At 34.1% G+C, this 1,153,433-nt stretch overlaps 6 protein-coding genes and 3 pseudogenes across 6 annotated transcripts; 5 read left to right on the top strand and 4 right to left on the bottom strand.

Annotated features, from left to right (window-relative positions):
* Nucleotides 1–408,279: 408,279 nt before the first annotated feature.
* LOC149555000 (uncharacterized) lies at nucleotides 408,280–408,866 on the top strand. The gene is made up of 2 exons (XM_089833571.1): nucleotides 408,280–408,508; nucleotides 408,611–408,866. The coding sequence occupies exons 1-2, from the start codon at nucleotides 408,305–408,307 to the stop codon at nucleotides 408,851–408,853; spliced, it is 447 nt and encodes a 148-aa protein (XP_089689697.1). The 5' UTR covers nucleotides 408,280–408,304; the 3' UTR covers nucleotides 408,854–408,866.
* Nucleotides 408,867–420,777: 11,911 nt separating this feature from the next.
* LOC149554999 (polyadenylation factor subunit 2-like) lies at nucleotides 420,778–427,277 on the top strand (annotated as a pseudogene).
* Nucleotides 427,278–461,404: 34,127 nt separating this feature from the next.
* LOC149554998 (uncharacterized) lies at nucleotides 461,405–464,221 on the bottom strand. The gene is made up of 6 exons (XM_089829027.1): nucleotides 464,072–464,221; nucleotides 463,274–463,981; nucleotides 462,799–463,099; nucleotides 462,558–462,680; nucleotides 462,045–462,463; nucleotides 461,405–461,935 (listed from the first exon to the last, which is right to left on the bottom strand). Exons 1-6 carry the CDS (start codon nucleotides 464,087–464,089, stop codon nucleotides 461,540–461,542), a joined length of 1,965 nt encoding a protein of 654 aa, XP_089685153.1. The 5' UTR covers nucleotides 464,090–464,221; the 3' UTR covers nucleotides 461,405–461,539.
* A 23-nt stretch (nucleotides 464,222–464,244) lies between these two features.
* On the bottom strand, nucleotides 464,245–470,564 carry LOC149554997 (uncharacterized). The gene is made up of 6 exons (XM_089829135.1): nucleotides 470,318–470,564; nucleotides 469,908–470,235; nucleotides 468,909–469,840; nucleotides 468,735–468,800; nucleotides 468,511–468,629; nucleotides 464,245–464,475 (listed from the first exon to the last, which is right to left on the bottom strand). The coding sequence occupies exons 1-6, from the start codon at nucleotides 470,562–470,564 to the stop codon at nucleotides 464,245–464,247; spliced, it is 1,923 nt and encodes a 640-aa protein (XP_089685261.1).
* A 129,469-nt stretch (nucleotides 470,565–600,033) lies between these two features.
* Nucleotides 600,034–600,845, bottom strand: LOC149554996 (ubiquitin-conjugating enzyme E2 10 pseudogene; annotated as a pseudogene).
* A 142,149-nt stretch (nucleotides 600,846–742,994) lies between these two features.
* On the bottom strand, nucleotides 742,995–744,539 carry LOC149554995 (uncharacterized). Its single transcript, XM_089829026.1, has one exon. It carries the CDS (start codon nucleotides 744,173–744,175, stop codon nucleotides 743,588–743,590), a length of 588 nt encoding a protein of 195 aa, XP_089685152.1. The 5' UTR covers nucleotides 744,176–744,539; the 3' UTR covers nucleotides 742,995–743,587.
* A 28,991-nt stretch (nucleotides 744,540–773,530) lies between these two features.
* On the top strand, nucleotides 773,531–776,572 carry LOC149554994 (alpha-humulene synthase-like). Its single transcript, XM_089829025.1, has 9 exons — nucleotides 773,531–773,740; nucleotides 773,885–774,069; nucleotides 774,163–774,275; nucleotides 774,371–774,621; nucleotides 774,710–774,798; nucleotides 774,891–774,983; nucleotides 775,123–775,480; nucleotides 775,701–775,952; nucleotides 776,043–776,572. The coding sequence occupies exons 1-9, from the start codon at nucleotides 773,636–773,638 to the stop codon at nucleotides 776,337–776,339; spliced, it is 1,743 nt and encodes a 580-aa protein (XP_089685151.1). The 5' UTR covers nucleotides 773,531–773,635; the 3' UTR covers nucleotides 776,340–776,572.
* Nucleotides 776,573–984,038: 207,466 nt separating this feature from the next.
* On the top strand, nucleotides 984,039–987,094 carry LOC149554993 (alpha-humulene synthase-like). The gene is made up of 9 exons (XM_089829024.1): nucleotides 984,039–984,301; nucleotides 984,418–984,602; nucleotides 984,696–984,808; nucleotides 984,904–985,154; nucleotides 985,243–985,334; nucleotides 985,427–985,516; nucleotides 985,648–986,005; nucleotides 986,238–986,489; nucleotides 986,581–987,094. Exons 1-9 carry the CDS (start codon nucleotides 984,197–984,199, stop codon nucleotides 986,875–986,877), a joined length of 1,743 nt encoding a protein of 580 aa, XP_089685150.1. The 5' UTR covers nucleotides 984,039–984,196; the 3' UTR covers nucleotides 986,878–987,094.
* Nucleotides 987,095–1,127,137: 140,043 nt separating this feature from the next.
* On the top strand, nucleotides 1,127,138–1,135,321 carry LOC149554992 (alpha-humulene synthase-like; annotated as a pseudogene).
* Nucleotides 1,135,322–1,153,433: the final 18,112 nt, after the last annotated feature.

Genomic DNA, 1,153,433 nt, shown 5'->3' with positions numbered 1-1,153,433 from the left:
GATGCCAAGAACCAGTAAACTTTAGTTCATTCTGAGTGATTTTTTAGAGGATGTTGAGTAATGCAGTATGTGTTGAGCATTAGAATAAAACTAATGCCAAGTGCCAACATTATTAGAAAGATCATGAATTTGATTGATTTGAGTTGAAATTTTTTTTTTCTTGGATTATGTGAACTAGGTGGAAGATAAGATTGATGAATTAATGGTAAACCATTTTGAGGTGAATTCAAAGAGGATTGAAGGAGAAGTTTCTGAAGTGATATGGAATGAAGGCTAGATTCATTGAATCCTACCTAATTTGTCCTAACCCTAAATTGGATGATGGAGAATGAATGGAAAAAGATATTAATTCTCTATTTATAGGGATGGTTGGTTAGAAGCAAGGGTTGTTATGTGCGATAACCTAAGGAAGATAAAGAGTCAAGGGTATTGCTTCATCAAGTGACCTAAGTGAAGAGTCTACATTGGCATGTTAAGAAAAAGGCTTAAGGGTATGGATGTTTGAAGGGTGAACAAGCTATTGAAGCTTAAATGTGTAAAAGCCAAGTAGAATGGAAGACTAAAATAGAGATATGTAATCTACAAATGAAGTTGTGATTTGTAATCAGATCAAGCCTTACTATTACTCTCTAATAATTGTATCAGTCTTGGGTAAATTCTTTAGATTAAGATTGACCTAATAGTAATTCGTAAATCTTTTAACCAGGTGACATTCCAAGTGAATGGTCTTAAATCCTCTAAGAATGCTCTCTTCTAATAGGGTGATTGAAATCCTTTAATAGGTCACATTTAAAAGTGTGTATTGTAACCTTTAATAGGGCATCACTTCAAAAGAGTGAAAAAGAGTAGCATGTTACTAGTGGTTTTTCCCAAATTGGGTTTCACCTAAATCATTGTGTCTAATGTTTTTTTGAATTTGTTATGTTTCATGTTTATACTTCTATAAATTGATTTGATAGTAACCTACAAGTTTTAAGTGATTGCATAATCTTATGGATGCATGTGTGATGATAAATGTTTTATGGGTTCACTAAGTTTGGAAAAGTTTTATTTATATATCTAGACCTTGGATAACTAATTCACCCCCCCCCCCTTCTCAATTATTCTAAAAATAAATTCCAACAATTGGTATCAAAGCCATCTTCTTAAGAGAACTAGTTTGAAGGTACTAGAAGCATAAAGGTCAAGATGTCAAAAAGAGATGGATTCCTAATTGTCGAGGATATGAAAAAGTACAAAGAACACAACCAAAAAATGTTGGAGATTGCCTCTATCCTAATCTATGTTGAATTTGATGATATCAAAAGTTTTGATAGTGCAAAAAAAATGTGGGATGCTCTACACACAATTTATGGAGGAGACAAGAATGTTCTAAGAGCCAAAGTTGAAAGTCTCAAAGGTAAATTTGATGATATTTGAATTCAAGAATGTGAAAATATTGCTCAATATTGATCAAGGATAAAATATGTTATTAATGTAATAAGAGGAGCTACTAGTACAATAGATGATGATATTGTATTAAGAAAATTTTTAAGAACACTACTACTTATATATGCTTTTAGAGTGTCTACATTACAAGAACTGAGATGTATACTAGGGAGTACTTTATCTATTGAAGGTCTCGTAGGTAGGCTCACTACTTTTGAGCTATCTAACTTTGATAATTAGAAACCTAAAAATATTGAATTTGCTTTCAAAGCTATATTTTCATTGAAGGGACCTAATGAGAAGAAGAAGAAGAAAAAAAAAAAGACAAAGTTTATGTCTAGTGACAGTGATATAGATAAGGAGGATGTCAATCAACTTGAAGCACTACTGGAAAAGAGATTTTACAGAGGTAAAGGCAAGTTTAAAGGTAAATTACCTATCATTTATTTCAATTGCAATAAGATTATCATAGTGTTGCTAGATTTTCAGAGGTGGTGACAAGTAAAAAAGTAGAAGAGATGAAGACAACAAGGATTACAAGGACAAAGACAAGAAGTCTTGCTACATTGGTAAAGAGGAAACAAAAGATGAATCTTATAAACATGATGATAAAGTGGTGTATTTTTCAATGAAGGGTGAATCTGATGAAGAGGAGGCAACTATACTTGTGTCTTGTGTGAACAAGAATGACAAATGGATCATTGACAATGGGTGTTCACATCACATGACTAGAGATAAAGGTAAGTTCATTACCTTAAATTGTTATGATGGAAATAGTGTAAGATTTGGTAATGATGCACCATGTTTGATTAAAGGAAAAGGCTTTATCAATCTTATAGAAAAGATTCTATGTGGCAATGCTTACTATGTTGAAGGACTTATCTATAATCTATTGAATCTATCACAATTGTATAATTTAGGATGTAAGGTTGAGTTTGAAAACAAGATTGCTAACATATATAATGCTAATGGAAAATTGATTGGAAAGGGTGATCAAACTAGGAGTAATCTATTCTACCTTGATATAGAAGATCTTATTTGTCTAATTGTAAAATTTGATGGTGTGTGGCTATGGAACAAGAGCTTATGTCATGTTAATTTTGATAACTAGGTCAGTATTAGTAACATGAGAAAAGTTAGAGTTTTTCCTAAGTTGAAGAAGCTAGATAATATAATGTGCAAACAATGTTAGTTAGGAAAAATGACAAAGTCAGGTTTTAAGAGTAAAACTCATACATCTAAAGGAATACTAGAGAATTTTCATATAGACTTGTGTGGACCAATTGAAGTGCAAAGCTACAAAGGAGATAAGTATATTATGTTTCTTGTTGATGATTACTCTATTGACATATCAGTCAAGTTTGTTATTAGTGACACACACTTATTCAGATTTTTTTTAGCTACTGAGCTCATTGAACAATTTATAGTGTTTTTCATGTAATTTAGTAGCCACCAAGTTTCCACAGTTACAACTGAGTCCTTTGGACTAAGTCCAATGGTTACTAAGTAGATTTAGTTGTTGTGAAGTTTAGTAATTCAAACCAAACATTTCAATGTATACCAAGTTTATCAATGGTTATTGAGTTTGTAGTTCATGTGAGGTGAAGTCTATGTTTATCGCACAATGTAGTATCTATTGAGATAGCAATTCAGGTGATGTGAAGCTAGTGTTAACTAAGCTACTTCATGGTAACCAAGTGATTCAATGTTTGCCAAGTTGCACAGTATCTATTGAGTCACCAGTGCAGACTGAGTTCAAAACTACTTGAAAGTGATCAGTATGGGACAAGCTTCTATGTCTACTAAGAGCATGACAATGCCAAGTAGTGATAGTAGATGTCAAGTATTAGAACTTCACCGAGTCAGTCTTTAGAACCCAAGTATCTTCATGTGGGTTGAATTTGTAATTTTTGCAATAACTTGTGTCATGGCCAACTTTTTCATATTGTAAATTGGATTGGTATATATATGTGATGTATTGTATTATATCCAATGTAATATGGAATGGAAATATATGCAAGAGAAAGAAAATGTAAGAATGCAAATGTGAAAGCATATGGATTGTGAATACAACAAGATAAAGAATCATAAAGGCCATATCAGTACAAGGAGTAGCAATGAAAAATCTATCATAGAAAGGTGATAAATACAATAAGGAATATCTATCAGCAAACTCAATTGCATATTAGAGATCTATTGCTTCATCCTGACATGTGAACCAGTCAAAATCCTCTAACAAGGTGGACCTAATAGTATTTTCTAAATCTCTTTATTGAGTGCATACTTCATTATATGTTTGTAAATCCTCTCACAAGGTGGGCCTAGTAGCATTATTTGCACCTAATAGGCAATATCATTGGAAGTGGTCAATGTAAGCCTGAACAAGCCAACTTTATGTTCTAGTACTAAAGTTTGTGGGTATCATCCCCACCCCAATTTTAATTTCTATTTGGAAGGTTTCTAGGTCACCAAATCTTTGTGTTCAAGTGTTATGTATGATTTCATGCTTTTAGTTTCTCATGCATGCAATTAGATCAGATGTGATGAATTAAATGATAATTGGTTTATTGAATTTTTTGTTGAAATTGTTAAAGTTTTAGAAGTTACTAATTCACCCCTCCTCTCTCAGTAACTTAGCACAGTCTTGAATATTTCCAACAATTTATATTAGAGCTTTGTGGTTCTCAAGAGAAATTTTAATAGCTTGAGCAAAGATAAAGGATATGGAGATTTTTAGACTTAACAAAGCTATTGACAATGAAAAGCTAAATCTAGAAATGGTCATCGCCCAACTCAAAAAAGCTAAGGAGAAACTCCCTAATCTCTAAAAAGAAGAAAGTAACTTGCAAATCAAATGAATGATCATCTCTACTGAATAAAGAATTGAAAACTTTCACCCTTCAAGTAGTTCAAATGAAGAAAATGATGCAATCAAGGAACTCTTAGAGAAGAAAGGTTCCCTACAAGAAGGAGTAAGAAAGATGAAAAGAGAATAGGAAATTCAGTCAGTAAGTTTATGTGAAGTCTTGGAACAAAGAAAAAAGATAAAAGAAGAAATGGATGGAAGGAAAAATTAAATCTAGAACCAATCCCTTCAACAAGTAGAGCTTATGGATCAAATCTCCAATGCTAAGATAGATCAATGAAAGAACAAGGAATGATCTAAATTTTGAAAGAAAAATCAATGAAAGAATAAAAAATGAGCTGAAATCTGAAAAAAAATCAATGAAAGATTGAGAAATGACTTGAACACTAAGAAGCAAATCAATAAAAGAATGATGAAATCTCAAGTAGACATGGATCAATTGAATGAGAAAAACCTCTATAGACGAAAAGGAAAAGCAAGAATTGGATACAAAGAAGAAAGTGAATCCTCCAAACAAGGTGCTCAAAGGAATCAAAAACCTACTTGCAATCACTGTGGTAAGATAGGTCATACATCTAACAAGCATTGCAGTAATGGAAAAGAAAAATTCAATGGAAGATGCTACAATTGAAATCAACATAGTCACAAGGCTAATAAATGAAAAGAGAAACCTAAATTTGAAGGTAACTATTATAAATGTAAGAAACATGGACACAAGGCATCAAAATACAAAACAAAGACAGTGAATCCTATAGAGAAAATTGTGAAAGCAATATTTGGTTAGAATTACAACACCTGGTGTAGATATCATTACTGTGGAGAATATGGACACATTGGTATGAATTGTGTTAAACATCATATGAGGAAAAGAGATACCACTATAAGATGTTTCATTTGTACAAAACTTGGTCATCTTGCCAAGAATTGTATGAATACTAGTAAGATTGAAGATGAGAAGAAGGCAAAGGTTGATAACATTTGAAAGAAGATGTGATAGCAATGGATTCCTAAGTCTATGAGGGATACTAGTTAAAGTAATGATGGTCAAGTCACTCAAGAGTTGGGTGACTCTACCACTTCTAATTAAGTTCTTAAGGAAGAACTAGAACTAGGCTATCAAAGAAGTCATCAAAATCAATTCTATTTGAAAGGTGAAGATCCAAATCCATATATAAAGGGATCATGAAGCAAGATCTGCATCAGCTATTACCAAGTTATCTTCTCTATCGAGTAAGGTTAGGTCATAGACTCTATCGAACAAAGTCAAGAGTAACGAAGGCACTTATGGTTACCAAATCATGAAGACTTTGCCAAGTAATAAATACAAAGTAGTGGATGATAGTCTATCAAGCATTTTGTCAACTCATCTACCACCTTACCAAGCATTAATGGAAATTTTTTAACAAAATGCATAGAATCAAATTCATTTCTCACCATGAATTTTTGAAGTGATATTGTGAAGAGCTATTTTCTTTGGGATCAAGTGACTTGAGAAAATTTTCTACATAATTTTTTGAAGCTCTCTCAAGCTACCAAGTGAAAATGGCATCCAGCAATAGCAAGTTGAAGAAAGGTTCTAACATGTTGGTTTGAGGTGTTTAGTGGAAGGCACCAAATATCAAGCTGGCCCCCACGGTTGCAAAAACTCTAGACCCAAGTGGAGCACAATCTCAAATCCTTCCCAAGGTACTTCTTGATAATGACATTCAAACTCATTTTAAATGTGAAATTCAAGAAATTAGTACTCTTGAGATGGATGATTCCCTAGGTCAGTTGTGTGTTGATGGAACCCTGAAACCCAAGCATCAACACTTGGAAGAAAAAGGATTAACTCACATCTCCTATATGCCTCAAGAGTTTCAAATAAAATGGATTATGTACATCCTTAGTCAATTGTGTAATGGACAACTGTGGTTAGAATAGCCAATATTGATAACCAAGAAAATGATTCATTGAATAACTAGCCTTCCCATGCTTGCCAAAGCCAAAATAACCAAAACCCTAGGTCGCACAGAATTGAAAAAAAAAACCCTAGCCAAGTGGGATGGTAGAGGCATGAAAATAAGTAGTGTTATAGATGCAGAACTGAATTTTGGTATTCATGTTATAGCTCATAAGATATATAGTTCAAGCTATCTTAACAACATATCCTTTGAAGCTATGGATATGGCATATAAAGTGGTGAAGAATAATTTATATTAAGACCTTGCTGAGTTATTATTGAGGCAATTCAATAAGAATATGGAAAGCATTAGAACCTCCAAGAATAACCTGTGCAAATTTAGTTCTTTGTTAACATGTTTATTCTTTTATGTTCAAAAGTTTTTCCCTTCCAAAGGCACTATAATCTAGAGAAAGGGTGTGCCAGTATTGTACCAAAAAAATGAATACATCACAGAAATTGGAGAAAACTATGGCAGCAGCATGGAAAACTACTTTGATGTGTTTAAAGACAAAATGAACAATAGGTTTAGGATACCTAAGAATTTAGTTGAAGACTACAAGGATGATGTGTGCTTCATGGTTGATTGTGACAAGGTATACATCCAAATAGTTAAACCTAGAGTTGTGTGGGTCAAGCCTGTTGGCTATGAGGTGAACATTGATGAGACCAAGGATATCATTGAAGCTCTTGTCAATGAACTTGTTGATCCCAAGGCCCCTTTTTTTGGAACTTATGAAGAGGCTAAGGCAAGAATGGAGCTAGAAATAAAGCTCCCTCAAGCGATTGAGAAATGAAAGAGGATAGCCAAACTGAAATCTAGTGCACCTCTCATGTTAACTGAGGGTAAAGGTGAAGATGAGGAATGGGTAGAGGATGAAGAAGAATCAAAGAAAGAGGAAGAACCCTTGAAGAAAAAGGGCAAGGTGATTATGACCAAGCCTCCAAAATCATCCACTACAATCTTCACAAGGAGGTCAAAGAAGAAAGGAGGTGACTGTTCTCAGCAAACCTCCACCCACCTTTCAAGAAAAGTTGAAGAAAATGGAAGAAGGAGCTACAATAAAAAATTTCAAATCTTTCAAATATGAGACTAGAACTACGACAAAGTAGAAAAAAGTTGAAGAAAAGATGCTAGGAAAAATGGGAAAATGGAAGTACTCACTAGACTAGATTGCCTCTCAAATCTCTAATGAATTGCTATAGAAAATAAAGCCAAGATGGGATTTTTCCATGCAAATAGTAAAAGACATCTATGCACAAAGCCTAGGGTAGTTACTACCGAGCATAATAGATGCTAAGGTTAAAGAGTCTTTAAAGAAAAATGAAGAAAAATTGACTCTAAGATTTAATACCTATTTAGTTTTGATCAAGGATATAGAGCATGTTGTTAGGAATTCTACTAACACTTGGAACAATATTTATTTGCTACATAATCCAAGTGATTTCCTAGTGGATGTAAAGGATGATGAATAAGAAGAAGGTAAGGATGAAAAGGATGATGAAGGATCAACTCATTATGTTGTTGTTGAGTATGAAGAATACAAGGAGCAAGAAGCTGAAGAAAAGGAAGATGAAGAGGATCAAGGTGAAGAAGCCATCGAGGAAGATAAGAAAGATGATGAGGAGATTGACCTAGTCAGGATAGTAACTATAGTCATTGCCTCACTTCCTTACTCCCTAAGTAAACCTTTGACTACATCATTTATGGAGACAACTTTAACAAGTTTGGTTGTGACTACTACAGATACATCAAGTGTCCAATCACTATTTTCCCCTATATAGCTCAGCATATCATTTATAGAATTGACTTCCACTTCATCAACTAAGCTGTAGACTCCCTCTTCATCTACTAAGTTAAGTTATCCATTCATCACCTCTCTAATTTTGACTTCTTTAGTTTTGAGTGCATGCATGGTAAGCTCTCTAATTTTTTCTACTTGAGTTTTGGATTCCATAATTTTGACTTCATCAATTTTGGATTCTTCTAACATCTCTGTAAGTATTCCACTAGTCAGTGTTATATTAGTTTATACTACAAGTCCAAGTATGTCCACTATTATTTCCATTACAAGTACTAAAGAAATAAGTACAAGGGCAGTTGAACCTAAGGTTCAACCGAGTACAAAGATTTTGAAAGGAAAAGAGATAGAAGAAGATATAGACTTGGATGAGGAAATAGAAATTCCCAAATGGGATATCTATAATCTTTCTATAGAACAAATGCACATATTTGGTGAACTCCTCTAGAAAAAGGCCAAGTAGAAAGGATTGAGAGAGGACAGAGATAGAGAATACAAAATTATAGATGATGCCAAGAATATTTTGACTAAGGTTATTGGAATTGAAGTTGATTATTCTCAACCTATTTTATTTTAGCTTGGAGAGGTAGTCCAAAAGTTCAAAGAGGACACTGAAGGAGAGGAGAAACTAGTTGAAAAGGATGAAAGGAAGTTCAATAATAAAGCATTGGAGCACATTGCTTAGCAAATAGCTATTAATCAAGTTGAGCTTTCACCAATTTTGGTCAATCTTGAGGCATCCTGTTCAAATGTGTCATCACTTTTTGCAAAGCTATGTGATGTCACTAAGTATACGAAGAAAGTTAAGGAAAAATTGTCCAAAATTGATACTGATCTCAAGGCAAGTGCTCAGCAGTTGCAACTTGACCCTAGTTCAAGCTCTGCACATTTTAAGAAAATCAGATTTTTGATAAACATTTAGGCAGAGTTGTTAAGAGAAGTAGAAAGGATCCACTCAACACTAGTTGATATATAAAATATGATCCTTCTAGTTATGGATTCTATGTAGAAACACATTGTATGTTCAAAGAACCTGATCCATGATAACAACTTCTCTGTTGCTGATCACATGATTGAATTATTAGCAGAAGTGCAAATTTTTATTCATACATGTAAGTTACTACAAGAAAACTGGGATAAAACTCTGGCAATTACCCTCAAGGTACACTCTAAATTATGATCTCATTTTGGTGTCTCCATATAAATATGTTGAATAAATCTTTGGCATTACTATTAAAAAGGGGGAGAAGAGAAGAGTTATAGAGAAGAAATTATAAAGAAGAGATGAGATATGAGAAGAGAAGAGTTACAGGGAGATATGTATATAAGAGAAAAGTTACATGTACATTATAGATCACATAGTATAGGGGAGATATATGCTAAGGTGTAGATATACTCTGTATATATCTTACAAAGATCAATTTTTAAAAATCTCAAAAATAGACCAAGCTAGTATCACATGATGAGGAATACAAGGTATTCAATTTTGGGCCAATAAGTGTTTTTGTCACTAATGCCATAGGAGGATATTGTTGACATATTAGTCAAGTTTGTTATTAGTGACACACACTTATTTAGATTTTGTACAACTACCAAGCTCATTGAACAATTTATAAGGTTTGTCATGTAATTTAGTAGCCATTGATCTTCTACAATTGCTACCAAGTCCTTTGGACTAATTCCAATGGTTACTAAGTAGATTCAGTTAGTGTGAAGTTTAGTAGTTCAAACTAAGCATTTTAGTGTATACCAAGTTTATCAATGGTTACTAAGTTCAAAGTTCATGTGATGTGAAGCCTATGTTTATCGAGCATTGTAGTATCTATTGAGCTAGTAGTTCAGGTGATGTGAAGCTAGTTTTAACCGAGCTACTTCATGGTAACCAAGTAATTCAGTGTTTGCCAAGTTGCACAATATATACTAAGTCACTAGTGTAGACTGAGTTCAAAACTACTTTAAACTAATTAGTATAGATTGAGCTTCTATGTCTACCAAGAGCATGATGATGCCAAGCAGTGACAATGGATGTTGAGTATCAGAACTTCACCAAGTCAGTCTTTAGAACTTGAGTATCTTCATGTGGGCCAACTTTGTAATTTCTATGTTAACTTGTGTCATGGCCAAATTTGTCATTTTTAAAATTGGATTGGTATATATATGTGATGTATTGTATCATATCCAATGTAATATGGAATAAAAATATAAGCAAGAGCAAGAAAGTGTAAAAATGTTAATGTGAAAGCATATGTATTGTGAATACAACAAGATAAAGAATTGTAAAGGCCATATCAATAAATGGAGTAGTAGTGACAAATCTATCACAGAAAGGTGATTAGTACACTAAGGAATCTCTATCAGCAAACTCAATTGCATATTAGAGATCTACTGCTTCATCCTAATAGGTGAACCAGTCAAAATCCCCTATCAAGGTATACCTAACAATCTTTTCTAAATCTCTTTACCAAGTGCATACTTCATTGTGTGTTTGTAAATCCTCTCACAAGGTGGAACTAGTAGTCCTATTTGCTCCTAATAGGGTAGATCATTAGAAGTGATCAATGTAAGCCTTAATAGACCAACTTTATGCTATAGTACTAAAGTTTGTGGGTATGATCCCCATCTCAATTTTACTTTCTATTTGGAAGGTTTTTGGTCACCAAATCTTTGTGTTCAAGTGTTATGGATGCTTTCATGCTTTCAGTTTCTCATGCATGTAGTTAGATTAGATGTGATGAATTAAATGCTAATTGGTTTATTGGATTTATTGTTAAAATTTTTGAAGTTTTATAATTTACAAATTCACCCCTTCCCTCTTAGTAACTTAGCATAGTCTTGAATATTTCCAACATATTCTAGAATGATGATAGTTATGTTTCTAAAATAGAAATTTGATGCTTTCCAAATGTTTAAGTGGTACTTAGCAAGAGTTGAGAAGCAAGTAGGTAAAAGTTAGAAATGTTTGAGATCTAATAGAGGAGGAGAATTTACATCAAATGAGTTTGAGATGTTCAGTAATGATAGAGGTATCAAAAGATAGGCATCTTCTCCTAGAACCCATCCAAAAAATGGAATTATTGAAAGGAAGAACAGGTCTATAATGGACTATGCTAGGACACTCATGATGGAGAAAAATGTTGCTTTAAAATACTGGAGAGAAACTGTAAGTACAACTGTCTATACCCTAAACCATGTACAAGTCAAGAATGGTACTCATTCAACACCTTTTAAACTATGCTATGGATACTCACCCAATGTAAAATATTTTAAGGTGTTTGGAAGCAAATGGTTTATTCTCAAAGATTTTAGGAATGGTAAACTAGATGAAAAATGTGAAGAAGGTATATTCATAGATTACTCCACAAGAAGTAAAGCTTATAAGTGTTTAAATACTAACACTTACAAAGTTGTGGAAAGTGCAAATGTGGAATTTCATGAATATACAAAAGTATATGAGGTTGAACATATGAAAGAAATAGAAGAATACAAATCATTTGTATAATTTTATGAAGGAATTCCTATTGAAGAAGATGTTGCAAATCAAGCTACAAAGCAATAGCAAGTTTCAGTGACTACCGAGTCATATACTATGAATGTTGAGTTGCATTCAGGAATAGAACTATATTCAAATGTCGAGTTACAAAAGGAAGATGAGGTACATTCTGATTCTAAGATTAATGAACATGAGAGAGATGCTAAACTACTTGATAGAGATGTATATGGTGACTTTGAAGTAGATAGACCAAATGAAGAAACAAGAGCTGAATCAATATTGTCCAAATATGTCAAGAGACATCATCCTATTGCACAAATCATTGGAGATAAAGATGCTAGACCAATGAAAAGAAGCAAGTTGAGAAATGATACATGCTTGCTAAGCATAAAAGAGCCTAAATCAGTAAAAGATGCCTTAGAAGATGTGGAGTAGAGTAAATCCATGGAAGAAGAGATTGAACAAATTGAGAAAAACAAGACATGGACTCTAGTTCTTAGACTAGAAGAGAAAAATGTGATTGGCATCAAGCGTGTATTTAGAAATAAGCTAGATGAAAATGGTGAATTCATAAGGAACAAGGCAAGATTAGCCTACAAAGGATATGCATAAGAAGAAGGAATTGACTACGGAGAAACATTTTCTCTTGATGTTAGATTGGAAGGAGTAAGAACTCTGCTTGCTTATTTTGCATACAAAGGTTTCAAAGTTTATCAAATGGATGTTAAATATGGATCAGTGCAAGAAGTTGGGTCTCACTTTTGGCCAAAAAGTGGAAGTGTTTTTCCTATTTTTGAAATATTTTGTCAATTGATGCCAAAATTTGAGCCATTTAGAGATTAAATATAAAAAAACTTTAGAAATAAAAATTGTAGTGCCTGGAATCTTCCTTTTGAATATGTAATTTATTTGTATACCCATATGATAGATTTTTTTTTTGGTATGGATCTTTAAAAACCACTTTTTCAAAATGCTTGTTTCAGGACCATACCACGCTCGTGTACGGACACCATAATTTGACACAAATGAATGAATTTTTGCAAATTATTTTAAATGGAGTTACCTGACACACCAAAGATTGATGAGAATATTTTTCTTGAATTTTTTAATAAATATTTTTTTTATTAATTTTTAATTGGCTATAAAGGAAAATTTTAAAACCTCTCATGTACAGACACCATAATTTGATCAAAATTTCACTTTTTTCAATTCTTTTTTTTTAACTTCAAAAGAATTGAATTTAGATTGATGGCATATAAATTAATTTAAGAAAAAATATAAAATAAAAAAGTTATTAAAGTTTTAGTGAACATTGCTATTTTACATTTAGGTACCACCTTTGATTAAAAAATAATAAAAAATAGTAAATAAAATCATAACTCTATAAAATTTATATTTCTAAAATCAGGACGGTGAGAGCTCTAATGGGTTTTTGTTTCGTAAAAAAATTTGATCAGGAAGACCCTCTAAAAATTATGGCAAGGCATGAATTTGTCAGTTCAATGCCTTAGCCAAATTTTGAGAGGCCAAGGCATAGGCTTGGTCTCACCAAGTCTGTCCCAAACAAAAATCCGAGGTAGGAAAAAGAAATCCCACCTCATGTTGTAAGAAATGGGCACCCGTTATTTGAATTTCAAAAAATGGGTACCCATTTTGAAAAGTTAAAAGTGACGTGTAAAATCCGTCGAAAACTTAAAAAATTGAATTTTTAAGAAACGGGTACCTGTTTTTTACTTTTAAAAAATGGGTACCTGATTTTTAAAATAAAAAATAGGTGCTCGTTTCTTAAAAATTCAATTTTTTAATTTTTTAAGAAATGGGTACCCATTTTTTGAAAATAAAAAACATGTACCAGATTTTTAAAAATAACGGGTGCCCATTTTTTAAATTTAGTGTCGGGCACCCGAGCCTAAAACAGGTGCCCATTTTTTAAAATTAGGTACCCATTTCTAGGAGGTCTCATTTCATGGATTTGACTTCCGTAGAATTGCGACCCAACTTTGTGCATTCACCCATATATGTTTTTGAATGAAATATTAGAGGAAGAAGTTGACATAGAAAAACTAGAAGGATTTGATGATATTAAAAATAAAAACATAGTATGTAGATTACACAAAGCTCTATATAGTTTGAAACAGGCACCAAGAGCATCGTATAAGAGACTTCATAATTATCTTGTGAAGATTGGATTTGAAAGGACTAATGATAACAACAATATATACATGAATATAGAGAAAGGAAAAAGTATTTTGTTATCTGAAATTTTTGTTGATGATATCATATTTGGAGGTCAAGATGCTTTAGTAAGGTTTTTTCAAATGAAATGAAGTAAGAATTTGAGATGTCTATGTTTGGAGAGATCAAGTTCTTTGTGGGTTTGCAAGTACATCAGATGAAATATGGTATATACATCACTCAGTCAAAGTATGTCAAGGAGATACTAAGAACTTTTGGATTGGAGGATTCCAAACCAATAAGTACACCTATGGTGATAGGACATAAATTGTTAAAGATGATGATTCAGCTTAGGTGAATCAAACATTGTACAAGTCTATGATTGGCGAATTACAATATGTAGTACATAGCAAACCTAATATTGCATTATCTATAGAGATAGTCACAAGATTCTCTACTAATCCTAGGGAGAATCATTTGATGGTTGTACAGAGAATAACGAGATATCTAAAAGGAATAGAGGAATATGGTTCATACTATAATAAGAATGATAAATTTGAATTAAGAGCCTATATTGATGCTGACTAGGTTGGAAACATTAATGACAAAAAGAGCACCATTGGAGCAACATTTTTCTTAGGCAAAAGGTTGGTTGCATGGACTAGGAAGAAACAAAATTGCACTTCACAATCTACTGATGAAGTTGAATATGTTGTTGTTGCTATAAATTGTATAAATATTGTATGGATCAAATATCTACTCAAACGTATGAAGGAAGAGATCACTTAACCAATGATACTTTATTATAATAATACAAGTGCTATAAATATATCAAAGAATTATGTGGTGCACACAAAGACTAAGCACATTGTAATCAAGTATCATTACTCGAGAGAATTAGTTCAAGATAAAGAGGTGAAGATGGAATATGTTAAAAAAAAAGAGAAAATTATTGGTATCTTAACAAAGCCATTACCTAAGGATGCTCATTGAGTATCTAAGAGGAAAACTAGGGGTGATACCCCTATCAAAAGCTATCTAAGTAACAAAAGTAGTGCCCTGCATCAAAAAAGTTGATTTCAATATGTTACAAATTGATGTAGTGGATCTTAGTTTAGGAGCTACCTAAAGTAATCAAAGAGTTGGAACTACAAATCAGTCACAAACAAGTTGACACAAGAGAAAATAAAGAAGTTCACATATACATCTTAAGATGACAAATCTTTTTGCATTGTTGTCAAAGAAGGAGAAATACAAGAAATAAACATAGAGGGAGAAATCCTATAGAGGGAGAAACCCTAACACACAGTATGAGGGAGAAATGTTGACTTATGAGAAAGAAATTGTATCTATTGATAACATTTACCTAGTAAGAGGTGGATACTATAAAAGGGAGATATAAGAAGTAATTTAGAGGGAATCATAAGGATAATTTAATTGTTGATTGCCTCTTGATCAGAACAAAACAAAATTTTGTAAACTATTCAGAAGATGAAAGTTGTTGATAGAGGGAGAGATTTCAATACAAGGAATTATTTTCTTTTTGGTATTGTGTTGGTCTTACTATTTTAACCAAGTCATTTTGGTTTATCAGTTTAGTTTTCCATCCATGCCAAAGAGGGAGATTGTTGAAGAAGGAGATTGTCAAAAATAGATTGATACAAGTATGATAAATGTTTTCCAATCATTGTTTTGTCATTAATGTCAAACCTACTATTTGATTAATGAAGAGGATTTGATCAAAAAGATGTAACAAAAGAAACTAGAGGAAAGGTTGAGTTATGATATAAAAAGGAGTACAAGAATTAGGTAAGGCAATGGTATCATAGTGCATTGATAGTCTACTTAAGGTTACAAAGGTTGGTTACACTAAGCAAGTTTAGAAGAACAAGTTAAACAAACATTATCTGCCAAGCTTAACTAAATGGATAGTAGGTGCCAAGAAAAGTTAGTGCAAGCTGAGTATAAAATCAGTTGGAGCCAAGTAAAACTCTATTCTAGTGTATGCCAAGAAAAATATTGGATGCTAAGTACAGTTTAGTTGATGCCAAGCACTAGTAAAATTTAGTTCATGCCAAGTGATTTATTAGTGGAGTTTGAGCAATGTAGTATGTGTTGAGCATTAGAAGAAAATTAATTCTAAGTGCTAGCATTACTAGAAAGATCATGAATTTGATGGATCTAATCTAACAAGTTTATTTTCTTGGATTATGTGAACCAAGTAGAAGATAAGATTGATGAGCTACTGTTACAAAAATCATGGTAAACTATTTTGAGGTGAATTCAAAGAGGATTGAAGGAGAAGTTTCTAGATGTGATATGGAATAAAGGATAGATTCATTGAATACTATCTAATCTATCCTAATGCTAAATTGGATGATGGAGAAAAAAAAAAAGGATCTTAATTCTCCATTTATAAGGATGGATGGTTAGAAGCAAATGATTTTCATGTACGAGAACCTAAGGAAGACAAGAAGTCAAGGGTATTGCTTCATCAAGTGACCTAAGTGAAGAATTTGCATTGGCGTGTTAAACAAAAGGCTTAAGGGTATGGATGCTTGAAGGGTGAACAAGCTATTAGAGCCAAAATGTGTGAAAGACAAGAAAAATGAAGGACTAAAATAGAGATCTATAATCTACAAATGAAGTCGTAAGTTGTAACCCAATCGAGCCTTATTGTTACTCTCTAATAATTGTATCCCTTTAGCATAAGTACTTTAGATTAAGGTTGATCTAACAATCATTTGTAAATCCTTTAACTGGGTGTCATTCCAAGTGAATGGTCTAAAGTCCTCTAACAAGGCCCACTCCTAATAGGGTGATTTAAATCCTTTAATGGGGTCACATTTAACAATGTGTATTGTAACCTTTAATAGGGTTGGCCTTTCATAGGGTATCACTTCAGAAGAGTGAAAAAGAGTAGCATGTTATAAGTGGTTTTTCCCAAATTGGGTTTCCACATAAATCATTGTGTCAAATGTGTTTCTAAATTTGTTATGTTTCATGTTTATAATTCTACAAATTTATTTGATAGTAACCTACAAGTTTTAAGTGATTGCATAATCTTATGGATGGATGCGTGATGATAAAAATTTTATGGGCTCACTAAACTGTGAAAAGTTTTATTTATACATCTAGACCTTGGATAACTAGTTCAACCCCTCACCCCTCTTAGTCATTCTAAAAATGAATTCCAACAACTTAAAATATTAAAAATTTCATCATAATTATCTATAAATTAATGGTACCTAACTTTGCATGTACCAATAATGCCTCTTTTAACTATGCATACCAAAACTATCTCTTTTTTGTAATGATAAACTAACTTCAACTTAGATAATTTTCAAGTCTAATTGTAGAATCTTCTCCTACACATAAGGCCTTATTCATACAAGGTATATGTTTCCATAAATGACAACTCCAACTTTTCTTACTTAGCCAAATTACCAACAAAGAAATCTTTGTAGATCTAGCCTTAGATGCAACATATGATCCTAATATAGATTTGATAAGTTAACTTACCATTTTAGTTAATAATATCAAGGAATAGCTAAAAGATATTGATGATCTAGTTGAAAAGAATATGGAATGAAATATAATGGAGAAGCTCTTGAACCTAGTTGAGCTAATAAATTTTACACTACAAGTGGTGAAAGATGAAATGATTCAGATACTAAGGCCACCAAACTAGTATTACAAAAGGTGTATGATCCATGTATATTTACAGATGACTTAAAGAGGAGAAGAAAACAAAAAATTTACAAGATTCACTCAATGTAGAGTAAATTTAATGTAGTAACTAATCAACATTAGAATATTTATCCAAAACTTAGGGAACACTGCACCTAATTAAAAAGGTTAAAGAAGACTAAGAAAATAAAAGTGTATGACTTATAGAAGTGCAAATAATATTATGATGCTTGATAGGTATAATTCAAGGACACATTAATGGTGTAGATGCACTAGTCCCTAGAGCGCCAACCAATACAATAGATGCACTTAAAGAGATCCTAGTAGACATAATAAGTGAGGTCATTTTTCTCACTAATCTCAAGGAATCATGGGAAGCCCATATTGCAAGTACCTATAGTCAATACAAGTATGTATAAATGATAATCTATGAACCCTTTTTCATTGATGACATAAAGGAGGAGAATTTATATAAAGATACACAAGGGGAGAATATAGATGAATAAGGTTAGGGGGAGAATAAGATAAAATGAAGAAGATGATTATAATAAGGGGGAGAATATGAATAAGAACAAATATCTAATAGTAGCCAGGGTATGGGGAGAGAAATATAGAACTTACAAGGAAAGAGCATGCAAGAAAGAGAAAAAGAATTAATAAGAAAAGGGGGATATTTAAATTTTTGTTTTAAAAGAGAAAACCAAAGAAAAGATGAACAAAATAAAAAGGAGAGACAAAGACTCTGAGAAGAAGAAAATGTAGAAGAAGAAGAAGAATGGTCAAGAACATACATCGTAAGGGGCAAATCTAAATTAGGTGACCAGTAGAATTTGACTAATTCTATACACTAGTGTAGACCTCTTTATCAATATAGTTAAAGAAATACAGATATATATAAAATTCTAACAAAGAGAGAAGTATTGTTGAAAAGATCATTCAAAAAGGTTTTGCAATCAATGCCAAAGGGGGAGATTGTTATTCTTACAAGTCTCATTGAAATGAAGTTTATAAATTGATTTCTTTATTAATTGGAAACAAGTCAAGCAAGAATATAGATGTTATAAGGTAGCACTACCACTAGTAGAAGAGTGAACTGATATACATGTGTACGATAATACAAACTAAGCCACCACCATCAGATAGGTATGGAGGTTAGTTGATCATAGATAATTTATGGCAAGTCACCATGGATGTGATAAGACACAGGGTCAGTCAATAGTGTCATGATAGGAGTAAAGGTAAATTGGGTGAAAGAGTGTAAGGACAGAGGATGCATATAGTATTATAGATGGATTCAAAGGGGTATCATTCTATGAATAGCTTGATCATGAATTATTATTTTTAAATGAGTTGGGTTTTTTTTTGAGTAAGTATGCCCTAATATTGTGGAGTGTAGAAAGACACTCAAACTTCATTTATAATTTTTTTTGAAAAATGGACTATTTCTTTAGCCAAGATAGCAATAGTGTTATTGTTTGAAGTGAAAGATATTAAACAACACTAATGCAAAGTATAGGAAAATAGAAAGTAGGTTGTTAAGAAGAACTAGAAAAAGGTGAGACTAAAGGATTCATTGCAAAAAAATAGTAGTGAAGAATATTAGTGCATATTAAAGAATATAAAATAGAAATCAATAAGGAAAGATAACACAATCATTAGATCATTTTTCATTTAGATTTCTCTCCTACTATTACATCTATTTGTAGATATTAACTAGAAAAGTTTCAGTAGTAAGATTTTGTAAATCCTCTAACAAAGTGTCTCAAAAAAAGAGATTTGTAAATCCTATAACTAGATATCTTTGATATGCTTTTGTAATCCTAAAAAGTTATAGACATTGCTAACAAAATGCATTCTCAAAAGGAATAGTTGTAGCTCTTAACTAGGCAATCATTTACTTAATGTATTTTATTATTTTACTTAATGTATTTTATTATTGTATTATAGATAAAACAACTAGTGTAAAGAATTTACAATGTAGTAGCTCAATTGAGTGATAAAAAAATTTGTACTTATTCACCCCCTATAGACACCTAAATCTAATTACACTACTTCGGTAATCTTATTTAGCTATCTCTAAAGGCATCATTAATTAAATTCTTATTTAATGAACCATTTTCAATCCCCTAGCTGATTAATTTAATTAATCATCTATAGTCCTAATTGATAAATCAAATAACCCATTATTTATCAATTAATCCTATTCCCCTATCTAATTCCAAAACTCCCAAATTTAGTAAAATCACTTTAATAAATAAAGCCCCCAAAACCTAATAATCCTAAAACTATCCTAAATCCCCCCATCCACCCATAATAACTAAGCTTAGCCACTAACTCACCCACCCTCATCAATACCATCCACTTGCACATCTCTAACATCCCTAATCTAATCTGAACCCAAGCCTAACCCATCCCCTAATCATTTGCACAATCCTAAATGAGATTAAGACTTTCCTAAGCCAAGCTAAAGTCTATCCCCTCAAAATATCCCAACCACCAAGCCGTAAATGCTCCCACAAAGCCATAAATGACTCTTACAAGCCCATTTATTGCTCTTATAAGCCATTATGAGTGTCTTTATGAGCTTTGAGCCTCCTTTGTTGACCCCTCAACCCCTCTTGCTCTAATCAATGACCCTGTGACATGTGTCACTCCTTGATTGGCTATAAGGAAGCACAATCCATGTGCTCTCCTCTCATTCAATCTGAGCCCTCCATAAGCTTTCTCCTTTCCTTCCATCCAAGCCATCGATCCCTCAAGCCCTTTGCCTATTTAAGGAATCCCCTCCCAAGCCATTTTAATCACAATCCATCAAGTAAAGTCATAATGCCATTTTGAGAACAAGTTTTACATCTACATCCATTATCCACATCCAAAATCCAAGAATCTCCATTGAAGCAAATTTGAGCACCAATCTTGAGCATACATCCCTAAAACACAAACCTTATTCAGACATAGTGAATCAACAAAGAGCCATTCCTATTGGGGGAGTCTTTCAATGGCTCATATTCCCAATTAGGAACCCTCTTTTGTCTATCTTGAAGTTTATGTTTGTTGTTAGTTTATAGAAGCTTTATTTAAATTTGGTTTCTCCTAACATGCTAACAACTCACGTATACATTTTGGCATGCCCGATTGGACCCTGCAAGGGTCATTTTAATCTTCATTAATGCTAGTTTTACATGCTTTTTCATGTTTTGGCTAACCATGGAAGACTAACGTTTTATGCTTTAACTTTTGTGTCTTTGTCTTATGGTTTTTGATTGAAGGGTACAATTGACCACAACAAGAATGCACACACAATCCTCTAAGCAATTTTTACACAGTCAACTCTCAAAAATCTTGGTTTTCTGCATCCCCGCAGTCATAGGAACACAAACTTGTAACCTCGACAACGCAGGCTCATCTGCGAGAACGTGGTCAACATTAGCCAACACATCAACAATGACATGACACGTGGAAACAATTGTAACTGATGAACCTGCTAAAAAATTCTCCAGTGGGAACGCACCTCAGAACAGTGGGATCGTCATTCCTTCTTGTGAGAACGCTAACTTTTTCTTTTCTCAAACTTCTCAAAATTGTAATTAAACTTTTATCTGCGAGATCGTCATTCCCGCTTGTGGGAACGTTGTAAGGCCATAAATCTGTGAGATCACTTTGTCAAAAAGAGCTCTCAGTTTTTTGGCTCATGTTTTTAAATTCTTTTTTTGGCAGTCTTTCCTATCATTCTTGCAATCCAGAATTGTGGTGAGATTGTCATTCCTGCAAACAGAATGTCTGCGGGATCATGAACCCACTTGCAGGAACATGGGTACCCTCGTGGGAACATTCTTTCTTGCCTTTTCTCTACAAGAATGTTTCCTAACTTTGGCTATTGTGTTTCATCATTATTTTGAATGCTTCTAAGTTAAAAGAAATTGACTTGTTTGCATAATCACTAGGTACAAATTGCACATTTCATTTGGTGCTTTAAAAAGAACAAACAAATCTCTCTTTTGCATGCAACTTAGGCAAATTTGATTTTTGAACACTTACGAAATTTTTTAAGTTAAAAAAAAAAATCAACAAAAATCAAATTGAGTAGTGTTTCATTAGACTCACTCTTTTCTACTCACCCATCAATTCAAACCCTTTGGTTGCAATCTCAACAACATACTCGGGGTGATAGGTCAACTTGAAAAAGGTGTTAAGTGTTCCACAATCAGATTCTACTTAATTATCTTTTGAGGGTTTGTCTTAACTTATAAGATTTCTTGAATGTCCAAAAATCTAGATTAAATCGATCACACTTCAAGCTTGGGTTTTAAAACTGAACAAAAATCAATTGATGTGGAAGGCCTCTGGGCACACGAGATTTAATTTGCATACCCTAACTCTTCTTCTTGCTTGCATTCTTCAACTGATGTTTCTTTTTTTGATGCATCTCAAAGTTGGAATTGAACATCTATATCTTAATCACTTGTATTTTCAATAGATCAGACAATCTAAGAATCTGTTGGTGAAAGAACTCTACTTTTTAGCCCAAGGTCATCTGAATCTTTCCTCCCCTTGTCGCCTTTATGGGCCATCTTGGGTGCATAAGACTAGGATCCAAAACCTTGTTTTTAGTTTTAGGGGGCCTACTTGGGGATTTCATCACCCCTTGGGATGACCTCAACTCCAACATTCTGGCGGAGTATAAAGATTGGGAGGTGAATCCAAAGACACGTCTCTTGGGATTAAGATTTTGTCACTCAGGCTAAGCCTCAAGGAACTCTATACCCTTGAGAAGTGAAAGAGGAGATCGGGTTACTGCTCCTCTTGGCTGTGTGACATCTTTTTGGTTTCATCTATGGATTTGGGCCTCACGTACCTTGTGTATATCGAGGACTCCCTAGAAAAACCAACTATTAGCTTTGTAGCCAACCATCTAAGATGTTCATGTGCTTGAAGTGATTGCTCAAAAAATTTTTAAAATCATACACACTCCTTGGTGCAAGTATCACATTCTGGAAATTATCTGGTTGTTCCTATCTATTGCTTGATCTTTTACTTGTTGAATGAATGTTTGCCAAACTTGGTCAATCCTAGCTTAGGGCACTTAACATAGTCACTACCTCCAAAAACCCCATGGTTGTGATTATAATCCTTGAAAATATCTCATGTCAAGCCATCCCAAGACTAAGTTTAAGAAGGCTAAGCTTCCTCAAATACCAGACTATAAGAAAATCAAAGCAGAGCATAAGAAACATACCCCTAACCCTAGGATTGCCAAATTGGATCAAATTGAGAAAGATAAAGCTGAGGTAGCATTGCAAACTGAATGGGACTACAAAATCCAAAACCTAACCCTTTGACATGGTGTTAATATGAGCCTTATCAGTAACTCTACTATTACTCATTCTGATCAGGTCCTTCCTTTTTCCACACACACTTACACACTTATAGGTTTAGTCTCTCATCTAGGAATTGCACTATCCCATTCAAGCATTTGATATTAGACCATCTCCTCTTATCTTGGGTTGTTGAAGGAGAATCTTCCACCTACATTGTTAAGGTCTTAGCATTATTTCCTCACTCACTTAGAAATTTTTTTGCATCACATCTCTCATCATCTTGAGTATCCTTGAAACACAACACTTTGCTAGGAATAGGTTATTTTTGGTGTCCCACATCACCTTGAGCCAAAGGTTAGGGTCACACTTTTTTGCATCACCATCATATTTCCCACATTCATAATTTAGGAAAACATAAGTTTCTTGCACTTAGCACCATATCATTTAGACACCCTTAGTATCATCCCTCACTGCATTTTCATCTTTAGGAGAAGCATCCTTTCATGCCACCCACCACATGTTTTGGTAGGCACACACAGAAAAAAGACATGGATCCTAGTCATAGTGGTAACACATCCTGAGCTTAGTCATACTCTGTAGTATCCCTGACACCATCAGACCCACCACAGCAAATCCCAGAAGAACCAAGATCATCCATAGATATTGAGGCTTTCATGAACCAACCTGGTCATGCTACCATCATAAATGCCATCATAGATCGCAACAAGGAAACCATCATGGAAAATTTCTTATGAGACAATGTTGGTGTCTTTGAGTTTGGATGTCCACCACCTATCAACATAACAAATCCTACTCACCCATTGTTTGGGTGGTAACCACCTCAAGTAGAACCAACAGACCCAAATATCCCCTCGACCTAGGTGCCAGTTCCCATTCTATAGAACACTCATCCCATTCTCACTCAACCATTAGTGCATACTACATCTAAACCAACCTCAAATATACCATTTGCCTCTATTTCCACCACTCATTTTTTCGCTCCATCAAATCCTCCATTTGCATCTAGCAACACTACCTTTTTTCTTCTACCCCATATCACATCTAATCCATTTGCTACTCAAATACCACCATTAGGGTCCAATACCTCATCTTCCATCCCACCAAACATCACTATCAACCCCTTTGTAACTAGCTAAAGCTCTTCAACCGCATTTCCTTTGGGACCTTGGAATATTACTGTGACACAAGCACCTATCACTAGTCTTCCCCCTAGCACTGCAGTCATGTCTGCACCTCCAACACTGTCATCCACTGCTTCACATAGCTATTCACTCCCACCCCTCACCAACTATTTCTTTATGCCACCTCTAGGCAATAGCCCAAATCCACTACCATTGCAGTTCCTTATAGTAAACACTTTGTTGCAAATTAATTACCTTGCGCCTACTCCAAATCATTCCTACTCTCAAGAAAGCACACAACCCACGTATATTGGGCATGGTATGTATTCCTAGAGCATAGAAAAATCACTATCTGTATTACCACCTTTTCAGCCACAGTCTTCACATCAGCAATATGCCCAAGCACCCACACAGAACGATCTCATACTGTAGGAACCTCATAGTTATCTACCACACCACCCTCAGAAGATGCAATAGTATGCACAACCCACATTCCAGAAAACCATAGCATCTACTCCACCAGTTATGTAAACTATTTTTCCACGGATGCCATATGGTCATCAAAGTTCTCCATATCACACTTCAGATTCTGGCACGTATCCTACACCAGGGGCACCTGGATTAGGGGCACCTGCTCCTCCACCTGTAAATTCTAAATGGGAAGAGATGAAAAATTCTCTCAAAGCCCTCAAGGATGGGACAGACACCAAAACTTTCAAATTTGAAAATGATTGCCCATAACCTTTTGATAGGACTATCACATTGACTCCTTTTCCTAAACATTTTGAGATCCCCAAGTTTGAAAAATATAGGGGGAAGAGTGATCTAGTCACACATGTTAAGGAATTCTATATGCATTGTTAGGAGGTAGCTTAAAGTGATGTGTTCCTCATGTGGCTCTTTCCCAAGAGCCTAGCAGGACCAACCTTGGAATGGTTCTATTGTATACCTCAAGGTACTATTAAAACTTTTGTAGAACTTTTTGAGGCCTTTGTTGCTCAGTATACCCATCTCATCTAAACTGGATTATCTATAGTAGACCTCATCCACACTAAACAAAAGGGAGGAGAAATCCTTGCAGAGTACTTACAACATTAGCAGATCCTCACAACAAGTATGTCTTGTACCATCCCTAAGTGCCATCTTGTCAAGATGTTCATAAACAATGCACACCCTAGCCTCACTCATCATATGGTTATGAACTATTTGAAAACATACAAGGACATCAAAGAAAAATGAATGGACCTTGAGCAAGGCCTCATTAAGGATGGTGTCATTAGATTTTACAAAGAAAACACCTAGGACCACGGTTCGAGCAATGACAAAACCTGATATTGGATCAAAAATAAGAATACAATGATAGATGGTGCCACTAACACTCGACAAGTCCATATTGTTGGGGCAGCTACCAATGTTCCCACCACATTTTTCCAACAATAAACTTATCAACAAAAACCCCATGTGTATCACTAGCCACTTATGAAAACTCATCAATAAATACCTATTCCTCATAATCAAATTAATGCTATCACACTGTCGGCAAGTAGTAAACCATGTGTTCAGAGGCAACCACGAAAATACACCCCATTGGGGGAACCTCTTGATACAATCTATTGGCCAAAGATAACCTTGTTTTGTATCCACAAATGCAACCCTTGGAACCCAATCAGTCTAGAGCATCTTGGTACAAAGATAATGAATAATGTAAATTCCATCGTGTCAAAGGGCACACTACCCTTAAATGCATGCAACTTAAGGATTATGTACAGGACCTCATTGACCGAAAAGAGATCATAGTGGGGACACAACCCTCACCTAATGCAGGATTAATGATGTATCAAAATGCTTTCCCTCCTCATAACACGAACCTAGGAAAGGCACCTACAAACCCTCTTGTCAACAAAGCTAACAATGCTCAGGGTAAACAAGGTGACAACTGAGATAATTCTCAGAATTATACCTTAGTATACTTAGACTATGGTAGCTTAATTAGATGCATATCCCAAGTTGAACCATCTGTCAATGTCATCAATATCAAAGGCCCAAGCACTCAGTGTGCAGTTGCTACCTATTGGATGCGACACAATATAGTTGGCCCACTTGTATCCACACAAATCAAACTACCATTAGCATGACCACCTCCATCTTGAGCATCTCCATCAGAATCACCTTCACTAGGGACATAGTATAACATTTTGGAACACCTTGGAAACACGTCAGCCTAGATCTCCATCCTAGATCTCTTATAGACAAGCCCACTTTATCAAGAGATCCTTGATAGCACTCTACGTGAGTCATGCGTCCCCTCTGACATAAACGCCACTGATTTTTGCAACTTGGTTGGCCATCTTTTAGCCTCATGTGCCTTATCCTTCAAAAATATTGATATCCCAGTAGTTGAACCCGATCACATCCTCCCACTTTGCATCCTTGTTATGGTTTCTAACTTTGTCGTTAAACGTGTCATGATAGATAATGGATCAGCTCTAAGCCTATGTACTCTAAAGTTCATCAAGCAGGAAGGATATACTCAAGTAGATATCATCAATGAGGTGATCACCATCAAGACATATGACAATTTGGAGCGTACTACTAAAGGAACCATCTTGCTCCCTATCAAAGTCAGCCTAGCCACTCAAGAAACACTTTGTCATGTAGTTGATCTTAATCTTCCATATAAGATCCTCCTCAGTCATCCATGCATTCATGCCATGAAGGCCATTCCATCCGCATATCATCAGTGCATCAAATTTTTGCATAATGGCACTGAGATAATCATCCACGCAAATCTTGAACTCTTTTCTTATTGCAATGTGGTTGAAACTTCATACACCAATCACTGCCCTGGGATCAAAATTGGCACCACCATAGCTAGTTCCTCTGGCACCTACCACGATACGGACACCATTTTAGCCTCCACTCTTTCCATAGTTAAGATCAACTACCAAGGTTGTGCCGAGTATAGTCTAATAGATGCTTTTTCTGTTGGCACTCTACCACTTGATCCACATACTCAAGGATGCCCAATACATCAAGGGCCTATATTAGAAACCACCTCTTGACTGCACCAGTTGGGCCCTACCACATTTTTCACCAAGGGTATCCTTGATGGAGTAGAAAACACACCAGACATTAACACACGGCTATACAAAGAGCCACCTCCTAAAAGTGAAGCACTTCTTGGTCACTTTAAATAGAAATATCCCTGGTCACATTGCTTGGCCATGGAGTAATGGGATTATCAAGGAGGTGGTTTAGGTTGCCAGGAATTAGGTATGAGATAACCTATAGAAGCATACCAAGGGCAGAAAACCAAAGGCCTGGTCTATGGACTCCTCGCAACTAGGAGCACTACAACGGAAGGCCACACCTTTATGAACATCCAAAAATCTCTCGTCGAGGTTGAAGACATCCCTAAGAAAGTTGAAAAGAAAGCTTACGATGATATTTTCCTTGACAAAATAATCCTTGGAGCCTCTGTTCTTTGCCAGTTATTCTTGAATCTCATAGACCTCCCCCTCACTCACCCCAAACTCATAGATTGGGACCAACCAAGTATCGTTCATGTTGACGAGTTCTCTACTGAGCATGCACTCCTTAAATTAATGGAGGCAAAAATGCCACATAAATGGCCACCTCCACCATTGGCATATGTCTACAAGCTAGATCTTACAGGTTACTTTGGGGAGGAGGAAATCTCTAGTTGCAAAACTGAATTTCTAAAAGAAGCAAAAAAAAAAGAAGATAAAAGAAAAACATCCCATGGTGAAAACTCCTCTGGAGCACCATTAGGTGACTCAAAAAATGAAACAAAAATAAAGGATGTATCCAATGGTGAAAACCTCTCAGAGGCACCTAAGGATGGAGATTTCATCCTCCCCCCACAAGAGCATCAACCTCCTATATCTTTAGTTTTGACAAAAGAAACTCAGCCCATAAATATCAGTCTAATAGAGATACCACATATCACATACATCACAACCTCTCTACCACCTAAACAAGTAGATCTTCTTCTTGAAGTTCTCCATGAAAATATAGGCCATTTTACATGGTCATATTAGGATATGCTAGGGTCGGACCCCAAACTAGTTGTACACCATTTGGCAGTGGATCCAGGGCCCAAGCCCGTAAAGCAAAAACTTTGAAAAATGCACCCCAAGGTGGCTTTATTAGTCAAAGCAAAGCTAGAGAAGTTGTTAGAGGCCAAAATCATTCAACCAATAGATTATTCTAAATGGATTTCTAATATGGTACTTGTTACCAAGCCCTCTAATGATATCACAATTTTCACCAATTTTAGGGATCTTAATAAAGCTTGTCCGAAGGATGACTTTCCATTGCAAAATCTTGACATGATCGTGGATCTCACCATAGGTCATGAAATCTTGTCACTAATGGATGGTTTTTTTGGATATAATCATATTCATATAGCAGAAGAAGATCAACATAAGACAACATTTACTACACCTTGGGGCACATTTTTCTACAATATGATTCCATTTGGGTTAAAGAACACCGGGGAAACCTATTACCATGCGATCACAGTCATCTTCCATGACCTAATCCATAAGATACTTGAGGATTACATGGATGATATTCTAGTCAAATCTCTTGATGCTTTGGATCACTTATCTCACCTCAAGGATGTGTTCAATCAACTAGCAGAATATCATCTCATACTAAATCCAAAGAAGTGTGTCTTTGGTGTTACTTCAGGAAAGCTCCTAGGCTTCATTGTGTCATAGTGCGGTATTGAGATTGACCCTAAGAAGGTCAAAGCCATCATGGATATGGCTCCTTTTAAGACACTCAAACACCTTTGTTCTTTGCAAGGAAAACTCCAATCAGTCTGACAGTTCATTTCTTAGCTTGCTGATAAGTGTCAACCTTTCACTCACTTGCTTAAGAAAGATCAAAATTTCAAATGGGATCCAGCTTGCCAATGCAATTTTGAACTCATCAATCAATAATTAGCTAATCCACCTATCTTGGTTCCTCTAGTTGCAAGGCGTCCACTCATATTGTACATCATAGCTACTCCCACAGCATTAGGTTCTCTACTAGCACAACCTAATGATGCAGGAAAGGAATGAGCTATTTATTACATCAGCCGAACATTAGTGGGCTATGAGCTCAACTACACACCAATGGAGAAGGCATGATTAGCAGTGGTGTTTTCCACCCAGTAGCTATGTCACTACATGTTGAGTCATACTGTACAACTGATATCAAAGATTGATCGATTGAAATATATGCTCTCTCGTACAGTACTCACCAGATGCCTGGCAAAATGGGTTATGCTTCTTAGTGAGTTTAACATTAAATGTGTTGACAAAAAGGCCATCAAAGGCCAAGCTATCATAGATCACTTGGCTGATGCACCCTTAGTTGCAAATCACCCACTCATCGTGGAATTTCTAGACGAATACCTCTATTTGATAGAAAAATAATCACTCTAGAAGCTATATTTTGATGGCTCCTATACATGTCATGGCTCCGGTGTGGGCATACTCTTGGTTACACCTCAAGGTGATTATATTCCTAAATCTTTCAAGCTACGATTTTAGTGTACCAATAACATTGCAGAGTATGAGGCCCTTGTTGCGAGACTAAAAATTGTCATTGAATGGAATATCATAGAGCTTTAGGTCTATGGTGATTCTCAACTTATCATCAAACAAACTTTGAATGAATATCAAACCAAGGATGACAAGTTACTAGCTTACAAAGATCTAGTTGATCAACTAAAGGAGAATTTCACTCAGATCTAGTTCATACAGGTACCTAGACTCCAGAATAAGGCAATTGATGCTATGGCTACTATTGGTTCTCTCTTGGAAACACCACACGAAGCTACAAAATATGAATTCTTGGTTGAGGAGCTGCACGAACCCACATATGAGAATGATGAATCAACATGGGTCTGTATCTTGGTTGGTCCCCAATCTCCATGGTACGAAAAAATTCATGCTTACCTACTAAATGGTATCATATCTCCTCACCTCACATGAACGCAATGCCAAAACCTTATTCGCAAGGCTTCTCGTTACACTATCATCACCCAAACCCTATATCATCATGGTTATCATGATACTCTCTCTCAATGTTTAGATCAAAATGAGGCTGCGATGGCTCTCCAAGTGGTACACACTGGATTTTGTGCTACTCACATGAGTGGGATGGTGCTAGCAAAGCAGATCCTTCGAGCTAGATATTATTGGCCTACTCTAGAACAAGATGCATGTGAATTGGTGAAAAGATGTTTACCTTGTCAAAAACATGCTAATTTAATCTAGGCTCCAGCATAGGACTTGCAACCCATTGCACCACCATGGCCTTTTGCTTGCTGGGGATTTGATCTTGTTGGTCTTATTGCACCACTTTCTTCAGAAGGGCACAAGTGGATAATCACCGCCACCGATTATTTCACTAAGTGGGTTGAAGCAGTTCCCCTTGTTACTGCCATGGGAGTTCAAGTGTCCAAGTTTATATTGTATCATATCATATGTCGCTTTGGTATCCCAGCTACCATTTTCACAGACCACAGAGGTAATTTTGAAAACCTAAATATGGAGGAATTGTGCACTTCTCTTCACATCCATCACCACTTTTCTAGCCAATATTTATCACAAGGTAATGGTCAGGCAGAGGCAACTAATAAAACCCTACTCAGAATCCTCAAGAAATTTTTCAATGACTCCAGCCGTGATTGGCATTTGCAAATTAATCCTGCCCTATGGGCATACCGCACTTCATTCCATACAGCCACTAGCACAACTCCATACTCCCTGGTCTATGGTGTTGAAGTAGTCCTACCTATTGAGTTTGAACTCCCATCACTCTGCATTTCTCTCCGAGGATAGATATATGATGAAGAATATAGAGTGGATCGACTTACTAAACTTGATCTACTTGATTAAAAAAGGCAATAGGCCTATGACCACCTCATGGTCTATCAAAGTCGCCTCAAGCACGATTTCAACAAGAAAGTTCATCCACATAGTTTTCAAGAAGGTGACATGGTCCTTAAAGAGAATATAAAGGTTCAAGCTGACAGAGTAAAGAAACGCAAGTTTGAGCCCACATGGCTTGGTCCTTATGTGGTCACAACATCTTTTGGGTTAGAAGCCTATCAACTATCTACCTTTGAAGGTGGAGTCCTAACTGATCCTACCAACATTATTCACCTCAAGAAATTCTATGGCTAAGGACAGAATATTGCAGAAAAAGGGCACAAAAAAAAAAAAAAAGCGTCCAATGGTGAAAACTTAGCAATTCAAGCACCTTGGATAGGTCCCTAGTGAAAACCTAGCAAATAAGTGCCAAGTGTACTAAAGCTCTTCCATTATCTATCACCAACGTGCACCCCTTTATCACTCCTCCATAATATATCACTCATCCCCCCTACTTTTCCAAGGTGTTCCTTATTGTTATTCGCCATGCTATGCAACATCATCCTCTAGCACTTTTCACTATACAACATCCCACATCATTCCTGTATTATAGCATCCCATGTATCATACTTGATGTATCCTACCATTGTACTCTATTAGATGTACCCTATCAAGTGTTGTTTATCCCTTTACTTTACCATATGTATCATATACAACCCATATAACATGTGTCTCATACCTCTACACTAACCCTTGTCTCCCATGGACCATACCTATGTGAATACAGCAATATTCGAACCCTTGTACATAAATCATGCTTTACATAATCCCATCTAAACAAACCCATGTATTATAGCAACACTATCTCCTCATCTTGAGCTTTCCCCCATCATGCATATACCTACTACTATGTTTCATGAGTTCCCATGTCCTTAACTAGTCATACTTGTACATACTCTCTAGGTCTTGTTGCAACCTGTCAGTAACCCATCATTTTATCTCTTTGGAAAAAGGTTACTTTTTCACTTTGCAAAACCTTTTGTTGTTTCCTTTTTTGGTTGATTGTTTCCACGTATCTTTCATTGTTTCCTCCTCAAGATCACCATGATCATTTCATATCATGGTGTGTTTTGACTGGGGCAACTAAGTGTTGGGCATTCATTTTGCACGAGGTCAACGGCAAGAATCCATAGTATAATTCCTCTCTTGAAAAGTAAATCTTTTTAAGGATCTGCTCCAAGGTTCAATGTTTGTCTTGCGATGTACCAAAATCTACTCAGTAGAAGATAAATGTGAATGTTCATGAGGAGGCCTTTGCTAGTTCCAAAAACTCTTTTACCTTGGAATCAAGTAAAATCTATTCATTGTCTCAAAATATCACACCAAAAGATCCTATTCTATAAGGTCCTATTCTAATAGGGGGGTTAGCAAAGAAAATAACAAAACTGAAAGCAAATAACATGAAATCAAATAACTTGAAAGTGAAATTCCTAAATAGACATAAGCTACAGAACACAACATGCTACGAGTTAAACCTTTGAAAAAATTAGTAGGAAACCAATGAAAATAGGAGTAGCGCTTCCTAGAATCCACTGATGCAATTGTCGGTGAGAATCAATAACAAATTGGATGTGTTTCACTCTTCATCAAATCGCAAGGCCATGGAAAGTGCGCTCATGCAAGAAAAAAATCTATGTAGACACAATTGGGTGATCTCTTCTCAAGCTTGTTACATCAACGGAATTCATATATCTATAGCAAACACTAGAACTAAAAGATCGCAAAACTAGAAACAATGCAATAAACCTTTGGCTCAATCACAATCTCATGAATCAAATCCACAAAATAATGACACATTCAGGCAAGAATAACTACACTCCAAATGCTTTTAACAAAAGCATAACTTTATTGCATAATAACGGTGGCCCTTTTTACATTTTATAATGGGGTATTTATAAGAAATGATCTCCTCAATTTGTGTTGAGAGTGAGAGATATCTTAATGCAATAAAATTCTTTTAAAACGTTAAAACAAACTAAATATATACAAACTGGTAATCTAACTGGTGCTTAGAGGGACTCCATCCATATTTTATTCATTAATTAGATGCATGAGCCCTTTACATGTCAAAAACAATGAAAGCATGAGAGAGAAAGTAGGAGGAAGCCATTAGTTGAAGTAGAAGTGCATGGAGACACAAAAAATAGAAGTTGGCCCTTCACTTGATTTGTGTCGGAGTTAACTTGCCATCAAAATGCATTTCCAATGCATGGAAAGTGTTATTTTTGGAACTGGTAGTTAATTGTCGATGCACCTTTGAATTGCAGAGCTACGGACCTATGGACCTGCAGACCTATGGAGCTGTGGACCTATAGACCTACAGACCTACAGACCTGTGGAGTTGCGGACCTCAACTGAGTCAAAAATCTCAAAAAATTTCTAAGTTTCAAAATTGAAATTATGTCATCTAGGTTTTGCTCATCTTCATCCTAAAGATATGTTTGTATGTTTTCCCTTGAATTTTTCTATAATCTCAATAATCTTAGTAGGATCGGGAAGATCCAAAGCCTCATACTTATCTTTGACTTTCTACCTGTAGTTGTCCACCTTAATTCGAGTTTCTACAAAATCCTCGAGTTTGGTATCCAACTCTAACAATGCTTCTTCTATCCTGAAGGCTTGTCTGATGTCTTCATCATTGGATGCTTCCTCTAAAGTCTTTCTAAAGTTTTCTACAACTGCCTCAATTGGTAAAACCTTCTCTCATTCTTCATCTTCAAAAATATCCAAGCATGCATCACTATATAACTTTTCTACTTCCAAAATTTGCTCTCGAGCTTGGTCCTTGAGCCTATGTATCTCATCATGCAATATTTCCATCACTTTATTTCCCTCTACAATCTTTTCTATCCAATCATCTATCATGTCTAGCTCTTCTCCAGTATATACATCAATCAAAATGCAGTACCTTTGTCCTTTTATGGCCTGTAGAATTTGCAAATATTTGCTCCAAACCCGTACCTAATCCATAATGCTGAAGTCTTGCCTCAAAATTGCCATGATCTTATTAACATTGTCTTGTGCAGCATGTAATAATTTCAGACTTCCTGTAATTATAGTGACACCCCTATCTGCAAGGTTGTCTTGCCAATCCTGACAAGCTCTCAAGAATGGATTTAGACATACACCTTCCCCTTCTTTAAGAATGGTAATCAAACTCTCCTCAGGGTGTTCAAAATCAAGAGGACCAATAACTTTAGCTAGATATCCTTTCAAGATCTCAACTTTCCTTTGATGTGTTCTAATTTCAATCTCATCACGTTCCATATGGTTAAGAACCTCTTTGACTCCCATAGTCATCATCTATCGAGAAGTATCCTATGTAGGTTTCCCTAACATGATATCCTTTACTTTATAGTCCTAAAGGCTGATAGCCTCTTCATCTGTACCTTTCAGGGGATGAGCAACTTGTGCAAATAAGTCCTGATTTTGAGTAGTGGTAATGAATGTAAATAGTGTTGCATCCTATAATGGAGAGTTAGGCTTGTTCAAAATCTCTGCAATGTCACAAATATCATCCTCTGAAGCACGTAATTGATGCTTAGCACTTCTCATTATTTCCTTCCGAAACCATCTCAGGATATGTCCTTCTATAACCTTGGCTCTAGATGATGAAGGGATGTGTTCAACTACCTCCTTCCCTCTGCCACTTTTGTTTGGAGTTTCCTATTGTGAGGGTTCTTCTTCTATAGTCTCAATTTCTATAGATCTTGTAGTTTGATCATCAACTTCCTGGGAAGGCTATTGTATACATTCCATTAACTGTGCCTCTTTTGATGGCTCATTAGTAGTCCTTGGTTCTAGTTCTCCTTGTAATGATGATTCTTTCTGAACATGTTCCTTTGAACTCAGAGGTGGAGCTGTCACTGAAACCTTATCTACCATCATAGCTTGAGGTGAAGATGGGGGTGTTGGATGAGGACCTTGTGTCTCAGGTGGCATCTACGTCCAATCTTTCTGTTGAAATTCACCTGTAGGAGTATCTCTAATCTTATCTCCAACCAATTCTATACCCACTGGCATGAAATCAAAATCTAGAATGGGTAGAATATCATCACCTAGCTCTCTTTTCTCATTCACCCATCATTGTACTTTTTCTTTCGAAGAAGAGAGCTCTACCATTTCAGCTTGGGTGGGTGGTGGGGTATTTGTGACATTCTTCTTTTTTTCCAATTCTGTGGCTTTGGCAAGTTGAGTTCTCCCTTGTAAAGGCACTTTTTCTTCCTCCCCATCTGACTCTGTCTCATCCTCATCTGATTCTTCCTTGGGAATGGTTTCAAGAATAGATGGATTAGGCACTAATATTTTATGAACTATCTGCCTCTTGTTCATTCTAACCTTAACCCTTCTTTGCTTCTATGGAACCATAAGAGAAGCAAGTTCTTCATGCATCAGATGAATGGATGTCTCTAGAATCTCTCCTTCTTCTTGTTGGCTTGACAAAATAGGAGGCAATGGAAAATCAACCTGGATATGAGAAATTCCAGGGTCTCGGGGGTCTTGGGAACTAGATTCATGTTGTTGCTAAGGGGCCTATTCTTCAACATGTTCTATCTGGATCCTCTAAGGAGAGGCTCTCTTCCTCTTTTCTTTCTTTTTCTTTGAAGGATGTGTTGGCATTATGATACATTTTTGTCATTAGTTACAACACTTATTGGATTCTGAATGCTTACCGAGCTCTCACCGGACATTCCTTTGTAAGCCAAGCTTTACCTAGTTCTCAGTGTTTACCGAGTGATCGAGGTGAACAAAGAAGTCAGTGTTTACCGAGTGATCGAGGTGAACAAAGCAGCCAGTGTTTACCGAGTGTTCAAGGTAAAGAAAGGAATCAGTTTTGACCAAGTGAAGATGTACTTAAGTATTGACCGAGAACTTCATGATAACTGAGCTCCTGAGGTTATCAAGGAAATTAATTTTACCGAGCTCAGACGGTTATCAAGGAAACTATCACTGAGTCACAAGGTTCTATCGAGTGTTTTCTTTGATCACCGAGCTACAGTTCAGATAGAAGTGTTCACCGAGTGACATCTCTTCTACTGAGTCTCCAATGGTTACCGAGTTCAGAACTACTCGAAGTGTTTAGTATGGACCATGCCTTCACTTCTACCGAGTGCATGACGATGCTGAGTAACGCAGTGGACGTCGAGTATCAGAAAGACACCGAGTCAGTTCAGTGAACCCGAGTTTTTACCTTGGGCCGACTTTGTATAGAGATTTGCACTTGTAGTTTTGGCCGACCTTGCATGTATTGTTTATTTGGATGGTATATATATGCAATGTATTGTATCATTCAAATGTAATGGTAATGAATGAAAATGTGAAAGTGTGAAAGAAATACATGTGTGCGAAAGTATGTGTGCTGAGTTGTGAAGCTATTCAGCAAGGTCAAGTTTTGGAGCAGAAAATTTTTATCTATCACATCAAGGTGAATCAGAGCATAGCGGATCTTATCAGCAATCAGTTGTAATCAGATCCACTGTTTCATTCTAACAGGTGAATCAATTTTTGTAAATCCTTTAACAAGGTAGACTTAATAGTATTTTGTAAATCTCCTAACAGAGTGCATACTTTATTGTATGTTTGTAAATCCTCTAACAAGGTGGATCTAGCAATCCTTTGTGCTCCTAACAGGGCAGATCACCAGAAGTGGTCATTGTAAGCCTTAATCGGCCAACTTCATACTGCAGTAACAAAGCTTTGTGGGTTTCATCCCCACCCCAGTTTTACTTTCTATTTGGAAGGTTTTTGGGTCACCAAATCTGTGTGTTCAAGTGTTGCAAATGATTTTGTTTCATGCTTACAGTAGGTTACTTGGATGAATGGTGAATATATCAGTATGCAGTTTTATTGTTTGAAATTTTAAAAGTTACTGATTCACCCCTCCCCTCTCAGTAACTTGTCATATCTTGAATATTTCCAACAATTGGTATCAGAGCAATAAGGTTCTCAAGATAAAAGTTTCACAGCTTGAGCAAAGATCAAGGACAATGGAGATATTCAGACTTGACAAATCTATTGAGAATGAAAAGCTAGATCTAAAAATGGCCATGGCTCAACTCAATAAAGCAAAAGAGCATCTTTCACAATCCTTGAAAAGAAGAAAAGAACTTGCAAGGAAAATGAATGACCATCAGTATGTTGAAGAAAAGATTGAAGATCTCTCACCATCAAGTAGTTTAGATGAAGCTGACAAAGCAATCAAAGAACTTTTAGAAAAGAATGGATCTCTGCAGGAAGAAGTAAGAAAGCTCAAAAGGGAACAAGAAATCCAGTCCATTAGGCTATGTGAAATCTTGGAGCAAAGGAACAAGGTAGCTGAAGACTTAGAGGTAAGGAATAATCAATCCTCTCAGATTGAAAATCTTGTAACTCAATTATCTAATGCAAATGAAGAAATTATGAATCTAAGATCTGAGAATGAGAATTTGAGAAATGACTTAATTACTGAAAGGCAAATCAATGCAAGCTTACAAAGTGATCTAATCTCTGAAAAAAAAGTCAATGAGAGAATGGTAAAATCTCAAAAGGACATGGATCAATTGAATCTGCAAAATGAAGAAAACTTTCATAAAAAAAATGGTAAAGCAGGCCTTGGATACAAGGAAGAAGGTGAATCCTCCAAACAGGGTACTCAAAAGAATCAAAGACCTACTTACAGCCACTGTGGTAAGTTAGGTCATACATCTAACAGATGTTGGAGCAATGGAAAAGGAAAATTTAATGGAAAGTGTTACAATTGCAATCAACATGGACACAAAGCCAATGAATGCAAAGAGAAACCAAAATTTGAAGGTAAATGTCACAAATGGCAAAAGCAAGGTCATAAGGCATCACAATGCAAATCCAAATCATTTAATCCAGCTGAACAACTTGTCAAAGTAATATTTGGTTGGGACTACAACACTTGGTGCAAATGTCATTATTGTGGAGAATATGGTCATACTGGCATAAACTGTGCAAGGCATCACCTAAGAAAAAGGGATACCACTGTAAGATGTTATACATGTACAGAACTTGGTCATATATCTAAAAATTGCATGAACATAAAGAAAGTCGAGGATGAGAAGAAAATCAAAGTAGACAATATTTGGAAGCAAATGAAGCAGCAATGGATTCCTAAGTCTACCAAGCCAGATAATTCAAGTGATGGAATGGTCACTCAAGAAGTGAGTGACTCTACCATTTCCAATTAAGACTCATCAGGATAAGACCAGGACTGTATCTACAAAGCAATAAATATCCTAAGCAGTCCTAGAATGAAAATATGATCAAATCGGTATTTCAGATACATCAGGATCATGGTCGGTACATGACCTTACCGAGCTCAATCGGGTGCAATAAGGCTTCTTTCACCAAGTTGCACTTACTGAGCATGGTTGGTTCTTCTCTTATCGAGTTAAGGTCAGTTTAACCTATTTTCTTTTGGTCATCGAGTTGCGAAGTTTAAGCTGAGCTAGTGGATGACAGTCTGTCGATCGCAGCTACCTCCGTAGTGAACATTAATGGCAAATTTTTCATCAAAAGGGCAGATTTTGACCTCATTTTTCACCGCGAATTCGAGATTTACACCAAAAAAAAAGGGCTTTCAAGTGAGTTCAAGCGATTTGAAGAGATTTTCCAGCGAAGTATTCTTACGAAACCTTTTCACTCACCGAGCAGCAATGGCATCCGCAAGCACTAGCAGCAGCAAGGCGAAGAAGGAGAAGAAGAATCAGAAGAAGAGCAACCGGCAAAGAAGAAAGGAAAGGTAGTCATTACCAAGCCCAAGAAGCAGCCTACTGCAGTATTTACTTGGAGGACAAGAAAAGGTATTCAGGAACCTGTATTGGTCAAGCTTGCACCTACATTTGAGCAAAGGCTCAAATCATTAGAAGAAGGAGCTGGCATCACAAATTTCAAGGCATTGAAATTTGAGACAAGGACTGATGCAGAGAAAATGCAGATTGAGGAACTGGTACTTAACAAAATGGAAAAATGGAAATACTCCCCGGACCAGATTGCTCCTCATATCTCTAAAGAACTACTGGAGAGAGTACAGTCAAGATGGGAGTTAGCCACCAAGATGGTAAAAGATATATATGAGCAATCCCTGAAGAATCTTCAGCCTAGTCTCACTAGAGCAGAGGTAAAATATGAATTGAAAACCTATGAAGGTAAAATGATGATCAGATTCCACACTTGTTTGATTTTGATCAAAGATATAGAGCATGTTGTAAATGATGCTACAAACATGTGAAAAACATCTATCATCTACATAAGCCCAGTGTAGACCCAGTAGAAATAAAGGATGATGACAGCAGTAGCAGTAGTGATGAATCAGATACCGCTCCATCCATCACAGTTACACCAGGAGAGTTGCAAGCAATGATGGAAGAGAAAGAGGAAGAAGACAAAGAGGAAGAAGCTGAAGAGGAAGATAAGGAGGATGATTCGATAAAAATTGCAGCAGTAGTTATTGCATCCCTTCCTCACTCCCTAGCTAAACCTGTGAAATCACCAAGGTTGGAGTCAGCTTCAGCAGGTTCATCTACACCAGATTTACCATCTACACCTACCATATCTCAGCTCCAGGTATCATCAGTGGAAGTGACTACCACTTCGTCTACTGAGCTGCACCCCTCTTCATCTACCGAGTTGACCTCCTCGACTCCATCATCATCAGTTGGTATTGCTGTGAGTTCTCCAATTTTGACTACTCCAATTTGTTCTACAATTTTGTCGCCATCTACTTTAGGCACAGTGAGCTTAGATACTATATTACCGAGTGTATCACCATTTTTGGCCAGTACTCAAATTTTTGACCCTGTACATACTCCTATTGACACTCAACCCTCAAGCATCCCAGTTTTTACTACTAGTCCTTCTGTCTCTACTGTTGTGTCTATTCCAAAGGTCAAACCAATCATCTCAGAAGTCAAACAAAAGCAACCATTAAGACTTATGATCACTGGAAAGGAAATTCCTGAAGACATTGACTTGGACACAGAGATAGTAATTCCAAAGATTGACTTTGATAATGCTACCATTGAAGAAATGAGGTATGCTAGTCAACTTATTGAGAAAAAAGCTACTCAGATGTAGTTAAGATCGGAAAGGGATAAGGAATACAGGATAATTGAGGATGCCCGGAACATAATTACTAAGGCTATAGGTGTTGATGTTGATACTTCTCAACACATTTTGATTCAATTGGAAGAGGCAGTTAATAAATTCAATGAAGGTGCCTCCGGACAAGAAAAGCTGATTGAGCATGCAGAAAAGAAATTTGATAATAAGGTGTTGGGGCACATTGCCCAGAACATTGCAATAAATTAGGTTGCATTAACCTCAATTTTGGCAGATATGGAAAATTCTTTTAATAATGTAACATCTCTCTTTGCTAAGCTTTGTGATGTTACCGAGTACACTAAGGGAATAAGAGAGAAACTAAATAAAATTGATGAGGATCTGAAGGTGAGCAGATAGAACTTGAAGCTTGACCCCAGTTCAAGCTCATCTCATCACCTCAGGATCAAATTTTTGTCAGAGAAGCAGGCAGAGCTGTTGAGAGAAGAGGCAAGGATCCGATCTACATTGATAGATATCCAAAACATGATCCTTTCCATCATGGATTCAATGCAGAAGCACATTGCACATTCAAAGACATTAATCCATGATAATAACTTCTCCATTGTAGACCATGTGATTGAACTTTCGGCTGAAGTTCAAGTAGCTCTTTCCACCTGGAAAATTTTGCAAGAGAATTGGGATAAGACTCTCCAGCTTATTCTTCAGGTACATTCAGAGTTCATCTCTCATTTTGGTGTTTCTATATAAGTATATATATTCTTTTATTCTTTGGAATTATTGTCAAAAAGGGGGAGATTATTGTTGGATATGTATACTATGGGTGAATAAGTGTTTTCGGAGAAATTGTACAAAGGAAGAGATATACAGCTCATGTAAATACTGTATGTACATTCTATGGGGGAGTTGTATATAACAAAGCTATGTATATTCAGAATCAGTCATTAGCATGTCAGATAAATTTTGTCTCATAAGTGTTTTTGTCACTAATGCCAAAGGGGGAGATTGTTGGCATTATGATACATTTTTGTCATTAGTTACAACACTTATTGGATTCTGAATGCTTACCGAGCTCTCACCGGACATTCCTTTGTAAGACAAGCTTTACCTAGTTCTCAGTGTTTATCGAGTGATCAAGGTGAACAAAGAAGTCAGTGTTTACCGAGTGATTGAGGTGAACAAAGCAGCCAGTGTTTACCGAGTGTTCGAGGTAAAGAAAGGAATCAATTTTGACCGAGTGAAGATGTACTTAAGTATTGACCGAGAACTTTGTGATAACCGAGCTCCTGAGGTTATCAAGGAAATTAATTTTACCGAGCTCAGATGGTTATCAAGGAAACTAACTATCACCGAGTCACAAGGTTCTATCGAGTGTTTCCTTTGATCACTGAGCTACAGTTCAGATAGAAGTGTTCACCGAGTGACATCTCTTCTACTGAGTCTCCAGTGGTTACCGAGTTCAGAACTACTCGAAGTGTTTAGTATGGACCATGCCTTCACTTCTACTGAGTGCATGATGATGCTGAGTAACGCAGTGGACGTCGAGTATCAGAAGGACACCGAGTCAGTTCAGTGAACCTGAGTTTTTACCTTGGGCCGACTTTGTATAGAGATTTGCACTTGTTGTTTTGGCCGACCTTGCATGTATTGTTTATTTGGATGGTATATATGCAATGTATTGTATCATTCAAATGTACTGGTAATGAATGAAAATGTGAAAGTGTGAAAGAAATACATGTGTGCGAAAGTATGTGTGCTGAGTCGTAAAGGTATTCAGCAAGGTCAAGTTTTGGAGTAGAAAAGTTTTATCTATCACATAAAGGTGAATCAGAGCATAGCGGATCTTATCAGCAATCAGTTGTAATCAGATCCACTATTTCATTCTAACAGGTGAATCAGTTTTTGTAAATCCTTTAACAAGGTAGACTTAACAGTCTTTTGTAAATCTCCTAACAGAGTGCATACTTTATTGTATGTTTATAAATCCTCTAACAAGGTGGATCTAGCAATCCTTTGTGCTCCTAACAGGGCAGATCACCAGAAGTGGTCATTGTAAGCCTTAACCGGCCAACTTCATACTGCAGTAACGAAGCTTTGTGGGTTTCATCCCCACCCTAATTTTACTTTCTATTTGGAAGGTTTCTGGGTCACCAAATCTGTGTGTTCAAGTGTTGCAAATGATTTTGTTTCATGCTTACAGTAGGTTACTTGGATGAATGGTGAATATATCAGTATGCAGTTTTATTGTTTGAAATTTTAAAAGTTACTGATTCACCCCTCCCCTCTCAGTAACTTGTCATATCTTGAATATTTCCAACAGGATGGTAGTATCCCACTGGATGATCAAGCTGGTAGACTATTTCTAGCCTGATAAGAGACTGGAGTGCAAAGATAGGAACTATGACCTTCCTCCCCTTTACCCTTTCTGGGTGAGCATGTGCATGGAATATCACTGTGTCTAGAATCAGATCAAGTGGAAAGGGTTTCTTGATCCAACTCTTTTTCATTCTAATGACATGTCTTGCTCAATGATTAATATCATCTCCTTCCTCCCTATAAACTTCTGCATTTAGAATGGGCCTCTCACCAACCTTATCTATATTGAATAAGGGATCCATTAGCTCATATGAATCTTGTAGCCTTATCTCATATGGGATGGTCAAATGGAGAGCCTTCTCTGCTAAATACAAAGTCATTCTACAATAGTCCTTGATACAGACATCATAGTCATTTATGGCATTCATCTAGTGATCTTCAATGGCATCCTCGTGGTAGAACTCTTTTCCTGCCATATTTTCCACTTTACCAACATTATCAAAGAATGGTCGAGGAGAATTATATTCTTCGAGAGGATAGTTGTCCCATTCCCAGTCGAAAGTCGGGATGTCCTGCTTTCTCTTTACCTGGTATGCTCCTATTACAAATGGCCAATCCTAACAAGGCCTTCATTGTTTCTTGATCCTCTCATAAGCTGACTCAATCTACCAAGAAATTTCCATTAGAACCAACTTGTCACTTGGGTACCTTGGGAGCTTCTTTAGATGGATAGATGCACCACCAACTTGAATGTATGTGAATGTCCAAAATTGGATAAAATATGCACCGAGAGCTATGATCTATGCCTTGGCCTCATCAAATAATCTCTTTCCATAATTTCCTTCAATGAATTGAATGATGGCAAAGATAAAAGCATCATTCACAATCCTGTACTCTTTACTTTGTGACAAGAGCTTCTTCTTAACTAGCTAAGGATAAACTATATACGGCCATGCATTAGGGTCCTGCATACTACCCTTTTTGTACAACTTGGGATAGTCGATGGCTCTTGCTGCAAGTAGATATACCACATAAGAAGTCATATAAAACTTCTTCTTGTCCTTTACTATCTGCAACTGATCACACACATTCTCACTAGCTGTGGTGGCCCAATCCAGTGGCATCTTTGCATGTCTAATGGTTTCAATGAAGTTAACCATGAATGGAGCAAGATGATCCACTGTAGGAAATCCCATAACTCTGCTCAAGAGAATGATTGAATATCCAATGTCATCCTTCATGTATCCTTGAGCTATATCTACTACTTTACTGATTGTCTTTCCCTGAGATGGCTTCTCAATGAAGTATGAGGAATATATGATGTCGATGGCCTCCTGGGGATGATCCTTATGCCATCTCTCAACTACTTCATATGAAAGCCTGATAAACTTATCAGCTCTAGGTAAGTGAAAAACTCTCTCGATATTATCAATTCGTAGATCTAAAACCACTTCCCCAGTGATGCTCTTTACCACCCTTTCCTCAGGAACAAAATTTCAAGATAAGGTCATAATCAATTCAGCTAACTAGATGGTCCTAGGATGTGATGCTGCATTTACCAATCCAGACCGGATTAAAGCAGATCTCAAAGAAGATCTTTTAGTTAGGTTGTTACAAACTCTCAAAAATTCTCCCAAGTCTGTGTGTCCAAGTTCTGTGTCTTTGATCTCAGAGTGTTCATTGTGTAATCATGACTTTGAGGTTATGCCTTGGAACTTGTACACAATTGGCTTTGCTATTGATTCGAATGTGGATGCCATTTGATTATATTACCTATACATCACAAAGAAAAAGAATGATTAATTACTTGATACATATAAAAAATTAAAATGATATTTTAGAACTTATTTTATTTGTTGTGTTTTTTTTTTTTGGGTTTTTAACTAAATATAAAAAAATAAAAATAAAAACAAATAATTTTTTTTTAAAAATGGGGTTTGTAATGCAGTGGCACGCGTGTCTGAGAGGGGTGTGACAACGGCCACATGTGTGCATCCCAAAGGGGTGCGATGGCAGCACCACATGGGCACCTAGAAGGGCACAGCAGCTGCTGCACGTGCATCCAAAAGGGTGTTGTGGTAGTGGCCGTGCGCTATCCAAAAGGTGCACACAGTGGCGGCCGTACACGGCCCTGAAGGCATGCGCAACGGCATGCCATAGCACGTCCATAAGGGCATGGTGGTAGTGGCCACCACGCAGCCCAAAAGACATGCACAACAACATGAAGATAGCAGCTGCCATGTAGCCTAGAAGGGTGCCACAACGGCGTGGTGCGGGCGCATCCAAAAGAGCACATGCAGCACTGCACTGCGTGCTTCCTCTTCTAGTCGTGCATGCACAAGCACTAGGTCTGCATGGAAAGTGGAGGGGGGAAGGTTTCCATACCTTTCCCTCCTTAGCTCTACTTCTTCAACATCAAAAAACAAAAAAAACAAGTGGGGGGTGGGGGGGTTTTATAACTTCCCTTCCTCCTTTCTTTGCATGCGCGCGTGCGATATTTTTTTTCATTTTTTTTGATTTTTTGGTAGTTTTTGGACTCAACTAAAATTTCTTCTCCTGACTCGAATTGCAAGTTCGAGAGTCAAAAAAAGTAGGGGGTCCCCATTCCTCACTAGGAATGGGGCGTGTGTTGTGGAGACCACAACACTAAGGAGGTTGGTTTCGATAATAGTCTTTTGCTGCTTATGAGTCAGTTTGATATTATCCTTGCATATTTCCAACATGTTTTCATCTTTCGATGAAACATGATGCACTTGGGTAATCTCATTTGCTTGTGGATCACCTAGCATCAGTCCAACACTAATCTCTCCGAGACTCATGTGTGATGTTGGGGCAATCCTTGTGTGTCTGTTCGAGTCAGTCCTATGGAATTTTGGGAAAAAGGCCTTGATGTTCTTAGTAACCTTGGCATATCCCTAACAATCCTATATCAAATAAAGTTCTTGCACTACATAGTGGTACTTCCTCATGAAGTACCCCATGCTCAAGCTTCCCCTATGCCTCACTTTTACTTTTAGAACCCCTGGTATCCTTCTCCTTGTCATCACCCCTCTCCCTTGAACTATCACTTTTTCCACCCTTAGAATTGTTTGATTCCAAACCTTGAACATAAATTCTTATTCATTCTCATCATGATGTGATCCCTATCATAAGTTACTATCCTAGCTCTAAAAATCTCTGTTATCCTCCTGACTGCGAGTTTGTTGGTCACTCTTTTTCCAACATTATTCTCCTTAGTGTCAGTATCTCCTATGATCACTTTTCATATCATAGAACACTATCATAAGTTAAAGCATTGTTTATCCTATTACACCAACATTTTTTGTCTTGCATCTCCTAGAATCTCATATGTTATATTATCATAGCTTGTATCCTTTTATCATATCGCAGAATATCATTACATTCAGTCTTTTTATGTTATTCTCACATGCTTATCATAAATCTCAAGTATATCTTTTAGTTTGTGTTCTTTTTAGCATATCATAAATTTTTTTTTTTTTCTTAGTTTATTTAAGCTTTAGCATTATAGTCTTTCATCATTAGATTATGGTTCATTTTAAGCATAGTCATTCATCATTAGATTATGGTTGATTTTAAGCATAGTCTTTCATCATTAGATTATGGTTCATTTTAAGCATAGTAATTCATTATTAGATTAGGTTTCATTTTAGCATTATAGTTCATCATTAAGTTGTACTACTTTTTTTGTATTTTCATCTTTTATTTTGTAAATTATTTGTTTTAATCTTTCATCCATCTATAGTTTGTGTTAACATATCCTAAATGTCATGACATTATACTCATTTTCCATATTATAAATTTGTTGTTTATCCTTTAGTTGGTGATTTATTTTACATTTGTCACTTATTTTATAGTTTGTACTTATCATCATACAAATACTCTCCAAAGAAATCAATTCTCTGAAATCACATCACATCCATCATAAGCCACATCACATCATTAGGATTGTATCAAAAAAACTTATCACAATACATGACATCTAGCATATAGCAAAATCTCATCATCATCACATCTACAATATCATAAGAAAAAACATGTCATCAAGGATCACATCACATATATGATATCATAGATAAAAATCACATCACATCATATCTGCACTATCATAGCTAAAACACATCAAAATCATATTATATTGTGTATACAATACCATCAAAAATCACATCTTGCATCAAAAACTATCAGCCTAGTCATAAAATCATAGCACATATCTCATCCTGCATCATCAATCGTCAGTAACATCATCAAACCATCACTATCTATCTAACGCATATCAACCACTATACATAACATCACTAGTCCATAAACACATATCTCACTAGAATCATTAGATCTATTTATCAATGAAAGAATGAAAGAATAATAGTCCATCAGTGTACAATGTCCATATCATACAAACAAGTCTGAGCCCGCACAAAATCTCCATGTGTCTCAAAAAAAAAAAAAACTAAAAAAAAACTAATATATACATAGTACTCAATCTCCCAAAAAAATCACCTACTCATCGATGGTCAACGGATTGTCCCTGCATCATCAGTCTCCTCCTATGCCCCTCTCTCGGCCCCTGGTGGTGGTGGTGGTGGTGGTGGAGGTGGTGGCCTCATCATTCCTCCCCCTGTCCTGGAGCTCTCTGCCTCCTCCCTCCTCCCCCACCGCTGGCTTGGCTCTACCCTCTGACTATGCCTTGTGCACTTGGACCTGCTTGTACTATCCCCCTAGTGCTCCATCCACTCTCCCCTCCTCCCTACATCCCTTTGTTGGTACCTGTTGTCCCTGACTGAGTCAGCTACCTATAATGCTCAATTTGTGATGCTAGCAGCAGCATGGTACCTCCCTCGCTAGAATCCAGCCCTCTCCCTCAAATCCTCCATCTCTGCTCGCAGTCTCTGCAACTCATCTAAACCCCTTCCCACTGCTATCTATGCCCGTAAGGTCACCACCTCCATCACCAACCTATCTTGCTCCTACTGAAGGACATCTATTCTCGTGTGCACCCCCTACCGCTCCACAATTATGGCATCCAACCTCCCCTCCATCCGATCCACCTCCATTTCTAGTCTCCCCACCTCTACACCTGCCCTGTCTGCCTGCTCTTGGGATACATCTTGCTCTTGTCTAAATTGGTCCCACTCTACCTAGAGCTGATCTCTCTCCTACTGTGTGTCATAGAGCAGTTGGCTCATCACTGTGTGTGCCTACTCTAGCGAGGCATACCGTGCTGCCAATCAATGATCTCCTCCCCTGGCAGATGATCCCCTTACATCTCCCCCTACTACCCTCGATCGCCCCTATGCCTCCTCTCCTCCTCTCCTCCTCTCTGGCTGAGCTCTCCTCTCCTTCCCCCCCGCCCTCCTCCTTTGTCAAGCTAGCTCCTCCTCCTATGCAACCGCAACTACCCACTGCTGTAACCCCCTCGCCACATACTACCCCTATCGGGTTGCTCGAGCTAACTCTCCTGCCACCACCGCTGACCTCATCTCCTATGCTCTCCCCATTGGTCTAGGTTGCACAAAAGTATCTTGATACTCTTGTGTGGAGCTCGCATCTACTAACCTGTCAAACCAATCCCATTGATGCGGCTCCAGCTCTAGCCATGCCCTTAGCAATCTATCTCGATGTAGGGATGGCCTGTACATTGATACTAGTTCACATGTGACATGTTGATACCAGTGCAAATCTCCTAATGCCACCTACTACCACCCAAACTATCGCAATGCCCTATCCAGCTTATACTGCTCTACCACATACTCCCACCTTCTAAACACAAAAAATAGAGAAATGGTGTATGGGCACTGCTCTCCCTCTTTGGCCCATGATCCTAGGCCCATGTATGGCCTCTACACCACTGTCACTATCTCAACAATCTGCACTCTCCAGTAGTCCACTGAATCTATGTGGTGGTATGTCAATGGCTTGGCCCAACTATATGCCACCAACTCCTCTTTCTACCTATCTCTATGCCCTAGTGGCCTGAGCACTATGATATGCTCTCATGCCCATACCTATAGAAGTGTTAGAAACCCAATACTCCTCCCTTGTCAACCACCACCCTAGTACAGTATCTGATGTAGGTCCTGATATAGCTCAGACAACATCAGAGAACCCCATGCCGCTGGGCATCCTACATCCACAATTTGTATCACTACTAGAATCAATGCCAATGTAACCCCTATACCACCTGTATGTATGGAAATGTACCCCAAAACTAGCCCTAAAACATAGAAGTAGATCTGCCTATTTTCCATCATGCAATCCAGATGCTCATCTAGTGCGAACTGTCCTCATCAGATATTGTAGTCCACTCTAGGGCCCACCAGTCTCTGCATGATTGCCTCTGCTATCATCTCTCTAGTTGCCATGACTGGCATCCCCCACACTGGTAGTTTGAATATGCAATACACATCCTTTAGTGTCACCGTCATCTCCCCCATCAGTAAGTGGAATGTCATTGTCTCACTGTGCCATCTCTCACATAGTGCTGTGACCATCGTCATGTAGGTGCGGGTATGGGGCAACCTCACTAGATAGCCTAGTCTGATCACCTCGATCCATGCCCAATCAGTCAATGTCAGTGTCTCTCCAGTGTGCAACACTGCTACTCGCTGCTTGTGTGACACTAATTCATTCAAGGACCATTGCACACCACCAAAAAAAATCCAAACATCAGTTTTTTATCTCCTTGTTTATTGTCCCACCCTCCCTTTTCTCAACCCTAGCTTTTTCTACCTTTATTTTGCAAAAGCCACATTCCCGTGGAAACGCGTTCTCATGAAGCCTCACCTCCCGTGTTCTCGCAGAACTATCTTTCAGTGGGATCGCGATGTTGACTCTACTAATACCCTTAACCTTTTGCCTCAATCTCACTAGCGTGTTCCCACAGTCTCTACATCTATTGATCCCACCGATCCTTGGTCCTGCTAGATTGTATTCCTATCTTGTGCCCTTTTCTTCCCCTTTCTTGGTGTGCAAAGACCTTAACCTGTAGGTACGCATTCTTGCTACATTAATCAAATTTCTCTTTGTAAGGACATGATCTAGTTGACTCTACCCCATTCTCGCATAATTTCCCACCCCAGGATTGCTTTCCTGCAATAGACTATTTGGCACCCCATACAACTCCCACTCGACACTATTTTTGAGAGATCATGATCCCGCTAGACCCATGCCTACGGGATCACATTTTTGCCTTCGCGAGAATGATCTAACAAATGCATATACAAAAATCACAAAGAGATTTTAGACTCTACTGATCGATCGGGCATCCCTCGTACTTATACTCGTCGCACTATTTCCGCTCAGTGCTCTGGTCGTCCAATACCCACCATCATAATCTTCACTACAGAGCTCTTAACCAACATTAGCTCCTCCTTAATCTGATAGCAAATCACCCCTTCTAGCCCTCTCTTTGCCCCTTATAGCCCACCCTGGCACCCTAACTACCCCTCTCGCTCATCCCACCCTTCCAAAACATTCCCATCTCACAAAAACAACACAAAACAACTTTGCAAACTTATCTTGGTCTATCATATTGTACACCCTCTTTCGCTTAGTATCATTATATCTATCCTAGTTTTTGTGTCAGTTCATCCTTGATCAACATCTTGCACCCATTGCACAACTGTTGGTTAGCTATTCTAATGCATCCTTTAGCTCAATCTCCTATCACCAAAGTGTTATCCTTCTTAGTTTAACTTTCCAGATGCATCACTCATCCTGATCCCTCAGCTTAGGTGCTCTCCAATAGATCTTTGTAGGATATAGATTTCCTCCTATCTGATCTTGGTCCGTTAGTACCTCATCCTACACATCTCATTGGAAAATGGTTCTATTTTGGCTTGTCACTTTCTTTTGATTTTGGCATCTTCCCTTTGGGTCTTGACCTATCTTTTCCCTACACGCTTTTTGTTCCTTCCTCAAGGTTGCCATGATCTTCCATATCATGGTATACTATGAATGGGGAAATCTGCATGTAAGGTCTTGATCAAGTCTTTTTTGTTTATTTTTCTACTTGTGGGTTACCTAGTGTCAGTTTCACACTGCTTCCTCTAGGATTCATGTGAGATGCTAGGGTAATCCTTGTGTGTTTGTTTCTAGTCAGTTCGTTAGTCCTCTGGAAAGTTGGTGAATAGGCCTTGCTATTCTTGGTAACCTTGGCAATTAACCAACATTCCTATATTAAATCTCATGCTCAACTACGTGGTAGTACTTCTCTTTGAAGTATCCCCCCGCTCAAACCACTTCCATGAATTCCCTTCATCTCCATTATCCCCCATCCAAACCACTTTATCTTCCCATCATCCATCCCCTCCTCTTGGTTTCCTTTTATAGTGCTCCACCCCTTCATCCCCCCCCTAATCCTAGATCATCTTAGGCTTGCTTCCTCTTGTGCATCTGACCTCCCTCTATCATTCTCCCATAGTGAGAGTTTGAGCTAATGTAGCCCCTTCTCTTTGCCAATCTGTGTCTCCACTCATCTTGAATTCTTATGCTTTTCAAGAAGTCGTTGAGCCTTGTCTTCTCTCTCCACCGCCTTCTTGAGGGGGCATCTCATAGTCTAGTCTCTCCTCTTCTTATTCGATACTAGGGAAACTTTGTTGCTAAAACATCTTTCTCGAGTTGTTTATATTCAAACTTCTTTGAAATAGTATTGTCTCAACACTATGTCAAAGAGGGGAAAAATGTAGACACCTAAATCTGATTACACCGCTTCGATAATCCTATTTAGCTATTTTTAAAGGCATAATCAATTAAATTCTTATTTAATTAATCCTTTTCCATCTCCTAGCTAATTAATTTAATTAATCATCTATAGTCCTAATTGATGAATCAAATAACCCATTATTTATCAATTAATCCTATTCTCCTATCTAATTCCAAAAATCCCAAATTTATTAAAATCACTTTAATAAATAAAGCCCTCAAAACCTAATAATCCTAAAACTATCATAAATCCCCCCATTAGCTTAATCCACCCCATCCACCCATACTAACTTAGCTTAGCCACTAACTCACCCACCCTCATCAATACCATCCACTTGCACATCTCTAACATCCCTAATCTAATCCTATCCAAAGCCTAACCCATCCCCTAATCATTTGCACAATCCTAAATGAGATTAAGAATTTCCTAAGCCAAGCTACAGTCTATCCCCTCAAAATATCCCAACCACCAAACCATAAATTCTCCCACAAAGCCATAAATGACTCTTACAAGCCATTATCAGTGTCTTTATGAGCTTTGAGCCTCCTTTGTTGACCCATCAACCCCTCTTTCTCTAACCAATGACCCTGTGACATATGTCACTCCCTGATTGGCTATAAGGAAGCACAATCCATGTGCTCTCCTCTCATTCAATATGAGCCCTCCATAAGCTTTCTCCTTTCCTTCCATCCAAGCCATCGATCCCTCAAAACCTTTGCCTATTTAAGGAATCCCCTCCCAAGCCATTATAATCACAATCCATCAAGTAAAGTCATAATGCCATTTTGAGAACAAGTTTTACATCTACATCCATTATCCACATCCAAAATCCAAGAATCTCCATTGAAGAAAATTTGAGCACCAATCTTGAGCATACATCCTTAAAACACAAACCTTAATTAGACATAGTGAATCAACAAAGAGCCATTCATATCAGGAGAGCCTTTCAATGGCTCATATTCCCAATTAGGAACCCTCTTTTGTCTATCTTGAAGTTTATGCTTGTTCTTAGTTTGTAGAAGCTTTATTTAAATTTGGTTTCTCCTAACATGCTAAGAACTCACATATACACCCCCATCTTAGTGTCAATTTAGACCAACACTCCTTGGTTGCTATTTCTCCTTCTCAATTTGCATCGTCTTCTTGTTAATTTCTTCTAATTATTTTTTGACAACTTCTAAAGGTGGTGATTCTTCTTTTTGATAAAAGTTTTCAATGTTAAAATTATATGGAAATTTTACTCCTTGAGATACCAACTGCATGAAATATTTGTCTTTCTTTTGATTTAAGGTTTATTTCATGAGATTTTGAAAGTGTTTGTCATGTTAAAATTTACATATTTCTTCCTTAGTTACTTTTTAATCAAAAGCATTGTCTTCTTGGGGGCCATGTGAGACATATCTAGTATGTTGTGACCTTGAAGGTGAGAGTGAACCATGTCTTGATGTATAAATATTAAATTCCTAATGCAAGCACCTAATTATTTCATCCAAAGTGTTTATCTCCTATTTATTTTAAAATTTCATCAGTCTTCCTATTTTGTTATACCATGGTCAAAACTTAAGAAACACCATTTTTAGTTGTAAGCGAGAAAGATGTAGGCTCACTAAATGTATTAGCACATGGGTTGAAACCTCAAGATTTTAGTTATCTTCTACATGATGTGTGAAAGATAGTCTCCCATCACTTTCTTTAGCTAATGTGATATCTATTTATAAATAGCATGAAAGAAAATGTAATATGGGAATAAGATAACTAGAATAAGCTAATGTTTAAACTAGGTAAGAAAAGTATCCACTTATCCATAGTGATCATGTAAAAAGAGAAAAGATAACTTGTTATAATATTCTCAACACATGACCTTAATATACCCTATATATGACACTTGTGAAGAAAGAAAAGAGATAAGATAAAAAGAATCAAAATATATGATAAGAAACATGCATAAATGAACCATCCACTAAAAAAGTATGTGGTCAATAAATCCAAGTAATCTTTTTAGATAAAAATAATATCTAACTCAATAGTTAAAGACCAAGTATACACTACCCTAAACCAAATAATAACAAGCTCCAAATAAAAGAGACTCAAAATAACAATCATATGAAAGAGATGAGTAAGCCAGGTAACAAAAGGGTAATAGTGTGATACTTCATCAAAATACAACCAATATAACTCAGTGAAATGATATTCTAGAAATAGGTTGCGTGATAGATTGTCTAAAGATAGATGATAGACCTTAGCACTAACTGACAATAGACTTATATATTATACAATAAACCTCAACAGTGTAGGTAGAAAAGAAATCTGAAAGGGAAAAATGCCCTAGATTTTTACCCAAAAGGCCTATTTTGACTTGCTATCTTGAATTTTTGTAAATGTTCACTATCTTGACAATATTTTGACTCGATTATAGTAGAAAATTTTATGTCCATAAGTATTTTTTTCAAGAAAAATGTGACACAAGAAGTAGTCTTCAAAAAAATAAGAAAGGAACAAAGAAACCTTGCATGATATGAACATATGTAAACTATCAAATTGTAAACCATATTACTACCATCATATGTATATTTAATAGATTTCCATGGCTCTTAACAAAATTTAGAAAAAAAAATCAACTAATATCAACCTAAAGGTCATGAATTGTTTCAATAAAGTTTCCCAAAACTTGATTCTCCCCTACCTTAAACAAAGTGACATTGGATCATTCCTTGCACAAATATATTGATGCAGATGAAATAGGTTGGCCTCTAGCCTAGGTTGTTAATAAGGGATCTATTTATGGAATCCCCATCGGTATCAATATAATATAAAAGCCTTATGACCCCAAGGGTACTTAGAGGTGATGGTCTCATAAGCAAGATTAAGGCCTCAAGGAACCCAAGTACGAATAATCACACCCAAGTAGAAATTGTTTGGGGATCATATTCCAACAAGCATCCTCACTAGATCAATAGAAAAAACTATGTGCCCTCAAGACTTTGGTCTTTGTGAAGGGCTTGGTTATTATAGAGGATTGGAGTAGCCAAGTTCACTTGCTCGCACTTGGGTCATTCTTGCTAGATTTCTCCCTTAAAATGATAGAGACTCTAAAGGATATAAGTTCTCACTAAAGGATCAACACATAAATGGATAATAATTGGAGATCTATATTTCTACTATCCCTCAAAATCCCCTATTCCACAATGATTCTCCCAAACATGACAATAATGGTTAATTAAGGTTGTAGTTCCTCTCCCATTTGATTTCAGTAAGACATCCTAATGGATGCACCCTTGATGATCTTGCTTAGTGTGTGATCATGATTAGGACCATGAATGATCTACACCCTTGAGGTGATTTAATTGTATGTTAATGTTTCAGTTGATTTTATTATGCTAATGGCTGATTTATGAGATTATGATGTGTTAGACAGTTTTAATGAGGTTTGTGCTAGTGTTTTCTAGGATTGGTGTGGTATCATGATGTTGTTTCATGATTACCCTAAGATAGGTGCAGAGTTTGCACTATGTACTATTACCCTGCTACACTGGACTAGGTTCCTATAGCAATGGTTAGTTGTGTTTATGACTATATTGGCTTATGTTTTTTAAGTGCCTGTTGATGTTGTTTAAGCAACCATTATTAAATGCTTAAATAATTAGAAATGAGTTTTCCATATTAGATTACTATGTTGTTTAGTTGATCATATATGCATAATGATGCTTTTCTTTGAGATAACCATATGTTTTATGATGATATCTCATTATCCAGTATTTGGACATATCTTTGATTATGTTAGATGTGAATTTAATGCTTTAGTTATTTACTTCATTCTTGCTTTGTAATGGTTTATGCGAAAGTGAGTGATGTAAATAGATTATTTTAGTATAATTAAATAAATGGATAGATTAGGTTATTTAATGACTATTGCCTCAGCTATGTTATTATATTCAATTTCACTTCATCATGTTGTTCAGTGTGTAGGATTTATGTCCCTTGCAGTGGAATATGGAGTTAGTGATTCAACTATTCATATTTACCAATATCATCCCAATATGGTTGACATATCTTAAATGTTTAATTTAAACCTTCCAGTGAGTTGATAAATCCAAACTCATATGTATTATGTGATTACACCTATGAATGTGTATGTGCTTTTAGAGGTTCACATTGACATAAAATTGTTAAGGATTTTTTGATTTTGGTTTTGGGGTTTTCGGGCTTTATTTTAATTAATTTTAATTTCTGGTAGCTTTGTCATAGATGAATTCCAATTACTTAGAATAGCCTATTTTTGTTTGGGTTGATTCGAGGTCTAAGTTACCTATTTATTTACTCTAATTGATTATTCACTAGATAAGTGAATAAGTATCCAAAAATGAATTTAATTATGGACTTCTCACTTTTGAATTAGAAAATTTGAGAATAAAACCTGAAATCTTCTTCATGAGGAACTATTTTTATATTTTTTGTGGGAGCTATGGGCATGGGATCTTCATGAGATTAGTCTCATTGGATCCATCTCAGGTAGACCATGGATTGCTACAATTTTTAGCTACTTCTGCAGGATTTTTATTTAATGGTTCAGATTCTCATTTTTCCCTTTTGGCTGTGAGGTAGGGCTCCCCCATTTTTTTTTAGCTCTATTTCTACTTCTATTTTTTGTAGTTGTTTGTTAGAAGGCTGAGAACTAGTGTTCTCATCCATTTTTGTATGCTAGCTCTACCCACTTGGGTGGGTATAAGCATTTCCCTATTTTCTAGTATGATGGTTTAGGGTTTTGCACTGTTATGTTAGCCATTTTTGCATACAGACTCCGAACCCAAATTTTATTGGATATTTGTGGCTTGTGTTCCATAAGACCAAATGGGTTTTAATTTCAAAGTTTTTGAGTTTTAAGGTATTTTGCCTCGATTTTCATGTCACCCAGTTTTCTCAAGTTTTATTGGCATAATGTTGGTAATGGGTTTAGATTATTCAGAGGATGTCAATATAACCATTTTTACATCTTTGTGTTTGCACTGAGATGCATGCTACATCTGTACTCACAAAGTTGTATTCATTTGAGTGATTTTATACCTAATGTTATTATTTCTTTTGGACCCTTATTTTTTTCATGGACACTAGGACTTGTGTAGAATCCATTCTCCCAAATTAAGGCCAATTGAGTGAGTTCATGATGTTTGGTCTTGTTGCATCATTGGGATTTTTGTGGAATCCATACTCCCGAATTGAGGCCAATTGAGTGAGTTCATGATGTATGATTTTATTATTTCTTGGGATTCATGTAGAATTTTTCCTCCTAAGTTTTTTTTCAATTGAGTTTTATTGTGCATTGTATTCTTATCTATTCCTTTTGTTATGATCTTTGTGATGGTGGTGCACCACACACAAGCATGTGTGTGTGCACTTGTTAGGTGACTTATGAGACCCAATCTTCCATTTGTATTCTAGAGGAGTTATGATCATTTGGGGTTGGGTTGGGAGTATGGATTCCTATAGGCACTCATCATTGGATGAGCATGGGTAGGGTAGGGTAGGACCATGGAGGGGGCTTCTATCTCACATCCTAGTGATCATTGCCTAGTGGGTTGGAAGAGGAAGTTTTAAGTAAGTGATAACTAAATAAAATATTGGGTGGTAATAAAAATTAAGATAATAAAAAGGATTTAGAGTGATAGCCTTCCATTGGGGAGTTGAACCACACAATAATAATCTTAGGCTTTCTCATGCCAAGTGATGCTCCATGTTGTTATCCACTACATAGTAACCCATTGAGTGTTTGACCAAGAGTTGTAGTACTTGGATTGTCTCATGTTCTTGGTTTTAATCATCATTACTATCTAGTGTGAGTGTTATCCATGGACATTTTCTTGTGTTTGTTTGTGGTTGGATCATTATCTCCATCATCATGGTGTGAGTGGACCTATGGGTTCCACATAGTTGGGAGGCATAGGTACCCTTACCACTATTGGGGATCAATGTATAGAGACGGTCTTTTGTTCTAGTGCAATCATTGCTTGATGTTTTCACTTGATACTTCAAGTTCCAAAGTATTTCGTTGTGATTTATGCTTTCATTGGAATGCTTGGATATCATGTTTAGATGATGTTACTTTATTTTATTCATTCCTATATTATGATGTTTAGCATATGATTAGATGATGTGATTTTCTTTGTTGGAGGATCTATTGCTTATTGGTTTAGCAAGTTAGATCTCATGTTCTTATGATGCTATTACACTTTAGTAGTGATGTCCTCATAAGATAGCTCTGACTATCTAGTTGGAAGTTTTGGATGTTATGCATGGGAGATGGCTAGGGCCTTCAAGATCTCATGATATTATTATGGTTGGGAGGAACCACACATAATTTTTGTTATTTTTGTACATTGTGATGTTGCTTTCAGTATATTTCTTTACTACTATGTTTTAGATGGTTAGATGCAATTTCCATCTTTCAGTTATTGTGTTTGAGTATCTATGCCTCAATTTGTGGATATGGCATTCCCTAGTATGGAGAAATTATTTTCCTTATCTTATCATCTTGTGTTTTTCTTGGTTATTGTTGAGAATCCTCATGGGAGATTGTATTCTTTGCTGGCTGAGATTATACTCTCTCTGGTGTGAGACTTGGAATTTTCTCATGTGGCATGTTTAATTTCTTCATGTACTTCTTAGCACTTCTTTGCGTAAATCTTGGCACCAACATTGAGTATTTTGGTTGCTGGACCAAGCATTCCTTCATGCAAAAGGAAGATCCTTGTGTGGCCTGTTGCACTTTCTCATATAGAAAAGTACTTCCTTGCACACAAATATTGATCGGTATTCTCTCACATTGAAAATAGGGCTTATCTTTGTTGTTTTATAGAGAACACATTTTAGTGATATGAGTAACCTTTGGGATTCTTGGTATTTCCTTGCTTTCACAGATCAAAGATTTTATGTTTTTTTGTCATCTTGGGTTTTTGATTTCTGTTGAGCATGTTAGTTGGTTGTGGCATTCAGAGATTTGTTGGATGTTGGGATTGTTGGTTTAGTTTTCCATTTCAATCTTAGTGATCCTTGTATGTTGATTGTTATGTATATCCATACTTGTGTTAAAATAAAATATCTTGGATTTTATTGAATCCTTATTCTAGGGATCTCTGGGCAGGGCATTACAAATTTTACTAAAGAGAAACCTATCCAAGTCACTTTCTATGATAAAAAACAAAGGGTTAAAGTTTCTAACTATCTTAAAAAGACAAGAAAATACTTCCTACCAAGAGGAAGAATCCATACTCATGATATTTTATGTGCCTAAGAAATGAAATGAAAGATAAAAGGAAAAAGAAAAAGTTTTCTTAAACCTCTAAGGCAATCTAGAAAACCACACATTAGTAATCTAGCTGGTGGCCTGATTTTTTGCAAAAAATAAAGAGTCAGATTAATTTGCGTCCTACAAGTTAGCATTTGGTTTGCGGAAGTTTATAAAAATAAACCTAGGTGAAACCCTATTAAACATTATTGCACCCCAAGAAAAGTTGTTAAGTCATATGTTATGTTTTAAGAAAAGGGTCTTAGAGAGAAAATCAGATTTGAAAATGGAATATTCTTTCAGGAGACCTTTTTAAATTTCTTTCTTTTTACTCTCCTCTTCCCAAAAATTTTCCTACCATCAGATCTCTTCTAGATCTATAGTGCTCATCATGTCGCATAGAAAAGTTGCAAGTATTATACCATATGTGACATGGTGACCATCGCGAATTGTAAAGATGGTGACGAAAACTAAAAAATGGGCACTAGTTTTTCATTATTTCAAAGTTCTTGATAAATAGACTGATGTCAAAAATGTCAATACTAGAGAAAGGGATTAGTTGGAAAGCACTCTATTTTCCATCACCAATTTTGGCTAAGTCCAAGAGGTCACTATCTTGTAACTGAAAAATGCATGAATTTCATCGGTAGTGACATAACACCTTGCCTAAAAAATAAAAGGCATGAAATTAACAAGTGGATGGGCATCATAAAGATTTTTCTATTCTTAATGAGGTTGTGTGCTAATGATGCATTGTCAAAAGTATTGATTGTAGTAATAATGGCAGAAGCATGTTATATTTCTTGGCATTGGAGTTTCTTAATGCTTAAAGGAGGTCATTATGTCACGATCAAAAAATCAAGCAATCCTACTAGTAGCAACATAGCGCCTTGCCAGAAAACATGGAACATGGAAACAATTATATTGAACAATGGGTCCCAAAAGTTTTTAATTCAGCACATGATCATTATGACATGTTGGCAATAATTAAGAACATGTGTATTTTTCTTGTGTTGGATTTTTTAAAGTTTAGAAGGTCACTATGTCGCGACTTGAAAATCAAGCAATCCTACCGACAGTGACATAACGCCTTACTAGAAAGGTCAATACACGGTAGGAATCAATTTTATCATACTGTGAAATGGATTAAAATATTATATATGACTTGCTAACATGTCAAAATATTGGAAAATCACATATGATATGGAAAAGCACTCAAGAGAAGGGCAGACAAAGATTTGGGATCGTCATATCAAAGTTTCATCAACGACTATCACCAAGTCACCACTAAAAGTTGTGCAATGTTTATTCCATGCAAAATGGAAACTAAGGGAAGGAACACATGGGCCCACTATAGCTGAAATAAGATAATAGTAGATCCCACACTGTCAAATCAAATTCACATCAATGGTAGGCACTAAGTTGTTATGAGGAACTGCTCATTTTCTAATGGTAGCAACATAGCATACAAAGGAAGAGATGGAGGGACCCACCATAGTCACATTAAAACAATGATCAAATTCATGTTGTCAAATTTTAATTAATTGATGGTGATCACTATGTCATGTATAGAAATTGCTCATTATTTATGTATGGCGACATAGCAAGAAGACAACACATGTCCATAAGTGCCAGTGGGTCAAGTCCAAGTTGCTAGCAGTAATAGAAAGCCTTAGTGGAGAAAGTTCACTAGATTGATTTCCAACTTGGCAAGTAGGAGATGAGTCATCTTTTGTTTTTATTCCAAGATCATCAGATTTTTTTGAAATCAATAGCATATTTTTAAAAATAGAAGGTGGTGCCACTTTTTTCTCCTTATATCACATTTATGAAAATTGAAAGCTCTTCTTTAGACTTTCAAAGATCTTAGAGTTATTAAGAACCTGTACTTGGTGACTAAAATGTGAAGAAATTCTAGTAATCATGGTTTGTTGTAGAATTATAGTTTTAGGATGGTGAAGAGAAAGTAAGTTTCTCAGTCCATTATAAACTAAGCTTTCTAGTATTCTGCAATTTTATTCACCATGCCTCCAATGAAAGTTTTCTCGAGTCAAGTTGATTGTTTGTCTAGTAACATACATGATGACCTCCTTGAATTGTTGCCCGAGTCCACAAATGAATCTTCTCAAGTGAAGAAATTAACCACTCTGAAACCTAGACTCAAAATTCTTGATAGATTGTATGATAAAGGGAATTGGGTTAGGGATGCTAAGACTTATAAAAAAAGGCTTGTTCTTTTCAAAAAATGGTTCTCAAAAAGAAGTTATTTGCTCCTCATGGGAACATTTGGAACTTTGACTTGGGAAAACTAGTGGTCCCTAGTGTTTTCATGGATTATGACCTATTACAGTTCATTGCTAAAAATTATGACCCAATAATTATAGTAGTCAGAAGGTTGGATTGTGAGAATCTAATCAAAATAAGCCCTAAGGAAATTTGAGAAGCTTTTGGTCTTGAGCCACTATCAAATTATCATATACCTATTGACCTACAAGAATTAGAAAAAGAATATTTATCTAAAAGGGATAAGATCAGACAGGGTACATTGAGGGCACACATAGGCACAATTGGGAACTTACAAATGATCATAGCATCTACTAGGGAACCTTTTAAAAAGGAATATTTCACTTCTCAGGATGTGGATATGCAAGGTTTTTGGTGAGGATGAGCAAAATTCGATGCCCATTAGTTTTACGTATATAATGGCTCAAATTTCTTCTTTTGGTGTTGACATTCTTTTTTATTTCACCTCGTATATAGCAAAAGAAATCCATATAGGCTTGGTTGGAATTGCCAAAGGCAAGGCAAAAAAAACTTTTAGCCACTGTTCATTGTTGATGCACATGTTCTTGTTTAAAGATGTGAGATATTTTTAGAAAGAAATAGATTTAAATAGAGAACAAGAGGGAGGAGATTTGCCAATTTAGTTGTGGAGTACAGATATGACCTGGGATGCAAAAGAGGCTAGTTTTGTCAGGTTTGATAGGTACTTTGCCTCAAGGTTAAGGTGCCTCTTATTAAGTGACAATCCCAAAGATCATATGGCATTAATAAATTTCATCAGGCCCATGGATAACCCCTCTAGTTTAAAAGTATCACATAATTGGGGAGATATTATACCATACCCTATTTTAACTATGTTTAGAGTTTATGGTTTCAAAGTGACTCCTCATGTATTGCCCTACCAAGTGCCTCTAAAAGTGGGGATAGCTGAGATACTGTGGTAGCTAGGAGGATTGGAGGAAAATCATTTGGTAAAAAGAAAAAAGGGCTCACTTTTCCTGACTTGCACTGTAGCCCACCATTTTCTAATTAGAAAAAGTGGTTGGTTATTTCTATGTAAATTATTAGACTAGTATAAGATGGTTGTATGTCATCCCCATTTTTGTGGTACTGATGGATTCTATGATTTGGTTTTTAGACATAGGGCTAAGCTTTGTTCCATAAAACATGAGCCTTATTACCATGAGGATATAATATAGAATGAGCTCTCTTTACAAGAGTAGGAGACCAAGAAAGAAAATTGGAGAGTTATTTCAAGAGTTTTGGAATTCAGTCATTATTTTGACAAAGATTATGAGCCTCTTGGTAATGCAATAATAGAGGTAGATAAAATAAATAAAGTCATGATAAATTTTCCTAAGATAATGGAGACAATGAATGAGAAGAATAAATTCTTCATTAATACCTATCTTGATAAAGCTAGAGAGTTTATGAGAAGGTTGGCATTCACTCCCAATGTTGAAAAGGTCTGGTTATAATATAATCCAAAATAAGAAGACCACTATGGATAAAGGTAAACAAATAATAGGATCCACTAGTGTTGTCTTAGAAGAAAGACCTGATGAGACCTCTCCTAAGAGGATAAAAAATAATGAAAGAACAAGGTCCTTACATTGAAGAATATTCACCTATGCAATACCCTTTGCAGATTGGAGAAGAGCGGCTTACTAGAGAGAAAGTTGAACAATTGAGGTCCCAAGGGGGAATATTTATTACCCAAGTAGAGTTAGATGAGGGAAACCTTCAAGAGCCTCTAATGCCAACTCTTGATTTGACAATGGCAGATTACAGAGGAAGAGAATTAGATCCTATAATTAAACAAGCTAGTCATGAATTTTTGTTTGATGATAATTTTGTTAGAACAAGAGCCTTCTACCAATTTGAATGGAGAGAAAATATGGAAAAATATGAGGAAAAATGTAATAAGTTAAGAACAAAGCATCTGGAAATGGAGGAGGTAGCCATGCAAAATCAAGTAAAAGAAGAGATGATGCAAGAATTCCAAAATATAACACCTAAAGAGGGGAAACGAATGGCAAAAGCATCTAATATTCTACTGCTACCCAATTGGAATATAGTAGATGCTCTAGTTTTTAATTCTATTTCAAATAAATTAAACATATAGGACCAAAATAAGAAAGAAATAAAAGGTGCCACCTTTAGTGAAGACCAGGCTACCTTAGTCATTTGGTCATTAAGGAAAGGTTCCAGGACAATCTCATCATAGTCAGATGACACTGGATTAATGGGAAATATAATTGTAAAGAGAGTGGCAGATACTACCCATGTGGAGGCTACACATTTGAATTTTGGTACATCCCACTTAACTTTGGCCACTGTAGAGAGAGAGATGAGAAGGAAAGGTTGGAGTTACAGGCTAAATATCAAAAAGTTTTGGAGGCTTGCAATAAGGAAGTTCAAAGAAGAATTGAACTTGAAAATAAAGTGATGGGATAGTCGTCCAAGCCAAGGATCACATACACTTGCCCACCAATAGAGCCTTTTAAATCTACTCCTCTCATTGAAATTCCTAATACTCCACAAAGGCCACAATATTATATAGCTGAAGATTTTGAAGAGGAGAAGTGCAAATTGTGGGGACTACATGTAGAGTTGAATGTGCAATATGAAGATAAACTAAGAAAGGCTCTCATTTATTTGGTTGACAAAATTGAATGGCCATTTTTCTATGATCAATTAGCAAGGGTAATAAATATATGGGAAGAGATAAAAGCAAATGAGGAGACTTTGAAACCCATTTTCAATAAGTGTAATAAAAGGAGAAAAGAGGTCACATTTCTTTGTTATTCTATCATAAAACTTTCACATGATGTCATAGAGAAAACTTATGATATTACTAATGATCTTCTAGATTTTGATGATAGAAGAGTTGGATTATAGAGGAGGATTGTTAGTTACTTGAATAAATACAAAAGTAAAAAATTTGACTTGTTGCCATTTGCTTTGGATAAGAAGAATAAACTAAAAAATAAAGATGAATGGGCCAAAGATTTAGATGATTTATTTTGTTTAAGAATAAATAAAGTAATTAATGAAAAAGGACATGCCTGGTGGGAAACCACAATAGAGGATTTAGTGAAGGTCTAGTTATTATTTGATTCTTTGAAACAATAATTTATTTAATATTGATAAGGAGGCTAAATTTGTAATCAAAAAGTAGAATGATATCCTACACTTTAACTAGCCAAATGACACACTTTTTGAAAAGTGGATGCCAGATATTGCTTCTAATGAGTAGTAGGAAGAGGTTCAAAGTGATAATGATGAGATGGATCAAGATGAAATTCAAATCATTGATGCACCTTCAAAAGATTAGAAGAAAGAAGAAGATAAAGAAGGGCAACCATCTCAGGTGGAAAGTACTGCGGGTCAGGTTAATGATGTGGTAGAAACAAACCTATATATAACTATTACCTTAATAGTTCATGATGAACCTCAAATTGAGGTTAATCTATGAGCACCTAATCATGATACATCATAAACAAGTTTGATGGCTGCATATTCTAAGGAATCAGAATAGCAGAACAACCAACCACTGAAGTCGTCACCTTTGAAGATGTAACAAAAAGTGGACCCACCAAAAGAATGTTTTGATTTTAAAAAATTTCTATTACCCACATTTTTGTCTTTTTTGATAGTTTTAAAATGTAAATATCTTTTGACAATTGTTAGTTCTCGATGCCTGAATCTTGTTGCATCTCAAAGTATATAAGTGAGATTCTAGGGCTAGAATAAGAGGTCAAAATTATTGTCTTTCTAAATCTTTACTAAGTATGTTTGATCCAGCCTTTTGAAAAATAATTTGTGATATGTTTCTCTACAGATCTATGAGAATACATTAATTTTCTAAGATTTAGATGTTTGGTCTTGAGTCATTCTGAGTCTAGTTCAATTGTATACAATTGTTTTCAAAATGAAACTAATACAAAGATGAATTGTCACCACATCTTTTTTGGCTAAATCTTGTCTCCATTTCTTTTACCTGGTTATTCAAAATTTGTATAAGAAAAGCTTGACTAATTGAATACAATTGAATTGAAATGTATATCAATATACCATTGCTATTAATTCAATGAATTAAAATAAATTCTTTAGTGGTATTGATAGGGTCTCCATGGTAATAGGAAGTATGTTTTTAAGTATGATTTTTAGTAAGAACTATTGATAATGTTGATTGTAAAGCAATCCATTAGATCCAGGAATTGAATGGACTCTAAATCCTAATGGATGAGGAACTAATCTACTAAATTCAATCTATAAGTGAAGAAAGCATAGGCAATCATCAAATTCAAATTAAAAATCAATTTTACTTTACTATTCGAAAGAAATATCAGTTTAGCACTTGTTTGCATTTGATCTCTAAGCCTTAGTTAGCTACTATTGCTAGAAATATTTGCAAATTTGAGAAGAATTGTAACCAAATCTACTTATAAGGGATGTGTACTATCTTAAGGTGTCATGGAATGAACAAATTATGCATATGTCAGAGATATGAGATGAGAATCAGAATGAAACTAAGAGATTCTAATTTAGTAGCATTCATTTGAACCATCCCTTAGGTATATCCACCTTGGTTTTGCAAAGCCTAATGAGTACGAAATCTATCCTGATTTCATTGCAATTGGGCCTAGATGAGAAATACATTCAATTGTTTATAGGAAGTAGTTGGTCCTTAGAATTTTTGTGCTTTCATTATTTTGGTGTTGAGTATCTTGTTACTAAATAATTGAAAAACACCAACACTAGCAATGCAACTTTGACAAGTGAACCTACAAGTTATGACATATAATATCGAAAAAAAATCTCAATAAACTTGTAAAACTACTTTATTGGATGTTATGCTAAACTAGAAAACATAAATGCAAGTGAAATGTAAGAAAACTAAGATACTAAACTCATAAAATGCAAGTTAACACATATGTATGATAAAATAGGCTTCACCAGATCATCATATGATAAAGTGCTAGAAGCCATGTGATAAAAACCATGTAGGCAAAAAAACACTGGAATCAAATGATAAATCATCAAAAGGAGAATGATATTCTAGATAGTAGCAAAGTAATAGAGCATTATATGAGAGGCATCACTTGTAGAGAAGAGTTTTATTGCATGCAGAGAAAAACTCTCTTGTTCAATAATTTTTACAAAAAAATAAAGAATTAGACCTTCCACAAAAAAATACAAAAAATACAAGAAAAATGAGATAGAAACTTGTTTCTAGCCCCCATAATGGGTGCCAAAAATGTGTGTCAAAAAATAGTCACTTTTCTATGAACCATTATTTCCAAGAGATCTCATTGATTTGGAAACTTGGGAGGTGGCTTATAGCTCTTTATTGATGACATACAAAGATCAATTGAACCTAGTGATTGGATACACTTGTAAGATGCACCATAGGATGAGATATTCCAAGGTAGCACACAATAGGAGTACAAGTATTCAAGATCCCAAGTGAGTATGCAGTGCAAAGCTAAGCTAGAACAAGATACAATATTTAGCTACTATGAAATCCAAGTGCCATAAAAAAAAAAAAAAACTAATAAGATGCAATATTTCTTCATGTTAATTAAGATAAATGTGATAATCTAGTTGTAATAAAAGGAAAATGCTAAGCTAGAATGCAAGAGTGAAGAGTGCTCAAGTTCTTAAGAAATTAAAATAGTAGTATAAAATTATCTCAAACAAGATGGATATGAGAGAGTGAGGAGAGAGCATGTTATTTTAGAGAGATTTGGATAGTCAAGATTAGTAGAAAAAATGAATGTTGGAGATTTGATCTTAAGCTGATCCACATTCTCAAAATTGTTGAGAGGCAAAATAGGTGGATGATATTAAGAGGAAAAAGAATATGTGATGGAGATGAAGATGAAAAGTCCTTTTCAAAGGTCTATATTTTACTCACCTTGGAAAGTGTGCATTCAAGTTGTAGACAATTCCTTTTTCTTTTTCTTTTTATGTGCATATATGATAAAGAGTATTTTTATTTAATTAAAAGGGGACATGTTGTTCTAATTCTATAAAACTTAGGATAAGGAGATCACACAATATGATAAAATTGAATAAATGATTATGTGATGACTTTATGAAGGATTAATGATATTTTCACTATGCAAAATTGATTAAATGTGTAACAATGTTTACTAGAGCAAAATTGGGTGATTACAACAACAATGTGGATCTAAATAAATAAATTGGATATTCATGGTAGGGTAGGATGACTAAGAACAAAAAAAAGATTGATTGTATAAACTCAAGGGTTTTCGTATGGAGTGAGAGTTCTTTAGAGGTTCATTTAGATGAAAAGGGTGAGGAATAAATTGATGAAATTTAATTCATTATTATTTTTTGGATTGATGGAGATGTGGATATTTTGTTTTTGGAGACCCTCTTTCCATTTCCTCCTAGTAATGGATTTTCTTGAAGTCACTCCCTATAGTTGGTTAGAAGCTTATGTTATGGTGTACCCTTTCTTGTTTGGTATTTTTGTGGTTTTTACATTATTGGATCATGTAGAGGTTTTTTAGCATTTAGGTTGTCAATTTTTGTAGAGGAGATAAGAAATTTTTCTTGGAATAGAGTTATGGTTGGGGATTTATTTTCCTTGGTCTCTTGTTCAAATATAAGACCTCTTTGAGGTCAAATTACTCTTTTTGGGGTTTTTTTTTCCTTTTGGCATATGATAAATGGGTGTTCAAGTGGAGACTTTGTTGTATCTTGAGGGTCATATTTTTTGGTGATGTCATCTTAGCAAGAGTTTTATCAATGCTTTCTCTATTACTATTGGTATCTCTTTAGTTGTGCAGGATATGTCTCACCTATATTTCTACTTATTGTAGTACCTAGCCTTGGATATTATTTTGGGTTGGTGTTGTTAGGATCAACCTCAGGAAAAAAATAACAATTACGTGCAAATATAACCAATATCAAAAAATAATAGAGCACATAGAAGAGAACACACGACACCAAGATTTAACATGGTTCACCTAATCCCTAGGATACATCCACCAATAGCAAGTCTAATATTATTATCATCCAGTGATTACAATTTGTAACCCATTAAAACTCAACAACATCACAAGAAGCTACAATATCACTATTACATTCTAAAATCCCTAACCCTAAGCCTTTTTATACAAGTTTTTTCCACTTACAAAATGAGGGCTATAATAAGTCATCTAATAGGAAAAATAACAGTCGAAGCCTTTTAATATATAAGGTCATTTTGGGCTTTGGGGATGCTTCCCTTGAAAATCCCCTCAAGGGCTTTGTCCCTCAACCCACCCTGTACTACAATAGGAAGCGCATCTAGGGCACTACCTAAGGACCCCATAGGGGTGTTTCCCTTGACCCTATCTTGTGAGCACTACCCCCAAAGCCCTATAGAAATAATATGGGGAGAAAACTGCACTAAATAAACTTCTGAGTCTAATTAGGCTCCACATCACAATAGGTGTGGTGGCGGGAACCTTTGTTTTCCCTCATTTATTTGGTGTTATCTATGGCTTCACCTTCTTTTTGTGTGATTTTCATGATGTCTTTGGTTCCACCTATAGAGCTACTATATAATCTTCAATCATATTTTGAAATTTTTTTTTTGTGTTAACTATCTCTATTATTATGGAATGGTACTAAGAGGTGAGGATGAATCATTACAAGTGAGATGCTAATTCAAATATATCAATCAAATAATTTGACCAAAAATTAAAAAACTAAATATTGTAATAAAATAAACTTAGATTATTGATCATTCACTAAACATAAGTATGTATATGTGTATCATTTTCTTTATGATAAGTGCATTTTTTTCATTCTAAAAGAAGCCCTTAGAAAATTTAACTTTGGTTTTAAAATAAACTTAATTTTAATCATATGAGTCTATCCTTAGATAACATATTTTGTTTAGAGAAGTCACCTTATGGGACCCTAGAAGATGTAGACACAATATAGAGTTGTGTTACTAAATAATATATTTTTGTTAATGAAATTATTACCAAACAATAGATTGAATTTTTTTATGGATTTATTTTCCAATTAATCTAATCTTTAAATTTTTCTTGTATGTATTTTTCATTTTCAAAATAAATTGCATTGTCTTATAGCCTAGTTTACATTTTATTCTCACAAATCTCTTCTTTAATTGTAAACTTGAAAATATGATTAAATCACCTCTCTTAATTTTATCAGGAAACTTGCCTCCTTTATAGACTTTCTTACAAACTAAAAAATGCTTTTGATTAAGGGTTAAAACAAGTTTTATTTATAGGGGGGCCATATATCCCAAAAGTTAATAAATCAAATAAAATATTTAACACCCGCCCCTCACCCCAGAAAAACAAGAAATTAAATTAAATTAAAATAATTTAAAAACTAAAAAATAGTATCCAATATAGTCGACATGTCCACTAACTAAACCAACAAGAAATGGCCTACCTAGCCATTGAAACTAGAAACAAATCAAAATACAAACACACACAAGAGACAAAAAAATAAAATTAGAACCAATAGGAATCCCAAAGTCACAAAAAGTCCTTGACTAGATCCTCCTTGGGATATTCAATTTTACCAATGGCTTCATTAAACTCTTCTTGACTAGGAATATGAATAGCCTATTAGAAAGTAAAGTCTGCCAAGATAGCTATGGGGGTGATGAATCAATTATATAATTAAAATAACTCACAATATCCTTATCAATTACAAAACATGTAAACAATATATGCAACAACCATAGAAACATCACCAAACATAACAACATTAGATTTTGTTTACTAGAGAAACCCTTGATCAAAGGGAAAACCCTAGTGGGGATGGTACCCACAAAATCATGTAATAATATATAAGTTCCTTGTAAGAGGATGAATGATTTTTGGAGTCAATGAAATACATTTATTAGATATCTATCCCTATTATGATATTTTGAATCACTATGAGGGGATTCTAACCATGTTAGGAGTTGTACCAATATTGTTAAGAGTTGTGTAAGGTAGAAGGCCGCACTATTCAAACAACTTCAGGGGTAAGAGTACTGAATTCATAATCCAAATAGCTTTAGTAATATTCATTTTAGAATAGTACTAAAATAAAAAATTTACAATAGCACTCTCTACTAGACATTGTCACCTTTTAAGATCTTTGTGCCTCATTTGTGCCAAATAATTCTCTAATAAACATATATTAAATAATTGGTTCACTAAATCTCACATACAAGTTTGCATACTCACATTTCACATACAATGACATCTTTACCTCAAGGAAATACTTCTCCTTTATACCATATCCTAAAATAAGTTATTGAGTTGGCCTTGGGGCTTTCTCAATTTATAGTAATAACATAGTACCAATTAAGAAAATACTTTATATACCACATTACAGTAGTACATTAATTACATAATTACACATAAAGTGTCACCACTCTATTTTCATAACTCTTCCGACATGTAACATTTAACTTTTATCACTTAACCACATCATCTTCAACATGTCTTCTCCTTTTTTCTAACCTCTCTCAACCCAATTCCATCTCTTTCAAGATATATAATCAATTTACTAGTAATTATTTTCGGTATACGTTTCCTCTAACCAATCTTAAAAAAAACTTTAATAACTCTATACTGTCTTCATATTTTTGTATTCATACCTAACCATATCATTAGTAAATTCTATAAAACATGTCCTTACCTTCACATAACATCATCTTCAATCTGTAATCCCTATTTTCTTCTCTACTAGTCTTACAAAATCATTGGTATGTTGACATCAATGACCAACATTGTCGTGAATGCAACACATAAACATTGTATCTTTTCTCCAACAATTCTAGGATACCCCTCCTATTGGGACTCAAAATTGAAGTATAAATTTTGAGTACCATTATGAAAACAAGTCCAATCAAGCCCCTATAGGAGCTTTTCACGCATGTGTACCTAATTGATGTTTTAAGTCATAGGATCTGTTCCAAGTGCTCATTACTTTTCATTTAGTATTTCTATAAACTTGAGGTCATCAGTTGGAAGCTCTAAATCATTTAGTGAAATTTCATTCTGAGCAATTGTCAAACTTGTATTTTTCCCAAGTGTCAAATAGTGACAGGAAGCCTAGTTTGCAATTGAATATCTTGTACCCGATAAAGTGTCATGACCCACTACCATGAGAATGATTAGTATGCCTATGAGAGAACCTATATTTAAGATTTCAGCTCATTTTGACATTTTTGATATGGTTTTGAGTCCTTCAAAGTTTGTAGTTGATTGTTGTCATGTTGATGCATGTTGTTCAAAATTCTAGGAAGCCCAATTTGACAAGTTATAACTTTGACCCAATTGGCCCTATTGAGAAATTTATTTTTGAGTTGCATTTTAAGGGTCAAATACTTAATATGTTTTGAATTTGAACTTATGAAAAATCCATCTGACTAGTTTTGAAACATGATTCCAAATGAAATTTCTAAAGTTTCATAGGTAACTAAAAGTGCAAATTGATCAGTAGCCCTTTTCGGGATGTTATAACTTTGAAAATTGTAATTGATGAAGAAAAAAAAATTTAACCACTACATTTTGGACCAAAAATACTTCAAGTATACCAATTCACAAGTTCTCATGAATCCATTTGCACACTTTCTTGGGTCCATTCCATCTACAAAAATTACTTTTCTACTAGATTGCCTAGCTGTACAATTCCTAGAGGTCAACTTTGTGTGCTTTCCAATTGCACCTAGATTATTTTCATAAGCTTAAAATTCATACTCATACTCTCCATATGAAATTACACCATTGTCCCAAATTTCAAGTCCCAAAGTGATCATGTAATACCCTGCTCAGTGATCCTTGGAACAAAGATTCAATACAAGCCAAGTTTTTTTTTTTACAAGTATGAATACACATGAAAAAATTATATAGGGATCACAAGGATCGCAATAGAAGACTTCACCAACAATCCTAGCAACCAAAAGATCTTCAAATGCCACAACCTAACTAACATGACCAAACTAAAGAACAAAAACCAAAGACATCATCAAAGTACAAAATCTCTAATCTTTTGAAGCATGGAATCACTAGCATTCCTCAAGGGTACTCAAAAGTCTAAATTGCATTCTTCACAAAATAGAAGAGATTCCCCTTATTTCTCATGTGAGAGAATAACAAAAAAAAATCTCATGTAAGGAAATACCTCTTCACGCAAGAAAGTACATCGAGCCACATAAGGAAATGTTGGGACTAGCAATCAAAAGAAGTACATTAGTGTTGAGGTTCACACAAGGAAGTGCCAAGAGACATAGAAGGAAATACAAGGCCCTGCATTAAAATTCCACAATCTTGAGCGAGGAAGTATAATCTCACATGAGGAACCAAAATAGCACACCAGAAAAATAAAGGATAAAAATATATAAAAGATAATTCCTCCATATTGAGGAGTACCAAATCCAAAAATCAAGGCTTGGACACTTGAACAAAAGAAAAATACAACACCATGCAATAGGGAGTAGAATAAAACTATCCATCTAATCCATAACAACATATGAAGGAACATGATGAAAGGAACATCACAATGTATAAACCTAGTTCATAAACCAAACATCATAAGAAGGAAAATTATAAACAACAAAGCACCAACACAACCAAAACTTGTGCATGGTTCCTCCGAACCATAATAACATCATGAGACCTCGAAGGTCCTAGCCATTCCCTATGCATAACATCCCAAATTGCCAACTAGATAATCAGAGCTATCTTATGAGGACATCACTACTAAAGAATAATAATAGACATAAGAATAGGAAATCTAACATGTTAATCCAATATGAAATAGATAATACAACTAATCAAATCACATCATCTAATCATATTCTAAATATCATAGTAATAGGAAATATAACATGTTAAACCAATAAGCAATAGATATTCCAACTAAGAAAATCACATCATCTAATCATATGCTAAACATCATAATATAGGAATGCATCAAATAAAATAACATCATCTAAACATGTTATCCAAGCATTTCAATGAAAGAATAAATCATAAGAATGCATACTCTGGAACCTAAAGTTCTAAGTGAAAACATCTATTAATGGTCACATTAGGACAACAAACCATCTATGTACACCTATCCCTAGCAATGGTGAAGGTAGCTACACCTCCTAACGACATGGAACCCATAGGTCCACTCTCACTATGCTAATTGAGATAACGATCCAACCACAATCACACATAAAAAAATGATCCATAGCTAACACTCATGCTAAACAATAAGATGACTACAACCAAGATCATAAGATAATGAATGTACAATAGGTCCTAGTTAGACTCTCAATTAGTTACTGTATAGGGGCTAACATCATGGAGTGTCTCTTGGCATCAAAAAGCCCAAGCTAGTATTGACAGTTACTCTCCCCAATGGAAGGTACACAATCTAGGTAGTAGCTCTTCCCAGTGGAAGGCATACAATACACTTTTAATTATCTTAAAGTTTTTACCACCTAGTTTAAAACTTCTTCTACCAACCCACGGGTAATGGTCACTAGGCTATGAGATAGAAGCCCCTCCATGTGCTACCCTACCCTACCCATGCTCATCCAATAATGAGTACCCATACATATGCATATTGAAAACCCAACCCCAAATGATCAAAACTCTACTGAAGTACTAATGAGAGATTGGGCCTCGTAATTCACTTGACCATGTACACATATGTACTTGTGTGTGGAACACCACCATCACAAAGATCATAACATAAGGAATGGATGAGAAAATAGTGCAAGATATAACACTCAACCAAATAATAGCTCAGGAGGATGGATTCTACATGAATCCAAAAGAATAACAAAACCATACATCATGAACTCACTCAATTGGCCTCAATCTAGGAGTATGAATTCTACATGAATCCCAATAATGGAACAAGACCAAACATCATGAACTCACTAAATTGGCCTCAATCTAGGATTATGGATTATACATGAATCCTAGTGTCCACAAAATAATAATAGGGGTCCAAAAGAAACAATAACACCAGGTATAAAATCACTCAACTAAACACAAAGTTAGGAATACAGATGTGACACGCATCTTAATGCAACATAAGAATGCAGCAATGGTCCAACTGACATCCTATGGATAATCCAAGTCCATGACCAATATCATCCCAAGAAAACCCAAGAAAATTTGGTGGCATACAAATCAAGGCAAAAAACCTCAAAACTCAAAAACTTTGAAATTAAAACCCATTTGGTCTTAGGGCACAAAAGTCACAAAAATCCAATAAAATTTGGGTTTGGAGTCTAAATACAAAAATGGCTAGCATAATGATGCAAAACCCCAAACCCTCCTCCTAGAAAATAGGGAAACGCTCATACCCGCCCAACTGGGTAGAGTTAGCATACAAAAATGGAGGGGAACACTAGTTCTCAGCCTCCTAACAAATGACTACCAAAAAAAGAAGTAGAAATGGAGCTAAAGCAATAAAATGGGAGAGCCATAGCTCACATCCAAAAGGGAAAAATGGGAATTTTAACCATAAAATAAAAATCCAATATAAGTAGCCAAAAATCTTGGCAATCCAAGGTCTCCTCAAGCTAGATCCAACAAGACCAATCTTGTGACGATCCCACACCTGTAGCTCCCACAATGAAGAAAATAATAATTCCTCATGAAGAGGATTTTGGGTTTTACTCTCAAACTTTATAATTCAAAAGTGAGCAATGAGGAATTAAATTCCTTTCTAGATACTTATTCACTTTTCAAGTGAATAATTGATCAAGGAAAATAACCAGGAGAACTAGTTAAATCCTGAATCAACCCAAGTGATTGGAATTCAACTATGAAAAAGCTACTAGAAATTAAAATAAAATAAAATAAAGCACAAAAATCCCAAAAGTCATGAAATTTCTTTAACAACCTTTTCTGACAATGCAAAACTCTAAATGCACAAACACGTTCACAGGTCTAGTCAAATAATGCAAATGAGTCCAAATTTATCAAATCACTAGAAGGTTTAATTTAAACATTTTAATAAGATACATTGACCATATAGGGATGATATTGGTAAATATGAACTACTGAATCACTAACTCCATATGTCACTACCATGGATATAAATCCTACACACTAAAATACATGATCAAGTCCAATTGCATATAATAACTTAGCCAAAGAAATAAATGTATTAAATCACCTAATTTAATTATTTATTTAATTATACTAAAATAATCTATTTACATCACTCATGCTCAAATATAGCATAATGAAGAAAGAATGAAGTAAATAACCATAGCATTAAATCCATCACATAACATAATCAGATATATGTCCAAATACTGGATAACTAGATATATCATCATAAAATACATTGTCATCTCAAAATGGCATTATCATGCAATATGATCAATTGAATAACATAGTATTCTAACATCTATAATACTAAAATCAAACTATAACATCTGACCCTTAGGTCATCTCAAATATAAAATATAACATGAGTAACAAGTATCTCTTGAATCAAAATATAACAAGGTAAATATCTACATCACATAACCAATAAATCCAACATGGACAATCTATTTATAATTATTTAAGCATTTAACAAGAGACATAATGCGTCATAGTTCCTACCTAATGCATAATGGTTGTAGAGGTGTAGATGAGTGAGAATAAGGTTAAAAAGTTCTAAATTAACATTATGAATGCATTAATTTTTTGCTAGAAATGCACTTGTGATCTGATAGGATTACTCATTTTTTTTGTTAAATTCTCATCCTAGAAATGCACTTGTGATCTGATAGGATGGCTCATATTTTGTTGTTATTTAAGCCCAAGAATAAGAGACCAAAGTCCCCAATATGGCACTAAGTGTTGGAATATTCAAATAGGAAGAATGCTTCTGAGGGGGGGACCATTAAAACTTTTAACTAAAAGTAGATTGCATGCATATAAACATATCAAACATCCATGGAAAAACAAACATGTACCACCACATAACACTTGAGATTTTGGTAACCCAAAAACCCTCCATAAATAAGAAGGTAAAATTGGGGTGGGGATAATACCCACCAAATTACTGCAGTAATAATGTTTGACCACTTCTAATGGTCTGCCCTGTTAAAGGCCTGCCCTATTAAAGGCTTTACACTGTGTCAATAGTGACCTAGTTAAAGGATTTACAAACACTTTACATGAAGGGTTACCCTATTAAAGGATTTAATCACCTATTTAAAGGATCTACAAAATAGCTATTAACCTAACCTATCACCATAGGGTTTCCTTTCTAATACAATTGCAAGAGAGTATTAGGTATAATAAACCTGATATCTTACAATCCTTTGATTGCTAAATGTAGGCACTTGATCTACTTACTGTGATCTTGATCCTCTGAGATCTGATACTCATTTGTATCTCTTGCTTTGTTCTAATCAATTGAATATTTCACTGTTGCTCTCTTCTTCTAAGTCTTTTTACTCTTCACTCTGAACTCCACTATAGTTTTTCCTTACACTTCTTCATCTTGCTTAATACAATGAGATTTTGTCTTCCTTATAAAGACATTTGAAGACTTAGGGTTAGATATGGATCTACAATCCATATTGAATCTCTATTTCTTGCTCATTCCTTGCAGTTTTCTTATTGGTTGCATGCCTTCTCCATTTTTCTTATTGGCTGCATGTAGATTGCATAGGAAATAGAAAAGATTTGATCTTATTACTTAAATCATTTGAGATTCATCATATGTCAGCCATGAAAATGGTTTACATCATAATTAGTGAAGTTAAAAACTTAGATGTGCATTCTGTGTTACTCGGCACTTACTAATTCCTAATGCTTGAAAAATTAAAAAAATGTCTTACTCGGCTCCTATTTCATTTCTATTTTGCTCGGCATCCTCTGTGACTTGGCACTCAAATATCACTTGGCACCTATATCATGCTCAGTACCTGAAGTCACTTGGTACTTGATGTTCACTCAGCACCTAAACTTCATTCGGCACCTGAAGGTTGCTCAGTACCTAAAGATCACTTGGCACCTATTGGATTTCCTGACTCGGCTCATGTTGTGGCTTGGCATACGTGGTGTGCTCGACTCCAATATAGAGAGTGGGTAAGTGTGTTGGCACTCAAATGTCAAAACCATTCTGAGACTAATACTAAGTATTTAATATCATACTATGATCAATACATATGATTTACACAAATTTGCACCTTCTACATTGACAACTTGAAGAAGTGATGAAGCAATTGATACAGTTTACAAGTACTTCTATCAATAACATTCCAATAAATACAAGATTCAAATGAATGAGATTCCTACTACAAAGATCAAATCATTTCTTGCTACGTAGTTCTTTCTTCGATTTAGTAAACTTTAGAAACATTTTTAAAAGGAATGGGAAACATAAAAAGCTCAAATCATTTCTTTCTATATAGTTCTTATTCTTGCCACATTCCCATCGAGGTTGGATTCAATGGTGGAATGACACCATTACCAGAATGGCTCAATTTTTGCACATCTACGGGTGTCAGCTGGAAATTTTCAAAAAATGGTCTTATGAAGCCAACACCCTTCCCCTCAAAAAGCCTCTGAAGCACTCACCTTCAACCCCTTTGATGTGGATCTACAAATTTAGCTTGCCAAGCTTCACCATGAAAAGAAAATTGCTGATAACTATGCTGCCCGAGGAGCTCAAATCAAAGCCTATCTCTACTGGTTGGAGGCTGGCGACAAAGCCTCAAAGGAGTTCTTCTAGGCTCTTTGAGCCCATCATACCAATATTGGGATTAAAAAGATAAAATAGGGAACTGATGTTCTTTCTAGTCTGCCTGACATCCTGCAAGCTTTTCTTCTTCACTATGAGAACATCTTTGCTTTGCAGGGCCATTCGATTGCTCAGGAGGAGGCTCTCAGAAAGTGTATTACTGTTACTCCAAACCACCTCATGATTGAGCAATGCGCTTTCCCTCCGAGACCTTAAAGAGGTAGTTTACTCCATGGTAGATGAAAAATCCCCTAGGTGTGATGGATTTCCCTGTGAATTTCACAAACATCTTTGGGAGCAAATTGGTCCTGATCTGCACAAAGTCTATCTTGAAGCATACAATTCTAAAAGCTTAGGAGTGATCATAAATAAAGGCAATATTAAACTCATACCTAAAGCTGGTGATCTTGAGGACATCTGCAACTAGAGGCCCATCACCCTCCTAAATGTGTCTTATAAGATCATTGCTAAGGTGCTCTCTCTCAAAATATGCCATATGCTTCCTCTAATTGTGTGGCCTGAACAAACTGGCTTCATCAAATCTAGGTATATTTTTGACAACATAATTTCTATTTGGGAAGGTATGGAATGGGCTCGTAAGTCCAAGTAGTAGGCTATCTTTTTAAAGATAGATTTTGCTAAAGCCTATGATCGCATTGAATGGCCTTTCATTTTGGCTATGCTTTAGGCTCTAGATTTTGGTCCCAATTTCCTTCAGTCCATGGAGATGCTCTTTGGTGATGCTAATTCTTGCATCACCATCAATAATTCACAATCTGAAGCTTTTGGACTTTTTTGTTCCATCAGACAAGGTTGTCCGCTAGCTCCAGTGCTTTATGTCCTTGCTGCTGAAGGTTTTGGTTATTTACTTCCCCACTCTGTGTCTTCAGGACTGGTCTATGGCATTTCCTTGCCTGATTCTTCCTCCCAATTAGTCAATGTTCATTTTTTTGATGATTCTTTTCTTACTCTTCTTGAAGATGAAGAAAACATCAAAAATGCTTTAAATTGTTTGGACACTTTTTGTCAAGCCTCTGGCTCTGCCATTCAATGGCATAAAATGCTCTGCTACCAACAGTCTTTTTTGCCAACTCTACCTTGGCTTAGCCAATTCCAATGGAAATGGGTTACTCATGGAGAAATCTTCCGCTTTCTTGGCATTCCCTTTGCTTTCCAGGCTTCCCCTATGGAACTTTGGAATGCTGTGCTTACAAAGATTAGCAAAAAGCTTGATTATTGGATCACTAAGCTACTTTCTCTTGCTAGTAAATTTTAGATTTGTTCTAAGATTTTGGCTACCACCCATGCATATTATTCTTCTTTTTGGGCTCCCTCCAAAGCTTCCTATCTCAAATTAGAATGTTTTCTCAGAGATTTTCTTTGGGCCTCTGGTTCTGACCATCATGGTTTTGACAGAGTTGCTTGGGATTTCTGTTATCTCCTAAGGGAATTTGGGGGTCTCGGCCTGCTTTCCACTCAGAAGCAAGGCCTTTCCCTCTGTGCTAAATGGATTATTAGACCTAATTCTAGAGATGAAGCCTGGAAAATTCTTGTTAGGCATTGCATCTCTTCAGGCTTCCCTGCTAATAGACCGGCGTAGAAGGGGATTGGTTTTCAAACCCTTCCCACTATGCATGAACCGGTGGTTATACAGGGCTCGTTTGTTATAAAGAGCATCTAGAAAGCCTAGGAAACTATTAAACCTTGGGTTCATTGGGCTGGTGATGAGTTTCGCAATGGGCTATCCTTAAATCAATAGAACATTTGGTGGTCTCCCCTGTTTGTTTTCCAGGGTACTCCTCTTGCCAAGACTCAAGGTGCCAGTGCTCTGCGTTTCTTTAAACGTGGCATCTGCACTACCAAGGACATTTTTTCAAGAGTCACCATGAATTTCAGGTCATGGGAGGATATGCAAGTTCAATACCGCCTTGTTCGTGCCAATCGCCAGACTTATGACCTTCTGTTGCCTTCCATCCCTATGCACTTAGTTCATAAAGTGGGGATTCAGTCTATTCGTCCTTGGTGGTATGATTGGAAGTGGTTTCCTACCACTCCATTTACCAATTATAAGCCCAATATGGGATATAGATGGCTTTCACCCCACCTTCTGATGGTAGACACACTTAATCAATGGTGGCATTTGCATTCTTTGCTTTCTCAATGGAGAAAATGGTTCAACACCATTTGGAGTGCCATTACAGAACCTAAGATTGCACACTTTGCTTCGTGCCTTTCCTTCCAAGGTCTTCCCCTGGGTAATTGGCTCAAGAACATTGGGGTTCCTGATCCTAGATGCCCCTTCTATGGCCAACCTGAGTCCTTTTTGCATATTTTTTAGTTTTGCAAGCGTGCTCAGAATTATTGGCACTAGATTCATGATTTTTTCAAGCCTTTCAGGCCCAAACCAATTACATGGCACATGATCCTACTAGGTGATTCCCCTAGATTTCCTTGAAAGTTCTCCTAGATTTGGCATACTTTTAGGATGGAAATTTTGTTTTCTCTATGGAAAGATAGAAATGCAATTTTATTCACTCATAGTTTTTTGGATGTTAACATTGCAATGTACACTAAGGCATGCATTTGTAACAATGTCATTATGCAGATATAGGTGTAAGCTAATAAAGTTGTCCTGGAGGTTGCACATTTACAAGAATTGTTAAATCATTAGGGCAATGCTCCTTTCACCATTGCCAGAGTGCTTCTGAATGCCTCGGTCGATGCCTCCTCGTCTTGCAGTTGTCATTCCTGACGCTAGTCCTCTGGCCACCATTCACACATGCCGCACTCCCAAGGTCCCCACCACCGCTCTCCCAGTGGTGGTCATGGTGGTTGGAGGTGCTGCTCTGCTTCCCCATTGCATGGTGGTTCTGGCTAGTCCCCAGCTCCCCCCTTGGGTGAGCTTTTGGCTGGTCTTTAGCTCCTCCCCTTGGACGGGCGCACTCTGGCAAGTTTCCTCGGCTGGCCTTGGCAATTTCATCTCCTCGGCCAGACAAGAAGGATGTAGAGACTACGACTACCCCAGATCCTACTGATGCTACTGATGGCTAGACTGTTCCCAGTCCGCCTCACAATCCCACTGATGCATGGGGATTTCTTGATAAAGATGATCCTCCTCCCTCTGCTGGTACTACCTTGGTAGCCTGAGGTTGTTAAAAGTGTTTTTTTTTATGAATAGTTTATAGTTTCTGGCTAAGGCCATGTTGTTTATTCTGGCTTCGATCGTTTGAACTCATTTGCAGGGTGATCCTGTATCCCCCGGCCCCTTTTTTGTGAATTGTAATCTTAGTAAATTTTATTAATTGAAAAGGACTATTCATCAAAAAAACAAAACTTCTCTAAACCTTAAATGCAAAAATATAGGGTATATAGATGAAACTTGTTTGCATCCTGAGCTGGGTGGATATAGTAAAACTTTTCTCAACAGCTAGTCAATGAATTCTGGTGCTAGAATCTCAAAAAGGAAAGCATTGAAGCCTAATTGGAATATTAGTTACTATCATATTCCTGTGTAAGAATATCGCAAAATGAAATAGGATAAGCACGTAATCCCAAATTTGTGCTTATAATAGGTTTAGGAAAAAAGTATGAAGAGAAATTACATAGAAACCAGATGATTTTAAAGCACAATTTGTCGCATATCATCAAAAAATTTACCTATTTCTATAGCTGCTTGCACAAAAACTAGTTGGATCTTGCAAAGATTTTCAACTTCCAAAAAATAGATTTCATTGCATTTTCTGAGTGCAGAGTAATAACCGAACACAAATGTAGAGAATCAACTAAGCACAAAAATAGAGATATTTGAAAATGTAAAATGTCAAGATAATTTCTCAGTGCATCGATGGAAATTAAAGATAAAGGAAAGCATTTATGAGCATTTAATTAAATTTGAACAGCTAAAATTAATGCAGAATTCAAAGCAGGACATATATGCACTGGATATGTTCAGTGCAATTTATTGTGACAATTTTCAACCGATTTTGGTTTCCATAAAATGAATTTTCTCCTTCCCTAAATTAAGTATAGCCAATGAAACTTGAGATAAACACTATCAATAAATGTTTGGAAAATAGTTATAGAAAATAAACATTAAAATAGGTTTAAGAAGTGAAAAAATATATTAATCCCATTGGTGAAATTAAGAAGACTAATAGCACATACATGAATGTATTAGTATTCCTACCTATGGGAAGGAACTAATAATGGTTGTATAAACAACATGAAAAGACACTTAAAACACTTAAGTTCATATAATTACAAATCAATAATACTTGAAATGTTCACCAATAAAGGTTGGATCTAAGGATAAAAATGTTGTCCCTAAATGGTGGTGACTTCTAGGAGGAATTCAAAGACAAGGGGAGGGGGATGTAAGGCCCCACCTCATTAAGGGCGTGTAAGACCATTCTTCTTGGGAGAATAATTCAACCCGCAAATATTTTCATCAAATATAAAAAAACTCAATTAATTAGTTGATTATATTATAATATGCATTATTTCAATAGTAGATAGGATGTGTTTTTTTAGTTAATAAATAGTTTATTGTTTTCTTGTGACTTATTCAAATTTAATTATCTAGTTTTCACACATTATTTATGGGATTAAATACATTTTTTAATTCCTTTGTAACCATTCAAAGTAACTCTCTTAATTAAGTGAGAAAGTGTGTGAGGTACTTCTCGTAGAATCTTAGTCCTTTCATAAGAGGGAATACAATTAGAGATATTAAACTTATGAACAATTTCTTACACCTTTCATGAATAAAAAATTATGAACATCATTTAGTTTAAGGGAAGTTTACTTACATTACATGAAACATCTCTTTAGGGAATGAGAGATTGATGTGCCAAAAAGAATTTGGAACTATAACTAACTAAGAACAAGATTCACAATTGATATTTTGAGAGAAATTATATGTCTCTTGGAGTAATTGGATAAAAATTTACCTTCCAAATTGTTTACTAACATAGATATATGTAATATCGCTTGCCCAAACTAATTGATTTTAGCTCAAAGAATATTGTCAAACACTTGTATGCTATCTTTCAATGCTCAAAAATTTGTAAATGATATTGCAATTCCTCTTACAATGAAATAATATGCAAGTGCAATTCTTTTGGTACTTTCAATGCATATACATGGAAACTAGATATGGAATGCATACCTACAGCCAACTGACATTTTGACAAATAATTGACATAAAACTATTATGCTGATCATATATGCTATTAGATGAAATTTTGTCAAACAAATGGTATGCAATATGTATATCTTTTATTTAATTTATTCTCATGTACAATGTTGCTATGAGTTTTCCAAGACAAATGGGCTCACAATAATGACTACAGTAATGCCAAAATCTGATTCTAAATTATCACAAAAAAATCATATGCCTAAAAATTACAATGCTAACTACTAATAGTTGCAAGAGGAACCTGATAATAGTGATGCCCAAGGATGGAGATGAGTCAAGCATAAGTACTATAGTGTGGCATCATTCTTGTTTACTATAGTAGCCAACAATAATTGTATTCTCCAATTTAAGTACAAAAAAAACTCCTAAATTGAGGCTCTCCTGAATACCAAATTTAGTGGATATTTCACCACCTCAAATGGTTGCAACATTGAAGAGTTGGTGTTCTCTAATGGCTAACTGAAATCAGAAACTTAGTTTCTTCTCCCAATTTGATATTAAATGGAATTCACAATAATCAAATGATTAACAGTGAAGCTCTCACCTCTATTTATTATTTTTCTTCACCCTTCTAGAAGGAAATAAAATATTATTTGATTACATTCTCTAGAAGCTTCCCCCTTTCCAATACAATAATTAATTGTATTTCTAGAAAATGCACTCTCTAGAAGCTTCTCCCTTGCAATACAATAATTAAATGTACTTCTAGAAAAATAAATTAATTAAATATAAAGTCACCTTTTAATTTTAAATTTTTTTTAATGACTTTATAAGAAACTAATTTAATCAATTTATCCTTATTTCTTCACTTATCCTTTAGATAATGTAAAGGCTAAGAACTCCACTGAGTTGCTAAAAAGATGGGGACATTATAGTTTTCTCTCCCTAAAATTGCTTGTCCTCAAGCAACTTCAAGTCTGGACACTATTAAATCTCCTCATTCTCCAATGTCACATCCTCTACTAATAGGTCCTTCCATTTCACCAAATACTCCCTTATAGTATGTTACCTCAATTTTCTTTCCCTAGAATTAATGGCAGCCTCTGGCACCAATACCAATTTCCCCTCATCATCTAAAGGTGGAAGCACTGTAGAAGGAACAATATGATGTCCTAGCACCTTATGGAGGCATGATACATGAAAAAAATTGTGCACCTTTCTCTCCACTAGAAAATCTAACTCATAAGCCACCTCTCCCACTTTCCTGATAATCCTGAATGCACCATAGCATTGTGGCTTTTTAAGTTTCTTGACACTATCTTATTGAGAGTGGATTGACGGTAAGGCTACAACATAAGATACACCATATCTCTAACCTTAAAAATCTACTTGATCCTCTTCTAGTTTGCATACTACTACTTATTTGTGCCTTGGTTATATTATCCTTGAGAGTCTTAACAATTTCCTGACTCTCCTCTAATAAATCACCTACACTAGGCACTCTACTGTCACTCAAAAATAGATCCATAAAATTGCATGCCGCATACCCATACAAGGCCATAAAGGGTGACATCTAAATAGACATGCGATAAGTGGTATTGTAGCAATACACACATAGAGATAAATCCACTTTACCCATGTCTTCTATTTCCCTACTATATAATTTATGAGATATCCCTCTATCCATTCATTCACTATCCCTATCTAACCATCTGTCTAAGGGTGGTAGCTAGTACTTAGAGAGCTTTGTCACACATAACTTGAATAGCTCCTACCAAAAGTGATTCATAAACCCATTGTCTCTATCACTCATAATGCTCTAAGGTAAACCATGTAATCTAAATATCTCTTTAAAGAACAACTATGCCACATATGTCACAGTGTATGTAGCAATGATTGGAAATAAGTATGCAAACTTTGTAAGGCGATCCAAAATGACATATATGCAGTCCCTACCTTGGGTTCTAGGAAGTTCTATGATGAAGTCCATAGATAAACACTCCCACTTCCAATTAGGAAATGAAAGTGGTTGAAGTAAACTAGTTAGATAGGAGTGTTCCTACTTATTCTTCTAGTAGGTGGGATACTCCCTAACATACTGAAGTACCTCTGCTTTGAGCCCTTTCCATGTGTAGCACTCTCTAATATACTAATATGTCTTGTAGAAACTAGGATGTCCTACCATAGGTGAATCACAAAAATATTTCATAACCATACTCCTCACTATTGAGCTTGGAACCAAAAATATTCACCCTTTGTAAATGATGAGCCCATTCATGAGGGTGTATCTATTGTCCTGAATAGTTCCATCTATGAATCTAACTATCCACGCATCCTTTACATATTCTACAATCCTCTGATATATCTATCAATAAGCTCAAATGGGGCCTACATGATAAACTGTCAACAACTACATTTTGTGTCCCCTTAAAATATGTAATATCAAATTCATAGGATTGTACCTTGCTCACCCACTTTTTCTGCCTATCATTTAGATCTTGCTACCCCAAAAAGTGTTTTAGGCTATTATGGTCAATTTTGATACAAAATTTGTGACCTACCAAGTATTGCCTAAATTTAGCCAAAGCATGCATAATGGCTAGTATCTCCTTATCATATATGTTGAAGTTCCACTCTAGCCCTCTTAATTTCCTACTCTCATAACCAATAGGGTACTTCTCTTGCATAAGCACTACTCTAATGCCCTCTTTGAAAGCATCAACATGTAGATCGAAAGGTTTGCTGAAATTTGGTGATGCTAACACTCGATAGAAAATCATCAACTCCTTGAATTTCTCAAAACATTTATGTGCCTCAGGAGCCCACAAGAAAGCTTCCTTTCTCATCAAATCTATCAAGTGTGCTACATGCCTGGAATATCCATCCACAAACCTCCTATAGAAGCCATATAATCCTAGAAAGCCCCTCAACTATGTAAGGTTCACTGGTGAAGGCCACTCCACAATGGCACAAATCTTTTCAGGATCCATGCATATTCCTTATGCACTAATGATGTGACCCAAATACAACAACTTTGTCATACCCAGATCATATTTTGGCTCCTTTGCATACAATGACTCTCTTCCCAATATATCCAACACTATATCAAGGTAAACCAAGTGCTCGTCCCAAGATCTACTATAAACCAAGATATATTCAAAGAAGACAAGTTCAAATTTCCTCAACTAAGGTTGGAAAGCCCTATTCATTGTTGCCTAAAAAGTAGCGGGTACATTAGTTAGCCCAAATGGCATAACTACAAAATCAAAATGGTGACAATGACATCTAAAGGCTATCTTCTTGATGTCCTACTCTCTAACTTTGATTTGGTGATAACCTAATCTGAAATCTATTTTTGAGAAGAAGCAATCTCCATGAAGATCATCTATCAACTTATTGATCGTAGGAATGGGGTACCTATTTTTAATTGTCTTCCTATTAAGAACCTTGTAATTAGTGCACATCCTCGATGTCCCATCCTTCTTCTTTACCAATGCCACTAAAGAAGAAAAAGGAGATTTACTTGGTCTAATGTGGCCCATAGAAAATAACTCCTTTATGGGTTTTTCAATTTCATCCTTCAACCTCCTCAGATGCATGTATGGTGTAATCATAATGGGCTTAGCCCTCTCCTCTAACTCAATTATATGCTCAATACCCCTGTCTGGTGGTCTATCTAGTGGAATGTCACTAAACACCTTAGAGTGTTTAACTCTAAGCTCTTGAGTATCATGAGGATATTTAGTCTTCTATTGTCTCACCAACGATGGTAGTAACATGAAATTTTTTGTCCACTCTACATGATCATGTCGAATCAATCTAGCCATCCTCTAGAAAGAGACCATTCTGAAATCACTATCCCTAATTGCCTTAAGAATCTATGTCTTCACATTCACTTTAAACCTCATCTCCATCTCCTTGAGATTAAGAGTGAACTTACCAATATCATGCAACCAACTCATCCCAAGGACTATATCTATATCTCCCATAAGAACAACATAGAAATCTACCTTAAAGGCATAATTATTAACTTCCAATGGGAGTTCAATGATCTTACGATTATAATTGAGGACATAGCCATCAGCTACCCTCACTCTAATTCCCCCAAACTCCTTTGTTTGTATGCCACACTTCTCCACCATCCTACAATCAATGAAACTATGAGTGGCACCAATGCAAACCAAAGTTATAACTTGTTGTCCAACAAGTACTCCTCTCATTTGAAATGATCCTTCTTACTTAATACTAGTGAGACAAGCTTCCCTAAGTTTCCCATCTCCTTCCCCATCTGTGGACTCCATTTTAGACAAGTTTTAAGCCTTGTCTTCCTTTTTTTAACCATTTGTTTCCTCTATATCAGATTACTAGTATAAATCATCTGATTCTGATTCCTCATAGTATGCCCACAAAATTATGTTAGTTTTTTCCTTCGGTCTAAGACAATAGTCATGGTTTGCATCATAGGGTCCCTTATAGTAGAAACATAATTTTTTCTTCCTCAAATCATTTAATGTTTCCCTATCAAAAGGTGTTGGAGTTTTATCTTTAGAATCATTTTTAAAATTATTCCTCTCTAGTTTTTTATAAAATGGTTTGTTATCCTTACTAGAAGATGCTCCTTTGAATTGAAATTTGTTTGTTGGGACTACACCATACTTCTTGCCTTTTTCATAGCTTCCTATAAAGAAATGGGATCAAATGCCTTTATCCAACCTCTTAGTCATTTGGATAGGCCCTCAATGAAAAGAACTATCAATCTACACTCTAAAATGTTTGGCATCATGATTGCCAACCATTTAAATTTACCAATGAAATACTCCAAGTTGCCTATTTTTTTTAGTTGTGCTAATTCTCAGAAGTAAACATCTGGATCTTTCTTATCAAATCTTTCAGCTAACCTATCCATGAAGTCCTAGTACTCTGTCACCGAATTATGCTAAAATGTTACCATTCCATGGTATCACCAATCATGTGCTACTCCCTCCAAATGCAAAGTGGTCACTAGTACATTTGGACCCAATTTTCAATCAAGGTTTGTAGCTATTTTTCTCATCAAATTTTGGACAACATTACAGGTTGGTCAAAATTTTGAGAAATACATTCATCAAAATTTCAACCAACCTGCAATTTATTCATCAAAATTTTGACCAACCTACAATTTGCTTAAAATCTCGACAAGAAAAATAGCAATGAACCTTGGTCGAAATTCAACCAAAATTGGTCAAAATTTGGGTTCAAATTTACTAGTGGATATATTTTATAGCTTCAATGTCTATCATTGGCATCAGTGCCAAGAATGTGTCAAGCTTACTAATCCAAGCTTGAGCTTTCATCTTACCACTCCCATCATATGTAGGCATAGTCAGCTTCCATGTAGCCCTCTTCAACTCACTATTTTGACCCCTAGGCCTCCTATCCTATATGAGTGACCTATAATGTTCTCTCCTCTAATTTACAAAGTGTTCAAAGGTCATCCTCTCTTGAACCTACAGTGCCAATAATTCCCATTCATCATTTGTAGCCATAACGATATCTACAAATGTCTCATCCTCAACTTCCTCTGTTGGTTCCTATACTAGTTATTCTCTAACAAAAGTAAGATGTGTAGGCATGTCTATCATTCTAGAAAGAGTTCTAGGTGATCCCACTGCACTCTTATTATCCCCTTATTCCTAATTTTGTCTGTCTTGTGGCTTCATGTGCTTAGCCATGGTGGTGAGTGCTTGCAAAGCCTAAGCCATTCACTCATCCTATAACCATTTATCAAAAAAATTACCTTATATCATGATCCTCATTCCTATTGTCTCTTGGTGGGCTATGCTCTTGCCTATCACCCATGGTGTCTAGCTCCTTGATAAATTCTTATTCCCTATCAAATAAAGCTCGCCTAAGAGTGAAAAATCTATGAGAGCCAACTCCATGTGGCTTGTGATTGCCAAACCCTCAAGATGGTAGGATTATCTCTTATGCCAATGTAATATCCCTTGCCCAAACTAACTAATTTTAGCTCAAGGAATATTGCCAAACACTTTTATGCTACCTTTTAATGCTAATAAATTTGCAAATGATATTACAATGCCTCTTATAATGAACTAAAATGAAAGAATTCTTTTGGTACTTTCAAAGCATGTACATGGATATAAGAACCTCAAAATTATTTATTGAATGAAATGGTGATGTGTTTCTAAGACATAGGGTATGATGATGCATTACATTGATAAGGATTAATAACATTAGATACTATATATTTAATGTTATTAATGAGATTATGCATATATCTTGATTAGATAATGCAATAGATTTAATGGATAAGAACGGTATCTTATTAGATTTTATCTCATGATGAAAAATATATTTTTAGCAATTATGTACTATGAAAAATTGAATTAGATTGATGATGTGTTATAATGAATACATCCTTGTTATGTAATTTATGGTTCTAATGTGAATTGCACATAGGTTATGTTTTTGAATATTGGAAGATGGTGAAATGATTTATCTGGTTAGAATATGATATAGAATTATGTTGAAGGTGAAATCTACACATATACAAATTTAATTGTGCGATAAATTCACCTTGAACCATGACTAAACCTATGTGTGATGGTTGGGTCTACAACACTTCATAGCAATGCGATTTTCTCATAGATGAGAACACATGAAGGTTTTTTAATCTCCATAGATATTCGTAGTGGAAGATGTGATATATATCAAGATGCCACTTGACACTTGTATTTTTTTAGGTAGAAAAATAAAAATAAAATTCCTATTGAGGATGAGTAGGTGGGAAACCATGTCTTAGGTTGGGCCATGTAGGTCCCTATGTGAAACCCTTGGTTATAGAGCCTTGAATATGGTCAAAAGTAAGTGAAATTCTTATGAAATATCTTAGTGAATTTTAGGGGAGTTATGGTGACTCCTAGAGTTGGGTCAAGACCCTTTTTGAAGGCCCACATGATAGACCTAGGGGTTAGGGGAATTATTAGCCATATAAACCCTCGTTGTGGACTTAGGGAATCACCCAAAAGTTGATTTTCCCAAGATAGCCAAAATTGAAGGATATTTCTTGTGGGATGTGAATATTAGGAGGACAAAAAGATATTTCTTATAGGTTTTGTAAGTTTTAACACAAACCGAGGATATTCATTTTGAAAGGGATAGGTGAGGAAGTGAAACCAATGCCACACACACCTTTCCAAAGAAAGATTGGAAGATGTGGAGGGAATGGGAGGATTTAAGGGGTATGTAGGAAAACATTCTCTTTGTTCACCCACTCTTCATCTTGAAGACAAGAATTTTGGTGGAGTTAGGGGAAGAGATGGAGGAAGAGGACAGATGGATCTTGCATTTTGGAAAATGGAGATATTTCATAAGGGAGAGAACATGGAAAGATAAGTTATTCTCCCCTTATTCTTAATAGAGTTCTAGTTATTGTGATACAAAATATATTTTAGAGGAAATGTTACATAATATCTTGAAAGAACTCTTAAGATAGCATCCAAGATCTTGGTTGCGATGAGTTCTCTTGCTCGAGGGTATGGCTAGGATCTATGAGATCTCATGATGTCAATATGGTTGGGTGGAAAAAAAGAAAGGATAATAAGTTCTTTAGCTAATTTCTTTTATGTATTTTGTATAAAAAGTATTTGAGACAATGAGATGGAAAAAAAATTAAGAGTATTATTCTTGGCACCCTTGTTATGGAATTTTTGTAAATACTAGTGACTTGTCATATGTAATGAAAGAGTAAGAATATTGTTGGTTTCTCTACTTATGTTTGCATCCTATATTCATCATTATATGTGCTAAATATGGTTAGACACACACTTCAATATGATCATTCTGTAATGGATTTCATCTAAGAATGAACATCATATTTTTCATCTTGTAAGAGCCATTTACATTGATCTATTGCCTTGCATCTAGGTGGGGTTTTGAGTTTCTCTCACATCCAAGAGCCAAGTAACTGAACATCATCCTAAGAATGAAGGATTTTGTAGTATGTAAATACAATATTTAAGCTAGAGATGTATGCAAGCTATTCTAGATTTTTATATTTTCTTATAAAAAATAGATTAACTAATCTAGATGATCATTCTAATTAATCTTAGAAAAAGTAAGAAAATTTAAAGAAGATAAATGCATATTAATCTAAATGAAAGATGAAAACTAAGAGTACAAGTAAATGAAAAATGAAGACTTTGAAAGAAAATAATTGAGTTATCAAATTAACAACACTTTGATTCTCATAAATTGCACCCTCTAGAATAGAGATAGAAGTCTCCATTTTATAGAATCCCAGAAGTGAAACCAATGCCACACACACCTTTCCAAAGAAAGATTGGAAGATGTGGAGGGAATGGGAGGATTTAAGGGGTATGTAGGAAAACATTCTCTTTGTTCACCCACTCTTCATCTTGAAGACAAGAATTTTGGTGGAGTTAGGGGAAGAGATGGAGGAAGAGGACAGATGGATCTTGCATTTTGGAAAATGGAGATATTTCATAAGGGAGAGAACATGGAAAGATAAGTTATTCTCCCCTTATTCTTAATAGAGTTCTAGTTATTGTGATACAAAATATATTTTAGAGGAAATGTTACATAATATCTTGAAAGAACTCTTAAGATAGCATCCAAGATCTTGGTTGCGATGAGTTCTCTTGCTCGAGGGTATGGCTAGGATCTATGAGATCTCATGATGTCAATATGGTTGGGTGGAAAAAAAGAAAGGATAATAAGTTCTTTAGCTACTTTCTTTTATGTATTTTGTATAAAAAGTATTTGAGACAATGAGATGGAAAAAAAATTAAGAGTATTATTCTTGGCACCCTTGTTATGGAATTTTTGTAAATACTAGTGACTTGTCATATGTAATGAAAGAGTAAGAATATTGTTGGTTTCTCTACTTATGTTTGCATCCTATATTCATCATTATATGTGCTAAATGTGGTTAGACACACACTTCAATATGATCATTCTGTAATGGATTTCATCTAAGAATGAACATCATATTTTTCATCTTGTAAGAGCCATTTACATTGATCTATTGCCTTGCATCTAGGTGGGGTTTTGAGTTTCTCTCACATCCAAGAGCCAAGTAACTGAACATCATCCTAAGAATGAAGGATTTTGTAGTATGTAAATACAATATTTAAGCTAGAGATGTATGCAAGCTATTCTAGATTTTTATATTTTCTTATAAAAAATAGATTAACTAATCTAGATGATCATTCTAATTAATCTTAGAAAAATTAAGAAAATTTAAAGAAGATAAATGCATATTAATCTAAATGAAAGATGAAAACTAAGAGTACAAGTAAATGAAAAATGAAGACTTTGAAAGCAAATAATTGAGTTATCAAATTAACAACACTTTGATTCTCATAAATTGCACCCTCTAGAATAGAGATAGAAGTCTCCATTTTATAGAATCCCAGAACCAATCAACGATTGAGATTAAATGAGATGAATGATGGAGATTGAATGAGAGACCAGTTTGAATAACAAGGTTCCTAGTGAAAAGGAAGTTAATTGTTTTCTTTTGGAGTGGATGAATCAATTAATTGACTTTTTTTCTTTTCTTATTCATATTGGCTCAATATTTCCTTTTTTGATTAATAGTTAACTGGATATTTCCATTTTGAACTAGAGAGAACATTTGGAGGGAATATTTGAGTTATTAATTAAAATATGAAGTCATATTTGAATTTTTATATATATTTAAATCGTTTACAAATCTTGTTCTTATTCAAGCAACAACATGAGAATTACAAACTTATTCAAGCTCCTTTCGATCAACCACACTAGAAACAACATTTGGAAGACTAAGAGTCACAACTTAGAATCCACCTTATACAATAATACAAATACAACCAAGAGAAGAGCAAGAGTCACAACTTAGAATTCCACAAATATGTCCCTCTTGGGATTTGAACTAGGGTCTCCACAATAAGAACTTGTTCCTTCAACCAACTAAGATAAACCCCTTAGACTCATATTTGAATACTTCTAATCAAATAAATAATTACATTCAAGTAGAAGGATATTTAATTCGTTATATTGCAATATAGCTAATATAGGTGATTAAATTTAATCAAATTATTGGGACCCTTAATTAAATTAATTAAATTTGAGAGGTTTATTAGTCACTTTAATGTCAATTTTTAGGAATTAAATAATAATGTGTGATTAATATAGATTAATGGTTTATGAATTTGACACTTAGGTCAAGAAGAGTCAAGTGGTTAGAAATTCCTAGCAAAATATAACTTTATTGATTAGAAGATTGATGTTGTAAGATTGATGCACCAAAGGTTGTGTTAGATGCCAAGGTGCCAATTTCGGCTATTACATTTTCCCCTCTTTGAAATAATGTGCAAGCAACACATTTGATACTTTGATATTTGAAGCTTAGAAGGAGAATTAAGATTGGCTCCAAGATTGATGATATGAAGACCAATTGACAAGATTTTTAGGATTGTCTCTAGAATGAAGCTTAACCCTCCAAAGTCTAGGTTAGATTACCTAGATATTGGTCCAAGAGAACCTAAAATATTGGGGGTTGTCATTGCAGCAAAAGATTGATCTATCAATGCTCGATACAACCACCCAAATTATAGTACACAAGAGATGGTTAAGCCCTTGTCACAAATCCTAAGGGGAGTGATGAACAAATTTCCAACAATCTCCCCCTCAGCATTACCTAAGGGTCTAAGGATTCAAATCTATGACCAAGCTCTAATACCACTTGTTAGAGTGGGGTTATTGTTGCACCAAAAGAACAATTTGTCAATGCTCAATGCAACCACTCAACTTATAGTACACAGGAGGTTGTTAAGCCCTTGTCACAAATCTCGAGAGGAATGATGAACAAATTTCCAATAATTATCATCTCTCATAGGATTGTCCTTAGAATGAGGCTCAACCCTCAAGAGTCAGGGTTAGATTACCCCAATACTTGTCCATTGAAAGGTGACAAGATTTATTATCATTAATAGGATTATGCCTAAGACAAGGCTTAATCCTAAAGAGTCAGAGTTAGATTGCCTTGATACCTTTCCATTCAATGGTAATTAAAAGAGAGTTTTCAAGATTTTCTCCAGAATTAAGCTTAATCCTCTAAAATTTGGGTTACATTTCCCCAATAGTGGTAAGTAAAAAGACAACAAGGTCTATCATGAGTCATAGAATTATCCCTAGAAAAAGGCTTAATCCTCAGGAATCAGTGTTAGATTGCCCCGATCCCTAACCATTGAACCCTGATTTGGGTTGTCATAAGCATGATCAATAATTGCTGATAGAATGTTAGTCACCTAATTAATCAGAGAATAGATAATGCAAGGTGTAAAGAACATTGATGCCCCTAACAATGAGGATTTTTTAGTTTTATCATATTTATTTAGATCTAAAATTCAATCATGTAATCATCTTGCTTTCTTGGGTGCAAAATCGAAAGATACAATAAGAAAAATGAGTGATGTAGAGCAATGGATTATATATAAAGATTGAATCAAATATCTATAAGACTAAAGGTTGGATTATAGAAGATTCTAGAAAAATTGAAGGTGATTCTGAGAGATTTCAATGTCTGGTTGACCAAAGTCAAATTTTGATGAAAACTTTGATATTTCAATAAAGTTTTGATCTAAGAAGATTCTATCATAAGAATGTGTTAGAAAGAGAGATTGCACAAGAACCGGATCGTGTTGGTCCTAAAATTTCAAAATATGATTTTGAGTTGTTTATGAGTGTCAATTTTGATTTTGATGTCGAAAATGAATTCCAAGTTATCAACTTAGCTAAGGGAGTGATTTTCATGCAAAATGGACAACTTTTCAAAATTGGGACAAAACCTATATATAGTCCCATAGTGTCATTTTAAACTTATTTGCACGTTTATCTTTTTGTGAAAAGGAGCTCTAAGCATCATGGTGGTTCCCATGTGATTTCATAGATTTGAGCGATCTAGGTTTCATAGTCAACCGGTAGACTATGGAGCACATGTAAGTAGTTGAATAAACCTCTTAGGGTTTGTTTGGTTCCTGGAAGATGACAGGAATTAGCTTTTTCAAAATTTGGATTTGAAAATTTTTGTGTTTGTTTCAAAATTGAAAAAATGGAATTAGCCTACTAAACTTCCAATTTTGCCTCAAAACTAGGTTTTCCAACTTCCTACTAGTATGTAGGAATTGAAAATCAAAACCTGGTTATGTTTTTTAAGGAGTGTAAAAAAAATAGATTGGACTACTTTTTGAAATTTGACTTCAACTCCAAGCTTATGCATAAAAATGTGTCTTTACACACATCTTCTGAGTGAAACAAATGGTTCAAGTAAAATCCCAAAAATTGGAATAAAGATTTGCAAAACCTTGATTTGGCTAAACCAAGGTTCATAGAAATCCTAATTTTTTAAATTCCACAAATTAAATGGACCCTTAGTGATTTCATATTTCACAAATTTGGATGTAGTTTTTGTCATTTTATATTATTTTCAAATTTTGAGCATCAACGGGGAGTCATTTCCTCATGCGAGCCTATAGGAAACTTCATGCAAGACCTTGTTGAAAGGGCATAGTCTCATGCTAGAGATAATAGGGTCACACATCAAAGGAACCCATATCTCATGGAGGAAACCCTTGTACAGATGGTTTCCTTGTACCAAGTGGTGCAAAATCTCGCATGACTACAAAAGCTCACATAGTCCTATATGTGTTCTCGTGTGAATGTTGGCATCGGTGTTGTAACACTTGTTTGCTCACCTAAAGCTAAAGGCTTAATTTCATAGGGTTTTTCATCTCAAAAAAGCTATTTACACCAATCTATTGTCTTCTATTTAGGTGGGGTTTTGACTTTCTCTCCGATTAGATATAAGAGATCAGTAACCAAAGACCATCCTAAGAACAAAGGATTTTGTAGTATGTAAATGTCAAATTTAAGCTAAAGATGTATGCAAGCTATTCTATATTTTCATATTTTCTTGTAAAAGAGATGAACTAATCTAGACAATTATTTAAGTTAATCTAAGAAGAAGTGAGTTGATTTAAATTAGATGACTGCATATTAATCTAAATGAAAGATGAAAACTAAGAGTGCAAGTAAATGGATAATGAAGACTTTGAATGCAAATGCTTGAGTTATCAAACTGACAGCACTTTGATACTCATAAATTGCATCCTCCAAAATAGAGACAAGAGTCTCCATTTTACAAAATACCAGAACCAATCAAGGGTTGAGATTAAATCAAATTAATGGTAGAGATTAATTGAGAGTCCAATTCGAATAGCAAGTTTTCTTTTGAAAAAGGAAATTAACCTTTTGCTTTTGGAGTGGGTGAATCGGTTAACTGACTTGTTTCCTTTTTAATTCATGTTGACTAAATATTTCCTTTTCTAATTAACAGTTAACTAGGTATTTCTATTTTGAACAAGATAGAAGATTTTGGAGGGAATATTTGATTAATTATTTAAATTATGACCTTATATTTGATTATTTATAATTAAATAATTAATTAAATTAAAGTAGGACAATACTCACTTTAAACCAAATATATTTAATTACTTATGCCATGTGATTTAGCAAATATAGGTGATTTAACTCAATCAAAGTATTGGGACCCTTAGTTAAACTAATTCAATTTAAGAGGTTTATTAAATATAGGTGATTTAATTCAATCAAAGTATTGGGACCCTTAGTTAAACTAATTCAATTTAAGAGGTTTATTAACCACATTAAAATTGATTTTTAAGAATTAAATAGTAATGTGTGATTAATATAGATAAATTTTTTTTTTGCATCTGACACTTAGATCAAGTAGAGTCAAGTGGTCAGAAATGCCTAGTAAAATAGGACTTTATTGATTAGAAGATCAATGTTGTAGAATTGATGTACCGAAATTGGTGTAAGATGGCAAGGTACCAATTTTTTAGTATTACATGTTCAAGTCTTTCACCCAAACTAAATATCTATTTTGTGATCAAGATTTTTTACTTCAAAATATTTTAATGGACTCTTATTATTTTGACTTAAAAAAATATATAAAATAATTATCTTCACTTTTTAAAAATTTAAATAAAGAAATCACAATTATGAAAATGATGGCATATAGTATACAAATATAATAAAATAATACTTTATATAAAATATATCAACATATATATCATTAGAATGATCATACTTATTTTTATATAAAGTTTTTGTTTTCTTACTATTGGGTAATCATACAATTCTACATGAATTATATCTCTTTGATGACCTTTATATTTTCACATGACGTTCAAGTTATTAACAAATTGTAGAGATGTTGCCAATTGAAATCATTATTAGATATCATTACCAATTATATATATTCACTATTAATTTTGTAAGGCAAAAGAATTTGGTTTAAAATATATATAATATATATTAAAAAGAATTTAAATAGATGAATCAATAAGGATGATCCACAATTGAGGTGACTCCTTAGTTATTTGAAAATGATAAGTGATTTGGACATTTTTATACAACTGGTTATGAAGCTCCAAATCACAATTACATTGCAAGATAAACCTACAGAAATGATGGTGGTTTAGCTTTCTTCTTCTATTGGAATTTAGAATCATGTGTATGATTTAGGGTTTGATTCCACTGACACTTTTTATCATCAACCAAAACAAATTTTCTAATTGTGTTTGGAGTCAAATGCACTCATAGGGCGGGCTAGCTAAATAATTGGAGCTCAAGATGTTGAGGGCACAAGCACATGAATCCTTTTAATATCAAATCATAACAAGAATAATTTTCATTCAGACAAGAAAAACCAAATGATTTTACACATACCATATTCACATTGCCATGAAATTGGATCACTAAAAAGTTACAAGAGATGATAGATTTGACAAAATTGTTTTAATTATATCAATTGAGTTGATATGTCATGTGTTTTTTATTTCATTTCTACATACTTTATAAATTTACACAAAGTATCTTATAGCAATCACTTAAATTACTTTAATAAAGATACTTTTTAGTTTAATTATATTAATTTAGTTGATCTGTCATGTGTTTTTTTTCCATTTCTATGGTAAACGTCATATACTTTATAAATTTATGAGGAGTATCTTATAGCAATTTCTAAAATTACTTTAATAAAGATACTTTTTATCGATGTGATGGTCTCAATGTCATCAAATTGAGGAAATGTCTACATCTTAAATTAAAACAAAAATCTTACGAAGGGGTACATTTACATTTACATTTTAGTTTAGGACTTAACCAATTTCCTCAAATTGAAATGAGTTATCAAATAAATTTAGAATCATGAAAGAAAAATCCAAATTAGACTATTTTAACTAATTGACCATATCAAAATGTGTGAATAATGTTATGGAGGTGTGAAAAGTTGTCTAAATATATCCACAAATTCCAATATCAATTACTAGACTTACTTTAAGAACATTTTTAGGGTGTGATGGAATATTATCATATTGATGAGATATGATAACTAATGTATGAGATTTGACAAAGAAAATGACAAAATAGACCATATTGATAAATTGAATGTCTCAAACATTATCAGTAGCATAATTAGTGTAATATATGATTACATTTTGTAAATTCTCTATCTACTATTTTACTAGATCTTTTTAAAATGATGTTTTTGCAAGATTTGATAGTACAAAGTAGTTAACTTGATAATTTCTTACATATTATAATGAAATCAACTTTAATCTATTATAATATTCATTTGTTTCATTTCCCCCCCTTAATTAAATGAAATTTCTTAATAGAAATTATATATGTAATATTAATTTATTCACAATATTTTATGATTCAAGTCACTTTAGTTATTAATTTATAGTATATAATATCATACAATATAATATTTAGTGTTTTAGTACTTCATATATAGAATAAAAGCAATCTTAATAAATTATGTAAAGATATCTATTATTAGTACCAAATTCATTAAAGTAATTTTAAATTTTGTTAATAATATTTTATAGATAGTATATTAGTTATATAATGCATATTACTTTAAGTATAGATAGCATGAAATACTAAATGACACAATGTCTTGCATGTTATTTTTTGTTATGTTAGTAGGAAAAGGGCATTGATCTCTGAGATAAAATGTTGGAAAATCAAATTAGGGAACACCAACTAGTCTTGACATAGCCAAAAGTAAAAAAACTATTGACTATCACATCTACCTAGAATGAAATGTTAATATTTTAAACTAACCTACCAATAGTTGGCCAAAAACTATTTTCAAACAACTTCCAAATCATTAATAAACATTTAATATATTTCTTTCTTTCTCTTTGTACTATATGCAATTTATGTCCATAAATTAGTATTTAATTATGCTCAAATAATATTATATCATTTTCTACAATATGCTATTACTTCTACCATTTTTGGATTTCTAGGAATTCTCATTCATAGCCAAATATTCATCATTCAAAGGATTCCAAAGAAGCATTTGGTTTATGATTTTCTTGTAAAGAGCTCTAATATTTTACCCACCTACAATGTTTTCAGATGAGGCTCATATATTAGTTCTTGTTAGGATAATTTATTTATATAATGTACTTGCTCACTAACCATCTTAAAGGAGAATAGTTTCCTAATGTATTGCTTTCTATTGGGGTTATATATTCATAAATTTCTTTCAACATCTAGTTTTCTTCTATAATCTTCTATTATTGAGAAAACCTAAGTTAATTTTGTTTTTTAATAATATTATAGAATTTTATTTTTTAATAATATTATGGAAGTACTTATAGAATAAGAAATATCTAAGAAGCATTTTATTTGTAACAATATCTCCAAGATAGAAGCATTATAAAAATAATAAGCTTTTTCTTAGCCAAAAAATGTATAACTATTAACAAATTTTAGATATTCTCATTTATTTTCATCTTTGTATTGTAATTGAGATGCAATAATAGCTTTATTGGGAACCATGACTAGAATGATAAATAGGTAGGGAGATCAATAAAAAAAAGTGTCAAATTTACTTACCTTGATTATAGATACATAATTCAATATATCTATATTGTTTGGTAGAATCATCATAACAACTTTTTAATTTTTAATTGTGATGTTATTAATTATAATAAATAATTATATCACTACAATATGTTGTATGTTTACTTTAATCAAAATTATTTTGGTATTAATTATAAACACCGTTAGGGTTAACCTTAGTTAATTTTGAAGTCAACATTGTTCCATAAAGATTGGCAATGATTTGACATATAGGCTTGCAATTAAGACTAGTTAAATATTAAGATTTAAATTATTTAAATTTTAGTCTAAATCACTTTTTTTTGTAAAGGTAAATGTGTAAACATATAAGCAACACAAAAAAATATAAATTAATAATGTTATTACATACTTAGTATAAGGTTGTGTCGACATAAAATAGAATTAGTTTAATAATAATATTTAAAAATAATAGTGTCACATGTTCTTGTTTTATTTTATATTTTTTTCTAATAAAATAAGAAATATACCATCCAATAAATGGAGCAGTAGGGAGCAATATGCCGCAAAGAAGTCTATCGTGGTAAGAAGATTCTGGATGATCATGACATATGTGCCAAGGGAAAAAAAAGATTTCAATGGAGTTAACCAAGAGCTATGAATCTAATGCATGTTCATCTCAATAGAAGAGGTAGTGAAAGGATGAATGACATGGACACAGAGAACTTTGAATGGGCCAATAATGATTAATTCTTCCATTCATGGCATAGGGATATGGAGTATCAAACACATGTTGCCTTTGTTATTAAAGATGAATCATTAACCTAGCAATTATAAATAAACATCACAAATTAGATGTAAAGTAGTGAGAAAAACAAAGAAGAATAACAACACAACTGACAATACAAATATATACATTATAAAAACTTGATAATACATCAAGGAAACATCCATAGAAAAAGTATTGGTAATCTTATTGCTAAAAGGGAAAAAATTACATTTGCAAACTTCCCAATTGCTACTGCAATATTTGTCTTAAAAACATTAGAACGTCCCTTCACATAAAAGAAACATATATAACCTCTTGAAGATAAGAGAAATGTCTCAACATAGAATAAAACTTGGTTTATTCCTTCAAATTAACAAGAAGTTTCATTTAGAAAAAAATTGTTATTTTTCTGAAATAAGAAAGATTGTTTTCACAATCTTGTTTTTTTCCTACTTTTCTTCATTGTTATCATTATCAAATAATCTCTAACTTGACAATAATTTACCTAATAATTGTCCAAGCTCGAGTATCACCCACTTTTCAAACCAAGAGAAGCCACACTCTACTTCAATTTCTCTACTAGCACTGGTTTAGTAAACATATCTACATAATTTTTTGGTGTATGAGCTTTTTCAAGTGTTACTCCACCTTATTTATCTAAAAATGTGAAAAATGGTACTTAATTTTTATGTGCTTGTTTTTACTATGATAAACTAAATATTTAGCCAAATGAGAAGTACTTTGACTATTATGGAATACAATCATATTGTCCTACAATTTTCCAAACTCATCAAAAAATCCCTCCAACCAAATTGCCTCTTTACATGCCTGTGAGACAACCATAAATTCTACCTTAGTTGTAGACTAAGAAACTATCACTTGGAGGTTTGATGTTCAACTAATTTCTCCACATGGAAGAGTAAATATATAATCTAATGTAGAACTCTTTTGTCCAAATCACATGTATATCAAAATCCATATAACCACACATTGAATTGCTACAACTATTATAGGTGATACAATAATTACTTGTGCCTCTAAGATATTGAAGCACCCATTTTACTGCTTGTCAAATCTCTTTACCTAGATTATACATGTATCTATTGGCAACACCCACTACATGTGAAATATCTTTTCTTGTACATACCATCACATACATTAAACTTGTTATTGCATTTTCATATGGTACACAAGATATATAATCCTTTTATTTCTTATTACTATGACATAAAATTTAAGAAATATTAAAATGGGAAGCCAAAGATATCAAATGTCATGTCCAAAAATACTACCCAATTTTGTTTTTCCTACAAAGGATCACTCACAATTGCAAAGTTATTTGTAGTTAAATGCTTATTTAATCACTAGTTATCATAAGATAATGTTTAACTAATTGAGGACTAGTTCTTACTCATGTGGATGAATTGCAATTGAAAATGGTCTCGTCATGTGGGTAATCATGGTGAAGATCAATTGGGTGGTTGTTCCACCACCATGATTGTCCTAGAAAAAATCCCACATGATAACCAGGTCACAAGGTTAGGGTCTAGTTTGATAACTAACTCAATTTTTAGTTATCATTTTAATTTATCTAATATTATGATGTCCCAATGTTTTCATTAAACATGGATTAATAATGGACTATAGTTTAAGTTAGGTTTACGAACTTAAACAAGGTTTAGTGATGTTTTCTCCAATTAATTACTCCCAACCCTAAGTTCAACACTATCCATTTAAATAAATTATTTTATTAAATTAACTATTTGATGTCCAAGGTTTTATGATTTAATTTACTAGGCTAAAAGGTTAACCTTGATCATCACCAAACTCTAATATAAGATTAAATCAACGTGTCTAGTCATTTAAAAAATCAATTATCCAATATTTTTGTCTAAGTAAATGAAGTAGGTTGGAAGTGTTTAACCTAGGTTTACTTAATGCATTAACATTTAATAATACTAATTTATTAAACTACCCCAATCCAAAGTCAATTTATAACTATTAAGGTTAAATACTACATAATTTCTCATTAAATGATTAGCTTGAAAAATTAACTTCCCTTTAGTAAAAAAATAAAAATAGAGTATTAATTAATATATCAACCTCCGACTAATGTAGATAATTAATAAATAATTAACGTATACATTATTACAAGGTTGAATCTGATTAATTGGGATATTAATAGGTTTCACATTTTGCATATTGTTGTGATAACCATAGTTTACCATACTCCTAGTCTCTATGTATTTCTATACCCAAAATTTTTTTAATTTCTCCTAGATCCTTCATATCAAAAAAACTAGCTAACTAAGGATTCAAATCGTTAATTTTGACCATGCTTTTACTTGCTAAAAGAATATAATCAATATATAATACCAAGATAATTAATGACCCATTTTCTAATTTTTTAAGGTAAAAATAATCATCATACTCGCTTCTTACAAACTTTTGGTTCACCATGAAGGAATCAAAGTTCTTATACCATTTCTAGGGTGATTGTTTTAGGCCATACAATGAATTCTTGATTTTTCAAACAAATTTCATGTTGCAATCTTGAACATGTTAGAAATAGATAATACTGGGAGGGAGGATGAACTAGTATTCTACAAACTTTTACCCAATGTTGGGACTCAAAATCGAAGCCCCGATTTTGAGTACCATTGAGAAAATTAAGCCCTACAAATGCTTTTTGATGCATATGTACCTGGCTATTCTTGTGAGGCCTAAGAGGTGTTTAATGTTTCTAACACCTTCCATTTAGTGCATCCATGTGTTTCATGAAGTTAAATTTCCATTCTTAGTCATTTCGTGAAGTCCCGTTTTGAGCAATTGTCAATTTTGCATTTTCACCAAAGTGTCAAATAGTGACAAGAGGTTGTGTTTGCATATGAATATCTCGTACCCAGTTATGTTTCATGATTCGCTGATTTGGGAGTGTTTAGTTTCCATACTAGAGAACTTATGTTTCATATTTCAAGTCATTTAAATTTTTTTTGACTAGGTTTTGAATCCCTCAAAGTTGGTCATTTATTGATGTCATGCTGATGTGAATTGTTCTAAATTTTGGGAAGCCCAGTTTGACTTGTTATAACTTTGACCCAGTTGACCAAAATGATGAAATTCATTTTTGCATTGCATTTTAGAGGTCATAGATTTACTATGTTTCAATTTTGAGCTTATGAAAAATTCGTTTGATTAGTTTTCAAACACAATTCCAAATGCGACTTGCAACTTTTTACTAGTGTCAAGAAGTGCAGATTTTTTGGAACCCCTATTCGGGATGTCATATCTCGAAACCTATGATAGATGATACTAAATGGATTGTACCACTATGTTTTACTCTAAAAATACTTCAAGTGTGCCAATTCTCAAATTTGAACAAATCTGTCTACACACTTTCCTAGGTCAATTCCATTTGCAAAAAATGTTTTGTCATTGTTTTCAGTCTACAAAATTTGAGTAGCCCGCTTTGACCACTCACTATTTATGCCCAGTTAGTCTTCATGAGCCCAAACTATATATTCATATTTTCCTCATGACAGTGAAAAAATTCCCCTGTTTTCATCTTCCCAAGTGTCAATTTACCCAATTTTCAAAGCCAAATCCAAACACAATTTATTGTTTTCTAACGTGTTTGCTTGCAAGAAATTCTGAGAAGACAACTTTGATGATCAATATCTTTTGACTGAGAATTCGTCATGAGATGAGATTTGACAAGGTAAAAGTGTGCCAAAAAAAGAATCAGTATGTTTGATTCCAAAGCCCAGTCAGAGTTTTGGATCAATTTTTTAAGGCCGATCAAAGGACCTTCTAGCACAAAAAAGTGTGCAGAACAAAGAATCAGTATGTTTGATTCTAGAGCCCAATCAAAGTTTTGGGTCAATTTTTTAAGGTCGGTCAAAGGACCTCCTAGCACAAAGTTAAAAAGTTTGCAAATTAATGATAAAATGAGTTTTAATGATAGAGTAGTGGTTGAATTTTTTTCTAGTCAATATCAGACAATCAGTGGATCAGTTTGAGAAAATCAATTGTTTGGAAATGAAAAAAAATTTAGCCGGACCCACTTTGGGGCCCAACCAATCTTGTCAAGGTAATAGGGCATTATGGGATTTTCAAGATGATTTAAAAAGGAATTGGAATGAATTTTTTTTATTAAAATTTCATGGTCTAATAATGATGCAAGTGATGATTAGTATGATTGGGATATCAGAGTAAACTTGTCTCAACCTAACTATGAAGATTCTTATTTCAAAGTATATGTTATCTGTTCATTTTGAAAATGGACATGAGGGATAAAAAGAAAAACAATACTAGGGGCAATCTAGCCATACAATGGAGAACACCTTATGTAAGATCAAGGTCTTGAATGGTCATGCAAGAAGAGAAAACTGTCACCTTTTCATTTGACACCAAAACTGATATTCCCCTTTATGAGCTTCCTCGAGTTTCTTTTGATCAATATTGAGTGATAGGATGAGTATTTAGAGCAATATTCCCAAACAAAAGGTTAGAGCTCGAGAGATAATATTGGCAAATTGCAATGGCCTACTCCAAGGAACTATTGCGAAGGTTTCCCATTGACAGGTTCTATATTGTCTTCAGGGTCTCTACTTGATAGGTTTCCTTCACCAGGCATACCGCATACAGCATTCAAGGAAATTATTGCATATGTTGGGGTGAGTAAGATATAGATGCACAAAACAACCATACAGAAAAAAGCATTGAGCGATTTCAAAAAGAAATTGTAGTAGGCTGGTTATATGAGGATCCTGTGCACCTTTTCAATTTTTAAGATGGTCAACTTGCCTCTCAAGTGCTATCACAATTTTTATGCTAATTCACTTTGCACCCTGAATATTATACATTCAAATTCTTACATTTTTCTAGAGTGAAATATTATGAAGAACCTAAAGTGATTTTAAACTCCACCATGGGTTTCTATCACATTTGATACCTACAGTGTATGAGAGGCATAGAGGGCCCTTGAACAAGGCCAAGGAAATTCTAGCTTGGCAAAGGCCCCATGCTTGTGCAAGATATAGAGGATAGCAAAAAATCAAAGGAAGAACATTTGCAGCATTAGGGGAGCTGTCATGCCTGACCTTACTCTTTCCTGTTTCTCTCCATTTGCCTCAGATGTTGTTGTGATTCAAGTTCACTGCTTTGATATTATCAAACTCTGTTTGTTAATTTGTAAAATTTAATTAGTTAAATTTGGTCCATGTTGATACAGTTATAGTGATCATCACCTGGTTATGTCAGTTTAGTTGTGATAAGAATTCAGCTGTTTCGACTAACTGATAATGTTGATTCTTAATGCATGTTTGAACTCAGAACAGATATTAATTTTGAGTTGGATGGTACTGATTTTAATTAAATAATAGAATGCATGACTTAAGCGTTGAAGTAATATGTTAGGCATTTTATTTCTAAATTGATTTATGTTAAGAATTAACTATATTCTTTTAAGATAAACATGGATGTTTTTTAGAATTTTAGAAAATTAAACACATTGTTATGAATATGGAAAATTCATTCTGGTGTTACTCAAATTTGGAAAAAAAAAGAACTCTTATGTGTATTGATGTTTTCTCACCCATATGTATATATGTATTTTACTGGTGAAATCTATAAATTCTAGAGTAAATGTTAGTTCATGTAAATGCTTATATATAATAAGTTTACTCTTTTTTTTATATAAAAAATTCACACAAATTTAAAAGTGTGAAGTCATTATATAAAAGCTGCTAAGTTTGATCACCATAGCTATAACATAGAAGTTATTGTTTCACCCCTTTTGTTATATTGGATATAGGGATTTTATTGTTATAAAACCCTAAGGGGGTTTCTAATATTTTGAAAGGGTCATATGATTTTTTTTTTTTGAAAGCCAATTATGTGGCGGTGAATAGGGGTTGTGATCGTACCCAGTCCTTTAGTTGAATTAATGCATGAAGGTGGGAACTAATGGCACTTAGGAATGAGTCGGCCATTCTATCTTGGTGTTGAAGTTTGCAGGGTTTTGGCCAAGATTTGGGCCACTTGCTTGGTGAAGTAAACCACCTGTGTGGTGTTGCTATTGAATAGGAAACATGGTTGGAATGGAGCTCTGTTTTATGAGACCCAGTTTGTTGTATTGCTCTCAGCTATAGTTATTTCTTTTGAGGTTTCTCTTAAGGCTATCGATTCAATTTTTAGGGCTTTGGAGGCGAGCTGAATCTCAGATCCGTGGGTTGAGTGTTTGTTCACCTTCTTAGATTTTGGAGGTAGGGGGCTTTTCTTGTAACCCTATACTCTTTTATGCTGTGTGTTATTTATTTCTTTTGAAGATGCAAAAAAATGTCATTTAAAATGAATGGTTACGTTTTTGTATATATATCGACACCCATGGTTGGGTGTATGCAGGGTTTGAAGTTATGGAAGTCTGTGTACATCCAAAAACGGATGTGGGTATAGTGTGACCGCTAAGAAAACTTTGCATGTTGTATTAGCAAATTTTGGATATAATATTAAATATCATAAAGGCTATCGAGCAGCCAATACTTTGTGTTAATAGGCATTATATTTCGATTTCAAACTGGAAATTTTTGTGTTGTTTGGTTTTAGTTATCTTGTTTTTATGAGATCTAGAAATGGGTCGGTGTTATTATGGTAATAGCAAAGGCATTTTGTCATACAGTTCGCAAGAAGTTAAGGAATATGTTTAATTTGGAATGTTCTTCTTTTTTTTGTTTTCGCTATTCTTTGTCAGCATTATGAGAATAAGAGTGAACGTTTCTCTATTTACATGGTTTGATTGGGATTTTAAATCCAAGCCAGTCCTATGAATTACATAAATACATACAGGTAATAAACTCAATCCGACCCACAACGATTGTAATTGAATTTCAATATTTTAAATTCTTTTTTGATATGCGAGTTGTTAAAAAAAAGAAAAAAAAAGAAAAACTAAAGCATAGAAAAACCTTCAAGCATTTTCATTAACTATGGAAGGGCATTTGGTCTTATGGTTAACTCAAAATTTATAAAAGTGTTGTAGTAACATTTGTTAGCATATTATTTTTATGTGCTGTTGGTAGTCGATGTCATGGAGAATTGTTGTGTTGACTTACTTATCATTGGCAATAGGTGCCTTATTATAATTAGGAACTTGGTAAGATTGTTGTTATCAATACCAGTCAGGATATCTTGTTGAAATTAAAAAAAAAAAAAAAAAAAAAAAATTGGAAAGCAGGTCTATATATATATATATATATATATATATATATATATATATATATATATATATATATATATATATATCATTGTGATATCATAATTTCTCAGTAAAGAAAGAATGTAGAAAGATATCGAGTTAAAGTAGCTACTGCTTATTGAATTGTGCATTTAATTTGATTCAGAATCATACTTTTGTATGTTATTAAGATTCTGGTTATGGGCAGTGACATATTGTTAATTAGTTGGTGCAATTCAAAAATTGGAGTTAGCTTATGAATTGACCATAACTAGAATTAGCATTTGGATATTGCAGTTTATGTGGAATACATGGTATCGTTATTGATGTTTTGTTTTATTTATATATATATATATATATCACATTACTTGAAGAAGTCTGCCAGGAATGATTAAATTAGTTTGAATATGTTTTGAAGCATTTTGATGAACATTTATATGATGTTTAGAAAATTAAATTCTATGAATTAGTAATCTTTTTATTATAAAGAGGAGTTTTAGTTCATTAGTGTAATGAAGACATTTCAAGCATGAGACAGATTATGATTTGTGTTGATGAAATGTCTTTTAAAACAAGAGTATCATAGACATTTTAATCTGTATCTTGATCAATTTGAGGATAAATGTACATGGTTTGGTTAGCTGGAAATTGATGTATAGTATGAAGATTCTGTGAGTATTGTTGAGCTGAGGCTAGTTCAATTGTATTTCCATGATCTTGATATTATGGGTTATATTTCTAATGAATAAACTATCTATATTTAACTTTGGACTTGGCAGAATATGATGTGTTACAAACAGGTTAAAGAATGTAGTATCATGTTGTATATTGATTTTATATCTGATGCATTTGCATTCTTTGTATATCTGTTTGAGGTGTATTTTAAGAATAGCGGTGATGAATGTATATCGAGGTGGCTGAATTTGGTTTATCCTATTTAGTTAATTAATTCAGTGATAATTTTAAAATAAATTGGGTGGGTTAATTACATATAAAAGATAATTGGCCTTACCTATAACTTAAACCTATATGGTTAAGTACGGAGAACAAGGCTTATCTCTATTTTGTCATTGACAAGTATAATATAGAATTCTGTTATGTGTTGACAATGGGTATACCATACATGGATGCAGAATCTTAGTGCCATAATGATGACACCTTAGTATATATATGATTCATTTACAGGTTATTCTTAGTGCGAGTTTAATTTTGCAATGATGAGTAAATGTTTTCTTCTTGCATATTATTTATGAAACTATGTTGTGTTGAAGTAATCAGATATTTGCATTTTATTTATGTATGTGTTTATACTAACATGCATGCAGACAGATTATGTTTTTTTTATATCAGTGTGTACTGAGCCCCCTTGCTATGTTGTGTTACGTTATTGTATGTTTTCTAGGAGCTTCGAGTTTACAAGTAGCTAAAGATGCTTATTGAATTTCTTCTGGAATCATTATTTATTTGCTTATAGGGTCCATATTTTGGACATGGGCATTTAAGGATGAGATTGTACTTCATTATTGTACTGAACTCATTATGTATTAGAATCTTTATGGAATCATATTTGGATGATATTTACTTGTTATTTGAGGTTTTCAGATTTAGAGTGTTTGAATCTATGTATTTGTTCTTGTATTAAATGATTTGATTAAAAAAAAATGGTGTCCTTTGTGCTTGTTTTGGGTTTCATATTTATTTGTTTTTTCTTGTGGTAGTGTTACATTTGGTATCAGAGCATATTTTAGAATAACCAGGACTTTTGGGTTATAGGGTTTAACCCATTATGAATGCGTGTTAATAGATTTTTGTTTTTAGGTTGCTATCATGCCTCCCGTCACTAGAGGAATTCATGGACGCGGCATTCTTGAGGATAACCTTGCTGGCCGAGGCAGGGGCAGGGGTCGTGGTAGAGGTCTTAGGCACCATAATTTTGCTAGGAATGATCAGTTTGATCAAAATGTTGGGGTTGGAAACAACCAAGATAATTAGGCAGATCAAGCTATGGTACTTCAGAGGATACTGGAACGTCTCGATAATATTGAGGCTAATAACTAGATTCCTGGTGGGGGAGTGAATTATAGAAGACCTCTTGTGCAAGGTATTAAACTTCCTATCAAGGAAGATCTAGTGGCAAGAACTCAGCTCAAGGATCTTTCCAAGATGAAAGGACTGTTATTCTACTGTACGGAACAGGGTATAGTGGCAGAAGCTTGGCTGCTGAACATTGAGAAATGCTTTGTCTTACACTGTTACTTGAGTAATATGAAGGTAAGATGGGCAATTATGCATTTGAGAGGATTTGGTTCCTTGTGGTGGGAGCAAGAGTTGGAGAAGCTGGGCATTGATATCTCTCTAGTTACTTGGGAGCTCTTTGTAGAGAGATTCAAAGAGAGGTTCATGTTAGAATATTGGCGTCAAGCCCGTGCAGAGGAGTTCTTTCAGATTGTGTAGTCTGGCTCTACAGTGGAAGCTTATGAACGTAGGTTCTATGAGCTTAAGAAGTTTTTTGGGTGGGCTGAAAATGATAAGGCCATGATACAGCACTTCATCAGAGGAATTTTGCCCAAGATTGGGGAGGAAGTGAGAACTTTTCAACCTTTGACTATGCAGGAATCTTCGGAGCGAGCAAAGCTGATTGAAATGAAGTCTGATTATCATGGGGCTTCATACAAAACCAGCATGAATCCACCTACTCTGAATGTCAGTAGGAATCAAAAGCCTCCACAAGGCCATTCAAAAATAGGATTTTTTGGTGGGAAATTCAAGAAGAGAAAGTTTTATAAGAATTCCAAGGGTTCAGAATAGCCTAAACCATCTCAAACACCTTAGAGTGTGCAGAGTAATAAGCCATTTCCTAATTCTTCTAGTCAGAATATGGGATTCAGGAAATCTATTGAGTGTTTTCATTGTGGTCAGTTGGGTCATTACCAGTCTTAGTGCCCTAACTAGGACAAGTCGAAGGTTGGACCTAAGCTAGCTAGGTCTGAAGTGATAGTTGGTGATTCTACCAGGAACCACCGTATCTTTACAACCCTGGATCAGAAGCAAGCCGAACACCAGAACACAGTTATTGAAGCTTAGGATAATACTCAAGGTATCAAAGTATCTATTTTATTTGACTCTGGAGCTATAGATTCATTTATTTCTTCTACTTTAGTTACAAATAGAGGAATTCCTGTGGTTAGGACAAGGGACAGATGGCAAGTGGAGTTAGCGTCAGGATCCAAGGTGAATGTTGATATTGTTGCTCCTAACTATAAGATTCATATGAAATCTTTCACTACTTTAGAGAACCTTAGGATTATACCTTTAGGATCGCATGGCATAGTTTTGGGTATGGATTGGTTAGAACAACATCTAGCTATTTTGGATTGCAAGGACAAGTTAATCAGTTGTGTAGATGATCTTGGATTAGCAAGAGTTATTGTGGGAATCAAGAGACCCATCTCTTTGCGGACAATTTCTGCCAAGCAACTGGCAAGGTGTTTTCGAAAAGGCTATAGTTTGTTTTCCATATCGATAAATGACTTAAATGATTCCATGGATAAAGGTTCTTTCCACGATCATCCAATCTTGCAGAGTTTTTCGGATGTATTTGTCGAAGAGATTCTGGGAATACCTCTGAGAAGAGAAATTGATATTCAGATCGATTTAGTGCCAGCAACAAAACTAATTTTGAAGAGTCCTTACAGAATGACAGCTCAAGAGCTAGTTGAACTTAAATTTTAGCTAGAAGAGCTTTCGGAGAAAGGTTTGATTCATCCTAGTGTTTCGCCATGGGGTGCTCCAATAATCTTTGTCAAGAAGAAAGATGGTTCTTTAAGACTTTGTATAGACTATAGACAATTGGATAAGGTCACTATTAAGAACAGGTATCCTTTGCCTAGAATTGATGACTTGTTTGACCAAGTCAAGGGTGCCCTAATTTTTTTGAAGATTGATCTAAAATCTGGGTATCATCAACTTAGAATCCAAGAAGCTAATATTCATAAAATAGCTTTTTGCACCAAGTATGGACACTACGAATTCACAGTAGTACCTTTTGGGTTGAAAAATGCACCTTCTATCTTCATGAGCCTAATGAATGGTGTGTTTAGAACTTACCTTGACAAGTTCATAGTGGTATTCCTAGATGACATATTAGTGTATTCTAATTCTGTTGAGGAGCATGAGCAACATTTAGGGAAAGTTTTGCAATACCTTCACAGGAATAGACTATATGCCAATCTTGAGAAGTGTGAATTCTTCAGATCGGAGATTTGCTACTTAGGACATATCATTTTAGGTGATGGAATTTTTGTAGATCCATCCAAGATTCAGGCTATTGTTGATTGGCCAGCACCTACGAATGTGTCCGAGGTTCAAAGTTTCATGGGTTTAGCAAGCTATTACTGTAGATTTGTGTCAAACTTCTCCAAAATAGTGCATCCAATCACATCTCTTCAGAGAAAAGGGAAGAAATTTGTATGGACAGAGGAGTGTGAGGTAGCATTTCAGAAACTTAAGGAATGTTTAACCAGTGCACCAGTTTTGGCAATCCTTGATTTAGCTAAGGAATTTGTGGTTTGCACTGATGCATCCTTGGATGGCATTGGGGCATTTTTGATGCAAGAGGGATGTGTTATAGTTTATGAGTCCAAAAAGCTAAAGAGTCATGAGGTGAATTACCCAACTCATGATCTTGAACTTGCTACGGTAATGCATGCTTTGACTAAGTGGCAGCATTTTCTTTTGGGTCAACAATTTGAGTTACATTCTAATCATCGTAGCCTTTAGTATCTTTTCACACAACCAAATCTAAATGCTAGGTAGTGAAGATGGATGGAGTTCCTGTGTGAATACGACTTTGTGATTAAGTATGTGCACAAGAAGGAGAACATGGTTGCTGATGCACTAAGTAGAAGGTGACATGAATTATCTTCTTTGATCCTAATGCTGGATCTTAGGGATAAGATACTTCAAAATCTTTTCGCAGATCATTGGTTTCAGGATGTTAAAGCTATTATTGACAGCGGTAGCATCTTAGAAGGGCATTTTGAGGGGTATTCAGTGAATTCTGAAGGTTTGCTATTGTATAGAGGGAGTGTGTACATTCCTGAGTGGGGTGATTTGAGAAATCTAGTTTTGTTTGAGGCTCACAAAGCACCATATTCAGCTCATCCGGGTGTCAAGAAAATGCTTGCTGACCTTAAGAAGCATTATTATTGGCCTGGAATGAAGAGAGACATAACATATTTTGTGGCTCGATGTTTGGAGTGTCAGCAAGTTAAAGCTGAACATCAACACCCTGCGGGATTATTAAAGTCACATAGTGTTCTAGAATGGAAATGGGACACCATTTCTATAGATTTCATAACTAGTTTACCTATTATAGCTCATAGGCATGATGTTATTATGGTGGTAGTAGACCGATTTTTGAAGGTTGCTCATTTTATTTCGGTGAGATCATCCTATAATGCAACAATGGTTGCCAAAGTTTATATGGAACAGATAGTTAAGTTACAAGGGATTCTTAAAAAGATTATTTCTAATAGGGATCTAGTGTTTACTTCATCTCTTTGGAAATCCTTGCATTGAAAGTTAGGTACTCAGCTGAATTTCAGTTCAGCTTATCATCCAAAAATAGACGGACAAACTGAACATGTCAACCAGATTTTGGAAGACATGCTTAGGATGTACATAATGGACAGACAGAATAAATGGGAGGAGTACCTACATTTGGTAGAGTTCACGTACAATAATTGATATCACAGTTCCATAGTTATGGCACCATTTCAAGCATTGTATGGTAGACCTTGTAGGACATCTCTCAGCTGGGATAATTTGGAAGACATGACACTTTTAGGACCTGATATGTTGCAAGATTTGGAGCAACAAGTTAAGAGGATCAGAGAGCATCTTATTACTGCTCAAGATAGACAAAAGAAATATGCTGATAAGCATAGAATCAACCATCAATTATGGGTTGGTGATAAAGTGTTTCTCTGGGTAAGGCCGTGTAAGAGTCAAATTTGGTATGGAAAGGGATCCAAGTTAGCACCATGATTTGTAGGTCCATTTGAAATTCTGGAGTGGATTGGACTAGTTGCCTACAAACTTGCCTTGCCACCAAATATTTCACGCATTCATAATGTATTTCATGTTTTAGTTTTGCGTAAGTATATTCCTAATATTGCTCATGTGCTTGATTGGAAAAATTTGCAGATTTTGGATGGTCAAATCATGCTGGAACCAGTACAAATCATGCAAAGTAGAACCTTGAGTTTAAGAGGAAGAGAAATAAAGCAGGTAAAGGTCCTATGGGACCCCAATGATGAAACATCTGCTACCTGGGAAGACACTATAATGATGAGACCAGCTCATTCGTACTTATTTACTGACTTCCAGGAGAAAGTCAAAACTAGTGGGGGAGGATGTCATGCCTAACCTTACTCTTTCATGTTTATCTCCGTTTGCCTCAGATGTTGTTGTGATTCAAGTTCATTTCTTAGACATTATCAAACTTTTTTTGTTAATTTGTTAAATTTAATTAGTTAAATTTGGTCCATGTTGATACAGTTATAGTGATCATCACTTGGTTATGTCAGTTTAGTTGTGATAAGAATTCAGTTGTTTCAACAAACTGATAACATCGATTCTTAATGCATGTTTGAACTCAGAACAGATATTAGTTTTGAGTTGGATGGTAGTGAATTTAATTAAATAATAGAATGCATGACTTAAGCGTTGAAGTAATATGTTAGGCATTTTATTTCTAAATTTATTTATTTTAAGAATTAACTATATTCTTTTAAGATAAACATGGATGTTTTTCAGAATTTTAGAAAATTAAACACATTGTTATGAATATGGCAAATTCATTCTAGTGTTACTTAGATTTAGAAAAAAAAAAAAAACTCTTATGCGTATTGATGTTTTGTCACCAGTATGTATATATGTATTTTACTGGTGAAATCTATAATTTTTAGAGTAAATGTTAGTTCATGTAAATGCTTATATATAATAAGTTTACATTTAAAAAAAAAAAAAAAATTCACACAAATTTAAAAGTGTGAAGTCATTATATAAAAGCTTCTAAGTTTGATCACCATAGCTATAACATAGAAGTTATTGTTTCACCCCTTTTGTTATATTGGATATAGGGATTTTATTGTTATAAAACCCTAAGGGGGTTTCTAATATTTTGAAAGGGTCATATGATTTTGTTTTTCAAAAGCCAATTATGTGGTGGTGAATAGGGGTTGTCATCGTACCCAGTCCTGCAATTGAATTAATGCATGAAGGTGGGAAGTAATGGCACTTAGGAATGAGTCGGCCATTCCATCTTAGTGTTGAAGTTTGCAGGGTTTTGGCTGAGATTTGGGCCACTTGCTTGGTGAAGTAAACCACCTGTGTGGTGTTGCCGTTGAATAAGCAACATGGTTGGAACAGAGCTCTATTTTATGAGAACCAGTTTGTTGTATTGCTCTCAGCTACAGTTATTTCTTTTGAGGTTTCTCTTAAGGCTATCGATTCAATTTTTAGGGCTTTGGAGGCGAGCTGAATCTCAGAGCCGTGGGTTGAGCATTTGTTCACCTTCTCAGATTTTGGAGGTAGGGGGATTTTCTTGTAACCCTATACTCTATTATGTTGTGTGTTATTTATTTCTTTTGAAGATGCAAAAAAATGTCATTTAAAACGAATGGTTACATTTTCATATATATATCGACACCCATGGTTGGGTGTATGCAGGGTTTGAAGTTATGGAACTTTCTGTACATCAAAAAATGGATGTGGGCATAGCGTGATCACTAAGAAAACTTTGCATGCTGTATTAGAAAATTTTGGATATAATATTAAATATCATAAAAGTTATTGAGTAGCTGATACTTTGTGTTAATAGGCATTATATTTCAATTTCAAATTGGAAATTTTTGTGCTGTTTGGTTTTAGTTATCTTGTTTTTATGAGATCTGGAAATAGGTTAGTGTTATTATGGTAATAACAGAGGCATTTTGTCATACAGTTCGCAGGAAGTTAAGGAATATGTTTAATTTGGAATGTTCTTCTTTTTTTTTATTTTTCTATTCTTTGTCAGCATTATGAGAATAAGAGTGAATGTTTCTCTGTTTACATAGTTTGATTGAGATTTTAAATCCAAGCCTATCCTATGAATTACATAAATACATGCAGGTAATAAACTCAATCCGACCCACAGTGATTGTAATTGAACGTCAATATTTTAAAGTCTTTTCTAATATGTGAATTGTAAAAAAGAAAAAAAGAAAAAGAAAAACTAAAACATAGGAAAACCGTCAAGCATTTTCATTAACTATGGAAGGGCATTTGGTCTTATGGTTAACTCAAAATTTATAAAAGTGTTGTAGTAACATTTGTTAGCATATTATTTTTCTGCACTGTTGGTAGTCGATGCAGTGGAGAATTTTTGTGTTGACTTACTTATCATCGGCAATAGGTGCCTTATGATAATTAGGAACTTGATAAGATTGTTGTTATCAATACCAATCAGGATATCTTATTGAAATTTTAAAAAAAAAAATTGGAAAACAAGTCGATATATATATCAGTGTGATATCATAATTGCTCATTAAAGAAAGAATGTAGAAAGATATCGAGTTAAAGTAACTGCTGCTTATTGAATTGTGCATTTAATTTGATTTAGAATCATAGTTTCTTATGTTATTAAGATTCTAGTTTTGGGAAGTGACATATTGTTAATTAGTTGGTGCAATTCAAAAATTGGAGTTAGCTTATGAATTAACCATAAATAGAATTAGCATTTGGATTTTGGAGTTTATGTGGAATACATGGTATCATTATTGATGTTTATATATATATATATATATATATATATATATATATATATATATATATATATATCACATTACTTGAAGAAGTCTTCCAAGCATGATTAAATTAGTTTGAATATGTTTTGAAGCATTCTGATGAACATTTATATGATGTTTAGAAAATTAAATTCTATGAATTAGTAATCTTTTGATTATTAAGAGGAGTTTCAGTTCATCAGTGTAATAAAGACGTTTCAAGCATGAGACAGATTATGATTTGTGTTGATGAAATGTCTTTTAAAACAAGAGTATCATAGACATTTTAATCTGTATCTTGATCAATTTGAGGATAAATGTAGATGGTTTGGTTAGCTGGAAATTGATGTATAGTATGAAGATTCTGTGAGTATTGTTGAGCTGAGGCTAGTTCAATTGTATTTCCATGATCTTGATATTATGGGTTATATTTCTAATGAATAAACTATCTATATTTAATTTTGATCTTGGCATAATATGATGTGTTACAAACAGGTTAAAGAATGTAGTATCATGTTGTATATTGATTTTATATCTGATGCATGTGTATTCTTTGTATATCTGTTTGAGGTGTATTTTAAGAATAGCAGTGATGAATGTATATCGAGGTGGCTGAATTTGGTTTATTCTATTCAGTTAATTAATTCAGTGATAATTTTAAAATAAATTGGGTGGGTTAATTACATATAAAAGATAATTGGCCTTACCTATAACTTAAACCTATATGGTTAAGTATGGAGAACAAGACATATCTCTATTTTGTCATTGACAAGTATAATAGAGAATTCTATTATGTGTTGACTATGGGTATACCATACATGGATGTAGAATCTTAGTACCATAATGATGACACCTCAGTATATATATGATTCATTTACGGGTTATTCTTAGTGTGTTTTTAATTTTGCAATGATGATTAAATGTTTACTTCTTGCATATTATTTATGAAACTATGCTATGTTGAATTAATCAAATATTTGCATTTTATTTATGTATGTGTTTATACTAACATGCATGCAGACGGATTATGTTTTTTTATATCAGTGTGTACTGAGCCCCCTTGTTGTGTTGTGTTGTGTTATTGTATGTTTTCTAGGAGCTTCAAATTTACAAGTAGCTAAAGATGCTTATTGAAGTTCTTCTGGAATCATTATTTATTTGCTTATAGGGTCCATATTTTTTGACATGGGCGTTTAAGGATGAGATTTTACTTCATTATTGTACAGAACTCATTATGTATTAGAATCTTTATAGAATCATATTTGGATGATATTTACTTGTTATTTGAGGTTTTCAGATTGAGAGTGTTTCAATCTGTGTATTTGTTCTTGTATTAAATGATTTGATTAAAAAATAAATATGGTGTCCTTTGTGCTTGTTTTGGGTTTCATATTTATTTGTTTTTTCTTGTGGTAATGTTACAGGAGCAGACCCATGCATACAAGGTAGTCCACCCATGAGCAAAGGAAAAGGAGCCAAATATAAAGCCACAAGAAGCTCAAAGGAGACCATGTTTCAAATTAAAACAAGGGCTATGAAGCAATGAAGGTGGCTTTATATTGTAACAATAAAAATTAGTTATTAGTATGAAAATGCATTAAGGGTCAGGAACAAATATTTAATTGTCATTTTTTTTGTTGACCATTGAAGTTGCTTCCCATATGTGTTTTAGGTATTTATATATCTTTTGGATGCCATGAATTTACAGCATTACAGAATCATCAACAAACATGGCAAACGTCTCTCCAGAAGGTTAATCTATTTTCCCATTAATTTGCACAATTCTTTGTACCTATGGCTACTAAAGGGAGTCATGCAACTTTAACAATGGAACAAGAGCTAAGTTTGACTATGAGAATGAAAAACGATTGTTATATATTATTGTAGAGGATTGTTCTTGAAGCTCAAAAAATATTATTGTACACATGTAAAGAAGATGGTTTGGACAAAACATATGAAGAAGAAGAAAATGGAAGCAATATTGAAGCATTTCCTCCTGCTCCTTATCCCGCTAATAAAAATGAACTAGCTTCTGAAATGTAGACTAGAAGAAGAAGTGAATAGCAGGGGCATTTTATGGCAATAGGAGAGTAAAAGTTGGGAATGTCCACAAAAGACTTGAGTCAATTGTGTCTCAACTTAGAAAGTTTGAGTTGATCACAGTGTTCTTCCCCTCTTTGAGTCAAATAGGATAATGGTGTATCAGTCTCAAACTAGAGATGACATGCCCCATCAGTCATGGGGACTCGGTCAGAATAGCTCTTTTCCCAGTAATGGTGTCACAAGACTTGGAAAGTCTTTTCAATTCCACTTTCATATGCATATGCAATCATTTTCATAGTAGGTTCCAATATTAGTTACATGCACCAGACACAGTGCAGAGTATGTGGAAAACCTTCAAAAGCAAATATCCCACATTGAGTAGGTGGGGGTACCTTTTTGTTTTCAAATACAATCCCACTTATAATAAAATATGTCTAAGGACATGAGGCTTTTGAAAGCCAAGACCATGCAGTGTGGGGCCCATGGACGGCTAGCTTGAGCCGACAGGTAATAAATTTTAAAGTAGCATGCAAATAGAGGTTTCCGAAAAGTGTAAGGTCGCCGAAAAGTGTAAATTCATCAGGAAGTTTAAAGTTTTCGGTGGTCACCATGTCGCCTCTAAAAAATGGCAAGATTTTTTGGCGAGTGACATGGTGACTTGCCAAAAAATCATAAATCCAATCCAAAAAACCTGAAACCTAATGAAAACAAGTTGTGAATGACTCAGGTGAGGTAGCAACCTAAGAACCAATCATTGAAAGACACGTGGTGACAAATTCCTATAAGCAATGATGTAAGCAGTGATGTGAAGTGGAATCCCAGGTGACTAGATCATGCCACGTGGTAGATCTGACAAAAGTCATGATGTCACTAAAGGAAAGTTGTGTTGGGTGATGCGACGCGCTCCCCTACCAACAGGTGGTTAATTATGTGGTGTTCCATGTTCACTAACAGTCATGGCTTTTGGTGCAACGGCAAATGGGCCTTACAATTGGTATCAGAGCCTGGTTTTGGCCTGGTCATGGGTTCAAATCTCCCCAGTGCCTTCCCGACCCACGTAAGCACCTGGTATGCGCATCGAGGGGGAAATTGTTGGGTGATGCGACGCGCTCCCTTGCCCATAGGTGGTTAATTATGTGGTGTTCCATGTTCACTAACAGTCATGGCTTTTGGTGCAACAGCAAATGGGCCCTACAATTGGTATCAGAGCCTGGTTTTGGCCTGGTCATGGGTTCAAATCTCCCCGGTGCCTTCTCGACCCGTGTAAGCACCTGGTATGCACGTCGAGGGGGAGATTGTTGGGTGATGCGACGCGCTCCCCTACCCACAGGTGGTTAATTATGTGGTGTTCCATGTTCACTAGTTAACATGGCAACATAGCGACTACTAAGGTGGCAAAATGATGTGGTGCCAACTATGTAGGAAATGAACCAATCAGGACTTGACACATGTCATGAGGGTTGGTCAATAGGTTTGACCCAGAGGAAAATGGTGGAAAATTTTGAAAAGTTTCAAATTTTAATATTTTATTAAATTTCCTCAAAACCATGTGCAAACCAAACTTTTAAATAAAGTTTGATTTATAATATAGTTCAAATTATAGAAAAAGGTTAAATTTTTGCAAAGAGCTATGAAAGTCATGAACAGGAGCCTGAACTTCAAAGGTGCATAACAGGGGCATTTTTTCATCAAAATGGGCACTTCAATATACCCTTCAAACCAAGAGGAAATGAAATTTTTGGATATGGAGTTAGTTTTTGCACAATTGTTCACTAGTTCATGCTATAAGAAGATTTGTAATTTTTAGGGCATTCTCACAGAATGGGAAGACTTCATCGTGGAGCATAAAAATTGGCTAGGAGGCAAATATAAAAGACTGTTGAAGCCTAAATGTGGAAAAAACAACTTTGAAAAGATTACATTGCATTCTAGAGGCCATTTAATTGATTTTGGCCTTTGCCTTGATTTGAGATCTAGCTTCAAAAGTGGTTATTTTTCATCAAGTTTTTGAATCACTTTATCCTTTTGAGAGGCAAAACTGATCAAAGATTTGATATATAGTTATAGAGAGAGATTAGAGAGATTCTTTTCACTATTAGGAGAGGTTTTCCAAGTGGACACATGTCATCTTCACAATAGATCCAGGAATTTACTACCTCCTATATCATTCTCTTTCTTTCTCATTGTAATGGTTCCATTTTTTTCACTGTGAGACTGTTGGTTCCAGTTTTGAGAAGAAGATTGACTCACTACTGAGACACCATTCTTTCAGAAATTTCTCTTGTATGAATAGAAGTAATGAAGAGAACATAGATAGTTTAGATCTTTTAGGTGTTTCTATGTTTTAATTTCAAGCATATGAATGTATTATTTCAAGGGAATCAATACAAGGAACAACAGGTGTTAAGTTTCATCTTAAATCTTGTCTCCTTTATTAGTAATCTTCAATGTTTTATGATCTTTGAACAAAGAGATTAGGTCATAGTTTCAATCCCTTAAGGTTGTATGTTTTTTCATTGGTGTTTATAATTCAAGGAGTTATGTAAATGCTTCAGGGAAATCAACAGGGTTACAAGTTTATTGATGAGGATATCAGGCAAGAAAGAGATTTAGATTGAATGTAGATGTCTATTTACAAGGTGAATAGATAGATCAAATATCTAGAGATAGGAATATGTCTCTGGTATCCATATATATGTGATTGATTCATAGAATTGCCCAATAGATAAGGCACTGATTAGTTACAAGATCAATTAGTTCTTACTGCTACATATTTGGGGCTCTTGCTAAACTCAACATCATTACTCAAAAATTTTCCCCCTTTCATGATGAAGAACTAAAAATTCTAACCCTCACTTAGCTTGTGAATATCATAGAATTGCAATTTTCTACTGTAGATCTGTGTTATTGCATAAGTACTAGGAGATATAAGGGTTAAATCTGCTTAATAGATTTAGGAGTATGTTTTGCACTGGTACCATATTGATTGAATCTAAGGTCCACCCACCTAGGATTTTTAGAGCTTGAAGTGGAAGAAGGGTGAAGCCTTATGGTTGGCCCAATGTCTAAAATGATATGTTAAAGATGGGAGTTAACTGCCCCTAGATGTGTCATATTCTCATTGGGGTATTTTGAAACCTGTAGCATTTTGAAACACCAACACCCACTACTAAATATTATTAATTACTTTATAACTTTCATATGAAAGTAAACCAACAATATTGAACAGTAAATATAACCATGCACAAATAGAACTCATAATACCATTATTTATTAGCTAAGGAAACCTTGGCCAAAGGAAAACCTCGGTGGATGGTACCCAAAGATGATTCAATAAACAAAAGAATCTTGTTAAGGATATTGACCCTATTAGGAGTCTATCAAATACATATAGTGTCTCGAGTCCTTGTTAGAGGACTAGGCCTTGTTAAAATCCCCAAACCTATTAGGAGTTGGTAGTATAAATACAATGTATGCAAGAAGAGCCCACTACCCTCACTTGCAATTATACAATTTAGTTTCTTCAGAAGAGTAGGTATACACACAACATTGTCTTAATAATTTATCTGACACTTTCTCTGATCATACATTATATTTTGAATCACATAAGGCTCTCATATCATTTAAGCTTTCTTCTCAATAATTCAAATTACATTCATTTCACACTTTATCTATGCAAGATATGATCTTTACTTATATCTTCCAAACTAATAAATCTCTACTCAGTTGGCCTTAATACTTTCACATGCTTGACCAAATATAAAAGTGACTTTGGGACAAACATTTAGGATGTCAACCCATCATGACTTAGTAATAATTTTTTCAACAAAATAATTCATTGGGTCATACAATCCAATTCTCTTATATGTTATGTTCTGTTATGTTAAATACATGAACTAGTATCTTAACTATGACTTGTGCCATACCATCCATATAGGTCTGCATAGTGACAAATTTCATCACCAAGTTTTCATCTATCAATCCTTAACTATGCATGTCCTCACTTGAACTCAGTCATCCATACATGTTGTATCTATCTCTTTACTGATGTAACCTATCTAACACTTAGACAATTTTCTAACTATTATTACATAAATAAAATACTAAATACATGTTGCCAAGACAATTTTCTAACTGTGATTACATAAATAAAATAATAAATACATGTTGCCATAAATGACAATACTTCATACATCTAACTAGACATTTTACAAAAAATGTCCCCCTTTGGCACTGATGGCAACATTTGGGAAAACTGGCCAAGTCCCAAAATGGTGTCATATAAAAATAATTACAAAAGGTAATTACACAAAAATTTCCTTTAAAATAGAAAATATTTTAATCATGTTTTGATGAATCATTACATTACTTATCACTTCTTACAATGGTATATAGGTAAACTCCCTCTTACATACATACATACTTCTTTTTACAAACATATACAATTTTTCTTGCTTATATTTCTCCCACTTTGACATCAATGGAAAAGGTGTCAAAAACTATATACAAAACTATGTTTCCTCTTGTTGATCAACTTGTCATTCTAGATAAACAATCTGCAAAATTGAGTTTTAGTCTCTCAAGGTCCTTCTAGTTTTCCTTGACTATGTTAGATATACTGATGAGTGTGTAAGATGCATAGGATGCCACTTCTACCATGCTCAAGTCAATATAGGAAAACTTGTCATAGGAGGCCTTGGCTGCAAGACACTCCTCCAATTGCCTCTTTAGAATACTAATTTTTGTGAAAATACTTCTCTAAAAGTAGAGAACCTTCTAATTTCCTTCTCCTTATTAGTTTCAATGCCTTTGATAGCATTCTGAATCTTCTCCATTTTAATTCCAAGGCCTTCAATGCTTGTCTTAGGTTGCTACAATATAGTAGTGAGTGTTTGAAGCTCACTCATTTGGCCTTTGATCTAACTATCAAAGTCTGATAGGTAATTGTATGACATTGCACACTATCCCTACAACTTCTTACCTTCATCAATACTCTTCCTCAATTCTTTGATGCACATATCTAATGTCTTCAAATTTTTCTCACATTTGTGCATACTATATCAAATAGTGATGTGTCATGCATTTCTTGTGCTTGTATTGAAGCTATTTTAGACAAGGTTGTGAATTCTTTATCAAAATATTTCACCAATTCTTTCACCTTAGTCTACAAATATAGATTTGTAACACTTGTGTGAATTGTCTTCTACATTCTATCCAAGATTTTTGTCAATATTCTTTTCAAAGACTTGAATTATTTGTTCTTCTCAAGAGGTTTTCTGAAAGATCTCATTAATCCATTATGATCATCATCATTATTAGAAACTACTGCTGGAGTAAGTGTACCTACTTTCAGCTTTGTACTCTTCTTTTCTTCCTCTTGTTTTCTTCTCTTTTTCTTCTTCTCTCTTGATTTATTCCTCAACTTTCTTTCCTTTCTCTTCTAATATTTCTTTTTTCTTCTCAACTTTCTTTCTTTTCTCTTCCTCTTTCTTTAACTCTTCTTCTTTCTTTTTCTTGCTTTCCTCTTCTTTCATCTCCTCATATTTTTCCCTCTTTTCCTTTTCTCTTCCTCTAACCTTTTCTTTACTACAATTTTCTCTACTTTCACACTGTCTTCTTCATCTAAGCTTGAGTAGGTAGTGATATTACCAACAATGTGTGTTCCATATTCAGTAAATGGAATCTCTTTGACATCAACAATTATGTGTGTATTTTCCACTTGTATGGATTCAATACCACTAACAATGAGGGGAGATGAAATGTTTTGTTTCACTTCTTCAACTTCTTCTTCACCATCAATAGGCTTACTAGCCTCTACATACACTAGATTGGGTGATTTTGGCTATGCATTCTCCTTGGTGACCTTGGGCACAGATGTCATATATTTCATTATAGCTTCCTCTATTTCTTTTTTTACTTCTTCATAGTTTCCTCCCATAGAAAAATAGCTCAAATTCTTTTATTCCTTAGCAAGGGTTCAATGTCTTTCAAAACTCTGTCCAAATCTTTCTTTGTGTTCACTTCACATAATTTATTCATTACGCTTTCTCTTAGTTTGGTATCTTCTTCTACTACTCTTTTCTTCTTATTAAGTAATATGTTGTAGAGATCTTTTGGAATCTTATCTTGTATACTATCAAATCTCTTGTTCATCAAAATCATATTCCTTACAATAGTATTCTCTAGTTATCTTCTATCTATATTGTTATACAAACTCTAATATTTATTCAATTCTAAAAAATTGTCATCATTAATAATATGCATATTTAGGTTTTCTACCTTTTGTTTCCAAGCCTTCTTGTTGGTTGGTGTCCTTCCTTATTTAGTTGCTTTCTCAAGTGACTTGTCTTTAGTTTCATCATCAAATTCTCATAATCATTGATTTGCAATTTTCTTCTTCTTTTCTTGGGTCCACTAGTGGTCTTCTTGGCACTTTTCTTTGAAGGTGGTGTAGGTTATTTTTTAACCTTTACCAATCCCTCTAACTTTATTTGTGCAATAGGTGTATCAACCTCCAATTTCTTTGTTTTTATTATGGTGTACTCTATTTGCTTGCACTTGCCTAACTGTTGCATAAGGTGCAATAGATGTATGTGCAATAGGTCCTACAACTATTACACCTTCAAATGTTTCTACAATTTTAATAGGCATAGCTTCTAATACCTCTAACTACCCACTATCTATAAACTCTATCCAAATCTTTCTTTGTGTTCACTTCACACAATTTATTCATCATGCTTTCTCTTAGTTTGGTATCTTCTTCTACTACTCTTTTCTTCCTATTAAGTAATCTATTGTAGAAATATTTTGGAATCTTATCTTGTATACTATCAAATCTCTTGTTCATCAAAATCATATTCCTTACAATAGTGTTCTCTAGCTATCTTCTATTTGTATTCTTATACAAACTCTAATATTTATTCAATTCTAAAAAATTGTCGTCATTAATAATTTGCATATTTAGGTTTTCTACCTTTGGTTTCCAAGCCTTCTTGTTGGTTGGTGTCCTTCCTTCTTCAGTTTCTTTCTCAAGTGACTTGTCTTTAGTTTCATCATCAAATTCTCAGAATCATTGCTTTGCAATTTTTTTCTTCTTTTCTTGGGTCCACTGGTGGTCTTCTTGATGCTTTTCTTTGAAGGTGGTGTAGGTTCTTGTTTAACCGTTACCAATATCTCTAACTTTATTTGTGCAATAGGTGTATCAACCTCTAATTTATTTTTTTTAAATCATGGTGTACTCTAATTGGTTGCACTTGCCTAATTGTTGCATAAGGTGCAATAGGTGTATGCATAGTAGGTCCTACAACTATTACACCTTCAAATGTTTCTGAAATTGTAATAGGCATAGCTACTAATACCTCAGACTACCTACTATCTTTCATCTCCATTTCTATCCCTTTTATTTCATTAAATTCTTCCCTTGACATGTTGGATTCCTTAAGAATGGATTCTATATTATTTTCCACATTCTTCTTAATCTCCTTGCTATGAAGTTTAGAATGGACTTCCCTCATCTTTTCCTCATAAGTACCTCATCTAGGATATTAAGTTTCCTTCTCTGACTACAATATAATCTAGAGATAAACTTCAATGATTTCTTTACTCATTTCATATCCCATGGGTTCAATGAATTTTACCCTAGGTTCAACTGCTTCCATACATGTGGTATCAATTTCAAGCATGAAACATGTCTCATATTTATACTTCTCCATCATAGAGGGAGCAATTTTGTATCTCAATTTCATCTCTAATTGAAATTTTGTCATCATTCTGTCAATTTCACTATCTCTAACCTTTTCTAATATTGTTCTATAACACTGTGTAACCATCTTCATTGAGCATTCATTATTATTCCAATTTCTCATACCAAGGAATTACTTGGTTGGATAGAAGAATAGATGTGTCAACAAATATTCAAATCTAAAGACAACATTCTTAATCCTATTCAACTTTTCAATATTGTCTAATAGTTGTATTTTGACTATCTCACAAAATTTTAACTTCCTTTTCTCAAGTGTCATGACATATCTTGCATGCATGAATCCCGTGTTAGAGAAAAAGGTTAATTTAATTTAATTTATTAAACTACCTTTTCTTCCTTCTTAAGATTTTACTTTATGCACTTATGAAATCACATTTAATAATTAATTAGTAATTATTAAATGGATTTTCACTTTTAGTTACCTTTTTTGGGGTTTTAATCTCCTTCTATAAGGGATCATCTTTTGTAATTATATCTTATCTTTTTCATTTCCAAGAATACAATTTGCATATTTTCAGAGAAAAACCCTTGCCTCTTCTTGTCTTTTTCTCCTTTGTGATGGGTTTTTATATGTAAGCATTCTTTGAGCTTTCTAGATTTGTATTGCTCACATCATTCATGATATCAGAGCTTTATCTGTTGTAGCTTCTTCGATATTTGTAGAAAAAGGAGAATGAGGGTTTGATAAAAAAGATCTAACATTTTTGGGCATTTTCTTTGATTTTTGGAGGTGCGACAGTGTTCATTTAGAAAAAATAATTATAGAGGTGATTTTCAAATAGCAATATCTTACTCATACAAAGTCCCTTTTTGAAGAAATTTTTTATATTTTGGGGTAGAATTGTCATCCACACTTTGCTGCAGGTTATTTATAATCTATGTTCCTAAAAAGAATTTGAAAATTACAAATCCCAATTTTTGCATCTTTAAAAGCTTTGTTCAGACTCATATGGACACATATTCAGGTGCTATTTCTTTTCAAAGTGCATAATTTTTTATCTACTTTCTAAATCTAGTATCAGTTTTTAGTAATATTGAGTGGACATAGTACTTTCAATATTTTGTCATCTTTTGGCTTGCAAAAAATAATCCAACACCTTCTAAAAAAATGGATGAGACCTCTTCTTGTCTATAACTTCTAACCCCTCATAACTATCACACATGGAAGACCTTGATGACATAATTCCTCCATTCAAAAAAGTTGTGGTCTTGTCTAGATGTTGTGCAACTAGTTTTATAGAGGCCTTTTGACGTCATGCAACATAGGAACAAGATGGATGAGGCAATGGGGTTAATTTCTTTATATGTATCTGATAGTCTATAGTTTCATCTTGATGGATACAATACCCCTATAAATATGTGGATCAAGCTTGATGGCTTGTTTGGTATAGTGAATGAGTTTAGGGCACTTCAGATTGAGCTGGAGCTTGCCTTTCTTGTACCAAATTATTTTCCTTCCATTGAGGAATTTTTGATGAAGTTCAAACAACAAAGATCTTTATTTCAGGGTTGTGGGAAAACCAAGACTGGTACTGAGTGTATCTACCTAATTCTTTCTAAGCTTCATGGAAAATTTTAGATTTTTTCTTCATCCTTCTATTCCACCAAAGATTCTTTAGGTAATAGATTTACCATGCCATCCTTTGAGTTTTTTTGTGATCATTTGACTTGAGAGAAATCTAAGCTCTCTTAGTTGGATTCTCTCATAGGCTCATAGATATATGCATTGGTAGCTCAGTCATCTTCTGGGATGAAGGAGAAGACACATAAATCTAATTCTATAAAGTTTCAAATTGATTCTAACCCTCATAATTCATCAGGGCCACTCCTCCTAAGGGGAGTAAACCAAAGCCATAAAAACTAAAGTGTGCTTATTGTAATAAGCCTAATCATGATGAGTCATATTTCTATGCAAAGAATTTAGATGGCTATGCAAATTAGGTTTTAGATTTGACATCTCTCCTTTAGAAGAACAACATTAACATTCCTTCTACTTCTCATAGATCTTCTTCATCATCATTTCAGTCAAATGGTAAAGATATTGGAAAGGGTCATGCACTATGTGCAACTACTATTCCCCATTCTTCTAGATGGTTACTAGATTTAGGTGCTTCACGCCATATGGCATCTTCTCAAGATTTGTTCTCTTCTTTTGAAGCTTCTCCTACTCCATACATTTTGATGGGGAACAACATTGTTATGACTATATGTGATAAAGGCTCTATTGAAATTGATGATGGTACATTTCATGATGTACTTTGTGTTCCATCTTTTTCCTCTAACCTTCTCTCTATTTATCAAATTACACATAGTGGGATATGGAAGATAGTTGAGTTTGCACAAGATTTAGTGCAAATCAAAGATAGTGAGACAAATAATATTATTGCTATAAGAACTATTGATCATGCTTCCAACCTATATTCCTTCTCACATTTTCATCCACCATCTCCACTATCAGAGTCTCACTCTCTTTTTTCATAAGAGTATACTAAAGTGAAGCTAGGTTTCCTAAACTTATGTATTGTTCCTAAGACTAGTGTTGCGAATTCTACACCTTCACCTCCTATTCAGATTCCATCTCTTGCATAGGATTATTCTTCAAAATTTCCTACTATTTTAGCTCCTATCATTGAACCACCTAATGCATTTATTGAGGATATATTAGAGGACACACATCTCCTTTCAGATGATAGATTCAACACACATGTTATTCCACCTCCATTGGAGATTCCATTTCAGGATTATCATGCTTTCTCCTTTGAGAATTAGCAAGGACTTCCAACTACACCTTACATACATGGGTTTTATCATCCTTGTCCATTGTCTTTGTTTCCTTCATATTGGAATCACATTTGTATGTTCATCTACATAAGAGTTCTGCCATTCTGGGGGGGGCTATGGAGTCTCAAGCTTCTATCATGGAGGCTTTCATTGTACTTATGATCTTGAGATATTCTCTTGAGATGTTTCATTTGTGCATCCTTTTCTATCTCTTTTTGGAGTAGAGCTTTTCCAACTCAGTTTTATCTATTTTTCCATTTCATAGAGATTTGATAGTGATTGGGTAACTCATTAGGCCTTGTTGTTGGTGTATATGAGCGATGTTAGTATGCTAATAGAAACCAAATTTAAATAAAGCTTCTACAAACTAAATAAAATTCATAAACTTCAAGATAGACTAAGATGAGCTCTCAATTGAGAATATGAGCCATTAATGGACTCTCTCAATGAGAAGCTCTCTTTTTGAGTGGCTTTGTCTAAATAGATAGGATGTATGATCAAGCTTATGCTTCAAAAATGGCTTCAAATGGAGTTGGAATTTGAGTGTGAGTGTATGGTTTTGATGTAAAATGGCTTCTTAAAATGGCATTATGACTTTACTTCATGGATTGTGTTGTTTTAAAAAGGGGAAGGATCCAATTTATAGGCAAGAGGCTTGAGGGATTGAGGGATAAGATGCAAGGATGGGAAAAAGCTCATGGAGGGCTCAGATTGCATCAGAGGAGAGCACATGGATTGTGCTTCCTTACATCCAATCAGGGAGTGACACATGTCACAGGTTGAGAGGATGGAGGAAAGGGGAAGGATGAGTCAACAAAGGAGGCTCAAGGGATACAATCTTCATAAAGACCCTCATAATGGCTTTTTAAGAGCAATAAAAGGGCTTGGAAGAGTCATTTATGGCCTAGTGGGCTTCATAAAGTTTTATGGTTGGGATATTTTGAGGGAGATGAGAGGAATTTCAACTTGGGCTTGATTAGCAAGGTTTTAAGCTTGCTTAGGCTTGTGAAAATGATTAGAGGATGGATTAGGATGGTTTAGGATTAGCTTAGGGATAGGCAAGTGGATGGCATTTAATGAGGGTGGGTGAAGGAGGAGATATTTGTTAACTTTGGCTTGGGTTAGTAAGTCTTAACACATGTTTAGGGAATGTGACAAGGTTAGGAGGGGATTAGGATTAGGTTTAAAGACATCTTCTAGAAGAGTCTAGAGTTTGGATGAGGATAAAGACTTTCTAGAATAGTCTAGAATTTTCTAGGATGAGGATGAAGACTTTCTAGAAGAGTCTAGAACTTCTTAGGATGAGGATAAATTAGATTTTTAGGAAATAAATAAAGTTTTATTTATTTCAAGGGTTTGGGTTGAGGAGATATTTATTAAAACTTTTTTAATAAACATGAGGATTAATATTTAATCTTAATTAAATATTTTGAGTTGGGGTTAGGGGTAGGAAATGGTGGGATTAGCCTGTAATCAAAATTAAAGAAGGATTAGAAAATTTTGGAAGAGGTTAGTGGTCTTAAGGAAATTGGCCAAGTTTTGGGCAAAAAATAAATTTTTTATTTATTTTGGGTTTTTTGGTCAATTTATTAATTAAATAATTAATAAATAAGGAAATAATGTTTAAATAAGATTTAAACATTTTTGGGAGGGATTCCTTAATTAAATATTTTTAATTAAGATAAAGGGATTTAATGGCATAAAAATAAATAAATTAATAAATGATGATGTCATCATGAATTTTTCAGAAAATAAAAATACTTTATTTTCTAAAGGTTTTTAGGTGTCTACATTTTGCCCCTCTTTGATGTGATGCCACAAGTGGCATGGCATCAAAGATAAGAAAATAAGATGCCCAAGGCTAGAGCAGAAGAGGAGAGAATGGACTGCAAAATGCCCCCTCAAGAAGGCGACGGGGAGAGAAAGCGAGGCTCAACGACTTTTTGAAAAGTACAAACATTCGAGATGATCAAGAAGACTCAGATTGGCTTAAGAGAAGAGGTTTAGTTAGCTCAAACTCTCACTGCGGGAGAATGATAAAGGGAGAATCAGAGGCAAAAGAGGAAGCAAGCTTAAGATCTCAGGGATTGTAGAAGATGAAGGAGCAGAGCACTATAAAAGGAATCTAGGATGGGGAGATGATGAGGGGATTAAAAAGCTGATGCAACAAGATTTCAAAGAGTCAGATTGGCAGAAGATGGGTTTCGGAGATCCCTAGGACTAGGATTGTGGATCTCAAAAGATGAGGCTTGGTGGATTGATTTGGATTGGTGGATCCCTAAAGCTAAAGGTGAGGAGTGACTCAAAGAGATACTGATGCATAAGCTAGGGTAGGAGAGACGGATGCTGGATATGGATGGGGGATAATGGAGATGAAGGAAAACCATTAAAGCTTTTTGAGCGAGGGGGATACTTCAAAGAGAAGTACCACCATGTAGTTGAGCACTAGATTTGCTATAAGACTATTGGTTAATTGCCAAGGTTACCAAGAACATCAAGGCCTTTTCACCAACTGTCTAGAGGACTGACTCAAAACAAACACGCAAGGATTGCCTCAGCATCACACATGAATCTTGAAAGAATCAGAGTGGAACCGACATTGGGTAACCCACAAGCAGAAAAGAAAAACAAACAAAAGACTTGATCGAGACCTTAGGCCCAAATTGCTCCATTCATAGTATACCATGATATGGAAGATCGTGGCAACTTTGAGGAGGGAACAAAAAGATTGTTTGGGAAAGATACTTCAAGACCCAAAAGGGAAGATTCCAAATCAAAAGAAAGTGAAAATCCAAAAGAGAAACATTTTCCAATGAGATGGGTAGGACAAGGTACTAACAGACCAAGATCAAACATGAGGAAAGCTATATCCTACAAGGATCTATCAGAGAGCACCTAAGCTGATGGATCTGGGTGAGTGATGCATCTGGCAAGCTGAACTAAGAAGGATAACACTTTGGTGACAGGAGATCTAGCTAAAGGATGCATTGGAATAGCTAACCAAGATGTGCGATGTGTGCAAGATGCTGATCAAGGAGGAACTGACACAAAAGTTGGATAGATACAATGGTGCTAAGCTAAAGAGGATGTACAAGCTGACAGACCAAGATATTTACAAGCGGGCTAATCAAGATATGGTACAAGCTAACAGACCAATGATAGGTATGATACAGATGGATAAAAAGCTCAGGATGAGAGGATAGCGGGATGGCTTAATTTGGTGCAAGAGGTAGAAGCTAAGGATGAGATGATAATGAAAGATATGGATTTGACAAGATGCATCCAATGATGATGATGGGGACAATGCTAAGGTTGGTGGTAGCTGAATGGATAGATGGCGCTAGAGTGAATGGCTAATGAGAGAATGACATTGGATTTGCATGAGGATATCCTAGAGTGGGATACCAATGACAAGGGAGGATGGACAAGACAAGATCTCCAAGGAATATAGTGCCCCCAATCAGAAGATAACATGTGGAAGGAGGTCTTATGATGGATGTGATAGGATTGAAGCTAGGATGGAAAAAGCTGAAGGGGCTAGGGAGATGGATGATAGTTGGGATGGTTGGCTGAAGCTACAGGAGATAAGTGGATGGTGTGAGATGGAAGATGGAGGGTGGAGGATAGGTGGATAGATTGGAAGATGGATTTGGATGTCAAGAGATGACCAAAAAGCATGAGGGTGATAGGCTAAGCTGGGGATGGAGGGATTACGCATGACGCTTGTTTACCAAGTTTTCATTATGGTACTTGTCCAAGGTGCTTGAATTGCCAAGTTTTCACCAGTGGACACTTTATTTTTCTTTACTTTTTTTTTTTGACTTTTTGACTTTGGACTTAGCTGGAATGATTTTGGCTTTTTTCAGCTATTTTTGTCTCATAGATGTTGGTAGGATGGATGAAAAAGGATTGGATTGAACAAGTGGAATGGTGGGTGGGAGTTTGACAGATAATGGATGTGAAGACATAAGGCTTGTGGGTAAATGGATGAGGAAAATGGAAAGATCATCATTGGCACACACCTTGAGAGGTGATAAAGTAGTGGGAAAGATGGTTTTGAGTGAGGTTGAGGGGAAAATGGAGGAAGAGAAAGATAAGGACTAAAAGTATAGTTGGAAGATGGAGGATGGGAAATTTAGGATAAGAAGCATATGGACTAAAAGTGGATTGGGGGGATGAAGGATGCTTATATGGGGATTTGGATGAAGGATGGATGGATGAGGCTTTTTGAGTAGCATGAATGGATGCCAATTGAGATTTTTCTTTGAGATGCATTTCTCTTATGAGCATCTTGGGTATCCACATAATTTTTGACTTTTTTAGCTTGGGCTTTTGTGGCCTCTTGAGTTTTTCTTTGATTGGGATTAAATGTTTCTTGTTTTGAACATGTATTTTAGAAGGGACATATTGAGACTTGGATTTTTTTGGATTTTTGGATTTATGCTTTTGTATTTTGGCATCCAATATGCTTCTATTAGCCATGGGATGGGAACAAGAGCATGGACGAGATGGAGGGATAATTGATGGAGTGATAGGGTTTAAAGGTTGGAAGGGATTCAAGGGTGAGTTCCTTTGATGATCTAGCTGGTGGATTTGAGGGGATGGAAGGATAGATTGGAACATAGGATATGGATGGATATAATTTCCCAAAATGGATGGAGGGAAGGAAGAATATGGGCCCAAAATAGATGGAAATGGGGAAGGTGTAGGTCCCAAAATAGATGGAGGGGATAAAGGATTCATATTAGGTATGTAAGGACCCAAAATGGATGGAAAGGGTGTGGGATTTAGATAAGGGATATATGGACCCAAAATGGAGGGTTGGAGATAAGGAGTAGGATGAGGGCCCAAAATAGATGTGGAATAAGATAGATGGAAACTTTGGGGTGGAGATGGAAGGACTTCGAACCATGCAGGTATAGTGGGGATACCAACATCTAGAAATACATTTTCATTTCTTTTTTCAATATGATGTTCATTATTTGGAACACAAGATGTGAGTCCATTACTAGCTAAAGGAGTTGGAGCTTCAATTAGTTCTTTTTTGATGGATCTATCATCATGGATTATGGGAGATGTATGATGATGAAGCAGAGGAGATGGGAGGATAGGATCTTGAGTTGGGTGGGCTGAGCGAAAGGGATCTTGAGATGGAGTAAGTAAGATGGTAGGATTTAGATATGGAGGGGATGGTAAAAGTGGATCATGTAGGGGAATAAGTGGGATGGCGAGATCTGTTGTTTTATCGAAGGATATTTCAACATGCTTTTGGACAAGATCTTGATAGGAATGGATGGGAGTGGATGCATGAGGTTCATTATATGGGATTTGGATACTGCTTGGAGGAGATGTGGATCGGATTTGGAGCGATTCGATGGGTGGTGGGAATTTGATGCTTGTGGGAAGTGGAAGGATTTTAAGCAACTTGATGGATGGTATGGGGATCATAGCTATGGGAGATGGGGTTGATATTATAGATGGGGAAGCTTCATCACTAACTACTTCACATGGTTGGATTAGATGACATGGCTTATCGACTGTTGGAGGTGGATTTTCTTGTATTTCCTCTAGGAGATTCCTTGGAGACTCGTGTGTTGGAGGTGGAGGTGGTGGATTGAAAGGAATAGCTGGTGTGATGAGGGTGGAAGATTGGAAACTTGGTTGATTGGGTGATGGAGGAGAAGCTGGGATATCAGATGGCATGACTAGATAGTTTGGAATAACTCTTGGATTTTGGGGGATGGTTGGTGGAAGGCCTCTAAGGCTCTCAAGATACCCGTCATAGTCAACAATATTTTCATCATCATTGGAATAGGATGTAGCAGGAGAAAGGACAATACGACCAAACACATCATGATAGGTTTGGAATTTTATGTTTTGATGATGAGTTGGAAGGGGATGGGGTCTTGCATATGGATGAACACAAAAGCTCATGGTTGGATTTGGATTAAGCCTAGGTTTTGGATTGGCTGATGAAGGATTTCCTAGGGAGATTCAAAGTTGTATGATAGACCTAAGGAGGATTGGCTGGAGATTTTTGGCTTTCTTGTGGATGGAAGACTTCAAGGGCATGCTGTCAAAAGGTGAGTTTTGCTTTCCTATGCATTGGATTGGTGGAGATTGTGTCAACTTAAGGATAGACTAATGATCCTATGGGCATGACACAAGATTGACCACTTGTGGATCCCAACCTTTAGCTCAAGGTGATGAGGGATAACAAGTGACAAAGCTAGATTACCCTAGACAAAGCTCTGTCAAAGGGATAACCTTGGTGAGGCTGGTGGATTGGTCAGATTGATTGGATAGCAAATTCTAGCAGAATGACAACAAATCTCTAAAGGCTTGGGTGTGATTTTGGATTGGCTTGCTAGCTAGCTGGGGGGATGATTTGGATGGAATTTAGATTTGGGATTGTTCTAAAGCAAGGAACTAGATAGATTCAGTTGCAACAGGGGAGCTTGGATGATTTTCTAATGAGGTAGTGACTATGCTAAGTATGCCTTGAGCTAGGAGATTTCTGTTTTTTTGGGATTTTGGCCAAAGTTGGCAAACATTCATTCAAAAGTTATGAACAAACAAGCAGACAAAATTTTGGAGCAAGCATTTCAAACACACCAACATCCTAGGAAGCTTTCTATAAGGATGAAATTTGTTATAGCTAGGGAGTCCTCGATATATGCAAGGTATGTGAGGCCCAAATCCGTAGATAAAAGCAAAAAGATGTCACACAGCTGAGAGGAGTGGTAACTCACTTCTCCTCTTTCACTTCTCAAGGGTATAAAGTTCCTTGAGGCTTATCCCGAGTGACAAAATCTTGATTCTAAGAGAGGTGTCTTTGGATTTACCTCCCAATTTTTATACTCCGCCGGAATGCTGGAGTTGAGGTCATCCCAAGGGGTGATGAAATCTCCAAGAAGGCCTCCTAAAATGAGAAACAAGTTTTTGGATCCTAATATTATGCACCCAAGATGGCCTCGAAAGACGACAAGGGGAGAGAAGACTTGGATGACCTTGGGCTAAAAAACACGCTTGTTCCTTTTCCAACTGACTCTTATGTGTGCTAATCTAGACTTTGCAAGCACTCATGTTTAAGAGACAATGTTCAATTCCAACTTGAAGCATTTAGCAAAAGTAAAATCGAGCGAAGAATGAATACAAGAAGAAGAGTTAGGGTCAACAAGAAAGTAAACCCGCGCGCCTAGAGGCCCTCCACATCAAGTATAGATTAATTTACTTTAAGGCATTCAAGAGTTGGTGTGATTTTTTTTTAAGCCCAAAATAAAGGTGTGTGAGATTCAATTTCAAGCATGCACCCAGAGGCCCTCCACGTCAAGAGTTGTTCAATTTTTATGCCCAAATGAAGTGTTAGCAAGACTAATGCGCATTCAAAGAATTTTCTAACTTAGAAAAACCACTAAAAACCCAAGAGAGTGGAGTTTGATTTGCGTGGAGCACTTAACACCCTCTTAGGTGGACCCATCCCCATAGATGGTACTAATATTGCAACCAATGGTTAAATTGATGGGTGATTAAAGAGGGTGAGTCCAACAACAAACTCACTAAAAGCATTTTTATTTGTTTTTATAACTTAAAAGATTACAAAAATGTAGATTCTTTTTATGCTCCAAAAGATGATTATTTGATCTATGGCATTCAAGATTGGATTTTTTGTTTTAATCATGCATTCATTAAAAAACAAACTTGATTTTAATCCATGGCACTCAAGAGTGATTTTAGCAACATGCATTCAAAGACAAGTGATTAAACATTCAAATTTTTTCCTTTGAGCATTCAAGATTGAGATTTTGTGTGTTGTTTTAAGAACTTTGAAGTGCTTTGTTTTAACCTTAGATCATTCAAGATTGTTTTGGACTCAAAAGTGAAAATGACTCTTTGGACTTTGGTTTTCATTCAAGATTTTGTCTTCTAGTTTGCATGTTTTAAGCCCAAAAATGATATTCCTAGATTGTTTTGATGCATGAAAAACCTAAGAAACATTCAAGATTTTGCAACAAGACATTTGTTTGGAACAAATAACAAAGCTTTTTAGGACAATTTTTGCAACTATTTAGGACTCTTAGTTTTCATGAGATTTTTAAAATAACTTTAAAATATTTGCAAATGAGGTTCATTTTATCCTTGATTGATGCTTTGAGTTTGATTTAGATTTTAGTGTGCACTTAATGTTGATTTTGAACCTTTTGAAATGGAAACTTGAAGTTCTTTTTAAATTCCCAAAAATGAAGTGTTCCTAACTTTGCATGAATGCATCTAAAACCTTGATGTTTCAAGGATGCAAATGATTGGATTGGTTTAGGTTCACTTGTTAAAAGATTTATTTTTTTTTGCAATTTTTTAGTTTTTAATGGATTTAAGTATGATTTGGGGGTTCATTTTAAGCACTAAAAAGAAGTGTGTATGATTTTGCTTCCTTAAAAAAAAATGGCCAAGATCTCCCACAAGAAGAAGAAGAAGAAGTAGATGGAATAAGAAGAATGTAGACAAGAAGGGAAAGAAGAAATCCAAGTGCTTTGTCCACCTATAAGCTTGAAAAATTTGCAAACACTATGAGATAGACTATGAGTTTCTTTGTCTTCTTCATGCTCATGTGGACCTACAAAACCAATTTATACAATCCTACCAATCACAAAAACAAGAAAAATTAGTCAAAATTAGCAAATGACATACAAATCTTGACTAAAAAAGCTAATGAAGATGACCCATGCGGGGTCCCACCGGGCGTGCCAAAATGTATATGAGCAATGTTAGTATGCTAATAGAAACCAAATTTAAATATAGCTTCTACAAACTAAATAGAATTCATAAACTTCAAGATAGACTAAGATGAGCTCTCAATTGAGAATATGATCCATTAATGGACTCTCTCAATGAGAAACTCTCTTGTTGAGTGGCTTTGTCTAGATAGATAGGATGTATGCTCAAGCTTATGCTTCAAAAATGGCTTCAAATGGAGTTGGAATATGGGTGTGAGTGTATGGTTTTGATATAAAATGGCTTCTTAAAATGGCATTATGACTTTACTTCATGGATTGTGTTGTTTTGCAAAGGGGAAGGATCCAATTTATAGGCAAGAGGCTTGAGGGATTGAGGGCTAAGATGCAAGGATGGGAAAAAGCTCATGGAGGGCTCAGATTGCATCAGAGGAGAGCACATGGATTGTGCTTCCTTACAGCCAATCAGGGAGTGACACATGTCACAGGTTGAGAGGATGGAGGAAAGGGGAAGGATGAGTCAAAAAAGGAGGCTCAAGGGATAAAATATTCATAAAGACCCTCATAATGGATTGTAAGAGCAATAAAAGGGCTTGGAAGAGTCATTTATGGCCTAGTGGGCTTCATAAAGATTTATGGTTGGGATATTTTGAGGGAGATGAGAGGAATTTCGACTTGGGCTTGATTAGGAAGGTTTTAAGCTTGCTTAGGCTTGTGCAAATGATTAGAGGATGGATTAGGATGGTTTAGGATTAGCTTAGGGATAGGCAAGTGGATGGCATTTAATGAGGGTGGGTGAAGGAGGAGATATTTGTTAACTTTGGCTTGGGTCAGTAAGTCTTAACCGATGTTTAGAGAATGTGACAAGGTTCGGAGGGGATCAGGATTAGGTTTAAAGACATCTTCTAGAAGAGTCTAGACTTTGGATGAGGATAAAGACTTTCTAGAATAGTCTAGAATTTCCTAGGATGAGGATGAAGACTTTCTAGAAGAGTCTAGAACTTCTTAGGATGAGGATAAATTAGATTTTTAGGAAATAAATAAAGTTTTATTTATTTCAAGGGTTTGGGTTGAGGAGATATTTATTAAAACCTTTTTAATAAACATGAGGATTAATATTTAATCTTAATTAAATATTTTGAGTTGGGGTTAGGGGTAGGAAATGGTGGGATTAGCCTTTAATCAAAATTAAAGAAGGATTAGAAGATTTTGGAAGAGGTTAGTGGTCTTAAGGAATTGGCCAAGTTTTGGGCAAAAGATAAATTTTTTATTTATTTTGAGTTTTTTGGTCAATTTATTAATTAAATAATTAATAAATAAGGAAATAATGTTTAAATAAGATTTAAACATTTTTGGGAGGGATTCCTTAATTAAATATTTTTAATTAAGATAAAGGGATTTAATGGCATAAAAATAAATAAATTAATTAAATAAATAATTAATTAATAAATTATGATGTCATCAGAAATTTTTCAGAAAATAAAAATACTTTATTTTCTAAAAGTTTTTAGGTGTCTACAGTTGGGACACAAGTTTGCTTTCTACATCATATTTTAGTTTCTTTGCTCCTTTTGCATTTTTGTTAGTTGAATTATTGCTCATCTTAAGGAGGGGTGTTAGAGAAAAAGATTAATCTCATTTCATTTATTAAATTACCTTTTCTCCCTTCTTAAAATTTCACTTTATACACTTATACAATCACATTTAATAATTAATTAGTAATTATTAAATGGCTTTTCACTTTTAGGTTACTCTCTTTTTGAGATTCAATCTCCTTCTATAAGGATTGATCTTTTGTAATTATCTCTTATCTTTTTCATTTTTGAGAATACAATTTGTATATTTTTAGAGAAAAACCTTTGCCTCCTCTAGTATTTTTCTTCTTTGTGATAGGGTTTTACATGTTGGTATTCTTCGAGCTTTTTGGATTTTCATTTCTCAAATCCTTCATCTTACTAGCACAGAGTTCACCCTAGAAATATGATTCAACTTATATCCTAAAAGTTTTATCAACACTTTGACCCCTTCATCCTAAATCATGTCATCTTTCATATTCCTTCCATCAAAATTAGTAAATAGGTTTTTCTTAATTGTCTTTCTTACATTCCTATCCTTCAATGGATTATAGCCTTCATTACTCAAATCTATGACCTTATGAATTAGGTCATTGTCAATTGTGACTAGTATATCACCTACCCAAAGCATATCTTCATGAACTGTACTCAGAATAATTCTAGTCCACTCATGATTATCAAATTTTGTGTAGAACATATACTTAATCAAATTCATCTCATTCAAGTATGCATATTCATACATTAGGGTTAAGTCATCATTACACATAACTCCTAGATCCTTATGGATTTCCTTATCACCAATGCTCTCAAATTTAGAATGAATGTAGCTTCTAACATCCTCTACATGAAGAACATTTTGTAGGATTTGAGAAAATGCTCCTAATGGATCATCTATGATAGAAATAAATTGGTATTTCTTAAACTTGTATCTGGGTCTATCACTTACATCACATACTGACTGGCCTTCTATGCTTCTTACAAAATAAACTAGAAATTCCAACAAAATTTTTGTAAAATACCCTTAATGTTACATTTTAGGGCTTCTACAACTTCACACATCAAACGCTTTTCTTCGCACTTGAATTCATTGTCAAATTTCTCACTAATTGCTCCAAACTCTTTACACAATCAAATGTTACTCACAATCTTTCTTCCAATCCTTAAATTACTTCAAATCTTACTCCATATTAAATGGACATCCGCTTCTTCTACAAAAAGTTTCCATTGATTACTAGTGAACTTATCTTCTTCTGTATGGTTTACAATGATCACACAAATTCCTGCACACTTAACTATAACTTCCACTCTGTGTCTTCTTCCTAATACTAACTACACAACTTCTGATTCACAATCTCTCATTATTTTGACCAACTAATTATTTTCTCAACTAGAAATACTTAATTCAAATAAAATAAGTCACAAACAATTTTTGACTTCAATTTCTCATCAGGTGCATCAACATATCATTCCTTCCAAAATGTTATAACTTTTTAGATCCTTATCTTTCACAAATACTTCTTTAAATTCATCAACATGCTCTTTTACTGCTTCTTTCTAACTATTATCATTGTTGCTATCATTTCTTCTATCATTTCTATTGTATTTCCATCTATAATTATGACTTATGCTGAAGTTCCTTCTATCCATTCTAGAGAATCTTGTTGTGTGTCAAAATTTCTTACATAACTGATATACAAGTGTATTTCTTCTCTAATTAGATCCATACTAATTTTCAAGTGCTCTACAATTCCTTGCAATATGTCTAGGATTGTTACACTTGTAACATACATGTTTCCTTTCTCTAGTAGATCTTTCTCCATCATTAGATCTTCTTTGTGATATTCCTCTTCCATTCTGCAGAGTTAGTATTCATAAACATTCTACTATTCCCATTATTACTATGAAACTTAGGTTTCTTACAATCTAATTCTTTATGTCCATAACCATGACAATTATAACAATAGAAATTAGTAATAGTTTTAAAATACTTACCTATGCAATCTCTTTTCATATGACCAACTTCCTTAGATGGTTCCTCTTGCTTAGGTTTATCAACTTGCTCTATTTCCTTTGGTTCATCGTGTTTTATAAACAAATCAACAACTTCCTTAGATACTTCTAATTTAGTCTTACTTTGATCACTTTCTTTAGGGGATTGAACAATTGGATCTAGTTCTTTCCTAATTTCAACTTGCTTTGTTGACTTTTCTCCAATAAATTATCAAAGACCTATCTTGTCATATGAAGGTCTCTAGTGAAATATTTTTCACTACTAGAATAAAGTTTTTCTAATTGCTACTTAGCTTGTGTCAATTTTCCTTTCATAATGGTATTGTACTTTTCTAATTCTATATGATCATTCTTGATAGGATCTAGTTCAGATATTACTTGACTCAAATGGGATCTAAGGTCTAAATTCTCAGATTTCAGATCAGGTTCATTCTTACCATCATCTTTATTAAGACTTAACTTCAACAATTTTCAACTCATGTTTTAAAATCTCATTTTCTTTCTTGAAAACTCCTACTTCATCATTGTTACTAGTATGCACATTTGATTCCTCGCCAGATTTTAGATCACCAATCTTGTCATTTAGTTTACCAATGTAGACTTTTGCATCCTCATACCTATCTTTCAAGTTGTCTCTTTCTTTTGTAAGAATATCAATTTGTTCAAGACCTTCTTCAAGGTTTCTCGTCAACTATTCCATATCTATAGGGGTATTACTCAATATTTTAAGCCTCTTTTGAGTAATTGTACTCTGATACCAATTGTTATAAATAGAAAATACTAAGGGGGAGGGGGGGGAAGGGGGGGAGGGGTGAATAAGTATTCTACAAACTTTTTCCCACAATGTTGAATAGTAAATATAATCATGCACAAAGAGAACTAATAACACCATTATTTGTTAACTAGGGAACCTTGGCCAAGGGAAAACCCTGGTGGGGATGGTACCCACAAGATGATTCACTAAACAAAAGAATCTTGTTAAGGATATTGACCCTGTTAGGAGTCTGTTAAATACATATAGTGTCTCAAGTCCTTGTTAGAGGACCAGGCCCTATTAGAAGTTTCAACCCTACTAGGAGTTGGTAGAACAAATGCAATATATGCAAGAAGATCCCACTTCCCTAACATGCAATTATACAATTTAGTTTCTTGACAAGAGTAGGTATACATACAATATTGTGTTACTATTGTATCTCACATTTTCTCTGATCATACATTAGATTTTGCATCACAAAAGGCTCTCATCTCATTTAAGCTTTCTTCTCAATCATTTTCAATACCTTCACTTCACACTTTATTGGCACCAGATGTGATCTTTACATATATCTCACAAACTAATAAATTGCTATTCAATCAACCTTAATGCTTTCACATGCTTGGCCAAATATAAAAACTTTGGGTAATAATCTAGGATGTCAGCCCATCATGACTTAATAATTATTTTGTCACCAAAATAATTCCTTAAGTCATACAATCCAATTCTTTGATATTCTCTCTTATATTATGTTAAATACCTAAACTGGTATCTGGACTATAACTTGTATCATATTATCCGTATAGGTATACACACTAACATATGTCATCACCACATTTTTATTTGTCGATCTTTAATTGTGCATGTCCTAACTCAAATTTAGTCATCTATACATGTCGTATCTATCTCTATTCTATTGCAATCTATCTAACACTTAGATAATTTTCTAACTTTGATTCCATAAATGAAATACTAAATACATACTGCCATGAATGACAATACTTTAGACATCTAACTAGCCATATTTCTAACACACAAAAACCCTTCTATTTGTTCCATATATATAGATATATCATCATCATCATCATCATCATCTAAATCTCCATGTAGAAATATCATTTTAGTATGTAGTTTCTCTAACTCAAGATTAAGTAATGTAGCTAATGCTAATACAATCCATCAAGAAATAAGCTTAATTAAAAAACTGCTTGATGAGTTGAAAGGAGACATCATATTACTTCAAGAGACAAATTTATCAAATGAAAAGTATGAGGAGTCTATTGCTAAATGGAAATAATGTAAATTCATTCATTATCCTAGTGTTGGGGCTTCAAGAGGTTTAACCACTTTGTGGAACCCAAAGGTTGTTTCTGGAAGCTTAATAGCACAAGATATGGGTTGCCAATGTTTTAAGTTTCAACATTTTGAAATTTTGATGATTATCTTTAACATTTATGGTCCCACAAGCATTTCAAATAAGGTTAAATTATGGAATATCATTTTAGAAAAACTCAAATATTTACCACAACAAAATTGTATCATAGGTGGTGACTTCAATGCAATTCGAAATAATAAGGAGAAACAAGGAAGAATTTTTCCATATCTAAATATTATGGAGTAATTTGATAAATTTATCACTACCAATGAATTGTTTGAAATTGAAACATCCAATGGATTCTTTACTTGGCATAATAGAAGAGATGGTTTCCTACAAATTCCTAAGAAACTTGATTGATTTTTAGTTTCACAAGCATCGAAAATAACATCTACCCTGTTCTCAGCATAAATTATCTCTCTCTTGGGGTCAAATCACTTTCATGTTTCTTTATCCTTAGATAATAGAGTGGACCAGATATCATCATGTTATAAATAGTCTTTTAAATTTGAAAGAATGTGGTTCAAACATCCAATGTTTCTTTCTTTAATTAGACGATGATAGGTCAATGCTCCATAGGAAAAAGGTAATAGTATGTTTCGGTTCTATAAGAAACTCCAATATCTCAAAGGAAAAATTAGAATCTGGAACAAATAGATTTTTAAAAATATTTTTGAGGAGAAAAATAAGTTGCAAAAGGAACTTCAAGAAATTAATGAAGAAATCATCAATTTCAGATTGAATTCAAATTCATATGCTCGTTAGAAAGAGAAGCAATTTCAATGGGTAGAGTTGTGTCATAGGGAGGAAGAATATTGGTGGGAAAAATCTAAATAATTATGGTTAAGTGATGGTGACCATAACAAAAAATTCTTTCATGCTTCAGCAAGTCAAAAAAAGGCAAGTAAATCCATTTTTTCAATCATAGAACAACTTATAGGTAATAAATTATTAGATGAGCCAAGTATCAAAAGGGAATGGGTCAGATACTTTAAAGAACTCCTTGATCCATTAGTGAAAATGGATGTAAATAATCTTCAACTTAACTCATTCTTAGAGGCAGTTCCAAGAATTATATCAGATCAAGATAATGATGCTCTTATGAAACCCTTCACTTTGGACGAAATTTGGAAAATAGTTCATTCCCTACCCCCAGATAAAGCACCTAGTCCTAATGGCTTTATAGCTCTCTTTTTTTAGAAATGTTGGGATGTTCTAGGGTGGGATTTACTTATGGCCCTAGAATCCTCCCAATGCAAGGATTACATGTTTGGGAATTTTAATTCTACCAATATTGCCATTATTCCTAAGTGTGGCGATCCCTAAACTTTTTTCGATTTCAGACCAATTTCTTTGTGCAACACTATATATAAAATTTTCACAAAGGCTACTTATTCTAGACTTCAAGTTTTTTTGCCTATTATCATTTCTCAAAAATAGGGTGGTTTTGTGCCAAGTAAAGAGACATTAGAAGGGCCAATTATGGCTCATGAAATTCTTCATCATATCAAAGAAAACCAAATTCCTTCCTTTGTTATTAAATTGGATATGATGAAGTTGTATGATAGAGTTAATTCATCCTTTCTTATCAAAGGATTGGAGAAATTTGGTTTTAGTCAAGCTTGGTGTAAATGGATCAAAGCTTGTATTTTAGGGGCTACATTTTCAGTTCTTATCAATGTGTCTCTGGAGAGGTACTTCATATCTTCTCAAGGAATCAAACAAGGTGATCCTCTTTCACCTACCTTATTTATTCTAATGGCAGAAGCCTTTAGCAGTGCCATAATTCAATCTCAATAGTTGGAGCTTTGAAAAGGCATTTAGTTTGGAGGAAATGATCTAGTAGTCACTCATTCTCTATTTTTAGATGACATGTTGTTGTTTGGATCTGCAAACATTAATGAAGCTAAGCATAATAAGTATTTACTGGACCAATATTCATTGTTCTCAGGTCTGAAGGTCAGCATGGTTAAATCTAAAATCTTCTTCTTCAACATAGCTCCACCTATTGCACAAAGGATTAAAAAGATTCTTGGTTTTGAGGATGAAAAATAGCCATCTACATATATGGGTTTTCCCTTCTTCATAGGTAGTAATAAAGCTTCTTATTGGAAAAATATAGTAGATAGAATTAAAGCTAGAACAATGGCTTAGAAGGTAAGATGGCTTTCTCTATCCAACAAAATTCTTTTAGTTAAGTCTATCTTGTCAGCTATCCCAAATTATTACTTTTTTATATTATCAATACCTAGGTTTATTATTAAATGAATTGAAGGCATTATTTGGGGCTTTTATGGATGAAAAATATGTGAAGTAATAGTAAAATCCCTCTCATCTCATTAAAAGAAATGTCTTTAGAGAAGCATCAAGGTGGGATTAATCTTCCTAATTGGGCTTTAAGGAATATTACTTTTGGAAGAAAATTAGTTTGGTCTTTGTATGAGAAAGTAGAGGCTAAATGGTGCAAAATCTTACAGAGAAAATATTTAGATTCTTCTAACACCTCTAGAATTGTCACTATGGACCACTTACCTAAAGGGTTAGTTGTTTGGAACTTCTTGGTGGAATCTTGTGATTTAGTAACTAGATATTTGACTTGGAAAATTAACAATGGTTTTAAGGCACTCTTTTGGTAGGACTAATGGAATGGCCTTCCTCTGCTTTGTAATAATCAATCCTTTGACAATTGGATTACAACTTTTTGTGCTGAATGGGGCCCTTATGTAGTTGATTATTTTCAATCCATTGATCCAATTTTAGGTAGGGTTACTTAGAAAAACCTAGACAAGTTACCAATTCTTGATCAGATCAAAAAAGAATTTGTTAGTATATATAATACAAGGACTATTTTAGTGTCTAATCTGCCATATACACTGATTTGGGCCCCACATCAAGAGGGTAGATACTCAATAAAATTGGGTTACTTAGCTGTCAAGAACCTAAAAATTGGTTACAAGTCATTTTGGGCATTCAAATTTTGTTGGAATTTGGTAGTTTTACCAAAGGCAAGAAATTTTTCTTGGCTAGCTTTAAAAAAAAGAATTTTGACAGGAGAAAAGTTATCAAAATTAAATATTGTTCAGAATATGAAATGTGTATTATGCATGGAGGTAGAGGAGAATGTTGATCACCTCTTTGTTTAATATAAAATAGCATATCAATACTGGATCTTTGTCCTTCAAAAACTAAATTTTAGTATGCATCTCCAAATACCTTATGGGGTATATTCCAAGATTGGCCAAGTCCAATTAACCACTCTTACTATTCATGTATTTGGAAGTGCATCCCAGCAATTGTTATTGGGTAATTTGGTGGGAGAGGAATAAAAGGATTTTTCAAAAGCAAACTTTGACATTGGAAACTATGTCGTCAGCATTAGAAGTTGTAGTGGGGGAAGTTCTGGTAGCCTATATCAAAAGAACTTCTGAACATCTTATTTTTATAGGGTGGGATATTGCTTTGGCTAATAGATGGACTTCTTTACCTTCTCCATCTTATCAATTCATTACATCTGGTGGACCTTGTGAGAAAGTTAATAGAAAGTTTTTGAAATGCATTCCCCTTGCTAGGGGAGATTGCAAGTTAAATTTTGATGGTTTCTTGAGAGGCAATCCTGGTGAATTGGAAGTTGGAGTGTGTATAAGAGATCATAATGGGGAGGTGTTAGGTATGTTGGCTCAAAAATTGCCAGTTGGTACAAATAACAAAGCTTAAGCCATGCTACTCCTTCTTGGTTTAGAAATGGCACTTCAGCTAAACATAGTTAATATTCACATTGAGGGTGATTCTTTAGTGGTTATCAATTCATGTGTAAAGAAAAAATTAGAGAACTAGAAGTTTGGTTATATTTTGGAAAAAGCTTGGACAATGATTGATAAATTTAAAGGGGTCTCCTCTCATACCCTCAGGGAGGGAAACCAAGTTGCAAATAATTTATCCAATATTGGTTGTTTCTTGAGGACTAATGAGGCAAGTATTACAGAGTTTATTCATGCCAACTTTCCCACTTTATTGACCTTAATTCAGCAAGAGAAAATCTTTTAATACTATCTTGATCTCTTTATTATTTTATGATGGTTGCACAAAAAGTATAAGTTTGGGTTCAATATTGACCAAGTTGCTTACCGAGTTTATTATTGACTGAGTTATTCTTGGATAGTATTGAACGAGTTACTCTTGGATTAATGTTTACTGAATTCAGTATTGATCGAGTTACTCTTGGCTTAGTGTTTACCAAGTTTAGTATTGACCGAGTTCACTAAGTTTGGGTTCATTATTGACCAAGTCACCCTTCATTCAATGCTTACCAACCAAGCTCAGGTTTAGTATTGACCAAGTTACTTGAGGATTATCGAGCTATTCAATTTACTAATTATCGAGTTCCCCCAGGTGGGTTATTGACTGACTTCCAGCCAGGTGTTTGTCGAGTTAACAAGGAAGAGGCTCATGCTGAGCTATTTATTCATAGTATTTACCAAGTGCTCATGGCTAAGTTGGTCAAGCTATTAGATCTTGCTGAGTAATTTGGGTCCACGTGGTGGTATGGTGTCCAAGTTTGTGAAGGTCTTAAAGAGGAATTGTAGTGGTACAAAGTTGCTTTGATGTTAGGAGGTTCGCATGTGCAAGATTATGGTGAATTCATACTAAATATTTTCGCACTGATCAGGATCATTTTTTGCTATCATCACTTGAGTACCTTGTGTGGTTTTATATTTGGCAAGATCAAATCTACATTTAAGTCATAAGCATGTCTCAAGTTGATCAAGGATGACATTAATAGATGTTAATAAGGTTATTTCCATTCAAGCACATACGGATATAGAATATTCATTCTTTATTCAATTTTGGGGTTGTTAGTCTTTCTCTTCACTCTATACAGTCACAAATGGGCTTTGATGTAATGGAACCCTATATATTATTCATATGGAAGTAGGTATGTCATACCTTTTGAGTGGCTAGTGGGGATTATATAAGTGATCAATGGATTTTAGTTTTTGATACCTTCTTTCCTGCTCCTTTGCTTGCCTTCTCAATTTCCAGAATGTCATTCTCATTGGATGCTTGTGTGAAATGTAAGTCTTGTCATTAGTATCTATTACCCATTTTTTCCCCCCCACCAAAGGTCAAATTTTAAATGCAACCTACCCAACGGCTAGTTCTCAGATTTAATATTATTTAAATATTGTGGGATATTAAACAATTAAATAATAAAACCTTATGTTTTGCTTCGTTGGCCTACATTTTCTGCACCGTCGGATCTTGTTCAGATCTATGGTGGGCGCTTTCCCACATTTTGAAAATGCATGATCATTAAATATTGTAGGAAAGCCCCTTGGCGACATGTGGTTCAGGTGGGTCCATCCTCTCTGGGTTGTCGTAGAACAGATGGACAGGTGACAGGCTGAGCTGGTGATTCTATTGGTGCCCGCTTTCCCACATTCTGAGCTTCGTCAAACCTTCTGACAGTGCAAGGAAGTGTTTTGGTGACATGTGTCTAGATTACGTCACAAAGGAGATTCACACAGGATCAAAAGGATGTGTTACGAGCACCGTAGATCCGAATCTGATCAACGGTTGGCACATGCCTACAAGATGGAGATGCGAGGACTTTAATTATTGTGGCCATGCCTCCTTGTGACACATGGAGGGAATGACATCATGGGCCCACCTTGTTCAAAGAATAATGCCTGAGGAACTTCCACCATTAGATCTGTGAGGATCAAAGGCTAGCGCTTTCCCACTTTATGGAAGTGCAAGGGTTTTAATTATTGCGGGCATGCACCTTGCTGCCACATGTCTCAGTGGCCCCCTTTTCTTTTGTAGATTGCCAGGATGGTGCCAGTTGTTTGCCAAGGTGGACACTAGGTTGTGTTAGGTGTCTCATGGGCCCAAGAATTTTGAAGGGGCAAGCATAGTTTCTGAGAATCTTTCTTGATTGTTGATCTTCTGCAGATCGACGATTGAAGCTTGCCCACAATATGGAAGTGCAAGGAAGTTAAATATTACGGGGAAGCACTTGAAGGGAACATGTCTCAGCAACCTAGTCAAGATGTCAATAGTGCTAACAGTTAATGTGACGGTCATGACTAGAGTTTGAGGAGTTGGCACGGTTAGTAAAGAAGGATGGTCAACTCGGGAGGACCCCGCGAGATGGCAAAAGGAAATAAACTTATTAGTCCACGTGGCTCATCCTGGTGCCAAAGATAGTTTGACTTGTTGACCCTCATGATTCATGAGACAAAAATAGGGGAAATTAAGGTTTTTTGGCACGCATTTGATCTTCATTATCAATTCCAACCACCAAAAGTGAATGCAAAGTATGCAGAGATACTCTACCACCTTGATCCAATCTATCTACTTGGTCAGAGCATAGTTATGGCACCATCTCTATCTTCTCAAGGCCCTATTTTAGTTAACAATCAAATTTTGTGGCACCAAAAAAGCTATAGTTAGGTTAGATTTATTCAAATCCCCGTGATTGTTCTTGGCAGAGCCTTGATGGTGGTGGTTGCAGGATAGTTTTGGAGGGAAAATATTAGTTATGCCTGAACTATAAAAGGCAAATTTTGTAAAATTTTGTGGAGGTTGACCTTTCTCTATTTTATCTATTATTGCTCCAAAAAATTTTAGTGTAAATTCCCCTGTGCCTCTGAACTGCATGATTTTTTCCCTTATCTCTTTCAACCATTGTGTGAAAGTGTAAGAACTCTTTGCCTCCACTAGTGTTTTGTGAAAATCTGAAATCTGCATGAATATATCTCCTATTGGACAATGAATGATAATATAAGTGAATCTCTCTTTCCTTGTGTCATTCATCTTGGCCTTCTAATCTACATGTGATTATTAGATTAAAGCAAGTCTGAATGTGTATATCCTTAGTTTCATTCTAGTTCTATAGTGCATGTATGGGCAGAGATTGGTCCAAACACTCTATTTTGCTGCATTGCCTCCCTAGATTAGAATAGTTAGATTTACTTTCTTGCATCTCCTTCTCCCTTTTCCCTTACAAGAGTAGTTAGGTGCACCCTAATAGTAAGAGGAAGTCGGCCTTCTCCAGAGACTCAACCTCACAGTTTAAGTCTCATAGCTTGGAGGTTGTTTCCATGTTTCACTAGGTTGTCCTCATGCATAGGCTTTGGACAAGGGTGCAAGCCTCAGTGACTAGTTTTTGGCACGCCCGGTGGGACATATATCAAAAGATTTTAAGTCTACTGGTGTTAGAAGGAAGATTTCAAGATTAATACTAAAGAGATAGTACTGGCTTCGATGTTCAAGCCTTCAAGAGGTTCATTCTTCAAAGTACTTGGTGACTCTGAGCTTCAAACACATTTAGTTCCATACTAAAGTTGTAGTAATTCATGCCCAAAGCTGAAACAAGGGCATCTTCTAGAGGTAAGTACCAAGAGCTTTCACTTTCAAATCCTAGAAGAAGGAGGACTAGAGTATCCCTATCACCAATTAGGAGTGCAATAGTAACAAATACCCCTGCAAGATCTATCTCTACTCATCGTACTATTAAATCTCAATCTAGATTGCCATTAGCACATATCAATAGAACACTTGTCTATATGGCATTGCGTAGAGCCCATACTTTCACCACCTTTAATGGTGGAAGTCCTCTTTTATTGGCCCAAAGACATGACATACCAATAGATGCACTTAAAAGTATACCAGAGTATACTATGAAACTTCTATCTCTCCCTCAGAGCACATTCAAGAGGTTGCAAATGATTTTAATATCCATGGTATTACAGAAGATGACATTGTAGTTAGACTTCTAGCCTCATCCCTAAAAGGAAAAGCACTACAATGGTATAGAGGTTTGGCCCATGGTTCTATAATAGATTGGGATGGATTAGGAGCTGGATTATGCAAACACTTTGAAGAAAAAAGTGATCATTTGTCACTTCTAGAATAGTTGACTACTATAAAAAGAGCCCCCATGAATGTATGACTGATTTCAACTATAGATTCCAAAAGACATGGGATAGAATACCTATTTTGGTGAAGCCTACCCCTGGTAATACCTTCTTGCATTACCTTAGAGCCTTTAATAGTGACATTGCTACTACAATACAAAACATGGGAGGGAATACCTTACACAATGCTTATGACATAGTAATAAGGGCAAAAAATATATTGATACAAGGAGTTAAGTTAGCTCCAAGGCCTCCTATGCCCTTTTTCCCTGATGTCCCAAACCATCAACTAGCAATGGCTCCTCCTCCTATAGCTTCCACCTCACAATCCCTTGTTGTAGTCGCTCAAGCCTCCACATCTTCAAATGGAATAGATGAGATTAAGGAGATGATGCAATCTATGATGTTGAACATAGATAAGAGATTGCAGGGCCAAGAGAAGAAGCTAGAGGACAGCTTCTCTATGATGCAAAAAATGAGCAATAAGGTGGTGACTTTAGAAAGATAAGCTCAAGGTCATTAGTTGCAAGGTTAGACTCTGAATAATGGTAGGCCTCCAAATTAGAATTATGGGAACAATTATTTTGACTAGAATAGACAAATAGTTGTGCTTCAACTTCAAATGCAAGTCAAACTAGGGCCATAGTCCCTCAAAACAACATGGTTCAAGATCAATATTTTTTTCCCTCTTGCAATTACTCGTATGCTCATTGCATGTGCCAAAAGGCTGAATCTTATTTGGCTTTGACCATCCAAGAGCCTGCAATACAACCATCATACCAGGAAGGACAATTTAAGGATGCCTCATATGTGCAAGGGCAAGGTGATTATTCTTTTATGAACCATTAGATGGAGGAATATGGTAATGTAAACCAGGATTCCATTGCTCACAGCACTAGGAGCAAAAGAAGAGCTATTGAAGGTGCTGCCCTCCCTCCTCCTCATTAGTCCTCAACTTCAAATGCAACACCACATGAGCAATCAGTAGTCAATGAGCAATCAAATGTTTCTTAGCAGCAAAGGCAAAATAATGTCAGAAAGGATGTAAGTGATTCTCTGGTTGTTCCATCTCAACCTCCTACAAGGATGGCTCCCAAGGCTTCTACCAAAGTGCTCACTATGTCATTTAGTGTGGTAGAGAAAATTAATAATACAAATGTGAATATCTCTATGAGGGATGCTATTGCTACTATACCCATGCAAAAGAGATTGCTGCAGCAAGAATTGGAAAGTATTGAATCAAAGGATCAGCCACCAAACATGGAAAGTGCCATGATCCTAGTACAACCATCAAATAGGGCAGCAACAACCAAAAAGGTTACACCTCCCCCATTCTATGTTTCTCTAATTATAGGGGATAAACTAGTCCACAATTGTATGATTGATTCAGGGGCTAGTAGTTCAGTGATGCCTAGGTGTGTTGTTGATGCTTTGGAAATGAAATATGAGCCCATTGTTAAGGATGTATTATAGTTGAATGGTAGTATTTTCAAGATTTTAGGGATCCTTAGAAATGTAGAAATGGCCCTACATGCATGCCCTAGTTGTACTATAACTCAAGATATATTAGTGGATAAGTTCAAGCCACATTTTGCCATTTGCCTGTCAAGGGACTTCACTGCCTAAATAGGTGGTTACATATCTTTTGATTGGTCATATATGTTTTTTAGAATAAGATATGGAGCCAAAGCTTCAATTAGAGCAGAGCCTCTCGCTCTTCATCATACTAAACCCTACACCCCTTGCCTCATCAACATGAATTGCACTATCCTAGAGGTGGATGAGAATGACATGGTGAATGAACCCAGCACTCCCCTAGCACAAGTACCTAATTTCCTCTTAGATGAATGAGTTGATGCATATCAATTTGATTCTACATCAAAAACTCTTGAGATAGGCCTTAGTACATATTGTATATTAAAGAAGAATGCTTTAATTCCCAATCTTGTGGAGACTGAAGAAGATGTAAGTGGGATATGGAGTACGTACTTTGATGGATCAAGGGCTGGTGTGATGTTGGTTTCTCCTACACAAGTAAGGTATTACTTCTCGTTCAGGCTCCAATTTAGTTGCACTAATAATGTGGCCGATTATGAATCCTTGATTCAAGGTCTCCTACTTGCTCAAAAAAGAGGAATCCAAGATTTAAGTGTATATGGAGATAGTGAGTTGGTGGTGAATCAAGTGAGAAATTAGAATATCACCAAAAATGGTTTGCTCAAGTCTTATAAACATAGAGTTTGGGATTTTCTTGAAGGTTTCAATGCATTTAACATCCAAAACATCCCTAGAAAAGAAAATAGACATTCTAATAGACTTGCAGCCATAGGTGCATCTCATGATGTGCCAAGTAATTTTGGGGAGAAGAAAGAGCAAAAAATCAGAGTGGTAGTAAGGCCTACCATCCCTGAAAATAACACCCATTGGCAAGTGTTTGAGTCTGATGAGCAAATTGTGAGCTTCTTGTAGAATGAGGCAAAATTTTTAGAGAGAAATCAGTCAAGACTGTAGGATCAGTATGGTGACCAAATCATTCATCTCAGCTCCAACAAGTTTCCTAAAGGTCTCATTGCTCTAGAGAGTATTTTTCATCCTGATGATCAAGCAAGAGGTAGAGTCCTGAACCTAGCTACTGATGAATATGACTATACTCCAGTCATGGTTGTTGATGGAAAGTCCTTAAACATGGGAAAGGTATGTTCTAAAATTGAACAAGAAAATTTTATTCATCTATGTCAAGAATTTAATGATGTATTTTCTTGGACATATGATGACTTAAAGGGCTTTGACCCAAGGTTGTTTCAGCACACCATAGATTTAATCAATGATGTTAAACCAGTAAGACAAAAATAGAGACCAGTGAATCCTAAAATTGAACGCTTAATGAGAAAGGAGCTATCCAAATTGATTGAGGCCAATATAATTTTTCCTATCAGGCACTCATCATGGGTAGCAAAACTTGTCCCTATTAGGAAGAAGAATGGAGAAATTAGATTGTGTGTGGACTTTAGGGACCTTAATCAAGCTTCCCTTAAAGATCATCATCCTCTTCCTTCCATGGAGCAGATTTTGTCCAAGGTTAGTGGTTCGAGGAGATTTTCATTTCTTGATGGATTCTCTAGTTATAATCAAGTGCTGGTCAAGGAGTCAGATAGATACAAGACTGCATTCACTACCAAGTGGGGTACATATGCTTATTGTAAAATGCCATTTGGACTAACTAATGCAAGTGCTACATTTCAGAAAGCAATAAAGATGGCCTTCAAGAATATGATTGAAAAGTTTGTGTTGGTTTACCTCGATGATATCACAATGTATTCAAAGAATGTAGATGATCATTTTGGCCATCTCAGACAAGTATTCTTAAGGTGTAGAGAGTTTGGGGTATCTCTTAACCTAGGCAAGTGTGTCTTTGCTACCAATCAAGGAAAATTATTAGGACACATTGTATCTAAAGATGGCTTAACCATTGATATAGAGAGAAAAAAAGAAATACTTTCTCTTCCTCTTCCTAAACACAAGAAAGGGCTGCAAAGTTTCCTTGTTAGGATAAATTTTGTGAGAAGATTTATCCTAATCTTGCTACCATGGTGAAACCCCTTACAGCTATGCTCAAGAAAAGTATGGTCTTTGCATGGACCAAGGAAGTGAAGAAAATTTTTCAAGAGATCAAAGCAGCCATAGCCTCAGCCCCTACTCTCATCAATCCAAACTTTGAGAAGGATTTCATTCTTTATATCTTAGGTGGTGAGTCAAGTATCTCTGCTATCTTGACTCAAAAAAATGACAAGAATGAAGAGCAACCCATAGCCTTCTTTATTGAAGGGCTCAAGGAGTATGAAGATAAGTATAGTTATGTTAAGAAGGAAGCCCTTGCAGTCATCAGCACTTTAAAGAAATTTAGACACCTCCTATCCCATAATAGGATTCATTTGTTAGTACCTCATGCGAGTGTGAAGGAGTTCCTTTTGAGCAAAGATGTGAGTGAGAAAAGAGCTAGTTGGATTACAAAGGTAATGGAATATGATGTTGAAATCTAGGTCACCAAGTTTTTAAGAGGGAAAGGATTGTGTAAACAAATGTTATCATCTCAAGAATCAAGTGAGGAAGTTTTCATGGTATTAGCAGAAGGACAAAAAGCAAGAAATGATGGCCAAAGGAATTGGGAGGATGACATGAAGAGCTTCTTATTAGGCAATGGATGTCCTCAAGGATTAGATAAAGCTAACAGGAGATAGTATAGATTGCAGTCAATCCCTTATGTCATAGTTGATGGTATCCTTTTTAGGAAAAATTTTAATGGAGCCCTACTAAGATGCATTGACAAAGACCAAGCTGAAAGAATGATCAAGGAACTTCATGATGGTCCCGATGGTGGCCACTTCTCAGCTAGAACAACCACAATGAAGATCATGAGGGCTGGTTACTTTTGGCCATCCTTGCTCCATGATTGTCATAGGTATGTGAGGAAGTGTGAAAAATGTGCCTTCTTCTCTGGCAAGAAAAGGTTTGCAACTCTTCCCCTTCATCCTATCTAGGTGGATCAACCTTTTTCTCAGTGGGGATTGGATTTCATAGGCCCTATCAGTCCTCCTTCTAGTTTTGGTTACAAGTGGATCTTAACTACTACAGATTACTTCACTAGATGGATAGAGGCAGTTGCATTGAAGGATGCCACATAATCTTCAGTTGTTGAATTTGTTGATGGAATTGTGACCAGGTTTGGTGCCCCTTCAACTTTTATTTCAGATAATGCAAAGTCTTTTGTAAGAGTTCAGATTTGTGCATGGGCAGTTGACCGCAACATTTACTTGAGCACACCATCAAACTACTATCCTCAAGGTAATGGCCTGGCTGAGTCATCCAACAAGAACCTGATTAGAATTATTAAAAGGACAATAGAGGATAACTAGAGGAGTTGGCATAAAAAGTTAAGGACAACTCTATGGGATGATAGGATAACACCTAAGAGATCAATAGGGAATTCTCCATTTGTGTTAGCATATGGTAGAGAAGCAAGAATTTCAATCTCATTGGAGTTCTCAGCCCTAGAATTTTCTCATCAGTTGGAGCTAGTTGAAAATGATGCCATGATAGTAAGGATGGTAGAGCTGATGGAGCTGGAAGAGAAAATGAATCAGTTCATACAGCCTCTAGAGGTACATCAGTAGTAGGTGAAGAAGAGCTTTGACAAAAGGGCTAGGGTCAGGACTTTCAAAGAAGGTGATCTAGTTTTGAAATGAGATGTAGACAAGGAAAAAACAAGGAGGCACTCAAAATTTGATGCAATATGGAGTGGTCCCTATCTGATTGAAAGTTGTAAATAGGCCAATGCTTTCTAGCTAAGTAGGCCTGATGGCAAAATTCTGCCCATCCTAGTCAATGGGATTTATCTTAAGCCATGTTTCTAACAGGGTTTGAGGTTCCATGTATATAGTTAGTGTAGTTTTGTTCTCTATTTGCTTCCAATTTTTTCCAATAAGTGCACAAGCACAAGGTTGTCTCTTTGTGAGATAGCAAGTTTTGAAATTTTGAAAGTTGCAAAGATGTTTGATTTCTGGTCCCTGTTGTAGAGACATAGTTTCTTTAGAGTTTTATGCTTATAGGGGTAGGATTAGGATTTTATGGCACATTGGTTCACATTTTTCAAACCCCTGTAGCCCAATGGATGTTTCAAGTCACTAGTTAGATGCATAGCAGGCTCACATCCCCTATAAGTCACCAAAAATTTACCCATTTTTGCCCCCTCACCAAATGTCAAATTTTAAATGCAGCCTACCCAATGGCTAGTTCTCAAATTTAATATTATTTAAATGTCATGGGATGTTAAATAATAAAATGATAAAGACTTATGTTTTTCTTTGTTGGCCTACATTTTCTGTGTCGTCAAAACTTGTTTAGATCTACAGTGGGCATTTTCTCACATTTTGAAAATGTGTGATCTTTAAATATTGTAGAAAAGCCCCTTGGTGACACATGGTTTGGGTGGGTCCATCTTCTCTAAGCCATCACAAAATAGATGGACAGGTGATAGGCTGAGCTGGAAATTCTATTGGTGCCCACTTTCTCACATTCTGAGCTTCGTCAAACCTTCTAACAATGTTAGGAAGTGCTTTGGTGACATGTGTCTGGATTACGTCATGAAGGAGATTCATGCAGGATTAGAAACATGTGTTACGAGCATCGTAGATCCGAATATGATCAATAGTTGCCGCATGCCTGCAAGATGAAGATGCAAGGACTTTAATTATTGCGGGAATGCCTCCTTGTGACATGTGGAGGGAACAATGTCACAGGTTCACCTTTTTCAAAGAATAACACTTGAGGAACTTCCACCATCAGATCTGCGAGGATCAAAGGCTGGCACTTTCCCACTTTATGGAAGTGCAAGGGTTTTAATTATTGTGGGCATGCGCCTTGCTGCCATGTGTCTCGATGGCCCCCTTTTCTTGTGTAGGTCACTAGGATGGTGCCAGTTGTTTGCCAAGGTGGATGCCAGGTTGTGCTGGGTGTCTTGTGGGCCCAAGAATTTCAAGGGGGCAAGCACAATTTTTAAGAATCTTTCTTGACCATTCATCTTCTGTAGATCAACAATCGACACTTGCCCACAATAGGGAAGTGCAAGGAAGTTAAATATTGTGGGGAAGCACTTGAAGGGCATGTGTCTCAGCAACCTGGTTAGGATGTCAATAGTGCTAACAATTAATGTGACTATCATGACTAGAGTTTGAGGAGTTGGCGTGGTTAGTAAAGGAGGATGGTCAACTCGAGAGGACCCCACGAGATGGGAAAAGGAAATAAACTCATTAGTCCATATGGCTCATCTTGGTGCCAAAGATAGGTTGACTTGTTGACCCTGCTAATTCATGAGACAAAAATAGGGGAAATCGAGGTTTTTTTGCATGCATCTAATCTTCATGATCTATTCCAACCACCAAAAGTGAATGCGAAGTATGCAGAGATACTCTACCACCCCAATCCAATCTATCTACTTGGTCAAAGCACAATTATGGTGCTGTCTCTATCTTCTCAAGGCCCTATTTTAGTTAACAATCAGATTTTGTGGTACCAAAAAAGCTATAATTAGGTTAGATTTCTTCAAATCCCCATGATTGTTCTTGGTAGAGCCTTGATGGTAGTGGTTGCAGGATAGCTCTGGAGGGAAAATCTCAATTATGCTTGAACTATAAAAGGTAGATTTTGTAAAATTTTGTGGAGGTCGACCTTTCTCTATTTTGTCTATTATTGCTCTACAAATTTTTAGTGTAAATTCCCCTATGCCTCTAAACTGCATGATTTTGTGTCTTATCTCTTTCAGTCATTGGTGTGAAAGTGCAAGAACTCTTTTCCTCCACTAGTGTTTTGTTAAAATCTGTAATCTACATGACTATATCTCCTATTGGACAATGAATGATAATATAAGTGAATCTCTCTTTCCTTGTGTCATTCATCTTGGTCTTCTGATCTACATTTGATTATTAGATTAAAACAAGTTTGAATGTGTATATCCTTAGTTTCATTCTGGTTCTATAGTGCATGTATGGGCAGAGATTGGTCCAAAAACTCTATTTTCGTCATCAGCTCCCTAGATTAAAATAGTTAGATTTTCTTTCTTGCATCTCCTTTTGTCTTTTCCTTTCCAAGAGTAGTTAGGTGCACCCTGATAGCAAGAGGAAGTTGGCCTTCTCTGGAGACTCAACCTCATAGTTCATGTCCCACAGCTTGGAGTTTGTTTCCATGTTTCACTAGGTTGTCCTCATGCATAGGCTTTGGACAAGGGTGCAAACCTTAGTAACAACAGTATCATAGAGGCATCCTACCAAAAATTATAGAATTTTTCTTCAACTGGTGGTAGATGAAGATGCACTCTCTCATCCTTTAGATGATGAGATGTTGGATATCATATTCATTATGCTTTCTTCTTCTACCCGTCATGCAATTCAAAATGTCACTAGGGAAGACTTCTTCTCTACAACTTCTAGAAAAGTTTTATATCCCTCAAATTTGGTCTCCATTTTTCTATCTAATTATATGGATCTTCTTCAGTCAACATCAAGATTAGAAATCATTGCTTACATGGTGGTTAGACCATAGTTTTGGGCTCAAAATAAACTTAAATGGGTTATGCAAAATTATAATTTGTGGTCCAAAGATGCTTTGGGGGGAGGACTATTTTCAAGCACCATGCTCATGCAAAAACATGAAGTTTTGATGACTTTTGAGGCACTACAGAAGGCATGTGAAAAGCACAACTCACGATTCTTGACTAACACATTACAAATCATAGCAAAAGCTCTAGGTTTTCATATGTTTGAAGATGTGAAGAAATTGATTTTCCACTACTTGACATTTTGGGACTTCCAATTTTAGATGCACATGCAGTATTTGCTCATAAGAAGATGCCCTTGGCTCCCTCAATTCAGTTGGTTTGTGAAACTGGTGATTGATCAGTTCCTTCTCTAAGTGTTTTTGGCTCAGGACACCTTGTCCAAAAACTCCATTTGGATCATCTCAAACCAATAGCCTGGGGGGGTATTTCTCATATTTATATTGAAGGCTCAAGCTTGGGATGGGAGTGTGACTCCACTACCATGCTCTAATTTTTGTTGGGGTCACTCAGTACAAACTACTATAGAGGGTGCCAAGGACATGGAAGAAAAATAGTTTATTGGAATTTTTCTATTTTTTGGTTGGACTTTTCTTCTAAACTTTAGGCATGTTTGGTAAAATTTTTGAAAATTTTGGTTGTATTGAGTCCCTTATGATTGCTGTTTTGATATGCTCGAAAATGAAAAATTCAATAACAGTTGAATTTTGGTGAAATTATATTTTTTCCATTGATAAACTATGATTGTCAATATTGATGCTTGTAATTTATACATATTGCGATGATGTTGGGTTTTCTTTACTGGTTCTTTCCTAGTTGAGCTCTTGAACCAATTATATATATATATATATATATATATCAATGGCTTGCCCACTTTGCCAAAAAAAAACAATTGGTGAAAAAACTTGATGAAAATCAATATCTTCCTTTTGAGAATATCCTTTCGCTACCACACTTTCCTTGTACCTTTCAATTTTATTAACAACATGGTCCTTTAATTTGTAGATCCACTTATATCGAACAACTCTTCTACTCTTTGGAAGTTCTATCGAATCCAATGTCTTATTCTTCTCAAAGGCATCCATTTCTTCTTTCATTTTTATTTTTCTTTGAGCATAACTCATTGTTTCACTAGTAATATGCACTTTTTTTTCTACCAAATTTTTTGACCAAAGCTATGATTCCATCATTTTTTTGTTTTAGTCCCCAATTTGGTTGAAATTGAGTTAAGTTTTCCTAAGTTGGTAAAAATTTTGACCAACTCAGGTCATAAAAAAATAAGAAAAAAGTGTATGGATTATATTATGTCGAGTAGAAGAGATTAAATGTTGTAATGGCTTTGATTGCTATTGGTGATAAGATTCTAGATAGAACCCTCACTTACTTCAATGTAGAGGGTAATCTGTAGCAAGTGTATGTTCACTCTCTTGTAGTTGGCAAAAAGATCATTCTCTTTGGCATTCTCGGTGCCTTCACTCCTACCTACAAGTACTTCTATTTCTAAATTTTCTCAAAAGTATTAATTAGGGTTTGTTCCTCATTTTTTTCTCTACATGACTCTTGTTGTGGGTAATTTGTCTTTTAAAAGCATCTAGGGTTTATTAAGGGTTTTATGGTGGTGCTTGTTATTTGATCATGTAGAAGTGATTGATAAATCATTAAAATATTTTGTTTACAATTACAACAATCCATGTTAATGAGAAATGCTTAGTGAGCCAGATAATCATCCCAATTGCATGTAGGCTTTCCTGATTTAACAAGTGTTTCAATGACCTACCTAGCTATAACCTCCCCTATTACATTCATTTTTTGTTTGGATGTATCCATCTTGTAAGTCTTTATCCCTACCATTAACACAATCCCTACAAATTAATACTCCCAAAGATAAAGTTTTAGCCTTAAATTATTTTGGCTTACAAAACACCAAAATTTGTCAAATTGATATGAGAAATAATTATATAAAATTTACACAACACTCACAAATCAATACTTTTGGCTAAACTAAAATACTGAGCTTGTAAAATTCATATGAAAAATTACATTTTGTATTTTTTGGGATTGATTATGTTCTTATTTTTCATTAAAGCTTTAGATCATAGTGTATATTCTATAATCATTAGTATAAAAGAACTAAAGAAGGAAAAAATGATACTGATTATGGAAATTATTCTAGAATGATACTAGTCATATGAAGTTGTGGTTTACATTCCAATCTACGAATTGCTCTTTTAATTTCCTTAATGCACTTGTCACAGTGCATGCCCATCCTCAACTCAATAGTCTTCATAACCAAATTTATTGAAAGAGAAACTACACATCAAAATTTGACACATCTCCAAAGCTATTAAAAAAGGGAATATTGATCAGGAACATCACTTGAACAACACTTATTGAAGTGAGAGGAAGAAGAAAGTATTGGCATTGTGAAGAGTTGCTTAAAGTTTCAATTTTATGGAATGGAGGCTTTATAGCTATAGGAGATGCTTCTATATATATTCTTTTCTATCCCAAATATGCTTGAGAAAGAATTGAGAAGGGACAAGGTAGATATATAGAGTGAGTGAAGATTCTTTGCATGCAAAAGGTGGGGTTTTCGTTTTTAATAATTTGTTTTTCTTTGAGGGTTGGTAAAGGCAAAAGAAACAAAGGCAAGTCTGGCCTGTGGAATGATCAACCATGGGAAGAATCAGAAGAAAGACATAAAAAGGTAAGAAGAGATAAAATAGGCAAGTTTGGCCCATGGAATGACCGATCACTTGAGTAATGGGAGATGAGCAATAATATATACAGAGGGGCTCTATAGGGTATCAAAGGAAAAAAAAAAATTCTATCTTCCTTTCTCAATAATGAAGCTTTCCATGTTACTCTCAATTCCTATAATAGTGGAGGAGTGAGGCATTCACATTGTCCAAGTTCTATTGAAAGTGAGGAGTTGGCCCATCAATCTTCTGCTAAGAGGCAATTCTGGAGTTAGAAATTGGACAATGAGCTATAATTCTCAAGCTCTGGTAGAATCACCCATGCAAGTTTATTATTATCAATGTGAAACTCTAATAGATTCTTCAAGAAACCTAATGAAGAGGAGATAGAGCCAATAAGATGTTTGTGTGGAGGAAATGAAGTGGTAATACTACTACAATAGCCTAATTATACATATATGTTTACATTCCACTTTGATTTATCCACCAACAACAAAGATCATACACCAAACCAATTATTCAAAGGCTTCATGATAGATGCATATTGTTATTGGTCTCACATGCTTGAAATAATTTTTTTTTAACATTATATTTTTCTAGTGGAAGTGTTTGAAGGGCATTGGGATAGTGTTGGATTAGTCTCTAGTGTTTGGTGATAGTTTTGTGTAATATTTGATCATTTTGATTTCAAAAAAGAGAGTCATTCATCTTGATATGTGACTGATCATTTCTGACAAACCTGAAAAAGTTAATTCCTTTGTATTTTGGAGGTGATTTGCAAAGATGGTGGTTGTTTCCTACCTTTGGAGGTGATCTATCGGGTGAATCGATAGAGCCTTGTTATGTTGACATAGCTACCATGTCTATAGCTTCATAACAATATTCTTGTAACAAACTCTACTTATACGCATATACTTGTAACACTCATCATTGCCCCTATTTTCATGGAATGCAATGTTACAATATCATATGTTTATCTATTACATGCTTTGGTACTATCATATGAATGATGTATCAAATTCAAGTTAATGAGAATTGCAATTCTACTTGGTTTATAAATTGTTTTGCTATATTTATCTTTGATGTTTTTAATTGAAAGATGATCTAATTTTAGTATTTTTCTATCTTCTATTAACATTTTGGTACATTTCATTTGGCCAAAATGGAGACTTCACAAGTTTTTGTACAAGGGAGCTAACAAATATTAAAGTGAGATCTTCCAACAATTGGGGTGTTTTCTATAAATGTGGGGGAACATCAAAGTATTTTTATTAGCTTTATTTTAGGTAGTAGATATGCATTACATTGATGTTGGGGGCATGTTAATGGCTACTTGTGAGCCCGATGGAGAGATTATGCATTTTTATTTTAATATAATTTCAGGGAAATAAAATTGATGAGCTTGCATCATAACCTTTTTGATTGCAAACATTTTAAGATATAATATTTCAATGTAGTGGGAGCCATTTGATGTAGTGAGATTCATTTGATTAGTAAATTGTTGGGTTAATGCATAGAAATTGTGATGGCATGGTGTAATTTTGGATATTAAATTTGTAAAGTATAACTTTTTGTGTAGATTGCATTTTGGGATTTACAATTTTTTAGCATTTTGGGATTTCTACCCCTCTTTTAAAGAATTTGATAAGATGTCATTTGGGAGAAGGAATTTTATGGCTTTTATGTGTTGGAAATATGATTGAAAAGCTCATTGTTGTTAAAGATCAAAGAGGGAGATTATTGTAAAAGAATGTTTTCAATCATTGTTTTTTCATTGATGTCAAACTTGCTATTTGTAGGGATGATATTTGCTTATAAGATCCAAGTACTATCACTTAGTTGATTGATGAAGAGGATTTGATCAAAAAGATGTAACAAGAGCACCTAAGGGAAAGGTTGAGTTATGATGTTGTAATGATGTGCAAGGATCAATTAAGACAATGGTTAAGTAATGTATTGATGACATACTCATAGATACAAAAGTTGGTCACACTTAGAATTATTGGAGGAAGAAGTTGTAACAAGGTTGACTAAAAAGCTTAAACTAAGATCATTAGTAGGTGCTAAGAAAGTTAGTTGAAACCGAGAAATTTTTTAGTAGAAGTCAAGTAACAGAAATTTCTAGTGTGTGTCGAGTGATCTTCATATGCCAAGTGAAGATTAGGTGTCGAGCATCAAAAAATTTCCAATTGGTGTCGAGTTGATCTTCAAGTGTCAAGCATCAGGAAAAACATAGTTGATGCTGAGTAATACAGTATGTGTTGAGCACCAGTATTTCAATAGTGTCGAGCTGCTGCATTATTTCAAAAGATGAAGAATTGCCAAATCTAAGCCGACATAGTGGTTACATTGAATTTTTTGAATGAGTTGGAAGATAAGGATGATGATTTGTTGGCATAGAATCCTATGTAAACCATTTTTGAGAAAATTCTAAAGGATTATTCAAGAAGTTTCTAGAGGAAATAGAATATGGGTTAGATGCAATGAACCCTACCTAATCCATGCGAATTGGAAATTAAAGAATGGAAGAATCAAGTGGGAAAAGGAACTCCAAGACTTCTATTTAAGAATTCATAGAGCAAGAAGCAAAGAGCTACTGATATTGTTGCTACTAAAGAGCCAAATCTACAAAGTGGTTAGAAGGGTGTCAAGGAGGAGACATCTAGGTGAAGGAAGAGCACAGAGGCTTTACTTCTACAAGTGGTCATGAAGAGATGATTGCACTAGTACATTGAGTATGGAGACTCAAGGTGACAAAGCTTGAAGGGAGGGAAAGCTATCAAGAGTTGCAGAGATTGAAGGCCAGGCAAGGGTATGAGTTGAGAAGTGATCTGAGATCTGCAAGATAAGTTGTATGTTGTAGTCAGGTCAAGATTTTTTAATACTATCTAGAAATTGTATTAGATTTGAAAATCCTATGGACTTAGGTTTTCCTAATATCCATTTGTAAATCCTTTAATAGGGTGGCATTCCAAGTGAATGTTCTAAAGTCCTTTAAATAGGCCTACTTCTAATAGGGTGGTTAAATCCTCTAACAAGGTCACATTTAACAATTTGTTGTAAGCCTTTAACAGGGTAGGCCTTTCATAGGGCATCACTTCAGAAGGGTAAAAATTGAGTAGCATGTTACTGGTGGTTTTTTCCAAATTGGGTTTCCACATAAATAATTGTGTCATGTGTTGATTTCTTATGTGTTATACTTGCATGTTGATTTATAGTAACTTTTCGATTAGATAAGTTAAAGCTTGGATGTATGAATGGTTGAATAAGTTCATTACACTTAGTGAAAAGTTTGAATAGGATATCTAGACCTTGAATAACTAATTCACCCCCCCACCTCTCATTTATTCTAATGCAATTCTAACAATATGCATTAGCTTGATATTTAGATTTCATTGTTCTATAATAGATTTATGTGATTTATTTTCAAAATCATATTTCCATCTTTAATTATTTATGAAAAATATAACAATCTCATATTCTCATTTCTTCAATTGAAAATATCTTCACAACTTCATCTTTATCAATATGTTCTATATACTAGTTTAACTTTTCCTTATATCCTTAACTTTAATCTTTAATCCTTAATTAATCATATTCCATTCTTGCCATAGAAAATAGTTTCAGATCCTTGTTAATAATTTTTAGTATTAAATAAAGCCAAAATAATCATTTACATAATCTTTGTTAATGCACATAATCTTTTGTAACCCTTCACATCCTTCCATAACCTTTTTCAACTCCTCCATCTAACATAGCACTTTGTAGGAATCGTGCTACCCTACAACCCTTGTTAGATATGTATTCAAAAGATTGTTAGTGATATAGAATTAGATCCTCAATAGATTGGGGAATTCCTCTATGCCTCATAGACAATTGTAATATGAGGTGTAATAGGAAGTCATTGGTGGAAATGATGTTGGGTAGACATTTAGTAAATTCAAGTTAGTAAATAATAAAATATGGTCCTTGATTGAAAATAAAAATTTAGATGCTAATAGTCTATTGTTGAAATAGATATAAATCAAAAAATAAATTTAGGCGTCGAATCTATTTGAGTTGTTTCATAAGAAATTGATAGTCTTGGAAAATTTGGGGCTTCATTCGTGCATTGAGTAATGTTGACAAATTTGCTTGTGGATTTTCACATTTTCACTTTGAGCCAATTAGCCAACATATGCTTAGTGGGACTCCCCAGACCTAGGCCTAGAGCTGGAGGAATGCCACTATATTAGGTTCTTCTCTTCCAAGGCTCTGGCTACTATATCTTATAGATTGTCTAGACTTTTAGATCCTATGCCTCCGCTTGCTTACTGGAGTAGGCTAAAGCCCAATAGGTTGAACACCTATGAATTTGTATTCTAAGATAGCTTCATATGAAAGTCTTCTCGATCACACCCAGTAGGGCCCTCAACTAATAAGATTTGTCCATCAAAAAGTTTGGTGGTTCCCATTGAATTGTAGGGAGAGTTCCATTCTTAGCAATCGATTGGTTTTCTATTATATGCCAACTTGCATGCAATAGGGGTTCACCCAAGAAGATATAGTTGCTATCCAAATGAAGATGACCAACCAAAAAAGAATTCTTCTAAGCCACAAGTAATAGAAAGAGCATCCAAGGATGCATACATTTGTACTTTTAGATCTTAAGCTTTGGATTTTTTCAATTGATTTGTGTTTCAGTGTCATGTAGGTTGGATTGGGAATGAGCAAAGGCAACAGCAAGGGATTTCCATGATGACACCTCCTCTTAATCCAAGCATGGCAAGATGATCCCATTTCTCTCTCATCCCAATATTTTTGAACTTCACATGTTCTTTTCAATAAATTTTCCTAGTTTTATCACTTCTTTGAGGAATTGCATGATAATGTAACAAGTTGCTGCTAGCAGTTTTCTTTTAGGTTTTATTCCTGAGGTCCAGCCATCCAATTTTTGTGTGCAAAATATATTGACTAAGGTCTAAAATTTAACATCAATAGATGGATCAATGCCCTCAAAATGTCTAACAACCTCCTCCCTAGTTTCTATGAATAGTTCAATTCTTACCAAAGAAGTAACAATGGCTATGATGCAATTGGAATGCTCTCCCAAACACTACTAGCCCTTCTCAACAAATTTTTTCTTGTGCTTTTATTGGGATACTTAGCAATGAGCTATGATAAAAATGAAAAACATGTTTCAAACACTGCCAACTCTTGACAGACTAAACTTTTCTAATTTGATTTGGGTTGCTAGAGTGGAACATGATCTCTGCCCTTGGCACCTTCTTTTCAACATGTGCAGAGAAGATAGTTAGTGGTATCATTGTTTCACCTTTTTAAAAAAATTTACTGAGACAAAATATGGTAGGACATATCACATATAAAATGATTTCAACCTCTTACTCTCCTATTCTTTATCTATAATATGTAAAATAAATGTTTAACATCTCCCTATTGGGTGATGTCTGTCAGTGTAAATTCTAAAGAAAGAACAAATTTTTTATTTTGTTTAGGTGGGTACTTTCTTCATGTAACCTGAGTTGTGCACCAAGAGCTTGGTGTTCAAGTTTCATGGACTTCAACTTCACTTCCCAAGTATCTTCTCAATGATAACCACGAAAAGACTAGCCACTTATACCAATTGCTTGATCCACCAATATGTGAAGGGGCATCAATTTTGTGAACAATTTTATCAACTATTTGAGCTTATACAAACTCTATTGAGATGACATCTCTTTAGTACATTATACAAAATATTTGATTCTTTTCACTTCAATGGATGACATTGGTTTTCTTGACACTCCCATATTTGTGTAGTAGTGTGTATAAAGAAAATGTGTCCATTTGCATTGCTTGATATGTTTGAAATCCTTTTAAACTAATTCATTTTGTGTATATTTTTGCTATATAGCATGAAATGTAAAGACATTTCTTAGGGACATTCATCAAATACTTAATGTGTAGTATATGATCCACATGTTGCACTTGTTTATGTTTACGACAGTATTCTATAGCACTTCCAATAAAATTCTTGTCTATCATGCCTATACTGTATCTTCAAAGCTTCATAAGCATTGATAAATTCCTTGTAAAGGTCAATTTAATGCATATCATGAAATTATCTTCTTTCATATCTTGATGTGACATGCCTAAAGACATTTTTTCCAATAGTTCAATGTATTTTTTATGATTTTATAGTTTCCAAGCATATCTACATGAGTTTTCCAATGTTAATATCTAAGAAGAACCTTCAAAGTAGTCCATCAATAATTAGAAATTCATGTGCACTGTATACACTCATAGTTTGCATACATTTTTTAAACTAATTTTTGCCAAATCTTTCATGTGTAGATTGTACCATCATGGCACTGAGTATGATGATATTTCCCTTGAGCATTTAGTTAAACAATTCGAGTGCATTGTCTTTAATTCCACATTTTTCACACTATCTACCATAGAATTTGCATTTACAACATCTAACAATATCTCCCCTTATGCTATGCTTTCATGTAGTAAGGAGCTCAAAACATGCTCAGAGGTTATAGCTATTTCATGCAATCATGTTTAAGAATCTAAAGGTAACTGCCAACTTTTTACCACAATGACCTAGATAAATGTCTAAGATTACCATATTGTCTTCATTTTTCCATACTAATTTAATTTGTATATGATCTATGGGCACAAAGAAAACATGTCCACACAACCATTGTAGGCTTTTTACCATTAAGTGTTCTCACAATAACCACTGCAGGCATTAATTCAAGAACTTTGAGAGCTCCCTTGCAAATACCATTTCATGCATGATATGCAATCATTTCATTTCATTCCTTGAGATATTATCTCTTTGAGCATTTGGTCAAATGTTTCATGCATGTTATCTATCATTTCACATATGCATGCATGAATATGCTACCATTTTGGTGTAACAGGGAAGCAGTTGGAAGAGGTTGTATGGATTGCAATCATACTTGCTAATGGCTTTTAGCTGAAAATGTCTAAAACAATTTCAAAAAAATATTTTGTGCACAAGCTGCATTCATTGTATTCCACATAAGAACTCACAATGGTCTGAATAGTGAGCTTGTTCTAAACAAACAGTGGCAACTAAAATGGATGATTCAAGTTAATTGTTTAACCTTTAATTATTTAGATAGTTATGAAGTTTTCTTCTGGATTCAATTGTGTGTATTTTTAGATAGTTATAATGCTAAAAAATATACACAATTGAATCCACAAGTGAACTTCATAATCTTCAATGGATTGTGGAAATATGATATTATCATTTAGAATTGAATACTATTGATCTTCTGAAAGGTGGCCTTTAGTGTTTAGCAGTGGTTTATTCTCTTTTTTAGATTTGATGATAGTCATGGAGCTATTTGTGCTACTGGTTATGTGCTAGTGCAGTGTATGACAATAACTCCTCCTGTAAGTGCTTTCTTGTCTATGTGTACAATATTTTCATCAAGAAAGTAAAAGTAAAAACCTTTCTATCATATTGCAATGGTTTTTTTTAGCCATTTGGTCCTCAAGATGCTATTTTCAGACTCTAATATCATAAAAAAATGTTATCTCTAGAGTATTTTGCCATGGAACTATTTTTTCAAGTTAGTGCTTGGACTAGTATTTTGATCATTAGATATTTGCATTCTAGGATAATATATTTGTGGTTGATTCTAACCATAGTACTCATGTTGCCACTTGAATGTAACATACAACCATAAAGAAACTCATCCTTGGTATTTTAATTCATCAAATGGTGCCGACATTGGGGAATAATAAGTCTTTCTTTTCAATAGAATACATATGTTAAGTGTGAATTATGACCTTACCCATCATTTTTTATGATTATTATTCACACATAATTATAAGTGCATATGTGACAAAACATAATATGTTTCCTATTAAACAAACCACTCTGATTGAGTAGATCTACTCATTACAATGTTAACTTTTCTTCATTTTACTTTATTTCTATCTCTTGCAAGTATGTGTTGAAAAGGTGTAGTGTATAGATGAGAATAAGGAATTCTAAGCCTATAATAAATTAGTATACTTCTAGGACCTTCCTCTAAGCAAAGTCTAAGCTATACCATATAGAAAATTTCAAATACACAATTATGAGCATAGTTTTTAGGTTACAATAAAATGTCATGAGAAAAAAGGGCAAATAAGTTAAATATGTGAATTCAATCCAACTTTATAGAAACCAATTGAAGTGCCTATTAAACTATCTGACATCTAATAATTTGAATGCCAAGGCAAAATTGTCTTGCATCATATATAGATAATGGTATCTTGTTGGTTCCTTCTTGATAGTAAGCTGTGATCTAAAATATTGAAGATTGATAACAAAAAACTAATAATTGTCTTTGGAATACAATGAAATCAAGTCCTAAATATGGTATTTTCAAAACCAAAACTAAAGAATGATGATGACACTCCCAATTGTCAAACTTTTATATTTATGGTCCAAGCATTCATGGAATGTAGATCCATACACCACCAAGCAACAATCATTTCTAGGAAATGCAATAACTATGTATTTGACCCTTTTTGTGGTTTTTTCTCTACAAATGCACTTGTAAGTGCTATAGATGCTCAATCTACCAATACCTAACAATTGCAAGTTTAAGTTTTTGAAATGCAACTAAATCCTTACAGTATAAGCAGTGAATGTGGAAATTTGAGAAACTTGAGTCACTTATATCTATCTGAATACCAAATAGTCCATCTATTAACAATAGGTTCAGCTCTCCAAGACTAAGAAATTATCCTCAAACCATGCACATAAAATAGAGATGTACCTATCATCATTCACTTCTCAAGAACTAAATCTAAACTAAAAAGAATATTCTAGTTATCTTTACTCAAAAAACTACTACGAGACAAAAATAAAAACATGCAACTATTGAAAGTGAAAGGGAAAAGAAAATTAAAATCATTATAATGTATTCAACCGTGACAAGAATCTTTCATCGAATAGGATCTGCTCAAATAGTATATTAAGATGGCCTTTCTAATAGAGCCTTAGACTCATGGCTCAAAATAAAACAAATATAACAAATATGAATGGTTCAAACTAAAATATATATTACATCCCGTGTCATGTGTAGAATACCCCAAATGACATAAAGGTAGCATGTCCAACATGAATTTGACAAAATAAATACTTCTCATGATGTCATCAAAGTGAAGGGTTGCCTACAAAAGGGGAATTTATCAAATCATAAAAAAATATGAAAAGAGTTTCACTTAATGTCATACATAGTGTGTCAAATTCATAAGAATTTATGTGTCAAGAATGACCTGCCTCGAATTCCATGAAACCAAAAGATAGAAGAAAAAGAAAACTTATATTCCCTTTCCCTACCTAGGTCCCTACCAAATCGCTGGATTGATTTCTTAAGCCTCCACAACATTAAAAATTCCTAATAATCAAATACTTGATGGATCCTTTATGTAAATTTTGTTGCAAAGATCAGTATAGAAAAATGCATACTTGTGATTTCTTCTTCCAAAATGCGGACTACTGTAATAATCAAAAAAGTTTTGCTATACAAAACCATAATTCAAAACCTTACATGGAGCAAACAATTAGGGTATAGTGAATTTGTAAAATGAAGAGTAAAATTGAAACACTAAAATCAAATAGCTTTTAGGTAGTTATTTATTAGTTTTACACAAAAATAAAGACAATTCACATTAGAGTGTGATAGATGATATTTTCATAGATCAATTAAGATTTTCATAGAAAATTTCAAATATTTCCTTAATGTAATGTCCCCTTTTTTGGATGACATGGTTAGTGCTTGGACCAGTATCTAGATCATTAGGTAGTTGCATTCTAGGATAATATGTTTGTGGATGATGCTGACCATAGTACTCATGTTGCCACTTGGATTTTTTGTCAAACTAAACATTGAAACAAATTACTTAATTTGTGGTTAAAAAGGCTTTAGCAGCAATTTTTGTGTAATTGTCTATTCATGCATTAGGTTGTAATCTACTAGTTAGGGAAGCTCTAAGTTTTGATCATAGCATGCATGGGCTCAAATAAGTTAGCAATATGTACATACTACATAGTCATGTGATGCCCCTTTGTTTGTACTAGAATCACAGTTGCCTTATGGATTTTCAATACATCATGCATGGATGGCTAGGGTAGATCGAACTCTAGTAGAAGAGCTTTTTTTGATATGCATATATAGGTTTTGGTATCAACTACCACACTTGCATGGGGAGTAAATCTCCTTGCACATACTATTATTATAAAAGGAACTCAAATTTACAATCTTGAAAAAGGTATGTGGACTGAGCTCAGTCCCTTAGATGTTATGTAGATGCTTGGTTGAGCTGGAAGGCCACAGTATGATTCCCATTGTGAAGGAATAATATTAACAGGTTACAGTGAGTTGCAATATTTATTATCCCTTATGAATCAACAATTACCAATTGAGAGCCAATTTATCTCAAAATTAGCAGATCATTTAAATGTAGAAATTGTTATAGGTACAGTTCAAAATGCAAGGGAGGCATGCACATGGTTGGGATACACTTATCTTTACATCTGCATGCTTCAAAATCTAGTTCTATATGGTCTATCTATTGATGCTCTAGATAAAGATAATACCTTAGAAGAAAGAAGGGTAGACTTGGTAAGCTTAATGGTGGTTTTTAATTTTTTGAGAGTAATTTTTGCTATAATACTGTTAGACACATAGGACTACTCATTTTACTTCAATGATATTTTTTAGTGCTTTTGATAATTGAACTATTTATGTTAATAGATAAATTTGACTACAACTATCTTGGACAAAAATAATTTAGTGAAATATGATCGAAAAAGTAGATATTTTAAGGTTACTAATCTTGGACAGATAGCCAATTATTATTACATAACTCATTGGACAATTGCTACTTATAATGAGCTTTTTCAATATTGAGCCCCACTGGACATTACTTATATAGAGATATGTTTAAATAGTGTAAAAGTTCTAATATTAGTTACAATAATATTTGGTGATTGAGCCTCACACATCAAAATATTCATAGGTTTAATTTCTAGCTTATTTTCCAAATGTGATAATAATAAATTTAAATTTCTCTATGGATGCCCACTTGTTGATGGAGTGTGTATGGGACAAGTTGACGTATGGGATGGGAGCATTTATAGCAACAACATAGAAAAACCAAGGGAAGGTTTTTTAGCATGGAATTGAGAATAATTGCATGTCTCAGAGGTTCCCCACTCAGTGACCCTTCCTATTGGGTGCCATGAGAGAACACACTTAAACTTCTCTAATTAGAAGTAGCCAAAGGAGGGCCAAGTTAAAATGGGAAAATACCCCACAATAATCCAAATAGCAGGTATGTAACTCTTTCATGGATTTATTTTATGATTAAATCATTGCTTGGATACTGTTTAGTCAATTTAATAATCCATCTTTTGAGATATACTACGCTAGCATGTTGACTAGTAAAATTTTAGTCCATTCTAGAAGTTGGAGCTAAAGGAAACAAATAAAGGTCAAGCTAGTTACAGTTTGGCTTCCTACAAGTTTTAATAAAATATGTGTAATTTATTCGGTGTTTTTAATATATACAATAAAAATTGTGTTTTTAGTATGTTGGTGACATCTTAGTATCTTGATAGTATATGGTGACGCCATAGCCCATGAAGATAGTGGCCACTTTGAGATTGGGATCATTAAAGAAAAATGCCTAATATGTATATATCTTATATTTCACATTTAATCACACCTTTCCTTCATTGATTGTTATGTAAGATTGCTAATGTATGCTAATTTTTGCCCTCTTTGTTCACAAGAGCTGTTATTCAAGATTGTCATTAATTGTTATTTAAGATTGTCACTAACCCTCTTTGTTCACAAGAGCTATTATTCAAATGATTAAATGTTGATTATAACAAGCCTGAATTAGATTAGTAAGAGCCTAATTAAAAATATGTGTCTACTACTCTATCTTTAACATATCTCCATAACCATTATATTCCATATGATCTAAGAGAAAGTCCATGGGTAGGCATTTATTGAGGGATTCACCCGCTCTTTTTTTTTTTTAACAACTTAGTTTGGTCAAAATTTTGACCACCTCCTCATGGATTTCCACCAAGAATTGGTTGAAATTTCCACCAAGAATTGGTTAAAAATTCCACCAACTCTTGAAAGTTTTCAACCAAACATTCATGGAAATTTTGACCAATTCCTAAAAGTTTTCTACCAAGAATTGGTCAAAATTTCAACCAATTCTTGAAAGTTTTCAACCAAACATTGGTGGAAATTTCAACCAATTCTTGAAAGTTTTCGACCAAGTATTGGTGGAAATTTCAACCATTTTTGTGACATTTTTTGACCAATATTTGGCCAAAATTTTTACCAAAAATGGCAAATCATAGTTAGTAGAGACAAAAAAATTTTGATGAATGTATTCATCGAAATTTTAACCAACCTACAAGTTGGGTGAAATTTTGATGAGAAAAATTGCCACGAACTACTTGGTCAAAATTTTGACCAACTTGGGTCAAAATTTCAACCAAAATTTGTCAAAATTTGAGTTAAATTTTACTAGTGTTTCCTAATAAAAACTTGGTTCCTCATAGTTATAAATAAAAGCAATAGATGAAATGAAATCATCAGATCTTTTGGGAGGATGCTTAACTCATATAGATCTCTTAAGAAATGGTTCTACTATTTCTACAGTTTCTTGTATATTTTCTAAATCTACACCTTCTTCTTTAGAATTATTTTCTTTCTCTTTTTCTTCTATAGAAGGATGAGTATCCAACTAAACTTATTTATATTGTGGTACATGTTCCTAGGATCCCACAATCTATTCTTATAATAATTTAGAATAACTGAGATAGGGTTGAATCAGTTATCATCAAGTCCAAATGTATCAATTTAAATTTTCCTAACTTCACACAACTCATTCAATCTTAGAAAACAACCCACCCTATATAGCATATCATCAATAAATCAACTTTTCATGTAATTACATAACTCTCTATCTCCTATATGTGTTGATTTCCAATAACTAAACTACTATTAAAATATAGTATGCATAACAATAACATCCACACATGTAAATAATACTTTCATAATGGAATTTAATGTGGATTCTATCAATCTTTCATTCTTTTTGAAGTGAGCTTGGTTAAGAGCCAACTGTATTAAAGGTTTTACAACACACTGTTAAAAGTGACCATGTTAAAGGATTTAATCATCCTATTAGGGTTGGCCTTGTTAGAAAAATTTAGATCATTCCATTAGAATGTCACCTTGACTAAAGGATTTACAAAATGACTATTAGGTCAACCTTGATTAAAGTATTTTGACTGATACAATGTTTAGAATGTAATAGTAGGTTTGATCTCCAGAATACAACTCACTTTTCAAATTCATATCTCCATTCTCTCATCTATTGGTTTATTGATTGGCATCCATCTCATATCTACTTGGCATCTCCTCAAGAAATCACTCTTCACAAAAATTTTACAACTTCACCTTTGTTGTTCTTGTCTTCATATGTTCTCCTTAAGATCGCCCATCAATAGTCAACCAACCTTAGAAAATATCTCTTATTCCTCCTTAAATAGGTAATTTTTATATTTTTCCAGTTAAAAATTACTATTGATCTTAGGGTTTGATCAGATTCAATGAATCCTTCCATATTTTTGTTCTCCTTCTTCTTCTAGAAACTTCTAATCAAATCTGTGCCTCTGATCTATTAAAAAAACTATCCTTGTGCTTTGAATAAGATATCTTATCAACCCTTATCTTCTACATGCTTTGATTAATTCAAAATTCCAACTGTGTGAGCCTTAAATTTAATTATTTCTAAAACTATTAACTTTTTTGTGACTCAACAATCACTATGTTCTTTGCCTCAATCATCATTATATAGAGCACATACATTATACTATTTCATTTAACATCAACAGGCTTAGTTGGTCATTACTTTTCTTGATCACTACTAACACTTATTCATATATTTTCTCAGCAAAAACTATCACTCAACATGAACTGATTTTTTTTATTTCTTAATTTCCTTAATCTTCTACTTTAGCTCCTTCATTGACCTACCAATGTTGAACTCAGTCAAGGTTATCCTTTTGACTTGTTTCAATTTTAAGCTTCATCTAGTTGTCTTCTTTACTTCATGTATTGATTGATCAACATATTTTCTTGTCAAAAACTAACTTATCAATTCCCCGTTGTATTTTTATGATACTAAAATTCTCATCACTCAATAATACCCCTAGCTCACCTTGCTATCTCTTCTTTTCAAAATCTCCTCATCGACCAAATGATATGGCACTCTAAACTATTAGTATATGTCTCTCAAGTAGGTTTGACATTTTGTCTTACTAATAGGTTTAACATCATTAACAACATAACAATTACTCTAATTATAGTTTCCAACAATCAACCTCTTTTGCATTGATGGCAACACCTCACATATCTCACTAGTTACCATGTAATCCAAAATCTTTAATAATTGTATTGTCATCTCCCTTTGTGTTTGTGTTCTCTCTCTCTCTTAGTTTCATTTTTATTCCCATCCTTATAATCTTAGGATGCTCCCTCTATATCATTTCAGTGTAGCACCTCACAAGTTTAATAGCATATGTCTCCCTCTTTATATCTATCTTTGTATGGTAACTTGATATTTTTCTACCTATTCAATATGAAGTACTGAAGAGTAGAGTAAAGATATATTTGATAGGAGATCATATCAAAGAGTGGAAAGAGAAGATCCATAATTAGCATTAAATGTGAATATCAAAGGATCAATGTTGGAATTATAATAGGAAAGGTACACCACACCACACATCCATCTCATACATTCAATAGTTTAAACTGTGGCCCATAAAAACTTACACCACACATCCATCTCATACATTCAATAAGTAAATTGAAATACCATGTAAAACATGTACATCTAGATCATGTAAACATATAAACATTCACACACATATGACACCAGATATGATTACCCAAAAGCCCTCCAATGAAGCTGGGGATGACACTCACAAATCTTCACTACTGTGGTAATAAAGTGTATCTAATGAAGCTTACAATATTTTGATCATGAGGCATGATCTACCCTATGAAAGGTTTACCCTATTAAGGGCTTACAAAGACTGTTAGGTCTAACCCTAATCAAGGAATTCAACACCCTGTTAGAAGTGTGCCTTGCTAAAGGACTTTAAATCACAATTAAGTAAGCACCTTGTTAGAGGATTTCAATACAACCTATTAGGACTACTATGTTAAGAGATTTGACTAATTCACCTACTAGAATGATTCAGCACTGCTCTTGTAGTTAGCACTTGAATTCTTGATGACATATTACCTCTAAACTATTGTATTCTCAATCCTTCTTAATCAGATGTCTCTCTAATGTATGCTCTTCACTTCCTTTGTTCTCCTTTAACTGATTCTACAATGCAATATCATATCATAACTCCTTAGCCACCATGAATGCTCTACTTGCACATGCAAACTTCTTTGTTCTCTCCTTCATACACCATCTTCACACTTTAGAGTTTAGGGTTTGTCCTCCTTAAGAAGACTTAGGTGACTTAGGGTTATGTATGAATCAATGGCTATGATTCATCCATTTTATTACATAAACCTTCCCTTTTTCTGATTGTTTGCATGTGATTACATTGGGAATCCAACTTAAGATTTTTCCTTATCTCCAAAATATCATAATTTATTTTTTAGTTGGCTAAAAAATGATTTACATAGTTGTTTGTGCCTTTACAAAAAACTATGTCAAAATTGTCTTAGTCAGCATCTGAAGTCTCTAATGCTTGACATTTACTATTTTCTATATTGAGACTGGGCATCTATATCGCTCAACATACATTTCTTTCTCGACTACTAAATCACTTAGCATACACTATCTACTTGGCACTTAAGTGAATCAGCACATGAGTGGCTCAACACTCACTATGGATTTGGAATGCTCTATTATATACATGTTGTGCTTGACATATACTACTTGTTCAACATGAACTATGTAAATGACTTGAGTGTGTAGACACTCACTTGTCAAAACCAATCTGAGATCAAAAATCTCCCCCTTTGACATGAGTGTCAAAAAAACTTGGTTGTGCATTAATATCCTTAACATTATGAGTATAACATATCTATTATGTCTCTTATTCAACTTATGTACAAAACTTCAAATTTTCAAAATTTTGTAGCTTAGATACCTCAAAATCTGATAACTCCCCCTTAGTTGGTAGGTCTATTCCATACTCAAAAATTATGTACTCCTGCTATGTAAATATGTCTCAACTGATAATCTTTGACTTCATGTTGTTTCTATGCTTCCTCCCCCTTAGTTTGTTCTATCTTTATCTCTATCCCTTTTCTTACTTTCCCCCATTTGTCTTTATCTCATCCAAATTATATATCTCCCCTAAAGTATTTATGTCCCCCTTTTTGACAGTTATGTCAATGGGTTATACACTAATAGTGTACTTGTCTGAAACGAATTTATGGACATCTAGTGTTATCTTGAGAGATGTATCCCAATTTTCACATGCTACACCCAAAGACTTGATTTCGATAGCCAGCTTGACAACAAGTTGGACTAGGCCATCTAATACTGAAAGATTTGGATCTTTCTTCATAAGTGTTTCAGCATAGCCTAATTCCTTATGAAAAATTTTCATGTGAATGATGAGTGTTATTTGGATGCTAATTAGTTTTCCCCTTATATTGGCTTCTTCTCCTAACAATGCAGCTAACTAACTCTAGGTTTGTACCAAAGTTCTAAAGTGATTCTCACTTTGAGATGGTGTCATAGGTAGTTTTGCACTTGATGCATTTATTTGACTTTCAAAACTCAAAATGTGACTTCTAGTCTCTTGTGTGAAGAGTGTTGGATTGCACAATTTAGTGTACAGTGAGAAAATTTTCTGAAGTACCTTCTTCACACTTTCAATTTTAGTTGCCAATGCAACTTGTGTGAGTGTTGTGTCACTTGATATCTTCTCATTTACTTTATTCTAAAATTTCTTTTCTGACCATTCTAACAATTTAGCATTTGTGTCAAGGTCTACATCACTGACCTTCTCCACTATTTTTGTCAGTTGTTCAATGAGTGGCTTGGTCTAATCTGGAGTAGGCAGGCTAAATGCATCTAAAAATATGTCTTTGATGTCTAGCAATGCCTACCTTTTTTTGTGCTCCCTCTTAAGCAGTTCTAGATACTTCTTTCTTGCTAGGGCTTCTTGGAGTATGTCCATCTACTATATGGTCATTGTGTCAAAGTGATACTTTGGTAACACAATCTCTTCATCAAGGCTCACATCTCCATATTGGATTACTTCTTCAGCCTTTGATGTACTCAGACTCAATACAGAGATCTGCAAAGGTGTTGCATCTATACTTAGCTTCTAAAGAGTATGACTTGAAGGAATGCCAAATACTAGTAAGGTTACCAAGGCTTGAATTGCTACTTGTTCATTCACCTTTTGTGTCAACTCTGGCTCTTTAGGCTTTTCTTGTTCAACAAAAATGCCTTGACTTGCACCTTGATCTTGTGCGGTAGGTGTAGATAAGTCTATTTGATCTATTTTACTTTGTGCATCAGTAGTGGCTTGGGTTTCCACTGTATTCTTCACAACTATATCAACCTTTTCTGATGTAGCTTTAGGTGTTTTATCCAAAGTTTGTACATCAATGACTTGAGGGATGATAGCAAGTGGTTCTTATGTATTCACCTCTTTCCTTGGAGTTTCAGTCACTATTTTCTATAGTTCATCTACACTCACCAAAAATAGGATTATCACATAATTTGGCCTATAGTCTAGACTGATCTAGTATCTTCTTGAGATCTTCCTCTATAATGGGATTTATGTTTTGAGCTATGATAGCAAAACCATCCTTAACTATTATTGGTTAGTGTTTACAGTTGTTACCTGTTGAGGGTTGACATTAGGAAATTATGTATCTGGTACACTCTATTCTTCTTGCTGCTCTACCTCAACCATTACCTTATCATCTTCTTTCATTTGTGTTCCTCCCTCAATAGTTTCTTTATTGGCATCATCTTCTTCATCATCCTTCACCTCTATAGGCTTCTTTCACCTTCCTTCATTGTAGCAAGCCCATACATTACCTTCCACATCTATGTAGACTTCTTAATAATATCTTTAGTATTATTTTGCAAAATGCTAAAGGCTCTATACTTAGGTACAAACCTAACAATATATTTTTTCACAGCCTTAGCAATTTATGTCTTACTTAGTTTAGGCATCACTTGTGCAAGTGAAGTCTCTATTATTTGTCTCTCCAAGTTCAAACAATAATGCCACTTCTACTCAACTCTCTCATATAATATTTTTGACATAGAGTTAGCAATTTCTAGTGGGGCTTTCTTAAAGTTTTCCATCATGGAATATATAGCTTCCTCTGCTTGATTCTTTTCTACTTTACCAAGGTTATCAAAATCAGCATTATTCTTAACATTTTCATAGAGATTCTCTAGATCTGACAATGGATTGTGACTCACCACTTTGATTTGGGTATTTTTATCTGATTTTGTTTTCTACTCATCAAATTTGGCTTGTGCAATATACTTCCTCCTTGGTCTTTTCTGCACTTCACCTCTCTTCTCTGCTAGTTTAGTCTTTTCTTTTTCCTTTTGTGTAGTCACATGTGCACTAGCCCTTATAGTGGGTGTTGCAGGCTTAGCTTGGCTTGGTTTGATAGTCTTCTTAGCCCTTGTCATAGGTTGTGCCTTGGCCTTCCTCTTCTTTAAATTAGTTGGAGTAGGTGCTTCCTTAGCTTCTTCTCCCTCGACATCTTTAGCAACTTTTGTCTCCTCCTCTTCCTAAGCTTCTCCCATTCCTTGTGTTAAAGCTAGTGTTTCTTGGGTTTAAGAGTCTTCTTCTTCATCCTCTTCTTCCTCTTCTTCCTCTTGCTCAACACCTTCATCAAACTTGACTTTCAACTTCTTCACCAACTTATCTTTCTTCTTAATGATAGAATCAATCTTGAGTTCCATAGTGATTTTAGAATTAGCCAACTCATAGTTTCCAAATGCCTTGGCATTTTTATCAATTTCTTCTACAAGTAATGTAGTATTAGCTACAAAGGCCTCATCTACATAGATTTCATATCCTAAGGGTCTCAACCATCTTACCCTTCGTGTAGTAGCTTGAACAAAAGTATAGTCCACATCCACTAGGAAACAAATGTCATCATAATTATTTTCCACTAGTGATATTGGAATTCTCAATATTTTTCTCAGTGATTTCTTTAAGTCTTAAAAAAACTTGTCATCACAAACTCAAAATTTTCACCCAATTGTCAAATGAATTCACTAATCTACACTGCCACTGACCTATTTATTTTCCAACCAATTGTACAAAATGTAGAAAAGGTGTTTTGAACATAAAAGAAAATGCATATCAATATAGAACCAAATTTGCATTAAGAATTCTTTGACTTCCTTATGGCTCCTAGGTTCTTAATCAATTGTTGTAGCTATAGTTCTAAAAGATCATATGTGTGATCTTTCTTGACAATCTTATAACAAACATCCACTACAATACATGGCACACTTTTCAATCTGCTAGATTGGTAGAACTTGTGTGAAATAACCCTAACTGCAAACTCTAACAAAGGATCTGTGATGGTATCAATTATCATTCCTCTCTTTTTCCACACAGCTCCTGTATTCTTTTTAATGACCTCTTTTGAATCACTCCATAGGGTCTTAGGCTGATCTAGGGTTGGATATCCTATAGCCCTATGGATTACCCTCTTGGTTATCTTGATAGGTCCATTATCTAGCCATAATGAACTATCATGTATCATGCTCAATACTATCCTAATCCATTATGTTTGAACACATTTGGGAAATCTAGGGCTCACGTTAACCCTTTCTTCTCTACAATTTTGTATTCTTCCTTAAGTACATCATTATCATACAATCTGTCATATGCATTCCTAATCTCCATATCACCAATGCTACCAATTTTGTAGTTATAAGATTTCCTTACATCCCTAACAATTAAAACATTCGGTGGTATCATAGATAACACACCAAAAGGGTCTTGTTTGTAGGCAATGTCAAGAATGACTTTGAATATTGGTTGCTTAACCCCATTACTAACTAGTTGAACATTCAAAACCTCCTTATCCTCTACATTCTTTGAACTAGATGCCATTATGTGAAACTAGGGTTTACAAAAATATAAACAACATAACTCGACACTTGGTAAATACCTTGCAAGATTTGATGAAATGGTGTTTGAATCTCTACTCAAATCTTCTACAATTTTTTAGATGGATTTCTAGATTGACTCTTGCTCTCCTTGCTCTTTCTTGATTTTGAAATGATGAAAAATGAGTTAAAATTGATCAAATACCCTTTTGAAACACTACAATAAATTTTGAGTGTTTACACAACTATAAGCTTAGCATCAACCAATTTTAGGCTCACTAAACATGCATTAAAATTTCATTCACTTAGCAACCATTATGAGCTCGAAATCAACTAGCCAATCTGTAAGCTCAACATCCTCTTGCCTTTCACTCAGCACATACAGGAAACTTTTTATGCTTGGAAACAACATGAAAAACATAAATATTTTTCTTTGATTCTTAAAACATCTTACATCTTTAATCATACTAATATAATCTTGTTAGTAGTAACTCCTTTGGAACTGATGTATGATATAACCTTTAAATATCAATCCCATATACCTCTTGATTGCTTATGTTGATGAGGTGTGATCACCTAACCCATTAGGTGAAGTTATTCCTTCTCCATTTGATGTGCTAAAATCATCTTTCCTTTTCCACATCTTGTTCATTTCATTTCTAACATTTTCAACATCTACCTTGCCTTTTCCTTTATCAAATTCACAACTAGGTGCCTTTGACCTTGTTGGACAATATCAAATGATGTGACCAATCTTTAAATAGCTAAAAAATGTGGTTTGACTCAACCACCTTTTGTAGTCATTTTTGAAGTGTGTTTTAGTACAATTCTCAGGAACATGTCCATATTCTTGACAATAATGATAGCTATACCTTGTATTATAATCCCAGTTATAAGAGTTGCAATTGTTCCTTACCTTTGTTTTCCTATTTGATGACCACATGGGTTTGGATCTACATTTAAAATCTCTATGTCCATACTTTTGATAGTTATAAAAAAAATATCCTTCAAATCTTTGTGTGTGCATGGTCTTGGTTCTACATTCATTTGCTTGATGTCCTTGTTTGTTACGCTTATGACAGTGAACCATGTTCTTCTACTTGACTTTATGATTTACAGTTTTTCTCCTGCACACATTAGCAGTATGTCCTTTATTACCACAATTATGACAAGTAGGTTTGGAATTATTACCTTTTTTTCTCCTTTCTTCAGCACTTTTGGATGAAACTCCTTCTTCAGTACTTGTGTATCCCAATCCAAATGTGTCATTATTGGATCTAGGGGATCTCAATAATTGCTCAAAGCATTTGATGGCTTCACTTGGTTTATTGAAACTTTCAAAAAATTCCTTTTCCCTTTTTAGGTCACTTTGCAATTTCTCATTCTACAACTTCAATGTTGTTATCTTAATATCCTTGACATTTAGTTCATAGTTGGCATTCATCATTTGACTTAGAGTATCCAATTACATGTTAGAAATCTTGGTTAGCTCAGATGATTTATCTTCTAGCCTATTGCTCAAAATTCTTTTATCTTCTTCAATCATGGCTTTTTCTTCCATGGCCTTCTTCTTCTATTCAGTCACCTCACATAGTAGTATAGCTTGTGATTCTTGATCTAACTTGATATTTCTGATTTCCTCAAGTTGGGCTCTATTCTTTTCCATTAGATCTGCAATTGCTACATCAAACTCATTTGAGTCTCCATTTGTAAATAGCTTAGTAGTGTTCATCTCTTTGTATTGTGTGTCATTCTCTCCAATGGAAATTTCCTTCCTTATCTTTAAAGAATCCTATAATTTTCCTGTTGTTTCATTCAATTGATGTAGAATGAGTTGTATTTCAATTTCCTAATTCTCAATAATCTTTTCCAACTTGTAGACTTCCATTTCCAAGATCTTTCCTCAAAGTTTCAAAGCTTCTTATTCAAAGAACAAATCTCTTATACCAATTGTTGGAATTACAATAGGAAAGGTAAACTTATGGGGGGGAGGGGTGAATTAGTAGTTTAAACTGTGACCCATAAAAACTTTCACCACACATCCATCTCATACATTCAATAAGTAAATTGAAATACCATGTAAAGCATTAATATCTAGATCATGTAAATATATAAACATTCACATACATATGACACTAGATATGATTACCTAGAAACCCTCCAATGAAGGTTACAATATTTTGATCATGAGACATGATCTACCCTATTAAAGGCTTACAAAGACTATTAGGTCTCACCTTGTTAAAGGATTCCAACACCCTGTTAGAAGTGTGCCTTGCTAAAGGACTTTAACTCACAATTAAGTGAGCACCTTGTTAGAGGATTTCAATACAACCCGTTAGGACTACTCTATTAAGAGATTTGACTAATTCACCTACTAGAATGATTCAACAATGATCTCGTGGTTAGCACTTAATTTCTTGATGATAAATCACCTCTAAACCGATGTGTTCTTGATCCCTCTTGATCAGATGTCTCTTTGCTATATGCTCTTCACTTCCTCTATTCTCCTTTAATTGATCCTATAATACAATCTCAGATCATAACTCCTTAGCCACCATGAATTCTCTATTTGTGCATGTAAACTTCTCTCTTCTCTCCTTCATACACCTTCTTCATGCTTTAGAGTTTAGGATTTGTCCTCCTTAAGAAGACTTAGGTGACTTAGGGTTAGGCATAAATTAATGGCTATGATTCATCCATTTTTCCACTTAAACCTTATGTTTTTCTGATTGGAAGCATGTAATTACATTGCAAATCCAACTTAAGATTTTTCCTTATCTCCAAAATATCGTAATTTATCTTTAAGTTGGCTCAAAAATGGTTTACATAGTAGTTTGTGCCTTAACAAATAACTATGTTAAAACTATCTTACTCAACATCTGAAGTCTCTAATGCTCGACATATACTATTTTCTATATTGAGACTCGATATCTATATCACTTGGCATGCACTGCTTGCTCAACTCCTGAATCACTTAACATATACTATCTGCTTGACACTTGAGTGACTCAACACATGAGTGGCTCAAAATTCACTATGGACTCAACATGCTCTATTATATAAATGTTGTGCTCGGCATATACTACTTGTTTGGCATGAACTAAGTAAATGACTTAAGTGTGTAGACACTCACTTGTCAAAACCAATTTGAGATCAACAATCAGGTACTAATACATTTTGGAAAATAAATCAAGGTAAATCTCTTAACACAATGGTCCTAATAGGCCTAGCTAAATCTCGTAATAGTGTGATTACTTCATTGTAAGTTATAGATTCTTTAATCAAGGTATACCTAATAATATTTTAAAGATCTTAACAAGGTAGGCCCCTCATAGGGTAGATCATTAGAATGATCACATTTGTAGCCCTAACAAGTGAATTTTGATGCTACAATAGTGAAGATATGTGGATGTTGTCCCCACCCAAGGTTTACCTTCACCTTGGAGGGGTTTTTGGTAACAAAAATATTTTGTGTTATGTGTTTATCTTTAAGCTTATGGATGTGATGAATAGTTAGATTTGTTTTAGCATTTCAAGTTTAAGGTTATGATATTCATGATCTTGATATAAGATGGATTAAGTGGAAAGTATAGCTAATTTTTTATTTTCTTTAAAGGATAAAAGTTGTAGTGATCCTAATTCAGCCCCCCTTTAGTTAATTACCTTCCCAAAAAAACTTCCAAAAATTAGTATCAAAGATTTTTTCTCTTAGAAGAATTTTAACTACTTGAGAATTGAGATCTTGGAGATGGAGGCTAACAAATTGGGAAAGACTATTCAGAATTAGATGATTAACATCCAAATAATACTATAGCAAATTGAAGTGTAAGGAAACTTGGCAATAAAGAATATAATCGTTGCCACATAACCCATAATAAATCTAAAATAAACATGGAATTAAAATCCATATGCAAGAGAATAGACAACATACCCACAAAATTGTGACACAAGATATACCCTAGGAAACCCTCATTGAGAAAAAAACACAGCCTCCAAAAGCATCCATCACCATGTATTATTCAACAAAAATACCATTGCCATACAACCATGGAAGCCTTTATGGCCATAGCCACAACCGAGCAAACTATGTGAACAAGCATGAATCCACACATCCCATGCCATGCTTTCAACCTTCACAAATGCTCCCTTGGCTAACCTGTCAAGCCTTGTCCCGCTTGACTCTTGCCTTTTATCTTCTTGTTGTCACTCTTACTCTCTCTATACAACAACTACCCTTGTGGCTGCTTATATAGTAGCAAGTCCCACAAAACCACCAAGTGGTATTACATAAACCATGTGCTAAAACCATGTGCTACCTAACCCATTGACCCCACATTTAATATTGGGCATTTAATTCTTTTCCCCAATATTAAATAATTACATGAAATATTATCACAATGTTACAATACAACTCATCAAAAATATTCCATGAGAATCTTTACATGTTGCACGTCCATCTAGGTACAACATTACATAATAAAATAAAATAATAAAATATAATAATATTATGCAATGTGTGTAACACCCATTATCTCAACAATCTCCCACTTGTTGTATACATTGCATAGGGTCAATCCATAGCCACATAAATGAACAAGGGAACAATCTCTCCTAGCACATCCACCATCATGGATCAAAATATACCAAGTGCTCCATCTTGGTACCCGCAACAAAATCAAAGTATCTAGCATCTCAAACATGAATGATCTCACCTCCTATTATGTCACTCCCACTGGACATACATAGAAGCCATCCAAAGAGAAAACCACCCAACCTGTCGCATTAGAAGATCATAAATCCTGTACCAACTAAAATTTCAAGCACAAATAACCTAATCCAAAGGTAATCACATGTATCCGTAGTTGTCAAAATATCCATAGCTGAAATAGCACCCACAGCAAGTGCCAAACCCATCCAAATATCCATACCTCAAAAGGTATAACAAGTGAATCTTATATCACCGGCATATCCAATCTATAACCTGAAATCACAAGCCTCAAGAGCAATACCTGCCACATATATACCAAGAAGCTCCCACTGCAAAAGATAATGTCAAATCTATAACCAATCCACTCAACACATCTCAAAAAAGTGAATCCATGTAGTATCAAGGACAACCACAATACATAAACTAATATCCTACAAGAACAACTCTCATAACAAGTCTCCAATGCTTTCCCAAGTTCACCACAACCAACAGAGGAAAGAGATAAAGGAATAACCATGTCATCTCTCACATGACATACATGAGCACAAACCAGTGATCACAATCTCTAACCAATCTGAAATCCAATGTAAGCAAAACTAAACATCCAAGAAGATAACCAAGACCAAGAGAAACCATGCAAATCATAACCTGTATCATGTCCTTCTACACACACCTCTAGATGTAAACTGTGCAAGTATGATCTCCTCCATAAAACCCCAACAAGAAGCCTCAACAACACCCAAACCATACCATATAACTAATCATGGGTGTAAGCCTCTCACAACAAGATCAAACTCAATAAACCATTCCTAAACAAAGGAAAATGCCCAATATAAAATCATCTCCCAAACTCAACCAGCATAACAACATATGCACATGGAGATAACCAATGCTTAACCATCTCTCAAATGAACCCTCCAGAACTAACTCATGTACCATAGCTCAAGATCCATATCCATGAAAGACAAGCATAAATATAATGCAACTGAGAGAAACAATGGGCTATACCTCTCAAGTAGAAAACCGCCAAGTAGACTAAGAGTGGGGAATGAGAATGCTCATCAAGATACCCAAGTCTCCAACCAAGACTCATCTAAGGAAAATCTCCTCTCAAGTCCATATCAGGTGACTGCCCCTCGGACTTCCTGCTGAAACCATCAACTGTCCCAACAAATACTTCTCTAATCTAAGAGAAATCAGCATCACCACTGTCTCTAAGTATCCATGAGCACCTGTAACCAATCAATCCATGCCAACTCCAAATGCAACATAGCAATATCATGAAGTATCCAGCTTATGATCAGTGTACTCAATACCAAGAAACTAAACCAAGATCAATGTCAAAGTTTCAACCATGGCCTCAGGAACATAAACATGACAACATGATCTTACCATCTCAACTAAAGAGATAACATGCTCCACATGGACATACTATAACATGTCACAACTCTAAATGTGTATCAAGAGTATACTATGACATAATAATGAAACCATCCTCACACCAAGGATAACATGCCAAATAAAAGCATAAACCACACCTTTGCCAAGAACCCTGTGAGTCCTCAAGATGCAACCATCTCCACACACCATGAAGAAAACCATCTCCACATACCAGGAAGAACCATCTCCATACACCATGAAGATAACCAAGAACTCCATGAGTCCTCAAGATCTAACCATCTTAAAACACCATGAAGACCATGAAGATAACAAGTGCACCATGCAAATGTCAAAGACACTTCTGCAGCAACAGAATCTAAGACAAACCTTCAACATCTGCAAATACTCAATAAATATATCAATGCCAAAAACTCCCACTCAACTGTGGTACCAAGTCACCTATGGCATCATAAAATCCATCCTCTCCAAACCAAGAAGATATAAACCAAACCAGGAACTAATCCTACACTGTCACCCCATCACTATCACAAGCTCTCACTAAACCATGTATCTAAGCTATCCATGACATAATGATGAAAAACAATCTTCTAACCATGAGAATCAACCAAGGCATTAAACCATCAAAGAACTCAAAGTGCACATCATGAGCTCCTCAAAAGAAACCAAATAACCATGATCCTCAAACAAGAAGATATACCACCATAACTGAATCAGAAAATCCAAGCTAATGAACATCAATGATGTACTTGTATAACCAATCATGTCATGCCAAAATCCATGACAACATGATCACATCCATGAACCGAGCATCTGGCTCTCAATATGTCCAACCTGTCAGCATAGTCAACCACAATCCTCCACCATGACTGTACCTGGTAACAACATCTCATCCCTTTTACATGAAGATAAAATCATGTGACTTAGGGCATAGACAACTCAAATCTAAGCCACCAATCTAAATATGCATCAATAATGAAAGATCACTGGGCAAAGACAACCCATAACCAAGCTATAAATGCAACCTGTAAGTATGGACCGCTTACAACACTGCACAACTTGTAGATCCAACAAGTCATCATGCATATCCAAATCCAAACATTGATAACCATATCATCATGAGACCAAACTTGAGTATACAATGACATCAAAATTTAAATCTCCAATGCCATAAACTCACAATGTTACCATAGTCAAAATATATCTATAAATTGTTTAGATCAATATATAACCAAATAAATCATGCCAAACCTGCACCAAATCTAAACCAATGTGTAGAGCTCTCCAAGAGCTTTCCGTTGACTACTCGAAGTCCAAAATTTGACTCTGTATGCCCAAGTTATGCCCTAATCCGTGCTCAAAATAAATAACATCTGACTTTAGGGCTCTCAAAACCTGACAAAATTTTAAAATCATAGAACCAAACCTATACCATGTTGTAGTGCTCTGAATTAGCTTTCAAATGCCTATAAGAACTCTAAAATCTGATATTCTGAGAGAAAGTTATGGCCATTTTACTAAGACAGTCTTTTTACCATTTTCAGTACGATTTTTTCATTTTTTTTATTTTTCAGTGACGAAAATTCCGACGGGATTAAATTTGAGGGCCATCATGGGCTGAAACCAAAAAACTCTTTCATTTCCTCTGAACATGGCCAAACTAGGGCATATTATATATCAAAATTTATGGAAATGTCGACCCGGATCCAATGGTGAGGTCTGTTTTTACCCAGGAGATCATTTCTGCAAGCTACCCCTCAAAACCCTCATTTTAAATTAAACATCCGAAAAAATCTTTTTGTCCAACAATTTCACATGCCCAAATCTTTTAACATCCCATCATAACAGCAAACCCAAAACCCTCAGATCTACAATAAATCATTCATATATCTTGCCCTTTCTTTTATCCTCTCATGCATTCCCATGGATTCAATCTAGGGTTACAATAATAAAACCATAGCTCTGATACCAATTGTAGGGCCCATTTTCTATTGCACCAAAAGCCATGACTTTTAGTGAACATGGAACACCACATAATTAACCACCTATGGGTAGGGGAGCGCGTCGCATCACCCAACAATCTCCCCCTCGACGCGCATACTAGGTGCTTACGCGGGTCAGGAAGGCACCGGGGAGATTTGAACCCATGACCAAGCCAAAACCAGGCTCTGATACCACTTGTAAGGAAACTTGGCAATAAAGAATATAACCATTTCCACATAACCCATAATAAATCTAAAATAAACATGGAATTAAAATCCATATGCAAGAGAATAGACAACATACCCACAAAATTGTGACACAAGATATACCCTGGGAAACCCTCATTGAGGAAAAAACCTAGCCTCCAAAATCATCCATCACCATGTATTATTCAGCAAAAATACCATTGCCATACAACCATGGAAGCCTTCATGGCCATAGCCACAACCGAGCAAACTATGTGAACAAGCATGAATCCACACATCCCATGCCATACTTTCAACCTTCACAAATGCTCCCTTGGCTAACCTGTCAAGCCTTGTCCCGCTTGACTCTTGCCTTTTATCTTCTTGTTGTCACTCTTACTCTCTCTATACAACAACTACCCTTGTGGCTACTTATATAGTAGCAAGTCCCACAAAACCACCAAGTGGTATTACATAAACCATGTGCTAAAACCATGTGCTACCTAACCCACTGACCCCACATTTAATATTGGGCATTTAATTCTTTTCCCCAATATTAAATAATTACATGAAATATTATCACAATGTTACAATACAACTCATCAAAAATATTCCATAGGAATCTTTACATGTTGCACGTCCATCTAGGTACAACATTACATAATAAAATAAAATAATAAAATATAACAATATTATGCAATGTGTGCAACACCCATTATCTTAACATGAAGTACAAAGAGAGGAATTGAAAAAGTCCTTAAAGAAAAGAAGAGAGATGACTATCTAGTAGAATGACACACTTTATCAAGAAGTAGACCCTAAAGGAATGTTTAACAATGGAAATTATAGTGAAAGGGATGCAGTTATAGTAGACCTATTAGCGAATAACAACATTTTTAATGAAGAAGTTAGATGATTAAAGAGAGAACATGAAATCCAATTAGTAAGGAAATGTGAGGTGACTAACTAGAAAAAGGAATTTGAAGAAGAAAAAGTTATGGAAGAAGAAGAAAAAAGAAAAATGGCTACAAGACTTGAAGAAAGGTCATCAGATGTGCAAAAGCTTACAAACACTCAGTTAGACATGACAAATTAACTGCTACTTGTAAATGAATAACTCAATAGAAAAGACATGGTGATTACAAGTATGAGATCACAAAGTGACCAACTAATGAATGAGTTAAGATCTAAGAAGAAACTGTTGGAGAGGAAGAACAAACCTAGTGAAGCTATAAGATATTTTTGAAGAACTGATGAGATCACCAAGGTCACTAATGCTACCTCTAGATTAGGACATATCAAGATTAGGACATATCAAGCACTTCTCATCTATTTAAGAAGGAGAATCATCCAAGAGTGGAGAGAAAATAAATACAAAGCTAAGGAAAAACCTATATGTCATCATTTTGGAAAATTGGGACACACTACAAACATTTATAGAAGTAAGAATGGTAAGAAAAATCCTAAACCTAAGTTTATTGGTAATTGTTTTAGTTGCAAGAAACAAGGTCACTAAGCACATGATTGTAGATCAAAGGTTAGAAATACACCTATTGTACCTATATTTGAGGAATATTGTTACAATTGTCAAAAGTATGGACATAAAGAACAAGAATGTAGAATACAAGAAAAATCTTTGTGGACACCCAAAAGGCAAGTAAATGCACTTAGGAAAAGCAACTCTTACAATTGGGATTACAACACATGGTATACTTGTCATTATTATGGAGAGTATGGTCACATTCCATAAAATTGCATGAGAACACATTTCAAAGGAAATTACACAAAATGGTTGAATGGAAGCATAGTTTATTTTAGTTGTTAGAAGACTAGACATGTAAAAAAGAACTTCAGGACCTGAGCACCAACACCTAATATTGAACACATCAAGGAAATAGGAAAAGTAGATGTAGAACAAACAAAGAAGGAGATGGATCAAACCTAGAAGAAGAAGGTAAAACATAGAAGTAGTGGAACAAGTGAAGCCAAGATTAGCCAATTTAATGGAGAACGTGATCACACTACCTCAAACTGATCATAAAAGGTAAGTAAGGAACTGCATATTGAAATGATATATCATATATCATTTCCAAACACAAAGTGTGCCAAAGTTAATATTTGCATAAGGTAAGATGTATTAGAACAAATTAGTGGAAAGAATCAACTAAACTATTGAGTGCCAAGCATCAATAAGTCTATCTATATTGACCAAGCATTGTAGTATGGACCCAATGCTTACAATGACTGAGTTGATGTGTTAGCTAAGTTAAATGGTATTGACTCAGTTGTATAGTGGATACTGAGTTAAAAAAAAGTGTAATGATGACCAATATAGCTCGATTCCACCTAACAAAGTACATAACATTTATGAGTAACCCAATTTGAATGAATAAAGGTATATAGTATAAATTTGAATGTATTTTACACACCTTGCACATTAAAATTTTGAAAAGTAATATTAAAGGTGATTACAAGTGAATTTATTGTTGAAGCGTGATTGAGAATTCATTATCAGTAGTACCAAGTTACTTAGAAAGAATGTATCAAACTCTAAACATAGAAATAGCATCTAGACAATCATCAACAATGAGAAATCAAGGTGAAGAGGTTAGTAATGTTCAGTTGGTGAAGAGTGACAGTTTTCCTCCACCTAAATACCAAGATATTCTAGAAATTTCAATAAAAGGAGATTCAATGCATGTGTTATCATTGATACCACCTAGGTTTATTATGGTACATGTTGTACAAAGCTTTTATATGTGTAAGATCAATGAAGTTGGAGATTACAATATTCAAATGGCATATAAGAAATTGTGTGATAAAGGAGTATTGAAAGATGAATTCAAAACTATGGAGAGGAAAGGGTTCACACTATTGGCAATAGTCCAATCAATTAGATATGTCAAGTTATGGTTGTCATTTATGGAAACATATTTTTTTTGCAGATCAGTCTTGCTCGTCTGTAAAGAAAATTGTCTAAGTGTAAGGCAATGTTACAGTAGCATAACAATTTTGATGATAACAAAATATTCCCTTAGAATATTCTCTTGCACAATTAACTAGAGGTGTAGGAAATTATAATGATGATGTATACCAATGTGCATATTTGTATGATCAACCGAGTTTGAGTTATGAAGGAATTAGTAACACAATGATGCTTCAGCACAGAATATAGCATGTCAGAAAATTGTGTTAAATGACTTGATTTATTGTTTTAATTACTATTTCTTAATAAGCCAACTCTAATGATGTTATATGAACTAAATAAGGAAAAATTTACCAATATGCTTGGCATAAGTAAAGAACTTCATTTCGATGTTAAGATAGAAAAAGATATGATGAGAATGAGTGTGATTAGTGATTGCAAAGTTGATATGATCTGTTGACATATCATTCAAGTTTGTTATTAGTGATACACACTTATTCAAATTATGTATAGCTAATAAGCTCATTGAATATTCTATAGTTTTTTCCATGTAATTCAATAGCCATTGAGCTCTACAGTTCCTACTGAGTCTAATCCCAATGGTTACCGAGCAGATTCAGTTAGTGTGAAGTCCAGTAGTTCAAACCATGCATTTTAGTATAAATTTAGTTTATCAATAGTTACTAAGCATTGTAGTGTCTACTAAGTTTGCAATTCATGTGATACAAAGCCAATGTTAACCAAGCTACTTTATGCCAGCCAAGCAATTCAATGTTTGCCAAGTTGCACAATATCTACTGAGTCACCAATGCAGACTAAGTTCAAGACTACTTGAAAGTGATCAGTATAGATTGAGCTTCTATGTCTATCGAGTGCATGACGATGCCAAGCATTGATAGTGGATGTTGAGTATTAGAACCTCACCAAGTTAGTATTAAGAACTTGAGTATCTTCATGTGGGCTAACTTTGTAATATTTGTGTTAACTTGTATCATGGTCGACTTTGTAATATAGTAATTTGGATTGGTATATATATGTAATGTATTGTATCATATCCAATAAGCAAGAATGCAATTGTTTAAGAATATGTATTGTAATGTGGATGCAAAAAGTTCAAGTTATGAATGCAACAGATAAAGAGTGAATTGTAAAGGCCATAACAGTATAAGAAGCCAAAGAGACATATCTATCATAGAAAGGTGATCATTGCACTAAGGAATCTTTATCAACAAACTCGGTTGCAAGTCAGAGATCTACTACTTCATCCTAACAGGTGAACCAATCAAAATCCTTTAACAAGGTAGACCTAACAGTCTTTTATAAATCTCTTTACCGAGTACATATTTCATTGTGTGTTAGTAAATCCTCTCACAAGGTGGACCTAGCAGTTTTAATTGCTCCTACCAGGGCAAATCATTAGAAGTGATCAATGTAAGCCTTAATAACCCAACTTTATGTTGTAGTACTAAAGTTTTTGGGTATCATCCCCACCCTAGTTTTACTTTCAATTTGGAAGGTTCCTGGGTCACCAAATCTTTGTGTTCAAGTGTTATGGATGCTTTCATATTTTTAGTTTCTCATGCATGTAATTAGATCAGATGTGATGAATTAAGTGCTAATCAATTTATTGGATTGAAACTGGTAAACTTTTTAAAGTTACTGATTCACCCCTCCCCTCTCAGCAACTTAGCATAGTCTTGAATATTTCCAACAATTGTCTCAGAGCTTTGTGGTTCTCAAGAGAAAGTTTAACAGCTTGAGCAAAGATCAAGGATATGGAAATATTCAAACTTGATAAAGCTATTGACAATGAAAAGTTGGATCTGGAAATGGCCATTGCCCAACTCAAGAAAGCTAAGGAGCAACTTTCCCAATCCCTAAAAAAAAGGAAGGAACTTGCAAATCAAATAAAAGATCATCTTTACATTGAAGAAGGAATTGAAGACTTTCACCCATCAAGCATCTTAGATGAAGCAAATGATACAATCAAAGAACTCCTAGAGAAAAATGGTTTCCTATAAGAAGTAAGAAAGTTGAAAAGAGAAATAGAAATTCAAGCAGTAAGGTTATGTGAAGTCTTAAAACAAAGAAACAAGATAAAAGAAGAAATGGATGGAAGAAATGATGAAATTTAGAAAGAATCCCTTCAGAAAGTAGACGTTATTGATCAGCTCTCCAATGAAATTGAGGAAATCATGAGCCTAAGATTTGAAAATGAAAGAATAAGGAATTATCTAAATTTTGAAAGGCAAATCAATGAAAGAATAAAAAATGATCTGAGATCTTAAAGACAGATCAATGAAAGATTGAGGAATGACCTAAACTCTAAGAACCAAATCAATGAGAGAATGATGAAATCTCAAGCAGACATGGATCAACTAAATGAGCAAAACCTCTATATGCAAAACGAAAAGCTTAGAGCTCCCTATCCACGGAGTGCAAGAGAGTATATTTCAAGCATAAGAAGGCTCTTAGCTAAGCCTTAGAAATACACTTCTTACTACTAAACCATGCAATGGGAGGTTCCAAAGATGAGATGCAAGAATGCAAATGTCCACAAGGAGTTCCTCAATGATGCAATACAAAATGGAAGCTAAGCTAGAATGAGGATGCAAAATGCAACTATGCTAAGCAATATGCAAGTGTTACAAATCCCATTATTATGCTATGTGATTTAAGCTATTGCAAAGAAACTACATTATCATGAAACTATGCTAAAATTCTATATGCTAAAATGCCATGGATGAGAGAATGTAGACAAGAAATAGAAGTTCTCCATGGTGGGTGCCAATTTAGAAAAAGCCTCCTTTAATATTTAGATTTATTTTATTTTATTCTGACATTTCTATTGCAGAATTGGGCTGAATTTTTTGTTGTAGGCTTCAAATAACGTCTTGGCCTCACCAAAAGAAAATTCAAATGTTTCAGAGCAGTGATTATTTTTTAATAATTTTTTAATAATTTTCATTAAAAAAATAAATTTCGGCCATAAATAGTTGAATTTTAATTTTTTTTTGCATGTTGTTGATGTTGATTTAAACTCACAATAAAAAATTCAGATTTTTATGATCATAAATAATTTTTTAATACTTTTTTTATGATTTTTCATAAAAATAAAACTTAAAACCCAAATCATGGAAGTCTAATTTGAATATTTTATTGTAGGTTTGGGATGCTGCCAAGAGGATTTCATACAAAATTTGGATTTCTACATGTGGTCTACAAACACATGTCAAAGACTCTTAAACATGCACCTAGCCTTTGCTAGCTTTGAACAAGGTAAGCCTAAACTTTTTTTTTTGCTTAAATTGTGGCATTTATTTTCAAAGTCTAGCCTAAGTTAAGAGGGTTAATTCACTTTCAGTGTAACACTCAACTAGTCGTTTTCATTTCCTAGGCACATTAAACTTGTGATTAAGGTTCTTTGGTGATAGGAGAGTATGCTCTTCACCTTGTGGTGAATCAAAAATCTTGACCTACCTTTGGATTTTCAAAAGCAAGGGGATAATTGAATCTTTTTTTTGTGTTTGGGGGAAGCAATCAAGGTAGCAGATTATGCTCTTCACCCTTGAGGTGAATCAAAAATCTTGATCCTTGAGAGTAGATCCATTTTGTGGTAGTTAGGATCCTTTAGAGGGCCTGCTCTCAGACAACCTAAGAGGAACAACCCAAGTGGGGACAAGAAAATTACCCAACTCTTCTAACCCACTATAAACTCAAGGCTATCAAAGACACAAAACCTTGGTAGATTTAGTGTTTGTCTTTGCTTAGTGTGGTTGCTTATGGGATTTACACCATAAGGAGATCACTAGGAAAGAATGCTTAAGGTGCTCTTGTGACTATGAGGTTTGTCTGCAAGGTGGGGTGTCTTTTAATTAGGTGCAAGAGGAACATTATGAACTAAAGCCCTTTCTAAATACCATAGGTTAGTAGCCACCCTATTTTTTACTCAACTTATTGGTATAAGGATCGATCTTAGTGGACTATCTAGATCACCCCAAGATTGTACACTCACCATCTCTGTTCCCTTGGTTGTTCTTATGTAACTTCCATGACAAAGCCAATATCTCTTGTGGGTAACCACTTAGTGTGAGACAAAGGAGCATCAAGCATGAGCCAAGTTGTTGAGTAATGAATTGTGACCTTAAGGTAGATTGATTTGCTATTATTTTCAAATGTGTTGACCAGTGTTAACGTTCTTTCACATCAAACATCTTGGTAGCATGGTATAAAGTTGTCTTGATATCACAAATGTGTGTTGGAAAGGTTGCTTTGTCCCTTGTTCAACTAATTGAGACATGTAATTACCCCTATTATTTTCAAACCAAATACTTGACTACTATTTGTCTCTCAAAATTGCTAATGAACTTGATCTCAAAACACTTGAAGTCAAAACATTTGTTTGTATTACTTACTAGGGGAGTCTCAACATGTGGGTTTTCTTTCCTATGTCTCTAGTGCTTGAACTTGCTTAAAGTGGCTCTTTGTTCTAGCTTCTCTTGGTCTTTTCCACCTTCTTGTTCTATGTCAGCATATTAGGACCTTCATATAGGATGAAATAGTTACCTTGATCTCTTGACTACACTCTTTGATTGGGATAGTTGTTCACTTGTCCTTACTTATATATCAATTTGCCCACTTGGCTATTTGGCTTCTTGCCTTGCTCTTGAATTGAGTCACTATTGTCATAAGTTTCTTAGACACTTTGCTTGACAAGTCACTGCTCATTGCTACCTTTACTTGAAAAATGAACACTCTACCTTTCTAGTTTGGACATGAAGATACCTTGTGTCACCCTATTAGCTCCTTTTATCCCTTGTCACAATTGATATTTTATCTACCACTATGAGCTTCCAATCTTTTGAGACTACACTAAAAATATCTCTCGATGATCCTAAGTTGCTTGTTGTCACTAAGAAGTTTCAGTATCTGTATACTCAATGCAACAAGTTAGAAGGGACCACTAATCTCACTTACACTAGTCTCTCTAGGGACCTAATGAGCACATACTCTCAATATGAGAAAATTCTAGAGGAGAGAAGGGAATTCTCTCATGAATCCTTCTTAAGGCCTTTGCATGTGCATACACCCTCTTCTCCTACATCTTCTTCTTCTATGTCTACATGTTTTACTCCAAAACATCAATTGTGTTCATCTACTAGATATAAAGACCTCTTTAGAGAGAAAGAAATTGATGTCTCCTTTGAGCCTATTCCATACTTTCATGACAAGCCTATCTTTGACCAAGACAATTTTTATTCACTTGAGAAACAACAAAATGATTCTAGACATACTCTTGAGAGGAATTTTACTCCCTTGGAAGATTCTTATTATAACATCTTGCAAATACTCCTTGCTAATGAGCTCCTCATGCTGCCTAAGTCTAGCTCATATGGAAACCCATTCTTGGATATCTATTTTTCTTATCATTGAAATAATAAGTATAGTACTTTAGATTCTATTGAATTGAAACATAGAGTCCAAGATCTTATTGATGATGGGATTGTTGATATTTCTAATGACTCATGTGATGAGGATACTTCTCTTGAGAAAGATCATATTGATGAACCTACATCTAGTAGTGGTTTCATTGATACCTCCACTTCTTCCAACATTCATGTGTCTCCTAAAGCTTCAAAGCTTCCCAACATGCCTCCATCAAACAAAGAAACTAATACTTTCCACACTAGCTATTCCTATCCTCAAGCAATACCTCTAAAAGAGAACCAAGCTAATCCACACTTGGTTGTAAACCTTTTCCATGCTACTAAAGCTACAAATGCTCAACCTTCATGTGACTATATGCTTTCTTCTCCTACTTTTGATAATTCTCTACTCTCTCTGCATTCCCCCTTGTCCTTAAAAGTGGCTCCATGTCAAGAGGACCCTCCAAAGGATAAAGATCAAGATCAATCACTCACTCATATCCTTCAAAATTTCATCCTTCCACCTCCTAAGTATGATGATGACACTATATTTGACCTTACTAAAAATTATGAGAAACCTTCCATGCCTATACTATCTAAAGGAATATGTCACGATCAAAGTATTCCCTCTTGTTCCACTTCTCAAAATCCACTCCAAACATATGCTCAAGCTTTAAGTGCTCCTATTAAAGATGTTGCTCCTATCAAAGCTACTTGTAAGTCTATTGATGGCCTTGGCTATGTTTCTTTCTCTAAAGATGTCGATACCCCTTCTAACTATCCATTTTCATCTCCTAAGTCTATCCTTGGTCCTTATCCATCTAAGCTAAAGCCTTCAAAACTCCTTTCCATATTGGGGCCTTATGTTCCTCCATCTCCATTTTCCACTTCTAGCTCATTGCCAAGTTCTTCTATTTTACCTCAAGATCAACAAAGATACACACACTTGAACTCTTTGCATAAAGCTTTCCATCTAAACCAGTCATATTGGTCTTCTCCATCCACAAATCTCAAGTCTTTTGGAAGCAATTTGGATGATCAACTTAAGCACAAATGCATGAATCCATCTTTAAAAGCTCACTATCTCTCCTCTAATAGGCATATGGATGCTAAGAAATAAAATGTGCAAAAGAGACCACAAAGGTCCACTTGCCAAAAAAGATAAACCAAAGCAAGTATGGGTTCCTAAATCTATTACTAAAGAAATGCACTCTAAAACATCCAATAAACACTCAAAAGCTATATGGATTCCCAAGTCTCTTTTGAAAGACTTGAATATTGAAAATACTTCCAGGTTGAAATTCAAGTTTCCAAAGGTTTCCAATCCACCTTCTTCCAAACATCTTCCTAAAACAGTTTCAAAACCTTCCACTCCATCTTCCTCCAAGATTACTCTACCACTTTATACATGTAAACCTCAAGCTATCTCATCCATATTTCCTCCATCATTCCACTACCTTTTAAGGTGTGTATCAATGTTGATCTTGCCCACTTTTTCTTCTACCCTTTCACATCCCTTTCCATACCCTATTAACTATCCTTCCATCCCACTTATCTCATCCAAAGCCTAAAACCTTATGCTTCATATACCTTTTTTACCATCTCCCTTATGTTACCCTATCAACATCTTTGAAAACATTTATATGGTCTTAGCTTATCATGACTTATCTTTCCTATAAGAGAACTATCTAACTTGAAAAAGCTTGAGCTCTTTCTAACCATAAAAAAAAAGAAGAAACTCCTAGTTTTTTTATAGTTTCTTGCTCTCCATATTTTTTTCTACTTTCGTTTGCTACTTCCACTTATGCATACACTCTCACACTATTCAAAAGACAACCTACCAAGTCTAAAGGGTCATATCTTGATGCTTTTCAGGAGTCTCTTGTGTCTCAGTCACTAGTTGTTCCAACTATGTCTGTCTACTATCACCACCTTACTAAAGAGATGTTCTTACTCAAGAATCTCTTGTGCGTTAGTCACTAGTTGTTCTAATTATGTCTGCCTATTGTCACACTACTACTGATGAGATTTCTATTGCTTTAAGTATTGTAAATTCTTGAAAACTTTGCATCAATCCAATCAATCCTATTTGAGCTATGCTAAGCTTTAAATTTAAAAAATCCAAAAAAATCAAAAAATGCCTCATAAATATCAAAAAAGAAAAAAAATCATAACAGTTTCAAAAATATTCATAAAACATTCATAAAACTCATAAAATTTCAAAAAATCCATATATTCTATAAAAATTGAAATATTGTTTCATTTTCTACCAAGTTAAGTATTCACAGATATTTTCTTTCCAATGATCTGATATTTTCATATTTGTTTGGTGTCCATTTATAAGTGCCTCCTCCAGATTGGTAGGTCGTGTATACCTTGACTAGGTTCATATGAAATCATTGGTGAAGTCTCAAGTTAATATTCTCAAAATACTTCACTACAAAAAACCCATGTTTTCAACACATCATACACCATACAACATTTTGAGAACAAAACAAACTATCAATTTTATTTCTTTAATAAACGATCATTGCTTACAAACCATCCAAACAACAACACAAGAACATATATTTCCACAACTCCACACAATGAAAAAAAAACACAATAGTGAATGCTCATTGAGCTCCTCCTCATGGAGGTTGGACATTTGGATTCCCAGCTGAGGGTGCACCTATTTGCACAGCTCTAGATGATGAAGCTCTTGGTGTCAGTCTTACACATTCCCAAATTGTATCCATAGGGATCGAGATATGGCCACATCTCAACATAGTGTTCATTTGCGTCCTAAACATTCTATTTGAGAAGCATATTCCTCTCCTGTGCTCTGGAGGGATTTCCTGATGATACAATCCCATGTAGTATGTCACCTCTCGTGCAAGCTTCTCTGACTGCTCTTGGACTTTATTCATATTTGACCACAGTCTCGCTACCCTAGGTAGCATTGTTGCCTATTGAGCGATGTTCTATTTTGCCTTATATGTATTTGCAGTCATTTTCCAGGACTTCCTCTCATTCTTCACTTCAACATCTGATTCATGAAGTGTGTGATCCTTGCATTAGCAACATTTAATTGATCTTGTGATCAATACACTATGACATTAGTCTTTACCATAGTTTCTCTAAATGCTTTCACCTAAGCTTGTAACAACACCATCTCATTGCAAATTTGTTCCATAAATTTGATAATATTCTATTTATAGTGGGATCTAGGATATCATTATTTATTCTTGGTGGGATCACCACTTTGAATTATAAAATCCCTAATCGGATCTCCACTATGACTATTTTATTCAAAGTGGGATCCCCACTTTGAATTATATAATCACTAATAGGATCTCCACTATGACTATTTTATTCAAAGTGGCATGCCCACTTTGAATTATAAAACTCTAATGGACTCTCCACTATGAATTTGATATTCTAAATAATCATAACGGGATCTCCACTATGATTTATTCAAAGTGGAATCTCCACTTTGAATTATAAAATCTAATGGACTCTCCACTATGAATTTGATATTCTGAATAGTCATAATGGGATCTCCACTATGACTATTTTATTCAAAGTGGGATCCCCACTTTGAATTATAAAATCTAATGGATTCCCCACAATGAATATTCTATTCAAAGTGTGTCTCATACAAATGATTCTTAATTCATCTAAATTTCACCATGGTAAATCCTAAACTCTACCCCAAACTCTTTGAAAAAAATCTATAAATAGGAGGCATTCCAAGAGGGAAAGAAGATCTCATTTTTTGCTAATATTGTGCTACAGGATTTGAAGACCTTCTTGCTTGTGGAAAGCTTCTTGCTTCTTGTCTCATTCTTACATCCACTCTTTTACTACTGTTATGCTGCAGAATTGAAGACTTGTGCTTGTGGAGAACTTCTATTTCTTGTCTACATTCTCTCATCCATGGCATTTAGCATGTAGCATTTTAACATAGTTGCATGTTAATGTAGTTCTTTTACAATAGCTTAAAGCACATAGCATAATAGTGGAATTTTTAACACTTTCATATTGCTTAGCATAGTTGCATTTTGCATCCTCATTCTACCTTAGCTTCCATTTTGTATTGCATCATTGAGGAACTCCTCGTGGACATTTTCATTCTTGCATCTCACGTTTGGAACCTCCCATTGCATGGTTTGCTAGCGAGAAGTGTATTTCCAAGGCTCAGGTAAGAACCTTCTTCTACTTGAAATATACTCTCTTGCCCTCTATGAATAGGGAACTCTAAGCTAACATCTCAAACTTTTTAATCTATGGAAAACCTCGGATAGAAGGGTTTAGAGAAGTGCACTTGTCTTAGTTTACATAATCAATCTTAGAAAATAACTCAGTCTATATAGAATGTCATCAACAAATCAACTTTTCATGTAATTACTTAACTCTCTATCTCCTATGTGTACCAACTAATAGTTAATAAACTAATGTAAAAATATAGCATGTATAACAATAACATCTACACATGTAAATAATACTTTGACACCAGGATTTAATGTAGAAACCCAATCTGGAAAAATCACCAAGTAACATGCTACCAATCTTTCACTCTTCTAGAGTGAGATTAGTTAAGAGCCAACCCTATTAAACTTTATACAACATACTATTAAATTTGACCCTATTATAGGATTTAATCACCCTGTTAGGAGTGGCCTTGTTAGAGGACTTTGGATCATTCCATTAAAATGACACCTTGATAAAAGGATTTACAAAATGATTGTTAGGTCAACCTTGATTAAAATATTTTGACTGGTACAATGAATTGAATGTAACCGTAGGTTTTATCTATATAATACAACTCAATTTGAAAATTTAGATCTCCATTCACTCATTTTCTAGTTCATTGACTGGCCTCCATCCACATCTCCATCACTGATCTTCTTGGCATCTCCTCAAGCAATAATTAGTCACCAAACTCTTCACACTTCATCTCTATTATTCTATTATTCACAACTTCTCCTTAAGATCTCCAATAAAAAATGAACCAACCTTACAAAATATCTCTTATCCCTCTTTAAATAGGTAATTTTGATCTTTTGTAACTTAATAATCATCATTGATCTTAGGCTTAGGTCAGATTAATCAAATCCTTCCATATTTTTTGATGGGGAGCTTCTTCACCTAAGATATTTCTTGCTCTTCCTAGGATACTCCTAGCCTAATTATGGTTTCTTATCCTAACCCTAACCTAGAGGATCCCTCTGCAATCCCCATTCTCCAAGAAAATCTCCCAACAACTCAAGTTTCAACACTATTCCTCCAAATCACCCTATATACATTTTTTGACCTAGAATGAAAAAATTTCACCATATGCAACAAGTGGCCCAAAATCAAGGTTTAACCTTCCTACTAAGGTTTTTGACCCATGTCCCATCATTTTGTATCATTCTTTTGAGTTTCTCCCTCACAAATCACCAAATTGCCTAGTTAGTCCTTGTAGCCCAAAGAGCCCATATTAGCCCTCCTAGAAATAGGGAAAGTGTGATAACTTGAAAAAACCCTTAATAAGGCCCCTTGGTGTATTCAAGGATTTTTCTCCCTATGACCTAACCTTGAGTATTTTTCAATTCTTGGGCTCCAGAATTCGTCCTACGATATGGCTTTAGAAAACCCTCTTTTTAAGGGTTTCAAAGGAAATGTTTTTATTTTCTTCACCACAAGCATCAAACTCCATCTCCAACCTCCTCCTTTGAGTTTTGATCCCTTCATACACTTATCCTACATTTCCAACTCAAGATTGACCCATTCCAATCTCTTGTTCACCACAAAACTCCATTACAAGCATTTCCTTGCACCTTGCCAAGCTTCTTTGCTTGCCTAGGGCTAGTTTGTAAAAACACCATTTGGCCTTCCAAAAACTCCAAAAACCATATATACACTATTTCCTTTTCTCCAAGAGCCATGGTGTTTTGACCAAGGAAACTCAAGCCATAGCCACTTTCATGCTTGCACTACAAAATTGGACAAGGGAATTCCTAAACCAAAAAAATTGTAAACCCTATCAAATGCTTACTTGAAATAAAATAAAAAATGTAAACATATTCAAAACATGATCATAAAATTATATTCCATCAAAAATAGTATTTTGTTCCATCCAAACACTCTATTCAACCTCCAAACACCACTCTCCAATGCACATTATTACTCTGTTACAGGTGTTGTTTGTACACCTATAACAGAGCAATACACATGTAACATTAGTTGAAAAAGCCTTAAATAGACATAATACTCCATTATGGCCTTTAGTTCAAACCATAACTGCCCAATTTTTTGGCTTTTCCAAAACTGCATAAAAATTTGTCAAGCAATTTTACAAAATTGAATAGTTGTCAATGCAACTTTTTGACAACTTTTGCAATTTTTCTCATTAGACCTCCCAACTTGGATAGTTTCCTCCTAAACCTCATAAAATTATCTTATTACATATAAGGACCCTTCTAACACACTTCTTTTCCCTTCTTGAAGCATTTTGCCACATAGAGCAACTTTTGAGCAATCTTGCCTATCAGGGCCTAATTGACATGATTTGCCTCCCATGCCACATCCTACCTATTCAAACCACTTAGACTCACCTTAGGAATTTATAACTATTCCTTATTACCCCAATGGTTGGTATACCATCTACAAACTAAAATTTAGATTAGGTCTTTACCTAGCCTAGGTGCTCCTACACCATTTTTGTTCTCCTTCTTCTTATAGAAACTTCTAATCAAATGATTGTCTTTGATTTCTTAAAAAAATCTCCTCATTTATTAAATACACTATTTAATCACTGCTTATCTTCCACATTCTTTGACTAATCAAAATTTTTTAATTTATCAGCCTAAAATTCAATTCTTTCTCAAACTGTAACTTTTTTTGTCACTCAGCAATCATTGTATTCTTCTGCTTGGTCACTACTATATAGCTTGGCATACACACTATTATTTCATTCAGCATCAATAGGCTCACTCGGCCATTACTATGCCTAGTCACTATTAACACTTCTTCATACATTTTCTCAGCAATAACTATCACTCAGCTTGAACTGATTTGTTCGGCTTCTTCTTAAGTTTCTTAATCTTCTACTTCATCTCCTTCATTTATTGACCAATGTTGATACTAGGTCAAGCTTATCATTTTGACTTGTTTCAACTCCAAGCTTCATCCAACTATCTTCTCTATTTCATGTATTGATTGAACAACACATTATCTTTTCAAGAACTAACTTATCAAGTGCCCATTGTATTTCCATGATACTCAACTTCTCGTCACTCAAAAATACCACTAGCTCACCTTGACATATCTTATTTACAAATCCTCTTCATCAATCAAATGATATGGAACTCTACACTATTAGAAAATTTCTCTCTAGTAGGATTGATATTCTATCTTACCAATAGGTTTGACATCAATAACAACATAACAATTGCTCAAATTTTAGTTTAGAAAATCTATATCCCTTAACTCTAACACCATAACCAACAAAGGAGTTTTATTTGGATTTGGGGTCTAACTTAGAACTATGACTATTAGAAACAAGGGCATACACATCATAACCAAATATTTTCAAATTTGAAAAATCACATGAATGACCTGTCCATACCTCTTCAAGGACCTTTCAATCTATTGTGATTGATGGTGACCAATTTAACAGATAACATCCAATAATAACTGTGTCTACCCACAACTCTTGCTATAATTTGGAATTTATGAGCATGTTTCTTTCTCTCTCTAGAAGATTCCTATTCATGCATTCAGCAACACCATTTTTTTGAGGAGTACAAATTGTTATTTTATGCCTTACGGTGCCAACTTCCTTGCAATAACTTTCAAACTATAAAGATGTCAACATTGCTCCCCAAAGCCACAATGCTTGCAATAATTTAGATTCAAAGATTTTAAATTTGGAAGCAACTTACAATTTACTAGTACCTTTAGTCATTTCTCCCTCATACGATGACCCAATCATTGATGCAATGGATGAGCAGAGTTATCTTTGTTCTTAGATACCACTTTTTCTTTACTTACATCTATACTTTCCTATATCTTATAAAGGTTTCCAACTTTTTTGGCATTCAATAAAACTAAAATCCCCTTGGACACTTTGTGAACTCCACCTTGACAAGAGAGTTTATAACCACTAGAATAAAAAATACCAAATGAGATCAAATTCTATCTTAGTTCTAGTACATATCTTACCAATGTTGGATACAATTGTTCAAATTGTGTGTTGTCTTTGATGTCACACAAATGTCATATCAGTCATCAAATAGTGTCTACTGAGCTCAGAAGGTTGGCAAAGAAAAGAAGTAGTTCTTACCGAGCTCACTCAGTCATCAAAAGGTAATGTGGAAGAAGCAGTTCTTACTGAACTCACTCAGTCATCAAAGGTAATATGGAAGAAGTAGTTCTTGTCAAGTTCACTTGGTCATCAAAGGTAATATGGAAGAAGTAGTTATTACCGAGCTCACTCGACCATCAAAGGTAATTTGGTAAAAGCAGTTCTTACCAAGCTTTCAAGGTTATCAAAGAAATTCAGTTCTTACCGAATAAACTCAGCAGCCAAAGGATTTTAAGGATATTGCAATGTTAACCGAGTCAAGAAGGTTAACTCAAGAAATTTTTGGAAGCAGTATTTACCGAGTAGGGTTGACCAGTAAAGGATTTCATTGTTTTATGAAATAACATTTATTTATTTAGAGCAATATCTATAGTCGACTGATGTATGATTTATTGGTAAATGTAACATGTAAATGGGCCGACTTGACAATATGAATGGTATAAGTAAGAGGTCAAGTTGCGAATTCTAAAAAGTATGAAATGGAAGTGGAATTAATGTAAAATGAAGATTGATTATTGTGGAAGTGAATTTGAAGGATGATCAGAGATCATTGAGGAGCATCAGAGCCATATTTGATCAAGGAGGATCTAATGATGCTGAACAGAGACCTGTAACCAGCAAATTCACTTGCATCTTGTTCAGGTCAATTTATTCTTTCTTTCTAACCATTGTAGCAGTGATTCCAAATCTCTTAACAAAGTTGGTTTAACAGTCATTTTATAAATCCTCTAACAAGGTGATAGTTCAATTGAATTGTTCTAAAGACCTCTAGCAAGGCCACTCCTAACAGGGTGATTAAATCCTCTAACAGAGTCACACCTAATAGTGTGTATTGTAACCTTTAATAGGGTTGGATCCTAATAGGGCTCACTTCAAAAGAGTGAAAAATTGGTGACTAGTTACCTGGTGGTTTTTCCCATATTAGGTTTCCACATTAAATCTAGTGCCTGTTGTGTTCATTTTTTTTTTAGTTACATGCATGAATGCTCTAAGATAAGTAATAATTTAATTTACCGAGTTACAGCATTTGTTTACCGAGTATCAATAGCAACTAGATCTTTAAGACATCTAATGGATCTTTGGATTAATTTTTGTTAGTAACTAATTCACCCCCCCTCTTAGTTACTCTATCTTTAATCCCAACAATTGGTGCTATTGTCTTTACAACAGCATCAAACATCTTGACTCTAATACCCCCAATCTTAATAGTCTTATAAGAAGCATTATTTCCTATTAGAACAAAACCACCATCAATAAGATAGTAAGAAGAAAACCAACTCCTATGTGGACGCATGTGATCAAAAGCACTAGAATCCTAAATTTACTCATCTTGAAATTGTAAGCTATTACAAATAAATAACATTTCACCAACCACATCTGAATTTTCCTTAGTTGGACTTGCTTCATTTTTTGTTTCATCATTCTCTTCCTTTAGTTTCTAACAATCTTTCTTGAGATGTCATGTTTTATTGCAAATTACTAACATTTTCCCTTACTCATTTTGCCTCTTGATTTGGATTTTAATTTATCTCTCGAACCTTCCCTATTTCTGTAGAATGACCTCTAGCAACCATTACTTCTAGTGTGAAGGTTTCTCTATTAGACATCCTTCACACCACTTCAAACAACAAATATTGAATACAAGAATCCTATTTAAGGGAGTTCCCTATACTAAAACTAATAGAAGTGACTAAATGGCTTCAAGATTTGGGCAAAGAACATTTAACAATATTACTATTTTTTCTTCATCTTTGATTCTTACATCCATACTACCCATTTGACAAATTAGAGTACTGAAAACATTGAAATGATCAATAATTTGTATACCTTCATTCGCATGATATTTAGTTTCCTCTTCAACTAGATTTGGTTTTTAAGAATTTTGTCACATAAAGATTGTCCATTCTACTCCATAAACCTACAATTGTATCTTCTCCAACAATATTAAAGAGAAATTAATCTTCCAAACATAATCAGATTGTGCTTAGGGGTCTAATATATAAATCTTCCTAGACATCATCAGTCATATATGTTAATTTCTTTGACTTTCCAATCAATTCCTTATGCAATCCTTCTCGCAGAAGTTTATAAAAGCCAACTTCACAGTGTGCCAAGATCACCTGCATGCAAATAACCTACTGAAGAGAAATCAAAGAAGGAAGGAATAAGAGCTTGAAGCAACAAAGAGAAATTATATTGCAACAATGAGAAATGAAATTATTGTACAATATTATATGAAAATGATATGAAATTATAAAAGAAAAGCCTAAATATAAAGGCCTCTAGGAAGCTTCTAGAACAAACTAGAAAGCACTAGGAGATAAGTATGACAACTAAGCATACGTCCACAAAAGGTGAGATATCCTCAATCAAGGTGAGAAGATAAGTATGACTTAGATAGTAACAAACTTCCATGTTGTCAACAACTCCTAGACTACAACTATTAAATAAATGCATTTAACCTAAGTAAACTTAAGTAAAAGCGTAAATAATAATTATTTACTCTAACACCCCCCTTAAGTGCAACTTAGGGGAATGCACTTAAGCTCACAACAACTAAGATGAAATGTAGAATGGGTCCTAACAACTAGGCCATGTTAGGTACTCATGAACAAATGCAAAGAAATGAAATCTCTAAAAATGGGGAAAGAGAGAAAAACACATGGGAAAAAGCCTCCCCCAAAAAGAGGTAAGTACAAACATGGTGAAAAACCATGAAGGAAGGCCTCAACAAGACCCTCCAAGGATAATGTTTCTAACCCCAAGCATAGACCGCAATTGAAAATAGCATCGTGATGCAAATGGTTTAGTGAAGATGTCAGCAACCTACGCATCAGTGGGAATGCACTCCAATGTGATAACACTATCCTGAATTAGCTGATGGATGAAGTGCATATGAAACTCAATGTGCTTGGTAAGTTGATGCTCTACCAGGTTGCAATAAATGTGAATGGCACTCTAATTATCACACCACAAAATAGTGGGATGATCTGGAAGAAAACCAAACTCAGTCATCAACTATCGAAGCCATAAAGCCTCCTAACTAGCAAGTACTACAACTTAGTACTCTGCCTCTGTAGATGAAAGTGCACAAGCATGTTGCTTCATGCATGACCATGTGATAGGACCAAAGCTAAGATAAAAACACAAAGCTAGAAGTATACTTTCAATCATCGACATCACCAGCCCAATCTGAGTTAATGTAGCCATCAATGTGAGGAGTCCCTATGGTGTAATGAATACCATACATGAGGGTGCCCTAAATGTATCTCAAAATGTGTCTGGTAGCTTTCTAGTGACTGTCATGAGGGTCCTAAGAAAACTAAGAGACAAGGCCAACTATAAAGGAGAGATCGGGATGAGTGTGTGTCAGGTACAAAAAATTGCCAACCAACTGCTGATACAAAGTAGCATCCATAGAAGGTGAAGTGTAGGAGGTAGACAAGTTGACACCTGACTAAAAAGGTGTTGGAGTAGGCTTTCAATCAAGCATGTCAAAGCATCAAAGCATGTCAAGAGCATACTTCTACTAATAAACAAAAACCCCAATAGAGGACTGAACAATCTAGAGACCAAGAAAATAGTGTAGGAAACCAAGATCAGTCATCTCAAACTGGTCCATCAATGCACACTTGACATCCTAAAGCATAGAGGATGAGATACCCATGAGGATAAGATCATCAAAATATAGGACAAGAATCAATATCTTATCTCCAAGATGTTCAATATACACAGTAGGATCAGAATGGTAGTGGGTGAAGCCTATAGAAAGAAGAAAAGAGTCAATCTTCTCATACCAAGCCCGAGGGGCCTATTTGAGACCATACAATGAGTGTCGAAGTCTACAAACCAAGGAAGAATCTTGCACAAATCCTAGAGGCTGCTCCATATAAATCTCCTTAGTGATATCACCATGTAAGAAGGCACTCTTCACATCCATCTGAAAAATAGGCCATCCATATGAAGCTGCGAGGGATAAGACAAGGTGGATAGAATTCATCTTGGTAATAGTGGCAAATGTCTCAGTGTAGTCAATACCCTCAACCTAAAAAAAACCTTCGCAAAAAAATGAGCCTTGTGCTTATCAATCGAACCATCAGTAGTATACTTAGTACGATAGATCCATTTGCATTGCACTAGCTTTCTTGCCTTAGGAAGAGGACAAAGATCCCAAGTACGATTCTTCATCAAAGAATAATATTCCTCCCCCATTGCATTGTCCCATTTAGAATTTCCTATCACTTCTGCAAATATATAAGGATTTCACAAATAGCATGACTGAGAAGACTGGAACCCGCAGCATGAGAACAGATGCAACGGGAAGTGGAAGGGTCACTAGTTAGAGATCCTACAACCTCAATTGTAGCTCAAGCCCATTTAGGCATCTAGGGAAGATCTTGTGGTGGAGGTAAATGGAGATCACCATGATCATCATCCTCATTATCCATGAAACAAACTGAAAGAGAGGAGGGAGTAGTGGGAGGTGAAGTAGGCACTGGAGGCAAGGTATGAACTACAGGAGGGCTCTCATCAAACTAGACATCCTGTTGAAATAGGACCTCTCTAGAATCAGGATCAAATAACTTGTAAGCCTTAGCATCCTTGTAGTAGCCGACAAAAATGAGTGGTCAGCTTTTCCATTCCATTGCTCTCCTCTAAGCATCAGATACAAATGCCCATGTTGCACTCCCAAAAACTCAGAATGATGATACATCAGGCTTGAATGTCATCAATGAATGTAAGCACATATCTAGCACTTGAAAAAGGAGTGGGAAATGACATGAGGTGGTGCCAAAATATGAGTGGCTAATCCATATGGAAAATAATCCCTATGTTTCTTGTCAAGTGCACAACCCTGACAAACACCATGTGTACAAGAAATTTGGGGAAGCCCAACAACAAGTGCCTATGTGCTCATTTTCTGAAGATATCTATAATTGACATTCCTAAAATGCTCATGCCAAGGTCTACTTATTGAATCTGCATGTGCAACAAGACATGAACCTATGTCATCCAAAGACTCAAATCCATCAAATCTATAGAGGCGAGATGTAGAGTCAACACTCCTAGTAGCCACAATCATCTCAGAATCATGTAAGTCTTGGATAACCACATCCTATGGTGAGAACTCAACTGTCTTACTAGAGCCAAAATGGAAAACCTGATAGATGGACAATAGGTTCATTGAAATGTCAAGGACACAAAGAACATCTTGAAGAAAGCCCCTAGCTAGTGCAACAGAACCACACCCCATAACTAAAAGTTGTGATGAGTTCCCAATAGCAATATGTGAGGTAGCACAAGGAGCAAGTGAAGTGAGCAACTACAGAGTGTTTGTCATATGGTGAGAGGTGTCAGAATCAAGAATCTAGGTAGGCCCTGAAGTCACAGCTTGAGTAGAAAGAGCACGACCTTTTTGTGCAAGGGGGATGATGACTTAAGAGTGGAAATATGATGCTCCTTCATGGCTTCCTCTAAAGCCTCCAAATGCTTCCAACACATAGGAATGGGATATTCATGCTTGCCACAAAAAATGTAGGTCTCACTTGATTTCTTCTTGGTCTTGGAGGTAGACTCACTAGACTTTGAAGAATCTTTACCCTTTGGAGGGTTAGCTAGAGGTGTAGGATCAAGTTTTGGTGTATCTTTCTTTGATTTGGCTTTCTTCTTTGATTTCCCTTTAGAATATTGGGCAACCAATGCTTGGCTAGAAGAGCCAAAGGTATCCACCTGTTGGATCTTTGCCTATTCCTATGTCAACCAATTACAAAATGTCTCAAATGAAGGCATCTGATATCTGTTACCCAAAGCATCCATAGTGGAGTACAAAGTGGAAGAGAAGATCTGATACTATCCTAACAACTTTGATAGTATTAAAAAAATACGCTCATCATCTATTTTTTTTTTCCCCACATCCTTGCAAAAATGTATGCAGAGATTTGAACTTCATCAAGAAGTCTTCAATGGTGGAGAAGTTGACCGGTGTCAAAGAAGTCAACTCTACATCAAGCTAAAGTGCCCAGAACTCATTCGCTGTGCCAAAAAAAAGTCTAAAATTTGGTCCAAATAGCTCATGGAGTAGTCAAACCATCCAAGTGAAATATTAGACTATCTAAAATGTTCAGTGCAATCATTCCCATGGCCTCATCCATTTTGTTTTTATGAAGAACTCAAAGGGGTGCTTCAAAATAGGTTGGTTCTCATCCAGACATGACAATATACCTTGTGACATGAGAAGCCTAGTCATTTGTGCTTTCCAGGTGTGATAGTTGTGTAGCGTGAGCTAGGTCATAGAAGTATCTGACATTAAGAGAAGAAGATAGAAGTAGAAGGGTCTTATTCTGAAGTAAATTATAGAAAATAAAATCTCCCCCCCCCTCCAACTAATAAAGATATCCCTCAAATACCAAAGAAAACAACTATAGAAAGAATAAAAACTAAGAAAAGAACCTAGATTCTAGATACAAAGAAGGAGGAAATAGAAGCCTCTACTTCACCATAAAAAATGGGAGCTCAAACAAATTCAAAACAAAATGAAACTAGCACCATTGTCTCCATCTCTAAATCAGCTTTTCGGTGCTTCTTTCAGATCAGAAAAATACTTTTGTATGCTCAAGTTATGGCCAAAAAACCAACTGCTACTCCAAAAGACAAGCTCATTAGAAAAATACAGGCATGGAAAAAAATTTGATGGCTCAACTAGATTTCGTTAGGACAAAAATTTGGCTACCAGAATGTTGACATCAGCAACCAAAAAATGATGTCACCTACTATAAAAGTGACATAGACAGGGGGTCCTAGGGTAATGACGTCAGTCGATCGAAAGATGATATCATGCCAAAAAATGTTGACGTGGCTGCTAGGAAAGATGATGTCACATGCTAAGAAATATGATGTCATCGATCATAGGTGCTCTGATAGTGGCGTCAATGGTGGAGGTGGAACCCGAGCAGAGAACGTCGATGGTGTAGCCGATGGTGGAGGTGTTGGAGCAATGCGGTAGTGGCCATGGAGCAGTGGCTGCACGCTGGTGGCACCATGATGTCACCATGGTGGTGCGGTTGGCTATGGTGCTGTGAGGGTAGTGGTGCGATGGCAATGGTGTGGCGGCGCGATGGAGCTATTGCGACGATAATTTTTTTTAATTTTTTTGCCAAAAACTCGTCCGTACGACTTCCTAAGGGGGCTAAAAAAATTTGCTAGATGCTATGGAAGCCAAAAATGGAAAAATTTATATGAATCTTGACTATAACTAACCTTCTAAACTCAATGGCAGCGTCTGTTTAGGCCCAAAGTGCCTCAAAAAATATCTCTTCCTCCTGATTGAAGAAAAAATCATCAACAAACTAGGATTTATGTCTTTGAATCACGGCTTCAAAAATCCTTTGAACTAGGAAGTAGCAGGGAGGCTCTGATACCATGTAGAAGTTGATGAAATCCAACTTCATAGTACATGAAGATCACCTGCTGAAGAGAAATGGAAGAAGGAAGGAACAAGAGCTTGAAGCAATAAAAAGAAATTATATTGCAACAATGAGAAATGAAATTATTGTACAATACAATATGAAAATGATATGAAATTACAATAAGAGAGCTGAAATATAAAGGCCTCTAGGAAGCTTCTAGAACAAGCTAGAAAGCGCTAGGAGAAGTATGACAACTAAGCATACGTCCACAAAAGGTGGGATATCCTTGATCAAGGTGAGAAAATAAGTATGACTTAGATAGGAACAAACTCCCAAGTTGTCAACAACTTCTAGGCTACAACTATTAAATAAATGCATTTAACCTAAGTAAACTTAAGTAAAAGCATAAATAATAATTATTTACTCTAACACTTCTTGCACTAACACACCATGGGTCTTGAACTTCTATGGCTTTAAGTTATTTTTTCCATTAAATTTCTCCACTTTGGACCTTGCATTCAAAATCTTTTCCATTTGATGCTACAAAAATTCAACACCAAATCCTAACACAACTATTGCAAAAAGAAACTACTTGAATACGACATGTTATTAAAGCGATCACATTAACCAAGAAATACTAAATTTACAATACATATTAGATGCAAAGATGTAGTGATAAAAATAAAGAATAATACCAACACAAATAACAATACTTGAATCTACATGGTAAAACCTTGACAATATGTCAAGGAAACATCCATGGGGCAAGTATTGGTAATATTATTGCTTAGAGGAAAAATAATTTATATCTACAAACTTAACAGTTGTTGCTACACTACTTTTCTTCAAAACATCATGAGGTGCCTTCACAAAGAAGAAATATCTATAACCTCTTGAAGATAAGATAAATATCTCAACATAGAATAAAACCCAATTTATTCCTTCAGAAAATGAATAAGTTTCCTTTAGAAAATTAAAAATTGTTCCTTTTCCAAAATAGAGAAAGATTGCTTTAACGATCTTGTTTAGTTCCACTTTTCTTCATTGTTGTCATTATCTAATAGACTTCAATAAAGGTTGGAAAGATATTGATTATATCTTTAAAATAGGGTACATTAGTAGATTCATTGGTAACAAATGTGAAAGATCCATGATTCAAGCAAGCAAAGGAGGTCTAGGAAACACTGATTTGAATCGAATATATTCCTAGGTAGATCTTGCTAGTAATTTTTGCATCTAAAGAAGAACAATAAGAGGTTCTCTAGGGTGGCTTGTGGTCCATGATTTCTTCTCCCCTTTATATGTAGGGATGGTACCAAAACTTTGACCCATGGAAGATGGATACATGTGATAAATTGATATGTATAAGGTTAAATAATCTCCCCAAAAAAATAAGACTAAAGAAGTATTAGAGAAAATTGGTAGATCTCTTGGCACCCTAGTTGATTTATATTTGGATATTGTAATGTTAGAGTGGGGTTTTCGTTGCACCAAAAGACCAATTTTTCAATGCCTAATACAACCACTCAAATTATAGTACAAAAGAGGTAGTTAAGCACTTGTCAAAAATCCCAAGGGGAGTGTTGAACAAAATTTTAACAAGCTCCCCCTCAAAGTTACCCTAGGGTCTGAGGATTTGAACCTGTGACGAAGCTCTAATACCGCTTGTTAGAGTAGGGCTTCTATTGCACCAAAAAATTGATCTGTCAATGCCTTATACAACCACTCAACTTATAATACACATGAGGTGGTTAAGCCCTTGTCATGAATCCTGAGGGGAGCATTTAAATTGACAACCACTTAACTTATAGTACACAAGAGGTGGTTAAGCCCTTGTTATGAATCCCAAGGGGAGCATTGAAAAAATTTCTAATATGCAAATGGAGTCCTATTTGATTGTGCTTGGTTGAAGGAGGTTGCAATTAGGAAAATCTTAGAGAAGTTATGTTTCAAAGTTAGAGAGTATTTCATGGTGTAGAACATCAAGATTAAAAAGGAAATTAATTTTTCTTTATTGTAGGAGAAGTAATCATTCTACTAGTGAATGTTGATGGCCCAAGAAAAGAAACAGTATATGGTTACCTTAATAAATGCAAGGGCTAATTTTGAGGGAGGAAATTCAAAATGCTCCAACTAAGATTGGTGTCTAAAACAGATTGTTTTGAAGTATAGAACCTGTAATGGAACAATCATCATTTTTTCAATGATGTCAAACCTACTACTTGTTGGTGAGACAATTACTTTTTGGTCTGGCTGCTATCATGTGGTTAATTGATGAAGAGGATTTGAAAAGAGGAGATAACAAGAGAACCTAGAGAAAGGTTCAGTTATTTCATGTGTAAGAGGTGCCCCAAGACCAAGTAAGACATTGATACAATAATGTATTGATGAGTTTCATTTGTTTTCCACAATCCACAATAATGTATTATTTATCTACTTAAATTTTGTAATGAAATATTGCTCAAGCAAAGATTGGAAGAAGATCAAGTAAGAAAAGTGTCTGCCAAGCCTTATCTAGAAGACAATGAAAGCCAATTAGAAAATAGTAGAAGCCGAGTGAAAATGAAGAGGTGTCAAGAAAAGATGACAAACAGTGCAAGCCAAGTGAATGTTAGAATAAGTCAAGTAAAGTTTAGTCAGTGTTGAGTATCAGTAAATTTTAGTGTTTGTCGAGTAAACTAGTGTTGGCCGAGTGATAAAACAATATAGATGTCAAGTGATAGCAAACAGTGTTAAATCAAAAATTTGACAAATCTGAGCTGACTAATTTGATCTCTTGAATTATGTGAAACCTATGGAATACGACTATGATGAGTTAGTGGCACAGAATTCAAGATAAACCATTTTGAGTCAAATTCAAGGAAGATTGTAGAGGAAGTTCCTAGAGGAACTCAAATGGAAAAGTGGGTAGATTCATTAAATCTTTCTTAACCCTAAAATGGATGATTATCATTAAGCGAAAAAAGATCTAAATTCTCTATTTATAGAGATAGTTGGCTAGAAGCAAAGGTTTTCATGTGTGAGAACCTAAGGAAGAAAAGGAATCTAGGGTATTGCTTCATCTAGTGGTTAAACATAAGAGATTGTAGTTGGCATACAAAGCAAGAAGGCTTAAGGGGATGAATGCTTGAAGGTTGAACAAGCTATCAGAGCTGAAAAGTATAAATGCCAAGCATAATAGAGGACTAAACTAGAGATTTGTACTATGAAAGTGAGTTGTAAGTTTTTATTAGATCAAGTCCTAATGTTTATTTCTAATAACTATAACATTGTGGATAAAATCCTGTGGACTAAGGTTGACCTAATAGTCATTTGTAAATCCTTTAACTGGGTGACATTATAATGGAATGTTCAAAAGTCCTCTAACAAGGCTCACTCCTAACAAGGTGATTGAAATCCTCTAACCAGGTCACATTTAATAGTGTGTATTATAACCTTTAACGGGGTTGGCCTTTCACAGCGCATCACTTCAAAAGAGTGAAATTGGATAGCATGTTACTGAAGGTTTTTCCCAAATTAGGTTTCCACATAAAATCCTTGTGTCAAATTGTGTGAATGTGTTTATGGTATTTCATGTTTACATTTCTGCAAAGTTATTTTGACCTAGGACAATAATCTACTAAGTTAAGGTATTGTATGATCTAATGGATGCAAGCATGTTATGGTTTTATGTGTATGGATCTGATTAAGCACCAAAAAGTTTTATTTGTACATCTAGACCTTAGATAACTGATTCACCCCCTCCCTCCCTCTCAATTATTCTAAAAAATTCCAACAATTTGTATCAAAGCATTGGTGCTTTTGAGGAATAGTTTGAAGGTACTAAAAGCTAAAGATCAAGATGTATAGAAAGGAGGTGCCCAAACTGAACAAGGAAAACTTTCCTACATGGAAAAGTTCAATGAAGCTACATATAGGAGATCTCAGAGACTATGTACAATCTACCATTACCATTGAGCATGTTGATCCTATTGGAGCCCTAACTGCTACTGATCTGAAAAATAAGAAAGAACACAATCAGGCTATGTTAGATCTTGCCTTTGCCCTAAGATACTCAGAGTTTGATGATATCAAAGATTGTGACACTACAAAGAATATGTGGGATGCTATTAAGATGTCTATGAAGGAGATAAGAATGTTTTGAGAGCCAAAGCTAAAAGTCAAAGAGGAAATTTCAATGACATGAGAATGCAAGAAGGCAAGACCATTGTCCAATACTACACAAGAATTAAAGATGTTGTAAATGCTATTAGAGGAGCTAATGGTATTATTGAAGATGAGACTATAATTAACAAAGTACTAAGAACATGGTTTCTTATCTATGCTATTAGAGTCTCTACAATACAAGAATTAAGGTGTGTTCAAGGTAGTAATCTAACCCTAAGGATAATATCAAAACTAAAAATCTTAAATCTACTTTCAAAGCTAAATTGTCATTAAAGGAACCTAAAGAGAAGAAGAAAAAGGTCAAACATATTTCTAGTGATAGTTATAAAGATGAAGAAGATGTAGAAGAGATTGAAGCATTGTTGGCAAGGAGATTTTATAAAGGCAAAGGGAAATAAAAAGTTAAGTTACCTATCATGTGCTTTAATTGTAATGAGGTTGGTCATATTGCTGCTAGATGTTCAGAGAAGAAGAACAATAGAAATGGAGACAAATGTTAGATTGTGGTGACTAATCAAGGAAGTACTATACATACTCCATGTTGTAACTAATTTTAACACTAAAGTGACAAAAATACTTGTATAAAGGTGCTTAGTGTTGTATGCACCCTAAAATGGTTGCCTAGATTATGGGCCCCTATTATTCAATTTATCAATTTCCTAAACCAATGGTTTGTAATATTTTATTAAATCAATTCAAATCAATTTCTTTGATCAAATTATAATCAATTCAATTATTTCAATATTTCCTAAGGTTTGATCATTTTATCCTAAGTCTTCTTTAATTAAAAGAAAACCTCTCTTTTAATTAAATAATTTATCCACGTTTAATTAATTAAATGAAAACCCCTCTTTTAATTTAATTAAATTCTTCCTATTTAATTAAAAGAACTTTCTCCCCTTTAATTAAATAAAATTTCACTTGAAAAAGGAAATTAAATAAATTCTTTTGTTCTCTACACTTAAATGCACATATTTCTAAGTGGGATTCCATTTAATTTTCCTCCCCTTTTCTCATTGGTGGAATTTTGTCTCACACAGATCATTCTTTCTCAACCCTTGATTAAATCTTATTGCCCCTTAATCTTAATCATCCATTCTTCTTTATAAGAGAGAGCCCTCTCTTCATTTTTGACATCCACGATTATGCTATTGTTATGTTGTAGGTTTATAGAGCGATTTTTGGAGGGGTTTGAGCATTAAAGCTTTTTGTGGAGAACTTATATCTTCTTGTCTTCTTCTCTCATGCATCCATGGCTTCCATCATCATGATCCATCCTTGCATTTTCATATTAGCTTAAATCCATATTTACTTTCATAGATTAATCTTCCATAGTTATTTTCTTCAATAGATTAGATTTCTTTTCTTGCATTGCTTTGCACTATCATCATTTAGATTAGTTTGCATCTTCATTTGCATTCATATTTTGATCTTTGAATCTCTTATTTTATGGTGTACTTGAATGGGCACAAATTAGGTCAAATTGAAGGCCTTCATTACAAACCCTTGCTCTCCATGAATAAAGAGTTATGAGTTGTCATTCAAGACCTCATTCTTGAGCAATCTTGGATATAATAACTCATAGAAGTGTGATCACATTTTAGGTATACATCTTTGGTGCCTACGTGGGGCAACCCACCTTTATTTGTTGCTTTTAGATATTTTTGGAGCTAACCCCCTTATGCGGATTTGTTTGGAGACAAAAAATTCTAGATCTGAAAGATTCGATCATATCTCCCAAATGACTTGGTTTTTTGGTCTAAATTGTTTTTTGCAAGGTGGCAACATATCATAGAAGCCTTAATGAAATTTTTAGATTTTTCTAAGATATTTTCAATTTTTTATAATTTTTTTTAATTTTTCATAAAATTTGTTTTAGGGCACAAATTAGCGAATTGTTTGAAAAAGTCTACATTTTTTAAAAGGTCTCTAAATTCTAAATAGGGTTGGTTCTTTTTGTTTTGATTTTAGAGATCATACTAAGGCTCAATAATTTGATTTACAAAAACTAATCTATTTTGACAAAATAACTCTCTAGGGCACAAATGAAAAGCTCTTTTCAAAATTCTGACATTTTTGAAAAGCTCTCTAATTTTTGATAGGGGTATCATTTATGCATTTGGGTTTTGGATCTAAATTCATATCATATAGGTCCAATCTTGTTGACTAGGTCAAAAATCAATATTAAAAAAAGGGCATTTAATGAATAGCTTGCATTTAATTTTGATGCAGAGCCCTATGTATTTATCTTCAAGGAATCTTAGTTCAACTCAAGAGATTCACAATAGGCTGGTACACCCTCAAGGAACCAAGAACATCTCAAAGATTACAACAAAGAACCCTGACATTATACACGAATAAAGACAACATCTTGACTCACACAATCAGATTGCTATGTCTGATTGCATTGTTCATAACTTCAATTATAAATATCTTCTTGAAAAATTCTTTGGAGTAACTGTTTAAAATTAGTAATTCTAAAACATACCCAAAGCTGAGATCAATCCAATAAGCAGATTATAAATTATGTACTCTGAACCAAGACCCATATTCTCTGTCATAAATCAGGAGCCAAACCATTGACCCTTCCTAGGGAATCAAATAAATTTCTCAAAATAAATTTAAATAATACCAAAAAATTTTTTTAGTAACCATTTCTAAGTCTAGTTTCCAAATATATAAGTTATTTTCTTTTATCATTATAAATCATTGTATAATATCAAATCTTTTTCTGCAACACCATTGAAGGCATTTAAAAACCAGTTTTCACTCAAATCTTCATAACTTTCTCAAATCTAAATAAAAATAATTCAAACTAGTTGGAAATGAAAGGTAGTTCACATATCTTTCCAATGAATATCATTAGAGATCCCAAGTATCAAAATCATGTCCGCACCATACGCTGCAACATGACTATATTCAGCGAATCTAAAATCTGCAAACATCCACTTTCACCAAAATACCCATAACTTATTCATTTCTTCATAAAATTGAACCAAACCAAAAGCATGAGAAGAAGGATTCATCATACTATATATCTATTACTATATTACATGGTTTCTAGGCTTTACATGGCCGTACAAGGCCTGGAAACTACTCTAAAATTAAAAAAAACCAATCAAAACCACAACAATAAAATGCACCAAAAATGTATCAAAGTATTTCTTCTTCTCCAAATTGATTTGGTTCGACCATACAATAGTTTTTATATCCATTTGATAGTTATAAACCTTCCTAACTACCCCCAGGACCAACCATATACCTTTTTACATCATTTTTCTATTATTAGCAACTTTCTCAATGTTGCATTTTACAACTTTTTACGCAACTTTTACAGTTTTGACAAAAATGGCTTCATAGCCTTTAAAACTTGACCCAAATACAATATAAATGACTCAAATTTATTTAATATCACAAATAATGAATCTTAACTTTTTCATTTTCTTGTATTTAATGTGCTCTTGCACCAAATTTTCACATGGATCAATGCATGATGTGAGCTTTCATTTGGGTTATTTTCTAGTTATTATCACTCTTAAAAATTACATTTTTAGATCTAACCCTAGTTTTGGATAAGTTGGATATATATTACATATCTTGTGTTTGCTTGTTTTGCTTGTTGCTTTGTTCATTGCAAACAAGCGTTCAAGCATAAACAAAAAGTACAACAAAGAAAAGATGTGTTGCAAGGATTATCAAGTATTTTTTTTGGATCTCTATAAAATTTTGATTTGGAAGTAAAATGAACCCTCTCATGTGTTTGGCTTTAGTGCTTTTATATGCTTTCATAGATTCACACTTCATTTGGTACTCTAAAATTGGATCTAGATTTACTTTCATGCATATGTGTTTCACATAGTAATTAGGCCCTATGAATACTATTTGTGGAGTTCTTGAGGGATTGTGCTTCATTCACTTGCCTTACATGCGAAGCTCTTCTCAATGGTAGATCCCCTTGTAGGTAGAAAATGATATTTGTTATTATCTCACTATTCCATTTGGGTTTTTCCTCAACATCCATTAGTACTTTCTCTTTTGAGGTTGGTGGTGTTTGTTGTTGACTTTTTTAAAAATTTGGTAAGTTAATTTTTAATTAGTGTGTCAAAGAACCTTGTTTTCTATGTTTGGGTAAGGTGAAGAGGCTAGAGGAGTATGCTCTATTCCCTTTTGGGCACATTAAAAACTTGGAACCCTTGAATCCAAACCAAGTCCCCATGTGGTACAATTTTGTGAGTCTTCATTGATTAGAGAGGGTTAACCATAATGGACATTCCCTTTATTGGGTCAACCACATGGATGAAACCTCAAGCAGTAATAGCCATTTTTGATTTCATGGTAACAATTGCTATATAAGTGTCCTTATGGGGGAAATCCTCATGGGTGTAGTCTTTTTTTGGGTTGTCAAATCTCCTCAGTATCTTTGATTGATTAAATTTTTAGAATATGTCAAAATCGTGGTGCACTGGGATTGGATTTTACACACTCTAGATTGCAAAAGTTGCAGAGTTGAACATTACTAAGAATCGTAGTGCTACCAAATTTTCTTTTCCTGGACTATGTGTGTGATTGGAAAAAATTTTGAGAACATACATAGTGGTGGTTCTAGGGATTGGACTAATACTATGACACTATTCTTGTTCATGTGTAAGGTTGCTTTATCCCTTGCTCATTATTTGAAGATGTTTTCTTGAAATTCTTAATTATTGTCTTGCATGTCTGATTTATGATTCAAAATTTATCACACCTAGTTGGATATTTAAAATGAATAAAATATAAGTTCCTGAGTCAAGACTTTATGATCAAACTACTTTTCTATCCTATTATTTCCAATCTCCCTAGGTTGATCTAGTTCAGATTAGGCTACTTACCTCATTGTTAGAAACTTTTTTTCACTTTGGGTTATTGTGCTTTGACTCCTTGAATTAGTGATCTCTGATTTCACAAGTGACCTTGTTTGGAGTCAGTGAGTTAGAGATTTTCCTTGTTGAGAAAGATATATCTTTGGATTCTTTGATATTATGCTTGGAGAGTCTTAGTAATTTCTTGTCCATCCACTTTTATAAAAATTCAATTTTAATTATTTATAATTTGGGTAAATCATCCTCCTAGTCCATATGTGCTAGGGTATTCACCCAAAGTTGTGGGCACCTCTGTGGTAGTGTTGGTTTATGCCTATTGCAAAATTCTATCTTATCACATCTATTTTGGATAAGTGAGTTCTTTTACTATCCTAGTTTGGTAACAACATTTCTTAGGGTTATCCTATCACCTAGTACATTTTCTTCCATGCCACTTACAACAAGATATCAAGTAGAATAAGGAAAGCGACCTCAAGTCATCTTTAAACAATTGCCTTTAGTTCAAACTCATCAACAATGTAAGGGAAAAGGGGAAAAGAACCTGTGTTTTTTCAATTTCCTGAGAATATTCCAAAAGCTTTGTTTGACCATAGTAGTGAACTTATTGAGTTGAGTACACCCTTAGCATCACCTCACTCAGATATGGATATGGATTTTAAAATGGCTCCACAAAAGAAGAATCGAAGTGGTGAATACTATGTTGACCTTTTGAGTGGTAGTCTCACTCATGAAAATAGACCAACCTCACCCCATATTGAGGATAGATATTTGGATGTACACCAAAGGGTTGAGAAAGGTAAGCATTATGCCTATCAAGAAGAAAAATTCCAATATGATGATCAAATTAGTGAGCCTTCTAGTGCTCATGTGAATGCAACATTTACTAGTAACTAGTTTAGAGAGTCAAGATCATGTACATCGCTCATGACACCTTTAGGTTATGTGAGTGGAAGACTCAAAGTACTTGAGCATGAGAGAAAAGCCCTTCTAGAAGAACAAGCTAAGAAGGAAGAACAATTTAGATGCCTAGAGGAAGAAAGACAAGTTATGATTGAGATAGAAAGGAAAGCCTATCAAGGAGAACAAGACCTTCTCATGGCATCGCAACTTGACAATAAATTCAACAATGTGCACATTGGTGGTGGAAAAAACTCTCCTCCATCTACCCCTCCTAAGACTCTACAAAGTGGAAGACACTCACAATCTCCTTCATGATCTCCTAGCCCTAGAGGAAGGAGATCTTGAATACATGATTATTATAGGAGACCAACACCTCCTAGAGTTTCAATAAAACCTTCACAACAAGCTCATCATGGTTCACAATATGGAGGTGGTAGCTCAAACTTTGACTATAATTCTTATGATTTCATGGCTATGCAAGAAGACCCACATTTTTAGCAATATATGGAAGCATATATGAACCAAAATAGAGATGCATGATTTCAACATTTGATCAACAAGCCTACTAAGGTCCCTTACAACTTTGATGTAGATAAAAAGACTCAAAAGCATGATCCCTCTATCAAAGAAGAAATTGACCAATTGAAGAAACAACTGAAGCAAATATCGGCACCCAAGAGTTATTTTTCACTTGATTCAATTTGTCATGATCCTTTTGATAAGAGTGTTGACATGAAAGATTTCCCTAGAAAAATTGAGATCCCCCAATATGACAAATATGATGGAAATGGGGATCTGAATGATCATGTGTGTCAGTTCTATACTATGAGTTTTGAGTTTCATCATGAGGACTCATACCTTATGAGATTATTTCCAAGGAGTCTTAAGGGTCAAGCAATGGAGTGGTTTACCAATATAACTCCTCCTATTAAGATGTTCCCTGAGTTAATTCAGAGATTTGTTCAACACTTTGCATACAATCTTTCATGATCTATCTCACTATTGGACTTATGTCACACAAAGCAAAATCAAGGAGAATCCTTTGTTACTTTCTTGCAAAGATGGGGACAACAGTGCTCTCCTTATTCTATGACTATTCTTTAGAAAGAAAATATTGAAATCTTTATTAGTAACATGGTTCCTGAGATGAAGTGTGAAATTTAGAAGATGGTTTTTGAGTCCTTTGATACCATGGTTGAAATTGCATTTAGAATTGAGGATGTTTTGAGAGAGCAAGGTATTTTGACAAAAAATGGAAATAACAACAACAATAGCAAGGATAAAGGAAAGAACACATATTGGAATAAGAAAAAACAAGTGGTTAATGGTGGAGTTGTGGATTCCTCTAAGCCTAAAGACCAAGTTTTTCTCCATTTGGCTAGTGTCAATCAACAAAGTAACAAGCTAAGATATCAAGAAAGGCCTAAAGGAGAGAAACGTAACTTCACACAATTGGGTGAGTCATATGAAGAGATATTCATGAAGATCCTTGCTCATAATCTTGTGTACCCTTATGATGCCACAAATTTTTGTGTACTTGAAGTTAAGCCATGGTGGTGGGATGAGAAGGCCTATTGCAAACTTCATAATGGCATTAGACGTGATATTGAAAATTGTGGGAGATTTAAGCATATTGTTCAAGATATTATTGAGAATGGAAAATTTAAAATAGATGTATTAAATACCAATTCTAATCACACAACATTCAAAGAGCCTTAGCCCAAGTATGAGAAAGGGGAAGCTTCCCAACCTAAGAATGGCAAGGCTGTAATCAATTACACTTATGCAAATGTAAACAATGTTGTCAATATGCTTGAGGTTGTAGAAGAAAGTGTCAACATGATGGAAGATAAAGATCCTAGTGGTTATGATTTAAATTTGAGCTCTCCTATCCTTGGTGAAAAACCTATTTTGGTGCTAAGGGGTGCTCACTCTAGAGAGTCATCTCAAGGTCCCCTTATCATTAGAGGACCCAATTCAAACTAGTCAAGTAAACCTAAGCAAGTGTCTTCCCAAAGTCTCAATGTTGTTACGTGAAGTCAAGGTCCCCTTTTCATCAAAGGACCTAGTTCAAACCAACCAAGTAAGCCAAAAAAAGTGCAGTCCAAGTATGTTCCTTCAAAACCAGTGGTTAGTCCTAGGTCAAATTATAATCTTGTTGATTAATTACAAAGAACCCCCACTCAAATTTTGATCTTTGAGCTTTTAGAGTTGTCTCCAAGACACAAACAAGTCCTTGAGGATGCTTTACGCATGGTGAATGTCCCCAACAATTTAGATGTCGATCAATTCCAAAACATAGTTAATCATATTGCTATCCCTCATTACCTTTCCTTTTTGGAGGAAGATGATAAATCTTTGAGCCATTCAAACAATCTTTCCCTTCATATTGAGGTCATGATCCATAGAACCCGTGTTAGGTGCATGTTGATAGATGGGGGTGTTGGGCTTAATATTTGTTCTTTGAGTCTTTTAAAGACATTAGGTTCTTCTAAACAAGTTATTGATACCAGAAGGAAGATTATTTTCAAAGCCTATGATGAGGTAGAGAGAAGTTCAAATGGGTTGTCTATCCTTCCCATTAGGATTAGTCCTATTGAAAAAGATATTTGATTCCAAATAGTTTATGTTGGACCCCTTGCGTACAATATTTTACTTCGTAGACCATGGATTCATGATATGCAAGCAATGCCATCTACCTATCATCAATGTGTTAAGTTCCCTTACAATGGAATAGAGATTTGTATATTTGCAGATAATACTTTGTCTATTAACTCAATTTTAGCAAGTACTCATGTTCCCCTCAATAGAGAAGCAGATGATTTTGATTCAACTTTAGCTAAATGTAAAGACAAGTTCAAATCCATAAACCTTGGCATGGGGGGATATCAACTCAACTCCCTAACAACATTACCAGTTTCACCTAGGTCTTATGGTAAAACTTCACAAGAGATGAAACCTTCCTCTTCAGCTATGACATTATTTGACACATCTGTACAATCGTTAGTGCCTATTCAAGATGAGAAAGAAGATGTGGCTACTACAGATTGGATTTATAGAGAAGAGAAGTATATGCATAATGAGGACTTCACTCCCTCTCCTAAAGCTTATGAAATATGGTATACATTTTTCAAGAGTATGGACTATCCTAAACATGGCCCTCTTATTAATAGATTGGATGCTAGAGCTGAACCCCTTAATCATGGTCTTTTTGGATGCAAGTATAAGAACCGAGTTGGCCTAGGATATGCAAATCACAATAATGTTGCTCCTATCCTTGATAAGTTAGATAGTGAAGAAGAACAAGTTTACATACCTAATTTGGAATATTAACAAGATATATGTGAAGATTGGGCCCCTTCTAATTATCTGCTTTGGGGAGATTCATATAGTTGAATATCTCATTAGACAGTCACAAATTTAGAACAAGAGAGTGTAACCCTTGATGATATTGAGGCTTCCACGTCCAAGCATCCCAAACTTTCATGGTGTAAGCATCCTAGTCGAGATTCAGAAATAGATTCAAATGAGTATGAATGGGACTCCCTCTTGGAGCCTTCTACAATTGATATGGACATTGATGTTGTTCATACATATAGTTCCCAACCCGAGTTAGTCGATGATTCATGTGTAGGATCAAATGATTTGAACTCACATGTTACCTTAGTGGACGATTCTTCGCTTGTTAGGACAAATCCTAATTTGGTTAGTTTAGGAAGTTAGTTGATAGACTCTGACTCTTCGATCACCGGAGATATCATTCATATTCATAACCATGAACCAGTCATTGATTTACCCCTTATTCATCCTAATTTGATTGATTGGCCCCACTGTAATCACGAACCTAAGCTTTTAATGTTTCAAAATGATTATGAGATAGCCTACTATTTAAATGTTATTGAACCCATAGTCTCTTCCACCAATGAATTGGCTACCAATGTGATAGAGCTAGACATCAAGTACCTTAGTCGCAAAATAAAAAGAAAAGAAAAGAAAAATAATAGGAGTTCTGACAGTGAAAACCACTATGTGGTAGTGTCAAAACCAAAAATAATAAAAAGAAAGGATGTATCAGAGGGTGAAAACCTCTCTAAGGCACCTAAGGGTGAGGTACTTGATCATCTCCCTAGTTATTTTCAAGATAGATCTTCAGTGCTTATTAAACCAACACAAAAAGTCAATTTGGGTATATTTGGCTCAGTCTTTGTCATCACAAGAAAAAGAATCCTACACTAAGTTCTTACGAGAAAAGAAGATCAATTTTGCATGGACTTATTCAGATATGCCAGGATTGGACACTAATCTTATTATACATCACTTATCCATAGCTTTAGGTGTTAAACCAGTTAAGAAAAAATTGAGAAAGATGCATCCTCAAATAGCTCTCCTAATCGAGGCAGAATTAGAGAAACTCCTTGGTGCAAACTTCATAAGAGCTATTGACTATGCTGAATGGATATCAAACATTGTACTAGTTTCAAAAAATGACAAAACCATTTGAGTTTGCATAGATTTTAGATATGTTAATAGAGCATGCCCAAATGATGATTTTCCACTTCCTAATATAGACATGGTAGTAGATATGACTACGGGTTATGAGATTTATTCCTTGATGGATGGTTTTTCCAGATATAATCAAATTAAGATGGCTCATGAAGATCAAGAAAAGACTACATTCACTTGTACATGGGGTACCTATTGTTGGAACGTTATGCCTTTTGGATTAAAAAATATAGGAGCCACCTATCAACAAACTATGAAAACTATTTTTCATGATATGATGCATAAAAACATGGAAGATTATGTGGATGACACCTTGGCTAAGTCTAAGAAAAGGGATACACACTTAAATGATTTAGAAGTCATTCTAGATCACATGAAACAATTTCAACTAAGGTTAAATCCTAAAAAGTGTGCATTTGGACTCACCTCTAGAAAATTGCTAGGATTCATTATTTCAACAAAAGGAATAGAGGTGGACCCTTTTGAAAAAGTTCAAGCAATCATGGATATGCCACCTCCTAAAAGCATTAGTCAAATGAGGACTCTTCAAGGGTGTCTACAATCTATAAGGAGGTTTATTTCATAGTTGGCAGATAGAGCTCAACCTTTCAACAAGAACTTACATAAAGGAGTCAAATGTGTATGGAATGAAGAGTGGCAAAAGAGCATAGATCAAATCAAGAAATACTTGGCAAATCCTCCTATTTTAATGCCTCCTATCCTAGGGAAACCACTTATTCTATACATTTTAGTGGTAGAGTCTTCCTTGGGGGTATTATTAGCTCAAGTGGATTAACATGGGAAAGAAAGAGTAATATACTACATTAGTCATAATCTTGTTTCATATGAGGTTAATTACACCAGTATTGGGAAAGCTTTACTCATAGTTGTGTTTGCTTCCCAAAAGTTGTGACATTATATGCTTGCACACACTATACACCTCATAGAAAAAATTGATCCACTCAAGTATTTACTAGGTAAGGCTGCCCTCATGGGTACACTTGCTAAATGGATGATGATCCTTTCAGAGTTTGACATAGACTACGTTGAGCATAAAGCAATCAAAGGGCAAGCCATAGTAGATTAATTAGTTGATTTCCCACTACAAGATGATGCACCTATTCAAGTTTATTTCCTAGACAAGCATCTCATGTATATAACTAAAAGAACGTGGAAGATGTTCTTTGATGGATCCTTTATGCAAAATGGTTTCGAAGCTAGTGTGCTATTTGTTTCTCCTCATGGGTACATGATTCCTAAATATTACAAGTGATTATTTCTATGTACAAATAAAATTGTTGAGTATGAAGCTTTAAAAAATGGACTTAAGATGGCTATAGAATGGAGAATTATAGAGTTACACATCTATGGAGATTCATAACTGATAATCAACCAAGTCAATGACAAATATTTAACAAAAAATTAGAAACTGGTACCTTACAAACAAATGGTTGATTCCTTGAGATGTTGTTTCACATTTGTTTCATTTCAAAAAATCCCTAGAGAAAAAAATAAAGTAGCTAATGCTATGGCTACACTTGCTTCACTTCTTCAATTAGAGCAACATGAATCAAGATTTGAATTCCTAGTGGAAGAGCTACATCACCCTATCTATGATTCCCAAGAAAGTCATGTGATTTGTACCCTTGTTGGTCGTGAGTCATCCCATTATGGTGTCATTTATTCATACCTTCGTGATGGCATTATACCTTAAATCTTTAACCGATCTAAACATAGATACCTTATTCGAAATGTCTCTCACCATTCCCTTATCTCTAGAGATTTTTATAGGAGGGGTCTAAATGGAACACTTCTTAGATGCTTAGAAAAGGAAGAATCCAATCAAGTGTTAATTGAAATCCATGAGGGCATCTATGACAGACATTCTAATGGTCTTTCCATGACTTGAAGGTTGCTTAGGGCGGGGTACTATTGGCCCACAATGTAGATTGATGCAGTAGATTTTGCAAAGTCATGTGAAAAGTGTCAAAAACATGGTAACCTAATACATGCTCTAGGTAGGGATCTCATTACTTCTATCTCTCATTGGTCATTTCAGTTTTGGGCCTTTGATCTTGTTGGGCCGATTTATCCCAACTCATCATGTGGACACAAGTTTATTATCACTGCTACTGATTACTTCACTAAATGGGTAGAAGTTGTCCCAATTTCTATTGCCTTAGGAAAGACAGTTTCTCTGTTTATTCTTAATCATATTATTTGTAGATATAGAATTTCTTCCAAGATTATCATTGACAATGGAGACCAGTTTTAAAATAAGGACCTTAAACAACTTTTTAAGAAATTCAAGATAAAAAAGAATTGGTCCTCCATTTATTTCCCACAAGGAAATAGTCAAGCAAAAATATCAAATAAAACCATTCTCAAAATCTTACATAGAAAAATTCACAAGAGTGGTAGAGATTGGCACTTACAGATATATCTAACTTTTTGGGCCTATAGAATGAGTATTCATGCTCCTATTGGGGCTACTCCTTTTGCCATTACATATGGTCTTGAAGCTGTGTTACCTTTAGAGGTTGAGATTCCTTCACTTAGAGTTTCCCTCAAAGGTTGAGTTACAAATGAAGACTACCATGCCATGAGACTTCAAGAGTTAGAACTTCTAGATGAGAAATGCCAAGCATCATTTGACCATATGAGTGTCTATCAAAAGTGCATGTCAAAAGCATTCAACAAAAGGGTTCACCTTAGAGAATTCCAGGTGGGAGATCTTGTCCTATGTGAAAATCCTAAGAATCAACATAATAGAGATCAAAAGGGTAAATTTGAACCTAATTAGCTTGGCCCTTACATTATTATAGTAACTTTTGGCTCTGGTGCCTATTTACTGTCTATAGTAGAGGGAGAGCAACTCCTTGATAATATCAATGTCTTGCACCTAAAGAAGTTCTATCCATGATGTTAGTTCTATCTAGGGGCATCTTTGTACATATTTATTGATCCTAAAAAAGTACAAAAAAATGATATACTGTCAAAATTCTAAAATTTGGAAAATATCCTAAAAAAATGATCATCTTAGTCATAAGTTCTTTGATATATCTCCAAAAAAATTATATATTCCAAAAAAAAAAAGAAAAAAAGAAAGAAGATAATAATCCTTTTCATTTTTTAGGTTAGTATCTCTCATAGTCTTCCCAACCTGATTATTATTATTCTATCCTTTTTCCTCTTCTCTATTTCAAGCTTTCTTTTATTTCTCAGTGGCCTTCCAACTTTAGTCTCAACTTGTTGCAATCATATTTTTGTATTTTTATCCCACTGATTTTATCCATCATATTCCCCTAATGCTTTTGATTATGTTGGTGTCATCATTTGATGATGTCATGATAGAAAGGGCTTCTAGGACCTTCTTCCTGCTCTCGCCTTTTAATCTCTGGCTATCATTTTCTTTCACTATATTTGGACTCTTTCATATTGTGGTCATGGATTCCAACACCAGTTTGTTTCACATCTCAAAAATTTGAACCATGCTGTTCTGGGGCAAAGTAAAACCAAAGAGATGGAGCAAAATCCTTAAGTTGGTCGACAACATGACAAGAATAATAGTCAGCAGAGCCATAGGTGAGGGATTTTTTGATTATGAATATACCTGGAGGAGAAATAGTGATCTTATAGCACCTTTATTGGTTGTATGGCAAGAGCTAGGGTGGAGCCGTGGGCCATTATCAAACTCTGTTGCAACATTTTTGACCCTAAATGGAGGAAGGGTTTAGAGAAATCCATCAAAAGCATTGATGATAAGCTTCATGTCCCTCTCCTAGAGAAGTACATGGTACTCCCTCTGGGTTCCCCAGACTTGGAGGTAGCCTTTCGTTTCCCTTCCCTAGTAATTCGTGAAAATTTAGCCTTTTATCAGGAGTGACCCAAGATGGAGGCGAGTATACATTTCCTCCTCTAGTGGTGGAGGATATTTAATTATGAGAATAGTGCATGGCTTATCAATTATCTCTTCAAAGCATACATTCAGCCTGGGGTGGTCTTTGACAACCTAGAAGTTCTAAACTTCTATACACCTAACATGGAAAAAACTAGTAGGATGAAGTCCGGCTTTGAATTTTTCCCCAATTTCCAATTGGAGAATCCAAATGACATATCATAAGTCATTATGATCTATTGGAAGTAAGCAGCTCTCAGGTGCTCTATTGGGTTTTCACTTTTGCTCCTAGTTAGTTGATAGGGTACTCTCCATTTAAGGTCTTTATTGTCTCATATTATCAATGTGACCGTCCTCTAATGTACTCTATTTTGTGCATCTGTAATGATCTTTCAACTAAGGTTTTGGTTACTTTTTGGTTTTGATTTCTTGTTTTCTCCTCCCTTAGATCATCCTTCTCATCTGATCTTTGTTTTTTATTAGGTTCCTATATCTATACCAGAATACAGGCTAGTTATTTCTCTTCCCTCTTCTGCTTTGCACATATGTAGATTTTCCCTTTTGATAGACAATGGTAACTATTACTACTCTTATATAGATATTTCTCAATTTCTACTATTTTCAAAGGTTTTAAGGGCATATTGCTCCCCAATGTTATTCTTGAAGCTTTCCCCTTATTTGGTTGGTTTCTTGTTTTTAGGAGTAGTTTAATTATGATTGGTTGATGTAGTAGCAGCTTCCAGTAATTCAAAAGGGATGGAAACATGAATTTATATGGTTTTCAAATACTAAAACTAAAAATTTGGACTTCATGAAGTATCTCTTAATCTAGATACCATCCTTTTTTTTAAAGTAATTTAAACCCACTTCTTCGCCCTTGTTGATTTTCTCATGAATTACTTTGAGTTATTATGTTGATTTTTATCTAAAGAAACCAACAGAAAAAATTAAAATTAGCTTGCAATAAGAACTAATCACTCTGCTTTGACTTTCAATTGGAGTTTTTTAGATTGGTTATTCTGTATTTATTTGGGTAGTTTAAGAAGGTAATTTCTGATATCAGAAATGACTTGATTTTAGCTTGGACTATAGAGCTTATCTAGCGTAAGTGAAACTTATTTTTAAAATATTGTAATGTTTTACTCTTCTAAGGAAAATAGAATTGTAGGTTTTGAGTAACGAGATTGGTTAGGTTTTTATAATTTTGAGTATCTCAAATTAAAATTTTAATGTCTTTAATTAGGTGGAACTGGCTCTTGGCCGAATGGTCCTATAACATTCAGTATTTTCCATCTCTCATTATTTCTGATTTGCGCAGTATCTAAACTAAATTACAAGTTAAAATTGGTAGGGGAAGCTTAGTTTCATAGAGTCTATAGAATAAGAACTAAAGTTCAATAAAATCTGAGGCGGCTCATTTTAGACTTAATAGCTAAAACATGTGGAAGATATCTATCTCATATTTTCTAAAATTAAGAAATAATAACTAAGGAAGACATTCCCTATCATGAATTATAGTATGGCTAGATGAGAGATTGAATCTTGGATGAGTTAATCAATTTTAATATACTGCTTTGGATTCACTTTTGGAATTATACTTATCTCAACATGCTCTGTTTGGCCTTGGAACTTGTTTTGCTCAATGCATTATGGGAATTATTTAGGATCCTCTTAGCATACTATGATGGGTTTAAGTTAGTTCTATATTAAATAATAGCTTTAAATATTGAGTTAGTCAATCAAGGTTTTATTTTTTCATTTTGGATGACATTACTAAGAATTTTGATAACATGTTGAATGAACCCATCAATGGGGTATGGTAATTTACTTAAGACTGTATGAGGATGATGGTCTTGAGTACCTAAGGATGGATGAAGTAACTAATCTTGTATAGTCAAATAGGACTAGTTTATTATTTATATATGACTAGGAAGTTAACCTGTATTTTAGTACTAACCTCTGATTGCCAGTTAGCAAGGAATTGTTGTTTTCAGATGTCAGTAATCGATAGAAGTAGAAAATATTGGTTGGTGTTCCCTCGACAAGAGGATTAAGTTTGGCAATAGATCAAGTGAATTTGCAAAACTAAGATCTGTTATTTGTAACAATCAAAAATTATAAAATTGTACTGGGGTGTGCCCCTTTTATGTTATAATAATAAAGGACCATGGTCCTCAGCTAGACTAGAGGTTTTCTTCTTCATTCTTTCCTACTAGTGTCTGTTCAAACGGAGGTACTCTGATGTATGTTCTTTATGTTTAATTAATTTAATCAAGGCTCTGGCCATTTATCGAAAAAAAAAAAAAAAAAAAACCAAGTGGTGAAAACCTAGAAATGGGCACTACTTGAGGCCTTTGCACCCTTATTTCTTAGTAGATGTTCTCGACACTTGGTCTTTCTCCATCATGCCTTGTCCTTGCCTTGTCCTTGTTTCCTTGGTTTGGAATTGGTCTTTTTCTAGGGGGCATAACTATGTTAGCTTTGGTCTCTTGGTTGTGTTAGTATTTAGGACACCTCACACATGGTGTTTTTCAACACCACCCCAACTCTATTTTTCAATACAACCCCTAAGATTGAGTGTTTTTCAACACTTATCAGTTTGGTCTTACCCAGTTTCATCATGTGATCTTACTTGCTTCCAAGCATTCAATCGTTATCCTCGAAACTCAGTATCAGTTAACACACTTAAATCTTTTAACATGACACTTAATGCTTGACCTATGTCATGATCTTTTTTTTGTGTGCTGACTGTTATTGATTTTCGTTGAGTGTCCTTATTTGATAAGTCTCTCTTGGATTCATAGCTAGATGACTTGGGGCATGGGGCATGGGGCATTTTTTTATTCATTTTCTACTTGTGGGTGTGGTCTTCAAACTCTAGAGTTTCTCTTGTTGTCCCCTTCAAACACTTAGGAGATTTGAGGCATCATCCTTGACTATTTTTGCACAACCATTCTTATGGTCATCCTGGCATCTATGCCTTGATGCGAGCATGGTTTTGTTACATTAAATTGGGTAAGCTAACATCAAAGTCATCTTGACCTTTATGTCTTTGATGCTTATGTTAGAATCTTTCCACATTCTAATCTGATATAAATCACGTTCATATCTTTATAGTTGCGCTTGTGACTAGTGATGATTGTGTGATTTTTTGATGTCTGTTAATAATAGCCCAATGATGAAAATAAGTTCTTTTACATTCTCTAATGAATGATGAATAGAAATTCCTATGTTACAATTTCTCTATTGCAAGTATACTTTTGTGTTTTCTTGTAGCTACATTATTAGACTTCATGTTAGTTTGCATTTTCAGGTTGCATTTTGAGTTTGAGAGGGTTTTACCTTTAGCTTTCTTGTGGAACTTTAATCAATTATGGTCATGTTTCAATCTTCATTTCCTTATCTTCTTTCATGATCTCAATCAAAATTTATGTCTTAAATAGTTGATTACTTTTGGGGCATTCTATTTCTTACAAAAAAACTTTATTTTCTTCTTTTTGTTTCTTTCCATATCTTCCAAACTTTTATCTTCCATTCGTTTTCACCCCACTTCTTTTCTTCTAATTAACTTTTGGGGCATAATATTTCACGCTTGATGATCTACCTTTGTTTTGTGATTCTTATATCTTTCATCTTACATCAAGAACCTTATCTTTTGTTTGATTTGATCAAATTTATCAATTTGTTGTTTCTCCTCTATCTCATTTCAATTTCAATCATGAGGGGGTAGTACCTATCAACTTCAATCCTTGATTCAATTTTATCAATTTTATTCTCGACTTTTTTACTTCAAAATTTATTTGTATTCTTTGTGCTGATGTGTTCCCAAATTGACCACACATATGGGTTGTTTTGTGATCCCAAATCGATCTCACACTTCAATTTCTTTCTTTGACTACATGTGTTCCCAGATCGATCACACATTAGTTAAAGAGGTGAAAATATATGCACCCTAAAATGGTCACCTAGACTATGGGCCCCCATTATTCAATTTATCAATTTCCTGAATCAATGGTTTACAATATTTTATTAAATCAATTCAAATCAAATTTTTTGATCAAATTATAATTATTTCAATTATTTCAATATTTCCTAAGGTTTGATCATTTTATCCTAAGTCTTAATTAATTAAAAGAAAACCTCTCTTTTAATTAAATAATTAATCCACATTTAGTTAATTAAGAGAAAACTCACTCTTTTAATTTAATTAAAGATTTTCCATTTAATTAAATAAACTTGCTCCCTTTTAATTAAATAAAATCCCACTTAAAAATGGAAATAAAATAAATTATTTTTTTCTCTACACTTAAATGCACATATTTCTAAGTGGGATTCCATTTAATTTTCCTCCTCTTTTCTCATTGTTGGAATTTTGTCTCATATGGATCATTCTTTCTCCACCCTCGATTAAATCTTATTGTCTCTTAATCTTAATCATCCATACTTCTTTATAAGGGAGCTCTCTCCTCATTTTTGACATCCATGATTATGTTATTGTTATGTTGTAGGTTTGGAGAGCAATTTTTGGAGGAGTTTGAGCATTAAAGCTTTTTGTGGAGACCTTTTATCTTCTTGTCTTCTTCTCTCGTGCATCCATGGCTTCCATCATCATGATCCATCTATTGAAATTTAGTCAAGTTTGTTATTAGTGACAACACTTATTCAGATTTTGTATGGCTATCAAGCTCATTGAATAGTGTGTAGTGTTTTCCATGTAATTCAGTAGCCACCAAGCACTATAGTTCTTACCGAGCATTACAGTGGTTACCAAGTGCATTCAGTCACTATGAAGTCTAGTAGTTCAACCTAAGCATTCCAATGGTTACCAAGCTTTGCAATTTCTACTGAGCTAGTAGTTCATGTAAAGTGAAATTAGTGTTAACTAAGCTATATGAAGATTAGTGTTTACCGAGTGTAGTCATGGTAAACATGTAATTTAGTTTATACTGAGTTACACAGTATCTACCAAGTCACTAGTGCAGACCGAGTTCAAGACTACATTAAAGTGATTAGTATGAACTGAGCTTCTACTTCTTCTGAATGCATGATGATGCCAAGTAATGATAGTGGACGTCGAGTATCAGAACTTCACCAAGTCAGTCTTTAGAACCTGAGTATCTACATATGGGCCGACTTGTAATATTGGTGTTAGCTTGTATGATGTCCAACTTTGTAATTATGTAAATTGGATTGATATATATGTAATGTATTGTATCATATCCAAGTGTAATAGTAATGTGAATAAGAAGCATGCGAATGTGAATTAGCAGGAAACAAAGTGTATTGTAAGGCCATATCAGTAAAGGAGCAGCAAAGACATATCCATCACAAAAGTTGATTAGTACTTCAAAGAATCTCTATCAGTAATTCAGTTGTAAATCAGAGATCTATTGCTTCATCCTAACAGGTGAACCTGTCCAAATCCTTTAACAAGGTAGACCTAACAATCTTTTCTCAAATCTCTTTACCGAGTGCATACTTCATTGTGTGTTTGTTAAACCTCTAACAAGGTGGACCTAGTAGTCCTAATTGCTCCTAACAGGGCAAATCATCAGAAGTGATCATTGTAAGTCTTAACAGGCCAACTTTATGCTGTAGTATTTAAGTTTTGTGGGTATCACCCCACCCCAATTTTACTTTCTATTTGGAAGGTTTTTGGGTCACCAAATTATTGTATGTTTTATGTTTTTAGTTTCTCATACATATAGTTAGATCTGATATGATGAATTAAATGGTAATTGGATTATTACAATTAAGATCAAAATTTGGTAAATTTTTTAAGGTTATTGATTCACCCCTCCCCTCTCAGTAACTTAGCATAGTCTTAAATACTTCCAACAATTGGTATCAGGGCTTTGTGGTTCTCAAGATAAATCTTGACAGCTTGAGCAAAGATCAAGGACAATGGAGATATGAAGACTTGATAAGGCAATTGACAATGAAAAGTTGGATCTAGAAATGGTCATTAAACAACTCAAGAAAGCTAAGGAGAAACTTTCCCAATTCCTAAAATGAAGGAAGGAACTTGCAAATCAAATGAATGATCATTAGTACATTGAAGAAAGAATTGAAGACTTTTTCTCTTCAAGCAGTTAAAATGAAGCAAACAATGCAATCAAAGAACTCCTTGAGAAGAATGGTTCCTTGCAAGAAGAAGTAAGAAAGATCAAAAGAGAACAAGAAATTTAGTCAGTGAGGCTATATGAAATCTTAGAATAGAGGAACAAGATGAAAGAGGAAATGGATGAAAGAAACAATGAAATCCAAAACCAATCCCTTCAACATGGAGATCTTATGGATCAAATTTACAATGCAAATGAGGAAAGTATGAGCCAAAGACAAATCAATGAAAGAATAAGAAATGAACTTAGATCTAAAAAGAAAATTAGTAAAATATTTTAAAATGACCTAAACATTGAAAAGAAAATTAATGAAAGAATGATGAAATCCCAAGCAGGCATGAATCAATCAAATCAACTGAATTAGCAGAATCTCTATAGACAAAAAGGAAAAGCAAGAATTAGATACAAAGAAGAAGGTGAATCCTACAAACAAGGTGCTCAAAGGAATCAAAGACCTACTAGTGATTACTGTGGTAAGATAGGTCATACATCAAACAAATCTTAGAGTAATGGTAAAGCAAAATTCAATGGTAAATGCTACAATTGCAATTAGCATGGTCACAGGGCTAATGAATGCAAAGAGAAACCAAAATTTGAAGGCAAGTGTCACAAGTGCAAGAAACAAGTTCACAAGGCATCAGATTGTAGAACCAAGTCATTCAATCTAGCAGAGCAAATTGTGAAAGCAATCAGTTGGGACTATAACACATGGTGTAGATGTCATTACTGTGGAGAATATGGACACATTGACATGAACTATGTTAAACATCACACAAGGAAGAGAGATACCACCATAAGATGTTTTACTTGTACCAAACTTGGTCATATAGCTAAAAATTGCATGAATACAGGTAGAGTTCAAGATGAAAAGAAAGCAAAAGCAGATAACATCAGAAAGCAGATGAGACAGCAATGGATTCCTAAATCTACTAGGGAAGCTAGCTCAAGTAATGATGGTCATGTCACTCAAGAAGAGGGTGGCTCCACCATTTTCAACTAAGTTCTTAAGAAGAATTGGAACTACACTATCAAGATCACATCCAAACAGTTCCAGTTGACAGGAAGCAAAGATCCAAATTAGTATTCAAGATACAAAAGGATCATCAAGTGAGATCGATATTAGTTATCACTGATTTGGCTTCTCTACTGAGTAAGGTTGAATCATAGACTCTATTAAGAAAAGTTGGGAGTAACAAGAACATGTTTGGTTACTGAGTTATGAAGCCTTTACCAAGTAATCCAAATAGATAATGGATGACAGGCTGTTACACATGATGTCATCACAGCTACCTTCATAGTGAGCATTAATGGAAAAGTTTTAAGAAAAAGTAGGAAATCAAATTCATTATCACCAAGAATTCTAAGTGTTATTGTGAAGAAGCGAATTGCAGAGCGACCAACCGACTTCGAGTAGAATTTGCAATAAAAAATTTCAAAGTTTTCACACTTACCAAGTAGCCATGGCAACAACATCAAAACAAGGAAAGGGTTAGAGATGTTGGTCTAAGGAGTAGAATGGAAAGCACCTAATTTCAAAATTTTGCTTGTAATTGTTGAAACCCTCGACCCAAATGGAGCAGAGTCATAGATCCCTCCTAAGGTACTACTCGAACTCATTTCAAGTGTGCAATTTAGGAAATTGGAACCCTAGAAATGGATGATGCCCTAGGAGAATTGTGTGTGAATGGAGTTCTCAAACTTGAACATAAACATTTTGAAGATGAGGATTTATCCCACATTCCCCACCTACCTGAAAGTTTCTAAATCAAATGGATCAAATACATCCTTAGCCAAGTTCACAACGATTAGTTATGGCTTGAGCAACTAGCTTTGATCATCAAGAAGATGATATTGTAGACACCTAAATCTTATTACATCAATAGGTAATCGTATTTAGTCATCTCCTAGGACATTATTGATTAAATATTTACCATTTAGTTAATTAATCGTCATCCCCTAGTTAATTTATTTATTTAATTAGCTATAGTCCATTTGGAAAAATCAAATGATCACCCAAAATCAATTTATCAATTAAATCCCTATTCCTCTATTAAATTGAATAAAATCCTCAAATCTATTCAATTTAATTCCATACCCACATTTTATTAAATAAATTATTTAATAAAATATCTAAACCCCTAAAACATCCCTAAACCCAATCCTAACCCTTAATCCAACCCATTCACCCATACTAACATCACTTAACCACCTAACTAGCCCATCCCATAAAAGCTAAACCACTTACCCCCTAACCCCCTTTCTAAACTAATCCTAATCCCCCTCCTAAACATGTGCACAACTTTAAGCAAGGGTTAAGACTTGCTAACCCAAGCCAAAGTCAACAAACTCAACCACACCTCTTACATCCTCAAAATATCTCTTACACCTCCCTTAATGACTCTTACATCCCTCTTACATACTCAACCTCCCTCATTACTCCTTTGACCAACCCATATCCTATCCTCTCACACTCATCCTCCTTGTGACAAGTGTCACCTCCCTATTGGTGCTAAACAAGCACAATGCATCTGCTCTCTTCTCTTTGCATCCTATCCCTCCCTCACCATCTTATCATCTTTGTATCATGGCCATCCATCTCTCTACCCCTTGGCCTATAAATGGAACCCTCTTCCTTCACAAACATCATCCACCTTTCATGCAATGTTATAATGCTATTTTGAGAGCTTGAAAACTACCAAAATACCATTATAATATTGAAATACCTCCATGACTCCATTGTTGAAACCACCTTTTCATGCACACCATCCACCCACTTGAAGCTTGAGCACAATGTGAGCATAAATCCCCTCCTATCAGGGACAAATCCACTTCATCAAGGGTTATGCCATAAGGAGCCTACCATTCTTGGTTTGCTTCCTTTCTTGGTGATAACCTTGGTCCTATCATAAGTGTTAGCTTGTTTAGTATTGTTAATGCTTTCATTTAATAGTTAGTATTCATGTTGCACTACTAAATTAGTAAAACCATCACAATGACACTGTTTCCTAAACATTTTGAGATCTCCAAGTTTGACAAATTTAGGTGGAAAAGTGATCTAGTCACACATGTTAAGGAATTCTATATGCATTGTCAAGAGTTGGCCTATAATGATGTGTTCCTCATGTAGCTCTTTCCAAAAAGCTTAGGAGGATGAGCCATAGAATGGTTCTGTCGTATCCCTCAGGGCACTATTAAAACTTTTGTTGATCTTTCTAAAGCCTTTGTGGCTCAATACACCCATCTTGTTGAAACTAAATTATTTGTAGTGGACTTAATTCATACTAAGTAGAAAGGAGGAGAAAGCCTTGCTGAATACTTATAGCATTGGTAAATACTCACAACTAGGACCTCATGTACCATCCTAGAGCATCATCTTGTCAAAATTTTCATAAACAATGTGCACCCTAGCCTTCCCCATCACATGATTATGAACTATTTGCAGACATACAAAGACATTAAGGAAAAGGGGATGGGACCTAAACAAGGCCTCATTAAGGATGGTGTTATCAGACTTTACAAGGAAAACACCCAAGACTGAGGTCCCAGAAATGACCAAAACCCAATATTGGAATAAAAACAAAAATACGTTGACAGATGGTGCCACTGACACCTGACAAGTTCATATCATTGGGGCTACAACCAATATTCCCACCACATTTTGTCAAAAACAACCTTATTAGCCACAACCCCCTACATATCAACAATAACCCATGTGGACCAATCAGCAAGTACCTACTCATCATAATCAAACCAATGCCATCACACTTTCAGCAGGTGCTAAACCCCATGTTCAGAGACAACCATGTGCAAACACCCCATTGGGGGAACCCCTTGATGTAATATTTGACAAACTAGCCAAGGATAACATTGTTCAATATCCACAAACACAACCTTTGAATCCCAATCAATCTAGAGCATCCTAGTACAAGGATAATGAGTTCTATAAATTCCATCGTGTCAAAGGACACACTACCCTTAAATTCATGCAACTCAAAGATTATGTCCAAGATCTCATTAACCAGAAGGAAATCACAGTGGAGGCACAGGCTTCACCTAATGTAGGATTAATGATGTATCAAAATGCTTTCCCTCCTCATAATAAAAACCTAGGAAAAGTACTTGCAAACACTCCTATCAACAAACTGAACAATAATCAAGGTGAACAAGGAGATAACCGAGACAAGTCTCAGAACTATACTTCAGCATACTTGGATTATGGGAGCCTTATTGACTGCATATCACAAGTTGAGTTGTTTATCAATGTTATAAACATCAAAGGCCCAGATACCCAGTGTGTAGTTACTACTCATCAAACTCGACTCAATATAGCTGGCCCACCTATGTCAGCACCATCAAGACCGCCTCCATCTAGAGCATCTCCATCATGATCATCCTCATTAGGACCATAGTATAACATCTTGGAATACCTTGGAAACACACCAGCTTAGATTTTCATTCTGGATCTCTTGCGAACAAGCCCACTTTATCAAGAGATCCTCAACAATACTCTACATGAGTCATGCATCCCCTCTAACATAAATTCCACCAAGTTTCACAACTTGGTTGGCCATCTTTCTGCATCATGTGTTTTATCCTTCAAAACCATTGATATCCTAGCAATTGAACCCGATCATATCCTTCCACTTCGCATAGTTATCATGGTTTCTAACTTTGCAGTCAAATGAGTCATGATAGATAATGGATCGGCTTTGAATCTATGTACTTTAAAGTTCATCAAATAGGTAGGATACACTAAGGTCAATATCATTAATGAGGTGATCACCATCAAGGCATATGACATTTTGGAGCACACCACTGAAGGAACCATCTTGCTCCCTCTCAAGGTTGGCCCAGCCACTTCGGAAACACTTTGTCACGTAGTTGATCTTAACCTTCCATACAACATCCTCCTCAATTGCCCATGGATTCATACCATGAAGGTCGTTCCATCCACATATCATCAGTGCATCAAATTTCTGCATAATGGCACTAAGATAACCATCCATCCAGATCCTAAACCCTTTGCATATTGCAATGCGGTTGAAGCTTCATACACCAACCATTGTCTTGGGATCGAAGTTGGTCACACCACGGCCAGTTCCTCTAGCACCTGCCATGATCCAGACACCATTTTAGCCTCTACTCTTTCCATGGTTAAGATCAACTACCAAGGTTGTGGTGAGTACAGTCTTACAGATGCTTTTGTTGTCAGCGCTCTACCACTTGATCCCCATACTCAAGGAAACCTAACACATCAAGGGCCTAGACCAGAAACCACCTCTTAACTCCAAGAGATGGGCCCTACCACATTTATTACCAAGGGTATCCTCGATGAAGAGGAAAATGCTTTCCAGATTAGTACATGGTTATACAAAGAACCACCTCCAAAAAGTGAAGCACTTCTTGATCACTTTAAACTGAAATATCCCTGGTCACATCGCCTAGCCACTAAGTAATGGGATTATCAAGGAGGTGGTTTGGGCCATTTGGAATCAAGTATGAGACAACCTATAGAGGCATGTCAGGGATAGAAAACCAAAGGTCTAGGCTACAAACTCCTCGCAACTGGGGGCACTACGAAGGAAGGCCATGCCTTCACAAACATCCAAAACAGCCTTGTTGAGGTCAAAGACATTCTTGAGGAATTAGAAAAGAAAGCCTACAACAATATCTTCCTTGATGAAATTATCCTAGAAGTATCTGTGCTCTACCAACTATCCATGAATCTCATAGACCTACCCCTCGCTCTTGGGATTCATTGTATCACGATGAGGTATTGAGATTGATCCTAAAAAGGTCAAAGCCATCATGGATATGGCTCCTCCTAAGACACTCAAGCACCTTCGTTCTCTTTAGGGAAAACTTCAATTAGTCAGACGGTTCATCTCCCAACTCCCTAATAAATGCCAACCATTTACACATCTACTCAAGAAGGATCAGAACTTCAAATGGAACCCTGCTTGCCAGCGCAACTTTGAGCTCATCAAGTAATACTTGGCTAATCCACCTATTTTAGTTCCTCTAATTGTAGGGCATCCACTCATCTTATACATTGCAACTACCCCCACAACATTAAGTGCTCTTCTAGTGCAACTTGATGATACAGGAAAGGAAATAGCTATTTATTACATCAATCATACCTTAGTGGGATATGAGCTCAATTACACACCAATGGAAAAGGCTTGCTTAGTAGTTGTATTTGCCACCCAAAAGTTATGTCACTACATGTTGAGTCATATTATGTAGCTAATCTCAAAGATTGATCCATTAGAATAAATGTTATCTCACACAGTACTCATAGGACACTTGGTAAAATGGGTTATGCTTCTTAGTGAGTTTGACATCCAATATATTGACAAAAAAGCCATCAAAGGCCATGCTATTGCAGATCACTTGGAAAATGCACCCTTGGTTGCAGATCACCCCTTCATTATGGAGTTCCTAGATGAACACCTCTATTTGATAGAAGAACAACCATCCTAGAAGCTATACTTTGATGGCTGCTACACATCTCATGGCTCCAACATGGGCATACTCTTCATCACACCTCAAGGATATTACATCCCTAAATCTTTCAAGCTACAATTTCGGTGTACCAATAACATCTCAGAGTATGAAGTCCTTGTTGCAAGGCTCAAGATCACCATTGAATGGAATATCACGGAGCTACAGGTCTATGGTGATTCTCAGCTTATCATCAAACAAGCCTTGAATGAATATCAGACTAAGGATGACAAGCTACTACCTTATAAGGAGTTGGTTGATCAATTAAAGGAACAATTTACTCAACTTTGATTCATACATATACCTAGACTACAAAATAAAGTAGTGGATGTGATGGCTATTATTGGTTCTCTCTTGCAAATACCACATAAAGCTACGCAATATGAATTCTTGGTCGAGCAGTTGCATGAGCCCACATATGAGAATGATGAGTCAACACGAGTATGCATCTTGGTTGGTCCCCAATCCCCATGGCACCATGAAATTCATGCTTATCTACTAAATAGTATCATATCTCCTCATCTCACACGAACCCAATGCCATAACCTTATTCACAGAGCTTCCTATTATACTATCATCACCTAAACTCTATATTGTTGCGGTTATCATGATACTCTCTTTGGATGTTTTGACCAAAATGAGGCTACATTGGCTCTCAGAGAGGTACATGCTAGACTTTGTGGTGCTCACATGAGCAGGATAGTGTTAGCTAAGCAAATCCTTTGGGCTGGATATTATTGGCCTACTCTAGAGCATGATGTATGTGAGTTTGTGAAATGATGTTTACCTTGCCAACACCATGCTAATCTAATCTGGGCTCCAGCTTAAGATCTACAACCTATAGCGCCACCATGGCCCTTTTCCTGTTGGGTGTTCAATCTTATTGGTCTTATTGCACCACTTTCTTTAGAAGGACACAAATGGATAATCACTGCCACTAATTATTTCACTAAGTGGTTCAAATCAGTTCCCTGTGTCACTGCTACAGGAGTTTAGGTGTCCAAGTTTATCCTATGTCATATCATATGTCACTTTGGCATCCTGGCTACCATTTTCACTGACCATGGAGGTAATTTTAAAAACCTAATTATGGAGGAATTGTGCACTTCCCTTCACATCCATCACCACTTTTCTAGCCCATATTTCCCACAAGGTAATGATCAAGTGGAGGCAACTAATAAAACCCTACTTCAAATCCTAAAGAAAGTTGTCAATGATTCCAGTCATGATTGGCATTTGCAAATCAATCCCGCCCTATGGGCATACCGCACCTCATTTTGTATATCCACTGGCACAACCCCATATTCATTGGTCTATGGTGCTAAAATAGTCTTGCCTATTGAGGTTGAACTCCCAACCCTTCATATTTCTCTACGAGGTCAGATACCTGATGAAAAGTACAGAGTGGCTCGACTTAATCAACTTGATTTACTTTATGAGAGAAGACAACAGGCCTACGACCACCTCATGGTCTACCAGAATTGCCTCAAGCATAATTTCAATAAGAAAGTCCATCCACATAGTTTTCAAGAAGGTGACATGGTCCTTAAAGAGAACATGAAGGTTCAGACTGACCAAGACAAGCAAGGCAAGTTCGAGCCCACATGGCTTGGTCGTTATATGGTCACAACATCTTTTGGCTCAAGAGCCTATTAGCTATCTACACTTGAAGGTGAAGTCCTGAATGATCCTAACAAAATCATTCAACTTGAGAAATTCTATGCCTAAAAACAAAATTCTCAAATCAAAAACAAGTAAAGAAAAATAAGCATCCAATGGTGAAAACTTGGCAATTCAAGCACCTTGGATAGGTCCTTTGTGAAAACCTAGCAAATAGGTGCCAGGTGTACTTAAGCCTTTTTGTTATCTATCACTGACACTCATCTCCCATATCACATCACTCATCTCCCATTTTTCCAAGGTGTTCCTCATGATTTTACTATTCACATCTTCCACCATGCCTCGCCACATCACCCTCCAACACTACACTTTGCAGCATCCCACCGAAACTTTGTATTATCACATCCCATGTATCATACCCAATGTACTCTACCATTGTACTCTACCACATGTATCTACTCAAGTGTTTTTCATCCTTGTACTTTACCATATGTATCTTACTCAGCAAGTAGTACTTTGTGTATCGTATCCTTGTATGAACACTTGTATCCTATGTATCATATCTTACAAATACAGCAATATCATAATCCTTGTAACAAATTGTGCTTTACATATCACACCCCTATAAAAATACTTGTATTATAACAATGCTATCTCCTCATCTTGAACCTTCCCTTGTCATATACATACCTACTACTATGTTTTATCATATGTTCCCGAGTTCCCAATCATTGTATAGTCATACTTATATATCTTTTTTCTTTTTTTTTTAGGTCATTTTGTGACACCTTGTGTCCCTAGCCCATCATCTATAGAAAGATGTCATTGTCCCCTTTTGTCGGTATCCTACATGTCCTCATCCTAAAGTCCCTTCCAAGTATCTCTACCTTATTTTCCTGCTCATCATTAGCCCATCAGTTTGATTTCTTTACCAAAAAGTTACTTTTTCACACTTTTTTTCTTTCCTTGCACATCTTTATTTTTTGTATATTTTGTTTGATCGCTTCCATGTGATTTTAGTTGTTCCCTCCTCAAGGTTTCCATTATCATTTTATATCATGGTGTGTTTTGACTAGGGTGACTTAAGGGCATGGTTTTGATCACAGTCTTTTTTTGCTTGTGAGTCAGTCAGATATCACCCTTGCATATTTCAATCATGTTTTTGTTTCTGATAACATGATGCACTCGAATGATATCGCTTGCTTGTGGATCACCCAGCAACATTCCCATGCTTATCTCTCTGAGACTCATGTGTGATGCTAGGGAAATCCTTGCATGCTTGTTTGAGTCAGTCCTATGTAATATTGGGGAAAAGGCCTTGATGTTCTTAGTAACCTTGGCAAATCCCTAATATTCCTATATCAAATAAAGTGCTCACACTACATGATATTACTTCCTCACGAAGTACCTCATGCTCAAGCTTTCCATACACCCCACATTTATTTTCTCATTACTCCATAACCCATGGTATCCTCTTCCTTTACATGACCTATCTCTCTCAAACTTCATGTTTTGCCACTATCAAAATCTTTTGATTCAAAATCATCAAACGTTGATGCTTGTTCATCATCATAACTTCTCATCCCTTAGGTTACACTTTTACCACCATCATGATCTGATACCTATCATAAGTCACGATCCTAGCTCCAATCTCTACTATCCTCCTGACCACGAGTTTGTTGGTCACTCATTTTCCAACATCATTCTCCTTAGAGTCAATATCTCCTATGTTTACGATCACTTTTTTATATCATAGAACACTATCATAAGTCAAGCATTGGTTATCCTATTCCACCATCATCATTTTTCTTGAATCTCCTAAGAATCTAGTATGTTGTATTATCATATCTTGTGTCCTTTTATCATATCTCAAAATATCCTACCATTCGATCTTTTATGTTATCCTCACACGCTTATCATAAGTCTCAGACATATCCTTTTGTCCATTTTAGCATATCATAAATTTACTATTCTCTCTTTTAGTTTGTTTGTGTTCCTTTTCAAAATATAAATTCATTTTAGCATAGTCATTCATCATTAAATTGTAAATTCATTTTAGCATAGTCATTCATCATTAGATTGTAATTCATTTTAGCATTATCATTCATCATTAAATTGTAATTCATTTTAGCATAGTCATTCATCATTAAATTGTAATTCATTTTAGCATTATCATTCATCATTAAATTGTAGCATTGTCATTCATCATTAAAATTGTAAATTTATTTTAAACATTACAGTTCATCATTAAATTATGATTCATTTCAAACTTGTAGTTCATCATTAGTTTGTAATTCATTTTAGTATGATAGTTTATCATTAGATTGTAATTCATGTTCGTGTGGTAGTTCATCATTAGTTTGTGCTTCATGTTAGTTCATCCTTTAGTTTGTGATTCATTTTAGACCTTTAATTCGTCATTCATTTGTGATTCATTTCACAAACATTATAATTCATCTTTCATTTTGTTTTAACCTGTGTTCACATATCATAAATCTCATATTTATCCTTTACATTATGTTCATTTTAAATATCATAAATCTCTTGTTTATCCTTTAGTTGGTGATTCATTTTACATTTGTCATTTATCTTTTAGTTTGTGTTCATTTGTGTACTATATAAACATTCTCATCATCATACAATAGCATATCAAAACCTATCAAAGGAAATTACATCATCAAGGATCACATCAAAACATATATATCACATCTGAGATATCATAAGGAAAATCACATCATCAATGATCACATCAAAATGTATCACATCACATCTGTAATATCATAGAGGAAATCACATCACATCATATCCGCACTATCATAGCAAATCACATCATATTTACACTATCATAGAAAATCACATCCTGCATCATAAACTATCAGCAAAATCATATCTCTCATCACATATCATATCCCACATCACAAACCTTCAGCAATATCATCAAAAATTACATCTTGCATATCAAACATATCAGTCTCTCAACTACATCTAAACATATCCAATGAATGACTCTCTCTCTCTCTCTCTCTCTCTCTATACATATATATATATATATATATATATATATATATATATATATATATATATATATATATATATATATATATATATATATATATATATATATATATATATATATATATATATATATATATATATATATATATATATATATATATATATATATATATATATATATATATATCCTCAGCAATGAATCAATAAAAAAATAAAAGAATACAGTCCATCACAGTCCAAATATACAATATCCATATCATACAAATAAATCATATCAATACATCAGGTTTGCCCCCCGCAAAAATCCATCACCCAATCGATCAAAATCATGATATATCTAAAAATCGCACATCACTGATCCTCCTCCTCTATTGCCTCCTCATCATGAGACTCATAGGTAGCTCTCTGCTCTTAGCACTGTTGGTGGTGAAGGTGGTGGCCTCATTCATCCTCCTCCTCTACCCAAGTTCTTTGCCTCATCCCTCCTCCCACTAACCCCTATATCTCGCCGCTAGCTTTGCCCTATCCTGTGGCTATGCCCTATGTGCTGAGACCCTCCTATCCTCTGTGAGCTCCCAGTGCTCCATCCACTCTCCCCCCTTGTTGCATACATGTATGGGTCTAGCTGTACTTGACTGTGTCAGTTGCTTATAATGCTTTATCTAATCTGCTAGAACTGCTGCATAGTACCTTCCCTAGTAGAATCCTACCCTCTCGCTTAGATCCTCCACCTCAGCCCACAATCTCCTCAACTCGACCATCCCTCCACCCATCGCCACTTGTGCTCTCAGGGTCGCCACCTCCACCACCAGCTGGTTCCGATCCTACAGCAAGGCATCTAACCTTGCCTATACCACTTGCCTCTCTAGGCTCACCACATCCAGCCTCCCCTCCATCTGCCCCACCTCCATCTGCAGCCTCCCCACCTCAATCCCTGCCCTATCCGCCTAGCCTTGTGCTACATCTCACTCCTACCACAACTGATCTCACTCTATATTGAGCTAATGTCACTCCTACTATGTGTCACAAAGTAGTTGGCTCGTCATATCATGCGTCTGTTGTAGTGAGGTGTATTGGGCTACCCATCCACCACCCCTTCCCCCTGTAGCTGGCCCTCCTCCATCACCCCTTGCTAGCCTCTGTAGCCCCTGCTCCTCCTCCCCCTACAACCTCCTATCCTCTACTCTCTCCTCTCTCATTGGCTCTACCCTCCTCTCCTCTACTCTCTCCTCTCCTCCTCTCTCCAGCTGAGCTCCTCTCTCCTGCCTCCCTACCCTCTGCCTCTACCATGCTAGCCCCTCCTCCTAAGTAATAATCTCTACCTTCTATTGTAGCCCTCTAGCTACATATCTCCCCTACCTTGTTGCCTAGGCTAACTCTCCTGCCACCATCACTGCCCTCATTACCTGTGCTCGACCTACTAATCTTAGTCACTGAAACTCATCCTGGTACTCCTGTGTGGAGCCCGCATATGCTGCCCTATTGAACCAGTCCCACTATTGTGGCTCTAGCTCCAACCATGCCCTTAGTAAACCCTCTCTCCATAAGGCTGGCCCATACATAAACATTGGCTCGCGCATCACCTGCTAATACCAATTCGACTCCCCTAGAGTCATCTACCACCATCCAAATTGTCGCAGGACCCTTTATGGCCAGTACTGCTCGACAATGTACTCCCACTGCCCAAAAATGAAGCAAGGAGATACGGTATACGTTAGTTGCTGCCCCTCCTCTACCCATGGCCTCAGACCCATGTACGGCCTCCATACCATTGTCACAATCTCATCCAGCTAGACTCTCCAATAGCCCACTGCCTCTATATGGTGGTAGGTCAATGGCTCTGCCCAGCTATAAGCCATTGGCTCCTTTGCCTGCCTATCTCTCCGACCAATCAGCCTGAGCATTGTAATGTTCTCCCAGACCCATACTTGTAATAGAGTGGAAAACCCTATGCTCCTCCCTTGACGAACAGCACCCTAGTACACTATCTGGTGCAAATCCCTTTACAACTCTGCTAGCATCAATGACCCCCATGTTGTTGGGACTCCCACATCCACTATACGCATAATCATTGGTACCAGTGTCAAGGTCACTCCTATCCCACCTGTATCTATGGCAATGTACCCTGAAACAAGCTTGCACACATAGAAGTAAATCTGCCTCTTAGGGGCCACGCGATCTAGGTGCTCATCCAAAGAAAATTGCCTCCTATGGATCCAATACCTCACTTCGAGCCTAACCAATCCCTACAATGTCGCCTTTGTTGTCATCTCCTTGGTCACTATCACTAGCATCCCCCGTACTGGTAGTCTAAAACTCTTATAGACATCCTCCAACATCACGGTCATCTCTCTGGTTGACAAGTGAAAGGTCACAGTCTCTCTATGTCACCACTCGCATAATGCCATCACCATTGCCATATAAGTCCATATATGCGAAAACCTCATTAGGTAGCCAAGTTCGATACCCTCAATCTTCACCCAGTATGCAAGTGTCAGCAGATCTCCTACACGTAATATCGTTGCTCACCGCTTGCATGATACCAAGGCATCCAACGACCACTGCACACCATCCAACACACTCAGATATCAATTTTCTTTGTGAGGTTTTACTTACCCTAGCTTCCCAACCCTCATATCACCCACCCCCTATCTTTGTCTACATTTTTTTCCCCACAACCTGCATCCTCATGAATGCATACCCATGAACCATTAACCTTGTGTTCCCACAAATATATGTTCCCGCAAGATCGCAGCTTTGACCCTTGCACACCCTTGCCCCATTTAACCAGCTTTCCTGCCTAGGCATTCCTGTGCGAGCTTACCCTAGTGATCTTGCAGACACTTGTTCCCATGAGATCGCATTTTCACCCTTTCCTCCTTACATCAACCCTATCTCATACCCAGGTTGACCTCCCCCCGCTGCGAGATTGTGTCCCCATAGAGATATCTGCATTTTTCCTAGCAAGATCGCGATCCCGCTTATCTTCCCTCAACCCTGCATAAAATCCCCTCCCAAGATTGCAATCCTGCAAAAAAATTGATTCACAAAATAAACTTGTCCTACGCCTCAGCTATTTTTGCAGTATCGCATTCTTGTCGATCTTGCACGCATTCCCACCAAACCCAAGTCTGCGAGATTGCATTTTTGCTTTCATGGGAATGCTATAACTACTACAAAAATAAAAATGACATGACGGTTTTTTACCCTACCAAACGATCGGGCGTCTACCGTACTCATACTTGTCGCACCACATCAGCTTGATGCCTAGTTGTCCATTAACCGCCATCATAAAAACCAACTCAGAGCTCCTAGCAGCTATATCTCCTCATCAATCTAAAAGTAAATGACCCCTTCTGGCCCTCTTCTAGCCACTTATAAATCCCCCCGGTGCCCTAGCTACCTCTATAGGTCCTCCAACGATCCCTTTTTTGACCATCGCCCTTCTTTTTTCTCCTTTTACCTATTTTCCCCTCTTCCATGTCCTCTTGTCCTCCATTGGCTTATTGCAAATTTTTTCAAGAAGCTGGTGTGCCTCGTATTCTTTCTCCGCCATCTTCTTGAGGGGGCATCACCTAGTCCATTCTCTCCTCTTTTAATCAAAACTAGGGAAACCATGTTGCTTCAAAACATATTCTTTGCCTCTTTTATATTTGAACTTCTTTGAAATAGTGTTGTTTCAACACTATGTCAAAGAGGGGCAAAATGTAGACACCTAAATCTAATTACAGCAATAGGTAATCGTATTTAGTCATCTTCTAGGACATTATTGATTAAATATTTACTATTTAATTAATTAATCGTCATCTCCTAATTAATTAATTAATTTAATTAACTATAGTCTAATCAATAAAATCAAATGATCACCCAAAATCAATTTATCAATTAAATCCCTATTCCTCTATTAAATTGAATAAAATCTTCAAATCTATTCGATTTAATTCCATAACCCCATTTTATAAAATAAATCATTTAATAAAATATCTAAACCCTCAAAACATCCCTAAACTTAATCCTAACCCCTAATCCAACCCATTCACCCATACTAACCTCACTTAGCCACCTAACTAACCCATCCCATCAAAGCTAAACCACATACCCCTAACTCCCTTTCTAAGCTAATCCTAATCCCCCTCTTAAACATGTGCACAACTTTAAGCAAAGGTTAAGAATTGCTAACCCAAGTCAAAGTCAACAAACTCAACCACACCTCTTACATCCTCAAAATATCTCTTACACCTCTCTTAATGACTCTTACATCCCTCTTACATATTCAACCTCCCTCATTACTCCTTTGACCAACCCATATCCTATCCTCTCACACTCATCCTCCTTGTGACAAGTGTCACCTCCATGTTGGTGCTAAACAAGCACAATCCATATGCTCTCTTCTCCTTACATCCTAGCCCTCCCTCACCATCTTATCATCTTTGCATCTTGACTATCCATCTCTCTACCCCTTGGCCTATAAATGGAACCCTCTCTCTTCACAAACATCATCCACCTTTCATGCAATGTTATAATGTTATTTTGAGAGCTTGAAATCTACCAAAATACCATTATAATGCTGAAATACCTCCATGACTCCATTGTTGAAACCACCTTTCATGCACACCATCCACCCACTTGAAGCTTGAGCACAACATAAGCATACATCCCCTCCTATCAAGGACAAATCCACTTCATCAAGGGTTATGTCCATTCTTGGTTTGCTTCCTTTCTTAATGATAACCTTGGCCCTATCATAAGTGTTAGCTTGTTTAGTATTATTAATGCTTTCATTTAATATTTAGTATTCATGTTGCACTACTAAATTAAGTGATACAGATACATTGTATCACCGGCCTCCCCATACTCATCAAAGCCAAAACCACTAAAACTCTGGGTCGGGTGGAGTTAGAAAAGAAAACCCTAGCCGAGTGGAAAAATAGAGGTATGAAGATTAGTAGTGTGACTGATGCAGAACTAAAATTTGGCATACATGTGATAGCTCACAAGATTTACAATTCTAGGCATCTCAATAGTGTGTCATGTGAAGCTGTTGACCTAGCTTACAAGGTTGTGAAGAATAATTTGTCATATAATCTTGCAGATTTGTTGTTGAAGCAATTCAACAAAAACATGGAAAGTATGAAGACTTCCAAAAACAACCCTTACAGATTTGGTTCTTTGTTGACATGTTTATTTTTTTATGTTCAAAAATTTTTCCCTTCAAAAGGCACGGTAGTATGGAGAAAAGATGTGTCGGTGTTATATTAGATTAATGAGTATATTGCAGAAATGAGAGAATTTTGTTAGCATAATGGATAACTATTTTGACGTCTACAAGGAGAAAATGAATAACATGTTCAAGATACCCAAGAAATTGGTTGAAGACTACAAAGATGATGTCTATTTCATGGTAGACTATGACAAAGTCTACATTCAAGCAGTGAAACCCAAAGTTGTATGGGTAAAACCTCTTCCTTGTGAAGTGAATATAGATGAAGCAAAGGACATAATTGAAACCTTGATTAATGAACCTGTTGATCCAAAGACACCATACTTTGGAACATATGATGAGGCCAAGGAAAGAATAGAGCTTGAAATCAAGCTTCCACAGGTAGTTAACAAAGGTAAGAGGAGGATAGCCAAACTCAAAATAAGCACACCTCTTATGTTGACCGAGGGCAAAGGAGAAGATGAAGTAGAGGATGAAGAGGAGTCAAAAAAAGAAAAGGAACTAGTGAAGAAGAAAGGTAAGGTGATCATCACCAAGCCACCTAAGCCATTTAGTACAGTATTCATTAGAAGATCAAGGAAGAAAGGCAGTGAAGTTGTCTTTAGCAAACCTCCTCCCACCTTCCAAGAAAAAATGAAATAATTAGAAGAAGGTGCAGGTATAACCAACTTCAAATCCTTGAAGTATGAAACTAGGATAGAGGCTAAAAAGAAACAGGTTGAAGAACTGGTGTTAACTAAGATAGGAAAATGGAAATATTCACCATATCAGATAGCCTCCCAAATCTCTAATGAATTATTAGAGAAAATTAAGCCAAGATGGGACTTTGCTATGCAAACAAAAAAAGATAATTATGCACAAACCTTGAGGTAGCTGCTACCCAGCATGACAAATGCTGAAGTAAAAGAATCCTCAAGGAAAAATGAAGATAAGATGACTCTTAGATTTAATACTTGTTTACTTTTGATCAAGGATATAGAGCACGTGGTTAAAAATGCCACAAGTATGTGGAAGAATGTTTATCATTTGCAGAAACAAAGTGACTTCCCTATAGAAGTTAAGGATGATGACAGTGATGATGAGGAAGAAGAATCTTACATTGAGCCAACACATTTTGACAATAAGGAAGTTGAAGAAGATAAAGAGGAAGAAGCTACTAAGGAAGACCAAGAAGATGATAAGGAGACTAACCCTATGAAACAGTTGCAATCATTGCCTCATTTCCTCACTCTCCAAGCAAACCAACGGCCATACCAAGCTTGAAGATAGCTTCAGCAAGTTTGATTGAGACAACTACTAACACATCAAATGTCCAATCACTCTTCACTCCCTCGCAGCTTAGCACATCATTGATAGAAGTATCTACCACTTCATCTACCAAGTTGCAACCTCCCTCTTCTCCAGCTACAGAGCCATTAGGCATGAGTTCACTAGCTTCTACAATTTTGAGCTCTTCAACAGTAAGTACTTCAATTTTGAGTACTACAATTTTGGATTCTACAATTTTGACTACTAGAGTTTTAGATACTTTTGTAAGTACTTCAATTTTGGATTTAGTAAGCATTTTAGTTAGTATTCCATCTGTTGGCACTATATCAATTTCCACTGCTAGTCATACTATCGCTACTATTGTTTCCATATTGAATTCAAAGGCATTAAGTGCAAGGACAGTTGAACCTAAGGCTCAATCAAGTACAAGATTTTTGAGTAGAGGAAAGGAGATAGATGAGGATATAGACCTAGATGAGGAGATTGAAATTCCCAAAAGGGACTTTGATAATATTACTGCTGATCAAATGCATATAGCTAGTCAACTCCTCCAAAAGAAGGCAAAGAAAAAGAAATTGAGAGAGGAGAGAGATAGAGAATATAAAATCATAGATGATGCCAAGAATATTTTGATTGAGGTGATAGGTGTTGAAGTTGATACTTCTCAACACATTTTGTTGCCACTAAAAGAGGCAGTACAAAAGTTTAATGAGGACTATAGCAGTCAAGATAAATTGATTGAGAAAGCAGAAAAGAAATTTGATAATAAAGTGCTCATAGAGAATATAAAATCATAAATGATGCCAAGAATATTTTGACTGAGGTGATAGGTGTTGAAGTTGATACTTCTCAACACATTTTGTTGCCATTAAAAGAGGCAGTCCAAAAGTTTAATGAGGATGGTAGCGGTCAAGATAAATTGATTGAGAAATCAGAAAAGGCATTTGATAATAAAGTGCTTGAGCACATTTCTCAGAAAATAGCTATCCAACAAGTGGAGCTTTCCTCAATTTAGACCAATCTTGAAACCTCTTGCACAAATGTAACATCACTTTTGGAAAGTTTTGTGATGTTACCAAGTTCACAAAGGAGATAAAAAGAAAATTGACAAAGATTGATGAAGATCTAAAGGCTAGTGCACAACAGTTGCAACTTGACCCTAGTTCAAGCTCTGCACATCATATGAAGATCAGATTCTTGTTAGACATTCATGCAGAGTTATTGAGAGAAGAAGCAAGGATCCGATCTACACTGATAGATATTCAGAATATGATCCTTCCCATCATGGATACAATGCATAAGCATATTTCTTATTCAAAAACAATGATCCATGACAACAACTTCTCCATTGCAGATCACATGATACAATTATCTGCAGAAGTGCAAGTTGTTGTACATACATGCAAAGTTTTGCAAGAGAGTTGATATAAAACATTAGCACTTATACTTAAGGTAAATTTTAATTTTCTTTCTCATATTGGTGTCTCCATGTAAATAAGTTTTGAATAAATCTTTGGCATTATTGTCAAAAAGGGGGAGAGACACTTAGTATGTTATATATGGTGAGAGATACTTATTATGCCATGTATATTGTATGAGGGAGATTCATGTAAAGAGAGAAAGTGTATATAATAGAGGAAACAGTAGTGAACTACAGTCAGATCGAGGTGAATTCAAGATCATTTGTGATATTAATGTTTCTATGCCTATGAGTCACAACTTGGATAAAGGAAGAATTTTATTATTCTTTGTAGTTTATCCTGCATTCTAGCAGGATCTTAACTCAAGATCATGTTGTGATATAGGAATGCCAGTACCTATGAGTCACAACTTGGACAAATGAAGAATTTAAGTATTCTTTGAATTTTATCCTATATATTGTATTATTTGCAATATTGTTATCACTAGTATTAGTGATAAGTCATATAAAAAGTATTGTAATATGACATAGTATCATGTATTCTAATGATAACACATGGTTAAAAAATTCAAATAGATATAGAGTATTGGTCTATATTCATCTTTCATTGATGATGCTAGATATGTTATCTCTCAGTATGATTATCAAGTTAAGAGGGAGTGTTAATTCTATAACTTCAAAATCATCATGGTCTGATGATACAGATCATACAGATTTGAACATGCTTAATCTTTAGTCAAACATTGACATCTCACTTAGCAAAATTGTTTAAGTTAAATCTTGAACAGATTTAGTTAGTTAAACCCTAACTAAGTATTTTCTTAAGCTAGGCATCGATTTTGAGAAGACATGCAAGGGCCGACCTAGATAGGGTCATGTCCCTTGTAGGTACATGCCCTTTGGTCACCCTATAAATATAAGACAAGTGTGAGGATAGAGAACACACAAATTGAAAAAGTCTGCTTCTCTATAACAATGCCTTATGTGATTTACTAGAAATTTTCAAAACTTTGAAAACCAGAATAGTTACAATACTCACTATCATGCTTCATATGCAAATTAATATATTAAGGTTCATCTTCAACATTATTAAAAGCAGTATCTCAGTCTAATTATTTCAGATTTTGCAGAAACTTTACATTCAAGAGGGATGGTACTTTACAATCTAGCCATGTGGAGGTGTATGCTATCCATCCTACGAGTTTACCTCTCACTTAAGATAATTGCCTTTTCTTGTTCCCTGCTGCAATTTGGATATTATTTTCATTATGATGGATAAGCTGTGCCAGATATCTAGGATTTTGCATAGTCATAATGATGTCTAAATCTTCCCTCTTTCCCATCCCATTTCCTCTCAAGAGTTTTCATTATTGATTCCTTAATTTGAGATGAGTAGGAAGATTACGAATAGTAACATAACTATGTAAATACCAAGAACAAATCTGTTAGTGACTCTAGCTAGCTAATAGTTTTTAAAGATCATTAGCTAATAGTTTTTAAAGAGAATGATCTCTGGATTCAACTGCCTAGAATCATGCAAGTGATATAAAAAATTATTCTCAGATATTTTTGTAACATCCCATTTTCCTAGGTCTTAATTAACAACTAACATACTTGAAAAATACAATTATTACTTCATTTCATAGGAAGACAGTTATAACAATCATGTTCATGTGAAAGAGAGTTTACCGTTAAAAACAGTTAAACAAAATTTCTTAACTAAGAACTTAAAACATCATCAATGAATTTACTATAGAATTTAAAATCCACATACCATGGAATTCAAACCAAGAAATCATTTAGGGATGCTTTTGCAACCACCTAGATTAGTCCACATATACCACTATAATGATCTCAAATAACAACTACCATCCAATACCACTATATCGAAATTAAATGACAATTACTATTAAAAACCACTATATAAAATTAGGGCATCATAAACAACTGTGTCAATTAGAGCATCGACTACCACTGGATCATTTAGGGCTTTTGTCACCATTGTTTCACTTAGGGCTTCTGATACCACTAATTCAATTAGGGCTTCCGATACCACTGATTCAATTAGGGCTTCAGATTCTTTTTCTTCTGATTACTTAACTGTGGCGATAACTCAAGATTAAAAAATATGCTCATATTTGACATTCATATAAATGAAAAACAATCCATAAATCTATCTCTCACATCTAGGTGTAAAATATCTATAACAATGAAATAACGTATTTAATCCTACCTTCTTGCATATACACCATAAAAGTGATAATACTAGTTTTCTGACAATAATTGAATGTATAGTTTATCTTTGACTATTGTTCATCCAACAACTTGGGAAGAGGTGAAACATTGCCAGGGGCTTAACCACCCAACCTCGAACCTTAACTTATTCCCTACATAATCTCTAACAAGAAAGGCCCTCCCTACCTAGAATAGACAGGGACCATCTTATCATCAGCTAAGTAACCTGGTATCTAACCACACCCCTCGACTTGACAGTAGGAGATTAGAATAAATAGAATCATGCATGAGCTATTAAATAATTCATATTAAAATGATAACATTGTATGTCATATCTGATTTTGTTTTCTTTTTATTGCAGATTCCTTTCTCTCACCTCTCCACCCTTTTCCTTGGCTACATAGTCGAGTGAGTCTCAGGTGTTCAGAATCCCAAAGCAAACAATTCTGTTAATTATTCAGGAAGATTACATACCTCCAGCATTTCACAATCTGTGATTACATGATTATGTTCTTTAAAGATTCCAAAATTGATTGTTTAACTCTAATATCCATTGGCATAGTGATTATGGATCCATTTTATGTTTTTCTTGGCTTTCACTTGTCGTGCACAGGGCTAAATAAAAGAGGTTCAATTTGTAAATTCAAACAACATATCAAACTAGATATCATCATGATGAATGCTGAAACTTGCTGCAAACTACTCTATGCATGGATTCACTGATTAGTATGCTTATCACAACTGTGACCCGAAGATTATGTTCTTGAGACTAAATGGAAGTTATCATTGGATAGTATACATCATTTCAAATTTTATTGTACTTGGAAAAACACCTTCATAAGGGTTATATCTACATTATTTTGAAAGCTAGAGGAAGAGGACTGATATCAAGGAACAAGAAATATGCAGGAAACTCATATTGTTGCTCTGAAATAAATTTGGAAAAGAAAGAACCTTGTGAATCTATCTGACTATTATAAAATGATATAGATATGGCATTACATGACCTGATGAAGTGCGGATTGTCTAAGACTTATCATTTGATCTGAAATCATTTTTCCCTTCAGTTGATTTTAGGCGTCACCTTCAGCACATATACTTCTAATCTTCTAGCCGAAATACTTGTATGACAAAGGTTAAAATCGCACTATTTGAATCAAGTTAATATTTGATGATTGCAAGGGTATCGTTGGAAAGACTGGCAATGAGAGTAGGGTTTGACGTTATAGAGGCAAGGGGTTTTAAAGCAACAGTAGCACAAACAAATTCGAAAAAATGTAAAAAGAAGGTCTCCAACTCCACTCATGGCTTCCATTCAAAAGTCTAGCCATGACTAATAAAAAGAAGTCGGGTGCTTAAAAATGATTACCCTCTACTCCTATTTTGATTTACTTGTACTATAATAAGGTGGCAAAGATAGTAAGAATCATGGCCGACTAGGAAAGAGAATGAATCCGACTCCTTTCTTGGTTCATATAAAAGAAGTGAGTCGTGACTTCTCAACTTCCATCAGTTTCTCAAGATGTCCATTCGAATTCAAACATTAATTCAATTTGAAAAGAAGAGAAAATGAAGAAGGAAAAGAAATAGAGAAAAGTTGTGAAGAGAAGTTGAAAAGATTATAATTCGAATGTTATAATAATTCAAAATATTATTATAATCTTATATTTATATATGTACATGTAAATATATTAATGTGATGACATCACTTTATTAAAATTATAAAGTGATGGTGCCATTTTTTTTTTTTATATGCACATATATAAAATATCTATTATAATAATAAGGTGAAAGATCATATTAAATCCTTAGAGGTACATTTTATATTTTAATTCAATTATTTATGTTTCTCAAATTATTTATTTATTTAAATAACTCATGCGAGTCCCACAGATGTATCCTATTTCAAGTCCCTAGGTCCTCAACCCATCTGCCCAGTGATGGTGATGCTCCTGCCTAATTCATTTCTGGCAATGCTTCCACCCCTTCGTCATGCTTCCTACAAGGAAATTCTCCACAATTAAATCATAATAAATTATTTAATCATAATGGTTAACCATCTTCTCAATTCCATGAATTCATGATAAATGATCAACTAGCTTGTTATCTTCACTTGAAATTATAACGACTAACCATCTTACCATTTCGCAAGATTATAAAAAATTAAACTGCCAACTGACTTCATGTGAACCTCAACGACTATATTTTAAATTAGGTCAAAAATTGGGATGTAACAATTTTACTCATAAACATGGAAGGATTTGGGAAAATTCTCTTTAGAAATCCAACTGAGAAGCTTATAGGACTTGTGGGATTAATACATGAGGGTTACCCACCTAGTTCAATAAGAATTTCTTGCAAGAAAGTTTCTTATTAAGAATGTAAAAAATCATGTATCTATTTTAAAATCTCAAGAATTAGAAAAGGAACTTTACGATTCTTCATCAAATTCCCTAACAACAGAAAAGAGGCTTGCTATTTTGGATAAAATCTTTGCAGCATATCATGATGCCAAGTGAAATGTTCAAGATGATCTTGTCATTACAAATAATATTAAAGATGTGAAGGTGGATCTCAGTAGCCTAGATGTGTCATAATTCAATGCACTATGGAGCGCAATCAACTACTAGTCTACTTTTGAGTCTTGCGAACAGTAAGCTTAGTTATCAACAACAAAGCTTGCATGACGATAATGATGAAAAAATGACAAAGATAGAGGAGTTTGTCCACTTGTTTTCTATCCTAATTTGGAATGCAACATATTTATCTAATTTAGAATCTTCTAGGAGGGATAGGAAGGCAGAAGAAGCAGCATTTTCTAAGAAGCTAGAAGTCAAGAGTCAGGGCCTTCGAGAAGAAAGGTCCTTTTACATGGCCATATCATACATTTTAGCAAGAAAATGAACAAAAACTTATGGACTTTATTCTTATGCACTTGAGAAAACATACAAAGGCCTCATATCTGCTCTAGCATCAAATTATAAAATAATTTCTTTAACATACATAATACATGCAAATGGCAGTTAATATGAAAAAATGTTTTGAATAAAAAATTGGTCCCCATAGTGGTCAAAAGAATTATTGAAGACACTAGAATTAGAAACGCCCCAAGAAAAAGTTAAGGTTGGTGTTCTATACTAAACTAAATATGAATAAGAATTGTTAATTTTGTGGCTCTCAAACTAAGTTGTCGGTTTGGATTTGGGTACTAATCTAGGTTCGAGATTTGGGTTTGAAATTCGTTCAAATTTATTTTGGGTTGGGTTCGGATTCATTTTGGGTTCGTCCATAAGAGAATATATGGTTTATATATATGTTTCTACATAGATGCAGCAACAAATAAGTTCTCATACACCACTATGCTAAAACTTTAGCAACATAGCAAAATACACCACCATATTAATGTTTTAGTTCACAAACAATAATGTCAACATTAATAATCAGCCATCATTGATCAAATATCATCAAATATCAAAAATCATCATTTTGCTGCTGCAAATTAGAAGCACAAAAAGTAATGCTATAGGCCCATTTAAGGCCAAGGTTGTGATTTTTACCACATTGTAAGCTTCACACATTAACTATCATACTGGATGATTCAAAGAAAGAAACGTTGGATTAGATTGGATGAAACCAAGAAAGCATGCTTTGGATCCAGAATTATCCACGATAAAGATCTCTTTAGATTTTGATCAATCCATAGTTTTCTATACATGTTAGGCTATATGCACGAATTATGGTATCACATACATTTCATAAAAGATGCGCGGCACTTTTATACATCTCGATTCCTCTTCTCAAGTAAGTAGCACTGAATTCAAATTAAATATGATTAGTAACTTGAGTCTAATTTGGAAAAGAAAAATTTGAAAAAGTAAACAAAAGGTGTATTTCGACCAAATTCTCTCAAAATTCTCCGAAATTCTGTCTAGATTCCTATGCTGGAAATCAAAGTTGCCCAAAAGTCGTCTATATTCTGTCAAGGTTCCTCTCAGAGAATTCCCAGTGAAATTCACTATCTACAGCAGACTTTTGAGAGAATCTAACAAGGACCAGACTTTTGAGAGAATTGAATTAGGAATTCCTAGGTCCAGGAGAGATTTTGGTAACTTAGCTCTCAAATGAGCTTCACCTTGGCATGCAACCAAACACTTCCAATTCCAAACAAAAATGTACAATATTGGGACCAATTCTTTGGCCCAAATAGAAAAATCTAATACACAGGAAGAAACTCTTAAAGAATTCATATCTATCAATAAATTACTTTCTTCCCTTGGCAATGTTGTATTTTCCTTAGCAACCAAAATCATCCATATTCCTTACAGGAACTAAAGGATTGTATGGGAGGATGTTAAAATGCATCAATTTTTGTGCAAATTAGTCTTCAGTGAATGAGACTCAAGAGAAACTCTAAGCTTATTGAATTTTGGCACCAGACTTTGAGCCATAGAACTAGGTCTTCCAAAGAAGCAACTTGATTCCAATCAAATGTTGAAGTACAGACAAATATTCAGAAAAGCCAAACAAGTAAGAAGGAAGTTTGACATTAAAAAGTACAAAACATGAAACCTAATCTTAAGGGGAGGGAACAATTATGTAGAAAGCTTCACGATGTGATAAAGGAACTAGAAGAATAGCTTGAAACCATGCATAAAGAGAACCAAGAATAATTAGAAAAAGAAAACATGTAATAATTTGAAAAGATAAAACAAAGAGAACAGTTTTGTATAAGTCTCAAAGATAATGTAAAATAATTCAAGGGCAATTGGATTCCAAGAGAAAATAACAAATATTGTCACAAAATTTGTTAGATGAACCACCAATGGTCCTTCAATTAGTATACTTGAGAAGCATCCTTGAAAATTCTACTTTTAGAATGGATGAAAATAATATGTTATATCCATTAACAAAGAATAAAACAAAACGATATTACAAAAATATCGTGATAACAGTAGCATATAACTAATTAACAATTAGGAAAATGAAATTAACCAAAGGCAAAGGACCAGCAATTGGAGAAATAAATGATTTTCCATCAATTAGAGGATGAGGGGAAAATGACTGAATACATTCCTTTTAGAATATATCCCACTATCAAACCCTTTAACATGAAGTAAATCTAAGTGACTCTTAAGGGCAATTTAGTTGTAGGAAATTACCCAAGAGAGGGAATTAATAACAAAGATCGCCTTTTAAAACTCCTCTAAAAGAAATATGGCAAGCTCCAGGCCCAATGGCTCAAAGGGTAACTGCATCTTCTAAAAGAGTTACTGTGCTTCCTTTATATGTTCGAAAGAACTAGATATTTGAGCCACCTTTATTGAATAAGAAGGATGATTACCAGATACAACAATGCAATATTAATTCTCGTGATTGAAACACAACAAACTGAGTCCACAATGGGATCCCAGAAAAGCTCTAGTTTAGATATTTAAAAGTTCCTCAGAATAGGAAGAAGAGAAAACAGATTAGAATACCAATAAGGAGGAAATTGTAATTAATGCTTATGTTACTCTAACATCTGGGGAGCAAAACCTACACTCTGTTGATAATGGTAAATCAAATTTGTGCAAGAAATATTGGGAGAGAAAATATTGATCCTCAAAAAATTATTCGTATGCAAAACCAATCAGAGGATGGAGTAAAAACGTAACACCAGTTTCCTATATTTGGGCTTTGCTTGATTTGATTGGGTGATTATTTTGGTTTCATTCTTATCTTGTCTGATAAAAAAATTCTTTTAGTTTGCATAGTCTGTTTAGATCCCACCAACAAATTAAAAGGAAGTAGAATAAGCCTTCTTTGTCTGCCACTATATGTTACATCTCCAAATTACAACACCCATAACTAGAAATTTATCCCTACGATCCAATGCTATACTTTCTTCTGCTAGTTCTGTAATAAATTGTTTTGCTCTTTTTCCATCCTCCTCCAAATACGAAAAGCTTTTTGATTCTTAATACCTTACCACGAAGGATGTCAAATCTAAAATAAATGTAATACCCATGGATAACACAGTACAGAGAACACCCATGTATATTTTCCATTTTTTCTTTGAAATCATGCCATAAAATGCACAAGTAATCTACATCAGAGAATATTTGCCCCAAGCTTGGAAATATACTAATTATTTATCACACAGTTGGAACTCATGTATAAGTGCAGAGAGACCCTTACCAGTGCTGCAGATGGATCCCTACTTAGCACACGCTTCTGTGAGTAGAATCTCCTCCAAGTTGTGGATCTTCACCGCATTTTCTCCTACATTTATGACCCCCGAAACCCTTGCTATTCTCTCATGCTTCAATTCTGCAAATTTTTAATCGGCAATGCCCTTGAATGCCCTAAAGATGACGCCTAGCTCAACACCCCTTTTCTATTCCGCTTAATTCCCATCTTCAAAAATGAATTAAAACAGTGGTTTTGTGAGGAAATCTCTATTGTCTGGGAGAACTAATTCAATGTGAAAGAATTCCCAATCCTCCATAGAATCAATAAATGCAAGACTTCCCCGTCTATAAATTTTGGGATCCTAAGTGGTGGAGAACTTGTACTCTTGAAAGAGAGGTCACAAGTTCAAATCCGACTAGGGGGTAGGGTATGTACGCCTCGTTTGTAGCGCCAAGCGCTTCTGTAGTCCCACATCACTGTCACCATATGTAAATCCAAAAACTATGGCATAGTGTCGTGGACTATAAAACCACCTTTCCTTTTCCTTTCCTAATTAGAGACGGGGTTGCTTAGTGGCGCTTCGGCGCACAGCCATAATGAAAACATTGAAAAAAGTGTACCACAACATTTGTCATCTGAAGAATCTGTTTGGCGAGGTACCTGCATTTCCTCCTCTTAACACTTGCACCCTTCAATGTTGTCAATTTTGTGGCATTAGTTATGGTTTGATACTACCAACTCACCCCCTTCTTCCAGCAAAAGACGATTCTGGAACATTGCAAACGGCGCCCAAGTTCCTCTCTGTGGCCCCACCTGTTTTTTTCTCCTAGGTTTCGACATCGATCAATGGGAATCGGGATATGACAAATCCAATAGAGGACATTCCAAATCAAGAAGCAAGGGTAGCATTCAGCATCATTGGTTCCATTATCTATATAAAGCAGATCCAGGGCCAGACCCGACCCTTCAGTTTACCCATCAGAGACAGAGTAATGATCAGGGGCAATAGATACATGGGTAGTAGATATAGAGGCATTTTCGGTTGGCCTAAGCAGTCCCATGTCCTGGGAGGAGAAAGGATATGCTAAGGAGCAATATATATTCTATTTGTAATAGATAGATAGAGAGACCCGATAGCAGCAAGAGAATAAACAGAGACAAATCATAAAATAAAATTAACCTAAGATCATACTTAAAAAATTATACACGGAGAGTCATTCATTCAGAAGCTCTATCTAATTTTATAATATATTTATAAGGTCATTTTGACAAGCATACTTACATTTCATGGACGCTTTCTTTTTCAACCTGTGAAACCCTGATGCTGCTGCCTCCTTTCTCTTCCAAATTTCACTGTTGTGCTGATTCAATATCATTCGACCCGTTCTTAGCTGGACTCCATAGAAAAAGACTCAATGTGGATGAAGAAATCGTTCTCAGAAATATAAGAGGGCAAATCCAAAGAAATAATTCTTATTAATATAAGAGGGAAAATCCAAAGCACAGAGGAATGAAGACACCAGATCCCTCGTAAAATAGGCTGATCAACATATCTAATAGAATGATTTTTGGCCACCATGATTTCTAATCTCGCCGTTTATAACTCCATTTCCGTGATATCTCCTATCGCGCTGCAGTTCATCGATGACTTCAGACGATGTGTTCCGTATGTTAAGATGCTCGTGAGATGAGGATTAAATCAGACATATTGAATAGCTATCTCTAATAAAGTTACTTTTGTTATTCTTGTAATTTGAGACAATTAAAAATAAATAAAATATAATTTAACTTAAAAGGTATTTTAAAGACAGAATTAATTAGTTGTCTTTGATTAGGGGAGAGGTCCCAGTAGTGGTGAGGGCTAACTTTGTCAACATGTAGCCGCTACATGGGATGTCGTAAGACCTTTGTTTTTTTTTTGAAATGTAAAATGGACATTGAACTACCTACAACTAAGGTTTGAAGGTATGACTCATCACACAACTCATTAAAATAGTGCACCTAGTGAAATGTGTCTAAAAAATGACTTTTTGAACATTCGACCAAAAGTTAATCAAAAAATCTCTACTAATTGAATTTAAAATTATCATTTGTTGTTAATAAAGTATTGTATAACTATATGAAATGTAATACATATGCAACTTAAATGGACCAAATAGTTATTATTAATCATAAATATTTTTTATCTATAACTTTTATATATAACACAAAAGGACAAATACTTCAACATAAAAAGATTATTTGTTGTTATAAAAATAACACATTATTATATAAAATACAACCTATATCCAACACATAGGGACCATTAGTTGGACACTAATTTTTTTTGACAATCTCACACATTTCATGAGAAAATACAAGGCATTTATTGGTATTCACCTTTTGTATTTGTGGTGATACATATTATTGATAAGGTTTACTTTATGCATATACATTGCTACCCCAATAGTGGTACACACAAGAATAGTATGTATACACTAAGATATCAATGCTTATTTAAGTGAGTATATTATGTTTTGGGTGACATACATATATTAGATAGCTATGATATTTTGTTGAAGACAAAAAGTTATTTATTTCATTCATTAATGAATTAATTAATTAATTTTTTCTATAACACTTATAAGTCTTCATGTGTTCAACAATTGGTGTATTTTTTACCAACATTTAGATTTTTTTATATTTACAAATAGATCAATTAATTACAATATATAGTAAAAATGTGTTGGAAGATTGGAATCTATGTTCACCATAGGGTGTTCCATTATTGGACCCCGCTCCACTATTGGGTCCTCTCCCCTAATGTATTAAATCCATGTATCGTGTGGTAGTGCTTTTTGGAAGACAACTCCACTTATTTGTACATGGAAATACTTAGAACAGAGAAAATGGGTCAGTGATGACAAGTGACATCATCCGTGATTCCTTTGTTGCACTCGTTGCCTAACGAGAAGTCTCCTCCACTCCCACTAAAAGGGCTTTAATAGTTAGTAAAATTATTTTCATTTATATATAGAGGTTACAATATAGTTATATGATTAAATTTAAATCTATTATAACTTATGATTGCTTATAATGTCAATAAATTGATTATAGAATATATCAAATAAATCAGAGTGAATGGAGATTAATTTTAAAATTATATTAATAAGTTAAATAATATAAAACATGATACAATTTCATTCAGCTTGCAATTGATAAATTTGAGTTTAACATTGAGATGGAGGTTCCTTAGTTTGGTTGTAGGTTTGCATGCAGGGGTTCTATGGAAGCGTTTCAGCAGCAGAGTAGTTTTTTGTTTATTGCAATGGATTTTGTTCCTATTTGGCATCTGCAAGGACTTTTTCAATTTGCTGACAGTGGTTCTAGTTTTTGTTTGTTTTCCTAGCTTCAACCCTTGCATGGCAGAGATTTCTATGGCATCAGTTGTGGATCTTTCTTGCATGGACAAGGCTCATAATGGGTCCTCTTCAAGCATGCATGCACAACAAGCAGATACATTTTATACGAGTGTTGGCCCTAATATGAAGAAGGTCAATAGGTGTCTTCCTAAAACCCAAGATCGCCCAGTTTTGGTCATTCCTCCTAATTTGGTGGAAGAAGATGTCTCATATTGGAGTAGACATGCTCTAATCTCTAAGTTTCTTGGTATTCATATTCCTTTGTCCACTCTTGAGGCTTGGATCTAGCATTCCTAGTAGATTGAAGGAGATATGGACATTATGTTTGTGGCAAATAGCTATTTTATGGTTATTTTCTCGAATATTGCATATCGCAATAGAGTTTTTGAAGGTGGCCCATATTTTTATAATCAGGTTGGATTATTTATTAAACCATGGCATGCAGTTTTTAATTCAGCTGAAGAGATGCCTTCTCGAGTTTGTGTTTGGGTTCGTCTACCTCACCTCCCCTAAAGTTTGGTGAGAAGACATTTTACATAAAATTGCTCATCTATTGGGAAAGCTTATTGCAGTTGCTACACAAACCCTTGATAAAAAGGTGATTTCTTTTGCTCAGATTTGTGTTGAGATAGATCTAAATAATCCCCTTATCGGATTCGATGGAAATTTGTTTGGGATCTTCATCATGCATTCAACAGTTAGATTATGAATCTCTACCTTTCCGATGTCGATTTTGTCATGAGTATGGCCATCTCCTATGACATTGCCCTAAAGTTTGTAAGGAAGCTCATTCCCCCTCTTCGACACTTCCTCTTCTAGGTAAAGAGGACAAAGGGAAAGCTCCCATGATGGTTGAACCTCAGGGAAAGGACAAGGAAGGATTTGTACCTATTAAAACTAAGGCTAAAGGACGAGGTCAAAAGAGGCCATTAAAGGATAGATAGACAGATGGAAGCTTTAATAGGTTTGAGGTGCTAAAGAATTTAGCTTTGGAAGAAGGGGTCCTGCATGTGGTCACTTATAATAGTGTTGGGGTCAGTATGGAGGTTGTACTAGCTCTTGAACTTGAACCAGTTCAAGCTATTCAGGGACAACAAGTGGCTCAGGTGACTCTAAATAATTCCATAGAGGATGACATTGTTTTGATAGATTTAGCTAGAGAAGTTTTAGTTTCATCTCAAAATAAGGGTTCATCTCATAGATTGGGAGTGCAACAATGAACCCTTAAGAAAAGTCTTGCTGATAGCTCCTCAAAAGGGCGGAAGATAGACCTTGAAAAGATAAAAATGATTGGAGATTTGTTGGTGGAATCTGGGGTTGTTAAACCTATTGATGCTCACTTTTCTCAAACCCGTCAATGATCATTCTTTCTTGGAATGCAAGGGGTTTGAATAGCACCTGTTGTCAAAAAGTTGTTCATGATTTGATTGCAATTCATTCTCCAAATGTCTTTTGTGTTCAAGAGACTAAGTTTTTTGTTGAGGTTATGCATTAGCATGCTCCACACATTTGGTATGCTAGTCATTGTCAAAGTATTGGTTCACAAGGGATTTCTAGAGGTTTGGCTCTATTCTGGGACCTCGAAAGATTTCTCCCCTTTGGTGAATTTCTAGTCATTACTCAATCTCTATGGTGGTTTTTGCCTTGGACTCTGGCGAGACTATTCTTGTGACAAATGTTTATGCCCCTATTGACATTCGTGGGAAGATTCATCTTTGGGATCACATTAGGTATGTGCATTCTTGTGCTCCTTATTTTCCTTGGATTTTAGGAGGCAATTTTGATTTTATTTTAAGTCTTGAGGAGAAAAGAGGAGGTTGGCCTAGGCTTGGCTCTACTTCTGATCTTTTTCAAGCCTAGGTGGATGTTCTTTTTGTTATTGATGTTGAGCCCTCAAATGGGGTTTTCACTTGGAACAATAGACAGAGTAGTCAGGAAGCTATCTCAGAATGTTTGTATAGGTTTCTTGTTTCATGTTATTGGGTTCGCGGTGCCCTAATTACGAGTTCTAAAATTCTTGATTGGAAAGGTTCTGATCATTGGTCCATTAAGTTCTCTTCTTCTCCTGTTGCACTCCCTAAGAACCCTTCTTTTAGATTTCAGCTTATGTGGCTCTGAGACTCGTCCCTTTATGATTTGGTGTCTAAGTAGTGGAGAGAGGGTGGCCCAGCTTATGGCACAGCTATGTTTATCTTTGAGCAAAAACTTAAACATGTCAAATATCATCTTAAGAGATGGAATACTTCTTGCTTTGGGAACCTTCAATCTAGAAAAAGGAATGCTCTAGATCATCTTGTAGTGATTACTTGCCAAATCAAGGACTATGGGCTTACAGAGGCTCTTGGTAGGGTTGAATCCCAGGTTACACAGGATGTGGAAGAATGGGAACTTCGGGAAGAGATTTACTGGAAACAAAAAGGCTCACATTAATTGGCTATAGGAAGAGGATAGAAATACTTCTTTTTTTCATCATTTTGTTTAGGCTCATCATAATAAAGGGTATATTTCTTCTCTTGTTACTATTGAAGGAATTAAGATTTCTTCTTAGTTTCCTATTACCAAGGAAACCCTTCAATTTTATTCTAAGCTTTTTATTGAGGATTCTCAACCTGCAGCTGAGGAGGAGAACTTAATTCTTTCATGCATTCCTTCTCTTATCACTAATGTTATGAATGATTCTCTTCTTCATCCAATTTTGATATCTGAACTTGAAGAGGTTGTGTTTGGGATGAATAAAGGTAAAGCTCTAGGCCTAGATGGCTTCCCTATGGAATTCTTTTAGGAATTTTGGAAAATTATTAATATGGATCTCATGGAGGTAGTTAAGGAATCCCTTCAGAATAAGAAAATGTTTCATGCATTGAACTATACTTTATTGACTCTCATCCCTAAGAAAGAAGGTGTTAACAATCTTGACTCCTTTCATCCCATTGCTCTTTGTAATGTTGTGTACAAAATTACCACCAAATTGATTGCTGACAGACTCAAGATATGTCGTCTAGTTGTGATTTTAGAGAAACAAGGTGGTTTTGTGGTTGGTAAGAAAATTATTGATGGAATTGTCATTGCTTCTAAAGTTATTCATTCTATACATACATCAAAAGATTGAGCTATGTTCATTAAGTTGGATATGGCTAAGGCTTATGATAGATTCAAATGGAGTTTTCTCCAAAAGATCCTCTTGGCCTTTGGTTTCTGCCAACAGTGGGTGAACTAGATTATGAGTTGTGTTACTTCAGCTTCTTTTTTTGTTCTGGTGAATGGTGTTCCTTCAGAGCCCTTTGGTGCCTCTAGAAGACTTTGCTAAGAGGATCCTATTTCACCTTATCTCTTTATCATTCTAGCTAAGGGTTTGGGCTGCTTTCTTAAGCTTTCTACTCACAAAGGTTTGATTCATGGGTGGAAATAAAGTGATGGCTTGCCTCCTATTTTGTATCTTCAGTTTGTGGATGATACTTCATTTATGGGACAGGCCTGTCTTCAGGAAGCTACTTCTTTTAGGCATACTTTGGATGTGTATCTTGCAGATTTGAGATAGAAAGTTAATGAGAACAAATCCTCCATTTTTTTCTTCAATATTCCCCAAGCTATTTAGAGGCATATTGCTACTATTTTGAGGTTTCAGATTGTGTCTCTTCCCTTTGTTTATTTGGGTTTTCCTCTTACTAGTGGTAGACATCCTAGATATTCTTGGCAAGTTTTGCTTGATAAACTACGACAAAAGTTTAATCATTGGACTCATCGATGACTATCAACTACTGCTCACCTGACTTTATTAAAATAAAATATTCAAGCCCTTCCTATTTACAGGTGTTTTGTTCAGGCTGCTCCTATGTATTTTCTTCAAGAATTTGATGGTTTGTCTTGTCAATTCCTTTGGAGTGGGAACTTTTCAACTTCTAAATGGAGTCTGGTTAAATAGGAAATAGTGTGTAGGCCTTAGAAGGAGGGTGGCCTTGGCTTATGATCAACTATTTTAAATGGATAGGTTCTTGCTGCAAAACTTTATTAGCATTGGTGTACTAACCAACATCAACTTTGGGCCCGTATTCTCACCCATAAGTATTTTCGAGAGTTTGATGTAGTTGAAGTTCACCGCTTTCCTCTAGAAGGGAGAGGATTCATGATTTGGAATACGCTAAAGTTTGGAGTTCAGTTGGTTAAAGATGATCTCTTTGGGATTTGTCATTTGATATCACAAGCTTTATTTTGGCTTGACTCTTGGGATGGGCACCCTCCTATTATTACCACTCATCCTCAGCTACATGTCCTCTATTAAAATTTTAGTATTGCTGGTTGGGAGACAGTTGATTTTTATAAGATAGGGTGTGTTAGAGGTTTGGCTCCTTCCTTTCATTGGAAATGCCCTTCTAAGTGGCCTCCAGGAGGATGTGAGGAGGATAGGAAGGAGTTGTTCTAGATTTTGCACTCTCATGAGTGTACTACTTTGGTGGGTAATGATGTTCTTGCTTGAGATAGTGAAGATTTGTTTGGAAAATTTTTAGTGTCTGTAGGATATGTTGAGCTTCTTCAGCAGATGTTGGGGGACATTCAAATGCCTTGGTGGAAGCAAGTCTGGTACAAATTTTCTTGGCCCAAATGTAATTTTTTTATGTGGTTGGTGGTCCATAGTTGATGTCTTATGTGGGATAATTTATGCAAGCATGGCTTCCAAGGACCCTCAATGTGTGTTCTATGCCAGACTAGTGAAGAAACTATCTCTCATCTCTTTTTCCAATGCTCTTTCACTAGACATATTTGGCACTCTTGGTGGAATATGCAAAACCAATCCTATTGGCATGTTTTCTCACTGGCAGAATTCTTTTCTCGCTGGGGTATGGCTCATGTCAAGACTTCATTTCTTTAAGTTGCCTAGACTCTTGGAACCTCCTTTATTATTTGGCATATATGGTAGAAAAGAAACTATTGTATCTTTAAGGATGAGTTTTTAAAGGTTCCTCACTTATGGTGAAAAATTCTCCATTCTTTGGGGGAAACTGTTTATGCAAAATGTGACACTTCTAAGGCCATGGAACCAAGGGAGGATATTTTCGATAATCGTTTGAATATTCCCCCCTCACATGGAAAATTGCTAAGAAAGATGTGTAGACATCCCTTGCAAAAGATAAATAGGGTGGGGAAGTCGAGTGCCCCTCTATAGGGTATTCTTAAAATCAACACAGATGGGTCTTCTAAGGGAAATCCAAGCCCTACTGGCATTGGTGGTATTGGTAGAGATAGTAAGGAGGATGTCCAGTTTGTGTTTTCTATTTATAAAGGTCATCACACTACCAACTTGATGGAGGCCATAGCTATTTTGTATGTTGTGAAGAATGCTTGTGACCTTGGTTGGAGAAGGCTTGTCTATGAGTCTGATTCACAAGTGGTGATATATCTTTTGAATCAACAACATTCTAAAGTTTTTAGTTGGAAGTTAGCTTTGATTGCAAACCAGATTCATAATTTGTGTACTTCTTTGGAGTCTGTTACTTTCGCTCATATTCCCAAGGAATGGAATGGTGTTGTTGATTTTTTAGCGAAGTGGGTTTATCACCATATGTGTAATTGGAACAATGTTGATAAGACTCAACTTCTGATGAGCTTGTCCCATCAACTTGATCACTTGGTTGATCTTAATAGGTTTGTCTGATGCCCTTTCTCTATTTATTCTTGTTTCTCTTTCAGCTTGAATAAATTTTCATCCCTCCTTTATTTCAAAAAATAATATAAAACATTTTAGTAATATAAAAAAGAATATTTATGATGAATTTGTCATTCTTCGGAGTTGATTTAATATAAACATTAAAGTTTAAAAATATGATAAAAATATGATTAATTTCTTTAAGATCACTCTTCTTTATATTTAGTTTTACATTTTAGATTTCTTCTTTTTTAATTTGATAAAAAGTCATAGCCAAAGTATTATAATGTTATATAAACGTTACAGATTTGCTTCAAAATAACATTAGGGGGAAAGAACAAGGCAAAGAAAACTTCCCGCATTACTTGCAAACATATTACAAAGAAGAAAGATCATGGATGAAACCCCATCTCTAATTTGACATACTTAAGCGAACCATAGTATCGGTTTCATTTTTATGACATAAATAACATCTCTCTAATAAGAATCAAATTCTAGCTTAACAACAATTTATGACTAATTACTCACCGTGAATCTCAATCCTCATTACTACACCACTAGTATAGTAAGCAAGAAAGTAGATGCCATCGATGATAAATTCCTACAATGTTGAATAATAACAAAGTCACATGATGAAATAATAGGCACATAACTGATGTCACAAGTTAGGGTCCTTCAGTCCCTTGATATAACATACAACGATCATCACTTCTTCCCAAGGGAGGGGCTCCCTCCCTTGCGAATCTACCAAAATTTATTGATACATGCAAAGTTTAAGAAATGGTGTCCTCCTATTAAAGCACTTCAACAATTTTCTACCCCTTCCTTTCTTGATCCTATCAATCTTCATTGTTCCAAGACACACAACATCATATTGAGAAATGTTTCTCTCATCAATGATATCTAGATCATCTTCACAATCCTCCTCTAAATCTTAGAGTGACATTTATATTTCCACAACGTAAACATCACTCTAAGGGTTCTCTAATAGTTGAGTGACTATGATAAAGGGCTCAAAATTATAGTGATCTACAACCTATGTGGAAGATGTGGATTGAAGGGTTAGTTCAAAAGGAACTTGGGATTTCGATCACTAAAAGGCACTTTCTTCTTTGTCCCCAATTGTTTAAATTCTTTAGAATAACTAAGGAGGATGGGGTGGGGGTGAATCAGTTATCCCAAATGTACAAATAAAACTTTTCAGTACTTAATCAGATCCATTCCCATAAAACCATAACATGCATGCATCCATTTGATCATATAATACCTTAACTTAGTAGGTTACTATCCTAGGTCAAAATAATTTTGCAAAAATGTAAACATGAAATACCATAAGAACATTCACACAATTTGACACAAGGATTTTATGCGAAAACCCAATTTGGGATAAAATACTAGTAACATAATACCTAATTTCACTCTTCTGAAGTGATGCCCTCTGAAAGGCCAACCCTATTAAAGGTTACAATACACACTGTTAAATGTGACCTAGTTAGAGAATTTTATTCACCTTGTTAGGAGTGAGCCTTGTTAGAGGACTTTAGAATATTCCATTAGAATGTCACTTGATAAAAGGATTTACAAATGACTGTTAGGTCAACCTTAATCAAAAGGATTTTATCTACACTGGTACAATTGTTAGAAAGCAACAATAGGACTTGATCTAATAAAAACTTACAACTCACTTGCAGATTATAGATCTTTGATTTAGTCCTCTATCCTACTTGGCATTCATACTATTTAGCTCCGATAGTTTGTTCATCCTTCAAGCATTCATCCCCTTAAACCTTCTTATTTTGTATGCCAACTACAATCTCTTCTGTTCGACCACTAGATGAATCAATACCCTAGACTCATTTTCTTCCTTAGGTTCTCACACATGACAACCTTTGCTTCTAGCCAGCTATCTTTATAGATAGTGAATTTAGATTTTTTTTTGCTTAACCACAATCATCCATTTTAGGGTTAGGTAAGATTTAATGAATCTACCCACTTTTCCATTTGAGTTCCTCTAGAAACTTTCTCTACAATCTTTTTTGAATTTGACTCAAAATGGTTTATCTTAAATTTTGTGCCACCAACTCATCATAGTCATCTTCCACACGCTTCATATAATTCAAGATATCAAATTAGTCGGCTCATATTTGTCAAATCTTTGATTTAACATTGTTTGTTGTCACTCAGCATCTATACTATTCTGTTACTCGGCCAACACTATTTTACTCGAAAAACACTAAAGTTTACTAATGCTCAACACCAACTAAACTTTACTCGACATATACTAACATTCACTCAACTTGCACTGTTTGTCATCTTTTCTCGACACATCTTGATTTTCACTCGGCTTCTGTAGAGGTTTCCCTTATGTCATTTGACAACCTCTACCCACATGTTAAGGGCAACCCAACATGTAACCTTATGCTCCTTGCACGCTCCATTATTGTCTTGTTCATGCGTTGAGCCACTCCATTTTCCTATGGAGTTTTTGGAACAATTTTCTATCTATGAATACCATTAGTGGAGAATAATCTTTAAATTAATGACTACAATACTCACCATCATTATTAGATCTGGGGCATCTTAATATCTTACCAGTCTCATTTTCAACAAAGCATTTTCATTTCTTAAAAGTTTGAAACACATCAGATTTTTGTCTAAGGAAGTAAACCTATACTTTTCTAGTTGCATCATCAATAAAGGTAACATAATAATGAGATCCACCAAGGGAAGATACCTAAGCTAGTCCCCATACATCTGTATCCACAAGCTCTAATTTATCACTTTTATTTTCCTTTTGAGTCTTCACGAAATTCACTCACTTTTGTTTTCCACATACACAACTTTCACAAAAATCCATATTAACACATTTTAGACCTGGTAAAACTTTCTTTGAATGAAGTACTTTCATACCTTTCTCACTCATGTGCCCAAGCCTGTTGTGCCACAGTGCTATACCAGAATCTACAACAGCTAATTGTTCTACTTGCTCAACTGTAGTAACTATTCCTAAACATTCATTTTTCTCTTAAACAATCAAAGTAGAAGGAACAATATGACTTGTACAAAGATATAAGGTGCCTACTTTTACACTTTTTTCTACTACAAAAGAACCTTTTGAAACCTTCCAATTTTTATCATTAAAAGAAACTGTACAACTCTCATCACCGAGTTGCCCTGCTGAAATTAAATTCCTACTCAGACTTGGAACATGCCTTACCTCATGTAGTACCCAATGATTCTCATTCTGCAACTTAATCTCAACTTTTCCCTTTCCAACAATCTGACAGGGTTCATTATCCCCCAAATAAACAAGCCCAAAATCCCCTTGGACGTAATCAATAAAATAACCTTTCTGAGGTGTAGCATGAAATGAAGGACCAAAATCTAAAACCCATGAATTATCAACACTTTCTCAAGATAGAAGCAAAGAATCCTCTTTGGATTTGTTACTTACCATATTAGCCTCCTTGTTCCCTTATGGTTTATCTCCTTCATTATTCTTTTGAGCACAACAATCTTTCTTCTTATGCCCCAGTTTCCCACAGAACCAACAATCTCTCGATCCTTTGGATTGAGGCCTCTTCCCCTTTGACTTTCCTTTTGATTTCTCATGATTTCTAGAATTATATCCTCTCTCAATCATTCTGCCTCTTCTTTGTGTGTTTAAAGCACTTCCTATTGTAGATCCACTTGAGGTTTTCTTATGAGTTTCCTCACTCAAAATAACACCGATCACATCATCATATTTTAGGGTATTAGATCCAGAAACTAAATTAGTCATAGTCATTACCAAGCTATTCCAACTTTTAGGTAAAGAACACAAAATCAAGAGAGCCCTAATTTCTTCATCAAAATTAATACCCACAAAAGATAACTGACTAGTAACAGTATTAAACTCATTTAAATGATCTACAACAAATCCACCTTCTCCCATCTTCATATTAAATAAATGCTTCATGAGAAATAACTTATTTGAAGCGAAGGGCTTTTCATACAATTTTGCTAGGGTTTCCATCAACTCTTTTATTGTCTTCACTTTTGTAATGTTAAATGTCACTGATGGCGCCAAGTATAATCAAATGCTTCCAAGTGCCTTTCTGTCTAAAATCTCCCAGTCCTCATTTGTCATAGTTCCGTAGTTCTTAGTTTTTCCTTCCAATGACTTCCATAAATCCTTCCGATAAAGATAGTCTTCCATTTGCATCTTCTATAACTGAAAGTTCTGCCCATTAAACTTTTCAATCCTCAACTTACCCTCATCTTCCATCGTTCCCACTCAACCATGAGACTTTCCTACAGAGGATATCTAAAAAAAATAACTTGGCTCTGATACCACTTGTTAGGATTAACCTCAAACAAAAATAAAAATTACATGCAAATATAAACAATATCATAAACAAATAAATCACACAGAAGAGAATACAAGACACCAAGATTTAATGTGGTTCACTCAAACCCGGGGCTATGTCTGCCAAACAGAAAGTCCAATATTATTAAAATCTAGTGATTACGATATGTAATCCCTTACAACTCAATACCACCGCAAGAAACAATTTTTGTATCACCCACAATAAAATAATCCCTAACCCTTATATGCCTAAAATCTTAGCACACTTTTATGAGTCCTTATATTCAAGATTTCTTAGGCATGAGGTCTCAAATGATAACTCATAGCTCTCTATTCATGGAGTGCAAGGGTTTGTAATGGAGGCCCTCAATTTGACCTAGTTTGTGCCCATGCAAGTACACCATAAAATAAAAGATTCAAAGATCAAAATATGAATACAAATGAAGATGCAAACTAATCTAAATGATGATAATGCAAAGCAATGCAAGAAAGGAAATATAATCTATGAAAGGAAATAACAATGCAAGATTAATCTATGAAAGAAAATATGGATCTAAGTTAATATGAAAATGCAAGGATGATGTTGGAAATATTTAAGACTATGCTAGGTTAGTAAGAGGGGAGGGGTGAATCAATAACCTTAAAAACTTTACCAAATTTAGATCTTAATTGTAATAATCCAATTACCATTTAATTCATCACATTAGATCTAATTGTATGCATGAGAAACTGAAAACATAAAACATTCATAACACTTGAACACAATAATTTGGTGACCCAGAAGCCTTCCAAATAGAAAGTAAAATTGGGGTGGGGATGATACCCATAAAACTTCAATACTGCAGCATAAAGTTGGCCTATTAAGCCTTACAATGATCACTTCTGATGATCTTCCCTATTAGGAGTATTAGGACTGCTAGGTCCACTTTGTTAGATGTTATACAAACACACAATAAAGTATGCACTCGATAAAGAGATTTGAGAAAAGACTATTAAGTCTACTCTGTTAAAGGATTTGGACTGGTTCACCTGTTAGGATGAAGTAGTAGATCTTTGACTTACAACTGAATTGCTGATAGAGATTCTTTGAAGTACCGATCACCTTTTGTGATGGATATGTCTCTATTGATCCTTTACTGATATGGCCTTACAATATACTTTGTTTGCTGCTGATTCACATTCGCATGCTTCTTATTCACATTACTATTACACTTGGATATGATACAATACATTATATATATATCAATCCAATTTACATAATTACAAAGTTAGCCATCATACAAGTTAGCACCAATATTACAAATTCGGCCCATATGTAGATACTCGGGTTCTGAAGACTAACTTGGTGAAGTTCTTGATACTTGACGTCCACTATCATTACTTGACATCATCATGCATTCAGTAGAAGTAGAAGCTCGGTCCATACTAATCACTTCAATGTAGTCTTGAACTCAGTCTGCACTAGTGACTTGGTAAATATTGTGTAACTCGGTATAAACTAAATTACATGTTTACCATGACTGCACTCGGCAAACACTAATCTTCATATAGCTCAGTTAACACTAACTTTTCTTTACATGAATTGCTAGCTCGATAGAAACTGCAAAGTTTGGTAACCATTGGAATGCTCGGGTTGAACTACTAGACTTCACACTTGCTGAATTCACTTGGTAACCACTAAAATGCTTGGTTACCATTTCATGAGCTCAGTAGCCATACATAATCTAAATAAGTGTTGTCACTAATAAAAAACTTGACTGAATTTCAACAATCTCCCCCTTTGGCATTAGTAACAAAAACACTTATCAACCAAAACTTATATACATCTCAATGTGATACTAGCTTGGTGTGGTATATTGCTTTTGAGTTTTTTCAAAATTTGTCTTTGTAAGTATATACAGTATACTATATATGCAAAATCTCCTCCACATTATCTAAGATATCATAATCTCTCATAATGTCTTTTATACAAGTGTTCATTATCTCAGAGATCGCCACCTCTTAAATAATGAATACAAATGGTGAAGCCCATAACAATCAATAGCCTGCCGATATAAATTATTAATAATAATTTAAAGAATAAAAAATGTTTCATAATTCAACCATGTATGAAGTCTTTTCTTGAAGTGATCTATCTTCACTCAAGAGAGAGTTTTGGTAAGAATATCTGCTATCTGATCTGCAGAACAAATGTATTCTAATTTCACAGTATTCTTGTAAGGAAACTTGGCAATAAAGAATATAACTGTTTCCACATAACCCATAATAGATCTGAAATAAACAAGGAATTAAAATCCACATGCAAGAGAATAGACAACATACCCACAAAATTGTGACACAAGATATACCCTGGGAAACCTTCATTAAGGGAAAAACCCAGCCTCCAAAAGCATCCATCATCATGTATTATTCAGCAAAAAATACCATTTCCATACAACCATAGAAGCCTTCATGGCCATAGCCATAACCGAGAAAACTATGTGAACAAGCATGAATCCACACATCCCATGCCATGCTTTCAACCTTCACAAATGCTCCCTTGGCTAACCTGTCAAGCCTTGTCCCGCTCGACTCTTGCCTTCTGTCTTCTCCTTGTCACTCTCTCTCTCTCACACAACAACTACCCTTGCGGCTTCTTATATAGTAGCAAGTCCCACAAAACCACCAAGTGGTATTACATAAACCATGTGCTAAAACCATGTGCTACCTAACCCACTGACCCCACATTTAATATTGGGCATTTAATTCTTTTCCCCCAGTATTAAATAATTACATGAAATATTATCACAATGTTACAATACAACTCATCAAGAATATTCCATGGGAATCTTTACACGTTGCACGTCCATCTAGGTACAACATTACATAATAAAATAAAATAATAAAATAACAATATTATGCAATGTGTGCAACACCCATTATCTCAACAATCTCCCACTTGTTGTATACATTGCATAGGGTCAATCCGTAGCCACATAAATGAACAATCCCTCCCAGCACATCCACCATCATGGATCAAAATACACCAAGTGCTCCATCCTGGTACCCGCAACAAAATCAAAGTATCCAGCATCTCAAACATGAATGATCTCACCTCCTATTATGCCACTGTCACTGAACATACATAGAAGCCATCCAAAGAGAAAACCACCCAACCTGTCGCATTAGAAGATCATAAAATTCTGTACCAACAGAAATTCCAAGCACAAATAACTTGATCCAAAGGTAATCACATGTATCCGTAGTTGTGAAAACATCCATAGCTGAAATAGCACCCATAGCAATTACAAAACCATCCAACTATCCATACCTCAAAGGTATAACAAGTGAATCTCATATCACCAACATATCCAATCTATAACCTGCAATCACAAGCCTCAAGAGCAATACCTGCCACATATATACCAAGAAGCTCCCACTGCAAAAGATAATGTCAAATCTATAACCAATCCACTCAACATATCTCAAAGAAGTGAATCCATGTAGTATCAAGGACATCCACAATACATAAACTAATATCCTACAAGAACAACTCTCATAACAAGTCTCCAATGCTCTCCCAAGTTCACCACAACCAACAGAGGAAAGAGATAAAAAAATAACCATGTCATCTCTCACATGACATACATGAGCACAAACCAGTGATCACAATCTCCAACCAATCTCAAATCCAATGTAAGCAAAATTGAACATCCAGGAAGATAACCAAGACTAGAGAAACCATGCAAATCATAACCTGTATCATGTCCTTCTACACACACCTCTAGATGTAAACTGTGCAAGTATGATCTCCTCCATAAAAACCCAACAAGAAGCCTAAACAACACCCAAACCATACCATATAACTAATCATAGATGTAAGCCTCTCACAAGAAGATCAAACTCAATAAACCCATTCCTAAATCAAGGAATAACCATTCCTAATCCAAGAAAAAATGCCCAATATAAAACCATCTCCCAAACTCAACCAGCATAACAACATATGCACATGGAGATAACCAATGCTAAAACATCTCTCAAATGAACCCTCCAGAACTAACTCATGTACCATAGCTCAAGATCCATATCCATGAAAGATAAGCATAAATATAATGCAACTGAGAGAAAATAATGGGCTATACCTCTCAAGTAGCAAACCGCTGAGTAGACCAAGAGTGGGGAATGAGAATGCTCATCAAGATACCCAAGTCTCCAACCAAGACTCATCTAAGAAAAATCTCCTCTCAAGTCCATATCAGGTGACTGCCCCTCGGACTTCCTGCTGAAATCATCAACCGTCTCAACAAATGCTTCTCTAATCCAAGAGAAATCAGCATCACCACCATCTCTAAGTATCCATGAGCACCTATAACCAATCAATCCATGCCAACTCCAAATGCAACATAGCAATATCATGAAGTATCCAACTTATGATCAATGTACTCAATACTAAGAAACTAAACCAAGATCAATGTCAAAGTTCCAACCATGGCCTCAGGAACATAAACATGACAACATGATCTAACCATCTCAACTAAACAGATAACATGCTCCATATGAACATACCATAACATGTCACAACTCTAAACATGTATCAAGAGTATACCATGAGATAATAATGAAACCATCCTCACACCAAGGATAACATGCCAAATAAAAGCATAAACCACACCTTTGCCAAGAACCCTGTGAGTCCTCAAGATGCAACCATCTCCACACACCATGAAGAAAACCATATCCACATACCAAGAAGAACCATCTCCATACATCATGAAGAGAACCAAGAACTCCATGAGTCCTCAAGATCTAACCATCGTCAAACACCATGAAGATAACAAGTGCACCATGCAAATGACAAAGACGCTTCTGCAGCAACAGGATCTAAGACAAACCTCCAACATCTGCAAACACTCAATAAATATATTAATGCCAACAACTCCCACTCAACCGTGGTACCAAGTCACCTATGGCATCATAAAATCCATCTCCTACTTGAAGATCAAACCAAACCAGGAACTAATCCTGCACTGTCACCTCATCATTGTCACAAGCTCCCACTGAACCATATATCCAAGCTATCCATGACATCATGATGAAAACCCATCCTGTAACCATGAGAATCAACCAAGGCATCAAACCATCAAAGAACTCAAAGTGCACATCATGAGCTCCTTAAAAGAAACCAAATAACCATGATCCTCAACCAAGAAGACATACCACCATAACTGAATCAAAAAATCCAAGCTAATGAACATCAAGGATGTACCTGTATAACCAATCATGTCATGCCAAAATCCATGGCACCATGATCACATCCATAAACTGAGCATCTGGCTCTCAATATGTCCAACCTGTCAGCATAGTCAACCACAATCCTCCACCATGACTGTACCTGGTAACAACATCTCATCCCTTCAACATGAAGATAAAATCATGTGACTTAGGGCATAGACAACCCAAATCCAAGCCACCAATCTGAATATGCATCAATAATGAAATATCAATGGGCAAAGACAACCCATAACCAAGCTATAAATGCAACCTGTAAGTATAGACTGCTTACAACACTGCACAATTTGTAGATCCAACAAGTCATCATGCATATCCAAACCAAACACTGATAATTATATCATCATGAGACCAATCTGAAATATGAACTGAGTATACAATGACATCAAAACTTAAATCTCCAATGCCATAAACTCACAATGTTACCATAGTCAAAATATACCTATAAACTGTTCAGATCAATATATCAATAGATAAATCATGCCAAACTTGCACCAAATCTGAACCAATGTGTAGAGCTCTCCAAGAGCTTTTCGTTGACTACTCGAAGTCCAAAATCTGACTCCGTATGCCCAAGTTATGCCCCAATTGGTGCTCAAAATAAACAACATCAAACTTTAGGGCTCTTAAAACTTGACAAAATTTCAAAATCATAGAACCAAACCTACACCATGTTTTAGTGCTCTGAATTAGCTTTTCAACGCCTATAAGAACTCTGAAATCTGATATTCTGAGAGAATGTTATGGTCGTTTTACTAAGACAGTCTTTTTACCATTTTCAGTACGATTTTTCACTTTTTATTTTTTTCAGTGACGAAAATTCTGATGGGATTAAATTTGATGGCCATCATCGGCTGAAACCAAAAAACTCTTTCATTTCCTCTGAACATGGAAAAACTAGGGCATATTGTATATCAAAATTTATGAAAATGTCGACCCGGATCCAATGGTGAGGTCTATTTTTACCTAGGAGGTCATTTTTGCAAGCTACCCCCAAAACCCTCATTTTAAATGAAACATCCGAAAAAATCTTTTTGTCCAACAATTTCACATGCCCAAATCTTTTAACATCCCATCATAACAACAAATCCAAAACCCTCAGATCTACAATAATTATTCATATATCTTGCTCCTTTTTTTTTTAATCCTCTCATGCATTCCCATGGATTCAATCTAGGGTTACAAATAATAAAACCATAGCTCTGATACCACTTGTAAGGAAACTTGGCAATAAAGAATATAACCGTTTCCACATAACCCATAATAGATCTGAAATAAACACGGAATTAAAATCCACATGCAAGAGAATAGACAACATACCCACAAAATTGTGACACAAGATATACCCTGGGAAACCCTCATTAAGGGAAAATCCCAGCCTCCAAAAGCATCCATCATCATGTATTATTCAGCAAAAAATACCATTGCCATACAACCATGGAAGCCTTCATGGCCATAGCCACAATCGAGAAAACTATGTGAACAAGCATGAATCCACACATCCCATGCCATGCTTTCAACCTTCACAAATGCTCCCTTGGCTAACCTGTCAAGCCTTGTCCCACTCGACTCTTGCCTTCTGTCTTCTCCTTGTCACTCTCTCTCTCTCTCTCACAACAACTACCCTTGTGGCTGCTTATATAGTAGCAAGTCCCACAAAACCACCAAGTGGTATTACATAAACCATGTGCTAAAACCATGTGCTACCTAACCCACTGACCCCACATTTAATATTGGGCATTTAATTCTTTTCCCCCAATATTAAATAATTACATGAAATATTATCACAATGTTACAATACAACTCATCAAGAATATTTCATGGGAATCTTTACATGTTGCACGTCCATCTAGGTACAACATTAGATAATAAAATAAAATAATAAAATAACAATAGTATGCAATGTGTGCAACACCCATTATCTCAACAATTCTTATCTACCGTATCTCTAACATAATGGTAAGGAATTTCAATATGCTTGGACCTGTCATAAAAAGATGGATTCACAGAAAGCTTAATGGAACTCTAATTATCACAATGAATAATTGTAGGACTCATGGCTTGACCAAATAATCCTACAAGTAACTTTCTAGGCCAAATTGCTTCTCGAGAGGCCATTGTTGTTGCAATGTATTTGGCTTTTGTGAAACTTTGTGATACTGGTGACTACTTTCTACATATTCATGATATCATCGTTGATCCTAAACTAAAACTATTAAAATAATCTTTATGTTTCTTTTTAATGCCCACTATTGTATCTTATTATATCTCTATAAATATTAGAATGTTTATTAGAATGTTTCTAATATTTAGGTGTAGTCTAGAATAGAATGTTTCTATTCTATTTGACTCTCCTCTTTGTATATATAGATCATTTTGATCTCTGATTAATTAGAAAGTATTCTTCCATTTACGTTTGTAACATGGTATTAGAGCTAGTGCTTCAAATTTTTTCAAAAAATTTATAATTTCTATTGAAATTATTTGTTATGTTTTTTCAAAATTATTTTTGAGATTTCACCAAGAACCCAGCTAGGGTTTCTGCAAATTGTGGATCAATCACACGCATCTAAAGCGGCTCACATTTGTACATTTTTCGTAACCTACTGGTCTGAAAAATCTATGCTTGTATCGTTAGGAAAGCTCATTATTTTTTCTACAAATTGCATCCAAATCACACACATGTGAAGCAGCTCACATCCGTATATTTTCAAGCTCATTTGATAGCAAAATTGTGATTGTAGGGTCAAGGATCAGTTTGTTTTGTCTCCATTCTTCATTGTTTGTGCTCTCCCTACAAAAAATCTGCAATTATTATCAAGAAATTTGAGTTTTTCAAGATTTTTTCAGCCAGGGCCTTTTTTTCGAAACCCTAATTTTTGGGGTTGGAAATTTTTTTGTTTTGAAATTCTTGGTGGGTTTTTCGAGATCTCAAATGGGTCTTCATTAGATTTTTGTGGGTGCCTCGATTTTTGTGCCTCAAATTTTGAGCTAGCGAATCCAAATTCCAACAGCATATTATTTCTGGGTTTTTTGAGCTCTCGCCTATGTACTCCAATTTTTTCGGGTCTTTCATTTTCTCACCTTGAAGTTTGTGCCATTTGAGATATTCACATATTATGAGCATCTGTATCAACAGCATAAAAAATCAGAGTCAATTAAAAGGCAAGCCATTGTTGCCCAACACTCAGAGCAAAAATAATCTATTTACCATGCCTTTATGGCTAGCATACCTACAGATCATGAGAAATCTTCTACTTGGTACATAGATTCCGGTGCCTCTCGACATTTCACTCACAGGCATGATTGGTTTGTTGAATTCACTCCCTATTTTGACTCAGTAATCTTTGGAGGCGACGAAGAATGCAATATTGTCGGCAAGGGCAATGTTCAGATTCAGTCTGGAGGAAGAAGACTCATGTTCCTCAATGTATGTTATGTTCCTGGCATGAAACATAATCTTCTGTCTGTTTGTTAGATTATAAAGCACTCCTCTCAGTTGGATGTCATTTTCAGTGGAAATAAGTGTTCGATTATTGATCGTGCTTCTCGCACTATACTTTCTGTCGGTCTTGAGGATCATGGTATTTATAGGCTTGTAGATTTAGGCGATTCCCTTAAGCATGCCTTCATCGCCAAATCACCTGCTCTCAGTAGCCTTTGGCATCAATAATACGGTCACTTGAACATTCAATATCTAGCATAGCTTGCTCGAGATAATTTAGTCCATGGGCTACCTAATATCCAGACCCAAAACCATCGTGTTTGCGGAGCTTGCCAAGTAGGGAAGCAATATAGGACACCATTTAAGGATGGTGAATCATGGTAGGCATCTAAAGTACTCCATCTGGTTCATGCTGATGTATGTGGTCCTATGAATACTCCTTCTGTTACAGAGAATAGGTATTTCTTACTCTTTGTGGATGATTTCAGTTGCAAAGTGTGGGTATATTTTCTTAAGCAAAAATTAGATGCTTTTCCTATATTTTAGCAGTTTAAAGCTCTAGTAGAAAAAGAGTCTGATTCCTCCATCCGTACTCTTAGGACCGATAACGAGGGGAATTCTGTTCTTCTACTTTCTCTGCCTTCTATACTACTAATGGCAATAGACATCAGTTCACCACACCTCACACCCCTCAGCAAAACGGTGTTGTAGAGCGTCAAAATTGTACCATCAGAAGAATGACTAGGGCTATGCTAGAACATAGAAATGTTCCTAGAAAATATTGGGTAGAAGTAGTATCCGCAGCTGTCTATCTTCCTAACCGGTCACCCACCCTTGCAGTTAACCATAAGACTCCTGATCGCAAACCTAGGATCAACCATTTGAAAGTTTCTGGCTCTCTAGCATATGTATGGATTCCTGATGCCAAACACACTAAGTTGGATTCCAAAAGCCAGAAACTCATGTTTATAGGATACAATCACACAATAAGGCCTATAGATTGATTAATGTAAATACTGATCATTTAATCTTCAGTTGTGATGTTGTGTTTGATGAGGAACTCGGACCATTTTCTCTCTCTGCCTCCCCGTTGCATTCTGAGATTCAATCTTCAACAATCTGAGAATTGGGTTCTTCTATTTTATATGAGTCATTTGATGCTACTGATACACCACCTGAGGCACTCCTAGATAATATTACTACTCCTCCTGCCCCTCATCCAACTATTCCAACTGCATTTGATATTGGCTCCTTGACTCTTTGGCCAAAATGGTGGGCTCAAACGATTAGTGATCTTCATCTTGATGAAATCATTGAGGGTAGAACCTCCAAAAATAAGAGCATTCAACACAACATGGTTAATATTGCTCTTATGCCCAACATCCATAGTATCCTTGAGCCCCAGACATATGTAGAGGCCAAAGGAATTCCAGAATGGGAACAGGCAATGGATGCTGAGCTTTAGGGTCTTCAAAAGAACCACACCTAGGTTCTTTCAGATCTCCCTCTTGGGAAGAAACCTATTAGCTATAAATGGGTCTATAAGGTCAAGTACCATGCAGATGGTACCTTGGACAAATACAAAGCCAAAATTTTTTCTTGAGGATTCACCCAGCACGAAGGCGTTGACTATGAGGAGACCTTTGCTCTGACAGCCAAGATGAGCACTATTCACATTCTTCTTGCCATTGAGCTGGGTTTTTCTCCTGGAAGATTTTCCCCATGGTAATCATTATGTTATGAATTCTTTTTTATTTTGATTATTTTATCATGTATTTCTTTGAGATCTTTGAAATAGTTAGTTGAATTTACATAATCGTCCTCTCAAAGATTAACTTAGGAAGCGATTTGTGCACCTTTTCTTCCTTACATAATTTAGTTATTTCTTTTCACTTTAATTCTAAAAGGCAGGGACTCTAGCTCATTAAGAACTCTTGTTAATGGATAGGGAAAACTTGCTACATCTATATGTCACTTATGCCATGCTCAAAAATCACTATTAATCATTACATAATACCATGCATACCTCTCTTTGTCTTGACTCTCCATACATTTCATTACTAACAAAGACACAACAATGAATACAACACACAGATAAACAAAATAAAATGCTCAGGGCTTCCTCCAATTATTTATTAACACATAGGAGCTCAGCCATCCACAACTGAAATTACCTTCACCACTTGAGAAGCCTAGCTGTAATGACCCTTGCTAATAGGCCACTAAAAAAAACAAAAAAACCTAAATTTAATACACTGCTGAAAGTATATTGCTGAATAAAGGATATTGTTGTGCCATAGATCTACTTAAATAACTGATGTAAAATAGTGCAAATGTACTCATTCAATGATAACCAAACATTTTTACATATGATATGCAATTTTCAACATCAAAACATTAAAACATGGCACATTACAAACAAATCCTAACTAGCTGAATACAACTAAGAACTTTTTGCAACTACAAACTGAAATGAAAGAACCTAGATTGAGCTAATGATGGAGACTAAATGCTAAAGATGGAATGATTAAAATGCAACTCCAATCTGCCCTCAAACTTGCTGATTGTATGACCTGTAGGTGCAATCATACATGTACAGACTGGTATGTCACCTTGCTAGAAAATACCAAATAAGCCTAACTTGAAGTAGTTGAATACCACTTCCAAAGTGCAATCCTTCAAAGGATATTTCACCTCCTTAGTTATGCAAATCCTTAGGAGACTCCATTCCTAATGATTAAATGACAATCTACAGACCAAGATGGCACCACAAAATGCTCAAGAGGAAAGTAGTGTAAACGTCAATCATCGGATGTCCAAATGAGAGGCCAAGCACCCTATTTATTCACTTTCCTGAGAAGCCACTAGGAACTTCTAGAAGTATCAGTAAAAATATTCTTATGAAATCCCTTTATAATGCACTTTTATAATAAGTAACTTTATAAACTAAAAAGTGCAACTCAACCCTAAATTATAATATTTTGGCCCCGTATAACACATTAAATAAAAATATCATAAACACCATCTCCATCCAAGAGAAAATAAGACCATCCAATCCCCAAATAATCACCAGAATGACTCTCTTACCAACATCATCTTCCTACGAGAGTCCATGATTGGAAAATTCATAGAGAAATAACATGTCACTAAAAAAGGGACATGACCTAAAATTGCTTGCCCTCAAGAAATCTCAAAGTTGGATGTTGCAAAATATCTTCTCCCTCCCATGCGGCATCCTCCTTGGGTAAATCTCTCTATTTTACCAAATACTCTCTCATAGTCCTCCTACAGAGCTACCTTTCTCTGCTATCAATGATGTACTCAGGAACAAGAACCAATTTTCCTTCATCATCCAATGGATGAAGAATTGTTGAAGGAACATGCTGACCCAATGGATTCTTGAGCTGTGACACATGGAAAACATTGTGCACCCTGCTGTCTATTAGAAGCTCAAGCTCATAAGCCATCTCACCTATCTACTTGATAATCTTGAAAGGGCCATAGTATCTAAACTTAAGCTTCTCTAACCCCCTCTTCCTGAGAGTAGACTACTGGTAAGGTTGTAGCATGAGGTAAACCATGTCACCAACCTCAAAACTCCTCTCTGTCCTTTTTGGATCTGCATACTACTTATGCTGATTTTGTGCTTTTGGCAATATGATCTCTGAGAGCATCAAAAATGTCCTTACTCTCTTGAAGAAAATCCCCAGCACGAGGAACTCTAACATCACTCGTAAGAAAATCAATGAAGCTCATTGCATTATAGCCATATGGTGCTCTAAAAGGAGTCATCTGAATAGATATGTGATAGGTAGTATTATAGAAATACTCACATAAATAAAGCCATCTAACCCATTCTTTCTACTAACCAGCCATGTAGTTCCTTAAATATCCCTCCACACACTTATTTACTATCTTTGTTTGCCCATTAGTTTGTGGGTGGTAACTGGTGCTAGGTGTGAGCTCAGTACCACATAAACAGAACACTTCCTACCAAAAATGACTTAAGAACCTACTATCCCTATTACTCACTATGCTTCGGGGTATCCCATGTAGTCTAAAAATATCCCTAAAAAAAACTTCAGCCACATGCACTATTGTGTAAGTAGCAGTGATGGGAAAGAAGTATGCATACTTTATCAACTTGTCCACTATCACATAGATGCAATCTCGCCCTTGGGCCTTAGGCAAACCCATAATGAAATCTATGGATATACACTTCCACTTCTTATCAAGAATGGGAAGTGGCTGTAGGAGCCTTGCTGGAAAGGTGTGCTCTTGTTTGTTCTGCTGAAAAACATGGCACTCTCTAACATACTGCAACACATCTGCCTTGAATCCTTTCCATGTGAACTACTCTTGTACCTGCCTGTACATTTTGAAGTATCCAAGATGTCTAGCTATAGGTGAATTATGAATTTTTCTCACAATAATATGCTTCACCTTCGATCCTGTGACTAAGAATATCCTATTCTTGTAGATAATCAAATCATCCAAAAGTGTGTACTTGGTATCATCAACTATCCCATGAACAATCTTAGATGCCCATGAATCTCTAGTATACTCAGCAATGATCAAGTGCCTCCAATCCTCTGATATCTTAATCATAGCACTGAGATGTGGTCTACATGAGAATGCATCTACTACCACATTCTAAGTCCCTTTCACATAGGAGATGTCAAAATCATAAGCTTGTTGTTTACTAACCCACTTTTGCTGCATGTCATTAAGATCTCTCTATCCAAGGAAATGTCTCAAACTATTGTGGTTAGTTTTAATGCAAAACTTACCACACACCAGATACTAATTGAATTTAGCCAATGCATGCATAATAGCCAACATCTCTTTGTCATATATACTAAATGATCTCTTTGGCCCATAGAGCTTCCTGCTCTCAAATGCAATGGGGTGCTTTTCTTGCATGAGAACAACACCAATACCTTCTCCAAAAGCATCACACTGAAGCTCAAATGGTTTTGAGAAATTGGGAAATGCTAACACAGGGCATGTAGTCATGATCTCCTTGAATCTCTCAAAGAAAACATGTGCCTTAGGTGTCCAAACAAAGGCTCCCTTCTTTAACAAATCTATCATAGGAGCTGCATGATGTGAATACCCACTGACGAATCTATGGTAGAAACCACACAACCCAAGAAACCCTCTCAACTATGTCAGGTTCTCTGGAGTAGGCGAATCTACAATAGCACAGATCTTCTTAGGATCCATCCTTACTCCCTCTGCACTAATGATGTGACCCAAATACAAAAGCTCTGTCATGCCAAAATCACATTTGCACTCCTTGGCGTACAAGGACTCCAACTGAAGGATCCCTAAAACTGTCCCCAAGTGCTCGATGTGCTCCTGCCAAGTCTGACTGTAAATCAAAATATCATCAAAGAAGACTAACACATACTTCCTCAACTAGCGACCGAAGACCATGTTCATGGTGGACTAAAAAGTAGCTAGCATATTGGTTAGCCCAAATGGCATGACCACAAACTCAAAGTTCCCACAATGAAATTTGAAGGTAGTCTTCTCAATATCCTACTCTCTAACCTAATCTGATGGTAGCCAGATCTCAAATCAATCTTTGTGAAGTAACATGCATCATGAAGCTCATCAATCAACTCATCAATGTGTGAATGGGGTACCTATTCTTGATTGTCTTTTTGTTTAGCACCCCATAATCAATGCACATCCTCAATGTACCATCCTTTTTTTCACCAACACAACTGAAGAAGCAAAGGGAGACTTGCTAGGCCTAATGTGCCCATTGCAAGAAGCTCCTTGATGGTTTTCTCAATCTCATCCTTGAACCTCTTAGGATGCCTATATGGTGTAACCATCATGGGTTTAGTACCCTTATCCAACTCAATGATGTGCTCAATACCTTTGTCTGGTGGTCTACCAGGTGGGATGTCATTGAAAACTTTGTCATACTTCACTCTCAACCTCTGTATGGATGATACTCTGCCTTATACTGTCCCTCCTGTGTAGGTATGAGAGTACATGTGGCTGCCCACTCAATGCCATTATCTCTGGCTAACCTCTCCAACCATCTAAAGGAAATAGTCATGATGTTGCCATTCCTGATGGCTCTCAAAATATGTTGCGTCCCATCCACCTTAAACTTAATCTCCATGTCCTTCAATTTGAAAGTGACCTCTTCCAATGAATGCAACCACATCATCCCAAGAACAATATCCAGATCACCCATGTTGACAACATGGTAGTCCACCTTGAATTCATAGTTTTTTAGGCATAAGGAAAAATTTCTAGCCATCCTATTACACTTAAGAGTGTAAACATCAGCAACTTGCACTTGTCATCCCTCAAACTCCTCAGTCATAATACCACAATGTTCAATAAAATGTGCATCAATAAAATTGTGCGTAGCACTTGTATCAACCAAAGTAATAACTCTTTGCCCTGCTAGAACACCACACAGTCTAAAAGATCCTTCTTGTTGAATGCTAGACAAGCATGCCTCCTGTAAGTGCAACTCAGGATCCTCCTTAGTCTCTGGAGCTTTTTCTTCTACCTTAGGCTCTACATCACTACGATCATCCTCATGTCCAAAACTATCAGAATCTGAATCCTCATAGTAAGCCAACATAACCCTATTTGCCTTCCTCTTAGGCCTCATAGGAAAATCATGATCTTTGTCATAGGGACCCTTGCAGTAGAATCATAACTTCTTCCTGCACAAGTCATTTAGTGTCTCCATATCCAAAGGTGTAGTAGACTTACCCTTGGTGTCACTTTTTTTGCCTTTGTTTTTGTCAAACTTCTTATTGTCCTTGATTGAAGAAGTGCTCCTGGAGGTTAACTTGCTGGAGGGTGTTGTGAGCTCCATGCTTCGTGCCTTCCTCATAGCCTCCTGCAATGAAGGGGGATCAAATGCCTTGATCCATTCTTTTAGAGGTTCAAACAACCCCTCTGTGAATAGTATAACCAACCTCCTCTCAGACACATGCTACACCATCACTTATAATCTTTGAAACTCACTGATATAGCCCTCCAAACTATCTATCTATCTTAGCTATGAAAGATCATGGAAGAAGACCTCTAGGTCTTTCTTATCAAAGTGCTCTACCAATCTATCCACAAAATCTTGATAAGAGGTCACCTGATTATGCTACAATGTAACCATACCATGTGACCACCAATCATGTGCCACACCCTCTAAATGCAAAGTGACATACTTGATAGCATCTGTCTCTAACATAAGCCTCAATGCTAGGAATGTATCTAACTTATGGATCCAAGCTTTTGTTGTCATCTATCCACTATCATCAAAAGATGGTAAGCTGAGCTTGCTAGTATCTTGTTGCAACTCACTATCCTGACCTCCTCTAGCCCTCCTATTCTTCCTGCTACTCCTCATGTGCTCTCTTCTCTAGCTCAAGTAGTGATCAAAATTCAACATCTCATGAACATGTGGAGGTAGTGCCTACTATTCTACATCTGCAGCTAGAAGATCATCCTAAAAGTCCTTTGGCACATCATCCTCTATTGCCTCTCTAAGGAATGTAGGATGTGTAGGCCTATCTGCAATCCATGACCTGTGCCTAGGAGCACCCTATGAACCTGCTACACTCCTATTATCATGCTCTTGTTCCTGATTCCATCTATCCTGTGGATTCATATACTCTACCATGGTGGTGAGTGTCTACAAAGCTTTTGTCATTCTCTCTTGTCCTATAACCATTGCTCTATAAAATTCTCTTTGATCTTCATCCCTATTGTCTCTTGATGGGCTATGCTCATGCCTGCCACCCATGGTGTCTGGCTATTGTGATTTCTAAACCCTTCGGATGACAAGATTTAGCTTTGATACCACTGTAATGACCCTTGCCAACATGCCACTAAAAAAAATTTAAAAATCCTAAATTTAATACACTGCTGAAAGTATATTGCTGAATGAAGGATATTATTGTGCCACAGATCTACTTAAACAACTGATGTAAAATAGTGCCAATGTATTCATTCAATGATAACCAAATATTTTTACATATGATATGCAATTTTCAGTATCAAAACATTACAACATGGCACATTACAAACAAACCCTAATTGGCTGAATACAATTGAGAACTTCTTGCATCTACAAATTAAAATGAAATAACCTAGATTGAGCAAATGATGGAGACTAAATGCTAAAGATGAAATGATAAAAATGCAAATCGAATCTACCCTCAGACTTGCTAATCATATGACCTATAGGTATAGTTGTACATGTATGGACTGGTACAACACCCTATTGGAAAATACCAAATAAGCCCAACTTGAAGTAGCTGAATACCACTTCCAAAGTGCAACCCTTCAAAAGATATTTCACCTCCTCAGTTATGCAAATCCTTAGGAGAATCCATTCCTAATGATCAAGTGACAATCTGCAGACCAAGATGGTGCCACAAAATGCTCAAGAGAAAAGTAGTGTAAACGTTAATCATCAGATGTCCAAATGAGAGGGAAAGCACCTTATTTATTCACTTTCTTGAGAAGCCACTAGAAACTTCTAGAAGTATTTGTAAAAATATTCTTATGAAATCCCTTTATAATGCACTTTTATAATAAGTAATTTTATAAACTAAAAAGAGCTACTCAACCCTAAATTATAATATTTTGGCCCCGTATAACACATTAAATAAAAATATAATAAACACCATCTCCATCCAAGAGCAAATAAGACCATCCAATCCCCAAATAATCACCAGAATGACTCTCTTACCAACATCATCCTCCTACGAGAGTCCATGATTGGAAAATTCATAGAGAAATAACATGTCACTAAAAAAGGGACATGACACTAGCAAATAGAAACATTGCAGCTCTGTCCATCACTTGAAACAATTCATCCCTGCACCTCTCTTTCAATACAAGCACCATCATCATTGTAGAGAAACCCATTCCAACTGACATTCCAAAGCACATCCAATACCATGGAAAAGCTTCTCTGGATTTCTCTCTCTTAAGTTCCACCATAGGAAGAGGAGAAAGCTTTGGATGAAGGTGAGAACACCTCCTTTAAGGTGGGCACCCCCATAAATTTGGATTTCCCATCCTAACAAATAAAATTTGGACTGCTTCTATAATGTTCCTATGACCTTCATGTTTCAAGAAATGCTTCTACCTACGTATGTGCACATTAAACTCTAGTACTTGCGCATGGATCACATTGAAAACTTTAAAATCTAGTACTTGCATACAAACATGTGGCTGACAAATGAGGAATATTGACAAAGATAATAAATGTAATGTTTTTTCTTATTTTTGAAATTGAAAAAGTAGTTTAAACCCCAACAAAATTGGAAAGGGCCAATTGGAAAATAGAAATTAATGCACATAAACTATTTTTAAAATAAAAATTTATCAAACATTAGAAATTCAGATTTTTTAATTACATAGGCTAATGGGTAGGAAGTCTAATGAAAAAATTAGTTCGCTAGGCAAGGACTAATAACAACTCCTATTCCCATATTTCTATTCCAACAGCCAAATGAAGCACTTGGAGTTCCCTATGCAGACATGCAATAAATGACACATGTCCAACAATTGTATGCGAAATGGCTAAGCAGTCGACCCAATGACTTATTTTTTTAATTTATTAATTACTTAAAAATTATTAAACAGTTCTTTTTTAATTTTAATAATAATTTATAAATGTCAAATCACAGTGATTTAGTCTAGACGCTTCCCAGCTGCATGACTTACTATTAGATTTCCTTTTTGAAGTAAAAGGAAAATGGCAAGAAATTCTTTGGTTGTGATTGTGAATCTTGCAATTTTCCAAAGAGATTGGATGGAAATAGCGCTTCGGCAAGTACTATGATTTTCATGACTAACAGTAATGTAAAAAGCACTACTCGGCATAGACTTTGAGTGGAAAAGTAGAAACAACGGTTAGCTCCGCGTTGAGAACATGCGACAAATAGACCACCGCTAAGTATCCCTGAAGTTTGAAGTGATTTTTGAATCAAAACTTTGAGAAGATTCCGTTAACATTTGACAGGAAAATTTAGTGTGCGTTAGCCTTCACAAGCTGCATCACAATGAGATGAACAGAAGAGTGCGTAGATTTCCTTTTAGACTTTAAAAAGGTTGAATGGAAAAGTGAGTGTTGTGCGAGGCCTACCGTTGTCTATCCCAATACCCATTATCACAACACCCCTCTTTATTACGTTTGGGCTAACAAGCAACACAAATGGCTTGAACAAAGTTTGCTCTAAAAGTTATTAGAGCTTAAATAAGAAAATGTGAACACGTTTCTTCAATCATTTTCAACCTGGCTTGTCCATGCCAAATTATTGTAGCCGTTGTTATGTATAATTGAAATGCAAGTCTTTTTTCCAATGAATTCTCAATTTGGATCAATTTAGTTTTCTCAATTTATTAACTTTTGAATTCTCCTTTAATACCAATTTCTTTTTGACTAGTGAAGTGACTAGTATTAAATTTCCTTCAATAAATACATAATAGTCACTTTGATATGTATTTTTGACCAATGAAGTGAGCAATAAAAACTAAGTATTAAATTTCTCTCTATAAATACATAATAGTTCCTTTAATATGTACTTTTTGCTGAAATAAAACTACCACTGTCGGCAGTCACTTAGCCTTTCAGAACGGTCCATAGCTGCCTAGTGTAATCCTTCTCAACAACTCTCATTCATATTGTAACTACTTATTCTACTGTAGAATAATGTACATTGATGGCATTTTCGACAATAAATATAATGACTGAGCCTGTGCATTTCAGCACTCATTTCTAGAGTATTGTGATGTGTTATTTGTATATGTTGTGTTATGTGTTTATTCATGGTATCAGAGCCAGTGGTAAAGAAGGGTGATGTCTAATTTCAAGACTGAAGTTGAGGGAAAATAGAAAGTTCAGGAAGCTTGTTGTGACAAGGTTGTTGAGGGAATATAGAGAAGTTGTTGAACATGTTATTATCTATTGATTCAAAAAGTGGAAGGATAGCAAAAAGATTGAAGGTGCATTTGACTGTCTGTTAATGTGATAAATTTGCAATACAGTCAAATAAGATTTTTTATTTTTTTTAATGAAAGGGTCAATTTGATACTTTAAGTGTTGAGAGATTTATGTGTGATTGAGAAGTGCAAATTTCCCTTGGCTAATAAATCCTATTGTGTGCTTCAATCTTGCAGATATGTTCTTTGATCATAAGTGTTTGTGAAGTAATCATTTGAAAAGTAGAAAGTGGTGATTTCTTTAAAGTGAGGAGTTTGATAAAGTTTTTAATCTTTGTAAGTTGTAAGCTTGTTTTTTGAAGTTCTTGTTTATTTAGTTCATAAGAAGGCCAAAATCAAGGCACACTATTTTCTAGAGGCTTGATGTTTGTGTGATTCCATTTTTGAGATTTTGTGTTTCTAATATGGCTGCAACTGAGATGTCTAATACTGTAGTTAGTGAAAAGTTAGATGGCTCTAATTATGCTAATTGGAAATGTGAAATGAAATTAATTCTACAAATGAAAGACTTATCAAAAGTAGTCACAGAAGAAGAACCTACAAATCAAAGTGAACATGATAAATGAAATAAAAAGGACATGAATGCACATGCTACACTTCTATGGAAAATTAGTCCAGGGATTAGGCCTCATATTCAAAGTTTAAAAACAACAAAGAAAATATGCTGATATGTATGAAAGAATTAGCAAGTTAGAAGCAATGGAGATTAAGAGGCAATTAACTCATTTGAAAATGAAAGTAGGAGATAGTATGGATGATCATATTGCTAAATTGAAACATTTAATAAATCAACTTGCAATGATGAAGGCTGAGTATGAAGATGATGAAATCATAGAATTTTTAATTGAAAGTCTTCCAAAGGACTATAATAATTTCATTTGTACTTTGGAATTATCTCACTAATTTGAGGTTATAACACTAGAAGTAGTGTACGGTTCTTTGTTAAATGAAGAAGAAAGACATAAGAAGTTTTAAAATGAGTATAACAAGAGTCAATTTTTTGTAGCTAGAGGAAAGTACAAGAATTATAATGAAGGAAGATCATATATAAATCAAAGAACTAATCAAGGGAATCAATATAGAAATAATCAAAGACAATGGACTCAACAAAGAGATAATCAAAATAGGCAAAGTTATAGAAGGGAACAAAATGAATGGAGAAGTTATAATAATCATTTTAAAGGAGAAAGTACAATTAAATGTTTCTAGTGTGGGCAAAAAGAGCATAAAAATGATCAATATTTTAAGAAATGGCAAAAGAGAATTAATCAAAGAAGGTAATCTAATTTTTTTCAAGAAGAGGGTGATAAACATATAATGATGGCTTATTTAGCTACTCAAGGTGATTCAATTAATGCAGGGTATATTTATTTAGGAGCAAGCCAAAATATTTCTCACAAAAAAAAAAAAAAGGTGGAAAAATATTTCTTGGTGATAATAGTCGGGTAAAAGCACAAACTTGTGTCAACTTTTATAAAGGAAAAGTGATATCATAATTTAAAGTATTCAACTTTAATGACATAAAAGTGGCATTTGTGCTTAGAATTTGAAGATGATGTAAACTAATGAAATGTGTAAAATTAGATGAATTTTATGTCTATAATTTTTTTTAAAAAAATTGAGGAAAAATTTTATCTATTTTTTAATTTTAAAAGTCTATCTTTTAATTTTTTTAAAATGCTAAAAATATAGATTTTTTTTCCTGTCAAACAAATATATGCAAATGTTCATATTTTGGTCTAATTTTGGAATATGTTAGAGTCGACATGTATACCTAGTGCACCAAAAAAGAAAAATTGAAATTTAGCTAATATTTTTCAAGTTATAATTGGTCAAATTCAAAGTTATCAGAAATTGATAGTTTTTTTCTCCCATCAAACTTTTTCTATCAAATCTACATATTTTTTAAAACAAATTACATATTCTTGAAAAAGATTCTCTCCTCTAGTGCAGCATTAAAAAATAATAATTTTTGAACATGATTTACTATTTTTTTCTTATTTTTTAATAGACATCTTCTTGAATCTTAAAATACCTACTTGTAATATTTTCAAATTATAACATATCATCCATAATCAAAATAATTTTTTTTTTTATATGATCATAATCTTGACTCTGAGACCTATAAAACTACATTTTAATTTTTTTTAAAAACTTCAATTTAGTAAGTCAAATTGGCCTTCAAAGTGAGAAGTTTGTAGAAGTTCTTATTTTTGCTTGTGTGGCTGCCACCTAGGATGCCACATAGGTAGTTCCAGCCGAAATTGTTTCAGCCGTAACCATTTTGGCCATAAGTGTTTCGGCTGAAACCCCCAGGCTTATAAAATTGTTGTCAACCACTTTTTGGCTATTTTTTATGATATTTTGATCTATTTGATACATGGGGGTTACAGCCGGAACCCTTTTGGCCCGAAGTGTTTTGGTCGTAACCTTGCATGCCACATCGACTTGGAAAGCTACCATGTATGTATGGTAGGAACATGTTTGGTCGTAACTGTTACGGTCGAAACTATTTCAGCTGTAACCCCTCCAAATATCACAAATGGTGACACAGGTTTGTGCTTTCACCCAGTTCACATGACATAGAAGGAATAGGTACAATTTCAATGATAGGTAATGATGGTAAAAATTTGGAACTAACTATTGTGAATTTGTTACCTAGGTTGGCCAAAAATCTTCTATCAGTGAGTCAAATAATTCAACATGGTTATATGGTGGAGTTTTATTTAGATAAGTGTTTAATCAATAATATTAATGATGGATACAAAATAGTGGCTAGAGGAGTTGAGAATGATAGAATATATAATTTTCTAGCAAGTGTTGATAAGAAGGCTTATATCACTACAAGATTATCTTTAAGTGAGCTATGGCATCAAAGATATGGTCATTTAAACTATCAAAATTTGGCTATGCTTTCAAAGATGAATATGGTTGATGGATTACCTTAGATTAAATTAAACACAAGTGTGTGTGAAGGATGGATGGTTGGAAAATAACATAGAGATACTTTTGAGAGGTCTATATGGAGGGCAAGGAAGAGTCTAGAACTTATCCATAGTGATTTGTGTGGTCCAATGAACCCAGCATCAAAGGGAGGAGCTAGGGATATCTTGACATTTATTGAGGATTTTTCAAGGAAAGTTTGGGTTTACTTCTTGAAACAAAAGGGTGATGTGTTTAACAAATTTGAAATGTTTAAAGCTCTTGTGAAAAATGAAAGTGGGAATAAAGATTAAATGAATACGAACTGATAATGGTGGAGAATATGTAAAGAATAGGTTCAAATCATTTTGTGAGCATCATGGGATAAAGAGAGAGATGATTATTAGATATACTCCTCAACAAAATGTTATTTTTGAAAGGAAGAATAGGACTTCAGTAGAAATGGCATGTTGTATGATACAATCTGATAATCTTCCTTTGTTTCTATGGGCTGAAATAGTTAATACCACATCTCATGTTTTGAATAGATCTCCCACAAGTGGTTTCCAAAACATTACTCCTAAAGAATCTTGGAGTGGGAGAAAGCCCAATGTTAAGTATTTTAGAGTCTTTGGATGTGAAGCATATGCTCATGTATCAAATGAAATTAGGGCCCGTTTGGTTGCTGGAATATAAATTAAGCATTGACATTCAGAATGCTGGCTTTGGGATTCTAGAACTTGGAATCCAGATTATGATTAGGGAATCCAATTTGGGACTGTTTGGTTGACTAAGAATTCATTGTGAGAATACAGATTTCCTCTGTTTGGTTGCACACTGTGGAATTGGAATACTAGCCAAAATAACATGCAAAATATTATCATCCAGTTGTAGCATTATCATCATGCAAAAAAATTTAATACTTATTTGGTTTGTTGAAGTCCAAACATTTTTAACAAGTATAAAAAGATTAAGTCATGTTGAAAATAAACATTATCATAATGAATGAGGATGAGATTGTACTAATGGATACTAAAACTTTCATGACTCTTGCTCTATAAAAAAAATTACCATTGATTATAATTCACATAATTACTGATATGAAATATGTATATTGTTCAAGTCTCATTGAATGAATCTGAACCACAAGAATTGATGAAATAAGAGTCAGAAACATCCCATTAAAAAATATATATTTGTAGAGATCCAATAAAAAATTTGATCATCACAACATTCAAACTCACAGGTGCAAAGTCTAAATGTTTATATTAAAATATTATGAAATCTTACCTGGAAACACTTTTACGCCAGCCAAAAATCAACAGAATAGAATATTTTTGTCCTGCATACGATTCATTTAACTGAGAAATAATTATGTGAAAAAGTTATTTCACCAAACTTTTTTGCAATAACTACTGAGGCAGATCAGGCAGAAAAACCCTTATAAATTACTCAACAGTGGTAAATATATGAGCAAGTAATAGCAGAAAAATTTTCCCCCATTTAAAAAAATTAAATTTCAACAATTAGTGCAAAAAACAGTGCCCCCAAATGGGCATCCGGAAGTCAAACTCAATTAAATTTTACTTTAGTTGAATTTTTTATTTTCAAAAAATGGGATTTAAAATGGGAATTGAAACGAGAATTCCAAATAACAAGTATTTTGAAGGAATTTGGAATCCTTGTTTTGGGGGTCAAATGGGGATACCGGATTCCACTTTTTTCCAATTCCAATTCTGATTGTGTGGACCCAAACAATGGATTAGAATTTTTTTAGAATTCCGAATGCCTATTCCATTCTAATTCCAGCTACCAAATGGGTCCTTAAGGATGCAAATATCCTATGCCATTCCATAATAGTGAAGCCAAAAACATAACAAAACTAGTAAGGAGAGTAGGTCTAAAGGAAGTGGTAGACCTATTAGACCAATACAAAGGGATAATTGCTAATGAAAAGATAGACACCTTACCACCTACAAGGGAGATTAGCCACTGTATTGACCTAATCCTTGATCCCACATTGCCTAATAAAGAAACCTATAAATTGACACCAAAGAAAAATGTAGAAGTGGCTAGGTAGATACAAGGTCTTCTAGAGAAAGGTTTTATAAGAAAAAGTATCAGTCCTTGCATTGTTCTAGCTCTAGAGAAATTAGTAGAATAACTATTAGATATAGGTTCCCAATGCATAGGATGTAAGCTCTTATGGATTAACTAGGGAGTGCAAATTATTTTTCCAAAATTGACTTGAAAAGTGGCTACCACCAGAAAAGGATCAAAGAGGGGGATGAATGGAAAACTACCTTCAAGACTAATAAAGGATTGTTTGAATGGGTTGTAATGCCCTTTGGCCTGTCTAATGCTCCAAGCACCTTTATGAGGTTAATGAATAAAGTCCTCAAACCTTTCATAAACATTTTTATTGTTGTTTACTTGGATGCTATCTTAATTTTTAGTAAAGATAAAGAAGAACATCTAATGCACCTTGATATGATATTGAAGAGGTTACATAAGGAATAGTTAAAGATTAATTTGGAGACGTGTGTGTTCTTTTAGGAGGAACTTGTATTCCTTGGGTTTGTCATTTCCAAGGGAAACCTAAAGATGGATCCCTCAAAAGTAGAAGCCATACTGAATTGGCCTACTCCAAGATCAACTAGTGAGGTAAAAAGCTTGCATGGCCTTGCTAGTTTCTATAGAAAATTTGTTAAGAACTTTAGTGGGATAAGTGCACCTATGACTGATACTATCAAGTGAGGAATGCTAGTTTGAATGGACTAGGGATGCAGATCAGTCATTTGAATATTTGAAGACAAGGGTAGCACAACAACCAATACTTGTTTTGCCTAATTTTAACAAGATCTTCACCATATAATGTGATGCTAGCAAGAGGGCAATTGATGGTGTTTTAAGCCAAGAAGATAGGCCTATGGCCTTTTTTAGAGAAAAAATAAATGAAGAAAAACAAAAATACTCCACCTATGATCTAGAGATGTATGCAATGGTTCAATCCCTTATGAAATGGAGGCATTATTTACTACCTAAGGAATTTATTGTTTACAATAACAATTAAGCATTGAGTTTTTTGAATAGATTGGAGAATTTGAACCATAGGCACATCAAGTGAATGGAGTAATTGCAACTTGACACTTTTTCAATCAAACATAAGAAAGGGGTGGCTAAAAAATTTGTTGATGCTTTGAGTAAGAGGAACCTAGCCATTCAAGAAGTAAAATTGGAAAGTGTTGGTATACCTACTCTAAAAGATATGTACATCAATGATGAAGATTTTAAGGAAGCCTATTAGGTTTGTTTGGAGTTAGGGGATAGGTATCACACTAATTTTGCAGAGTACCTCATCCAAGAAGGAATTTTGGTTAAAGGTAGTCAATTGTGCAGACCTTAATGCTTAATGAGGGAAAATCTAATCAAAGAGAAACATTGTGGGAGTCTATATGGTTATTTTGGCCTTGATAAGACCTTAGAATTAGCGAGGAGATTCTACTTTTGGCCTAGAATGCAGACCAACATCAAAAAAATTGTGGAGACTTTCCTAATACATCAAAGGGCTAAAGGAACAAGTTCAAATCAAAGAGTTATTTACACAATTGCTAATACCTACAAAGCCTTGGGATTCAGTTAACATGGACTTTGTCTTGGGTCTTCCTAGGACCAAATTAGGGTATGCTACTATATATGTTGTGGTAGATAGATTTTCCAAGATGGAACACTTCCTTCCTTGCAAGAAAACATATGATGCTTCCAATATTATATGCTTAGTCTTCAAAGAAATAGTGAGACTTCATGGGCTACCTCTCATCATTGTCTCAGATAGGGATCCAAAATTTGTAGGGCATTATTGGTATACCCTGTGGAAAAGATTGGGAAGCAACCTTTATATGTCATCTTCCTATCACCCATAGTCTAATCAGAAAACTAAGGTCATAAGTAGATCCCTAGGTAACCTTCTTAGGTGCTTGAGAAAGGACTATAGTGTTGTGTGGGATACTATCTTGCCTCAAGTTGAGTTTTCCTATAATGACTCTATCAATATAACTACAAGCCTTGAGCCATTCCAAATAATCTATGGTTCTCATCCAAGGGGTATCTTTTAACTTAGATCTATAGGGAGCATTGGTTAGAGGAGTGCATTAGCAAATGATTTTTCAGAAGTGATGAAAGACATTCACCAACATGTTAGGGAGAGATTGCAATAGAGTTCTCATAAATACAAGTAGGAAGTAGACATGAAGACGAGATAAATACATTTTAAGGTTGGGGACATGGTCATGGTCCACTTTAGAAGGAAATACTTCCTAAAGGGAAGTATACAAAAATGCACATAAAAGAGATAGGGCCATTTCAAATCCTAAAACAATATGGTCCTAATGTATACAAAATTGACTTACCTCCTAATATAGTCCTTTCACCAATATTTAATGTAGCTAATATTTATGCATATAAGACTTCTATTCACACTAACATTGATGATGCAAGTTCTAAGGATGTTGTTTAGGACCTACCAAGACAAAGCCATCCAAGTATTGAATGCATTTTAGAAAAGAGGACCAATGGTAAGAATCGAAAGCATACCTATTATGATTATTTGATCAAATGGTAGGATAAACCATTGGAGGAAGAAAATTGGATGTCTATGAAAGATATTGAGAAGATTGCTATAAAATTTGTAGACAATCCCACTCAAGGGACTTGAGTGTCTTTTGGCTAGAGGAGTATGGTGTAGGGCAACAAGGTGATGGAACTAAGAACAAAGTGGATTAGATATATGGTGACCTTTGGGAAAACATGTAATGATCCACATCAAGGGATTTTTATTTTCATTTTATATGCAATAAGAAAATAACCATATGTTTGGTCAAGGAACTTTAGGTGTGCTTATAAACCCAAGTTCACTTAGTCCAAAAGGATATCAAAATTGCACATTTTGAATAAGTAGGAGTCATAGATGTGTTTTCCATATCATTTTACCTTAATAATTTTTCTAGGAAGGCAATAGATCAAATAGCTAAGTCTTAAGAGAAAAGTTGTAAAAGTTGTTGATTTGCAATTTTTGTTGTTGACAACTTTTTGTCAAAAATAGAAACTTTTCACCCAATAGTCCCAACCTTTCAAATATCAATTGTAACTATTGGGAATGATGTATTTATGAATCCACACTCTAAAAAAAATACAAGGTGTAAAGTACTATACAGAAAAATTAATTTTAAGGAGAAACAAACATATTTTTTGAGCATTTATTGTGTGTACAAAATTGTATGGATTGGCTAGCTAGATCAGATGACATGATTTGATAAAGCTACGAATCCTAATTCCATTTCACTTTGTTTCATTCATTTTTGTTAAGTTTTGAGGGAGATATCTATGTTTTATTGAAGCTGGGTTAGTAAACCCTGAAATTGAGGGTTTTTGTGGCTTTTTGGTTGTAACTTGTAACTCCATAGTTGGAATTTAATGGCCTCCTAGATTTTACAAGGTTAGTAAATGTGCTAATAGATTCCTTAATTGTGTATTTACATTAGGAGATATAAAGGTCCTATGAGCCAGCCCTAGGTTGAATATTCACATGTATTCAACCATTTTGGTGAGGGTTTGTAGGGTGAACGAAGAGAAGGAAGTCTAGAACTTGGTAGCAAGTAGTTTTATGTTGGGATAAGTTGGAGGAAGACCTGCTACATTAGTTTTTAAGCCTAGGACCCCTTTCTTGCTATTTTCTAGGTGTTCCTCTTTTGGCCAAATAGGCCTGAGAATACTGTGTGAGTTTAGGGGTATTGGAGTAGGTTAGGAAGATGAAATTTGGGGGATAGATAGAAGGCCATAAAGGGTGTCAAAATCTATAATTTTCTTTCCAAGTTCTTTTGGAAATTTCCAAGTTTTTCCCCTAAAACCCATAAAAGTACTACTAGGAGCAATTAGGCCTCTTAGTGCAATTGATGGTTGTAGAAGTTGGGGAATAAAAATTGTAGTGGAAAATTGATCCTTATGTATAACTTCAAGTGTTTCAAGCCTTGGTTGGAGTCAGGGATTTGGGTTGTGATCATTTCTAAGTTTGAGCCCTAAGATTTAAAGTAGGATTTTTGAAGTCACTTTGTGGAGTTTATCAAGAACATTATGGATGTTGTCTTAGAAGTTTGTGGAAAGGTTAAGTGTGGGAAAAGGGAGTCTTAGAGACATTTAGAATGTATAAATTTACCTTGAAGGATTGTGATTGGACTCATTCACAATTATTTTGAAGACCTCTACACTAGATATATAGAGAGAAGGGATGGGAGAGAGAGAGAGAGAGAGAGAGAGAGAGAGAGAGAGAGAGAGAGAGAGAGAGAGAGATGGGAGAGGGTGGGCTATATATATATATATATATATATATATATATATATATATATAGAGAGAGAGAGAGAGAGAGAGAGAGAGAGAGAGAGAGAGAGAGAGAGAGAGGGTTAGATAGGGGGAGAGAGAGAGTAGGGGATTAGATGGGAGAGGGTGTGATAGTGAGAGATAGAGGGAAAAAGAGAGAGCGTAGGATAGGGGAGAGAGAGTGAGAGTAGGGAATGAGAGAGAGACAAAGTATGGGATGGGAGAAGGTAGGATAGGGGGGAGAGAGAGAGAGAGAGAGAGAGAGAGAGAGAGAGAGAGAGAGAGAGAGAGAGAGAGTAGGGGATTAGATGGGAGAGGGTGTGATAGTGAGAGATAGAGGGAGAAATAGAGAGCGTAGGATAGGGGAGAGAGAGCGAGAGTAGGGAATGGGAGAGAGAAAAAGTATGGGATGGGAGAAGGTAGGATAGGGGGGAGAGAGAGAGAGAGAGAGAGAGAGAGAGAGAGAGAGAGAGAGAGAGAAGGGGAGAGTAGGGAGTAGGGGATGGGAGAGGGGAGAGAGAGAAGGGGATGGGGAGAGAGAGAGAGAGAGTATGGGATGGAGAGGGGAGAGAGAAGGAGGGGGTATGAGAGGGATGAAGGGAGAGATAGATAGAGAGAGAGGGGGGGGGGGGGGGAGAGAGAGAGAGAGAGAGAGAGAGAGAGAGAGAGAGAGAGAGAGAGAGAGAGAGAGAGAGTAGGGGATGGGAGAGGGTGTGAGAGAGATAGGGAGGGAGGGAGGGAGGGAGGGAGAGAGAGTAGGGATGGTTGAGGGTGGGATATATATAGAGAGGGTGGGGGAGGGGGGGGGAAGAGAGAGAGAGAGAGAGAGAGAGAGAGAGAGAGAGAGAGAGAGAGAGAGAGAGATGGAGATGGAAGAGGGTGGGGATAGAGTGGTGCAAAGCACCAAGGCAGTTGGTTTAGATTTTGGTTTTATATTTTTTTTAAAAGCTGATTAGGCTAGAATAAACAAACCTTGGATAAAAATTTCATGGTTGTCAAAGCAAGACACCATTTTGTATGCTTAAGGCACTTTATGCAATTTATAAGCAAAAGTTGCTTATTAGGGAAATTTGTTTCTTCTAGTGTCTTTGGTAAATAAAGCATAAGATTAGGTGTTCTTAGTTGTTTTTAGGTATGTTGGAACCTTTTCCAAGTCCTAGAAATGAAATCAAATGGAAAATGCAAAAATTGCACTTTTTGTGCAAAGTTGCATAGTTGAAAAGTTACAAAAGTTGCTCAAAGTAGAAAATTCATTAGAAAAGGGTTATAAATATTAAATTTTTGGTTTTAACCATTGAAATAGACATAGGAGAGATATATACCTCATTTTTGAGGTCTAGAGGGCATTAATATATGCATTGGAACTATTGGAATTCTTTAGAATAACAGAGAGGGGGGAGGGTTAATTAGTTATCCAAAGTCTAGATGTATAAATAAATTTTTTCACAACTTAGTGAACCCATAAAACATTCATAGCCATGCATGCATCCATTAGGTAATTACTAAAACTTGTATGTTACTATCAAATTAATTTGCTGAAATGTAAAACATGAAACACAATATATTTATCAACACACTTGACACAATGGTTTTACGTGGAAACCCAATTTGCGAAAAACCACCAGTAACATGCTACTCCTTTTCACTCTTCTAAAGTGATGCCCTATGAAAGGCCAACACTGTTAAATGTTACAATACACACTATTAAATGTGACCTTGTTAAGGGATTTCAATCACCCTATTAAAAGTGACCCTTGTTAGAGGATTTTTGGCCATTCACTTGGAATGCCACCTTGTTAAAGGATTCTCAAATGACCATTGGGTCAACCTTAATCAAAAGGATTTAACCTAGACTAATATAATTGTTAGAGAGTAATAGTAGAGCTTTGATCTAATACAACTTAGAACTTCTCTTGCAAATTACAAATCTCTATTTAGCCCTCAATTTTTCTTGGCCTTCATACTTTGCAGCTTTGACAACTTGTTCACCCTTCAAGCATTCATCTCCTTAAGCCTTCTTGCTTAACATGCTATTGCAAACTCTTTTGTTGGGTCACTTGATGAAGCAAAACCCTTAATTCATTCTCCTTCTTAGGTTCTCACATATGACACCAACAACTCTTTGCTTCAAGACTAGACATTCCTATAAATAGGAAATTAGGATATTTTCCTACTCATTTTCCATCATCCAAATTAGGGTTTTTTGATGGATTAGGTAGGATACAATGTATCTATCCCATATCTTGTCTTTTCTAGAAGCTTCTCCTAGAATCCATTAGAATTTTCCTAAAAATGGTTTACATCAAATTTTGTGCCATTAGCTCATCAACCTTATCTTCCCCTTGGTTCACAACTTTCAAGAAAAAAAACTTGTTGGCTTAGATTTGACAAATCTTTGATCTTTACCATAATGCATCATCTCAACGTTATTAATCTTTTGATGTTCAACACATACTGCATTGCTTGACATCAACTGTAAAATTACTTGACATCAACTAAAGTTTACTGATGCTTAGGATCAACTAAACTTTACTTGGCATCAAATGTTTTTCTTTACATCTACTAGAGTTTACTTTCACTTAGCTCCAACTGACTTTTGGCTTTGCTTGCACTGATTTTTCTCGGCACCTACTGTCTACTCGGTCAAGCTTGGTAGACAAACTTTGTTTAACTTGTTCTTCTAAACTTTCTAAGTGTAGCCTGCATTTTTGCAACCTTAAGTAAATCATCAATACATCATGTCATCAATGTCTTAACTGATCCTTGTACTTCATTACATAATCATAACTCAACCTTTCCTCTAGGTGCTATTGTTACCTTTTATTGATCAAATCCTCTTCATCAATCAACTAAGTGATAGTACTCGAAACTTTTAAGTAGTCGTCTTACCAAAAAATAGTAGGTTTGAAATCAATGACAAAACAATAATTGAAATACATAGTCTTCTTCAACAATCTCCCTCTTAACAATCTCTCTTTTCAATAATTTTTTTCAATCATATGTCAACAATTTCCCTCTTTGGAATTGATGGAAAACCAAACTAATCAGCCAAGTCAATCAAATGATGAACATCTTGTTCAACCAAAAACCATTCTTACTAAGTTAAAGCAGTAAGGAAATATCAAAAAGAAAAAATTGTATTGAAATTTCTCCCTCTATCAACAACTTCCATTTTATGATTAGGTTACAAAACTCTTTCTTATAATTCCCTCTGAGTTCTTTCTTGTATCTCCCTCTTACAAGGTAAATTAGGATTTCTCCCTCTTTCTTTCACTCTTATTCAACTTCTTTGACCGTAATCTCTTGCATTTGATCAGTAAAACTCTCCCTCTTTGACAACAATGCCAAAGACATATACCAAAAAAATTTCATCTTAAAGAATGTAGATATAAACTTTTATAGTTTCTTTACTTTCTCCCTCTATCACTTTTCTTGTGACTAATTTGAAGTTTGAGCTCTTTGATTACTTTAGGTAGTTCCTAAAGTAAATGCCTCTACATCAATTTGTATTATACGAACATCAGCTTTTTTGATGCAAGGCACTCCTATTTCTTAAATAACCTTTGATAGGGGTATCACCCCTAGTTTACCTCTTAGATACTCATGAGCATCCTTAGGTAATGGTTTTGTGAAGATATCAGCAATTTTCTCCGTTGAGTTAACATATTCCATCTTCACTTCTTTATCGTGAACTAACTCTCTCACATAATGATACTTGATTGCAATGTGCTTTGTCTTTGTGTGCATCACTAGATTCTTTGATATATTGATAGCACTTGTATTATCACAATAAAGTATCACTAGTTCTGTGATTTCATCTTTCATTCTTTTGAGTAGCTATTTGATCCATACAATGTTTGTGTAGTTTATAGCATCAACACCATATTCTACTTCAATAGTAGATGGTGAAGTACAACTCTATTTCTTGCTTTTCCATGTAAATAGTCTTTTGCCTAAGAAAAATGCTCCTCCATTGGTGCTCTTTCTATCATCAATATTTCTAGCCCAATCAACATCAGTGTAGGCTCTTAATTCAAACTTTTCATTCTTCTTGTAGTATAGACCAAACTCTTCTATTCCTTTCAGATATCTCATTATTCTCTTCATAGCCATTAAGTGATTCTCTCTAATATTAGCAAAGAATCTTACAACTATCCCTATAGATAATGCAATATCAGGTCTACTATGTACTACGTATTGCAATTTGCCAATCATAGACCTATATAATGTTTGATTCACCTTAGCAAAGTCATCATTCTTTGACAAATTGTGTCCTATCACCATGGTGTACTTACTAGTTTGGAATCCTCTAATCCAAAAAATTTCAATATATCTTTGACATATTTTGACTGAGTGATATATATACCATACTTCATCTGGTATACTTGCAATCTCACAAAAAAATTGATGTCTCCAAACATAGACATTTCAAATTCTTGCTTCAACTAATTTACAAAATCCTTACATAAAGCATCTTGTCCTCCAAATATGATATCATCAACAAATATTTCAAATAGTAAAATACCTTTGCCTTTTTTCTATCTTTATGCATAGATTGTTATTATCATCAGTCCTTTCAAATCCAATCTTCGTAAGATTAGTATCTTGGTGCTTGCTTCAATCCATATAGGGCTTTGTGTTGTCTACATACCATGTTCTTATTGTTATGATCAACAAAACCTTCTAGTTGTTCTATGTAAACTTCCTCTTCTAGTATGCCATTTAGAAATGTAGATTTAACATCTATCTGATAGACTTTGAAACCTTTGTATGCAACATAAGCAAGTAGAATTCTTACTCCTTCCATTCTAGTAATAGGAACAAATATCTCCCATAGTCAATTCCTTCTTCTTGTGCATATCCCTTGCAAACAAATCTTGTTTTGTTTCTTGTGATTTCACCATTTTCATTTACCTTATTTCTAAATACCCACTTGGTGCCAATCACATTCTTGTCTTCTAGTCTAGGAACCATACTCTATGTTTTATTCTTCTCTATCTGTTCGATCTCTTCTTCCATGGCTTTTTACCAATCCACATATTCTAATGCATTGTTCACTATTTTAGGTTCCTTAATTCTTAGCACACATGATTCACTTCTTAATCTATTTCTTTTCATTGGCCTAACATTTTTATTTCCAATGATTTGATCAATAAGATGATGTCTTTTGACATATTTAGACAATCTTGTCTTAGCTCTTGTTTCCACATTTTGTCTTTCAGCTTTAGAATCATTGTGTACATCTTTGTCAGGCATCTTAACATCTTTTTCATGTGTACAAATCTTAGAGTCAAAATGTGTATCTTCTTCATTTTCTAACTCGACATCTGAATGTAGCTTAGTTCTTGAATGCAACTTGACATTTATAGGATGTGACTCAACAATTACTAATACTTGTTGTTGATTTATAACTTGATTTGCAACATCTTCTTTAGTAGATTATACAAATGATTTGTATTCTTTTGATTCTTTCATAGGTTCACCCTCATGTACTTCTGTAAATTCATCAAAATTCACATTTGCATTTTCCACAATTTTGTTAGTGTTAGTATTTAAAAGATTATAAGTTTTTCTTCTTGTGGAGTATCCAAGGAATATAACTTCTTCACTTTTTGCATCAAGCTTTCCATTCCTAACATCTTTTAAAATGTAACACTTAATTTCAAATACCTTAAAGTACTTTACATTGGGTGGATATCCATAACATATTTCAAAAGGTGTTGAATGAGTACCTTTTTTGATTTGCACATGGTTCAAGGTATATACAATAGTACTTATAGCTTCTCTCCAATATTTTAGAGCAACATTTTTCTCCATCATAAGTGTTCTAGCATAGTCCATTATAGACATTGTTCTTCTTTTAGTAATCGCATTTTGTGGAGGGGTCTTAGGGGTAGATGTTTTTCTTTTGATTCCTTTGTCATTATAGAACATCTCAAACTCATTTGAAGTGAATTCTCCTCCTCTATCTGATCTCAAGCATTTAAGACTTTTACCTATTTCTTTCTCAACTCTTGCCAAGTACCATTTAAACATTTGAAAAACATCAAATTTCTATTTCAAAAGCATAACTGTCATCATCCTAGAATAATCATAAAAAAATAGCATTATGTACTTATCTCCTCTGTAGCTTTGCACTCCAGTTGGTCCACACAAGTCAGTATAAAAAATCTCTAGTGTTTCTTTAGAGGTATAAGCTTTACTCTTGAAGCTTGCCTAGGTGACATTATTTTCAGACTACATTATCAGGTTTCGTCAACTTGCGAAAACCTCTAACTTTCTTCATGTTACTAATACTAATCAAGTTATCAAACTTAACATGATATAATCTCTTGTGCCAAAGCCATACATCATCAAATTTTGCAACAAAACAAGTAGCAACCTCTATATTAAGATAGAACAGATTACTTCTAGTTTGATCACCTTTTCCAATCAGTTTCTCATTTGTATCATATATCTTGGTTGTTTTCTTTCCAAATTCAACCTTATATCCCAAATTATTCAATTGTGACACACTCAACAAGTTATCATTTATTCCTTCAACATAGTAAGCATTGTCACATGAGATCTTGTCTGTGAGTTTGATAGAACCTTTTCCTTTTATCAAACATGGTGCATTATTATCAAATCTTACACTATTTCCATCATAAGAAGTTAAGGTAATGAAATCATTTCTATCTCTAGTCATGTGATGTGAGCATCCACTTTCCATGTCCATCTATCATTTTTGTTCACATAAGTCACAAGTGCAGTTGCCTCATCTTTATCAAACTCATCCTTCATTACAACATACACCACTTCATCATCATGTTCATCAAAATCATCCCTAGTTTCCTCTTTAGCAATGTAGCATGACTTCTTTCCTTTGTCTTTGTAATCTTTGTTGTCATCTTCTCTTTTTTTTTGTACTTGTTTCCATCTCTATAGTTTTTCTTCTGCTTACATCTTGTAGCAATTTTACCATCCTCATTGCAATTGAAACAAATGATGGGTAACTTACTTTTGAACTCGCCTTTACCTCTATAAAATTTTCCTACTAGTAGTGCTTCTAATTGTTCAACATCTTCCTCATCTATATCCTTCAATAGAAAATTGACTTTGAATGCAAATTCAAGGCTCTTAGGTTTGTAATTATCAAAGTTAGATAGCTCAAAAGCAATGAGTCTACCTACCAAACCTTCAAGGGTTAGATCATTTCTTGGAATACATCTCAACTCTTGAATTGTAGAAACTCTAATAGTATAAATAGGCATTAATGTTCTGAGGACTTTACTTAATATAATATCATCATCTATATGACTAGTAGCTCCTCTTATTGCACTAACAACTTCTTTTATCCTAGCAACATATTGAGCAATATTTTCACCTTCTTCCATTCTCTATTATCAAACTTACCTTTGAGGCTCTTAGATTTGGACCCTTAAGATTTTTGTCTCCTCCATAGATAGTGTGTGGGGCATCCCACATTTTTTTTGTAGTGTCATAGCCTTTTATATCATCAAATTTGGCATAGCTTAGGGTAGAGGCAATCTCTAACATTTTCTGATTATGTTCTTTCTTCTTCTTCATATCTCAGTAGTTAGGGCTTCAACTAGATCAACATGTTCCACTATGATGGTAGATTGTACATGATCTCTAAGTCCTCCAAGGTGTAGCTTCATCAAAGTTTTCCATGTAGGATAGTTATCTCTGTTGAGCTTGAGTAACTCTCTTTTTGACATCTTGATCTTTGTGCTTCTAGTACTTTAAAACTAGTCCTCTTAATTAGATGGCTCTAATAAAAATTATTGGAATACTTTAGAATAAATGAGAGGGGAAGTAAATTATTTATCCAAGGTCCAGATGTATAAATAAAACTTTTCACAACTTAGTAAACCCATAAAACATTCATACCCATGCATGCACCTATCAGGTAATTACTAAAACTTGTATATTACTGTCAAATCAATTTTCTGAAATGTAAAACATGAAACACAACACATTGATTAGCACACTTGACACAATGATTTTACATGGAAACCCAATCTGAAAAAAACCACCAATAACATGCTACTCATTTTCACTCTTCTAAACTGATTCTTTCTAAAAGGCCAACCCTGTTATAGGTTACAATACACACTGTTAAATGTGACCCTATTAAAAGTGAGCCTTGTTAAAGGACTTTAGGCCATTCACTTGGAATGCCACCCTATTAGAGGATTTTCAAATGACTGTTCGGTCAATCGTAATACAAAGGATTTACCCTAGACTGATACAATTGTTAGAGTAACAATAGAGCTTTGATCTGATACAACTTACAACTTCTCTTGTAGATTATAGAACTCTATTTAGTCCTCAATTCTGCTTGGCCTTCATACTTTGTAGTTTTGATAGATTGTTCACTCTTCAAGCATTCATCTTCTTAAGCATTCTTACTTAACATGCCATTGTATACTCTTCTCTTTGTTGGAAATATAAGAGGAGTAACTGAGAGGGGAGGGGTGGATCAATTACTATAAACATAAATCCCAGATCCCTCAATTGTTAGTACAAAATGCAAATAGATAATTGAATACTGCTGAAGCTTGACAAACACATAGAATGCTATAACTTAGTAGTAATTGGATTAGCTTAGTAAAAGATTAACACATAAATCATTAGATGTTATTTGTGATTACCATTTATTTAACTTAGTTACTGATTTTAACTCTTCTAAACTAAGCCCTATTAGGAGCCAACCTTGTTAAAGGTTATAAAACATATTGTTAGGTGTGACCCTACTAAAGGATTTAATCACTCTGTTAGGAGTGGCCTAGTTAGAGGTCTGTTACACTTATATTTTTCTTTAGCCTTAAATTCAAACATTTAAGTCACGGGAGTGCCCAAGTTGAAGTTGAAGTTGAACCTTTAGGTTAGTTCAACTTCAAGTTCAGTGATTTCATAATATACTTTCGAGTGTCGAAGTCGAAGTTGAAGCTTCCAACCAATTCAAGTTCAACTTCAAGTTCTATCATTAGCACAAAATGTTATAGAATACCAATCATTCTCCTATTCATTAGCATTGCTATTCACATATGGGGAGGTTGAAGTTGAAGTTGAAGTTTCAGGTTAGTTCAACTTCAACTTCAAGTTCATGTTGGAATCGGTGCAAAATGCAGTGTTCAGTTTGAAATTTCAGTTTTAGCACTGGCAATCAGAAGTTCAAGAATCATTATGATTCAATCCAAATTGGGAGCTTCAAAATTGTATTTGAAAAGGTGAAGCCTGAAAAGAATCCACCATTCTTAAGTGCAAAGCTCATGGACAGTTTCAAGTATGCAATTCACAGATCAAAGGCTTAGATTCAACAGTTGGAATTTATAGCTCAAATTCAAAATCAAGCTTAGATCTTGTTTCAAGGTTCGAAGTCCAAAGATCCAAGGTTAGAAGGTGGTGGTAGATAATGAGATGTATAGTAAGAAAATTCCAACATGAGATTCAAGTGCAGGTATTGGTGTATATATTGTTGTCAGTTTTAATACAGCCTGTAACTACAGATTTCTGTTTGCATTAAAATAATAGTCACAATCCGGGGAGCATAAATTTTTATTATATTTTTAGATTTTTCTCAGTTTTTTATATGTTTTAGAAAATCAAGTTTTCTAAATCTTCACCAAAGAAATTTTCAAAATTTTTTCAAAGTCAAAAGTTATGATGGACTGTATGCGGGTCTATCAATATACCAGCAAATGCAAAATGTTCTGCATTAGAAAAATAGTCATGTTGCGGGGCCCACATATTTTAACTCCACTGTTGGATCTGACCAAATTTTGGATATGTTGTGCAAAATCAAGTTTTCTAAAGGTCCACCAAGGCGATCTTCAAAATATGGCCAAAGTCAAAAGTTATGATGGACTGAATGCAGGTTTGTCAACACACCAGAAAATACAGATATGCCATAGTTGGGAAAAATAGTCATGTTGTGAGGCCCACAACTTTTAATCCGATCATTGAATTGATCTAAATTCTAGATATGTTTGAAGAAACCTAATTATCTAAATTCTATCAAAGCCATTTTGCAAAATTCTTGATGGATCAAAGTTATGACTATTTAAGTGCAACAATATATTATCAGTGATAGTTACAAAATCGTGATAGCAATCTATAACCAGCATATGCCACTTGTCCAAGAATGCACATGGGATTCATTTTAAATTTGGTAAAAGATTTCTTATAATTTATGAAACTTTAAAGTGGCTCAGCTATTAAAATTCCAAAGGGGCAAGAAGAAGATTATTCTTGAGAATAATTAAATTGTTTTTTCAAGAAACGGTTATGGAAACAAAAAGACAACCCAAAGTTATTATTTATTGCAAGGTTTAGATCTAAGCAGGGGGTTCTTCTTTTTGGAGGTAGAAGTTCTATAACTACTACTACAGGGGAAGAGATTTCTATTTTGTAACAGAGGAAGCAATTTCATTTTATGAAGATTGATTGTAATAAGGGGATGGAACAGTACTATTATTGTTTTATCATGTCTCTAAAATAAAGAGGGACATTAGTGTGTTTGATTTTATAGTCATATACATTTGTGTTTCTTATCTGAGAGGATTTTGAAGTCCTTTTATTTCTATTTTAGATGTAGTTCTTTATTATTATGTTGGATGTGATATATGTAATCTTATGGTTATGTATTCACATTTTTGCATAAAGATGTTTACAGCTTTCTCTCTTCATTCTCTCTGAAATATGGAAACATGGTAGATAGTTCTGTGGCTATTTACAAGTTTTTCATTCATTTCCAGTTTAGCAATCTTTTAATCGCATTTATTCCATATTGATGGATGAATGTCTAAAAAACCCTTTGTGTCTTTAGGTTAAAGACATAACCAGATATCACATTTATTGAATATCTTTTAAGAGGGAGCTGTACCTCTCAATTCAGAGAAAAGCTATCAATCTCATGATAGTATTTTCAATTTTTAGTGGCAATTGTTCTTCTATTTGGGCATCTTGAGTCATTCTTTGTATTTAATTCTAGAAGACAAAACTGTTTACTAACAGTTTTTGGTGACTTTGCTGGGGAAAGAAAGAAAATTGCAGTGCTTTTCTTTTCTTAGAAATCTGAAGGTTACCTCCCTGAGGATGGAGGTTGGCGACTCTGTATTTCAAACTTGATAAATTTTAACTTTGGAGTTCCAGTATTTTTTATGGTTGTGGTTTCCATTCCACCATGATGGACTCAGATTGGGCCATTTTCTTTATCTCATTACTCAGCCTTACCTAAGAATTCATTAGAATATCTTCCAAAGTTTTTTGGTGATGCAAATCAAGACCCTGATGATCACATTAAAGCAATTATAGTTGCATGTGGGATTTTTGGTGTGCAGGAGGAGAATGTCTTTGTTAGATTGTTTGTTGGAAGCCTCATTGAAAGTGCAGCAAATTGGTTCCAAAATTTACCTGATAGTTGCATCAGTTGCTAGAATGATCTTGAGGTAAAATTTCTACAAAGGTTTATGCTTGTGGTTGATGTTGCTAAGATGTTATCTGATTTCTTTCAAATCAAGATCAAAGAAGGTGAAGCCATTAGAGATTTTGTTGATAGATTTAATAGAAGTGTTGGTAAGATTCCTCTAACTAGCTAGCCAAGTGAGAATAACTAGTTGTGTATATTCATTGGTGCCATGCAACTTGAAGTTAAACTCTTGCTTCTACAATTAAAGTTGCAGAGGTTGCAAGATGTGCAAAGGGAGGCTATCAGTTTAGATGATGACATGATTCTAAGTGGGATGAAATGTGCTAAATCCTCACAGGCTGAAATATGCCTCCAAGAACAGCTATATTATCCGAATATAAAACCCACACAAAAAAGGTTGGTTCTTAAAAAAGAAAAATCAACACCCCTTGTTTCTGTTTGTCAAAATTTGACAGTTTTTAATAAAGAGGATTTTCTAATGCATACTTTGATTGAATATAATCTTTGTGATACAATTGGAGCATATCATTTACATGTTGAGTATGATGATGAAGATTTTCAAGAAACCCCATCAGCTGAAAATAATAGTTTTAATATGTCAAAAGATGGTTTGCACATTGAGAATAATGATGAGCACATCTCTCCAACATCAAATCTAATGGTTTTCCTTGTTATGCCTCTTGTTGAGGAAAAACTTGATGGTGATAAATTAAATAAGGGTTTACCAATGGCCTCTCCATTTTCTCAATTTGAGTCTTTTTCTTTTGGATCCTCTAATGCAATTTTAGCAACTAATATTTTTCAGGAAGGTATGACAAATCAGCAAGACCAAGAAAGGTATAACAGTGATAATGGTAAAATAGAAAATCCCTTGCAAGCTGATTATGAATATTTTCAATTTGAGTGCATAAAAAATGAAGAATATAGTTTGCATGCTGAAATAAATGATCAACATCTTCCTCAGTCATCTAATATGATGACTTGCTTTGCTGGGCTTTCCATTGAAGGGGAACTTGGTGATAATCAGCTACATGAAAGCTCATTACTGGCTATTCCCTTGTAGGAACTCGAATCTTTTTCTTTTGAAATATATAATGTTGTCCCAACCATTGGTGATAATAGGGAAAATGTGATAAATCAGCATGAACAACAAGGCATCTATTATCTTGATACATGGAGGGAAAATGAACTTTTCCATCTTCATTATACCTCTCAAGGAGAAAGATCAAATCTTGAATTACCACAGGAGCAAGAAGACCCTCCGGATGGCATTGTTGATGTTGAAACAAGTAAGAGCTTGCTGCCAGGTGTTTTCTTTTCTGAATTAGAATCTTTTCAATTGGAAATTTCTGATGTATATTCAGCCGACCACTTTAATCAAGAAAGTGTAATGGATCATCAAGATCAAGAAAAACTTAAGGGTGGTAATGCTAAAACTGAATTTTTTTTGCATACTACTTATTAATGCTTCTATTTTGGTTACATGGAGATCAGTGAAGAATTTCTATAACCCAAAGCATCTCAAGATCTTGAGAAGACTAAAATGCAAGAATCATTTGGTTTTGAAGCTGATACGGGTAATGAATTATTTGAATATGAGGTTTTTCATTTCCATGAAAAAGGAAATAAAGATTTCCTTGAAATTCTAGAAGATTGTGATAAACCTATTCTAGAACATGTTTACTTTGAAAATAGACTTGGTGCTGATAAGAAAGATAAATCATATTTAAAGAGTTATTCTCATTCTGAAAATATGATCAAAAGAAGAAGTTGTGAAATAAATTTTCAGCATCATGTCAGTCAAATCAAAATGTTGCAACCATGTGGAGATCAAGCATTGAAGGCACTTGAAAAATCAAAATTCTATGGGGTTGTATGGCTATTTGGAATTGGCATAGTGATTCAAAGGTTGGTCCAAAACATGATATTCAGATCCATGCTTTTCTCAACTACTCGATGGTTGCTTGGAGTGGTGCATCTCATTTTCCAACCACTTTTCTGCACCAGCATATATTTTTCTGAACCAGTTAATGGTTTTCCATGAGCAGTTAGGTACATTCTTTAGAGTCTGGGCAGTTTGCCCAGTTCTTTGTACATAAATTATTGGTTGTGCTTAGTTTTAGTTTGTTGGCTTTTGGCTTGCTGTTAGCTTTGTGCTTTGGTGTTCTCTTTGTTCTTCCCTCTTCTCTGTAGGAATTCCCTCTATCCTCTATGCTTTGATGACTCTGTTCCCAATGGCTAGACACTAGTCTTAACCAAAGATTACTGGATTCTTCATGCACTTTATAGTCCATGTACCTAGTCAAAGCCAATCGTTACACTTATATTTTTCTTCAATCTTAAAGTCAAACATTTAAGTCATGGAGTGCCCAAGTTGAAGTTGAAGTTGAACCTTCAGGTCAGTTCAACTTCAAGTTCAGTGATTTCATAATATACTTTCGAGTGTCGAAGTCGAAGTCGAAGCTTCTAGCCAATTCAAGTTCAACTTCAAGTTCTGTCATTAGCACAAAATGTTAAAGACGACTAGTCATTCTCCTATTCATCAGAATTCCTATTCACATATGGGGAGGTTGAAGTTGAAGTTGAAGTTTCAAGTCAGTTCAACTTCAACTTCAAGTTCATGTTGAAATCGATGCAAAATGCAATGTTCAGTTCAAAATTTCAGTTTCAGCCCTGGCAATCAGAAGTTCAAGAATCATTATGATTCAATCTAGATTGGGAGCTTCAAAATTGTATTTGAAATGGTGAAGCCTAAAAAGAATCCACCATTCTTAAGTGCAAAGCTCATGGATAGTTTCAAGTATGCAGTTCACAGATCAAAGGCTCAGATTCAACAGTTGGAATTTGTAGCTCAAATTCAAAATCAAGCTCAGATCTTGTTTCAAGGTTTGAAGTCCAAGATCCAAGGTTAGAAGGTGGTGGTGGATAATAATATGTGCAATAAGAAAATTCCAACATGAGATTCAAGTGCAGGTATTGGTGTATATATTGTTGTCAGTTTTAATACAGCCTGTAACTACAGATTTCTGTCTGCATTAAAATAACAGTCACAATCCGAGGAGCATAAATTTTTATCCTATTGTCAGATTTTTTTCATTTTCTGATATGTTGTAGAAAATCAAGTTTTCTAAATCTTCACAAAAGAGATTTTCAAAATTTTTTCAAAGTCAAAAGTTATGATGGACTGTATGTGAGTCTATCAACATACCAGCAAATGCAAAATGTTATGCAGTAAAAAAAATAGTCATGTTGTGGGGCCCACATATTTTAACTCCATTGTTGGATCTTATTAAATTTTTTATATTTTGTTCAAAATCAAGTTTTCTAAAGGTCCACCATGGCGATCTTCAAAATTTGACCAAAGTCAAAAGTTATGATGGACTGAATGTAGGTCTGTCAACACACCAACAAATACAGATATGCCATAGTCAGAAAAAATAGTCATGTTACGGGGCCCATAAATTTTAATATGACCATTGGATTAAGCTAAATTCTAGATATGTTGGAGGAAACCTAATTTTCTAAATTATCTCCAAGCTGTTTTGTAAGATTCTTCACAGATCTAAAGTTATGACTGTTTTAGTGCAGCAATATATTACCAGTGATAGTTACAAAATCATGATAGCATTCTATAACCAGCATATGCCACTTGTCCAAGAATGCACATGGGATTCATTTTAAATTTGGTAAAAGATTTTTAATAATTTATGAAAATTTAAGGTGGCTCAACTATTAAAATTCCAAAGGGGAAAGAAGAAGATTATTCTTGAGAATAATTAAATTGATTTTTCAAGAAACAGTTATGGAAACCAAAAGACAACCCAAAGTTATTATTTATTGCAAGATTCAGATGTAAGCAGGGGGTTCTTCTTTTTGGAGGCAGAAATTCTATAGCTACTACTACAGGGGAAGAGATTTCTATTTTGTAATAGAGGAAGCAGTTTTATTTTATGCAGATTGATTGTAATAAGGGGATGGAATAGTACTATTATTGTTTTATCATGTCTCTAAAATAAAGAGGGACATTAGTGTTTTTGATTTTATAGTCATATAAATTTGTGTTTTTGATCTGAGAGGATTTTGAAGTCCTTTTATTTCTATTTTAGATGTAGTTCTTTATTATTATGTCAGATGTGATATATGTAATCTTATGGTTATGTATTCACATTTTTGCATAAAGATGTTTACAACTTTCTCTCTTCATTCTCTCTGTAATATGGAAACATGGTAGATAGTCCTATGGCTGTTTACAAGTATTTCATTCATTTCCAATTTAGCAATCTTTTAATCACATTTATTCCATATTGATGGATGAATGCCTAAAAAAATCTTTGTGTCTTCAGGTTAAAACATAACTAGATATCACATTTATTGAATATCTTTTAAGAGGGAGCTGTACCTCTCAATTTAGACGAAAGCTAATAATCTCATGATAGTATTTCCAATTGTTAGTGGCAATTTTCTTCTATTTGGGCATCTTGAGTCATTCTTTGTATTTAATTCTTGAAGGACAAAACTATTTACTAACAAGGTCTTAAGAACAATTCAATGGAATTGCCACCTTGTTAGAGAATTTGCAAATAGCTATTAAGCCAACTATATTAGGAGATTTTGATCACTGCTACAATGGTTAGATAGTAACAATGAGATGACTTGAATTGATGGCAACTAATTTGCTAATTTTAGATCTTCATTTTAGATTGTACTTGATCCTCCCTGATTGAAATGACTTTGTTGCACTACAAAGATATTCTGCTTATCCTTCAAATTCACTTCCTTTGCTCATTAATAGATCTTCAATCACTTCATCTCAATTTGCACATTCTCTTTTTCTTTTGACATACTTTGAAATCACAACTTGATCTTATACTTATATCTTCTACTTTGTCAAGTTGGCTCAAATACAACTTACAATAATCAATATTCATCACCTTAGTTGGCTAGAATTAGTAAATAAGTCAATTAAGCTTAATACAATAAAATAAAATAAATCCTTTGTTAGCCAACCCTACTTGGAAGAAAATAACTCTGAAACAATTTCCTTCATTAACCAACAGAAGCTTGGTTAACATTGCAAACTTATGAAAATCCTTTGGCAACTGAGTGAGCTCGGTTAGAACTAGTTCCATCCAACTTTTCTTCATTACCTGAGTGAGCTCGATAGTCACTACCTTCTGAACTAGGAAAACATAGAAATGCTTGGTAGACACTAAAAACTATTCTTCATTGCCCAAGTGAGCTCAACATATACTGACTGATAAGGATTATGACATTTGTGTAACATCAAAGACAACAAGCAATTAACCAATTATATCCAAAAATCTCCTTCTTTGGCATTGATGGCAACACAACATGCCATACAATAATGAAAATTTGAATTTTAGATTTTAAAACACCCTCTATTAGTATGAGCTCTTCCTTTCATTGAATTATGTCTGCAATGGCTATTACCAAGTTCATTTAGAACATCCTCCCTCTTTTAGCATACTTCTTCTTTGGAAGACTTCTCCCTCTCTAGTTTCTAACTTTATTTTGGTTCAAAAAATTCCTCAAAGATATGAAAGTAAACTTCTCCCTCTTTGATAACACATGTCAAAGACAATAACTCTATGAATACCTTTATCTTAATTACTGATTCATTTGTAATATTCCCTTGCCAATTCTTGCACCAACTGATCGATCTTCAATAGGTTCTAGTTGATGCATTCACTAAACTTCATTTAGTGAATTTCAGATAAGAGAATGACCACTAGCTTACATCTTAGATACAAAAATACATCCTTAGGTAATGGCTTGGTGAATATGTCTATAATCTATTCCTTTGTATTCACATATTCTAATTTGACATCTTTATCTTGCACCAACTCTCTTAAGAAGTGATATTTTATAGCAATATACTTTGTTTTGGAATGCAGTGCTAGATTTTTGGATATGTTGATTGCACTAGTGTTATCACAATATATGAAAAATGGATCTTTGATCTCTACCTTCATTCCTTCCAATAGTTGTTTGAACCAAACAATTTTAGAACAGTTGACTGCTCTTGCTACATATTCTGCCTCTACTATGGATTGAGATGTACAATTTTTCTTCTCGCTTGTCCAAGATACTAGTATTTTGCCAAGAAATAATGCTCCACCATTAGTACTTTTTTTTGTCATTAAGACTTCCTACCCAATCAACATTAGTAAATACTTTTGAGTCCAAATTGCCTCCAAGTTTGTACCATAAATCATAGTCTTCAGTACCTTTTAGGTATCTCATAATTCTCTTGATTTCCACCATGTGATTTTCTTTAGGATTTGCTGAGAATCTTGCCACTATTCCAACTACTAGAGCAATAGAAGGCCTTGTGTGTACTACATACTACAATTTTCCAATCATTGATTTGTAAGTGGTCTTATCCATTTCTTTGGAATCATCATTTTTGGAAAGCTTATGTCGACTAGACATAGGTGTTCCAACTAGCCTTGAATCTTCCATTCCAAATTTCTTCAGTATCTCCCTTGATATACTTAGATTGAGTGATGTAGATATCATTCTTGTTCTGTTGTATTTGGAATCCAACAAAGAATTTTATTTCACCAAACATGGAAATCTCAAATTCTTTACTCATTTCTTTTGAGAATGCTTTGCATAAGTCATAATTTCTTGTAAATAGAGTATCATCAACAAATATTTCTACTAACAAAATCTTCTTATCTTGTCTTTCCTTAATATATAGACTATTGTTATCATTAGTTCTTTGAAAACCAATCCATACCAAGTAATTATGGAGTCTTTCATACCAAGCTATGGGAGCTTGCTTGAGACCATATAATGCTTTATGTGGTTTGAAAATCATGTCTCCTTTGGTAAGATCTACAAAACCTTCTAGTTGTTCAATGTAGACTTCCTCATCAAGAATTCCATTCAAGAATGCAGATTTAACATCCATTTGATATATTTTAAATACTCTATGTGTTGTATATGCTAATAAAGTTCTAACACCTTCAAGTCTTGCCACGAGAGCAAAAGTCTCACAATATGTAATGTCTCCTTTTGGGACATTAGGGTTTATATCCTTACTGTAAATATATTTTCTCTTTTTTGCTCTTAGATTGCGGATCATTCCTCTCTTTCATTATATTTTTCCTTATGATATATCCCTCAATGTTAAAATTTATCTATGTATATAGTTTTCATTCCTAGGAGTCACATCTTTTCATTAATTATATTAGTAATAATAATATAATTATATTAATTATATACTTATATTAATAAGATTGATATATTATATTAATAATAATTTTATTATAATATATATTATTCTAATAAAATATCAACTATAAATTATATTACTATATTATAATACTTTATATTAATAGTATCATATCTTAATCATATTATTATTTATTTATAATTATATTAGATTATCATTTAATTAATTTCATAATTCCACATTGCTATTATAATGCAAGGACGTTATATATAATTTTACACATAAAATATTATTATATTAATATTTTTATTAATAACACTTTATATATAATAGTTTATTTATTATTTATATTACATGTCAGAACATGGACATCACATAATAGTTAATACCTTTTTCTTGAGAATATCCTTTGCATACCAATCTTTCTTTGTTTCTTGATACCTTTCCATCTTCATTCAACTTATTTCTAACTACCCATTTTGTACCAATCACATTTTTATCCTTGCATCTAGGAACAAGAGTCCAAGTTTTTTTCTTCTTTGTTTGTTCTATCTCTTTATTCATTGCTTTAATCTAGCTTTCATTTTCTAGAGCATCTTGAACACTTCTAGCTTCAAACTTAGCAAGTAAACAAGTACCTTTTCATTTGCTTCTTGCGATTGTTCCATCTGATTTGTCTCCAATGATCTAATTAGGTGCATGATGTCTTCTAACATATCTTGCTAACACAAGCTCCTTCATCTTTGAATGAGTTCCATCATCATCTTCTTGAATTTTAGTTTCAAGCTCGGGTCCCTCTGTCTGTGACTCAGGTCCATCAGGCATAGTTTGAACTAGCTCGGTAGCCTCTAATCATGATTTGGGTCCTTGCAGCTTGGTTACATTGTTTGCAACTTGGTAACTATTGGAGTTTATGGGGACTTGAGATACAAAGCTTCTTTTCTCTCAAATAGATTTGGTAGAGTATCAAGTTCATAGTAAACAAATCTTCTATAGTCTTTAGGTTCCTTGGTTCTTTCTTCTTCACTTTTTAATGGATATTCATCAATTCTGACATGTGCACTCTCTCTAATTTTGAGAGCAGATAAATTCAAATATCTGTATGCTTTAATTCTGCAGGAGTATCCTAGAAATATGCCTTCATCATCTTTTACATTTAATTTTCCTTTTTTATATTCTTTCAATATGTAAAGTTTGTTGCCAAATACTTTCAAGTAACTTACATTAGGTTTATAGCCATACCATAGCTAATAAAGTTTCTTGTTTGAATCTTTCTTTAACTAAACTCTATTCAAGATATGAACTATAGTGCTGATAGCTTCCTTTTAGTATTTGAGAGGAACGTTCTTTTCAATTATTAGGGTTCTTGCATAGTCTATTACAGATTTGTTTCTTCTTTCTACTATACCATTCTGTTGTGGTGTACTAGGGGTAGATACTTGTCTTTTGATTCCTCTTTCAATGTAGAAATTATTGAATTCATGGGAGATAAATTCATCACCTCTATCTGATTTTAGGCATTTCAACTTCTTTTCAGTTTCTTTTTCTATTCTTGCCAGATACCACTTGAATTTTTGAAATGCTTCTAATTTTTCTTTTAGGTACATTACTATCATCATTCTAGAGTAGTCATCAACAAAGAGAATTAAAAACTTTTCTCCACTATAATTGCCTATTTCAATAGGTCTACATAAGTCTGTATGAACAATTTTCAAGACTTCTTCTGACTGATAGTTTTTTCTTTTGAAGCTTTTCTTTCCCATCTTACCAATTTGGCAATTCTTGCACAGACCCATGTCAAGCTTCTTCAAATTAGGAATACTTCTTACTCTTTTATGTTTGTTTATCTTAACCAAATTATCAAAGTTCACATGACATAGCCTTTTGTGCCATAACTAGCTTTCCTCTACTTGAGTAATAAAACATGAACAATCACTGAGATCAAGATAAAATAGATTACCTTTTCGTTGCTTGCCATAACCAACCAAATTTTCTTTCACATCTAGCAGTTTGGCCTGTCCATTCATAAATTCTACCTTGAATCCAATGTTATTCAGCTATGCCACACTCAATAGATTATGCTTTAGTCCTTTAACTTAATAAGCAATATCACACACAAGTTCTTTAATCAACAGGATACATCCTTTTCCTTTTATGTTACAAGGTTCATTATTTCCAAATCTTACACTACCTCCATCATAATATTCCATATGCCCAAATTTTGTTTCATCACCAACCATTTGATGTGAGAAGCCAATGTTAATAATCCATACATCATTTTTGCTAACCTGAGAGATAAGTGCCATCATATTTCCTTCATCATCATATTCATCTTTCATAACAATATATACCATTTCATCTTCACTGTTATTAGAATCTTTAGCCATAAAACAAGATTTCTTATCCTTTTCCTTGAAGCTCTTATAGTTCTTGGAGTCCTTCTTTCCTTTATGCTTATTGCTTTTCTTCTCATCCTTAATTTCATTGTTTGGACATCTAATAACAATGTGACCAATTTCTTCACAAGAAAAGTAGATCAAAGAAACTTTACCTTTGTACTTTCCTCTTCCTTTGGAATAATTCCTTGCAAGTAGGGCTTCAACAGCTTCAAGATCACTATCTAAATTGTCTTCTGATGATCCATCTTCTTCACTTCTTGATTGAATGGATTTTGACTTTTTACCCTTTTCTTGAAGTGATAGTTTAGCTTTAAATGCAGATTCAATAATTTTTGAAGTAGGAAAATAGTTATCATAATTGTCTAACTCTCACATCTCATTTCCTGAATAGCAGATACTCTAATTGTATAAATGGGAAGAACAATTCTGAGCACTTTACTTACAATAGTTTCCTCCTTGATGTCTCCTCTAGATGCTTTGGTTGCACTTACATTGACCTTGATCCTTTCCACATATTTTTCAATGTTTTCATCTTCTCTCATTTTCATTTGATCAAATTTTCCTCAAAGGCTCTCTTCTTTGGCTCTTCTTACATTGGAATCTCCTCCATAGATATCTTTCAATTTGTTCCACATTGAAAAAGTAGTTTTACAATATTTTACCTCATCAAATTTAGCATAACTAAGAGTAGATGCAATATCAATCATCATGATATTATGATTCCTCTTTCCAACAATGGCTTCAACTGATAATGTTCTAGTGAGAGTCTTATGTTCAACATCAAGATACTTACAACCTAAATCATTGATGGTAGCCAAATGTAATCTCATGAGTCCTTGCCATGCTACAAAATTTTCTTTGTTTAGCTTGGAAATTTCTCTTTTGTAAGGTATATTGATCTTTAGCTTAGGTCCTTGAAAACTTTTCTACTAGCACAAAAACCTCTTATACCAACTATTGAAAATATAAGAGGAGTAACTAAGAGTGGAGGGGTGAATTAGTTATTACAAACATAAATCCCAGATCTCTTAGATGTCAGTACAAAATGCAAACACACATAATGTTGTAACTCGGTAGTAAATGGATTAGCTCAATAAAAGATTAACACATAAATTATTTGATGTTATCTATGATTACCATTGCTTTCACTTAGTTGCAAAGACATAAAGAAAATAGCATCAACACATTTGATACCAAGATTTAATGTGGAAACCCAATTTGGGAAAAACCACCAATAGCAACTAGTTATTGATTTTCACTCTTCTAAAGTGAGCCTTGTTAGGAGCCAACCTTGTTAAAATTTACAAAATGCACTATTAGGTGTGACCCTATTAAAGGATTTAATCACCCTGTTAGGAGTGGCCTGGTTAAAGGTCTTCAGAACAGTTCAATGGAATTGCCACCTTGTTAGAGGATTTGCAAATAATTGTTAAGCCAACTCTATTAGGAGATTTAGATTATTGCTACAATGGTTAGAGAGTAATAATGAGATGACCTTATTTGACTAAAACAAATTTTCTGATTTCAAATCTCTATTTTGGCTTGTACTTGATCCTTCTTGATTGAATATGGCTTTGCTGCACCACAAGGATATTCTTCTTATCCTTCAAATTTGCTTCCTCTACTCATCAATAGATCTTCAATCACATCATCTCAATTTTTACATTCTCTTTTTCTTTTGACATACTTTGAAATCACAACTTGACCTTATACTTATATCTTCCACTTTGTCAAGTCATCTCAAATATAACTTACAATAATCGATATTCATCACCTTAGTCAATTGGAATCAATAGATAAGTCAATTAAGCTTAATACAACAAAATAAGAAAATCCTTCATTAGCCGACCCTTCTCGGTAGAAACTAACTCTAAAATGATTTCCTTTGTTAACCAATAGAAGCTTGGTTAAAATTGCAAACTTACAAAAATCCTTTGGCAACTGAGTGAGCTTGGTTAGCACTAGTTCCATTCAACTTTCCTTTGTTACTCAAGTGAACTCGGTAGACATTACCTTCTAAACTACGAAAACACAAGAATGCTCAGTAGACACTGAGAATTGTTCTTCATTGTTTGAGTGAGCTCGGCATATACTAACTGATAATGATTACAACATTTGTGTAACATCAAAGACAACACACAATTAACCAATTGTATCCAACACTCTTGGGTCACTTGATGAAGCAAAACCCTTAATTAATTCTCCTTCTTAGGTTATCTCATATGACACCAACAAATCTTTTCTTCATGATCAAACATTCCTATAAATAGGAAATTAGGATACTTTTCCCACTCATTTTCCATCATCCAAATTAGGGTTTTTGTATGGATTACGTATGATACAATGTATCTATCCCATATCTTGTCTTTTCTAGAAGCTTCTTCTAAAATCCATTAGAATTTTCCTAAAAATGGTTTACATCAAATTTTGTGCCACTAGCTCATCAACCTTATCTTCCTCTTGGTTGAAAAGTTTCAAGAAAACAAACTTGTAAGCTCAAATTTGGTGAATCTTTGATCTTTACCATAATGTAGTAGCTTGACATTATCAATCTTCTGATGCTCAACACATAATACATTGCTCAGTATCAATTGTAAAATTACTTGGCATCAACTAAAGTTTATTGATACTCAACATCAACTAAACTTTACTCAACATCAACTATTTTTCTTAGCATCCACTAGAGTTTTCTTTCACTCTTCTCCAACTAAGTTTTTGCTCAGCTTCTACCGACTTTTCTTGGCACCTATTGCCCACTTGATCAAGTTTAGTAGAAAAAATTTGTTTAACTTGTTCTTCTAAACTTTCTAAGTGTAGCTAACATTTTGCAACCTTAAGTAGATCATTAATACACCATGTCATCACTATCTTAAGTGATCCTTGTACTTCATTACATAATCATAACTCAACCTTTCCTCTAGGTGCTATTATTACCTCTTATTAATCAAATCTTCTTCGTCAATCAACTAAGTGATAGTACTTGAATCTTATAAGTAGTTGTCTTACAAGAAAATAGCAAGATTGACATCAATGAAAAAAAATTATTGAAAACATAGTCTTCTTCAATAATCTCCCTCTTAACAATCTCTCTTATCAATGATTTTTCAATCATACCTCAACAAGAACAAGTTGCAAAGAAGAAAATTTTATTTTGGATTCATTTTTATTATTGTTTGTATGTTACACATATGATACAAAATGTCAAACTAGATTTGATGGATGTTTGAGATAGATATTTCAATCATCTTTCATTTTGTTCTAGTCTCATCACTCTAAGTGTTTTCTTGTTCAAGTTATTGTATTTTTAATGAAGCTAGGTTTTTGGGATAGCATTTTGGTTTATTCAACAAAGATGGGCCTCTAACTACAATTTACTTGTTTGGAATTTCATGGCCACTTAGGAAATGGTAGTTAGTAGGGTTCTATTGAAGATTCCATGGTTCCAAAATTGGAGGATGTATTTTGTGATTTTTTCAATTAAGCCCTAGGTCAAGTGTCATTAAGGATTGACCTCTTGTAGTGTGTTGAATTGTAAATGGAAGGAGTTTGGGACTTGGTGAAGGACTGAGCATTTGGAAATAACTTATTTTAGTGCTTCCAATCATTCTTGAATATATATTTTACTTCCATGACCCCTTTTCCTACTAGTTGCTTTGTAAGTCAAGCCTAATTTGATCACTTAGGTTTGTGTTGCTTTGTGAAGGAAAGTGAATGTTGGAGTGGGGCTAGAACTTGGTACTTTGGGGTTTGGAGACAATTTGAAAAGGGTATCCAAAATCATAATTTTTTTGTGTCTTTTTTGAAAATTTATGAAGTTTGATCCAAAAAGCTATTTCAGGTGGGCTGAAAGGGGTTCATATGGCTACTAGGTTAAATTGAGGTTTGAGGCTCTACGAAAGTGTATGATTCAACCTAGGAATATAGTCTATGGTAATTAGGTGCCTTGTGATCATTTAACATCTTAAAACTCTTGAGATAGACTTCTAGGGTGTTTTCCTAGTACTAACCTTATTGTGGGAGATTGGTGCAAAACCCATAAAAGGGGGAAGATTGGTTCTTTGTCCTTGGATTATTGGTCAAGCTAGAGAGTTTGCTTCTTTGATCCATTTGAGGATGGAAGTATGTTGAAACCTTATAAGAAGGTTGAAGGGTTGATAGCTAGTTGGTTGATTGTAGAGTGGGAAGCCCATTTGAAGCTTCTTAGTTGTGATCTCTACATCAAGTGGTATCAGAGCAACTAATTATCTTTTGGGAAAGAAAATATGGAAAAAGGAGAAGATATCATTTAGAGGATAGCCAAAATTGAGTTGGAAAAGATAGTGAAAGAAAAAATGCCTGAGAGCAGGGAAGTTAGAGAGGAAAATAGAGCAACGAGAAGAGAAGTTGATAAGTTGAAAGGTTAAGTACAAAGAGGAGATCATGAGGAGTCTGAAGAAGAAGAAGAAGAAGAAGAAGAAGAAGCAAATAAATTTCCTAACATACCTAAAGATCAAAGGATCATGGTAGCATCCTAAAAAGGGTAGGAAGAAAAGACAAAGGGGATTTACCTATGTTTGATAGAAAGTTGGAACCTGAGGCATGCATGGAATGGTTTGAGGCTCATGAAAACAATTTTGAAGAAGAGGAGATACTTGAAAATTAGAGGGTGAAAGTGGAAAAATCCAAGCTGAAAGGACCAGCCCTAAGTTGGTGGAACTTTCTCCATAATGAAAGGGTAGAAGAGGAGAAGTAGCCCATTACAACATGGAAGATGATGATGGCAGAAATCATGAAGCAATTTTTTCTAGGGGAGTATGAAGTGATGCTCCACAAAAGGCTTCATAACCTTAAGCAAAAGGACATGGATGTAAGTGCTTATACTCAAGAATTTCATACTTTGACTCTTAGAGGTAAGTTTTATGAAAATGAAAAGAAAAACCTTGCACAGTATAGTTGTGGGCTTAGATAAAAGATAAAAGATGAACTAACCTTGGTGATAGTAGAATTAGTCCATAAATGTTATCATCTTTTCCAATACCCACCCATAGTTTATTTTTCCATTATATTTATCAAAATCATTTGTGCTTATTTCATAGATGTGTTAGTTTCAAGGATACTATTTCATAACTTGGACTAGAGATATATCAATGATAATTACTTGGTTATATTTCATATGTTGTTTAATGATTATGGTTACTAATGCATTAATGATACTTTGATGATTCATAACTAATAAATGTGATTTCTTTCATAGCAATGTTAGGTGATTCTTTAATGATGATTACTTCATATTCCTAATGATGCATTATTTTATTTCAGCATTTGATGTTTGACCTATAATTATTATGGTACTTACACCATACTTCTGTGTGTGTGTGTGTGTGTGTGTGTGTGTCTATTTTATCTTTTTTATTTTTTATGTTTGATGTGGTTAATGGAGGGAGTTGTAGTCACATGATAGTCAAGATCTACATGATGTACCACTCGCTACCATTGCTTGTTTAGTTTAGATATATTTATATACACATACAACTTGTCTTTTATGTAGAATGTAAGTATTGGGCATCGACTTTCCTGAAGCTAGGATGAGCATGCTCTATCACAATAACTCAATGGAAGGAATGGGGAGACAATTTTTAGGTCCAATCCCAACCATATCCTAAATACTTGTCCTGCAAGGAGGACTTGTAACTGATTTTTCACCCTTTTTTAAACTCATGAGTATATCTTTGTCTATGTTGTTTGATTTTGAGTTTTGGTAATGTTGCTTTTATGTGGATTTCACTATGTGATTTATTTGGTAAATGATTTAATTATAATATTTGAGTTAATCATATAATTAAATATTATTTGATTAAAAAGAAAATATTAATGCATGAGAATATTTAATTAATTTAAATGTATTAATTTAGAAAGTTGGTTAAAGAGAAATTAGAATATGACAATATTTAATTAATTAAAAATTAATTAAATATATACTTTAGTTTAAAAGATTTAGTTTAAAAGTCTAATTTAAGCTATTGAACAAAAAAAGAATTAAAATATTAAAATATTAAAGATTTAATATTGATTTATTATAATTATTAATTTAATAATAATTAAATTAGAGTTGTATTTAAATAATGAGCTTTGATTATTGTTATTAATTTAAATAATAAACTATGCTTTAATCTATGCTTGCACTAATTAATAAACTAGAAGAAAATAAGATATAAAAGAATGAAATTTAAAGATAAAGTTATAGTTCTAATTGTAGCATAGTTATATTTATTTAATTTGATGATAATTATTTAAGAGTTTTATTTTAATAATAAACTCTAAATAATGTTATCAATTAAATTAATAAATATATTATAAATAATGTTTCAAAAATTAATTAAAGAGAGAAAGCTAATTATTTAAATTAAGATATTTTGTAATGAAATGTCTAAAAGAGTTGTGCATGAAAGGTAAAAGATAATAAAATAATAAATAGTAACTAGTAGTGAGTTCCCTCTCGTGATTGCACAATCAGAGCCCCAATTTAGGGGAGAACTCTTTATTAGAGATTTAGAGCTCATTTTGCAATTACATAAGTTTTGGGGGAGCAAAATTCGAAATTGGATGAAAAGAATTGTTGAGAATTTTAAAGGGTTTGGGGATTTGTATTCATTCATAGATTTTCTTAGATTTTAGCTATGATTTTGAGGTTTTGGGAGTACAAATTTAGAATTGGATCAAAAGAATTGTTGAAAGTTTCAGAGGGTTTCAATTTGTATGCATTCACAGATTGTTTCAGATTTTAGCTATGGTTTTGAGGTAGGGTTTGAAAACCCATTATAAAATTTTAATGAAAGATCTGTCTACTTTGTGTCTTCTTAGGTGTTTTCATATTGCATATTAATTCATTTTATTGACTATTGAATATTGAATTATGTTGTAGATTTTGACAAGGAAAACTTATTAATTAAGAAAAATTGACTCAAGAAAATTATAGAAAAACTATATAAAATTATTATGATTATATTCTTTTAAAACCCTTTTAGATAATAGAGAATATTTGGTTATGGAAATTTGGAAGAAAATAATAAATTGAACAGTTAGGGTTTAAACTTTAAATTTGTCATTAGAACCATGAGATTATCGTAAATTTTCTAAATGTAGATAAATATTATTCTTATATCTAAAATAATTTAATCACAAAAAATATTAGAAAAAGAAAAATATTAATTGAGAGGAAAGCGTGTTTTAACTGAACTTATGCATGCATGCGAAAACAAATATGGTAAAAATAGAAACTTAAGTATAGTATGGTTACATGCATGTGAAAATATATATGTTAAAAATAGAAAGCTAAGCATAGTATGGTTACATGCATGTGAAAATAAATATACTAAAAATAGAAAACTAAGTATAGTATGGTTGTATTATTTCAGAGATCAAAGACATGTGAAAATACTAATTGCATGTGTATTTTTAGTTTATATAATTTAATTTTCAGATTTATTTATTTAAACTAATAATAATAATAATTTATTAATTTTAAAAATTAAATTAATACTACTCATTTATTTAAAGTAGATGTTAGTATTAGTAATTATTTAAGTCTAATTAAACTCTTAGTTGCATACAAATGATTTTATATTTATTAATGTAAAATGGAAGTTAATAGACAAATATTTACAATTTTATTATATTTTAAGAGAAGTTGTAGTAGAGTTCACTTTGTACTTATTTGGTTAATAACTATTTGACTTTATTAGAGAGATTATAAATAATTAAATTAAATTTATAATTTTATCTCTAGTTGCATTATGAATTAAAGGAAAAGTAATTGTTAATATTGGACTTAAATAGAAGTCAAATTAATATTTTAGAAATGAAATTGATATTAGTATTTAATCTATTATTTATGTTATTAATTAAATCATTTATGATTTAAGATTATTTAAATTAATAACATGATAATATTGTAAGATATTTTATATGCACAAAAAGATTGGATATTTAAATACTTATTGTTTTAAATAAGTATTTTAGCATAACAATTTATATTAACATATATATTCTTACCTTATTTCTAAACACATCCTTATGATCCAAACTAAACAAGATAAATTGGTCAAATTAAATCATGTGGCTAAAAACTATAAATTTTCTAATATTCTATTTATAGTCCTGTGATGTTTATTTTCTTAATAGTTTTTCTTTGTGGGTTGTTTAATTTGCCAAGTTAGGATGTGCGCTAGAGGCATTTTTTAGATTTTCTTTATGATTATTTGACTGTATGTCATGATGAACTTTATGATTTGAATTGAGATTTATGTTTTATGAATTTTATGCTATTGAGCAATTATGAGAACTCGGGTCCCGAGAACCAATATTGTTTTTTGGGTTGCTTGTTAAAGATCCAAATTCAATCAATATTATTTTTTCTAGTATGAGACACTATTGTGGTTTGTCATTTTTTTGGGAAGGTGGCTATGGGAGTGGCTTGCAATGGGGGCTGGGGCCCAATGTGGTTGCTAGGGTAACTCATTGTAAGTTGTGTAACAAGTGATAACATAGTAATTAAAATATTTTGCCTAGCCCTTTTCCTTAAGATACATTAAAAAGATAAGTTAGAAATTTTTCCTCATCCATGCCTTGAGTGCTTGTATAGACTAAGGATGAGATGGAGATGATACCTTAAGAGGTATGACTAGTTTCTTCATCTTCACAATAGGGTATTCTAGTTCTACATAGAATTACTAGGGGGCTGGAGTCTTGAGAGACTGCTAGGGCAACCTTAGAGTTGGCTCATGTGATGATACTCCATAGTATGTAGCCTAAGTCTCCTTCATAGTTTTTTAATATTTTCCTTTAGTGGTTACCTGTTGGATATTACTTTTGATGGTGTATTTATTATGAGTTGTTACTCATTGATTGGATGTTATTTATTTTTGACAATTGACTTTTATTAATGAATGATCAGTTATTTATCGGTGGTGCTTTATTATTGGAGTTAGTGATTGATAGTTTACTTTTATTGATGATAGTTATTATTTGTGGGAGTGGGAGCTCCATTAGGTGACCAAGTGATTGGGAAGTGGTGTATTCTTACCATTTGGGTCCCCCTTAGATTGACAGATGTTGGATGCTCCTTGATACAGTGGTACTATTATCATTCTTCCTCTTATCTTGAAGACTTCTATTCATTTGATGTATCTATGTATCATGTGTTTTGATATTCTATGGGATATTGTATTGTATATTGATGTAATTATATCTATTTTCACATACCTTGTGACATGTGTAGTGTATGTTATTCACTAGATGTGCTTTCATATTATTAGTTGTACTTATGAATTTTCTTATATGAATATGTATGTGTTTATTCATTTTATGATTATGGAAAATGCAATTGAGACCCAAACTTATTAATAAAACTTTCTTAAATGCGACTCAACATGAAGGGAATCTTGAGAAATTAAAACTATATTTATAATTGATTACATGTCCTTAATGTGTATGTATATATTGCTTCCACATTATTGTTACTTTGATGTTGTTTAAACTTTAAAAAAAAATTAGTTTAGTAAAATTTGTAACATATTAGGTTCATTTCTTTTGGGCTTCCAAGTAGGGCATTATAGAAACAAATAAGAAAAGGTGAGAAAAGTAGTAGAGGAAGAGGAAACTCTTCAGAGGAAGAGGTAGATTTCAATTGAGAGGAAACTACCTAAGAAACTAAGGGGAAGCTAACAATAGTCAAGGGGCTAAGAATGATAGCAACAAAAAAGGTTCCTTTAGAGGAAGGAGACCTAATCAAAGATGAATATTTGGTGGAAGGGGAACAAGTTTTTAATAGGAATGTGTTACAATTGCAATCAAGTAGGTCACTAATCTTTTAGGTGTCTAAAGAAGCAAGGATCAGTGAGCAGCTCGAGTGAAAGAAAAATCAACTTTTTACAAGATGAGGATGTACAAAGTAAAAGTTATCATGCCAAGACAATAGATCTAGAGATAGGAGAGTGCCTCATGCTGAAAAGAAATCTCTTGAAGTTACCCACTGATAAGGAGCCACCACAAAGAAGGTAAATTTTTAGAACCATATGCAAGGTAAGTGGTAAAGTTTGTAAAGTTATATTTTATTTTGGTTCAATTGATAATTTGGATTCTAAGGAGATGGTAGAAAAGTTATGATTTCAAACAATACCTCATTCTTACCCCTATAGAGTTTCTTAGTTGAACAAGGAATAACATGCCTTGATTAGTGAACAAGTATGGGTAGAATTTCAGATTGGGGAGTATAAAGATAATATTCTATGTGATGTGACTGAAATGGATGCTTTCCATTTACTTTTAGGGAGGCCTTGGCAGTATGATGTAGATTCTAGGCATGATGGGAAAAAAAACATTTATAGAATAACCAAGGATGGAGAAACCAACACGATAAGGCAACTCCCTAATGTTGGAAGCCATAGGGTGACTAGTGTCATGATGGTAGGAGGTAAAGAATTTTTGAAGACCATTAATGAAATGTCCCTTTTCTGATTTTATATGATATGTCAAGCCTCTAATCAGATTTTCAAAATCAAACAACTAATATCACAAAGATCCACCAAATTTCTTAAGAAACCCCAAATTGGGTATGCCGAAAATAGTGCCAAAAGCTTCACAGCTTCACCTATTATTAATAAATCTGAAAGTGGACATTTTTACAAAAATTTGAGCATAATAAAAGTCTATAAAATGAAATTTCTAGATCTGTATAACATGCACACAATAGCTCCCAAATGGAGGACAAAAACAGTGCTCATCGGGCTCCCGAAAATAGCACAAAATAGCCCGGAATCACCACAAAAACTTAATAATCTATCACAGAAGTATAATCATATCCAAATAAATATTTTCAGCTCTATTTTAACATTTAAAAGTCTGATATACAGCAGAAACCAAAACTGATATGAAATACTCAACCGAAAACACCAAACTCTTACAAAAAATACACCCGAAAACTCACAAATCTCCACTGTTCAGCGCAAAGGAAAACTCTGCATGAGCATGCACATGGAATGGATTCAAACTCCCATCCTTAGCCTTTCTAGAAACCTACAAACTCCCATTCTTGGGTCTCCCTGAAAACTTGCAAACTCTCGTTCTTGGGTCTCCTTCTCCACAGGTTTGACAGCCTTTGAAGAATAACAAAGAAATGAGCAAAAATTAAGTTCTGGAATGAACCCAAAATGCCTCCAAACCCCTTAAAAGAGGGCATAACCATAACTCACGTCCAAGAAGGGTTAATAAAACATATTTTAATAATAATTTTCGTTTATTAGTCCATTCGCTTCCAAAGATTATCCCCTTTTTGCTGAAACTTCACCTTTTTGGGCCTGCTTGCCTTAGCAAAGATTATTATTTTTAATTATTTGAAAAGGGGACATGACAAGTCCTCCCCTCCCAAATATTGCTTGTCCTCAAGCAATGGCTGAACAATAAACCAATCAATCCACCTGGATCGCAAATGTAGTCATGAACTATACTACTGCCAATTAACACAGGCTCCTGCAATATCCTCTGCAATATGACCAAGAGGAATCCATAATCAAACTAACAATTACAGCTCAACAAAACTCCAAAATTACCACTGCCATAGTCAGAAACCCATGAGACACAAACTCTTAGAACATCAAAACCCAAGTAAAGTGGACAAATCAAACTACCAACATAGTAAATACCATCGACGCATCCCACTGGCCTATACAGAATGTACAATCCAACTCTATAATAATGGTGAATGCTCTCGAATGAAACTATACCAAGTATGGAGAATCCACATACTGTACAACTCCTGTAGTCAACACAACTCTGTAAATCACCGGCCACTATCTCATAACCATAACTCCCATGCACTGCTGATGGTGAAAAGACATTACAAGATAAAGAGTAAGAAATGGAACCCAAACCAAATTTTCCATGAACAAGTGATATAGCCCACTGTGACTAACTACTAGCTAAGCTAGGAGATGTCATAGCCAAAGGAGTAGAATTAGTAACAACAACTGCTGAAACATCACTCCCAAACTCCTGCTCTAAGTCATGTATTATCAAGCTGTCAACTGCAAAAACTATCACCATGTCATGCCCATCACAAATCTCATCCCAAGGTGTCAAACTGTCCCATAACTGATGACAAGCACTAGGAACAAAAGTACATCTTTGTATCATCATCTCATCAACATGGTCATCAAAGATAAATTGATGAGCATACCTCACAGTGTAATGTCGATAGAATGCACCAATCTCAGTCAGTGGCTCAAACTGTAATCTAGATGAAACTAACTGCAATTGATCATTAACCATGTTGGAACTGACTACTACCTCTGAATATATCACCAAGGGAGTAGTATTACTAGTAGGAACCATGCCAACTGCCAACTCACCAACATCACACATGATCTTTGATACATCTCTAGTCTCTGTGCCATCAGTAGTAGAGGCCACCACCATGTCAGGCATACAACAATCTGCTACAACACCCAACTCAACTAAACCTGACTCTAGTGGGAATGAACTTGATATGCCAATGTTAGTATCAAGGATGGAGGCATTCCCATCTCCACTGTCTCTGACAATCTCGGCCATGGACATCCTTGGATCACCAAACACCACAGCTTGTGATTGTATAGAATCAGGTAAAGACTGTAGTCACTCTAACTCCATGGTCACCTTAGCCAAATGAAACTCTATCTCCTTGAAAGCCAACTATGTACTCTCAAGAATCTCAGAAGTCACCTCAAGCTGCTGAGTAAGCTGACTCACCTCATCTTCCTTAGCCAACAATGCATCGTATGCTATACTGCCCCACTCCATAAGATAATGTCTATCGGCTACCAACCGCATATAATATTTTCTTAGAATCTAGATAGCCTCCCATAAAGAGTGGAACTCTGTCAAGAAAAGATAAATGCCTCCCTGATCATCACTAGTAGGAGAACCCCATCCATAAATGGCTAACAACTGACAAGTAGCATCAAAATGCTGGCAAGCGACAGCAATGTCTCGCTCACTAACTCTCAACTGATTAGACACATGATGGCACTGGCTAGAATGTCTCCTACAAACCTCCTCTGATGCACTGTCTAAAGGAGTATCCTCAAAGTTACTAGTCTCTAGAGTATTACCATCCATATCCCATGAATCAACTCCAAAGCTCATATCAAGATATGGAGTATCAAAAACTATAGCACTGATGCCTAACTCCTCTGTACCAAAAGAAACTGCCAAGGAAACTAAGTCTTCAAAACTACCCACTGCATCCTCCTGGATGTCCTTACTGCCAATATGATCCTGAGACTCATTGGTACACACTACCAAATATCAAAGATCATCAACACATTCCAGCAAGTATGGTCGATTGGATATATGAACAAAGCTCAACACCGGTGTATAAAAACTAATACCAACATCAGACAAGCTGCTGGCACAAGAAAAGACAACACCATGCAATCTTCTAATCAAATCCATGATAGCACCCAAACAAACACTACTACCAAAAAGTGTTAAAGATCTCCAGTCAACTGAATCCCAAATGCCAATATAATAATCTCGAGTCCATATCTGTAAACTAGAATCGGTAACTCAAGAAAACTCCTCACCTGAGTAATATGACCAATACCAACTAACTCTACATACCTATCATGATGAGATAATGAAGTCAAAATACTGTCTTTGTTCACTTTTAGCTGGCTGGACAAATCATGTGAAGTACTACCAGTCTCCACCTCATGTGTCGAAGCATCTAACTGTGCCTGATACTCTCTCTCAGAAAAGTCATGAATGCTCAATGTCTGCTCATCTCTACCAGGTATCTCACCATCATGCACAAAAACATCCTCATAATCATCATCCTTGAGGTCAAATCTATCTATCACTCTTTGACTAAAATCATCAAATGTAGTTACCTGATCATGACCTTGAGTAGTCATTCCATGATACCACCAATCATAGGCTGCATCTTCCAAGTGTAGACTTGCAATTTGAATAGCATCACTCTCCTTCATGAGGTTAAGTGTGAAGAAGCTCTGTAATTTTTGTATCCATGCTCTAGCTGAAATTTTATTTGTTCCATCAAAAGTAGGTGCTATAAACTTGCTTATTTTATTTTTGAGCTCTCTTCCACTTATGTCAAGCTCCCTTTTGTACTCTTTCTTGGGCATCAAAGTGTTCATCATATCCACATATTCTCTAAAAGGAACTAAACTATGAAAGTCATCATCTAAACCATTGTAGGTAGCTCTTAATGCAATCAAGTTACTTGTAACCTCTTCCATGGGATTAAGGGCTAGATTTGGCACTGGTGGCTCATCTGCATGCAAAAAAATAGCTTTTGTTGATTGAGAGGGTGTGAGTTTCAGATTTGTTGACTCGTCTGAAGTGCTCCCTTTCTCATTAATAGATGCAACTCCTTGCAATTTTTCTATCAATATTCGCAAAGCCTCTCTAGTTTCTGCCAAACTATCCACTATTTTTTTCTGAGTATTTTGGATGTCTTGGAAGAATTTCTTTGCCATCTCATCTAGATTAGCCATACTTTTTCCTTCCTTGGATTTTATAATTTTACTTTCAACTGGAGGTTTGATCAAAATTTCTTTATTCTTTTCTCGCTGTAAATATCTCTTTTCTCTTTCACTTAGTTGCATGCAACCATAAATTTTGACATGTAGCTGATTAGAAGCAACATGCAACCACCAAATTCACCAAGAACTAACATGAAAATGATTAGAAGTAGAATGCAACCATAAATTTTGACATGCAAGATTTGGGTAGTTATCAGAACTGACATGCAAGATCTGGGTAGTTGTCAAAACTGACATGCAAGATCTGGGTAGTTGTCAAAACTTACATGCAAGATCTGGTTAGTTGTCAAAACTGACATGCAAACTTCTACAAACCCTCAGGCTGGCAAGATTATGGCTTTGATACCACTGAAATGTCACTTTTCTGATTTTATATGATATGTCAAGCCTCTAATCAAATTTTCAAAATCAAACAACTAATATCACAAAGATCCACCAAATTTCTCAAGAAACCCCAAATCGGGTATGCCGAAAATAGTGTCAAAAGCTTCATAGCTTCACCTATTATTAATAAATTTGAAAGTTGACATTTTTAAAAAAATTTGAGCAACATAAAAGCCTATAAAATGACATTTCCATATCTGTATAACATGCACACAATAGCTCCCAAACGGGGGACAAAAACAATGCTTATCGGGCTCCCAAAAATAGCACAAAATAGCCCAGAATCATCACAAAAAATTAATAATCTATCGCAGAAGTATAATCATATCCAAATAAATATTTTTAGCTCTATTTTAATATTTAAAATTCTGATATACAGGAGCAACCAAAACTGATATGAAATACTCAACCGGAAACACCAAACTCTTACAAAAAATACACCTGAAAACTCACAAATCTGCACTGTTCAGCACAAAGAAAAACTCTGCATGGGCATTCACATGGAATGGCTTCAAACTCCCATCCTTAGCCTTCTTGGAAACCTACAAACTCCCATTCTTGGGTCTCCCTGGAAACCTGCAAACTCCCGTTCTTAGGTCTCCTTCTCCACAGGTTTGACAGCCTCTAAAGAATAACAAAGAAATGAGCAAAAATCAAGTTTTGGAATGAGCCCAAAATGCCTCCAAACCTCTTAAAAGAGGGCATAAACATAACTAACGTCCAAGAGGGGTTAATAAAACATATTTTAATAATAATTTTCATTTATTAGTCCGTTCGCTTCCAAAGATTACACCCTTTTTGCTGAAACTTCACTTTTTTGGGCTTGCTTGCCTTAGCAAAGATTATTATTTTTAATTATTTGAAAAGGGGACATGAAAATTAAGGAGGAGAAAACACCATGTTTTTCAATCATAGTCAAACCCAAGCCAAGAGTATGGAACATCAAGTAGGACCTAGAGAGGTTAGGGAGTTGTTGGAACAATATAAGAGTGTTATTGTAGTCAAGGGACCAGACTGTTTGCCAACAAAAAGGGAGATAAGACATTGAATATACTTGATATGTTGTGATGAATTTCCTAATAAGGAAGCCTACAATCTTACCCCTAAACAAAATGCAGAACTAGTAAGGAAATCTAAAGATTTGTTGGCCAAGGGCTTTATAAGGAAGGGTGTTAATCCTTGTGTTGTACCTACCATAGTAGCTCATAAAAAGGAAGGTACATGGAGGCTATGTATAGATTCTAGAGCCATTAACAAGATAACTATCAGATATAGCTTCCCCATGCTAAGAATTGAAGATCTTTTAGATTTTCTAGCAGGTGCAAGTCACTATTCAAAGATGGACTTAAACAATGGTTACCATCAAATTAGGATAGGGGAAGGTGATAAATGGAAAACAACCTTTAATAAAAATGAGAGACTATATGAATGGTTTGTGATGTCATTTGGCCTATCCAATGCACCTAGCACATTTATGAGACTTATGAATGAAGTTTTAAAGCCTTTTATTAACAAATTTTGTGTTGTTTATTTGGATGACATTCTTGTTTTTAGTAGGAGTAGGCAAGAGCAGCTAAAGAATTTGGAGTTAGTCCTTGCAAGGTTACATAAGGATAAATTTGAAGACAAATAAGGAGAAATGTTCTTTTTTGCAGGAAGAGTTGGTCTTCCTTAGGTTCATCATTTCCAAGAATCGGTTAAAGATGGATCCATCCAATGTAGAAGCAATTTTGAATTAGCCTACACCTAGGACAACTACTAAGGTAAAAATATTTCATGGTCTTGCAAGTTTTTATATAAAATTTGTGAACTTTAGCAGTGTTTGTGCCCCTATGATTGATACTATAAAAGGGGGAAGAAAATGTAAATTTGTATGGAATAATGAGGTAGATAAGTCATTTGAGTATCTTAAGAGGAGAGTTGTAGAGTGACCATTCTTAGCATTACCTAATTTCCATAAGGTATTGATAGTGGAATGTGATGCTAGTAACAAGGCAATAAGAGGAGTGTTAAGCCAAGTAGGGAGGCCTATGGCCTTCTTTAGTGAAAAGCTAAATGAAGATAAACAAAAGTATTCAAATTATGATTTAGAAATGTATTCTTTGGTTCAATCCATGAGAAAGTGGAGGCATTATCTCTTTCACAAAGTATTTTTTTTTTAAACTAACAATCAAGCTCTTAACTTCTTGAATAGGTAGCGAATCTAAACCACGGGTACATGAAGTGGATAGAATTCATCCAATCTTACACTTTCTCTATAAAAAACAGGAAGGGTACAATAAAAAAAGTTGTAGATGTCCTTAGTAGGAGGAATTTGATAGTAAAATAAATTCAAGTGAGCGGTATTGGTATTGAAGCCATGAAGAACATGTATGAAGTAGATGAAGACTTCAAGGAAGCATATGAGGTTTTCCAAATAATAAATGGAAGGTATCATAATATTTTTTTTAAGTTTATATTACAAGATGGACTATTATTTATTTATGTAATCAACTTTTTGTACTTATAGAATTAGTTAGGGAGAACATTATCAAAGAAAAGCATTGTGGGAGTCTTGCAAGGCACTTTGGCATTGATAAGACTTTAGAGTAGGTTAGAAGATTTTTCTATTGGCTAAAGATGTAGGAAGATATTAGAAAAAATTTAGAATTCTACATGATATGTCAAAAGGCCAAAAGGAGATCATCAAAAATCATACTATATACTCCTTTACCTACATCCACTCAGCCATGGGACTCCATTAGCATGGACTTTGTCATGGGGTTTCCTAGGACAAAAGTGGATTTGATAGAATATTTTTTGTTGTTGACAAATTCTCTAAGATGGCTCACTTTATACTTTGTAAAAAAACTCATGATGTTTCTCACATAGCTGGTATCTTCTTTAAGGAAGTTGTTAGACTCCATGGATTACCATTGAACATTGTGTTTGATAGGGATTCTAAATTTTTTGAACATTTTTGGAGAACATTATGGAATAGGCTAGGCACAAAATTTTCATTTTATTCAATATACCATCACCAATCAAATGGAAAAACTAAAGTTATCAATAGGTCATTGGGTAACTTATTGAGATGTCTAACTAAAGAACATGGAGTTGCTTGGGATGTTGTTCTTTTGCATGTTGAATTCTCATATAATGATTCAGTGAACAAAAGTACAAGTTTAAATCCATTTCAAATTGTATATAGAGGCCATCCAAGAAGATTCTTAGAGTTGAGAGACTTGGGAGATAGTCACAAGAGGAGTGTACAAGTTGAAGATTTTGTAGAGGTTATGAAGGACATTCATTAGCAAGTTAACGATAAGTTGGACCTTTTAGAAAGCAAGTACAAGGAACATGTTGATAAGAAGAGAAGTGACTTATATTTTTAGGTATGGGATCTAGTAATGATTCACGTAAGGAAGGAGAGAACACCAAGGGAGAAGTATACTAAGTTAATGATGAAGAAGAGAGGACAATTCAAAATTCTAAAGAAATGTGGCAACAATGCCTATCACATTGACTTGCCTATTGATTTTGGTGTAGAGGTCTTTAGCATAAGTGTGAATTATTCCAATCAAAATCATTCAACGTAACTTTATACCTTCCAAGGGTATCTAGGAATCTCTTCTCTGACACTTCAACTTTCCACTTCACAAACTCCACAAAGTGACTCCAAAAAGCCTACTTTGAATCGAAGGGTTCAAACATGGAAATGATCATAACTGAACTCCATAACTCTAAACAAGACTTGGAACACTTCAAAAGATACATAAGGATCAAGTTTCCACTATAGTTTGGATTTGCCTACTTCTGCAACCATGAATTATACTAAGAGGCCTAATTGCTCCTAGTATCACTTTTATGGGTTTTAGGGAAACAACATAGAAATTTCCAAAAGAGCTTAACAAAGAAATTATAGTTTCAGACACTCATTTAGGTCTTCTATCTATCCCCCAATTTTCAACTTCCTAACCTACCCTAACATCCATGAACTCACATAGGCTTCTTAGGCCTAATTGCCCAAAAGACACTTGGAATACCTAGAAAATAGAAAGAATGGGTTCCTAGGCTTAGAAAATGATGTGGAAGGTCTTCTTCAAACTTATCCCAACATGAAACAACTTGCTACCAAGTTCTAGATTTTCATCTCTTCATTCACCTTACAAACCCTCACCAAATTGGTTGAATACATGTGAATATTCAACCCAGGGCTCGCTCATAGGACCTTTAGATCTCCTGATGCAAATATGAAATTAAGGATTCTATTAGCACATTTACTAACCTTGTAAAATCTAGGATATCATTGAATTCCAACCACGGAGTTACAAGTTAGGACCAAAAACCCATAAAAACACTCAATTTTAGGGTTTGCTGACCCAACTTTAGTAAACACAAATATTTCCCTCAAAAATTAACAAAAATGAATAAAACAAGGTGCAATGGAATCAATATTTAAAAATCTATCAAATCATGTCATTTGATCTAGTCATCCAATCCATACAATTCTATACGCACAATAAATGCTCAGAAAGTCTGCTTGTTTATCCTTGTTAGGATAAACCACAGACATAAATAAAAACTACATGCAAATATAACCAATAATAGAAAATAATAGATCACACAGAAATGAACACAAGGCACCAAGATTTAACATGGTTCACCCAATCCTTGGGCTACGTCCACCAAACAACAAGTTCGATCTTATTACAATCTAGTGATTACAACCTAATTATAATCCGTAATCCCTTACAACTCAATACCACCGCAAGAACCAATTTAACATCACAACATAATGAAAAATACCCAACCCTAAACCCTTTTATACAAGTATTAAACCATTTTAGGGTTATAACATGTCGGCCATAATTAGCCATAACTTTAGTGGTGAATCTATGAATCGCGAATAGTACCAAAATGATTGGCGAATCTATGAAGTATGTACAGTACTTTCCTAATTAGTCACAACAATCTAACAATCTCCCACTTGGGGACTGATCAGGCTCCACACTAAAAAAAAATCTCCCACTTGGAGACTGATCCTCTAGCAATACCACTACCACATAGGGCCACTGGATCAAACCACCTTGGACTCTGTTGTTCTTTTATTCATGTTCAGTCTAAAAGACCAATCGAAGCTGAAGAGGAGTTCATCTTCTCCCTTGTTACAACCTTTGTCAACATATCTATTGGATTGTCATTGGTATGTATCTTCTCCAGCTTTAACTGTCCATCCTCCAAAACTGACCGAATAAAATGGTACCACAACTGTATGTGTTTGGTCTTAGAATGTAGAGCTGAATTCTTTGCAAGATGAATGACACTCTGACTATCAGTGAACAAATAAATATCCTTTTGAGGATGTCCCAATTCTTCCAAGAAGAACTAAAGCCATATCATCTCCTTGGCTGCCTTTGTAGCAGCAACATACTCTACCTCTGTAGTGGATAGAGCATTAATCTTCTATAACCTAGAAACCCAGCTCATAGCTGCCCCACCAACAGTAAAGACATAACCTGTAGTACTTCGCCTGGTAATTGTAGGGCCCATTTGCCATTGCACCAAAAGCCATGACTGTTAGTGAACATGGAACACCACATAATTAACCACCTATGGGCAGGGGAGTGCATCGCATCACCCAACAATCTCCCCCTTGACGCGCATACCAATTGCTTATGTGGGTTAGAAAGGCACCGAGGAGATTTGAACCCATGACCAGGCCAAAACCAGGCTCTGATACCAATTGTTAGGATAAACAACAGACAGAAATAAAAACTACATGCAAATATAACCAATAACAAAAAATAATAGATCACACAAAAATGAACACAAGGCACCAAGATTTAATGTGTTTCACCCAATCCCTGGGCAACATCCACCAAACAACAAGTCCAATCTTATTACAATTGAGTGATTACAACCTAATTACAATCCGTAATCCCTTATAGCTCAATACCGCTACAAGAACCAATTTCGCATCACAACATAATGAAAAATACCCAACCCTAAACCCTTTTATACAAGTATTAAACCATTTTAGGGTTATAACATGTCGGCCATAATTAGCCATAACTTTAGTGGTGAATCTACGAATGGCGAATAGTACCAAAACGATTGGCGAATAGTACCAAATTTATTTTTTTTCGGGGCGATGCCTCGAACCCCACTAATTATGAAGTATGTACAGTACTTTCCTGATCAGTCACCACAATCTAACAATCCTTAATTTTATTTTTTCATATAGTACTTCACACCTCATATTGTTTCTAGAGTGTGGATGCATAAATACATCATACACAATGGTTACAATTGATATTTGAAAGGTTGGGACCATAGGGTGAAAAGTTTCTCTTTTTAACAAAAAGTTGTCAACAACAAAAATTGCAAATCAACAACTTTTACAACTTTTTGCTTAAGACCTAATTATTTGATCTTTTTCCTTTCTAAAAGCCTTATTAAGGTAAAATGATATGAAAACACATCAAGACTCTTACTTATTCAAAATATGCAATCTTGAGACCCTTTTGGACTAAGTGAACTTAAGTCTATAAGCACATTTGAAGCTTCTTGACCAAACATAGGGTTATTTTCTTATTACATATAAAATATAAATAAAACATCCCTTGATGTGGATTATTCCATGTTTTCAAAAAGGTCACCATATGTCTACTCCACTTTTTTCTTAGCTCCATCACCTTCATGCCCTGCACCAATATCCCACCCTCTCCCATCCTCTCTCTCTCTCTCTCTATTTTCCCATCCCCTATCCTCTCTCTCTCCCCCCATTATCCCACCCTCTCCAATCCCCTACTCTCTCTCTCTATCCCACCCTCTCCCTCTATCTCTCTCACCCCCTTGACTCCAAACCCCTACTCTTTCTCCCATCCCCTACTCTCTCTCTCTCTCTTTCCATTTCTCCCTCTGTGTCTCTCTATCCCACTCTCTCTCTCTCTCTCTCTCTCTCTCTCTCTCTCTCTCTCTCTCTCTCTCTCTTTCTCTCTTTCTCCCCATCTCCATTTCTCACTCTATCTCTCTCTATCCCACCCTCTCCCATCCCCTACTCTATCTATCTATATCTCTCCCTCTCTCTCCCTCTATATATTTTCATGTATCTCTCTCTCTCTCTCTCTCTCTCTCTCTCTCTCTCCCTCCGACCCTCCATCCCACCCTCTCTTATCTTCTACTCTATCTATCTCTATCTCTCCCTGTCTCACTCCCTATATATTTTAATGTATCTATCTTGATCTTGATCTCCATATTTCTCTAGCTAAATATCTCTCCCATTCCTCTCTTTTACTATATATTTCTCACACACACACATCTCTCCATATCTCTCTCTCTCTCTCTCTCTCTCTCTCTCTCTCTCTCTCTCTCTCTCTCTCTCTCTCCGACCCTCCATCCCACCCTCTCTTATCCCCTACTCTATCTATCTCTATCTCTCCCTGTCTCACTCCCTATATGTTTTAATGTATCTATCTTGATCTTGATCTCCATATTTCTCTAGCTAAATATCTCTCCCACTCCTCTCTTTTACTATATATTTCTCTCTCTCTCTCTCTCTCTCTCTCTCTCTCTCTCTCTCTCTCTCTCTCTCTCTCTCTCTCTCTCTCTCCCCCCCCCCTCTCTCTCTCCCCTATCACACCCTCTCCCATCCCCTACTCTCCCTCTCCCATCCCCTACTCTCTCTCTTCATTTCATCCTCCCTCTCTCGCTATCCCACCTTCTCCCATCTCCAAACCTCCCCATCCTATACTCTCTCTCTCTCCCTCTCTCCTTCCCTCTCTCCTTCCCTCTTTATTGAAAATTAGGCTTACAAAGTGTGTGCACACTATAACGAGTATAGGCCATGCAAGGCTAAATTTAAAAATGCTTTGAATAGAATGTGAACACCATAAGCTTTGTATTCTACCAAGCCTAAGGCTTGGATTTTCCTTGCGGATCCAACCCAAAGGTTTGGAGTCTCTAAATTGGTCTAAGACATGTTTTGTAGCAAGAATACAAAAAGTGATTGATTTTTCTTGTGTTCTCTCCTTCAAGTTTCCTCATGGTTGTGTTGGTCTTAGTTTGGTTTTGACATTTGAGTGTCAACACACTTGAACCACTTTTCATATAGAAGCCGAGTACACTATATATGCCAAGTTATAGTATGTCTTGAGCTAGAATTCCAACTAGTGCTAAGTGATCTTCATGTGTCGAGCAATCTTCAGGTGCTGAGTGGAGATCAAGTTTTGAGTGACTTCAGGTGCCAAGTGAACCATATGAGCCAAGTGATATATAGATACTGAGTCATAGTTGATGCTGAGCACGTCAGAATCCTTCATGTGCTGAGTGAGCCTGAACTATGCATTTGTCGAGCACTAGTAATCTAGTATGGGCCAAGTTACACAGAATGAACATATGAGTTTGTGCCTTCACAAACTCAGATGTAAACCATATTTTTGAGCTAACATAGAAGGATAAGAATGAATCTTTTATATTTCCTATGCAATTAGCATGCAGCCAATAAGAAAAATGGAGAAGGCATGTAGCCAATGAGAAAAGTACAAGGAATGAGTGGGAATTAAAGATTCAATATGGATTGTACATCCATACCTAACCCTAAGTCTACAAAGCCTTTATAAGAAGGCTTAGACCCCATGATTTTAAGTTTCTAAATAGAAGTTAAGGAAGTTGAAATGTAGATAGCAAAAATTGGAGAACAGGGCAAATAGTAGGGGAATCAAAGACTTAGTGAATTGAGCAACAATTACATATCCAATTGATTAGAATTAAACAAGGGATACAAAAAGATATTTGATCAAGAAAGGATTACATCAAAATGAGCAGATCAAGTGCTTGAAATTAGTAATTGAAGATTGTAAGCAATCAGGTCAAAGATTTCTAATACTCTCTAGCAATTGTATTAGATAGTGAAAATCTTATGATGATAGGTTAGCTTAATAACTATTTTGTAGATCCTTTGAAGAGGTGATTAAACCCTTTAATAGGGTGACACTTCATTTAAAGTGTTTTAAATCCTTTAATTAGGTCACTATTGACATAGTGTAAAGCCTTTAATAGGGCAGGCCTTTCATAGGAAAAACCATCAAAAGTGGTCAAACAATTATTGTTGTAGTGATTTTGTGGCTATCATCCCCACTCCAGTTTTACCTTCTTATTCTTGGAGGATTTTTGGGTTACCAAAATTCTAGTGTTATGTGCATGTGTTTATTTTATGGTCAGTTGATATGTTACATGCATGATGTTTATTTTTAATTAAAAGTTTTAATGGACAAAATGCATTACTTCTGATTCACCACTCCTCTCAGAAGTATTCTTCCCATTTGATTATTCCAAAAATTGGTATCAGAGCAAGGTTCTCACAAGGAGAAGCCTAACAACTTAGAGAAAAGATCTAAAGATGAAAGTCTTCAAACTTGGGAAGATTATAGAGAATTAGGTGATTGATGTACAACTTTCCCTACACAACTTGGAGCAAGCCAGAGAAGAATTGAGAAAATCCTTGAAGAAAAGGAAGGATATAGCCATAGCTGAAAATGACATACACTACAAGGAGATTGATACCACAAAAGTGTTTTCCAATGGAGATTCCAAAGAGTTTGATGTAGCAATAGTAGAGCTGATGGAGAAAAATAGAACTCAAGTAGAAGAAATCAGAATACTCAAGCTTGAACAAGAATGACAAGCTATAATGCTTTGTGAAGTAACTGAATAGAAGAAGAAAGCCATTGACAATAAGGCTATGATAGAATATGAAAAGAGAAATGTTACCATAGACTGGAGGAGAAGACAATTGAGTTTGAAAGAATCTCAAACATACAGGTTGACACCCTAAGTCAGATGATGAATGTACATCATTAGCTGAATATGAATGAAATTTAGATCTCTACATTGAAAATATAGAATGAACAATTGCAAAATGATTTGAAAAGAGAGAAGGAAGTTGTAGAAAGATTCAACAAACCCAATGAGGCTATCAAGTACTTTGAGTAGCTACCAAAATCACCAATGGCCAGTAATGATACTTTAAGACTTGGTTACACTAGCATTGAACAAGGAGAATCATCCAAGCCTACAAAAGAAAGGAGAAACAAAGGTAAGAACACTAAACCTACTTGTCATTTCTATGGTAAAAAGGGACATACCTCCAATAAATGCAGGAGTAAGAATTCCCATCATCATGATAAGCCTATGAATACAAGTTGCTATCATAAGTGCAAAAAGCAAGGACATCAAGCACAAGAATGTAGGACTAGGACTATCAAAACACCAAGATTTGAGGGTCACTACTACAATTGCAAGAAATATGGACATAGAGCATTTGAGTGCAGATCAAAGCCTATGTGGACACCTAATTAGCCTACAGAGGGAAATAACCATGGTCATCACTGCAATTGGGACTATAACACTAGGTATAGTTGTCACTGCTGTTAGGAATATGGACACATTTCTGAAAATTGCATAAGGACACATTTTAGAGGGAACTATAGAAAATGGTTAAGCCAAACCACACATTTTAGTTTCATGTAGACTTGTCATATCAACAAAAATTGCCCAACAATATCCAAGGCACCCAAGTCAAAAGTCAACAAAGGAAAAGAGAAGGTAGATGTTGAACAAATTAGAGGAGAAATGAACAAGACTTGGAAGACGAAAGATGAGTGCAACTCATCAAATGAATGGATCACTTCACCAAAGAGGTCAAGTGATGACACCTCATCCAACTAAGCATGAATAGGTTTATGGGACTGATATACATAGTTATATCATGTATCAATCCCAAGATAAAAAAGCACTGCAAAGAAGGAATCAACATGATTAGAGATGAAAAAGGTTAAAATTTAAAGTTTTCACTAGTGTTTTCAAGTTGTCCTTAGATGTCAAGTAAAGCTCTAGTGGATGTCGAGTTGCCAGTAGCAATCGAGTTTATAGTTAGTGCCAAGTTGAGAAATGTCAATGGAAGCCGAGTAAAGTGGAAATCTAGTTGAAGTCGAGTAATGGAAAACCAACGGAAGTCAAGTCAAGTTGAAACCCTCAAGAGCCAAGTTTACAATTGTATGCATTATGAATTTAATGCTAGGTTTTTAAAGGATATAAGGTCAATTTTTGATCATTTCACACCATTCAAACACAGAGAAAAGATGAGAAGAACATAGAAGAGATCAAAGAGCAACCTTGAAGCCATTTGCATCAATTGCAATAGCGATTCAACATAATTTTCGTCCATCTAAGGTATTCATCAAGTGTTGAGTTATGTATTTTTTAAAGTTTAAACTTTTGAAACCTTGGATTGGTATAATGTCATCTAGTTCCAAGAACCCAAAGGATAAGGAAGGTTATGAGGTCCAATTAGTTAGTAATAAGGTCAAAATTGTACTTGAAAATATATTCTCACTGTATAGAAAGTTGTTAGATTTTTCTAATTTCACACAAGAGATAGACCAAAGGATCATGAGCTTGGAGAGAAATCTAAAGATTTCTAGCATGTAGCTACCAAAAGATCCAAATCAGAGTGAGAAGCATTTTGGCCGATCACTTCACACCCAAAAGGAGTTAGCTGCACTTACAAGTGAAGGGGCCAATATAGAGGCCAAATTAATGTAGATTCAATCTTCCATAACCCCACATTTGGAAGTACTCCACAAAGAACAAGTCTATGCTAAAACTATTTTAAAGAAAGATCCTAATCTTTCTACACTTGATGGACTTGTACATCTTACTGCAGAGACTGCCATCCAACATAAGTCACTAGAAATTTCTTTGGAGAATTGGGATGTAGCTCTAAAAATGATTATGGAGCTAAATAGTACATTTTTAGTGAAATATGGTATTACTCCTTAGCACCCTTTGACATAAGTGTCAAAAAAGGGGGAGATATAATAAGGGAGATATAATAAGGGGGAGAATACTAAGCATTTCATTCATTCTTTTAGAGAATAAAGGGGAATATTGTAGATAGCCAAAAAGGGGAGATAAGAGAGGAGAAATAATGTTTTGGGGGAGATATGAATAAAACCTACAAGTGTAGACAGAGTAGATAGAATAGATAGAATAGCTCAACAAGTAGGCATAGGAAATAGAAACAGGGCAAAGACAAAGAGTATTAGATATATCAGCACAAGAATTTTGGTTATAGGAATGAAATGGCACAATTAGCTCAGGAGGAGTTATAAGAATTTTAAGGTATATTGTTCCTTACACAATTTTGAACAAGTTTTTTTGAAATTTTGTATATATGCCAAATAGATTGGATAATGTACTCATAAGATCAAGCATAAAGCTTAGTTAATTTTTTTTGACACTCATGTCAAAGGGGGAGATTATTGGTCTCAATTTGGTTTTGACATTTGAGTGTCAATACACTTGAACTACTTTTCATATAGAAGTGGAGTAAACTATCTATGCCAAGCTACAGTATGTGCCAAGCTAGAATTCCAACAGGTGTCGAGTGATCTTCATATGCCAAGCAATCTTCAGGTGCCAAGTGAAGTATATGAGTCAAGTGATATATAGGTGCCAAGTCATAGTTGATGCCGAGCAAGTCAGAATGCTTCATGTGTCGAGTGAGCCAGAACTATGCATGTGCCAAGAAACAGTAATCCAGTATGTGTTGAGTAACACAAAATCAACATATGAGTTTGTGCGATCATAAACTCAAATGTAAACCATTTTTTTGAGCTAACATAGAAGGATCTTGAAGGATACTAAGGATAAGAACAAATCTTTTATATTTCCTATGCAATCAACATGCAGCCAATAAGAAAAATGGAGAAGGCATGCAACCAATGAGAAAAGTGGAAGGAATGAGTGGAAATTAAATATTCAATATGCATTGTAGATCCATACCTAACCCTGAGTCTACAAAGCCTTTATAAGAAGCCTTAGATCCCATGATTTTAAGTTTCTGAATAGAAGTTAAGGAAGTTGCTAAGCAAATAGCAAAAATTGTAGAACAAGGCAAACAATAGGGGAATCAAAGACTTAGTGAATCGAGAAACAATTACATATCCAGTTGATCAAAGCTAAACAAGGGCTATAAATAGATATCAAATCAAGCAAGGATCACATCAGAATGAGCAGATCAAGTGCCTAAAATTAGCAATTGAAGATCGTAAGCAATAAGGTCAAAGATTTCTAATACTCTCTAGCAATTATATTAGATAGTGAAAATCCTATGATGATAGGTTAGCTTAACAACTATTTTGTAGATCCTTTGAAGAGGTGATTAAATACTTTAATAGGTTGACACTTTATCTAAAGTGTTTTAAATGCTTTAATTAGGTCAATATTGACATAGTGTAAATCCTTTAACAGGGCAGGGCTTTCATAGGGTAGACCATCAGAAGTGGTCAAACAATTATTGTGGCAGTGATTTTGTGGGTATCATCACCATCCTAGTTTTACCTTCTTATTCCTGGAGGGTTTCTGGGTTACCAAAGTTTTGGTGTTATGTGCATGTGTTTACTTTATGTTTATTTGATATGTTACATGCATGATGTTTATTTTTAGTTAAAAGTTTTAATGGACAAAATGCATTACTTTTGATTCAACCCACCTCTCAGAAGTATTCTTCCCATTTGATTATTTCAATAGGTTGAGCATCGATAAAAAAAAGGTTATATGATATTGTAGATCTCTATGTTAGCTTTATAACCATATAATTTATTTCAAATTTGAATTATTTCAAGCCTTTCAACTATAATTTCTTTTGAATGTATGTCCATTTTCTCTCAAAAACCAACTTGTACTAATTGGATTGTAGATTTTAATTTGTTCATCAAATTTCACTACAACTTAGTTTTTTAGAAACTAGATTCCATTCTACACACCTTGAAAAAAAGAATTTTAGATTTTAGATTAGTTTTCAATCATTTATAGGGGGAGCACATAGATATTTCACATTTTTAGAATGTGTCCAATTACAAAATTCATTAAAAAAAAAACACATTATAAAATTACCCAAAAAATCTAGAATAAACTACACATTAGGTAACTTTTGACCAGAACAACTATTTTTTTTTTTTTTAAAGTTAAAATTTTAGAAGGGCACACTTTCCACTATGTTATGTTTTTTCTATAAAAAATAGTATGACTTTCTATGGCCCCCTTTTTTGAGGACCTACAAATAAACCATTTTGAAAAAAAATTAGTAGTTTAGAAACTAGATTCAAAGGACTACTACTTTTTCTTTTGTCATATCTTAAAATTTTGAGTGTAACTATTTTCAATTTCTTATAGAAGTTTAAAAATTCTTGATTTTAGAAAGAAAAAAAAAGTGGCCACATTCTCTCCCCTTTTGGCACCACAACTTGGTGCACTTACCCTTAACACGAGGAAAACACCAGAACTAAAAAGTCACACAATCATAACAACACAATAAAACCATTGGCTCCATTATTATTATTTATGAACACATGTTCACAAATAAAACACACTTTGGCAATAATAACTACACTCAAAATGAGAGCACCAATAACATATATTATTACATCAAAATAATGGGTTGGAGTACATATTACATCAATGTATTTATACGAAACCATCTCCTCGCTTTGTGATAGGAGAGAGAGAGAGTTCTTGAAATGCAAATCATGCTAAAAATTAATAAAACAAATCCTAATTATATGCAAACTGACTCTCTAAATGATGCTAAGTATGTCACCAACCTTGTTCATATCAATTAATGGGTGCATGAGCCTTTACATGACCTAAAGCAATAAAAGAAGAAGTAGATAAGAAGAAGGAAGCTGCAAGAGGATTCGAGAGTCATTGGAAGCTCTAAAATGAAAGGTTGATCTTCTTTGAATATTTTTGGGAGTTCAACTATTGTTAAAATATGTTTTTGCTGCATGGAATGCTCTTAAAATAACAACTTCTATTTAACTATTAGTGCATTACTACTACTTCAAAATTGTTGGCACACCTCTAAAAATAGCACACCTATGCACCTTGATGATAGGTTCCAAAAATGTAAAATTTTCCCAAGTGTCAAAATTGAATTTCCAACATCTAGGTTTTCTTCCCCTTTATACCAAAATAATATTTGAATGTTTAACCTTGAATTTCTCAATTATCTCTATTACTTGGGTAGCCTCTGGTAAATCCTAAGCTCCATATTTATCCTTTACTAATTTCTGGTAATTGTTGAGTATGTCTTGAATACTTTCCTGATATCTTCATCGGACGAAGCATCTTAGAAGATTCATAAAAAAATTTGGACCGCTAATTGCACTGTGTTGAGTTTGGTTTTTGACTCATCTAAGTTAAAAATCTCAAGGCAATTAGCATTATAGTACCTTTTGTACTTGTAGATTGTAGGCCTCTAAACCTCAAACACACTTCAACATGGTCATTACCTATGGAGTGATCCTAGAATAAACATGGAGTCATTTATGCAAGACACCCAACAAAGCAACCTATTGCCTTCTAACTAGAAGGATTATGCCTATATGCTCTCAAACCGAGGAGCAAGCAACTAGAACTTTCTAGAATGAATTTTTTTTATGCAAGTATATGCTTATGCAATTAATCTAGATGATATGATGTTTACTCTAATAAAAAGTAAAGGAAATTAGCCTTAAGAGATAATTTAATTTAATTAAAGTATAAACACTTTATATTTAAATTAAATCTAATCAATATGTTTAATGTAGCTAATCTAAGTCAATACTTTAGGAATTAAACGAGTAGTATGATTAATATAATGCAGATTAGGGTTTTCTACATTTCACAATTAAGTCAAGTAGTTAAAATAAGAATAAAAATTGTCTATTAAAATAGGACTTTAGGGTTGATCAAAATAGACCAAAATTGGTTGTCATGGAAATGAGCCAATTTTGGGGTATTACATTTTGCCCCTCTTTGAATGAATGTGTGAGCAACATGTTCAATTCAAAGAAAATTAAAAAGCATGATGCACAGGTCAAGAAATGAGATTGATTCTGCAAATTGATGACACAAAAATCAATTAATAAGCTTTTAAAGATTATCTCCAGAATGGAGCTTAATCTTAAGGAATCCAAATAGAGCACCTAGATACCTAGAGTTGATAAGATTGGTTCCAAAATTAATGACATAGAGATCAATTGATAAGCTTTTAAAGATTATCTCCAGAACAAAGCTTAATCTTAAGGGGTCCAGATAGAACACCTAGATACCTAAGTTGAATAAGCTTTTAAAGATTATCTCCAAAATGGAGTTTAATCTTAAGTAATCTAGGTAGAACACCTAAATACCTGAGTTGAATAAGCCTTTAAAGATTATCTCCAGAACGAAGCTTAATTTTAAGGAATCCAACTAGAACACTTAGATGCCTAGATTGATAAGCTTGTAAAGATTATCTCTAGAACAGAGCTTAACCTTAAGGGATCCAGATAGAACACCTAGATACCTAGCCATAAAAGATAACAAGATCCAACCATGAATCATAGAATCATCCCTAGAATGAGGCTTGATCCTTAGGAGTCAGGGTTTAGACTATCCCGATACATATCCATCAAACTTTGATAAAGACTACTATAAGATGTGATCAGCTAATGAAAAGATGAGATAGATGAAAAATGATGCTAGATAGAGGGGAACTAGATGTCCCAAGTGATGAAATGCCCCTAGTAATGAGGAAATAAGATGGGAACAAGATGCCTTGAGCAATGAAGATTCAGATTGATTTGAAATTTAGATTCAATAATGTAATCATCTTGGCCCCTCGGGAGTGAAATTGAAAGATGACAGACCAGAAATATGATGTGAAGCAGTATATTGAGAGATAGAGAAGAAATTCAAGAGTCAACAGAATATAGAAGAGATCAAAATGATCAAAAGAAAATTTGGAGTCAATTTAGCATGATTTTGAGGTCCAAAATACCAAGTTTGACCAAAAGTTGATCATATTTGACCATAGTTGACTTGAGTTGACTTTTCCAAAATAAATTTTAAAAATTTGAAGGATTTTGAGCTAAAAAGGTTTTGAGAGTCACAAAGTATTAAAAAAATTTGGACTTTACAAGCATTCGATTGCGTTGGTCCCAAAATTTTAAAATGTGTTTTTGAGCTACTTAAGTGTGTCAGATTTTGAATTTGATCCCGAAAATGGATTTAGAGCAATCAAATTAGCCACGGTGGTGATTTTTTCGCAAATCAGAGCACTTTGAAAAATTAGGTCAAAACCTATATAAGAGCCCAAAGGGCCATTTTCAAATCATTTGTGCTTTTTTTCTTTAGTGAAGAAGAGAGTTCTGAGAGGAAGATGGTAGTTCTCGTGTGGATGAATCATTTTGAGAGCTCCCGATGACATAGCCAGTCGGCAGACTACAGACCTTTGGTGAGTAATCGACAATCCCTCTTCACATTTATTTTTCATGCATTTCAATGTTTTTTGCACATTTATTTTCATGTTTTTAATTTAGGTCTTTCGGTCCTCACACAAGGGTTTTGTTCCTTGCACGAACCCAATGTCTCTTTGCACGAAGATACACCAACCCTATGTTTCTTCGCGCGCACTAGTGGGGAATCTTGCTTGGGAGATACCCACCTCTCACATGAGATGCACAATATTTTGGGTGCATCTAACCTATTGTCTTGTCATTTCTCATGTGAGAATGTGTTTTCTCATGTGAAGACATGAAATCTCGTGTGAGAATGCACTTTCTCACGCAAAACATTGGCATCCTTTTCAACATATTAACTTCAAATTTTTTCATTTCATTGGATTTTTGAGCAATGACTGACCATTTGCCTATTGTCATTTGTCATGTATGCAAGTTTCCTTTGATGACATTGCGTTTAGGTCCCACTATTTTCCCTACGCAGCTTTGTTATGGAGTCTAGATGATGCCAACATGGCGCACATTGATAGATTGGGGTTATCATATCTATGCCAGATCCCAGTAGTGTTGGTGAATCACGACCTATTGACTACATTGGTGGAGCATTTCCATTTGGAAATGAACACCTTCCACCTGCCACAGGGAGAGATGACCATCACCACTAAGGACATCTATAGGATTTTGTGCATACCCTTCCACGGGTCAAGGGTTGTGTATGATAGTGTGTCGAGAGTAGATACATAGGCCTTGCAAACCATTTTCCAGAGGGACTTGGCAATATGGCAAGCCATCACATTGGATTAGCTCATCCATACATATGGCCCTACTCACAAGTTGGCCTTAGTTTTGGCAATTTTCATTAGTTGTTTCTTAGTACTACAACATGGGCTGGAGTGTGGTTGAGGTGTGATGTTATAGAGGATATTAGATGCTCTAGAGAGATTTAGGTGGGGATAGTGCATGCTCTCCCATATGTTTCACAAGATGCACAAGATTGTTTATCATAAGCGGAAGAGTATGGCCATCGTTGTCTATGTGTTATAGATCTGGGCATAGGAGCACCTACCGATTACTAGACCCATTTTTTAGGGTGCACAAGAGCCCATGGAGCCATATATTTGCAAATATAGCAGCCAACTTACCCAAATAGGTCTGGGGAAGACTGAGCACTAGAGGGCATGTCTCAATGACCTAGTCTCCATCATACGGTGGCCCTAGAGAGAGATCGAGGACTGGGATGACACTCCTCAAGAGCTAAACTAGATGTTTGCATCAGGACCACTATTAGGCCAAGCTACATAGATCATAGAGAGATTTCCCATCACTCGAGTATGGCATTAGTATGGGTGACCACAAGACATCTCTCAAGAGTATTGTTCATATGCCTAATTGGTGAGAGATGTGAAGCGGAGATGGTCAGTGAGATTGGACCTAGGGAGGTCGATGATCGATGTGTATAACCTAGTTTCGACATAGTGAGACTATTTGCCAGATGTAGCAGATATCAGGATGATGCCTGCCTACCAAGTGTATTTTTTTAGCCATCCCTTCCCACAGTTTATGGATCCATTGGGGATGGTAGCTCCCAGACCATAGGTATCTTAGCAGACACCCGTATAGGGTCCCATATAGTAGCCAATGCAATAGCCAGCATAGTGACCACCATAGTAGGTGAGATACTACATGAGGTAGGTACAGATTCCCCCCGATAGATGGGGTCAAATCCAAGTGTTGGTGGTAGTGGAGGAGAGTAGGTTTGGTAATAGAGACCATGTGTAGAGTAGCAAGCACTAGTTGAGTAGTAGGCTGAGATGTTAGATGAGGAGATGCAGGACTAGCTTGTTGATGGGCTTGATGATGCACTAAGGAGAGGAAGAGAAACAATATGATAGGCCTCTTAGCAGCTAAGAGAGCTACAAATACAAGTGGGTGTATGGGATATGCAGATAGCTAAGCAAGATCTTGAGATCCTTAGCTCATGGGAGCAGTTATAGGTAGCTGAGTAGAGGGTAGAGCAGTTGTAGGATGAGGTCTATTTATAGGCATCCCAAGCAGCCTATTACTTTGTAGCTTACTCCACAGTGGTGCCCGATGAGGCTTAGTAGGTACCTAGGCATTCCTAGTATGCACGAGAGTTAGGGGGTGCATGACCACTAGCTAGACCAGACATGTCATCACCTCCTCCTCCTCCTCCAAGAGGTGAGGGTACTAGATAGAGCTAGACCTAATGTATTTTTGCCTCCAAGTTTTGATTTTGGCTATGTATCGATTGGCGTGCTAGCACCCTTTTGTATCATTTTTGATCGACAGTGCTCGAGTAGCGCTCATTTTTTTGTATTGACATATTTGTTAATATATATATATATATATATATATATACATATAGAGATTTTGAGTTGAGTATCCTATGTACATGTCATTGTCATTGTCTATCTTTTAATTTGATGTACATGAGATGTTTATGCTATGATTATGAGATGCAAAACATGATGTGATGTATGGATGCATGGTTGATTTGATTTGTACATATAGTGTAGATGAAATGAATTATGGATTTATGGATGAAATGAAAATGTGAATGCACTGACATCTCATGCAGTGTTTCATGCTTTTTTGCTTGACAATGATAGGTATTCCATCGAGGAGTGAGAGGATGAACCAAAGAACTCAATTCTTGTGCAACCATAAAGAATCATGATACTTTGAAGAGACTAGCAATCCCTTATCACAGAAGATGGAAGTAGATTTGCAATAAAATTATGTGTTGAACCAAGTAAAGTATGCAATGCCAACCCATGTTAGATGCAACCCTAGGTCTAGTTACCACACTTTGACAATTATCATCATTGAGCATATAGTGAAATCCCATATGCCATACAATTCCCACTAACATTGTAATCATGGAAATATGAGTAGGACATATGTTATAGTTTTGTTAGGATTAAATGTAAGCATTCAAGGCATAAGAAGCCAGAATGACCAAAATATTTGTCCCTTTTAATGTAGCAAGTTAACATAAGAATTAGAGCATAAATGCTAGAATGAACAAAATGGTTCTTGTGTGTAGATACACCAGACACATGAGAGATCCTTCTTATGATAAGTAATCAGTAAGTATTTTGTCCGCAATGACCCTTGCATTCATAACTTGAGATAGAAGTGTGCTAGATATACTCGCAGTGATCCATACATTCACTTAGCAGGATGAGTATTAGTACTTGCTATAGCATGAAGAGTTCATTTTAACAAGAAAGGAGAAGAACCAACCTCACTAATTTATCCTTATAAAAGGAGTCAGGGTACACACGACCATCCAATACAAAATTGAGGCTCTTATTGTGGACACCGCTCTTATATGGATGCTTCAGATTATTTGGAAGTAAACCACCAATAGAAAGAAAAGAAAAGATCATGCCCCTAGTCCTTGCTTCTCTAGTTGAAAAGGACATCATCGAGTTGCTCAAAGAAACATGATAAAGAAAAAGTGAAACAAACAATGAAAAACTCAACATATCCCAAACAAATTCATCATTTTTGGGTTTAGTGTTTTTGTGTTATAAGATTTATGTCAAGTGTCAATCTCCATAACATGGATGAAAGAAATCTCTTCAGTAGGGTGACAATATTAGATAGATGTAGTCAGAATGATTGGTGATTGAAGTCAAAGAAGAATCTTCATTATGAACAATCTAAGTAGAATTGAGTGATAGTAGACAGACATAGCTAGAATGACTGGTGATTGATACAAGAAAGATCTTCCATAAAGGAATCTTGAAAAGTGACATGAGCGATAGTAGGAAAATGTAGCTGAAACAACTAATGACTATCACAAAAGAGATTCTATAAGGAGAATCTCAAAAAGTAGTGACCCTACCAACAATAGGTAGATGAAGCTAAAAGAACTGGTGACTGTTGTGAAAGAGATTCTATGACACTGAAGGGCGGTGCCCCCGAGTTGTGACAAGATTCAATCCAAGGATACATAAGAGAAAACGTAGGAAACTAAAGTAGGAAAGAAATTATAAAGGAAGCTAGAAGATGCACTGCAAGATGGAGCATTGGGAACAAGAGGCACATGTTTGCCAGGTTTCACATTCTTGGCAAAATGTCTATTTTTTTGTTACCATGATGCCTATTTCTAGGTTTTCATCAATGGCATTTTTTTTGTTTTTCAATTTTTTTGTATTTTTCTCTTCCTTTGATTTTTTTGGTATTACCAAGGCACCTATTGCTAGGTTTTCACTAGGGTAATGATTTTTTTCGGGACTTTTTATAATTTTTAGAACATTTAGATATATATAGAGAGCTTTTCAGATTAGATCAGATATAGAACCAATTCAGGTGGAGACTGTTGACGGGCTCCTTGAGCACTTCTTCCTCGGTTGTAGAAAGCTAGTAAGCACTAGATCTAAATGCTACAGTGGCTATGTAAGGACCAAGCTAGTCTAGTTTTAACTTCCCTTTTTGGATATGTTGTTGCTAATTCTTAGGATTTTATCTCAAGACAAGATCACCCATTGGAAGTCACATGGCTTAACCTTCTTATTGTAGTTTTTGAACATTTGCTGCTAATAAGATTGAAGATGATCATACACCACTTGCTGACGTTCATCTAGTAACACTAGCTCTTGAAGCTGGGATATTTATTAATTTTCATCCATGATGAGGCCTTTCATAGAGATTCTTAGAGTAGGAATCTCAACCTCTATTAGAAGCACAACATCTACTCCATAAACCAAAGCAAAGGGCGTTGTACCCGTTGGAGTTCTGATACTTGTTCTGTATGCCCATAGAGCTAGATTGATTTGGAGGTGCTAGTCCCTCCCAGATTTGTTGAGTATGCAATGGAGGATCTTGAGGATCACCTTGTTATATGCCTCTTCCTAGCCATTACCCTAGGAGTATTAGATATAAGATCAATGTTGCATGATTTTGAATCTTTTGCCTAGCCCCTTAAGGTCTTTGTTATTAAACTATCCTCCATTGTCAGTAATGATGGAGGATGGTACACTATACCTACTTATGTCCAGTAGAAGAAAATGGATGAATTTGACCCACAAGATTGAAGGCCCATTGTTGGAAAGGCCACAGTGTCGTAAATGGAATCAACTCCCTAGCTGGAGCATGAATTAGATTCCCATGGAGCTAGCACTATTTACAGGACTTGACATACTTGATTGCCTCTTGCTCCATATTTGGCCAATAGTAACCAGCTTTAATAAGTTCGTGAGCTAGTGTCAAGCCATTTGAGTGAGATCCACAAATGCCCTCATGAATTTTAATTAATGTTCCTTAGGACTCTTCGGGTTCTATATACCTAAGGAGTATTTCATCAAGACCTCTCCTAAACAAGTTGTTAGCAATGATGACATATTGTGAAGCATTATGGATAAGGTGACATTTTTCATTTTGGGTCAAACTATCTGTAATGGTTTGGTCACACAGATAGGAGTAGATGTGGTGGTAGTGAGATGAGTCTTGTTCTGCAATAGAATATATCATCCTAGAATCAGGGGTATCATAGGTGGGGTAGAGTAATGCTTTCGCTAGGAACTCATGTCAAAGATTATTGTTTGGCATCTATAGTAAGGAAGCCAAAGTAGCCATAGCATTAGCCACTTTGTTATCTACTCGAGGAATTTTTTGGAAGGTGATGTGAGAAAAATATTTCTTCAAGTTATCAACCATGCATTTGTAAGGGATCAATTTCTCATCCTTTATTTGATACACATCATTAACCAGGTTGATTATGAGCTGAGAGTCCCCAAAGATACTTAACTGATCCACTCTCCATTTAACCACAATCTTCATGCCATTAGTTAGAGCCTCATATTTTGCAATGTTATTTGTAAAAGGAAATATAATCTTGTATGCTTTAGGCAATGAATATCCCTATGGTGGTTTGAAGAGTAATTCGACACTAGATCCTGTTGTGTGAAGAACCTGTCAAAGAACATTACCCATATTTGGTGTGTGAGCATCAGAATTGACTCATTCAAAAAATCAATATTTCATGGGAGAAGACTTTGCATCAGTGCATCTACTAGCTGATCCACAATTGCTTGTCCCTTGATAGCCTTTCATTCAACATAAACTCATTGAGTATCATGACCTACTTAACCAATCTTCCTATTAGAGCCACCTTGCTAAGAAAGTACTTTAGTGGATCAATTTTAGCCACTAGTCATGTAGTTTCTCAACTTTTGGGAAGCAAAGACAACCGCCAAGCAAGCTTTCTCAATGATGTTGTAATTCATCTCATAAGAGATCAACATGCAACTCAAATAGTAAATAACTCTTTCCTTGTTATTGTTGTCCTCTTGAGCTAATAAGATACCTAGCAATATTTTAGTTACTAAGATGTTAAAAACTAGAGGCTTACCATAGATAAGAGGCATCAAGATTGGAAAATTAGCAAGATATTGTTTTATCTGTGTCAAGCTTTGCTCACAATTTTGACTCCAGTTATATTTCACACCCTTATGTAGAATCTTTGTAAAAGGTTGTGATCTATCTTCCAGCTATGAGATGAATCTGTGAATAAATTGAAGTCTTCCATGTAAACCTCTCATTTGATTTATATTATGGGGTGGAGGCATATCCATGATTACCTAAACCTTCTCTAGATCAACCTCAATTCCTTTCGCAGACACAATATATCCTAGTAGCTTCCCTGATGTGATGCCAAATGTGTATTTCTTAAAATTAAGCTTAAGATTGAATTTTTCCATGTGATCTAAGATAGGTCCCAAATCTTAAAAATGAGTATTATGTGTTGTGCTCTTGAACAAGGTATCATCCATGTAGTCCTCTATGGTCTTATGCATCATCTAATGGAAAATTGTAGTGATTGCTCTCTGATATGTAGCACTAGCATTTTTTAAGTGAAATGGCATTACATTCCAACAAAAGGTTCCCCATGCACATGTAAAAGAATTTTTTTCCTGATCTTTTGGTGCAATTTTGATTTGATTATAACTAGAAAACCCATCCATGAGTGAGTACATCTCATATCCTACTATCATATCCACTATTATATCAATGTTGGAAAGTGGAAAATCATCCTTAGGACATGCTAAGTTGAGATCATAGAAGTTAGTACAAACTCTAATAGATTTGTCATGCTTTGAGACTAGAAAAATGTTGGATATCCATTCAACGTAATCAATAGCACAGATGAAACCAACTTTTAAAATCTTCTCCAATTCAACTTTGATGAGCAATACAAAATGAGGATGCATTCTTCTAAGTTTTTGTTTAACTAGTTTAATGCCTGGTGTGATGGACAAATGATGCATGATGAGATCAAGATCTAGTCCTAGCATGTCAAAATATGTCGAGACAAAGTTTATCTTCTTCTCTTGGAAGAAGGAAATGAATTCTTCTTTTTCTTCTAGAGATAGTGACTATGCCAGATGTATCATGTGAGGATGTTCTTCTATGCCCAAGTTGATCAACTGCATTGGCTCTGTCAACACTGATGATCTCTCTTGAAAGTAACTAGGAAGTGCATCAAATATATCATCCATAGGCACCTCAGAGAGGTTTTCACCCTTGGATGCATCTTTTATTTTTACTATTTTTGGTTCTGACACTACCACGATGTCGTTTTCACTATCAAACCTTCTATTTTTTTTCTTTTTAATTATATGACTAATATATTTGATGTAAGCTTCAATCATGTTGATGCTTTGTTCACTGGTGGAAGATGTTACTGGTTCAATAGTGTTCAAGTAGCAAGCAAGAGCATAGTCATTATGGAATGTATTGACTTCACTAGAGATATGTGAGTGAAAGAGTAGTGGTGGGTTCAATTGTGTTCATAGTATAGTTATTAAATGCTTGGACCAGCAATTCAAGACCTAGAGAGGCTTCATCCACAAGTTTTTTTGACTGCCTTTGAGTACTAACATCATCAACTGAAGACTCAAGGACACTAGTTGGATTGAACCCATCTAACCTAACCCTAGATGCGTCACCCACTTCGAGTTGGTTTTCATAGACATTAACTTGGTCAATGTCTTTATTTGTAGTTGTTTCTAAAAGGGAGTCAAATTCACATTCCTTAGAATTACTGCTTGTGAGAATTTGGCTTAGGCCAGAATTCACCCAAGAACTAAGAACTCAAACATACAAACATAACAATAGACCAACGGAGAGAGTATGATTAGAATTATGATATTCATTCAATATTCTATACAACCATTATAAGAGTACACTATGAGTGCTTGTATATAAAGGCCTTAGGAGAGCTTCTAGAATGCATAGAAGTTAGCATCATGATAAGTCATACAACCAAGAACATGTCCACCAAATATGTGTTATCCTCCACTGAGCATAAAATTAAGTGTGATGATGTGAGGATAAGCCTACAATGGTGTAGCACACAAAAAATTGGTGTACACAACATGTGCTAAATGAGGAGTGTGAATAACTATGCTGTCTGCATGACAACTCAGTGAGTGATGCAAACTCTAGTGTTGTAGACACCATGTGCATAATTAGAGCTGCATAGTTCTATGAGAGTACATAAAATCCTAAGTATCTCACCTAAATAAATAATAAAATAATGCAAAATAATTAAATAATGCATTAACCTAAGTAAACTTAAGTAAGTGTAATAAGTAAATACTTATTTACACCAACACCCCCCCTTAAGTGCAACTTAGGGGAATGCCCTTAAGCTTATGAAATCTAGGATGAAGTGCATGATGGGTCCCAACTACTAGGCCATGTTAGGTACCCATGTACATAATGATATGCAATCTCTCATAAAGAAGATAAAGAGGGAAAACCTCATGGAAAATATTATCCCCCAAAAAGAAAGATAAATAGGGATGCATGGATGGATGGAGTAATCAGGACCCCCCCATTACGACATACATCCAATATATACATAAGATAATGATGAGAAGAGGAAGAGAGAAAGGATAGCCCCCCCCCCCCCCCCCCCCCCCCCAAAGAAGAATGCTCGCCAGTGACTGCTCCAATGAAGAAGCTGATCCAAGACTACATAATGGTGTTCCTCATGTTAGCAAGAAACAATGCCAAGGGTACAAATGAGACACTTCCTCTATGTGTGGAAAGAATCCCATGGATAAGTGATGTCTCTAAAACCTACTCAACTAGCTAAAGAACCTGCCTCAAAGAACTATCTCTCTATTCAATTGATGAAGAACCCTTCTACAAGTGCTAATCATAAGTATCCACAATCACTTCAACTTGTGAGGATTGATCATGTAGAGAATGAACAAGAGAGTCATATGGAACCCTCATGACAAATGAAGAAGGTAATTCTACATCAAGAAGAAGAGGCAAATCATCAATACCATCCCCCAAATTTTTCACTAAACCTTTACTTGGAAGACTGGATGTACCCTATTGTGTTGGACCTATCATTGTGGTGATATATGCATGTGGATTGAATTGATGTAGTGACCTCTCTCTATAATTGTCGATAGAACTCCACATGTGTGAATCTATTGAAGCACTATCGCTAGTGTCACTATCAATTTCCACATGATAATATGTGTGAAGAGGATAAGAGGACAAGTTTGGTGAACTTTCCTCAAAGTATACATCCTTCTCCACAAAAATTTGATATGTCTCTAGATATAGAAGTCTATATGCCTTCACACTGTCTTCATAACCAATGAAAGTATAAGGTCAATATTACTATGCCTTCCAACCCCTGGAAGATATATTTGCCCATGTAGGACAATCGAAGACTTTGAAGTGTGTCATAATAGGTTTTCTTCTACACCATGCCTCAAAAGGAGTCTTGCCATCCAAGGCTAGATGAGGAGACCAATTAAGAATGTGAGTGGTACTAAAGATTGCTTCAACTTCTAATGATGGATCTAGAGACTTGGCTTTTATCATGCAACTTTCCATAGACTGAAGAGCTCAGATCCTCAAAGCTGCAACATCTATCTTATGTGGATTGAATGTTGACAAAGTCTAAAGATCAATTCCCTCATGTCTACAAAAGTCTATAAGTCTTTTGTTCACATATTTACTTCAATTATCCATTCTAAGAAATTTGATGGCTTTCCTAGATTTATTTTCTACATGAGTCTTGAAGGCTAGAAAATTGTCGAACACTTCATCCTTAGTATGAAGAAAGTAGACCCAAGTGTATCTTGAAAAGTCATCAACAAAAGTCAATATGTAGCAACCCTAGCTAAATGCAAAAGGACCTACTAATACCATGTGAAACATCTATAGAACACCTTGTGCTCTTGAAGACTTCCCTTTCTGTAACTTCCCCTCTAGATGCATATCCACTGAATCTCTTGAACATTCACCTTTGGCAAAGTTGATTTGAGGTAGACCTTTGACCATTCAATATGTGTAAAGTTGTTGAAGGTAGAAAAATTCAAGATGACCATACCACTCATGCCATAATTGCATGTTTGAATTTGATTGAAATAACAAGGCCTTTAAAGGAGACTTGGGCACAAAATGGGAGAAAGAGTACAACCTTTTGTTATGATTCACTTTCCCCATTACAACCAAGGAGTCATCTTTAAGACTATGAACTTGTGTTGAGTCTGGAAGGAACTCAACTCTGTCCATCTCCAAGGTGAGTGATTTGGTAGATTGAGAGGAGATTTGAACTTAGGTTTGGAACATAGAGAACATCTTGGAACTCCCCATTTTTCATCTCCATGTTTCCTTTCCCTTCAACTTCCATTTTTCTATCATCTCCCATGAAGATGTGTAGTACCTTGGACTGCTTCATTGAAGAAAAATCCTCCTTTGAAGAACCCATGTGATAAGAGGCACCTGATTCCAATATTCATTCCTTTGAAGAGTTTGAATTAGCCATGAGTGCTTGCCCTTTGCCCTTGGAATCTGAAGAAGATCCTTTTTCCTTATAAACATTAGGAAATGGAAGATTATGTTTCCTCATGATGTTGGTCAACTCACCAATCTTCTTAAGATAACACTCATGCTCTTCATGACCCGATTTCTATTAGTAGGCACACTTTTTCTTCTCCTTATTATTGTCCTCCTTCTTGTTGGAATTTGAGGACTTGCCTTGTTGATTGAATTGTGGTATTGTCTTTCTTTCATCCTCTAATTTGTTCTTCCACTTCTTCTTACACTTTCCTTTATTTGAAGACTATCCACCTAAATTTTGAGAACCCTCATTGTTGGCCACCAATGCTTTAGACTTAGGTGATTTGAGAATCCCCATTGATTTCAACTTCTTTTCTTCAGTATCTAACAGATCAACATATTCATCAAAAGTGACTTTCTTATTGGTAGACCCTAAGGTAGTCTTTGAGGTGTTAAAAGAAGATACAAATGTGGAATACTCCAATGGTAGCTTGTTATAAATAAGATAGATCAATTTGTCATCTTTGATAGAACTCCCACAATCAGTAAGCTTTTTCCTTAGTTCATTCACCCTAATGATGAAATCCTATATTGAATCATATGACTTAGGATCTAAGGAGACAAGCTCATCTTCAATTTTGAAAACATCCTCTTCAGACACTTTACCATAAAGGTTTTCGAGGGTATCCCAAGCTTCCTTGGATGTAGAACACTTCTTAATTTGATACATAATCTTATCATCTACCCCCAAACATATATCCCCTAGGGATTTCCTATCCATTGCTACCCAAGCTAAAATATCAATTGCTGATACATTATCATCTACTAGTTTAGGAAGAGTACCATATACATATTGTGAAACTCCATTATGCATTAAGTGATACCACATTTTGATGGACCATGTAGAATAATTATGTGGAGTTAATTTAGGAAACTTAAAGTTTCCCATAATGTAGAAAATGAAAGAAAAGTGTAGAAAAGAGAGAACACAACACCAAAAAAAGTGTAGAAATTTTTTTGGGCCGTGGCTGACATGGTAGCCGACATATTATGGCCGACATATGGTCGACATGTTATAACCCTAAAGTGGTTTAATACTTTTATAAAAGGGTTTAGGGTTGGGTATTTTTCATTATGTTGTGATGTGAAATTGGTTCTTGCAGTGGTATTGAGCTGTAAGGGATTACAGATTGTAATCAGGTTGTAATCACTGGATTGTAATAAGATCAAACTTGTTGTTTGGTGGATGTAGCCTAGGGATTGGGTGAACCAAATTAAATCTTGGTGCCTTGTGTTTATTTTTTGTGTGATCTATTATTTTCTTTTATTGGTTATATTTGCATATAGTTTTTATTTCTGTCTGTGGTTTATCCTAACAAGTGGTATCAGAGCGAGGTTGTCTTTCAGTTATCCTCTGTAGGAAAGTCTCACAGTTAAGCAAGAGCGATGGCAGATGAGGGTACACTGAGGGTTGACAGGTTTAATGGGCAGAACTTCCAGTCATGGAAGATGCAAATGGAAGACTATCTATATCAGAAGGATTTATGGAAACCGTTGGAAAGCAAAGCCAAGAATTAGGGAACTATGTTAGAGGTTGAATGGGATCTTTTGGACAGAAAGGCACTCGAAAGCATTTGGTTATGCTTGGCACCATCGGTGGCATTTTATATTACAAAAGCAAAGACGACAAAAGATTTGATGAAAACCCTAGCGAAACTATATGAAAAGCCCTCTGCTTCAAACAAGGTATTTCTCATGAAGCGTTTATTTAATATTAAAATGACATAAGGTGGATCTATTGCAGATCATTTAAATGAGTTTAATACTATTACTAGTCAGTTATCTTCTATGGGTATCAATTTTGATGAAGAAATTAGGGCTCTCTTGATTTGTGATCTTGCCTGAAAGCTGGAATGGATTGGTAATGGTGGTGAGTAATTCTGTTCCTGGATCTAGTACCCTAAAATATGATGATGTGATTGGTGTTGTTTTGAGTGAGGAAACTCATAGGAAATCCTTAGGTGGATTTACATTAGGAAGTGCTTTGAATGCACAAAGCAGGGGTATAATGACTAAAAGAGGAAGTAACTCTGGAAATTGTGGGAAATCAAGAGGAAAGTCAAAGGGGAGGAGGTCTCAATCGAGAGGACCAAATGATTGCTGGTATTGTGAGAAACTAGGGCACAAAAAGAAAGATTGATGGAAGTGAAAGAAAAATGAAGGAGATAAATCAGATGGAGACAAGGAGGCAAATGTGGTAAGTAACAAATCCGAAGAGGATGCTTTGCTTCTATCTTTAGAGAGTGTTGATGATTCATGGGTTTTAGATTTTGGTGCTTCATTTCATGCTACATCTCATAGAGGTTATTTCATTGATTATGTCCAAGGGGATTTTGGGCTTGTTTATTTGGGGGATAATGAACCCTATCAGATTGTTGGAAAGGGAAAAATTAAGATTAAGTTGCAGAATTGGAATCATTGGCTACTACATGAGGTAAGATATGTTCCAAAGTTGAGTAGAAATTTAATTTCAGCTGGAAAACTCGGTGATGAGGGTTGTTTAGTTACTTTTAATGATAAAAATTGGAAGGTTTCAAAAGGTTCCCTTGTAGTAGCAAAAGGTATGAAAGTACTTCATTCAAAGAAAGTTTTACTAGGTCTAAAACGTGTTAATATGGATTTCTGTGAAAGTTGTGTGTATGGAAAACAAAAGAGAGTGAGTTTTGTAAAGATTGGGAAGGAAAACAAAAAGGAGAAATTAGAGCTTGTGCATACAGATGTATGGGGACCAGCTTAGGTATCTTCCCTTAGTGGCTCTCATTATTATGTTAAATTTATTGATGACACAACTAGAAAAGTATGGGTTTATTTCCTTAGACAAAAATTTGATGTATTTCAAAATTTTCAGAAATGGAAATGCTTGGTTGAAAATGAGATTGGTAAGAAATTAAAATGTCTCAAATCTGATAATGGTGGTGAGTATTGCAGTCATGAATTTGAAGATTATTGCTCCACTAATGGTATTCGTAGACAAGAGAGAGTAAGAGTGAGAAAGGCAAGAGTTGAGCAAGACAAGGCTTGACAGGTTAGCCAAGGGAGCATTTGTGAAGGTTGGAAGCATGGCATGGGATGTGTGGATTCATGCTTGTTCACATAGTTTTCTCGATTGTGGCTATGGCCATGAAGGCTTCCATGGTTGTATGGAAATGCTATTTTTTACTGAATAATACATGGTGATGGATGCTTTTGGAGGCTGGGTTTTTCCCTCAATGAGGGTTTTCCAGGGTATATCTTGTGTCACATTTTGTGGGTATGTTATCTATTCTCTTGCATGTGGATTTTTATTCCATATTTATTTTAGATCTATTATGGGTTATGTCGAAATGGTTATATTCTTTATTGCCAAATTTCCTTACAAGTGGTATCAGAGCCTGGTTTTGGCCTAGTCATGGGTTCAAATCTCCCTCGGTGCCTTCCCGACCCTCGTAAGCACTTGGTATGCATGTCAAGGGGGAGATTGTTGGGTGATGCAACATGCTCCCCTGCCCACAGGTGGTTAATTATGTGGTGTTCCATGTTCACTAACAGTCATGGCTTTTGGTGCAATAGTAAATGACGCCACTTTATCTGTAGTGCAATTACAATGGGCCACTTGCCAATTTTGGCCATTGTAAACTTTTGATTTTTCTTATTACAACCTCTTGATGGATTACAAATCTAGAACTTTACAATGTACTACAATTCTGAAACAATACAAAGAAAAGAAGGCCCTATTGCTGAAAGTGAAACTTTTGTCCACACAACCCTACAATTTGATGTAGATCTACAAAGTAGATGAAAAATAACAAACTTTCAAAAAAATGAAACCTATTTTTGACTCCAGATGTGCCCGTACGGTGCATTTGAAGTTGCAAAATGTAGGATTATGTAGGTATAGTCACCAAAAAATGCAATTTTTGAACAATCTATGCACCAAAACTAAAAAATAGCTACACCACTAAAAAGTTGAGGAAATTCTACCCAATTTCAAAAAAAATTGCAGCTAATTTGGAGTCTGGATGTTTGAGTTATGGCCTCTTGAAATTGGAGTGCAAAATTCAAAATCAATCTAGAGAAGGGTTGCACCAATGAATGAGGAGGTTAGATTTGATGGTCATATGGCCATCATAGAAGTTCAGTTTGGCCCTGGAATGACTATCAGATGGTTGTCAAATTTAGAGTCATGAAATTGATGACATTAGAAAAAATAGGTCCCCTTGATGACATTAGCACCATAGAGAAATGTATAAACTACCACATGTCTAGTAGACAATGGTAGAGATGTATAGATTTAGTAGACATGGGAGGGTGACTAGGATCTAATGTAGCACTAACTATATTTGTTGACATGGACATTGATGTTAGACTACTGACTGTGATCGGCATTGGCAGGTGATGTGTCAATAGTTCTTATAGGTATGCCTGCGTGGAAGAGTGGCAAGGGTAGACATCTGGTGTGACTAGGTGATGAGTGAAAAATTGCCGCGTGGAGGCCTAGGGATAAATAGGCTACTGTGCAACTATCATGGTCAAATGCGATGTGGGTAGGTCCAGGCTAATCACTACGTGCCGTGTGGCGTGAGAATAGGACTTGCATTGGTCTATCTATTGTTTGCATGGGTAAATTAGGTAGTAACATGTGTCCAACTATTTGTGGGTGGGGGTCACTAGATTAAAAAAAATGGTTACTGGTTTAGTTTTCCCATGCTGAATTCCCTCTATTGTTGTAGTGGTTGGAATATTTGTGGGCCCAAAATATCTGCTAGATCTGGGTTGATAGACACTGGGTTATACAAGTCTATAGTGCTAGACTGTTCTAAGAGTTGCTGAAAAAATGTAGCCAAAAGTTTGATCCATGGCCCAAAAATTTTGAAGCATTTTTTTAGGTTCTTGCAATAGTCCCACATGTATAGTGCGGGGGAGTTTTGCACTATATAAGATTGAAAACCCGTAGATCTCAATATAAAGATGCCAGCAATGATGTTGGTTGGGCTTGGCCACCAATGAAGGTGTTGGGGCTGCCAAGGTAATGTGTGGCACACTGGATTTGTTGCCAAATTAGTAGTACAACCCAAAAATTTAATGAAGTTTGTTTGACTATAATAATACCCTGCAATAAAAAAATTAAAATTGCAGAGCCGGGATCTGATAGCTCGGTTCTGCAAAAAAACTCCTTTTCCTAACCAATTGAATAGAAAATTTTCAAAAATAACAAATTTGAAAAAATTTTAGAGAAAAAAATAATTCAAATCTGAAAAAGACCATACCCAAACTGCAAGTCAAGGTCTCCGGGTTCTGATTTGCAAAAAAATTTGCCTCACGATCAAATTTTATCTAGCATAGGCAAATTTATAGTCAATCTTCACTGAATCAATGCTCCGAACACAATGTTGAGGTCAAATTTGGCTCTAGACACTCTTAATTTCTGTAGATTCTCTAGATTTGGGTCAAGGTGCTGAAGCATGAACAGTCTTGAATGGCTATGTGTAGAGAATCTCCCTCAGCTCTAATACCATGTAAGAATTTGGCTTAGGCTAGAATTCACCCAAGAACTAAGAACTCAAACATACAAGCACAAGAATAGACCAATGGAGAGAGTATGATCAGAATGATGACATTCATTCAATATGCTATACAACCATTATAAGAGTACACTATGAGTGCCTATATATAAAGGCCTTAGGAGAGCTTTTAGAATGCATAGAAGTCAGCATCATGATAAGTCATACAACAAGGCACATGTCCACCAAATATGGGTTATCCTCCATTAAGCACAGAATTAAGTTCGATGATGTGAGGATAAGCCTACAATGGTGTAGCATGCAAAACAATGGTGTAGACAACATAAGCTAAATGAGGAGTGTCAATAACTATGTTTTCTACATGACAACTCAGTGAATGATGCAAACTCCAGTGTTGTAGACACCATGTGCATAATTAGAGTTGCATACTTATGTGAAAGTACATAAAATACTAAGTGCCTCACCTAAATAAATAATAAAATAATGAAAAATAATTAAATAATGAATTAACCTAAGTAAACTTAAGTAAGTGTAATTGTATCAACTAGAATATTGTTAGTGTAGTTGATCCTTTTGTGAGAGTACAAAAACTACTAGGTGTCTCACATAAATAAATAATAAAATAATGCATTAACCTAAGTAAACTTAAGTAAGTGTAATAAGTAAATACTTATTTACACCAATAGTACTACATGGTGATAGGCTGTAGAATTCCCAAACAGTGATAGGGACATACTCTCCTTCATCATCTGAATTTTTACACAAGTACTCAACACATAATGCCTAACTAGACTCTCTCTATTTTGAATGAGCACAACGTGGATCAGTATTGTCCTTACAAGAATCACTAGTGCCATCCATAGTGTTTAACACATGGTACAAAGTCATCTGGCTTAGCAAAGAATTTAGCAAGATTGTGAGGAATAGGATAAGGATAAGGATCCTCATCATTAGAATTATCTTCTTGAGTATTTGACTCAGCTTGTGACTCATTTTCGGATGAACCCTTAGGCTTTGGTATGAATTTGTTAACCCCTAAATGGAAGGAACCTTCTTAAAGCCTAGACTAGATGTATCTCTTTTTCTTTGAGCTATTTCTTTGATAGGATAAACTAGACTATTGTTATTGCATCCAATAGGACCAGTTCCCTTATAGCTAAAGTGCTTCATGAGTCTAAGACTAGGGCCATATTTCTCAGGAGTGATCTCACAAGCTTGTTCTGTGAGGTCAACTGGAGTCTCCTCTTTGTAAATCCATGCGACAATGGCTCTGCTTTCACTTTTATCCTCTAAGGGGATTGTAGCCTTGAAAAAAGTGCCATTATACTTGGTTTGAGGTGTCAACACAAATGGCTTCTTTGGCTCAAATTTTCTCCCATAATGATGAGTAGACTCAGGAAGAGATGTTAATGACAACACTAGTTTGATGTGGTATTCACCCATGCTAGTTTCTTTCAACTTGAATGACTACTAAATTTTCTTTAGCTTGTTATCATGATAATTAATAGATTCCATATTAGCAGGTATAAAATTCTCAACAACTTTTAGCATATTGCAGGTATAGCTAGTACTTGTAGAGATAGTGACTTCGAAGCCATGAAATGAGAATTTTACACATTGATGGTATGTGGATGACATAGCATGCATCTCATGTATCCATGGCCTTCCTAATAGAATATTGTAAGCTAAGGAAATGTTGAGGACCTAACAAGTGACATCCCTTTCTATAGGACCAACGCGGAGGGGCAACACCACAAGACCTAGAGACTTTTTCTCAACTCCATCCTATGCTTTGATAGTGATCTCATGATGAGGATCAATAGAGTCCTTACAATAATTTAATTGTTGAAGCAGAGTAGTAGAGACAATGTTTAACCCAACACCATTATCAATGAGTACCTAACAGACACATGTCTAGTGTATCATGACCAAAATGTTTAGAGGTTGATTGTGTGGGTGACTCAATGAATTATCATCCTCCTCTAAGAAGGACATATACTAAGGTGACGTCAAGTGACCTACCATAGATTGAAATCACTCAAGATCAAGATCTTGAGGAACATTTTCCTTAGTGAGGGCTTTGTAAAGAATTTTCCTATGGGTAGGCGAGATTTTAAGCAACTTAAAGATTGTGATCTGAGCATTAGTTCATTTTAATTGATCGAGAACACTGTAGCTAGTGGCTGCTAAATTTGTTCCAAGTTTTGCACCTCTACCAGATGGACCAACAAGGGTTTTATCTTTATGCTATTCAAGATTAGGAGTAGAAGGTATAAGGCCTTTGAGTACCAACTTGGTGCAAGAATGTGTAACAACATTGGCATAGTATTGCAAAGATGTATTGTCAGTTGTGTGGGAAGTAGGGCCCCTCAAGACAAACGGTGTCTTGGGTTTATCCTTATCTTGCTTGCCCTTGATGGTAATAATGTCACAGTACTAAAAATCCATAGCTTCAACCATGTTGATCACATTGTTGTCATTAGAGTATGTGTAGTTGACATTGTTGTTAGATTTTGGCTTTGAGCTATTTCCTTTTTCATAAGATGGGAAGAGCTCCTTGAAAGCCTTGTGATCTGAGTTCTTGTCATGTCCGTCTACCACAATGTCACCATCAAATCATGTCCTAGACTTTTTGATGTAGGTTTATGTAGTTGCTAGTTTTGTGCCCCTTATTTTGGTGGTACTCGCAAAATGTGGTTTCATTCCACCATGGTGGGTGTGGTTGCGAATCATAAGAGCGAGAGTTGTCCAATGGTGAAATGAGTTTTTCTTGTAGCAAGGTTTTGTAAACCACATCCAAAGGTTCACCCAAACATGTATATTATCACTTAGGGCATGTAGCCCATGAGTTTCTTGGTATATTTCTAGATGTCTTGTTGTCAGGAGGAGGTTTCTCAACATTCTTAGCTATGTTGAGACCATCTGTGAGATTAAAAGTTACCTTAGTAGGTTTAGGAGTGATGTTGTTGACAACCCCATCATGTACAATTTCTCTGTTCTTGTTGACATAATTGGATTTGTCCTTGTTAGAGGTGGATCCTTGTTTTATGTCCTTCTAAAGGGTAAGTTCACCCTTCTTGACCATGAATTGCTTTATGTGGATAGCTTGTGTGACAATGTCCTTGAAGGTGTGTGGACCTTGAAGTTGGTTTCTATATACAAAATTAGGCAAGAGATTATTAGTGAAGATGTAAAGCTTTTCCATTTTCAGAATCTTGCATGAATATTTAGTATAAAGTTGTCTCCACCTCTAAAGGAATGTGAGGAAAGGTTCCCAAACCTTTTTCTTAATATTAAACAAATCTTAGATGTTAACAGGGTGTTGAATGTTATGAGAATACTGCTGGACAAACAAGTTGGCAATTTCCTCAAACGTTTTGGTACCAGGAGGCAAGTGTGAAAACCACTCCATAGCCTGACCACCTAGACTTCTTGGGAATAAATGCATGAGATATGTCTAATTATGCATAAATTACATAGACAAGGCACCAAATTCCTGCAAATGATCTTGGAGATCGGTAGTTCCAAAGTATTTATCATACTTAGGTAACTCTACTCCTCTTGGAAAAGGAGGCATGTCTATGCTCTTTTCAAATGGAAATGGACAAAGAGAGTCTAAGGTGTATGTTTTCATGGGTTTTTCTTTATCACTTATCATTTGAGCTAGTTGTTCTTGCATGATTTTTAATTGTTTTTAGAGTTTTGAAGTCTCAGTTTCCTCTTCAGGTGTGATGATAGTTTCCACATTGAAATGATGGGGTAGCTTAGCTCCCTCTTGGGAAAGTTTGATAAACTATTTTTCTTTCTCTTCATTGAGAAGGATTTCCATGACCTTTTGAAAGTTTTTGTCTTTACAAAACTTTTCTATGTGTTCAGGAAGTATTTCCACCTCTTCCTACTCCTCATCAGTATAATAGTCTTTTTCTTTGTCATTCCTAGATTGGTCTTGCTTTCTACCATAAAAAACCATGTTCAAGTTCATAATCAACCATTGTAGGAATGTGTTCAATTTAAGTATGTTGTGATTGGAAAGGTCCTTTGAAAAATAATTTAGATGTGCTGTTTGGAAATGTAGGACCTTTGCTAGTTTCATGATCCTCTTGATACATGGGTTTCCTAGTTTGTTGTAAGTTTATGGAGAATGTTTGCTAGACTCAAGGTGATCTGACAAGTGATGCAAATCATGAAGATTCCTCACTGGAAATATTGGATGCAGATCATGTATAAAATGGAAGGAAGACTCTACCATGATTATGACCCCTAGCTTGACCTCACCTAAGTCTAAGGGGATAAAAAATGTTTCCACTTTTTTTTGCGATAGTCATAGAGAAGGACAAGCATAAAAGACCAAGACAAGGATCACACTAAAACATAGTTTCAAAAAGAAAGGGAAGAGTGTTGTATACTAAGGTACAAGTGGTCTAAATGAAGGCTAGAATAGCCAAAGATTATGACTATTATGACACAAAGTATAATGAACACTAGAGGATGAGAACAATATAACTGAGAGATGAGACTAGTTAAAGTATAGATCATGAGTCATCAGCTAAGCAAGATGCCATTGTTTCAGACTATTTATAGATAGAGAAGAGGTAAACTAATGGAGGAAAAAAACTAGACGCAGAGCACAAATAGCTCTGACAGACCAAATTGATAGTTTTGACTCAAGACCCCACACAAAGATTCTCTGGTATCTACACAAGAAAGCACATAATACTAGGCAAAGACTCAGAACAAAAATTTAAACTCATGCAAAGAGTTGCATAGAATGATGCAAGGACATGCTAGGATTTGCAAGTGAAATAGAATTCAAATAATAGGACAAGACTGCAAGATCTCGCATAGAGATTTACATAAGCTCATACAAAAACCTAGATAGGACTGTAAGGAGAAATGAAAAGCCAAAGTGTACTCACATGTAATTTTGAAGACTATGTACGAAAATGGAGACAAGAATGACAACTGAAAACTTGGATTTTGAATAGACTTTGAAAATTTTAGACTATTCTAAATAGATTTGTTGGTTTGTTTGATAGATTTCAAATAGATTGCAAGGTTGACTTTCAAATTGTTTAAATAGTATTTGGTTTTGAACAAGATAGAGTGTTTTGAACAAGACATGGGAAACAAGCAATAGTTGAATACAATCCAACTATGAACAAAGCAACTTAGAGGGATAGGGGAGCCTTGATTTTTAGTTTGTTTAGACAGGTTTGGACATGTTTAAGACTCAATAACAAACACACTTTATCCCTAAAACCAAAAAAAATGGTAGAGAAGGCAAAACCTTTGTCCCACAACTTATGTGCATGCATGCACCTCACACAGTCGTGTCACCCCCTAGAAGGCACCCATATTTTTGGCATATTCAAAAGGCTCAATAGCATATATGCTGAATAAACACCCTTGTGGTAGGGGTTAAGTGCATATACCACCTTCCAACACCCAGTAGCATGCCTATGGTGAGTTCTACAGGAGAGATTCTTCCCCCTCCTTGTACAAAGATTATGCTCCCTTTCAGAGGTGAAACAAGTAGCCTCTAACTAAAGGGTTTTACTTGGATTCTATTTTTATTAATGCATGATAGCTCCACAAGTAGAGTTGAGACTAGCAACCCACACCAACATTTGAAAGTACACATGCTTGCTTAGCAAGACTAGGGCTAGTGTCAACCAATGCAATCGACAGAGCCTACCCTTGATATGCGATATCAAGAATGAAGGAGAGGAAATTAATATGGCTTTGGAGTCTTTCGCTCTACATAGCTTATTTATTATAGTGAATTGGGATATCCAATGAAAAGAGTGTGCTCGCTTGGGTCATTCTAAGAGGTTGGATCACTCCAACAGGCCCTTTAATGGATTGACTTAGACTGGTGGTTCAAATATAAGGGTCAAAGTTTTTGATTTCCCTCAAAGGGGAAAGAACATACTCCTCTACCTTATTTTTTCACCCAAACACACAAAACAGGTTAATCACCAACTTAGCTTAATCAATCTAGACTTATCCTTTCTAAAGATTCTGATCCCCTAAAAGGAAATCATCATCCCATCATAGAAGAGGATTCATAGTAGAGAACCACTAAGTTGTTTGGCTCCCTTGGATGTCATCTTTTAGAAACTTCTAGGTTTCTGATTCACCCTTGGTCTTGACTTCCAAGTGGTGAAGAGCATAGTCCCCTATTCCTCTATCTTGCACCATATGAAGTTCACAAGCCCTAATTAGACTATGTTTGGAAAGCAAGAAAAAGACACAATATTTTATGTGGAATTGGTCTTCAATAATCGTATCTTTGACAGTGTCCTACAAACACACCGTCAGTTCATGTTTGGAAAGTTTGTGTAAAAGGAATCTTCATCAAAACATCCTACAGAAAACTGTTATGCTACAAAAAATTAGAAAACTAAAATAAAGATACTTCAGAGACCATGTGTAAATGAAATGAAATGATAAACAAGATTAAAAATCTGCACTTTTAAACATGCTATTGCGACATCTTGCATGAACTTTTACATAGATCTGTGAACTCTTACATAGACCCGTGCAAGAAAATGAGGTGCCATGCGAAAAATGCACGATGGGGCACTTTTTCACATAAGAAAGTGTAGAGAAGCGGGCAAAATCCTCAAATCTTCACATGAAAATGAGATTTTCCATGCAAAAATCTAGAAGTCTGTATGTACAGGTATGACAAAATGACAAAAATATTAGAAAATATGATAAATGAGGCTAGAAAACTTGTTTTTCTCAACCCCATGGTGGGCGCCAAAAATGTATGTGTAGATTGTGGGCCTCTGAACCTTACACACACTTCAACATGGTCATTACCTATGGAGTCATCCTAGAATAAACATGGAGTCATTTATCCAAGACACCCAACAGAGCAACCTATTGCCTTCTAACTAGAAGGATTATGTCTATATGGTCTCAGGCTAAGGAGCAGACAACCAAACCTTTCTAGAATGAAGGATTTTTATGCAAGTATATGCTTATGCAATTAATCTAGATGATATGTAGTTTATTCTAATAAAAAGTAAAGGAAATTAAACTAGATGGATGCATATTTAATCTAAACTGATATCAAATGCTAAGCCAAGTATGAAAGCTAGGACTTAAATGAGTAATCACTTTGAAAACAATTCAATATAATTCAAATTCCAACCTCTGTAATGAGGAATTAGAAGCCTCTTATATAGAAATCCTGAAATCCATCAATGGTCAAGATTAATTGGGATGAATGGTTAAGATCAAAGAGAAGATTCAGTTGAAATGGAAACTTCCTTGTGTAGGTGAAGTTAACTATTTCAGATTTGAGTGTGATGAGTTGAGCTTCACATGAGTGTGAGAACAAGTTACCTAAATTAATTCTAATTTGAGAGACAATTCACTCAGAATTTCCATTTTGGAACTGAAGAGAAGATTTTGAAGAGATTATTTAATTTAATAAGGTGAGATATGACCTCATTAAATGCATATTTCAATTAATTGAATAATCACATTCAATTAATTAAAGTAATCGCATTATTAAATTAAATAAATTTAATTCCTTAGTACATTAGCCTTAAGAGATAATTAAATTAAATTAAAGTATACACACTTTATATTTAAACTAAATCTAATCAATAGGTTTAATGTATCTAACCTAAGTCAATGCTTTAGGAATTAAATGAGTAATATGATCAATGCAAATTAGGGTTTCCTGCATTTGACAATTAAGTCAAGTAGTGAAAATCAGAATAACAATTGGCTATTAAAATAGGACTTTAGGGTTGATCAAAATAGACCAAAATTAGTTGTCATGGTAATGAGCCAATTTTGGAGTACTACATTTTGAGGATGAAGAAACATGAGGCTTGTGTATCTTCTCTCAAAGGGAGATTGGGTTTGCTCAAGGAACGAAACCCTCATGCAAGGACTGATAGACCTAAATTAAAAACATGCAATAAAATGTGCAAAAACACATGAAAATTCATAAAAAATTAAATGCGAAGAGGGATTGTCGATTACTCACTGGAGATCTATAGTTCATTTACTGGTTATGTCCATGGGAGCACACAAAATGATGCATCCACATGGGAACTACCATTCTCACCTTAGAGCTCTCTTCTTCATTAAAGACAAAAAGCACAAATAATTTGAAAATGACCCTTTGGGCACTTATATAGGTTTTGACCTAATTTTTTGAAGTCCTCTAATTTTTGAAAAAATCACCCTTGGCTAATTTGACTGCTCTGAATCCATTTTCGAGATCGAATTCAAAATCTAACACACTTAAGTAGCTTGAAAATGCATTTTAAAATATTGCGATCGACGTGATCGAATGCTTGTGCAGTCCAATTTTTTTGACACTTTATGACTCTCAAAACCTTTTCAACTCAAAATCCTTCAAGTTTTTAAAATTTATTTTGGAAAATGTCAACTCAACTCAACTATGGTCAACTTTGGTCAACTTTTGGTCAAACTTGGTCCTCTAGACCTCGAAATCACACTAAATTGACTTTGAATTTTATTCTAATCACTTTGATCTCTTCTCTATTATTTTGAATCTCATATTTCTTTGGCATCTCTCAACATACTGCTTTAGATCATATTTTTTGGTGTGTTATCTTTCAATTTTGCTCTTGAGGGGGTAGGATGATTACATCATTGAATCTAAATTTCAAATCAATCTGAATCTTCATTGCTTGGGGCATCTTGTTCCCTCTTATGTCCTCATTACTAGGGGCGTTTCATCACTTGGGGCATCTTCTTCCCCCCTATCTAGCATCTTTGTCATCTATCTCATCTTTTGATCTAGTGATCAACCTTATAACATTTTTGGTTAAAGCTCAAAGGATAGGTACAATTTTGGGGTATTTCACCTTTTTGCTTCCAAAATTTTCTCTTGAGTTTGGCCCCTTATCTTCTAAATATTTGCATGTAGTCCTCCCATGTCATTATTTCTAGCATATATTTTTTTGATCTAATCATCGAGCTTATCAAGCTCCTCAGTAGTCAACACTTCGATGAGTGTATGATACCTTTGACCTTTTACTGATTAGAGCACCTGAAGGTCTTTTTGCCAAGTATGTACCTTATCCATCAACCCAAAATCCTAGTTCAGTATGGACACCAACTTATCCACACTCAAGTGAATATGGTGTAATAGGTTCAAGTTCCCCTATATTATTTGAACACCTTTCTCCTCAAAATTGTCACGCCATTGTTAACATGCATCCAAAAATTGGTTTAACTATATAGTTCCCTTTTCTTTTCTCTCTAGTGTTGTAGCAAGAGTGATCTTTGGATTATCTAGGTCTATCAGGCCCACAACTCCAAGAAAATATTCTCTCAAAATCTCATTCTATTTCTATAGCATTAGCAACTTAGACTCATCTTGGTCCATGTGTCTAAATACCTCTTTCATGCCTATAGTGATCATCACTTTGTGGTATCTACAGTGGGCCTTCCCAATATGACCTCCTTGATCTAGTAATCCTTAGGAGTTAGTTCCTCGGTGTCAGTGTGTGGAGGAGGAATAGCTATATGCACAAGAAAGTCCTCATATTGGTTCTTCATAATGAAGGCCAGTGCTTGTGCATTGCCCATAGGTGGATGAGGCTTCTTGATGGCTATAATCAACTCTCTCATTTTGTCATTAGTAGTTAAATGCAATTGATTTTTTTTCCAAAATGTAACCTCCCTCGTTAACCATGTCTATGTGGTGCCCATTGGAGACATATATTTGACTGAAGAGGTGGTTTCTACTGCAAGCCCCTTCCCCTTATCAATCATGTTTGGAGTCTTCTTGCTTTGAGAAAGATCAACAGTTGGAGTTTCTATATGTGCTTGGGCTAAGGTCCTAGCCTTTGTATCATAAGGAGTTTTTTGAGGCTCTTTAAGTATTTATCCCTCCTCTAATACTTCATCTACTTGTAGTTGTTGGGGCTTTGCTTCCTTTGCTACTTGTTCTTCTATTTGTGTAGCATGAGGAAGTGGTGATGCTAAGCCTTTGTCTAAGAATGAAAAATCTTGAGATGGTGGCAGTGGTATACCTAGAAGTCTTTGAGGTATAGGGCCCATTTGACTCCATTCCTCTCCTAAGGATTCACTCCTAGGGATATCTCTTATCTTTTCTCCCACCATCTCAATACCTATTGACATGAAGTCAAAATTAGAGAGATTAAACATATCCATTTCTTGCCCCTCCTTATCATCTATCCAATGTTTTTGTTCATCCTTCGATCTTGAAATGTGAATAGGCTCCTTTCGAGAAGATGGAGGGGTCAAGGTTGAGCTTCATCTCCTTTTTTCTTCTGTTGCCTATGTTGAGTGAGTCCTCTAACTCAAGGGGACATATTCAATTTTCTCACCCTCTTATTCTTTAGCTTCTAGGATTATTTTTGGAACTTGTGGGGGTAGAGTGTTCTTCTTCTTTAGTCTTCTCCTTCATGTCCCCACCATATTCAATTCAATCCTTTCTCTTTTGGGAGTGATGGGGGAGGCTTCTTCCTTTGGTGTAGCTATTGGAGGTGCCCTACTATTCTTCTAGCTACTCTTCTTCTACCTATTCACCCTCCACCTATTCTTCCAACACTTGTTCTTCCTATGGGGCTACTTGTGGTTCTTGGTCGGGCTCTTTTTTAGGCTCTTTTTTAAGCTCTTAGGCTTTAGGATGAACTTGTGGCTCTTGTTTCTTGGTAGACACTCTCTTCATTTTGTTCTTTCCCTTATTCACCCTAAAGTACTCAACCTCCCTCTCCTATTGATGTACCATTTCTAGCCTCACTAGGGAATGAGTAGGGAAGGTTGGTATTGTAACTTTTTCATAGGTTTATCCTTCACTAGGCTTCTTGTGGCTTGAAGAGGAATAGCCTAAGGAACTAGATCAAGATTGAAAGGTTTCTTGATCTAGTCCTTTGTTAATTTAATTATTTGCCTAGCTTTATAATTAATATCTACATTTTTCATCTCTTCTAGTCTCCACATTCATTATAGGAATGTCATAAATCTTGTCCCTATTGTATAGAGGATCTAATATGCGCTCTCTATCTTTCTTGACATCCTTTAATGAGATCTTTATCTTGAGTGCCTTCTCTGCCAAATATAGAGTCATCCTAAAATAATCCCTTATATAGATATCATAGTCATCTATACTACATTCATCAAATGGTCTTCCAACACATCTTCATGTACAATTTTTTTCCCTGCCAGATGTTACACCATCCATATGTTGTCAAAGTAGGGGCAAGGGGATTTATACTATTCTAGGGGATATTGATCCCATTCTAAATTTTGACCTCGAAAGCACCAATCATCATGAGCTAGATCCATGTCTTCTTATGTTGTCTTCTTACTTTGTCATATGCACATGTAAGTTGGTGTACAATCTCCAGCAAAATGAGCCTATCCAATTGATATCTTGGGAGCTTCTTTGGGTTTTCTAGCATACTAGCTACCCTTAAGTAAGTGAATGTTTTAAACTAAATGTAGTATGCACCAACCTCTATGATCCTAGCCATTGTTTCTACTAGCATCCTTTTTTCTATAATTATCTTCAATAAACCTGGTGATTGCAAATATGAAACTATCATTCACCACCCTATGTTCCACATTTTTCTCTAAGAGTTTCTTCTTCACTAGTTGTAGATACACCACATAGGGCCAAGCATTAGCATCTTGCATATTCCCCTTCTTGTAAAGTCCTAGGTATTCCATGGTCCTTTCTACTAGTAAGTACACCATGTATGATGTCATATAGAATCTTGGATCAGCTTTCATGACTATCATTTGCTCATGTAGATTATAGCTAACTATTGGTATTTTTTTCATCCTGGTCATATCAATAAAATAGACCATCCATGTGTGAAGATGTCTAGCCATAGGGAATCCCATTTCTCTACTCAAAAGAACAATTGCATAGCCAATATCATCCTTCCTATACCCTTGTGTCATTTCCACTTTTCTTACTCTATGGCCTACTGGTGTTCTATCTATTAGGAAGCAAGATTGAATTATTTATTTTTCTTCATTTTCAATCTCCTGATACCATCTTTCAGCCTAGTCATAGGTTATCTTCACATATTGATCAGCTCTTGGGAGATGAAACACTTTCTCAATATTCCTAGGTTAGAGGTCCAAGACTATCTCCCCTATGACACTCTTAATGACTTTTTTCTTCAGAAACATAATGTTCTACTAAGGTCATAATCAACTTTGAGGACTATATTGAGGTTGGGTGTGAGGATATATTGAGTTATATGGAACACATCAATGCAAATATCATGGTGAACCTTTATTTAGGCTTATTACAAATGGTCAAGAATGCATTCCAGTCAATATGTCCTAGCTCACTATTTTTGATCTTTGCATGCCCATCTTGAAACCGAGATTTCCTTGGTGCACCTTGGTACTTGAAAATAATGATTTTTGGAGCAATATTTTCTACCATTGAGGAGGATAAGGATGCTGTTTTATTTGCACAAGAGAGGAAATATTATTCCAAAAGGCTAAAATCAAACCCTAAAAGATTAAAAACCTAGCACAAATCCACCCAAAATATTCAAAAATAGTAAATTTCCTCCCACAAGCCCTGTTATGTAGATTAGCACACCTAGCACACCCTTATAGGTGTGCTAGGTGCACTAAATGGTCCCTATTTGACCATTTATGTGCAGTCATGCACCTATGCACGTGCACACTCTAGTGTGGTGCACACATACATATGTGCATAACTGCGTAGTCACAAGTTCTCACAGTGAGAGAAATTGGCTAAGCTTTTTGATGTTTTGTGTTTGTACATAAGGGTGCATAGATGCCAAGCTTGATGGGGTGCACATCTGCACACCCTACTATTCCTTAAGTTCTTTAGAGAGCATACAAAAGATGCCCATGTCTGCACCTTGAATTGGGATGCACATATACACCTTTTCCTTATGTTGCTTCATTAGTTCTTCATGTACACACCTTCTTTATGACTTAGGCTTGTCTTAAGTTTTAGTTAGGTTTTAATGGGTTAATGAAGGTGCACACATGTGCACCTTGTGTAGGTTTGCATGTGCACACCTTCTTGTGTGCTCTAACCTTGTGATTTTTTAGTGATGAGTGCAGGTTGCAGACAGAGATTGCACATGCCAAGGGGTACAAGGGTGAGGGAGCAAGTGAAGCATGGAGAACAATTAAGTGGAGGACTGGGAGTCTAGGGTTTATATAGACCCCTAGGTGCACACCTCTATGCCCTTGTAGGTGTACACTCTCTAGAGGTGCGCACATGCACAAGTTTGAATGTATGAATCTCTAGAGGGAGATGAGTGCACACTTGTGCACTGAGTGCACTTAAATAAGGTGTGCATGTGCACTAGTGCACACTTTTGCACTAAAAAACACAAAATTTTCACTTTACCTCCAGATTTGACTCCCTAGAATTTCATAATCAAAGATTGAGGTTTGACCCAGACTCTTAGGGGAGTCCAAAAAAATGACCTAGGCCCTAGACTACAGGTCTAGGAGATAAAAATTTACTAGGGGGTCTTCATTTCTAGGACAAATGGGGTATGATTGTAAGACCACAACACAACCTTCTATGTTCGATTGATTAGCTCTCCAAGCTTTGGTGTTTCATGCCATATGTATCTTTGAGTTTAGTTGTATGCCTTTGTGTGCCTCCTGGTTCGATGTTGATTATAGTTTGCTCTACCTGGTCAAGTTCTATATTAGTGGAGGTTCTTCACATCAATAGTTACTTTTGACAAAGCTTTGCAGCTTCTACATGCTTTAGTGGTGTTCTTCATGATCATCTTTTGTTCCTATCTTTTGGGACATTACCTAGTTTGGAGGCTTCTTCAGTCCTTCACTAGTTTCTTTTAGTATATTTTCCATCTCTTTTTAGAGTAGGGATTTTCTTATGTGGTTTTCTCAATTTCTCCTCTTTTTAGAGATTTGGTTGTGTTTGGGTATCTCATGATGTAGAAAGCATAACTAAAAAGCTTCAAATGGGCTTCCCACTCTTGCAATCAACCAACTGGCTATCAATTCTTCAATCTTCTTACAAGGTTTTAGCACACTTCAATCCTCCAATGGATCTAAGAAACACACTTTCCAACTTCACCAAGAATCCATGGACAAAGAACCAATCCTGCCCACTTTATGGGTTTTGCACCAATCTCCCTCTACTAGGTCAACACTAGGAAAACACCCCAGAATTTTGTCCCAAGGGTTCTAATATGTTAAATGATCTTAGGTCACTTATTTACCATTGACTACACCACTCGTTTGAATCATATACTTGCACAAACCCCAATTTGGCCTGGTAGCTCTATGAGCCCCTTTTAGCCCTCCTAAAATAGATTTTTGGATCTAACTTCACAAAGTTTTAAAAAAGACACAAAAAAATAGGTTTTCGAATACCCTTTTCAAAGTTTCTCCAAACCCCAAAGCATCAAGCTCTAGCCCCACTCTAGCATTCCTTTTCCTTCACAAAGCAACACAAATCTAAGTGATCAAGTTAGGCTTAGTTTACAAAGAAACCAGTAGAAAATGGGGTTATGGAAACAAAATCAATACTCAGGAATGATTAGAAATACTAAAATAACTTATTTCAAAATTCTCAACCCTTCACCAAGTCCCGAACTCCTATCATTCACAAATCAACACACTACAAGAGGTCAAATCCTTCATGGCACTTGACCTAGGGCTTGGTTGGAAAAATCACAAAAAACATCCTTTAGTTTTGGGACCCTATAATCTTCAACAATAACATACTAACTACCATTTCCCAAGTGGCCATGAAATTACAACCGAGGAAAGTGCACTTAGAGGCCCATCTTTGCTGAGTGCACCAAAATGTTGTCTTAAAAACCTAGTGTCACTAAAAATACAATAACTTGAACAAGAAAACACTTAGAATGATGAGAATAGAAGAAAAAAAAATTTGATTCAAATATCTATCTCAAAAATCCATCATATCTTTTCGGATGGTCCGTATAGTACGTGAAGCGTGCAAACAACAGTAAAAATAACTCCAAAACAAAATTTTCTCCTTTGCAACTTCTTTGAATCCATACATTAATGCCCTCCAGACCTCAAAAATGAGGTATCTATCTCTCCTATGTCTATTTCAATGGTTACAGCCAATATTTTAATAGTTATAACTCTTTTCCCACTATGTTGCAATTTTGAGCAACTTTTACAACTTTCAACAATGCAACTTTGCACAAAAAGTGCAATTTTTACACTTTTTCACTTGATTCGACTTCTATGATTTGGAAAAGGTTCCAACACACCTTAAACCAAATAAAACCACCTAATCCTCATCTTTCTTGACCAAAAACATTAAAAAACCAAATTTTCTTAATGAGAAACTTTTGCTTATTAATTGTTTAAAGTGCCTTAAGCATACAAAATGATGTCTTGCTTTGACAACTATGGACTTTTCATCCAAGGTTTTTTTATTCTAGCCTAAGTAGGTGAGAAAAAATATGAAAACCAAAATCTAAACCAAGTACCTTTTTGTTCTACACCACCTCATCAGGCTTTGTGGTTGGGACCCAAATTTACTTTCAATGGTAATTTCTAGGTTTTTAGCTACTCCCTAAATTTATCTTAAGGGGGGGTGTTAGAGTAGAAAAGTTTTTTCTTATTAATTAAATAATATTTTTTGAATTATTAATTTACTTATTATCTCTAGTTTACTTAAGCTAAACTTTGGGAATATAATAATTAATTTTTTTATTAATTATTATAATGCAACCTAGGTTAGCTTCCTATTAGGGTTTTGATCTCCTTTATAATGATGATATCTCTTTGTAACATTCATTCACTTTTGATAATAGTAACTTCTCTTTTTTCTCATCAAGAATGTCTTATATATGGATCTAGGAATTCTAGCCTCCATAGTTTTTGCTTCTCTCTTTCTATGATAGGTGTTTGTATGCAGACAATTCTTGGGAGCTGTGGGGTTGAGATTTCATCAACTTTGACAAATAATCTCTACTCTTTTTTTTGGAGTAGTTGACTATTTAAGGGCTATAAATTATGACATTAGCATGATTTTTATGACCCATAGATTAAAAAATACATGGCATGAGATGTGCTAGAATTACATCATTTTGACTTGAAAGTGAAATAACACACATGAGAAAGATAAACAAGAACTATAGAGAACTAGTGAATATTAGTAGTGCCTTGAGCAAGTAATCCTTACCTCAAGTGCTAGAAAAAATATATAGTGTAACAATCTTTGCAAATTTGATTCCTTAATTGTTATGAAATATGCCTTATCTTTGAAAACATATATCTGTCCCTTTAGTATTATTTGGAAAATTGTTCTAGTAAATTGAGTGAGTGAGTGAGTGTGTGTGTGTGTGTGTGTGTGTGTGTGTGTGTGTGTGTGTGTGTGTGTGTATAGAAGTGTTTAGTTTTATTTTTCCTTTTATCAATTAAAGTGATATTTTATTGGCATGGGATATGTATCCTTTAGATATTCTCTATGCTCAATGCATGGTAGAGACTATATTCTTGTTAGGACATTAAAATGGTCAAAGGAAACTCCACTTTCATGTTTCAAACATGAGCTCTTCAATTGTGGCCCAAGAAAAGAAATTAGAGAAGCTATAACAACCCTCAAAACGTATGGATTGGTTGGGATTGGAGGCATTTATGAAGACCCTAACGAGAAACTAGGGAAGTAGTAACAAGGAAAGTGTTAATTGGAACATACATTATCCATAAAATAGGCATCATCCATAGCATGGACATCTTCTACCTAGAATTTTGTTTCTAAGCATAAATACTTATGAAGAATGGGGAAATATAAACACCTCTTATTTTGAGGAAGAACCTTAGGTTATTGTCTAAAAACCTCTTACAATTTGATCCCTTGAGCTATAGATTCAAGATTTACAAGAAGTTGTTGTCCCTCTATTCCATGAGTTTGAGCTTTTGGGTTGAGTACTTTCATAAAAATGATTTGGAGTTTCATATATTTTTTCTTCTTATATTTTAATTGAGACAACACCAAAGATATGTAGTCAAAATGCTAATGAACTCATGGAGAATTCTAAAAACCCACAAATTCACAAAATGTGTCTTCTTTGTTAGAAATTATTGCCAATTTAATTTGCCCCCAAATCTACTAGTGGATGTTTTCCTATTTAGTCATTTCTTCATTTTGATTAGTTCTCAAGGTTTCAACTATCAATCCTCCTATTTAATGGTAAATCTTAATTATCATATCTAATTTCTCTCATGGAATAGTGTTTAGTATTTTTTCTCATTTCTATATTTGATTATTTTCTTATTTATTTATTTATTATATTTAAAATTTCTTCTTATTTTTTTCTATTAGTTTGAATGCATTTTACCTTGGCCTTTTCAATATAAAATTTTGGTTTTATAAATTAGCTTATATTTTAGAATATAATTTTAAGGATCTTACGTATGAATCAATGTTAACCAAAATATTAGCCCCAATTCCTTCTTTCCAAGTTAAAACTTGTTCTTTCACCAGTAAGAATGAGTCCATGACATTCTCCATGACATCTAGCATTTCTATTTTCAAGCATTCTAAGGAAAGATTTCCTAATTTTATAAATTAGGAAAATTCGTTGGATTTGTATTTGAAGTGATCCAAATTTGGCTTCAACATAATGCAATGATAGATAAAACCCTTTTAAAATAAAGATTCCCATTTTTAAAAAAAAACTTAAGAGATGTATCTTTGTAATCAATGAGAAAAAAATCATTAGAAAGAGTCTTTATTGTTGTCCCAAATTAAAAACAAAATAGAAATATATAGAAATTGGAAACTATTATTATTTCCTATTAATTGTCTCTTTGAGAACAACAAACAAATGTATAAAAGAAAAAATAGTAATAGTTATAAAATGTTATACAAAACTATTAGAACTAGTATCATTCTAAAAATTAATATACTAATACTAAAGAAAACCTAATCTAATATTTAGTATTTAGCAATCCTGAAGATTAAAATTTATTAACACCCCCCCTTAATATGAAGAGGATAAACCAAGCATTCACATAAACATCTCAAACTTTTCTCTTAGTAAAAATATATTTTGGATGATTTGTAGTGGGACAATATTTGAGGTGTATACTACCATCTTTTACCTGATGGTGAATCAATTGATACTTAGTGTTGATGTGTTTGGTGTGATCATAAAATATTAGAGTTTTAGTTATTTTGATAGAAAATTGATAGTTAACGAGAAGTGGGGTTGATGAAATGTGTGGTGTTTGCAAGTCTTTGAGAAACCTTTTGACCCATAAAATTTCTTGATTTTTTTTCAGAGGCTGTCATATATTCAGCTTCAAAGGAAGAGACAGTTGGGGTTTGATTATTTTTTAGATTTTCAAGAGATTACAGCAAACCAAAGATGTATTAAAATATCTATTTTTAGATTTTCCATCAGTTGAGTCACTTGCATAATTTGAATTGAAATAGCCTTGATTACACAAAATCTTTTGTCCTAGAGTATTTCAGCCCACAATGTTGAGTACCTTGCATATACCAAAGAATTCTTTTAGTAGTTGATGAATGATTTTATCTGGGTTGTTGCAAAAACCTTGAAAGAACTCCAACAAGAAAATAAATATCTAAACAAGTGGTTGTAGCATAGATCAAACTACCAACAAGTTTCCTATATACAGTTGCATAAACCAATGCTAAGGAGTGATCTAATGTGAGCCTGATATTTTTCTCCATATTGGCTTGCAATCAACCATGTCAAACTTTTGCAAAATAACATCAATATATTTTTACTAGATAATAAAAATATAATAAGGTTTTTGAATCATCTCAATACCTAAATGGTAATGAAGATGACCTAAATCGGTCATATCAAAAACTTTCTTCAGTTGTTCTTTCATATCATGAATATTATTATCATAATTACTAGTGACAAATAAATCATACACATAAACAACATGATAGGTAAAATAATGTTATCAATCTTTCTAACAAAAAGTGTTGCATCATCAAATTCAAAATGTTTAAAATTCACTTCAAGAGATTCTCAGTAAGTATTTCATATTAGGCCCATGGAGCTTGTTTCAAACCATATAAAGATATGACAATATTACATGCCTAATGTTCTTTCCCATTGACTGCATACCCTTCAGGTTGAGTCATATAGACTATTGCTTTATGATCACCATTTAAGAATGTGGTTTTGACATCTATGTGGTGAATTTTCCACCAATTTTGAGCTATAAGACTCAACAAAGCATGAATGGTGGTTCATTTTCTTATGGGTGCAAATATTTCATCAAAATATATTCCCTCTTTTATACCATATCCTTTAGCAACATGTTGAGCTTTGTAATTTTCATGTGTTCCATCTGCTTTATATTTATTTCTAAAAATCTAGTTGGAGTCAAAAGGCTTACATCCAAGTGGTGTATCAATCAACTCCCATGTGCCATTTTTAATAAGTGCATCATAATCATCTTGCATAACTTTCCTCCAAACTATAATATTTTTAGCTTCAACATAGGAAGTTCGTTCATAGTCACTTATGAGGCTGAGTTCATCTACATACTCTAGGTTATCTATGATATTGGATTGAGCCTCTAGCCTTACCTTGTAAGAATTTCTTGTACTTGTTTGTCCTATTTCATGTGGTATTAGATCCTTCAAAGTGTCCTGGATGTTTTTCGCACTTATGAGAAGACTTTGGTTGCACAAAAGATGCTTTAGTACTGGCCAATTGCTCTAAATTTTTGTGCTCATCATTTAAGGGAGTTTCTTCTTTCTTAGTCATAGATGGACCAGCTTAGGTTTGAGATATAGATTCCACATGTGGATCCAGTAAAGGTGACACTGAATAAGTTGGGTTACCCCATAATGCATAACTTCATAGGAATTTTCTTTCCAAGGAGAAGATTTTGAAAATTTACCAAGCTATTGCAAATGACATTCAATATTTTCTGCACTTTTAGAAGTTTCACAAAATACAACATTACATGAAATGATCATTTTTTAATTAACTTCATCATACAACATGTATTCTTTAGAGAAATCAGAATATCCACAAAAAAAAGAACATTTAAAACTATTATGCTATAATTTACTTCTTTTATCCTTAGGAATTAAAGCATATCAAGTGGACCCAAGAATTCTAATATGTTGACTAGAAGGAGGATAACCAAACCAAACTTCATATGGAATTCCTTGGTGAAGTGTTGATGATGGAGATCTATTATGAAGATAGACTATAGTTCTGCTGCTTCAACCCAAAAAATGCAACTTGATTTCTTTAAAATATAACACTGCTCTAACCATATTCATTATGGTTCTACTCATTTATTCAACAAATCCATTGTGTTGAGTAGCTAGTATAGTAGATAATTTTGAATCTCAGTTTGAGGTAGCCATTCTTCAGAAACTCGAGAAGTAAATTCTCTGCCATTGTTAGTTCAAAGATTACCAATTTGACACTAAGCTTGATTTTTAATCATAACATGAAATCTTTTAAAAGTCTCAAAAGCTTTTGATTTTTTCTACAAGAAATAAATACAAGTCATGTGACTATAATCATCAATGAACAACATAGATTATTGAGATCCTTCCATAGAAGTTACAGGTAAAGTCCCACATGAATTAGAATGGATGAGCTACAATTTCTTGTGTGCTCTCCAAGTGCACTAAGGGAAATAATTTCTATGTTGATTGACAAGAATACATGATTCACACTTTTCAATAAATTTAGACAAAACAGACAAGCCATCAACACCATTTTTTTTCATGATATGAATTTTATCACAACAAACAAGGGCGAATATTTCATGCCATAACATAGTAGTATATAGATTACCTTAGTAAGAGATCCAAAAAAATTAGAAAGAGCAAAAGTGTCATTTAATTTTAATAATCTTCCATCCTCACATCCAGTCAACACAACTTAGCCAACTTGGAAAGTATCTTTTCCTTATAATGTTTTCCCAATCAATGGAAAAATAGATGGCATTGTGAATCCAAAAATAAAATATAATTTCCATATATTGTTAATAATTGCTGAAATTTTCTTGTCAAAATTTAGCAATGGAATCAAATTGTATATATCTTTATAAAAATGTTTTGAGTTCACTTGAATCGGTTTTCTCTAATATGCTCTTGAAGAAAAGCTCCAATCTTCAAAAGTTTTGCACATAGATTAATTATAATGCTCTGATACCACTTTTGGCCTATATTGAAAATAAAATAGAAATTTATAGAAGCCAGGAACTATTGTTATTTCATGAGAATTGTCTCTTTAAGAACAACAAAATAAATTGATAAAAGACACAACAATAACAATTATAAATTGTTATACAAAATTGCGAGAACTAATATCAAACTATAAATTAATAAAGTAATACTAAAGAAAACCTAATTGAATATTTAGTATTTAGCAATCTTGAAGATTAATTATTAACAATTATGTAATATAAACTTTCTTCCATTTTCTTAATGATTTTTCTAAAATTTCTTATGGTTTATATATTGTGTGTGTGAAAGCGAAATTTGGTTCTCCCTAGAGATGAATGTTAGTGTGTGAGTGAGATGTTCATATTTCTAGAAAACATTTTTGTTTGGTGAATATAATATGTCATGGATAGAGATAGAGGCTTTGTATAACTTTCTATTATGAATTGCAAATTTTTCTTATTTTATTTTTTATTTTTATTTTTTGATAGGTAATGGGTCGAGTTTAAGATTAATTACTACTCTTTGTTAAGCTAGAGTAGACTCAATATAAGGCCTCTTAGATAAGAGGCTCATAACTTGCCATTGTATTGTAGATTGTTGAAATTTGTTTGCATATTGTATAAGTAATCTTGTTTTAAAAGACTTGGTGCTTTAAAAGTTTGAATTTCAACGAATGAAATGAGTAGATAAATAAAATTTAGATTTTAGACTTTGACACACACACATATATATATAAGAAAGAAATTTGATAATGGAAAATAATATTGTAAATAATTAAAAGAAAAAAAAACACACCTAGACAAAAATTAATAAATTGAGAAAACTAATCGATCTAAATCGAGAATTCATTGGAAAAAAAGACTTGCATTCCAAATACACATAACAACGACTACAATAATTTGGCATGGACGAGCCAGGTTGAAAATATTGGAAGAAATTTCTTATTTACTTTTTACTGCAGACTTCGTTGAAGCCATTTTTGCTGCTTGTTAGCCCAACCGTAATAAAGAGGAGTGCCGTGATAATGGGTATTGGGGGTCATCAATCATCAAAGGTAGGCCACGCGCAACACTCACTTTCTCCATCCAACCTTTTTTTAAGTCTAAAAGAAAGTCGACGCGCTTTTCTGTTCATTTGATGGAGGTTGTGAATAATGAATTTGCCCGTCAAATATTGACCAAATTTTCTCGAAGTTTTCATTCAAAACTCTCTTCAAACTTGAGGAATAATTAGCGGTGGTCCATTTGTCGCATGTTCTTAACAGTAAGTCACTTTCATGTTTCATGCCGCTGTGGGAGGTGTGTTATTTATGTCATGTTCTACATACGGAACTCCAACAGTTTATTTTTCGGCTCAAGCCTCAAAGTCTATGCTGGGTCCTGCCTTTTTCAATTAGTAGAAGTCTCAGTACTTTTCCGACTGATCTTTTGTGAAAATCGCGGCGTATGAAATTGTAGGAATTATCGTGCATCATTATAAAGGAGACCCTTTCACGCTGGTGCACAAGGACTTTACACTGGAGATTAGTATGGCTCGCATGGTCAGTATATTTCGCATCCTCCTGCGTGCTTTCTATCGTATTATCCCCAGGGATGTGCACTCCATGAATTGAAAGCTCTTTTGAGTGTAAAGGACGGTTTACATGACTTCGGCTCTTGGGAGGGAGATGCCTGTTGCACGTGGAGAGGTTAAGCTCAAACATGTTTTTGGTTATCTGTGTGTTGTATTCGTTGTTGTGTCTTTGTTAGTCTCGTGTTTTTATCCCACCCGCCTATAGAATGGTAGGGAACTAGTTATGAAAGAAAGGTGAACTGGTGATGCAGTCGATGCCAAATTCTGTAATATGATCGGTGATGGGCCCCAGCCAGCGTCATAGGCATTCGATTGAGTAGAATGCATCGTCTATAACGAAACAAAAAAAGTGCCCCTCTATATATATCTAGCCCTATGCAAGCAACAACCATGGCACCAGCCTTGGAAGCAGTAACCACGGCAGGCACCATCATTAGCACGAATTACCAGAACCAACAGCCGGAATAGCAGCACCCTCAACGGCAGCACATCAGAACACCCACCCTGTTCATTCATTGTTCAGTGAAGTTACTGCTCCTGGTTTGGTTGGTTAGGTTCAAGAACCCCAACTTGTTCATTCACTACCTAGTTCAGTGAATGCTCCTACCGAACCATACCATTTCTTACAAGTTCAGTTCGGAAGGAAAAGACCAATTGCCAGGCCGTAGGGGTACTGGTACTGCAACGGAGGTAAATGAAATGTATGGAGAGTCGAGACAAAGATAAAGGTATGCATGGTATTATGTAACGATAAATGTGATTTTTGAGTATGTCATGAGTGACATATAGATGTCGCAGGTTTTCCCTATCCGTTAACAAGTACTTCATAAACCATAATATGCTTAGAACATCATTGTTAAAAGAAAACAATAATTAGTCTTTAAATTAAATATTTATAAAATATGGAATTTGTTTAATTTTATAATTAAAAATAAATAAATTTAAATTGATCAATTTCATTTATGAAGAATTAAGATTGATTATTTAATATTATTTTAATAAGTGAATATGAAGTAGAATAAAGGAAGGTAATTAATTTAAAAATATTTTCATATAATTTATTTAATTAGAAAGTATAGAAATCAAACATTTTTCATTTATTTGTGATATTTGTTTCATAATAATATCAAATATATTGGTCTCTTTTTTAATAATAAACTTCTAATTTTTTTTATAGGATTATTTATATGTAATGAGTGTATAAGTACATTTTTTTCTTCACTCTTCCTCATCTTTGTGTACTTCTATGATAAAATATTTTATGCTACTATTGAATTCTAGTGATAAAAACTTTCTAGCTGGTTTGTGCCTTGAGGTTTACTTCCTTGAGGTCACAAGTTCTACTTCCCTTCATAGTGGAGAATGGCTTTGGGCCAGTTTCCCTTACGGGACTTGTGTGCCATGTACCTACTCTGCTGGCCCGAGGTATAGGTGTGGACTTTGCCTCAAAATCAAGCCGTCACTTGTAGGTGAGTTGGTTTGTGTCTTGAGGTTTACTTCTTTGAGGTCACAGGTTCGACTTCCCTTCGTAGTGGAGAATGGCTTTTGGCCAATTTCCCTTACGGGACTTGTGTGCCATGTACCTACTCTACTAGCCCAGGGTATAGGTGTGGACTTTGCCTCAAAATTAAAAAAAATATTCAACAATATGTAAAAAAATTATGAGCGAAGATGTTGAGGGAGCCGAATAGCAGAGGAAAATGGAACCAGGATTTGCTGCCGATGAGCAAAAGGAAATGGGGTCAAGATTTCCAGCCACCATTCAGAGGAAAATGGAATCCAGTTTGGGAAAATAGTCGCTTACAGAAAGGGAAAATATGGAACAAGGAAAATACATTCCCGGACACCTTTCAGGGCTTTCAACAACATGCATTCCCAAATAAATTTTCATCAAAGACATTGAATAAACAAGACTTTGTAGGAGACGATGCCCTTAAAATCTTCTAAGGTAAAGTTGTTGTACAACCTGCCAAACCTTTTTTTGTTAATCCCAGGTTTCATTTTCATTTTAAGATCACTAAGCATCCTCCATAATCTAGAAGTGATTTGTCACAACGTGAGGGTTTTTCAACATTTGAAGTGGGTGAAGCATCGAAAACTGGTACCCACAAGGGATTCACTTTGAATGTACAACATGGGTGGGAATTTTTTTTCAAAAAAACCAATAAGGGCTTTCCCTCAAAAAAGCCCAAAAGCAATAATCAGCATAAGAAACAACCTATCGACATATGCTACAATGCTCCTCCAGGCTTACCTATTCAGTTACAAGGGTAGAACTCGCCTTTACAATTGAAGATTTAGTCCTTGCATGCCCCTAGTCCACCGCTTGGAGGAGCTCCCCTCAATCCAAAGATTGTGGCTAGACAAAAGTTTGAATGGAGAAAGGTACAAAAACCTATCCCCACTTCAATTCATGAAGAAATGCAATAGCAGGCCCCTCATCCAAAGGATCTGGAAGTTTTCCTTTCGGACCATCTCATTGGCAAGCATATTCAAGGATTACAAAATTCTACCCTAATTGGTATGTTTTCAAACCCTGATTTGATTTTTAATGATATTACCAGTTGGGCTTGGCATTTCTGGGTAGGTTTAAGTGAAATCTTCCTCATGGATTCGAATTCTACATTTTTTATTGCCATTTTTATTCCAAAGAAGAAAGAGATAAAGTTCATAGGGAGAAAGGATGCTTCTATCAAGGATCTAGGCTTTGTACTTTTAATTGGTACCCTAATTTTAAAGCAGATCTAGCTATTTGTCAATTCTTTCCTATGTGGATAGCATTCCCTTCTCTACCACTGGAGTATAGAGACCTAAAGATAATTCAGATACTTGCTAATCAAATAGGGATATTTCTCAAGCATGATTTGATCCCCTATGAGTGGCCCAATCTTGAAGTGAGAGTTTGTTTACTGGTCTCCCAAAACAAGACCCTTCCCAATGATATTCTGCTCAAAATTGTTTGGGGCTCTTGGAGATAGTTGATTAAAGTGCAAGATGCAATTATCATTTACAAATTACAACAAAAATTAGGGCATTAAGTATATCAATGTGACTCTTATAGAGGGATCATCAGTAAATCTATGGATGTGTGTGATGATAGGTGTACGAATCCTTGTAAATGTTCTATTTAGAAAGGCTCTGGCTCAACGATAGTGGAGAATAATGTAGAGTATGGGAGATTGATCAATGCCCCTATTTCACAAAATGATCTAGATGACTAGTAGACTAATAATCATATAGTGGAAGAGATCCCAAATTGATCTCCACTAGAGATAGAACATGACAATATCAAGAGATTCATTTACATGTTATTTTCATCCATATCTCGATGTTTTATAGAAGTGATTTCAAAAAGTAGTCAACCTCAGTTATTGCTCACTTACTTGGATATGATGGGAAACAAGGATCATGTTTCACCCCTGATACAGTCCCATGAGTTGGCTAAGCTCAACAATTGGGAAGACATCACTAATACATTAGACCTCAATTTGCGACGACAAGAAAAGGTAATGTGTTTTTGGCTTCTTTTTTTTTCAATTTTAGCCCGATTTCATCGCAATTGCGACGACAGGCATCGCAATTGCGATGCCAGTGGGATATAAGAGAAAAAAAAAAGCGAAAAATCCTCATTTGCATGAAATTGCATGACACAGGGTTCTTGTGAAAGGAAAGGCACGCGCGCAGGAGATCACTTCGATAGCATTGAGAGGGTCAGGGCATTGAAAATTCATGCATATACATGGAAAATGTAAGTAGCATTGAAAATGGAAACCTCACAAGTATACTGCAGTTGCACAGAGTATTCTCATTTGTAGAGAATCTAATTGCACGGTGATTAATAGCTTCTTCTTGCCATGAGAAAACATGTTTAAACTAATTCATTATGCACTAGAATGGCTCACATTTACTACAAAATTTTGGGTATAGAGGATTTTGTTTTTAACATTTGGCAACATCTGTAAATTATAGACAAATAAGGTTATTTTTGGGAAAAATAAGGATGTATGTAGTAATAAATGTGCAATCTGATGTTATAAATGTATCAAATAATTTTTTAGTTTTTTTCTACAGTCATGTTTACAATATACGGTGAATCTTGGATTATTGCTTCTACAATTTCGTGTAAGCATGACACGAGGCACAATTAATATACGACTGTTGGAGACAACATAATCTTCCACTCATGCAATTTTGTAGCTAACAATATTGCTAAGAAAAGAACTCAATAGATTACAAGATCAATTAGCTCACAAAGAGAAAAGATCTAAAGCATGCTGCACTTTCTTCTTATATTTCAACAAATATAAACACATAAAACTTATATGTCCTTGGAAAAATCTCATGTGTTCCTTTAAGTCAAAAGGCCAAAGTGTTGTGTCTAAACCTATTGTCCATAGCTACTAATTACGAAAGTAATGAAAACAGGAATAAGTTAAGTCACAATTAACTACTTATCCAAACCTATTGGGAGAGTTTGGGAGCCTCAAAAAGCAGACGAGAAAAAAGGCTTGGTTACAAAGACTGTTGGTTTTAATGTCCCAAAATATTCGAAACCCATAAAATCTGTATCAAGAGGAGATATAAGTGTATCTCATGTTGAGATTACAAATGTTGATAATAGAAAGTTCAAACATCTAACCAACCCAAAAGCAACATGTACTAAATCTAATAGTATTCAAATTTGCTCCTGCTGTGTACATCAAAGTCATCTTCAAGCTCTATAAGGCATATGAAGTTTGGTTGGATAAACCATTCGTAGTGGAGATCCAAGGTTGATTTACCACCCAGATCTTGCGAGAGTTTAATCTACTTTGGATGGTGAAAAATGTGCCTACTACAATGGTGATGATGTTACTCAATATTCTTCTAATGCCGGTAGATCTCATTTAGCCTGCATTAACTAGAGTTAATATTGATACTTATAAGATGTCACTGACAACATTTGATACACATTCAATTGTTATAATATGATGATGTTGGTTCTTTTTAATTTACTCCAATTATTTAAGGCTATTTAGATAACTTGTGTGGCAAATTTTACTAGAGACATTTCCCTCCATAACATACTGATTGTACCCAATTTGTGATTTTTGGTATTTTCTTCACTGATAATACAGAGTTACTCTAGAATCATGCTGGCTACTCATACTGGATAATGATGTTTGGTCATTTTTTCAAATTGCAGCAATGGGCAAAACTAGTCCGTGATTGAGATTTATTAAAATAACAAGCTCATTATGAAAAGTTGAGATCTGTCAGAACCAGTCTCATATCAAGTTTGAGACTTTTCAATGTCACGCGCTTATTATCAAAATTTGGATCAAGTTTGAGACTTTTCAATGTCACGAGCTTATTATCAAAATTTGCAACATGCAAAAATAATAAGATCAATATCTAAGTTTGAACCCTATCAAGACAACTAAATTAGTCCATGCAAGTTTAAGTTGCCATACTAATAGACCTATTAGCCTTCAAATCAGCAAGCAAATGTTTCCACCAAAATACCAAGCCAAGAGAAGTTTAAGTAATTCAAAAATACTGCTTAATGTCATTATAGCTGATGTTAATGTGTCAATAACCAAGGTTAGCTCATATACAAGCCTTGTAAACAATCTTTTAGGTATTAATGAATATAGTAGTTAAACCATCCTGCTGCCTAAAAATGTAATCACTTTTTCTATTAGGAATGATTTTGACATTTGATCAAATCTATTTTTACTATTCCCCTATTGGTCCTAGCATAAAGTGTGATATAGCTTCACTGATGGTATTTCTTATATGAAATGAGGATCATGTCTGAAAAAATAGAAGTCCTTACAAAACAAGAAAGAGAAAATTTAATGACATACGAAAAGCTAAAACTCACTCCTCGTATCTTTTCTTGAAATGAGTAATTGACATCGTTTCTAGGTATGTATCAGCCACCAAACCTGCTCGCATGGCTCGAAAGCCTGTGTAAGGCATAGGAAGAAATATTCCAGAGATTTCCACAAGATCACCTAGCCCAACCTGGTCAAAATAAAATCTAGTTATGGAAAAATTATATATATGTTATTAACTTGACTTTTCTATTAAAGGCTCTCATGTTGAATTGAAAGCCAGGTAAAGAAAAAGATATTATACACTATTTTGTTGGTACCCTATGCAGCACAACAAACTTGTTCTTACTATAAGAAAATTTTCTTTTCTTTTGTTTCATTGCAGATCTTCTGCTTGCATGGAGGTCTCTCCCCATCATTGGACACACTTGATAACATTCGAGGTTTGGATCGCATACAGGAAGTGCATCTGTACACATAAGTATAAAATTCTTCTTTTCCCGCAACACATATAACAACAATTTTAAGTGCTGTTAAGGTATATACTTATGAATAAATATTAAATCCTGATTTAAATGTATGAAAACAATTTTTATTCCTTTTAAGCTTCATTCATCTCGAGGTGCAATTCACAAACTCAAGAATAGTGGCTTTTGTTCTTCAGGATACCTTTAGGGGAAGAGTATGTGAATGCCCCCTCGTGTTTCGAGTCCAGTTTAGAGGAGATGGCTATTTACACTGCTAAGGTTTGTTGAATCTAATTCTGAATAACATTGCTTGCTATTGTTGAATCTAATCTAATGTATATTTTAACTAGACTTGTAGCTTATATGTTTTGAAATTTTGGTTAGGCCTTGTAGTTTGTATGATTTGATTGCTGGAGAGCTTCTACAGCTAAGCAAGAAGGTTGTTGCACGAGTTATAGTCGTGCGCTCAGGTATGAAAATTATTATTTTTTATTCTAATGTATATTTTAACTAGAATTTTAGCTTATATGTTTTGAAATTGCTTTTAGTGGCTTAATGTTGTAAGGTCTCTTGAAATAAGACCTTCAGGCGGTTGGTCAAAGTTTTACAAATAATCTTAGGAATAAAGTCAAAGAAAGTATTTTTAAAATATTAAAGTATTTAGCTAGGTCTAAGAAGATTTGTGTACTTTCGGTAGTTTTTCTTAGTTTTTGAAAGTTGCAGTAGACCGAAGTTTTCATAGCCCGATTTTTGCTTCCTGCAAAGAACGATCATGTCAAATAATATAAGTGAAGAACAAAACAGGGAGACAATCGCTAGATTGTGGTCTAACTTGAAAAGAAAAGGTGATGGAAAATGTTATTGTCCTTGCAATATTTGTAAGGGCTTAAACCGTAGAAGACTACTAATCAAAACAATTAAGAGACATTGTAGGGAGAATGGTCACATTGAAGGGGGGCATGACTATCATCCACTGGTAAGTTGTTCATTATATCATTTTAACAATTTATATACATATGAAATCACTTGATGATGAGTTGATGATCATGGTTTATTTATGTTAATCAATTTTATATAGGTTGATCTTCCCAGGGAAGTACATGATATGAACCACAACAATCCGAAGAATATGGTTTTCGAAGTGGAGGAACATGGAGGTGCAAATATCCAAGGTGAAGATAATGATCCCATGGAAGATGACGATCATGTGCCAGAAAACATAATTGAAGAGGATGGTATAAATACATTGATCCATGACACATCTAGTCCAAGCATATCTGATCATGATGATGATGATAGCCTCGATGTACCTCTACTTTAGAAGGCATACGAGCCCCTATACAAAGCCTCCCAAACAACTCTTCTCTCTACTGTATTATTGTTGTTGAACTTGAAGGTTATGAATGGTTTATCCAACATAACAATGTCACGTATGTTAAGGTATGTCATATATGTCTTTATAGTTAACAAAGGGTGAAAAATGTACCACTAATATTGTTTATATTAACAACTTATATTTTTTGTTGTAGATTGATAGGTGAGTTTCTGTTACCATCATCAAATATTCTACCTCGCTCATATCGAGAATTAACTACTGTTATGAAAGATATTGGAATGGAGTATGAAGCAATACATGCTTGTCCCAATGATCATATTATATATTATAAAGAACATGAATTTGCAACACAATGCCCTATATCTGATACGAGTAGATATCGAATAGATCGACTAACAAAAAAGGTGCCTCAAAAGGTTCTTTGTTACATCCCCATTATTCCACGGATGCGACAATTATTTAGGTGTAGTAGCTTGGCTCAATTTATGGATTATCATGCACGCAATAGAAGTCGAGATGACATTATTCGAATCCCTGCAGATGGTTTGAAATTTATGCACATAGAGGAAAAGTGGAAACACTTCAAAGAAGAACCTCGTAATCTTAGGCTTTCATTGGCAGCGGACGGTGTCAATCCATTTGGAGAGATGAGATCTGTTTACTCGGTGTGGCCTATTTTTGTTATCAACAATAACATTCCTCCATGGATGTCAATAAAGAGGGAGCACATTATGTTGGCAATGATTGTTCCAGGTATCTTATCATTTGATAGTTATTAATTTACACGTACTTACAAATCTTGCAGTAAAACGGTCACAATAACTATGTAATGTTACTGTTCATTCAAGTAGGTAAATATCAAGTAAAAGATATGAATGTATATATTGAGCCTCTTATCGACGAGTTGGTGGAGTTATGGAACGGTGTCACCATGTATGACGTGTCTAGACCAATACGACAAAGACAATTTCAATTCCATGCAATACTTGCATGGACAATACATGATGCCCCAGGGATAACACATTTTTATGGTATGTTATAGTGAATTCAAGTTGCGCACAATAATTCTAATTATAAAAATCAACATATTTAATAATCCAATTACATCATTATCTTGTAGGTCTTCAAACAAAGGGAAAATTTGCATGTCCAATTTGTGATCCAAAGATGAAATCTTATCATTCAAAAAGTTTAGGAAAGCAGGTGTTTGATGAGTGTAGACACTTCCTCCAGAGGGATCATAAGTATCGAAGTACAAAAAAACATCTTTTCAATGGGAAAGAAGAGACTACATCAAAGCCACAAAGAATGACACCTCGCCTATGGAAGTTGGAATATAATAGAATTAATCGTCGAGGTAATGCCGTTCCACCTAATGGTTTATGTTTGTAATTTATATATTTCTATTGTGATTTTTGTTGACTAATTGTGTAATTGATGATCGTGAAGGTCGTTAAGGAAATACTGACAACCTTCCAAAGGGACTAAAAAGCTATCCCAGACAATTTAGTAGGTTTCCCTACTACGAGCACTTACAAATTGTGCATTTGTTTAATACTATGCATATTGGAAAGAATATAACAGGGACATTGTGGAAAATATTGGATGGAAGGCGTGACAAAGAAAAAATTGTCAAAATTTGTAATGACATACATGAATCCAATCATGCATTGAAAAATTTTATTCACTCAAATAGCAACAGAGATCAGATTAATATAACTGCCCTTCCATGGTTTTTAACGGAGCAGCAAAGTGATGCCATAAAAGAAGTCATACAAAAAATTTGATTTCCCACAGGATTTGCTGCGAACATAAAAAATCTCATATCAGAAAAAAGTGAATTTGGGCCAGGGCTCAAAATGCATGATTGGCATACTTTCGTCAAGGTAAGTTATGTTCTTCTGTATTTACAATATATTCATAAACTACGTGAATTGTTCATTATGTTATGTTAGAAAACAATGAAATGATTGGTTTATAATTACTGCAGTACGTGCTTCCTCTATCTCTCCCAGAGCACTTCAACAATAACATCAAACAAGTGATATACGATCTTGGAAAATATATGAGGTAAGCAGTAATATCTGTTCAATTTGTTGTATATATTTATTATATTCGTGATTTATTTTTCTTGCTATGTAATCTATTGTATATTATTTTGTAAAGCCTCATATCTATATATTTTTTGTGACTTGAATCTCTTAATGTAGGTGGTTGTCATCTAAAGAAATCCATAAAGAAGATATAAACTATTGGAAGAGAAGAATTCCTCATTTACTGTGTGAAATGCAAAGGTGTCTACCTCCAACTTTTTTCAATGCACAGGAACACTACCTCATACACCTAGTTGAGGAGATTGAATTGTGTGGACCTGTACACACTAGGTCAATGTGGATGGTTGAGAGGCATTTGAAATCTTTGAAGGCTTTGGTTCGACAAAGAGCACATCCTGAGGGTTCTATGGTAGAGGGATATATGGTATACCAGACTATGGTGTACATTACTGAATATCTTCCTAAGTTTGCATCAAATATCCATGTAGATCGCATTTGGGATCTCGAGCCTTTTAAAAACTTAGAAGGGGAGTACTTGATGGGAAAAGGTACATTGAGAAAAGTGAGAGGTAATAAAATATAAGATGTTATTATAATAAATTATTTCTTAATCTTCAAAATAAATCGGTTGTAAGTTGTCTATTTTTTTTTTGTACAGGTGCTCGAGAGTGGGATGCACTACATTTTTATATTGCAAACAATCTTGATTGGATGACGGTATGGATTGAACGATGTCAACATTCTAGTCGCACATTAACATGGGAAGGTGTATCTTCATTGGTTAAAGAAGCTCATCGTAATGGAGATTCCAATGTTATGCAAAGGGAAATAAATTTAGCACATGGTTCAAGAGATTTCCAGGTACGTAGAAATTTATTAATCACTCGTATGTTTATCAACTCATGATACAATAATTTTGATATGTTTCACATATTATTGCAAGTTAAACACCACAAGGCTATGTTCTATAATGGTCATAAATTTTGCGTCAAAGTGTTGGATGACACAAAGAAAACTTGTGATTCAGGAATAACTGCAGTCTTTCAAGTGACTAATATTTCATCCAGAAACGGCTTACATCCTCAAGAGTCTGAAAATCGATACTATGGCATTTTGGATGAGATAATTGAGTGTGACTTTAGTTCCTTCAAATTAGTATTCTTCGTTGTCAAATGGTACAGGCTACGACTTAATCCAAATGATCCTGATAGAACTGTTATTGAACATGATAATGGATTTACAATGGTTAATACAAGGTCGCTTGAGCCAGTTGGGGATGAGCCTTATGTTCTTCCAAGCCAATATGAGTAGGTATTTTACTCAGAGGTTCCACATAAACTGGGTTGGTCATTTGTTGTTAGACATGAACCGAGAGGAAGGCCAATAAAGTATAATGTGATGGAAGAAGAAGATACCGAAGAAATAGAAGATGATGTAGATGGTGATCACGATCGACAGTTATTGGATGATGTTCCTGACACAAATTTTCATGAAGAAGAAGAAGATGATGATGATGATGATGCTGCTACTGATGATGATAATGAAGATGATGTTGATGTTGATGATGATGTTGATGATGATGACGACGACGACAACGACGACGATGATGATGGCGAGGAGGATGATGATGATGACAATGATGATGATGAGGAGGACGATAATGATGATGATGATGATGATGATGATGATGATGACGATGAGGATGATGATGATGGAATTTAGAGGTATGCCATCATTCCTTAATCTATTTAATATTCATTTCTTGATAGAAATATATTTGTCTTATACATATGGTTACATAGTTTATTCATTATCTATTTAAAAGCTACAAGTTTCAACTACAAATAGAATATTGCTAATGTAAATTAGCTATTAATCTAAATTAATTAAATAAAACTATTTAAAACACATATTGATGCGTGAATGTATTGAGCCTTATTTTCTTTCAGGTCAAAAGCATTTGTAAGTGTTTAGTTTAGAAAAGGGAATTCATTAAATATCTATAAAAGGGAGTTGTACCTAGAATAAAATTCATAGGGAAAACATAATATAAGTGCTTACCCAATTTGTTGGTTAATAATCCAAGTATCTCTAACATTTCATTTTAGAATAGGAATAACATTGTATCAGTATGTTGATTTACAGACTAAAACTAGAAAACTTATTTTAGTACATGTATTTGGATCTATGGGATTTACACAGTAAGTAAAAAGAAACCAGTAATCCATTTTAAAATTATTATAATGGGTTTTGGAAGAAATTACAGTTATCTTAATTAATATAAAATATCTAACTGAATTTCAAAATGTTATGCAAGTGACTTTATTCTAGGTGTTTCCTCCACCTCCACACACATCAAACAACTTCAAATAGCATGTCCCCAAGGTGACTAAGCCCTCTACTCATTAGCTGATATAAAAACCCAATTTTAGCCCTTCACTAGGCCTACTTCCCTAGTAGGCTTATAATGTGAGTCTGATTTAAGTGTTTTATTGTGTACCTTTTAATGTTTTTAATTTTTATATGATGCTAATGATGGATGTGATTATGATTATGATGTGATTATTCTTACGATAATTGAATTACATTTGTAGGAAATTGAACCCCTTTCAGGAGCATTCCGCACAGTCTCATGGATCGACAGGTATAAGTCAATACTCCTTATAGAAAGTCTATTTAATACACTTATCAATAGTAAGATTGATGTCTTCTAAGATCTCTCCCATTTGCAGGTACCAGCGAATAGGTATTTGTTAGAAGTGTCTTCCTCGAGTGAGGGAAATATAGGAATAGAAGAGGAAAGTGAGACATGCAGTTTATCTAGAACAGGGAGATTAACTAGAGGTCAAAGGACTAGAAGGAAATTCAATAAATGCATGAAATTTTTCCTTGCTCAAGGGGGGTCATGTTCTTATGATGATGAGATGGAAGGCGACATCGAGGTGCCCTTGAGGTACCAACATCTATAGAAACATTGGGTACCCAAGGAACTTCCTCCAATAAACACTGATTTTTGTGTTAACGAGAGGATATATCGCATAGCACCATCATCACTACATGGTTTGGGCCTATTTTCTATGGACGACATAAAGGTGTCTTACAACAAAGTTTCTAAATTGATGGAGTATGTTGGACCATGTTACGATTACAAAAGTTGGATGCATATTGTTAAATATAAAAAAAGTATGCGTAGGTATGCCCTCTCCGCAAATTATATACAATAGCAAGACAATAATCAAAGTAAAAGTGTGGCTATATACATTGATGGAAGGCCAAAAGCAACAGGGAATATTGTGGGTTTTATAAATAGTACACGACCTGGGTCAACTATACAGCAACCCAATTGCATATTTGAGGCACGCGAGGGAAATCGTGTATTCATCTGTGCGATAAAATCAATACGTGTAGGGGAAGAGCTTCTTATTAATTACAATTTGAACCGCATAGATACAAATGAGGCTACTATCATGGGGGTGGTACATACTATTAAACCAACTTCTAATCAATGACTCCAACATACCATTTAGTCAATAAATTTTTGGCTGACATTTTTATACTTCATCTTTGACATAGGGGCACAATATGGAGCAACCACCCGGAGGGGATGCTGACGATGCTCCCGGCTCATCTACACATGAGCAGGTAAAACTCATTTGTAATTGTGCAAACTAGATAGAAGTAAAATGTTATTTTTTTAATGTTGTTTTCTTTATTGTTTTGGAGTAATTTTGATAATACTAATACTATTGTTGTCACAGAGGGCTAGTGGTCGGAGGGAGGGAAAGGAACTTGCAGTCCCTCAGCAGGCCCCCCTTGAGGAGGACCCTTTCTATATCGATTTCGCAGAGACCGATGACCTGATTGGTTCGATTAAAATTAATTTAAAGAAAATTAGCAAAGAAATTCTACGTTTGGCAACCATACAACCTATGACTCAACAAATAAAAGATAGGGCATCTGAATTGTTGCACACCTCTGAGTCCTTAAAAGTAAGTATTAATGAAATTTTTAATTATAAAAAGAGTTCAATAATGGTTTTTATGTTATGCTCTTTTATGGCATTAATTAAAATATGGATGTGTTGTCTTTATAGAGTTTTTTGCTTGATTTCGAGCCCCATTCCCATGATGAGGGTGCTGCAGGTGGTTCAGGTAGATCACACGTTCCATTCCCCACTTCTATTTTCCACTGAATATGTATAGGAGTGATCATAATCATTGACAATACATGCTCGAACAATCCTTCTTTTTAATGCTCTAACAATCTTGTCCATGCTAGTCCACGCATTCTATATTTATGCATGCTCTAACAATTTTATTCTTTAGCTTCACATCAATTGAATCCTACGATGATGCCGCCTCCATCCAGGACAACCACAAATCTCTTTTCGACTGCTAAGTTAGCAACACGTAGCTTACATGCATCGAATGTTGCACCATCGGCCGGTACACAAATCCCTCTTTTTCTCTCTTATGACAGCAACAAATAGTTTCTTTTTTACAACTTTATAACATCAATTATCATTTGTTCTTTTATACTTCAATCGTGACAAAGACTTATGAAACTTATGAAACTTTTTGCAATAGGACCTGCAACATCATTTCCTGGATGTTCCTATGTTCCTAGTATGGGAACGGTGAAGGATGTCACATTGATCATCAGTGACAATGAAGGCATTCCATTAAAAGTAGCCAAAGTTCCAGGTACTTTAAAGTTATTATTATTCTATAGTGATATAATAGTAATTTAGTTTTTGATCACTCTTCATCGACTAATGATCCCATGATTGTTTTGTAGGGAATGATCTTTTTTGGAGAAAACTTGGTGATGAGTGTTTTTGAATATTTGGGCCCACCATGCATACCTGGTGGAACATCATATCCTAACTAAAACCCCAAACCACTATTTTGATTTTATATCATTGCTATAATAGTTTTCCTTTTCGTCCATTTCTTGAACTATATTAAAGGTAACTTCACTTCATTTATGAGTCTAACATGTTTTTTTTTACTTAAAAGGTGGAATCACCAACGCAAACTATTGAAGGATGATCTTATAGAGAGCATGACCCAACTCTTTGGACCTCGTGCATTCAAGAGAAACAAGCTCCTTGAAAAAGCTAGTTTATGTTTGAAGTATATTAGGGACCAGTACAAAAAAAATTTACGGGATAACCCCAGGTACGAGCATCTGCCCTATGTTCCTAAGGCTGAGTGGCAGGCTCTGATTTTGGATGGAAACTATAAAGCTAACAAGAAAAATAATATTACAGTAGTAGAGAGTACAAAAAGGTATGTGATACTATTGAGAATCTAATTATGTACTAATTAACCTCCATATTTATACTATCTAACATATTTCAAACTTTTAATAGATTGCCTGACACATCAAAGGCAACAAAGGCAAGACTAGAAAAGTACGAGACACACAAGCTCAGCTCTGGTGGTTTTTCGAAACTTCAAGCAAGAGATGTAAGTATTAGTAAATGAAAAATTGTATCAAATTTTTTATATAATGTGAAGGGAAATTCTAGGACTCCCTTATTTAGCTCATCAATTATAAATAGGTCAATAGAATATAATAACAGTAGTGGATTTTCATATTCAATATAAACAATTCAACAATTGAAGTCAAGACTCTGCAATCTAGATTAGTGAAGAAAACTTGTGATTCACTAATATGATATTATTTAAAATCTCACCCTTGACTGAATTTTCCTCCAATAGTTGAGAATAAAGGCAGTGATTGAAAGAATGAGGGAATGCAGCAGCACTTGCAGCCATTTTTATTTCAAAAGAGCTGAACTAACTCTTACCCAACTTAAGAATTTGAAGAAAATATGTTGGTACAAGCAAAGCATACAAACACACAACATTTATATAGTAGATTGCTCCATCAAAACTGCTCGATTTTTCTCCTATTATATTGTGATGGATATAGTTGATTTGTTGTTGATATTTTAACTACCCTCCATTGTTTGATGAAACAATGCAAGTAAAATTCACCATACCACGCAAAAATGCAGGGCTCAGAGTTCAAGAGATGCCTCATAGAAGACGATAAGAGAATTGGCTTCCAACAAGGCTATAGAGTCGTGGCTGAATGGCTACAAGCTGAAATTAGTGTGGAAGGTTCTAATACTGATGCATCTCAGCCACAGGTAAATAAGCTAAATGAAATTTATTTCAAATTGAATACTTTACCAATTAGTCTATTTGATGTTAAGTTCCAATATAAAGTGAGTATATCTGTTTTAAGCAAGCAATGATAACAATGCGTTGGATGTTGGAATGTAGCCTGATAATCCTTCTACACAATCTGTGGATGTCGAAGGTTCGCATGATGTGCATCCCAGTGGTGGAGGTATACATTTGCTATTAAATTTTTTATATGTAATTGCAATTGGTGTTTGGATTAATGTAACATTTTGTATAGCAGCTGTAGAGGATCGAGGGGTCGATGTTCATGACCGTGTTGACATTGAGTCTAGACAAAATGATGTGGTCAGATCAAGTAAAGAGACACAGTTATGTTATTTAAAATAATTAAATACTTGTAACAATTATAATAAATTATTTTTAATTTAACTCTTTTATTTGTTATTGTAGAGGACCCCCCTTTGCAACATAGGAATTTGAGATCATCAAGAACAGAGAATAGAACAACTGATGAGGGGCGAATTGATGATGACACTGATGCTCCTCTTAGAGCTTACATAGAAAAAAGAAATAGAAAGAAAAAAAAGAAATGATTGTCACTACATACCTTAATTGATAATGACTGTATTTTATGTCTCAATGAATTTAATTATGTGCTAATGAATGTTCATGAATTATGTGTTAATGCAGAATATTGATGAATGTTGCATGTTAACAAATCTAATGTGTTAATGAATGTTATCATGTGATATTGATTGAATGTTATCATGTGATATTGATTGAATGTTACATTTTATTAATGGTTGAAAGAATGAATGAATGTTAGATGTTAACGGGGAATGTAGAGTGATGTTAGGGGGAGGGGGGTGGGGCCAAATGAGCTTCCACCTTCACATGGTTGGCCCTGTTTAGTAGAGAATATTAAACTATTCTCGAAACAAAGTGAAGCTCAATAAGATACTCAAATAACCACCCTACCCCAAAACACACGAATGTGTGTTAATTCTCCATATAGGTTGTGATACACTAATAAACTCCAATGCTTCATAAGAGATCTCCACTCTTATATCAATTCATAGTACAACGTTTGAACTCCAATAGCTATGCAAGGACTTCATAAGTACAAGGGTTACACATATCAAGAAGGGTTAATGTCGTAGTATGTAGAATGAGAGACTAGCCATATTGATAGTTTGATAAGATGGTTTGGCTCTTCCTAATGGGTTTTACAAATACCACATAATCAAATCATCTTGGATTAGCCATATTATCCATTATTGTTGTAGTATTCTATTTTATATCACATACACTCTCTTTCACGAAAATATTTATGCATGCTCGTAATCTCCAATCGATGCATCCCATCTCTTGGTAACATTCCCTTAAGCCAGTTTGTCCAACAATTTGGATATACTATCTATACTCCCATATTATGTTGCAATTCTAGCGTGTGTTGTGCTCCATTGGTCTTCTTTTTTATTTCACACACACTACGCACTCTTACTCATTCACACATATCCACACCTTATATTTTTCCAAGATAGAGCCTTTAAAATTTATATTTGAAATCTAAAATTATTTCCATCCCATTGATATTGATATGGGAACCCTAGAGTACTTGTATGAATGGATGTGTATTTTCATTCCCAACTCCTTGCAAATGCAAAGATGTCAGCAGTTTAGTCAACAATATAATATTGCTTTATCAATCTTATGCAATCCCTTGCAAGCAGATTAGAAGCTCCCCAAAGGACAGTAATTGCTCCCCCTGCATATTCACTACTGCTATGTCAAGGTAACTTTAAGGATTTTATAAATGAGAATTTGTGTCAATGATTATCAATTTTATCCATTGTGTTGGCACATCATAGCCACGGTCCTCTTAATTGAATGAGGTCTTATTTGTGGCATTTGTCCCACCACACAGCTCCTTTATTTGGTTCACCTAGCAGATGGGTCACCCAAAATAATTAACTTTTCAGTCTCAGTGCCTTATTAGTATCACACTTCATTATACTTCTACCTTTGTGAGATATATAATTGTTGTTTTATTCATATAAGTCATTGGATATATAAAAGTCGATATGTCCTCCAAAAATTACGACTTGAGATGAGGAGCTAAGAACAAAATAAATCCAGAATATTTCATTATGTGCCATCCCAATATACAGTTTTGTGGCTGTTATTGTTTTAAGTATCAGGTCGATCATCTGGTACCAGCAATGCTTGAATATTGTCTTTGTCTTTACCAAAATAAAATTCTCCATCAACATAGACAAATTACAATTATGATCTGTAATCATAGAGTGCTCTAAGAGGCCCTATGCAGATCATTTCCACTGCATACTCCCACCGCATACTTTAGATCTTAATCTTTTCATTGCCTTTGCAGGTGACATGCTAAGTAGTTTTGGTAACAATACTTGCTTTGCATAGAAGAGAACTACTCACTGAAACTACTATGACATCTTCCTTCATCCTCATAGTTGTATAACACGTTATGTATATCATGATTCACTACGTACACAATGTTCTTCATTCCTTTCTATTGATACATATCAAGTTCTAACCCAGTAATCTTCCATCGTTGGTTCCTATTACAAAGTTGATGTTGCACAAGGTGAGTTAGAGATATAGTTATTCCAGTGGTTTAGAAGTTCTCCATCATTATTTCAGGAATGTGATTCTATTATTCCTGGGAAATGATCTGTTGTGATACTAGATCTCTGATTTGCTATCTTGATCAAGATATTTTCCCAAAAAAAGGTTGATCAGGATTTTCCCAATTTTTTCTAGAATTTTGGCCCACATTTTGTCAATAATTTTTTTCCCCTTAGCATTAGCTAGTAAGGAGGAAAATCAAACTTGTTGACTTCTTGCCTCCAAATCTGACAAGAACTCCACAAGCTCTTCATCTAAAAACACAGTGATTCTTTTCAAATGCAAATACATCACTAGCAATTCATTTTGTTTGGCCCATCACAATAAGCACAACATTTCTCCTTTCCATGTCACTGTTTGTGATTGCTATTACATCACCATTGCCTATATAAGCTGAGTAGAAATGGATCAATCGAGAGCACTTTATTATGAATTTAGCTTTCAAATTGCATAACACTAGTTCTTCTGAATCGTAAAAGATGGTAAACAAAACTTGTGAAGCCTAATATGCCACATCTAAATTTATTTCACAACATCCAATCACCATACAATTCGAATCAGGGAGCTTGTGGCGGGGCCGCTGTGGCGGTGACGACAGTTGGCGTTGTCACCATAGTGGCCTTGGCATATTGCTAACCATGAACATCGCAATTGCGACGTACACACGCACATTGCGATGAAATAAGCGTCGCGTGCATAGCGACGCCATCACAATTGATGATTTTGCGTCGCAATTGTGAAACATTCGCAAACATTGTGACGGCCAGCGACATTGACAGCACCATCGCAAGTTTCCATGGACGTCGCAATTGCGACACCCACGGATGAACTGTAAAGGCTCCCACTTCAGCGAACCCGTGGGCAGATGCCGACGCCACCCCGTCGCAATTCATGGTGAAGACGTCAGAATTGTGATGGGAACCACATCCATTGCAACGAGAGCAATGATGGGATAGAATGTTGAGCTTGCGATGGATAGGCGTCGAAATTGTGATGTCCAAGAATAGACGTCATAATTTGTGACTAAAAAACAACGATGTCTGCTGTCGTCGTAGTGGAGACACATTTGCATCGCAATTCTGACACTTGGCCGTCGCAAATCGATGACAAATGTATTAGTGCATGCTTAATGTTGTTTAGCATAAAGCCAAATATTCCAAACCATCTAAGGCAGAACTCAAATTTGTGGCATACCATCTCTCAATCTCAATGGCTAAGAAATTTTTTGATGAAATTGTTGTTTAGGAAATGGAAGATGAGTGTGATGATCCAAGGAAAACATATACTCAAAATATGGTCAATATTGTACAAAATATAGCTAGTGATAGGGACCTTTCGACTATACTTTCAGATTCCTTCATTTTTGATTTGACTACATCCCCTCAATTGGTGGAGATTCCAGAGGTTCTACATGATTTTGATCTGAATAATAAAACTGGTCTAGTTATCTAGTGAAATTTAGCATTTATGGCTGAACCAAATATTGCCTCTGCAATTGGTTGGCCTTGACTGATTATTCATAATACTATCATAACTCTAGTTAGATTAGCTGAGAACACAAATGAGACGAGTTTAGAGAACCCAACTATACTAATGAATATGAAGCAAGATTCACACATTATCCCTGGTCACGAAGAATAGACATCTCATAATGGTGACTGCAATATTCATAAGATGGTTTTTGATTATTCAAAAACCCTTTCTATTGCTCAAAGTCCAATGGTAGAGTCAGATATAAAGAAAACACCCAAGAAAAGGGGAAGAAAGCCTAAGTCTTCTAAGACAAGAGAAGAAATTGAGGCTAGTTTACAATCCACTCTTGATGATACTTTTACCCCACACAAAAGAAGCTTGAGGAGAACAGTGTGTTCTCCTCGAGTTCAATGAAATTTCTTACCTAGAATGTCAGAGGCATCAATGCCTCTGACAAACAACATTGAGTCAAACAACAACTTGACTCTTTGTCTATGGATAGTATTCTTTTGCAAGAAACAAAGCTATCAGCTGATACATATAATAAGATAGTTAGCAATTGGTCGTATTGGAATTCAGCTCATTCTCTAGGTATAGGAGCATCAGGGGGGCTCACAACACTTTGGAACCCAAAAATAATATCTGGTCACGTTATTAAACATGAAAACAATTGGCAATTACTGCATTTCAAGCATTTTGATCTGTCCTTTCAGATTATTAATATTTATGGTCCCTCTTCAACATAAGAAAAAAGAGATTTATAGGATCATGTGTCTCAGATCTTACAAGAACATGCTAAGGAAAAATTCATATTAGCAGGTGATTTTAATACCATTGTCAATCTTGATGAAAAGAAAGGAGGAATATGTCCACCACCTAGACCTATAGAAGATTTTCAGAATTTCATATTAGATAACCAGCTGATTGACATTACTCCTACACAAGGTAAATTTACATGGACAAACTGTAGATAGGGTTTTTTACAAATTACTAAGAGACTAGATAGATTCCTTGTCTCCCAATTCTAGAAATCAGTACAATTTTCTTCCCTTTTCAAATTTTGACCATTACCTAGTGGTACTTAATATATCTATACCTTCTTTAGTTATACGACATAAGTCTTCTTTTACTTTTCAGCATATGTGGTTTAGACACCCACATTTTCTCCCATTATTGAAACAATGGTGGTTATCAACTACATATGTGGAGGGTAATAGACTGTTTCAATTTTATAAAAAGCTTCAATCTTGAAATCTCAGATTATATTATGGAACAAGCATGTGTTCAAAAATGTTTTTTCTCAAAAGGGACAAGTGATTAAGAATTTAGAGGATGTCCATTCTTACATTATCCTTAATGGTTTGACTCTAGATCTGTATGTTAAACAAAAAGTACTATAGGTTGAATGGGAGGAGCTTTGTGGCAGAGAAGAAGAATATTGGAGGCAGAAATCACAAGAATCATGGCTTCAAGAGGAAAACAAAAATACTAAGTTTTTCCACATGTCAGTCAAACAGAGGAGAGCATCAGACACTATTTTTCAAATTGGGAGTTTAGATTCAAATGATATTTTGTCTAATGCAACAAGCATTCAGAATGAGGGTGTTAAATTTTTCAAAATATTGGGATTTTATTGTTTTGATCTTCTCCTCACAATGGAGGAATCGAGAAATCATAGCTTCATGCTTAAAAATTTCAATTGCACCAATATAGCTTTGATTCCTAAATCTTTATCTCCAAGGACTTTTGCTGACTTTAGACCAATTTCCTTATGCAACATAATATATAAGATATTCACAAAGGCTATATATCTAAGATTACAGAAGCTTCTCACAAAAATTATCTCTCCTCAGCAAGATGGTTTTGTTCCTAGGATTGAGACCATGGAAGGAGCTCTTGTTGCACATGAAACACTGCATTCTATTAAATCTCATCAGCTTCCATCAGTCATTATCAAATTGGATATGGTTAAAGCATATGACAAGGTCAATTCGAATTTCTTGTTCAAGGTTCTTCTCAAGTTTGGTTTCTCTCCTAAGTGGTGTAAATGGATTAAGGCTTGTATTTTTGGTGTAGCTTTTTTAGTCTTCATTAATGGGGTTCCTTCAAGTTTTTTTTCCTCTTCCCAAGGGGTAAGACAGGGTGACCCACTATCTCCCTCATTGTTTATTATTATGTCAAAGGCCTTCAATAGATTGGTTACCTCTAGACACATAAATGGAAGTTGGAAAGGAATTCAATTGCCTAGATCTACTATATCCATCACATAATCTTTATTCGCAGATGATACCCTATTATTTGGGTTTGCTTCTCTTCAGGAAGTTAGATCAATAAAGGAAGTCCTTGAACTTTATACTATCGTTTCAAGTCAGCAAATCAATATTCCTAAATCAAAAGTTTACATCTTTTTCACAATGCAATCCTTTTAGACAAGATTGCTAACATTTTGGGTTTCCAGCAAGAATTGTTACCATCAACATATTTAGGAACCCCCTTTTTTATGGGAACTAACAAGGTTGTATATTGGAAATCAGTCATTGATAGAATCAAAAGTAAGGTTTTAGCATGGAAATTTAGATGGCTTTCCCTCTCAGGTAAAATTTTACTTGTTAGATCTGTCCTCTCGGCTATACCAAACTATTTCATCTCTCTGTTGCATGCTCCCTCTTCAGTGATTAAACAGATCAGACAAATAATTACTAAATTCTTGTGGTTTGGAAATATGCCTGGTCATAGTAAAATTCCACTAATTTCATTGGAGGATATGATGCATGAAAAAAATTGTGGTGGAGTTGGTCTCCATAACTTGGCACTTAGAAATAAAGCTTATGGTGGAAAGTTGATTTGGAAAATGATCCACAAATCAAATAGTTTATGGTGTTAGATTATGAAATAAAAATATCTCAACTCCTTAGATCCTCTTCGAATCTTAACTACTTCAAGCTTACCTCGATGTTCTGAAATATGGAATTTTATGACTGCATCTAGGCATGTGATTCTTGACTATGTTTCTTGGGAAATTAATAATGGATGTTGAGCATTTTGGGAGGATTCATGGAATGTTCTACCTCCTCTGGCTACCAGACAAGAGTTTTTAGTTTTCATTCAGATATTTAAAGACAATTGGGGGGACAAGGTTGTTGACTATGTGTCTCAAGTGGATCCTCTCTCTTACAAGGTCAATTGAAAAGATCCTTCCACTTTGCCTTTACCAGATCATATTGCTCTTTTATTTAATCAGGCTATTAGTGATAGGGATGTATTCTTTCTTGATCAAGAAGATAGAATTTTCTTGGCCCCTGCTATAAATGGATGCTATTCAATCAATTTGGCTCTTAGCAGTTTGGAGAATAATTTGATTAAGAAAAAGGCTTATTTTTTATGTTGGAATGATTGTACATTGCCTAAAGCAGGTTGCTTCTCGTGGCTAGCTCTTCGAAAAAGGCCATTAACAAGTGATAGGTTAGAAAGATTCAATATTGCCCAACGATTTAAATGCCTTCTATGCGGGCGGTTTTTTGAAGATGTTGATCATGTTTTTCTTCAGTGTGCTTTTGCTCAAGATTGTTGGTTGTTTCTTCTTGGAAAACTTAGTTTTCCAATGCCGCTACCAAACTCCTTGTGGGATTTGTTTGAAGCCTAGCTAGTGTGCAAAATCTCTTCTACCTCCCATCTGGAAATGTTCCCCATCCTTGGTTGTTTGGGCTTTGTGGTGGGAAAGGAACAAGCTTATCTTCAGGAAGGAGCAATCTTTAGTTAGTGTTGTTACTGACATAATTGAAAATCAATTTCTGAATTGGTTTTAACTAATATTAGGAAGAGGTCATCGCAAATTGGCTTCTCCAATTGGGATAATCAAATTCTCAAAAGCTGGAAGCCTATATCTATTCCAGATCTTTTAAGCCTCACAAATACATTGAAGAAAGACAGATTGAGTGTGAAATGGCATCCTCTAGACCAAGGTGTTATTAAGCTGAATCTAACTGGTGCATCTCGTGGCAATCCATGGATTTCTGGTATAGGTGTGTGTTTATGAAATCACTTGGGCATACCTCTATTTATAAAATCTTCACCTATTCCATGGGGCACTAACAATAATACTGAGGTTTCAGCTTTGCTCCTTAGTCTTGTCATAGCATCAGCTATGAACATACCTCAGCTCCAAGTGGAAGGGGACTCTCTTATTATTATTTAGGCTTGTATTAATAGAAAAATTGAATGCAGAAGTCTAGCATACAAGCTAAAATAGAGGCCTGGTGCCTAATTGATGCTTTTAAAAATTCCTTCCTCAATTGTACTTATCATGAAGGTAACCAATTGGCTAACTACCTCTCAAACTTAGGATGTGATAGAAAGGAAATAGATAGTTGGAATCCAACTACATTGGTGGAACTATACCCAAATTTATTCGATATCATTAACAATGAAACAAGTTTATCATGATTTATCATTTGGCACTCTCCATGTTGTCATCTAGTATCTTGTGCTACAAAGTACTATTTCCCTGTGAATGATGCTCCTGGCCTTCGTGATTTCATTAAGAATATGATTACTGGTATTATATGTACAGGGAAAAGAGATCAATGGTGCAGGAACTAGTTAGATATCTTGGTTGAGGTTTGCTTGACATCTAACGTGTGTACGAAATGTGTTGCTTCAATTGATTAAACATCCTTTGAACTTGTGCACTAATGATCCAGGTGTCTTCTGTACTACCATTTCTCAAGAATATGCCCTTGCTGGTTCATGTTTGAGTTGTTCCAACTGGAAAAGAATGCAGTAAACTTCATATTTGCTGACAATAAACTGAAGGAGACCCTAAGACTCATTATGGAGGAAGTAGAGTGTGTTTATGTTGGTACTAAATGACCATATCAAAATCTATATGTTTCTTTAGGCTCATGATTAGGCAGTCTAGCCAATGGTATGGAGTCACAATGAGAATTGGATGGTTACTGGCGATGATGGTGGTTTCATCAAGTACTAGAAAACTAATATGAATAATGTGAAAGAAAATAAATCTGCACACAGAGAGTCTGAAGAATGTTGCTTAGAAGGTCATGGTTGGAATGTGATGAGTTTTGACTGGCATCCAACAAAATCTTTGTTTATTTTTGGAGGTAAGGACAATGTCATAAAATTGTGGGATGCAAAAATAGGAGGGGTTCTAAGCAATCTACATGGTCACAAGAATACAATCCTCTCTGACAAATGGAATTAGAATGGTAATTGGGTGCTTGCTACATCTAAGGACCAAACCATAAAGATTTATGACATATGAACACTAAAAGAGCTTGAATCATATCGTGGGCATCGTAAGGATGTGACAGTTGTGGCATGGCATCCATTCCATGAGGAGTTTTTTTGTGAGTGGAAGCTTGGATGGATCCATTATACACCAGCTTGTTGGGCATGAAGTTCCTCAAGTCGAGATACATTATGCACATGTAAGTGTTGCATGGGATCTTGCATGGCATCCGATGGGTCATATCCTCTGTAGTGGAAGTAATGATAACACAACCAAGTTTTGGTGTAGAAACTGTCCAGGGGATTCAGGTCAAGACAAACACACTAGCTATGTTCAAGGAGCTAATGAGAAAAGTTTGTAGATAGAAGGTTCAACTACTTCAGGGCCATTTGCAGTAGAGGGGGCCATGCATGTTGAAGGAACTATTCCAAGTGTTGGTGTTGCAATGCTTTTCATGCTTCCAACCCTTGATATGACTCCGCAGACTGAATCACCACAACAGATGGTGCTGGGTTCAGTACCTCAAGGAGTGCAACCAGGAGGGCCTCATCCTCCTTTTGCTCCACATCCATGAATTGTTACATCAAGTCAACAAATCAAGTCAACAAATGTATTAGTAGATGCAACATATTTCATCACAACAACAACAACAGTAGCATCAAATGACTCCTCAGCTTATTGGAAAATTGAAGAATTCTAGTTGGAAAGGCGAAGAAAATGCTTTAAATGATGAGGTGACTAGTATGGTATGCAATTTTTTGAGAAAGATCTTATCTGGTGTGGAGATTTTAAAACATTGCTGTGTAGTTTTCTGAGACTATGACCACCTTGACATTTTGTATGAAATCTCCTAGTATTTTTGTATTGGGTGATGATTTCGGGTTTTCTTTCAGGTTCTTTCCCAAATGAACCCTTGAACCTGTTTTTATTTTAATAATATACATAGTGGTTCCATCCATTTTATTTAAAAATAAATAAATAAAATTTAGATGTATTTATCTTGTCATATCTAATCCTACCTTTGGAGTAGCAATAAACGATATTTAAACTGATAGGCTTTCCCTGCAAGATTTCTCATGTACAACTACACAAAAATCTTGTGCCATGGCCTAAAACTTGTCTCATATCATAAAACTACCCAACCTCCACTATTTAGCTATGACATTGGAAACTAGTCATTGTATACTATGTTAAGAGCCCAAAATTGTTTTTCTAGTTGGCTTGTATCACATGCTACAAAACTTTGAATGTACACATTTCCCAAAATCAATCAAGATTCACTGCAACTCTAAGATGACAACCTCAACCCCAATTATTGAAAGTGAATAGAATAGATCTACAAAAATTGTGTTGTCTCTTCCAAGATGATTCATCACAGACTATGGGGATAACAATCCAAGGGAAGGGGTGCATATAATCATTGAATCTTTGGAGCAAGAGGACATTGATCATGTATTTGCACATCTTAGAGGGGTTTTTATGGAGACTCAGTGTGCACTCACTCAAACCAAAGTCATTCAGAGGGCATGTTACATTCCAAGGCCATTTTTGTTATTTTCATGGACAAAGATGGGGACTTTAAATATCATACTTTTGATTTCATGATGGACATGACAACTATTATTATTGGTTCTATGCTAGGGAACCCTAACATATGGGTTTTTCCCCAAACGGGTGTCTAGATTTTGTTAATTGTCATGGTGAATTTTTTCTAGGCTTATGATGGGAAGTGTGTTGAATTCTCCTTTTATGCTCATCATAGTTGGGGTGGCTCTTAATGGGAATTTTCAAGATTCTGTAGATAAATGAGAACTTCATTTGCACTATGTTGGATTTATTTCCTTCTGTAAATTGTGGCTATAGAAGATGTTGGATTTAGTGTTCTATTCTCATATTGGTTAGTATTCAGTTTCTTTTTCAATACTGATGCCATTACATCTAGAATTTAATGTGCACCCTTTGACACCATTTTAAAAAAATAGTACTTAATGTTGTTTGACACAAAACTCGAAACACAACTTCAATAAATACAATTGTCTTTTGGTCATGCTCCATATTCATGACTAATCTTCCTTATTAGTGGGAAACACATTTTTTTGCTTTTTGTTGTACCAGATTTTATTATTGTTATGACATTTATATCCAACTTAAAATAGAAATATTGATTGACACATATAGGCTCTCCTTTTATGTGTTATTTTTTTTTAGGATCTTAAGAAGACATTTTTCAAAAGCTATTAAAGGTATGCACTTGTCCTTCCTTGTATTTTTGGATATTAAGGATTGTAGATCTATACATTATCTTCTATAGTGCTTTTGGCTAGCCCAATAGTACATTATAAAAGATGAATCCTTTTTAAGACATGGTGAGAATAGGGATTTCTATTTCTTTATCATTTGGTATATAACTGATTATCCATATATTATTTACAAATAAGTCTCAGGCATTATCAATTCATGGTGCTTGAATACAACATTTTTTTCCTTACAAAGTTAGGTTGGATGGAACATTGCATGACAAATTATTATATGATATTTGGCCCCTATCACACATTTTCCATCCTTTTATGTAAAATACTCCTCTCATGTTTGAATTCTCAAAGGGTTGTATGAAAATGTCTATATGGGATGAAATGAATTCTTTTCTATTAAAAATAAGGTAATATCCTTGCATTGTGTTTTATGATATACATTGTAGGGTAACTCTTGTGTTGGACTTGATGACAATGTATTAGTATTCCTTGGTTCCCAAGACCTTCCCATGCAATATATGGTTGATATTAGATATCAAAGGGTCATTGGAGAGTTTCTTGGGACCCAAGGAATCCTCAAAATATGCTTTTCTATCTAGTTGATCATGGTGATAAGATATATATGCCTTAGATCTTGGTAATCTCGTTTCATCCCAATTGTAGATTATTTTTCCTAGCTATGTAAAAAAAATCTTCTTTTTTTTTAATAATATATTATGAGACATAATATTTATTTGGGATATATGAAATGAGTTGAGTGGATCTGGTATTGGAGCAAGAGTAGATGTTGATTTGTATGCATTTGATCTAATCAAGACTTTTGAAAATTATATACAACCATTCTCTTGAGAAACTATTATTTGTAGCACTTGATGGATTCTTCGATCCATCTTAGTTTCAAAAAATTCTTCAAGTTCAATAGGGTTGAGCATTCTCAATGTTACATACAGTGTGTTTTCTTGGATTGATTATGTTACATTCTTTTATGAATCAATGCTTTGGATTACACTCTATGATCCATCATCAAAATGAGAGAGCTAAAGGAGAAAAATGGTAAGATTGGAACCATGATTGTGACAAACTATTATCTTCAATTCTCAATCTTGAATAATAGTATTGAAGTGGGTAGATGAGATAGACAAGCACCCTTAATATTTTGGATTTTTTGGTCTCATTTGAAAGTTTGGGTTAACTAATAATATTTGTGTGTTGGCCAAGTGTGGAAAGTAATTTAGCAAAAAATATATTGGATCCATTAACAAAGAAGCTACAAATTTTAGAAGAATGAAAGCCATTATGCACAAATATGGTTGTTGGTCAAGTTCTTTGGATTAGGAAGCAAGTAGATAATTCAGCAATGGACAACGACATTTTTGAGATGCTTTCATAAATGACTTTTAGTAATATTTATTATCATTAGTTTGTCCAGACTCAAAAATATAAATACTTTTTGGGATTTCAAAAACTATAATCTTGAATTTAAGTATATTTGTCAAGCTCTTTGTTTACTCTCATTGTGTTAATTTTTTACCTTCTTTGACAAATCTCGTACTATTTTATTTCTTAGGGAGGGTCATAAATGTTTAATAAATGAACTTGCAAAATGATCTATGAATAAGTATGTATATTAGTTTGGCTTGTCTACCACATTTGGTAGTAAATTATTTTATAGGAAAATCCTTATAGGTGGTAATTATGCACTTTTGAATGCAACTACTTTTGAACAAAATATTTATTATTATACTTGCTAGTAGTGCAAATTATAATCCATTATTATATTTTCTAAATTGTAAGTCCAATCTTCTATATCTACAAATTCAAAGAATCATTAAAGAACTTGGATTGGAGATTTGGAAACTATCAAAACAATAATCTTTACAAAAACGTAGCAAAAGCTTCAAACTATTATTATTGTTACCTTGTTTATGATCCAATGGTCTTCTTTGAAATTTATTTGAGAAGAATTATTCTTTTCACTTATTCAATAGGACCAACATATTTGGAGGCATATGGTCATGCCAAGAGTGATGCAATTATGATACAAAATTCATTGTTGATCTTAGCTTGGTAATAAGAGCATACAACATTTTATTTTAGTTTTTGATATCCTTCCAATTAAATGGCATATCTTTTGTTTAAATACTAGTTTAATTCCTCTAGTATTTGGAAGGATAAAAGTAAAAAAATAAAAATTCAAGACTAGGACAATAGTGTGTGCTTGCATTTGAGGGAAGGGAATTTAAAAGGTTAGGAACTATTTAGCTGCAATTTTTTGTATCTACTATAAAATTGATAAGTGGGAGATTAATGTTAGGAGTAGGAGATTAATTGAAGATCAATTGTTAAGTATGAGATTAAAAGACATCTATTTAATTTTATCTACTATAAAATTAATGCAAATGGTAAACCGTAGTTTTATGGCTTGTTTTTTTTTATGCTTGCTAATATTTTGTAGTCTCTATATTAGAATAAATTTATTTTTTATCAACCTTAGCAATGTGATGTAGTAAAAGGTGGGAGAATGTTCAAACGAGATGTCCTAGTCCACACTAATTAACCACACAACAAAATATAATTAATAACACAAAGATTAAGATCTAAAACAATGCCAATTCTCATAATAGAATCATAAGATTTTTATTCAACATGCCCAACTATAAGGCCTTCTAGGTTAAGGCCAAATACAAAGAAATTTAACAAAGTACTTATGCAAGACCTCAAAATATTCAATCTCCTAGCTAGTCCAAATCCACACTCTGGAGGAAACTCTAAGAAGAATCTAAACTTTTGTTCACAAGCCACCAAACAACCTTCGTATTTCCCAAGCCCACATTTAGTTGTACTAGCTCCACTACACTTCACTCCTATTAGCTACTCCTTCTCCATGTTGAATGATGATGACTCAAGATTCCACAAGACCCTCTACTTTACCCAACTAAGCCACAAGTCATCCTAGTGAGTTGCAAATTAATTAAACCCTTATATTAAATACCTATTTAAGACATAAGTCGACTTGCCATAAATATTAAATATCAAATGCCTTGGAGGGCTTAGAACACTCATTAAATACACATAAGACAAATAACCAAGACCCAAATAGGTCCACACAAAATCTAACAATCACTCTGTGCCACGATCTCATGTTGGGTGGAAGTAAGAAGTTAGGTCTCAAATCTACGAAAGTTCATGGATTGAGATCACACTCTTTTAGAAATGGGCACCCATTTTTAAAAAATGGACACCCATATTAGGCTTGGATACCCGATTGGAATTTTTAAAAATGGGCACCCATTTTTAAAAAAAAATTAGGTACCATATTTTAGTTTCAAAAAATAGGTACCCATTTTTGAAAAAATAAAAATTTAAACTTTTTAGAAATGAGCACCCATTTTTTAAATAAAAAATGAGTCCACATTTAAAAAAAAAAATGAGTCCACATTTTAAAAAAATTGGGTTCTCATTTTTAAAATTTAAATAAAGGGTACCTGTTTCTAAAAAAACAATTTTTTTATTTTTGGGGATTTAAAATGTATTTAAAATGTCAATTTTACCTTTTCAAAATAGTCACCCATTTTTTTAATTTCTAAAAACGGGTGCCCATTTCTTACAACATGGGGTGGGATTTTTTCCTCACACCTTAGATTTTGGTTTGGGATAGGCTTGGTAAGACCAAGCCTATGCCTTGACCTCTCAAGATTTGGCTAATGCATTGAACTAAGAAATTTAGGCATTGCCATAATTTTTAGAGGGTCTTCCTGATCAAATTTTTTTATGAAAGAAAAAACCATTAGAGTTCTCGTTGTCTTGATTTTAGAAATATAAGTTTTATAGTGTTATGATTTTATTTACTATCTTTACATTATTATTTTTTATCAAAAGTGATACCTAAATGCAAAATAGTGAGGCTCACTAAAACTTTAATAACTCTTTTTATTTTATGGTTTTCCTTAAATTAATTTTTATGTCATCAATCTTCATACAATTCTCATTGATGCCAGTGAACTTTAAATGTTTTAATATAATTTCCCACCGGGCATGCCAAAAACTATTGTCACAAAAGCTTGCACCCTTGTCCAAAGTTTTTACCTAAGGACAACCTTGTGAAATTTGGAAACAACCTCCAAGTTGTGGGACTTGAACTATAAGGTTGAGTCTTTGGAGAAGGTTGGCTTCCTCTACTATGAGGATGCACTTAAACTACTCTTCAAGAGAAAAGAGAGAAGGTGTTCATGAAATCAATTACCTTATCTATTCTCGGGAGGTGATGCACCAAAATATGGTGTTTAGACCAATCTCTGCCCATACATGAATAGTACAATTATCTTTAAAATCCAAAGATATATAGATTTAGACTTACTTTAATCTATTAGATACAAATAGATTAGATAACCAAATGAGAGACACAAGAAAAAAGCTTCACCTCTTATCAATGATAGGCCAAAAGAGATACATAAATGTAGATTATAGATATCCACACTTACATCAAAGAGAGGTAGACAAAGCTTGCACCATACATTGGTGGTTGAAGGAGATAAGATAGGGTGTCATATAATTTAGAGCCAAAGAGGGAATTTATAGTAGCATGCCAAGGCAATACGAAAGAAATAGAGAAGATCCAACCCTAAGAAAGAGTAAAAAATTTGCTTTTAAAGTGTAAGCATAACTCATATATCTTCCACACTTTGACTGCTACATTCAAATTTACAGAGAATAATTATTACAAAAAATTGAAAAGATCTTATCATAATGTGAATCCAGATGTGAGAGGATCACTTATCCACCAAACAATCTTTGAGAGGACAAGAATGATGACATTAAGCTTCTGACTAAGTAGATGGATCAACAAGCGGGGATGGAGTGTTCTTTTGCATTTATTAGGCCTAGGGAATGATGAAAGTGTTTAAAGGAGATTGAAAATATTGGATCTATCATCAAAGAGCTGCTTCTCCTATAATCAACTTTCCAAATCAGATGGAAAGAATAGGTCATTCTTATTCAACTATCACTCTGTATCTTTCCTACTACTAGATTGGTTGGGAGTTCCTCTTTGTCCATCTTGGTGGATGAAACTTTTTATATGTTTTGGTCAACATTGAATTCACAATCCTACAAGTGTCAACTATGGTCAAAATCCTTTATATCATCTTTTTTTCATAACCATGACTTCTACGATCTTATGATCACCAATACCTCATAGCATCAACCTCGTCCTTCATTCTCTCTATGATCCTTTGATAGCAACAAGATCCTACGATCTTACAATAGAATAGCAGCCCTTAAAACCCCTGGCGTAAGGTTGCAGTACCATTATTCTTTCCTTGTGATGTCATGAGCATGGTTGATTTGACATTTATGATCTTATGATTGATGTCCATTGTGATATTGACAGTCATGGAAATAACCCTTGTGATCCTACAATCATGGTTTGACTATCTTTTGTTGTGACCTCAAGAGGCATCCTCACTTGTTCTTGCAACATTATGACTCTAAGATCATATGACCAACCTTCCCCTTCGTAGCATCGACAACATAAGAAGTCAACCCCATCATCCTACAATAATTTATTGTTATAAAATCAGGCAAGACCTTTCTTTGGCTTATGATCTCTCAACTATCTGCAATATCACAACAACCCAACCACTCGACCAACAAGAGCCTCATAGCATCATATCACTGCTTGATTCACCTAACAATCCTTTGATATATGAGCTATCATAAGATCGGGACCATACCATCTTGTTGCGGCTTTGAGATTTAAAATATAATATGAAATCAAATCTTGTGACCATTAGATGGGTTTAAATATTTTAAAATCAATCCTTGGTTGAAGGGTGCTTTTGGCCAAGAGAATGGTGGCTAGTTATTATGTTACCTTCTTGTAATTTTATTCCTCGGTCTTGGATGATATCTTATACAATAAATTTCCCTTCTTGAGTAATATTTACTAGAGCTACCTCTTTTAGGGCTTGAAGAGCCACCTCTAACATGATGTAACCCACCATCTATTCATCCCACTTCCTAAAAAATGCTTCTTTATCTAGAAATGCATCTTTACATAGATCTTCTTCCAAAGATTTTTAGATAACATCAAATAGTTTTTCAATCAGTTCACCCTCTCCTTTTAGTAGAGTATTCTTCAAAAATTCAATAGTCCTTTCATAGAAAAGGAAATTGTTGCCTAGCTTATGCAGTCTAGTGCCTACCATCAACATTAGAAGATGCACCCCGTTGCATATTTTTACAAGAGCATCAATATCCATTCTTTTGTCAAAAATGTTGTCAGGAGTTCCTAATGCCTCAGAACACATAATCTTTATGGATCTCCTCCTAAAACAGAGTTTACATTATATGCATAGTGCTTTATGCCTCCCTCTTTGATCATATCAGTATCATCCAACTTTCTTGTGGTTATCATGATCCTACTTCCCTTGGAAGATGAGAAATGTCCCCTAGAAGAAATTTCACCAGATCATGTTCTCACAAAGCATTTTGCATAAATAAAAAGAGAGGTTGAGAGATTTGTTATCTAAAAAAATTAGATTTATGACTTTTATCTTCTTTTCAATTCATCATCTCAATCCTTTTTGAAAAAAAATATGTTATACCTCACTCTATTTGAAAGAAGTCTCTTATAACATGCTCTTGTATCTTCTTGAGATGAAACTCTGAATAGTCTTGACGAATGTCAATTCTATAGTATTTGTAGGCATTGAGTTCATGAGACCTATAGATAGTTTTGGCTAGGGTTGTCTTCCCTATGTCTCTAATCTCTTACAATACCACACATCTTGTTGATCAATCTTTAAAGTCAAGAAGCTCCATTACTTTAGCTCACACCTCATTGATGCCAACTTCAACAAATCATACAAAATCCACCATAAATGTTCTCAGTTTAATCAAGCTTACCAAATATAGTAGTTTTTAGATGTGTAATGCCCCACCAAGGGATCCAAAATAATTAACCTAAAGTTTTACTAGGTTTTCCAAACTTTTTTTTTAAACAAGAAAGATAAATCATTCACATCAAACACATAGTAGTAGAAGCAATAACATACAATCAACTAAAAACATACATAATAGGTTACATTTCTTAAGGATCCCATGACGTTGAGTCACATTTATTCAATTTAAACTAAGTCTAACAACTACCTCATCCACATGAAAGAATAATTATAGGTCCAAAGTCCATAATATACATTTGTTCCAAATGCCTCTTGGCAAATGAGATTCAAAATGCTCAATCATCCACTGTACATGTCACAGGGTATGAAAGGCTTAAAAGAATATACATATGTAAAAATAAAGATACATCATCCTCACCAAATCCATGATATCAGTGCAATAAAATAAATGACAGTATAACATATATGATACATCCACCATCATAAAAGATATAAAAACCATTGTAAAAGAAAACCATCCATCATAAAACACAACTAAGTGTGTAGTTCCTCCCAACCATCAATAACATCATCAGACCATCGTAGGCCCTAGCCATCCCTTGAACATAACATCCCAAGCCACCGAAGAGATCATTGGTACTATAGTAATAGGGATGTCACTCCTAAAACATGCCACAACATATGCATAAAGAAATCTAACATGCTACAACACATGCATAAAGACATCTAACATGCAAGAATAAAGAATAAGATGATCCTACAAAGTAGATAACATCATCTATCACATGCTAATCATCAATATAAAGAAATGTGTTAGTAAATAACATCCATCATAAGATATAACATCCATCATAATGATCCAAGAATAGAATGAAGGTAAATGCCTACCAAGAATGCTCTAGCCATGGTGTCTATGGACGGATCTCAAAGGTAAGAGTGAAAAAGCACTACCACCCGACCGCGTGGTACCTAAATGGCCCACTCCCATTGCACTAAGGAGATAATATCAAGTCCTAAGCAGGATATAAAATCACATAACACAAGTACACTCTAAATCTAGGAATCCTAAAAGTATACTAACACAAATGTTCCAACATAGATCGACATCTAGACCCATAGGCACAACAAAGACATGTAGGAATCTACTATGTAAGCAGGAAAGTGTCATCACACAAGTCACGTAGGAGTTACTCGAGCAATCCCTTGGCAATCCTAGGTCCCTAGTGATCCCTACGACCACAAGTATCCTCTCATATTGACAAGGCATACTATGGAACGCAAGGTTGTAACCAAGCATTCTCTCCACCCTAGTCTGTACTAGCACTTGAGGCATGGGCGAGAACATATAATTAATCTTGTTAGGTTAATTTAATCCCCATTTAGTGTAATGTTTTCACTTATTAATACAACTTACAATGAGTTTCCTTGGTAGCCTCTTAGGGCCCTAGCCCCAATTGCAAGCCACTTCCCAACACTACATATAGATAACCTACCTTAAGCTTGTGAAATCATAAATCAAAAAATCACCTCAGTCCTAACCCACAATAATCACATCAATTCTTCATGAGAAATTGAGAAGCATCAAATGATAGTTATAATAATCACAATAGTTCTCTATAAGAAATTGAAGGCATCAATGATAAATCACAATATCAATCGGTTCTCAACAAGCAACCAAAAAATATCTCAAAGTAAATCACAATACCCATCAGTTCTCAACGAGAAATTGAAAAGCATCCCAATAATAATACTAATCGAAGACTCCAAAATGGTCAAGTCAAACTTGTCACAACATGACATCATCAAGATCAAAACAAACAGTTCAATCCCATCAAGACGACTAGAAAGTAATCCAAGTATATCTGATCAATGACTCAAAAATGGTTAAGTCAAGTGTCTCATACACATACATCTCAGCTTCACACAAGAAGACTAAAGAGCATCAACGAATAGTAAAAACATCTCATAGAGCACACCATCCATCACATTACCATGGTTGGGTTATCAAAAAGATTGAGATCAAATAACATCAGCATGACATCACATCTCATAACCCTCGAGCTTCTGGTAGATAGCCTATAACCGGTCAACAATCTAGCCAACCCCAAAACCCAAAAAACACAAACAATATACATACAATAGTGTAAGTTTCATGTTTGGGTTTAGCCTCGAATACACAATGTTAATTTATAGTAAAGTTCAAATTTTCATTTCAATGTGAGTTTTCAAAATTAAAGGGGTACATCTTACTCCATATATTTTAACCCATTCATTACTTCAGATAGAATACAAAATTACCCCATTCAATTTCCTAAAATAATCAAGATGCAAATACATGTTTTAGTTTGCTTTTGAAATCACATGGTTATGCCAAGTATGAGGTTTCAGTTTCAAGTATATTTCAAGTGTATAAGATTCTTCGTTTACTCTCCAAGTCAACCCATTTATCTTTTCAAATCAAACATAGAATTATCCCTTCATTATTTTAAAACAATTTTCTAAAATAATCAGAAGATAATTATTTACTTATTTAAATCATTAAACTAATTCTCATTGACTTTTAATAAAATCATTGCACTATTTTACTAAAATCAATGTTACTAATAATTAAATAAAACTCCCTTAATTCCAAGAAGCATCTCCCATTATTCAATAAATTAATTAAATTAAATAAATTTAATTAACCATTGTGAAAATATAAAATACATTAAGTTAACCCTTTTTTTGATTTTTGGTCGATTTTCCTTAAATAATCAAGAAGTAATAATTTATTTCAATTATACTACTTGCTGTTTTATCAATGAAATAATCTATGATTTAATTAAAAATAAGTATTAAATAAATTTGATACTCAATCAAACATCTCCCATGATTAATTAATCTTAATTAAATTATATTTAATTAAATTAATTAATTAATTATATAAACTAATCGTATTAATCTTCCATTGATTATTAAATCAATAAATTTTAACTCAAGGAAGCTTCTAGAGTAAGCTAGAAAGTGCTAAGAGATAAGTGTGACAACTAAGCATATGTCCACAAAAAATGGAATATCCTCGATCAAGGTGAGAGGATAAGTATGACTTAAGTAGGAACAAACTCTCGTGTTGTCAACAACTCGCCACAAACTCCTAGATGACAACTAAAGTCTAAATGCATTAATCTTAAGTAAAAGAATAAATAATTAATAAATAATTAATAATAATAATAATAATTTATTAATTATTTATTAATAAATAACAATTTAAAATGTATATATATTTTTTTTATCAAATACTAGAATTAATCTGAAGGATGAGTACAACGTACCCATTTTAAAAAATTTATTTATTTATTCTCTCTAAGAAGATTTTCCATTAAAATTCAAACCCTTCCCAGTAAATTTCTCATTCTCTAATCTACTAGAAGAGGGTTATATAGATCTTATGATTTTCCAATAAACAGAAGATTTAATATTCATAATAGGAATGCATATTACTAAAAACATTCATCACAAGAATTCTTCAGAAAACATTCAGCAGTCACGATGAAGATAGGAAAGAAAAGAGAATATTAAAATATGCGAATATCACAAGTATCTACCTAGACATTGATACTAGTTCAGTGCGCCTCAGAAAAATGTAGAGAAAAATCCCTCCTCTTAGAACCTTCTCTTTTCCAAAAATTCCTTCCTTCTCCAAAATCTGTGACACAAGCACACAGTAGGCTAATGAGTATAATCAATATGAATGCTCATTATTATTAGCCAAATGTGGAAACCTCTCCTTGCACATTAGGAATGTCGGAATATAAAGACCTCTCAGGAAGCACCTAGAATGTCTCTAGAAACAACTAGGAGATAAGATAAGCATTGACAACTAAGCACAAGCCTTATCCAACCTTCTAGATGAATGGATAAGAACGAGAAGGTTGTAGACACCATGTGCTTAATTAGTGCGCTAACTCCTGTGTTGTAGACAACACGTGCATAAAAGAGGTGCGCATACTCCTAGGTGACTAAGAAATAAGTATTAAAATAATGCACATTAATTTATTTAATAGTCACTTGAATCTTTTTGAATTAATTTATTAATTCTAAATCTCATGCACTTATCTTGGGATCATGAAATTTTTAATAAATTAATTTCTTTTCCACTTCTAAATTTAATTTTGAAACTTAATTGATAAAATATTTATTAACTTAAAGAATAATATTATTTAGCATTTATTTAAAAATGAACTCTAAATATATTATTATTAAATTAAATAAATATTATCATGTTCCAAATTTAAACTTATTACTTTTACCTTCAAATTTAATTCTTTTTATTTAATTAATCTCCCAATTAATTAAATAAAAATAAATATTAAAATTTTATATTTATTTTCCACTAAATTAACTCATTAATTAAATCTTTTAATTAGACATAATTAATAGAAAATTCACCAAAGACTTCCAAAGTAAAATATGAAAAGCCACCATAGAAAAATTCATACAAAATCAAACTAAGGGGTTATAATCACGAATTATGTCATTCAATGCACGAAGAGCATACTTGACTCAGATACTTGTCCTAATTTTCAATCAAACAAATGGCTTAAAGGTTTGGGATTTGGACTCAAGAATTTATCTCCCCTCTCTTACCATTGAGATAATGTGATAGGGTATGCACATCCTAGCAATTAAGGGAAGTCGATACCAGGTACCTACAACCTACATAAAATCCACACATGTACATACACAATATATATACTAAGCTAAACAAGCAATCAAAGGAAGTGGTGCATCGTGTAAATCCCAACTAGTAAGCGATTATGACTCCTTAACCACATCAAAAATGCCATACATAAAGAAAACAAACATGCACACCATACACATGCAGTATGGGGTAAGTATCTATAAGAAAAAACATATGATAATAAACCATCTCATTATTCATCATCAATATCTAAAAACACTAAATAATCATCATGCATACATGAAATATAGAGTACCAAATGATCTCCTCATATAATAAACTGAATCTGAAACAATATTTGATAATCTCAAAATAATGTCACTAATAATCATCAACATAAACCTAACCTAAAAGAGTTCAACAATGATAGCAAAAATTTAACTTAGGGGCAAGCACTATAGGATGTTCCAATTCATTTATAGTTTGAAAATTTAGAAACAATTTAGGAATGTGGGAATGAATAAACTTCTACCTACCATAGTGGATCTAAAGTCCAAATGTGGTACCTGGATACAACCACTAATCTATGATTATGTTGCTCCATTCTACTAGAAATGTAATACCTTTGGCCATCTCTTTGTGCAGTGTCTGAAGGATGAGAAACTCAAGAGCAAGGTCTCTTTCCTCGGTGTCGAGGTGGTCAAAATCCGTTCAATGCTGTTGAAAGGGTTGCATGGTAAACATAGAACCAACTAGTTGCGAGGGGGATCCACAGCCCAATGGAACCCCTTACATTGGTGAGAGTACTAGAACCCATCATGAAGTAAAGAATGTCATACAAGGTGCAGAGACCACAACTAAGCTCACAAGGGATGCTGCCGCTCTTGAAGAGGGGGAGATTATGGACATGCATACCTTAGAAATACTACACCTGAGTGATGGTGTGTTTGACAAAGAAATGGCCATAGAGGGAGTAGATCTCCCATGCAAACCACCCCCAAACTTGGGGGTTGGCTCACCATTGAAAAAAGGAACCCTTGTTATTTCCCTTCCAGCTAGTGTTGAATTTTTTTAACCCATTTTAGAGGATCCTAGCCTTGATTTCAATAGAAATGATTTTCAATGGATGATCTCAAAGAGGAAGAATAGAGGTGGGATTAAGGTAGATGTTGGATCATTTGTAAAGGCTAGGAGAACCCCGATTAGGAACATCCATCAATAAGAAATATAAAAAGATATTGCATAGGGGAAACAAAAAAATCCTAAAGGATACCCAAAACCATAGAAGATATTGATGATATCCTAGAATGTAACGAGGTTGAATATCCCTAGGGAGAAGTATGAAGTCAAACAAAAGATCATTGAACTCAAAATTGATATGATTCTTTTGTAGGAAGTGAAAATGACTGAGCAATTTTTTTGAGAGTGGCTGAGTATGTTTGGACAGGTGCTAGATATACCTATAGTAATGCTAATAGTGCTTTTGGTGGCATTACTACAATGTGGAATACTGACAAGGCAGTAGGAGTGGATATCTCCATTTGTACCCATTTTGTAGGCATAAATTTCATCGACCAAATTGGCAACTAGTCTATTTTTAATTTTTATGCCCCTAACACTCATAATGATAGGCTTTTTATTTGGAATGAGGCAACCACTATGGTTGAATCCATGTGACAAGGAAATATTTTGTGTATGGGAGATTTTAACACCCCATGCATTGTACCCTTTATAAAAAATGGGAGGGTTGGAGAACATTTTTGATAACATGTAGGACTTGGAGTATTTCTTGAGAAGAAATGACCTGATTGATATTGACCTCCAAGGTTTTTCTTTCACTTGGTCTAGAACAATAGACTAGGGATAAATGTGATCTAGGTTAGGCTATATAGGGCCCTTACCTATGCTAGATGGGACATTCTCCAACATACCTCCTTAAAGGCATGTCTAAGGACCATTTTCGATCACTCTATGCTACTTCTCTCTTGGGCACAATATCCTACCAGAAGAAGGCCTTTCAAATAAAAGATCACATGGCATTCACATAAAGAGTTCAGGGACTTATTGCATGATGGTGGAGGGATCTGGCGGAAGGCATGACTTTGTTCTAGATCCCTAGAAAACTTGAAAGAATCTAAAAAGAGGTGAGAGAATGGAGTGAATCCTCTTTTAGAATTCTTTCCAAAGAAAAGAAGGCTACTAAAAAAAAGTTGGAAGCTCTCCAAATCAACTTGTGCAAAGAGATACATCTGAGAAGCACTAGGAGGAGGGGGAGTGTAGAGACAAATGAAAAACCCTCTTGAGTAGGGAGGAAGTCTTTTGGAAATAGAGATCTAGGGTATAATGGCTAGAGGAGGGGCACAAAAACATGATGTTCTTTCATAGATTGGAGAAATGATATCAACATGTTGTTGGATGATAATGGTAAGGAAATCACTGAAGTGGAATAGATAGAAGACAAAGTCAACTCCTACTTCTAGGAAATATACAACCCTCTAGTTAGCTAGGTTGACAGTATTTTACAAAATGCTATATTGAGATCATTCCAACTAGTGATTAATAACCAAATCAATGAGTAGATGATGAGAAAGATCAAGGAGGAGGAAGTTAGAATGGATGTTCTTAGTATGAATCTATATAAAGCCCCTAGTCCTAATGACTTCCCTCCTACCTTTTTCTAGGAATTTTAGGACATTGTAAAATATGACATCATCCATGCTCTTGGAGACTTCATAGGAATGCGAAATCTGATGAAGGAACTAAAAAATACATTCATTATTCTCATCCCCAAGACTGAGGACCCTCAGAGACTAGGAGACTTTAGAACCATCAACCTTTGTAACACTATTTATAAGGTTCTGGCTAAAGTTATAGTGAATCATATCCAGCCTCTCTTAGATAGATTCATTGGCCCACAATAGAATAGCTCTGTGCCCTAGAGGAAAATTTTCAATGGGGTTATAACCACCCATGAGGAGATTCATTATATGGAAAAGTCTAAGATCCTAGGTATGGCCCTTAAACTGAACATTTCCAAAGCCTATGATAAAGTTAGGCATGATTTCCTCTTTTCTATACTTGCTAGACTTGGCTTCACTGAGAAGGTTAATAGAATTGTTAAAAATGTTGTTACCTCTGTTACTTTATTGGTGCTTATTAATGGAACCCCTAGCAACTTATTTTCTTCCTCCCAAGGATTGTGTCAAGGTGACCCCCTATCTTCCTACCTTTTTATTATTGTGGCAGAATTTTTATGTAGAAATTTAGTTTCTTTAACTAATTCTTGTAGAATTAAGGGCAATAAATCTACCTCTCAATGCCTATGCATGTTATCTACTAGTTTGTGGATGACACTTTCTTATTTTTCATCTCATCCATATATGAAGCCAAAGAATGGAAGGAAATTCTAAACTAGTTTGTGATGATATCTAGTCAATGCATTAATTATTATAAAGGAAAAGTTTATTTCTTTAATACCATTGCTTGTTTGAGAGGAAATGTGACAAATATTCTTGGTTTATAGGAGGCATCCCTCCCTAACCCTTATCCTGGCCTACTGCTTACCATAAAGGAAGTCCCCAACCAATATTAGAATGGTCTAGTTGAACACTTTCAATGGAAGTTGGCGGGCTAGAAGGAAAGAAAATTGAGCAATGTTTAGAAACTTCAGCTTCTCTCTACTTCTCTACAAGGCATCCCAAGTGTATTTTCTCTCCATCTTCAAAATCCTAGGTAGATTCAGAGATATTCTTGAAAAAATCCAATGGAATATTTTATGGTTTGATACTGAAGAGAGGATTAGAATGAGCGTGTTGAGCTCGGAGAAAGTTTTTCATATGAAAACTCTTGGAGGTTTAAACTTAAGAAGAATTGGTCACTTGAATAAGGCTCTCTTAACCAAAATTGGCTAGAATTTGGTGAACTATCAGGGAAGTTAGTGTAACATAATATTGGCTAAATATCTTAGAGGTTTGTCTTCTCACTAATTCCCTTATATAGACTCTCTCCTAAGGGTCCAAGATCTAGATCAATGTTGTTAATACCCAAAAGATCCTAAGAAAATGGTTTCTAGTTGGATTTTAGGGAATGGTAATTATATTGACTTCTAGGAGGATCAATGGATTCATGATAAGCCCCTCACACAAACTAAGTTTTTAGCTTTGTGGGAGGGATGTACTAGATTGTATGGCCTATGGATTTGAAACTTTATCACCCTTGATAGACAATGGATTACCTTCCAAAGCCTTGAGCCTAGGCAGTTGGTCTTTGCTCGTGAGTTGCAGGACCTCCAATGCAACTATAGGATTCCTTTCACCCTTGTGGAGGACTTCTTAGTTTGGAAACTCACACCATCAAGGGAGTTCATAGTTAAGTCTTCTTACCTCTATAATCTAGGGGGAAGTGCACAAGACGATTGGTACAGGTTCTGGCACGCTTGGATCCTTCCTAAGATAAACTTCTTTTGGTGGACAACCTTACACGGTTCGATTCTCACTATTGACAAGCTCTAGCATAGAGGGTGCTAACTCATTAATTGGTACATTTTATGTCTCTATGAAGTTGAATCTATCACTCACTTGCTTATTCATTTCCCTCTTGCCACAAAGGTTTGGAGCAAGGTTCTTTCTTTATGGGAGGTTTAGTGGTGTATGTATAGAGATCTAAAACAATTTGTTCATTGGGACGACTCGACTGACCACCCATACCTCAAAAACTTGTTGGCGATTCTTGTTGGAATATTCAAATAGGAAGAATGCTTTTGAGAGGGGGGGGGGGGGAATCAGAAGTATTGTATTTTTACCATTAAAACTTTTAACTGAAAGTAGATTGTATGCATATAAACATATCAAACAATTATGAGAAACACATAAGCATTACCACATAACACTTGAGATTTTGGTAACCCAGAAACCCTCCAGGAATAAGAAGGTAAAACTGGGGTGGGGATGATACCCAAAAAATTTACTACAGCAATAAGGTTTTAACCACTTCTGATGGTTTGCCCTGTTAAAGGCCTGCCCTTTTAAAGGCTTTACACTGTATCAATAGTGACCTGGTTAAAGGATTTACAAACACTTTACATGAAGTGTCACCCTGTTAAAGGATTTAATCACCTAGTTAAAGGATCTACAAAATAGCTATTAAGCTAACCTTTCACCATAGGATTTTCATTCTAATTGCTAGAGAATATTAGATATAATAAACTTGATAGATTACAATCCTTTGATTGCTGAATACATGCACTTGATTTGCTATCTCTGATCTTGATCCTCTGTGATCTGATACTCTTTTCTTTGAAATAGTTTTCCTTTTAACACCGTTGTATATCCACTCACTCCTTTTTACAATGAAATTTTGTCTTCCTTATAAAGACATTCGAGGATTTAGGGTTAGGTATGGATCTACGATCCATATTCAATCTCTATTTCTCGCTCATTGTTTGCATTGATTCCATTGGTTGCATGCCTTCTCCATGTTTCTTATTGGTTACATGTAGATTGCATTGGAAATATAAAATATTTGATCTTATCATTTAATCCTTCGAGATTCATCACATGTTGGCCATGAAAATGATTTACATACAAACTCATATGTACATTCTGTGTTACTTGGCACTTTTTGATTCCAAATGCTCGGCACTAATAACAAACTGGCTTACTCGACACCTGTTACATTTCTTTATTGCTCGACATCATTTGTGACTCGGAACTTGAATATCACTCGGCACCTGTATCTGCTCGGCACTTGATTCTACTTGGCACCTAAAATCATTCGGCACTTGAACTTCACTCAACACCTGATCTTTACTCGGCACCTGAAGACTACTCGGCACATGAAGATCACTCAACACCTGAAGTCTTTCTTGACTCGGCTCATGTTGTGCTCGGCTCTAATATAGAAAGTGGTTAAGTGTATTGGCACTCAAGTGTCAAAAACCATTATGAGGTTAACAATCTCCCCCTTTGACATGAGTGACAAAGACACTTAACTGACCTTATGAGTACATTCACTAATCTGTTTGGTATATACAGAGTTTAAAGAAAACTTATCTGTTTGGTATATGTTGTAACTTACAATATATACCTCAAAATTATTGTAAGTCCAACTAAGTTGGTTGTGCCTTTGCATCTTATAGTATCTCGCCCTTAGTTAAGAAGATATTCAAAATTATTGTAACTCCCCCTTTTATTCTCTCCCCCTTTTTGACACTAATGTCAAAGGGTTTTAAGGGTTGGGACCATATTTTGCCAAAAATATGTTGTTTACCTCCATAATCATCCTAAGAGCTGCATCCCAATTGTTTAAAGCAATTTCCAGTGACTTGTGCTGGATGGCAATCTTTGCAGCAAGATGAATAAGTCCATTTGATGTAGAAAGATTAGGATCTTTCTTGAGAATAGTTTCTGCATAGACTTGTTCCTTATGGAGTAATTCCAAATGTGAGGTAATGGAGGACTATAGTTGTATCAGTTTTGCCTTGATATTGGCCTCATCTGTTGTTAATACAACTATTTCTTTCTGAGTGTGAAGTGATTGAGCGAAATGCTTCTCACTTTGAGCTGGATCATTTGGTAGCTGTATGCTTGAAATATTTAAATTTCTCTCCAAGCTTAGTATCTTTTGGCTTGTCTCTTGTCTGAAGTATGAAAAGTCACACAACTTTTTGTACAATGAGAATATATTCTCAAGTACCTTTTTCACATAATCTATTAATTTTTCCAATTCAACCTGGGAAAGTGCAATTTGACTTGATATTTGTTCATTTACTTTTCCCTGAGATTTTCTTTCAGACCATTCCATAAGTTTTGCATTTGTTTCTTGATCTTCATTTGTCACTTGGTCAACAATATCTGATAATTGCTCTGTGATATGCTTTGACTCATCTGGTGATTACAAACTTAAGGCATCCATAAAGATGTCCTTAATCTCATGTAGTGTTTTCTTTTGTTTATACTCCTTCCTAAGTATCTCTTGTCTCTTTCTCCTATTCAGCGCTTCCTGCACCTCATTAATTTGATCAATGGTTATTGTTTTTGAGTCATAGCTTGGTATGACTATCTCCTCATCTAATTCAGGGTCTCCATAGTGAAGTACTCATGCAACTTTTGTAGTACTAGATCCTGGTACAGATATTTGCAATGGCTATTGTGAAGGAGTTCTCGAGGTAGGAAAATTTATCAGTGTTTGTATTGCCTCCTGCTCTTTAGGGGTTTCCTCTATTTTCTTCTCCTGCTGTCTACTTCCTTGATCAATTATAGTAATCTTAGGAAGTGCACCTTGTGTTTGTGCTATAGGATTAGATGTAATAGTCTATCCTGTTTGTTCTGTTCCTTTTTCTATAGCTGCACTCGGCTTTTGTATTGAGGTATCAATTATGCTTGTTGAAATAACTGTGGGCATTTGAGGTTGACCATTAGTAGCTATAGAGATGATGGAAGGTGGTTCTTGTGGATTCACCTTATCTCTAACTATAAATTCTACTAGTTTTTGCAGTTCATCCATACTGACCAATACTGGATCTGCACATAATATTGATTGTTGTTTAGATTGGTCAAGGATTCGTTTGAGATCTTCTGAAGTTAATGGATTGATCATCTGACTAGAAGTGTTAGGAACATCAATAATAGTTATAGTTTCTGCAGGTGTCATGGGTACATGGGGAGGGCTAGAGGGTGGAAATTGTGTGTCTTACACACTCTGGTCTGGTTTCTGCTCTTGCTCAGTTGTTGCCGTTAAATCTTGTTTTTGTGTCTCTACCTCCTCTCCATCTTTCTTTTCTTCTTCCTTCTTCTCTTCTTCTTCTTTCTTTTCTTCTTCTCTCTTTTCTTCTTCTTTCTTTTCTTCTTCTCCCTTCTCTACTGTTGTGTTCTCTTCTCTCCTTTCTCTTCTCTCTTCTGGTGGAGTAGCTACTTCTTCCTTGTATTCTTCTTCAAGAAAATCTTCAATCTTTTTATACAAGTTTTTCCATGATTTCATTATTCTCTGAACAATTTTTCCATCTTGTTTTGGAGAATAAAGAATGCCCTGTATAGGTGTAAACCTAGTATTATACCTTTTGACTGCTTTCTTTATTTGTTTCTTAGTCAAATTAGGCAATATGCTTGCTACGGTTGATTCCCTCATCTCCTTCTCCATTTTCAAAAAAAATGCCATCTGTCTTCTACAATTTTAGACAATTCTTTTGGCAATTGTCCATCTAGTTCAAGTGGAGTGTACTTGAACTATGCCATCATTCCATAAATTGTTTCCTCTATCCTATTCTGTTCTTCTTTAGTAAACTTATTGAAATCAACTTTATTTATATTATTTAAATCGCCATTTCCAATCTTTTTACATATTACATCAACTGAAGAATGGCTTACCTTTTTAGATTGATTTTCTTCATCAGTATCAGGTTGAGCCACATTTCTTCTTCTTTTCCTTGGCTCTTCCTGTGTTTCCTTGATTGGTTTCTTCTTTTTAGCTTCCTCTTTAGCCTTTTGAGTGGAGGCCCTTGTTGTAGCTCGGGTTGTTGGCTTTTGAGGTGATGGCATGGCAGATTTCTTTGGTTTTTGCTGAGCTGGAGGCTGTTCTGTTGCTTTTCTTTTCTTTGACTAAGCTTCAGTTGGTGCTTCCTTGGCTTCTTTTTCTTCTACACCTGCCTCCTTGTCTTCACCTAGGCCTTGAGTTAATTCCATTGGGCCTTGTTCTTGTTAATCTTCATCCTCATCATTTTCATCTTCTTCTTCTTCTACTTCAGCCTCAATTTCTTCACCAAATTTCTTCTTAATCTTCTTTAACAATTTTTCTTTCTTCTTTAATGTGGAAGTAGTCTTTAATTCCATATTTATTTTTGATCTTACCACATCATAAGTGCCAAAATGCGGAGCACTTTTATCTGCCTCTTCTGCCAATAATGCAGTTATTGTTGCAGACGCCTCATCAACATTGATTTCATATCCAAATGGCCTTAGCCATCTCACTCTTGGAATTGCAGCTTGAATATATCTGAAGTCAATATCAACCAAGAAGCATATATCATTAACATGTTTTTCTACTAAAGAAACTGGTATTCTCACCCTTTTCTTCATGGATTTCTTGAAATCTTCAAAATAACTTTTCATCAGGGCATCAATATTTTCTCCCATCTGTTCTATATATTCATTGATTTGGGCAATGATAGCTCTATCATTCCTCCATGTAACTTTTCCGAAAGAGGGAAACTCATTTTGAACATAAAAGAATATACAAATTAGAATTGCTCCAAATTTGCATTGAGCACCCTTTGTCCTTCTTATGGTAGCTAGGTTTTCAGTAATCTATTGTAGTTGCAGTTTTGCAAGATCATAAGTATGATCTTTTTTCACCAATTTGTAACCTACATCTACTGCAATACATGGCACACTGTTGAGTCTATTGGATTGATAGAACTTATGGGCAATGACTCTAACAAAAAACTCAATTAGAGGATCCTGAATAGTGTGAATTGTCATTCCTCTCTTATTCCACTGAGCACAAGTGTTCTTTTCAATAACCTCCTTCGATTCACTTCTCAAGGTTTTGAACCGATCTAGGGTAGGGTACCCAGTTACCCTATGTATGATTTCTTTGGTTGATTTGATGGGAATATCTTCCAACCACAAACTTCCACCATGAATTATGCTTAACACAAGTTTAACCCATTTTGTTTTGAATATGGTGGGAAAGCTCAAAACTCAGGTCAAACCCTTTCTTTCAACAATTTTGAACTCATCTTTCAAGACTCCATCTACGCAAAATTTCCCATAGGCTTGCCTTATCTTCGTATCTCCTAGGGCTCCTATCTGACAATTGTAGCATCTTCTCACATCTTGAACCATTACAACTTTTGGGGGTATTTGGGAGAGAGCTCCGGCTGGGTCATTTTTGTATGCAACTTCAGGAATGAGACAAAAATTAGGTTGCTTGACCTCATTTGACACTAACTAAACTTCAAATGACTCTTTGTCCTCGATTTTCTTGGAACTTGATACCATTTATGCAAACTAGGATTTCCTTTTTACGAAATATGAAACTACGCAACTCAGCACAAATGAGAAATACCTCAAGATCGATGAAAACGCATTGAGAGATGTTGCAATCTACTTGAAATGCTAGATTCTCTGCTATGAAGTTGCTCTACTCTTTTTCTCTTCTTTCCTTCTTGATCGTGATGAGGAAAACTGATTGGAATCGAGATAATATACCCTATTTTCATCACATTAAATGCTCAACTGCCAACTCAGCTTTTGGAAATTTTTAACCTAACTCGGCTTCCATTGGAGTTAACCAACTCGGCATCAGTTATCAACTCGGTCCCTTGATAGGAACTCGGCATGTGTTGGAGTTTAACTCGGCATCCAAAGATAGTTTGGCAACACCATTTAGATTTTGTCTTGACATCTTGTCTTATGCAGATTTTATACTTTGCATTGCTTCTTTGTCTTGGGACTGATGTGTGATATAGCTTTGAATATCAATCCCATATACTTCTCATGCTTAGTTTGATGAAGTGTGATCACTTGACCCATTGGGTGAAGTGATCCCTCCACTTGATGTGTTGCATTCATCTTTCTTTTTCCAAGTCTTATTCATTTGCCCCCTTATCTTTTTGACATCAATCTTTTCTTTGCCCTTATTTTCTTCAGTCTTGGGTGCCTTTGACCTTGTAGGATAGTTTCTGTTGATATGACCAGTTTTCAAAAAATTGAAACATGTTGTTTGATTCAGCCATCTTTTATAGTTTTCTTTGAAATGTGTTCTTATGCAGTTCTGTGGTATATGTCCATATTCCTGACAGTAATAACAGCTATACTTGGTGTTTTAATCCCAATGATAATGACTTACACTTCCTTTTGATTTTGCTGGTTGATTTGATGTCCACATAGGCTTTGATCTACATTCAAATGCTCTATGTCCATACTTCTTGCAATTATGATAGTGTCCATCAAATTTTTGTGTCCTTGTAATTCTGGATTTACAATCTTGTGTCATATGTCCTTGCATGTTGCATTTGTGATAGTAGATCTTGCTCTTGGGTGTATTTGGCTGATTGAATCTCCTACTCCTACAAACATTAGCAGTATGCCCCTTCTTATTACAGAAATGACAAGTGGGATTTGAATTCTTACCTGTGTCATCTTTTTTCTCAACACTCTTTGATGATTCTCCAACTTCAATGCTGTTGTATCCAAGTCCTAATATATCATGGGCAAATTTTGGGGATTTCAACAACTGTTCAAAATACTTGATGGCTTCACTTGACTTGTTGAGATTCTTTGCTACTTGTCTTTCTCTGTTCAATTAATTCTATAGTTGTTCATTCTGCATCTTCAAAGTAGAGATCTCAATATCTTTCATATTGAGCTCATGATGAAGATTCATTATTTGGGCAAGTGTATCCATCTGCATGTTTGAGATCCTTGTTAATTTAGTACATTTTTCTTCAAGTTTGTTTGCAAGATTTCTTTTGTCATTTTCATCATGACTCTATCCTCAACTACTCTTTTCTTTTGTTCAGTTATTTCAAATAACATTATGGCCCGTGTTTCATGTTCTATCTTGAGAGATCTTATCTCCTCTACTTGAACTTTGTTTTTCTCCATCAGTTCTACTATTGCTGCATCAAATTCTTTAGTGTCTCCATTGGCACACAGTTTTGTGGTATCAATCTCCTTGTAGTTTATATCATTTTCAGCTATGGCTATATCCTTCCTTCTCTTTAAGAATTTTCTCAAATCTTCCCTTGCTTCTTCTACTTTGTGTAGAGCCAGGTGCACATGAATCACTTGATTGTCAATAATCTTCCCAAGTTTGAAGACTTCCATCTTTAGATCTTTTTCTTCAAGTTGTTAGACTTCTTTTTGTGAGAACCAATTGCTCTGATACCAATTGTTGGAATATTCAAATAGGAAGAATGCTTTTAAGAGAGAGGGGGGGGGGGGCGGGGGGGTGAATCAGAAGTATTGTATTTTTACCATTAAAACTTTTAACTGAAAGTAGATTGTATGCATATAAACATATCAAACAATTATGAGAAACACATAAGCATTACCACATAACACTTGAGATTTTGGTAACCCAGAAACCCTCCATGAATAAGAAGGTAAAAATGGGGTGGGGATGATACCCACAAAATTTACTACTGCAATAAGGTTTTAACCACTTCTGATGGTCTACCCTGTTAAAGGCCTGCCCTTTTAAAGGCTTTACACTGTATCAATAGTGACCTGGTTAAAGGATTTACAAACACTTTACATGAAGTGTCAACCTATTAAAGGATTTAATCACCTAGTTAAAGGATCTACAAAATAGCTATTAAGCTAACCTTTCACCATAGGATTTTCATTCTAATTGCTAGAGAATATTAGATATAATAAACCTGATAGATTACAATCCTTTGATTTCTGAATACAGGCACTTGATCTGCTATCTCTAATCTTGATCCTCTGTGATCTGATACTCTTTTCTTTGAAATAGTTTTCCTTTTAACACCCTTGTATATCCACTCACTCCTTTTTAAAATGAAATTTCATCTTTCTTATAAAGACATTTGAGGATTTAGGGTTAGGTATGGATCTATGATCCACATTCAATCTCTATTTCTTGCTCATTGTTTGCATTGATTCCATTGGTTGCATGCCTTCTCCATTTTTCTTATTGGTTGCATGTAGATTGCATAAGAAATAAAAAATATTCGATCTTATCATTTAATCCTTCGAGATTCATCACATGTCGGCCATGAAAATTGTTTACATACAAACTCATATGTACATTCTGTGTTACTCGGCACTTGCTGATTCCAGATGCTCGGCACTAATAAAAAATTGGCTTACTTAGCACCTGTTGCATTTCTATATTGCTTGGCATCATTTTTGACTTGGCACTTGAATATCACTCGGCACCTGTATATGCTCGGCACTTGATTATGCTCAGCACTTAAAATCATTCAGCACTTGAACTTCACTCGGCACCTAAAGACTACTCGGCACATGAAGATCTCGGCACCTGAAGTCTTTCTTGACTTGGCTCATGTTGTGCTCGGCTCTAATATAGAAAGTGGTTAAGTGTATTGGAACTCAAGTGTCAAAAACCATTATGAGGTTAACAATTCTCCCCCCATACATTTCATGGAACATCTAGAAGGAGAGGAACATCGAGATTTTTAGGGACCAAGCCACTACCAGCTAGGGGTGGCCTAGCTAACTATCATACTTCTAAAATAATACAATAGGGTCTAGTGGTGGAAGGCCCCCCAAAACCCCTGGGTGAGATTGATATGAAATAGGCTTCAGCTTGAAATTTTGGCCCATTAGTAGCTCAATTCGACAATTCCAAAGTTTTGGCTGGAAAGAAGACAGTGTGGCATCCCCCCTGACTCTTGGATCAAGCTAAAATTTGATGGTTCAGCTATGATGGGTAGCACCTCCGTGAGAGGTATATGTCATAATAGTATGGGAAATATGGTTGTTACCTACATAGGTAACTATGGAGGGGGCTCTAACAAGGAAGCTGAAGCACTAGTGCTACTTTGGGGGCTAAGAATTGTGAGAGCTCAAGGTGTCAATAAGTTGACAATTAAGGGAGACTCAATGTTAATCATTAAGGTTGCTAAGGGTGAAGGTAGAAGCAACCGATCAATTAAAGTTATAATTGATGAGATTCGTAGGTTGATAGAAGATTTCCAAGAGATCCACGTTTCCACATATATCATGAAGGAGATCATGTGGTGGATGGGCTAGCTAAATTTGGCCATAGTGACATATGCCTTATGGAATGGGATTACATCAAATTGTTACCATCATCAACTCAATTTTTGATGGAAAGGGAGCATACCTTTATAAATACCATATGAATAATCAAAATAGGTGGTAGGCCTTCTTCTCTCCACATGGGTGTGTGAACAAGACATTCCATAAAAGGATTTTTTGGCATGATTGTTTACTGATTTTTATTGTGGTTTTGGTTGACATGAACATTGAGTACTGTCATAAAAGGATGCAGAGGGTGGATTTGATAAGATGTAGTGAATGATCTAGTAATGATCAAAATGACTAGTTAATTGATTTTTGTGCAAGATAAAACTAGTAATGATCATTTTTGGATGGAAAGAGAATGCTCACACATACCGCAAAGAGTGGTTTTTTCTTTTTGCGAAATATTATGGACTTATGATGGTCATGCATTGCCTTTTCATTTTATTTGCTGAGGTTCTTAAATTTATATCCAACAATGTCAAAACCTGTAACAAGGCTATGTCATTTAAAGAATTAGTGGGTTATCTAGATGATGGTATGGGAAATAGTGATCAAATTGAACTAGTGGGTGTGGAAGATAACATTCATAGCAGTGAGGTGACGATGGTGTACTTGTAGGAAGGAAACCTTTTACAATATATGGAGGGTATGGTGAAGCACGATGAGGTAACATTGATGTAGTTCTTCTAGACTTGGAAGGATGGGAAGGTGACTATCAATGGCATGAGTTTCAATATTTGAGAGGAAACCATTGTGAGGGTTGGTGAATTTTCTATGGAAGGAAAGCACTGGTGAAGGTAGGCCAAGGTAAATGAGGAAGTTAGCTATAGGGAATGTGTGGAGGGTTTTCTCGAGCAACCCTTCGTAAGCCCTAGGACATCATCTACTATGCTATCATGCGATATGTCACCTTGGAGGACCATTTTCAAGTACTATACTACCACCATTTCACCATCCTAAATAATTTCAAGAATTTGGACCACATCTCCTTCCCATTTATGTTAATGTATTTTTAAGGCTATGAGGAAACACAAGGAGGGGAAAACCTTCTACCTCATCCACTAGGGGCTAATGAATAAACTTTATATCCAACATCTCACCTTAAATCCACTACTTTTGGTTAACCCTCTTGACTCTGTCAACCCTAAGCCTCCCTGGACCCTAGCCCTAATCCTAGTCATAGGAAGTTCAAGAAAGCCCTTGCCCTAAATGTCACAATTAACCTTGAGATTAAAATAAGCCTGATAGACTCAGATTTAGACACAAGGAAGGGTAAGAAAATTGCTAGGAGGTCCAAAAAATGTCTCCAGATGGACAAATTTAAGTCCCCCCATGCATGATTCTAGCTCTAACTCCTCTAAAAGTGATGCCAAACCTACTAAAAAGAAGAGAATGCCTTAGGAAAAAAAAATTACTCTTGGCCTTAGAGGCCCCACACATGTCTATGACACCATCAACACTACCCTGACTAGAAGTGGGGAGGAAGATATTACTTCCTCGAGAAAAGAAACCCCCAAAAGTGTTGCGAAGAAAGGAAAGCATAGCCATAGAAAGGTGACACTTGATAGGCTAGAGAATTCCATGAGAGACCTGGCCGACAACCAAACTATTATCTACCAGAGGTTTGAAACCTTGGTGGATTTTTCCACCAAGGTCATGTACTCCACAGTCACCACCATCTATTTTATGTAGGCAAACAAAGAGAAGAAGGACCTAGGAAAAGTCACTGAGACCATTCGATCCATCTATATGTTCCTGGTTGAGGATTGGTTAAATACCATGCTAGAAAAACTAGTAAAAGTGGAAGGGGAGGATGGGGACAAGGATGTGCCTAAGAAGGATGACAACCATGGGCTTGAAAAGGGAAACTAACTCGATGTCTTTTGCTTACTTTTGTTGTGTTTATGATTACACCTATGAACTTTGTATGCCACAGGGTCTTTACGTTTTTGTCAATTAAGGGGACTTATAGAAACATTTTTTTAAGGGTTGTTTTATTTTACAATCTATTATGAAGATTAGTTTAAAGACTAATAGTACTGTTAAGTTGACTATGGACATAGATTGTTTTTTGAAGTTTAAATTTGGTATTAGTTAGTCGACTGGGAGGTTACTCTGGCTATTTCATTAGCCTTTTTGTACTTCAGGGTCATCCTCTCATTTTTTGGCTTCTATCAATTACTTTGAAAAATATATATTATATTCCTATGAAAGTGTAAAATCAATATGAAGAATTATAAACTTAATATAATCTTTCTGTCAAAATAATATCGACTGACTTTTACTAGAATTCATTAAATTTAAATCATGTTGGACTATTTTTTTGGTAGTTATAGAAACCTCTTATATTGTTTTATTTCATTCATGCTGTAGAACTCTTCAAACTAAAATTTCAACATTGCTTAAAAATATTTGGTAACCTCCAAAAACATTTCATGAACATAAATAATGCAGATGTACATATTTTTGGAGTAGAAGATACCACAAGCTCCTCGAATTGTCTCATAGGAAAGAACAACATATTTAAATCCTTGCATACACCTTTGAGTACTTTATCATCACCAAAGATGAAGAAGTTGAACTTCAAATCCTACACTTGTTTTTTCCCTTTTCGATCAAGAGACACATTTGCTAGGGAGATACTATATTTTTTCAAATGCATTGAAAGGGGTCGTAGGATAACATATGATCCCTTTTGAACCATTCAATGAAAAAATATGCTCTTTGGTGTTCGAGTAAACATATAGACATATTATATTTGTTACAATAAGTCAAAAGGGTTCATAGGGAATCATATGATCCCTTTTAAACCATTCATTGACAACATGCATTCTTAGGGTTACTAGTACTAGTAGGGACATATTATATTTGTACAAATGGGTTGAAAGGGTTCATAGGATAGCCTATGACCCTTTTCAACACATTGGATTACATAATATGTTCTAAGAGGTCCCCCTAGGGAGATATGTGTTGAAACCTTGGGATCATTGGTTACTTTATGGACACTTTTTGGACTGCCATGATTTTGCACTTACCCAGTACTCTATGGCACCTTTTAACCCATTAGATAAAAACATATGTTCCTAGGGGTTCTAAGGCCCCTAAAAATAGATCTCATATGTTTGAATGGTTTAAAAGTGGTCATAAGCAGCCTTATGACACCTTTTACCCCATTAGATGACAACATATGTTCCTAAGGGTCATAAGACCCCTAGGGACATACATCATGTCATCAAATGTGATAAATAGGGTCATAGGGTATGCTATGACTTCTTTACATCTATTATATGACAACATATATTTGTAGGGGTCATAGGACCCCTAGGATCATATCTCATATGTTTGAATAGGTTGAAAGGGGAAATAGGGTACTCTATGATCCCTTTTGACCCATTAGATGACAACATATGTCTCTTCGGGTCCTAGAACCCCTAGGGATATATTATATGTTTACATGGGTCCAAAGAGGCCATAGGGTATCCTATGACCAATTTCGATGGATTATATGACAAAATATGTTTCTAGGGGTCATAGAACCCTTAAGAACATATGTCATATAGTTGAATGGGCTGAAAGGGGTCGTAGTTTTTCCTATGACCCCTTTCGACACATTAAATGAAAACATATATTTATAAGGTTCATAGAACCTCTAGGAACATACTTTATATGTTTGAATAGGTTGAAAGGGGTCATAGAGTACCCTTTCTAACCCATTATATGATAACATTTGTTCATAGGATTCTTATGACTCCTAGAGACATATGTCATCTAATCAAATGGGTCATATGGGGTCATAGGGTACCCTATGACCCCTTTCAACCCTTTAGATAACGACATATCTTTCGAGAGGTCCCAAGACCCCTAACAACATATTTCATATGTCTAAATGGGTCAAAAGGCATCATAGGGGACCCTATGAACCCTTTTGACCCTTTCAATGACAACATATGTTCCTAGTGGTCTTAGGAACTCATACAACATATCTCATGTTTTTGACTAGATTGAGAGGTGTCATAGTGTATGGTATGACCCCTTTTGACCCATTAGATGACAACATATGTTTGAATGTGTTGAAAGGGATAATAGGGTACCCTATAACCCCTTTTGATACATTAAATGACAACATATGTTTCTAGAGGTCCTAGGAACCCTAAGGACACACATCATGTGACCAAATGGGTTAACTGGGCTTATATGATATCTTTATGATACATTTCAACCCAGTAGATGACAATATATGTTCATAGGGGTTCTAGGACCCTTGAGAACATATCTCAAATGTTTGAATAGGTCAAAAGGTGTCAAAGGGTGCCTTGTGACCCCCTTTGACCTATTAGATGACAACATAGATTTCTAGGGGTCTTAGGATTGCTAGGAACATACATCCTATCATCAAAAGGGTCAAATGGGGTTATAAGGTATCCTATGACCCATTTCGATCCATTAGATGACAAAATAGGTTTCTAGCGGTCCTAGGACCCCTAGTAACATATCCCATGTGTTTGAGTTGGTTGAAAGGGGTCATAATATTTTTACAATAATGATTACGAGCTATTTATTTTGAACTTAGATTCTTAATATTAATCTCTAGAGGATGGAATTATTGTTGTTAATTTTTGTTGAACATTTCATAGTTTGTTAAGATGATAGTAACTATGATTTAGACATAGGTTCCTTTGGATAACTCTAACTTGATTTGTATATATCGAAAATTATTTTTCACTTTTTTGATAGAAAGGTAACACAAAAGTTCTTTTCCTACATATTTTTCATTATTTTATTTTCCTAACTTAGTATTTTTCCTAAAGCACTCATGATATAGATTTCTTAAGGGAAAAACAACCTATTTTTAATTATTGTAAAAATTGAAAGTGGTTTAATGAACTCAAAATGTATTAAAAAATTAAAGTCATAATAAAGCTTGTTCCAAGTAGCATCATCTAAAATATTCTATTTTAGAAGATCATATTTTTGGGCCAAACATTTGAAGCCTTGAATAGCCATTTTTTTGCAATAGATTTTTGATAGGTATTAAGGAGACTTGATTATAGGTGTGACTTGAGAGTAGAGAGATCATACAAAAGTTAGTTATATCTAAGAGGCCTTTATCTAACCATTTGTATTTTAATCCTCTAAATAGGACCTCTCAAGCATTAAATCATCATAATTTCTTTACAATGTGTAATTTCAGGAAAAGTCAAGATGTTTAGAAAAGTGGAGGAAGAATGAAAATGTAATTATTTTATGTTTATGGAAAATAAAATATGTAAATATTTCAGTAGATGTCTTCCTATTCAAGAAAGTTATTATTGCATGAGAACTTAAGATTGCATGAAGTGAGGAGTGAAGATTTATTTAGATCAAAATTCTAGGACCTATATAGAACAATACACTTTAAGAGAGAAAAATTAATGCATACATAATTATTTCAATCATAAAAAACTTAATATGTTTATACTTATGTATATTTTTTTAAATGGTAAAAAAATTATTATGTTTTATAAGATTTTTTATCAGTCATCATGACTTTGGAGAAGGAGAAGTCCTCAAGTTTTTAGTAGATTTTATCAATAATAACCAAACACTAGATTGAAAAGATATATTCCCGCATCTATAAAAGAGATCCCACATAAATTTGTATCTCTCATGGATTGGGACTAAAGGTCTTTACAATTGTTTTGATCAAACTTTATCTTAGCTAAAAATTTATAAATAAAAAACTAAAATATAATCATACTCAAGCTACATTTAGAGTGTCTTCAATGAATCTTTCCAATTAAAATCATCTCATTGATTTGTATCAAAGATGAGATAGGAGGGGGGATAGGAAGAGGTGTAATGATAAAGATATATGAGGTGATTGTTACAAGGATACAAAAATATAGGGAGATATAAGGGGAGAGAGAAGGGGGAAAGAGTGAGTAATATGACTAATAGAAAGAGAAAAGAGAGATAGCAAAGTGAATAGATGAATATAGGGAAAAATCAGGAAGACAACATAGGAAGAGAGAAGCTATGTAGATAGATGAATCATAATCAAATATTAAAGTGGGGGATGGTTTCCAATTCCATCTATGGATGAAGTGAAAAACTTGTAGTTGGTTAGACAGAATTGTAAGACTAAAAAATGTTCAACAATTATGTACTTCCATTCCTTGTGGATGTGATGGTCATCTTATTTGGTACAAATGATCCAAAATGAGCTAAATTTTTGGGTAAATTTGAGAGCACTCCTATGCACTTAGCAATGTCTAGGGAAGACAAATATGTAAAAAAAGTGCAAGAATTGCTCAAAGTGGAATTTTCTTCTTGTTATAAATTCAACATGAAAGGGAATGACGCTAATTCATATTGCAGCAACAAAGAAACATTCTTGAACACTTAGGATATATATTGATTTGAAAAATAAACACTAATGACTTGAGTGATAAAAAACACAAATAAAACATTTTACACTTGGTAGTGGGAAGTGAGAATCCTAAAAGATCAAATTTTTAATGAGAAAAAAAGAGAATTAATACCATGTTGGGCTGATTAATGAGGAGAACAAACTACAACTTTTAGGCAGACATTTAGGCACTATAAAAGATTCATTATATTTTCTTTTGATGTACTACTATGGATGTCTAGATGAACTTTTTTTCTTGCTTCGTGATAGTAATAGAATAAATCAAGATAACTTTACATGTTAACATCAATGAAAAAACACATGGTCAAATAATTTAGATTCTTATTTTTTAGTTGTGAATTGAACAAGTGTTCATGTTATGATTTATTGGTACATATATGGATTGAAATTGGATATCAAAATGAGGGATAGTTATGAAGGGAGAGATAAAGAGGAAGGGAGTGGTAGAGAGAGAAATAGGAAGGGAGGAGGGGGTAGATAAAGAGATATAATGATGAAGATATGTGAGGTGATAGATGGATAGATAGACAGATACATAGATAGAGGGTATAGATGGGGAGGTAGAAATGGGTGTTTGTGTGTGAGTAAGAAAGATACAAAGATAGGGATAAAGACATAGATAAGAAGAGTGTGTGAGTTAGATAGAGACATATGAATATAAAAATAACAATAGATATATCACAATATCAACATTTAATATATATTTTACTATCAATACAACCTTTGCACCCCTCTACTAATAATGAAATATTAATAGTAAAATACATAGATGGATCAAAATCGGATATCAAAATGAGGGATAGTCATTTTCTATTAATAGTCATACACATATGTAAATTTGCAATTTTTAATTATTTTTTATGAATAGTCCTTTTCTACTAATAAAAATAAAAATATACGAGATGACAATTCACAAAAAAGGGATTGGGGATACTAGATCACCCCACAAGAGTTCACACGGCCGAAACCAGAATCATAAACTATTCATAAAAAAACATATAAAAGGATAACAGTAAAGGAAACAACTAAGACCCCTACATATCAAACGCCAAACGCCACCATATTGGAAGGAAAGCTTTTGGATATATTGAACGCCATCATTATGGGCGCACCAGTTCAGAGCGAGTTTTCCTTTTTGGCTTATAGATTTTCGATATGAGATTGCGGGCATCACAATGGTATCTGAAGTCTTGAAAACAACGAATGCTCTCGATAGACACATCGTGCACGTTGTCCAAACATGTGTACAAGTTTTCCCAACACTCGAGCTCTTTCTTCACGCTTCCAACAGATGACAATTCTTCAGAGTTGGAAACAATGAATACCTGCTTTCCTGTTCCCTCTCCCAACTGCTCTTCCACCCTGAATCTCACTTGGCATGCTCTTTGCCCTTCCCACTTGGGTAGTCTAATGTAGTCTGCAACAATTTGCTTTAGTGAAGACTTAAGCTTTGCATTTCCATGGCGATCTCTTTCATAAGCAATTTTGTACCAATCCTAAAAAATTGCGTCACTGTCGTAAGTAGAGTCGCCAACATAGTTTCTACTGAAATTAATCAAAAGAATATTATTCATAACACATGAATTGAGATATGTAGTTAGCTACCTGTATTAGATAATTTATTTGGTGCTTCCATTGTGAACAAACAAAAGTCCAGACCACGAATTCGACTTCCCAACCCACAGTGTTGGGGCGCATACCTTGAAGTGCTGCCATCCTAGAGATAACATTCCTTGCAAATTTATGGTAGTTCATAAAATTCTTCCATTCCCGCGGGAGCTTCTGTATGCCTGTGGAATAACACTTCAAGTCATTAAAAGTGATGGTTTCTTCGTCAGTGTTACTGGGCATCAGCATGTCCCTTAGCTGGCAAGCACGCCGAACCAAAATCTTCCTGTCATTTCCACCTTCATCTTTTCTGGATTTAGCCTCATTTCTCTCATTTTCATTCCTGAGGTTGCACGCAGCAAACCACAGAGACTGGAGAATGCCAAGCATGAAAGACAGAAACCAAGATACGGTCCCTGTATATAATTTGTGGCGTTCTAGTTAGAAACATATAACAGAAGAACAATGCCGCCGCTTACAACTTCTCTCAGTTGAATCAATATTTTTTACCTTTTCCCCGTGGCGTTAACCAATCATGCACAAACGTAATACACCAGCCTTCCCATTTTATTGTTCTTTCGCCGCTCTCAATGTCTTTCCGTCTATCTCCCTCTTGTTCTCTATTTTCTGATGCTGATACACAGAAACAAAAAGCCTTTAGTTTAAGCGCACGTGTCACTTTGTTTATGCAATTTAATTAGAAAAACAAGTTCGTGGGATTTCCCAATAATAGTTGATGGTATTTTCATACCAGATTCTATCTCGGATTGCGTATTGGACGGTTGGTCCACAGAGTCCATGTGCTCCTCAAAGTCGCTCAAATATATATCCTCGCGTAGCAGTTCCGTATCTAGAAACTGTACCCAGTCTTCATCCTTTGGATCTGGTATGCTCACTGGCAGCTGGACAATCTTACTAATGAAGTTGTCTACAAAATCCCTGTCTTGAGCCGACGAAGACTTTTTATATGCTGTTTGAATGGTTGCTTTGTCCATTGTTAAAATAACGTTGATTTCGCACACCCTGAAAACCAGATTTATGGCCCATAACACCTGCCAACGATTGATCTTTTAGTATGATCTAAAATGTTAATATTTTAATCATTTCATATCTTTAAAAATTATTTATTATTTCTTTAATTTTAGAAAAGCCTCTCTTCCTGAAGGTACGATAACCATGTGTGAAAGATAGAATGAGAAGGAAAATTTTGAATAAGAAAATCATACCCGTAATATTTCTGTTTCCTCACACTGATCAAGATCATCAACAAAAGCTATAATCCGCAGCTTATCCTCGGGAGCCGAACCATAGTCAGGAACAGAGGTGCCTTTAATGTTCTCCTTCCACAAACCCCACCAGCTTTTACACATTTCACCCGCAAGGAAAGAGAAGACGAAGCAGGGCTTTTGGCCAATTTCTTTTTTCAGGAACTTGATGTCTGAAATTACCTTCTGCTGATAACCCAGCTGTTGTGAATAATCAGGTGAGCTGAAGTATCCAGTCATTTGCGTGCTTATAGGTTTGAAAGCCGAAACTACTTTGCCCAGCACAGACCACACAATCGTAATCACAGTTGCAGCTACAGATCCATATTTTAAATCTTTTAACTCTGAGGGGCCTGCACGGTCTAACAGCTTCCACGCAGCCCATGCAACCCAGGCTCCCACAAAAGCCAACACAACAGCTGGGAATATAAATCCTAAGTAGAAATCCTGTCTATGTCTGCTCCGACTATTTCTCCAACGAGTGCTCATCAATTGGGCCCATGTCATGGACCCCTCAATTTCTTTTGTTATCTCCACAGCGAGACCCGCCCAAGCTTCTGTACTTCCACGATAGCTGCTTGCATTGAAATTCACTGTCAAAACCCTTGGAACTGCTCCCAGTGATTGGCCTTGGCTCTTATAAACTGATTTATTTTCTTCTTCTTTAATCTACAAGCATAAACATATACAGAGTTTGACTTTAAATCTTCGGCCTGTTGGTTATATATAGGAAAGTATATATCTTAGCCAATGTCTCACCAGTTGATTGAAGTCCATGCGTGCCAAAGACTTGTACACTTCTCTGTGTTCTCGTAGATAGGCCTTCAACAAATAGACGACTGACGTTTCCTGAAAAATAAATAAATTTTATTATCTTCCATCTTAATTTAACTATTAATAAAATCATCACGCTTCAGTCATTCGATAATTTTTTATTTCGTCCAACTTACTCGCTTTTCCTGAAGAGACGACGTCTTGACCTCTTTAAAGTCTCTGTAGTTCCCTTTTTCTAGCAAATTGGAAACTCCATCCTCAATTTTTCGGTACATGTATTTATCTTTACTGCTGTAGTATTTATTTGTCCAGTCATCAAACTTATCAGGGTTCCACCACAAATATGGAAAGGCCAATTGAGCAGCTGTAATAAGTAGATAGGATTCGATCTGGATTCACATATATATTTGGCTTTTAGGAGAGTGATTTATTAATTTCAAGTGAAAAGATTTTTACTTCTGATTTTTCTTCACAGATATTGATTGTTTTTTCTACTATATCTATCTTTATTTTATATAATATATGGGTTTTCTTGTCTTTTTGTTTAAAATCAAATAAAATCAAAATTCAAGTAAAAAGATAATATATAAACTTTCAATGGGTAATAATAGAAATCAAAGAGGTTTATTATATTTTTTGTCTACACAAAAGAAATTATCAAATGACAGTAGGAGAGATGAGTTAATACATGAACAGGGTTCAATAGACAATGTGTTAAGTGAAGAGACCAGTTGGTGGGTCTATAGTGGTGCACTAAAAATGTCCCATCAATTCATATTTCAGAAAAGATGCCTCTAAAATTTATAAATAATCACCCATGTGGTGCCACATCAATGTACATTGTACCATTAAACACGATTTAATGCATACCTACGAGTTATAACTTTTGGGTACCATTTTGGACACTTTTGTAAAATGATGGGACATTCTATTTGACCTTGTGGACTTGAAATTTTACTTATTTTTAAGCAGACTTCACAAATAACCTAGAGTAAAAAATTGAGAACAAGTTGAAATTTTCACATGTTATTAAGAAGAGTGAAGCTAGGGTGAACATCTACTAGCTCCACTCCCCTATATCAAAGTTGTACACACCAAATATGGAAATCGCATTGGATGGCAAGAAGGATGAGGACATTGTATTATATTTGTTATGCATAAATGACTATTTTGTAAAAATAATATGTATACTAGTAATAAGACATTCTTTAAAAAAAAAAAAATTCTTTCATGAGAAACTCCACCTTGTTGGAATTATGTCCACTTTGCTCTAGATGCAACAATCTTTCTCTAACCTAACACTAAGAAACACTATAACATGGGAAGTGGAAGCTAGGTAGTCCATTCTTGTGGATAGAGACTAGAAGACACAACATAGCCTCTAGTCATCAATGGCTATGCCAACTTTCAATACAATGTGCTTCAATATACAAAACAAATGGTTAATGTAATACATTTGTGAAATGGCTAAGCAGCCGATTGAATGGCTAATATTTTAAATTTATATATTACTTAAAAATTATAAAACAGTTCTGTTTTAATTTTAATAATAATTGATTAATTTCAAATCACAGCCATTCAGTCAGCTAGATAGATGCTTCCATGCATTTGTTTGATACATTAACCTAAATTTATTTATGTTGTATGCTAAGTTGGATGTTCATATGATTAGAAACTTATTTTTGTCGCTATTCCATCTATGATGATTTTCTACTAGCAATTATTAAAATAGAATTTCTTCTATCTATGGTGATTTTCTACTAGCAATTTATTACAATGGAATTTTTTAACAATGTTTGGATAGGAAAAGCATACTATAAAAGGGAGATTTTGTTGATTTTGACAAAATCTTATAAAATTTTGATTTTATATTAAGATTTTGTAGGTTAAAGATGGTTACTTAAAGAAATCCAATCCAACTACAAATGGTAATAGACTACATAAGCATAATTTTTTTTTTCTTTTTAAGAATAATAAGATCAATCTTCACTTTGTATTCATATTTGATACGAAGGTGCACCTAGTAAGTGAAAATGTGTCATATCTAGCAATGCTAAATTTAGGACCTAAATCCATAACATTTCAATTATGTACTATTTAATCAAATAGCCTACAACGATAGCTTATATTGCTAAAAAAATGTTAATAGAGACAGAATATTAAAAGTAATCAAATAAAATAATTTATTCCAAAGTACAAAATAAATCATAAAAATTATTCAAACTTTTCAATTAGTCTAAATGAAACTAACTTTAAAATTTATTATATATTAGAATTTGAAAAAAGTAAAAATAAATGGCATAAGATTTGAGTAAGAGTAAACAATAACTAATGTATACACCTTTATCTTCCAATTATTAATTTTAAATGAACCTTAAAATGATATGCATATAAGAATAAACAATCATTTTTTTAGGATTTTTTGCTAGTTCAGAAAACCTAGCCAATTAAGAGCTAAGGACTAAGGGGTATCCATTTTTTTATAGGTTCATTTAGAACCATTCAACTTCACCAATAGATCAAAGGTCCATTAATGTAGTGACAATTTTTAGTAAAGAATTATTAATACATCCTTCAATAGATATTAACTATTGATATTAAGTGATATTTAAAAATAAAATAAAACCACTTACAAAATAAAAGATCCTTAAAATCTAATAAATAATATTGACTTTATAAAAATAGAAATTAGAATGTGTAGGTACTAGTGATTTTACCCTACAAAATAAGCTTTATTAAAAAGTCAAAAATAAAATGAATTACAATAGAGTTTTGAAAAGCTGAAATAAAATGCCCCAAACTAAAAAGAGACCACAATATCTAAGAACATGGGAGCAAAAGAACCGAACCCCTGAGAAGGTTTTTGCGGTGAATTTACTAAAATCAGAAGAAGAAAGAGTAGAATTCGCACTGGGAATCCAAATTGCTTTTTCAAATAACACTAATTAAAGAGGAAGATGAAGAGCCACGCTGAAAATAGAATAAATATTTTAGCACCAACTACTAGTTCCAATCCCTACAACAGCCAAAGACTAATTTAGAGAATGATGCTGAAAGATACCATTTCAGACAAGATTTGCCAAGAATAAGAAATAAGGCCTCTTTCGTATATGAGAAAAATAGATGGCAAGCCAATCCTAACTTTATTTAAATGAAACAAGAGGAAACTACACGTTCCAAATAATACTTGGAAGAAAAATTTAAAGATTCGGTAATTGTTTAGGTCAATTTCGTGTATTTAAAGTTTTCAATTCGTATGTCAAAATTTGCCAATTTTTTCAAGGAACCTCTATAGGTGAGTGAAGAGCTTAAAGCTATCCTTTCAGCTGTCCCACATTGAGAGAGCTCCTTTTAGAACTTGTAGAAATGATGTGGTAAATTGTCATTTTAAAATGTTCCACCACTAAGACCCCCAATAGTCAATATAGTACTTGTTGGATAAATGGACCAATCAGCAATCAAGAAAATTAAAAAATGAGAAAAAAAATGAATAGTGACTTGTCTTGGCATGTTTGTGTGTAGGAGAGTTTTTTAAGACATTGGCGTCATTACTTACACGACAACCTCCTTTCTCTACCATGCCCAAGACCAAAACTATATAATCTGGAATGTAGAAAGGCTAGAAAAAGCTCAAATTGTTTGAAACCAAAAAGAATGCGGTTACTCTTCTTACAAAACAAACATTTCAAAATATGAAAAATACAAGAAATTCTTCTTAATTTTTTTGGGTATCATATCAGATCTGCATCCTCTATTATAAATCTGTAAAAAAAAAATAGTTAAAAACATTATGTTTTCATAATTTGTAGATTTTCTTAACCAAGAAAATGAACTTTTTAAGAAACGCAAAACGACACCATGATTTTATGTTTCACTCTTTGCTGAGAGGATGGATATTAATTAAAGCTGAAAGGGCAAAATGACCAACTACCCGAAGCTTCAAATTATTTCAACGTTGAAAGAAGACATTTTGATAGAAGATATTGCAGAACAAAGTGCCTACAAGGGTTGCAAGAAATGAACTCAAACAGCTCTACCAGAGCAGAAAATTGGAAGACATTGTCTACCAGAGCCAGAAAATAACCATTAACAGCAAACTCGCTGAAATAGGCACCAAAAGTATCATAAACAAAAAGAAGCACCAAAGTCCTAACAAGTTATTGATCTAAGAAGATAGAGCTTCTGTCCTGGACAATAATATCTACTGAAGTCTAGAAGAAAGCATGCACGTCCCAAACATAAGCAAGTAAAATCCAAAGAGGAAAGAAAACCTGATGAAAAATTCTGTCGCAAATAATTAATAAACATCGACATCCATCAAATCACTCTCGCGCAAAATCCCAATTTGAAGAGAAGGAAAAATGTCCAAAGATATTTAACTTTGAGAAGATGATTATTTTTTCAAATGAAGTATCTTTACGTACCTGCTGCAAGAGACTTGTCTTTCCGGAGCCGCTTCCACCCGAAATACTTACTGTGATAGGAGATTTGATATATGGATTCAGAAAATGTGCGGATATGCATTCTGCAAGCACATTTCGTCCTGCTCCATTTGCCGTTTCCTTAAAAATTAGCTTTAGAAGAAATCTTTATATATAGAGAGAGAGAACAGATTGAGGATGACTCGTGAATATTATATTTAGATTACCTAGAGTGTCCACTAATGTAGGCTGATCAGTTGACTGCTCGGAAAACTTCTCAATTACCTTGGTTACTGCCAACGACACAAAAGACATTATAAGAAACATGAGATAAACTCAACCAAATAGGTGCTCCAAATACAAGGACTAAATGGTATTTAAGTAGAGAGAGTGGTACAGACCGAAGGTGAACGCTTTCTTGTCTTGGACAGATTGAACATTGGCACTTCGGTTGAGAAGCTCCCATGTCAATCTTGCGTCTTTTGACCCGGCTGCTTCTTCTAAAATATTTACACCCCTATTCTCAGCTTTCTTTTTCTTAAGAAACTCTTTGATATCTGCATTTAATCCCTCCATTTGTTCTGCAGTGCCGGTACCTGCCGCCGAGATGCAGAGGAGAAGAGCCCGTTCTTTGTTGCACTTCAAATGACTCAATAGCACCTCCACTATCTTCTTTGCTGTCTCATTGCCAGTTTTGTTTTTTACAGCGTGGTGCACTGCTGTTTTCCCACCAATGTCTCGTTTGAAAGGATCCGATCTCATCTCCAGGAACACTTTCACCGTTTCTTCCGTCCCTTCAGAAGCTGCCAAATGGAGTGGAATCCGTCCGGCATAATCAGTTGCTTTAAGAGCTTCGTTAACAACAGGAGTCAACCAAAAATTCAGCGACATTATCAGAGCTTTGTTGTTGTGCATCGCAGCCACATGCAGCGGAGTTAATCCTTTCTCATTCCTCAAATTGATAAATTTTTCGCATTTTTTGCCCAAGACATTAACAATCTTTTCCCCATACGCTCCTCTGGCTGCACAGTGCAACAAGTTGTCTCCCGATGTATCCACTTCATCTTTTTTAGACTTGCTATCCTGCGAGCTCAATAGATCATCCACTAGTTCTTCTTTACCCTTCAAAAGCAGAAGATCGTCCACTAGTTTCTCATAGTCTCTACGAATCGCTTCTATTAAAATCTCTTTAAATCTTGGCAGAATGACATCATTCCGACAAACTGATGACTTTGACCATTCTGATGGCAGTTTTATCCATTCTGATAGCAGCTTTGTCAATATCCTGATGCGCTTTGCCTCTTCATCTTCTTTCAGATCCTTCGTGGCCACTCTGAATCAGGGAGTACACTGTATGCTCTACATCATGCGAACTTTCTGCTTGCGTGATTTTGTCTAACACAATTTTGGCAATAGCTATGGCATTCTCCGGCAGTTTGTTATCTGTCAAAGCATAATCTAATGACTTGGTAAAAGGTTCAGCATCTCCTATCTCAACACTTCCAAACAAAATTTTGACGATGATAACGAAATTTGGCGAGAATTTCTTCATCTCGCTTTCTATAATTTTATGGAAATGATCCTTCAACTTGGACATAGCTTCACTGTCACACATGAGTATCCAATAGATGGCCTCTATATCCTCCAACAAGCAAGACAAACGCAGAGCGATTTTTTTCCTCTCATCGCTGAGTTTAGCTCCAGAATAGAGTTCCTTCCTCAGGAAACCTGCATGTGTGAGGATAGTCATAATCGTTTTTCAATTAATTTGGGAAAAACTTCAGAGAAATCGACATGAATGATTACTTACTGAATTTCGAAGAATTTGTCGGCGTAGGAGTTTCTGGGACGACTAGCATGTAATACGGCCAACTATCGCCATCGAAGGTAGTTTCTTTACCATCGCAGAGAACGCTATCGAAAAGACGTAAACGTTCCGAGCCATCAAGGATGTGCCGTGTTCTAAGCAAGGAGTATTTCTTTGTAGTTTCGTCGAAAGTTGCCAATCGAAACCCTTCGGGCGTTCGTGGTCTGAACAAAAGCTTCGTGAAATCCATTTCTAGAGTTAAACTATTGCAGCTAGAATGAATCAATGGAAACCGTAACAAAAAAAAGCTTCGAGACGATAATTATTAAGGAGCAGATGATGGCGGCACTATTCTTTGCGATGTGTTTGCTGGCTGCCTTTCAGGTTCTGGAAGATGATGTGATAATTAACACGGGCCCACATCTTCGTAGAATACAGTACGATTTAGATTTTTACTTTACAAGATTCTTTGTTTAAACTATTGTCACAAAACTACAGGAAAGGTTTTGGAAGACTGCTCCACCGATTTGTACATGGAAATACTGTGGAACATTTCAGAGAAGAAACGCCGAATATCCGTGATTCCTTAGTTGCGCTCGTTGGCTAACCAGAAGTCTCCTGCATTCCCAATAAAAGGGCTTCAATAATTATGTGTTAGATAGTAAAATTATTTTCATTTATATATAAGAGGTTAAATGATTAAATTTAAAGCTATTATAACTTATGATTGCTTATAATGTCAATAAATTGATTATAGAATATATAAGATAAATCAGAGTCAATGGAAATTAATTTTAAAATTATATTAATAAATTAAATAATATAAAATATTTTAGTAATATAAAAAAGAATATTTATGTGAATTTATCATTCTTTAGAGCTGGTTTAATATAAATATTAAAGTTTTAAAATGTGATAATAAATTGATTAATTTTTTTAAACTCACTTTTCTTTATATTTAGTATTACATTTTAGATTTCTTCTTTTTAAATTTGATAAAAAGTCATAGTGAAAGCATTATTATGTTATATAAAAGTTAGAAATTCGCTTCAAAATGGCATAAGGGGGAAAGAACAAGGCAAAGAAAACTTCATGTATTGCTTGCAAACATAATACAAATAAGAAAGATCGTGGATGAAACCCCATCTCTAATTTGACATACTTAAGCGAACCATAGTATTGGTTTTCTTTTCATGACAAATAAAATCTCTCTAATAAGAATCAAATTCTAGCATAACAATTATTTATGACTAATCGCCCACCATGAATCTCAATCCTCATCACCACATCACCAATGTAGTAAGCAAGAAAGTAGATGTCATTGATGATAAATAACTAGGATTCAGAATAATAACAAAGTAACATGATGAAATAATAGACGCATAACCAATGTCACAAGTCAGGGTCCTCCAATCCCCTGATATAACATACAAGGATCATCGCTTCTTCCCAAAGGAGGGGCTCCCTCCCTTCGGAATCTTCCAAAATTTATTGATACATGCAAAGTTTTAAGAAATGGCTTCCTCCCATTAAAGCACTTCAACAATTTTCTACCCCTTCCTTTCTTGATCCTTGTGATCTTCATTGTTCCAAGACACACAACATCATATTGAGAGATGTTTCTCTCATCAATGATATCTAGATCATCTTCACATTCCTCCTCTAAATCGTAGAGTGACATTTATATTTTCACAACATAAACACCACTCTAAGGGTTTTCTAATGGTTGAGTGACTCTGATGAAGGGCTCAAAATTACAGTGATCTACAAACTATGTAGAAGATGTGGATTTAAGGGTTAGTTCAAAAGAAACTTGGGATTTAGATCGCTAAAAATCACTTGCTTCTTTGCTTCCAATCTCATTTGGAGCTTTCTCAATTTCCTCCCTCAAAACTGGCCCTCTCATTTCTTGGGGTAGCCATATATATTGTTTCTTTTCTTGGGCCATCAAAATTCATTAGTAGAATGATTTATTCTCCTAGAGTAAAGAAAAATACATTTCCTCTTCAATCTTGATGTTCTACACCAAGAATGACTAACCTTCAAACATAACTTCTCTAAGATTTTCCTAATTGCAACCTCCTCCAACCTAGCATAATGAAATAGGTCTCCATTTCATTTCTCCAAATCTAAATCAACTAGGGTGCCAAGTGATCTACCAATTTTCTCTAATGCTTCTTTAGTCTTATATTTTTTGGGGAGATTATTTAACCTAATCCATATAAATTTATCATATGGATTGTTCCTCCATGGTCAAAGTTTTGGTACCATCCCTACATATAAAGGGGAGAAGAAACCATGGACCACAACCCACCGTAGAGAACCTCTTATTGTTCTTCTTTAGAGGAAAAAACCACTAGCAAGATCTTCCTAGGAATATATTTGTTTCAAATCAATGTATTCTAGACCTCCTTTGCCCCCTTGAATCATGGATCTTTCACATTTGATACCAATGAATCTACAAATGAACCTTATTTTTTACATATAATCAATATCTTTCCAACCTTTAATGAAGTCTATCAGATAATGACAACAATGAAGAAAAGTTTCAACTAAACAAGTGATAGAGGGCCACACCACTCTACCCACTCACAATCAAGAATGAAACAATATGAAGATAGAGATGACCAAAATGCTTCATAAAGCATCCATTAATACTTGAAAATTCACTACAAGAGCTTACACTTGAAGAGCTTCTATTTTTCGAACTTGATTACAAATGATAATAAGCCTTGCTTAAATAGGCACTTCTAACCCAAGACATTACAAACACAACCAATGTGGGATAAAAAGGTAAATACAACTACCTTAAATAAATATTAAATTCCCACCCAAATACAACTAAGCACCCAACAAATATTAAATACATGATTTATCCAAAACCTTCTAGAATTTCCACCTACACACCTCGATTAATGTTATGTCAACTATTTTCCTATTTATGCCACCCATGCATCTCGAAAATAGAAATTCCTCTTTTCCCTTTTTTCCTATTTTCTATTTTTTATTTTTTAATTATTTCTCCTCTAATTTTCGTCACTTTCTCTCTCCTCCAGTTTTTTCAATTTTTTCTTTTTTTTTTTCAATTTTTTCTTTTTTTTTTCAATAATTTTTCCATGCAAGATGCTCCTGCATCAGACTCCCCTGGTAGATAGAAAAGTGTGTCCCACACTTTGACGCCAAAAAAAAAATCTACCACCATCTTCATCTTCACCAAAGGCTTCCACCTCAATAGGGACAACAAAACCACCATGCAAATCCTCCACACTAACATCTCAACCATCCAACGCTCATTCCCAGGAACAAACTGAACATAATTCTTCAAGAGAAAACTCTCATCCACATCAGCAACTAGTGAATTCACACCCATAGCAACAAACCCCACATCAACAGCCACATGTAGATCTCCATCAACACATGCCAAACTCTCAACACCAGCAATCTCATTGCTCACAACAAGATGCTCTGCAATACATAACTCACCTCCAACAACAACTGGATCATCCACAACCAAGTGCTCTGCAACATACAAGTCACCACCAAGATCAACTAGATCATCCATGACCAAATGCTCTACAGTCTCCATGTCAGACTCAACCAACTGATCATGAAAACCAATCTCCATCCCAACATCAATAACATTAGGAATATCTTTAGCAACAACCTCTAGTTGCTCTGCAGGTTCTGCATCAAACTCCACAAACTGATCAGCAAAACCAACCTCTTCCACCTCAACCTTGCGATGCCATCTTCTCTCATGAACCTCCTTAACTTGATCAGCCAATCTATCATCCAACCGAGAAATCATCTTAGAAAAATTCCTCTCCACTATATCATGGATTTTCGCAATCATCTTTGGGTCCAATCCTCTTGGAGCCATCTCCCAAGATCTTCGTAAACCCTCTGCAACAAATCCTTCCCACACTCCTTGTGACAACCTCAAAATGTTTGCAAGTCAGATCGCAACCTGCCACCTCGCATGAACAATCAGGAACCACATCACAAGTCTAGGACAACAGATCTACAATCCACAAGCTCTGATAAAATTCACCCAACCAAGGTCCTGGTACAAACTGCCTCACACTTTGACGATCTGCTTGTACACTCAGGAACAACCCGCTTTGATACCACTTGATGAAGTACTGCTCTGATACCACTTGATAGAGGGCCACACCACTCTACCCACTCACAATCAAGAATGAAACAATATGAAGATAGAGATGACCAAAATGCTTCATAAAGCATCCATTAATACTTGAAAATTCACTACAAGAGCTTACACTTGAAGAGCTTCTATTTTTCGAACTTGATTACAAATGATAATAAGCCTTGCTTAAATAGGCACTTCTAACCCAAGACATTACAAACACAACCAATGTGGGATAAAAAGGTAAATACAACTACCTTAAATAAATATTAAATTCCCACCCAAATACAACTAAGCACCCAACAAATATTAAATACATGATTTATCCAAAACCTTCTAGAATTTCCACCTACACACCTCGATTAATGTTATGTCAACTATTTTCCTATTTATGCCACCCATGCATCTCGAAAATAGAAATTCCTTTTTTCCCTTTTTTCCTATTTTCTATTTTTTATTTTTTAATTATTTCTCCTCTAATTTTCGTCACTTTCTCTCTCCTCTAGTTTTTTTTTTTTTTTTTTTTTTTTCAAATTTTTTTTTTTTTTCAATAATTTTTCCATGCAAGATGCTCCTGCATCAACAAGAGTGTGAAAGAAGTCTCTCTCTATTTTGGAAAAGGAATAAATTTCTATTTTCTAATGGAAACTTCTTAGCCTTTTCAAGGAATAATTTGGGTTTTATTCTATGTTGAGATATTTCTCTTATCTTCAAGAGGTTATATATCTTTCTTCTTTGTGAAGACATCTCATGATATGTTTGAAGAAAAATAGTGCAACAACAACTGTAAAGTTTGTATATGTATATATATATTTCTCCTTTGATCAATAATATTGCCAATACTTGCCCCATGGATGTTTCCTTGACATATTGTGAAGGTTTTACTACGTATATCTATGTATTGTTATTTGTGCTAGTATTATTATTTATTTTTCTCACTTCATCTTTGCATCTAATATGTATTGTAAATTTAGTGTTTCTTGGTTAATGCATCCACTTTTATATCACATGGTATTCGAGTAATTTATTTTTGCAATAGTTGTGTTAGGAATCAGCGTTGAATTTTTGTAGCATCAAATGGAAAAGGTTTTGAATGCATAGTTCAAGGTGGAGAAATTTAATGGAAAAAATAACTTTGAGCCATGGAAGTTTAAGATACATGGCTTGTTAGTGCAAGAAGGATTGCAAAAGGCATTGGTTGGAAAGTCAAAGAAATTGATAGATATGACTGGTGATGATTGTGAAGATTTATATATTAGATCTATTGATCTTAGATTGGTTTTGACAAGTGAGTGTCATCACACTTAAGCCATATACTTAGTTCATGCCAGGCTAGTAATACATGCTAAGTACAACATGTAAATATTAGACCATGTCGAGTTACAATGAGTGTCAAGTCACTCATGTGTCGAGTCACTCAAGTGTTGAGTAGATAGACCATGTAGAGTGATTCAAGAGCCATGTAAATAGTGGATGTCAAGCAATGTAGGTGTTGAGACATAGCAGATAGATCAATGCATGCCTAGCATCAAAGACTTCAGATGCCGAGTGACATAGTTTTGACATATTTGTTTGTAATGGCACAAACTATGTAAACAATATTTGAGCCGACTTAAGGATAGATTTTAATAATATAGAGATAAGGACGAATACTTAGTGGGATTCTCTATGCAATTACATGCAGCTAATCAGAAAATGGAAAGGTTTAAGTGGCAAAATGGATAATCTCAGTCATAGATTCATACCTAACCCTAAGTCACTAAATATTCTTAAGGAGGATGAAACCCTAAACTATTGAATGAGTGTGTTAGGAATTGAAGGAGAAAAGAAGATAGTTTGTAGGTAGAGAATTCATAGTGAATTAGAAGTTATGAAGAGAGATTCAATTGCAAAATTAGTTAGAGAAAAATAGAAGAAAGAGAAGTGTATATAGCAAAGAGACATCTGATCAAGAAGGATCAAGAAGACATTGTTTAGAGGTGATCTATTATCAAGCAAGAAAGTGCCAACCACAAAATTTATGTTGAGACATTCTAATAGGTGATTTTAGTTAAATCTCTTAAGAGAGTAGTCCTAACAGACTATATGAAATCCTTTAACAGGGTGCTTACTTAGTTGTAAGTTGAAGTCCTCTAACAATGCACACTTCTAATAGGGTTTTGAAATCCTCTAACAAGGTGAGACCTAATAGTCTTTGTAAGCCTTTAATAGGACAAACCTTTCATAGGGTAGATCATGTTTCATGGTCAAAACATTATGACCTTAATTGGATACACTTTATTGCTATAATAGTGAAGATTTTTGGGTGTCATCCCCACCCTAGTTTTACCTTCTCACTTGGAGGGTTTTTGGGTAATCATATCTGGTGTTATGTGTGTAATTGCTTATGTATTTATATGATTTAGATGTATATGCTTTACATGTTATTTGAATTTATCTATTGAATGCATGAGATGGATATATGGTGAAAGTTTTATGCATCCAAGTTTGAACTACTGATTCGCCTCCCCCCCCCACCCCAAGAAGTTCATCTTTCCTATTGTAATTCCAAAAATTGGTATCAGAGCTTTGTTCTCTAAAAGTGAAACTTTGCAGCTTTGAGGAAAGGTCTTGAAATGGAAGTCTACAAGTTGGGAAAGACCATTGAGAACCATGAGATTGAAATAAATCTCATACTACATCAAGTGAATGAAGCAAGAGAGGAATTAAAGAAATCCTTGAAGAAAAGGAAAGAGATTGATATTGCAAAGAATGACACACAATACAAAGAGATAGACACTACTAAGCTATTTGCAAATGGAGACTCCAATGAATTTGATGGAGCAATTGCAGATCTAATGGAAAAGAATAGAGTCAAAGTTTAAGAAATTAGAAATCTCAAATTAGAGAAAGAATCACACGATATACTAGTATGTGAAGTGGTTGAACAAAGGAATAAAGATATGGAGGACAAAGCCATGATTGAAGAAGACAAAAGAATTCTAGCCAACAGACTAGAAGAGAAGTCAAAAAAGCTAACAAAGATTTCAAACATTCAATTGGATACCCTAAGTCAAATGATGAATGCCAACTATGAATTGAATATCAAAGACATTGAGATAACTACATTGAAGTTACATAATGAATAATTGAAGAATGACCTAAAGAGAGAAAAGGAATTTGCTAAAAATGTCAACAAACCAAATGAAGTCATCAAATACTTTGAGCAACTATTAGGATCCCCTAGATCTAACAATGATGCATCTGGACTAGGATACACAAGTATTGAAGAAGGAGAGTCATCCAAAGTGCTGAAGAAAGGAACAACAAAGGTAAGATCTCGAAACCTACTTATCATAAATGTGGTAAGAAAAGACATACTACTAATGTGTGTAGGAGTATGATTGTAAATTAGAATGTCAAGCCTAAGAACATGGTTCACTGCCATAGGTGTAATAAGAAAGGTCATTAGGCACATGAATACAAAACTAGGATCATGCACACACAAAGATTTGAAGGATATTGGTACAACTATTAGAAGTATGGACATAAAGCTTTTAAATGCAGATCCAAATCCATGTGGCCATCAAACAGGCAAACAAAGGTAAGGAACAATGACAACTCTTACAATTGTGATTATAACATAAGATACAACTATCATTATTGTCAAGAATATGGACATGTTTCCAAAAATTGTATTAGGATACACTTCAATGGTAACTAGAAAAGGTGGTTGAGTCAAACCACAGTTTTAGTTGTTTGAAGATTGGTCACATTAGTAAGCACTACCCAACTAAGTCAAAGGCACCAAGCTATGAATTTGATAAGGGCAAAGGCAAGGCAGATGTTGAACACATTAGAGATGAGATGAATAAGACATGGAGAGAGAAAGATGACTGCAACACATCAAATGGAGAAGGGATCACTTCACCTGATGGGTTAGGTGATCACACCTCATCAAACTAGGCAAACTAGAGGTATGAGGAACTGATATTCAAGTGTTATATCATATATCAGTTCCAAAAGGTTATAGTACTAAAAAAACTAAATTAGCATGAATAAAGATGCAAGATGTTGTTAGAAATTCAAGGCAAAACTTTGAATTTTTCATATTGTTGCCTAGCATAAAATATTTCCTATGTATGCCAAGTGAGTGTTAGAAGATGCCGAGCTAGCAGTCTAGCTAGTTGATGCCAAGCTTGTGTTGGAAATATAGATGGGGTAATTGAAAGGGGGGGCAGGGGCGGGGGGGGGGGGGAGGGGGTTGTGAATTAATTACCAAAAAATAAATCCATAGATCCTTTAGATGTCTGATAAAACTATTTATTGTTGTGACTCAGTAAACATACTTAAAATGTTGTAACTTGATAAATGCAGTGTATATTAACTTTAATAGATCTTAAACATTCATAGTGATTAACATGCAAGCATAAAAGAAATAACATGAACACATGAGGCATCAGATTTAACATGGAAACCCAATATGGGAAAAACCACCAAATAACTAGCTACTAATTTTCACTCTTCTGAAGTGAGCCTAAGAGAAAACTTGGTTACCTTGTTAGAGGATTTAATCACCCTATTTGGAGTGGCCTTACAAGAGGTCTTTAGAACAATTCAAAGGAACTGTCACCTTTTTAGAGGATTTATAAATGGTTGTTAAACCAACTCTGTTAAGAGATTTTGGAATCACTACTATAATGGAAAAAAAAAAGTAATAATGAAATGACCTAAATAAGATGCAACTAAATTGCTAATTACAGATCTCTATTCTGCTTCACACTAGATCCTTCCTGATCAAATTAAAATTTGCTGCTCCTAAAGGATATCTGACCATCCTTCAAATCCACTCACACTTTCCTCTTCACACAATCAATACACTTGCATACTTGCTCATACTCGTAGAATTCTCAATTTGACCATTCATATATACCATACAAATTATCAAGTTGGCCCAATTAGATTTTACAATTACCAATAATCATTACTTCAATCAACTAGAATCAATACTTCAAATAATTAAACTTTATTTCTCAAATTAACAAAATCCTTCATTAGCTGACCCTACTCGGTAAACATTGATCCAAAAATAATTTCTTGTGTTAACCAACAGAAGTTTGGTGAACAAAGCGATCTTGTAAAATCCTTTGAAAACTGAGTGAACTTAGTAAACACTAACTTTCCTTCATTAACCATGAGAGCTTGGTTAACACTACTTCTTGCCACAATTTCCTTCAATGCCTGAGTGAGCTTGGTAGACAATGATTACATAGAGTGATTTTAGGAATGCTTGCTAGATATAGAAAATTGCCCTTCTGACCAACTAAGCTTGGTAAACACTGACTAATCACATATATAAAATTTATGTAACATCAAAGACAACACACAATTAGACAATTGTATCCAACAATCTCCCTCTTTGGCATTGATGGTAACATAACATGTCATAGCACAATGAAATTTGAAAACAAGTCTTTCTCTGATAGAAACTTTTCTCACTCTTGGATCTTTTGCCACAAACTTCTCTAATGTAGTAATCTCCCTCTATGAAGAAATTACATAGCTTCTTCTCCAAATAGAAAACTCTTCCTTAAACAAATTTCAAAAAGATATGACACTAAACTCTCCCTCTTTGACAACACATACCAAAGACAAAAAATACCAAATGAGTAACAATGTACCTTGAGTACTGATTTATTTGCAATGTTCCCTTGATTCTGCTACATCAACTAATAAATCTTCAACTTGGTTCCTGTTGATGCATCACTAAAAATTTATTTTAGTGAGCTTCAGATAGGGGAATGACCCCTAACTTACCTCTAAGATACAAAAATGCATCTTTAAGTAAAGGCTTGGTGAATATGTCTGCAATCTATTCTTTTGTATGGACATATTCCAATTTGATCTCTTTATCCTACACCAATTCTCTAACAAAGTGGTATTTTATAGCAATGTGCTTGGTTTTGGAATGCATCACTGGATTGTTTGATATGTTAATTGCACTTGTATTATCACGAACCATAACAACTAGTTTTTTCATGTCAATCTTCATGCCTTCCAACAATTGTTTAAACCAAATAATATTAGAATAGTTTACTGCTACTACAACATACTCTACTTCTACTATAGATTGGGATGTGCAATTTTTCTTTTTAGTTGTCTAAGATACCAACCTATTTCCAAGAAAGAATGCTCCACCACTTGTACTCTTTCTATCATCAATTTTTCATGCCCAATCAACATCAATAAACACTTTTAAGTCTAGATTTCCTCCAAGTTTATACCATAATCCATAATCTTCAATGCCTTTCAAGTATCTTAAGATCATTTTGATTACCATCATGTGATTTTCTCTGGGTTTTTCCTAGAATCTTGCCACTATACCAACTGTAAGAGTAATATTAGGCCTTGTATGAACTACATACTATAATTTTCCAATAATTGATCTATATAAGGTCTGATCTACCTCTTTTGAATCATCATCTTTGTTAAGCTTTAGTCCAATTCACATTGGGTTTTTAAATGAGTCCTTCTTCAGCTGTACTCAATTTAAGGCATGAATTGCAGTGCAGATAGCTTCCTTCCAGTATTTGATAGCAATTTTCTTCTCAATCATTAGAGTCCTTGCATAATCCATGATAGATCTATTCCTCCTTTCATCTATTCCATTCTTCTTGAGAGTTCTAGGGGCTAATACCTATCTTTTGCTTCCTCTTTCAATGCAAAAGTTATTGAATTCATTGGAGATGAATTCACAACCTCTGTCTAATCTTAAGAATTTTAGTCTTTTTCCTGTTTCCTTCTCTACTCTATCCAAATACCACTTAAATTTCTCAAATTCTTCTAACTTCTCTCTTAGATACATAACAGTCATCATTCTAGAGTAGTCATCAACAAAAAGAATGAATAACTTTTCTCCAGTATAGCTCTCAATTCCAATAGGTCCACACAAATTAGTATGCACAATTTCTAAAATATCTTTAGACTAATAGATTTTTCTTTTAAAACTAGTCTTTCCCATCTCACCAATCTGACAATTCTTGCATAGACCAACATTAGGTTTCTTCAAACTAGGAATTCCTCTTACTTTCCTAAAATTTCTTATTTTCACTAGGTTATAAAAATTTAAATAACATAACCTTTTGTGCCATAGCCAACTTTTTTCAACTTGAGCAATAAAACATGAGCACTCACCAAGATCAAGATAAAACAAGCTACCTTTTGTTTGTTTATTTGATCCAATCAACTTTCCTTTGTCATCCAATAGTCTAGCCTTGCCATGCATGAATTTCACCTTGAATCCAATGTTGATTAGTTGTGTCACACTCAAATTATGTTTTAGTCCATCAACCCAATAGGCATTATCACATACAAGTTCTTTGGTTAATGAGATTTAGCCTCTTCCTTTTATGCAACAAGGTTCATTATTTACAAACCTTACACTACCACCATCATAGTCTTCAAAGTGTTCAAACTTAGTTTTGTCACCAGTCATATGATGTGAAAATCCACTATCTATGATCCATGTATCATTTTTGCTCACATGAGAGATAAGTGCCATCTTATCTTCTTCATCATTATTAGATTCATCTTTCACAATAATGTAAACTATTTCATCCTCACTATTATCAAAATATTTAGAGTCCTTAGCCATAAAACATGTTTTCTTACCTTTATCCTTGAATGATTTGAAATCTTTCTTACTATTGTACTTGTGACCTTTCTTCTCATCCTTACTTTGTTTGTTTTGGCACCTGACTATAATATGATCAATTTCTTTACATGAAAAATAGATTAGGGAAACTTTATCTTTGTATTTTCCTCTGCCTCTAGAATATTTTCTTGCAAGTAGAGCTTTAACAACTTCGAGATCACTATCAGAAATTTCCTCTAATTCTTCTTCACTTTCTAACTGAGAGTCCTTTATTTTCTTTCCTTTTTCCTTAAGTGAAAGTTTGGCCTCAAATGCTAATTCAATATTCTTGGAAGCTGGAACATAATTATTATAGTTATCTAGCTCAAAGGCTATCAATCTTCCTACTAGGGTGTCCAAAGTTATCTTATGATTTGTCTCACATCTTATTTCTTGAATTGTAGATACTTTAATTGCATAAATGGGAAGCAATGTTCTAATAACTTTACTTACAACTATTTCTTTTTTGATCTCTCCTCTAGAAGCTTTGATTGCACTGACACTTTCTTTAATCCTTTCAACATATTTGGCAATATTTTAATCCTCTCTCATTCTCATTTGATCAAATTGTCCTCTTAGGCTTTCTGCTTTAGCTCTCCTCACATTATCATCACCATGATAGATATCCTTTAGGTTATTCCACATTTCAGAGGAAATTTTGCAGTCCTTGACATCATCAAATTCTTCATAGCTTAGAGCAGATGTAATGTCTATCATCATGGTGTTCTCAGTCTTCTTCTCAGCAATGTCATTAACAGATAATGTACCAGAAGAAGTTGTATATTCTTCATCAATGTATTTTAATCCTATATCTCCAATGGAACCTAGATGAAGTCTCATGAGACCCTACCATGCTAAAAATATATCTCTATTAAGCCTTGGAATTTCTCTCCTATAAGACATCCTGATCTTTAGCTTAGGTCCTTGAAACCTTTCCTACAAGCACCAAAAACTTTGATACCAATTTTTGGAAATATAGATGGAGTAGTTGAGAGGGGGGGGGGGGGGGGGGGGGGTGAATTAGTTACCACAAAATAAATCCACAGATCCTTTAGATGTCTAATAAAACTATTTACTATTATCACTTGATAAACATACTTAAAATGTTGTAACTCAGTAAATACAGTGTATGTTAACTTTAGCAAATCTTAAACATTCACAGTGATTAACATACAAGCATAAAAGAAATAACATGAACACCAGATTTAATGTGGAAACCCAATATGGGAAAAACCACTAAGTAAATAGCTATTGATTTTCACTCTTCGAAAGTGAGCCATGTTAGGAGCTAACCTAGTTAAAGGTTACAAAACACACTATTAGGTGTGACCTTATTAGAGGATTTAATCACCTTGTTAGGGGTGGCCTTCCAAGAGGTCTTTAGAACAATTCAAAGAAACTATCACCTTGTTAGAGGATTTACAAATGGATATTAAAACAACTTTGTTAAGAGATTTTGGAATTACTACTACAATGGTAAGAAAATAACAACGAAATGACCTGAATGAGATGCAACTAAATTGCTAATTATAGATCTTTGTTCTGCTTCACTCTAGATCCTTCCTAATCAAATAAAACTTTTCTACTCCTCAAGGATATCTAACCATCCTTCAAATTCACTTAGACTTTCCTCTTCATACAATCAATACACTTCCATACTTTCTCATACTCATAGAATTCTCAATTTTGCCTTTCATATATACCATACAAATTATCAAGTCAGCCCAATTACAACTTACAATTACCAATAATCATTACCTCAGTCAGCTAGAATCAATACTTCAAATAATTAAACTTTATTTCTCAAATTAACAAAATCCTTAAAATTATTTCCTATGTTAACCAACAAAAGCTTAGTTAACATAGAAATCCTACAAAATCCATTAGAAACTGAGTGAACTCAGTAAACACTTTCCTTCGTTAACCATGAGAGCTTGGTTAACACTACTTCCTGCCACAATTTTCTTTAATGCGTAAGTGATCTTGGTAGACATTGATTACACAAAGTAATTTTATGAATGCTTAGTAGACACAGAGAATTGCCTTGCTAACCAACTGAGCTTAGCAAGCACTGATTGATGACTGATATGACATTTGTGTAACATCAAAGACAACACACAATTAGATAATTGTATCTAGTAGCTTATAATAGCTATCAAGTGATGGAAATATTAGTTGATGCTGACTGAGCTCAAAATTGGTTGATGTCGAGCTTACAACTGTGTAAGTAATCAACATTAAATGCAAGGTTTTCAAAGGGTATATGATTGATTCTAGCTCTTTTTTCATCATTTAAAATTTGCGATGATCTGGAAATCCATTCCAAGCATTTGCAAAAGATTTCAGTAGTAATCACACACTAGTTTGTTAGATTTTCCAAGGTACTTATCAAGAGCCAAGATACGCAGTTTAAATTTTCACAAATCCTAGTTTGACACAATGACATCAAGTTCAAAAACTATTGAAGGGAAGGAAGTTTTGAATGTCTAGTTAGTTAGTAATGAAGTTAAGTAGCTTGTGTTTAAAGCCATTCCTTACATCATATATAAATGAGATCCTTCTGGTGCATTGTCTATGATCCTACCAAATGTGATAATGGTACAAGATGTGAGGAAATACTACAATTGCAAGATGGGAAGCATTGGTGACATGGAATTAACAGGTGCATGCAATAGGTTGCATGATAATGATGTTTTAAAAGAGGAATACAAATTTTTGAGAAAAAGGGTTTAACACAAGCCCTATACTTTTCAAACGTATTTAAGACAAAGTGGATATAGATTGTGTTGAATTGAGTTTATGATGGTTCCTTACAGCTAGAGAATGGACCTATTAAAATAACTAAGAGAATGTTTTATAGGGTTACTGGCTACCGAACGCTATATTAGTCTAAGACACTAAGAAGTGATTCTAAGGAAGTGATTGAAAAGAATAGTAGAGTTATCTAGGATAAAAGAGGTATGACTATAGATACAATCATTGATCCTCTTATTAATTTTGTTGTAAGGGTAATAGCACATAAATTCTACCAATTTAGTAGATTGAATAGTGTACCCTACATAGCTATAGATGTTGGTTATAAGATTGTAAAGAAAGATCATACATATGATCTAGCAGAGCTACAATTGCAACAACTGATGGAGAACCTTGGAGCAATTAGGAAAACCAAGAGTGCACAGTGAAAATTTGGTTCAATTTTGATCTATATATTCTTTTCTATACAAAACACATTCTCCTTATTTGGTATTGTGGGATGGAAGATTAACAGATTAGTTACAGTACAAATTGGTGAGTACATTGAGTAGCTAGGAGAAAATTTTGAATCATTGATGACTAGTTACTTTGAAGATTTGAAGAAATTAATAAAGGAGAGAATAAGAATACTAGTATCCTTAGTTAAGAAACACTATGATGACATCTATTTTCTTGTTGATGCTGATTACACTTTTGTATAAGATGCCACACCTAGGGTGAGATGGTTGAGATGCTTAGGTTATGCAATCAATATGGATGAAGCCTCTATAGGCATCAAAACCTTACCTATAGAAGAGGTATACAAGACTACAAAAGTTTTTGGGAACTATGAAGTATCAAAGTCCAAGATTACTATGGAACTAAAGACTGCTTCAATTATTAAGAAGAATGAAAAGCTGGTAAAGAAACTTAAAGCTAAGTCTGGAGAGGGTGTCGAGGAGGAAGAAAAAGAAGAAGAAGAGGATGAAGAGGAAGAAGAAACTCATGCACAGGAACCTCTAGCTTTAACTCAAGGCATGGGAGAAGACTAGGAAGAGGAGGAGATTGAAGGTGCTGAGGGAGAAGAAGTTGAGGAAGCACCTGCTCCTGCTAAGCCAAAGAAGAGGAAGGCTAGGGCACAACTCTTGGCAAGGGAAAAAAAATTGTAAAGCCAAGTTAGCCAAAGCCCACTGCAACTACTACAAGGGCCACCACACATGCTACCCAAAAGGCCAAGGAAAAAACCAAGCAAACAGAGCAAGGTGGCCAAGAGAAAAAGAGACAAAGAAGGAAATATGTTTCCCAAGAAAATTATAATAAAGAGAGAACAAAGTCAAATGAAAACAACCAATTTAAGGTGCCAAGTCATAATCCTTTATACAATCTTGATAATTTATGTGAAAATGTTAGAAATAGTGTAGACTTATTAGGGTTTAGTCATGTTGATTTTGATAATCTAGGAAAAGTAGAGAAAAATCAAGTAGAATTCACCATGAATGCTATGATGGAAAAGTTTAAGGCAACTCCATTGGAACTTGCCAACTCTATGCCAAAGAGTCTATATGACAAAGTTGAGTAGAAATGACACTATTGCCTAGACTTGGAGAAGAAAATAAGGGAAACATCTTTAGCTCAAGTAATGCTTGAACTAACTAAAGAAAAAATTGCTAAGGCTACCAAGAAATATGTAGTTAGATTCATACCTAAATACAAAGCCTTTAGCATTCTACAAAATAATATTGAGGATGTAGCGAAGAAGTCCATATAGATGTGGAAGTTCACTTATGGGTTGACAAAAGTCAATGAAGGAGAAAAAGCACCCATTGAAGTGAAAGATGATGAAGATGATGATCAAGGTGACACCATTAAGGGAGGAACAATAATGGAAGTAGATGACAAGACAATAGCTGAGCCTGAGCAACCAAAAGAATAGAGTGTGCAAGACACACAATTGTTGAGTGTCAGTCCATGTTACAAGTATTGAGACTATAAATGTCAAGGATTTTTTTGATCTATCAACTTAGAACATAAATCCACTTATTGCAAAATATTTGAAGAAGATTTTAGACTAGTCTACACTGCAAGCTAAACTTTGTGAAAATCCAATTTTGGTCAGTGTAGATGAACTACAAAAATTAGTGATTGATACTACAAGGGAAAAGGTGAATCCACAAGAACCACCTTCTATCATCCCTTTAGTTACTAGTGTACAACCTTTGGTCCAAATGACATAAGCTACATCTACCAAGGTTGATACAAGTGTTAAAATTGATATTGTTGAGAAGAAAATAGCAGAAGAACAAGCCACCACTACAAGACAATAGGAAAAAATTGTGGTACAATAGGGCTAGCCTAAAGAGAGTGAGATGACACTTAAGGTGAATGAACAAGTTTCCATTCAAGCTCTAGTAGCCTTACCGGCATCTAACACTCCTTCCACATAAACTCTTTAGAAGCAGAGCATAGATGTTACCCCATTATAGATCTTAGTGTTGAGCCTAGTTCATCAAAGATCAAGGAAGTAATTCATTATGGAGATGTAATCGTCAATGAAGAGTTTGTTCTACCAATGTTTTATTTTGATACAATGATAATAGAACAAATGGGCATATTGCAGTAGGCCCTAGCAAAGAAAAAGCATCAAGAAATGCTTACGAGGGAGCATAGGTATAAGCAAGCACTTCAAGACATCAAAGACATCTTCTTAGATGCATTTAGTCTACCAACTCTAGATGATACCAAGCCACTACTAGAAGGACTATAATATATAGTGGAAAAGGTTAACAATAAAGACCTTGATAGTAATGCCAAATTATTGGGGTCGTTAGAAAAGAAATTCCAAAGAAAGGTAAATGTAAAGATATGTGGTGAAATAACACTAACTCAAGTTGCATTGGCAACAAAGGTTGAGGATGTGAAGAAAGCACTTGAGAACATATTCTCATTGTATACTAAATTATGAAATCCCTCACTTTTCACCTAAGAGACTAGAAGTCACATTCTGAGTCTAGAGAGGCAAATTTCTACATCAGGTGCAAGATTACCATCCAATCTAGCTTAGAGTGAGAAGTATTTTAGGAAATTGCTTTAGAAATAGAGCCAATTAGTTGTATTGGCAATAGAAGAGGCCAAAATAAGGGCCAAATTGACTAGTATACAAGTGACCCTCACCCCTCAAATGGAAATAATGTACAAGGAGCTAGGCTATGCTGAAACTCTAATGAAGAAAGACCCCAATCTTTCTACCTTAGATGGTCTAGTTCACCTTGTTGCTAAGATTTCCATCCAAATAAAGTCCTTGTCCATGTAGCATGTGAGAACTAGGATGCAACTCTCAAGATGATATTGGATGTCCATAAATCCTTTCTAGACAAACACACAATAAGTGTATACCCCATTAACATAAGTGCCAAAAAGGGGGACAATAAGAAAGGGGGAGATTTTTTTTTGGGGGGAGAATAAGATAAAAAGAGAGATACATTTTTGGAGAGTAAGACAAATGGGGAGACATAAGCATGGGAGAGAGCATCAAAATAATAGAAGTATCAAATGAAAGAGTATAAAAATTGAAGTCAAAGTGTATCAGTAGATACACATTTACTCAATAGGAGCACAAATTTTTGGTTACAAAATAAACATATTAACTCAGGGGAGTTATTAGATTTTGAGGTATTTAAGGTATTGCAAATTTTTGAAGTTTTTGTATATAAGTCAAGTCATGGATATGTTATGCTCGAGAGATCAAGGATATTAATGTGTATTTAGCTATTTTTGACACTCATGTCAAAGAGGGAAATTATTGATTTCAGATTGATTTTGACAAGTGAGTGTCATCACACTTAAGCCATTTACTTAGTTCATGCCAAGCTACTAATACATGTTGAGCGCAACATGTAAATATTAGACCATGCCGAGTTACAATGAATGCCAAGTCACTCATGTCCTGAGTCACTCAAGTGCCCAGTAGACAAACCATGCCAAGTGATTCAGGATCTGAGTAAATAGTAAATGCTAAGCAATATAGATTCCAAGTCATAATAGAGAGATCAGTGCATGCCAAGCATTAGAGAATTTAGATGCTAAGTGGCACAATTTTGACATATTTGTTTGTAATGGCACAAACAACTATGTAAACCATTTTTTAGCTAACTTAATGATATATTTCAATATTTTGGAGATAAGGATGAATCTCTACTTGGATTCCCTATGAAATTACATGTATCCAATTAGAAAATGGGAAGGTTTAAGTGACAAAATGGATGAATCTCAACTATAGATTCATATCCAACCCTAAGTCACTAAGTATTCTTAAGGAGGATGAAACCCTAAACTATCTAATGAGCATGTAAGGAATTGAAGGAGAAAAGAAGATAGTTTGTAGGTAGAGCATTCATAGTGACTTATAAGTTATGAAGAGAGATTGAATTGCAAAATTAGTTAGAGCAAAATAGAGGAAAGAGAAGTGTATATAGCAAAGAGACATCTGATCAAGAAGGATTGAGAAGACATTGTTTAGAGGTGACCTATTATCAGGCAAGCAAGTGCCAACCATAAGATCTATGCTAAGACATTCTAACAAGTGATTTCAGTCAAATCTCTTAATAGAGTAGTCCTAATAGGTTGTATGAAATCCTTTAATAGGGTGCTTACTTAGTTGTAAGTTGAAGTCCTCAAACAAGGAACACTTTTAATAGGGTGTTGAAATCTTCTGACAAGGTGAAACCTAATAGTCTTTGTAAGCCTTTAACAGAGTAGACCTTTCACAGGGTAGATCATATTTCATGGTCAAAACATTGTAACCTTATTTTGATACACTTTATTGCTATAGTAGTGAAGATTTATGGGTGTTATCCCCTCCCTAGTTTTACTTTATCACTTGGAGGGTTTCTAGGTAATCATATTTAGTGTTATGTGTGTGATTTCTTATGTGTTTACATGATTTAAATGTATGTACTTTACATATTATTTTAGCTTCTCTATTGAATACATGAGATGGATTTATGGTGAAAGTTTTATGGGTCCAAGTTTGAACTACTGATTAACCCCTCCCCTCCCCCCCTTAGAAGATCACCTTTCCTATTGTAATTCCAACAAGATCCCTAAGTAATTATGTTTGGAAGATCAGGTTCTCTTTAATATTGTTGGAGATGATACAATTGTAGATTTATGGAGTAGAATGGAGAATCTTTATGTGACAAAAATATTGATAAACCAAACCTATTTGAAGAGGCAAGTGAATATATTGTGAATGAAGGTATACAAATTGTTGATCATTACAATGTTTTCAGTACTCTAATTTTTCAAATGGGTAGTATGAATGTAAGAATGAAAGATGAAAAAATAGTAACATTGTTAAATGTTATTTGCCTAAATCTTGGAGTCATTTACTCCCTTCTAGTAGTTTTAGTACAATTGACTCCCTTGAATTGGATTATTTTATTCAAGACTTGTTATCTAAAGTGATGTGAAGGATGTTTAATATGCAAAAATTCATACTAGAAGTAATGATCTATAGAGGTTATTCTAAAAAAAAGGGAAGGTTTGAAAGAAAATTCAAATCCAAATCAAGAGGCAAAAGGTGTAAGGAAAAATGTTGGCAATTTGCAATAAAGCATGACATGTCAAGAAAGATTGTTGGAAACTAAAGGAAGAGAATGATGAAACAAAAAATAAATCAAGTCTAGTTGAGGAAAATTCAGGTGTGGTTAGTGAAGTGTTATCTATTTGTAATATCATAAAATATCAAGATGAGTAAATTTAGGATTCTAGTGCTTTTGATCACATATATCCACATAGGAGTTAGTTTTCTTCTTACCATCTTATTGATGGAGGTGTTGTTCAAATGGGAAATAATTCTTCTATAAGACTAGTAATATTGGGGGTATTAGAATCAAGATGTTTGATGCCATTGTAAATACATTAATAGTGGTAAGATATATACTAGAACTAAAATTGAATTTGATATCCTTAGTTGTTTTTTTATTCTAGTGGTTATAAACACTCTTGTCAAAGGGGATTTTAGTTTTAATGAAGGTTACAAAATTTGGAAACCTTTATAAGATATAGGAAAGTATAGATGGAATTACATAAATAGTGGTATCTAAGATAAATCTACTCATTCACTGCATCAATGATTGGGTCATCATATGAGGGAGAAATGACTAAAGGTACTAGTAAATTGTAATGTGCTTCCAAATTTAAAATCTATGTATCTAAATTATTGCAAGCATTTTTTCTTTCACAATAAATATAGAAAAAAATTTAAATTTGTTAGTAGTACAAGAAAAGGTATTCTACACTATATCCATTCAGTTTTTTGGGCTAGATCCCCTATAGTTTCTTTTGGAGGAGCCTCATATTTTTGTAATATTTATATATGACTACTCTAGAAAGGTATGGGTCTCTTTTTAATTAAAAGTAAAGATGGTCTCTATTTGGTGTATTCAAAGAATTTAAAGTTTTGGTTGAAAAGAGAACTAGAAGATCAACTAAGTGTTTTAGAATAGATAATGGAGGTGAGTTTGCATCTTTATAGTTTGAAAGTTATTGCAAGGCATAAATCAATGATTTACATTCTTCAGCCAAATATTGTTGTTGAACACATGAACATGAATCTTCTAGCGAGAGAAAGAAGTATGCTCATAAATGCCAAATTACAACAAGAGTTATGGGTAGACACAAATAGTATTGGATGCTATTTGTTAAATTGGTCACCATCAATTTTAATAGATTGCAAGATTCCTGAAGAGGTATGGATAGGTCATTCATGTGATTTTTCAAATTTGAAAACATTTGGTTATGATGCTTATGCTCTTGTTTCTAAGAGTCATAGTTCTAAGTTAGACCCAAAATTAAAAAAAGTCCTTTACTGGCGATGTTGATAGAGTTAAGGGATATAGATGTTGGAAACTCCAATTGGAGCAATTGTTATGTTGTTATTGATGCCAAACCTATTTGTAATATAGCATATCAATCCTACTAGAGAGATATTTTCTAATAGTGTAGAGTTCAATATCATTTTATTGATGAAGAGGATTTGAAAAGAAGAGATATCAATGTGAGCTAGTGGTGTTGTTGAGCGATGAGAAGTTGAGTGTCATGGAAATAAAATTTGTACATGATCAGTTAGTTCCTAAAAAGACAATGTGTTTTTCAATCAATACATGAAGTGAAGAAGATAGTTAGATGAAGTTTAGAGTTGAAAAAAGGAAAAAGGAAAAGCTTCATTGAGTATTAGTATTGGTTGGTCAATGAAGGAGCTAAAGTAGAAGATTAAGAAACTTAAGAAGAAGATGAATAAATCAGCTCAAGCTAAGTGATAGTTATTGCTGAGAAAATATATGAATAAGTGTTAGTAACAACCAAGCATAGTAATTACTGAGTGAGCCTTTTGATGCCAAATGAAATAGTAGAGTGTATGTCAAGCTACATAGTGATGACTAAGTAGAAGAACATAGTGATTTCTGAGTGACAACATAAGTTACATTTTGAGAAAGAATTGAATTTGAGGCTAACATAGTTAGAAATTAAGATTAGTCAAAGCTTGTAGAAGATAACAAGCAATGAGATAGTGCATTTAATAATGAGAAGAGTTTTTAAAGAAATCAAAGGCAAGGATTTGATCAAAAGTTTCTATAAGAAGGAGAACAAAATATGGAAGGATTTTATGAATCTAACCTAACCCTAAGATCAAAGGTGACTTTTAAATTAGAAAATATCAAAATGACCACTTTAAAGAGGAAAAAGAGATATTTTCCAAGGTTGATTCAATATTTATTGGAGATCTTAAGGAGAAGTTGTGAAGAACAAAATAAATGAGATGAATTGTGACAATTTTGGTGAGGAGTGATTTCTTGAGGATATGCCAAGCAGATCAGTGATGGAGATGTGAATAGAGGCAAGTCACTGAACTAGAAAATAAGTGAATAGAGATATAAATTTACAAAGTGAGTTTTATTCTATAGTTCAAGCCTACAATTTCATTCTAACCATTGTATTAGTCAAAATCTTTTAATCAAGGTTAACCTAATAGTCATTTTGTAAATACTTTAATCAAGGTGATATTTTAATGGAATGATCCAAAGTCCTCTAACAAGGCCACTCCTAATAAGGTGATTAAATACTTTAACAAGCTCAAATTTAATAGTTTATTATATATATGCTTTAACAAGGATGGCTTTTAATTAATTTCACTCCAAAAGAGTGAAAGATTGGTAGCATGTTACTTGGTGATTTTCCCAGATTGGGTTTCCATGTTAAATCCTAGTGTCATTGTATTATTTACATGTGTTAATGTTATTTTTATGCATGCTATATTTTCAAAGTTGTCTATTTACTAGCAGTTGGTACATATAGGAGAAATAGAGTTAAGCAATTACATGAAAATGTTGATGATATTCTATATATGACAACTTATTTCCTAAGATTGATTAAGTGATTAAGCTGTGTGAAGTTAGTAAAATTTGAATTGGTACATATGGAACTATGAATAAATAATTCAACCCCCCCAAGTTATTCTAAATCATTATAAAAATTGGTATTAGACTCTTGGTTCTTGCAAGAAAAGTTTGAAGGGATTCAAGTTAAAGACCAAGATGTACAAGAGAGAGATGTACCTAAGTTGAACAAGGAGATCTTCCTAGCATGAAAAAGGTTGACAAGATTGAACTTATTTGGTATTAAAGATTCCACACCATACTACTTAGACAATGAATATATTGAGGTGCCTAAACCTATGATAGTTGAACAAATAAAATAGAAGTAGGAGAAAAACTAGACAATGAATGAACTTTTTAGTAGTCTTAAATTTTGCAAAATTTGATGATGTGAAGGAATGCAGTATTGCTAAGAAAATGTGGGATAAGTTGGAAAACATCCATGGAGGAGAGAATAATATATTAATGGAAAAAGCATAAAGCTTGAGAGGAAAATTTGATGACATGACAATGGAAGAAGGTGAAACTGTTGCCTAGTACTGTGGCCAAATCAAAGAAGTGGTGAATGCTATTGGAGGAGCTAAAGGCTTGATGTAACTAATGAGAGTGTGATAAGTAAGGAATTGAAGACTTTACTTCCTATATATGAAATTAGAGTATCTTCAATTCAAGAACAAATACATGTACAACTCATAATGATCTGAGCTTTGATATTTTTATTGGTAGACTTACCACATTTAAATTGTCAAATTTTGATTATTATTCCTTTGCTAGTATTTAATCTACATTCAAAGCACAACTAACCCTTGATGGATCAAATAAAAAGAAGAAAATGAAGTATATAAGAAGTGATAGAAGATTTCATGATGAACTTGATGAGCTTGAAGAATTGTTATCTAGAAGACTTCCTAGAGAAAAAGGTAAATACAAAGATAAACTTCCTATCAATTTTTTTACATGTAACAAAGTTGGTCATATTGCCGGGTATGTGCAGGATCATGGTGTGCCAAAAAGTAGCGATCTGAAAAATATGTAGTTCTGAAATGCCTCAAAGAATTTTAAAATCTATTCTCACTTTTTTCCCACCCATCCTGATACTAAATGAAAAAAATTAATACCTTTATAATTCCTACTATATATGGTCATCTTTAAAACATCCCGAAAATGTGTTTTTGGCATGTTCTTATGTGTTTTTTAATTCAAGCATGTAGCTGATGACTTTTTTTTAACTAAAATTTGATGTAATGAAAAGGGTTTCTTAAGAATGTTCTTAGCTTTTCATAAATATAAGTTTTGTCAAATTATGAGTTCAGTAAGTAATTATTACTTATTTTCTAATGGAGTTAGCTACAAAGTGCTGATTGACATACTGGTTGAAAAATAGCTATAACTTTCAAACCGTATAAGATTTGTGAAATCTAAAAGATGTGTCACATTCTATGCTTCGACTAGTATAAGGAAAAAAAAAAAAAAAAAAACTTAATTTTGATTTTATTTGAACTAGTTAAGGTGCTCAGACACAACAGTTTTTTAATTCTGAAAATAGTATAGTAGAAAATTCATAATTAATTATTTATTTGGAATAAAAATTGCCAAAAAAATGTGTCACATCTAGGCATGAGTCTAATTTTTATATATAAAATTATATTTAAAAATATTATCATTTGATTATGATTAAGGTGGTCAGACATACACCTACTTTTTATTTTCGCCCTAAAATTTTTGTAGTACTACATTAAAATCCAAACTTTTGACCAATCAAATATTTTTTTCTCTAGATAAGGCCTTGTAGTTTAGAAACTAGATTCAATTTCCTATAGATTATTTTCTTACAACTTTTTGATATAAAGTACAAAACCACTTTAAAATTATGTGTCAAGTTGACATAACCCTGATTTGATGGTTCTTCACTGCCACTTAAGGCCATAGTTTGGTACACCATGATCCTACACATACCCTGCCGCTAGATATCTTCATAGAGATGAAAGAGAGGAAATAAAAGACTTAAATTAAAAAGGAAGGAGAGATGATAGAGGCAACATAGGTAACAAATAATATGAGGATAAAGGTAAGAAATACTAGTACATTGCTAAAGAAGATGGTTCTGACAATAATTTAGGGCATCATGATAGAATTGTCTATGTTGCAATGAAAGATGATTTTGATGAAGATGAGAAAAATCAATTGATTTCACATGTGACTAAGAAGGATAGATTGATAATTGACAATTCTTGTTCACATCATACGACTGGTGATACAAGTAAGTTTGAGAAGCTAGAATGTTATAATAGAAGTAGTGGACCAAGTTTGTTAATGATACACCATGTTATATGAAAGGTAAAGGACCAATTAAACTGAATGATAGGATCATATGTGAAAATTCATATTGGGTTGATGGTTTGAAATATAAATTTTTGAGTGTGACATAGTTGATAAGTTCACTCTATAGAGTTGATTTTCACAACAAGAAGGAAATAATCTATGATGATACTTGTTAACTAGTTTCAAGTGGAGAGAAAACAAGAGCTAATTTATTCTATCTAGACCTATTTGAAGATACTTGTCTATTTGCACAATGCAAAGATGTTTGGAAATGGAATAAGAATCTATGTCATGTAAACTTTGATAATTTGGTATGTATTACTAAGATGAAAAGAGTTAGAAGGTTACCAAGACTAGGAAAACCTGATAAAGTGATGTACAAACAATGTCATATGGGTAAAATGAAAAAGTCTAGTTTCAAAAGTAAGACCTATTCTTCTAATGATACTTTGGAGCTTGTTCATACTAACTTATGTGGTCCTATAGTAATGAAAAACTATTATGGTGACACACATTTCATTTTGTTTGTTGATGACTTTTCTAAAATTATGGCTATGATGTTTCTTAAGGAAAAATCTAATGTATTTCAAATGTAAGTGGTATTTGGCTAGAATTGAAAAACAAACAAGAAAGAGTTTGAAATGCTTGAGATTGGATAGAGGTGGAGAATTTATATTAGATGAGTTCAACATATTTTGTAATTAAAAAGGAATCAAGAGGAAAATAAGTGCACCAAGGACTCCACCACAAAATGATATACCTAAGAGAAGAAATAGATTAATTATGGATTGTGAAAGAACACTAATGATGGAGAAGAATGATTTACAAAAGTATGTTAGGATTAATCACAAACAAAAATAAAAAATAAAAAGTATGTTAGCATTAATCACAAACAAAAATAAAAAATAAATGTAAATATAACCAATATCTAAATATAATAAATCACATAGAGGAGGACACATGACAAAAATATTTAACTTGGTTCACCCAATCCCTAGTCTATGTCCACCAACAACAAGTCCAATATTTTTATTATCCATTGATTATAGTTTATAATCCATTACAGCTCAATACCATTACAAGAAGCTACAATCTCATCATACATTATGAAATCCCTAACCCTAAGCTATTCTATACAAGATTTTTTTTTTCTTACAAAAATTAGGACTAGAATAAGTCATCTAATAGAAAAATAACATTTGACTCATTTTACAATCGTAAATTCATTTTTGGCTTCAGGGGTGCTACCCATGAAATCCACCATAGGGGTGTTGGCCCTTGACCCCACCCTATACTAAGACAAGGAGCATGCCTTGGGCTCTATCTCAATGGCTTGCAAGTGATGCTACCCCTTGATCCCATCTTGGTGGCACTGCCCAAGCCTCAATAATAATAATCCAAGGGAAAACCATGTTGAATAAAGCAAGAGAAAAAATAACCTCTAACTCTAATTAGTCTCCATATCACAAGAATCTCTCACTTCGAGAGTGATTAGACCCCACAAAAATAACATAGTACTACAGAGAGCCTATAAGCACTAAATTCTATACCTTGAACTAAGTGCAAGTAAAGAAAGGAAAAAACAAAACACCTTTTGAACTTTGGTATGGATAGGCACCAAATGGGAATTATTTTAAAGTATTAGGATGTAAGTGTTACATACTACAAGATGCAATAAAAGGTAAAATTTGTTGTGATGTGGAACATAATCAAAATTAGAGGTCTATTCAGCATGGTTTTCTCTCCATGTTATTTCTACAGGGGTTTGGGAGTAGCTCCCCCAAGATGTGGTAAAGGGGAAGCACCCCTACAGGGTCTTAAGGCACCATCCCAAATGCACTCCTTGTTGCAATACAAGGTAGGGTCGAGGGGCAATGCCCCCACAGGGATTTTCGGGGGTAGTGCCCCTTGGTCATTTAAAGATTCCTAAGGAGATGTGTCCCAAGACACAAGAAGAGGAGGATAAGATGTCTAAGGTACCTTATGCTTTAGCTGAAGGAAGCTTAATGCATGTTATCATAAGTACTAGGCAATATATTGCACATGCAATGGGAGTTGTTAGTAGGTATATGAGTCATCCAAGAATTGAGCATTGGAATGTAATAAAATGGATTCGTAGATATTTGAGAGGAACATCCAGTAAGTGTTTACACTTTGGGGGCTCTACTAACTCAAATTTTGTAGGGGATATTAATACCAGGTGGAGTACTATAGGTTATGTGTTTACTATTGGTGAGGCAATAGTGAGCTAGGTTTCTCGATTACAAAAGGTTAATGCTTTATCCACTATAGAGGCAACCAAGGAGATAATATGGCTTTAGTTCTTCTTGGAAGAATTGGGATATGCTCAAAAGGATAATTATTTTCTTATAGATAGTGAGTGTGTCATTCATCTTGAAAAGAATTCAATTGTGCATTCAAAGAAAAAAAACATTCAAGTGTGGTACCATTTTATTTGGTTAGTTTTGGATGATGGACAATTAAAGCTAAACAAGATACATACATATGACAATCCAATGGATATTTTTACAAAGGTAGTGACAAGGGAGAAGCTGAATTCCTCTTCAGCTTCATTTGGTCTTCTCAATTGAATAGAATAAAAGAATAGTAGAGTCCAGAGTGGTTTGATATATTCCAGTGGGACCTACAAGTTTAGTAGTACTATGATTAGTCTCCAAGTGGGAGATTGTTGTGATGTGGAGCCTAATCAAACTCATAGGTTTATTCAATGTGGTTTTCTCCCCATATTATGTTTGTAGGGGTTGGTCAAGGGGTAGTGCCCCTATGGGGTCCTAGGGAAACACCCTAGGTGCCCTGCCTATCATAGTATAGGTTGGGGTTGAGGGGCAATGCACTGTAGGAGATTTTGGGGGTAACACCCTCGAAGCCAAAAATACCCCTATATTGTAAAAGGTGTTGGCTTCTATTTTTTCCTTTTGGACAACTTATTCTAGCCCTAATTTTGTAAGTTGCAAAAAGGCTTGTAGAAAAGGGCTTAGGGTTAGGGATTTCAAAATTTAATGGTGATATTGTAGCTTCTTACAATGGTATTGGGCTATAATGGATTACAAATAGTAATAACTAGATAATAATAATATTGGACTTGTTGCTGGTGGACATAGCCTAGCAACTGGGTGAATCACATTAAATCTTGGTGTCTTGTGTTATCTTTTATGTGATATACTATTTTTCTGGTATTGATTATATTTTCATGTAACTATTATTTCTATCTAAGGTTAATCCTAACAAAATTGACACAAATAATGATGATGGTATATTTCTAGGTTATTCCACTAAGAGTAAGTGTTTGAATTCTAACACTAATAAGATTGTGAAAATTACAAATGTTAAAGTTGATGACTTTGCTGAGAAGAATGAAGAATGCAAGAAAGAGCCTGAAGACTATCAAAATTTTATCTATTTCAAGTAAGCTGAATCTAGAACCTTACCTAAACTAGAAAAGGTGTTTGTCACCCATCAAAACCTAGGCTCTATCAAGGTTCTATAGTAGATTTTCACCAAGCATCAAAAGACTATCAAGCATCAGGCTATAGGAGTCAAGTTATAAATAGACACCCATCAACCATAAGATAAAGAAAGTTGAGTTGAAATAAAAGAAAATAGAAAAAATTGAACATGATGAATCCAATGAACAATAGCAAGAAAAAAGAAGACCTAAACCTATATTGGAAAAGTATGTGAGAAAACATCATGCACTAGATCAAATCATTGGAGATAAAGATTAAGGAGTCATCACAAAAAGAAGATTGAAGAAAGATACATGCTTATTATGTGATTTTGAACCTATATCAAAGGTTCTTTTGAGAATAAAGATTGTAACAAGACAATGAATGAAGAAATTGAAGAAATTGACAAGAACGAGACTTGGATATTAGTTCCCTAAATAAAAAGTAAGAATGTGATTGTAACTAAATGGGTGTTTAGAAATAAGTTGAATGAGAAATGTTAAGTCACACATAATAAGACAAGATTAGTTTGTAAGAGATATGCAAAAGAGGAAGGGGTTGACTATGGAAAATCTTTTTCCCCTTAAAAAGGATTCAAAGTGTACTAATTTGGACGTAAAATCTACATTTATGAATGGAATTTTGGAGTAAGAAGTCTACATTGAATAACTAGAAGGATTTTTTCATCCAAAAAAAAATAATATGGTATGTAAGTTACATACATAAAGATTTATATGATTTGAAGAAAGCCACTAGAGCATGGTATGAAAGGTTACACATTATTTGGTTTAAATTAGGTTTGCAAGCACTAATGAGAATAAAAATATGTATTTGAAAAGTGAATATGAAAATATGATATTACTAGCTGAAATTTTTGTGGATGATATCATTTTTGGAGGAAACTATTCACTGAGCAAGTCATTTGTTGACCAAATGAAATATGACTTTAAGATGTCCATATTTGGAAATAGTAGATTCTTTATTGGATTACAAGTGTATCAAATGAATAATGGAATTTCCATTACTCAATGTAAATACATCAAAGAAATTTTGATGACTTTTGGTATGAAACACGCAAGATTAGTTGAAACACCAATGATGACTAGACACAAATTAAAAAAGGATGATGATTCAACTAAGGTGAATCAAACATTATAGAGATCAATGATTGGAAAACTACACTATATTGTACATAGTAGAAATAACATTGCATTAGCTATTGGAATTGTTGCTATATTATTTTCTAATCCTAGAGAAAATAGTATGATGACAATAAAAAGGATACTAAGATACCTAAATGGAACAAAAGGCTATGGGTTATGGTGCAAGAAAAGTGGAAAATTTAAATTGAAGGATTATACAAATGCTAATTGGGAAGAAAATGTTGATGACATAAAAATTACAAGTGGAGGAGCTTTCTATTTAGGAAGAATATTGATTTCATGGACAAGAAAGAAGAAAAATAGTATTTTACAATCTACAATAGAGGCTGAATATGTTGATTCATCAATGAATTGTTTAAACATTGTATGAATCAAGAAATTATTGAAAGGAATGAAGAAAGAGATCATTGAACCTATTGTGATATATTGTGATAGCATAAGTACTATAAATATATCAAAGAATCCTATGATGCATACAAAGACTAAGCATATTGAGATCAAGTATCATTACTTGACAAAGATGGTACAAGACAAAGAAGTGAGGTTTGAATATGTGAGCAAAAAGGAACAATTAGCTGACATATTCATAAAGGCATTATTAAGGATGATTTTTAGTTTTGAAGAGGTAAGGTAGGGCTCATCCCCTTACCTTGAAAAAACTAAGAAAATATGTTGCATTACATAAAATACTTTAAATTAGAATATCATAAATATTCACTAGTAATTTTCCCCTTTTTTTTTGACCAAAGGCCATATTGGGCTATGATTTTTTAATTTTTTAATGTCCTATTTGGGTGAAATTTCAACCAAATTAGGGTTTCTCAATTTGGTAAAAAGTTTGACCAAATTGGGTTCATAATGAAAAAAAAATTAAAAAATCATGATTTCATCATTTTCATTTGGTGTTATTTGGTGACAATTTGCATATGAGCCATTTCAGGTTAGTGCTCATGGCTTAACTGACTATTTTGACTCAATTAATCTTGTATTGTGTAGATTCCACACTAGACATGTCTTTTTATTCAATATAGTTCTCAATAGGTTATTTTGAATTGCTAGAAAAACCATTATTTTTGTAGCATTGATTGATGTGTATAATTTTTTAGTGATATCTCTTGTTAGGGCATTAGATATGTGAGAAGTTTTATACTAGTGCTTGAGATCAGGACATTGCATGTGAGAAATTTGTTGGCATTATCAAAGTGACTATGTAGCTAGCTATTAGAGTAGGCAACCAAGGGACCAATTCCTATTCAAATTGGGATTGAAAAAATCCATTGTCAAATTTGGGGATAGTAGGGCCATATGCATATTTGGTTCTAGGTGCCTATAGAAACAATGGGCCATATCTAGTAGTTTTATTACAAACAGTTGAAGCTATTGATTCTGTTGATTGAAAACAAGACCCAACACCAATTTCATAAAGCTTGTTAGGATTTTCATAAAGGTGGATTTCATCTCATAGAATCATTTCTATACCTTCTATCCTCAAATTTGATCAAATTTTGATTTGTCTAAAGGTTGACCTCAGGAGATATTTTTGAAGGAAATAGTGTTCCTTAGATATGACTAGTCTACAATGAGGGCTATTTTTTTTAAGGATTTTTTTTCTACATTTAAGTTAGATCTAGCTTTCCCTTGCACATCTATTAATGCATTTTCTTCAACTTATTTCAAATATGTTCTTCATGAAAGTATCATTTTTTACCTTACAAATAAATGGAAAATATACTAATTCAAATACTTCTCCTCCATTGGTTTTTCTTCCTAAACCTCAAATTAAATTTATTTTCTTCTCCCTTTAGACTTTGGCGATCCTATTCCTAATAATCCCCACAAGCTCCGTTGGTTGTTCATATTTCTCATTCATGATGTTACTCACCACTACACCTCCTTTCTCTTTGACTCGTGGATCATTTGTATTCTCTTAGTTCTTCCACTCTACCTATCAATATGCTTGTTTTTTTATGGCTATCCATAGACAATTATATTACATATAAAGAATATTTTATTGAAAAAATATTCTTGAAAATATTGATGCTTAGTAAATAAAGCCCCAAGATCATATTCTAAATTGTATGCTTTATAAATTACTTTAGCTCTATTCAATTCTCTATTTGAATGCCTTGTTATATTGTTTTATATTTAGTTATATATTATTTTTAGAGTAATTTGAATAATCATATGACTAGACTTATGATTTAAATATACTCTCATATGTGTTAGGATGCCATTCTAAATGGATCATAGGGCCAAAAAGAAATGATTTTACAAAAGATTTAATATCATCCTTAATGTTTCCCATAATTATATGTAGGCATGACATGTATGGTAAGGGTAGATGACAAACATGCATGAAAAGTTTAGAAAGAAGAAATCTCAACTAAATTTAGTAATTCATCCCTCATTATATAATCATATTGTCTAATAATATAAATGGATGATGAAATAAAAATAGTTAATCAAAAATTGCAAACCTTTGCTAACATGATCTATATACTTACTATTTCACTTGTGGACCTCTCATGTCAACCACTTTCTATACTATTTCAACACCAATGTTCTTGCTTTTGAGCTAATAGTTCTTGACGTTTATTTTCTTGTAAAACAATAGTTTTGTTGAACAATATAATGAGAGGCATAAATGCTATCACAAATATAACAACTCTAAATTCAATGTAGATACGTGTTACTCTACCAATTGAAGCTTTTTATGTAAAAATGTAAACTCTCAAGGTTGAACAAACCTAGTACAAACATAATCAGAATTTGAGAGCATGCCTTTGAAACATAAAAAATCGCACCAAAAAAACTAAACAAAGATATACGATCACCATAAGCATAATTCCAGATCCTTGGCACCAAAAACCAACAAGCAAGACATGTAGAGCATGCTTTTCTCATAGGAAACTCTTTAAACAACTATCATAGATTGCTGAATACTCTTCCAAATTGAGATCCAAAACCCAAAATTCTAAATCTAATAACTTTAAATGCTACATAACAACACAAACTAACTAAATCAATAGATTTGCATTACAGGAGAAATGTGGAAAATATATCACAACACCACCACATGGAAAACATAAGACCATTTGTAACAACTAGTCACCAATGACAATAAACACATGTTGATATCAATCACAGTATCAAAAACTCATCCAACTTCTTTTGCTCAAACCCATGACACAATACCTCTCCTAAATTAAGCCTATTTCTTGGCATTTGATATTTTAGGAGATTGATCACATAACCCTCCTAAATTATACTTAGATATGGCATGCCATGAAAACCTACATGGTTGAATCCAGAAACTCAGACTTTAATATGACATGATTTCAAAGTGAGGATCCTATTCATCTTTCAGAAAGATGAGAATTTTGCTCTACTTTCTAGATGCATTGTTGACAATATTGTTTCCATGTACTCTAAATTTATGACATGTTCTAGTTTTCAATGTAGATACAAGTGCCTCACCTATAGGATGTACTTGGCCATTGGAGTAATGCACCTTATGAGGTTACTAGAGTTTCTTTAATATCTTCCAACAAGGATCAATCCCCATCACAAAGGAATCAACCTGAAAGAAGTCAATATACTCATGGACTTGATGATTCTCATAATTCTTGTATCAAGATTATGGTCATAGTGCTCATGGTTGGTCCCAATCATTTTATCAACATTCATCTTCTCAACTTTGCACCAAAGGATCTCCTTAATGACTAGATAATAGCAAAATCCTTCATCTCACCATAGCTAGTTCTCTTACAAAGCCTTCTAGTGAACCTCCTAAAAATTAAAAATTATTGACGATAACTAAAGTTCATCTTGTTGGGTGGTATCCTATTGCTACTGATTAGAATAACCTAAATGTGTGGAAACTAGATGATAGTGACTCACCTTCTATTACTAGTGCTTTAACTCTTAACTACTTATGAAATTTGTTTCTCTCTTTAGATATGATGATTAATGCCTAGATTTTCTCACCTTTTGATGCATGAGCATCCTAGGTTTCCTTGTTATCATACTCGTTTTTTTCATTCTGCATGTTCATGCTGAGTTACTATAGCTCTAATAGATGCCAAGTTATTGTAGCTCTAATGGATGTCAAGTTACTATAGCTCTAATGGATGTTGAGTTACTATAGCTCTAGTGGGTGCCAAGTTATTATAGCTCTAATAGATGCCAAGTTACTGTAGCTCTAATGGATGCCAAGTTACTATAGCTCTAGTGGATGCTGAGTTACTGTAGCTCTAATGGATGCCAAGTTACTATAGCTCTAGTGGATGTTGAGCTAGTGTATAAATCTAGTGTTGATTGAGTGTTCCTTCATGTGTCAAGTTACCTAGTTTATGTCGAGTAGCTCTTCATGTGCTGAGTTACCTAGTGTATGTTGAGTGACCCTTCATGTGCCAAGTTTTCCTATTTATGTTGAGTGTCAATAGTTGGATGTGATTTCTGTGAGCTAACTTGTTGGATTTATTTTGATCGCAACATTTATGTTAAGATATTTTCTTGGGATGTGTCTAGATCATTTTTGAATTGGCCTTCCTCTTATGTAATGCTCTAGAATGATCTATAAGTCATTTTGGCAAGTATATATATAATGCTTAAGATTAGAGTTAAGGGTAGTTTTTGAGGGATTCTGGAGTAGAATGTAAAAGTTAGGAAAGTTTGTTTCATATGTATTTGGAGCTATAAATTTGATGTTGGATTGTTGATCTTGAGTATATTGGTATCTAGTTGTAACCTAGAAGGCCTTATAGCTGGGCATGTATGATAATTATTTCATGAATCAATAAGTGTTTTCTCTTCTTCCTCCTTTTGTTGTTATTCTATGTGTTGTGTTTTCACTATGGTAACTCTAGCAAGGTGGTTTGAATAGTTGGATGTGCCTTTGGTCTTAGTTATTCATCCCTCCCTACATTAGGTGGTATCAGAGCATGAGGTTCATCCTTGTGGTGATTGGATCATGTAGAACCCTAAGTGAATTGGGTTGTAGGGTTGTAGATCTATGGATTTGACCTATAATTTGTAAAGGGTTACAATCTTGTAGGAACCTAATTTTTAAAGATGGTTTGAGGTAGAGGAAATGTTGATAATATAATATTAGATACATTGAGACAAATTGCAGCCAGATTAGATGCTATGGAGACAACCTAGATGAGAGGAGCACATATAGATGATGTAAGTGATGATGAAGAAGTAGTACCAAATCCTAATATAGAACCTAAAGAAGATCAAGATGAAGCAAGGTTGTTGAGAGTGTTGTCTAGGGAAAATTCTAATCTTGTTGTAGAATTTTTTCCTTAGGATGGAAAATTTGATACCAATGCTATGTTGGATTGGATCTCAGATATGGAGAAGTTCTTTGAGTATGACAAAAATCTTGATAATAAGAAGGTGAAGATTATAGTTACTAGGTTGAAAGGTCATGCTTCATTGTGATGGGAGAATTTTCAAACTGATAGACAAAGGAGAGGAAAGGAGAAGATTAGAACTTGGCCAAAGATGGTAAACAAGGTAAAGAACAAATTCCTTCCTGCTGATTAGTAGGTTACCTTGCTAAGAAAGATGCAAAATTTTAGACAAAGAGACATGAGTGTGAAGGAGTATACTGAAGAATTCTATAGATTGGACATCAAATCTAGACATGTGGATGATGATGTTGAGAAAATTACAAAGCATATAAATGGATTGAGATCTAGAATACAAGATGAAATAAGTTTTGTGAAGTTGGAAAGTGTGGAAGAAGCATATCAATATGGCTTAAAGGCTAAGGAGATCTTGACAAAGAAGCATGAACAAAGACAATGATGTAGAGGTGGTAGATTCTAGAGTGGAAAAGGTAGTCTTGTTGTGAAGGTGGTAAATGTAAGATTTTTTGAATAGAATAAAGAAAAATCTGAGTGGAAGAATGATGACAAAGGCAAGACCAAATGGAAAAGTGATAATTCTTACTAAGGAGGTATTAATTCTTATTGAGGAAGAGGTAATTCTTATTCTAGAGGTGAATTTCATGGTAATTGTTTTAGATGTAGTAAAGAGGAACATAGATCTTTTGAATATAGATCCTTTAAAAGTGGGCAAGGTAAAAGAAATGTTAAGATTCAAGGAGATGATGAGGGTTCACCAAGTGGACCTAAGGCTAGAGAAAATTTGATGGTGAGAAGAATCTTATGTAATAAGGGAAGTGATGAGGAACCTATTTTAAGGAGAAGTCTTTTCAAGACAAGATGTAAGATGGCTAGAAAATGTTGCAAAGTGATAATTGACAATGGAAGTTCTACAAATTTGGTAGGAAAAGAGTTTCTTAGAAAGTTGCAATTGAAAAGGCTGAAACATCATAAACCCTATCATGTTTCATGGATCAAAATTGAGCATAAGATATTGGTAAGTGAGCAATGCCTTATGAAGTTCAAGATTAGACATTAGTTTGATGAAGTTTATTTGCAATATTATGCGTATGGATTGTTGTCATATTTTGTTGGGTAGACCTTGGCAATATGATAGATATGCTATGCATGATGGAAGATAAACTAAATATACTCTTTGGGTGAATGGGAAGAAACAAATATTGCTGCCTTTAATTGAAAGTCTAGATGAAGTTAATTATATTGCTGTAAAAATTTGCATGGTTGATGAGAAACAATTTGAAAAGGAAATGAAAAAGAATCAAGTTTTTTTTTCTATAATTCCAAAGAAATTGAGTTGTGTTAACAATGACCAAGTGTTAAAAAATAGTTTTAACTAAGTCCCAATCAGTGGTGACTAAGTGATAGTTGGTAGTATTGATTGAGTACTAGAAGAAATTATAGAATTGGTAAATGAATATAAAGAGATTATTGCAAGGGATATAACTGATGGTTTACCTCCAATGAGAAGTATAAGTCATTGTATGGATTTGATTCCTAGAGCTAGTTTTCCAAAAAAAGCACCATATATATTAACACCTACAAAGAATGAAGAACTTAATAGACAAGTGCATGATTTTTTGCATAAAGGTTTAATTAGAGAAAGCTTGAGTCCATGTGTTGTATCTACTGCATTAGCACCTAAAAAGAATGGAGAGTGGAGAATGTGTACTAATTCTAGAGCTATTAACAAGATTGTTAGATTGTGGTGACTGATCAGGAAAGTACTGTACATACTTCATAATTAGAATTTTTTTTTGATGCTATTCATAGATTTTCCATTCGTAGATTCACCACTAAAGTTATGGCTAATTTATGGCTGACATATTATAACCCTAAAGTGATTTAATACTTGTATAAAAGGGTTAAGGGTTGGGTATTTTTCATTATGTTGTGATGCAAAATTGCTTCTTGCGGTAGTATTGAGTTGTAAGGGATTACGGATTATAATCAAGTTCTAATCATTGGATTGTAATAATATTGGACTTTCTATTTGGTGGACGTAGCCCAGGGATTGGGTGAACCACATTAAATCTTGGTGTCTTGTGTTCATTTCTGTGTGATCTATTATTTTTTGTTATTGGTTATATTTGCATGTAGTTTTTATTTCTGTCTATGGTTTATCCTAACAAGTGGGATCAGAGCAAGGTTGTCTTTCAGTTATCCTCTGCAAGAAAGTCTCACAGTTAAGTGGGATTCTCATGATTGAGTGGGAGCGATGGTAGATGAGGGTTGATAGGTTTAATGGGTATAACTTCTAGTTATTGAAGTTGCAAATGGAAGACTATCTATATCAGAAGGATTTATGGAAGCCGTTGGAAGGCAAAGAAAAGAATTAGGGAACTATGTCAGATGTTGAATGGGATCTTTTGGATAGAAAGGCACTCGAAAGCATTCAGTTATGCTTGGCACCATCGGTGGCATTTAATATTACAAAAGCAAAGATGACAAAAGATTTGATGAAAACCCTAGCGATACTATATGAAGAGCCCTCCACTTCAAACAAGGTATTTCTCATGAAGCATTTATTTAGTATGAAAATGGCAGAAGGTGGATCTATTGTATATAATTTAAATGAGTTTAATACTATTACTAGTCAGTTATCTTTTGTGGGTATCAATTTTGATGACGAAATTAGGGCTCTCTTGATTTTGTGTTCTTTGCCTAAAAGCTAGAATGGCTTGGTAATGGTGGTGAGTAATTATGTTCCTAGATCTAGTACCCTAAAATATGATGATGTGATCAGTGTTGTTTTGAGTGAGGAAACTCGTAAAAAATCCTCAGTTGGATCTATATCAGGAAGTGCTTTGATGCACAAACTAGGGGCAGAACAACTAAGAGAGGAAGTAACTTTGGAAATTATGGGAAATCAAGAGGAAAGTCAAAGGGGAAGAGGTCTCAATTGAGCGGACCAAATGATTGCTGGTACTGTGAAAAATCAGGGCACAAAAAGAAAGATTGTTGGAATCGAAAGAAAAATGAAGGAGATAAATCAGATGGAGACAAGGAGGAAAATATGGTAAGCAACAAATCCAAAGAGGATGCTTTGCTTCTGTCTTTAGAAAGTGTTGATGATTCATGGGTTTTAGATTCTAGGGGATAATGAATCTTGTCAATTTTTTGGAAAGGGAAAAATTAAGATTAAGTTGCAGAATGGGAATCATTGGCTACTACATGAGGTAAGACATGTTCCAAGGCTGAGTAGAAATTTAATTTCAGCGGGGCAACTTGGTGATGAGGGTTGTGTAGTTACTTTTAATGATAAAAATTGGAAGGTTTCAAATGGTTCCTTTGTAGTAGCAAAATGTGTGAAAGTAGGCACCTTATATCTTTATATAGGTCATATTTTTCCTTCTACTTTGATTGTTTCAGAGAAAAATGAATGTTCAGGAATAATTGTTGCAGTTGAGCAGGGAGAACAAATACTACTATAGATTCTGATACAACACTGTGTCACAAAAGACTTGGGAACATGAGTGAGAAAGGTATGAAAGTACTTCATTCAAAGAAAGTTTTACTAGGTCTGAAATGTGTTAATATGGATTTCTGTGAAAGTTGTGTGTATGGAAAACAAAAGAGAGTGAATTTTGTAAAGACTGGGAAGGAAAACAAAAAAGAGAAATTAGAGCTTGTGCATACAGATGTATGGGGACCAGCTCAGGTATCTTCCCTTGGTGTCTCTCATTATTATGTTACATTTATTGATGATGCAACTAGAAAAGTATAGGTTTATTTCCTTAGACAAAAATCTGATGTATTTCAAACTTTTAAGAAATGGAAATGCTTGGTTGAAAATGAGACTGGTAAGAAATTAAAATGTCTTAGATCTGATAATTGTGGTGAGTATTGTAGTCATGAATTTGAAGATTATTTCTCCACTAATGGTATTGATAGATAGTAAACTATTCCAATGACTCCATAGGAAAATGGAGTGGCTAAACACATGAACAGGACTATAATGGAGCGCGAAAGGAGCATGAGGTTGCATGCTGGGTTGCCCTTACACATGTGGGTGGAGGCTATCAATACTGCAGTATATTTGATTAATAGAGGTCCCTCTACTCCTTTGGGCTATGGTATTCCAGAGGAGGCATGGACTGGTAAGAAGGTGAGTTATTCTTTTCTCAAGACCTTCAGTTGTGGAGCTTTTTCTCATATAGACTCTGAAAATAGAACCAAGCTAGAAGCTAAATCAAAGAAATGTGTCTTTTTTGGATATGGCATTAATGAATTTGGTTATAGGATTTAAGATTTTGAAAATCATAAAATTGTTAGAAGTCAAGATGTCATATCCAATGAAAAAGTGTTGTACAAAGATCTGTTGCAGCAACATGAGAAGAAAGAAGATGATTATGTAGTGTTGGATGATACTCCAAAAGCTGATGTTCTAGCCATTCCTCATGATGAGAAACAACCACAAAAAAAAATGCCACATGCACCACTGAATGTTAGATGGTCAACGAGGTGAATTAGACCTCCAAAAAGATTTTCTCCCTCTTTGTATTATATTTTACTTACTGATGCTGGTGAACCTGAAAGTTATGATGAAGCTATGCAGGTGGATACTAAGTTTCAGTGGGAGTCTACAATGAAAGATGAAATGGACTCTTTGTTGAAGAATAAGAGATCGAATCTATGCAAATTTCCTATAGGTAAAAAGGCTTTATAGAATAAGTGGGTTTACAGGTTGAAATAAGAGGAAGGAGGTAAGAAAATATTTAAGGCCAGGTTAGTTGTAAAAATATTTTCACAAAAAAAGAGAATTGATTTTGATCAGATATTTTCTCCTATTGTTAAAATGACTTCTATCCATACTTTTTTAAGCCTTATGGCTACTGAAGATTTGCATTTAGAGCAGTTGGATGTTAAAACAACCTTTTTTCATGGTGATTTGGATTAAGAAATATATATGGCTCAGCCACGGGGATTTGAGGTCAAAGGTAAGGAGAAATTAGTGTGCAAATTGAAGAAAAGTTTATATGGCTTGAAGCAAGCACCTCGGCAATGGTATCTGAAATTTGACATTTTTATGCATGAGCATGGCTATAACAGGTGTCATTTAGATTACTGTGTTTATTTTAAGAGGTTGGATGATGATAGCTACATTATTTTATGTTTATATGTTGATGATATGCTTGTAGCTGGGTCTAACATGGATCATATTAAGGGGTTGAAACGCTAGTTAGCACATGCATTTGCTATGAAGGATTTGGGGGCAACAAAAAAAATCCTTGGTATGAAAATTTAAAAAGATAGGAAGAATAGAACATTGATGCTATCCTAGGTTGATTATGTTAAGAAGGTGTTGCAACATTTCTCTATGGAGAATGCTAAAGCTGTCAGCACACCTTTACCTAGTCATTTGAAATTGACTAAGGAGATGTGTCCTAAGACACATGAAGAGGAGGATAAGATGTCCAAGGTACCCTATGCTTTAGCTATAGGAAGCTTGATATATGCTATGGTATGCACTAGGCCAATATTTGAGCATTGGAATGCTATCAAGTGGATTCTCAGATATTCAAGAGGAACATCCAATAAGTGTTTACACTTTGGGGGCTCTGCTACTGATTTATAGGGCTATGTTGATTCAAATTTGGCAGGGGATATTGATACCAAGTGGAGTACTATAGGTTATGTCTTTACTGTTGGTGGGGTAGCCATGAGCTAGGTTTCTAGGTTACTGAAGATTAATGCTCTATCCACTATAGAGGCCAAGTATGTTGCTGCTATAGAGGTAGCCAAAGAGATGATATGGCTTTAGTTCTTCTTGAAAGAATTGGGACATCCTTAGAAGGATAATTATTTTTTCACAGATAGTTAGAGTGCCATTCATCTTGCAAAGAATTCAGCTCTACATTCTAAGAGCAAACACACATAGTTGCAATACCATTTCATTCGGTCAATTTTGGAGGATGGACGGTTAAAGCTGGAGAAGATACATTCTAATGATAATACAGTAGATATGTTAACAAAGGTTGTAATAAGGGAGAATCTAAACTCCTCTTCAACATCGGTTGGTCTTTTAGACTAAACATGAATAAAAGAACAACAGAATCCAGGTTGGTTTGATCTAGTGGGAGCCCCATGTGGTAGTAGTATTCCTACAAGATTAGTCTCCAAGTGGGAGATTTTTATTTAATGTGGAGTTTGATTAGTCCCCAAGTGGGAGATTGTTAAATTGTGGTGACTGATTAGGAAAGTACTGTACATACTTCATAATTAGTGGGGTTTGGGGCACTGCCCTAATTTTTTTTTTGGTACTATTCATAGATTTTCCATTCGTAGATTCACCACTAAAGTTATGGCTAATTTATGGTCGGCATATTATAACCCTAAAGTGGTTTAATACTTGTATAAAAGGGTTTAGGGTTGGGTATTTTTTATTACGTTGTGATGCAAAATTGCTTCTTGAAACGGTATTGAGCTATAAGGGATTACAGATTGTAATCAGGTTGTAATCACTGGATTGTAATAATATTGGACTTGCTATTTGGTGGATGTAGCCTAGGGATTGGGTGAACCACATTAAAACTTGGTGCCTTATGTTCATTTCTATGTGATCTATTATTTTCTATTATTGGTTATATTTGCATGTAGTTTTTTATTTCTGTCCATGGTTTATCCTAACAAAGATCATAGTGATATATAGGTTTCCTATGTCGAGGATGGATGACATAATATATTGTTTGAGTGGAGAAAAGTATTTTACCAAGATTGATTTGAAGATTGGCTATCATCATATCAAAATCAAAGAAGGTGATGAATGGAAGACCATTTTTAAGACAAAAGATGGTTTGTATGAATAGTTGGTTATGCCTTTTGGTTTGACTAATGCACCTAGTACTTTCATGAGGTTGATGAATGAAGTTCTAAAAAGATTCTTGGGTAATTTTGTGATTGTTTAATTGGATGATATTCTGATATTCATCAAGACTAAGGAAAATATCTTGAGTATATTAGACAAGTATTGCAGAGGTTCAAAGAGGAAATGTTGCTAATTAATCTAAAAAAGTGTTCTTTCATGCAAGAGGAGATTGTGTATTTTGGATTTGTGATTTAAAATAATGGATTGAAGATGGATCCTAAGAAGGTTAAAGCAATTTTGGAATGGCCTTCACCTAAGAATGTGGGTCAGGTAAGATTATTTCATGGTTTGGCTAGTTTCTATGGAAAGTTCATAAAAAAATTCAGTTCTATTTGTAATGCTATGACTGAGACAATGAGAGGAGATAAAAAAGAATTTAAATGGACACATGGAGCTGATAAGAGTTTTGAGACTTTGAAAAAAAAGGTTGTTGAGTTACCTATATTAGCTTTGCTTGATTTCAATAAGGTATTTCAAGTTCAATGTGACACAAGTTTAAGCGCAATAGGAGCTGAAGGAAATATTCTGTGTATTTTCAAGAATTTTATGCTATTGTTCAAGCATTGAAGAAATGGAGACATTATTTGATTTCTAAAGAGTTTGTGCTATATGCTGATCATAAAGCTTTAAAATACTTGGAAAGTCAACATAAATTGAATCAGAGACATATGAAGTGGGTTGATTACTTGTAGAGTTTCATATTTGTTATTAAGAATAAGAGTGGAGTTACTAATAGAGTTGATGATGCATTGAGTAGAAGATATTGTTTGTTGACTGAAATGAAGGTTGAAGTTATTGGTTTTGATCAAATGAAAGAATTGTATGATGTTGATCCTAATTTTTTTGAGGTGTGGAGAGAGTGTAGAACACCAAATCTAATAAATCACATAAGTATGATGAGTATTTCATTCAAGAAGGTATGTTGTTCAAAGGCATTCATTTGTGTATTCCTAGAAGTTCTATGAGGTTGAATCTAATTAAGAAAAAGCATAGTGGTGGATTGGCTAGATATTTTGAAATTGATAAGACATTGAGTTTGCTGACAGAGAAGTATTATTGACCACAAATATATAAAGATGTTTAGAAATTTGTAAAGAGTTCTGGAATTTGTCAAATTACAAAAAGAGTAAGTCAAAATACTGGTTTGTATACACCTATTAGTATTCCTAAGAAACCATGGAGTGACATGAGTATGGATTTTGTTCTTGGATTACCTAAGACAATGAGGGGGTATGATTCTATATTTTTTTATGGTAGCTAGATTTTCTAAGATGGCACATTTCATACCATGTAAGAAGATATCATATGCTAAGCATGTTGCTAAACTTTTGTTTAAAGAGATTGTGAGATTGCATGGATTACCAAGAAGAATTATTTCTAACAACTATAGTAAGTTTGTTGGTTTTTTTTTTGAAGACTTTATGGAAGAAGATAGGTACCGAGTTGAAGTTTAGTTCTACATTCCATCCACAGACAGAGAGAAAGATAGAGTTTGTGAATAGAAGCTTGGATAATTTATTGAAAAGTTTATTGGAGATAAGCAAAGTAATTGGGAAGTAGTGTTGGCACAAGCTGAGTTTGCATATAACAATTCTATGAATAAGAGTATAGGGAAAACACTTTTTGAGATTTTTATTGGAATGTAACCTAGAGGTATATTAGATTTGAGAGATGTTGCTAGTGAAAAAAATAGAAGTGTTGTAGGAGAAGAATTCACTGACTTTATGAAGTCTTTGCATAAGGAAGTGAAGTTGAGGTTGGAACAAAGTAATCAGAAGTATAAGGAGAATGCTAATAAGTCTAGAAGACATCATAATTTTGAAGTTGGTGATGTGGTGATGGTTCATTTAAAGAAAGAAAGATTTTCTATTGGAACATATAGTAAGCTGAAGATGAATAAATTTAGACCTTGTAAGATCTTGAAGAAGTTTGATAGTGGTAATTCTTATGAAGTTGAGTTACCTGATGACATGGATATATCTTCTATATTCAATATTGCTGATTTTTATAAGGATCATGAGTCAGATGATGAAGTTTTTGTATTAGAAGGTTATCCTAAGAAGTGGATTGAAGAAGTTAAACATATATTGGACCAAAGAGTTGGCAAGAGCACAAGAGGAAAAGATTACTATGAATATTAGGTGAATTGGAAGAATAGGCTTATTGAAGATGCTTCATGGATTTCTCAATTTCAGTTGGAATCAACTCAGATTGTGATATCTCAATGATTTAGGAGAATCATTTCTTTCAATGCTAGTTGTCTGATGTAGGAGCATCCTAGGTTGCCTTGTTATCTTGCTAATTTTTGTTCATTCTACATGTTGATTCTGAGTTACTATAGCTCTAATGGATGTCAACTTACTGTAGCTCTAATGGATGCTGAGTTACTATAGCTCTAATGGATGTTGAGTTATTGTAGCTATAATGGATGCCAAGTTACTATAGCTCTAATGGATACTGAGTTACTATAGCTCTAATGGATGCCAAGTTATTGTAGCTCTAGTGGATGTCGAGTTACTATAGCTTGAATAAATGTCAAGTTACTATAGCTCTAATGGATGTTTAATTACTATAGTAATGTAGTCTTGACTTAGTGTTGCTTGATTTTTTGAGTTACCAAGTATATGTTGAGTGATTCTTCATGTGTTGAGTTACCTAGTGTATGCCGAGTGACCCTTCATATGCCAAGTTTCTTGTTTATGCCAAGTGTTAGCATTTGGACATGATTTTTGTGAGCCAACTTGCAAGATTTATTTTGATCATGAAATTTATGCTAATATCTTTTCTTGGGATGTTTCCAAACCATTGTTAGGTTGGCCTTCCTCTTATGTAATGTTCTAGAATGATTTATAAGCCATTTTGGCAAGTATAGATAGAGTTTAGGGTAGTTTTTGAGAGATTTTGGAGCAAAACATGAATGTTGGAAAAGTTTGTTGCATATGTATCTGGAGCTACAAATTTGATGTTGGATCTTTTATCTTGAATATATTTGTTTCTAGTAGTAACCTAGAAGGCCTTATAGCTAGGCATGTATGCAAATTATTTGATGAATCAATGAGTGTTTTCTCTTCCTCCTCCTTTGGTCCTTGTTCTATGTGTTTTTTTTTTTCTATGTTAACTCTTGCAAGGTGGTTTGGTTAGCTAGTTGTGCCTTTGGTATTAGTTATTCACCCCTCCTTGCATCACCTTTTTAAGAGATATATTATTATTTTTGAAATTTTTTAAAAATATTAATGCTTGTTTCATAAATTAAAAAAAAGTGCATATACAAGAAAAGGTCAACTAACAACAACTAAAAAATGAAATTATGTAGAAGATCTAAAAAACAATATGGTAGATAATGTTAGACCATGTTTGACTTTGATGGGCATTGATATGCTATTTTCAATATTATGTTAAGGTTATGCTTGGTCCAAAATTTTATTTTTTGTGAAGTTTGTATCATTTTAACACTTGATCATACTTGATTTGAAGCTTTTCTAATATTAAGGTCATCATGATTATATGAAGAATCTATTTCAAGTGAGTAGTTAATGTTTTCATGACTCTAATTCATATAGTTCTAATTGTGAAACTTCTTAAATTGAATTGTGATTGAGACTCTTCCAATTGAAGAATAGTTGAGTACTTAGAATTATATCATATTTGTAGTGATGCGAGAAGTATAGAGATGAATGAGAAGTATGGGAGAGTATTTTCATTATCTTCTAAGCATTTATGGATACATATAAGAAGTTATGTAAATATTATAATTTTTATAGTATCTTATTGCTTGGTTCTCATTTTAACAATGAAAGGATTATGGCATACTATGCTTATTTGTAGCATTGTGCTTATGTTTGAGGCTTTAAATTTTGTTTTTCTTGTCCATTATTATTACATTCTTTGAATAACTTAGCTAAGGTTTTCATTTAAATTACTTAGCTTAGATCAAAAGCAACACCTGTTACTTGGACCATGAGATATTCTATTCAATTTTACTTCTTATCCTTCTTTCCAATAAGGCTGGCTTAGAGTGTCATGTCTTGTTTTTTTCTCACCCTATCTTATCATTTTATGTCAATTTTTGTTCAAGATCCACATTTAAGAGTGAGAAGTATCCTTTTTTCTTTGCAACAAGCCCTTGCACTCTCCAGTCAAAGTAGTGTTGATCAATATCTTGTATTATTTTGGATACATAGGATACGTAGACATCATACCTTGTACTTCATTTCCTTGAATGTTCACTTTGAGGTTGCTGAAAAGTTTTGGAAAAAGAGAGATTGGGATGAAATACAACTACTTTTAGGTTGTTGAAAAGTTCTAAAGAAAGAGAGCTTGGGATCAAATACAAATACTTTAAGAGCAAGCCAAAAAACCAATCTCACTAAAAGAAAATAATCTCTAAGGCTCATATTCTTGATAGAAATTTAGACAAACCCAAAAAAAAAATTCCACTACAACTTTTAAATCCTATCACAAAACCTATGCATGATGAAGGCCATGATGTGCATCATAGTGATGGAGGTATTAATTTTCTATTGGATATTAATTACACAATTATGAATAGAATTTAACATCTTCAATTGCAATTTGGCATGTAACCTTTTTTTGAATATTTTAGAGCATGTTGAACATCATGGTGAATGAGTGGAGCATGTTCAAAGTGTTCAACATGTTGAGGTGGTAGCGGATCAAAATGTTATTGTACATAATGTGTCATTGTTAGGTAAGAAAAATGAAAGTTATGTTCTATTGGTTAGTGAAATACTTGTAATAGTAAAAAATAAAAAAATTGTATGCCAATTTATCCCATTTACTTGTTATTACAATAGAGCCCCCTTTAGTGCAATAGCCTTGTGCTCCTCAAAATAGGAGGAGGCATCATAATTTGACATTACATATACCACAAGAGGAGGAGAATGAGGAGGATATTGATGCTCTTATTAGCCTTTACCTTAAGAAAGCTAAGAAAAACAAAAACAAGAAATTATTTTAAAAAAATCGTCTTTAATAAACCGTATTTGATAAACATTGTTGGAAAATGAAAGAGCATTGTTTCAAGTAATTATCTATGAATATTGATTTTTATGTTATTTTAATGAATATTATTATGTGTTACTAAAATTTTGATTAGTTTTGTGTATTAATTAATTTTATATCATAGTAATGAATGTTATGTGATTGTATTGATTGAATGTTATAGTTCATAAATGGATGGATGAATGAATGAAGTATGTAATTAGATGTTAATGGGGAATTTAGATTGATGTTAAGGGGAGGAGGGTGAGGCTAGATGAGCTTCCAACTTTATATGGTTTTCCTTGTTAAGTAGAAGATATTAAAGTATTCTCAAAACTAAGTGAAGCTCAAGCTAACATAGCTTCATTAATTAATAAATTGCATTCATTGTAGGTCTAGAATGATGGGATGATACTCTATGGTATAGGTATGAATCTCTAGAGAAAGACTAGGTACTCAATCTTCTAGCTTCAATAGCTTTACCACTTGACTCATTTTGGGTCTTGTAGCTAGATCTAGATGGGAGCACCACAACCCTATCCCTACCACTTGTTCCATTTCAGCCTTCTCAAACTCCACATTTAACTTTATATCTACAACATCCAAAACTTTTCCTTGACCATAGGTCTACTACTCTATTTCAAAATGCGTAACTAAATTAGAATTCTATTTATAAATTCCCATCTTTCCTTCTTTAAGATAGTCAAAGTAGTTTCCAAATGGAAACTAGAACTCAAAATGAAACCTATTCTAGTGATCCCATATTTAACTCTTAAAATTTTTGAAATGAAACTTTGCTAAATCTGGAAAATCAATGAATTCTATAATAGATACCCATATTTTTGTTTTCTTTCCCTCCTTATCTCTAATTTTTGAAGAGACTTACTTGTTGTTGTCTAAATTGGCCCTTCCAAAAAAAATCCCCTCCCCCATACCCTTTAGATATTTCACTTCACCTTATGATAGATTATTGCTTTTTTAGGATGATTTCACTGGGGAGGAGAACATTGCCTTAGATGAAGAGAAATCATTGCTAATAAGAGAAGTAGCTCCTAATTAACAGAATTAAAACATCATTTTTTAATGTTAAAATGGGTTCATGTGTCCTTAATATAGGAAATGAATACCTTCATGATGTGTGTCCCTGTGAAGGCTGACTTGACCTATTTTAGCTAGTAAAACCATTTTATTTAATCATTTTATTCCTCCTACTACAAGATCAACTAGGTTTTATAGTGAACTAAAGGCAATTTTTTATCTTTTGATCTCTCAAAGCATCTCCATTTTCTTCCTTGGTCCTCTTCTTTATGGGGTTGAATTTAAGAATGATGGGGGATTGATTCATCCCACCATTCATTAAGGAAATATCTTGATTCCTCTCTAAACTTCAATTCCATTCATCAAATTTTTTTGATCTTCCTCCTTGTTCTATGTGAATTATGAGATCACTGATTATCTCTTTCCCTTATCTCATGACTTTGAGAGCCAAAACATTTTCTACATTTTCTTAGAATTTTTGGATGATAACTTTTGCATGTGGGCTTTGGTTTTCTTTCATGTTGATGATCCATCACAACATGACCTCCTACTGTGGATGTTATCATCACTACAATAGATCCATTCAACTCACAATGATAACTGCCAATACAATTCTTTCTATTCTTGCACTTGATTATCCAACTAGAACTTTTTTCTTGTTATATCTTAGATGATCATGCATATCCCATCACTTTCTACTCTCTTGTACAAACTTTGAGCTTTTCCAAAAAATGGGTATGATTTTGTAGAAAGTTCAAAATAAAGAACATGGCACCCCTTATGTATTTCTCCAAAGAAAATAAGTCATTTGATTTTGATTTTGTTTAAGAATGGAAAAATATGAAGGTGATAATGATATGATTAAAATGCATAAATCAATAGTTCCTATTTTATTAAATCATCATGTTTCCTTAACATTGTTAAATGATATTTGTAGGATGAGTATGAAAATTTCAAGGAAAAGGATAAGCATAACATTGGAAGAAAAACAAGTTCCATAGGATTTTACTTCTCATCATAGTGTTGATGGTTTTGTGTATAGAAGCTTGGATGTTAGAAACCATACAAGTATAGTACAGTAATAGGGAGAGTATGAAGTTGAAATGATTTTTTATTATGCTTTTGCGGTATAAACTTTAATCAAGATAGTAAGAGCTTTTCTAAGGATGAATATCTCACAATATTAATTCTTTATATGTATAGGCTATTCATGAAAACAAAATGGTTCATGAGAAGAAATTTGATGCTCTACCACACGTGATATATGTTGATAGAGAGAAACGCTCCAAGGTCATTAATCATGGTTAGTAGTTTTTATTTATTTATCTTTCTAGAACTTATTTACAAATTTTTGGTATAAATTGTGATTGAAAATGTTTTTGAATAATTCTTTGGAAATTTTAATAGTAATCTAAACTATGAAGAATAAAATGAAATATATAATATTGTACTATTAACTATGATAGGTTTTGATGGTATTGAAAATATATACTATTTCATAACATGATTTTTACTGAGCTAATGTGGTGTTGGGTTTTTAGTCAAGAGCCTTAGCATTGATGACAAATGCTCCTTTCACACTAAATCTAGACAATGATATGCATGTAAGTGATTACAAAGCTATACAACATGCTATGTATTTTTTCCTTGAATGTAAATTAGAGAAATAATGCAGTTTTGTTTAATTCCCTCAAGTATTTCATGGAAGTTTCAAGGAAGATTCCTTTGGAAACTAGTTAAAAATAATCATAGAAGGAAGAAATAATTTATTATCTTTATTGAACTAATTATTCAAAAGCTCTATAACATTTTTGGCGAAGTTATTACATGATTATAGATGTAACAATGGAGATGTTGGGTGTATGCAAACTATTGGGAAGGGATCAAATGGACTCCAAGGCCCTCTATATGGAGGAACTAGCCACTTTCATAGAAGAAAAGGCTAGTATAGGTCACCACCTAAGATTTATCAACACCATAGGAAAGGAAGTGAAAGACAAAGACAAGGTAATAGAAAATCTTTGGCATTAAATTGGTTTAGAGATTTAAGTTCAGTATATGGCATGTTGTTTTACCAAATTTAAATATTTCACATGACATAATGATATGTATTACTAAGTATCTTTTAATATCTTAATGTTCATAATAGTATTATATATTAACAGTAAATATTTAATTATTTTTATATTTAGGTACAATCTTGATATATTTGCTGATTTTATTTTTTATTGACTATTTGTTGTGTATTGATTACATTGTAAAACCATGAGAGTCCTTTAGAAAACTCCCTAGACCTAACTAAAAAATAGTAAATTATAATTTCAATCCTATTTGAAGAAAGATTTCTAGAAGTTAATTTTATAGTTGTACACCACTTTTTTTTCAAGTGCATGAAAAATATAGTGTCTAGTAGATGTTTGAGGAAATTATGATAAGGGCTTCTAGTCTGGCTCTTCACAAAATAGTATCCTGGTCTAGTTTCATCAACAATGCAATCATCATCCAAAATTAAATCTCTAATAATCTAGAATACAATTTTGCATTGCCTTCCTTTTATTTTGCATGACTTTCATCCCTATGAGTGACACAAATGAAACCACATTCTATATCATCCCACTTTGATTTCCCTATGATAAATGTGTCAAGTCTGTGTAGTGGAATAGCTACATGAAACTCTATTACCACATCTTTGTTAGACTAAAATAGAGTTTACTAAATGTTATCCATTAAAAAAGGCTTCATTCAATCACCTCCATCTTGCAAATCAATTTTAACAACCAGGTGCCACTTACAATCTCTCCCCATTGTAGGAGACTGCAATTGCAAAAGGGAAGTATAAAATATGAAAAGCCACATAAAAATGAACTTAGACATATAGAACTTCATGATCACTACCTTCCTACCAAGATTGGCTACAATGAAGTCTATTGATTTTTGTTGCAACATTATTTAGCTATATTCATGGTAATAGTCATTTTATAAGCATTTTCCAAAATGCATATGTTAATCTATTTATGCATCTTGTGGCAACCCTTGAAAATTTTTTTCATCATAATCATTTCCTTATAGTTTTCTCATATATCACTATAGCTATAGAGAGAAAGCTTAATGGATTGATATACACTATAGCGATGATGTTATGGTCATAAGAAAACTTGGGTGTTATATCTGTACAACATGTAGCAATCTCTTCTATCGCTATGTAGAGAAAGCATAAAATTGACATAGTAATGAGCAATAAGGAAGATATATTGCTATAACAACCATTGATTATCGACAAGGGGAAATAAAATATAGTCATCTTGGTAATGACTAATAAAAGCAAAAACTTTCGTCACCCTTTTGTAAAGGAAAAGGCTAACAAAAGTATAAATGTTCACCTTCAATGACTTAAAACTGGTATAATTTTTTAGAATTTGAAACTGAAGTAGACTAATGAAATGTGTAGAAATGGATGAAGTTTAGGATTATAATTTTTAATAATTATTTGGAATAAAAATTGATATATTTTCCTAATTTTTATAGATTTTTTTTAGTTGTTGAAAAGTACTAAAAACTAGGGGTTTTGTTCCCACCACAAAACTATATGGAAATAAACTTGTTTCCATTTGATCTCAGACTATGTTATAGATAACATATATATCTTGATGTAGGAGCATCCAAAGCTATAAGGGCAATCCTGTGTCACCCAAAAAAATGTACTTAGACTTAGTTTCTGTTTCATGTGTTTTCATTTCAGGATACCCATTTGGGTCAAATAAAGGGTCCAACTCTCACAGTTTCGCTATTGGTGTTTTGGGTTAGAGTTTTTAATCACCTTGGGATACATGTAAATGACAAAAAAATAGGAATATGTAATTGAGCCATCATTTTGGTGAACTAGAAGGTGTAAATTGGTCGAATGATTGTCATTGTAATTTAGAGCATTCCAAAAAAAGAATCAGGTCAAAAGGCCCCACGGTTTGAAAGTTATCACAGTTTTTCAATTTTTGGAGACATCCTAAGAATGCTTCAAAGTCAGATTAGGGGCATTAAATGACCTTGAATAGGGCCAAAAAATGGGGGACGAGTGAAGCTAGTCCATAGGGCTATAGAGCACTTTGAGAGCTTTTCGAAAATGTAAATGATTCGTCAATCGAAGCTATTGTGAGGCCTCACCCAATCCGTCATAGTACCAATGAGATAATTGTATTATGGTGATTTTTAATCCTATGTATTGATACACTTCTAAGACTGTAGGGTTATGTTATCTGCATTTTGATTATTTGCAATTACTTCTACATATTATGACCTAATTGATGCATTTAATGATTCTATTCATGTTTTAAGCTATTGACATTTCTTTAATAGAAATTGAATGGTAGAAATGCTTGTAATGTAAGAATGTAATTTTTAAGTGGAAATTAGAGTTAAATAAATAAATAAATTTTGTTATGCATTTAGACCTAACCCGCATACCTAGGAATTCAATAGTTGTGGATTCAACATCTTGTCACAATGATAAAAATAGACTATGAAGCTATTCATAATATTAAACTGACCATGTTATGATGAGTAAAGTTTGATGTTATAGTATTTTGAGAATTTTACATGGAAATTATTAGAAAAATTAATTTAATTAAAAAGAATGAAGTATGGAAACTCAAATGTCGCACATGATATGTAGGTTTTGATATTTTAATATTTTGAAGGCTATATTTGAAATGTTTAAGAAAGGGAAAGTTAATTTGAGATGATAAAATATATGCAAGTCTAATGTTGAATGAGATAATGATTATTTCACTTATGTACTTATTTTTTTATATGATTTATCTAGGACTACTGACACTCGAGTTTAGTGTGCAAGAATTTGACCATGGGTTTAAAGGGGCATTAAGGCTCAAACTAATACAAACATGACATAGCCAAGGTTGAATCAGTGGAAAAGATTCAAACCTCATTATAATGTGTTTTATTTCGTGTATGTGAATTGTATATGTGTGTAATAGCTTAGTTCATATATTATTGGAGTCAAGTCACTTTTAATGTAATGTGTTGTTTTGTGTGTGTCATTTGACACTTGTGTTGTCCATGCGGAGATGCCATGTCATTCAGGGTTTGGCAAGAAGTAACCTAACCTAAACCTAACCCCAATTTAGTACCCAAGTTAACCTCACATAGAAAAATGCCATGAGGAGTCTCAATCAAAGGAAATTCGAATTTGGACTTGGCTAGGGTTTTTAGGGGTCATTAGGTGTCCCATAGTGTCTTTTATGTGAAAATAAGATAGCCATGTGATATTATATCAAGTTAGGAACCTATTTTTGACCATGTGAGTGCCTAGATAGCCTAGAGGGCCCCTTTACCCATGCATTCTTCCATCAATTCGAATTTGGAGTTGTCATATCCATGTTCCCACTTAGTCAAAAATAGAAAAGTTAGAGGAGACAAGTTTGTAAGAAGTAGTGGCTTAGTGTTTTTGCTAAAATAAGTTACTGCAAAGGCTTTATTAGAGGGTCTTGGCCAAACTAGTGGGGTGTCTACCGACTCTCTAATTTTAGAGGCTATTAGGTTTTGGAGGGAGATTAAGGGATCTCTACTACAACTATCCTTACCATAGCTTGGACCAAGGTTGGTGTCTCAAAACTTGTTTCTTTCTCATTTCTTGCTTTTAGCATGGTTAAACAGATCTGCAAGTGTGAGAGTTCATTAATAGAGTATGCATTTGCATTGTAAATCTTGTGATATGGATTTTTGGGTATTGTGTGAAAGTGTGGTGTTCTTGTTGCATTATGAGCATTGATTATGTATTGTGAGAATGTGAGAATGTGTGATGTTCTTGTAAATTTCTTGGTTCACCTTCTTGGTTTTGTTTTTGTTGGAATGGAAAGTGAATATGTTTTGTGCTTTTGGAGATCCTTTCTTGGTTTTGTTTTGTTGTTCTTCATTTTTTTTGCTATTGTTCTTGTTTGAATGTGAGTGTTGATTGTGATTATGGGTGTGAAGGCTTCACTCACCCTTGGGAGGGCAGAGAAGCCTTGGGTGAAGGGCATAAGTTGGGCTTGACATTGCAGGTGAGAAAGAAAATTTTGTTTTTACCTCATGATGAGGTTGTTATTATGGAGCATGGGCTCCTTCATGGCCATGAATCTTGTTGTTTGGGAGGTACAAGGAGGTTTGGTGGATGAGGAGAAGATGGTTGTTTTGAAGGCGTTGAGAGGCAATGTAGTGGTAATATGTTGCTTATGTTGTGGTGGCCTTGAGAGGAAAAATGTATTGGCAATATGATATTTATGAATTTCTCCTCCTTGAAGAGCCCACCTTCACCCAACGTCTCATGATTCCAATGGTGAATCATTGTGCAAGCCATGGGAGGGTCTTGATTTTGTTTTATGTTGTGTCTTCATGCAAAATTTTGTGATGTATGTGTGAAACCCGGTTTGAGCTTTGTTCCCCTAGCGCGGGGGTGGTCTCTTTGGAGGCCTATGGTTGGGTGGAAAGCACCCATGGTCCTTATTGTTTTGTTGGGATGTAGATGCAGGCTTGGTGTTCAAAGGAGCAGTAGAAAAGCTTGGAAATATCATCTTGAAATGTCCTTAAGGTTAAAGCTTGTCATCATGCATTGTTGTAATGTAAGATATGCCGATATGTAAGGGTCAATCCTTCCTTCATGTTAGTTTGTAACAAGTTATGATGTAAAAAATATCTCCATTGTGGTTTCTTGTATTATGAGAGGAATTCACATCCTATTTATATTAAGAACTATATTTTAATGTGATGCAAAGGGATTGTGTTATTGTTACCATGTGAGGAGGTAGAGAGAGGAATTTGATAATGTTGCACACATATGTCTCCTTGTAAAGAATGTTCATTTGAAGATTTATAGTTATGAAACATTAGTATGAGATGTAGAATGTAATAGTATCATTGTTACCATTTGAAAATTTTGTGGAAGAAAGATTGGAAGGTGGTGTGCTTATATTTTTTTGTAATGAATTTTTTTTTTCTATGTTAAATCTCGTGTAATGAAGAAAGGTGGTAGAAAATTTGTATCTGAAATGTGCAGAAGATATATTTTACAAATAATGCTATGAATATAGTTGATAATATTCAAAATGTGCATGTATTCCATGGTAAAGTTATAGGTTGAGCATTTTATAACTTGAAAGAAAATCATCTTGCTTGATAGTTTATTGTATAAGTTTAGTCATTTATTCATGTGATCTTTTTTTGAATATCCAATGAATTTGCCAAGAAGACAATACCATCCTATTACAAAGATATCCACTTAAGATTGTTATGATAGAATAAACCAACCCAAAATAAGGAAAGGTCAGTTGAGAAAAACAATACTTAGATCAATTCCAAAATGGACTTGCTGTAGACTCACACTTTCTTCTCTGGAAAATGTATGGGGAGGAAGCAAACTCCCCTCCTAGATTACAGAGGATTATTTTATTTAAGAAAAGTCCTAGAGTCATGGGTTTCATATATATATATATATATACAATAATTAATCAATAATTCAAGTGTACTAAATGAAGACCAAATAATATAATATATTACTCCTTCAAATTCTTGTCAGAAAAAAATATTAATCTCGTGACCCCAAGCATAAAACCTAATTTTCAAGAAAAAAGGACATGGCCATGATAAACCTATAAAATATTAGCTTGGTACTAATACTAACCTAGCATGATGTCCCATAACCTATAGGTCCCTAGGTCGGATTAGACTCTGCAATTTGACACTTAAACTAAACAAGAATAAAATAAAATTTAATAACAATATAAAATATAATATATAATATATAATATCTAAAAAGTGATAATGTGACATAACCTAAGTGGAGAAAGCGAATAACTTTTTTTGAAATGACTAAATGTGGGCAGTGGCCCCACAGGGCAGCCCTTACTTTAGCCTCACTTTGTTTGAGGTAGCAGCCAATAGTGTTGAATTAACTTACATAAGTCAGACAACTATCACCAAGCGCTAGCAAGAAAGGTAAAAAGCTTTTGGGTTTCTCCATCCAACCACCTTGTACCTTGGGAGTGCAGATGTGATGCCTTGAAAAGCACCCACATCTTATAGCTACTCATAATAACGCCTCCCTAAAAAGTGAGGTCTCCATGCTATTAGTCTTGTCACAATATTTCTTTTCAAACTTTTGCAAAATCCTATTGAAAGAATAAAGAAAGCTCAGGTGACCCTATGTTGCTTGGGGAAATTCGAATGGAGGCACATCTGGAGTTTGGTAGACATGGGAATGTTGGGTAGAGTCAAATTAGGGGTTAGGAGCATAGTTAAGACATGGATGATACATTGTTACAGTTAAAATGTTTTACTTGTTTTGAGTATAAATTTTAAGAGTGTTAAGTGGTAGTATACAACAATTTGGTTAGATTGGTTAATGAATGATATTTATAAAATTAATTTATTAAATTTGACACATCGTTGACATTTTGAATCTATATAGGTCATTCAATGTATGGTAATACATAATACATAATATTATTTTAAAAAAGGTTATAACCTTATTGGTGGAAAGAGGATAAACTGAGATATGTTGTTAAGCAAATTAGTGGAAAATAGTTAAATAAGTATATCCAGTAGTAGTTAATTTTTGGGTAATGTAATGGATGGAGTATTATTAAAGATAAGTGATAGTAAATGTCGTAGTAAATGAAATTGTTGAGGGATTATGATGTTATTAAAGGTTACTTGTATATGTTAGAAATGAAATCTATTATAATATGTTATGGGATTTAAGGTACGGAAACTAATAAATTGTGTTAGTAGATGTTGATATTAGATTAATCCAGTGTAGTGTGTCTTTAACTCAATAGTTTATTTCAAAAAAAAATTAGTGTGTTTTTGACTAGTAATTTTGGGCATGACAACTATGGTTCAAAAGTTATGCCTCCTAGAAGTTTGGTTACCGTTTCTGGATTCTTCTAGTTTTGTGCCAACTTTTAACGTGGCTTCTAGAGCCTTCTACTTGGTCGGTGGATGCCAACTAGCACTTTCTAGAATCTATTCCTAATCCTTAACCCTTTGGGGTCTATTTAAGGACATTTTTGGCATTGTAAAAGACAATTCAGAGTGGAGTTTGAGAGGAGGTACTGAAAGGAGAAATTATCTCGAGATTTATGCTATTGTAAGCCCATAAGGCATGTTTTGAAGTCTATTTTCTCTATACTGAATGTAATAGCATATTTACATAGTTAATAAAATTTTCCCCTTTCCTATTGTGTCCATTCTATTATTTGGCTTGACCCCATCATATCTAGAACAATCAAAAATAAAAATTTACTTTAGACCTATATTTTCTCTTTTATAATGATTCAAATTTAGACTCATGTGAAATTGATAGCTTTCACCTCCCACCACATGTTTCAAAACAAATCTAATCTAACTAGAAGAAAAAATATACATTTTTAAAGAGGACTCTCTCCTCTGAAACATCATATAATTTTTAATTTTTTTTTATATGATTCAATATTTTTTTCTTTCTCAAAATCAACATATTTTTGAGTGTTAAAATACGTACTTGTAGAATTTTTTAATTACAATATACTATATCTAATTAAAAAACTATAAATTTTATATAATAATTTTCTTAACTTTGAGCTCTATAATATGGTGTTTATATGTTACTAAAAAAAATCATAAAAAATAGGAAGAGTTATTGAAATATTAGTTTTTTGAAATAATTTTATTTCTTTAGTAATTGGATACAAACTAGTATAAAAACATGCATTTAATTGACATTTCCAATTGGAAAAGTGTGAGACCATATATGACTTAGCTAGAATGAATTTATCTAGATAATATGTTTTAGAAAAAATAATTTTTTGATAGAAATACTCAAATTTAATTGTTTTGATAAGTCGGCCTAAAAGGTGACACAAATTTTTACACAAATATCTCTATATGTCTCAATGATAAGTGTTTTCAGTGATTGAGAAGGGGAGTATTGTATTGTGGCAATCAATGATACAAAATACTATTAGCATGAATGTTGATGCTATGGGGGAGCACTAGAGAATAATGTTATGACTATGTTTGTCATTGATGACAACATAGTAAGACTAACAAAGCAACATAATGAAATCTATGTATTGGGGACATCACATTGTGTATCTACCCATGCATTGTTAACATGTACTACAACATGTATCTGACATGTGGTCAAGTGCACAGAACTTGAATTGATAGCGTATAGAAGATATTAATGATTTACTAAGATCCACAAGGAAATAAAGCATTGGGAAAATAGTCTCTATTGTATGATCAATATAACACATTATGTTTGAAATAAAGGATTGTGCAATTAATTGGAGGGATTGCATTGACAACTAAAGATGTCAGCAAGTGCATAGGTACAAAATTAGCACAAGTAAAAGTTTGTGTATAACTAAAGCCAACAACTTTAATTAAATATGTATTTTATTCATGGAGCTGACTCAAAGAGTTAATAATAGAGCATGGTATAAAGAAAAGATGTTTTCCAAGTTCTACATATCATGATTGGGATCGAGAAGCAGAGAAGACTTGCAAATTATGAAGTAGAAGAGCAAAGTAATTTTCTAATATGTGTAAGTGAATTTAAGGGTTGCTAATGAGTTCTAGATATATTTGCATGATCTAAAGGTGAAGAAGTCTGACATACTAGATAGAGAATGAGGAAAGATATTGTTTTACATCTATTATTTTGACTAAATAGTACCAAGATCAATTGGATAGTGGGTTCATTGGTTTGATCCTAAAGCTATTTGAATAGTGGGTTTAGCTACCTTCTACAACTCCTAATAGGGTTGGAATCTCCCAATAGGGACTGTTGTACTAAGTGTTGTATCAGACTCTTAACTGAGTCCATCCTCTAACAAGGATTATTTAAATTAGTATATTATCTTGTGGGCATCACTCCCATTGGGGTTTTCCCTCTAATCAATGGTTTCCCTAATCAACATATCTAGTGTACTTGTGTATGCACATTTCTTTATGATTGTTGTTTACATTGGTTGATAAAGTAAGAATTGTTTAAGACTGATATATAACTAATTCACCCCCCCTCTTAGTTATATTGGTGAACTATTATTTCGAACAATTGGTATTAGAGCATCGGGCCCTTGAAAGAAAGTTTGACAACTTTGGGAGATCCATGGAGAATATGTTTAGAAAAGAGAGTCCTAGATTCAATGGCATGGACTACGCTAGCTAGAAGGATAAAATAAAGACTCATCTATTTTGCATGGGCCTAGGATATTGGGTTGTGAACAAGACATCTGAAAACATTGCAAAAGAAGACAATCTTGATACCTGCACTGAAGAATGGAGAAAAGTAGTTATGTGCAACGTAAGGCCAAGAGAAGCAATATTTTCAGCATTACCTAAAAGTGAGTATAGTCAGGTAAAACTACTTAAAACATCTCATGAAATTTGGAAAACCTTAGAGGCTAATTATGAAGGTGATACACATGCAAAAAAAGTTATATTGCAAAATTTGTATTACACATTTCAAGATTCTATAATGATGGAAGATGAATCTGAAATTGTTGTAGGAATCACATCTCTTGATGGAAAGAAATCTGATGATGAAGTGATATGGAAGATATTGAAAAGTCTGACACCATCTTTCAAGATTGTAGACAAATGATTCAACTAATGATACCTTGCACTACTAACTTCACCAAAGAGACATTGCTTGGTAGATTGGAAGCTATAGAATTTGATCTAAAACAATATGGAGAATTGGAAAAAGTTGAGACTACATTCAGTGCACTAAACATCAAACCTGGTTTAGGAAGGAGCACAAAAACACAAGGAGACATTGCTAGTAGTAGCAAATCCATTGAAGAAATTATCCAAGATGGAGTGGTTCTTATTGTGGAAAAAGAACAAGATGGTAAGAATATCTTTAAATGTTGGACTTGTAATGAATATGGTCATTATGCATCTAAATGTCCTAAGAGAGAAAGAAAGTTTAAGGGTACATAAAAATCTAGAAGACCTAGAATTTTTTTATATGCTAATTAAGAAGAAGATGAAGATGAATCTAATCAAAGAAAAAGTGAAGATAAACTAGAATTTGTAGCCATAAAAGAGGATGATCTTGATAGAGAAATCAGAGAAGAAAGTGCACTAATTTTACAAGTTGAAAAGAAAGATTAGATCATTGATAGTGGCTATTCACATCACATAACTAGTGATATGAGCAAGTTTTTCAAATTCAGAAGCCATGATGGAGGAATTGTTAAAGTAGGAAACAATGCAACCTGTCATATTATAGGAATTGGATCTATAACACTTGATGATAAAACATACATTGATGATGTTTATTTTATTAATGGACTAAAGCATAACTTGTTGAGTGTTAGATAGCTTATGGATAAAGGCTGTCAATTGCAATTTGGTAATGATACATGCATTAGCAAGAACAAGGAAGGGAAACTACTCGCTACTGGCACAAAAACAAGAGGTAATGTATGTTAGTTAAATTCCAATGAAATAACATGTTTAGTAGAAAAGATTAAGAATAATTAGTTATGGTACAGAAGATTTTGTCACATTAACTTTGATAACATTGTGAAGGCTATTAATACACTTTCTATGAGAGATTTTCCTAAGATCTCTAAGCCCACTAACACTATTTATAGGGAACATATTTTGGCTAAGCAAAAAAGAGTCTCATTTCCTAGCAAGCAGTTCTGTACTACACAAAAGTTGGAATTGGTACATACAAATCTAAGGGCTCCTACAAGAAAAAGAGGTTTCTATGGAGAAAGGTATTTTATTATTTTTGTTGATGATTTCATTAGGATGATGTGGGTAGCTTTTCTTAAAGAGAAAACATAATCATTTGAGAAATTTAAGATATTTAAGAACAAAGTTAAGAATGAATTTGGACTTAAGATCAAAAGCTTAAGATCAGACAAAGGAGGATAATTCACCTCTAGAGAATTCAATATCTATTGTGAAGAACATGGCATTAGGAGAAAACTATCCTCACCCCATACACTTGAGCAAAATGTGATTTCTGAAAGAAGAAACAAATCAATTGCCAATGCAATATGAGCTATGCTATTTGAGAATGATATACCAAAGACCTTTTGGAGAGAAGTAGTCAATATAATAGTATACACACTAAATAGAGTGTAGATTAGAAAAGGTATGGGAAAAACACCATATGAATTATGGTTTGGTCATTCACCATCAATCAAGTACTTTAGGATATTTGGAAGCAAATGTTATATTAGAAGAGATGATTATATTGGTAAATTTGATGCAAGGAGCGATGAAGGTATATTTATTGGTTATTCATTGAAAAGTAAAGCTTATAGATGTTTGAACTATAGAAAAACAACCATAGTAGAGTGTGTAAATGTTAAAGTTGATGAAAATTTTGGTACCCAGGAAAAGATAATGGACTATAACTTTGATGGAGATGATTACTCAAGAATAACTAACAAAAGTAATGAGTTATTTTTCAAGGCTAACAATGACTTGCAAAATAATGTGCAAATTGAAGATGTGAGAGAAGTACAGAGTGCAATATCTAAGATAAGAATTGAGGCAACAACTCCTACTCCAAATAGGAACTTGATATGGAACCATCTTGCATATCAGATTATAAGTAATGAAAAGGAGCAAAATTTGTGAAGAACTATGTTTGATATCTCAAGTAGAACCAAGAAGTGCAGATGAAATAATCAAGGACAATTATTGGAAAGAAGCAATGGAGGAAGAAATCTAGTAGAAAATTAAAAATAACACTTGGAAATTAGTCCCTAGACCTAAGACTAAAAATTTGATTGGCACTAAATGGGTATTTAGAAATAAAATGAATGAACAGGGAGAAGTAATAAGAAACAAGGCAAGACTTATATACAAAGGTTACTCTCAACATGAAGGAATTGATTATTATGAGAAATATGAATCTATAGCAAGAATAAAAGTAGTCAGAATGTTCTTAGCATATACAAAAAAAAAGAATTTCAAGGTAGACTAGATGGATGTTAAGTCAGCATTCTTAAATGGAGAACTTGAAGAAGAAGTTTACATTGACCAACTAGAGGGGTTTCCTTTAACAGAAGAAAAGGACATGGTTTGCAAACTAAAGAAAGCATTGTATGGATTAAAACAAGCACCAAGAACTTGGTATGCAAGATTGGACAAATACTTAACAAATCTTGGATTTGCTAAAGGAACAACGAATGGTAACTTGTACTTAAAGAAAATAGAAGATGGTTTGTTGATAATTATTGTATTTTTTGATGACATCATTTTTGGTGGAAATGATGAAGCTAGTAACATATTCTAAGAATAAATGAATAATGAGTTTGAAATGAGCATGATAGGTGAAATAAAAAATTTCTTGCGATTACAAATTGTTCAGATTAAAGAAAGAGTTACAGAGAAAGAAATCAAATTGGTATACATCAACACTAAGGAACAAATTGTCGACATTTTCACAAAGGCCTTATCAAAGGATACATTTGATTACTTGAGAGGTATTCTTGGGGTTATGCCCCTACCTAGCTCAGAATAGAAGATATAGAAGTGCATCAGTCTAGGGTACACAACACCATTGTTAGACTGGACTGAATGTTGATGCTTCCTTAATGGGGTAGTATTTGTGATGAATAGAGTCAGTCAAGGACTCTTGGTAATAGACAATTAGTATACAATAATATCTTTAGATACTTGTATTTTTTATAAAATTATATGAAAAGATTGTAAAGCAACATATTGGATTGTGGTCATGCTAATAGGCTATTATGTTAAATTTTTGTACTACCTTTGACATTGATGTCAATGGGGGAGAGAGAGTGATATTAAAACATTAAAATGAATGAGAGAGTCATATAAGAAAATATTACATTAGAAAGGGAAAGAGAACTTGCACTATGGGGGAGTAGAATTGATAGAATTGATTGATTTGATTTGATTGATTGATATTCTTGGAACTAGATGTTTTTCATTTATGTCACCATCAATGCCAAAGGGGGAGATTGTTAGCATGAATACTAATGCTATGGGGCAGTAGTGTAGAATAATGTTATGATTGTATTTGTCATTGATGACAACATAGTAAGATTGATGGAGAAGCAGACTAAAATCTATTTATTGAGGACATCACATTCCATATCTATGCATGCATAGTTAACAACATGTATTTGGCATATGGTCAAGTGTGCAGAACTTGAATCAGAATCATACAAAAGATATTAATGATTTAATGAGATCAATAGGAAAATAGAACATTGGGAAAATAGTCTCTATTTTATGATCAATATAACACATTATGTTTGAAATAAAGGTTTGTATACTTAACTAGAGGATTACATTGAAAAATGATGACATTAGCAAGTGCGCATGTATGGAAGTCGCATGTGTGAAATTTTGTAACAACTTTAATTAAACATGCATTTTATTCATGGAGCTGACTCAAATTAATGTTATGTGTATGGAGCTGACTCAAAGGGTTAATAATTGAGTATGGTATAAAGGAAATATTTTTTCCAAGTTCTAGATATCATGATTGGGATTGAGAATTAGAGAAGACTTGGGAATTGTGAAGTAGAAGAGCAGAGTAATTTGCTAATATGTTTAAGTGACCTTAAGGGTTACTGATGTGTTCCAAATTTTTTTGAATCATCTAAAGGTGAAAATTTTTGATGTACTAGATAGAGAATGAGTAAATATATTTTTTTACATCTATTATTTTGACTGAATAGTACCAAGATCAATTGGATAGTGGGTTCATTGGTCTAATCCTGAAGTTGTATGGATAGTGTGTTCAACTACCTTCTACAACTCCTAACAAGGTTGGAATCTCCTAATAGGGATTCAAGGTCTCCTAACTAGGACTCTGGTACTAAGTGTTGTAATAGACTCTTAATCAGGTCAATCCTCTAACAAGGATTATTCAGATTAGTACATTATCTTGTGGGCATCACTCCCACTGGGATTTTCCCTAGTCAACATATCTAGTGTACTTGTGTATACACATTTCTTTATGATTTCTATTTACTTTGGTTGATAAAGTAACAATTGTTTAAGATGGATATATAACTAATTCACCCCGCCCCGCCTCTCAGTTATATTGGTGAACTATTATTTCTAACAAACACAAGACCATGCATCATGTTTGGATTAAACATGACATAGTGATTAGTGATGAAGACACATGTATTGATATGTGTTATGATGAAAAATTAGCATATGTCACTATATATTATAGCAATAGGTCAAAAGGACCATGCACAACATTTGGTGTAAACATGCCATAGTGTTAGGAAATGAAGAGACACATATCGCTATGTGTTATGATGACAAAGCATCATGGCTATAAGAAGGATTTCTATAGATTATAGCTATAAGGAAATTTTATCAATGAGGAAAGTATATCACTATGACATATAGAGATCTCTTTTATCATTATGTAAAGAAACTACAAAAGCAATATAGCAATGAGTGATAAAGGAGGCCTATCGCTATAACATATGGTGACCACTGGAAAATGGAAAATGAATATAATCATTATAGTGATGAGTGATAAAAATGTTGTATCTCTATAATTCATGGCAATGAGTGTTTTTGGTGATTGAAAAGGAGGATATATTGCTACACGAATAAGGCCCAATCTTGACATAGTGATGAGTGATGAGAAAAATATATCATTATGACATATAGCAATCCCTTTTACCACTATGCAAATAAATTGTAAAAACAATATAGTAATGAGGGATAAAGGAAGCTTATCACTATAATATATAGTGATCATCAAAAAACAAAAAACAAAAATCATTAAAGCGATGAGCGAGAGAGATGTTGTATCACTATAAGCCATGAAAATGAGTATATTTAGTGATCGAAAAGGAGGAGCTATTGTTATTGAATATAGAAAACTCTTCTATAAAAAAGGAGAAGATATCACTATAAGTCACGATGATAAGTGTTTTTGGTGATAAAAAAGGAGGACATATTGCTATAGAATATAGAAAACTCTTCTATCAAAAAGTAGGAGACATCTCTATAAGTCATGGAAATGAGTGTTTTTAGTGATTGAAAAGGAGGAGATATTGCTATAGAATATAGAAAACTCTTCTATCAAAAAGGATGGGATATCACTAATACATATTGCAAACTCTTCTATTGAAAAGGAGGAGATATTGCTATAAGTCATGGCAATGAGTGTTTTTGGTGATTGAAAAGGAGGAGATATCACTATAACATATAGTGATCATTGGAAATTTGGTCAAATTTTGAACCAAAGAAAAAATTGGTCATAAGTTTAGACAAAAACAATAGTGACAAAATAGTTTGTCAAAAATTTGACCAATTTTGTCAAAAAAATAGCCAAAATGTACTAGTGATTGATGTATGAGATTACGATTTAGGATTTGTGTAAAGGTATGAAGAGTAATACACTAAAATATGAGCACATAAAGCTAAAAAGAATTAATGTTAAAATGACATTTCTATATCAGTCATAAAAGTGATCTAATGATCTATGTAAATAGTTGATGTCCTTGGCATTGTTGTCAAATGTTGGAAGTTTGTTGGGAAGGTGAGATTTTGAGAGGAGGAGAGTGGGTCAATTAGGATCACTAAAACATTTATCCTTAAAAGAAAATAACAACTTAACTATATTCACCACTTGATCCATCTCATATCTAAATCATGAATAGCATAAAATTAAGCTTGAAATGATGAAACAAATCTAACTATTCATCACATTCATAAGCTTAAAGATAAACATATAACACAAAATCTTTTGGTTACCCAAAACCCTTCAAGGTGAATGAACAACTGGGGTGGGGATGACACCAACAAATCTTAACTATTGTAGTAGAAAAAATTTCCTTCTAGGGCTACAAATTTTATCACTTATGATGATTAACCTTATGAGGGGTCTAACCTATTAAGATGTTTACAATATTGATAGGTCTACCTTGATTAAATTGTTTAAAACTTACAATAAAGTAAACACTCCATTAAGAGATTTGTGTAGGCTTGTTAGGACTACTTTGTTAAGAGATTTACCTTGATTCACTTGCCAAAATGTATGAATATGTAATTCTTCAATCTATACTTACAATGTTGATTATGAATCTTCTCATTCTACTTGCCAATTTGATCTCCTATTTGAGATATCTTTACTTCAATCTTTATTTATTCGCTCAATCACTATACTTTGTTACTTCACAACTTCACTTCCAAGTTCTAAAGAACAACTCCTTAGAATAACTATTCACATCACTTTACATCCTTATGAAATAGGGTTTGGATCTTCCCTAAAATAGACATCTATAGAGTCTTCTATAATAAAATCAACAATTTGGATGCTTCTCCTTTTGCCTCTCAATTTTATTGGTTAACTTTCCTTCATAAAGAACAATGATCCATGTCAAAATGTGTAACAAAATTTGTAACAAACTCTAAAATAATTAAATATCATTTACATGTTAGCTCAAAATAGTTTACCTCAAAGTTTGTGCCATTCCACACATTCTTGTTCAAACTATTCTACTTTGCATATAATATTTTTGATGTTCAATCATAATGTTTATACCTACCAATAGTCAACCTCAACTAGCTTGGCTCCTTCTATATGACTCAACATCTACTCTTTCTTATTTACTTGGGATTCATTGAACTCAATTTGAATAGGGATACTTGATGATTGTAGAATTTCTTATCCCTTTAGAGCTCAACATAAACAAGATTATTTACAAGTATACCAAATACATAACTTGGCCTATACAGAGTGACTCGGTCATAGTGATAACTAACCATATCAGCCTTCTATATGAATAAGTGTTTGACATTAATAGACAAAAAAACTAGAGAGATCAATAATCTCCTCCTTTGATATTAGTGGACAAATTTTTTTTCCATGATTACATCATTACAATACAATTTAAAAATGATAGTAATCACACTATGTCTATGATTTAGTCCATATAGGACTACAATTTTTTTTTTACAACACACTCATATATAGAATACATATGTTATGTAACTCCAATAGTCTAATGTAGCTTTTCCATACCTTTGATCTATCCTAGGCTTCTCATTTGTTCTCTAAATGTTATCAATTCCCTATTCCTTCTATCAAATCTACTTCAACCCCCCTTGATTTTGTCACTCATGTCTGATGCTAGGGTTGGGAGGATGGAATTAAACCATATCTATCAATTAATGGTTTGTGATTTTGCATGATCATGGCAAGAGCATGATCCCACGTGGTTCTAACTAATTCAAAAACTTGAATCTTGATCTTGAAAGTTGCAACCAAGTCAATCAAGCTATCAACAATAGAAAGATTATGATCTGATTGTACTAGATCCTTTGATGAAGCTAACTCGCATTTCATTACCTCCGAAATATATGGATTAACTATATGGAGGCAAGTTTATCCCTCATTCGACTATATTACATGTGTAGCTTAGTTAGCCTTCCTTGTGCAAATAAAATTCTATTGTAATACTTTGAATTTGATCCAACTAATTGAGAGGTAGAATTCCCCAAAGATTTCAAATAAACATCAATCTTCTAAATACTAGCTTAAAATTCATTAGTAAATTTGGGCACATCAAAAAGAATATTGTATAGATCTTGGATTTTCTTCAAAATCTCTTCTAGATTCTTTACAAGCATTGATAATTAAAATTTAATTAATGCAATAATAGTAGAGACATTCTCTAGTACTTTCTTTTCAAACTTCTTTTCAAACCAAGCCATCTTTTTTTCATTTTTCTCTATATGTTTAGTGTTTATCTTTTCAAAAATTTATACTAATTGAGAGATAATAGGAGCTTGTTCACCAATATGATTATTATCAAATGCATCAACAAAGTTTTTTTCATATCATACAGTACTTGCCTTTGCTTTCACTCTCTTCTCATTATTTCCTATCTCTTCTTTCTTATCGAGATGTCTTGCGAGATAAGTATTTTCACAAATGAGAGATTCTTAAAATTCTAGTCTATAAATTCAATTAGTTCATCCAAGGTAATAGATTTACCTATATAACTTATCATTTTCTTCTTCCTTTTCTCTTTTCAGGTGTATTACTTCTCAACACAATAATATCTAGAGTGGATAAAGGGGTTTCACCACTCAGTCTATCTTGTGTATTAGTACCAAAGGCATCAACAATAGCACTTGTCATGCTTTGTAATATAAGGAATTGCACATATTGTGAAGATGTGAAAGTTAAAGAACTTGGGGGTGGCGTGTGAGCTATCACACTTGGCTTTATTTGTGATACATTAGTTTTATTTTCTTTGTTCTCCTTTTCTCATGGCTCAATCTCCTTGTTTTCCTCTAATAGAGGTCTTGAGGCTTGTGGTCCTTGCTAAGCTATAGTAGACTAATTTACCTTTAGTTCTTTATCTTTCTCTTTATGTTCCTCCGATTCCTTAGTGGATTCATTTTCCTTTATTGGCTCCTCAACATCTATCTGTGTTTGAGATGGTTGTTGGATCTATGTAGCAGAGTCAACAACCATGACTATTATTTCTCCAATCTTAGGATAATAATTTATTTTCTCTAATACTAGAGGGTTAGGTGTGGTTGAATGAATAGGGGATACTTTACCCTCAGCACACATTAGAATGTACATCCTCTATTGTTACAATTTATTTTTCACTTTCCTTGACCTTTTATATAATATCTTCTTCAAATGTGTCTAGGTCATTGTATACATCTTGTACATTGTCTAGTTTTGGATCACCAAGACACTTACCCTTATCATTATTATCCTTGTTAGCCTCTTTTACAAAGGTTAGTCCAAAAATTCTCTTCCATAACACTTCACTCTATTTTACAACATCCTCAATTTTATGTTGCAAGACCAAAAATGCTCTATATTTAGGAATAAAATATATTCCTATACTTATTCTAAAATAATTATGATTTTTTTTATTTGTTAACTTAGGTATTATATTTGCTAATGATCCTTCTCATTCTTTATTGTATGTTTCCACTTGGCATAAATTCTATTATATAATTCATTAGGAGTATTACTACCTATCTCTATAGGTGTGGTCTTAAACCTTTCCATCATATCTAACACAACTTCTTCTACCTTAGTTTTATCTACTACACTCAGTGTTCCATACTTTATAAATTTAAAACCTAATAATCCTACAGAGTTCATAATATTGTCACATACCTCATCAATTGATTTTGGCTCTATATGTATAGCTACTTGATAGTTAATAGGTTTATTAGATTCTATCTTCTCTACATCTTCCTCATCATCATCCTTTTGTGTAATCAATTTTCTTCTCCTTGGTTGACCTTTGGTGGCTAAATTTTTTCTCTTTGCTCCACTTGTGCAACTAGAACCTTCATCAAGTTTAGTAATTCATTCAACACCATTTCTCAATGATGGCTTAGCACTAGTAATATAGGAGCATCCAGAGGTATAAGGCAAATCCTGTGTCACCCAAAAAAATGTACTTAGACTTAGTTTCTATTTCATGTGTTTTCATTTTTATATACCCATTTTGGTCAAATAAAGGTTCGAACTCTCACAGTTCCACTATTAGTGTTCTGGGTTAGAGTTTTTAATCACCTTGAGATACGTGTAAATGCCAAAAACATAGGAGTATGTAATTGAGCCATCATTTTGGTGAACTAGAAGGTGTAAATTGGTCAGATGATTTTCATTGTAATTTAGAGCATTCCAGAAAAAGAATCAGGTCAAAAGGCCCCACGGTTTGAAAGTTATCATAGTTTTTCAGTTTCTGAAGACCTCCTAAGAATGCTTCAAAGTCAAGTTAGGGGCATTAAATGACCTCAAACAGGGCTGAAAATGAGGGACAATAAAATCTTGTCTATAGGGCTATAGAGCACTTTGAGAGCTTTCTGAAAATGTAAACGGTTCATCAATTGGAGCTACGGTTCAAAAGTTATGCCTCTCGAAAGTTCGGTTACCGTTTCTGGATTCTTCTAATTTTGTGCCAACTTCTAATGCGACTTCTGGAGCTTTCTATTTGATTGGTGGATGCCAACTAGCACTTTCTAGAATGTATTCCTAATCCTTAACCCTTTGAGGTCTATTTAAGAACATTTCTGGCATTGTAAAAGCTAGTTCAGAGTGGAATTTGAGAGAAGGTACTGGGAGAAGATTTTATCTCCAAATTTATGCTATTGTAAGCCCATAGGGCATGTTTTTGAGTCTGTTTCTCTGCTCTAAGTATACTAGCATATTTTCACAGTTAATAAAAATTTCCCTTTCCTATTGTGTCCATTCTGTGCTTGGGTTGTGTCTCCATCAACTAGCTATTGTAGCTTCCATGGTTCTTGATATGATGGGTGCAAGAGGAGAGAGGGGCTTAGGTATTACTTTCTTTACAACCTTCTTCACCTTAAGCTCTATGATTGTGACTTTCTTGGCCTTCTTTGCTACTAGTTGGACAAAAGCTAGGGATTTACCCTTCTTTTAAACACTTTCTTCGTCTTCCTTTGCATTACCTTGACTTTCTTGATTTTTGCCAATACCTTGTGTAATCATTAATGGTCGTTCAACTTCAATGTTTGTGCCAAGATTTTTCTCTAGGTCATTAATCATCATCTTCTTTTTCTCATTAGATGAAACAATATTAATATCTATTGTTAATATTTCCTTTTTTTTCTAATGTTTTACAAAGGACTCAACCTTTGCATCAATTTCCTTGGAAAGCAATGTAGTGATTGCTGCACTAACATCATCAATATCAATTCCATAATTAAAAGGTTTAAGCCAAGATATCCTTAGCTTAACTTCCTAAATATATCTATAATTTGTGTTCACTAGGACACACACATAATTATAATACTTCTCTACTAAGTATGTAGGAATCTTTGTTCTTCTCCTCATATTCTATTTAAACTCATCAAAATATCCATCTATTACATTCTTGAAACTATCTCCTAGATTTTTAATATATTCACTTATCTTCCTATTAGTATCTTTTCCTCACTCCCACACAATATTAATGACAGTATGAAAGTAATTTTAAACATGAAATAAGATGCACATTATCAGTGATCCAATCTTACACATTGAGTTCTTTTCCTTCCTAATTGATAGAATTTTCTCTACCAATTGCAACCATTAGAGCTCAACAAGATTGTATTCATCATCTTTCATCACAATTTTCCAAGCTTGGTCTATTACCATACATGGTACATTGTTCAATCAACTTGATTGGTAAAATTTATGTGCAATCACCATCATAGAGAAATCTATCAATGGACCAATAACTCTTGAAATTAACATGCCATGTCCATTCCACTCATCCTTGGTGTTTTCCTCAACATCATCTGCTCTCTGGCATCGCATGGTCTTCTTCTTATCAAATATAGAATACCCTATGATTGCATGTATGATCTTATTTTTGATATTCACCAGCCCATTCTCCATTCATAGCTCCATATAATGAATTTGTCTCAAGAATGTCTTAATCCATTCAATTTTTAAATTAATTAGAAGGTCTAAGGAATGTGTGAATCCTTGTCTGTTCACAACAATGATTTCATCTTTCACTACTCCTTCATTACACAATTTTTGATACATTAGTCAAATCTCATAATGTCCAACTTTATTTGTCTTACACATATAATAGCTTCATACAACATGTATCATAATGACCCTAGGTGGTATCAGTGATAAAAACACCCATTGAATATCCTTTTATTGCAATTTCTAGAATAGCTTGGCATTTAGGTGGAGGATAAGTGTCACTCTTCACTGGTGCAAGGGCACCTAGGTAGGCTCATGGAAGACCTAGGGCTCCTATGCTATTTTTTCTTGTAGTGGTGCTGGCCACACAACTAGGTGAATAATAAGGTTAACCTAATCCTAGGTTGAGGTAGGTCAAGATGAGAAAGCCTCTTGATGCCTAAGTTGATCATAGTTGCTTACATATGTCTAATTAAGAATCTTTGTGTTTTAAAGGGTAGGTTGGCCAAATAAGTGTGTTTAGGACCTTACTACATATTTTTCATCCATTTAATTCTTTTGGAAAGGTTTGGAAACCTTTGGAGCAAGTTTGAGAGTCAAACACTCAAAGATGTAAAAATTACTTTAAAATTGTCAATGTTGTCATTGAGAACATTGATAACTTTTTGTTGCAGTTGAGAAACTTTGTAGTTAGAAGTAAATGAATATCTGAAATAGTTGGATAGGAGTTGGGATGTGTTTATAGGGTCAGTTCAAGAAGTTGGGTCTCACTTTTGGCCAAAAGGTGGAAGTGTTTTTCCTATTTTTGAAATATTTTGTCAATTGATGCCAAAATTTGAGCCATTTGATTAAATATAAAAAAACTTCAAAATAAAAATTGTAGTGCCTAGAATCTTCTTTTTGAATATGTAATTTATTTGTATACCCATATGATAGATTATTTTTTTGGTATGGATCTTTAAAAATCACTTTTTCAAAATGCCTGTTTCAGGACCATACCACGCTCATGTACGAACATCATAATTTGACACAAATGAATGAATTTTTGTGAATCCTTTTAAATGGAGTTACTTGAAACACAAAAGATTGATGAGAATATTTTTCTTGATTTTTTTAATGAATTTTTTTTTTAAATTAATTTTTAATTGGCTATAAAAGAAAATTTTAAAACCTCTCACGTACGGACACCATAATTTGATCAAAATTTCACTTTTTTCAATTTTTTTTTTTAAAACTTCAAAAGAATTGAATGTAGATTGATGACATATAAATTAATTTAAGAATAAATATAAAATACAAAAGTTATTAAAGTTTTAGTGAATGTTGCTATTTTACATTTAGGTACCACCTTTGATTAAAAAAAAAAAAATAGTAAATAAAAACATAACTCTATAAAATTTATATTTATGAAATCAAGACAGTGAGGCTCTAATTGGTTTTTGTTTCATAAAAAAATTTCATCGGGAAGACCCTCTAAAAATTATGACAAGGCATGAATTTGTCAGTTCAATGCCTTAGCCAAATCTTAAGAGGCCAAGGCATAGGCTTGGTCTCACCAAGCCTATCCTAAACCAAAATCTGAGGTAGGAAAACAAAATCCTGCCTCATGTTGTAAGAAATGGGCACCCATTATTTGAATTTGAAAAAATGGGTGCCCATTTTGAAAAGCTAAAAGCGGCATGTAAAATCCGTCGAAAATTTAAAAAATTGAATTTTTAAGAAACGGGTACCTATTTTTTACTTTTAAAAAATGGGTACCAGATTTTTTAAAAATGGGTACTAGATTTTTAAAAAATGGGTACCCATTTTTTATTTTAAAAAAAAGGGTGCCCATTTCTTTAAAAAATAAATTTTCATTTTTTTGAGAAACGGGTACCCATTTTTTTAAAATAAAAAACGAGTACCTGATTTTTAAAAATAACAGGTGCCTTTTTTAAAAATTTAGGGTTGAGCATCCAAACCAAAAATGGGTGCTTGTTTTTTAAAATTAGGTACCCATTTCTAAGAAGTTTCATTTTGTGGATTTGACTTCCACAGAATTGTGACCCAACTTTGTGCATTCACCCTATAAGGCTATCCTCAACCTTTTGATAGGGTTGAAAGTTTTGAGCAATTTTGGTGTGTATGAACTACAACAAGTTAATTAGTTACATTTTTATGCTTTTGAGGATCTTGGCATTTGAATGGATTAAATTTGGATATGCAGTGTTGGAAAGTGTTAAAGGAGTATTATTTGTGTTTTTTATAGTTTTAGTTTGTGTTTTTGTGAGGTTTTAGTTACTTGAAAAAATAGTTTTGTATTCTATTAGCCTGTTGTTCTGAATCAAGTGCTTGAGAAAAATGGAGTCGTAACTCCCTCTCCTTCCATAGAAACTATATGAGCTCTTGGGATTTGGGAGATGAATCCTTCTAAATATTTTATATTGAATGAGGGTATATAGGAATCAAGGCAACCATTTTATGGTGATTCCCTAGGCAAGCCAGTGATGTATAGCTAGGGATCATAGTCCAATCCAAAGATGATAAGTGAGATTAAAGGCATAGTTTGCTATCGCACATGTGGATAATCCCAAAAATCTATGGGAGGCATCAGTGAAGGCTCCATGAAGGGTAACACTTCATTTTTGTTTAGATTAGTTTTAGGTCTTGTGAATCCTACTTTTTTTGCTAAATTTGTGGTCATATTATACACACTGGTTGGGAACTCAAGACAACCAAAATCCTTAAGCTATCTAAAAAGGGTATTAGGATCAAGACTTATTTCATCCACTTATTAAGTATTTTTGGAATCTATTTTGGAGTTTCCTCATTTGGAGGGCTAATTGTTTGTAGCCCTATTACAAATAAAATTGTGCAATTTTTCATGATTTTTGAAACTCAATTAGAATTTCAAGTTTGGTTGTGGTTGTGGACCTTTAAGGGAATCCAAATTGTTTATGAGTTGATTATTCCTCTATTTGGAGCATTATTTGAGTTGTTGGGGTTGATTTTAGTTTGTTTGAAGTAGTGGAAAGGCTAGATCAAACCTAAGGAATGATGATGGAAAGTTGTTATTACTAATTGGTGTGCACTAGTTGAATGGCCTAGGTCTTAATTGTTAGGATCCCAAGGAGAATAGGATAACTAGAAACTCTATTAGGTCAAGTGAAATACCTAAGATGACCCTAGAGGAAGCTAGGGTAGGAGCAAGACTAGTTGTCACATTAGAGTTGTATCAATGCAGTTAAGGACTTGGAACTTGGTTTATGTCTACATCTACTGGGGAGTCAATGGGTGAGTCAAGTATGGTAACTAATGGAGAGATAGCTAAGGAAGTAGATATGGAAAAGGAAAATAATAAACTCCTTGAAGATGATTTAGCAGAGTTAAAGGTAAAGTTGGATGTAGTTATTAAGGCATCTAGAAGAAGGGAGCAATGTTAGGGGTAAGGAGATAATAGAAGAAGATGTTATCCTTGAGCTAGACCCTATCTTGAATGAAGAAACTTTCTTGAAGGCCATTAAAGCCCTAGGAGGAAAGGATTTTGAAGGTGTGCCACTATTTAGTGGGTAGGTGGACATACATGTAGTGATGGGTTGGATAGATGGGATGAAGATCTATTTTAAATGTGAAGGGGTATTAGAGGCACAAAATATTAAAGTAGCCAAGTCAAGACTCAAATGATCAGCATTGACTTGGTGGAAATATGTCCAAGATGAGAGTATTAGGATAGGAAAGAATCCTATAGCCAATTGGAATTCCATGGTAGCCAAACTAAGGGAGAATATCCTACCAAAGGACTATGATATTCAAATCCTTAAAAGGAGACAATGACTAGAACAAAGAGATTTGGATGTGGCCTCTTATATAAAGGAGTTTTAGATATTATGCCTTAGATCCAAGAAGAAAGAGGAAGGGCCAATAAAGGTAACTAGATACTTGGGAGGTTTAAAGTGGACCATCCAAGAAGAGCTAAGCTTATGGACACTTACTACTATTCAAAGGTGCCATCAATTATCCCTAAAGGTGGAAGAGAAGACTAGGAAGAAAGGGAAATAAAACTTCAAAGATAGAGGCAAGGGTAGAAATCATAGAGGACAAAGAGGAGGTTACCAAGGTAGGGGTAATGAGCAAAGGAAACAAAGTGAGACCAAGTCCATTGATAAAGACACTAAAAGAATTCCTAGAGGAGGTTATAGTAGAGGAAGAGCTAACCAAGGGGATTCAAACAAAGTTAGAGTGTTAGGAAGAAACAACTCATAATTTTCTAGTATGAATTGTTATAATTTTGGTCAACTTGGCCACCCAACATATAGATTGCCTAAAAAGCCATTTTCTTCAAATGATGACAAAAGAGTGGAATATGTACAAGAGGATACCTCTATTTGCAACAAAAATGATGTGGATCACATAGAGTCTAAAAAGGGTGAGAACCTCATGTTAATAGGATATTGATCAAGCAACCTACTCCTGATGAACCTTAGCATATGAGGGTATTGTTTAGGATCAAATGCAAGATCCTTGGAAAGGTTTTTAAGGTGGTGGTAGATTTATGTTCTACTAATAATATAATATCAAAGAAGGTAGTTGAAGAGATTAAACTAACCAAGGTACCACACGTGAGTCCATATAAGGTAGCTTGGCTCAACAGAGGTTAGAGTATAGTGGTCAATGAAAAAACTTGGGTTAATTTCTACATAGTATATTACAAGGATAGGTTATTATGTGATATCTTGCCCATGGATTCTTTTCATCTACTATTGTGTAGACCCTAGTAGTATGATAGAGGGGCAATATATGATGGCAAAGAAAACTCTATATCATTTAAGAAAGGAGGCAAAACTTTCAAAATCCAATCTTTGTTGGAAGGAGATGAATCACAACCCAAGGTGCCTAGTGTGTTAATATGTAGTAGAAAATTAATTTTTAACGATCTCAAGGATGAGGAAAGACAAAGCTTTTTAGTTGTGTTGCCAAAGGAGAAGACAACATAGCTAAGGACCCATTGTTTGTAGAGGTACATAGATTGCTTGAAAAGTAAAAAGACATTATTAGAGATGGTACTCCTACTTGTTGGGATTAATGATAGAGTAAATGAGAGGGGGGTGAATCAATTACTAACAAAAATTAATCCATAGATCCCTTAGATTTCTTAAATATCTAGTTACTATTGATACTCGGTAAAAAAATGTTGTAACTCGATAAATTAAACTATTACTTATCTTCAAACATTCATGCATGTAACTGGAAACAAAATGAACACAAGAGACACCAGATTTAATGTAGAAACCCAATATGGGAAAAACCACCAAGTAACTAGTCACCAATTTTTCACTCTTCTAAAGTGAGCCCTGTTAGGAGCCAAAAATGTTAAAGGTTACAATACACATTGTTAGATGTGACCCTATTAGAGGATTTAATCACCTTGTTAGGAGTTGCCTTGCTAGAGGTCTTTAGAACAATTCAACTAAACTATCACCTTGTTAGAGGATTTACAAAATGGCTGTTAAACCAACTCTATTAAGAGATTTGAAATCACTATTGGAATGGTTAGAAAGCAACAATGAATTGACCCGAACAAGATGCAACTGAATTTGCTGATTATAGGTCTCTATTTTGCATCATTAGATCCTCCTTGATCAAATATGGCTCTGCTGCTCCTCAATGATCTCTGATCATCCTTCAAATTCGCTTCCACAATAATCAATCCTCATATCTCATTAATTCCACACTTTCATCTTACACACTTTGAATTCACAACTTGAGCTCTTAATTATACCATTTAGATTGTCAAGTTGGATCATTCACATGTTACATTTACCAATAAACCATACATAAGTCAACTACAAATATTACTCTAAACAAATAAACATTATTCCATAAAACAATGAAATCCTTTACTAGCCAACCCTCCTTGGTAAATACTGCTCTAGAAATTTCCTAACTTAACCTTCTTGACTCGGTTAACATTACAATATCCTCAAAATCCTTTAGCTACCAAATTTACTTAGTAAGAACTAAATTCCTTCATGAGAGCTCAGTAAGAACTGCTTTTGCCAAATTGCCTTTGATGACTGAGTGAACTCGTTAAGAACTTCTTCAGTCACATTTCCTTTGATGACAGAGTGAGCTCGATAAGAACTATTTACTTGGTAGATATTGCAACTTTTCTTTACTAACCTTCTGAGTTTAGTAGATTTTGTTCTTTTACCTTGTTGACCATCTGAGCTCGGTAGACTCTGTCCTTTGCCTTGCTGACCTTCTGAGCTAGGTAGACACTTTCCTTTGCATTGCTAACCTTTTGAGCTCGATAGACACTCTCCTTTGCCTTGCTAACCTTCTAAGCTTGGTAGACTCTATCTAATGACTGATATGACATTTGTGTGACATCAAAGTCAACACACAATTGAACAATTATATTCAAAAATCTCCCTCTTTAGCACTGATGGCAACACAACATGTCATAGCAGAATGAAATTTGAAAACAAGTCTTTTAATGACAGAATACTTCACTTTTTTTTTTTAAATATGGCAAGCTCCGTCTTTCATAATGATCTCTTCTTTTTACACAAACTCTTAATATTTTACAAATTTTAGAACGATATGACAATATACTCTCCCTCTTTGACAACAAATGCCAAAGAAAACTCAAAACAACTAAATAGCATTATACCTAATGTACTGATTCATATGCAATGTCTTCATTGGTTTGCTGCATCAACTGATAGATCTTCGATTCTGTTTCTATTGATGCATCACTAGAATTATATTTTAGTGAGCTATAGATAGGGGAATGGCCCCTAACTTACCTCTTAGATACAAGAATGCATCCTTAGGTAAAGTCGTTGTGAATATGTTAGAAATTTTTTTCTTTGTTTGGACATATTCCAATCTTATTTCCTTTTCTTGCACTAATTCTCTAACAAAGTGATACTTTATGGCAATATGCTTAGTTTTTGAATGCATCACTAGATTCTTGGAGATGTTAATTGCACTTGTGTTATCAAAAAACATAACAACAAGTTCTTTTATTTCTTACTTAATACCTTCCAATAATTGTTTAAACCACACAATATTTGAGCAATTTACTGCTATTGCAACATATTGAGCCTCTGCTATGGATTGAGATGTATAATTTTGCTTTTTGCTTGTTCAAGAAACCAACTTTTTTCCAAGAAAGAAAGTTCCTCCACTTGTGCTCCCTTTGTCATCAATATTTCCTACCCAATCTGCATTAGTGAACACTTTTAGATCTAGATTTCCTCCAAGCTTATACCATAATCCATATTCTTCAATTCCTTTTAAGTATCTCATGATCCTTTTGATTTCCATCATGTGATTTTCTTTTGGTTTTGTTGAGAATCTTGCTATAATTCCTACTACAAGGGCAATGTCTAGTTTTGTGTGCACTACATATTGCAACTTTCCAATCATAGATCTATACAATGTTTGATCCACTTCCTTTGATTCATCATCCTTGGTAAGTTTTAATCCAATACACATAGGAGTCCCAACTGGTTTGCAGTCTTCCATAGCAAACTTTTTCAGTATCTCCTTGATGTATTTAGATTTAGTAATGTAGATTTCATTTCTTATTTTTTTGAATTTGAAGACCAACAAAGAATTTGATTTCACCAAATATTGACATTTCAAATTCCTTGTTCATTTGTTCTAAAAATTCTTTGTAAAGATCATCATTTTCTATCAACAAAGTATCATCTACAAATATTTTTGCCAAAACAATTTTCTTATCTGGTCCTTCCTATATGTACAAACTGTTGTTGTCATTAGTTCTTTGAAAACCAATCTGAATAAGATAGTTATGCAATCTTTCATACCATGCTCTAGGGGCTTGTTTCAAACCATATAATTCTTTATGCAATTTTTAGACCATGTCCTTCTTGTCTGGATCAATAAAACCTTCAGGCTGTTCAATGTAAATCTCTTCATCCAATGAGAAATGTTGAATTGACATCCATCTGATAAACTTTGAATCTTTTGAATGTAGCATATGCAAGTAAGGTTCTAACACCTTCCAATCTTGCAATAGGATAAAAAGTTTCTCCATAGTCTACACCTTTTTCTTGAGAGTATCCTTTGCACAGCAGTCTAACTTTGTTCCTTGATACCTTACCATCTTCATTTAACTTGTTTCTAAATACCCACTTTGTTCCAATCACATTCTTGTCTTTGGGTCTAGCTACAAGAGTCCATTTTTTATTTTTCTCTATCTGTTCTATGTCTTCATTCATAGCTTCAATCAAAATTTCATTGTCTAGTGCATCTTTGACATTTCTAGGTTCAAAATTAGCAAGTAAACAAGTGCCTTTCAACTTACTTCTTGTCATTGTTCCTTCTAATTTATCTCCAATGATCTAATCTGCTGCATGATTATTTTTGACATACTTGGCTAACATAGGCTCCTTGCCTTTTGAATGACTTGCATTGTTATCCTTCTATGTCTCAACTTCTAGTTCTAATTCTAGTTGCTTAGGCTTGGTAGATGCCAACTCAGTAGCTTATGTTTGCAACTCAGTTTCTTGCAGCTCGGTAGGTACTAACTTAGTTTGAACTTCTTGTGAATTGGTTAATTAAGACTCTAGATTTGAGGATTCTTGATTAATAGGTATACTTGGCATTGTATCAAGTTCAATGTAAATAAATCTTCTATAGTCTTTAGGTTCCTTTTTGCTTTCTTCTTCTATTCTTTCTACAAACTCATCAACTTTCACATGTGCACTTTCTATGACTTTGTGAGTAGATAAGTTCAAACATCTATATGCTTTGCTTTTGTAAAAGTATCCCAAAAATATTCCTTCATCACTTTTCACATCAAATTTACCTTTTCTAGATTCTTTCAAAATGTAACATTTTCTTCCATATACTTTTAGATAACGTACATTAGGTTTTTAGTCATACCAAAATTCATAGGGTGTTTTGAATGAGTCCTTTTTCAGCTATACTCAGTTCAAGGTATGAACTATAGTGCTAATAGCTTCCTTCTAGTATTTGATAGCAATGTCTTTCTCAATTATTAAGGTTCTTGTACAATCCATGATAGATGTATTCCTTCTTTCTGCTATTCCATTTTGTTTAGGAGTTCCAAGTGCTAAAACCTATCTTTTGATTCCCCTTTCAATGCAAAAGTTCTTGAACTCATGTGAAATGAATTCACCACCTTTCTCAGACCTCAAGAATTTTAGTCTTTTGCTTGTTTCCTTTTCTACTCTAGCCAAATACCATTTGAACTTTTCAAATGCTTTTGATTTCTCTCTTAGGTACATGATAGTCATCATTCTTGAATAATTATCAACAAATAGAATGAAGAAATTTTCACCTGTATAACTTTCAATGCCAATAGGTCCACACAAATTAGTATATACAATTTCTAGAACTTCTTTAGTCTGATAGTTCTTTCTTTTAAAACTAGTCTTTCCCATTTTACCAATTTGACAATTCTTGGATAGACCAACCTCAGGTTTCTTTATGTTAGGAATACCTCTTACTTTCCTAAATTTACTAATCTTTATTAAGTTGTCAAAGTTTACATGACACAACCTCCTATGCCATAAAAAATTTCTTCAATTTGAAAAATGAAACATGAACATTCACCAAGTTCAAGATAAAATAAGTTACCTTTTGTTTGAATGTCTGATCTAATCAGCTTTCCTTTTCCATCCAACAATCTTTCTTTTCCATGCATAAATTCTACTTTGAATCCATTGTTGAGTAGTTGTGCCAAACTCAAAAAATTATGCTTTAGTCATTCTACCCAATATGCATTATCACATAAAAGTTCTTTGGTTAGTGACATTGTTCCTTTTCCTCTTATACAACAAGGTTCATTGTTACCAAATCTTACACTGCCAGCATCATAGTCTTAAAAGTTTTCAAACTTAGTTTTATCACCAGTCATGTGATGAGAACAACCACTATCTATGATTCATGTATCATTTCTGGTCATATGAGAAATAAGTGCCATTTCCTCATCATTATCAGATTCATCTTTCACAGTAATGTAGACAATTTCATCTTCTTTTTCATCATTAGAATCATTAGAATCTTTAGCCATGAAACATGTTTTCTTACCTTTATCCTTGAATTATTTGAATTCTTTCTTGCCATTGTACTTGTGACCTTTCTTCTCATCTTTGTTCTGCTTATTTAGGCACCTAGTTGCAATATGTCCAATTTCTTCACAAGAAAAGTAGATTAGAGGAACCTTACCTTTGTATTTCCCTTTGCCTCTTGAATATTTTCTTGCTAGTAGAGCTTTAACCACTTCAAGATCACTGTTAAAACTTTTTTTTGATTCTTCATTACTATCTGATTTTGGACCCTTCATCCTTTTCCCTTTTTCTTTGAGTGAGAGCTTGGCTTCAAATGCTGATTCAATGTTCTTGATAGCTAGAACATAATTGTCATAGTTGTCTAGCTCAAATGCAATCAATCTTCCAACTATGGCCTCTAAATTTATTTTATAATTTTCCTCACATCTTCTTTCTTGAATTGTAGAGACTTTGATTGCATAAATGAGAAGTAGAGTTCTAAGAACTTTACTTATAATTGTCTCCTCATTGATGTCTCCTCCAAATGCTTTGATTGCACTAACACATGCTTTAACTCTTTCAACATACTTTGCAATGTTTTTATCTTCTCTCATCCTCATTTGATTAGATTTTCCTCTCAAACTTTTTGCTTTGGCTCTTCTCACATTATCATCTCCCCCATAGATTTCTTTCAGCTTGTTCCACATTTCAAAGGCAATTTTGCAATCCTTGATGTCATCAAATTCTTGAAAACTCAGAGCAGATGCTATATCTATCATCATGTTGTTGTGAGTCTTCTTTTCAGCAATATCATTGAAAGATAATGTACGAAAAGGTTCTTCATATTTTTCAGCAAGGTACTTCAGTCCTGTATTACCAATAGAAGCTAGTTGAAGCCTCGTCAATCCTTGCCATGCTGAGAAGTTGTCCCTATTAAGTATTGGTATTTCCCTTTTGTAAAACATCCTAATCTTTAGCTTAAATCCTTGAAATCTTTTCATGTAAGCACCAAAAGCTCTGATACCACTTGTTGGGATTAAAGATTGAGTAACTAGGGGGGTTGAATCAGTTACTAACAAAAATTATTCCATAGATCCCTTAGATATCTTAAAGATCTAGTTACTACTGATACTCGGTAAACAAATGTTGTAACTTGGTAAATTAAACTATTACTTATCTTCAAGAATTCATGCATATAACTAAAAGCAAAATGAACACAAGAGACACCAGATTTAACGTGGAAACCAATATGGGAAAAATCACCAAGTAACTAGTCACCAAATTTTCACTCTTCTGAAGTGAGCCTTAATAGGAGCCAACACTGTTAAAGGTTATGATACACACTATTAGGTGTGACCCTGTTAGAGGATTTAATCACCCTTTTAGGAGTGGTCTTGCTAGAGGTCTTTAGAAAAATTCAACTAAATTGTCACCTTGTTAGAGGATTTACAAAATGGTTGTTAAACTAACTTTGTTAAGATATTTGAAATCATTGTTGCAATGGTTAGAAAGCAACAATGAATTGACTTGGATAAGATGCAACTAAATTTTCTGATTACAGGTCTCTATTTTGCATCATTAGATCCTTCTTGATCAAATATGGCTCTGTTGCTCCTCAATTATCTTTGATCATCCTTCAAATTCACTTCCACAATAATTAGTCCTCATATCTCATTAATTCCACACTTCCATCTTACAAACTTTGAATTCACAACTTGACCTCTTAATTATACCATTCAGATTGTCAAGTCAACTCATTCACACATTACATTTACCAATAAACCATACATCAGTCGGCTACAAATATGACTCTAAACAAATAAATGTTATTGCATAAAACAATGAAATCCTTTATTGGATGATCCTACTTGGTAAATACTACTTCCAAAAATTTCCTAAGTTAACCTTCTTGACTCGGTTAACATTGCAATATCCTTAAAATCCTTTGGCTACTAAATTTACTTGGTAAGGATTAAATTTCTTCATGAGAGTTCGATAAGAAGTGCTTCTACCACATTTCCTTTGATGATCAAGTGAGCTCAGTAAGAACTGCTTTAGTCACATTTCCTTTGATGACTGAGTGAACTCGGTAAGAACTATTTACTTGGTAGATACTACAAGTTTCTTTTACTAAAATTCTGAGCTTGGTAGATTATGTTCTTTTACCTTGTTGACCATCTGAGCTTGGTAGACTTTGTCCTTTGCCTTGCTAACCTTCTAAGCTCGGTAGAGACTGTCCTTTTCCTTGCTGACCTTTTGAGCTCATAGACATTGTCCTTTGCCTTGCTGACCTTCTGAGATCAATAGAGTCTATCTGATGACTGATATGACATTTGTGTGACATCAAAGACAACACACAATTGAAAAATTATATCCAACACTACTAGTTTACCTCCTAGAAGGGTAATAAGGCATCAAATATAATTTTTTCTTGGTGTTTCCTAACCAAACAAAGAAGCATACAATCTTACTCTAGATCAAAATTTAGAAGTGACAAGACAAGTGCAAGAACTGATGGGCCAAGGTTTGATCATGAAGAGCATAAGCCCATGTGTAGTTCCTATTGTACTAGCATCCAAGAAAGGAGAAAAATGGAGATGATATATTGACTCAAGGGCTATAAATAGGACCAAAATGAGGTATAATTTTCACATACCTAGGATTAAGGATCTCATGGATTCTCTTGGAGGAGCAATGTACTTCACAAATTTGGAGTTAAAGAGTGGATACCATGAAATTAGGATTAAAGAGGGAGATGAGTGGAAAATTACATTCAAGAAAATAGATGGGCTATATCAATGGCTAGTGATGCCATTTGTTCTCTCTAATTCTCCTACCACATTCATGTTAATCATGAATGAAGTGCTTAAATGTTAGCATGAATGTTGATGCTATCACTATGGGGGAGCATTGTAGGACATTGATATGATGTATCCATGACTATGTTTGTCATTGATGATAACATAGTAGTAAGTTTGTGAAGACTAGCAAAACAATAGACTATGATCTTTGTATTAAGAATAATAAATTACTCATCTATTGATGTGTAGTTGTCAAAGTACACTAAAATATGTGTGTGTGACAAGGGTAAGTGTGTAGAACATAAATTGATAGTATAGGAAAGATATTATTGATCTATAGAGAACTATAATGAACTAGAGTATTAGGAAAGCAACTTTTATTGTGTGATTTCTAAAATTCATCAAAAATGTAATGAAAGGTTGTGAAGTTAACTAGAGATAGTATACTAGTTAGTGATGATGTCAAATAATGTGCATGTATGGAAATCACATGAGTAAAATTTTTCTTATGACTGTGAGTTGAAAACATTAATTAAATGTGTATAAATTTAATTGAGATATTTTAATTAAGTGGGAAGATGACTCAAGGATTTATTATTGGCATGGTATAAAGGAAAGATATTTTTCTATGTTTAACATATAGAGAATACATGAGACTTGTGAACTATTGAGGAAGTAGAGTGCTAAAGAAGCAGAGTGATTTACCTATGTGTGTAAGTGACCCTAAGGGTTATTGTTATTGGGAACTAAGTTCTAGATTTGATTGCATAGTCTAAGGGAGAAGAATTTCAACATACTAGATAGAGGAAGAAGTAGAAGCTTGTTTCACATCAATTATTCTAAAAGGAATAGTATCAAAGCCAATTGGACATTGGGTTCATTGATTTGATCCTAAAGCTATTTGAATAGTGGGTTCACCTGTCTTTCATAACTCTTGATAGGTTTGGAATCTCCTAAACAAGGATTCAAAGTCTCCTAATAGGGACTCTTTATACTAAATGTGATAATAGACTCCTAACAGGGTCCATCCTCTAACAAGGAATATTTATATTAGTACATCATCTTTTGTGCATCATTCCCACTGGGTTTTTCCCTTTGATCAAGGGTTTCCACATTAAACATATTTGGTGTAATTGTTTATGTGCATCTTTATGGTTTTTTTTTACTTTGGTTGAATGGTTAAGTTTCTTTAAAGAGGATAAATGTTTTTAACTATTGGATAAATGATTCTCCCCCCTCTCAGTTATCTTGGTGTACTATTGTTTCTAACATTAAAGACTTCATTGGGAGATTTGTGGTTGTATATCTAGATGATATATTGATCTTCAAAAAGATCAAGGAGGAGCACATCAAGCATGCGGAAGTAGTATTATAGAAACTTCATAAAGAGAATCTTTCTATAAACATTGAGAAGTGTGACTTCTTCAAGTAAGAACTTGTGTACTTGGACTTTGTGGTTTCTAAGAGATCCTTGATCAATAGAAGGTTGCTAGTATCCTCAACTGGCCACCACCTACTACATCTACTATAGTAACAAGTTTTCATGGTCTAGCTTAGCTTTATAGGAAATTAATTAGGAATTTTAGTGGCATATGTGCACCTTTGCTAGATAACATAAAGGGCAGGGTCAAGTCTAAGTTTAAATGGACATTGGATGCTAAGAAATCATTTGAGGTGCTAAAGAAATAAGTAGCTATCTAACCTATTTTTTAACTACCTAGTTTTGAGAAAATTTTTACAATTGAGTGTGATGCAAGTAGCCTAGTAGTGGGGGAGTGTTAATTGAAGAAGGTAGGCCAGTAGCCTTCTTTAGTGAAAACATTAATGTGGCCAAAAAGAAGTATTCATCCTATGAACTAGACCACTATACCCTAGTTTAATCTCTTAGGAAGTGGAGACATAACCTATTTACCAAGAATTTTTTTTGTTCACTAACAATAAAGCTCTCAAATACATCAATAATTAAGACAAGTTGAGTAATAGGCATTTGAAATGGATGGAGTATCTACAAGCTTTCACCTTCACAATCAAGCATAAGAAGGGGTAGATGAACAAGGTGGTGAATGCATTAAACATAAGGTTGTTAGTAGTTCAAGAGGTCTAGTTGCATACCATTGGGATAGAGAGCTTCAAGAGCCTCTATAAGGAGGATGAAGATTTTGTAGAGGCATATAAGGTATGTTCTAATATTGAGAACCATTTTCATAGTAAGTTGTCTGAATTTACCTTATAGAATGGATTTATATTTAAGGGTAACCAATTGTGTGTATCAAGGGGTTTAATAAGGGAGAGCTTAATAAATGAGAAGCATCATAGGAGCCTAAGTGGACACTTTGGTGTAAAAAATACTCTAGAACTAGTTAAAAGGTTCTATTATTGGCCTAAATTAGTCAAAAATATGACTAGGTATATAGATCAATGCATGGTGTGTATGAAGGCTAAAGGTGGAATGAGTAATGTAGGACTTTGCTAGCCCTTACTAGTCCCAAATAGGCCATGGGACTATGTAATGATGGACTTCATAGTAGGTATTCCCAAGACAAAATAGGGCTATGATAGTATAAATATAATTGTTGACAGATTTAGTAAGATTGGGCACTTCATTCCATGTAAGACTACCAATGATGCTAGCCACATTACAACCCATTCTTTAAGGAGGTTGTAAGGATTCATGAACTTCCATTAAGCACAGTTTTAGATAGGGATCTAAAGTTCAAGAGTCACTTTTGGAAGTCTTTGTGGAGCATACTTGGTACAAACTTATCATTTGGTTCAACATACCATCCTCAAACTAATGGCTAGACTAAGGTGGTCAATAGGGTGCTAGGTAATCTCTTAAGATGCCTAAGTAAGGAGTATGGTAAAACATGGGATGTGATCATTACCCAAACAAAGTATGCTTACAATGATAGTAGGAATATGACCATAGGTAGAATCACTTTTGAAATTGTATATGGAATGCATCCAAGGGGTGTATATGATTTGAGGGATCTTGAAGGAATGGCGCATAGAAGTGGACATGCTAAATATTTTTGCCAAACCAAGAAATAAATCCAAGAACAAGTCAAGAAAAATATCCAAGACAATATACAAAAATTGAAAGCCAAGGTGGATGAAAGAAGAAAAGACATTCAGTTTGTTGTTGGTGACTATGTTATGGTGCATTTAATGGTGCATAGAAGTGGACATGCTAAATATTTTTCCCAAACCATGAAATAAATCCAAGAACAAGTCAAGAAAAATATCCAAGACAATATACAAAAATTGAAAGCCAAGGTGGATGAAAGAAGAAAAGACATTCAGTTTGTTTTTGGTGACTATGTTATGGTGCATTTCAACAAGTCCAGATTGTAAAAAGGCATGCCAACCAAGATATAATTAACAAGAATGGAAACTTGCAAAATCATAGCCACATATGAAGCCAGTGGCTCTAAAATTGGGTTTTCATTAGATTTGGGCATCTCTCCTATTTTTAATGTGCAATATTTGGTTGAACTTAAGGGTAAACTACCTTAGAGAATTCATGTGGTTAGTAATAATATGGAGCTTGCAGTAGTATCTGCATCAAACAAGTTGGAAGTTGAGCAAGTGTTAGATTCCTAAATTAAGAAGGCCACTAGGCCCCAGGTTTATATGGAGTGCCTTATCAAGTGGAAGGGAAAGTCTGATTCAAAAGCAACTTGGGTTGTTGAGGTAGACTTCAACAAGGCATGCATCCCCCAAGACCTGTTGTCCATAGGAGTGACATAGTTTTCTTTTGTGGTGAAGTATGGTGTAGGGAAACCTAGGTGGGCTCAAGGAAGACCTAGGGATACTAGGGAGTTTTTTATTATAGTGATTCTATCCACATGACTAGGTGAATAATAGGGTTATAAACCTAATCCTATGTTGAGGTAGGTTAAGATGAGAAAGCTTCTTGAGACCTAAGTTGCTCATAATTGCTTACTTAGGTATAATTAAACATCTTTTTGTTTTAAAGGATAGGTTGGAAAAATAAGTGTTTTTAGAACCTTCTTACAGGTTTTTCATCCATTTCATGCTTTTGGAAAGGTTTGGCAACCTATGGAGCAAGTTTGAGAGTCAAACACTCAAAGATGTAAAAATAGCTAAAAAATTGTCAATGTTGTCATTCACAACATTGACAACTTTTTGTTGCATTTGAAAAAATTTGTAGTTAGGAGTAAATAGCTATCTAAAATACTTATAAATCCATCCTAAACATTTTTATAGGATTTTGGACGTGTTTATAAGGCCATCCTCGACATTTCGATAGGGTTGAAATTTTTGAGCAATTATGGTGTGTACAAATTATTAGCAAGTTAATTAATTATAGTTTTACCCTTTTGAGAATCATGGAATTTGAATGGATTGAATTTGGATCTATAGTGCTAGAAAATATTATAGGACTTTTATTTCTATTGCTTTATAGTTTGAGTTTGTATTTTGTGAGGTTTTAGTTGCTTGAATAAATAGTTTTGTATTCTGTTACCATGTTGTTCTAAATCAAGTGCTTGAGAAAAATAGAGTCATAAGTCCCTCTCACACCATAGGATCTATAGGACCTATTTGGATCTGGGAGATGACTCCTTATACATAGTTTATATTTAAGGAGGAACCTTTGGAAGAAAGGCAATCATTTTCATACTGATACCCTAGGTGAGTCAATGACGCATGACTATAGATCACAGTCCAATGGAAAGCTAATAAGTGGGATTGAAGGCATACTTTTCTTCAATAAAAGTTTGTGGAAGAAATTAGAATGTGTAGAGAATCCTAAAACTCTATGGGAGGAATTAGTGAAGGCTCCATGAGGGCTAAAAAATTATTTTTTTAATACTAGTTTGAGGTCTTGTGAATCCCACATTTTAGGTTAAAATTATGGTTGTGTTGTATAGATTGGTTGGGAACTCAAGACTAAAAAAATCCTTAAGATATCTAAAAAGGGTATTAGGATGAAGAGTTAGTTCATCCCCTTGTTAAGGATTTTTTCAAGCTTTCTGGGAATTTCTTTATTTGAAGCGTTAATTGCTTGTAGCCCCATTATAAGCAAAATAGTGCAATTTTGCATGATTTTTGGAACTCGATTCGGATTTCAAGTTTGATTGTAGTTGTGGACATTCAATGGAATCCAAATTCATTCCTATATGATGATTCCTCCATTTTGAAGTATATTTTGAGTTGTTGGGGTTGATTGTAGTTCATGTGAAGGAGCAGAAAGGCTGAATTAAGCCCTAGGAATGGTGATGGAAAGGTGTTCTTACTAATTGGTGTGTACTATTTGAATGGATTAGGTCACCATTTTTAGGATCCTAAGGACAATAGGGTAAATATAAACCATATTAGGTCAAGTGAAAGACCTAAGGTGACCTTGAAGGAAGCTAGGGTAGGAGCAAGACTAGTTTTCAAATCATTCACCAACTAAACATTGCTAACCTCTTTGCCTTTATTCCTCTTTGGTGGAAATGAAGAAGGTTTCTTTTTTATGTTTAGAGTTTGATATTTTATTTTTAAGTAACTCAACACTATTGATAATCAATGCTCAATCATGCTTTAATAACAAATTCACTCTTAATCATCTTTAGAATCATGCTACAATTCGCTCAAATTGCCTAGCATCTCAAACTTTGAATGCAAGATGTGTAAAATACATTGAAATTTTCATGATATAATTTCATTCATTTAGATTAGGGAACTCATAAATGTTTTTTTACTTTGTTAGGTGGAATCAAGATGTACTCTCGATCATTACTACACCTTTTTTTAACTCAGTCTCCACTACACAAATTAGTCAATACCATTTAATTTGGCCAACACATCAGCTTAGTCATTGCAAGCATTAGGTTCATACTATAATGCTTCATCAATATAGATAGTATTACTAATGCTTGGCACTCAATAGTGTAGTTGGTTCCATTTTTTGATTCTTTCCACTAATCTATTCTAATGCATCTTAGCTTATGAAAATATGAACTTTGGCACACTTTTTGTTAAGGACTGATGTATTATGTAATTTGAATATACAATTACTTAGATACATCTTATGATCACTTTGAGGTACCGTGATCACCTTCTCCATTGGATTGGGTGATCTTGGCTTCACTTATTCCACTACTTGTAGCTTTTACCTTCTTATTCTAGGTTTGATTCATCTCCTTTGTTTTTGTACATCCACTTTTCCTTTTCCCTTATTGTGTTCATTGTTAGGTGTTGGTGCTTAGGTCATACAATTCTTGCTCACATGTTAGATGTTGTGACAACTAAAACAAACTATGCTTCCATTCAACCATTTCTTGTAATTTCCAATAAAATGTGTTCTTATGTAATTTCATAGAATGTGACCATACTCTCCATAATAACAACAACTATACCATGTGTTGTAATCCCAATTGAAAGAGTTACCTTTCTTAGGTGCATTTACTTTCCTTTTGGGTGTCTCATCAGATTGTTCCTATGATCTTCATTCTTTTTCTTTATGTCCATACTTTGACAATTATAACAATATCACTCAAATTTAGGTACAATAGGCATATTTCTAACCTTTGCTCTACAATCATGTGGTTGGTGACTTGATTTCTTCTAATTAAACCCATTATCAATAAACTTAGGGTTAGTAATTTACTTACCTTTCTTACTTCTACAAATGTTTGTTTTGTGTCCCAATTTGCCACAATGATGACATGTAGGTTGGTTCCTTGGTTTTGCATTTATTTTCTCTTCACTCTTGGATGATTATCCTTCTTTAGTAGATGATTAGTGCTTGATATTTCATAATCTAAAGGTATCACTAGATGACCTTGGTGATATCATCAGTTCTTCAAAATATCTTATATCTTCACTAGGTTTGTTCATCCTCTCCAAAAGTTTCCTCTCAGATGTTAACTCATTCATCAATTGGTCACTTTGTGATCTCAGATTCATAATCTCCATGTCTTTTGTATTGAGTTCTTGATTTATAAGTAGCAATTGATTCATCATGTTTAACTAAGTGTTCATAAGTTTTTTTTACATCTAATGACCTTTCTCAAAGTATTGCAGCTATTTGTCTTTTCTCTTCTTTTGACATAACTTTGTCTACTTCAACTTTCTTTTTCTATTTAGTCACCTCATACAACCTTACTGATTGGATTTCATGTTCTCTCTCTAATCATTTTATTTATTCATTTAGATTATTTTCCTTCTCCAATAGGTTTGTGATAGTTGCATCACTTTCACTAGAATTTACATTGTTAAACATTCCTTTAGTGTCTACTTCTTTATAAAGTGTGTCATTTTTTCTAGATAGCCATCTATCTTGTTTTCTTTAAAAGAACTTCCTTAATTTATTTCCTTCTAATTCAAGTTGCTACATGCCAATCATCTGATTCTCAATAGTCTTTATCAATTTGTTAGCCTCCATGTCCAAGATTTCAACTCTCAAGTGGTTAAACTTATTCTAAGAGAAAAAATCTTTGATACCAATTGTTGGCAGTTTATTGGGAAGGTGAGATACTAAGAGGGAGGGGGAGGGGGCTAAATTAGGATCACTAAAACTTTTATCCTTCAAATCAAGTAACAACTTAGTTGTACTCACCACTTAACCCATCTCATATCTAGATCATGAATAACATAACCTTAAACTTGAAATGGTGAAACAAATCTAACTATTCATCACATCCATAAGCTTAAAGATAAACACATAATGCAAACTATTTTGGTTACCAAAAATCTCTTCAAGGTGAACATAAAAATAGGGTGGTGATGACACCCATAAATCTTGACTAATGCAGTAATAGAGTTTTCTTGTTAGGGCTACAAATGTGATCACTTATGATGATCTACCTTGTGAGGGGTCTACCTTGTTAAGAGCTTTACATGACTATTAGGTATATGTTGATTAAAGAATTTATAACTTAAAATAAAGTAAGAACTCTATTAAGAGATTTACTTAGGCCTATTAGGACCAATTTTTTAAGAGATTTACCCCTATTCACTTGGTATCAAATTCTAATCCTTTGATATGAACTTTCAATGCTAATTACAAATTTTCTCTTTCAAATCTTTGACCTAATCTCCTATCTAATATATCTTTACTCATCTCTTGAATACTTCACTTGGTCACTATATTTTTTTACTTCACAACTTTTCTTCTAGCCTCCAAAATACAACTCCTTTGCATAAGCATTTCCAACACTTATCATCCTTAGAAAATAGACCTTGGATCTTCCTTTAAATATATATCTATAGAGTCTTCTAGAATAAAATAATTGATCTAGATCCTCCCATTTTTCCTCTTAATCTGATTGGTTAAATTTCCTTCATAGGGATTGGTGATCCATATCAAAATATGTAACAAACTTTGTAACAAACTCTACAATCATTAAATTTTGTTTATGTTAGATCAAAATGGTTTACCTCAAAGTTTGTGCCATTCTAGATATTCTTATTCAAACTATGCTACTCAACACATACTACCTCTGATTCTTAGTCATAATTGTTCTACCTATTATCACTTAACCTCAACTAGCTTAGCTCCTTCTATATTAATTTCCATGAACTCTTTCTTCGTTACTCAAAATTCACTGAAATTGGATTACATAGGGATATTTGATGACCAAATATTTATTCAACTCCTATAGAGCTCAACATATATAGGATTGTTTAAAAGTCTAAGAAATACATAACTCAACCTATGTAGAGTGACTTGGTGGTAGTAATGACTGACCAAATCTTCCATTCTATATGACTAAGTGTTTGACATTAATAGTTAAAAAAACTAGAGAGATCAACTATCAAAGATATAGAAGATTATCAAGTTACCATAAAAGAATGGAGACATAAGTTGTTAAACTTGTGAGGTGTTGTACTAAAATAATATAGAGGGAACATCCTAAGATTGCAAGAATGAGAATCAAAATTAAATTGTGTGTGTGTGTGTGTGTGTGTGTGTGTGTGTGTGTGTGTGTGTGTGTGTGTGTGTGTGTGTGTGTGTGTGTGTGTGTGTGTGTGTGTGTGTGTGAGAGAGAGAGAGAGAGAGAGAGAGAGCATATTATTCTAAGGTGAAGAGAAGGTAAGGGACCATAGAATTTTATGAATAGTAAGGGCCAGTAACCACAAAATTTTATGGGTGCCATAGAATAGTAGGTGCACTAGAACTTTCACTAGCCATGTCACAATAGAATAGTACGGGAACTACAACTAGCTCTAGACCAATAGTTTCCACATTGCCATAGAATAGTAGGGGGACACTAGAACTAGAACTAGCCCATAGAGTTTTAGGGGTATTGGCCAAGAGAATATAAATATAGAGGGAGATGACAATACAATTATTAAATATTTTGGATTGTATAGTAACTAGTGAGGTATGTGAAATATTTCCATCAATGCCAAAGAGGTCAATTATAGCAAACTATAATTGGAGTAATTATGATGTTGTAAATGATGTCAAAGCTATTAGTAAGGAAAAATGCTAAACCTAACTTAGAGAGATTTACTAATAGTATAGAGTTTCATATCATTTTATTGATGAAGAGAATTTGAAAAGAAGAGATAGAAAGGTGAGCTAGTGGTGTTTTTGAGTGTTGAGAAATTGAGTATCATAAAAATAATTTGGCACTTGATAAGTTAGTTCTTGAAAATATAATGTGTTGTTCAATCATACATGAAGTAAGTAAGACAATTTAGATGAAAATTAGAGTTCAAACAATTCAACAGGATAACCTTGACTAAGTTCAACATTGGTAGGTCAATGAAGGAGCTAAATCACAAGATTAAGGAAGTTAAGAAAAAGCCAAACAAGTCATTTCAAACCAAGTGACAATTATTGCCAATAAAATTTATGAAAATGTATGAGTTGTGATTGAGAAAAGTAATGATTGAGTGATTCTATTAATTCCAAATGAAAAAAGTATAGTGTATGTGCTCAATATAGTGATGGTTGAGAAAAAGAACATAGTGATCTTATCGAGTGACAAAAAAGTTATAATTTGGGAAATAATTGAATTTGAGGCTAACATAGTTGGAATTTTCAATTAGTCAATGTGTGCAGAAGATACTTGGAGTGATAAAATGGCATATTTAATGCACAAGGATATTTTTTTAAGAAATCTAAGAAAATGATTTGATTAGAAGTTTCAAGAAGAAGGAAAATAAAAATATGGAAGAATTTGATGAATCTAAGCTAACCCTAAGATTAATGATGATGTTTAAGTGGAAAAGTATCAAAATTACCTATTTAAGGAGGCATAAGAGATATTTTCTAAGGTTGGTTCATTGTTAATTAGTTATCTTAAGGAGAACCTATGAAGAAAAAAACAATACAGCTAAAGTTGTAAGAGTTTAGTGAAGAGTTATTCCTTAAGGAGATGCCAAGAAAATAAGTGATAGAGATGTGAATAGAGGCTAGTCAATGAACTAATAGATGAGAAATGGAGATATAAATATGAAAATTGAGTTCTATTCTAGAGTTCAAACCTGTTGTTACATTCTAAACATTTTATTGATGTCAAAATCCTTTGATCAAGGTTAACCTAATAGTCATTTTGTAAAGTCTTTGATTAAGGTTACATTCTAATAGAATGATTGGTTAAAGTTCTCTAATAAGGAAACTCCTAATAAAGTGATTAGATCATTTAATAGTGTGTTGTATAACCTTTAATAGGGTTGGCTCTTAACCAAGCTCACTTCAGAAAGAGTGAAATATGTTGGAAATATTCAAGACTATGCTAAGTTACTAAGAGGGGGGAGGTGAATTAGTAACTTCTAAAATTTCTACACAAATTTCAATTTTGAATTCAATAAACCACTTAACATTTAATTTATCACATCTAATCTAATTGCATGCATGTGAAGCTAAAAATATAAAAGCATCCACAACACTTGAACACAATGATTTGTTGACCTAGAAACCTTCCAAATAGAAAGTAAAATTGGGGCCAAACCAAATTACAAAATTACAAAGTTGGCCATTATATAGGTTAACACATATATCAAAAATTTGGCCCAAATGAAGACACTCAAGTTTTGAAGACTAACTTGGTGAAGTTCTAATACTCGGCACCCATTGTCATTACTTAGCATTGTCATGAACTTAGTAGATGTAGAGGATTAGTCCATACCAATCACTTCAAGGTAGTCTTGAACTTGGTCTGCACTAGTGACTCAACAGATACTATGTAACTCAACATAAACTAGATTACTCATTAAAAACATAAGCTTGGTTTACACTAACTTCACATTGCATGAACTAAAAACTTGATAGAAACTACAATGCTCAGTAACCATTGAGCTACTTGGGTTGAACTGCTAGACTAAATCTACTTGGTTTGAACTGGTGGGCTTCACACTAACTAAATATACTTGGTAACCATTGAAATTCTTGATAGCTATTAGAATTATATGGCAAACATTGTAGACTATTCAATGAGCTCAGTAGCCATACAAAATCTAAATAAGTGTGTGTGTAGACACCTAAAATTGTCCAAATACCTTTATCTTGACCAATTAAATAGATATTGATTATTTATTTAATTAACCTACCTTTAATTAAATAAATTTACATTTATTTAATTACATTCACCTTTCCTTGATTTAAATAAACTAAGGTTTATTTAAATCCTAGCCTATTACACTTGCATCTTAGCCCATTCACTTTAATTAAGTAAAGTACTTTTTTTACTTAATTAATCCCTTTGTAATTCCACTAGGAATTAAATATTAAATTTAATCCTATTTGAGCACATGGCCTCTAACTTTAACCCTCACCTTACCTCACTATCATAACCTAACCAATCCTTCTAAACCTACCCATTACCTAATCTCACTTACTTTTCCTAATCACCTTGCTAACCCCCTTTTAATCCTAGGTGTGTGCTCACACATGTGTGAGGAATCCTCACACATGTATTAGGAACAATCACACTTCCCATAGTCCTCATGCCTTCCACACCTCTTGCACACTTGTCCTCTTGCATTAGAATCAAGGTGTATCACACATGTGTGAGAAGCCATGCTTCTCACACCTCTTGCATGAGAATTAAGGTGTCTCACACATCTTGCACTTTTAATTGATCATGTCACCATCAAAGGTTTCTCACACATGTGTGAGCATATTTCCCCCTTTGAATGGTCAAAACCTTAATCCACATGGAGCGCACTTGGCCTCCACCCCATGGACACCTCATCGATCCTGAGAGATCCTAGCCCTTCATCTTGCATTTAATCTCAACCATCTATTGCATCTCTTTTTCTATAAAAGGAGAGCCCTCTCCTCATTTCCACATCTACTATCTAGCCCATTATTAGGTTGCAGGAATTGTGAGCAACTACATCCCACAAACAATGAAATCATCTACACTTGGTGGTTTCATGAGGTTTGCTTTGGTGTTATTTTTTATAGTTTAAAATATTTTTTATTTCATGTCATTCGTATTTACATTTTCTCTTGCATACTTTGAGGTTTTTATAATCATGTAAGAATAGATGTTAGTTGCTTAATGTTTATTCTATTTATTACATTTTTATGCAATACATTTTGGCACACCCAGTGGGACCCACTTCACGAGTTTGAACTAACCATTTAATGTATTTTTGAGTTTATGTGTGAGTGTTTAAGCTTGTAGGTTGAAGGCTTACACTTGGAGATCAAATTTCATAAAGAGCCTCTAATCAAGCCATAAAGCCCATCATCATGTTTGGAGCACATAAGGGAAGTTTTTATACATAAAACACTATATATTTTCTTATCATTTTATTTTCAAGTTGTAGAGGTACATATACATTAAATATACTCTTTGTTATTAGGAAAAATAGAAAAAAAATACTCCTTCTTTGTTCATAGATAAATAGGTTTAAAAAAAAAAAGTGGGGGGCGGGGGGTCGGGTTTGTTTTATTTTTGCTCTATTTCATTTATGTTTTTTAAAATCATTTAGGGAGAAAAGCTTAAAAGATAAATTTCAAAATAATAATAATAATAAATTAATTAATTCTTTTTATTATGTTAGTCTAAGTGTTCAAAATTCAAAAAAATCAAAAAATAAAAAATAAAATTTTAACTATGTTTTGTCTTTAACTTGCGACAGGTGCAGCACCCATAGGGGCCACCACTAGCAGTGCCCACAAGTGCCACCCTCATGCCCCTCCTTTCTTCCAAAAAAGCACCTATAATCCTACTATCAACACTTCTCCTACTGTCAATGCCTTACTCCACCTCCACTGTTGCCTGCCACTCATAGCAAGCACCGATGCCTTTCTTGCTCCATTGTTGTCCATCACTCACAGTAACAGACCCTCACTCATGGCCGCTCTATGCTGAAACCCATACCCCAATGCCGCCTACTTCCTCCACTACTTCATCTCGTGCTCCTCTCCACTCGCTCTTTATGCAGCTTCCTCTCTGTGCATGTCGATCGCCTTCACCACCTACTCCCTCCCCAGCATAGCCCATAATCCTTGCCACTTGTAGCTCGAAATCACCACCAACACTCATATTTGAATGCATGGTTAAACACTAAAACAATCAAATTCAATCTTGAATTCCTTACGGATAATTGACATGTTTGCCTAGACTAGCAAACATTTGGAATTGGTGCTTAAAATGAAGTTACACACTCTTAAATTCCTAAAAGGAATTTGATTCTTTCCTTATCGAATTTGCTTATGCACATTCTCGATTTACTTCTTGTTGACGAATCTATGCTTTTCATTTGTGTTGATGATGGTTTCAAGTTGGAAAGAATATTGTATGCTTTAAATACGTGTCTTCAAGTAGATTACAAAACCTAAAGCTTCATTGGGAAAGAACGTGTGTCTTTTAAACCTTGAGGCCACCTACATATTCTCTCCCCTCATGCCTTTGGGTGATCTTGGGTGCACAAGAAATAAGTGATCTTGTTTTTCTTTTTTAGGAGGCCTACTTGGGGATTTCATCACCGCTTGGGATGACCTTAACTCTAGTGTTCTGGTGGAGTATAATTATTGGGAGGTGAATTGAGAGACACCTCTCTTGGAAGTAAAATATTGTCACTCTTGGCTAAGCCCCAAAGAACTTTATACCTTTGGGAAGTGAAGGAGGAGATTTGAGTTTCCCTCTCCCCCCGACTATGTGGCAATATTTTCTTTCATCTAAAATTTGGGCCTCACATACCTTGCATATATCGAGGAAGACCTCTAGTTGATCCTTGTACATCATAGTCAAAACTTCATAAGATTGTTGTTGTGTTTGATGTTCTTGAGTGTTTGAAACACACTTGCCTAGTATATATTTTCTTGTTTGATTTTGCATCTCAAATTTGAAAAACCCAAAAACATCCAAAAACATAAAAACCCAAAAAAATCATAAAAAGTTCAAAAATCCAAAAATATCAAAAAATCTCAAAAACAACAAAAACAAGTCTTGGTTTAGGTCCTCCTAGTCAAGTTGTCCACATCACATCTTTCCATCAAAGTCATCACCCTCATACATCTCTTGTCTTCATCATTCAAACCATTGATTGACATCTTAATCATCTCTATTTGTCCAAATCATTTCCTTGTCTTTCTAATCATTCAATCTCATCCATAATCTTCGTCCTAGTCATGATTCATCATCATCTAGATTCAATTTCCTCCATCATTCATCCTTAATTCAATTCTTCAAATCATCATCCTTCTAATCCAATTCCTTTTCAAATTCATTCTTTTCTAATCAATTCTTAATTTGATCCATTTACCTCTTCATCTATAATCAATCTTTCTAATTTCATTCCTAGCTTCTTCTAATTCAAATTTTCATCAAATATTCTCTTTGGAAATAGGAGCATTGTCATCACCATTGGACTTTCATTCAAATCTCACATTCACTTGGTTAAGGTTTTTATGAAATCAAATCAAACCCTCATCCAATCATATCAACTGAAATCAAATCATATCTAATCCAATCCAATCCAATCAAATCAAATCAAATCCAATCAATATCAAATCAAATCAAATCAAATCAAATCAAATCAATCCAATCAATATCAAATCAAATCATATCAACTCCAATCAAATCAAATTCAATCAAATCAATATCAAGTCCAATCCAATTCAAATCACATCAACACAAAGTTCAAAATTGCTCCTACTCCTAGGTTCATATTACATCCATCATCGAATCCTTCGTCATTCTTCATCTAACATCTATGGATCCAAATTTGGTTAATCAAATGGTTGACAATCTTCCAAGACAATATGGAGTTCTACCTCCTTGTCAACCTACATATCAAATCTGTCCTCAACATTTCATACCCAACTCTCATCCATCTCATGTTCATTATTCTTCCACCTTTGACAAGGGAAATCCACCTCATTATCCTTCAACTACATACAATTCCATTCATAGCCCACACCATTCCTCAAATGCAAATGACCTTGCCATAAAAATGCAGCAACTAAAGAATTATCTTTTAGCAAGTCAATAGAAAGACTCCACCTTCCATGCCATGTGTCCTCTTCACCAATGTTTCAAAGTTCCTAGTCCTCATGTCCCATCCAAACCCAATCCTTCACATAATCCTAATCCTCCAAAAACATCATCCCCACCTTGTAAGGGGTATTTCTCACCATTCTTTGCTAACTGTAAAATACAAAATGAAGGGAGCCAATCACCCAAAGTCATACCCCCAATTTCATTTCAAGACCTTCCTCCAAAGCATGACATTATATACTCATCTTCTCCTCTAGCTTCAACCATTTATCCATCCCATCAGTCCTCTATCCCTCAAGATCCATTTATCCCTTCTCATCCATTTCATGATTCCCTTCCTAATCACAATCAAGGCATTCCATGTACTACACACATTACCGATTCTTTTCCATCTCAAGCATTAGCATCCATAGATCCTCCACTTCATGAAGAAGTTCCTTCCACTCCATCCACTACTACCCCTCCATGTCAAGATCAAATCACTTCATCTCATGGTTCCATTCCCTCCACTCCATCTCATGATCCTATTCCATCTCATGATCCACTCATTCTACCACATGATCCTCTTTTAAGTCAAGATCAAAGCACCCCTTCATTTACCTTTCATGATCACACTCCATCTCAAGATCCTATTATCCCTCATAATCCCCCTTGTGATCCTAATCCTCCACATGATCCTATCACACCTAGCCAATCCACTTGCAAACCCCATATTCATGGACTTGCATCTTGTGTGGAAAATAATAAGTATCCCATTGGAGAAATAATGTCTCAAGATGTTTGTATACCTTCCACTCCTTCCAAACCCAGAATTCCTCTATCCAAACCCAAATTGTCTCTGCTTTCCTCTTCCAAGTCCATTTTGAGCCCTTATATCCACAGTCTACTTCCTTCCTCATTACTATCCATTTTGGGTCCTTATGTTCCACCTCCAAACCCTTCATCCCTTCCTTCCATTTTGGGTCCTTACATATATCCATCCACCATATCCATGTTTTCCACTTCATCCCCTCATGCTCCTAGTAAATATCAACAAAGGCATGCATCCTTAAATTCCTTCCAATGTTCACCATCCATAAGCTATCCATCCCAGTTACCTTCATGCACACATACCATGGCCAATGGAAGCAAATTGGATGCCAAAGAAAAGGAGCATAAAGTAAAAAATTCCACAAAAATACAAGGATCAACATGTCCCCTCTAAACGACATGTCCAAGAAAAGAAAAATCTGATCCAAAGAAAAACTCAAAGGCCACAAAGGCTACAAATGAAAAATACAAAATTTATGTGGATTCCAAAGCTACTTAAGGTAGCAATGAATCTCAAAGAAATATTCCAACTGACATTCAATTTTGCTCATGCAAAGGCTTCCATCATGCATAAATCAGCCATGCTTCCATTTTCCAAATCCATTTTGGGTCCTTACATACCCAAATCCATTATCCCCCATTCGTCATCTCCTTAATCCATTTTTGGACCCTATATCCCAAAATCCAAACCTACATATCCTCCATAATTCCCTCCTCTCCATCGCCCTTGAAGGTGTGTGCCAATGAAGATCTTTCTACCCTCTTCATCCACTCATTCACAAGTCTTCCAGCCTAGAATCCATCAACCATGCCTTCCTCCCATGCACTCCTCCCCCTTAATCCAACCTTTTTCTTAAGTCATTGCCCTCCATTCACTATCCTACCAACATCTATGAGAAAATAGTAAAAATTCCTTGAAAATAAAAAAGCAAAAAGAAAAGAATAAATATCAAGGGATACCATCCATATATCTAGATTCTTGAGTCCTCCCTTCATTTTCCTATCATGTGTTCATCTCTTCCACTCCCACTTATCCATCCATTCACTTTTCCTCTTCCACTTGCACTCTACATTGGGGACAAGTTCCATCCATACCACTTTTATTTACATATCTTCCATACTTCCATCTACCATTCATCATCTGCTTCCATCTTTGATCTTGACTTTCACTTTCCTTTCATCCATCCATATTCACTTTCCATGTCCATACATACTTCCATAATCCTTCCATATCTTTGATCTTGACATGCTATCCATATCTTGCATTCCATAGTCCTTGTCATGTTCATTTCCTCCATCCTCCATCCGTACTCTTGCATAATTCCATGCCCCTTTCATATGTGTTTGGTCTTGGTTATCCCATACCTTTCATCCATTTCATATCCCACATTTTATCCATATCATGACCCCTTTTCCATACCCTCCCTCCCATATCCCTTCTTCATTCCACTTTCATACCCATGCTCGTGATCACCATTAGAGGCATAACAACAAATTGTTCATACATGCTTTCACAAACCACATGCCTTCTCTTCCTCCATACACTAGCCTTCATACCATTTCCATCCATCCTTACCACCATATTTCTTCCATTTTCCTATCTTTGGAATGGTGCGTTTGGACTCCTTTGAAACATGGTCCTTGGCTCTGCCTTTTCTGACACCATATCATTTGGCCCCTCATATCCTTTCACCATTCCTTTCATTCACTGACTCACATTGCTTTTCCTCCATTTACCATGACTTGTCTCTCCCTTATCATTGGTCTCAATACATTCTATCCATTCTATCCCACATTTGTTCACATCACCTTCAATCTCTAATTCTTCCAACTCACTTCAATCAAATCCATTTACCCTCTAATTCAATCAATTTTCCCTTCTTCTAATCAATTTCTATCCTACTCCCATCATTCTTCATCCTATCACTATCATTCTTCCAATATTATCCATGTTCATTCATCTGCTTGAATTTCAATTTCATCTATTCATCCAACTCTCCATAAAATCAAAAAAATCTCACCATGCAATCAATACTAATTCAATCAATCTAATCTTGCAATCTTGTACATCAGTCCTTAATTAATTCATCAATTTAACCCAATCAGCTAATAATCCATTAACCATATTTCAACATTATCATGGGATGAATCCTTCCCAACCCTTGGATGTGCATTATGCTTATCGTTAGCTTTTTCATCCTTAATCAATCATCATCAATAAATCCATTAATGGGTTTTCAGCTTGACTATGGGAAAAATGTTGATTTGATTTTAGTTTTTTGTGCATGAATGCTTGTTACTTGTCTACATTAGTATATTTGGCATTTAACATGGTCTTTTCATCCTATTGTCCCAAGAATCATGTTCTTCAATATCATGGTTTCATAAGGCATATGGTTGTATTAGACCCTTTTTATCACGTACTTGACACATTGTCATCTTGGTTCCTCAAACCTTGGTGCATAGTGTTGAATACAATATCAAACTTAGGTTGTTCACACCATTGTAGCATAACTTTATCAATCTTATCATTTTTCACTCCCTTCCATACTCCCATCCATTTCAAGAGAACGTAAGTGTTCTCCTAACCTGCATGTCCTCTCAAGGGGGCATACCTTTCCACCCTCATTGTCCTTCCTCATCTTTTCATGACTGGGGCATCATGCTACTAGTCTTATCCTCCCAGCCACTATATTTTATTCTTCTTTGATATAACATTACTAATGCTATATCAAATAGGGGCAAAATGTAGACACCTAAAATTGTCCAAATACCATTATCCTGACCAATTAAATAGATATTGATTATTTATTTAATTAACCTACCTTTAATTAAATAAATTTATATTTATTTAATTACATTCACTTGTCCTTGATTTAAATAAAATAAGTTTTATTTAAATCCTAGCCTATTACACTTGCATCTTAGCCCATTCACTTTAATTAAGTAAAGTACTTCATTTACTTAATTAATCCCTTTGCAATCCCACTATGAATTAAATATTAAATTTAACCCTATTTGAACACATGGCCTCTAACTTTAACCCTCACCTTACCTAACCCATCCTTCTAAACCTACCCATTACCTAATCCCACTTACTTTTCCTAATCACCTTGCTAATCTCCTTTTAATCCTAAGTATGTGCTCACACATGTGTGAGGAATCTTCACACATGTGTTAGGAACAATCACACTTCCCACACTCCTCATGCCTTCCACACCTCTTGCATGAAAATCAAGGTGTCTCACACATGTGTGAAAAGCCATGCTTCTCACACCTCTTGTGCACTTGTCCTCTTTCATGAGAACCAAGGTGTCTCACACATGTGTGAGAAGCCATGCTTCTCACACCTCTTGCACTTGTCATTGATCATGTCACCATCAAAGGTTTCTCACACATGTGTGAGCATATTTCCCCCTTTGAATGGTCAAAACCTTAATCCACATGGAGTCCACTTAGCCTCCACCTCATGAACACCTCATCAATTTTGAGAGATCCTAGCCCTTCATCTTGCATTTAATCTTAGTCCTCCATTGCATCTCTTTTCTTATAAAAGGAGAGCCCTCTCCTCATTTACACATCTACTATCTAGCCCATTGTTATGTTGCAGGAATTGTGATTAACCACATCCCACAAATAATGAAATCATCTACACTTGGTGGTTTCATGAGGTTTTCTTTGGTGTTATTTTTAATAGTTTAAGATCTTTGTTATTTCATGTCATTTGTAGTTACATGTTCTCTTGCATACTTTGAGGTTTTCATAATCATGTAGGAATAGATGTTAGTTGCTTAATATTTATTCTATTTATTACATTTTTATGCAATACAGTGTGTCACTAATAACAAAATTAACTGATATGTCAACAATCTCCCCTTTTAGTATTACTGACAAAAACACTTATCAACAAAAATCTTATATACATCATAATGTGCTACTAGCTTAGTAGAATATACTATTTTGAGATTTTCCAAAACTTATCTTTGTAAGGTATACTATACATCATTTATTATATACATTCTCCTCATAGCATGTTTCTCCTCCATACTATGTGTCTCTATATATAGCATACCATGTGTGTCAATAATAATCTCCCCCTTTTTGACAATAATGCCAAAGATTTATTTAGAACTTATCTACATGGAGATACCAATATGAGATAAAAAAAAATTAGAATGTACCTTAAGAATAAGTGTGAGGGTTTTATCTCAATTTTCTTGTAAAATCTTGCATGTATATAGAGGAATTTGTACTTGTATAGAGAGTTCTATCATGTGATCTACAATAGAGAAGTTGTTATCATGGATCAAGGTTTGTGAGTAAACAATATGTTTCTACATTTTATCCATGTTAGGAATGATCATATTCTAAATTTCAATTAGTGATGACTAGATCCTTGCTTCTTCTCTTAACAAATTTTTCTACATGTTTGACAAAAATTTGATCTTCATGTGATGTGCAGAGCTTGAACTATGGTCAAGTTGCAACTCCTAAGCACTAGCTTTCAAATCCTCATTGATTTTTGATAGTTTTCCCTTTATTTCCTTTGTGAACATGGAAATATCACAAAACTTCACAAAAAGTGATGTCACATTGGTGCAAGATGATTCAAGATTGGTCAAAATTGATGAAAGCTCAACTTGATGGATAGAAATTTGCTGAGCAATGTGCTTAAGCACTTTATTGAAAAATTTCTTTTTAGCATTCTCAATTGACTTATCCTCTCCACTAGTGTCAGTAAACAATATGTTTTTGTATTTTATTCATCATAGGAAGGATCATATTTTGAATATCAATAAATGATGACTAGATCCTTGCTCCTCCTCTTAACAAATTTGCCTACATGTCTAACAAAAAATTGATGTTCATGTGATGTGTAGAGCTTGCACTATGGTCAAATTGTAACTACTAAGCATTGGCTTTTAGACCCTCATCAATTTTTGACAGTTTTCCCTTTATTTCCTTTGTGAACTTGGAAACATCACAAAACTTCACAAAAAGTGATGTCACATTGGTGCAAGATGATTCAAGATTAGTTAAAATTGATGAAAGCTCAACTTGATGGATAGCAATTTTCTGATCAATGTGCTCAAGCACTTTATTGTAGAATTTCTTTTTAGCTTTCTCAATTAACTTATCCTACCCACTAGTGTCCTCATTGAACTTTTGGGCTATTTCAGATAATTGCAACAAAATAGGTTGAGAAGAATCTACCTCAATACATATTGCCTTAGAAAAAATGTTTTTGGCATCACCTATAATTTTATCCTCTCTATCTCTTTCTTCTCTCATTTTCTACTACTTTGCCTTTTTTTCGAGGAGTTCACCAACTATGTACATTTGGTCCATAGTAAGATTATAAATGTCCCATTTGGGAATTCCTATTTCCTCATCTAAGTCTATGTCCTCCTCTATCTCCTTTCCTCTACCCAAAAATTTTGTACTCAATTGAGCCTTAGGTTCAACTATCCTTGTAATTAATGCTTTTGTATCTAAGATAGAAAAAATTATAGATACACTAGGACTTGTAGTGAAAATTAATATATTACTAACTAATGGAGTACTAGCAAGAATGCTTGTTGAATCCAAAACTGAAGAAGTCATAACTAAAGTATCCAAAACTAAAGTAGACAAAACTATAGTATTCAAAATTGAAGTACTTACTGCTGAAGAACTCAAAATTATAGAAGACATTGTATTCATGACTGATGACTTAGTAGCTAAAGAAGTGAGAGGTTATAGCTCAGTAGGTGAAGTAGAAGTCACTTCTATTAATGATACATTGAGTGCAGTCGTGGTGAAGAGTGATTGGAAATTTGAAGTGTCTATGGTTGTCACAATCAAACTTGCTGAAGCTATCTTTGAGCTTGATATAGCTACTAGTTTGCTTGGAGAGTGAAGAAGTGAGGCAACGAATGCACCTGCTATCTTCATTGGGTTAGTCTCCTCATCATCTTCTTTATCTTCCTTGGTAGTTTCCTCCTCTTTATCTTCATCTTCCTCATTGCCAAAATTTATGGGCTCAGTATAAGTTTCTTCTTCATCATTACCACTGTCATCATCATCATCTTTTATTTTCACTAGTTGCTCACTTGGCTTGTGAAGATGATAAATACTTTTCCAAGTTTTTTTGGCATTCTTAACCACATGCTCTATATCTTTGATCAAAATTAAACATATATTAAATTTAAGAGTTATTTTATCTTCATTTTTCTTCAAAGACTCTTTTACCTTAGCATCGGTCATGCTTAGTAGCAATTGCCTCAAGGTTTGTGCATAAATGTCTTTTGTTGTTTGCATTGAAAAGTCCCATCTTGGCTTTATTTTTTGTAATAATTTAGTAGAGATTTAAGAGGCTATTTTATTTGGTGAATTCTTCCATTTTCCCATTTTGGTCAACACCAATTCTTCAACCTATTTCTTCTCTACTTTTGTCCTTGTTTCATACTTCCAAGATTTGAAGTTTTTTATGCCTACACATTCTTCCATTTGTTTTAGCTTTTCTTGGAAGATGGGAGGAGGTTTGCTAAGAACAATATCACTTCCTTTCTTCTTGGACCTCCCTGTGAAGATTGCAGTGGATGGCTTTGGTGACTTGGTGATGATCACCTTGCCTTTCTTCTTCATAGGTTCTTCTTCCTTTTCTAATTCCTCTTCATCCTCTACCTCTTCTACATCTTCTCCTTTTCCTTCAATTAACATGAGAGGTGTGCTAGATTTTTAGTTTAGCTATGCTCCTCTTTCGCTTGTTAACTTCCTAGACGAGTTTTATCTCCATTTCTATCCTTGCCTTGGCCTCATCATATGCTCCAAAGTATGGTGCCTTTGGATCAATAGGTTCATTAACTAGATCTTCAATAATATCCTTACCTTCATCAATATTTATTTTATAAGGAAGAGGTTTTACCCATGCAATTCTGGGCTTCACTACCTGAATGTAAACTCTGTCATAATCAAGGTCATAAAGCATACATCATCTTTGTAATCCTCAACTAACTTCTTAGATATCTTGAACCTATTGTTTATTTTCTCTTTGAACACTTTGAATTAGTTTTAAATAATGCTAACATAGTTCTCTCCCATTTCTACAATGTATTCATTTATTTGATATAATATAGGCACATCTTTTCTCCATACTACCATGCCTTTGGAAGGGAAGAGCTTCTAAACATAAAAGAACAAACATGTCAAGAGTGAACTAAATTTATAGGTGTTTTTATTGGAGGTTCTAATACTTTCCATTTTTTTTTTTAATTGCCTCAACAACAACTCAGTGAGGTCATGAGACAAATTATTTTTCACCACATTATAAGCCAAGTCCATAGCTTGACAAGATACACTATTGAGATGGCTCAAACTGTATATCTTATGTTCTATAAAATGAATTCCAAATTTCAGCTCTACATCAGTTACACTACTTATTTTCATGCCTCTACCATCCCATTCTACTAGGGTTTTCTTTTCTAATTCAACCTAACCTAGGGTTTTGGTCATTTTGGCTTTGGTGAGCATGGGGAGGTTGGTGATGCAATGAATCATTTTCTTTGTAATCACAACTAGTTGCTAAAGCCATGGTTGACCATTATGTACTTGGATTAGAATGTATCTAATTTATTTGATTTGAAAACCTTGGAGCATGTGGGGAATATGTGTTAAACCTTTTTCTTCCAAATGCTTATGCTCAAGTTTAAGAATTCCATTAACACACAATTCACCTAGGGCATCATCCATTTCTAGGGTTCCAATTTCTTGAATAGAACACTTGAAATGAGTATTAATATTGTTAATAAGGAGTACCTTTGGAGAAATTTGTGATTTAGCTCTACTTGAGTCAAGGGTTTCTACAATTGTAGGAAAAAGTTTGAAATCTGATGCTTTCCACTTGACTCCTCAAACCAACATCTCAAACCCTCTCTTCAATTTGCTATTGGTTGATGCCATTTTACTTGGTAAACAATGAGAACCTTGATAACTTGCTGAAAATTTTCTCAAAGTGGCTTGATCAGATTATAAATTGCTTCTTCGCAATAGTACTTAGATTTCATGGTGAGAAATGAATTTGATTTCATGCTTTTTGTTAAAAAAATTTCATTAATGCTTAATATGAAGGTAGCTGAGTTGAAATTGTGCTTGACATCATGCTTGATAGCTTTTCATCCACTATTCTATAGATTACTTGGTAAAGGCTTTGTGACTTGGTAACCATGTGTGTCTTTTTACTCTTGACCTTGCTCAGTAGAGTCTATGACCTAACCTTGCTCAGTAGAGAAGGTAACTTGGTGATAACTAATACCATTCTTCCTTAGTGATCCTTTTGTATCTAAATACTAATTTGGATCTTTGTCACCTTTCAATTGGAACTATTTGAGTGTGATTTTGATAATTTAGTTCCAGTTCTCCTTTGGAAACCTAGTCCACTTCTTGAGTGACATGACCATCATTACTTGAACTAGTATCCTTGATATATTTAGGGATCCATTACTACTTCATCTATTTTTTAATGTTATCTACTTTTCCCTTCTTTTCATCTTCAATTTTACTTGTATTCATGCAATTTTTAGCTAGATGACCAAGTTTAGTACAAGTGAAACATCTTATGGTGGTGTCTCTTCTCCTCATGTGATGTTTAACACAATTCATACCAATGTGTCCATATTCTCCATAGTAATGAAATCTACACCAGGTGTTGTAGTTCCAACCAAATATTGCTCTCGTAATTTTCTCTACTAGATTGAATGACTTAGTTTTGCATTCTGATGCCTTGTGACCTTATTTCTTGCACTTGTGGCACTTACCCTCAAATTTTGGTTTCTTATTTGCATTCATTAGCCTTGTGAAAATGCCAATTGCAATTGTAGAATTTTTCATTAAATTTTTCTTTACCATTACTCCAACATTTGCTTGATGTATGACCTAACTTACCACAGTGACTGCAAGTAGGTATTTGATTCCTTTGAGTACCTTATTCAGAGGATTCATCTTCTTCTTTGTATCCAATTCCTGCTTTATCCTTTTTTCTATAGAGATTTTTCTCATTTAGTTGAACCATATCTACTTCACATTTCATCATTCTTTCATTGATTTTCTTTTCAATGTTTAGCTCATTTTTCAATCTTTCACTAATTTTTTTTTAAGAACTTAGCTTGTTTCTTATTCTTTTATTGATTTTTCTTTCCAAATTTAGATCATTTCATAATCTTTCAGTGATCTAGCTTTGGCTCATGATTTCCTCATTTGCATTGGAGATTTGATTCATAAGATTTTCATGCTAAAGGGATTGGTTCTGGATCTCATTGTTTCTTCCATCCATTTCTTCTTTTATCTTGTTCCTCTATTACAAGATTTCACATAGCCTCACTAACTCAATTTCTTTTTCTCTTTTCAAATTTCTTACTTCTTCTTGCAGGGAACCATTCTTCTCTAGGAGTTCTTTGATTGCATCATTTTCTTCATTTGAACTACTTGAATGGAAAAGGTCTTCAATTCTTTCTTCAATGTACTAATGATCATTCATCTAATTTGTAGACTCTTTCCTTCTTTTCAAGGATTGGATAAGTTTCTCCTTAGCTTTCTTTAGTTGTGCAATGGTCATTTTGAGATCCAACTTTTCATTGTCAATTGTCTTATCATGTGTGAATATCTCCATATCCTTGATTTTTGCTCAAACTTTAATACTAATTGTTGTAAATATTCAAGACTATGCTAAGTTACTAAGAGGGGAGGGGTGAATCAGTAACTTCTAAAATCTCTACACCAATTTCAATTCTGAATTCAATAAACCACTTAACATTTAATTTATCACATCTAATTTAATTACATGCATGAGAAACTAAAAATAAAGTATAAAGGCATCAACAACTTGAACATAATGATTTGGTGACCCAGAAACCTTCCAAATAGAAAGTAAAACTGGGGTGGGGATGAAATCCACAAAACTTCAATATCGCAGCATAAAGTTGGCCTGTTAATGCTTACATTGATCACTTCTAATGATCTACCTTCTTAGTAGCAATTAGGATTACTAGGTCCACCTTGTTAGAGGTATTACAAATACACAATGAAGTATGCACTCTATTAAGAGATTTAAGGACTATTAAGTCTACCTTGTTAAAGGATTTTGACTGTTCACCTATTAGGATGAAATAGTAGATCTCTAACTTACAACTAGATTTCTAATAGAGATTCCTTGAATGTACTTATCTCCTTTCTATAATGAATATGTCTCTATTTCTCCTCTTTTGATATGATCTTCATAATTTAATCTTTATCTACTGCTTAGCTTCAATTATTCACATTCACATTCTTACATTGCTATTTTTTTTGTTACATTGTGGATACAATACAATACATTATATAAATACCAAAACAAATAACAAAATTAAAAAGTTAGCCATCATATAGGTTAACACATATATCACAAATTTAGCCCAAATAAAGACACTTGGGTTTTGAAGACTGACTTGGTGAAGTTCTAATATTCAGTGCCCGCTATCATTACTTGGCATCATCATGCACTTGGTAGACATAGAGATTTAGTCCATACTGATCATTTCAAGGTAAACTTGAACTCAATCTACACTAGTGACTCGACATAAACTAGATTACTTGGTAAACACATAAGCTTGGTTTACACTAGCTTTGCATTACATGAACTACAAACTTAGTAGAAACTATAATGCTCGGTAACCACTGAACTACTTAGGTTGAACCGCTAGATTGAATCTACTCAATTTGAACTATTGGGCTTCACACTAACTGAATATACTTGGTAACCATTGAAATGCTTGGCAGCTATTGGAATTACATGGAAAACACTATAGACTGCTCGATGAGGTCAGTAGCCATACAAAATCTAAATAGGTGTGTGTCACTAATAACAAACTTGAATGATATGTCAACAAAAATTTTGGTAGCATGTTATTTGGTGATTTTTTCCAAATTGGGTTTCCATGCTAAATCTCACTATCAAATTTTTATTTACATGTGTGGATGTTATTGTTATGCATGCTAAAAAATTTCATTAGTTTATTAACTGATAGTCAACACATATAGGAGATAGAGAGTTAAGTAATTAAATGAAAAGATGATTTTATGATGATATGCTATATAGGATGAGTTATTTTTTGAGATTGATTGAGTTGTGCAAATTTTATAAAATTTGAATTGGTAAATTTGGACCTGAGGATAATTGATTCACCCCCATCTCAATTATTCTAAATTATTATAACAATAGATTGTGGGATCCTACCACCTACAAAGTCATCACTAGAAAATATGTCTTGTTTGATGAATTCTCTCTAACAAAATTAGATTATTTTACAAAATAATTTGGAATGGGAACAAGTATTGCAATATCAAAAAGTTTAGTTGGATACGCATCCTTCTGCAAAAGAAAAAGAGAAAGAAATTACTTTTAAAGAAGATGGTGTAGATTTAGAAAACATACAAGAAATTGTGGAAATACCACAACCATCTCTTAAGAGATCTATATGAGTCAAGAATCCTTCTAAAAGCTATGATATTTTTATTTGATATATTGCTTTTATTTGTAAGTATGAGGAACCAAGTCTTTATTAGGAAACAATGAGTAATGCTCAAAGAGAAAAAAAATGAACAAATAAGTGGATGCATTTGAGAAGAATAAGACATTAGATTCGATAAAACTTCCAAAATAGAATAGTTGTTGGATATAAATAGGTCTATAAACTGAAGAAGGGTGTTGATGATAAATTTGAAAGGTACAAGGGGAGTGTTGTAGCAAAAGGATATTCTCAAAGGGGAGATATTGATTTTCATGAAGATTTTTTTCCAATTGTTAAGCTTATATCTAGATGGATTGTATTAGCATTAGTTACATTACTTAATCTTGAATTAGAGAAACTACATGTTAAAATGATATTTCTACATGTGAAAAAACTAGAAGGTTTTGTTCAAGATTACAACATGAAATTTGTTTGCAAACTCAAGATGTCACTGTATGGGCTAAAATAGTCACCTAGGAAATGGTACAAGAACTTTGATTCCTTCATGGTGGGCCAAAACTTTGTAAGAAGTGAGTATGACCATTATATTTACTTTAAAAATTTGGAAAATAGCTTATTTATTATCTTGGTATTATATATTGATTGTATGATTTTAACAAGTAAAAGTATTATCAAAATTAATAAGATGAAGCCTCACCTATTTGTAACTTTGGATATGAAGGATCTAGAAGAAACAAAACAAATTTTGGGTATAGAAATACATAGAGACTAGTAGTATGGTAAGGTATGTTTATCACAACAATATGCAAAATGTGAAACTTATCAATATTCCAATTAATCAGATTCAACCTTGTAATAATGTGTAAGATAATTATTTATTAATTAAAGCTTAGAAGGAGGTCGATATATTAATTAATTTAAAATATAAATTTTTTTACTAAAGGCAAATTATTTTTTCATGCTAATTGTTTAATGAGAAGTTATGTAGTATTTAACCTTAGTAAATATAAGTTGACTTTGGAATGGGGTAGTTTAATAAATTAATATTATTAAATGTTATTGCATTAAGTAAACCTAGGTTAGAAACTTCCAACCTAGTTCATGTACATAGAAGAAAAGATTGGATAACTGATTTATAAAATGACTACACATTGAGTTAGTCTTATATTAGAGTTTGGTGATGATCTAGGTTAACCTTTAAACCTAGTAAACTAAATTATAAAACCTTGCACATATGATAGTTAATTTAATATAATATTTTATTTAAGTTGATAGTGTTGAACTTAGGTTTGGGAGTAATTAATTGGGTAAAATGCTATTGAACCTTGTTTATGTTTATAAACCTAACATAAAACCTAGTCTATTATTAATCTAGGCTCAAAAAAAACATTAGGAATCTACATCCTAACATTGGACAAACTAAAATGATAACTAAAACTTGAGTTAGTAACCAAAATAGACCCTAACCTTGTGACTTGATTATCATGTGGGATGTTGGCTAGGACAATCGTGGCGGTGGGATAACCACCAAATTGATCTTGACCATAATTACCCACATGATGAGACCATTTTCAATTGTAATTGATCCACCTCAATGAGACCTATTCCTCAATTAGTTAAACACTATCTAATGATGACTCATTATTAAATAAGCATTAAAATACAAATAAATTTTCAATTGTTGCATGATCCTTTGTAGGAAAAACAAAATTGGGTAGTATTTTTGGACATGACATTTGATATCTTTGGCTTCCCATTTTAATATTTCTTAAAGTTTATGTCCTAGTAATAAGAAAGAAAAGGATTATATTTCTCATGTACCATATGAAAATACAATAGGAAGTTTAATATATGTGGTGGTATGTACAAGACAAGATATTTCACATGTAGTGGCTGTTGTGAGTAGATACATTGTAAATCTAGGAAAAGAGATTCGACAAGTAGTAAAATGGATGCTTCAATATCTTAGAGGTACAAGTAATTATCATATCACCTATAATAGTTATAGCAACTCATATGTGTGGTTATGTTGATTCTGATTTACATGTGATTTAACCAAAGGAGATCTACATCAGATTATGTATTTACTCTTTGAGGTGGAGCAATTAGTTGGACATCAAAGCTTCAACCAATAATGGCTTAGTCCACAACTAAGGTATAATAAACGGTTGTCTCACAAGCATGTAAAGAGGTAATTTGGTTGAAGAGATTTTTTAACAAATTTGGAAAAGTGCAAGATAATGTGATTGTATTCTATAATAGTCTAAGTGCTATTCATTTAGCTAAATATCTAGTTTATCATAGTAAAACCAAGAATATTGAAATTAAGTACCATTTTGTAACACATGTTGCTAAATAAGATGCAATAACTCTTGAAAAAGTCCATACACCTCAAAATAATGTTGATATATTTATTAAACTAGTTCTTGTAGAGAAATTGAAGTAGAGTTTGACTTCTCTTGGTTTGACAAATGGGTGATACATGGGCTTGGCAAAGTATTAGGTAAATTGTTGTCAAGCTTGAGTTTCTTTGATAATGATAACAATGATGAAAAGTGGCAAAAAAATAAGATTGTGAAAAGAATCTTTCTCTATTTTAGAAAAAAAGAACATTTTTTTTTCTAAATGAAAATTCTTAGTATTTTAAAGGATTAAAAAAGGTTTTATAATATTTTGAGATATTTATCTTGTCTAAAGAGGTTATCAATATGTGCAAGATCATGGTCAACCAAACTATCCTCTTAAGTGGCAATAAAAAATCAGAAAATTAAGATTATGTCAACTCGATATACAATTTTCTACTTGTTATAAACTTTATATCAAAAAAGTTGAGAGAAAAGAATCTATAGGAAATTAAATTTAGTTTCTAAAATACTAGGCTTTATATGGAAAAAAATAAAAATTGATTGGTCAAATTTTTGAATTTTAATGCAATAGTACAAAAGTTTCAAGACAAAAATAAGTAGATGTATGTCTAACCACCTTAATCAGAATCAAATGATAATATTTTTAATAATAATCTAGATATAAGAAGTAGACTCATGCCTAGATGTGACAAATATTCTTTTGTATCTTTATTCTAAATAAATAAATAAATATTAATTTTCTACTTTAGTATTTTTTGAATAAAAAAACTCGTGTTTGAACAACTTAACTAATTCAAAAATATGTAAAATATAATTTTTTATTTATTTTTCCTTATAGTAGAAGAAAATTAGAATGTAATGCATCTTTTTTATTTCAAAAATGTTGTACCATTGGAAAGTTATAGTTATTTTTCAAGTAGGATGTCAACCATCACTTTATATGTAACTCCATTAGAAAATAAGTAATAATTACTTATTGAATATCTAATTTGACAAACCTTATATTTATGGAATAATGAGAACATTTTTAAGAAATACTTTTCATTTCATCAAATTTTAGTAAAAAAAAGTTGCCAACTACATGTTTGAAGTAAAAAATACACAAGAATAGGCCAAAAACACATTTTTGAGACATTTTAAAGTTGACCATATAGGGTTGATATCGAAAGATATAATAGGCTTTATAAAGGTATTAATTGTTTTGTTTAGTATCAGGATGGTTGGGAAAAAAGCTGCAATAGATTTTGAAATGCTTTGAGGCATTTTAGAACTGCATATTTTTTAGATTGTCACTTTTTAGCACACCCTAATCCTACACATACCCTTATATATTTATTTTCTATGAAGGTACATTCTAATGTTTTAAAGAGAAATATTGCAGCAACAATTGCAAAGTAAATAGATGTAATTTTTTTTCCTCTAAGCAATAAGATTACCAATAATTTCCCATGGATGATCCCTTGACATATTATCAAGTTTTTATAATGTATTTCTTTGTATTTTTCTTTGTGCTATTATTCTTCTTCGTTTATCACTCTACTTCTTTGCATCTAATTTGTGATGTTCATTCATTATTTCTTAGTTAATGATTCATCTTCAATAACAAAGGAAACATGTGTTTGATACTCCATATCCCTATGTCATGACTGGGAGAATTAATCATTATTGGTCCATTAACATTTATGTGTGTCCATGTCATTCATCCTTTCACTGCCTTTGTTGTTGAGATGAGCATGAATTAGATTTGTAGCTCTTGGTTTAACCCCATTGAAATCATATGTTTCCTTGGCACATCTTCCATGACCATGCAAAGTCTTCTTACCTCCACAACCTACTTTAAACCACCATGAACTTCTCTGCAACATATTTCTCCCCAATGCTCCATTTATTGGATTGTATATTTCTTAATTTATTATTTTTATAATAAATTAATTCTATTTTATGTTGACACAACCTTTTACTATGTATGTAATAATATTATTAATTTATATATATATTCTGTTGCTTATATATTTACATATTTATTCTTACAAACAAAAGTGGTTTAGATTAAAATTTAAATAGTTAAAATCCTAATATTTACTTGGCCTTAATTGTAAGTTTAAAATTCAAATCATTGCCAATCTTTATGGAACAATGTGAACTTCAAACTTAACTAAGGTTAATCTTAATGATGTTTCTAATTAATACCAAAATATTCTTAATTTAAAGTAAACATAGAACATAGTATGGTGATATTATTGTTTATTATAATTAATAAGATCATAAATAAAAATTAAAAAAAATTTATGACAGTTCTATCAAAAATTATAAATATATTAAATTATGTTTGTATAATCAAGGTAACTAAATTTGACAAAAATAAATTATTGATCTCTCTACCTATTTATGATTCTAGTTGTGGTTCCCAATAGAGCTATTATTAGATCTCAATTACATTACAAAGATGAAAACAAATGAGAATATCTAAAAAATAGTTAATAGTTAAACATATTTTTTGGCTAATAAAACCTTATGATTTTTATCATGCCTCTATCTTGGGGATAGTGTTACAAATAAAATATTTTTCTTATTATATAAGTACCTCCATAACATTGTAAAAAAAATTAACATAGTTTTTCTTAATAATAGAAGATCATAGAAGAAAAAATAGTTGTGAAGGAAATTTTTGAACACATAACCCCTAATGGAAAGAAATTCATTAGAAATGTATTCCCCTATAACATGGTGAGTGAGCAACTACACTATATAAATAAAATATCCTAACAAGTACTAACTTATGAACCTCATCCGAGAACATCAAGGAAAGTAAACTTTTAGAGTTATTTATAAGAAAATCATGAACTAAATGCTTCTAGAGAATCCTTTGAATGATGAATATTTGACTATAAATGAAAATTTCTAGAAATCAAAAAATGGTAGAAGCAATGGAATCCATTAGAAAATGATATAATACTATTTGATCATAATGAAATTCTAATTTTTGAATATAAATTACATATATTACAAAGTGAAAGAGAAAATTTATTAAATGCTTATTAATGATTTGGAAGTTGTTTCCAAAATAGTTTTTGGCTAACTATTGGTAGGTTAGTTTAAAATCTTAACATTTGATTCTAGGTAGATGTGATAGTGATGTAGTACAAGGTAGGAAAATCTTCAAAGGAGATGTCCTAGCCCACAAAAAATAACCACACATCAAATAACCACACATCAAAAACACAACAATAGTACAAGATCTCATACCAAATCACAACTCTTTATTCATAAAATAACTAATTACATTCAATGTGTCAGGTTGTCAGGCCTTCTTGGTTATGACAGAATATAAAGAATATAATAGTTTTGCAAGATCCCTCAAGATCCAATCCAAACTCTAGCTAGTCTAGATCTACACTCTAGTAGAAAACTCCAAGGAAGATCTCAACTTGTGCTCACAAGCCCACCAAGCAATCTCCTTATTTCTCAAGCCTCAGCTTCTAGTTCTTCTCAATGCTTTCTCCTCTACCACATCCTCTTCTCCAAGATGGATGAATGATGAATCAAGACTTCACAAGACCCCCTATTTATACCCAACTAAGCCAAAAGTTAGCCTAGTAAGCTAAAAATTAAATAAACCCTTATATTAAATACATGTTGAGCCACAAGATGGCCTCCAACAAATATTCAATGCCAAATGCCTTTAAAGACTTACAATTCTTATTAAATACATCAAGACCAAAATTTTAGAATTTAATGAAGGGTGCTCCCCTTAATACCATAAACCAAAATAGAAAATAAAGAAACAACAACAAATGTGGTTGAGCACTTGATGAAGGGTGCTCCCCTTAATATCATAAACCAAAATAGAAAACAAAGAAAGAATAGCAAATCGAAGAACAAAATATGGACTTCTTATTTGCATCACAAATGCAAAATTACAAAATTGACAAGTACAATATGATAACCCACATGGGTGCCTTCATTATAATAATTTTCAAGACAATCTATGAATTATCACCTAGAGTTGTTCTAGGCAATGTTCAGGCCTTTCTTAAATAGGCAATTTTATGCTACCTAGAAAGGTTGTAAACAATGAAATTTAAAACCTTGGGCCAACGGACCCTAACAATACATATAGAGTCAAAAAAATACATCTTTGAAAATTAGTTTAGATATTTCGAGTAGCCCATGTTCAAAAGGCCACAACTCTCAAATCATTTCTCTGATTATCTTTTATAACCACTTTTTAGAATTGCCAGCTCCTAATCTATAGGCTTAAAACAATGCTTGGACCCTTTCATCAAGTTTTTAGAGTTTGCCTAAGCACCCTAAGGCCTCCAACAATGAGCCTAAAGATTTTTCTAAAAAAATTTCCATCAAAAATTTGTAATAACTTCTCTAATACTTAAGTTGGAGCAATGAGATTTTTATGGTAGGCTTATAACTCTAAAAAGAACCTTCGTCTAGAAAATGAGAACATTCTGAGCTTGTATGACAAGCTTACTAAAAATAGAAAGCTCTCATAAATAATAACCACCCTATCTACTAGTCCTTATTAAAATAAAAATGACTAAAAATAAAATATTTTTGGATGGTGTAAGATTGCTCTTACACCCAGATGCTCTTGCATTAGATACCTGGGGTAATTTGAGAATTGACTTCCGCATGTCTTAGGTGTTGAGAAAAAACTAGGATGGTTAACCTCCTCCCTTGCTAGCCATGATGAATCTTCTATTGGCCTCCCTTTCCATTTGACTATGTATTCCTCATAAGTTCAGTTCCTTGTACTTTTTCCATATGACTATCCAGTATCTCTGCAATCTCCTTTGTAGCCGAACTAGCTACTGGAATACTCCATTGCACTTTTGAAACTTCATCTCCATCACCTTGTTTGTAATACTCTATAAAATCTAATTTATTAAAAATACTAGTGAAATATTCAATTTAGTAGGCAAATCCACTTCATAAGAATTTTTAGAATCATACCTTTTTAGGATCTTGCATGAACCAAAATTCTTCATCTTCAGCTTATTATATGTACCCACTGGAAAATGCTCCTTTCTCAAATGAACCATGACTTTATCTCCAATTTAAAATTTCTTATACCTCCATTTCACATCTTCCTTAGCCTTGTACTATGTATTCATCTTTATGATGTGCTTCCTCACCTCCTCATGGATGTTCTTCAAATGTTTAACAAACTCTTATACTTCAATACTACTTATCTCTCCTTTATCCAACTACCATAATTCAAAAGCATTTCTAGGATGACTCACATATACAATCTAGAATTATGATTTAATAGTACTCCTATTGAGAAAATTATTATATACAAATTCTACCTATGGTAAAATCAAATCCTAGCCTTTTGGCTTGTCTCCAACCAAAAATCTTAGAAAATTTCCCAAACTATGATTCACAACTTCTATCTATCCATCAGTATGTGGATGATGTGATGAATTGAACTTCAACTTTGTCCTCAATTTCCTCCATAATGTACACCAAAAATACCCAAAAAATTTGATATCTTGATCTAAACTATACTCTTGGGTAGACCATGTAGTCTCACAACTTCTCTAAAAAATAATTTTGATACATGAATAATGTTACTAGTCTTCTTGCAAGGAATAAAATGTGCAATCTTTAAAAACATGCCAACCACCACAAAAATAGAATCATGCCCTTATTGTGTCCTTGGGAAACCAAGAATAAAATCCATTCTGACATCCTCTAATGGTTTCTCTGGTATAGGTAATGGATGATACAACTCTATATTCTACTTTACTCCTTTCACCATCTGACATACTCTACAACTTTGTAAAAACTTCTTCACATATTGTTGTAACTATGGCTAGTAATAATTCTTAGCAACCAAATTTATAGTTTTATCTCTACCAAAAAGTCCATCTGATCCTCCATTATGCTTCTCATTAATGAGACTCTCCCTCATTGAAATTCTAGCAATTCATTGTTGGAAATAGTCAAGACTATGCTAGGTTATTGAGAGGGGAGGAGTGAATCAGTAACCTCTAAAAATTTATTAAATTAATCACTTTATAGAAATATACCGATTATCATCTATTAATCTAATTGCATGCATGAAAAACTAAATGCATAAAACATTCATAACACTTGAACACAATGATTTGGTGACCCAGAAACCTTCCAAATAGAAAGTAAAACTGGGGTGGGCATGATACCCACAAAACTTCAATAGTGTAGTATAAAGTTGGATTGTTTTATCACTTCTAATGATCTACCCTATTAGGAGCAATTAGGACTATTAGGTCCACCTTGTTAGAGGTTTTACAAATGCACAATGAAGTGTGCACTCTATTAAGAGATTTTAAGAAAGATTATTAAGTCTACCTTGTGAAAGGATTTGGACTGATTCACCTGTTAGAATGAAATAGTTGATCTCTTACTTACAACTAAATTGTTGATAGAGATTACTTGAAGTACTAATCACCTTTATGTGATAGATATAACTTTGCTTCTCCTTTTTTGATATGGTCTTATAATACACTTTTTCTACTACTTATTCACATTCACATACATCTATTTCACATTCATATGCATCTATTTCACATTATTGTTACACTTGGATATGATACAATACTTTAAATATATACCAATCCAATTTACAAAATTACAAAGTTGGCCAATACACAAGTTAACACCAATATTAAAAATTCTACCCAAATGAAGATACTTATGTTCTAAAGACTAACATGGTGAATTTTTGATACTCAACATCCACTATCATTACTCAACATTATCATGCATTCAATAGAAGTAGAAGCTCGGTCCATACTAATCACTTAAATGTAGTCTTGAACTTGGTCAACACTAGTGACTCAGTAGATACTATGTAACTTAGTATAAATTAAATTGTTCATTTACCATGACTGCACTCGATAAACACTAATAATCACATATGGCTTAGTTAACACTAGCTTTGCATCACATGAGCTTCTAGCTTGGTAGAAATTGTAGAGCTTAGTAACCACTGGAGTGCTCAAGTTCAACTTTTGGACTTCACACTACTTGATTCTACTTAGTTTGAACTATTGAACATTACACTAACTAAATTCCTTTGGTAACCATTGGAATGCTCAATGGCCACTTAGACTTAGTCTAGAAGACTCGGTAGCAACTATAGAGCTTGATGGCTACTAAATCACATGGAAAACACTGTAGATTGTTCAACGAGCTTAGTAGCCATACAAAATCTGAATAAGTGCTGTCACTAATAACAAACTTGGTTGAATTTCAACAATCTCCCATTTGGCATTAGTGACAAAAACACTTAATACTGGCTTGGTAGGGTATAATGTTTTGAGATTTTTCAAAATTTGTCTTTGTAAGTATATACAGTATACTATATCTACAAAATCTCTGCTATATACACTTTTCTCCTTTTGTATGATTCTCCCCCATACAATATACATAGCATAACAAGTATATCTCCCCATATATAGCATATTAAGTGTCTCTCCCCCTTTTTGACAATAATGCCAAAGATTTATTCAAAACTTATTTACATGGAGACACCAATATGAGAAAGACAATCAAAATGTACCTTGAGAATAAGTGATAATGTCTTATCCAAGTTCTCTTGCAAAACTTTGCATGAATGTAAAGAAACATGCACTTCTACAAATAGTTGTATCATTTGATCTGCAATGGAGAAGTTGTTGTCATGGATCAATTTTTTTGAATAAAGAATATGCTTTTTCATTGTATCCATGATGGAAAGGATCATATTCTAAATATCTATCAATGTAGTCTAGATCCTTGCTTCTCTCAAAAACTCTACCTACATATCTAACAAGAATCTAATTTTCATATGATGTATAGAGCTTGAACTTGAGTCAAGTTGCAACATATTTTTACTAGCCTTCAAATATTCATCAATCTTTGTTAGTTTTCTCTTTATCTCCTTTGTGAACTTTATAACATCACACAACTTTCCAAAAAGTGATGTTACATTTGTGCAAGAGGTTTGAAGACTGGTTAGAATTGAGGAAAGCTCTACTAGTTGAATAGCTATTTGCTGAGCAATGTGCTCAAGTAATTTATTATCAAATTTCTTTTCTACTTTGGTAATCAATTTATCTTGTCCACTAGAGTCCTCATTAAAAATTTGGACTACCTCTTCTAATTTCAATAAAATAGGTTAAGAGGAATCTATCTCAATACCTATTTCCTTAGACAAAAATTTTTTGGCATCATCAATAATTTTTTATTCCCTATCTGTTTCCACTCTCAATCTCTTCTGCTTTACTTTCTTTTGGAGGAGTTGACCAGTTATATGCATTTGATCCATAGTGATATTATCAAAGTCCCATTTGGGAATTTCTATTTTCTCATCTAGGTCTATATACTCTTCTATCTCCTTTCTTCTACCAAAAAATCTTGTACTCAGTTGAAGCTTGGGTTCAATTGTCCTTGTACTTAATGCCTTTGAATCTAAAATGGAAATAATTATAGATATGCTAGGACTTTCTATGAAAATTGATATAGTACTTACTAATGGAATACTAAAAGGAATTCTTGTTGAATCCAAAATTGAAGTAGACAAAACTGTAGCATTCAAGCTAAAGTACTTACTATTGAAGAACTCAAAATTGTAGAAGCCACTATACTCATGCCCAATGACTTGGTAGCTAAAGAAGAGGGAGGATGGACCTTAGTAGATGAAGTGTAGACACTTCTATCAATTATGTGCTGAGTTGTGTAGGGGAAAATAATGATTGGACATTTGAAGTACTTGTTGAAGCTATCTTTGAGCTTGATATGGCTACTAGTTTTCTTGGAGAGTGAGGAAGTGAGGTAATGATTATGACTGCTATCTTTATAGGGTCAGTCTCCTCATCATCTTCTTTATCTTCCTTAGTAGCTTCTTCCTCTTTATCTTCTTCAACTTCCTTATTGTCAAAATGTGTGGGCTCAGTGTAAGTTTCTTCTTCTTCATCATCACTGTCATCATCCTTAACATCTACTGGGAATTCACTTTGTTTATGCAAATGATAAATGTTCTTCCACATGCTTGTGGCATTCTTAACCACATTCTCTATATCCTTGATCAAAATTAAATAAGTATTAAATCTAAGATTCATCTTATCTTCCTTTTGCTTTAAGGACTATTTTACCACAACATTTTTCATGCTAGGTGCCAACTGCCTCAAGGTATGTGCATAGGTATCTTTTTTTGTTTGAATAGAAAAGTCCCATCTTGGCTTTATTTTCTCTAATAATTCATTAGATATTTGGGAGGCTATCTGATCTAGAAAATACTTCCATTATTCCATTTTTGTTAACACCAGTTCTTTAACCTATTTCTTTTCTGCCTCTAATCTTGTTTCATACTTCAAAGATTTGATTTTTTTTATACCTGTACCTTCTTCCAATTGTTTCAATTTTTCTTGGAAGGTGGGAGGAGGCTTGCTAAAGACAATTTTACTACTTTTCTTCTTAGACCTCCTTGTAAAAACTACAATGGATGGCAAGGTGATGATCATCTTTTCTTTCTTCTTCAAGGGTTCTTCCTCCTTTTTATACTCATCCTCCACCTCTTCATATATATCTCCTCCTTTACCCTCGGTTAACATTAGAGGTGTGCTTGATTTTAGTTTTACTATCCTCCTCTTACCTTTTTTAACTACTTGTGGAAGTTTTATTTCAAGCTCTATCGTTTCCATAGCCTCATCATATGTTCTAAAGTATGGTGCCTTTGGATCAACATGTTCATTAATCAAAGATTCAATTATGTCCTTTGCTTCATCTATATTCACCTCACATGGAAGACATTTTACCCATAAAATTCTAGGCTTTACTTCCTAAATGTAGACTTTGTCACTGTCTACCATGAAACAAACATCATCTTTGTGATTGTCTACCAATTTCTTAGGTATCTTGAATCTATTATTCATTTTCTCCTTGAAGACATAAAAATAGTTATCCATTATTCTAACAAAATTCTCTCCCATTTTAGAAATATATTCATTAATTTGATATAATACTAGCACATCCTTTCTCAATACTACCGTGCCTTTTGAAGGGAAGAATTTCTCAACATAATAAAATAAACAAGTCAATATGGAATCAAATTTTCAAGGGTTGTTCTTGGAAGTTCTAATACTTTCTATGTTTTTGTTGAATTGTTTCAACAACAAATCTTCAAGATCATATGACAAGTTGTTCTTCACAACCTTGTATGCCAAGTCAATAGCTTCACATGAGACATTGTTGAGACAATTAGAACTATAAATTAGTTACACTACTAATCTTCATGCCTCTACCATCCCACTTGGCTAGGGTTTTCTTTTCCAACTCCACCTAACCTAGGGTTTTGGTAACTTTGGCCTTGGTGAGCATGGGAAGACCAATAATGCGATGAATCATCTTCTTGGTGATCATGATTGGTTACTCAAGCCATAAATAACCATCATGAACTTGGTTAAGGATGTATCTAATCCATTTTATTGGAAAACTTTGGGGAAAGTTGGGAATTTGGGTTAAACCCTTGTCTTCCAAATGTTTATGGTCAAGTTTTAGAATCTCGTTCATACATAGTTCACATAGGGCATCATCCATTACTAGGGTTCCAAATTCTTGAATTGCACACTTGAAATGAGTGTAGATGTTGTTAATGAGTAGTACCTTAGAAGGGAACTATGACTATGCTCCATTTGGATCAAGGGTTTTAGCAATTGTCAGCACAAGTTTGAAATCAGGGGCTTTCCATTCTACTCCTTGGACCAACATCTTTGACCCTTTCCTTGCTTTGCTACTACTTCTTTATGTCATGGCTACTTGGTAAGCTATGAAAAACTTTAAGGAATTTAGCTACAATTTCTACTCAAAGTCACTTGATCACTTTGCAATTCGTTTCTTCACAATAACACTTAGAATTTTCGGTAAAAAATGAATTTGATTTCCTACCTTTTGTTAAAACTTTCACCATTAATGCTTGGTATGAAGGTAGATATGATGACATCATGCTTGAAATTATGCTCAATAGTATGCATGATAGCCTATCATCCACTTATTCAATTGATTAGATGGTGATGCAGGAGCATCTTGGGTTTCCTTGTTATCTTGCTCATTTCTTTTGTTCATTCTATAGTTGGTGCCAAGTCACTATAGCACTCTTCATGTGTTAAGTTACTGTAGCACTCTTCATGTGCTGAGTTATTCCTTCATGTGCCAAGTTACCCAGTTGATGTTGAGTGATGTTGATTTTCCATTTGATGTTGATTGATGCTGAGTTGCTAGTTTCCAGTAGATGTCAAGTGATGTCAAGTTGCCAGTTTCCAATGGATGCCAAGTGATCTTGAGTGCCAATTTTTAGTTGATGTCAAGTGCTAATTTTCAGTGGATTCTGAGTGATGATGAGTGCTAGTTTCATAGTGGGTGACAAGTTATCCAGTGGGTGCTGAGTTGTCTATTTTTGGTTCTTAGTAGGAGCTAACCTGTGTATTTAATTTCAATCATGAATTTAATCTTGTGTCGGCCTTCCTCTTATGTAATGTTCTAGAATGTTCTGTAAGCCATTTTGGCAAGTATAAATAGAGTTTTTAGGCTTTGATTTAAGTAAGTTTTTTAGGGAGAAGAAGTTTTTGGAGAAGTTTTTGGGAAGACGATTAGAGAGAAGAACTGAAGTGCAAATTTGTAGTTGGATCTTTGAATGTGAATGTATTTGTAATTGGCTATAAACATGAAGGCTTTACAGCTGGGCATGTATTAAGATATTTTTATGAATCAATAAAAGTATTTTCTCTTCTCTCTCCTTTGTTTGTTGTTCATTGTGTTTGCTTCTATTGTGTTAACTCTTGCAGGGTGGTTTAGATAGCTAGGTGAGCCTTTGGCCCTAGTTTTTCATGCCCTTGTCTATGTCAGTTGGTATCAGAGCTTGAGGTTCATCCTTTTGGAGATTGGATCATGTAGAACCGTAATTTGGATTTGGATGTAGGGTGGTAGATTTGCAAATTTGACCTATAACTTGCAAAGGGTTACAATCTTATAGGAACCTGATTTGTAAAGATGGTTTGTGGTAGAGGAAATAATGTTGATAATGCTATATTAGATTAATTGAGACAAATTGCAGCTAGATTAGATGCTATGGAGATAGCCTAGAGGAGAGGATCACATCTTGATGATGTAAGTAATTATGAAGTAGTAGCACCAAACCCTAATCAAGAACCTGAAGAAGATCAAGATGAGGAAATATTATTGAGAGTATGGTCTAGAGCGAATTCAAAGCTTGTTGTAGAAGTTGTTCCTTATGATGGAAAATTGGACACTAATGCTATGTTGGATTGGATCTCTAATATGGAGAAGTTCTTTGAGTATGAAAACACCCTTGATAATAGAAAGGTGAAGATTGTAGTCACTAGGCTGAAAGGTCATGCATCACTATGGTGGGAGCACTTGCAAACTAATAGACAAAGCAGAGCAAAGGAGAAGATCAGAACTTGGCCAAAGATGGTGAACAAAGTAAAGAAAAAATTCCATCCTGCTGATTACCAAGTTAACTTGTTGAGAAAGATGAAAAATTTGAAGCAAAAAGACATGACTGTGAAAGAGTATACTAAGGAATTCTATAGACTAGACATCAAATTTGGACATGTGGATGATGATCTTGAGAAAATTGCAAGGCACATTAAAGGATTGAGATCTGGAATACAAGATGAAATAAGTTTTGTGAAGCTAGAAAGTGTAGAAGAAGCATATCAATATGCCTTGAAAGCTAAGGAGGTCTTGACAAAGAAGCATGAACAAAGATAGAGAGGTAGAGGTGGTAGATTCTAGAGAGGCAGAGGTAGATCCTATGGAGAAGTGGCAGATCTGATAGTTCTATGTAGGATAAAGGAAAATCTAAATGGAAGAATGATGACTGTTAGAAATGGAAAAAGAAATCTGTAAATAAGCAATACCAGGAAAGAATCTATGTGAGTAAATGCATGAAAAGATATTACCATAAAATAGGAGAGAGAAAGCTTCAAGCTCCAACACCATGAGACAAGATATTTGGAAAGAGGAAAGCAAAGAAAACCCCTTGTGACATTATGAATGAGGCATGAAAAGCCTAAGAAGAAAGAGAGAGAGAGAGAGAGCAAGAGAGCAAGAGAGCAATTGCTCATACAATAATTGAGAAGAGGAAGAAAACCTCATTGTTAAATGAGAGAAGAGGGTCATCTCTTAAATAGAGATGAGAGAGAGGAGTTAGAATGTAACTCCCATGTCTATGAATGCCACCATTCATATGTGTGTGAGGCCAAGTGTGAGATTCCTCTTAAGGAGGAATAATCTAAAATTAGAAATTACAATATATATTTGTCCTCACATATTCCACTAGATGACAAAATAAGATGTAGTGGAAAAAGGACAAAAAAGAAATATATTAGGATACCTTGGCTTATATCCTAATATATTACAACAATAAAGAAAGGAGTTCTAACCTTGGTTTATAAACACACCAAGGAAAGATTACAACTTCTAACACCCCCCTTTAATCTTTACTTGGGGTAATTACATCAAAGGGTATTAAATCCATAATTTACAAAAATCTGCAACTTAATCTTCAATATGAAGTAATTTGATTGTCTTCAAGCCATATGGTACATTTTCAGATCCAAGAGAAGTACATGAGTCCTTTGAATGTGGAAGCATAGACACATCTTCATATGTGGAAAACCAAGAAGGTTCCTTGATGGATCACCTGAAAAAAAAGAACAACAAGACAAATATCCACAAGTAGAATGCCATCATATATGTAAATTCGAAATTCTTTTGAATAAGGATAATAAAACTCTCATAGAGAAACAATGAGTAAAACATGTTACCACAAAACAATGGAGATAACCTGATATCAAGATAAATTATATGCTCAAAAAATTGTCAACAAGGACAAATTGAGTAAAAAGCTTGATCAATGCTCTCATGAAAAGTATATTATACTAATGCACAAATGACCACAGACAAGGCCAACTAATGATACTTGCATCAACCACGTGGATATAGACAGTCCACTTAATGAATCATCCCACTGCAAGCTAATGGGGGCGTCCCTCCATAACATGCATGACTCATGATCTATGCAATAATGTATGCAGATCATTATCACATTAATATATGGAAATAACATAAAGGAGAGACATGCTGATCAAAATAGAATTATCATGATTTGTTAAGATAATCAAAAGAATGGATTATGAGGATATAACAACATATTGCCTTCAAATTCGATCAAATCATCTGAATTTGGAGAGAAAACTCCAATAAAAACATCCTCTTCATTGAGGAACAAAAATGGAACAACATGGAGGGAAACTCCATAAAAATATTATCCTATCAAAATGGAACAGATAGGATCAAATGGAGGGAAACTCCATATAAAATGAGTGCATACCAATATAGGATGGAGGGATACTCCATGGGCTAGATAAGGAAACTATGTATCAGTTATACTGAGGGGACCTACATAGTTAACCTTGAAAAAATATTAAGCTCCCTATGCAACTCAAAATATCATATAAATCATGAATATCAATGGTATAACACCATAAAGTGCCAACATGGGCATAGAATGATGCTATAAAAGTATAGAAGTGCAACTATGGGCACATCAAAATATCAAAATGAAGGCAAATGTGTAAGATTACTCATAATCCAATCAAAATAAAATGATTTAAGGAAGATCAACTAAATATAGATATCAGGTATAAAACTCCATTAAGGGTAAACATGAGTACGACAAGAATCCTCAAAAAAGGAATTATAAATGAGGATATATAAAAAAACTTAACTTCTCCCTTTTTTACTTAAAATCACATAAGGGAGTAAGAGAGATTTAAAGTAAAATATTGCACTTGTGTTTGAGCTGTCTGACAATGAATGATTACATGCCAAGAATAGGTTGACAAAAGGCAATAATAAAGGCAAATGATGCCTCTGTCAAGAGCTCAAAAATAGAAAAAGAATCTTGCATGTCTCTGAAAAAGAAACTTGCATGAAAAGACAAGAAAATGTTACAACTGAATCTAAATATAGAGAAAACTTATATGATTTAAAAAACTCAAATGTGAGGCAATGCAATCTAGATAGGTAATGAGATTTTAATTCAACCACAGCGGCAGATGCTTGAGAAAAAACACAACCGACCTTGGGCTTGAGTTGCAGGCATTTCTTCAAGCCTAAAAGACATTATGACAGTTTCAGAAGCACGCAGAGATTGTCTCAATGACAAGGGAAAAAAAAATAGGTAATGTTGAAACCGACCTAGAAATGCATGATAAGCTGGAATAACCATCTCTGAAATAGAAATTCGTAATGTTAGATTTCTAATGGCAGTCACAGGTGCTTTCCTGATTTCTAATTTTGAGACAAATCAGAAACACCCGAGGCGTGGATCTCCTTTGGCAAGGCACCGATTCATACAAATAAATAAACTCACAAGTCAAAAGAAAGCAATACTCTTGTCAATTGTCAGCGTAGGACTCCACTGTTCCTTCAAAATATCAAGGCAGATACTCCCATTGCTATTTATGTTTGGATGGAAAACCTTAGTCCTAAATGCAACCTTTGGAGGCTTGAATGGATAATCAGGAGGAAAGTGGATTGAGACAAGAAATACACCTCCTAAATACGGACTTTCAGGAGGACCCATTATAGTGGCTTGCCAATGAAACATATCATCTGCTACTGGACCAGCGCTACACGAAGTAGGTGGATCCTTCTGGAGATCCTTCAATTCCTTGAGAATTTGCTTAGAAGCCATGAATTCTCCTTCACCAATAGTACCAACGGGGAGATTCTTGCGTGTGAGATGGCGAGGATGCAGACGTAGGAAGAGCGGCAGGAAGAAATACGAATACGATTGGAAGGCGAGAGGGAGAGGAAAGAAGAAGGAAGGATTCAAACCCCTTTCTACAATTACATATGCTTTTCAAAGTATATATTGTAGGGGACACTGTTAAAGTTGTGCGCAGGTTCTCTTTACCTGATGTTGATGAAAGTGAATCTACGGGCTATGGAGTGATCCATTTCCAAGATCGCTTCGAGATTTCACAGACTTATAGTGAACACTCACAGGAAATTCTCCAAATTGCAAAGAGAGAAGAGACTTTTGACTAGCTTAAACACACTCGCAGAAGAATCCACGAGAATCCTGAGCTTGGATACGAGGAGTTCAAGACCAGTGCAATAATACAAAGTGAACTAGAGAAAATGGGTGTCAAGTACAGGTGGCCACTTGTAGAGATAGGAGTGGTGGCCTTCATAGGCTCTGGTGCTCCTCCTTTCATTGCCCTCAAAGCAGACATGGATGCTCTACCCATTCAGGGAACTGTTGTCCTAATTTTTCAACCAGCAGAAGAAGGACGTGGTGGAGCAAAAAGAATGATAGAAGATGGAGCATTAGAAAATGTAGAAAATATTCCAGATCCATTGCATTTGGAAGGGATAGATCTGGAATAGTAGATTATATAGAAAACCCTCTGGCGGGTTGCAAGATTTGGAAGGTCGGGTAGAATTACTAATGTAACAAAATGATATTGCAGAAAAATAGAACAAGCCTTTCAAAACAAGTAAAAAAAATAGTTCGATAATAAAGAAGGTTACTCTTTTTTAACAAACATTGATATCAAGATAGGAAAATCCTTTGGTGGCAAGCCTTCCAAAGGGGGTTAGATGAAAACTACTAGAAAATAAGAAGTAACCTGCACAAATTAGAGCAAACAGAAGTTAATCAGGTTTGGCGGTAAACTAGCCAAACTCAAAAAAAAAAAATTCAATTTCTTCCATCTTAAAAAGAAGAAATTATTGAAATCTCTCTCAAGAGTCTCTTTTGAATCGTACCTTCATGCAAACACTCAAAACAAAGATTAAACTGCTCTGATACCATGTTAGAAATGGAAAAAGAAATCTGTAAATAAGCAATACCAGGAAAGAATCTAAGTGAGTAAATGCATGAAAAGATATTACCATAAAATAGGAGAGAGAAAGCTTCAAGCTCCAACACAATGAGACAAGATATTTGGAAAGGGGAAAGCAAAGAAAACCCCTTGTGACATTATGAATGAGGCATGAAAAGCCTAAGAAGAAAGAGAGAGAGAGCAAGAGAGCAAGAGAGCAATTGCTCATACAATAATTGAGAAGAGGAAGAAACCTCATTGTTAAATGAGAGAAGAGGGTCATCTCTTAAATAGAGATGAGAGAGAGGAGTTAGAATGTAACTCCCATGTCTATGAATGCCACCATTCATATGTGTGTGAGGCCAAGTGTGAGATTCCTCTTAAGGAGGAATAATCTAAAATTAGAAATTACAATATATATTTGTCCTCACATATTACACTAGATGACAAAATAAGATGTAGTGGAAAAAGGACAAAAAATAAATATATTAGGATACCTTGGCTTATATCCTAATATATTACAACAATAAAGAAAGGAGTTCTAACCTTGGTTTATAAACACACCAAGGAAAGATTACAACTTCTAACAATGACAAAGGCAAGACCAAATGGAAAAGTGGTAATTCTTACCAAGGAGGCACTAATTCTTACCAAGGAAGAAGTAATTCTTATTCTAGAGGTGGATTTCATGTTAATTGGTTTAGATGTGGCAAAGAAGGGCATAGATCCTTTGAATGTAGATCTTTTGAAGGTGGGCAAAATAATAGAAATGCTATGATTCAAGAAGACATTGAGAGTTCACCAAGTGGACCTGAGGCTAGAGAAAATATTATGGTGAGAAGAACCTTATGTAATAAGGGAGGTGATGAGGAAGCTATTTTAAGGAGAAGTCTTTTCAAAACAAGATGTAAGATGGTTGGAAAATGTTGTAAAGTGATCATTGACAGTGGAAGTTCTAAAAATATGGCATCAGAAGAGCTGGTTATCAAGTTGCAATTGTAGAGGCTGAAACATCCCAAACCTTATCATGTTTCATGGATCAAAGATGAGTATAAGATATTGGTAAGTGAGCAATGCCTTGTGAATTTCAAAATTGGATATTACTTTGATAAAATTTTGTGTGATATTATGCTCATGGATTGTTGTTATATTTTTTTGGGTAGAGCTTGGCAATATGATAGATATGTTGTACATGATGGAAGATTGAATCAATATACTCTTTGGGTAAATGGGAAGAAACAAACATGGTTTCCTTTGATTGAAAGTCCAGATTAGGTTAATTGTACTACTATAAAAATTTTCATGGTTAATGGGAAACAATTTGAAAAGGAAGTGAAGAAGAATCAGGTTTGTTTTTCTATAATTTCAAGAAAATTGAGTTTTGTCAATGGAGACCGAGTGCCAGAAAACAATGTTAATCAAATGGTAGTTAGTGGTGACTGAGTGACAGATGGTAGTAGTGACCAAGTGCTAGGAGAAATTGTAAAGTTGTTTAATGAGTATAAAGGCATTATTGCTGAAGATATTCCTAATGGTTTACCTCCTATAAGAAGTATAAGTCATTGTATGGATCTGATTCCTGGAGCTAGTTTGCCAAAAAAAGCACCATATATAGAAAGCTTGAGTCCATGTGTTAAACCTACTATATTAGCACCTAAAAAGAATGAAGAATGGAGAATGTGTATTGATTCTAGAGCTATTAATAGGATAATAGTGAAATATAGGTTTCCTATGCTAAGGATGAATGACATAATGGATTTTTTGAGTGGAGCAAAGTATTTTACCAAGATTAATCTAAAGAGTGGCTATCATCAAATCAAAATTAGAGAAGGTGATGAATGGAAGACTACTTTCAAGACAAAGATGGTTTGCATGAATAGTTGGTTATGCCTTTTGGTTTGACTAATGCACCTAGTACTTTCATGAGATTGATGAATGAAGTTTTGAAAAGATTCTTGGGTAAGTTTGTGATTGTTTATTTAGATGATATTTTGATATTCAGTAAGACTAAGGAAGAACATCTTGAGCATATTAGACAAGTATTGTAGAGGTTGAAAGAGGAAAAATTTCTAATTAATCTGAAAAAGTGTTCTTTTATGCAAAAGGAGATTGTGTATTTGGAATTTTTAATTTCAGCTGATGGTTTGAAGATGGATCTTGGGAAGGTTAAAGCAATTTTGGAATGGCCTATACTTGAGAATGTAGGCAAGGTAAGATCATTTCATGGTTTAGCTAATTTTTACAGAAAATTTATAAAGAATTTAAGTGCTATTTGTAATGCTATGACTGAAACAATGAGGGGAGATAAAAAGGAATTCAAGTGGACAAATGGAGCTGATAAGAGTTTTGAGACTTTGAAACAAAAGGTTGCTAAATTACTTGTATTGGCTTTACCTGATTTCGACAAAGTATTTCACATTAAATGTGATGCAAGTGGTAATGCAATAGGAGATGTATTAAGTCAAGAAGGTAAGCTTGATGCTTTCTTTAGTGAAAATTTGAATGATGCTAAAAGGAAATATTATGTGTATGATCAAGAGTTTTATGCTATTGTTCAAGTACTAAAGAAGTGGAGACATTATTTGATGCATAAGGAGTTTGTGTTGTATACTGATCATAAAGCTTTACAGTACTTGGGAAGTCAACATAAATTGAATCAAAGACATATGAAGTGGGTTGAGTATTTGCAGAGTTTTACATTTGTCATCAAGCACAAGAATGGGGTTACTAAAAAAGTTGCTGATGCATTGAGTAGAAGACATTCTTTGTTGATTGAAATGAAGGTTGAAGTTCTTGTTTTTGATGAGATGAAAGAGTTATATGATGCTGATCCTGATTTTTCTAAGGCATGGAGAGAGTGCAGGGCACCAAATCTAATAGATCACATAAGTATGATGAATATTTTATTCAAGAAGGAATGTTATTTAGAGGTATTCAATTGTGTATTCCTAGAAGTTCTATGAGGTTGAATTTGATCAAGGAAAAGCATAGTATTGGATTAACACTTGGACATTTTGGAATTGATAAGACATTGAGTTTGCTAAAAGAGAAGTATTATTGGCCACAAATGTATAAGGTTGTTTAGAAATTTGTAAAGAGTTGTGGAGTTTGTCAAGTTGCAAAGAGAGTGATTCAAAATACTAGTTTGTAAACACCTATTACTATTCTTGAGAAACTTTGGACTGACATTAGTATGGATTTTGTTCTTAGATTTCCTAAAATAGTGAAATGGTATGATTCCATATTTTTTATAGTGGACAATTTTTTTAAGATGGCTCATTTTATACCATGTAAAAGACATCAGATGTTGAGCATGTTGCTAAACTTTTCTTTAAACAGATTGTGAGATTGCATGGATTACCAAGAAGCATTATTTTAGATAGAGACAATAAGTTTGTTGGTTATTTTTGGAAGACTTTATGGAAGAAGATGGGTATTGAATTGAAGTTTAGTTCTACATTCCATCCACAAATAGATGGATAGATAGAGGTTGTGAATAAAATCTTGGAAAATTTATTGAGATGTTTAGTTGGGAATAAGTTGAGTAATTAGGAGATGGTATTGGCACAAGCTAAATTTACATATAACAATTCTGTGAATAGGAGTACAAGGAAGAAACCTTTTGAGATTGTTATCAAAATGCATCCTAGAGGCATATCAGATTTGAGAGATGTTGTTGGTGAAGAAAAGAAAAGCACTGCAAGAGAAGAATTTGTTGATTTTATGGAGTCTTTGCATAAGGAAGTGAACTTGAGGTTGGAACAAAGCAATCAAAAGTATAAGGAGAATGTTGATCAGTCTAGAAGACACCATGATTTTCAAGTTGGTGATGAGGTGATGGTTCATCCAAAGAAAAGAATATTCCTAGTTGGAAAATATAGCAAGCTGAAGATGAAGAAATTTGGACCTTGTAAGATCCTGAAGAAGTTTGATAGTGGTAATGCTTATGAAGTTGAGTTACCTGATGACATGGATATATCTCCTATACTTAATTTTGCTAATTTGTATAAGTATCATGAGTCAGAGGATGAAGATGGTGTACCTAATGATTATCCTAAGAAACAGATTGAGGAAGTTGAACAAATATTGGATCAGAGAGTTGGCAAGAGTACAAGAGGAAAAGATTACTATGAATATTTGGTGAAGTGGAAGAACAAACCTATTGAAGATGCTTCATGGATTTCTCAATTTGAGTTGGGTTCAGCACAGGTTGGGATATCTCAATGATTCAGGAGAATTATTTCTTTTAACCCTAGTTTTCTAATACAGGAGCATCCTCAGTTGCCTTGTTATCCTACTCATTTCTTTTTTTCATTCTATAGTTGGTGCCTAGTTACTTAGTTGGTGCCGAGTCACTATAGCACTCTTCATGTGCCAAGTTACTATAGCACTCTTCATGTTTTTAGTTATTCCTTCATGTGTTGAGTTACCCAATTGATGCTGAGTGATGTTGAGTTGCTAGTTGATGCCAAGTGATGCCAAGTTGCTAGTTTCCAATGGATACCAAGCGATGTCGAGTTGCCAATTTCTAGTGGATTTTGAGTGATGTCGAGTGCCAATTTTTAGTTGATGCCAAGTGCTAGTTTTTAGTGGATGTCGAGTGCCAGTTTCCTAGTGGGTGCTAAGTTATCCAGTGGGTGCCAAGTTGTCTATTTTTGGTTCTTAGTAGGATCTGACTTGTGTATTTAATTTTGATCATGAATTTAATCTTGTGTCAGCCTTCCTCTTATGTAATGTTCTAGAATGTTCTGTAAGCCATTTTGGCAAGTATAAATAGAGTGTTTAGGCTTTAAGTTAAGTAAGCTTTTTGGGGAGAAGAAGTTTTTGGGAAGAAGATTAGAGAGTAGAACTGAAAGTGCAAATTTGCAGTTGGATCTTTGAATGTGAATGTATTTGCAGTTGGTCGTAACCCAAAAGGCCTTATAGCTAGGCATGTATGAATATATTTTGATGAATCAATAAAAGTATTTTCTCTTCTCTCTCCTTTGGTTGTTGTTCATTGTGTTTTCTTCCATTGTGTTAACTCTTGCAGGGTGGTTTAGATAGCTGGGTGAGCCTTTGGCCCTAGTTATTTGTCCATTGCCTACATCACATGGTGAACATTTCATGACTCGATAACCATGTGTGACTTGTTACTCCCAACCTTTCTCAGTAGAGTCTATGACCTAACCTTACTCGGTAGAGAAGGTAACTCAATGATAACTGATACTGATCTTCCTCAATGATCCTTTTGTATCGTAAATACTAATTTTGATCATTATCACCTTTTAATTATAACTATTTGAATGTTATCATGATAGTGCAATTCTAGTTCTCCTTTGGAAACCTAGTTGAAAATGGTGGAGTCACTCACTTCTTGAGTGACATGACCATCAGTACTTAAACTAGCTTCCTTAGTAGATTTCAAAATCCATTGCTACGTCATCTAATTTTGAATGTTATCTACTTTTTCCTTCTTTTCATCTTCAAATCTACGTTTATTCATGCAATTCTTGGCTAGATGACCAAGTTTGGTACAAGTGAAACATCTTATGGGGGTATCTCTCTTCCTTGTGTGATTTTTAACATAGTTCATGCCAATGTGTCCATATTCTCCATAGTGATGATACCTACACCAAGTTTTGTAGTCCCAATCAAATATTGCTTTCATAATTTTCTCTACTGGATTGAATGACTTAGTTCTAAAATCTGATGCCTTGTGACCTTATTTCTTGCATTTGTGAAACTTGACTATAAATTTTAGTTTCTCTTTGCATTCATTATCCCTATGACCATATTGATTTTAATTATAGCATTTATCATTTAATTTTTCTTTACCATTACTCCAACATTTGTTTGATGTATGACCTATCTTACCACGGTGATTGCAAGTAGGTCTTTAATTCCTTTGAGCACCTTCTTCAGAGGATTCACCTTCTTCTTTGTATCCAATTCTTGCTTTATATTTTTTTTTATAGAGATTCTGCTCATTTAGTTGATTCAATTGATTCATGTCTACTTGGCATTTTATCATTCTTTTATTGATTTTCTTTCAATGTTTAGGTCATTTTTTAATCTTTCATTGATTTTCTTTTCAAATCTCAACTCATTTCTTATTCTTTCATTGATTTGTATTTCCAAATATAGATAATTTCATAATCTCTCATTGATCTATCTTTGGTTGATGATTTTCTCATTTGCATTGGAGATTTGATCCATAAGATTTGCATGTTGGAGGGATTAGTTCTAGATCTCATTGTTTCTTCTATCCATTTATTCTTTCATCTTGTTCCTCTATTCCAAGATTTCACATAGCCTTACTAACTAAATTTCTTGTTCTCTTTTCAACTTTCTTACTTCTTCTTGTAGGGAACCATTCTTCTTTAAGAGTTCTTTGATTGCATCATTTGCTTCATCTAAACTACTTGAAGGGAAAAAATTTTTAATTCTTCATTCAATGTACTGATCATCATTCATTCAATTTGAAAGTTCTTTCCTTCTTTTTAGGGATTCAAAAAGTTGCTCCTTAGCTTTCTTGAGTTGTGTAATGGCCATTTCTAGATCTAAATTTTCATTGTCAATTTCTTTATCAATTTTGAATATCTCCATTGTCCTTGATCTTTTCTCAAGCTATCAAAATTTATCTTGTGAACCACAAGGCTTTGATACCAATTTTTGGAAATATTCAAGACTATGTTAGGTTATTGAGAGGGAAGGGGTGAATTAGTAACCTCTAAAACTTTATCAAATTTAGCACTTTATCACAATATACCAATTATCATCTATTGATCTAATTGCATGCATCAGAAATTGAAAACATAAAACATTTATAACACTTGAACACAATGATTTGGTGACCCAATGACCTACCAAATATAATGTAAAACTGGGGTGGGGATGATACCCACAAAATTTCAATACTATAGCATAAAATTGGCCTATTAAGGCTTACATTAATAACTTCTAATGGTTTTCCCTATTAGGAGCAATTAGGACTACTAGGTCCACCTTGTTAGAGGCTTTATAAACACACAGTGAAGTATGCACTTTATTAAGAGATTTTAAGAAAGACTATCAAGTCTACCTTGTGAAAGGATTTGGAAAAATTCACCTGTTACAATGAAACAGTTGATCTCTGACTTACAACTGAATTATAGATAGAGATTCCTTGAAGTGCTAATCACCTTTATGTGATATATATAACTCTACTACTCCTTTTTTTATATGGCTTTAAAATACACTTTGTTTGTTACTAATTCACATTTGCATGCATCTATTTTACATTCATATGCATATATTTCACATTTGAATGCATCTATTTCACATTATTATTACATTTGGATATGATACAATACATTACATATATATACCAATCCAATTTACAAAATTACAAAGTCAGCCAATATACAAGTTAACACCAATATTACAAAGTTAGCACAAATGAAGACACTCAAGTTCTAAAGATTGACTTGGTGAAGTTTTGATACTTGGTGTCCACTGTCATTACTTAACATCGTCATGTATTCGACAGAAGTAGAAGCTTGATCTATGCTAATCAATTCAATGTAATCTTGAACTTGGTCTACACTGGTGGCTTGGTAGATACAGTGTAACTTGGTATAAACTGAATTACTCATTTACCATGATTGCACTTGGTAAACACTAATCATCACATATGGCTTGGTTAATGCTAGCTTCATATCACATCAACTACTAGCTCAGTAGAAACTACAAATCTTTGTAACCACTAGAGTGCTTAGGTTGAACTACTATACTTCACATTGCCTAATTCTACTTAGTTTGAATTATTGCACTTCACACTAACTGAAATCCCTTGGTAACCACTAGAATACTTAGTGGCCATTAGAATTAGTCTAGAAGACTTGGTAGCAACCATAGAGCTCAATGGTTGTTGAATTACATGGTAAACACTGTAGATTGTTCAATGAGCTCAGTAGCCATACAAAATTTGAATAAGTGTTGTCACTAATAACAAACTTGACTAAATGTCAACATGCATAACTAGGTTCCTTTGAACAACACACTATCCTAGATCATGAAATCCAACCACTTTGTCCTATCAAGTGTAATAGGTTTTGTACAAGCCTTCCATGCTTCACCAAAAATTAGGGTCATCTAGATACAAAGTACTAAGTTCTTTGAACCCAACCACCTCTATCAACATTTCTATTAGCATAAATTATCTTCTACTAAGAGCATCTACAACTCTGTTAGGCTTCCTACTCTTGTGTTTCAAAACAAATGTATAACTCTACAAAAACTTAATCTATTTCAAATGCCTTTGGTTCATTTTTCCTTGACTATTTAAATATTGCAAAGCTTGATGATAAGTATACAAAAAGAAATCCTTAGGAAGAAGATAGTGTCTCCACTTCTTCAATGCTTGAACTATAGCATAAAATTCTTAATCATAAAAAAAATAAAAATCTTTTTTCATTGTTTAATTTCACACTAAAATAAGAAACAAGTCTACCTTCTTAGCTCAAAAAAACTCCTATTGTAGTACCACTAGCATTATAGTCTACTTGAAACACCTTGTCAAAATTAGGATGTGCTAAAATAGGCTACTCAATAACCTTCTATTTTAATATATTAAAACTCTTATCTACTCCTATAATCCACTTAAATTCCTTCCTATCCCCTCTCATTATTTCAATCAAGGACCCACAAATACTGCTAAAACCTCTTATAAATTATTTGTAAAGACTAGCAAGTCCATGAAAAGATCTTACCTCTACTAGACTCCTTGGAGTAGGCCATGCAGGGATAGCCTTCACTTTCTTTGGGTCCATTTTTAGACCTTCTGATAAGACTACAAATCCCAAGTAGACTGAACCCTTTACAAAACTACACTTCTCCAAATTTATCAACAACTTTTCTTCCCTTAACTTATTAGAAACCTTATGAATATAGGTCAAATGCTCCTCAAATGTCTTAATAAAGATCAAAATATCATCTAGGTAAATAATGAAAAACTTACACAGAAACTCCTTCAGTACCTAATTCATGAGCCTAATGAAAGTGCTTGGTGCATTGGTTAACCCAAAGGCATGATTAACCACTCATACAGTCTTTCCCTTGTCTTGAAAGTAGTCTTCCACTCATCACCTTCTGTGATATGAATATGATGGTATCCACTCTTCAGATCTATCTTTGTGAAATAGTCAACTCCACTCAAATAGTCCATGATATCATCCATCCTTAGAAATGGAAATCTTTACTTGATTGTGATCTTGTTGATAGCATGTAAATCTATACACATCCTCCATTCTCCATTCTTCTTTGGTGCTAATACAACAGGTACTATGCATGGACTCAAACTCTATTGAATCAACCCCTTCTACAACAACTCATGAACTTGTTTATTTAACTCTTCACTTTCTACTAGTGTCATTCTATGCACTTCCTTATCTAGCAAACTAGCTCTAAGAACCAAATCCATTTGGTGACTAACCTTCCTTAATGGGGGAAATCCATTAGGTACATTATCTAATACAATATCAAAAAAATCCCCCAACATATCTACAACTTCTGCAAGAATCTCCTTGACTTCTTCTTTACTAACTTTTTTCTACTAGCAAAACATATTCTAGCAGCACTACATACCTTTTATTGTTTATCCTTCAATGACTTCAACTTATGTTTCACTCCATCCTTGGTCAAAGTGTAGGTATTTTCTCACCCATCATGCACATCATGTCTGTCAAACTACCATGGCCTATGCAAAAATATATGACATATGTCCATAGGTATGATATCACATAGTACCTCATCTTGTTAGCTTCCAATCTTGAACTTGATTAAGCACTGCTCATTGATCAAGAGCTTGTGGTCATCTTGCACCAAAGAAATATAGTATGTACATGAGTGTTTTGGTCTCTTCAACTTCAACTTGGTGACCATCATTTTTGACACGAGATTGTCAGTACTTCCACTATCAATGATTACATCACAACACTTATCTTCACATCTACACCTTGTGTGAAACAAGTTCCTTCTTTGATCAGGTTCATTCTCCCCACTTAGTAGGACTCTTCTATTAACTAATACTTCTCCTCTATTAGCATCTTTAGAATGTGAGGATCTGACATCTTCATCAACATGTGCAACTTTGGCCTAGCCTTTTCTTCTTTGATCTATCCTTCCTTGGCACTAGGTACATTCAAATGCTCTGTGCACTTCTTCTCCATAGTGAAAATATTTCCCATGGAAGCCTCCTCTTCCAAATCCTTTTCCTCTACCTCTTCCTCTCTAATCTCTATTGTTCTAATTATGGAAATGATTGGAATTATGTTCCCTCTAGTTCTAACTACTACTTCTAGCCTTATCCTTTTTCTTCTAATCATCATTATAACCTCCATAAGATTGTTCACCAGATCTTCCACCATGGCCTCTTCAAATATTATTGTTATCAAACTTCTTGCTTAGTTTCTCCTTAACCCTTAGGGTAAACTAGTATGCCTCCTCAATATTGGTCACTTGAATAAGACTCATCTTATCCTAAATGCTTGGTCATAACAAATTAAGATAACATGTGACTTTCTACTTATCAGCTTCTACATGGCTAGTTCTAATGAGAACTTGATAGAACTCTTTGGTAAAATCTTGAACAGACTTTCTTGCTTACTTTAACCCTTGCATTTTCTTTAGTAGATCAAGCTCATAATCTACAAGAATGAACCATCACTTCATTTTAGCTACCATTAAATCCTAATAGTGATATTTTTTCCTCTTTTATTTTGATCCAACTAGATCTCCTGCCACCAAATCTTTGCATAGCTCTTCAATTTTGCCTTCAAAAACTTAACCCTATCTAGATCTTCAATATCTTCATATTTAAAGTACTCTTCCAATTCATTTCTCTAGTTAATCAATTCCTTAGGCTTGAGATTTCCTTAAAATGTGGGAAAATCAAACATAGGTCTTTTGCCAATATTAAAAATGGCCCTAAAAAGCTTCACCTCCTCTAGGTTAAGAACTTCCTTTACTACATCTAGGTCTATGTTTCCTTCTTCTCTTTCATCCTCACTTTCATTATCTCCTATGGTAAGTTTCATTCCTCTATGAATTTGTTCTCACAATGCTTATATTTTCCTCTAAAGGGATCTAAATCCTTAGGTGTAACACCTTCAACTCTTCCACCATGCTCTCTTCATGGAGGCATTTTCACACTTCTAATAAAATCCTAGTGCAAACTACCTCATAATTGACAATCTGTCTATATGTTCATCTTGAACCATAATCCTAGTGCAAACTGCCTCACAGTTGAAAATTTTTCCACACACTCAAGAAATCTAGTTTTGATACCACTTGATGAAGGGTACTCCCTTTAATACCATAAACCAAAACCAAAAACAAAGAAGCAACAACAAATGTGGTTGAGAACTTAATGAAGGGTGATCCCCTTAATACTACAAAACAAAATAAAAAATAAAGAAACAACAAAATATGTGAGAACAAAATATGGACTACTTATTTACATTGCAAATGTGGAATTATAAAATTCTAATCCACATGGGTGTCTTCATTACAATAATCTATAAGACAAGCCATGAACTATCACCCAAAGCTATTCTAGACAATGTTTGGGCCTTTCTTAAATAGGTAATTTTATGCCACTTGGGAAGGTTTTAGATATTGAAACTTAATACCTAAGGCCAACAGACCCTAACAATACATGTAGAGTCTGCCAAATACATCTACGACAATTATTTTAAATATTTTAGGTAGCCAAACTTCAAAAGGCCACAACTCTTGAACAATTTCTCTAATTCGCTATTATAACCACTTTTTGGAAATGCTAGCTTTTGATGTATAGGCTTAGAGCTATGCAAGTGTCCTTCAATAAAAATTTTGGACCTCAGCTAGGCACTCTAAGGCCTCTAACTATGAGCTTGAATAGTTTTCTCCAAAATTTTCCACCAAAAATTCATAATAACTTCTTCAATACTTAAGCTGGAGCAATGAGATTTTTATGGTAGGCTTATAACTCTAAAATGAACCTTTATATAGAAAATGAGAACATTCTGAGCTCATATGAAAAACTTACTAAAAATAGCAAGCTCCCACTACTAGTCCTTATTAAAATAGAGAAGACTACAAAGAAGATATATTTGGGTGATGCAAGATTTCTCTTACACCCTATATGTTCCTACATTAGAATCCTTAGGAACCTTAGATAACCTTACATCAGACACTTAGGGTAAAAATAAAAGCATGTCCCAAACTTTGTTGCCCAATGAAAATCCACAACCATTTTCATCTTCACCAAATGCTTCCAATCTAATAGGGACAAGAAAACCAAACTATACATCATCTAGATCTACTTCAACCATCTAAACATAAGAAGCATCTAATCACCACTAACCAATCAACATGCAACTTATCACATCAATCCATATTAGAAAATTGTGCATCCAACTCCATATCCCTAATGAAATTATGTAGATCCAAGAAAAAAACTACATCAATAATACATAACTCCTTAGCAACATATTCCAAACTCACAATACTAGCAATCTCATTGCTTACAACAAGATTCTCTACAACACAAAAATTATCACCAAAAACAACCTAATTATCCACAACCAAGTGATTTATAATTTACATGTTAGATTCAACCAACTAATCATGAAAAACAATCTCCATTCCAACATCAACAAGGTTAGGAATACCCTTAGTAACAATCTCAAGTTTCCCTACAAGTTCTACATTAGACTCCACAAATTGATTAGCAAAACTAATCTCTTCCACCTTGACCTTTCTTTGCCATCTTTTCTCTCAAACAAGTCTTCTAACTAGCTAGATAACTCTCTTCTGGATTGGTAGACTCTAGCTCCATTAATTTCTGTGGGTAAAAGCATAAGTTTGTGTCACCTTTCAGGCCGACTTATCAAAATGACTAAATATGAGTATTTCTATCTAAAAATATATTTTTTCAAACACATGATCTATATAAATTCATTCTAGCAAAGTTATATATGGTCTCACACTTTTCCAATTGAAAATCTCTATTAAATGCATGTTTCATACAAGTTTGTATCCAATTACTAAGGAAATAAAAAATATTTAAGAAAACTAACATTTTAATAATGTTTACTATTTTTTACAATATTTTTTAATAACATATAAGCACTATTTTATAGAGCTCAAAGTCAAGAATATTCTCATATTGATTGTATAGTGTTTTAATTAGATATAGTGTATTGCAATTAAAAATTTCTACAAGCATGTATTTGAACACTCAAAAAGATGTTGATTTTGAGAAAAAGAAAATATCAAATCATATCAAAAAAATTTAAAAATTATGTTTTGTAGAGGAGTGAGTTTTCTTTTTGTATGTATAATGTTTCTTCTGGTTATAATAGATTTGTTTTAAAAAGTGTGGTGAGGGATGAAACCTATCAATTTTAGGTGAGTCAAAATTTGAATCATAATAAAAGAGAAAATATAGGTCTAAAGCCAATTTTTATTTTTTATTATGTTATCTATAAATGTTACATATAACATAGTCTAAGATCATAGGAAAATAAGTTTATTTCCATAGAGTCTTGTGGTCAAAACTAGACCCCTAATTTTCAATGTTTTTCAACAACTAAAAAATTATCTATAAAAATTAGGAAAATACATCAATTCTTATTCCAAATAATTATTAAAAATTAAAATCCTAAACTTCATCCATTTCTACACATTTCATTAGGTTAATTTATTTTCAAATTCTAAATAATGATATCAGTTTTCTATCATTTAAGGTGAAGAGTTATACTTTTGTTAGCCTTTTCCTTTACAAAAGGGTAACACAAGTTTATGCTTTTACCCCTATGAAACTCAATGGTTCCTTCCTTAACCTAATTAGTCAATGTAGCTTCAAACTAAGGAAACATCTCTGAAATATTTTTCTCCATCACATCATGGAGATTTACTATCACCTCACAGTATAATCCTCTCGGATCCATCTTCCAAGGTCTTTGCAAACCCTCTACAATGAATCGCCAATAGGTCAATCTTCTCAAAGAAGATAAACCTTCCATTTTCACAAACATATATGCATCAACAACTCCTCTACAATTCTAAGTCAGAACTAAGATCTACAACCTTAGAGAAAAGATATCTATGACTCTAGGAAAGACATTTCACAAGATAAAACTTTTATATGGTAAACTTCACCCCAAGGTCCTAGTGTAAACTACCTCAACTTTGATGACCTATCTACATGCTCAGGAGAAATTATGCTTTGATTCTATTTGATGCATTAAAATGTAGGAGAATATTCAAAGGAGATGTCCTAGTTCCCAAAAAAAACCACAAAATGGAAACAAAATAATAGTGCAAGATCTAATACCAAATTAAAACTCTTTATTCATAAAGTAACTGATTGCATAAAATGTGTCAGGCTATAAGGCCTTCTCGATTATTGCCAAATACAAACAAAATAATAGTTCTACAAGAACCCTCAAGATCCAATCCAAACCCTAGATAGTCCAAATCAAAACTCTAGTAGAAATCTCTAATGAAGATCTCAACTTGTGCTCTCAAGCCCACCAAGAAATCTCCTTGTTTCCTAAACCTCAACTTCTAGCTCTTCCCAAAGTTCCCTTCTCTACCACAATCTCTTCTCTAATATTGATGAATAATGACTAAAGACTCCACATGACCCCCTACTTATACCCAACTAAGCTACAAGTTGGCCTAGTAAGCTAAAAATTAAATAAAGCATTACATTATATACATGTTGAGCCACAACTTGACCTCCAACAAATATTAAATACCAAATTCCTTAAAAGGCTTACAACACTTATTAAATACATCAAGAACAATTAACCAAGACCAAAATTGGCCCATGAAAACTCCACCAAAATGCCAGAATCTTCAAGAACCTCATGTTGGCCTAGGTTTTCACCTTTAAAGAATTTATGCAATTTAAAGTAAAAAAAACCAATTAAATTTGTGAAATTAGGAGTTTTGTGTTTTAAATTGTGTTTTCCCTAGATAAAACCTCTAATTTTGTGCTATCCTACTATTGTTTGTGCGCTAAGCTTTAAGAAATAGGTTTGCATTTGTTTGAATTTTTAAAAATGCATGGGAAACATTTTGTGAGCCCTAAAATGCCCTTGAAAAACCTTTGTTTCATAATTTTCATGCAAATATTTTAAGTCTTTTCCAAAAACTATTTTTTACCTTGGTCCTTTTTGTCCTGTAACCATGGGTTGTAATTTGAGTTAATTGGCATAGTGTTCTTTTGAAAAGGCTTAATTTTTTTGGGGTTTATTTCCTAACCCTTGATCAAAAGTCAATCAATGATGAGTGTATCCCAACATCTTTAAAATATTAGACCTTTAAGCATTGTAAGGAAGCATAGTCATGACACCTATCCTTGTGGGTTTCATTCAGCCTTTTGAAGCACTATAAGATTGATAAAATTTCCTACATGTTAGATCTTGAGAAGGTTGACGATTGGTGCTTCCACTAATGATGAAAATCTAAGAACTTTAACCAAAGTGGAGAAGCATGGTGTTGCCACATAGAGTTGATATGGTCATTTCTTTTGTGGGCCGCAACAAGGAAACATATTATAATAGTTATGTAAATCAGTTTTTGGATTAGATTGTGTGGAGATTTTTACCATCAACATTTCAAATCACACTATGTGATCCATCATCAGGATGAGAATGCAAGAGATGTCAAACAAAGTGATTTTAAATGTCAATGGTAAAAATCTCCACACAATCTAATCTAGAAATTTATTTACATAACTATGATGGATTGTGGAATTTTGATTGCATTAACAAATTAGAATAGCTGGAAAGTTGTCATAAAATTTGGCAGATTGGTGTTACATCATTGGATACAATTGGTGACTACATTAAAATAGAATAGATAATTGATCATTTGGAGATCAATGGTTGTCACTTGCCTACATTACAAAGGTGACCAAGTTTTAAAGAAATTAGGGTAGCAACATTGCAACACATGGCCATGTGGGTCATGTATTTTGAAGGTTGCTAGGTAATGCTGAGATGGATTACATATCAAATATCTTATCTTGATTTGCAAAGGTGTATTATGTGTATGTTGAGGTGGATGTTGAGTTATCTTAGTGGGCCAAAAATCTTAAGGCAAATACATTAGTAATAGTAATCTTTCATGATCATCAATCATTTGGAGATTGGCAATCATTGCTTCTACACATTATGAAATTGATCAAACTTTAAGAAAAGTGGGAAAGCGAGGTTTTGATAGGCATCCTATTTCAAAAAGGGTAATGTATCCTTTTTGTTTTAAGTCTTAATAATCCAATTTGATGTAGATCAAGGACTATATTTCAAATTTTGTGGTGAGACCTAAAATGTGACTATTAGAAGCATTAATTTTGATCAATTTGACTTTGTGAGAGACCAAATTTTCCATAAGATTTCCAATTTTTCTCATTATTAAAAACCAAGGTTATAAAATTCTTAGAGAGTGACAATATTTAGAGCTCAAAGTTTATTCACTACAAGGCACAAATTGTCACAAACATATTTTTTCAGTGAAGCATAGATGAAAATTGGGTAAGTACTAAAACTTCTGGTTAATTGAGAAATTGTAGTCATATTAACATAATAAAAACAAGATGACTCCACAAAAAGATTTCTCAGGAAATGTAGATTACTAACAAAGGGTTTTACATGATTATTTTTAGAACAAATACCACAATCTACCAATGAATCCTCCAACTGAAAAGAATTGATACTAAAGAACCCTAGGTTAAAGGTCAATGAGGGTTTTTATGACAAAAAAAATTGGTTGAGGGAAGCTAAGACATCTTTGGGGTTTAGAGATGTTTTGTAAGTGGTTCAGAAAAAGAAAACTCAACACTTCTTTAAACAATGTATATGAATTTGACATTGGTAAGTTAATTATCTAAGGAGTTTTCTTTGATGATGACTTACTTACAATGATGGAGATGAAATACAACCCCATACGATGGATAGTCAAAAATCATGCTTAGGGTAATCTTTTTATTGTTTTGCCAAATTAATTAGGGAATTTTTCAAATAAAATGCTAATTATGTAGTGCATGAGCATATTAACTTGGAGGATTTACAAACTAGATATAATGCACAGAGGGTATACTTGAGAAGAGGCCACTACAAGAGAATTTTATTAAGATAAGTCAATTGTCATTGGTAACTGCAAATACCCCATAGCCATTATTTAAGAAATATTTTAGTCCTAGGGCTCAGACACACTATTTTTTCCATTGAAATATATTTGGAATGGAATATCCAAGGATCTATTTTGTTTATCATTGCTCAAACACTATAATATGGCATGAGCTCAATATTGAATTTTGCCACATACTTTGTATAAAAAAATCATAATGGACTAATAGACATAAGCAAGCACAAAGTTGAAAAACCTTTTTGCTAGAATTCCATGTTGATGTACATATGTTTGTACAAGAGTTTCACTTTCTTCTCCAAAGAAATGAAGCTAGAGTTAGAGAAAGATGGAGAAAAGCTTCTTGTCTAGTTGTGGAGTGCATACATGATATGGGAGGTCACTGATGCAACCCTAGAATACCTCGGCACCTCTTGAAATTAATTCAACCGAAGGATTATGCTAAATGATTGAAGGTGAACCATAATTGGGGAGATATGATCCCATATGCAATCTCTATTGTGTTCAGAGTATATGGTTCCCTTGGAAAATAAAATGTACTTCCATATCAAGTTCCTCTAAAGGTGGGGATTGCAAAGCTCTTATGGTAGATAGGAGTGTTATATGAAAAGGAGTTGATTGGCAGATCAAAAGGTACATTTTTCCCCCAAATTACTATTGTGCATAATTTTGTTATTGTTAAAAAATGGTGGAGATATTTAGAAAAATTTCTAGATAAATATCAAATGGCTCAATCCCATTCTCAGTTAATAGATCCTAAATTTTTATATGATTTGTTCAAAGAGAGAACAAGAGTCAAATCCAAAGAAAATTTTGTCTACTTCTCATAAGATGGAAGAACAAGAGGTTACAAACGAAAAGTGGAAAGCGTATAGTAAGGTGCTTAAAGTTGTAAATGTTTTTGAGCCAAAATATAATCCCCTTGCTGATAAGAAATATTGTGGTGACAAAATAAACTTTCTTATGAACAATTTTGTTTGTTTTATGCAAACCTTGAATAAAAAGAAAATAATCCTAACCCAAACTTATTCAAACAAGGTAGCTGAGGTAGAGATTAGGTTGGCTAATAGAGAAATCATGTCACCAAGCCAATATACATTACAAAAAAGCCCTAGATATGTGGTGGCAAGGAGTGTACAACCTATACCACTTTAAAAGAGATAATTGTCTAAAATCCCACCTACTACACCTACTACCAAAATAAAAAAATTAAATCCAATTCATAATTGGACACCTAGGGGTAGAGTGTCAATGGACTCTTAATACTAGCCTTTCGTAGAGAGAGTCTTCTTATTTGAACTTTTCAGAAACTACTAGACTTAGGAGGAATGTTCAACACCCCACTATAGAAACAAAGAGTATACCATGATAAGAATGTGTCTTCAATAGGGGATGTGCTTTGTGGACCAAATGTGATAAATGAAATGAGTCATAGACTAGGATATAGGAATGCTATATACACTGCTTTTAATCCTAGGCAGGTTCCATATGTACAAACAAACCTCATAGATCTGGATGATCTAATTGGTTTAGAAGAAAATTTTGCAAACCCAATAGAAATATATTTAGAAATAAAAATCCTTAAGAAGTGGGTTGCAAAAGAAGATTCCCAGAACATTCATTTGGAGAAGGAGAAAGAGCAAGAAACCATTAATTCTCTCATTGAGAGAGATAACCTCCTTAGAAGGATGACGGTCTTGAAAGAACAAAATAATAAATTAGAAGAAAGAATTTTTTTTTTGCATTCTAATGTCTTTAGATATATAGACAATATAAAGTCTAATTTTCATGAAAAAGAAGAACTCTTGAATCATAGAGAAGAACCTATTATATCTCTAGTCCATCCCTACAAGCCTATTTAGCTAGAGCACATAGATCTAACCCATTTATAATGGAAAGAAAAAGGTTGTAGGGATTCAAAAAAATGAACCTCAAGCTATACCAAACAAGTTTGAAAATCCTCCTATGTCTAAATTAGATTTAACTTTCGAAAGGGCTAGAAAGGAGAAGGAGGATTTAACAAAGGAGATGATAAAGTGGAGAATGAGGCACAAGTAGTAGAGACTAGAAGAAAAATCTAGTTCATTAAGTCTAATTCTACTTTAGCTTCATGGTCTAATATGTCTACTCAAGCTATGAATTCTATTCCCACTTGTGGACCAATAATTCCAAGCCAAAATGCCTCTCAATCAACCCCTACCTCGTCTTCTGCCCCTAGTACTCAAATCCCTATTGTTCAAAAAATAAATCAACCTCAAAGCCTTGTCCAAAACCAAGAAAATGCAACAAGTACATCAAATGCTACTAGTTTTCATAAATGGCCCATATACATGGAAAATTATAGATAGATGTCATTTCTAGGCATCCATGGGTTTCCATATCCTATCTCTTTTGATCTTAGAGAAAAGGTTGTAAAGTTTTCAAGAAATAAAGCTATCCCTAGTGAAGAACACCTAAGAACATTTGTAGACATGCTAAATGATTATGAAGTGGAACATGAAGATGTGGTCATGAAGTTGTTTGTACATTCACTAACTAAAGATGCTAGAGATTGGTTTAGAAGGCTGCCAAATGACAATATTAGCTCATAGAGTGACTTGGAAAAATCTTCTAAGGAACAATATGGTGATAATATTAATGTTGGTTTCATGTTAAATGAATTCAATAATATAAATAAGAACCCTAATGAGCCCACATTTGATTTCAATATGAGGTTTTAGAAAAAGATGTACAATCTTTTCCAAGTAATAAAATTAGGAGAGGATGTGTGTCTTACAACATATTTTAATGCATTTAATGGTAAGATGACCTATACCATAAGAGACAAGGATCTTATGACCTTAAGATATTCTTACAAGATGACAATAAATATTGAAATCAATAGAAAGGCCTGTGGTAAGCTAGGGAGAAGAGATGGCCCCAAATTGTTCAATTCAAGGAATAATAAAAAAGAAAGTGATAAGCCTATTTCAAGTAAGAAGCCCAAGGAGGATAGCATGGGTCAAGTATTGAATCTATTAAAGAAGATGAATCCATTAGCCAAGAATGCAAATAAGTAGAATAGTGGTGATAAGCCTCAATTCAATAACCACTATAATAGGTAGTCTAGAATGCAAAATTATCCATATACAACTCAATGGAAAGATGGCAAGCCTATGCCTCACCCTATTCAAAATACTAAAGATAAAATTACCCCGAACCCTTTGCAAAGAAGTTATGTAAATATGACATATGTTGTACCATGGTGTGTTGTACATAAGTTTCCTCATTCCTTTGATTATTGTGCATTAGCCCAATCATTTGTTGTAAGCCAACATGTGAAAAATGAGGAAGGGGAAGAAGAAAAAGCTCATGATGATTTAAGTTAAAATATGGTGAATTTATGTGATGATTATGATGATTCTGATTTAGAAGAACTAGAAAGTGATGTTTTGATCAAAGAAATGTTTACTAATTACATCATTATAAAGTGTTTTCTAATGATTAAGATTATGATGAAGACAAGATATGTATTGCATCTTCAGGTGTTGGTCACATAAATTTGAGAAAACCCTCTAAGGAACAAATTTATAGAATTATAGCAGAGATGATATTTCAAGTACACAGTAATCATAATCTCAAAAATGGAGTTTCCAATAGTGATATTGGTAAACCATCTAGCATAATTATTAAAGTTATTACTCACAAGAAGACTGATGACAATAAAAAGGATAACATAGTGACAACCGAGGTTAAGTATGATAAGAGTAAGAAATGGAAGCCTAAGAAGAAAGTATAATTTTAGGTAGTTGAGATAGTCAAGTCTATTGTACATGAAAAAAAATCTAAACTTGATGTCACCAAGCAAGTAGCAGAGCTGACCATTCAAACATTATTAGTTCTAGGTATTTCTATTAAGCATACTATGTATGATCCAATTGACATGATTTCCATGTTATCTCACATTATAGTTAAGGTTCCTTTATCTAAACTATTTAGAATAGAAGAAATCAAGAACAAGGCCCGTGTTTGGTTGGACATGATAGGTAGTAATAATAATGTTGAACAAGATCCTAGAGTCTTGTAGCAAGCTTCGCCTATAATAGAAGATAATAGAATCATGTCTCAAATTCCTCAAATGTATTTAGATAACTCATTTGTAGCTTACTTTCAAGATATAAATTCTTTTTTCCTTAGTTCAGTTATAAATGGTCAAACCTGTTAGTGTAGTTTTTTATTTTTCCTATTTTGCTAGGTTTTTACTACACTTTTAATAATCTCGCTTAGGTTAATAAAGCATGTCTTATTAGGTGAATGGTTGTGAGGTTTCACCTTCCTACATGTGAGAATCCATTAGCTATCTTGGGAAGATACTTTTCTATCTTTAGTCCGATAGATGGTTGCTCCTCATTGGTTGGTGTTGCCACCTCCTCCCTCTTCCTAGCCTATATAAGCATGCTACCTGGCTTGTATTTGCATCTCTTGTTTTTGCATCCTATTAATGCTATTTTTCTTTCAGAATTTGCATTACTCTCTTGGAGACTAACTCTATGATGCTATTTTGATTTTGTATCATTTGCATTCATAGTTTTGATATTTACTCTTTGCACTAGTTTTCTGGGTTATTAATCTTATCAGATTCTAACAAAACCTTGAAGAATTGTATGATATATTCAAGAGCATATAATACCATAATGCCTTTCAAAGTTATGGAAGCCTTGGGTTTAGAAGTAGACACCAAACAAGGTAGGTGTAGAGCCATGGATGCAAGAGAAGTGCCTATTATAGGTACCATTAATGCATTGCCTTCTAAGCTAGCTACTTATCTAGAGGTTGAAATGATAATGGCAGTCCTAGTAGTTGATATTCCTCCTCATTATGGAATGCTACTCTTTAGAAAATGTAGTGTTGCAATGGGAGGTAGCCTACAATGTGACCTATCATATACAACCTATCATATAGGTGACAAGGCTATCAAGGTAAATAGAGAGCTGAGGGTTAATTATGTTTTTGGAGATAATGGTGACAAGGATGCTACCTATTTCTTAGACACTGATGTTAATGCCTTTAGAGTAGAACTAGTTATTCAAGAAATTGAGAAGCTACCACCACTTATTGCACAAGAGGTAGCAAGTTGCATAGATTCACAAAACTTGTGGACTATGTATTTTGATGCAGCAAGTTGTAAGGAAGGCTAAGGAGTTGGGTTAGTATTTATATTTCTATAAATAAATACATTCAAATACTCATTTACCCTAGATTTTTCATGTACCAATAACATAACTGAGTATGAAGCACTATTACTAGGATTAAGAGTTGTGGCTACTCATGGAATTAAAAGGTTGCATGTTATTGGTTACTTTGAGTTAGTTATCTCTCAAGTAAAAGAGGCATATGCATCCAAGAAAAAAAGATTGAAACAATACAGGAATGCTTTTTGGGGCTAGATAGAATTATTTGATGCCTTTGGTATCTCTTGGATGGAAAGAATCCACAACAAGATGGTTGACATGTTAGTAAATGTAACTATAAAACCAAATGACATTTCATTTTCTGGTATGTTTAAGATTGAAATGTAGAATAGGCCATCAATTCTTGATAATCTAGAGAATTGATGGGTTTTCAATAATGAAAAAGATATTCTAAATTTCTTGTTAAATGAAGATAAGTATCATGGTCAAGAGTTGGACTGTACTACCTTAGTGGAAACAATAGACGGAAAAGAGACCTTTTTTGCTAAGAAATTCTACAGTAAAAAAAAAACAAAGTACCAAAAGGATTGGTACTATTAGAGAGTCTCTTTGATAATCAAGATAGAGTGCATCAAACAATTAGAATTTAGAAGTCACAAGAACTTGAGGAGATAAATCTTGGTACTTCTAAAGCTCGTAAAATCTATAGATGAGTTAGAATTTATCCCTTGAAATTGGAAGGCCAAAGATTGATTTTCTTAGAAAGTATAGGCATGTTTTTGCATGGTCATATGATGACCTCAAGGCATATAGGGAGGATTTTTTTAACATGTTATACCCCTCAAAGAAAATGTCAAACCCTTTAGACAAAAGCAAAGGCCTATGAATCCTACTTTTTCTCCCAAGATGCAAGAAGAACTGATGAAGCTAAGGGATGAAGGAATAATATAACCAATCGGACATTCTACATCGGTGTCAAATTTAGTTCTTGTGAGGAAGAAAAATGGAGACATTAGATTATGTGATGATTTTAGGAACCTAAATATTGCATCCTTAAATGATAATTATGGATTGGCTAACATGGAGCCCATGTTGCAAGAAGTAACTGGCTTAGAATTAATGTCCATGATGGATGATTTTTCTGGATATAACCAAGTTCTTATGGATGGAAAGGAATAGTTTAAAACAACCCATACTACTCCTTGGGGTATGTATCTATATGTAAGGATGCCTTTTGGCTGATCAATGTAGGAGAAACATTCCAAAGGGCTATGGATGTTGCATTCAAGGATTACATTGATAAATTCATGGTTGTATACCAAGATGATCTAATTGCATATTCAAAAAGGGCTAAGAATCATCGTAGGCACTTAGAAAAAAATTTCATTCGAGCCTTAGAATATGGGGTTTCTTTGAACCCAAAGAAATGCACATTTGGAGTGATAGAAGGAAAATTGTTGTGTTACATAGTACAAAAGAATTGGGTGAAAATTGACCCTAAAAGAGTGACAACAATTGATAAAGTTCCTAGGCCTAAAAATGTTAAAGGAATATAATCATTCTTTAGGAAAGTAAATTTTTTGTGGAGATTCATCACTATTTTTTCTAAGATCAATATGCTACTCTCTAAAATGCTAAAATAAGGAGCCATTATTAGTTGGGAAGGTGAGCTTGTAGAAGCTTTTTAGGAAATAAAAAATTGCATTAAAAATAAACCAATCCTAAGGACCCCAGATTATACAAAGCCAATGCATATATTTTCCATTGCATCTTTCCACACTATGGCAATAGACCCATTGTAGAAAAATGAAGAGGGATATGAAAAACCTATTGCATTTTTTAGTAAATACCTTCAGCCTATAGAGCTAAAGTATGAAATAAATGAAAAGTAGGATCATGCCTTAGAAAAGATGTCAAAGCCTTTAGATGTTACCTTGTAGGTGTTACTATTAAAATATTTTTTCTGAGTGAAATAGTTAAAGATATATTCTCTTAGCAAGAGGTATCCATTAGGAGATGAAGGTGGTCTTAATCTCAGATTGGTTTTGACATATGAGTGACAATATACGTAATTCATTACTTAGTTCATACCAAACAAGTAATACATGTTGAGTATAAGTTGTCAGTTAGTATATGATGAGTGAAAAAATATAGTAAGTGCCAAGAAACTAGTAAGTGTTGTGTCACTCAAGTGCCACATAGATAGTAAGTGTTAAGTCATTTAGAGGCTAAGTTACAACATTGAAGTTTTAGTTGATGCTGAGCATTAGGGAGTTCAAGTGCTAAGTAATATAGGTTTGACATAGTTTTTTCTAAAGATAAAAACTACTATGTAAACCATTTTGGACCTAACTTGAGGATTTTTTGTGATCCTATATGATAAAGATGAATCTTTGTTGTGAATCCCTATGCATTACATGTAGCCAATAAAAAAAAGGGAAAGATTAAGAGGCAATATGAGTGAATCACAATTGTTGATTCATACCCAACCCTCAGCCACCTAGGTCTTCTTAAAGAGAACAAACTTGAAACTTTTTATTTATGTGGAAGGAGAAAAGAGAGAAGTTTTCATTAACAAATAGAGCATTCATGGTGATTAAGGAGTTGTGAATTGAAAATATCTTGCAAAATTAGTTAGTGAAGAATAAAGGAAAAGAATTAGAAGACATCGAAGATACATCTAATTAGTGAGGATCAAATACAGATCAGGAAAGAGGTGATCTATTATCTAGAAATAGAGTACTAACCAAAGGATCATTGCTAAGACATTCAAACAAGTGAATTAGTTAAATCTCTTAAGAGAGTAGTCTTAATAGTCTATTGTATATCCTTTAATAGGGTCCTTAGTTCATTATAAGTCAAAGTCCTTTTACTAGGCACACTTCTAATAGGGTGTTGAAATACTTTAACAAGGAAAAATCTAACAATATTGTAAGCTTTTAATATGAAAGACCTTTTGTAGGGTAGACCATGTTTCATGATGAAATATTATAACCTTCATTGGATACTCTTTATCCTAGTAGTAGTGGAGATTTGTGGGTGTCATCCCCACCCCAGTTTTACCTTCTCCTTGGAGGGTTTCTAGGTAACCAAATATCTTGTGTCAAACATGTTTTTAATGTTTATTTCCTTTCATATTATGGATGTATGTACTTAATTTGGCTTTTCAATTTACATGCATAGATTGTGAGATTGATGTGTGGTGAATGATTTTAAGGTTGAAGTTTTAAGTACTAATTCCCCACCCTCTTAGAGTTTACTTTTCATATTGTATTTCCAAAAATTAGTATCAGAGCTTAGTTCTCTAGAAAGTAAATCATTATAGCTTTGAGGAAAGATCTTGGAAATGGAATTATAAAAGTTGAGAAAGACTATTGAGAACCAAAATATTGAAATATAGCTTTCCCTACATTAGCTAAATGAAGTAATAGATGAGTCAAAGTGATCATTGAAAAGAAGGAAAGAGATAGCTATTGAAGAGAAGGACACACATTACCAAGAGATTGAGACTACTACATTATTTTTGGATGGAAACACAAGTGAATTTGATGTAGTAGTTGTAGATCTGATGGAAAAAAATGGAGACTAAAGAGGTTGGGAATATCAAGATGGAACAAGAAGTCCAATTAGCATTGCTATGTGAGGTATCCGAGTAGGGAAATAAATATGAAGAGGAAAATGTCATGATTGAAGAGGACAAAAGGATACTGACCAAGAAATTAGAAGAGAAAACATCAGAGGTGAATAGGATTGCTCACATGCAATTAGAACCATTGAATCAAATAGTGATTACAAATCATCAATTAAATGGAAAATATATTGAGATCACAACACTAAAGTTGCAGAATGAACAATTGAGAAATGATTTGAAGAGAGAAAAAGTATTTGCTACAAGTTTCAACAAACCTAATGAATCCATCAAGTATTTTGAGAAATTGATGAGATCTCCTAGATCCAACAATGATACTACTAGATTAGGGTACACCAGCACTAAATAAGGAGAATCATCTAAAAGTAGTGAAGAAAGAAACTTAACAAAGGTAAGATCTCCAAAACTACTTGTCATAAATGTGGCAAGATAGGTCATACTACCAATGTTATTAGGAGCAAGACTGTAAATTAGAACCTTAAGAAAAAGTGTTGGAAATTTGTTCATCACTCCCCTCAACATTCATGACAAGGGATTAACATCATCCTATGTACTATAAGTTGAGTGGTTGTATTAGGCATTGAAAGATTAGTATTTTGGTGCAATGGGAATCCCAATCTAACAAGTGTTATTAGAACTTGGTTATAGGTTTGAATCCTCAAACCCTCAGGTAACATTGAGGGGGAGATTATGGGAAATTTGTTCAAAACTCTGCTTAGGATTCATGATAAGGGCTTAACATACTCCTATGTACTATAAGTTGAGTGAATGTATTAGGCATTAAATGATTGGTCTTTTGGTGCAATGACAACCCCACTCTAACAAGAAGTTCATGGGTCACTACCAAAAATGCAACAAGCATGGAAATTAGGCACGTGAATGTAGAACCAAGACCATAAGCACACAAATATTTAAAGGTTACTACTATAACTATCAGAACTATTGAAATAGAGCATATGAGTGCAGATCCAAGCCTAAATGGTCATCAAAGAAGAAGAAAAAGGTAAACCACAATGGAAACTCTTATAATTAAGATTATAATACTAGGTATAGTTGTCAATATTGTCAAGATTATGGACATGTTGCTTAAAATTACATAAGAACACATTTCAAAAGTGACTACAAAAGATGGTTGAGTCAAACTACATGTTTTAGTTGTTTGAAGACTGGTCACATAAGCAAGAATAGTCCAACAAGGTCAAAGGCACCTAGAAATGAATTGAACAAAGGAAAAGGAAAGGAAGATGTTGAGAATACTAGAGACGAGATGAACAAGACATGGAAGAGAAAGGAATATTATAACACATCAAGTTCAGATGGGATCACTTCACCCAATGGGTAAGGTGATCAAACCACCTCCAACTAAGGAATCAAGAAGTGTGTGTGTGTGTGTGTGTGTGTGTGTGTGTGTGTGTGTGTGTGTGTGTGTGTGTGTGTGTGTGTGTATTATACACTAGTTCAAAGGGATTTTTTCTAAAAAGATTATGTTTACATGAAGAAAGATGCAATATGTTGTTTAGAGTCTAGAAGAAATCTTTAAGTTTGGTAAATTTTCATGTTACTACTGAGCATGCAAAGTTTCATTGTAGTTGTTGAGTTAAATATAGTATTGACTAAGCTCACAGTGGTTTTCAAGATTAAAGGAAACTACATGAAAGCTGAGTGAGTTGAAATTTCTATTTAAGTGGAGCTTAAAACTTTGTAAGCATTAAGCATTAATTGTGAGGTTTTAAGGTTTATATGGTCAATTTTTGACTCATTTGACATCATTCAAAACTAGAGAGAGAACAAAGAGCTAAAGGAAAATTCAAGAGATCATTCCAAGCATTTGTAGAGTGAATTTAACCCCCATTCAATACCATTCATCAAATTTGTGAAGGTATTTTTCATGTGCCAAGCTACGTTGTTTGAATTTGTGCAAACCCTAGGTAGTAAATATGGGATCTATTTTTTCTACTAGTAAGTTCAAAGAGGGAAATGAAGTTTTGAAAGTTCAATTAATTAGAAATGAAATTAAACAACCAAATTTCAAGGAAATTCCCAACATTGCTTATAAACAAGACCTGTCTAGTGTATTTTCCATGACACCACCACAAGTCTTAATGATTTAAGATGTGAGATGTTGTTAGACATGTAAGGTAGGTGGTATAGGTGATATGGAAATCAAATTCCTATATGGAAAACCATGTGATAATGGACTACTAAAGGAAGAATATATGATTATAGAGAGAAAAGGGTTAACTCATGTCCTAGAATTTCCAAACATCTTTATGACAATGGATTATGATTGTTTTGAGTAGAATAAGCAATAATTTTATATGGTTAGAAGATGGACCTATGAAGATTACTAAGATTAATGTGTAGAGGGTAATAGGGTATCTAACCCTAGATAGGCCCAAAACCATGAGAAGTTAAGAAAAAGAGATGATTGAGAAAAACACAAGTGCAGTGTAGAACAAAAGAGGAATGACAATTGATACCATCAAACATCCCCTAATTAGTTTTGTAGTAAGGATTATTTCACACAAATTCTTTCAATCAAGCAAGTTGAATAGTGTACCATGTATTGTTGTTGATGTAGGATATAACATAGTGAAGAAGGATCATACTTATGACCTTACCAAGCTATAGTTGCAACAATTATCAGAAAACTTGGGAGCCACAAGGAAAACCAAGAGTACACAATGCAAGTTTGGATTATTACTTGTATGTATATTTTTCTATGTGTAGAACACATTTCCTTCCTTTGGTAAAGTAGCTTGGAAGACAAATAGATCTATTCTAGTACAAATAAGTGAATTTATTGAGCAAATGAGAGAGAAGTTTACATCTATCATGACTAGTTACTTTGAGGACTTTAAGAAGTCTATGAAATAAAGACATAGGATTCTAGTTTCAATAGTTTAGAAACATTTTAATGATTTTTTCTTTCTAGTTGATACTAATTTCACATATGTACAAGCTATAGTTCCAAGGGTAAGATAGTTAAGACCTCTAGGATATGAGATTAATGTGGATGAAGCATTTGCAACCATTACAACTTTTCTTACAGAAGAAGTACATAATAAGGTGACTACCTTTGGAAATAATGATATTGCAAAATCAAAGATAAATATGGACTTGAAGAAAACATCAGTAATAAAAAAGAAGAACAAAATTGTTAAGAAGCTTAAAAAAAAATTGGTGAAGGAGCAAAGGGAGATGAAGATGATAAAGAAGAAGATCTTCCTACTCAAGCATCACCAACCCTAACCTAAGGTCAAGGAGAAGATCAAGGTGAAGAGGAAGTCAAGCTTGAAGAAGGTATTAAGGGAGAAGAAGCCTATGAAGCACTTATAGCCACAAAGAAGAAGAAAAGGAAAGCTAAAGCTCCAACAATTAGCAAACCAAAGAACGATGTTAAACCTAAGCTTACAGTTCCAACTACCCAAACCAACACAAGATCTACTACTAAGAAAGCTCAAGAATTAAAAAAGCCAAAAGAAATAATGATGAGGAGAGTTATACAAGATGATGAGTCTATGAATAGAAAAAGAGTAAACTACATCGCTCCAACAAAATTAGATGAGGAGAGGAGAAAATCTGATGATAATAGCTAACGCATAGTGGTAGGTCATAGTTCTTCTTCTAATTTGGATAATCTATGTGAAAATATACAGAATAATACAGATTTAAGTGGATTTTCACATATTGAATTTGATAAGCTTGGAAATTTAGATATGGAAAAGGTAAAAGAGTTATATATGTCATGATGGAAACATTTAAGATGACTCTAATTGATATTGTCAACTCTCTATGAAATAATTTATACTATAAAGTCGAGCAAATATGGAAATATAACCTCACAACAGAGAGAAATATAATAGAAGCTACACTTGCAAGAGTGATGCCAAATTTAGATAAATTTTAGATGACAAAGGCTATTAAGAAGTATGTAGAAATTTTTTCTCCAAAGTACTGAGCTTTTAATATTTTGCAAAATAAAATTAAAGATGTTGTTTAACAGAGTATCCAAGTGTGGAAGGTAATTAATGGACTGAGAACACTTAAGGAAATTGAGTAGACACCTATTGAGGTAGGTGATGAAAATATGGACAAGAAGTAATTGAGGTTATTATTGTTGATATTGAAAAATATGAACATGTGGAAGACACTAAGATAAATATAGATACACAAGCAACAACTGAAGATGAGCAAAAAATAGAATAGAGTATACTAGATATATAGATGTTGAGTGCTAGTCTACAACATCTAAAAAAAGTAGACTAAAACTATAAAGATCAAGGATTTTTTTGACATTGTGACTCAAAACATCAATCCCCTAACAGAGGAGGACATGCAAAAAATATTGCTAGACATCACTACCAAGGCACAACTATGTAGTCATCCTATATTGGTGAGTGTAGACAAACTTAAGAAGACATATGTAGAGGTGGAAACACAAGACATATCAAAAAACCCTCAATTTACTCTGATACAACCTAGATTACCCCTTGTAGTGTATCAAAGAGAAGAAGAATCCATGACTAACATCAACAAATTGGTGCATAATGTGTTAGTACCAAAAGTTTCTATAGAAGCACAAGATGGAACACAAGCTCCAATAGGTCAGATAGACACTTCTATACCTATAACACAAGTTCAAAGTACAATTTAAATTAAAAGGCAAGAAGAGAAGAGGACTAAAGAGTTAGACTTGACTATAAAGCTTGAGGATCAATTAGCAATACAAACCCTAGTTGCTTTGCTAGCAACTGCTACTACTCCAAGTCAAGCACTTCATAAGAAAAGTGTAGAAGCTACACCACTATAGTCATCAAGACCTAGTCCTAGTACATCCAAGGTAGATAAGGATACATCATTTGGTGATGTAAGCTTGGATGAAGTGATTTTTTTACCAAAAGTTGACTTTGGAACAATCACTAATGAATACATGGGTATACTGTAGGATGCACTTGCAAGGAAAAAGAAATAAGAACTACATAGAAGGGAGCTTAGGTAGAAGCAAGCATTGCAAGAGATCAAGGATATTTGTTTTGATGTATACAACTTGTGAGCAATTGAAGAAGACAAGTCTATCATGGAGTAGTTGGTAAACATTGTAGAACAAGTCAATGATGTAGACCTAGATTCTAGTGTAAAATTACATGAATGGTCTAAGAGAAAATTTCAAGCAAAGGTCAATGAGTCAGGTTGATTGAGCAACCAAGATTGATACTGTAAAGAAAGTCATAGAGAATATTTTCTTAGTTTACACCAAATTATGTGATACAACTCTGTTCATGCAAGAAGTGTAGTGCCATATTGATAGTTTGGAGGGAGATATGAAGATAATAGTACAACTCTACCTCATTCTCTAGCTCAAAGTTAGAAGCACTTGAGGAATTTGATGAATTACCAAGGTTAGTTTGCAACTCTGCATGCTCAAGATGTAAATACTTGAGCTACACTAATCATCATCCAATCCAAGTTGACCTCACACATGGAAATACTTCACAGGAGCTAGCCTTTGTGGAGACATTAATGCAAAAATATCCCCATGTTTCTACACTTGAAGGCTTAGTTCATCTTACTATCAAGTTAGCCATCCAAATCAAATCATTGGAGCTAGCTTCTTATAACTAGGGTGTAGCTCTAAAGATAATACTTGAGGTCCATAAAAATTTCTTGGACAAACACACTATAAGTGTACAACCCATGAAATCAGTGTCAAAAGGGGCTATTGGGACTAAAAATTGCATGATTCATTTCTAGTCACATTTCAAAAATTTGAGAAATTAAGCCCCATAAGTGCATTTGTACATAGCTGTACCTATGAGGCCCCTAAGGTGTTTAATGTTTCTAACACCTTCCATTTAGTGCATCTACCTATTCCATGAAGTTAAATCATCATTTCAAGTCATTTGTTGAAGTACTGTTTTGAGAAATTATCAAATCTGCATTTTCACAAGTGTCAAACAATGACAGGAGGCTGTGTTTGTTGTCAAATATCTCACACCCAAAAATGTTTTGTGACTTTCTACTTTGGGAGTATCTAGTTTCCATAACTAAAAGCCTATGTGTCAAATTTTGAGTCATTTTGAGTCCGTTCGCCTAGGTTTTGAATCCCTCAAATTTGTCATTTACTGTTTTCATACTTTTGTATTTAGTTCATAATTCTGGGAAGCCTTGTTTGACGTGTTATAACTTTTCACCAGTAGACCCAAATGCTAAAATTATTTTTGCATTGCATTGTAGATGTCAGAGGCTTGTTATGTTTCAAGTTTTAGCTTATGATAAATCTGTTTGATCAGTTTTCAAATGTGATTCCAAACACAATTTCTACAGTTTTACTGGTGTCACCATTTGCAGATTTGTCAGTACCCCTATTTGTGGCGTTATAACTCCTAATCCATGATTAGTGAGATTGAATGGATTGTACCACTATGTTTTCCTCTAAAAATACTTCAAGTGCATCAATTTTTAAGTCTTGATGAGTCTATATGCACACTTGTCTAGGTCAATTCCATTTCTAAAAATTGCTTTTCAGTTAGTGTTCCTAGTTGCAAAATTCCAAGTAGCCTACTTTGACCACTCGCCATTCACGTCCTATTATTTTTCATGAGCCCATATTGCATATTCATACTTTCCTCATGATAGAGAATTGATGCCCCAATTTTCATTTCTCCATGTGCTCATTTGCCTAGTTTTCCAAGCCAATTCCAAGCCTAGTTTGTTGTTTTCTGACATGTTTACTTTCAGGTAATTCTGAGAAGGCAACTTTGATAGCGAATATCTTTTGACCTCAAATTTTTCATGAGACGAGATTTGACAGGCTGTAAATATGCAAAGTAGAGATTCATTGTGCCAGTTTTTAGAGCCTGGTTAGAGGTTTGGGTTAGTTTTCAAAGGCAGTCAATAGGAGCTCCTAGCACAAATTTGATAGTTTGCAGAAAGTGGTAAAGTGAATTTTAAATGATCAGTCAGTGATCAAAAATGGTTTTAGTTGGCTCAAGTTGATCAGTGGATCGGTTTGAGGTTTTAGTTGTTTGGGAACAATTTTTTCTTTTAGTTGGACCCACTTTGGTGCCTGACTAATTCCACCAATTCCAATGGACAGAAGAACACAAGGAAGAATAGATCAATTTATTGGGACATGGCTCAAATCTCAACCTCGTAATTAGGTAATTTTTGGCAACAAAGGTGAGTGGATTTTCATGGCAATCAACTTATGTCTGTGAGAATACAACAACACTATGGGTTGATGTTGCCAACATCAAAGAAAAGCTAGAATAAGATAGAAAAACAAAAGCCTATTTGATCTAAGGCCCATCAAGAGAATTGGTTTAAGCCATTTGTTTCTATCATCTCTAAGAAATGGCATTTCAGAAGAATGCAAGGAAGGAAAAATATTTATTTTCTTGTTTATCTACAACAACAATTGTTGTTTTTGTGGCATTCTGTTTAATTGGAGTCTAGATGATGATGTCCTCATCTTTGGTGCCAGCATAGAGAGTGATGTGGTTGTTATGGGTAGAAACTTGAAAGTGAAGGAGAAATTAAATGGTTCTCAGACCTTCAAAGACAACCCAAGAGATCTAACAGATAATGTGATCAAAGGAAATGATAGAACTACCATCCAGGAGGCTAAAAAGATGCCAGAGAATACTGATGGATCGGCAAAAGAATCCACGCAAGAAGCTGTTTGAGGAAGAATGTTTTTAAAAAGGGGAGAAGCCATAGTAGATGTAAGGGGAACTAGTCAAATGGAGGGAATTCTCAAGCCGCTACAAATTAGAAGACCACAGTAAGGGACTGCATTAAAGGAAAATGATAATACAAAAAAATTGCAGTCAAACAAATAAAAAATGATGCCATTTATGGAGAATACATGGCACAAATGATGTAAGCCACCAGAAATGCATGGAAAAGATTCCATAGAGAAGGAAGCACTATTGAAACAGAGAAAAATGTGTAGGGGTGACCACAGTTGAATTTGCAGCAAACGAAGAGTCCAAGCATTGACAGGAAACAAAGGTGCCATGGGGAGAAACTTGCGCAAAACTCAGCACATCTAGTGACCCACATTAAAAGGAAGAAGGTAGTCCATGACATATCATAGGAGCTCCATGTTGAACGATGGAGAGGGAAAGCATTTCAAAGTAGAGGTAACCATTTCCAAAGGGAACTCATGCCAAATAACATTGCAAGAAAATGCAGAGAGATAAAAGGAAAGCATGCCAAGCAGAAAACACAGTAAATAAATAAGAATCAACATTTTGAAAGAAGCCGCAAGAACCAAGCCGCAATCATTTTAGGCAACTCACGAAAGGCATAGGGAAAAGCCATTAAGGCAATTATCCCACATTGTCCGTGGGAGGCCTTTTACTTATGTTTAAATCCAAATTTACATTCATAATGAGTTGTCTTAAGAAAAGGACTTTTTGAAGTGCTAAATGTTGAAGGTGAGAAAATGTAGGGGCTATGGAGGTGACATTAGCATGGGAAAAGAAAATTTTAATCTAATGCACACAAATGCTAATGTGGCGAAGACGCCCAGGTGCAAGGAGATGTTGACAAGTGGAAAGATTTGGCGGTGGGCACATGCCCACAAAATGGAGTTTCGTAGAAGTTAAAAAATGCGAGGATGTGGGCTATTGCCATGTGGCAGGGTGGGTCCCAATTTTTGATGATGAGGCAGAGACCAACAGTTCAAATGGATGCACAATATCATGACATGTGTCACGATCTAATGATTGATGCTTCCCCACAAAACAAAGATGCAAGGTGGTTAAATATTGCAAGAAAGTGGGCTATCACCATGTGGTGATAGGTCCCAATAGGCAATGAGTTGGCAAAGATCAGGAGCAACTTAAGATGATGCACCAGATCATGACACATGTCACGATTTGATGGACAGTGCAATCTCACATTATGGAGATGTGAGGGATTTGAAAAATGTAGGAAAGCAAGATTGTGACAAGTGGCATGGGTCCTGATGGCATTGACATGGTGGGTGATGCAGAGGGCTCAGCCAATAAAATAGTGACACGTGGTAGTTGGTCAAACATGTGTTCACCCAAAGTATAGGGTAATGGCAATATTGAAGGATAAAAATAATAATATTTTATTATTATTTTTGTTATGAATGCACGCCAAAGGTTTTTAATTCAAAAAAGGTTTTAATATGAAGTCCAAACTTTAGGTTCATTTAAATTTTTGACAATTTAAAATCAAAGATGTGCAGACATATTTTTTATACCAGAGGGGTCATTTTTAAAATGATTTTTAGTGGGTTTCTGATAAGAAAAGATAGTGATATTATATATTGCCAGAATTGGGAGAAGAACTTTCCAATTCCGGAGTTAGTTTTTGCACAGAAAGTAGTGTGTTCATGCTACATGAGGTTTTCTCCCTAGTTTCCAACTTGCAACCGATTTCAGGTATCAGAATTCAGTTTTGATTTTTAGCATGGGAATAACCTAAATGTGGCTGAAAGATAGTTGAAATGCAGTTTGGGTCAAATTTTGATAGTATTCATTTAGTAAAAAACCCAATTTCACTAGCATTTTATAAGGCAGATCAAATACTTCGGTGACTCAAAAAGGTTTCATAATTTCAACAGAGATATTTTGCAAGTTAGTAACAAAAATGATGGAACAAGATCATATTAGAATGGGAGATGGAAGGAAAAAGTTATTTAGTTACAAAGGATTGCATTTCAAATGGACACTTGTCACTTGAAGATCAAATTCGAGATTCTTTCCTTTGCTATATCTTTCTATCTTTCATTCTTTCTAGGGGTTCCAATTTTTGTGACTGAAAAACTAGTAGGTTCCAATCTTGAGTTCTCTCAGATCTGTGATACCATTCTTCAGCAAATTTCTCTCATGTGAATAGTTGTAGTGCAGATAATACAGATAGTTTTGATATGTTAGTTTGTTTCATGTTTTAATTTCATGCATTTGATTGTATTGTTTCAAGGAAATGAATACATATAAGAAAGCATTTCATTAGTTTCATTCTGGTTCTTGTCTCTTGTCTCAGTAATCTGTAGTCTTATGTGGCCTTGGAACAAAGAGCTAAGATCCATTTGCTTCACCTTCAGGTTGTATGTCTAATATATCTTGCTTTTGGAACAAAGTGCCAAGTAAATACTTGATGTGTTTGACAGGGTTGATGGTTATCTTGAGAAGGATATTTCATAAGAATGAGGTCTTAATGAACACCAATGTCTGAATCACAAGGTGATTAGATAGATCTGATGTTTGGGTATATGTAATATTGTCTTGATGTCACAGATGTATGTTTTGAATTCATGAAATTTCCCAATGGATTGGGCACTGATCAGTTATAGGATCACTTGTTATGCTTCTGCATGTTTGAGGATTTGTTGAACATCAACATCATTAATCAAATGCTTTTCCCCTTTCATGTAAAAGAGCTATAATTGTTTAACCCTCACTCAGCTTTTGAGACTCATAGATCTGCACCTAGCTACTATAGATCCATAATATTTCATAAGTCTTTAGGAGAAATAAGGGTTTTATCTGCTTCATATTAGATTCAGTGTATGCTTTGACAATTGGTACCATATAAAGAATCTAAAGGTCCACCCACCTAGGTTTTGCAAAGCCTAAAGTACAGAAGGAGTATAGCCTTATAGTTGGCCCAGGTTCTTGGTAAGTTGTATCCATTATTGGAGATAGCTACCCATAGACACATTCTTGCCTTGCATACTTGGTTGTTCAAATTCTGTTAAATCGAGAGCCAACAGGGGGAGAATAAATAAAGGGAAAGAATGCATGATAAGCAGTGACAAAGTTAGGAAGTTAGCATATGCAGAATCTACTTAGGAGTATTTAGTTTTCAGTTCTAAATGGGACAATCAACTCAAGGGGAATTATTGAATTTTGAGGTATGACTATTGAGTCATAATATTTTTTTTAAAAAAAATTTATGTGAATGGATATTATCTAAGTTATTCTTGAAAGGGTAAGATTATTCATGCATGACCAAGTATTTTTCCAATCATGTCAAAGGGGGGATTGTCAACTTCTGATTAGTCTTAACATCAAGTGATAATATATGTAAGTCATTTACTTAGTTCATGTTGAACAAGTAATACATGTCAATCATAAGTTGTTAGATAATAGATACCAACGATTAAATATATAGTAAGTTTCAAGAACATAGGAAGTGTCGAGTCATTCAAGTGTTGAGTAGATAGTAAGTGCCAAGTCATTCAGAGGCCAAGTTACAACATTTAAGTTGTAGTTGATGCTGAGCATTAGGGACTTCAAATTCCAACTAATACAATTTTGACATGTAGTTTTTAATGACATAAACAACAATGTAAACCATTTTAGAGCTAACTTGAGGATTGTTTTGTGATCCTAGATGATAATGATGGATCTTTATTGTGAATCTCTATGCAATACATGTGGCCAATTAGAAAAAGGGAAGGATTAAGTTGCAATATGGGTGTAACACAATAATTGATTCATACAAAACCCTAAGTCACCTAGGTCTTCTTAAGGAGGAAAAACCTTAAAATTTTGATGTATGTGGAAGGAGAAAAGATAGAATTTTGCATGCTCAAACAAAGCATTTATGGTGACTATGGAGTTGTGAATTGAGAATACCTTGTAGAATTAGTTAGAGGAGAATAGAGGAAAGGAATTAGAAGATAGAGATACATCTTATTAGTGAAGATCAAGTACACATCAAGAAAGAGGCAATCTATTATCTAGTAACAAAGTGCTAACCAAAGGATCATTGCTGGGACATTCTAACAGGTGAGTCAGTTAAATATCTTAAAATAGTAGTCTTATTAGGCTATTGTAAGTCCTTTAATATGGTGCTTACTTCATTTTAATTCAAATTCCTTTTACCAAGCACACTTTTAACAGGGTGTTAAAATCCTTTAACATGGTAAGATCTAACAATATTGTAAGCCTTTAATAGGAAAGACCTTTCAGAGGGTAGATCATGTTTCATGATCAAATATTTTAACCTTTATTAGATATACTTTATTACTATACTAGTGGAAATTTTTGGGTGTCATCTCCACCCCAATTTTACCTTCTCCTTCAAGGGTTTCTAGGTAACCAAATATCTTGTGTCATACATCTGTTGAATGTTTATTTACTTTCATACTATGGATGTATGTACTTAATTTGGTATTTCAGTTTACATGCATAGATTGTGAGATGGATGTGTGGTGACTGATTTTAAGGTTAAAGTTTTAAGTACTAATTCACCCCTCACCCCCTCTCTTTGAGTTTACTTTCCCCATTGTATTTCCAATAGGTGGATTAACATAATTTGATAATTCAATATTGACATTCAAATCACTAAATTAGTAAGGGGTCAAGGATTAGCAAAATTGACTGCTCTATAAAACTTTAATGCTAATCAAATCAACATGGTAGTAAAAGATATAGGTTAGCCGTTTGTGACATCAATCATTGTGAATGGTATACAAATGTTATATATTATCTATAACACATGGAAGCTCCACCCAACCTAAAAAATAATGAAAAAAGAAGTACAAAATTACATGTCATTAGGTATATCATTGTTAACAAAAGTCTATGGTGGAGAAATTATGAAGAAATATTGTTGAAATGTATTGATTAGGAACAGTCTAAGAAAACATTGAATGACATGCATTCTATATTATGTGGGGGTCACTAAATGGCTAAGACTACTGCCCACAAAGTGATGAGAGGGGGATTTTGGTGGCCTAACTTGTTTAAAGATGCACAAATTTTGGTTAGAAAATGTGATTCATGCCAAAGAATTGCTAGAAAGTTGTAATTTTCTAGTAATAATCCTCTAAAGTTAGTAGAAGTATAGGCACCCTTCTAGCAATGGGGCATGGACTTTATTAGAGAAATTTCCCCTAAATCTAGCACTGGTTATTCCTTGATCTTGTTTGCTATAGATTAATTTACAAAATGGGTGGAAGCCATTACTACAAGAAATGCTACCAGTAAAGTAGTTGATAATTTTGTACTACCTAATATCATAACAAGATTTGTGTACCCTCAAATAATTTTGGATGATAATGCAATGTGTTTAAGATCAAAAGAGTTTATCAATTTTTGTAATAAATATGGCATTACTAGATCAACATCTTCACCCTATCATCCAAAAGGAAATGGACAAGCTAAGTCTACAAATAAGATTTTTTTGAATCTCATAAAGAGGAATTTGGATGATAACAAAAAGGCATGGGATTCAAAGCTACACTTGGCAATTTGGGCTAATGGAGTGATAGTGAAGAAAGCAAATGATGTTTCACCTTTTGACCTTGTTTATAGAATCCATGATAGAATGGCCCAAAATAATTTGATAGGCCTTTATAGCTACATCCAAATGTATGATCAGGGTATTATTGATGATATGCAAGAGAGTATGGATGAGTTGGTTGGATTAGCAAAAAATAGAAAAGAAGTTTCTGCCAGAAATGTTCAAATGTAGTTGCGAGAAATTTTTTTTGTATGATAGGAAAGTAATGGCTAGGAAATTTGAATTTGATGATCTAGTATTAATGTGGAATGCTAGAATTAAGGATAAAGGGAAACATGGTAAGTTTTATCCTTTCTGGTTAGGTCCTTATCTAGTGAATTCTACATGAGGAGAAGACTCTTACATACTAAAGGAGCTATCAGGAGAAATTCTTGATCTTCTTGTTCATGGATAGTTCTTGAAGAAGTACTTTTGTTCAAAATATGTTCTTTCTTTCCATGAAAAATAATCTAGGGTTTCTATATATTCTATAAATTCTTGTAAATCTTTTGTAAAGTCCTTGTACAATGTTTTTCCTATATTGTTTCTCTCTTAGAGTTGTCAAATTTCCCATGTATGTGATTAGCTTCCCACATGGATTCTAAACCCTTGCATGAATCTGCATATTTACCATGCCTAGAAAAAGCCACTGTTGACCTATTTTTTCATCTTTAAATTATTTTTGCAATTTATAGTGAAAAATCTAGTTGACTTATTGAAATTAGGGGTTTTGTGCTTTAAATTGTGTTTATCATAGATAAAACATCTAATTTTGTGTTATCCTAATATTGTTTGTGACCCAAGTCTTCAAAACTAGGATTGCATTTCTTTGAATTTTTAAAAATGTATGGGAAACATTTTGTGAGCCCTAAAATTTCCTTCAAAAACCTTTGTTTCAGAATTTTTGTGCAAATCTTTTAAGTCTTTTTCCCAAAAAAAATTTTACCTTGTTCCTTTTTCTCTTGTAACCATGGGTTATACTTTGAGTTAACTGGCACAATGTTCTTTTAAAAATCCTTAACATTTTTGGGGTTTATTTCCTAACCATTAATCTAAAGAAGATCAATAATGAGCATATCCTTGCATCTTGAAATTTTTAGAGCTTTAAGCAATATGAGGAAGCATAGTCATGACACCTATCCTAGCAGATCCCATTCATCATTTTGAAGCACTATAAGATTGAGAAAATTTCCTACCCATCATACCTTGGGTGCTTCCATAGATTATTAAAATTGAATAAATTTAACCAAATCAAAGAAGTGTGGTTTTTCCACATGGATTTGGTGAGGTCATTTCTTTTGTGGGCTACAAAAAGAAAACATGTCAGAACAGTTAGAAAGTTATTAGAAGAAGTTGGTAGATTGGCATTACCACATTGGATATAGTTGATAACTAGGTTAAAATAAAATAGATCTTGTAGAACCATCAATAATTTAGAGATCAATGGTTGTCACTTAGCTACATTATAAAGGTGATCAAATTTTAAAGAAAGCGAGGAAGTGACATTGTGACACATGGCCATGTAGGGCCAGCTATTTCAAAAGCTGCTAGGTAATGCTAGGATGGATTATGTACCAAATATCTTATCCTAATTTTCCAAGGTATATTATGTGTATGTAGAGGTGGATTTTGAGTTGGTTTAGTGGGCCTAAAATCTTAAGGTGAATACATTAATAATAGTAATCTTTCATTATTGTCAATCATTTGGAGATCAATGATCATCACTTCACAACATTATGAAGTTGATTGAACTTTAAGAAAAGTGGGAAAGTGAGGTTTTGACATGTGTCCTATTTCAAAAAAGTGTAATGTAACCTTTTATTTTTAAAGCTTAATTGTCATATTTGATGTCGATCAATGCATGGGTTTCAAATTTCATGATGTGACCTAAAATGTGACTATTAGAAGCATTGATTTTGATCGATGTGACTTCATGTGAGACCAAATTTTCCATTAGATTTCCATTTTTCTATTATTGAACACCAATGTTACATAATTTTTAGGGAGTAGAAAGATTTAGAGCTCAAAGTGGATTCTCTAAGAGTCATGAATTATTACAAACATTTTTTTAGTGAATGGCACATGAAAATTGGGTAAGTACTAAAACTTCTAGTTATTTGAGAAATTTCTATCATATTAAGATAATATAAACAAGATGTCTCCATGAAGGGATTTCTTAGGAAATATAGATTACCAACAAAGGGTTGTAGATGACGAATTTTAGAGAAAATGCCACAATCTACCAATGAATCCTCTAAAGGAAAAAAATTAATACCAAAGAACCCTACATTATTGGTCAGTGAGGGTTTTTACAACAAAGTAAATTGGTTGATGAATGCTAAGACATGTGTTGGGGGTTTGGAGCTATTACATAAGTGGTTCACAAAAAGAAAACTCAACACTCCTTTCAAAAATGTATGAGAACTTGACATCATTAGATTAATTATCCCACACATTTTCTTTAATGATGATTTACTCACAATGATGGTGAGGAAATATGACCCCTTATCAAGGATAGTCAAAAATCATTTTGGGGATAATATTTTTAGGGTTTTTCTAGAATTAATTAGGGAAGTTTTGAAATTAAACCCTAATCATGAAGTGCATGAGCATATTGACCTAGAGGATTTACAAACTAGATATGATGGATAGAGGGTATACTTGAGAAGAGGGCCACTGGAAGAACGTTTTATTAAGATAGGTCAATTATTGTTGGTAACTACAAATACCCAAGAGCTATTGTTCAAGAAATATTTTAATCCTAGGGCTTATGCACTCTATTTTTCCCTTTGCAAGATTTTTGGGATGTATGAGTAGTCCAAGCATATCCAAGGATCTATTGTGTTTATCATTACTCAGACACTCCAAAATGGCATGAGGTCAACATTAAATTTTTCAACATACCTAATAGGAGAAATTCATAATGGACTAGTAGTCATAAGCATGGACAAAGTTGAAAAACCTTTTTTCTAGTATTCCATGTTGATGTACATATCTTTGTAAGGGGGTATTACTTTCTTCTCTAATGAAAAGAAACTAGAGTTAGAGAAAGATGGAAAAAAGCTTTATGTCTAATTGTGGACTACAAACATGACATGGGGGGTCATTGATGCTAGTTTCAGTAGATTTGATAGCTACTTTTCCTCCAAGCTCATAATTTTATTAACTAGAGATAACCCTAGAATACCTTAGTCCCTTTTGGAATTAATTAGACCAAAGATTTATGCTAAAGGACTAAAGTTGAGCCATAATTGGGGAGATATTATCCCATATATAGTCTCTACTATGTTTAGAGTATATGTTTTTCTTGGAAATCCACATGTACTACCATATCAAGTCCATTTAAAGGTGGAGATTGAATAGCTCTTATGGCAGATAGGAGTGTTAGAAGAAAAAGAGTTGATTGGTAGATCAAAAGGTATCTTTTTTCCACCAAATTACTATTGTTTATAATTTTTTTATCATCAAGAAAGGGTGGAGACATTTAGAATAATTTCAACATAAGTATTATATGGCTTAATCTCATTCTCAGTTCATAGATCCTAAGGGTTTTTATGATTTGTTCAAAAAGAGAACAAGAGCCAAATCCCATGAACATATTCTCTACTTCCTAGAAGATGTAATCAAAAATTAGTTTTCATTACAAGAACAAGAGGTTAGGAAAGAAAAGTAGAAATTTCATAGTAGGGTGCTTGAATTTGTAAAAGTTTTTGAGCCAAAATATAATCTGCTTGATGATAAGAAATATTGGGGTGCCAAAATGGATTTTCTTATGAATAATTTTGTTGGTTTTTTGCAAACCTTGAATGAAAAGAAAGCAATCCTAACCAAAACTTACCTAGAAAAGGTAGTTGAGGTAGAGATTAGTTTGGCTAATAGATTACCCATATCATTAGGCCAATATAAATTAAAAAAGAAACCTTGATATGTCGCGGGAAGGAGTGTACAACCTATACCTCTTTATGAGGGACAATTGTCTGAAAGCCCACCTACTACACTTGCTGCTAAAAATAAAAAATGAAAGAAAGGTTTTTCTTCTATGGATGAGTAATATTCTCCCTCACAAACCCCAATCCATATAGATAATGAAGAATCCTTAATGGGGAAACTAAAGCCAATGGGAGGGGAGAGGGATATTGGCATAACTACATCAGATATAGAAGAAGGAGTCCCTAAAGAGCCTCTTGTGTCAACATTAGCCCTGACTATAGGAGACTATCAAGGGAAAGAAATTTATCCTATGGTAGAACAAGCATCCAAGAAATTTTTAGATGATGAAATCTTTATAAAGTCAAGAGATTTTACTCAATTTTTATGGAGAAGAAACATTAGCAATTTCAAGCCTCAATGCAAAAAGATTAAAACAAAACAACCTAATAGGTAGGACTCTAAAATTGAGGAATAGGTCAAAGCTAGCCACATTGAATAATTTCATAGATAATACATCAAGAGGTTAGGAAGCTACTAAAAGACTTAGGGATTGTGATATTACTTGAATGGAACATTGCCAATGCAATGATTTTTGACACACTAAGGAAGGAAAAAGACACTTAGTTTAAAACTAAGGAAGAAGTCTACAAGACCATAAGGGATTAGAATTAAGTAATTACTATCAATATTTTGTACTATGGTCCATTCAAAAAAATATCTAAAGGTAGAATGCAAGAGGTTTTATATTTTGAGAATACATGCAGTCTTATGGTCTATAGGGAAATTGAGGTGGACAATGATAAAGTTGCTAGGATGACCAAAGAAATAACAAATTTTGGAGTAGTAGTTGCTGCCAATGATAAGAAAAAATTCTTGGAATTAAATAATAAATTTGAAAGGGTTTTAGAAGAATATGAATAAAGAGGAAGGAGAATACACTAGATGGAAGGTGTGATTACTCAAATGGAGAAATAATTGGGGAAAAGAAAAGTAGGTGAAGAATCTAGTGAGCCAAGGATTACTTATCCTCCTCATCCTCTAGTTGGACCTTTCAACACTACTCCTATTATAGAAATGCCAAATATCCCATAGGAACCCCAATTGTAAACAATAGATGAGCTTGAAGAAGAGAAGACTAAATTATGGTCAATGCATGTGGATTGGGTGTTCAATATGAAAACAAGCTAAGAAATACAATTATGTATCTAGTGGACAATGTAGGCTAGATTGTATTTTATTTTCAATTGTCAAATTTGATAGATGTGTAGAATGAACTAACAAATAATGAGACAACTTTGAGGCCAATTATGAATAAATGGATTAGTAAGGAAAATGATATAACTATTTTATGTTGTCTAATTATGAGTCTTTCTTGTTCACTATTTTAACAATAAGAGAAATATCCTACAAAGGAGAATTAGAAAAAAAATTTCAAAGTACCTTGGTAATTTGTTTTGTCTTTTTCCTCATGCACTCAAATGCATAGATAAATTAAAAGATAAATAAGAATAGGAAAAAGAAATCTAGAGTTGATGAGCATTACACTCAATAAGGTCATTGTAGGACCAGAAAAATGGGTTAAAAGCATAACACACTATGAGCAAATTACAAACTCAATCAACATATATTAGCACGCACTAGTCTACCATGAAAGCCAAACTAATCAAAAGAAAGCAAACATAATCAAAAACTCTCTTTTCTGTTTGTAGCTCCCATGTTCTTCTTTCTTCTCCAAATGATTGTAGCTCCAATTGACCTATAGTGCACACAAAATTGAAGAAAAAGTCTATGATGTGGATAATGCCATTAGCATACTTGAAGTGTGATTTTATGAGAGAGAGAGAGAATGCAACATGCAAAGAAGTAGAGACTCAAAGACTCAAAGATTTGGATTTTCAAAACTTCAGCATTTCGATTCAAGGACTCAAGGACCCAAAATGAGAGAAAGAGTGTTCATTTTATAATTTTCATGTAGGGTGAGAGCATTGGATTTTTTACCCACAGACATGCGATGTAGCAAGAGATTCCTATGACGCATATGACAGAATATGCCAATTGTAAGATTCTATGACACATGCAAATCAAATTTGGAAGAGAATCTATGATGCGTCATAAGATTCCTCAACCCACTTAAAGCCAAGAATCTATCATGAATAAGCCAAATAGGGACATGCGTAAGAGGTAATAATATTTGATTATGAAAAATCTCAGCCAAGTGTCAAAGGAGGATCCACGAGGTGTCACATCCAAGTGTCATGATGACGCAATATTTTATGGAGTATTTAAATTAAAAATCCTCTTATTCCACAAAATAAGAATTAGTAGAAAATGGATTTAATGATGAAAAATGGAACTTAGAAAATTAAGAATTTCCATGGTTTGCAGATAATGAATCAATTAATTAATTAAATTAATTAATTGAGGATGATAATTGGGAAGAAAAGTTAGAAGGAATAGGATTAAATTATGGGTTATTTAATCCTATAGAGAAAATTAGCAGATGATTGGCCAAATTGATTAAATGAATGCGACCATATCCTTTGATGAAAATGTAATGATTATGGATATGGAATAAGATGATGACTAGTAGATCAAAGCCATGATCAGATTGATTGATTAAAGTAGATAATATGCCAAGGGGAAATGACATGAATTGGTTGACATGTAACATTTAACTGACATTGTAAATGCTATAGGATTGAAATTGATTGATAAGGTTCGATCATAATAACACTGACGGACATTGTCAATATTATTAAAATGGTTGATGATGCCATGATCTGACATTGAAAGCCTCAACAACATCAAATATTGAATGACATGAATGATATTTTGACCTAGCACTGAGAGCCATGACAGTACTAAGGTCAGATTGATAAGATTGATAAGTTGATAGGTTTCCAAGGCACTGAAAGCCACAACAATGCCTAGGAGTGGATAAATGATGATTGATTTGAGATGTTTGATATGTTTTGGGTTGATTAGGACTGATTTCAAGTGATTTTGAGTTGATTTGGGGTGATTTTGATTTGATTTGATATGATTCCAAGTTGATTTGATATGATTCTGAGTTGATTTGATATGATTTCGAGTTGATATGATATGATTTCGAGTTGATTTGATATGATTCTAAGTTGATATGAAATTAATGTGAAAGGGGATATAAATGACAAAATATGGTCAATCTGGCCAAAAGATCGAAGTTAGTAGAATGAGAAAATGGGACAAATTAGTATGAAGAAGTGACGAGGTTGTAGATGCAAACCATTTTTGAGCGTCTACATTTTGCCCCTCTTTGATACAATGTGATTTAGAGCGTTGTATCAAATAATAACTGATGAGAAAGCCACAACATGTCCCAGTAGGGATGATATATATGGGTGCCCCCTTGAGAAATTGACTAAGATAAGCATATGATAAGTCAATTTATCAACAACAAGAAGACAAAACCATAGCAACTAACGGAATGACCTGAAACTATGCGTGCATGCCCAAAATGATGGAAAGATGTCATAACATTAGGGAAATCAACAAAAATGGTCGTATTTGGTCAAAGATGATGAGACAAATGTTAGACTAAGGTTGAACTAGGTGGAAAGCGATAGAAAGGTGATTGAAAGCGTAGGATGATGCAAGAATGCAAGATGAAGATGATTTGGTGAATTAGAAGACATGATCATGGTGATGGAGAATGAGATGAAGAAGAAAGATGAGATGAGGAGATGTTTGTATGATGGAAAGAGTTTTGCTTCTAGAAAGTGCACTATATGTCAAATGGTGCTTTATTTTGATATGGAAAATGGAATGCAACGCATCATGGCATAAAGGGCCAGAGTGAAAATGCAAGCCTTTTGCATAAACAAGCACGATGCAAACATAGAATGACCTTGTCCTTCCTAAGGCATATGTACATGCCCCAGACTCTCAAAGGTACATTGTAACAAATAGAAATAGAAAAAGATGACCATGAACCATCCTAGCCACCCTCAGAGATTAGTTTTATATCATCGAGTGGCATAGGAACATGATCAAAGAAAAATAAAGCAAAAAATAAATCACTCACTAAATAGTGTGAGCCAATAGCTATCTTTGACCATTATTACTTTCTTTTTAGGGTTTTAGGTGTTTAGATGATGTTTGACATGTTGATGATGTGATAGTTCTGGTTGTGGATTCAGTTGATAAGTTCATAGTGACTGGTTGGTTTGATTGTTGGTTCACATTGCTCAGATATTGTGATTGGCATTGAAGTGTAGTGCTTTGATTTTCAGTTTGCAAAGTTCAAGTGTTTAGGCAAAAGGGGTGGTTATCCATAGTGAGTATGTACAAGGTTTATTGCAAATTTTTGATGGGTTTTGTGATTTTTAGGGTTTTTTGGGGATATCTTATGTTTTTACGTGACTAGTTTCTTCAGGACATTTTATGATTTTTAGGTTTTTTTTTCAGGACATTTTATGATTTTTAGGGATTTTTTTCAGGACATGTTATGGTTTTTAATGATTTTTTCAAGATCATATTTGAATGTTTAGGATTTTTTCAGGACATTATGTGATTTTTAGTGATTTTCTCCTAGCATTTTTTGATTTTTAGGGATTTTTTCAGGATCATATAAGCATATACAAGTGTTAGCTCCAATCCATTATGTGATAGATCCAATGGATAAAAAGCACTTAGAGCTATGCCCCTAGTTCAAATTCAAACTTATGCACCATGTAGGTAATATGCCCCCAGACAAGATGCAAATTATGTACAAAGGCTAATGACAGAGTGTGTGTGTAGACTGGTGGTGCTTAGGCAAGGTAACAAAGGACATTAACCAGTTCGTGAGCCATGATAAGGAACCAAGGATGTCTTGCAATATGAAGGGTATGATCAAGGAATGATAGAGGGGGAAAAGACCAGATGGAATCCTGATAGATGGAGGAGCAATAACTGATTACTCATGGTGACTATTTGCCAGGTTTTCACCATGGTACTTGCCCAAAGTGCCTATTTGCCAAGTTTTCACTTTTGGACAGAATTTTTCTCTTGACTCAAATTTTTGTGCCAAGATGCCTGTTTGCTAGGTTTTCATCAAGGCATCCATTTTTTCATGACTTTTTTTCACTTTTTTTTTTTTCATGACTTTTTGCTATTTTCTTGGTATTTTTTTAGGACGTTTAGATAGAATCAAGTGTGTCACTGACAAATTTTGAGAAGTTATATGTTGTTGGTGCTACTAGCTGATGAGCTCTGGATATATGACTGACCATAATTATGGAGGATTTGTTCCAAGTCTATAGCTAAAATCAAACCACTAGAAAGGCCTCGAGAGATACCATCGTGTACCATATGTAAGACAATGTTTATCTCTTGCAAATCAAGGCATCTAAGGATAGTTGGGTCAATAGAAATGACATGTGGAATGTCACTGATGATTACATATGCAAAGGCTTGTTGGATAAAGGAATAATTTTGGTTATTGGACAAAGTAGGTAGTTCGATTTGGGGATAAACAAAGGGATATAAGGGAGGATTGGGAGCGTTGAGATCAATGACCTTCCGCATGAGCACTGATTGAGAGAGCTCCAAAAGACTTTGTGGCATGTTGAACACTGGAACACTGATATTCATGGCATCATATTTTTCATTTTGTATCATTGGGAGCTGCTTAGCTTTTTATTTTTTATAGTCTAATGGCGCCTTTTGATTTTCACCAAGAGACCTATGCTTGCTATCTTTTTCTCTTTTTTCTTTGTAACTAGAAAATGGAGTAGGCTCCCCAAAGTATGCCAATGTGTTCTCTTTAGGAGAAACTTTTTCTTTATGATCTTCAGTCATAATGCCTTCAAATTCTATTATAAGAGTGTCATCATTGTTGAATCGATCAAAAATTGGTGGTCCACATTGGTCCCAATCCAAAGGTTCAGAATAACTTGAGGAGATGTCATCATCAGTGTTGAATGGGCTTTGGTTGAAGGTAGATATATGGGTAACTGATTCAATTGGATCATTGGGGTTATGCTCAGAGGCTAGGGGATTGTTGGTTTCAAGTGGGATATCCTCAGATGCATTTTCATTGATCAAAACATCCATAGTCTTACACATAGGTACCGTGGTACTAGGAGGACCTATTCGTAATGGTTTAAATCCAAGCCCCAAACTAGGAGGTTGTCCTTCTGTAGTGATAGGTTCAATGATTCCTTGTTTTTGAGATCCAAGACCACTATAGCCATCATAGCCTTTTTTCTACATGATGGTAAACCCAAGTCCATACTTGCTAGGAGATATCAAAGTGCATTCTCATTCTACTTTTTCTTTCCCAATACATATGGATGTATTCTCATTGATAGAAGTATCATTCTTTGTACTGATGGGAGAAAGTGGTGACTCCCTAATGTGAGAGACTTGAGACATAAAGTACTCTCCACACCCATTTTCTTCAACCTTCATCTTTTCCTTGGCATTACTAAGTAGTATATCAGCATCCACATACTTAGAGGGAGGTGTGGGTTGTGATTCATTATTTGTTGGGATTTGGAATGCAGTAGCATCTCTTAGATTAGCACAAAACTGGAAAGGATCTAGATCACCAGGGATGGTAACCTCTATGTTGTGATAGGAAAAATTCAGACATTGATGATATGTAGAAGGGACTGCTTTCATAGCATGAAGCCAAGGGCATCCTAGTATCATGTTGGAATTCATTTCTATATCTAGGACATGGAATAATGTATCTTCAATAACTGGACCAACTCTGACAGGTAATGTGATGATGCCCTTGGAGAAGCGTTCACCATCATCATAAGCTTTTATTGTGATCCTTCAAGAGGGATCCACATCATCTTTAGAATAACCCAAACTATTCACAACCTTAAGAGTATAGATGTTCAGTCCTACTCCTCCATCTATTAAGACACGTCTTACTTTGGCATTATGGATGAAGACTTCGAGATAAAGGGGATCATTATGGTTAGGTTTGTCGTTAGGAATATCTCGAGGTGAAAAAGTGATATGTTGTGATGCGGATAGGTTCCCAACCATGGCTTGGAATTGGGAAACATCAATGTTATCTAGGACTACTGAATCTTTAAGGGCTTGCTCCAAGATCTTCTAGTGTTGGGGAGATGCACGCAGTAGGTCCAAAATGGATATTTGTGCAAGGGTTTTTTTGAGTTGTTCAACAAGGCTATAATTAGATGAAGTAGGAGCAATAGGTCTACTTGGGGGTGCAGGTCTAGTAGAAGCAGTAGGTTTAGATGGGGCTCCAGGTAGGGTGATCTTGCTACGACATGTAGTGATAGCACAGTGAGGGTCTTCAGCCTTCAATGTGAATGTGGATATGCGAAAGTTAGACTCATTAAAGTAATTGATGGTGTAGTCATAGCCGGTGCATGTGTAATTCACATTACCTTGTGAGTTTGAGTTTGAACTTGAGGGTTTCTCTTCGTCATGATTACCCAAAGGATCTTTGAAAATAGTATGATCAAGTTGGATGCTAATAGTGATGGATCAACTGTGATGACACCATCATCAACAAGGTCTTGTATTGCATGTTTCAGTTGGAAGCATGATGAAGTTTTGTGTCCTTTGGTGTGATGGTAATCACAATACTTTTTGTCATCCCACCAATTAGCTTTAGTCAATGGTTCATCTTTGATTGGGGGTAATTGCAGGAAGTTATTACTCAACAACTATTGTAATGCAGTCTCAAGTGGTATTCCCAATGGTGTGAATTTCCTATCTTTGGTTCTAGGATGTCTTTGAGGTTTATTTTGTGTGGGAGTCTCAATTTTTTGTTGTGCAGCTGATGTTTGATTAGAGGTTTTTGAATTTGTATGGTTTACACCTTTCAAAGTCAATTGAGGTTGTGTTGTGCTAATCATTCGAGCATCCACAATGCCATCATTAGTCACATTCTTGTTTTTGGAGAAAAAATTTTCCTTTTCATTAGATGAGTTGGTGTTTGTGTTTTCTTTGTTTATCTCGAGGATTCCTTTACAGATAAGAGCATCTTCAATACTAAACCCTTTTTTCATTAGTTTAGAAATAGTGCTTGGACTCTTGATTTTGAGTTCATATATTAAGTCCAAGACTAAGTTTTCAATGCACAAGTTTACTTATTGTTCTTCAAGAATTTCTAGTGAGCATTGACTAACTAAGCTTCTCCAACACAATAAGAATGTAATGAATGATTCTCCTATCTTCTATTTAGTTGAGCACAAATCAAAAAGTGTCACCTCATTTGTAATGTTAAAGGCAAAGTGGGAGATAAACTTTTCTACTAGTTCTGACCAAGAATTGATATTACCAAGAAGTTTGGAGTACCATTCAAGTGTGGGCCCACCGAGAGAACGAGGGAAAAATCTCATAAGGTAAGTGGGTTCATCACTGAGTTTAGTACATGAAGCACAAAAGTCTCTAATGTGGTCAATAGGGTTGCCTTTTCCTCTGTATTTTTCAAACCTTGGAGCTTCAAAGTGTTTTGGGAATGGAGGCATATACAGACTTTTATTGAATGGGTTAGGATGTAGGTCCCTTTCCGTATATAGATCCTATTTCTTTTGGACTCCCAATGCCTCGACTTGTTTGGAAAGTTGTTTGAATTGTTGTAATAGTTCTTCATTGGGATTTTGCATGATGGTCTTTCCTTCAAGTCTTTTGTGTCTGTGAGTAGACCATTTTCTGTTCTGAGAACTATGTCTACTTGGTTCTGACATTTTTGTGTCTGATGAGTCTGATGAAGTGTCTCTAGGTGGTGGAGGTATGTTGGCACCTCGAAGATAGAAAGGTCCTTGTTGTTGGGGTACTTGTTGTGGTATTTGATGTGGCACTTGTTGTGGGATTGACTGCGATTGTTGTACCATGTGTTGTTGTTGTGCCATGTGTTGTGGTTGTTGTTGGGATACCTCTATTGGTTATATGTGAGACCATGTGCATGCTGGTTGTTGTAGAGGTATTTGTTGAGGTTGTTGTGGCACATGTTTTTGTTGTAACAAATGTTTCTGGTATGCGATCTGTTGCTCAAGGCACCTTTGGTATTCCAACTGTTGCTTAAGTTTCTCTTGTTGTTTAGCAAACATCATTTGTTGTTGTTGGAATTTTTGCTGAAATTTTTGTTGATAAATTGTGTGTAAGTCAAGTGGGTCTACATGGGATTGTGTGTTAGGAATGTTGGATGTTTGCCCCACTTGTGGTTGTTTTCATTGTGTTTGATGTTTTTGTTGATATGTGGGATGTGTGTCAAGCATATGTAGACTTGGTTGTGCCTTGGAAGTGTTGAGCCCTTGTACCATTGTAGGTTGTTGCTGTCGTGGGGGTTGACTAAGTCCTTGAGAATTGAACGTCATGTTTGTATTGTTATTTTGGTACCTTTGTGTTTTAGATGTTCCTACTTGCGACATCATATTGACTTGACTATGAGATACATTTCTATTAGGAATGGGTGTAATTTCAATAAGAATTTTCCTTTGTGCATCCATAGGGATGGTTGTACTTGATGTTTCACATGTTGTATTAATGACAGGCTCCATAGCATTTGATGCCATAACACTTGGTAAAGTTAGGAGCAAAGGTGTACTTTGTTGATTTGCCTCCAAAGAAGGTATGTATGGCACCCCTAGAGCACAAGTCCCTTTAGGTGCATCTTGTTGTTGCATCATGTGACTAAAATCAAGTCTTAATGTCCTTTTGGGGTATTTAGGGATTGGTGGTATTTCATCAAACAAGGGGTTGACATTGATGTGTTCAAATGTACCTTGGAGGATTTCAATTATTGGTTCTTGATGGGATCTTATAGGTACCATTATTGTGTTTGAAAACTCCAAAGGTTTTTTTCCCTTTTCTAAGTCCAAATTATAATGAGTTGGATGTTTTCAATTGTTGTGTTGGTTTGATTTTTGGACCTAAGACCTTCCAAGTTTGGATTAAATTTGACAATTTCTTGAGCTGCAAAATGTTTGAAGTTCTTGCAAAAACTTTTTTCTTGACATGCCCTAGCCATTTCTTCATTAGTGATGCCATAATTAGTGGTGGATTCATCACTTAGGTGTACAATACCTTGTTGTATGTTTGAAGTGTTAGGTTGGCTGAATTCAAATGAATGTGATTGTTCATCTTCAGGTGAGGTTGGTACACTTCCTTCTCCTGGTGGCATTGGCACAAATATAGGTTCAAATTCAGGACTCCATTGAACCATCCCAGGTGTGGGGGAAGTTTTTGGAGGAAATCTCATGGTAGGTGCATTGTTCAAGGTTTGTTCTGCCATAGCTTGATTATGAGGATCTTGCGGATACAGATTCAAAGGGTCTGATAGTAATGCTTGTGATGCCTTGATTTGGTCTTCATCAAAAGATCTGTTGGATTTTCTTGCTCTTTCTTTATCTTGGATGAGGTTTTGGTTGTGCATGTGCCTCAAAAAACAAAGGTTGATAGAGTTCCTCTAGTCTTTGAGCTGCTTGTCTCCTAGTAAGTGCTGGCATGATACGTAAGAGTGCAAAGAGTGGTGAGTATGCAAGATATGAGTTTTTTTGGGAATTTTTAATTTTTTAGGAATGTTATGCAATGTGAGGAAATACTGGATGAATTATGGTTTTGATATGCAGACTGCAAATGTCCTAGGGATGTTATGCAAATGCAAATGCAAGGTGATGTTTTGAGGTTTGACTAGAGGGAATGAAAATGACTCTAAAGTATGCAAAATGACAACTAGGGTTATGTTTTGGTCTTGTTAAAGGTACTAAAGGTTGATGTACACAATGTATATCATGTAAAGGATGATGTTCTAGGGTTCATAATGATGTTTGGGACATGCAAAATGAGGGTAAATGCTCAAGAAGGTAATTTGGTTGATGGACAATTTGATAGGGTTTGGTAGTGAAAATGATGCTAAGGATTTTGATCAATGCAATATGAAGGGGATATACCACTAGGGTAAGTCAAAATGATGTTTGGGGATGCTAGGGATATGATTATTCTATGACAAGGGTATATGGAAATTTTTTAACTTAGGTAAAACCTTTTGAAAGTATTTTTCCTAGGAGTTTAAACTTGTGATAAAGGACTTTGGATCTTGACCAAAAAGTGACAAAAAGATGAAAAGATCAAATTGATAAAAGATGAAAAGGTCAAATCTATCAAGACATAGACAGATTTTGACCAAAGAAAATGATAAGAAAAGATAAAAAGACTATTCAAGATCCATTATCCGTCAACACTAGGAGATACTCTAAGACTCATACTTTGTTTAGATTTTTGACTAAATTCAAAAGTTTTGGGGGTTCAAAATGATGTTTAGAGGACTTGAAATGGTGGTGATGCTGAGTGGATATGTGATATGGACAATGCCTATGATGTAAAAGGGGATTTTGGGTGCAAGATACGATTTTGGGTCAAGTGCAGAACAGGGAGGTCTAGAGGCTCCTAGATGCAGTTTTGGGGTCCTAAAGTGCATTTCAGAGGCCCAAAATGGTCATGTAGGTACCCAAGTTCACCCTAATAGTTCCAAGTGCACCCTAATAGTACCAAATATGTCATTGATACACTTGGATCCAGTTTGTGCTCAGTTGGTAGTTTCTGGGCGTAGTTGGTAAGCTAGGAAGAATGCTTGTTGATTCTGAGGGGTATGGTTACCAAACTGACATGCCAGGAAGCCAAGATGCTAGGGTTGATGTTAGGATGGGTTGGGAGATGAAAAATTAAGGTTATGATGTATAGAATGATGCCTTAAGTGAAGCTTATGATGATTAGTTGCTGTAGAATGTAGATCTGGGCAAGCTAGTGCAAGGGGAGCTAACCAGGTACCTAAGGACACTGTTGAAGCCACAAAATGTTATCTAGAACCCAAAACTAGATCTCAGGACCACCAAGTGTGCCTAGATAGTGAAGAATATGTTAATGATTCAATTGGGGCCTAGTTGGATGCAGTTGGTAAACTGGGCTAAAAATGAGGCAATTCTGGAAGCTATGGTTTCAGGATTGATGTCACAAAGAGATAAATGGTAGAGGACAGTGTTAGGGCTAGTTTGGATGCTCAAAATGATGATTAAGACACTCAAAATGATGGATAAAGTGGTCAAGATGATGAATAGTTATGAAAGGATGCAAGGTGGTGAATGCAAAGTGTTGATTTTGAGATAGGAATGCAAAAACTAAGGAAAGTAAATTGAACCTAAACGGATGCAATATGAAAGGTAATAGATACTAAATGAGAACTAAAAGGTGCAATATGAATTCTATATGATGCATGTGAGTGAAGTCTATGCAAGTGTGGGATCTACGTTTTGAATGAGGCCTATACTAGGGTGAATGTGAGTGAAGTCTATACAAGTGTGGGATCTATGTTTTGCCAAGCACATTTAGGAGCACAAGTCACCATGTTTTCCAAGGTTCGAGTGTGTTGAATCAATGTTTGAAAAGTTTGATAAAGGTTGAAATATTTTGGGAATGTGTGGTGTTTTGACAAGTTCAAATGATATCCAAGGTGTAAATTTAAAAGTTTGGCTTTTATCTTGATTATGTTTTACACACATGCAAGACACATTAAGACAAGAATAGCTGTTGTAAAAGTTAACAAACACACCACAACCTAGGCTTTTAAGATTGTATCCACTTAATTCCTACTTGAACTGAAGTTTAGCCATGCTTATCCAAAGTGGAAAACATAGGATCTTGGCACCACAAGCTCCCCCTTACAGTGGACTCACTTCTCAGGGCTACCAAGATCCGCTTCCCAAGGGACTGTTGCCTCTACTAAGGACCATGAGAATTTAGGATGTCTTAATGAGCATGGGTGACCCCTTGAGCTAGTGGATGGAAAGGATTTTGGCCACTAAAACATGGTTTTTAGTAAGGGCATTCCGTTTGGCAAGTTAATGATAAACTTTCGCAGAAGGTCTCCCAGCCTCGAGAACCAGGGTTTGACGCACCACAAGGGTACTAGAGGAGAGCTATCACGCGGCAATACCGTCGACACAACTTTCACTGTAATCGAGTTTTATATAGTGGCTGGAATGTTGACCTGGCTTTGGTCCATTATCACTCTGAGGTCGTCCCCTGGCATACCCAATATCGAGTATCTTGGTCCAAGGCTGGCCTCCTATAGAAGTTACACAGATTTCTCTTACACCCAAGATCCATGAATGGCGAGGGGAGAGGATACGTCCAATGCAACTCCTAGGGATCTAACACCATAGACATGCCAAGAAAAAAAGAAAAAGGTTCTTTTTAAGCACCAAATGAAATGTTATCTAATCTAGGAAATCCACACACATAGTTTTGAAAGACACACAAAATCTTCGACAACATCTTGCAAAGAAAGCATTAGTAGTTTATGACCATGTCTTCATCCCATGATCACCACATGCTACAAATAGATCATCAGTAACACAAAATCACCTAATCTATGTCCTAGAGAGTGGTAAGAGCTTGAAATGCAGATTTTTATTGGTGCATGTGCTTACTATGAACCTAGGTGTGCTCCGACAATGCAAATTGCTCCCTAGAAGTCCAAAATGGCCCTATACATCCCCAAGTGTGCCCAGACAGTGTAGACTATGTTAATGATGTAGTTGGGGCCTAGTTGGGCATAGTTGGTAGTTTTAGGGTGCAATTGGGAAGTTGGAAATAGAAAAAAGAGGCTTTGGTGTCTTCTGGGCTCCTAAAATTGCTCCTAGGGGTCCCAAGTGCGCCTTGACAGAGTAGAGTGCACCCTAGGACAGCAAGCTAACAAAATGTATGAAACAACAGCATACAAGAATTTTATTGGACCCCTTGATTAATCTATGTGTGAAAAGGAAGATCAGATAGTCATTATACCCTTCCAAGTGAGCTCCTTCCTTGCACCTACAAGCACAAACAAGAAAACCCGAGTTAGATATGCATGTTCACGTCGGGTTCACCAAATGTAGGACCAAAAAAATGGGTCAAAAGCATAACACACTATGAGAAAATCACAAACTCAATCAACATGTATTAGCACCCACTAGTCTACCATGAAAGCCAAACTAATCAAAAGAAAGCAAACATAATCAAAAACTCCCTTTTCCATTTGTAGCTCCCATGTTCTTCTTTCTTCTCCAAATGATTGTAGCTCCAATTCACCTATAGTGCACACAAAATTGAAGAAAAGTTCTATAATGTGGATAATGCCATGAGAATACTTGAAGTGTGATTTTATGAGAGAGAGAGGATGCAACATGCAAAGAAGTAGAGACTCAAAGACTCAAATATTTGAATTTTCAAAACTTCAGCATTCTGATTCAAGGACTCAAGGACCCAAAATGAGAGAAAGAGTGTTCATTTTATAATTTTCATGTAGGGTGAGAGCATTAGATTTGTCACCCATAGACATGCAATGTGGCAAGAGATTCCTATGATGCATATGACAGAATATGCCAATTGTAAGATTCTATGACACATTCAAGTCAAATTTGGAAGAGAATCTATGATGCGTCATAAGATTCTTCAACCCACTTAAAGCCAAGAATCTATGACGAATAAGCCAAATAGGGACATGCGTAAGAGGTAATAATATTTGATTATGAAAAATCTCAGCCAAGTGTCAAAGGAGGATCCACGAGGTGTCACATCCAAGTGTCATGATGATGCAATATTTTATGGAGTATTTAAATTAAAAATCCTCTTATTCCACAAAATAAGAATTAGTAGAAAATGGATTTAATGATGAAAAATGGAACTTAGAAAATTAAGAATTTCCATGGTTTGCAGATAATGAATCAATTAATTAATATAATTAATTAATTGAGGATGATAATTGGGAAGAAAAATTAGAAGGAATAGGATTAAATTATGGGTTATTTAATCCTATAGAGAAAATTAGCAGATGATTGGCCAAATTGATTAAATGAATGCGACCGTATCCTTTGATGAAAATGTAATGATGATGGATATGGAATAAGATGATGACTAGTAGATCAAAGCCATGATCAGATTGATTGATTGAAGTAGATAATATGCCAAGGGGACATGACATGAATTGGTTGAAATGTAACATTTAACCGACATTGTAAATGCTACAGGATTGAAATTGATTGATAAGGTCCGATCATAATAACACTGACGGACATTATCAATATTATTAAAATGGTTGATGATGCCATGATCTAACATTGAAAGCCTCAACAACATCAAATATTGAATGACATGAATGATATTTTCACCTAGCACTGAGAGCCATGACAATACTAAGGTTAGATTGATAAGATTAATAGGTTTTCAAGGCATTGAAAGCCACAACAATGCCTAGCAGCGGATAAATGATGATTGATTTGAGATGTTTGATATGTTTTGGGTTGATTAGGATCGATTTTGAGTGATTTCAAGTTGATTTGGGGTGATTTTGAGTTGATTTGATATGATTTTGAGTTGATTTGATATGATTCCAAGTTGATTTGATATGATTTCAAGTTGATATGATATGATTCTGAGTTGATTTGATATGATTCTGAGTTGATATGAAATTGATGTGAAAGGGGATATAAATGAAAAAATATGGTCAATCTGGCCAAAAGATTGAAGTTAGTAGACTGAGAAAATGGGACAAATTAGTATGAAGAAGTGATGAGATTGTAGATGCGAACCATTTTTGAGCATCTACAGTCATAAATAAAGAGGATCAGATATGGTTTGCCAAGAAAACTGAGGAAATTATGTAGGTACAAATATTATTTGATTCTTTTAAAAAGGATTTTGTTGAGATAGATAAAATAATAGAGGATATCTTGCAAAAGCAACAAGAAATCTTGAATTTCAATTGGCCAGATGATACACTTTTCAACAAGTGGATGTCATAGTATGCTCAAATGAGTCAGTTGTTACTAGAAGGTGCTAAAGAAAGTGATCCAAAATAGGATGAAGTACAAATAATTGATGTCCCTATTCAAATAGAGGAAAGGAAAGAGGAGAAAATAATTGAAAAAATATATATGGTTATGTAAACTATTAACCTGACAAATGAACTACCACTTGTAAATGTGGACATGGTAGTTCAATCTCATGAACTAGAGGGAGAGAAAAAAGTTGCAATAAATTTTTAGATATCTAAACCTGATACATCATGTACAAATTAGATGGTCCCATAGTTAGAAGGGTAACAACTACAAATAGACCAATCATCAAATGAAGCCTCTCAACAACAAAAGGTTACAATAGAAATGGTCTCACCACTAGAAGATTAGTAACAAAGAATTTCTATTGTAAAGTGCAAGAAAACACTTTGTTTTATCTTTCTGTGACTATGACATCTTTGTCCACTTTTGTAAAATATTTTTGTGCTAAGGACATATGTCCTTTTCCCTTTATGCCTGTAGTTTGTTTCGTCTCATGCTATATAAATGAGATCCCTAGGTTAGAGGAAGGGTCTAAATTCTATAGAGTTATAGTATGATGCTATTTTTACATTTAATCTAGTATTCTCTATGTAAAATCTTGTTGATGTATTCATTCTTGAAAATATGAGAATAGATGGAACATTGAAGGATTCAAGTGTCTAGTTTTGGGTTATTCTGAGTTATACTTGTATATGCATCATTTTCAAGGAAGATTAATACAAGGAAAGTTCTATCATATTTGTGTCCTTAAATTTTGTCTCCATTCTTATCTACTGGTTATGTTGAGATTGAATGAGAAAGGTTCATGCAATTTAATGTAACTAGGATAAGTTGTATATCAATTTGTTGTTAATTTTAATTCAAATTTAAGTAAGTGCTTCAATAAATTGATAGGATTTACACTCATTTAAGAGGGATATTCCTAAGAATGAGATTTAGGTTAACAGGTAATGAAAATTAATTCTAAGGCAATTAATTAGGTCAAAGCTTTACTGGGTAGAGTCTATATAGTAATGGATAAGGAATTGATCATCAGATGCATATTGAAGAACTCATAGGGTTTCATGAAGCACAATTTTAAAATCAAATCAATATTTAATTTTTTGTATAAAGAGCTTAATTTCTAGTCAACACTTGTTTGCAATAAATCTTTATGTGTTGAAGTTAGCTACTATAACTAAGAGTTATTTGTAAAACCAAGAAGAATTGTGACCAATATCTACTATAGGGGATATGTATGATGAAAGAATATCAATGAATGAGTAAAGTGTGAAGAAAATATTAAGTATCATAGCCATCTCATCCCTAAGGTGCACCCACCTTGGTCCTATAGAGTAGAAAGAGTAGAGAATCCCTAACATTGTGTTGATGTTGGTCAAGATCTAAAGAAGTTCATGCTAATCATAGGAAGTAACTAACCCTTAGGCTTATTTTTGTCTTTTGAAACATGATATTAGGTATCTTATTGCTTGGTAGTTTGAAACGCCAACACCTCAGATGGCCTTGCACTAGATAGTCAATAGTTTTTTTACTCTTGGCTATGTCAAGACTAGATGATGTTCCCTAATTTGATTTTCAAATGCCTTATCTTAGAGACCAATTCCCTTTTCCTACTAACATAAAAAAAAATAGCATGCAATAGATTGTGTTGTTTACTATTTCATGTTATCTAAACTTAAAGTAATATGCATTAGGTAACTAAAATACTATTATAAAATATTATTAACAAATTTTAAAATTACTTTAATGAATTTGGTACTAATAATAATTATCTTTACATAATTTATCGAGGTTACGTTTACCTTCTATGCCAAATTAAAAAAACACTAAAAATTATATTATATGATATTATATATGATATGTTAATAAATAAAGTGAACATGTATAATTTCTATTATAAAGTTTCAATCAATTAAGGAGAAAAAATGAAACAAGTGATACTACAGCAGATTAAAGTTGATTTCATTATAATATGTATAATAATATGTAAGAAATTGTAAGCTATCTATACTATCAAATCTTGCAAAAATATCATTTAAAAAAGATCTAGTAAGATAGTACATAGAGAATTTACAAAATGTAATCACATATTACACTAATTATGCTACCAATAATGCTTGAGACATTCAAATTATCAAAATGGTCCTTTTTGCCATTTTCTTTATCAAATATCATACATTAGTTATCATATCTCATCAATATGATAATATTCCATCACACATTAAAAATGTTCTTAAAGTAAATCTAATAATTGATATTGGAATTTGTGGATATATTTAGATGACTTTTGACACCCCCATAACATTATTCACACATTTTGATATGGTCAATTAGTTAAAATAGTCTAATCTGAATTTCTCTTTCACTATTCTAGATTTGTTTTACAATTCATTTCAATTTGAGGAAATTTGTCAAATCCTAAACTAAAGAGAAAATCTTCCCAAGAAAGAAAGGGATTTTTGAAAGAAAAAAAAGTAAATGTACCCCTTGGTAAGATTCTTGTTTTAATTTAAGATATGGGTGTTTCCTCAATTTGATAACATTGGAATCATAAGTATCTTTATTAAAGTAAATTTAGAGATTGGTATGGGATACTCTCCATAAATTTGCAAAGTTTGTGATGTTTATCATAGGAATGAAAAAGAAAACACATGATAGATCAACTAAATTAATATATTTAAAACCAAAACTATCTTTATTAAAGTAATTTAAGTGATTGCTATAAGATACTTTGCCTAAATTTACAAATTTTTTGATGTTTATCATATAAATGAAAAAAAAAACACATGACATATCAACTCAATTGATATAATTAAAACAATTCTCTCAAATCTGTCATCTCTTGTTATTTTTTAGTGGTCCAATTTCATAGGAATGCGAATATGGAACATGTAAAATCATTTCCTTTTTCTTTTCTAAATAAATATTATTCTTGTTATGAATTGATATTAAAAGGATGATTATAATATTTCATCACACATTTAAAATATTCTTAAATTAAATCTAATAATTGATATTAGAATTTGTTGATATATTTAGATGACTTTTGACACACCCATAACATTATTCACACATTTTTATATGGTCAATTAGTTAAAATAGTCTAATTTGGATTTTTCTTTCACTATTCTAGATTTTTTTGAAAATTCATTTCAATTTAAAGAAATTGGTCAAATCCTAAACTAAAGAGTAATCTTACCAAGAAAGAAAGGGATTTTTGAATGAAAACAAAAGTAAATGTACCCCTTGGTAAGATTCTTGTTTTAATTTAAGATGTCAATATTTCCTCAATTTGATAACATTGAGACCATAAGTATCTTTATTAGAGTAAATTTAGAGATTGGTATGAGATACTCTCCATAAATTTACAAAGTTTGTGATGCTTGTCATAGAAATGAAAAAAAAACACATGATAGATCAATTAAATTAATATAATTAAAACAAAAACTAACTTTATTAAAGTAATTTAAGTGATTTCTATAAGATACCTTGCCTAAATTTACAAATTTTGTGATGTTTATCATAAAAATGAAAAAAAAAAAACACATGATAGATCAACTCAATTGATATAATTAAAACAATTCTCTCAAATCTGTCATCTCTTGTTATTTTTTAGTGATCCAATTTCATGGAAACATGAATATGGTACATGTAAAATCATTTTCTTTTTCTTTTCTAAATGGATATTATTCTTGTTATGAATTGATATTAAAAGGATTCTTGTGCTTGTGGCTCAATATCTCGAGCTCCATTTATTCAGCTGGCCCACCCTATTAGTGTACTTGACTCCAAATGCAATTAGAATTTTTTTTTTGGCCAATGATAAAATGTGTTAATGGAATCAAACCCTATATCATACACATGATTCTGAATTGCAATGGAAGAAAGAAAGCTAACAACCAATGATTCTTGTGATTTTGAGCTTCGGAACCAATTGTATATAAATGTACAAATCACTATTTTTTTTTAAATAACTGAGTCACCTCAATTTTGGAACAACCTTCTTGATTCATCTATATAAATCCTTTTTAATATATATTATATTTTTCTTAAATAAATTATTTTGGCTTACAAGATGAATAGTGAATATAAATAATTAATAATGATTATCTAATAATGATTTCAATTGGAAATGTCTCTACAATGTGTTAACAAGTTTACTTAAATGTCATGTGAAAATATAAAGGTCATCAAAAGGACATAATGCATGTAGAATTGTATGATTACCCAATAGTAGTTTTACTTTATATAAAAATAAGTATGATGATTCTAATGATATATATGTCAATATATTTTATATAAAATTTTATTTTACTGTATATGTATATTGCATGGCATCATTTTCATAATTGTGATTTCTTTATTTAAATTTTAAAAAGTGAACATAACTATTTTATATTTCTTTTTTGAATCGAAATAATAAGATTCAGTTAAAATATTATTAAGTATAAAGATTCATTACAAAATAGACATTTAGCTTGGGTGAAAGACTCCAACATGCAATACTCCAAAATTGGCACCTTTCCATCTTACATCAATTTTACAACATCAGTCTTCTAATCAATAAATTCCTATTTTTCTAGGCATTTCTGACCACTTGACTCTACTTGACTTAAGTGTCAAATGCAAAAAAGATTATTAATCAATATTAATTGCACATTACTATTTAATTCCTAAAAATAATTGTTAAAATGGCTAATAAACCTCTTTAATTGAATAAATTTAATTAAGGGTCTCTCTACATTGATTAAATTAAAATCACTTATATTAGATAAATCACATGACATAAGTAATTAAATACATTTGGTTTAAAGTAAATATCCTCCTACTTCAACATAATTATTTATTTAATTGGAAATTTTTGAATATGAGATCATACATTAATTAATAAATCAAAATTTCCCTCCAAAATCCTCTCTCTAGTTCAAAATGGAAACAAATAGTTGACTATTAATTAGAAAAGGAAATATTCAGTCAACATGAATTAGAAAAGGAAACAAGTCAGTTAACTGATTTATCCAATCCAAAAGCAAATAGTTATCTTCCTTTTTACAAGAAAACCGGTTACTCTAATTGGACTCTTAGTCAATCTCCACCATTCATCTACTTTTATCTCAACCCTTGACTAGTTTTGGTATTCTATAAAATGGAGACTCATGTGATGTAGGATCATCCTAGGTTGCCTTATTATCTTGCTTATTTTTTTTCATTTTGCATGTTGGTGCCAAGTTACTATAGCACTCAATGGGAGCCGATTTACTATAGCACTCAATGGGAGCCAAGTTATTGTAGCACTCAATGGGAGCTGAGTTACTATAACACTTATTTAGAGCCAAGTTACTATAGCACTCAATGGGAGTTGAGTTACTATAGCACTCAATGGGATCCAAGTTACTATAGAACTCAATGGGAGTCAAGTTACTGTAGCACTCAATGGGACCCAAGTTACTGTAGCAATTCATTCATGTGTTGAGTTACTATAGAAATTACTTCGTGTGCTGAGTTACCCAGTGTATGTTGAGTGACTCTTCATGTGCCAAGTTACCCAGTGTATGCTAAGTGATCCTTCATATGCCAAGTGTTAGCATTTGGATGTGATTTCTATGAGCTTACTTGCAGGATTTTTTTTATCATAAAATTTATGTTAAGATCTTTCCTTGGGATGTGTTCAGAAGATTGTTGGGTTCGCCCTCCTCTTACAGAATGTTCTAGAATAATTTATAATCCATTTTGGCAAGTATATATAGAGTGTTTAGGCTTAGAATTAGGAATTTTTTTAGGAAGAAGATTAGGGAGTAGAAATAAAATTGCAAATTTGTAGTTAGATCTTTGACTGTGAATGTATTTATAATTGGCCATAACCTAGAAGGCCTTATAGCTAGGCATGTATGAAGATAATTTTATAAATCAATAAAAGTGTTTCACTCTTCTTCCTCCTTTGGTTGTTGTTCTTTGTGTTTTCTTCCATTTTGTTAACTCTTGTAGGGTGGTTTGGATAGTTGGGTGAGCCTTTGGCCCTAGTTATTAATCATTTTCCTATGTTAGTTGGTATCAAAGCTTGAGGTTCATCCTTGAGGAGATTGGATTGTGTAGAACCCTAATTTGGATTTGACCTATAACTTGCAGAGGGTTACAATCTTGCAGGAACCTAATTTATAAAGCAGGTTTGTGGTAGAAGAAATGTTGATGATGCTATATTGGATAAGTTGAGACAAATTGCAACCAGATTAGATGTTTTAGAGATAGCCTAGAGGAGAGGAGCACATCTTGATGATGTAATTGATGATGAAGTAGCAACACCAAACCATAATCTAGAGCTTGAAGAAGATCAAGATGAGGAAAGTTTTTTGTGAGTGTTGTCTAGGGAAAATTTAAAGCCTATTGTGGAAGTTGTTCCTTATGATGGAAAATTGGATACCAATGTTGTGTTGGATTGGATCTCTAATATGGAGAAGTTCTTTGAGTATAAAAACACTCCTGATAATAGAAAGGTGAAGATTACAATCACTAGGTTGAAAGGTCATGCATTACTATGGTGGGAACATTTACAAACTGATAGACAAAGAGAGGAAATGAGAAGATCAAAACTTGGCCAAAGATGATGAACAAGGTAAAGAATGAATTCCTTCTTGCTGATTGCCAAGTTAGCTTATTGAGAAAGATGAAAAATTTGAAACAAAAAGAAATGATTGTGAAAGAATATACTAAGGAATTCTATAGATTGGACATCAGATCTAGACATGTAGATGATGATGTTGGGAAAATTGCAAGGTGCATTAATGGATTGAGATCTAGAATTCAAGATGAAATAAGTTTTGTAAAGTTGGAAAGTGTAGAAGAAGCATATCATAATGCCTTGAAATGGAGATCTTAACAAAGAAGCATGAACAAAGAAAAAGAGGTAGATGTGGTAGATTCTAGAGATATAGGGGTAGATCTTATGGAGAAAGTGGTAGATCTAATAGTTCTATGTAGGATAAAGGAAAATTTGAATGGAAGAATGATGATAAAGGTAAGACAAAATGGAAAAGTGGTAATTCTTACTAAGGAGGAACTAATTCTTACCAAGGAAGAGGTAATTCCTATTCTAGAGGTGAATTTCATGGTAATTATTTCAAATTTGGTAAATAGATCTTTTGAATGTAGATCCTCTAAAAGTGGACAAGGTAACAGAAATGTTATGATTCAAGAAGATGATGAGTGTTCACCAAGTGGACTTGAGGTTGGAGAAAATATGATTGTGGGAAGAACCTTATGCAATAAGGGAAGTGATGAGGAACCTATTTTAAGGAGAAGTCTTTTCTAGACAAGATGTAAGAAGGCTAGAAAATGTTGCAAAGTGATCATTGATAGTGGAAGTTCTACAAATCTAGCATCATAAGAGTTGGCTACAAAGTTGCAGTTGTGGAGGCTGAAACATCCCAAACCTTATCATGTTTCATGGATCAAAGATGAGCATAAGATATTGGTAAGTGAACAATGCCTTGTGAAGTTCAAAATTGGACATTGCTTTGATGAAGTTTTGTGTGATATTATGCCCATGGATTGTTGTCATATTTTTTTGGGTAGACCTTGGCAATATGATAGATATGTTGTACATTATGGAAGATTGAATCAATATACTCTTTGGGTAAATAGGAAGAAATAAACATTGTTGCCTTTGATTGAAAGTCCAAATGAGGTTAATTATACTATTGTAAAAATTTGCATGGCTAATGGGAAACAATTTGAAAAGGAGATGAAAAGGAATCAAGTCTATTTTTCCATAGTTCCTAGAGGACTGAGTGACGGTAGTAAGGACTGAGCAGTAGAAGCTAGTAATGACTGAGTGATAGCAGATAGTGATAGCTGAGTACTGATAGAAATTATAGAATTGCTAAATGAGTATTAAAAAAATTATTGCTAATGGTATTCTTGATGGTTTACCTCTAGTAAGAAGTATAAGTCATTGTATGGATTTGATTCCTAGAGCTAGTTTACCAAACAAACAACCATGTAGATTGACACCTACAGAGAATAAAGAACTTAACAAACAAGTGAATAAGTTGCTGCAGAAAGGTTTTATCAAAGAAAGTTTGAGTCCATGTGATATACCTACTGTATTAGCACCTAAAAAGAATGGAGAATGGAGAATGTGTATTGATTCCAAAGCCATTAACAAGATAACAATGAAATATAGGTTTCTTATGTCAAGGATGGATGACATAATGGATTGTTTGAGTGGAGAAAAGTATTTTATGAAGATTTATTTTAAGAGTGGCTATCATCACATTAGAATTAGAGAAGGTGATGAATGGAAGACCACTTTCAAGACAAAAGATGGTTTTTATGAATGGTTGGTTATACCTTTTGATTTGACTAATGCACCTAGTACTTTCATGACATTGATGAATGGAGTTCTGAAGAGATTTTTGGGTGAGTTTTTGATTGTATATTTGGATGATATTATGATATTTAGTAAGACTACGGAAGAACATCTTGAGGATATTAGACAAATATTGTAGAGGTTAAAGGAGGAAAAGTTGCTGATTAATTTGAAGAAGTGTTCTTTTATGCAAGAGGAGATTGTGTATTTGGGATTTGTGATTTCAACTAATGGATTGAAGATGGATCCTAAGAAGGTTAAAAAAAAAGTGGAATGGCCTACACTTGAGAATGTGGGTGAGGTAAGATAATTCCATGGTTTGGCAAGTTTTTATAGAAAGTTTATAATGAATTTTAGTTTTGTTTGTAATGATGTGACTAAGACAATGAGGGGAGATAAAAATGAATTCAAGTGGACACATGGAGCTGATAAGAGTTTTGATACTTTGAAACAAAAGGTTGTTGAATTACATATATTGGCTTTGCCTAATTTCAATAAATTATTTCAAGTTGAATGTGATGTAAGTGATAATGCAATAGGGGCTATATTTAGTCAAGAGGGTAAACCCGTTGCTTTCTTTAGTGAAAATTTGAATGATGCTAAAAGGAAGTATTTTGTGTATGATCAAGAATTCTATGCTATTGTTCAAGCCTTGAAGAAGTGGAGACATTATTTGATTCATAAAGAGTTTGTGCTATATACTGATCAGAAAGCTTTACAATACTTGGGAAGTCAATATAAATTGAATCAAAGACATATGAGGTGGGTTAAGTACTTGTAGAGTTTTACATTTGTGATCAAACATAAGAGTGGAGTTACTAATAGAGTTGTTGATTCATTGAGTAGAAGACATTCTTTCTTGACTCAAATGAAGGTTGAAGTTCTCAGTTTTAATGAAATAAAAGAGTTGTATGATGCTGATCCTAATTTTTCTGAGGCATGGAGAGAGTGCAGAGCACCAAATTCGATAGATAACATAAGTAAGTATGATGAATATTCCATTCAAGAAGGTATGTTGTTCAAAGGCATTTAGTTGTGTATCCCTAGAAGTTCTATGAGGTTGAATCTGATTAAGGAAAAGCATAGTGGTGGATTAGCTGGACATTTTAGAATTGATAAGACATTGAATTTGCTGAAAGAGAAGTGTTATTGGCCAAAAATGTATAAGGATGTTTAGAAATTTGTAAAGAGTTGTGGATTTTTTCAAGTTTCAAAATAGGTGAGTCAAAATAATAGTTTTTATACACCTATTACTATTCCTAAGAAGCCTTAGACTAACATTAGTATGTATTTTGTTCTTGGATTGCCTAAGAAAGTGAAGGCGTAAGATTCTATATTTGTTGTAGTGGACAGATTTTCTAAGATGGCTCATTTCATACCATGTAAGAAGATATCAGATGCTAAGCATGTTGCTGAATTTTTCTTTAAAGAGATTGTGAGATTGCATGGATTACCAAGAACTACTATTTCAAATAGAGATAGTAAGTTTGTTGGTTATTTATGGAAGACTTTGTGGAAGAAGATGGGTACCGAGTTGAAGCTTAGTTCTACATTCCATCCACAAATAGATGGATAGATAGAGGTTGTGAATAGAAGCTTGGGTAATTTGCTGAGATTTTTAGGTAGGAATAAGCCAAGTAATTAGGAGATGGTATTGGCACAAGCTAAATTTGCATATAAAAATTTTGTGAATAGGAGTATAGGGAAGACACCTTTGAGATTATTACTAGAATGCATCCTAGAGGTATATTAGATTTGAGAGATGTTGCTTGTGAAGAAAAGAAAAGCACTATCGGAGAAGAATTTGCTAATTTTATGGAGCCTTTGCATAAGGAATTGAAGTTGAGGTTGGAACAAAGTAGTTAGAAGTACAAGGAGAATGTTGATCAATCTAGAAGACACCACGATTTTCAAGTTGGTGATGAGGTGATGGTTCATTTGAAGAAAGGAAGATTCATAGTTGGAACATACAATAAGTTGAAGATGATGAAATTTGGATCTTGTAAGATCTTGAAGAAGTTTGACAGTGGTAATGCTTATGAAGTTGAGTTACCTAATGACATGGATATATCTCCTATATTCAATATTGCTGATTTTTATAAGTATCATGAGTTAGAGGATGAAGTTGTTGTATCGGAAGATTATCTTAAGAAGCAAATTGAAGAAGTAAAACAGATATTGGATCAAAGAGTTGGCAAGAGAACAATAGGGAAAGATTACTATGAATATTTGCTGAAGTGGAAGAATAGGCCTATTGAAGATGCTTCATGGATTTCTTAATCTGAGTTGGATTCAATTCATATTGTGACCTCTCAATGATTCAAGATAATAATTTCTTTCAACCCTAGTTGTCTAATGTAGGAGCATCTTGGGTTGCCTTGTTATCCTGCTCATTTTTGTTCATTTTGCATGTTAGTGTTGATTTACTATAGCACTCAATGGGAGTTGAGTTACTATAGCACTCAATGGGAGCCAACTTATTGTAGCAATCAATTGGAATCAAGTTACTATAGCACTCAATGGGAGCTAAGTTATTGTAGCACTCAATGGGAACCAAGTTATTGTAGCACCCAGTGGGAGCTGAGTTACTGTAGCAATTCCTTCATGTGCCAAGTTACCTAATGTATGCCAAGTGACTCTTCATGTGTTGAGTTACCTAGTGTATGTTGAGTGATCCTTCATGTGCCAAATGTCAGCATTTGGACGTGATTTTAGCGAGCCAACTTGCAAGGATTTTTTTGATTGTGACATTTTTGTTTAGATATTTCCTTGGGATGTGTCCAAACCATTTTTGGATTGGCCCTCCTCTTATGTAATGTTCTAGAACAATCTATAAGCTATTTTGGAAAGTATATATAGAGTGTTTAGGCTAAAAGTTAGGCAAGTTTTTAGGAAGAAGATTAGGGAGCAGAACTGAAAGTGCAAATTTGTAGTTAGATCTTTGAATGTGAATGTATTTGTAATTGGACATAACCAAAAAGTCCTTATAGCTAGGCATGTATGAAGATATTTTGATGAATCAATAAAAGTATTTCAATATTCATCCTACTTTGGTTGTTGTTCTTTGTGTTTGCTTCTATCATGTTAACTCTTGTAGGGTGGTTTGGATAGCTGGGTAAGCCTTTGGCCCTAGTTATTCATCCTTTTCCTACATCATCATGTCTCTATTTTGGAGGATACAAATTATGACTATCAAAGTGCTACTAGTTTGATAACTCAATTATTTTCATTCAAAGTCTTCATTTTCCATTTACTTGCACTCTTAGTTTTCATCATCCATTTAGATTGATATTCATTCATCTAATTTAAATCAACTTAATTGTTATTAGATTAACTTAAATAATCATCTATATTAGTTCATCCCTTTTCTTGAAGAAAATATGAAAATATAGAATATCTTGTGCATACATCTCTATCTTAAATCTAGCATTTACATATTATGAATTCCTTTGTTCTTAGGATGGTATTTGGTTACTAAAATCTTGGATCTAAGAGAAAAGAAAAACCACACCTAGACAGAAAGAAACATATTAGTGTAAATTGCTCTTTCAAGATGAACAATCCTAGAAAATTAAGCCTTTATTTTGAGCTGAGTGAACAAGTGTTACAACATAGATGCCAACATTTGTGCAAGGAACCATATAAGAATATGTGATCTTTGACATTACCTCACACAAGGAAACTATCTATACTAGAGTTTCCTAAATGAGATATGGGTTCCTTTGATGGGAAACTCTATTAGCCCTAGCATGAGACTGTGCCCTTTTAACAAGTTCTTATGTGAAGTTTCCTATAAGCTCCAATGATGAAATGACTCCCAGTGCAAGGATCTGATGCTTAAAATTTTAAAACAAAAAAAAATGACAAAAAATACATCCAAATGCATGAAATTTGAAACCACTAAGAGTTTTAGTCAAATACCTATAGGTGCTCCATAGTTTGAATAATGATTGTGATGCCTATATTGCTCGAATCTATGAAATCAAGCAAGAACCACCATGATGCTTAGAGCTCCTTTTCACAAAAATACAAAAAGTCCAAATGAGTTGAAAATGACACATTAGGAATATATATTGGCTTTGACCCAATTTTGACAAGTTCTCTATTTTATGTCGAAATCACTTCCTTAGCTAAGCTGATAGCTCTAAATTCATTTTCAACATAGAAATTGAAATCAAAATTTGAGACTCATAAACAACTCAAAATCACATTTATAAATTTTGTGACTGACATGATCCCATACTTTTGTAGTCTCTCCTTCTAATACATTCTTATGTTAGAATCTTCTTAGTTCAAAAATTTATTGAAATATCCAACTTTTTCATCAAAAGTCAACTCCATTTAACTTGGGTCAAACTTGATCAACTAGACCTTGAAATCCTTCTGAATCACTTCCAATTTCTATAGAATCTTTTGTAATATGACCTACACTCTTATGGATCTTTGGTTCTATTGGATTTTTTAAAAATACTGAGCAATAGAGAGCCTCAATACCAAAATAATAATACTTATGCAACCTAAGGATTAGCCATTTCCTATTTTTAGTTACAGATGCAAACCATTTGGATCCAAAATTAACAAAACCAAGAATGGTTTTCTTCTCTTTAGGCTCTGCAAAACCAAGGTGGGTATACCTAAGGGATGACTCAATCTGACTCTTGTTGTATGAAAACTATCTTAGTTTCCTTCTGATTCTCATCCTCAATTCATAAACACACACCTAATTGTGATATTTTAAAATAGAATACATCCCATATAATAAATTTGGTCATAAAGTCTTCTATAGATTTGCAAGTATTCATTGCAATAGTGGCTAACTAAGGCTAGAATATTTCATGAAAACAAGTATTGACCAACTTTGAAGATCTTCAGGAAATAAAAGTAAAATTGATTGTAAATTTGCATTTGATAACCATCTATGATCTATTTCTCTTCCAACTAAATTAATTTGACCAGTTCCTAATCCATTGTGATTTAGAGTCTACTGCAATTCCATGGATATGATTTGTTGCCTTACAACAAATATCATCAGCAATTCTTACTAGACTTTATCATTCAAAATATCCTTCCTATTACTACATCAATCTTATCAATTTCATCAAAGCTTTTACTTAATTTATTGAACTGATAGAAGTGATTAAAAGATATACAACCTAAGTGGATTACATTCAATTGCATAAGCCTTTACTCATGTAACATCAAGATGACTAAGTAATCAAGAGGAGACAAAATTCAAAAAAGAACTGATATGTGGTCCATTCATAATTTGTATTCATTTTCTTTGAAAATTGTATACATTTGCAATAAACCCATAATGACCTTGGAAAGAAACAAAGAGATCATTCTATATTCATGTATTGTCAGAAAACTTGTAGCGAATATACATCATAAAACTTGCTCAAATTACTGGACCAAAAATAAATATAGTCTATCCCTAAAAGTATTAGAAATCAAACCTTCTTCTAGCCTTCGAATCTCACTTATATAATGTGAGATGCAACAAGCTTCAAGCTAAGAGAATTGATAGGTGTCTTTTACAAAAGACATCTACATACACCTATCACAAAATGACAAAAATGTGAGTAACAAAAGATTTCTAAATCAAATATTCCTTTTGGTGGGTCCCCTTCTTTTACATCCTCCAATGTTGTTGATTTGGCCACTATTCTAATTTCTCTGTGTATGCAACTACCAAGCTAGCCAATGATGAAGTTTGTTCTCATGATTGGAGGTTAATCTCCACCCGTGGGTTTTTACCATCTTCATCCTATACTTTAGGAGTAACTTCTATTTTTCCCTCTTCTTCGGTCATGCTCGCATCCTATGGGCTTGGGCCTGCAACTAAAACTAACTGATTACTCTTGTCTTCTTCTTCCTATTGGCCTTGTGTAGTGACAGTGTCAATGATTTGGATTTTATCACCCTACACCTCATCACTATTAGTTTCAACTTCCTCAAACTGTTCGTCAAGAGCTATTTCTGCCATCCACTTATCAAACAATGTGTTATCTGGCCAATTGAATTGCAAAATATCATTTTGTCTTTTGAGCACATACTCAGCCTCATTATCAAAAGTAGCAAAATCTTGTTTCAAAGAATCAAAGAATATTTGGGATTTCACTATTTCTTCAAATGTAGTGGCCCACCATGCATGCCCTATTTCATTGATAACTCTATTCATCCTTAAACAAAATATATCATCTAGTTTTTTTGCCCATTCATCTTTGTTTTTCAAATTATTTCTCCTATTCAGGGCATGAGGAAAGAAACTAAACATTTGGCTCTTGTACTTGTTCAAGTAACCTACAATTATTCTTTGTAAATGTATCCTCCTATTGCCAAAATTAGAAAGATCAGAAACAATATCAATGGTCTTCTCAATTTAATCATAAGAATTTTTTATGATAGAGTAACATAAAAATGTCATTTCTTTCTTCCTTCTCACCCACTTATTCATAATAGACTTCAAAGCCTCATCACTAGCTTTTAATTCCTCCCAGATACTGATCATCCTAGCCAACTGATCATAGACTAGTGACCATTCAATTTTGTCCATGTGAGAGCTTTTCTTAATTTATCTTCATATTTTGCCTCCAACTCCACATGTAATGCTCATAGCTTTCTTTTTTCTTTTTCAAAATCTTTAGCAGTGTAGTATTGTGGCCCTTGGGGTGTATTTGGTATTTCTTAGAGGTGGGTGGATTTGAAGGGTTCAACTGGGGGGTCAAGGGTATGCTATTCTTGGTGTTGTTCACCTTCCCATTAGCTTATTTTCAAGCTCAATTCTCTTTTTTACTTCCTTATTCTAGGCATCCACAACTGCCTCATACTTGCTCTGAAACTCAATCATTTCTTTTTCCTCCCTTTCTACAGTAGCCAAGGAAAATTGAGAATAATCTAGGTTCATGTGGGCTACTTATTCATGTGAGGTATCAACAACTCTTCTTATAATGATATTCCCTATCAATCCTAAATCCTTAGGATGTGTGATGCAATAGCCTTGGATCCTCTTCTCAATGACCACATGACAAGAGAAGCTTGGTCATTAATAAATGCAGTTCCCAAGAACTTCTTTTTATTTGGATCTTGCAATCTCAAATTATTTGACATAGAATTGAAAATTAATGAATTAGCAATGTCCCAATTGGGTAGTAATAAAATATTTGTAGCCTTTACTATCTGTCTCCCCTCTTCAGGGGTTATATTTTGGAATTCTTGAATCATTTGTTGCTTTATTTGATTTTGAATGGAGGCTTCATCCATTTCTGGATGCTTTGTTTTCAAATTCTTACATCTTTCCTCAAAATTATTCATGTTTTCCCTCCAAGAAAATTGGTGGAAAGCCCTAGATTTTACAAAACTATCATCAGATAAAAATTGTTGACTGACTTGTTCCAAAATAGGATCCAATTCCCTTCCCTTGTAATTTGCTACAGTTAGCTCAAAACTTGGCATAGGGGGCTCCTGAGGGTTCCCTTCATCAATCTCTGCTTGGGTAACAAAAACTCCCTTTGTGATCTAATTTGTTTAATTTGCTCTTCAGTGAGTTGCTCCTCCTCAATTCTCATGGGGGTCTGGGAAGGTGAGTATCCCTCATCATGAGGTTCCTCTTCCCTTATTATCTTTCTCCTCTTAGGAGAAGGTTTAGGAGGCCTCTCTTCAAGAACAAAACTAGTAGATTCAACTATATATTTTTCTTTATCCACAACAGGCCTTTGATCCTGAATGACATTATATCCTAGCCTCCTTTGAACAATTAATGGACCTGCTCCTATATTGGGAGTGAAACCAAATTTCCTCATTATTTCGTTGGCCTTATCTAGAAAAGAATTATTGAAATATTATTTCTTCTCATTTATTACCTCCATTATTTCAGGAAATGTATCCATAAGCTTATTAACTTTATCTGAAGTATTTATAGCATTACTTAGAGGGCTATAATCTTCATCAAAACAATTAATAAAATTCAAAACTTTGGAATAGGCTCTCCATTTTTTTTTCTTTGTCTCTTGCTCCTACAGAGAGTACTCATTCCTTATTACAACTTCAAGGAAATAAAATTCATGTTCAACTGGATGAAGCTTGATCCTATGCCTAAAAGCCAAATTAAAGAAACCCTCTACATCATGAAAATGAGGGTGAGATATAGCCATCTTATACTGATCCAAAAATTTGTAAAGGGAAACCCATCCTTCCTTTTTTATCACAAACTAGTGGGCTATTGTGCAAGTGGGAAAAATTGATCCCATCCCCCATTTGGGAAAAAAATCTTCTTCTACTCCTCCCAACTACCACAAAAAATCAGCTACTCCTACCTTTAGGGGCACATAGTAAGGTAGTACATGGGGTGTTCCTTTGAATCCATAAATTTTGATAATAGTTGAAATTGAATATGGGATGATGTCTCCCCAACTATGTGAAAATTTCAACTTATGGGATTTATCCATAGGCCTAATGAGGTGCATTAGTGCCTTAGAGATCCTAGGATTGTCACTTGATATGAGGCACCTCAGTTTGGAGGTGAAGTACCTGTCAAATCTAACAAAACTAGCATTTTCTACTTCCCCAGTCATATTTGAACTCCATAATTGAACTAGCAATGCTTCCCCTTTTTGTTCTGTATTTAAAACCATTTCTTTACCAAAGTATGTAGCCCCCTTAAACAAAAATATATGCATCAATAGAGAGTAATGGCCCCAAGCCTTCTCCACCTTGCCCTTAGCAATCCCAACCAATCCACTGTGAATCTCATCAGCCAAGTAAGAAGCAAAATCAAAAATTATTTTGACACCAAAAGAGGAGATGTGAGTAATCATATACATGAAATTCAAAGAGATAAAATCTTCTTCACCCTCTCTAAAAACTCTGCACAGTGTCTTGTATATCTCTACTACCCTAGCATTGAAGCATGTTTTCTTGAAAGGTTCTTTTAAGGTTGATGTTATTGCTGGTAGGGTTCTAATTCTACCAATGTGGGCCTTTAGTGCACCTTGTCTAACTATATCCTTCTTAGACATATATTGTTTTTTTAAATTTGTCAAATTAATGGGCATATGATACCTAGTAAGAGATCCCAAAAAAAAAAACTTCTCTAATCTCTTTTGGACTGATGTTGATTATAATTTCACCATCCATTCTTCTCACTACCCTAGTGGCTTGATCATATTTCTTCTCCACGGCCTCAAGGAGATCATAATCTATAAAAAAACTGGGGACCACTAGCTTACATAAGTCAAAATTCCATATATTAGCATGTGGGGAAAATAATTTCCTCTCTGCAAACCATTTCTTGAATAAATTTAAACTAGTTTGTGAGGTATGAGCATCCTAGACCCAATCACCCTTATTAGACAACCCATCTTCTATCCTCAACCTAGGGTTTAATGAGGTCAACTTCTTAACTTGTACTATCTCAACAATAGACTTAGGAAGCAACTCAAGCAAATCATCATGTACATTTCTATCCAAATAAATTTCTTGACCTGAAAATCCCTTCTTTGGAGGCATCTTTGATTATGCTTTGTAGAACTAAAACACTTATAGGGATTGTAGTAAAATTAGTTACTTGAATTCTGTGAGCAAGCTATTTCAAAATCTTACCAAATTTAGCATGATCTTCTTAGTAATTGCTTCTACTCAAAAAAGGCTCAAAACCTTTGTTCGCATAAGGTGGAACTGAGAAAATCTTTTGTGTTATATTCTATTTTTTTTACACAAAGATTTCATGTCTAATTAATACATAGAGCAGCACCACCTTTTGCATTTAAATCTATGTCATTTATCTTTAAAAAAAATTATGATCAAGAGATACAAAAAAGGACAACTAGCATTCCACTTGACAAGTTGGCTAGTCAATCCAATAAGAACTGACCATGTATACAATTCCTTCCTTGATGGAATTTCCATCTAGACCCACTAGTGATTGAGGACACATGTTGACATGTCACTACTTCACTTTACATAAAGAATGAGCACATTGCCATAGTAAAGTAGCAACAGCCATTGATTCAATCTTGATCTAGTGGATGACACATTATTGCATTTCTTAGAAGAACAGTGGTGGGCCCTTGCTTGCTACCTCACTATACATATCCTCTGAGCAATTTTTCATGGTGAGATAGCACCAGCTTTTGATCTAAGATCAATCCAAGGATTAAGAAGCTACATGAAGTACCCTAAAGAGTGGTGAGTCCCATATTCGCTATGTCGCATAGAGTAAACACTACACATCTTTCCATAGTGAGATAGTGAGGATCATTTATCTCAGCTTTATCTGATGATAAGAATCCCTCATGCATTTTATGAATAGGGTGTGCGTCTAGGATACTGATGACATAAAAATTTTGCACAATTGGCACAACGAAAAACTGACTCTAATCCTAGTCACCTTTCCACATTGTTTTAAGGTCCTACCCATGTGTTCATTTCACAGTGACTCACTATGTCACTAATGGTGAGATGCCAAAAAAATTTGATACCTAGGTAGTGAGCTCCGGTGTCTTTAACAAAACTTGGTGCCAGAAGAATAAAAAACAAGTCAAGTCACTATCACCCTTATTAACTACTTCTGACAATAATAGTTATTACTCAACATGCCACTTGGACAAATTTATGGTCACTGGGAAGTTTGGAGGTTACCGTGTCTTGTACTTACCAACTACTCGCTACTTCACTAATGGCAAGATATTTAGCTTTTTGGTAGCAAGGTAAAGAGTCATTAGAAAAACCCTTATTCTGGTGATGTCTTCTAGCTAATTTTTATTGGGTTACTTTTACTACTCTGACTATACCAACAAAGTGCACATGACTAAAATTTTGACCGCAACCAAATCTTTGACTGTCGCACCTTCATTTTATGGTTCCATTTTCAAAAATTTTTTGTATGGATGATGTTTCTTATTTTATTGCAAAATTTGATGATGAATGGTTGTGGCATAGAAGATTATGTCATGTCAACTTCTACAATCTGGTCAAGATCAGTAAAATGAAGAAAGTCAGAGGTTTACCAAAATTGAAGAAGCCTGATAATATCATGTGCAAATAATGTCAGCTAGGAAAGATGATAAAGTCAAGTTTCAAAAGAGAAAACTATACATCCAAAGAAGTACTTGAACTAGTTCATACTGACTTATGTGGTCCAATGGAAGTACAAAGCTATAGAGGAGATAAATACATAATGTTGTTTGTTGATGACTATTCCAGGATGATTACTATTATGTTCTTAAAACAAAAATCTGATGCTTTTCAAATGTTTAAGTGGTATGTGGCTAGAGTTGAAAAGAAAACAGGAAAAAGCTTGAAATGCCTAAGATCATATAGAGGTGGTGAATTCACATCAAATGAATTCAAGATATTTTGTAATGATAAAGGAATCAAAAGACAAATGTCAGCTCTTAGAACTCCCCCACAGAATGAAATTTCTGAAAGAAGAAATAGATCTATGATTGACTGTGCCAAAATATTAATGATGCAAAAGACTGTTGCTCTAAAATACTGGAGAGAAGCTATAAGTGTAGTTTTTCATATACTGAACCGAGTACAAGTCAAGAAAGGTACAAATGCAACACCTTTTGAATTATGGTATGGTCACTCACCCAATGTAAAACATTTCAAAGTATTTGGTTGCAAATGTTTTGTCCTTAAAGATGCTAGAAATGGAAAATTTGATGCAAAAAGAAATGAAGGCATATTCCTTGGTTATTCCACTAGAAGTAAGGCATACAAGTGTTTGAATACTAACACTAATAAAATTGTGGAAAGTGCAAATGTAAACTTTGATGAACATACAAAAGTCCAAGCTAAAGAACCAAAAAGAATGGATGAATATAGAACCTTTGTGTATTCTTATGAAGGAATGACTGATGAGGATGATCTCAATCAAATTGAAACTCAATAGCAAGTTTCAGTTTCAGCCGACTCACAACCAGTGAATGTCGAGCTGCATTCAGAAGCCGAGTTGTAGAATGAAGAAAATGCACAATCTAATTCTGAAGTCAGTACATATGAAAGAGATGTAGAACAACCTAAAAACTCAGTACATAGTGACCCTGAATAAGAAATATCAAATATGGAAACAAGGATAGAACCAAGATTATCCAATTATGTAAAAAGACATCACCCTGTTGAACAGATAATTGGTGACAAAGATGCAAGACCAATAACAAGGAATAGACTAAGACATGAATCATGTCTAATCAGCAAATCTGAACCTAAGATAGTATATGGTGCATTACAAGATGATGACTGGTACAAAGCTATGGAAGAAGAGATTGATCAAATAAAGAAGAACAAAACTTGGAGTTTGGTTCCTAGACCAGTTGACAAGAATGTGATTGGCACCAAGTGGGTATTCAGAAACAAGCTAGATGAGAATGGTGAGATTACCATAAACAAAGCTAGACTAGTATGCAAGGGTTATGCTCAAGAAAAAGGAATAGACTATGGGGAAACATTTTTCCTATTGCTAAAATGGAAGGATTAAGAACTTTACTTGCATATGTTGTATATAAAGATTTTAAAGTCTATCAGATGGATGTAAAATTTTCTTTTTTAAATGGCATACTAGAAGAAGAAGTCTACATTGAACAACTAGAAGGATTTGTTGATGAAAACAACAGGGATATGGTTTGCAAGCTACATAAAGCACTCTATGGTTTAAAACAAGCACCTAGAGCATGGTATGAGAGACTTCACAAGTATCTAATACAAATAGGATTTGAAAGAACTGATGATAACAGCAACATGTACATCAAAGAAGAAGAAGGTAAAGACATTATTGTATCTAAAATCTTTGTGGATGACATAGTGTTTGATGGAAAGGAAGTGCTTTGCAAAGGCTTTGCTGACAAAATGAAACATGAATTTAAGATTTCTATGTTTGGAGAAATCAAATTCTTTGTTGGATTGCAAGTACATCAACTCAAACATGGTATATTTGTGACACAATCAAAGTACATCAAAGAGATTCCTAAAACATTTGGATTAGAGGAGTCCAAACCAATCAGCACACCAATGGCAACAGGAAATAAGCTGTCCAAAAATGATGAATCAACTAAAGTCAATCAAACAATGTACAGATCCATGATTGGAAAACTAAAATATGTTGTACATAGTAGACCAGACATAGCATTAGCAGTTGGAATAGTGGCTAGATTCTCTCCTAATCCTAAAGAAAATCATCTCATCGTAATAAAAAGAATAATGAGATATCTTGAAGGAACTAATAACTTTGGTCTATACTACAAAAAAAATGAAAAATTTGAGCTCAATGCATATAAAGATGCAGATTGGGGAGGCAACATTGATGATAGAAAAAACACAAGTGGAGGTGCATTATTTCTAGGCAAAAGGCTAGTTGCCTAGACTAGCAAGAGACAAACATGCACATCTCAGTCCACTGCAGAGTTAGAATATGTGGCAGCAGTAGTCAATTGCACAAACATTGTGTGGCTCACACATCTATTGGAAGGAATGAAAGAAGAGGTAACAAAACTTGTGATATTGTATTGTGATAACACAAGTGCTATAAACATATCCAAAAATCTAGTAATGCATGAAAAAACCAAGCACATTGCAATCAAGTATCATTATGTTAGAGAAGTGGTAGAAGAAAAATAAGTGAAGTTGGAATACATTCACACAAAAGAACAAACTATAGATATCTTCACCAAACCATTGCCAAAAGATGCTTATGAATATCTTAGAGGCAAGTTTGGGATAATACCCCTAACTCAAGCAGTTTAAAGCAACAAGGAAGCTGCCCTGCATCACCAGCAATGAATCATTGAAATATCATAAGAATGATGCAGAGGATAACAGTAGGAGCAGAAACTCCAAATCAGTCACAAGCATGGTGATAGAGGGAGAAAACAACAAGAAGCCAAAGCTCATATTTTGCATAATAAATATGCTACATCTTTTGCATTTATGTCAAAGAGGGAGAAATGTGAAACCTAATCAATACAAAGCAAGAAGGAAATATATATGAAAGAGGGATATGTATGAGATAAGCTAGTAAAGATGAAGCCAACAAAGAAAAGTAGTAGATAACATATACAATCTTGGTGGTAACTAAGTTGATCAATTGATCAGTTTGGTTTGTCATTAATGCCAAAGAGGGAGATTGTTGGAAATGATTGAAAAGATCATGAGAAAAGTTGTTGGAATGATATATGGAAATGGTAAAGAATGTTCTCGATCATTGTTTTGTCATTGATGTCAAACTTGCTACTTGCAGGAATGACAATTGCTTTAGTGATCCAAATACTATAAATTAGTTGATTGACAAGGAGGAGGCAATCAATAAGATCTAACTAGTACACCTAGAGAAAATTTGAAGTTATGACGTTGTAATGAAGTACAAGGATCAGTTAAGCCAAAGATGTAAGGTTTTAGCTAAGACATCTGTAAGACCTAATTAAAGTTCATTAGAGAGAAGGAGTCGAGCAAGCTAGTAGGGGTTGAGCAGATTCCTAGTTGAAGTCAAGTAGATTCCTAGTTGAATCCGAGCAAGATCAACATCAAGTGCTAAGTAAACTTCAAATGTCAAGTGATATCAAGTGTCGAGTAAACTTCAGATGCCGAGTGATATCAAGTGCCGAGTAAACTTCAAGTTTCAAGTGATATCAAGTGTTGAGTAACACAGAGATGTCGAGCACCAGGAAAAACAATAATTCCAAGTTGCTGCATTATTTTGAAAATGGAAGATTCACCAGATCTAAGCCAACAAGGTTGTTATCTAGAAGTTTGTCAATTAAATGGAAGATAAGAATGATGAGCTGGTGGCATAGAACACCATGTAAACATTTTTAAGGATACAACTGACGAAGTTTCTAGATGAGAACAAGATATGAGGTAGATACATTGTATCGTACCTAATCTATTTTGAAACCCTAAAATTGGAGAAGGAGAATTGAGCAAAAAAGGAAAAATCAGATTTCTACTTAAGGAGTCATAAGTTTATGAAGAAACGAGAGAGAGAGGTGGTCAAGCATGAAAGCATAAAATGCTAAAGGAGTTGCTAAGGAGGAAAGAGAGCATAGTTACTCTGTTTCAATAAGAAGACCCTAGATATGGATGCATTGGCATGATGAGTAAGAAGACTCAAGGAGATGAAGCTTGATAAGAAGACAAGCAATTAGAGCTGAAGTGATTGAAGCCAAGCATAAGGATTGAACTGAAAGTGTGATCTGAAATCTGCAAAGTATGTTTTAAGTTATATCAGATGAAAAGGCCATTATCATTACTTTCTAGAAATTGTAATAGTTAGTTTAAATCCTATGGACTTAGTTTGGTTTGATAGCCATGAGATAAATCCTTTAACAGGGTGACATTCCAAATGAATGTTCTAAAGTCCTTTAACTAGGCCCATTCCTAGCAGTTTGGTGAAATCCTCTAAAAAGGTCACATTTAACAGTGTGTTGTAAGCCTTTAACAGGGAAAGCTTTTAATAGGGCATCACTTTAGAAGAATGAGAATCAAGTAGCATGTTACTGGTGGTTTTTCCCAAATTGGGTTTCCACGTAAATCATTGTGTCATGTGTTGATCTTGCATGTTTTATCTCTGCATGTTGATTTACTATAACTTACTAATATGGTTGATTTAAGTTTGGATGGATGAAAAGTGTATGGATTTATTAAAAGTGTAGAAAAAATATTATTAGGGCATTTGGACCTTGAATAACTGATTCACCCCCCACCCCCCTTTCTCAGTTATTCTAAAGAATTCTAACAATTTACCTTACCTTGAAACTTCTTTTCAGACCATTCTAAGAGTTTTCCATTTGTATCAAGGTCTTCATTAGTGACCTTTTCCACTATATGAGTCAATTTTTCTATGAGTGGCTTAGTCTCTTCAAGAGTTGGTAGGATAAATGCATCTAAAAAGATGTCCTTGATATCTTGAAGTGCTTGCTTCTACCTATGTTCTTTCCTAAGCATTTTTTGATGCTTTTTCCTTTCTAAGGCTTGTTGTAAAATGCCTATTTTCTCCAATGTCATAGTATCATAGTCATACTTTTGAATAACAATTTCTTCATCAAAGCTTATATCTACACAATGGATTACCCTTTCTACCTTTGATGAGCTAGGGCTTGGCACTAAAATCTGCAAGGGAATGGCTTCTATGCTCAGCCTTTGAAGAGTTTGAGTAGAAGGAGTGGTAGATTTTGGTAAGGCTACTTATGCTTGGATGGCCACTTGTTCCTTCACCCTTGGTGTTTGCTCACTCTCTTTAGACTTGACCTATTCTATCACTATAACTTGGCTAGCACCTTGTTCCTATGTTGTAGGTACAAATGAATCTATTTGTCCTGTTTCTTGCTATTGACCTGAGTAGTGTCTTTCTCTTATATATTTTTTTAATTGTATCAATTTTAATACTTGTATGAACCTTGGTGTATGTTTATACTATTTTTTGAATTAAAATTTGTGCATTGGTGACTAAAGGGATGATATAAGATGGTTCTTTTGGATTCACCTTTTCCCTTGTGACTTCAATCACTACCTTTTGCAATTCCTCTACACTAACCAAAATTGGATTTTCACAAAGTTTAGCTTGAAGTTTAGACTAATCCAATATCTTCTTTAGATCTTCTATAGTAAGTGGATTGATGTTCTGAGCTGATGCATCAAACAAATCCTTAATAGTTATAGTTTCAATGCTTTTGGTTGTGTCATGGGGAGGATTGATGCTCAGCACTTGTGTGTCCTACACACTTTATTCATATTTTTTCTTAGTTGTTGTCTTATCATCCTTCTAGTTCTTTGTCTCTTCCCCAACTGTATTATCTTTATCATTGTCTTCCTTATCATCATCATTATCATCATGTTTACCCTCTGAAGCATCAACTTCTCCTTGCTTCATAGTGGTTAACCCATAGATAAGTTTCCATTTTTTAATTGATTTCTTGACCACATCTTCAATTCTATTTTGAAGAATGTCAAAGGGTCTATATTTACATGTGAACTTAACTACATATTTCTTGATAGGCTTAGTAATATATCCCTTTGTCAACTCTGGCATTGCTTCTACTAATGTTGTTTCTCTAATTTATCTTTCCACATTCAAACAATGATTCCATTTTTGCTCAAAAATATCATATAGGCCTTTTGGTATTAAGTTGGAAATTTATAGTGGAGTGTTCTTAAACTTTGACATCATGGCATATAATGCCTCTTCCACTTGGTTTTTCTCTTCTTTTCCTAGTTTATTAAAGTCAATATGTCTAAAACCAAATAAATTAGCATTGCTCTTGACATTTTTACATAAGTTCTCAATATCAGAGAGAGGATTCTAACTTACCACCTTGAATTGACTGTTATCATCTCATTCTATCTTCTCTTCATCAAAATCTAGTTGTGCCACATATTTCCTTCTCTATCTTTTATGTTGTTTTCCACCTTACTCTATTTTCTTTGGCTTTGCTTTGGATTTTTGAGTATTTGGACATGTATTGGCTCCGGTGGTAGGTGCAGTGGTCTTGGCTTGGCTAGGTTTGATAATCTTCTTTGCCTTTTTCATAGCCTATGCCTTAACCTTCATTTTCTTTGACTCAAGAGTAGTAGGTGCTTCCTTGGATTCTTCTCCCTTGGTACCTATAGTCTCCTCTTCTTCCCTATCTTCTCTCATGCCTTGAGTTAGAGCTAGAGGTTTTTATGCTTGTGTTTTTTCTTCCTCTTCATCCTCTTCTTCTTCCTCCTCTTCCTCCTTGATAGCATCTCCAAATTTGGCTTTCAACTTCTTTACCAATTTGTCTTTTTTCTTGATTATGGAGGCAGTCTTTAATTCCATGGTAATATTTGATTTCACCATCTCATAGTTTCCAAAAACTTTAGCAATCTTATCTACTTCCTCTGCTAGTAGAGTTGTGATGGTTGTTGAGTCTTCATCAACATTTATCGCATACCCTAAGGGTCCCAACCATCTTACCTTTAGTGTGGCAGCTTGTACCAATGTGAAGTCAGCATCAACAAGAAAACATACATCATTATAATGTTTCTCTACTAAAGAAATTGGTATCCTCATTCTTTCCTTCATTGACTTCTTGAATTCTTCAAAGTAACTTGTCATTATAGATTCAAAGTTTTCTCCTAGTTGTTCAATGTACTCATTACTATGCATTGCAATTGATCTATTTGTATTCCATCCTATTGTACTAAATGAGGGAAATGTGTTTTGTACATAAAAGAATATACAAACCAGCATGGAACAAAATTTACACTATGCACTCTTGGTTTTCCTAATTGCTACAAGATTCTCCATCAGCTGTTGCAATTGTAGTTCTGCTAGATCATATGTATGATCTTTCTTAACAACTTTGTAACCAACATCCATAGCTATGCAGGGTACACTATTCAATCTACTAGATTGATAGAATTTGTGTGAGATTACCCTTATAGAAAAGTTTAACAATGGATCAGCAATTGTATATATTCTCATGCCTCTCTTATTCCATTTTTCTCCAATGTTCTCTTCAGTAACTTCCTTGGAATCACTCCTAAGTGTCTTTGGCCAATCTAGGGTTGGGTAGCCAGTAACCCAATTGATTATTCTCTTGGATATTTTCATAGGTCCTCCCTCTAGCCATAGAGAACCATCATAAATTTGGCTCAACACAATTCAAATCCATTCTATTTTGAATATATTAGGAAAATCTAAGGCTCGTGTTAAATCCTTCATCTCTATGACTTTGTATTCTTCCTTCATAACACCATTTTCACACAACTTCTTGTATGCATCCCTTATTTCTATGTCTCAAATGATACTAATTTTTTAGTTATAGCATCTCCTCACATCTTGTACCATTATTACATTTGGCAAGATCATGGATAATGTGCCAGAAGGGTCTTGTTTATAGGCTATGTCCAGAATGGCTTTAAACACAAGTTGTTTAAATTCATTACTAACAAGCTAAAAATTTAAAACCTCCTTCCCTTTGAAATTTTTTGAACTAGATGCCATCTTGTCAAACTAGGTTTTATGAAACTTAAGACTGCATAGCTCAGCTTCTGATAAATACCTCATGAAATCTGATGAACTAGCATGAAATCACTGCTAGAATCTCTACAAATGCTTTGAACAAGTTTCTAAATTTCCTTCTGCTCTGCTCTCTCTCTCTCTCTCTCTCTCTCTCTCTCTCTCTCTCTCTCTCTCTCGAATTTGAAATGATGAAGAATGAGAAAAAATTGATCATATACCCTTTAAAAACCTTGCATTTAATGTTGAGTGCTTACATAGCTGTAAGCTTGGAATTAACCAATTTTGGGTCAATTCGACATCCATTGATGTTTCCATTACTTGACAGCTACTACAAGCTCAACATCAACTAGTCAAACTACTAGCTCAGCATCTTCTTACATCCCACTTGGCATACATAAGAAATTTTTCATACTCGATAACAACATGAAAAACTTAAAGATTTGTCTTGGATTTTTAACAACATCTTGCATCAATATTCATGCTAGTTTAGTCTTTTTAGTACTATATCCATTTGGAATTGATGCATGATATAACCTTTAAATTTCAATCCCACATACCTCTTGTTTTCCTAGCTTGATGAGGTGTGATCACCTGAACCATTGGGTGATGTGATCCCTCCTCCATTTGATGTGTTGCAATCATCTTTCTTTTTCCATGTTTTGTTCATCTCATCTCTAATGTGTTCAATGTCTGCCTTGCCTTTACCCTTATCAAATTTACAACTTGGTTTTGTTGACCTAGTTAGATAGTATTTACTGATGTGACCAGTCTTCAAACAACTAAAAAATGTGGTTTGACTCAACCACCTTTTATAGTTACCACTAAAATGTGTCCTAATACAATTCTCAGGAACATGTCTATATTCTTGACAATAATGATAGCTATGTCTTGTATTATAATCCCAATTGTAGGAGTTCCCATTGTTTCTTACCTTTGATGGCTTGTTTGATGACCACATGGATTTGGATTTACATTCAAAAGCTCTGTGTCCATATTTCTGATAAGTGTAGCAATAACCTTTAAATCTTTGTGTATGCATGGTCTAGGTTCTGCATTCATGTGCCTGATGACCTTGCTTGTTGCACTTATGACAATGAGTCATGTTCTTAGGCTTTACATTTTGATTTGTACTTTTTCTCTTGCACACATTAGCAGTATATCCTTTCTTACCACAATTATGAAAAGTAGGTTTGGAGTTCTTACCTTTGATATTCCTTTCTTCTATAGCTTTGGATGATTCTCCTTTTTTAGTGCTTGTGTAGCCCAATCCTGATGTATCATTGTTAGGTCTAGGGGATCTCAATAATTGCTCAAATTATTTGATGGCTTCATTTGGCTTGTTGAAATATTCAATAGATTCCTTTTATCTCTTTACTCTACAATTGTTCATTCTACAACTTCAATGTAGTTATCTCAATTTTCTTAACATTCAATAAATAGTCGGCATTCATCATTTTCCTTAGAATATCCAATTGCATGTTGGAAATCTTGGTTAATTCTTTTGACTTCTCTTCCAATCTATTGGATAGAATTCTTTTTTCTTCTTCAATCATGGCTTTGTCTTCCATAGTCTTCTTTTGTTTAGTCACCTCACATATCAGTATAGCTTGTGATTCTTACTCTAGCTTAAGATTTCTAATTTCCTCAACTTGGATTCTATTATTTTCCATTAGATCTACAACTACTGCATCAATTTATTAGAGTCACCATCTACAAATAGCTTGGTAGTGTCTATATCTTTATATAGTGTTTCATTCTTTGCAATAGCAATCTCTTTCCTTCTCTTCAAGGATTTATTTAGTTCCTCTCTTACCTCATTCAATTGATGTAGTATGAGATGTATTTCAATCTCCTAGTTCTCAATAGTTTTTCTCAACTTGTAGACTTCCATTTCAAGATCTTTCCTCAAAGCTACAAAGCTTTTATTTAGAGAACTTGGCTTCGATACCAATTATTAGAATTATAAGGGGAAAGAGTAAACTTCTGAGAGGGAGGTAAATCAGTAGTTTAACCTTGGACCCATTAAACTTTCACCATTCATTCATTACATGCATAAGTAAGCTAAAATAAAATTTAAAGGATATCCATCTAAATCAAATGACCATGTAAGCATTCACACACAAAACACTAGATATGATTATGTAGAAACCCTTCTAAGTGAGAAGGTAAAACTAGGGTTGGGATGACACCCACAAATATTCACTACTGGAGTAATAAAGTGTATCTAATGAAGCTTACAATATTTTGACCATGAAACATGATCTACCCTGTAAAAGGTCTACCCTATTAAAATTTTACAAAGATTGTTAGGTCTCACCTTGTTAGACGATTTCAACACCCTGTTAGAAGTGTGCCTTGTTAGAGGACTTAAACTTACAACTAAGTAAGTGCCCTGTTAAAGGATTTCATACAATCTATTAGGACTACTCTATTAAGAGATTTAACTAAAATCATTTGTTAAAATGTCTCAGCATAGATGCTATGGTTGGCACTTTCTTTCCTTATAATAGATCACCTCTACACAATATCTTATTGATCCTTCATGATCATATGTCTCAATGATGCATCCTCTGCTCTATCCTCTATTCTTCTCTAACTGATTTTGCAATTCACTCTCACTTCTAAGTCACCTTGAATGCTCTACAAACTATCTTGTTCACTCTTTCAATTTTTTCCATGTTCACTCTCCTATTTCATCATCACAAAGAGTTCAAGGCTTCATCCTCCTTAATAATACTTAGGTCGCTTAAGGTTAGCTATGAATCTATGGCTAAGATTCATCCATTTTGCTACTTAAACCTTCTCTTTTTTTGATTGGTTGCATGTAATTGCATAGGGAATCCAAATATAGATTCATCCTTATCTCCATAATATCAAAATATAACTTTTAAGTCAGCTCAAAAATGGTTTACATGGTTGTTTGTGCCATTATAATCAAATAAATCAAAACTGTGTCACTCAGCATATGAAGTCTTTGATGCTCAGCATGCATCAATTTGTATACTATGACTTGGCACCTACATTACTTGACATCCACTATTCACTCAGCTCTTGAATCACTTGGCATGGTCTATATGCTTGGCATCTGAGTGACTCAACACTCATTGTAACTCAACATGGTCTAATATTTACTTGTTGTGCTTGGCATGTATTACTAGTTTGGCATGAACTAAGTAAATGGCTTAAGTGTGTTGACACTCACTTGTCAAAACCAATCTGAGATCAACACTTTCAACATCAAACATAAAAAAGGTGTTGCAAATAAAGTTGTTGGTGCCCTTAGTAGAAGGGTTGGTGTAGCTAAAGAATTACAACTACAAAGTGTATGAATTAATTCCCTCAGGCACTTATATGTATATGATCCTAATTTTGCAGAGATTTTTCAAGTTTTCATAGAGATGGTTGGAAGATACCATATAGATTTCTTTGAATATCTTATTTAGAATCGACTCCTATTCAAAGGAGCTTAGTTATGCATTCCCAAATGCTCAATGAGGACAAATATCATCAGGGAGAAACATTGTGGAGGTCTAGGAGGACATTTTGGCATTGACAATATAGCAAACATGGTGAAAAGAAGCTATTATTGGCCAAAGATGAACAATGAGGTAAAGAAGTTCATTGCGACTTATACCATCTATCAAGAAGCTAAAGGTGTTTCAAAAAATTAGGGGTTATATCAACCATTACGAATCCCCAAAAGATCTTGGGAATCAATCTCAATGGATTTTTTCATGGGACTACATAGAACTAAGAAAGGTTTTGATAGTGTTTTTGTGGTAGTGGATAGATTCAGTAAAATGGTCCACTTTATACCATGTAAAAGCACAAATGATGTTTCTTATATTGCACATCTTTTCTTTAAGAAAGTAGTTAGGATCCATGGTTTACCACAAACTATTGTATCTAACAGGGATATAAAATTTGAAGGTCATTTTTGGAGAACACTTTATAAGAAACTTAGTACTAACCTAACCTACAGTTCTACCTACCATCCACAAACTGATGGGTAGACTAAGGTGGTAAATAGACTTTAGGAAATCTCCTAAGATGCCTCATAAGGAAGTATGCTCAAATTTGGGATCTACTCTTTCCCAAAGCAGAGTTTGCATTTAATCACTCCATGAATAGATCAATAGGCATTGGACCTAGTAGAACTACCATTTGATTTTAAAATTAGTGCTCAAGGAGAAGAGTTAGTAGAAAACATTACAAAGGTGCAACATGAATTCAAGGAATAATTATAAAGATTAACACTAAAATACAAGGAACATGTTGATAAGAAAATAAGGGAAGTCCACTTCAAAGTTGGAGACAAGGTTTGAGCATATTTGAGAAAAGAGAGACTACCTAAAGGTAGATATTCTAAACTTCAGATGAAGAAAGTTGGACCATGTAGTCTAATCAAAAAGATGGGTGAAAATGCATATGATGTCTCTCTTCCCCCTACCTTGCAAATTTCCCAAGTCTTCAGTGTTGCAGACCTCACCACATATAAAGACATAGTAGATTTAGTAAGTGAACAAGGTGAGCAAGAAAACATACATAGTGAAGACTATGTAACTAATCTCGCTCAAAGAAAACCAATGGAGTTTAAAGAAATTTTGGAAACCAAGTTTCTAAAACAAACCAAAATGAAGAAGTACATGCATTACTTAGTCAAGTGGAAAGGGCTCCCCAATATTGATACAACTTGGATGATAGAAGACTAGATCAAACAAAATAGAACTTCTATGAAGAAATTTCCCTCAAGTAGGAGCTTGAGTTTTCAAACCAATGGGAGGATGGTGTAGGAGCACCCACAATAAATCAATATCAAACCATGGATCCAAATATAAAACCTTGGATCTCAATATAAAACCTCGGAAATATTAATCAAATAGGCATCTAGACCAAATTATATGACCTAGTTCCAAGATTGGTACTATTATAAGCCCTTGGTCAACTATGGTCAAATATGGTATTAAAACCTATTTGGGTCATTAGATATAAGTTTTCATAACTTTTTCTTATAAAGCGCAAAAAGTGCAAAAAATACAAAATTGCTTGAAAAGTTGTCAAAAAACTTTTAAGTAACATTTTGTAAATCAAAGAAAAAACTTCCCCAACAGCCATAAAAGGTTTGAAATATTGTTATGACCATTGGAAGGCCAATTATAAGCCCTTTCATGTGGGTGATATGCTGAAAAAGAGAGAATGTAATTTCAATTTTTAAATCAATAAAATACCTTATTTTTACTACAAATAGCCTAATGTCTTATGTTGTACAAATTTGTATGAATTCTTCTAAAGTTTAAGACCTACATTTTTATATAGGTGGATGAATTAACCTTTCCATGCTTCTAGTTTGAAGTCTCCATATATTGCCTAACTTAAGATATTCACATTTTTGTGTAAGTAGGTTGGGAATTCTCGCTAACCTAGGATTTTGAAACTTTTTCAAGCATAGAAAAGAATTTCACCATGGAAATTTAATAGCTTTAGGAGATATCCTAGTATTGAATATGTATTTTAAGATGCAAGTGGATTTAATTTTTTATTTGCAATGATCCTTAAGAAATTTGATGCCCTGGGCATGCAATTCCCATGTGCATGCTAGGAAAAGGATGCAACATCTCCCACAACTCCAACTAGACATGGCATCATGGCTTGAAATAAAATTTGTAACTTATCTTGGGTTTTCCTCACATGTTCCCATAATTTTTTTGTAGGATGGGGTCCTAGAACATGCACTTCCTTTGTAAATGGAGGCTTAATTGCCCTAGTTGCCTAAGTGAAAAAGTGAACAAAAACCCATTTTTTTGTGTCATTAAACCTTGGTGCCTTAGTATGTGTTGTAAGTCCCAAAAGGGTATCCAAAACTTAATTTTTTTCCCTAGGTTGTGTGATATATTTCCTTTAAATCTAATTTTCATCAAAAAGGGCTACTAGTCTTTTTTTGGATGGTTTAAGAAAGCAACTATGTGGAAAACTTACATAGTTTGACTTTAACCATTGTTTCATGTCATTGGTGACCTAAATAGACTATTTTTGGAGTCTTTATTGGTCATTTGAAAAAGTTGAAGGTTTTTTTTTTTTCCAGAATTGGTCAATTTGTGCATTGTAAGAAACTTGTGATAAGTTGTCTTGTTCATAGGGTTCCCCGGTGATTAGGGTTTTCCTTGTTTTGATTTAGGGTTTTGATAAACCGCTATCATCCTTGTAGCACTTGTGATTTTTTCTTGCACATTTTATCATCTTTACCAAGAGATTTGGTTGAAGGACTTCGTGAAGAGGGATTATGGACAAGTTGATCACCTTATGATTAGTCCCACTAGGATCCATTGCATTAGTGGGAGAGAGAAAGAGAGTAGGGTATAGGAGAGGGTGGGATATGGAGAGAGAGAGAGAGAGAGAGAGAGAGAGAGTAGGGGATGGGAGAGGGTGGGATAGCGAGAGATAAGGGGAGAAATGGAGAGGGTAGGATAGTGGAGAGAGAGAGAGAGAGAGAGAGAGAGTAGAATATGGGAGAGGGTGAGAGAGAGGTGATGGGAGAGGGAGAGAGATTAAGAGAGAGTAGGGGTTGGGAGAGGGAGGGAGGGAGGGGGAGAGAGAGAGAGAGAGAGAGAGAGAGAGAGAGAGAGAGAGAGAGAGAGAGAGAGAGAGAGAGAGAGAGAGAGAAGGAGATGGGAGAGTGTGAGATATATTTATATATATATAGAGAGAGAGAGAGAGATAGAGGGTGGGATAGGGGAAAAGAGAGAGAGAGTAGGAGATGGGAGAGGGTGGGATATATATAGAGAGAGAGGGTGGCAAAAGGGGAGAGAGAGAGAGTAGGGGGTGGGAGAGTGGGAGGGAGAGAGAGAGTAGTGGATGGGACAAGGTGGGATGGGGAGGGGGGGCAAGAGAGAGAGAGAGAGAGAGAGAGTGGGTGATGGGAGAGGGTGTGATAGGTAGAGAGATTTTCAACATAGTGAAAATACACTTAGTGTGTGTGTGCTTTATAGTTCATACATGCTATAGTGCATACACACTATATGAAAACACCAAAAAATTGTTATAACTAAAGTTTGGATCCCTAATAGCCCATATTCTCTTTTTTGTCTATTGTTTGTTCTATTGTTCCAATAGAAAAAATGGGTTTCATGCTATTAGAAGCTAGCAAATACCAAACTCAATCATTGGATACACTATTTGAAGGCTTTTTGAACATTCTTTCTATAAAAAGGGTTAGTGCAGTCATTTTTAAATATTCTTCATTACTATGGTGATAAATTTTATTATAATTTGACAAGTTGTTTAATATATAGTGAATTCATTGAAGTTAGTATGTTTTAATGAATAGTTATTTTGAAATGGTTAGAAATTTGACAAGTTGTTTAATATATATTGTGTACATTGAAATAATTGTAATTTTTATATGTATTTGAATGATTTTTTATTTATAAATTGTAACTTAGATGTTTGAATAATTTTACATATAGAAATCATCATCATGTGAAGGAAGAAACCAAAAACTCAAACAACAAAAGGGGGGGAGAAATATTTGGCAATTAAAAGAGATAAAATGAAACTGCTATGTGAACAAAGAAAATTGAAATGCCATAATAAAGAATTTGTTAGAAACAATAGTACACCAAGATAACTGAGAGGAGGGGTGGATCAGTTATCCAATAATTAAAACATTTATCTTCTTTAAACAAACCTAACCATTCAACCAAAGAAAATAGCAACCAAAAAAATGCTTATAAACAATTACACCAGATATGTTGACTACGAAAACCCTTAATTAGAGGGAAAACCCTGATGGGAATGATGCCCACAAGATGATGTACTAATATAAATATTCCTTGTTAGAGGATGGACCCTATTAGGGGTCTATTACAACATTTAGTATAATGAGTCCCTATTAGGAGACTTTGAATCTCTATTAGAAGATTCAAACCCTGTTAGGAGTTGTGTTACATAATGTATGCAAGAAGATCTCACTGCCCAAACATGCAATTTCAACTACAAGAAGAGCTCACTACTCAAATAGGTAATTTACTGTTATCTTCTTCTTTCCTTTGTTCTTTCCTCTATCCTATCAACTGAAGAAATGACTATTAGACCTTGTAGTCTAGGTCACAAACCTTGGATCTAAATAACAAACCTTGTATCACTCAAAACCTTGGTAGTGAAGTTTCCTTCACTTCCATACTGCTCTACTCAACTTCACATTTTGAAATCTCTGATGCTTTTTATCAATCATTCAATCATCTATCCACTCCACTTGATAAATGAAAATTTCCTTCCTTTATATCAAGTCCATAAAAAAATTCCTTGAGTTGGTTGTTAGACCTTCTCAATTAATTATTATAGGACCACACTAAGGACACATTACACTTAGCGATAACTTTAATATTTCGTCTTACAACTTGAATAAATTTTCATTCATGCAATATTATGATGAGTGATCTTAGCCACACCATCCTCAAGATATCTTCTCCATATCCTTAACCTCAATCCTCAAGATATCAACTCTGCTAAGAGATATAAAAAGTTTTCTAGAACATGCCTCTGTAAACTCTATCTCAAAATAGACATCACCAAAACATACATAACTTCTTCTAGGCTTTTCCTTTCTTCTTCCAATGTTAATTGCATATACCAGATACTTAGAAGTATCTCCCATAACATGAGGTCATTATCATGCTCAACTAGTTGTTCATACCAACTTATTCTTTCCATTGTTCTTCTATCAAATACCACAGAAAACTTGCTATGTAGACACCAAACATGCTATGTTGACATCAATGACAAACTCAGTCACAAATGTAATATATCATTAGCATTCATACTTCCAACCAATCTTCCAAAAAAATCCCCAATCTTCCAATAGAATTATCTTTTGAAGAAGAACACAAACCACCAATACAAAGAAACAAAGAGGAAGAATTGGAAATACAAAGAGAATAAATGAGACTCTTATACTCAAGAAGATAATTGAATTGTGGAGCTATACCATCTTCCAATGTTGGATTCATATCATCATCTCATGTTGAAGAGACACTAATTTCTACATCATACAATGTACAAACTCCATCATGTCATGTGGAAAGTACAACATCAACATATCAAGTAGGTGATATTCCATCTTTTGCATCTTATTGCCATGGCACATCATCTTCGGTTCAAGTTATGAAAAACATTCAACATTATGTTGATGTTCAAAATTTTGAGGGAATGGAAGAGATTATAAAACCTCCTAGAATTCATTTTAGAAGACCAAAATATTTTATTGATATTGATACTAACAAAATTAGCAAGCATACTTGTCAAAGAAATGTTAATCATACGTAGAGATTATTCTTTGAAAACTTAAATATTATAGGTCAATGCCAACTATTTTTTGAAAACATGAGAAATTTGAAATTTAAGCCCATCATGAAGATCCTTGGGCTAAGAATGATGAATGATTCAAATGAAAAAATTATTGTAAGGAATCTAATGAGTGCATATGACAAAATGGGTTCTAAATCATGCACCAAAGATAGTAATATCACAAGACACATACTTATATTGACAATAGTAAGTACCCAAATGAAGAAAGCTTGACTTGTGAGAAAGATAATAAAAATATTGAAAATTGGTAGAGGTACTCTAAGGCGAGTCATGGTAAGGAGTGAGAGATTGGAAGATCCAACAAAAAATGAGTTATGGACATTTAGCAAAAAACTACTGCAAAAGGATAAAGAAATTAGGGAAGCTTTGAAATCATTAATTGAAAATTTTTAGAAAAATAACATGCATGTTTCCCCTAATCAAAGAGATGTTGTAACAAGAAGGATTGGTAGCCAAAATCATGATCACATTGTAAAACATTTTTTGGACTCAACTCAGACACAATTTTTTGCAAAATTTATTGGTATGTATCCTCAAAACTGAACAAGTCAAATATTTTTTTAAATGGCTAAAATTTTTTATGTGAAGATAAATCACACATGCAAAATTTTATATTGTAGGATAAATATTGAATTATCTAACCATTTTGATATTTTTAGGCATATATGTGTATTTTTGCATTCCAAGTTTATTTCGTAGGAATGTGACATGAATGAGACACCTAGATCTTCAAAGAAATTCATATTCAACATTTTATGTGAAATAGGGGATGGTCAAAAATTTTACAAGATGCCATGCTTGGATGTTACAAGCTTATTTTGCAGCTCTTTCCAGCTTTTATCAACTTGTGAACTTAAGGATAGCACACATGCAATTGGAAATGAAATAGTAGATTACAGAAAATATAAGATAGTGACATATGCACTAAAAGATGGGAAACAAGGTAAAAGATGTAATTTAGTCATTGAAAAGATTCCAGTGTATGAGTTCATGAGGATTTTTTGTGAAGATATTATTTACAGGTATGCAAGGCATACACATAGAGCTTGATGGTTGGATTTGCAATTCAAGTTGTGCAAGGATACATTTCCACTAGATACCATTGTTTCGATTGTAGACTTCACAAATAACTACACACTACAACCATAAAATGTGGTGTAAGAAAAGTATTATACTTCTCAACAGGTTTCCATATTTATTTACATAACATTCATGCAGTCACCTACAAGTACAGAGGATAACTAAAAGATATTGAGGGAGTACCATTTTTACATCAGTGATGATCGATCACATTCTATGAAATTTTTACATGGTTATTTTTAACTATTTTAAGGAGATTTGGCTAACAAGGGCATACCATATCACCAGCACGTTATTTGGTCAAACAATTGTGCATCTCAATTCAAGAATGCATAGATGTTGTATTGGTTTAGAAGGATGCATAAGCTATCTAAAATTCAATATATGTGAAATTTCATAGAGTTTGGTCATGGAAAGGGAGAGCATGATGGTGTAGGAGCATGTATCAAAAGATCCTTATCTCATGAAGAACTAAAGTAAAAAAATGGAGCAACATTAACATATGCAAAATCCATTGTCCAGTATTGTAACGCTATAATAGGTCCAGGTAAGGAAGCTGATTCTATAGTTCATAGATTTTTTGGGTTGATAAATAATACTAACATTGCAATATATAAGTATTGTTTCACACTAACTAGATCAAGTGACCACTCGAATGGTCTCGGGCATGCTGAACAAAATTAACCCTAAGAGTCACTAAATTCCATAGGGAAGTGATCTTTGACAGACCATATCCTAGAGCTTGTGCGAGCTATGGATGCAATTCTAGGTGCTACAAGATCATGTTGTTGATACCTACAATAACCTCCCTCTCTCTTTTTGGAGATTGGATTCTATTTTGATTTTGTGGTCCCATCTTAGGTGATGCTAAAACTTGTAGTGTTGGCCAGTACAAAGTTTCCAACATGAACTAACTTAATCCAAGGTAAAACTTCAATGTTTAATGCAATTTCCTCTTTGGCCCCTCTCATAGAGATTGTGTTTGACATTCTTCTAATTTTTCTAATTGATACTACTTCTGCTCAAGTATTTCACAAATAGTGTTGCATTTCCATTTCTTTTTTATATTATTGTAGATAAGAAACCCAATGTTGTGATTATTTCTCCATGTAGGAAGCTATGGATTTAACATACATTTTGTGTGCAACATTATTTTATTAAGGACTTGACATGAAAATAGGTGGACCACCACCAAAAGGCCACTTAGAAACATTTGTCTCAGCCCAATTTTTCAATTTGCCCTTATGAGTAGCAAGGTTTGAAGGGTCCTCCTCCACAACATTATTGTACAAAATTTGACCCACTTTGACCACTTGGTGTCCCCCCTAGTGTTAATTAGCTTGCACATACCTAAACAAGGCTTAGTCAAACCAACTTGATCTAAGCACAACAACACACCACCCCAACTTGGCTAGAGTCACAACAAGCCTCAAAGAAACAACACAAACAAAGCCAAAACAAGGGTTGTTAGGTGCCCTACACCAAGATAATGATAGAGAAAAGATATCCAAGAAAAAATGCAACAACTATAGCTATAGGAATCATAAGAGCATATATAATGTGTTTCCATGAATGAAGCTCTTGAAGAGATGGATAAACAAGCAATATTGATATCAAATTCCATGAATAAATTAAAAAAATCATTTCAAGTCTTCTCATGTTATGAAGATAAAGGATATATAAACTCTTCAAATGTTTATGATGACAATAAGATTCAAGCCTAGGCATTTACATAATGCAACCAACTCAAGAGCCAAACTTCAATGTTAATTGTATACTAGTAATAAGAATTCAAGTTTTATTGTTCTCATCCCAACAAAAACTCCAAATAAGTTACTCATAATCATAAGTACTCATAACCTATATGATTTAAATACAAATTGATATCATATTCTTATTCACATGTCAAAAGATAATATCAAATCTTATTATAATGTTTCCTACCCTTATTTTGGAAGCAAATTAAATTAAAATGAATACATGAAATAATTAAAATGTGAACAAGAAAAACAAGATATATATTCGATGAAGGGTGCTCCCCTTAATACCATAAACCCTAATAGAAAATAAAGAAACAATAGCAAATGTAAGAACAAAATATGGACTTTTTATATGTGTTGCAAATATAGAATTATAGAATTCACAAGTACAATATGCTAACCCACATAGGCACCTTCATTACAATAATTTGCAAGACAAGCTTTGAACTATCACCCAGAGCTATTCTAGACAATGTTCAAGCCTTTCTTAAATAGAAAATTGTATGTCACCTAGGAAGGTTCTAGACAATGAAACTTAATACCTAGGGCTGACAAACCCTAACAATACATATAGAGCTAGCCAAATACATCTTTGACAATTATTTTTGATGTCTCGGGTAGCCCAACTTTGAAAGGCCATAACTCTCAAACCATTGCTCTAATTGGCTATTATAACCACTTTTAAGAAACACTAGCTCCTAATCTGCAAGCTTAGAACCATGCAAGTGCCCTTTCATTGTGTTTTTAGACCTCATTTAGGCACTCTAAGGCCTCCAACGGTGAGCCTAAAGATTTTTCTATAAATTTTTCCAACAATAATCTGCAATAACTTCTCTGATACTTAAGTTGGAGCAATGATATTTTTATGGTAGGATTAAAAATCTAAAATGAACCCTCGTGTAGAAAATGAGAACATTCTAAGCTTGTGTGAAAAACTTACTAAAAATAGAAAGCTCCCATAAATAGTAACCACCTTATCTACTAGTCCTTATTTAAATAGAAAAGATATTTTTGGGTGATCCGAGATTGCTCTTACACCCAAGATGCTCATGAGATACCCAGATTAATTTGAGAAGTAACACTATTACGTCTCAGGTGTTTAGAGGAAAACCAAGATTGGCCAACTATTTCCTCTTATGTGTTGTAGAGTGGAAAGCTACTAGGTGAGTTGGCAATATGATTGGCAGGTACTTTCCCACATTCTGTGTTTTGTCAGACTTCTTAACAATGTGGGCAAGCATCATCATGCCACATGGATCAGTGGGGTCAAATATATTCTCTTGTGGGCCATAGAGAGGGAAAAGGGTTGTCAATCAAGTTAGCATATGGAAGATACTTCATTGGTCAAGTACTGACATAGATCATTAGCAAGCTATGAATTCTCATCGACCGTCACATCTCCCAAGATTGACAATCAATGCTTCCTCACTTTATGAAGATGCAAGGATGTTAAGGAATGTGGGCAAGTTCCTAGCTACTACATGTCTTTGTGGGGTTAGGTATATTTTATAAGCTGCAGGATGATGCTAGATGGAGGCTAGGTTGTTGAGGTGGCTACTAAGTGGTCCATGAGCCCAAAAATTTTGGAGGGCAAGCGCAATATAATAAAGGATATTTCATGATCGTTGATCTTACAAAGATCAATGATTAGTGGTTTCCCACTTTATGAAGATACAAGGTATTTAAACATTGCGAGGAAGCACCTGAAGGACATGTGTCCCTATGGGCCTAACTAAGGAAATAGTATAGGAAGGCACTGACAATTAAAGCTGACAGTTGTGAGGCCACCATGGTTAGGGTCTTAAAAGGTGGTTTAGTTAGTTGCAAGGTGGTCAACTACATGGAGACTTCGCAGGTGGCAAAACAAAATAAAATTATTGGCCCACATGGCTCATTCTAGTTATGAAACTTGTTTGACTTGTTGACTTTGCTGACTCATAAGCTAGAAATAAAGGGAATCATGTTTTCTTACACAATCTGATCTTCATGATTGATTCCAATCACTCTCGAATGAATGTTGCACCTAGTGAACAAAGGAAATAGTCCACCACCTATGATCCTATCCATCTGCTTGGTCAAAATGGTTTAATGACATCATTTCTATCTTCTTGAAGCCTTGTTTCAGAAAAATTTTTGATTTAATTGTATTTGAGTCCATGCCAAGGTTAGATTTTCCCTAGATCTACATGATTAGTCTCTATAACACTTAATGGTAGTGGTTGTGGAATAACTTCAATCAGAAAACATCTCAGTTATGCCTAAGCTATAAAGGTAGTTTTTGTAGATATTGTTATGGTCGAACTCTTCATTATTTTCTCTAATATTGCTCTATAAGTTTAGTGTAAATTCCCTTTGCCTCTGAATTATATGAAATTTTGTCTTATCTCTTCCAGCCATTGATGTAAATTGCAAGAATTACTTGCCTCCCATTGATGTGTTGTGGATATCTGCAATCTTGCATGACTGTATCTCTTTTGGCCTATGAATGGTATATAAGTGAATCTTCTCTTTCCTTGTGTCATTTATTTGGGTTTTCTGATCTGCATGTGATTGCTAGATTAAAGCAAGTCTAAATGTGTATATCTTTTGGTGTCATAATCATTAAATAGTGCATGTACCTGTAGAGATTGGTTCAAACACTCTATTTTAGTGCATCATCCCCTTAGGTTAGAGTAGGTAGATTTGTTTCTATGCATTCCTTCACCGTTTTCCTCTTCAAGAGTAGTTAGATGCACTCTGATAGTAAAGGAAGCCAGCCTTCTTCGGAGACTTAACCTCACAATTTAAGTCCCACATCTTGGAGGTTGTTTCCATGTTTCACAAGGTTGTCCTTAGGTAAAAACTTTGGACAAGGGTGCAAACTTTTATGACAACAGTTTTTGGCACACCTAGTGGGACTAATATTCAAATAATTTCAAGTCTACTAGTGTCAAGGGAAGATTTCAAGACTAATACTAAAGAGATAGTACTGGCTTCAATATTCAAGCCTTCAAGAGGCTCATTTTTCAAGTACTTGGAAACTCTGAGCTTCAAATACATCTAGTTCTAGACCAAATTTGTAGTGATTCATGCCCAAAGCTAAGACAAGGAAATCTTCTAGAGGTAAATTTTAGTATCAAGAGATTTCATTTTCAAACCCTAGAAAAAGAAAGACTAGAGTATCTTTATCACTAGTTAGGAGTGCAACAGTAACAAATACACCTGCAAAATCCATCTCTACTCCTCCTGTTGTTAGATTTCAGCCTAGATTGCCATCAACACATATCAATAGATCACTTGTCTATATGGTGCAACCTAGAGCTCATACTTTTGCCACCTTTAATGGTGGAAGTCCTCTTTTATTGGCCCAAAGACATGACATACCAATAGCTACACTGAAAAGTATACCAAAATTTACTAGTGAAACCTCTATCTCTCCCTTAGAATGCATTCAAGAAGTTGCAAATGTCTGCAATATCCATGGTGTTATAGAAGATGATGTTGTAGTTTGGCTTCTAGCCTCATACTTGAAAGGAAAAGCACTAAAATGGTATAAAGGTTTGGGTCATGGTTCTATAATAGATTGGGATGGACTAGGAGCAGGACTATGTAAACATTTTGAGGACAAAACTAACCATTTGTCACTTTTAGAATAGTTGACTACTATAAAAAGGGCCCCACATGAATGTATGACCGATTTCAACTATAGATTTCAAAAGACATGGGATAGAATACCTACTTTAGTAAAGCCTACCCCTAGTAATGCTTTCTTGCATTACCTTAGATCTTTTAATAGTGATATTGCCACTACAATCCATACTATGGGAGGAGATACCTTGCCTAATGCTTATGACATAGCAATAAAGTCAAAAAATATATTGATACAAGGAGGTAAGCTAGCTCCAAGGCCTCCTATGCCCTTCTTCCTTGATGTCCCAAGTCACCAACTAGTAGTGGCCCCTGTTCCTATGATGTCCACACAAAAACCCCTTGCTCTAGTCCCTTAAGCTTCCATGTATTCAAATGGGATGAGTGAAATCAAGGAGATGATGCAATATATGATGCTAAACATAGATAAAAGATTGCAAGGCCAAGAGAAGAAGTTGGAGGATAGCTTCTCAGTGATGTAGAAAGTGAGCAACAAGGTGGTGACTTTGGAGAGGCAACAAGCTCAAGGTAATAAGGCTCATCAATTGCAATATCAAACTCCAAAAAATGGTAGGCCTCTAAATCATAATTGTGGAAATAACTCTTTTGATCAGAGTAGACAGAATAGTCATGCTTCAACCTCAAATGTAAACCAAAGTAAGGCCATAGTCCCTTAAAACAACTTGGCTCAAGACCAAGACTTTTTCCTTCCTGTAATTATTCATATGGTTCCTATATGTGCCAAAAGGTAGAAGAATGTCTACTGGTAACTACACAAGATCCATATGCTAGACAGCACTGTGCTGGCCCTCAGTCCACTAATGTTTCCCATTTGTAGTAGTCAAGGGATTGTTCTTTTATGAATCATTAGGTGGAAGAAAATTGTAATGTAAACTAGGATTCCATTACTCATAACACTAGGAGCAAAAGAAGAGCTATTGAAGATGCTCCCCCCTCCTCCCAATCAGGCCTCAAATTCGAATGCAATACCTCATATGCAAGCAATAAATGATCAATCAAATAACTTTGAGCAGCAAAGGCGAAATAATATCATAAAGGATGTAAGTGATCCTTAGGTTGTTCCATCTCAACCTCCTACAAATGAAGCTCCCAAGGCTTCTACCAAAGTACGTAATATGCCATTCAATGTGGTAGAACAAATGAAGAAGACAAATGTGAATATTTCCATGTGGGATGTTGTTGCTACTATACCCATGCAGAAGAGGTTGCTACAGCAAGAATTGGAAAGTATTGAACCAAAGGATCAGCCACCCAACATGGAAAGTGCCACAAGCCTAGTACAGCCATCAAAGGAGGTAGAAACAAGTAAAAAGGTTAGACCCCCTCCATTTAATATTTCTCTAATTATAGGGGGTAAACTAGACTGCAATTGCATGATTTATTTAGGGGCTAGTAGTTCAATGATGCCTAGGTGTGTTGTTGATGTTTTGGAAATGAAATATGAGCCCATTGTTAGGGATGTATTATAGTTGGATGGTAGTACTTTCAAGACTATAGAGATCCTTAAGAATGTGGAAATGGACCTACATGCATTTCCCTGGTTGTACTGTAACTCAAGATATATCCGTTGTTGAAGTCAAGCCACATTTTGCCATCTGACTGTCAAGAGACTTCACTGCCCAAATAGGTGGTTACATATCTTCTTATTAGTCATATATGTTTTTTAGAACAAGATATGGGACCAAAGCTTCAATCAGGGTAGAGCCTTTAGTCCTCCATCACATTGAACCCTACACCACTAATCTCATAAATATGAATTGCACTATCTTAGAAATGGATGAGAATGACATAGTGAATGAGCCTGCCACTTCTCTAATAGAGATACCTGATTTTCTCTTAGATGAATGAGCTAATGCATACCAATTTCATCTTATGAAAGAAACCCTTGAGATAGGCCTTGATACATATTGTATATCAGAGAAAGATGTTCTAGTTCCTAGTCTGATGAAGACTAAAGAAGATGTGAGTGGGGTATGGAGCATGTACATTGATGGATCAAGAAATAAGAATGGATCAGGGGCAAGTGTGATGTTGATTTCTCTTGCACAAGCAAGGTATTACTTTTCCTTTAGGCTCTAATTTAGTTACACTAATAATGTGGCAAAGTATGAATCCTTGATTCAGGGTCTCCTACTTGCTCAAAAAAGAGGGATTCAGGCCTTAAGGGTATATGGGGATAGTGAGTTGGTGGTTAATCAAGTGAGAAATTAGAATATCACCAAGAACAATTTGCTCAATTCTTATAAACATAGGGTATGGGATTTTCTTGAAGGCTTCAATGCATTTAATATTCAGAGCATCCCTAGAAAAGAAAATAGATATGTTGATAGACTTGTAGCAATAGGTGCATCTTATGATGTACCAAGGAATCTTCAGGAGAAGCAGTAGCAACAAATCAAAATGGTAGTAAGGCCTGCCTACCCTGACAACAACATCCATTGGCAAGTGTTTGAGTTTGATGAACAAATTGTAAGCTTCTTGCAGAATAAAGTAGAGTTTTCAGATAGAAACTAGTTGAGGCTACAGGATCGGTATGGTGATCAGATCATTAATCTCGATTCTAAGAAATTTCCTAAATGTCTCATTACCTTAGAGAGTGTTTTCAATACTGATGATCAAGCAAGAGGTAGAGCCATGAACCTAGTTGTTGACAAAGATGATCACATCCCAGTCAAGGTTGCTAATGGAAAATCCTTAAACATGGGGAAGATATGTTCTGAAATTGAGCAAGAAATTTTTATTCATCTATATCAAGAAATTAGAGATGTATTTTCTTGGAAGTATGATGATTTAAAGGGTTTTGACCCAAAGTTGTTTTAGCAAACCATAGATTTAATTGATAATGTCAAACTAGTAAGACAAAAATAGAGGCCAGTGAATCCTAAAATTGAACCCCTAATGAGAAAAGAGCTATCCAAATTGATTGAGGCCAATATAATTTTCCCCATTAAGCACTCAACATGGGTAGAAAACCTTGTCCCTATTAGGAAGAAGAATGGAGAAATTAGATTATGTGTCAACTTTAGGGACCTTAACCAAGCTTCCCTTAAAGATCACCACCCTCTCCCTTCTGTGGAGCAAATTTTGTCCAAGACTAGTGGTTTAGAGAGGTTTTCATTTTTTAATGGATTCTCTAGTTACAATCAAATGCTAGTCAAGGATTTTGATAGGTACAAGACTACATTCACCATCAAATGGGGTACCTATGCTTATTGTAAGATTTCATTTGGACTAACCAATGTAGGTGCTACATTTCAAAAGGAAATGGAGATGGTCTTCAAGATCATGATTGAAAGATTTGTATTGGTTTACCTTGATGATATCAAAGTATATTCAAAGAATGTGACAGATCATTTTGATCATCTCAGAAGGGTGTTCATAAGGTGTAGAGAGTTTGGGGTATCCCTCAACCCAAGCAAGTGTGTCTTTGCTACCAATCAAGGAAAATTATTATGACACATTATATCTAAGGATGGTTTAACCATTGATCCTAAAAGAACAAAAGAAATACTTGCTCTCTCTTCCTAGACATAAGAAAGGGCTACAAATTTTTTTGGGTAGGATAAATTTTGTGAGAAGATTTATCCCTAATCTTGCTACCATGGTAAAACCATTTACAGCTATGCTCAAGAAAAATATGGTCTTTACATGGACCAAGGAAAGGAAGGAGAGTTTTGAAGAGATCAAAGTAGCCATAGCCTTAGCTTCTACTTTCATTAATCCAAATTTTGAAAAGGATTTCATCTTTTATGCCCTAGGTGGTGAATCAAGCATTTCCATTGTCTTGACTCAAACAAATGATAAAGCTGAAGAGTAGCCCATAGCCTTCATTAGTGAAGGGCTTAAAGAGTATGGAGACAAATACAGCTATGTAGAGAAGCAAGCCCTTGCAGTCATTAGAGCTTTAAAGAAATTTAGACACCTTCTATCTCATAATAAGATTCATTTTTTAGTAACCCATACCAGTTTGAAGGATTTCCTTTTGAGCAAAGATATTAGTGAGAAGAGAGCTAGTTGGATTACTAAAGTAATGGAATATGATGTTCACATCCAAATCACCAAGCTAGTATGAGGGAGAGGGTTATGTAAATATATGATATCATCTCACGAATCAGATGACGAACTTGCTATGATGCTAATAGAATAGAAAGAGACAAGAAATGATGACCAAAGGAATTGGATGGATGATATGAAGAATTTCTTGTTAAGCAATGGATATCCTCAAGGATTGTATAGAACTAAAAGGAGATAGTATAGATTGCAGTCAATTCCTTATGTTATAGTTGATAGTATCCTTTTCAGGAAAGATTTTAATGGAGCCCTATTAAGATTCATTGACACATACCAAGCTGAAAGAATGGTTAAAGAGCTTCATGACAATCCTGATGGTGGCCACTTCTCAACAAGGACAACTGCAATGAAGATCATGAGGGCTGATTACTATTGGCCATCCCTATTTCATAATTGTCATAAGTATGTGAGGAAGTGTGAAAAATGTTCCTTCTTCTTTGGTAAGAAAAAACTTGTAGCTCTTCCCCTTCACCCCATTCAGGTGGACCAACCTTTTTCTCAATGGGGATTGGATTTCATAGGCCCTATCAATCCTTCTTCCAATTCTAGTCATAAATAGATTCTAGCTGCTACTAATTACTTCACTAGATGGATGGAGGCAATTACATAAAGGAGGCCACTGAATCTTTAGTTGTTGAATTCCTTGATGAAATTGTGACCAGGTTTGGTGCCACTTCAACTATAACTTCAGATAATGCAAAATCTTTTGTAGGAGCTCAAATTTGTGCATAATCAATTGACCATAATATCTACTTGACCACATCCTCAAACTACTATCCTCAAGGCAATGGTTTGGCTAAGTCATCCAATAAAAACTTAATCAAGATTATGAAAAGGACAATAGAAGATAACTAGAGGTGTTGGCATTAGAAACTAAAGATAGCCCTATGGGCTGATAGGATAACACCTAAGAGGTCAATAGGAAATTTGCCATTTATGTTGGTATATGGCAGAGAAGCAAGGCTTCCAATTTTATTAGAGTTCCCATCCCTAAAACTAGCTCATCAGTTGGAGCTAATTGAAGACAATGCCATGATAGTGAGAATGGTAGAGCTGATGGAGTTGGAAGAGAAAAGAAAATAGGCCATGTAGACCCTAGAAACACATTAGCAATAGGTGAAAAGGAGTTTTGATAGGAAGGCCAGGGTTGAAATCTTTAGGGAGGGTGATCTAGTATTGAAATAGGATGCAAACAAGGAAAAACTAGGGAGGCACTCAAAATTTGTACGCTATGGAGTGGTCCCTATGTAATTGTTAGTTGCAAGCAAGCCAATGCTTTTCAATTAAGTAAGCTTGATGGTGAAACTTTGCCTATCCCAGTCAATGGGATCTATCTCAAACCATGTTTCTAATGAGGGTTAAAGTTTCATGTATATAAGTAGAGTACTTTTCTTTCTACTAGTTTCTTACTTTCCAAGAAGTGCATGAGCACATGCTTTTCTCTATGAGATAGCTAGTTTATTCAAGTTTTGAAGTTTGTAGAAGTTTTGGTCTCTAGTTCTAGTTGTAGAGGGCAGGTTTTCCAAGATTTTTTTTCTCTCACAGAGGTAGGGTTAGGGTTTCATAATGCATTGATCCACATTTTTTATGACTCTATGGCCCAATGGATGCATAAGGTCACTGGTCATATGCATAGCTAGCTTGCGTCCCCTTTAAGTCGCCATAAATGTTAGCCATTTTTTGCCTCTTGCCAAAAGTTTGAATTCAAATGCCTGAGCCCACCCAACAGTCACTTCCCACTTTTAAATATTTAATGGAAATATCAAAAAATAAATAAATAAAAGATTTTCTTAAGTTTGTTTCCATGGGCCCACAACTTTCCTCGTCATCAGATCTTACATAGATCTACGGTGAGCACTTTCCCTCCTCATCAAAGTGCACTACCTTTACATAATGTAGGCAAGTGCCTCCTGGGTCCATTCCCTCTTATGGGACATGGAGAGGAAAGCTACTAGGTGAGCTAGCAATATGATTGGCAGGCACTTTCATGTATTCTGTGTTTTGTTACACTTCTTGACAATGCAGGCAAGCGCCATCATGCCACTTGGATCGGTGGGGTCAAATATATTTTCTTGTGGGCCACAAAGAGGGAAAAGGGTTTCCAATCAAGTTGGCATATGACATACACTTCATTGGTCAAGTACTGACATAGATCATCAACAAGCTACATATTCCCATCGATTGTTAGATCTCCTAGGATCAACGATCAGTGCTTCCTCGCTTTATGAAGATGCAAGGATGTTAAGGAATGTGGGAAAGCACCTTTCTACCACATGTCTTTGTGGGGTGAGGTATATTTTATACATTTTACATTGATGCCAGATGGAGGCCAAGTTGTTGAGGTGGTTGCTAAGTGGTCTATGGGCTCAAAAATTTTGGACGGCAAGCATAGTATGATAAAGAATCTTTCACAATCATTGATCTTATAGAGATCAATTATCAACACTTTCTTGCTTTATGAAGATGCAACGTATTTAAACATTGTGGGGAAATTCCTAAAGGACATGTGTCCCTATGGGCTTAGCTAAGGAAATAGTATAGGAAGGCATTGACAGTTAAGGCTAACAGTTGTGAGGTCACCACAGTCAGGGTCTTAAAAGGTGTCTCAATAAGTTGCAAGGTGGTCAACCACGTGGAGACTTTGTAGGTGCCAAAACAAAATAAAATCATTACCCGATGTGGCTCATTCTAGTTATAGAACTTGTCTGACTTGCTAACTTTGCTAACTCGTAAGCTAGAAACGAAGGGAATCAGGTTTCCTTGCACAATTTGATCAATTCCAACCACTCTCAAATGAATGTTGCACCTAGTGAATGAAGGAAACAGTCCACCACCTCTAATCCTATCCATCTACTTGGTCAAAATGGTTTAATGGTATCATTTTTGTCTTCTTGAGGCCCTATTTTGGCAAAATTTTGGATTTCATTGTATTTGAGTCTATGCCAAGGTTAGATTTTCCCTAGATCTACATGTTTAGTCTTTGTAAGACTTAATGGAAGTCGTTGTGGAGTAACTTCAGTCAAAAAAAATCTCAGTTATGCAATTTTTGTAGATTTTGTTAAGGTCAAACTCTTCTTTGTTTTCTCTGATATTGCTCTGTAACTTCAACGTAAATTTCCTTTACATCTAAATTGTATGACATTCTACCTTATCTCTTCTATCCATTGATGTAAAGTGCAAGAATTACTTGCCTCTCATTGATATATTGTGGATATATACAATTTTGCATGATTATATCTCTTTTGGCCTATGAATGGTATATAAGTGAATCTTCTATTTCCTTGTGTCATTTATTTGGATTTTTTGATCTACATGTGATTGCTAGATTAAAGCAAGTTTGAATGTGTATATTTTTTGGTGTCATAATGGTTCAATAGTGCATGTATGGGTAGAGATTGGTTTGAACACTCTATTTTGGTACATCACCCCCTTAGGTTAGAGTAGGTAGATTTATTTCTATGTGTTCCTTCTCCCTTTTGCTCTCTAATAGTAGTTAGGTGCACCCTGATAGTAAAAGAAGCTGGCCTTCTCTAGAAACTCAACCACACAGTTTAAGTCTCATAGCTTGGAGGTTGTTTCCATGTTTCACAAGGTTGTCCTTAGGTAAAAAAATTGTACAAGGGTGCAAACTTTTGTGACAACACTAACCATGATGAATCCTCTACTAGTCTCCATTTCTATTTGACCAGGTAGTTCTCACAAGTTTTTTTTCTTGAACTTTTGTCAATACAACTATCTAGTACCTCCTCAATCTCCTTTGTAGCCAAACTAGCTGTAAGAATACTCCACTATGCTTCTGTAATTTCATCTCCATCACATCCTTCATAGTCCTCTATCAAATCTAAAATATTAAATTCAATAGGAAACTCTACTTCATAAGAATTTCTAGAATCATGCATTTTCACTATTTTACATGGTCCAAACTTCTTTATCTTTAGCTTATTATATGTACCCACTGGAAAATGCTCCTTTATCAAATAAACCATGACTTCATCTCCAATCTGAAATTTCTTATACCTCCTTTTCACATCTTCCTTAGCCTTGTACTATGTATTCATCTTTATGATGTGCTTCCTCACCTCCTCATGGATGTTTTTCAAATATTCAGCAAATTCTTTTCCTTCAGCACTACTTATCTCTCCTTTATCCAAATGCCTCAATTTAAAAGCATTTCTGGGACTACTCCCATATACGACCTGGACTGGTGATTTACTAGTACTCGTATTCATAGAATCATTGTATGTAAATTCTAGCTAAAGTAAAATCATATCCCGTCATTTTGGCTTATCTCCAACCAAACATCTCAACAAGTTTCCCAAACTACGATTCACAACTTCTGTCTATCCATCAGTCTGTGGATGATGTGATGAACTAAACTTCAAATTTGTCTTCAACTTCCTCCACATTGTACACCAAAAATACCCAACAAATTTGGTATTTTGATTTGAAACTATACTCTTTGGAAGACCATGTAGTCTCACTACTTCTCTAAAAAATAACTCCGCCACATGAACAACATCACTAGTCTTCTTGCAAGGAATAAAATGTGTCATCTTTGAAAACCTTTCAACCACCACAAAAATAGAATCATGTTTGCGCTCTATCCTCAGTAATTCAAGAACACAATCCATGTTGACATCCTCCCATGGCTTCTCTAGTACAGGTAATGGCTAATACAACCTTGTATTCTACTTCACTCCTTTTTCCATCTGACATACTTTGTAACTTTGTACAAACTTCTTCACATCTTTCTGTAACTGTGGCAAGTAATAATTTTCAGCGACCAAACCAATGGTTTTATCTTGGCCAAAATGTCTAGCCAATCCTCCACTATGCTTCTCCCTAATCAAATTCTCTCTCATTGAACTTTTGGGAATGCACAATTGGCTTCCTTTGAACAACATATTATCCTAGATCATGAAATCCAACCACTTTGTCCTATCAAGTGTAATAGGTTCTATACAAGCCTTCCACACATCACCAAAATCAAGATCATCCAGATACAAAGTACTGAGTTCTTTGAACCCAACCACCTCTATCTACATTTCTGTTAGCAAAATTTGTCTTCTACTAAAAGTATCTACAACTCTGTTAGACTTCCCACTCCTATATTTCAAAAAAAATGTATAACTCTACAAAAACTCAACCCACTTCAAATGCCTTTGGTTAAATTTTCCTTGACTATTCAAATATTGCAAAGCTTGATGATCAGTATACAAAAAAAACTCCTTAGGAAGAAGATAGTGTCTCCACTTCTTCAATGCTTGAACTATAGCATAAATTTTTTGATCATAAATAGAATCTTTTCTTTTTGCATCATTTAATTTCTCATTGAAATAAGCAATAGGTCTACCTTCTTGGCTCAAAAAAACTCCTATTGTAGTACCACTAGCATCATAGTCTACTTGAAACACCTTGAACTAAAATCATGAAGTGCTAAAATAGGATGCTTAGTAATTTTCTATTTCAACAAATTAAAACTCTTATCTACTCCTATAGTTCACTAAAATTCTTTTCTATCTCCTCTTATTGTTTCAGTCAAGGGTCAACAACTACTATTAAAACTTCTTATGAACTTTTTGTAAAAACTAGCTAGTCCATGAAAATATCATACCTCTGTTGCACTCCTTGGAGTAGGCCATTTAAGGATAGCCTTCACTTTCTCTAGAACCATTTTCAGACCTTCTATTGAGACTACAAATTCCAAGTACACTAATTCCTTCTTTAGAAAATTGCACTTCTTTAGGTTTATCAGTAACTTTTCTTCCCTCAACTTATCAAACACCTTGCAAATATGGATCAAATGCTCCTCCAATGTCTTACTAAAGATCAAGATGTCATCTAGGTAAACAATGAAAAACTTACCTAGAAACTCCTTTAGTACCTCATTCATGAGCCTCATGAAAGTGCTCGATGCATTGGTTAGCCCAAAAGGCATGACTAACCACTCGTACAATGCTTCTTTTGTCTTAAAAATAGTCTTCCATTCATCTCCTTCTCTGATATGAATCTAATGGTACCCACTCTTTAGATCTATCTTTATGAAATAATCAACTGCACTCAAACAGTCCATAATATCATCCATCCTTGGCAATGGAAATATTTAACTAATTGTGATCTTGTTGATAGTATGAGAATCTGTGCACATCCTCCATTCTCTATTCTTCTTTGGTGCTAATACAACTAGTGTTGCACATGCACTCAAACTCTCTTGAATCAACCCCTTCTACTATAACTCATGAACTTGTATGTTCAACTTTTCACTTTCTACTGTTGTCATTCTATGTGCTACCTTGTTTGGAAAATTGGCTCCTAAAACAAAATCCATTTGGTGACTAATCTTTCTCATTGGGGGAAATCCATCATGTACATTATCTAATACAATATCAAAAAACTCTCCCAACATATCTATAACTTCTTCACGTACCTCCTCTACTTCTTTTTTACTATCTTTTAGAATTATAGAAAAACACATATGCTCATGCTTCATACCTTTTGGAAACTCTTTTCTATCGACAAAACTTATTCTAGCATCACTACATACCTTTTCTTCTTTATCCTTCAATGGCTTCATCCTATGCTTCACTCCATCCTTGGTCAGAGTGTAGGTATTTTCTCGCCCATCATGTATAACATGTCTATCAAAACACCATAGCCTACCCAGCAACATATGACATATGTTCATAGGTATGCTATCATATTGTACCTCATCCTGGTAGCTTCCAATCTTGAACTTCACTAAGCACTGCTCATTGACCATGACCTTATGGGCATCTTGCACCCAAGCAATACAGTATGGATGCAGGTGTTTCTATCTCTTTATCTTCAACTGTATGACCATCATTTCTAACACCAGATTGTTAGTACTTCCACCATCAATGATCACATCACAACACTTAACTTCACATCTACACCTTGTGTGAAACAAGCTCCTTCTTTGTTCAGGTTCATTCTCACCACTTAGCATGACTCTTCTATTAACTAGGACCTCTCCTCTTTTAGCATCTTCAAAATGTGATGATCTAGCATCTTCATCAACATGTATGACTCTAGCCTATCCTATTCTTCGATTCATCCTTCTTTGGCATTGGGTGCATTCAAATGCTTTGTGCCCTTCTTCTCCACAGTGAAAACATATCCCATGGAAGCCTCCTCTTTTAAATCCCTATGCTTTGCCTCATCCTCTCTGACCTCTATTTTTATAATCATGAAAATGATTTTAATTGTTTCACCTCTGGTTTTGAGTGCTACTTCCAGCTTCATCCTTTTTCTTCTGATCATCATTATGACCTCCATAAGATCATTTGCCAGATCTTCCACTACAACCATTATTATTGTTATCAAACTTCTTTCTTAGTTTCTCCTCAATCCTTAGGGAAAACTTATATTCCTCCTCAATACTAGTCACTTGAACAAGACTCATCTCATCTTGAATGCTTGGCCTCAACCCATTACGATAATGAGCAACTTTCTCCTTATCAGCTTTTGCATGGCCGGTTCTAATGAGAACTTGGTAGAACTCTTCAGTATACTCTTGAATAGATTTTCCTACTTGCTTCAACCCTTGCATTTTCTTCAATAGATCAAACTCATAATCCATGAAAATGAACTCTCACTTCATTTTAGCTACCATCCAATCTCATCTAGCAATTTTGTCATTTCCTCTTTTATTTCGATCCAACCAGATCTCCTACCACCAAATCTTTGCATGACCCTTCAATTTGGCCTTCGCAAATTTGACCCTATCCAAATCTTCAATATCTTCATATTCAAAGTACTCTTCCAATTCATTGATCCAATTGATCAATTCCTCTAGGTTGAGGTTTCCCGAAAATGTGGGAACATTAAACTTAGGTCTTTTTTCAATACTAGAAATGGCCCTAAAAAGCTTTGCCTCCTCTAGGTTAAGAACTTCCTCTACTATGTCTGGGTCCATGTTTCCTTCTTCTTCTTTTTCATCCTCACTTTCATCATCTCCTATGGCAAGATTCATTCCTTTATGAATTTATTCTTGCATCGCTTGTATTTTCCTTTGAAGGGTTCTAAAATCCTCAGGTGTAACACCTTCAACTCTTCCACCATGCTCTCTTCATGGAGGCATTTTCACACTTCCACTGAAACCCTAGTGCAAACTGCCTCATAATAGACAATCCATCTGCATGCTCAGCCCAAACCATGATCATTGTGTGAATTGCCTCAAAGTCAGTGATCTATCCACACACTCAAGAACTATAGCTCTAATACCACTTGATGAAGGGTGCTCCCCTTAATACCATAAACTATAATAGAAAATAAAGAAATAATAGCAAATGCAAGAACAAAATATGGACTTCTTATTTATGCTGCAAATGCAAAATTACAGAATTCACAAGTACAATATGCTAACCCACATGGGTGTCTTCATTACAATAATTTGCAAGACAAGCTATGAACTATCACCCAAAGTTGTTCTAAAAAATGTTTAGGCCTTTCTTAAATAGGCAATTTTATGCCACTCGATAAGGTTCTAGACAATGAAAATTAATACCTAGAGCCGACAAACCCTAACAATACATATAGAGTTAGTCAAATACATCTTTGACAATTATTATAGATATTTCAGATAGCCCAACTTTGGAAGGCCATAACTCTTGAACCATTGCTCTGATTGGCTATTATAACCACTTTTTGGAAACACCAGCTCCTAATCTATAGCCTTGGAACCATGCAAGCACCCTTTCATTGATTTTTCAGAACATATTCGAGTACTCTAAGGCCTCCAATAGTGAGCCTGAAGATTTTATTATGAAATTTTCCACCAAAAAATTGCAATAACTTCTCTAATACTTAAGCTGGAGCAATGAAATTTTTATTGTAAGCTTAAAACTTTAAAATTAACCTTCATGTAGAAAACAAGAATATTCTAATCTCATATGACAAACTAAAAATAGCAAGTTCCCATAAATAGTAGCCACCCTATCTACTAGTCCTTATTAAAATAGAAAAGACTGAAAAGAAAATATTTTTGGGTGATGCAAGATTGCTCTTACACCCAAGATGCTCCTACATCAATATTATAATAATCAATAATGTCATACAAGAACAAAAATATATCCACTAATGCCTATACATGTGTGTGTCTATCCCTATATCTTCTCCTTCCCACGAGGGGAAGAAAACAAATCCCTAGAGGTCTTCAGTCATTGCATGGAGGGAGATGATGGGGATGATGGGATCTTCCTCACACACTCACTCATCCTCTTGTTTAGGCTCCTCTCTAATTGGAGATGATACTCTATATATATATATATATATATATATATATATATATATATATATATATATATATATATATATATATATATATATATATATATATATATATATATATATGAATCAATAGTTATTATACATTGAAATAAAATATATGTACATATGAAATTAATTATTTTCTTACTACCATCAAATAGTCACTCTGTACATGCACCTCAAAGGCTCATAGATGATTGGGAATAACAAGGCCCTACAACAATTCAATCAATATAATCACTTGATCATTCGTATAAATATTATTTGAAATTTCAATACTATTATAAATAACAACTAAAACTATGAAAACTCTTCCATACCTCAGTCGATGGCTCTGAACTAGCCATCATGGCAGCAACTCCATGATCGACAAACCAGCGAAGATGAGGAGTCTCGGATGTCAACAACTACAAATAATATAATAAAATTTACATGTAACATGAAACATAAAACAAATATAATCAAATGAATAAAATTAACATGAAAAAAATGTACCTCTATGAAGCTTGTTTCATGCCTAGGCTTAGAGTCCCTTATGAATGTCGATGGTCCAATAGAGAACTAATGTACACAAATAAAAAAAATTGGTCAATCCTTCATATGATTACTTAATAAATATATGTATTAATTTAAATGATTAAATTGATACATACCTCACCACTTTTCGACGGGACGTAAAATGGGGCTAGGGAATCTGTACTAGGGTCATCAACACTTTTACCTTGAATATTGAACAATGTCAAAACATGCTAATTAATTAGTTATTTATTGTACATACAAAATGTGATCAAATTAGTTTATTATAATTGTAATTTACCTATGTGTCAATGTCAAATGTGTCACTCAGAAACTCATTATTGACTAGCCCATCATTCATAGTGTCTTCAACATGACTGTTAAACATGCATAAGGATCCACATGATTTGCACATGTGACTGCAATGCAAAGAAGGCTCCTCAACTAATGGACTAATGCAATGAATGAGATTCTATGTCAAAGAATTGATAGTCCCTAGAGTATTGGTCTCTACATGTTCCTTCATAATTGAAAGAATAATGACATGCTCACCCTATGGCTTGAAACCAGGTGCCCTAACTACATTAGGATCATGACGTGCCCCTGACCTCTCAAATGATGACCCCCTACCTGTACCCTGAGAATCTAACATATCAAAATAATTGGGGATCTACCCAAGGACAAATTCATAATACAATTTCTTTAACAAATACATTGGAACCTCATTATTATTGCAGGAAGGGACATGAAAGACCATCCACCATCTATCTCAAAAGTTATTTCTAATATCATCATGTATGCACCGATGGATGGGGAACCTTTTAGTTGTAAGTTTAACAGTGTCTTGTTCTCTAGGCTTTTTAAACAATGCAAATATGCTAACTTTTGCTATGTCCTTTTTTCTTATATCTTTGTAGGATAATTTGTTTGCATAATATCTTCCTTGTTCTTCTCTCTTGACACACCAAATATCCAACTGACTACTAACATAAGCTCATAAGCTACATGGCTCATAATAGACTCAAGGGAGGATGCCAACTATGCTCTCATAGGATTAGTTTTCCTGCAAGCTTTCAACCTACCAATGATTACTTCTAATTCATTTTTCTCTCTTTCTATTTCATTTGTTACATTATCTTGAGTGCCAGGAGGAGGTCTTTTAATCAGTGGAGGTTATAGAATTTATTGCTCTTCTTGTAGAGGGTTTTCATTTTGATCTTTTAGAGGGTTTTCTTGCAAGCTTTCAACCTACCAATAATTACTACTAATTTATTTTTCCTTGATTCTATTTCATTTTTTATATTGTCTTGGGTACTAGGAGGAATTCTTTCAATTAGTAGAGGTTGTGGAACTTCTTGCTCTTCTTGTGGAGGGTTTTCATTTTGATCTTGTGGAGAGTTTTCATTTTGATTTTGTTGATCAGGCTAGGGATTTGGTGGTTGATTATTCATATTTCCTTATAAGAAACCAATTGCATTTTAAATAAATAAATAAAATTGAAGAAATTTTTTTAAAACATACAAAATAATGCAAAAACATACAAAACAATGCAAAAATAAGAGTAAAAAACATACTTGATGATCCTGATCTTGATCTGCGGCAATGAGGAAGCATTTTGAGGAGGATAGTGAGAAAATTCTTCAACTTCCACAAATCGTGTGCGCATTGTTGAAAGGAAAGAAGGCACTAAAAAAAAGGAAAAAGGGAAAATGGCATGGGTCACGAGTTTGCAGCCCATATATAGTATTTCAAGAAGTGTGTGCCCGCTATAGCGTGTGCATACTTTTAGAAATTTTAAAATTTTAGTTGTGTCATCTTTTTGGCACCACAACTTGGTGCATTCACTCTTAATGAATTCTACTAATATATAGAGTTGGAGAAAAGATCACTTATTATTCTTGCATAGCTTCTTGTCTCACATGAGTGCACTTTTCATGGCCTAGTGATTTGATGAGAAGTGAAACATCTTTTAGTTATTATTGAGATTCCATTGACGATTGCATCAATGGAATTAAGGAAGTGTTGCTCCTATTTTCATTGGTTTCCTACCCCATCTTTTCAATAATTTAACTCGTAGATGTGTTGTTACCATGGTTTCTATCCATTAGGAATTTCCCTTTCAAGTTGTTTTCTTTAATCTTTCATTACCTTGTCTTTGTTATTATCTTTGTTAACACTTGGTTAAAATAGGAATTCATATTGTCACATCGATGAATTACATTCATCATAAAATAGAAAATACCAAAAATATATCTCTTTTATGATTACTTTTCAAAAAACCAAATCAAACATCTTATCCAGAGTTGGTTGAATCAATCAATGCATCCTCATCAACATGTACACATTTATCTTCAATTAAGTAGGTTCCAATTGGTCGCAAGATCACCTGGAACCTTGGAATTGATCTTAGATTAGCTTTTCAAGGGAGGAGTTCAAAATGATTCCTGTCATTAAGCATCGTAGAAAATGATAGCTCAATAAGTTGTAACCAAAGTAGGAATGAAAAGAGAGTATATATGGTAAATGATCCATCTCATCGAAATGTATAGGTACCCAGCCACTGCATCTGCCTATATGAACAAATATTGAATACATAGCTCAATCCATCTAACCAAGGAAACATGAGAAACAAAAGAACAACCCCCCAAATGAAGACAAGGGTGATACGATAGGAAACTAAAAAAAGTGGGCCAAAAGAACTGTATATCAAGGAATTGTGATCAAGATACACAAAGAGTACATATGTGTGTACTGAGATGATCAATCTCAAACATGTCATGTGGCTATGTCATAGAAGGGAAACTCACTAGACAAAGGAAGATGGCAAAGAAAGGAAAAATATAAACCCCCAATAGCTCTTTAATTAGAGTAGTGCATGTACAATAAGGTGCAAGATATGGTGAATCCCAAGAATACAATAATCTGCATGAGTGTCCTCAGATGACACTACTTGAATCAAAAGGCAAAATAAGGAAAAAACAACTAAAACAAAAATGCAGATGCAATGACACTTTACCTCAGTGGGTTTGCAATAATGCATACAAATGATGTCTAAATAGACCAAAAAAGACATAAGGCTGATTACAAAATATACTACAACCCATGATGAATTATTTGAAGCCACAAAAGCAATCCCTAGACCTAAAACAACCAAGATATCCACCAAAATGCAAAAAAGTAAAAGGATGAATAGAATGTGCCTAGAGTAGAATATGGAAAAATAACTAGAATTATTTGAAGCCACAAAATCAATCCCTAGACCTAAAACAACCAAGATATCCACCAAAATGCAAAAAAGTAAAAGGATGAATAGAATGTGCCTAGAGTAGAATATGGAAAAATAACTAGCATCAATGGAAAGAGCTCTAAAAGACCTTTCCAACAATATAAAAAATTCTCAAATCAAAGATTGGATGCTCAAGATATGTCTCCCAGAGTACAAAAAGGAACCCTTGACTTTGATAGTAAAAAACACTATCAAAAAGGTATGAAAACTAAAAAATGCCAATACCACTGTGACAAGCTCAGAACCATCTTTTTGGTGATATCTTGTTTAAAGAAAATGAAGTTCGTATACCCAAGATATGAGAAAAAAATTGAAGGTACGTCCAAACAGAGCCTAGAAGGCAAACAAGAAGACTAATGCAATGTTGATGTCAACATGTGATGAGCATAAATTTGATGGGAAAATGCCCATTGAGGCAAAGAAAAAAGCCAAAAAATGACCCCTACTAGGAAAAATATACTATCATTGGCAATAATACAAAGATGTGAAAAAGTCATCGGTAAAAGAATTGGTGCCAAAGAAAAAAATCTAGTGGCCAAAAAATAAACATGTGGAAAAAAGTTTTAGCAAAAATACGCCAAACCACAAAACATGCCCAACCAAAAATCACACCCAGTAGTTTGTGATCTGATGAGTCCAAAAGGATACCACTGGAAAGAAGGTCAAAGTGTGGGGGCACAAAACTAGAGATCGGTCTAAAAGATATGGTCCACTAACATGGTGACCCCATAAATGCACATCATAAAAAAATACCTCCACTAGTAGATGAAGGGCCCATTATCTCCAACAGTTTGTAGCCTAGTAAAAATATAGTAATGAAAAGATGTGACAACAAAATATGCCACATGGAAGCTTGTGCAAGGTGCTTGAAAAGTAATTGAACAAAAATTAGGGACCACAAGTTACCAAATCAATGCCTAGATAAAGTGTTTTTCTTCCAAAACCATCACCCAATCATTTTTAAAAAATATCACTGACTTGTTAAATCACACAGGGGATGATGGGGGCTCTAAAGAGGAGCATTAGAAGGATGATGGTTTGCCCAAAAAATTTGGGTGCATCATTTAAGGATACATCTGTGCATGGGCATAGGAAGCAATGTCAAATCATCCCAAAAACTCATGCAAACCAAAACAAATGTGAGAGAAAAAAAATATATGCCTATCAATGCACCAATTTGGGCACCAAAAACTATGCAGTGGGAGTCACAGGGAAAAAAAGCCCTTGGGTTAAAAATAATTTGCTTTAGATTTTGACAATGTCCAAACATGATGTATTTTATATGGAAATGGGGGTTTTTGAGCGCTTTGAGCTCAACAGTGATGTTCGTTTGGGCTCAAAGTGCTCTGAAAAATAGGTCCTCCCTAAATCTAATATGAAATCCTCTAAAGAAAAAGCACAAATCTGAAAGCCTAGATGTGAAAACCAATGCCAAAAATCTCAACAAAATAGGGGCATGAAGATCTTGAGCTATGATACCATATTGAAGTTGATGAAAGCTCAACCCTATAGCTCCCAATAATAACATTTATGCAAACACCTGTCATAGAAAGAGAAGCAAAATCTATGGAGGTTGGAATTCTCAGATCCATAGATGAGACATCTTGATGAGAAAAAATAGAAATTGATATTATCAAAAAAAAATGAATGTTACAAAGAGAGATTGTCCTTATAAAGGAGATCAAAATCCTAACAAGAATCTAACCTAGGTTGCATTATAATAATTAATTATTATATCCCCAAAGTTTAGCTTAAGTAAACTAGAGATAATAGGTGACTTAATAATTAAATCAATATGATTTAATTAATAAGAAAAAAAAATTTTACTCTAACATTATCAAATGAATACCTTTTTCCAAAACGAAACATGAGTACATGCTGTCTGTAAAGTTCTTTTGCAAATAATGTGTACCATATAGGAACAGTAAATAAGAATAAACTTGAAGTGACAAAAGAGTGTGCTCTATGAAATTTTGAACAAAGTGATGTACATTATCAGGAATGTAATTTGAAAGCCTCTTCATATGTGATTATTCTTCTTGGGAACACAATCTTCCATAACCATCATAACAATGTAGAGGCTTTCTCAACTACAAAGATCTTCTCATTATATCCTCTAAAAATTCTTATTCAAACTTGCCAAAAGTGACATCAATAAAAGCTATAATGAGAAAGTTGTATCTGAACCCTAAATTTAGTGTGTACTTGAAAAGCATTGTCTAGGATAGAATAATACGAAGTAGAAATAGAATAACATAGGACAAGAAACTCTACAAAAAAATTGAAACATAGGTTTCATATTGGAGATACACAATATTGTCCTCATACTCGTACACTTAATAAAATCTCCTTGCTAATGAACAACAGGCAGAGCTATAAATCTATAATTTTCAACACATGTTTGTAGTTCTATTAGAGATGGATAGTTTTCTTAGGTTATAGAAAATCGTAGATGTCAAAATTTCAACTTTTATAGGAAACGGAATATGCCCAAAAAACCATCAAAACAAAACAACTAATACACTAGAAGCTTGCTAATAAAGAAAAACCATGAACAACCTTATTAGCAAACAACCAAGGACTTTTGATCACCAATATTTTTCTAAGTATCCTCAACTTATACAACATTTATCTCTACATCTAAGATTTTCTCAGAAAAGGTATATGCATAGGTGATGAACTTGAAGAATTTTCAAAGCATTGTTGGGAGCTTGACCCAACCCCAAATGCACTAGTGATGATTTTGTAAGATTTTTATATATCACTAGTACATTAGTGGCTAGGTCATCTCCCAACAATTCTCTAGCGAATTCTTCTTTCTCATCACCTATGCATATACCTTCTATGATCAATTCTTATCTACATGTGAAGGTTGTATATATATGATGAAGATATTAAAACTAAATTGGTGGTCAGAACTCCTTCGCAATTTTTAAATAAGGGTATTCTTAGATATTTTGATTAAAAATATTTTGGTCTTTTGGCTATTTCATTTTTTTTCTTGTTGAGGGCATTATCCTCGCCTCTAGGAATCACAATTATGACATCTACCACAATCTATAACTTTAAAACCCTATAGACATCTCTAACAAACATACAAAGATGTGTAGAAATTATGTTCTTAAGCTCCTCCTATTGTCCATTCTTATGTATTGAGGTTTCAATGGTCCCTATTTTGCTTCCTCAAAAGTACCATATGTTTGTGATAGTGGAAGCTAAATCACCTAACAAAGATTGCTATTGATCTTTAATATTAATCTAGGGTCTCCTCTTGCATTGGTTGAAACTAAGAGATTGGCATATATGAAATTAGCATTCATAAAATTGATTATATTTATACAATTACCATAATCAAATCCATAGAATAAATACATTTTTGGGAAAAAAAAGCTTCTTCCGAATAGAACAATGACGAGATTTCCTTGATGCAAATCTCAGTAAGTATGGCTCTCCCCCCCTGCCACTATTTTAATTTTGATTCCTAGAGGTTGTATTACAAGATCCTATAGTCGATAAGCATCCTCCACAAACCATCTTTCTTAAGCACAATAACAATAAGAAAAGAAAGGAACTAAAAATCACAACATCCTATCAAAATATACAAAGGCCTATTAGACTTTAAACAACCCAAATAGATAGCCTCAAAAGAGACTGATAAATCATCCTTAATATAATATAAAGTAATGAAAAATCCATTGTAAATAGAAGAAATATAAAAAAACCACATCAAAATGGTGCTTCAACCAATCCCCCACAAAAGAAGCATCAACCAAGAATGGCTTCAAAAACAAAAGAAACCTTGTATCATCCTTATTAATAGGCCCAACCAATCGGTCTTATTCTTAGGAGGTATAAAAGAATAGGTAATCAACAAAGATTCCAACTCTCAGACCATCCCCAAAATAGACCGACCAAAATACCCACCAATTCTAGACAACATCCCACTACCACCATGAAGGACTAGTTAGGTAGCCACATCTTCTATCTTGCCAAATTATATAAAATGATAGTAGAATAAAAATTACTAGCCTATCTACAAAATTGATAACTTGAAAAAAAGAGGAAGATCCATTAAAACATCATTTACCATCAAAATTTCCATGAATTTTATAGCATTTTTTACTCCATATGCTGCACACTATACAAAGTACTCCTTGCTCATCTTCGATGGCCAATGTAGATGGTATAAAAAGGTAATGTAGGAAAAATAGGTAGCATAAAATGATAATCTGACATTCTAATATACACCAAAGTGTGAGTTGTCCTACCAATAGTTTCACATTCTCCAACGTGAAAGATACCTTATCCATAATTCAATGCAAAGGCAATAAAGTAGTCATTTAAAATGTAATTATTAAACCAAATCAAATATTTTTTTAAAAACTATTTAATGGTATATAAATGTGTTGAATCACAATTTTGAAGTGATTTAGAATGTACAAAAGGAGATAAGGTAAATTTATTAATGTCCAATAGGAGACCAATGAGGGTGACTGGAAATAGTGCAAAGGGAAAATGCCAGCACGGGGGAGCACCAAATGGTGTCCACAAAAAGAGAGATTACTTCATATTTAAGTAATATGACAGGGTTACTCCACATGTGGTGGAGTTGATAATGTTAATGGGATCAATTTTGAGTGAAGACTTATTTTGTGCAGTTAATGTTGCATCATTTAGCAAATATCTGTAAGATGTACTGCATTGCAATACTATAAAAGGCATCATTCATTTTTGGGTTATTCATTTTATTTATAATAGTAAAAGGTAAATAATGTTATTTTATAAATTGGTTTTGTTTATGAATTAGATGAGAATGTGAAGTGGGGGCAAACACTATGGGAGAATAGTAGAGGTGTGTCTTCTATAGGAGGGGAAGAGGGCACACATTATAGTGATTTTTAATGTGACTACCATGGTGACCGGTACAAGTAAAATAGAGTTAATGGGTGAATAATACAAACCAAGCACTATAGTTGCCAACTTACTTTGCCTTCATTAATTGACCTATTCAATTCAAATCTTTACTATGGTACTTATGTAAAATCACATAGCACCAATACTCCATCTTGTTGACACTCATTTTAGTTCCTTAAAGAACTACTTAATTGAATGGTTGTTAAATGTGTAATTATTTACCTTAAGGAGTCAACACATCAATATACCTGCTAGCAAGGTTTTGTAAACATGGAGTAATGTGTTGGTGGTCGCAATGGTTGCCAATGGAACATTGATTGTGCCAATATGCAACATGCTCGTATTGCACATGAACTTCAAAATGTGGACTTTAAATTTGTTTACCATGCATACAAACTTAAGAGGAATTGGAATTCATTATTCAAATATAGGGTTTAAGGTGGAAGATTAGTATGCTAGTTTTGGCGTCAAATCTGAATTACAAATACTTATTTTGTTTTCATTTTTTACAAAAAACCAATGAATATGTAAATTATGGTATTGTAAAATTACAATTAGATCCCACTTCCATCAAACAAATAGACTAACAAGCATGAAATCCATCCCTTGAAGAACGATTTGATAGGAAAAAAAATTAAGCAAAATTAATCAATCTGCCTCATGCATACAACATGTATCATAACCCTATAAATTGTCTGACTAAGACCTTCTCAGAATCAACCAGCTCTCGAAGGTTTTTAGGAATATTTAAAGGTGAAAAGTTCCCTAATCTTTTTTTTTATGAATAGTCCTTTTTTATTAATAAATAATATGCTAAGATTACAATTCACAAAAAAAGGCTAGAGGATACAAGATCACCTAATGAGAATTCAAATGGCTGAAGCCAAAATTATTAACTATTCATAAAAAATAACATATAAAGAAACCCTCAAGCGGCTAAAGCACTGCTTGCTAAGGGAGGTGGCTCGTCTCTATCATGAAATCCCCAATCATCCTTGGGATTGGGAGGCAGATTAGGAGCAGTCCAACCATCAACAACAACATTAGTGGCATAGTCAGCATCCTTCATATCAGGTCGTGGAGATGAAATGGCCAGTTCCAAGTGAAAAGGCCATTTCCCAGAAACCACTCATCGAGCGCCAAGAGAAGCTGCGGACCAGCCAGTGCCACCATAGGATGAGGAAACCAAGTGGCACCTCCATCCATCATCGCCACCACTGGGAGAGCGATGGCAGGAACCCTGGGAACGCAGAGTGTGCGAGCGGTGACCTGAAGAGTTGCGCCTCTGGCGACGGCCTCTAGGCATCAAGGTATCAACTGAGGCATCTGAAGGTACCTTGGCAACAGTACAAGGGGCATTGCCCCAGTGATTGAGAAGCTCTTGAAGGTGGGCCACCTCCAAGAGCACCTTGTTTGCTTGCACTTGAATCTGCATCATTACATTATTAAAAATGCATGCCTTAGTGTGCATAGCAATATTAATATCAAGAAAATTGTGAGTGAAAAGAATAGCATTTCTATCTTTCCACGGAGTGAACAAAATTTCCATCCTAAAGGTATGCCAAATCTAGGTAAATTTTTGAGGGATCCTAGGGGAATCACCCAAAATAACCATGTGCCAACAAAAAGCTTCAGGACGAAAAAGCTTTAAAATATGCAAGGACTCTAGTTGGCCACAGAATGGACACCTAGGATTTAGAACCCCAAAATGCTTGAGCTGAGGCCTGAGGCGAAGACCTTGAAAAGCTAGGCACAAAGCAAAATGGGCAATCTTGGGTTCTATAATAGCACTCCAAATAGTGTCAAAGTGCTTTCTCCATTGAGAAAGAGAAGATTGCAAATGCCATCTCTAATTGAGTGTATCCACCATCGACAGATGGGGAGAAAGCCATCTATAACCCATACTTGGTTTGCAACTAGTGAAAGGAGTGGTAGGATACCACTTTCAATCAGTCCACCAAGGTTTAATAGATTGAATACCCACTTTATGAATTAAGTGCCCTGGAATTGTAGAAAACAATAAGTCAAAAGTCTGTCGATCTGAACGGGCAAGACTCTATTGGACTTGCATATCTTCCTAAGATCTAAAACTCATGGAAACCCTAGAGAAAAGATATTTAGGAGTCTTGATGCCTCGTTTGAAAGAACGCAAAGCACTAACACCTTGAGTCTTGGCAAGGGGAATACCCTGGATGGAAAATAGGGGAGACCACCAAATGTTTTGTTGGTTTAAAGAGAGCCCATCACGAAACTCATCACCAAACTAGTGAAGCCAAGGTTTGATAGCTTTCCAAGCTTTCCATATGCTCTTGATAACAAAAGAGCCCTGTACGAGCACGGGTTCTCACATGATGAGAAGGGTGTGAAAGCCAATCCCTTTCCATGCAGGCCTGTTGACGGGGAATCTAGAAGAAATGCAATGCCAAACCAAAATCTTCTAGGCTTCATTTCTAGTGATGGCAAGAATAATCCATTTGGCACACAGAGAAAGGCCTTACTTTTGTGTGGAGAGAAGGCCAATACCTCTAGACTCTTTTGGGAGACAACAAAAATCTCAAGCAACTCTATAAAAGCCATGATGATGGGAACTAGAGGCCTAGAGAAAATCATGTAGCAATCTCACTAATTTTTTATAAGAGGCTTTTGAAGGAGCCCGACAAGAAAAATAATACACATGCATAGTTGCAAGGACTTTTGAGCAAATCTGGAATTTTTCTGCAAGTGAAAGCAATTTTGTAAGACAATAATCCAACTTCTTAGTAATCTTGGCAAGCACTACATTCCACAGATCTGTTGGCGATGCTTGAAAGGCAAAATGAATGCCTAGAAAGCAGAAGATCTCCCCGTGAGCAACCCATTTCCATTCAAACTGGTTCAGCCAAGGTGGTGCTAGCAAAAAAGACTGGCGATAACAGACCATTTTATGCCATTGAATAGTAGAGCTAGAGGCTTGACAAAAAGTGTCAAGTCAATTTAAGGCATTATTGATGTTTTCTTTATCCTCCAAAAGAGTGAGAAAAGAATCATTAGCAAAATGACCATTAACCAACTGGGAAGAGGATTCTGGCAAAGCAATGCCACGAATCAAACCTAAAGATACGGAGTGGGCTAGCAAATAGACAAACCCTTCAACAACAAGAACATAAAGTGTTGGAGCTAGAGGGCAACCTTGCTTGATGGAACAAAAAAGCCCAAAGGCATCAAGTTGGGAGTTATTGATGATAATGCAAGCATTAGCATCTCCATGGATTGGAGAAAATTGGGACCAAAATCAAGAGCTTGAAGCATAGCCAAAATGAAAGGCCATTCAATTCGTCCATAGGCTTTTGCAAAATCTATTTTCAAAAAAATAGCAAGCTGCTTGGACTTGCAAGCCCACTCCATTCCTTCCCAGACAACAATAATGTTGTCAAGAATATATCTGGACTTGATAAAGCCAATTTATTCAGGCCACACAATTAAAGGCAGAAGATGGTGAATTTTGAGAGAAATTGCCTTACCAATAATCTTATATGACACATTCAAAAGGGTAATGGGCCACCAATTGCAAATATCCTCCGGATCTCCAGCTTTAGGTATGAATTTAATATTTCCTTTATTGATAATAGCTCCTAGACTTTTAGAATGATAGGCTTCAAGATAAACTTTGTGCAAATCAGGACCAATATATTCCCAGAGGTGTTTGTAAAATTCACAAGGGAACCCATCACACCCAGAGGACTTATTATCTACCATGGAGAAAATCGCCTCATTAATGTCTCAGAGGGTAAAAGGTTGCTCATAAAAAGCATGTTGCTCAACTGCTAAGTGGTTTGGAGTAACAAAAATACACTTTCTGAGAGCTTTCTCCTAAGCAACCGAATTTCCCTGCGAAGCAAAAATGTTCTCATACTGATGAACAAATGCTTGCAAGATTTCAAGGAGACTAGAGAGAACAAAAGTGTTTTGTTTGATTTTTTTAATCCTAAAATTGGTATGATAGGCTCAAAGAGCCTGAAAGAACTCCTTCGAAGCTTTATCGCCAACCTCCAACCAATGGAGGCGAGCTTTGATTTGGGCTCCCCGAGTGGCATAATTATCCACAACTTGTTCGTCATGGCGAAGTTTGGCAAGTTGATTTTGCAAATCAACATCAAAAGGATTAAGGAAGAGAGCCTCAAAAGATTTTTTGAGCACAGAAGTAGTGGATTCATAAGACCACCTTCTGAAAACCACCAATTGCCATCCATAGATGCATAGAAAGTGAGCAATTCTGGTAATGGCATCATTCCACTACTGAATCCACTCTGTTTGGGAATGTGGATGTGGCTCCAAATTCTTGACACATAGGATATGAGCAATAGTGGAAGCATGCATCAGCACAGACGTGTTAAGGAAGAATTGTGACTTGACAACTTTCTAGACAATTGTTTACCATGAAATGGCAAAATAAATGGGATAGTGGTCAAATAATGTCACATCTGGCAAGGGAATGACAAGTAAATCTCGATCATTAGAAAAGGAGAAAAAATATTGTGCAGTAATCATGACACAATCGAGATGCTTTAAAATACAATCAAAGCCAACTCAAAAGTTGGACCAAGTGTACCAAACCCCACTATGTTGCTTGCGGTTAGTATTGGAATCAAAAAGGCCCAATTTATTGCACATGTAGTACCAGGCTTCTCTTTCCTCAACTGTCCAATGAAAAGGAAAAATGCCATCTTTGTCAAAAGCCAACTCAACCATATTGAAGTCACCACACATAAACCAAGTAGCTGGAGGCAAGTTGTTAGCCAACCAGCCTCACAATTGAGATCTTTCCATAGCATCATTAGGAGCATAAATATTAACGACTCCAAAAGAATGATTGTTAACGAAAAGCAAAAGCCAAATGATTCTATGCATGGGGTCAAAACCGTGTGAAATAATAGCAGAATGAAGACGAGGTGACAAAAGAGTAACTACACCACCTCTGCCAACATCGTGTTGAGAGGAAAGCATAATGCCATCTAGCCAAATGATGTGACATGCAAAAGAAAGCATGAAACCAGAGGTCTTAACTTCTTGCATATAGAGAAAATCTAAATTTCCAAGTCTATGAAGGGTATCCCTAACATAGTACTTTCTGAAGAGGTTTGTGAGACCTCGCACATTCCATGATAAAAAAAAATACATGAAAATTCTTCCATATCTTCCTCATCCTTGAGAGAGGAGTAACTAGTCTGCAAGAAAGTAGAAATCGAGTTAAAGCCAGAAGGAAAATCCTCTAGACTGATGGCCAATTGCTTCTCCTCTAGTTTCTCAGCACATCCGAGAGGATTGCAAGAATGCCACACATTCTGAGTTGCTATGGAAGAAACAACAAGAGGGGTACAAATCACAATTGAGGCATTAGCCCTAGCGGTTGCCTTAATCCCCTATGAAACACTAGGGTGTGAAACCTATAAAATACTAGAGTTTGGTTCCAAAAAAACCACTTGCATCCCTAAACTAGCCGAGGTTTGCACACTTGTTGAAATAGGAGCTACTACATATGATTGTTTAGGAGACAAGGGAGCCTTGCCCTTGTGCCCAACAATAGTCCATTCTTCTTTTTTCCCTTCTACTAGTTTGGCAGGAACCTCTTTAGGCAAGGGTTTAACCCTAGGCACAGCCAAAGGGTAATCCCTAATCTTGTGTTTCGTTGATTGGCACCTATAGCAGGTGTTACGTAAGTTCAAATAAAGCACCTTCTGAGAAAATGTTTGAGCCCCATTTTGTATTTCCACAATCATTAAGATCCTTGGAAAGATCAACCTCAATGCAAACATGTTTCTATGAGTGAGTGTTGAAAAATTTCTCATGATCCTTTGTGATAACTTTGCCAAGAGTATTGGCAATGGACTCAATAAACGACCAACATGGCAAGGGTAAACCTGGGAACTCTACCCAAATAGGAACCCTAATGTCATCAGAGACAGTGAAGTCTCAAACTATCTTTGAAAAACAAGCAGGAACACACAAACCAAGGACCATTGCTAAAAATCACATCTGCCTGTGATGAGTTGGCAAAGCGAAATAAAAAATTTAAAAAAAAAAAAACCTTTGGTAAGGTTTTGTACAGCGTCAAGGCAAACTCCATGAGGAGTCCAACTCTTGTTAACCCATTCTTGGAGCATAGCTTCGGGAGGAGTCCTACCCACAAAATAGCCTATTAAGGTATGTTGTTCTGACCAATCACAAATAACATCAAATTCTTGCAAAGGATAATATCAAGATTACCTCGTGAAGAACTTTCAAGACGAATTTGTGAGGACATTTGTTCAATGGAGGCGCCATAGCTTTCCAAAGCAGTAGCGTGAACACCAGTATCAACAACTAGGTCACCACTGGCCGGGGCCATTATAAACTAGCCTAAAAACTCTCGTAGTAAATGTGGTTTGACAAGTGGAAACAACAGAAGGAAAGCTTAGACAAAGAGTCATACACAAGAAAACTAAAAGATCACATGAAACCCTAGCAGAGCGAAAAAACCTAGCCACCCCACCAAACAACAGTTTGATTATAACAGATTTCTAATATGGAAGCCTACCATGTTTTTTCACTAGTTCAACAATTACAATAGCATTGTGCTTGCATTCCCTAATCTTTTAAAATTTGATTCACCTTTAAATTTTTAGCTTCTAAATTTAAGGAAGCCAATGATCCTACTCCTAAGTTGGTGGGGTAAATCCAACCCAACCCGTTTTTCCGTTCAAATTGAGAGGCCTCCAAAGTTGGGGTTCCTATTTTGTAAAAAAAGATTCCCAATAAACCTTTAAATCATTATTTTATTACTATCATAATCAAATCTTTAAAATAATTAATAAATTGTTGACATGTGGCAAAAAGAACTCCTAAGTTGGTGAGGCTAAATCCAGCCCAACCCATTTTCCCATTCAAATTGAGAGGCCTCCTAAGTTGAGGTTCCTATTTTGTAAGAAAAGATTCCAAAAAAAATTTAAACCTCTAGCTCCCAAAAAACTCTTATCATAGAACTGCCATCTCCACAAAATAGAGCCCAGGCCCCTTCCATAGAACCCTTATCTTAGTTGTTTTGTAAAAATTAAACTACCATGACTGCCCTATTTATAGGACGGATTAAGAAGCCAAGGAAATAAGTTAGACACGAAAAGCTAGAAGTCACAAGTAAAGATCTGGTATGTGATGTGAAAGCATGAAATTATTAGAAACAAGATAAAATGACAACTAATTTTGGACAAATTATTAGTTTTTTCCCATTTTGATCAGGTTTTCTTTTCCTGGGTTGACTGTTGTCCGTCGCTTATTTTCTGGATGAATTCTTATGCATCCATTTTACATGACATGGCCTGCAGGTCTCTAAATTTTGAGTTTTGTCAAAAGAAGCCCAAAAAGGAATATACATAGAGTAAAAACACACATTATACCATGTAAATACTCTGCATCTTCAGCAAGCAATTATTACACGCCTATAAAGTAAAATACGAGTATATATATTTTATCACATAGATTATAGTGTAAACTCTTGAAGTTATATACGGCGAAAAAAATTATTTTATCAAAAAAAATAGTGCACTTAAAACTATCATGAGCCCAAACATAACATTTTTATCTTACAGGCGGTACTTTTATATTGTTTCTGTTCAAATATGCCAAGTTCTGACAACATTCTAGGAGTCCTCCAAATAGAGTGAAAAGCCCGTTCAAAATGAAAGTTATAAAATAGCTCAAATTTTGAAATTCAGGTCAATGACTTACTAGATTCAAACAAAACCATGGAAGAAAGAAAAGATTCCAAGCAAAATTCAAGTTTTCCTCCATACAACTCTTTAATAAAATCTTGTGCCAAATAAATGATACCTGATCCTGATGCATTCTTTACTAGGCTAGTGATAATCTAAATGATCCTAATTTTACTAGATTCTCTCTTTGAATAGTTGGATGCTCTATAACAGCAAACAAATTATCATCAGACTTGTAGAAATATTCCACGCACGAAATGAAGCTGCATTATAGACTGCAGAATCTGAAAACAAAACTCGCTAAATGATACCTGATCCTGATGCATTTTACTAGATTAGTAATAATCTGAATTACCCTAAGTAAAACTAAGTTCTCTCTTTGAATAGTTCAATGCAGCATTAAAATAGACTGCAGAGTCTATAACTGAAAACAAAACTCACTAATATTTCCACAAAAAATCAATGGTGCAGTCCAAAGAGATTCTAAAATTACTATTAGTAATTAACTGTTGTTGGAATAATGTTTATTTAATAAATCATTAGTTGGGAATTTATTATAGTTTCTGGATATATCCAGTTACAAGGAAGATTCCAGAAGTTTTCCCCACAGTAGTGTCTCCATAGAATTCTCCAGAAGGTTGCACACATCTATAAGTAGATAAGCCTGCCCCATACATGAATGTAACAATTTGATAGTGTTTATAAAATAAGTTTCAGTTTCCTTTGTGCATCTCTGCTCTGTTCCAGTGTATTCTGCTGCTCTGTTTTATCTCTATTTTGCTGATCATTTCTGCTCTTGTTTATAGTCTATGTTGCTGTTATAATCATTTCATCATGGTATCAAAGCATATTGTGATTCATGGGCTGTGCTATTTTTGTTGTTATGTGAAACTCTAATTTGTTTGCAGATCTAAAGTTTTGTAATAACCAGATTGGTGGTTGTAAAGAAATTTGCCTGGAGAAGAGAAATGTTGCTGAAGTTTAATTTGGTAAAATGATTGGCCCAGCTGGAAGAAAGAGCAAGCATTGTTTTGGAGCAGCCAGTTTTGAAAAAGAAAAAAGGCACCATTGTGTTTATAGAGCACACTAAAGTCTATTTAAAAAAGGTTATGTGTTTTTAGTGGGCGATTGAAGTCTTCAGCTCCTGACCAAAGTTGAAAGAGATCAAAGTTTGCAAATCGCTGCCACTAGTGTCATAAAAAAATGAATCAAGGTACACATAAGATTTGATGGCAATTGTTGATCTTGACAAAGACTATTAAGAATTACGTATAGCTTTAAGAGTTAGCTCGGATTGAAAAGTTACATAAAACTATACTTGTTTGGTAAATCTGTTTTTTTTAAGATTTGAGATATTGTTAAAAAATTGACAAAAAAGAGAGAATTTAATTTCAACGGAAAAAGCTGGAAGAGTTAAAAAGGAGAAGACCAATAATTGAGAAGAAGAGTTAATGAAGGTAAAGATAGAAAATGCAGCAGTGATATGTGAAAATGATGTTTTGCAAAGAGAATTGAAAAAATTAAGAAATGAACTAATTGTAGAAAGACATAACTTTCTAGAGCAAATTAATGTTTATATAGAAGCAAATGGAGAGCTAGAACAACAATTAAAGTCATTTGATATTGTTAAGAAAAGAAATGAAGAATTGGAGAGAGAAATGAAGAAAATAGAAGAAAGGAATGGCCTATTAAAAGATGAATTAAATCAATTACATACTTTGAGGAATGTATACTTGGAGACAAAATTAGTATGTGATATTTTATGTAGTACAAAAGATTTGGAATCATCACTTGATAAATGTGTTTTTAAAGATGATAAAGAATGTAAAAAGGAAAAGGACAATGTGTTCACAAACAATACTAGTTGTGATAGTAAAAATGTTGGTTGGAATATCATAAAGAAAATGGGTTACGAAGGTAAAGGATGGGAAAACATGAACAAGGAATCATAGAACCTATTCTACCAACAATGAGACCAAAGTATGAAGGACTTGGATATACAGTCGATGAAAGAAATGATGTTATTGGTTCAAGAAAAATTGCTCAAAGTAAACAATATATGCAATGTTCAAATTGTAATAGAAAAAGAAACACGAAAGACAGTGTTGGGATCTACATCCATGTAATATTTGTGGTTTAAAGAGTCATAGTGAAATGATGTGTTGGAATAGAAAGTGTAAATGTTTAAAAATGGACTTTGGATGGAGCTATGGATCAAGTTGGCAAAAGATTGTAGGTATGATCAAAAGTTTATTTAAGTGCAAATGTTCAAGTTTGAGCAATAATAAAAATCCTTCAAAGTGGTGAGCAATAATAAAAATCCTTCAAACTGTGAATTCTCAAGGAGGAGTACAAGTGATTTGAGCAAATTAGAATCATTGTCGAAGAATTAGATTTCATAAAAGAGAAAAACTTAGAGATGATTTCCCCATCATTGATAGGATATTTGTATCAAGTCTTTGAAGGGTTTGTGGAAATTAAAGACCACTTTCTTGGGTGAAAAACCTAAAGCAAAAATAAAATGTATTAGTTGAAAAATCTCAAATGGTTATGGGTAAACTGGTAAAAAATCCAAAGTATAATGTCAAGAGGAACAAAATAACAGTGATAAGGGGAACCAAAATCTTATGTTGTAAATGGGTACCGAAGAAGGCTTAATGTCAGAACCCATGTCCTATTCGAATTTTTAATTTCTCCCACATATAGATCCATTAATGGTAGAAATTAAGGGAGGGTGTTGGAATAATGTTTATTTAATAAAGCAGTAGTTGGGCATTTATTATAGTTTCTGGAAATATACAGTTACAAGGAAGACTCCAAAAGTTTTCCCCACCGTAGTGTCTAGATAGAATTCTTCAGAAGGTTGCACACATCTATAAGTAGATCAGCTTGCCCCATACATGGATGTAACAATTTGATAGTGTTTATTGAATAAGTTTCAGTTTCCTTTGTGCATCTCTGCTCTGTTCAAGTGTATTATGCTGCTCTCTTTTATCTCTGTTTTGCTGATCATTTCTGCTCTTGTTTACACTCTATGTTGCTGTTATAATCATTTCATCAACTGTAAATAGTGAAAACGAGAGCATCTTACACATAAATCCAAGCCATACCAACATGGTAAAAACTGTTATTCAATTTAAGATTACTACTTATCCTCGTTATCCCAACCTTATGCCATTTGTATATTTGACAACAAACCAAACCTGCTTACAGGAAGACACAGAGCCAGGCAATAAAAAGATCACAAACCCTTGATAGATTATAATATCCTGAATTGACCTAATGCAGAGACAATATTTACAAACTCTACTAACTCAGAACTGTAAACCCAGGTGCTCCTACGGAAAAATATGGTCATGTCATCAACCAGGGTTTAAAAACCAGACAAAAGAAAGAATAACATTTTGACATTCTTTAAAGATAATTGGTACATAACAAATCAGCCAGCATGTTTGTGAGCACCGAAAGCAACTGTGATAGCAAAATACTGTAGACTTTACCTCATTTTGTACCTCTTTCAAGTTTCCACGCTCTAACAAAGTTTCTAATAAATTATTATTCAAGCCCCACCAAACCATATTTAATTTTCCGAATAAGTATTTCCTCCATATCACCTATAAGATCATTCCCAAACTTAAACTCTCTGACTGCATCTTGTTTAGCTGTTAAAACAGGTGGAGCAAACAAATTTCATGGAAGAGAAACAGAAATTTTGCAACAAAATGTTGCCTTCTATATCCACCATTGCACATGCCTGTGGAATCAGGTGTCTTGAATGTCATTATTATTGGCTAAGTAGTGCTCTACAAAACAAATTAATTTGTTATAAAAATATTATAATTCAATGAATGGAATAAAGTCGCTGTAAAAATAAAGTGTGCAGTCTGCACATGTAGAAACACTCACTTTCTCAGTGGCAAACAAAGATGCTGTTCAAAATTCAACATAACTTATGTATAGCAGAAGCAACTATACTAGCAAAGTTACTTCACCTCATTTTGTACCCTTTTCTAATATCCAAAGTTTATGATATGTTGAGCCACACCAGACCATATCTGACTTTGTACCTTCTGTAGATCAAGTACAAGATTACTACCATATTTAACCTCTGATGCCACTTATTGATTAATTGTGGAAAGAAAGTAAATGAAATAGATTTCATGGCAGTCAAACACAAATTTCACAACTACATTTAACATCTTTTAAGCACCATTTGTAGATGCCTCTAGTATCTACTATCAAGTTCTTTGAATAACATCATTTTTAGAGATTTTCCTCTCGCACTGGTCTGTGAAGGATATGGATGAACCACATACAGCTAAAGTTCAAGCATGTAAGAGCCTTTCAATCAAGATCAGCATGAGTCACTCAGATCAAGCTACAGTTTTAACAGTCTTTCAGTGTGGTCAACATGTAAAGACCAGATCCGGCTAGAATCTGGGAATCTTTCAGTAGGGTCAACATGTAAAGCAAATCCAGCTAGAATTCAACAGTCTTTCTAGTAGAGTCAACATGTAACTAGATCAAAGTAGAACTTTTATAATGTTTTAGCGGAGTGAACATGGAAAAACCAGATCAAGCTAGAACTAAAGAGCTAGTAAGGTCAAGATTGGAGACTTAACAGAACAAATTAATCTGAGCATAATTTAATTTGAACACTCAAATTAGTTCTATTACAATATTGAATATTCAAAGTTTCTATTTGGGTCAATCACAGCTGCTGTTAAGTTCAAATGTAAAATTCAGCTATCTCAAACAATTTAATAAGATAAGAAACAGAAGGTCTAAACAAAATTTATTTTTCTCTTACTATTCTTATCAGAATTTTTTTATCAACTGATGACATCTGAAATAATTTTCATTTTCATTTAACTAGCAATAATTTGAAACGCCTCTACTTTACTAAAATTGTAGGCATTGATCAAATCTGACAGCTCAGTGCTCTCCAAGGGTAATTAATTTGTTATATAAGCCCTTGTGAATTTTATGCCCCTGAAGGAAAGCTGAATATTGAAATTATAGCACAATCTGCATTACAGATAAACATTCTCAGCTGTAGAAAGAAATATGATTCATAGAGCTTCTTAAAATACTTATCTAATGAAACGGAGATAAACAGAATCACTCTCAGCTCCATAACCCCTCACGAAAAGATTAAACCTCTCAGGTAATTTCAGAACATGAAATTTCCAGTCCATTGTAGCAATGTACACAGATTTCTGGATACTGAATCTAGTTTTTTAACATCTAGAAATTATACATTCAATATACAGAAATCTACACACATTGCTCTCAGAATAACTCATTCTCCCGGGTTTAAACTTAGTTACCCAGGTTTGCTGGTTTGCCCTCAGAACCATGTCTGGGTTTGAACCAATTCGAAATACTGGTACCATTCGACCAAAGTTCGGACAGGGTTCCATTTTGCTGGGGCCGATTCGGACCTGCAGGTATGCAATTCAAACCTGGGCGAATTTGATGGGCTCAGTTTGAATTTGCATTGAACCTGGGCAACTTTCCAGAGACTGGTGGCTTTAAAGTTTTTTTTTTTTTAAATATTTGATATTTTTTAAGCTCTGCAGCCCTAAAAAGTGAATGTATTTAGGTTATTTTGGCTTCTAACATCATTTGAGTTGTGCAAATAGGTGATTGAGCAAAAGTATATGATGGTATTACTTTGATTCATGATGCTATGATTACAACTTACATGTTTAAAGACTAAAGTTTATGCCTATGATGTTTTTATTGTTTAAATGATTAAATCATATGATTTTATAATACTCTATGCTTCTAGGCTTCATAAATATGTATGTGTGTGTGTGTGTGTATTTATTTATTTAAGAAAAAAATTATATGTTCTTGTATGAACGAACCTAAAACCCTTTCCAAAATATTGTCGCACTGGCAAACTTCGAATCGAACTCGAACCGGTAACTTGGGTTTAAACTACAGAGCAACAAGAAAAAGGGCCTATTATTACACATCATAATGGTATTTTTTTATCACAGCCATGAACATTTTAAATTTAGAAGCCAGTTCTTACATAACTCAGAACTGTATGTATAGGTCGAACAAATAAATTTTGATGCCAGAAAAATGCTAATGCACCAGAACATATTTACATTTTCTCAGAGCACAGTTTTACACTTTGTTATAAGACCAAATGTCGTGTGTACTTTAACAAAAATATATTTTCTTAACAAATATTTCTATAAGACTAGTATGTGCAAACCAAATCTATCTACATTTTGAGAGTCTTTCTAAGTTCAACAGATAGATTTTCCAAAATTTTGTCATAAAGGTTTTTGACTCTTAAACTAAGGCTGGGAAGATCAATCTTCCCATCAATTTTTCCAGTAAGTACATTGACCATAAATTACCTACAAGAACATTTTAAATTTCAAAGCCACTTCTTAGGTAACTCAGAACTGTATGTATCGGTGAAACAAATAGATTATGAAGGTGGAAAAATGCTAATTTGCCAGAAAGCATTTCCATTTTCTCTGACCACATTCTTACACTAGGTTATAAAACTAAAAGTGATGTGTGCCCTAAGAAAATATATTTACTTAACAAATGTTTCAATAAGACTAGTATGTCAATAATGTTGCACGCCAAATCTATCTACATTTCAAGTCTTTCCGAGTAAGGTCAACAGATATCACATTAAATCTATCTGTGCAAAGATTAATGTTCAAAATCTTACTTCACAATTTCGTTTTTCAACTGTGAAATACACAATTGCTGTTTCAGTTCAATTTCACAAGTCAGCATGGACAAGGATGGCTGGAGAGGAGGAGGCATGTTTTGGGGATGGCAGTACTAGGGCCCTTATTTGAGAACAGTGGAGTAATGACAAAATTGGAGGGGGAGATGAAGAGAGAGAGAGAGAGAGAGAGAGAGAGAGAAGAGATTCAAATTTCTACAAACCACTGGACAAAAGTATATCAGAAGGAAATATAACATGACACTGTTAAAATGATGTTGGATGATGGCTGTAAAATCCTGCATGCCAACTACATTCCATAAAGAAATTGTTTGTCTGCACTTATCACAAAATACTAGACTGTCCCAGACCATGGCCAATGCACCTTAAATCTCTTTTGCAACTGCCAAATGACAATAATAAATGACAATGACACCATATAAATTAAAAAATAAAAAATTTATTTGGGACCTTCAAATTTTTCAAAGTGAAACCATAAATCCTGGGCATTGATGTTCCTGTTAAATGAATATATAGCTTTTTCAAATATTATAAAAAATTTCTTGCCACTGGGGGATGTCTGTTCATCGCTGGGATGGTCAAGGGGGACGTATCAGACATCCCCAACCATTTTGGAGATGGATAAATGTCCTCGCAGCAATTTCTGTTTCTGCGGCACATTTGAACTATCTTTAAAATTCGAAGATGTGTGGGGATGGCAGGAGAGGTCTCCTTCTGTTCCTTCATACCCAAAATGCCATTGGAGACAAGGATGGGGGTTTCAGGGCTGGGGAGGCATCCCCCTGGAACACAAAAAAATTTAATTTGTCCTTACAAAAAACTCTAAAATGAATCCTTTCTCAAACTGGTGACATTTGAAATAATCAACTGGATTCAACTAGCAAGATTATCAAACAGCCCAGCCTTAACTAAAACTTCATGCAGAGATCGAAGCTTGATATTTCAGTACCCTGCAAAGATAATTTATTTGTCATGTAAAACTCCAAAAATTATTCACCGCCCAAAAACCTGCTACATTAAAATGAAAAGAAAATTCACTTGAAAAGTGGTATTTCATAACACTGCAAAGGCAATTAATTTACCATATAAACCTGCAAAAATCATTCACCCTCACAACAAATTCTACATTGAAATAAAATGCAAAATTCACATTCGAAAAAGGGTACAAGTTCATTAATTGTAAAACAGGACAGGGCTTATATAAATTGAAACTTCTTGCTTAATCAAACTAACACAACATCTAATTCACCAAATTCCAAAGCATCCCAAAGAAAACAAATATATTGTTTCCATAAATTCTGCAATTTATGAAGTCAAACCATCCCAAGCTACAGCAGCCTGTAATTGGCGAAAACTAACATTATTGACAAAACAAGGTATAAGCTGGCAATACATTCACAAACCTTGACAATTAACAATTTTTATCAAATAACCAACACCATATACACAAAATTACTATTTTTTCTGTCATTAGCCCTACCAGCAACACCTAGATCTCATCTTATCCACCATTATACAGTATATAAGATGACAGTGACCACACATTCGCAAACCTTGAAAGTAAACAATTAGATCACATCACAAACATCATATCCACAAAATTTTCAATTTTTTGTGCCCTTTAACCTTACCAGAAAGATCTAGGCGTCTCTCTCTCTCTCTCTCTCTCCCTATTTTCAGTGAAAGGGGACGTGGAAATAATACAATCTGTCGCCATGAGAAGAAATGTAAAATTTAAAGAGGAGGATGTTCATTGAGATCAAACTCAAAATATAAAGATTGTGATTTCTATAAATTTTGCCATGTGCGTACAATGTATATTAGTAATTATAACGGATTGCCCAACCTGTAACAACTGACAAATAATTTAGCCTTACAGGCAAAAACAGGTGCCAGGAAACAATATATGCACCAAATTTTTACAATTCTATCAAATTCCTAACACTATATTTACAAACATATCATCTCTGCAGCTTCAATCCAAGCAAAAAAGCCGGAAATCTTTTATCGTGTCATCCAACAGGTTACATATCACATGAGAATATTAGAAAATACAATGTTTAAGATCACAGCTTAGCCAGCACGCTCTGTATACACAATATGTTTGACCATGACCTATAGAGCACGCACTGGTCATTTCAAAGTGATACTCTATTCTTCCAGTGCTGTAACCCTAGGGATAAAGGCTGAATTGTTTGGCCTTCTGAACTTCTACGGTCAAAACTAAAAAAATTATTTAAATGAGTGTTGCAGGTTACAGCCTAATAAACATTACTTGTACAATCAATTTCCATTGGACTATTTCAAATTAAACATATTAAAACAGAAGAAAACATGTCTTTTTCCCTGAATTGAAATCTTCTTATATAAGATAAAAACCGTAATTTCTATAAATTTTGCAATTTTCAAAGATTATTTATTATTCATCACCGATTGCTCAACTTGCATCAGCCTGTAACGACTGGCTAAAATTTGACCTTTAAAAAAATACAGGTGACAGTAACAATGCATGCATCATATTTTACAATTCTGTCGAATTCGAAACACCGCATTTACAGAATCTGTTACCTCCATGGCTGCAAGTTCTGCTGCAAAGACAGAAACCTTTGCTCGTTGCATCCACCAGATTACAAATCACAAGAGTTTATTAGAAAAGACATTTTTTTAAGATCACGGCTTAGCTAGCACGCCCTGTACACATAATAGTCTGTTTCAGATCACGGCCTATACCGCAAGTCTTGGTCCTATTAGAGTTATACTCTATTATTCCAGTGCTCTAACCCTAGGGGAAAAGTCCGAAACCTTTGGCCTCGTCATCCTCTACGGTCAAAATTACAAATTCATTGGAAAAAAAAAAACAATTTTCACGTTACAGCTATCCAACATAACTTGTACAGTTAATTTCCCCTAACTATACACCCTAGCCTTTGGCACAACAAAGGAAATTTTGCGCTTTACCTTTCATATCGACAACTACAGATTTCCAGAGAAGTGAAGCCACAACATCGATCACTCTGAGGCCGATCTCAAAAATCTACATCGAGGCGAAACTCCGGCTCTTCGCCGTCTCTGCAGCCGAGCCGCCTCCCTCTCAACACGGCATACACCTCGCCATTGCCGCAGCCGGAACGAAACTTCTCGAAGTTTCCGACGGAATTGAGAATTTTATCCTGCAAAGCCTCAACACTCTTCTTCCACATCGCGTCATCCGCCTCCTCAATATTCCTGATCTTTTCCTCGCAAAGCCCCTGCAAACCAGAAAGGCAGAAATACTCTGCCTCTTCGAGAAGTTCTCGCAGCGAGGCCACGTCCTGAAGCCAAACCGTGCCGTTACGGAGATAATTCAAGACGTGTCTGAAGCGTTGGCCGTCCCTATCAATTCGCAGAACGCGAGAATTCTCCTGATTCTCGTCATTGTTGTTACGGTGGCGAAGCACCCAGGCCGCCAGCATGGACTGCTCCGCGCAGAGTGTTTGCTTCGAGGTTTCGAACACCTGACCTCCTACTCGTAACACCACCCAATCTGTGCGTGAATCCTCCGGCTCAGATTCCTCGTACAGCATGTCTTCACAATCCAGCCTTCCATCGAGAGGGGAAGAAGTCATTTGCCTCATCGAAGGAATTTTTGGGAGCCGAGTCGGAGGTTCGAGCCCTGCTTACCCTGATATCTGCTTCACACGCTCCAGATTCCACGTGGCCTCCGTTTGTGAAGTCTCTGAATGGCCTTCAACGCGGATACGTCTCTCGGACGGACGAAACAATAACAGAAGCCACAGGAGAGAGACTTTAAAGGAGGAGAAGCCGTCATCTCAACGGCTAAGCCAAACCATGTGAGAAATCTGTTCCTCACACTCCCAAAGCACTTTTTCCATTTGGGAATTTTAGTATTTTGGGGATCTATAGGCGAGAGTCTGATTTTAATGTGACTTTTAGAAACGGCATTGGTTGAATGGAAGAGGAATATATTCTGCATTTTATGAGCGATATTGAGTGCCTATATCTATGAATATGTGGATACTTTCAGTTATGAAAGTTACATTCAGGGAATATGGATACTTGCTTAACTTATTGAAGTTACATATATGTAGGGAAAAGAATGCAATAATATTAGGTTTTTACTTTTTATTAGTGTGTTGGTTATCTTTAATGGAGAATGTCTTTTCTATTATAAAGAATTTTATGATTATTTAAGGTTGTTTATGATTTTTAGTATTTGTCAATAGACTAAGTACTATTGTATCACTTTTTTATTTCTCCAATTTAATTAATGATTAAAATTCATTACTTCCACCAATAGAAATCAATTATTTTTATGTTTTCTTATAAAATTAATATATTGTATAGTTTAGATGCAATTTTTTATGTGTAGAAATCAACAAAACTAATTTTTAGCCATCTAATTGGCTAAAACATTTAGCCTCTTATATAGGCTTTTTTAGGAAAGTACTATAAAAATAGAAATTTTGAGACATCTATATTTGTTGTAATAATTTGCCAAATACTATTCATGATGCATATTTAATAATACAAGAATATAAAATTAAAAATTATAATCTAATACATTATTATAATCTATTTTTTATTTAAAGAATTATTACTATATAAAATATGATACTATAATATGACATAATATAATACTATATCATAGAATGTATTAATGATGATATATAATTTGCAAATACAGTTCATGATGTATAATAATAATGGTAGGATATAACATTAAATATTATAATATAATGATCTATTTTTTATTTAACAAATTATTACTATATAAAATATGATACTATAATATGGTATAATATAATACTATATCATATAATACATTAATGATTATATATAATTAAAAAAAATACAACACTAAACTACATTGAAGATTATTAAATAATACAATTAAAATATTTTTAATTAAAATTAAAAATATAGTTTAAAAAATCAACAAATACTTTGTAGGATTATTATTAGATTTTTGTACTTAAAATTTCAACTATCTACTATAATTTTTTTTAAATATCATAATAACTAATCAATTGATATATTTAAGTCTTATAATAATAGTCGCTAAATGATAAATTTATATATATAATTATAATTATAATTAATTACAACAAAAGGCAAGTACTTAGCTACTAAGTATCACTTGTTTTGGGTTGTTTCTATATGTAGTTGTTTATAGTTATTGTTTTAGTTTTTCTTGGTGGCACTAAGATATGTTTTGGAATCTATTTGTTATTCTACCTAAGAAAGTGTAGTGTATGAGTCATGAGTGACTATTCAACAATTGTTATTTTTCTTATTTTTTAATTCAAAATATAATTTTAAATTATTATTTTTAAATGTGACTTTATATTCATTCATTTTTTAAAGGAATGTGTACTGTTTTTTAAAAAATTATGATTTATAAGGAAACATAAAAATAAGTACCACATGTCACATTTTTGTTTGAGATACATATTTATTGTTGTACATAATTAGTAAAATTTAAAAAGAAACTTTTATTTTGTATGTCAGATAATTCTAGAATTTCTATAAGAGTGTAACTATTGGAAAAATATTTACACGTCATATGGTTTCTAAATGACTATTCAAGTTTGGATCAATCTCATAGCTCTAGAAACCTAGATTAATATGAGTTACTATTTTCATCCTTTGTAAAGCAGTTGAGTTGATAGCATCAACAATGGTAGAAAATTATTTGCTCAAAAATCACATTCAAATGACAATAAATGTAAAATCACATTCATGTTGGATGACAATGAACATAAAATTGCACTCATGTTACATGACAATGAACATAAAATCAAAGGTTGTAATGGGTGGTTCTCAAAAAATATTTCATTCTAATATTTTTCTCAGGTTGAGTTCTTTAATTCTTTTCTACCAAATTTTTTCTATTAGCAATCTTATTAAAACTTTCACTTGAATATAGATACCAAGTATATATGTCAATAATGACATACCTTTTAAAATTCCCATTAGTTTATGGTGTACCAACAAACTTCTAAAGTTCCACATTATTACTTCTCAATGAGGAATGGTTGCTACCTTTTTATTTCCTCCTTAGTTTACTTGATAAATTTCATTTGAAATTTTATAGAGGGTTTGTTTTGGTTGAAAAATCCATGTAAAAAAATGTTTCTAGATTTTGTTATTAATAGTTTTGAAAAGTTGTTAAAATTTAATGTCAGAGGCTTCTTATAATTTGAAAAAGATAGACATTCATTTTATCATCTTTTTAAATAAAAGACTTATAATTATTTTCTCACCTCCTAATCTTGGGGCTCTCTAAGCCGTTGATGGGGTTCAAATATTATTTTTATTGGCTAGGCCTTTTTTATGTTGTTTGACCAATGACATAGTATAGATCTTATGAGTGTTGTCCACTCATTGAATAAGCAGGATTAAGTGCATCATAGATATATTTAAAGTTGTAGAAAAAATAAAAAGAGTGATGGAGAGCTAGAGGACACAAAGATTGTCAAAATTTCTCTAATAACAAACTCATCAAGGAAATTGCAACTATTAATATTAAAATTACAAATATTATGCATGAAAGAGAGCATTCAGAACTAGAATTAAGCACATCAAAGAAAAACCTTATCGGATCGAAAGAACATAAGAAAATTTGCATAACAACTCTTCCTAAGTTGTAGTTATGTAACACATCAATATTTCTAATGCTTGAAGGGTGCAAGAAGTTTGAAGAGATGCACCCTTTGAGATCACACTATTAGGGATCAAGGGAAACCAAGGGCACATTCTGAAATCAAAATGGAACTAGAAATAGAAATGAATTGAAAATCTGATGCAAATGCAATAACCAAGTGATGTTTAGAAAAGAAGGTATCAATGTACTTGAAAGCTCATTTGTAAAGAGGTAAATTTGATGAGATTGGGGAGGCTATTAAGGGAATCACTTGAGTGTTCATTTTCCATTGACAAGTTGATATTGCTTATAGCCACATATTCCAAGTTTTCTAGATTTCTTACAATCTTGTAAAACTTATACTCTTCAGCTCATTTAGAAAAATCGTTGAGAGACCATTGATAATCCCCAATTAGAAATGTGTAAGATTACCCAACTCTAGTAATATTTGTAAATGCAAGGTTGTTTATGTTCTACAAGATAATGAAACAAAAAAGACTTCCAATAAAATAAATTATTTAAAAAAAAAAAAAATTTCACTCCAAATGCTTTCAAAATAAAATTTGATACTATGTTAGGGCTTTGAAATAACATAGAAAGTAATAGATACCATTAAACCCACTCTACAAATGTAACATGCATGGGACACATCTAAGAGGCAACTGCCATTTTCCCTAGTCTTGTATTTGCCAACAAGACAAAGGTTGTTGTGCATTGCCACTATCTACCACAAGGCCCCAATATTTTTTCCACTAATTTTTGTAAGCATAAAAATGTAAAGACTAATGGGAAAATAGAGCTTGTCCAATAAAAAAACAAAAAGATGATGTTGAAAATTCATTTTAATTAGCATTAATGCAACAACCATTGCATTTTTCAAAGAAATTTATCATAAAAAAAGCACACCAAAAATAGTAGTCCTTGCTTTAAAAGGCATGGACTAATAATATTAGTTTGAGAAATAGATTTAGAGTTTGATTTTTTAGACTTTTAAAAGAAAGCGAGAGTAAACAAAAATAATAAATTCATATTTGCATTTAAAGTAATAAAAACTTAAATTGTGACATTATTTTTAGGGTTATATGTATTTTTTCCATGTTTTATAAATAGTAGTATTAGAAAAAGTCATTTTTAAGTACACTCAATGTTTCAATTTTTTGAAGATCACCTAAATGTAAGAATGTTAAATATTTATTATCATTGTAAAAATTGAATTATTATAAATCATTCTTGATGAAATATGAATCAACTACAATTGAATTATAATAAAAGCAAATCAAAACTTGACTTACTCTTAAAGCATCTCATATTTAAAAATAAAAATAAAAAGTAAAAAGCATCTTACAAAATTATATTATATAATATACAAAAAAACATCTTACAAGATTATACTAGTAGTTGTGCATTTATTTATGCTTAACAATTAGCCGATAGAAGTCATTTGTTCATATGAATGTGAAAGAAAAAGATTTTTGCTAAGACCTTTTAGATTTTATATAGCAATAATTAATATTTTAAAATATTTTTAATTGTTAAATCTTGGAAAATTTATATAATAGTTTACAAATTATATTAATAAGAAATATATGATCCAATCCTATATTGGAAACATAATGTAAATTACCTATCAACCCTAATAAATAAAAATTAAATTGTCACACACTCATAGCTTAAATGTATATACATAGTTTAACTATTGATAATGAAAATCCATACATAAATGAAGCTCTTGTAAAGTAAGGCTAAGAAAATAATTTCGATTTTCAAAATTAGAATATTTTTCTTTGTGAATACATATAATTGTTTTAATTGTAGATAATAAAATAAAATTTAATATTTATTTATTTTTAAAGAGTCTCATATGATAGAAATATTTTTTCATTGGTATGGTTGATAGAATTGATCTTTTTCTATAAAGTTGAAATTATAATTATTAATGTTCAAAAATAAAATGGGATAATTTTAATTGTCACAAATAATAGCACTATAAATACTATGATTAATACATAATTACTTGGAATAGATATTAAAAACACCACCTAATTAAAAATAAATAAATAAATAAAAAGTATTTTAAAAATTATTTTTCTTTAAAATTATGTGAATAATTTTATATTTATATTAATTAATTAGTTTTTTTTATATTGAAAATCGAGAGATCAAAAGAGATACAAAAAAAAAAAAGGAATCAGGGGAGGCTAGGCCTCAACCCATCACCAGGACGAAAGAGTATCACAAAACTAGATAGATACAAATACAGTACAATATATTAGCATGAAAGAGAAAAGCTAAGAATAGGAAAACAACTTAGTGCAAAGCACCATTGTGAATAATTTTATATTTATATTAATTTTCTATCAAATATTAAAGTAATAATAATTATTTTTTAAATTAAATTAATTGAAATTCAAAAAGATATTTATATTTGTGTACTATTGCCTATTATAAGAAAAAAAAATTTTGTTGATATTTTATGGTATCTATTCTACATTACATGAATATCTTGAATTGAAGTAATTAATAGTAATTTAAAATGTTGTTTACATGTTCAAAATATAAATGAAATTGAATGAACAAGCATATATAATAGAAAGTAGATGTGAATCTATGAACTACTAGTTCTACAAGAAAACAATTTATAGAAAAGATTGAGAAGAATGAAATTTCATTTTTGAAAATTATAAAAATATATTTTTATCAATGTCTCATTTGAAAATCAATCGAAAAGAGGTCTTACAATATTTATGGTGAAATAGTAATTTTTGGGAGCAAAAGCTCCCACAATAAACCTATCGGCTTAAATTATATATAATACAAAATAATATTTAACCTGATAGACTTATTGTGGGGAAAAAAAAAATTTACCATAAAATTTGTAAGACTTTGCCGATTTTTAATTTTCTAATTAATTTTCTGATAAATTTATTTTTAGATTTTTAAAAAAGTTAAACTGTAGATTCTCCATGCAAATTTCTAACTTGTGTTGATTGCCTTGCATGTTGCTTGCAGAATTTGTGTTGATTGTCTTGCATATTGCTTGCAAGAGTTGCAATGGACAAACACCATTATGATATTGCTTCCAATATAATTTGTATTCCAAAGTCAATCTTGACAATGCGCTTATAGCTTTCAAACCCAGATCCCTCCCCCTGATTGTGCATTTCTTTATTTTCCCCTTTCCTAAGACCAAACTTTTGCACTTTATTTGCAAAGATCTGTATAGTTGTATAGTTAGAATGTTGCACATAAATTGGACCTATTTTTTCTCACAAGAAATCCTTGCATGTTTCAAACCTTAGAACTACCATAAACAAGTGGAAAAAAATTGTTAAATTTAACAAAAGTGTTGTGCTGTTAAATTAGAATTCTTTTTATATGGCTACTTCTAAAATGGTAGGTTGCAATCATGATTAACCAGATTCAAGCCTTTGATGAAATTGTGGTGGAAACACATTTTTCAAAAGGAGGAATGATAATTTCCATGCATCATTTTGTGTTTATGGCATGGATTCATGAAGGACAATAGAACTATAGTGGGTTCATGGAATCTCTTTCTTAAAATATTTCTTAAGTTGAAGTTTTTTATGCATCATTTTGTGTTTATGGCATGGATTCATGAAGGACAATAGAGCTATAGCAGGTTCATGGAATTTCTTTGTTAAAATATTTGTTAAGTTGAAGTTTTCCTATTTTTTAATTAAGTCCATAGACACCTCTATTAATTCATTTATTTATATTATTTTAACCAATAGGCTATTTTTTTCAACAGAAATCTTGACAGTATTGATGAATTCTTATGTTCCCATTCATTTTCTGATAGTAATCTTAAAATATTATATTTTTCTAAATTTCTAAAAAATAATTTTTATTCTCAGTGTCCTTTATTTTTAATCATTCTTAATTTTAGATTATTTACTTAATATATAATAAAAAATTAGAAAGTTGCAAGAACTAGTTTGTAATGAGAAGTGGGAAAATCAATTTTGTGTAAGATTTTTTCATTTCTTGTGTCTATAACATGTGAATTGGTTCTTTTTTTTTTGGTAAGACCATTGATTGTTCTTATTTTTAATGAAAAATTTATAATTGTACTTGATTTTATGTTTCAAGATCTTCACAAGAAAATTAGAAATTTAATTTAAATGCATCTCTTCCAAGTCGAGAGAGCTACATACGTTGAAAGGAAATGTAGAATCTATTGTTAGGCTTTAGGTCTCAAATTTAGATGCAATTTACTAGGCAAACACTTTTTGAATTGATGCATCTTCTTACTACCAACATGTTATGGCAATTCAAATATTCTTTAAATCTTTCAACACTATAATTTGATTAAAATATTGGTGTTCAACACCAGTTAGAAATGTTTTGTGTTAAGAGTTAAAGAGTTGTGAACTGTTGGTGAAATCCATAGGTTTTACCATTTCTACAAACATCGCATAGTCATTTGACCGAATTCTCAAACTTTTGGAATTCATTTATTGTTGATTTTTAGTATCATTGATTTTTACTACATGGTAATAGTTATTTATATTTTTAACAAGGTTTGGTCAAAGGATATTCACCTTTTTATCTTGATTTACCTTGAAAGCTTTGGTCTATGTGTTATATATCTCATTATTCATAGTTCAGGTAATAGTTGGTACACTTATTATAACTTTGGCCTTGGTCATCCTATTCATATTTCAACTTAGCGGTATATGAGAGTTTGTGCAATTCAATTTGTAATTAATATTACTTGTTATGTCCGTTCATTCAAAAACATTTGATACTCATGCATTTTCAAATAGACTTTTGTGTACATTTATTTTATAGCACATTTAATTTATATGATTCCTTGATATAAGTACTCATAAGTGTGAGATTTTAAGGGAATCATTGATATATATTTTGGTCTAACAAATGATTTAGTTTATTTAATTTTCTTTATTAGGGAACATAGGGTAGAACATATGGACTAATTAGCTTCGTCGATCAGAGATGATTTGGTTTAAGATGTGGATGAGTGTTATTAGATGTCTATTACATATTGAGAATCTTAATTTCATGTATTTGTATTTACCACTTTCTTTTGGAATCTTTTAAAGTTGCCCTTTGAACTGAGACTTATTTGATATCATTTAATATTTTCTTTTGACATTTAATTTAAGGTCATTTATCTCATCCATGTTCCTTCCTACTTGTACTTGAAATGTGAGTCATGAAATGAATAGAATAACGTTGATGGACAAGGTTTTATATGACAAAATGTGAGGTTGTTGTAATAAATGGCTTTGGAAATAATATTCACTTGAGATCTAACTTAATGCTACTTTATCTTCTACAGTATTAATTTGAGATTTTATTTTCATTTTGGATTTTTGAAATTGAAACTATAATATTTTATGTCATCTTGAATTTTATTCTTGATGAAAATCTTATTAATAATTATGTTCACTTTTCATTGCCATCACTCCTATCGACTTATCATTGCATGCAATTGCTAGTAATATTTGTACCATAATCGTTAATTTAAATAGATTACATCTTTGGTTAGGTGCTTCATGGAGAGACACCTAAACAACATATCCTTGTCCTGAAATATAAAAGACCTTTCCACAATATCGAGAAATTCAATCAATCTAAAATTTAAACCTTTTTAAGGTACCAACGTTTAATTTTGGCACTTTTGTCGGATAAAGACGGGAAGGTCTTCTGTTTTAGTCCCTTGTAGTTTCCGTTGACGGTGGGACCAACTACACCATATCTTCCAATAATTAGTTACGTTCGAAATAGGCCGTTGCTTATATAATAATTATTGTTTGAAAAAACAAATACGGAGAGGACTCGATTACGTGGTATTTGTTTATGAAAACAGAAGAATCTTAGATGTCTCTACATGGGAAATGAATCAGTAAAACACGTAGGAAATTGAATCACTAAATTAATATTTAATCTCCAATGTTTTTGATAATGTACGATTAAAGTTAATATGTTTTGGATGGGGCGATGCAATCTTATCTTACGTGCTCGTGAGCAATTTAACAATTCAAAGCTGCAGTCGTCTAGTGGATTGTTCCGATTGATTGTTCCTGCAAACCCGCTACCCGTTGGGAAGTCACACTCGCTGTTTATCCAAACCCCACTCACATTTTGGACGCAAGGTTAGCTGATTTCTGCCACCAAATAGCTGTATTTCACCAATGGAAGTTCGAGAATTTCCCTGCGCCCCACAATTCAACTCGTATTCATCGTTAATTAAAAATTAAATGTAGCTTATTAAAGATTGATGTAGTTCCTGCCCCCAAAAACTAGCAACTGTTCTGGTTTTATTAGTATAAAATATCTTTAAAATTTAATATAATTTGAAACAAAATTAAATGATCATTTGATTATCATTATATATATTTATTATTAAATTTGTATATAATATAAGTTATTTTATTAAAAAAGTTATGTAATTCTGTTATTTCTTTTGGAGTCGTGGGCTAGTTGTTTTGCTCCCCCTTGTTAATTTTGTATAAGATCTTTTGAAGTCTCGATTTTTAATATAAAAAATTAATCAAATCAATTACTATAGATTTTTCTAAAATAAAACAATTTATAAAATTAATATTTAAATTTTGTTCGAAAAATTTACCAATCTTTTATACACATTTTAATTTTACCTTTTAAAAATGTAAAAAATTAAATTACTTTATTAAAAAAATATTGTAAAAATTAGTAATTAAATTTAATAAAAATTAAATCAAACATATAATCACTCATAGGTATAACCATTAATATGATCCATGTGATATGATACACATTTCTAAGATAAAATTATCATTTTTTAATATAAAAGGTATTATAAATTGATTTGTTAAAAAAAACTATTAATAAATAGATAAGTAGGAGATATTTTCCATAGCAAGCCAAATTATGATATTGCTATTAGGATTTAACTGTGTAGCTTTTGAGTCAAACTCATTGACTCATGTTTCATCAGTATTGATTCACATGAATTCATCTCTCGTGAGAATAAATGGAACACTTAGCACTCAATGGCTCTAGATGATGCTCACTGAGGTGAAACACCATAACTTCTCGAGAGGTCAACCATCCCAGTACTACTCCAACTTGAGCGTACTTAACTATGGAGTTTCCTCCATTTTATACCCATTCTTCTTGCAACCTCATTTGCAAAACTTTTATCGAGTGTTGTGTCTTATGAACCATTCAATAGAAAGCCCCTCAAGCTCATCAATTGATAAGTATGAGATATTTTCCATAGGAAGTCAAACTGTGATATTGTTATTAGGATTTAATTGTGTATCTTTTGAGTCAAACTCATTGACCCGTGTTTGATGAGTAGTGATTTACATGAATCCATCTCTCATGAGAATAAATGGAACAATTAGCACTCATTGGGTCTAGGTGATGCTCACAGAGGTGAAGTATTGAGACTTCCTAGGAGGTCACCCATCCCAATACTACTCCAACTTGAGCGTGCTTAACTATAAAGTTTCCTCCATAGTTAAACCCACTCTGCTTGCAACCCCATTTGCAAAATCTTCAACAAGTGTTGTGGCTTATGAAACATTCAATAGAAATCCCCTTAAGCTCATTAATTGATAAGTAGGAGATGTTTTCCACAATAAGTCAAATTGTGATATCACTATCGAGATTTACCTCTATAGCTTTTGAGTGAAAATCATTGACCCATGTTTTGTGAGTTGTGATTCACATGAACCCATCTCTCATGAGAATGGATGGAGCACTCATCACTCATTGGATCTAGGTGATGCTCATAGAGGTGAAGCATTAAGACTTCCTGGGAGGTCACCCATCCTTGTACTACTCCAACTTGAGCACACTTAACTACATATTTTCTTCCATGGTTAAACCCACTCTTCTCACAACCCCATTTGCAAAACCTTCACCAAGTGTTGTGCCTTAGAAAGCCCCTTAAGCTCATCAATTGATAAGTAGGAGATATTTTCCACATCAAGTCAAATTGTGATATTTCTATTAGGATTTAACCATGTAGCTTTTGAGTCAAACTCATTGACCCATTTTTCATGAATAGTGGTTCACATAAATCCATCTCTCATGAGAATAAATGGAACACTTGGCACTAAATGGGTCTAGGTGATGCTCACAGAGGTGAAGCACTGGGAATTTTCGGGAGGTCACTCATCCCAATACTACTCCAACTTGAGCGCACTTAACTATGGAGTTTCCTCCATGGGTAAACCCACCCTTCTTACAACCCCATTTGCAAAACCTTCACCAAGTATTGTGCCATGTGAACCATTCAATAGAAAGCCCCTTAAGATCATCAATTTATAAGTAGAAGATATTAATAAATTGTAAAATAAAATATATTGATTATATTTCATATTTGTTGAATAAATATTGTTAAAAAAATTATATAGATAATAGTATCTTCAATTCTTACATACCAAAAAATTAATTAAAATAGAGTAAAATAAATCAAATGTACAATAGATAGAAATATGATTATGTGAGCACAAAAGATTGATCATAAATTTCAAAATTAACTAGATGCATATGGAAATATCAGATTGATTCAAAGTTATAAATATCTATTGCTTGACTTACAAATGAGCAACATGATCCTTGCTTATGTGTGACAATTTTTAAGATGTTTATAAAATCTATAAAATCCTACTTTTTCATAGCATCCTTTGAAATATTATTTGACTCAATTATATTATAGCTTAAGTTTTCTAGACCTATCTAATTTTCTCCTTTTAGTGAGCCTTCATGAGCTTATGCTACAACCCCAAATGAATCTATTTTATCTATAGCTAAAGGTTATTTAAATGATACTTCTATGTTACTAACCTCCCTATGATAGAATAGTATCAAAGATAATTCATTTATATTCTCTAATTTGTATTAAAACATGCATCCAAAAGAATGAAAATTGACAACAAAAAATAAATGAATCAAACTTCTAAAAGATGTGTTCACACCTCAAACCATTATATTCAAATGAGGAAAATACACATATCCCTGAATTTCAAAACATTGTGACTATGAAATCCCATACTACCATCTGATGCTTACTACAACTACAATTCCATAATCGGATTATTGAGAGATTTTGATTTAAAATAAAGTATAATATAAAGTTTATTCTAATGGATTTAAAACATAAGTATATCAGAGTTTCCAAAACCAAAGCACCCTATGTACACAAAACCTTGCCTTGAATTTATCAGTTCCAAGAGGCTCTTAGATAAATTTTTTAATGTATTTATTTGTACAATAATTCTAAAACAAGCCTAAGATAGTAACAAAATTACTTGAGATTATTCACTAGCTAAATAACATAGGTATATGCTATCTACTAAATATAAGCAACACCCAAGAGATAATTGAGAGACAAAACCTTAGACATTAGAATGATGCATGACTATGAGTTCCTCATTACTATCACCATTTTCATTTATAACACCAATACTGATACATAATACATATTTAGTTCTCATTTTTTAAAATGAAAAGAAAAAAGAAAAAAGAAAAAATTGTCATTGAATTTACCTCTTTTTACAGCTGTGTGTAGTGCTTCATCATTATCAAATCCAAGTGATGACACATCTCATGCTCATTAGTTTTATAAGCCTAGTAACAACTACATCAACCTCAAAAAACCTTCCAATTGATATAGTAGATGATTAAGTGACAACAATGTCCAAAGGCATGCCTCCCCTATCCTCTATTTTTAGACCTAATCATACTTATACTCAATTTTCTAAATCTTTGTGTAATGTAATGAAAAAGCTACTCAACGATAATATTATTAAGCTTCCTCTTATCTCACAAATTGACCCAAAAAAACCTCTTCCTAGATCCTTTGATACCAAATATATTTTCCAATATCATCATCAAACTGGTAATGCCACTGAAAGGTGCTAGATTCTTTTAAGAACACTATCCAAGATCTCATTGATTCTAATGTTATATATATTTATGTAGATGTTAATGATTATGTAAAATGCTACAATAGGCAATTCTCATCAATATCTAACTGTATATCACTTACATAGAAAATTCAATAACTACAAGATGTACAATTCTCTTTATGTAATTATATTAATTTTTTTATTCAATATATTTTATTATCTAAACTTGTTCTCTTCCTATAAATAATTTATTTACTAACCAAATTTCTATTTCTAAACTATTTAACTTCAAATTTATGATTTCTTGATAGAGATTGTTGAGTGAAAGAGATTGTCAAGTGATAGTATTGACTGAGTTTCATAATTATGATTGAGAAAGACAATTTAGTGATGACCGAGTGACAACAAAAGAATAGTTTATAAAAGAGTCAAGATTTATGGCCGACATAGTTGAAATCTTGGAATGAGCAAAACATGTTGACAATAAGGATTGATGAGTTCTATTATTTAATACAAGGAAAGGTTTAGTTGGGTGATTTAAGGCTAAGATTTGAGGAGGTATTTCTAGAAGTGTTTCAAGAAGAGAAGAAGAAGAAGAAGGTGTGAAGATTCATTGAATGTTTTGGATCTGATTGTAAACCCTAAGATCTATAATTGTGATTGAGTGACAAATGATCAAAGCTACCTATTTAAGGAGGTATTTGATATGTTTTTGGGGTTGTTGGATTGAAAAATTATGAAGACAAGTGGTGAACAAACTTGCAAGAAGAAGTGTGAAGTTTTTGAAGTGAAGGATTACTTGAAGGGTTGTCAAGAAAATTTGAGATGATGAGAATGATCTAGTCCAATCAATGAACCAAAGTTGAGCTAAACAGAGATCTAAATTTGCAAAGTTAGTTGTATGATATCAGTTCAAAATTTTGTTGTTACTTTCTAACTATTGTGGTAGTTGTAAAATCCTTTTGATAAGGTTGACCTAATAGTTATTTGTAAATATTTTAATCAAGATGGCATTCTAATGGAATGTTCTTAAGTCTTTTAATAAGGCCACTCCTAAAAGGGTAATTAAATCGTTTAACATGGTTACACCTAATAGTTTTTTTTGTAATCTTTAAAAGGGTTCACCCCTAATAGAGCTCACTTTAGAAGAGTGAAAAGTGGCAGCATGTTACTAGTGGTTTTTTTTTTCCAAATTGGGTTTCCAAGTTAAATCCCAGTGTCAAAAATTGTGCATGGATGTTTGTTATGTGCTTATGCTAATTACTATTTTTAAAAGTTTAAGTTTATTATTGACTATGATAATTTTATTCAAGTCAACACATATAGAATATAGAGCTAAATAGAATAAAAAAGTTGGATTACAGTGAAAATTTTTAGTTAGTGAATTATTGGGTTTAAGTTTGTTTAAGTTTCAAGTGTTTGATTTGTACATATAGACCTAGGGATAATGGATTGCCCCACTGCCTCTCAATTATTCAAAATATTCTAACATTTCTTCCATGTAACTTTACTAAATGATTTAACTATTTGAAACAATTATTCATATTTTCTGATATATTTATTACTTTTATTACAATATTATTGGAAAATGATCACAACTAAATAACACTAGATTTATATATTATATATTCTAATTTTAGTTATTATATATTCATATTAAATTACTTGATCTTTTAAAAATATAATATATTTAGTTTAACAATATCAATATGTAATATACACCTTTTATCTTTTTGTGTATATATGTATATGTATATAGATAGATAATTGGCCTTAGTTGATATTTTATTTATTTATTTTTATTTTTTACATACTCAATCTAGTGAAAAAAAACCAATTAAAGAGATCCTTTGGTATAACCTAGACCTTCTAAAAAGTTTACTTTTAAATAAATTTATGATTTGTTGCCTAAAATATTGACATTAAACAAGATTAGGGAAGATATATATCCTAAAAAGACTCTTTTAAAACACCTATGATGGATCCATATAGATTACATTTATCACTTATTATTTCCTTTATTTGTCAAATGACAAGAATTAGAGGCCACTCCTAAATCTCTAAGTTATTGAAATGATGCCATTGATAATGGTGCTTGTTCTTTAAAACATACACAATCTTACTTTTATTCTAATTCAATTTTTTAGATACAATCGTCAAAACATAATTTCATTTTGCCAATCTTCCATCTTGTTAGATATTTCATTTCCAATAAATATATAAGTTTTATACCATCAAATTATTCTTCATATATCTTGCTCATATTGCATGCCAATTTAAAATTAGAACAATAATAGAAAAGGAAAAAGAATAATTTTATTTATTGAATAAACAATAGTACTCAACATTTACAACAACAAGCTAGCGTAAAACTAAATTAGCTACAAAATCTAGCTAATGTGAGTCAACATATTCTTATAATCAAACATATATACCATGGTGTCCTAATTTTCCATCTTAATTAAAAATATATTATCAAATGCATATAATACATTATCATAAAACCTACCAATTAGTTCCTTAGAGATATTATCTTATGCTAGTAAATAGGAAACAACTTAGTTAAATTGACAAATTCAAGACAAGGTACTACAAAATAACACAAAAATCCTGAATAGCGACACAACATGTATGTATCTAATACACACAATTGAGTATAAAGGTACCAACATAAAGCACACATGTTGTTTGAACATAATGTATAGATCTATGCATATTAAAACATAACAAACCAATAAAGGAAGAGCATGAAATTAAATATAAATTGGTATATATACAATTCCTACATATATAAATATACCACGAGAACAATGGAGATCCACAGTATATTTTCAAGAATAAGATAAAAACAACATACTAAATTTTCTATTCAATAGCTCCTCATATCTTTTAAAATACTCATAAAAATAGTTGAAAAGAAGAAAATGTTTACAATTCTCATTGGATATCTGAGGGCCAATAACTTCATATCATACTTGAGAACGCTCAACTAAAACTATATCTAAATTGACCTTGATACTCAAATAATCCTAAAATTTAACCAATTTCCATAATAAAAACCTCAAACTAATGTTATTTCTCTAAAAAAAATTAAAGAAGATTTTTTTGCACTAATTAACAAATTATTAGAATGTAATCTATTAGTCCCTCCACTATAAATGAGATCACATATTTCAACTCATAATGGAAATTATCATTTATGAATAAATTGCTAATGAACCATCAATGATCATCAAATACTTCCTAGATTCCTCGTAGATTTAGAGTACCAAAAACTACTAATGAAAAAATCCAAAGACTACCATATCAAGAAAACAAAGTTAACGAACATAAAAAACCATAATTTAGCCTTGTAACTCTGCCATACTTTTAATAACTATATATGCATGTATACTATAAATTTATTGAGCCAATTATAATATTAAGAAATATCTATGACCCAATTACATATATTTATAGACCAACATGTAATGTCATCAGCCAAAATTTGAAAATTGTCTACATTTTTAGTCCTTTAATGGTTTCATAGTTAAGTCTATAACTATATTTTTAGCTGTCCAATTCAAAGACACTATTCTTTTAGAGTTCTATAACTTATAAACACATATAAGATCATAATATATCCTACATAAGAAACTTGACCATAACCATAAAAAAGATATTATACTTTTGATTAACTTTTGCATTTAATGATTATGAGGTCCTCTAATGAATCTTCTTCAAGTCTCCTACGGATTCTATGTTTCAGCCCTCAATTTTACCTTTTTGATGTCTCTTTTTACCTCCAATTACTTCCGGCCATTTTTAACAATTATTGGTGATATAATTTGAATTATATATCTAAATCCAAAATTGCTAAGAAAGCAATCTCATACCCTTCTACACATGGATAATTGTATATCCACATGCAATTAGAGCTTGGTATGATATAAAGCCATTTATGGAGGAAACATAAGTTGCACACATTTTCCTGCTAATTAGCATCAACTGCATTTTTTATTTTTGTATTCTAAAATAGGTTTCCTCATTGCATTCTTGTTATATGCTAAACTACCAACTTATGCAACCTTATAAAATTTTGGAAAGAGTATTTCAATCCTGCTATTGATAATAAAAAGACAAAATAGGTTTCCTTACTATATTCTTGTTATTTGCCAAAATATCAACTTATGCAACCATATAAACTTCTAGAAAGATAATTTCAAGCCTAGTATTGACACTAAAAATAAATTTATTGAGACCTCAAGTACTTCCTTTATCACTTATAGTAAGATGTACATGTCATATGTATAACTTAAATTAATTCAGAAAATTATTATAATATTTTTTATCAATTTCTTCTAATAATGACCTTGGTCAAGAGGAAAGTGTATGTAGGAAAAAGGTGGACAATCAAATATGAAGTCAAAACAACAAAGTGTAACTACTAAAAAGGAAACTACATAGAGAAATATAGAAAGGAAAAGATCAAATTGAGTGAATTGATGAATAATTCTTATAAATTTTGTAAAGTGAAGTGTCCCTATATTAATTTCTATATCTTTAATGAATATAAGTCCTTGGGTACAATTGGAGATTTTCTTGACTCCTTTCTTTCCTTTTAATACCAATTCGAATGAAGGAACTAGGTATAAACTTTATAGATTAATAGTAAAAAGTTTTGACTTCGGCCTTTTATTAATAAAAAAGTACTTATTTTATGCAAAAAATCTTTACACGATGATATAATCTCTTGATTGTAAATCCTAGTCCACATCATACAAGCTATGCATGTCCCCACTATATCACCATTGCATCTAAAAGTGAATTTTTAATTAAATTATCCCTCACCCAAGAAAATATCTATCCCTCTTCTAGTCACATCTTCTTGATGTTTTCTAATATATAATTTCATCATTGAAGCTTAATATTACCACAAAAATTGAAACAATGAAAGTTTGCACATTGGTTCCATTCTCAAGCGTACACAATCATTTTCTACAAAGAAAGAAAATAACCTATGAAAATAGATCCCTCCTTAAAGTATTCTAGAGGTTGTTTAAGGTAATTATTCATTGAGAGGGCCAACAATAAGGATCCAAAAGCTATAATAAACATGTGGAAATCATGTAAAGCCATAATAGATAGGGAAAGAAAGAAAAAATATGATAAAGTCATTAAATTGAATAGAAACAAAATAATCATTAGGAAGGTAGACTATAAAAGATAAAAGGGAAGCAACAAAAGGACCACTAAAATAAAAGAAGAGGAAAAAAAAAAAAAAAAAAGGAATATATATTAATATTATAATGATAAGAAAGATATAAAGTTATATAAATATCTTTAAAATGAAGACAACCAAATTGACATAAAAATAAAATGAAGGAGACAAATAACTGAACATAGAACAAAGAAAAAAAAAAATGGTGACAGACCAAACCTTCGTATAAGATTCATAAATAATATATATAAATATAGGATAGATTCAGGGAAACTACCTAAGCACCTAGTATGATCATGAGGACAAATTAGAAAAGTATTGTAATCACGTCAATCTATCTATCTATCTATCTATACAGACACACACACACGGTAAAATATTTCTTGCACAATTACACTCAAGGTTAAAATCTTTACCGAAAACCCAATCATCTCACAATAATTAGCCAAAGCTCATCATTATATGACATGCTACTTATGTTGTCATGTAGGATATATGTGTGATTAAAAGGTAGATTGAAGCTGTTATTTTGTAAAGATAAATCCAAAATTTCTTAATAAACTCAAAATGTTAATGTTTTCACATTCTATGCATTAGAATTATAATCATTTTCATATATAACGAATAATTAATTGCCTAACATATGACATTATATAATTAATTTGAACTTCGCATTAAAACATTTTATTTGAAGAATGGACACAAACTACTCTACACAATATGAAGCACGCCATAAAACATACATACAATAGTCTCACATGCAAAAGAAAAAAGAGAGTTAAAGATAGTTTTGGGTGACATTTAAATTATTTTTAATTCAAGATATTTTTACGCTAAATGTTGTGATCTCCAAACTTTAACCAACAAAAATAAAAATCACTATTAATCAATATCAAATCTATGCTATATAGTAAAATTTAATAAATAAAATAAATCTAATAATATTCTCAACTGAACATATCTATTTTTTTTTTAAAGATTGAAACAATGCAAAGACAAATAGAAGGGCATAATCGATCATATTCGTACGTACTTATACCACCTTCGAGATTAAAATCTAATTCACGATAAATTTCTGTATTAATGAATTTAACAAAATAGAGGTTGCCCTCTCGCCCGCTACCTCCCCGCGCCAATCCTCAAACTTAAATTTATTTAAAAGGCCGACCGGTTCGATCGTAGTCCACAACATTCCTCAATTATATAATTAGATTTATTATCGTCCTATTATCAGATAGTATCTTCCAAACTTTGCACTTCTTTGCTTTTTATCGTTACCTATCTTCTTTGACAATGGTGAAGCAAAATAAGAAGCAGCAGCACCTTTCTTGCTCCGGCTACGAAGCCGATGACGAAGGCCACGGTTCCACGCTTATCAGCCCTTCTTTCTTTCGCATTGCCACTTTTATTAACCCCTTCGATCACCCATGTGACCGGTCTCTATCAGCTTCCACTGACAATTTTCAGCGTTATATGAAATTCATGGACACTCATATCGTCAATACTACTCTTGAAGCTGAACCTGTTTTTTATCCTCCGTTAAAATCGATACAACCAAACGGTATAGATCAGAATTCTTCAAGATTCCTACAAAAATTAAATCACAACCCTAAGAAAATTATGCAGCAGGAGAATCATGAAGATGGAGACAGAACTCGCGTGAAAAACAACGGCTTGAGTGGAAAACCCCCTCGCATTAACAGAGTGACCAAACGAAATAAGAAATTCATTGGAGTCCATTATTACAGACGGACAAAGCGATGGGAAGCTTACATGTGGTATATTCTCCGATTTTGTTCTCGAGTTTTTGAAGTCTTTGAGTTTGCTTTGTTCTCTCATGTGTGACTGACATTTTTCCCGCTTAACAATACAATTTTAAATCACCACTCCCAATCTTGGCTTCCAATAAAAACAATAATTCAAATATGAAGGAGGTGGATAGAGTGGATCAACGACAAATACGAAGACATCAAGTTGTGCTACAACACTTCATACTCATTAACATATCTGAAATTTATTACAAATCTATAGAATGCTACAGCATTCCATCCACTCATGATCCACCATGAGAAACCCAAAATGGGCTCTACTGATCCACCATGATCAAATAAACATCTGATACTAAAATCCTTACATAATGCCTCTATTTATAGAGGTCTAAGAACTCTCTAGACTACAGACCAAACATATTACACATGCTATAATTTAATATAATATTATATATATTAAAACATAGGCGGCTATATTTGTGGGCTGAAATGGCTATTTATTGTGGACGGTTTCATTGTGGGCTATGTAATTTATTAAGGGCGATGCTGGGTTGGGCTGCCGACAATAGTTGTTGGATAGAAATTAATTCTTCCAACACTCCCCCTTAATTTCTGTCACTAATGCTACTGCATTTATATTGTTTTCCCTCATTATAATTACTTTGAGTTTTACGGCTTACCCCTAACCAATGCAATTCTGAAGTGGTTCCAAGCTCACCACGAACTTTACAAATATCACATAGATGGTTTCAAGATCACCATAAACTTTGCACTCCAATGGTTTACAAACCAAGTATTCATTGGTTCTACTGACCATGAATCATCACTACAGGGAAACTATCATCACTCTGGGCCTTTCTCTTTTGTATTTGCATCAAACTAATTATTGAGTCCATATAAAAAGAAATTCATCTACCGAGATACATGGGTGCCCAGCCGCTGTACTCGCTAGTTCTATAGGAATCTTTTTCACATACATGGTTCATCAATATGTCAAACCAAAAAACTTTGGGGTGTCGGGCACAACCGATAATGCACCCCATACATTCACATAGCCCATTAACAATCATTACTAATTCAATTTTCATCACTTGATTGGGGGATATCAATTCAGCAATCTACTATTACATGACCACATTTGATATGACAAAGCCTTAAACATTTTCTCATCCAGATTCCAACACTTAAACTCCAAATCGGCTCTCACAGAGACCTTTGCACTATGACAACAAGCTTTAGCACACCATCTCACCTTTTATTACACCTAAGATAACTAACTTAACTTTAACAACTAACACACATATTTCAAACACAAACATAATAAAATTTTTCATGATCAATATCTTTCATGTCATGTGTATGCATTCTTTGGCACTCCCGCTTGCACAAAGATCCTCCACATGTTTGTAACGCACACTTCAACTTTGGCTTCTTTCTTTTCATAGCTTCTTTGTTTCTCATAGCAATCTCTTGACTTGTTCTTCTCTTTATTCTTGCAGAAGATAACTTCAAATGCCATTGCCTGTTGGGCTACGTTGCCACAACACTCTTCACCAATTTTAAACTTCTTGAGCTCTCCACGATCTCTAGGATCATATTCCATTAGCTCTGATACCACTTTGAAGGAGGTGGATAGAGTGGATCAAAGACAAATACGAAGACATCAAGTTGTGCTACAACACTTCATACTCATTAACATATCTGAAATCTATTACAAATCTATAGAATGCTACAGCATTCCATCCACTCATGATCCACCATGAGAAACCCAAAATGGGCTCTACTGATCCACCATGATCAGATAAACATCTGATACTAAAATCCTTACATAATGCCTCTATTTATAGAGGTCTAAGAACTCTCTAGACTACAGACCAAACATATTACACATGCTATAATTTATTATAATATTACATATATTAAAACATAGGCGGCTATATTTGTGGGCTGAAATGGCTATTTATTGTGGACGGTTTCATTGTGGGCTATGTAATTTATTAAGGACGGTGCTGGGTTGGGCTGCCGACAATATTTGTTGGATAGAAATTAATTCTTCCAACAAAATAATAGTAACTCTAAATCTTCGATTATAAAGTTCCAATATATTTATTTATAAAAAAAATATTGATCTCATGTTAATGTTAATGCCTGTGTTGTTATATTCTTGCAGGCTTAACCAGCTAGAAAGACAGCTATGGTTTGGTAAGTGCGACATTTCTTGAAATCTAAGGATTTATTTTTCCTTATTTTACTCATATTTTAATCTCTTCTCCTCTTCAGGACAGCATTTCATCCCCGAAGCTGCAGCAAGGTACGTTTATATTGTCTGTTATAGATATAAATTTCCTTTGTTTATTTGTTTCAGAATGATCTTATTTAATGTGCTGCAAAACGGCTGGACAGAACTTCTGACAAAGCTCAACTTGTTTTACGAAGAGATTTCGAGACAAGGCTCAACTACATGCAAGATGATTATGACATGGACTTAATCCAAGAAGTGAGTTAAAAGCCTGTTAATTTCTTTTGAAAAATAATGCTTTTGAGTACCATGATTTTATCGAATCGAAATCCGAATATTTTCTGCAATTTGCAGTGGAAAGAATTGGGCTTGGAGAATTTAGGAAAAATTCTCCGGGAACAGGCAAAGGATTATTCCGAAGGCTGTACTGTGGTAAGAGTCGGCGGTCGATCAACTCTTAGATGTGAAGATAAGAATTCGTATCTAAGTTTTAGTTCACTTTCCTCAATTTATATCATCTGTTCGGACGACGAATCGTGAAAATTGATCCGAAATGTTTCAAAAAACAAAATTATACAGTCAAAATTCAGAAATATTTCAAGATTTAATCACAAATTACGGAAATTTCATATCTTTAATGTTTCGGATCGGACTAACCGATATATTTTTATGTAATGTCTACAGGGTCTAAAAGAAACGGCTGCGAATCTGCTCAGGCACCAGATAAGTGAGTTCAGAAAGTTGATAGGGGAGAAATAAAATGATTTGATTGAACGGTCGACATCGAAGTATATTTGAAGAAGGATTTCATGGCAGCTTATCGATTTAAAAATGAATGATCTTCTGTTTATGTTCCACATTCCAGTGTCGCTGGTCAAGATGGTTTGGCTAGGGTTGCAGCTATAAAAATATTTTCTTTGCCAATTGAATACCTCGCTAAAAAATCGACTGGAGCTGAACGCTGTCGATTCATTCCAAACCGCTTGGATTAAATCTAACCGCTTGGAATAAATCTGTACCGGCAAGCTTCTTATAGAATATACCTTTATCTAATTGCTCCGTTATTCTTCTATTTTATCTTCCATTGTTATCAACTTTATTATGCCACAGACTTCTACAAAGGCAAGCCGGGAGAGAGTTGATGTCATCACCTGTTAGAGAAATAAATGATTTTGTGAACATTAAACATATTGGATGTAATCTTATCAAAATAAAAAATAAAAAATAAAAAGTCTTGTAATATATTACAGATATATATATTTTAAATTGTAATTAATGAAAAACTTTTTTTTATATTGGTAAAAGGTCAAAGTCTTATAGATTATATTGTTAAATAAAATAAAAAGTACAAAGTCTCCGTCAAATGGACACTGGTAGGAAAGGAACAGAGAAATAAAACTTTCAATCTTGCCCGATACCAAGGTCCTATACAAAGTACAAAATTAAGTGGGGCATATCCCATTTGCCTGGCCTAATGTAAGATATATTCTTCTTTCCAAATACTTATGGTGTTTACATCTTTTCATCAAATAGATTTCTTAATTTTATATACACTTGCCCCAGTCCTTTTTGGGGTTTTGGAAGATAATCCCTTCTTTACCTCTCGTGGATCCTCCACATTGCTTGCTTTGTTTATGAAATTGTTCATTATATTTGCAAAGATAAATACATCTTGACTAAGATCATTATTAACTATTAAATAATGAATAAAGGTTTATGATGTACATAGGTTAGTCCATAGGAGCTTCTTGTAATTTTCTTCAATTGAGACATCATCACAATCATATTACGATAGCATGAGGACAATTTCCTTAATTCAACAATTATTCAAATTATTTTAAGAAAGTCCTTAGATAACTTTTGATCATTAAATGTATCTTCTATTTTCAGTTTAATTGAGATTGATTTGTATTATTTTCCTTAATTACATATATTATGTAAATAAATTCCAGTGCTAGTCTTTGATTAGCCTTGTATTCCTATGTTTTTTGTATTCTACGAGTGCTTATTGTTTGAATGATATTATAGTTTGTATTAGTTATTTAACTTCTACTTCCTCTTTTTAATTATCATTGATGGTTTATGCTAATTTGCTTTATCATATATGTCCTCACTATCTGCTCCCATGTTTGCTAATTTATCCACTTCTTTGTTCCCTTCATGAAATATATGCTGCATTTTAATGTCTTCAAATTTTCCTAATAAAAGTATTACATATTCAAGTTTTGAATTGATTTTCCAATTTGGGGTCCTTCCATTTCTTAAGGAATTTAAGATTATTTGGGAGTCCTCCTCAATTATTACTCTTTGAGTGTCTAGTTCTATACATATTTTGAGTCCTTCCATCAAAGCTTCAAGTTCTTCTATATTATTTGACTAGATTCCAATTGATTTTCTAATTTTTCTATCCAAGCACCATTGTTTGAGTGGATGATATAGCCTATCCCCACCTTCCCTAAATTTCACAAGTGGATGATAAATCAAAACTTTAATCCCAATTTAATACTTCAATGAAATAACTAGGTTACATGATTCTAAAATAAATAAATAATCATAAATCAAATAAATAAATAATCATAAATCAAATAAAAACTCATATTGAACTCATAAACCAAATTGTCATTGCCATGATTTTCCTAATAAATTCTCTATTGAACCGTGTAATCATAATCTCATCATTCAAAAATGTTGAACCTAATTAATATAACTAGAACCCTAACATGTATGATTAGATTTTCAAGTATGAGTACTTTCACTTAAATTATTTGAAATATTTGTACCTAAAATTACAATTAAAATATAGTGTAGTGTAGTTTTATCAATCAAATTGTAATTTAAAATTTGATTTAGATTCATTTAAAATGCTTGTACTTAATTTTATTTACATTCATTTAGATATTCATTTATGATTTACTTATTATTATTAGGCTTATTTAGATTGTACTTGAAGTTTAATATTCATTGCACAATCTTTGAATGTATGTTATGATTACATTAGATTTTAATGAAATTTACATAGATATGTGCATATCATATCTCTTTTATTATCTCTCTTGTGTTGTTTCTATATACATTCCATCATTATGGCCTTTGGTCATAGTGATTCTAGAGAGTCTAGTGTACATGGCTACACAAATAGTGCATTATCATATAGTTCTACTAGTATTGCTTAGACATGCATTATTTATTGAGACTCTTCATCATTTATAGTTTTGATTCCACATATCATAGTCTAAAAGCTTCACCTCCCCTACAACATCCCGGGACAAGGTGACTGTGATTATAAATGAGTTGATCAACATGATCAAAACTATTTAGGGTTTTACCCCTTATGATAGCATGAGTTTACATACAATTCATGGCACTCTCTCTCATAGTGTTAGTGGTGCCATAAAGTGGAGAGATAGATGATAAAAAATTAACTAATGTTAGAGGGTATCGTGTGATGAAGTGTACTAATCCCTTGGTGGCACCATTTATATATCCTTGATGGTTCGCTGCATATCAAATGTGGCCCCAAAAGGTTGAGTTCGCTCTATTTCTCTTTGAGTCAATTGTTCAAATTGGATTTTTAATTGTTAGTGTTTTGGTAGTTGTCTATTTTTTATAGTGTTAAAGTGTCAATTGTTCACTTAATATACTAACTACTATCTTTCTTGGCCTTTCTATAGAAAGAGTTTACACTTATTGTTCCAAAGTGTTGAAATATGACAGTGTTAGTCAAATGTTGATTATAGCGACTATTCATGCATGCATCTATCTTGCATTTAATATCACACGCGATTATCGTTTTGATGATTTGAAACTATCATATTAAATCGAACATGCAAATTTGTACATCCAGAGTATACCTCTCTTGGAGATCATGCAATACTTCCTTGCAAAATATTAATAATATATTGAATTGAGTTTATGATCCATCATCCTTTATGATTTTCCAAATGGATCTTTGATCATAGAGGTTTAGAGGGAGTAGACCATGGAGATGATTTCTAGACAAGGTAAATTATCACTATAGAATGAACTTCTAATATTCTCACCAAGTCTCGTACCAAAGTAAAGTTTATGCATTTTGAGACTATCTCAGAGTTGGGAAGAATGAAGCCCTTGTAGAGAGGGAGCCTTGGTATCAATGATATCTTGAAATCTACTTTATTAGATCTTTCTTTGTGATATAGAAGTTTCAAGTAGAACTCTTGTTCCACCCTTTGATATGGTTCATGGAAATTGTCACGTGTGTGACATTATGACAACATCATGTGGTGAAAGAATCTATAACAATTCTTTGTGTAAAATCTTTTTTCATACATGTGACTTTATGGCCCCCTTATTATAGATTACTTAAAGGTGACAATCATTCTATTAATGTACACTTGTATTCAACATTGTAATGTGGTGACTTTATAATGTTCACTATGATGGTGAATATCATGTTGACTTGATACTCATGGAAATGTCTTGATAGTTAATATCTCTTGAACTTATTGATATATATGATATTGACTTGATAGGGCTTGTGTATCAATATGTTCTTTATGAGATTATCATGGTGGATACAATGTGTTGCAATATCCATGGATGTGCCATGATATGTTATGGTAGACATCATGTGACATGATGCCAATGCAAATACCATAAAAAGGATATACGAATTTTATGTGACTTTATGTTCTATATAAACCTTGATATCACGAGCTAGGTGATATCTAAATTAGTTCATACTTTTTTATCTTACCTAGCTAAGAGGGAGTGCTGAAATATGATAGCATCAGTTAGATCTACTAATTATGGAAACTATGCATGCACATATTTATCTTTCCATTAATATCACAAGCAATTATCCTTCTAATTATCTGAGACTATCTATAATCAAAATGAGTATACGAATTCATACATTCATACTACACCTATCATGCAATACTTCCTTGCAAAATATCAATCAACTATTCGATCAAGTTTATGTTCCATCATCCCATGTGAATTGGAGGTAACAATAAGACTTGTTTATTAAGTAAACATACCTAACTAGGAATGGTTCTTTTGGAATATTAATTATGTGACATCATGCCACTTCACCAAGATAGATATAATGAATAATCAAGTTTTCTTATTATGTAGCTCTGAGTATGAATTATATATATATATGGATTGAATCCATGAGACAATGTGTAGAAATTGAGAAATGCTCTCTTCCCCTTTGGATTGACAATTTTAGATTTGAAGAAAAGAAGTGCATAAATATTATATAAATCTAATCCACTTTAACACAAAGTAGAGGAGGTACATACACAAAGAGGTATGCATTTATTATTCAATATTTAGAAAAAAAAGTTTTTTTTTTTCATTCTAATATTTCAATGATGTCCTCTATATGTTAGGGAATATTTATGTGTTTGTTATCCAATAGTCTTTGATTTCTCTTAGTTCTACTCTTATTTTGTGTATTCCTTTTGATGTATTATTTTTGATTAAGTCCTTAAATATTATTGTGGGGGTGAAAAGAGTATTTTACATTCCTTGATTAGTATACTTAGACCAAGAAATCCCTATTTCCAAGGTATAATGTACGTTGTTACTTTATCGACTATCTTTTACTTATAGGTTATGAAAAACAATCAATTGCCTCAATTAATTATGGACATTTCAAGTGATGACTTTGACAAGGATGTCCCAACAATGAGCTATTGTGATGTGGAGCATAATAAGACTTAGAGGGTTATTCAACGTGATTTCCCCTTAGATTATTTTTACAATGGTTTGGGGGAAGTGCCCCTTGCAGGGTCTTGGGGCTAGGCAACACCCGAAGTGCACTCCTTGTTGCAGTACAGGGTGAGGTGGAGGTCAGAGAGACCAAAGTCTAGAAAAGGAAAGAACTATAAGGAAGAAAGTAGAGAGAAAACCTAAGATAAAACTAAGGACACCCATGATATGGAGGTCGAAGATACGCCTGAGAAAATAGAGAACAATGTCATAGAGGAGGAATTCAAAGCTGAAGCAGATGAAGAGTCAGAGGAGATTGAGTAGGAATCTCAAGGAGTCCATATTGAAGTTGTTTTAGGGCCTGATGATAGGTAAATAATGTTGTCAACCCTTCTGATGAACAAACAAAAATCCCCATAGATTTTTGCTAATAATGAGGAAAGTAAGGTAGAAAAGATAAAAATAAGACCTAGAAGATCAAACTAAAGCCCTCAATGAAAAAGTGACATCTCTGAACAACAATATGATAATGCCATCACTGACATTGAATTGGGTGTGGCCATCTCAACTATATGTAGGATCTAGAAAGAGATGATGCAAAAGGCTATCTTCAGATCAGTGATGGGATAAAGGAAAATAAAAAAAGCTTGAATGAAGAAGGAAAATAGTTTGGGTGGAAATGAAAAGCACAGAGGATGTCCACAACTAGACTGAAAATCTTAGGTACCAGGTTGAGGATTCGAATAACATAAAGTATGCCTAGCATTTTTGCCTTGGGGTTTCATTTGCTGTTTATTTTATGTTTAGTTGCTTTTCTTTTGCTTTTGTGTTAGTTTATGCGCTCCTTGTAATTTGGGACACAGTCTTAATAATGTTATGTATAAATTGGTTTACATGTATACTTAGTACTCTAAGACTAAGTTTTATGTTGTGATTATCAACAAGGTTTAGACTCTAATATTGATAGTAATTACTCTAGTTTTTTTAATTAAGTTTTATTCTATGAAGCATCTCTAATAGTTTGTTTTAGTCATGACCTTTTCTACAGCTTGGGTGTAATGGCTCAAAGCAGAAAAGTACTATGCTTTTACTCTTTCACGGATCAGGACCCTCTTCTCGCCTTATTTAATAAAAAACAATCAAAATAAAATAGAAAATTTTTGACAAGATATTTTTCCAAAAAGTTTAATATAACAATGCTATCATAACAATATAATATTAATTATAATATAATAATATTTTAAACATATTTAACTAGATTCATACCTTGTACATATATTTAATAAATGCCATTTCCATACAATAGGAAGTGGTGGCTCTAGAAATATTGGACTTTGTGTGCCAACAAATGAAAACGGGAAAGATGCCACACGCGAGATCCTCTTGTTCTGTCCGTTTTGACGACAAGAAATTATATTATATTAATATGAAGGTCATCTAAGACTTTTTTGACGTGTTTCTCCCACATTAACAACCATAGATATTTAAAAAATAATAAGTTGCAACGAAAGTTTCGCAAGATTTTCGGTAATGCATCTATAAATAGGTAGCAGCGTAAGAGTGTCTGCAATAACCTTCTTGAACACTTTTTAAGTTGGTGTTTACTAATAATATTTTCTGACCTGCTTTTCACATGGCGATGGCGATGAATGGAGGAGAAATACCGACTTCAATACCAGATAACGCTTTCAACGTATGGGATGATGATTTTATCCAATCCATGCCAACACTGTACGGGGTAAGTCATCATGAATCATGTATTTTGCTACTCTTGTTTCCCTAGCTAGTTCACTGCAATGCAATGCTCATAATCATGTATTTTGTATTTGGTATTTTGTATTCTGTATTTTGTATTTGGTATTTTGTATTTGGTATTTTGTAGGAATCTGAATACCAGGAACGCGCTGAAACACTTGTGAAAGAAGTGAAGGTGTTGTTGAGAGAAATGCAAAGTGGAGATGGAGATTTGTTAATGGAGCGGCTTGAGATGGTTGATGCGTTGCAGTGCCTCGGAATTGACCGATATTTCGGCGCTGAGATCAAACTCTTTCTCGACTCTGCTTTCCGGTCTCATCTCATGACATCACATTTTCTAAAGTTTGCTTACTTGTAATATATACATTTTCTAATCTTTAATTTGAAATGAAACATTAATTGCAGATGTAATTGGGACACAAGTGTGGGCATCAGATTAGGAAGCGAGAATTGTAACTTGAATGCTACGGCTTTAGGACTAAGACTCTTAAGACTCCGCCGCTACGATGTATCTGCAGGTATATTTATAAATAACGCAAAATGTTTTATGACAAAATTATATTCCATGCCCGCAATTATATATTTATATTACATGGTGGAGAGTTTTGAGCAGATGTGCTGGAGAGTTTCAAGGATAGAAATGGGCACTTGTTCTTCTCTAGTTGTGGTGATGATGAGAATAACAATAGCAGATCATCAGAACAAGTGATGCGGGGCATGGTGAACCTGTTGAGAGCATCAAGCGTGGGATTCCCCGGAGAGAGGGTCATGGAGGAGGCTAAAGCCTTCACCTCCTCTCGCCTTAAGACCCTGTTACAAACACCTCATATTGGAGACTCCTACAGCGCAAGCCTTCTCAAAGAGGTATTAATAAATCTTATCTTCCCTGCCCAGATTAGAGATAACAGATTACAGGTGTCGTGATGATCCACTTCCATTTTAATTATTGCAGGTGGAGTACGCCCTCACATATGATTTTTCTTGCACTTTTCCGAGATGGGAGGCACGAAACTACATAGAGATATACGAGCTAGATGATCGCAGCTACACAAGTGTCGAGGCGTTCCTTTAAGTTTCCCATTCTTATTGGTTATTGTTACGCTGACTATGTTCACATCTCATCTCTTCCTTTCAAGGTTGAAGGACAAGAAGATTTTAGAGCTTGCCAAACTGGATGTCAATATATTGCAGTGTACCTACAAGATGGAGATGAAGATCCTCTCCAAGTATGTATTGATTAAGTGCTACATTCTAGTATCCAACACCACTCCCAATCTTCAGTAATAATGTAATTCATATTTATATTGTTAAAATCCGTTTCCTTCATTTCCTCATGTGTTACCTATCCTATCCTTTGATTTATAGGTGGTGGGTCGATTCCGGCGTTCCAAAGCTTATTGCAATGAGAGAGCGGTCAATTGAATATTACATGTGGGGGGTTAGTGCAGCGGATGAATCGGAATTCTCCAGCATCAGAATTGCTGTATCAAAATTATCAACTGTTGCCACCATTGTGGATGACATTTTTGACGACTATGCAACACCTGATCAACTCAATCTTATTCAGAAGGCCATTGCTCAAGGTTGGGATGTCTCAATTGTGACAAATATGCCACAGAATTTCAAGATGTGCCTTGAATTTGTTTTCAAAACCATGAAAGAATTGATAAATGAAGCCACCCAAAAACAAGGACGTGACATGATGCCTTTTGTTACAAAAGCAGTATGTATACCTCTTCAAACCCCTTTGTATATAAATGTATTTGAATATGATAGCTACAAAGTAGCATTACTTTCATGTAAAATTCTACACAACATGAGATTATTATTATAAATTAGATATTTCATATATTTATGCCATGCTTAATGCCCGCATCAAGTTCATTTATGTGGCACTGTTAAGATACCCATATTAATAAATCAGTACACTTTGTTCTTTCTAGTGGGAAGATTATATTGAAGCTAACATGGATCATGCACAATGGAAATCAAGTGGATATATTCCAACCTTTAATGAGTACCTCACTGTTGCTACAACAAGTGCAGCCATTGGACCCATATTGATGCATCCTCTACTACTGACAAGAACCATTTTAAGCGACGACTCTATTGAAAAGACGTTTCTGAATAAATCTAGATTCTATGAGCTCATATGGATTTGCATACGACTAATTGATGATGCCCGAGATTTTGAGGTCTGCTATTTTATTTTGATATAGACACTAGAGATAGAGACAAAATCATCGCTCTTTCAATATTAACATAACTAAATTGTTTGTGTTTAGGATGATAGGCGCCATGGAGAGATAGCCTCTGCCATTTCCTCTTATATGAGGGACCATCCCGAATGTTCACAAGTAGAGGCACTAAATTACATCATCAATTTTGTTGAAGAATCCTTAAAAGAATTAAGATGGATATATCTAAAACCAGATAATTCTCTACTCGAATGGGAAAAGATATCCTTTGATTTTAATAGAGGACTGCAATTCCTTTATATATTTGGAGATGGCATCACTTATTCTCACAAAGAGGTCAAGAATCAAGTACTCAAACTTTTTGTTGATCCAGTAGTGATGTAGAAATGAAAACCTAGATTGAGGCAAACTTCCTACTTTGATTTTGATTTTGATTTTGCAGGTCCAGTAGTGTTAGTCAGTTTATGTAGTCGCATTTTATCTACTATCCAAATTTATTTAGGTTTATATTTGGGTTTCTCAGTAACTTGTCATTCAATAGATATTGGGGATTTTATATGAACTATATACACATATTATGTGGGCTTCATATTTAAAACAAGTGCACTTTGTCTCCATATCTTGAGTATAATTTGATCACTTGATTATACTATTTGATCATAACATTATATTTTTGTTATTCCTATCACAATACTACAACATGTTTCATACTCATCTATAACATGTTTATGTAGTTGTATCTTTGTGAAAATTTCATTAATATAATATTTGTTAGTATTGTTGAAAATATAACAACTCTTTGTTAACATCCCAATGGGAAAGGATTGAGGATTTTAATGACACCCTCATTGAGTAATTAATATTATACAAATAACTCCCACTCTATCTACAATCATGACATACATAATAATTATTCGCGCACTTCTCTTTAGATAGATTAGAAATTCAATAATGTTATACTATTTGATCATAACATTGTATTTTTGTTATTCTGATCACAATACTACAACATGTTTCATACTCGTCTATAACATGTTCATGTAGTTCTATCTTTGTGAAAATTTTATTAATATAATATTTGTTAGTAATGTTGAAAATATAACATCTCTTTGTTAACATCCCAATGGGAAAGGATTGATTGTTTGAATGACACCCACATTGTATAATTAATATTATACAAATAACTCTCACTCTATCTATAACCACACCATAGATAATAATTATTCATGCACTTCTCTTTAGATAGATTTCAAATTAAATAATGTGTACTATTTTAAAACTTTTCTTAAATGAATTAAAATAAATATTAGTCTTCCCTTTTCAATGTCTTATAACTCAATTTAGAATTTTAAAAAATATCAAAGCATTTTCAAGGTCACAATAAACATCCAAAAGGATAGTAAAAAATTGATGTTCCATCCTATATAAAGAATAGTGATAATTATGTAGAAGCACTAACAATTTTATTTCACATGAGTGCTCATCAAGTATAAATTTATTGAAGCTCTAGATGGAGTCATATTGGAAACCCCAAATAAGAATAGCATATCCTATTAAATTTATATATAAAATGCATAATTCACATATGATTTCTAATACAATGTTGCTAAAAACACAATCTAAATAAATGTAGTTGAGTATTATAGTGATATATGTTAGTGTAAAAATATGTTTTACCCAACTAGCCTACATTTACCTAGTTACCCTATTTTCTCTATTGCCTAAGCTCACTTAGATTATTTTCCTTTCTTTTAATTTCATCATTCAGGCACTAAAATTGTCCTTCAATTATTGTGTCAAGCTGAAATAGAAAAAATGCTTGATGTATTTGATAATGAAATTCAATAATATTTGATCTAGAAGGAAATGTATGAGGTAGGTTAAATGTCTATTTTGGTTAATGTGTAACTTATCATTTGATAGATATTGGACCACTTATATGGATTTTATCAACATGTACATGGATTTCATATGTAAAACTAGTACACTTTAACTTGAACTTAGAAAAAATTACTAATTTTATTATACTATTTGAACAAGTTACATTTCATTTTTAGTATTTCCACTAGAATGCTACCACATGTTCTAGTATCATGTTGCACTTTTTCTATATTTTACTACCTATTAATAATCTCTAATGTGTTGATTTAGTTTGTATCATTTGTTAAAAAAACATCAATACAAGATTTCTAAACATGATTAAAACTAAAATATCTATTCATTATTATCTCAATGAGAAGATGCAATTTTAAGAACCAAGTCTTATCAAATGGGATAGTTTGGGGAGCTCAATAAAACCCAAGGTCAAGGTTTGGGGAGCCCTTAAAACCTTAAGGATACCTTTGTTTGGGAGATTCATGCGAATGACTTGGAGAGCCTTTTAAAAATCCCTAGTTTAAGTTGATTTGTTATTTCTAACTATTCACAAACCTAGCTTCTTTTATAGTTTTAAAAATAATTTTAAGCTTTTAAACTACTACTTTCATTATCATTATCAATGTGAGGATTTCATCAATATCTTCCATAGATGAGACATCTATCACAAATGTCAATAAAGGAAGCTTGTATGCAAATCTCTATAGAATATTCCTATTTTTTTGATCTCTTATTTAATGTAGGGAATTTATTTTGTGATTGTTGACTAGTCATAATTCTAGTTTATTTTTTATTTTTATTTAAAATACATTTAAGTTCTTCAATGACTATTTGTTGTGTGACCTCAATATTTATTTTAGTCAAATAACAAATAAAAATCTTAATCTTTAGTAATAATGTAATTTATATTGTTAGAACTTTTTTTTCCATTTCTTCATTTATTATCTATTTTTTGATTTATATATGGTTTGTCAGTTTTTTTGTTCCAAAGCTTATTGCAATGAGAGACCAGTCAATTGAATATCTCTTTTAGAGTGCTATTGTAGTCTAGATGAATCCAAATTTTCCAGCATTAGAATTTCTTTATTAAAATTATCATTTGTTGTCATCATTGTGGATGACATTTTTGATTACTATGAAATACACAATCAACTCAAACTGATTAAGAAGGAAATTGTTCAAGGTTGAGTTGGCTCAATTATGAAAAATATGCCATATAATTCCAACATGTGCCTCAAATTTATTTTTAATGAAGCTACCCTAGAACAAGGATGTTGAAATTGATGAAAGATCAATCTAGTAGCTCCACACCTATCACACAAAGAGAGAAGAGAAAGCTATGGAGGATGGAGTTTGTAAATCCATAGAGGAGACATCATTGATGAGCAAAAAGATAAATTGCTAATAACTAAAAAATGAGTAAATAATTACAAATAGATCAATCCTTATAAAGGAGATCAAAACCCTAAAAGGTAAAACGCAGATTGCATAATAATAATTAATAAAAAAAATTAATTATTACAATCCTACACTTTAACTTAAGTAAATAGAGTTAAGAAGAAATATCCTATTACTCTAACATGCCACCTTAAGATAAACTCAAGGAGTAGCTAAAATCCTAGAAACTACTAGTGAAAGTATATTTGGGTCTTGATAACAAAGTCTTGATGAGGTACCCAAGCACAACCAAATATTTGTAAAGCGAAGAAATAGAGAAAAATACATGGGAAAAACCATATCTCAAGAAGAGATGGAAAAAATGTTGAAAGAATTAGTAAATGACTGCACAAGCCTCCAAACTAGTGGATGTCCTAGAAGATAGGAATAGAAAGGATGGTCATGAATAACACCATTGATGCATGTAGAAGATGAAAAGCTTAAAAAAAAGTATCTAATGATCTAAAGAGCCTCCACTAAAGAATATGGACATTTGAAAAGCTATATAAAAAATTAACTCACAATCTAAAAAACCTACACTGAAATATAAGTCGAGTAGGTAGAGAAGACTATAATCTACATGAGTTGTGTTAGAAGACACTACTCAAATTAGGAGGCACACAAAGGTAAACAACTAAACTCAAAGATGTAGATGGCATGGAACAACAAAGCCTAAATAGATGATAAATCAAACATGGAAGTTTGTGAACAAAGTAGGAACAAAAAAAAGAGTGTCTATATGGTAAATGATCCATCTCACAAAAATGCATAGGTACCTAGTGTTGGAACTAAAATTTGAACAATTATTATGTTGTCATTGATGTCAAACCTATATTGGCAAGACAATTGCTACCTAAGTATAGTGCCTTATCAATATGATTCATGGAAGGGATTTGAGAAGAAGATATATCAAGAGGACCTAATGAAATGGTTGAGTTATGAGGAATTAAAATGGGTACTTGATTAGTTAGACTTTTGCAAGATAATGTGTTGTTTAATTATAACACTAAGTGGAGAAGAGAGTTGTCTTTAATCCTAGATGAGATGATAAATAAATAAAAAATATTTAGGCTTAACAAAGATACAATGTGGAAGATTAAGGAACCAATAGTTGAAGTTGAGAAATTCTAGTGTTGACTAAGTAAACATTAGAAGCCAAATAAATCTAGTGTCGACTGAGTTCCAGTAAAAGATAGAGTAATAGAGAAGTTGGAAAAAGTTCTAGTGAATGAATTGAGTGAAAAAAATGTAAGTTGATTAAGTGAGTATAGTGATGATGGAATTATCTAGTCATGACTGAGGTTGAGGAATATAATATTGGCTGAGTGTGAGCATTTGACAATTTGTTAAGGAGTCTCATATTCCTAGTTGACATAGTTGAATTATTGGAATATGAAAAGAGCGTTGAAGATAAAAATTGCTGAGGTAGAACATTTAATTCAAGATAAATCATGTTTGAGTGTTTTTATAAATTGATTCAAAGAAAAGTTTGGAGAATTTCTAAAAGAGGAAGGAGGAGTAAAAAAAGATTGAAGGATTCGATGAATCTAACCACCCTAAGATCTACGATGGTATTTAAGAAGTAAAAGATCAAGCTACCTATTTAATGAGGCATAAAGGTAACCTAAAGAGGTTGAAGCATCTCTTGATCGTATTTATTTGTGAACTTGATAAGGAGGCTAAGAAGAGTTGTGAAGAAGGGAAGTGTAGCTGCTTGAAGGGTTTCCTTGTGATTAGAGACAAAGATGATAATGGAGTTTAGTCAGTCAATCAACATATGAGCTACATTATGATTTGTATTTGCACAGTATGTTGTACATATTTAGATCAACCTACTATTACTTTCTAACCATTATATCAAGTTGAAATTCATTAATTAAGGATGACCTAACAATCATTTGTAAATCTTTTAATTAAGGTGACATTCTAATAGAATATTCTTAAGTCCTCTAACAAGGCCACTCCTAATAGGGTGATTTAATCACTCAATAAGGTCACACCTAATAGTGTACATTCTAACCTTTAACAAGGCTAGCTCCTCACAAAGCTCACTTTATAAGAGTGTAAATATTGGTGACATGTTTCTGGTGGTTTTTGCCAAATTAGCTTTCCACATTGGATCCTGGAGTCATACTTGTGCAAATGTTATTTGAGATGTTTTACCATCAATAATTTACATACTATTTTTTTTTTTTAATTACTGGGATAGTGCACTACAACTTTTATCTTACTAATAAATTTCTATAGAGACCGAACTACTTAATATTTAGATCTAAATTGGTTGAAGTGTCTAAAAGTTTAATTGGTACATTTGGACATGAGGATAATTGGCTTAGCCCCCTCACCTCCCTAGTTATTCTATATCATTCTAACACCCAACCACTACATCCTCCTAGTACATATGAAAAAATACCAAATACATAGCTCACTCCATCAGACCTAGGAATCATAAGAACTAATAGAAGAACTGTTAGAATTCTTTAGAATAAATGAGAGGGGGGGGGGGGGGGGGGGGGGGGCAGGTGTGAATCAGTTATCCAAGGTCTAAATGCCCTAATAATAATTTTTCAATAATTATAGTGAGCCCATTAAACTATTCATCCATCCAAGCTTAAAACAACCATCTTAGCAAGTTACAACAACTAAACATGCAAGAATAAAACATGCAAGATCAACACATGAAACAGTGATTTACGTGGCAACCCAATTTGAAAAAAACCACCCATAACATGCTACTCAATTCTCACTCTTCTGAAGTGATGCCCTGTTAAAGGCCTGCCTTGTTAAAGGCTTACAACACATTGTTAAATGTGACCTTGTTAGAGGATTCCACCATAGTGTTAGGAATGGGCTTGGTCAAAGGACTTTGGAACATTCACTTGGAATGTCACCCTGTTAAAAGATTTACAACATGGCTATTAAACCAACCTAAGTCCATAGGATTGATACTAACTGTTACAATTGCTAGAGAGTAACAATAATTGCTTTTGCTCTGATACAACTCACAACATATCTTGTAGATTTCATATCACACTTCAGTTCAATCCTTTTCTTGGCTTCAAGCACTGCGGCTCTGACAACTTGTCTTCATCTCAAGCTTTGTCTCCTTGAGTCTTCTTGCTCATCATACCAATGAAATCATCTCTGTGGTCATCTATCAAAATAGAGTTTATGTGCTCTCTTCCTCCTTAGCACTTGCTTCAGCACTTCATGCTCTCATACTTGACCCACTCTGTTTGCTTCGTGACCTTATGACTCCTTAAATAGAAATCTGGAATACTTTTCCTACTTGATTCTCCCTCTCTAACTTTAACGTTTCAATAGATTAGGTAGTAATCAATGTATCTATCCCATATCTTGTCTTCATATAGAAACTTTGTTTAGAATTCAGTTGTGTTTGCCAAAAATGTTTTACATAGTGTTTTGTGCCACAAGCTCATCATTCTTATCTTCTATCTGGTTCACAAAATTCTAGATAACTACCATGTTGGCTCAGATCTGGTGAATCTTTGACTTTTCAAAATAATGCAGCAACTTGGCATTATTGGTTTACTGATGCTCGGCTCCTTCTATGTTACTCGGCTCCTGTATCATGCTTGGCACCTGATCTTCACTCAGCACTTGATCTTCACTCGACTTCAACTGAGAATTTGTTTGGCACTAACTAGCTTGCTCGGCTCTCTCTAATGAATTTAGTTAGGCTTTACAAATGACTTAGCTAAACGTTACATCTTTGATGTGTTTTAGTGTGTCCATTCTCTATGTCTTAGAGTATGTCATCAATACACTATTTCATCAATGGCTTAGCTAATCCTTGTACTTCATTAAAACATCATAACTTCAACCTTTCTCTAGGTGCTCTAGTTACATCTTATTGATTTCCTCCTCCTTGTCAATCAACCAATTAATAGTATTTGGATCACTAAAGAAATTGTCATTCCTACAAATAGCAAGTTTGACATCAATGACAAAAAAATGATTGAAAACATTCTTTACCAGTTCCATTATTCTTCATTCGTGATCTTTTCAATCATTTCCAACAATCTCCCTCTTTGGTATTGATGGCAAACCAAACTGATCAATTGATCAACTTAGTTACCACCAAAATTATATACGTTTTTTGGCTTCTTTCTGCTTCTCCATCTTGATTGCTGCATCCTTACTACTGATCTCATATATCTCCATATCTTTTCCTTTCATTGATTAGTTTCTCATAAATCTCCCTCTTTGACATAAATGCCAAAGATGTAGCATCTTTAACATGCTAAATATAAGCTTTGCATCTCATGTTTTCTCCCTTTGTCACCATGCTTGTGATTGATCTGGAGTTTTTGCTTCTGTTGTCATCCTCTGCATCATTCTTCTAATATTTCAATGATTTGTTCCTGTTGATGTAGGGTAGCTTCTTTGTTGCTTTAAACTGCTTGAGTTAGGGGCATTGCCCCCAACTTGCCTCTATGGTATTCATAAGCATCCTTAGGCAATAGTTTGGTGAAGATATCTGCAGTTTGTTCCTTTGTGTGAATGTACTCCATCTTCACTTGTTTGTCTTCTACCAATTCTCTGACATAGTGATACTTGATTGCAATATGCTTGGTTTTTGCATGCATTACTGGATTCTTGGATATGTTTATAGCACTTGTATTATCACAATCTAGTATCACAGGTTTGGTTACTTCTTCTTTCATTCCTTTCAATAGATGTTTGAGCCACACAATGTTTGTGCAATTGACTACTGCTGCCACATATTTTGCTTCTGTAGTGGACTGAGATGTGCATGTTTGTTTCTTGCTAGTCCAAGTAACTAGCCTTTTACCTAAGAATAATGCTCCTCCACTTGTGCTTTTCCGATCATCAATGTTGCCTCCCCAATCTGTGTCTGTGTATGCATTGAGCTCAAACTTCTCATTCTTTTTGTAATATAGGCCAAAATCATCAGTTCCTTTGAGATATATCATTATTCTTTTTACTACCATGAGATGATTTTCTTTAGGATTAGCAGAGAATCTAGCCACTATTCCAACTGCTAATGCTATGTCTGGTCTTCTATGTACAACATATTGTAGTTTTCCAATCATGGATTTGTACATTGTTTGATTGACTTCAACTGATTTATCATTTTTGGATAGCTTATGTCCTGTTGCCATTGGTGTGCTGATTGGTTTAGAGTCTTCCAATCCAAACATTTTAAGTATCTCTTTGATGTACTTTGATTGTGTCACAAATATACCATGTTTTAGTTGATGTACTTGCAATCCAACAAAGAGCTTGATTTCTCCAAAAATAGACATCTCAAACTCATGTTTCATTTTGTCAACAAAAATTTTGCAAAGCACTTCTTTTCCTCCAAAAACTATGTCATCTACAAAGATTTCAGATACAAAAATATCCTTACCTTCTTCTAATTTGATGTACATGTTGTTGTTATCATCAGTTCTTTCAAATCCTATTTGCACTAGATACTTGTGAAGTCTTTCATACCATGCTCTAGGTGCTTGTTTCAGACCATAGAGTGCTTTATGTAGTTTACAAACCATATCCCTATTGTTCTCATCAACAAATCCCTCTGGTTGTTCAATATAAACTTCCTCTTCCAATATACCATTTAGAAAAGTAGAATTTACATCCATCTGATAGACTTTAAAACCTTTATATGCAGCATATGCAAGTAAAGTTCTTACTCCTTCCATTCTAGCAACAGGGGCAAATGTTTCCCCATAGTCTAATCCTTCTTCTTGAGCATACTCCTTACATACTAGTCTAGCTTTTTTTCTAGTAATCTCACCATTCTCATCTAGCTTGTTTCTTAATACCCACTTGGTGCCAACCACATTCTTGTCAGCTGGTCTGGGAACCAAACTCCAAGTTTTTTTCTTCTTTATTTGATCAATCTCTTCTTCCATAGCTTTATACCAGTTACACTGTCTTAGGTTCTAATTTTCTTAATAGACATGATTCATTTTTTAGTCTATTCCTTCTCATTGGTCTTGCATCTTTGTCACCAATTATCTATTCAGCAGGGTGATGTCTCTTCACGTATTTGTACTTGTTGCCTTCTTTGTAATCCTTTTTCTGTGTACACCTTGTAGCAATATGTCCTACTTCATTGCAATTGAAACAAATGATAGGCAACTTACCCTTGAATTTTCCTTTGCCTCTATGAAATCTTCTAGGTAGCAATGCTTTCAATTGTTCCACATCTTCCTCATTAGTGCTACTATCACTAGATACATATTTCATCTTTCTTCTCTTTTTTGATTTCATCTATTCAGTATCTTTCAGTGATAGCTTGGCCTTGAAGGAAGATTCAACATTCTCAGGTCTGTAGTTGTGAAAGTTAGATAACTCAAATGCAGTGAGTCTACCCACTATACCTTAAAAACTTAGAGTGTTTCCTAGTACACATCTTAGCTCTTGTATAGCTAATACTCTAATAGAATAGATAGGGAGCAAGGTTCTTAAGAACTTACTATTAATAGTATCATCATCTAATTGACCATTCAAGCATCTTATTGCACTTACCACTTCCTCTATTCTAGAGGCATACTGAGCAACATTCTCACTTTCCTTCATTTTCATGCCATCAAAATTTGCTCTGAGGCTTTCTCTTTTTTCTCTTTAGACATTCAGATCTCCTCCATAAATGTCTAACAGGGCTTTCCACATCTTAAATGCAGTGTCACATCCTTTGATATCATCGAATTCAGCATAGTTGAGTGCAGAAACAATCTCCAGCATTGTCTGATTGTGTTCCTGTTTGTTTTTCAAATCTTCTGCAGTAAGAGTAGTAGCTGGATCAACATGTTCAATAACAATTCAATTTTGGGCATAATCTCCTATGGATCCAAGATGCAACTTCATCAAACTTTTCCATGCAACAAAGTTGTCTTTGTTGAGCTTGGGAACTTCTCTCTTAGGCATTTTGATATTTTCTGCTTCTAGTGCCTTTAAACTAAATCAGCAGCAAAGCTCTGATACCAATTGTTAGAATTCTTTAGAATAACTGAGAGCGGGGGGCGAGGTGCTGAATCAGTTATCCAAGGTCTAAATGCCCTAATAATACTTTTTCACTAATTATAGCGAGCCCATTAAACTATTCATCCATCCAAGCTTAAAACAACCATCTTAGCAAGTTACAACAACTCAACATGCAAGAATAAAACATGCAAGATCAACACATGACACAATGATTTATGTGAAAACCCAATTTGGGAAAAACCACCAGTAACATGCTACTAAATTCTCACTCTTCTGAAGTGATGCCCTGTTAAAGGCTTACAACACATTGTTAAATGTGACCTTGTTAGAGGATTTCACCATATTGTTAGGAATGGGCTTGATCAAAGGACTTTGGAACATTCACTTGGAATGTCACCCTATTAAAGTATTTACAAAATGGCTATTAAATCAACCTAAGTCCATAGGGTTTATACTAACTGTTACAATTGCTAGAGAGTAACAATAATTTCTTTTGATTTGATACAACTCACAACATATCTTGCAGATTTTAGATCACACTTTAGTTCAATCCTTTGCTTGGCTTCAATCACTGCGGCTTTGATAGCTTGTCTTCATCTCAAGCTTTGTCTCCTTGAGTCTTCTTGCTCATCATACCAATGCAATCATCTCTATGGTCATCTATCAAAACAGAGTTTTTGTGCTCTCTTCCTCCTTAGCAGCTGCTTTAGCACTTCATGCTCTCATACTTGACCCGCTCTATTTTCTTTGTGACCTTATGACTTCTTAAATAGAAATCTAGAATACTTTTCTTGCTCGATTGTCCCTCTCTAACTTTAGGGTTTTAATAGATTAGGTAGGATACGATGTATCTGTCCCATATCTCATCTTCATCTAGAAAATTTGTCTAGAATTCAGTTGTGTTTTCCAAAAACATTTTACATAGTGTTTTGTGCCACTAGCTCATCATTCTTATCTTCTATCTGGTTCAAAAAATTCTAGATAACTACCATGTCGGCTTAGATCTGGCGAATCTTCGACTTTTCAAAATAATGCAGCAACTCAACATCATTGGTTTACTGATACTCGACTCCTTCTATGTTACTCAGCTCTTGTATCATGCTCGACACTTGATCTTCACTCGGCACTTGATCTTCACTCAGCACTTGATCTTCACTCATCTTCAACTGAGAATCTATTCGGCACTAACTAGCTTGCTCGACTCTCTCTAATGAATTTAATTAGGCTTTACAAATGACTTAGCTAAACCTTACATCTTTGATGTGTTTTAGTGTGTCCATTCTCTGTATCTTAGAGTATGTCATCAATACACTATTTCATCAATGGCTTAGCTGATCCTTGTACTTCATTACAACATCATAACTTCAACCTTTCTCTAGGTGCTCTAGTTACATCTTATTGATTGCCTCCTCCTTGTCAATCAACCAATTAATAGTATTTGGATCACTAAAGCAATTGTCATTCCTGCAAGCAGAAAGTTTGACATCAATGACAAATAATGATTGAAAACATTCTTTACCAATTCCATTATTCTTTATTCATGATCTCTTCAATCATTTCTCTTCAATCATTTCCAACAAGAACACTCCCCACCATCCCCCGCCCCCCCCAAACACAGACAAGGGTGAGGTGACATGCAACTAGAAATATGGACTGATAGATATGCATGTCAAGGAAGCATGATCAAGATGCACAAAAGAATACATATTTGTTAACTAAGGTGATCAATCTCATATATGCCATGAGGCTAATTTCATGGATGGAATACACATTGACAAAGGAAGATGGAAAACAAAGGAAAAAAATCAACCCCCCATGCTAGTTTAATCTAAGAGTAGTGTATGTACAATATGACATAAGGTATGGTAAATCCCAAAATTATAGTAATTTGTATGAGTTTCATTAGTTCACATTACTCAAAGTAGAAGGAAAAACAAGGCAAAACAACTAAAATTATAATACTGATGGAATATGGCACTTTTTCTGAGTGTATTTATAAAAATGTATACAATATATGTCTACGAATATGAGAAGACACAAAAGGCTGATATAAAAGATAGTACATCCCATGATGAATCATCTGAAGCAATGAAATTGATCCCCAACCCTAAAATAGCCAAGATATCCACTATGATACAAAAGTACCAAAAATTAAATAAAATGCGCATGAAGTAGAATTTGGAGAAACAACCAGCATCACATGAAAAAGTTCTGAAAGAAATTTCCAATAATATAAAGAATTTCCAAATCGAAGATCAGATTCTAAGGTTATTTCTCTAGAGTAAAAAATTTAATTCCTAACTTTGACAATAAAAAATTCTATCAAAAAAAGCATCCAAATAGAAAAATACCTATACCATTATGATGAACTTGGAACTAGCTTCCTAGTAATATTTTGTATGTAAACAATGGAGTTTGTATGCCCAAGTTTTGAGCAAAAAAGTGAAGGTAAGTTGAAATAGAGCAAGAAGGGGTAGCAGAAGTGATGATGCAAGTACTAATGTTGGCAAGCAATAAGCTTGAATTTGATGGTCAAATGGTTGTCGAGGAGACAATATTCTAGAAAAATGAACATATGCCAAAAAATGCTAGTGAATGGGAAATATAAGCTAGAAAATAATTTCACCTACTAGGAAAAAGGTTGGTGCTTGAAAAAATAATACCAATGGCTGAAAAAAACCACATGTCATTAAATTTCACCAAAAAATGCCAAGTTGGAAAAACACCATCAATGAGAACCCAAAATATTTTGAAAAAAAAACACCATGCGTTACTAGACAAACTACCCACTAAAATCAAAATCATCACCAAACCAATAGTAAAAGGAAGAAACCATGTTTAGGAAGGCCTTGGTCAAAAAAGGAAAACCACCATATATGCTAAAAAGCCAGCTGGTATGGCTAAAAATTTTCCTATAAACTTAAAAAATGTGTGCAGGCAATTTTTTTTACATGTGGTAACATTCCCATCAGTTGACACAACCCACTAGGCATGACAGGTGAAGAAAGTAGGAAGGGCTTGAAACAGATTGTGGTAATGTGAAAACAAAAAATATGCACATACAATGAGGAAATATCATAAGCATAGATAAGAAGTTAACACAAATTTTGTAGTTTCACCTAAAAACCATGCACTTTTAAGAATTGCATGCACTTTCGAGAGCTTCAATCAAGTTCTTTCTAGACATGATGGAGATGTTGATTTTTCAAAACAACAACATCGCAAGTCAATAAGACACATACCTACTCTATAGTATGTGCTCCAAACCATGTTCTTAGGAGAAGAGAACAAGAATGGTAGGAGCCAATAATAGCTTGCAACTCCTAAAAGAAGACATGTATTACTGCATGACCTAAGGTAAGGCCGATGATGTCTCCAAGAAACCCAAACAAAAACATAATCTTGGAATGTCCCCAAAGTTGGGCAAAAGGTAAAGGTAGGACCAAGGATCTTGTGGGGGAGTGGAGGCCACATAGATAAAAAAAAAATATAGTCATAAAAAAAAATGTTTCCACCAATAAAAGTCACACCTACCAATAAAATGTACAACCCACACAAAGACATGCAAATAAATAAAAGATGATCGTGCTGAAATAAATGCATATAGTTAGAAGGTGTACTACATGGTAGGTACTCTAATGCTAATGCAGGTACATGCATCTCAAAATCCAATGCCTTTACCAAGAAAATCTCAATCAATCCCAAAATTGATGTGCATGTCAAAGTTTGTAGTGCATACCACCAAAAGCTTGTGCTTGAAGTTCTTGGAATGAGTTAAAACCATGCACCCAACCCACCAAAAACTACATGTGGGATGAACTCTAAAAATAATCACCTCCAAATAAAAATTATTTTGCACAAAGATAATTTTGAACTCAAGAAATAGGTGTTGATTAAAGCATGTGGGAGCTCATAGTAGATGATGTAGCAGGGAATATTCCCAAATCATTGGCATTATAAAGAAATTCCAAGATTAGGATTGCATGTTCTCCATGTGGATAATAAACTAGAAGCATGTGTATCACCTAATCTAGTAGTGCAAAATGAATACTAATTTAATAATGAAAGCATTAACACAATTAAATAGTTAACACTTAAGATAGGACCAAGGTTATCACCCCAAAAGGAAGCAAACAAAGAATGGTAGGCTCTAGTATAATCCATGATGAAGTGGATATGTCCCTGATGGATGGAGATGTGTGCTCAAAGTATGCTCAAGCTCCCAAAGGATGGGGGTTTTTACCAAGTGTATGTATGGATGATGGTTTCAACAATGCAGGTATGGAGGGATTTCAACATTATGATGGTATTTTGGTAGTTTTTAGGCTCTCAAAGTAGCATTACAACTTTGCATGAAAAGTGGATTCTTTTTGTGATGGGAGAGGGTTTCATTTATAGGCTAAGGGGTATAGAGATGGATGGTTGGGATGCAATAATGGAAGAATGGTGAGGGAGGGTCAAGGTGTATTCAAAGGGGAGCACATGGATTGTGCTTGTTTGGAGACAATTAGAAGGTGACACATGTTAAAGGGTGATTGGAAGGAGGGAAGGGCAAGATGAATGGTCAATAAAGGATGCACAAGAGATAAGGGCTTCATAAATGCTCATAAATGCTTTGTAAGAGCCATAAACGTTTGAGGGTGAGGGTGAGGATGGGATTGTTGACTTTGGCTTGGGTTAACAATGTTGGAAATATTCAAGATATGATAGGTTACTGAGAGGTGAGGGGTGAATCAGTAACTTCAAAACTTTAAACAATTCAACACTTTAACCATATATACTATTCACCATTCATTCATCTAATCTACTGCATATATGAGAGATCAAACATTTATAACACATGTACGCAGTGATTTGGTAACCCAAAAACCTTCCAAATAGAAAGTAAAATTAGGGTGGGGATGATACCCACAAAACTTCAATACTGCAGTATAAAGTTGGCCTATTAAGGCTCACATTGACTACTTCTGGTGATCTTCCCTATTAGGAGCACAAAGGACTACTAGGTCCACCTTGTTAGAGGATTTACAAACATACAATGAAGTATGCACTCTGTTAGGAGATTTATACAAAGACTGTTAAGTCTACCCTATTAAAGGATTTACAAAACTAATTCACCTATTAGGATGAAATAGTGTATATACTTACAACTTGATTGCTAATTAGATCCTTGAAGTACAAATCACCTCTTGTGACTGATGAATCTTTACTGCTCCTTGTAGACCTTGCTGAATACTCTGCTCAGCTGCTGATTTTCTTTTTATTCTTCTCAAAGCATTACATGTCCATTCCTTGATACTCTCATGCATTCATTGTAAATGATATAATACATTACATATATATCATTCCAATAATTATAATTGCAAGGTTAGCTAAAACACAAGTGAACAAAACATTACTGAGTCGGCCCAATAGTAAATAACTCGGGTTCACTGAACTAACTCGATGACTTTTTGATACTCGATGTCCACTGCATTACTCGGCATCATCATGAACTCAGTAGAAGTGAAGGCTTGATCCATACTAATCACTCAACATAGTTCTAAACTCAGTAACCACTAGTGACTTGGTAGATGTAGTATTACTTGGTAAGAACTGAATCCTTCATTTACCTTGATTTCACTTGGTAGACACTACACTTTCATCACTCGATAAAAATTACACTTCCATCACTCGGTAAACATTACACTTTCATTACTTGGTAAACATTTCACTTTCATCACGCGGTAAACATTGCAACTTCTAATGCTCAGTTTACACAACATTCCCATGACACAATCTGACTAGTCGGTAGATACTGAGATGCTCGGTGTAAACTGTGAAGCTCGATGGGTGTAGGAAACCGAGTGCTAAGCTCGGTAGCTAAACTTATATAGATAAGTGTTATCACTAATGGCAATAATAACTTAATGCCAAAAATCTCCTGCTTTGGCATTAGTGACAAAACAATTATAAGCCAAAACATATGTACATAACCTGATTCACTGAATTTTGATTTTTCAAAATTGATCTTTTTAGAACTACTGCATATATAGTCTTCTTGATGATGTATATACAAAGATACTTATGTACACATGCTAACTCTATTAAGTGCTAACTCCCCCTTTCACTTATACTGATAACTCTCCTCATTTATTATGCTGAATCTCTCCCCCTTTTTGACAATAATGCCAAAAGACTACATATATAGTTTATATGACTACACCAAAGTGAGATAAAAAATCTTGATGTACCTTAAGGATGGTGGCAAAAGTACTATCCCAAGTTTGCTACAAAATTTGATAGGTGGAGAGAGCAATTTGAACTTCTGCTGATAATTGAATCATGTGATCAGCCACTGAGAAGTTTTGATCTTGGATCAATGTTTTTCAATGAGCAATATGTTTTTGCATTGTGTCCATGATAGGAAGGATCATGTTCTAGAGGTCTATTAGTGTAGACCAGATCCTTGCTTCCTCTCTCAATAGTTCTGCCTGCACTTCTGCCAGATATCTAATTTTGGTGTGATGAGAGATTGTGGAGGAGGAGTCCAAATTTAGCTTAGGTGCACTTGATTGCATATCAATTTCAATCTTATTTACCTTATCCTTTATTTCTTTAGTAAAACTAGAAACATCACAAAGTTTGGCAAAAAGTGATGCTGCATTATTAAAAGAATTTTCAAAATTACCCAAAAGTGTGGACAATTCAACTTGCTTGATTTCTATCTATTGAGCAATATGCTCTAGCACCTTGTCATCAAATTTCCTTTTAGCCTTTTCAATTAGTATCTCTTGTTCGGAAGGATCTTCATTAAATTTCTATATAGCCTCTTCTAACTAAATCAAAATGTGTTGAGTGGAATCTACTTCAACACTTATAGCTTCTGTAATTATATCCTTTGCATTCTCAATTATTTTGTACTCCTTATCCCTTTCAGACCTTAACTGCTTCTGCATAGCTTTCATCTCTATGAGTTGACTGGCTAACCTCATCTCTTCAATGGTAGTAGTGTTAAAATCAATCTTTGGTATCACTATCTCAGTGTCTAAGTCAATGTCTTCTTCAATTTCCTTTCCAGTGATCACAAGTTTTAATGGATGCTTTTGTTTGACTTCTGTGATTACTGGTTTGACCTTTGGAATAGACACGATAGTGGAGATAGAAGGGCTAGCAATAAAAATTGGGATAGGACTCAAGGATTGAATACCAATAGAAGTATTAACTGGATAAAAAACTGAAACACTTCCCAAAAATGGTATCACACTCGATAGAGTACCCATAGTAGTGTATGAACTAATTACAGTTGAAATGGATATAGATAATGCTGATGAAAACAAAACTATAGAACTTACTAGAATTGATGAAAACAAAATTGTAGAACTTACTAGTACACTCACTAATGGTGAAGGAGCTAAGGAAGCTGACTCGGTAGCTGAAGAAGTGATAGGTAGCTCGGTAGATAAAGTGCTTCACACTTCTATTTCAGATACTTGGAGCTAGGAGGTGGCTGGTGAAGATTGAGCAATTGATGTGGTAATTGTGCTCACAGTCTCACTTGTAGAAGCTATCTCCATAGTATATGTAATAGTCTTTGGTGGAGAGTGAGGAAGGGATGCAATAACTTCTGCTATAATTTTTACTAGATCTTCTTCATCTTTTTCTTCCTCAAGTGCTTCTTCCTCCTTGTCTTCCATTAGTGCATGCAACTCTCCTAGTGTAACTGTGATAGATGGAGTGTTATCAAAATCATCATTGTCACTACTATCATCATCCTTAATTTCAGCAGGATCATCTGATGGCTTCCTGAGATGATATGTATCACTCCAAATATTTGTAGCATTTTTGAAAACTAATTCAATGTCTTTTAATAATATAAGACAAGTATTGAATCTCTTATTCATTCTTCCTTCATGATCTTTCAATGCCTTTTTGACTTCTACATTTGTCAGAATGGGTTCTAATTCCTTCAATTTTTGCTCAAATATATCTTTGACAGTTTGTACCATGTTCTTCCATCTAACTTTTATTTTTTCAAGAAGTACTGTTGGAATTTGAGATGCAAATTGATTAGGAGAGAATTTCCAAGGTCCTAACTTTTCCATTACCAAGTCGTCAATCTCCTTTTGCTCTACTGAAGTTCGAGTTTCATATTTGAGAGCTTTAAAATTGCTGATGCTTGCTCTAGTCCTTAATTGTTTAAGCCTTTCCTTGAATGTGAGTGGAGGCCTAATAAGTAAAATTTCTTTCTTGCCTTGTCTGGTTCTTCTAGAGAATACTACAGTTGGCTTCTTCTTAGGTTTGGTGATAAACACCTTCCCTTTCTTCTTTGGCGGTTCCTCTTCTTTTTCAAATTCTTGTTTTCCACCTTCTTCTTCTTCTTCTTCTTCTTCATCTTCACCTTTATCTTTAGCAAGCATAAGAGGGCCAGATGCAATTTTCAATTTGGCTATCTTCCTCTTTCCTTTGCTTATAGCCTGGGGTAGCCTAATTTCAAGCTCAATTCTAGTCTTGGCTTCATCATAAGTACCAAAGGTAGGAAGCTTAGGATCTACAAGCTCATTCACTAGTGCTTCAATAATGTCCCTGGCCTAATCAATATTTACCTTGTAGGAAGAGGTTTCACCCATGCAACTCGGGGTCTGACTGCCTGAATGTATACCTTATCATAGTCAACCATGAAGCATACATCATCTTTGTAATCTTCAACTAGTTTTTGTGGAATTGGGAACCTATTATTCATTCTTTCCTTGAAATCTTCAAAATAATTATCCATAACCTTCTCAAAGTTTTCACCCATGTCAGCAATAAACTCATTAATCTGATATAGAATTGGGGTGTCTTTTCTCCATACAACTGAGCCCTTTGATGGAAAGAATTTTTGAACATAGAAAAATAAACTAGTTATCAGGGAGCCAAATTTGTAGGGATTATTCTTTGAGGTCCTTATGCTATCCATATTCTTGTTCAATTGTTTCAACAACAATTTTGATAGGTCAAATTCTAGATTTTTCTTCACAATCTTGAATGTCAAATCCACGGCCTCATAGGGCACACTGTTCAAATGACTAGAGCTGTAAATCTTGTGAGCAATGACATGAGTGCCAAACCTTAATTCAACATCAGTAACAGTGCTAACCTTCAAACCTCTACCATCCCATTCAGCTAGGGTTTTCTTTTATAACTCCTCCCGACCTAGGGTTTTGGTAGATTTGGCTTTGCTGAGTATGGAGAGACTAGTAATCTTATGAATCATCTTCTTGGTGATTAACATTGGCTGCTCTAACCATAGTTTCCCATTGTGAACATGACTGAGTATGTACTTGATCCACTTAATTTCAAAACTTCTTGGCATATGTGAGATATGGGTTAATCCTTTGGTCTCTAGATGCTTATGCTCAGGTTTTAAAGAGCCTTCAACACTCATTTCTCCTAAGGCATTGTCCATTTCTATGTTTCCAATCTCTTGAACAGAACATTTAAAATGTGTACGAATATCGTTTATGAGGAGTACCTTTGATGGAATTTGGGATTGAGCTCCATTAGGGTCAAGAGATTCTGCAATGGCTGGAACAATTTTGAAGTTAGGCGCATTCAATTCTGCACACTTTACTAGCATCTTTGAACCCTTCTTTGCCTTGCTGCTACTGCTACTTCCAGATGCCATCAGTGTTCAGTAGGTGTAAGAAAAAAAGATTTGAACAAATTCTTCGCTAGAAAATCGCTTGGAATTTGCTTGAGTGCACCTGGAAATCTCTTAGCTCTGAAATCACGATGAAGAATGAAATCAAATTCTATCTTTTTGATGAAAATTTTGCCATTAATGCTCAGTATGAAAGTAGCTGAGATGACATAGTGCTTGACAAGCTGTTATTCATTCACTTGCTTAGTAGAAGCTTGCAACTTTGTGATTGAACAAAACTTTAGTTACTCCCAACCTAGCTCGGTTGAGTCTGAGACTGACTTTGCTTGGTATGACCTGATTTCTTGTGACCCTTTGTATCTGAAATAATGATTGGATCTTTTTCTTTCTTTCATTTGGAACTGCTTGAGATAGCACTTGAAGATGTAGTTCCAAATCCCCCTTTATGAATCTAATTGGAAATGGTGGAGTCACCCACTTCTTGAGTGACATTGTCATCATTTGAACTGATTTGCTCGGTAGATTTAGGAATCCACTATTGTCTCATTTGTTTCCAAATCTTATTAGCTTTAGCTTTCTTTTCATCTTCAATTCTTCCTATATTCATGCAATTCTTGGCTATATGACCGAGTTTAGTGCATGTATAACATCTTATTTTTGTATCTCTTTTTCTCAAGTGATGCCTTTAATAGTCTTTGCCAATGTGTCCATAATCTCCACAATAATGACATCTGCACCAGTTATTGTAATCCCATCCAAAGATTGCCTTAATAAGTTGTTCAGCTAGGTTGAATGATTTTAATCTACATTGGAATTCCTTGTGACCATGCTTCTTGCATTTGTGACATTTGCCTTCAAATTTTGGTTTTTCCTTGCATTCATTAGCTTTGTGACCATGCTGATTGCAATTGTAGCATTTACCATTGAATTTTGTTTTTCCATTACTCCAACATTTGTTTGATGTATGACCTAACTTACCATAGTGATTGCAAATAGGTTTTTGATTCCTTTGAGCACCTTGTTTGGAAGATTCACCTTCTTCATTATATCCAAGTCTTGCTTTACACTTTTGTCTATGAAGATTCTGCTCATTTTGTTGGTTTAATTGATTCATATCTTCTTGATATTTTATCATTCTCTCATTGATTTGTTTTTTAGCATTTAGGTCATTTTCCAAACTTTCATTGATTTTTCTTTTAGATCTTAAGTCAGTTTGTAAGCTTTCATTGATTTGTCTTTCAGTGATTAAATCATTCCTTAGGCTTTCATTTTCAGATCTCAAATTCATAATTTCTTCATTTGCATTAGATAGTTGATCTATAAGATCTTCATGCTGATTGGATTGATTATTTCTTTCCTCCAAGTCTTCATTTGCCTTGTTTCTCTATTTGAAAACTTCACATAGCCTGATTGATTGGATTTCTTGTTCTCTTTTAAGCTTTCTTACTTCTTCCTACAAAGAGCCATTCTTTGCTAGGAGTTCCTTGATTGCCTCATTAGCTTCATCTGAACTGCTTGATGGTAAAAGGTCTACAATCTTTTCTTCAACATACTGATGGTCATTCATTTGTCTTGCAAGTTCCTTCCTTCTTTTTAGGGATTGGGAAAGATGCTCCTTTGCTTCTTTGAGTTGAGCCATAGCCATTTCCAGATCTAGCTTTTCATTTTCAATTGCCTTGTCAAGTTTGAATATCTCCATTATCCTTGATCTTTGCTCAAGCTATCAAACTTTATCCTGAGAACCATAAAGCTCTGATACCAATTGTTAGAAATATTGAAGATATGACAGGTTACTGAGAGGAGAGGGGTGAATCAGTAACTTCAAAACTTTAAATAATTCAACACTTTAACCATATATACTATTCACCATTCATTCATCTAATCTACTACATATATGAGATATCAAACATTTATAACACATGTACACAGTGATTTGGTAACCCAGAAACCCTCCAAATAGAAAGTAAAACTAGGGCGGGGATGATACCCAAAAAACTTCAATATTGTAGTATAAAGTTGGCCTGTTAAGGCTTACATTGACCACTTCTAGTGATTTTCCCTATTAGGAGCACAAAGGACTGCTAGATCCACCTTGTTAGAGGATTTACAAACATATAATGAAGTATGCACTCTGTTAGGAGATTTATACAAAGACTGTTAAGTCTACCTTGTTAAAGGATTTATAAAACTGATTCACCTATTAGGATGAAACAACAGATCTACTTACAACTTGACTACTAATTAGATCCTTGAAGTACAAATCACCTCTTGTGACTGATGAATCTTTACTGCTCCTTGTAGACTTTGCTGCATACTCTGCTCTGCTTCTGATTCACTTTTTATTCTTCTCAAAGCACTACATGTCCATTTCTTGATACTCTCATGAATTCATTGTAAATGATATAATACATTACATATATATCATTCTAATAATTATAATTGCAAGGTCGGCTAAAATACAAGTGAACAAAACATTACTGAGTTAACCCAATAGTAAATAACTTAGGTTCACTAAACTGACTTGGTGACCTTCTGATACTCGGCGTCCACTGCATTACTCGGCATTGTCATGCACTAGGTAGAAGTGAAGGTTCAGTCCATACTAATCACTCAACATAGTTCTGAACTCGGTAACCACTAGTGACTCGGTAGATGTAGTATTACTTAATAAGAACTGAATCCTTTGTTTACCTTGATTTCACTTGGTAGACACTACACTTTCATCACTTGATAAACATTACACTTCCATCACTCGGTAAACATTACACTTTCATTACTCGATAAACATTGCACTTTCATCACTCGATAAACATTGCAACTTCTAATGCTCGATTTACATAGGATTCCCATGACATAGTCTACCTGCTCAATAGATACTAAGATGCTCGATGTAAACTATGAAGCTCAGTGTAAACTATGAAGCTCGGTGAGTGTAGGAAACTAATTTGATTTTGGGTTATCATTTGATTTTATCATTTGGACTATAGTTAGGTAAATTAATTAATTAACTAGGGGATGACAATTAATTAATCAAATAATAAATATTTAATCAATAATGTGCTAGGAGATAACTAAATAAGATTACCTATTGTGTAATCAGATTTAGGTGTCTACATTTTGCCCCTCTTTGAAAAAGTGTTGGAAGAACACTATTTCAAAGAAGTTTGAATATAAATGATGCGAAGAAGACTTTTTAAAGAAAAATGGTTGCCTCAGTTTTGAGTAGAAGCAAAAAGAATGGAATGTGTGATGCCCCCTCAAGAAGGTGGGGGGGAGAGAAGGCAAGGCCTGATAGCTTCTTGAAAAGTATAAGAATCAAGGGCAAGTAGGAGGACTAAGAGTGGCTAAGAGATTAGGTTTAAGGAAGCTTAGACTCTTACTATGGGAGAATGATACAAAAGAAAACCTTGTGCACAAGGATAAGCGATGGGTAAGAACACTAGTTATAGGGGGAGGGGGGAGGGTGATTGGCTATTTAAATTGAACCTAGGGAAATGATTTGGAAGATGGTAGGGTTGGGGAGATTATGATTGTAGGATTATGATTGGGGATGACTAAGATTATGATGGATGGAGAAGATATGATTATGATTTGATGCAAGAGCTTTGATTATGATTGGTGTAGGAGCTATGATGATGAGTGATACAAGATTGGATACTATATGATTGATAGCTAGATCATGATTGTAGGATGGATTAGATGGGATGTTGGGATAGGATGTGAGGTTTTTATAGGATGGGATGCTTGGGTAGGATGGGATGTTTAGATAGGATGGGATTCTTGGATAGGATGGGATGTTTTGATATTATGGGATGCTTGGATAGGATGGGATGTTTTTATAGGATGGTATGCTTGGATAGGATGGGATGTGTTGATGAGATGGGATGTTTGGATAGGATGGAAGTGTGAAGTAATCCATTGAAACTTGAGTATGGGGGTGGTCCAAAGGGGAGCACCACCATATAGTTGAGCACTTATTTTGATATAGAAATATTGGAGATATGCTAATATTACTAAGAAAATCAAGGCCTTTGTACCAATTTTACATGGGAATGATGCAAAACATACATGCAAGGATTGCCCTAGCATTATACATGAATCCCAAAAGAATCACAGTGGAAATGATACTAGGTAACCCACAAGAAAATGATATTTCCCAAGTGCACCATGTAACCACAAGTGATCACATGTTTGTAATATGCAAGGGTCATATCTGACTGACTCACAAGTAGAAAAGAAGACGAGAGAGACTTGATCAACACCTTGCTCTCAAATTGCCCCAGTTGCAATACACCATGATATAAAAGATCATGGCGACTTGGAGGAGGGAAAAACCCAAATTTCTTGGAAGAGATACTTTAAGAACCAAACCTAAAATCCTTAAAAGAAAATAAATTGAAAGAAAATGTAAATCTATAAAAAAGTTAACCTTTTGCCAAAGAGATTAGTAGGATTGGATACTGATGGACCAAGATCAGACAAGAGGAAGTATGCATCCTACAATGATCTATCAGTAATATCGAGAACTAAGATAAGATGGGAAATCAAAACTCTTTAGGACAACATTTTGATGACAAAGGATCTTGTACAAGGATTTGCTAAAGCACCTAACCAAGATAATTGCAATGTGCGATCAAGCATGAACTGACATGAAGAGATGAGAGATATACATTAGGACCAAGCTAAGGACTAATGCACAAGGAATATATAGCTGATAGATCAAAGGACTTACAAGGGATTACCGCACAAAAGTTTAGCATGATAGGATAGCAACTAAAAAGATAAAGATGAGAAGATAGTGAATGAAATATTTGGGATAAGGAGATAAGCAGATAAAAAGCTCAAGATGAGAAGATAAAAGAGATGAAAAGCTTGGGATGGGATGATAGAAGATGAAAAGCTCGGGATGGGAAGATAGGGGATAAGTGTGGCATAAGGAAATAAAGGGGATGGGAAGATAATGGATGAAAACCTTAAGATAGCAGATGAAAAGATTAGGAGGAGGAGATAGTGGATAGAAAGCTCAAGATAACAGATGAAAAAGCTTGAGATGAGGAGATAGAAAAGATGAAAAGTTTGGGATGAGAAGATAGTAGATAAAAAAGCTTAGGATGAGGAGATAGCAGAAAAAGCTTAAGAGGAGGAGATAGTGGGTGGAAAGCTCAAGATAGTAAATGAAAAAGTGTGAGATGAGGAGATAGAGAAGATGGAAAGTTTGGGATGAGAAGATAGTAGATAAAAAAGCTCAATATTAGGAGATAGCAGAAAAAGCTTAGGAGGAGGAGATAGCAAAAAAAAGCTTAGGAGGAGGAGATAGTGGGTAGAAAGCTCAAGATAGTGGATGAAAAAGCTTGAGATGAGGAGATAGAGAAGATGAAAAGTTTGGGATGAGAAGATGGTAGATAAAAAAGATCAAGATGAGAAGATAGTGGAAAAAGCTCAGGAGGAGGAGATAGTGGGTAGAAAGCTCAAGATAGCGGATGAAAAAGTTTGAGATGAGGAGATAGAGAAGATGAAAAGTTTGGGATGAGAAGATGGTAGATAAAAAAGCTCAAGATGAGGAGATAGAAAAAAAAGCTCACGAGGAGGAGATAGTGGGTAGAAAGCTCAAGATAGCGGATGAAAAAGCTTGAGATGAGGAGATAGAGAAGATGAAAGGTTTGGGATGAGAAGATAGAAAATAACAAAGCTTAAGATGAGGAGATAGTGGAAAAAGTGTGGGAGGAGGATATAGTGGGAGTAAAAAGATCAAGATAGCAGATGAAAAATCTTGAGATGAGGAGATAGAGAAGATGACAAGTTTGGGATGAGAAGATAGCAGATTAAAAAGCTCAGGATGAGAAGATAGCAGAAAAAGCTCATGAGGAGGAGATAGTGGGTAGAAAGCTCAAGATAGTGTATGAAAAAGCTTGAGATGAGGAGATAGAGAAGATGAAAAGTTTGGGATGAGAAGATAATAGATAAAAAAGCTCAAGATGAGGAGATACTAGAAAAATCTTAGGAGGAGGAGATAGTGGGAGTAAAAAGCTCAAGATTAGAAGATCAGAAGATAGAAGTAGGAAAGATAAATATGAAGAGATAGTGGATGAATGATTTGGGATGAGGAGATTAGTAGATAAAAAGCTTGGGATGAGGAGATAAAGGGGATGAAAATCTTGGGATGAGGAGATAGAGGGGATGAAAAGCTTGGGATGAGAACATAGTGGATTGAGGGTGGATAGGGTGATATGGATAAGGGAATGATATACCTGACAACAAGGAGTGGGAAGGATGGATCCAAATGATGATGATTGGAGTGTGAGCAAGGCTTGTAACAAGGCCGGGTAGAAGATTAAGACGATGAATGGGTGAGTTGAAAGATGTGCAATGGGATGGTGTAGTGAATGGTAGATTTCTAGGAGCATTAGGATATGAATGGATGCCATTAGGGCATATGGGGATAGCCTAGACCTAGATACTAATGACAAGAGATGTACTAGGTAATGGAAAGAGGGATATGTAGTGGGAAGTGCAAGGATAGAAGTAAAGGGTATGACTAGTAGAAGGTTGGATAGAGGCATGTGAAAAGATAAGGATTGGGAGATGAATGGTTCTAGGGATGACAAGATGAAAATAGAGCTAGAATGGGGGGATGGAACGATGGACACAACACGGTCTCCAAGGAATATAGTGACCCATAGTTATATTTTATTCAAGAGGAGGTTTTATAAGGGGTGGGATAGGATGGAAGATTTGGTCAACAAGAGGATGAGGGAAATAGATGGAAGCTAGGAGGATTTTTTTATGAGGAGTATGATAGGATAGAGGGTTGGAAGATAAGAGGAGAATGAGGTAGAGGGAAGCTAGGATAGGAAAGGTGAATGAGAAGGGAAGATAGGGGATAAAAATATTCAGTGCATGAGGATGAGGGAGGGCTTAAATGGATGAAAGGGGGGGTGGATAAAGGATAAGTGAAGACAAACTTCAATGGGGAATGGATTTCAAAAGGATGACCAAAAGCATGTATCTGGTGATGGAATTTATTTGTATCAAGATCCAAAGGAGGATGGAGGGTGAAATGGATAAGTTGTGGTGGGTATGGTGGGATGAGATGGGTATGATGGGTGATGGAACGTGCCCCCAAGTATATAAAGCAGTTGGATAAAGGGATTATGCATGAGGCTTATTTTCCAAGTTTTCATCATGGTACTTATCTAAGGCACTTGAATTGCCAAGTTTTTAGTACTAGATAGTTTTTTTTAAAAACTTTTTTTTGACTTTTTTGAGGCATTTTGACTCATAGATGTTGGTAGGAAGGGAAGGAATTGAAAAAGATTGGATTATATAAGTAGAATGATGGGTGAGAGTTGGCAGGTAAGGGATGGGAAGACATAAGGTTTGTGGGAAAATGGATGAGAGAAATGGAAAGATCATCATTGGCACACACCCTGAAAGGTGATGAAGTATCGAGAAAGATGTTTTTGAATGAGGTTAAGGAGAAAATGGACGAAGAGAAATATAAGGACTAATAGTAAAGTTGGAATATGGAGGATTAGAAATCTAGGATAAGAAGCATAGGGACCAAAAGTGGATTGGGGGGATGAAGGATGTATATATGGAGATTTTGATAAAGGATAAATAGATGAGGATTTTTGAGTATCATGAATGGATGCTAATGTAGATTTTTCTTGGGGACATATTTCTTTTATGAGCATCTTGGGTATCCACATGATATTTGACTTTTGCAACTTGGGCCTTTGTGGCCTCTTGACTTTTGCTTTGATTTGGATCAAAGGCTTCTCTTTTGGAACCTGTTTTTAAGAAGGGACATGTCAAAACTTGGATTTTTGTGGATTTATGGATTTATTCTTTTTTATTTTGACATCCAATATGATTTTATTAGCCATGGTATGGGAACAAAAGCATGGGGGATATGGAGTGATTATGGATGGAGTGATAGAGGTTGAAGGTTGGAAGGGATTCAAGGATGAGTCCTATGATGATCTAGCTTGTGCGTTTGAGGGGATGGAATGATGGATTGGAATACAGGATATGGATGCATATAATTTCCCAAAATGGATTGAGGGAATGAAGGATAAGGATCTAAAATAGATGGAAGCGAGGAAGGAGTAGGTCCCAAAATAGATGGAGGAGATAAAGAATTCATATTAGGTAGATAAGGACCCAAAATGGATGGAAAGGGTGGGGGATTTGGATAAGGGATATATGGACCCAAAATGGAGGGTTGAAAATGAGTAGTAGGATAAGGGCCCAAAATAGATGTAGAACAAGAGGGATGGGAACTTTGGGGTAAAGATGGAAGGACTTGTGACCATGAAGGGATAGGAGGGATACCAACATCTAGAGATACACTTTTATTTGTTTCTTCAATATGATGTTCATTATTTGGAACACAAGATGTGAGTTCGTTACTAGCTGAAGGAGTTGAAACTTTAGATATGATAGTTGGATCCTCTTCTATGGACCTATCATTATGGCATGGAAGGATAGGATCTTGATTTGGATGGGTTGATGGAAAGGGATCTTGATATGGAGTAGATAAGATGGTAAGATTGGGATATGGAGGGGATGGTGACTACTCTTTGGATGGAGTGAATAGTGAAAGTGGATCATGTAGGGGAATAAGTGGGATGGTGGGATCTTCTTTTATGTCATGGGATATTCCAACATGCTTTTGGACAAGATCTTGATAGGAATGGATGGGAGTGGATGGTATGATAGGAGAATCATGGATGGTTTCTTTTAGTGAGGTAGATGGATGGGTGAGAGTTTCTTCAATGGGGATGAGCTAATGGAGGAGGGACTCGTTAGGTTTATTACATGGGATTTGGGTAATGCTAGGAGGATGAAATGTAGATGATATTTGGATGGATTAAATGGATAGGAGGTAGGATATGGAAGGGGTTTGATAAGAGGGGTGGAGGAAATAGGGATGATAGCAATAGGATGATGTAAGAGGAATGATGGGCATGGGAGATGAATTTTCTTTGGGTTTCCTTATAGGATTCCTTGGAGACGAGTGTGTTGGACTGGGAAGAGTAAGGGGATTAGGGTGAGACATTGTATAAATAGGATTGGTTGGCATATTTGGAAAGTGGTTTGGAGGAGATTGGGATGGTGGGTTTGGAATAGGGATGTAGCTACTATAATTGTTCTAGAATGGTGGAGATTGAGAAAGGAAAGTGGAGGAAGATAGAGGTATGACTGATGTATAAGAGGAATATATTGGAACAATATAGGAAGAAGGTAAGGATGAGGATAATAATGGATTTCCCTTGTCAAAGGCATGGTAAAGAGTACTAGTGGGTATGCATAGAGGAATGATGGAGTAGTTGGGAGGAATATTTAGATTTTGGAGGATGTTGGGAGCAATATCTCTAAGGCTTTCAATATACCCATCATTTTTGACAAGATGATCATCATCATTGGAATAGGATGGAGTGGAATAAAATGTGGGATGACCAAACTCATCATAATAGGATTATAACATGTTGTTTTGGGCATGAAGGATGAATATAGAGGAATACAAAAATGTCGATTAGGATAAATATGGCAGCTTAGATTTGGATTTAGATTAGGCTCATGATAGAAGGAAAGACTGACTCTAGAGGATATGGAAATAGGGTGTGGAATGACTAAGAATACTTAGCTAGCTTAGGATAAGGAAGACTTGATGGAAGACATAGAATGTTGTAGGAAAGGATGTGATTAGGATGACAATGTTTTTGGAAGTTTGGATGAATATATGATGAGGTAGTGACTATGCTAAGTATGCCTTTTATTTGGATTGAATGATTTACCAAGGGATAAAGTGGCACAAGGTAAACTTAGGGTCATTGTGAATGGACTGGCTAAAAACTATTGTGAATGATGTATAAGTGATCTCTTTAGCAAAAGGGCTTGATCTTTTATGAAACATGTGGAGGGTTTTGAACACTTAAGCACATCAAACGCACCAATAGACCTATAAGATGTTTACCAGGATATACAAGATTATCTAGAGGTGTCCTTGATATATGCAAGTTATGTGAGGCCCAAATCTATAGATGAAAGAAAATAATGCCACACAACCAAGAGGAGACGGTAACCCAAATCTCCACCTTCCCTTCCCAAAGGTATAAAGTTCTTTGGGGCTTAGCCTAGAGTGACAAAATTATGCTTCCCAGAGAGGTGTCTTTTGATTCACCTCTCGATATTTATACTCTTCCAAAATGCTAGAGTTGAGGTCATCCCAAGGGGTGATGAGATCCCCAAGTAGACCTCCTAAAAAGTGTAAAACAAGATCACATAAGTGATCTTTGGTTTAAAAGACACTTGTTTGCTCCCAATTGATGATTTAGATTTTGTAATCTATGATTGAAGACGCTCGTGTTTATGGCATACAATTTTCATTCCAACTTGACAACATCATCAGCATAATAAAGATCGAGAGTTCGTCAACATAAGTAAATTGAGCATCGTGAACATAAGAAAATTGCATGAGAAAGCTTTGAAAATGATAATAATATTTTTCCTTTAGAGTATTCGAGATTGAATGAGTACTTTTTAAGCCCCAAAGTTTAAGTGTGTTAATTTGCAATGTTCATTGATTTTTAGGCATTCAAGATTGAGTAAAAATGTTTTATGCCCAAACTAAGGTGTTAATTATAGCAATGGTTCATTGATCTTAGTCATTCTAGAGTTTGTTTGATTGATCAAATTAAGTGTGACATGCATTCAAAGACAAGTTTTTAAGCACTCAGATTCATTCTTAAGAAAATTTGACAAAAAACATGGTTAGGTGTGGTTAGATGCTCCAAGCTACACTATTGCAAAAAAGTCAACTAATTAGTCATAGAAAAAAATTCATAAAATGAATATTTAACTATGCAAAAAATAATTTTAACTTTTTTAGTTATTTTTGATATGCGTAAATCAACTCAGAATAGTTTGTATCCTATAGAACCACTAAAAGTAAAATCTTGCGAGGTAAAATAACAATCTTGTAGGTTTGAAAAATGATGCCATGGGTTTAGGATAATGATCCCATAGGTTTGAATAGTGATCCCATAGTGTGGAAATGTAGCTAAGAGGCAATAGGATTGCAGTGCATAGAACTGATGAAAAAAAAGAAAAATAGGTTGTCGGTTAAAAGGTTGTAGAGTGATCCCACAAAATGGAAATTCCATAGGTTCTTGGGGGAGCATTCTTGCACATAGATGGGTCAATGGGTTCACTTGAGGAGGGAGAACCTAGGTTTTAGTGGTTGACTAACTAGATAAAGTATTCTCACTAATTTTTTCCAGCAATCCCACTAGTGAAAATGATGTTCCTGTAGGAATAGGGTCAATGGAGATGCAAAGGATGTGATTAATGACACATTATTAACTGTAGTTAGGAAAACATCAATCCTACCTTTGTGGGTTTGTGTTCCCGCTAGTTTATGACAATGATCCCATGATAGTGAGTTTGTGATTCTAGAGTGGTGGGATCACAAACAAAGTGTGCTTGGAAGTGTTTTAAAGTAAAAACCAATTATATGGCTAGGATCATGATTTCTAATGAGAGACATGCGTACCTACAAAATAATTAGCAAACTACTTGCGCACACACATAAGCACAAAATGTTAGATTGGTTAGTCTAACATATAACAAGGAAAAAACAAGATTATAGTGACCTGAATACAGGGTCCCATCGGGCATGCCAAAATGTATCACCTATTCTAGTAGTGTAAAATGAATACTAATCTAATAGTGAAAGCATTAACACCACTAAATAGTTAACACTTAAGATAGGACCAAGGTTATCACCCCAAAAGGAAGAAAACCAAGAATCGTAGGCTCCTTATGGTATAACCCATGATGAAGTGGATATGTCCCTAATGGATGGAGATATGTGCTCAAGCTTCCAAAGGATCGGGGTTTTTACCAAGTGTGTGTATGGATGAGGGTTTCAATAATGGGGGTATAGAGGGTTTTCAGCATTATGATGGTATTTTGGTAGTTTTTAGGCTCTCAAAATAGCATTATAACTTTGCATGAAAAGTGGATTCTTTTTGTGAAGGGAGAGGGTTTCATTTATAGGCTAAGGGGTAGAGAGATGGGTGGTCAGGATGCAAGGATAGAAGAATGATGGGGGAGGGTCAAGATGCATTCAAAGGGGAGCACATGGATTGTGCTTTTTTGGAGCCAATTAGAAGGTGACACATGTTAACGGGTGATTGGATGGAGGAAAGGGCAAGATGGATGGTCAACAAAGGAGGCTCAAGAGATAAGGGCTTCATAAATTCTCATAAATGCTTTGTAAGAGCCATAAATGTTTGAGAGTGATGGTGAGGATGAGATTGTTGACTTTGGCTTGGGTTAGCAAGTCTTAACCCTTGCTTAAAGTTGTGCACATGTTTAGGAAGGGGATTAGGATTAGCTTAGGAAGGGGTTAGGGGGCAAGTGGCTTAGCTTTGATGGAATGGGTTAGTTAGGTGGCTAAGTGAGGTTAGTATGGGTGAATGGGTTGGATTAGGGGTTAAGAATGTTTTAAAGGTTATCATTTGATTTTATCAATTGGACTATAGTTAATTAAATTAATTAATTAAATAGGGAATGACATTTAATTAATTAAATAATAAATATTTAATCAATAGTTTCCTAGGAGATAACTAAATAAGATTACCTATTATGTAATCAGATTTAGGTGTCTACAGCAAGAAGGCATGTGCATGGGCTGATGGAGGTTGGGGTTTTAAAAGAAATAGTGTTTCCCCTAAAAAATGTTAGAAAGGCCATAAAGACCAACATGGGAGCCCATGAAAGTACAAAGAATTGCAAGTGAAAGTATGCCTTCCTGAAAAAAAATGCACTTTCTCTAAAAACCAAAGAAGAACTTTTGTGAAAGCCTGCACCCCCCAATTGTAGTTGCACCAAATAAAGAAAAAAATTCTTTTAGTTTTTTTAGATTAAAAAAATAAAAATAAATTATTGTTTCTCAATTTGCATGCCTAGGTTGTACAACCTAGATGCAATTTATTTTTCCTTAGAAATAACTTTGGCCTAACTAGATAAATTTTATATGGAAATAGGGGTTTTGAGGTGCTCTAAGCTGAATTGTGATGTTCCTTTGGGCTAACAGTCACCTAAAATAAAGGTCCTCCCCAAATACAATATAAAATCCTTAGTGGAAACTAGATATGAAAACTAAGGCCAAATGTCTCATGAAGTGAACAAGGGCATGGAAGTTTGGAGCTTTGGTACCATGTTCAAGTAGATGAAAGATCAACCTCATAGCTCCCAAGAATCACCTACATGAAAACATCTATCATAAAAAGAGAGATATAAAAACTATGGAGGCTGAATTGATTGATCCATAGAGGAGGAATTCTTGATGTGAAAAATGATAAATTATTATTAATCAAAAAGTGAATCAATAATTACAAAGAAATTGATTTTTATAAAGGAGATCAAAACTCTAAAAGGTAAAACCTAGGTTGCATGAAAATAATTAATAAAAGAATTCATTATTATATGCCTAAAGTTTACCTTAAGTAAACTAGAGTTATAAGAAACTATCTTATTACTCTAACAAATAGACATGGCATGATGTCCTTCATCACAAAATTATTTTGTATGCTGCTTCAAATCAATTTATATAAACATTTGAATCTAATAGACATGAAGTAGTATTCTCTTAAGGTAAAAAAGAAAAGAAAAGATGAGACTATTCTTATTATTCTTATAGACAAGATATTTCATGTATTTATGTCATACTTAGTTCCCACATCAAAACTATTTACAAGGAACTATTAAGATATATATATATATATATAAATATTAATATTGGTAAACTTCATTATTTTTAGTGGGAAGATTATGATGAAGTTAACATGGAACACACATAATGAAAATCAAGTGTATATATTCCAACTTATAATGAGTACCTCTCTATTTCCACAAAAAGTGTAGCCATTGGACCTATATTGATGCACCCTATACAACTAGGAGGTACCATTTTAAGAAATGATTCTATAAAATGATTTTTCTTAATAAATCTAGATTCTATGAGCTCATATGGATGGATGTGTATATAGGTAATTGATGATGCACAAGTTTTTGAGGTTTAGTATTTTATCTTAATACAGAAACTAGATATAGAGACAAAACTTATTTCTCTTTTAATATTAAAATAATTCAAATGTTGATCTTTAGGATGATATGTGCCATGGAGAGACTACCTCTTCAATTTCCTCATAATAGGATTGAAAATTCTAAATATTTAGAAATTAAGGCACTAAATCACATCACAAATCTTGTTGAAGAATTGTTAAAGGAGTTTAGATGGATATATCTAAATTCAAATAATTATTTACTTGAATGGCAGAAGATGTCCTTTGACTTTAATGGAGGATAGGAATTTCTTTATATATTTGGAGATGGAAACACAAGGTTTATTCTCATAAAGAGGTCAAGCATCAAGTATTAAAAGTTTGTGTTGATTGATTTCTCATGTTGTAAAGACTGCCCCTACAAAACCAATGCCACATCAACAATCTCCATGAAATGTAGAAAAATTCAATGAGAGTCAAGTCTTTTGAATATTTACTAGTCAACATTAGTTGATTAACTATCATTAACTTTAACTAAAATGATACATATACATATGCTCATGTTTAAAAGGGACCATAATTTTGTTACTAGATTACCAATGCTAGATACTAGATATCAGATAGTCTCACCATGATGACCAAATTGAAATGAGCTCCAAAACCTCTCTAAGAACACAAGTATGAGAATATTGTAAGAGTGTTTTACCAACCACCACAAAGCTATTAAGCTTCCTTGGAATCTTTCCTAACATGAAAGATGCCCAGCCCAGCATTAAGGGAGACTAAACATGTAAAACTAAGAAAAGTAATGGAATTATGCAATACATTATTTATAACATATTCATAAAATCTCCATCCATTTCGAAAGGTAACATAATACACTCATGAAATAGAAAAGCAAATGAACACATTCACAATTTCTCACTATGCACTATCTACACATATGCATTTCCATAAGTTATTTAAGTAAAATATGCATTTTGTAAGAGTTATCTTAATACAACATTCATATCATGTGAAATATTTGAGTTGCATGACAATTTTTGAGGATTATCCCGTCATAAATCTTAAGCTTCTCATAAAATTCTTCGACAATAATAAGAAGGATTCATATCATTCTTTCTTGATTTATCAGATGGAAGCATACTTTCAACTTCCTAATCACTAGGAACTTTCATCCATTTTGAACAACATTATTCCAAAGTAAAAATGTATGCAACATTTAAGCATTAACCAAAAATATAGTCAGAGACATTCATTGTTCATCAACTTAAACTTAATACAATAAGATACAATATCCCCAAAATTAAAGTATCAGATAAATGCATCTTTATCCTGATGACATCTCACTAATTTGGTATAGTGCATGTCTAAAAATTCAAAAATAAACAATTAAAATATTGCTTCAAGATTATACAACAATAGGTTAACCACTCAAGAAAAAGAAAATTTGGGAGAATGGTTATTACGTTTCAAGACAAAAATAAATTCAGTCTAATCAAGCAATCAAGAACATCACATGTTCACTAATGTTTAGATTTTTATGATCAATCATAGTAAATTTTCTCTTAACTCTATTAATGAGTAAGGAACAATTTTTAAATAAACAACAACTTGATGCTCAAATCCTCTAGGGAAATGGTGGAATAAATCTCCTATGTTTATAGTTAAAGGGAGTCAATGATTTGAACAAAATATAAGTTTCAAGTATTTCTCATCAAGATCTAAGTAATTATGGTGAGTGTAAGTTAGTAACTAATATGGAGTTTAAAAATTGCTAAATGTCACCTATAGAATTCACTCACCAATTGAAACCATCTTTATCTGGCACAACTGAGACTACAACGGCTCAATGGTCCAATTCTTGCATTAGTATCCATGATTTGGTGAAGACATTCAACCATACACTTGTGTCTAAGAAGGTTGAGATGTTCCCACCCTATTGATTGCAATAGACAAGGGAAATGGAGCCTTGTGAATCACTTAAATGATAGTATGTTGTAAAATAATAAGATTTCCTAGCTCAATTAATGCACAAATTTATCTCTTATCAGAATGACATATGATCTTATTAGAGAAGAAGATATAAAGAAAACTAGTTACTCCTATCATTTACAGATATCCACCCATCTATATTGAGCCACAATGAAGAAGTTAACAACCTAAGAGGCATGGTTATATTGGTCAATCTTAAGGACTGTTCTTGAAATCACAGTATGGATAAGACTGATAGTTTTATTCATAGAACAATCAACTAATATGTCCTAGAACCTAGCATTTTTTGTATAGCCACACAATTGATGATACATTATTAATACCATCTCTACACATGTATTTTGATAGGCTTCCAATGTATGGAAATTGTACCAATTACAAATATGGAGCATTTAAAATATTGAAAGAATCTTTGGGGAATCATCGAGGATTGTTCATTTAAAATCAAAGACATAGTAGAGGTCTATGCAAAAAATTTGACATCGACACCCAATCAAGAATGGAAGCTTATAAGCCATAGTCCCCTAAATTTCCAAACTGGTAATGAAATTAGTTGGACTCAACCCTCTTGTATTCAAACTTCTTAGGTAGAATAGTAACATAGTGACCGATAGTTTGGTTTCCACGCTATTCAAGTGTGATAACACACTAGGTGACTGCCATATAATTTTCTTTTCTCTATTTGAATATTTTCCAAGATGATGTACTTCCAATGATAATTCCTTAGAAACTACTATCAAATGCAACTTTAGATGTACAAGCTATTGTAACATAGAGAATGAAGACTTTTTGTTTAGAAAAAATAAAATAAAATAATTTGAACACAACATGATCAATTTTTAGACTTAATGAGTCAATGTTTCCATAGTATTCAAGATGCTATAATTAGGAAGGGGCACATGGTTTGGTATCTCACTGTCATTTCCTTCAAGTATGTGACAAGTGTTGTTGCCTTCCCCTTTCCTCTCTTTACAACCCTAATTTTCCCATTCTAGTATGCACTCCTCTGTTTATCAGAAAATTATCTCCCCAAATCATAGTGGAAGCCTTGTTATATAATAAGTATGGCCATTGAAGGCCATACAAATGAACACACACATCTCCCCACACCATAGAAGATGCTAAGCGACCAATCCCATGGAGCCATAATAGCAAAGAATTGAAAGCCATTGCAGATAATATATTTTAACTAACAAAATATCTTTTTACCAATATTTAGAATTAATTAATTAAATTATAGGTGGAATCCCAAAACTGAATTATTCAGTAACTGAAAGAGTGGGTTGTGACTATTACAAATGCTTTAGAATAACTAAGAAGGTGGGGGAGGGAGGGCATGGGTGAATCAATTATTCAAGGTCCAAATGTCCTATTCAAACTTTTTCACTAAGTGCAGTGAGCCCATTCATTCATCCAAGCTTTAACTTTCCTATTCAACAAGTTATTGTAAATCAACATGCAAGCATAACACATAAAAGATCAACACATAACACAATGATTTACATGGAAACCCAATTTGGGAAAAACCATAAGTAACATGCTACTCAATTCTCACTCTTTTGAAGTGATGCCTTGTGAAAGGCCTGCCTTGTTAAGGGCTTACAACACACTATTAAATGTGACCTTGTTAGAGGATTTATCCATCCTATTAGAAGTAGGCCTGGTTAGAGGACTTTAGAACATTCACTTGGAATGCCACCCTATTAAAGAATTTACAAATGGCTATTAAACCAACCTAAGTCCATAGGATTTCCATATCTAATACAATTGCTAGAGAGTATTAGAAAATATTTGACCTGATTACAACATACAACTTAACTTTAAGATCTTAGATCACTTCTCAGTTCTTCACATTGCCTGGTCTTCAATCTCTGCAACTCAGTTAGCTTGCCCTCCTTTCAAGCTTAGTCTCCTTGAGTCTCCATGCTCAATGGACCAATGCAACCATCTCTTCTCAAACACTTGTAGAAGCAGAGCCTCTATGCTCTTCCTTCTCCTAGATGCCTTCTCCTTGACACCCTTCTAACTACTTCACAATTTGGCACTTCAGCAGCAACATCAATAGCATTTTTTTCTTTGCGTATGACTCCTTAAATAGAAGTCTCGAAGTTCCTTTCCCACTTGATTCTTCCTTTCTTTAGTTTCAATTCATATGGATTAGGTAGGATTCATTATATCTAACCCATATTTTGTTTCCTCTAGAAACTTCTTGAATAATCCTTTTGAATTTTTCCAAAAATGGTTTACATAGAATTCTGTGACACTAGCTCATCATCCTTATCCTCCAACTAGTTCACAAAATTCAAGGCAACTTTTTTGTTGAATCAGTTTGGCAAATCTTCATCATTCAAAATAATGCAGTAGCTCAACACTATTGAAATACTTGTGCTTGACACATACTATGTTACTCAACATCAACTATATTTTTACTGATGCTTGACACTTGAAGTTCACTTAGCACCAAGGTTTTCTAATGCTTGGCACATGATACTTTTCTTGGCACTTGAACTTCACTCAGCACCTAAAGATCACTTGACACACACTAGAATTTCTTGTTGCTTGACTCCAACTAAGAATTTGCTCGACTCCAACTAGCTTGCTCAACTCCCACTAATGAACTTAGTTTAAGCTTTTTAGTCAACCTTGTTACAACTTATTTCTCCAATATTTCTAAATGTGACCAACCTTTGTATCTTTGAGTATGTTATCAATACATCATTTAACCATTGATTTAACAGATCCTTGCACTTTATTATAACATCATAACTCAAACTTTCCCTTAGGTGCTCTTGTTACATCTTATTGATCAAATCCTCTTCATCAATCAACTAAGTGATGGTACTTGGATCTTATAAGAAAATATCATTCCTACAAATAACAATTTGACATCAATGACAAATCAATTATTGAAATCATTTTGTTAGCAACAATCTCCCTCTTTGATCTTCAATCTTGTTCTCACAATTATCTTTTCAATCATATTTCCAACAATCTCCCTCTTTGGCATTGATGGAAAACCAAACTAATCAACCATCAAACTAAACTATTTAACCAAATGCTAACTAGGTTAGAATAGTAAGTCAAATGCCAAAAAGTAATTGTATTATCATCACCATCAGTTTTCACATCTCCCTCTTAGTTGATGTATCCTTTTCTTTCCTTTCTATCCTTCTTGCATTTTCTCCCTCTGTATGCATTGTTCTTCTTCTACTATTCTCTATTCTGATCAGCTTCTTCAGCTTCTACATTTTGGCACGCCCACATATCAACGTCTCCGACTGGTCGACTATCGTCTCTGAATTCAAAACTGTCATCTTCGAAGTGAACTCTGTCGTCTGCGCAGATCAGCGTCTCCACCTGGATTTTAGCATCATCTCCGCCTCTAACCATCATTTCCACCCGGCCATTTTCTTATTCAAAATCCATTCTGTTGTCTTCACTGCCGCCATTAGCCATTCTTTCGTCTCCGCTGCCGCCAGCAAACATACTGTCGTCTCTGCAACCTAGACTGTCATCTCTGCCGCCGCCAATTTCCTCTGTCGTCTGCGCAAATTAGCATCTCCACAGTCTGGCGTCTGCACCTGATTAACTATCGTCTTCGCCTGTCACTGTTGTACTTTTTTAAAAAAATCTTTATTTCTGCACTTTGTAGTTAAGCTTTAGACCATTTAGACCATTTTAAGCATTTTTACGCATAGGAAAAACAACAAAAAAAGTTAAAAATTTCTTTTCCATAGTTAAGCTTTCATTTTTTGAAGTTTTTGGTGACTAATCAATTTCTTTTTTGTCTTATTGCAGGCTGGAGCAACTTTTTGGGTGACTAATCATGTTTTTTAGGTTTTTCATGGAATGAACTTGAATGGTTAAACACATTTTCTATTGAATGAATGTTGCTAAAAAACACACTCTTGAATGTCATGGGTTAAAATCAAATTTTTCTTGAATGCATGATTAAAACAAAAAATCCAATCTTGAATGCCAAGGATCAATTAACCATTGCAATATCAAACAATTCATTTGGAGCTTCTAAAAATGAACAAAACAAATCTCTTTTCCACATGCAATCTAGGTAAAGTTTGATTTTTGGACATTTAAGAAACTTTGTTAAGTTAAAATACAAATTTACAAAAATCAATTTGAGTAGTTCCTTGGACTCACCTCTTTTCTAATCACCCATCAAATATTAACCATTGGTTGCAATCTCAGTGCCATTTATGGGGATGGGTCTACTTGAAAAAGGTGTTAAATGTTCCACAATCTAACTCAGTCACTTGGTCTTTGAACGTTTGCTTTAACTTTATCAAAATTCTTAAATGATCAAAACTCTAGATTAAATCAATCACACTTCAAGTTTGGGCACTAAAATTGAACAACAACTAACATGGAGAGCCTCCGGGTGCACGCTTGAAATTGGATCTCACACATCTTTGCTTTGGGCTTTAAAACAAACTCACACTCAATCTTGAATGCATTAAAGAAAATTAATCGATACTTGACGTGGAGGGCCTCTGGGCGCGCAAGTTTGCTTTTGTTGACCCTAACTCTTCTTCTTGTTTTCATTCTTCGATCAATTTACTTTTGTTGGTGCTTAAAGTTGGAATTGAACATTGTCTCTTAAACATGAGTGCTTGCAAAGTCTAGATTAGCACACATAAGAGTCAGTTGGTAAAAGAACAAGCATGTTTTTTAGCCCAAGGTCATCCAAGTCTTCTCTCCCCTTGTCATCTTTCGAGGCCATCTTGGGTGCATAAGAGTAGGATCCAAAACCTTGTTTCTTTTTAGGAGGCCTGCTTGGGGATTTCATCACCCCTTGGGACGACCTCAACTCCAGTGTTCCGACGGAGTATAAGAACCGGGAGGTGAATCGAAAGACACCTCTCTTGGGATCAAGATTTTGTCACTCAAGCTAAGCCTCAAGGAACTTTATACCCTTAAGAAGTGAAAGAGGAGAAGTGGGTTACCGCTCCTCTCGGTTGTGTGACATCTTTTTGGTTTCATCTACGGATTTGGACCTCATGTACCTTGGGTATATTGAGGACTCCCTAGCTAAACCAACTGTCAGCCTTGTAGACAACCATCTAGGATGTTAATGTGTTTGAAGTGACTGATCGAAACATTTGTAGAACACACACACTCCTTGGTGCAAGTATCACATTCTGGGAATCAAAACTTCTATCTGGTTGTTTCTATCTATTGATTGGTCTTTTACTTATTGAATGCATGTTTGCCAAACTTGGTCAATCCTAGCTTAGGGCACACTTAGCGTAGTCATTGCCTATTCCAGAAGTTGAACAAGTTAAAGCAAAATAATCGAGGTCTCTCAAAGCCAATTCAAGAATTCATGTCAGAGCAACCCAAACCCAAACAGAAGTTCCACAAAGTCAAACTCAAGCCATCTCAAGCATACCAAGAGCTTTCAGCCAAGAGAAAGGAACTAACACCAAGTCCTCGAATTGCCAAACTCCACAAAGCAGAGGACAAAGCTGCCAACAAAGCAGTTCAAGAGGCCTGGTTAGAGCGCACCATCAAATTTAGCCAAAATCCAGAAGTTAACAATGCTTATGCCTTACCAACTAGGCATGATTTCTATGATTAGACCCCCTTATTTCTCCACATCTTCTTGGATAAGCTTCACTTTAGAGTCATCTTTGTAGAAAATCCATCCATTTTAGGTTATCCCCTTAAGCATTATTAGCTCATTCATCTCATTTAGAACCAAACCATCTAGCTAGCAATCCAAAATCTGCACATCCAAGCCTTCAAAATTTGTTGTCACCTTGCCAAAAGTTTTCCATTCCTAAAATATTTCAAATCCACCAATCTCACCAAGGTTATCCCTTTGACAGAGCTTTGTCTAGGGTAATCTAGCTTTGTCACTTGTTATCCCTCATCACCTTGAGCTAAAGGTTGGGATCCACAAGTGGTCAATCTTGTGTTCTTCCTAAAGGATCATCAGTCTATCCTTAAGTTGACACAATCACCACCAAGCTTGCACATAGGAAAGTAGACCTTTTGTGCTTTGACAACATATCTTTGAAGTTAGAATCCCCAACCCAATCCTCTTTAGGTTTTTTCATGTAGCTTTGCCTCAACCTAGGAAATCATTTGCATAGAGAAGCCTTACCCCTTTTGCATCCATCAGCATTATTGCATCTCATCCCTAGGAGTATTTTTCATGCCACCCTTCACTCGCTTAGCCAAGAAGAAAGAAACAATGGAGCCCTATCATTTGGATCGAACAACCTCACCCCCCTTGAGCATTCATCCATCCTTCAGCCCAGAGAAAGCTATGCCATCACCTACTAACATTGAAGCTTTCATGAACCAACCAGGAAATGCAGTGTTGGTAAATGCCATTATAGACAAGAACAAAGAGACAATGATGGCTAATTTTCGAAGAGACAATGTAGGAACCTTTGACTTTGGAAGACCCCCTCCATTATCAAATCAATCTCACCCTTTTTTGGGTAGCTGCCACCACCCATAGGCTCTTATGATCCAAATTATCCTCATTATATGCCAAAAGAAGAGCCTCCAGCCAATCCATATGATCCAACAGACCCAAACGTACCATCATCCACCCAAGTTGAAATCTCCATGCCGCAAGCCAACCCAGCCACCACCACTCCATCCTTGGTTCATACCTCTCCGCTCCAAACCCCCTTTACCCAAAACACCTCACCATTCACCCCCTTCACTATTGTTGTTGCTACTCCCCAACCTAGCCTTCCAAATCCACCCATCTCCCAAATCAGTGCTAGCATCTTTGGCTAGCCTCAGCAATATACAATAGGGATTCCACCCATGGGGCCAAGTAATCAACCTTTCATCACCCTTGGCTTGTTCACCACAGCCCAAAGCACAATCCCATCATTTCCATTAGGTCTTGGAAGCTCAGTGCCATCAGCCACAAATCCACAAGCTACTACCCTCACTCCACAAAGCTATCAAACCCCACAAGCTACTACCAATGTTCTTCCTAGCTCCCAAGTGACCCCAGCCCCTGCCACCACTCTACCAAGCTTCCAAATCCAGCCACAAAGCTATCAAACCCCATCAGGTCCATTCCCAAGCTTTGAATTCCCACCACCTCCACCACCAACTAATCCATTACCTCCAATTACCAACTACTTTTCAATGCCACTTCTAGGAGGTAATCCACCACCCCAACCAACCACCAATTATTTGCAGATACCATCCCAAATGGGGGCACAACCCACATATATTGGTCAAACCACACAAGCCCCCTGATCCTTTCCCCAAGCTTCACAACCATCTTATACCTTACCTCCACAAAGCCATTCATTTATCCCATAGCCAGCTTATGTTCCTCAATCCCAACCTCAAATCCCATATCAACAGTAAGCCTCGCAGCACATGCAGCAATATGCACCACATCCCCCTCGACAACCCGTCATCCACCATGTAGCTACCCAAACAATGTACAATCCCTATCAGCAAATCCCTCATAGCCATCCATATTCAGTGGCCCCATCTAGAGCATACCTACCTCAAGGCACTCCTACATTGGGGGCACCCCAGCCATCACCTATCAATTCAAAATGGGAGCAAATGAAGATAGCTCTGAAAGCCATCCAAGAAGGGAATGATCCGAAGACATTCAAGTTTGAGAATGTGTGTCCTTACCCATTTGATAAAGCCATTACCATGACACCATTTCCCAAATGCTTTGAGGTACCCAAATTTGACAAATTCAGAGGAAAAGGAGACCCTGTCACACATATCAAAGAATTTTACATGCACTGCCAAGACGTGGCATACAATGATGTCTTCCTCTTGTGCCTTTTTCCCAAAAACTTGGCTGGACCAGCTCTTGAATGGTTTTACAGAATCCCCTATGGCACAATTAAAAACTTTGCTGAATTATCTGAGGCATTTGTAGCCCAATATGCCCATCTTGTTGAAACAGAGCTATCAATAGTTGACCTTGTCCACACTAAGAAAAAAGCTGGAGAAAGGCTTGCTGAATACCTGCAAAGATGGCAAACCCTTACCACCCACATATCTTGCACCTTGCCAAAGCGCCATGTGGTGAAAATGTTTATTGATAATGCCCATCCCAGCTTGGCTCACCACATGACCATGAACTGTTTGCAGACCTATAAAGATATCAAAGAGAAAGGAATGATCCTTGACCAAGGACTCATTAAAGATGGTGTTGTCAAGATTTACAAAGAGGCCAACCAAAATCAATCACATTCCAATGACAAGTCTAGATATTGGAACAAAAACAAGCACGTTGCAACAGATGGCATCATTGACACCAGACATGTGAATATTGTTGGTCCTTCTCACAACCAGTCCAACCCACCATATCAACCAAACAATCAACAAGCTATCAACTACCAAAAACAGAATAACCAAAGCTATCAAAACCACAATCCAAGACCCAGCTTCCAAGGGTCTAGCAATCAAGCTAATGCCATCAATGTAATTGCAGGACAAAAGCCTAGATTCCAACCTACACCTAGAAACTATACACCCCTTGGTGAGCCATTGGATGTCATTTTTGAGAAATTAGTCAAGGAAAACCTCATCAAATTTCCTCCTACCCAGCAAATTGACCCAAGCCAATCCAAAGCTGCATGGTACAAAGCCAATGAGTACTGCAAATTTTATAGGGTAAAAGGTCACACTACCCTCAGATGCATGAAACTGAAAGACTATGTGCAGGACCTCATTAATCAGAAGGAAATCACTGTTGGTGCCCAAACCTCTCCCAATGCAGGCTTACAGATCTATCAAAATGCTTTTCCTCCTCACAACAATCAAAATCCTGAAAAAGCACCTATCCAAACCAACAACAACAACACCAACAACCGTTAGCCAAACCAACAGCATGGGAAGAACAATGACCACACTTCATCCTATATAGACTATGGTAGCCTTATAGGTTGTATATTTGAGAAAGAGCCTTCTATCAATGTTATCAATATCCAAGGACCAAACAATGAGTGTGCAGTCACCACTCGAACAGCCCGATTTAACATCGCAGGCCCACCCATTTTACCAGCACCATCAGCTCCATCAAAAAGCCAGTACAATATCTTGGAACAGCTTGGGAACATGCCAGCCCAAATCTCCATTTTAGACCTTCTTCGCACTAGTCTTGTGTACAAGAACATCCTTGACAGTGCTCTCATAGAATCCCGTGTCCCTTTGGATATCAATGCTACTGATTTTTGTAATCTTGTTGGACACCTCTCATCCTCATGTGCCCTATCGTTCAAACCCACTGACATACCCGTGGTCGAGCTAGATCACACCCTTCCACTTCGCATAGCCATCATGGTATCCAACTTTGCTATGAAAAGAGTAATGATAGATAATGGATCAGCCTTGAATATTTGCACCCTAAAATTTATAAAACAAGTTGGGTATACTGAGGCAGATATCATCGGTGAGGTTATCACCATCAAATCTTATGACAACTTGGAAAGAACCACAGAAGGAACTATTTTGTTGCCAATCAAGGTTGGGCCAGTCATCCAAGAGACACTCTACCATGTTATTGATCTAAACCTACCTTTTAACATCCTCCTCGGTCGCCCATGGATTCATGCCATGAAAGCCGTTCCATCCACTTACCATTAGTGCGTCAAATTTCTGCATCAAGGCACTAAGGTAACCATCCATGCCGATCCAGAACCCTTTTCTTACTACAATGTGGTTGAAGCTTCATATACAAACCATTGCCTTGGAATTGATATCTGTACATCCATCGCCAGCTCATCCCACACTTATAATGACCCAAAAACCATCCTCGCCTCTACCCTGTCTACCGTGAAGATCAATAACAAAGGTTGTGGAGAGTATAGTCTGTCGGATGCATTTGCTGTTGGGGCACTCCCACTTGATCCACATGCCCATGGACGACCGACATATCAAAAAGCTAAGGAGATTCCACCTCCTCAATACAAACAGTTTGGCCCAACAACCTTTGTATCCTCGAAAATCCCTCTTCATGAGGAGCTCACTCCAGATATCAACAAATGGTTACATAAGGATGCACCTCAAAGAAATCAAGCACTCCTTGATCACTTCAGCCAAAAGCATCCCCAAGAACATAAGCTCATCACTGAAAAATGGAACTATCAAGGTGGTGGTCTAGGACCAAAAGAAAGAGGCATGCAGTGCCCCATCGACGCACATAAGTGGGAATTGAAGTCAGGTCTTGGCTTTGGCATACCCACAATTGGGGGTACCAATGAGAACGGTCACGCTTTTTTGAACATTCACCGTGACCTTGTCAAAATCAAAGAAATTCTTGAGGAAGTTGAAAAGAGAGCCTATGATGATATCCTAGACCAAATCTCCCTTGGAGACTCTGTTCTCCAAGAACTATCCATCCACCTCATTGACCTACCACTCGCCCATCAACAACTCATAGATTGGGACCAACCAAGTGTCATACATATTGATGAGTTTGCATCAGAGGAAGCACTTCTAAGATTCATGGGAGCCGAAACTCCTCATAAGAAGACAAAGCCAGATTCTACCTATATCTACAAGCTAGATTCCAAGGGGTATTTTGGAGAAAATCCCCAACCTAGTTCTGATACACCCAAAATTGAAACTAAGGTGAATCTGGGACTAGCTAAGGCAGCAAAGAGAACCCCTCAGCAAGAACATCCAGAGCCACAAGTAGAACATGAGGATTCAGTATTTCCTCCTCAAGATAATCGACCAGAGGTGTCTTCTATTCTAATTGAGGATACTAGGGAAGTCAACATCGGTTCTTTAGAGATCCCTAAGCTTGTTCACATTGCTGCATCCCTATCACAGGACCAAGCTGACCTCCTCTTTGAGGTATTGAGAGAGAAAATTGGTCAATTTGCATGGTCATATAAGGACATGCCAGGGCTTGATCCAAAGCTTGTAGTTCATCATCTTGCAGTCGATCCAAAGATCAAGCCCGTCAGACAAAAGCTTAGAAAAATGCACCCCAAAGTGGCATTATTGGTCAAAGCTGAATTAGAAAGAATATTAGCTACTAAGGTTATCCGACCTATCGACTACTCAGAGTGGATCTCTAACATGGTCCCCGTCACTAAACCTTCTGGCGACATCAGAATCTGCACTGATTTCAGAGATCTTAACAAAGCTTGTCCAAAAGATGATTTTCCCTTGCCCAACATAGATATGATTGTAGATCTTACAGCTGGACATGAAATTTTGTCCCTCATGGATGGATTTTTTGGGTATAATCAGATCAAGATTGCAGAAGAGGATCAGCATAAGACAAAATTCACTACCCCTTGGGGAACCTTTTGCTACAACATGATGCCTTTAGGCCTAAAGAATGCTGGGGCTACCTATCAAAGAGCTATGACAACCATTTTTCATGATCTCATCCATAGCATTTTGGAGGATTATGTGGATGATATTTTGGTCAAGTCTCATACCTTCATGGATCATCTTGCTGACCTGGAGAAAGTCTTTGATAGGTTAGCCAAATATCATCTCATGCTGAATCCCAAGAAATGTGTCTTTGGGGTCACATCTGGCAAGCTTCTAGGCTTCATAGTTTCTAAACGAGGTATAGAGATCGACCCCAAGAAGGTCAAGGCTATCTTAGACATGCCTCCTCCCCAGACACTATGACAGCTTCACTCTCTTCAAGGAAAACTTCAATCTGTCCGGCGCTTCATCTCCCAACTTGCAAATAAGTGTACACCATTTTCACACTTGCTAAAGAAGAATGAGAACTTCAAGTGGGATCTTTTATGTCAACATAGCTTCGATCAGCTCAAGCAATATGTCACCAATCCCCCTATCTTGGTTCCACCAGTTCCTGGTCGTCCATTGATCTTGTATATATCAGCAACACCTACTTCTCTAGGGGCACTTCTAACACAACATGATGATTATAACAGAGAGAGAGCCATCTACTATATCAGTAGAACCCTAGTTGGTTATGAACTCAATTACACTCGTATGGAAAAAGCTTGTTTGGCAGTTGTTTTCTCAACTCAAAAGCTTCGCCACTACATGCTAAGTCATACCATCCAAGTAGTCTCCAAAATTGATCCTCTCAAGTATATGCTCTCTAGAACAGCACTCACAGGATGGCTAGCAAAATGGGTTATGCTCCTTAGCGAATTTGACATCCAGTATGTGGACAGAAAGGCAATCAAAGGGCAAGCTATAACAGATCACCTAGCTGATGCACCTCTAATAGATGCTTATCCGTTGATCACAGAATTTTTAGATGAGCATATCTGTCTAATTGAAGAACAACCCCCATGGAAACTTTATTTTGATGGCTCATACACATCTCATGGATTAGGGGCAGGAATATTGTTGGTCACACCTCAAGGAGATTACATTCCAAAAGCCTTCAAGCTACAATTCCCTAGCACCAACAATATAGCTGAATATGAGGCCCTCATAGTAGGATTAAAGATAGCTGCAGAGTGGAACATTGCTGAGTTACAAATCTTTGGCGATTCTTAGCTCATCATCAAGCAAGCCCTAAATGAATATCAAACCAAAGATGAAAAGCTATTACCCTACAAAGAGCTAGTTGATCGGCTAACCCAACATTTTACAAGGCTTCAGTTTACACAAGTGCCTCGAATACAGAACAAAGCAGCCAATGCTATGGCTACTATAGGCTCACTCTTGGAAATTCCCCAAGCAGCTACACAGTATGAGTTTTTAGTGGAGCAGCTCCTCACACCCGCCTATGCGAATGAGGATTCAAACCATGTTTGTATCTTGGTTGATCCCCAATCCCCTTGGTACCATGAGATTCATGCTTACCTTAACGATGGTATCATATCCCCTCACCTCACACGTACCCAATGCCAGAACCTCATCCGAAAATCATCTTGCTATGTTATCATAGCCAATACCCTATATTGTCAGGGTTATTACGATACTCTCTCTCGATGTTTAGACCAAAACGAGGCCGCGATGGTGTTAAAAGAAGTACACTCTAGACTTTGTGGTGCCCACACGAGTGGTATTGTCCTAGCACGAAAAATCCTTAGAGCAGGCTACTATTGGCCTACCATTGAAGAAGACTCCTGTGACTTTGTTAGAAAGTGTCTCCCATGTCAGCAGCATGCAAATTTTGTGTACACTCCAGCACAGGATCTACAGCCTATTGCACCACCTTGGCCTTTTGCTTGTTGGGGCCTTGATCTAGTTGGAACTATCACACCCCTCTCATCTGATGGACATAAATGGATAATAACAGCTACAGAATATTTAACTAAATGGGTGGAAGTAGTCCCCCTAGTCTCAGCTACAGGAGTTCAGGTCTCCAAGTTCATCTTGTACCACATTGTTTGTCGCTTCAGCATCCCATCCACCATCTTCACTGATCACGAAGGTAACTTTGAAAATCTCAACATGGAAGAATTATGCACTTCCCTCCACATCCATCATCGCTTTTCTAGCCCATATTTCCCACAAGGTAACGGCCAGGCAGAGGCAACTAACAAAACCCTCCTCAAAATCCTAAAGAAAGTTGTCAATGATTCCGGCCGTGATTGGCACCTACAAATAAATTCAACCCTATGGGCCTATCGAACTTCCTTTCGTACATCCACAGGCACAACTCCATACTCCCTAGTCTATGGTGTTGAAGCGGTATTACCTATAGAAGTTGAACTTCCCTCCTTGCGCATATCTTTGCAAGGGATTATATCAGATGAAGAATACAGAGTAGCTTGGCTCACCCAACTAGATCTCTTAGACGAGAAGCGACAACAAGCCTATGATCATCTCATAGTCTATCAGACTTGTCTCAAAAGGAATTTCAACAAGAAGGTGCTTCCACGACACTTTCAACCCAATGACATGGTCCTCAAAGAAAACATGAAAGTCCAAGCAGATCGAGAAAAGAAAGGCAAGTTTGAACCTACATGGCTCGGTCCTTATGTTGTCACTGCTTCCTTTGGCTCCAGAGCCTATCAGCTATCTACACTAGAAGGAGAACTCTTGAATGATCCTACTAACATCATTCATCTCAAGAAGTTCTATGCCTGAAGATCCTTGGTATACCTAGCTTTTGAAAAATACAAAATAAAAATAGTAAAGAGAAATAAGCGTCCAATGGTGAAAACTTGGCAATTCAAGTGCCTTGGATAGGTACCTTGGTGAAAACCTGGTAATTCAAGCACCTTGTGTACTAAGACTAATCCATTATCTATCACTATCCTATTCCTCATCCATCCACCCACCATCCCATAAAACACCCACTTGTTCCCTTGGTGTTCAAACCAAATATCCAAAATTTAATGGAGCTTATAAATATCTCCTATACAGCTTGTAAAATCTTGTACCTTAGACTGTAAATCTTATACCAAAGCTTGTATTATACCTTGTAAATCTTGTACCATACCTTGTATATCCGAATCTTGTCCAAAGCTTGTACCATACTCTAGCTTGTAGATAATCTTGTATCCTAGCTTGTATACTATCACATCCACACACAAAACCCCATTTTCACTTAAGCTTTTTGCAAACCATCTACCTATCCACCTATCACCTATTATAGACATCCCATCCTTCACAAACATTTCCATCTCACAAAAACCAAAACATGAACAAACTGGTACATTTGTAACATATCTTTGTCCATCAGCTTGTACATCCTCTTTAGCTTAGTACCATTGTATTTATCTAGCATTCGTGTCAGTTTGTCCTTGATCAACATCTTGCACACATCGCCCAACCCTTGGTTAGCTATTCCAATGCATCCTTTAGCTAGATCTCATGTCACCAAAGTGTTATCCTTCTTAGTTCAGCTTGCCAGATGCATCACTCATCCCGATCCACCAGCTTAGGTGCTCTCCGATAGGTCCTTGAAGGATATAGCTTTCCTCATGTCTGATCTTGGTCTGTTAGTACCTTGTCCTACCCATCTCGTTGGCAAACGGTTCTCTTTTGGATTTTCACTTTCTTTTGATTTGGACTCTTCCCTGTTGGGTCTTGAAATATCTTTTCCAAGCAATCTCCTTGTTCCCTCCTCAAGGTTGCCACGATCTTCCATATCATGGTATGCTGCGAATGGGGTAATTAGAGCGTAAGGTCTTGATCAGGTCTTTCGTTTGTTTTTCTTTTTTTCTTGTGGGTTCTCCAGTGTCGTTTCCACACTGCTTCCTCTAGGATTCATGTGTGATGCTAGGGCAATCCTTGCATGTTTGTTTTGAGTCAGTTCATCAGTCCTTTGGATGGTTGGTGAAAAGGCCTTGATGTTCTTGGTAACCTTGGCAATTAACCAACAATCCTATAGCAAATTTAGTGCTCAACTACATGGTGGTACTTCTTTTTGAAGTATCCCCCCGCTTAAAAAAGCTTCAATGGATTCCCTTCATCTCTATTATCCCCCATCCATATCCTGCATCTGTCACTCTTACCCCAACTTATGCATCAGTATCTCTTTGGATCACTCCTCACTCTTAGCTTTAGGGATCCACAATCCTAGTCTTAGGGATCCACCAATCCAAATCAATCCACCAAGCCTCATCTTTCGAGATCCACAATCCTAGTCCTAGGGATCTCCGAAACCCATCTTCCACCAATCCGACTCTTTGAAATCCTGTTGCATCAGCTTTATAATCCCCTCATCCATCTCCCTATCCTAGATTCCTTTTTATAGTGCTCTGCTCCTTCATCCTCCACCTTCCCTAAAGTCTTAAGCTTGCTTCCTCTTGTGCATTTGATTCTCCTTTATCATTCTCCCATAGCGAGAGTTTGAGCTAATTCAGCCCCTTCTCTTTGCCAACCTATGTCTTAGCTCATCTCAATTTCTTGTACTTTTCAAGAAGTCGTCGAGCCTCATTTCTCTCCCTGCCGCCTTCTTGAGGGGGCATCATCTAAGTCTAGTCTCCTCTTCTTATCTGAGACTGGGGCAACCTCATTGCTAAAACATCTTCCTCGTGTCATCTTCATTCGAACTTTTTTGAAATAGTGTTGTCTCAACACTATGTCAAAGAGGGGCAAAATGTAGACACCTAAATTTGATTACATTGCTTTGGTAATCCTATTTAGTTATCTCTAAAGGCATCATTAATTAAATTCCTATTTAATTAATCCTTTGCCATCCCCTAGTTGATTAATTTATTTAATCATCTATAGTCCTAATTGATAAATCAAATAACCTATTATTTATCAATTAAATCCTATTCTTCTATCTAATTCCAAACTCCCCATTTATTAAATAAACCTATTTGATAAATGAAACCCTCAAATCTAATAACCCTTAACTTATTCCTAAACCCTCTTTTTAGCCTAATCCACCCCATCCACCCATACTAACTAAGCTTAGTTACTAACTCACCCACCCTCATGAATGCCATCCACTTGCAAATCTCTAACATCCCTAATCTAATCCTAAGCCCAAGCCTAATCCACCCCCTAATGTTGTCACATTCCCTAAGCAAGCTTAAGACTTTCTTAAGCCAAGGAAAGTAAAAAATCTCAACTCCCCTCAAAATATCCCAACCACTAAGCTTTGAATGCTCTTACTAAAGTCATAAAGACTCTTACAAGCTCTTACAAGCCATAATGAAGGGTATTTATGAAGATATTATCCTTTGAGCCTCCTTTGTTGACTCATCCTTCCCCTTTTCTCCATCCACTCACCTTGTAACATGTGTCACTCCCTGATTGGTGCTAAACAAGCACAATCCATGTGCTCCCTTTTGAGTGAATCCTAGCCCTCCTTAAGCTTTCATCTTTCCTTCCATCTTAGCCCTCTATCTCTCAAGCCCTTAGCCTATAAATTGAATCCCCTCCCAAGCCATTTCATCACAATCTTGGAGCTAAAGTTACAATGCCCTTTTGAGAGCCAAAAGCCATCAACCATACCCTTATGATGCCAAATTGAGAGCTCACAAAGCTACCAATTTTCCATTTTTCATCTCCATTGAAGCTATTTTTTGGAAACCTTGAGCATACATCCCAGTCTTTAGACCCATCTACCAAGAAAGGAGCTAAATCCCATTGGGAGAGTCCATTCATTTGGCTCACATTTCCAATTGGGGTTTCCTCTTTAGTCTCTCATTTTATGTTATGGTTTATATGCTAGTTAATGCTTTTATTTTTGAATAGATTAGTATTACTTGCTAACATATTTCTCATATACACTATCAACTATTGACTAGTTCTACTATTTCTCCTTCTATCTTCATTTGATCAACATTTTATCCCTCATGCTTTTGATCAAATGCTATTGATCAATTTCTCAGTACTTTTCCCTCTTTGATGACAATGGCAAAGACATATTAGCATCTTATCATGTAAGTGTAGCATTTTCCCTCGATCACCTTGCTTGTGACTTTAATTACTTTAGGCATGAACCCTAAAGTAGGTATTCTCCACATCAATGTGTAAAATCTTCAACAATCAGCTCATTTGATGTAGGGTAGTCTTGCTTTTGCTTCAAGTAGCCTTAGCTAGGGGTATCACCCCTAACTTACCTCTAAGATACTTAAAAGCATCTTTAGGTAGTTCTTTTCTAAAGATGTCAACAATTTGTTCCTTTGTTCATTCAATTTCTCCCTCTATCACCTTGCTTGTGACTTTAATTACTTTAGGCATGAACCCTAAAGTAGGTATTCTCCACATCAATGTGTAAAATCTTCAACAATCAACTCATTTGATGTAGGGTAGTCTTGCTTTTGCTTCAAGTAGCCTTAGCTAGGGGTATCACCCCTAACTTACCTCTAAGATACTTAAAAGCATCTTTAGGTAGTGCTTTTCTAAGGATGTCAACAATTTGTTCCTTTGAGCTTACATATTCCATCTTTACTTGTTTTTCTTCCACTAACTCTCTTACATAGTGATACTTGATTGCAATATGCTTGGTTTTAGCATGCATTATAGGGTTCTTTGATATGTTGATAGCACTTGTATTATCACAATAAAATATGTCATGCCCATTTACCTCTTCCTTCATACCTTGCAACAAATGTTTAATCCATACAATATTGGTGCAATTGATAGCAGCTACAACATATTCAGCTTCTACTGTGGACTATGAGGTACAACTTTGCTTTTTACTAGTCCATGTAATCAATCTTTTTCCCAAGAAAAGTGCTCCTCCACTAGTGCTTTTTCTATCATCAATGTTACCTCCCCAATCTACATCAGTGTAGGCTTTTAGCTCAAAATTTTCACTTCTCTTGTAAAACAAACCGAAGTCATTAGTTCCTTTTAGGTATCCCAGTATTCTCTTTATTGCCATCAGATGATTCTGTCTTAGATTTGCAAAAAATCTTGCCACTATTCCAATAGCTAATGCAATGTCTAGTCTACTATGTACAACATATTGCAACTTTCCAATCATTGATCTATACAATGGCTGATTCAATTTAGCTAACTCATCATTCTTGGATAGCTTATGTCTGATTACCTTTGGTGTGCTGACTGGTTTTGAATCTTCTAACCCAAATGTATTGAGTATCTCTTTGATGTATTTGGATTGGATCACAAATATGCCATGCTTCAATTGATGTACTTGTAAACTAACAAAGAATTTGATTTCTCCAAACATTGACATCTCAAACTCATGTTTCATTTGATCAACAAAATCTTTGCATAGAACATCTTTTCCTCCAAATATTATATCATTAACAAAGATGTCTGATATCAAAATGTGTTTAACTTTTTTAGCCTTGATGTACAAGTTGCTATTTTCATCTATTCTCTCAAATCCTATCCTCACAAGATATTTGTGCAGTCTCTCATACCATGCTCTAGGTGCTTGCTTCAATCCATAAAGTGCCTTATGTAGTTTGTAGACCATGTCCTTGTTCATGTCATCAACAAATCCCTTAGGTTGTTCTATATAGACTTCCTCTTCTAGTATACCATTTAGAAAATTAGATTTGACATCCATTTGGTAGACTTTGAAACCTTTGTATTCAACATATGCAAGTAGTGTTCTTACTCCTTCCATTGTTGCAATAGGGGGAAAATGTTTCCCCATAATCTAGTCCTTCTTGTGCATAGCCTTTGCAAACTAGTTTGGCTTTGTTTCTTGTTATCTCACCATTCTCATCAAGTTTTTTTCTAAACACCCACTTGGTACCAATTAAATTCTTGTCAGCTAGTCTAGGAACTAGGGTCTAGGTTTTGTTCTTCTCAATCTGATCTATCTCCTCTTCCATAGCTTTATACCAGTCATCATCTTGTAGTGCATCCTTCATTGCTTTAGGTTCAACTTTTCTCAGCAAACATGATTCATTTATGATTCTATTCCTTGTCATTGGTTTGACATCCTTCTCACCAATGATTTGATCTACTGGCTGATGTCTTCTTACATACTTGGCTAATCTTGGTTCTGTCCTTCTTTCCATGTTTGATCATTCAGTTTCAGAGTCAATTTTTTATTTTTCATCTGGTACTTCATCATTTCTCTCATGTGTACTATTTTTAGTGTTAGAATGTATGTTTTCTACATTATGCATCTTGGCTTCTGAGTGCAACTCGGCATTCACTAGCTGTGACTCGATTGATACTAAAGTTTGTTGCTAATTCCCAACTTGATTTGTAGCATTGTCATCAATAGTCATTCCTTCATAGAAGTATACAAAGGATCTATAATCCTCTAATTTCTTAGTTCCATCAACTTGAACTTCTGCATGCTCATCAAAATTTACATTTGCACTCTCCACAATCTTGTTAATGTTAGTATTCAAACACTTATATGCTTTGTTTCTAGTAGAGTATCCAAGGAATATGCCTTCATCACTCTTTGCATCAAACTTGCCATTTTTAGTATCTTTAAGAATATAGCATTTACAACCAAGTACTTTGAAATGTTTAACATTAGGTGAGTGATCATAGCACAATTCAAAAGGTGTTGCATTTGTACCTTTCTTGACTTGGATTATATTTAGTGTGTAGACTACAATACTTACAACTTCTCTCCAGTACTTTAGTGCAACATTTTTCTCCATCATCAAGGTTCTAGCACAATCTATCACTAATCTATTTCTTCTTTCAGCAATACCATTCTGATGTGGAGTCCTTGGTTGTAATGTTTTCCTTTTGACACCTTTGTCATTGCAGAATATTTCAAATTCTTTTGATGTAAACTCACCTCCTCTGTTTGACCTTAGGAATTTTAGACTCTTACCTATTTCTTTCTCAACTCTGGCTAAATACCACTTGAACATTTGAAATGCATAAGATTTTTGCTTGAAGAACATAGCAATCATCATCCTTGAATAGTCATCTACAAATAGCATTATGTATCTATCTCCTAGGTAGCTTTGCACTTCTATTGGACCACATAAGTCTGTATGGACCAACTCTAGTACTTCTTTAGAAGTGTATGTTTTTCTTTTGAAACTAGACTTGGTCATCTTCCCTAGTTGACATTGTTTGTACATTTTCTTTTCAGGTTTCTTTAGTTTAGGCAATCCTCTGACCTTCTTCTTTTTGCTGATACTAATTAGATTATCAAAGTTAACATGACACAATCTTTTATGCCACAACCACACATCATCAAATCTAACAACAAGACAAGTTGCATCTTCCATATCTAGATAGAATAAGTTACTCCTAGTTTGTTCACCTTTTCCTACCAGATTTCCATCAGTGTCATAGATCTTGGTAGTTTTGTTTCCAAACTCTACTTTGCAACCTACATTACCTAACTATGATACACTCAACAAGGTGTAGTTCAATCCTTCAACATAGTATGCATTATCACATGAAAATTTCTCTATAAGTTTAATGGAACCTTTTCCTTTGATTTGAAATGGAGCATCATTTCCAAATTTAAGACTATTTTCATCATATTGAGTAAAGGTAATGAACTTACTTTTATCTCCTGTCATGTGATGTGAGCATCCACTATCTATGATCCACTTGTCATTCTTGTTCACATAGGTAACCAATGTTGTTGCTTCATCTTTGTCTTTATCTGATTCATCCTTCATGGCCATATAGACTACTTCATCATCATTGTCATTAGAGTCTTCTTCAACAATGTAGCATCTTTTGCCTTTGTCCTTGAAATCTCTGCTATTATCTTCTTTTTTGTTCTTGTACTTATTTCCTTCTTTGTAGTTCTTCTTCTGTGTACATCTTGTAGCAATATGACCTATTTCATTTCAATTAAAACATATGATAGTGATCTTACCTTTGAACTTACCATTGCCTCTATGGAATCTCCTAGCTAGTAATGCTTCTAACTATTCTACATCTTCCTCATCTATGCTACTACCATTGGATGCATGTTTTCCTTTTCTTCTCTTCTTGTTTGATGTCTCCTGCTCAATGTCTTTTATTGTCAACTTAGACTTGAAGGTAGATTCAAGGTTCTCAGGTTTGTAGTTGTCAAAATTGGATAACTCAAATGTAGTAAGTCTTCCCACTATTCTTTCAAAGGTTAGTGTATTTCCTTGTACACACCTTAGCTCTTGGATGGCTGAAATTCTAATAGCATAGATAGGGAGTAGAGTTCTCAAATATTTGTTGTTGATAGTTTCTTCTTCCAATTGACCACCTAGACTTCTTATTGCACTTACCACTTCTTTCATTCTAGCAACATATTGAGCAACATTTTCACCTTCCTCCATTTTCATGTCATCAAACTTTCCTTTAAGGCTTTCTCTCTTTTTTCTCTGAACATTCTAATCTCCTCCATAGATATCTATTAGGGCTTTCCACATCTTGAATGTAGTGTCACAATCTTTGATGTCATCATATTCTACATAGCTAAGTGCATAGGAAATCTCTAGCACTACTTGATTGTGCTCCTTCCTTTTTCTCAAATCATCTACAGTAAGAGGTCCAACCAAATTTACATGTTCTATTCCAATTAAGGTTTTTGCATAGTCACCTATTGATCCAAGGTGCAATTTCATTAGACTCTGCCATGCAACAAAGTTGTCTTTTTTGAGCTTGGGAACTTCTCTCTTGGACATCTTGATCTTCCTACTTCTAGTACCTTGAAACTAAATTAGTAGATGGCTTTGATACCAATTGTTAGAAATGCTTTGGAATAACTGAGGGGGCTAGAGGTGGGGGGGTGAATTGGTTATTCAAGGTCCAAATATTCTATTCAAACTTTTTCACTAAGTGTACTGAGCCCATTCATTCATCCAAGCTTTAACTTTCCTATTCAAAAAGTTACTATAAATCAACATGCAAGCATAACACATAAAAGATCAACACATAACATAGTGATTTACATGGAAACCCAATTTGGAAAAAACCATGAGTAACATGCTACTCAATTCTCACTCTTTTGAAGTGATTCCCTATGAAAGGCCTAACCTATTAAAGGATTACAACACACTATTAAATGTGACCTTGTTAGAGGATTTATCCACCCTGTTAGAAGTGGGCCTAGTTAGAGGACTTTAGAACATTCACTTTGAATGCCACTCTATTAAAGGATTTACAAATGGCTATTAAACCAACCTAAGTCCATAGGATTTCCATATCTAATACAATTGCTAGAGAGCATTAGAAAATATTTGACTTGAATAAAACATACAACTTAACTTGCAGATCTCAGATCACTTCTTAGCTCTTCACCTTGCCTGGTCTTCAATCTCTGCAACTCAGTTAGCTTGTTCTCCTTTCAAGCTTAGTCTCCTTGAGTCTCCATGCTCAATGTACTAGTGCAACCATATCTTCTTGACCACTTGTAGAAGTAGAGCCTTTGTGCTCTTCCTTCTCCTACATACCTTCTATTTGAAACCCTTCTAACCACTTTATAATTTGGCACTTCAGCAACAACATTTGCTTCTTGGTCAGTGACTCCTTAAATAGAAATCTTGGATTTCCTTTCCTGCTCGATTCTTCCTTCCTTTAATTTCAATTCATATGGATTAGGTAGGATTCATTGAATCTAACCCATATTTTGTTTCCTCTAGAAATTTTTTAAATAATCCTTTTGAATTCGCCCAAAAATAGTTTACATAGAATTCTATGCCACTAGCTCATCATCATTATCCTCCAACTAGTACAAAAAATTTAAGGCAACAACTTTGTTGGCTCAGTTTGACAAATCTTTGTCATTCAAAATAATGCAACAACTGGACACTATTGAAACACTGGTGCTTGACACATATTGTGTTACTCAGTATCAACTATGATTTTACTAATGCTCGGCACCTGAAGTTCACTCGGCACCAACTAAGGTTTTTTGATGCTTGACACATGATACTTTTGTTGGCACTTGAACTTTACTCATCACCTGAAGATCACTTGGCACACACTAGAATTTCCTATTTCTTAGCTCCAACTGAAAATTTGCTCGGCTTCAACTAGCTTGCTCGACACCCACTAATGAACGTAGTTTAAGCTTTGCAGTCAACCTTGTTACAACTTATTTCTCCAATGTTTCTAAGTGTGAGCACCCTCTGTATCTTTGAGTATGTTATCAATACATCATTTAACCATTGTCTTAACTAATCCTTGCACATTTTTTGATCAAATCCTCTTCAATAATCAACTAAGTGATGGTACTTGGATCTTATAAGAAAATACCATTCATACAAATAGCAGATTTGACATCAATGACAAAACAATTATTGAAAACATTCTGTTAACAACAATCTCCCTCTTTGATCTTCAATCTTCTTCTCACAATGATCATTTCAATTGAATTTCCAATAGTGACATCCTTCCTCCCTTAGAAAATGCATCATCACAATGCAGTGATATACATAATTCATATTCAAAGATCTCACTATATTAAGACTATTTATCTTGCTTCTGTGGTTCAATATTCAAAATAATGAATGTACTCACATTCAGATGCTATCATAACAAGGTTATAATTCATTTTCTTAAAAGAAGCCTACATTTCATTTGAATACATTCTAATAAAATTAGCACATAGCTCTACAAGATGACACTAATATAGATTTAAAAGATAGATAAACACACTGATGCAATAAGAACATGTAATAATTAGTCCCTTCAAGAACATTCTCCATGTGAGTGTGTGAATTCCATTACCATTCTATAGTTTTACAAGGTTAGACTACGTCTCTCTGACAATATTTCCCTCTTCTTATAATTTGTCATTCCCTCTATTGCATTACAAGAACAACACAGAAGTATTAGTCCATCATATTTCATAAACCAAATCAAATATCAAATGGAGTATCTACTCAAATAGTTTCTTATTTCTATGATTTTCAAAATTCAAGTAACATATTACCTTAAATTTTTTATGATATCACACACATACCTATGCTTACTTATCATACGTTGGGACACATGGATTTGACCTCACTAGTAGGTACTTCATATCCACTTGGTGCCATACTTATACACATGTGCTCATAGTGATTTTGGCTCATTTACAATATCAATATTTGAAGGAGATAAATTCAAATATTAGGAGTCAACATTTTTCCTTTAAATTTACAACTTCTTATTCATCTTTTAATCACATCTTGAGCATGAGTAACATAAACAATCAACCATACATACCATATGTACCATCTAATATGCGGTGCTTGGTAAGTGAGTACTCATCCACATCAATAGACTAGTGTCCATGAAACATAATCAAGTAATGCGATTCCATTACATCTAACTCATCCTCATTTGAATCATCATGAAATATAATGACATGCACATATAACATTATCAATGTAATAATTAACATTTAATCATCATTATGCATCTAAATGTTTGCTAAAGTTGGCATACCACATTATTACATCATATAGCTCCATACATTTAAACAATATAACAGAAAGATCAATGATAGAAAGTAATATTGATCCAAGTTCTACATCAATAGATAATTTTACAAAATCCCAAACACACATGTTGACAAAAGGGTCTAAGTTGGCTGCATAATAGCTAAGTCTATGTCAAACACCATATTGACTAGGAGTTAGATAGATAACTCAAGATGACTAAATTGTTAACCATTATTCTTTGAATAAATTGACTAAATAAAAGGAGTCAACAACTTCCTATAGAGTAGAAATCACATGCATGGTGGATCATTACATACACATAACACCAATGCAAAAGTATTATCAAAGTAGATAAAAGAGAGATCTATACATACCCATTTGCATTTCCATAGGAAGACCATATTTCATACACTTTCCACATAGGCCAAAAATTCAAATAAGGTTAGTCAAAAGTCATATAGAAATAGTTGAGTCAACAAGTAGATACATATCTTCCAATTAATTTTGCAACTTCATTCTACTTTCCAACTTACATGTCAAAATGATAAGTGCAAATAAAGTTATATTTCATAACCAATTATCAACCAAATTGTTGAACATAACATGTCATAAGAAAGAAAAACCCTAGTTTGAATAGTCCACAATTATTTTATTCACCATGTTCACAAGTTATCAAATAATTATTTATTTAAGAATGTAACACATGAAATTATCCAAGGATACTCACCTACACATAATCCATCCATCAAATGCATGATTTAATAAAATACATGAAGTACAATTTAAAGCATATACCTCAATGACCTACACGTCAAACGTGGAACAATAAGCACATCATACAAGTGCAATGTTGTCTACCATATGATCGAAACCATTAAGTAAATCATCTAAGTATGCTCATCAATCACCTAAAAGATCAGTAAATCCAATTTTTTATCAATTTAGTGACCTTAGTCCCTCAAGCACATCTTGTCACCATAGTGTGCTTAACCAACATGTGAGCACTTGTTGTGATGTATGACCTTCATGACATTAAATCATCAAATAAAATATCATTTGAGGTGCTTTAACCTTGCCAACCAAAAAGTGAATACTTCCCCTGGGTTTCTTCTTGACACAAAAAATACCTTGACCCTGGTATGAGAAGCCTAGCTTTCCAAAACAAGATGGATTGGATGGATCTAGTGCACCTATGAAACATACTATTTTGCAACCATGTGCCTAGTAGCCTAATCATAGAATGTAGTAAGGAATAAAAATAACCTACACATTTACACATATGTAGTAAAACCAAATAAGCATAACCATATCCATATATATATATATATATATATATATATATATATATATATATATATATATATATATATATATATATATATATATATATGTATGTATGTATGTATGTATGTATATATATATATGTATGTATGTATGTATATACATACATACATACATAAATATATATATACATATACATACATTAATATATACATATATATACATATATATACATATATACATATATATATATACACATATATGTATATACATATATGTACATATATGTATATATGTACGTATATGTACATATATGTACATATGTACATATATGTATATATGTACATATACGTACATATATACATATATGTACATATACGTACATATATGTACATATGTACATATATGTATATATATATACACACACACATATATATATGCATATATATATATATATATATATATATATATATATATATATATATATATATATATATATATATATATATATATATATATATGTATGTATGTATACACACACACAAACACACATATAATATATATATAATCTGAAAAATAAATGGCTTGGCTAAACACTTTATAAAGTCAGATTTAATGGTAGAACAAACAAGAACAACATGTATCCATTCTACAGAACTAGCAGATAGAGAAACTAAATGTGGAGTATCCATCTATCTTTCCCATAATTGCTACATTACACCCAGCCATGAAGGAGAGTACACATCTCAATGTTGTTCTACAACAAGATGTTCAAAATTTTTTAATTTATCACATATATGATTATTTGTTCACATATAAGAGTGGTATGTTCTTCACAATCTACTCCCATCAATGCTCCACAATGAACATCATAGATGTCATCACTTCCAAATCACAAGACCAACATCATCAAAAACACACACACACACCCTAGCCACCTGAAGATCAAAGAAGTCTTGAAAAAAAAGATTCATAATTCTCAAGTCAAAGTCCAAAAAGGAGTTACAAAACCAAAATATTTACAAAATTCATAGTAAATATGTCATATAAGAAATTGGTGGCTCAGTGGTCATAAAGAACATAAAATTTCAAGTTAGTCCTTCATCACATCCAAGTTCATGAAACCAAACATAATAAAATGAAAACCCAATTCACATAAAGCACAATGACACTCATTTGTCACCAAGAGGGAGAAGATGTTTAACGACACCTTGCATTCAAGGGTCACTAAGAACATAACCAAAATTCTCATGGATCACATGCAATTTATCTTGATAATCAGACATTTCTAAATGCATAATGGAACATGCAATACTTTTGCAAATGAATCCATGTTCTTTCTACTTATTATATTAGGTTAATCAATGAACCTCATGAATCTGGCATAAAATAGAAATAAATTCTTGCACCACATGTCATTTACATAATAAAAAGGCATTTTTCATTGCTATCACAAGCCAAATCTTCATTTGGTAGGCTTTTATAGCCTAGTGCAAAGGTCAACCATCCTTTGACTATCTCAATAGTTCAAATTTAATACTCCAATATGCATATTATACTATCACATTATTTAAAGAAAATATAATCATAAACATATGAGGTCTACAATTTACCAGTCATTCCATAAAATTTCCATTTTGACAATCTTTAAAGGAATGCAATTTTTATCTCACAATCATGACATGCATAAGGAACATCATATCCTTCTATGTCATGGTAATCATAGCTAAGAGGCACAACATGCAACCCATGTCATCAACTCATACAACATAAAGTAAACTAGTTGACTTATAGTTGGGTGTTTAGCATAGTGAACTCAAGGCCCAATTGTGGAACCAAGAGCTCTAATACCATATGTAAAGACTGCCCTTGCAAAACCAATGCAACATCAGCAATCTCCATGAAATGTGGAAAAAATCAACTAGAGTCAAGTCTTTTGAATATTTTCCAGTCAACATTAGTTGATTAACTATCATTAACTTTAACAAAAATGATACATATACATATGCTCAAGTTTAAAAGAGACCATAATTTCATTACCAGATTACCAATGCTAGATACTAGATATCAAATAGTCTCACCATGACAACCGAGTTGAAATGAGCTCTAGAACCTGCCTAAGAATACAAGGGTGAGAATATTGTAGGAGTGCTTTACCACCCTACCACGAGGCTATTAAGCTTCCCAAAAATCTTTCCTGACATGAAAGATACCCAACTTGGCATCAAGGGAGATTAAATAGGTAAAACCAAGAAAAGTAATGGAATTGTGCAATACATTATTTATAACATATTCATAAAATCTCCATCCATTTCAAAAGGTAACATAATGCACTCATCCAATAGAAAACAAAATGAACACATTCATAGTTTCTCACTATGCACTATCTACACATAGGCATTTCCATAAGTTATTTCAATAAAATATGCATTTTGTAAGAGTTATCTTAACACAACATTCATAGCATGTGATATATTTGAGTTGCATGAAAATTTTTGTGTATTATGCCACCATAAATCTCAAGCTTCTCAGAAAATTCTTCAACAATAATAAAAAGGATTCATATCATTCTTTCCTAATTTATCAGATGGAAGCATAGTTTCAATTTGTTGATCACTAGGAACTTTCATCTATTTTGAACAACATTATTCCAAAGTAAAAATATATGGAACATTTAAGCATTAACCAAAAATATAGTCAGAGACATTCACTATTCATCAACTTAAACTTAATACAATAGGATACAATATCCCCAAAATTAAGTTATCAAACAAATGCATCTTTATGCTGATGACATCTCACTGATTTGGTATAGTATATGTCTAAACATTCACAAATAAACAATTAAAGTATTGGTTCAAGATTAAACAACAACAGGGTAACCACTCAAGAAAAAGAAAATTTGGGAGAATGGTTATTACGTTTCAAGAAAAAACTAAATTCAATACAATCAAGCAATCAAGAACACCACATTTTCACTAATGTTCAGATTTTTATGATCAATCATAGTAAATTTTGTCTTCACTCTATTAACGAGTACATAGCAATTTTCAAATAAACAACAACTTGATACTCAAAGCTGCCAGGGAAATGGTGGAATAAATATCCTTTGTTTGTACTTAAAAGGAGTCAATGATTTGAATGAAATCTAAGTTTCAAGTACTTCCCATCAAGATCTAAGTAATTATGGTGAGTGTAAGTTAGTAACTAATATGGAATTAAACTATTGCCAAATGTCACCTATAGAATTTTCTCACCAATGTAAACCATCTTTATCTAGCACAACTGAGACTACAATTGCTCAATGGTCCAATTCTTGCATTAGTATCCATGATTTGGTGAAGACATTCAACCATACACTCATGTCTAAGAAGTTTGAGATGATCCCACCCTATTGATCATAGCAGACAAGGGAAATGGAGCCTTTTGAATCACTTTGATAGTATGTCGTAAAATAATAAGATTTCATAGTTTAGGTTAATGCACATATTTCTCTATTATCAGAATGACATATGATCTTAATAGAAAAGAAGATAAAAAGAAAACTAGTTACTCTTATCATTTATAGATCTCCACCCATCTATATCAAGGCACAATGAAGAAGTTAACAACCTAAGAGACATGGTTATATTGGTCAATCTTAAGGACTATTCTTGAAATTACAAGGACAGTTGTATAATAAGTTGGGCAGTTGATGGCTAGACAACTGAACACATAGATCTCCTCACATTGAGGAAAATGCTAAGCAGTTAGTCCCATAGAGCCATAACAAAATAGATTCAAAAACCATTGTAGATAATATGTTTTAACTAACAAAATATCTTTTTATGAATATTTAAAATTGATTAATTAAATTATAGGTGGAATCCCAAAACTAAATTATTCGGTAACTGAAAGAGTGGTTTGTGACACATGTAGAAATGAAAACCTCCATTGAGGAAAACTTCCTACTTTGATTTAGATCTCAAGTTTTTAAGTCCAGTAGTATCTATTTATGTAGTCATATTTTATCTATTACCCAAATATATTTGAATGCCTATTTTGGTTCCTATGTAACTTATCATTTGATAGATATTGAGGATCTTAAATCAAATTTATACATATATTATGTGATCAAAAGAGGGTTCATGATGATCAAGAGGAGGCTAGCAAAAGTAGAAATGGAAAAATATCAAAAAGTGGTTATTTTGGTGTTTTCTATGTTCTAGTAATTAACATTTTTGGTATTATATCAAAATCTAAGAAGATATTGTGCCCCTTGTTAGCATGTATTATTACAAATTAATGGACCATATGTGTGAATTTTCACTTCCAGGTCTATGGTTTTTCTTTAAAGAAGATGACTTATCTTATATGGTGTAACTATATAATATAGATATGTGCATTCTATAGTTTTTATTCAGTTTTGGGACTATTTTAAATATGCAAAGGCATAACTACAAAGCTTCTAGAGCATCCTTAGTAAAGCTACACCAAAAATAGAACTGGCAAGATTAAAGGAATATAATGATGCAATTTCCAAACTTGGTCCTCCAAATAATTTCTATTTTACTTTGAGAGACAAAACTAGTTTTTTGTAATAAGAATATTTTAGTTGTAATTAGAGACAATAAGTAAGATTAAAGATAAATCTCTTATACAAAAATGGTATTTTTATTATTATAGCTATTGTCTTTATATCTCTTATGAGATAATAAATTTGATGTTTATTATCATCTCATACAAATGAAGTCTAAAAGCAATAATTTAAGGCACTCAAAGAAAATATTGTGACAATACACAAGTTTTATTTTGTCTTGCATTAAGAGAATTATTGAAATTCATGGTATTGGAAGATATTAAACACCGAATTAAATCATCAAGGATACACTATTTGAAGGTTTTTTTAACATTCTTTTTATAGAAAAGGTTAGTGCACTCCTTTTTAAATATTCTTTGTTACTATAGACATAAATTTCATTATAATTTGACAATTTGTTTAAGATATAATGAATTCATTGAAATTTGTATGTTTGAATGAATTATTATTTGGAAATATTTAGAGATTTTATTGTATGAATAATTCATTATAATTTTACAACTTCTTTTATATATATTGTGTGTTCATTGAAATAATTCTTATTTGTATATGTATTTGAATGATTTTTTAATTTACAAATTGTAAGTTGTTTAGATGTTTGAATAATTTGACATATGGTAATCATCATAATGCCAAGGAAGAAACCAAAAGCTCAAACAATGGAAAAGAGGGAGAGAGATTTGGCAATTAAATGGGATATAATAAAACTACTACATGAACAAAGAAAATTACAATGCAATAATGAAGAATTTTCTTCCAAAGAGGAACACAAACCACCAATACAAAGAAACAAAGAGGAAGAATTGGAAAGACAAAGAGAATGAATGAGTCTCTTACACTCAAGAAGACAATTGAATTGTGAAGCTACACCATCTTCCAATGTTGGAGTCATATCACCATCTCATGTTGAAGAGAGATCAATTTCTATGTCTCATGATGTACACACTCTATCATGTCATGTTGGAGGCACAATATCAATATATCAAGTAGATGAAATTCCATCTTTTGGATCTTATTGCCAAGGTGCATCCTCTTTGACTCAAGGTATGTAATTCACTCAACCTTATGTTGATATTCAAATTTTGAGTGAATAGAAGAGATTAAAATACCTTCTAAAATTCATTTTAGAAGACCAAAATATTTGTTTGATATTGATACTAACATTTTGAAACCAATGCCTGACAAGATTAGCAATCATACTTGTCAAAGAAAAGTTAATCGTATGAGGAGATTATTCTTTGAAAAATTAAATGTGATAGGTAAATGTCAATTATTTGTTGAAATGATGAGGAATTTGAAATTTAGGCCCATCATGAAGAATCTTGGGCTAAGAATGATGGATGATTCAAACAAAAAAAATTTTGTACACAATCTAATGAGTACATATGACAAAGTGGGTTCTAAATCAGACATCAAAGATAATAATATCACAAGACATATACTTACATCAACAACAGTAAGTACCCAAATGAAGAAAGATTGACTGACAAGAAAGAAAAGAAAAACATTAAAAATTGGTAGAGGTAGTCTAAGGAGAGCCATGGTAAGGTCTGACAGAGTGGAAGATCCAATAAAAAATGAGTTATGGACATTTGGCAGTAGACTACCATGAAATGATAAAGAAATTAGTGAAGCTTTGAAATCGTTGATTGAAGTTTTTTTGATAAATAACATGTGTTTCCCCTAATCAAAGAGATGTTGTAAAAAGGATGATTGGTAGCCAAAATTGTGATCCACATGCAAAACATTTTCTAGACTTAACTAAAACATAATTTTTTGCAAAATTTATTGGTGTGCATCCTCAAATTTGGATAAGTCAAAGATCTTTTGAGATGGTTGAGCCTTTTTATGTGAAGATAAATCACACATACATAACTTGTTGTGTATGTATACTTTGAATTTTTTAACCATTTTGTTGTTTTAAGGCATATATGTGTGTTTTTGGATTCTAAGTTTGTTTTGCAGGATTGTGAAATAAATGAGCCACCTAGATCTTCAAGGGAATTCATATCCAAATTTTATGTGGAATAGGGGACAGTCAACAATTTACAAGTTATCATGCTTGGATGGTACATGCAGTTAGTATTAACCATAAACATAAATAACAATTACATACAAATATAATCAATATCATAAAATAATATAACACACAAATGAGAACACAAGATACAAGAATTTAACATGATTCACCCAATCCCTTGGCTATGTCCACCAACAATAAGTCCAATATTATTACTATCTAGTCATTGCAATCCACAATCCCTTACAACTCAATACCACTACAAGAAGCTACATTATCACTATACATTATAAAATACCTAACCCTAAGCCATTTTATACAAACTTTTGCTACTTAAAAAATTAGGAGTAGAATAACTTGTCTAATAGAAAAATAGTAGTTGACACCTTTTACAATATAAGGTCAGTATTGGCTTCAAGGGAACTACCCCTGAAAACCCTTGTGGGGGTGTTGCCCCTCAACCCCACCCTCTACTATGATAGGAAGTGCACCTGGGGCACTACCCCAGGACCCTGCAGGGGTGCTACCCCCAAACCCCCACAGGAATAATCTAAGGGGAAACCACATCGAATAAACCTTCAAGTCTAATTGGTCTCCACATTACAACAATACATGCTTATTTTGTTGTTCTTTGTAGATTTTATGAACTTGTCAACCTATGTATAGTACACATGCAATTGGAAATAAAATAATAGATTACAAAAAATATAAGACAATGACATGTGATCTAAAAGCTAGGAAATGGGGTAAAAGATGTAATTTAGTCATTGAAAAGATACCAATGTATGACTTCATCAATTTTTTTCATGAATAGATTTTTTATGATTATGAAAGGAATACAAATAGAGGCTGATGTCTAGATGTACAATTAAATTTTTACAAGGATACATTTCCACTAGATAACACTATTTTGGTTGTAGACTTTGTAGAGAACTACACAATACAACCACAAAATGAGGTGTAAAAAAAGTATTATACTTCTCAAGAAGTTTCCATATTTTTTCAAATAATATTCATGCATTCACCTACAACTACAAAAGATGACATGAAGATATTGAGGGAGTACCTAGCATCCACCACAAGCACTAGAAATGATAGAGATGGATTTATCCATTGAATTTGATCGCTTGTTTGATCTAGTGAAACCTGGTAATATATATATCTATGTAAATTCAATATGTAACTCTATAACTTTTACCATTATATTTTCCAAATTAATGAGCGCATTACGTACATTTGTCACTGGAGGCCATTTTTTTGTTTTTATTGCACTTGGAGATAATGAAGAAGGGACATATTATTATTTATGCCATTGTGTCAAGGCCAAAAAAAATGGATCACTCAATTCTCAGGCACGCTAGATAGAATTAACCCCCAAAGTCACTAAATATTATGTGTCAATACTTGGAAGAATGAAAAGGATAGTGTTGTCCATACATAGTGGATAATGACACAAAAAATATATGCATGAAAAGATGCAACAACTATAGCTGCATGAATCATAAGAAGAGCATATATAATGTATTTCCATGAATTAAGCTCTTGAAGAGAAGGATAAACAAGTAATCTTGATATCAAATTCCATGAATAAATTAAAACCTTTATTTCAAGTCTTCTAGTATTTTGAAGATAAAGCATATATAAACTCTTGACATGTTTATAATGACACTAAGATTAAAGCTTAGACATTTTCATAATACAACCAACTCAAGATTCAAAATTTCAATGTTAATTGTTTAACAATAATAAGAATTCAAGTTTCATTGTTTTCATCCCAACAAAAACTCTGAATAAGTTACTCATAATTAGAAGTACTCATAACTTGTACAATGTAAATGCAAATTAATACCATAGCCTTATTTACACAAAATATTAAAAATGCCCTAAAACATGCTAAAATACCTCAAAAAGAATGCAAAAATAAATGCAAAGCAAGGTTATTGATTACTCACCAGATGCCCATAGTCCACCTACTGACTATGTCATTTAGAGTGCTCGAATCAGTGTGAAGAGACCATTTTCTCCTCAAAGCTCTCTTCTCCATAAAAGACAAAAGCACAAATGATTTGAAAATGACCCTTTGGGCCCTTATATAGGTTTTGACATAATTCTTCAAAGTGTTTCGATTGGCATAAAAATGAAGCCTTGGCTAATTTGACTGCTTTGAATCCATTTTCAAGATCAAATTTGAAATCTGACACACTTGAATAGCTCAAAATCTAATATTAAAATTGTGGGACCGACGCGATCGAACACTTGTATAGTACAATTTTTCTAATACTTTGTGCATATTGGAATCTTTTCAAATCACATTTTCTTCACATTCTTCAAATTTCTAGAAAAAGTCTGTCATGCCCAAACTATGAGGCAAAAACACACAATTTTTTTAAAAATACAATTCAAAACTGACGCACACTATGGAGGATTTAAAGCCAAAAGTTAAATAGATAAGAATTAGATATTTAGGATATTTAAAATTTCTTTTCTTTTTTGATATTTATTTTATTATTGTTTTTTTCTTCATTTTAAATGTAACATTCAATAAAACTAAAAGGTTATTAAGGGAATATTTTAGATTCTCTATTACCAAAGGCATTTAATTGTTTCTCTCATACAAATTCCAGAGACTATTTGGCTCTAGGATACAACTCTATTTTTGACATATTTTACTAAGTATAGATTTACAAGGTAATGTATATATTTTTTTTTCAAGGGGTATATTATTTGAATGGATTTAAACCACGGATTTAATAATTGTGTCACAATAATACATGATTTATTTGATCTCCTAAACAACTCGAATTGAAATATATCAACCATATCTATTTTTTTTCTTTCCTTAACATAATTTTCATTTTCAACATATAAGGAAACTTGAAAATTTTGCTTAACTAAACCATCATCATTTCATCCTATTTTTGATGTGCATCCATATAATTAAAAATTACGATTGAATCACACGATAAGCAATTATACTCAATCACCATTTTATTGGCAAACTTGATTCAAAGGCTCAGCCAGGAAAGAACCAGGAAAAAAACTCGACCTCGTTGCCATTACAACAAGGTTTTGAAATACAAAATACATAGGATTCCAATCCCAAAATTTAGAACAATGTAATTGAATTTACTTCATGACCCTCATCAAGGGTTCCATATCAATTTTTTCAACACATTTTTAAGAACCGTGGAGGGAACATAATCTGATAAGGTGACAACAAGCATGACCAAGAGACAATTAAACATGCATATTCATACAAGGTTTTCACAATAGGATTCACAATGAATCAAAACTAGGCAAAGGTGGATTCTTCCAATAGGAGAAGTTAGACACAACACCAAAATAGATTCCCAATTAGGGCTATAAACCAAGAACTTCTGTTCTTCCATTTTAACATGCCATACTCATACAAAGTTTGTGTTGACAGTTAGGGGTCCATAACACCCTACCCTCTCTCCCTCTTCTCATCTTGAGAAGAGACTCTACACTTGTTGGAGTCCAACTAAAAATACCTTTCCGAAAATTGGTCACTTCTGCCCTATCCAAGGGTGAGTAATACCAAAACACCCATAAAAGAAAATATCAAAATTCAAACATAAACATGAAAGGAAAACATTCAATAAAAACATGTTTTCAAATCTTCCCAAAATACCCAACATACATACAAGCATCCAAATAACAACACCATAGCATAAACATTAAACAAGCATGAAAATCTTAACAAGGGAGATGAAAACTCCTACCTTCACAAAGAGGTAATGAAAAATGAACAAATTTGAGTAGAGCTTTTCCCTTCCTTGCTTCAATCTTCCAAGACTCCTCTCTAAATGTAGAGATTGGGTAACAACCTAAACTACTCCAAGAAGGGCCTCTAAATAAGCCTCAAACTCAACCACAAAAAAGAGCAATAACTTCTCCCACCCACCTATAAATCTAGAAGTTCCTAACTCAACCCACACTAAGGTTAACCACTAAGTGGAGGTGAGGTGATGCAACTCATGGTAGCCACTTGCAATTTTCGCACAAAGGCAAAAAGAGACTTTTTGAGTGATCTCAAAAGTCAAAAAAAAGGGGCTTAGGGGTTGGAAAAGAACCCCAACCCATACCCATACCCCTTGGGTATAAATATTTCATGTTATAAAGCCTTAGGAATAGGTTTGGAACCAAACAAAAGCTAGGAAACAATTAAGACCATCTAACAACTCTAAAAATGTAGATTAAGCACTAATCTAGATTAAGGATGACTAAACTTGATTAAGAACCAAATTAGAAAAAAGACACTAACTTAATCTGACTTAGGTCCAAAGGTTACATAGCTAACCCTAACTAGCATGCTAAAGAACATAAACAATTCACGAGTATCAAGCGACACTAAAAGAACATAGTTACAAACATTAACATTTATTGATCACAAAAAGATACATACATACATCTCACAATTAATTTAATTATGAACAACAAGGTTTCCACAATTAGCACATAGGGATCAGTTCTATTCCTCCATCGAGTTTCTTGGCTAAAATATCCTACACACTCATTGCACACATCAGTAGCCCCATAAAATCACATGTACATATGTATATACATATCAAAAATTCACATAAATTGAAACATACATCGATCGGGGTTTCTTTCATCCTAGTTAATTCTTAACCATTTAAAATCTCTTAAACCAAAATGTTAATCCTACCTTTTACTTAATTCATCAACATACATATACATAAAACATTAAATGACAAACATCAAACATCTGAAAATAACATCACACAACATGAAACAATATGATATGTTCAAAGCATCAGATAATGTATCGGCATCTTAAGTCGTGAGTATCAAAATAATAATAAGGTATCACTATGGTACGATGGGTTAAGGCGAGGCCTCACAAAATAAACTCAAGTAAACTCTAGCCAACTTTGGTCAAACTTGGTCTTTTGGACCTTGAAATTACATCAAATTGACTCCAAATTTTCTTCTGATCATTCATATCTCTTATATATTCTTTTGCATCTCATATTTCTTTAGTACCTCTTCATATAATACTCTACATCATATTTCTAGTGTTTCATGTTTCTATTTGACTTTTGAGGGGGCAAGATGATTACATCATTGAATCTTTCAAAATTGATTTCAATTAAATATGAATCCTATGTCCTCATCACTTGAGGCATCTCATCACTCAGGGCATCTTGTTCCTCTCTATTTGACATCTATGTCATCTATCTCATCTTTTGATTAGCTGATCACATCTTATAGTAGTCCTTATCAGAGTTTGATGGACATGTATTAGGACAATCAAAACCCCAACTCCTGAGGATCAAGCTTCATTCTAGGGATGATTCTATGACCCACGATGGGTCTTTCTATCTCTTTCATGGACTAGTATTTAGGTTTTCTATCTGGATTCTAGGGGAATAAGCTCTGTTCTAGATATAATTCCAACTTCTTGTTGAGGGTTAAGCTTCATTCTAGATATAATCCTAAATTTTTCCAAGAATTAAGCTTTGTTCAAGAGATAATTCTAAGCTCTTACTTTTGATCACTATTCAATGGATAGGTATTGGCACAGTCTAAACCCTAACTCCTAAGGATTAAGCCTCATTCTAGGGATAATTCTATGAATTGTGATTAATCTTGTCATCTTTTAATGGGTAGGTATTGGGACAGTCTAAACCCCCACTCCTGAGAATTGAGTCTCATTCTGGGAACAATTTTATAAAATTTGACAATCTTTGTGCTATCAACTTCGGTATCTAGGTGTTCTATCTAGATTCCCTAAGGTTAAACTTCATTCTGGAGATAACCTTTAAAAGCTTATCATCTCAATATCTAAGTGTTCTATCTGGATCCCTAAGGTTAAGCTCTATTCTGGAGATAACCTTTAAAGGCTTATCATCTTAGTATCTAGGCATTTTATCTAGATTCCCTAAGGTTCAACTTTGTTTTGGAGATAACCTAAAAAGCTTATAAAGTGGTATTTGTATCATCAATTTTTGGAACCAATATCATTTCTTGATCTTGGCATCATACTTTTGATTTCTTTGAATCAAATGTGCTACTCACTCATTCATTCAAAGAGGGGAAAATGTAATACTCAAAACTAACACATTGCCATGTTAACCAATTTTGGTCTATTCAATAATTCCTAAGTCCTATTTTACAAGAAAATTTTGATTCTGATTATTGCTACTTGATCTAAGTGTCAGAGGTAGAAAACCCTAATCTACATTAATCACACTCTTTATTTAGTTCCTGAATATTTGTTGGAATATTCAAATAGGAAGAATGCTTCTAAGAAGGGGGGGGGGGGGGGGGGGTGAACCAGAAGTACTGTATTTTGACCCATAAAACTTTTTAACTAAAAGTAGATTGCATGCATATAAACATATCAAACAATTATGAAACACACATAATCATCACCACATAACACTTGAGATTTTGATAACCCAGAAACCCTCCAGAAATAAGAAGGTAAAATTGGAGTGGGGATTATACCCACAAAATCACTACAGTAATAATGTTTAACCACTTCTGATGATCTGCCCTATTAAAGGCCTACCCTGTTAAAGGCTTTACACTGTATCAATAGTGACCTGGTTAAAGGATTTACAAACACTTTACATGAAGTGTCACCCTATTAAAGGACTTAATCACCTATTTAAAGGATCTACAAAATAGCTATTAAGCTAACCTATCACCATAGGGTTTTCATTCTAATACAATTGCTAGAGAGTGTTAGGTACAATAAATCTGATAGCTTACAATCCTTCGATTGCTGAATACAAGCACTTGATCTACTTTCTCTAATCTTGATCCTCTGAGATCTGATACTCTTTACTTTGAAATAGTTTTCCTTTCACACCCTTGTACATCCACTACTTTTTCTCATGAGATTTTGTCTTCCTTATAAAGACATTCAAAGACTTAGGGTTAGGCATGGATCTTTGATCCATAATGAATCTTTGCTTCCTGCTCATTCCTTGCACTTTTCTTATTGGTTGCATGCTTTCTTCATTTTTCTTATTCGCTACATGTAGATTGCATAGGAAATACAAAATATTTGATCTTATCATTTAATCCTTCGAGATTCTTTATATGTCGGCCATAAAAATGGTTTACATATGAATCAATGAAGTTACAAACTCATATGTACATTCTGTGTTACTCGGCACTTGCTGATTCCAGATTCTCAACACTAATAACAAACTAGCTTACTTAGCTCCTGTAGCATTTCTATATTGCTTGACATCATCTATGAATCAACACTTACATATCACTCGACACTTGTATCATGCTTGGCACCTAAAATCATTCAGCACTTGAACTTCACTCGGCACCTGATCTTCACTCGGTACCTAAAGCCTACTCGACACCTGAAGATCACTTGAAACCTGAAGTCTTTCTTGACTCGGCTCATGTTGTGGCTTGGCATACATGGTATACTCGGCTCCAATATAGAAAATGGTTAAGTTTATTGGCACGCAAGTGTCAAAAACCATTATGAGGTTAACAATCTCCCCCTTTGACATGAGTGACAAAAACACTTAACTGACCTTATGAGTACATTAACTAATCTGCTTGGTATATACAAAGGTTTAAAAAAAACCTTTAATCAAAATTTGTGTAACTTACAATATATACCTCAAAATTATTGTAACTCCCCCTGAGTTGGTTGTTTGTGCCATTATCTGTATATCATGCTCCCCTTGGTTTCCTTGGTTTTGTTTCCTCCATTCTCTCATCTCCCTCATGCATCTTATAATATCTCCCCCTTTGTTAATAAGATATGTATCTCCCCCTTTTTGACACTTATGTCAAAGGATTTTAAGGGTTAAGACCATATTTTGCCAAAAATGTGCTATTTACCTCCATAATCATCCTAAGAGCTGCATTCCAATTGTTCAAAGCAATTTCCAGTGACTTGTGCTGGATGGCAATCTCTGCAGCAAGATGAATAAGTCCATCTAAAGTAGAAAGATTAGGATCTTTCTTGAGAACAATTTCTGCATAGACTTATTCCTTATGGAGTATTTCCAAATGTGGGGTAATGGAGGACTGGAGCTGTATCAGTTTTGCCTTGATATTGGCCTCATCTTCTATTAATACAGCTATTTCTTTCTAAGTGTGAAGGGATTGAGCAAAATGCTTCTCACTTTGAGCTGGATCTTTTGGTAGTTGCATGCTTGAAATATTTAAGTTTGTCTCCAAGCTCAGTATCTTTTGGCTTGTCTCCTATGTGAAGTATGAAAAGTCACACAACTTTTTGTACAATGAGAATATGTTCTCAAGTACCTTTTTTACTTTATCTATTAGCTTTTCCAATTCAACCTAGGAAAGTACAATTTAACTTGATATTTGCTCATTTACTTTTTCTTGGAATTTCCTTTCAAACCATTCTATAAGTTTTGCATTTGTCTCTTGGTCTTCATTTGTCACCTAGTCAACAATATCTTATAATTACTCCATGATATGATTTGACTCATCTCGTGACTGTGAACTGAAGGCATCCATAAAGATGTCCTTAATCTCATGTAGTGTTTGCTTTTGTTTATACTCCTTCCTGAGTATCTCTTGTCTCTTTCTCCTATTTAGCACTTCTTGCACCTCATTGATTTGATCAATGGTTATTGTTTTTGAGTCATAGCCTAGTATGACTATCTCCTCATCTAATTCAGGGTCTCCATAGTGAAGTACCCTTGCAAGTTTTGTAGTACTAGATCCTAGTGTAGATATTTGCAATGGCTATTGTGAAGGAGTTCCCAAGGTAGGAAAATTTATCAATGTTTGTATTGCCTCTTGCTCTTTAGGGATTTCCTCTATTTTCTCCTCCTGCTGTCTACTACCTTGATCAATTATGGTAATCTTAGGAAGTGCACCTTGTGTTTGTGCTATAGGATTAGATGTAATAGTTTGTCTTGTTTGTTCTGTTTCTTTTTCTACAGCCGCACTCGACTTCTATATTGTGGTGTCAACTATGCTTGATGAAATAACTGTGAGAATTTGAGGTTGACCACTAGTAGTTGTAGATATGATGGAAGGTGGTTCTTGTGGATTCATCTTATCTCTAACTGTGCTTTCTACTAATTTTTGTAATTCATCCATACTGACCAATATTGAATCTGTACACAATCTTGCTTGCTATGTAGATTGGTCAAGGATTCTTTTGAGGTCTTTTGTAGTTAATGGATTGATGTTCTGACCAGAAGTGTCAGTAACATCTTTTATAGTTATAGTTTCTGCAAGTGTGATGGGTACATGAGGAGGGCTAGAGGGTGGCAATTGTGTGTCTTGCACACTCTGGTCTGGTTACTTCTCAGCTGTTGCCATTACATCTTGTTTTAATGTCTCTTCCTCATCTCCATCTTTCTTTTCTTCTTCCTTCTTCTCTTCTTCTTCTTTCTTTTCTTTTTCTTTCTTTTCTTCTTCTTTCTTTTCTTCTTCTTCTTTCTTTTCTTCTTCTCCCTTCTCTACTACTATCTTCTCTTCTCTCCTTTTTCTTCTCTCTATTGGTGGAGTAGTAGCTTCTTCCTTGTATTCTTCTTCAAGAAAATCTTCAATCTTTTTGTACCAGTTTTTCCATGATTTTATTGTTCTTTGAACAATTTCTTCGATCTTGTTTTGGAGAATGAAGAATGCCCTGTACATAGGTGTAAGCCTAGTATTATGCCTTTTGACTGCTTTCTTTATTTGTTCCTTAGTCAAATCAGGCAATATGCTTGCTAGGGTTGATTCCCTCATCTCCTTCTCCATTTTCAAACAAAAATGTCATCTGTCTTCTACAATTTTAGATGGTTCATTTGGTAATTGTCCATCTAGTTCAAGAGGAGTGTACTTGAACTGTGCCATCATTCCATTAACTGTTTCCTCTATCCTATTATGTTCTTCTTTAGTAAACTTATTGAAATCAACTTTATTTAAGTTGCTTAAATCACCATTTCCAATTTTTTACATAAAGTATCAACTAAAAAATGGCTTACCTTTTCAGATTGATCTTCTTCATCAGTATCAGGTTGAGCCACATATCTTCTTCTTTTCCTCGGCTCTTCCTATGTTTCCTTCATTGGTTTCTTCTTTGTAGCTTCCTCTTTAGCCTTTTTAGTGGAGGCCCTTGTTGTAGATTGGGTTGCTAGCTTTTGAGGTGATGGCATGGTAGATTTCTTTGGTTTTTGCTAAGCTGGAGGCTGTTCTGTTGCCTTTCTTTTCTTTGACTCAGCTTCAGTTGGTGCTTCCTTGGCTTCTTCTTCCTTTGCACCTTCCTCCTTGTCTTCACCTAGGCCTTGAGTTAATTCCATTAGGCCTTGTTCTTGTTCATCTTCATCATCATCATTGTCATCTTCTTCTTCTTCTACTTCAGCCTCAATTCCTTCACCAAATTTCTTCTTAATCTTCTTCAACAATTTGTCTTTCTTCTTTAATGTGGAGACAATATTTAACTCCATATTTATCTTTGATCTTACCACATCATAAGTGCCAAAGTGTGGAGCATTTTTATCTATCTCTTCTGCCAATAATGCAGTTATTGCTACAAAAGCTTCATCTATATTGATTTCATATCGAAATGGCCTTAGCCATCTCACCCTTGGAATTATACTTGAATATAGGTAAAATCAATATCAACTAAGAAGCACAAAGCATTAGTATGTTTTTCTAAGGAAACTAGTATTCTTGATCTTTGCTTCACGGATTTCTTGAAATCCTTACAATAACTTGTCATCAGGGTATCAAAATTTTCTCCCATCTATTCTATATATATATTGATTTGGGAAATGATAGTTCTATCATTCCTCCATGTAACTTTGCCAAAAGAGGGAAACTCATTCTGAATATAAAAGAATATACAAACTAGAATTGCTCTAAATTTTTATTGAGCACCCTTTGTCCTTCTTATGGCAACTAGGTTTTTAGTAATCTGTTGTAGTTACAGTTCTGCAAGATCATAAGTATGATCCTTTTTCACCAATTTGTAACCTACATCTACTGCAATACATGACACACTGTTGAGTCTACTGGATTGATAGAACATATGGGAAATGACTCTAATATCAAACTCAACTAGAGGATCCTGAATGGTGTGAATTGCCATTCCTCTCTTATTCCACTGAGCACCAGTGTTCTTTTCAATAACCTCCTTCAATTCACTTCTCAAGGTTTTGATCCGATCTAGGGTAGGGTATGCAGTTACCCTATGTATGATTCCTTTGGTTAATTTGATGGGAATATCTTCCAACTAAAGACTTCCACCATGAATTCTACTTAACACAAGTTTAACCCATTTTGTCTTGAATACGGTGGGAAAGCTTAAAACTCGGGTCAAACCCTTTCTTTCAACAATTTTGAATTCATCTTTTAAGACTCCATCTACGCACAATTTCTCATAAGCTTGCATTATCTCCATATCTCCTAGGGCTCCTATCTTACAATTGTAGCATCTTCTCATGTCTTGAACCATTACAACTTTTGGGGGTATTTGGGAGAGAGCTCCGACTGGATCATTTTTGTATGCAACTTTAAGAATGGGATGAAAATCAAGTTGCTTGACCTCATTGGACACCAACTGAACTTCAAATGACTCTTTGTCCTCAATTTTCTTGGAACTTGACACCATTTATGCAAAATAGGGCTTTTTTTTTTTATGAAATATGAAACTGCGTAGCTCGACATAAATGAAAATACCTCAAGATCAATGAAAACATGTTGAGAGATGTTGTAATTTTCTTGAAATGCTACAGTCTTTGTTATGAAGTCACTCTACTCTCTTTCTCTTCTTTGCTTCTTGATCGTGATGAGGAAAACTAATTGGAATCATGATAATATACCCTATTTTCATCGCATTAAATGCTCAACTGCCAACTTGGCTTCTGAAGGATTTTTAACATCACTCGGCTTACACTACATTTCCACTTTACTCAGCTTGCATTGGAGTTAACCAACTCAGCATCAGTTATCAACTCGGTCGCTGTTAGGAACTTGGCATGTGTTGGAGTTTAACTTGGCATCCAAAGACAACTTGGCAACATCATTTAGATTTTGTCTTGACATCTTGTCTCATGCAGATTTATACTTTGCATTGCTTCTTTGTCTTGGAACTGATGTGTGATATAACTTTGTATATCAGTCCCATATACTTCTCATGCTTAGTTTGATGAAGTGTGATCATTTGACCCATTGGGTGAAGTGATCCCTCCACTTGATGTGTTGCACTCATCTTTCTTTTTCCAAGTCTTATTCATTTGCCCCCTTATCTTTTTGACATCAATCTTTTCTTTGCCCTTATTTTCTTCAGTCTTGGGTGCCTTTGACCTTGTAGGACAGTTTTTACTGGTATGACCAGTTTTCAGACAATTGAAACATGTGGTTTGATTCAACCATCTTTTATAGTTCCCTTTGAAATGTGTTCTTATGCAGTTTTGTGGTATATGTCCATATTCTTGACAATAATGATAGCTATACCTGGTGTTGTAATCCCAATGATAGTGACTTTCATTTCCTTTTGATTTTGCTGGTTTATTTGATGTCCACATAGGCTTTGATCTACATTCAAATGCTCTATGTCCATACTTCTTGCAATTATGACAATGTCCATCAAATCTTTGAGTCCTTGTGACATTGGATCTGCAATCTTGTGTCATATCTCCTTGCATGTTACACTTGTGATAGTAACTCTTTCTCTTGGGTGTATTTGGCTGATTGAATCTCCTAATCCTACAAACATTAGTAGTATGCCCCTTCTTATTATAGTAATGACAAGTGAGTTTTGAATTCTTACCTATGGCATCTTTTTGCTCAACACTCTTTGATAATTCTCCAACTTTAGTACTATTGTTTTCAAGTCTTGATGTATCATGGGCGGATCTTGGGGATTTCAGCAACTGTTCAAAATACTTGATGGCTTCACTTGACTTGTTGAGATTCTCTACTACCTCTTTTTCTCTATTTAATTCATTCTACAGTTGTTCATTCTGTATCTTCAAAGTAGAGATCTCAATATCTTTCATATTGAGTTCATGATAAACGTTTATCATTTGGGCAAGTGTATCCATCTGCATGTTTGAGATCCTTGTTAATTCAGTACATTTTTCTTCAAGTCTATTTGCAAGATTTCTTTTGTCATTTTCCATCATGACTCTATCCTCAACTGCTCTTTTCTTTTGTTCAGTGATTTCACATAACATTATGGCCTGTGATTCATGTTCCATCTTGAGAGATCTTATCTCTTCTGCTTGGACTTTGTTTTTCTCCATGAGTTTTGCTATTGCTGCATCAAACTCTTTAGTGTCTCCATTGGCACACAGTTTTGTGGTATCAATCTCCTTGTAGTTTATATCATTTTCAGCTATGGCTATATCCTTCCTTCTCTTCAAGGATTTTCTCAATTCCTCCCTTGCTTCCTCTACTTTGTGTAGAGCCAGTTGCACATCAATTACTTGATTGTGAATAACCTTCCAGAGTTTGAAGACTTCCATCTTTAGATATTTTTCTCCAAGTTGTTAGACTTCTTTTTGTGAGAACCAATAGCTTTGATACCAATTGTTGGAATATTCAAATAGGAAGAATACTTCTGAGAGGGGGGATGAATCAGAAGTACTGTATTTTGACCCTTAAAACTTTTTAACTGAAAGTAGATTGCATGTATATAAACATATCAAACAATTATGAAACACACATAATCATCACCACATAAAACTTGATATTTTGATAACCCAGAAACCCTCCAAAAATAAGAAGGTAAACTAGGGTGGGGATTATACCCACAAAATCACTGAAGTAATAATGTTTGACCACTTCTGATGATCTGCCTTGTTAAAGGCCTACCCTGTTAAAGGCTTTACACTGTATCAATAGTGACCTAGTTAACGGATTTACAAGTACTTTACATGAAGTGTCACCCTGTTAAAGGATTTAATCACCTATTTAAAGGATCTACAAAATAGTTGTTAAGCTAACCTATCCCCATAGGGTTTTCATTCTAATACAATTGCTAAAGAGTATTAGGTACAATAAACTTGATAGCTTACAATCCTTTGATTGCTATATATAGGCACTTGATCTGCTTTCTCTGATCTTGATCCTCTGAGATCTGATACTCTTTACTTTGAAATAGTTTTCCTTTCACACCCTTGTACATCCACTACTTTTTCTAATGAGATTTCATCTTCCTCATAAAGACATTCGAAGACTTAGGGTTAGGCATGGATCTATGATCAATATTAAATCTTTGCTTCCCACTCATTCCTTGCACTTTTCTTATTGGTTGCATGCCTTCTCCATTTTTCTTATTGGCTGCATGTAGATTGCATAGGAAATACAAAATATTCAATCTTATCATTTAATCCTTCGAGATTCGTTATATGTTGGCCATGAAAACAGTTTACATATGAATCAATGAAGTTACAAACTCATATGTATATTTTGTGTTACTCGACACTTGTTGATTCCAGATGCTGGGCACTAATAACAAATTGGCTTACTCAACTCCTATAGAATTTTTGTATTTCTTGGCATCATCTATGACTTGGCACTTAAATATCACTTCGCACTTGTATCATGCTCAGCACCTAAAATCATTCGACACTTGAACTTCACTCGGTACTTGATCTTCACTCAGCACCTAAAGCCTACTCAGCACCTAAAGATCACTCGACACCTAAAGTCTTTCTTAACTCAGCTCATGTTGTGGCTTAGCATACATGGTGTACTTGGCTCCAATATAGAAAGTGGTTAAGTGTATTGGCACTCAAGTGTCAAAAACCATTATGAGGTTAACAATATTGACTCAAATTAGCTATATTAAATTGATTGATTAGATTAAATTTAATTGTAAGTGTTTATACTTTAATTAAATTAAATTACTTCTTTAGCTAATGTGTGAAGGAATTAAAAGTATTTAATTTAATGAGATAATTTTCTTATTTTAATTATTGGGTTTAATTATTCAAATAATAAAAAATATGCATTTATGAGGTCATATCTTATTTTATTAAATTAAATATTCTTTTCAAATCTTCTGTTCAGTTCAAGAATGGGAATTTTGACTGATATATCTCACAAATTGGAATTGACCTAATCCACTTGTTCTAACACTGAGATGAAATTCAGTTAACTCTTCATCACACTTAGAATCTAAGTTAGTTAACCTCACCTACACAGGGAATCTTCCATCTTGACTGAATCTCATCTTTGATCTCAACCATTGATTGATTTTGGGAATTCTATTTAAGAGGCCTTTAATTCCTGATTATGGAGGTTGAATTGAATTACATCAAATTTATGCTATAATTTTCACTCACTTACTAGTACTTTTCATATCTTTCACACTTTTTTTGCATATTAATATCATATTAGCTTAAAATGCACTCATATAGTGTAATTTTCTTTTCTTTGTTACTAGATTAAAATGCATTTCATATAGATTAACTAAAATTTCATATAGCTATATAAATCCTTCGTACTAGAGGTCTGGTTGCCTACTTCTTATTTTGAGAGCAAAGGAAAAATCCTTCTAGTTAGAAGGCAATAGGTTGCATTGTTGGGTTACTCAGATGAATAATGTTATATTAATTTTGGGATGATCTCTCAGGTAATGACCATGTTGAAGTGTATGTGAGGATCTGAGCCCCACATTTCACATATACAATATCAAAACTTATTAAATTGAAGGAGATTCATAGATTGTACTAAATGCCATTAGAAAAAGGAAGACACCAAACTAGGTTTTAAATTCTAAACTAGAAGAAGCTCTAAATCTCTTGGACCTCTTCGAAGATAATATAGATTCTACATATTTTTAGGGAAGGTAATAAAGAGGCAGATTAGTTAGCGAATAAGGGTGTTGACAGTGAAAACATATTAATCTATAATTATAAGTAACTTAATCAACAAATGAATAGCCGTCTTAACCAAAACTAGAGAACATACCTCTCATTCTTATTAGCAAGAAAAGTCATTTATAGGTTGCCTAGCCAAAGCCAAAGTGGAGAAATGGGCAATTATCAGGCTTTGCTATAATGTATTCAATCCAACATGGTGTGTAGGTCTTGAAGAAGTCATTTAGAGTATAGATGAGAAACTTAGAATCCCTTTCCCAGAGCTTTACATGGTGCATCCACTTGGGAGCTTCAAGTTGGCCATTGTCCCTAGATGTCCCTCTCTGGTAATCGAGAGAATGCCTTATTTTTTCAAGAATGGCCAAAAATGGAAGCCAGTATTCATTTTATTCTTAGGTGGAGAGGGATATTAGAAGACCATAGAAAGGCCTAGCTTAGGAACTATTTGTTGGAGTTTTAAAATGTACTAAAACTACTAAACGACAAAATGCTTAATACCAGAATGATAGTACATACACAATCTAAAGACTAGCCTATTCTTAGTAACAATTGCATATGTAAAGTATTTGGTCCCAACCTCAACAAAACCATAGATGGTTTTCTACTCTTTTGGCTCTGCGAAACCAGGGTGAGTATACCTAGGGATGATTCAAAACTAGAACAACTGTATGACGATTATTCTTAGTTTCATTTTGATTCTCATTTCAAGATCCTCAAACATACACCTAATTCTTATTGACTTGATAAACACATCCCATAAAATTGATATGGCTAAGAATTATTCTATAGATCTGCAGATGTTCTTAACAATAGTGGCTAACTGAAGCTAAAACATTCCATGCAGACAAGTGCTGGCCAGCTTTGAAGATCTACAGGAAATAAAAGTAAAATTTGATTTGATGCTGCATTTTGATAATCATTTATGATATATTTCTCCTTCAACTATATCAACTTGATCAGTGCCTAATCCATTGGGATTTAGAGTCTATAGCAAGTTCTTAGATCTAATTTGTTTCCTTACAACAAATTCTATTAGCAATTCTTATCAGAATTCATCATTCAAAAACCTTTTTCACTACTAAAGAAACCTTATCATATTCATCAAAGCTTTTATTTAATCCATTGAATTAACAACAGTGATAAATAGATATACAACCTAACTAGATTGCATTTAATTGCACAAGCCTTTACTTATACAATATCAAGACAACCAAGTAATTGAAAGGAGACAAGATTTAGAAAGAATAATATGGGGATAGTTCACAATTTGTATTCATCTTCTTTGAAAATGGTATATCCTTTACAATAGACTCAGAATGACCTTCAGAAAGAAACACAACTAATTCTATATTCATGTATTCTCAGAGAATTGGCAGAGAAAATACATCATAAACTTGCTTTCAAAATTTGGACCAAAGACAGACTAAGCATATCACTTAGAAAAATAGAATTCAGACCATTCTTTAGCCTTGGGATCTCACTTAAATAGTGTGAGATGCAACAAGCTTCAGGCTAAAGACAAAAATGATAGATGTCCTTTAAAAGACACTTACATAAACTTCTATCATAAAAGACAAAAACAAATAACAAAAAGGTTTATTACATCAAACATTCCTTGGTGGGTCCCTTTCTGTTATGCTTCTCAGTTGTTGAGACAAGAAAATATGATCTGATTTTACAATCATTCTTCATCCTCAGAGTACATAGTCATGAGGTCTAAAAGTGATGTATCATCTTCAGTTACCTGCAAACTTACTTTAACCTGGGGATTTTCCATGTCTTCATTACTAACTACAAGGGTAACTTTTACTTTTACATCTTCCTCCTCATCTTCTCCGGACATCTGTTCTATAAATTGATTTTTCCATTTATTATAGGCAGCATCATCTGTCCAATAAAAATTTAGAGCCTCTCTTTGTATAACCAGTAAAGAATTTTCAATTTCTTCTAAATCATCAAGCTCTTTTTTGATGTCATTATAATATAACTGTATCTTTACCAATTCTTCATTTGTCCTTGCCCAAAACTAGTGGCCAATTTTAGTCATGATGTTCCTAATCCTTTCATCAAATATTTCATCTAACTCCTTTTTCCTTTATTGTATCAACAGATTCTAAAGCACAAGGAAATAAAGTGAAATTTTTAGCAATATATTTGAAAAAATAGAGTGTTAATCTTTTCTGTAAAGAATCCCTTTTATCATCAAAATCTTCTAGTTTATTTAACAAATCAAAAATTTTCTCTACTTGATGGTATGGCATTTGGACAGTAGATATACATATAATTGTAATATCATTATTCCTCTCCCTCCACTTCTATGCTAGGGGAGTCAATTTATCCTTATCTCTGTTCAACTCGTCCATAAGGGTTGCAATTCTTGTCAACTGATCAAAGAAGGTTGACCATTGTATTTTATTCCTTAAATACATTACACCCTACTTTAATTTTCCTTCATACTGATTTTTTAATTCTACTTGCAACTCATATAATTTGGTTTTTTCTTCTTCAAAATCTTCTACAGTATAGAATTGGGGCCTTTCAGGGGTGTCTGGTATTTTATTAATAGGGGTGGATTTAAAAGGTTCAACTGGGGGGTGAGGGTATGTTATTTTTGACCTAGAGGTTTTTCCCAATAGCTTATTTTCAAGCTCAATTCTCTTTTTTACTTCTTTATTGTAGGCATCCACCACTATTTTATACTTACTCTGTAGATCAGTCATTTCCTTTTCTTCTTTTTCTGCAGTGGCCAAGGCAAATTTAGAATAGTCCACATTCATGTGGGTTGCCTGTACATGTGAATTATTAACGACCCTCCTCACAATGATACTCCCTGTTAGTCCTGAATCATCAGGTTGTGATGGAGTAGTCCTGGATCCTCTTCTTAATGACCACATAACAAGAGCAGCTTGGTCATTACTGAATGCTATTCCCAAGAATTCCTCTTTATCTGGATCCTGTAATCCTAAATTATTTGACACAGAATTAAAAATTAAGGCATCAGCAATATCCCAATTGGGCAATAATAAAATATTTGCATCTTTCACCATCTGTCTACCCTCTTTAGGGTTTATATTATGGAATTCTTGTATAATTTGTTCCTTTATTTGAATCTGAATAGAGGCTTCATCCATTTCTAGATGCTCTATTTTCATATTCCTACATCTTTTCTCAAAAATGTGCATGTTTTCTCTCCACGCAAATTTTATGGAAAGCCCTAGATTTTACAAAATTGTTATCAGACAAAAATTGTTGACTGGCTTGTTCTAAAATAGGGTCTAATTCCCTTCCCTTGAAATCTTCTATAGTTAATTTAAAACTTGGCACAAGAGGCTCTTGGGGGTTCCCTTCGTCAATTTCTACTTGAGTAACAAAAACTCCTCCTTGTGATCCCATTTGTTCAATTTTCTCATTGGTGAGCTGCTCCTCCTCAATTCTCATTAGAGTTTGGGAAGGTGAGTAACCTTCATCATGGGATTCCTCTTCCCTTATTATTTTTCTTCTTTTGGGAGAAGGTTCAAGGGGTCTTTCTTCAAAAATAGTACTAGTAGATTCAATTATATGCTTTCCTTTGTTTACAATGGGCATCTGATCCCGAATAATAGTATATCCTGTCCTCTTTCGCACAACCAGTGGACCTACCCCTATGTTAGGGGTGAAACCCAATTTCCTCATAACTTCCCTAGCTTTATCTGGAAAAGAATCAATAAAATGTTGTTTCTTCTCATTCATTACCTCCATTATTTTGGGGAATGTACTCATGAGCTTATTTATTCTATCTGCATTAGTTGTAGCATTAATAAGAGGTCTGTAATCCTTGTTAAAACAATTAATAAACTCCAAAACTTTTGAATAGACTCTCCATTTCTCTTTCTTTGTTTCTTTCTCCTGGAGATAATATTCATTCCTTGTTACATCTTCAGGGAAATAGAATTCATGCTGACTTGGACGAAGCTTGATCCTATGTCTAAAAGCAGAATTAAAGAAATCTTCTATGTCACAAAAATGAGAGTGAGATACTACCATCTTATACTGATCCAAAAATTTGTAGAGGAAGATCCACCCCTCTTTAGTTATTACAAACTGGTGAGCTACATTGCAAGTAGGGAAAATTGATCCTATTACCCTTTTGTGCAAAAAGGTCTCCTCCACTCCTCCCAACTACAATAAAAATTCAGCTACTCCTACCTTTAAAGGCACCTAATAGGGTAGTACATGGGGTGTCCCTTTGAATCCATAAACTCTAATGACAGTTGAGACCAGATATGGGATGATATCTCCTCAATTATGTGAAACTTTTAGACTATGGGGTCTGTCCATAGGCCTAACAAGGTGCATTAGTGCCTTAGGAATTCTGGGATTGTCACTCAATATGAGGCATCTTAGTTTAGAAGCAAAGTGCCTATCAAATCTAACAAAACTAGCATTTTCTGCTTCCCCAGTCATGTCTGCACTCCATAATTGAACTGGTAGTGCTTCCCTCTCTTGTTCCCTATTTAAAACCATTTCTTTACCCAAATATGTAACCCCTTTAAATAGAAACATATGCATCAATAGGGAGTACTGACCCCAAACCTTCTCCACCTTGCTCTTTGCAATCCCCACTAATCCACTGTGAATCTCATTAGCCAAGTAAGATACAAAATCAAAAATTATTTCTACACCGAAAGAGGAGATTTGGGTGATCATATACATGAAGCTCACAGGAATAAAATCTTCTTCACCCTCTCTAAAGACTCTGCACAGGGTCCTGTATATCTCTACTGCCCTAGCATTAAAGCATGATTTCTTGAAAGGTTCTTTAGAAGATGATGTTATTGCTGGTAGGTTTCCAATTCTGCCTATGTGGGCCTTCAGTGCACCTTGTCTAACTACATCCCTTTTTGACATATATTCTTTTTCTAATTCTATCAAATCAATGGGCACATGATACCTAGTGAGAGGTCCCAAACTAAAAACTTCCCTAATCTCTTCTGGACTGATGGTAATTAAAGCTTCACCATCCATTCTCCTCACTACCCTAGTGGCTTGATCATAACTCCTCGCCACAGCCTTAAGAAGGTCATAATCCATAAACACACTTGGAAAAACTAGCTTTCCTAGATCAAAATTCCATATATTGGCATGTGGGGCATATAATTTCCTTTCTGCAAACAATTTTTTGAACAAACTCAAACCAGTTTGAGAAGTTTGAGCATCCTGGACCCAATTACCCTTATCATACAATCCATCAGCTATCCTTAGCCTAGGGTTCAATGAGGTCAACCTTTTAACTTGCACTGTCTCTAGAGTAGACTCAGGGAGAAACTCAAGCAAGTCATCATGCACATTTCTATCCAAATAGTTTATTTGACCTGAAAATCCCTTCTTCGAAGGCATCTTGGACTATTTTTTACAGAACTGAAAAGACTACGAAGATTATGGTAGTACTACTTACTTGAATTCTATCTTTGTTTTCCTCTGTATTTCTGCAAACTTTCTGTTAACAGACAATTTCAAAAATTTTGCCAAACTTCAGCACACTTTCCTTCAGTAATTGCTTCTGCACAAGAATGGCTCAAAATCTTTGCTCGCATAAGATGAAACTGATGAAATTTTTTTGTATTATACTATATTTTTTCTCACGAATGATGCTTTCATGTCTAAGTAATATAGAGAGTGGTACCACATTCTGTGTTTAAAGCTGTGCCGTTGATCTTCAATAATCCTACGATCATGTAATATGGGGAGAACAACTAGGCATTGCACTTGACATGTTGGTCAATTCATCTAATGAAAACTTACCATGTACATAACTCTTTCCTTGATGGTGCTTATGTCCAGACCCACTGGCAACTGAGGACACGTGTCAACAGGTCGCTACTTTGTTATGCATAAAGAATGAGCACCTTGCCATAGTGAAGCAGCAACAACCATTGATTTGATCTGAATTCAGCAGATGATATGTTACTGGGCTTGCTCAGAAAGAAGGCGATGGGCCCTATTCGCTATGTCACTATAGATATCTTCCTCGCAACTCTTCATAGTGAGAAGATGATGGTCATTGATCATAGGTCTAATCAAAGGTGAGGAAATTGCACGCAGGCTTTTGATTCATACTAGCTACATCGCATAGCTTAAATAACATGCAACTTTTCAAAATGAGGTAGCGAGGACTGTTGATTCTATTCTAATCTGATGCTCAGGATCTCTTGCACATTTGATCAAAAGGGCATTGATGAAGTATGGAATTCTACACAGTTGGCACCCTTTAAGATCTTACTTTAGTCCTAATCATCATCCCACATCACCAAAGGTCCCACGGACTCTTGATTTCATGGGGCCTCGCTACTTTGCTAACGATAAGATGTCAAATTTTTTCGATAGCGAGGTAGCGAACTCAGGAAACTTTAATGAATTTTGGCACCTTGAAATGCAAGGGTCCATCAAATTATTATTGCTGCTATTAACTACTTCTGACAACAGTAGTTATTACTTATCATGCCACCTGGATTAGTCATGGTACTGATGAATTGCAATGTTATCGACTCTTCAATTTCACGGGGCCTCATTACTTTGCTAACAGTGAGATGTCAAATTTTTCCGATAGCGAGGTAGCAAAACATCGAAAAAATCATCATTCCAGCTCTAACTTCAGACTGCTTCTGTTGGGTCCCCCTTCCTATTTTGATGGTAATTGCAATGTGTACTTGACTAATAAATCAGCCAAAAAATAAAGTTCCGACCGTCGTATCTTCATTTTGCGGTCCCGTTTTATAAACTTTTCAGCACTCGCTACCTCGCCATACATAAAAAGTAGGCATGTTTGCAAAGCGAGGTAATGACAACGGTGGATCTACTTAGATCGGACAGTTGGGGAATATGAGAGGAAAGGTATCTTTAGAGCACAAAAGATAAAAGATGACAGAATATTTGCCTTATTTGAAAATTCAAATATTTTGCGCCTGACAATTTACGAATAGAAAGAATGTAGGATTTTCACATAGTTTTTTCAAAGGCTAGCAAACGAATGAAATATCTAAAAACCCTATATTTCACTAAAATGAAAATTTTGACTTTTCTACAATTGGACAAAAAACTTCTATTAAACAAAAAGTTAGACCAACACTATCTCATCATCTTCAATTCCTATATTCAACTAGGAGTTGAGCTCGATATCCTAGAAGCTTTGGATTTTTGTATCATGAATTTGGAAAAGTCCATCAGGGAGAAAAGTGCCTTCAAATTTCTGCCAAACTTCCAAACTGAGAACCCTAAGGACATAGTGGAAATCATCTATGTGTATTATAAATAGGAAGGACAAAGTTTATTGGTGTCCCCTACTTGATAGTTTTTTTCGCTATCAATTTTTTATCATCTCAGATGCTAGTTGGAGGTTTTCTCTTCTTGTAATTCCTTTCCTACCTTTTGGCATATATGTATTTTGAATAGTATCAGTTTATGTCTCTTAGTTTCCTTCTTCTTCATTGTTTAGGTTTTGGTTTTGTTTTGGGTCCTTCCTTTCTCCTTGCTTCTATTGTTTTCTAATTCTGATAGGATTCACTTGCCCTGGGCTCTCAGTATTAATGTAACCATTGTTCATCTAATTTGCAAGTTTTCATTCCACACATTACAATTCATGTAGGAACAATTAGATTTAAATTAAGTTCAAAATGTGAAAGAAACATATAAGGAAAAAAATAAATCAACTATAGTAAGCAACAACAAAGAGGCAATGAAATATTTTAATGGAAAATGCTTATCACTCCTAATCCTTCCAAATATAGTACAATATAGCATGTATAGATTATTCACTAATCTGGACACTACAAGAATATATAAACATTAAAAGGATGCAAACATTAAGAATTGATAAATTAGATGGTATTCTACCAACTCATAATAAGAAACATATAGCTAAGGAGGAAGGTGTTATAAATTTGTTATAGAAAAGGTTCTTTCATCCAATCTTGTTCGATCTCTTCATTTACTCTTGTTGGTCTAGTATTACTAATACTTGTGGAAAGAAAGATCATTTTTTATATGTAGGTTAGCAGAATTACTATCTTAGGAGGTATATGTAGTTGCTACCATCACCATAAGTCTAAATTTGAAGACAAGCTGACTGCTGCAAGAAAAGTTATTCTTGTCAATATTAGATCTAATAATTGGACAATGTAAGATCTCATTAATTGGGAATATACTGGGGAATGCCCCTTTTAAATTCTATATAATATTTGATCTTAGTCTCGGGCAAGATTGGAAGTTATCTTACTCCATTCTTTCCTACTAGTGCCCATTTGAACGGAGAACATTATAACTTTCTTTTTAACATCTAAATATAATATAAAGGCTTCAGTTGTTTATCGACTAAAAAATATATATTTAATTAATTAAAAAATTACATAAAAAATAATTAAAATTATATATATATATATATATATATATATATATATATATATATATATATAAAATTAATTTTTTTATTACAATAACATCCTAAAAATATTGTTATCTATTTTTTATTACTTAAAATAATCAATAAATTTAGTCTTTTATTAAATAAAAATATCAAAATTGAAATAAATGAGCATAAGATTCTTAATTCTCTAGAATAATAAATAAAACATTTTTTATCTATTTGTTAATAATTAAAATAACTAATATACATTGTCTTTTTTATCAAATAAAAATATAAAAAAATTAAAATAAATAATAATAAGATATCTAAACTTGTAGAATAAGAAGTAAAATAGATATGTATAATATAATACAGATTTTTATTAATTGAAAAAAAAATTAACCTTAATTTTGGCAATAAAACAATTTTTGAATTTATTTTTAATAATTAAAATAATCAATATAAATTATCGATTTTATTAAATAAAAGACAAAATTAGAAAAAATAATAATAAGATTCCTAAATTTCTAAAATAATAAATTAATAAAATTGTCTTTTTTTTTTGAGAATTTTAGATTTGCCTTAAAAACTATGTATAAGTCTTCACATGCATTGAGCTTCTACCTATTAATATAAGGTTAGAGTATCTAAAATGACCACAAATTTGAGAAGACTCACACACTAAAAGGTTTATTCAAATGAATGAGGTTCAAATTGGATTTTTAATTGTTAGTGTTTTGGTAGTTGTCTATTTTCTATAGTGTTAAAGTGTCAATTGTTCATATACTAACTACTATGTTTCTTGGCCTTTCAGTAGAAAGAGTTTACACTTATTGTTCCAAAGTGTTGAAATATGACAATGTCAGTCAAATCTTAATTATAGAAACTATTCATGCAGGCATCTATCTTGCATTTAATATCACACATGATTATCCTTTTGATGATTTGAAACTATCATATCAAACTAAGCATGCAAATTTGTACATCTAGAGTATACATCTCTTGGAGATCATGCAATACTTCCTTGCAAAATATTAATAATGTGTTGAATTGAGTTTATGATCTATCATCCTTTCTGATTTTCCAAATGGATATTTGATCATAGAGTTTTAGAGGGAGTAGAACATGGAGATGATTTCTAGACAAGGTAAATTATCACTAAAGAATGAATGTCTAATATTCTCACCAAGTCTCTTACCAAAGTAAAGTTTGTATATTTTGAGACTATCTTGGAGCTAGGAAGAATGAAGCCCTTGTAGAGAGGGAGCCTTGGTATCAATGATTTCTTGAAATCTACTTTATTAGATCTTTCTTTGCGATATAGAAGTTTAAAGTAGAACTCTTGTTCCACCCTTTGATATGGTTCATGGAAATTGTCATGTGTGTGACATTATGACAACATCACGTGGTGAAAGAATTTGTAATGGTCCTTTGTGTAAAATCTTTTGTGATACGTGTGACTTTATGGCCCCCCTATATACATTAATAAAAGTTGACACTCATTTATTAATATACACTTGTATTCAACATTGTAATGTGGTGTCTTTACAATCTTCACTATGATGGTGAATATCATGTTGACTTGATATTCATGGAAATGTCTTGATAGTTAATATCTTTTGAACTTATTGATATATATTATATTGACTTGATAGCGGTTGTGTGTCAATATGTTCTTTATGAGATAATCATGATGGATACAATTTGATGCAATACCCATGGATGTGCCATGATATGTTATGGTAGACATCATGTGACATGATGCCAATGCACATACCATAAAAATGATATACAAATTTTACATAACTTTATGTTTTGTATAACCCTTGATATCATGAGCTAGGTGATATCTAAATTAGTTCATACTTAGTTATCTTATCTAGCTAAGAGGGAGTGCAAAGATATGATAGGATCAATCAGATCTACTAATTATAGCAATTATGTATGCACATATTTATCTTTCCATTAATATCACAAGCGATTATCCTTCTAATTATCTGAGACTATCTACAATCAAAATGAGTATACAAATTCATACATTCATACTACACCTATCATGCAATACTTCCTTGCAAAATATCAATCAAGTATTCGATCAAGTTTATGGTCCATCATCCTATATGAATTGGAGGTCACAATAAGACTTGTTTATTAAGTAAACATGCCTAATTAGGAATGGGTTTTTTGGAATATTAATTATGTGACTTCATGCCTCTTCACCAAGAGACACATAATGAATAATCAAGTCCACTCATTATGCAACTCTATGTATGAATAATATATGGATTGAATCCATGAGACAAAGTGTAGAAATTGGTAAATGCTCTCTTTCCCTTTGGAACGACGATTTTAGACTTGAAGAAAAGAAGTGCATAAATATGGTTTTCTAAGATCCATCTTCACCTGAGAATAAAATGTATACTGGCTTCCATTTTTGGCCATTCTTGAAAAATAAGGCATTTTCTTGATTACCAAAGAGGCACATCTAGGGACAATGGCTAGCTCGAAGCTCCGAAGTGGATGCACCATGTAAAGCTCTGGGAAAGGGATTCTAAGTTTCTCATCTATACTCTGAACAACTTCTTCAAGACCTACACGTGAAGTTGGATTGAATACATTATAGAAAAGTTTGATAATTGCCCATTTCTCCACTTTGGCTTTGGCCAGACAACCTATAAATATGTACCTCTAGCTAGACAACCCATTTGTAAAAATAGAATATATCATAAATTGAATATAGTTCTAAAAATGTTAGCTCTTTTCTGATAAAAAATAATAATTTATTTTCTCAAAATTTAAAACTTGAATGCAAAAGTACAAGAGTTTTAGGAAAAAATAAGAAGTAGGTGTCTATCTGACCACCTTAATCACAATCAAATGATAACATAATTTTTTTTTAGATTCTAGATATAAGAAGTAGAGTCATACTTGGATGTGATGCATACTTTTTTGTAATTTTATTCCAAGTAAATAATTGATTTTTAATTTTCTAACACAATACTTTTTGGAATAAAAAATATCCTTGTGTCTGACCACCTTAACTCATTCAAAACTATATAATTATCATTTTTTTGTATTATCCTCATAGTAGAAAAAGCATAAGATGTGACACATCTTTCAAGTTTTGAAAATTATTATATAAGGTTATACTTGGTTTTCTTTTACTCTTGTGTTTGTCTATGTGCTCCTGCTTGTAATTTGGGGATATAGTTTTAATACTTTTATGTTCAAAATGGTTTACATTTATATTCAGTGCTCTAAGACTAAGTTTTTTGTTGTGATTATCAATAAGGTTTTGGTTGATATCAGGTATTCATATTAATGACTTTGCAATCAACTGCTCATAATATTTATATTTGAAAATATGTGGATCATGTTAATATTGTCAAAGAAAGATCACAATCAAGTGATGTTAGAGATTGCTTTTTCCCTAAGCTATGCCAAATTTGATGATATCAAAGGTCATAACAGTGCAAAGAAGATGTGGGATGCCCTAGACACCATCTATGGAGGAGACAAAAATGTTCAAAGAGCCAAGTTAGAGAGTCTCAGATGTAAGTTTGATGACATTAGAATGGAAGAAGGTGAGAATATTTCTAAATATGTTGCTAGGATAAAAGAAGTTGTTAGTGCAATAAAAGGTGCTACTAGTAAAACAAATGATGATAATGCAAATTAAAGTCTTGAGGAAATTATTGCCTATTTATGCCATTAAAGTATCTGCAATCCAAGAGTTAAGATGTATACTAGGAAATGATCTAACCCTTGAAGGTCTAGTAGGAAGATTCATTGCTTTTAAGCTATCTAATTTTGACAACTATAGACTAGAAAGTATTGAATCATCTTTCCAAGCAAAACTGTTATTGAAGGATTCAGAGGAGGTAAAGCAGAAGAAGGAGAAGAAGAAGAAGAAGAAGAAGAAGAAGAAGAAAAGAAAGATAAAGTATGCATCTAGTGACAATAACATAGATGAGGAAGACATTGAACAATTGGAAGCATTGCTGGCTAGAAGATTTCATAGAGAAATAGACAAGTTAAAAGGTAAGTTACCGATCATTTGTTTCAATTGCAATGAAGTTGGTCATATTGCTGCAAGACGTACACAAAAGAAAAACTACAGAGAAGGAAACAAGCACAAAAATAGAAAAGAAGATGATAGAAGAGACTATAGAGAAAAAAGCAAGAAGTCATGCTATGTTGCTGATGAGCACGACTCTGATGAAAATGATGATGAAGTGGTATATGTTGCAATGAAGGGTGAATTTGATGAAAATGAGGCAACTGTACTTATGACTTGTGTGAACAAGAATGACAAATGGATCATTTATAGTGGATTCTCACATTACATGACTAAAGACAAAAGTAAGTTCATTACCTTAGCTTGTTATGATGAAAATATTGTAAGGTTTGGTAATGATGCACCATGTTTGATAAAAGGAAAAGGGTCTATCGAACTCACAAACAAGATTTCATGTGACAATGCTTATTATGTTGAAGGATTGAATTATAACTTGTTAAGTGTTTCACAATTGAACAATTTGGGATGCAAATTTGAGTTTGAAAATACATCTACCAAGATATATGACACAAATGGAAACTTGATTGGAAAAGGTGATCAAACTAGAAGTAATCTATTCTATCTAGATATAGAATATGTTACTTGTCTTATTGCAAAATTTGATGATGTATGGCTTTGGCACAAGAGATTATGTCATGTTAATTTTGATAATCTGATTAGTATTAGTAACATGAAAAGAGTTAGAGGTTTTCGTAAGTTGAAGAAACCAGATAATATAATATGCAAACAATGTCAGCTAGGCAAGATGACAAAGTCAAGCTTTAAAAGTAAAGCTTATACCTCTAACGAAATACTTGAAGTTTTTCATATTGACTTTTGTGGACCTATTGAAATGCAAAGATACAAAGGAGATAAGTACATAATGCTATGTGTTGATGATTATTCCAAGATGATGACAATCATGTTTCTAAAACAAAAATCTAAGGCTTTTTTAATGTTTAAGTGGTAATTGGCAAGATTAGAAAAAGAAATAGGTAAAAGTCTAAAATGCTTGAGATTAGACAGAGGAGGAGAATTCACTTCAAATGAGTTTGAGATGTTTTGTAATGAAAAAGGAATCAAAAGATAGACACCTACACCTAGGACCCCTCCAACAAAAGGTATTGCTAAAAGAAGAAACAGGTCTATAATGAATTGTGCCAGAACACTCATGATTCAGAAGAATGTTACTTTGAAATACTAGGGAGAAGTTGTAAGTACTACTGTATATACCTTGAACCATGAGCAAGTCAAGACAGGTACTCATTCAACAACTTTTGAACTATGGTATCAATATCCACTTAATGTGAAATATTTTAAGGTATTTGGAAGCAAATGCTATATTCTTAAAGATGTTAGGAGTGGAAATTTTGATGCAAAAAGTGAAGAAGGTATATTCCATGGTTACTCCACAAGAAGTAAAGCTTACAAGTGTTCAAATACTAACACTAACAAAATTGTGGAAAGTGAAAATGTGAATTTTGATGAGTTTATAGAAGTACATGAGACTAAACCTACAAAGGAACCAAAAGAATACACATCATTTGTACACTACTATGAAGGAATACCTGCTAAAGAAGATGCTAAAAATCATGCTGCAAACCAACAACAAGTCTTAATAACTATTGATTTACAACCCATGAATGCTAAGTTGCATTTAGATATTGAGTTGAAGAATGAGGAAAATGTGCATTCTAATTTTGAGATTAGCAAACATGAAAGAGGTGTTGAAACAACTGAAAAAGATGTACACAGTGACACTAAAGCTAAGAGATAAAATGTAGTTACAAGAACTAAGCCTAAACTGTCCAAATATGTCAAAAGACATCATCCTACAGATCAAATCATTGGAGACAAAGATGCAAGACCAATAACAAGAAATAGATTGAGAAGTGAATCATATTTGTTAAGCATGAAGGAACCTAAGATAGTGAAAGATGCATTGGAAGATGATGATTGGTACAAGGCTATGGAAGAAGAAATTCAATAGATAGAGAAGAACAAGACATGGAGTCTAGTTCCTAGTCAAGAAGATGAGAATGTGATTGACACCAAATGGGTATTTAGAAACAAGTTAGATGAGAATGGTGAAGTGACAAAAAACAAAGCAAGACTAGTTTGCAAGGGGTATGCACAAGAAAAAGGAATTGACTATGGCAAAACATTTGCCCCTGTTGCAATAATGGAAGGAGTGAGAATTCTACTTGCTTTTGCTACATACAAAGGTTTCAAAGTTTATCAAATGGATGTCAAGTCTGCATTTATGAATGGCATATTAGAAGAAGAAGTCTACATAGAATAGCCAAAAGGTTTTGTTGATAAAAATAATAAAAACATGGTATGTAGACTGCACAAAGCCCTATATGGATTGAAACAAACACCAAGAGCATGGTATGAGAGACTTCATACTTATCTTATGAAGATTGGATTTGAAAGGATAGATGATAATAGCAATTTGTACATGAAGATAGATAAGGAAAAAGGTATACTATTATCTAAAATATTTGTTGATGATATCATATTTGGAGGTCAAGATGCTTTGTGTAAGGATTTTCCAAATCAGATGAAGCAAGAATTTGAAATATCATTATTTGGTGAGATGAAATTCTTTTGGGGATTGCAAATATATTAGATGAAATATGGTGTATATATCACTCGGTCAAAATATGTCAAATTGATATTGAAGACATTTGGACTAGAGGATTCCAAACTAGTAAGTACACCTATGGTGACAACTCTCAAGCTATCAAAGAATGATGATTCAACTAAGGTAAATTAAACATTATATAGATCCATGATTGGAAAATTGCAATACATAGTACATAAAAAAATTGATATTGCATTAGCTATGGGGATAGTTGCAAGATTCTCTGCTTGTCCCAGAGAGAATCACTTGATGCCTATGGAAAGGATAATGAGATACTTGAAAGGAACAAAAGAGTTTTGTTTATACTATAAGAAGAATGAAAAGTTTGAACTGAGAGCCTACACTAATGCTGATTGGGCTAGAAATGTTAATGACAAAAATAGCACTAGTGGAGAAGCATTCCTCTTAGGCAAAAGACTTGTTACATGGACTAGCAAGAAGCAAAGTTGTACTTCTGAATCTACTACTGAAGTAGAGTATGTTGTTGCTACTATTAACTGCACAAACATTGTGTGGATCAAATAGCTACTTAAGGAATGAAGGAAGAAATCACAGAACTAGTGACTCTTTATTGTGATAATACAAGTGCTATCAATATATCAAAGAACCCTATGATGCATACAAAGACAAAATACATTACAGTCAAGTATCATTATGTAAGGGAATTGGTTCAAGATAAAGAGGTGAAGATGGAATATATTAACACTAAGGAGAAAATTAGTGATATCTTCACAAAAGCATTACCTAAGGATGCTTATGAGTATCTAACAGGTAAACTAGGATTGATACCCCTATCAAAGGTTATGTAAAAGAGAAAGGGTGTGCCTTTCATTAAACAAGCTAACACTCATTTAATACAAATTGATGTAGTGGATCTTACTTTAGAAATTTCCTAAAGTAATCACAAAATTGAAACTACAAATCAATCATAAGCAAGGTGATAGAGTGAGAACATTGAAGAACCTGCAAAAGCCTATATCTGCATATATTAAAGATGCCAAATGTTGAAGATATGTTTTAAGCATTGTTGTCAAAAATGGAGAAAGTACATTAAACTGATCAAGTGCAAGAGCTTAAACAATGGAGAGAATACATGATCAGAAGATTTGAAGATCAAAAGAAAGAAAGAGGGAGTTATATTTTGTAACCTAATCAGAAGATGGAAGCTACTGATAGAGAAAAAAATTTCAATCAAGTGCAAGAGGAAAAATGGAGAGAATACATCATCAGAAGATCTAAAGATCAAAAGAAAGAAAGAGGAAGTTATATTTTGTAACCTAATCAGAAGATGAAAGCTGTTGATAGAGGGAAAAATTTCAAATACAAGTTTTCTTTTTGGTATTGTCTTACTATTTTAACCTAGTCAATTTGATGGAACAAAATGTTTATCATTTGTTTGACTTGGTTGATCAATTTTATTTGCCATCAATGCTGAAGAGGGAGATTATTGATATTTGATTGAAAATATCATTTGATTAGAAAGATTGCTGAAGAAGATTGTATGTTTCAATCATTATTTTGTCATTGATGTCAAAATTTCTATTTGTTGGTAAGATAATTGCTTATATGTTCCAAGTATTATCACTTAGTTGATTGACGAGGAGGATTTGATCAACAAGATGTAACAAAAGTACCTAGAAGAAAGGTTGAGTTACTTAATCAATTAAGATAATGATAACATAAAGTATTGATGATCTACTTGAGGTTACAAAATGATTGGCTACACTTAGAAAGTTCAAAAGAATAAAGTTAAATAAAGTTCATTTTCCAAGCTTGACCAAGTGGATAGTAGGTGAGCAAAGTTAGTTCAAGCCAAGAAAAAAGTCAATTGGAGCCGAGTGAAAGAAAATTCTAGTGGATGCAAAGCACCAACCAAATCCATTTGATGCCAAATGATTTTACAGTTGATGTTGATTAACGTACTATGTGTTGAGTATCAGAAGATTGATAATGTCGAGCTACTGCATTATGACAAAAATTGAAGATTTTCCAAATAAAAGTCAACAAGTTTATTTTTTTGGAACTTGTGAATTAGGAGGAAGATAAGATTGATGAGCTAGTGGCACATAATCTTATGTAAACCATTTTGGAGGAAAATTCAAATGGATTCAACAAGAAGTTTCTAGAGAAGACAAGATATGGGGTATATACATTGTATCCTATCTAATCCATTGAAAACCCTAATTTTAATGATGGATAATGAGTCAGAAAATGTTCTAATTTCCTGTGTATAAGAATGTCTGGTCATGAAGCAAAGAGTTAGAGAGTTTGATGTGAAAATCCGATAAGGAGAAGGAAAGGGGTTTTGCTTGATCAAGTGACCCAAATGAAGAAGTTTGCAATGGCATACTGAGTGAGAAGGCTTAAGAGGATGAATGCTTGAAGAGTGAAGAATTTGTCAAATCTATAAAGAAAGGAAGCCAAGTAGAGTTGAGGACTTAACAAAGATCTATAATCTGCAAGTAAGTTTGTAAGTTGTATTAGATCAAAGTTCTACTATTACTTTCTAACAATTGTATCAGCCTAGGGTAAATCCTTTGTAGTAAGGTTGAACTAGTAGTCATTTGAAAATTCTTTAACAGGATGGCATTCCAAGCGAATGGCATAAAGTCCTCTAACAAGTCTCACTTTTAGTAGGGTGACTGAAATCTATTAACCAGGTCACATTTAATAGTGTGTATTGTAATCTTTAATAAGGTTGACCTTTAATAGGGCATCACTTTAGAAGAGTAAAAAAGGAGTTGGATGTTACTAGTGTTTTTTCCTAAATTGGGTTTCCATGTTAAATCATTGTGTCAAATGTGCTGACGGATGTGTTGTGTTTCATGGTTTACATTTCTACAAGTTGATTTGATAGTAACATATAAGTTTTAGTACATCTGGACCTTGAATAATTGATTCACCCCCCGTCTTAGTTATTCTAAAAGAATTCCAACATGATGATGGATCTTGAGAAGGTTAAATCAATTTTGGAGTGGCCTACACCTGAAAAATGTGGGTGAGGTAAAATCATTTCATGGTTTGGCTACTTTTTATAGGAAGTTTATAGGGAATTTTAGTTGAATTTGTAATTCTATGACTAAGATAATGAGAGGAAATAAAAAGGAATTAAAATGGATGCATGGAGCCGATAAAAATTTTGAGACTTTGAAACAAAAGGTTGTTGAGTTGCCTATTTTAGCTTTACCTAATTTCAATAAGGCATCCCAAGTTAAAATATGATGCTAGTGGTAGTACAATAGGAGTTATATTGAGTCAAGAAGCTAAATCTATTTCTTTCTTTAGTGAGAAGTTGAATGATGCTAAAAGGAAGTATTTTTCATATGATCAAGATTTTTATGCCATTGTTGAAGCCTTGAAAAATTGGAGACATTATTTGGTTCCTAAAGAGTTTGCATTGTATACAGATCATAAAGATTTATAGTACTTGGGAAGTCAACATAAATTGAATTAGAGACATATGAAGTGGGTTGGGTATTTATAGAGTTTCACATTTGTTATCAAGCACAAGAGTGTATTTACTAATAGAGTTATTGATGCATGGAGTAGAAGACATTCTTTACAAGCTAAGATGAAGATTGAAGTTCTTGGTTTTGATGAAATGAAAGAGTTTTATGATACTGATTGTGATTTTCTGAGGCATGGAGAGAGTGTAGAGAACAAAATTTAATAGATAGCATAAGTAAGTATGATGAATATTTCATTCAGGAAGGTATGCTATTAAGAGGTATTTAGTTATGTATTCCTAGAAGTTCTATGAGGTTGAATTGCATTAAGGAAAACCATAGTGGTCGATTGGATGGAAATTTTGGAATTGGTAAGACATTGAGTTTGCTAAAAGAGAAGTATCACTTGCAACAAACATAGAAAGATGTTCAAAAATTTGTAAGGAGTTATCGAGTTTGTTAAGTGGTAAATGAAGTAAGTCAGAACATGGTTTGTATACACCTATTACTATTCTTGAGAAACCTTGGAGTGACATTAATATGGATTTTGTTCGTGAATTGACTAAAAAAATGATTGGGCATGATTCTATATTTTTTGTTGTGGATAAATTTTCTAAAATGGTTCATTTTATACCTTGTAAGAAGACATCAAATGCTGAGCATGTTGCTGAACTTTTCTTTAAAGAGATTGTGACAGAGATAGTGACTTTATTGGTTTTTTTTGAAGAATTTGTGGAAGAAGATGGGTACTAAATTAAGGTTTAGTTCTACATTCCATCTACAGATAGATGGATAGATAGAGGTTGTGAATAGAAGCTTTGGTAACTTATTAAGATTTTTAGTTGGATATAAGCCAAGTAATTGGGAAGTAGTGTTAGCACAAGCTGAGTTTGCATATAATAATTCTATGAATAGGAGTATAGGAAAGACACCTTTTGAGATTGTTATAGGAATGTAGCCTAGAAGAGTATTAGATTTGAGGGATGTTTTGGATGAAGAGAAGAGAAGTGTTGCAGCGAAAGAATTTTCTAATTTTGTTGAGTCTTTGCATAAGGAAGTGAAGTTGAGATTGTAACAAAGTAATCAAAAGTATAAGGAGAATGCTGATAATTCTAGAATACATCATATTTTTGACATTGATAATGAGGTGATGGTTCATTTAAAGAAAGGGAGATTTTCTATTAGAACATATAGTAAGCTAAAAATGAAGAAGTTTGGACCTTTTAAGATCCTAAAGAAGTTTGACAATGGTAATGCATATAAAGTTGAGTTACTTGATGAAATGGATATATCTCCTATATTCAATATTGTTGATTTATACAAATATCATGAATTAGAAGATGAAGTGGGTGTGTCAGATGATTATCCTAAGAAGAAGGTTGAAGAAGTTGAATGTATATTGGAACAAAGAGTTGGTAAGAGAATGAGAGGAAAAGACTACTATGAGTATTTGTTAGAATGGAAAAAAAGATGTAGTGAAGATGCTACATGGATTTCTCAATCTAAGTTGGATTCAGCTTAGGTTTTGATACTTGCATGATTCAGGAGAATCATTTCTTTCTACCCTAGTTGTCTAATATAGGAGCATCTTGGGTTTTACTATTGTTCTGCATATTTTCAGTTTTCCTAGTTTCTATTGAGTTGCAATGTCTTGCATTTTCAAGTTCTTTGTAGGTGTCAAGCATTCAATGGATGCCAAGCTTCCTAGTTAATGTCTAGTTCTTAGTTGTTGCCAAGTTTCCTTTGGTTACCAAGTCATCCTTTGGATTTTGATTTCATGTGGTTGTCGAGTTATCCTTTGGATGCCAAGTTTGTGTCATTGTTAAGTCATTCTTTGGATGTCAATTTATACTTTAGATGTTGAGTTCATCTGGTTGTCAAGTTCATGTAGTTTCTAAGTTTGTGTGATTGTCAAGCATTTTGTGGATGTTGAGTTCGTGTGGTTGTCAAGTCATCCTTTGGATGCTGAGTTGTCTGTGTTTAGTTCCCTAGTGAGGCTGACCTTTGTATTTAATTTAGTATTAGATATCTACTATGAGCTAACTAATGGCTTATCCTTGGCATGTAATTTTTTTTATTTACAACATGCTGACTTGTGGTTGTGCATGTATTAAGAGGTCTTGGTTTGAGTTGTAGAGATAGAGAACTTAGAGAGAGCTTAGAGAGAATAGGAGTAGAATGTGAAGTTGGATCATCAAAGATTGTAATTGAGTTGATACATGGATGTAACCTAGAAGACCTTACTAATAGGCATGTTAAAGAACTTTGGATGAATATATGAATGAAGTCAATTTTCTTCCTCTATCTCCTGAGTGATTTGTTTCCCATGCTATTTCTACTATGTTGACTCTGTGCAGGTGTTTGAATAGATGGGTGTGTCAATGGCCCTAGTTGTTCCTACCTCCCTATGTCAGAGTGTTCCTTCCATGAAAATAGCCTCACGATCTATTGATGACATGTACCATTATAGATGTTTGTACTTCTTTTGCACTCTTGATGTTATTGGTTCTTCTTTCTACTAGAGATATTGCATTCAATTTCATTTTTCATATTTTATGTCTCGACATTATAGGGGATTATGTTGGTTCTATTTATTTTTTTGTTCAATAGAGTGAGCTATGTATTTTGTATTTTATCCTATTAACTGGGCATTTGTAGTGGTTGGATACCTATGCATTTCGGTGAAATGGATCATTTACCATATAGAAATGCTTTCATTTCTATTTTTTGAGGCCATGAAGATACCATCCATCTTGATTGATCAGCTCTTTAGACTTAGTCTTCTCTACTTGGTCATGTTCTATACAATGGAGGTCCTTTAGATCAACAATTTGATAATGTTTGCAAGTTCATGCTTCAGTAGTATTCTGTATGATCATCTTTTGTTCCTATGTTTTGGGACATTGCCTAGTTTTGAGGCTTCTTTAGTCCATCACTAGTTATTTTAAACATTATTTCCATCTTTTTTTGGAGTAGGGTTTTTACCATGTGGTTTTCTCTATTTCTTCTATTCTTAGTGATTTGGTTGTGATTAGGTACCTCATTAGGCCTTGTTGCTAAGAGCCAATTTTACTTTCAGTACTAGTTTTTAGGAGTTTAGCTACTCCCTAATTTTATCTTAAGGTGGGTTATTATAGTAATAAAGTTTTTTCTTATTAATTAAATCTTATTGATTTAAATATTAAGTCAATTATTATCTCTAGTTCACTTAAGCTAAACTCTAGGCATATAATAATTAGTTCCTTTACTACTTATTATCATGCAACCTAGGTTAGTTATGTGTTAGGGTTTTGATCTCATTTATAAAAATTATCTCTCTTTGTAATTATAATAGTTCACTTTTGATAATATCAATTTATCTTTTTTTCTCATCAAGAATGTCTCATTTGTAGAGCTGGGAATTCCAGCCTCTACAACTCTATCTTCTCTCTTTCTGTGATAGGTGCTTGCATGCAGTTGATTCTTGGGAACTGTGGGGCTAATATTTCATCAACTTTGATAAAAAAATCTATAGATTTAAATAGTACTCTAGGATTTTTTTTTTCTTTGAGATAGACCATGATATCATGGTTTAGTAGAAGCAATCATTAGTAGCTTAAAGCTCTATTGAAGAAGAATATAATGCAGCTTTTGTGGAAACCAAAGAGGCACTATGGCGAAGGAAGCTCATCTTTGATCTATTTGGGAAACTATTGGAACCTACTTCCATTTATTGTGATAATCGAAGTTGTATTGAACTCTCTCCAAATCCACTTTTTCATAATAAACCAAAACACATTGAGATACCATAACACTATGTTCACAATATGGTCAAGAAGGATGTGATTGAACTGAAGTGTACATCAATACAGATAATCAGATTGCAAATATTTTTAGCAAGCCACTTTCTAAATCAAAAGTGGAGCAATTTAGAAGAGAACTTGTTATGATTAAAAAATATGAGGATGTTTCTTAGAAAAATTGATCATTACATTCTATTGAATGTTGAAATATATAATATTTATGTACCTCTTATGAAAATGATGAGTTTCAAATGATCATCTCTTATTGTGGAAGTTATTTCTAAGGTGATATACTAAATAACTAAATTGTGATATATATTTAATGTGAGTGTTGTACATACATAATGAGAATATGTATTTTGTGAGACTTACAACTATGTGCTTAAATGTCATTGACTATCTTTGAGTTGTTTTTATAGATACATGTTCAATATGTGGTAAGTATGTATTTTGTGAGGCTTATGAAGAAGAGCTTAGACATTAAAGTTAATTTATTTGGCTTGTTTTTATAAATTCATACTAAGTATTTTATCAACTAAGAGTTTAGACATCATTAAATTGAATTTCTTTGAATTGATTAAAATATTGATAGTCCATTATCTATTATTATCAAATTGTATTTATCTTTCCTAGCTAAGAGGGAGTGCTAAGATTTTATATCTTTAATCATTTAGATCATAAGATGTAAACATCTAAGTTATCTTCTTGATTAAATATGTATGTATGTATTTATATGTGTGTGTGTGTGTGTGTGTGTGTGTGTGTGTGTATAAAATCTTATTACAATTGTTCGTCTATAATAATTAATAAAATTTCTTCTCTCACTTTCATTCCATCTTATATTATACCTCCTAATGACCAATCATGATTCATGTGATTGGAAACCATGTATGCATAGGTGATAGGGGCATTAAGTCATCAATTTTATTATATCCATCGAGCATATTGCATATTTCTAAGTCATGGGCATTGAGTATATCATATTAGTGACACACATTACATTTTGACTTAGTTTTTAGGTGTACTTAACCTTTGACTTGGCAAGTCCCCCACTATAAATAAGGTTTGAGGATCACATCATCAAATAGGATGCTACATAAACATGCTTTATTCCAAGGTTCTAAAATAATCCAAAAAAGCAAGATAGATGCTCATACAAAATGGACATTCAAACTTGTGTAACTGATATGACATCATATGATTGGTATATTTTAAAAATGAATTTCATTCAATTATGAATAGTCATCATCCATAGTTCCAACTCTACAGTCACAACCATTAGTACAATATTATAAAAAAAATTAGCTATCAATAAATTAAAGCAACAACTATTATATTTAAATAGAAATTATTTCCCATAACTTCAATATAAAAACAAACTATCTGATATTATTGTTATACTCATATAAACTATAAGTTAGTTAAATACTATATATCTTCCCACAATTCAATTAGGAATAAATGAATAAATTCCCTTTCCTTGAGTAAATATAGCACTCTAGTACACCATAATTGCCATGGTAGCAGGAACAATCACATCTAACTCTACAATGACTTTATTGTTTGAAATATTTCTTAGAAAAGAGGACTCCACCGGAGTATAAAATGAATACAACACATATTGTATATGGTATAGAAACATCAATAAGGGAGACAAATATATGGTCCATATCATCCCATTCCCCTAAACACTGCCTCTCGCCACTATTGTCTCGTTCCCCTAAACACTCATCCCGTATGCATTGTTTCTGTCTACAATTGTTTGCTCAACTATGTCAAAGGATTTGTCAAGCTGTATAATGGATATTCTATATCCATTACTATAAAAAAAGTTATCCACAATATTGATGCCTTCCATGACCTTATTACTTGTCAATTTTAGCATCACCATGGAATTGCCAAGGAAAAACTATTCATAATGTCCAGTTGTACAAGATCCTCTGCAAAAATATTGTTATAATCCATAGGCAAAAGAACTACTACTACTGTAGAGAAGAGTCAATAGGATCAAAAAAAGAGGAGGAAGTATATAGCTCTAGATGAATTAGATAAGGAGAGGACCAAGTTAGATGACAATAATCAATTCCAATTGGTAAGCCACATTCCCTCTTTTAATTAAGACAACTTTTGTGATAATATCAAGAATAATGTAGATTTGTCAGGGTTCACACATGTTGAGTTTGACAAACTTGGAAAGGTAGAAATGAAGAAGGTTGAGGAATCTATCTTAATAAGCTTTCCAACTCTCTACCAAATAGTCTATATGATAGAGTTGAGAAAATATAGCAATACAATTTAACAACTAAAAGGAATATAAGGGAGACTACTCTAGCCAGAGTAATGCCAAAATTGGATGAGTCATCTATGAATAGGGCCATAAATAAAATAAAAGAGGAGATTCTCTCCCAAATATAGAGCCTTAAACATTTTGAAAAATAATATTGAAGAGGTTGTCAAGGAGAGCACCCAGATATGGAAGGTTATCTATGTGTCGATAACAAAAAAGACAATTGACCAAGCACCTAAGGAGGTAGGTGAGGACAAAGATGAACAAGAGGTAGTAGAGATTACCAATGATGGATTTATCAAAGATGTACATGAGGAAGAAATAGAGAAATAAGCATATGTAGAGGCTATAGCTGAAGAAGAGCATCGACAAGATTAGAATATACTAACCCTATAGATAAAAGAACATATAATGAAAGGACATCGAGAGAAGAAAGATCTTATAAAGATAGAAGATAGATCATGTGTTATAAGTGTAACAATTTAGGACACATTCTTTAGAATTTTCATGCACTTGATGATCAAAATAATTATAGAAGTAGAGAGCCTATATGTTAGTTATGAAACAAATTTGAATAGATAGTGAGGTGCTGTAGAATGGATAAAAAATTTAGAGATAGAAGGAACAATGGAAGAAACTTTAGGAATAGAAGGAATGATAGAAGGAACCATGAAAGCAACTCTAAAACTAATAGTGTAGAACAAAGAAATATTGTGAGTGAACTTCAAGAAGAACTTAATGAAGAATTCATGAAAGGAACAAATATCTTAAAAGAAAATTTAGATGATGATGAGACAGGAAGATTAAACTTAGTCATTGAGTTTGATTCAATTAATTTGAATTAAGGTTGTTCACAACATCAAAATTTGAGAACTTTAGTCAAAGACCAAAATAGATGTAGCAAAGTTGGGAAAAGGTTTGTCCAATTATGTTTAGATCGGACCTACACTCTCTTGTGATTTGGAGTTCAAATAAACAAGTTATGATGAAATTCAGAGTTACTAGTATTCTAGTAAGAGTTGATTCTGTAATTGAAGATGAAAAGTAACTTTTTGTAGAGAATTTCATGATTTGAAGTTTTGAGGATGTTTACCATGATGGAAGGAGGCTATAGTAAATGTCAGGTGACATTTGAAGATCAAATAGATGAGTTTGAGCAGTTATCTAATTACAGAATTCAATTAATAAGTTTTTCATATTTTGAAATTATGTAATTAATGCAAGATCTAGTTGATGAATAAATGGAGTACAATTGAATTTTACTTTATTATGAACACATTCAAAGTGAAGAGCATTCAAAAGCAACTTGTCAGGGTGATTTCAAAGCAAACCCTATTTTTAAAATATCATTTTTCCATAAATTTGTTTGGAAAAAGTTCATATTGATAAAGATCATGGATATGTCATTAGGACACAGTGTTGAGAATGAGGAAAGACCTAAGTTTAAGAATGTTTCCATAAAACCTAATGAAGGAAACCCTAACTCTACATTTTCTATCAATTCAAACAATGTAGTTTACCTTGAAGGTGTAGAGAATTATTTGAATTTTAAGTTTGAGTCAATTGGTAGTGAATATTTGAATAAGGATATGGAATTGGTCTTTAGCCACAACATGAAAGTGAAGCCCAAATTTGAACACTTAAGTGAATTAGACTTGTTTGTGTATCATTTCTATCGTGGGTTAGATATATATGAATGGACACAAATTATACTGAGTAGGATACATAATGGAAAATTGTGGATGCAATATAATGTAGTAGACATTTCTACTGACCTTATACATGAGGTAACTAGTCTTAGCGAACAAGGAAGTGTACCTATAGGAGAGAAATTGGTAAAGAAGGAAGTGGAGAGTTACACTAAGGTAGTATACAATGGGAAGGCTATGGTAATTAGCTCCATCAAGAAAGATGATGTGATATTTCTACATAGAATAATTTTTTATTTAGTTTGTGCAAGTTCAAAGATTGATGAACTTTCAGTAGGATTTATATATGTAGCTTATACTGAGGATGCAACTCTTGGAAAACCTTGAAAAGATTAAGAGAACCAAGAATGGTGTGTTTAGATTCCAATCATTGATAAATCACATATTCTTCTATGTACTTAAGATATTTTCTTACTTGTTAGTTACAAACATAATGAGTAGTGATAGATGGATTATGGAGAAGATCTCAGAGGTGTGCAGAAGACACCTTGCAGACAAGATATTAGACAGTGGAAACCTAATTATGAGGACTTTTCAAAATGAGATGAAAAAAAGATTTAGAATTGCTCTTGCAATTATGGATATGTTCAAGGAAGAAATTTATATATTAGTTGATACAAACCATACATACATTCAAGTAGTGGATCCTTGGGAGACATTTCTTAATCCCTTGAGCTATGAATTGAGTGATGATGTTGTAGTGGGCTACATTGATTTGTTGTTGAATTTAGATAAAGATAAAGTTGAATATAGATTTGGAACACATGATGAGATCACACAACATGCTCATCAAGCAACCTTGGAGGAGGCATCTCATAAAAAATTTGAATCAATTATGAAGAAGGCATTATCAGAGGCCAGAATGATAGAGAGCGAATATGAGGCCATGAGATAGACAATGAAACAAGGTGTACTAAACATACAACCCTTGTTAGTATCAATTGCTGAAACTTTGTTGGGACAAATCATACCATATGCAACAGACTCTAGTGTTTAGCCTAGTGAGTAGAAAAGAAAATTAGAGAGATTAGTTGGAGCAGTATCTTCAAAGACTAAGAGAGTCAAACAACTAGCCACTGAACTAGGTAAGAGGTAGAAAACATTATTGACAATTAAGTCAAGTTATGAAGAAGAGGAGGAATAGGAAACAAAACAAGAAAAAAAGGTGACTCCACCTAAGAAGGCAACATGCAAAGCTCAACAACCTTGGAAGCTAAAGATAGAAAAGATAAATATAGCTATTGCCAATGAGGGAAAATTTGTTCAAATAAACAAGTTTCATGATTTATATAATAATTCTAAGAAGGATTAGATTGATACATATACTATGAGATATATCATAGCAAACAATCTAAGTTTGAAGGATATTGAAGGAGTATTGAACTAGAAAGTTTATGAAAGACTTATAGATAAGAAGACTCCTGCAAGAGAAGAAGACCTTGAACTTTAGAAGTATATGCTAAGGATTATTTTCAAGACTAATGATGAAGGTGAAATAAAAGGATTATTGAATAACCTTGCTCCATACTTAAGGAACAAATTGAGGCTTTTTTTTATATGGTTGGTGAAAAGGATGAATTGAGGAAGGAGACTATAGTAGCTATTAGTAAGATGTTGATAGAGTCATAGGTAGCATCTCCTCCAGCTCCTAAAACCTTGGAAGTGTTAGTAAAAAATGACACCATGTATATCAAACCAATGTTACTCTTAACATTGATGATACCAATCCATTTGGTGATTTCAAGCCAAATGAACTAGACACCAAGGATGTTAAAGAAAAGTTGAAACAAATTGAGGAAGAGAAGAGACTATTGGAAGTTGAAAAGAAGAAAATAGAAGAAGGCAAGCAACAATTCCTTGAGGAAGAAAGGAAAAGAAAGGAAGATGAAGATAAGAGAAGGATTGTAGAAGAAGAGAAGAAAAAAAAAACTGAGGAAGAAGAGAGGAAGACACTAGAAGAGAAGAGAGAAAGAGATGAAAAGGAAAGGAAAGAAGAGGAAGAGAGAAGAACTAAAGATGTAGCAAAGAAATAGAGGGAGCATGAGACTAAACAAGCTAGTTCATCTACTCCAGTCTCTCTTTTAAGCTTAGCTACTGATAATAATGATCAAATTGATTTGATCTCATCTTTATCTAAACTTTTATAGAGCAATAAAATAGTGAAATTTTTACATAGATCATTAATGGAAGTAGCTGATAGATTGCATAGCACTTTGAGAGTTAAGCATATTGAGTCAAATCCCAAATAGAGAGCACAAGAAGTGTTAAAGTCTTTCAATGAAGAGTTTAACAATTTTTTGAATGTTGAAGGCTCAAATTTCCCATGATGCTAACCTATTTAGCACCATCTACCAAAATATCAAGAATGACTTCATCAATCTTGATACATGCATAATGTGTTGGAAATGATTAAAAAGATCATGAATGAAGAATGATGGAATTGATAAAGAATTTTTTCAATCATTGTTTTGTCATTGATGTCAAACTTGTTACTTGTAGGAATGACAATTGCTTAAGTGATCCAAATACTATTAATTGGTTGATTGACAAGGAGGAGGCAATCAATAAGATGTAACTAGAGCACCTAGAGAAAGGTTGAAGTTATGATGTTGTAATGAAGTACAAGGATCAACTAAACCATTGATGAAATAGTGTATTGATGACATACTCTAATACACAGGGAATGGACACACTAAGACACATCAAAGATGTAAGGTTTAACTAAGTCATTTGTAGAGCCTAACTAAGTTCATTTGTGAGTGCTGAACAAGCTAGTTAAAGCTGAGCAAGTTCAACTTCAGTGTGTGCCGAGCAATCCTTCTAGTGCCGAGTAACACAAGATTGTTCAAGTGCCGAGTGACTTAGGAAAAGTCTTCAAGTTTTGAGCATCAATAAATGCAGTAGAAGCTGAGTAACATAGAAGGAGCCGAGCATCAGTAAACCAATGATGCCGAGTTGTAGCATTATTTGTTAAGTCAAAAAATTTGCCAAATTAGTAACGATAAGTTTGTTACATTGAATTTTGTGAATTAGTTGCATGATAAGGATGATGAGTAGATGTCATAGAATTTTATGTAAACCATGCAAACCAATTCAAGGCGAATACTGATGGACTTATCATGAAGTTTTTGGAACAAACAATTTGGAGGGAAAACAATATCATTTTCTCAAATCAAATCAAATTTATGAGTGGGAAATGAAGAAAAAAAACTTCTTTATAGGAAGTTATAGGTCAGAAATCAAGTAAGGAAGAGGGAGTTGGTCATAAGTGTAGTCGTGCGAAGAAGCCAAGAGAAAGCTAGTGTTAAGTGTCAAATGGAGGACACAGTGAGGAGTAAGTATAGAGAATCAAGACTCTAAGTTGATCAAGTGACCATAGAGTGCATTGGCATAATGAGTGGAAGAACTCAAGGAGACAGATCTTGAAGGGTGAACAAGCTGTCATCACTACAAGGAAGAAAAGCCAAGCAAACAAAAGAATTGAAGAGTGATCTAAAATTTGCAAGGTTAGAGTTGCAATCTTTATCAAGTCAAAAACTTTCTAATACTTTCTTACCATTATATTAGACATTGAAATCCTACATTGCTAGGTTAGCTTAACAACTAGGTGGATAAGCCTCAAGAAAAGGATAGAAGATCCCCAGAAGAAGGATAAGAGATCCTTAGGAGGAGGATAGGAGATCCTTAGAGAGGGATAAAACATCCTTTTGAGAAGGTGACTATAAATCCCATGGACTTGGGTGGGCCTAACAGCTCTATGTAAATCCTTTAACAGGGTGACATTCTAAGTTGAATGTTCTTAAGTCCTCTAACAAGACACATTCCTAACAGGGTGTAGAAATCCTTTAATAGGATCACATCTAATAGTGTGTAAAGCCTTTAATAGGGCAAACATAAGAAGTGGTTGAAATCAATAGTGAAGTTATTTTGTGGGTGTCATCCCCACCCTAGTTTTACCTTCTTATTCCTAGAGGGTTTTTGGGTCACCAAAATCCTTTGTGTTATGGTGTGATGCATGTTTACTTTTCATGATTGTTTAATGTTAAATTGCATGCATGATAATTTCAATTATATGCCATTAAGGATTTGACAAAAAAATTGTATTGGACATTATTGGACCTTGGATAACTAATTCACCCCCATTCTTAGTTATTCTAAAAGAATTCTAACATAATGAACTTCAAAAATTCTAGTAGGAAGGGAAAGCTTTGTATCTTAAGTGTACCTTATCATAAAAGTTGACTAAAGATTTGGACAGTTAGATAGAGACAAAGATGAATGAGCTAGAGGCTTTATCCAGTCAACTCTAGCATCCATCTAGCAAAGTAGATGATTTTGAGAGTCAAGTTGCCAGTGTTCATAGTGATATTAGAAAACTAAAACTTAAAAAAGAGAAATTTTTGAAGAGAATATCTAATTTTAGAGAATCTATTGCTTTAAAACTATCTTTTGTTGAGAAGTAGCTAGAGGAATGTGTCAAGGCCAAAGACACATATAAAAACTTTTTGTATTTAGATATCAGCATAGTTGAGTTGCATCATATGCTTTATGTGCAATTCTCACATCAACATAGTCTATAAAAGAGACATGGACCAAAGGTATGAATAGCCTGAGGACTATTTTTGATGATTGTATGAAGATTATATTAGCATAAAGGAAGGACAACAATTTTGATAGTTTTTGGATAGTATCTTGACATTTTGACCTTTGTTATTGATGTCAAAGGGGGAGAGATACATGTCACAATTGTATAAATGATACAATGGGGAGAAATACATGTGAAGATTATAAAAGTGTAAAGTATATTGTAATATATGTAATGTTTATATTTTGCTAGTTTGTTTTTGTCACTTAGCCAATTTTCCCTATTTTGTTTCCATCAATACCAAAGGAGGAGATTGTTGACAATTAGCTAATAGTGATATGTAATTATTATCATTAATGGAAACACATGGTGTACATGTTCACAACAAACCTCACAAATAAAGATACTTAGTGTTTGGTAATCAAAAAATTGTCTAAGTATAGAATTTGGTTTACAAAAATGTATTATTTTGTTTATAATATATTGCAGATGTCATATTATGACAAGTGAAGTTACATGGATATAGTATACATGTTGGTGATGATGTGTATAACCTTGGAAGTTTGTACAGACTAAACAAAATGGAGATAATCGTGTTTTGATGAAGTAGGACATAAAAATTGAAGGAAAGAATTGTTTTGTTTACAAAACAATTACTTGTCCAATTAGGGATGACATCCTAGATGTTTACTCTAACTTGGAAAAGTGAATTGTGGTCCTAGCTAACCTAGTAGTAATTTGTGTAAAGGCATGATATTTATGCAAATGACTTCTTGCGATAACAAATGTTTAAGTATTGGTTTACAAGTGCTATCTTGTAAGATTGTGAAGTGAGAAAACTTTTTTGAGAGTGATATATGTAAAGTTTTATATGAGCTATCTAGTGATCTGATATCGAGCTGAAGATTAGAGATTAGTAAAGGAAGGAAAATAATAATAAATTACTTGATTAAGAAATGAGCTCTTCTTGTCATTGAAATTGCATGTTTGGGCAGTCGGCTCTTCTTGCATACATTGTATTGCAACTCCTAATAGGGTTGTAATCTCCTAACAAGGATTTAAAGTCTCTTAATAGGGATTGCTTATACTAAATTTTCTAATTGACTCCTAACAGGGTCAATCCTCTAATAAGGAACTTATATTTTAGTATATTATCTAGTGGGTATCATCCCCAAGGGGGTTTTCCCTTGGCTAGGGTTACCCTAGTTAACAAATTATGGTGTTATGAGTTATCTTTATGGATTGTTATTTTTACTATTGAACATTACTTTATTGATATGTTATGCATGGTTTAAAGTGAGTAATAATATCTAGTTGGCAACTAAAGTTTGTAGATTACTAATTCACCCCCCCCACCCCCCCCCCCCCCTCTCAGTAATCCCATTTCATCTATAGAGACCAACTAGTGTACCCATTTCAGTAATACAACTAGTGTACCCTATTCATCTATAGAGACCAAAGGTCTAGAAGAACAATTGGGTTTCCTCACTAACACACATGTTTCAATTCCCATTGTAGTATACCAAAGAAAGGACATAGTGACATCAAATGTCATCACCTTTTGTGTCAAATGCTTTAGTGCAAGGCGTATTGATAGTTGAGAAAGATGGGACACAACTCCATATAAGATAGGAAGGTGGTCTTGTACCTAACTCACAGATACAACGTGAAGAAGAAAAAATAAAGAAGGAGAAGGATAGGACTAAAGAATTAGTCTTTAGTATGAAACAAGAGGAACAAATAGCCATCCAGATATTGGTTACCCTACCAATCTTTGCAACCCTTGTTCTTAGTCAAACTCTTCATAGGCTGAGTTTAGATGCTACTATTGAAAAAATATTGATACAAGTGTGAGAATGTGTTTCAATCATTGTTTTGTCATTGATGTCAAACCTACTACTTGTTAGTAAGACAATTGCTTAGTTTATTTGAGTATTCTCATTTATTTGATTGATGAAGAGGATTTGATCAAATGAGATAACAAAAGTACCTAGAGAAAAGGTTGAGTTATGGTATGAAAAAGGAGTACAAAGTGTTGAAAGAATGTTGGAAGTATGAATGATGATGATATTCCTATGGGGGAGTATTGTAGATATGTTATTATGATGGTGTGTTACATTCATGACTAATTTGTCATTGATGTCAATATAGTAGTTTTCTGTGGTATCTAATAGAAGAATAATGGAAAGATCAAGTTGGTATGGGTGGCTAGTTGAGTATTATAACTATCCAAGGTTATGGTAGATACATCTAAGTATGTAGTTAATGCAGTTAACATTAAAAGAAAAAATGATAAAATCTGCAAGAAGTTATGTAAGTTTTGGTGATGTCTATTATAATATAGAGTTTATAGAGATATGTTCTAGTAAACTTGTTATATCTCTTAGTAGAATTGTTATTCTAAGAATCAAGGTTGAGGATATGAAGAGAACATGTTGGTGATGATGTAGCTAAGTTTTCTTGTCATAATATTATGTGTACGAAAAGAAGTCCAAGTTGTAAGCTAGAAGATTAATGTTATTGCTAAGTGTAATGTGTTCTTAATGTGGTCCTATAATGATTAATTGAGAAGGTCTAATATCTAACTAAGGGAATTGTTTTGAAGACTCCTTATAAAGGAAGGAAATTTTCCTTTATCATGGATATATGGAAATAAAATGAAAAGTAATTGTGTAAGTAGCACAAGTGCAAAATGTGAAGTTTAGCTAAGAAGAGTGGAAGTGATGCAAACTTCATTGCTGAGTTTTTGCTAAGTGATCTGAGGTTTTATATTTGGATTTGAGGTTCATGACCTAGTCTACAAGGTCTGACATTGATTGGTTTGGTTAATAGAACAAAGGAAATAAGAACATAATAGTAAATTACATGTTTGGGCAATGAGCTCTTCTTGTAGTTGAAATTGCATGTTTGAGTAGTGGACTCATCTTGCATACATTTTACTACAATTCATAATAGGGTTGGCACAACTCTTAGTAGGGTTGCAGTCTCCTAATAGGGACTCTATTTACTAAATATTGTAATAGACTCCTAATAGGGTCTATCCTCTAACAAGGAATATTTATATTAGTACATCATCTTATGGGCATCATCCCCACTGGAGTTTTCCCTCCAATCAAGGGTTTACCTAGTTAACATATCTAGTGTAATTTTCTAATTGCATCTTATTATGGTTATTGTTTATTTTAGTTGAATGGTTAAGTTTTTTTAAAGAAGACAAATAAATTAATTATTGGCTAACAGATTCTCCCCCACCCCCCAGTTATCTTGGTGGACTATTGTTTCTAACAATTATTATTAGACCATTAGGTCCTTCTAGATAAAGTTTAACAACTTTGGGAGATCCATGGTGAGCATGTTTAGGAAAGATATTCCTACATTTGATAGAGGAAATTTTGACACCTAAATGATGGAAATTCTTGGTGAATTATTAGATTTGTGTAAAGAACAAAGTATTGAGTTTTTAGATCCAGAATCATTCTGTTGTATACAAAGGAATAGTAGCACAAGTGAATATAGATCCAAATTAGAAGAAGAAATAATGATAAAGGAAGGTATTGATCTACATACAAAGAGAGAACCAAAAGGTATGAAATTTTTTTTTTGTTGGACATCTAAAGAATTTGGTCATTTTTCAAGTAAATGCCCTAAGATATTGAGAAAAGCTAGAAAGAATCTTCTTTTTGATAAAGTTGAAGAGTTTAGAGAAAGTATGGAAATATCATTGAAGGACTATGTTAATGAGTCTAGATTGGTTAATAGAGAAAATAGTTTTGAAGGGTATTATCGAACATGCAAATGTGGGAATTCATGAGAAATTCAAGATAGAAGAGAGAATAGTTGATTACAATTCAAATGAAAATGTTGCTAATAAGCCAAGGAATGATGAGGTGTTTCTTGAGACTAACAATGATTTGCAAAATGAAGAAGAGCCAAGGTAGAAAAAAATCTTGAAACCTTCAGTAGAGCCAAGAGTTGAGATAACAACTCCTACTTTAGGAAAGAACATGATAAAGAATCACCCATCCAAGTAGATCATTGAATGCAAAGATAAAGGTGTAATGAACATAAGCAAATTCAATGAAGAACTATGTTTGATATCTCAAGTTGAACCTAAAAATGTAGATGGAGCATGTAAAGATGATTATTGGAAACAAGCCATGAAAGAGGAATTGGATCATATAGTAAAGAATGAGATATGGGAATTGGTTCCCAAACCAACAAAAAAGAATGCGATAGGAACTAAATGGGTATTTAGGAATAAGATGAATGAAAAAAGTTAAGTTGTAAGGAACTGATGGGGACACAACCCAAGAACAGAATGGACACAACATAAAAGGGGAAATTATATTAACTGAGAAAATAAGCTAGTACAAATAGTACAGAGAAAATAAACTTCAAAACATGCCCTAAGGGCTTACAATAGCATAAATCTAGAGATAATTTCTCCTTTCAGTACCTCCTCTCAAACTCCACTTCGAACTGCCTTTTACAATGCTAGAAATCTCCTTAAATAGACCTCAAAGGGTTAAGGACTAGGAGTACATTCTAGAAAGTGCTAGTAGGCATCCACTGACCAAATAGAAGGTTCCAGAAGCTGCATTATAAGTCGGTGCAAATCTAGAAGAATCCAAAAACGGTAATCGAACTTCCGAGAGGCATAACTTTTGAACCATAGCTCTGATTGATGAATTTTTTACATTTTTGGAAAGCTCTCGAAGCGCTCTATAGCCCTATGGAGAGCTTCACTCATCCCCCATTCTTTAGCCCCTTTCAAGGTCATTTAATGCCCCTAACTTGACTTTGAAGCATTCTTAGGAGGTCTCCAAAACTCAAAAAATTGCAATAACTTTCAAACCCTGGGGCCATTTGACCTGATTCTTTTTCTAGAATGCTCTAAATCACAATTACATTCATCTAGTCAATTCACACCTTCTAGGTCACCAAAATGATGGCCAAATTGTATGCTCCTATTTTTTCAAGATTTTCTAGCACACTATTAGTTGAACTGTGAGAATTAGAACCTTTATTTAACCCAAATGGGTATCCAAAAATGTAAAGACATGAAACAGAAACTAAGTCTAAGTACATTTTTTTGGGTGACACGGGATTGCCCTTATACCTCTGGATACTCCTGCATCAGACACCCAGGGTAGATTGAAAAGTGATCCTGTCACTTTATGGATGGTAGAGGAAATCCCAAATGGGAAACCTCAGCTGCTGAAATCCAAGTTGAGTCCTCGATCGGCCGTCCTTTCCACTTCACCAAATACTCTTCATACTACCTATTTCTGGTACTCCTACCCACACGATGATCTAGAATGTCTTCTATCTCCTCTTTCTTAGAAGCAGGAATTGGACATGGCTCTAACACCAGCTCCTCATCTGCACCATCATCATGATACTTTGTTAAATCTGCAATGTTGAAAATGGGAGAAATGTGAATACCATCTGGCAGCTCCACCTCATATGCATTTCCTGAGTCATGTTTCTTCAAAATTTTGCGGGGGCCAAATTTCTTCATTTTCAGCTTGTTGTAAGTACCGGCTGGAAATCTTTCTTTTTGTAAGTGCACCATGACTAAATCTCCTACTTGGAATTCCTTATGTCTTCTCCTTTGATCAGCCCTAGCTTTATACTCTTGATTCATCTTGGTTATGTGTTCCTGAACCTCCTCATGTAGACGCTTGATATGTTTAGCAAATTCCTTAGCTTCAGCACTCATCCTCTCCCCGTCTTCTATCTTCCTTAGCTCTGGTGCAGTCCTTGGGCTATTCCCATATATAATTTGGAATGGTGATTTTCTAGTACTTCTATTTACAAAGTTATTATAAGCAAACTCTGCCTATGGTAGAATCAAATCCCATCCCTTGGGCTTATCCCCAACTAAACATCTCAAAAAATTGCCCAGACTTCTGTTTACCACTTCTGTTTGGCCGTCAGTTTGTGGGTGATGCATGGAACTAAATTTCAAGTTTGTTCTCAACTTTTTCCATAATGTCCTTCAGAAATACCCCACAAATTTAGTGTCTCTGTCAGAAACTATACTCCTTGGAAGACCATGTAGTCTTACCACCTCTTTGAAAAACAAGTCTGCAATATGGACAACATCATGAGTTTTGTGGCATGGAAAGAAATGTGCCTTTTTGGAGAACCTATCAACCACCACGAATACTGAGTCATTACCCCTTTGTGTCCTTGGCAATCCAAGAACAAAATCCATACTTATGTCCTCCCATGGCCTTGATGGAATAGGCAATGGCTGATATTGGCCAGTATTGTGAATAAACCCCTTGGCAACTTGACAAACCTGGCAACTCTGTACAAACTTCTTCACATCCTGTGTAATTTGATGCCAAAAATAATGTTCCCTAAGAATGGAAATGGTCTTATCTTGACCAAAATGTCCTGCCATCCCTCCACTGTGTTTCTCCTTAATCAGATTTTCCCTCATGGAACTCCTTGGAATGCACAATTGACTACCTTTGAACAACATGCAATCCTGAATCAAATAGTCTAACCACTTGGTTCTATCTACAACAAAAGGTTCTTTACAAGCTTTCCATGCTTCAGCAAAATCAGGATCCTCGGGGTACATATTCTTGAGTTCATCAAACCCAACTACTTCAACCTGCATTACTATAAGCAACAACTGTCTCCTACTTAGTGCATCTGCAACCTTGTTAGATTTTCCACTTCTATGCTTCAACACAAATGTATAGCTCTGCAAGAACTCTACCCACTTCATATGCCTCTGATTCAATTTACCTTGGCTATTTAGGTACTGTAATGCCTGATGATCAATATACAAAACAAATTCTTTTGGCAATAAATAATGCCTCCATTTCTTTAAGGCCTGAACTATTGTATAGAACTCTTGATCATAAACAGAATACTTCTTCTTTGCATCATTCAATTTTTCACTAAAATATGCAATAGGCTTACCTTCTTGGCTTAATACAGCCCCAATAGTGCTGCCAATGGCATCACAATCCACCTGGAAAACCTTTCTAAAATCTGGAAGTGCCAACACAGGCTGTTTTGTTACCTTCTTCTTCAGCAATTCAAAACTTCTCCCAGCTACTGCAGTCCATTTGAACTCTTTTCTATCCCCTCTTATTGTATCAGTTAGGGGTGCACATATGCCATTGAAATTCCTAATAAACTTCCTGTAAAAACTAACCAGACCATGAAATGATCTTACCTCAGTAGCAGACCTTGGAGTAGGCCATTCCAAGATGAATTTTACCTTCTCTGGATCCATTTTGAGACCTTCAGGTGATATAACAAACCCCAAATAGACTAACTCCCTTTTTGCAAAGTTACACTTCTTCAGATTAATTAATAGTTTCTCTTCCCTTAGCCTTTCAAGGATACTACGAATATGTAGTAAATGTTCTTCCAAAGTCTTGCTGAAAATTAAAATATCATCCAAATAAACAATAACAAATTTTCCCAAGAACTTCTTAAGTACCTCATTCATGAGCCGCATGAAGGTGCTTGGGGTGTTCGTCAATCCAAAGGGCATGACTAACCACTAATAAAGACCCTCCTTGGTCTTGAAGGCTTTTTTCCACTCATCTCCTTCTTGAATCTGTATCTAGTGATAACCACTCTTCAGATCTATCTTTGTGAAGTACTGAGCTCCACTCAAGCAGTCCATAATATCATCCATCCTTGGCAAAGGAAACTGGTACTTGATGGTGATCCTATTTATAGCTCGAGAATCTATACACATCTTCTACTCTCCATCCTTCTTTGATGTGAGTACTGCAGGTACTGCACATGGACTCAAGCTCTCTCGAATCAAGCCCTTCCTCAACAACTCTTGAACCTGTCTATTTAGCTCCTCTATTTCAGTAGGAGTCATCCTGTGAGCAGCCTTGTTAGGCAAACTAGCTCCTGGAATCAGATCTATCTGATGACTAATTTGCCTTACTGGCGGCAATCCATCTGGAACATTATCAGAGATAATATCTCCAAACTCCCCTATTAAATCTGAAACTTCAACTAGTATTTCACTACTACCTTCTTTATCTTTCCTAGGAATCAAAGCATAGCACATATGTTGATGTTTCATGCCATCTAAAAACTTCCTTTCATCAACAAGACAAATCCTAACACTGCTACATACCTTTTCACCTTCCTTTTCAATGGGCTCCAATTTGTGGCGAACTCCATCCTTTGTCAAAGAGTATGTGTTTGCATGTCCATCATGTACTGCATGTCTATCAAATTGCCACGGTCTACCCAACAATAGATGGCAAACATCCATCGAAATAATATCACAGAGAACTTCATCATGGTAACTCCCAATTTTGAATTTCACTAAACATTGTTCACTTACCAGGACCTTATGATCATCTTTTACCCAAGCAATCCGATAGGGCTGGGGATGTTTCTCCCTCTTGAGCTTTAGCTTAGAGAACATCTCTCTGATATCACTTGATGGGGACACAACCCAAGAACAAAATGGACACAACAAAAAAGGGGAAATTATATTAACTGAGAAAATAAGCTAGTACAAACAGTACAGAGAAAATAAACTTCAAAACATGCCCTAAGGGCTTACAATAGCATAAATCTAGAGATAATTTCTCCTTTTAGTACCTCCTCTCAAACTCCACTCCAAACTACCTTTTACAATGCCATAAATCTCCTTAAATAGACCTCAAAGGGTTAAGGACTAGGAGTACATTCTAGAATGTGCTATTAGGCATCCACCGACCAAATAGAAGGTTCCAAAAGCTGCGTTAGAAGTCGGTGCAAATCTAGAAGAATCCAGAAACGATAATCAAACTTCAGAGAGGCATAACTTTGGAACCGTAGCTCTGATTGACGAATTGTTTACATTTTTGGAAAGCTCTCAAAGCGCTCTATAGCCCTATGGACAAGCTTCACTTGTCCCCCATTTTTTGGCCCCTTTCAAAGTCATTTAATGCCCCTAACCTGACTTTGAAGCATTCTTAGGAGGTCTCCAAAACTCAAAAAACTGCAATAACTTTCAAACTGTGGGGCCTTTTGACCTGATTCTTTTTCTAGAATGCTCTAAATCACAATTACATTCATCTAGCCAATTCACACCTTCTAGGTCACCAAAATGATGGCCAAATTGCATTCTCCTATTTTTTTAGGATTTTTTTAGCACATTGATAGTTGAACTGTAAGAGTTGGAACCTTTATTTAACCCAAATGGGTATCCAAAAATGTAAGGACATGAAACAGAAACTAAGTCTAAGTACATTTTTTTGGATGACACAGGATTGCCCTTATACCTTTGGATGCTGCTGCATCAGGAACAAAGCAATATTGGTATGTGAAGGTTAGTCATAGCAAGAAGGAATAGATTATGTGGATACCTATGCTCCAATGGCTAGAATAGAAGCAATAAGATTTTTCTTAGCCTATGTAGCACAAACGAAATTCAAAGGGTATCAAATGGATGTCAAGTTAGCATTTCTTAATGGATAACTTGAAGAAGAGTACATTGAGTAGCCTAAAGGTTATCCTTTGATAGATGAAAAGAACATAATATGCAGATTGAGGAAAGCATTGTATGGCTTGAAGCAAGGACCCAAAACCTAGTATGCAAGGTTGGAAAAGCATTTGATAAAGCTTGGATATAGAAAAGGTATGGTAGATAGTAATCTCTATTGGAAAGAAATTGATGATGGTTTGATGATTTTGGTTATATGTGTTGATGATATCATATTTGGAGGAAATGATGAAAAAAATGAGAAGCTTGCAGAAGAGATGAAGAAAGAATTTGAAATGAGTATGATAGGAAATATGAAATAGTTTTTAGGATTATAGATTGTATAACATAAATAAGGAATATTTATTTCTCAGACTAAGTACTTGAAGGATTTACCGAAAAGGTTTAGTTTGGAAACATGCAAACCTTTTGGAACATGTATGGTAACTAGACACAAGTTATCTACAAAGGATGAGACACCTACTTTTGAGAAAAACAAGTACGAATCTATAATTGGAGGATTGAAATATCTGACTCACACAAGGCTAGATATAGAAAATGTAGTTGGAATTGTTGTAAGATTCCAAGCTGATACTAGAGAAGCACATCATACCAGTTAAAAGAATATTTAAATATTTGAAGGGAACATCAAAGTTCAGATTATGGTGTGACAGATCTAATGATTTTACTCTAAGTGTGCATATTGATGCTAATTGGGTAGGAAATATGGATGACAAAAAGAGCACCAGTGGTGAAGCCTTCTTTCTTGAAGGAAGATTGGTTTCTTGGTTAAACAAGAAGTAGGATTGTACATCAGAAAGCACAATAGAAGCAAAACATGTTGCAGCAGAAAACAATAGTAATCAAGTTTTTTGGATGAAGTAGATGATGAAGGATATAAGGATAGAAATCAATGAACCTATTATCATACATTGTGAAAAGACAAGCATGGTAAATATGTCTAAGAATCTAGTGTTGCGTTCAAGGACTAAGAACATTTCTATTAAGTATCACATGTTTAGAGAGAGTTGCAAAAAAAGAAATTAGATTGGAGTATGTGAGTAGTAAAGAGAAGATTGCAGATATATTCACTAAGCCACTTTCCAAAGAGACTTTTGAGTATTTGTGATGTATGCTTGGGGTTATGCCCCTCCCTACATCAGAGTAGAAGATGCAAGAATGCATCAATATAGTGTAATAGAGCACCATTTTTATTTGGACTGAATGATGATGCTTCTTGTATGGGAGAGTATCTGGGATGGATAGACTCATCTAGGACTCTTGTTGGATATTATTTTGAATAGTTTCTTTGGATGCTTGAGCTAAGTAAGAATTAGTTGTTGTAGAGTTTGATATAGTAAAGTTAGTTTCTCAAACCTTTGACATTGATGTCAATGGGGGAGAAGTTTGGCATGAAAAACAACATGAAAAATAGTATGTACAACATGAAAGTTTGAGAAGTCTAGTATAACTAGAGTATGATTGGAAGAAGTACAACATGGAATGACAGTTTGACAAAAAATACAATGAGGTATGTATCAATGAGGGAGAATGATTGATGAATAGTCTTTTTGTTGGTATTCTTGGAACTAGATGTTTTTTTTAATCTATGTTGCCATTAATTCCAAAGGGGGATATTGTTGCAAGCATGTTGGAAGAATTTATGCTGATGATATTCCTACGAGGGAGTATTGTGGATACATTACTATGATGGTATGCTACATTTATGACTAAGTTTTTCATTGATGTCAACATAGAAGTTTTCTATGGTATATGACAGAAGAACAACGAAAAGATCAAGTTGGTATGGATGACTAGTTGAGTATTCTAACTATCCAAAGTTATGGGAGATACTTCCAAGTATCTATTATATGTAGTTAATGTTGGAAGAAGAAATGATAAGTCTAAAAAAGGTTATGTAAGTTTTGGTGATGTCTATTCTACGATAGAGTTTGTAGAGGCATGTTCTGGTACACTTGTTGTATCTCTTAGAAGAATTGTTATTCTAAGAATCAAGGTTGAGGATATGAAGAGAACATTTTGGTAATGATGTAGCTAAGTTTTCTTTTCATAAAATTGCATGTACAGAAAGATGTTAAAGTTGCAAGACAGAAGATTAATGTTATTGCTAAGTTAATGTGTTCTTAATGTTGTCCTATAATGATTAATTGAGAAGGTCTAATAACTGACTTAGGGAATTGTTTTGAGGATTCGGTATAAAGGAAGGAAATTTTCCTTTATCATGGATATATGGAAATAACACATGAAAAGTAATTGTGTAAGTAGTACAAGTGCAAAATGCAAAGTTGAGAAGAGTAGAGTGGAAGTGAAGAAAACTTCATTGCTAAGGTTTTGCTGAGTGATCTGTGGTTTGATATTTGGATCCAAGGTTTGTGACCTAGTCTATATGGTCTAATAGTTATTGGTTTGGTTGATAGAACAAAGGAAAGAAGAACATAATAGTAAATTGCACATTTGAGCAGTGAGCTCTTCTTATACTTGAAATTGCATATTTGAGTAGTGGGTTCATCTTACATACATTGTACTACAACTCCTATCAAGCTTGCTACAACTCTTAATGGGGTTGGAATCTCCTAATAGGGATTCTATATACTAAATGTTGTAATAGACTCCTAATAGGGTTCATCCTCTAACAAGGAATATTTATATTTGAACATCATCTTTTGGGCACCATCCCCACCTAGTTTTCCCCTCTAATCAAAGGTTTCCCTAGTTAACATATCTGGTGTAATCAAGTCTATGTGTATCTTATTATGGTTGTTGTTTACTTTGGTTGAATGGTTAGGTTTTCTTAAAGAAGATAGATGTATTAATTTTTGGATAACAGATTCACACACCCCCCCCCCCCCCCCCCCCCCCCCCCCCCCTCAATTATTTTGGTGGACTATTGTTTCTAACACAAAGATAAGTTAAGATAGTGATGATGTATTGCATTGATTATCTACTTAAGGATGCAAAGGTTCGATATATTGACAAAGTCTAGAAGAACAAGTAAGAAGAATTTTTAAGGATGCAAAGGTTTGATATATTGAGAAAGTCTAGAAGAACAAGTAAGAAGAATTAAGTTTTCCAATGATTGAGTGGATATTAGGTGCCAAGAAAAGTTAGCGCAGCCAAGTAGAAAATTAGATGGAGCTAAGAAAAGTCAAATTTCAGTGTATCCTAAGTGATATAGTGCAAGCTGAGTAAAGTTTAGCTAATGTTGAGCACCAATAAAATTTAGTGTTTTCCAAGTGATCTAGTTGATGAAAAGTGGAAGAATTGTATATAAGTCGAGTGACAACATATTGATGCTAAGTACTAGTATTCATGTTAAACCATGAATTTGATGAATCTAAGTTGACTATTTTGTTTTCTTGATTTTTGTAAAGTGTGTAGAAGATAACTATGATGAGTTGGTGGCACAGAATTCATGGTAAAGAATTTTGAGGTGAATTCAAAGAGGATTTAAGGAGAAGTTTCTAGAAGGAACTAAAATAAAAATATGGGTAGATTCATTGAATCCTACCTAATCCTATCTAACCCTAAAATGGAAAATAGAGGATGAATGCAAAGGTATCTTTAATTTTCTATTTATATAGATCATTGGTCAGAAGCAAGATTGATCAATGTTGGAGAAACTAAGTTAGACAAGATGTCTAAGGTATTGCTTTATTCAAAGACCAAATAGAAGAGATTGTTGTTGAAAAGAAAAATAAGAAGGCTTAAGGGTATGGATGCTTGAAGGGTGAACAATATATCAGAGCTAAAGTGTATGAAAGCCAAGTAGAATGGAGGACTAAAATAGAGATTTGTAATCTAAAAGTGAGTTGTAAGTTATTATTAGATCAAGCCTTACTATTACTTTCTAATCATTGTACTAGTTTAGGGTAAATACTTTGGGTTAAAGTTGACCTAACAGTCATTTATAAATTCTTTAACATAGGGACATTCCAAGTGAATGATCTAAAGTACTCTATCAAGGCTCACTCACAACAAGGTGATTGAAATCCTTTGCTGATGTCACATTTAATAGTGTATATTGTAACCTTTAATAAGGTTGGCCTTTCATAGGGAATCACTTTAGAAGAGTGAGAATGGATAGCATGTTATTGGTTATTTTTCTCAAATTGGGTTTCCACATAAAATCATTGTGTCAAATGTGTTACTGAATTTTTTATGCTTCATGCTTACATTTCTGCAAAGTTGATTTGATAGTAACCTCTAAGTTTGAGTGATTGTATGATCTAATGGATGAATGCTTGATGAATATGTTTTATTGATATTGGTTCACTAAGCTATGAAAATTTGTATGTTTACATCTAGACCTTGGATAACTGATTCACCCCCCTTCTTAGTTATTCTAAATAATTCCAACAATTGGTATCAGAGCTATCCACTTAAGAGAACTAGATTGAAGGTACTAGAAGAAAAAGAGTAAGATGTCAAAAATAGAGGTACCCAAGTTTAATAGAGATAACTTTGTTGCATGGAAAAGTTTGATGAAGCTACACCTAGGAGGTCTTGGATATCATGCACAATCCACCATTGCTACTAAGCATGTTTATCTTGCTAGAGCCCTAACTATTGAAGATCTTAAAAAGAAAAAAGAACACAACTAGGAAATGTTGGAAATTTCCTCTGCCTTAAGTTATGCCAAGTTCAATAATATCAAGGGTTGTGATAGTGCAAATAAAATGTGGGATGCTCTACACACCATTTATGGAGGAGACACAAATTCTCTAAGAGCCAAATCTAAAAGTCTTAGAGGTAAGTTTAATGGTATGAGAATGAAAGAAGGTGAGAATTTTGCTCAATACTTCTATAGAATAAAAGATGTTGTTAATGCTATGAGAGGATTAAATGGTAGGATAGATGATGAGAATATATTAAGAAAAGTTTTGAGAACATTGTTGCCCATCTATGCTATTAGATTTTTTGCAATACAAGAAATAAGATGTATACCAGGTTTTAATCTTACTCTTGAAGGTCTAGTAGGTAGGCTCACTAATTTTGAGCTATCTAATTTTGATAACTTCAAATCTCACAATGTTTAATCTACTTTCAAAGAAAAGCTATCATTGAAGGAACCTAATGAGAAGAAGAAGAAAAAGGTAAAATATGTTTCCACTAATAGTAACACAGACAAGGAGGCTGTAGAACAACTTGAAGCACTAATAGCAAGTATATTTCATAGAGGTAAAGAAAAATTCCAAGGTAAGTTACCTATCATGTGTTTTAATTGCAACAAGGTTGGTCATATTGTTGCTAGATGTCTAGAGAAGAAGAACGATTGAGGTGGAGACAAGTTCAAAAGTAGAGGAGTTGAAGTCAATAAAGATTACAAAGACAAAGGAAAGAAGTCTTACTACATCATAGAAGAGGAAACCAAAGATGGATCTGATGATCATGATGATTCAATCATGTATCTTATAATGAAGGATGATTCTAATGAGGATGAGGCAATTGTAGTAGTGGCTTCTATGAACAAGAATGATAGATGGATCATTGACAGTGGGTGTTCACATCACACAACTAGAGATAAAAGTAAGTTCATTACCTTGAATTATTATGTTGGAAATAGTGTAAGGTTTTGATAATGATGCACCCTATCTAAGAAAAGGAAAAGGTTCCATCAAACTCATATAAAATATTTTATGTGAAAATGCTTACTATGTTGAAGGACTTAACTATAATTTGTTGAGTGTGTCACAATTGAATAGTTTAGGCTACAAGGTTGAGTTTGAGAACATGATTTCTAAGATATATGATACCGATGGAAAACTAATAGGAAAAGGTTATTAGACTAGAGGTAATCTATTCTATCTTGATATGGATGATGCTACTTGTCTAGTTGTAGAATTTGATGATGTGTGGTTATGGAACAAGAGATTATGTCATGTTAATTTTGATAACTTGGTTATTATCAGTAACATGAGAAGAGTCAAAGGTTTTCCTAAGCTAAAGAAACCTAAAATATAGTTTGTAAACAATGTGAATTAGGAAAAATGGCAAAGTCTAGTTTTAAGAGTAAGACTCATACTTCTAAAGGAATTTTGAAGATTGAACATTCATATTGACTTGTGTGCACCAATTGACATGCAAAGATACAAAGGTGATAAGTACATTATGTTATTTTTTGATGATTATACTAGGATGATGACTACATAGTTCTTAAACAAAAAATTGTTGCTTTCCAAACTTTTAAGTGGTACTTAACAAGAGTCGAGAAGGAAATAGGTAAAATTCTAAAATATTTGAGATCTAACAGAGGAGGAGAATTTACATCAAATGAGTTTGAGATGTTTTGTAATGACAGAGGAATCAAAGATAGACATTTTCTCCTAGAACCCCTCCACAAAATGGAATTGGTGAAATGAGGAACATATCTATAATGGACTATGCTAGTACACTCATGATGGAGAAACATATTGCTTTGAAATACTAGAGAGAGGTTGTAAGTACAACTATCTATACAATTAACTATGTGCAAGTCAAGAAAGGTACTCATTCAACACCTTTTGAACTATGGTATGGATACTCACCCAATGTTAAATTTTTTAAGGTATTTGGAAGCAAGTGTTATATTCTAAAAGATTTTAGAAATGGTAAATTAGATGAAAAAAGTGAGGAAGGTATATTACTTGGTTATTTTACAAGAAATAAAGTGTATAGGTGTTTAAATACTAACACTAACAAAGTTGTGGAAAGTGCGAATGTAAATTTTGATGAATATAGAGAAGTACATGAGGCTAAACCTATGAAGGAACTAGAGGAATACAAATCTTTTGTATACTTTTATGAAGGTATGCCTGTTGATGAAGATGTTGTAAATCATGTTACAAATCAACATCAAGTTTTAGTGACTATCAAAACACACACTATGAATGTTGAGTTGCATTCATGAACTGAGCTACAATCAGGTGCTAAGTTACAGAATGAAGTTGAGGCACACTTTGATTTTAAGATTAGTGTACATGAAAGAGATGTTGGATTACCTAATAGAGAAGTATATAGTGATTCAAAAGTTGATAGACCAAATGAGGAAAATAGAATAAAACCAAGATTGTCAAAGTATGTCAAAAGACATCACCCTACTACACAAATTATTAGAGATCAAGATGCAAGACCAATAACAAGGAACAAGTTGAGAAATGATACATGTTTTCTTTGCATGGATGAATCTTAGTTAGTGAATGATGCATTAAAAGATGTGGAATAGAGTAATGCCATGAAAGAAGAGACTGAATAGATTGAGAAGAATAAGACATGGACTTTAGTTCCTAGAATAGAAGATAAAAATGTGATTGATACCAAGTGGATGTACAAAAACAAGTTAGATGAAAATGGTGAAGTCACAAGGAATAAGAAAATATTATTTTTCAAAGGGTATGCACAAGAAGAAGGAATAGACTATGGAGAAATATTCTCTCTTGTTGCAAGATTGGAAGGAGTAAGGACTCTACTTTCTTACACTGCATATGAAGGTTTCAAAGTCAAATGGATGTTAAAAATACATTTCTAAATGACATATTAGAAGAAAAGGTTTATATAAGATAGATAGAAGGATTTGTTGATGCTAACTAAAAAAACATGGTATGTAGACTAAAAAAATCTTTATATGGTTTGAAGCAAGCACCAAGAGCATGGTATGAAAGGCTTCCCAATTATCTTGTGAAGATTGGATTTGAGAGGATTAATGATAATAGAAATTTGTACTTGAAGATAGAAAAAGGCAAATGTATTTTGCTATCTAACATTTTTGTTGATGATATCATATTTGGAGGTCAGGATACTTTATGTAAAGCTTAAATTGTACATGAAATGAAGAAAAAATTTGAGATGTCTATGTTTAGAGAGGTCAAGTTCTTTATGGGTTTGCAACTACATTGGATGAAATATGGTATATATACATCACACATCAAAATATGTAAAGGAGATACTAAAAAATTTTGGATTGGAAGATTCCAAGCTAGTGAGCACACCTATGGTGATAGGACACAAATTGTCAAAGAATGTTGATTCAGCTGAGGTGAATCAAACATTGTATAGGTCTATCATTGGAAAATTACAATATGTAGTACATAGAAAACTTGATATTGCATTATCTATTGGAATAGTTGCAAGATTCTCTACTAATCCCAAAGATAATCATTTGATGGCTGTTAAGATAATAATGAGATATCTAAAAGGTATAGAAGATTATGGATTATTCTGCATGAAAATGAGAAGTTTGAGTTGTGAGCCTAAACTGATGTTGATTAGGCTAGGAATATTGATGATAGAAAGAGAACTAATGGAGGACAATTTTTCTTAGAAAAAAGGCTAGTTACATGGACTAGTAAGAAACAAAATTGTATATCTCAATCTACTATTGAAATAGAATATGTTTTTGTAGTAATTGTACAAACATTATATGGATCAAACAACTACTAATACTTTATTGTGATAATACAAGTGCTATAAATATATCAAAGAAAACTGTGATGCATACAAAAATTAAGCACATTGGAATCAACTATCATTACTTGAGAGAGCTAGTTTAAGATAAAGAGGTGAAGATGGAATATGTGAATATAAAAGAGTAGATAGCTCATATCTTCACAAAAGCATTTCCTAAGGATTCTCATGAGTGTTTAAGAGGTAAACTAGGGGTGATACCCCTATACAAGGTTATCTAAGAAGAATAAAAAGTTCCTTGAATCAATTAAGATGATTGGCATATGTTACACATTGATGAAATGGATCTTACTTTAGGAACTACCTAAAGTAATCAAAGTGCTAGAGTTGCAGATTAGTCACAAGCTAGGTGACAAAGGGAGAAACTAAAAATGTTCATATCTGCATTATAAGATGATAGGTCTTTGGAATTGTTTTGAAAGAGGGAGGTAGTACTAAGAAAAGGGAGATAATGTACCTAATCATTAATATAGAGAGAGAGATGATTACATATACCTTGTAAGAGGGAGATAGTGCTGAGGAAAGATATAAGGATAGAGATAGATACCTGAAACTAACATGATCAACAGGGAATCATAAGGATGAGTTGATTGTCTATTGATCAAACATAATTTTGTAACCTATACATAAGATGCAATTTGTTGATAGAGGGAGAGATACAAGAAAATATTTTCTTTTTTATATTGTTGTTGGTATGGTTTGCCATCAATGCCAAAGAGGGAGATTGTTGAAAAAGATTGATGGGTAAGTGCACCGAGTTGTGGTGCCAAAAGGGGGGTATAAGTGGACACCTTTTTCCTGAAATCAGCAATTTTTGAACTTCAACAAGAATTTGAAGATAGTTATGATCAAAATTTTAAGATATGACAAAAACAAAAGTCGTAGTCCTTTGAATCTAGTTTCTAAACTACTAATATTTTTTTTCAAAATGGTTTAGTTTTAGGTCCTCAAAAAAGGGGGCTACAAAAAATGGTACTATTTATTCCTAAAAAATATAACGTAGTATAAAGTGTGGCCCCCCTAAAATTTTAACCTTTTTTTTGAAATTCTTTAATTGCTCTGGTCAAAAGTTACTTAACAATATGCAGTTTATCCTAGATTTTTTGATTAATTTTATATTGTGTATTTTTTTTAATGAATTTTTTAACTAGACACATCCCAAAAACATGAAATACCTGTGTACTGCCCCTAGAAATAATTGAGAACTAATCTAAAATCAAAACTTTTTTTTTCAAAGTGTGTAGAATAAAAACTAAGTTGCTGCAAAATTTGATGAACGAGCTAAAATCTATAGCCCAATTAGTACATGGTGGTTTTTGACAAAAAATGAACATAGATTCAAAAGAAATTATAGATGAAAGGCTTGAAATAGTTCAAATTAAAAATAAATTATATGGTTATATAGCTAACACATAGACCTACAATGTCATGTAACCTGATCTTATCAATGCCCAACCATGAGGAATCTTGAAGGAGAGCACACAAGGAAAATCAATCATTTTTTGTATGTTTGTAGCAAAAAAAATCTTAAACCTATTTATAAATTCCAAATCTTTGGGTTGGATCTCCAAGGTAAAACCAAGCCTTAGGCTTGGTTTTAATTCAAAGCTTTGAATAGCGTGTATGCTCTATAGTGCATGCCCACTATAGCATGCATGCACTATTTAAAGAATTTAAAATTTTGTCTCAATAGCGCATGAGCACTATAGTGTGCATGAACTATTGAGACCTAAATAATGCATAGAGAAGGAAGAAGAGATGCAAAGCAAGAGAAAGAGAGAGTCAAGGAGGATGGCTATGTGTGTGTGTGTGTGTGTGTATGTGTGTGTGTGTGTGTGTGTGTGTGTGAGAGAGAGAGAGAGAGAGAGAGAGAGAGAGAGAGAGAGAGAGAGTAGGGGATGGGAGAGGGGAGAGAGTAGGGGATGGGAGAGAGAGGAAGTGGGAAAGAGTAGGGGTAGTAGAGAGAGTATAGGATGGAAGAGAGAGGAAGTTAGAAAGAGTAGGGGTGGCAGAGAGAGTATGAGATGGGAGAGAGAGGAAGTGTGAGAGAGAGTAGGGGTGGCAAAGAGAGAGTATAGGATGGGGGAGAGAGATTGAAAGTAGGGGATGGGAGAGAGAGGAAGTGTGAGAGAGTAGGGGTGGGAGAGAGAGATTGAGAGTAGGGGATGGAGGAGAGAGAGAGTAGGTGGTGGGAGATGGAGTGGGAGAGGGAGAGCGAGAGAGAGGAGGATGGGAGTGCATGTGTGTGAAAGAGAGAGTAGGGAATGGGAGAGGGGGGAGAGAGAGTAGCTCAAGAGAGAATAGGGGATGGGAGAGAGAGTAGGTGATGGGAGAGGGAGAGAGAGGGGGGATGGAAATGTGTGTTAGAGAGAGAGAGAGAGTAGGGGATAGGAGAGAGTGTAAAAATGTGAGAGAGAGAATAGGGGGTAACAGAGAGAGATATTAGAGAGGGAGAATGAGAGTGAGAGAGAGAGAGTAGGTGGTGGGAGAGGGAGATTGAGTGAGAGAAAAAGTAGGGGATGGGAGAGGAGAGAGGGGGGATGGGTGTGTGTGTGAAAGAGAGAGAGTAGGGAATGGGAGAGGGGAGAGAGATAGAGAGAGAGTAGGGGATGGGAGAGAAAGAGAGTAGGCAATGGGAGAGGGGGTGGGAGAGGGAGAGAGAGGGGGGATGTGGTGTGTGTAAGAGAGAGAGTAGGGGATGGGAGAGAGTGTGAGAGTGTGAGAGAGAGTAGAGGTGGTAGAGAGAGAGTGAGAGTAGGGGATAGGAGAGAGAGTAGAGAGGGAGTGAATGAGAGAGATAGAGATAGTATGCAGTGGGAGAGGGAGTGGGAGAGAGAGAGAGAGGGGCAATGGGAGTGTTTGTAAGAGAGATAGAGTAGGGTATGGGAGAGAGTATGTGGTGGGAGAGGGAGTGGAAGAGAGAGAGAGAGGGAATGGGAATGTGTCTAAGAGACACAGAGTAGGGGATGGGAGAGAGTGTGAGAGAGAGTAGGGGGTGGGAGAGAGAGCTCATATGGGATGGGAGAGAGAGAGAGGGAGTGGGAGTGAGTGAGAGTAGGGGATGGGAGTGTGAGAGAGAGTAGGGGATGGAAGAGAGAGAGTGAGAGTAGGGGATGGGAGAGAGAAAGTAGAGAGGGAGAGAGAGTACTTGAGAGAGAGATAGTAGGTGGTGCAAGAGGGAGTGGTAGAGGGAGACAGAGAGGGGGGATGGGAGTGTGTGTGAAAAATCTACAGAGTAGGGGATGGGAGAGGAGAGAGAGAGGGAGGATGGGAATGCATGTGTCTATGAAAGAGAGAGAGTAGAGGATGGGAGAGGGGAGAGAGAAAATAGGAGATGGGGAGAGAGAGTAGGTTGTGGGAGAGGAAGTGGTAGAGGGAGAGAGAGAGGGGGAATGAGAATGTGTGTAAGAGAGAGAGACTAGGGGATGGGAGAGAGTGTGAGAGTGTGAGAGAGAGTAGGTGGTGGAAAAGAGAGCTCATACAGGATGGGAGAGACAAAGTGAGAGTAGGGGATGGGAGAGTGTGAGAGAGAGTAGGGGATGGGAGAGAGAGAGTGACAGTAAGGGATGGGAGAGAGAAAGTAGAGAGGGAGAGAGAGAGAACTTGAGAGAGAGATAGTAGGCAGCAAGAGAAGAAGTGGGAGAGGGAGAGGGAGAGAGATGGGGGGATGGGAGCATGTATGATAGATCTAGAGAGTAGGGGATGGGAGAGAAGAGAGTGGGAGGATAAGCATGTGTGTCTATGAAAGAGAGAGAGTAGGGGATGGAGGATAGAGAGTAAGTAGTGGGAGAGGGAGAGAGTGAGAGTAAAGGATGGGAGAGAGTTTGAGAGAGAGTAGGGGATGGGAGAGAATGTGAGAGAGAGTAGGGAGAGGGAGATAGAGAGAGGGGGATGGGAGTGTGTGTGATAGATCAAGAGAGTAGGGGATGGGAGAGAAGAGAAAGGGGGGATGGGAGTGTGTGTGTGTGTCTATAAAAGAGATAGAGTAGGGGATGGGAGAGAGTGTGAAAGTGTGAGAGAGAGTAGGGGGTGGCAGAGAGAGGGTACAAGATGGGAGAGATAGAGTGAAAGGATGGGAGAGAGTGAGAGAGAGTACGAGGTGGCAGAGAGAGTATGAGATGGGAGAGATAGAGTGAGAGAGAGAGAGAGTAGGGTGTTGGCGCTAAAAATTGCATGGTCAATTTTGAGCCCTGTTGAGAAATCTTAGCCCTATAAATGCTTTTAAATGAGATTGTACCCGATTGTACCTTTGAACCCTATGAGGTGTTTTATGCTCCTAGCACTTTTCATTCAACATGCCTAAGTGTTTTGTGAAGTTAAATTGAGTTTCTGAGTCATTTGACGAAGTCCTGTTTCAAGCATTTGTCAAATTTGCAATTCTGCCCTAGTGTCAAACAGCGACAGGAGGCTGTGTTTGAACCCGAATATCTTTTGTCCAAAATTGTATCATAACTTGCCACTTTGAGAGTACCTAATATCCATATCCAAAAACCTATGTTTCAGATTTTGAGTCATTTCGAGTCCGTTTGACTAGGTTTTGAATCCCTCAAAGTTGGTCAGTTACTGTTTTCATGCTGATGCACTTTACACATAATTCTGGGAAGCCCTGTTTGACATGTTGTAACTTTTGACCAGTTGACCCAAATGTTGAAATTCCTTTTGCGTTGCATTGTAGATATCAGAGACTTGTCATGTTTCAAGTTTCAGCCCTTGACGAATCCGTTTGATCAGTTTTCAAACGCGATTCCAAATGGAATTTCTAACTTTTATTAGTGTCAACATTTGCAAATTGATTGGAACCCCTGTTCGTGACATCATAACTCCTAATCCGTGATTGGCGATATCAAATGGTTTGCTTCTCTATGTTCTATACTGAAAATACCCCAAGTGTGTCAGTTTTCAAATCTTGACGAATCCGTTTGCACACTTTTCCAGGGTCATTCCGTTTGTAAAAATTGTTATGTTGTCATCGTTTCCTGTCCTGCAAATCCAGGTAGCCAATTTTAGACGCTTGCCAAATGCGCCCAGTTATTCATCGTGAGCCCAAATTGCAGATTCATATTGTCCTCGTGACAGAGTTTTAATGCCCTAGTTTTCATTTCCCCATGTGCTCATTTGCCCAATTTTCTGAGCCAAATCCAAACCCAGTTTATTGCTTTCTGACGTGTTTGCTTGCAGATAAATCCGAGAATTCAACTTTGACGGTCAATATCTTTTGACCTGGAATTTGTCATGAGACGAGATTTGGCAGGTTGATAATATGTGGAATAGAGAATTAGTGTGCCTATTTTTAGAGCCTGACCAGAGGTTTGGGTCAGTTTTCAAGGGCAGTCAATGGGCCTCCTGATGCAAAATTGACAGTTGGCAGAAAGATGTAAATTGAGTTTCAAATTTGCTTGCAGTGGTCAAATTTGTTTCAAATCATTGCCAGAGGATGAATGAGTTAGTTTTCTAGTTTAGTCATTTGGAAACAAATTTTTTTTAGCTGGGCCTATTGTGGGGCCCGACTAATTTGCGCTAGATTGATAAGAGGTTGGGATTTAAGGATAAAAGGATATATGATGGTTTTTTCTAAGTCAGAGTTCCAATATCGAGCATTGAATATCAATAAGGAGCTTGGACAAATAAAAATGAGATAAAGATATTAAGTAACCCATGGTTCGGACTTCCATGGAGTGGCAGAGAAACAGAGTAAGCCGCCTAATAAGATGAGATATCCATGCCAAAATGGGGCATTATGAAACCCATGTCAACAAAAGAAGCCACCTGATATTGATGATTTAAATAATTCTTTGCCATGTGTCTCAGATCATGGAAGAGAAATTAATCTAAATTCTATGTTTGAGCCACAAATTGTTGAATCAAATAATGCTAATGTACAAGGGTTAAGTACCTTAGCTGAAGCTCCTAGTTCTGACCAATCAAAAGAGTCTATTTTTGAACTTCCCCATCAGCCAAAGGAAGTATTAAAGCCCAAGATTTGGAGCAGGTGACATATTAGTAAGGACCAACATTTTTAAAGAAAGGACCACACCTTATATAGAGACATTGCTCGCAGGCAAAGAAATGCTCACACAGCATCCAGGAAGAAGCAAGTTCACAGTTGACGCAAGATAAGGCTCAGTAAAGAAAAGAAGGCCTCACGCCATCTTAGCAAGGGATCATAATTTATAAAGGCAGGCATCATTTAATAGGAAAAGAATGTTATAGCACACGTCTATATGCAAATAAGAGAAGTCCAAGCCCACTAGAAGATTCAAGACTTAAGCTTCAAAAGATAGTCGATGGAGATCAAGTAAGACCCTGCGAAATAAAAAGGGCCCAGCAAGGAAGCCCAATGTTTTAAAAAGAATGAGGTACTCAACCCATGCTGGCCCAGTCAATGAGGAAAGCACATAGCAAAAGAAATCATTGTATCAAGATGTTGCATTTGTTAAGAAGAGATCCACGCATTGGTAGGAAGGTTCATGCCAGGAACAAGGAAGCTCACGATTTTTCAAAAAGGAAGCCATCCACGTTATAGTATGAGTAGGTAGAGCAAACATGAATAGAATCCGACTCAAAGAGATAGCCGCCGTGTTAAATAGAAGATGCCTTGCAATGGAAATCCTTAAGCAACACGAAGAAAACATCAAACAAAAGTGTATCCATGTCTCACGCAAAAGGAAAGAGGGAAGCCGTTTCAGGGACACCCGTGTGAAGCAGCCAGCAAAGATGAAAGGAGGAAGAGTAAATCACAGGTAAAGAAGAAACTGCCAGTCATAGACCAAAGAGCCACAGCTTTTGTTTCAAGAAAGTTGCCAGTCTACACAAAAGGGAGAAATGCCCACAGTTTGAATAAGAAAAGGAGGCGTCTGAATTTTCGCTCAGAGAAGAGGAGGTTCATTTAGACGTTTATCCCATATTTGTCGCGTTTTAAAATTTACTTCACTTTAAATGCTTTTCCACACGCATTACCGATTGTCTTAAAGAGAGAGGTTGTCGAAAAGCCAAAGCTTTCATCGTGGGACCCGGTTGCTGGAGGAAAGAACGATAATATTTTGATCGAAAAATGTGCAAAACAGAGATGATGTTAGCAAATATGGAGAGGCCAGAAAAGCGTAAAATTCGGCTAGTCGCTATGTCGCTAGCCAGAAAATCTCAGAATTTCTGGCTAGTGAGGTAGCGAGGTCGCTGGAAAACCCCAAAATCCGGCAAGAGTTAGAATGCCAAGCGGGTCCTGCCTAGCAACAAGCTGGTGAATCAGGTGATGACACGTGGCAGATGATGCAGATCAGGTGTCCAATCAGAAAGTGACACGTGGCATTGGTCAAACCTGGAGTTGACCCAAAATTAAAGAGGCTAGGAAAAATAAAATGATTTTAAAATTTTCATTTTAAAATTATTTTGCCAAGAAACTGACATAGACTTTTTTTAAAAATAAAGTTTGAACTTCTGATATAGTTTTAACTTTTGAAATTTCATATATTTGTGAAATATTGTCATAGAGACATGAGCAGAGGCTTGAACTTCAGAGGGCTATATCTGGGTCAAATTTTGCCCAAAATAGATACTCCAATATACTGCCAAAACCGGGAAGAACTAAACTTTCCAAATCTGGAGTTTGTTTTTGCACAGGTGCTTCTTGGTTCAAGTTATAGGACAATTTGTGAAATCAGAGGCATTGGCGACAGAACAGGCTGAGTTCTTCAGTGATAATTAGGATTGGTTAGAGGATGGTTTTAGTGGTTAGTTGCAATCTTAAGGTGAAGAAAATCAATTTGAGGTTGTTTCCTTGGCTTCTTGAAATCACATTGTAACTAGTTTTTCACTTCTTACCGTGAATGCATCAAGAATCAGTTGCATCTTTTCATCATTACTTTTTCAGATATTTTGATGCCTTTGAGAGGTATAATGATGAAGATTTGATCTGCCAGTTGATAGAGAGAGGGAAGAAAGAGGTTTTTCAGTTACAGAGGATTGGATTTCAAGTGGACACCTGGCAATTGCATATCAGATCCGGGAATTCATTTCTTGCTATATCTTTCTTTCTTTCTTCACTTTGTAGGGGTTCCAATTTTTGGGAAGAAAAAGTTCATTGCTGTGATACCATTGGGGATTCCAATTTTTGCACTATGAGACCATTGGTTCCAGTATTTTGACATGTTTCCATGACTGTGACACCATTTTCTTCAGCAGAACTCTCATGTGAACAGCATTGTAGAGATAATATAGATAGTTCTGAGATATTAGGTTGTTTCATGTTTAAATTTTATGCATCTGAATGTATAGTTTCAAGGAAAGGAATACATATGAGCAACAATTTCACTAGTTTTGTTTTGGTTCTTGTCTCCTGTCTCAGCAATCTATAAGTCTTATGTGGTTTTGGAACAAAGATTTGAGACCCATTTGCATCCCTTTCAGGTTGTATGTTTGATGTATTTTGCTGTTGGACCAAAGGGCCAAGTAAATGCTCAATATGTTTAAACAAGGTTACTGGTTGTTTGAGAAGGATATTTTGTGAGAATGAGACCTAAATGAACACTGATGTCTGAATCACAAGGTGGTTGGATAGATCTGATGTCTGGGTATATGAGATACGCCTTGATGTCACAGATGTATGTTTTGAATTCATGGAATTGCCCAATGGAGCAGGCACTGATCAGTTATAGGATCATTGGTTATACTGTTGCATTTTTGAGGTTTTGTTGAATCAACATCTTTAATCAAATGAATTTCCCTTTCACGTTGAAGAGCTCTAAAAAGAATGCCCTCACTCAGCTTATGAATTTCATTGTTTTGCATCTAGCTATTGCAGATATACGTTATTTCATAAGTTATTAGGAGAAATAAGGGTTTCTATCTGCTTTGCATTAGATTCAGTGTATGCTTTGACAACTGGTACCATATAAGGAATCTAGAGGTTCACCCGCCTAAGTTTTGCAGAGCCTGAAGTGCAGAAGGAGTATAGCCTTATAGTTGGCCTGGTGTCTGAATGGATGTGTTGATAATGGGAGTTAGCTGCCCCTAGATGCATCTTGTTCTCATCAGGGTAATTGTAAATGGGTAACATTTTCAAACTCCAACATAGGGGATGGGAGAGAGTTTGAGAGAGAGTTGGGGATGGGAGAGAGAGAGTAGAGAGGGAGACAAAACTTGAGAGAGAGAGAGAGATAGTAGGTAGCAGGAGAGGGAGTGTGTGTGAGAGATCTAGAGAGTAGGGGATGGGAGAGGGGAGAGAGAGAGACTAGGTGGTGGGAGAGGGAGTGGGAGAGGGAGAGAGAGGGGGGATAGGAGTGTGTGTAAGAGAGAGTGTGAGAGAGAGTAGCAAGTGGCAGAGAGAGAGAACGAGATGGGGGAGAGAGAGTGAGAGTAGGGGATGGGAGAGAGTGTGAGAGAGTAGGGGATGGGAGAGAGTGTGAGAGAGAGTAGGGAGATGGAGATAGAGAGAGGAGGATGGGAGTGTGTGTGATAGATCTAGAGAGTAGGGAATGGGAGAGAGGAGAGAGAGGGGGGATGGGAGTGTGTGTGTCTATGAAAGAGAGAGAGTAGGGGATGGGAGAGAGTGTGAGAGTGAGAGAGAGTAGGGGGTGGCAGAGAGAGTATAGGATGGGAGAGATAGAGTGAAAGGATGTGAGAGAGTGTGAGAGAGTAGGGGGTGGTAGAGAGAGTACAAGATGGGAGAGATAGAGTAAAAGAATGGGAGAGAGTGAGAGAGAGAGTAGGGGGTGGTAGAGAGAGAGTACGGGATGGGAGAGATAGAGTGAAAGGATGGGAGAGAGTGAGAGAGAGTAGGGGGTGGTAGAGAGATAGTACAGGATTGGAGAGACAGAGTGAAAGGATGGGAGAGAGTGTGAGAGAGAGTAGGGGGTGGGAGAGAGTGTGAGAGAGAGTTGGGATGAGAGAGAGGGAGAGAGTAAGAGTAGGGGATGGGAGAGAGAGAGAGTAGAGAGGGAGAGAGAGAACTTGAGAGAGATAGAGAGATAGTAGGCAGTGGGAGAGGGAGTGGGAGAGGAGGAGAGAGAGGGGGGATGTGAGTGTGTGTGAGAGATCTAGAGAGTAGGGGATGGGAGAGGACAGAGAGAGGGGGATGGGAGTGTGTATCTATAAAAGAGAGCTTAGGGGATGGGAGAGGGGAGAGATAGAGTAGCCCGAGAGAGAGAGAGAGAGAGAGAGAGAGAGAGAGAGAGAGAGAGAGAGAGAGAGTAGCGGATGGGAGAGAGAGACTAGGTGGTGGGAGAGGAGTGGGGGAGGGAGAGAGAGGGGGGATGGGAGTGTGTGTAAGAGAGAGTAGGGGATGGGAGAGAGAGTAGGAGGTGGCAGAGAGAGAATGAGATGGGAGAGAGAGTAAGATTAGGGGATGGGAGAGAGTGTGAGAGAGAGTAGGGGGATGGGGGAGAGAGAGAAAGAGATAGTAGGCAGCAAGAGAGGGAGGATGGGAGTGTGTGTGAGAGATCTAGAGTGTAGGGGATAGGAGAGGAGAGAGGGTGAAAGAGAGAGTAGGTGGTGGGAGAGGGAGAGCAAGAGAGAGAGTAGGGGATGGGAGAGGGGAGAGAGAGAGAGTAGGGGATGGGAGAGATTAGGTGATGGGAGAGGGAGTAGGAGAGGGAGAGTGAGAGAGAGTAGGCAATGGGAGAGGGAGAGTGAGAGAGAGAGTAGGGGATGGGAGAGGAGAGTGAGATTGAGAGAGAGTAGGGGATGGGAGAGTAGGGAGAGAGTTGGTGGGATAGAGAGAGAGTAGGGGAGAGAGAGAGTTGGTTGGATAGAGAGGGATTTGTTTTGACATAGTGGATATGCTTTATAGTGTGTACATGCTATAGTGCATATGCTCTATGTACACACTATGTGAAATTGCCCAAAAATTGTCAAAAAGAAACTTTGGGGCCCATTTCATCCATTCTCTACTTTTGGTCTGTTGTGCATTATGTTATTCTGACAAAAATCATGGATTTCAACATAGAAAACACTATTTGAAGACTTTTTGAAGGTAGCAAACACCAAATTCAATCATTGGATACATGATTTGAAGACTTTTTGAATATTCCTTGTATAGAAATGGTTAGTGCAATCCTTTTTAAATATTGTTTGTTGATATATAGATACAAATTTTATTATAATTTAACATGTTGTTTAATATATAGTTAATTCATTGGAATTTGTATGTTTGAATGAAATGTTATTTCAAAATGGTTAGAAATTTGACAAGTTGTTTGATATATATTGTGTATTCATTCAAATAATTGTAATTTTTATATGTATTTGAATAATTTTTAATTTACACATTGTAAGTAATTTAGATGTAAACTTGAATAATTTGACATGTAGAAATCATCATCATGCCAAGGAAGAAGCCAAAAACTCAAACAAATGAAGATAGGGAGAGATATTTGGCAATTAAAAGAGATAAAATGAAACTTCTACATAAACAAAGAAAATTTCAAAGTAATAATGAAGAATTGACTTTCAAAGAGGATAAAAAACCATCGATACAAAGAAACAAAGAGAAAGAATTGGAAAGACAAAGAGAATGAATGAGACTATTATGCTCAAGAAAACAATTGAATTGTGAAGCTACACCATCTTTCAATGTTGGAGTCATATCATCCTCTCATGTTGAAGAGACACTAATTTGTAGATCCAACAATGTACACACTCCATCATGTCATGTTGAAGACACAACATCAACACATCAAGTAGGTGATATTCCATTGCATCTTATTGCCAAGACACATCATCTTCAATTCAAGGTATGCAATAAACTCAACCTTATGTTGATGTTCAAACTGTTGAGGGAATGGAAGAGATTATAATGCCTTCTAGAATTCATTTTAGAAGACCAAAATATTCGATTGATATTGATACTAACATTTTGAAATCAATGCCTGACAAGATTAGCAAGCGCACTTGTCAAATAAAAGTTAATTGTATGTGGAGATTATTTTTTGAAGAATTAAATATTATAGGTCAATGCCAATTATTTGTTTAAATGATGAAGAATTTTAAATTTAGGCCTATCATGAAGATTCTTGGGCTAAGAATGATGGACAATTCAAATGAAAAAAGTATTGTAAAGAATCTAATGAGTGCTTATGACAAAGTGGTTCTATATCACGCACCAAAGATAATAATATCACAAGACGAGTACTTAAATTGACAATAGTAAGTAGTGAAATGAAGAAAGCTTGATTCATGAGAAAGACAAGCAAAACATTAAAAATTGGTAGAGGTACTCTAAGGAGAGCCATGCTAAGGCATTAGAGATTGGAAGATCCAACAAAAAATGAGTCATGGACATTTAGTAGTAGATTACCATAAAAGGATAAAGAAATTAGTGAAGCTTTGAAATCACTGATCGAAGATTTTTGGAAAAATAACACACGTGTTTCCCCTAATCAAAGAGATGTTTTAAGAAGGAGGATTGGTAGCCAAAATCGTGACTCACATGTGAAACATTTTTTGGACTCAACTTAGACACAATTTTTTGAGATGGGTAAACCTTTTTATGTCAAGATAAATCACACATGCGCACCTTGTTGTTGTAGGATAAATATTGAATTTTCTAACCATTTTGATGTTTTTAGGCATATATGTGTGTTTTTGCATTTTGCGTTTGTTTTACAGGATTGTGACATGAATGAGCCACCAAGATCTTCGAGGAGATTCATATCCAATATTTTATGTGAAATAGGGGACAACTTACAATTTTACAAGACATCATGCTTGGATGGTACATGCTTATTTTGTGGTTCTTTGCAACTTTTATCAACTTGTCAACATATGGATAGTACACATGCAATTGGAAATGAAATAGTAGATTATGAAAAGTTTAAGATAGTGACATATTCTCTAAAAGATGGGAAACATGGAAAAAGATGTGATTTAGTCATTGAAAAGATTTCAGTGTATGAGTTCATGAAGATTTTTCATGAAAAGATTATTTACAAGTATGCAAGGCATACACATAGAGCTCGATGGCTAGATTTGCAATTCAAGTTGTGCAAGGATACATTTCCACTAGATACCATTGTTTTAGTTGTAGACTTCATAGAGAACTACACAGTACAACCACAAAATGAGGTGCAAGAAAAGTATTATACTTCTAAATGGGTTTCCATATTTGTTCACATAACATTCATGCATTCACCTACAAGTACATAAGATGACAAGAAGATTTTGAGGGAGTACCATTTTTACATCAGCGATGATTGATCACATTCTATGGAGTTTGTATGGGGTTGTTTTCAACTATTTTATGGAGATTTGGCTAACAAGGGCATCACATATCATCAGCACATTATTTGGTTAGACAATTGTACATCTCAATTCAAGAATGCATAGATGTTCTATTGGTTGAGCAGGATGCACAGGTTGTGTAGAATTCAATATATGTGGAATTTCACAAAGGCTAGTCATGGAAAGGGAGAGCACGATGGTGTAGGTGCATGCATCAAAAGAGCCTTAGCTTGTGAAGAACTAAAGTACAAAGATGGAGCAATATTGATAGATGCAAAATCCATCGTCCATTGGTGTAATACTACAATGGGTCTAGGTAAGGAACGTGAGTCTATGGTTCATAGATTTTTTTGGTTGATAGATAATACTAACATTGCACCATATCAGGATTGTTGCACACTAACATGATCTAGTGAGTTGCACTCTTTTAGAAGCTCTGATGTAGGTTCATGGAGTATCCACACATGAAAAATGGCATGCTATTATCCATCATGTGCAGAGGAAAATTTGGATGACTATGAGTCAACTGAATGGGTGGACAAATGGGATATACGATTTTGGACCCAATTGACACTTATCATCTCCCACAAGCAATGGAAATAATACAGATGGATTCGTTTATTGACTTTGACCCACTTGTCTGATCTGGTGCAACCTAGTAATATATATATTTATATATCTTTGTAATTTCAATATGTAACTTTATAACTTTTACCCTAGTATTTTTTGAATTAATGACCACATTTCGTACATTTGTCACTATAGGCCATGTTTTTGCTATTATTACACCTGAAGACAATGAAGAAGGGACAAATTATTATTTGTGTCGTTGTGTCCAAGCCAAACAAAAATTGAATCACTTAGTTATAGATGGTGAAGGTTTAGAGTACCATGTTGGTGTAGTGGTGTAACCAGCACATGGCTTACACGATATTCTATGAAGAACCCTAATTTGTGGTTATTCGAGGATTGGAAAATAGAGAGGAAGATTCTTCATTATTCAAACCTTGTTGTCGCATCAAATGTCCACTTGATAAAATATGGTGGAAAACCACAAAATAAGATTTTTTGGAAAGTTTGTGAGCCAGACCACAAGGAAATACTTGAGACATTAAAATTTAGAGCAGATCTAGTTGGCTCATTAGATTGAATAGTGAGGGAGGGAGAGAGAGAAAGAGTGATCAATTGGACCCAAATACAATATTGCAACCTCTCCCTCAAGATTATTCACATGACAAGGTGGACTGTATTATTATGATGTGTAAGAGATGAGATAAGTGTAAATCATAGATTTTATGTTTTGATTTGTTTAGAATCTAGATACATTATTTGAATTTGTATTAGATTCTTTAATAGGACCCATTTTTAGGCTAGTCATTTGAATAAGTGAAAGTTTAGAATTTTTTGTTTAGATCAAAATGTAATGAAAGAACATGAAAATTTTTAGAATGTGAATGCTTTGTGATGTAAATTCATGATTGTGTGCATGTAACCAGAAACTTCAAACTGGCGAAAGCAAAGATACAATGGGAGAAGTTTCCAAGACTCATCAAGCCATGTTCAGTAAGCCACTTGATCATTGCTAGAAGCTCAAACAAATAATTATTTTCATTTGGAACATTGTTACCAATAATGATATTAATTATGACTAACATTCTTTTATTTTTTAATAAAAATCAGGATGAATCTAGTGGTTCAAATGTTGAAAGTGAGTCTACTAATAGAGGGGCATTTAGGGGTAGAAGATCTAATGGCAGAGAAAGGTCTAGTGGAAGAGGGCCTAATGTGTTCACTGGTAAGTGCTTTATTTGTAACCAAGTAGGACATCAGTCATTTAGATGCCTTGAAAAGAACAAACAAGGATATTTCATTTATTTGGTTCTATTCCTTCTTACAATTTTTATTGCCTTATGTGTTTTGGGTTCAAATTTGAAAACAAGACACTCTCATGTATCCTTTCTTAAATTATTGATGCAGTGTCACAAAAAATAATTCTTTACAAATTAGTTTCTTTCTAGAGTTAATCAATATGAAATATAGTTAGTAAATTCTTAAACAAGTAAGAGAACCTAGAAACAACACCTCTTTTTCTCCAAGTTATCTTCATTCCTCTAACAACAATCTCAATCTTAGCACTAAAGATAATGCATAGTACAAATCTACTCGTCCAACTATTTTTATTATTTCTAAGAAAGAGATGGAAAAATAAAAGTAATCCAATAGGAAGTAAAATAAAAATAGTTGAAACAATCAAGGGAAGTTAGCCATGTGGGACCTTTATATACTTCGCCACAACCTTATAAATATATATATATATATATATTGCCACCTCATGAGTACCCTCTTTCAAGCACCTCTTCACCTTCCATGTGACCACGGTCTATTCCTTAACTTTTGTCACACTCCAAATGTGTGCTCTTTTAATGCCCTTGCATTATTATTATTATGTACTTAATGTTTCTTTTAATTGCCCATGATCGCTTGTTATTTTAATTAGAGCATTTATTAACTTTTAACCTAGCAGAAATTTCCAATTCCTTTTGAATGTTTTAAAACTTAATCAAAGTTGTTGTTTTACACATCCACATAATAGTCATAGTTTTCAATACTTTTACCTAATAGTTATACTAATCTCTTTAATGTAGAGGATCCATTTCATGGGATCAAGGGCCCTGAGACCATGAAATGGGAATGATTAACCTTGTATTATATAAATCTAACATTTTATACATAGGGAAATGGATGGGAATGTGAAGGATAGATGTAGTAAAATAAATAGTTGACTATTTTCATATCATGCATTATCTATATTGGTCTATCAGGCATAGAGTGAAATATATATCCAATGTATTGATTCCATAAAAAAATTTATCCCAAGAAATAACACTAAAAGTAAAAGTTGGTAGTTTAAATTTAAGAAATCTATAACACTTGCTAATATCTAACGTAGCAGTAAAATTGCTAGTGGAATTTTCTCTGATAGACATAAAAATATAAAATTTTCAACCCTGTCCCCTTAGTGAAAATGCTTAACAATAGAAGTAAGAAAGTTAGGGGTAGTTTCAACATTTTATTTCTCCAACTTTGCACCATTTTTCTTAAAGGATTGCTAAACTATAGTTGTAGGAAATGGTTTGAAATTGAATCTATAATTCACCAACTGTATGAGGTTCAATAATTGAAATCTATTTTTTTAAGTAGCATGATATTTGACATGCAGTTATTGTGCATGTTGATGCATCTCTTCAGCCAGATGTTGATTTTATTTTTATTGATTGGAAACAATTCTTCATATAAGATTTGAGATTTTCTATACTTTAATGTCAAGAAAATGAAGCAATTAGCTATCTTTCATTAGACCATTCAACCACCCTTCCCAATCTGTATAACATGTGGGAAAATGAAAATGCAACAGTTTTGAGCTTAAAAACTAGTAAATTTTATTGAAATCAGAAAAAATCCATACATCAACCAACTTGTTCTGCTGGGAAGGTTGGATCATACATTTATAAGCATGTTTGACTAATCAACTACCCAGGGAATAGTTATAATTGGTTCAAACTCCTTCATTAGCAATGTGCAACTTTTAAGCAAAAATTGCTTTGCAATTTTTATTGAAATTGACTACCTAGGACTTCTAAACTATTCTAGGATCCTTATTAACCTCATCTAAGGTGTTTCCACCTATTACCTAATTACTTAATGCCCTATAGGCCTTGGGGACTCATGGTTTATAGAATTACCAAATGAGCCTCAAGCATTTACAAATGGGCTTATAACATCATGAAATTATTCCTAACATCCCAAAAACTTATTGTCTTGCTCATGAATCCTTTAGGAAGGTGGTGTAGTGTAGGATCCTTTTGGAATGCCCCGTGATGCCCCATGACGACTTTTGTGTTGGTGGAGGGCTACTAATTTCTCATAAGGTCTCCTCCTATCAAAACAAATGGTTCTAAGGTCTTATAGGCCTTTTTCAAGGTTGATTTTAGCATTTTTGCTTATTTCTTGCAATTTGACCCTATTGTGTCAACCCTGGACAACTTTGGTATTTCTATAAACTAGTTGATTCATGAAGTCACAAGGGTCTAGTAATCTCTTAAGGTATTATTAGGAATCTTAGGAGATGTTAGTATCTTTAGAGGTCATAATAAAGTCATAAAAAATAAATGAGTTTCATAACTAGAACAAGAATGCAATATTTATGCATATAGTAATAATAATTGTTTCTAATGGTTCCCTCCAATAGTCACAACCTTTTAAAATTGGTTGGAATAGTTGGAGGAAGGTCTTCATAAGCCTATATAGGCAGGTGGAAGACATAGATGTACTTTTACTTTGAAATCAATAAAGAAAGCCATCATTTTCTTGCAGAAGACTATTTTTCCATACATTACATACAGATTGTATAGATTAGTGGGCTTATTTTTTATTGAAGGTTTCTAAATCTCCTTTCAAATGAGCCTAATCCAAGCTCTTGAAACATTGGGTGGTGCAAGATATACGATTTTTTGTGAAAGTTGCTTTGAAACCCTCACTACCTAGGGTTTTGAACAAAAATGCTGATTTGTCCCATTTCCACTGTTGGAAAATTCTAATTTTTGGTGGAATGGGAGGTTTTCATATGTACTTTATGATTTTGGTGGTTTCTAGGATGGAGATGATGGTGGAATTTGCATTAAAGAGTTGGCATTACCATGTGACAACTTTGTTGCATTATGAAACTCATGGATTTGCATGCCTTGGGGTTTGTGCCAGTATGTGAAAATTTGGAATCTACCTTCCCTTCTCATTATCTAACTATTTGTTGCTTTGGTTTGGTCTTTCCCATTGAATTTTTGGTACTTCATTAAGGTGACCTAATTGAAGGAATTAGGCCTATAGAATAGTCTAGTTTTGGAAGGCTTGTAATTGGTGTCAGCACTTGTCCTTTTGGGGATTTAACAAATTACATAAAGGGTATTTGAAATGACAATTAGCTCCTAAGGTCCTTTGGAATATATTGTATTTGTTGCACATTTTGTCTTTGGAAGGGCTAGTAGACTAAAATGTTGTATTACCTAGACAGAGTTAAGAAATCTGAGTTTTGGTTGCTATTTGGCCATGGTTCCTTGGCACCAATGATAAAGGGTGAGATTCCAAAATCATTTGTGAAACAGTATTATCAATTCACATCCTCAATGTTTATTAGTGATTTTTGTTCAAGTACTTTCATGCCAATAAGATGCCATTCTATGAATGTAGCACTCTGATTCTTATAGAATGGCATCTTATTGACATACATAATATAAATTTAACATGTATAATATTTTACTAATCTTGGAAATGCAAGTTTGATTAATTTATGTGGTGATCACCATAAAGAAGACTAAGAAACTAAGTGAATTTGGAGAATAGGCTGAAGGTTAGAGAGTTTTGGCCAAACAAGGGCAATATTTTATGATGGAATGTGTATATACATGTTGTATACAAGTTGTTCCAAACTTTATTTGTCGTAGGAAAATTTGGGAAGCATGACATTGAGGAAGCCCTAAATTTAAGGGTTTCAAGGGCACAATTTGGGGCTTTGGTACCTAGAAACCTCTTGGAGTCAAATTGACTTCCTTTGTAAATGCATGAGAATTAGGCCTTAAAAATCTAAGAAAAAATGAAAATAGTCATATACCTTCCAAAGAAACCTACCCTATCCTTTTAGTATGTTAAGGTACTCCATAAAGTCTGAAACTTGTTCAAGTACCTTGGATTGCATATTTTAGGGCTATTGGATCACATCTTAAGACTTGTCGGTGGATAATTTACCATTTCACTTATTGAAGTCACTTTTGGTCACTAGATTCAATTGTGCATTTTATTGAGTTTTTATTTGGACCTTTGATCCACCATATTCTACACTACAAGTGGACTCCATTCTACATGCCCAACCCTCAAACCTAGGTGATGCAGAGTATGCAGCAAAAACATCAAACTGCCCTTCCAAACTCTAATCAGCACCTTAACTTGCTTTCTACCTCCAAACAGTAACTAGGCCTTCTTCCAAGGTTAATGACTGATCCACTAGACCTCTAACATAGGTGGACTCTACCTCTAAGTGGACTCCACTTCAAAAGCCCAAACCTCAAACCTAGGGTGCTCAAACAACTTGGACCAACCACAACACTTAGGGACTCCCTATCACCAATAGGCTTAAAATGACAAATACTTCTTAAATGGTTCCAACACTCAAAATTTCTGATAGAAATGGTTTTTTATAGACTCAAACCAATAAGAAAACCCCACCTTTGAAGTTTCTCACACTCAACAATCAAATTGCAAAAACTGTTACCAACACTTCTTATTAGGACAATTCATAGTTTCAATGGTCAAACTCCCAAACCATACAATAGACCATCCAATGTTTTTACATAACTAAACACCCTTCAACCACTCCTAATAGATTCCAAAAGATCAATCACAAACTTTGCTCTAGCATCAAGTTATGCCCACTTTGTGTCACAGTCCTAAATGGCCAGTTTAGGTTGGGTTACAAGGAAAACATAAACAAATGGGTTCAAAAACTTGGTTCAAACCCTTGGATCTCTTATAAACCATTAATTTTTCCTTCTACACCCTTCACTTGGGTCAAATCAATCAACTTGGGAGTCTAATCCTTCTTTCTTCTTCAAATCTAGACTAGACATATAGAAATGTTCAGTCTAGGGCTTGCTGGTAAAAATAGGTAACCTAAACCTATAGTTTTGAATCTCTTCCATCTTTAAGTACCATCTCCTAACTTTCATTCCCAAAAGTTGCATTGAAATCCCATGGGGGAATTGCAAGTTAGGAGGCCATCTTGAAGAAACCCTCAGATTTAGGGTAAATCTGACCAACCTCTACAGAAATCGATGTAAGTTTTTTTGTAGATAAGTTAAAGACTTAAAACCAAATGAAATGGAACAATAAATAAATCCTATATCAAAACACACCAAACTTTTACTTCTACCAATCCATATTGGCTGCACAATATTGAAACAATAGAGAAAAGGCAAAATTTTTGAGTTTTATTAAGTGTTTGTTGTTTACCTAGCCATACAATGGGTTTCTCCTCTTGTGGAAACCTTAAATATATGTCCTCCAATGGTCACAACCACTTATCAAAACTAACACTAGTCATTTTCAACACTAAACAATCAGAACACTAAAATATTAAACTCAATCATAACAAAAGATAGATTATTATACTCAAACTCATGAAAAACACTAGCTCATTGGTCAAGTTGATCACATATAAGTATTGATATCTAGTATGGTTGGATATATTTGTGAATCTTCTTTCTATTGCACTTGGAATGAGGTTCTAATTCGCTCTACAACTCAAGATATTCCCATTTTACTAACTGTTGTCCCCACTTTGTGCCATTACCTAGGGTTTCATCTATTTTCCCTCATATCTTGAGATTCCACCATGGGAAATTAATGACCCTTGGTGGAATCAAAGTTAGGATAATTTATTTTATGTTCCTTTTGGTTTTAGGTCAAAATAATGATGCTGGAGAGAAAAACTTGATGCCCTAGGCATGCAAGATCCATGTGCATGCTAAAAATTCATAGCAACATCTTCCATAACTCACTACAGAGAAGGTTTCGAGGCTTGAAAATTGGTATGTGATAATATTACATGATCCCCCTCATGTTATAATTTTTGTATTGAATTTTTAATCAAGGGGTAGGGTACTTCCTTTGTTAATGGATGCTTAATTGCCTACATTCCTACGTGAGCCTTAAAAAACTCAGTTTTTGCATACTTCTTTTGAGACCCCAAGGCTTTAGTATGTTGTATAAAACTGAAAAGGGTATCCAAATAAGTGATTCATTTCTTTGGATTGTGAGGAGATGTTTATTATTTTCCATGTTCAAGGCTACAAGCCTAGTCTAGAGTTTGTGAAGCAACTGGCCAATGAAAGTTGCATAGTTTGAATCTACTTTTGGATTCATGTTAGTTTGTACCTAAATATACCATTTCAATGCTTGGAAGTTACCCTTTTTTGTTATTTGTATTTGTGGGGTTTTGTGTCAAATAAGCCTTGTGATGCCCTTGAGAGAAACTAGTGATTAGTTGTCTTTGTGATAGGTTTTCCTTGTGATTGGGGATTCCTAGGAGTGCTTTGGTTTATTAGAAGATTATAAAGGTCCTTAGGGTCATTAGGTTAAGTTTTAGGCATCTAAGAGTTAAGATGTCAAAAATTGCAAGAAATTGCAAAAGTTGTCAAAGCAAAATTGCAAAAATACTGACAACTTTGCAGAAGTTTGAGAATTTGTGAAGGGATGAGCATTTGGAAATAATTTATTTTACTATTTCCAAACCTTTTCCAAGTTGTATAATTGGAATCAAGTGAAAAATGTAAAAATTACACTTTTTGTGCAAACTTGCATTGTTGAAAGTTGTAAAAGTTGCTTAATTTTGCAACTTAGTGGAAAAAGGGTTGTGGGATCAAACTGTCTATTACGTTAGCTCTAAGTGGCTAAGCAAAAAATATCCCCAACCTTGTCCCATCTCATTGAGTGCTCAAATTTTCTCAAGCATGCTGAACTAGAATGTCCCTAAGGGTCACTAAATGCCATAGGGTTGCGATCTTTGACGAGGCATATCTCAGAGCTTGTGCGAGGTATGGATGCGATTCTACTTCCTATAGGACCATGTTGTAGAGACCTACAATAACCTCTATCACTTTTTGGAGATCATAATCTATTTTGATTTTGCGACACCATCTCGGGTGATGCTGAAACTTGTAGTGTTGGCCAGTACAAAGTTGCCAACTGCCAAATCTCTCTCACCTTTCATCATGGGATAGAACTGTCTACTTTGTTAGCTCTAGGTGGCTAGGTAAACCATATCCCCAACCTCATCCTATCCCATTCAATGCTCAAAATTTCTCAGGTATGCCAAAATGAAACGTCCCTAAGGGTCACTAAATGCCATAGGGCTGCGATCTTTGATAGGGCATATCTTAGAGCTCATGCAAGGTATGTATGTGATTCTAGTTCCTATAGGACCATGTTGTGGAGACCTACAATAACCTCTCTCACATTTTAGAGATCATACTATATTTTGATTTTGCAATGCCATCTTGGGTAATGTTGAAACTTGTAGTGTTGGCCAGTACAAAGTTGTTAGTTGCCAAATCTCTCTCATCTTTCGTCATGGGATCAAACTGTCTACTCTATTAGCTCTAGTTGGCCAAGTAAATCCTATTCCCAACCTTGTCCCATCCCGTTGAGTGCTCAAACATTCTCAGGTATGCTGAAAGGGTCACTAAATGCCATAGAGCTGCAATATTTGACGGGGCATATCTCAGAGGTCATATGAGGTATGGATGTGATTCTAGTTCCTATAGGACTATGTTGTGGAAACCTACAATAACCTCTCTCTCTTTTTAGAGATCATACTCCATTTTGATTTTGTGACACCATCTCGGGTGATGCTAAAACTTGTAGTGTTGGCCAGTACAAAGTTGCCAACTGCCAAATCTCTCTCACCTTTTATTGTGGGATTGAATTGTCTACTCCATTAGCTTTGAGTGGCTAGGTAAACCCTATCCTCAATCGCCTCCCATCTTTTTTAGTGCTCAAACATTCTTGGGCATGCCAAACTAGAACGTCCCTAAGGGTCACTAAATGCCATAGAGTTGTGATCTTTGAGGAGGCATATCTCAGAGCATAAAGCATGGTAGAAGACTTGGAATAGTGCATGATTTTGGATTTGCAATTCATTTGGTTTGTGTTGTGAGGATTGCTAGCGTGTGGCCTACAAATTACTGCTTCTAGGAGCTAACAGGATGGTGTAGTCTATTGTTTGGATTGGTGAGTGTTAATTGATATGTAGGAATCCAATGAGTTCTAAGTGTTCTATTCATTCTCATGAGAGATGGATTCATGAAAACTACTACTCATGCAACATGGGTCAATGAATTTGACTTAGAAACAACATAGTTGAATCTTGATAGAAATATCACAATTTGACATGTTGTGGAATATATATGGATATGTGCAGGATCATGGTGTACCAAAAAGTGGCGATGTGAAAAAAATAGAGTTTGAACATGTCTAAAAGCGCTTCAAAATCTTCTCTGACTTTTTTTCACCTATCCAAGTACCAAGCCTAGAAGGAAAGGCCAAGCCATATCAGATATTTGATCTAATATCAGATATCCAATTTAATATCGGATATCCGATCTAATATCGGATATCCGATTTAATATCGGATATATGATATTATTGGATATACGATTATATATCAGATATTCGATAATTATATTACATTATTATTATATTATAATAATATAAAAACATTATATTATAACATTGTAATACATTATAATATAATATTATTATAATATTATTATATAATATTGTTATTAAATATATAATATAGTATTATTATAATAATTATTAAATATATAATATAATATAATAATAATAATAATTATTATACTATAATATAATAATAATATAATAATAATAAAGTATAATATATTATAAACTATAATAATATAATATAATATAATATATTATAATAATATAATATAATAATATTATTATATTATAATAATATAATATAATATTTTATATTATAATATATATAAAATATAATATTTCAAAGCTATATATAAAATATAAAATATGTTATACATCTTATATATAAAATATAAGATATGGGCGGGATTGGATATCTGATCCAATATCGGATATTCGATATAGTATCGGATATCCGATACCTATAGCATACATTAAAAAAAAGAATAGACCCACGGGCCCTTATTTCTCACTTTTTGGGGGCCAGTATTACCATGCGACCAGATATCAGATACAAAATCGGATATCAGATATTAAGGAAAGTTTTTTGTTTTTTAAACTAAATTTTAATCTAAATTTGATAGATTTTAGCATTATTTTGATTGTTTTAATTGAATCTAGGCTTTTTTTTTAAAAAAGAGAGTTAAAATTAAGGTTTTTTTTTAATATGTATTACGTTTTGCAATTCAATAGGAATGGTTGATTAGAATGATGACACTGAGGTAGGAAATAATATTCCTCTTAACCCCCCACCAAACTATCTAGTACCCCCACAAAACTGTCCACCAAATGATCTTCTACCCCCTCAAAACCCTCCTCAAATCGAGGATTTGATAAATGAAAATCTAACTGAATTGAGAGGTTTGCATAGAACATATAATAATGTACCTGCATTGGCTCCTATGTTTTCCATGTTAAACACCATAGTGGATAACATTGAAACCCTTACAAACCAACAAAATGTCACTCTTCGTTGGCGTGATCAAATGTACGAGATATTTGATGATGGTTTTGATTATGATGAGGTTGCGGCCCTCAACATAAGCAAAGACAATTTGGCCAACCTTTTTGCAAACTCGAAAATGGGTTTACTAGTTGACCCAAAAAAATCTAAACTATCGATTAAATGGTGCACAAATGACACCATACGTGCAAACTTTTGGGATCGTTGGTGGATGGTCTATGATATCCCTCCACATGGAAATTTAGACATGCCATTTTATTTCCTTAGAAAATTATATGTTGAATTTGTGTTGAAACTTAAAGTGAACTATTGGAGCATGAAGCCCAACATGGGCTTAGGACTAGGAGCTCCTCAAGATAGACCCTCTTCCTAGTGGAAGAAAGCTGGCACTTTTGTCCCCTCACCTAATATCTCCCCTCCTCCTCGAGTGCAACATCTAGATATTATGCTAGAGGCTAGCTCTCAGACTATCAGAGCCATTCATAGGCTGAGTAGCCTAATGATATCTCAGGCTAGGTCAATCTTGCCTCCTCATGTTGATGATGCTGGTGCCAGTTCATCATCGGCTAGCTCATCACATGTTTGTGTGCCTCACACTTGCATTACATGCAAGAATATTTTCTTGGGTCCCATAGGTGATCTTCTTGAGTATCATTTTGTATTAGATGAGGATACACCAGACACACACGTAGAGGCTACAAACCCTGATGTGAGAGAGGAGGAGAATGCAGAGGCATGGACTCCTTCGGTGCCGGTATGTGTATATATATATTTTTTATGACATATGTGATTTAAAGTTAATTTTTATAATAGAGTAATTTTAATTTTTAAGCCATATTGACTTTTATATGTATATGATCTTCACTCATGTTTAGTTGATGACAGAGGAGGAGCTCAGACAGATTGATGATGCTATGCTCTTGGCAATTTCATTTGGCCTTGAGACATCTACGATACAATATGTTGTGTTGGAATTTTTTTTCTATTTGATATTGTAGCATATATGGTTGCTAATATTTCTTTTATCTTGCATGTAGTACCTGTCCCAGAGGGACAAAGTGCGGAGGGTGAGCCAGCATGCACTGACAAAGGAAAGGTAATTAGGCACTTTCTATTTGATTAAATATCAATGCATTCTTGTAAAATGTTTGTGGTAATCCCATTTAATTACATTCTTTATTGTATATAGGGTGTCGGTACTAGTGATGAGCTTGTACAAATTCTGTATCATAGACCATTAGGGATTTCCATTTGCATTGAGAACCCCATTGTATGTATAAGTATCATTTTTTTTATTATCCTTATCTTCATAAATAAATTCAAAACTGATTTTTGTGATATTAACAACTACTATTTTGTATCTTATAGGAGACTCCTAGTGCACATGAGGTCTGACGGGATAATTATGTAGATTTGATGATGTGGCCACTCACTCCCAAGGAGGAGCCTACAATAGTAAGTTTTAGTTTGAATTCATGATTAAATATGTTATAAATTTAGCATGCTATGAATTATAATGTTATAGTTTAAATTGTAGATTCATCTGACAAAGGTATTTGAACATATACAACCCACAATCAAAGAGGTATCAACATTGCCGAGGGCATATGAGAGGACTCTTGACCAGTGTAGGAGGTCGATGAGAGAGGTATTTATTATGAAATTTTGATATTATTAATCTCCATTACAAAAAAGATCATTATGAATTTGAGTAATTTAATGTTCGATACGTAGAGTCATATAAATTTAGTAGTCTAACTTTGAATTTTTCTTTTTTGTTTATGTAGGAGGCATCTGATCCACCTAGTGCAACGAAGAGGCTGCATTTTGATCATCCACCAGCACCCTAGGATAGTATAGTTTTCATAGGATGCATCATGAGACATTTTGAGATGGCATATGCGACATTGTATATAGAAACATTGATATTATACACATTCTAATGGCATGATCAACCACATTTTGTATATGGATCTATGTATTTTGATATATATTTGAGTACTTTGTCTATGGATACATGATCTTTGATATATATTTGTGTAAAATTTTGTCTATGGATACATGTATTTTGATATATATTTTTGTCATTTATGTGCACAATGATATACAATTAATTTAGTATCTAGTATTGTTCAATTTATCGTGGATCATGTGTCATGCCCTAAATTTTACTAGTAAAAACAAAACAGTTTTTAATTTTAAATTTTTTTTTTTTTGTAGCTTATGAAGTTTCATAAGAAATTACATATTGTAAAACAAGGTTATTATTGAATAGAGTTCAAGACTCATGTGGATAGTGTCATCTGGTTGTAACATTTTAGTCACAGGTGGTTTTCAAATAGATTGGATGATAGTCTAGTTCAAGTTAGCGTCACGAGTAAAAAGAGCAAGTTCAAGATACAACACTCATAAATTAGTGAGGTAATTGATATCCTAACAAGCCTTTGATACTAATATTCTATTAGGGTTAGTCGGTTGTATCATATGGACTAGGTCGTGATTCTAGCATGTAAGGGAAGGGGATCAGAATTACTTATTATGTACATACATTCATTAATCATTACAATATATATTAATGTGACAATTACTATATGGTGTAGAAGTGTAGTATATCTTAATCGATTAAACACACGTATCTAGACAATTTAGATTTAGTACTCATCACATGAGCACCCTTAGTCAAATAAGAAAATGTGCACTTATCTACCACACTATATCGGATCTAACCATTGGAAATTAGAAAAGATATGCCCCAAAGGTAGCTTCAAAGTCTACATGATGGAGAAGGGGCCACTTGTATTGATAGTATCCATCATTCAACATAGACTACACACAACTTATGGAATAAACAATTTGTTTTATGTGTCAAACGTGTATCATGTGCTTGCATCCATATCTTACTGGTTACAGATCCTCTCAAATATTGGACCAATACTGAGTCATTTTCTCCCTCTTTACTCTATTTAGTCATCCTTATGCATTCTATCAACATTGCTTCCTCACCAAACTAGCACTCACTACAATTTCCTAAACACAAAAATTACCATTTCAATACATAAATTAAACTCACTCTAACAAAAGACAATTACTAACTATCTAGCTCATCAACTACTAACTAATCTAGCTACATTGCCATGCTTTTACATTTACTATTTTAATTACTATAATTACTATACTATTACATTTACTTTTTACATTATTACATCTAATTATTCACCATAAGCTCACTTTCTCACTATCAATATTATTATTATCAAAGCATGTTAAGATTCAAAGTAGTTTCATAGTATGAATTAGTAAGCACATAAAATGAGGAACTCTTAGTAAGTCTAAGGGCCAATTCAAAGTACTTAACTCAATAATAATTCATGATCAATATTTAAACACATCCTACTACACCATCATATTGAGTGTGTCAATTTAAATTTGTTAGATGAATTGTTTATGCAAGGATTAGGTGCAAGCGTATAAATAAGGTTTGTATATAACATACCTTGTCGTTCTAACATATATGTATTCATCATTTCATGCAACTAACATAGTAAAATGTGGTGTACATGAATCATATTATCATTAATTATACATAGGGTACATGAGCTGACGAGCTAGCTCTAATGACATGCCTATTGACCCTTATTACATACTAGCTAACTAATGCTTTATTCCTACACTACATTTTCAAATTGGTATATATATTCTATCGACTTTGATATTCTACTAATATCTTCAATCGAATCCACAACATTCATTATCTAACTAACATTCCCTCAAGCCAAATATAAAATTCACTTGACATTAAATCCAACATCTACACAGGTTTGTCATGCATTCAATTCTATCTAGTAACTCTTATCTATCAATGTGCTTTATTGACTAGATAAAACTAGATTTGAGTTATTATTTTAATCCACCATCCATTCTTATCCTTGATTCTCTAATCCCATCATCCCGACAAATTACTTCATATTAACCCTATTATATCTACATCCAACTATCCTAATTTACAGTCTTAACACTAATTTAATTAAACCCTCTGTACTTAACATCATGTTCAATTATATATGCATTCTCATAAACTTATTTATTTCATTTAATTTATTTTCCTATACTGAGCTTTTCCATTACCATATGGTTTAATTGTTACATGTTTCTAAATGAGCCCCTTGATATAAACATTACCCTTAAACTAGGCTCAAATACACTAAGTTTCATTATCCTCTATTCAAGACTTGAAATGATTAAATAATTATCTGATAAAAATAAAAACAAATCTAAAGGGTGAATCTCCTATCTATCTTAAATCCTCATCATTCCCTAACTCTTACCAAGGCCACATTTCTTCCTACACGTGGTCCCCACAAGGTCCCTCGTGGGTCATGTGCAAAATTTTGACTAATCCAAGCCTTAGGACATTTTTTCCCATCCCTCCAATCAACAATCCTAATGTGAACAAGTCATATTAAATGTCAACTTGACATTCTCCTAAGTACAAATCCCTTGGGATTGCTATCCTACTCGCCCTTAATTTCAAGTCGACTACCTATTCTTGGGAACACATGACCACTGCTGCAAGAAATTACAAGTCAACTACCTATGCTTGGGAACACGTGACCACTGTTGCAAGGAGGGGATGACTAGTGCATAAGACAAGGATGTGACATAAACCCTTTCTCCTATGCACCCAAGTATATTAATGGGGATGAAACCCCTTTTCAAGGAGGCAAGCTCAAGGATAAAAGTTTTGACATGACATGTCAGAATGAATGTTAGATTTAACAATATGCCTTGGGGAGTGGAGAAAACTTTTTGCATTATGATGGCTTAGGAAATGTTGGGGGCTACTCAAGAAGGGTGGTCAAGATCAATCTTGGCTTTTATTTTATTTTTGAGTTAAATATTTAAATTTTTCATATTCTCTAACATGCACACTAATATGCCTTTATTTATTTAATTACTAATTTATTATTTGAGTGTTGGATGTGACTTAGAGGTCACAAGATTGTAATGTGTACCATTTTGTCACTTAGGAAATATATTAGTCTAGGACACTCAATAGTCTCTATATGCTATTATTATTATTATTTTTATTGGATAGCAGTCTAGAATGTGGGAATATTCTTTAATGTTTTATTGCTTTGTATTAAGGAAGGGATTTATTTGCCTTTACCATACATTTTCCAGAGAGGAAAATGCATGCCTACAACAATGTATCTCATAGATTTTATTATGTCTTCTCTTACAACAAACTTCATTTTGTTATATCATGAAATTAATTTGATGATTTCCTTGCTTAGAATTGCATTAAGCTTAGTAATTAAAATCAATGTTATCCATGCATGTGATATGAACATAAAATTTTCCTTCAAAATTATTGAGTGCACAACAAGATTGTAAACAATCTACTAAGTTTTAAATTTATACAATCAATGGTATCACATAACATCTATGTATTGTTATTATCAACTAGTCATTTACAATACCACAAGGAGAAAACTTTCTTTCACATTTTCAAATGATAAAAGTGATGTCAAAGCAAATCTGTGACTCATACCAATGCTTTCATAACAATATAAACTTCAAATGAAAGATGCATATATAACCTTATCAACTATTTCCTCTACACGTACATTAGGTAACAATGATACAATCTCTTTCCATCACAATGGGGCAACATAAGGGACTTTTAAAAATCATAAGGAACATGAACATTGAAAGATATGGACAATGAGTAGCATGAACATTGTCCAACATGATTGTTGAGAACATGAACAAGCTCGTGAATCCTCCTTCACAAATGAGGGCACGATGTCAAGTTTTCTCATCAAACATCAATCTGCAAGATGATCATTCCAAGCCATTTCCATTGCTCCCTTGGACACAAATCTACATATGCAACACAACAAAATAACAAGGACCATGGGTGCTTTCCACCCAACCATAGGCCTCAAAGAGACCACCCCCGCGCTAGGGAACAAGGCTCAAATTGGGATACAAATACAATATTTCAATGCATAAACATTACATTTCAAACTTGAACAATTTCCCCCCAAGGCTATTTCACAATGGCTTCATAGATGGAACCATAAACATAGGGTGAAGGTGTGTTCTAAAATGGAGAATTTCCATACCAAACCATATCTGTAATAAACAATTTTCATGCCCTCTCGGGGCTATCATAATTCAGCAAATTTCATGCCCTCTCGGGGCTATCATAAATCAACAAGTTAATGCCCTCTCGAGGCCTCCACATTTCCTCCTCCAAACCCACTACCATCAGCTGTAACTCCTCAAACTTCCTTTCTACACCATACTTTCCTTATCACCCCTAGCAAGATATGAATGGTTATGGCATACAATGGAGCCCATACTCCAAGGTTCTCAATACATTTTTCAAACCCAACTTAAGCCCTTCAACTTGGACTTCTCTTCCCTTCCCACAAGGGTGAGTATAAGTCTCATGCCCATAACAAAACTCAAGCACAAAATAAGAAAACAAAACCAAGTAGAAATAAAACAAGAAATTTTCAAGAGCACATCACATTTTCACAACACAATATCAACACCCATAATACAAAAGGGAAATAGAGGAAATCCAAACCTCATACTCACAATACTCCATAGAATACAACAAGATGCACAATGGTGTCACACTAATCTACATGGAATGAAAACCATTCAAGCACTCACATGAATTCTACTCCACAATGAAATGCAATGCATACTCCATTGATAAACTCCACACTTGCATATTTTCTTAACCATGCTAAAAGAAAGAAATGGAAAAGAAGCAAGTTTGAGATACCAACCTTGGTCCAAGCTAGGGTAAGGATAGTTGTAGTAGAGCTCCCCTAATCTCCCTCCAAAACCTAACTATCTCTAAAATTAGAGAGTGGGCAAACACCCCACTAGTTTGGCCAAGACCCTCTAATAAAGCCTTCGCAATAACTTATTTTAGCAAAAAAACTAAGCCACTACTTCTTACAAACTTGTCTCCTCTAACAATTCATTGATAGCCCTCACGAGCTCTGAGTTATGACCCTCGAAAGATCGACCTCAAAATGCACTTAGAGCACCTTAGAGACTCCTCAGTACGGGGTGGCCGCAAATGATGGATGGTCTCTGTGGTTGGAACAAGGGTGTGACTAGGGTTCACCCACCCATATGGAGCTAATGACACTGATGATTCAATGCCAAGATCAGTGGTTTCAAAGTTATGCTATGGTGCACATATGAACTAAGACACACTGCGAGTTTTGGCATCAAGCGAGATCGCTGTGCCGAATCCAAACGGAAAGTGATCTCTCAAAAATGAGATAGGTTATTTTAGGCCTCAGTATCACCATCCTATAGCATTTGATAGTTCATCGATAGCCCTCATGAGCTCAGATTTATGACCCTCAAAATATTGACCTCAAAATGCACTTAGAGCACCTTGGAGACTCCTCGGTATGGGGTAGCCACAAATGATGGATGGTCTCTGTGCCTGGAACAAGGGTGTGACTAGGGTTTACCCACCCATCTAGAGCTAATGGCACTGACGATTTGATGCCAAGATAGTGGTTTCAAAGTTACGCTGTGGTGCACCTATGAACTGAGGCACACTGCGAGTTTTGGCATCGAGCGAGATCATTGTGCCGAATCCAAACGGAATGTGATCTCTCAAAAATGAGATAGGTTATTTTAGGCCTTAGTATCATCATACTACAACATTTGACATTTCATTGATAGCCCTCATGAGCTCTGCGTTATGACCCTCGAAAGATTGACCTCAAAATGCTCTTAGAGCACCTTAGAGACTCCTTGGTACGGGGTGGCCACAAATGATGGATGATCTCCATGGCCAAAACAAGGGTGTGACTAGGGTTCACCTACCCATATAGAGCTAATGGCATTGACGATTTGATGCCAAGATTAGTTGTTTCAAAGTTACACTGTGGTGCACCTATGAACTAAGGCACACTACGAGTTTTGGCATCGAGCGAGATCGCTGTGCCGAATCCAAAAGGAATGTGATCTCTCAAAAATGAGATAGGTTATTTTAGGCCTCAGTATCACAATCTTGTAGCATTTGAAATTTCATTGATAGCCCTCATGAGCTCTGAGTTATGACCCTTGAAAGATCGACCTCAAAATGCACTTAGAGCACATTGGAGACTCCTCGGTACGGGGTGGCCGCAAATGATGGATGGTCTTCATGGATAGAACAAGGGTGTGACTAGGATTCACCTGCCCATCTGGAGCTAATGGAATTGACAATTTAATGCCAAGATTAGTGGTTTCAAAATTATGCTGTGGTGCACCTATGAACTGAGGAACGTTGCGAGTTTTGGCATCGAGTGAGATTGTTGTGCCGAATCCAAACAAAATGTGATCTCTCAAAAATGAGATAGGTTATTTTAGGCCTCAACATCAACGTCCTATAGCATTTGATAGTTTATCAATAGCCCTCATGAGCTCTGAGTTATGACCCTCAGAAGATCGACCTCAAAATGCACTTAGAGAACCTTGGGGACTCCTTAGTACGGGGTGGCCACAGACGATAGAGCATCTCCGTAGTTGGAACAAGGGTGTCACTAGGGTTCACCCATCCACTTGGAGCTAATGGCACTGACTTGTAGCCATTCGGAGTTAGATTTTGAAAAGTTGTCAAGAAAGGTTGACCCCTTTGACTTGTATCATGAAAGGTTGCTTTGTGCCTTGCTTGATCGTTTGAAGACTACTCCATGTGTCACTATCTTTCTTGGAAAAAAAATTGCTTTTGAATATCAAGCTTGCAATATTATCAATTATTGTCAAACTTTTTCAACCAAGTCAAAACATCAAGTGCAAATATTTGTTTGCATTTTTGCTAAGGGGAGTTTCATAAATTGACTTTGATTTTCTATGTCTCTAGTGCTTGAACATGCTTAAAATGGCTCTTTGGTCTTAGAGATATTGGTATTTCCTAACTTCATGGTCTATGATATGCATACTAAGAATTTATTTCACTAAATGGTCTCCTTGATCTATTGACTACACTTAAATTTGTTCACTTGTCATCTCTCTTTCTTTATCTACATTGCTATTTGGGATTTTTTCGTAGCTCTTGACTTGAGTCACTAGTGTTGTAACCTGCTTGGACAATTTTTTTAATAAGTCACTCATTCATTTCTACCTCTCTTTGACATGTGAACACTCTACCTCTCTAGTTTGGACATCAAGTTATCTTGTGTCACCTTATTAGCTTCCTCTAGTCTCCTTCATTCTTTATTATCTATCTACCGCTATGGTATTCAAACCTTGTGCTACCAAACCTCAACCAAATCTAGATGATCATGATATCCTCCATGCCACTAAAGAGTTTCAAGATCTATATGTTCAATACAAAGAGCTAGAAGAGACAAATAATCTTTCTTACCTTCATCTCTCTAAGCACATGATAGAAATCAATTCTAAACTTGAGAAAAGGTTAGAGGAGAATATTGCATTCTTAAATTAATCTCCCTTAAGAAATTTACATACACATGGGTCATATTCTTCAAGGTCTACATATTCTACTCCAAGACATAAAATATCTTCATCTTCTAGATCTAAAGACCTCTTTAGAGAACAAGCAAGTGATACCTCCTTTGAGCCTATGCCAAACTTTCATTATGGACCTATCTTTGACCAAGATAGTGATGAATACATGGATGCATTCTATTCACTTAAGAAACAACAAAATTATGATGGAGAAATTTTCAAGAGAACTTTTACTCCATTGGAAGATTCTCATGATAACATCTTGCAAACACTTCTTGATAATGAATCCATCACATTACTAGACAACTCTAGACCTCATGAACCCAAAATCAAACCTCCATGGTGGATAAATTATCATTATTGCCACTTCCATGGAAGAAAACTTCATAAACCAAAAGATTCCATAGTGTTGAAACATAAAATCCAAGATCTCATTTATGATGGGATTGTTGATACCTCTAAAAACTCATGTGTCACAAGACCATGCTGATGAACCTATGTCAAGTGATGATTTCCTTGACACCTTCACTTCTTATAACAATAATGAACCTTCAAAAGTGTCAAAGCTTTCCAAAATGCCTCCACCAAACAAAGAACCTAATTCTTTCCATATAGACCATGCATACCCTCAAGGGCTACTACTAACAGAAAATCAAGCTAACCTTCACTTGTCTGCAAACCTTTTCCATCCTACTAAGAATTCTATCATGCACACCTCACATTTTCTCTTGTCCTTAAAATGTGCTCCATATCAAGATGATTCTCAAAAAGAAAAATATATAAATAATGATCAAGATCAAACACCTTTTTATCTAATCCAAAATTTCACCTTTCTATATCCTTTGTGTTACCCACCTTCTACATATGATGAGGATACCATTTCCACTACCTCCATTGAGCTTACTGAAACTTATGGAAAAAGTGATCTTTTTATGCTATATAAAGAAACATGTCAAGATCAAAGTGTCTCCTAATGTTCTACTTCTCCATATCCACTTCAAAACTATGCTCAAGATTCAAACACTCCTATCAAAGGTCTTTCTCCTATAAAAGGTACTCATGAGTCTATTGATGACTTTGGTCATGCTACTCACTCTAGAGATGTTGAAATCCCTAGTCACTATCCCTTTGCATTTCCTAATTCTATCCTTGGTCCTTATCCATCTAATCTAAATTCTTCAAACCTTATCCTACACTTTCTACTTCTAGCTCTCCTAATGTACCTCAAGATCAACAAGACATTCATCCTAGAAAATAACCGTCCACTCAACCATCTAAACCAGTCATATCAGCCTTATTCATCCATAAGTCCCAAATCTTTTGGAAGTAATTTGGATGTTCAACACAAGAAATAAAATAATACATTAAAAAATAGAGATCATTATGTCTCATCTAATCAACATGTGAATGGACATAACGAAAATATATTGAAGATACCACAAAGGTTCACTATTCAAAAAGTGAAATCAAAGAAAATATGGGTTCCTAAACCCATTATTGAAGAAATGTGTTATAAAGTATCCAAAGGAAAATCTAAAGCTATATGGATTCCAAAGTCTCTCTTAAAAGACTTTAATATTGAACATAAATCTAAGTTGACATTCCAAAGGCTTCCACTCCATTTTCTTCCAAACATCTTTCTCAAAAGCTTACAAATATTCCACTCAATCTTCTTCTAACATTGTCCTACCAGCTCATACATCTAAACCTTGATCTATTTCCTCCATGATTCCTCCATCATTCGGAAACCCTCCAAGGTGTGTGTAAATGTTGATCTTCCCCACTTTGTCACCTACCCTTATGCAATATTTTCAAAGCTACACTTACCTACTATCCATACTCATACAATATTTCCAAGGAATGAACTCTTATCCTACTATCATCTCACTTCCTTCACCCTATCAACATCATTGAGCATACTTATCTATGATCTTGGCTTATCATAACTTATCTTTCCTATAGGAACATTATCTAACTTGAAAAGAGGACCTATTTCTAAAAAATAAAATAAAAATAGAAAAGAAGATAAAAAATGTGCCTTGGTGAAAACCATTATTTGTGGCACCTTGGTAGAAAAAGTAAAGAGAACTAAATTAATTCTATGGTGAAAACCACTTCTTGTTTCTCTTTGGATAAGTACCATGATGAAAACCTGGTAAACATGCATCATGTTTAATTCTTCCATCATCCATCTATTCCCTCTTCCTCTTTGATCTTGACAATTTTGAGCTATCCTTACGTATTGGCTATCTTATCCATGAGATTCGCTATTTTACTTTCTCATTCACTCATAGCCTTCATATCCAACTTCATATCATGTCATTATGCATATGCTATCTTTCTTATTGGCTTTAATTTCTTATCCTACATGCTATCTTCTTTCATAGATTTCATGGCTTATCCCAAATGTGCTTCATACAACTTTTCAATATGAAAGTATTTCAAAACATTATACAATATTATGCCTCTTTATGCTTTCAAATGCCATGATTGGTTGCAAAATGGAAGAAATCAAGTATTCTAATTGTTCATCCATACTTTCTAGAATTTTTTTATTTGATTAGTTTGATAAAAATAGTTTTAATAATCATAATGTTAGCTTTATGTCAAATAAGGAAAAAACCAAAATTGTAATAAGATATCCGCAAACAATTATCTTTCATATAGTTATAAATGCTCTTAAAATTGTCCTTATAGCCTTGTATCACATGCAAATATGATTTGCAAGAACTTATTCAATATCTTCCTCTTATAATCCCTTACAAAGAACCTACCAAAATACAAAAACCATATACAAAAAAGTACACATTTTACATCATAATACATCATAAATTTTAGAAATTCTCCCCAATACCACCCCTCTCCAACTATTCATAATGTACCTACATTCCAATATCATAAAAAAATTAGTAACTTATTGTATTAAACAAGATAATCATCAATTCATTAAATCATTATGAAGAAAATAATGTAAGAAGTATATATACCTAGCTGAGTATTCCAATAGGGTCCTCTCTCTATTTTAGGGTCTCCATCAGGGCTTCATGATCAGCATTAGCAATAGTAAAAATTTCTTTTACTTTTGGTCTTCCTTGATGCTTCAACAACTTTACATTTGTTGCTATAATAAGATGGGAATATATGAGAATTACTTTGTGCTTCTAATAGTCTTCGAATGCAAAAATTCTGTTCCTTCTAAGCATGTATGTCCACAACTATGTTCCAACAACAACCACTGAATCAGTAGGATATGTGAATCCATCATCATCTGTGATCGATTGTGCAAGTTTTACCTCTTATACAACATGCTAACCAATAATTGGATTTCTCATCATTCTCCTATAGTGCAACCAATGCAAAGACATGTCCTGGCTGAACTAGATCTGATAGATGGTTATGCTCAAGTGAACTTTCCATGTCATGATTTTTCATAGAGGGTATGATAGACAATGGAGTAAGATAATGTGGAGCCCATGTGTCCACCCACTCACTTGACTCATAGTGATCCCAATCACACTAAAAATAAGTACGATAAAAACAAGCTAGTTGTCGTGTCCAAATGGTCCATGTACTAGAATCAGAGCTCCAAAATAAATTCATTTTTGATGAGTCTCTCACTGTAGTACAATCTGATCTATTACCTATGGACCCTTCCTCAACCAACTAAAAGAACTTGCGTACCACTAAATCAAGAGTCCCCCCCTGTGATAATGCTAAAGTACACCAATCAACAATGCTACAAGCATCAAGAAGCTTTGTTGTTGAATTCTTCAGTTGCTCTTTAACTAGAGCTCTCTTTACACATGCCCCTACTCCATCATGTTCCCCTTTTCCATGGCCAAACATAAAAAAACTCCAAATATGAGGCACCCCTCTCTCTACATGCATCCTACACAACCAATAAAACATGCGAGCATTCTTGAATTGACTTGTACAGTTATCTGACCAAATGATATTTCTATCCATAGCAATTGCACGCTCATGTAAGAAATCAAAAAAAATCTCAAAACAATGTTGCACAAACTTGTGAGAGTGAGATCTATCATTACTCATAAAAAAATGATACTCTCTAATAATCTTTCGATTATCTTCCACACTATCAGGGGCATGTCTATATGTTATGTGAACAAAAACTGCAATCTGAATGGAGTTGTAATACTGAAATTGTGTCTCATTTTGAGGTTGCAATGTGTAGTTCTCAGCAAAATCAATAACTCATATAATAGTGGGAATGGGAAAAGTCTCCTTACACGTTCTAAATTGTTGATCCAACCACTGAGACCTATGACTATGTCTTGCATACTTGTAAAAAATATTTACCTTGAAATCTGAAATAAAATTAGCCACACTGATATCTTTTCCAACCAATTCGCATCTAGAGCTCTCACTCCCACTCTTCAATGTGTATTTCACCATTTCATATACCCTTTTTTTTAGTATTGTCTTTTCAAGATTTTGTTTGCACCCCTCATGGAAACATGTGTCAACCTTGGATAAGTCACCACATTCTGAACACTTCTCATTTAAGCAAGCATTTCTATAAAAGGAACTGTAGACAACTAAAAACCTTTAGAAAATAAAGTATTTTTATTTTCTGAAAAAGTTCTGATGACATCATCATTTATTAATTAATTAATTTATTTTTATGCCATTAAATCCCTTTATCTTAATTAAAAATATTTAATTAAGGAATCCCTTCCAAAAATGTTTAAATCTTATTTAAACATTATTTCTTTATTTATTAATTATTTAATTAATAAATTGACCAAAAAACCCAAAAAAAATAAAAAATTTATTTTTTGCCCAAATTTTGGCCAATTTCCTTAAGACCACTAACCTCTTCCAAAATCTTCTAAATCCTTCTTTAATTTTGATTAAAGGCTAATCCCATCATTTCCTACTCCTAATCCCAACTCAAAATATTTAATTAAGATTAAATATTAATCCTCATGTTTATTAAAAAAGTTTTAATAAATATCTCCTCAACCCAAACCGTTGAAATAAATAAAACTTTATTTATTTCTTAAAAATCTAATTTATCCTCATCTTAAGAAGTTCTAGAGTCTTCTAGAAAGTCTTCATCCTCATCCTAGGAAATTCTAGACTATTTTAGAAAGTCTTTATCCTCATCCAAAGTCTAGACTCTTCTAGAAGATTTCTTTAAACCTAATCCTAATCCCCTCCTAACCTTGTCACATTCCCTAAAAATGGGTTAAGACTTACTAACCCAAGCCAAAGTTAACAAATATCTCCTCCTTCACCCACCCTCATTAAATGCCATCCACTTTCCTATTCCTAAGCTAATCCTAAACCATCATAATCCATCCTCTAATCATTTGCACAAGACTAAGCAAGCTTAAAACCTTCCTAATCAAGTCCAAGTTGAAATTGCTCTCATCTCCCTCAAAATATCTCAACCATAAAATTTTATGAACCCCACTAGGCCATAAATGACTCTTCCAAGCCCTTTTATTGCTCTTACAAGCCATTATGAGGGTCTTTATGAAGATTTTATCCCTTGAGCCTCCTTTGTTGACTCATCCTTCCCCTTTCCTCTATCCTCTCACCATGTGACATGTGTCACTCCTTGATTGGTTGTAAGAAAGCACAATCCATGTGCTCTCCTCTCATGCAATCTGAGCCCTCCATGAGCTTTTTCAAATCCTTGCATCTTAGCCCTCAATCCCTCAAGCCTCTTGCCTATAAATTGGATCCTTACCCTTTGCAAAATAACACAATCCATGAAGTAAAGTCATAATTCCATTTTAAGAAGCCATTTTACATCAAAACCATACACTCACACCCAAATTCCAACTCCATTTGAAGCCCTTTTTGAAGCATAAGCTTGAGCATACATCCTATATATTTAGAAAAAGCCACTCAACAAGAGAGCTTCTCATTGAGAGAGTCCATTAATAGCTCATATTTTCAATTGAGAGTTCATCTTAGTCTATCTTGAAGTTTATGAATTTTGTTTAGTTTATAGAAGCTTTATTTAAATTCGATTTCTATTAGCATACTAACATCGCTCATATACAGGAACAACCATCAACTCTATGACATAAGAGTTGATCTAGGAAGTCTCTTGATGATTTTGGAAGCCCACTAGCCCCACAATCCTCCAACATTTCTTTACTATGCAAAGTAGAATGGATGAAGCGTAATAGTTCATGGTGCATAGAAAACTCAACATGATATTTGCAACAACATGTATTTTAAATTTTGACTGGCACATAATAAAATGGCTTCAAAGATTCAAAAGCCCTTTGTGATATATGAAGACTTGGATGACTCTCTCTAAATTGTTTGAGCAACATAGTTTGACTTACCTCCAAATGGTATTTAGGATGTGGTGTGCGGTCTCTGATGCCAATTCTCAACTTTAAGACGTCTTTAGCATTGGGTGATACTCGTGAGTTAGAGTGCCAAAATTGTGTAATTTCTTCTTTCACATCATCAGATAGCTCCTTATCAAAATGTGGAAGTCTCCCACCAAATGCCCATGTTTTATTTTGAAGAGGATCATCAATTTTCTCTCGTCGACTAAGTGCTCTTCTCAAAGTAGTACAATTTAGATTCAAATCAATATAAGTTCATCTCATATATCTACCCTTTCTCAAATGGTGACTTACCAAAAAGGTTGTAATAACCCTTCAAGTAGCTCTATTATCCTTCTCTCTGCTATTTTTTCCAATGCTATTAAGAGCACTAAAAAGATTCTTCACAATAATGACATTTCTTTCCAACTTTTTATTGACACGAATCTTCAATTTGGAAAGCATAGGTCTCATCTTTTGCATCTTTAATAAGTGCATGAAAAGCTGACATTGCTCTACAACTATCTTGTTGCCGAAAAACATCTAATATAGTCTTGAAGCCCATAACAGAATGGTTCTTTTTAATTTTTTTCCCTTCCAAACTAGTAATAATCATTTCATCAATTTCAATTATCCATTTTGGTATTTTAGAACCTTCATGTCGATTATAATTAGGAGATATGTAAGGTTCTTGTGCATTAGGTTCTTATGCATTGTCATCTTCGACATGGTCAATTATGCAATTTGGATTATGACTTGGTGGCATTTCTTCTTCAAAATTTTCATTCTCCAAATTTTTAATTTCAGCATTATCATTTTCAATAGGTACATTTTCATTCTCCAAATGTACATATTCATTATCTAACTCTATGATTTCACCTTCGATTAATTCATTGCCAACTTGACTAATATTTAACATACCTTGTCTTTTCCTTCGGTGTTTCATTTTGTCCCTTTCCCTATATGCCACAATGTCTTCATTAGATATCTTCCTTTTGCGTTTATCCTTTCGACGACTGATGCTCCCCATTCAAATGACAAATTCGAACACCTAAAGTTATATTTTTGAAATTTTTTCGATTGGTTGGAATCCAAAACGTGACTTTTTAAAAAACCCGTGCAAAAAGAAGTTAAAAAGTAATGTTGTCGGGTCTGTAGGGATAGGAAAGTATTGAAAATTGGTGCCAGTAAAATCGAATATCCAATTTTGCAAAGTGAATTTTTGGGGAGAAAACTTGCTATAATTTCTCTCATTTACCATAATTATATTAATATTATGAAAATCATTAGAGGGAAACTGACTTTGGTTTATTACTAACCTAATAGTATAATAGTATTAATACATAATAGTATTAATAGTATAATAGTATTAATATAAAGTATCAATAGTATTAATATATAATAATATTAATATATAGTAGTATTAATGTAGCTATAGTATCAATATTATTATTATACCCATAATAGTATTAATATAATTACTATAGATATAAGAGTGTAAATATTTAGTGTTTATATTATTATTATTATTATTACTATAGATATAATAATATTAATATTTAGTGTTTATTTATATTATTATTATTATTATTATTATTATTATCATAAAATAGTATAAATAGTATATATATATATCCTTTCATTTTTTAACCCATATACATATGAACACTTCAAATATGTTCCTAGGGGTCTTAGGATCCCTAGCGACATATGTCGTCATTTAATGGGTCAAAGAGGATCATAGGTCACCCTATGACCCCTTTAGACCCATATGAACGATATGAATATGTCTCTAGGGATCTTAGGACCCCTAGGGACATATGTTGTCATTTAATGGGTCAAAAGGGGTCATAGGTCACCCTATGACCTCATTTGACTCATATGAATAATTTGAATATGTCCCTAGGGGTCTTAGGACCCCTAGAGACATATGTCATTATTTAATGGGTCACAGGGGGTCATAAGTCACCCTATGACCCCCTTTGACCCATATGGCCCATTCGAATTTGTCCCTATGGGTCCTAGGACCCCTAGGGACATATGTTGTTGTTTAATAGGTCAAAGGAGGTCATAGGTCACCCTATGATCCCCTTTGACCCATACGAATGATTCAAATATGTCCTTAGGGGTCCTAGGACCCCTAGGGACATATGTCGTTGTTTAATGGGTCAAAGGGGGTCATAAGTTACCCTATGAACCCCTTTGACCCATATTACCCATTCAAATATGTCCCAAAAGGTCCTAAGACCCCTAGAGACATATGTCATCATTTAAAGAATCAAAGCGGGTCACAGGTCACCCTATGACCCCCTTTGATCCATATGAACAATTTGAATATGTGCCTAGGGGTACCCCTAAGAAAATATGTCATCGTTTAATGGGTCAAAGAGGGTCATAGGGCACTTTGACCCATAATACTCATTCGAATATGTCCCTAGTGGTCTTAGGACCCCTAAGTACATATGTCGTCATTTAATGGGTCAAAGGGGGCCATAGGTCACCCTATGAGCCCCTTTGACCCATATGAATGATTCAAATATGTCCCTAGGGGTCCCAGGACCCCTAGCGACATATGTCATCATTGAATGGGTCAAAAGGGGTCATAGGTCACCTTATAACCCCCTTTGACCCATATGAACGATTCAAATATGTCCCTAGGGTCCTTAGACCCCTACAGTCATATGTCATCATTTAATGGGTCAAAAGGAGTCATAGGTCACCCTATGACCCTCTTTGACCCATATGACCAATTCGAATTTGTCCCTAGGGGCCTAGGACCCCTAGGGACATATGTCATCATTTAATGAGTCAAAGGGAGTCATAGGTCACCTTATGACTCCCTTTGACCCATATGAACAATTCGAATATGTCCTTAGGGGTCCTAAGATCCCTATGGATGTATGTCATCATTTAATGGATCAAATGAGGTCATAAGTCACCCTATGACCCTTTTTGACCCATATTACCCATTCAAATATGTCCCTAGGGGTCCTAGGACCCCTAGAGACATATGTCGTAATTTAATGGGTCAAAAAGGGTCATAGGTCACCCTATGACCCTCTTTAACCCATATGAACGATTTGAATATGTCCCTAGGGGTCCTAGGAACCCTAAGAACATATGTCATTGTTTAATGGGTCAAAAAGGGTCATAGGGCCCTTTTGCCCATATTACCCATTCAAATATGTTCTTAAGTCCTAGGACCCTTAGGGACATATGTAGTCGTTTAAAGGGTCAAAGGGGGTCATAGGTCACCCAATGACCTCCTTTTGACCCATATGAACGATTCGAATATGTCCCTAGCGGTCTTAGGATGCCTAGGGACATCTATGATCTTTTAATGGGTCAAAGGGGGTCGTAAGTCACCCTATGACCCATTTTGACCCATATGAACGATTCAAATATGTCCCTAGCAGTCCTAAGACCCCTAGAGACATATGTCATCATTTAATGGGTCAAAGGGGGTCATAGGGTGACCTGTGACCCCCTTTGACCTATATTACCCATTCAAATATGTTCTTAGGGGTCCTAAGACACCTAAAGACATATGTCATCGTTTAATGGGTCAAAGGGTGTCATAGGTCACCCTATGACCCCTTTTGATCCATATGAATTATTTGAATATGTCTCTAAGGGTCTTACGACCCCTAAGGACATATGTCATCATTTAATGGGTCAAAGGGGGTCATAAGGTGACCTATGACTGCCTTTGACCCATATTACCCATTGAAATATGTCCACAGGTGTCCTAGGACCTCTAGAGACATATGTCATCGTTTAATGGGTCAAAGGGGGTCATAAGTCACACTATGACTCCCTTTGACCTATATGAACAATTTGAATATGTCCCTAGGGGTCCTAGGACCCCTAGGGACATATGTCATCATTTAATAGGTCAAAGGGGGTCATAAGTCACCCTATGAACCCCTTTGACCCATATGAATGATTCGAATGTGTCTTTAGAGATCCTATGACCCCTAGGGACATATATTATTGTTTAATGAGCTAAAAGGGGTCATAGGTCACCCTATGACCCCTTTTGACCCATATTACCAATTCAAATATGTATCTAGGGGTGCTAGGACACTTAGAGACATATGTCATCTTTTAATGGGTCAAAAAGGGTCATAGATCACCCTATGACACCCTTTCACCCATATGAATGATTTGAATATGTCCTTATGGGTCTTAGGATATGTAGGGACATGTGAAGTCATTTAATAGGTCAAAGATGGTCATAGGGCCCTTTGACTCATATTACCCATTCGAATATGACCCCTAGGGACATATGTTGTCACTTAATGGGTCAAAGGGGGTCATAGGTCACCTGATGACCCCCTTTGACCCATATGAACAATTCAAATATGTCCCTAGGGGTCCTAGGACCCCTAAGGACATATGTCATCATTTAATAGGTAAAAGGTGGTCATAGATCATCCTATGACCCCCTTTGATCGATATGAACGATTCCAATATATCTTCAGGGGTCCTAGAACCCTTAGGGACATATGTCATTGTTTCATGGGTCAAAGGGGGTCATAAGTCACCCTATGACCCCCTTTCACCCATATGAACGATTCGAATATGTCCCTAGGGGTCCTAGGACCCTTAGGACCCCTAAGGACATACGTCATCGTTTAATGCATCAAAAGGGGTCATAGGTCACCTTATGACCCCCTTTGACCCATATGACCCATTCGAATTTGTCCCTAGTGGTCTTAGGACCTCTAAGGACATATGTCATCATTTAATGGGTCAAAATGGGTCATAGGTCACCCTATGACCCCCTTTAATGCATATGAACGATTTGAATATGTCTTAAGGGGTCCTAGGACCCTTAGGGACATATGTCATCATTTAATATGTCAAAAGGGGTCATAGGTCACCCTATGACCCCTTTTGACCCATATTACCCATTCAAATATGTCGCTCGGGGTCGTAGGACTCTTAGAGACATATGTCATCATTTAATGAGTCAAAGAGGGTCATAGGTCACCATATGACCCCCTTTGACCCATATGAATGATTCAAATATGTCTCTTGGGGTCGTAGCACTCCTAGGGACATATGTCGTCATTTAATAGATCAAAGAGGGCCATAGGGCCCTTTGACCCATATTAACCATTTGAATATGTCCCTATGGGTCCTAGGACCTCTAGGGACATATGTCATTGTTTAAAGGGTCAAAGAGGGTCATAGGTCACCTTATGACCCCTTTGACCCATATGAACGATTTGAATATGTCCTTAGGGGTCCTAGGACCCTTACAGACATATGTCATCGTTTAATGAGTTAAATAGGGTCATAGGTCACCCTATAACCCCATTTGACCCATATGAATGATTCGAATATGTCTTTAGTGGTCCTAGGACCCTAGGGACATATGTCATCGTTTAATGGGTCAAATGGGGTCATAGGTCACTCTATGACCCCATTTGACCCATATGAATGATTCAAATATGTCCATAGGGGTCCTAGAACCCCTAGGGACATATGTTGTCATTTAATGAGTACAAGGGGGTCATAAGTCACCCTATGACCCCCTTTAACCCATATGAACGATTCAAATATGTCCCTAGGGGTCTTAGGACCCCTAGGGACATATGTCATCATTTAATGGGTCAAAAGCGGTCATAGGTCACCCTATGTCTCACTTTGACCCATATGTCTCATTCGAATTTGTCCCTAGGGGTGATAGGATCCCTAAGGACATATGTCGTCATTTAATAAGTCAAAGGGTGTCATAAGTCACCCTATGACCCCCTTGGACTTATATGAATGATTCAAATGTCCTTAGGGTTCCTAGGACCCCTAGGGACATATGTCATCGTTTAATGGGTCAAAGCGGGTCATAGGTCACCCTATGACCCCCTTTGACCCATATTACCCATTCAAATATGTCTCTAGGGGTCCTAGGACCCCAGAGACATATGTCATCGTTTAATGTGTCAAAGAGGGTCATAGGGTGACCTATGACCCCTTTTGACCTATATGAACGATTCAAATATGTTCCTAGGAGTCCTAGGACCCCTAGGGACATATGTTGTCATTAAATCGGTCAAAGAGGGTCATAAGGCCCTTTGACCCATGTTACCCATTCGAATATGTCCTTAGGTGTCCAAGGACCCCTAGGGACATATGTCGTCCTTGAATGGGTCAAAGGGGGTCATAGGTCACCCTATGACTCCCTTTGAGCCATATGAATGATTCGAATATGCCCTTAGGGGTCCTAGGACCCTTAGGGACATATGTTATCGTTTAATGGGTTAAAAGAGGTCATAAGTTACTCTATGACCCCTTTTGATCCATATGAATGATTTGAATACGTCTCTAGGGGTCCTAGGACCCCTAGGCACATATTTCATTGTTTAATGGGTCAAAAGGGGTCATAAGGTGACCTATGGCCCCCTTTGACCCATATTAGCCATTCAAATATGTCCCTAGGGGTCGTAGGACCCCTAGAGCTATATTTCGTTGTTTAATGGGTCAAAGGGTGTCATTGGTCACCCTATGACCCCCTTTGACCTATATGAATGATTCGAATATGTCTTTAAGGATCCTAGGACCCCTAGGGACATATGTCATCGTTTAATGGGTCAAAGGGGGTCATAGGGTGACCTATGACCACCTTTGACCCATATTACCCTTTCAAATATGTCCCTAAGGGTCCTAGGACCCCTAGAGACATATGTCATTGCTTAATAGGTCAAAGGAGGTCATAGGTCACCCTATGACCCCCTTTGACCATATGAACGATTTGAATATATCTTTAAGGATCTTGACCTATGACCCCCTTTGACCCATTAAACGTTGAAATATGTCCCTAGGGGTCTTAGGACCCCTAGGGACATTTGTCATTGTTTAATGGGTCAAAGGGGGTCATACGTCACTCTATGACCCCCTTTGACCCATATGAACGATTCGAATATGTCCCTAGGGGTCTTAGGACCCCAAGGGGCATATGTCATCATTTAATGGGTCAAAAGGGGTCATAGGGTTACCTATGACCCCCTTTGATGCATATGAATGATTCAAATATGGAGGACCCCTAGGGACATATGTCGTCTTTTAATGGGTCAAAGGGGGTCATAGGTTATGTCATCCTTTAATGGGTCAAAGGGGGTCATAAGGTGACCTATGACTCCCTTTGACCCATATGAACGATTCAGATATGTCCTTAGGGGTCCTAGGACCCCTAGGGACTTATGTCGTTGTTTAATAAGTCAAAGGGGGTCATAGGTCACCCTATGACCCCCTTTGACCCATATTACCCATTCAAATATTTCTCTAGGAGTCCTAGGACCCCTAGAGACATATGTCGTCATTTAATGGGTCAAACGAGGTCATAGGTCACGCTATGACCCCCTTTGACCCATATGAACCATTCAGATGTCGTTGTTTAATGTGTCAAAGGGGGTCATAGGGACCCCTAGGGACATATGTCATCGTTTAATGGTGAAAGGGGACCTATGACCCCCTTTGATCCATATTGCCCATTCAAATATGTTCGTAGGGGTCTGAGGACCCTTAGAGATATGTCATCGTTTAATGGGTCAAAGAAGGTCATAGGTCACCCTATGACCCCCTTTGACCCATATGAATGATTCGAATATGTCCCTAGGCGTCTTAGGACCCGTAAAGAAATATGTCATCGTTTAATGGGTCAAAATGAGTTATAGGTCACCCTATGGCCCCCTTTGACCCATATGAATGATTCAAATATGTCCCTAGGGGTTCTAGGACCCCTAAAGACATATGTCATTGTTTAATGAGTCAAACGGAGTCATAGGTCACCCTATGACCCCCTTTGATCCATATGAACATTTCAAATATGTCCCTAGGGGCTAGGACTCTTAGAGACATATGTCATCGTTTAATTGGTCAAAGGGGGTCATAGGTCACCTATGACCCCCTTTGACCCATATGAACGATTCAATATGTCCCTAGGGGTCCTAAGACCACTAGAGACATATGTCATCTTTTAATGGGTCAAAGGGGGTCATAGATCACTTTATGACCCTTTTTGACCCATATGACCCATTTGAATATGTCCCTAGGGGTCCTAGGATCCCTAGCGATAGATGTCATCATTTAATGAGTCAAAGAGGGTCATAAGTCACCCTATGACCACCTTTGACTCATATTACCCATTTGAATATGTCCCTAGGGGTTCTGAGACCCCTAGAGACATATGTCATCATTTAGTGGGTCAAAGAGTGTCAGAGGTCACCCTATGACCCCCTTTGACCCATATTACCCATTGAAATATGTTCTTAGGGGTCTTAGGACCCCCAGGGACATATGTCATCATTTAATGGGTCAAAGAGACCTATGACCCCCTTTGACTCATATTACCCATTCGAATATGTCCGTAGGGGTCCTAGGACCCCTAGAGACATATGTCATCGTTTAATGGATCAAAGGGGGTCATAGTTCACCTTATGACCCCCTTTGACCCATATGAACAATTCAAATATGTCCGTTGGGGTTCTAGGACCCATAGCGGCATATGTCGTTATTTAATGGTTCAAAAGGGGTCATAGGTCATCGTATGAGCCCCTTTGTCCCATATTAACCATTGTAATATGTCCCTAGGGGTCCTAGGACCCCCAGGGACATATGTCATCATTTAATGCGTTAAAGGGGGTCAATGGTTGACCTATGACCCCCTTTGACTCATATATATTAATAACATATATAATAATATAATAATATATAATTATATTTATATATATATTATGTTATTATATTTAATAAAAATATTACGTTATTATATATATATATATTAATAACATAAATATTAATATAATAATATATAATATGTATTATATATATATATAAATTACGTTATTATATTTAGTAATAATAATAATAATATAAATTATATTTATAGATTGTAATAAGATTAACATAATATATTATTATATATTACTAGATTATATCTTATATCTTTACATTACGTTATTATATATATATATATATATATATATATAGACATCTTTACATAGTAATATAAGTGAAATAATTTATAAATCATAAGCTATAATGTTTAAATCCAATTTTCCCTTCAAAATGGGTTGGAATTTGAAATTTCCCAATTGCAGCATATTGGATATCTGATTTCAAATCAGATTTTCAATTTAGAATTGGATATCGAATTTGAAATTGGATATCCAATTAGGCTTTGTATTTACCAAGCCTACCCGGTCAACCCAAAAGAAGTGTTTGAAGAGGGTTTTAATGATACTCAGACTTCAGGTAGCCGTCTGACAATGTTATTTTGATCAAAATTGAATTAAATAAAAAGTGTTTTTTAATATCACTCTGTAGATTCCATCAATATAATTTCTGTCAAATTCTGAGTTTGATAAGTATTTAATAGTTAATTATCAATGAAGATTATTGTAAAGTGCTGATTGACATACTGATTGAAAAATACCTATAACTTTCAAATGGTATAACATTTTTTAAATTTAAAAGTTGCATCACATTCTATACTTTTCTCAGTATAAGAAAAAAAAATAAAAATAAAAATTTGGTAAAATTTTCTATTAGTTAGGGTGGTCAGACACGGGACTTTTTTTTTTCCAAAAAAATTTTGGTAGAAAATTCATATTTAATTATTTATTTGGAATAAAAATACCAAAAAATATGTGTCACATCTAGGCATGAGTATACTTTTCATATCTATAATTATATTAAAAAATTATTATGATTTGATTATGATTAAGGTGGTCAGACATACACCTACTTTTTATTTTTGCCCTGAAATATTCTTAGTACTGCATTAAAATTCAAACTTTTGACCAATTAATTATTTTTATCTCCTGATAAGGCCTAGTTGTTTAGAAATTAAATTCAGTTTCCTACATATTATTTTCTTACAACTTTTTGATATAAAGTTCATAACCACTTCAAAATTATGTGTCAAGTTAACATAAACCTGATTTGTTGATTTTTCATTGCCACTTAAGGCCATAGTTTGGTACACCATGATCCTGCACATACCCATATATTACTTATCAATTAACAAGCTTAAGGGGATTACTAATGAATGGTTCATAAGGAACAACACTTGATGAAGCTTTTACAAATGGAGTTGCAAGAAGAGTGGTTTTAACCATGGGGGAAAATTTTTAGTTAAGCACCCTTGAGTTGGATTAGTACTAGGATGGGTGACCTCCCAAATAGTATTGGTAGTTCACCTCTCTAAGCATTAATTAAATTTAATGAGTGTTAAGTGTTCTATTCATTATCATGAGAGATTAGTTCATGTAAACCACTACTCATGAAACATGGGTCAATGAATTTTTCTCAAATACTACATGGTTGAATTTTGATAGCAATATCAAAATTTGACTTCTTGTAGAAATGTCTCCTACTTATAATTCAATGAGCTTAAGGGGAATTCTTTTGAATGGTTCATAAGGCACAACACTTGGTGAAAGTTTTGCAAATTGTATTGTAGGAAGAGTGGGTTTAACCATAGAGGAAAATTTATAGTTAAGTGTACTCAAGCGAGAGTAGTACTAGGGTTTGATTGTTTCCTTATCTCTTAAGTTTTGACAAGATTATCTTATGCATTTTATCTACTTCATAGAATTTGCACAAATGAGTTGGCATTACCATGTGACAACTCTGCTGCATTATGGAATTTGCTAATTTTCATACGTCGAGGTTTGAACCAGTAAGTGAAACTTTGGAATCTGCTTTCCCTTGTCCTAACCTAATCATTGGATGCATTGGTTTGGTCTTTCTCACTAGATTTTTGGTATTTCCTTTGTTAAGGTGACCTAATTGGGGCAGTTAGGCCTGTATAACAATCCAGTTTTGGAAGGCTTGTAAATAGCTTCAGCACTTTCCCTTTTGGGGATATAACAAAATCAACAAAGGGTACTTGGAATGCTAATTAGTTCCTAAGGTCTTTTGGAAGATATGGTACTTGTTGCCTAATTTATCTTTGGAAGGTCTAGTAGCCTAGATCTTGCATTATGAGAACAAAGTTATGAAATTAGTGTTTGGGTTGTTGTTTGGCCATCGTTCCTTAGTTTTAGCATTGGGATGAACCCCTTAACATGCTGATCAACCTTATTTGTGATAATCCACCATTCATGGGTGTGAAGCCAAGTTTTCTAGTGTAAAGTTGTATGGATTAATGATGATCCCTTAGTGTTATTGTTGTTTCAAGGTGTAGAAGTTTGGGTGTATAATCTATCTTTTTGGATTGACATCAGCATTGTTCTTATTGTACCCTAACCTCTGTATCATTTTACCTATAAAATTCTATCTTTTATAAGGTACGACATTGACCAATTGTGAATATAAGGAAATATATGCATTGGAATACATGTGAGTGCCAATTACAATTGGTATTCTATGATGGCAGATCTAACATATGGAATTAATGAAACCTTGAGAATCTTACTAGGCTCTACATCATAACTAAACCTTGAGAATCCTATTAGGCTCTACATCATAACTAAACCTTAGAATTAATGTAATGTATTGTTTTTAGTTTCAGATTTGTTATATGTTTGTAATAATAATTTATGATAAATGTTTAGATGCATAACATATAAGGCAAGCTTTAAATATGAACAAGAAGATCATAAATAAATATGACAATGACATAAATTTCAAATGATAAATTTTTGGCTATATGTAATAATTTATGTTTTGAATTAGGCAACTAGGTTTAAATCACTGACAATCTCCTTAAAGACTCACCAAGAGTTCTAACACTTAGAGATGTTTTCTTGGGCTTCTCCCAACCTATAGGACCTCAAACCAATCCTTTCAACACAACCCACAATTTAGAATGGTGACCAAACAACAACTTTGCAAAAATAGGGCTACTAGGCAAAACATGAAATTTTAAGGTTTTCACTTGAATAGTCTATGAAATCACTGAAGATATAGTGGATTTTGGTGAGGTTTAATACCTCTAACAACATATCCCAAGACCAAAAATTGATCCACTCCAGCACTCCAAGGATCCACCAAAGTACATAGACCTAATAAGTCCCTAAAAGGCTTGGCTTTCAAAGGAGGACCAAAAGAATGGGTTCATGAATCAAGTGTAGGGATTAGGATCTCTTCTAGGGATTATTTAAACACTCAATACACCTTTAATTAGTTTATTTCCTTCACCTACAACTCTAACAACTCAAATTCCTACAATTTAGGACCAAATACATGCAAATATTATGCCTAGGGTTTGCAAGTAAAATTACCTTCCCTTGGTTTTTCAACTCCAACTTTTTGAATTTGTAAGAAAACTCCTAGGGCTTTCATTTCTATTGGGTTTTTTGTGATTTTAACCGTACAATTTTTAAAGCTATAGGTCCATTTGCACAAAACCCTCCTGAACCTAGGGTTTCTGGACTGATTTTAGAAAAAATGCTCTAACTTTTCTTAGAAATCACCAATAAACCTCAAATCAAGTGCATAAGTTAGTGGACTCAATAAATTTTCTCCTTTTACCATTCAACCTCCTATCCCAATCCGTAAAACATGTGTGGAAGCGAGAATGTAGCAATTCTGAGCCAAAAAACTAGTAAATTTTATTAAAACTTGCAAAAATTTGTACATCAGACCAATCTATTCTTTTGGGAAGGTTGGGTGTTACATTTATATGCTTTCTTGACCAATTAATTTTCATAGAAATAGTTGGAATTGGTTCAAACTTCTTCCTCCCTAATTAGCAACTTTTGACAAAAAATTACTTAGCAACTTTTGTTGCATTTTTGCAATTTTCAAACCAAGAAGTCCTAAGACTTTCAAACCTACCTAAGACTTACCTAAGCCTATTCTAAGGTCTTTTCAACCTTATTTGGAGTATATTCCTTATTCTAAACCTATTTTTTTCCCTTATAGGTCTCTAAGGATTCATGGTTTATATAAACACTAAATGAACCTTGAGCCTTTACAAATGGGCTTGTTATGGCATGATCTTATTCCTAATACCTAAAAACCTTATCAACTTGTTGAAGAGACACCTAGAAAGGTGGTATGATGCAAAGTCCTTGAAAATGCTTCATGAAGACCTTGAGTGCCTTGAGTACCCTGCACCATATATATATATATATATATATATATATATATATATATGTATATATATATATATATATATATATATATATATACATATATATATATATACACATATATATATATATATCTATATATATATATATATGTATATATACATATATATACATATATATACATATATATATATATATATATATATATACATATATATACATATATATACATATATATATATACACACATATATATATATATATATATGTATATATATATATATATGTGTATATATATATATGTATATATATATATATATATATATATATGTATATATATATATATATATATATATATATATATATATATATATATATATATATATATAAGTTATTTAAAAATTAAAATAGACTAGTAGTAAATTTAACTAGCTTGTAAGTTTTGTGGCCTATCTACACCTAAAGAATCAAAGGCATCAAAAGTCTCAATTTAAATAACCACACTATTACAAGAAATCTATCCAGTAATCTAAGAAATCTAGAGAGTAATTCTTCCTTGTATCCCCCTGGTAGGGAACCTAAGAGATCACATAACTAATAAGGGTAAAAGTGGAATAAATTTTATTCTATTTTTAACAAAAAATTGAAACACACACATTTCATTTTCAATTGTTCTAACATTAAATATTTTGATATATCTCATTGATTAAATATATGAATATTCTATATTAACTCAACAACCAAGTTCTTAAAGGTTCCCAAACATCACTACTAGAAACACATACATAAGTTCCCATAAGTAAAAACCATCATAAATATATGAACAAGATTTTATTATAAATAATTGAATCCATTATTACAATTAGATAGCATAAAAATCACATAAGCATACTAAGGACAATCATCTTGATATATCCATTCTTCTTTATTACATCTAAGCATGTGTACATATACATATTACAAGGAGCAAGCAATCATTATATATCATGTTTTCATATACTTCTAACATTTTTCTCCTCCAACATGATCTCTATACAAAATGGATATATTTAAGTATTATATCATAGTCATGATACAAAAATGTGATGTTGCAACATCTAGTCACACACAAAAAAAGATGTAAAATTGGATTGTGTGAAGAAAGATCATCCAAGGCTCTTGAAAAACTCTAGAAAAATACTCAATGGATAAAAGACTTTCCACCCAAACATGGAACCTTATTGTCCCACTCCCCTAAGCTAGGAGATAACACAAGGCCCCACACCAAGTTCAAACATAAGCAAGGGGATAAATAGCTATTTTAACACTGATAAAGTTTATTGCTGATCAATATTGTATCAAAAATTCAAACTGATTAGGTATTGAATTAAACTTGATAAACAAATGATAAAGAAGGAAAATTTTAAACATAAACAACATTATAAATCATATGACGATGGCATATTGGAAATGATAAACTTATTATGCTTAAGCAGTGATAAAGTTTATTATTAATCAATATTCTATCAAAGTTTCGAACTGATTAGGTATTGAATTTAATGTCATACATGGACATATCTAATTTAATGTCATACATGAACATATCTAATTTAATTTCATACACTAATATATCTAATTTAATGTCATACATGAACAAACATATAATATAAAATGACAACTAATAATGTCATGTACATTAACAAACACATAATATATTATGATAACCAATAATGTCGTACATGAACAAACATATCATATATTAACCAATAATGTCATAAGTCTAATAACATCATGCATCAAATAAATGTCATACATCAAATATAAAATGTCATATATACATCAAATGTATATCCAATATGTCCACTGACATAAAATCCAAGATATATGTCCACTGATGCCTATACATATACATGTCTATCAACTATATCTTTTCCTTCCACAAGGGGAAGGAAACAAATCTCTTAAGGTTTTCTGTCATCATGTGGAGGGAGATGGTGGCGATGATGGGGTCTTCCTCACACGCTCACTCATCCTCTTGTTCAGGCTCTTCTCTAGCTCGAGCTAATACAAATAAAAGTAGATATGAATCAATAATTATTATACATTGAAATCAAATATATGTACACACAAAATTAATTATTTTCTTACTGCCATCATATAGTCACTCTGCAAGTGTAACTAGAAGGCTTGTGGAGGATCAGGTGTAATGAGACCCTACAACAATTCAATCAATATAATTACTTATAAATAAAATTAGACATTTTGATACTAACTATTATAAACAACAACTAAAACCAAAAAAATTCTTGCATACCTTAGTCAATGGCTGTGAACTAGCCTTAGCTATGGCCACTCCACAATTGACGGACTGCCAAAGATGAGGAGGAGTGTTCGATGTCATGAGCTACATGTCATACAATACAAATTACATGTAACATGAAAAATGAAAGAAATATAATGAAATGAATTAAATTTACATGAAACAAATGTACCTCTACGAAGCTCGTATGATGTCTATGCTCTAAGTCCGTAGTAAATGTCGATGGTCCTATAGAGAACTGATGCACATGCATAATTTTTTGTGTCAATCATTAATATGATTACTTAATAAATATATGTATTAATTTAATTGATTAAATCAATACATACCTCTGGACTCGTGGACGGGGCAAAAAATGGGTCTGGGGGATCGCTACTAGGCCCGCCAACACTCTGACTCTGAATTTTGAACAATGTCAATAGATGCTAATTAATTAATCATTCACTATACATATGAAATGTGATCAAATTAGTAAATTATAATTGTAATTTACCTATGTGTCAATGCCAAATGTGTCATTCAAGAACTAATCAATGACGAGCCCATCATCCACTCCATCTCCAGCATGAGTGCCAAATGTGCATAAGGATCTACATGATGTGCACATGTGACCGCGATGCATAGAAGGTTCCCCCTCAACTAATGGACTTGTACAATGGATGAGGTTCTACAAAAAACCATTAATGGTCCCTAGAGCATTGGCCTCTACATGTTCCTTCACAACTGAAGGAATAGTCACATGCTCACCCTGTGGCTTGACCACAGGTGCCCTAGCTACATTAGGGCCATGACGTGCCCCTGACCTCTCAAATGATGACCCCGCACCTCTACCTCGGGAGTCTAATATATCAAAATAATTGGGGATCTCCCAAGGACAAACTCACAATACAATTTCTTTAAAAAATAGATGTGGACCTCATGATTGTTGCAAGGAGGGGCATCAAAAACCATCCAACATCTATCCAAAAAATTATTTCTAATAGCATTGTGTATGCACCAATGGATGGGGAACCAATTAGTACCCTCTCTAATAGTATTTTTTTTACTGAGTTTTCTAAGTAATGCACATATTCTACCTTTTGGTATTCTTTTTTTTTAACATCTTGATATGAAAATTTATTTGTATCATATCTTTTTTTATCATCCCTCTTAACCTACCAAACATCTAACTGACCACTAATATAAGATATATGGGTCTTAATGGATTCGAGGGATGATGCCAATTAAGCTCTCATTGGATTGGTTTGTCCACATTCTTTCAATCGACCAATGAGTCCTTCTAATTCATTTTTGCCTCTTTCTATTTCATTTATTATATTTTCTTGTGTGCCAGGTGGAGGTCTTGCAATTGGTTTAGGCTACAGAATTTGTTGATCTTCTTGTGGAGGGTTTTGGTTTTTATTTTCTTGAGGGTTTTGAGCTTCTTGGGGATTTTATGATTCATTATTGATAATTCCTAATAAGAAATCAATTGGAATCTAAATAAATAAACAAATCTAAAGAAAAATTGTAAAAACCCTACAAAACAATATAAAAAACATATCAAACAATGCAAAAAGAAATTTAGATAACATATGGAATGCTCATGATCTCGAACTTCATCGGTAAGGAGGCATATTGGTAAGGCGGGTGGTGAAAAGTTTGATTTCTTACAATTTGCGTACGCGCTACTGCGAGGAGAGGTAAGAAAAAGAAGTGAAAATGAATGGGTTGCAAGTATGCAACCCATTTATAATATTTTTCTTTTTGAAATGTGTGTACACACTATAGTGCATACGTGCTATTGAAAATTGAAAAAGAAAAAGGGTGTCACCTTTTTGGCACCACAACTTGGTGCAGATACCCTGACAACTGCTTAGTTTATTTGAGTACTATCATTAATTTGACAAATGAGGAGGATTTGATGAAATAAGATAACAAAAGTACTTAGAGAAAATGTTGATTTATTCAATGAAAATGGAGTATAAAGATTAGTTAAGATAGTGATGATATAGTGCATTGATTATCTACTTAAGGTTGCAAACGTTGGGTACACTGACAAAGTCTAGAAGAACAAGTAAGAAGAATTAAGTCTACCAAGCTTGACTGATGGAAAGTAGGTGCTAAGAAAAGTTAGTTCAAGCTAAGAAGAAAATCAGTTGGAGCCAAGAAAAGTGAAATTTGAGTGCATGTCAAGTGATACAGTGTAAGCTGAGTAAAGATCAGTTGATGCTAAGCACCAGTAAACTTTAGTGTTTGTTGAGTGATCTAGTTGATGATGACTAGAAGAATAGTATGGAAGCCAAGTGACAACATATTGATGTCAAGTGCTAGTTTTCATGTTAAATTGTGGATTTGATGAATCTGAGCTGACTATTTTGTTTTCTTGAATTTTATAAAGTGTGTAGAAGATATGACGAGTTACTGTTAAAGAATTCATGGTAAACCATTTTGAGGAAAATTCAAAGAGGATTAAATGAGAAGTTTTTAGAAGGGACTAAAATGAAAAGATGGGTAGATTACTTGAATCCTACCTAATCCTACCTAACCCTAAAATGGATGATAAAGGATGAATGACAAATGATCTTTAATTTTATGTTTATAGAGATGGCTGGTCAAAAGCAATATTGATCAGTGTTGGAGAACCTAAGTTAGAAAAGTGTTCTAAGGTATGGCTTCATTTAGAGTCTGAATAGAAGAGACTACTATTAGCAAGAAAAGCAAGAAGGCTTAAGGGTATGGATGCTTGAAGGGTGAACAAGCTATCAAAGCTAAAGTGTGTGAAAGCCAAGCAGAATAGAGGAATGTAATAGAGATATGTAATCTACAAGTGAGCTATAAGTTGTTATCAGATCAAACCTTACTATTACTTTCTAATCATTGTACCAGTCTAGGGTAAATCCTTTGGATTAAGGTCAACCTAATAGTCATTTGTAAATCCTTTAACTGGGTGACATTTCAAGTGAATGATCTAAAGTCCTTTAACAAAGCTCACTCCTAATAGGGTGATTGAAATCCTCTAACCAGGTCACATTGAATAGTGTGTATTGTAACCTTTAATAGGGTTGGCCTTTTATAGGGCATCACTTTAAAAGAGTGAGAATGAGTAGCATTTTACTGGTGGCTTTTCCCAATTTGGGTTTCCTTGTAAAATCATTGTGTCAAATGTGTTATTAAATTTATTATGTTTCATGCTTACATTTCTACAAAGTTGATTTGATAGTAACCTACAAGTTGAAGTGATTGTATGATCTAATGGATGAATGTATGATGAATATATTTTATGGATATGGGTTCGCTAATCTATGAAAAGTTTTATTTGTACATCGAGACCTTGGATAACTGATTCACCCCCCTCTCAATTATTCTAAAGATTTCCAATAGCTACACCATTGTAATCATCAAGACCTAGTGTTGATAATCTAAGGTTGCAAAAGGAACATCTTATGTAGATGTCAACTTGGATGAGGTGATTTAACTTCCAAAGTTTGACCTAGAAATAATCACCATAGAAGAGATGAGCATATTGCAAAAAGCTTTAGCAAGGAAGAAGAATCAAGAGTTACCAAGAAGGGAGCACAAGAAAAGGCAAGTGCTATATCACATCAAAGAAATATTTCTTGATGCATTTAGGTTCCCAACACCTAATGAGGATAAACCTATTATTAAGAAACTAGTGAATATAGTGGAAAAGATTAGTGATGCAGACCTAGATACAAACAATAAACTTTTAGAATTGTCTAAGAAGAAGTTTCAAACAAAGATTGATGAAAATATTTCTTGTGTCATTGCACTAAGATAGCTTGAGTTAGAAACCAAGATGGAATATGTGAAGATGGTGTTAGAGAATATCTTTTCTCTATAGACAAAGTTGTGTGATGTGAATTTGTTCACACAAGAAGTACAGAGGGATGTTGACCAATTGGAAGGAGATCTAAACATTACAGGTAAAACCTTAAAATCATCTCCTGGTCAAAGTCAGTCACATTTTCAAAGACTACTATCTAATCAAGATTAGCTAGCTACATTACATGCATAAGATGCAAATATTTGGGCTACCTTTATAAGTATTTAGGTCATGTTGACCCCACACATGGAGGTGTTGCACAAGGAACAAGCCTTTGTAGAAACATTGATGAAGAAAGATTCACATCTTTCTACTCATGAAGGCTTAGTAGACCTTTCTGCTGAGCTAGATGTTTAATTTCACTCTCTAGAGGCAACAAGCAACAATTTGGATATAGAAATCAAGATAATAATGGAGGTCCATAAATTTTTTTTGGACAAGCACACTATTCGTGCACCACCTAGGACATATGTGTCAGAAAAGGGGGATATTAGTTAAAGGAAAGGAGGATATTGAAAAGAAGAATTACATAAAGGGGGAGTAAATCCAAAAATAGAGTAAGCTAGTAGTTGAAGCATATTTACTCAGTAGGAGTATCAGATTTAGATATAGCATAGAACAATCAACTTAGGGGGAGTTATGAAGTTTTGAGATATGACTTTTAAGTCATAAGCTTTGCAAAATTTTGAAGTTTTTAAATTTTGTATATGATTTGAGTAAATACTGTAGATAATCTGAGTTATGATTAAAGTTAAGGATAAACATGCATGCCCAAGTGTTTTTTCCACTCATGTGAAAGGGGGGTATTGTAAATCTCATATTGGTTTTGACATATGAGTGACTACACACTTAGTCATATTCATAAAGTGCATGTCGAGCAAATTGTATAGTATGTATCAAGCACCGATATGTGCTAAGAAGACATTTAGTATTGAGTCACTCTAGTGATGTACAAGTTAGTAAATGCCGAGTAAATCAAATGCTAAGTGAATAGTGGATGTCGAGTCATTCAAAGGATGAATTATAATATTGAAGATATAGTGGATGTCAAGCATTAGAGGCTTCAAGTGCCAAGTAAATAGTTTTGGACATAGTTGTTTGTAATGGAAGAAACTCCTATGTAAACTATTTTTGTGCTGACTTAAGGATTATTTTGTGATTCTAGATGATAAATTTTTTTTTGTAAATTATAAACCCTTATTCAGTACATGCAACCAATCAAATTGAGGAATGTTCTAAGTGGAAAAATGGGTAAATCACAATCATTGATTCCTACCTAACCCTAAGTCACCTAAGTCTTCTTAAGGAAGAAAAATCATAAAGATTTTAAGAGTGAAGAGAGAAGTTTGCATGTGTAGAAAAAGCATTCATGGTGACTAAGGAGTTTTGATAGACTAATGAATTGTAGAATTAGTTAGAGAGAACAAAGGAAACTAAAGAAGAGGATAGAAGTAATACATCTAATTAGATAGGATCAAGTATACATTAGGAAAGAGGTGATATGATATCTAGCAGAGAAGTGCTAATCAAAGGATCAAGGCTAAAACATTCTAACAGGTGAATTAGTAAAAATATATTTACCAAGTAGTCCAAGCATGCTTTTTTAAATCCTTTAATAGGGTGCTTACTTCATTATAAGTTGAAGTCCTTTAACTAGGCACACTTCTAACAAGGTGTTGAAATCCTTTAACATGGTAAGGTCTAACAATCTTTGTAAGCCTTTAATAGGGAAGACCTTTCATAGGGTAGATCATAGCTTATGGTAAAATATTGTAACCTTCATTGGATACGCTTTATAGCTACATTAGTGAAGATTTGTGGATGTCATTGCCTCCCCAGTTTCACCTTCTCATTATAGGGTTTTTGGGTAACCAAATATCTTATGTCATATGTGTTGAACATTTTTTTTTCATGCTATGGATGAATATGCTTAGTTTGGTATTTTAGTTTACATACAAATTGTGAGATGGATGTGTGGTGAATGTTTTAATGCATAAAGTTTTGAGTATTGATTCAACCCCCCACACCCCCCTAAAGTTTACTTTCCCTATTGCACTTCCAATAGTAAACATATTTAAGTTATCTCCTTGATTAAATATTTGTATAAATAATTATTAATATATAATCTTATTACAATTGTTCGTCTATAATCAAAAATTAAATTTCTTATCTCACTTTCATTCCATCTTATATTTTATCTCCTAATGAACAAGCATGATGCACGTGATTGGCTACCATATATGCAAAGGTGATAGGGGCATTTAGTCATCAAGTTTATTATCTCCATCAAGCATATTATATATTCCTAAGTCATAGGCATTGTGTTTATCATATTAGTGATGCCCATTACATATCAATTTAGTTTTTTGGTGTACTTAACCTTTGACCAGTGATTCATTGATCAAAATGTCTTTTTAGGAAGGGATTTATGTGGGGTCATGTCCCCTCATTTGAATGATATTTAAGATGATAAATACAAAAGTATAAAAACAAATAAAAATACAATCTTCACTAAGATACAATAGTTCACATATTATATTGTATTGTGAGTAGTGACATCCATAAGTGATAACATTGGGTATTATTATAAACTAGCAGCAATCCTATATACATATATCAAATTGATTATATATAGGTAGATTTATTTGAGACCAATATTAATACACATCTATTCAAGGGTATGTGGAAGATCATGGTAAGCCAAACTATAACCTTAAGTGACAATGAAAAATCAAGACATCAATGTTAGTCATCTTGATGTGAAATCTTGAACTAGTTATTGTTAATCTAAGATTGGTTTTGACAAGTGAGTGGCTATACACTTAAGTCATTCACTTAGTTCATATCGAACAAGTAGCATATGTCAAGCACAACATATAAGTTAGAGCATGCCAAGGAAACAATAAGTGTCAAGTCACTCATAAGCCAAGTCACTGAAGTGCCAAGTAGATAGTAAGTGCGAAGTGATTCAAGTGTTAAGTAAGTAGTGCATTGCAAGTCATTTAGATGCTAAGTGATAGTATTGAAGTCATAGTTAGTACTGATCATTAGGGACTTTAGATGCTAAGTAACACAATTTTGACATAGTTGTTTGTGTTGGCACAAACTACTATCTAAATCATTTTTGGGCTAACTTAAGGATTGAATCACGATCTTTTGTTGATAAAGATTAATATTATATGTGAATACCTATGTATCAGATGCATCTAGTTAGATAAATAGAAGGTTTAAGATATAATATAGATGAATCACAGTTGTTGATTCATAGCTAATCCTAAGTGACCCGAGTCTTCTTAAGGAGGATAAAAACCTAAATGTTTTATGTGTAGAGAAGGAAAGAGAATGAGATTTTGCATGCACAAACATGATGTTCATTGTGACCAAGGTATTATGGTCTAAATTATATTACAAAATCAGTTAAAGGAGAATAGAGGAAGGAAACTATGAACAATAAAGAGAAATTTGATCAAGAAGGATCAAGTACACATTAGTATAGTTCGGTGATCTGACATTAAGAAATAAAGTGCTAATTACAGGACCATTGCAGAGACATTCTAACAAGTGAATCAATCAAATCACTTAACACAATAGTCCTAATAGACTATATTAAAATCCTTTAATGAGGTGATTACTTAATTGTGAGTTGAACTCCTTTAATTAGACACACTTCTAATAGGGTTTTGAAATCCTTTAATAGGGTAAGACCTAATAGTCTTTGTAAGCTTTTAATAGGGAAAACATTTCACAGGGTAGATCATATTTGGTGATCAAACATTGTAACCTTCATTGGATACACTTTATTACGACGGTAATGAAGATTTGTGCATGTCATTTACACCCCAATTTTACTTTCTCATTGGAGGGTTTCTAGGTAATCATATCTTGTGTCATATATGTGTGAATGCTTACTTGTTTACATACTTTAGATGTATATGCTTTACATAGTATTTTAGTTTACTTATTGAATTGTGAGATGGATGTATGGTGAATATTTTTATAGGTTAAAGTTTAAAGCATTGATTTACCCCCCTTGTAGAGTTTATCTTTTCTATTGCAATTCCAACAATTGGCATTAGGGCTAAGTTCTATGAAAGTAAAGCTTTGGAGCTTTGATGAAAAATCTTAGAAATGGAAGTCTACAAGTTGGGAAAAGCTATTGAGAACTAGGAGATTAAAATATAACTCATTCAACATCAATTAAATGAAGCAAGACAAGATCTAAAGAAATCATTTAGACAAAGGAAGGAAATTTTTGTTGAGGAGAATGACACATAATACCACTAGATGGACACTACTAAGCTCTTTGCAAATAGAGACTCCAATGAATTTGATGCAACAGTTACAGATTTGATGGAAAAGAATAGAACCCTAGCTAACGAGATAAAAAATATTAAGATAAAGAAACGATCACAAGCCATATTACTATGTGAGGTGACCAAATAGAAAAATAAAGCAATGGAAGATAATTTCATGATTGACGATGACAAAAGAGTTTTGACCAATAGACTAGAAGAGAGATTGTCAGAGGTAACTAGGATTGCTAACATACAATTAGAAACTTTAGGTCAAATGATGATTGCAAATCATGAATTTAATGCTAAGGATATTGAGACCACAAAATTGAAGTTGCAAAATGAATAGTTGAACAATGATCTAAAAAAGGAAAAAGAGTTTGTTGAAAGCTTCAATAAACCCAGTGAAGCCATCGAGTAGTTTAAAAAATTGATGAGATCTCCTAGATCTAACAATGATACATCTGGACTAGGGTACACTAGTACTAAAGAAAGAGAATCATCCAAAAGTGTTGAAGAAAGAAGTAATAAAGGTAAGAACCCAATCCTACTTGTCATAATTGTGGAAAGATAGGACATACTACTAATGTTTGTAGGAGCAAGACTCCAAGTTAGAATGTTAAGCAGAAAAACATGGGTCACTACCACAAGTGCAACAAACAAGGTCATTAGGCACATGAATGTAGAGCCAAGACCATGCACACTCAAAGATTTGAAGGATACTATTATAACTATCAAAAGTATGGACATAGAGCCTTTGAGTGCATATCCAAACCCAACTAGTCATCAAACAAGCAGACAAAGGTAAAGAATAATGTCAACTCTTATAATTGTGATTATAATACAAGGTATAGTTGTCACTAATATCAAGAGTATAGATATATACTTGAGAATTATATTAGAACACATTCCAAAAGTGACTACAAAAGGTGGTTGAGTAAAACCACATGTTTTAGCTGTTTGAAGATTGGTCACATCAATAGATATTGTCCAACAAGGTCAAAGCTACAAAGTTGTGAGTTCAATAAAGACAAAGGCAAGGTAGATACTAAAAATGTCAGTGATGTGACGAACAAGACATAGAAGAGAATGGAAGATTGCAACACATCAAGTGGAAATGGGATCACTTCACCCAATGGGTTAGGTGATCACACCTCATCAAATTAAGCAATCAAGAGGTATGTGAGACTAATATTTAAAAGATATACCATGTATCAATTCCAAATATTTAGTTTTGAAAAGATTACATATGCATGAATAAAGATGAAAAGTATTATTAGAAATCAAGGATAAATCTTTAAGTTTTTTCATTTTTTCATGTTACTGTCAAGCATGAAAAAGTTTCATATGGTTGCTGAGTAAAATGCTAGTAGATGCCAAGCTAGAAAATTTGTTAGTTAATACCGAGCTTGTAGTGGTTGCCAAGCATATGGAAAGACATGTGGATGTGGAGTGAGCCAAAAAATCAATTGATGTCGAGCTTAAAGCTATGTAAGAACTTAGCATTAAATATAGTGTTTTAAGGTCTATTTGATCGATTTCTTCTTCATTAAACATCATTCAAATTTGAAGAAGAATGCAAAGAGCTAAAGACAAACTAGAGAATTTGATGTGAGTGTTTGCAAGACATTTAAATGGCTATTCAACACCATTTGAGTAGGATTTATAAGGTATTTACCATGGACTGAGCTATGCAGTTTCAAATTTCACAAACCCTAGATACATGAAATGGCATCTAGTTCTTCTAAATCAAAAGGTTTTGTAATGCCTACCCCTAATTGACTTTTCTATTATAGTGTTAGATTCTTTTAGGTCAGTTTTCTAATTGTGTTTAATGATTATTGGTACTAGGTTACTAGATTAGATTAAATGTATTTCATATTTAGTTGATATATGTACGTTTAGTTAGTTATTTCAATTATTTCTAGATTGTTTTGATGATGATAGATGTATGTTCATTTAGTGATTTTTGTTATTTAATGATGTTAGTTAGATGAATGATTTTTATGCGGTTTCTATGGATACTTACCCCATACTTACATGTGTGCATACATATTTTCCTTATGTGTGACATTTCTAATGTGGTTAAGGTAGTCATAATCAACTTCTAGTTGGGATCTACATGATGTACCACTTCGTACCATTTCCTATTTAGATTAGAATATATGTGTTCGTACATGCATGAATTTTATGTAGATTGTAGGTATCGGGTATTGACTTTCCTGAATTGCCAAGATGAGTGTACCCTATCAAAGTATTTCAATGGTATGAGTGGGGAGATAACTCTTGAGTCCAAATCCTATCCTTAAACCATTTGTCCTAAAATGTAGGGCAAGTATTTGAGATGTTTACCCTTCCAAATTTGTCATATGACATAAATTTGTGATTATAACATTTGAGTTTAATCTTGTATGTTGTATTTTATGATGGGTTTTCATAGTTCGTCTTGTGGGTCTATGGTGATTTCTCTGTTAATTAAATCAAATTAAAAGAATATTTAATTACTTAATTTAATGAAAAATTATTAAGATAATTTCAATATTTAATTATATTTAATTAATTAAAAAATTAATTAAATAAAAGAATTAAATTTAAAGATTTTATTATAGTTCTATTTTTGGCATATTTATATTTATTTATTTAATAATTATTATTTAGGAGTTTTATTCTAATAATAAAATCTAAATAATATTATTGGTTGAATTAATAAATATATTATTAAAATGTCTCGTAACTAATAAGAGAGAGCAACCAATTATTTAATAAAGTCTATTTTAATTAAATTACATAAAGCTTATGCATGAAATTATAATATAATTAATTTATTAAAGAGAGAAAGAAAATTAATTTAATAAAGATATTTTAAATTACAAAAAGAATGCATGAAAATATAAAAGATAATTAAATATTAAGAGAATATTGATCAATGAGTTCCCTCATGTGATTGCATAATTAGAGCCCCAAATGTAGGGGATAACTTTTTATCGAAGATCTAGACCTCATTTTGTAATTACACAGGTTTTGGAGGAGCAATTCAAAGAAGGAAGTTTTTAGAGAAAGGGGATTATTTTGCATGCTTCATGTGATTGTTGTTTTAGCATCAGATCCAGGTAGGATGTCGTAGTTTAGTTGTATAGTGGTTTTCCAACCTTTGAATTCATATCTTCTCCATGTCTGTTGTGTTTCTATTTTTAGAATTCTTCTAGGTTGAAACCCTTCTTTGCATATTTATTGTTCTTATTAGTTGCTTGTTTAAGAATTGATGTATGGTATGTGATCTTTTGTGATCTTTTGATTTTATTGAGCTTAGGGTAGATTATCTGTATGTCATGTTGGGAAGTGGCTTTCAATGGAGGCTGGAGCCCTAAAGAGTTTGCTTGGGTAACCCATTGTAGGTTGCTTTAATAAGAGATAACATTTCATTAAATGGGTTTAAAATGAACTAATAAGATACTGGTACCATAGAATGTCACTAGGGGGCCGAAGGATTAAAAGACTAGCTAGATAACCTTAGAGTTGTCTTGTTAGTATGCCTTCTCTGTATAAAAGGATACTGATGTTGCATAGAGACACTAGGAGTCTGGAGTCCAATGAGACTGCTAGGCTAACCTTAGAGTTGGCTCATGTGATGACACTTGCCCACTTGCATAGTAGATTTCCTATGTGTTTTTGTTGCCTCTGGGTTTAGTTGATACTTGTGTCTTGGCACCCTTTGAGATAGCTTGGTGATTCCTTGAACCTAGATGGTTGTTTTGAATTTTGAGTTTTTTATCTATTTGGGACTTGAGTTTATCTCCTCAACACGATGGGAGTGGATCTTTTTGAGTTTCATGAGGTTGGGTGGTGGTGCATTTTCTTATATTATTGAGATCTGACCATTGGATACCACTATTGGATGTGTTTGTGTAGATGTTCCTTTCTATTTATTCTTATATTTCTATGATGAATGGTTATACCTATTATATTGTATTTGATTTCATAGGTCTTATAAGATGATGTAATCTATTTCATGATGTAGGATATTTTAGCCTTTCATACCTTGTGAAATGTATAGTGGATGATTATGTGTTCTGTTTATTGCCAAGTGGCATCCTAAAACTACATATTATTTTAATGGATTCATACTTGTATATTATTATTTGATGTGGATTTATTATATATTGGTTTTGTTATTAATTAAACTAAATGTGTTAAATGTGATTCAATGTCATGGAACCCTAAAAAAATGTAATATGTTTTATGGTATGTGTTTATGTGAATGTAATTAATGCTTCTGCTATTTTATATCTATTGTTGTTAAGTTATTATCTTAAAATAAAAATGTTTGGCAAACTTAGTGAAACTTTAGGTTAATTTCTTTTGGGTCACCTGGTGGGGCATTAAAGGTGTAGAGGGAAAAGAGGTTTTAAATGTTCAATTGATTAGCAATGAAATCAAACAACTTATTTTCAAGGCTATTCTAGATATAGCTTATAAGAAGGATCCCTTTGATACATTGTCTTGGTACAACCACAAGTCTTGATGATTCAAGATGTTAGGAATTGTTACACATGCAAGATTGGAAGCATAGGAGACATGAAAATTGGAGATGTATATGGGAAACTATGCAAAAATAGAGTGTTGAAGGAAGAATTCAAGATTTTTGATAAGAAAGAGTTAACTCATGCCCTAGTTTTTCCCAACATCTTCAAAATAGAGTGGATTAATATTGTTTTAAGTAGGATTCATGATAGCTCTGTATGGTTAGAAAATGGGCCAGTAATAATCACAAAGAAGATTGTTCACAGAGTAATAGGATATCCAACCCTAGATCAACCAAAGACCATGAGAAGTGAATCAAAGGAAATTATTGAAAAGAACACAGGGGCTATGTGGAATAAAAGGGGAATGACCATTGATACTATCACAGATCCCCTGATAGCTTTTACAGTAAGGGTAATAGCACACAAGTTTTATCAGTCTAGGAGATTAAATAGTGTACCTTGCATTGTAGTGGATATGGGCTACAAAATTGTGTAGCGGGATCATACTTATGATCTTGCCGAGTTGCAATTGCAACAATTGATTGATAATTTGGGAGCCATAAGGAAAACCAAGAGTGCACAGTGTAAATTTGGATCTATTTTGGTATGCATTTTCTTTTATGTGCATGATACATTTCCTACATTTGATAAGGTTACATGGAAGGTGAATAGATCAATTGTAGTTCAAATAAGAGAATTTATTGATCAATTAGGTGATAAATTTGAGTTAGTGATGACTAGTTATTTTGAAGATTTTAAGCAATCAATGAAGAAGAAATTAAGGATACCAGTCTCACTAGTGGAGCAATATTTTGATGATGTTTTCTTCCTAGTTGATATTCATTTCACTTATGTACAAGTAGTGAATCCTAAGGTGAGATGGCCAAGGCCATTAGGTTATGAAATCAATGTTGATAGGACCTCTGCAACAATCACAACATTACTCGCAAATTAAGTGGATAAAGAAGCCAAAACATTTGGTAATTATGACTTGGCCAAATCAAAGATCACTATGGAATTGAAGACTACTTCTATGGTTAGAAAGAAGAACAAATTGGTAAAGAAATTGAAAGAAAAATTTGGTGAAGGAGCCGAGGAAGAAGAAGAGGAAGATGATGATGTAGAGGATGCACAAGATCAAGCATAAATGGCACTAACATAAGGTTAGGGAGAAGATCAACAAGAGGAGGAAGTGGAAACTGTAGAAGGTGTCAAGGAAGAAGAAGTGGATGAATCACCTATAAATACTAATAAGAAGAAAAGAAAGGAAAAGGCCCAAGAAATTAGGAAACCAAAGTAGGTTGCAAAACTTAATCAGTCCAAGCCTACAATACCTACCACAAGGGCTAGTACAAGAGTCACTACATAGAAGACTAAAGAAGTAGCCAAGCCTAAAGAGAAGGAAGTTGGAGTATAGAAGAGACCGAGGAGGAAGTAGGTTTTCCAAGTTGAATTTGATGAGGAGATGAATGAATCAGATGACAACTACCAATTCCAAGTGGTGAGTCACAGTCCCTCCTCAGATCTAGACAATTCATATGAGAATTTTAGAAGCAATGGTGATTTATCAAGTTTCTCTGACATTGAGTTTGATAATCTTGGAAAGATTGAGAAGGACCAAGTAGAAGACGTAGTATATGCCATGATGGCTATATTTAAAAAGACTCATCTAGAACTTGCCAAAACCATACCTAAAAGTTTATATGATAGAGTTGAGCAAAAATGGCATTGTTATTTAGACACTGAGAGACAAATTAGAGAGACATCCCTCACTCAAGTTATGTTAGAACTTAGTAAGGCTAAAATTTCTAAATATATTAAGAAATATGCTATAAGATTTGTACCAAAGTATAGGGCATTTAGCATATTTCTGAAAAAATATAGAGAATGTTGTATAGAAGTCCAAATAAATGTGGAAGATAACATATATACTGTCAAGATCAAAAGAAGATGACTAGACACCTATTGAGCTAGGAGAGGATGAAGAAGATGATATTGATCAAGTCACAGTTGAGGGAGGCTCTGATATGAATACTGATAATTAGACACCAATTGAGGAAGAGCAACAAATGGAACATAGTGTACAAGATACACAAATGTCGAGTGTAAACCCTCCATAGGTGACAAGTGTAAACACTAAAGAAGTCAAAGTAAATGATGTTTCTAATACTACTACTCATAACATCAACCCCCTTACAGAGGAAGTTTTGAAAAGGATACTTATCTAGTCCACTTTCCAAGCCAAATTATTTGACAACCCTATACTAGTACATGTGGATGAGATTCAATAGATAAAGACTATAACTACAGGGGAAGAAGTGAAAAAACAAGAAAGACCTATAATCACTTCTCAAGTCACAAGTTTACAACCTTCACAACCCATAGTTGTATATCAAAGGAAAGTGGCAATAGGTTTCACTATAAATACACTCATGCAAGACACTCCAATCTTAGGAAATGAACAAGAAACTTTAAAAGATAAGGTTGAGATAGTTGGAGAAGACAAGATGGAAACACCAGAAAATGATGGGACTCAAAGCCAAACGGGTCAAGTAGATACACCTGCACATCCAACATAAGGTCAAGGTGCAACTAAAACCACAAAGGTAGAAAAGGACAAGTTTGAAGAGACAAGTTTGACACCCAAGTCGAAGGAGCTACTAGCAATCCAATCACTGGTGACATTACCAAAATCTGGTACTCCTAGTCAAGCTCTTCATAGGTTGAGCACAGAGGCAATCCATTACAATTTTCAATGCCGAGTCCTAGCTCATCTAAGGTAGAAGAGGTAATTATTTATGGAGATATTAGCCTAGATGAAGAGATTGTATTGCCTAAATTTGATTTGGAAACAATCACTATTAACTAGATGGGCATACTATAAGGGGCCCTAACAAAGAAGAAAAATCAAGAACTATTTAGAAGGGAGCATAAGCAAAAGCAAGCTTTGATTGATATCAAAGAGATTTTCTTACGTGCATTCAATCTACCTACTCGAAATGAAAAAAAGTCTATCATTGAATAATTGACCAATATAGTGGAAAGAATTAGTGATACATACCCGGATACTAATGTCAAACTATTAGAATGGTCTGAAAAGAATTTTCAAAACAAGGTAAATGAGAAGATATCTAGTGGTATTGCTCTGACATAGGTTGAGCTAGAAACCAAGATAGAGAGTGTGAAGAAGGTACTAGAGAACATTTTCTCTCTGTACACCAAATATGTAATCCTACACTCTTCACACAAGAGGTAAGGAATCACATCCTAAGTTTGGAGAGCCAAATGCAATCATAAGGTGAAACATTACCCAAGCCTCCAACTCAAAGTGAGAAACACTTTAGGAACCTCGTGCAATCCTAGATCTAGTTAGCATCGTTACAAGTAGATGAAGCCAATATCAGGGCTAAATTGATCAACATCCAGTCAACATTGACTCCTCACATGGAGATTTTACACAAGTAGGCTATGTAGGAACACTTATGAAGAAAGACCCCAATCTTTCTACTTTAGATGGCTTGGTCCACCTTTCTACTGAGTTGGCCATCCAAATTAATTCTTTGGAGGTAGCTTGTGATAATTGAGATGTTTCTCTTAAGATAATACTTGAGGTCCATAAATTCTTTTTGGAAAAATACACTATTAGTGTATAACCCATTGATATCAGTGTCAAAAGGGGGGAGTAAGGGAAAGGGGGAGCAAGAGAAATGGGGGAGCAAGAAAGCTAAACAAAGAAATATTGATACCTAAGGGGGAGTAAGAAACAAAGGTGTAAGAGAACAACAAAATGCAAAAAATTAGTTCAGATAGGAACAGACAAAGAGTATCAGTTCATGCAAGCCTACTTAGCAGGAGAAAGATTTTGATACAAAGTATAGTACAAAATAGATTAAAAAACTCAGGGGGAGTTATGAAATTTTGAAGTATAAGTCATGTGTTGCAAAATTTTGAAATTTTTGAAATTTTGTATAGTAGCTGAATAAATATCTATGTTATGCTTGTAAGGATAAGATTATTAATGTATGACCAAGTGTTTTTGACACTCATGTCAAAGGAGGAGATTGTTAATCTTAGATTGGTTTTGACAAGTGAGTGTCTATACACTTTAGTTATTTACTTAGTTCACGCCAAACAAGTAACATATGTCGAGCACAACATATAAGTTAAAGCATGCCGAGTAAACAATGAGTGCCAAGTCACTCAAGTGTTGAGCAAGTAGTATGTGCCAAGTGATTGAAGTGTCGAGTATGTAGTGCATGTCAAGTCATTTAGATGTTTAGTGATAGTATTGAAGTTATAGTTAATGCCAAGCACCAAAGAGTTCAGATACCGAATAACATAGTTTTGACATAATTGTTTGTATTGGCACAAACTACTACATAAACCATTTTTGGGCTAACTCAAGGATTGAATCATGATCTTTTCTTGATAGGGATGAATCTTATATGTGAATCCCTATGTATTACATGCATCTAATCAAATAAAGGGAAGGTTTAAGTGGCAATATGTATGAATCAAAGACATTGATTCATACCTATACCTAAGTCACCTACGTCTTCTTAAGAATGAAAAAATCCTAAATGTTTTATGTGTAGAGAAGCAAAGAGAAGGAGAGTTTGCATGCACAAACAAGACATTCATGGCGACCAAGGTATTATGATATGAATTATGACCAAGGTATTGTGAGATGGATGTATGGTGAATGTTTATATGGGTTAAAGTTTAAAGCACCGAATCACCCACCCCCACCCCCCATTTCAGAGTTTACCTTTCCTATTGTAATTCCAATAGTTATTAACCTTATATAATTTTTTTGTAAAAATAGAATATATTGTAAATTGAACATAGTTTCTAAAATGATAGCTCTTTTCTAATAAAAAATAATAATTTATTTTTACAAAATTTAAAATTTGAATGCAAAGGTACAAAAGTTTTAGGAAAAAATAAGAAGTAGGCGCCTGTCTGACCACCTTAATCACAATCAAATGATAATATTTTTTTTTCTAGATCTAGATATAAGAAGTAGAGTCATAATCGGATGTGATGCACTTTTTTTGTAATTTTATTCCAAGTAAATAATTAATTTTAAATTTTCTAACATAGCATTTTTTGGAATAAAAAATATTCCCATGTCTAACCACCTTAACTCATTGAAAACTACATAAAATTATCATTTTTAAATTATCCTCATAGTAGAAAAAGTGTAAGAAGTAACACATCTTTCAAGTTTTGAAAAGATTATATAAGGTTATACTTGGTTTTATTTTGCTCTTGTGTTAGTTTATGTGCTCCCGCTTGTAATTTGGGGATACTGTTTTAATACTCTTATGTTTAAAATGGTTTACATTTATACTCAGTGCTCTAAGACTAAGCTTTTTGTTGTGATTATCAGCAAGGTTTTGGCTAATAAGTTAGACTCTAGCATTGGTTGTAATTACTCTGATTTTTTATTAAGTTTTGTTCCTTGGAGGATCTCTAACAATTTGTGGTAGTGATGATAGGTAAATAATGTCGTCAATCCTTCTGATGAACGAACAAAAATCCCCATAGATTTTTGCTAATAATGAGGAAAGTAAGGTAGAAAAGATAAAAATAAGACCTGGAAGATCAAACTAAGGCCCTCAATGAAAAAGTGACATCTCTGAAAAACAATATTATAATGCCATCACTGACATTGAATTGGGTGTTGCCATCTTGACTATATGTAGGATCTAGAAAGAGATGATGCAAAAGGCTATCTTCAGATTAGTGATGGGATAAAGGAAACTCAAAAAAGCTTGAATGAAGAAGGAAAACAGTTTGGGTGGAAATGAAAAGCACAGAGGATGTCCACAACTGGACTGAAAATCTTAGGTACCAGGTCGAGGATTCGGATAGCATAAAGTAGACCTAGCATTTTCGCCTTGGGGTTTCATTTGCTATTTATTTTATGTTTAGTTGCTTTTCTTTTGCTTTTGTCTTATTTTATGTGCTCCTTGTAATTTGGGACATAGTCTTAATACTGTTATGTATAAATTGGTTTACATGTATACTCAGTACTCTAAGACTAAGTTTTATGTTGTGATTATCAGCAAGGTTTAGACTCTAATATTGATAGTAATGACTTTGGTTTTTTAATTAAGTTTTATTCTATGAAGGATCTCTAACAGTTTGTGTTAGTGATGACCTTTTCTATAGCTTGGGTGTAATGGCTCAAAGCAGAAAAGTACTATGCTTTTACTCTTTCATGGGTCAGGACCGTCTTTGTGCCTTATTTAATAAAAAACAATTAAAATAAAATAAATTTTTTTTGACAAGATATTTTTCCAAAAAATTTAATATAACAATGTTGTCATAACAATATAATATTAATTATAATATAATAATATTTTAAACATATTTAACTAGATTCATACCTTGTACATATATTTAATAAATGCCATTTCCATACAATAGGAAGTGGTGGCTCTAGAAATATTGGACTTTGTGTGCCAACAAATGAAAACGGGAAAGATGCCACACGCGAGATCCTCTTGTTCTGTCCGTTTTGACAACAAGAACTTCTATTATATTAATATGAAGGTCATCTAAGACTTTTTGGACGTGTTTCTCCCACATTAACAACCATAGATATTTAAAAAATAATAAGTTGCAACGAAAGTTTCGCAAGTTTTTCGGTAACGCATGTATAAATAGGTAGCAGCGTAAGAGTGTCTGCAATAACCTTCTTGAACACTTTTTAAGTTGGTGTTTACTAATAATATTTTCTGACCTGCTTTTCACATGGCGATGGCGATGAATGGAGGAGAAATACCGACTTCAATACCAGATAACGCTTTCAACGTATGGGATGATGATTTTATCCAATCCATGCCAACACTGTACGGGGTAAGTCATCATGAATCATGTATTTTGCTACTCTTGTTTCCCTAGCTAGTTCACTGCAATGCAATGCTCATAATCATGTATTTTGTATTTGGTATTTTGTATTCTGTATTTTGTAGGAATCTGAATACCAGGAACGCGCTGAAACACTTGTGAAAGAAGTGAAGGTGTTGTTGAGAGAAATGCAAAGTGGAGATGGAGATTTGTTAATGGAGCGGCTCGAAACGGTCGATGCGTTGCAGTGCCTCGGAATTGACCGATATTTCGACGCTGAGATCAAACTCTTTCTCGACTCTGCTTTCCGGTCTCATCTCATGACATCACATTTTCTAAAGTTTGCTTACTTGTAATATATACATTTTCTAATCTTTAATTTGAAATGAAACATTAATTGCAGATGTAATTGGGACACAAGTGTGGGCATCAGATTAGGAAGCGAGAATTGTAACTTGAATGCTACGGCTTTAGGACTGAGACTCTTAAGACTCCGCCGCTACGATGTATCTGCAGGTATATTTATAAATAACGCAAAATGTTTTATGACAAAATTATATTCCATGCCCGCAATTATATATTTATATTACATGGTGGAGAGTTTTGAGCAGATGTGCTGGAGAGTTTCAAGGATAGAAATGGGCACTTGTTCTACTCTAGTTGTGGTGATGATGAGAATAACAATAGCAGATCATCAGAACAAGTGATGCGGGGCATGGTGAACCTGTTGAGAGCATCAAGCGTGGGATTCCCCGGAGAGAGGGTCATGGAGGAGGCTAAAGCCTTCACCTCCTCCCGCCTTAAGACCCTGTTACAAACACCTCATATTGGAGACTCCTACAGCGCAAGCCTTCTCAAAGAGGTATTAATAAATCCTATCTTCCCTGCCCAGATTAGAGATAACAGATTACAGGTGTCGTGATGATCCACTTCCATTTTGATTATTGCAGGTGGAGTACGCCCTCACATATGATTTTTCTTGCACTTTTCCGAGATGGGAGGCACGAAACTACATAGAGATATACGAGCTAGATGATCGCAGGTACACAAGTGTCGAGGCGTTCCTTTAAGTTTCCCATTCTTATTGGTTATTGTTACGCTGACTATGTTCACATCTCATCTCTTCCTTTCAAGGTTGAAGGACAAGAAGATTTTAGAGCTTGCCAAACTGGATGTCAATATATTGCAGTGTACCTACAAGATGGAGATGAAGATCCTCTCCAAGTATGTATTGCTACATTCTAGTATCCAACACGACTCCCAATCTTCAGTAATAATGTAATTCATATTTATATTGTTAAAATCCGTTTCCTTCATTTCCTCATGTGTTACCTATCCTATCCTTTGATTTATAGATGGTGGGTCGATTCCGGCGTTCCAAAGCTTATTGCAATGAGAGAGCGGTCAATTGAATATTACATGTGGGGGGTTAGTGCAGCGGATGAATCGGAATTCTCCAGCATCAGAATTGCTGTATCAAAATTATCAACTGTTGCCACCATTGTGGATGACATTTTTGACGACTATGCAACACCTGATCAACTCAATCTTATTCAGAAGGCCATTGCTCAAGGTTGGGATGTCTCAATTGTGACAAATATGCCACAGAATTTCAAGATGTGCCTCGAATTTGTTTTCAAAACCATGAAAGAATTGATAAATGAAGCCACTCAAAAACAAGGACGTGACATGATGCCTTTTGTTACAAAAGCAGTACGTATACCTCTTCAAACCCCTTTGTATATAAATGTATTTGAATATGATAGCTACAAACTAGCATTACTTTCACGTAAAATTCTACACAACATGAGATTATTATTATTATTATTATTATAAATTAGATATTTCATATATTTATGCCATGCTTAATGCCCGCATCAAGTTCATTTATGTGGCACTGTTAAGATATCCATATTAATAAATCAGTACACTTTGTTCTTTCTAGTGGGAAGATTATATTGAAGCTAACATGGAGCATGCGCAATGGAAATCAAGTGGATATATTCCAACCTTTAATGAGTACCTCACTGTTGCTACAACAAGTGCAGCCATTGGACCCATATTGATGCATCCTCTACTACTGACAAGAACCATTTTAAGTGACGACTCTATTGAAAAGACGTTTCTGAATAAATCTAGATTCTACGAGCTCATATGGATTTGCATACGACTAATTGATGATGCCCGAGATTTTGAGGTCTGCTATTTTATTTTGATATAGACACTAGAGATATAGACAAAACTCATTGCTCTTTCAATATTAACATAACTAAATTGTTTGTGTTTAGGATGATAGGCGCCATGGAGAGATAGCCTCTGCCATTTCCTCTTATATGAGGGACCATCCCGAATGTTCACAAGTAGAGGCACTAAATTACATCATCAATTTTGTTGAAGAATCCTTAAAAGAATTAAGATGGATATATCTAAAACCAGATAATTCTCTACTGAAATGGGAAAAGATATCCTTTGATTTTAATAGAGGACTGCAATTCCTTTATATATTTGGAGATGGCATCACTTATTCTCACAAAGAGGTCAAGAATCAAGTACTCAAACTTTTTGTTGATCCAGTAGTGATGTAGAAATGAAAACCTAGATTGAGGCAAACTTCCTACTTTGATTTTGATTTTGATTTTGCAAGTCCAGTAGTGTTAGTCAGTTTATGTAGTCGCATTTTATCTACTATCCAAATTTATTTAGGTTTATATTTGGGTTTCTTAGTAACTTGTCATTCGATAGATATTGGGGATTTTATATGAACTATATACACATATTATGTGGGCTTCATATTTAAAACAAGTGCACTTTGTCTCTATATCTTGAGTATAATTTGATCACTTGATTATACTATTTGATCATAACATTATATTTTTGTTATTCCTATCACAATACTACAAGATGTTTCATACTCATCTATAACATGTTTATGTAGTTGTATCTTTGTGAAAATTTCATTAATATAATATTTGTTAGTATTGTTGAAAATATAACAACTCTTTGTTAACATCCCAATGGGAAAGGATTGAGGATTTTAATGACACCCTCATTGAATAATTAATATTATACAAATAATTCCCACTCTATCTACAATCATGACATACATAATAATTATTCACACACTTCTCTTTAGATAGATTAGAAATTCAATAATGTTATACTATTTGATCATAACATTGTATTTTTGTTATTCTGATCATAATACTACAACATGTTTCATACTCGTCTATAACATGTTCATGTAGTTCTATCTTTGTGAAAATTTCATTAATATAATATTTGTTAGTAATGTTGAAAATATAACATCTCTTTGTTAACATCCCAATGGGAAAGGATTGAGGTTTTGAATGACATCCACATTGCATAATTAATATTATACAAATAACTCTCACTCTATCTATAACCACAACATAGATAATAATTATTCACACACTTCTCTTTAGATAGATTTCAAATTAAATAATTTGTACTATTTTAAAACTTTTCTTAAATGAATTAAAATAAATATTAGTCTTCCCTTTTCAATGTCTTATAACTGAATTTAGAATTTTTAAAAATATCAAAGCATTTTCAAGGTCACAATAAACATCCAAAAGGACAGTAAAAATTGATGTTCCATCCTATATAAAGAATAGTGATAATTATGTAGAAGCACTAACAATTTTATTTCACATGAGTGCTCATCAAGTATAAATTTATTGAAGCTCTAGATGGAGTCATATTGGAAACCCCAAATAAGAATAGCATATCCTATGAAATTGATATATAAAATGCATAATTCACATATGATTTCTAATACAATGTTGCTAAAAACATAATCTAAATAAATGAAGTTGAGTATTATAGTGATATATGTTAGTGTAAAAATATGTTTTACCCAACTAGCCTACATTTAGCTAGTTACCCTATTTGCTCTATTGCGTAAGCTCACTTAGATTATTTTCCTTTCTTTTAATTTCATCATGCAGGCACTAAAATTGTCCTTCAATTATTGTGTCAAGCTGAAATAGAAAAAATGCTCGATGTATTTGATAACGAAATTCAATAATATTTGATCTAGAAGGAAATGTATGAGGTAGGTTAAATGTCTATTTTGGTTAATGTGTAACTTATCATTTGATAGATATTGGACCACTTATATGGATTTTATCAACATGTACATGGATTTCATATGTAAAACTAGTACACTTTAACTTGAACTTCTTAGAAAAAATTACTAATTTTATTATACTATTTGAACAAGTTACATTTCATTTTTAGTATTTCGACTAGAATGCTACCACATGTTCTAGTATCATGTTACACTTTCTCTATATTTTACTACCTATTAATAATCTCTAATGTGTTGATTTAGTTTGTATCGTTTGTTAAAAAAAAATCAATACAAGATTTCTAAACATGATTAAAACTAAAATATCTCTTCATTATTATCTCAATGAGAAGATGTAGTTGTAAGAACCAAGTCTTATCAAATGGGATAGTTTGGGGAGCTCAATAAAACCCAAGGTCAAGGTTTGGGGAGCCCTTAAAACCTATAGGATACCTTTGTTTGGGAGATTCATGCCAATGACTTGGAGAGCCTTTCAAAAATCCCTAGTTTAAGTTGATTTTTTATTTCTAACTATTCAAAAACCTAGCTTCTTTTATAGTTTTTAAAATAATTTTAAGCTTCTAAACTACTACTTTCATTATCATTATCAATGTGAGGATTTCATCAATATCTTCCATAGATGAGACATCTATCACAAATGTCAATAAAGGAAGCTTGTATGCAAATCTCTATAGAATATTCCTATTTTTTTGATCTCTTATTTAATGTAGGGAGTTTATTTTGTGATTGTTGACTAGTCATAATTATAGTTTATTTTTATTTTTATTTAAAATACATTTAAGTTCTTCAATGACTATTTGTTGTGTGACCTCACTATTTATTTTAGTCAAATAACAAAGAAAAATCTTAATCTTTAGTAATAATGTAATTTATATTGTTAGAACTTTTTTTTCCATTTCTTCATTTATTATCTATTTTTTTATTTATATATGGTTTTTCAATTTTGTTGTTCCAAAGCTTATTGCAATGAGAGACCAGTCAATTGAATATCTCTTTTAGAGTGCTATTGTAGTCTAGATGAATCCAAATTTTCCAGCATTAGAATTTCTTTATTAAAATTATCATTTGTTGTCATCATTGTGGATGACATTTTTGATTACTATGAAATACACAATCAACTCAAAATGATTAAGAAGGAAATTTTTCAAGGTTGGGTTGGCTCAATTATGAAAAATATGCCATAAAATTCCAACATGTGCCTCAAATTTATTTTTAATGAAGCTACCCTAGAACAAGGATGTTGAAATTGATGAAAGATCAATCTAGTAGCTCCACGCCTATCACACAAAGAGAGAAGAGAAAGCTATGGAGGATGGAGTTTGTAAATCCATAGAGGAGACATTATTGATGAGCAAAAAGATAAATTGCTAATAACCAAAAAATGAGTAAATAATTACAAATAGATCAATCCTTATAAAGGAGATCAAAACCCTAAAAGGTAAAACGTAGATTGCATAATAATAATTAATAAAAAAAATTAATTATTACAATCCTACACTTTAACTTAAGCAAATAGAGTTAAGAAGAAATATCCTATTACTCTAACATGCCACCTTAAGATAAACTCAAGGAGTAGCTAAAATCCTAGAAACTACTAGTGAAAGTATATTTGGGTCTTGATAACAAAGTCTTGATGAGGTACCCAAACACAACCAAATATTTGTAAAGCAAAGAAATAGAGAAAAATACATGGGAAAAACCATATCTCAAGAAGAGATGGAAAAAATGTTGAAAGAATTAGTAAATGAATGCACAAGCCTCCAAACTAGTGGATATCCCAGAAGATAGGAATAGAAAGGATGATCATGAATAACACCATCGATGCATGTAGAAGATGAAAAGCTTAACAAAAAGTAACTGATGATCTAAAGAGCCTCCACTAAAGAATATGGACATTTGAAAAGCTATATCAAAAATTAACTCACAATCTGAAAAACCTACACTGAAATATAAGTTGAGTAGGTAGAGAAGACTATAATCTACATGAGTTGTGTTAGAAGACACTACTCAAATTAGGAGGCACACAAAGGTAAACAACTAAACTCAAAGATGCAGATGACATGGAACAACAAAGCCTAAATAGATGATAAATCAAACATGGAAGTTTGTGAACAAAGTAGGAACAAAAAAAAGAGTGTCTATATGGTAAATGATCCATCTCACAAAAATGCATAGGTACCTAGTGTTGGAACTAAAATTTGAACAATTATTATGTTGTCATTGATGTCAAACCTATATTGGCGAGACAATTGCTACCTGAGTAGAGTGCCTTATCAATATGATTCATGGAAGGGATTTAAGAAGAAGATATATCAAGAGGACCTAATGAAATGGTTGAGTTATGAGGAATTAAAATGGGTACTTGACCAATTAGACTTTGGCAAGATGATGTGTTGTTTAATTATAACACTAAGTGGAGAAGAGAGTTGTGTTAAATCCTAGATAAGATGATAAATAAATAACAAATATATAGGCTTAAAAAATCTTCAATGTGAAAGATTAAGGAACTAATAGTTGAAGTTGAGAAATGCTAGTGTCAACCGAGTAAACATTAGAAGCCAAACAAATCTAGTGTTGACTGAGTTCCAATAAAAAATAGAGTAATAGAGAAGTTTGGAAAAGTTCAAGTAAATGAATTGAGTGAAAAAAATGTAACTTGATTAAGTGAGTATAGTAATGATGGAATTATCTAGTCATGACTGAGTGATGGGGACACAACCCAAGAATAGAATGGACACAACAGAAAAGGGAAAATATATTAACTAAGAAAATAAGATAGTACAAATAGTACAGAGAAAATAAACTTCAAAACATGCCCTAAGGGCTTACAATAGCATAAATCTGGAGATAATTTCTCCTTTCAGTACCTCCTCTCAAACTCCACTCCGAATTGCCTTTTATAATGCCAGAAATCTCCTTAAATAGACCCCGGAGGGTTAAGGACTAGGAGTACATTCTAGAAAGTGCTAGTAGGCATCCACCGACCAAATAGAAGGTTCCAAAAGCAGTGTTAGAAGTTGGTGCAAATCTAGAAGAATCAAGAAATAGTAACCGAACTTTCGAGAGGCATAACTTTTGAAGCGTAGCTCCGATTGACGAACCGTTTACATTTTTGAAAAGCTCTTGAAGCGTTATATAGCCCTATGGACAAGCTTTACTTATTCCCCCATTTTTTGGCCCTTCTCGAGGTCATTTAATGCCCCTAACCTGACTTTGAAGCATTCTTAGGAGGTCTCCAAAACCCGAAAAACTACAATAACTTTCAAACCGTGGGGCCTTTTGACCTGATTCTTTTTTTGGAATGCTCTAAATCACAATTACATTCATCTGGCCAATTTACACCTTCTAGGTCACCAAAATGATGGCCAAATTGCATGCTCCTATTTTTTTGGGATTTTCTAGCACACTGATAGTTGAACTGTGAGAGTTGGAACCTTTATTTGACCCAAATGGGTATCCAAAAATGAAAAGACATGAAACATAAACTAAGTCTAAGTACATTTTTTTGGGTGACACAAGATTTCCCTTATACCTCTGGATGCTCCTACATCACTGAGGCCGAGGAACACAGTGTTGGTTGAGTGTGAGCATTTGATAGTTTGTTAAGGAGTCTCATATTCGTGGCTGACATAGTTGAATTATTGGAATAAGAAAAGAGTGTTAAAGATAAAAATTGCTAAGCTAGAACATTTAATTCAAGAGAAATCATGTTTGAGTGTTTCTATACATTGATTCAAAGAGAAGTTTGGAGAATTTCTAGAAGAGGAAGGAGGAAAAAAAAAGATTAAAGGATTTGATGAATCTAACCACCCTAAGATCTACGATGGCATTTAAAAAGTAAAAGATCAAGCTACCTATTTAATGAGGCATCTCTTGATGGTATTTATTTGTGAACTTGAGAAGGAGGATGAGAAGAGTTCTGAAGAAGGGAAGTGTAGCTGCTTGAAGGGTTTCCAAGATGATTAGAGACAAAGATGATAATGGAGGTTAGTTAGGCGATCAACATATGAGCTCTACTATGATCTGTATTTGCATAGTAAGTTGTACTTATTTAGACCAACCTGCTATTTGTAGACACCTAAATTTGATTACACTACTTTAGTAATCCTATTTAGCTATCTCTAAAGGCATTATTAATTAAATTCCTATTTAATTAATCCTTTTTCCATCCCCTAGCTAATTAATTTAATTAATCATCTATAGTCCTAAATTGATAAATCAAATAACCTATCATTTATCAATTAAATCCTTTTCTCCTATCTAATTCCAAAAATCCCTATTTATTAAATAAATCTATTTGATAAATAAAATCCTCAAATCTAAAAACCCCTAACCTATCCCTAATCCTCCATTTAGCCTAATCCACCCCATCCACCCATACTAACCAAGGTTAGCCACTAACTCACCCACCCTCATTAATCCCATCCACTTGCACATCTCTAACATCCTTAATCTAATCCTAAACCCAAGCCTAATCCACCCCCTAATGTTGTCACTTTCCCTAAACAAGTTTAAGACTTTCTTAAACCAAATCAAAGTCCCCTTTCCAAAATATCCAAACCACCAAGCCATGAGTGCTCTTACAAACCATAAAAGACTCTTACAAGCCTACTCATGACTCTTACATCCCTCTTCCATACTCAATCTCCCTCATCATGCCTTTAACCAACCCCTTATCCTATCCTCTCACACTCATCCTCCTTGTGACAAGTGTTGCCTTCCCATTGGTGCTAAACAAACACAATCCATGTGCTCCCCTTTGAGTGCATCTTAGCCCTCCTTAATGATCTCTCCATCCTTGCATCTAAGCCATCGATCCCTCTACCCCTTGGCCTATAAATTGAATGCCCTCCCAAGCCATTTCATCACAATCCTTGAGCTAAAGTTACCATGCTATTTTGAGAACCAAAGTCATCAATCTTAACCTTATAATGCCAAATTGAGAGCTCACAAGGCTACCAATTTTCCATTACCCATCTCCCCCATTGAAGCAATTGGGCAAGCAATTGAGCATACATCCACATCAAAGGACACATCTACGAAATCAAGAAAGCATGGAGTGTTTTATCTTTTGAGGTTTGCATTTCTTGTTTTCTTTCTTTGTCTAAGCATATATGTGAATTTAGTTTTAGTTTTTGAATGCTTACTTTATTGTTAATGTTCTTTGCATACTAAATCTTGTTCTACACTATTACTTTCTAACCATTGTATCAGGTTGAAATTCATTAATTAAGGTTGACCTAACAATCATTTGTAAATTTTTTAATTAAGGTGACATTCTAATAGAATATTCTTAAGTCCTCTAACAAGGCCACTCCTAATAGGGTGATTTAATCACTGAATAGGGTCACCCCTAATAATGTTTATTCTAACTTTTAATAGGGCTAGCTCCTCACAAAGTTCACTTTATAAGAGTATAAATATTGGTGACATGTTTGTGGTGGTTTTTGCCAAATTAGCTTTCCACATTGAATCCTAGTGTCATACTTGTGGGAATGTTATTTGAGATGTTTTAACATTAATAATTTACATACTAAATTTTTTTTATTACTAGGATAGTGGACTACAACTTTGATCTTACTAATAAATTTCTACAGAGACTGAACTACTTAATATTTAGATCTAAATTAGTTGAAGTGTCTAAAAGTTTAATTGGTACATCTAGACACGAGGATAATTCGTTCACCCCCCCTTCCCCCCCCTTAGTTATTCTAAATCATCCTAACACCCGACCACTACATCCTCCTAGTACATAGCAACAAATACCAAATACATAGCTCACTCCATCGAACCTAGGAATCATAAGAACTAATAGAAGAACCCCCCTAACATAGACAAGGGTGAGGTGACATGCAACTAGAAATATGGATCGATAGAACCGCATGTCAAGGAAGCATGATCAAGATGCACAAAAGAATACATATTTTTTAACTAAGGTGATCAATCTCATATAGGCCATGAGGCTAATTTCATGGATGGAATACACAATGACAAAGGAAGATGGAAAATAAGGGAAAAACATCAACCCCCCATGCCAGTTTAATCTAAGAGTAGTGTATGTACAATAAAACATAAGGTATGGTAAATCCCAAAATTATAGCAATTTTTCTAAGTTTCATTAGGTCACTCTACTCAAATTAGAAGGGAAAACAAGGCAAAACAACTCAAATTATAATACTGATGGAATATGGCATTTTTTTTGAGTGTGTTTATAAAAATGCATACAATATATGCCTACAAATATGAGAAGACACAAAAGGCTGATATAAAAGATATTACATCCCATGATGAATCATTTGAAGCAATGAAATTGATCCCCAACCCTAAAATAACTAAGATATCCACTAGAATACAAAAAATACCAAAAATTAAATAAAATGTGCATGAAGTAGAATTTGGAGAAACAACGAGCATCACATGAAAGAGTTATAAAATAAATTTCCAATAATATAAAGAATTTCCAAATCGAAGATCAGATTCTCAAGATATATCTCTAGAGTGAAAAATTAAATTCCTAACTTTGACAACAAAAAATTCCATCAAAAAATGCATCCAAATGGAAAAATACCTATACCATTATAATGAACTAGCTTCCTCATAATATTTTGTATGTAAAAAATGGAGTTTGTATGCCCAAGATATGAGCAAAAAGTGAAGGCAAGTTGAAATAGAGCAAGAAGGGATAGCAAAAGTGACGATGCAAGTACTAATGTCAGCAAGTAACATGCCTAAATTTGATGGTCAAATGGTTGTCAAGGAAACAATATTATAGGAAAATGGCCATATGCCAAAAAATTCTAGTGAATGGGAAATAGAAGCTAGCAAATAATTTCGTTTGCTAGGAAAAAGGTCAGTGCTAGAAAAAATAATACTAGTGGCTGAAAAAATCCACATGTCATTAAATTTCACCAAAAAATGGCAAGTTGGAAAAACCATCAATGAGAACCCAAAATATTTTGGAAAAAAAACAACCATGCATTACTCGACAAACTTTCCACTAAAATCAAAGTCAGTACCAAACCAATAATAAAAGGAAGAAACCAAATTTAGGAAGGCCCTGGTCAAAAAAATAAAATCACCATCTATGCTAAAAAGCCAACTGGTATGGCTGAAAATTTTCCTATGAACTCAAAAAATGTGTGTAGGAAACACATTTTACATGTGGAAACATTCCCATTAGTTGACACAACCCACTAGGCATGACAGGTGAAGAAATTAGGAAGGGCTTTAGATTGACTATGGTAATATGAAAACAAAAAATATGCACATACAATGAGGAAATGTCATAAGCATAGATAAGAAGTTGCCGCAAATTCTGTAGTTTCACCTTGAAACCATGGACTTTTAAGAGTTACATGCACTTTTGAGAGCTTCAATCAAGTTCTTTTTGGACATGATGTAGAGATTGAGTTTCAAAAACAACAACATCACAGGTCAATAAGACATGTACTTGCTCTATAATATGTTCTCCAAACCATGTTCTTAGGAGAAGAGACCGAGAATGGCAAGAGCCAATAATAGCTTGCAACTCCTAAAAGAAGACGTGTATTACTATATGACCTAAGGTAAGGCTAATGACATCTCCACGAAACCCAAACAAAAACATAATCTTGGAATGTCCCCAAAGTTGGGCAGAAGGTAAAGGTGGGACCAAGGAGCTTGTGGGGGAGTGGAGGCCACATAGATAAAAAAAAATATGGTCACCAAAAAAAATGTTTCCACCAATAAAAGTCACACCTACCAATAAAATGGACAACCCATACAAATACATGCACATAAATAAAAGATGATCATGCTGAAATAAATGTATATAGTTAGAAGGTGTACTACATGGTAGGTACTAAAATGCTAATGCAGGTACATGCATCTCAAAATCCAATGCCTTTACCAAGAAAATCTTGATCAATCCCAAAATTGATGTGCATGTCAAAGGTTGTAGTGCATACCACCAAAAGCTTGTGCTTGAAGAGCTTGGAATGAGTTAAAACCATGCACCCAACCCATCAAAAACTACATGTGGGATGAACTCTAGAAATAATCACCTCCCAATAAAAATTACTTTGCACAAAGATAATTTTGAACTCAAGAAATAGGTGTTGATGAAAGCATGTGAGAGCTCATAGTAGATGATGTAGCAGGGAACATTCCTAAATCATGGGCATTCTAAAGAAATTCCAAGATCAGGATTGCTTGTTCTCCATGTGGATAATCAACTAGAAGCAAGTGCATCACCTAATCTAGTAGTGTAAAATGAATACTAATCTAATAATGAAAGCATTAACACAACTAAATAGTTAACACTTAAGATAGGACCAAGGTTATCACCCCAAAAGGAAGTAGACCAAGAATTGTACATTCCTTATGGTATAACCCATGATGAAGTGGATATATCTTTAATGGATGGAGATGTGTGCTCACGATGTGCTCAAGCTCCCAAAGGATGGGGGCTTTTACCAAGTGTATGTATGGATGAGGGTTTCAACAATGGGGGTATGGAGAGATTTCATCATTATGATGGTATTTTGGTAGTTTTTTAGGCTCTCAAAATAACATTATAACTTTGCATGAAAAGTGGATCCTTTTTGTGAAGGGAGAGGATTTCATTTATAAGCTAAGGGGTAGAGAGATGGATGGGTAGAATGCAAGGATGGAAGAATGGGAAGGGAGGGTCAAGAAATAGATTGTGCTTGTTTGGAGCCAATTAGAAGGTGACATATGTTAGAGGGTGATTGGATGGAGGGAAGGGCAAGATGGATGGTCAACAAAGGAGGCTCAAGAGATAAGGGCTTCATAAATGCTCATAAATGCTTTGTAAGAGCCATAAATGTTTGAGGGTGAGGGTGAGGATGAGATTCTTGACTTTGGCTTGGGTTAGCAAGTCTTAACCCTTGCTTAAAGTTGTGCACATGTTTAGGAGGGGGATTAGGATTAGCTTAGGAAGGGGGTTAGGGGGCAAATGGCCTAGCTTTGATGGGATGGGTTAGTTAATTGGCTAAGTGAGGTTAGTATGGGTGAATGGATTGGATTAAGGGTTAGGATAGGGTTTAGGGATGTTTTAAAGGTTTGTGATACTTTATTAAATGATTTATTTAATAAATAGGGGATGTGGGATTAAATTAAATAGATTTGAGAATTCATTTAATTTAATAGAGGAATAGGGATTTCATTGATAATTTGATTTTGGGTTATCATTTGATTTTATCAATTGGACTATAGTTAGTTAAATTAATTAATTAACTAGGGGATGATAATTAATTAATTAAATAATAAATATTTAATCAATAATTTCCTAAGAGATAGCTAAATAAGATTACCTATTGTGTAATCAGATTTAGGTGTCTACATTTTGTCCCTCTTTGACATAGTGTTGGAACAACACTATTTCAAAGAAGTTTGAATATAAATGATGCAAAGAAGACTTTTTAAAGTGAAATGGTTGCCCCAGTTTTGAGTAGAAGAGGAGAGAATGGATTGTGTGATGCCCCCTCAAGAAGGTGGTGGGGAGAGAAGGTGAGGCCTGACAACTTCTTGAAAAGTACAAGAATCGACGGTGAGTAGGAGGACTAAGAGTGGCTAAGAGAGGGGTTTGAAGCAAGCTCATACTCTTACTATGGGAGAATGATACAAAGGAAAACCATGTGCACAAGGATAAGCAATAGGTAAGAAAACTAGTTATAGGGGGAGGGGGGACGGTGATTGTCTATTTAAATTGAACCCAGGGAAATGATTTGGAAGATGGTAGGGTTGGGGAGATTATGATTCTAGGATTATGATTGGGGATGACTAAGATTATGATGGAGGGAGAAGCTATGATTATGATTTGATGCAAGAGCTATTATTATGATTGGTGTAGGAGCCATGATGATGAGTGATGCAAGATTGGATACTATATGATTGATAGCTAGATCATGATTGTAGGAAGGATTAGATGGGATGCGGGGATAGGATGTGAGGTTTTGATAGGATGGGATGCTTGGGTAGGATGGGATATTTAGATAGGATGGGATGCTTTGTTAGGATGGGATGTTTTGATAGGATGAGATTCTTGGATAGGATGGGATGTGTTAATGAGATGGGATTTTCGAATAGGATGGAAGTGTGAAGTAATCCATTGAAGCTTGAGCATGGGGGTGGTCTAAAGGGGGGTACCACCATATAGTTGAGCACTTATTTTGATATAGAAATATTGGAGATATGCCAATCTTACTAAGAACATTAAGGCCTTTGTACCAATATTACATGAGAATCACACAAAATAAACACACAAGGATTCCCCTAGCATCACACATGAATCTCAAAAGAAGCAGAGTGTAAATGGTACTGGGTAACCCACAAGAAAATGATATTTCCCAAGTGCATCATATAACCACAAGTGATCACATGTTTGTAATATGCAAGGTTCATATCTGACTGACTCACAAGTAGAAAAGAAGATGAGAGGGACCTGATCAACACCTTGCTCTCAAATTTCCCCAGTCACAACACACCATGATATAAGAGATCCTGGTGACTTGGAGGAGGGAACACCCCAAATCACTTGGAAGAGATACTTTAAGAACCAAACCTAAAATCCTGAAAAGAAAATGTAAATCCATAAAAGATTTTTTTGCCAAAGAGATCGGTAGGATTGGATACTAATGGACCAAGATCAAATGAGAGGAAGGATGCATCCTACAAGGATCTATTGGTAATATCGAGGACTAGGATGAGTTGGGAAATTAGAACTCTTTAGGAAAACATTTTGATGATAAGGGATACTGTATGAGGATTCGCTAAAGCACCTAACCAAGATAATTGCAATGTGTGATCAAGCATGAACTGACACAAAGAGATGAGAGATATACATTGGGACCAAGCTAAGGAATAATGTGCAAGGAATATACAGCTGAAAGATCAAATGATTTACAATGGATTACTGTACAAAAGCTCAACATGATAGGATAACAACGAGAAAGATAAAGATGAGAAGATAGTGGGTGAAATATTTGGGATGAGGAGATTAGCAAATAAAAAGCTTGAGATGAGAAGATAAAGGAGATGAAAATCTTGGGATGGGATGATAGTAAATGAAAAGCTTAGGATGGGAAGATAGGGGGTAAATATGGGATAAGGAGATAAAGGGGATGGAAAGATGGGGATGGGAAGATAATGGACAAAAACCTTAAGATAGGAGATGAAAAGCTCAGGAGGAGGAGATAGTGGATAGAAAGCTCAAGATAGAAGATGAAAAAGCCTGAGATGAGGAGGTAGAGAAGATGAAAAGTTTGGGATGAGAAGATAGTAGATAAGAAATCTTAGGATAAGGAGATTGTGGAAAAATCTCAGGAGAAAGAGACAGTGGGTAGAAAGATCAAGATAGCTGATGAAAAAGTGTGAGATGAGTAGATAGAGAAGATGAAAAATTTGGGATGAGAAGATAGTAGATTAAAAAGTTCAGGATGAGGAGATAGTAGAAAAAGCTTAGGAGGAGGAGATAGAGAAGATGAAAAGTTTGGGATGAGAAGATAGTAGATAAAAAAGCTTAGGATGAGGAGATAGTAGAAAAAAGCTCAGGAGGAGGAGATAGTGGGTAGAAAGCTCAAGATAGTGGATGAAAAAGATTAAGATGAGGAGATAGAGAAGATGAAAAGTTTGGGATGAGAAGATAGTAGATAAAAAAGCTTAGGATGAGGAGATAGCAGAAAAAGCTCAGGTAGAGGAGATAGTGGGTAGAAAGCTCAAGATAATAGATGAAAAGGCTTAAGATGAGGAGATAGAGAAGATGAAAGGTTTGGGATGAGAATATAGCAAATAAAAAAGATTAGGATGAAGAGATAGTGGAAAAATCTCAGGAGGAGGAGATAGTGGGAGTAAAAAGCTCAAGATAGTAGATGAAAAAGCTTGAGATGAGGAGATAGAGAAGATGAAAAGTTTGGGATGAGAAGATAACAGATAAAAAAGCTCAGGATGAGGAGATAGTAGGAAAAGCTGAGGAGGAGGAGATAGTGGGTAGAAAGTTTAATATAGCTAATGAAAAAGTTTGATATGAGGGGATAGAGAAGATGAAAAGTTTGGAATGAGAAGATAGTAGATAAAAAAGTTTAGGATGAGAAGATAGTAGAAAAAGCTTAGGACGAGGAGATAGTGGGAGTAAAAAGATCAAGATTAGAAGATTCAAAGATAGCAGTGGGAAAGATAAAGATGAAGAGATAGCAGACAAAATATTTGAGATGAGGAGATTAGTAGATAAAAAAATTGGGATGAGGAGATAAAGGGGATGAAAATCTTGGGATGGGGAGATAGAGGGGATGAAAAGCTTGGGATGAGAAGATAGTGGATTGAGGGTGGATAGGGTGATGAATGATACACCTAACGACAATGAGTGGGAGGGAGGGATCACAATGATGATGATTTTAGTGTGACCAAGGCTTGCAACAAGGTTGGGTAGAAGATTATGAAGGTGATTGGGTGAGTTGAAAGATGTGCAATGGGATGGTGTAGTGGATGGTAGATTTCTAGGAGCATTAGGATATGAATGGATGACATTGGGGTGTATGGGGATAGCCTAGACCTAGATACCAATAAGAAGAGATGTACTAGGTAATGGAAAGAGGGATAAATGGTGGGAAGTGCAATGATAGAAGGAAAGGGTATGACTAGTAGAAGGTTGGATAGAGGAATGTGAAAAGATAAAGATTGGGAGATTAATGCTTTTGGGGATGACAAGATGGAAACAGGGCTAGAATGGTGGGATAGAAATATGGACACAACATGGTCTCTAAGGAATATGGTGCCCCCCCCAATTATATTTTATTGAAGAGGAGGTTTTATAAGGGGTGGGATAGGATGGAAGATTTTGTCAACAAGAGGATGAAGGAAATAGATGGAAGCTAGGAGGATTTTTTTATGAGGAGTGTATAAGAGGATAATGAGGTAGAGGGAAGCTAGGATAGGAAAGGTGAATGAGCAGGGAAGATAGGGGATAATAATATTTAGTGCATGAGGATCAGGGAGGGCTTATATGGATGAAAGGGTGGGTGGATAAATGATAGGTGCAGACAAACTTCAATGGGGAATGGATGTCAAAATGATGACCAAAAGCATGTATATGATGATGGACTTTATTTGTATCAAGATCCGAAAGAGGATGGCAAGTGAAATGGATAAGATGTGGTGGGTATGGTGGGATGAGATGAGTATGAAGGGTGATAGAATGTGCGTCCAAGTATATAGAGCAGTTGGATAAAGGGATTAGACATGATGCTTGTTTGCCAAGTTTTCAGTAGTGGATGCTTTTTTTTTTTGACCTTTTTGACACATTTTGACTCATAGATGTTGGTAGGGAGGGAATTGAAAAGGATTGGATTATATAAGCAGAATGATGGGTGAGAGTTGGCAAGTAAGGGATGGGAAGGCATAAGGTTTGTGGGAAAATGGATGAGGGAAATGGAAAGATCATCATTGGCACACACCCTGAAAGGTGATGAAGTACTAGGAAAGATGTTTTTGAATGAGGCTAAGGATAAAATGGAAGAAGAGAAATATAAGGACTAACAATAAAGTTGGAAGGTGGAGGATTGTAAATCTAGGATAAGAAGCATAGGGACCAAAAGTGGATTGGGGGGATGAAGGATGTATATATGGAGATTTTGATAAAGGATGAATAGATGAGGCCTTTTGAGTAGCATGAATGGATTCCAATGGATATTTCTCTTGGAGACATATTTCTTTTATGAGAATCTTGGGTATCCACATGATATTTGACTTTTCCAGCTTGGGCCTTTGTGGCCTCTTGACTTTTACCTTGATTTGGGTTAAAGGCTTCTCTTTTGGAACATGTTTTTTAGAAGGGACATGTCGAAAATTGGATTTTTGTGGATTCATGGATTTATTATTTATTATTTTGGCATCCAATATTCTTTTATTAGCCATGGTATGGGAACAAGACCGTGGGGGATATGGAGGGACTATGGATGGAGTGATAGAGGTTGAAGGTTGGAAGGGATTCAAGGATGAGTGCCTTTGATGATCTAGCTTGAGGATTTGAGGGGATGGAATGATGGATTGAAATACATGATATGGATGGATATAATTGCCCAAAATGGATGGAGGGAATGAAGGATAAGGATCTAAAATAGATGGAAGTGAGGAAGGAGTATATCCCAAAATAGATGGAGGAGATAAAGGACTCATATTAGGTAGATAAGAACCCAAACTGGATGGAAAGGGTGGGGGATTTGGATAGGGGATATGTGGACCCAAAATGGAGGGTTGAAAATAAGTAGTAGGATAAGGGCCCAAAATAGATGTAGAACAAGAGGGATGGGAAATTTGGGGTAAAGATGTAAGGACTTGTGACCATGAAGGGGTAGGAGGGATACCAACATCTAGAGATACACTTTTGTTTCTTTCTTCAATATGATGGTCATTATTTGGAACACAAGATGTGATTCCATTACTAACTGAAGGAGTCAAAACTTTAGATATGATAGATCCTCTTCTATGGATCTATCATTATGGGATGGAAGGATAGGATCTTGATTTGGATGGTTTGATGGAAAGGGATCTTGAGACGAAGTAGATAAGATGGTAGGATTGGGATGTGGAGGGGATGGTCACTGGTCTTTAGATGGAGTGAATAGTGAAAGTGGATCATGTAGGGGAAAATCCCAAATGTTTAGAAATTAAGGCACAAAATCACATCACAAATCTTGTTGAAGAATTGTTAAAGGAGTTTCAATGATATATCTAAATTAAAATAATTATTTACTTGAATGGGAGAAGATATCGTTTGACTTCAATGGAGGATAGGAATTTATTTATATATTTGGAGATGGAAACACAAGGTTTATTCTCATAAAAAGGTCAAGCATCAAGTATTAAAAGTTTGTGTTGATTGATTGCTCATGTTGTAAAGACTGGCCCTGCAAAACCAATGCCACATCAACAATCTCCATGAAATGTGAAAAAATTCAATGAGAGTCAAGTATTTTGAATATTGACTAGTCAACATTAGTTGATTAACTATCATTAACTTTAACTAAAATGATACATATTCATATGCTCAAGTTTAAAAGAGACCATAATTTTGTTATTAGATTACCAATGCCAGATAATAGATATCAGATAGTCTCACTATGATGACCAAGTTGAAATGAGCTCCAAAACTTGTCTAAGAACATAAGGGCAAGAATATTGTAGGAGTGCTTTACCACCCTACCATGAAGCTATTAAGCTTCCCCAGAATCTTTCCTGACATGAAAGATACCCGACCTAGCATCAAGGGAGACTAAACAAGTAAAACCAAGAAAAGTAATGGAATTGTGTGATACATTATTTATAATATATTCATTAAATCTCTATCCATTTTGAAAGGTAACATAATGCACTCATGCAACAGAAAAGAAAATGAACACATTCACAGTTTCTCACTATGCACTATCTACACATAGGCATTTCCATAAGTTATTTCAATAAAATATGCATTTTGTAAGAGTTATCTTAATACAACATTCATAGCATGTGAAATATTTGAGTTGCACGACAGTTTCTGAGTATTATCCCACCATAAATCTCAACCTTCTCATAAAATTCTTGGACAATAATAAGAAGGATTCATATCATTCTTTCCTGATTTATCAAATAGAAGCATACTTTCAATTTCCTAATCACTAGGAACTTTCATCCATTTTGAACAACATTATTCCAAACTAAAAATGTATGCAACATTTAAGAATTAACCAAAAATATAGTTAGAGACATTCACTATTCATCAACTTAAACTTAATACAATTGGATAAAATATCCCCAAAATTAAGTTATCAGATAAATGCATCTTTATCCTAATGACATCTCACTAATTTGGTATAGTATATGTCTGAACATTCACAAATAAACAATTGAAGTATTGCTTCAAGATTATACAACAATAGGGTAACCACTCAAGAAAAAGAAAATTTGCGAGAATGGTTATCACATTTCAAGACAAAACTAAATTCAATCCAATCAAGCAATTAAGAACATCACATGTTCACTAATGTTTGGATTTTTATGATATATCATAGTAAATTTTGTCTTCACTCTGTTAATGAATAAGGAATAATTTTTAAATAAATGACAACTTGATGCTCAAAACCAGTAGGGAAATGATGGAATAAATCTCCTATGTTTGCAGTTAAAAGGAGTCAATGATTTGAATGAAATCTAAGTTTCAAATATTTCCCATCAAGATCTAAGTAATTATGGTGAGTGTAAGTTAGTAACTAATATGGAATTAAACTATTGCTAATGTCACCTATAGAATTCACTCACCAATGGAAACCATCTTTATGTGGTACAACTAAGACTATAATTGCTCAATGGTCCAATTCTTGCATTAGTATCCACAATTTGGTGAAGACATTCAATCGTATACTCGTGTCTAAGAAGGTTGAGATGTTCCCACCCTATTGATCACAACAAACAAGGGAAATGGAGCCTTGTGAATCACTTTGATAGTATGTCATAAAATAATAAGATTTCATAGTTCAGGTTTATGCATAGATTTCTCTCTTATCAGAATGACATATGATCTTAATAGAAAAGAAGATAAAAAGAAAACTAGTTACTCCTATCATTTACAGATATCCACCCATCTATATCAAGCCACAATGAAGAAGTTAACAACCTAAGAGACATGGTTATATGGGTCAATCTTAAGGACTATTCTTCAAATCAAAGTATGCATAAGATTGATAGTTTTATTCTTAGAACAATCAAATAATATGTCCTAGAACCTAGCATTTTCTGTATAGCCACACAATTGACGATATATTGTCAATACCATCTATACACGTGTATCCTGATAGGCTTCCAATGTATGGAAATTCTACCAGTTAAAAATATGGAGCATTTAAAATATTGAAAGAATCTTGGAGGAATCATCAAGGATTGTTCATTCAAAATCAAAGACATAGTACAGGTCCATACAAAAAATCTAACATCGACACCCAACCAAGAATGGAAGCTTATAAGGCACAATCCCCTAAATCTGCAAACTGGTAATGAAATTAATCAGACTCATCCCTCATGTATTCAAACTTCTTAGGTATGATACTGACATAGTAACCAATAGTTTTTGTTTCCATGCTATTCAAGTGCACGATAACACACTAGGTGATTGCCATATAGTTTTCTTTTATGTATTTGAATCTTTTCTAGGATGATGTACTTTTGATGATAATGCCTTAGAAACTACTATCAAATGCAACTTTAGATGTACAAGCTATTATAACAGAGGATGAAGACTTTTTGTTTAGAAAAAATAAAATAAAATAATATGAACACAACATGATCAATTTTTAGACTTAACGGTTCAATGTTTCCATAGTATTCAAGAAGCAATAATTAGGAAGGGGAACCTAGTTTGGTAGCTCACTATCATTTCCTCAAGTATGTGACAAGCATTGCTACCTTCCCCTTTCCTCACTTTGCAACCCTAATTTTCCCATTCTAGTCTACACTCCTCTATCTCTCAAAAAATTATCTCCCCAAATCACAATGGAAGCCGTGTTATATAATAAGTATGGCCATTGAAGGCTAGACAGATGAACACACACATCTTCCCACACTATGAAAGATGCTAAGCGGCCGGTCCCATAAAGCCATAATAGCAAAGAATCAAAAACCATTGCAGATAATACATTTTAACTAACAAAATATCTTTTTACCAATATTTAAAATTGATTAATCAAATTACAAGTGGAATCCCAAAACCAAATAATTCAGTAATAGAAAGAGTGGGTTGTGACATCCTTCCCCCCTTAGAAAATGCATCATCTTGATGCAATGATATACATAATTCATATTCAAAGATCTCACAATATCAAGATTATTTATCTTGCTTTTATGGTTCAATATTCAAAATAATGGATGTACTCACATTCAGATGCTATTATAACAAGGTTATAATTCATTTTCTTAAAAGAAGGCTACATTTCATTTGAATACATTCTAATAAAATTAGCACACAGCTCTGCAAGATGACACTAATATAGATTTAGAAGATAGATAAACACACTAATACAATAAGAACATGTAATAATTAATCCTTTCAAGAACATTCTCCATGTGAGTGTGTGAATTCCATTACCATTCTATAGTTTTACAAGGTTAGACTACCTCTCTCCAACAATATTGCCCTTTCTTATAATGTGTTGTTCCCTTTGTTGCATTACAAGAACAACACAAAAGTATTAGTCCATCATATTTCATAAACCAAATCAAATATCAAATGGAATATCTACTCAAATATTTCCTTATTTCTATGATTTTCAAAATTCAAGTAACATATTACCTTAAAATTTTTATGATATCACACATATACCTATTCTTACTTATCATACCTTGGGACAAATGAATTTGACCCCGCTAGTAGGTATTTCATATCCACTTCCTGCCATACTTATACACATGCACTCATAGTGATTTTAGCTCAGTCACAATATTAATATCTCAAGGAGATAAATTCAAATATTAGGAGTCAACGTTTTCCCTTTAAATTTACAACTTCTTACTCATCTTTTAATCACATCTTGAGCACGAGTAACATAAATAATCAACCATACATGGGTGAACCCACAATAATGGGTTCCACTTTAGTGGGACGAACAAAAATGAAAAAAATTGCAAAATGGGAAATTGAGTTTACCATATGTTCACGTGAATTTTTTTTTTAATCATGTTCGTGCAAACATATTTTGTATGTTCGCGTAAACATACGTGATAAATATGTTTGCGCAAACATATGAAACATCAACTTCCAACATTTTAAAAATATTTTTTTACCCAATTTTTTTGGGTCGTATGTTTGCGCGAACATACAAAATTACATTTTTTTGAGCTCTTTTTTCTTTAAAATTTTTTTTTTCTCTTTCGACACCCATAATTGTAGATAAATGATCTTCTACTATAAAATAAAAAATTCCAAAATGTCTTACTCAGAGCAAGCTTTCTAATGACTATAATTGTAATACATATTTTAATCATTAAGGCTTTCAAATATGAGTTTAACTCATCATAGGTTCATTACCAATTGAACATCAACCAACTTCGACACCTCGGGAAAACTAGTAAATTAGGTCAAAGTTTTTTTTAAAAATATGTAGGAACTAGCTTATTGAGATACCTTTCTATTCAAAAAAGAAAAAAGGTTTCTAATAAATTGACTTCAAATTATCAGTGTCAAATGGAAAGTATGTCTAAATTACAATTCATGTCACTTCAAAACTTCATAAACTATACAATATTCAACCAAAATGAATCAAACCAAATGCATCCTCTGGATATTGATGTTATGAATCTAACACCGAAAGAATTACTTCATTATCATTTTTAGAAAACAATTTATGTGTGTCAAATGGACTGTCACTCTTTTAAAATATTGAATTTTATTATGTACCAATTTTCGAAGGAGATGAAAAAATTGACATAAATAATTTTTTTTTTTAGATTAAAAAATATGGTTACAAAGTAGGAACAGAGTATTCAAAATCATTAGTTTATGTCATCTTGAAATTATTTATAGTTTTCGAGATATAGTCACTCGAACATGATGTTTGTTGCAAAAATATATATTTTAGTGTCAAAATTGGTCAAAAAGTGAAGCCCATTATTGTGGGATCACCCACATACCATATGTACCATATAATATGCAGTGCTTAGTAAGTGAGTACTCATCCACATCAATAGGCCAGTGTCCACAAAACGTAATCAAGTAATGTGATTCCCTTACATCTAACTCATCCTCATTTGAATCATCATGAAATATAACGACATGCACATATAACATTACAATGTTGTTGGTGTAAATACATACTTTACTATTTACACTTACTTAAGTTTACTTAGGTTAATGCATTATTTAATTATTTTACATTATTTTATTATTTTTATTTGTGAGACACTTGGGAATTTGCACACCTTTTGAGTTGTCATGTAGACAACATAGGAGTATGCAACTCTATTTAAGCACATGGTGTCTACAACACTATTTTATGTGTCACACCCTTGTAGGCTTATCCTCTCATCACCACACTTACTTATGTGCTTAATGGAGGATAACCCATATTTGGTGGACATGTGCTTGGTTGTATGACACATCATGATGCTAACTTCTATGCATTCTAGAAGCTCTCTTGAGGCCTTTATATTCAGGCACTCCTAGTGTACTCATGAATCAGTTATTGAATACATTGTTATTCTGATCATACTCTCTCTTTTTGGTCTACTGTGTGCTTGTGTTTGAGTTCTTAGTTCCTGGGTGAATTTTTCCCTTAGAAAAATTATTACAAATGTAATAATTAACATTTAATCATCATTATGCATCTAAATGCTTGCTAAAGTTGGCATACCACATAATTACATCATATAGCTCCATACATTTAAACAATATAACAAAAAGATCAATGATAGAAAGTAACATTGACCCAAGTTCTACATCAATAGATAATTTTATGAAATCCCAAACACACATGTCAACGAAAGGGTCAAAGTTGCGTGCATAATAGCTAAGTCTATGTTGAACACCATATCAACTAGAAGTCAGAAAGATAACTCAAGATGACTAAATTGTTGACCATTATTCATTGACCAAATTGACAAAATAAAAGAAGTCAACAACTTCCTATAGAGTAGAAATCACATGCATGGTGGATCATCACATATACATAACACCAATGCAAAAATATTATCAAAATAGATAAAAGAGGGACCTATACATACCCATTTTCATTTCCATAGGAAGACCATATTTCATACACTTGCCACATAGGCCAAAAAGTCAAATAAGGTTAGTCAAAAGTAATCTACAAATAGTTGAGTCAACAAGTAGATACATATCTTCCAATTAATTTTGCAACTTCATTCTACTTTCTAACTTACAAGTCAAAATGATAGGTGCAAATAAAGTTACATTACATAACCAATTATCAACCAAATTGTCGAACACAACATGTCATAAGAAAGAAAAACCATAGATTGAATAGTCGACAGTTATTTTATTCACCATGTTCACAAGTTATCAAATAATTATTTATTTAAGAATGTAACACATGACATTATCCAAGGATGCTCACCTACATGTCATCCATCCATCAAATGCATGATCTAATAAATACATGAAGTACAATTTAAAGCATCATACCTCAATGGGCATCATGGAAAATGTTGACCTACATGTCAACCATGGAACAATAAGCAGATCATACAAGTGTAATGTTGTCTACCATATGACCAAAACCATTAATTAAATCATCTAGATATGTTCATCAATCACCTATAAGATCAATAAATCGAAATTTTATCAATTTAGTGACATTAGGCCCTAAAGCCCATCTTGTCACCGTAGTGTACTTAACCAACATGTAAGCATGTGTTGTGATGTATAACCTTCACGCCATTAAGTCATCACATAAAATAAGGTTTGAGGTGCTTTAACCTCACCAACCACAGAGTGAATACTTCCCCCAAGATTCTTCCTGACACAAAAAATACCTTGACCTTGGCATGAGAAGCCTAGCTTCCCAAAACAAGATGGATCTGATGCAGCTGCGAAACACACTACACTACAACCATGTGCCTAGTAGGCTAATCATAGAATGTAGTAGGGAATAAAAATAAACTACACATCTACACATATGTAGTAAAACCAAATAAGCATAACCATACATACATACATACATACATACATACATACATACATACATATATATATTATCTGGAAAATAAATGGCTTGGACAAGCAGTTTATAAAGCTAGATTTAATGGTAGAAGAAACAAAAACATCATGTATCCATTCTATAGAACTGGTAGATAGAGAAACTAAATGTGAAGTATCCATCTATCTTTCCCATAATTGCTACATTACGCCCAACCATGAAGGAAAGTACACATCTCAAAGTTGCTCTACAACAAGATGTTTAACACATTCTGATTTATCACATATATGATTGTTCATTCACATATAAGAGTGGTATGTTCTTCATAATCTACTCCCATCAATGCTCCACAATGAACATCATAGATGTCATCACTTCCAAATCACAGGACTAGCATCATCAAAAATACACACACACACCCTAGCCACCTCAAGACCAAAGAAATCTTGAAAACAAGATTCATAATTCTCAAGTCAAAGTCCAAAAAGGAGATACAAAACTAGAATAAAAGTGAACAAGAATCATAGTAAATAGGTCATATAAGAAATTGGTGGATCGGTGGTCATAAAGAACAAAAAATTCCAAGCTATTCCTTCATCACATCCAAGTTCATGAAACCAAACATAATAAAATGAAAACCCAATTCACTTAAAACACAATGACTCTCACTAGTCACCAAGAAGGAGTAGATGTTTAAGGACACCTTGTATCAAGGGTTGCTAAGAACACAACCAAACTTCTCATGCATCACATGCAATTTATTTTGATAATCACACATTTCTAAATTCATAATGGAACATGCAATACTTTTGCAAATGAATCCATGTTCTTCCTACTTATTATATTAGGTTAATCAATGAACCTCATGAATTTGACATAAAATAGAAATAAATTCTTGCACCACATGTCATTTACGTAATAAAAGGACATTTTTCATTGCTACCACAAGCCAAATCTTTATTTGGTAGGCTTTTATAGCCTAGTGCAAAAGTCAACCACCCTTTGACTATCTCAATAGTTCAAATTTAATACTACAATATGCATATTATACCATCACATTATTTAAAGTAACTATAATCATGAACATGTGAGGTACACAATTTACCAGTCATTCCATAAACTTTCCATTTTGAAAATCTTTAAAGGAATGCAATTTTTATCTCACAATCATGACATGCATAAGGAACATCATATCCTTCTATGTCATGGTAATCATAGCTAAGAGGCACAACATGCAACCCATGTCATCAACTCATACAACATAAAGTAAACTAGTTGACTTACAGTTGGGTGTCTAGCATAGTGAACTCAAGGCCCAATTGTGGAACTAAGAGCTCTGATACCATATGTAAAGACTACCCTTGCAAAACCAATGCCACATCAACAATCTCCATGAAATGTGGAAAAATTCAATGAGAGTCAAGTCTTTTGAATATTGACTAGTCATAATTAGTTGATTAACTATCATTAACTTTAACTAAAATAATACATATACATATGCTCAAGTTTAAAAGAGACCATAATTTCATTACTAGATTACCAATGCCAAATATCGGATATCAGATAGTCTCACCATGATGACCAAGTTGAAATGAGCTCTAGAACCTGCCTAAGAACACAAGGGCAAGAATATTGTAGGAGTGCTTTACCACCCTACCATGAAACTGTTAAGCTTCACTGAAATATTTCCTGACATGAAAGATACCTAGCTTGGCATCAAGGGAGACTAAATAGGTAAAACCAAGAAAAGTAATGGATTCGTGCAATACATTAGTTATAACATATTCATAAAATCTCCATCCATTTTGAAAGGTAACATAATGCACTCATGCAATAGAAAAGAAAATGAACACATTCATAGTTTCTCACTGTGAACTATCTACACATAGGCATTTCCATAAGTTATTTCAATAAAATATGCATTCTATAAGAGTTATCTTAATAAAACATTCATAGCATGTGAAATATTTGAGTTGCATGACAATTTTTGAGTATTATCCCACCATAAATCTCAAGCTTCTCAGAAAATTCTTGGACAATAATAAGAAGGATTCATATAATTCTTTCTTGATTTATCAGAAGCATACTTTCAATTTGCTAATCACTAGGACCTTTCATCCATTTTGAACAACATTATTCCAAAGTAGAAATGTATGAAACATTTAAGCATTAACCAAAAATATAGTCAAATACATTCACTATTCATCAACTTAAACTTAATACAATAGGATACAATATCCCCAAAGTTATATTATCAGACAAACACATCTTTATCCTGATGACATCTCACTATTTTGGTATAGTATATATCTAAACATTGACAAACAAACAATTAAAGTATTGGTTCAAGATTATACAATAGTAGGGTAACCACGCAAGAAAGAAAAAATTTGGGAGAATGGTTATTACATTTCAAGACAAAACTAAATTCAGTCCAATCAAGTAGTCAAGAACATCACATGTTCACTAATGTTTAGATTTTTGTGATCAATCATAGTAAATTTTGTCTTCACTCTATTAATGAGTAAGGAATAATTTTTAAATAAACAACAACTTGATGCTCAAAGCCACCAGGGAAATGGTGGAATAAATCTGCTATTTTTGTAGTTAAAGGGAGTCAATGATTTGAATGAAATCTAAGTTTCAAGTATTTCCCATCAAGATCTAAGTAATTATGGTGAGTGTAAGGTAGTAATTAATATGGAATTAAACTATTTCTAAATGTCACCTATAGAATTCACTCACCAATGGAAACCATCTTTATCTGGCACAACTGAGACTACAACTGCTCAATGGTCCAATTCTTGCATCAATATTCATGATTTGGTGAAGACATTCAACTGTACACTCGTGTCTAAGAAGGTTGAGATGATCCCACCCTACTGATCACAACAGATAAGGGAAATGGAGCCTTGCGAATCACTTTGATAGTATGTCATAAAATAATAAAATTTTATAGTTCAGGTTAATACAAAGATTTATCTCTTATCAGAATGAGATATGATCTTAATAGAAAAGAAGATAAAAAGAAAACTAGTTACTCCTATCATTTACAGATATCCACCCATTTATATCGAGCAACAATGAAGAAATTGACAACCTAAGAGACATGGTTATATGGGTCAATCTTAAGGACTGTTCTTAAAATCATAGTATGGATAAGACTAATAGTGTTATTCCTAGAACAATCAACTAATATATCCTAGAACCTAGCATTTTCTATATAGCCACACAATTGACAAGACATTGTCAATAGCATCTCTGCATGCATATCCTAATAGGCTTCCAATGTATGGAAATTGTACCAGTTACAAATATGGAGCATTTAAAATATTGAAAGAATCTTGGGGGAATCATCGAGGATTATTCATTCACAATCAAAGACATAGCACAGGTCCAAGCAAAAAATCTAACATCGACACCCAATCAAGAATGGAAGCTTATAAGCCATAGTCCCCTGAATCTCCAAACTGGTAATGAAATTAGTTGGACTCAACCCTCATGTATTAAAACTTCTTAAGTATGATACTAACATAGTGACAAATAGTTTGGTTTCCATGCTATTCAAGTGCGATAACACACTAGGCGATTGCCATGTAGTTTTCTTTTATATATTTGAATCTTTTTAAAGATGATGTGCTTCTAATGATAAAGCCTTAGAAACTACTATCAAATGCAACTTTAGATGTACAAGCTATTATAACATAGATAATGAAGACTTTTTGTTTAGAAAAATAAAATAAAATAAAATGAACACAACATGATCGATTTCTAGACTTAACGGGTCAATGTTTCCATAGTATTCAAGAAGCAATTTAATTGAGAAGGGGCACCTAGTTTGGTAGCTCACTATCATTTCCTTCAAGTATGTGACAAGCGTTGTTGCCTTCCCCTTTCCTCCTTTCGCAATCCTAATTTTCCCATTCCAATCTGCACTCCTCTGTTTCTCAGAAAATTATCTTCCCAAATCACAATGGAAGCCTTGTTATATAATATGTCTTGCCATTGATGGCTAGATAGATGAACACACACATTTCCCCACACCATGAAAGATGCTAAGCAACTGGTCCCATAGAGCCATAACAAAAAATATTCGAAAACCATTGTAGATAATACATTTTAACTAAAAAAATATCTTTTTACCAATATTTAAAATTGATTAATTAAATTACAGGTGGAATCCCAAAACCAAATTCTTCAGTAAGTGAAAGAGTGGGTTGTGACACATGTAGAAATGAAAACCTACATTGAGGAAAACTTCCTACTTTGATTTATATCTCAAGTTTTTAAGTCCAATAGTATCGATTTATGTAGTCATATTTTATCTATTACCCAAATATATTTGAATGCCTATTTCAATTCCTATGTAACTTATCATTTGATAGATATTGAGGATTTTAAATCTAATTTATACATATATTATGTGATTAGAAGAGGGTTCATGATGATCAAGAGGAGGCTAGCAAAAGTAGAAATGGGAAAATATAAAAAAGTGGTTGTTTTGGTATTTTCTATGTTCTATAAATTAGCATTTTTTGTATTATATCAAAATCTAAGAAGATATTGTGCCCCTTGTTGGTATGTATTATTACAAATTAATGGACCATGTATGTGAATTTTCACTTCTAGGCCTGTGCTTTTTCTTTAAAGAAGATTACTTATATTACATGGTGTAACTATATAATATAAATCTGTGCATTCTATAGTTTTTATTTAGTTTTGGGACTATTTTAAATATGCAAAGGCATAACTACAAAGCTTATGGAGCATCTTTAGTAAAGCTACACCAACAATAGAACTGGCAAGATTAAAGGAATATAATGATGCAATTTTCGAACTTGGTCCTCTAAATAATTTCTATTTTACTTTTAGAGAGACAAAACAGGTTTTTTGTAATAAGGATATTTTAGTTGTAATTAGAGACAATAAGTAAGATTAAAGATAAGTCTCTTGTGCAAAAATGGTATTTTTATTATTATAGCTATTGTCTTTATATCTCTTATGAGATAATAATTTTGATGTTTATTACCACCTCATAAAGATGAAGTCTAAAAGCAATAATTTAAGGCACTCACATAAAGACAATATTTGTGACAATACAAAAGTTTTATTTTGTCTCACATTAAGAGAATTATTGAAATTCATGGTATTGGAAGATATCAAACACCAAATTAAATCATCAAGGATACACTATTTGAAGGGCTTTTGAACATTCTTTTTATAAAAAAGGTTAGTGCACTCCTTTTTAAATATTCTTTGTTACTATAGACACAAATTTCAATATAATTTGAGAAGTTGTTTAATATATAATGAATTCATTGAAATTTGTGTGTTTGAATGAATTATTATTTGGAAATAGTTAGAGATTTTAATGTATGAATAATTCATTATAATTTTACAAGTTTTTTATATATATTGTGTGTTCATTGAAATAATTCTAAATTGTATATGTATTTGAATGATTTTTTTAATTTACAAATTGTAAGTTATTTAGATGTTTGAATAATTTGACATATGGAAATCATCATAATGCCAAGGAAGAAACCAAAAACTAAAACAATGGAAGAGAGGGAGAGAGATTTGGCAATTAAATGAGATATAATAAAACTACTACATGAACAAAGAAAATTACAATGCAACAATGAAGAATTTTCTTGTGAAGAGGAACACAAACCACCAATACGAAGAAACAATGAGGAAGAATTGGAAAGACAAAAAGAATGAATGAGTCTCTTGTGCTCAAGAAGACAATTGAATTGTGAAGCTACACCATCTTCCAATGTTGGAGTCATATCACCATCTCATGTTGAAGAGACATCAATTTCTACATCCCAAGACGTACACACTCTATCATGTCATGTTGAAGGCACAACATCAATATATCAAGTAGATGATATTCCATGTTTTGCATCTTATTGCCAAGGTGCATCATCTTGGACTCAAGGTATGTAATTCACTCAACCTTATGTTGATGTTCAAAATGTTGAGGGAATAGAAAAGATTATAACACCTTCTAGAATTCATTTTAGAAGACCAAAATACTTTTTTGATATTGATACTAACATTTTGAAACCAATGCCTGACAAGATTAGTAATCATACTTGTCAAAGAAAATTTTATCGTATGTGGAGATTATTCTTTGAAAAATTAAATGTGATAGGTCAATGCCAATTATTTTTTGAAATGAGGAGGAATTTGAAATTTATGCCCACCATGAAGAATCTTGGGCTAAGAATGATGGATGATTCAAACAAAAATAAATAATTGTACAAAATCTAATGAGTGCATATGAAAAAGTGAGTTCTAAATCATGCATCAAAGATAGTAATATCACAAGACGTATACTTACATCAACAATAGTAACTACCCAAATGAAGAAAGATCAACTGATGAGAAAGAAAAGAAAAACATTAAAAATTGGTAAAGGTAGTCTAAGGAGAGACATGGTAAGGCCTGAGAGAGTGGAAGATCTAATAAAAAATGAGTTATGGACATTTAGTCGAAGACTACCATGAAATGATAAAGAAATTAGTGAAGCTTTGAAATTGTTGATTGAATATTTTTTGACAAATAACACGTGTTTCCCCTAATCAAAGAGATGTTGTAAAAATGAGGATTGGTAGCCAAAATTGTGATCCATATGTGAAACATTTTCTAAACTTAACTTAGACATAATTTTTTGCAAAATTTATTAGTGTGCATCCTCAAATTTGAATAAGTCAAAGATTTTTTGTGATGGGTAAGCCTTTTTATGTGAAGATAAATCACACATGCATAACTTGTTGTTGTAGGATATAATTTGAATTTTCTAACCATTTTGTTGTTTTAAGACATATATGTGTGTTTTTGGATTCTAAGTTTGTTTTGTAGTATTGTGAAATAAATGAGCCACCTAGATCTTCAAGGGAATTCATATCCAAATTTTATGTGAAATAGGGAACAATCAACAATTTACAAGTTATCATGCTTGGATGGTACATGTAGCTAGTATTAACCATAGAAATAAATAACAATTACATACAAATATAACCGATATCATAAAATAATAAAACACACAAGTGAGAACACAAGATACATGGATTTAACGTGATTCACCCAATCCCTAGGCTACATCCACCAACAATAAGTTCAATATTATTACTATCAAGTTATTACAATGCACAATCCCTTATAGCTTAATACCACCGCAAGAAGCTACATTATCACTATACATTATAAAATACCTAACCCTAAGCCATTTTATACAAGCTTTTGCTACTTACAAAATTAGGGGTAGAATAACTCATCCAATAGAAAAATAGCAGTTGACACCTTTTACAATATAAGGTCAGTATTGGCTTCGAGGGCACTGCCCCTAAAAACCCTTGTGGGGGTGTTGCCCCTCAACCCCACCCTTCACTATGATAGGGAGTGCACCTAGGGCACTACCCTAGGACCCTATAGGGGTGCTACCCCCAAACCCCCATAGGAATAATCTAAAGGGAGACCACACCAAATAAACCTTCGAGTCTAATTAGGCTCCACATTACAACAATAAATGCTTATTTTGTTATTCTTTGTAGATTTTATGAACTTGTGAACCTATGTATAGTACACATGGAATTGGAAATAAAATAATAGATTACAAAAAATATAAGATAGTGAAATATGATCTAGAAGCTAGGAAATGGGGTAAAAGATGTAATTTAGTCATTGAAAAGATACCAGTGCATGACTTCATCAATTTTTTTCATGAAAAGATTTTTTACAATTATGAAAGGCATACACATAGAGGTCGATGGCTAGATGTACAATTCAATTTGTACAATGATACATTTCCACTGGATACCACTGTTTCAGCTGTAGACTTTGTAGAGAACTACACAATACAATCACAAAATGAGGTGCAAGAAAAGTATTATACTTCTCCACAAGTTTCTATATTTTTTTAGATAACATTCATGCATTCACCTAAAAGTACAAAATATGACATGAAGATATTGAGGGTGTGCAATTTTTACATCAGTGATGATCGATCACATTCTATGGAGTTTGTACATGGTTATTTTTAATTATTTTATGGCAATTTGGCTCATAGGGGCATACCATATCACCAAAAAAATATTTGGTTAAAAAACTATGCATATCATTCAAGAATGCATGGATGTTCTATTGGTTGAGTAGGATGCACAGGCTTTTTAGAATCCAATAAATGTGGAATTTCACAAAGTCTAGTCATGGAAAGGAAGACTGCAATGGAGTAGGTGCATGCATCAGAAGAGCCTTAGCTCATGAAGAATTAAAGTACAAATATGGAGCAACATTGATAGATACAAAATCCATCATCTAGTGGTGTAACACTACAATGGTTCCAAGTAAGGAAGGTGAGTCTATAGTTCGTAGATTTTTTTGGTTGATAGATAATACTAATATTGCACCATATGAGAATTGTTGCACACTGATAGGATCAAGTCAGTTTAACTATTTTAGAAGCTCTAATGTAGGTTCATGGAGAATCTACACACAAAATATGGCATACTTTTTTCTATCATGTGTAGAGGAAAATTGGGATGAGTGTGAGTCAACTGAATGTGTGGACAAATGGGATATACTAGTTTTGGACCCAATGGACACCTAGAATCCCCCACAAGCACTGGAAATGGTAGAGATGGATTCATCCATTGACTTTGATTGCTTGTCTGATCTAGTGAAACATGGTAATATATATCTATGTAAATTCAATATGTAACTCTATAACTTTTACCCTTGTATTTTCCAAATTAATGAGCACATTATGTACATTTATCATGGGAGGCCATATTTTTGTTTTTATTGCACTTGAAGATAATGAAGAAGGGAAATATTATTATTTATGTCATTGTGTCAAGTCCAAAAAAATTGGATCACTCGATTATAGATGGTGACACTTTAGAGTACCATATAGGTGCAGTGGTTGTAACCGATACATGGCTTAGATGATATTGTATGAAGAAACCTAACTTGTGGTTATTTGAGGATTGGAAAATAGAGAGGAATATTCTTCATTATTCAAACCTTGGTGTTGCATCAAATGTCCACTTGATCAAATATGGAGGGAAAACACATAACAAGACTCTCTGGAAGCTTTGTGAGTCAGACCATGAGGTAATACTTGAGACATTAAAATGTAGAGCAAATCTAGCTAGTTCATTATATTGAATATGATTACAAAAAAAATTGATGTAAAATTGATGTTTCATATTTTGTTGGGAAGATCGAAGGTTTTCTCTGATAGCTCTTTCCTACTAGTGCCTTTTAGAGCTAAGTTGTACATAAAAATTAATATCATTAAGATAAAGATATGAATATTATTGTCTAGCTGAAATTTTTTTTGATTCATGTTAAATTAGATCCATTATTGTCTAGTTGAAAAATTTGTTGATTTTCTTAAATTAGATCAAATCGTGCCATCAGAAAATTTTAGATTATTCGGTCTTCAATTTATATTTTATTTTAAACTACACATTTCTACTCTATTACTTCCTCATCCAATCATGTTGACCGCTCAAATGTTCTCAGGTACACTAAGCAAAATTGACCCTGAGAGTCACTAAGTGCCATAGGAAAGTGATATTTTACATGGCATATCTCAGAGATCATGTGAGGTATAGATGCAATGTTATGTTCTATAGGATTATGTTTTTGACATCTACAATAACCTCTCTCTCTTTTTCGAGATTTGATTCCATTTTGATTTTGTGGTCCCATCTCAGGTGATACTAAAACATGTAGTGCTGGCCAATACAATGTCGCCTACTAGTGAATCTCTCTAACTCTTCATCATGGGATCAAACTGTCTACTCCTCTAGCTCTGAGTGGCCAAGTAAACCATAGTCTCAAGCTCATTCAATCTCATTGAGCACTCAAATTTTCTCATGCACATTGAATGGAATTGACCTTGAGAGTCACTAAATGTCATTGGGAAGCAATCTTTGATAGGGAATCTCTTGGAGCTCCTACGAGGTATGGATGCAATGTCAAGTGCTATAAAATTGTGTTTTCAACACCTAGACATTCAATTCCATTTTGATTTTGTGGTCCCATATCAAGTGATGCTAAAACTTGTAGTCTTGACCAGTACAAAGTCGCCAATTAGTGAATCTCTCTAACCATTCATTATGGGATTGAATTGTTTTCTCTACTAGCTTTGAGTGGCTAGGTAAACCATAGTTCCAATATTTTCCCACTCTATTGACCACTCAAACATTCTTAGGCATGCTAGATGGAATTAACCCCCAAAGTCACTAAATATTATGTGTTAATACTTGGAATAATGAAAAAGATAGTGTTGTCCATGCATAGTGGATAATGACACAAAAAATATATGCAAGAAACGATACAACATCTATAGCTACATGAATAATAAGAAGAGCATATATAATGTATTTCCATGAATTAAGCTTTTCAAGAGATAGATACGCAAGTAATCTTGATATCAAATTCCATGAATAAATTAAAACCTTTATTTCAAGTCTTCTAGTATTTTGAAGATAAAGCATATATAAAATCTTGACATGTTTATGATGACACTAAGATTCAAGCTTAGACATTTACATAATTAAGCTAACTCAAGATTTAAATTTCAAAGTTAATTGTTTAACAATAATAAGAATTCAAGTTTCATTATTTTTATCCCAACCAAAACTCTGAATAAGTTATTCATAATTAGAAGTACTCATAACTTGTACAATCTAAATGCAAATCAATATCATAGCCTTATTTACACAAAATTAAAAATACCCTAAAACATGCTAAAACACCTCGAAAAGCATGCAAAATTAAATGTGAAGCAAGGTTATTGATTACTCACCAGATGTCCATAGTCCACCTACCAACTATGTCATTGGGAATTAGTGTGAAGACACAGTGACCACCATTTTCTCCTCAAAGCTGTCTTGTCCATAAAAGACAAAAGCACAAATGATTTGAAAATGACCCTTTGGGCCCTTATATAGGTTTTGACCTAATTCTTCAAAGTGTTATGAGTGGCATGAAAATTACCCCCTAGCTAATTCGACTGCTCTAAATCTATTTTTTGGTTCAAATTTGAAATCTGACACACTTAAATAGCTCAAAATCTAATTTTAAAAGTTTTGGACTGACGCAACCAAATGCTTGTACAATCAAATTTTTCCAACACTTTGTGCATATTGGAATCTTTTCAAATCACGTTTCCTTCACATTCTTCAAATTTCTAGAAAAAGTCAACTCAAGTCAACTCTAGCCAACTTTGGTCAAACTTGGTCTTTTGGACCTTGAAATGACATCAAATTGACTCCAAATTTTCTTCTGATCATTCTGATCTCTCATATATTCTTTTGCATCTCATAATTCTTTAGTATCTCTTCATATACTACTCTACACCATATTTTTGGTGTGTCATCTTTCTATCTCACTCTTGAGGGGGCAAGATGATTACATCATTGAATCTTTCAAAATTGATTTCAATTAAATCTGAATCTTATGTCCTCATCACTTGAGGCATCTCATCACTTAGGGCATCTTGTTCCTCTCTATCTAACATCTATGTCATCTATCTCATCTTTTGATCAGCTGATCACGTCTTATAGTAGTCCTTATCAGAGTTTGATGGATAGGTATTGGGACAATCAAAACCCCAACTCTTGAGGATCAAGCCTCATTCTGGGGATGATTCTATGAATCTTGATGGGTCTTAAATTATCTCTTTCATGGACTAGTATTCAAGTGTTCTATTTGGAGTCAGGGGGAATAAGCTCTATTCTAGAGATAATTCCAAATACTTGTTGAGGGTTAAGCTTCATTCTAGAGATAATCCTAACTTTTTTTGAGAATTAAGCTTGTTGGAAGTATTCAAGATATGACAAGTTACTGAGAGGGGAGGGGTGAATCAGTAACTCTTAAAATTTCAAACAATAAAACTGCATACTGATATATTCACCATTCATCCAAGTAACCTACTGTAAGCATGAAACAAAATCATTTGCAACACTTGAACACACAGATTTGGTGACCCAGAAACCTTCCAAATAGAAAGTAAAACTGGGGTGGGGATGAAACCCACAAAGCTTCGTTACTGCAGTATGAAGTTGGTCGGTTAAGGCTTACAATGATCACTTCTGGTGATCTGCCCTGTTAGGAGCACAAAGGATTGCTAGATCCACCTTGTTAGAGGATTTACAAACATACAATAAAGTATGCACTCTGTTAGGAGATTTACAAAAGACGGTTAAGTCTACCTTGTTAAAGGATTTACAAAAACTGATTCACCTGTTAGAATGAAATAGTGGATCTGATTACAACTGATTGCTGATAAGATCCGCTATGCTCTGATTCACCTTGATGTGATAGATAAAACTTTTCTGCTCCAAAACTTGACCTTGCTGAATTCCTTCACAACTCAGTACACATACTTTCGCACGCATGTATTTCTTTCACACTTTCGCAGTTTCATTCATTACCATTACTATTTCCATTCCAAATTGCATTTGAATGATACAACACATTGCATATATATACTATCCAAATAAACAATACATGCAAGGTCTGCCAAAACAACAAGTGCAAATCTCTATACAAAGTCGGCCCAAGGTAAAAACTCGGGTTTAATGAACTGACTCGGTGTCCTTCTGATACTCGGCGTCCACTGCGTTACTCGGCATCGTCATGCACTTGGTAGAAGTGAAGGCACGGTCCATACTAAACACTTCGAGTAGTTTTGAACTCGGTAACCACTGGAGACTCGGTAGAAGAGATGTCACTCGGTGAACACTTCTATCTGAACTGTAGCTCGGTGATCGAAGGAAACACTCGATAGAACCTTGTGACTCGGTGATAGTTAGTTTCCTTGATAACCATCTGAGCTCGGTAAAATTAATTTCCTTGATAACCTCAGGAGCTCGGTTATCACGAAGTTCTCAGTCAATACTAAGTACATCTTCACTCGGTCAAAACTGATTCCTTTCTTTACCTCGAACACTCGGTAAACACTGACTTCTTTGTTCACCTTGATCACTCGGTAAACACTGACTTCTTTGTTCACCTTGATCACTCGGTAAACACTAACTTCTTTGTTCACCTTGATCACTCGGTAAACACTAAGAACTAGGTAAATCTTGGCTTACAAAGGAATGTCCGGTGAGAGCTCGGTAAGCATTCAGAATCCAATAAGTGTTGTAACTAATGACAAAAATGTATCATAATGCCAACAATCTCCCCCTTTGGTATTAGTGACAAAAACACTTATGAGACAAAATTTTATCTGACATGCTGATGACTGATTCTGAATATACATAGCTTCGTTATATACAACTCCCCCATAGAATGTACATACAGTATTTACATGAGCTGTATATCTCTTCCTTTGTGTACAATTTCTTCGAAAACACTTATTCACCCACAGTATACATATCCTACAATAATCTCCCCCTTTTTGACAATAATGCCAAAGAATAAAAGAATATATATACTTATATAGAAACACCAAAATGAGAGATGAACTCTGAATGTACCTGGAGAATAAGCTGGAGAGTCTTATCCCAATTCTCTTGCAAAATTTTGCAGGTGGAAAGAGCTGCTTGAACTTCAGCTGAAAGTTCAATCATATGGTCTGCAATGGAGAAGTTATTATCATGGATTAATGTCTTTGAATGTGCAATGTGCTTTTGCATTGAATCCATGATGGGAAGGATCATGTTTTGGATATCTATCAATGTAGATCGAATCCTTGCCTCTTCTCTCAACAGCTCTGCCTGCTTCTCTGACAAAAATTTGATCCTAAGGTAATGAGATGAGCTTGAACTGGGGTCAAGCTTCAAGTTCTGTGCGCTCACCTTTAGATCCTCATCAATTTTATTTAGTTTCTCTCTTATTCCCTTAGTGTACTCGGTAACATCACAAAGCTTAGCAAAAAGAGATGTTACATTATTAAAAGAATTTTCCATATCTGCCAAAACTGAGGTTAATGCAACTTGATTTATTGCAATGTTCTGGGCAATGTGCCCCAACACCTTATTATCAAATTTCTTTGCTGCATGCTCAATCTGCTTTTCTTGTCCGGAGGCATCTTCATTGAATTTATTAACTGCCTCTTCCAATTGAATCAAAATGTGTTGAGAAGTATCAACATCAACACCTATAGCCTCAGTAATTATGTTCTGGGCATCCTCAATTATCCTGTATTCCTTATCCCTTTCCGATCTTAACTGCATCTGAGTAGCCTTTTTCTCAATAAGTTGACTAGCATACCTCATTTCTTCAATGGTAGCATTATCAAAGTCAATCTTTGGAATTACTATCTCTGTGTCCAAGTCAATGTCTTCAGGAATTTCCTTTCCAGTGATCATAAGTCTTAATGGTTGCTTTTGTTTGACTTCTGAGATGACTGGTTTGACCTTTGGAATAGACACAACAGTAGAGACAGAAGGACTAGCAGTAAAAACTGGGATGCTTGAGATTTGAGTGCCAATAGGATTATGTATAGGGTAAAAAATTTGAGTACTGGCCAAAACTGGTGATACACTCGGTAATATAGTATCTAAGCTCATTGTGCCTGAAGTAGATGGCGACAAAATTGTAGAACAAATTGAAGTAGTCAAAATTGGAGAACTCACAGCAATACCAACTGATGATGATGGAGTCGAGGAGGCCAACTCGATAGATGAAGAGGGGTGCAGCTCGGTAGACGAAGAGGGATGCAGCTTGGTAGATGAAGTGATAGTCACTTCCACTGATGATACTTGGAGCTGAGATATGGCAGGTGTAGATGGTAAATCTGGTATAGATGAACCTGTTGAAGCTGACTCCAACCTTGATGATGTCACTGGTTTAGCTAGGGAGTGAGGAAGGGATGCAATAACTGCTGCTGCAATTTTTACCGTATCATCCTCCTTATCTTCCTCTTCAGCTTCATCCTCTTTGTCCTCTTCCTCTTTCTCTTCCATCATTGCATGCAACTCTCTTGGTGTAACTGTGATGGATGGAGAGCTATCTGATTCATCACTGCTACTGCTACTGTCATCATCCTTTATTTATACTGGGTCTACACTGGGCTTATGTAGATGATAGATGTTTTTCCACATGTTTGTAGCATCATTTACAACATGCTCTATATCTTTGATCAAAATCAAACAAGTGTGAAATCTGATCATCATTTTACCTTCATGGGTTTTCAATTCAGATTTTACCTCTACTCTAGTGAGACTAGGCCGAAGATTCTTCAGGGATTGCTCATATATATCTTTTACCGTCTTGGTGGCTAACTCCCATCTTGGCTGTACTCTCTCCAGTAGTTCTTTAGAGATATGAAGAACAATCTGGTCCGGGGAGTATTTCCATTTTCCCATTTTGTTAAGTACCAGTTCCTCAATTTTCATTTTCTCTGCATCAGTCCTTGTCTCAAATTTCAATGCCTTGAAATTTGCGATGACAGCTCCTTCTTCCAATGATTTGAGCCTTTGCTCGAATGTAGGTGCAGGCTTGACCAATACAGGTTCCTGAATACCTTTTCTTATCCTCCGAGTAAATACTGCAGTAGGCTGCTTCTTGGGCTTGGTAATGATTACCTTGCCTTTCTGCTTTGCCGGTTGCTCTTTTTCTGATTCTTTTTCTCCTTCTTCTTCTTCTTCACTTTCTTTATCTTCACCTTTTCCCTCGGTGAGAATAAGAGGACCTATTGCAGTTTTTAGTTTGGCCACTTTCCTCTTACCTTTGCTGATGGCCTGTGGAATTTTGATTTCCAGTTCAATTCTGGCCTTTGCTTCATCATAAGTACCAAAAATCCGTTGCCTTGGGTCTACTGGCTCATTTACTAGTGCTTCAATGATATCCCTTGTTTCATCAATATTTACCTCATATGGAAGAGGTTTCACCCATGCAACTCAGGGTCTAACTGCCTGTATGTATACCTTGTCACAGTCAACTATAAAACATACATCATCTTTATATTCTTCAACAAGCCTAGGAGGAATTCTGAATCGGTTATTCATCCTCTCCTTAAAGTCTTCAAAATAGTTATCCATGATACTATCAAAATTTTCTCCCATCTCTGCTATAAACTCTTTAATCTGATACAAAATTGGGACATCTTTTCTCCATTCTACGGTTCCCTTTGATGGAAAGAATTTTTGTACATAAAATAGTAAACATATTAACAGAGATCCAAATTTACAGGGGTTATTCTTCGATGTCCTTATACTATCCATGTTCTTGTTTAATTGCTTCAACATTACTTCTGACAGATGAAACTCAAGATTCTTCTTTGCAATTTTCAGGGCCAAATCCACAGCTTCACACGGTACACTATTTAACCTGCTGGAACTATATAACTTATATGCAATAATATGTATGCCAAATCTTAGTTCCGGATCTGTTACAGTGTTAACCTTCAAACCTCTACCATCCCACTCGGCTAGGGTTTTCCTCTGTAACTCATCCCGTCCTAGGGTTTTGGTGGTTTTGGCTTTGCTGAGCATCGGGAGACCCGTGATTTTGTGAATCATCTTCTTGGTTATCAAAATGGGTTGTTCCAACCACAACTGACCATTATGCACTCGACTCAAGATATACCTAATCCATTTGGTTTGGAAGTTTCTAGGCATATGCGCGATGTGAGTCAAACCTTTAGTTTCCAAATGTTTGTGCTCGATTTTGAGAGAACCATTTACACATAACTCCGCTAGGGCATTATCCATGTCCAATGTCCCTATTTCTTGAATAGCACACTTAAAATGAGTGTGAATGTCATTCACGAGGAGTACCTTGGGTGGAATCTGTGATTGAGCTCCATTGGGATCGAGCGATTCAGCGATGGCAGGAACAAGCTTGAACGTAGGTGCCTTCCATTCCGTTCCCTTCACAAGCATTTCGGAACCCTTCTTCGCCTTGCTGCTGCTGGTGCTTGCGGATGCCATTGCTGCTTGGTGAGTGAAAAGGTTTCATAAGAATACTTCGCTGGAAAATCTCTTCAAATTGCTTGAACTCGCTTGAAAACCCTTTTTCTTCTGTGTAAATCTCGAATTCACGGTGAAAAAATGAGATTGAAATCTGCCCTTTTGATGAAAAATTTGCCATTAATGTTCAGTACGGAGGTAGTTGCGATCGACAGACTGTCATCCACTAGCTCGGCTTAAACTTCACAACTCGGTGACCAAAAGAAAATAGGTTAAATCGACCTTAACTCGGTAAGAGAAGAACCAACCATGCTCGGTAAGTGCAACTTGGTGAAAGAAGCCTTATTGCACCCAACTGAGCTCGGTAAGGTCATGTACCGACCATGATCCTGATGTATCTGAAATACTGATTTGATCATATTTTCATTCTAGGACTGCTTAGGATATTGCTTTGTAGATACAGTCCTGGTCTTATCCTGATGAGTCTTAATTGGAAATGGTAGAGTCACTCACTTCTTGAGTGACCATTCCATCACTTGAATTATCTGGCTCGGTAGACTTAGGAATCCATTGCTGCTTCATTTGCTTCTGAATATTGTCTACTTTGATTTTCTTCTCATCCTCGACTTTCTTTATGTTCATGCAGTTTTTAGATATATGACCAAGTTCTGTACATGTATAACATCTTACAGTGGTATCCCTTTTCCTTAGGTGATGCCTTGCACAATTTATGCCAGTATGACCATATTCTCCACAATAATGACATCTACACCAAGTGTTGTAATCCCAACCAAATATTGCTTTGACAAGTTGTTCAGCTGGATTAAATGATTTGGATTTGCATTGTGATGCCTTATGAACTTGCTTTTGGCATTTGTGACATTTACCTTCAAATTTTGGTTTCTCTTTGCATTCATTGGCTTTGTGTCCATGCTGATTGCAATTGTAGCACTTTCCATTAAATTTTCCTTTTCCATTGCTCCAACATCTGTTAGATGTATGACCTAACTTACCACAGTGGCTGCAAGTAGGTCTTTGATTCTTTTGAGTACCCTGTTTGGAGGATTCACCTTCTTCCTTGTATCCAATGCCTGCTTTACCATTTTGTTTATGAAAGTTTTCTTCATTTTGTAGTTTCAATTGATCCATGTCCTTTTGAGATTTTACCATTCTCTCATTGACTTGTTTTTCAGAGATTAGATCACTTTGTAAGCTTGCATTGATTTGCCTTTAAGTAATTAATTCATTTCTCAAATTCTCATTCTCAGATCTTAGATTCATAATTTCTTCATTTGCATTAGATAATTGAGTTACAAGATTTTCAAGCTGAGAGGATTGATTATTCCTTACCTCTAAGTCTTCAGCTACCTTGTTCCTTTGCTCCAAGATTTCACATAGCCTGATGGACTGGATTCCTTGTTCCCTTTTGAGCTTTCTTACTTCTTCCTGCAGAGATCCATTCTTTTCTAAAAGTTCTTTGATTGATTTGTCAGCTTCATCTGAACTACTTGATGGTGAGAGATCTTCAATCTTTTCTTCAACATACTGATGGTCATTCATTTGCCTTGCAAGTTCTTTTCTTCTTTTCAAGGATTGTGAAAGATGCTCTTTAGCTTCATTGAGTTGAGCCATGGCCATTTTTAGATCTATCTTTTCATTCTCAATAGTTTTGTCAAGTCTAAATATCTCCATTGTCCTTGATCTTTGCTCAAGCTGTGAAACTTTTATCTTGAGAACCTTATTGCTCTGATACCAATTGTTGGAAATATTCAAGATATGACAAGTTACTGAGAGGGGAGGGGTGAATCAGTAACTCTTAAAATTTCAAACAATAAAACTGCATACTGATATATTCACCATTCATCCAAGTAACCTACTATACGCATGAAACAAAATCATTTGCAACACTTGAACACACAGATTTGGTGACCCAGAAACCTTCCAAATAGAAAGTAAAACTGGGGTGGGGATGAAACCCACAAAGCTTCATTACTGCAGTATGAAGTTGGCCGGTTAAGGCTTACAATGATCACTTTTGGTGATCTGCCCTATTAGGAGCACAAAGGATTGCTAGATCCACCTTGTTAGAGGATTTACAAACATACAATAAAGTATGCACTCTGTTAGGAGATTTACAAAAGATGGTTAAGTCTACCTTGTTAAAGGATTTACAAAAACTGATTCACCTGTTAGAATGAAACAGTGGATCTGATTACAACTGATTGCTGATAAGATCCGCTATGCTCTGATTCACCTTGATGTGATAGATAAAACTTTTCTGCTCCAAAACTTGACCTTGCTGAATTCCTTCACAACTCAGTACATATACTTTCGCACGCATGTATTTCTTTCACACTTTTGCAGTTTCATTCATTACCATTACTATTTTCATTCCAAATTGCATTTGAATGATACAACACATTACATATATATACTATCCAAATAAACAATACATGCAAGGTCAGCCAAAACAACAAGTGCAAATCTCTATACAAAGTCGGCCCAAGGTAAAAACTCGGGTTCACTGAACTGACTCGGTGTCCTTCTGATACTCAGCGTCCACTGCGTTACTCGGCATCGTCATGCACTTGGTAGAAGTGAAGGCACAGTCCATACTAAACACTTCGAGTAGTTCTGAACTCGGTAACCACTGGAGACTCGGTAGAAGAGATGTCACTCGGTGAACACTTCTATCTGAACTGTAGCTCGGTGATCGAAGGAAAAACTCGATAGAACCTTGTGACTCGATGATAGTTAGTTTCCTTGATAACCGTCTGAGCTCGGTAAAATTAATTTCCTTGATAACCTTAGGAGCTCAGTTATCACGAAGTTCTCGGTCAATACTAAGTACATCTTCACTCGGTCAAAACTAATTCCTTTCTTTACCTCGAACACTCGGTAAACACTGACTTCTTTGTTCACCTTGATCACTTGGTAAACACTAACTTCTTTGTTCACCTTGATCACTCGGTAAACACTAACTTCTTTGTTCACCTTGATCACTCGGTAAACACTGAGAACTAGGTAAAGCTTGGCTTACAAAGGAATGTCCGGTGAGAGCTCGGTAAGCATTCAGAATCCAATAAGTGTTGTAACTAATGACAAAAATGTATCATAATGCCAACAAAGCTTTGTTCAAGAGATAATTCTAAGCTCTTACTTTTGATCACTATTCAATTGTTAGGTATCGAGATAGTCTAAACCCTGACTCTTGAGGATTAAGCCTCATTTTGGGGATAATTCAATGAATCATGATTAATCTTGTCATCTTTTAATGGGTAGGTATTGGAACAGTCTAAACCCCCCACTCCTGAGAATTGAGTCTCGTTCTAGGGACAATTCTATAAAATTTGACAATCTTTGTGCTATCAACTTTGGTATCTAGGTGTTCTATCTAGATTGCCTAATGTTAAACTTCATTATGGAGATAACCTTTAAAATCTTATCATCTCAATATCTAAGTGTTCTATCTAGATCCCTAAGGGTAAGCTCTATTTTAGAGATAACCTTTAAAATCTTATCATCTCAGTATCTAGGTGTTCTATCTAGATTCCCTAAGATTCAACTTTGTTCTGGAGGTAACCTTAAAAAGCTTATAAAGTGGTCTTCGTATCATCAATTTCGGAACCAATCTCATTTCTTGATCTTGGCATCATACTTCTAATTTCTTTAAATCAAATGTGCTACTCACACATTCATTCAAAGAAGGGCAAATATAATACATTGAAATTGACACATTGCCATGTTAACCAATTCTAGTCTATTCAATCATTCCCAAGTCCTATTTTACTAGGCAATTCTAATTCTAATTATTTCTACTTGACCTAAGTGTCAAAGGTAGGAAACCCTAATCTACATTAATCAACTTCTTTATTTAATTCCTAAATATCGACTCAAATTATCTACATTAAAGCTATTGATTAAATTAAATTTAATTGTAAGTGTTTATACTTTAATTAAATTAAATTACTTCTTTAGCTAATGCGTGAAGGAATTAAATATATTTAATTTAATGAGATAATGTCCTTATTTTAATTATTGGGTTTAATTATTAAATTAATTAAAATATGCATTTATGAGGTCATATCTTATTTTATTAAATTAAATATTCTTTTCAAATCTTCTCTTCAATTCAAGAATGGGAATTTTGAGTGATCTTTCTCTCAAATTGGAATTGACCTAATCAACATGTTCTCACATTGAGATGAAATTCAGTTAATTCTTCATCACACTTAGGATCTGAGTTAGTTAACCTCACCTGTACAAGGAATCTTCCATCCTGACTGAATCTCATCTTTGATCTCGACCGTTGATTGATTTCAGGAATTCTATTTAAGAGGCTTTCAATTCCTCATTACAGAGGTTGAATTGAATTACATTGAATTTATGTTGGAATATTCACTCACTTACTAATACTTTTCATAGCTTTCACACTTTTCTTGCATATTAATATCATATTACCTTAAAATGCACTCATATAATATAATTTTCTTTTCTTTGTTATTAGATTAAAATGCATTTCATATAGATTAATTTAACTTTCATATAGCTACATAAATAATTCATACTAGAGGTCTGGTTGCCTACTTCTTATTCTGAGAGCAAAGGAAAAATCCTTCTAGTTAGAAGGCAACTGGTCACACTGTTGGGTTACTCGAATGAATAATCTCGTATTAATTTTGGGATGATCTCTCAGGTAGTGATCATGTTGAAGTGTATGTGAGGATTTGAGGCCCTCATTTCACATATACAATATCAAAACTTATTATTGAAGGAGATTTGCATATTGTACTAAATGCCATTAGAAAAAGGGAGACACAAAACTAGGTTTTAAATTCTAAACTGGAAGAAGCTCTAAATCTCCTGGATCTCTTCAGAGATATTTAGATTCTGCATATTTTCAGGGAAGGTAATAAAGAAGTAGATTAGTTAGCAAATAAGGGTGCTGATAGTGAAAATATATTAATATATAATTACAAGTATCTTAATAAAAAAATGAATAGTCATCTTAACCAAAACTAGAGAATGTACCTCTCATTCTTATTAGCAAGAAAAGTCATTTATAGGTTGTCTGGCTAGAGCCAAATTGGAAAAATGGACAATTATCAGACTTTTCTATAATTTATTCAATCCAACATGGTGTATAGGTCTTGAAGGAGTTGTTTAGAGTATAGATGAGAAACTTAGAATCCCTTTCCTAGAGCTTTACATGGTACATCCACTTGGGAGCTTCGAGCTACCCATTATCCCTAGACGTCCCTCTCCAATAATCAAGAGAATGCCTTATTTTTTTAAGAATGGCCCAAAATGGAAGCTAGTATCCATTTTCTTCTCAAGTGGAGAGGGATCTTAAAAGACCATAGAAAGGCTTGGCTTAGGAACTATCTCAAAATCTTCAATTCCGATATTCGACCAAGAGTGGAGCTTGATATCCTGGAAGCTTTGGATTTTTGTATCCTAAATTTGGAAAAGTCCATCAGGGAGAAAAGTCCCTTCAAATTTATGCCAAACTTCCAAACCGAGAACCCTAAGGACATAGTGGAAATCATCTATGTGTACTATAAATAGGAAGGATAAAGTTTATTGGTGTCCCCTACTTGATAGTTTTTTCACTATCAAATTTTTATCATCTCGGAAGCTAGTTGGAGCTTTTCTCTTCTTGTTACTCCTTTCTTGCCTTTTGGCATATATGTATTTTGGACGGTATCAGTTTATGTCTCTTAGTTTCCTTCTTCTTCATTGTTTGGGTTCTAGTTCTGTTTTGGATTCTTCATTTCTCCTTGCTTCTATTGTTTTCTAGTTTTGATAGGATTCACTTACCATGGGCTCTCATGTATTAATGCAACCATTGTTCATCTAATTTTGAAATAGAATTATAGTTCGTGATTTTTTTTTAAAGTTTTGGCAACATTTGTATATGATTGTAGGATTTGCATTTCTATTTTCTTATAAATGTATGAATAAGGTCAGAATCATGGTATTAACTTTAGAAATTGGTAATATCAAGTTTTCATTCCACACATTGCAATTCATGTAGGAAGATTTAAATTAAGATCAAAATGTGAAACAAACATATAAGGAAAAAAATCAATCAACTATAGTAAGCAACAACAAAGAGGCAATGAAATATTTTAATGGAAAATGCTTATCACTCCTAATCCTTCCCAATATAGTACAATATAGCATGTATAGATTATTCACTAATCTAGACACTACAAGAACATATAAATATTAAAAGGACGGGAACATTAAAAATTGATAAATCAGATGGTATTCTACCAACTCATAATAAGCTCCATATAGCTAAGGAGGAAGGTGTTAAATTTGTTATAGAAAAGGTTCTTTCATCCAATCTTGTTCGATCTCTTCATTTACTCTTGTTGGTCTAGTATTACTAATACTTGTGGAAAGAAAGATCATTTTTTATATGCAGGTTAGTAGAAGTACTATCTTAGGAGGTATATGCAGTTGCTACTAGCATCATTTAAGTCTGAATTTGAAGACAAGCCGAATATTGCAAGAAAACTTATTCTTGTCAATATTAGATCTAATAATTGGACAATGTAAGATCTCATTAATTCGAAATTTATTAGGGAATGCCCTTTTAAATTTTGTATAATATTGGATCTTGGTCCCAAGCAAGATTAGAAGTTTTCTTACTTCGTTCTTTCCTACCAGTGTCTGTTTGAACATAGAACATTGTAACTTTCCTTTTAACATCTAAATATAATATAAAGGCTTCGGTCATTTACCAGTACACACACACACACACACACACACACACACACACACACACACACACACATATACATATGTATATGTACATGTACATATCCATATGTAGATGTATATATACATATATGTATAGATATATGTATATGTATATATATATATATATATGTATATATATACATATATATACATATATATATACATATATATATATACATACATATATATATATACATATATATATATCTATAATTAAAAAATAAAAATAATATTCATAAATCTTTATACTAAAAAATAGAATAGATTTTTATTTATGAATATATATATATAATTAAAATTTTTATTACAATAAAATCCTTAAAATATTGTTATCTATTTTTTTATTAATTAAAATAATCAGTAAATTTAGTTTTTTATTAAATAAAAATATCAAAATTGAAATAAATCAGCATAAGATTCCTAATTCTCTAGAATAAAAAATAAAAGAGATTTGTAATAATTGATTTTTTTTTTTATCATTGACAATAAAACATTTTTTTATCTATTTGTTAATAATTAAAATAACTAATATAAATTATCTTTTTTATTAAATAAAAATACAAAAAAATTAAACTAAATAATAATTAGATATATAAACCTATAGAATAAGAAGCAAAATAGATATGTATAATATAATAAATATTTTTATTAATTGAAAACAAATATTTTTAATCTTAATTTTGGCAATAAAATAAAAAATTTATTTATTTTTAATAATTAAAATAATCAATATAAATTATCTACTTTATTAAATAAATAAAACAAAATTAGAAAAAGTAATAATAAGATTCCTAAATTTCTAAAATAATAAATAAATAAAATTATCTATTTTTTGAGAATTTTAGTTTTGCCTTAAAAGCTATGCATAAGTCTTCACATGCGTTGAAATTCTACCTATTAATATAAGGTTAGAATATTTAAAATGACCACAAATTTGAGAAGATTCACACACTGAAAGGTTTATTCAAATGAATGAGGTTTAAATTTGATTTTTAATTGTTAGTGTTTTGGTAGTTGTGTATCTTGTATAGTGTTAAAGTGTCAATTGTTCACTTAATATACTGACTACTATCTTTCTTGGCCTTTCTGTAGAAAAAGTTTACACTTATTGTTCCAAAGTGTTGAAATATGACAATGTTAGTCAAATATTGATTATAACAACTATTCATGCATGTATCTATCTTGAATTTAATATCAGATGCAATTATCCTTTTGATGATTTGAAACTATCATATCAAATTGAGCATGCAAATTTTTACATCTAAAGTATACCTCTCTTGGAGATCATGCAATACTTCCTTGCAAAATATTAATAATGCATTGAATTGAGTTTATGAACCATCATCCTTTATGATTTTCCAAATGGATCTTTGATCATAGAGGTTTAGAGGGAGTAGACCATGGAGATGATTTCTAGACAAGGTACATTATCACTAAAGAATGAATGTCTAATATTCTCACCAAGTCTCTCTCCAAAGTAAAGTTTGTACATTTTGAGACTATCTTGGAGTTGGGAAGAATGAAGCCCTTGTTGAGAGGGAGCCTTGGTATCAAGGATTTCTTGAAATATACTTTATTAGATCTTTCTTTGTGATATAGAAGTTTAAAGTAGAACTGTTGTTCCACCCTTTGATATGGTTCATGGAAATTGTCATGTGTGTGACATTATGACAACATCATGTGGTGAAAGAATTTGTAATAGTCCTTCGTGAAAAATCTTTTGTCATACATGTGACTTTATGGCCCCCCTATATACATTGCTAAACGGTGACAATTATTTATTAATATATAATTGTATTCAACATTGTAATGTGGTGTCTTTACAATGTTCACTATGATGGTGAATATCATGTTGACTTGATATTCATGGAAATGTCTTGACAGTTAATATCTCTTGAACTTATTGATATATATCATATTGACTTGATAGTAGTTGTGTATCAATATGTTCTTTATGAGGTAATCATGGTGGATACAATGTGATGCAATATCCATGGATGTGCCATGATATGTTGTTGTAGACATCATGTGACATGATGCCAATGCACATACCATAAAAAGGATATACAAATTTTACGTGACTTGATGTTTTGTATAACCCTTGATATCATGAGCTAGGTGATATCTAAATTAGTTCATACTTAGTTATCTTACCTAGCTAAGAGGGAGTGCTAAAATATGATACCATCAATCAGATCTACTAATTATGGCAACTGTGCATGCACATATTTATCTTTCCATTAATATCACAAGCGGTTATCCTTCTGATTATCTGAGACTATCGACGATCAAAATGAGTATACAAATTCATGCATTCATACTAAACCTATCATGCAATACTTCCTTTGCAAAATATCAATCAAGTATTTGATCAAAATTATGGTCCATCATCCTATGTGAATTGGAGGTCACAATAAGACTTGTTTATTAAGTAAACATGCCTAATTAGGAATGGGTCTTTTGGAATATTAATTATGTCACTTCATTCCTCTTCACCAAGAGACACATAATGAATAATCAAGTCCGCTGATTATGTGGCTATAAGCATGAATAATATATGGATTGAATCCATGAGACAAAGCATAGAAATTGATAAATGCTCTCTCTCCCTTTGGATCGACAATTTTAGACTTGAAGAAAAGAAGTGCATAAATATGGTCTTCTAAGATCCCTCTCCACCTAAGAAGAAAATGGATATAGGCTTCCATTTTTGGCCATTCTTGAAAAATAAGGCATTCTCTCAATTACTAGAGAGGGATTTCTAGGGACAATGGCTAGCTCAAAGCTCCCAGGTGGATGCACCATGTAAAGCTTTGGGAAAGGGATTATGATTTTCTCATCTATACTCTAAACGACATCTTCAATAACTACACACCAAGTTTGATTGAATACATTGTAGCAAAGCCTGATAATTGCCCATTTCTCCACTTTGGCTCTAGCTAGACAACCTATAAATATGTACCTCTAGCCAGAAAACCCATTTGTAAAAATAGAATATGTCATAAATTGAACATAGTTTCTAAAATGATAGCTCTTTTTTGATAAAAAATAATAATTTATTTTCTCAAAATTTAAAATTTGAATGAAAAAGTACAAAAGTTTCAGGAAAAAATAAGAAGTAGGTGTATGTCTGACCACCTTAATCACAATCAAATGATAATATTTTTCTTCTTCAGATTCTAGATATAAGTAGTAGAGTCATACTCGGATGTGATGCATACTTTTTTGTAATTTTATTCCTAGTAAATAATTAATTTTGAATTTTCTAACATTGCATTTTTTGGAATAAAAAATATCCTCATGTCTGACCACCTTAACTCATTCAAAACCATATATAACTATCATTTTTTTGTATTATCCTCATTGTAGAAAAAGCATAAGATGTGACACATCTTTCAAGTTTTGAAAAGATTATATAAGGTTATACTTGGTTTTCTTTTGCTCTTGTGTTTGTTTATGTGCTCTTGCTTGTAATTTGGGGATATAGTTTTAATACTCTTATGTTCAAAATGGTTTACATTTATACTCAGTGCTCTAAGACTAAGTTTTTTGTTGGATTATCAACAAGGTTTCAGCTGATATTAGGTATTCATATTAACAACTACATAATCAATGGCTCATAATATTTATATTTGAAAATATGTAGATCATGTTAATATTGTTAAAGAAAGAACATAATCAAGCAATGTTGGAGATTTCCTCTGCCCTAAGCTATTCCAAATTTGATGATATGAAAGGCCTTAATAGTGCAAAGAAGATGTGGGATGCCCTAGACACCATCTATGGAGGAGAAAAAAATATTCAAAGAGCCAAGTCAAAGAATCTTAGATGTAATTTTGATGACATGAGAATGGAAGAAGGTGAGAATATTGATCAATATGTTGCTAGGATAAAAGAAGTTGATAGTGAAATAAAAGGTGCTACTTGTAAAATAGATGATGATACTGTGCTAAGTAAAGTCTTGAGGACATTATTGCCTATTTATGCCATTAGAGTATTTTCAATCCAAGAGTTAAGATGTATACTAGGAAATGATCTAACCCTTGAAGGTCTGGTAGGTAGACTCATTGCTTTTGAGCTATCTAATTTTGACAACTATAGACTAGAGAGTATTGAATCAGCTTTCAAAGAGAAACTATTATTGAAGGATTCTAGGGAGGTAAATCATAAGAAGAAGAAGAAGAAGAAGAAAAGAAAGATAAAGTATGCATCTAGTGATAGTAACACAGATGAGGAAGACATTGAACAATTGGAAGCATTGGTGCCTAGAAGATTTCATAGAATAACACGCAAGTTCAAAGGTAAGTTATCCATCATTTGTTTCAATTGCAATGAAGTTCATCATATTTCTGCAAGATGTACATAGAAGAAGAACTACAGAGAAGGAAACAAGCACAAAAATAGAAGAGAAGATGATGGAAAAGACTATAGAGACAAAGGCAAGAAATCATGCTACATTGCCGATGAACATGACTTTGATGAAAATGATGATGAAGTGGTACATGTTGCAATGAAGGATGAATCTGATGAAGATGATGCAACTACACTTATGACTTGTGTGAACAAGAATGAAAAATGGATCATTGATAGTGGATGCTCACATCACATGACTAGAGAGAAAAGTAAGTTCATTACCTTAACTGTTATGATGAAAATAGTGTAAGGTTTGGTAATGATGCACCATGTTTGATAAAAGGAAAAAGGTCTATCAAACTCATAGACAAGATTTCATTTGACAATGTTTATTATATTGAAGGATTGAGTTATAACTTGTTAAGTGTGTCACAATTGAACAATTTGGAATGCAAAGTTGAGTTTGACAATAAATCTGTCAAGATATATGACACAAATGGAAACTTGATTGGAAAAGGTGATCAAACTAGAAGTAATATGTTCTATCTAGATATAGAAGATGCTACCTATCTTATTGCAAAATTTGATGATGTATGGCTTTGGCACAAGAGATTATGTCATGTTAATTTTGATAACCTGATTAGTATCAGTAACATGAAAAGAGTTAGATGTTTTTTTGAGTTGAAGAAACCAAATAATATGATATGCAAACAATTTCAAGTAGGAAAGATGACAAAGTCAAGCTTTAAAAGTAAAGCTTATACCTCTAAGAAAATACTTGAAGTTATTCATATTGACTTGTGTGGACCTATTGAAGTGCAAAGCTACAAAGGAGATAAGTACATAATGCTATTTGTTGATGATTATTCTAAGATGATGATAGTCATGTTTCTAAAACAAAAATCTAAGGCTTTTCAAATGTTTAAGTGGTACTTGGCAAGAGTAGAAAAAGAAATAGGTAAAAGTATGAAATTCTTGAGATTAGACAAAGGAGGAGAATTCACTTCAAATGAGTTTGAGATGTTTTATAATGAAAAAGAAATCAAAAGATAGACATCTGCACCTAGGATGCCTCCACAAAATGGTAATGTTGAAAGAAGAAACAAGTCTATAATGGATTGTACCAAAACACTCATGATGGAGAAGAATGTTGCTTTGAAATACTAAAGAGAAGCTATAAGTACTATTGTATATACCTTAGACTATGTGCAAGTCAAGAAAGGTACTCATTCAACACCTTTTGAACTATGGTATGGATGTCCACCTAATGTGAAAGATTTAAAGGTATTTAGAAGAAAATGCTATATTCTTAAAGATGTTAGGAGTGGAAAGTTTGATGCAAAAATTGAAGAAGATATATTCCTTGGTTACTTCACAAGAATTAAAGCTTACAAGTGTTCAAATACTAACATTAACAAAATTGTGGAAAGTGAAAATGTGAATTTTGATGAGTTTATAGAAGTACATGAGATTGAACCTATAAAGGAACAAGAAGAATACAAATCATTTGTACACTACTATGAAGGAATGCCTATTGAAGAAGATGCTACAAATCGTGCTGTAAATCAACAACAAGTCTCAATAATTGTTGAGTCGCAACCTATGAATCCTAAGTTTCATTTAGATGCCAAGTTGCAGAATGAGGAAAATGCACATTCTAATTCTAAGATTAGCACACATGAAAGAGATGGCGAAACTCCCAATAGAGATGTACATAGTGACACTGAAGCTAAGAGATAAAATGTAGTTACAAGAACTGAGCCTAGACTATCCAAATATGTCAAAAGACATCGTCCTATAGATCAAATGATTGGAGACAAAGATGCAAGACCAATAACAAGAAATAGACTAAGAAGTGAATCATGTTTGTTAAGCATGAAGGAACCTAAGATAGTGAAAGATGCATTGGAAGATGATGATTGGTACAAGGCTATGGAAGAAGAAATTTAGCAAATAGAGAAGAACAAGACATGGAGTCTAGTTCCTAGACCAGAAGACAAGAATGTGATTGACACCAAATGGGTATTCAAAAAAAAGTTAGATGAGAATGGTGAAGTGACAAGAAACAAAGTAAGACTAGTTTGCAAAGGGTATGCACAAGAAGAAGGAATTGACTATGGTGAAACACTTTCCCCTATTGAAAAAATGGAAGAAGTGAGAATTCTACTTTCTTTTGATGCATACAAAGATTTCAAAGTTTATTAGATGGATGTCAAGTCTACATTTCTGAATGGCATACTAGAAGAAGAAGTCTACATAGAACAACTAGACGGTTTTGTTGATAAAAATAATATGAACATGATATGTAGACTACACAAAGTCCTATATGGATTGAGACAAGCACCAAGAGCATGGTATGAGAGACTTCACACTTATCTTGTGAAGATTGGATTTGAAAGGACAGATGATAACAACCATTTGTACATGAAGATAGATATAGAAAAAGGTATATTGTTATCTAAAATATTTGTTGATGATATCATATTCGGAGGTCAAGATGCTTTGTGCAAGGATTTTGCAAATCAAATGAAACAAGAATTTGAAATGTCAATGTTTGGTGAGATCAAATTATTTGTGGGATTGCAAGTATATCAGATAAAATATGGTGTATATATCACTCAATCAAAATATGTCAAAGAGATATTGAAGACATTTAGACTTGAGGATTCCAAACTAGTAAGTACACCTATGGTGACAACACTCAAGCTATCAAAGAATGATGATTCAACTGAGGTAAATTAAACATTATATAGATCCATGATTGGAAAATTGCAATATGTAGTACATAATAGACTTGATATTGCATTAGCTATGGGGATAGTTGCAAGATTCTTTGCTAATCCTAGAGAGAATCAATTGATGGCTATGAAAAGGATAATGAGATACCTGAAAGGAATAGAAGAGTTTGGTTTATACTATAAGAAGAATGAAAAGCTTGAACTGAGAGCCTACATTGATGCTGATTAGGTTGGAAATATTAATGATAGAAAGAGCACCAGTGGAGGAGCATTCTTCTTAGGCAAAAGATTTGTTACATGGACTAGCAAGAAGTAGAGTTATACTTCGCAATCTACTGCTAAAGTAGAGTATGTTTCTATTGCTATTAACTACACAAATATTATATGGATCAAATGACTACTTAAGGGAATGAAGGAAGAAATCATAGAACCAGTGATACTTTATTGTGATAATACAAGTGATATCAATATATCAAAGAATCTCGTGATGCATACAAAGAAAAAGCACATTGCAATCAAGTATCATTATATAAAAGAATTGGTTCAAGATAAAGAGGTGAAGATGGAATATATTAACAAAAAGGAGAAAATTGATAATATCTTCACAAAAGCATTACCTAAGGATACTTATGAGTATCTAATAGGTAAACTAGGGGTGATACCCCTATCAAAGGCTATGTAAAAGATAGAGGGTGTGTCCTGCATCAAACAAGCTGACACTCATTTAATGCAAATTGATGCAGTGTATCTTACTTTAGGAATTGCCTAAAGTAATCACAAAGCTAAAACTACAAATCAATCACAAGCAAGGTGATAGAGGGAGAACATTGAAGAACCTACAAAAGCCTATATCTGCATATATTAAAGATGCCAAGTGTTGAGTATATGTCTTTGATATTATTGTCAAAGATGGAGAAAGTACATTAAAATTATCAAGTGCAAGAGGAATAATGGAGAGAATACATCATCAAAAGATCTGAAGATCAAAAGAAAGAAAGAGGGGGTTATATTTTGTAACCTAATCAAAATATGGAAGCTGTTGATAGAGGGAAAAATTTGAATCAAGTGTAAGAGGAAAAATGGAGAGAATACATCATTAGAATATTTGAAGATCAAAAGAAAGAAAGAGGGAGTTATATTTTATAACCTAATCAGAAGATGGAAGCTGTTGATAAAGGGAAAAATTTCAAATACAAGTTTTCTTTTTGGTATTGTTGTACAATTTTAACCTAGTCAATTTGATGGAACAAGATGTTTATCATTTTTTGACTTGGTTGATTAGTTTGGTTTGCCATCAATGCCAAAGAGGGAGATTGTTGATATCTGATTGAAAATATCATCTAATTAGAAAGATTACTAAAGAATACTATGTATTTCAATCATTTTTTTATCATTGATGTCAAACTTGCTATTTGCTAGTAAGACAATTACTTATATGTTCCAAGTACTATCACTTAGTTGATTGATGAGGAGGATTTGATCAACAAGATGTAACAAAAGTACCTAGAAGAAAGGTTGAGTTATGATTATGTAATGAAGTACAAGAATTAGTTAAGACAATGATAACATAATGTATTGATGATCTACTTAAGGTTAAAAAATGACTGGCTACACTTAGAAAGTTCAAAAGAATAAAGTTAAACAAAGTTCATTTGCCAAGCTTGACCAAGTGGATAGTAGGTGAGCAAAGTTAGTTCAAGCCAAGAAAAAAGTCAATTTGAGCCAAGTGAAAGCAAATTCTAGTGGATTCTAAGCAAGGTAGTAGATGACAAGTAACTTTCAATTGATGCCGAGCACCACCAAGATCTAGCTGATGCCAAATGATTTTATAGTTGATGTTGTGTAACACAGTATATGCTAACCATCAAAAGATTGATAATGTTGAGCTACTGCATTATGAAAAAGATCAAAGATTTTCCAAATAAAAACCAAAAAGTTTGTTTTCTTAGAACTTGTGAATCAGGAGGAAGATAAGATTGATGAGCTAGTGGCACAAAATCTTATGTAAACCATTTTGGAGGTGAATTCAAATAGATTCAAAGAGAAGTTTCTAGAGAAGATAAGATATGGGGTAGATACATTGTATCCTATCTAATCCATCAAAAACCCTAATTTTGATGATGGATAATGAGCAAGAAAATGTTCTAATTTCATGTATATAGGAATGTTTGGTCATGAAGAAAAGAGTTAGAGAGTTTGATGTGAAAATATTATAAGGAGAAGGAAAGAGGTTTTGCTTCATCAAGTGACCCAAGTGAAGAAGTTTACAATGGCATACTAAGTGAGAAGGCTTAAGTGGATGAATGCTTGAAGGGTGAACAAGCTATCAAATATGTAAAGAATAGAAGCCAAGAAGAGTTGAGGACTTAATAGAGATCTGTAATCTACAAGTAAGTTTGTAAGTTGTATCAGATCAAAGCTCTACTATTACTTTCTAACAATTGTATCCGCCTAGGGTAAATCCTTTGTAGTAAGATTGACTTAACAATCATTGAAAAATTATTTAATAGGGTGGCATTCCAAGTGAATGGCCTAAAGTCCTCTAACAAGGCTTACTTTTAGTAGGGTGACTAAAATTCATTAACTAGGTCACATTTAATAGTGTGTGTTATAACCTTTAATAGGGTTGGCCTTTAATAGAGCATCACTTCAGAAGAGTGAAAAAAGAGTAGCATGTTATTGGTGGTTTTTTTCAAATTGAGTTTCCACGTTAAATCATTGTGTCAAATGTGTTGATGGATGTGTTGTGTTTCATGCTTTACATTTCTACAAGTTGATTCGATAGTAACATATAAGTTTTAGTTGACACACAATGAATGCATGCATGGATAAGAATGTTTTATGGGTTCACTAAATTGTGAAAAAAATTATTTGTACATCTAGACCTTGAATAACTAATTCACCCCCCCTCTCAGTTATTCTAAAATAATTCCAACATGAAGATGGATCCTAAGAAGGTTAAATTAAATTTGGAGTGGCCTACACCTGAAAAATGTGGGTGAGGTAAAATCATTTCATGGTTTGGCTAGTTTCTACAGAAAGTTTATAGGGAATTTCAGTTCTATTTGTAATACTATGACTAAGATAATGAGAGAGAATAAAAAGGAATTCAAGTGGATGCATGGAGCTGATAAAAATTTTGAGACTTTGAAACAAAGGTAGTTGAGTTGCCTATATTAGCTTTACTTAATTTCAATAAGGTATTCCAAGTTAAATGTGATACTAATGGTAGTACAATAGGAGTTGTATTGAGTCAAGAAGGTAAACCTATTTATTTCTTTAGTGAGAAGTTTAATGATGGTAAAAGGTAGTATTTTTCATATAATCAAGAGTTTTATGACATTGTTCAAGCCTTGAAAAAGTGGAGACATTATTTGATTCCTAAGGAGTTTGCATTATATACTAATCATAAAGCTTTACAGTACTTGGGAAGTCAGCATAAATTGAATTAGAGACATATAAAGTGGGTTGGGTACTTGCAGAGTTTCACATTTTTTATCAAGTACAAGAGTGGAGTTACTAATAGAGTTCCTAATGCATTGAGTAGAAGACATTCTTTATTGATTGAGATGAAGATTGAAGTTCTTGGTTTTGATGAAATGAAAGAGTTTTATGATACCGACTGTGATTTTTCTAAGGTGTGGAGAGAGTGAAAAGCACCAAATCTAATAGATCACATAAGTAAGTATGATGAATATTTTAGTTAGGAAATTATTTTGTTCAAGGGTATCCAATTATGCATTCCTAGAAGTTCTATGAGGTTGAATTAGATTAAGGAAAAACATAGTGGTGGATTGGATGGACATTTTGGAATTGATAAGACATTGAGTTTTCTAAAAGAGAAGTATTACTAGCCATAAACATAGAAAGATGTTCAAAAATTTGTAAGGAGTTATTGAGTTTGTCAAGTGGCAAATGGAGTAAGTTAGAATATGGTTTGTATACACCTATTACTATTCCTAAGAAACCTTGGAGTGACATTAGTATGGATTTTGTTCTTGGATTGACTAAAAGAATTATGGGCATGCTTCTAAAATTGTTGTTGTGGATAAATTTTCTAAAATGGACCATTTTATACCTTGTATGAAGACATCAGATGCTGAGCATGTTGCTAAACTTTTTTTTAAAGAGATTGTGATAGAGACAGTAACTTTGTTGGTTAATTTTTGAAGACTTTGTGGAAGAAGATGGGTACTAATTTAAGGTTTAGTTCTACATTCCATCCATAGACAAATGGATAGACAGATGTTGTGAATAGAAGCTTTGGTAACTTATTAAGATTTTTAGTTGGAGATAAGCCAAGTACTTGGGAAGTAGTGCTAGCACAAATTGAGTTTGCATATAATAATTCTATGAATAGGAGTATAGGAAAGACACCTTTTGAGATTGTTATAAGAATGCAACCTAGAGGAGTATTAGATTTGAGGGATGTTTTGGGTGAAGAGAAGAGAAGTGTTATAGGGGAAGAATTTTCTAATTTTGTGGAGTCTTTACATAAGGAAGTGAAGTTGAGATTGTAACAAAATAATCAAAAGTATAAGGACAATGCTAATAAGTCTAGAAGACATCATATTTTTGACATTGGTAATGAGGTGATGGTTAATTTAAAGAAAGGAAAATTTCCTATTTGAACATATAGTAAGCTAAAAATGAAGAAGTTTGGACCTTGTAAGATCCTAAAGAAGTTTGACAATGGTAATGCATATAAAGTTGAGTTACTTGATGAGATGGATATATCTCCTAGATTCAATATTGTTAATTTATACAAATATCATGAGTCAAAAGATGAAGTGGGTGTGTCAGATGATTATCCTAAGAAGAAGGTTGAAGAAGTTGAATGTATATTGGAACAAAGAGTTGGTAAGAGAATGTGAGAAAAGACTACTATGAGTATTTGTTAAAATGGACAAAAAGACCTAGTGAAGATGCTACATGGATTTCTCAATCTGAGTTAGATTTAGCTCAAGATGTGATACTTGCATGATTTAGGAGAATCATTTCTTTCTACCTAGTTGTTTGATATAAGAGCATCCTGGGTTTTACTATTGTCCTGCATGTTTTCAGTTTTCCTAGTTTCTACTAAGTTGCAATGTCTTGCATTTCCAAGTTCTCAGTAGGTGTCAAGCATTTAGTGCATTCCAAGCTTCTTGGTTAATGTCTAGTTCTTAGTTGTTGTTGAGTGTCCTTTGGTTACCAAGTCATCCTTTGGATTCTAATTTTGTGTGATTGTTGAGTTATCTTTTGGATGTTGAGTTCATGTCATTGTTGAGTCATTCTTTGGATGCTGAGTTCATGTGGTTGTTGTGTTATCCTTTAGATGTTGAGTTCATTTGGTTGTTGAGTTAATGTGGTTTCTAAGTTTGTGTGATTGTCAAGCATTTTGTGGATGTTGAGTTTATGTGGCTGCTAAGTCATCCTTTGGATGCTGAGTTGTCTATGTTTGGTTCCCTAATGAGGGTAACCTTTGCATTTAATTTAGTGTTAGATATCTACTATGAGTTGACTTGTGGCTTATCCTTGGCATTTAATTTGGTGTATTTACAATAGGCCAACTTGTGTTTGTGCATGAATTAAGAGGTCTTGGTTTGAGTCATAGGGAGAGAGAACTTAGAGAGAATAGGAGCAAAATGTGAAGTTGGGTCATCGAAGATTGTAATTAAGTTGATACATGGTTGTAACCTAGAAGGCCTTACTACTAGGCATGTTAAAGAACTTTGGATGAATATATGAATGAAGTCATTTTTCTTCCTCTATCTCCCAAGTGGTTTGTTTTCCATATTATTTTTTCTATGTTGACTCTGTGTAGGTGTTTGAATAGATGGGTGTGCCATTGGCCCTAGTTATTCCTACCTCCCTATGCCAAAGTGTTCCTTCCTTGAAAAATAACCTCATGATCTATTGATGACACATAGCATTATAGGTGTTTGTACTTCTTTTGCACTCTTGATGTTCCCGGTTCTCCTTTCTACTAGAGATATTGCATTCAATTTCATTGTTCATGTTTTATGTCTCAACATTATAGGGGGTTATTTTGGTTCTATTTATTTTTTGGTTCGATAGAGTGAGCTATGTATTTTGTATTTTATCCTATGTACTAGGCATTTGTAGTGGTTGGATACCTATGAATTTCAGTGAGATTGATCATTTACCATATATAAATGCTTTCATTTCTAACTTTTGAGGCCATAAAGATACCATTCATATTGATTGATTAGCTCTTTAGACTTAGTCTTCTCTACCTAGTCATGTTCTATACAATGGAGGTCCTTCACATCAAAAATTTGACAATGTTTGCAAGTTCATGCTTCAGTAGTATTCTTTATGATCATCTTTTGTTCCTATGTTCTGGGACATTGCCTAGTTTTGAGCCTTCTTTAGTCCATCACTAGTTATTTTCAACATTATTTCCATCTCTTTTTGGAGTAGGGTTTTTCCCATGTGGTTTTCTCTATTTCTCCTATTGATCTAGTTGTGCTCAGGTACCTTATTAGGCCTTGTTGCTAAGACCCAATTTTACTTTTAGTACTAGTTTTTAGGAGTTTAACTACTCCCTAATTTTATCTTAAGGGGGGTTATTATAGTAATAATTTTTTTTCTAATTAATTAAATATTATTGATTTAAATATTAAGTCACTTATTATCTCTAGTTCACTTAAGCTAAACTCTAGACATATAATAATTAATTTTTTTATTACTTATTATCATGCAATTGAGGTTAGTTATGTGTTAGGGTTTCAATCTCCTTTAGAAGGATGACCTCTCTTTTTAATTATAACAATTCACTTTTGATAATATCATTTTCTCTTTTTTTCTCATCAAGAATGTCTCATCTATGGATCTGGGAATTCCAGCCTCCATAGCTCTATCTTCTCTCTTTCTATGATAGGTGTTTGCATGCAGTTGATTCTTGGTAGCTGTAGGGTTGATATTTCATCAACTTTGATAGGAAATTCTATAGATTTAAAGAGTACTCCATGATGTTGTTTTTCTTTGGGATCAACCATGTTATCATGGTTTAGTAGAAGCAATCATCAGTAGCTTAGAGCTCTATTGAAGAAGAATATAATGCAGCTTCCATGGAAACCAAAGAGGCACTATAGCTAAGGAAGCTCATATTTGATCTATTTGGAAAACCATTGGAACCTACTTCCATTTATTTTGATAATCGAAATTGTATTGAACTCTTTCATAATAAATCAAAACACCTTGAGATACCATACCACCATGTTCACAATATGGTCTAGAAGGATGTGATTAACTAAAGTGTACATCAGTATAGATAATTAGATTGCAAATATTTTTAGCAAACCACTTTCTAAATTAAAAGTGGAACAATTTAGAAGATAACTTGGTATGATTAAAAAATATGAGGACGTGTCTCAGAAAAATTGATCATTACATTCTATTGAATGTTGAAATATATGAGATTTTTGTACCTCTTATGAAAGTGATGAGTTTCAAATGATCACCTCTTATTGTGTAAGTTATTTCTAAGGTGATATTCTAAATAATTAAATTGTGATATATATTTAATGTGAGTGTTGTACATACATCATGAGAATATGTATTTTGTGAGACTTACAACTATGTGCTTAAATGCCATTGACTATCTTTGAGTTGTTTGTATAGATACATATTCAATATGTGGTAAGTATGTATTTTGTGAGGCTTATGAATAATAGATTAGACATTAAAGTTAATTTAGTTGGCTTGTTTGTATAAATTCATACTAAGTATTTTATCAACTAAGAGCTTAGACATCATTAAATTGAATTTCTTTGAATTGATTAAAATATTGATAGTCCATTATCTATTATTATCAAATTGTATTTATCTTTCCTAGCTAAGAGGGAGTGCTGATGTTTTATATCTTTAGTCATTTAAATCATACGATTACAATTGTTCATCTATAATCATTAATAAAATTTCTTCTCTCACTTTCATTCCATCTTATATTATATCTCCCATTGACCAATCATGATTCACATGATTGGACACCATGTATGCATAGGTGATAGTGGCATTAAGTTGTCAGTTTTATTATATCTATTGAGCATATTGCATATTCCTAAGTCATGGGCACTGAGTATATCATATTAGTGACACACATTACACATTGACTTAGTTTTCAGGTGTGCTTAACCTTTGACTTGGCAAGTCCCCACTTCTAAATAATGTTTGAGGATCACATCATCAAATACGATGCTACATAAACATGCTTTATGCCAAGGTTCTAAAATAATTTGAAAAAACAAGATAGATGCTCATACAAAATGGACATTCAAACTTGTGTAACTGATATGACATGATATGATTGGTATATTTTAAAAATGAATTTCATTCAATTATGAATAATCATCATCCATAGTACCAACTCTACAGTCACAACCATTAGTACAATATTATAAAAAATATTAGCTATAAATAAATTAAATCAACAACTATTAAATTTAAATAGAAATTATTTCCCATAGCTTCAATATAAAAACAAACTATCTAATATTATTGTTATACTCATATAAACTATAAGTTAGTTAGATATAATATATCTTCCCACAATTCACTTGGGAATAAATGAATAAATTCCCTTTCCTTGAGTAAACATAGCACTCTGGTACACCATAATTGCCATGGTAGTAGGAACAACCACATCTAACTCTATAATGACTTTATTGTTTGAAATATTGTTAGAAAAGAGGACTTTGCCTGAGTATAAAATGGATACAACACATACTGTATATGGTCTAGAAACATCAATAAGGGAGAAAAATATATGGTCCATATCATCCCATTCCCTTAAACACTTCCTCTCACCACTATTTTCTCATTCCCCTAAACACTCATCCCCTATGCATTGTATCTGTCTACGACTGTTTGCTCAACCATGTCAAAGGATATGTCAAGTTTTATAATGGACATTTTGTATCCATGATTGTAAAAAATGTTATCCACAATAGTGATGCCTTCCATGACCTTATTACTTGTTGATTTTAGTGTCACCATGGCATTGCCAAGGAAAAACTATTCATAATCTCCAATTGTATAGGATCCTCTACAAAAAATGCCGATATAATCCCTAAGCAAAAGAACTACTACTACTCAGAGAAGAGTCAATAGGATAAACCAAAGAGGAGGAAGTACATGTTAGAGTAAATAATTAATTAATTATTAATTATTTATTCTATTTACTTAAGCTTACTTAGGTTAATGCATTTATTTAATATTTAGTATTTAATGCATGTGGTGATGAGTTGTTGACAACATAGAAGTTTGTTCCCTTCTAGCATGTTCCACTTTTTTGTGGATGCTTGGTTGTCAACCTTATCTTCTACCTCCTTCCAACTTGTTCTACAAGCTTCCTTGAGGCCTTTATAAGAGGTCTCTCTCTCATTGTAAATTCATCCATTCACATAGCAATTTCATTTTCCTATTGTGAAATAATTTCTCTTACATTGTTTGCTTCAAGCTCTTGCTCCTTCAGTTTCCCTTTAGCAAGCTATTTGCATGTAGGTGATCTTGGCGACTGTGGAGTTGATTTCATCAACTCCTACATGTTATCAAAGCCTCCCTGTTGCTTCTTGTTTGAAGTATTTTTTTGAAGCCGTGATTCGGAGACATAAACCCTAGTTTATTTGTGATTTTTTCTTCAATCGGGAGGAAGAGCATTTTTTCAGTATTTGGAGAAAAAGGACAAAGAGGATTTGACATAATAGATCTAATATTTTGTTGGCTTTTTTCTTTACTTTTTGGAGGTGCAACGGTGGCGATCTAGAAAAAATAACTATAGTGGTGATTTTCAAACAGCGATATCTCCCTCATATGGACTCATTTTTTTGAGCATTTTTGTTTTTGTTTTGGGGTAAGATTTTGTGATCTACACATTGGTGTAGATGGTTTGAGATCTTTGTTCCTAAATTTTTCTGCAACTTGCAATTTTTTATTTTGCTACTTCAAATGCTTAGTACAGGCTCATCTGGACACATAATCAGGTTCTATTTTTTTAAAAGTGTATATATTTTTGTCTACTGTCTAGATCTTCAATTAGATTATAGGTTTTGTGGAAAAAAGTATTACTTTTAGAAATAGGCCCTAAATTGGCTATTATAATCACACTAAGTAAATAGTGCCCAATTTATACATTGTTGGTAGGGGGGGGAGCATTTTCTTTTCTATAATTTACTTTAGAATAAGATCCTTCTACTTCTATCTTCTTCTTTCTCTCAATGACGGATCCATCTGTGACTTATCTCACACCACACAACTATCACACCTAGAAGGCACAAATGATAAGGCTTCTCATGTCAAGAGGCTTATGGTCATGTCTGGATGAGAATCAACCTATTCTCACATGCCCTTTAGAGATTCTTCAATACAAGAACAAAATGGATGAGGCCATGGGATTGATTGCACTGAACATTTCAAACAATCTACTATTTCACTTGGATGGTTTGACTACTCCACGAGCTTATCGACTCAAATGTTAGACTTTGTTTAGCCAAGTAGATGAGTTCCAGGAACTTCAACTGGATGTAGAGTTTACTTATTTGACACCTGATAGCTTTTCCACCATTGAGGACTTCTTGATGAAATTAAAATCTTTGCGTACACTTTTGCAGGGATGTGGGACAACCAAGACAGATGATGAGTGTATCTTTTTGATACTCTCAAAGTTGAGGGGATAGTATCAGATCTTCTCTTCCACTTTCTACTCCATTATAGATGCCTTGGGTGATAGACATAGGATGCCTTCATTTGAGATATTTTGTGATCAATTAATCTGTGAATAGTCCAAGATTACTCAAATGGATTCACTTTCAGGTTCACAGTCACAAGCATTGCTTGCGAAGGATACATAGGAGCAGAAGTCAAAGAAGATATCAAATTCCTCTTCTACTAGTTGATCATCTTCTAAGAAGAAGGAGAAAAAGAAGACCGAGACTCCTACCTATTCCTATTGTGGGAAACAATCTCATGATGAGGGACATTGTTTTCAGAAGAGATTTGATGGCTATGAGAAACAAATTGCAAATTTGCAAGCTCTTCTTCAGAAGAACATGGTTTCTTCTCCATCCTCTTCTACCTCATAGGGGTCTACCTTTTGATCTTCTTCCACATGTTTTCCATCTACATTAGATCTCGGAAAGGGTCATGCATTATAGGCTACCATTACATCTCCTTCACAGGTTCCTTGGATACTAGATTTTGGTGCTTCTCACCATATGACATCTTCTAAGGTGTCTTCTCTACTCTTGAGGCTTCTCTTATTCCTCATATTCTCATGGGGAATAACATTACATCACCAATCTATGGGAAAGGTTCAATTTACATATAGGATGGCATATTCAATGATGTATTGTATGTTCCATCTTTGTTTGCTAACCTTCTCTCGATTTCTCAGATTACACGTAGTGGATCAGGGAAGACAGTTGAGTTCACTACTAATTCAGTCTTCATTCAAGATCATGCTACAAGAGATCTTATTGCTATAGGGGTAGTTGATCCTTCCACTCATCTCTACACCTTATCACACTTTGGTCCACCATCTCCATTGTTGGAGCACGACTCTTCTCTTTCACAAAAGCATCATGTTGTGCAGTTAGGATACTTGAACCTTTGTATTATTCCTAAGATCCATGTTTTGGCTACTACACCAAATCCAGTTGAGGGCTTTTCTCCTCTGCAAGATTCTTCTTCCATTCTACCTAATCCTCTAAATTCATTCATTGAGACTCTAGGTACATCTGTTGCAGATACTACAATGGACATTCATGATAGTGTCATCACACCTGCCTTGGGGATTCCATTTCAGGATCCTCATCCTTTTTCTTTTGGGCATCAAATAGGCCTTCCAGTTTCCCCTCTCATTCAAGGATTTCCTTGTTATGTGCCTTTGTTCCTTCCACATTGGAGTTTCATTGGTGCAATCATTTCTACAGGAGCTCCATCATTCTTGGGGGGGCTTTGGTGTCTATTCTCATGGGGGGGTTGGTTGTAGTTATGGTTTTGAGAGAGTCTCTTGAAACATTTCCGATGGAAGTTGTCCTTGGGGGGTCTTGTTGAGGCCTTCCTTCCTTCCTTCCTTTATTTTTCAGCATGTTTGTACTTACCTCTTTTTGGGGGAGGGTTTTTCCTATGTGGTTTTCTCTCTTTCCCCATTTATAGAGGTTGCATCTTCTTGCATTGTACATGGGTACCTAACATGGCCTTGTTGCTAGGACCCATTCTCTATTTTCATCTTAGTTTTGTGAGCTTAAGGTATTCCCCTAAGTTGCACTTAAGGGGGGGTTTTAGAGTAAATAAATAATTATTTATTTATTATTTATTCTATTTACTTAAGCTTACTTAGGTTAATGCATTTATTTAATATTTAGTATTTAATATATGTAGTGATGAGTTGTTGATAACACAGGAGTTTGTTCCCTTCTAGCTTGTTCTACAAGCTTCCTTAAGGCCTTTATAAGCAGTCTTTCTCTCATTGTAAATTCATCCATTCACATAGCAATTTCATTTTCCTATTGTGAAATATTTTCTCTTACATTGTTTGCTTCAAGCTCTTGCTCCTTCAGTTTCTCTTTAGCAAGCTATTTGCATATAGGTGATCTTGGTGACTATGGAGTTGGATTTCATCAACTCCTACAGTATATAGCTCTAGATGAAGTAGATAAGGAGAGGACCAACTTAGATGACAACAATCAATTCCAATTGGTAAGCCACGGTCCCTCTTTTGATTTAGACAACTTTTGTGATAATATCAAGAACAATGCAGATTTGTCAGGGTTCACACATGTTGAGTTTGAAAAACTTGGTAAGGTAGAAATGAATAAGGTTGATGAATCTATCTTATTGATCTTTCCAACTCTCTACCCAAAAGTCTATATGACAGAGTTGAGAAAATATGGCAATACAATTTAAGAACTAAAAGGAATATAAGGGAGACTACTCTAGCTAGAGTAATGCCAAAATTGGACAAGTCATCTATGACTAAGGCCATAAAAAAATAAAAGGGGAGATTCTCTCCCAAATATAGAGCTTTGAACATTTTGAAAAATAATATTGAAGTTGTTGTCAAGGAGAGCACCCAAATATAGAAGGTTATCTATGTGTCGATAACAAAAAAGGCAATTGACCAAGCACCTGAGGAGGTAGGTGAGGAAAAAGATGAACAAGACGTAGTAGAGATTACCAGGGATGAATTTATCAAAGATGTACATGAGGGAGGCATAGAGAGAGAAACAAATGTAGAGGCTATAGCTGAAGAAGAGCATCAACAAGATCAAAATGTACCTAAGATACATATGTTGAGTGCCAGTCCCCCTCATGTGGACCAATGAACTCAACTAGATACTATCAAGATAAAGGATGTTTCTAATAATACTATGTAGAAAATCAATCCTTTCACAAAGAATGATTTGAAAAGGATACTACAAGATTCTAATTTAGCTACTAAATTATGCACTAATCATGTATTAGTCAGTATAGATGAAATTGACAAGGTATCAATAGGGGAGAAATGTTGACAATTGACTAATAGTGATATGTAAATGTTTTCATTAATGGCAACATATGACCTACATGTTCATAGGAAACATCAAAAATAAAGATACTTAGTGTTTGGTAATCATAAAATTGTCTAAGTATAGAATTTTGTTTACAATAGTGTATTGTTTTGTTTATAACATGCTGCAAATGAGATATTATGAAAAGAAAAGTTACATGGAGATAGTATACATGTTGGTGATGACATGTATAACCTCATAAGTTTGTATAGATTGTACAAAATAGAGATAATTTTGTTTTGATGAAGCAAGACTGTGGAATTGAAAGAAAGAATTTTTTTGTTTACAAAATAGTTACTTGTCCAATTAGGGCTGACATCGTAGATGTTTACTGTAACTTGGAAAGTAAATTGTGGTCTTAGCTAACTAAGTAGTAATTTGTGTAAAGGCATGGTATTTCTGCAAAGGACTTCTTGTGATAAGAAGTGTGTAAGTATTGTTTTATAGGTGCTATCTTGTAAGATTGTGAAGTGAGTGAACTTTTGTGAGAGAGATATATGAAAAGTTTTATATGAGCTATCTTTTGATCCAAGATCAAGTTGAAGATCAGAGATTAGTGAAGGAAGGAAAATAACAATAAATTACTTGATTGAGAAGTGAGCTCTTCTTGTAGATGAAATTACATGCGTGGGAAGTGGGATCTTCTTGCATACATTATACTACAACTCCTAATAGGGTTGGCACAACTCCTAACAGGGTTGGAATCTCCTACGAAGGATTCAAGGTCTCCTAATAGGAACTTCTTATACAAAATTTTCTCATTGACTCCTAACAGGGTCCATCCTCAAACAAGGAACTTATATATCAATATATTATCTAGTGGGTATCATCCCCACCAGAGTTTTCCCTTGGCTAGGGTTTCCCTAGTTAATAAAATATGGTGTTATGAGTTATCTTTATGCATTGTTACTATTACTATTCAAATTACTTTATTGATTTTTTATGCATGGTTTAAAGTAAGAAATAATATCTAGTTAGTGACTAAAGTTTGTAGATTACCAATTCACCCTCCTCTTAGTAATCCTTATTTCTAACAATTGGTATCAAAGCAAAGTTACTTTGAAGAGGCTTAACAACTTAAGAAAGATCTCTATGGATATGGAATAGTTGATGAAAAACCTTGAAGAAGCTCTTGAACAAATTGACATCCTTACTGAACAAATAGATAAGCTAAAGGATAGTTATGAAGACTCCAAAGTATACATTGGTCAGTTGAAGGAAAAGATTGAACATTTGAAATCCAAACCTAAATCTATTGAATCTAGAACTATTGATGATGACTATTAAAAATTAAAAATAAAATATTGCAAATCTGAAGTTGACTTTGAGAAATGATCCTAGCAAAGTTGAATTTGATTTGAAGACTAAAAATTTAGATCTAAGAGAAAGTCTAGAAAAGAAAACATCTGAGTTTGAAACATTGAAAGAAGATCATGAAGAACTCCATAATTATAATACTATTGTGAAAGGTGAATTGACATAGTGCAAACAACTACTTGAGAAGCTTTATTCTAGTAGAGAAAAACTTGATGATTCTATGTCTATACAGACACCTTATGATAAGACTAATTTTGGCTACCTAATTAACATGTCTGCAAATATGATGATTGAATCCAGTCAATCTCTTGAGAAACTAAAAGAAGTTGAGAAAGACAAGGAATTTGAAATCTTGGATGAACCAAAGAAAGTGGAAACTCCTAAGTCAACCTAGTATGAATTTAGAGTTAAGTGCTTTTTATGTAATGAAATAGGTCATATGAAAAGAGATTGCACTAATAAGTCATTTAATCATATTAAGGACTTTTATTGTCATAATTGTCATAGTATGGGTCATAATGAAATTGATTGTAAGAAACCTAAGTATGATAATAGAAGAAATAGTAGAGTTTCTAGATATACTAACCCTATATATAGAAGAAGATCTAATGAAAGGACATCAAGAGAAGAAAGATCTTATAAAGATAGAAGAGAGATCATGTGTTATAAGTGTAACAATTTAGGACACATTGCTCAGAATTTTCATGCACTTGATGATCAACAAAATCCTAGAAGTAGAGAACTTGTATGTTAGTTATGCAGCAACTTCAGACACATAGTGAGGCACTACAAAATGGACAAAAACTTTGGAGATAGAAGGAACAATGGAAGAAACTTTAGGAATAGAAGGAATGATAGAAGGAACCATGAAAGGAACTCCAGAACTAATAGTGTAAAACAAAGAAACATTGTGAGTGAACTTCAAGAAGAACTTAATGAAGCATTCGTGAAAGGAACAAATATCTCAAAAGAAAAGTTAGATGATGATGAGACATGAAGATCAAAGTTAGTCATTGAGTTTGATTCAATTAATTTGAATTAAGCTTGTTCACAGCATTAGAATTTGAGAACTTCAATTAGAGACCAAAATAGAGGTAGCAAAGTTGGGAAAAGGTGTGTGCAGTTATGTTTAGATGGGATCTAAGCTCTCTTGTGATTTGGAGCTCATATAAACAAGTTATGATGAAATTTAGAGTTACTGGTATTCTAGTAAGAGTTGATTATGTAATTGAAGATAAAAAGTAACTTTTTGTAGAAAATTTCATGATGTGAAGTTTTGAGGACATTTTTCATGATGGAAGGAGGCTATAGTAAACATTGGGTGACATTTGAAGATCAAATATATGAGTTTGAGAAGTTATCTAATTAAAAAACATAATTAATAGTTTTTTCATATTTTTGAAGTCTGCAATTAATGCAAGATCAAGTTGATAAATAAATGGAGTACAAAATTGAATTTTACTTTATTACGAACACATTCAAAGTGAAGAGCATTCAGAAGTGACTTGTCGGAGTGATTTCAAATTAAACCCTATTTTTAGAATATCATTTTTCCACAAATTTATTTGACAAAAGTTCATATTGATAAAGATCATGGATATGTCATTAGTACATAGTGTTAAGAATGAGGAAAGACCTAAGTTTAAGATTGCTTCCATAAAACCTAATGAAGGAAACCCTAACTCTACATTGTCTATCACTTTGAACAATGTAGTTTACCTTAAAGATGTAGAAAATTATTTGAATTTCAAGTTTGAGTCAATTGGAAATGAATATTTGAATAAGGATATGGAATTTGTCTTTAACCATGACATGACAGTAAAGCCCAAATTTGAACACTTAAGGGAATTAGACTTGTTTAAGTATTATTTCTACCATGAGTTAGATATAGATGAATGGACACAAATTATACTAAGTTGGATACATAATGGAAAATTGTGGATGCAAGGTAATGTAGTAGACATTTCTATTGACCTTATACATGAGGTAACTAGTCTTAGCAAACAAGGGAGTGTACCTATAGGAGAGAAATTGGTAAAGAAGAAAGTGGAAAGTTACACTAAGGTAGTATACAGTGGGAAGGCTATAGTAATTAGCTCCATCAAGCAAGATGATGTAAGATTTCTAAGTAGAATAATTGCTTATTCAATTTGTGCAAGTTCAAAGATTGATGAACTTTTAGTAGGATTTTTATATGTAGTTTATAAGATGTGTAGAGAAAGAGCAAGTGAATCTAAGTGAAATATTGAGGATGCAACTCTTGGAAAACCTTGAAAAGATTAAGAGAACCAAGAATGGTTTTTTTAGATTCCAATAATTGATAAATCACATATTTTTCCATGTACTTAAGAGATGTCCTTAGTTGGCAGTAACAAACATAATGAGTAGTGATAGATGCACTATGGAGAAGATCTTAGAGGTATGTAGAAGACACCCTACAGATAAGATATTAGATAATGGAAACCTAATTATGAGGATTTTTCAAAATGAGATGAAACAAAGATTTAGAATTTCTCCTACAATTGTGGATATGTTCAAGGAAGAAATTTGTATGTTAGTTGGTACAAACCATACATACATTCAAGTAGTGGACCCTTGTGAGACATTTCTTGATCCCTTGAGTTATGAATTGAGTGAAGATGTTGCAGTGGGTTACATTGAGTTGTTGATGAATTTAGATAAAGATAAATTTGAATATAGATTTGGAACACATGATAATATCACACAACATGCTCATCGAGCAATCTTTGAGAAGGCATCTCATAAAAAGGTTGAATCAATTATGAAGAAGGCATTATCAGAGGCCAGAATGATAGATAGTGAATCTAAGGATATGAGAAAAACAATGAAATAAGGTGTACTAAACATACAACCCTTGTCAATATCAATTAGTGAAACATCATCAAGACAAAGCATACCATATGCAATAGTGTCTGATGTTTAGCCCAATGAGCAGAAAATAAAATTAGAGAGATTAATTGAAGTAGTATCTTCAAACACTAAGAGAGTTAAATAGATAGTGACTAAATTAGGTAAGAGGTAGAAAACATTATTGAAAATTGAGTCAAGTTATAAAGAAGAGGAGGGATAGGAAATGAAACAAGAAAAAAAGGTGACTCCACCTAAGAAAGAAGTAGGCAAAGCTTAACAACCTTGCAAGCTAAAGATAGAAAAGATAAATACAACTATTTACAATGAGGGAAACTTTTTTCAAATAAACAAGTTTCATGATTTATATAATAATTTTGAGAAGGATCAGATTGATATATCTACTATGAGATATATCATAGAAAACAATCTAAGTTTGAAGGATATTGAAGTAGTGAACTAGAAAGTCTATGAAAGACTTATAGATAAGAAGACTCTTACAAGAGAAGAAGACCTTGAACTTTGGAAGTATATGCTAAGGATTATTTGCAAGACTGATGATGAAGGTCAAATAAAAGGATTTTTGAATAACCTCACTCCATACTTAAGGAACAAATTGAGGCGATTTTTTTTATGGTTGCTAAAAAGGATAAGTTGAGAAAGGAGACTAGAGCAAATATTAGTAAGATGTTTCCAGAGTCATAGGTAGCATCTCCTCCAGCTCCTAAAACCTCAAAAGTGTCAGTAAGCAGTGACACCATGCAGATCAAACCAATGTCACTTTTAACATTGATGATACCAATCCATTTGGTGATTTTGAGCCAAATGAACAAGACACTAAGGATGTTAAAGAAAAGTTGAAAAGAATTGAGGAAGAGAAGAGACTATTGGAAGTTGAAAAGAAGAAAATAGAAGAAGCCAAGCAGCAATGCCTTGAGGAAGAAAGGAAAAGAAAGGAAGATGAAGATAAGAGAAGGATTGTAGAAGAAGAGAAGAAAAAGAAAACTAAGGAAGAAGAGAGGAAATGACTGAAGAGAAGAGAGAAAGAGAGGAAAAGGAAAGGAAAGAAGAGGAAGAGTGAAGAACTAAAGATGTAGCAAAGAAATAGAGGGAGGATGAGACTAAACGAGCTAGTTCATCTACTATGCTCTCTCTTGCAAGCTTGGCTATTGCTGATGATGATTAAACTAATCTGATCTCATCTTTATGTAAACTTTTATAGAAGAATAAAATAGTGAAAATTTTACATAGATCATTAATGGAAGTAATTGATAGATTGCATAGCGCTTTGAGAGTTAAGCATATTGAGTCAGATCCTGAACAGAGAGCACAAGAAGTGCTAAAGTATTTCAATGAAGAGTTTACTAATTTGTTGAATGTTACAGAGATCAAGGCTCAAATTTCCCATGATGCTAACCTATTTAGCACCATCTACCAAACTATCAAGAATGACTTAGTCAATCTTGATACATGAATAAAGAACTTCAAAAATTCTAGCAGGAAGGGAAAGCTTTGTATGTTAAGTGTACCTTATCATACAAGCTGACTAAAGATTTGGATAGTTAGATAGAGACAAAGATAAATGAGCTAGAGGCTTTATCTAGCCAAATCTAGCATCCATCTAGCAAAGTAGATGATTTTGAGAGTCAAATTGCCAATGTTCACAATGATATCAGGAAACTGAAACTTTAGAAAAAGCAAATTTTGAAGAGAATATTTGATTTTAGAGAATCTATTGGTTTGAAACTATCTTTTGTTGAGAAGCAGCTAGAGGAATGTTTCAAGGCCAAGGACACATATACAAACTTTTTGTATTCAGATATCAATGTAGTTGAGATTGCATCATATGCTTTATGTGTAATGCCCCGCCAAGGGATCCAAAGAATTAACCTGGAATTTTTCACTAAGTTTAGTAGCATTTTATTTTTCATGAAAGTAAATACCATATATAACCTTTGCACAATAACGAAAGCAATAGTAATGACCATCTAAAAGAAAACATAACATATACAATCAGATTACATTCTTTAAGATCCCTTAACATTGAATAACATCTATAAACATCCAACATACATTAATCCATCTAGTACAACATCCACATGAAATAATAATGATAAGTCCAAAGTCTATTCATTACATTTCAAATACTCAATCATCCACTGTACATGTCACAGATTATGACAAGCTCAAAAGAATATACATACATAGAATAAGGTACATCATCCTATTCTAATCCATGATACATCAAAGTAAAGATAATTGCATGATATACATGATACATCATCATAGAAGACAAATACATCCATCATAAAGATCAACATAATAAACTAAGTGCACAGTTCCTCCCAACTATTAATAGCATCTTTAGACCATCATGGATCCTAGCCATCCCTCTATACATAACATTCCAAATCATTGAAGAGATCATCAATATTAACATAGTAGGAATGTCACTCCTAACATATAAAACATCATATGTAGAAAGTAATCTAACATGCAAATAAAAGCATAAGATATCATCATCTAACATATGTTGATCACCAATGAAAAGGATACATATCCACCATCATGAAGGACGCATTAGCCACGATGTCTCAATGAATCTCAAATGATAAGAGTGGAAAATACACTACCACCCGACCATGTGGTACCTAAGTGGTCCACTCCCACAGTGCTAAGGAGATAATCTCAAGTACCAAATAGGATAACAAAATCACATAGCATAAATCCCTATAAGTCCAGGAATCCTAAAAGTATACTAAATCAAAGGTTCCAAACACAAAATCAACATCTAATCCCAGAGGCACACAATGACATGTAGGAACCTACTATGCAAGCAGGAAAGTGTCATCAAATTTATCACGTACAAGTTACCCTGGCAATTAGCTAAACTCCATGGGTCCATACTGATCTCATGCGGCCACTAGTATCCTCTCATACTGATGAGGCATACTACGGAATGCAAGGTCACAACCATGCATTCTCACTACTCCCATCCTAGCCTGTACAAGCACTCAAGGCATGGGCGAGAAAAAAACACTTATCTTTTTAGGTTCATTCAGTTAGTATTAGGTGTGAATGTTATCACTTATTAATCCAACTTACAATGAGTTACCCTGGCAGCCTCTTAAGGCCCCGGCCCCCATTGCAAGCCACTTCCCATCACTACATGTAGATATCCTACCCTAATTCTCATGGAATCATAAATCTCAAAATCACAAAAGATAATCTATAATATCATCAAATATGCATAAAAGCATCAAATCTCCATGAGCAAACATCCATAGAAAATCATGATCACAGCAGCTCTCTATTGGCAACTGAAGTATCACTGATAATCAAAGTATCCAATGGTTCTCAATAACCAAAATATATCTCAATCATACTGATCGAAGACTCCAAAAATGGTTGAGTCAAACATGTCACAACATGACATCATCAAGAATAAATCCACATTATAGTCCCATCATGGCGACTAGAAAACAACCAAGGATAATTGATCGTTGACCAAAAATAATGGTTAAGTCAAGTGTCTCGTACATAAGAATTATCAACTATAACAATCAGTAATCACATCCAATACATAAGCATTCCATCACATAACCATGGTTGGGTTTATAAAGATTGAGATTAAAACATCATCATGACATCACAATCACATAACTCCCAAGCCTCTGGTAGACGTCCTATAACTGGTCAACACTAGTCAACCCAAAACCCAAAACAATAGCATAAAGAATACACAATGCAAACACATGTTTTGGTTTTGCTAAATATAAAATTTGAATTTAAATGCAAAAGTCTCAATTTACGTTTCCAAATTTAATTGTCAAGTGAAGAAACTTCACGTTTAACCTAACCCATGTTTTTGTAGATAAAAGTTTCTACCCAAAAACCATTAGACTCAATTTTCTAAATGTTCTAAATGTCTCTTATATATTTCCATTTAGACCCCCATCATTTTCAAAATAATATTTGAAATTCTTTCCATATTCATCATTCCAAATTAAAGATTATATTGAATCTATATTGCTCACCATTATAAAATATCTTGTTATTAAAGAATTTCTCTTTAAATTCCAAACATCAATTAATATATAAATTATTTATTATTGATAATGTGTGTGTGTGTGTGTGTGGATATATATATATATATATATATATATATATATATATATATATATATATATATATATATATATATATATATATATATATATATATATATATATATATATATATACATACATAAATACATATATATATAACATTTAATAATTTAATAACAATGCAACATTGAAAAGCCGAAATTCATATTCAAATAACATATGAAATATCATTTAACAATGAAAATTTGATTTCGTATAACATAAACATTTGCACAACAAAATATTTGAATGACCCCCCACCCTTGCTGCGGTACGTAGTACCTACCGTCACAGGCACTGCGCCGACAATGGGTACATAGTACCCCTATCGTCCCAGACCTGCGACGGCAGGCCTCTGCCTTTCGCAGGCATGGGGTACAAATCGTGCCCAAGAAAATTTTAATATTAATTTTTTTTAACATTGTTTCGAATGCTGATTCACAATACGAATCGCATCACAATTTATTAAGTTTTCCCCACTGCGATTTAACAATCGATCATTCAGTGAATTATATATATACATATGTGTATATATATTTATATGTATGTATATGTATATACACACACACACACACACACACACACACACACACACACACACACACATATATATATATACATACACACACACACACACACACACACACACACACACACACACACACACATATATATATATGTATGTATGTATGTATGTATGCAGATCCAAATATATAAACATGTATGTTTTTCCACAAGGAATTATATCCACAATTTAAGAATATCATATAAAATATTTGCATTCTAGATTCATTCAATTAATTTTCTAATGGATTTGGCTATAAATTTTAACCCTAGCCTCGTGATCTCTTTAGATCTATGCATGTAAGGTTTCTCAAATCAATTTAACTATCCATAATGAAAATGCATACAATTAAAATAGGAAAATCCTCAGAAGACATATGGAAAACACGAAGAAGATAGGGAATGCAAGATGCGAAAATAGCATAAGTAAAATCACAAGAATCTACCTGGATTCTGATGCTAAATCGCTCTTCCTTAGAAAACCCATAGAGCAAGCTCCTCCCTTCTTCAGGGTTCTCGAGTCCTCCAATGCTCCAATTGCACTCCAAACACTATGTATAAGCTTCTAGGAATGCCTAAATATAAAGAGCTCTCAGGAATCACCTAGAATGCTTCTAGAAATAGCTAGAAGGTCTCACCAACTAAGCATGTGTCTTTACCAATCTTCTAGATGAGCCATAGGGTTGTAGACACCATGTGCTTAATTGATGCACTAACCCCCATGTTGTTGACACATGAGAAATAGAAAAGTGCGTTAATTCCCATGCAAGCTTATAACTCCAATACACTTTTTATATAATTTCTATTTAAATATTTATAACTTTCATTTACCTTTTATAACTTTTATTATTATTATTTACTTATTACTTTATTATTATTTTTTTATTATTATTAATTTTAATTTTCTAATTTTCTTTTATTTAATTCTTTTTCCTCAATTAATTCACCTTTAATTAATTATAATCAAAATATCAAATAACATGATATTTTATATTAATTTTCTCAAATAATTAATTTATTAATTAAATCTATTTATTAAGACTTAATTAATAGAAAATTCACCATAGACCTCCAAGATAAAATATGACAACCCATCATAGAGCAAATCACTCAAAATCAGTCTAAAGGGTTAAAAATTATGAATCATGTCATCCAACACATTCAGTGGGTAAAATATCTAGATACTTGTCCTACTTCACTAGGACAATTGGCTTAAAGGTTTGGGATTTGGACTTGAGAATTTATCTCCCTTCCCTTATCATTGAGATAGTATAATAGGGTACGCTCATCCTGGCAATTCAGGAAAGTCGATACTCGGTACCTGCAACCTGCAGAAAAACTATGCATGTACATACAATATATAATGCTAAGCTAAATAGACAATGACAGGAAGTGGTGCATCGTGTAGATCCCAACTAAGTAGGTGACTATGACTCCCTTCCTTAACCACATTAGAAACGCCATATAATAAGAAAACACGCACACCATACACATGCAAGTATGGGGTAAGTATCCATAATAAACACATGAGATAATAACCATCAACTGATCATCAACAATAACTAAAAACAATGTAATGATCATCATGTATGCATAAAATGTAAAGTCTAAATGATCTCATCACATAACCTCTGAAACCATAACATAATGTCTGATAGTCTCAAAACAATACCACTAATCCATCAACATAAAACTAGTCCATCATAGTCTGATAATAATAGCAACAATATGTCCAGAAAAGATGTGAATGAGGGTAGGCACTACATTATGTGAAATTCTCACATCAATACAGTTTACAAAAGAAACATGGACCAAAGGTATGAATAGCCTAAAGACTATTTTTGATGATTGTATGAAGATTATTTTAGCATAAAGGAAGAACAAAAGTTTTGATAGTTTTTGGACCGTATCTTGACATTTTGACCTTTGTCATTAATGTCAAAGGGGGAGAGATACATCTCACAATTGTATACATGATACAATAGGAAGAAATACATGTTAATATTGTAAAAGTGTAAAGTATATTGTAATATGTGTAATGTTTATATTTTGTTAGTTTCTTTTTGTCACTTAGCAAATTTTCCCTATTTTATTTCCATCAATGCCAAAGGGGGAGATTGTTGACAATTGGCTAATAGTAATATGTAATTATTTTCATTAATGGAAACACATGATGCACATGTTCACAAGAAACCTCAAAAATAAAGAAACTTAGTGTTTGGTAATCAAAAAATTGTCTAAGTATAGAATTTGGTTTACAATAGTGTATTATTTTGTTTATAATATGTTGCAGATGTCATATTATGACAAGTGAAGTTACATGGAGATAGTATACATGTTGATGATGATGTGTATAACCATGGGAGTTTGTATAGACTATACATAATAGAGATAATCATGTTTTGATGAAGTAGGACATCAAAATTGGAGGAAAGAATTGTTTTGTTTACAAAATAGTTACTTTTCCAATTAGGGATGGCATCCTAGATTTTTAATCTGACTTGGAAAATTGAATTGTGGTCTTATCCAACCTAGTAGTAATTTGTGTAAAGGCATGGTATTTATGAAAGGACTTCTTGTGATAACAAGTGTGTAAGTATTGTTTTACAAGTGCTATCTTGTAAGATTGCAAAGTGAGCAAAATTTTGTCAAAATGATATATGTAAAATTTTATATGAGCTATTTGGGGATCCAATATTGAGTTGAAGATCAGAGATCAATAAAGGAAGGAAAATAATAGTAAATTACTTGATTGAGAAGTGAGCTCTTCTTGTAGTTGTAAATGCATGTTTGGGAAGTTGTCTCTTCTTGCATACATTATACTACAACTCCTAACAAGGTTGGCATAACTACTAATAGGGTTGGAATCTCCTAATAGGGATTTAAAGTCTCATAATAGGGACTGCGTATATAAAATTTTCTCATTGACTCCTAAAAGGGTCCATTCTCTAATAAGGAACTTATATATTAGTATATTGTCTAGTGGGTATCATCCCCACAAGGATTTTCCCTTGGCCAAGGTTTCCCTAGTTAACAAAATATGGTGTTATGAGTTATCTTTATGGATTGTTACTATTATTATTCAACATTACTTTATTTCTTTGTTATGCATGGTTTAAAATAAGTAATAATATCTAGTTGGCAACTAAAGATTGCAGATTACTGATTCACAACCCCCCCCCCCCCCCCCCCCCCCCCCTAGTAATCCTTATTTCTAACAATAAATAATACAATAACACAACTAGTGTACCCATTTCATTTATAGAGACAAAAGGTCTAGAAGAACAACAAGGTGTCATCACTAACACACATGTTTCAATGCCCATTGTGGTATACCAAAGAAAGGACATAGTGACATCAAATGTCATTACATTTGTGTCAAATGCTTCACTGCAAGAAGTATTGATGGTTGAGAAGGATGAGACACAAGTCCATATAGGTTAGGAAGGTAATCTTGTACCTAACTCATAGATTCAGGGTGGAGAAGAAAAGAAGAAGAAGGAGAAGGATAGGAATAAAGAGTTAGTCTTCAATACAAAACTAGAGGAAGAAATAGCCATCCAAACATTGGTTACCCTACCAATCTCTACAACCCCTATTCTTAGTCAAACTCTTCATAGGCTAAGTTTAAATGATACTATTGAAAAAATATTGGTACAAGTGTGAGAATGTGTTTCAATCATTGTTTTGTCATGATGTCAAACCTACTACTTGCTAGTAAGACAACTGCTTAGTTTATTTCAGTATTATCATTTATTTCATTAATGAAGAGGATTTGATAAAATGAGATAAAAAAAAGTACCTAGAGAAAAGGTTGAGTTATGGTATGAAAACGGAGTAAAAAGTGTTGAAAGAATGTTGGAAGTATGAATGCTGATGATATTCCTATGGGGGAGTATTGTAGATATGTTATTATGATAGTATGTTACATTCATGACTGAGTTTGTCATTGATGTCAACATAGCAATTTTTGGTGGTATCTGAGAGAAGAACAATGGAAAGATCAAGTTGGTATAGATGGCTAGTTGAGTATTCTAACTATCTGAGGTTATGGGAGATACTTCTAAGTATCTAGTTACTATGGTTAACATTGGATGAAGAAATGATAAAATCTGCAAGAAGTTATGTAAGTTTTGGTGATGTCTATTATAAGATAGAGTTTACAAAGGTATGCTCTAGTAAACTTGTTATATCTCTTAGCAGAACTATTATTCTAAGAATCAAGGTTGGGGATATAAAGAGAACATGTTGGTGATGATGGAGCTAAGTTTTCTCATCATAATATTATGTGTATGAAAAGACATCCAAGTTGTAAGGTAGAAGATTAATGTTATCACTAAGTGCAATGTGTTCTTAATGTGGTCCTATAATGGTTAATTGAGAAGGTCTAATATCTAACTCAGGAATTTTTTTTGAAGACTCATTATAAAGAAATGACATTTTCCTTTATCATGGATATATGGAAATAACATGAAAAGTAATTGTGTAAGCAACACAATTGCAGAAAGAGAAGTTTAGCAAAGAAGAGCGGAAGTGAAGAAAACTTCATTGCTAAGGTTTTGCTGAGTGATCTGATGTTTGATATTTGGATTTGAGGTTCATGCACTAGTCTACAAGGTCTGACATTGATTGGTTTGGTTGATAGAACAAAGGAAAGAAGAAAATAATAGTAAATTGCATGTTTGAGAAATGAGCTCTTCTTGTAGTTGAAATTGCATGTTTGAGTAGTGGGCTCATCTTGCATACATTGTACTACAATTCCTAATAGAGTTGGCACAACTCTTAATAGGGTTAGAGTCTCCTAATAGGGACTCCATGTACTAGATGTTGTAATAGACTCCTAACATGCTCCATCCTCTAACAAGGAATATTTATATTAAAACATCATCTTGTGGGCATCATCTCCACCAGGGTTTTCCCTCTGATCAAGGGTTTCCCTAGTTAACATATCTAGTATAATTTTCTAATTTCATCTTATTATGGTTGTTGTTTAGTTTGGTTGAATGGTTAAGTTTTTTTAAAGAAGATAAATTTATTAATTATTGGCTAACTAATTCACCCCCCCAATTATCTTGGTAGACTATTGTTTCTAACAATTGCTATTAAAGCATCAGGTCCTTGAAGATAAAGTTTAACAACTTTGGGAGATCCATGGTGAGAATGTTTAGGAAAGACATTCCTACATATAATAGAGGAAATTTTGACACTTGAGTGATGGAAATTCTTGGTGAGTTATTAGATTTGTGTAAAGAATAGAGTATTGAATTTTCAGATCCAGAATCATTCTATTGTATACAAAGGAATAGTAGTACAAGTGAATATAGATCTAGATCAGAAGAAGACATAATGATAAAGGAATGTATTGATTCACTTACAAAGAGAGAAACATAAGGTATGAATTTATTTTTTTGTTGGACATATATAGAATTTGGTCATTTTTTAAGTAGATGTCCTAAGAGATTGAGAAAAGCTAGAAAGAATCTACTTTTTGATAAAGTTGAAGAGTTTAGAGAAAGTATGGTAAGATCCTTGAAAGACTATGTTAATGAGTATAGATTGGTTAATAAAGAGAAATAAATAGAGGAAATATTTTTGAAGACTATTATGGAAAGTGCAAATGTGAGAATTGATGAGAAATTCAAGATAGAAGAGAGAATAATTGATTACAATTCAAATGATGTTGTTGTTAATAAGCTAAGGAATGATGTGGTGTTTGTTGAGACTAACAATGATTTACAAAATGAAGGAGAGCCAAGGTAGAAAAAAATCTTGGAACCTTTAGTAGAGCCAAGAGTTGAGATAGCAACTCCTAATTTAGGCAAGAACATGATAAAGAATCACCCATCCAAGTAGATCATTGAAAGCAAAGATAAAGGTGTGATGAAAAGAAGCAAAGTCAATGCAGAACTATTTTTGATATCTCAAGTTGAACCTAAAAATTTAGATGAAGCCAATAAAGATGATTATTGGAAACAAGCCATGAAAGAGGAATTGGATTAGATAGTAAAGAATGAGACATGGGAAGTGGTTCCGAGACTACCATATAAGAATGTGATAGGAACTAAATGTTTATTTAGGAACAAGATGAATGAACAAAGTTAAGTTTTAAGGAAAAAAGAAAGATTGGTATGTAAAGTTAGTAATAGCAAGAAGGAATAGATTATGAGGAGACCTATGCTCTAGTGGCTAGAATAGAAGCAATAACATTATTCTTAGCCTGTTTAGCACAAAAGAAATTCAAAGAGTATCAAATGGATGTAGAGTTAGCATTTCTTAATGGATAACTTGAAGAAGAGTACATTGAGCAGCCTGAAGGTTATCCTTTGATAGATGACAAGAACATAGTGTGCAGATTAAGGAAAGCATTGTATGGCTTGAAGCAAGGACCTAGAACCTGGTATGCAAGGTTGGACAAGCATTTGATAAAGCTTGGATATAGAAAAGGTATGGTAGATAGTAATCTCTATTGGAAAGAAATTGATTATGGTTTCATGATTTTGGTAATATGTGTTGATGATATCATATTTGGAGGAAATGATGAAGAAAGTGAGAAGTTTGTAGAAGAGATGAAGAAAGAATTTGAAATGAGTATGATAGGAGATATAAAATACTTTCTAGGATTATAGATTGTACAACATAAATAAGGAATATTTATTTCTCAAACCAAGAACTTGAAGGATTTATTGAAAAGTTTTGGTTTGGAAACATGAAAACTCATTGGAACACCTATGGTAACTGGACACAAGTTATCTACAAAGGATGAGACACCTGCTTTTGAGAAAAAGAAGTACATATCTATGATTGGAGGATTGCAATATCTGACTCACATAAGGCTAGATATAGAAAATGTAGTTGGAATTGTTGTAAGATTCCAAGCTAATCCTAGAGAAGCACATCATAGCAGTTAAAAGGATATTTAGATATCTAAAGGGAACATCAAAGTTCAGATTATGGTCTGACAAATCTAATGATTTTACTCTAAGTGTGTATACTGATGCTAATTGGGTAGGAAATATGGATGACACAAAGAGCAACAGTTGTGGAGCCTTCTTTCTTGGAGGAAGATTGGTTTCTTGGTCAAGCAAGAAGTAGGATTGTACATGATAAAGTATAGAAGAAGCAAAATATGTTGCAATAGCAAACAATTGTAATCAAGTTGTTTGGATGAATTGGATGCTGAAGGATATAAGGATAGAAATCAATGAACCTGTTGTCATAAATTGTGACAACACAAGCATGGTAAATATGTCTAAGAATCTAGTGTTGCATTCAAGGACTAAGCACATTTCTATTAAGTATCACATGTTGAGAGAGAAAGTTGCAAAAAAGAAAATCAGGTTGGAGTATGTTAGCACTAAAGATCAGATTGCAGATATATTCACTAAGCCACTTCCCAAAGAGACTTTTGAGTATTTGTGAGGTATGCTTGGGGTTATGTCCCTTCCTACATCAAAGTAGAAGATGCAAGAATGCATCAATATAGTTTAATAGAGCACCATTGTTATTTGGACTAAATGTTAATGCTTCTTGTATGGGGGAGTATCTGGGATGGATAGAATCATCTAGAACTCTTGTTGGATATTATTTTGAATAGTTTCTTTGGATGCTTGAGCTAATTAAGTATTAGTTGTTGTAGAGTTTGATGTAGTAAAGTTAGTTGCTCAAACCTTTGACATTGATGTCAATAGGGGAGAAGTTCAGCATGAAAAAGAAGATGAAAAAATAGTATGTACAACATGAAAGTTGGAGAAGCTTAGTATAAGTATAGTATGATTGGAAGAAGTACAACATGGAATGACAGTTTGACAGAAAGCACAATGAGGTATGTATCAATGAGGGAGAATGATTGATGAATAGTCTTTTTGTTGGTATTCTTGGAACTAGATGTTTTTCATCTATGTTGCCATTAATTCTAAAGGGGGATATTGTTGCAAGCATGTTGGAAGACTGTATACTGGTGATATTCCTATGGGGGAGTATTGTAGATATGTTACTATGATTGTATGCTACATTTATGACTGAGTTTGACATTGATGTCAACATAGCATTTTTTTATGGTATTTGATAGAAGAACAATAGAAAGATCAAGTTGGCATGGATGGCTAGTTGAGTATTCTAACTATCCAAAGTTATGGGAGATACTTCCAAGTATCTATTATATGCAATTAACATTGGAAGAAGAAATGATAAGTCTAAAAAAAGTAATTTAAGTTTTGGTGATGTTTGTTCTAAGATAGGCATGTTCTAGTGTATCTCTTAGCAGAATTGTTATTCTAAGAATTGAGGTTGAGGATATGAAGAGAACATTTTAGTAATGACATAGCCAAGTTTTATTTTCATAAGATTGCATGTACAGAAAGATGTTCAAGTTGTGAGGCATAAGATTAATGTTATCGCTAACTGTAACGTGTTCTTAATGTGGTCTTGTAATGATTAACAGAGAAGGTCTAACAACTGACTCAAGGGATTTTTTTAAAGGATTTAGTATAAAGGAAGGGAATTTTCCTTTATCATGGATATATGGAAATAACACATGAAAAGTAATTGTGTAAGTAGTACAAGTGAAAAATGCAAAGTTGAGCAGAGTAGAGTGGAAGTGAAGCAAACTTCATTGTCAAGGTTTTGCTGAGTGATTTGAGGTTTGATATTTGGATCCAAGGTTTGTGACCTGGTCTAACAATTATTGATTTGGTTGATATAACAAAAGAAAGAAGAACATAATAGTAAATTGCATGTTGGAGCAGTAAGCTCTTCTTGTAGTTGAAATTGCATGTTTTAGCAGTGGGCTCATCTTGCATACATTGTACTACAACTCCTATCAAGCTTGCTACAACTGTTAATGGGGTTCGAATCTCCTAATAGAGACTCTATGTACTAAATTTTGTAATAGACTCCTAATAGGATTCATCCTCTAACAATGAATATTTATATTTGTACATCATCTTATGGGCACTGTTGGCACTCAAAATTGCATTCCCATTTTGAGCGTCTATTTCAAATTTTGAATCAAATTAAGCCCTATAAGCACTCATAAATGCATGTGTACCTAGTTGTGCCTTTGAGTCCCCTAAGGTGTTTAATATTTCTAACACCTTCTGTTTAGCTTATCCACCTATTTCATGAAGTCAAATTTCCATTTTGAGTCATTTTGTGAAGTCTCATTTTGAGTAAATTCCAAATCTGCATTTTCACCTATGTCAAACAGTGATAGGAGGTTGTGTTTGCATCTAAATATCTCACACCCAGAAATATTTCATGTTTTTCCACTTTGGGAATGTTTAATATCTATACTTAAGAACCTATCTTTCAGATTTTGAGTCATTTTGAATCCATTTGACTAGGTTCTAAATCCCTCAAAGTTGGTCAGTTACTGTTTTCATGCTTTTGCACTTTGCACATAATTCTGGGAAGCCTTGTTTGACATGCTATAACTTTTGACCAGTTGACCTAAATGATAAAATTCCTTTTGCATTGCATTGTAGATGTCAGAGACTTGTCATTTTTCAAGTTTTAGCTCATGACCAATCTATTTGTTTAGTTTTCAAACATGATTCCAAATGCAATTTCTAGCTTTTACTGGTGTCAGCATTTGCAAATTGTTTGGTACCCCTGTTCATGACATCATAACTTGAAATCCATGATTGGTAAGATCAAATGGATTGTACCATTGTGTTTTCCTTTGAAAATGCTCCAAGTGTGTCAGTTTGCAAGTCATGATGAATCCGTATGCACACTTTTCCAGGTCCATTCCATTTGAAAAAAATTGCTTTTCCACCATTGTCTCAATCTTCAAATTCCAAGTAGCTCACTTTGACCAATTTCCATTTGCGTCCTGTTATTCATCATGATCCAAAATTGCAGACTTATACTCTCCTCATGACAGTGAACCAATGCCCCAGTTTTCATTTTCCCAAGCATCAGTTAACCCAGTCTTCGAAGCCAAATTCGAATGATATTTAGTGTTTCCTGACATGTTTTCTTGCAAGTGATTCTAAAAGGGTCATTTTGATAGTGAATATCTTTTGACCCTGAATTCATCATGAGACAAGATTCAACAAGGTGCAAGAATGCAAAAGACAGAGTCAGTGTTTTAGATTTCAAAGCTCGATCAGATGTTTGGATCAACTTTTAAGGCCAGTCAAAGGACCTCCTGACACACATTTGACAGTTTGCAGATTAATAGTAAAATAAGTTTTACTGGTAGAGTAGCATTTGAATTTGAATCTAGTTAATGTCAAGATATTTAGTAGGTCACTCTGAGATATCAAATTTTTTAGCCGGACCTGTTTTGGGGCCCAACTAATCTTGTCAATTTGATAAGGTATTAGGAGTCAAATTGTTTTAAATGGGTGTAACAAGAAGTTTATAGTGAATCAAGCTATCATTGAAAAATAATTTATTAGCATTTTCCAAATTAATTCCAAAGATACTTCAAAAGGGTTTTCTTCATAGTTTTTCCCATTTGAACAGTTTATGAAATGCCCTATGCATAAGTGATTTCTGATCAAATAAGAATGGCACACATCTTCAACATAGTATTACATAAGAGGAAAGGGATGTATTATTGGGAGATTAGTATACAAGTTATTCAACCACAAACCCATTAGTATGTGATGATTGGAAAGTGTTTCTTTGACCACTCATAGTTTTCTATCAGTCTTATTCTCATCAGATGGAAATTCATACAAGAAAATGAACTAAATGGGGTCTTTAGTAGACTGATGGAAAGATTGCCTAAAAAAATACTTGGAGGAGATGAAACTACTACATTAGTACATGCTCATAGGTTGCTTGCAGCCATGTATTTTGTAGGTCCCAAAGGTGTGAGCTATCAGCTGTTTGGTTGCCCAGGTGTAATATGTCATTTTTTGACATAATGGGGCAGTTCCTAAGCCATTCTTTAGCATTTACTAGTCTAATTTAAGAACTAGTACATCATAAGACACAGTCATTGAGGCATCTACATGTGATTTCAGAGCTGAACTCTGATATTACTATAGAGAAAAAAGGGTGTTTCTTTAGTGCAAGTTTCAAGAAAGAATTTGGACTCTCACGCTTTGCAATCAGAGGAGCCAGAGTTGGTTAGATACTTTCAAAATTTTCTAATAGATGAACAATTACCCTGAATGCCTCCTTGGTTTATCAAATGTTGGTAGTCACAAACTTTATCAATTGATTGCAACAATTATAAATATTGCAGGCCTAACTGTTGTGACTAGTTGTCTAGATGCAATTTCCTTATCAAATCTATTGGAGACACCTCTAGAGTCGAGGTAGGAAATGTTATAAAAGGTGGATTCAACTTTTTTTTTTTAAAGGAAACCAGTGTGATGAAGACCCTGATATTGTAAATGGATAATGTTTTCTTCAAAGTAGCACAACTGAAAGCTACATGCATAAAGAGAGCACTCTCCCACATAAAGAGCAACTCATAGGAAATGGCATAGCAGGGACAAAGAATGGAGGAGAGAGCAGAGGATGCCAAATAAAGAATGAGGCAGCACATGAGAGGAACCCACACCTTGAAAGGGGAGCCTCCATAAAGCCTTATGCATTATAAAATGTAGGTCAAAGCAAGAATGAAGTTGACATAAATAGAGGAGAAAGTGCAGACCAAGAAGCCACCGTAGCAGAGTCCACGTTGAACCACAAGGCAATCCACATTGAGTAAGATGCCAAAGATTAGAAGAAGACCCACATGAAAGAGCTATATATGGAACGAAAAGAGTAGCCATATGAAATATTATGAATAAGAAATAAAGAGGACAGAGCAGTGGTCAAAATTCATGCTAAGAGGAAGGTAAGATGTATGAAAAACCATGGCTACAGCAAGGAGGGAGCAGGTCCAAGCAAGTGGATAAAAGGGGTCTCCCACTGTAGCTCATAAACAACTCATGCATCACAGAGGGGGAGCATTTGAAGAGTAGCAAGTAACAGAAGACATCCCACGCTCATGACATTTGAAGGCAGATTAGAGGCATTGAACAAATTGTAGAGCACATAGAGTGAGTCGCCAGTGGAAGGAAATGAGAGCCACTAAAAGAGGGGGATATACATTCAGTATTAGAGTTTCCACATTGAGCAAAGGGGTGGCTTATGTAAGACAACACCCATAGATAGGTCCATATGAAACCAAACAAAATGTAGGAGCTTATAAAGATGCCCATGTCAGGGAAGCCAATGTTTGAAGAAAAGCAGAGATTCCATGCAGCTCCACACACAACTACATCTTGTCTTACACTCACATTGAATAGTAGAGGCAAAAAATGGAAGTCAAAGTCTTAATACTTACATTGAAAGGGAACCACATAGTGATAGGGGAGTTGGAGAAAAGTTCCACACAAATGAGCAACAAAAGAAGCTAGATGTATAGGAAGATAGGTAGCTCACTAGGCACATTAAAACAAAAGAATCCATGGCATGAGGGAGTAGATCACACTAATGAAGAACATGCAGAGGACGGGGGCGTCTTAACCCAATTATCCCACATTGAGGAGGAGGGCATTATTTTCAGTCTTTAAATACTTTTACACTCAATATGACTTGTGTCTTAAGGGACACACCCCTTTAAAAGGGCAAGTTTGCGGTGGAGGGTCCTAGTTAGCTGGAGGTTCAACGTACAATTTTAGATGAACATGCATGTAGAAAACTAATGATATCATCATATTTCAAGGTCACCAAAAAGTTGAGGAATTCGGCATGTCGCTACTTCACTAGCTAGAAAATCCAAGGTTTTCTGGCTAGTGACATAGCAAGTCACCAGAAAACCTCAAAATTTAGCAAGACAGTGATGGGTCCCTATAGTGATGATGTGGCAAGAAGATGCAGTAGAAGAACAAGGTGCTGACATGTGTAAGATCTGAGAATCATCACTACCTTGCCATAGGAAGATGTATGATGTTTAACCATAGTGACATAGAGAGCTTTGATGTGGCGATGACACATGGCAACAAGATGAGGTTGCCAACCAATATCAAAGTGACACATGGCACTATTGGATGGTTCGAGCAAATCAAAGGTTAACAAGTGGCATTACCTAATTGATCAAGGGAGGAAAGTGAGTTTTTTATTAAATATAAAAGTAATGCCTATGCTCTCATTAAAAGGAGATTTGAAAAATTTAATTTTAAAAGGTGAATATTCTATAGTCTGAACTATAGAACTTTTTAAAAAAATTCAAAATCTTTGGTTTTTGATGCACACCATGGAGTCAGAGGCCTAAACTTTAGAAAGCCATAACTAGGGTGATTTTTATTGAAAATGGGCACTATAATGTACCACTAAAACTAGAACGAGCTGAATTTTCCATTTTTGAGGTTGGTTTTTGCATAGGTGTTTACTAGTTCATGTTGTAGTCCAATTTGTAAATTTTGGCGCGTTCTTAGTAGAATGGGTGTTTTTCATCTTTGATCATCAGAATTGGTCATGATGCAGATTTGAAGACTTATAGAAGCCTAAATGTGGTAAAAATAAGCTAGAAAAGATTATATTGCATTCTGAAGGCCATATTCAACTGACTTTTCACTTTTACCATGAGTTCAACTTGGCATCAAAATCAGTTATAATGGTGAATCAAATATCTCAGATATTTCTTTCTTTTAGAAACAAATGATGATGATTTGATTCTGGAAATTAAGGAGAGAGATTAGAAAGAGTCTTTTCATGGTGAAGAGAGGGAATTTCATGTGGACAAATGTCAATTGTAGATTCAATCCAAGAATTCCTTCCTCTATATCAATCTCTTTCTTTCTTATTGTAGAGGTTCCAGTTTTTTCACAGTGAGACCATTATTGGTTCCAGGTCTTTGGAGAAAATTTGCATATTAGTGTGATACTAGGTTTTTGTTCCAATCTTGAAGTATTTCCAATACTATGACACCATTCTTCAACATAATTCTCTCATGTGAACAATAGTTGTAGAGAAAATACAGATACTTCAAATCTGTTAGGTGTTTTCACGTTTTAATTTTATGCATTTGAATGTATAGTTTCAAGGAAATCAATACTAATGAGCAAGAATTTCATTAGTTTCATTCTAATTCTCATCTCTTGTCTCAATAATCTGTAGTCTTATGTGGTCTTGGAACAAAGATCTGAGATCCATTTGCATCCCCTTCAGGTTGTATGTCTGATGTATTTTGTTGTTGGAACAAAAGGCCAAATAAATGCTTGATGTGTTTGATAGGGTTGTTGGTTATGTTGAGAAGGATATTTTTTGAGAATGAGGTCTAAATGAACATTGATGTCTAAATCGCAAGGTGATTAGATAGATCTAATGTCTGGGTATATGAAATATGTCCTGATATCACAGATGTACACTTTGAATTCATAGAATTGCCCAATGGATAGGGCAATGATCAGTTATAGGATCATTTGTTATACTGATGCATATTTGAGACTGTGTTGAATCAACATCATCAATCAAATGTTTCCCCTTTCATGCTGAAAGTTATTCAAAGTTTAGCCTACACTTAGCTTGCTAGTTTCATGAATCATGTTCTTAGCTATTTCATGTTTGTGATTTCTAGTTAAGTATAGAAGATTTAGGGGTTTCATCTGTTATTCTAGATCCTGATTATGCTCATTGCACTGGTCACATAATTAGATCTTAAGAGGTTCACCCACCTTGGTTTTATAGAGCCTGAAGTAGAAGAAGGGTCATGCCTTATAGTTGGCCCGATGTCTAAAAAGATATGTTGAAAATGGGAGTTAGCTGCCCCTAGATATGTTTTGTTCTCATTGGCATAATTGGAAACCTACAACATTTTCAAACACCAACAGGCACCATCCCCACTAGGGTTTTTCCTCTAATCAAGGGTTTCCCTAGTTAACATATCTAGTGTAATCAAGTCTGTGTGTATCTTATTATGGTTTTTGTTTACTTTGGTTGAATGGTTAGGTTTTCTTAAAGAAGATAAATGTATTAGTTGTTGGATAACTAATTAAACCCTCCACCCCATCAGTTATCTTGGTGGACTATTATTTCTAACACAAAGATTAGTTAAGATAGCAATGATATAGTGCATTGTTTATCTACTTAAGGTTGCAAAGGTTTGATACACTAAAAAAGTCTAGAAGAACAAGTAAGAAGAATTAAGTCTGCCAAGCTTGATTGAGTGGATATTAGGTACCAAGAAAAGTTAGTGTAGTCGAGTAGAAAATTAGTTGGAGCTGAGAAAAGTTAAATTTTAGTGTATCCTAAGTGATATAATGCAAGCTGAGTAAAGTTTACTTGATGTTGAGCACCAATAAACTTTAGTGTTTTCTAAGTGATCTAGTTGATGACAAGTGGAAGAATAGTATAGAAGCCTAGTGACAACATATTGATGTAGAGTACTAGTATTCATGTTAAATCATGGATTTGATGAATTTGAGCTGACTATTTTGTTTTCTTGAATTTTGTGAAGTGTGTAGAAGATAACTATGATGAGTTGGTGGTATGAAATTCATGGTAAACCATTTTGAGGTGAATTCAAAGAGAATTTAAGGAGAAGTTTCTAGAAGGAACTAAAATGAAAATATGGGTAGATTCATTGAATCCTACCTAATCCTACCTAACCCTAAAATGGACAATAGAGGATGAATGCAAAAAGATCTTTGATTTTCTATTTATAGAGATCATTGGTTAGAAGCAAGATTGATCAATGTTGGAAAAACTAAGTTAGACAAGAGGTGTAAGGTATTGCTTCATTTAGAGACCAAATAGAAGAGACTATTATTGGCAAGAAAAGCAAGAAGGCTTAAGGATATGGATGCTTGAAGGGTGAACAATATATCAGAGCTAAAGTGTATGAAATCCAAGTAGAATGGAGGACTAAAATAGAGATTTGTAATCTACAAGTGAGTTGTAAGTTATTATCAGATCAAGCCTTACTATTACTTTCTAATCATTGTAATGGTCTAGGGTAAATCCTTTGGATTGAGGTTGATCTAACAGTCATTTTTAAATCCTTTAACCTACTGAAATTCCAAGTGAATGATCTAAAGTACTCTAACAAGGCTCACTCACAACAAGTTGATTAAAATGCTCTACCGATGTCACATTTAACAGTGTATATTGTAACCTTTCATAGGACATCACTTTAGAAGAGTGAGAATGAGGAGCATCTTACTAGTGGTTTTTCCCAAATTGGGTTTCCACATAAAATCATTGTGACAAAATGTTTTATTGAATTTTTTATGTTTCATGCTTACATTTCTATAAAGCTGATTTGATAGTAACCTATAAGTTTGAGTGATTGTATAATCTAATGGATGAATGCTTGATGAATATGTTTTATGGAAATTGGTTCACTAAGCTATGAAAATTTGTATGTTTACATCTAGACCTTAGATAAATGATTCACCCCCCCCCCTAGTTATTCTAAATAATTCCAACAATTGGTATAAGAGCTATCTGCTTAAGCGAACTAGTTTGAAAGTATTAGAAGAAAAAGAGTAAGATGTCAAAAAGAGAGGTATCCAAGCTTAATAGAGATAATTTTTTTGCAAGGAAAATTATAATGAAGCTACACCTAGGAGGTGTTGAAGATCATGCACAATCTACCATTGCTACTAAGCATGTTTATCCTGCTAGAGCCCTAATTGTCGAAGATCTAAAAAAGAAAAAAGAACACAACTAGGCAATGTTGGAAATTTCCTCTGCTTTAAGTTATGCCAAATTTAATAACATCAAGGGTTGTGATAGTGCAAAGAAAATGTGGGATGCTCTACACACCATTTATGGAGGAGATACAAATGCTCTAAGAGCCAAATCTAAAATTCTTAGAGGTAAGTTTGATGTTATGAGAATGCAAGAAGGTGAGAATGTTGCTCAATAATTCTATAGAATAAAAGATGTTGTTAATGCTATAAGAGGATTAACTAGTAGGATAGATGATGAGAATATATTAAGAAAAGTTTTGAGAACATTATTGCCCATCTATCCTATTAGAATTTTTGCAATACAAGAAATAAGATGTATAGCATGTTCTAATCTTAATCTTGAAGGTCTAGTAGGTAGGCTCACTACTTTTGAGCTATCTAATTTTGATAACTTCAAATCTCACAATGTTGAATATAATTTCAAAGATAAGCTATCATTGAAATAACCTAATGAGAAGAAGAAGAAAAAGGTAAAATATGTTTCCAGTGATAGTGACATAGATGAGGAGGGTGTAGAACAACTTGAAGCACTACCAGCAAGGATATTTCATGGAGGTAAAGGAAAATTACAAGGTACGTTACCTATCATGTGTTTTAATTGCAATGAGTTTGGTCATATTGTTGCTAGATGTCCAAAGAAGGAGAATGACTGAGGTGGAGACAAGTTCAAAAGTAGAGGAGATGAAGTCAACAAAGATTACAAAGACAAAGGCAAGAAGTCTTGCTACATTGCAAAAGAGGAAACCAAAGATGGATCTAATGATCATGATGATGAAGTGGTGTATGTTGTAATGAAGGATGATTCTAATGAGGATGGGGCAACTGAAATAGTGTCTTCTATGAACAAGAATGACAGATGGATCATTGACACTGGGTGTTCACATCACACAACTAGAGATAAAATTAAGTTCATTACCTTGAATTATTATGATGGAAATAGTGTAGGGTTTGGTAATGATGCACCCTATTTGAGAAAAGGAAAATGTTCCATCAAACTCATAGAAAATATTTTATGTGACAATGCTTATTATGTTGAAGGACTTAACTATAATTTTTTGAGTGTGTCACAACTAAATAGTTTAGGCTACAAGGTTGAGTTTGAGAACAAGATATCTAAGATATATGATATTGATCAAAAACTAATAGGAAAAGGTGATTAGACTAGAGGTAATCTATTCTATCTTGATATGGATGATGCTACTTGTCTAGTTGTAGAATTTGATGATGTGTGGTTATGGAACAAGAGGTTATGTCGTGTTAATTTTGATAACTTTGTTTATTATCAATAACATGAGAAGAGTCAGAGGTTTGCCTAAGCTAAAGAAAACTAAAATATAGTTTGCAAACAATATTAGTTAGGGAAAATGACAAAGTCTAGTTTTAAGAGTAAGACTCATACCTCTAAAGGAATTTTGGAGATTGTTCATACTGACTTGTGTGGACCATTTGATACACAAAGCTACAAAGGTGATAAGTACATTATGTTATTTGTTGATGATTATACTAGGATGATGACTACATAGTTCTTAAACAAAAATCTGATGATTTCCAAATGTTTAAGTGGTACTTAGCAAGATTCAAGAAGGAAAAAGGTAAAAATCTAAAATGTTTGAGATCTAACAGAGGAGGATAATTTACATCAAATGAGTTTGAGATGTTTCATAATGACAGATGAATCAAAAGATAGACATTTTCTCCTAGAAGACCTCCACAAATTGGAATTGGTAAAAAGAGGAACATATCTATAATGGACTATGCTAGGACACTCATGATGGAGAAAAATATTGCTTTGAAATACTAGAGAGACGCTTTAAGTACAATTGTCTATACATTGAACTATGTACAAGTCAAGAAAGGTACTCATTCAACACCTTTTGAACTATGGCATGGATACTCACCCAATGTAAAATATTTTAAGGTATTTGGAAGCAAGTGTTATATTCTCAAAGATTTCAAAAATGGTAAATTAGATGCAAAAAGTGAAGAAGGTATATCACTTGGTTATTCTACAAGAAGTAAAGCATGTAAGTGTTTAAATACTAACACTAACAAAGTAGTGGAAAGTGCGAATGTGAATTTTAATGAATTTAGAGAAGTACATGAGGCTAAACCTATGAAAGAAACAAAGAAATACAAATATTTTGTATACTTCTATGAAGGTATGCCTACTAATAAAGATGTTGTAAATCATGTTACAAATAAACATAAAGTTTCAGTGACTGTCAACTCACACACTATGAATGTCGTGTTGCATTCATGAACCAAGCTACAATTAGGTGCTGAGTTATAGAATGAAGTTGAGGCACACTCTAGTTCTAAGATTAGTGTACATGAAAGAGATGTTTGATTACCTAATAGAGAAGTATATAGTGATTTAGAAGTTGATAGACCAAATGAAGAAAATAGAATAGAACCAAGATTGTCAAAGTATGTCAAAAGACATCACCCTGCTACACAAATTATTAGAGATCAAGATGCAAGACCAATGACAAGGAAAAAGTTGAGAAATGATACATGTTTTCTTAGCATGCATGAACCTAAGTCAGTAAATGATGCCTTAAAAAATGTGGACTAGAGTAATTCCATGAAAGAAGAGATTGAATAGATTGAGAAGAATAAGACATGGACTTTAATTCCTAGACCAGAAGATAAAAATGCAATTGACACCAAGTGGATGTATAGAAACAAGTTAGATAAAAATGGTAAAGTCACAAGGAATAAGGAAAGATTATTTTGCAAGGGGTATGCACAAGAAGAAGGGATAGACTATGGAGAAACATTCTCTCTTGTTGCAAGATTGGAAGGAGTAATGACTCTACTTTCTTCCACTGCATACCAAGGTTTCAAAGTTTATCAAATGGATGTTAAATCTACATTTCTGAATGGCATATTAGAAGAAGAGATTTATATAAAACAACTAGAAGGATTTTTTGATGCTAACAAAAAATATGATATGTAGACTACACAAATATTTATATGGTTTGAAGCGAGCACCATGAGCATGGTATGAAAGGGTTCACAATTATCTCATGATGATTGGATTTGAGAGGACTAATGATAATAGAAATTTATAATTTATGTAAAGCTTTTGCAAATAAAATGAAGAAAGAATTTGAGATGTTTATGTTTAGAGAGATCAAGTTCTTTATGGGTTTGCAAGTACATCAGATGAAATATGGTATATATACATCTCACAGTCAAAATATGTAAAGGAGATACTGAATTTTTTTGGATTGGAAGATTCCATGCTAGTAAGCATACCTATGGTTATAGGACACAAATTGTCAAAGAATGTTGATTCAACTAAGTGAATCAAACATTGTGCAAGTCTATGATTGGAAAATTACAATATATAGTACATAGAAAACCTGACATTGCATTATCTATTGGAATAGTTGCAATATTCTCTACTAATCCCAAAGATAATCATTTGATGGTTGTTAAGAAAATAATGAGATATCTAAAAGGTATAGAAGATTATGGACTATTCTACATGAAAATGAGAAGTTTGAGTTGCAAGCCTACACTGATGTTGATTAGGCTAGGAATATTAATGATAGAAAGAGAAATAATGGAGGAGAATTTTTCTTAGAAAAAAGGCTAGTTACATGGACTAGGAAGAAAAATAATTGCATATCTCAATCTACTATTGAAACAAAATATTTTTTTGTAGTAAATTGTACAAGCATTGTGTGGATCAAACAACTACTCAGAGGTACGAAGGAGGAAATCAATGAACCTGTGATACTTTATTGTGATAATATAAGTGTTACAAATATATCAAAGAACCCCATGATGCATAGAAAGATTAAGCACATTGCAATCAAGTATCATTACTTGAGAGAGCTAGATCAAGATAAAGAGGTGAAGATGGAATATGTGAATATAAAAGAGCAGATAGTTGATATCTTTATAAAAACATTTCATAAGGATTCTCATGAGTGTCTAGGAGGTAAACTAGGGGTGATACCCCTATCCAAGGTTATCTAAGAAGAACTAAAGTGCCTTGCATCAACTAAGATGATTGGCATATGCTACACATTGATGCAATGGATCTTACTTTAGGAACTTCCTAAAGTAATCAAAGAGTTGGAGTTGCAAATTATTCACAAGCTAGATGACAAAGGGAGAAACTAAAAATGTTCATATCTACATTATAAAATGACAGGTCTTTGGAATTTTTGTCAAAAAGCAAGTTAGTACTAAGAAAAGGGAGATAGTGTACCTAATCATTACTATATAGAGAGAGAAATGATTACATACACCTTGTAAGAGGGAGATAGTGCTGAGGAAAGATATAAGGATAGAGATAGATACTTAAAACTAACATGATCAAGAGGGAGTCATAAGGATGAGTTGACTATATATTGATCAAACATAATTTTTTAACCTATATAGAAAATGCAAGTTGCTGATAGAGGGAGAGATACAAGGAATTTTTATTTTTTGTTATTGTTGTTGGTATGATTTTCCATCAATGCCAAAGAGGGAGATTGTTGAAAAAGATTGACAACTACTTAGTTTATTTGAGTACTATCATTTATTTTATTGATGAGAAGGACTTGATGAAATAAGATTAAAAAAAGGTACTTAGAGAAAATGTTGATTTATGGTACGAAAAATGAGTATAAAAATTAGTTAAGATAGTGATGATATGGTGCATTGATTATCTACTTAAGGTTGTGAACGTTAGGTACACTGACAAAGTCTAGAAGAACAAGTAAGAAGAATTAAGTCCACCAAGCTTGACCGAGTGTAAAGTAGGTGCTGAGAAAAGTTAGTGTAAGCTGAGCAAAAAATTAATTAGAGCCAAGAAAAGTGAAATTTTAGTGTATGTCGAGTGATACAGTGTAAGCCAAGTAAAGTTTAGCTAATGTCGAGCACCAATAAACATTAGTGTTTGTTGAGTGATCTAGTTGATGATGAGTGGAAGAATAGTATGGAAGTTGAGTGACAACATATTGATGTCGAGTGCTAGTTTTCATGTTAAATTGTGGATTTGATGAATCTAAGTTGACTATTTTTTTGAATTTTGTAAATTGTATAGAAGATAACTATGATGATTTGGTGTTAAAGAACTCATGGTAAACCATTTTGAGGCAAATTCAAAGAGGATTAAAGGAGAAGTTTCTAGAAGGGACTAAAATGAAAAGATGGGTAGATTACTTGAATCTTCCCTAATCGTACCTAACCCTAAAATGGATGATAAATGATGAATGACAAATGAACTTTAATTTTATGTTTATAGAGATGGTTGGTCAAAAGCAAGATTGATCAATTTTGGAGAACCTAGGTTAGAAAAAGAGTTCTAAGGTATGGCTTCATTTAGAGTCTGAATAGAAGAGACTACTATTGGAAAGAAAAGAAAGAAGGCTTAAGGGTATGGATGCCTAAAGGGTGAACAAGCTATCAGAGCTTAACTATGTAAAAGTCAAGTAGAATAGAGGACTGCAATAGAGATATGTAATCTACAAGTGAGCTGTAAGTTGTTATCAAATCAAACTTTACTATTACTTTCTAATCATTGTACTAGTCTAGGGTAAATCCTTTGGATTAAGGTTGACCTAATAGTCATTTGTTAATCCTTTAGTTGGGTGACATTCAAAGTGAATGATCTAAAGTCCTCTAACAAAGCTCACTCCCAATAGGGTGATTGAAATCCTCTAACTAGGTCACATTTAATAGTGTGTATTGTAACCTCTAATAGGGTTGGCCTTTCATAGGGCATCACTTTAAAAGAGTGAGAATGAGTAGCATGTTACTAGTGGATTTTCCTAAATTGGGTTTCCCTATAAAATCATTGTGTCAAATGTGTTATTGAATCTGTTATGTTTCATGCTTACATTTCTACAAAGTTGATTTGATAGTAACCTACAAGTTGAAGTGATTGCATGATCTAATGGATGAATGCATGATGAATATATTTTATGGATATGGGTTCACTAAGCTATGAAAAGTTTTATTTGTATATCAAAACCTTTGATAACTGATTCACCCCCCTCCCAATTATTCTAAAGATTTTCAATAGCTACACCATTGCAATCATCAAGACCTAGTGCTAATAATCTAAGGTTGCAGAAGGAATATATTATATAGATGTCAAGTTGGATGAGGTGATTTAACTTCCAAAGTTTGACCTAGAAACAATCACCATAGAAGAGATGAGCATATTGCAAGAAGCTTTAGCAAGGAGGAAGAATCAAGAGTTACTAAGAAGGGAGCACAAGCAAAGAAAAGTGTCATATCACATCAAAGAAATATTTCTTGATGCATTTAGCCTCCCAATAGCTAATGAGGATAAACATATTATTGAGAAACTAGTGAATATAGTGGAAAAGATCAGTGATGCAGACCTAGATACAAACAGTAAACTTTTAGAATGGTTTGAGAAGAGGTTTCAAACAAAGGTTGATGAAAATATTTCTTGTGTCATTGCACTAAGATAGGTTGAGTTAGAAACCAAGATGGAAGATGTGAAGAAGGTGTTAGAGAATATATTTTCTCTATAGACAAAGTTGTGTGATGTGAATTTGTTCACACAAGAAGTACAGAGGGATGTTGACCAACTAGGAGGAGATCTGAACATTACATGTAAAACCTTAAAGTCAGTCACATTTTTAAAGACTGCTATCTACTCAAGGTTAGCTAGCTACATTACATTTATAAGATGCAAATATTTGGGCTACCTTGATAAGTATTCAAGCCATGTTGACCCCACACATGGAGGTGTTTCACAAGGAACAATCCTTTGTAGAAACATTGATGAACAAAGATTCACATCTTTCTACTCATGAAGGCTTAATATACCTTTCTGTTGAGCTAGACGTTCAATTTCACTCTCTAGAGATAGCATGCAATGATTGCGATATAGAAATCAAGATAATAATGGAGGTCCATAAAACATTTTTGGAAAAGCACACTATCCGTGTACCACCCAAGACATAAGTGTCAAAAAAAGGGGATATTGGTTAAAGGAAGGGGGATATTGAAAAGAAGAGATTACACAAAGGGGGAGTAAATGCAAAAATAGAGTAAGTAAGTAGTTGAAGCATATTTACTCAGTAGGAGTATCAGATTTAGATATAGCACAGAACAATCAACTCAGGTGGAGTTATGAAGTTTTGAGATATGAATTTTAAGTCATACGCTTTACAGAATTTTGAAGTTTCCAAATTTCATATAGAATCCGAGTAAATATTATAGATAATCTAATTTATGCTTAAAGTTAAGGATATATATGCATGCCAAAGTGTTTTTCCACTCATGTGGAAGGGAGGGATTGTTAATCTCATATTGATTTTGACATATGAGTGACTACACACTTAGTAATATTCATAAAGTGCATGCCAAGCATAAGTTGTAAGATAATGCATGCTAAGAAAATTGTACAGTATGTGTCAAGCACCAATATGTGCCAAGAAAACATTTAGTACTGAGTCATTGTAGTGATGAAAAAGTTAGTATATGTCGAGTGAATCAAATGCTAAGTAAACAGTGGATGTCGAATCATTCAAAGGCTGAATTACAATATTGAAGATATAGTGGATGTCAAGCATTAGAGGCTTCAAGTGTTGAGAAAATAGTTTTGGACATAGTTGTTTGTAATGGCACAAAATCCTATATAAACTATTTTTGGGATGACTTAAGGATTTTTTAGTGATTCTAGATGATAAGAACAAATTTTTAAATTACAAATCCCTATACAGTACATGTAACCAATCAGATTGAGGGATGTTCTAAGTGGCAAAATGGGTGAATAACAATCATTGATTCATACTAGTTGGAATGTTCAAAATGGGAAGAGTACTTCTAAGAGGGAGGGTGAATCAGAAGTACCACACTTTTAAGCTTTTTCAACCCTTTAAATCAAATGACTAAAAATTAAACTGCATTCATATAAACATATAAATCAACATTAAGTAAACACATGCAATAACACATAACACCAGATTTGGTAACCTAGAAACCCTCCAAGAATAATAAGGTAAAACTAGGGTGGGGATGATACCCACAAAAATTACTGGAACAATAATTATTTAAACACTTCTGATGGTTTTCCCTATGAAAGGCCTGCCTTGTTAAAGGTTTTACACTATATCAATAGTGACCTAGTTAGAGGATTTACAAACAATTTACATGAAATGTTACACTGTTAAAGGATTTACAATAGGTTGTTAAACCCACCTAATATATAGGATTTTCAATCACCTTCTCCAAAAGTTCTCCTACTTAGCTGTTAAGCTAAATTATCAGTATAGGATTTCCAATTTCTAATACAATGGCAAGAAAATATTAGAACAATGAACTTGACAGTATGCAATCTAATTGCTAGATTTAGGGACTGGATCTGCTCTCTCTGATGTGACCCTAGCTTGATCTGATCTATGTTCTTATCCCATGTGCTATTCTAATCAACTGGATGTTTGTTTGCTGCTCTATTCCTCTAAGTCTTACTCACTTTTCATTGAATTTCACTATAATCTTCCCATATATTGTTCTTATCCATGCATGTAATGGGTTTTTGACCTCCTTTTAAAGATTGTGAAGACTTAGGTTTAAGTATGGATCTACAATCCATATTGAATCTTAAGTTTCTACTCATTCAATGCATTTTTATCATTGGTTGCATGCCTTCTCCATTTTTCTGATTGGCTGCATGTTGATTGCATAGGAAACATAAAAGATTCATTCTTACCCTTTTTCTCTTTCAAAATATCTCTATGTTGGCTCCAAAAATGGTTTACATTTGAGTTTGTGAGGTCACAAACTCATATGTTGATTCTGTGTTACAAGACACATATTGAACTACTGGTGCTTGGCACATATACTATCCTAGATTGCTCAGCACCTATATGATTTTGGTTCACTTGGCATATGAAGTATTCTAGCTTGCTCAACATCAACTGTGACTCAGCACCTATATGTCACTCGGCACCTATTGGAAATCTAACTTGACACACACTATGGCTCTACATACATAGTGTATTTAGCTTCAACATAGAAAGTGGTTAAGTGTATTGACACTTAAATGTCAAAGTTGTTTAAAACCAACAATCTTCCCCTTTGACATGAGTGTCAAAAACACTTAACTAGACATTTATTCATCTATCCTTATGAGTACCTTATCCACTAAATGTCAAAATTTGTTCAAAATACCTTAACTCCCCCTGAGCTAATTGTGCCTTGTCATTTTTGTAATCAAAATATCAAAATTCTATGTTGAATGTGCTTGATGCTCTTTGTCTTTTTATCCTATTCCTGCATTCTGTACCTATGTGTTGTATATTCCAAATGATTGCCAAAATTTTGTATCTCCCTAAAACATCAAAATTTTGTATCTCCCCCTCTTGGTTATCAAAATTTATAGGTATTCTCCCCCTTATTTATGTCTTCATCAAAATATTATATCTCCCTTATATATCTCCCTAAAACATTCCCCCTTTATTTTTTTCTCCCCCTTTTTGACACTAATGTCAAAGGGTACTAAGGAGTAATGTCATACTTAGCTAGCAAATTACTATTTACCTCCATTATTATTTTCAGAGTTGCATCCAAATTCTCCAAAGCAATTTCAAGTGACTTGTGTTGGATGGTAGTCTCTGTAGCAAGGTGTACAAGTCCATCAAGTATAGAAAGATTTGGATCTTTCTTTAAAATTGTTTCAACATACACTTGCTCCTTGTGGAGGACTTCTAAATGTGGGTGATAGAGGAATGAATTTACATCAATTTAGCTTTAATATTAGCTTCCTCTACTGTCAGTATAGCTAACTCCCTTTGAGTGTGAAGTGATTGTGCAAAATGCTTCTCACTTTGAGCTAGATCTTTTGGTAGTTGCATGCTAGAAATTTTCAAATTTCTTTCCAAGCTCATTATTCTCTTATTTGTTTCTTGTGTGAAATTAGAAAAATCACACAGCTTTTTGTATAATGAGAAAATGTTCTCAAGTATAACTTTGACCTTGTTTATTTTCTTGGTCAACTCTACCTATTCAAGTGTTATTCCACTTGATATCTTCTCATTTACTTTCACTTGAAATTTCCTTTCAGACCATTCCATAAGTTTAACACTTATATCCTAGTCTTTACTAGTCACCTAGTCAACTATATTAAATAATTATTACATTATGGGCTTTGACTCATCTGGTGGCTGCAAGATGAAGGCATCCATAAAGATGCCCTTAATATCATGAAGTGCTTGCTTATGTTTATACTCTTTCGTGTGTATTTCCTACCTCATCCTTCTGTCTAATGTATTTTACATTTCATTCATTTATGCCATTGTAATGGTCTTTGAATCATAAGAAAGAATGATTATCTCTTCATCTAACTTAGGGTCTCCATACTAAAGTACCCTTGCCACTCTTGTTGAGCTTGAACATAGAGTTGAGAATTGCAAAGGAATGGCTTCAGTGCTCGGCTTCTGAATGATCTTTGTAGGAGTGCTAGTCTTTGGTAATTCTACTAATGTCTATATGGCAACCTACTCCTTTTATTTTGAGGTATCCTACTTCTCATCTAATTTCCCTTCATCTATGTTTGGCTTTATGTGTTGCCAACTATTGTTGTAGGTGGTGGAAGCATCAAAACTTTAGTATGAGTAGGTGTGTAAGTGAAAGGTGGTTCTTGTGGTTTCACCTTTTCCCTTTGTGGTTCTACTACTGTCTTTTGTAATTCATCTACACTCACCAATACAGGGCTTGTGCATAATTGTGCCTATAGAGTGGATTGGTGAAGGATGTTGGAGAGATCCTCTGTAGTTAGGGGATTGATGTTCTGGGTTGAATTTTCAGGAACATCCTTGATAGTTATTGTATCTATAGGTGTGATGGTTACTTGTAGAGGGCTAGGAGGTGGCATTTGTGTGTCATTCACACTCTATTCTTCTTCTTGCTATTGTTAAGATATTGCCCTATCTCCTCCTTTGTGTGATTCTTCCTCCTCTCCTTTTTCTTTGTCTTCTTCCTCTTTCTTCTCTTCTCCTTCTTTGTTCTTTTCTTCTTTAGCTCTTGCTAATACTTCCTTCTCCTCTTCTTGCTTCCTCTACTCGATCTTTTCCTTGGCACTAGTTTCTACCTCATTTTCCTCTTCATCTTTGTCATTAATAATATTATAAATGGTTTTCCACATTTGTATGGATTTATTTACTACATCCTCTATCTTGTTTTGCAGGACGTTAAAGGCTCTATACTTTAGTGCAAATTTTTCACTATGTTTCTTATTTGCCTTTGTTATTTGAGCCTTTGTCATATTAGGCTTCACTTGAGCTGGGTAGATTCTCTAATATCCTTTTCCATTTTTAGGCAATAATTCCATTTATTTTCAACTATCTCATATAGTTCCTTTGGCATGGTATTGCCAAGTTCTAGAGGTGTGTTTTTGATTTTTTCCATCATGGCATACATGGATTCCTCTATTTTATCTTGCTCTTCTCTACTTATCTTGTTGAAATCAAGATTTTTCAAATCATTCAAATCTATATTCTTAATTTTCTCACAAATTTTGTCAATTGCAGACTTAGGAGGATTGCTTACCACTTTAAATTGGCTGATATCCTCTGATTCTATTCTTTCTTCATCATCTGTATCTAGTTGTGCCACATACCTTCTTCTCTTCTTTGGTTCTTTAGCAAGCTGGTTAGTGGCTTTCTTCTTCTTTTTTGATGCCTCTTTAGCCTTTTGAGTGGATGCTCTTGTATTAGCCCTTGTTGTTGGAGCTGGCTTGGCTTGTGCTGGCTTAGTGACCTTCGTTGGCTTGGGCTAAGTTGAAGACTGAGTTTTAGCCTTTCTCTTCTTTAACTCGGTTCCTACCTCTTCTATGATTTTTTCCTTATCTTCTTTTCTTCCTTGGGTCCACTCCATTGGGCCTTGACCTTATTCTTCTTCTTCACTTTCTTCTTCTTCTACTTCAACACTTTCTTGTCCTTCAATATCTGCACCAAAGCTTTTCTTTATCTTCTTCACTAGTTTGTCTTTCTTTTTTATTACACAGGTTGTCTTCAATTTTGTTTCAACTTTTGATTTGACAACATCATATGTGCCAAAATGAGGAGCTTCCTTATCAATCTCTTCTACAAGAAATGCTATGATTGTTTATAAGGCTTCATCAACATCAAGTTCATAATCAAATGGCCTTAGCCATCTTACTCTTGGTCTTGCTACCTGAATATAGGTATTGTCAATGTCAACTAAAAAGAATATTTCATTGATGTATTTTTCCACTAGGGAAACTGGTATTCTAATCCTTTGCTTCATGGATTTCTTAAAATCTTCAAACTAACTTGTCATTTGTGCCTCAAAATTATCACCCATCTAATCAATGAACTCATGGATTTGTGTAATTGCAATTTTGTTAGGGTTCCAATTCACTTTTACAATAGATGGAAACTCTTCCATGACATAAAAGAATATTCACATAAGAACTTAACCAAACTTGCATTGGGCACCTTTTGATCTTCTTATTGCTCCCAGGTTTTCATTTATTTGCTGTAACATCAGTTCTGACAAATCATATGTGTGATCTCTTCATAAGCTTATAGGCTACATCCACAACAATACATGGTACATTGTTTAATCTGCTAGATTGGTAGAACTTGTGAGAAATGACCCTCACAGCAAATTCTAGAAGGGGATCTACAATCATATTAATTGGCATGCCTCTTTTATTCCATTTAGCCCCTGTGTTTTTTCAATTACCTTTTTGGAGTCACTTTGCAAGGATTTGGGCCATTCTAGGGTTAGAAAACTTGTAACCCTATGTACTATCCTTTTTGTAATTTTTGCAAGTCCTATCTCTAGCCACAAAAATCCATTATAAATTCTGCTTAAAACAATCTATATCCATTCAGTTTTGAAACCTGTATGGTATACTAGGGCATTTGTTAATCCCTTCCTTTTGATTATTTGAAATTCATCCTTTAGAATTCTTCTTTCACACAATTTGTCATAGGCTTGAAATATTTCAAGATCACCCAATGCTCCTATTTTTTAGTTATAAGATTTTCTTACATCTTGTACCACAACAATTTTTGGTGGGATAATGGACAATGCGCCAGTAGGGTCATTTTTATAGGTGACTTCGAGGATTGGCCTAAACTTAGGTTCTTTAACCTCATTATTAACTAACTATATCTCATGACTCTCCTTTCCTTTAGGGTTCCTTGAACTAGAAGCCATTGTACTGAACTAGGGTTTATAATATTAAAAACTTTAACATTGCATAGCTCGGCACTTGATAAATACCTTATATCATCAAAATGTATCTAATTGCTATTGAGATCAATATAAATGGCTTCAATATTGTTGTTTGATCACTCCTACACTCTTCTTGTTCTTTCTCTATGTTCAAATGATGTGAAAATGATCAAAACTCAATCTTATACCTTTCCAAACCTAGCATTAAATGCTTAGTACAAATAGTTGTACACTGAACACTTAAAAGTTTCTACATAACTTAGCTCTCAATGTATTTTGTTTACTTGGCTTTCACTAATTCTCCACTTCACTCGGCATTAGCCATCAACTTGATTCCTATTAGAAACTTAGCACTTATTGGAGCTTTACTCAACATCCAAGGGTAACTTGGTAGCTTCTTCAAAGTTTTGGCTTGGCATCTTTGCTCATGTTGATTTCTTCTTTGCAGTACTTCTCTATCTTGGAACTAATGTATGATATAACTTTCTATATCAGTCCCACACATTTTTTTTCTTAGTTGGATGAAGTGTGATCACTTGACCTCTTGGGTGAAGTGATCTCTCCATTTTATGTGCTACACTCACCTTTCTTCTTCCAAGTCTTGTTCAACATCAACCTTCTCTTTTCCTTTGTTGACTTCTATCTTGGGTGCTTTTGACTTTTTTGGGCAATTCCTACTGATATGACTAGTTTTCAAGCAACTAAAACATGTAGTTTGGCTTAGCCATTTGTTGTAACTTCCTCTAAAATGTGTCCTTATGCAATTTTCAAGAATGTGTCCATACTCTTGACAATAGTTATAGCTATACCTGGTGTTATAATCCCAATTGTAGTAATGACCATGGTTGTTTCCTCTTGCATGTTGATTAGGTGTCCACATAGGCTTTGATCTACATTCAATTGCTCTATGTCCATATTTTTTATAGTTGTAGTAGTGACCTTCAAATCTTGGTGTTCTCATGGTCTTTTTTCTACATTCATGTGCTTGGTGTCCTTGTTTTTTGCACTTGTGACAAAAGCTTGCATTTGTAGGCTATCATGTTGATGGTTGTTCTTGCTCCTGCACTCATTAGAGATATGTCCCTTTTTAACATAGAAGTGACAAGTAGGTTTGGTATTCTTACCTTTGTTACTCCTTTCTTCTACAGTCTTAGATGATTCTCCTTGTTTAGTGCTAGTGTAACCAAGTCCTAAAGTATCATTACTAGCCCTTGGTGATTTTAGGAGTTGCTCAAAATAATTGATAGCTTCATTGGGTTTATTGTAGCTTTCTGCTATCTCTTTCTCTCTTTTCAATTCATTCTATAGTTTCTCATTCTTCATCTTCAAGGTGGAGATCTCAATGTCCTTCATGTTTAGCTCACGATGAGCATTCATCTTCTGACTTAAGGTGTCTAGCTGCATATTTGAGATCCTTTCAAACTCAATTGTCTTCTTTTCTAGTCTATTGGTAAGATTTCTCTTGTCTTCTTCTATCATGACCTTGTTTTCAATGGCTCTTTTATTTTTTCCAGTCACTTCATAAAGCATTATAGCTTGTGATTCTTGTTTAAGCTTGAGTAATCTAATTTTTTCAGCTTGTGCTCTATTTTTCTTCATTAGTTCTACTATTGCTACATCAAATTCCTTAAAATATCCATTGGAAAAGAATTCTGTGGTATCAATCTCCTAGTAATGTATGTCATTTTCAGTTATGGCTATCTCCTTCCTTCTTTTTAAGGAATTTCTCAATTCTTCTCTAGCTTCTTCCACTTTGTGTAGAGCTAGGTGTAAATCAACCACTTGATTGTCTATGATCTTCCCAAGTTTGAAGACTTCCATCTTCAGATCTTTTCTCTAAGTTGTTATGCTTCTCCTTATGAGAATCTCTAGTCTAATACCAATTGTCAAAATGTTCAAAATGGGAAGAGTACTTCTAAGAGGGGTGTTGGGGGGGGGGGAGGGGGGGGGTTGAATCAGAAGTACCACACTTTTAACCTTTTTCAACCCTTTAAATCAAATGACTAAAAAGTAAACTGCATGTATATAAACATATAAATAAACATTAAGTAAACACATGCAATAACACAACACCAAATTTGGTAACCTAGAAACCCTCTAGGAATAAGAAGGTAAAACTAGGGTGGGGATGATACCCATAGAAATTACTACAACAATACTTATTTAACCACTTCTGATGGTTTTCCCTGTGAAAGTCCTGCCCTGTTAAAGCCTTTACACTATATCAATAGTGACCTCGTTAGAGGATTTACATACACTTTACATGAAGTGTTACCCTATTAAAGGATTTACAATAGCCTATTAAACTCACTTAATACATAGGATTTTCAATCACCTTCTCCAAAAGTTCTCCTACGTAGTTGTTAAGCTAACTTATTAATATAGGATTTCCAACTTCTAATACAATGGTAAGAAAGTATTAGAATAATGAACCTGATAGTATGAAATTTTTAATTGCTAGATTTAGGTACTAGATCTACTCTCTCTAATGTGACCCTTGCTTGATTTAATCTCTATTCTTATCCCTTGTGTTGTTATGGTCAATTGGATGTTTGTTTGTATTCTTTTCCTCTAAGTCTTACTCACTTCTCACTGAATTTTGCTATAATCTTCCCATACACTATTCTTATCCACACATGTAATGGGTTTTTGAACTCCTTTTAAAGATTGTGAAGACTTAGGGTTAGGTATGGATCCACGATCCATATTGAATCTTAAGTTCCTACTCATTCCATGCATTTTTATCATTGGTTGCATGCCTTCTCCATTTTTCTGATTGGCTACATGCTGATTGAATAGGAAACATAAAATATTTGTTCTTATCCTTTTTCTCTTTTGAAATCTCTCTATGTCGGCTCCAAAAATGATTTACATTTGAGTTTGTGAGGGCACAAACTCATATGCTAATTCTATGTTACTCGACACATATTGGACTACTAGTGCTTGGCACATATACTATCATGGATTGCTTGACACCTATATGATTCTGGTTCACTCAGCATATGAAGTATTCTAGCTTGCTTGACATCTATATTATTTTGGTTCACTCAGCATATGAAGTATTCTAGCTTGCTTGGCATCTATATGATTCTAGTTCACTCGGCATATGAAGTATTCTGGCTTGCTTGGCATCAACTATGACTCAAAACCTGTTAGAAATTTGACTCTACACACATTGTGGCTCTGCATACATAGTGTATTCAGCTTCAATATAGAAAGCGATTAAGTGTGTTGACACTCAAATGTCAAAACTATTTAAGACCAACACTACCTAACCCTAAGTCACCGAGGTCTTCTTAAGGAGAAAAAACCATAAATATTTTAAGAGTGAAGAGAGAAGTTTTCATGCATAGACAAAGCATTCATGGTGACTAAGGAGTTGTGATAGACCAATGGATTGCAGAATCAGTTAGAGAGAATAGAGGAAACCAAAGAAGAGGATAGAAGTGATACATCTAATTAGATAGGATCAAGTATGCATTAGGAAATAGGTGATATGATACCTAGCAGAGAATTGCTAACCAAAGGATCAAGGCTAAAACATTCTAACAGGTGAATCAGTAAAAATATCTTAACCAAGTAGTCCTAGTAGGCTTTTGTAAATCCTTTAACAAGGTTCTTACTTCATTATAAGTTGAAGTCATTTAACTAGGCATACTTCTAATATGGTGTTGAAATCCTTTAATTGGGTAAGGTCTAACAATCTTTGTAAGCCTTTAACAGGGAAGACCTTTACAGGGTAGATCATAGCTTATGATTAAATATTGTAACCTTCATTGGATACACTTTATAGCTACATTATTGAAGATTTGTGGGTGTCATTTCCACCCTAGTTTTACATTCTCATTGTAGGGTTTCTAGGTAACCAAATATCTTATGTCATATGTGTTGAATGTTTTTTTTTTTTATGCTATGGATGAATATGCTTAGTTTGGTATTTTAGTTTACAAACAAATTGTGAGATGGATGTGTGGTGAATGTTTTAATGGATAAAATTTTGAGTACTAATTAAAAAACACCCCCCCCCATCCCTCCCACACCCCCTCACTCTCAGAGTTTACCTTCCCTATTGTATTTCCAATAGTAAACATATAAGTTATCTCCTTGATTAAAATTTTTTATAAATATATATTAATATAATATCATTACAATTGTTTTTCTATAATCATAAATTAAATTTCTTATCTCACTTTCATTTGATCTTATATTTAATCTCCTAATGACCAAGCATGATGCATGTGATTGGCTACCACATATGTAGAGGTGATAGGGGCATTAAGTCATGAAGTTTATTATCTCCATCAAGCATATTACATATTCCTAAGTCATGGGCATTGTGTTTATCATATTAGTGATGCCCATTTCATATCAACTTAGTTTTCTAGTGTACTTAACCTTTGACCAGTGATTCATTGATCAACATGTCTTTTGAGGAAGGGATTTACGTGGGGTCACGTCCCCTTATTTGAATGATATTTAAGATGATAAATACAAAGGTATAAAAAAAAAAAAAAAACACAATCTTCTGTTAGATACAATAGTTTGGATGTTATATTGTATTATGAGTAGTGACATCCATAAGTGATAACATTGGGTATTATTATAAACTAGTAGCAATCCTATATACATATATCAAAGTGATTATATATAGGAAAATTTATTTGAGCCAATATTGATACACATATATTCAAGGGTATGTGTAGGATCATGGTAAGCCAAGCTATAACCTTAAGTGACAATGAAAAATCAAGATATAAATGTTAGTCATCTTGATGTGAAATTTGGAAATAGTTATTGTTAATCTCAGATTGGTTTTGACAAGTGAGTTTCTATACACTTAATTCATTCACTTAGTTCATGTCGAACAAGTAACATATGTTGAGCACAACATATAAGTTAGAACATGCCGAGTAAGAAATAAGTGTCGAGTCACTCATATGCCAAGTCACTCAAGTGCCAAGCAGATAGTATGTGCCAAGTGATTCAAGTGTTAAGTAAGTAGTGCATTGCAATTCATTTAGATGTCGAGTGATAGTATTGAAGTCACAGTTAGTACCGACCACTAGGTACTTTAGATGCTGAGTAACACAATTTTGACATAGTTTTTTGTATTGGCACAAACTACTATATAAATCATTTTTGGGCTGACTTAAGGATTGAATCACAATCTTTTGTTGATAAAGATTAATATTATATGTGAATCCCTATGTATGGCATGCATCCAATTAGATAAAGGGAAGGTTTAAGCAACAATATAGATGAATCATAGCCATTGATTCATAGCTAATCCTAAGTCACTTAGGTCTTCTTAAGGAGGACAAAAACCTAAATGTTTTATGTGTAGAGAAGGAAAGAGAAGGAGAGTTTGCAATCACAAATAGGACATTTATGGTGACCAAGGTATTATGGTTTGAATTACATTACAAAATTATTTAAAGGAGAAAAGAGGAAGGAAATTATGAACAAAAAAGAGACATCTGGTCAAGAAAGATCAAGTACACATTGGTATATCTTGATGATTTGACATCAAGAAATAAAGTTCTAATTGCATGACCATTGCTGAGACATTCTAGCAAGTGAATAAGTTAAATCTCTTAATACAGTAGTCCTAATAGGCTATATTGAAATCATTTAATGAGGTGCTTACTTAATTGTGAGTTGAAGTCCTTTAATTAGAAACACTTCTAACAAGGTTTTGAAATCCTTTAATAGGGTAAGACCTAATAGTCTTTGTAAGCTTTTAATAGGGAAAACCTTTCATAGGGTAGATCATATTTGATGATCAAACATTGTAACCTTCATTGGATACACTTTATTATGGTAGTAGTGAAGATTTTTGCATGTCATCCACACCCTAGTTTTACCTTCTCATTAGAGGGTTTCTGGGTAATCATATCTTGTGTCATATATGTGTTAATGCTTACTTGTTTACATACTATAGATGTATATGCTTTACATTGTATTTTAGTTTACTTATTGAATTGTGAGATGGATGTATGGTGAATGTTTTTATAGGTTAAAATTTAAAGCACTGATTCATCCACCTCTTAGAGTTTACCTTTCCTATTGCAATTCCAACAATTGGTATTAGAGCTAAGTTCTCTAAAAGTAAAGCTTTGGAGCTTTAAAAAAAGATCTCAAAAATGGAAGTCTACAAGTTAGGCAAAGCTATTGAGGACCAAAGATTAAAATACAACTCATTCTACATTAGTTGAACGAAGCAAGACAAGATCTAAAGAAATCATTGAGATGAAGGAAGGAAATTTTTGTTGAGAATGACACATAATACCAAGAGATGGACACTACTAAGCTCTTTGCAAATGGAGACTCCAATGAATTTGATGCAACAGTTGCATATCTAATGAAAATGAACTAAACCCTAGCTGAAGAGATCAAAAATCTTAAGATAAAGAACGAATCACAAGCCATATTACTATGTGAGGTGACCAAACAGAAAAAGAAAGCTATGGAAGATAAAGTCATGATTGAAGATGAAAAAATAGTTTTGATCAATAGACTAGAAGAGAGATTATCAGAGGTAACTAAGATTACTAACATGTAATTAGAAACTTTGGGTCAAATGATGATTGCAAATCATGAACTAAATGCTAAGGATATTGAGATCACAACATTGAAGTTGTAGAATGAATAGTGGAACAATGATCTAAAAAAGGAAAAAGAGTTTTTTGAAAGCTTCAACAAACCCAATGAAGCAATTGAGTACTTTGAAAAATTGATGAGATCTCCTAGATCTAACAACGATACATCTATACTAGGATACACTAGTACTAAAGAAAGAGAAACATCCGGAAGTGTTGAAGAAAGAAGTAACAAAGGTAAGAACTCCAAACCTACTTGTCATAATTGTGGAAAGATAGGACATATTGCTAATGTTTGTAGGAGCAAGACTCCAAGTTATAATGTTAAGTAAAAAAACATGGGTCACTACCACAAGTGCAACAAATAAGGTCATCAGGTACATGAATGTAGAACCAAGACCATGTACACTCAAAGATTTGAAGGATAATATTATAACTATCAAAAGCATGGACATAGAGCCTTTGAGTGCATATCCAAACCCAACTGGTCATCAAACAAGTAGAAAAAGGTAAAAAACAATGTCAACTCTTATAATTGGGATTATAATACAAGGTATAGTTGTCACTACTATTAAGAGTACACACATATTCTTGAGAATTGTATTAGAACACATTCCAAAAGTGACTACAAAAGGTGGTTGAGTCAAACTGTCATGCCTGACCACTACTTCGGGTTTTTCTGCTTACTAGGACCTTGTTGTTTTAAGTCCCTTGCTGTTGTTATATTTTTTTTTCTGTAAGAACTTGGTTATTTTACTTTCCTTTAAAACACGAGACTTATGCTGAACGTATTTTCTGTTTTGAACTATGTTGTTAGTAGTGATGGTGATTTAGGATTTTAAGATTCGAAACTAGTATATAAATAATTTCATGTTGATTGGGTAACGATTATGTTTATTATGATTTAACTCATTGTAAACTGCATTATGTGTTTGTATATTTCGGAAAGAAAGTAAATATATTGTGTGTTAACTTGACATTGCAAATACATTTGTATGATAATATGTTGTATGCATTTAGAACTTGTCATTGTACTTTCATATACGTGATTGAGAAGGGATGGAATTATTGCATTAGATTTGTTTTTCTGTATAGCATATAGGCATATGCTATAAAGGGATTAAATACTTTATAATGCATATACCCTTGAGATGGTTTTAATTATATAACTTATATTCATTTTTTTTTAAAGGGTTTAATAAACCACAATTTGCATCGCATATATATATATATACTTGTTTAAAGGGGCTAAATACCCTAAGTTGAGGTTGGCATAAACATTTACTATTTTTAAAAGGGGTTTAAATTTCTTAAATGGCATACAACCCTAAATGAGTATCGAATGCCATGAAAGAGGAAACATATTCATTGTGTTGAAAGCCAAATTCATGGCGGTGGTTTTGACACTGCTGAATACACAGCTCTGTGATTCTTGATGGGTATTGAATACATGATTATGAGGAATTATGGCACTAAGGTTTAGTTGGTCATTTCTTCTTGCGAGTTGGGTTTTTTGCAGAATTTGGGCTATAAACTTGGCTGCATTGCTCTGTTTGGATTCACATCTATGATCTTGTTGCTGAGGTATCATTATAATGAAAGGTGTTGGTTGGAAGGGAAACTTGCATATTTGGTTAAGCTTAATGGAGTTACTCATTAGGAGTTGTCTGTTGTTGTTATTGGATTCTTGTACTTCACTCCATTGTGAAGTCATTTACAAGTTATATGTGTAAGCTATGTGGAGATTGTTACCAGTTTGGTCTCAGCTTTTTGGGCTTTGGCATCGAGTTAAATTGCAGAGCATTTTACATCTTCAATTTTCACATAGGGGTAATTTCTTACCCTACTCTCTCTCTCTATTTGCAATTGCAATGTTATTTTAAATTAGCATGATGTAAATGGTTATCAGTTTTACATATTGTGAATTTACATTCAAGGATGGGTATATGCAGAGCATGGCACTGTGTGCGATGCTTAGCTCTATATATATCCACCTTTGAATGTGGAGTATGAAGATATCATATTGGGTGCAGTCATATGTATACATTTGGGTTTTTCCCTAAATATATATTTTGTTCACCGAGTTAAACTCGGTTGGAGCCTCATGCTTGCGACAGTTAATTAGTATGTGATTGTGTTATATGTGGGTATTCGGCTTTGACAAGGCCGAGCTCTGTGAGAACCCATATTTCAAAGCTTACTTGTTTATTTGCAGCAAATAGGTGAGAGGTTCGGCCTTAGTCATGAGTTTGCATTAAATTACGGGCTCATGATAGTAGTCGAGGGCAGAGGCATTTTGACAAATAGTTAGTGTGAAACCATAATAATGTTGAATTTATATGTTATTAGTGTAACATCTTTTATGGTTATTGAAACGTTTGAAAATTTCCATGAGTAACAACCAATACACTGTATTAACATTGTAGTATAGTTTGAATTCCTTTATAATAGTTACTTGAGGTTGTGTAAATTGGTAACATGTTATGTTGTGTTGCATCTTGTCTATTAGTATATTGGAGATTCTAAATAGTAAATATGTTGTCAATGGGTCAGAACTTGGAATTTGGCAAAATGGAAATGAGTTTGTATGAACACTCAGTATCATCAATTATGTTCTTTTTGTTTTAAAACAACAATAGAGCTTGGAAAATATAGTTAACTATACGTTGTTGGGAATTGTTAGACATGATTTTATTTGATTTTTTTTGAAGCATTTTAGATATGCCAATATTATTTATATTATGATGAAAATTATATGTGTGCGAATTGGAATTCTATTATTTTAATGATGTTTTATGTCCAATATTGAATTGAAGAGTGTTTTCAATGGAAAAGATAGATTATGATATATGTGTTTGATGATATGTTATTCAAAGCGAGAATATCATATGTGCATTGTATTATTATCTTGGCCAATTCGAAGGATAAGTTTAGTTTGTTATAATAGTCGAAATAAGTAGTATAGTATTACAACTAGTAAATATCATTAAACTGATGTAACAGTTTAGTTATATTTATGAGATCGTAGTATTATAGTATTTATTTCTGTTGTTAAAATAACCTAAGTTTACTTTCAAGATTGGTAGTAGAAGATGAGATTTTAAAAGATGAAGAATGTAATATCATGTGAAATCTGACTGTTATTCGTTGCATGTGCATTCTTAGAATATCTGTTTGATGTGTATTTTAAGGATAGCTATAATGAACGTATATCGAGGTGGCTGAATATTGAATTATTCTATTCAGTTAATTAATTCAACGATAATTTTAAGATGAATTGGGTGGGTTAATTACATATTAAAGATAATTGGCCTTACCTATGACTTAAACTAGTAAGGTTAAGTACGGAGAACAAGGCAAGTCTCTATTACATCATTTCATGAGTACCATAGAGAATTCCACTATGTGTTGTCTATGAGCTTACCATATACGGATGCACTATCTTAGCACCATAGTGATGACACCTCAATATATATATGATTCATTTATTAGCTATTCTTAGTGCGAGTTTAATTTTTTTTTGTTAAGAAGATGGTTACTTCTTGCATATTAATTTTAAAATTGCACTATGTTATTTGGTTCAGATATCTGCATTATGGTTTTATATATGTTTATTCTAACATGTATGCAGGTGGACTATGCTTTTCAACTCAGTGTGTACTAAGCCCTCTTTGTGTTGTGTTGCATTTTTGTGTATGTTTCAGGTGTTCAAGTTGAATAACTAGTGGTAAGGAAGACTGTTGAAGTTACTTCTTGAAACTAAATTTGATACTTGTAGAGTCCATATGTTGGACATAGGCATCTAAGAATGATATTGTTCTTCATTATTGTACTGAACTCTTTATGTATAAACATCATTATGGAAATTTATTTGGATGATATCTTCTTATATTTTGAGGTCTACAAATTGAGAGTGACTCAATCATTGTTCTTGTTCTTGTATTAGTTGGTTATAAAAAAAAAAATCTATGGTTCTTTATGCTTGTTTTTGGTTTCCTAGTTTTTGTCTTTGTTTAGTGTAGCATTACACACATGTTTTAGCTATTTGAATACTAGTCACATCAATAGATATTGTCCAAAAAGGTCAAAGGTACCAAGTTGTGAGTTCAAAAAAGACAAAGGCAAGGCATATATTGAAAATTTTAGAGATGAGATGAACAAGACATGGAAGAGAATGGAATATTGCAGCACATCAAGTGTAAATGAGATCACCCAATGGGTTAGGTGATCACACCTCATCAAATTAAGCAATCAAGAGGTATGTGGGACTGATATTTAAAAGATATACCATACATCAATTCTAAAGATTTAGTTTTGAAAAGGTTACATATGCATGAATAACGATGTAGAGTGTTGTTAGAAATCAAGGATAAATCTTTAAGTTTTGTTATTTTTTCACATTACTGTCGAGCATGAAAAAGTTTCATATGGTTGTTGAGTAAAATGTTAGTAGATGCCAAGTTAGAAAATTTGTTAGTTAATATCGAGCTCATAGTGGTTTCCAAGCATATGGAAAGACACATGGATGTCGAGTGAGCCAAAAAATCAATTGATGCCAAGCTTATAGTTGTGTAAGAACTTAGCATTAAATATAGTGTTTTAAGGGCTATTTGATTGATTTTTTCTTCATTTGAAATCATTCAAATTTGAAGAAGAATGCAAAGAGCTAAAGACAAACTAGAGAATTTGATTTGAGCATTTGTAAGAGATTTAAATGGCTATTTGACACCATTTTAGTAGGATTTATAAGGTATTTACCATGTACTGAGCTATGCAATTTCAAATTTCATAGATCCTAGATGCATGAAATGGCATCTAGTTCTTCTCAAGAAAAAGGTTTTGTAATGCCTACCCCTAATTGACTTTTCTATTGTAGTGTCAAATTCATTTAGGTTAGTTTTCTAATTGTGTTTTATGATTATTGGTACTTGGTTACCAGATTAGATTAAATGAATTTCATATATAGTTGATATATGTATGTATAGTTAGTTATTTCAATTATTTCATGATTGTTTTGATGATGATAGATGTATGTTCATTTAGTGATTTTAGTTATTTAATGATGTTAGATGAATGATTTTTATGCAGTTTCTATGGATACTTACCCCATAATTGCATGTGTGTGTGTATATTTTCTTTATGTGTGACGTTTCTAATGTGGTTGAGGAAGGGAGTCATAATCACCTTCTAGTTGGGATCTACATGATGCACCACTCCCCACCATTTCTTGTTTAGATTAGAATATATGTGTTTGTACATGCATGAATTTTATGCAGATTGCAGGTATCAGGTATTGACTTCCCTAAATTGCTAGGATGAGTGTACCCTATCATAGTATTTCAATGGTATGAGTGGGGAGATAATGCCCGAGTCCAAATCCTATCTTTAAACCATTTGTCCTAAAATGTAGGGCAAGTATCTGAGATGTTTACCCTTCCAAATTCATCATGACATAAATTCGTGATTATAACCCTTGAGTTTAATCTTGTATGTTGTATTTTATGATGGGTGTTCATAGTTCATCTTGTGGGTCTATGACGATTTATCTATTAATTAAATCAAATTAAAAGAATATTTAATGATTTAATTTAATGAAAAATTATTAAGATCATTTCAATATTTAATTATATTTAATCAATAGAAAAATTAATTAAATAAAAGAATTAAATTTATAGATTTTATTAAAGTTCTATTTTTGGCATATTTATATTTACTTATTTAATAACTATTATTTAGGAGTTTTATTCTAATAATAAACTCTAAATAATATTATTAGTTGAATTAATAAATATATTATTAAAGTGTCTCGTGATTAATAAGAGAGAGTAACCAATTATTTATTAAAGGCTATTTTAATTAAATTGCATAAAGCTTATGGATGAAATTATAATATAATTGATTAATTAAAGAGAGAAAGAAAATATATTTAATAAAGATATTTTAAATTGCAAAAATCTTGCATGAAAATATAAAAGATAATTAAATATTAAGAGAATATTGATCAGTGAGTTCCCTCATGTGATTGCATAATTAGAGCCCCAAATGTAGGGGATAACTTTTTATCAGAGATCTAGACCTTATTTTGTAATTACACAAGTTTTGGAGGCGCAATTTGAAGAAGGAAGTTTTCAGAGAAAGGGGATTATTTTGCATGCTTCATGTGATTGTTGTTTTAGCATCAGATCCAAATATTATCTCATGGTTTAGTTGTATAGTTGTTTTCCACCCTTCGAATTCATATCTTCTCTGTGTCTATTGTGTTTCTATTTTTAGAATTCTTCTAGGTTGAAACCCTTGTTTGCATATTTATTGTTCTTATTAGTTGCTTTTTTAGGAACTGATGTATGGTATGTGGTCTTTTGTGATCTTTTGATTTTATTGAGCTTAGGTAGGTTATATGTATGTCATGTTGGGAAGTGGCTTGCAATGGAGGTCAGAGCCCTAGAGAGGTTGCCTAGGTAACCATTGTAGGTTGTTTTAATAAGTAATAAAATTTCATTAAATGGGTTTAAAATGAATTAATAAGATATTGGTACCATAGAAAGTTACTAGGGGGCTGAAGGATTAAAAGACTAGCTAGGTAACCTTAGAGTTGATTTGTTAGTATGCCTTCTTTGTATGAAATTATTCTGATGTTGCATAGAGACACTAGGGGTCTAGAGTCCAACGAGGTTGCTAGGCTAACCTTAGAAGTTAGCTCATGCGATGATACTTGCCCACTTGCATAGTATATTTCCTATGTGTTTTTGTTGCCTCAGGGTTTAGTTGATACATGTGTCTTGGTACCCTTTGAGATAGTTTTCTTAAAGGTGTTTCCTTGAACCTAGATGGTTGTTTTGACTTTTGAGTTTGTTATCTATTTGGGACTTCAATTTATCTCCTCAGCATGGTGAGAGTGGACCTTTTTGGGTTTCACAAGGTTGAGTGGTAGTGCATTTTCTTATATTATTGAGATCCAACCATTGGGTGTTGGTGTTGAATGTTTTTGTGTAGATGTTCCTTTCTATCTATTCCTATATTTCCATGATGGATCGTTATACCTATTGTATTGCATTTGATTTCATAGGTCTTACAAGATGATGCAATCTATTTCATGAGGTATGATATTTTAGCCTTTCATACCTTGTGATGTGTATAGTGGATGATTATGTGTTCTATTTATTGCCAAGTGACATCTTGTAACTATATATTATTTAAATGGATTCATACTTGTATATTATTATTTCATGTGAATTTATTATATATTAGTTTTAGTATTAAGTAAATTAAATGTGTTAAATGTGATTCAATTTCATGGGACCCTAAAGAATTGTAATCTATTTTATGGTATGTGTTTATATGAATGTAATTAATGCTTTTACTATTTTATATCTATTTTTGTTAAGTTATTATCTGAGAATAAAAATGTTTGGCAAACTTAGTGAAACTTTAGGTTAATTCCTTTTGGGTCACCTAGCGAGGCATTAAAGGTGTAGAGGGAAAAGAGGTTTTAAATGTTCAATTGATTAGCAATGAAATCAAACAACCTACTTTCAAGGCTATTCTAGATATACCTTATAAGAAGGATCCCTCCAATGCATTGTCTTGATACCACCACAAGTCTTGATGATTCAAGATGTTAGGAATTGTTACACATGCAAGATTTGAAGAATAGGAGACATGAAAATTAGAGAAGTATATGGGAAACTATGCGAAAATAGAGCATTGAAGGAAGAATTCAAGATTATCGAGAAGAAAGGGTTAACTCATGCCCTAGATTTTCTCCAACATCTTCAAAAAAGAGTGGATTAATATTGTTTTAAGTAGGATTTATGATAGCTCTATATGGTTAGAAAATGGGCTAGTAATAATCACAAAGAAGATTTTTCATAGAGTAATAGGTTATCCAACCCTAGATTAGCTAAAGACCATAAGAAGTGAATCAATGGAAATTATTGAAAAGAACACAGGGCCTATATGGAATAAAAGGGGAATGACCATTGATACTATAATAGATCCCTTGATAGCTTTTATAGTGAGGGTAATAGCACACAAGTTTTATCAGTCTAGGAGATTAAATAGTGTGCCTTGCATTGCAGTGGATATGGGCTAAAAAATTGTATAGAAGGATCATACTTATGATCTTGCTGAGTTGCAGTTGCAATAGTTGATTGAGAATTTGGGTGCCATAAGGAAAACCAAGAGTGTATAGTGTAAATTTGGATCTATTTTGGTATGTATATTCTTTTATGTGCATGATACATTACCTATATTTGGTAAGGTTACATGGAAGGTGAATAGATCAATTGTAGTTCAAATAAGAGAATTTATTGACCAATTAGGTGATAAATTTGAGTCTGTGATGACTAGTTATTTTGAACATTTTAAGCATCAATGAAGAAGACATTAAGGATACCAATCTCACTAGTGGAGCAACATTTTGATGATTTTTGCTTCCTAGTTGATATTGATTTCACTTATGTACAAGCAGTGAATCCTAGGGTGAGATGGCTAAGGCCATTAGGTTATGAAATCAATGTTGATGAAGCCTTTGTAACATTCACAACATTACTTGTAAAAGAAGTGGATAATGAAGCCAAAATATTTGGTAATTATGACTTGGCCAAATCAAAGATCACTATGGAATTGAAGACTACTTTTGTGGTCAGAAAGAAGAATAAATTGGTAAAGAAATTGAAAGAAAAATTTGGTGAAACAGCTGAGGAAGAAGAAGAGGAAGATGATGAAGAAGAAAGAGGATGTACAAGATCAAGCACAATTGGCACTAAGACAAGGTTAGGGAGAAGATCAACAAGAGGATGAAGTGGAAACAATAGAAGGTGCTGAGGAAGAAGAAGTCGGTGAATCACCTATAACTACTAATAAGAAGAAAAGAAAAGAAAAGACTCAAGAAATTAGAAAACCAAAGAAGGTTGCAAAATATAATAATCCCAAGCCTACAACACCTACCAGAAGGGCTAGTACAAGAGTTACTATATAGAAGGCTAAAGAAGTAGCCAAGCCTAAAGAGAAGGAAGCTGGAGCATAGAAGAGACCAAGGAGGAAGTATGTTGCCCAAGTTGAATTTGATGAGGAGATGATTGAATTAGATGAAAAAAACCAATTCTAAGTGGTGAGTCACCTTCCCTCCTTAGATCTAGACAATTTATGTGAGAATGTTAGAAACAATGTTGATTTATTAGGTTTCTCTCACATTGAGTTTGATAATCTTGGAAAGATTGAGAAGAACCAAGTAGAAGATGTAGTATATGCCATGATGGCTATATTTAAAAAGACTCTACTAGAACTTGCCAACACCATACCTAAAAGTTTATATGTTAGAGTTTGAGTGGAAATGGTATTATTATTTAGACACTGAGAGACAAATTAGAGAGACAACCCTCGCTCAAATTATGTTAGAACTTAGTCTGGCTAAAATGTTTAAATCCATTAAGAAATATGATATAAGATTTGTACCAAAGTATAGGGCATTTAGCATATTGTTGAAACAATATAGAGAATGTTGTACAAAATTCCAAACAAATGTGGAAGATAACATATAGATTGTCAAAAACAAAAGAAGATGACCTGACACCTATTGAGCTATGAGAGGATGAAGAAGATGATAACTCTCAAGACATAGTTAAGGGAGGCACTGATATGAATATTGATAACTAGACACCAACTGAGGAAGAGCAACAAATAGAACATAGTGTATAAGATACACAAATATTGAGTGTCAACCCTCCACAGGTGACAAGTGTAAAAATTGAACAAGTAAAAGTAAAGGATGTTTCTAATACTACTACTCATAACATCACCCCCCTTACAGAGGAAGATTTGAAAAGGATACTTATCTAGTCCACTTTCCAAGCCAAATTATGTGACAACCCTGCACTAGTACGTGTAGATCAGATTCAAAAGACAGAGACTATAACTATAGGGAAAGAAGTGAAAACACAAGAAACACTTATAATCACTTCTCAAGTCACAAGTTTACAACTTGCACAACCGATAGTTGTATATCAAAGGAAAGTGACAATAGTTTTCACTATCAGTACACTCATGCAAGACACTCCAATCTCAGGAAATGAACAAGAAACTTTAAAAGATAAGTTTGAGATAGTCAGAGAAGACAAGATGGGAACACCAAAAAATGATAGGACTCAAAGCCAAATAGGTTAGATAGATACACCTCCACCTCCAACATAAGTTCAAGGTGCAACTAAAACCATAGAGGTAGAAAAGGATAGGTCTAAAGAGACAAGTTGTACACCCAAGCCGAAGGAGCTACTAGCAATCCAAGCATTGGTGACATTACAAAAATTTGGTACTCCTAGTCAAGCTCTTTAGAGGTCAAGCACAGAGGCAATCCATTACAATTTTCAATATCAAGTCCTAGCTCATCTAAGGTAGAAGAGGTAATTACTTATGGAGATATTAGCCTAAATGAAGAGATTGTATTGCCTAAATTTGATTTGACAAAAATCACTATTAACTAGATGGGCATACTACAAAAGACCCTAACAAAGAAGAAAAATCAAGAACTACTTAGAAGTGAGCATAGGCAAAAGAAAGCTTTGATTTATATCAAAGAGATTTTATTACATGCATTCAATCTACCTACTCCAGATGAAACAAAGTCTATCATTGAACAATTAATCAATATTATGAAAAGAGTTAGTGATACAGACCTAGATACTAGTGTCAAACTATTAGAATGGTCTGAAAAGAATTTTCAAAACAAGGTAAATGAGAAGATATCTAGTGGTATTGCTCTAACATAGGTTGAGCTAGAAACCAAGATAGAGAGTGTGAAGAAGGTACTAGAGAACATTCTCTCTCTATACACCAAATATGTAATCCTACACTCTTCACACAAGAGGTAAGGAATCACATCCTGACTTTGGAGAGCCAGATGCATTCATCTAGTGAAACATTACCCAAGTCTCCAACTCAAATTGAGAAACACTTTAGGAACCTCTTGCCATGCCAAATTTAGTTAGCATCATTACAAGTAGATGAAGCCAATATCAGGGTTAAACTGATCAACATCCAGTTGACATTGACTCATCACATGGACATTTTACACAAGGAGGTAGTCTATGTAGAAACACTTATGAAGAAAGACCCCAATCTTTCTACATTAGATGGCTTAGTCCACCTTGCTGCCAAGTTGGTCATCCAAATTAATTCTTTGGAGGTAGCTTGTGATAATTGAGAAATTTCTCTTAAGCTAATACTTGAGGTCCATATATTATTTTTGGACAAATACACTATTAGTGTATAACCCATTGACATCAGTGTCAAAAGGGGGGAGTAAGGAAAAAGGGGGAGCAAGAGAAATGGGGGAGCAAGAAAGCTGAACAAAGAGACGTCTATACCCAAGGGGGAGTAAGAAAAAAAGGAGGAGTAAGAGAACATAAAGATGCAAAAAATTAGTTCAGATAGGAATAGAGAAAGAACATTAGTTGATGCAAATCTACTCAGCAGGAGAAAGATTTTGATATAAAGTATGGTACAGAAAAGATTAAACAACTCGGGGGGGGTTATGAAATTTTGAGGTATAAGTCATGTGTTGCAAAATTTTGATATTTTTGAAAATTTGTATAGAAGTTGAGTAAATATCTATGTTATGCTCATAAGGATAAGATTATTAATGTATGACCAAGTGTTTTTGACACTCATGTCAAAAGGGGAGATTGTTAATCTTAGATTGGTTTTGACAAGTGAGTGTCTATACACTTTAGTTATTTACTTAGTTCACATTGGAGAAGTAACATATGTCGAGAACAACATATAAGTTAGAGCATGCCAAGTAAACAGTGAGTGCCAAGTCACTCAAGTGCTAAGCAGATAGTATGTGCCAAATGATTCAAGGCCCGAGTAAGTAGTACATGTCGAGTAATTTAGATGCTGAGTGACAATATTAAAGTCATAGTTAATGCCGAACACTAGAGACTTCAGATATCGAGTAACATAGTTTTGACATAGTTGTTTGTATTGGCACAAACTACTACATAAACCATTTTTGGGTTGACATAAGGATTGAATCATGATCTTATGTTGATAGGGATGAATCTTATATGTGAATCACTATGTATTAAATGAATCCAATCAAGTAAAGGGAAGGTTTATGTGGCAATATGGATGAATCAAAGCCATTGATTCATACCTATACCTAAGTCACCTAGGTCTTCTTAAGAATGACAAAATCCTAAATGTTTTATGTGTAGAGGAGCAAAGAGAAGGGGAGTTTGCATGCACAAACAAGACATTCATGGTGACAAAGGTATTATGATCTAAATTATATTACAGAATTAGTTAAAGGATAATAGAGGAAGGAAACTGTGAACAACAGAGAGACATTTGATCAAGAAGGATCAAATAAACATTACTATAGATGTGATCTGACATCAAGCAATAGAGTGCTAATCGCAAGACCATTGCTAAGATATTCTAACAGGTGAATAAGTCAAATCTCTTAATAGAGTAGTCCTGGAAAGCTATATTGAAATAATTTAATAAGGTGTTTACTTAATTCTGAGTTGAAGTTCTTTAATTAGGCACACTTCTAATAGGGTGTTGAAATCCTGTAACAAGGTAAGACCTAATAGTCTTTGTAAGCTTTTAATAGGGCATACCTTTTATAGGGTAGATCATGTTTCATGATCAAATATTGTAATTTTTATTGGATACACTTTATTACTGCACTAATGAAGGTTTGTGGGTCTCATCCCCACCCCAGTTTTACCTTCTCATTGGAGGGTTTCTGGGTAATCATTTCTTGTGTCATATGTGTGAATGCTTACTTGTTTACATACTTAAGATATACATACTTTACATGGTATTTCAATTTACTTATTGAATTGTGAGATGGATGTATTATGAATATTTTTATGGGTTAAAGTTTAAAGCATTAATCACCCACCCCTACCCACCATCTTAGAGTTTACCTTTCCTATTGTAATTCCAATAGTTATTAACCTTATATAAGAAAATTGTAAAAATAGAATATGTTGTAAATTGAACATAGTTTCTAAAATCATAACTCTTTTCTGATAAAAAATAATAATTTATTTTCTCAAAATTTAAAATTTGAATGCAAAAGTACAAAAGTTTTAGGAAAAAAAAGAAGAAGTAGGTGTCTGTCTGACCACCTTAATCATAATCAAATGATAATTTTTTTTTTCCAGATCTAGATATAAGAAGTAGAGTCATACTTGGATGTGATGCCTATTTTTTTGTAATTTTATTCCAAGTAAATAATTAATTTTGAATTTCCTAACATAGCATTTTTTGGAATAAAAAATATTCTCATGTCTGACCACCCTAACTCATTCAAAACTGTATAAAATCATCATTTTTTAAATTATCCTTATAGTAGAAAATGCATAAGATGTGACACATCTTTCAAGTTTTGAAAAAGATTATATAAGGTTATACTTGGTTTTCTTTTGCTCTTGTGTTAGTTTATGTGCTCCTGCTTGTAATTTGGGGATAAAGTTTTAATACTATTATGTTTAAAATGGTTTACATTTATACTCAGTACTCTACGACTATGTTTTTTATTGTGATTATCAGTAAGGTTTCAGTTGATAAGTTAGACTCTAGCATTTGTAGTAATTACTCTGGTTTTTTATTAAGTTTTGTTCCTTGCATTGTAGTGGATATGGGCTAAAAAATTGTATAGAAGGATAATACTTATGATCTTGCTGAGATGCAGTTGCAACAATTGATTGAGAATTTGGGTGCCATAAAGAAAACCAAGAGTTTATAGTGTAAATTTGGATCTATTTTGGTATGTGTTTTCTTTTATGTGCATGATACATTTCCTATATTTGGTAAGGTTACATGGAAGGTGAATAGATCAATTGCAGTTCAAATAAGAGAATTTATTGAGCAATTAGGTGATAACTTTGAGTCAAAGATGACTAGTTATTTTCAAGATTTTAAGCAATCAATGAAGAAGACATTAAGGATACCAGTCTCACTAGTGGAGCAACATTTTGATGATGTTTGCATCTTGGTTTATATTGATTTCACTTATGTACAAGCAGTGAATCCCAGGGTGAGATGGCTAAGGCCATTAGGTTATGAAATCAATGTTGATGAGGCCTATGAAAAATTCAAAACATTACTTGCAAAAGAAGTGCATAAGGAAGCCAAAACATTTGGTAATTATGACTTGGCCAAATCGAAGATCACTATGGAATTGAAGACTACTTTTGTGGTAAAAAAGAAGAATAAATTGGTAAAGAAATTGAAAGAAAAATTTGGTGAAGGAGCCGAGGAAGAAGAAGAGAAAGATGATGAAGAAGAAAGAGGATGCAAAAGATCAAGCACAATTGGCACTAACACAAGGTTAGGGAGAAGATCAACAAGAGGAGGAAGTGGAAACTACAAAAGGTGCTAAGGAAGAAGAAGTCAGTGAATGATCTATAACTACTAATAAGAAGAAAAGAAAAGAAAAGACTCAAGAAATTAGAAAACCAAAGAAGATTGAAAAACCTAATCATCCCAAGCCTACAAAACCTACCACAAGGGCTAGTACAAGAGTTACTGCATTGAAGGCTAAAGAAGCAGCTAAGCCTAAAAAGAAGGAAGATGGAGCATAGAAGAGACCAAGGAGGAAGTATGTTGCCCAAGTTGAATTTGATGAGGAGATGATTGAATCAGATGACAATAACCAATTCCAAGTGGTGAGTCACCTTTCCTCCTCAGATCTAGACAATTTATGTGAGAATGTTAGAAACAATGTTGATTTATCAAGTTTCTCTCACATTGAGTTTGATAATCTTGGAAAGATTGAGAAAAACCAAGTAGAAGAGGTAGTATATGCCATGATGGCTGTATTTAAAAATACTCTTCTAAAACTTGCCAACACCATACCTAAAAGTTTATATCTTAGAGTTGAGTGGAAATGGCATTATTATTTATACACTGAGAGACAAATTAGAGACAACCCTCTCTCAAGTTATGTTAGAACTTAGTCTAGCTAAAATTTCTAAATCCATTAAGAAATATGATATAATATTTGTACCAAAGTATAGGGCATTTAGCATATTGTTGAAACAATATAGAGAATGTTGTATAGAAGTCCAAACAAATGTGGAAGATAACATATAGACTGTCAACATCAAAAGAAGATGACCAAAAACCTATTGAGCTAGGAGAGGATGAAGAAGATGATATTGATCAAGGCATAGTATAGGGAGGCACTGATATGAATATTGATAACTAGACACCAATTGAGGAAGAGTAGCAAATAGAACATAGTGTACAAGATACACATCTATTGAGTGTCAACCCTCCATAGGTAACAAGTGTAAACACTAAAGAAGTCAAAGTAAAGGATGTTTCTAATACTACTACTCATAACATCAACCTCCTTATAGAGGAAGATTTGAAAAGGATACTTATTCAGTCCACTTTCCAAACCAAATTATGTGACAACCCTGTACTAGTATGTGTGGATCATATTCAAAAGACAGAGACTATAACTACAGGGAAAGAAGTGAAAACCCAAGAAATGCCTATCATCACTTCTCAAGTCACAAGTTAAAAAATTTCACAACCCATAGTTGTATATCAAAGGAAAGTGACAATAGGTTTCACTGTCAGTACACTCATGCAAGACACTCCAATCTTAGGAAATGAACAAGAAACTTAAACAGATAAGTTTGAGATAGTTGGAGAAGACAAGATGAGAACACCAAAAAATCATAAAACTCAAAGCCAAACAGGTCAGGTAGATACACGTGCATCTCCAACATAACGTCAAGGTGCAACTAAAATCACAGAGGCAGAAAAGGACAAGTCTGAAGAGACAAGTTTTACACCCAAGCTGAAGGAGCTACTAGCAATCCAAGCATTGGTGACATTACGAAAATTTGGTACTCCTAGTCAAGCTCTTTAGAGGTCAAGCACAGAGGCAATCCATTACAATTTTCAATGTCGAGTCCTAGCTCATCTAAGGTAGAAGAGGTAATTACCTATGGAGATATTAGCCTAGATAAAGAGACTGTATTGCCAAAATTTGATTTGGCAACAATCCCTATTAACCAGATGGGCATACTACAAAAGGCCCTAACAAAGAAGAAAAATCAAGAACTACTTAGAAGGGAGCCTAGGTAAAAGCAAGCTTTGATTAACATAAAAGAGATTTTCTTACATGCATTCAATCTACCTACTCCAGATGTAACAGAGTCTATCATTGAACAATTGACCAATATAGTGGAAAGAGTTAGTGATACAGACCTGGATACTAATGTCAAACTATTAGAAGGGTCTGAAAAGAATTTTCAAAAAAAGGTAAATGAGAAGATATCCACTGATATTGCTTTGACATAGGTTGAGCTAGAAACCAAGATAGAGAGTGTGAAGAAGGTACTAGAGAACATTTTCTCTCTATACACCAAATATGTAATCCTACACTCTTCACACAAGAGGTAAGGAATCACATCCTAAGGCTGGAGAGTCAAATGCAGTCGTGTAGTGAAACATAACCCAAGTCTCCAACTCAAAGTGAGAAAGACTTTAGGAACCACTTGCAATCCAAGATTTAGTTAGCATCATTACAAGTAGATGAAGCCAATATCAGGGCTAAACTGACCAGCCTCTTGTCAACATTGACTTATCACATGGAGATTTTACACAAGGAGGTAGTCTATGCAAAAACACTTATGAAGAAAGACCCCAATCTTTCTACGTTAGATGGCTTAGTCTATCTTGCTGCCGAGTTGGCTATCCAAATTAATTCTTTGGAGGTAGCTTATGATAATTGAGATGTTTCTCTTAAGATAATACTTGAGGTCCATAAATTATTTTTGGAAAAATACACTATCAGTGTATAACCCATTGACATCAGTGTCAAAAGGGGGGAGTAAGAGAAATGGGAGAGCAAGAAAGTTGAACAAAGAGATATCTATACCCAAGGGGGAGTAAGAAACAAAGGAGTAAGAGAACATAAAGATGCAAAAAATCAATTCAGATAGGAATAGAGAAAGAGTATTAGTTGATGCAAATCTACTCAGTAGGAGAAAGATTTTGATACAGAGTATGGTATAGAATAGATTAAACAACTCAGGGGGAGTTATGAAATTTTGAGGTATAAGTCATGTGTTGCAAAATTTGGTTAATTTTGAAATTTTGTATAGAAGTTGAATAAATATCTATGTTATGCTCGTAAGGATAAGATTATTAATGTACGACCAAGTGTTTTGGGCACTCATGTCAAAGGGGGAGATTGTTAATCTTAGATTGGTTTTGACAAGTGAGTGTCTATACACTTTAGTTATTTACTTAGTTCATGTTGGACAATTAACATATGTCGAGAACAACATATAAGTTAGAGCATGCCGAGTAAACAGTGAGTGCCAAGTCACTCAAGTGCTAAGCAGATAGTATGTGCCGAGTGATTCAAGTGTCGAGTAAGTAGTGCATGTTGAGTAATTCAGATGCTGAGTGACAATATTGAAGTCACAGTTAATGCTGAGCACCAAAGACTTTAGATACCGAGTAACACAGTTTTGACATAGTTGTTTGTATTGGCACAAACTACTACGTAAACCATCTTTGGGCTAACATAAGGATTGAATCATGATCTTTTGTTGATAGGGATGAATCTTATATGTGAATTGCTATGCATTACATGCATCCAATCAAATAAAGGGAAGGTTTAAGGGGCAATATGGATGAATCAAAGTCATTGATTAATACCTATACCTAAGTCACCTAGGTCTTCTTAAGAATAAAAAAATCCTAAATGTTTTATGTGTAGAGGAGCAAAGAGAAGGAGAGTTTGAATGCACAAATAAAACTTTCATGGTGACCAAGGTATTATGATCTAAATTAGATTGCAGAATTAGTTAAAGGAGAATACAGGAAGGAAACTGTGAAAAATAGAGAGACATCTAATCACAAAGGATCAAATAAACATCAATATAAATGTGATCTGACATCAAGCAATAGAGTGTTAATTGCAAGACCATTGTTGAGACATTCTAACAGGTGAATCAGTCAAATCTCTTAACAAAATATTCTTGGAAAGTTGTATTGAAATCATCTAACAAAGTGTTTACTTAATTGTGAGTTGAAGTTCTTTAATCAGGCACACTTCTAGTAGGGTGTTGAAATCCTATAACAGGGTAAGACCTAACAATCTGTGTAAGCTTTTAATAGTGCATACCTTTTATAGGGTAGATCATGTTTCATGATCAAATATTGTAACCTTCATCCAACTCCAACCATGGGGGTGTTTCTCTAGTTGGCTCCTTAGGGTTTTTCCCTAGTCGGCTAATAAGGAGGTTTTTTTTATAAAAAAAATTTGTATATAAATATGAATTTCATTTTTTACAATATTCATTTATATGAAATCAAGTTATTGGCTTTTGAATTGGGAAGGAAGAAATATTTGACAAACTTTGACCTATTTTCGAATTTTTTGGACGAAGAATTTACGACATGGGCAATAAAGATAAAAGAGCAAGTAAATATGCACGAAGAAGAACTAAGGAACAAGAAGATGAAAATCATCAAAAAATGCTAGCAGAATACTATCTTAGATCAGGTAAACATGCACAATATTTTTCCAATGTATTTAATTAGTTTATTTAGTTAGCATTAGGGTTTAAATCCAATTAGGAATATGATATTTATCTTAAATTAGCATTACTAGATTAACTTAATATTAAGAGTTTATTTGAAATTATGTTCATATTTAGGCCATTAGGGTTTATTCAATTATGTCCATATTAGTCCTTAGGGTAAATATTACATTATGAATAAATTTAAATTATGAATTTATTTAGCATGGGAATTACCTTGTTTATTCAATTATGTTAATAATTTATAGTCCATTAAGGTTTATTAGATTATGATTAAATTTAAATAAATGAATTTATTTAGGACGTAGTCAACCAAGACAACCTACCGACATTGGAGAAAGTTCATCCCAAGTTCAAACAGGTACATGTGCATCTCTTGCAAGTATATAATATATATCTCTCTAGAATTCTAGGTCTCTATCAAACTTTATATCTTTAATTTTTAAATTTAGTGAGCCATATTTCCCCTTATAAACTTACTTGATTTTATTTTTTATATCGTGCACGTGCAACTCTAGTAGATGATGAAAATGTTGGACATGAGGAAATTGAAGATGAAGCAATAAATATTGAAGAAGGACCATCTGAAGGTTAGATAATTTAATCAAGTACATAGTATTTCACTCAAGTTAAACATGTATATATGTACGTACATATATGTCCCCTAAAGAGATTGTATCTTAAGACTTTGTTTCATTTTTTCTTGTGTAGCTCAAGATCAAACAACAAATGAGAATGTTAATTTAGCTCAAAGATTGAAGAGAAAAATTAATCATAGAAACATAGATCATTTAATTGAAATGGATGTGGAAAATTTGAGAGAATATGATAATTAACCTACACATACTACGAAGAGGAAATTGAATAAAAAGTCTAAAGACATAATTGCACAATTTGAGAATCTATCAATAGTGGAGAAAACTAAACTATTATCAATTTCACTTGTTAAAGATGAATTAAAATAGCCACTAAGACTAGTGGGTATAGATACAAGTATAAAAAAGAGGAGGACTTCTAAACTAGAAAAAGATATTGTTGAAAGTGTTAAGGAAGGGTTACATTCCATTGGGAAAAAAACTAGATCTGCAGATAAATCCATTGCACGAAGAGTGATATTGACATCTATTTTAAATAAGAAAACATCCCAAAATAGACAGATCTCTTCATTATCATCTCATTTTGGGTATAGTCGAAAGACAGTACTACATTATTTGAAAAGGAGAAACAATTTGAATGATAGTACATTAGAAGGCAATTGGGCACTAATGTGTAGAGCTCCTCAATCTGGTATGATTGGGGAAACAGTTAAGAACTTAGTTATTCAATTTTGGATTGATAATACTCATCCTTCACCAAATAGAAGAGATATCATCAAGCAGAGGATTGGGCCTAAAGAATATATTCAACATGCAAAACATTGGTTGGATGTCACTCAACATGAATTGTATCTCTCATTTTGTAATTTAAATCCTAACATAAAGATTGGACAAACAATGTTTGAAAGATTGAAGCCCTATTTTGTAAAGATAAATAAATCTTTTGAAACATGTTGTTGTTGATATCATGTTGAATTTGATCTGTACTATGAAGGGTTTCAAAAGATGATAGAAGAAAGTGGTAGAACTTCTCAAAATACTTTTCCTAAATGATCGAGTCAATTCATAACATCAATCTTATGTGACAAACCAAATGATTGTGGAATAGGTGAAATAGATTACATAAGAGGAACCTGTGAAACATGTGGTAACTTGACTAAATTTCCTTTAAGAGAAGAAGATACTAATATGACAAGGATGGTAAAATGTAAGAGATATAAGTACATAAAGTTAGAAACAAAAATTGGAAAAGAATCAACAAGGTTAGAATATGTAGAGGATGAGATATCAGCTGGAGAATTTATGTCAAATTTTTGTAAATTAATTCAACCATATATATGACATGCATTTTTTGCTAAGTGGCAAGCAGAACAATTTCAAACACTAAGAGAAACTTTCCCACTCGGAACAATTCTATCTGTTGTTGACTTTGCAGAGAATTACTCTTTCGTATCTCAAAAACAACTTCAAGAAGAATACTACTATACAGAGCAAGTTACTATTATGGTTCAAGTTTCTTATCGACATGCACAAATTGATCTAGATGGTGTGGAAAGTATAGATCAAGCACGAGTCATTAAAAAAGAGTATCACTTTTATATTAGTGATGACAAAGAACATGACACACATTTTGTGGAACATTATTTTAAGACATTTTTTGAATATTTGAAAAATAAAAACATTAAAATAGAAAAACATTTTGTATGGTCAGATGGATTTGCAGCACAATTTAAATCAGCTAGACCATTTTATGTATTATGTAGATATCATCAATACCTTAATATACCACACATTTGGAGTTTTTTTGAGAGTGGACATGGAAAGGGTGAGCATGATGGTGTAGAAGCTTGTATCAAACGTGCTTTAAGAAAGTATCAAATGGACTATAAAGGATATCACATTAATAATTCTCATGATGTGGTTGAGTGGTGCAAAACACATTTTTCAGTGCCAACAAATAAAGATAACACATCATCACAAGAAAATTGAGTCATACCATTTAGAGTGTTTTTGGAGGTATCAGGTATATATAAATTAATTTGTTCATATTTTTAAATTGAATCTTAAATTTATATTTAATATGTTACTTTAGATGATCTCTAACTAAATTATGGACCTTGTGTACATTCAGATGTTGATAGAAGATCAATGCATGCATGCAAGAGGGTAGAGAAGACACGATCTTTGCATTCAATTATGAGTACAAATAGTAATGTTTGGTCATTGTACACAAGAGAATACTCATGTTTTTGTCCTAATTGTATTGATGAAGACTATGGTGGTTGCATTAATCAAGAACGTGGATATGTGGGTGAATGGAGTTTGGTGCCACTAGATGTTATTAATACGAATGAGTTTGAGGATGAAAACTATGATGATATTCCATTGATTTCTAGTGATTATAACCATATTTTAGGATTGATCAGAGTTGGTATGTGTGAACTATATAGATACCTGGATCATGTACATGTATACATTTTTCATAATTTTGGTTAATTTTTATTTTATATATGTACTTATGTAAATGATGTGTATCCAGAATTTTGACATATATAAGTTTGTGTAGGAAATGTTTTTGCAATCATGGCAGAATCAAAAAATGTAGAAGGTGCTAGCTATTATTTATTACATTGCACCATGGAACGAGAGAAGCTAACAAAGACTAAAATAAGTGATGAAATTATTTTTCCCACACATTAGTATATAGTTGAATTATGTATATATGTATTTCAAGTATCTACATGTTTTTAATGAATTCAAATTCTTTGACTTAAATTCAAGATTGATGTATTTTTTAAATGTGTACATGTGCAGGTTCTATTGTTGTACAAGGAACATATTTGAAGCAAATAAAAGTACTTAAAAATGGGATTCATTTCACCGATTATCAACCTAACAATAAGGTATATCAATATAGTAACCATGTTATTGCCATTGGTCTAACTCTTCATCCAGTCAAAGGACCTAGAATACGTAAGTGGAGGCTCTATATTGATGATCATGAGAAAATATTAAATGTTATCCAAGAACGAGCTGATCCACTTGATATGAGATAGAAACAACTCCTAATTTGAAATGTAACTCAAGAACAATTTGAAATTTGGTTGAACAATCATTTGATCAATTTGAAATTTGGTGGAATAACTAATTTTCTAAATTTTTCTTTTACTCTTTCATTTTGAATATTCTAAAGTAACTACTTATAGAAATTATGAACTTATATGTATGTGTGTACACTAATTACCTGACATGTGCACCTTGAGGGAAAGAAATTCAAACACCACTTGTCTTAAGGGGATGAAATTAGGAGTTTGTAAAATTAATTATATTGAACTTTCTATTTCACTTAACTTGTCAATTTTAGGACACATGTACGCTTTCAATTGAACTAATTAGGACATGTGCTTTCAATTTTAGGACATGTGAGCTTTCAATTTTAGGACATGATTTGTTTAACTAAATTTTGAACATGTACATGTTTTAAGTTGGACTTGAATTAGAACATTGGGCTTAAGGGGATAAAATTCTAGGATACATGTGTACTTGAATTAAAATTTCACTATGATTAAAATTTGAGATGTAACTCAAGAACAATTTGAAATTTTGTTCAAACTATTTCAAATTTGGTTGAACAATTATTTGATCAATTTGAATTTTGGTGTCCAATAACTAATTTTCTAAATTGAACTTTTACTCTTTCATTTTTTAACTCAATGTCTTGAACTCATTTAACTTTCTATTATATTGAACTTTCTATTTCATTTAACTTGTCAATTTTAGAAGACATGTACACTTTCAATTTAACTAATTAGGACATGTGCTTTCAATTTTAAGACATGCGAGCTTTCAATTTAACTAATTACTTGACATGTGAGCTTTCAAGTTCAGATTGCAATTTTTTTAAACTAAATTTTGAACATGTACACATGTTTTAAGTTGGACTTGAATTTTAGAACATTGGGCTTAAGGGGATAAAATTCTAGGATATGTTTACAAATAAAAGGGATGAGTTCTATAGATTTACTTGAGTTAGGAATTATGTACAACTAATTACCTGATACTTGAACATTTAATACATGTGATATATTACCAGACATTTAAATTACATGAACTATATATATATATATATATAGATATAGATATTTAATCAATATATTAAACATGCACGTACATATCTAAATAAATTACTTACATATCTTAGATAGAAATAATTTATAATATACTAGATCTAGATCTAGTATGTAAATTAGATTCCACAAAATAATGTAACATGTATCAATCATCTCGAGAACAAATAACAAAAACATGTATCTATCTAGAGATCTATCAGAAGATAATATCAAATATAAATAGTGTGCACACATGTAGACATGTAAATCTAGGTACATCTATATCAAATCAAGTATAAATATAACATGCATCATGTGTGTATATAAAGTGTCTATCTAATATATATGAATGTCTCTCTAGATGAAAGTCTACAACAAATCATCTAGATAAAAAAAACTATAGATCATTAGGTGTAGGACTATCATCGCCATGCCTCCTCACAACGCGCTCTGAAGACTGACTAGTATCAAGTTGCTCACTAGGATGTGCTGACCCCTATATATAAATTCAAGAGAATGTGATATCAATACATACATACATTTAATCAAGAGAAAGTGACATTGAAATACATGTACACATAATCAAAACATAAATAAACATTACCTATCCACTACTAACATCATCCAATGAGTCTCAATGATGTACACGATCTGGCATCAAAGCTGGAATAAAAAGAGGCATGTCCCCCTACATTGTACATGTGCATGTGCAACACATCAAATTAAAATTTCTCTACATGATTACATTTGAATTTAGGTGCATGATATAAATACATGTGCACACATGCACATGTCTAAATTAAATTAGTTTGAAATGATTGAAATTTTAACATGAACAAAACCAAATTTACCTATGTAGATGGTAGCAGTTGATAATACTCGGACTACCTAGCATCGACCGTGTCCACTAATGCATCTAGATTTCACTGCATCACATCAAGGTCAATCTCTGCATCTACACGGGCCCCATGACTAGTGACTGGCACATTTCCTAATAATGACGAGCCAAGTGGACTATGTAGATGAGATGGCATAGAAGTAGACTCATCACGTGTCAACAAGTCCATTCATCCTGTGGTCGACAAGCTCAAATCAACATCATCAAGGCCCACACCTAAACTCTGAGCCTGCACTGTAACACTGGCTGAAGGGTCTCTGGTATGTATATGTCTCTCTGGAGCAAAAGAGTGGTCAATAGATGGATCATCATGTGCACTACCACCATGACCACTACCTGATTGATGAGAGGAATATGGCTGATGATGTGTCCTAGTACTACCATGGACATGACCTCGAACATCTGATATGGTTATGCTAAGATGCTCTGATACAAATCTATATGTATCTAATAGATCCTCAGCCAGACCAATCATAGTATCTCGTGCCAACACTCTAGTGAGACCCTCTAAGCCAGCCACTGAAGGGATGCCTGCTGCACTGTACAAGTCTCCTAAAGATGAAGCATAAGATGATGATCTAGAACACCGATGAGACATCAAATACTAACCAACCTCATCACTCAAAATAGATCTGACAGCTACTAAAACCTCTCCAACTCCCTAAAGGACCCCACGTAACTAAGTGCTATGCATGGCCTCATCAGTTGATGGACCTAACACAGGGGAAATAGCAGGTGCCCTCTCTCTGACAATCGATCTATGTGCCAGTGGGGGATGACCTAGCTGCCTATCAGCTAGTCTACCATGCCCCTATCCTAAATGTCCTAGTAAATCTATGTAGTTCACCGCCCTACATAAGTGAACCTCGACATAAAGTTGTTAGGCAAAATAGAGTGGAATTTGGTCATTATTTGGATAACAACCATGGGCAGCAAGGAAGCGTGGGTATATCAATGCAGCCATCTGTGGATTTGTACACTTAAGGGGAGAATACCCCTTCACATACTTTTATGAAAGATAATGAGGGAAACATTCCCTCTTCAGGAAATCTTTGGGCACCAAGCCCTGCACCTCTTCGAGTGAAAGACCAGAGGAGACCTCTTGTCTCTTACTATCAAGGATAGTCTGTATAGTATGTGTAGAATATGGGGCAGCGCCATGAATCTCATCTCAAATAAATGTCAGGCTATGTAAGATACATATATTTAAATACTAAAAACATATAAATTTTAACTAAAACAATAGAAGAAGGGAAAAAACAAATGTTTCATACCTTTTTTGGATGGTTGATAAGGCGGATGCCAGTCTCTCTCCAACTTTCGATCGAAATAATGAGGAGACAACTGGCTTCGTCCATATTTATGCTAGCGGATTAAGGTTTTGATCGAAACTTTGAAACCCACATAGAAACTCGCGTTCAAAGTTTTGATCGAAACTTGACTTAAGTTTCGATTGAAACTTTGCTAGGTGGTTAGTTTCAATCGGAAGTTACTTTCTATTGAAAGTAAATATTTTCGATCGAAACTTCTCAGATAATTTTTTGAGTCCACACTTTTCTGGAGGAATTTCTTCCTCCGAAAAAGTGTAACCCACTATTGTGGGTTCACCCTTCGATACACTTTATTACTATAGTAGTGAAGATTTGTGGGTGTCATCCCCACCCCAATTTTACCTTCCCATTAGAGGGTTTCTGGGTAATCATTTCTTGTGTCATATGTGTGAATACTTACTTGTTTACATACTTTAGATGTATATGTTTTACATGGTATTTTAGTTTACTTATTGAATTGTGAGATGGATGTATTGTGAATATTTTTATGGGTTAAAGTTTAAAGCATTCAATCACCCACCCCCACCCGCCATCTTAGAGTTTACCTTTCCTATTGTAATTCCAATAGTTATTAATCTTATATAAAAAAAATTTGTAAAAATAGAATATGTTGTAAATTGAACATAGTTTCTATAATCATAACTCTTTTTTAATAAAAAATAATAATTTATTTTCTTAAAATTTAAAATTTGAATGCAAAAGTACAAAAGTTTTAGGAGAAAAAAAGATGTAGGTGTCTGTCTGACCACCTTAATCACAATCAAATGATAATATTTTTATTTTTTTAGATCTAGATATAAGAAGTAAAGTCATACTTGGATGTGATGCCTACTTTTTTGTAATTTTATTCTATGTAAACAATTAATTTTGAATTTCCTAACATAGCATTTTTTGGAATTAAAAATATTCTCATGTTTGACCACCCTAACTCATTCTAAACTATATAAAATTATCATTTTTTAAATTATCCTCATAGTAGAAAATGCATAAGATGTGACACATCTTTCAAGTTTTGAAAAAGATTATATAAGGTTATACTTGGTTTTCTTTTGCTCCTGCTTGTAATTTGGGAATACAATTTTAATACTCTTATGTTTAAAATGGTTTAAATTTATACTTAGTGATCTAAGACTAGGTTTTTTGTTGTGATTATCAGCAAAGTTTCAACTGATAAGTTAGACTCTAGCATTGGTAGTAATTACTCTGGTTTTTTATTAAGTTTTGTTCCTTGGAGGATCTCTAACAGTTTGTGTTAGTGATGGTCTTTTTTGTAGCTTAGGTGTAATGGCCCATACCAAAAAAGTTTTTTGTTTTTATTATTCCTCAAATCAGGACCCTCTTCTCACTTCCTTTAATAAAAAATAATCAAAGTAAAATAGAAATATATTGACAAGATTTTTTTTCCAAAGAGTTTAATATAATAATAATAAAATAATATAACAATACTATCATAATAATTTAATATTAATTATAATATAATAATATTTTAAACATATTTAAATATATTCATACCTTGTACATATATTTAATAAATACCATTTCCATACAATAGGAAGTGGTGGCCCTAGAAGTATTGGACTTTGTGTGCCAACAAATGAAAATGAGAAAGATGCCACATGCGAGATCCTCTTGTTCTGTCCATCTTGATGACAAGAACTTCTATTATATTACAAGAACTTCTATTATATTAATATGAAGGTCATATAAAACGTTTTTCACATGTTTCTCCCACATTAACAACCATAGATATTTAAAAAATAAGAAGTTGCAACGAAAGTTTTCCAAGGTTTTCTGTAATGCATCTATAAATAGGTAGCAGCGTAAGAGTGTCTGCAATAACCTTCGTGAACATTTTTTAAGTTGGTGTTTAATAATAATATTTTGTAACCTGCTTTTCACATGGTGATGGCGATGAATGGAGGAAAAATACCGACTTCAATACTAGATAACGCTTTCAACGTATGGGATGATGATTTTATCCAATCCATGCCAACACCATACAGGATAAATCATCATGAATCATGTATTTTGCTACTCTTGTTTCCCTAGCTAGTTCACTGCAATGCAATGTTTATAATCATGTATTTTGCTTTTTTTATTTTGTAGGAATCTGAATACAAGTTGATGTGTAGACAGTTCTACTTTAGGAGTTGTTTGAAGTAGTGAGGAAGAAGGATGGAATGTTGTATCAGTCATATACATATGAAAAAAGGATAAATTCATATCCAAAATGAAAATATATACACAATAGAGATGCATGATATAGAAATTGTCTTTGGCATTGTTGTCAAAGAGGGAGAGATTAATATGAAGAAGTGTTGTTGTGAAGATGTTATCATAAGATAGTCAGAGAAAATAAAAGGAGATATCATAATGAAGGAAGAGTTCGTAGAACTAGAGCTATTTCATGGATGAAAATCAATATGAAACTAAGGATATTAATGGAGATATGATTCTATATATAGAGGGAGTTTTCTCGATTTAGTACATGTTTTAGATTGCATGGTAACTAGAGGTGTTGTCATGAATGTGAAAGAGGGAGATTGTTGGAAACTACTATTGGAACAATTTTTATGTTGTCATTAATGTCAAACCTTATTGGTAAGACAATTTTTTGTCTGATTTTAGTGTCATATCTATTTGATTGATGAAGAGGCTTTGAGAATTTGGTCATAAAAAGCACCTAGAGGAAAGATTGAGTTATGAAGGAGAAACTACAAATGGACACTTAATTAGTTAGAATTTGACAGGATAAATTGTTTCATTATATTAGAAGAGAAGAAGAAAGTTGTACTAAAGCCTTCAAGAAGTGATAAAAGAATGACCAAATGCATAGGCTTGACTGAGCAATAGAGAAGAATACTAATGAACTTGCAATACATGCCAAGTGATGCTAGTGTCAACCAAGTACTAGTATAAGCCAAGCATAAATAATGTTGACCAAGCATTAGTATTGATGGAGAGTCAATATATGTACCAAATAGAAAATTTAGTTGTGACCAACTAACCCAGTGATGACCAAGTGTTAGAACACACTATTGGCTAATGGACAACAATTTGATAGTTTATGAGAAATCATAATTCCTTGCCTACAGAGTTGATTTCTTGAAATATGGAAAGTGCGTTGAAGATAAGGATGGATGACCTGGAACATTTAAATCTATGAAAAAATTTCTTGCACATTCCTGTGCAAGGATTCAAGGAGAAATTTGGAGAAGCTTCTAGAACAAAAAGGAAGAGATGAAATGTTGAAAAGATTCAATGAATTTGACCTAACCCTAAGATCTATGATGGTGTTTAAGAGACAAAAAATAGAATTACCTATTTAAGGAGGTACAAGAGCTAACCTTAAGGTGTATTGAGGGTTGGAGCAGTTAGTGATACTATTGATTGGAAAACTTTAGTAGAAGCCTAAGAAGAGTTTAGAAAAGTTGAAGAGTGATTGCTTGAAGGGTTCCCAAATGAATTAGAGTCTAAGATGACAATCAAGGCCAGTCAGTAAATCAACATTTGAGCTGAATTGAGCTCTATATTTTCAAAGTGAGTTGTATTTTCTAGATCTAAACCCACTGTTACTAACTAACCATTGTATCAATTTTGAAATCCTTTAATCAAGGTTGAACTAATAGTCACATGTAAATCCTTTAATCAAGGTGGCATTCTAATAAAATTTTCTAAATTACTCTAATAAGGACACTCCTAATAGGGTGATTAAATCTTTTAAAAAGATCACATTTAATAGTGTGTTTTGTAACCTTTAACAAGATTGGCTCCTAACAGAGCCCATGTTAGAAGAGTGAAAATATTGGTGGCATGTTAGTAGTGATTTTTCCAAATTGGGTTTACATGTTAATCCTAGTGTAAAAATTATGTGGGTGTTATTTGTGATGATTTACAATTAATGAGTACATTATACAAATTTGTTATATTTAGAACAATGGATTGATAGTTTATGTTACTAAAATTTGACAATAGAAACCAAGCTAACAAATGTTAAGATTTGAAGTTGTTTGAGTATTTGCTTCTTCAATTGATACATATGGACCTTGGATAATGGATTCACCACCCCCTCAATTATTCTAAACAATCTAACAATATAAATACACACACACACACACACACACACACACACAGAGAGAGAGAGAGAGAGAGAGAGAGAGAGAGAGAGAGAGAGAGAGAGTTATGTACACATTTATATGTATCTGTATCTATGTATTTTATATCTTTATCTATATCTACACACATACACATACACATATATTAAGAAAAAGTAAGATATGGGTTAAAATTCTATCTATAGTAATATGTTTAAAACTTAATTCACTAAGATTTGAAAATTCAATTAAGATTAAAACATAATATAGGAAACAAATAAAAATAAAAATGGAGAGATATGATTCCATATATTGATATATACACAAATTTAAAAAAGTACATAAATGTAAATTGAGAATTGTAATAACTGAACCTTCATGTCCAATTTTGATAATTTTTATTATTTAAATTATTCACACTTATATATCTTGTGAATTGATATATATGTCAATACATAGAAATAAATAGGAAGGAAAAGGAAATACAACAAATGTAACTAATAGTGCAAAAGCCAACTTTACTAAAAGAGGGGCAGAGGGATTAAAGAAGAAAGTAAAGGAGAACATGAAATGATCCTTATGAATTTTCCATCAACCCCTTTATTTTCTAAGACATTAGTTGCTTTATTACCTTCCCTTAATATATGCAATAATTTTATGTAGTTAAAGTTCTTAAGCAAATAGATTGTCGTTACTAATTTTAATTAAGATTCCAATTTGTTGTTTTGCCTTTTCTTAGAGCATGACATGATAATCGAAGAGTTTCCTTCAACTTCTAGATATTTAATTCCAATTTCAGATCTTAATCTTAGACCTTCTACAACAACTTCAGTTTCAGCCATGTTATTAGATCTGCTCACCAAAGGTTTAGCGAGCTTTGCCAATTATTTATCACATGAATCATTTATAATATATCCTAGACCCATCTAACTTGGATTTCCATGTAAGACACCATAAAATTTTAATTTACACCAACCTTAGAAGGAGATTTCCATTTTAATTCTTCTCCAAGTTATTTTTTTTCGGTTCCACTATTACCATACTATGGTGGGATGATGATGAGATTAAACCATTTTTTTTATTGCTCTCCCTTTTTATTTTGTGATGCAAGATTCCCCTGCATTGCTTGAGCATCTAGGTTGTGTTTCTTTTTTGAACAATAATTTCTTTCTAACACTAAAAGAAAAAAATTCACAAAACATTTGGGACTACAAGCTTACCCAAGGTGATTTTCTATGAATGACATATAAATGTTGGGTTGTCTCATAAAAAATAGTGGAAAAAAATTGAACCTATCTTTCAATTTGTCCTTTTTAGATAAATGTTGTAAAGATCTTCATGACCTCTATGTAGGAGCTTGCATAAGATCAATCATATCTTGATTCAATTTTCTTGTAGTATTTTTTCCCCTCTATCTTGGCCTTCCTTGTTATTGAATACCTACTTTTGGCTACTCATTTGCTTCCAATAGTACTTGATGAATCTATTTTGAAACTCCATTTCCAAATTTCTTTCACATTGAAATTTATTTTTTAAACCATTTTCTTTATAAACTCCCTTTTGTCTTCCTTTGGTATCAATAATCACCCACCATCTACTGATTATATTGAAATTATAAATCTGTAAGTTATGAAGTGATTAGTTTTCCTTGTGTAGACCCATTGATTTATCTAGTATATCCATTTAATATTTCCTTCATCCCTTATTTTAAAATAAACTAACTAACAAGAAAACCATTGGAGTCAGCATAAGGTTATCTTGATCATAGTTATGCTTTCATATCATCAATAAAACTGTACTGCTCTTCTATGATAAGATCATTATTCATCACCATCAACATAGGTTATGTCAATGCTTTCATAGGCTATTATAATGAAATTTGTTTTATGTCTCCATGATGCAAAGCTACGCTGATGAGATCATCAACATAAATTTTCCAATTATCTATGTCATACGGATATGATTTGTTAGTTTATTCTCATCTCTCTATCAATATATTTCTTATAGTTGTGTCCCTTTCATAGGTATAGGTCTTGCTGACTACTTTTATGTTTAGCTCAATTTTTTCCCTGTTGGCATATTTTCTTGTGAGGAAATCATCCGGTATCAACGCAACTTTTTAACTATTGTTTTGATAATTTGTTAGCTATAACAATGAATTTCATCATCATATCTTTCCTGATATCTTAATTTCATATCATCAACGTAACTCCCTTTGATCTTTCTTGCCATTCCTCATCTCTTCAAGTTATCCTTGTCTGTTCACTATGTATCAGGGATACTTGTGAATAGTCCCATTGAAACTTATTTTCTATGTTGATGCCTTTTAGTCGACTAAATTTCGATCAATATTATGTTATTTACCTTATTGGTGTAACTACCTCTGATAACATTTATCATTATATAACCTTAATGGGTTGGGTTTAGTTTTGAAAATTGTCAATGATTTTAATTTTTATGCTGATATACTTTATTCTTCATGTCATAAGTGTAACCTCCTCTATAGTCTAGTTAATGATATGATTTGGGATCAAAACACATGAAGTATTGAACCAAATTGGTTCTTTGGAATTTTGATGCATATGGAAAAACTAGTAGTAACTATTCTAATGATTTAAATACAAAGGATATAAGATATGAATATTTTCACAATGAATACATAGATCAAGCTAAGTAAACCTCATGTATTGTCATCAAAACAAATGATCTATGAGTAGAGTATTATAAAGTGAAGAGTCCTTCTTGATTGAACCCAATGAGTGAAATTTTAGGTTCTACAATATTGTATGGTCCATGAGTCCTAATATTGATACAATTTGATCATAAGAAATAGATTGAATCCTTTGACACTTGTAATATAAAGAATGGAAAATATAGTGAAACTTTATCAATGGTATAAGTAAAAATAGGAAAGAATCATTTCATAAAATTAAACTAAAACTAAGTGGTAGTCCTAGAACTAATGGACTTTGCTTGGCAAAAAATGAAAATAATATAATAAAGTAATAATACAACATAGTAATAATAATATAACAATGCTGTGACAATAATATAACAGTAATTGTAATATAATAATATTTCGAACATATTTAACTACATTCCTCCAAGATTCAAACCTTCTAGATATATTTAATAAATAAATAAAGGCCATTTCCATACAAGAGGAGGTGGTGGCCCCGGAACTATTGGACCTTGTGTGGCAACAAACGAAAACGAGAAAGATGCCACACGCGAGATCGTTTTGTTCTGTCCGCCTTAACGACAAGAACTTTTATTATATTAATATAAAGGTCTAAAGTTTCGTAAATATTTCGGTAATGCATCTATAAATAGGGAGCAGCGTAAGTGCATTCCTCAGAGTGTCTGCAATATTCGTGTTTAATAATAATATTTTGTGACCTGCTTTTTACATGGCGATGGCGATGAATGGAGGAGAAATACCGACTTCAATACCAGATCATGTATTTTGTAGTTTGCTACTCTTGTTTCCCTATTTCACTGCAATGCAATGCTTATAATCATGTATTTTGTATTCTGTAGGAATCTGAACACCACGAACGCGCTGAAACACTTGTCAAAGAAGTGAAGGTGTTGTTGAGAGAAATGCAAAGTGGAGACGGAGATTTGTTAATGGAGCGGCTTGAGATGGTTGATGCATTGCAGTGCCTCGGAATAGACCGATATTTCGACGCTGAGATCAAACTCTTTCTCGACTCTGCTTTCCGGTCTCATCTCATGACATCACATTTTCTAAAGTTTGGTTACGTGTAATATATACATTTTCTAATCTTTAATTTGAAATGAAACATTAATTGTAGATGTAATTGGGACACAAGTGTGGGCATCAGATTAGGAAGCGAGAATTGTAACTTGAATGCTACGGCTTTAGGACTGAGACTCTTAAGGCTCCGCCGCTACGATGTATCTCCAGGTATATTTATAAATAACGCAAAATGTTTTATGACAAAATTATATTCCATGCCCGCAATTAAATATTTACATTACATGGTGGAGAGTTTTGAGCAGATGTGCTGGAGAATTTCAAGGATAGAAATGGGCACTTGTTCTTCTCTAGTTGTGGTGATGATGAGAATAACAACAGCAGATCATCAGAACAAGTGATGCGGGGCATGGTGAACCTGTTGAGAGCATCAAGCGTGGGATTCCCCGGAGAGTGGGTGATGGAAGAGGCTAAAGCCTTCACCTCCGCCCGCCTTAAGACCCTCTTACAAACACTTCATATTGGAGACTCCTACAGCACAAGCCTTCTCAAAGAGGTATTAATAAATCCTTTCTTCCCTTCCCAGATTAGAGATAAGAGATTACAGGTGTCGTGATGACCCACTTCCATTTTGATTATTGCAGGTGGAGTACGCCCTCACATATGATTTTTCTTGCACCTTTCCGAGATGGGAGGCACGAAACTACATAGAGATATACGAGCTAGATGATCGCAGGTACAGAAGTGTAGAGGCGTTCCTTAAAGTTTCCCATTCTTATTGGTTATTGTTACGCTGACTATGTTCACATCTCATCTCTTCCTTTCAAGGTTGGAGGACAAGAAGATTTTAGAGCTTGCCAAACTGGATTTCAATATATTGCAGTGTACCTACAAGATGGAGATTAAGATCCTCTCCAAGTATGTATTGATTAATTGCTACATTCTAGTATCCAACACGATTCCCAATCTTCAGTAATAATGTAATTCATATTTAAATTGTTAAAATCCGTTTCTTCATGTGTAACTTATACTATCCTTTGATTTATAGATGGTGGGTCGATTCCGGCGTTCCAAAGCTTATTGCAATGAGAGAGCGGTCAATTGAATATTACATGTGGGGGGTTAGTGCAGCGGATGAATCGGAATTCTCCAGCATCAGGATTGCTGTATCAAAATTATCAACTGTTGCCACCATTGTGGAAGACATTTTTGACGACTATGCAACACCTGATCAACTCAATCTTATTCAGAATGCCATTGCTCAAGGTTGGGATGTCTCAATTGTGACAAATATGCCACAGAATTTCAAGATGTGCCTCGAATTTGTTTTCAAAACCATGAAAGAATTGATAAATGAAGCTACCCAAAAATAAGGACGTGACAGATGCCTTTCGTTACAAAAGCAGTACGTATACCTCTTCAAGCCCCTTTGTATATAAATGTATTTGAATATGATAGCTACAAAGTAGCATTACTTTCACGTAAAATTCTACACAACATGAGATTATTATTATTGTTATTATAAATTAGATATTTCATATATTTATGCCATGCTTAATGCCCACATCAGGTTCATTTATGAGGTACTATTAAGATACCCATATTAATAAATCAGTACACTTTGTTCTTTCTAGTGGGAAGATTATATTGAAGCTAACATGGAGCACGCGCAATGGAAATCAAGTGGATATATTTCAACCTTCAATGAGTACCTCACTATTGCTACAACAAGTGCAGCCATTGGACCCATATTCATGCATCCTAGACTATTGACAAGAACCATTTTAAGTGATGACTCTATTGAAAAGAAATTTCTAAATAAATCCAGATTCTATGAGCTCATATGGATTTGCATATGACTAATTGATGATACTCAAGATTTTGAGGTCTGCTATTTTATTTTGATATAGACACTAGATACAGAGACAAAACTCATTGCTCTTTTAGTATTAACATAACTGAATTGTTGGTGTTTAGGATGATAGGCGCCATGGAGAGATAGCCTCTGCCATTTGCTCTTATATGAGGGACCATCGCGAATGTTCACAAGTAGAGGCACTAAATTACATCATCAATTTTGTTGAAGAATCCTTAAAAGAATTAAGATGGATATATCTAAAACCAGATAATTTTCTACTGAAATGGGAAAAGATATCCTTTGATTTTAATAGAGGACTGCAATTCCTTTATATATTTGGAGATGGCATCACTTATTCTCACAAAGAGGTCAATAATCAAGTACTCAAACTTTTTGTTGATCTAGTAGCGATGTAGAAATGAAAACCTAGATTGAGGCGAACTTCCTACTTTGATTTTGATTTTGATTTTGCAAGTCCAGTAGTGTTAGTCAGTTAATGTAGTCGCATTTTATCTACTACCCAACTTTATTTAGGTTTCTATTTGGGTTTCTTAGTAACTTGTCATTCGATAGATATTGGAGATTACATATGAGCTATATATACATACTATGTGGGCTTCATATTTAAAACTAGTGCACTTTGTCTCCATATCTTGAGTATAATTTGATCACTTGATTATAGTATTTGAATTTAAAATTATATTTTTGTTATTCCTATCACAATACTACAACATGCTTCATAATCATCTCTAACATGTTAATGTAGTTGTATCTTTGTGAAAATTTTATTAATATTATATTTGCTAGTATTGTTGAAAATATAACAACTCTTTGTTAACATCCCAATGGGAAAGGATTGAGGATTTTAATGACACCTTCATTGAATAATTAATATTATACAAATAACTCTGACTCTATCTACAATCATGGCATACATAATAATTATTCGAGTACTTCTCTTTAGATAGATTAGAAATTCAATAATTTTATACTATTTGATCATAACATTATATTTTTGTTGTTCTGATCACAATATTACAACATGTTTCATACTCGTCTATAACATGTTCATGTAGTTCTATCTTTGTGAAAAATTCATTAATATAATATTTGTTAGTAATGTTGAAAATATAACATCTGTTTGTTAACATCCCAATGGGAAAGGATTGAGGTTTTGAATAACACCCACATTGTATAATTAATATTATAGAAATAACTCTCACTCTATCTATAACAATGACATATTTAATAATTATTTGTGTACTTCTCTTTAGATAGATTATAAATTAAATAATGTGTACTATTTTTAAAACTTTTCTTAAATGAATTAAAATAAATATTAGTCTTCCCTTTTCAATGTCTTATAACTCAATTTATAATTTTCAAAAATATCAAAGTATTTTGAAGGTCACAATAAACATCCAAAAGGATAGTAAAAAATTGATCTTTCATCCTATATAAAGAATAGTGATAATTATGTAGAAGCACTAACAATTTTATTTCACATGAGTGCTCATCAACTATAAATTTATTGAAACTCTAGATGGAGTCATATTGGAAACCCCAAATAAGAATAACATATCCTATGAAATATATATATATAATGGATAATTCAATATAATTTCTAATAGAATTTTGATAAAATTAATCTAAATAAATGTAGTGGAGTATTAAAGTGATATATGTTGGTGTAAAAATATGTTTTACCCAACTAGCTTACATCTACCTAGTTACCTTATTCTCTCTATTGCCTAAGCTCACTTAGATTTTTTCCTTTTCTTTTAATTTCCTCAAGCATGCACTAAAATTGTCCTTCAATTAGTGTGTCAATTTGAAATAGAAAAAATGCTTGATTTATTTGATAATGAAATTCAATAATATTTGATCTAGAATGAAATGCATGAGGTAGCTTAAATGTCTATTTCAGTTAATGTGAAACTCATCATTTGATAGATATTGGGCCACTTATATGGATTTTATCAACATGTACATGGATTTCGTATGTAAAACTAGTACACTTTAACTTCAATTTCTTAGAAAAAAGTTACTCATTTTATTATACTATTTGAACAAGTTACATTTCATTTTTAGTATTTCCACCACAATGCTACCACATGTTCTAATATCATGTTGCACTTTTCCTCTATTTTACTGCCCATTAATAATCTCTAATGTGTTTATTTAGTTTGTATCATTTGTTTAAAAAATATCAATATAAGATTTCTAAATACGATTAAAACTAAAATATCTCTTCATTATTATCTCAATGAGAAGATGCAGTTGTAAGAACCATGTCTTATTCTATGGGATAGTTTGGGGAGCCCAATAAAACCCAAGGTCAAGGCTTGGGGAGCCTTAAAACCCAAAGGATACCTTTGTTTGGGAGATTCATGCCAATGACTAGGAGAGCCTTTTAATAATCCCTAGTTTAAGTTGATTTTTTTTATTTCCAGCTATTCACAAATCTAGCTTATTTTATAGTTTTTAAAATAATTTTAAGCTTTTAAACTACTACTTTCATTATCATTATCAATGTGAGGATTTTATCAATATCTTCCATAGATGAGACATCTATCACAAATGTCAATAAAGGAAGCTTGTATGCAAATCTCTATAGAATATTCCCAATTTTTTTTTAATCTCTTATTTAATGTAGGTAATTTACTTTGTGATTGTTGACTAGTCATAGTTCTAGTTTCTTTTATTTTTTCTTAAAATACATTTAAGTCCTTCAACGACTATTTGTTGTTGTGACCTCTCTATTTATTTTAATCAAATAGCAAACAAAAATCTTAATCTTTAGTAATAATGTAATTTATATTGTTAGAACTTTTTTTCCATTTCTTTATTCATTATCTATTTTTTGATTTATATATGGTGGGTCAATTTTGGTGTTCCAAAGCTTATTGCAATGAGAGACTAGTCAATTGAATATCTCTTTTAGAGTGCTAGTGTAGTCTAGATGAATCCAAATTTTCCAGCGTTAGAATTTCTTTATTAAAATTATCATTTGTTGTCATCATTGTGGATGACCTTTTCGATTACTATGAAATACACAATCAACTCAAACTGATTAAGAAGGAAATTTTTCAAGGTTGAGTTGGCTTGATTATGAATAATATGCCATAAAATTCCAACATGTGCCTCAAATTTATTTTTAATGAAGCTACCCTAGAACAAGGATGTTGAAATTGATGAAAGATCAATCTCACAGCTCCACACCTATCACAGAAAGAGAGAAGAGAAAGCTATGGAGGATGGAGTTTGCAAATCCATAGAGGAGACATTATTGATGAGCAAAAAGATAAATTTCTATTAACCAAAATATGAGTAAATAATTAAAAATAGATCAATCCTTATAAAGGAGATCAAAACCCTAAAAGGTAAAACCTAGATTGCATTATAATAATTAATAAAATAATTAATTATTAAAATCCTACATTTTAGCTTAAGACAATAGAGTTAAGAAGAAATATCTTATTACTCTAACACACCACCTTAAGATAAACTCAAGGAGTAGCTAAAATCCTAGAAACTACTACTAAAGGTATATTTGGGTCTTGACAACAAAGTCCTAATGAGGTACCCAAGACAACCAAATATTTGTAAAGCAGAGAAATAGAGAAAAATACATGGGAAAAACCATATCCCAAGAAGATATGGAAAATATGTATAAAGAATTAGTAAATGACTGCACAAGCCTCCAAACTAGTGGATGTCCCAAAAGATAGGAATATAAAGGATGATCATGAATAACACCACTGAAGCATGTGGAAGATGAAAAGCTCTACCAAAAAGTAATTGATGATCTAAACAACCTCCACTAAAGAATATAGAAATTGAAAAACTATATCAAAAATTAATTGACAATCTAAAAAACCTACACTAAAATATAAGCTAACTAGGTAGAGAAGACTATAATCTACATGAGTTGTGTTAGAGCACACTACTCAAATTAAGAGGCACACAAAGGTAAACAACTAAACCCAAAGATGCAGATGACATGAAACACCAAAGCCTAAATAGATGATAAATCAAACATGAAAGTTTTTTACCAAAGTAGGAACAAAAAGAAGAGTTTCTATATGGTAAATGATCCATCTAACAAAAATGTATAGGTACCTAATATTGGAACTAAAATTTGAACAATTATTATGTTGTCATTGATGTCAAACCTATATTGGTGAGACAATTGTTACCTGAGTAGAGTGCCTTATCAATATGATTCATGGAGGGGATTTGAGAAGAAGAGATATCAAGAGGACCTAATGAAATGGTTGAGTTATGAGGAATTAAAATGGGTACTTGACTAGTTAGATTTTGGCAAGATAATGTGTTATTTAATTATAACACTAAGTGGAGAAGAGAGTTGTGTTAAATCCCAAGTGAGATGATAAATAAATAACAAATATTTAGGCTTAACAAAGCTTCAATGTGAAATATTAAGGAACTAATATTTGAAGTTGAGAAATGCTAGTGTTGACAGAGAAAACATTAGAAGCCAAACAAATCCAGTGTCGATTGAGTTCCAGTAAAAGACAGAGTAATAGAGAAGTTGGGAAAAGTTCAAGTAAATGAATTGAGTGAAAAAAATGTAACTTGATTAAGTGAGTGTAGTGATGATGGAATTATCTAGTCATGACTGAGGTAGAGGAACACAATTTTGGCTGAGTGTGAGCATTTGACATTTTCTTAAGGAGTCTCGTATTCCTGGCTAACATAGTTGAATTATTGGAATATGAAAAGAGTGTTAAAGATAAAAAATTTTGATCTAGAACATTTAATTCGAAAGAAATCATGTTTGAGTGTTTCTATACATTGATTCAAAGAGAAGTTTGGAGAATTTCTAGAAGAGGAAGGAGGAAAAAAAAGATTAAAGGATTCGATGAATCTAACCACCCTAAGATCTACAATGGTACTTAAGAAGTGAAAGATCAAGCTACCTATTTAATGAGGCATAAAGGTAACCTAAAGAGGTCAAGGCATCTCTTGATGGTATTTATTTGAGAACTTGAGAAGGAGGCTAAGAAGAGTTGTGAAGAAGGGAAGTGTAGTTGCTTGAAGGGTTTCCAAGATGATTAGAGACAAAGATGATAATGGAGGTCAATTAGGTGATCAACATATGATCTCCATTATGATCTATATTTGCATATTAAGTTGTACTTATTTAGACCAACCTGCTATTACTTTCTAACCATTGTATTAGGTTGAAATTCTTTAATTAAGGTTGACCTAACAATCATTTGTAAATCTTTTAATTAAGGTGACATTCTAATAGAATATTCTTAAGTCCTCTAAAAAGGCCACTCCTAATAGGGTGATTTAATCACTGAAGTCACCCCTAATAGTGTGCATTATAACCTTTAATAGGGCTAGCTTCTCACAAAGCTCACTTTATAAGAGTGTAAATATTGGTGACATGTTTCTGGAGGTTTTTGCCAAATTAGCTTTCCACATTGAATCCTTGTGTCATACTTGTGCGAATTTTATTTGAGATGTTTTACCATTAATAATTTACATACTACAATTTTTTTATTACTAGGATAGTGGACTACAACTTTTATCTTACTAATAAATTTCTATATAGATTGAACTACTTAATATTTAGATCTAAATTGGTTGAAGTGTCTAAAAGTTTAATTGGTACATCTGGATGTGAGGATAATTGGTTCACCCTCCCTCCCACCCCTCAATTATTATAAATCATCCTAACACCCAACCACTACATCCTCCTAGTACATAGGAACAAATACCAAATACATAGCTCAATCCATTGAACCTAGGAATCATAAGAACTAATAGAAGAACCCCCCTAACACAGACAAGGGTGAGGTGACATGCAACTAGAAACATGGATCAATAGAACCACATGTCAAGGAAGCATGATCAATATGCACAAAAGAATACATATTTGCTAACTAAGGTGATAAATCTCATATAGGCCATGAGCCTAATTTGATAGATGGAATACACAATTGCAAAGGAAGATGGGAAATAAGGGAAAAACATCAACCCCCCATGCCAGTTTAATCTAAGAGTAGTGTATGTACAATATGACATAAGGTATGGTAAATCCCAAAATTATAGCAATCTGTCGAAGTTTCATTAGTTCACACTACTCAAATTAGAAGGAAAAACAAGGCAAAACAACTCAAATTATAATACTGATGGAATATGGCATTTTTCTGAGTGTGTTTATAAAAATGCATACAATATATGTCTACAAATATGAGAAGACACAAAAGGCTGATATAAAAGATAGTACTTCCCATGACGAATCATCTAAAACAATGAAATTGATCCCCAACCCTAAAATAACCAAGATATCCACCATAATACAAAAATACCAAAAAATAAATAGAATGCACACGAAGTAGAATTTGGAGAAACAACCAGCATCACATGAAAGTGTTTTGAAAGAAATTTCCAAATCAAAGATCAGATTCCCAGGATATATCTCTAGGGTGAAAAATTGAATTCCTAAGTTTGACAACAAAAAATTCCATCAAAAAATGCATCCAAATTGAAAAATACCTATACCATTATGATGAGCTTGGAACTAGCTTCCTCATAACATTTTGTCTGTAAAAAATGGAGCTTGTATGCCCAAGAAATGAGCAAAAAAGTGAAGGCGGGTCAAAATAGAGCAAGAAGGGGTAGTGGAAGTGATTATCCAAGTACTAATTTTGGCAAACAACAAGCCTTAATTTGATGGTAAAATGGTTGTCGAGGAAACAATATTCTAGAAAAATGACCATATGTCAAAAAATGCCAGTGAATGGGAAATAGAAGCTAGAAAATAATTTCATCTGCTAGGAAAATGATTGGTGCTAGAAAAAATAATACCAATGGCTAAAAAAATTCACGTGTCATTAAATTTCACCAAAAAATGCCAAGCTGGAAAAACACCATCAATGAGAACACAAAATATTTTGGAAAAAAGAAAACTATGCATTACCTGACAAACTACCCACTAAAATCAAAATCATCACCAAACCAATAGTAAAAGGAAGAAACTACGTTTAGGAAGACCCTGATAAAAAATGGAAAACCACCATATATGCTAGAAAGCCAACTGGTATGGCTGAAAATTTTCCTATGAACTCAAAAAATGTGTATAGGCAAGAAATTTTACATGTGGCAACATTCTCATCAGTTGACACAACCCACTAGGCATGACGGGTGAAGAAAGTGAGAAGGGCTTGAGACGGACTATGGTAATGTGAAAACAAAAAATATGCACATACAATGAGGAAATATCATAAGCATAGATAAGAAGTTGCCACAAATTCTGTAGTTTCACCTAAAAACCATGCACTTTTAAGAATTGCATGCACTTTTGAGAGCTTCAATCAAGTTCTTTCTAGACATGATGTAGAGGTTGAGTTTCCAAAACAACAACATTGTAGGTCAATAAGGGGTAAAAGCACAAACCTGTGTCACCTTTATAAAGGAGAAGTGATATCAAAATTTAAAGTCTTCAACTTTAACGAAATAAAAGTGGCATTTGTGCTTAGAATTTGAAGATGATGTAAACTAATGAAATGTGTGAAATTGGATGAAGTTTATGTCTATAATTTTTTAAAAATAAATTGAGAGAAAATTTTATTTATTTTTGAATTTTTAAAGTGTATTTTTAAATTTTTTTAAACTACTAAAAATATAGAGTTTTTTTTCCCGTCAAACAAATATATGAAAGAATTCATATTTTTGTTTGAGTTTAGAATATGTTAGAGTTAACATGTATACCTAGTGCACCAAAAAAGAAAAATTGAAATTTGGCTAATATTTTTGAAGTTATAATTGGTCAAAGTCAAAGTTATCAGAAATAGACAATTTTTTTCTCCCGTCAAAATTTTTCCATTAAATCTACATTTTTTTTTTTTAAATTACATATTCTTGAAGAAGACTCTCTCCTCTAGTGCAGCATAAAAAAAATTTAATTTTTTAACATGATTTACTATTTTTATCTTATTTTTGAATAGACATCTTCCTGAATCTTAAGATACCTACTTGTAATATTTTAAAATTATAACATATTATTCATAATAAAATTTTTTAAAAAATTATATGATCATAATTGTGACTCCGAGAACTACAAAAGTATATTTTTAGTTTTAAAAAAAACTTCAATTTAGTAGGTCAAATTGGCCTTCAAAGTGAGAGGTTTACAGAAGTTCTAATTTTTGCTTGTTTGGCTGCCACATAGATAGTGTCGGCCGGAACAATTTTGGCTGGCATAGTTCTGGTCGAAACTATTCTAGTCGAAACACCTATTGGCAGAGTAAACCGCCAGCGATTAATGTAACTATTTTATATTTTTTTTTTTAAAAAAAATTTCTTTTTTAAAAAATTAAATATACATGGCAGCAAAAATTGGAAGAGGGTTTTCAAAAGACAATTAATTTTGAAGCAATTTTCAACAACTGTTCTGCAGATTTAATCAATATTGCAAAGGATAGAATATTTTGAAGGTTCTTTTTTTCTCCTCTAATTATTTTTATTTTTATGTATTATATATTGAACCATTAGCTAATATTTAGTGAAATCTAAATTTATTTATTTTTCTTTCTATAGATTGAAATATTCAATGGGTAGTAAAAGGAAAAGATCAAGGAAATATGATAGAAAAAGAGATGACAAAATGAAAGGCCATACAAAACATGATCAAAACCAACCTACTGAAATTCCTGAACATGATGAGATTCATGAAGAAAATGAAAGTAATGAAGAGGAAGAAACTGGCAGTTCTATTGATAGAGACAAATTAGAAAGCATAAAAAAATTGATGAATTTGGATGAAGAACTACTTTTTAACCAAATTCCATCTAAAGATATGATAAATGATAACACTATCAGAAAGCATTGTCAGAACATGTGGGATGAATATTTCAAGGATAAAAGTATATTTGGACAGGCACAATTATTTGTCAAGTTATTTAGGAGAAAAGATATGAGACCTGTTTTAGAGTTGTTGGGTGTTGATAACAGGAAAAGCCATGCCCATAATATTAATAAAACAATAGTTGAAAACTTGCAAAATGCTTATAACAAAATTGACAACACAACTCGAGGAGGTGATTTGAGTAATGCACGCAGAGCATTGATGACTACTATATCTAGTAGAAAATTGACACATAGAAAATAGGTACGTGCAATTTTTGATGTACTGCATATATCTAGAAGAACTGTCCAGAGATATATCAAAAGGAAAAATATGCTAGATGATAACATTGAGAATAACTGGGTGAATATTTGTAGAGTTCCTCGAAAAGATAGGATTTTTGAAGAAGTAAAAAGACAAGTTATTGAATTTTGGACCACACATTCTCATGTTTCTTCCAACAAGCGTGATACTATACAAATTAAAGATCAAGAAATAAGGGCCAAAACTGAACATCCAAAACATTTCATAGATATAAATCAAAGTGAACTTTTTGAAGCATTCAAACAAGAATTTTCAAATGTCAAAATATGTCAGAGAATGTTTGAGAGTTTACGTCCTTCCTTTGTACGCATAAATAAGATGCGTGAAGCTTGTTGTTGTAGAAATCATGTTGAATTTGGTCTACACTTGCAATCATTTAAAAAAGTTATGGCAATACTTGATCCTAATTTGGTCATCCCTAGCAATACAACACAATTTGTGAGGTCCATATTATGTGATAAATTAGAAGATTCAGATGAATTCAAAGTGTAATGCATCAAAAATTAGTGTGAAGATTGTGTAGATTTACACAAATTTTCTAAAATTATGCAAGTTGAGAATATTAATGAATCCACACCAGTTTCATGGATGAGATATGGATATGAGACATACCAAAATAATAGAGGAGATGAATCTAGAAAAAATGTATTGAAGGAGAGTGAATTGCATTATGATGAGTTCATGGCCAAGTTCCGTCCATTGATATATCCACATATCCAACATTGTCATGGTGCATGATGGCAAGCTAAACATTTTCATGATTCCAAAATTTTTTTTCCACCTGGTTGTATACTTTCAGTTGTAGATTTTTCTGATAATTATACATTTGCACCTCATACAGAGCTCCAAAGCCAATATTATCATTCTGAACAAGTTGCAATATTTGTGCAAGTGACCTATAGACATGCACAATTTGAGGTGGATCAAATAGAAAGATTGGATGAAAATGAACGCATCATCATCAAAGAGGTTCATTTCTATATTAGTGATGATAGAGTTCATGACAGGAGTTATGTGGCTCATTGTTTTGCAATGTTCTCTAAAGATCTCAGAAATCGTGGAATAAATGTTTCAGAGCACTGGATTTGGTCTGATGGATGTACAGGTTAGTATACACGAAATAGTTACACATTTATTTAACTTTATTTTAACTTATATTTATTTGGACATGTCTATTTCTATTTGATATATGTACACGGATAATTGTAGGTACTTATCATGTTTCATGTTCACAAGACAATTCAAATCTGCAAAAGCATTTAATTGGTTAGCAATCCAACATGCTAGAACCAATGTTAGGTTTTTATGGAATTTCTTTGAAAGTGGACATGAAAAAGGGGAGCATGATGGAGCAGGAGCATGTATAAAACGTGTGCTTCGACAACATGAACTTGCAAGTAAATATATGCATTTTTTAAATATGCATGTTTAATACTCTAGTAGCATATATTTTAAATTTTATATATACATGCATATTGTATGTACATATAGGGAATAGGATAGAGAGCACAAATCAAATTTTTGAATGGTGCAAAGTTTATTTTGCTACTCAAGATACTGAATACAATAAGCGTTACTTTTGGGAGGTGAAAGATGAACTAAGTTATATTTATTTTTAATGTATTTTTCAAATCAAGTTGAGTTTTTAATTAAATATTTATTTTGAAATATGAAAATTATTTTTTGTATTTGTAACAGATATAGATCGATCTAATCCTTACAATTGTCAAATGATTCCTGGAATTAGAAGTTTACATCAAGTGATGACTACAGGAAACCATAAACCTCCAGTAATTAAAGTAAGAGAGAAAACATGTTTTTGTGATGACTGCATTAAGGACAATCTAGTGAGTGCATGTGAAAATATTGGGAATGGATATGTTTGACACTGGGATTGGAAGGAGATAGTTAGAAAGCATCCTTTTGAAGATGTTGACATTGACATTGACATTCATGATCTTGTATATTCAACTGATTATGAGCGCATTTCTAATTTAGTTATGGCAGGTTTGTGTGCATATATACATATATATAAATTAATATACATGTATATTTGTTTTAAAATTAATTTATATTTATCTTTTTATATACATGCAGGAGATATTTTTGTAGTTCAAGCCTTACCAGATAATGCAGAAAATGTGGACTATTATCTTTTAAGATGCACAAAAGCAAAACACAAGTTGCTAGAAGGAACTACAGATGCTGATGAACAACCATATCCAATTGGATCAGTTTTTATTGAAGGAACATATTATCAACAAACAAGGGTAATTGATAGTGGTATTGAATTTATTGAATACAAGCCTGGAGAAAAGGTTTTACACTACAGTAACCATGTTATAGCAACCAAATTACAATTTGAAATAGTACAAAGAAAAGGACGTCGTGGAAATCAAAAGTGGAAATTTCCTATTGAAGAACATGAAAAACTTCTAGAGATAATAAAAGGTAGAGAGGATCCTAACAATACATTGTTTATGGAGCTCTAGTTTACCTATGTACTTATTGTGGAGCTCTAGTTGAGTTATGCCTGTATAGCTCTTACGCTTTCATATTTAATATTGATAGGATATTTTTTTAATAAATTTTTGTACATTGGATCATTTATCTTGGATATGAAAAATTAGACATGTATTGTTATTTTTATTTAAATTCGACATGGATATCTCATTTAAGACTAGGTCTCTTAGGACCTCCCCTTAAGACAACCCCTTTAGTATTTGTATGTATTTATATGTACATTGTTTATGTTTTCTTACATATGATTGTTAATGTTGTTATGTATTTATGTACATATAATCTTTAAATGTTCTTATATGATACATTATTTATGTTTGTATATAATCGTTATGTTCTTGCATGTATTAACTTTTAGTAATTAAATGTTGTAAAATGCATTATTTAGGTCATACTCTTTATATGTTCTTACATGTATATGTTATATGAACTATGTTACATATTACATACATTATATTTTATTAATTAAATGCTATTAATTATAGTTAATTAAGAATGTATGTCATTAAATAGAGTTAATTAAGTCATCAAATAGAGTTAATTATTAAGACATTAATATAATTAGATTAAATATAGGTAATTATAGTTAATTAGATTAAATATAGTTAGTTATAGTTAATTATTTTAAATATAGTTAATTATAGTTAATTAAGGCATGTCATTAAATAGAGTAAAAACAAAGACATTAAATATAATTAGATTAAATATAGTTAATTATAGTTAATTAAGGCATATGTCATTAAATATAATTAATACATGATCTACATTAAATATAATTAGACTAAATATAGTTAATTATATAGTTAATTAAGACATGTCATTAAATATATGTTATATTCTTATGTACATCGACCATTAAAATTATATAGTTAATTACACTTAGATTAAGGCATTACGATGAATAACTATACATATACATGTAAACTTGAATATTGAAAACATGAATAACATATAGAAACATGTGCATAACACATACATAAGTTACATAAAATATGAAGACATCAAAAGATCAATAAAATAGACGTGTACATTAAAAGATCAATAACATACATGTGCATATATCTAGAGAATATAATGTACCCATATCAAATGTATAAAAATAGATCATGTATCAAATGTCTAGAAATAACATATATAAAACATCAAAATCTCCATATAAACATGTATCTAGAAATAACATATAAAACATCATTTAGTGTCCATGATATAAACATGTATCTAGAAATAACATATAAAACATCAAAGTGTCCATATAAACCATGTATCTGAAAATAACATATAAGACATCAAAGTGTCTGGATATAAAATGTATGCATATGGAAATAACATATAAAACATCAAATTGTCCATATCAATATGTATCTAGACATAACATGTGTGTAATAAAATAAAAGGCCACATATGATCTAATCAGCTACATCCCCCCTCCTGATCCTGGGCCTTGTCCCCAAAAGGGTCTATCAGCTGCATCTGAACCCTATGTCAAATGATAACTTGAACCATTTAATTATGTGTATAAACAAATTATATCAAGATCTACACGTATATAAATCATATATATATATATATATATATATATATATATATATATATATATATATATATATATATATATATATATATATATATATATATATATATATATATATATATATATATATATATATATATATATATATATATATTTATTTATTTATTTATTTATTTAAATTGTAACATACCTGGGACTCACGACGTGTAGGATCTATCGATGTCTGCAGATCAGCAAAACGTAACATACTATCACTGAAACCCTATAACACATACACAAACACACACATATACATTAATTTAAACATATAGATATATTATTTACTATAATAAAAATAAATCTAAACATATAGAGATATTTACCATAGCATTATGTAATGCTCTGCCGATCTAACTAATATCTAAATCATGTAATGAAAAAATAGTATCAGCATCCAAGTCAATAGTGCGGCCCTGATCTGACAGCATGGAAGTAAATAGACCAGGCTATATGGCATTGAGATCCTGAGTGGGGGGGGGGGTGCTGTAGGGTCTTGAGTAGCTGGGGCTGGTGCTATAGCGTGGGCCTGTGTAGCAGTAGGAGCAGTAGAAGGTGCAGGAATGTCCTCCTGCCTTTGTGAATCCTCTGGGACTGCTGTACGTGACAAAATATGTCTAATCTGAGAGCTCATGTCATGAAGTGGAATCCCTGAGAGTGTAGATAATGCTCGATATGCATCTAAAAGATCAGATGCCAAACGATGCAATGCATCCACCTCTAAGACTGCAGAAATGTCTACAGGAGAAGGTATGTCCGCAACTCCATAATCATCATCAATAGGTGTGCTAGATGATGCAGCTATGGGAGTGGTACCTCAAGATCATAGCATATATCTACCACATCGATCAGAAGAAATCTCGAGTAACTGTGTGGCGATAGTGGCGATGCTTGAAAAAATTTGTGTCCTAATTGTCTCATCAGGAACACTCTCACCTGTAGTAGCCATCCGTGGACCTCTCGACATAACCAAAAGTTTTGGACCCACCATTTCCCATTTGTTAATGGGCGCAGGAGTGTCTGCGGGTCTAAATCTGTCAGAAAGTCTCCCCTGACCCTGCCCAACATGCCCTGGATAATCTGTATAGTCAACATCATAGTGTAAATGAAATTATGCAAACAATTGTTTGCAGAAATATAGGGGGAACTCATCCTTTTGTGGCCATCTATGAAGAGTAGCTAACCAACAAGGATACATTAATGGTGCGACGAGTGCATCAATACACTTCATCGTAGAGTAACCTCTAACTCTGCGACGATCTGCATAAGATGGAAACATGGATTTCACCATGCCAGTGGAAACCTCAATGTCAATCTATGTGTACTTCACAGTGCCAGTGACACTATGAGATAAAGAAGAATAAAATGTCTCAATGCTCATTTCATCAAAAGGGTTGTATGATTCAACTATCTGAATCATACGAAATAACTCCTCTCACATCGCTGTGACCTTCTCCCTATTAGGGAGGGTGGTAGATGAGGAAAGTGAGGTATCCAAAACTTGCATAGCACGAGATAATATCGCAACTATATCTCTAAATAAATGTTGTCTATCATCAGTGGAGGAGGTCAATCTACGTGTTGTACCAGACTCAGCACTCTAACCCCCACCACAAACACTGGCATCCCCTGAGGACGCAGGAGCACGATCCCCAGAACCAGATGCCATAATATATATATATATATATATATGAAAATAAATATGACGATATGAATGTGAAGCTACAAGAGTGATAAATATCTAGAGATCTGCACATGCATATATATACAAATATAAACATACAAGTGTATTTAAATTAAAATAATTAAAAGTTAAATTTAATTTGAAACACATGTACATATAAATACACAACATTAAATGTATGGTGCTAAATGAAATCATGTAACATACATATGTATTTTAAAACAAATTATCTTAGAGACCATATCTAATGTACATTGTAACGTGCTCATGCAAATGTGAAAAATAAATATTTGTACATGTACATGTATATGCAATAAAAATAAAATAAAATTTCTTGATTAAATGATAACTAAGTGTACACATGTATACATGCAATAAAAAAATATAATTCTTGACTAAAATCTAGATTTTGATGTAAATTCTTTGATGATTATGGGGAGTGTAGATGAGAGTTAGGACATAGGGATAGAAATATTTGTTACTAGATAAGTAAATGAGTTTAGTTAGCAAATGTTAGTTTATAATTTAGAACTCATGACTTAATTTAGTAGTTTGAATTAGAGTTAATAATGTTAATAAAGTAAATGGGATATAGTTTTATTAAGGTTGATAGTAAGGTCAGTATATTATGTGCTAGTAAACATATGAATACCTATTACAACCTATAATAGACGTAATGACCTAGTAGGAGTCCTTAGGTCCCCTTAACATATATATGGATAAAAATACCTAGAAATGTATCATAAGAGGTCGTTATGTGTCATTTGGTAATGTAAGAATCATCATTACCTAATAAGACCTATTATATCCTAATAATACATATTAAGACTTATTAGAACCTATAAAAAATAGTATGACCTATTACGACTCCTATGTCCCCTTAAGACACACATGTATGGATAACATACTGAAAAATGTAGTTGACATAAGTGATCTTAATGTGTTGTTTGGAAATGTAAGACTCATTATTACCTAACAATACCTATTATGTGCTAGTAAACCTATGAATACCTATTACAACCTATAACAGACGTAATGACCTAGTAGGAGTTCCTAGGTCCCCTTAACATATATATGGATAAAAATACCTAGAAATGTATCATGAGGTCATTATGTGTCATTTGGTAATGTAAGAATCATCATTACCTAATAAGACCTATTATATCCTAATAATACATATTAAGACTTATTAGAACCTATAAAAAATAGTATGACCTATTACGACTCCTATGTCCCCTTAAGACACACATGTATGGATAACATACTGAAAAATGCAGTTGACATAAGTGATCTTAATATGTTGTTTGGCAATGTAAGACTCATTATTACCTGACAATACCTATTATGTGCTTGTAAACCTATGAATACCTATTACAACCTATAACAGACGTAATGACCTAGTAGGAGTCCCTAGGTCCCCTTAACATATATATGGATAAAAATACCTAGAAATGTATCATGAGGTCGTTATGTTTCATTTGGTAATGTAAGAATCATCATTACCTAATAAGACCTATTATATCCTAATAATACATATTAAGACTTATTAGAACCTATAAAAAATAGTATGACCTATTACGACACCTCTGTCCCCTTAAGACATAGATGCATGGATAATGTACCTAAAACCATATCATTTAACCGATCTTAATGTGTTGTTTGGTAATGTAAGACTCATTATTACCTAACAATAACTAGTTGTTAAAATGATCATCATCAATATCTAAGTGTGGTTCATTCGGTTAGTAGAGGGCCTATGTTATGGTTGGAATGTGGTATGGGTTATGATTGTAGTTAATATAGGGTTATGTTAGAAGTTGTATTTAATGTCAAAATTAATTTCACCATGAGATATTATTGTTTCACCTCTAGATCCATCAAGTTATGTTAGAAACTGAATAATGTCCCCTAAAGGTTTGCTACATTTTTTACTAATATTTTTCTACATGTTTACCTCATGTTTTTCTATATTTTTAAACTATTTTTTTCGACATTTTGACCTAATATTTTTCTATATTTTAACCTAATGTTTTTCTATATTTTAACCTAATCTTTTTCTATATTTTAACCTAGAATGTTTTTCTACACTTTTTACTAATGTTTTTCTATATTTTAACCTAATGTTTTTCCTAATATTTTTCTATATTTTTACTTAATGTTTTTCTACACTTTTAACTAATATTTTTCTACATTTTTATCTCATGTTTAACTACATTTTTGCTAACAAATTAATTTAAATACCATTATAAAACAATCTAAAATAATTAAAATAATTCAAACATATTAAAAAATAAACAATTTTAAGTATTTCACTCACAAAATAGTTCTAAAACAACTACTTTAAGTACAATTAACATCTAATAATCAAAAATTACGTTTAAAAACTATTAAAAAATGGGGAGGAAAAAACCAGTAATAGTTACGACCAAAACACTTGACCTGCTCTCCAAAAATCGCAACAGTGACAATGGTAGCCGTTAGAGGTTTATGACAGTTTTATTGTGGGTTGGGGTTTTAGTCGTAACGGTTTCGGTTGAACGAGTTTTGACCAAAATGGTACAAGCCACGTAGGCGCGTGCAAACGCCATGTATGTTCGACCATACCCATTCCGGCCGAAATGGTTTCGACCGAAAGTCTTTCGGCCAAAATGGCAAAAGATATCACGAAAGGTGACATAGGTTTGTGCTTTTACCCTAAGACATGTACATGCTTTGTAATATGTGCTCCAAACCATGTTCTTAGGAGAAGAGACCATGAATGGTAGGAGCCAATAATAGCTCACGACTCCTAAAAGTAGACATGTATTACTGCATGACCTAAGGTAATGCCAATGACATCTCCAAGAAACCCAAACAAACACATAATCTTGGAATATCCCCAAAGTTGGGCAAAAGGTAAAGGTGGGACCAAGGAGCTTGTGGGAGAGTGGAGGCCAAATAGATTAAAAAAATGGTCACCAAAAAGAATGTTTCCACCAATAAAAGTCACACCTACCAATAAAATGCACAACACATACAAAGACATGTAGATCAATAAAATATGATCTGCTTAAATAAATGCATATAGTTAGAAGTTGTACTATGTGCCACGTACTAAAATGCTAATGCAGGTACATGCATCTCAAAATCCAATGCCTTTACAAAGAAAATCTTGATCAATCCAAAAATTGATGTGCATGTCAAAGGTCGTAGTGCATACCACCAAAAGCTTGTGCTTGAAGCGCTTGGAATCAGTTAAAACCATGCACCCAACCCACCAAAAACTACATGTGGCATGAACTCTAAAAATAATCACCTCCCAATAAAAATTATTTTGCACAAAGATAATTCTAAACTCAAGAAATAGGTGTTGATGAAAGCATGTGGGAGCTCATAGCAGATGATGTAGCAGGGAATATTCCCAAATCATGGGCATTCATAAGAAATTCCAAGATCAAGATTGCATGTTCTCATGTGGATAATGAATTGGAAGTAGGAAGGCCTGTGTATGGGCTGATGGAGGTTGGGGTTTTAAATGAAATAGTGTTTCCCCTTAAAAAAAATGCACTT

The sequence above is a fragment of the Cupressus sempervirens genome, chromosome 5, assembly GCF_028749045.1.
Source record: "Cupressus sempervirens isolate cs-2001-9-10 chromosome 5, ASM2874904v1, whole genome shotgun sequence".
NCBI lineage: Eukaryota > Viridiplantae > Streptophyta > Pinopsida > Cupressales > Cupressaceae > Cupressus > Cupressus sempervirens.
The sequence above is the reverse complement of the archived record's forward strand: the minus strand, read 5'-3'. Positions and strand labels throughout refer to the sequence as shown.

Excerpts from the sequence above, each read along its gene's own strand:
- LOC149554994 (XM_089829025.1), top strand. The coding sequence starts at position 773,636 with ATGGCGATGGCGATGAATGGAGGAGAAATACCGACTTCAATACCAGAT. Across the intron at positions 773,741-773,884 it reads CCATGCCAACACTGTACGGG|GAATCTGAATACCAGGAACG; the intron begins GTAAGTCATCAT and ends GGTATTTTGTAG. Across the intron at positions 774,622-774,709 it reads GCGCAAGCCTTCTCAAAGAG|GTGGAGTACGCCCTCACATA; the intron begins GTATTAATAAAT and ends TAATTATTGCAG.
- LOC149554993 (XM_089829024.1), top strand. The coding sequence starts at position 984,197 with ATGGCGATGGCGATGAATGGAGGAGAAATACCGACTTCAATACCAGAT. Across the intron at positions 984,302-984,417 it reads CCATGCCAACACTGTACGGG|GAATCTGAATACCAGGAACG; the intron begins GTAAGTCATCAT and ends TGTATTTTGTAG. Across the intron at positions 985,335-985,426 it reads TACGAGCTAGATGATCGCAG|GTTGAAGGACAAGAAGATTT; the intron begins GTACACAAGTGT and ends CTTCCTTTCAAG.
- LOC149554997 (XM_089829135.1), bottom strand. The coding sequence starts at position 470,564 with ATGGATTTCACGAAGCTTTTGTTCAGACCACGAACGCCCGAAGGGTTT. Across the intron at positions 470,236-470,317 it reads GACAAATTCTTCGAAATTCA|GTTTCCTGAGGAAGGAACTC; the intron begins GTAAGTAATCAT and ends TCACACATGCAG. Across the intron at positions 468,630-468,734 it reads TACATTAGTGGACACTCTAG|GACGAAATGTGCTTGCAGAA; the intron begins GTAATCTAAATA and ends CAAATGGAGCAG.
- LOC149554998 (XM_089829027.1), bottom strand. Across the intron at positions 463,100-463,273 it reads AGGAAACAGAAATATTACGG|GTGTTATGGGCCATAAATCT; the intron begins GTATGATTTTCT and ends AATCGTTGGCAG. Across the intron at positions 462,681-462,798 it reads GCAATCCGAGATAGAATCTG|CATCAGAAAATAGAGAACAA; the intron begins GTATGAAAATAC and ends TCTGTGTATCAG.
- LOC149555000 (XM_089833571.1), top strand. The coding sequence starts at position 408,305 with ATGTCAAATAATATAAGTGAAGAACAAAACAGGGAGACAATCGCTAGA. Across the intron at positions 408,509-408,610 it reads GGCATGACTATCATCCACTG|GTTGATCTTCCCAGGGAAGT; the intron begins GTAAGTTGTTCA and ends AATTTTATATAG.
- LOC149554995 (XM_089829026.1), bottom strand. The coding sequence starts at position 744,175 with ATGAGGCAAATGACTTCTTCCCCTCTCGATGGAAGGCTGGATTGTGAA.